The sequence below is a fragment of the Chroicocephalus ridibundus genome, chromosome 3 (genome assembly GCF_963924245.1).
Source record: "Chroicocephalus ridibundus chromosome 3, bChrRid1.1, whole genome shotgun sequence".
NCBI lineage: Eukaryota > Metazoa > Chordata > Aves > Charadriiformes > Laridae > Chroicocephalus > Chroicocephalus ridibundus.
Genome location: NC_086286.1, coordinates 106,317,174 through 107,470,606, shown reverse-complemented (window position 1 = coordinate 107,470,606; position 1,153,433 = coordinate 106,317,174). Strand labels below are relative to the sequence as shown.

The window sequence follows — 1,153,433 nt, the reverse complement described above, 5'->3', positions numbered from 1 at the left end:
TTAGATACATTCTCTAGAAAACACAGAGTCAGATCTGGTTAAGAATGAAGGAAGTTAGAACAAGTAAAAATTAAATCAGTTACCCCTAGAAACATAAATGCTAGTGACTAAGGTCTATATCTCAGCAGGCATTTGGGTCCCCTACCTTTTATTTAAAGAAACGGGTGTGAGGAACTTGCGTCAAGAAAAAGGAATGAATTTATTCAAATCCTATTTTATTACTGTTATTAAAAGAGAAGATCATAGAATCATAGAATAGTTTGGGTTGGAAGGGACCTTTAAAGGTCACCAAGTCCTACCCGCCCGCAATGAGCAGGGACATCTTCCACTACATCAGCTGCCCTGTCCAATGTTTCCCAGGGATGGGGCAGGTACAGATGGATGTACAATGGAGATGATAAATACAGATATTTTAAGAGGATGCAGTGTTGCACTACTCTCTCTGCTTCTAATAGAGGGTGGCCATACATCTGAGATATTTAAGTTGTGTTTAAAAGGATTATGGACCTGTTAGATGAAATTATAAGGGAGATGTTTAAGTTTTCAACCACCGCGCTGAGGCTTTCTCCTCAAAAAAGGCAGGTGAACAACAAGATATTTGGTGATTCCTTGGAGGAAATGTTTTTATATGTTGAAAATGTTCAACTAGTTCCTTGCCTTGAATCTCCTATTCTCTGTACAGTTCCTGGGTGGACCTAGATGACCTTATCTTCTTGTGAAATATTTATAGGTTTTTATGGAGGAAAAAAGCATGAGCAATAAAAAATAAAGTGAAGAATAAAAAAATAGCAAGACAATCTGATTTGAGCTCATTCTAGTGTTCGTTACGGAAGTTGCAGTTACCTTGTTGAGCGTGTGTGTGTACATATGTACGTGTACAGGGTGCTGGAGCCCAGGCCCTGCCAGCGGGGGCCGAGGGGAGGCCTCTGTGAGGAGAGGCCGGGGCTGCCCCGGACACAGCCGGTTCCAGCTGGTTCCAGCCAACCCACCTCAGGGCACGGCTGAACCCCGCAGCCACGGTGAGGGCACCCTGGGGGAAACATTGAAGAAAGGGCAAAAACACCAGACAAGCAGAGGAGAAGGGGTAAAAAAAAGAGTGAGAAACCACCTTGAGAACCCCGAGGTGGGAGCAGAAGGAGGGGGAGGAGGCGCTCCAGGCATCAGAGCAGAGATTCCCCTGCAGCCTGTGCAGAGACCATGGTGGAGCAGGTATCCAACCACGGAGGACCCCATGCCGGAGCAGAGGGATACTCCCTGAAGGAACCGCGGCCCATGGAGACCCCATGCCAGAGCAGACTTATCCTGAGCGACTGCGGCCCGTGAAAAGGACCCACGCTGGTGCAGGGGAAAGGTGCGAGGGGGAAGGAGCATGGGAGGGGAACTGCTGTGTACTGACCACCGCCCGCTGTTCCCCATCTCCCCTATGCCTCCCAGGGGGGTGCTAGAGGAGTCAGGAGAGGGGGGAGGAAAAGTGTTGGTTTAATGTACGTTTCTCACTACCTGAATCTATTTCAATTGGCAACAAATTATATTATTTTTCCCCGAGTCAAGTCTGTTTTGCCTGTGATGGTCATTGGTAAGTGATCTCCCTGAATTTGTCTCAGCCCACGAGTGCTCTCATCCTATTTTCTTCCCCCATTCCACTGAGGATGGGAAGTGAGTGAGCAGCTGGGCAGGGGTTTGGCTGCTAGCCAAGGATAACTCACCATTAAATGTGAGTCTTATTCATCTTAAGATTTAGCTGACAGATCAGCAATCATCTAATAAAAAATACTCCCACAAAGATTTCTCTCAGAAATCCTCATTAGAACATAAAAACTTTTCCTTGTAACAACAACAAAAAAAAAGTATGTCCAACTTAGACCCCTTCATTTTAGATTTCATTAGGGCTTTCTGAAAGGCTTTAGTTTAAGAAATAACTAAATAAATAATAAGTTGAGGTTTTGGTGCCTAAAAAAAACATTTCTAGCACCGTTTTTTTGTTATTAGTAAAGCTTATCCTTGACTTGTCCTTCATTTGTAAGTCCAGTTATAAAGCCTGCCTTCTTTCCTTGCCTTTCATTTATAATATCTGGCTTCTTAAAAAAGTAGGAGTTATTATGCTATATTTTATATTTATTAGTCAATATTCTGTATCTGAATTTTTTATTCTCAAAAGTCTGTTTGTACTGGTTTTCCTCTTAGTGTTACAGACCATTTCTTCAGTTTATCAGAATCATTATGAGTCCTCCAGTGTGCTTGTGATCCCTCCAAGATTTGTCCTATCAGCAAATTTTATCAAGTAATTTGATCATTAACTCACTAAACACAGAGTTTCTATGTAAAAAAAAGTGTAAACTCAGAGCTTACAGCTGGGAATTCATCTATGGTATTCTAAGGAAGAGGCTTCTGTTTCCAGTAAAACCAAACACTCACTTTTATATTTGAGTCAAAATTTTAATAAAAGTGTAATATAACTCATTAGAACTATAAATATAAATGGAAAAGTAGTGAGGTATGTCCGATTTTCAAATTTTTAAAAGTCACTCGGAATGAAAGAATTATACCATACCAGATGAATGGTCTTCTATGTTCCATCATCTAGTTCTTCATTAGTGCTTCAAGACTGCATTGAATCCTTTAATGGACTTAATCATAAAACAAAAAACCAAACCAAAATAAACAAAAAAAGTACTTTCTTATAAATCGTGATTCTTCAGCAAGCACAAAAAGTCTTGGAGTCCCTCACCAGGAATTTGGGCAACAAATTACCTTCCGTGGCTATTTTTATCAAGCAATGCTTTCTCATTCATAACATGAATCTTGTAACCATTAGCAAATAGAAAAAGATGGAGACAGAATAAACTCAGGAAACCCAGCAGTGAGTAAATCAGCACATCTGTTGTTAGGGAAACTGCCCAATCTAAGTCCCAAGGTATGGCTAAATGCAATTTCCTTCAGCAGTAGGCCTGGTGCATGCAGATGACATACCCCTCTCTCCCTCCCCTCTTACCAGCTGTTCCTTCCTACCCCTGTACTGTCTCACAACCAGATCACTCAGGTGTTTGTGAGGTTTCATGATACATCAGTTACAAACTGGCACTGATGAAAAATAATGCTTTAAAGATGACTAATTCAGGAAACAATTACTTCTAGCATTATCTTGTGTCTTTCACTCACTCTGCTCACAGTTCTGCTCTGCAGAATCCCAGCCACAAGTCAGTCCATCAAAATGTCCAAAGAAAAGCTATCCTAGCTGAAGAAATTATATTCACATATACAGCAGCTAGGGAAGTCTTCTTTGGGGACATTAAAAACATGTTTCAGTTCTCAGCAATCAATCGTGCCTCTGCGTGATCCACCACTTCAGAACTCCACAGATCCACCCACCAAAAACTGAGACACTCAGTATTCAACAAAATTAAATTTTCCCATTACACACACATCAAATTTCTATGCCTTTTCAGCTGCAGGCAGTTCAGCTCCATTAGAACAGACAATTCAAGGACACGTATGTGTATATATGGTGAAGAAGACCGAGGAGAATAGGCAATAAGTCATGTTGTGGTTCCAGTTAGGGAACGATATAGAAATTCGAGAAATGTAGGAAAACTACACAGGGAAATGGAAATAGAGGAGTCTGGTATCATCATCAGGATAAAGGAAATCCAAAGACCTTAACAAAAACTGAGAGCAGAAATTGGCAGTGGTGCACCTGTGGAGGACTGCTGGTCTTATCTTGCTTAAGAATTACTTTCATGGATGTTTTAAAAAATATCCCAGGAAGCATTTCTGTATGCTTCTTACACATGTGTGACTACAACCACAGACGTGGTGTGTGATACACAATATTTAAAAAACACAATAGTATGCCTCAATGTAATTAAAGGTTAAGTATAATTCAATAGCCTAAGGAAGTGGAGATAGCATGTTGAATCAGCCTCAGAAAGTATCAGAGATACTTTCAGTTACTGTGATCTTGCACCATTTACATAAGTATGCAATTATTTTCTGTTTCAGAATCAACATTCTGTACCATCTAAGCTTTATTTTCATTTATACTATCATCTAGTTTTCCACACATATCCTTATTGGTCTGTACTTTTAATTACATTTACGTCTTCTTTTTTCTATATGGGTAATTTAAACCACCACAAAAAGTATACAAAGAGAAATTAGCATAAAGAAAATTGTACACAATGCTTTCACTCTGAAATTCTGGTTCTGAATTGTGCCTTCAGTTGAATAACTTTTACTTTTTTTCATCACTCAATAATCAATAGTCTAATAAATAATATTAGGCACTCAACATTTTAAGGATATAATTATTTATGTTTTCTTCGCTTTCATATTGCCCAATTTTTATGGATGATTTCAGGGGGAGGGTTATTACCTGTTATTCTCCTGAATAGCATATCCTCCATATCCTTCTCCTTACCTCCCAATATTGCATTTTCTTCCTCTGCCTCTGACACTAACCCCATTCTCCAGTTCATTGTACATACAAAAGAGCAACTTCTTCTGTTGAAATCCCAAATAACCTGCTTAAAATACATACTTTGCTACAAATGAAATAAAATGACTGAAGCTCCCTCTCTTGATAAAGCAAAGCTAGCAGTCTAATTTTTATTGTCCCTCTTTGGATGCAGGAAGATGGTTGCACTTGCAGTACAATTACTTGCTTCTACTTTCCTTCAGATAAAAGCAGTACTGTTTTTCTTTAAGTCTATGACAAATCTATATTATGAGTCACTTTCTGTAAGGTCACTGTAGGTGCATTACATCACAGGGAGAGGCACAACTCCGTGTTGCATTTCTGTATTATATCACTGGAACACTTCTGCCAAGTTTTGTCAGCAGCAGCAAGGGTCAGGTTCAAAATCTATGCCTTCTTTGTAAAATTACAAAATAAAACCAGATGAGTATTCCTTCAAGCACCTGGGAAAATTAAACCCTTCCTCTGGAGGCCAAAGGTAGTCAATACTTTCCTGTTCTCAAGGAGTGCATAAATCTACGCATATAATTAAACAAAACAACACAAAACAACCAAAAAAACGTATATTAAGGTGAGAGAGAGCACAAGCAACGAGGAATTAGCAAAATGGAAACAATGTATAAAACACATAGCCCAAAATTAATTTTGACAGTAAACTTTTTCCTTTGCTTCCCTGTGTGGTGATACAAGTACCCACTGGATAAATGTCCCTTTGACACACACATCTCTTGGTTTTAACCTCTAGTTACCTGCATTTTTTTTTCTCTTAGTGAAGGTTCAGACTCAGGAATCTACTTGGATGGGTCCATTTCCAGCCCCTCAGTAGAAATACTCAGTGTCTTCTTTGGACATGCATGCACAGACTAGGACTCTTCTGCTCTCATTAACAGAGGTTTGGTACTGAAGTACCTAATTTATTATCAGGTCAGAGCCATCCTGTGCATGGCTTACTCAGACAACAGACACAGGATCTTTCTAAACTCACCCCATAAGTGGAGTACACCCATGAAATGACCTTTTGAAGGCACCTTCAAGCATCTTTGTACTAGCCTGGTGAGCAATGAGCATCTACCTTCAGCTTTGTAAATGCTGTGCAGAAAAGCCTTCGTATTTTTCCTCAGGTCAGCTGTTGTAGACAACAATCTGTAACAATCTGCAGCAAAGAAGCGCTGCCATCTTTTTAATGCCAGGTTCATCTGTAGCATTCTCCAAAGCTATGCTGAGTTTAGCTCTGTAGTTGTTTGAGAAAAAAGGGTTATCACAAGATCTAATTCAACTCTTGATGTAACCTACAGCTTCAGCACAAAGGTCCCATTACCTTTCAGGAAGACCTCGGACTACACATTTGACCTCTGGACTGCATTATGGATATGGTTAAATGGAACACAAGTTCCCTGAACTGATCCTATGCCTTAATGTATATGCTTCTACCAAGACGGGTTAGACAAAGATGGGCTTGTAAAGGCTGGGGGCAGGTGGAGGCACACCTACCTCAGTACTCCCTCATAAATCTTCAACGTGTCTGAGTGTTACTATGTAGAGGCACATTTTGTGCCTGTGGCATTCGGTGCATACTACAGAGAGTTCTCTTTTGTCTCAGTCACACAACACATATAGTAACAGAGTATTCCAGTACACGAAGCTTGCTTGAATTTCAACCTCTATGTTAAGAAAATATTTAGACTGACAACGAGGAGGCTGTTCATTGCAAGTTATGTCTTCCATGTCATTTCTCCTGGTTCAGCTGTAAATTGCTGAGTATTCATTCATTTTTGACCCATGAAAATGAATGGAGCAATATAATCCTTAAACACCACACATTTGTTCTTTCTGATTTCTTTCAGCTCTGTCTAGAAGCTAGAGGATAGTGAACCTAGTTTCTTTGTTTAATGTGGCAGAATGTCTAGTGAAAGTTGAAACAGGATCAGACTTTCAGACCTTTAAATTGGAAATGCAGAATCAACTCTAAGGTTTTGTATTTGTTGGTTCATATCCCAGTTGAGGACCTGGACCATAATTTCTAAATTAAACAAATGTGATGCTATCTTCTGATAGGTGTAGCAAAAGAATGAGGAACTGAAATATCACTAGTTCAAGTTTCCACTGAGCCATAACTCATATAACCTCTGATACGAGAAACGTACACGACAGCTTTCCATCGAAGAAGGTTGTTTGTCCAACTCAAAAACAAAACTACAGTTTGTTTCAGTGGTAGAAGACCAAACCATAGATTTTTAGTTCTTCTGTTTCTCTTTGGCCTCCTACGTGACCTAAGTTTACAGATGATTTGAAACAGATGATGCAGAAAGAAAAACAACTATACCACCAACAGTTAAAGTTTGAGAATGAATTGAGATGTTTGTCCATATGTTCTTCAGGAGGTAAAGGACTGACTAATTAGGAAATTTGTTCTACTTGGTGGACAGTTTAATTCTTCTTCCACTACTTGCCTTCATTTGGTGGCTCATCTTTTCTTGTGGGATAATTCTTTTTCAGTTTGTGAATAAAATTAAATAGGGTGAGGCAAAAGAAATTATGGAAATTTTAAGGAAATTATTGCCTTAAAATTTCACACTTTATACTTTTTGCGATTTTGTAATACTCAAATTCAATGCCTATTTTCCCAACATACCTCATGAACTTGTATATAAAAATGTGAAATAAAGAAATAATCTTCAAGTCTTGAGAAAGTTTCCACTCCTGAAAAATTTCAGGGTCACTTCCTGAAACTAGGAGCACAAAAAATAGATTAACATAAATTAAATATTTTGCATGATTTTTGGTTAAAATATCTTAAGGAATTTAAAATCAGAGAAGTCAGGAAATACTTAAGGCGTTCATGAATTTTCATTCAATTTCAAAAAGTGAAAGGAGCTGTTTGTAAAATAAAAGACATTTTTCTTGAAATCTGTCCAACAAGTAGAATAAAACACGTTCAGTCCTGCCTGCATCTGTCAATACTCAGCGAAGGGCACAATAGACAAATCATATGTCTTAAGTAGTTATGTCTAACCGGTTTATTAGAAATATAGTTCTGCATCCATTCTGGCTGAAAATTGCCAATACAGAAGGACAAGAGAGAGGGGCATGTCAGTGGCATCCAAGACAAGACCTTGCGTAAAGATTTTATTCATAAAATAATCCAAAGTTGAATATTCTGTTTTGAATTAATAAAAGGAAGGTTTCTGCTACAAAGCAAACACTATCTATTCCCTCATTGCAGATAATTGCAAAAAGCCTGCTTGCTGTGCTGTTGCTCTTTTTCTGCAGGGTACCGATGTGCCACATTTTTTAGGATTTTAATCTATTTCCCTCTTTACTAAATAAGCATAAAGAGCTGTCAGGAAGATTAATAGGGAGACATGGGCTACAAAGCATCTTTAGCATTGTATCTCTTCTACCAGATCTATCCAGAACTACTAAGTAAGTGACTCAGAATGTGGATGAGACTGGAAATTTATGAAACCTCTCTAATGAGGCATTAGAAAGCTGAAAGATTTGACAGAAGCAATTGTTCTTGTCACATGAACCACTTTGCATGTAAGTCTGTGAGTATATTCAAGTCTTCTTAGGCTGGGGCACACTGGCTCTTCAGCTCCTGGTAGATGATGGCTTACCAACTGTTCTGCATAAAATGGCATTTTGAAAAAAAAAAACCACCCAAACACTTTAATCCACTTTTAAACATTTAAATTCAGCTATTTATGGCTAATAACATTTTCTGTAGCTAGCAGATTTAATAGGATAGTAAGAATGGATTTCATGCCCTCCAACTTTAGCCATCGGAAAGCTACGTACCTAGTCTAATCAAGTCAGGGGGTACTGGAGTATCACCCATATTAGGAAAGGCTGAGAGAGCTAGGGCTGTTTAGCCTAGAGAAGAGAAAGCTCAGAGGGACCTCATTAATGTCTGTAAATATCTGAAGGTATAGAAGGTATAAAGAAGGTAGAGCCAGGCTCTTTTAAGTGATGACTAGTGACAAAGAGGCAATGGGCATGAACTGATAGACAGGAGGTGTCATCTGAACATCAGGAAACCCTTTTTCACCATAGGGTGACTGGACACTGGCACAGGTTGTCCAGAGAGGTTGTGGTGTCTCCAGCCTTGGAGATACTCAAAAGTTGCCTAGACAGTCCTGGGCAGCCTGCTCTCAGTGGCCCTGCTTGAGCAGATGGGTTGGACAAGATGACCTCCAGAGGTTCTTTCCAACCTCAAACATTCCCTGTTTCTGTGACACTGTGAAGTCCTCAAGGTAATCCATATATTTGGCAAATAGAGACAGGCAACTACAGAAGTGATCCATCCAATGCCATGTCAGGCATCAGTCTCAGTAGCTGGACCTTTGAGGCACCGTTTTGTCTCTACCAATTACACTGAGAGCTTAGACAACTCGTTTAGGTTTTATGTCCGGGTAAGGGGTGGTGAGACAAACTTAACAAACCCGTGTGGCCATTTCCCAGAGCTTATCTGCATCTTTCAGCACCTTTGAAAAATCTCAGCTAAACAAACCTGAAGTGACTCATCACTTCTTGAACTGTGGTAGCTAATTTTTTCTTTGTTTATAAAATTGATTGTATTTAAAAGCATTAAATTTGTAAAATAGATTTGCTAAGTACTTCAGGAAGCACGACATAGAAGATCACTTCGATTCGTCTAAAAAACTTTAAAACACTTGTCTTGTATATGTTTTATTGAATTCCAGTTCCCATGCAAATGCAGCTTAATCCAAATCTCAAATGGAAAATCGTCATCATTAAGTATGTGTAGTCACTGTATGAGAATTAACAAACCTCCAGAAAAAAATTATTGTCAGTAACCTCCTCTCTCCCAAAAACCCCCTGAATAAAACTATTCTACTGAAGATCACAACTCCATAGTAATTTAAATAATTTTAGATAGGAGAGGACTGTTTAATCTAATTGGGCATCACGTGTCTCTGCTGTCTTGACATTGTCTTCATGCACATAGAGAAGGCTAAATTTTTTTAGAAGTGTGTGTAAATTGTTGGAGCAAGATTTTAAGAAAACTCTCAAACACCTAAAAATTCTGAAAGAACTATTGAATTATGTGCCACATTTCAACTTGGAATTTTGACTTTGAAAGTTATTTTCACTTACTACATGAGTTAGATCTGTAGTTTATATTGACTCTTCTATGTACCTTTATCTCTATTTTCACGTAACTACAGAGATGCAAATCTTACTGTTGTTGACTCACATCTTGGTTATTCAGCTGATTACACACTCCAGCTTCCACTTACCTTTACCAATAAAAAGTTACAAAATTAAAAATACTGAAGCCTGGTCCAAATTTTCAAGAGTGGATGTTGATTTAGGATACTTGAAACAGTTGTGGATCAAGCATATGAAATTTTATAAATGCAAGAGCTAGCTTTCAACCAGTGTAATGCTGTACGCTTTCTGGAAAATAAGCTTAAAAACAACACACAAACTGAATCATTCAAATGATGCACTAGCAAATTCTGAAATGCAATTGAGCTAATCTTTTCTGTTCCTTATTATTGTTCTGAATTGCTGTGCACTTAAAATTTACCACACTGACAGTAGTGGCAATATCAGGATATAGGCACAGCAACAAGAGGCCTCATCTTTGTGTTGAAAGAACCAACAGTAAAAATTAAGAGATCAGCATAGTTAGCAGGTCCAATCCGATCCCTGCAGAGATTCACTTACCTTAAGCGTGGCATTTTGCAAGGACAGGAAACCAAAAAGGGATGGAGGATGAAGGAAAGCTAGCAAAGCATTTTTAAAATAATTTTTTCATACGAAGTGGTGTATTGTCAAAGCAAACCATGTTCACAAGGAAGGCGATTATAACTAATTTCTTCTTTGGAGCTTTTTTCTTTATAGCTTTGAAATTTCCCTTCCAGATTTTAAATGTAAGCCAATTAGAGAAATGGTCTTTTTAAAGAACAAAACAAAATTACATATGTAAAAAATAGACAAAAAAAGACATTAAAACTGACAGGATACTGATTTTCCTTACATAAATATTAAATGAGAGTTTGAAGAGTTAGTTGTAATTTGTGACAGCAATATTTTTTTAATTTTTATTTTCCCAGCATGGAAAAAGTATTTCCTGCCTATCTCGAGCAACAAGAAAAATTGTGGCATTTTGTCCGTGCAGAAACTAGAGAGAGAGTAGAGCTACATCAGTCCTTGGGAGTATGGAGAAAGCGCTGTACTTCTGGACACTAGCAGTAATGTAAACTGATCTGCCCTTTGTAAGGCTTTCCCTGCTTTTCCTTTAAATCAGTTTGGCAGGAGGAATGGTTGGGGGCTGTGATTCTTCGCCTTTTCTAGAACCAAAGAGATTGGCATTTCAAAGATGGATGCAGGTAAAAATCCACACCGATTGCATTTGTTTCTGACCCTTTGCTGGTAGAATTTGAGGAAAAAATTTAGTTCCAGTGAAAATGCAGCTCCACAGCTAAGTCAAATTTGGGAGCACATTAGATTCCTTATATTTATATACTCAACTAAGTAATCACTCAGGACTTTCACTCTCAATGATGAAAAGAAATAGGTGTCTTCAGTAACTCAATCTCAGAACACAGATCTGAGTGAATTACCTTCTGGAAATACCTGTCATTTCCTCTCTTCATTGAACAGCAAAACTCCTCAGTTAAGCAGCTAAAATTAGGAGGGATAAATCTGAGCCTATGAGTCCCAGTAGCACTACAACTTAAAAAGAGCTAAGGGTTTGCTTTAAAGTCCTGCTGGAAAGATGTATGTTACATTGCTGAATGCTGTGGTTTTGGTATTCTGTTTGTATATGCTCATATTGCGTCTCTTAATGCTTCTCTTCATGGCCAATAAAATTATAGTTTAAAGTTTTATTCATTCTTCGCATTTGATAAGCTTCTGCTTTATACTGGATACAACCCACATGCATTACTTTGAAATCCAGTACCATGAAAAAGTAATGGTAATACTTAGGATAGGATTTTCATTTTGTTGGACAAAGTGCTGAATAAAAGCACCCCATTTTACTAGCCGAGATAATCACTAAATAATCATAACAGCTCTTGTTAATACAGAAAAAAGATAATTCTTTGACAGTTACGTCTAACATGTTCACACCAAATCATGAGCAGTCCACTTTTTGAAAGTCGAAAACTAGAGAAATAAGATAGCTGGTTGGAAAAATTCATAACTCAAATTTAGTTGTCAGGGTTTCTCTTTATAATCTCAAAACTCAATCCAAAGGGTTGTCTACATGTTTAAGAAGGAAAACTCACTGTCTTGGAGCAAGTCTAATGAAACCAATGACTGTAAGATTTGTCACACTAATCTAGTCTGTCCTGATTTACGACATCCATTTTTTCCATAATCATAACATCTTACGGGTGATGACAATCAGTTGAGCATGTGGTGAGAATACATTTAGGTTTTCCCAATTCACAACACCATTGCCGTTAAAGAGCCTCACCAAATAACTTTGGCTATCTCCATATGTGATCAAGTGACATATTTTCAGTTCTTTAATGAGGCTGCATCAAATCATTCGAAGTTGAAACAAGAAAGGTTTTTCCACTAATATATTCTGCAGCCTGCTACAAATAGTAATCAATAACAATATTTACAGTTCTCAAAGAACTTTGTGGAGGACATGTTTGATTCAGTATTTGTACAATTTTACCCCTGGATTGAAAAAAAGAGACACCATGAAAATACTACCCTTCCATTTGTCACTTTCCAGAATTATCATCATAGAGTCACCAAATCACAAAAGTGTTAAGTTTGGATGGCATCCCTGGAGACAGTCTAATCCAACTTTACACTCAGAGTAGGGTCACCTAGAACTTTGCCTTCAGAAAATAACACTGAGACTTGCTAACAAAGCACATGCTTCACTCACCTCATGTGCTAGCCTGCATGGAGTAATCTGCTATTGCCTAGGGTTAATGAAGAAGACTTATTACTTTAGGTTCGCGTAGCTTCCAAAATGTAGTCCCACTCCTAAAATCAAAGAGGTGACTTTGTGTTTCATGCTTCATCTTATCTTTATTTTTTTCCTACTTAAAGTGACAGAAGATTGGAAAATAATTATCTGTGTTCAAATTCAGTTGATAAAAAAACACAGCTGTCCATGTAGTACTGTAAAAGTACTTGCCTAGGTCCATTCACATATGCTAATTTAGCACTTTCTCTCAATAAATCTGCTAGGTAAATAAAACTTAAGCATACCAGAGTCTAACGAGCACTTAAAATTCTGGCTTATTTAGCTTTGAAAAAGAATTGCTTTTCTTCTACAAGAAACTTGTGGAGACTTGTAATATACCCTTTAATATACACTTTAATGTATGCTTTAATATACCACAGTAGCAACTGTGACAATTATCATCCCCAGAGAGGTATGAAGAATACTAAAAATACAAGTTTCTTTTGGATTCCTAAGTCTTGTCATTGGGGATAAACCTTTTATCATCAGCAAGGGAGTCCCACAGAGCAAGAGCACTGTCTGCCATCAGGATCAGCAATGACCCTGTTGGATACTTTTTCTGTTTCAGTCATCATGTAGTTTCTGGCTGTAGAGTCCAAGACTGAGAAAGCCACTGCGATTCCCTGCTCTGACCTCTTGCATATCACTGGCCTCCAGGTTTTCCTGAATTTTTGTTTTCTTATCTAAAGTTTTTCTACTACCTAATTCACTCATACCTTAAATTATAATCCAAATTTTACTTACCTCAGGCTCTAATCTTTAGATTTCCTTATACCCTTGCCTGCTAGATTTGGAGAGCTTTCTATTAGCAGATTTCTGTTCCTTATGTAGGTACGAAAGGCAAGTCTCTCTTTTGCCTTTTCTTTGGGTAAGCACAGATCACAAACAGCTGAGCAGGCTTTACATTAGTTAGTTTGAGCTCATTCTTCCACATTCTGCTGTGGAATCATGACCTAATTTTCCTGTACAGATTTCTATTGCTAGAGTTTAGATGCGCATTGTCCATGATTTTTTCAGAATCTCCTGGTGACAGCACAATATCAAACATGGAGGCACTGTAAAATTTTAGAAGAAACAAACATTTTACATTATTCTAGAATTGTGAAATTTAGGATTGCAAAACCAAACAATTTCTGTATGAATACATTTTTTCTTTCAGTGTTTCTTTTTTCCATTTACAAAATCATTTTCCTTTCTCATAATTGCATTCATTTTCCCCAGAGTTTTCCATCTAGGATTGATTCAAAAGTTATTAAAATAATTTGAAAAATTAAGCTGATCTTTAGAAGGTTCTAGACCAAAAAATAAAAGCCAACATATATTTACACTATGATGCTAAGTTATAGTGTTAGTTGTGAGTACAGAAAAGATTCATTTCACCTGACAACCATGTCTAAAAAGTTAGAGGTCTAAGTCTAACTCAGTCACTCTCTTTATATACAATGCAGTATAAGAGGCTTCTTCACAAAATGATTCATAGCATCATAAAATAGGTGTCCAAGATGACTTAGTTACTTGAGTCACCCTCCATAAGTATATTTGTCTCTCCTCTGACTATAAAAAGGATAATTATCCTAGATTTACAAGGGCAGCTTCTAGATATTTCAGGAATTATTCAGGTACCTATGATTATCTGAGGTATCCTCATGGAGGCAACAGAGACAATACAGAAGTTGAGAGACCCACATCCATCTGCCAAAGCAGCTGGAAGCCAAGCAGAGTACTCCAGGTATCTAATATACCAGCAAATGCTTAGGTAACTGAATTTCAGCCCTACGTTCAGGTGAGGTAAAATATCCAGGATTACCTGATTAAGTACTGTAGCCTGCTGGGCTACTGTAACTGGGCTTTTACCCAGTTATTTTAAATATTTCACAAACCAAAATTCTGAATGATGCATCAACATATTTGCTGTTGTGCATTGAAACATCAAAACTGTCAAAGACTTTGCTTCTACCAACAAATGCAGTCACATAACGAACACATAGTTCAATAAATGGTTTACTCATATTTTTCTGTAGATAACTTTATCATTAGAGAGAAAAAGTAACTCAGCTGCATAATCTCACTAAAGTTGCAACATATGAATAAAACTTTTACATGCCTGTTAGAGGGACAGTGAAATTTTCTGCACAAAGGGACTGAATTTTGAAAATTGTTCATTGGTAAAAATTAAAATTTACTTATTTGATAGCTTGGGTTTTTTTCAATATGCACTATGTTCTACTCAGGTTCCTGAGCAACCATGAAGATCTCCATGAATGGGATACAGATACTGAAGCAGACGTGATCCTGCTGAAAGGCAGGGCTTATATAGCAGATTTGAATAACTCAGAACTGCAGCTCTCAAGAGGCATCATAGCAGTTACTCCTTCTTCCATACTTAATCCTGTCAATGAGTTAAATAGGCATTGAACTGATTTGCTGTCTTAGTCCTCCTAAAAAATATGTGGGCATTTAGACATCCCACTTATGCAGCCCTTGGAAGAAGACAGGTACCCAGGTTTCCAGTCAACCCAAAAGGCAGAATCCTGGGATGGTGATAATAGCAGAACTTGATGTATCTAAGCCAATAAATTGTAAAAGTTTAGGCCTTAAACAGGTCCTTAATTGTGTGAGCACTAGGTGTGAGCTTTATTACTTTACAAATCACTTCATTAGATTTTGATGCCTATGGTCCTTTTGGGAATGTCTTTCACCCAAATTCATAACCTCACTGTCTTCCACATCACTTTTTCAACTTGGTTTCTCTCATGAAAACAGTAAGATGCACATCCAGAAATGACAATAAAACAAATACTAAAGTAATAGCATAATCTGAAAAATATCCCCTGAAAGAGAATTTATGACTATGAAAAATTAAACTTCATAACAAACTTTTCCCCTGAGCTGATAATGAGAATATGCAAAACTATTCAAAACAGATGTGGCCATTGAACCTAATGTGGCACTGGGGAGAGCCCAGAAGTGGTACTGAGGAGAGTTTAGGTATCTGTAGAGGAATAAGAGATGCTTTCTCGTCAGGATAAAATTAATTTCTTGTTTTACTCATACAATAGATTTGTACCCATTTAGTCTGCCCATGCTTTCTTTTTTCTTTTTTTTTTTTTGTATCTGCATATTTTTAGTACCCATGCTTTGAAACAGCATACTACATCTGAGTCTACCAATCATTTATTTTTCTACAACTAAAAATTTCATATTAAAAAATATTTGAGTTGAGACCTAGAACGGAGATACAGTTTCCCATTTTCATCTATGAAATGAGACTTAAGAGAAGATTGATTCTTCTTTAAAGCCTCTGGATTCTTTGCATCTTCTTAACATGCATACGGAGCCTAGTAAATTCAAGGTTTCTGTGAGTTCAAGTGATTTTTCAGGATAAACAGAAGAAATATTTGTCTAATGTAATTAGTCAGAAATTACCCTTTTTTTAAAAAAAACAACACAGGGTACAGTACATATTTGCACTTAAAAAATCTCTAGCAATGCACGCACAAAGTATATGAATTGTTCTTAGATTATTGATTCTTACACATTCAAGCTGTCTTTGCTAACTTTGGAATATAAATTTTCTAAAAACAAAGCAGGGGCAGATCATGCAATGTGAGCACCATTCCCATGTATCTGCTGTTATAAATCCAATCTACAGAATTATAACTCTGTTCTTAAGCAAAAACAACCAGTATCCCCAAGTCCTTCCCTGCAAGGTTGCTCTCAATCCATTCACCAATCACTTCTGTACTGATTGTGGTGATTTCCCCAGCCGAGGTGCAGGACCTTGCCCTTGGCCTTGTTGAACTTCTGGAGTTCAACATGGGCCCACTTCTCAAGCCTGTCAAGGTCCCTCTGGATGGCATAATGCTAATAATGTTAATATTAAATGTAATACTTACCTGTAATATCTAGAATTGCACTTCATTTTCTGTTTTGTGCATCTATCTAATCTAATGATAACATTAATATCATTAAAAATGTAATTTATATGCATATATGTATTAAATATATATAAAGTATTTAATAATTGTAGTTTTGGTATGTGTAGGACACATTTCAACATGACCATTCTGAAGCTTTTGGAACCAAGTATTAGGTTCTTTACCTCCACGATATATTTTGAAATTATGGTCTTTTCTTAAAACTTACTTTCCAGTGAACTTGATACGCTGTCCTCTCCTGCTTTGACGTTCAACACCTACCAAAATAAACAAAAAAAAACCCCAATCAATAATTTCTTTACTACTGATGTATTTTTAAAAGGCCAAGGTAAGAGAAAGGCTGTTAGCTTGTCTACACGTGGTTCCTCCAAATAACCTTCTAGATAAACTAAATTAAGTTTCTCTTCAGCATCTCCACAGACTTCATTTATTGATAAGGGGCATTACGGTATTAAAGTTAAGGGAAACTATGTCTTTCAGAGTTAGCTTTTGCGAATACCTACTTTTAGAATTATGTTATTATTCTTTGATTGTGTTGCTATTTCTTTTGTTACTTTGTGCTCTTTCTTTTTCTGCAGTCTTTTTTCTTTTTCCCTAGTGGAAGATAGGTTTTATGAAATACCTTTCAGCTTGGTTTTCTATCAAAGTTTAGGACTTTCAAGTCCTGAAATGTGTAAATCCACAGTGTTTATCACATTCTTAGTGTATCAGAACAACAGCTTAGCCTAGAAATGTTAAGGGTGATGACAGAACTTAATCTCAACACAATTCTTTGCACCACTAATGAGATGGTAGTAAAATAGGGGAAAAAAAAGTTTGTCTAAAAGTAAAAAAGCACAATCCAAATATTAATACAGCTACCATGAATCACCTAATAAAGCATGCAATCACAGTGGAATTTATCTACTTCCTAAATCAAGCATCTGCTCAAGTTTTTAATCTTTTATGTCACCACACTTATCATCCAAGAATTATTTTGCTTTGTACAGCTTGACATGAAGTGCAATAAATGGGACATCCCAAAGATGCTCAGAGACACATGACTTCTAAGGTTTTGGGAGAGTAATTTGACCAGATCCGTGAAGGCCATGAGCATACTGGGTGTATTCAGATGTGGGTTGGTGTCTCCAACCAGCCATTGAGCCTAGAAGTGCAAAGGCGTCTAGTTAAAGCAGCTTTATTAAGTAGATGAGAGTGAGGGCATATTTCCTTAAATTTAGTGCTACACAAACACAGTTGTCCTTTACCTGAGCAGTGATACTCCACTCTGCTGTGCAGGTTTATCAGTTTCTAAGACTACGCACTACATATTAGCTCAACTTCAGGCACATATATTCAAACATTAGAACCTCAAAAGCTCTGCCGTATCTAGCTGATTGAACTCTTGAGGCACCTACATTTCTTTTAACCAACCTTTCTCGGATTAAATCTCCAGAACAGTGAAGCAAGGACTAAAACAAATTCTCTCATAGTTCAGATAAATTGTCTAATTGCTGGCATAATGAATCAGTTTTTCCTTTTCCTCCTTCCTTTCTGTTCAATAAATAGTAATTATATAATGCAAAGTAGAAGAGCTTTTCATTTCCTCCTGTAACGCTCCTGGCAACAAGAAGAATGAGTTTAAATGGGCATGTTTCTGTCTCTTCCCACTCAGGGTGGACCTGTTCTGGTTAAGGCATTTAAATCAGGGGACTGATGAATAAAAACCAGCACTAACTCAGCATTATTGCTCAAAGTCACATTGAGTTAACATGGCTTGATGGATCCGAGTAAATCTCTTGTGCTGAGGTACCCAATCCTGTGTGTATTACTAGCCCTTCTCAAATGTGTTTAAAGTGTATTAGATTACTTTCAGTGGAACTTAAGATATTTTTTTCTTGTATTTATGATGAATTAAGAGCATGTAGATGGCAGTGCATAACAGATCAGTTGACAGTGGAGGTCTCTGTGGTGACTCTCTCTACTTGCTACCCAACATTGAAGGAATTCAATTCAGAATTAAAACACCCACATGCAGGTGTTTACACATAGATGTCTGCAGTATGCTGTTTCTTAAGCTTTCGTTATCAACAATGGACTATTATTCAACAGAACCAACAGAAATAATAGAGTGGTTCAGGTCACCATAAAATAGATATCTGGTGGTGTAATCTGGAACTGAATCATTGAACACTATCACTAATTATTAAAAGCTGAACCACCCCCATGAAGTAATTATTTGTCCCTTCTGACTACAGAAAGAACCTAGACAAATAGATTAGCTCAGAAGCCAAATTCTTACATGGTTGGAATTAGGTCAGATCAATCTCACTGGGTTTATTACAAGCTTTTATCTCTGTCGCCCTCTCATATTCACCCTTTGGCCATTATTTCTGCAAATTTCTCTGCTACATTGTGAATTCTCTGTTAACATTGTTAGTGGTTGAAAACAGAATAAATGGAGACATATTCTCACTGTCATAAATTTTTCTGAAGTTTCTGTAGACCATTTTCAAAAAGAAATAGGTAAACAGGTCTTGATTTCTCAATGGAGAAATAATTTGATAAGGTGCTGTTCTCCCAAAGCATGTATTTTTGGTCGCTCAAGACAGTAAGATTAGGGGGGAAAAAAAATCTTTGAAAGCAAAGTGACTTGTAATGATGAATCACAGTTGAGAAGGAGGCTATTCTGCATCATCCTCTCGGCTGTATTGATTACAGTGTACAGACAGCTCAGTCTCTGATGTAATGGGAAGCACCGTCCATGGCACTTCCCCAAGGACTAAGAGGCTTTATGTTATTACATGAGTGTCTCCTAAATGAGGATGAGGATTAATTTTCAGAACTCTGAAACAAAAACTAAAAATAAGTTTTGCTCTCTCACACTCAGTTGGATTTATTACGTAGTAACTCCCACCACTTTTTATTCTCCAAATTGGAGAAAATTGGCCCTGACTTTTTTGAAAGCTGGACTTATCTCATGTAACCCCCAGAAAAACTCACACTTTATTTTTTATTGTTTTTCTAAATTAAAATAGCAAATTATACAAATTAAAGTCCTTTCAAAGTGTTCTGTTGAAATACGCACTTAGACATGCTGAGTTGGGAAAAATATGAACTCTTGATCCTTTTCTCAACATCTGACATAGAGACTTGAAGTCAACAAATTTTGTTTTCAAGTGATACAGGGTTGTGTCTTTACTGTTGGAAAGTGATTGATTAAATTAAATACAGCGGAACCTGAGGTCTAGCCAAATATGAACAACCACAAATCTTTTCCACAAAGAAATTCTGAGGGTCAGCAATAGCCTTAATGAGGTTAGTGTTCAAATATATACATACCATGTGAATGTCAGCATGAAGGTACTATACAATCTCCATTTCCTCTCTTTGTCTTTATTCTCAATTTGCACATAGTTCAGGGGGTACACTATAATATGACCTATTGAAAGCATTGATTCTCCTAGCAAACTGCTTCAAGCAGTATAATTTTTTTATTGTCTTAGCACTACTAACATCTAACTTAAATGTCCTCTTAAATTATAGGTTCATATTTAATGGAAATACATTTTTATGCATGCACACATACGGACCAATGGAACCCAAAACAAAAGCCATCTGTAAAGGAGAGGGCTTAGATTAAGCATTTACCTGAGTTAAAATCACTATGTTGTCCCGAAACTTGAGCATGTTTCTTTTGACTGAAACATGGAATTTTTTATCCTTGTTGAATGTTTTTTGTAGGTGTCTTGTTAGAGAAACTGACAGAGCAGTCTCAAACATAGTAAATTAAAAATGCAGAGTAGCTGCCATTTTAATAGACATGGATAACATTAAAATACCAACAGTGAGTCCTTCAGGAATAGTGCGTGAGTGTTTTCTTTCAGTATTACTGTAAATACAGCTCAAATTCATTCCACAAGCAACAAGAGCCTGATGTTTCTATCACCTCACAGGAATCATGATGAAGTTTCAGAATTCCGTATAGCTTTATATATTTAGCTTATTAAATCTTTCCTTTAAGATTCAAGTTTAATCTTCATAGACATCTTCCTGTTAAAGCAGGCTGACAAACTAAAATGAATGCTCTTTGGAGAACAGATCAAGAATACACTAGGAAATCCCAGGTGAACTTCTGATCATGCATGAGATACTGCATGACTGACAGGCTTGGTCTTTCTTCATGTATGATGCAGATAAGAGATCATGTTGGGTGACTCCAAACAGTAGATTAAATTCATTCAGAAGTTAGGAAATACATATCTGTATGAGTTTCTGTATTTATGGCACTGTAATGAGACCAGGCTTAGCCGTGCTTGGTGTGGGCATGCAATTTATCTTTTCATTAGAAATCTATCACATTAAAAATGTGCAACTAAGAAAATATATCATACTAAAATTATGGACGGGCCAACATCTGACAGTTACCATTTCAACCTTAAAATGGTACCTGCACTGCCACTTTGCATGCATATCACACAGAATGGAGAGAAAGTGACATTCCTGTCTGACTAGTGTTTACAAACCTTCTAACGCAATTCCTACTGAAGTCTAGCATAGAAGACTACACATATTTACAGCCGCATGAGACCTTTTCTCCCCACATTCCATGTACTGTGCACTTGTACTCTACGACAGTCAAAAGTGCTTGCAAGGAAGCTGCCCCTTACATAAATTTTCTTAAAGATAGCTGCAGGAAAGGAAGGGATTCTACAGTGATCAGTTTACATTAGTTTCACAGTCATTTGAATGCCACAGGAATCCAATATTGCTAGTTAGATTGATTAGTCTCTTAGTAACTTTCTCTTTTGTAACATCACAAAGACTCAGATTGAATAAAGGAACTTTGGAGGAAAAGACTCACCTATGTATCTTTCTTTATCCTGCTCCAAATGGTCAGGCTACTACAATATTTTGGCTTTGCCTATTCACTTACTTACGTTCTTCAATATTTTAACTACTATGTTTTTTCCCAGTCAGACTCCTAAAACTTTTATTTCCAATCCTTGGTGTAGAAAGCAGGTAATAATTGTAACAGTTTCTCTAAACTTCTGTTAAATATTCAGGTTTTGCATTTCAGAAAACCTTCAAATCAGAAAGAAACGAATTAAAGTTTTAAATTTTCCAAGAAATAACTTCCACATGGGCTGTGTTGTCTGACATTTATTTCAGCTACCCCATGATATTAATGAGGAAATTTAAATATTTCAGCTTCCAGAACTGGCTTGACCTGGCTGTAGGACCTGTGAGAGGATGAACTAAGACTGTAGGAGAGAAAGGGGGAAAGAGCAAGCATGACCAGGATTTTTTTGGGAACTCCAAGTTCAGATATCATGCCTTTGGATAGGTAGATGCTAGAGGAACTCATGAGATATGGTGGTAACACACAGAAGGTCAGATAGAGGTGGGAACACAGGAATAACAGTACGGATGGTCAGGGGAGTAGCACAGATAAGGAAAGAGAGCAAGACCTGGAACAGGGAATGGATGGGTGAGGCTGTGGCAGGCAGGTCCAGGTCAGGAGAGGCTGGAGAAAAGTAGCTAAACCATACTATTATGTTTTTGTCAGTGCACAGTCCTTGCACACAGATTTGAGAGCTGATTGAACAGAATAGGGTGTGACCATCCCAACACCAAATCCTAGAACATTTCCAGATGTCCTGGACTCACCAAAGAGGCTCGCATTCCAAGCTTTTCCCATACATGGGACAAAATGTATCTGAGCATCACTGTGAATATCCTAATTGGTTCCTATTAGTGCATTCCCAGGCTGCCCACTGGCATAACAGCTACAAAGACCAACTCTACATATGGGTCAATATTCCTGGGTCCAGACATCCTGACATTATGTACTCCGAGTCCAACCTTAGCTACTCCTCATTGCTGATAACAAGCTGCCTTATCGGGGAGCACGCACAACAGTCTGTCCCCCAGGCTATGTATCTCTTTCCTTTATATGGACATCAGGTCTGTCTTTCATTCTCCAAAGAAATATTATCCTTTAATAAGGAGTCAACAAAGGTCTTGCTGCTGATATATCTTGCTGTCTGAATATTGGTACCATACATCAGAAACGTTCACTGGAATTTGGTGCCAAATTAGAGAGGTAGGGAAAGATCTGTCCTAAATTATAACACTGCACTCCTCTAGACTATGCAGAAATGCCCAGAACATAGCCAGAATGTGTGACTGCCTATCTAGGGAGATGCTCATTTGCTATTAATGAAAAGGATTTCAAAAGACCATGAAATAAGCATCTAATTATCTTAAATTAGGAGCTGCATACTTATGAACAGAAGAAAACATAAGAAATGGTCTTATTATAGAAGTTCTGCTTGAAACAGATATGTTCAAAGTTTTGCCCACAAGTCATCTGAGATAAATGAATGAAATATTTATTGTTTAATCAAACTAAACATCCCCAGGTGCACTGCCCAAAGAGACTGTATACACCTACAACACACCTGCATCAGTTTCTCTGTATGAAAATAGAAACATGTGGGCAGCATTACATAATTAATTCTGTAGTTCTCAAATTTCAGTAGTAATCTACAAAGATCTATGAAGAGTAACTGATCTTCTTATGTGTTAACACGTACAATAACATTCTGCAATTTATATAACCTTTTCTCCAAACGTCATAAACCTATGAAATCCTTGTGCATATCATCAGTTTGATAGACTGAGGAGGGGATAGAGAGTCATTGTTTCCAGAGAATCATCATCTCAAGAATAATGATGTTCTGTCAGTCAGCAGGGCATACCATTTACTTTTAAGGCTGTAATTTTGTGTTTTAATCATGTGCTAAAGAGGATAAAAATACTCAAGGTGGAATTAGAATCACCAAATTACAGAATGGATGACATTGGAAGGGACCTGTGGACTCTCTAGTCCAACAGCCAGCTCAACTAGTGCAACTACTACTGGACTGTGTCCAGATTGGCTTTGAATATCTCCAAGGATGAAGCCTCCATCACCTCTCTGGAAAACCTGTTCCAGTGTTTGACCACTCTCACTATAAAAAGGGATTTTCTTATGTTTAAACAGCTTTTTCTGTGTTTCAATTTGTGCTCATTGCCTCTTGTCCTGTCATCAGGCACCAAGGAGAACAGTCTACCTCCCTCTTCTTTATTCCCCCCCACGTATTTTTACACATTGATAAGATGCCCCTGAGTCTACTTTTCTCCAAGCTGAGGAGTCACTGCTTTCTTAGACTCTCCTCTCCATCTGACAAATGCTCCAAGCCCTTAATCACCTTTGTGATGCTTCACTGGACTTACTCCAGTAAGTTCATGCCTGTCTTGTACTAGGGAGCCCAGAACAGGGCACAGTACTCCAGGTGTGGTCTCACCAGTACTGATGAGAGGGGAAGGATTGCCACCCTCAATGTGCCAGCAGTGCTTTTCCCAATGCAGCCCTGGATGCTGTTGGCCTTTGCCACAAATGTTCATTATTGGTTCATGACCAGCTTCTTGTCCACCAGGACCCCCAGTCATGACACTCGGATAGGCCCATTTCTCAAGCCTGCTGAGGTCCATCTGAAGGGCAGCACAGCCACCTGGTAAACCAACCACTCTTCTCAGTTTTGCATTGTCTGCAAACTTGCAGAGCGCGGTCTGCTAAACCATTTACATCATTAATGAAGATGTTAAACAGTAGTGGACCCAATATCAACCCATGGGATACACCACTAGTGACTGGCTTCCAGCCCAACTTCATGTTGCTGATCACGAGCACTTTGAGCCCAGCAGCGCAGACGTTTTTTCACTGAAATAATCTGTTGGCTGAAGAGCTTTGATCATCTGGTCTTTGTGGCACCATTTTTAATTGCCTAATATTTTACATCATGAAGGAATCCAGTGATCAGATGAAAAACACTCCCTAGTTAAAAAAATAAAGTTTTTGAAACAGAATATTGAAACTGAAATTGGTACAAACAAGATATTTCATTACTTCAGAAAATCTCTTCTAAAAAAAAGTTCAGAAAATTCATTTTAGTTTGCAAAAGGTTCCTTGATGGAATTGGATTGAACTATTATTGGTTAAAATAATCTTGTTCAGTATTTCCACATTGCAAATTGAGATTCACAGGCTTTGCTTCCCATCTGCCATTTTGATCCCTAGGCTATCATTGTCTGTCCACACAAGGCTTCTGTTACTCACATTTTCATACATAGTAGCACTGATAAAATTAAACCTATTTCTGAATATCATAATCCATCAAAAAGTGCCATAGATTTCAAATTCCAAATACCTCCACAATTACAACTGATAGTGGTTGTTGCACTGTTTTGAGAGAAGAAATTCTTACAGAAAGAGCTAATTTTCCACTTAATTCTTTAGTGAGAAGGATTATTTTAGTTTTCCAGTGCTTAAGCACTCTTGAATACTTTTCATACTTTTTGCATACATGGGTTATAGGAATAAAACTTGCCATCATTCCTTGACATTTACGTTTCATATTAGGATTTTGTAAATGACAAATAACATTATAAAATAAAAACCAAATCATTTCACCATTGCAAGTCTATTAGGTAGTTCTACAGTGAATAGTCATTCATGATCGAAGAGTAGCACGATTTCAAAATCGAAAGGCAGGCATGCAGGAAAACTCACTGTAAAACCAAAATTCCCTTCTCTCAGTGCTCCTTTCTCATTTTTCCCCCTAACTACCTGCTACGTAGATGAAAATCATTGTGGATCAAGCACAAATCACATTCCTGCTACTAAAGACAATGAAATTAGTAACAACTTTTCTTCTTCTTGAAATTGGCTTTACCTCTCCTTCTCTCAAACCAAGTTGATGTCTTCTCTTTCTTCTCTTTCTCCTAGAACTGTTCCAATAACATTTCCTGGTCTTTTTCTCTGCCCTTTTTGTATTGCCTAGCACACTGCTATCAACAATATATTTCACTATTGACATACTAGATGTCACCTGCAGTTGAAACCCCAAACATCTGTCCTTTGCATTGTTGCAATGTTGTCCTTTGACTGTTTGGGGGTAGAATTTCTAGAGATTTCTTCCCCCAAAAGATATGAATAATATGTCAAGCACCCTGAAGAAACTTGAGAAAATAAACAATGGTTACTCAGTAATTAACAATATTTCCCCACTTGCAGCTTCTCTTGTGTGGTCTACGATAGAGTCCAACTGCTGGAAAGGTTTATCTCTTGCCCTAGTCGTGATGTTAACATCATCACTGCTTGTCTTTACTGCTGCACTTATCACCCTTCTCCTCTGCCCACCTTTTCCAGCAAACCCAGTAGGGTTTCATCTCTTGCAGAGGAACCTGAGGGTCCTGACTAAATTCTTAACATAACAGGGAAAAGAAACTGGTGTCTCCTTCCCATTTTCTCAGTTTTACTCTTTTTAAATTTAATCCTGTCACAGGCTGCAGTATGGTTACAGGTTCACCCAGGTACACTGACCTGAGATATCTCACCACAGGTTTTGGGTTCTGAATAAAAAGTCAAGCTTCAAAACATATTGAAACGCTAACAATGCCTCAAATCCTTACATAACCGACTGCAAATGAGGATTACCCTGCCCTGGCAGCTACCTTTACTTGCCAGCAGATGCTGGCAGAACACTTTTTCCCTGGGGACGTTTCTCTCCATCTGCAGTTTTAAATAGCTTTGGATTCCTCTTTTGATCCATTTATCAACAAAGGTCAAAAGCAAATTTTTTGTTTAAGGTTTCAAGCTAGTGTGCTACTAGGCGAAAGGGGAAGTTATCAAGACTCCCTCTTCCAAACAGAGGGACCTTATCACTAGTAGACAGTGATAAGGTAGATAGTAGATAAGGCAATAGAAAAGTGATAACATACCCTTACTGTCTCTCACATTATAGGTTCTTACATTTTTTGTCCAACAAGTGGTACTTCTTCAGGAAGAATGGTTCTATTCTCACATCATCTCAGTCTTACTTATAGCCCAGCAATGAGGATATTCTACTAGAAAATTGAAGCAGGATGTTCAAAATGCTGGGAAGGACAGAGAATCAGTTATTCATAGGTGCGCACATACCTCTACACCTGGCTGTAACCCTTAGCCCCGGCACTCTTGTGCCAGGGTCCTATGTAACACATAGATGGATCTTTTCCCCTCCTCACCTAGCACTTCTCTGAAGGACAAACACTGGCATTGTGAGCTCTGCGTTGGACTCTGGGCTGGGGTTACATGCTAAACGTGGATATTTCCTATCGTGGAGCTAAAGACAGCCAGCCCTAGCAGATGGTTCAGTTGAGTCAAGATAGGGCAAGTAAGAAAATTACTGTGAAACCGTTCTTCCTTATACCTTTTACCTCTTTACTACTTCCTCATTTAGAGGCATTATGAATTTCAAGGTGATCTGTTTCTTCTCCTTCCAGGTAAACATCAAGGTAATTTACAGCTCTGGCATAAGCTATATCATTTACACATATATACTGCAATATCAGCTGTGTTGGGACTGTGATTACTGATTCTGTGTTTATAACATTCTAGCTGACAGATAATACAATTGAACAGATTGGAAAGATATTGTGCTCTTAACAGTCTGGCTTCTGCAATAAAATGATACATTAGATAAGCAACACGCTATGTTTTGCACTGATGTCTCTGCACAATTTTATATTTTCAGTATTATCGTTAGCTAAGCAGCCTTTACAGTATGCCATTATTTACACTCATGCAATATCTCCAAGACTAGCATCCAAGAGTAAACGTCAGACATTCTAGCTTTGTAACAAAAGCCCCTAGCCTACAACAAATATGTTAAAGGAAATGTTCTTAAGAATGCTGTCAAGTACTTTTTCTTCTGGAGCCTGAGCGCCATGTGGCACCCAGTGGAGTCAATGGAAATCTTTTCATTAACTTCAGTGAGCTTTGGATTAGCGCTTCAAGTTTCTGTAGTAGTCCTGATCGGCCACTGTACAAATGTTAATGAGATGAGTTGAACAATGCGCTTAGAAGATAGAAAGACAGAAGATATTGTTTCATCCATCCATTTCTGACAAGGGTGAAGGGCCACAACAGAGGAAGGTAAAGAGATACCACACAGTGTTTCCAAATGGGAAATGAAAATGCTCGTTACACTTAAGGATAAATCCATAAGAGGAATTAGAAGGGAGATAATGACTGAAGTTCATATACATTTGCTGAAACTTCTTTCCTGTCTGTCAGGACCATGCCTATAGGCTTTTAAGCATTTCAGTGCCACTCCTTAAGGGGAAAACCACCAATGAATACTTAAAAGTAGCTCCAATATAAATCACAGCTAATCACTTTAAATTATTTTCTCACAGTGCTAACTCATTGCCACAGCAAGTTCTGGATCATAAAGATATTAAAATGGGTTCAAAAATAACTACACATATTTTTGGAAGAAATGTTCATTTAGCAGTATTAAAAATAATGGTGTGGATACAACTGAGCCTCATGAAGTTTCTATGAAAAATGTTTGTGGGAGGACATACTTAGGAATCCTATTTCCTAAGTGGATGCTCTTAGCCTCTATCATAGGTAGTGTCTGAGATAAGCCAGATATCTTGGTTTTCAGTGTGAATGCAAAATTGTCTGCATCTAGGGCAAAAAGTGCATTTTAAAGGTTGTGAGTGACAGATAGGGAGACGTAAAATAAGGAAGATAGAACAAAGACATATAAAGACATAAACAGATCAATTATGCATTAAATGGAGGTGTCTCACAGAGACATACACAGCTCATGTTATTCATTTGCAAAAGAAAAAAATAATATGAAAAGATAACCAAGAACAGCCTACTGAATGTAATAAAACATAACTAGAATTAACATTAGGTTTAAGGTAGATAGTCCCAAATGTCTAGATTTGGTAAGGTTTTGCCCATTATGTTATCGTTTGCCAAGATCATGTGTCTTGGAATATATATATTGTTTATATCTTGGAAAAAATACAAATTGCCATATTCCTCCTCCAAGCAGGAAAGCCTTCATGGAAAAAGTTTCTCACTGTTCTTATATTAAAACTTTCTGTGTAAAAACAGAAAAATGTCATGATACCTATTAACTTTTTGAACCCTCAAATCATTTCCCAACAAAAAAAGAATGGACACTTGAGAAAATACAAAAACCTTCAGACTACTAGAACATGAAGTATGTTGATACCGAAATCTTTCACGTTTGTTTATCTCCACACTCTCAAACAGATTTTTTTTTCCAATACATTGTATATCATACAAACAATAAGCAATTTGAACAATCTCTGTCAAAATTTTGAGAAAGTGAAATCATACATTGCATTTTTGAGCAAGATATGATGAAGAAATCTTAATTTAACACAAGAATGACTGGATGAAATTCTGATATTATTACACTTACTACTAGACTAGATTAATTCTTTTTTGCTATAAAATTTATTAACTGATGAAATGTCATACTTCAGTTTTAGTTGGAATATGATAGATTTCACACAAGAAAATGAATTTGGAAATTTAAGCATATAGAGTCTGACGTAGCCCACTGAGAATCAATAAAGCTACATGAGGAATTGAAGAGTACTGGTTTAGTTCCAACTAGTCCCTTGATTCCTTCACAACTACTAAGAAATGCAATTCCTACTAAAGGGAAAACTATTGCTCACTTCAAAGCAGCCAGAGCGTCCAAAGGGTTCTTTATCTTTAATCCTGCTGGTGAGAGGGAAGAGCTCAAGGAAGAGTGGATGGATCCTGTGGGTAAAAAAACTGGTTACACAGCTGGTATCAATAACAGGGATTAAGCTACAGCATACAGTGATGGGGATAAGAAAACTAAAACACACCTGCAGTTGAATCTGGCCAATGTTATTGTGAGGCCACTTTCAATTATCTTTAAAAAGGCCATGGTGACAGGGGGGCAAATGCCACTCCTTTCCTCAAGAAGGGCAAGAGGGAGGATCCACAGACAGTGGATCCAGACAGTCAGTCTGTCTCACTTCAATACCTCTGAAGGTGATGAAGAAAACATTTCTGGAAATCATTACCAAACATATGGAGGACAGAAAGGTGATTGGGAGTAGCTGACATAGATTTGCAAAGGGAAATCAGGCATAAGTGACTCTATAACCTTCCACAATGATTGGCTTAATAGATAAGGGGAGGGCAATGACTGTTGTTTACCTTGATTTTAGTGAGGCTATTGGCAGTCTCCATCACATCCTCATAGACAAACTGAGGAGACATGGGCTAGATAAATGGACAGTTAGGTGGACTGAAAATTGGCTGAACTGCTGGGCTCAAGGGCTTGTGATGAGAAGTAAAAAGTCCAGTTGGAGGCCAGTCACTAGTGATTTACCACATGGGTTGATACTGGGTCCACTACTGTTTAACACCTTCATTAATGATATAAATGATGTAGCAGACTGCACCTTCTGCAAGTCTGCAGACAACTCAAAACTGGGAAGATTGGTAGGTTCACCAGATGGCTGTGCTCCCCTTCAGAGGGACCTTGACAGGCTGGAGAAATGGACCTACTGGAATGTCATGAAGTTTTATAAAGGGAAATGAAGAATACCAGGCACCAATACAGACTGGTGGCCAACCAGCTGGAAAGTAGCGTTGCAGAGAACATTCTGGGTGTTCTGGCTGCACCAAGTTGTCTACGAGCCAGCAATGCACGCTTGCCACAAAGACGAAGAACAGCATCCTGGGCTGCATTAGAAAGTGTTGCCAGCAGGTGGAGGGAGGTGATCCTTCCCATCTACTCAGCACTGGTGAGACAACATCTGGAGTGCTGTATCCAGTTTGGGGCTTCCTGGCACAAGAGAGACATGGACATACTGGGCCTTCATTTCCACAGAACATTACTGCTGTAGGTTACTTCTCTAAAAACAATCAAAAAACTCTTTCTCTCTGTTACCCTATGCTTCTCTAACTGGTTATATTCCAATGCAAATTCAGCTTGATGACCTTTCTCAGGCTTCTCTAGTCCTTTTCTTTCTTATATCTACTTTTGTGACTGTGGTTAACAAATTTTACCGTTAAATTTACAGCTCTGTTGTGCTTTTCCAGTAGCATGTGACTTCTAATTTTAACTGCATCTTAAGTTCTTTGTATATCAGACATTCTGACTGCTGGTGCTTTTATCTGGGTGCTGAAAATTCCTAACGCTGACTTACAGTCTTCCACAAATCATGCATCATAAGAAAGCTTCAGGTTTCATAACTGTTATCAATTCTATAACGCTAGCACATTCCTAACTTTAGATAGAAGCTATAGATGAGAGCTATCAACACATTATTAGTAAAGGGCACATACAGAACAAGGATTTATGCTTCTACCTCCAGTTGTTACAAGGTTTTCTGTACCACACTAATACAAAATAAAGAGCGGTATGATTCAAATTTGCTATGGGCAAATCATGTCAATTAAGGCTTGATGGATCTTGCGTAGGATATCAAGGAAACTGTAACAAATTTATAAGCAGAAAATCTGTGTGATCTTAACAAGTGTTAACCCAGAGAAAGTATTGAAATCCCTTACTCAGAAGACAGCATTCAAGCAGCAGCCTTGAGAAAGGCAAACTAATGAACCTTAATTCTGATTAAATCTCATTATTTGTCTCTACTTACATAAGTTCAGCACATCTTCTTTTAAAGACCATTATATCTTGGCCTCTACACCACCCATTAAAAGAAAACACTCATTCTGATGATTCAGATGTACTTTATAACTTTGTCTCATCCGTGATGCTGTTGCTTTGAAGATACCTCAATGCTGAAGTGGTGCTAAACTGAACAGTTGCAACTTCTTATCCTGTGATCTAGCTTCTTTTGTTCTCTAATTTTCTGAATTACTTCTCTGTGGCTACTGTTAAGGATGAGCTGTATAAGTGTTGTTAAGTCGGGTAGAAAAAAAGAGACAGTGGAAAAGAATAGATGTCCTTAGAGACAGCATCCTCTCAAAATTAAGAGGACTATGATTGATATAATTGAAAAAAAAGTTTAAGTGACAAGAACCTTTCTTCAGATTTAAATTAGAATCCTTAAGCAAAACAACCTCATCCCATTTGCACAGTCAAATATGTCTAAAGATACACAAAGTTTAGTTTTAAAGACAGAGATGACATCTATAAAAAAAATACAGTTTTCACAGATTAGGTCCAGATTTTGAGGCAGCACTTTTATAATGAGGCTCATTCTTTATCAGATAACTCCTAGACTCCCATTCTGTGTTTTTACACACCTACAGACTTTGCTTCCACACTTTAATCCAGTATTGCACACAAAGGTAGGAATCCCATTACCTCATTCTTGCATTCAGTTTCCAAAACATAGCCTGAAGGAAAACTTGGGAAAGTTAAAACAGGACAGAAATTTTAAAAGCTGTCCTTTGCCTTTTTAAATGCTGCTTTTCAAGTTTTCTATAAATACTTCTATGTATTTCATAACCAAAGTTACTGTTAACTTTGACAGCTGAGGTTTTTTCGTTGATTACTTTCAATATCTCATTTAACAATAAAAAACAATGAAAAATTTGAGCAAATCCTAGTATATTCTAAAAGGAGATATGGCAATTATAGTCATGTATCCTCATGTGCCATATAAAATAACCTAAAATTAACTTAATATTCAATAAAGACTCAAAGAATTATATAATGATGTAGAATTGTGAATATAAATCCAAATATTTTTGTGAGTTGGCAGTTTCAAACCAGTACAGTGAAACCTCTTCCAACAAGCTATGAGGTCAAAGATTGTTTTCACCTATATTTGCATATTCCTGCCATATTCCAAAGCTGAGTAGGCCTATCTAATCATCACATAGTTTATACCAGCCACTTTCTACTAAATGCGAGACAGTGACACTAATTGTAACAGTCCTAATGAAACCACAACAACAAATACACTCTGTATATGGCTGTAATACAGCTCTCTCCCTTCTCCACCCATGCTGAGTTTTCTGAAAGCACTAAGGTCTCTAAACCCAATCTCAAAATCCTTTTTTATTAGAGATTGACTCAAGTCTGAGTACTTCAGCACATGTTTAAGTTACCTTGTTAAACAATTTTTTTTTATTTTTTTTTTTTAAGTCAGGTAAGTATCTATTCTTAGTAAAATAATTTGAAGAACTTCTTTCACAAGGGCTAAGTTTGGTCAAATTAGTTCTCATTAGATATTCTCAACAGAATAGGTTATTTACAGAGACGCTACAATTTAGCTGTATCTCTGAGCCCTTAATAACAGACTTATCACGTCCATATGATTAAATTGCTTTCAAAAGCATGATTTTCCAGAACTTAGTAGCTTCACCAGCTCACAAAGAATGCAGTAGACACCTGTCCCCTGTGATGTGCTACTAGAGTACAAGAGATGGGCAAGGAAAAGCAGTATTAGAGAGTTCTCATCACTCCCCCTTGGTCCCTGAATTATGAGTTACAGTGCAGGATTTCCCTGTTACCTTCTGTGATGGCTCTGGTTAAGTGATTCCCTGTTTCATTCTGAATGTAGTAAATAAAACTGCAGAGATGATTTTCAACACTGCATGACCCAAAATATAGCCAATTATGTGAGAGGGAGAAAAGAAAACGGTTTTGCAAGAGACTAGTCATCTGTCAATACAGGGTTACCCTACTATTTCTACCATGTAACCCAAATAGCAGAGGTTATTTTGAGAGCATAGGTAACCAAATTGCAGATAGAAAAATCTTGAGGCTTACATATGCATTTTGTCTCTTTTCTCCCATTAAGAAGTGTAAAGCAAAATAAAACAGTTTATTTAAATAAAAGACAGCTAAAACCATTACTTCCCAAAGAAAATTAGATCATATACTGTGAAGGATTTGGAGAAAACAGTCCAAATATATTCTTGTGTTTTGAATTTCCAAGGGACTTCTGCCATACTTTTTCATACTAAATAAAGAAAAACTCCTGTTAGTCTTATGGAGTCCTGCTCCTGTAACACGTTCAACAGATGTCTTCTATTAGGAAGAGAATGCCTGTAGGGTGTAAGTCCTCTCTAGTCAGACTTCTTTAAACATGGACATATAAGGGATGCAAATACTTTGCCAGGATTCTCTCTCTCTTTTTTTATGATGGAACTTCAGTGAGAATTTACACAGGAATGAGGGAAACAAACTTGCAAAAAATATAAAAATCTTTCAGAAGACACAAAATGTTGAGGGAAGTAAATATATCAGTTAGTAAGGTTCCCTTTGTGATATTGGCAAAGTAACTTGAAAAAATACATTAATCTGAAAACATAACTTTTTTGTTGATTATTTACATTTAGATAAACAAAAGCACATTTTTTACAGTCAAGCTTAGGTTAGGTCCAATAAAGTTACGTGTTGCAGCCAACTTTCAGACCCCTGAAACCAAGATCTAGTCTCTCAACAGTATTTGTGGATGCTAGGCTCTTCAGAATAGGACTCAAAACAAATAACACAGAGGAAGCCAGCTCAAAGCAGCTATTAGAAAAACTATGAGGAGGAAAAGGTGTCTTTAAATATCTCTGTTGCCTAAATTGTCCCTGACATGCTTATTTCTGTGACATCAAAGAGCTAAGAGGGATTTCATGTCTTATCCCAGAGAAATGTTAAGAACACAATCCTTTCGTCTTTTCCTGATTAACGTACACATGTGCATGCACACATGTGCGTCCACACTCAAACACCCCTTGTGACATGTGGGAAGGCTTCACTTTGGTTTTCAGTCTGAAGAGGCCTCGCATGCGCACACAGATACACACACCTTAGAGTGACTCGGGTAGTTCTCCAAGAGTTGTCACTTTGCAAGAAGAAAGGATATCTCCTTTCTATCTCCTGTAGAGTCTTTCTACACTGAAGGATTTAAGAATCATCCATGATTTCAAATTTATGAAAAAAAAAAATTCATCAAAGAAGCAAAGACATAATATTGTTACCAAGTGGACAATCTTCTGGAAAAGAGGAGGGGTTTTTATCAAACTAGTAACTGCTTAGTATAAAATGCAGAAAGTGAACAAGGAGCAGGATTAAAATGGAGCTACCTTCTCAGTGGAGAGGTCACAAGACTATGAAGTCACAGTCTATCCTCTGGGCTCTCTCTCTTTCTGCCTCTCTCTTAACTTTGAAATCTTTCTAGAATGTCAACACAACTTCTGAAGAGATGTACAATACCTGGTCAACACCACCCAAAGCAATCTTAAAATTATATTCTCATGGAGGTGTATTCTGCTGGAGTGCATGATTCCCCTTGGACTGCATATGGTATACAATTCAGGTTCTCTGCTTTCTTGATGGAGGCTGTAGCTATGTGCTACTCTACAGAGGGGAAGAAGCATTGGACTGAGCTTGGTTGAGCTTGGCACAAAATCGTGCCAACATTTGCAAAGGCTGCTGTTAATACAGCGCACCTTGTGCCAGCTCAGAACCAACCCCAGCCATATGGTGGAACAGAAGTAAAAAATTTGTGCTCAGAGTTCTCCGCACTTCATCTAAATGCTTTAAGCGTGTACAAAATGGGCAAAGTGTAGGAAAAGGGAGGTCGCCTGTTAACTTTGCATTTAGACCATTAAATTTTGTCTCTCCTAAATGAAGAAATACAATAACGTAGAAAAAGCTTATATGAAAAAGCAGCTTTGGCACCATGCTACTGACTGAAAAACTGAGGGCAACTGTGAATTTAAATACAAACCAGTTGATAAGGTCAATGTGGGGAGCAAAATTGGCTATATAGAGGTAAGGCAGTTGGTAGAGCTAACAGTTATTTTACAAGTGAGGACTAACTGCAATAGTTGTTACTGTCCTTAGTAGAGGACTTTGCACATTTAGACTGTAAGACTGTTAATAACTTCATCTTATTTGAACACAACTGAAAAAGCACAAGTATTTATTGAAATAAGTGTGGGGAAGATATTAAAAAGCCACATTTCTCTGTTTCTGTTTTTAAAGAAGAGCTCTCAAGTCTAAGGGGTTTTTGAAGGCTGGAAGAAATTTTTTAATAGGCTTTGATAGGAAAAAGGTATTTTTATTAAGCTTAAGAGGTCTATATGTCTTGCTAAATGTTCTCAGAGACTGTTTGTAGGCAGGTGAAAACCCCAACTATAATTGAACTCCATTATGTTCAGAGCAAAAAAGACATAAAGAAGATTCCACTGTGTCTTAGGGGGTTTAAGGTAAACGTAAAAACTGCACTCAGATCTACCCGAGATGAACCCTCCTCTTGTATAAAAAAAATGGTTCTACTTAAAGATTCAGTTCTAATACAAATGAATCAATCATTTATTTTCAGGTACCTAAAAAAAACTACAGAAAAATAAACATTTTGGGTTTCAAAGTCAAAAAAACAAAAATTCAGAAATATCTACATCAAGGTTTCCTATGTTATCTCAGTTTAACCTCTTTATTAAATTATCATTTGTGTTTTTCCTAGATTTATTCAGTTGTGAGCAAAGCCTGCAATGATACATCCAATTATTACTAAGTACAGAATCAATGGATATTTGTAGTAACTTTGTTTTACTTGTTCATTGACACTGAAATTGAGATTAGAGTATCAGTCTTGGGAAGACTTTCTTTTCAGCAGCTGTTAATATGCTTCATCCATTTCTAGGACTGAGTTTATATATTAAATATATAATTCTTACAACTATGTTCTGTTGTTTGGGACTGTTTTTAGGGAAGGGAGGTGGAGAAACACTGTAACTGAAGTAATTGTAAACCAAAAAAGGAGAAAAAAAATTAAATGCTAATAAAGTATTGTAATTTTCATAAGGTCTACAAGTAACCTTGTAGTTAGTTCAACCCACCAGTAAGTCATCATTTTAAATGTAACATATATTGGTAACATAATTTAACACCTCAGAATCTAAAGCTCTAGCTCTCAATTATTAAAAAATCTATGCTTTTCTTGAACAGACAGACAATAAATCCAAAATTGGTTTAATTACACAGTGTAGGGAAATGAAGGAAATGTTTTAAAACTTTGTATTTTATCATAGCACATAATATATATTTGTATATACTTTACCATAATGAAGTGAAAAGTAGTACTTTATGTTGACATTTTATCCAGTAACAATTTTGATGGAGCTCCTCGGGAATTTTGTCCGTGAATTCTGAGATTTGTGTAACTTTTTTTTATGAGCAAGCAGAAGAATGTAAGTATTTTTAGTAAGCGTAAATTCTGGATTACAAAGTCTCCTGGGCATATTATGTCATTTAGGAACTCAGTCATGAATATAGAACACAAGGAATCATCCATGAAAAGACAAAAACTTAACTGTGATACAGAAAACCTAACACAATTTTAATTAAGTTTGGCAACTGAGTACAGCATTTTTATTCTGAAGGTGGGCAGCAGCCTTCTTTATATGGTGAATTGGGCTTGCAAAGTCTGTTGATTAATGCATGCGAGAAGTTTTGACAAAGTTTCTTTCAGACCATGCAATATTTTGAAACTTAATCATATTATTAGGAAAAAGATAGTCATGTACTTTGTAATGAAGATATATACAGATATAGATACATATATGTAAAAAATGAAGATGTATATATAAGATAACCCCTGCTTCATACAGCTTTTCCCACCAAGTGGGAGAGAACCTCATGATGCACTTCAGAAGTAAACTTACCACAGGTCACGTACCAAGCAAGTCCTGTGGCTGAGAACAGAAAGGAGGCTTAGCCCAGCGCTGCATTCCCTGTAGTAGTACTGGCCACTTCCTGACATTGCTGCCAGGTTTGGCACCAGCAGCACCAATAAGGATAACCTAAAACATGCTTAAAATAAATTTCTCATTACATGGGAAAAAGCTTTACTATCACACATTTTGAAGTCCTAGAGAGAAGAATCTGAAAGGTTAGTTTATTTACATTTGCAAGGACTGTAGAGTTGGTACGACAGCAGAAGCCAACAGTAATTCTACCTAGTTCCTTATCTTTTTGAGACATTGGCCTAAAATTAGGGTTACAATTATAGTTGAACTGAAAATCTAATTTTATTTTTGGATTCCAAACGTACTCAGGTGCATGAGAATATGAGAAAATGGCACTAAATGAGTTAGGGAAGGGAATTCACGCTATTGGTAAGACTGGAATAGAAATAGATTTAGTGTCTGAAACATGAAGACTGAAGATCTAGGTTAATTTCTGGATCCTTCACTGCCTAGAGAGGTAATACAGGGGCATATAAGCGGCAAGGACAATGGCTTCTGCTTAGTTTGAAGGCAGATATGAATGGCTTGGTTAAGAAAAGGTGTAAGGTCAGGACCTGGAGGCATGAAGGAGCATAGTGCTATTGATAGCACTCGAAAAGCACAAAGGGCTCTGAAAGACCTGGTGCTGGAGGACCAAATTGTCTCTGGTTAGTTTCCTAGATGTTACAGGGTTCTGGGTATAGTTATCAAGAGTGATAAAGTTCATTCCTGAGAATATATGCAGAATTCTTCAGCTGCTGGTTTACCAGCAATGCTACCTACAGCAAGTGTGAATTAGAGTATACCTGAAGAAAGCTTTGATTTGACTTTGAGAATATGAAGAAGTGATGAACAAGATTTCTTTTTAGGGTCCTGTAGCCTTGCACTCCAGAATGCACAGTACCAGAGGCTCAAAGTGGGTCACATACACGGCATGGTATAATCCACAACTGTAGAGCACAAATAAAATTTCTGGTTTGGGTGGGAGTTTAACTTTGTGAAGCAGGAACTGAATTTTTCAGTTCGTTATGTATGATTTGCAGGTCCAAGATAGTGCGATTAGCAGGGTTGAATATGGCAGGATGAGATGGACCTGGCCAGCAAGTCTATTGTTAAAGTTTGCTTTATATTTCATTTCAGTTTGAAGATTAAGAAGTACTGAAGATGTGGGCTACATGTAACCCATAAGACTCTGAGAGTCAGGGACAGAAAGCGTTAAACGGCTGAGACTATTTTTGGAAACCGCAAAAAAGACAGAAAACAAGATCTGGAAATGGTAGAAACAAATATCTTCTAGCTGATGTCCTGTCTTTAAAAAAACCTAACTGTAATTAATAACCTCCTTTTACCAGCAATCAATGCCCACATCAATATTAGACGTTAGGCTTTCCAAGACCATCTCTCATCTTGGCTCAGAAGATCATGAACTGTATTGTAACCAGTTTAGCTCTAGAGGCCCTCGCTTTACAGCACCTATTCTTTAAAACAAACATAAATATAGTTTTAAATAAGATATGCAACCTAAATTTGCCTCAAATCTACTGAAAACCCACTTGGCTCTATTGCTAAACTCTTACCCCAGCTCTATGAGACTTGTAGTTCCAGTTCCAGTATAAACATAGATTTTTGGGTATCTTCTGTACCCGCTCCTAACTGAGACAGCAGCTCTTACTCTGGTCTTAACCACAGTTTTCCTTTAAATACCAGTCTTTGTTTTAGTCTACACAGGCTGCAAAAATTAACTTTTTTCAGTCACTGATGAACTATTGTATTCTCTTACAATCATTACAGCACCTGTCCTAGATTTATGTGAAGTATATTCAAACCAGAAATAAAACCATTTACCTGGGCCGGTTGAGGGACTATCCTAATTCTTCAGGCATTATAAAACACAAAATTCTCAAAACTTTTCATCAACTCTTGTACAGAACCAACATTTAACCCTGCTCTAACTTCAATTCTAGCCCTTCCCTCAGCTACGCTTTAAGGGCCCATAAACTCCGTAACAGAACTTCTTGGCCCTGTATGCTCTGCTAAATCTAGCAATAAACTCAATTTCTTCACTTGATTCTCTCACCTTACACTTATTTCTATTCCTAAACCTCATTAAAACAGTAAATCCTCCAACGCAATCATCATATCTAAAGACTCAAAAGAAGTACTTTTTTCTAACATTCATCCTCATTCTGCCTCTGCAAAATACATCTTAAAAAACTTCAGTCCCTGCCTTTCTTAGTACTACTCCATACCATAAAATTAGCCCCAGACTTTACATTTTCCTTAGAACTATGATCCATTTTCTTGCAGAACTAACTTTAATTTCTCACTCAGACCAGAATCAGGTATAATTCTGGTCCTATGGACCTTGCAGGGAAGATAAAGCCATTATCCCAGCTTTGTAGTCCCCGTTATCATAATACTGCTTCTTATTTTAAAACAATTTAACAGTAGTCTCATCCATAGGAAGAAGTCTCTAGTAATGAGTATCACCTAGGAGATAATTCTGTGGCTAATCCAGCCTGCTAGCATGGAGTTAAGACAAAGGAAAAGGTTGGGGTTACTGCAAAATGAAGAGCTTACTGCATTATATTGTCAAGGCATGCTACTTGGCAAACTGGGATGGACCCAGCAAGGTCTAGTATCTCACAGTAAATTCCTAGGTTATTTTAGGCTGATAATAAGCCTGAAAGTAAGATTTGAGTTTGGCGTTGGTAGTATGACTGGGGAGAGATTATAAAAATTTGTGGATATAGCTGTAATTTGGATGGTGCTTTTATCTCCCTTCCTCTCATCCTCAGCCCCACCCTCCACCCCCAGTTTTGAAATTTAAGAATAGTAGTGATTGATTTCTTAAGGTTATTGCTGGATCTTGCTAGACATGTAGGAATTGGATGAAGGCTGGGTCTGGAACACCTGTATCCTTTTTCTCCTTAACCTGAACCTGATATCAAAACACACACCTACCTTTAGCCAGAAACAAAAATAAAGTGTTTGCTCTGGTGGTTTCAACTTTCCATCCCTGGAAAGATGATGGAACAGCTTGTTCTGGGCATCATCCCAAAGCATATGGAGGAAAAGAAAGCTATCAGAAGTAGTCAACATGGATTCAACAAGGGGAATTCATATCTCACTAATCTGATAGCCTTCTACGATGGCATGACTGGATGGATAGATAAGGGAAGGGCAGTGGATGTTGTCTACCTTGACTTCAACAAGGCTTTCAACATGGTCTCCCACAGCATCCTCATAGGGAAGCTTAGGAAGTGTGGGTTAGATGTATGGACAGTAAGGTGGATTGAAAACTGGCTGAAAGGTGGAGCTCAGAGGGTTGTGATTAGGGGCACAGAGTCTAGTTGGAGGTCAGTGACAAGTGGTGTTCCCCAGGGGTCAGTACTGGGTCCAGTCCTGTTCAATATATTCATCAGTGACTTGGATGAAGGGACAGAGTGCATCCTCAGCAAGTTTGCTGATGATACAAAACTGGGAGGGGTGGCTGACACACCAGAGGCTGTGCTGCCATACAGAGAGTCCTGGACAGGCTGGAGAGCTGGGTGGAGAGAAACCTTATGAAATTCAATAAGGGAAAGTGCAGGGTGCTGCACCTGGGGAGGAATAACCCCATGCACCAGTACAGGTTGGGGGCTGACCTGCTGGAGAGCAGCTCAGCTGAGAGAGACCTGGGAGTCCTGGTGGACAACAGGATGACCATGAGCCAGCAATGTGCCCTTGTGGCCAAGAAGGCCAAAGGCATCCTGGGGTGCATCAAGAAGTGTGTGGCCAGCAGGTGGAGGGAGGTCATCCTCCCCCTCTACTCTGCCTTGGTGAGGCCGCACCTGGAGTACTGTGTCCAGTTCTGGGCTCCCCGGTTCAAGAAGGACAGGGAACTGCTGGAGAGGGTGCAGCAAAGGGCTACCAAGATGATTAGGGGACTCAAACATCTCTTATGAAGAAAGGCTGAGGGACTTGGGTCTCTTCAGTCTGAAAAAAAAAATACTGAGGGGGGACCTCATCAACACTTATAAATACTTAAAGGGTGGATGTCAGGAGGATGGGGCCAGGCTCTTTTCAGTGGTGCCCGGGGACAGGACAAGAGGTAATGGGCACAAACTTGAGCATAGGAAGTTCCACCTAAACATGAGGAGGAACTTCTTTCCTTTGAGGGTGGCAGAGCACTGAACAGGCTGCCCAGAGAGGTGGTGGAGTCTCTGTCTCTAGAGACATTCAAAACCCACCTGGATGCATTCCTGTGCAACCTGCTCTAGGTGACCCTGCTGTGGCAGGGGAGTTGGACTAGATGATCTCCAGAGGTCCCTTCTAACCCCTACAATTCTGTGATTCTGTGAACACTCAGCTCTGCATGGCTTGCAAGATGCCTGCAAGATCAAGTTCTTCAGTATGTATTCTGCCAGCATTAACTACATCACTGTTCCTAATCTTTGCTCTCAATTTGCATCTATTAGTCATAACTGCCACAGGATGAACCATGACTCCCCCACTACTGTTAGCACCAGCTTTTATTCCAATACCATGAGCCTTTATTCCAATACTGTATTATCAGCTATTTGGTCTCTCTTCATAACACTTTATAATGTTAGGAAACTGGTGGGCACTATTATCTTAAGGATTTAGGGAGGAATGAAATCTCCTGGCTGCAGTTAAGCGCCTAGGCTCCTGAAAAAGGTGTGAGGTTCTTATATAAATATGACACAGTAAAAACTTAACTTTTCCTGACTTCTCAAAGGCCAGCCAAACCAAAACTTGAACTGACAGAGGTAGGCAGGTTCAGTGTAGTTATTTCCACTCTATAATTCCCATCTATTGAATTCTCAGGATCATTGATTTATTGAAAATTAAAAGTTTAGTTGTAGTAAAGGTTACACTTAGGAGCATAACAGATGTAATTCAAAATGAGACAGGTGCTGCATGTGGTACAGGTAAATGTTTTATAGCTGTTTCTGTAGCTACTGCAGATACCCCATGGCATGGTAAAGATGTGTTTGGGATGAATGTAAGGGTTGGATGAAGACCTGGGACAAGGGCCTGAACTGAAATTGAGCTCCTGAGCCAGCTGAGGCCTCCAGCTCAGCTTCTGACAGCTCCTTCACAACTCCTTTCTCAGCAGTCTGATCCTGGCTCCATCATCTCAGAGCTGGCCTTGACTACAGGCGGCCAAACACCTCGAAGAGGGGAAAAGACTGCAGGGGTTGTTCTTGGTGCACTCAGGGCCCTGACAGCAAGGGTGGGTGGGGGACACCCATTCAACATTTTAGCAATAAAATTCTACCGTGAGAGCTGAATGAATGTATGCTCACAGGAAAGAGGCACCCAAGAGAGCAGATCAGCCTCTCAGCTCATTTCTCAGTTACACTTGCAGTATTATTCCCTGTTAACATTGTTGCAGCCCGTGTAAGAGAAACCCCAGGTTAGCCTGCTGATACTTCAGCTGAGATAAAGACATCAAAACGTTCCAGCATCCACAAAAGATAATTGTGGCACCAGATGTACCACAGTCAATACAGAGTCAGATCTCTGTCACACTTTAATAAACTATAACTAATGTGGTTGAGCTATCCTATTCATTATCTAACTCTTCAATGTTGTTAACGCATCTTCTGCTACTCTTTTACTGTATGCTGCAGGCTTTCTACATTCAGAAGTTGTGCAACCACCTGTACAGAAGTGTCCAAAGAAATGCACATCCTTAATAACAAAACAAACATCTCTGAAAACTTTTCCAGGCAGCTGCTTATCTTCCCCTATTATCCTGAGGACATAATCTCCACATCTGTCACTGTGCCTCAGTCCTGAAAATCAGGAGCCAGTTGAAAGCATCAAGGACTTGCTAAACGTAATAGACCCAGGCCCTGTATACTATATACATCCTCTGCAACATGCCGTAAAATCACACTAAGATCAACAACTTGTTGTCTCTTTATGAAGTAAAACACCATTTTGGTTCACGGATGCTCTAATAGCTCCTGAAAATGCTTTTCGTATCATGTTCATATCAAGTAACTAGTAAGATCTAGCCTTCAGTTTTAGTGAATGCGTTTTGACCACATTTTCACTTGTGATCTTCCATTCCTGCAGCAGGTCTGGGATTTCCTAAGCTGCCTTCCACAAATTTGATGGTTTGACAACCTGAGTGTTCTGGATCTCAGTAAGCCACATGAAAGCTCTAACAATGCTTCTAGGTTACCCTCAGGCTGATTTTATTGGGAGTCAGTCATTCCCTGTGAGTTTCAACATCATTCGCAACATCAACTGCTTGACTAACCTGATCTCCTTCTATGACAAGGTGACTCACTTAGTGAACAAGGGAAAGGCTGTGGATGTTGTCTACCTGAACTTTAGTGAAGCCTTTGACACCATTTCCCACAGCATTCTCCTGGAGAAACTGGCTGTTTATGGCTTGGACGGGAGTACTCTTTGCCGGGTAAAAAAATGGCTGGAGGGCTGGCCCCAAAGAGTAGTGGTGAATGGAGTTAAATCCAGTTGGTGGCTGGTCACAGGTGGTGTTCCCCAGGGCTTAGTATTGGGGACAGTTCTGTTTAATAGCTTTATCAACAATCTGGACGAGAGAATGCAGTGCACCCTCAGTAAGTTTGCAGATGACACCAAGTTAGGCAGGAGTGTTGATCTGTTTGAGGATAGGAAGGTTCTACAGAGGGATCAGGACAGGCTGGATCCATGGGCCGAGGTCAAGAGTATGAGGTTCAACAAGGCCAAATGTTGGGTCCTGCATTTGGGTCACAACAACCCCATGCGGCATTACAGGCTTGGGGCAGAGTGGCTGGAGAGCTGCCCAGCAGAAAAGGACCTGGGGGTGTTGGTCGACAGCCAGCTGAATATGAGCCAGCAGTGTGCCCAGGTGGCCAAGAAGTTGGCACAGCATCCTTGGTTGTATCAGAAATAGTGTGGCCAGCAGGAGTAGCGAAGTGGCTCTGTACTTGGCACTGGTGAGGCCCCACCTCGAGTGCTGTGTCCCGTTTTGGGCCCCTCACTACAAGAAAGACATTGAGGTGCTGGAGGGGTCCAGGGAAGGGCAGTGAAGCTGGTGAGGGGTCTGGAGAACAAGTCTTATGAGGAGCAGTTGAGGGAGCTAGGATTGTTTAGCCTGGAGAAAAGGAGGCTGAAGGGAGACCTTATTGCTCTCTACAACTACCTGAAAGGAGGCTGTAGAGAGGTGGAGGTCATTCTCTCCTCTCAAGTAACAAGCGATAGGACAAGAGGAAATGGCCTCAAGTTGTACCAGGGGAGGTTTAGACTGGATATTAGGAAAAAAATCTTCACTGAAAGGGTTATTAAGCATTGGAACAGGCTGCCAGGGAAATGGCTGAGTCACCATCCCTTTAGGTATTTAAAAGGTGTGTAGATGTAGGGACGTGGTTTAGCGGTGGACTTGGCAGTGCTAGGTTAACAGTTGGACTCAATGATCTTAAAGGTCTTTTCCAACTGAAATGATTTTATGATTCTGTGATTCTATGATTGTACTTGCTCTATGTGTTGAGGTTTTTTTCATCATGGTCTACTGATCTTATTTTCCTTAGTCCTGAAGCCTCTTGCTTTCAATGTTGCTCCTGTAGCTGCAGCTCTTATTGAGCCGTAAGTTCTCTCAATTGCTCAGGGGTTCTTCTTGAAGCTTCTATTGGGACTGCTGCTGCCACCTTTTTAACTGTGCCTAACATTTGCTGCAACTGTTGCTGGTGGTGTGCTGCTAGCTCCTTGTTTCTTTCTAAGGAACTCTGAATCTGTGTTTCCTACTGGCAACAGCCTTGCTGCACATATTCTCCATCTCAGGTGGACTGGTCAGCTGATATCACTCCACTGGACAGCCCTTGATCAGTGTTTCAGCACAAAGCGAACGTAGCAATTCTACCCAGGGTACAACAACAACAAAGCCCTTCTTCCTCGAATAAACAAAAAGATTTTTCAATTATAGAAGAATCAGGACACACACAATGGCAGCCTCACTCTTTTAAAACCTATAAATACTTGAAAAATTGGTATGCAAGCTGTCCTACACCTTCTAGTCTGGACCTTAATTCACTGAGGTAGGAATTAATCTCCTGCACATATTGCAAGCACGTGTGTATCATTTTATTATGGAACAGAAATAGTCAGTTTGCTAGATTCAAAAAAAGACACATGAACTCTATTTGAGGGAGCTAACAAAATTAGTTCTTCTGAGTCATCACTGCATTGCTGGTAAACTGGAAGTATTCAGAACAGGAAGAATAGATTAATTAGCTTTAAACTCGAACCCTGCAAAGCTCACATGGCTAGGATAAGACCAGGAACCAGCAGGCATATAATGACTTTTATTTTATTTTTTAGCAAGTATTGGTAGGTGGTTTATAAGGGTAACAGAGTGTACAGCAAAGCATAGTCATTTACAGGTTTATGATGAGGGCCAGAGATCACGGCTCTCATGGGTCTTTGGCCTACAGTAGACTTAATTCTGCTTCCAATTAAGGTTTGCCAACAGAAACTGCTGAATTATTTTTTTTAATACAGATTTTACAAGATCTTCAGGAATGGCTGAAGGTCTGGAGCCATCAAACCGATGTTTATTTCTGAAGCAAGTTTTTAGCAACTCAAAATAGGTTATAGTGCATGTGATGGGATTCTGGGCTACTCTTAAGCAAATGGATTGGTTTGGAGATGGGCTAAGGTTCAGGACTGCAAAGAACTGGGACAAGTGCTATATAATTCACATCTTTGGTTGAGCAGGGTGAAGCCTGGACTTAACAAGCAGAGTTTATCGTTAACATTTCCTGAATTGACTTCTAAATATGAAGTAACTTGTTGCTGTCATGAGCAACAATTATTATAAGTAACCTGTGACTGCATTTCTTCCCCTCCCCCCATTAATGAGTAGAGTAGCTGCCATTGTGTAGTTTAATACTCCTGATGCACAATAACAACAGAATAAGATATGCAAAGTCTGAGGAAGTGTCCTTGGAAAGATAAGTAAAATAATATTCCAGTCAGTGCAGAAACAGCAGCCAGTGGCAGTGGAGACATTACCAGCCTCAGTCAAAGAAATGGAAAAAAAAATTAAGGCGTCGACAAGAACAAAAAATATGTGAATGCTTTGAACTGGTGAACACTTGGAACTTAAAGAACCTGAATATGCACAGACCTCTGAGGTATCTCTTCTTCAGGTACCAGAGGATTTCCCAAAACTTTTGTCGCATAGATCATGAGCAGATCTTGTTAATGGTGGCTACATAGCACTGCCTAGACTTTTGCAGCAAATATATCCATTAAGACTCATGTGTCGGAAGACAAACTACCTACCTTCTATTGCTGACTGCTCAGCTGTCCTCTAGTCAGGTCTATCACTTTGGCATATCTATGGCTTTGTAGACTTGTAACTAAGATTGAGGTGAGAGATGGGATTAGGGTGACAGGTTAGGGCAGCACTAGTGAGAACCCAAGACCCAAGAAGTGGGGTGGTGCTGGTAGGAACAAAATGTTTATGACTGCAGGTTCCCATGCTGTTCTGGGTTGGCTGCATGGGGATTTCAGGTCATGTCAGGACCCCTCAAAACCTGCAGGGTTAAAATGAGGACTGTGTCCAACATGAGCAACCAATTTATCAAAAACTGTAAAGAAAAGCTGGTTCACTGACTTTTATTAAACCTAACACTGGGAAAGATATTATGATTAAGGTCATCTTATAAATGATGACAGAAAGCAGATTTATTATTAGATTCTATGTAATTTGTAGGGCAAGGACGTTGGACACTAGCAAGAGTGAATTGACTAAATTCTGCAGTTGATATAAATCAAACTGATTAAAAACTATGGTTAGGTTTGAAATACAGTTATAAAAATAGGGACTGAAGATGCAAATTAATTGCTATGTTTTATGGTGTCCTCAGAGCTAGGAGAAAAGTTAGAGCCAGTGACACAATTTGTAGTTGATTTTGAGGTAATTGAAGGCAAAAAAAAGTTCTGGATAGGCTTAAAATGCTGTCACAACTGCTAATTTTGATTCTGACAGATCTGGACTGCAATGTGTTTTAAATTTCTGAAAGTCCTACACAGAATTATTTGCTCTCACCCCTAGCATTCCTTAAGAGTGGCCATACCTGTTGAAACCGTGATTCTGCGTGGACCAGCATCCAGACTCAGACAAGAGGATGCATAGGGAATAGCACAGAAGTGCCTGCATTTAACAATAACTTTACCAGAAAAGATTACTTTTGGAATCCCCAGAAGTTCATTCAAAAACTTCAGAGGACAGAAGTGTAATTTTTTTAAAATTTAGTAGTCTTTTATTTTAGGGGTTTTTTTCCATAATTTTTTCTGGTCGCTTCTGAATACATTTAAACTCTCACCATTTGGAGCATCCTGTGTCAGGGTGTTTTGCAGATAAACCACACGTTGTGTTAAGAACCACTATCATCTGTTTTGAATCTAAGGCCCCAAACCTTATATTGGAAGGCACAATCATTCCCTATTTACTAGTCTACCCACAGCACTTTTGATTTCATGGACCTCTACCACATACACCTTCACTCATATAATTTCCATGTTGAAAGTCCTAATCCATTTAGGTGTTCCCTGTCAGAAGCTATTTCATGTACTTGATCACCTTTGCTAAACTTTTCAGAACCTCCTCCAGTACTAGTATGTATTTCTGCAGTGGGGAGGGAGGAGGGAACACAGCTGCAGACAAATCACCCCCTTCCGTGGAGAGGGAAGGAGTGGTTTTCACTGTGTTCTCTGTTCTTTTTTAAATAGTTCTTAATATTGCCTTGATTTAGAGCACGAGGATGACATTTTTAACAGAACTATCTACTGTAATTCTAAGACATCATTCCAGAAGAATAGTAATCAGCTCAGAGATTAATCTACTTTCTGTGTAAAATTCAGATTATTTTCCCTATCAATTTTGCTTACCATTGGATGTATCTAACTGAATTTCATCTACTGTTACAGTGACCACTCAGTCTTATAAGGCTCTTTTCTGATTTTTCATGGTCAGGATTTTCTGAATAACTCGGTATCAGTAAACACTATCACATTTTCCAAGGAATGCCTCATTTTTTTAATATGCTGGAAATTACCAATCTTAGCGTAGATCCCTGAAGAGCTCTGCTGATAAACTTTTTGCACTGCGAAAATTTGCTCCTTACTCCAATCTCCATTTTCTGTATTCTAGGCAATTATTTATCTACATAATGATTTTGGTTCTTATTCAGTGGATGCTTTATTTATGTAGGAGCCTTTTGAGAGAGTTTGTTGACAGTACCAGCCAGTTTTCCCTAATGCATGCCGATTCCTCCAAAAAAGCACAATAGGTTTGTAAGGCATGACTTTCCTTTACAAAACCCATGTTAATAATATTGAAACACAATGACAGGTAGCTAAAACCATCTAAACTATAGGAAAGCTAACAATGGGAAAAAAATCCATTTGTGGCACAGCTAAGAGTGAGGAATTCTAATGCACTGAAAAAGAAATGAATCATAGCAATGAAACGGGCCTTTTAACTAGACATGAATTGTTAAATTATTAATAGTGCAGAAAAGGAACACTTATTCAATTAATACTCCTGTTCTGTCTTTAGAAGGAAGCCAGATAAGATACATGGATCACACAGGAATAAAGGAAAGATTCTTAATTCACTAGTAACTGAGAAAGATATTAGACAACATCAAAGGCGCATAAGACGTTTCCAGTAACACTTAATTGTTTGCTGAGGAAATATATGGCCTCCTGATTTTAATTTTATTTATTTATTACAGTGACAATGAAATTGTAGAAGACTGAAAACACTGATTTTTATTTTTTTTTGTCACATGCAGGATGAGGAAATGGAGTGATATGGATGATAATTGATTAGTCTGATTCCAGTCAGAGGTAAATTAATAGAAAAAGGTTTAAAAATCAATAAATAAAGAATTAAGAGACAGGATTCTAGTCAATCTCTGTCAACATAGATTTTACAAAAAATTAGGGTTTTTTTCAAATAAGATGTGATGGATATTTTTAGACAGTTGATTTTTGTTGACAAAAGTAACCGCACAGATATCATATTGTTAAGGAGTTAAATATGTGCTACTAATACAATAACCCAATGCCATCCTGTAGCAAAATGACAGAATGAATTGACACTTGAGTTTACTAACAAGAGATATACAACTGTAAATCCAGATACAGGATCGGTGAGACTGTTACTGGCATGCTATGGACTCTTGGTGTTTCCTTTTAGAAAAGGATGTTGGGAAAAAAAAGTGGAAGGACCACAAAAAAAGAACATAAAAATAATTTAAGGTCTGTAGAAAGTGTCAAAAGAAACTTACCAATGTAAACTGGAAAAAGACTGGCAGTCAGGTGTTCTTGCCTTGAATAACATGAAAATTTGTTAAAATAGGCAAGTAAACACAATAACTTATCTCTGTTATCTTTTATTAAACTATGATTAATCCAATGATGTCTGAACAGTTAATTAGGGCTGGCTTCATTAAGACCTTTTCTAGATACATAAAGTATATGGATATTTCATCTGAGACAACTACGACCAAGGTTAATGTGGTTCTACTGAGTTAAATATCACCTGAATTCGATCTTCTGTATTTATTCCTTTGGGTAAGATAAGAAAGAACCATGCAATTTCCCTTTCATGGCAACAAAAATATACCTGTTTTCTACATCACCTGGAGCAACTAATCAGAGCATCCATTTGCCCTGGACACATACATGATCAATATTGGAATAACATTTTTTTTCCGAAGTATGCTACAGAAAACTGCTGGATCCATTTGCCATTCTCCTGGGATACAATGCTGACAGATAACTGTTCTGCTGTCAGTGACATCTTACCTTGAATATAGATTAAGATCAATAAGATGAAAATACTCATTTTTGCCATGAACATAAAACCCAGATTTTCTTCTGATGTTTGTTCATGCCTAGCTGTTTGGTAGGTAACTGCTTCCCTACACAAGCACTTTCTCATGCAACACTGAGTTTTACCTTCTCTGTAGGGAAAAAAAAAAAAAAAAAGCAGCAATATTCAGCATTTTTCAACTAAGAAAAAACCTAAATAGATCATGCTCCTTTAATTTCTATTCCTTCACCCAGTTTCTCAGACTGCAAACTTCCTATTACAAGGAGAAAGCAGGTAAGATGTTTTCAAACATGGCAGTATTTCATTAGAGAAGCACTCCTACGTGAAAAACAAAGTTCTGGGGAAATATTTTACTTTCTATCAAGCTCTGACAAATCACAAACGCAGCTCCCTAGTAGGCTGCACCAAACAGATTGTTTCAGAGGCAGGCAACTGGGGATTTAACAGACTGAACAGCCAATCTCAAGATCAAGTTTCTTGGCACAGTCAGGAGCCACAGGACATCATGGAGCCAAGAACATAGTAGCCTTGGGAAATCTAGTTAGATCCAAGCTTTAAAGACGCTGGAAGGCCCTTCAAGACTTGATTTGTTAGACATCCTGTTCCACATGCTCCCTGCGCTAGTCCTAATTCTGGGTAACTCCCAAGAGTGCTCCCACTTCTAAATTAGCTGGGTGCACCACGTAATTCTGGAAAAATCATAGGATATTCTGTGATTTCCTGAAATTCTTTTAATATTTACTTTCCACCAACAATATTTTTCAAGGTTTTTTATTTGTTTGTGAGATCATCTTAAATCAAAAGAAAGATGCTTTGAAATGTTAGACTTCTACAGAGAATGGAAGTTCCAGATTTCATCTGGCTCTTAATCACTGTTACTACAGTCAAAACCCTTTTCCTTTGAGTATTGTCCTCTTGCTCCTCTAACAAGTGAGGAATGGACAAAGAAAGAGAGACAAATAGCTCTGAATCCTGTGTTTTCAAATAGAATAACTGCAAACGTCACAGCTGCATTGGGCAACACTGCCCAGGGAACATTCTCATTCTCTGACAGCCTCTAACAGAAACTTTTGACTGCAATTTCTGACTTAACTGAAACTACCAAAGCGATATTTCCACTAAACTAGCACTGCAAAATAAGTAAGAAATTTGGAGTGAACAGCCATATCTATGCACAGTACCTGACGGCAGAGACAGAAGTCCATCTGCATTCCCTTAATTAAAGAGACAAATTCTTTGGTATATCAGAACAACATTTTACAAAATTTGCACACAAGAGAAATAACCTCCAAGTTGGATATTTTAATTACAAAGTAACATTTAAGACAGAAACCTTTCCCTTGTGGTATTTGCCACTAAATCATTATAAAAATGCTTGAAGACTTCCCCAGATTACTATGCCAACTGAAAAGGTGAAAACAATTGCACTGCTTGTTATCTAGGCTGAGCTCAATGTAAAATCCAAATGAATAACATAAATAGTGAATTGTCAATTAGATTTTTATCTTTTATGACAACAAACAGGTACTAATTCGGCAACATAAGGTCTTCTCACAGCTATACCTGTTTGGGTTTTTTCATTTAGCTGTGTTTCCTAAAGAGAAAGAAGTTAGAGTGAAAATTGTAGAAAAGACTTTTACAATGTGATTTTTTGAATATGACACTTCGACACCAACAATAAAACAACCCGTTAAAAAAAAAATGTAAAAAACCCCCACTTTGTAATGAATATCAGTTTTCAGTTTCAGAACCATTTGGCATTAAAGTTCTGTGAGACAAACTTGGACAAACCTGAAATTCTAGCTTAGAATAAGACAAAAAAGTGGGGAAAAATAAGATATAATAATAATCATCATCATCATCATCACCACCTCATTTATTCGTCGGTCTCAAAAGAGTATTATTCTGTTACGTGTGAAAATTTCTCCATTAAAAAATAGACTAGTAATCTGGGGAGGAAAATAGGGTAAGGAAAGAGGCTGAAGAGAGCAATCACAGTAGCAAAATATTCGGTAAATATGTTATAGCTTGTTAAAAATAATGTAATGTGAGGCAAAGTCATTTTCTGTCTTAGGAGAAAGACCAGCTTGTAAAGGTCATATAAAATTATTTTTTAACCTTTTCTTTTCCTTTGAGCTAAAACTAAAGATATTGACAATTTTGGTCCATTGCCATACAAGATCTAAAAGATCTTGCATTTATGCAGACAATGCACATGAGGGGAAAAAAAAGATGAAAAACATCAACACCTTTTTGTTCTGTTCTGTAACTAAGTTGATTTCACTGTGATTCTGCCCAATTTACATTGATTCTTTGCTGCCTCCAGTGGAGGTGCCTGACCATAAAGACATGGAACTTTTTTTTAAGTTTTGAAGCTGCTTTTTGAAGCTGCTGCAGCTCTCAGATTACGATGCTTATTTTATTCCAGTTTAGGCCATGATGCCAAAAAGCTTGTCAGTTCTACCCACTGAGACCCCAAAGGGATGGCCGGTTTGCAGCTGCCTCTATCCCTTGCAATATGGGTGGGACCCACTGAACACTGCCAGGGAGGGTTCCTGGCACTGGAACCCAGCCATCAATACTATTAAATTGTTAGAGCAGTCCCTGGCACACGGTTAGTCTGTGACAACTCTCCCGATCGATTCCCGGGTACTGTTGGGAAGCTGGGCAGCCCAGGAAGTGTTCCTAATGAGTAGTTTGCATAAGGCTGTCCTCTCACAGGCAGTAAGAAGGATGGACAGAATGGATATGGCCTACCTTGTGCCAGCTGGCTTAAGTGCCACAGACTTTATCAATGGTCTTGATCACATTATATTTACTCCTGCGGATGTAGCCTGTGTATGCCAGGTCCTGGATTTCCCGCAGTTTGGCTGACTCAGAATGTTTTCTCTCCTCTAAAGGACAGCAGACTTCCACACAAGAAGAGACAACATTCACAACCCTGGGATAGTGGATGATTTCTTTATATCACTTCAAGGGCAGAATGAACAAAGCCTAGGAGCTGAAATCCTGAATCTATAAAGAACAGTCTTCTGCTGCTGTTTAATCAACTTTCTGCCTTTACCCTGGAAGGCAGTCCATTTCATTGTGAAGTTGGTCATGAGGAGGCTGCCCAGGTACAGTCGGCACTGCAGTGCTGGTTTCTGGAAGAAGAGAAGCACTGGTTGGTTTGCAGGCACACAATCTTCCAAAAAGTATGCTTGTCTACAAGCAGTCTCCAGACCATGATCTTGCGAACAGGCCTACTCTACATCTGATCTGTAAAAAGTCATCCAGCTGTCCACCAGATAGTCAGTCACGGGGCTTGCTCACCTGCTCACTGAATAAGCAGCACGCCTGCCTACTGATCACCCACAGAAGGAAAAAGTACCTCTACTTTTTAAAGTTCTTGATGCTTGTGCTTAGCATTCAGATGCTGATAGTGAGTCATATGGGATATCCTTATGTTGCCTAAGACTGCATTTGTTTTTCAGCATAAATTTTTTAAGAAGTGGTGCAAACGCACTGTGAGATAACATTCTCAAATTTAGGCTATACTATCATAACATGTTATCATTTATAAGCAATGGGTCTAAAAAACACACGTGACCCACTTGCCTCCTCAAGATAAGAACCAGAGCTGGGAATGAAGCAGAAGCTACTCTGCCGCTGAAACTACTGAGTTCTTATGTACACTGAAGCCATCCTCTTTCCTTTGGCACAGAGAGACCAGAGCAGGCCAGAAAATGTAATGCGCTCTATCAGCTAATGAGGCATCAGCTAGGGCTTTTACTCGTAGTCTTAATTTGATGTGGAAAGGCAGTTTCTGCAGCTGCAGCAATATAACTTAAGTGAAGAGCTAGGAGTCAAGACTGAACATACATATAGCAGGCTCACTGCTGCACAGTCACTATAGAACTGTTTATGGTGTGAAAGAAGTTTCTTAGAATGGGATTAACCCCCCACCCTCCCTTAGCTCCTTAGAAGTTAGGGGTCTGGTCTAAGTTAGTGTCCTCCCATGGACGATAGTCTACAGTCAAGAGAGGTTTCACTTGCTTCGCTGGGGCATTTCTATTCACTGTGCAAAATAAAGTATCTCTGAGAATCTAAATATGGAATAATTCAGAGGGGTGGTCTCTGGAGATTTCAGGGGATACTTTGAAGACTATGAAAGGCATCTAAAAAAGTGAGACTATTCTCGTAAGACATTTCCTCCTCCTGGTTCGATAGGATTTCCAAGGAGCTTTGCATTGGTGCAGCACTGCGAAGTTGAAGATAATTGTGGAACTGGCTCAATAATAGATGCGTTGGCCAACTCAGAGCTGTCTTTAGCCTTGAATTTACAGGCAGAGAAAAGTTATAGCCAGAAATCTGGTTTGGGTTTTTTGTTGTGGTTTTTTTTTTTTTTTAAACTGTCTACCAAACATCAAGCTGGCCCTGCCTGTAATACTGATAAAACGTTTGGGAACTGTATCAAAGTTCTTCCATTTTGGTTGCAGTGATGATTGATGGGGTTTTAATCCTATTGGCATTTGCATCAGGTAGGAAGTGGGGAAAGCCCTTAAAATGCTCACTTGGCTTTAATACCCCTAACATCTGTTGAAGTTTTTGTTCTAGTTATATATGTTCTCTGGCTGATTTCAGTGCTACAGGACTTCTTAAAGCCTCATCTTTACTCTCCCCAGCAGCTGTCATTGGGCATTGCCTCTGAGAGTTGGAGGCTCACAGAGATGACTGAGCCAGGTGCATAAATATTATTTTATACTTATGTACAATACATTATATTGAAAACATATTCTGCATTTTCATAACTTGGAGCAGATATTTTGGAAAGTATCATCTGTGATGTGATGTATATGTTTTTCTATATAGATTTAAAAAGTAATTATCATACATGTAGATGCCATGTGTGTGGTCAATATTTTGGAAGTCCGGTTGCCATGTCAACCAACTGATAATCAATTAACAGAACAGAATTACCAGCCCCATCTCATTCCATCATATTTATATCTAGCAGGACTGACGTGTAACCTGACGGTTAAATACCACTTTTCTTCTGTGAGGTGTGAAAAGTCTGCTTTTTAAACCAACAGTGCAACTTGACTTTTTAAGATTTTTATAAGTTGATGCGATGTTTAAGGAGAAAACATATTTTAAAATAATTATTTTGAGGTTCTGAGGTCAATAAAGAGCAACATAAGAAGCATTTTCATAGTCCAGTCTTAAGAACGTCCATTGGAATTTTCTCCAAAGCATACACTCAGTTCATGTATTGGTTATGAGCCTCGTTTAGACAATCAGCTCTGCTCTGCAATCACTTCAGAAAATGTTGCACTTGCTTTTATTAAATATAGATAGGAACCCTTATGTCTGTTATAATCAGCTGAAACAAGAGCATGCTTGAAACTGTAGGGCTCTTAGCATGAAAATTTCACCAGTCTTAGAAGACAGAACCAAAGAGAACACATTTTCTTGTTCTCACGTACACCATTTAAGTAAAAGAAGTCAAGATATCTTTCCTTTACGGTCTTAGCATAGCATAACAGAATGGAATTGCTAAAAACAGTGACTAATGTGTGTTATTTAACAAACCTAGAAATTCTGCCTGGCGTTTGTTCCAAACCCTAAATGTAGTACCTCTCTTTCATAACCACCAAGGGAACATGGAACAGTACACCAGGTAAAACCATACACCAAATACTGCATTCTCTTTCATGTATGCTTATTCTGAGGATCATGATGTTTACTTTAAAGATAGGACATTTTTAATAGCATTGTAGATTGATCTATTCATAGATTTTGATTACAGAATCACAGAATTACAGAATTGTAGGGGTTGGAAGAGACCTTCGGAGATCATCTAGCCCAACCCTCCTACCAAAGCAGGTTCACGTAGAGCAGGCTGGACAGGAACACATCCAGGCGGGTTTCGAATATCTCCAAAGAAGGAGACTCCACAACCTCACTGGGCAGCCTGTTCCAGTGCTCTGCCACCCTCAAAGGAAAGAAGTTTCTCCTTATGTTCAGACAGAACTTCCTGTGTTCCAGTTTGTGCCCACTGCCCCTTGTCCTTTCACTGGGCACCACTGAAAAGTCTGGCCCCATCCTCTTGACACCCGCCATTTAGGTATTCATAAGCATTGATGAGATCCCCTCGCAGTCTTCTCTTCTCCAAGCTAAACAGACCCAGGTCTCTCAGCCTTTCTTCATAAGAGAGATGCTCCGTTCCCTTGATCATCTTTGTAGCCCTCCACTGGACTCTCCCCAGTAGTTCCTTGTATCCAGAACTGGACACTACTCCAGGTGTGGCCTCACCAGGGCAGAGTGGAGGGGGAGGATGACCTCCCTCAACCTGCTGGCCATGCTCTTTTTAATGCACCTCAGGAGACCATTGGCCTTCTTGGCCACAAGGGCACATTCTTGTTCAAGTTCACTAACTTGACATCCTCTAAAAATAAGCCAAAAATTCACACCAGGTGTTTTAAAATGAAATCTACCCCTCCGGGACAAGCCAAAATACTCATTGTATATCATTACCTCTATGATCTGCAGTCCCAGGTTCACGTTGCTTTTTGAGGCTGGGTTTCATATCTCCCTCTCTGACTTCTTTCAAGGAAAACAAGCAGGTTTTTGTCCTGGCTGGGAAGGTGTGTTCATCTTTCATCTCTGCCTGAAGGGATTAAAACTAACATCTTGTAAACCCCAGAAAAATGCTTTCTTCATCATCCTGGCTGCTTAGTGTTGACAAGAGTCAGGCACTTCCCAGTATGCAGGGAAGAAGTCCAAGAACCTGTGAGCAGTCATGGCAAACAGTGAACCTACTCACTTTAGAAGCCTCAGGAGTCAGACTGAGGCGTGGAAGTCTTGGGGATGGCAGTTTCGGCAATATATATGCATTGTAGCTTGGTAGCGTTTAGGTGGTTAGCATCCAGGTGGCTAGCTTAGATGGAGCCTTAAGAAAATGTACTTAAGAAAAGGTAACCTGTTGGAATACTAAATTATCATCCTAAATCTGTGTGAGTTTCAATTAACTCCAGTAAAGCTATTACAAATGTTTGTATAACTCAATGTAAACAAATCAGAATAGACCCTTGCCTCATTTTCTGCATGCACAAAAAGGCAACACTGTTCATTTATCCATCTCATATCTCAGTTAATATCTCCATTGTACTTTGAGTCTAGATCTATATTAGTAAATGTAAAGGGAATATTCCTGAGCATAAGAAAGAAATTGTCTACGATGTTAAGTTGTCCTTGGTGTGTCTTTGGCCCACGCCAGCTATCCCATTCCCAGGCTCACGGTGGAGTTAGTTACCTGATAAGAGGGATTAATGCAGAGTTTTTGATAATGTCCACTGTCTCTTCGAAAGGAAGAGACCTACATAAACCATATTATTCAACAACTCGCAGATCGTTCCATGACAGCTGGTCTCCATGACAGACATGACATATCTGGGTACATCTAATTTACTAGGAAAGACACAGCCTGATGTTCCCGAGTTGAACTGGTGTGTACTCAAAACACAGGCTGCTCCTTCCTCATGGGACGGTGACCAAAAATGACGCAGAAATTGTGCTTGTGAGCTAGGGGAGAATCCATCCAGGTGTTTAGCTGACTTCCTGAACACCTCCTTCAGTTCCACAGCTTTATCTACCTTTTTCCAAAGAGATTACTTTGGGTGAAGGACTACTTGAAATATAATCACAGAAACAGAACACAAAGCTCTATACTACCTGGCTCATTTTCCATCTTCCCTGTCCCCATTAGGTGACCCTGACATGTCAATATTTGGTATGACTAACTAGTAAATATCACCATACCAAGTTATATCATGCAAAGGGCCATTCTTTCTCACTGCTGAAGTGCTTGTTCAATTTATTTTTTCCCCTGAGACTTAAGGTGACTGGAAACCAGCCATGAAGCCAAAGAGGAAGAAGGATTCTGGACTCCTGACAAAGCGTTCTTGCTCAGTCTTGCCTCTGGGTGTCTTTCTTCATCATGTTGTGTATTTTTTCCCTTTTTTTTTTTTTAGTAACTTCATGGTGACAGCGTGGGCTAAGATTTTTGTAGCAATAGACATATATGCATGTTGTTTTCAAAGGAAAGATAAATCCGGTAATATAGGTAAAAATAACAAAGTAGTACTGAGGGAATACAAGTGCATACCATAAGCGAGGTACAGGGAGCGCTGCGAAACAGAAATCACCCTTTTTTTCCCGCATTCTGGCTGACAGCTGGCATCAGCCCTGCCCGCATGGCTGCCCCGGCCCGGCCGCTCCTCTTGAGGGGCGGCGGGGGCGACCGTTAACGGCCGCTAACAGCCCCAACGGCCGCGCCCCTCAGCGCCGCCTGGCGGCGGGCGGCTGGGCAGCGCCGGGCCCAGGCCGGGCAGCGGCCGCCGGGGGCCGCTGTCGCCGCTGCCGGCGACGCAACCGCTACCTGTCCGTGCTGGGCGGGCGGCCCTGCCCGCCGCCACCGGCCGCGTCCCGCGGGGCGGCTGCCGTTGTCGCCCACCCCGCCAGCGCCTCACGCTCCCACCCCGTCGCCGTTCGGGGGGCTGGGGAAGGTCGGCCGGCAGACGATCCCATCCAGGGCCGCCTCTGCCCGCCGCGGCTGCCAAGGGGAGAGGTTTATCCACACAGTCAAAGTAAACAGGAAAGTTCAGCCGGATCGTGTTTCTCACATACATGCACACACACACACTCTCGCCGCCCCGCGCGTTCCAAGGGGCTCGGCGGGGAGCGCAGCGGGGAGTTTGGGCTGAGAAGGGGTTGTTTTGGGGAGGGACGTGTGTGGGAAGGGGTGGCTCTCGCCGGAGGGGTCTCGCTTTCCCAGGGAAGCACAAGGCGGCTGTCGTCCCCCCTCGCCCTCCGCCGCCCCTCGCCAGCACCTCCCCATCGCTCGGGCTGTCACCTCCTCTGAGGGAGCCGGTGGCGCTGCCTTCGCCCCCCTCCTCCGCCTCCTCACCCCACCCGGCCCCGCTAGCAGCCCTTCCAGGCAGCGCCGCGCCGAGAGCCCAGGAAGCCGCCTCGGCCCCACCCCCCCGGGACTACCCTTGCCAAGAACCGGCGAGAAAGGCGACACGCCCGCCTCTTCCACCCAGACCCCGCTCCAGCCACCTCTCTCCGCCGGCTTCCCGGTCGGGCGAGAGCAGAAAATAGCCTTCCTCTTCCCCGGCTGCTCGCCCCCCCCCCCCAACACCTCCCCTTCCCCGCCGCAGCTGGGCACGGAGTTCCCGGTACACAGGCGGCTTCCCCGCCCGCCCCCGGCAGCCGGGCCCCCTGCGGGGGGCGGCGGGGAGCGCGGCGGCTGCGGCCGCGGGGCCGGGGACCCGCCTGACGGGGAGCCGCGCCAAGGCCATGAATATTTCAGAGGCTCCTCAGCGCGTTTCTAATTAAAGGCTCGGGCGAGGCGCGTCCCGTCCCCCCGTCCCCCCCCCCGTCCCCCCCATCTTCCCGCCGCCGCCCCCTCCCACTCCACACACATACACACTTGGGACCGTCTCCTTACGTCGCAGAGAGGCTAAGGAGTGACTGAGCCCTACCCGGGAGAGCCGAGCGAGGGGGAGGGACGGGAGGGGGGGGGCGACCGGGGCGGGAGGGAGGGCGGGAAGGGGGGGGCTTGTGCAAGCAGCGACGCTCCCGAGGTTGCCAAGTGGACTTTTATTGTTTTCCACCCACTTCCAAGTCGATACTATCTGCCGTCTCATGTCCATCCTATAGCCTATATAAGCGGCTGCGCTGGGGCTGGCGGCGATGGAGTAGTTTGTGGATACGGCGGGAGCGCAGGGACGGGAGGGGGGCGGGAGGGCCAGCCGGGAAAACTTGGACTCCCCACCGCTCGCGGGCTGCTGCCGTCCGGGGAGAGACGGGGAGCGGCTCCCGGGGGGGGAAGACACCTCGGCTGCTGGGACGGAGAGACAGGTAAAAGCGGCCGGCAAGGGCCGGCAACCCTCCTTCCTCCCCCGTCTCCCTCCCCACGCCCCCACCCCTCGCTCAGTCGGGGCCACGACGGTGACAGCCCGCCAAAGTTGACGGGGGAGAGCCGCCACGGGAAGCCCCGTCCGTGGGGCGGCCGCCCCCGGCAGCCCGTGGAGGGGCGCACTCAGCCGTCCGAAGGCGAGCGGCTCCGGGGATGAGGCAGCGTCCCCCGCCGCTCCCTGCGGAGGTGGCCCTGGCCGCCCGCGCCCCTTTCCCCAGCTGGGAGGGAAGAAGGGCAGAGAAGAAGGGACAGGCTGCCGTTGCCGTGCCCTGCCCCCGGACGGCTGCCCCCCGAGCCGCACACCGCCCGTACCCCCGCTCCTGCCCGCAGCCCTGCAGCGCGGCGGAGGAGTGTGGGGGCAGCTCGCTCGGTGCGCAGCCGCCGCGGTCCTCCGGCAAAAAAAAACTTCGGGGAAAGTTGTCGCCCCTGGCCCCCGCTCCGCTCCTCCGCCGCGCTCCGCGGCCGGGGCGGGGCGAGGCGAGGCGAGGCGGGGCGGTACGCGCCGCTGGCCCGTGGCGAGCGAGGGTCTGCTCCGCCAGCGCGCGGGGCGAGGGGGTTCCGCCGGGGACGGGCGCGGCGGCTGAGCGGGGCGCAGCGGGGCTCCCCCGGCGGCGATCACCCCCCGCAGCCCGGCGGCGGGGCTGCCGGAGCGGGCCGGGCTCCCCCCCCCGCGTTGTGTAAGCTGCGAAGCGGTCTCCGCGCATCCCTCCTGTGATGTTCCTCCCGATTGCAGCCCCGCGAGTCTCCCCACCTCCGACCCACCCCCGTTTTTCTCTTCCAGTGAAATACTCCCACAGCAGCGGATCCTTCCTTTCCATCTGCTCGTGCGCCCTTCAGGTCAGACTGCAATGAGTGGACTGAGGTCTCCTGGGCTGCTGGGGCTGGTGCTCTTAATGCTCTCGGCAGGATATTGCAAAGAGAAAACTGACTCCGCTGATTTGAAGGACAGGCAAAGTCTCTTAAATCTGATCATGGAGATCATTCAGGAACTGAAGAGATACCACCTGGAGAAGGACAGTGGGGTGCAGTACTTCTCCAAGCACGACTATAACTTAGATCGAAGGGAAGTGGCTGACTACGGAGGATACCAGGATGAGCAGAGAGTTGGTAAGTCACAGTCCATGGCTTAGGAGATCTTTTCTTTTCTGTAGGGTGCCTTGGTGAATCAAACATCACATCAGGTTACTAATTTTATATCAAGAATTCACCACTCAAAATACCTGCAGATTCTCTTTGGTATCAGAAACTGACACGGAGGGCAAATTTGGAATAGAAAAACTTCATTCACATCTCAGAGTCTTTCTCTCTGGATAATGTGCTCAACTGGAAGTCTGACTTCCTTTGTGTTGGCTTTGAACAAAACCTATTAATAAGGGAAAAGACTGAAATAGGCTGAAATCAAAGAAATGAGGGATGAAAATGCTTTTTTTCCTGGAAGTTTACCACTTTCTAAAATGTGCTTGGTTTAACTGCTGCTTGGAAATGACCCTAGCAAGAATTCCCCTGCAGGACTTCAGTATGTCCTTATAGATCTCACCTCTAGAAGTCTTTCCTGCAGCTCGGCTTCATTAAACTTTAGTTAATCCCTTTTGTACTCCAGAGGTAGCACCTCTGAAATACCAGGGACCTGAAACAGAGTACTCCCCTGTCACTATAGAAGCTATGATTACTTTGGGACAACCCCTGCCATCCTCCTTCTGCTTATTTTAATGTCTCTTCTCTGACCTCCAGTGAAAGCCCAGGTTGGTTTGCCAGAGGTGCAGGGTTGCCCAGAGCAGCGTGGAAGCAGTTGTACCGAGTCACCCAGTGATGGATAGATACCGCTCAGTTTCTGTGCGTCCAGTTGAAAGTTGATTTAGCTTCTCCTGCTGCTGTGTCTAATTTGCTGTTCACTGTCACTCCCAACCCCCTACGGCGTTACTACTGCTCATTTTACCCCTCCTACTGAAAGTGACTTTCTGAATATTTTCCAGCAGATGTCTACACTCACCTTTTTCCAAACTGCCTTTCCTTTTGCTAGTATGCTATTTATTTTGCCTTTATTGATCTCATAAAGCTTCATTGTACCTTTTCTTCATTCTCATTCATATTCAAATATCCTCATGATTTGCGTTTGTTGGTGGTTGTCATGAAAATGTTACTTCTCCATCTGGGTGATTAATGAATATACAAAGGAAGACAATTTTGTTTCACTTAAGATCAGCATAGCGAGAACATTTTGTTTTATAAATGGTGAAAAGTTCAGGAGGGCAGACTAAGCAGGGAACCCTGATCTGCACAACTCTAAATCTCCATGTGGAACATGGGCACAGTTGTTGGCCACCCTACATCAGCATATTGGTGCAAAACGTCTGATTTGTGCTGAACAGTTATCTATGTAAATAAGAAACCTACTTCAGAGCAGATTAGTTGGTTGCGGTGTCATTGGCTCCTAAGCAGGATTTTTCATTCTGTTATTATAATGGAGTTATTCCCAGCAACTCTGAAAAGGAACTACTGCTTAGAGTCTTTCATCTCGGTTTTGGCATCACTTTCCCAGTGAGCTTGTCCCACGGGAAATTTCTGAGTGAAGCATGTGTGTTTTTAATGCTCTTCATGACATAATTAGGTCAAATATGATAAGGTCAATTTTACTTACACTGACTAAAGTTAGAAGTAAATGAAGAATGACTTTCGAGAAGTGTCTAACCTCGCAAGTGAATCAGATCTGGATGGAAATGCTCTTTGCTTTATATCTGATAAGAGGTGCCAGGGGAATGAAAAAGGCTGCTCAGGCATTTATGGTCAAATAAATAAAGCACCATGTAGTGTATCATACACAATCAGCACTAAGCTATCAGCATAGAGTTCGTAACGGAAAGCAATCAAAGATAGCTGTAAATCAGAAAGACACAAGCAAGGGTTAGGGCTGAAATGGATTTCAGTAAACCAGTTTCATTTTGCCATCTGCTGAACACAAAACGCAAGGCGGTAAACCACAAACACAGGGAGCCAGAAGAGAGCAATTTGCTTGGGATCATTTCCTGTGAATTTTATTTACTGCTGGGGTGTGGGGGGGGAAAGATTCCTGTAAGGCGATCAATCCAGTTTCACGATTACAGCAGGACAGTGCTTGTACAAACATATCTGTGACAAAAGAGTGGATACATTTGCATAAGAGAATTAGAAGACACAAACCCAAACTTGAATATGTCTTTGGGTCTTTACCGTTAGCGGAATATGCCATTTCTGAGCAACCATGAACTAAAATTTCTGGAAGAATTTAAATCTAGGTGAACTTGATAATGTAATTTATAGAGAGCTAAAATCTGACTCTTAGTTAATCGTCATCATCGTTAATGACTGCACACCTAAGAGACATTACTTGTTTCATCACCACAGTGTGTTTCACAGTGCATTCTGCAGTGGCTTCTTATGTAAAACAAATGCTTGCAATTTGGCCTACTGTATGCAAAGGACTTTTGATCTCTGTGCATCTGTCAGGACGTAGTGGTGATGTTTGCTGGACAGAGTTTTCCTCATACTATGTTTGACAAGCATAGCTCCAGTGCCACAGAATGACTGTTCTTTTTTCTGCCCAACAGAAATAGTTCCCAGAGATCTGAGGATGAAAGACAAGTTCTTAAAGCATTTAACAGGTATGTTTTAATTTTGCATTGGTATCCACCATTTCACATACATACCATAAGCTGCACTGCTCTTCCTGTGAGCTGCGCTGATTCGTAACTTTTTTTTTTTTTTTTAATATTTCAGGTCCACTCTACTTTAGCCCAAAATGTAGTAAACACTTTCATCGGCTTTATCACAATACAAGGGACTGCACCATCCCAGCATGTAAGTGCCAAAACCAGAGACTTGCATAAAACTACAGAAAACTCTAAAATTTAGTAGCTCTATGAGGTACCAGTAGTGGTACAATGTTAGAATATGTTCCTTGCAATGAAGAATTTGGAGTGCTCTATAATGTACGAAGTATGTTTTACAGCGTTGCTAGATCAGCATCAGCATTACAGCGAGGAAAATGAAAACACAACCTTTTCACTGCAAATAGCCTGTGTAGAACGGCTGTAAACGCTGCTTCCTTAGGTACTGATGTATATGCCTCTTTGGTTCCAAACCAAAGGTGTTTGCTTTTCATAGGGACACGTGACTCCTTTCACGAACCTCTCATGTTTCATTTCTAGTACTGCAAATCCAAGGTAGGATCAGAAATCCAGGTGGGGCTGTTTCCTTTTCATTGATTATTTATGTAGAACATATTTTGACTGTTCAGCTACCAGTCTACCAGTGGTGTTGACAGTGAATCTTTGTAGCCCTTGCCTTCAGTGAATTACTGAAGTGTAACTTCCTAAGGCTTAGTGAAAAAAAAAAATGCCAATGGACACAAGTAAGAAAATTCAGCTTATGATACCTCATCAGTCTTAGCGGCACAGAGAATAAGAAAAAATAAAATCAAACATTGACACTTATCAGTCAGTAGATGCGCTCCAGATTCATACTGAGGTGGACCTGTTGAGTAAGCAGATGCTATTTTAGTTCAGCTGTTTCAGAATGGAAGCACACTTTATTTTACTTGTCTGAGGTCAACCAGTTGGGGCGGTAGCAGAGCTGGGAATAGAAACAAGAGTTACAGATTCCAAGTTTCAAGTATTAATAAATATTTCAGCCCAATATATTTTAAAGGCATATTTGGTAAGAATTGCAGACTTTTTCCCTATTTGTAAGGCTTCAGATTAGGAATACCTTCAAAAGACAAGGATTTATAGATAATGGCTAACCAGATCACATTCCGTTTACGTGGACGGAGATGGAAGCTGTTTGTAACTAGTCTGTTTTGAACAAGCAAATTACCTTTTTCATAAGGATCACACCACCACCATCATTTGACTCAGCACTAATGACTACTCCAAGCTGTGAAGCTAAAAACTAGTTGGTGTTACAGTCTGCATTAGCCTTTTCCTCCTGACAGGTGACATACCCACCAACATAATGTCTGGATAATGGAGGATAATTAGTATGAATGGCAATTATAACATATCTATGCTGTGAGTTAGGGATTGTAACATTGCATCTCTAGGAAACATTAGATGTAGTTTCTCATTAATGAAATAACACCTAACGAAAAGCAACATCAGTCACTGGACTGGACTGACTAGCATCTCCTTAAAGTAACTTTCTTCTAGGAAAATGAGGTAAACAACCCGCTTCATTTCTTCATGCCTAGTATGAAGAATTCATGCCCTGATTTCAGGTAATAATGTTCATTCTATGTAGAAATTCAAAGGCCAAACAACGAAGAAATTAAAAGCATCTGTGATGCTGCAACATGGGGGTAGTCAGTGCAAAAGCATTTAGTTGGCATACCTTCTAGTACTTTGTAAACCATTGGCACCTAAAAAGTATTTTGCTCTGCTCTCTGTTCATAACCAACTTGCACAAAATGCGCTTTCAGTTTGCCATGTTAAAATCTTGATTAATTTTGTAGTTTTGCATTGGTTCTGACCCTTATTATGAATGCAGAAGGTACCTAAAATAAGAACTACTAACAATAGGACCACTGTAGAAAAAACAATTTTACTCGTTTTAAGATGAAACTTGATACAGTTATGAAGTAATTTGTATGATGTGGTCACCTACTCAGGCTGGACTTAACATTCCTATGACTAGGAGATGTTACTTGTCTAATTTCACAGTTTTTCCAGGAAGAAAATTTATTGGAGTTGCGTTACTGAAGTTGATAGACTTGCTCACTGAGGGCTGCATTTCAAAGATGGATGAGCGCTACTTATTCTTCCTCTAGTATGGAAATACTACAGCCACATGTTTAGATCCCACGTTTAAGCATAGACACAGATGTACACACTTTCACACATACATACGCTCCCAGCACATTCATGCCATTTGTTTAGATAGCGCATATGCAGAAATCAGTTGCATAGAGTTACACATGCCATTAGGCGAGACTCTCAGTTACAGAATTTTTACACGCTCCATTTCTAAGTCTAAGGAGCTGATTTCTGTTGCTAACTAAGGCGTTTACTGAACTTCATTACGACAATAATTTGCACACTGTTACCAATTTTGATTTTTAAAAGCAGAAGTGGTTGCTTTAGTAATCTGTGCTCTTTTTTCATGACAGACTATAAAAGATGTGCCAGGCTTCTTACTCGGTTGGCAGTAAGCCCAATGTGCATGGAAGGATAAAGGTAAGCTTTTTCATAGCAGTAATGACATTCTACTGCATAGCAAAGCAGTGGATTTTGTGTTTTGTACATGAAAATTCATGGGAGGGTAGTAGCAGTTGTCCTTTCACTAAGGTATTCCCCTTTCAGAGTACTTATTCCCCTTGAAGTAACTGGCTTAATCTGGCAAATATTGGTGATAAATAAAGGGTACCCCCTACTGGAAGTCGTTATATAAAAGTCCATCTGCATCAGCTGTGAATTATTCATAGAAGCAGACAGTTAGCAGATAGTGAATTTGTTGTAGAAAAAAACCGACAACAGCTGTAGCTTATTTTTCAAGAGTTGACTCAGAACACAATCGCCTGTATTGGCAGCAGCAGCCCTTTGATGTGTGCAGCTGTGGATCTATGGTGTACGTTTTAGTATGAGTTAATATATACATAGCTACACACATGAAAGCTTTATAAATGCAGATAGGTTGCAGGTGCTTTTATAGCAATTCCATTAAAACGTATTATTAGTAGCATTGATAAACTAACTTTAAACTACTGGGATTTCCTGGGATTTTCATTGTGTTCACCTCTCATGTCTATGGGTTTATTCCCTCCCTTTTTGCCTAGATGTACCTCTAATTCCCACAAATACTTTGGAAATTTCACCATGCACCAAAATAAAACCAAAAAACCAAACCAACCAACCAAAAAAGTACTTCCAAACTATCTGTATTTCTAGAAAACTGACAACATGAGAATACAAAAGGACTAATTTACATTCTGTCCTCAGCCTTTACCTGAGACAAATAATGTGACCTCTGACAAAGGGATAAATAATAACCCATATGGATTTGTTAGTCAGAAATGCTGTCAAACCAAGACATTTTAACTTGGTGATAAAATACACATCTTGTGGAGAGAATCAGTGAGAAAAAGCAATAAATATTAAGCATCTTAGTTTTTTTTTTGAAAGCATTGACACTATTTTGCATGGCGTTCTCACAAGTAAGGTAGGGAAATGTGATCAAGATGAATGTAAAAATGGCTGGAAAAAACAAGCAAGTAAGTTATTAGTTCTTCACTATCAAACTGGAAAAATGTATTGATCAGAGTCACACTGCTTCATTTTGGGTATGGTATTGTTCAATATTTTCATTAATAACTTGAGTGTTAGAGGACAGTATATTTATGGATGACTGTAGGAGAAGCAATCATGATAGAGTACAATCTTGAAACTGAAAACAATCTTGGAAAATCAGCTGAATAGTCTAAAAATAGGAAAAAATTTTAAGGCAAGAGCAGAATTATGAAGTCATGCAGGACTAATCAACTGCAGAAATACATGGCAAGTTGTGAATAACTAGTCAGATAGTTCTGTAGAAAACATAGGGGCTGTAGTGGATCAGAAACTGAGCATGTCAACCATGTCACACTTGAAAATAGACAAAAACCATACTGGAATTTATAAATAGAAACATTGTTTATAAAGCACCTGAAATAATCACTGTTGCTGGAATACTGTATTTAATTAAGGACACCATGAAGATATATCGGTGCTTCTTTTAAGAGTCCAAAGAAGAGCAACATGGATGACCAGAGACCTAGAAAACTCATTTTATGAGAACAGCTGAAAGGAATTGGGATTATTTAATCTAAAGAAAAGACAACTGCACAAAACCATGATAGAGCTATTCAATGCTAGCCAAAAAAAGTGGCTACAAGCCATTCTCTCTATCCAGTGTAGATAAATAAGACATAATTTGTTTAACTTTGCAAGAAGAGAGGATTCCAGCTAGACATTAGAAAAGACTTTTCTAATAGCAAGGGCAGAAGTAATATATTAAATCATTAGATATAATTCAGCAGCCTGACTTTATGCTAAATTCCTCAACATTTCTTAAGTATTTTCCATCTGACTTCCTAAAATAAACCTAAACTAGCCCAGCTTCAAAACAGAATGTTTCTAATGCCCAATAACTATTACATTTCTTGCTGTCTTAATTTGAAACATGCAGCCATGGGAATCATGGAAACAATTGCATATAGTATTAGGGTAAATAAAAGTTAGTAAATAGGTAAATCTTTTGATCTAACTAGGAGAAATGCCAAGGATTCAACCTGCCAGTTACAAAATCCAGAAAGCAAGGAACAAATTAGCTATTAGATGATATTCATAGATGAATAATGTTATTACCAATACTAATAAGCAGATGCATCATAGTACAGAATTCTTTTCTCCCTTTCCTTAGAAAGTTTTTTCTGTATCTTTACACCCAGTCACATGAACACAAACTCATCATATGAAGGAACAGTAACTTATGTAGTTCACATCTCAAGCTGGGAGTCTATTTTAAAAAAGTCCATCTCATTTTGCCAAACAACTCCTTTGCTCAACTGGGAGGCATGCTTCAACGTGAGTAACAAGCCTCAACTTCCATTATTTTCCACACAGATACAAATCATTATCAGCACTCTTAAACAGCCTCCACTAATAGAACAGTAGACTATTCTCTACCATATATGCCTTGAGATCCACAGGTGTCTCCATAAAGCATCCTTCCTCCTCAAAGCTTCCCCACTGCATCAGCTTAATTTGGGTGGGTAAGACATCCCCTTTCATAGAACAGGCTTTATTTGTTTTCATCATTTTATGAACTGCGCTGGAGAAAAATGGGTTCTTTTTGTATTTTTCCACTTATCAAATCATCCTTTTTCTCCACAGTGTATAGTTATCATTGGTACAAGGTGTTTTCAAGAAGTTGTAAAGTTTTGAACATAGTACCACTTATACATAGCAAAACAAGAATTCAAAGCCATTTCTTACTTCAGATGGCTCTCTAGTGTACCAAGAGTTTATTTAGGCAATAGGTAAACATTCCTGGTTTCTGCCATAAGGCTATTAGTATCCATTCTGAAGCTCAGACTAACTCCTGAATATCGGATAACAAAAATTTCTTATGTGATACTACTCTGCAAGGGTCTAAATTCACAAGCAGAATTTGACCATTTATATTAACTGTAATGAAAAATACATTTAAAAAAAATCTTTTTACACTCATATTATAAACTAGTAAAATAACACATTCTTAATTATTGACACATATACTTTCATTTTCCCCAACAAATCATATTTTCTGTTTTGGTCGGTAGCTGATTTTTTTTCACTGGAGGCTTGTGAGCGGGCTGGGCTATAGCTGAATTTTTGCTCTTTGATACTTGGGCAAACTAATGGTTTTGTTGCATTTTTCAGATCCATGGGCATCCGTCTATGTTTAGAGATCAATTTGGGGAGAAGGAAAAAAAAAAAGGGATAGATTTTGGTTTTATTTGTACTTAAAATGCATTTTGGACTATCAGAGCTTTAAAGCACACAAGACATTGAAACTGTGTTAAGAACAAACAAGAAAATAAGATTCAAAACCAGGAATTAGGCATCTATGACCATCACAGAATATACCTAACCGGGGGGTGTGTGTGCGTGATACAATGTGTTTATAGAGACTTCACTTTTTCTCATATGTACACATTATTACACATACGTAACTGGGCTCCCTCTTCTCTTTTTTTAGTGTATGCTCACATTTTGCCTGTCTCACAGATACAAGCAGCGCAGGGCCCCAGTAATAGCCCTCTTACTTGTTGAGATCACAGGAGTGAGGCCAGAGCAGCATATTTATATTACCCCATCACTCAGTACTCCTTTTTTTTTTTCTCCAGTCAGCAACCCAGGCCATGTTCCCTGGTTGCCACCAGTACCATCTCTGACTAGTTTTATTCTGTAGCACCTTCTCCTCCTCGTGTTCAACACAGCTATGCTAGAGTCCTGTCTCTGATGCTCTTTTTGTCCTGTCCTTCTGCCTCGTTTCTCTCCCAGTTTCCCAGAGTCCTCCTACTCCATGCTTGCTTTGCTCCACTCCATGCAGATACATCCAACAACCGTTACGTTGTCCGTATCTGTAGCAGGTAAAGAATGTCAGGAACAAGATTCCTGAAGTCTTTACTTCAAGTTCCCAATTCAGATCTTGTGACAGACGGTGATGAATCTGAAAAAGAAAATCCGGCCTCTTTGACAGCGTTTGTTACAATCACTTTGGCTACAGTCACACAGATTTTACTGCTTTTGTTTGAAAACTGCAGGTGCTACTGCTGGTTCCCTCCCTTTCCCATTACCTGCTCTGTAAGTGTTTGCTAGAGACCAACATGATCTCGTAACGTATGCTTCAAACCTCCTTGTACCACAAGGAGTAGTTCAAGGACTAAGGACTGCATGATTACAGACTTCTGTTTTAAAGAATTCTCTTAATTACTGTACTGACAAGTATTTATGTATTTTTAAGTTTCTACAGTTATTTCCAATGAAGGACACAAACAGTTTTATACTAATAAATAAGAGACAAGTGCAAGTAGTAGGAATCTCAGGCTAAGCACAGAAAATGCTTATATTCTAGAAGTGTATTAAAAATAATCTACCAGTAGCTTGTTTCCTAGAGAAGCAGATATAATTAACAATATGTAAAGGAAAAGCAACAGAAACAGGATTTCTTGCTTGAAGCACATGATAGGGCAAGAATAAAAATACATACCTAAGAAGGTCAAAGTTTCTTTATAAAATTCCTAATAAGCTAAAGCACACTGATAACTGGAATTTCCTTAGGAAGTCAGAAAAATCTGTGTAAACTCCTCAAGATGTATTGACCATACTAGTCATATATGTTAAAAAAGCTGAAAATACAAGATGAACTTGGAAACTTTAAATACATGAAGAGAAAACTGAAATACCACACTAAATACCCCATTCCTGTACACCATATTATATATCCACTATTTAAAACTATTCTTAAACCAGAATAATGATTGGGCTTTTAAGTTTTGCAACAATGGAAACAACAGCCCTTAATTGCTTTCTTACTTGCACAGTTTCTTATTCAGACTGAGTGCACTCAAGAAACGTCAGACACTTTAATTTCATAGTGAAGGTGGAATTAAGATGTGGGTTTTGCATATTATTCAGTGAAGGCAGACCCTTTTTTTCCTAGAAAGTATAGCTTGATCCATCATATACAACTTTCAATCACCTCTACTTGGTGACAGGAAGTAGCTCCCAAGGTAACTAATTTAAGACATTTATCAGAACTTTGAATTAAATAGGCAGCCAATGTACATGGTTACTACTGTGGCATAGTCCAATTCTATGAAGAGGCAGTTCAGAGTTTGCCTTACTGTGGGGTCTCTGTGGCCAACACCAGGTGTAACATTAAGAACTTGATCATCTTCAATGCATGCGTCTCTGTGATCTGATACTCACATTAGAGCAGACTTCCACCTGGGTGTTCACACGAGTTCAGTTCAGGTATCGCTGATTGGATTTCTCTTCTGTTTTAGTCTTTTTTTTTTTTTTCCTTTGCATTAGCAAAGGAGAACTAAGAATCGAATGAAAGTGGAGAAAGAAGTTGTACAGCTACCTATGTTCTCAACAAACTGTAGTCAAATAGTATTCAGTATCTCCACTAAGACTACCTGCCATCCTCAGCTAAATTCTAGTCTAATTTTCCTGGACTGATGCATACGATGTAGACTATGTGAAATAAAGAAAGTACAACAGATTGACCAGTGCTAAAAATCTCAGGCCTTTTCAAAGGTTTCTGAAAACACAGTTTAGCTGAGCACTGGGAATGTAAGACCCACAGCTTTTGATCAGATAACCATCCAAAAGACAAATGAGCATCCTATCCACTTCCAGTTTTTCACCTTCACTGAGCTGCATGTTCCCATTAGTATTAGTAATGAAAAAACTATTTATTAAATTCTCAGTGTTTAACTTGTTAGTTGTACCACACACTGATCAAACCAAAGGCACGTTAATATGTTTTTAAACATCACAGCTTAAATAGGGTACAGTATGGGCACACATACAGAAAATAAGCTAGATGAAAATGCAAGATAAGGAAAATTTACATCAGTTTCCCCTCTAAGGAAGGCTATTTAAAAAAAAAAATTAAAACAGTATTTGTCCTATCTGCAAAGCCAGAAAAAACCTAAATTACATTGAGCTTTTCTGTAACATTATTACATTTCCTAATAGCTTTAAAAAAATAGCAAAACTAAATACGTTTAAATACTACTAACAAGTATTTCTGTATGCACCGATAGCTTGATTTCCAATGGATTATGTCGAGTCTGACTGACTTTGCATTCAAATGATCCCATTACAAATTATACTTAAGCAGTAGAAAATGCAGAGAACCTCAAAATATCAGAGCATTCCCATTGCTCGTGGGGAAGACAGTTAAATTTGTTCAGACAGACAATACGAAAGTTTTAACTGTGAAAAATGACATCAGAAGAAATCTAGTATCAGAGAACTACTGTTTTTTATCTCCCACATGGACTTTTGGTGTCTGAGAAACACAAGCTTCTTATGCATCTGTTCATGTAAAAGCAGTGTTTTTCACCCGTGCAGTTCCTATTGACTAATAAGACATAGTGCATTTTTTACTTCAAAATAAGGGCATTAACAGGTTGTCTTAGAAACATATGAAACTGGGCAGACAGACTTGCAGCATTCAATGCTAGACAGGTGACCTGTCTAGAAAATGTGGTTGCAGAAAACAAACTCAGAAGTTACTGGAGAGAGGATGGATTTCTAGATACGTATGCACAGAGATGGTTACATTACATTTTCCCAGAAGGCTTAAAGGGTTGTGGAAACCTTCACTGTTCAACCTTTGAATTAACGTATCTAGAGTGCAGGCAATATACTTACATAAGCAATGTGGAAACTTACAGTTTTGTATCAGTGTTTTTGACACCAGTGTCATAGAAATGGTTTTGATTTCATTCCAAGAAACTATTCTGGGAAGAGTTACTAGAACGGGTAGCAAGTTGAACCACTGCAGTTCCTAGTCAGTTTGTGTTGCCTCAGCGTTTGCACATCCCTGGGGCTATATTTATAGGACCGAATCTCAGAAAGTTACTTCTATTTGTTTCTTGTTTATACGAGTTCAAATTTCTTCACAAACGTGCCCAATGAAACATCAAATCCTTCCTAGATCCTTTGAACCCTACCTTGACAGATTTATGTTACTGGACATTGTATCAACACCTTCCTGACACCAAGACATGAAGACAGAATTTCGCAATCTGTTAATACTGTCCTTGAGGTTCACTCACTTTTTGACTTCACAGCTGCACCCAAGGGAACAGGCTAAATGTAACTGTGAGCACATTTTGAATAGGTAGAACTGTATTTTCCAAATTTCTCTACCTAACAGGAACCAGCACAAAAAGGGACACTTTCCAAAATTTCAGCCTTGATTAACAAACAAAACAGTAATTTAGCAGTCAGGCTGATATGAACATGAACTAAACTGAGCTAACTCGGAAATGCACTATTAGATCTTTCCAAAGTTACTACTGAATTCTCCAGTTTTATTTACTATTTTCAATATGACAAATACATTCTTGAACACGTGTACGTGAGAATAAAAATGATGAAAGGCAATTTTCTTCTTTCTTTTAATCCACCAGATGTTATTACCATGAAAAGAAACACCAAGAACCAAGAGAAGTGCCTTGGAAACCAACAGGGAAATAGAACTTAGTACCTTTATAACATATTCCATTGTGAACAAGAGATTTATTTTTGCAGATTAACAGATTACTTCCCATAATTCTTTTAACATGCGTTTTGTATGTTGTCAAGTTTGCAGATTGACATTCTTTACAGTAGCAGAACTGCCAGTAGTACTTAATGCTCCATACTTAAAAAACACACTTTACAACTGATGTGTAATGCTGCCAAAAATTATGTAAACACAAATATTTCACCAAGAGAATTGATGTTCTATTGCTTAATTCTACAGTTTTAAGGAATGTTTGTTTGTATATCTAGAACTACTAAAGATCTGCTCCACAGTAGTTGTGGTCACTTGATATCCTTCACGCTTATGCAATTTTTTAAAAGTTTGGTTAAAACAGACTTGCATTGGGGTCACATTGTACCCTAGGAGTACAAATTGCATGACAAACAGGAACGTAATTCCAAGTAGACATATTTTTTGGGACAGTGGAGCATGGATTTTGTACACAAACACAAGCTGCCATTAATTTACTTTATATAATAAATGTATAAAACATTCCAGCGAACGTGCAATATGTAAATACTGTAAATAACAAGCGTAAGTAATAAAGTGTTTGGTATTAAGTTGTTCTCAGTTTGCTTTCTGTTCACTGAATCCAGATAAACAAGATATCTCCCGGTAGCTACTATCATTTATGCACACTCAAACCTCTTTCCAAAATAAGAGTTCACTGGAGTAAGCAAGCTACACCCACCTGAGAAAAATCCAGAAATTTGGACGCTCTATGGATTTGTGAGGACGGACAGATCTGTGTGTTCCAATCCTACAAATTGCCCCGACCACAAGGCTGCTCCAATTCTCTAAAGCATTATAAATTTGAATCTTTTTTATGACAAACGGTTGTTTCTGTTTGTTTGGGTTTTATTTTCTTTTCCAAAAAAAAAAAAAAATCTGCAGTCTGTTCATGAAACTGCAAGGCAATATAGTCAGTAAGTGTCCAATTAATCATTTTAGTATCATAACATTTTTAAGGAGTCAGTGAACAATTACACAAGAAACCTTGATACACATTTCCCTTTCTTCCTTAAATCAGATATTAAATTCAGTTGTCATAATAAAATGGCTCAAACAGGAAGAAAACTTTTGTGTGTGATCTGTAGATGAAGCTCAGGTACTGGCATTTAGCTTCCATTTTATCCTCAATTCAAACCACAAAACGTAAAAACAAGACCAAACACAGCCCTCCCCACCCTGAGAAATAGCTAGAAGATCGGATTCTTGAAATTCACAATTAAGAGCCTTCAGTATCTAGCTCTTTAGAAGAAAAAAATGGCAAAGGTACGAAATCCCATCCTAGAACATGGCTGTATTTAATAAGGGAGAAGGAGGTATTTTGCATTTGCCTTCAGTGATGACTAAATGCTAAAGTTTCATTTCTCAATGGACGTAATGCACGCGTACTGAAAAACTGGTAAAAGAATCTACTGCTACAGGATTCACTTAACTCCTCATCCGTAGTAAACGTGGGTGCAACTCTCTGCTTCTCTGTGGTTCCACTGACTGAAATCACATTGCAGCATTTTAATTAACATGGGAGTCTGAATTAGTATACGTATTTCTTTTTGTAGTAGGACACCTGAAATCTGGTTAGGTGAAAACTTTATAGAAAATTTCCTTGTAAAAGGAAAATAGTAATTTATTTAATGACTTAATAAATAAATATAAATAAATCAATCCCATGGAAGTCTTCTCTAGATTTAGCAGAAGATTTGACAGAAGATACAACTAGACCACAGCAGATTTTTTTTTAATTTAATCTTACGTATAAGCTTACTACCTAAACTAAAACAAGCCGTGGGGCGGGAGAGGGGGAAGGAGTCATCAGTTCTGTGTTTTTTCATTCAACATTACCATTTTTCATGAGTGGTATTTTAAACCTGTAAGAGCTTAGTCATCCATATGATACACGACTTGTGTATTAACCCAAAGAACGGTACCATGCAACTGTCCCTCCTGAAGGCAATTCCTGTATTCTTGTATTGTACGAATTCTTTTAAATTACCATGGTGCTCTCCTTCACCTCCTCCAAAAGAAACCCAACTAAGGATAAAATTAATCAATCCGCTTTTTCGTCCCAGTGGAGCTGGTTAGTTACTCAGACAACAGATTACTTGCTGAAAATACACCCCAAGGCTGAAACTTTTAAAATCCAAACTGAATTTAACACAAATAGTTTTGACTTAGTATCACTTTAGAGGAAGATTCCCAAGCCTAGTCAAGGTGAACAACCATACCCTTTTACCTCCTTTCTGTTACCCCGGCAGCTCAAAGATAAAGATTTAAGACTTTTAAAATCTTAACTTTAATATGTAGGAAACTATAGGTTCAATTCCTACTCAGCCACGAATGGGAAAGCACAAGCCATCACGTTCTCAATCTCCTGAGCTATTTTACTTTCACTGCAATATTTTAAATGGTAATTCTGGCAGAGAATAACATTAGATTACACTTAAATACTTCCAGTTCTGAGATTAGTGCACAAAACCACATTTAAGATGGTTTGTCCCTAACTGCCCATCATTTTCCCTCATTTATTTTGTCAAAGGATTCATAAAAGAAATGGAGAATAATTTTTTCCAAGGTCAGTGCTTGATCTGACCTGAAATATTATATGTATTACTCTTTGTCCCTGAAGTGAAACCGCTATTAACTTGTAAATTCCTAGCTTGTTCTTTAAAAGTCAAAACTATTGGTAATGCAGTAATGCACAAAGATCGTGATTTCTGTATTGAAGTGTTCCATCTACCACTTGCCTTTTTTGTAAGCAGGTTCTTCAGTTTTATGTCTGGCTGAAATTTTAGCACAAAACAGAAAGTTCACTAACACAAATGCAGCTGTCCTACAGCACGAGTCCCGGGAAACTTAATCCCCATTGTGCAGCCTGCGGCACACCCAGAGTGACACCAGGATTCCTCCCTCCCCAGGAATAACAGGATCCTCTATGAAAATGTATCCCTCTCCCAGAAGGGAGAGTAACAAATACAGAGGCTACTCTTTGGAGGGCAGACAGAGGCAAAACCAACACTAAATAAATAAGAAAGCAAATTTTATAGATCCAGTTTTACAGATAATGTGGTAATGGTAGTTCATACCAATGTTGGTATAATTCAAAATAGGAAAGTTATCATGGTATTGGTTACATCACTGATCTCAGTACATTTATGTTACGTAAGGCAGAAATAAAAGCTGACATTCAGACAAACAGGCATGGATTTTTACAAAGCAATAAATTTTTGTACAAGAGCAGACCATTCTACTTACTGGCCTTCTGTTAACTTTGTATTGTATTACAGAGGGACTGACTTCAGGTTGAACTATAGTCTAAGAGAACACTTTTGACATTCTCCTGAGTAAATCTGAAAATACTGTCTGACACGCACATAGGAACTCACATTATGGCATGGATTTGCATATTTTACTACCATGAGATACAAAATGTACATTTCACATTTAGGCTTTTAAGATGACCTGTTTTGTCCTCAAAGGAAATGCTATGTTACATGTACTTGTATCAGTGTGCTAGGAACTGAAGACAGGAAGACGAGCCAGAGAAGTCCTACTAATATCAATCACTACTTCTGAATTAAGAGGTTAATTAGTATAAAAATGTACTAGAACAAAAATTATTTCTTCTTTGAATAACTGAGCATTGAAACTGATATAAAACCACGTTTTCACAGGATCCTGATGACACACGCAGAGGCTTTTGCTTGTTTAAGCTTTGAAATAGCGCTAAGAGCAATGCCTGTCCAGCGGCAGGCAGTTCTTTTAGCCTGGCAAGCTGAATACGAAACAGCTTCAGTCCAAAGGCTGTCTAATGACACTAGGATGACACGCTTAAGTTATCATACATGAACTATTATCTCGCAGACCCCCACTGAAAGTTTATTTAACTTAATTCACTAAGGGCACAATGAGAAGACCTCCGTTTAGTTAGGGCAGCACAGAAAGAAGCAAGATGCTACTTCCGCAGTGCTTGTGAGAAAGCACTGGAAGAGTTTACAGGTAAATTTATTCTGAATTATAGACTTTATTATTACATTGATGTGTGACAAAATGGTTTATCATCTAATCCAAATAAAACTTTTCTATATTTTTTTAATTAGATGACAGAAAAGCTGAAACATAAAATGAAAAAGTTTTGAACCTACTGAGGAATAGTTTTGCAATTTAAATACATGAATCAAGTAAACCTTACGTATTTCAGGAGAACTTAATTATTTTCTTTTAGAAATAAAATGATGAAGCATTAATGAGGTTTCTCCAAAAATGCTTTACAGCATCTAACACACTGCTCGTAAACAGTTTCAAAGTCCTTTTCATTCCCCTAGAAAAGAACAGAGGAAAAAGAATGTAAGAATAGTAACATTGGTTCAAATGAAAAATTTTTGCAAAGTAGTTTCCTGCTGTAAGTAATGGCAAATAGCTGACATTAGGGAAGAGTAAGAACAGTACAAATACTTGGTGATAGTTTTTGCAGCTCAGGAATTTCCACAGCCAAACACTGTGACTTTGTACTCAACAGTCCTGGATGAACTTTCCTTCACATACTCCCTCCGTTCACTTTTTGAGCCCTTACAAACCTTTGCCCCACCCGCCCCATGCATTCACAGTAACCTGTCATGTTGAGTTTCACAGTTTTATGAAGCACTGTGTGGAAAAAAAAAAAAAAAAAAAAAGTCTTTGTGTTTTGAACCCACTTCCCGCTAATGCCATTTGATCTTCTCAACTTCTTGGGTAATGAACAGCAATTCTTTATTTACCTTTTCCAATGATATCAAGATTTTATAGAACCCCACTGTATCTTCATCCACTTCTCTTTCCTAAACTGAAGAATCTTAATCTAACTGATTGCTCTTGGCTTGAAATTATTCAACTTCTTTGACCATCTCTGACCATGTCTTGGTCTTTATCTTCCCTGATTACATCCTCTTTGCAAGGGCACTGACCAACCAGGGCTTCACCCAATATTGGAAATATAGCTGCATTGCATTATTTAAATTTAAATAATTGTTATAAGCATAAAGACACGTTTTTCCCTTTCCTATCCCAATAATTTATATTGTCTTGTTAAGTCATTTTAAAAAAAATTATGTTAACGCTTGGCTTTGTATAACATGTTATATGTCACATGTTAACTGTGGGATCTGGAAATATTATATACTATATGTACACAATTTTTAATCAAGCCACCCCAAGAATTTCTTACACATACATAGTATGGATCTTCAATGATAAGTTGTTTCTGTGGATCATAACTTCCAAGTAGTTCAATTTTGGCCTTGCAGTCTTTAACTTGGTTGCCTTTCCTTTTCAGATCTCTGTAAAAAAGAAAATAAAATTTTCCCATGAATTTTTCTTCAGAACGTTTTTGGCATCAGCATGAGATGCTCATGACTGTTTCTAGAGAACAGGAAAATAATACGCGTCTGGATTTAATCAGTTCTGTGGAGTCTCTATGCTGCTGCTTGTTTTTGTTTTTTTCTTGTTATGTGGGGTTTTTTTGATTGAGTATAGGGGACATAAACATAAACTTAATTCAGTGCATAAACAAGCAGTCAGGCACTCGACCTAAGGCTTAACAGAACTTCGTAACAGTCAGTTCATCAACTTCTTCCGCAAATTAATCATTAGAACTTTCAATATCTATCTTTAGCTTGTATTAAACAAAAATAATGAAAAGTATCTAGATATTTTCCCAGAAGTATGAGTAAGCTTCTGCCATCTGTTCAAAACTGGTGTTTTATATTGGTATGCTGCAAATTGTCTCAACGCTGCCTCTAACTCATGTGAATCCTACTACATTCAATTAACAGCAAATAGTAAATTGGTGAGCAAGACCTGTCCTCCCCTTGACATACTACAACATTTCAGCAGTTGTCACATCTTCTTTCTTCTACACTGCCTCCCATTGATAAAACATACTGGTTTTGAGATGGTATTTTCCCCATCTACTTACAAATGGCTGTCCATTATCCCAAATGCAGTTAAAATGTACCTCTCATCATCTTCAGATTACAAGCAGCTCAGTACTAAAATTTTCACAATGCCAAACAGCCAGAACATACTAAATTCTTTTGATATTTCACATCTGCATACCAAATCATCATTTTACTTAGGCAGCGTTAAAAAAAAAAAAAAGGCAAAAACCCCTGTAAATACTTACAGTGATAAGTTTAATCAGTTTTAAGAATTTAAATTCTAATTATTAGTGAATTCTGATTAAGAAATTAATTTCAGATAGTTTAGAAATAGCAATAAGACCACAACACTGTTTTTCCTTGAATAAAATCAGGACTTCTGTTTCAACTAAGAAGTTATTGCTTAAATTTACAGATTTGCAATAAATTCTCTAGCTTTTTATTATTAAAAAAAGTCTAACGATTTCCTTCAAGGCTTCTGGCATACCACTTAATAAACAAGAGGGGGCCAGGTGGCTCTGGAAGGAAAAGGGATGTCCCAAATCTTCCATTTATGATATGACAGGCACTCCATCAACACCCAGAATCAGTTTGCCCTCCCAGTGCTACGAATGGGCACGCCCAGGGAAAATGGTTGAACTGGGTGCAAGTGTAAGGTGAAACTTAAGTATAACAGTAGCAATATCCCTGTTACAGTTGTGACGTTTCTTCTGCTCTACAGCTTGTATCATATATGTTGTTAATACAGAAGTAAGCTTCCATTTAAGAATTCAAGTGAAAATAGAAGTAAGCCCAGTCACATCTTTGCCTGACACGCTGCAACGAAGCCAAGGGCTATATACCCTTCATTCGTGCAGGCTGTGTAAGAGGTCATTCAATACATTCTAGAAAATTCAACAAAACAATACTTATTTCGGTTAACTGGTGCTGCTTATAAAAGTCTTTATGTGCAACTAACAGTTTTATTTGGGTTTTGTTTTGCTGTTGGTTGGGGTATTTGGGGGTTATTTATTTGTTTTTTTTTTTAAACTAACTTTACAAGCAATAATCCTTACAAGCACTTTGACACTTGTAGTTTATTGATGCTCAGACCCTTAACCCCAATCATCAATATGTATGTAATTACGTAGAAATTTTGCCAATGATATCCAAATTTTCATACTAGGCAGCTACTTCACCATATCCTTCTGAAGTGTAAATTGTCTCAAAGACAGACCTAATTAGAACATGGCTAACAGTAACAAACAAGATTTCCCCCAGCTAACAACTTTACTTATTTCAGAGCTCACTCTATTTCTATTAAAAAAGGAAAAAACAAAACAAAACAAAAAACCCCACACCATAGTTAATCCCTTCCAAGTTTCCACAGTGTCTTTTAGATCTCATGCAATTAGAAAAACACATCACTTTGATCAAGACAGTATGTCCTCATTCTTAACTGTATCTGCACCAGCTGCACATCTACAGCACGAAGTATACTGAATTGCCATATCCTTAATCCTGGAGTGGCATGTAACACACAAATAAACCATTGAGTTCTAGCTCATTAAACTTAGAAGTGAAGAACTCATCTATTAGGATATTATTCACACGCACATACAAAAAAAAAACCAAACCAAAACTCAAACCCAAAAAATCCAAGACAAACTAAGCAGTAAAGCATGACATCTGTCTTTAAAATTACTTTTGAGACATCGCTACAAGTATACATATGAATTTGTTCCATTTCTTCATACGTTACCTTAGATTGCTCTCATCCATACAAAGTATATAATCAAAGGTCTGGAAATCCTCCTTTGTAACCTAGAATTAAAGATATGTGCTTTAGCCTACAAACTGTGCTTGATTTATAAAAAGTGGAAAAAAAGTATTTTCAAATGTTGTAGTTCTGATTTATTTAAAGAGAGACAGGTGGAAAGAATACAACTGCGTACTTTCAACTTTTACAGTAACTTAAAGCATTTTAAAATTACTTTGCCATGATTATTTATCCACTTCTGCAAGTTTTCCACAAAAAAACCAAGGTAGCAATTTTACTAATACCTTTTTTTTTTTTTAAAACATCTCATGCATCAACTTAGAACACCATTACAAATGACATTTCTAATGTTTTCCAATTACTAAAACTAAGGCAGGTTTCCAGTCGTGGAAGCCATGCAATAAAAGTGTACACAAATTACTTTATTGATAGGAAAACAAAAATGTAGGTACCCTGGAATCAGTTGCAATACTTCCAATCTAGAAATCTGTCACTACACAGAAAGAGATACCAAATGAAATTCAAAGCTGAAGTATGATGATATGAGTTATAATCTCTTAAAGACAAACGCATTCACAGTATTTTAGGCCATATAAGTTCACAAAATTTATGGTATGATGTGGAAAAAAATCTGGGATTTAATGTACATCTTCCTACCGTCATACTATCTGTTCTTTTTCTTTCCTGTAGCTTACTGACTCCCGAACATGAATATTAACTAAATTCAGGGATCCAAGTTCAGAGTCAGGTAGGCAAACATTGCAGATAAACCACTAACTTCAGTACTAATGTTATCTGTATTGGAATAAGGATGGTTGCAGATTTTTACCAGTATAATTATATTTTTGTTTACATTTAAGCCTTATTTTTAGGGTGAAATCTTCCCAGACCATGACCACAATGAACAGTATGCTAGTATAAGATAGCTGAACCAAGCATCCATAATGAGGATGAATAAATGGAATAAAATCTATAATGAGTTTACATTAAGACTGCATTTCACGCATAGTCTTATGTGTAGTATCATAACCAAGAAACTTGGAAAGTTCATTCAATACAGTTTTTTTCTGGCAGGCGTCTCTGGGAAGTATGGCCTAGAGAAGCGACCAAGCAAGTGAACAAGACAAAATGGCAAAACACATTCTCCTCTAAGTCAGAGTTTTAACTTGTAAAAATTATTTACATATTAAAAAAGAGTTTTAGATAGCAAAACACCCACTTATTTTCTGTGCAAACAGCAAATAGATACTGATTAAGCTCCCATACCAGGGAGTAAGAAGAGACCTACAGAAATTATCACGAGACTAAAGCCATAAATGAAACATTCCACACAAGGAGAATTGAAGCAGGGTGGGGGAAGCATTTGAAAAAGAAAGGGTTAATGGTGAAAACAAATGCAGACTTGTTTATTTTCACTGTAAAAATATTTGCTGTATTCATGCAGTGCCTTTGACCTATGAAAATATTTTTGCAGTGGAAATAGCTCTGTTTTCCTGGCAACTCTAAGCAGTACCTCTACAAGCTGCTTCTGATTGCTCTACACAGCTAAACAGTGGCCCCTATGAAAATACGTGGGCATAGATTTCTTTGTAGCACAGACATATGCAAGAATAAAATAAAAAACAGTGAAAAGTAAACCACACCTGTCCCACCTCCCACTCTCTCTGTGTACTTGACAACTTGACAGTTACTGCCCTATAAACCAGCACTAACACAGTTGGAAATGCAGCCAAAAAAACCCAAGACTGCTGGTTGGCTTGTGCTCTTAAGCCCCACAGTAATATCAGATACAAAAAGCCTAGTGGAGCAAACTCCAGTAAACTGAAGATATTCCTCAAAACTATGAAAACTTCTATTTTGGGGGAAGAAATTGATGACATAAAAGAAATGGAGCTCAAGCAGTCAACTGTGGATGGAACTACACAGATAACTGTAACTTTACATTAAAATGCACATGACCATTATTAAAGACTATCAATGGAGAAACACATCATCTTTCTAATTTATTTGTTAAACATTTCCTGTTGTTTACAGAAGGGAAATCTCCTTTTCTCTGTCTAAAAACAAAAGAAAGAGAGACAGTAGTCCTCAAATTTATCCAGCTGTGAAGCGCCGTTCAATACAACCTTCCTCTAATCTCAATTTCATATTTAAGGCAAATGCACAGCATGAGTCACAGAAATTCTGGCCTCAGCATGAATAAAAGTGAAACTGATTAATAGCTATCTGTTTTGTGCATGAAGACTAAGAGCTTACAGAATTTCAATGGATGCATAAACATACAGCAACCTACCATCAAATAAAATGTTAACAAACTCTTTATTTTTATATATAAATATATACATTTATTTTTATACTTCACTTTTCACTTAAAATTCACTTAAGCCATCATTGTATATGATGGTAGGATGTAACCAATTTAACATTCTATCTTACATAAATCATTCTTGTAGCATTTATGTCAGTTTTGAATAAAAAAAAGATACAATCCATGATTATCATAATTATGCACAAAATTACATGAAAGAAAGTGCCTTTCACTGGGTGGGTAACAGTTTTCCACAGGAGAGAAGAGGATAATTGCATGAGGTAGTCATCTTATGACAGCATTTCAAAGGCAACAGAAGACAAATCCCTCCTCTCTATTTCTGCAGCTTCTGTATTAAATCTTTCTTAATCTGCTCTGAAACAAGTCATACACAAAATTCTGTCCTTCAGTTTGTCTCCGACAGTGAAACAAATACACTTCCACTTGTACTAACCTGACTACTCTGAAAAGTCCTATTCTACACTATCGAGTCCTCTCTTCCCAAAAGTACCACAAGACCATATCAGGTCCACACTTCAGAGAATCAGCAGAGACCATTCAACAGAAGTTTGAAAAAAAATACTCAAGTTACATAGTTAACATCAGTGCAAAATCAACAGTTATTTGTAGTTCAGGGATTTGAAAATTTTCTTTATGAAAAAACCTTCTTGTACTGGGATGTTTTAGACAAATTTTCATCCTGTTAAGACTTTCATTTTATAGTCTCATTCTTGTTAATTTCCTCTCCCTGTATATGTAACATTTTAGGCTCTTCTGCTTTAAAAATCTCTTCCTTTGCCAGAACGTATAAGCAAATGTCTTCATTAAAGTGTTTTTATTCCTCCTCTGCCAAAGGAGAATACACAGATTTGTTTCAAGGCAGAGAATCAACTGGTTTTGGATGCTTTGCTTCAGTTTAACTGCTCAAAAACCACTCTAGTAATACCAAGAACAGTTCTCGAGTTTCCAAGGCTTATCTTTTAAGAATACAGACACGTTACACTACTGTGACTGAAACACTGACTGATTAATTTCAGTACCATTTAGCTTGTATAATGATAAATAATGCTGTTTGTAAGCACTGATAAATAGTAAGTCCAGAACTTGTAAGAGGAAAAGATCATAACAGACTTTTTCTAGTAATTATTCTAATAGTAAAACATTGAAAATCTGAAACGATGTTGTGCTCAGTCCGTTTGTCTTATTATATAACGGAGATTAGCATCAGGAGAGGTCAGCAGAGGGCAACTCACTAATTGAGAGAATTTATTTTACAAAGTTAAAAAACTAAACATGTAGTCTTTGAAAGTGAAAAAAGTAAGTATGACCTCAGTAAGGTCTAGTAAAATTCTGAAGGGAACAGAAATGGAAGATAATAACAAGACTACTTGATCTTTTTGTCAGTACAAGAACTAGTGGCATAAACTCAGGCTAAGTAAAGGTCAAGCCCTAAAGGAATATCTTATATCCAGAGAATAGTTAACTGAAGTAAGTTATGTGCATTTATTTGAGTGTCTGAATGATTTAAATAGATGCAGACACATTTACCTCCGATCTCTCTGGAATACAACATGGAAATAAATGTCCTTTTGTTAACGAAAACCAAGATTAATTTTGGTAAAACTTAAGAGGATTTCACCAAGTGACAAACCTGTCTCTGACTTAAGAATGCTTCAAGGATATGTTTTTCGACGAAGTTACCACCAACCGTGCTACTAATCTTAGGTTCGAGTGCCTTTGTTCTTATTTAGCACTCTAAATCTTTTAAAAAGATCTTCATGCAAGAGCAGAAGTTTTCTGTGATGGGTGAACAGGTATTACAATGCCTTGCTGAAAGAAGCACCACAGATTACTACATAAGTCCATTTTTAAAAAGTATTAAAAAAAAGTTTCATAAAAATGCCCAAAATACTAAATATTTGAAGGCAGGATTTTTCTATAATGCAAAAACTGCTCCAATGCTTCCTAGTTATACTTCCAATGAAGCTTAACAACAAGAAACTCACTAACCTCAACTAGAAGAGTTCGGCCACTTTGGAGTCCTTTGAAAAACTGCACATAATATTTATTACTTGATGCTTAACCATGCATTGGTCAAATTACTTCTGTGATTGTGATGGTTAGGTCTAAACAAAGCATGGGTATGAATAAGAAAGAAAATATACTCTCTTCTACCTGCCGTGCTTTATGTGCTGTCTCAATGCCATGATTTCTTAGACAGCTTAAAGCCCTTGCATCTGGGGAGCGCCCCACGTTCCAGTCTGAAACAGCAGCACTGTCTGTCATCCACTGTAACAACAAAACAAATACATACACATATTTAAAGAAAATTAAAGTACAGTACCTGCCTGGCAATATGATTCATGGTAATGCCATGCTTCTTCATGCAAGTCTGTCCTCGATAGTCAGGAGGGCTTCCTATTTCATAGGTAGATGTCGCTGCACTGTCTATCCTCCACTACAGAAAAACAAATTTATATTTTTATGTTTCCTTTCTCACTGCTTGTATTTCTGCTAACTGGCTATGAAACAGTTATTTCTTAGGCAGGAACAGAAATAAATAGCTTACCTTACTTTCAAGTTTTTCATCAGTTACAAGTTTTCTGAAAACTGCTTCAGCTATTGGAGAGCGACAAATGTTTCCTATAGAAACAGGAGATTAAAGTGCAATTTCAGATGATTAAAAACAAACAAATCAATAATTGTGTGGATTTGTCAGCACAGATCAGATTAAAGATTTTTATTTACTTAGGTAAAATGTGGATTGCTTATGTTGTTATAACCCAAGAGATTCTGCAAGGGTGGAAACCCAGAGTTCTGCACCTGGGATGGGGCCGTCTCCAGTATCAACACAGGGTGGGGGCTGAAGGGATTGAGAGCTGCCCTGCCGGGAAGGACTTGGAGATACCGGTCAGTGAAAAACCGGATATGAGCTGGCAGTGTGCACTTGCAACCCAGAAAGCCAACCGTATCCTGGGGTGCATCAGAAGAAGCGTGGCCGGCAGCTTAAGGGAGGTGATTCTGTCCCTCTGCTCCACTCTCGAGACCCCCACCTGAAGCACTGTGTCCAGCTCTAGGGTCCCCAGCACAGGAAAGATATGGACTTGTTGGAGCACGTCCAGAGGAGGGCCATGAAGATGATCAGAGGCATGGAACACCTCTGAGTGAGAACTGGGGTTGCGCAGCCTGGAGAAAAGAATGACTTGGGAGACCTTATTGTGGCCTTTCTGTATATAAAGGGGGCTGTAGTGACGAGGGTAATGGTTTTAAACTGAAAGAGGGTAGATTTATATTGGACATAAGGAAGAAATTTTTTTTACTATGAGGGCGGTGAGACACTGGAACAGGTTGCCCAGAGAGGTGGTAGATGCCCCATCACTAGAAGTGTTCAAGGTCAGGCTGGATGGGGCTTTCAGCGACGTAATCTAATGAAAGATGTCCCCGCCCGTGGCAGGGGGGTTGGACTAGATGATCTTTGAAGGTCCCTTCCCACCTAAATCATTCTATGATTCTATACTATCCATCAGTCTCTTGAAATGCATATCATTATATGAAAAGATGTAACTTATCAAAATAAATAGGAGGAATATTGTGTAAGCACACTGCTCTCTTATTCTGTTCCATAAGCAATCCACGATCACAGAAGACCAGGCAAAACTACAGAATTTAAATGGCAGTAAATAATCTGTATCTTCGAATCTTCCTACACACTGGCAAGTTTCAACTAATGTTTACTGGAGAATCATGAATATTTGCCTGAAGTGTTTACATTACTACCTATCTGCTAACAAAAACTTTTGGACAATTCCAAACCCCCCCAAAATCAAATCAGTTATACAAGCTTGAAAACCACCTCAGGAAAATAAATTTTCTAAATTTTTTTGATCCAAAATATGGAGGATTAGGAACAAAACATGGCAAAGCTGAAGTGCTGTCAATCAGCCACCAAACAGCTAAAGTACTTAGTTATATAAATACATAATCAGTCTTCCCTTCCAATGGGCTCCAATTGCGCTATCCACTTGATCTCACCTTATTTTCAGTAAGAACCTATTTCAACAGTGAAATAGAACCCTGTTAAAAATTAGAAATCTGCATCATTTTTGCTCCACTGCTGAAGCTGTAACTAAGTTAACCATCTAAAGTAGAACTCTCAAACATGCATGCAAATACATATTCTTTGAAGAAGAATGAAATATCTCAACAACAATAAAAAGCCTATTCAACTATTACTTTAACTCTTTCTACCTTTTCATCCTTCAGAAATTCTGAGTACTAGATAGATATTCATAGTATTTGATATGTCACTCAAATGCACAATAAATCATACAAACAAATCTTCACTTTCCATCAGAGAGAACACATGACTTTGCTCATCTCTGACTTTTGAGCAGGTAAGTATAAAATACCACAAATGGCAGCACTCATTTCTATACCTTTGAATAAGTCACTCTTCTTCTACTGACTAAATTCTTTCCAAATCTCAAACAGCATAAAAATGAAATGCCCATGAACAAAGCTAAATTTCTGGAAGCAAAAAGAAATTTTCAAATCAGGGACTAAGACTCATTTTCATGCCTATATTTTCAAAGAAAATATCAAGGTAGAAGCTTCACTGCTAAAGAGAAAGAAGCTGCTATGACCTGGACATTTAATAACTTGCTGTCAATCACGCCAACTATGAAAAAAAAAAACCACAAACTAAGTGGGAAGCAAACCACTGAAGTAATACAAATTTGCTATCAAAGTTTTAGAGAACATCAAATCATTAAATGGGCAAAAGAAACTGGCTAAACATTGAGAAACTGTTCTTGCTGAAACATTATGTGAATTTTGAAGGCAGATGTTGTTCCAGGAGAACGCATACTATTTCCTTTGCATGAACTAGTTTATTCCAAGCAGAGACATTAAATCAGTCTTGGAATAAAAATAAAACAGGAAAAAGTTAGTTTTATTTAAAGTAACTGAGAAAACAGGTTAGTACTTATGCATTGTAAAAATGTGACAGAATATGGTAATAAATTAGAAAGTAAATCTCACTTCTTTAATTGAGTAAATGAATTAAGCATTAAGCAATATAATTTTAATAGGAAACAGAGGGAACATGGTAACATACAGCATAAGACAGAAGAGAACCTCTATAATCAATGAGCCCAATCCTTTGATATTGCAGGCATATACAACATCACTTCTTTTACAAACACATCAAGCTCTCTTTTAAAAAGCATCATCTATCCTAAAAGCCTATTTCAGCTACTTATTTCCTGTAATAGCCTGAAAACTTCCAATTCCCACTTAATAATTACTCTTGGAAGTCTATGCTCATCTGATCTTGTTTAACATCACTGTCTTAAAAACCTTTCTTTCCTTCAACAGATACAGAACCCTTGTCAAGCATAGCTGTGCTAAACTAAACAAACCAAGTTCTCGGTCTCCTCATGAAATTAGCTGACCCTTAATCACTCCAGTTAAGCTAACTCTTCACTTGCTCTAATTCAAATTTATTTTTCTTGAATACGGACAAATAAAACCACAGGCTACACTGCAGCGAAAGTTTTTACCAACCTTTTTTATTAAAAAATGTTTGAAATATTTACTTAGCTCTTTTGAAAATAACCTTTGATAACTTCCACAATCACATTTGACTCCTTCAGAGGTATCAAATTTGCGATCATAATCCCCTGCTTCTCATTTGTCTATTCCCTCTCCTCCTCTGTTGTTTCACACAGGTGACCTTTAAGTCTTCTTTCTAAACTATTAAATTCTGTTTCCATTACAGCAGCTGTTGAGGCCATCCACTTCTTCCTGTATAATATTTTTCCTCCACATGAATGATCCCACGCCATTGTGCATGAACAGGAAGCTTCATTACTACACTCAAAATTTCAGTAGTAAACAATGATTAATACTTTTGGTCCTACTAAATCATCAACTAGCTCCCAGAATTTCAAAATGGTACTTTTGAAATAAATCCTTCATGGTTTTTTCTATTTATTTAACCTTCTGCTTTACCTAGATTGAATGACTTGTTACAAATTTTCACTCTTCCATATCCTGCTCACTACTTAAAATAAAAGCCATAAATATCATCTTTGATGATACCATATCAAATATCATAATGAATGGCACCGTGATCACTGACTGATTAAATATATTAACTACCACTTCTAGAAATAACTAAAAACTGCAGTTATAAAATTTTTGAAACAAACCCTAACCTAGTTTATGACTTAAAAATTAATGTCTTCCATGATGACACATTCCAGATATTACTGGCAGCATTAACACAATTACAGAACTGCCGTCACCATTCAAATCTATTCTTGGGGACTATGGACAGAATCTGAGTTAATACAAGCCTTTCCTCCACATACTCTGCAATATTATTTTCATCCTAACCAACTCTGTTTAGCCAGGCTCCTCCTTGCGACTGTTATCATTCATCTCATCATTAACGTAAAGCCCTGTCTTATCTCACTGACACACACAAACTTCAATGCTTGCGTTCCAGCCATCATCCCTTTCCCACTATAATTTCTATCCATTTCATATCCAGTTTTACATCCCACATCTGTCTTTCTAGGCTTTGTCGACATTCCTCACAGATGCGCAGCATTTCCTAAATTACGGATTGACAGCCATAACTGGGGAACAAAGGGGGAAATCTCACAAAAAGATTCATAGGGAGATTTCCTTCCTCCCTGGACTTAATCCTATTTTCCTTAAACGTAATCTACACTTCATCTCTGTTACCTATCCTCCTCTGGTATTCCTTTCTCCTTTGTTGTATTTCTGACTGGTCTGATCATGCTTTTTTTATGTACAAGATAAAAGTATTAAAATTCTCGAATCTCCACCTTCTCCCTTAATTTTTTAGATGTCATGCTTTTTAAGTCGTAGTGACATTTTCAATCATAGAAAAATAGAACCCAAGGTACCCAGATAGAGTCTGCCCATTGAAATAAATCCTACATACACCTCAAAATATTATGATTCAAGGATAAGAGACTTACATTTCAGTCACAGAATCAGTACTGGAATGATTTGTTGATCACTTCCACGGAGTCATGCTTTCTCACTCATTTTCTAGGGACAAGGATTCCACTGACAGTTTCCAAGCCAATGCTTAATTTTTAGAGCTCTTACTCCAGTCTGTGCATTAATCTTTGACCCGTTCTCATACAGAAATGGAAGTGTTATTTCTACTGACAGGAAAGACAACTTGAAGCCATTTCATGCTCAGGTCCATAGCTCATCTCTAGGTACCGTTGATCTGACCATCTCTTCTCTCAACTGTTTTTATATCTTCATTGCTCCTTATTCAGCTCTCTAACTCCTTCAGACCTTCCCCAAATGCAAACAGATGCTTTTCTCTTCGTTTGTTTTTCTGTCTGCTGTTTGTAACAGAAGTTTTACTAGCTTTCATCCTCTCACATTTAAAAACCTGCTTAACTCTACTTACCTTTCCATGCATAGTCAGTTCATCTGAGTGACTGTAATACTGCTTCCCAGTATCATTTACATCATCCACCAGGTCCCCTTCATAAGCAAGTGTTTAAAACTTTCTGCTCACTCTGTTCCATTCTGTACTCAAATTCCTGTCTGTCTGAACTTCATCATGATTCCTAGTTCTTCTCAGTTAAGTCTATCTTGTCACACTCAGCATTCAATTAGCTTTGTAAGGCACCATTCAAGGCTCCAATTTTAGTCCAAATTCCCCGGCCTTTCCATTCACAATCAATTTCATTGAATACTTACACTCTTTCAGATAAACTTTTCAGTATATAGCTACCTAAATGACATCATCTAACTTCCATACATCCTCCCTACTTCTAACACACAGTGGGATTTCTCTCAGAAACTGAATATTACCATGTGTCTGTGTGGTATATATATATTTTTCTAAGCGGAACTCAATTTTGGCTCAAGATATCTAAATGGGGATGTCTACGGGAGGATTAGATTTTTTTGACTGGTCCCTAGCCAATCAAAGCTTAGTCAATGTAATCCATGTCAATAGCAATATGACTTGCCAGGATTCACAATGGTCAAACCATCAGCTAATCAGATGAAAGTTCACCCTTTAAAAATCTTTCCCTGCAGGAAGATTAATTATACTGAGTTATCAACCACTGGAACATTATGCTTTTCTCAGCAACCTAAAGGTTACCCAGTAAAAATAAAAGTTTTCAACACATAAGGACCCACTCACAACAATCAGACTCTTAACATTTTTAAGCATACATCTTAATCTTATTTTCCAATTCCAAAATCGATTTTACAACTGTGCTTTCAACTCTAGTACTTCTGCATCATTCTGAAACAGAGTTTAAATAAGGCATTGTATTCTTCAGATATCTTATCAATGCTGCACAAAAGAAAGGTATTTTCCTTACATTTATCTAACATGCTCTTCTTTATCCAAAAAATAGTATTATTTCTTTTCATCAGCTTGCTAAGAAACTTCATTACAGCAGCTGTTTTCCATGACTTCTTCGATGTCTCATACAACCTATTGCTTTTCCATTCTGCAGCTATAAATGGCATTTTGCCCCATGAAACCTTGTATCTGGCTATATCTAAACGCATATAATGGATTGTGACAACTGAACTAGGAAACTCAAATCTCTCTGTAACTGCAATCTAATTTCTTCATACCCAATAAATTAATTGTCATTTTAGAAATTATTTTATGCAGCCTAGAACTCTGATGGCAATACTTACACTCAGTGGTTCGCAACAAGCATCGATTTTCAAAGGACCTAGCCAAAACCTACTTGTTTACTGTTCACCTGTCTTACAACTATTCCTCCACACACAGAGGAGACCAGGCACTGGCTTACTGGTCTAAGATGCCCATGCAGCTTGTTACGTTATAGTGGACAAGCCATCAGAGAGAAAGAGGTTGATTTATGTAACACAGCATCATAACAAGCTCATTTCTGAAACTCTACCATTAATTAGATGAGCTACATAAGTGCAAAAAGAGCAAACAGCATTTTGGTTCACCTCCCATTTTAATTACTTCTATGCCTTAAATGAAAAAAAAATTCTTTCCCAGTGCCTTTTCATATACTGTAATTACATAATGTTCCTGGGTGCTTCATTTATTTCTCAGTGATGAGGAACCCTTCTCATTAACTTAGCGATGCACATGAACTAGACTGTATTTTGTTGTGTGATGAATATCTGCTTATCTCATCACAACCAAAGAATACAGTCAACAGATACTTACGTAATAGGTTTCTTTCAAAATAACATAGAAAGAAAATGTAACTTTTCATTAAGGCTTTTACTTCTGGGGCTTGTACTTCAGCTCTCACTGAATGTGGTAGATTTCAGAATTAACGTGCTTCATTAACCATCACAGAATACTACAGATAAATGTTACAGAAATCTGTTTAGTACTCTTTTCAGCAATAACCATAGGTATTATTTCTAATAAAATTTAGGAAGAAAAAAAATCTATCAAACCATAAGTATCACTCTTCAAGACTAGCAAAAAAAATTAAGGAAACTTCAGGCAGGAAGTTGCCTTCAAAACTTAACTGAAAAGAGCATATATTTGACTGGAAAAAAGCAGTGCTTGTCACATCAATTAGATTTTATGTCACACGTCACATACTATTATGGTTATTTTTTTATAACCCAGTAGCATAGAAGAAGAAATTTAAAAGCTATTTACAACATTTTAAAAAATCCATGCCATTAACATTGGTCCTGACTTGTTCACCCTTTACTCAAGTTTAGTATTAATAATTTCACTTCATACCTCAATTATTATATTATCTTCCACTAACAACTGTTCCTCAGAGACTCAGCTGGATTAGCAACTTGTTACAGCGCAAATCACCATCACAGGCTTCAGACCCATACGTATTAATCGTTTTGTAAAGACTACTGATGCCTTTAAAATATGTTGTTTGGAAAGAAGGATGCATATTACTTAGGTGTTTTTATACAAAAATTTTGTCTATGCCACTGGCTCCCAAACATATGGCAACTGATAATCCCTTACTAAAGGGTGTTCTCCCTAAATTAGTATTAGGAGCTGATTTTACTTTAAGGTAAACATCAGAACATATTTCACAGAATTAAACTCTTGTTTTGTTATTCAATTAATCTGCATTTCTCCTGTTACAACAGAAAAGCAGATAGCAAAAAACCCGACAAACCAACAACACATTAACCAATGGTTTTGTAACAAAACTGGCAAAACGCCAGGGATTCACAGGGATCAACTCTCAGAACATAGTTAAGATTATAAGGCTAGGCAGCAGATAATGTTAAAAGCCCTCCCAGAACAGAGTAAAGAGCCACGTAGCTTGTTATTCCCAAAAGGGAGCAGAAGCAGATGTTTAGAGAAAGTATGCGCAAAATGGGACACAGTCCTGTAATCTATGTAGTCAGGTTTGCAATTTGTTGGTTGTGAACATGCAGAAAATCATATTGCTTATCAGTAATGAATCGTCTTTAAGCTTCAAGAAAGCATCCAAACCCTTTCTGATCACATTTACATTTCTGTTTTCCATGACTTCTTGTCACATGAGATCCATGATTTAAACACATAGAATACCTTTTCTTAAAAAAAAGAATAAATTCCTAATTCTTCATTTAGGTAACCCTTCAAAAAAGCCTTATTCTTTCCATTCCTTTCCATGATGGCCATAATTTCATATATCAAAAGCACTTCCACCAAGTTCTCTTCTTTACTTAAAGCCCTAACATCTTTTCCCTCTTCTTACAGAGACCGCTCTCCACTGACGCCAATCGTTTTCTCCATCCCTATTCCCGCCGGTGCCAGGCGGCGCCTCCAGGAGCCACGGCGGCGGCCAGAGCGAGCCAGGACCCCGGCTGGACGGTACCCCTTCCCTCCTTGCTGCTCTGGAAGCTGAGCACCGGGCAGCCCGTTTCAAAAAGCTACTGACGACCACCCCCTAGGGCTGCCCTTGAGGAGTTAATACCCTTCAGTGATTTATGTTTACTGAGGAGCTGCTCTTCCCCACAGACAACCTTCGCCTTTCTCAATGCTGGATTTCAGGTGTCATTTCCTACTGATTACTCCGACTTACCACAAAGACAGGGAAGGGGATGGATACTGCTTTCTGCTTCCCTTCTCAGACACCACTCCGGCCCTCCCCCAGGAGGCAGAGCCACCCTCTATCTGCGGTCACTAGGTCGGGCCTAACCGCAGCCCCGCCGGCCGGCACCGCTCCCCCGGCACCGCTCCCTCGGCAGCGCCCCCCGCCCCGCCCCGCCGCTCTCCCCGCACCCCCGCCCGGTGCCCCTGACCGAAGAGCGACGGGAGAAGACCCGCCTCTCCCCTCGCCCTGCTCACCCAGGCACACGAACAGCACCGACTTCGCCTCCCCCGCCGCCATCTTCGCTTGGGGTTGGCCAGCCACCTAGCAAAGGGGCCTTCCCGCCTGTCGCGCCGACTGCGCCTTGCTTTACGGCACCGGCCGTTACAGTCGGCTACAATTTTTGCCTGATTTGAGAAAAAAAAAAAAAAAAAAGGGGGTGAACGGTGAACCCCTGCTAAGCACGATGTGTGGACTGTGTGGGCGGGAAGACGGACGGGACGGGATGGGACAGGACACGGGGCGGCAGGCGGGCGAGCAGGCGGTTGGCGGCCGCCTCGGCCCCGCCCGCCTCACCTGAGGCAGGTGCGCGGCTCGGCGGGGCCGCCCGGGCCCGGCCCAGTGCGGCGGCGGCGAGGAGAAGGGAAGCGAGGCGAGGCGAGGCGAGGCAGCCCTAGCCCGGGCAGGAGTGAGTATCCCCGTGGGGGGCAGGTGGGCTCCACAGCGGGCGAACTGCAGCGGTGGGCTTCCCCCGCTGAGGGGACGGCTGCTCCGTCCTGCCCGCCGCCTCCTCCCCCCGGGTGGGCGGCCGTCTGTCCGGCGAGCCGCTGGGGCGGGCATGGCGGGGGGTGAGGAAGCCGCCCATCTCCCCTGTGGTCCACCAGGAGGGCACAGGGGAGCCAGGAGGCCGGTCAGCCGTCGGTGGGCCGCTGGGGCTGCTGCCCCGCGGGTCCCCGCCGAGCAGAGCCGGTCAGACCCCGCCCTAAACCAAGCTTACGGTGCTCTTACACGCTTAGTTTTCCCAATAATTTTTCCTTCTTGCCCTATGTTGTGCGAATAGTGCATCCTCCAAGTAGAAATTTAAGACGCGTCGAATATGGCACTGGCCTCACCAGGCTGCTGGCAAAGTTGAGCACGTGCACTCTTCGTTTTCTAGAAAAGCTTGAGTATTTTTTCCTTTTTTTTTCTTTTTTTTCTTTTTTTAATCTGGCTTCATCTGTTGGGATATCCCGTGTACAAAACCTGGCTGGGTTTTGTAAGGCTGGCTGCCGGCCCTGCAGTGGCGGGGTGTGGCCGGGACTGGATTCCTCTGCTGCTTTTAAGATTTGTTTGCCTTGTTATGCCGTCAAAAATTGGTACTTTTGAAGTTAAATAAAAATGCCAGATTCTAAATTTTGTGCCAGATCTGTGACTTTGAAATGAAAGTGATGACTAGTTAATCGTTATAACCTGCAAAGCTTATATGTAACGTGTTTTCTGTGTAATGGGATACGTTTCCTTTTATGCAACTTCATGTGCTGGCCTGCATACATCACTTTTATTGTAAATGCTGGTTTATGACTGCATTTTTTTATATTTAATTATTTTACTTTGCAGGGGAAATGACAGCTAGTCAGAAACATTGATTCTCTATCCAGCGTTTGCCTCCTTATGTGCTTCAGCACTCTGCTGTCGCAGGGGTCTGCTTGCAGGGGCCAGGAGTGCAACGTGGTGGAGCCAGAGGGGTCGGTGGTGCTGCTCAGTTATCAGATGAGGCCTCGGTGATGGAGAGGGGGGCCAGATGAGTCGGTTGTGTAATTCTCGCGTGTAGCTCTGCCATGTTATATCACCTGAGCAGTGTAGAGTGCCTTCATTCCTGCTTTCTATCAACTGGAGTGCCTTGAGGTGTCAGTATAGGAAATAGATTCACCAGCACCACCTTTCTGCATCTGTGGGTCGGTGGAAAGTGAAGCTGTATATAGAAGTTGTCTTGGATATTCCACAGTTCATATAAAACTCAGCGTTTGTATTTGTGTGTGTAACATGTAGGTGTGCCTAGCTCTAACCTTGAGATCAACTATTTCATGTTTCTGTGTCTTGGGGAGGGGAGCGTGGAGGATGGTTATCTTAAACCTTGTTCTGCCTTCTCAGCCCTCAGTAGTGGGAGACAGTCACAGTCTGTACCTTCTTCAGTTGATGTCAACTTCATACTTTTGAAATGAACTGTAACAGAATTCACAAAACACGTTCTTGTATCATGGTTTCTTATCACTAAGAATTACTATTTCTGATGTAACAAGGTCCCTATATTTGGGGATTTTTTTAAACATCCATTACATTGTTGTAAAAGAGCCTGTAATGCAAGGCTGCTGTGAAGAATAGGCTGTATGACTTAGTGGGAGAGAAATGCTATTGCGACAAAGACAATCTAAGAGCTTAGGTAGAGCTCTTCGAACTCTCGATTAATAAATATCAAGTACTCTTTTTTTTTTTAGTGTTTATTCCTTTTAGTTTGAAGAAATATTTCTTGTATGATTAATTGTAGAAATTAATTCATTGTGGGAATTAGTAACTTCTTAGATTTTACAGGTGCACGTAGGGAATTGGGACATGTGTGAAATGGGGAAATAAGAGGGTCAGAATGTTGGTGACATTTTTACTGATAGAAGTGTTAAATATTTTCTGTGTTTTGTTAAGGTACCCAAATATATTTTTTTTCATGTAGGTTATTATTATAGCATATGAGGCTATTGGGTAGTGCACACTGGGGTTGTCGTCTGTCACATTTTTGTTCTCTCTATGCTTCTGTCCCCAGTGAGAAAATAAACAAGAAGGTTTTTAGGATTTTTTTTTTTCAGAAAAGCACAGCTTTGTTTTACTTGAAGCTTTTTTGTTTAAAGGTTAATGTATTTGTTTACCTGCTTGGATTGCCTTAAAGTATATCCTTTGTGATTAAAGTAGAGTTAGCAAACCAAAGCTGGGATTCCCTTTGGGATTTTTCCCTTACCCCTATGTCTAAATTTCACATATCATACCAACTCTTGTATTAACGTGAGGAGAGACAGGCAGAACTGAATTTCCTAGCTCTGACTTAGCTTCGGTCAGGCTACTTATCTTGCTTGGTGGGCAGCACCCAACCCCTTTGGTACCAACTGTTTACACATCAAACATATTACAAGTGTATACGAAAGACTTGCTAAAAGATTTTCAAGTAGACAGTTTCCCAAGGCTTGGCTGGCAGAGTGGATAGGTGTGGTGGCGTGTTTTGAGCAAAAGCCTGCAATTCTCATACAAGTTCTTGGAAGAGTTCACTTGTTAGTCTGAGGCAACTCCCAGGGTAACTCCGCCTTTGGTGCGTATTGTAGAGCCTACCACTGTCTGTATTCTTGAAAATGCCGTTTTCTGATTATTTTTGTACAAACTGAGTGATTATTTTTTTTCTTCCCCATGCCTGTTGTGTTTATCCTCTCTCCAAGTGCAAAGGCTTCAACTCAGTTGTAGAACTGTGGATTCAGGATTTTAGCATTCTTGTAATTGTTAAAAGTAACAAGGATTTTTGAAGACTTTTAGCTACAGGTGTTCCACTGCTCTGCCTTCTGTGCAGCTGAGCAGATGTCTGATGTGCTTTTTGGAACAAATCCTCTGATTCAGCTGCGCCTCAGGCAGTTAGCGACTATCTTCACGTGCCACAGTTCCTTAGAAATAAGAAGACATCACTTAGTTGAAACATCTTGCATGTACAAAGGGAACACATTTTTCTTTAAAGTGTCTTGTTAGTTATGTCTGTATTATTTTACCCTCATATGTTCCAGCTCTCATCAGAAAGTTCATCCTTCTAGGAGATGAGAGGAAATTCAGCATCTCTAATTTGAATTTCCTCCAACCTGACTTCAGTACAAAAACTGCTGGGATCCTAGCTCATCAAATGCTTTTGATAATGTGTGTTATAGGTTGTTTTTTTTAAAATTCCTTGACTTTTCTCAAGGAAATAGTTAATTCAAACTGGGATTGAGGACTGATATCCCATCAAGTTACCAAGTGATACTCTTTGTGTTTGGATTAGTTAAGTCCTTTCATCTTTGTTGAGAAAAATAATAAAAAATATGCACACAGTGAACCTGTAGGCACGGGGATTTTCCATGTTGTAGGGTTTTTTTAGCATTAACAAAATGGATATTCCATATGAAAAATAATTGAGATCCCTTTGTCTAGAAATACATACATAATTGGTAGCAAAATCTGAAAAGGCAGCTTGTCAACACTAGCAGCTGACCAAAAACCTTGTATGCTTTTGGACACTATACATGACAGTACTCACAATGACATAGCTAACAGGCATAAGTACTTTTATCCCATTTCATACAATTTAATTTATTCAGATAGCCTGTGCAAAAGCTGAGGTTATTTTTGGATGTGTTATTTTATGTAATTACTGCATTTCAAATAAATTTTGCTTTGCTTTCAGAAAGGTTATCAGCTAGCATCTCAGTTCATATCTCTGTAAGCTTGAGTTTACAAAATCCCTGTGCTTAGAGGACAACAGCCTAAAAACTTGACCAGGAAGGATAAATTTTCTCCTTTAAAAAACCTCATAGCAGAAAGCCCTATATCAAAGTTAGTCTGCAAAGAGCAGTTTGCCTTGGAACACTGTCTAATAGTAAAAGTAGTACAAGTGCAGGTTGAGGCTGGGGCAGTTTCTCTCTCTGGGTTTGGAGTTACCAGAGTTACATATTTCCAATAATAATGAACTTATCTCCAGAGGTAGTTTGATTTCTATAAGTCACAGTAATACATTAAAAAGGAAAAACAAAACAAAATAATAACAAACAAAAAACCCCACAGAAAACAAAGGCTTACAGAGACAAGAACAAAGGAAGGAATCTGCTCTCTGTCTCCATTACTTCCTTTCTATCAATGGAAAGGCTTCTGTGTTTGAAGTGGCTCTTTTGTGAGTAGAGACTTGTGATTCTGTAGGTTTTGGTTTGACTTTGTACTGTGTATTTGCATACCAAAATCCAAATGTAGATTACTGTGTTTCTCATCGTTGTTGTCTGACTTCTTAGCTGTCTTGGAATAAGCATACAGGTGCAATGAAAGATTCTATACAGGTTTTCAGAAGTACTAATCTTTAAGATGGCATTTGTCGTCGCCCCCCCAAATTACTGTGATTTAAATATATGTATGTAATTTTGTGAATGTAAGCTTCGTAAATTCAAGGATTATTTCTTTTTATATCCCTCTCCCCAATTCAATTAAAAAAAACCTGTAAATATCTAAGCTTTATGTAATGATAGAAATGTCTGTGAGATTCTGCTCCTTGAGGAAAAATTGTTGGGCTATTTTCCTTTTAGAAAAGGTGCTGTCTTCTGTTATGACATTCCTTTTTCATATTTGAGCTCTTGAAGGCTGAATTTAGTTGTAACTTTATTATGCTCATGAGGGTTTTCCTGTGTACAAGCTGTCATCAATGGCTGACTTTAACAGGTTATTGCAGGTGAAACAAGATAAGACATGCTGGTTTTAACGTGGATAAGAGTGGGGGGGGTTGATTTTCAGCTTTACTTCTAAGCACTGTTTCACTTCTTTCCAATGCAGTGTTTGGGAGGAAAAATCTGATTGTTCTTATATTTCCATCTGTTTTAGGTAAACATTAAAATACTTCCAACTCCTTGTTTTCTGCAGGTTCTGTGGACCTTTCTCCTCTGTTCTCCCTCCGCCACCCCTACCAGCGCCAGCTTAATGCAGTACCGTGCAGTAAACTTCTTGTTACCTAGGCTGGGAATGGAGGAGAGAGTAGTTACGTTAATTCAAAGTACAAAAACCTATAAGGTTGTGAAAGCACACGTTTAGTCTACCAGTGCAGCTCAGCTTAGTTCCTGCTGCAGTGCTTGTACCCTGCCATAACTCTTACTGTCTCTGACGTAGCACTAACTACTCACACTGAGCTTGTTGAGGAACTGTATTGTGCGAAAGTTAATAAAATTTCAGGAATCCAGGTGATGAGGAGCATGGTAGAAATACATGAGATTTGTGTAAGTCTTCACTGTACAGAGACACCCTGTTTTCTCCGTTTTGACTTTGCTTCCATTGCCTCACACTGATGTATTTTCTGTTGTCTTCTGACTCACTTGCTGTTTTCAAGGTGCCTCCATCAGAATTGTACAACATAGACAATTGGCACAAACCTGTGTCAGTAATTGCTACTTTCTCATTCCCTGCTGCTGCTTTCCTAGACTCCTTTTTGCCATACCATTAGTGCACATTCTGAAGCTTTCATGATCAGACTGCCTGTTCTAAGGCTTTTCTCTTTCATGCTCCTTGGAGTCTTGAGGAAACAATACCTGCTTGTTGCTGTTGCCTCCAAAACCAGGAGTAAGGAACTTGGGTTCTGACAACAGAAGTCTGCCAGGTTTCAACTAACGGGGAGTGGTTATTTTATTTGATCTTTTTCCTCTAGGTTCCTTTTCAACTTCTGCCACTGTTTCCTTGGACTCCACAGATCTTTTCTTGACATTTCCTTGGCGTGGCTGCTTTGCTGCCTACCATTGGCTTCAAGTGTTGGAAGTAGTAAATGGAGGAAGACTGATGGAGACATGTTTAACATAGTCTGCTGCTTGTTATCCACTGCTCTATATTGCCTCACTTTTTCTTGTGGTTAGACAAAATGCTTATGATGCACGTCTTGCGTGCTGTTCTAGGAACAGGAGAGGTGCCTGAGGACTGGAGGAAAGGCAATGTCACTTCAGTCTTCAAAAAGGGCAAGAAGGGGGACCCAGGAAACTACAGGCCAGTCAGCCTCACCTCCATCCCTGCAAAGCTCATTCTGGATGTCATCTCTAAGCATGTGGAGGAAAAAAAGGTTATTGGGAGTGGTCAAGATGGATTCACCAAGAGGAAATCATGCTTGACCAATCTGATAGCCTTCTGTGATGGCGTGACTGGCTGGTTAGATGAGGGGAGGGCAGTGGATGTTGTCTACCTTGAGGCTTTTGACACTGTCTTACTGTGGACAGTGAGATGGATTGAGAACCAGCTGAATGGCAGAGCTCAGAGGATTGTGATCAGCAGCGCAGAGTCTAGTTGGAGGCCTGTAGCTAGGGGTGTTCCCCAGGGGTCAGTACTGGGTCCGGTCTTGTTCAACATATTCATCAGTGACCTGGATGAGGGGACAGAGTGTACCCTCAGCAAGTTTGCTGATGATATAAAACTGGGAGGAGTGGCTGACGCACCAGAAGGCTGTGCCACCACTGAGCGAGACCTGGACAGGCTGGAGAGTTGGGTGGAGGGGAGCCTAATGAAGTTCAACAAGGGCAAGTAGAGGGTCCTGCACCTGGGGAGGTATAACCCCATGCACCAGTACAGGTTAGGGGCTGACCTGCTGGAGAGCAACTCTGCAGAGAGGGACCTAGGAGTCTTGGTGGACAAGTTCACCATGAGGCAGCAATGTGCCCTTGTGGCCACCGAGGCGGCCAATGGTCTCCTGGGGTGCTTTAAAAAGAGGATGGCCAGCAGGTCGAGGGAGGTCATCCTCCCACTCTGCTCTGCCCCGGTGAGGCCACATCTGAAGTACTGTGTCCAGTTCTGGGCTTCTCAGTTCAAGAAATACAAGGAACTACTGGAGAGAGTCCAGTGGAGGGCTACAAAGATGATCAAGGGAATGGAGCATCTCTCTTATGAAGAAAGGCTGAGAGACCTGGGTCTGTTTAGCTTGGAGAAGAGAAGACTGTGAGGGGATCTCATCAATGCTTATAAAGACCTAAAGGGCTGGTGTCAAGGAGATGGGGCCAGACTATTTTCAGTGGTGCCCAGTGACAGGACAAGGGTCAATGGGCACAAACTGGAACACAGGAAGTTCTGTCTGAACATAAGGAGAAACTTGTTTCCTTTGAGGGTGCCAGAGCACTGGAACAGGCTGACTAGAGAGGCTGTGAAGTCTCCTTCTTTGGAGGTATTCAAAACCCGCCTGGATGTGTTCCTGTCCAGCCTGCTCTACGTGAACCTGCTTTGGCAGGAGGGATTATCTCTAGAGGTCCCTTCCAACACCTGCCATTCTGTGTGTTCCAAATATCAGATGAATACCAGGGCTGGAGCTGGCTACAACAGTACCATGATGTTACATATTTGTGAAACCAAAATTACATTCAACACTTTAATTGTAAGGCTGACTTGAAATCTCTTGTTCAGGCTCCTCTCCAACACTGCTCTTTCTTGCTTTTCAGGTTTCTCTTTCCCATTAGATGTTCTTCTTTAACCTTTCGTGACTATGCTAGTTCTCATGTTTATGACTGTTCTTAATCATAACTTTGAATGTTCTCTGTTCATACAAGCTTTTTAGGATTGATGTTGCTCCTATGACCACGAGTATTTGCAAATTAGCTATGCTTTAATGTATTCTTATGCTGTTTCTGAGCTTTTTAGTGAACTGAAAGTGAAGACTGAATTACTGTCTGAGGTTCGTAGAAGGTATTTGCTATTGGTTTTTTTCATCTTTTTGGTAACCAAAAAAACTCAAAACCACCTTCCACCAAATACTTCAAAGCTCACACATACATGGGCAACATATGTATGAAATCTGCATGTAAGGCTTTGTCTCCACTTTGTCGTCAATCTCCTTTGAAGCTGTACTTTTGATGTTAAGGTTCTCGTAATGCCACCATGCTTTATTTCATCTGTTCATATTCAGCAGAATTTGGATTATATCAGAATTAGTTATAGCTTTTAAGTAAAAAGGCTTTATTTATTCTTTATTACACCTTGCTCAGATAATTTCACCAAATGTTCAGCCAACACATTATTACTGTTAGTCAGAATGTAAATTAGAGGCTGACGCACTTGCCTCATCAGCTTACAAATTAAGCAGTTAATCAATTTTGGTGTGATATTCCCCCATGGGGTTTGTGTTGCTGACTCACATATGCTCAATATCTTTTCCTTTCAACAACAAGCAGGAGTGCAAATGAAGCTTGCTCCCAGCTGAGCATTCACTGGTCATGGCATTCCAAATCCATCAGTCAGTATATCCTCCTGATAGATATTATTGTCTTATTGCACCTAGTTACCTCTTTCCTGAGCATTACTTGAATACAAAGCAGACAATTATATATGCATACTTTAAAAGCTAATAGTGAAGACAGTGCTACAGGATTATTCCTTATGTTATTGAAGGGGTAAACTGAACGTGGAACTTCTGCTTATTTCATACAGTATTTTATTAAAAAGCAGATATTTCTGTAACATCTGTTCAATAGGCTTGCAATATTAAATCAGTTTTTAAGAACAGAATTCTACAGTTCAAATTCTAAGGTAGGCTTGAGGGGGAGGAGGACAATTTGATAGGTGAACAGAAGTTTAAGCCATTTTTGATGTCACAGAAATATCACTTATGGTTTTGTCTGTTTATACAGTGATCAAAGTTAGAAGAAACAAGATTTTGTCTCTAACTTTCATAATCTTTGGTAATTTTATTTCTATCGTATTTTGGGACAGACACCAACATTTAATAGTGCAAGCTCCTATGTACTTCTGTTTTTTTAAAAAAAAAAAATAACTAGTTTTGAATTGTCTTTGACATATTTGTGTAATTTTCCACTTACTATGTTTTTTACTGAAAAAGCATAATGTTCTTTGCCTTTGGACAAAGTTTTATGGAACTGATTAAAATAAAATGTAATAGTGAGGTCTCACCTGTGTTATATAGCTAACCATTAAATTTTAGTGTTGATTTTTGTCTGTGTCCTTATTTAATCTTAAATTCTGTCAACAAAATCTTGAGTGTGGCATGGCCTAGGAAGGAGAGTCAAACCTCCCTCTTTCCACAGTGATAAAAATATTAGATTTCTTTTGATATGGCCCTAGCAATCTTAGCAAAATGGGAGTCCAGCCAGGCTTTATCAAGCATCATATTTTACATAATTAAGGTTAGGGTGTGGGCTTGTTGTTTGTGGTTTTGATTTCTTTTTAAACAAGTCATCAGTTCCTCAAGATCCCTGTAGGCTTCCTGCCAGTTCCTTAGTATCTATGTAACATTATGGAAGTAAGTAGAGGAACTCAAAATGAGACACTATGGAAAGAATCATACGGTAGCCACTTTGAGTAACTGTGTTGGTTTTCAGCAATGAAAGTGTTTAATCAGCTGGCATGTTGATCCCATCCTTCGTTATTAAAATCTTTCTGTGCCATACCAATTCAAGTCACTTCAATTTTTATACCTGCTGCTTGCTGTCTAAATTAAAAGCTGGATTTAAGTAATTTTACTTGCAAGCCTTCTCTACAAGGTGCAGCTTTGAGCTCTTCAGTTGGCAGTGCGTTCCACCTCTTCCTTTTTTCCTTCCCTCTTCTTCCCTCTGTATCTCTACTGTGCTTTAGAAGTATCACCCATTCCTTACCCTGCTTCTGAAAGTGCACAAATCTGGCTCCGTGCAAAGTAACTGCCAGAATAGTGGTGTCAAATCTTCCTGCTTTTTCTTAGTCCAGAAAAATAAGCCTGCGTTGCTTCAGTCTATGGCAGGAAGGGGAAAAAGCAAGGGAGTGTATTCCTGCAGATACCCAGGGGATGCAGAAGCAATATTGATGTAGGAAACAAATAATACAGGGAGAAAGTGAAGTTTCTGCTGTTATTTTGAGGATGGGAAGTTAGGTTATTCTCGTGCTTAGTGTTGCAGTGTACAGTTAGATGAGGAATCTCTCTCCATCTCCCCTGTCCCTTGGTAATACAGGGATCCCCTTTGCATGTGGCACAAAAAATACCCTTTCAGAGGGATTAGAGTGGAAATACATAATTTTCCATTTGCTCAAGTAATGCTATTTTTCTGTGAAAAGTTTGCGTTTAATATAATGTTTAGAATCAGAGAGCAGATGAGTCATAGAATAGTTTGGGTTGGAAGGGACCTTTAAGGTCGCCCAGTCCGACCTGCCCTGCAATGAGATGGGACTTCTTCAACCAGGCCAGGTTGCTCAGATCCCTGTCCAAACCTTGAAAGTTTCCAGGGATGAAGCATCTACCACCTCTCTGGGCAACATGTTTGTAAAAACACCATCCTTATTACAACATATTTCTTAACTAATTTCTTCCTAAGTAGCAATACCAGGATAAAATTAAGCCAGGTAGGAAAATCATAGAGTCAGACTAGGTAGCTTGTGAAACTTTCGAAGTAAACACTGAAAAGGATTACTTTGACATCCTCCCTCCTGCCCCAAGGTGAGACCAAAACTTGATTTTGAAACCAATTATGTATTGAGAGTTGAAGGGACAGTGAGCTAGTAACAGCATTACTTTTGCTGGCTTATGAAATTCAGCTTTGGATTGTCATCAATTAAATAGTAACTCCTACGTGCACATAAACTTGCACACACTGTTTTCTGGTAGCCGTCAAATCTTTCTGAAGCAATTCTGAATCTGAAAATGCATATGAAAACTGTAAAGTTATTTTTTTTTGTTTGTTTGTTTGTTTTTAACTCATCTCTTCTTGTTTGTAGACACTTAGGTCTGAAAACATCTCATGTTTTCTCAGTGGACTTAGCTAAGGGATTTCTTTTCTAATGCTTTTAAAAGATGAGCTTTTTTTTCTCTTTTTAGTAGTAAGAAGAATGAATTGGAGATGGTCCTCCAAATTCTGAGATTGGCGAAAGAGAAGCAAGCGGGGGGAAGGAATGCATGCAAAGATAAGGAAGAGGAGAGTGGGAGGAGCACAGGAGTATATTTTACTTCTCTGTAATCTAGAAGGTGGATAATGCTTGGTTTTGCTTGTTTTGTGTAATGTGTTTTTTTTATCTCCAGTGTGCACATGTCTTATTTTCATTGTCTTGATCACTTTGCTGGGAGTCCTGCATGGTCAGACGTGTAACCGTCCATTTTACCACAGTTAAAGTGAAGCATATGTTCCACCTTAATCTTATTGAAGCATAGGAGTAATTAAGTACCAAGAAACGTGTATCTTGTGTAGACTGCGTAGGTGACCCTCCCCAAAATCAAGACTTATAGACTTAAAAAATATCTTAAGTGAAAATCTACATACAAAAGTGTTCACCTGGTTGCACAAATGAATATGCGCTGTGTGTTACAATATTAACTAGAAGTTATAATATGCTAAAAGTGTGTTACTCATGCCTTCTTGAGAACAATGGTGTGGCAATACTCTTTTTGTGATTGCCTCAATGTATCTCCATACGAAAGCAAAAAATTTTCCTATTTTTCTCCTACGACATCCTGGTAATATTTTCCCACTGACCTTGAAAATGCAATGTCAAGTACAAACAACGGAAGTAGTGGAGAGGTTTACTCCAGCCCAGTTTGTTAATCTATCTGTTCATATTTTGTTTGGGCTATGCTGGTCTCTCTTCTTGCTGTGTCCGTGTGGCCAGGTTCCAGCCTGGTGAACCACGGAAGAAATGCACGTTCAAAACTCCTGCAAGTTGGCTGTGCTGGTTTCAGATGAGGCAAAATTAATTTTCTTCGTAGTAGCTAGTCTGGGGCTATGTTTTGGACTCGTGCTGGAAACAGTGTTCATAGCACAGGGATGTTTTAGTCATTGCTGAGCAGTCCTTACACAGAGTCAAGGTCTTTTCTGCTCCTCACACTGCCCCAACAGTGAGTTGGCTGGGAGTGCACAAGGAGCTGGGAGGGGACACAGCTGGGACAGCTGACACCAACTGACCAAAGGGATATTCCATACCATAGGACGTCATGCTCAGCAATAAAACTAGGGGGAAGGTTGGCCAGGGGTCTACTACTCAGGGACCGGCTGGGCATCAGTCAGTTGGTGGTGAGCAATTGTTTTCATTTGCATCACTTGTTTTTCTTGGATTTTATTCTCTCTGTTATTTTCCTTTTCATTACAGTTTATCATTATTATTATTGTTACTGTTGTTGTTGTTATTTTATTTCAATTATTAAACTGTTCTTACCTCAACCCACGAGTTTTCTCACTTTTACCCTTCCACATCTCTTCCCCCCATCCTGCTGGGGTAGAGGGTGAGCAAGTGGCTGCATGGTGCTTAGTTGGCATGGTGCTTAGTTGCTGGCTGGGGTTAAACCATGACAGTGGCTTACAGTTTTAGTGCCGTAATAGTCAAAGAAAATTGCCGTGCCAATAGCTTTTTTCTGAAGTCCTGAGATCTTAGAGTTTAGGACTTCACCTTCCCCTACTGTTTCACACACCAGGGACTTGGCCATCATCTTAACTTTCTGAAAACAGAAGGGATGATTAGGACAGAATTAGTATGTCTCTCTGTTACCGCAGTGCAGTTTACAATCTGTTGCATTTTATGCATGTATTTCCTTCTGTTCCCAGAGAGACTGATATTTCTGCACAACCTTGTGATGTCTGCTGTCACTTCAAACTCTCCAATGTTATACCTGCTGCATTTTCACCAAAGCCAAATGTTGCTACAAGCTTTCACAGGGGAAGCTAGGTCAGAGACTCATCTGTCAAAATCTCTCTTGTTCTGGGAATCTTTCTTCTTGCTTGGAGGACATACTAGAGGAATACACTTCACTTTGAAAAGTAGAGGCGTAATTCCTATTCTAGTCAATGGAACCTGGACAGAAACTTGGCTGACTTGCGGCTAGGCGTTTCACTCAGTCTGAGCTGAATTGCTCTCCAAGTTTCATTGATTTAATCTCAAAATGTATTTAGTCCTCACCTTCATGGCTTTGGGTGGGAATGTTGCCTAGAGAGAAGAGCTGAATGAATGTTCAGGGAACACCAATTAAAAAACTTGGCGACTTTTGACTGAAAGTTGTTTCTCTATGCACAGTCTTTTCTATGTGTTTGTGAATTTAAGAACAGTGGAATTTTATTGAAATACTGTCGCTGGTTCTTTTCAGGAACAAGACATGAGGCTAGGTGCATCTTTGCTCTGACAATGTATTTATGTATTACTGAGACAATTTGATGCTGATGAACTTGGAAATGGTAGGTGTTGATATGTTCAGGCAGGAAAACAAGAATAATTTAAGTCGTAGCTTTGAGAGGCTTTAGTAGATGTGAGAATCGAGACTAGGTCATATCTTTTTATCTACACTAAGGCCTCATTTTGCAAATCTACAGGTGAAGCATTACTATTAATTCATAAAGTGGTATTTATACTGTTGCAGAATATTAATATCTTACAATTCTTGATTCTGTTCAGTAGTTGATTAATGACAGCAGATCTGGTAGATCTAAATGGAATCAACACTCTTCTGTAGAATTTATGATCTCATGGATATGGGGGGTAAATTTGAAGATTTTTTTGTGTTTGCTACTGTAGTCTACAGCTTCATAAAGCAAACGTAATCTGTCCCTAGTCCCTGCTTTTTCCTCAGCTGAAATCTACAGAGGTGCTTATGTTGGATCACATTGGAGAGAAAATATTGGTAAACCTTTCAACAGGAAGTCGATTACTAAAGGAAATTTCTTGGTCTGAAAGAGAATTTTGTTCGCATTCAGAACACACTTGCAAGTTTAGCTCTGTAAGAGAAAAATCTTCTGAAGAGATGTTGACCTTTTAGTGTTCATTGGTCAACAGTTGCCAGTTTGAAGGACAGCAGAGTTGATGGTGGTACAGAGAAGAGCAATTAGAGTGAGCAGAGTGATGGAGCAACTTCCTTGAGGAGAGACTGAGAGGCTGAGACTCCTGAAGGAGTGGAGAAGGCTGGGGGGCTGTGACTATCTATAAAAGCATGAAGGTAGTGGATAAGTTGAAAGCAGTAGTTGTTTACCAGAATTCATGAGACTTGAACTAGCAGTCATTCACTGTAGCTACTAGATTAATTTAGAATAGATTAAGTATTTCTGAGCTGCTGCTGCAGAAGTTCTGGAGGCAAAGATTATCAGCAGGTTTGCCAAATTCATATGCAACAAGCCCATAAATAAATACTGACAGGAACAACTGAGGATGTATCTCCAGCATCCTTGCTGTTATCAGTGGATTCTGAGGAAGCACAAGGGGAACAGATTGCGGAAAAGAACTGGGCTTGTGCGCTCTTCCTAAGTGGCATTTTCCATTACAACTATCAGGGACGAAGTGTGCGTCTGATGCAGAAGATCATTTCTTATATTTGCGGTTTCCCCATTTGTGGTGTTTACTCTTTATTTGTAAAGAATCACTTTTCCCATACAAATTACACTGTTCTATTTTTATATGAGCTATCCTAAACTGACCATAGATATAATTTCTTATTTCTTTCATGTTTTACAGTGAATAACCCTATACCTTCCAACCTGAAGTCAGAAGCTAAAAAGGCAGCTAAAATATTACGAGAATTTACAGAAATAACTTCCAGAAATGGACCCGATAAAATCATACCTCGTGAGTAAAGAAAATGTTTTGATTCAGCTAAAACCTCCAGCACTCCCTTGTGTTGCAGTCATGCTCTTCTTTACCAATTCCCTCTGTTTTCACTGACCATAACTTAGAGAGGAATGAAGATCTGGAGTGCCATAACTTTTGTGAAAACCTTTTGGAAGTAAAGGGGTTTGCTGTATTCTAGGCAGACATTACTTTCTGGGAGAGATCTTTTGCATGTTCACAACCACAGGATATCTGCACAGGAAGGCTTCTCTCTGGGGTGGGTGGACTGCGTCATGCTCGCCCTGTGAATATCTGTTCTTAAGGGAGAACCTGGAAGAGTAGCTCTAGTTCTTGAATATCTGTGTTTATTAGAATTAGCTATACGAAAGTAAGTTGAAGGAAAAAGATCAGGATACATTTCTCCTTTGATACTGATTAAGCACTCTTATTTGCTGCTGTCCTCTTTGTTTTTGCAATTGGTATTCTGTGTTTCTCCTAGTATCTTCCTTCATCTTGTGTTGCTGGTTTTGGCTTTGAATTTATAACTATTGTGTTCCAGAAGGACTGTAATATGAGTTGCAGAATGATGACACTTTATTTACCACAAACACTGGCTAATGATATAAGCTAATTAGGCTGCTGTGTGTCACTGTGATTTAAATTCAGACTCCTCCAAAAATCTGTAGAGACATGGATGTCAACTATTCACTGTCTCTTTGTCTTTCTAAGGGTACTCACACACAATATTCGTGAAACTAATTCTATACGAGCTAACTGGGATGGGTGAAGCAGTTGTGTCAGTGTAGAGATGGGTGGAGGCTAATGTGACCTGTGACTAGCTTTGTGGTTGACTATGGCGTGTAAGTGTCATTGTCAGTTCAGCTTTTCTTTTTTTTCCAGTTTTCTTTAAGCTTTTGCTTCAACTGTTTGACTCTTATGTGTTCAAAATTGCTAAATATAGAGTTTTATTTTCTCCTTCTAGAAATTCTCTTACAAGATCTTGAATAAATGAATTTGCTGTTTCAGCTCATGTAATAGCTAAAGCCAAAGGCCTTGCAGTTTTGTCCGTTATCAAGGCGGGATTTTTGGTGACTGCTCGAGGCGGAAGTGGAATTGTATTAGCTCGTCTTCCTAATGGAAGTAAGTGTCTATTTTCCTTTTGTACTTCATGGGAGAATTAAAAAGAAAACAAACATTTTCTTCATTATTTCTTTTCATGGCATAAAGCCCAAGATGTGTGAGGATTCAAGCCAGTAGGTGACAATGTTTGGATTGAAAGCTGTTTCCAAAATTTTTTACCTACTTTTGACCAGATGTAAATGCTTTCGGTGTCTTCGTAGAAAAGGATGAAATATAAAAGTGTATAGTTTAAAACTCATTAGAATAATGAATTATATCCAGTTATGGACAACTGTATGATAAGTAATTTGTAACAAAGATTTGTTTAGATCGTGAGGGTTTGTATTTCTTAAATTTCTTTCTGCATAGCTACATGATTTCATTGTAGTGGTTTTTAACATAGTTTTAAATAGAGAACTTGTTAACGTTTTTTAACTCTAATAATAAAATTAGTATTTCCTGTAAAGTGTGGTAAAAAATCTGTAAATTTGTCTTGTTTTGCATGACAGCCTGGTCTGCTCCTTCTGCAATAGGAATTGCTGGCGTTGGTGGTGGATTTGAAATTGGAATTGAGGTATAATTTTGCATTTGAAATACTTTCTGGTAACTTCTTTTGCAAGAAATTAAAATGCATTGACAAAGATCTGAATGTTAGTGAGATAGTAGAATTTATTTTTCTGTGTAAAAAAGCTATTATAAAATTCATTCATACAAGACAAACAAAATTGGAGGTTTGATCCTATCAGTCTAATTGCTTGGAGAGATTTAAATGAAAAGAAGTGACATAACAGCTATTTTCTTGATTTCTCACTTTGAGCAGACTGAATTTTTCCCTTATGGAAAGCTTCCTGTCAGTGTTCACCGTAAGCCAATTGGAGTTAATTAAAAGTATCCTGTACTTTATACTGTATCAAATTCTTTGTTAAAGAGCACAAGGACTCCATCTGCCAGGAGACTGAAAAGAATTGAAGGTAGAGTGAAATGGAGTCTAGCTAACGTTACCATATTTCATGCATTTCCCACTTCACCCTTCAGTTTGGGAACACCAAAGCTGGTGGTACCTCCTCTGAAGGAATGCTACAGAAAATGAGCCAGTTTCCAGCCAGCAGAAATGGTTAAAGTAAGGGACTCTCAGCATGTTCCAAGAAATCCTGTTGATCTGAGCCCTGACAGTGCTCTGCCTCTGCTTCCCATCTCTTCTTCCTCACAGCTGCTTCACCCTTGTTTGTTTCTGTCTTTCCTCCTCCTTCCCACCCTAGCCTTCAGTCCTGTCCTTCTCCTTTCTTTCTGTTTAGCTTCCATTCTGATGATTCCCAAAGAAAATCAAAGTAATAGTATGCTGCCAACAAGATCTCTTGCTACAGGTGTCCTACTTTTCTGAAGAATCCATGCATAGCTGATCTGGGTGGTCCACGCCAGCCCCCAGTGTGTCTCCTACAACTACCCAGCTATCCCTGTCCTGACAGCCAGTCAGCCAGCACTCACATAACGAGCAGCGGATCGATATTTTATTGTATCCTCATTGTTCACTATGTGATCTCAGGCATTATTACTGTGCGCTTTTTAAAGGACACTGTAAATACTAAATCATTAGTTTTTGTAAGGAGTTTCCTTTGGTTTTCATTACTGCAGGATCTAAACGCATTACAAAACATTGAGTTTGAGCCCCAGGGTTTGGGTTTTGGTTATGGGGCTTGCGTGCGGTTTTTTTTGCTTTTATGACAATGAAACAGACTTTTCACATTCAATCTGTGAAACTTTTCCTTTAATCATCTCCATCTGATATTTTAGATAGTGTAACCATTTCCTATTGATACTTACTCAAATAATTTCAATACAAAAGCTATTTCTGGGAGAGTGTTTTTTCTGAGAAATATTGTGCCCTTCATTTGAAATTTTAGTCAGTTTACAAAATACTGTTTCCTTACTGGCATTATTATAACACAATCTTACTTACTTCTTCAAGAGAGGAGATGCTATTCAGAAATACCTAAGTGGCTTAGGACCCCGGAGTCCAATTTCAGCATTCTTTTAGTCATATATAATCATAAACCTTGTAGAAATTGGTTGAATTTTATTCTTGTAGGAGAGATTATAGTTGGCATAGTTGTAGTGGTGCTTATGAGTGGTTTTAAACAAGAAGAAGGAAATAAGTTGTAGTATTTGCATGCTTTTCCAAGTGAAACAACTTGGTACCTCAAATTAAAGACCAATTTTAAAATTAATCTAAATACTTTTCTTGAAGGTTTTCTCACTATGGATTAATTTAGCTTTAGCTATGGATTCATCCTCCTAATGGGTAAGATGAGGTAGCAGCGTCCTGAATGACATTCTCCTCTTCATCCATGGATGAAACTACTCGTGTCAGCCATCTTTTGTTTGCGATGGGGTGTAGGTTACCAGGGGGCTAATAACAAAGACCTCTTTTACTTGTGTGTGATACTTCTGGGACAGCCTTGTTTTGCAAATAATCTGGTATTTCCTCTTGTATTCCCTGCTGTCACTGTTTGGAATTTGGGGTAAGTTGCAAGTTTTTTCTGAACCTGGCTTTCAGTCAAGTCCATCAGATGAAAGATCAGGCACGGAAGTCCTTGGATATTCAAGTTATCTGTTGAAAAGATAATCCATCATAGTAAGCTACAAAAGTGTAATCTACTCTGTTGAACAAACTGGGATTGTTTCAGTATTGTTTTTTTAATATATGTAGTGTGTTTACTGAGCTTTCAGGTAAGCTATAGAGTGATCTTTATAGGATCTTCTGTGTGTTTGAAAGGCTTTTTTCTTCTTTAATATGCTTCGTAGATTGGGAAAAGAGTTGTAGGAGATTTTCATTGAAATTTGTTAAGTAGAATACCGTTGTAGCTTTACAATACTGGTGGTAATAGGCATCGATTTAAATAGTAGTAGAAGTTCTTTGATATGTGCATTTTGTGTCACAATCCAGACAAATAAAGTCTTTTAAAAATAGTGATTTTCTTTTTTTTCCATTTTGCATTTGAATCTCTCAAAAAGACTTTGTTAGCTCTTCAGTTATTTGGTTTAATAGTTTCTTGAAGAAACTGGCTACATCTCATATATTCAAGTCTTAAAAATTAAATATTAATTCATATTGAACCCTTAATCTTCTGTCAAGAAAATAAAATTTTGTCAATAACAGGAAAACCTGTATCATTTTTGCTGTTTACTGTTTGGACAGTAATTTTTGTTTACTGTAAAGTTCTGTCTTCCTGTTATTAATTCAACTAGGGAAGGATCAAAATTATTTTCTTAATCTGATCTCTCTTCACATCTCAAAATGCCTTTGTAATTGTTTGCAAAAAACATACAAAATAAAAATTAATTAATTAGGAAATTTTGAATTAAAATAAGGTTTCTGTTACAACTGTTGTTTATCACATACTGACCATATCATCATTTGGGAAAAAATCAGTCAAAAAGTAGGTGAAAGGATTTTTAGTTTCAAAATACCTTGCAGAAAAATAATCAACTTTGTTATGAAAATTCATTCAAAAGAATCCTTTACAAGAAAAGAAGTAATTCTCAGAGAGAACGAAAAATTCTCACTTCAATTAAAACCTTGATAAATAGAGAGGTGGTTTTCATTTGTGGAAGGGAATATCTTCAATAATCCCACCTGTTTTCGTGCAAATCAGGAAATACTTCTCCCTTGCCGTTCTAACTTTCTTCTTAAAAAACATAGTACTTTATTTGATATTTTGTAGGTTTCAGACTTAGTGATAATATTGAATCATGAAAGAGCAGTAGAGGCTTTCGCCAAAGGAGGGAATCTTACACTTGGAGGAAATCTTACTGTGGCAATTGGACCTCTGGGGAGGTGAGTAAAATACTTTCTTAATATGGGGTAAATTTAAATGTGGGGTAGAGTTAAATATTGAAGATAGCTTTAAAAACTATAAACATTGATGTGGCTTTTTTTGACATGTTACAAAACAACCTGGGCAACCTGTATGTTGACTGGACCTTATTGTTCTTGTGTTATGCCTTTTTAGTTGCTTGTTGCCCTTTTTTTTTACCTCTGATAAAGGCATTTATTGTTAGAAGGGAAGTGTTCTGAGATTTATTCTCTTTCTTCAGGAGACTGCTTGGCTAGACTCAATAAAGAGTACAGGTGCTACTGTGCTTGACTGAACTGTTATTGTCATTAACCTATGGGCCTGTGCTTTCTGTCACCGCGGTTCTGCCTGACAGTAAATAAAAAATACACCAAATAATTACTTTTAAACCTTAAGTGGTTAAGCCAGCTTACTTTGAAGGATGAGATGATATAATCACAGAATAATTTAACTTGGAAGAGACCTTACGAGATCTCTACTTCAACCTCCTGCGCAAAGCAAGGTCTGTTATGTCTTCAGATCAAGTTGCTCAGGCCTTTATTCCAGTTGGGTCTTGAAAAAAATCCAAAGATGGAGACTACTTAGGCTCTCTGGGCAACCTGCTCTCTGCTCAGCTGTCCTCATGGTGAAAAGTTTTGCCTTGCATCCAGTCAAAACATTTCTTGTTTCAATTTATGTCCAGTTGATGTCCATACACTGCTATAAAGAGCCTGGCTTCATATTCTTGATTGCCTTTTCATAGATACTTGAAGGCTGCTGTTAGGTTCCCCCTGATGTTAGGTTCTCTTCTCTAGGCTTACCAAGCCCAGGTGCCTCAAACAGTGCTCATGGAACATGCGCCTTCTGAGACCTTTTTCTTTTATGATGAAGTTTTTGCTGGTGAGGTGTTATCTTTTCTGACAAAATAAAAGGGATAAGATGATATCTATTCCACAGATGACAGAGATCTGTGGATCAGGGGAGGGCAGCGAATGTCATCTGCCTTGCAGAGGCGTTCAGTGTGCTGTGCTGCAGTGTCTTTGTGTCCAAGCTGGGACATTGTGGCCTGCGTGTCAGGGCGGGACAGGCTAGTAAATAGGTGAAAAATGGATCCTTAAGCTTGAAAAATAGTGGTAAATGACTCATGTTGTACTCAGAAACTAGGTTTCTATGGAATTCCTCATGAGACTATTCTGGGACCTCTCCCACTTGATGTTTTTATCAGTGACCTGGAGGTGCAGATGCAAAATATCCTCTTCAAGTTTGTGGATGACACCAAATGAGGGGTGCAGCCAGTACATTTTGGGGTAGGGCTGCCATGCAGAGCAATGGACTTAGAGAGTGTAGAGATAGGATCCAACAGGAAATCTCATGAAATTAAACAGGGAAAAATGTGAAATTCTGCACCTTAGGTTAGATGAACCCTCTGCAGTTATGTAGGCAGGAGAAGGTGCCGGGGTCCTGGTGGACAGTAAGCTGAGCCAGCAGAGCATGCTGACAGAAAAGGCAGTGAACAGTGTAGGGGGCTGCATCAACAGAGCTGTAACTAGTAGATAAGGGAAGTGATTGTTCCCCTTTTCTTGGCACTTCATAGACTACACCTAGATTATTGTGTCCAGTTTTGGCCCTGCAGTACAAGGAAGAAGTTTGTAAACTTTAGTGTGTGCAGTGAACAGCTACAAAGGTGGCCAGGGACTTGGAGTACCTGAACGATGAGGCTGGGGGAGCTCAGCTTGTTTAACCTGGAGGAGAAAACACCTTGAGGTCTTCTAAAAGGCTGCATTCCCAACAGGGGATCACCAAGAACATAGACCCAAATTCTTTACTGAGGTGCATAGCAGGAGAGTGAGAGATGGTAGTCATAAGTCAAAACAAGGAAAATTCTGACTGGATATGAGAAAAAAATTTTCAACATGAGTATAATTGAGCACTGACACAGGTTGCTCAGAGTGTGGAAACTGTCCTTGGAAATCTTCAAAAACTGGCTAGACAAAACCCAGAGTAACCTGATCTCAATTTGATGTTGTGTCCGTTTTGAGCAAGAGGTTGGCAAGACTGTCTGACTGATGAGGTATCTTCAAACCTAAAATATTGTGTAGTCCTGTGTAAGACAAAAATTGTAATCTTCCAGTTCTATTGAGGTCTGGTAAGGCCTTACGTGAATTATTTTGTGCTGTTTTAGGCACCGTAAAATCGAGGACGATTTGGATATATTGAATGGAATTCCAAGTCACCACAAATATAATCAGATCATTTTAAAACATGATTCAAACATGGGTTAATCATTTTCAGATTTTGGAATGCAAGAGGAGGTATAACGTGGAGCATTCACATGAGGCAACATTGCTCTGTGATTCAGAGGAAACCTTATCAAACAACTTAATTACTTTGTACTTGGTCCTGTCTGAAATAAGAACTGAAAAAGGATTTCAAGTCTGACCCACTTGAATATATTCAATACAGTTTGCAAGAACAGAGGGAAGTGAAGCTTTTGCTGACTTTTGGTGGGATTAAAATAAAAAGACATTGCTATTCATGTTGCAAAGCCATATTGAAGAACGTAAACCAAAATTTTTTTCCTTCTAGGAACTTAGAAGGGGATGTTGCCCTGAGAAGCTCTGCTGCTGTCTATACATACTGCAAATCTCGAGGACTGTTTGCAGGTGTATCTCTGGAAGGAACCTGTTTAATTGAAAGGAAAGAAACAAATCGCAAGTAAGTTCTCTTCAAATCTAGAAGATTCAGCGAAGGCATAGTGACAAAATGAACTAGGGCACATTCAATTTGGAAAAAGAGTTTGTTGTGCGAACATACTGTGCTGAGTTCAGAGTTTCTTGAGGGCCAAGGGTTTCTTCAATTTAGACATCTTGCAACGGGTATTGAGATGATGCTGAGTATTTAGAGTTTATATATCTGTGGCAGGTTGACCTTGGCTAGCCACCAGATGCCAGCCAAGCTGCTCTGTCACTCCTCCTCCTCAGGAAGATGGGAGGAGAAGAAATATGACAAGTTTATGGGTTGAGATAAAGGCAGGGAGATCACTTACCAATTACTGTCTTGGGCAAAAAAAACCCCTCAACTTGGGTATATTAATTTAATTTATTGACAGTTAATAAGAGAGTAGGATAATGAGAAAAAAGAACACATGAAAAAGCCAAAAACACCTTCCCCCCAACTTCATTCCCAGCTACTCTACCTCCTGCCACTGAGCGGCGCAGGAGGATGGGAATGGGGGTTGAGGTCACTTCATCACACCTTGTCTCTGCCACTCTTTCCTCCTCACACTCTTCCCCTGCTCCAGCGTGGGCTCCCTCCCATGGGAGACAGTCCTTCACAAACTTCTCCAACATGGCTCCTTCCCACAGGCTGCAGTTCTTCACAAACTGCTCCAGTGTGGATGATTTCCATGAGGTGCAGTCTTTCAGAAATGGACTGCTCCAGCATGGGTCCCCCACAGGGTTACGTGTTCTGCCAGCAAACCTGCTCCAGTGTGGGCTCCTCTCTCCACGGGTCCACAGGTCCTGCCAGGAGTCTGCTCCAGCACGGGCTTACCATGGGGTCATAGCCTCCTTCAGGCATATCCACCTGCTCTGGCAGGGGGTCCTCCACAGGCTGCAGGTGGATATCGGCTACACTGTGAATCTCCATGGGCTGCAAGGGGACAGCCTGCCTTAACATGGTCTTCACCAGGGGCTGCAGGGGAATCTCTGCTCCAGCGCCTGGAGCACCTCCTCCCCCTCCTTCTCCACTGACCTTGGTGTCTGCAGAGTTGTTTCTCTTACGTACTCTCACTCATCTCTCCCAGTTGCTGTTGTGTAGCTTTTTTTTACCCCTTTTTTTACAGAGGTGCTACTACCATTGCTGATGGGCTCAGTCTTGGCCAGTGGTGGGTCTCTCTTGGAGCTGGCTGGAACTGCCTGTATCTGACGTGGAGGCAGCTTCTGGCATCTTCTCACAGAAGCCACCCCTGCCGCCCCACCCCTTACCAAAACCTTGCCATCTAAACCCAGCACAATATTGTAGAATATAGGTATTGAGGTATTTACTGCATAATGAGAAATATTCTTTTAGGCCACTTGAAACAAACAAAAAAAATCTGGTTTAGACCACTGATTTTGAGAAAATACCCAGTTTATGGAATGCTGCTTCCTTTGTGCAGCCTGTTAAGTTTAAAATCCAAGGAACCTCTGAGTGTCTTGCATTTGTATGTTCTGTGTTTATGAAAAATTTGGTTCTGCTAATATCAGCAAAGACTAATACTGATTCTAATGACAGCATGTCAGTAACTTTTAGCTATCTCCATTCATAAAACTGAGGTTACAATGAATTAAGGAATTTTAGTACATCATTAAGGAATCTATGACAATGTTTTGCAAAAGTGGTGTGTGTTTCTTCAGTTTGCTGTGTGATTGGCTTTCAAATAGTCTAGCTGATGCATACCACGTGAGTAGGAACAGAATATTGCTGGTGAAGATCGTTTTGAAATAAGGTGGTAGGTAGGTATTCAGGTTTGCTACAATTACTTATCATTGGAAATTTACAGCGTTCAACTAGTTCTGTCATTGCTCAATAGATGATCAGTAGGAGAAATGCAGGGACAGGGAGGAGGCGGGGGGAACGTCTGCACAAGGTGAATTTGTCTAGATGTTGAAATGTAATGATGATCAAATACCTGGCATCTTTTCTTTTTTATCAGGTTTTATGGGCAGGATATTCGTGCTAGTGCCATCTTGCTTGGTGATGTGCCTTTTCCTGCTCAAGCAGATGATCTTTATGAAACTCTAGCATCCTTCACTGAAGTATATGAAAACGAAGAGCAAAAAAATAACCCAGGAAAAGCTGTAAGGGAACAAAGATGGGTTTGTGCACCTCTTTTTCACATAGGCTCTTTCTGGTCCTGAACTGTTCCGAGTCAGTGGTGATGTTGATGTTCACGTGGCATTTGTAACTTCTCTACTGGATGCTTAAAGGCATAACACATTGCAGATTCTGCATGCGAGTAATAGATTCGTTCAAGTATTGCCCCGGTGGGCTCCTCTGGACAAGAACGTTGCTGGTTTTGCTTTGCATCCTCCAGAATAACAAAGTATATCTTTTTTTTTTTTTTATAATAGCGCATAATCAAATATGAGGTATGATTAGAAAAGTTTGTTCTACTATTCCTAATCAAGTTAATCTGCAAATAATGAGCATACCAGGTTTGATGTGGATACTCTTCATTTATCTACTTTTTCTGTCTTCCATTCAAACAGTCACATTTACAATATGATACTAAGACCGTAGAAAGTGTTTTCTTGTAGATGTTGATGTTACTGATAGACAATCATTTACTTTCATCTTTTTTAAACCCATGGTGAATTTACAGTCGTGTATGTCACTAGTTCTTTAGTGTGCTTCTCGAGTTCATACAATTTCAGTGGAGAAAGAGTGAATTATTTTTTTGTCAGTGTAACTTGACATACCTCTAGACTCTGAACTTACAATCTACTTCCAGGTGTGATGCAACTTTTTATAAAAATTTGTACATTTTAGGTAAATGACCCACCTGCTAGACCATCAGCAAGACCAGAGCCACCTAAACCCACTGTTAGACCAACACCACCAGGTTAAAAACCTTTTGATAGTGATTATTCTCTATATAAAATTAGAGCATTAAAGCCTAATGAATGTTATGCAATTATTATAGTAGTAGCTGTCTCTATAAAAATATTCTGTTAATACTCTTCCTTGGGCAAACACTGAAAACATGTTGGGATAGTGCCATGAGTGATACAGGGTAAAGGTTTTGTTTGTTTTATATAAACAAACCTTTTCTCTCTGACAGATTTTCTGTAGAAATAGTGTTTGTATAGTTACAGAAGCATGTAGTAGTTCAAAGGAAGCATTCATGTTTATTGGATATGTAGAAGCCCAATGGTACGATGAAACTTCTTAGTAAAAAGAACAGTCCTACTAGAAACTGCTAGTCCTACTTCTAGAAACTTCTGGATTCTAGAAAACTTAGTTTCTTTTTCAGGTTGTCATTATGTTTTAATAGGTAGAGGTCTTACAGTAGAGCAGAAGAGGTAGAGTTTTCACTCTATGACAGTTTATCTACCAAAGTGCTCTCATGGAAAGCAAGGCTTTACTGTGTAGCTCCTGTTGTTAACTTGATTTATTTCTCTCGACAAGGATATAAGGCAAAGTTCTTATTTATTTCTTCTGTACGGCTCTGTAGATAACTACAATCATTTTATAACTATTGAACATGTATTAGAAAAGCAGTATATGAAATATAACAATGTATGTTAATATATCATATAATTTGCTACTTTATTTTCTCTTTCAGCTAAAAAGAATACAAACAAACTTTATCCTGAACTTCCAAATGATTATGCCTCTGTGGGTAAGTACTAAGCTTACACATATTTTATTAATGCAGTATGGAATCTGAGAAGTCCTAAGAGTGTTTTGGAAGGCATCTAACAATATCTAGCTGTATGTATTTTACTTTATTGTCCATGTGTTAAAATGATATTCAGGTCTTGTATGGTGTCCTGAAAAAAATTTCATAAATGTGAATCTTATTCCCTGGCTTTAGATTCCAACAGCGAAGTTCTTTTTCTGAACAGCAAAAGTTCTTTTGCGTTATTCAGCGAGCACTGAAAGTGCTCTGCACTGAAAAATGCACTGAAAATAATAAAACTGTTTTACGTTACCACCTAATTGAAATGAAAAAGAAAGCTGATACCACAAGCTTGTGTTCAAGTCCTTATGCAAGGTACTATAATTCCTGTTTTAATTAAAAAGTGCTTCCACAGGTCATATCTGATTTTGCTGGCATAAACAGAGATTTCCATTGCAGTTACACTCCTTGAGGTTTTTGTGTTGAGTTGTGGTAACATTATACTACAAAGTTGCTACTTGTTCATTGTTCTATTCTGATTCTCTTAACTTTAAAGCAGTTTCATCTCTAATGGGAGAATCTTACTCTGTAGTATTTGCGATGTAGCTCTTGAACTGCGGGGCCCATCATCTGGAAACTTAGGATGTGATCTGTTAGGAAAAAATTTTACTACAAAAGTTGTTATGTTCATTTGGCTGCTATAGTGTTTGCTCCCACCAGGAATCCCTTCTTTCACAGGTAAAAGACTGTTAGCTGCTTCAAAGTCAGTGAAACAAATAATTTCTCCCATGAAATATATTGTCCATTTGATAAATAAATGTTTTAGTCGTTTCTGATAGATAAAAATCAAGATGAAGGCTTTATATATTACATATATATATGTTTATCTATATGTGAATATGTACACAGATTTTCACATACTGCATGTGCCAGTTGGAAATAAAATGAAACAAAAGATCTCTTTTTTTATTTTTGAAAATGGAGCTAAATCAAGGTTGATAATAGATCACAGTGAAAAGTCTATTTCAGGGAGAGTACTGTGATTTAACACAGCATCTAAACTCAGTAGTCTGAAGGCCAAAATCATTATTGTATTTTTCATTTCTTGGTTCATATAATTTTCACTAAAATTTCATTTTCACTAAAAATTAAGATAAATGATACGTGTCATTGTCTTTCCATTCTCCTTCATATCTTCTTTCCATACATGCTGTTGATGTGCGTGTCTGTTGAGGAGACTGACATAGGAGGATGTTAAGCTGAGCTGTTGATGTGACTTCTGCAGATCTGAGATTTCCTGAGAATCAAAATTTGCTGTTCTACTGTAGGACTTTTACCAGGAAAAGAATGGTGACTCTAGTGATCTGTACTCAGTAGCTGTCATCCAAAAAGAAAGAAAAATTGGACTTCTGGACATTAAAACTTAAATTTTCCATCTTAAAAAACCCCATACCAACTGAGGTTTCTAAAGCAGCAGGAAAAGCTTGCACACGCATTTGCTGTATTAAAGGGAGTGTTCTTCCATTCAGTTGCAAGTGACAAGGTAAAAATCTTCCAGAGCTATCTGTTGATGGCTTTCAAGATTCTTTGAAATCAAAATGTAGACTCAATTAGTCTGCCATCAGGGACTCCTGAGGATTTCTAGAAACACAGAAGCTTATCTTTGAGGAGTGCAAGAGGCAGTAGGGTCTTGTATAAATGACACATCCTGCAAGAAGTTTTGTCTCGTGATAAATTTTTGTTTACTGTACAAGCTTGGCATGGCATATTTTGCTTTCTAATTGCAGATTGTATTTCCATAGGTAACAGTTCAAATGCTATCTGAATCCACAGAAACACTATATGTTTCTAAAAGCCAAAGAATTGTTATTATCACGGGGAAAAGTCAAGGCTGAAGTTGGTTCCCCCCTGAGTGTCTCAATACCGTAACCTACATGCACGTTGGTGGGAGGCTGGAAAAGGGTTGCAGTCCCTTTCACATCAGTAACAAGGGATGTAGTAATGCTAGGTGATGGTATAGAAGGAGCCTTAAGGCCATACCTCCTGTCAAGAATCTCTTCATCCCTATTTATAGTCCAGATGATTTCAACTGAGCTGCCTAGAGGCTACAGATCATACTTCCCAATCTTTATTGCAGGATTAGTTGCTGTAATGGATGTTCTACAGTGATCCGAAAAAAAATGTTCAACATTTTTTGCATCTTTCTAGTTTAAAAAAAAGAGTTTTTAGATAACTAATAGAAGAGTGAATGAAACTAATCTTTAGGAAGCTACATTTTAGGTATAATGGCTGGTGCAGGGATAGAGTTTGATGTTGAGCAGCAAGTTTGTCTGGGTTGCCAGTAGTGACTTGCTTTTGGGTGGGGAGGAGCGAGGTTGGTGTTGTGTTATGAGGCTTTGGTTTTGCAACAGTTACAAAAGTAGTAGAAAGGTTGAAACATTAATTCTTCTTATTAGATGGAAGAAGAGCTGGTCTTGAGGATAAAACATTTTTAATTATTTTATGTGGACCTGAATTATCTAGATGGGTAATGTAATATAACCTATTTCAAATGCAAGAAGAATGTTAAATGAAAAACATGTTTTCCTAAACTGATAATGTGATACTTGAACTGTCATACAAGTAGATTGTTTTCATGTAACTGAATAATACTTAAGGTAATGCATTTAGTTGTAAACTGAGGTTCAGTAATGCTTTAAAATGTTTCCAGAAAATTGGAAATAAGACAAATTTTATTTTAAAAAAATAATGATTTGCAGACACCTTTTGCAATTCTGGGAAAAAAAAAACTTAATAGCTGATACAGTTATCGTGATTCAATGAAGTGTGAAGTTTCTACAGTAGTAGAGATTTTTCTGGAGACTGCTCAGATAAAGATATGAGATTTACTTATGAGTATGAACATTCATGCCTTCTCCCTTACTAGAATTAGGGATTTGCAGCTTCATTTTTCTACTTGTCCCCTCTATGTTGTACAATCTAATAAATGGGCTGACTGATCGTTCCAAGTTTTATTACCATGATCTAACTTAACTTTATCTGGATAGAAGGTTTCTGCAGAGTTCTGTTCCACATCTGTAATATAAATGACCTGTGGTTCTTCAGTGGACTACTTGGGCATTGGGGACTCAGGAGAAGTTTATTTTATTAGGACAATTTTTTCAGATACATTTGGTTGATATTGTCACACTAGAATATCTAATCTTAGATACTAGTGTTTCATTAGTGTTACGATTTCTAGCTATATCTGCTTGGGGTTGTGCCATGGAGCAGCAAGTTACCAAAACTGTAGATATATGGTTAACTTGACTTACCCATCTGTCCTCCTAACAGTTTGCTGAATACTGTACAATCCTGAAAACGTTGCAGTGATGTGGTTTCCCAACTGAACTGGTAGCAGCAGGAATAGCTAGTAAAAGCAGGAGCTGGATTAAAGTGAACGTTTGTGAGAACTTAATCATTAACGGGCAGTTTGTTCAGAATCAGAAGTCAGATATTTTTTCACTTTCTTCAGCTCAGCTAATCAGAAAAGGATTGGTTCACATGTTTGGAAAAGAATGACTTTAAATTGCCAAGATGCTGAAACAATCAGGAAACGGGCTTGAGACAGGAATGGGGATGAAGATGCAAAAAATTTTTTCCTTCCAAACACTGTTCTTTCACAGCTATCAAAAATCACCATGGACTTGAGTTCTCTGGCCTCGAAAATGCATACTTGCTTAGTGCTTCATTCTGCCTCTGCTCAGTAATGTGTTCCCTTTCAGGAATGTTTATGAACAAGAGGGTGGGTCTATGGCTACCATACTGTAAGATAAAATGCTCGTCGTAAACACAAAAGCATTTGTTTTTGTAACAGTGCAAGTATTTTGTCATAATTAGGAGAAAGTAATGATGCTGTTTGCATCATTTAAGCAGTCGTATGATTTCTTAAGAAACTCATAAGAACTTGTGCCTGTAAAGCCTAAGTGTTCAAGGGGTTTTTTTTAAGATTTCTCTCAGAAACACTGGCTTTCTTACCTTCCACAAGTACTTGAACTAAATATTTTTAATTTTAACTTTATCTTGGGGAAAATGTGTGCCGTCTTCTTTGGGTTTTTGAATTAAATAAATTTACTATCTGCAGACATTGAACGCTTAAGACTGTTGTGCATAAAATCATCACACCCAAACTTGATTACTGTAAAACTTAAAAAAAAAAACAAACAACAACAAATTATTAATTGTAACTAGTTATTTCAGCAGAAATCTTTCACTTTGAAAATAATATGAAATTGTTACTGCCCCACTAGGCATATATTTGTGTTCTTTCATACTGAAAAATGTGCTATATCAAGCCTACTGACAGACACGGAAGCAGATGAGAAATCTGACACCTTTTTTAAGAAGCTAAAAAACCCCTCCTTCCTTCAATTATGGTTTGAGCGATTTGTCAACCTCATTATTAAAAATTCACGCCTTTCCATATGAATTTGTCTGCAGCTTTTAGATGATGGTATTTGTTGTGGCTTTCTTCACTATATTAAAAGAGCCCTTTCCTACCCAGAGGCGTTTTTTGTTCCCCTCTTGTTCCCTTTGAGACACTTGTGCTGTAATCAAATCACCTTTTGATCTTCCTTGATCTCTCTTTTGATTGCTAAACAGATTGATGAGCTCTTTGTCATAAGTCGTTTTCTCCTCCTTCTCAGATTTTAAATAGTGCTACAAATAGCAAATCCCGAGATGTGAGCTCACTGAGATCAATAGGATTTCGGCTCCAAAAAGGCATAATGAATGTGGACTAAATTCCAGTTCTTACCTTTTTTGTTAGTTATTTATTTTAACCCTCTTACATATTGCTCCTCTATGTTAAAAGAGTTGAGACAATATCAATCCTTTTTGATTAGGTGGTACCATGAGGTCGTGGTAAACTCGATTTGTGTAAACTAAATCCCTCTTGGAGATGCTGCTTTTCCTGGTTACAGTTCTCCAGGAATCAGGTCTTGCCGAGTTCTCTATAATTTCAGAGATTATCTCAGTTTTTCTTTCAGTAATCTATGAATGCTAGATCGTTCAGTAGATCTATGAAAATCTGTTTGCTGTGAGAGTTCCAAGACAGCTTTTCATGCCTCCCAAAATGTATTTTGTCAAGGAAACTTGACGGTCTGTATGTGAATTTCTTTTTGTTAGTACATTATGGGGTTTTTTTGTGGCCAGGTCAAAACATGTTAACTAAGCCAACACAATTACATGGACTAAGAATCCATAGACTGCCTCTGATGTAAAAAACGTTAAAAAAAAAAAAATCTGGTTTGAAGCTCTCTGAGGGCAATAACATAATTTTTACTTGTGACTTCACCTTCTGTTTCACTTATTTTACTTGCATGCCTGTCCTGCAGTTCACTTTCCATCTGACTTGTGATACTGTTTTTACAGCTAACAGCCTGTAGGATAATACTGATCAAACGCAGGGAAAAGAAAAAATGTAACCTGAAACGTGGACACCATTCTAGCTGTCTCTACATTAATTAGTACATTTAATTACCTGTAGTGCTTATTTAAACACAGTGTAGTGAAACAATGGGATTTTTAGTTAGGGCTGCAGAGAGAGAGCATCACTCTATGTGCTTGCAACTTTAAAATAGTCTTGCTTTGCTAAATGTGTATCGAAGGAATTGATTTATTTTTCTGATATGCTTCTCTTAACTTAGTTTTAAAAAAATTAGTACTCTTTTGGAACAACTCAAATTTAACTGGAAGTCTAACGTACAACTATTTATAAAACCTATGCAGTTCCACATTTAGAAATACCCACTGACAAAAGAATTCTGACAAGTACACTGTAAGAGAAATCTGAGCGTGCCCCAAATCTCCTCTTGATGAACAACTTTTGGCTTGGGCATTTTTATTGTAATTAAAACAAAGCACCACAATAGTAAAGTTAAAGTATTTCACCAGTTTTGAGCCAATAAAATTGAGGTATGTCTGTAGTCTAAGGCTAAGTTTTTCCCAGTGTAATACTTGAATTTTTGCTTTTCCTTTGTTGTCAGAAAGCAAATGTTTAAAGTCTGTCTTTCTAGAATATTGTAAGTATTGCAGTCTTTGCTTCTTTCTGTCTGTTCTGGATCAAGATAATTTAAAATGGTGTCATCATTGTAAAGATTCATTTGCCAACTTGCATTGTAGTGAAAATGAATGAAAAGCTTTTAACTTTTAGTTAAGTAAGATTATAAAATGTTTTTTGTACTATGTTATTTGTACAGACCTGGAAGGGAGAAGGAATCCAAAGCTATTTTTTTTTTTTAAGGATGGAGGAAGACTCTATGCCTCACAATGGGGGGAAAAATGCATTTTTCTTTTAAACTGGAAATGAAATCCTCCATGGAAACATGATTTATTTCTGTCACTGAGACTGGCTGATATTTCAGAGATGTTGGCCCTGAGTCATTTTCATAGGCATTAGACTGTACGCTTTTAAAAGTCGGTTCATTAATGGGGGTATGACAACTCAAAGATAAATAGAATAATCTACCTCATGGAGAGCTGATAAAGGAAGCCATTCTTTCAGTTGAATTTCCCATGTTTTCCTTTGATATTTCTGTGCTGTTACTCACTCTTGTGTATGAGGAAGTTAACTGGTTAGTGAAATTTTTCTCCCATTGTGTGTCTTTACGGGAAAGTGGAGTAGACATTTTTTGTGATGAATAAAAGATGATTTCAATAATTAATTGAAAACTGGATAAAATAATCAAAATAACAAAATTGGATAAAATCAGATATGTGCATATTTCTTTAGTTGCTGTCGATGTGTGCTGTATATTTGTAACTGAAAAAAAGCCACTTTTCATTCTTCAGTTCATTAATTACTCCTTTTCCAAGAAAGGCAGAGACTTGCCATAGGATGAAGTAGAACTACTTTACATTGTAAGCAAGAACCTTCATCAAGCTGTGCAGTAATCTCTTCCTTCTATACTATAATTTGAGGAGGAACTCTAGCAGATTATAAACTGTAAAATCAATAAGACAGCTCAAAATAACTTATAGGTATTTATTTGAGAATATTTTTACAAAGTGAGATATATGATGTGTCTGTCATAATCCTTCATGACATTGTCTGCTGCTTTAGTGAACGTGAAGAAGTTAACTCCCTGGAAAGTACCAAAGGTACCTTTGTTTGTCTGTTTGTTTGTTTTTAAGAGTTTTAGCTAAGCTTGGTCTATTTTTGTGTTTTTCGTGGCAAGGCTTGTGACATGTTTATATTTAGTTACTGGAAAAATAAAACATCCATCTGGTGGTCCCCCACAGTATTAATTTTCTTGCTATTATGAGCTCTTTCTTAATACTAACCAAACCCAGGAAATCCCAGGAAATTATTTTTGAGACTATTTTTATCCCTGATTCACTTTTACTAGGATTGTACTATTACTACTATGAATGTAATAAGTCAGATAACCAATCTGCTTACGGCTTATGCTGTGGCAAACTGAGGGGAAAATATGTAGCATGCAGGACTTCACTGGTCACACTGGAACAAATAACTTACTTCCTATAATCAGCTAGCTCAAAATACAACAAGGCACAGAGAGATTGAGGTCAAGCGTGCTAGGATGAAATCCGGGTCTTTCTGATGTTTGCATGCATTGGCAGAGAGCTGTTATGCTAAATACGAAACAGATATACTGGCAATATTTTTTCCTTGGTGCTTTTTAATGACTTGGAATAAAAATTAGGAAATTAGAGCTAAATCATAGGAAAATCTCACTGCAATCTACGCTTATTTTTTAAGTGTAAAGCACCATTAAGGTGGTAATTCTGATTCACAGCAGTTAAAATGTGAAATTGTTCATGTGAACATAAAAATGTTAAAAGGTATAGGTTAAAGTCTTTTCTGAGGCCCTTGCAAAGCATGCAGCTTAATGTTTTAGCATATATTTCATAAATATGCTTAAAAAGTTATTTCAAAGCTGTGTACTGCATTAGATAATATTTTCTTTCTGTATTTTTCAAGTAGTAGAACAAAAGCAAGTTTAAATAGCTTTCCTGTCTATTTATCTAGAAAAGCCTTTGGGAGTATGGGAGCTTCTGCTTCATTAATACTAATAGAAGCCAAACAGGACTTTTGAGTACCTCAAGGAAGTGATAGATATACAGGATTTCTATCCAGACTGCGGCAAAATGCCCCGTGCTTGATTGACTTGAGATGAAAGCTAATACTGATCTAAGAAATGGAGATCGTTTTGCAGTAACAGCAGGGAGATGCTTTACAGATCCATTTTGACAGCAGGGACAAGAAACTTCACCACATCTGAAAACTGCATGCTTGAGAACATCCTGATTTCCACATAGTCCCCAACATTCCCCTTACCTCTGGTGAGAGGCAGGAAGGAGATGGGAGGAAATGCTGCATATCTGTTCCCAGAAGCATACTGAACTTTATACTAAGTGCTAAAGGAAGACTCTGATAATACTTTCCTTTTTCATGTGCCCCTCTTCACCCTTTCCTCTCAGTGGTGCATGTCTATGTTCTTCGTAGATCCTTTGCTATTTAGCAAGGAAGGTGTCAAAAGAAAATAAAAAATAAGGAAATAGAAAACTCTTCTATAAGGAAAAATAGAAGGGAAAAACTTGCTCTGGTACAATTTTCATGTATTAGTCCCTGCCATAAAGTTCAGACTGTTTCTTCCCTACTCCTTCAACCAGTTCTGACGTTTGTCAACTATTGCAAAAGGATGAGAAAGAATTGGAGATTTGTGGTACAGCTGGGTATAGGGCAGCAGAGAAATTTGGAGGTCCTGTTGGCATAAAAATCTGCCTTCATATTTGTTGCACACTGGAGAAATTGGAGTTAGTGTCTGAATCCCATCTGCAAGACAGAATTTCCTCACATTTGAACTAAGAGATACTATTTTTGCAAATGCAGTTACTATAAGCTTTTTCTTTTGAAGGAGCATCTATATATCCAATATTTCAGTTGACCTAAAAGCACTGTATGTAGCATTGCATCATTTCATAAAAGTACAAAGAATACTGTCAATACTGTCTTAAATTTTATCCAAAAATTGCAGAACTGTTTACTGTTCCATTTCATGAACTTTGTCATAACTGTGTACGTTTTGGCAGACTGATGTAATGAGTATTTAGTGAAGGTTGGTTGGCTGTGCCAGCCTGGGAAGCGTAATGTGAACACAGGTTGGGTCGTGGTGGCAGTCCAAGATGCTTCATCCTCATGAGGGTGGATGTTGCAAGTTGCAATACGCAATGCCTCCATGCAAGGTTGAAAAAATTTTCAATCAGTATTTCACAAAACATTACCCTAAGAAACTGGCAGAAGCTACAATAGAATTAAGTTGGGTTTTGAATCTGACAGTACAGAGATTTGAGAAGCAAAATATAAAGACCATGTATTCAGGTTGAGATGTTAACTCACTACGTGTAGAGAAAACACGGAGAAACTTGTCAACATAATAAAATATCTGGAAATCATTCCTAAATTGTCAGTTTGACCTGAATAAAACAGTGCTCAGTTCCCGTTACTGTACTGTACTTTTCAGAATATGAAGGTTATGCTTAGCATTGCATCTCAGCTTCTGCAGTATGATTTCAGCACAGGCACTATTTGCATTAATGTAGTCTTGAACATAATAAAGCCCTTGACATTGATATAGTTTATTTGACCATTTCAGTTTGAATGAAAATTTAAATGTTTTTTGAAAAGGCAGAAAAATCCAAAAAGTAATCAGCAAAAGTACTGCTATGGAATTGACTCTTGCAAGCAGGAGGTGGTTTTTTTATATCCTAAATATCAAATACATCCACAGATGCTTGACAAAAAAGGCACTTCTTTAATGCAAAAGCTGAGTGTGCTGAAACAAAGATAGAAAGCATTCCATCAGCAGATGAAGATGATGAGCCAGCATGTTCCCTAGTAGGCCAGAAACTCAAAAACAGTGAAATATGTTTCATACTGAACGAGCTTAATTTGCACAATAACTTAAACTTTACAGTTTAAGGTCTGTCTCAGCTACCGATGAAACCACTGGTTTTGTTTGGTAGATGTGACACTGTTCAGTAGTGACACAAGCTGGTGACATGGAAGCTGCTTTGAAATGGTCTTGTTTCCAGTTTATGTGGAGGAGTTCAAAAATACTTGAGCCTTTTTCTGGGTTTTGTGTCTATTAGAAAAGTGGGTACAATACCTCCATTCCATGCATACAGATTTGCAGCTGATGATGAATCTGTTGAGGCTCTGGAGACAAATTGAGGGTAGTGTACCTTGTATGGAACATCTGTGGCTGACTTTGCTTTGTATTGTCTTTAACAAAAAGTATTAAACATGGATTAGTTTTTTCCAGCCACCATTTCTTTAGTGATAGAGAACGTCGTTATTAATTCATTCCGGAAATCAACTGGAGGGCTTTGCAATGCTGGAAACCTGGGCAAAGTACCTAGTTGAAGTAATACATAATGCCTAGCTTTGCAACTAATTCAGAAAATAGGGTTCGCTGAGACAGTTCCCATGAGAGTGGAAGAGGGCTTAACATTTGGGGTTGCACTCCTTTCCAGACCTGGGGTGTACATTTAGTACCAAGAGGTATTAAAGAGTGTAGTTCCTGGAATGACACAGGCCTTCCTTAATATTATCCAGAGTACCTTGAATGCTTTGAAATTGCCTTAAATCTGCAGCTGCTACAACAGAACAGACATCAGGTCTTCTGGATAGAAGACACTTATTTGCCTGTAAGTGATTGTAGAATAGAGCAGAGCAACTGTTGCCTGCCCTCCCTCTTCAGAGCAGGGCTGTGTAGCTGACGGCACAAACAGGCATTTGGTGGGCGTTTGAAGGGTACTGCTTTACTGCACTGTCACTTACCCCAAAAAGTCCATCCTTGTTTTCTCGTTACGAAGAAGGAATTGTTTTCAGATTTCAATGTTGAATTTATTTACTTTGAGAATCTTAAGAAGCTTTTTTTCAGAAAGTAGAGAAAGACAAGTGGTTTTGTTTACTTACCCAAAACAAGCCATAGTTAGTGGCAAAACAACAGCTAAGGCAAGAGATTATTTCTTCTGAGCATGATTTGCTGAATATCATGTCTCCTGACCTTTGATCAGATGAGCATTATTGGAGATTAATTGGATCAATGGTGGCATATGACATACTTCAAGTATCTGTACAGGAAGATTTATGCTTATATCTGATTATAGCAGATTAGTACCTGTAGATATAAAATGTCAAATCTACCGTGCATATTTAGGCCTTCCCAAACATCTGTTCAGTGAGATCTGAGGTTGTTGTTTTGTGTATGCTGCGGGTTTTTTGAGATGAGTCTACGTTTAAAAAACAAAATAAAAAAGGCCATTAAGGAAATTAGTAGTTTAATGTGGATAGGACATTTGAGATTTCACTTGTAAGACTGAACAAACACTTGGCTTGTAATTTGTCCAGAAACAACTGAAATGAAATTTGTGAGTCGGAATATACCTGTTTTGCTCTAGAAGCTGAGATAAAATGCTTTCTTCTTAGGTTAAAGTCTGAGAGATGTGGTCTAAGAATATGGAAAATGAAGCACACCAGATTGAAAAAAAAAAAAACTGATCTGTAAACTGGTGTGATTCAAGAACTGAAATTATTTTCATGACTTCTCTTATTTAGAGTACACTGGGGCTACTATTTTTCTTTCTGAATGAGAGTTGCATGCAGACTTTTCTTCTAAGCAGGCATTAGCATGTGTAATATTTTGTTGCCATACAGGACCTGAAAAGTTCATTTCTTCAGAGTCCCAGTATGTAACATGCTTGTGCTTTACTCCCTTTTGCCCAACTCCCCCTGGATGATGTTTCATCTTGTCTTGAGAGAAGAAAGCCATGACATCTTTTAGTTTACTGCCTTCTTTTCCTCTGTGTAATAACTCATATGGCACTTCCTTTCATCCTTTCTCTGACTTTCCTTGCTTCACTTCCGTCTTAAGTCTTTAAAGACAGAACAGTTTTCACTTTCCAAAGGTGCTGCTGCTCTGGGCCTATCACCAGGCATAGTGAATGATAAAGCCTGAGAATGGACATTGCCTAATAAGTGCCCAGTGAGTGAATCTTAACATTATAAGGTATTCTGTTTATGCTTATCATGACATTGTAACCTAGGTAATTCAGTAATCTGATTTAACTGTTGTGCAACCTAGATGTGAACATCACCTTTGTGGGTCTAAGCCCCAGCTTTGAGCCAAAGTTCACATTACCTAAACAGTATTTGTTAGAAACTACTTATGAAAAGTAAAGCCTCGGAATTCAAATATCATTAAAGCATGGACTGTTACTTGCATTAAACTTCTGCATCCGTAAAACATTATGAATTATAACTATATAATTATACCTAATGAGGTCTTAATCTCCAAGATACCAATTTTCCAAAAAGTCACATGGGACAGGATGCTATATCTGTCATGGTTTTATTATTGCATGTGGTCATAAAGTGGATATTTTGAGGCAGTGTTGTTTCAGTATTTTATAACATCGCTGTGGAAATATTTTTTTTCTCTGTTTACATTCTATGAAGTAAACGAGCCAGTCCTTTTTAATAAAGGAATCACACAATATATGCAAGAAGTTTTTAAATTTGAGGAAATACTCAAACTGGTAGTAACATCCATTGCAAGCCATATATTTTCTATTTCAATAACAGAACACTGTTTTCTGTTGCAGTTATCAACATTTTGATTGCTTTCTAAACTCTGAGTGGAAAAATTAGTTATAACAAAATTTTTTTTGTGGTATGTGTGCATGTAGTTTGTAATAAACATACAATTGGTACTTTTGTAGCTTTATTTCTTTACACCCTGGAGTATCTTTTTCTGTGTTTTCAGAGGTATTCTGTGCATTTTTGACTGTTCATAACATAAATGAAATAGTTTCCATTGTTTTGTTTCTAAGGAGGCAAGTTTAGTCGTGTGCATGCATGCTTTCAGACAACTGAACTATTTCTAAGATTGTCTCTTAAAATATCAACAAAGTGTGTCTTCAGTTGTTTAGAGTGTGACACAGAATCGTTATGATCAAAACCACTGTTAATTCCCATACCTTGAATTTAAAACTAGTATTCATTCTTGTTTTAAAACTCTTCCTTAAAAGGAACTACAAAATGTAGTAGTGACGTAAGGCATGAGATCCTTAAAATGAAAGGATTGAACAGCTTGCAGGAAACTGGCATGTAGGAATAATGAGTGGTTTCCTCAAAAATCCAGCACTAAGCCTTGCATCTTTCTTCCACCCACTCCCTCTCAGTTCCCTTCCAATGCTTCATTGAGTATCCTTGACATATTCACCTGAGAAATCAAATCTCTGTAGGGCATAATTTTACGTTCAGAAGTTATTTTCGTAGCTGCTGTTTTACATAATAGTTCAGAAATAGACGTAAAATATAATAGAAACCAAGAGAGTAAGTTTAGGTGTAGTAGAAGGTAGATACTCCCCAGTATGACTGATCATACATAACCAAGACATCGGATTTGCCTCGTTCTTGGAAAAGGTGCTGTATCACTGACATAATCAGTAGTTTCAGCTCATAATCCTTTGGAGAAAAGAGAGCTGAAGAATTAGCTTTATATCAGACAACACACTGTCCAATTTCTCTCTCCGTATTGGTGGTCCAGCACACAATTAATGCTTTGACATCAACCTGATTAATGCTGCTCTTAACTGCTTTTTAAATTAATATCAACAGGTCAGTTTTAGGCCTGTTTCCTTCGTCTCTTTGAAATAGCTGCACCATTTAATTCATGTGCTGGTATTTCTTCTTATGGTCAGGGAACAGATAAGTGCACTAATCACAAAGACATTTTCCCTCCCAACTTTGCATCACTCTCATCTTCTGTTTGCTAGCTTCCTTTTTCTGTCTTCAGTAGCCTTGGAGCAGGTTCCATTATTGTACACAGAGACTTCTCTCCTTTCAAAACCTACTAATATTAAAACAGTTCATATAAGTAATGACTTTCTGTTGTATTAATGATCATCAAACTAATGAGTAACATCTGTGTTTAATATTGTATTATGTTGAATTCTAATATGGCTGTGGCTTTCGAGTTCTGGGATTTGGAATACATCCATTCATATTCAAAATCTGTATCTTTCTATATTGAAGTTTCTTTAAATTAGGTACACATCCCCTTTATTTTGATTTCTCTGAATCTTCATTATTAGTTTTTGTGATTTCGTTACCGTTCTTCTAAATGCATTTGACCAGTTAGCTCTGTGTTGTCTAGTTTTATTGCCTATTCTGCAGCTTTGGTTGCAGAACCTTTTGTCTCAGCCTTCACCTTAAAGAGGGGCTCTGCTATGTCACTAATACCTCTCCCATTCTTGTACCTCAGCTTTCTGTGGCTGTTCCTGCAGTGTTCTCTGCTCTCTTTCCCATTCCATTTTTTCTTTGCTTATTTCTTCATTCATGGCTGTCTCCTCATCAAAAAATCTGTTCTGACAGTCTCCTGTGCTGATTCATTCCAAATTTTTCTTTCAGTGTTTGCATTCAGAAATAAATCCATGATCTCCACAAAATGAGTTCTCTGTTCCTTCAGTTCTGTCATCCTTCTATTTAAACAGCTCTGCCCTTAATGGTAGAGTGCGAGGAGTCGGTTATCTACAGGCCTCTTATTGATGGTAATATTCTGTTTAATCATTTTCAAGAAAAATTAAGTTAAATTGAATAGATGCGGAGAAGAATAAGTGCAATGGGTGGAGCAAGGAGTCACTGATATGAGGTGGCTAAGTTATTTTTAGTGTAACAGTCTGAAGGTTTAAAAAAAAGTTTTTTGACTATAAAGCATAAGGAAGGTAAATGGCAAGAAAGAATGGTTTCAGCCAAAGGCCAATGTTGACAAACAAAAAAAATAGATGTAAACTAGTAGTGAATTAGTTGAAGCTGGACATTAAGAAAGCTCTTTTACCTACTGGAGGAGTATGGCTCTGAAATAGCCTCCCCAGATGACTAATAGGGGCAAAAAGAGGAGTGGTTTAGTGTCTGGCAACACACCAGACTCCAACCTAAGTCTCAGAGAATGTGCTTTCTTTAGTTACATGCTCCCTGTCTCACCTGTATTTGCATTACTTGACCATTCTTCAGATCCTAACCAGTGTTTGTCCCCTCTTACCAGTCCATACTGGGTATCTTTCTGGAGGATACTAATACAGATATGATAGTTCTACTCATCCTCAGCTCATATCTTCTCTAAACTTTACAGCTTTCACAGATGAAGAAGATTCTCAGCGTTTATCCCTTCTCTCTCTGTTTGTCCCAGGTATCCATCCTACCTTGACACTTCTTTTTGACCCTTAAACTCTCAATCTCATCCTGCAATATCTCTTCCCAGTGTTAGCATCTTGTACTTTTTCATCTTATAAAGCCCATAGTTGATCACATTGCTGTTACCTAATCTTTTATCTTGTTGTTTTGGAGTTGTTCAGTACTATGCTGGACCCTCTTTAAAGCAGTCTCTCTTGCATCCAGTTCAAGCCATTGACTCTGTCTGTGCTGATAAATTAAACGTGGCCAGGGAATGTGCTTGGGCACTGAAACTTTATAATTTATTCCATTAAATTGTTAGCAGTTCCTGGTGTGATTTTGATCTGGGAAAGGTAGTCCTTAGTAGTTTGGAAGTTAGCATGCGCCAGAGACTGTCCCCAGTAGTCAATATGAACGAAGCTACTCTGATTTGGAGACATGGAGTTTAATAGCGTGGACAGGGCCAGACTGGCAGTTGACCTTTCATTGATGTAAATGTAACTGTTGCTTCCAAGTCTCTGGTGACCTCTTTATAACCACGCATTAGAAATCACATTCCATCCTTCCTTAACCTGTTAGATAGATTAATTGTCATTTTCTGTTTTCTTTGGTAATCCTTGTGCTCCCTGAATTCCATTGCTGGGCTATGTCTGTAATTGCCGTTACATCTATATTTCCAGTGTGTCATTGAGAAGGAGTCCTTATCAGACCTCTATTTTTTCTTTTAAGATTTACCAGCTAGCTATTCTTTGTCCCTTTTCATTTGCTAGATAACATTTTCTGCAGACAACTCCTAACTACCTTTGTTCCAGATCCATCTCTTTCTGCCTTACGCTGGTACTCCTTTGTTAACTAATTATGAATTTGAACTAAAAATTATCAGATAGAATCTGAAACTACCTGTTGCTGACCACTGCAGAGCACATGTGGTCTTCAAGTTGAATTTCATTAGAAGTTCTCACTTCCTAAGCAATGAGTCCTATAAATTGTTGTCCGAATACCATTTCAAAGATGCAGCCTTTCCATCTCCACTTTTGTCCTGTATGATTCAATTGTTGCAACATCCATCTCTCTGACCTTTGCAAATTCAATATTCCTTTACTCTCATCTAGATTCAGTTCTTGCTTCCAAGTTAATTTCCTGCCCTATCACTTTGCCCATCTGTTACATTCCTTCACTGACTCTTAGGTAAAGTATGTTTGAGCTCAAACATGACCAAAAGCATGCTCTGCCAGATCCAGCTTTCATCACATTCTTGTGAGTATTACAAATTGAACTTAGTGATTCACCTACCTACTTTGAAGTTAAACTTAAGCCATTTCTCTGCCTGCCTTTAGGCATCATCGTGGCCCAATGCTGGTGCATTCCTCAAGTCAAATTTTGGGCCTTTAGTTCCTACTATCGTGAAGCCCTAGCACTAATTTAGAAGCTATCCTTGTCATTAGTAGTTACCCTGATGCCTTCAGAATTTGCTACGTGCTATTTCTTTTGCCCACCCCTTGCCTTCCACATTCTAATGCACAGTGTGCTGAATCCAGCAGAAAATCTGTCTCTCTGGTGCTCGCAATTCCTACCCAAATCCTACCCAAAATATACCTCAATAAGCTTCTAGTCTGAAAATATGAAAGAGAAGGGGCAGCAGTAATCACTGTAAGAACTGGGCCGGTTCAAACTCCTATTAACAGTGACTGCAGAAGCTGAATAACTGAATAACTGTTCCTGACTGGATTCCGCACTCAAACTCACACTCAAACATACTCTAAGTTCCACCCTTAAAGCTGACGCTGATTGTAATGCAGTAACTCGTATCTGCCTCAGAACGAGCCACAAGACATTTCTTGCTCTTATTCTGTCCCTCACCTGTCCTTCAAGGATCCAGTGTTATATTTTAGCTTCCAGATCTAGCTCTGTCTGGTGATGAGCACAGCAAATACAGAAGTATCTGTAAGATACTTACTCTTGCTGTTTAATGCCTTATCTCATTCCTGATATTGCTTGTCCACTAATGAATCTTTCTCTTCAGCCCCTTACTTTATTAAACTCTGATCCTAGTCTTAACCCTAATCGGAGCCCAGTTGCTCTGTCAGTCCTAGGCTAAACTGGTATGTTTTTGCAAAAAAGAACAGCCATCCTGGCTTCTCATGGGACTGCTAGTGAGCTTAGCTTTTTATTACGTATTTGAATTCCTGCTCTCAGTCTAGCTTTATCATCACAACCCATACTGGCTCTCATTACCAGACCAGCAGCTAAATAAGTTCTTTCATTATAATTATTAGTCAAAGTTTAGTGATGGCCATGAGCCATTCAGCCTAATCTTTGCGGTGGGAGAAGACACTTTTGGAAGAAGTGCCACAGGGAAAGACCGCTCAGTAGCTTAAACCAAAATCAGGATCAAAGTGCGTTATGAATTCACTAATGGCAGATTAATTAGCTAATAATCTGTGAAGTATACATTCAGGATCAATATCAGCATTACAGCAAATAAATCACAATATTAGACAACTAGAAAAAGTTCATAAACACCTGAGATTTCTAAACACAACCTCCAAAGTTTCAATTGTACTTCCAGTCATGCATGCATATCAAGTATTATGTGTACAAAGCTTTACATTCATGCACATCCCCTCTCACAGGTAGTATGGGTTATGAGCACACACAATCTGTTCTGGTAGTGCAGGTTCTCCTGCTTGCACAAACCTCTTTTTGGAGATGTGGGTACTGCAGCTCTATGTTTCAAAAGTCTGTTTGTGAAGTTTTTTACCAAATCACAGAATGGTTGAGGTTGGAAGGGGGCTCTAGAGATCATCTGGTCCAACGCCCATGCTCAAGCCAGACCACCAAGAGCCAGTTGCCCAGTACCACGTCCAGACAGCTTTTGAATACCTCCAAGGATGGAGATTCCACAGCCTCCCTGGGCAACCTATTGCAATGCTCAGTCAGCTTCACAGTTAAAAAAGTGTTTCCTGATGTTCAGACAGCACCTCCTGTGTTGCAGTTTGTGCCCATGGCCTCTGCTTCCATCACTGGACACCACTGAAAAGAGCCTGGCTCCATCCTCCTTCCGCCCTCCCTTCAGGCATTTGTAGACATTGATGAGCCTTCTCTTCCCTAGGCTGCACAGTCCCAGCTCTCTCAGCCTTTCCTCACAGGAGAGATGCTCCAGTGCCTTCATCATCCCCATGGCCCTGTGCTGGACTCTCTCCAGCATGTCCATGTCTCTCTCATACTGAGAGCTCAAAATGACCCAGCGCTCTAGGTGGGGCCTCACCAGTGCTGAGTAAAGGGGAAGGACCACCTCCCTTGACCTGTTGGCAATACTTTGCCTAATGCAACCCAGGATACTGTTTGCCTTCTTTGCTGCAATGACATGTTGCTGGCTCAGGTAAAGATGTTGAATGAAGCTAATGGTTCTCTTCCTCTTTGATGTGTCCAGTTGGGACCTGATAATAGTCTTCCTTTTTAATATCATCATTTGGGGCGAACATCCTTCAGGCAGTTTTGTATAATTAGCATATGTATACAAGCACAGTATTTACCTTCACAATTGTATCTTTTCAGGTGGTGGTGTCCAGACCATTGGCTGAGGGTGGCTATTAAAATCTCCTGTAAAGTCTTCATTGTTGCTGGCACCAACTGTCATTTTTTACTAAAGAGATTTGCAGGACCCAGTAATTAACCTAGCTCTTCAGCCTACTTTGGATTCTTTCCTGAACTCGAATTATAAACTCAATACTAATTCTTTCCAAACAAAAGCCCAGGGTCCCATAATGGGTAAAGAACTAAGATTTCTGTCTGTTCACTGTTAGTTACAGCTCTCATCCTAAACCTATGAGCATTACTCAAGGCTTTCAATGTCTCTGAACACTGTACTAGTGATAGTAAACCTTTTTGATACTTGATATACTTGTTTTTAAAAGCATAGATGTTTGCATCTGCCTAAATCCATTAGTTGTTTTCCATCGTTTGGTCTGTTTGTTGGTTTTCTCTTACTTCTACTGCACAAACAGCATTCATGTGGTTGCTTAGTTTTCTAGGTCTCCATTTAAGCAATGAGAATTCTATTACAGCTTTTCTGTAAGCTGACGCTTTTTGGTGGATCTTTTATGCCAGCACTGTACAACTTCTGTTGTCTCTGATGCTGGAGACTCATCTGACTTTTAACATTTAGTGTGGCAATTCCAGTCATTTCTCTTTACTTATTTACAAAATACAGAGAAAGTAGAAGTTAGTATGTTGAATGCATTGGTCATTCAGATTGATTTTTAAAGAAAATTATAGCCATGCATTCTAAAGGTTGCACAAAAAAGTTGAGTAAGATAGAGAGACTTCAGTTTCCAGGAAAAATATATCTACCTAGACAATCACGTTTTCATATGGTATGTTGTGTACCAATGGAAGCAATGCTATAACCTTTCAACTTCAAAAGAAACCAGACCCACAGCTCATTTACCGAAGTAGAGACTTAGTAGAAAGTGCATAATATATGGACAGTCAACAACAGGATTACCCTATCAGTCATCAGTACCCTTGATCAGATGGCTCATTGGCAGTGACAGTTGAGTCACAGGACTCCTTTTTTGCAAGTTCTTTAATATGGTTTAGATGAACCCAAAACCAGCAGCAACAGTTTGTATTATTTCACCTATAGTTTCTATCATATAGGTGCACACATGACCCACAAAATCATGCTAGCTCTTTAATTGCTGACAATTAGCAAATTTTTGCAAAGTGGATGTTTAGCAATCTCACCAGTAACCTCAAGCACATGAAACTTATTTCAGTTTTATTGCTGTGTCACTGGCCAAAAGCAGCACTTCGCAGTTTTTGTATAATTCTTCTGCAAGCTCTTCAATTTCAGACATTCAGTGGCTAGGGGATAGATACATCTGTGCCAGTAAAAGTAAATATGGGACCCACTGGACTGGTCCAGCTGGACTGGACCACTGTGTCTTCCAACTCAGATTTAGTTTTTGAAAGCATAATAAGCTGAACCCAAAACGACGTAAAATGCCTGGTTTTCCCTAAAAAAAAAAATCTTAGAATCAGCCTATGAATTTAGTAATATTTTATAGGTTCACATTAGAATGTGAAACAGTGGCTACATCTACTAGTAAATTAAACAGTGTGAAGGCATGGGCTCAAGCACTATAGCTCAGTTACCTATGTGGTTGTGTTGTTAGAAAGTTCCTTGCCGTTATTTTCACCGAGCACTTTCCCAGTTAATTCATAGATGTGGTTTAGGAGTTACTCCAGTGTAGAAACTTGTAGGTAGTTTGGATGTGGCTCTCCTCTCTGGATGGTGAGCGTTTATTAGTATGTATGTGGCCAGTCTATGCCAGTTGTCCTCAAAGACAAAGAAAGGCTCTGGCACTCCTCAGCTGATAAATGCAACTGTAGCCAGTGTATCTGTTCTATAGCAACTTTCTAGAGAAGGCTTTCATTCTACGGTATATGTGCTGTAATTAAAGATAGCTTTATCGCTCTTTCATTCACTCTGGGGCTGGTACTGCAGCGCACCCAAGAGGCCATAAATTCACTCTAGTTTATACATCATCAAGTTCTTAATCCATAGCAGTAGCCCTTAGCAAAAAGTTCAAATCATTATGGTATGTAAAGATGAAAAAAAAATGAAAGGATATTGTGGTCAGAGCAGTTTGTTATCAAGCATACGCCATACCCATGTATGCTAGAACACTGAATATGTATGCTGGCTGCTGCACTAATTGATCTTCAGCCAAAATTTCTGTATTACTGTTTTGACCACTGTGTGTGTAGAAGTGTGCTGTGTGTATTCAGATACCGTTAATTAAGGATTTTCCACGATGTAATTTGTTTTTATTCCAGTGTGCATACTCATAAATCTCAATGATTTCAGTATCATATGCTGTATGTAGCACTGTAGCACCATCTTGTGTGAGCTGCAAATGCGATTTCAATATATGCATTCAGCAATCTTCACGTTGACTATAACAATTTTATGTAAAACCCTTTCATGTAAAACTGAAATTGGGAAACAAGAACATGAAATAGCTCCCCCTTATAATATACATGATAGATTTCATAACACTGCATTCATTTAAGGTACCTATTTTTTAGGATGATCCATATAAATATGAAGCACGGGGTGCTGCGATCTGGAGGCAATAAGTATGCATTTTATCTGTTTTATGCTACAAAAATACAGAATTAAAGCAGAGAGATTAGAATCTTTGTGAGACATAAAATGAAACTATAGTATGGGAAAGAGCTGCTAGGGAAAATGAAGTAGGAATTGTTATGAAATAGCTAGCAGGAATAAAACAGGAAAATGCCTTTAAATGACAGCAGGTAGCAAATGGGGCAAGGGCACAGAACTCGGTGTTCATGATCAGCTGTAGAGCTTTAACGTTTCTGTATGTTTGGAAAGATACACATGCACAGGGGCAAAAAGTGGGAAGGGAAATGCATAAAACGAACTTCTTCATATGAGAGAGCAAATCATAATTGGAGGCATGATTGTGGTGCATAGAATGCACTCCTGCACTTTAATATCTCACACCCACTTCTTTTGTTCCACCTCCTCATACTTTAATTTGTGTCTAGTTTCCCTTCATTTTTCTTCCTACTTTACCGAGCCAATTTCAGTATCCGCAGTGGTTTGTGTAAGAGGAATTACAGTCTTAATGCAAGTTCAGCCATGGAGGAACATTACTATTACTTGTGGCCATTGCTACAAGTCCAGCATATTAAAGTGGTGGTGAGACTTCTTCCATTGAATGTAGTGAAAAGAAGCTCTCACCGTCACTTTTAGCACTTTCAGTCTCTTCTTTTGTGCTGTCAATTATCTGTTTTTTCCAAGTATATTAGCATAGTTTGGGCAGTTATAAATATATAAGTGTAATTCTCCTTGAGCAATTATCTGTTTGGGCATTTAGGTGATGGAAACACAAGTGGTTAAAAACTCAAAGTATAAGAATTTGTAGCCTTCATCATAACTTATAAACTGTGTTTTTACCCATGTGTGCCACCTAAATGTGGCACAGGAGTAAAACACACCCCCTCTACCTTTTTATATGCGACTGAGTCATAACTGTTTTCATGCCTTAGCACCTAAAGAGTCCTGAGACACAGTACTTTCTTACTGTTGTTCAATTAAAACTAGGAGGGGAAAGTCAAAGCATCTTTTACTTTTGTGGGTTTTGCTATGATTTTCCTGATCAGAATATCTAGCTTCAAACCACACTTTGCATGGGAACGCATCATATCATCCCGACTGCATCAAATCCTTGAATTCTTGGAGGAAGATCATGTAATTGCTGCATACTCAGTCTGTCGGGTTTTCAAGTTTGAAAGTGAAAAAGATATTTAGAAAAGCTGTTTTGCTGTCTTTTTTTGGTAGGGATAACTGGTGGAGCACATGAGGATTCTCAGCTGGTTTTGTTTTCACATGAAAAGAAATAGTGGTGTGTGATCATGAATATAGACACAGAGAGAAAGACTGTGTGATCAAGGGAGACAGCATTCGACTTACCTGTAACCAGCACTCTCCCAGCACATGATGAAATATTTTTTTATTTATCATAGAATTGTTAGGGTTGGAAGGGACCTTAAAGATCATCTAGTTCCAGCCCCCCTGCCACGGGCAGGGACACCTCCCACTAGACCAGGTTGCTCAGAGCCCCATCCAGCCTGGCCTTGAACACTTCCAGGGATGGGGCATCCACCACCTCTCTGGGCAACCTGTTCCATTTGATGATGACTGCTACAAATGCAGATCATGAAGGGGAAGAACTGGCCTATGGAATGAAGACATATGTTGACGGATGCTGGGGAAAAAAAAATCTATGCTGTTTATGCATACATTTGTAATCCATTATTCTTCTCTCTCTGTCCTTTTTTTGGCTAGAGTTTGTATTTCGGAGACTTGGGGGAAAAGTGTTTTTCCTCTTTCTTTTGTGGTAAAAGTGATAAAAGCAACTAGAAGAAAAGTTCTGTGGGTATCAGTTGTTGACCACAGATAGCCAAAAAGAAGTTGTATCAGTGCTTCTCTCACCATCCTTTCTAGCTCTGTACTTGCAGTGTGTAGGCTAAGAAGAGCTTGGGTTTTCTATTTTGCAATACAGTTTTGGCAGCAAGCAGGTGCAGCTAACGCTTAAAGCCTTTAATCTTGCAAGTTCGATCATTTGTGCAGCAATATGTGCTGAAATCTCTCCACCTGAAGACTGTAAATGTCTTCATTATTTCCTCTTAACTAGTCTTCCATTTCACCTTCCACTTTTCACTTCTAGGTGCATTAATGTGAGAGATTTAACTGTTTTCTAAATCAATATCAAACAAATGCAGCTACCTTGTATAGTTCAAACAGTTAAAGGAATTGAGAGCAAACATAATTGTTAGCAAACTTAAGATACTCACATAGATTAAAAGTTCAATAATAATAAAAATTGAAATATTGGCTAAAAAAGCGTCAACGGGAATGGAGGCTGGAGCATTCAAGACTTTAGATGATTTTAAAACTGGATCAGAAGACTCATGGCATGATTCCAACCCCAGCTAAGGACTGAAAGAGTTATTTAAGAAACTGGTGGAAAGAGAATAAAAGCCGTTTGTATATGTGGCCTAAAGCACCACTATGCAAGCCAAGTCACTTCCAGTATACCAAACCATAGTCAGTTTTTTCCACAAGGACTTTTTGTGGCTTTTGTTTAACATGTGAGATACACCAAAATCCTAGACACTGCAGACCCTATGGAAAGAGAAGGGAAGTGCTGTGGATATTTTGTATTTTACCATCCTATATCCTGAGTATTGATAAAAAAAACAAAACCCTGCTTCCAGTTTTGCAGTTTCTGTGAAGAAGTTGTCACAGAGAACACATACCAAAACTAAAACCAGAAAGTGGTTCTGTTAAGCAGTCTTTCGGAAGCACTTGCACTTTCGTCAACACACTGATTTTGTTCCCACCGTCTCTGTTTGGCCGCATGAGGCATATAGAAAAAATCGCTGTTCTTTATTTTCTATAGAGTACTACTTTATTAAATAGACTGTGCTGGTAGACTAGAATCCAAATTTCACTTTCCTAAGAATGTAATGGAAATGGAGGGTTTTTTCATCAGCAGTGTACATGCTCAGATAAATTATTTTGGTGTCTTTATCACTGTTTTCTGCTGTCATTTAAGAATATTGTATTTAAGGACTTACTGTATGTACAGTTTAGTAATTTCCTTTTTATTTAATTTCTTTCACTTCAGGAAACTCTTGGAGTAGTCCAGTAGAAGTGACAGCACTTTACTCATTCGAAGGACAACAGCCAGGTGACTTGACTTTCAAAGCTGGAGACAAAATCACAGTCACAACCAAAACAGATTCCCAGTTTGATTGGTGGGAAGGAAGCATAGGAGGACAAACTGGCATCTTTCCAGCCAATTATGTTGCCATAAATAACAATTGAATTTGTATAGAAGAAAATGTTGAAGCAGTAATATATTTACATTGAAAAATATATTTTAACTTTTCAGATTTTATTAAAATGAGATTCTAACACAGAACTGAAATGCATTAAATGACCTTAACTTTCCCCTAAACTTATTTCTTATTTCTTAAATAAACACTAGCTGATGGTCTATTTATGATGAAATTTTATTTTTGAGCAAGTCGCTGTATAAAAAGTACTCCAATTTGTGTCTAGTTTCAATTCTGTCTTGCTATATGGATTTATTTTTTACATGACAGAAAAATGACAAACAATTTAAAACTAGACATGCTGATAAAATACTGATTTCTATTAAATTATAATTTACGGACTCTTTCTATAATAAATGCTCTCAAATTTGCTTCAAACCATCTCTGAGTTGGAGTTCTTTACTTTTACTAAACACAGATATTTTTTCACAGGTATGGAAGAAGAAATTACCTTTATACTTGGTTTTAAAAATCACTTTTAGGCATTGCAGTTCTTTTTAGTAACTACTTTAGATCTGGTCCACAATGTTTGTCCTTGTTAGGTATACAAAAACCTTTTTTTAAACAGCTCTAACAGTTAAGCAGTTCAGCTGCTCTTATAGCTTATCTTATATTGCCCTCATATTTGAAGAATTTAAGCTCTTCTGAAAGTTTGTTTAATAAAATGCATGAATAGTCCCTCCCAGAAAATAGATAGGCTTATGATGCACCTTGATTCGCCCAGGAACTTGTTCCACAGATGGAAAGCAAGATAGAGAAATCTCTGCCTGGTTCACAAGTGAGCTTGCACAACTCTTCCTGCTTCTTCCCATTTAAGATTTTTTTTAATGTTTAATCTTTAAGGAAAGAGAACTGTAGAGTAAGTTACAGGGTAAATAGACTAAATTATTAACAGTAAGATAGGGAAGATATTTCTGTAGGATATATGTAGTAGCAATGTGCAGCACTATCATTCTCAGATTTCAACTTAATTTTGAGTATTTTTGTAAATCAACTTCATTTTACAGATGCAGGTATTGACTTGATGCGACAAATCAGAGCAGAGGTGAGAATGAGACTTGGAGTTTTTGAGAACCAGTTTAGTTTCCTCCTCGTTGCTGGATATGCTGAATTTGCCTCTTATATGGAATTAATCCCAAGGTGATAATTATGCTTCTTCAGTCTCAGCTTTTCCCCATCTGAAAATGTATTTTGTTAAGTCCTTGTTTTTTCTAACATGAGTATCAGATGGAAAATTAGTATGTGTGAACTTTACAGTAACCAGGTTGCAGTTGATCTGCTGTTATGATCTACTAATCTGTCAGGTGCTGTTTAGCTTTAAGTTATCCCATCTGAATGGCAAGGTTAAGCCTAGTATAGAGGAAGACTTACCATTGTTAGAAAACCATGCCGTTCCACTCATTGGCAAAAGTCCTGGATTTCTTTCAGACTGGGCTACACGTTTTTGATAAACAAACTCAAAATGAGACAGAAGAGGCTCAAACCGTAGTCAAATGTGTTTACTACTTTTCAATGAAAATCCTTCATAGTCTTTGCCTTACAGACAAGAGAGTTGTATGTGATCTGTCTTCAGACAGATACCACCACCAAATGGATCCATACTGCTTGCAGGTAATTTTTTACAAAGTGTTTTCCAACCAGTTGGAAAGAGTTATATAACCGCACGTAGCTGCAGTCTTAATATATGCCTTTAGAAGGGCTGGTGTAGCACCTGCCAACTCGAGGTGACAAAGCAAATTCTGTGTTTACTTATCTTTCATAGAGTGCATCTGTTGCTTTTTAAGCAAGAAAATATTAAATTATCAAGACTCAGTGAACAGGATTAATAATAATAATATCATAGACTCAGAAGCTAGATATGCCACATATTCACAAAGAATCACTCCTGCATTTATTATACCCTGTTGCTGCACTATAGTTACGCAGTACAAGCTGAAGCATCCACTAGCAGAATTGTGCTGTAGTACTTCATTAGTCATTTTCAGAATGCTGGCTGCTTTTTCAGCCAGTGTACTTGCCTTTGTGTAGGGTTGTTAAAGCTTCTTAACTCATCTCAAGTGTCTCCTTCCATGAAACTGTCAGAATTTATGAACTTCCACAGTATAAAATCTTTTTATTGTTTACGTAAATTCAGTTTCTGGGATTGCCTTAGCCGAGTTCAGGGAAAAACGAGGGTTGTCTAATTTAAGTGTTCATGATAGTTTGTAGACTCTGCAGGATAGTACTGATTAATTACTAAATCCAAGCTGCATTTTGAGGGGGAAATATTAAATGGGAAGTATATCTCGTACCTGGAACATTTCTTTCTTCGTATAAATATAATATAGGAAAGAGAAGAATCAGTACATTGGCCTAATGCAAGAAAATCCATTGGTTGTCAAAACCAAACCTTCTTGAAGCACTACAGAACTCTACTGCCCGATTTTACATGCCTTTAACACAGGCTGGATCAACCCATGTCAGCGAGCTTAGGCTAATTCCAAAAGTTTTACAGTAAAAAAGCTTTACAGTAAAAGGCAATCTGCGCAATTCAGTAAACTAAGAGATCTGTAAGGGTCAGGTGGTTATATAGCAGGTTCTTTGCAGTATTTTTAGGAACAAAAACCTAGAGATATACAGAGTCACCCAAAAGACATTCTGGTAAGAGAACTTTTCCATGAAAGAAAGTCTGTGTATGTGTTCCGTTGCTACAGGATGCCTGACCCAGATCCAGAAAAAAGAGAATATGTTGAAGAAGATGATGCCTCTAGCACAAAGTATTAAATGTGCTTGTAGACCAGTTATGAGGTGCCTGGCTTCCAGCTTTTAGTGGGGGGTTTTGAGGATAGATGTCTGTAGGAGCAAATCAGTAGGTATCCGTACTAGAAGATAAAAAATGAGTTACAGAGCCATGGGGTTACCTCAAAGGGATACTTAATAAAAGGTACAGGGATTACAGGCAAAGTACTTCTGCTGTGGTATTGAGCAGGTTCAGTTCATCATCTTATAAGCAGTTACCTTCAGCATATAAAACATCTATTTTTACTGCTGAAGCACAGTTAATCAGACAATAGTAATTTCTCTGTATATAATACAGGTACATTCCATATTTATTTTGTGACTATATTTTATACATGCTAGGCCAGTTTCCTGCCAGTCTTCACAGGCTTTATTTGGAGCAAGGTAATTCTTTGAGGGTAATAGTTAGGACTGTATGCTCTGTGTTCAACATCATCAGGTAACTTAATCATAATTCATCTTAACATTAAATGTGTCACCATCCTAAATAGCCAATGTAGAAGGAAAGAAGGAAATCTTACGGCTTACCATATTATAGGCTTCAAATTTTGATTTTCATGGTGCCCAGAAATATTTTTTTTCCGTTGTACCTCTAAGCATTTTTCTCAGGATATGATTACCCATGGGTCACTGGACTGGCCGATCAGTATTGCAAGGTGCACTACAAAGAATCTTCCTTCTGACATGTCTAGCTGGTATGTATTCAGTAACACATGTACACATACTGAGGGCAGGTTTGCAAGAAAGTTTTCACCAACTCTGGCCTTTTATAAAATATCAAATGATTTGTCTGCTACAAGCATTTGGATATGTCTTCTCTGCTGTTCATGTCTGTTCATCCTTTCAGAAACTGAGATGCTTGCATAATTGTCACAGTTGAAGAACAGAGAATGAAAACTGTAGGGTTTTTTCACCCTCAGCATGAGTTTGGGTCTTGCTTTGTTTCTAGTGGACTCAAAGATATTCCTCCTAATAGTTTAGAGGACTAAATAAGATTTTTTGAGGTAACTCTGATATGGTTAAAGCTTTACCATCTATATCCATTTGTGATAGCTTTCATTGCTTACACCTGGTGAAAGATAAAGGGGAGAAGTTAGTCTTGTTCCTCTTTTAACTGTTTCCATAGGCTTCCTAAGATGTATTTTCCCCCTTCCCATATTTTCAAACCTGAGTTTGAATTCATTCCTAAGCTCCCTCTATCACCTACAGAAAGGCACTTCTGGAGTCTTAGACATGTTAAAATGATGTAGCTTCTCCACGGATCTGAGTTTGTTCAGTGCATGCAAGTTTTTCCTTGTGAGGCTGTTCACTGTCCATGTCATAAAGATATTCTATTTTTCCACAATAAAAGCTTACCGGAGAATATATATAGATGGTAACAAGACTATCTACCAAGACTATCCAGCAAGAGTCCAACTCACAGGAAGATCCTAGTGCATACGATCTCCTCACCAGCTTTTGGATCAAGACTCACTCTCCTTCTTCTGTGTTTTATGTGGTTTCAAGTCATATGACAGCTTAGGTCCTTCAAATCCACCCTTTCCAGAGAAGAAAACTTCAAAAGACTTGATATCTGTTTTATCGTGGCATTTAGCAAAATTTACATTAGCTGACTACAGGGCCTGTTAGTTTTGCAAGGAAAATTCATTGAAAAAAACCCAGAAAAAGAACCCCTAATTATCAAATACACCAAGTTTTACATAATGTTTATAATAGTGAAATTTACTAATAATGTAATTCATAACTTTGGTAATAAGTATAACTGCAAAACTTTTGATCTGACATTTTCCTCCATTCTTTTTTTTCCCTTTCGGGCCATTGCGGACCAAAAAATAGTTCTGTTAGGTGTAGGTGTAAGTTTCTGTTGTGGCTAATATCTCCAGTTCTTCAGTAAGAAGAAAACATGTAATCCCACTCCCCTTTCTCATATCAGGCCAAGCATTCCCGTTTATTGAACCTTCCACAAAAACATCTCAGGCTGGTCTTTACTGATTAACTGTTCTGTTTCACTCTTTCTCTTTGTGCACACACACACAGACACACGCGCATGCCCTGGGTGGTTATTTTAGATCCATGTTTGGATAAGGACCAGCTCATTCTGATGGAATGTCTTCCTCAGTGGTATTCCGTTCTATTTGCCTTAATAAATTGGGAGTAGGATGTGTCCACCCTAAGCCACGATAGAAGGGCAGGCGGAAATTCCTCAGGATTGAGTACTGGCATCTCTGTGAATAACTGAGTTTCTCTTTTAAAAGCTCAGTAAATTTCTGCAGTAGGTGTAATCATGTACGCACAAGTTTTGAAACCAGATTTTTACAACTTGTGTCAAACTTTACAGTCTTAAATCCATATTGCATACATTTCTACCCATTCTATACATAGCTTATGCCTATAGGATCATAAGGAAGACAAAAATAGTCATTTATGTAGCCTTTGCAGTAGGTCTTTAGAAGAATTGTCTGATCTAAAGGCAGCTGAACTGCAGCTGTTTAAGTTAATTTATTGTGGGTACTTAGATGCATAGAACTTTTAAAACTTAGACCTTTCTTCTGTGTTGCCTAAATATAAACACAACATCCTACCTATAGGCAGCTACTTCTAAAAATCTTGGCCAGAACATTTTGAAATCAAATTACGTTGTATTGAGAATCTAAATTTATCCAACACTTAAATCTAAAAGTTCATGGGAAACCATTTGTGAGTTTTTAATTGGTTCTTGCTCTTAATTGAATTAGAAATACTGCAAAGAAAACCTTTTGGGCTTTTCCCATGCTATAACTGATGTAAGAAAAATAAATAAAAAGAAATAGCAAGCTTCATTCTTTGGAAAAGGTTTTAGTTAATTTTATCTAAAATTAAGTGCAAATAGTTCCTTAAATGCCAGGAGTGTATGAACTAATACATACTAACCCAAATGCTAGATTGATATCCACGCGTTCTTCTGTATCTGCGATTCATCCTGTAATTCTTTACCTACATCTTTTTTTTTAACAGTAGAAATAAAAATTCTGTAGACTGCAGAGGAATTGTGCCGTCTGCATCGCTGAGTCTTTGCATCTGCCTTTCTAAAGCTGATAGGTAGTACTGGCTTTGGAGTTCTCTTCAACGGTTCTTGAACCTTTTACCTGGCAAAGTTCATGTTCCGTTTAACATTATAGAAAAGGCAAATACTCCTAGCACGCTTATGCTTATTTCTAAGCGTGAGAATTTGTTTTATACAAAAGTCTGTATGAGAGGCAGAGAAAGCAAGCTGGGCAGTGCCTAGAGGAGCTGAACATAACTGTCTACCACATGGAAGATTTGCCTGCCTGAAGAACCAGGAGCTGCTTGTCTGTTGAACCTGAGGATGTTGTCTGTGGGGATAATGTGAGCCTGAAGATCATTTTAAGTATATGAAGTGTTCCCATAAGCTGCTTGAATACAATTAATTCCATTCACAAAAGCAGCAATCATAGTTAAAGTAATTTTATTAAGACATTTTGAAGCAAAGAATTTTCCCTCCTCTCTTCTCTTCCAGCTGCACATCCTTCTCCAGTCTTGTTCTGTTCCTGTGCTGTGCGTGGCCTTTTAGTGACTGACTTGCCAAATCCTTAAGGACTATGGTTGCCCCTGACTATTGTCCAGGGCAATTAAACCTAACCTTCCTGTGGCCTCCTTCTAAACATCTGAGTAACGCTAACCACTGCACCAAATAGTTAGTTGGGGGGAGAGGGGAGGAGAGGCTGGTTAACTGGCTTTGGGTCCTTAAATTCTCCAATCATTCCTATAAATGAAAGTTGTTGTTCTGAGTTTCTGAACATCCTGTTTTCACAATATTTGCAGTGCCTTTTATGCTTTTAGACATTTTAATTTTATTTTCCAAATGCAAATGCTAGTCAAATCCTTTTCTCCAAGGGTTTTAAATCATTTTAGACTCTAGTTTTCACGCAATTAGATGTGAGTTATGCCTCACAATAAATTTAAATAATGCTGTTGAGGGAAATAAATAAAGCACCTGGATGCAAAAGTATTGTCACAGATTGACAGTTCCAGCTGCTTGGGAGACATTTGTGATTAATAAAGTATCAAGTCACGTAAATAGGTGCCATTCTGTAAGATTTTATCAACTGCAGAAATTTGGGCCAAAAATGAACGTTTTTAAGCAGAAGCGATGTCTGTTAAAATACTGGTTTTAATTTGAGTTATACATTCTGTGGTGGTCATTTTTTGTGGAAACTAGATCTTCCCATTACCTTTTAAAACCTGTCTCAGGCTATTACTTGCTCTCAGCCTGGTATTCCCTTTAGTATATCTTGTATTTTAATGTTCCCAATTTCCTTCTGTCATATTTGATGTCAAAATTAAGGCCACAGTTAAGCCAGAAATTCAAAACATCAGTCTCTCATTCTAATTGGTTTCTTGTCAGACATCAGATTCTTACAAATGTGAACCGGGACAAGCTGCTTTAAGATTCGGAGCTGAAGATTGCATTTGATGTGTTTTGGATTACTTCTTTTGCATATCTGATTTCATGCTTTTCAGAATAACCCCTTGTTTCCTTCTGGCACTGCTGAAAATACTTGGGCCTGTTCCAGTTGATTTTACATCAGTGGGATTCTTTTTGGTAGCTTTGAGGTAGACTTTAAACGTTCAATGGTGCTACATTTACTTAAAATCTCTGTTGCTCTGCTGACTTTACTAGGAGCCAGGCTAATGCTCAAATTACAGTGTAAGAAAAAGATTACTGATGTATTTATATGCCTCTGAAAAGAATCCAATCAGTGTTTTCTCCATGGCCATCACGCTCTCAAGCAATACATACTCTTAATGTAGCTTCCCAGTAGCTCATATTCCTGGCAGAAAGGATACTGACTTTGCATCAGTCCGTGCTAACTATTTTTTTTCCTGTATTACCATCTATGTGTTCTTCTGGTCAGTTTCTTCTGCCATTTAAAAAGCCATCCGATACGCCTCACGTGTTTGAAGCCAATTACAACTGAAGCTGTGAAGCAGCCCTGACCATCTTTGCAGATTCCTTGCGGGTTGCCAGCATCTTTTACTGTAGATCCCTTGGAGTCTGGTCACGAACGTGGCAGCCAAAGGAAACAGACTTTTTTTTTGAAGATTCCCAATCACAATTGCCCTTTGGATAGCACAAAAAAAAGAATTTGCTATGTAAAAAGTAAAATCCTATAGCTGTTTCCTTGTTTTGCCTTCTCAAGGTTTGGAACGTTACCTTAGCTGAAGTTAAAGTATTTCACGATGTCAAGGATTTTCCTCTTGTAGCAAGGCTTTTTCTTCTGATACACAGAGGTCCCCTTCTGTGAGGAGCACTCAATGCCACACTGCTGATAAATGTTCAAAAACAAAAGTGGAGGGGTAGGATATCCAGCACCAAACAACACATCATCCAAAAGGCATATTTATTTTTGAAAATATGCCTAGATTTGTGCCATCTACTTTCAGGCACCTGTTCAGGTAGATTTAGGAGTCCTCTCAAGTTAGATGTCTGTTTTTCCGAAGCAGTCGGTCAAGAGAGGGAGGTTGGATGAGATGCCTTCTAGAGTGCTTTCTGGAGTCTGTAGTAGGGAAGATTAACTTGTTCCTTGAAATTGTCATCCTAATGTCATTTTGTTGGCAATCCTTCAGGATGATCTCTGTATATAAACACTTTATTCTTGCATTTCAGAAATAAGTATGATTTTTTCTCCATGACCTACTAAATTAAGTAAGGAGACATAATTTCAAATCCTATTAACAAAAGTTTCCAAACTGCAACATGAACTGAAACTATGGATCACTGCCACAGTGAATGAATAATGGAAAAGCTAAGAAAGGGGAAGATATAATTAACAGTAATATAAGTTCATATCTATTTCAGTAATAGGAATTAATACGGGATATTTATCTTAGTTGCTAGTTTTGACACACTCAAGCTGTCTGCTTATTTCATCATTTCCTTTTTGGTACTAAGACAAATGCTGGATAAAAATATGTATCTATCTAACTTGATATTCAGAGAATTGTTTTAGGTTAATAGAACACCCTTTGAGTTATTCTTCTTTTGATCAGTTTAGAAATATTCTTGGCAAAACAAAGGGATGGAGAATAATGATCTGAAAAGTGAACTTCCTGAACTGAAGAAAATACAGATCTCATGAAAAGTTGTTATTTCTTAAAATTGTTCAAATCATACATTGCTAAATGGATTATCTTAATTTAAGAATATTAATTGTTGATGATATGTAACATACCAAGCCGAAGGGAACTCAGGTAGCCTGGAATATCTTTCTTTTCCATATTATAATATTGAAAAATTATATTTATATTTTTCTCCGGAGGGTGATGTCAGAATAAAAAGCCTAAATGTTATTCACTTGCATTTTAAAAATGCTGGTTTTCTTAAACATGAAGAGTTTTCTGTTAACAACTGGGCTCCAAAATCCAAATGAACAAAATGTTTAACATGAAACTCAGCAGTTTCACGTTAATAGATCCTGGCTGACAGTATGAAACTTGGACATTATTGATTACAGTTCCAATGAGATGTACTAACTTTAATACAGCGTACAAGCAACATGTGCAGGCAAGCCAGATGCAAAACTGAAACATTATCTAAACAGAGTTGATTTCAAATGTTTCAAATGTAAATAACCCACCCGGTGGTCCTTGGGACCGTCAGCAGTCATTATTTTCTGTAGCATAAACAGGGCTGTCAGCTGGGATTTCTGTCACAAAGATAAAAAGTCATTCTTCCCTCGCCAAGCCTAGGATGTTGTTTTTAAAGAAAGTCGTGCACCTCCATGATAGATGGAGAGTTCCTTTCTGGATTTTAATGGAAGTATTTTATAATCTGCTGTGAAAACCAGAATAGGTGTCTGAACAATGTTGACTAGGAGATAAGTAAAGGTTAATGGAATTAGCAGAGTAATAAGCCTTAAAATGTCTAAATAAATGCATAATTTCCATAGGTTCGCTGTGTTTGTGTTTCAAAGTTTTCTGCAGGTAGCAAAAGCTAGACCAAGACATTAGATACCAATAGATAACAAACATATAACCTTGGATGAAAAAAATCATTGTACGTTTGAGGTTACTGCTTGAATTAAAAATATGAACATGATCAGTTTAAGTGATCTGAAGTATTAGTTGATCATAGGGATTTATACAATGGCTTTAAGTCCTCTAATCTGATTCAGATATTACAGAAGAGTATTATTACACTGCCTGCCTCTACTTAGTTCAATGGCAGCTGAGCAATTAAAACATCTTAAAAAGTCTGGTCTGACATCTTGAAGAATAAAATTACTTATGTAGCACTATCTTCTGTATCAACAGTCACATCTTGATTTTTTACCACTGAAATCTGCAGGAGCGTTGCTGATGGCTTCACTGGAAACATGATTTTGGGCAGTGGAACACATCAAAGTTTATTTCAAAAATTGTTGAAGGCTTTCCCAACCGATTTCCTGGAAGAAAATAAAATTTTCAGGTTCTCCTCAGGACTTTTTTTTCACATTTCCTCCTGGAAAGGGGTTGTCAGGTGTCTGTACCTCCTTTCTGTGACTAACCTGTGCAATTGCTCAAAAACTAGAGAACTTATGCTTTTCTGAACCACAAAGATTTCTTCCTATGCAGGTATTTTCTTTGTGCCTGAGGAACTGAGTATGATTCTACCTTCCATGACAGAGTCATCCTTTGCAACATATATTTATACTTACTTACATGGTGCAGTGAAAGGTAAGTACAGTCAAGTGAAAGCTTTAACAATGTGATTAATCCCTCCTGGTGCCTTGGCTCCTGAATATGTATTACACCCCTTAATAATTTTTGGAATAAGGAAGGAAAAGGGAATTCTTCCTCTGGAGTGTGACCTGAAACCTGAAAGTCTAAGGAAATAATAATGTACATTTTAATGTGATAAATTAAAATGGTGGAAAGCTTTTGAAAATTATCAGGCCTCCAGGGTGAGTCTGCATTCTCATGCTTTTGTAGCCAGGAATATTATCACAGTTCTTTTAATTTTAAACCGAATCCCATGGTTGCACTTCTTCACTTCCAGATGGCATGACAAGATAAGCTCAGCTGTGTTTGACACCACAAAAAATATCCCTTCATCTAAGAACCTATGACTAGTGATGCGGAATTGGCTTTCTTCAGTCTCTTACTCAAAGATACATGCGGGAAAGGGTTAAAAAGTCAAGAAATCTTTATTCCTCTCTCTTCCCTAAATCTTTATTCTTTGCTTGTATGTTCTGCAAAGTCTGTGTAAAGCTGCCTTTGTCCTTGTCAGATTGCCTAGGTATGTTTTTTAATTTTTCTTTTCCCCTCTCTTTCAGTGTGCTCCCCATTTCCTCAGAGGCAGCCACCAAGTATTCCCTTCGCCTTTCTGCCCCAGGGGATTTCGTATGGTCCCTTCAACTCTTGCGCTTCTGTCTTGGAAAAACAGCTGTATAACATGGCTGGCATCCTGAAGCAGCATCTTCCCTTTTAAATCTGGTACTTGTACTTAACTCTCTTAAGTTGTCTGTAGTTGTCTTTATCTTCTCCTCACTACAAAGCCTTTCAATCTGCATAACTGTAAAATAACCCTCTGGGTGTCCCGCTACTTTCTACTGCTAAAAGGAATTCAATGGCCAACTCCTAATAAGATCAATGAATTAGATATGCCTAAAATAGTACGGGTACATTGCATGCTTTTCCTTTGTGTCAGAATTAACTTTAATCAAAATGACAATATATTTTAAACAGATCTTTGGTTCAGCAGATGAGGTCAGCAGATATGCCGAGTGCAAGGAAGCTATAAATGTCTTCGTACCGTATGTGCTTCAGGAGGTACAAAAACAACTAGCCTTTACTGAAACAAGATGAAACTTGCCCGAGTACCACTCAAACAATGTCCAACTTAAATAAAAAGATTGTGAAGAATCTGTTGCAGGACTTAGTACTGGAGCAAGATAACCTTAGGTGACATACTGCACACACAAGGATAGCAGTTGTATCTATGCTTTGTGAAAGAAGTGAGCACACATTAGTGAAATTCCTACTAATTTCCACTCTTTTTGTGGGAAAGGTGAATGTGTTAATTAATGTTTATTCAAATCTACTTTTTCCAGCTCATGAATTTCAGTTTCCTCAGATTAAAGGCTATACAATTGTAAATTCAGCATGCTACAAGCACTTCTGCAAACCATCCACAGATTTTTTTTCCCCTGTATTGCATTTTATCCGAGCACCACCCCAGACGTACAGCTGTCTGCATTCTGTGTGCAGACCTACGTAACTGTAATGATGACAGCAAGGGACTATCGTTGCGTAAGTGTTGAGAAGTGTATGGGGGCCAGTGTCCCTGTTTCTGGGTCCTGAAAGGGGAATGTGCTCTTCTCGGTATGTTGTCTTCTCTGATTTTTTGAATCAGAGCTGTGGATTTTGTTTTTGACAAAAGCCATTTTTGCAACAGGATGGAATTTTTTTTTTTCCAAAAAAATGTGAAAAAAAAGTTTGAAAGATAATTTCAATAAAAATCAGGAAAAATAAATTCTTCTTCAAGTGTTTTTCAGGTGTTCCAGCCCCCTGAGACTTTTCTTCTGCTGTTCCCAGTAGTTTTGTCATCCTACAGTGTTACAGTAATTTTCATACATATTGCTCTTAGATTTGTGTTTATGCATTTCACGGCCTTTCAGAGCAAAGAAACTTAACCACTGAAATAAAAAGGGATTGAAATCCCTGCAGTAGAATGTGTGCATCAGAGATACAGAAAGCTGTAAATGCGCGCTTTATAATTATAGTCCTTTCCTTCCTTTTTTCTTCACCTGGCATCATTTTTCTTGCACTATCAGTACAGCAGCCTAGTAGTTGTTTGTGGCAAAGAAAACGCAAACTTTCCCCTGCGCACTGACGTGAAGATTTGAAGGTTAAAGGAAAATACACTGAAGCCAACTGAAACTGTGGTTGCAAAGAAGATTCTTTCAACTCCTGTTCTTTGGCATCTTTTTTATAAGTATTCATTGCATTTATTAACTTAATGCCAAAAGGCTTTACTGCATCAGCAGATAATAAAGGGAAGGGACTGGATAAGCTAAGGGTAGATTCTGTGCAGCAGTTTTTATGAGTGCCTCTGCATGCCTGTGTGTCTGTGTGTAGTATTCGTTGAAGAAATAATGGGGGACTGACCCTCTTTGATTGGATTATATTGCGTCTTGCCCTTTCCATCATTATCATATTATTAGCTGATGTTTATTTTCATAACTGTGACTTTACTGCATCTGTAAAAAAAATAAGAGCCTGCTTTGAAGTTCAGGATTATATTGCGCTGGGAATATTACTTAGAAATTGGCTAAAATACAGCAATGGAGGGAGGGGGCAGAGCATGGGAATTTTAAGGCTGAGCGAAGCAAAAGCCAGTGATATTCTGAATCCCTGGTCCCTTGACCTTTAATAACATAATTTCATTTCTCTTCCACTGCACGAGCAGCACCGCTGATTTACTTGCATGAATAAGATTTAAAGGATCAAAACTCTATCTTGACGCCGGTGGACATACTGGCATCGTTTGGTTTAGTCTACTGTAAGAGCTAATTTTGCTCTGATTCAGAAGAGAAAAATTAGCAGAGCAAATTCCCTACATAGTCACTGGAGAGAGGAAAGTGCTTCCAAGGAGGCCGCTTAGGCAGTGTCAATAAAATGGCTGAAGCAGACAGTGTAGATAATGTGCTTCTGAAATATAACTGTACCATGTGGTTCTTGGAAAGGTAGACAAAGACTTGGTTGCATGTTGAGATTAGTCAAAGAAAGATAAACTTATGGTGGAGTTCTTGCTACTTTCATTTGGAATGTTAATAGCCCAAATTAAACAGTGTGGAGTACTCCAAATACCAGAGCAATGAAAAAGTTTACAGCAATGATATCAACATTTGGAGTACCCATATTTTTTCAAGGTCTGCTCACTTCCCATGACTCTCAAAATACTTGTACGTTGCCAAATATAACTCAGGGTGCAGATATGATGTAGGCCTGATTTTAATTTGAGTGCCTGGGTGTAATTCCTTCATCGATGTTACCCAATGAATCCAAAACAGAGCTGAACCAAATAATGTTGCTTTCTATTATAAGTAGTATATATTGTCTCCATAGATGAAACAAACTTCTAAGTTAGCATACTCAGCCAGCCTTGTCTTTTATACTCCTGAATTCAGGTGTTATATGCAGCTTTCACATCAGATATAGTGGCATGAGATGAAGCTTTGGTCACGCCTTTTTTGCAAACAGAAGTGATCAAGGACCAGGCCGCCAGGCTGGTAAAATGGCAAAGCAGCACGCAGAGGGGAAAAAAATGGGCATTTGTGTGCATCCAGCTCACCGATCTGCCACTTGCTGGCTACGACCTCTTGGTTGAGCCAGCCTTGCCACTTCCTCGTCCCCATGTGCAACATGAGGAACACCCTGTGTTTCAAACACTTCAAGGACTAATGCATGGAAGGAACTGAACACAGGCAAGTTTGAAAGATGGAGGTGTATTTCTAAAACACTCCTGTTAGATTCTCCTTGGCACCCCTGTTCAAGTTACTGCTTGTGTGCGTTTTGGACTAGTCATGTATTTTAGGGGACAGCACAGTAACACGCTGAGCTCCCTGTGGTCTCCATGGTGTTAAAGAAAGTAGAAGCAAATTAGTTGTAATATTACTACATGCCCACAAAATAATCGAAGCCATATCCTAGAGAAGACTTGCCATCTCGAGTAAAACCCAGATGTCCTAGGCATCCATCACTCCAAAAGCAAACCTTTGGCCCCTTTATTTTTTCACAATTATATGTATGTTATCAAAAAGAAGCAAGAACGTGGGAAAGGAAAAAAAAGAAGTTTAAAATAAGCATCCATAGTGTGGGAACACGGTGGGGGAAGAGCAGTGGAGGCAGCGGCAGAGTGGAAGTCTGTGCAAGGTTCTGTTGTGTACAAGCCCATTTTGTTTAGAGAGGCACCGTTGCCTCAGCACCTGCCTGGCTTACCCTAAAGCAAACAGACAGCAAATAGGTCTGTCTTAGAGATGCTAAAAATGGCCATAGTTTGTCCTTACTAGGTCCAAAGCCACAGGAGACCAGGCCAAGAAAATACACCTTCTCGTTTGGCAAGTTTGTGTGCTGGCTGTTTGCTGGTGGGAGTATACAGGTGCTACACATCCTATCTAACTTGAAGCCTCTCTGGAAAGTAGAAGTATCACATGAATGACGAATACAAAATAGGAGGTTCTCATCACACACACAAAAAAAAAGAATGCAAGAAAGAAAAGGCTGATTCTTGCTGCTTTTCCATTGTGGTCCTAGGAGTACCTCAGTAAATGATGAAATGCAAAAAAAAAAAAAAAACCAACAAAAAAACCCAAAACCACCACAAACCAAAAAAAAAAAAAGAAAAGGAAATTAGATTAAATTAGTTGATATGCTAAAAAGGTTTGATCCAATTGCTCTTGAAATCATTAGGAAATAACTTTAGAGAGTTTTATATTGAATGCCTAAGGACATTCTTCTTTTAAGAAATGAGCTGCCTCACTGGACGTATTTGAAGAGTTTGGGGTAAAGTAAAGGGCATTTAATTTACAGAGCTGTTGGCTAAGTGTCAACATCCACAGAGTTACAGCAGTCACAGCCCCAGGCACATCACGGATGAAAAGATACCATGAATGTCAGCAAGAACAGCGGTGGGCTCTATAGTAACTCAAGAGTACCCATGTTTGCCATGCTCTTACCTTTTGGGGTTTTTTTCCTAATACTTTATATGTTCTAAATTAAATTAATATCACTGGGACAATGTGAGAAGCCGATCAAGGCTTCTTGGTAAGAGCTTGAGAGCCGTACAAGACACTACTGCCCAGATACCAGTTTCCTCAGGTAGAGCAGGAAGAGTCAAAGCCCAGGTCGTGTGGGACAAAGGAAAGAAGTGAGGGATATGTCACTACTGGAAGATCTTGTGATCCCAGATAAATAGAGAGGATAAATAAATATCTAACCAGCCAACATGATCTTATGAGTATGCTTCAGTAAAGAGGAGCCACAGTGGCACTGACAGACAATATCGGAATTTGCGAGAAAATGAGGAGTTGGGCAAGATAGGAAGGGAAGGCGTGAACTTGGGAAGAGCTGTAGAACAGACAGAGAGTACAAAAGGATTGTATCAGAAAACTGGCACAATCAATTAATTTGTCCCACTTTTCTACAGTTGGTGCGTCGGCCTCATTTTATTTTGGGCCTCCTCCATCTAGCAGACCTAGAGAGGCCTAGGAGGAAGATAGCAGAAGAACTGAAGAATCCATTTTCTTCTATAAACTAAGGATAACTGGAAGAGAAGTCTGTTGTTCTGTTGAGTTCCCAATGATATTAAACATCTTTTTATTTCTCCATATCCCCTTCACATTAAGCCAAAAGCATAAAATTGGCATAACACAGAGATTAGCAAGGCCCCCACACAAGGATTACGCAGAAATCTGTGAAGTGTTCTGCAAAGCCAGAAATATGGTTAAAACTTGGAAGCCCTCTTAAGAAAAATGATGTCTCAAGCAAGGCTGTTTGTAATTTTTGATGGCAAAACTTTCCGTCCTTTGGGTTATTAATAGCCACCCCGAGTGCTGGTCAGGGTGAGCCTGCTGCAAAAATGGTAAGTAGGAAGCGTTCAGCTGTGAGCAAAAGTGTAAGCAACGGACCATGCAAATCTCAATGAAGCAGTTCTTTTGGCCTTCGTGCATCTATCCATAATGTGTATGATTTCCAAAACACATCAGAACTAAGTAAAAAACTGATTTCTTCGCATTCACTGTCCTGGAATTCCCTGCCCTTCCTCCCCCCTGCCCCCGTTTTGGTATATCAACTCAGTTCCTTGCAGAATCAAAGAAAAGAAGCCTATGCTTTTAGGCTCAGTACAAGATTTAGCATAGAGACGAGAGAGGGAAAAATACAGTTATTATTATTTTCTTCTTGGGTACTTCTGTGGCACATCACTACTACCATTACAGGGGCCGCACCTAGCTACCCAGGTATTTTTTTGGAAAAAGAAGCACAAAGAATATCTTGACATCTCAGGTGATTCTATAACTACAGAAAATTGACACGATTCATTTATTTACATGACCTGATAGTGCTTTCTGCCAATTTATGTGATGTTAAAATGCTAACATTAGTAGAGCTTCATAAATTTTAATATGCTTTTATATTTTTATGTTTACCTGGTCATTAACTGAGTATCTGTACTTCACATTAAAGAATAAAATTTACCGAGGAAATAATATATGGAAGGGATAAAGTCTTCATGAAAGAAGCAAATTTTGAGTATAGTTTGGCTGCCGTTCAAAAATGCAGAATTCTGAAGGCTCGGTTCATTTCAGTGGGAGCCTTGCTCTCAGACAGTCTAAACTTCGTCGTCAGTGGCAGCCAGCAGAGCAATAGCTAACTTGGCTTTTGATGGATAGAGCTTCTTGCTAGCCAGTTGGGTTAATAAAGAGTTTTGAATGCATTTTTTTATCCCCTGTTACATTGACAAAAACTTACGATAATTGAAACCAAAAGTTTGCATTAGAAAGGAATTTTACATCGTGTCTGTATTCATACATTGCATTTACACCAGCATATTTTGGGTTGGATTCCATTTATTTTCTTTGAACAAACACTTGTGATTTTTCTTTGGTTTTGAATATACCATGTATAAGTGACATTTTTTAGGAAGACCGAGTAATTGTTGAATTTTTGCTCTTTGTCACAAACACAAATATGTATCAATGAGAAAAGTTTACAAGTCAATGACCTCTCTTGAAGTTTGGATTTTGTCCTGAGTTCTAACAACTAACATCCGACATGGAGAGAAATAATTCAAGAAATGTATCTTGCTCCTTCTGGAGTCAAAAGAGCGGACTTTATAGTAGGAGAACCTAGAGTGAATGTTACTGGATATTGCAGTGGTAAACACGGTCTGATGCTCTATAGGTGAAAGATATATAGATATATGCCATTTCTCTTGAGAAATACATTTAACATGCTTAAGTCACACTGAACTTTAATAAATGCTTAAATTTAACAGGAAATTCAGTTTCTTTGCTGAGCTAGGGCCAAAATGAAATCGTTCTAAAGATAAAATAATAGAGAGTTCTACTTCTTGTAGTTTTTTTCATCTCTAATTAAAATATTGGGGAAATCGTAAAATAAAATAAAAAATAAAAGCGAAATAGAGAGTGCAGATGAAATGGCAAAATTCAGAACCAGAAATTGTTACTTAATTTCCCATTTTTCCTTCTAGGTTTTTAAAAAGTAAGCCCCACAGACTTTGAAAACAGGAATGATGAAAACAATTCGGAAGCGTGCATAACGAGCACAGGCAAATTACTGGAAACAATTGACCTTAGCCGGTTTTTCAGAATGACAGGCTGATAAAGTTAAGGGACTAGATGGACAAGAAAAGAATATCGAAGGTAGGACTGAAAAAGTCCTCAGCCTTTGTTTTAAGCACTTCTAGATATATTCCCTGCCATCGTGTGACTGACCTAGAGTAGTGACTTCCCTTGCTTCCTAATTTCTATAAATTATGGGGGTTCTTATAGGCAGGACAGTGTCAGCTTGATCATACATACTGTTTACAGTGGGAATGTTTGCAAGGAGAAAAGATAACTTTATCAGATTACTTTTCATAGCTTTTTTTCTGCAGATCTACTAGGAACTACTAGGTTCACTGCTGAAAGATTTGGGGTGAAATCATGGCCAATGGGAATTTTGCCATCAACTTCAAAAGAGTAAGATTTCATCCTAGATCTTATTTGTCTAGCAAGAAAGTGCTTATTTTTCTATTCTTTTTTTGTGCACGAACTGTCAGCGTTGCATGAAACAAACCTTCCTGATTTCCAGAGGGCCTTTCAAAAGCCGGGTGATTGCCAAAATTGCAAATCCAATTTGTTCACAGATTGACCAGTGTGTGATCATTCCAATTATATTTGGCACATGTCAAGTGGAAGAATCAAACCTCCCTCTTTTTGGATCACTTATAAACACTTCAAAAAATAAACTCCCGATATAATTAGCTGCTGAAATGCTTGGCAGGTTGCCCTTAAAAAAATCACCAGGAGAAAACACACCCCCTTGATTCTTCCTGAGCATGTTCTTCAATAAACTACTCGGACCTTGTCCCCTGCACCTGCACTGATTAGTGTAATCCTCCTGACTGCCTGTGGGTACCCCCAAAAACTAGTTTTCCCACAAGTGAGGTCCAGGAACTATGTTACAGGAGAGCTGGACGATGTGGCAAGATCATTCCCTCCCCCTCAGTCTCACCCTGCACAAGCCCAGCTGCAAGCTGAATGTGTGCAGCGGTGCTCATTGGCACCATTATCCTCCAATAACTCGGTTACTGATACATGTTGAGTTTTGCTTTTAGTGTTTTTTCTTTCAGTGTGTCAGTGAAAATGCATGGCCCTCTCGAGCCTGTCTTCTGAAACCCTGCGTAGGAGCTACCTTTTCTAGCAAACATCTGCCTTACCTCTTAAAAAAGTCCTTCTCTTCTGCCTTTTGCCTAATCCTGCCGAAGGGCAAAGGAAAATTCAGTGAGCAGGTTGCTTATTTTTGCTCCTATCTTGAAACACAAAAGCTCTCCCTCTTATTTCTTCGTGGTTTTCATTTTCCTTCCCAGTGACTGTCATGAGAATAGCTTCAAAACACTCAGAAGCTGAAAAACAGAAAAACACACTGCTGAAGAAGGAAAGCAGAATAGCAGGTAAACGTATCATGAAACCCAAGCTTATTCAGCAAAACCACATTTTTGAGAACAGTTTGGCAAGAGAGAAAACATGCCTTTGGGGTTTTTAAAAGTTTATACTTCATCACCAGAACACTGGGGACCTTCCACTGCTTAATCTTCAAAAGACTTCATTTTTGAAGCTAATTCGCAGCCCCCTGGTGCTCTAACTTCCACTCTGGGCTGTTAACTCTCACCCCATTTGTATAAATTCGGATCTCAAGATTGTCCAGATCTCGACCCGCCCTGTCCCCGTGCCTCTCAGTGTTCTTTTTTATCAAAGTTTGTAAGTATCCATTTTGTGTGGGAAGACCATCAATTAAAATATTAAATCAGCCCCATCTCGTGACCAATCTCTGTCAAAAAAAGCCCTTTTCAGCTCCATAGATACCCGTTCGAAGCAGCACCTCACTTTCTCCCTATTAAGTATTTCTGTCCTGGTGATCACTTTACATTTTCCTCATCTTCTCCATCTCAGTTCAGTTCTCATGTAGGATATGATCAAAGGCTATAGCAAGTGTTTTAGACAAGTCCGGATAGTTTGGCTCTGGTTCATCACCCTTACCCAGGAATAACTTATCACAAAAGCTGCCAGATAAGCCTTGCATAATCCATATTTGGTAAGTATTGTTGCATTTCTTCCACATCTTTACTTGTGTTTTTCTTCAAAATTGCTCTGAAAGCGTGAATACTGACAAATGGATCGGTGGATGCCTGGTTTGTGTTTTTCTTTCATTAAATATAGCCAGTAAGTTTATTATTCTCTAGTCAAAAGCTACCACAGTCAGCGTGATGGATGTATTTATAACGGTTTCTACCAGAATTCCAGCTTTATGTGCCAGTTCTCTCAGTGTTTTGGGATCATCTGATCCCTCTGGCTGAACTGTGGGGAACTATTTGAGACTGTCTGCCACCTTGTATGCAGTAATGTTCATATCCCTAAGTCAGCTCTCCCCATTTTCTATCCAATCTTCCCATTGAAAATGGATGAGCCACTTCATTTTAGGAGTAGAAGTTTCTCAACACGGGAAAACTAAATTCTGAATTTATGTTCACGTACACCATCTCATGAAGTTGTGTGAGATTGCTACCCAAAGACTGCACTTCTGGGAGAAAAATAGTTACCCTTGTAAGGATATGTAAACCCTAACAAAAGTTTTATGAAAATAGTCTTCAGACAGGTAAGCTTCATACCTAGTAAGGTATTGGAAGTCCCGTGCTCCTTTTCCCTTAAGGAAGAGAACTACTTCAAAGAGAACAGATTAAAACCTTATTATTAAAATGTTCTAGAGGATTTTATTTTGTGTTGTGTTTCTGCTTCTTAAGGCAATGTAGCAATCCCCACTTGTATGTACGGCATTGGGACACTCTGCCTTTTCTTTATACACCCGTGTTTCTGGATGTCTGTACATTGGCCCCTCAAGATCATTCCAGACAGAAACTTGGCTTCCGGACTCTTGGTGCAGAGGAGAATGGTTTTCTTTTCTTCCTGCGTTTGACAAAAGTAGATTTGATAGTGTGTAAGCCACACCACTGGAATGCAGTAAATAAACAAGCATTTAAAGGACGTATTAGCAGCCTCAGCTAGTTTGTTTACCTAGCTCTAGCTCAAATGACCTCAGTTTAAGGCATAGTTCAGGCATTCAGCTGTGCCCTGAGTTCCTGTATCTTGCTCCTTTGACAAGAACAAGGAATATGAACAAAGAGCATCCTGACATTTGGGATTACGCAGGAACAACAGACACAGAGGAGCACCAAAGGATCGGGACTATGTTTGGGAGCTTCTATCACGTGCCGGAATCCCACATATTTCTGGTGATGCTTTGCCAACAACTCCTGTGCGCAGAGGGCACTGTAGGCTCTGCTTACCCAAACCCAGAACACGAGATTCTGGGCAAGGAGACACAAATCTTCTCATCCCAGAAAGCAAGCTATGGTAATGGTCTACAGCTATTCCATTCATATATCATTTTTATAAGTGGGAGGAAATGCAGGCCACAGAGAAAGAAGGCAATGGACCCAATATTGCAGAAATTCCCCATCGCTCTCTCCTTTAAAAGGGCTAAGGCATCAACGTTGCATTTCATGCCATGAAATTCTCTACTGCTATCACTCAGCTGCTGGGGAGTATCTTCCCCCCAAGCCTCTCCTGGGGTCAGTGCTATGAATATCCCCTCCAGCACAGCAAGCCGAGGCAGGCAGCAGCCACGGATGGCATTTGGCTTGGAGAATGTTTAGTTATGTTAGAACATCAGCTTTCGCAATCTGCTTCATAGCCTGGGTGAAGGTTGCAAGTTTGCAGGCTGGTATGCAAACGTGTTCAACACTAGATTGTAGCCTTACCAGCTCTTTCATTTAATCTGGAGAGAGTCAAGTTACCATGAACATAAAAAGTCTTTAGAATCCCCTGTCCACTTAAATTTCCCCACTTCTTCCCCATTCCCTGTTTCTTTCCAGCAGGGATCAGGAGTCCATGTTTTGGAGAGGTAATGAAGGAAAACAAATAGTTATGTATCAGTTGTTCCTCTGCGGCCACATGAAATTGATTACTTTAATTGTCTAAAGAAGGAAAATGCTGTCTGCTATCAACTACAGAGTTAATCAAGAGTCTCAAAGGAAAAGTTTTGTTGTAGAAAAGGGAAAAAAAACCCCAACCCCTATCCCTTCCTTCCCTGTGACTTCCACACTAAACCAGAGTCATCTGGCTTTGCTTGGGCTTGTGTCTGAGGCATCCGAGTCCCCTCCATGGCCTCACAGGGAAATGGACATCTATAGAGGGCAGTTTTAGTGGCCTCATAGTGTCTCAAGCCATTAGGTTCTCAATTCGGTTGATAGCCTAAAATTTAGGAGAATTGATTGAGACCAGAATTTAATGGAAGTAAAGGTGCAAAAAAGACTGAAAAAATTGGTTAGTGCAGGCATAGGTAAATAAAAGGCTTCAACTACTTAAAATTATGGTCTTTGCATCACAAGGAGGATTTTCTGATAAGATTAACAAGTAAATGGGCAGCATTTGTGTCAGAAGCCTACCCTGAAACAACACTACTTATGTTTGCTTGCGTTTTTTCCCCCTCTGAAAGACTCTTCTTTTTCTTGTTTTTAAAATATAAGAAAAGTCTGTAATTGTTTTATATATCCTCATGTCCATTTAGTTCAAATTCGGTATAGATACCTAGTGCTGTTTAGTGGAAAAAGGAAAAGATTTGGTTATTTACACAGGCACCTATTCTCATGGGATGCATAGATAGTGTGGAGTTTAGTGAATAGCTGCGCAGTTGTTACAGCTAAAACTGTTGATGAAAAGGGCTACAAATATGTTTTTCCCTTAAAACAATGACACAGTGTATGGGGTTGTCTTAGATTACGGTTTGCTTTTTGATGATTTTAATTACTGTATTCTCGAAGAACAAACCAAATGTGTAAGGACAGATGCTGGCTCCTCCTGTATCCTCCATGCAAAGCCTTGATGACACAGGGAGATGCTGGTGGTGCTGACAACACCCAGCAAAGGCAGCCTAATGCCATCCCTTTCCTTTTCTCCAAGGTCCCGATGGCTGTGGTGGCTTGGGTGAAGAAAAGAAGGGATTGAATGGCTGGAGACGGCACTACCTGGCACCTGCAACAGACCCTCTAGGACTGGGGGGACGGAAACAAGGTGCAGTGTAAAACTGGTGGGTGTCAGCCACTGCAGCTTTGCTACCTGAGCTCTTTATCCAGCAAGGAGCTAAGGTGCAGCAAGAACATACAGCTGGAGCTAGACACGACCGCTCTGTGTGGGTAGAAGCATCTAATGACCTCGGTTTAAGATGCAGGGAACGACTATGACAGGCACTTAACAAACACAGGGACCTTACAAACGTTAATGCCTACCTCTGACTTCAGTGGAGATGGTGCAGAAAGGATTCCAGTAGACAAGTCTTTCATCTAAACAACAATCATGTTTTTTCAGAAGGTCAGACAGGGCAATAGGCAGTTTTTTGCCACTGTACCATCCCTGAAGCATCTTTCTGAGCTTTAGTGACCACTAGCAAAGCATGGCAGCCTCTTAGAGCTAGTTTGCCAGTTGGGCTGCTTCTGCTGCTAAATGCAAATTGTGCATGAGGAGAAGGTCCTTTAACTGCATTTCAACCTATAAGGCAAGTCAGAAATCTCCCAGAGTTTGGCATAACTATACCAAAAGCTAAAGAAGCCTAATACGTGAATTTACATTTTATTTTGCCTGTGTGAGGCAGAAGGACCAAAAGTTGGTGGTTGTATCTGAAAATATTTGGGTTTGCTCTCTTTAAGATAAACCACTAACTACCTTATTCTACTTTGGGGGGTTTTGTATTGTTACAGCTCTATCAGTTTGAAAACAGAGGAAAGGCAAGGTCTGTAGGAAGAGGTGCCATCTTTTGATATGCCAAAGGATGCATGTTAAGTGCTAAAACCAGCCAACAGCACTCTGCAGCCGTCACAGTAAGTGTCCCTTGACAACAGGGCTAAAGAAATGTACAGGCTGTTCACTGGTCCGTTTCTGAAGGTGAGGTGCTTCATCCAGATATCAAGCAGAGAATGGTGCTATGAGGACGAAACTAACCAAGCTGTGTACACCACTCACTAATGTACATAAACATCAGGTTAGCATTGGGAGAATATTTTTCATAAAGCAGACACTTCAACTTTGAGCTCTCAGCCCTGTTCCCCTCCAAAAACTGAACTTGAAAATTAAAATTCATAATTCCACTTGTTTTATAGACAATAGAAAAACTTCTTCCTATTAAGCTTTCTCTTCCACAAATGTCTTTCTCTCTTTTTATTCCACTGGGACTAATGACCTTATCATCTGTCCTCTTCCAAAATCCTCTACTGCTCTACTTCTTTTTTTCAACTTGTATAGCTCATTGAAATAATTAAATTAAACTCAGAGCACTTGTTCTGTCCTCAGTCTTTCTCAATCTATTCTTGACCTTTCTTAACTTCAGATTTGCTTTTTCTACCTCTGACCCAAAGGAGGGTTATTTATCCCAAGGGCTGCTTCTTTGATTCACCTGTGCAGAGGTTTGCAGACTGCCACGCAACCAGGATCTTTGCATTTTTTGAGGAATTTCAATATTTTAATAGTACATATAAAATGGACGTCTTAAAGTATAAGAAAAAAATGAATACATAGTGTTTTCATAGAATCCTAGAATCACAGAACAGCCCAGGTTGGAAGGGACCTTGAAAGATCATCTGATCCAATCTTTTGTGAGAAAGGAAACCTAGATAAGCCTAGATGTTAGATCCTATATTACCGAAGGTTTATAGAACAGTGGAAACAATGGGAATAATCTTGTAAACAGAACTGCCGTTGAGTAGACAAAGTGATGTTTGATGTTTAAGAGTGTCCTTTATAAGCAATAAGAACATTTGCACCTTCTGTCACTGATGATCAAAGATCTGTTCTCGTAGTGCATTGAATGAACCATCAATCATCATCTCGTCTCAAAGAAGCATTAATCTTGTGCTTCTAAACTGCTGGTTTCATGCAGCACAAAAGCCTTTGGGCAAGTTGTTGTCCTGGGACTTGATGGCCTGTACCCAGTTACACATGTGCTTCTGTGCGTGTTCAGTTGCAAATCCATAATGTCACTTTTCCTGTTGCTGATCATCAGTATTTTTGAAGAGGTGGGAAAATAGAAGCATATGTGTTCAAAGCTTTATTAGCACAAGAATCTTTCATGCCTATTATTTGTTAATACAAATATTTTTCCCTTCTTACTTTTGCAATTGTAATTTTTCACTATGTTTTTCTGTGATAATCACCTGGTTAAGACATTTGTTTCTTCTGCTTTAGTTTTCCTTGGAATTTCCTAACCAAGCTCTCTTCATTTTGCTTCTTGTTTTGAATTCTAATTGCTTTCTCACTATTTTAGAAACTAAGAATTATGTCTATGTGTGTAATTAATACCTTGGTTTAGTGGCTGACCTCTAAAATATGGATTGATGAAGGTTTATGGCCAGCCTAATATAATTACTAATCTGGAGGTGGAAATATTGGCATATTTTTTAAAAAAAAACCAAACACTTTTGCTCAAACTAGGCATTAATCCAACCTACAGCAATTTAGTTTGTTTCAAACTATCCAGGTTTTATAACAATGGCATTTTTCAGTTGGAATCAGGTTTTGAGTCATCAAAATGCACCAACTTGGTACTCTCGGTGCCATCTCACTGGGGCGACAATGTAAGGGTAAGATGCGTCTTTTTGAGGATGTCGATTTGTGCTGCCATCAGAGGTGGGTGTCATGAGACCGAGGCCTTTAGCTGAGGGGGCAGCCAGGGGCAGGACTGACAGCCGGGGGCAGGACTGACTGACAGCCAACTTGTCCTCTTTGCGTTGGGGCAACAAAGCAGCTACTTCTGCCACAAGGCATTTTCCACCCGATTCCAAGCTGAAATCTTTGCCTAGGACTCAGGTGGGGTGAATAAAGTTTATAAGGAATTAGGTCACTCACTTCCGTGTTCTAGGGATCACCTTAATGATTAGAGGGGTATTACAGGACCTACGAGGAAATAAAGACTAAAAAGGACTAAAAAGGACTAAAAATCAAATCTTTTTCAGGGAAAATGGCAGTGCAGTTACAGCTTCAGGGTCTCTGGGTCAAACACAGATTCATGGGTGTAATCAGCCTTCCCTGTATTTTAGCTGTTCCCCCTGTTCTGGTGGCAAACATTTTTCCTTGAAAAGCAGATAGAAAAGTCTTCCTCGTGACTGTTAACATATTATAAACTGTACAAATTGCAGGCAGGATTTTCAAAAGCATTCTCTGTCAGTCTACCTGCGACTCCGGAAATCAAAAACGTTTTTGCTGCCTGCCACCCATTGACTTCAGTGAAGCTGCTTTAAAATCCCATGCTATTTTCAGGTCACTGGCATTATTCCATGGATCTGAAGTTAAACGTACGTTCACATTGTCTTACCAGACCAAGACCATTCTAAGCGTTTTTTGAATCAGTTATTTTCCCATCCTTTCCACATACAAAATGGTTCTGTTTTCTCTTTAGTTTCTCCATAAATCTTAAGATACTGTCAGAATGCAACGTGATTTATATTCATTGTGCTTCATGTATGTTTCCCAAAGGTGCCAAAACAATAAACCTTGGATAATAGATAAGCTATTGCTGATAACTCAACCAAGAAATATATGACAACTGTGATAGCATGGTTTGTTCTTAGCAATTATTTGTATTCTCTGAGAGATGGAAACTATTCCAGAGCCTGGGAGCACAAAGCCTCTAATCCAGCCGTTAGGAAGAGAAGATAGATTCACTAAACTGCCGGGCTGCAGAGATTGCTTATCTCTTTGTCATTACGCTGGGGCAAAGGCAATTATTTCTGTCAAGCCTGGGCACAGGTTTGTCTCTGAAGGAACCTCAGATTGGGAGCACTTGATTTCTCCAGGGAGAAACATAATTTATCCTATTCATAAGCAAATAAGTAGGTTAATAATTAACATGAGAAAAGCCTATATGAAGCAGATGGCAGAAGAGAGAAGCATTGGAACCTCAAGTGACCGCTGAGCACCAGGGCAAGGGCACGGGGACTGGTGCTGGCAGTCTCATGCCCTTCTCCACCTCCATCCAAGGTCAACCAGGCACAAGCTGCTTCTCTGGGGAAGGTACAAGAGCCGCATCCATGTGGAGCAGGGGCCAGCATGACGTAGCTGCTCTCTTGGTGGGGTTGCTGGTGGAGCAGCAGGAGAACAAAAGGGATGCAGAAGTGCCCAGACCCACGGTGTAAGTGCTGCTTAGCTCAGCAGTCCGGGAGCTGAGCGGTCCAAGAGCTGAGTGGTCCAGGAGCTGAGCGGTCCAGGAGCAGGCAGCATCGCTGTGGTGTGCCTGGTGAGCACTGAAAGCCAGAACGTCCCTGTGAAGATGTGCAATACGAAATTCAAAATGGAACAAGGTTCTGTCATCAGTGATATGTTTGTTATAGCACGAATGGCTCCCAGATCATAAGCATTTGCAGTAAATGCTTTCCAGAGACCAGAAGAGTAACCACAAACCCAAAAACCTCAAGGAATGAAAGGCACTGGGATCCCTCCCAGCAGCTTAGTGTTACAGGCAACATTTAAAAAACATGTCCGAGTTTAAAAATAAAGCAAATAAACAAGCAAGCATGTCGCCCTCCACCACTCCCCAGCACATAACCTCTTACTGAGAAATGCGCTGTCAGCAGAGCTGGTTATTGGGATTGCCACGCCAGAGATATAAGTCAAAATTCATGCCATTTTTTTGTAGATCGAGGTACAAGAGCTACACATCATCTTGCCTGAGCTCCCTCGATAGCCAGAGGAAAGGCTGCCCACCAAATACCTAAATCCTGTTCTGCAAGAGACTTCCGCAGCTGAGAAAAATGAGAAACCCTGAAATGCTCTGACACCCCTTACTGAATTTGGAAAGGGGGACAGATATGGGATCTAGTGTTTTTATGTAGAACCTACTCTGGTACCTTAGACTACATGCGTCTTCTAGTCCTTCGTTGTATTTAACTAGTAGAATTCCTAGCAGGAACAGCCTCTGGTACTGTTACCAGGGATGGCAGGTGCCAGCGATACAATTACTGTGACAGTGCAAGGTCCCGCGATGCCACCACGGCTCATCCTGCCGTTCAGTCCATGCTGTTCAGGCCTCCGAGCAAGGACATGTTTGCATTTACAGCACAGCTGGCTTCTTAGCAAAGTAATCCTGAGTTTGAAAGAATCCTGTCATAAGAGCTAAATCTCCAGAGTATTTTCCATGCAGAATGGTATGACCAAAGGTCTCTGGTTTTCGCATTAATTTCTCTAATCCCAAGCAGGTTTGGGTGGGAGGAAAGGAGCAGTTTTTAGTAGAGGCGTTTTAGTTTGGGACATACCGTGTGAAGCACACCCTGTTCACGCTGGGTCCTGCAGCGGTCTGTGTGAGGAAGACGCTGGTGGCCCCCAACGCCCATGACCTGCTTCTGCTGCACTCCCATGGCAAGAACAGCCAAGACCCCTGGGAGCCCCCCACCACTCAGGGTACAGTGTTCGTCCTTCCCTCTTGCCCTGAAATACCCATTATAACTCCTCCTACGCTGTCAGGAGTAGCTGGCGGTGCCACAAGAAGCTGCAGGTTACGTGATGTTCAGACCTGGTCCTTCAGCTCTGCAAGCTGCATCCCGAGTGGCTGATGCCTAGAAATACCAATGGCGGGGGGCTCCAAGGGTAAACTGAATTAAAAGCAGCTTCCTGGGCTCTCCAAAGTGGGACTGAAAGAGGAGAAATGCTGGTGAAGAAGAAACTGGTGTATATTCACTTGCAGCTGTTGGATACAAATGAGAAATGCATGAACAAGAAACTTGTTTCTTAACTAATAATGCTTTAAGTTCTGTAATAACTTAGATATACACTAAAATGTGGTCAAGCACGCTTTGCCTGCACCCCCCTATATTTACGAGGTATTGAGTAAATAAGAACACGTATAGGAATAAGAATAAGAATAAGAATACCAATAAGAATAAGAATAAGAATAAGAATAAGAACAAGAACAAGAACAAGAACAAGAACAAGAACAAGAACAAGAACTACTACAGGAATAAATGTAAATGTAATGTCTCAAGACCGTTACATTTAGTGGTCTTGGTTTCTGAACTGAAAGGTAAGGCAATAGCGACTCTCTATAGGGATGCAGCATAAGCAAATATTTGGATACGAATTTTTAGCCCAGCAGCATGCCCCATGCAGTTCCAAATTCTGGTAGCAGTTTTAGCTTTAGAAAAAAAATAATTCATCAGCCACCAAATTTTAGCATTTTAAAAGAAGTGATTTATTTTTATGTTCATCCCAGTAAAAAAATTGCCAGCTCAGCCTTTATCAGGGTGCCCTAAGACTACCATGGCACTTTTTTGAAAATAAACCACAAATGGTGAGTGGCATGTAATTTCACAGGAGAAAAAGGGCATAAACAGAGTTACGGCAAAAATTTTCCACTCTGGTCAAAGCCTGCAATATTTAAGCAACTCAGAATGTTTCATTTAAAATATAAAGTAGTGCCTCAGCATTTATCTGTTTGCACAGATCATGACCTATTGCATTCCTCAGTCACTGTAAAGATGGAAATGTCTATCCGCAGACTTCAGTATTTACAACCACGGCTGGAAGTAATGGTTTAGAGTTCAAACCCCTGGTTGCCGTTTGAGGGCACGTGGAGATACATGTAGTTTCCAGAAAATGTAATACTTGAAGATAGTCCCTAGATGTCACTAAATACCACGGCTGGTTTGAATATAAACGAAGGCGTTTTGCACCAGCCAAGCACTTTTCACTCTAGAGACACGATGTATTCCTACTAGATGGAAAATTATAGCTTTCAATTTTTTTTTTAATTTTTTTTTTTTTTTTCGTTTAGTCCTTCCGTTTCAGTGGTGAAATAATTGCATCTTGAAAATTAGGAAAGTTCGAGTACTACAAGCTGCTCAAGCATCAATGTTAGGGACCAGCTGGGTTTGCTCCCGAGCTCCGTCAGACCTGCCAGGTGGTTTGTGTCTCCTTCTGGAGGTGACTTAGAGCCTGATCCAGCAGGAACTGAGAGGGAAAACTCCTGTTCCTTCAGTGCATCTGAAAATCCCTCCCTTGCTCTTTCTCGTATGAATTACTTTTCCGCTGGTTTTGATCCAGACCGAAATTATATCAGAAACTGTTCTGAAAAATCAGCGGTGTGGGTAACTGCACTGCTGTTCGTGAGGCTGTGACTTGGCGCTGCTACTCCTGCAGATGTGGAAGGACTGTCTCCTTGTGCTCTCCAAACAGGGAATACATAAAACAGAGGGAGGAATATCTGAAGTATTTAAATGTTGATTAAACTTTTAAAGCTTTTCATTGCTTGGAAGTATAAGGGCTATGCATAGCCATGCATCTTCAGTGTTAGTCTCTTTTTCAAGTGTGTTTTCAACACTTCTTTTCTGCAGAGGCTAATCCTTGGTCTTTCCTGGTAACATTTCTTTTTTAAAAAGCTTGTTATGCCCTTCAGTTTTAAGTACGTTCTCTGTGAAATTATATTTGTATATTTTCTGTATATTTTCTGCAGAGAACTCCCCTTCATACTAAGAATTCTAGTTAAGGGCCGCCTTTGACAAACAGTAGGCCTATGGGGAAGGTTTTCAAAGGTGGATGTGACGGGTGATATTTTTGATCATCTGCCTTTACACTGCAATGCTATAAACAGTGCTACACACCGGTATCATCTACACTTATTGGCATCTAGCATTGCCTTGGACTCCCAAAGCAGCCCAAAAGGGAGTGGTCTTTTTGGCATGAAATGCATTAGTCAAGTGGCTTTTTCCTTCTAAAAATGAAAAATACTCGCAAACATTTAAAACCCTCGCAAGTAGAAAAGAGGTGACGTTTGAAACGGAAAGTACGAAGAGACTACATTTAAAGTAAGAAAGAAAAGCAACAAAAATAGTCTCGTGGGGTTTGTGCTTACGGAAGAGAGGCTGTAAACCAGAAACGCGCTCCACCAGCAGATCCGGGCAGGTGTTGGTGTTGCAGCTACAGGCTCCCTCTCAGTCAAACAGCACCGCCTTCTCTGCCAAAAACACCCGCCTCTGAGGATTTATTCTCAAGGTCAAGACATCCAGCAACTTTCCGTAGAGTACATTAAATCATACCTGAATTTATACTGTCTTGACTACCGAACTGCTCTGTTCAGCGTACTGGGATGGCACAAGTTTAGCTCTCTTTAACTTTTCTTCCTTATCCCTCACCGGTAATTCAGCTCCTTCTGGTTGTGCTTATTTGGCACTGCTGGAGCAAAGCTTTTAGTTTGTCTCTGGCAAGTCTAGGTCTAGGGGGACAAAATTAGAGCTATTTAATACGGTTTTTGTCTTATTTCTGTATCAAATGGAAATAAAACAGTACAACAAATGGCTGGGAAGAAGCAGGCATGGGGTGAATCATAGGAAACCAAAGCTACTCACATAGATAGGTGTAGATTTACTGTAAACACCAGCTCTGCAAGAGTATACACAGAGCATGACTCTGCTCTACAGTTCTCATGCCATCATTCCCCTGGGACACTGTAATTATTAATAGTAGTTATTTTTTGTACTGTAATAGTGCCTAAGAACCCAGCCACAAAACTGGAATCAGCTGCTCTATGTGCTCTACAGAGGCCAAAAAGCCAGTTTGACCCAATAAATTCTGAGGTCTTCAAGGTCTCAGCACTGCAGCTGCAGATACTCTGCTGCCGTTAATACTGACAGCTCACCTCTTCATCCCTGGGGCAACACTCATGACCCACCTAATGAGCTACAGGGCAAGTTTGAGGGTGTTTCTGTGGGGTCTTGGTAAGGTGGGATGGAGGCATCATAGGAGGAAGAAAGTTAGTATTTGCTTTAAAAATATAAAAACCAGGTGATGGAGATTAATTTTTGACTGAGTAAGGACGGCTATAGAAGAGCCAATATAGAATCATAGAATGGTTTGGGTTGGAAGGGATCTTAAAGATCGTCTAGTTCCAACCCCCTGCCATGGGCAGGGACACTTCCCACGAGACCAGGCTGCTCAAAGCCCCATCCAGCCTGGCCTTGAACACCTCCAGGGACGGGGCAGCCACAGCTTCTCTGGGCAACCTGTTCCAGTGTCTCACCACCCTCATAGTGAAGAATTTCTTCCTAATATCTAAACTAAATCTCCCCTCTTTCAGTTTAAAACCGTTACCCCTCGTCCTATCGTGCTATATATGTGTGTGTGTATATATATATATACATATGTCACTAATGTGTTGGAGATGACTGTGTTTCAGTAGCTTATATATGTAGGTGGGAACCTGAATGAAAATCTTATCTGGGTGGATGGATGAAAAAGATCTATCATACAGAGTCAGGAAAATTAGTGTACAGGTCCAAAGTGGTGGAAGAAAGTCAGTGTTATGGACCTGAATAATAGGGAAGATGAGTTCCCAGTGACTAAGAAAGAAGACGGAGGAAAGCATTAGCAGGAAGGCATGTGGGATTGGCCATACAGATTTTGACGCCTATATATTCCCAGGAGATCTGAAAAGACCCAAGTTTGGAGTTTGGGCAGGCAAGAAAAGCTCCAGAGCAGAGAAGTGAAATTCCTAAGTCTCCAGTACGCATTTATGTTTATGAAGGAGATTACCTAAAAGTATTTGTGTGTACGCATTTTAAAATATGAGATTATGTGAGAAACCTGAGATGCACTTGCCAGCTGATGAACGCTGCCAAGACCCGGCGAGAGGGTTGAAAAGATCACCAGGCATTTGCAATTGTTACTCTGGCAGGTTTACGTCCAGTTCTCTGACAAGAGCCAGTCGCAGACACTTGAATATGGGTGGAGACTTTCTACTCCTCCCCAGAACTCCTCAGTCTTCTACTTACTAAAAAGGATTGTATTTATTTTGCAACACTGACCAAGTTCGGACCTTGTTCTTTCACTCCATCTCCTTGTGCTGATCTCCTGCACATAATTCAGGATGCAAAAGGCTCAAAAAAATCTGTCCCAAAAGTTTTACTGGTAGAGCATAAAATAAATTGTATTTCATATTTTAAATATGCAGCACAATGAAAAAATAAAGACCAATGCAATACATTTACAGCATATAAAATACACACATAATAATTAAAAAATGTATGCAGTCGATTACTGTATAGATATGCAATTAAAGCAAGCATAAAAGTAAGAAAATAAAACCCTACAAAAATATATATTATTTTAATAGGGTTCTGTTAGGACAGAAAATCTTACCTCACTTAAGTAACTTTATGGTTTTGTAGTATCTACAGATGAGAATATCACATGTAATCAGCTGCAAAGTCAGCGCTGGACCTCCTTTTCATTATCTTAAACAGTAGTATAAAATTACCTTAGTCTATATAATGCCAGTGGATATGATAAGATGACTGTAAATCAGTTCAAAGAAGGGAAAATCATCTCTCTTGGCGATATAGCAATCGACCTGGTTTTCTGACTTTTTGCTCACTGAAAGCCCGAGGTCATTTCTGCCTCTTACTTACGGCGTTCCCGTCGCATCTGACCTCCCGTTAACCTAACGAAACCTGCGGTGGCATAAGACACATGCAATGGCTGCCCATCCGAGCTGAACTATTGCTCATGGTACCTTATTTTAACACTAATCTTGTTTCCTGTATTACCTCATAGTAAACCCTCCACTTAAACACGCTCAGAGAGAGACGAAATGCTCTGTCTACACCTGGTGCTGAGGCGCGTGTGAAAAATCACCGGGGACGAGGAGCTACTGTTAGACCTGTAGTATTTCAGGGATTTTGGACATTTCAACTGAATAAAGGCAAAAGCACAGGTCTGCACTGTTACACATTTTTGTCATTGCCTCCTTTCTGCCCCCCACCAACGTTTTTGATGAGCAAGTTTCAAAAAGCTGTTTCCAAATCTCTGTGGCTTCGGGAATCACGCTGCCTGTGACACAAGCATTGAACCTCAGGGACATGTAGCACATCCTAGAAAGTGTTTGTGTGAACGCCGAAGACAAATTTCAGGTCCTGAACTAAGGCAGAAACAACCAGCTCCAAAAATACAAGGCAAGGCAACGTGTTGCTGCGCAGCAGTCCTGCAAAAGCAGAGCAGAGGCTTCAGCAGCTCAGTCTGAGACGGTGGTGTCAAGCAAGCTCCTGTTTGAACAGGAGGTTAGCCTCCAAAGGAGCCAACGTACACTAAGATCCCATCTGGAATACTGTGTTGAAAGTTCGACTGCTGCACTTGGAGATGTGCCCGAAGGCAGACCACAGAAAAGCAGCAAGAATGATGAAAAGTCTGGAAACCTCTGCCCTATGAAAAAAGATGGACTGCTTGGGATGAGAAAAGAAAATACAAAAAACTCTTGCAAAGCCTCTCTCTGCTCACAGTGAGCAAGCAATAACATGCTGAAGTTGCAGCAAGAAAAATTCAAGTTTATCATTGCCCCATCCCTGGAAGTGTTCAAGACCTTTGAGCAGGCTGGTCTAGTGGGAGGTGTCCCTGCCCATGGCAAGGGGTTGGAACTACATGGACTTTAAGGTCCTTTCCAACCTAAACCATTCTATAATTCTATGATTAGGATTCTTTTTTCTCATCGTCACAGTAGTGAAGCACTGATTATGTGGAAGTTTGTGGAGCCTGCACGGTTAGAGATGGTTTGACAGAGATATCCATGAGGAGAGCGGGATAGACCAGGTGGCCTCCTTCAGTCCCTTTCAAACCTGGGAATTATGATTCTGTGATTTAATGAGTGATGTCAAATAATTGCAAATTTAAAATGTTTCCACATTCCACCACAAATCTCATAACAACTTGAGACACCACCTCTATATTTGAAGAGAAAACCCTGCTTTAATCCACAGAAAATCCATCTTAACTACAGTTTGCTTCTACCTATAGAGGCTGCATTTCTTTTGACATCCATATTACTAAAGCCTTATTAAATCATCATTTAAAACACTGATCAAAAACGAAGGTTTTAAATAGTTCCCTCATTTAAAACAAACAAACCAACTAACCCCCCAAAAAGCAGAAAAAAACCAAAACACCAAAACCTCACACTTTATGCCTTACAACTATTACCCTTCCTCTCTCTCTACAGCCAGGCACTGTCAGTGCTGTAATTTCACTGCGTGTGTGACGGTGCATTTAATGCTGGACTCCAAGTCCTCAAATCAAATCTTTCTTTCCATAGGCAAGATCAGCCATGCCACTTTGAGACAGCTGATGATCTGGGATCAAAGGCACAGCAATGTGCTGCCTTTACACCTGATTGCTACAGCGACAAATCAGATTTGTCTTTCAGTCCCGAATTCACCACGCGAAGTGCACCAACATAATAAAAATTTCATTAAGCAGCTTTATTTTTTCCATATAACAAACTTCAAAGGAAAAGAGAATTTGGAAGAAAAAGTGTGTGATATAATAGAAGGAAAAAATACAACTCCAAACGAAAGGATACTATGGAGAACTGGGACGTTCCTTTGCAGAAGTATTACATGCCTGCAGCTGAAAATCACTCCGCAGCACTGAAAACAAGGCCAGCGTTATTTAACCAAGACGAGCCATTTTCCACATATCATTTATCTGTAATAACTTTACCAAAGAGTAACTAAGTGCAGAGTTTGGCCTCAAATATTTCTGTTGCAGTAATTTCTTCTGCTTTTTATGGAGAGGCTATTTCTCCCTTCGCAATATTAATGCCGACAGGAATCAGCAAGTCCCTAATTCCTACTGAGACTGAAGGATGGCACAGAGTAATTTGAAAGAGACCATCTTGGAGCATTGCCAAGAATGACTGAATTTTCCTTTTCTGCTTTGAGGAGATGCTAACACCCTTCAGTTTCCCATTAGCATGTTGCATGGGGTGAGGCATCCTAAGAACCGCTCAGCTGCCATCAAACCCTCTGGAGGAAAACAGCCCGAGTCTTTATGACCTTATAGGCAGAACATTTACACTGATATGTGCAATCCTCTTAACTCATGTCACGGAAGACTGATTGCAGCAAATAATTAGATGTCAGCAAATTTTAAAATGACAAAGGGCTCACAACCTGCAATCCCTTTTTATTCCACAGTGTGTTTCAGCTATAGTGGCTATATCACATACTTTGTACCCTGCAGATTTTGATTTGTTTTATTTTACCCTTTTTCACACATGCCAGGCAGGCAAGTCCCACTAACTTATTCTTGATCAGTAACATGCAAAGTAAATCCCAACTTATAAACTTAGACAATTTTTTTTTTTTTATGGAGACTGTATATTTTTGCATTGCAAGCAAATGTAATGGCTTGTTCTTCAATGTAATTTCGGGTGCCTTTGTTCCATACCATTTCATGCATATTGAACAACACAGAGTCTGCTTCACGGACAATAAAAACGAGGAAGAAAGCCAAGCAAAGACAAAAAACAAGGTTAGAAGAAAAACAAATACAGGCAATATTTTCCCAAAGTGTCCTCTTACAATGAGTACTATCTAGTGAATATAGGGCCATACAGTAGCCTAAATCCTGCCTTTCTGCTCAGTACTGGCTTCTAGGAACAAACTAGCTTCCATTTAGTCTTTTTATATTTTTATAGTTTCTGATAAGACAGATATATAAATATGGAAACAAACTTTCATTTACAATTGCACACCAGAATCTTATTGCTTATGTCTATGGCAAATTCAGAGGGTACCCATCTAAGGTTCATAACCATTGAACTTACATCAAAAGTGGCATTTCGACTTCTAATTTCCATCTGCTAAAATGTATGCTTGATGCAAAATCCCAACTAAATTTGAAGTATGATAAAGGTAGAAAAACCTGTGGCCTTGGGGCCTGAATTCAACCCGTGACTTCATTTTGCAAGGCATGTGAGTACGTGCTTCTTTTCGCATTATTATTGGATAAACGACTGTGGTTAATATTTGGCTTAAAAATGTTTCTGCAAAGCGTAGTCAGCATTTGGCAAGGACTGGTGTCCCCACCCTGAACATGTCTTATTCGAGCAATGCCTTTTTTTTTTCATATTCAGAAGTCCCAACACCAAAAATTGTAAAAGGGACCTTGTTTACCACACAGAGGGTATCCGTAATATATCAGGTCACAAGATACAAGAGAAGAAGTAGAAACCTCTTCTCAAGAGAGGAGTTAGAATCATATCTGGTTGCAAAACTACTTGAGATACTATTCATACTGCACTGGCCAGTGCAAGAGCTTTCTACAGTGAAATTGTTGTGCCTTGTTCGCATTTAAAGTTGGCACTTCAGAGGCCAATTTTGTTTTACGCATGTCAAATAGAAGACATATGCTGCATATTATATTGCCTGGGTGTAGTAATTACATTTTATGTCATTTAGTGTTCCTGGTGAACCAAATCACCTCTATTCTAATTATACGGGCTTCCAAGAATTTTGACCAAGGGTGAATTGTGTTCATTCAACTTATTTTAAACCGTGCAAACAGTAGGTTATGCATTCTAGTATTATGGGGGGATTTCCGTTAATTCAGCCATGTCTGGTGATACTTAGATTACTTTTGGCCTAACTGCCATAAGGAAATCTGCTGTTCAGTAAGTAGCTTTTCCCTAAACACTGTTCTGACATGTGCAATACATTTTCTGCCATGCAATTCATGCATCCAGTACAAGATAAGGAATCAGTTTTATACAACTTGGTTCCGGTCTGGTGGAAGTTTCTGCTACTCAGTCAGTCAGGTAAGCTTGATTTTTGTTTAAAAAGTTATCCTTTTGGACTTTTGCCAGCCCCAAGTTTCAAAATTTAAGACACCCACACACACACATCCACACATCCACACACAAAAAAAAGTATGATCAATTTAACTAGGAGACTTTTATCAAACAGGAGATTGTGGCAGTCTGTTCTCTTTCTGCTATTTTTAGAGTGTATTTTGGTCATACTTTCTGGCTTTTATCTTAAGGCATAAGTCTTAAACATTTCTGGTTTTTAGTGAATGTTGGGTTTTTTCATAATCCTATGACTTCCATAGATGAGGTTTAAGAAAGCTATCAAATATCAGGAAACTTAAGGTAAAATTACAAGAGTTGTTACCACTTCAACTGCATGTACAAACAGGGAGATAAGCTTGCCATGGATGACTGACTTCCCAATATTTTTCAAACCATATTCCAACTTGACACTGTATCTTTACGTTTCAACCTTATCTCCAAAGGGATTATTTAGTATGGTCAATCACCTCTAAGAACCACATTTATTATGGGGGTAATTTGTGGCCTATCTTTGTTTTCCTAGGATTGTCTGGAAGAAAGAGTAATTCAGAATTTTTCTTTGATGGATATTTTTATGCTATTCCACCCACAAACCATGCAGTCTTACATTTTCATATGGGCTTCTAGATTTGGGTTTCCCAGCTATGAACATGCCTGTCATAGAATCATAGAATCATAGAATGGTTCAGGTTAGAAGGGACCTTAAAGATCATCTGGTTCCACCCCCCTGCCATGGGCAGGGACACCTCCCACTAGACCAGGTTGCTCAAAGCCCCATCCAGCCTGGCCTTGAACACTTCCAGGGATGGGGCATCCACAGCTTCCCTGGGCAACCTGTGCCAGTGCCTCACCACCCTCACAGTAAAGAATTTCTTCCTAATATCTAATCTAAATCTCCCCTCTTTCAGTTTAAAATCATTACCCCTCGTCCTATTGCTCCACTCCCTGATAGAGTCCCTCCCCATCTTTCCTGTAGGCCCCCTTTAGGTACTGGAAGGCTGCTATAAGGTCTCCCTGAACCTTCTCTTCTCCAGGTTGAACAACACCAACAACCCCAACTGTCTCAGCCTGTCTTCACAGGAGAGGTGCTCCAGCCCTCTGATCATCTTCGTGGCCCTCCGCTGGACCCGTTCCAACAGGTCCATGTCCTTCTTGTGCTGAGGACTCCAGAGCTGGACGCAGTACTCCAGGTGGGGTCTCACCCGAGCAGAGTAGAATCACCTCTCTGGATCTGCTGGCCACACTTCTTTTGATGCAGCCCAGGATGCAGTTGGCCTTCTGGGCTGCAAGCATGTGTTGCCAACTCGTGTTGAGCTTTTCATCCACCAGCACCCCCAAGTCCTTCTCCTCAGGGCTGCTCTCAAGCCATTCTCTGCCCAACCTGTATTTGTGCCTGGGATTGCCATGACCCAGGTGCAGGACCCTGCACTTGGCCTGGTTGAACTTCATGAGGTTCACACAGGCCTACCTCTCAAGCCTGTCCAGGTCCCTCTGGATGGCATGAATCCATGTCCATATATTTCATTTTAGACAGTCCTGTTCTCCCTGCACAGTTCATGCTGATCTTGAAATCCCAAATCTTAAACCTTCAGACTTTCTGGTTTTATGTTTTGAAGTTCTTAAAAAAATATTTTGCAGCTTTTATTGATGCTTTTCTGAATAGGCAGCAATTTACTTGAACCAAGTATCACATTTGATAGGTGACTAGCAAAAACTAAAATTAAAGAAGCAGAAAAGCTAGAAAAATATACTGCACCTTTCATGTGGATTCCTTCCTTTACAGATGTTCTTTTGTTAATTATTTCCTTTATGGCAATGCTTGGACCCAACAGAAATTGTCTTGCTTGGTTTTCATGAGATTTATGGAGCAGTCGTTCCCAGCTCGCGTTCAGAGGAGGGAGGAATGTTCTGAGTCTGGGGAGACGTCATTGATGGTGTGGGGAGAAGAGATCCCTTTTCCCTGAGAGGACTGTGGCCATCAAGATTTCAGGGTTGCATTGGCCTGAAAACGTTTTAAAGGACTTCAGGTGCTGTCGTCCTCGTGGCCAGCTTCATGTCATCTGCTGGCTTCAGAAAGCGAGTCATGAATGCAAGAGAGTTAAAGCATCTCATTGCTAAACCTATGATGTCCCCAAAAGTGGAAAAGGGACCGTAATAAGTAACACCTTTGACGAGAGTAAAAAACACATTGAGAAAGAACCAACTTCAAGGTCACTGCCCATTGCCCTAACCAGCACAGCTACCAGTACAAACCATACTGCTTAGATGTAGAACTAACCAACTAGAAATACTAACCAATACTGGTAGCCCTAGTACTACACTAAATCTCTGAGAAAATCGATTCTTGCTTTTCATATAACTTCCCAAACTCTGAGTGGACTTTCCACCTCAAATCTACTTCAGACTGTGAGTTACCTTAACATGAACAAGCCTTACCCTTCCAGCTAAGAGGCAAGGTGGGATGGCTTCCTCTCCTCCAACTGAGATAGTGATGGAGGAGCTATTTTCTTTCTGCATAGGTGAAGCAGTAGCCTCCCAAGCATTCAGACATTTGTTGTGGTCAGAACAAATGAATGGCAAAGGTCATGATGAGCCTAGTTCTGCCATATTCTTCCTGACATGGCATGACAAGAAATGCATAAAGAATTCAAGATGAGAAGTACCATGATTGTTTCATTCTTCTCTATTCGTGCCTAATATGCAGTGTGCCTTTCCAATCACAGCTAAGCACTGGGCTGATGTCTCAGGAGAACTAGCCACAACAGCTCCAAACCTTCATTTTCTGAGCAGTAGCAGCTCATTTAGAATCCATCACTATGCATGTATACTTATTGATATTTTTCCCCTTGTGAATTCCTTTGCATTTAATGACATTGAATTTCATCTCTCATTTTGCCATTTAATATTGTGAACCTCTTCAGTAGCATTCATGCATTCAGCTTTAGTTTTGCACCCACTGAATAATTCCTTATCCACTGCAGACCTTCACCTCACCTCAAATGCCTTTATTCCAGGCTAATTCTGAACATGTTGAACAGTACAAAATCCAACCCTGATCTTCAGAAGCTTCTCCTGACGGTTTTGATCTAAGCATTTATTCTTATCCTCAGTTAGTCCAAAACCTGATCTTCCCTCTAAGCCAGTAAGAACCTATTATGTCTAAAAGTCAATTGAGAGGAATATCGTCAAAAGGTTTTGAAAGTTAAGGGGCATAATGAATATTGGTTCATCTCTTACGCCCAGGGAATTTAAGATTTTGGAAACATTACTTCTGTTTCCCAGACACCAAAAAAAAGAGAGGATGGCAGCTAAAGGCAAGCAAAAGAAAAGTTTTGGTAGTTTATATCTTTGCTTACCATTGGTATTCTTTATTAGTGGTACCTTGTCTTCTTAAACCCTTTTATCACATAGCATCCCTTGCTCCGTCCTCTACTGTGCTAGAAACTTCTCACTTCATCCCAAATCCCAGGCTCCTAGCCTAAGAGCACCCAGCTCCCGAATCCTCTTAAACCAGGGTTTCCCAGGCTCCTGCTCACACCTCTGCTTTCCAGGCCCATGCCCCACACCTGCCCTAGATGTCCTGACTGGCAGGGTTTCTCCTCTCCTTTCTCCCCAAAGTCTCTCCCATTGGAGAACCTCTTCCCACTTAAAGGGAGGAAGGTAAATGCATGGAAGATAGTTAAGATCACTTTGTGGTGAAGATGAAAACAACACAGCCCTTGCCACCAGCAGCCCCTCCAGGTGGAATCATCCCCAGTTAGCTGGTGGTCCTCACCACCAGCAGCCTCCGCTTCAGTGACGTCTGAATTATTTTCCGTGCTCCCCCCAGTAGCTAAACACTAGCTTGGAGAATATTTAATCTTCAGTACTGTTGTAGCAGTGGCTACAGTGCACACATCTTGAGACACCTATGAGTTATCTCCAAGGGAGATTCAGTAAGAAGCTGGGGAAACTGTTGAAGCCAGCAGCCACTTTTTCATTTACAACAAGATGTGTCGTTATTTCAGTACAGTCTACTTTACTAGCATATAACAAGGCAACTATTCTGCTTCATAAATATGCAGCTTTAATGGTTATAATAACAAACCTCATTGTAATTAATTATTTCTTATAAAAGCATGATTTTTCTTCTGGGACAAGAAAACATTTTTTTAAGACCCACTTTCAGATGAAGTGTTATTAACAGTAATTGGCACAGTTCAGCGATATGGAACTTCACAAAATTAAAGGTTTAGTCTTCTCTTTTCCCACTGCAGATCTTTCCCTGAACACACTTTGACTGTACTTTTCTTAGATTTTAAGGCCAAAAAAGGAACCATTATGAAGCTCCTGCATACCATTGACCAGTTTTTCCAGAGCTAATAGTTTTGGTCAGCCTACGGCAACTTTTCTCACCTGGTGTGGTGTGACGCAAAGTGGCCTCCAGAAGACTAGTGAGGGGTTGTATAAAGGATTTCCAATTGTGTTATCAATCTCTAATACTATTAAGACTGTGTCTGGATGTGGGCTTCACACTATTTTTCACAAAAATCTCACTCAGACTACGTGTAGATTTTATAGACTTGCAATTAACATCACTGATAGGATTTTTTAAGTTCTACAATGGATATAAGAAGATTCAGTCTCTTTTAAAAATGAATAGACAAACAACAAAACCCCCACAAACACTCAAAACCTTCATCTGAAAATGCTGAGAAAGGCTCATGCAAAAGCATATGTTTTAGCAAGACTTTAAAAGCACAGTCCCTCTGCAAGTCAAGCTTTTAGAATGTATGGATTTCACTTTCCTTATGGAGTTTGAAAATAGAGAAGGACTAAAAGGTGACTTTATGGAACTCTTAAGTGCAAAGTTACATCTAGATGCTCTCAATTAGCTCAATAGCATGCTGCCCTGAGTAGGCATGAAGATGCCCTAAGCCATTTCTGCTGGTTCCCATTTTAGGTATTTATAGACATCTCTGCTCGGTAGTTATCTTCTGCATTACTGGAGGAGAGTCTCTTTTGCAACACAACTTCTGAAATTCTTCCTGGTTTAATTTTGCCCCTTCTCAAATATCTTCATAAAAACAGTGTTAAGAAAAAACAATTGCCCTCTGACTGGGAAGCTGAGTATCAAGTCTGAACCCATACCATATTTTTGCAACTACATTTTTAAGATTCAAGCTATTATGTTCATAATGCTGTCGATAGAATTTTCACTATTGCAGTGGTAGAAAAAGCTGTTATGGGATAATACATATAAGATATTCTTCTGATAAATAAAAGATTAACTTCTCTATGTGAAACTCTGTAGCATACAGATAAATGAAGTAATAAGAATGAACTGAACCTGAAGCACATTTTTATTCCTTCAACTTGCCTGATATAGGGAAAATAGTAAAGATCAAAAGAAGGGGGATTCAATAGGATTAGTTTCAAGAACACTGCAGTGTGTTTCCGATAATCCTCTCAAATAAATGGTTACTTTTTCCACCCTTTTCAACTAAACTTTGCCTCCCATTTGGTGCCATTAGCCATGCTGATCCAATGCCGCTTGCCTTACTTGCAGGAGGACTCTAGACAGTCCTTTTAAATGATGCCCCAATGGATTATCTGAACAATTTCCCATTGAAGGCGGGGAGTAACCACTGAGTGCTGAGGTAATATAATTTCAATAAATCAGTTCCATCTGAAATGTCAGATAATGGCCAAACTAGATAATGGAAATGGAATCCAGCCATATCCCTTCACAAAATGCCAGTTTAATGTGAAATAAAAGCCATTCATCCTTCCCACTCCCTAAATCTCATCAGTTGAAATAAAGCAGAATTGTCAATGCTGAAAATTGGGGTGAAGGCATAGACTCAGGGAAGGAGGCAGGTAACAGCAAGTTGGGTGGTGTGATACCTTACCCCTGAAGGGAATATGGATTACCTCCATGCCAGATGTAGAGTATGGGGGCTGCTCGGCAGTCTGAAAGGTATTGGGTTAGTATTGGTTTAATGGCTTATATCATGACCAGTGAACAAAAGATTCAGACTCTCCCCCTCCTCTTTTCACTAGGAGTGGAGGTCAAACAAGGAGGGTCAAACCCACCTCTCTGACCTCGAATGAGAGTTCCCTAAGTACCTGGTTATGGCAAGTTCCCTAGGTACCTGGTTATGGCATAGAAAACAGGGCTGAAGATGCTTTCTGCTTTTCCTGGTGAAAACTGTCATCACTCCCCAGTGAAGAGCACAAATTGCAGAGGGCAGAGGAGAGAGCTGACAGAAGACTCCTTAACCTGGGGCTGTGGCTAGGACACATCTTGGAAAGAGGTGGGTGCTGATGGGAACCATCTCAGGTTTTCAGAAAACATTAGCTGTCCCCTGTCCAAGGCAAACAGCTGGGTCATAAACTGTTAACTGGAAGTCAGGTTGTGGGAGGAAAATTTGGGAGCCACTTAATGACACTAAGAAGAGGACACATCCCCTCTCTACTTCATCCAAGCATTCGCCTAGGGGCCTGGTTCTGTCAGTGTGGGGCCTCCCAAAGAAATCGTATTGGAGAATATCTGCATTGAGGGCTGGTCCAAAGATAGGCATAGAGCTGCTGAGATGGGATGGCTCAGGGCACTTGCAGAACTGGAGAAGAGTAACGATCCCTCTGGGTGCTGCATGGTCATCTTAGGTGTCTTCAGGAGTAAAGGCTTTCGAGTAGAGGGCAAGGATGGGAGAGGAAGAGAGATTTGTGGTTCACAGCTTGCAATTTAGGTGTCTGAAAGCTGATTAAGTGCTGGTTTGGCTCTCAACCCAAGCTACGCTGTCAATAGCAACCACATCTGAAAGCTTAATACAGAACAGCAAGACCTGAGGTGACAAGAAATGAGCTCCATGGAAGCTGGAAGCTAGAGCAACATTTCAAGGCAGGAGACAGTGTTAGAGGTACAGAGAATGAAGTCTTTGATGGTGCTCAGACAAGTAGGTGTGAAGTATAAGGAAGAGGCTGTAGCGTTCAAGCTGAGAATTCATTTTTGGCAGTAAGGATAAATAGGAAGAAACACATTTTTCAAACTGAGGGTGGAAAAATAGGAACAATATTTGGCAAAGTCTTTGCTCTGGTAGGGGAAAGGAGACAGAAATGGCTTATAACAGTGGTAACGTTATAGTTACCTAGTACAATCTGTCCACTGTTAACACAGATTTTTGGAGAGAACATAGACAGCAAATCCAGGCATCGTTTCCTAAGAGCCATTAAAAACCTACTCAAGTAAAAGAAGGAAATACGAATTTTATTAGATTAAATGTAAGATGATCCCTAACATTAAAATGAATATGCATTCAGGCATCTTCCTTGGTGGATAAAACAGGGAAAGGTTCGGTCTTGCAAGCTGATCTTGCCTTGAAAACAACATAATGACTCAGATAATAACCTGGCTAACGAGACAAAGTGGTCAAGGGGGCTCCGTGATTAGGATAAACTCAGACACTAGCCTTCTGCCCTCAATACATTTTTAAGCACAAAAACTCTATTTTGACAACTCACTGCATGGTTACAGATCTTTGTACACCCAAGGCCCATTCATTGAGCCTTGATCCACATGTCCATCAGTGCCACATTAGCTGGAGGAGCCTAAGGGGTTCATTCAGTGCCATCAGCTGGGACCTGGAGTCCCTCTTTTAGAAGACCACTTCATGCGGCTCATGTAAATGGGCACAGGAAGGATTAAATTCATCTGTCAATGACAGTTCCTTTAAATAGAGTTGTGCTAAATATGCATACATGGGTCAGCTTAGAAAACTAAACCAAGAATTTTAATATGCACCAAATGAAATTGGTCTCCCTGAAATAGCTCCTTGGGGAAGGCCTCAGCAGGGTAGGGGAGATTTCTGCTGCAGGAGACACTGGTGGGAGGAAGGTTCCTACAGAGCATGCAAAATCCCACTCAGCTGCTTTTTCTTTGACAAACCGTGGTGCGGGGGCTGTGTCGGATCCTCCAGCTTGAGTCAAACAGGTGCATGACTGGAGTCAGAGTCTTGAAATCAGAATAAAAAAGGCTGTAGAGTGAGATGAATGAAAGCAGAATTTGACTACATCAGAGCTTTATGCCTTTTGCTCTCTAACACTTGGGTATTCTTAGCAAACTAATTGTCATTAGTGGAGAAAGCAGGAAGTTCAGAAAATGAGAAGCACTAATCACAATAAATTGATTTTAATGCATCTAAAAATAAGAGGCGCAGTACTTCTCTCAGATATAGCTGCAGAGAAACTGATTCATTGCACTTAAAATAAAATTGAAATTCTGAATTAATTCTCAAGGGGAAACGGCGCTAAGGAGCTCAGGCAGGATCAGCGCAGCGCTCTGCTTCAGTACGCCAGCAGAACTGTACTCCGGTAGCACTGAAGTTCTGCAATAAGCTGTGCTGTGTATTTGGTTGAAGTTTCTACTACCTACGTGTTCCTGGAACTTAAAGGCTAATTGAAGCTGCTGTCAGTTTATTCCCCTTTTCCTTTCTGACAAAGGAGAGGCGTTAAGTCCATTGCACCCCTGACTGTCAAGTGTCGTGACATTCAGTTGCTTACTAATTTTGACCAAAAGATTCTTAGAAACCTTTTCAGCTCCAGCAATCAATGAAACAATGAAAAGGTCTTATTAATGTCAGAGCTGTCTGATTTTCCTTTCCCGTTTAAATCTTCCATACCAGCATGTTAATTCTCATTAGTGACTCAGAAGAGTCAACAATTATAATGTGCAAAAAATACATGAAGCAACATGACATCTTAAGATACCAGCTTAATCACTCAAAAATCAATAGAATCCAGATTTAAGATTATCTAAGTAATTAATTTTACGCAATATGACACAGCCTTTAGGTATATGATTACTTCCTTTTTTCCCCTCCCTCAGGGGGAAAATAATATCAATTTAGGATATAAAATGGAATATAGAATTATTGGAAAATTTAGGTTGGAACGGACCTCTGGAGGTCACCTGGTCCCACCCCCTGCTCAAGGCAGGGCTACTGTCAAAGTTAAATCAGGTTGCCCAGGCCCTTGTCCAGTTGAGTTTTGAAAGGTTCTGGAAATCAGTAGACCCCTTCTCTTCTCCCAGCATCTTCAGTACTGAAGGGGACCTCTGAAGCACTGAAGTCTGATTTGAGAAAATTTGGAAAACTGGAGATATTCCAAAAGAATGGAGTACTGCCACTACAGGTCAAGCCACAAAATTGGTTACTTAGGATTCTATCAACAAATAACTAAACTGAAAATACAATTCAGGACAGCCAGCATGGCTTTACAAAAGGCAAATCCAGTGAAAGGGTCTTATCTTTTTTTTGGTGCAGCAGGTTGCTAAAGAGAAAACAACTAATCTTTACATTATCATTTTACTACTACAGATTAGTATTGTAAGGCAACTATATTTTACAATTTTACTGCTACCGCATAGTACTTTAACCAAAATGCTTACATTATATGTGGAATTAACAAAACACACATCACATAAACAAAATGCATGCTCAGTTGCAGACCTCAGAAAATAAATTGTTGATGGAGAGGTATCCATTTGCCAGACAGTTACTAACAGGGTAGTGGTTCTTGATCTAAAGATGTTTATATGACCGAGATGATATAAAATCAGTGCTGATGTGTTTGCAAATGACACAAAAATTGGCAAGGTAGTAAATAATAAGAATAAATTTCTGTTATATAGGAGTTAAAACTGTAGAGTCAAATATTTCAAGTTCCACAAAATGCATTTTGATTCAGTTATATGCAAGGTAATATCAAGAATATCTATGGTTTGTAAGACTGTTTTAGAGAGTATTGTTTCAGAGAATGATTGGATGTCATCTCAGGTAACTGATCAAGGAGAGAAGCAATCTTGCTTCACACACAATAAAGCTATTCCTAGAATATTTCTTCCTGGTTTGGTTTCTATACGGAAATAATGGAGGGAGTTCAAATGAAACCTTCAAAATGATTCAGAGGCTGAAAAAACTGATGTGGGAGAAAATGTACTACTTTTATCAGGAAAAAAAAAGCTGAAATGGGTCTTAATAGGCAGGGGCATAGGAAGGAAATACCTGATTCTGGGAAAGGGTCTTTTTGACCTGACAAGCAGAGGCATAGTAAAATTATTTTTTTGGCAGCTGAAATTAAACAAATTCATCCCTAGAGTTCCTAGCTGAGAAGGTCATGAAACACTGCAACTCTTCGGCTGGAGGGACGCTGGGGAGTTTACAGAGGACCACAAGCCATCTCCCTCCCCATGGATGAGTGACAGCCAAGAAGGCTCAGCTTCATCCTTGCCACACTCACAGACGTGAAGCCTGCACGAAGATAATGCATCCACCTGAGCTTCCCGAGTAGGAACAGCAGCCTGGGTTCACATACCAACACCTAGTTGATTACCAGTGTCTGAGCTCCAGCAGGAATTTCTGGCAGATTGGTCTGGAAAGACCCATGAGATTATTTTTTTTTTTGCCTCTGCAGCTTGGTTCAGGGATCCACGAGTTGCTCTGGTCCTCTCAACAGCTGAACGTTGTGACCAACTCCCTGACAGTGCAGGGGCTGAAAACATCCATGGGGGCTACCTTCCTTTTTCCTATTTATTTCTTACTTAATTTCTTTTTTCTCAGAGGCTATGAAAATGGAAATACGCTTGCTTAAGTAATCATAGACCTCAATATATATATATTTGCATGAAATTCAATGGGTCATAACAAATAAATGCTCCCACTGAATAGTACAATAATCTATTCTGGCCTTAAACTGCATGAAAACAGAGGCTAAAATATGATGTCGTCTTATGCATTTCCCTGTCCCTGCAGGAAGATGGGACATTTCTTCAATGTCAAAATCTTGGAGCCCTGCACAGAGTATTTCCATCGTGTGCACCATGGCAAGTACCTCTCTGACTGCATTAGGATTCGGTACCCTCTGCTGCCACAGGGCAGTGGCTCGTTCCTCCACACCCCACTGCCAAATGGGATCAACATCTGATGTTTCAGGAACAGTTTTTTAAAAAACCACAACACAACTAGCAGTGCAGCCAGCCACCAAAGACACTCTGTGCTTGCCAAACACCAAAGTGTCTCCTCTGTCCCTTCTGCCCCCAGCTTTTCCGTAAGAGATAACCAGAGTCCTGCCACCTCTGGTTTCCCTCTGAAATCATGGTACTCCTCTCAACCCTTCCTTCTCCCCTGCTGCCCCCGATGGCTTCTGCCGTCTGCTGTTCTTGCATTTCAGGCGATCCTGGCACTAAGGCAGGGCTCTCTTTTGCCTGCTGACCTCTCTGCGGAAGTGCAAAACCCTGGTACTGTGGCTAAGAGAAGAGAGGTAAGGTCTGAAAGGGAGTTTTGATCATCATCCAGCCAAAACAGCCCTGATCTGGTTTCCCCATAAAGGTCCATCCTTTTTGTCCCCATAGAGTGGGAAGGAAACATTCAGTTTTATTTTTTTTTTTCCGTCAAGATTTAGATTTCAAATGTTTATTAACTCAAAGTCAGGTACAAATCAAATGTTTGAGCCTCAGAGTCAATGAAAACCAGAGAGTTTGCAAATTCAACAGCAGCAAAAGCAATCCCAAAGTTTTCACTGCAGCTCTGAGCCTACCCTGAGGCTCTGCCCATCCCTGAGTCCCGGTACACGCTCCAGTTCTGTTCGCCCCTTCTGTCCTGTCTGTGACAGCCTCATAAAACTAACCAGGGATTTATGCTGGATGAAAAACAAGATGCCTTCTCTGCCCTACTGAATGTTGAAATTGGGCGGAGCACAATACTGGTAAATCTGTGGATGCTAAACAAACGCAGAAGTTATATGAGAGGCTGTAATTCAGCAGGATCATATTTACCAAGAAAGAGATTAGATGCCTTAGGATTTCTTTTCTGAGCTGAGCAAAATATAATTTGCGTGTCCCCAAAGAGAACAAAATAAAAGGAGCAATCTCTCTTTTTTCCCTAGCAAACACTTTTGCTTGAGTATTATCCGTTAACTGACCAAGATGAAAGAAATGGAGGAAGAAGCAGAATGAAACCTTTCGGAGTATGGCTTTGGTGAACTAAAGCCAACACTGACATTTAATTTTGTAGTAGTTTTGAAACCCTTACAATTAAGGACCAACTTACGTGCTTTCAAGTGTGTGCTATTTCTGGATGTCCAAATAGAAAAATCAGGTTTTGCTGCCACTGGAACAGGTTGCCCAGGGAAGCTGTGGATGCCCCATCCCTGGAAGTGTTCAAGGCCAGGCTGGATGGGGCTTTGAGCAGCCTGGTCTAGTGGGAGGTGTCCCTGCCCATGGCAGGGGGTTGGAACTAGATGATCTTTAAGGTCCCTTCCAACCCTAACAATTCTATAATTCTATGAGCCTATGATTTTATTTTTAAATCCTCACAAAACTAATTAAAATAAATAAAATAACTGAAAACTTGAATACTGTCAGCTGGACACTGCAAAAATAGAAATGCTAAAGACTAGTGAGATGGCAAAGATTAGCGAACTCCATAAAATTTGTGACCTGAAGGCTGGATTTTAGAAAGTGCATCAGCTTCCACAGACAGAAAAGCCTGTGTGTTTTTGCTCGTATCTCTGGTAACATGCAACTTCAGAGTCCTATTTTAAACCCCCAATCATATAGTAGTGACACATAAGGATAAAAGTTACTGCAGGTGAGTTCTGTTATCAATGAAACCCTGATCACTTTAGAAACCTTGATGAAAGCAGATCAGAATTCAATACAAAAAACCCTTTTTTTTTACTATTCTGATTGTTAGATATTGTTTTTAGTGGGACGCATGAAGTGCCATCAGCTATTTCCCTTAGTTAGACAACATACTTCTTCAGCATCTAAGAAGGGTAAATTATAGCAAATTATAGTCTGGGCCGAGTTCTAGTAACCACAGTTTCATGACTTTCCTGTTAAAACCTGCTCTCTTTCCCCTTGGCTTCACCCCGCTCCCTGTTGCTACAACAGGAATATCAGATCTTCTGAAAATGTGTTTAAATGGGATTTGGATAATTCACCTCCAAAAGTTTGGCTGTGCTATGCTGATGATTATTTCATGCGTTGACCCCTTGATCCAGAGCAATTACTCATATTTAAGGAAACATTTCAAACCAAGCAGCTGTTCAGGTTTGCTATGTAGGAAAAGAAAGACCTTCGCTTTCTGTAACCATTCCTACTCGCTAACATTTTGCTGGGGAGAGTAGTCTGAGAAAACACAGGTATATTTTTTTTAGCTTCGATTTTATACAAAACAAGTTTAATGTCTTATCCACAAATCAGTTTTGATTTATTCTAAGCATCCATAGAATGAGATGAATGTCTTCCACCCCAGTACCACAAGTTTAAATAAGCCATAAATCACTTTTTGTTGGGGTTTGGATACACAATAGGTCAAACTGTCTTAATGTTTGTGTCAGTCTGTCATAAAAGCACTTACAAAAATCTGGAACTTTTATACCCACTCCCCCCATCCAAAATCTATATTTACTCAATAACCTTTTGTTCTTCTATTTGTTGCTCACCCTTGTGAGACAAAACATACGCAATGGCTATTTTTAGCTTCTCCTTTGACAGAGCATAGTTGAACTCTGCAATGTTTAAATTAAGTCATAACGCCCATAGAAAGTCTTAAATGCAAAAGTCAACCTGAGGGATTTTTAGAACTGAACAGTGAAAGAATAATTTGAACTTTTATAGTATTTGGCAGTGTAAAGTGATTTTGATGGCTTTGTCCATTGAAATACAAATATACCCTTTCCAGAGTTTTGTTGCCTTATAATTTTTAGGAGATTTACTGTGTTAGGTAGCTGTGCAATAAAAATAAATGCCTGAGGTTAGTACTATTTATTTTGTTGTAAAACTGCTTTAACTGTATAGAAATTTACCTCCAAAATAGTCCTGATTAACTGTTAGTGTTTGTGAGTTGTTTGGGTTTTTTACAAAGAATATTTTCTTTCACACATTGTTAGTGTAATTGATATAAACATTTACTGCTGTTCTCCAAGGCTACAGCATGTACCCCTACACCACAAAACCTCTTTTTGACCTCAGCCACATTTCTGTTTGATGAAGAATTGTGAACTCAGCCCTTAAGGCAGATTTTTAGGATCAGGTGGTCGCCAGACAGCACAACTTCTGGCAATGTCTCTCCTTCGATTTAAAAAAAAAGGTCATAACTGTTATTGTAAAAAAAAAAAAAAATCTAGATTTTGTGTTATGAACAGGGTAGTACAGACCAGCTCCAAACACACTTTAGGAATTCAGGTTGGGAAACCTCTGCCAGCCTAGCACGGGGGGAAAAAAAAGTGGAAAAAAAAAAAACCAAAACAAAACCTTTTTTTCCACGAAAGTGGAAACTAGGTTGCTGACAGGTAATAAACTTCCTCTTATTTTCTTCTAGAAGAAAGCTGTGGTTAAATATACGGTAACTATAGATGTCCCGAGTAACTGGAAAATATGTCTTCAACATGAAGACTTCTCTAACATATAGCCCTAAAATAAATAAAAAAAAATAAAAAAAATTACACAGATAACACAGGTGTACAAAAGAACTACAGGTTAGGCTTTGTTGACCAAATGAAAATAATTTTTTTGCTTGCATCTTTCACATTTGTATATAGGATTAAAAAAAAAGTAGCAAAATCACTTACTCTATTATGTCATTTCATTATGTTGTGTGATAAAATGCCCTGTGCTAGTTTTTGAATAACATCTAATGTTGCATAATACCTTAATTACTTTTCAGAGAACACAGTGCATTTCAATTCAATAAAAACAATCATTTTGGTCCCATGCAAGGTCACAAAAGAGCTAAAAAATTGATTTCAGGATAACTCAGACAGACTTTATTGAATCTGGCCCTCAGTTATATATCTAACATTGTTAAGGCAATGGCAGGGTCATGGTGTTGCCTATGTAAGATCCATGGGTAAAACGAGCTCTTAGCCGTCATGGATTCTTCTCAGAGGCATGGCTAATATTTATCTGCTCTGGTGGCACTCCAAATGTGCTAAATACTTTCCGAAAAAGCAAGGCATGACTTCTGTTGCTGGACCACTTCTTGCTGAAGTTCACTGAAAGGGGGCAGGGCTCAGGGGAGGAGGGGGAAGAAGAGGCAGCCTACCTGAGCATCAAAGTCAACCAAACCTTGTGTCTTGGGCTGATCCAGCTGGCTTCCAGGAAGGAAAAGCATGCTCACATGTCTAAGGTAAGAAATACCACAGTAAGAAATGACCCCCAGAAGGGCACAGAGATGCTTGTGTGAGAGCCAAGGGCACACCTTAACTTGTGGGTGATTAGTCAGCAGGCAGAAAATCCAGGAAACCTGTTGAAATCTCTAGTAGGATCTCCATCCTTGGAAACACTCAAAACTTGACTGCATGAGACCTTGACTGATATGATCCAATGGTGAAGCTGGATCTGACTTTGAGTCCTGCAAGAGTTGGACTGGATGACCTGACGTGATCCCTTTGCATCTTAAATTGTTGAGTGATTCTGCAAAAAAAAGGTAAGATGGCTTTATTTATTCAGCCAGCTCTCAAAACAAGATCACTAGGCCCCTGTTCAGTGCTCTGGATGCCTCTGTTACGTGTTGAAAACCACGGTGCCTCCAGCAGCAGAGGTGAAGGCACTCGGCTCGCTCCCTTGAGCAGCAGTGTGAACACAGGGATGCAAGGAGCCAGGATGCAACATGCCAGGAGCTTCTCGGCTTGTGGGGTTTGTTAGTGAGGAAGGGGTGATGCACGAGAGGAAGGGAGAGGATCTCAGAAGATGAGGACTCCTTTCAGGGATCACCCCAGATGCAGCTTTCCTCTGCTTTGTACTGATGAAGCACCAGATTGAACAGTTCTGCTGACCTCAGCTTAGACAACCCAGCAGCTGAGCCAAGGGCTGGATCAGGAACTGCTGAGGACTCCATAGCTTTAAGCTAATTCCCTGAATTCCACCAAAAAGCTTATCGGAGGGTCCAGCCAGTCCCAGCACACCGGTCTCCATGTGCTGCTGTGAAGCAGCTCTGCTTTACAAGCAGCCCACAGCCTTCTGCGACAGCGCGAGCTTGCAGATGGTGACAAGGCGCAGGCACCATGCTGAGCCCGTAGCAGCAACCTGAGCTTCCAAGAGAAAAGAAAGATAACCCTGAAGGACCGCAGCGGCAGGGGAAGGGGAATGATTTCACCAGGGGATGACGGCAAAGGCTTGCATCTGCTGGATCCCGACCTGACAGCGCCGAGGGACAGGTGTGAGTTTTGAGGGGCAAAGCAGTTGTATTCGGCTCCTGGCCGACAATTCCTCCTGCCACCCCTGCCCAGCCTGCCCTGACCTACCACAGCTACGTGGAGACAGCAGCCGGGGGCAGGGACACCCCTGTCAGTCACACACGCACACATCGCAGCTGGCTTTAAGGGAGCAAATTGTCACACCAGCAATGGTGCGGAGGGTGACTCTAAAGCAGAGGAAACTGTGGCAGGTTACTGATAACACTGATTAAAAAAGGGGAAAATAATGGCCAGACCTGGTCTGTTTCCAGGCAAGCCCTAGAGTTATTTGGAAGCACAGATACACATAATCAAAATAATTTTTTTTTTTTTTAAATAAAAAAATAATAAAATAAAATAAAATAAAATAAAATAAAATAAAATAAAATAAATTAAATTAAGATAAAATAAAATAAAATAAAATAAAATAAAATAAAATAAAATAAAATAAAATAAAATAAATAAAAAGACAGAGGTATTATAAGAAAAATACATAAATTTCTTTTATTTCCAGTCCAATCAACAAACATATCCATTGTGCACAACCTGCTGGACTTCAGGCTAAGTGATACATCTAGAAAATCTGCATGTTACTGAGCCTGTAAGATACAGACTGTCTGAGTTCATCTTTGAATGAGTGCCCAACCCCATGCATGACTTTGAGGTATAACAGAAAAAAAAAAGATGAGTCAATTTTTTTTCAAACCAGTTTCCTCACTGGGAAAATATTCCTCTAGGTCACACAGTTCTTATTTACTCAGTAAATACTATGACAGAGAGATTTACAACCACGTCATTAATAACACAAATTGACAAAGAACTTCCTCAAAACTCTTTCATCTCCAGACAAACATGATACATGCGCAAAAATGTGCAGTTATAAATTTACAGCTGAACACGTGCATTCGGAGCAAGGGTGGGCAGGGAAAGGGGGAGGAGCACATGAAAAACAACACCTGATCTTTTTCCCCCCATGATAAGCATTTGGGGCTGACTCATATTTATTTTGGATAGTCGCTTACTTGTTTCACTGGTTGCTGAAGACTATTTTGATCTCTTCGAGGACGAACTGGAAAGGGACTCCTCTTTTGGAAAAACTGGGTGATTCTTCACACTCGAATCTGCTGCTGATAAATTCATTATTTTGTCTGTATTGAACAAACTAGATGATAGTTCTCACAGTATTTAGTTATGGACCAGATTAATAATTTTCCCTGTTGTCTGAATGCATCCACCCGACATCTATCCTGCAGGAATTGTGAGAGGAAAAGGGAGACTTTTGTGGAGATAAACACAGTTGCTTCAATGCTCCTTTTTATTGAAGCTGTTTGGTATTTCATGAGTCTCTTCTCTTTGTGCGTCATAACAGCCTTAGGTTTTTATGTTTATTGGTACCAATTACACATGGTCTTCTTTTTAATAAAACAATTTTCCCATTTAAAATGACCTTGTGTCCAAGGAGAAAGTTTTGTGGTTCCCTGTTAACTTGGAGAAATTTTTCTCAGGAACAGAAGACTTAACAAATCCATTTCTTCTTTCTTTTTGAATACTGGAATTTTTTTTTCCTTCATCATTTACATTTATTTTTTAATTTTATATCATACTTAGGGGTCTTTTACACTATACTTCATGTCACATAATTCTGACATTACCAAAATAATGACTGAATACTCCAGAACACATCTCACTTACATTCTAAAGAAACATGGAATGCAACTCACATTTTCTGGCCACCTTTAATAGGAGACTTTTTTGCTATTATCTGCAGCTGCTGAATCTACTAGTTACTTTTATTCTGCAGGTTTACGCTGAATCTTTGGGCATTTCCTTACTAGCCCAGTTCTGGCAGATGAATCGAAGCAAAAAACATCTCCTCTAAAGGCAGCTCCTGGATTCTCTGTGCAGTCAGTGCAGAGGAGCTCCTTAGACCTCCACGGGGAGATATTGTGTGCCTTTCTTTGGTGCCTGGCCTGAAGAAATGCAAGATTTGTGGAGAGGGGTAACATCTTTTATGGGACCAACTCCAGAGACTTTCAGAAGCCTGGCCTCTTTCTGGACCGCTTATATAGGGAAATAAGGTTTTATATTTAGAGAATTGCCTCATTAGGCATGTACAGTTTAAGTGCAAACTGAATTAAACAGCCAAGTCCCGGCTGGTGGCTGCAGTAAAAACCTTGAAAACCTCCTCTGGACGTGCACAGGAACTAAAGAGAAAGGCACAAATGGCTTTAAAAATAAATCCCAGGGTTATGCCAGCCTCATGATTTCGAGGGTTTGGCTCCTACTGTTTGAACGCGTGGATTTGACAAAAATTACTCAGCCAAGCGTTTCCATCTGGCTGCCCCTCTGACATTACTTTGGCTTCGCTTCAAGTAAAGCCTGTCCCCCATCACTGAAGAAGCTTTTGAGAAAGTGAGGCTTTTTAACACACTGCAGAGCTTGTGCTTCTGTCCAAACAGGCAAAGATATCTACTGCAGCTCCGGCAGGCACATGGGGCGTACTGATGGACATAGTTCTAAACCAGAGCAGGGTAGGTTTAGATTAGGCATTAGGAAGTTCTTCACCATTGGGGTGGTGAGACACTGGCACAGGTTGCCCAGAGAGGTGGTGGATGCCCCATGCCTGGAGATGTTCAAGGCCAGGCTTGATGAGGCTCTGAGCAACCTGACCTAGTTGAAGATGTCCCTGCTTATTGCAGGGGGGTTGGACTAGATGGCCTTTAAAGGTCCCTTCCAACCCAACACATTCTATGATTCTATGACATCTCAGACAGGGCACTTACAGCACTCTGGGACCTGCAGCTCATCCCCGGCTCCGGTTTTGCAGTGCTGGCGTCTGGGAGATGGGCTGCAGCACCACACCTCCCCAGCAGCGGTGGTGGGACAAGGATGTGCGTCCTCTCCCAAGCCATGGAGAGAGATGGAGCGAAGCCATCTGCATGCATCTCACTGGTGTGGAAAGCAGGAGGCTCAAGCAGGGAGAACATGCAGTGAGGAAGGGGCCACAGGAGAAGAAAGTCACTGCAATGCAGTGACAGAGGCAGCCTTGGCTGGGACAAGGGGGGTTGTGCCCCCTCCCATAGGTGTGTGATGCCGCCAGAGTGGCACCTACGGCTGTGTGATGCATTCACCTTAGGGAACAACTATCCAAGCTGCATCCATGTTTGAGGCCCTACAGCTGCCCAGTGTGATGCAAGTGTATAGAAATAGGCGACACCAGCCCCAGAGAGCCCCAGAATAAGTAGTTACACAGGGGCTACACAGGGGTAGGGTGGAAAAGAGAGGTGGGAAAGGGAACAAGAAATGTCTGGAGTGATGTATCTGGAGGCAGGGTAGAGATAGGGGGTAGGACCCAGATCTTCTAATTGTGTTTAGTGTTAATGTTCTCTGGAAAATAAAAATGAAGAACAAAGCTGAGTTGGCAGTGTCTCCTCCTGTCTTCTCTCCCTTTCAGCTTTATTTGCTGTGCACATATAAAGGCACTGGGAATATTAACAGCACTACAGAGGTGATACCAAATTAGTGCCTGTGTAATACAGAGGTGATACCGACTTAGTGATACATGTAAGAAAACCAGATGTAAGTCTCCAGCATAACAGCGCAGACACCCAAGAACTCCTGTGCTATTATCCTGCGCAGAGACGTCCCCACCTATTTGGGTTAGTGTTTGTACACGTGAATAGCTCCAGATTAGTGGGATTTGGGCGATGAGCGGTGCCCTGAGGAAGGCAGGAGCACCCGGGCATCCCGGGCATCCCGCTTTCCTGGGCAGAGCTGCGCCTTCCCTGGCAGCCAGGCTGGAGACAGTGGCAATGCTCTGGGAAAACCACTAGATGTAGATACAGCGTTAGACTGTCACTGGTCCAGGAAAATGTGGTATCTGTCTTCAAGGGAAAATTACCTTTCAGTGCCGTGAGAGGGGGCAGGTGCTTCTAAATAGAAATTAAAAACCTTTTAAAGATTATACTGATCTTAGTATTCATAAAAACAACAACAGCAAGCAGTGTATCGGTTAAGGGTCTTCTAATAATTTCTTATTTATTCAATCTTTTTTCTAAAAAAAACCAAACCTGCTTTCTTCTCATGCATTATGACTAAATGCCACCAAATACCACATTTTCCTCCTAAGATTACCCCCATTCACCCTCCAAAGCCCCCCGCCCCCTCCTTGCAGCACGGTCGCTGAGGTTTGTTTGTCAGCTCACCAGGGCAGCGCTCGGGGCTGTTTGTGCTGCTGGAAGCAGTACTGTGCTCTTGGGTGAGAGCGAAATACCAAGAAATAAATGGTAGATAAGTAATGGTTCTGTCCTAAGGTAATGAGGCTCTTTTTCTGAATGCAGATGAGGAATTCATCAAAAGGAGAAGGCTAATGTAAACTCCTAAACATTTAAATCATCTAAATGGTGCATGAGAAACACTGCCTGGTTATACTCTGCCTCGGGCAGTAGGTCAGAGCATCAGCTAATATAAATCATATAAATCCATCAGGGCTACGGCAACGTACAGCAGCGCTGGACCGAGCCAGCAAGTCTGTCTGCATGGGGCTGGCATGGCCAAGGACAATGCCCCATAGAAAGAGCACCCTGCTCCCAGCGGGCCAGGTAAAAGGAAGAAAAGTCTATTGCCAAGGGCCGGTTAGAGCCCAGTCCACTTTCTCTCTATCAGGAAGGCACTCGCTATTCATGTTCTCCATTGATTTTCCAATATGATACCAAGTTAGGGTAGCAGGTTTACCCTGCAGCATTTTCCTAGTGTCTGAGGAGAAGCAGAAAAGAGCATCTAGAGGAGAATAAAAAAATAAAATTGTTGGCCAACTGGTAATTTTCTTAACGATAAGAGAGTGAGCGAAGAGGAGAGGCTGCCTGCAGGCTCATTGTGCTTGCAAGGAATAAAGTGCTCAGAGAGGCTCAGAGTGAAGAAAATTGGTAATTTTCAAAGGCAAACATCAGATCCAATGGATAACCATGAAGCATCAAACCAAAATGCAATTATAATAGAACCCAATAAATAACTACTGAAAGACTTTCGCAGTTTCGTTACCCCTGCCAACACCTGGTGTTAGAGGCAGTCCCATCCTATTCCTGAACTCAGGCACCACGGTACCCACACCACCACCTCAAACAGGTCCAGGAGGCAGGTTTGAGCACTGGTCCACTGATTGTCCGGGCTGTTTAACTGTTAACTTGCTTCTGGGCAGGGTTTTGGTGTATGTCAGCTAAAACTTTCCCAAATCCTGCTTGAGAAAAGTTTGGGAGAGGCCACGTGCGAGGGCCGGCTCCCAGCAGACAGCAGGGCTGTGATTGCATCAGGCTGGCTCCCTCTGCTCCATCCTCCAACCTCTGCCTGGGCTTTGCACCCACAAACACCTCCACACACCAGCACATCACACCACAGGCTTTGCAAAACTAACCACCACTCCCCTACCACAGGAAAAAAAAATGCAGTTGAGAAACCCCTCACATTTTTCAGGCGTTTTTAGCTGGAAAAAAAATCCTCCCAGAGAATAATAATGATGGCACAGGGGCACAAGATGAGGTGCTGAGGAGATGCAGACCAAGCGCTGTGGGAGAGCGAGCTGCATCTCAACCTCTGGGCCAAGGACTGGTTTCCAAACCTGTTTTAATTTGTGGCATGGGGAGAGCCTTAAATCCCAATGAAGAAATGTATCGTTGCTCTGTGAATGCCCTGATGGAAATAAAACTGTGCACGTGAATAAACTGAGTTCTATGTCACAGCCTACAAAGCAGGGAAAAGGAGTCAGGATTTGGATATGGTAGGAAAGGTCTCTGCCATGGGGCAGGGTGGAACTGTCTCGTTGACACTGAGGTGTGATCAAGCAGCTGCCTGGCAGCAACTCATCCACCGTGTGGAAACTATCTCTTAAACCTAGGGCAAGGCTCCGCATTGCGCAGGTTGAAGGTCTTCATCTCCCTGAGACGAATGAGCTGCAAAAGCCAGCTGGTTTTTTCTCAATAAATGGTTTTGACGAGAATGACTTTTTCATTGAACAAAACTCTTTGACACACAGTAGTAAGATTTTTCTTATGTTGTGAAAGTGTTGAGCTGCTTAATTCTTTTTCATCCAATATTTTGACATACCATTACCAAAATAGCTACTAAAATGTTCATGTGCTAAAATCTCAGTCTCTGATAAATCAATGGAAAAGACATTAAGAAACACTGTGACAACATCTACACGAGAAGCGCAAAGAATAGTAATCACAATTAATGACAATTTAAGAGAAATCAGAGACCATAATTAGTTTTGAAACATTTACAATTTTAACACTTAGCTCCTAACGACAGCGTCTTTTTCTGACCAGCTGTTCTCAGACCTGCTCTCGGGAGTTACCCACGCGTTAGTGTTTGCTGTTGCCTTCAAAGATTGCAATCTCATTCAAGCAGAGACTCATCTTCTTGCGTGTTTGCAAAGCACTTGCACAACTCTGAATGTCACTGAAGTTAGAAGCAACAGACCGATCAACACAAAGATCGGGCAGAAAGATATAAAGGAAAAAAAACTTTGGTCTTCTAACTGCATGTGAGTGAAAAGATGTTTCCAAAAAGGAAAGAGAAAGGTGGGTAATAGAATTCAAGATCCAAATAATGATACAACTTAGTGTCTTGGCAAGCTCCAGGACAGCTGTGTGGAGAAGTACACAAGCACATTATGCCTATGTCTACACTTGTGTGGCAGCAGTATGCATGTACAGCCCTGAACTAGCCACCTTCTGCCTAGCGTGGGCACACAACAGCAAGGAGGTGGCCGGGCCAGCGATGCGGGCTCGCCATGGGGTCCCGAAATGACTAACATTACCTGGAGCCCCTGCCGTTGTGCTTTCCTTGCTCTCGCTGCCTGGGCTAAGCTGTTTACCGTCACAACACCGCATGCAGTTTGCTCACTGCAAAAAGAAAAGACAGACGTTCGCTGTTATAATGTACTTACTGCAGGAGGTTTTGACCTGTATGTGAACTGTAGGGGGTGGCAAAGGAAAGGACGTTCACGTGCACAAAAATTGCATCTGGGACATTTGTGAAGCGGCCTGCACCTTTCCTGAAATGCTTCAGGGGTCCAAAAGTGAGAAAGTTTAAAACCATTAGTAACAGGGTGCATTTATATGGCTCAGTGCTGTGTCACGTAAAGGTATCAAAGAACTGGCCAAGAAGCCCAAAGCTGTATTAACGTCATACTTCACTTGGACTAATACACCCTGTATCCCACAGGGGCTGGAAGGCAGTGGGGGTATCTTGGTGCGCTGCTGTAATCTGCCGGGCAGAAATATGCTACTATTTAACTGGGGAAAGGTTGGAGGAAGGAAGCTATGTGATTTAGTTGAGATCAGTAAAATACCCGTGGTGGAGCCAGTCTCCTGAACAGCACCTCCATGACCCATGTACTCGCACCCCCAGGAGAGGGGTCAGCAAAGCAGTCAGCGAAGGTGAAGAATACATTGATACCTGCTCTGCAAATTAAACAACGGATACTTGGAAAACAATGCTGACATTTTGGTGACGATCTCCTCAGTGCTCCGAACCCCTTCGCAGACATCGTCCCCAGCCTGACCTTTTAAACCTGATGGTGGGCAGGTAGGACAGCTCAGTTCATTACTTCATGTTGCTAATGAGATCCAGCACATACAGATCCCTCAGTACGTGCTGGGGAAAAGGTCCTAACCTTCCTCATCATTTGTCAGATATGCCCATGTTGTATCTGCTACTCACAGCAGAAAGCTCCCAAATGTCATTAAAGCCTGTCGTTACTGTCCAGGGACAACTGTTTCATGGAGCAGGTCACAGGGGCAGAGGAGCTTTTAGGCATTGCCAGGTGAACAACCGGAACACCACCAGCCGGCAGGAGACTAGTTTCAACTTGTGGCATGAGATGCACAGAATGGGAAAGAGTTACTGGGTTTACTGAGTCAAAGAGGACAGGTACAAGGGATAAAACTGATTTTTCAGCAGAAAATATGGAGCAAAAGACCAGAAGTCCCTTGGTTGGGGCCACCAGGGCAGGAATGTTTGCAGCTGATGGGTGCGGCTTCTCCCCAGAAGAGAAGACTGAGAGGGGATCTCATCGATGTTTATAAATATGCAAAGGGTGGGTGTCAGGAGGATGGGGCCAGGCTCTTTTCAGTGGTGCCCGGGGACAGGACAAGGGGCAATGGGCACAAACTGGAACACAGGAAATTCCATCTCAACATGAACAGGCTGCCCAGAGAGGTGGTGGGGTCTCTGACTCTGGAGACGTTCAAAACCCACCTGGACGCGTTCCTGTGCCACCTGCTCTAGGTGAACCTGCTCTGGCAGGGGGGTTGGACTAGATGATCTCCAGAGGTCCTTTCCAACCCCTACCATCCTGTGATTCTGTAACCTCTGACTCAGGGCAAGGACCCAGGACTAAAACAAGTTTATTGAGGTGAGGGTATGGATTAAACCTCCTTCTGCACTTACGCAGCAGGACTGACCACATTTTAAGTGCAGAGGGTTTTTATTAGCCAGAGCCACCACCGCATTGCCCCCACTGCCTCCATAGTGTCTGGGTGTCACGGCAGCCTCTGCTTGAGCTGCCTCTCCTGCCCCACCGGTGGGACCAGCCTCTCCTGTGCCCCATGGCACCCCCTGGTGCACAGTGTGGTCCCCACTGCAGCCCGGTGGCCGTAGGAGAGTCACGGAGCTGGGAGCAAGAGGGAAGAACTGCTGCCTTTCGCTGCACCAAGCAAAAACATGATGTGTGGGGTGAGCTCCAGCGAGACCACCAAGCTGCTGGCAGCCACCTGAATGCCACAAAGTGCCACCTCACCCTGTGCCCCGGGACACCCACCTGCACCTTGTCGCTGCCTCACATTTCAGAGGAACAGTGTCCAGCTCGCTTTCTCCTCCGCCACGCCACAGCCTTCCCACCCCAGCAGCTTCATCTCCACATGCAGTGCCATCTGAATGTGGGTTCATACTCCCAAGTTCAGTGAGCTGACAGGAACAACCTCTCTTTGGGCTGAGTGTTGGTATTTTTTTTACTTTTTTGGAAATTTCACCGTGCTCTTCTGAGTGTGGCTGCTTTTCAAAAGCACGAACACTTGAGTGCAAAGGACTGGATTATATCCACTGCAACCTGCCATCACTAAGTGCAGTTGACCTCTTCTGCTCACTCCAATTCCAAAGCACACGTCCTGTTACTCAGTATTAAAATGTTTTTTGGCACACAGTGTATAACAGATATGGTATATAGATTTTTAAAAAAAACACATGCATTCAGCTTTTCCTGGAGAGGATGAGTCTGTCACACGTCAGTTATTTAAAACAAACCCAACAAAAGAGTGCCAAGGTGGAAAAAAAATGCCTTGCTGCAGGACCTCACCAATTCATGACTGAAACCTCTAGCTCTTGCAGAGGTTTTAGCCCTGGTATGGAGGAGATGCCATTTCAGCATCCTTCCAGTGTGTCCATGTGCAGACAGCTGGAGCCCCGCAGCCCTCCCCCAAGCAATGGGACCTCCCTCCCCACCTCCACCACTTACTCCAGTTCTTCTTCCCTGACATGTACCCTCCTCACTTCACGTTGACGTTATTTTTCGCTCTTCCCTGCCTGACCTCTGCCTCTGTGCTGTGCTCTCCTGCTTGGTGCCTGCTTCCCCCATCCCTGCTGCACTCAGCAGAGGGAAGAATGATGGGTGAGAAAACCCTACTAGCGGAGGGGAGCGAATGTGGACTGACTGCTACAGGAACCAGCAGAAGCCATCAGGTCTTGCAAGCTGCCTCTGCCAGTTTAATGGGAACTTTGGATGAAATACAGACATGACCTCCTAGGATCTTGCTCACAGGTGAGACTCCTCGTGCACGTTGAAGATGCTGTTTTGTCAGGTGATACAGTATCCTGAGTGATGCTAACAGACATCAGTTGCGGGGAGTGGGGACCAGGGTCCTGAAGGCTGACACTGCTCACCATGAGTCACCGAGACGGTGGGAACCACCAAGAACTGCCACCGCTGTAAAAAACAACACCAGAACAAACAACCCCCCCAAAATTGTTGCTCACCTTGCTCAGAAGAGTTGAGAACACACTAGTAGATATAAAGAGAAAATAAACAAGATTTTAAATTGGAGTCGTCATTCTTCTGCCAAAAACTCTCCCTGACATGTACTGCTTAATGAGTGTATATTTTCCTTTGGAAGAATGTGGCCATACACTCCTTAAAATGTTCCTGCATAAAATGAGAGCATAATATGCAATACAGCATGTTGAAGGCTTATTGAAGATATTTACTACATTCTCCTTATGTAGACGGTGTTTGTTTAACCATCTTTATTCACAATAATTAACTGTTGCTGTTGCTATTCTTTTTAGGACCAATTAAAAGTTGCTCTGCACTTCCTTACCAATATATTTTTAAGCTACTCGGTGCTTAATACAAGTTTTTAACCTGCAGGCTCAAGTCTTGTGGAGGCTCACGCACATGAATAATTCATAAACTGAGGAACAGTGGCTATTAACATAAGTAAAACTACTCGAAAGAAAAAAGTAGCTCACGCTTGGATTCGTTGCAGGAGTTGACCTTAATTTGCTCTTCAGATCTAGATTGCCCTATTAGAAAGCTTTCTTGTCTGTTTTTCATTTATTTTATATAGGTAGGAAACACGGATTAAAAAAGGTCTCCAAACTCTATAAATCTTCTAAGTTAGGCTGAACTTTCATGACAGTTGTAACGCTGTGGACAGCATCATAAACCCGAGGGTTCCTCTACCTCCCTCGTTGCCCCCACGTTTAATAGTTTCCTTATGACTGTGAGGAGGCAGACGAGATGACCCAAATGCCATTAATGTTTACAAGACGGTTCTGTGAAGCCTTAAAAGCAGGCACCCATGTTGTGAGGCTCAGCTGTCATCCTGTGCATTTGCACTTGTAGTGTAAAAAGCAAATCCCTGATAAGTAATTACTGCATTCCTTGGTTTTCCTTAAACAGAGAGAAAGCAGAGGAAATTTTAAAGACAAATGAAACTGAACTCAGCTGTCGCGTTCACAAACTGTCATGCATTCATCTTGCTGTTAAAAACTGTAGGAAAAAATCAGATAAGGGCAAAGCTCTCCCTGCTTACAAAGTAAACAGCGAAATATAAACTGGGTCACTTGTCATACCAGGAGCATGTCACTGTTTTTTCAGGGTGCTCAGCCATTTTTATGAGTTCAGAACTCATTTGTGAGTTCTGGCCATTTTATTCCAAGAAAAGCTCCACCAATTTCACTGGATTCAAGTTGTAGTAGAAGTAATGGTGAGGTGATGTAGCCTAAGGTCCCTTTTACTTGCTATGTGGTAGAGAAATGTAGAAAAAGGATAGCTCTTGCCCTCAGAAGTTAAAAAACTGCTGGTTGTAGTCGTGACTTGCACATTTTTGAGAAAAATCAGAATGAAAACAATTTTGAAGCTCTTTTTTTTTCTTTTTTTTTTTGAGTCACCTACTCTCCTCCTACCACGTGAGGTGGCTGTAGCACCGGAGAGCAAGACTCACTGCCGTTCCTGGCTGCAGCATGAACTCTCACTCCCTTCACTTGGAGCTGGCAGTTCATTAGCAGCCAGTTTATCAACTCTGCCTTACCACGGGCTTGTGAGCCCTCTGAATTTTTCATGATCTCCTCCCCTTAAGACAGCAAACCTGTAATTTTTTTCTACACAAGCAACAGGACATGGGATTCAAGGGATGAAAAGTAAATTTTGGACTTTGAACAATGTCTTTGATGCATCTTAAGAAATTTCATGGATTGAGATGCATTCATGCACTTCCACCCCAAAACTCCCTCAGTTTCAGACAGGGATGAGTATTCCCCACTGTCCCCTCTGGATTGCCCCTCAGCTGAGGACATGTTTTTAGTACAGAAAGTGCAGAGCTGCCCAACTCTCCTTAGCTCCGTGCACGCGGGATTTCGCGTCTTCACCTGGGTTCTGTGGACGAAGAAGTGTCTGTGTCACCTCCTTTCTCTGTTGTCTCAGGAAACATTTGCAAACATTGCAGGACGCGGGAATGCAGCCTGGGTTTTGTCAGTACCTTATCGAGATGTCCTGGCCACTGAACTCTTGTGACGGCTCGATGGCTCCCCTGTCCCTGTCTGCCTTGCATCCCCGGCTGTGTGATGGTCCCACTCAGCAGGACAGGCAGAGGGGGGCAGCTCTCCCCCTGCACACCCTGTTTTATGTCAACATCTTCCCTTTGCGGAAGCAGCATTTCCTCCACAAGGCTTCGCAGTCCCGTTATTTCTTTATTTTTTTATTATGAAGTTTTGAGTAAGGGTTTAGGAAAACTGGTTTGGAAAGACAGTTAAAAGAAAACCTGAACAAATTCCACAGAGACAAGGCTCTCTTAATGTATTCCAAGGTAGCTTAGTCAAACCACTTCTCCTCAGATGCTGGTGGGCCCAGATAAATGAGGAAGAAGCTCTCCAGTGTCACCAGGCTCTCTCATTGCCATTTCAGCTCTTCAGGACTTCCTTCTTCTTCCATAGCACTAGCCTGGCTTGATTTAAAGTAAAGGGTCCCCCAGTGATGACCACCTCAGTTCTTAATCACATTTCTGAGCCAGTTTTTTTCCTTCAGTTCTCATGGCCTGATAATAATTAGGCTTCTGAGGCTAATAGCAATTGTGCCTGTGTGCTGCACAGGCTGTAGTACTGCCTCAGGTTTTGGCAGAGATACACACAATCTTTTTTTCAGTATTATTAAGAGGATATAAAAACAAAATCTTCACCTGGTGCATTTCTGAGTCAAGTTAACTGTTTTATCATTTTGAGCTTGTCTTGAATCATACCGACCCTCAGCCTGTGGAGTCTGGATCCCGAAGGGATGAAAGTGCCCGTGGGGAAACCCTGATTCAGGCACCCAATCACTTATGGTACCCCTGCCCCATAAGCAGCGCTCCTAGAGGGTTATGTACTTTCTGCATAGGCTTGAAGGCCTTCTATCGTGCACTATAAATGCATCCTCAACACCCCTCTTAACCAGCTGGGAACATATTGCTGGAGCCAGGTAGGTCTGATGGTTAAGGAAGAGCAGAGCTTGCAGCCCTGACTGACAGGTCCCTGGGACCTTGCTATCAGCTTGCTTTGTGTGCGTTTCTGGTGCGCAGCTGACCTTTTGAAGCTTCCCTCTCCCTTCGTGCTGTGCTCCCTCCAACTTCAATCAGCACGGCTGCACGACAAGGAACAAGAGGGGCAGCCTTGTAAAGCATGAACCATCTGAGCGGAGGTACCTTGAATAAACAAACTGCAAGGAGAGAAACGAATCCTGACTGACTTCTTGCGTCTCTTGATGAAAGCAGTACGTCCTGGCAGCCCTTGTGTCTCTCAGCTCCAGAGGGATTAGCGTGGTGTTTACCTGCTATTTCCCAGGCTGGGCAAACACTTGATCTTGCTAATGTGTACACGAGTTTTTGACAGTTGCCATAGCACAACAGGAACCTTCCCTTCTCGCTCATTGTTTGTAACCTTTGAGGACTAACCAGCCAAGCTTTCTTACAGCATCAAAAGTGCAGCTTATTTTAAATTAGTTTCCAGGAAAAAAAAAGGGCTGACCGAGTTGGATATTCCTCCATGAAACCATGACACTCAGCAAGCTTGAGTTTTCTTTTGAGGGGAGGAAAGAGCTTTTCTGCTCCCAAGGAGTGGGGAACAGGATGGCTTTTAGGGAGTTTTGCGGAAGGAGAAGGAGCAGGAAGGTGGCACCACTGTCCCTGCACCTGCACTGGAGGAACAGGGAAACACTTGCTTCTCCTGTGGGACTGTTTGGGTACTAGTTCACTATTATTTCACTTGTCTTCTGGTAGTGACTAATGCTCCATTGTGTCCCAGGGCACTTCGTGTAAAGTGATATTTAACCACAATAAAAGCAAGATGCTGCCAAGAACGTGCAGTGAGGGTTTGCAGAACAAAGTTAGGAAAGTTTCCTGGCGTATCACAGCTAGAATAAGGGTGCGCTTATAGCACCAAGCAATCCACTGTATATGTCACAACAAGGGCCCATAGCACTGATGCCTGCATAATCCTTTTTTTTCATCTTTTTATCTTCACTATGCCCATCTACCTTCATATACTTGAACAGCCGTATATTAAATAGGATTTATATGGGCTAGGTAGCAGAACTAATACCAGCTGATGTGATGGTTCAGCAGTGAGTCATGTACCACGGTTGAATGCCTTCCCCTAGTCCACACCGCAACCAGAGTCCGGGCAGCACATTCACTATGTGAAAGCAGGTAGCAGCCTGGAGGGATTGTGTGGTGCTCCCTTCCCTCACTGCGGGACCAGTGCTTCCCACACAGGTGCTGACACGTCCGGTGTCAGAAAAATACAAACTAGGAATGAAATAGGTCGCTGCTACCATTTTCACAGTTTGTGAAATGCTCGACGTAAAGAATGAATAATGCAAAAAAGTAAATAATAATAAAAAAATATCTCCATCTGCTATTTCCAGTAAACGCTGCTGTCGTTTAAATAAAGGCAACGCTGAAAGAGGGAACAGAGTATTGCCAGTGCTCATAGCCCGTGCTTTTAATGGCTCCACTTATCTGGATCTTATTTTGGCTTGGCACTGTTGGTGTAACTTTACTTCTCAAGCAACTAGCACCAGCACTTCAATTTATCAGGCTCCGAGGACTATCTGCTGAGATAAACTCAGCCTGCCCAAAGTGGCAACATTAACAGCATTGACGGAGCCTCAAATAGAATTGGCAACTCCTTTGCAGTGCTAAATAAAGTAACACCAGAAAATTCACACCCTGGCTGGTCACTCCCTATGGAAAAAACTGAATTCCCACAGGGCCCTTTGCAGGTCCTAAAAGGTTTGGTGAATGGGAAACAGCAAGATATGTCCCTTTTCTGTCACAGCTAAAAGCCATGTCCTGGTTTAACCCCTCGCTACCCCTTCATCCCCGTTAAAAATTCTGGTATTAGTTTTCTTAATTTGTGAGGGGAAAAAAAGCAGGGGGGACAGAGACCAGAATTGTTCCTTTTCCCAGTCTTAAATTGACCTCCTTATGTCATTGCTGCTTCTTCCCTGGGTTTGCACAATGCGGTTAAAAGCCTAAATGAGCGGGAAGCCAGATCCTGGTTATTCTGTGACTTGTCCAGAGGTACAAGCTGAGAGGAGGAGACCTTTCTGGGTACTGCTCAACGCCTTTGGTGAGTTGGGAGGGTAAAACCTCTGGCCCATTTTTATTTTTCAGGTTATACTTTTACTCAAAGGCTTTTATATTTGTTTGTTTATCACATTGGAAATGGATGTATAGAAATTGCAAACTACAAAACAGGGAGGAGAAATGCGTTATATTCACACAGGTAAAAGGAGAAGCAGGATTTCCCCTTTTCCCCGGGATTCCTAGAGCTCTATCTTTCTTCAAGAAATGGCCTGTCCTAGCTTACGTTAGCCATAGCGTGCAGTCCACCTCACCTGGAATAACCATAGGTATCCTATAAATACTTTACCAAGCAGCAAGCACCCAAAGTGCCCAAGCCGCCATTTCACAAGCTGCCTTGTCACTGCCTGGGGCGCTGATACCTGAAGAAATGAAGTAACTATTTGAAAGGCACAATTATTTTGCGAAAGCCAGCTAGCAAGTTGTCACTGTATAAATCTGGATTCATGTTCTTATAGCTGGTTCAATAACACTGCTCTGGCTTAAAACTGGAATTGATCATACTATCTATTTTCTATAGTGCTTGATTAAATTAGTTTTGTTTCTTGCTTGTGAGACATTCACAAAAGACTCCTGTTTCCTCTCAGTCTGACTTCTGTCTAGGTGCCAGATAACTTACACAAACTAACCTGTTCGTGAACTGTTGATTTAGGCTGGTAAACTAAGCTGCATGGCCTGGCTCCAAACTACTGATTGGAAACTTCTCAGACAAATCTCCTGTGACAATTAACAAATAGCACGCTGAGGTTCATGCGCATACTCGCAGACAATGACCAATATCTCATTTCGTGACTGCAGAGCGAGCTTGCCACTTGGCCCTTCCAGTACTATGTCGCCTGTGCCAGAGTGGCCATTGTAAAAGTACAGCTTGTACTTGCCAAAACTGTTTTTATAGCTAACTTCTACAGCTCGCTCTAAAATAAACTACAAGTACACAACTTGTCTGACTTTTCCAACTTCGCCTTTTGCCAGCGCAATTTTTTTTGAACTGAAGCATCATATCCCTTCAGAGACAATAGTGAAGCAACATTTTTAGTATAGACAGGGTTAGAAAACTAATTTACTAACAGGCATTTGTACCTTGGCTGGCTATAATAAAGTGACATGTCAAAACAATAAATATTAAAAGCTAGCCCAAGTATTGGTGGTAGAAGAAAGTTTTTTCATTAGAAAGCATCAGAAAGCACTTGTAGAGAAAGGACTCCTCTTGAACTCTATCAAAGTCTGTGTATGAGGTCTGTGCGTGACTATGAATTTTAATTTATGAACTAAAGACAGAAGATGGGTAGAGGCTCTTGGAGACCCTTGTTATCAATCAGAAAGAAGAAAAAAAGGAAAAAAGGAAAGTAAGGACATAGTAATGGGTAATGAAACAACAGAAATAGAACTGGGAGAAAGAATGATTCTTGTAAAAGTCATCAGATAGCAGGTACAGTTAATGAGTTTGCATGTAGGAGACTAGAAAATACTAGTGAGAAAGAACTGAGAAACTGATGTACAAGAAGTTCAAGAAGTCAGGACAAAAAACCCTGGGAATTGGAAGTACTGTGTAGAATGTAAAAATAAATACTGTAGGGAAAACCAAAACACAGTTGAATAGCAATCAAGATTTGATCTCTGATACTGAAGCACTTATGCTAATGAGAAAAGAGAAATAAATATCAGACTGCTGTAATCTCTTCGGTACTGGTGATAGTATAGGAAAAAGATTCCTTATGATTACTAGAAAAGGTATTAACAATACAGGAAGATAAATACTATAAAAGACACTATCATTATGGAAGGTTTTTGGTTCCCAGGTATCAATTAAAGATGAAAATCAGATATCTGCTTTGATAGCCAAGAAATTTGCTCATCAGTTTGCAAATGAGAGAAAAATTCCTGAATAAAGAAAGGATTTTTATCTGGTCTTGTTAGAACATGAGCCTATTGTAAAAGTGCTGGCCACAGAGGTAGTCTTGTTTCACACGGGCTTAAATTAACTGCAAGGATCAACAAAAAGAGCTCGTATCAAAGATTTTCCAGTGTCAGGAGGAGAATCTGTAGGATACAGGATGAGATAACGAGTGAAGTCACTGGCGCTGAGCAGGTAGGAAAATTGAATGAGACTTGGATGTTAAAGAGGGAAAAATAACACTACTCAGAGCTTCATACCAAGAAAAGGAGAAAAATATAAGGAGTCCAAAAACTGTTTCAATAAATAGCCATGTAAAAATTACTTTGGGACTAGATAAAAGAACTAAATACAAGGAAAAAAGAGCTTTTACAAAATTCCAGGTTACTCAGAGACCAATTCTGAAAGCTGAATCTGTAACTCTATATAGATATTCTGCTGTGCCCGTCCCCGTATTATATGAAGTCTACAGGTACCTTGGAAATTCACTGTGAACTTTAATACATTTAATGGATATTCTGTTATTCTCTTTTCTTGGGTGACAGGCAATTTTGCTGAGTGATTAAATACATTTTAGCCTCCTTTTCAACTTGCAACACTTATTCAAAGTGTTTGAGATGCTTCTGTAGCTTCACTTCGCCTCTTTCATCCCGTAGATCTCGGACAGAGCTCACTTCCACTGCCAGCGATGATAGTAGTCGTTTATGGCTTGTCCCAGCTATCTTCAACAAAATACCTTCTCTAGCAACGAAATGGGAGTAGGGCAACTGGTTGAAAAAGTGCAGAGCCCAACCCAGCCACAAGCTCAGGTGGGACTAACTGGAACCCTACACTTTCCCTTTAAGTCTTTTCTCCTCTTTGATCTGTTGCTGCCTTCTGGCTTTGCTATGTAATAAGGATCCTACTGTCTTTAAATATTACAGGTTTCTGCTGCTCTTTCAACACTGCCCTGAAATTACTGAACAGAAGGATCACAGCGGCAATTTACACAAACGGTGGAAGTGCAAGCTATGGTCCCCGTTTTCTTTCATTTCACCCATTGTTCAATAATTCATGTATACTCAAGATTTCAAATTACTTTCAAGTTCCATGACTAATAGGGTGTGGAGCTGTAATTTACTTACATGAATGTTTCATGACTTCCTTTCCAGTGAATTTGGAGAAGGTATCTCAAAACCTCGATTCCTTATCATTTTGACAAGGATCCAGTGGCTGAGCTGAAATTTTGCTTAAATTTAGCATGTAAATTCTGTCCATCTGCAAAAGGAAAGAGATTCTATTATCACCTCACTTATCACTACCTTCCACTTAAAAGGAGTGCTTTGGATGCATTTGGCTAGGCTCCCAGTGCAAAGAAGGGCAAAATATAGCATGTGAAACATCAATTATTAAAATACAATATTCATTACAATGGACGTAGTAACTAGGAAGGGCTAATGTGCTCAGAGATACATGTTGGTCTTGATTTATAGATATTAACTCATGTACTGATATTTAGACAGAATAAGTCCTAGATAGACAAGGAGTAGTATAAAAAAAAAGCACCCATGAGGCCTCAATGGAAAAAAAGGAAAAGAAATGTGATTTATTAATATTTTATTCTCTGCCATTAAGGCTGCAAGGTTGAAAATCCATCCCTCAGGTTTTATCTAAAAGCCCTACCATTTTTGCATTGTACCATCATAAAAGTGTACATCCTTTCCGATGTTTCCTTTCCCTCCTGTTCTCTGCTCACTCCTAATACTGCCGGCCTCTTGCTTCCAAAGCTAGTGTGGCTCTCCCTCTCTCTGAAAGATCCTCCTCTGAAACTCTTCCGCTGTGTTGCCACTTTGCTGACTTGTGTGTACCCACCGCCACATTAGCCCTGCTTCTCTAGCTGGGTCAGGCACCTTATAACTCTTAGCAAAGGGCTCTCATTGCCACAGTTTATGTTACGTACGTCTGCAAACCCCTACATGCACACGCAGAGTCGACATCCACCCTTCACCGGCTAACGCAAAACCTCCCTCATTGCTCCAGCCCCCGACGGCTCCTGCCCGTACCCACGAAGACAGACACCCCGAAAGGCAGCAGCCCATGCAAGGTCTTATCTGCTGGAGTCTTATGACGACCAGCCACGACAAGTCAGCATGTGAATCACATTTCCCCAGAACTGTTGCAATGAAAGTCAAATCCGCAGAGCCAGGATATGCAGTCCAGTTCCCAGAAGAGATTGCCTAAGGAAAGGAGGGAATCGCCGGTGCCATTTTTTTAAGAACAGGTTGGACAAATAGCTAACAGGAGTGGCAGAGGCAGAGATAAATAAACCTGCCTTTGGGCAGGAGGAGGGATTCGAAGACATGGTACACTCCCTTTCTCCTCTGCTTTCTATCATTTTTCTAGGTACACTGATTTTTGGCATGCTTCCTAAGGCTTCCCTCTGTGCCCACATTAATTTGGATGACGGACCAGCAGAGAGGTGCTGGAACAGGAATCGGGACATGCAGGGCACATTTCCTCCTTTAGTACCATCTCAGTGTGACCTTGAGCTTCTCTCATCCCACCGTGATAACCAAGACTGTGCACCTACAAATAGAGTTTATGGTAATTCATCTGCTTCATAGTGCTAAGATTTTGGATGACACTCAATATGCAAAAACTTCATTTTTTTTGTTAAAAGAGTAATCACATAAAATAAGAAGAAAATAAATTCTAACTTACATGAAGAATTACTACAGTAAAATGTGAAGAACGGTCACAGAAATTTATGCTTACAGTGTGTAAAATCAATCTGGGCTTTGCAGTGCTTTTCATTTTTTCTAATGGACACACTAGTATCTCGTCCCACACATTTTACTTGTGTTCAAGTAACCTGCAAAAAACCTTCCTGAAATTGCAAGGAGACTCACAAGCAGAAAGTGAACAACTGCTGTTTTGATTAAATTCACCTCCAGTTGCCGCTAGCATCTCTGAAAAGCCAACTCAGAATGCCTGGGTGGGAATGAGTTAACGGGCATGAGGTGATTTCTGGGTTGGGGTCCTGGCTCTGCTCTCCTGGCCTGTGCCTGTGTCTTCCCCAAGTGAGCCCCCAGCAACTGCGACACCTCCTCCTTCAATAGCTCACTCGTTTAGTCTGAATTCCTGAGTACCCAGAATATATAGAACAAGGAACCTTGATAGTGCAGTAGCATTTTAAAGTGATTGACTTTTCCGCATATTTCTCATGATAAGGACTAAAATATCTTTGAAAGTAATACAAGCCCTCGTGGAGAGAAAACTGTTACCTTTCTCCACAAAAGAAAATTTTTGAAGAACTGGGAGAAGTAAAAATCAAAACCCCCGCATGTATAAACCACTGGCAGCCTTGGTAAAAAGCAGGGCAAGGCATCAGTAAGTTGAAACGTAAATTCAATAAAAACATCTGTGTGTACAAGCTGATAAAGAAGAACTGCTGTAACCTGGCTGTAAACAACAAGGTTGTGCTTCAGGTTGAATTAAGGGCAGAAGCAACTTATTTGCATCACTTTCATACTGTTCGACCCAACATAACCCTTCCATGTTCACAAAATCTCAGCCTAACAGGCTGAAGCATATGTAGCAGTCCCACAAACTGCACAAGGAGAAAATGGGGTTGTGCAGATTGTAGAAAACTGGATTTTGCCCAAGTATTCTCCTTTATGAATCCTCTCCTAAATGGCTTAGTCCATCCTGACATCCCTCACCCTCCCCGGCCCACCACTGCCTGCTGGGCCACCGCTGGCCTCCCACCCCTTCTTCCCCTTTCCCCCACTCTGCGCTGAGAAGGACCTCACTCAAACTTTTCAAGAATAGCAAAAAAAGGGTGTTTCTGAGTGGAAAATGAAAAATACATGAACATCTAATGCGGCAGGAGCTCTGAGTCCCCCTGAGGTCTTCACCCGTTCCCATCCATTCACGTTAGCTGTGGACTTCTCCCAGGCCATCCGCTAGCAAGCTCCTACGAAAGTAGGATTAAAAAGCATATTTATATTGTAGTGTCATGTTATAAAGCTGGAACTTGGCTTGATTATCTTTGCAGAGCCAAATTAGTCCATGTCTAAGTACTCTAGACTCAACATCCTCTCCCAGTAGGGTTGGAGAGAGGCCACCACCTTGTGCTGTGTCACTCTTCATTTCTCAAAGAGATATTAAGTGGGAATGAAAATCATGACAAGCAGCACAAACACCATTCACCCCAAAGTCCATTATTTAAAGTAAGTACCTTTTGCTGTTGATCAGTAGCTCCAGCACCCACTGTTGGCAAGGCTGAAAGTCAGACGCAGAGTTTATCTGTTTTATCAGCTGCATTTGGTCGCTCCAGCCACTAAGAATTCATGCTATAAAAAGATACACGATAAAAGCACAGGGTGAACATGGAACAGAGATTTGACACAAGCCTCCTGCATTTTCAAGTGGTATGGAAATCTAAAATCACTAAAAAGTTTATTTTCATAAAAAGTTCAGTGGCATGAAAGTGTTTGGGTTATCTTTGGGTTTGTCTCTGGATAAGGCCAACATGACTGTAGATCCTACTTCTTTTTATGCCTCCCTTATTCTGGTAAAATTAAAAGATTCTTTGGTTTGACAAAAGTAAGGCACGCGTTTCCTTCCTTTACTGAAGGAAACACATACCTGCTTTGCATCCACAGAATGTGTTTTTTTCAGTATTCTCTCATCTTACTGTATTGTGACTCAGCTGAAGCCAGTTTTCAGTGTTTCCCTCTGGAAGCTGACTCCCTGGTGAGACTTGAGCCCACTTCTTATCCCTTTCAAAATCAAGACTTTTTAATCTGTGCATCCTGTTCTTTCCTTTGGCTATCAAAGAACAAAGCCTTTTTGATAGCAGTTTTCTGAGAAAGTAGGTAAGATTCCCAGTGACCCACAGTGTGAATGTACCTGTAGGTAATCACATGAAAGAGAAGAGAGACTTTCTTACCTGCAACCCCTCTCTTTGATGTGGTCCTGATGCGCACAGTCACAGACCACACTCCTACCCCTTCCTTTCAGATCACGATGAATTTTGTGATTCCGCATCTGGAGGAGCTGCCGGAATGCCCTGCTCTGCCCCTGTGGCAGCCGCGGGAGGAAGGTGCAGAGGAGCCAGCCTCGGGCAAGGATCTGCAGTTACTGCTGGCGACAGATTCCTCCAGTTTACAGCACCGGGAAAGATCCCCCGCTGCCTGACTGCACATATGGCCAGCACACCTCAAAGGAGGGATAAAGTAAGCCTTCTTTGATGGACAGTTTTATTCAAGTCTCTTTATCAAAGAATAAAGATACAGCATAAATACTTGAGAAAGTAGTACCAAGGTAACGAACTGAAAATAAACTTGCTTTAATGAGATGGATGTGGTTGTTTGATTACGTTCAGCCATCATTTTCTAACCTTGATCTGAATTCCCCTTCACATCTCAAGTTCCCACTGTATAAAATCATATTTACCTTCCTGCAGTCCCCACTGCTCTCAGCTTTCCAGGTTGCTTTGTAATTTATTTTAATCCTCCTGTGGGTGAATCACCCTTCCTGCTGGTGTCTTCTGCCAGAAATGATTTTTGGATCCTGGTGCACTATATTGAACTGTGTTCTTCCAGAGAGTGACTGATGACCCTAGTAAAACTCAGAAGTGGTTTACAACCCGTGGGAAGTTTTCTGTCACAGAGAAATAACTTTAAGCCCCGCAACAGCTTTGGAGGGCACTAGTGAATACAGTTTAAGAACCAAACAACATGGGAAAAAGCAGTTAACACACATATTGGATGTCTTCAGTGTCACTTGTACTCACAGGGTATTTCTGGGAATGATGCCAGCCAAGGGTGGCATATACACCTACCGCAGCTGAGAGCGGAATGCCAAGTGACTCCAGCAGTGGGTTGGCTCAAGAGCTATAGCTCCTGACAAATACCTTGTGAATAACAGGCTGACTTGTATTAGTCCAAACACCACTAGAAGACTCTCTGTAGGACTGACACGGCTGGAGAAAACTGTTGGAGTGACACAGGTAACAGTGCTTTTCTAGTTTTACCTTTTGCTGTAAAAGTCTTCTCTTCCGGTGACCATTTCAGTGCACTATTCTCATGGGCAAGGAGTGGCTCAGAGGCACAGAGCCCATTTGGGCTTTGCTCAGGACCAGGTGTAATTCCCACAGCAAGACTGCCTGGGCCAGAATGGAAATCCACGTCCATCAACTGATTCACAACCGGTTGTTCAGTGGCAGCAAGCTGTGTGAAGACCGCTGCTCCCAGTGGACCTGTATTAAAGCAGTGCAGTCTGTCCTCTGGAGAAGAGCCTTCAGCCTGGGATGGGAGCAGCAATGAAGGGTTTTAACTGAGCAGTGGGTTCCTTCTGGCGGGGTGAGACGCTAAAGCACAGTGCAAACCTTTAGACATAGGGATGGGGCCATACTGGCTGGGAGAGTTATAGGAGAAACTTACTCCTAGACCCGCTGTGGGCAGCAGCACAGGAGAGCAGGTTTTCTCTGTAGAGTTAAGACTCCTGGATAGTGCAGAAAACTGCAGCCAACCTACAGAGCCCCACATCTGGGATTCATCCCCCTTCTCTGTTGAATCTATAGCAGTGCTCAGACTCTTGCTGGAAGATTCCCATTATTGTGAAATAGCCCTGAGACAACGAAGGGCATGAAAGGTCCAGAGGTCTTTGAATATAAGCAGGAGAAATACCCTCAGACATGAGGTATGACAGGACAGCTCTTATTTTTCCCTTTTCTCTAAAGCTAGGTTCCTTTTAGGGTATTATTTTGCATTTGAGGGAGGTATGAATGCAATTTCTACAAATTTCATCCATTGCCTCTGCCACTCGTAATTTAACATGACGCTCTTCGTAGTTACAAATAACTCAGCTAACATGGTAGAAAGCCCAGTCCATGGCTCATGTGAACTGATGGAAGTAGGCTGATCCCCATGTGCCAGGGAGCTCGCCCAACACCGGGCATCGCGATCCTCCAGCTTTCACACCAGCAGGCAAACAGTTAGCAATTACCTCAGAGGCACCTGGAAAAGGAGCTGCATTTGAAAGTCTTCTTCAAACAATAGTAAATTATTTCATGCTATTGTGCTTTAAGATCTAAAAAGGCTCTGCTTTTTATATGTCAAAATATAAAGCACAATCAGAGCATCTCCATATAGAGGAGTGTGTTATAAATACAGCTGTGCCAAAGTGTTGACTCATAAGGCTTTTAAATGGCTTTTATTTACAGTTAGAAGATAATCTATAGAATAGACATCATTGTGACATTAATTTCTACAGCATGGTAACTAGCAAAATCGTTTCAATGATCACATTCTTGGATCTCTATCAGCACAGGATGATGTTGTCCCTGAATCAGGAACTTACAGAGAAAAAAAGAGAAACATCAGGGTAGAGCTTTTTGGAAGCATTGGCATATCAGTAAAGCGCAGTTATTACGAAATACAATGCACAGTATGCTCCAATGAACAAGCTGTCTTACTGTTTATCTCAGAGTCTCCCTACAATAATTGTTTCTTGGTAAATTGCATCTTCATAATCTTTATTATATCTGTTATAAAGAGTTTTCCTCTCTTGACCACTTAGCTGTTCTAGGCAATTCTCCTTTAGGTACATGCATACAATGTCATACAAAAGAACTCTGCAAGAAGTTTTTGTAACTGTGAAAATCATTGTATTCCACCTCATCCTGCAGCTGACCAGCTGCGGAGCTCGTTCCGTCTCAAACCATGCGGGCGCAGAGAAGCAGTACTCTTCTTATTCCCTTTCACTGCTTTGTCTTCTGTTGCTTTCCTTACTAAATAAACAAAAAACTATCAAAAGATGATGCTAGGAACTGAAATCTATAAAACTGTGAGTCAACAAAGAGATGTTTTTAATGACACTCTGTGACATCCCTCCTCCCACTAACCTTCCCCTCCTCTTTAGGCAATATTTTACCTGTTCTTCATTTTTTCCTTCAGTAAATGATAATCACCTTCTTATCCAGCATCCCCCATGCTGTTCTTGAGGTTCAAGCTTCCCAGCCACTCTCAGTTGTCTCTAATGATTTACATATCTAATTAAATACAGAGCAGCTATGATTTGGCTCTGAAGCTTGCTGCTTCTGTTTTACATCCAAAGAAGGACTTGTGTGCCTGAAAGCTTATCTACATCTTTCGAATACAGAAGTTGTTCTCACAAAAAGATTATGCCCCAACCTTGTCCCGTTGTATGTTTACAGTGGAACAGGATGTGGAGGACAGAGATGGGAGCCAGAAGGAAGGTTCAGAGAAAGGAAAGCATGAATGAGGTCTCTGAGGGGATGAAGTCCTACAGTGGCAATGTTTCTACTCACATTTTGCTGGATTATCTGGTTAGAATTAGCACTGATAAAGTTACTCATCTAGTCTGTGTGGGATCACAAAATGTCAAAAGTGAAGAATAATAAACAAGCATCTCAGTCCAGGATTTTGCTCGTCACAGGTTTTTATCTGATGTTAGGAAAGCTTTAAAAGTTCCAAGTTTATGGACTTTTCCCAGCAGAAAAAATGTGTATTTTTATAATACTGACATCAGAATTCCTTCTGTAAGTGACTCAACTCCCCTGTCTGAAGTTTCGGTGAGATAAAGAAAATGGTCCTTTGTAAACAGCTGTTTGGCATACTTAAGGGACTTCTGTTTTCTTTCCCCTTTGATAAGAAAATGTTCATAGTAGAATAAGATAAATTTTTGAAGATGAAGTTTATTTATGAATAGGTACAAAACAATGATAGTGGACTGAGATCCTTCAAACTTTAAAAAAAAAAAAGAAGTTAGTTTTCCAGCCAACATGTTCATTGATAAAAATTGTTCAATTTCCCTTTAAAAGACTGAACATCTGCAATGGCCATTCACTTTATTTTGTGTGTGCAGCAATAACAAAGATGGAGCTTACATAAGCTGCATAAAATGATGGACTGAATGACCATAGACAATCCTACCTAAAAAAAAATTATAAAAACGAAACCACAAAAAAACCCCACAAGCTTTAAAAAGCTCAATCTGACAAGTCAGCTACAAAAACAGTTACCTGAAAATCACAATTTTTGTATTTTTAAAATCATTGCATGGGAATACATTCTCTTGACAGGGAAGAAAATGGGGTGGAAGGTACACGAAAACTTAATGACATTATCAGCAAGTCTTTGTCCGTTAAAAATACAAACTTTCAGGTCCAGCAAAGTTTCAACAGCATCAGAGAGTGGGCACAGGCAAGGAGGCAGCAGGGCAGCAAAAATGCTTGCAACCTTGCAAATAAAACCATCTCCAGTTAAGAACAGAGGAATTGTGGATTTTAAGGAAGGCCTTTCAGATGATGGATGCACCAGAGAAAGAGCGTTTATTCCTCTCCTTAGAGTTAATGTCAAAACTGATATCAGCAAATAAATAATAAGTTGTTTCTCAAACCAGAGTGAATCAGCTCCGTGCTGGTTCTTCTATTAGGCCTCTACCATTGCTCAGCATTTTGTATTTAGCAGGAGCTCCATGATGTATAAGCAAAGCAGAACAGGGTAATTAAGTTGCTCTTTCCTCTGGCAGAGAAGAAAGCGGTCATTGTTTGAGTTTAAAGCTTCCTGCAGCCTCCTTCCAGAGGCTGTGATGTCTTCTTAAACATCCTGGCACAGGTAAAATTATAGCCCTGGAGATTAGAAGAATCTTCAGTTCCGTGTTTGTTGTCAGCACTTGATTCACCATGTCCTGGGGCTGGCTCGTCAGCTGTCAAAAGAAGAGGCTCTGGCTGTCTGCTCCCCTGCTTCCTCCTTCAGAAACCTCTATTGCCTCTTACATCTTTCCTGTAACCACTTCAAAAGTCTTGTTCCTGGTTTTCAAGGTCAGTAGCTGGTTAGGGTTCAAATAAACTAACACAAATAGTTTTGCCAGTGTGATTTCCCTGAGCTTTGTTTCCTACTGTCTGACGTGCCCCCAACAGCAGGGTCTTGCACCTCCTTTCCCCCCACCATAATCCCATCCCAGACAGTCCCTCCTCACGCCTCTCTTTCTCAGTGTCACACAAGCCATCCTCCATCCCTATCCTCAGCTCCCCAAACATCAGCGTGGCAAAAGGCAGCTCAAGCCATGCCCAGGTCTGAGTTTGGCATGTGCTGGCCGGTTTGCCGGTCAGTAGGTGGTGATGGTGGTGACCATCCAAGGAGCCAAACCCATGCCCTACCTCCTGTATTGGGTACCACCCAGCATCCCAGCCCAGCTCTCCTCCATGCAGCAGCCAGACGTGTAGGAACAGACGATCATGAGACTTCTCTCCCTCTGTCAACTGTCATGGCCAGAGACAAGTGGCATTTTTATCTCTTTCTTCTCCTGTAGTAATCAAGCTAGAAGTGGGTTCTGATTTGAATGGCCTATAGCAGGAATGTGGTAAAATGACCTGTGCAGGAACTGTTCACAATATTGAAACTAAGATGTCTGACGTTAGTTTCTGGGGTTAATAGCCCACTGCAATGAATGGGGGAGGTATCAGCTTGCAGAGCAATTGTTTTCAGATATCTGCTTGAGATTTCAGACAGAAAAGCTGGTTTGACCTATTTTTGAAAGTGTAAGAATATTATCATGCTGCCAGACAGGAAAAATGAATAGAATATATTATATAAATATATATATGTGTGTGTGTGCTCCTGGAGAAACTGGCTGCTCTTATCTTGGACAGGACTACTCTTTGCTGGGTAAAATACTGGCTGAATGGCCAGGCCCAAAGACTGGTGGTGAATGGAGTTAAATCCAGTTGGCGGCCAGTCACAAGTGGAGTTCCCCAGGGCTCAGTACTGGGGACAGTTCTGTTTAAAATCTTTATCAATAATCATGCATTAGGGGATCGAGTGTACCCTCAGAAAATTGCCAGATGACACCAGGTTGGGCAGGAGTGTTGATCTGCTTGAGGATAGGATGGGTCTAGAGAGGAATCTGGACAGGCTGGATTGATGGGCCGAGGCCAATGGTATGAGGTTCAACAAGGCCAAGTGCCAGGTCCTGCACTTGGGTCACAACAACCCCATGCAGCGCTACAGGCTTGGGGAAGAGTGCTTTGGCAGAGGGAGAGCTGTCTGGCAGAAAAGGACCTGGGGGTGTTGGTCAACACGAAGCTGAATATGAGCCAGCAGTGTGCTATACTGCTAAGCACCAGTATAGGTTAGGGGTGGACCTGCTGGGAAGTAGTTCTGAGGAGAAGGATCTGGGGGTCCTGGTAGACAGTAAATTATCCATGAGCCAACAATGTGCCCTTGTTGCCAAAAAGGCCAATGGAATCCTGGGCTGCACAGGGAAGAGCGTGGCCAGTAGGTCGAAGGAGGTCATTCTCCCCCTCTACTCTGCACTGGTGAGGCCACAACTGGAATACTGTGTCCAGTTTTGGGCTCCCCAGTTCAAGAGGGACAGGGAACTGCTGGAGAGAGTCCAGCGAAGGGCAACAAAGATGACTGAGGGATTGGAGCATCTCCCTTATGAGGAAAGGCTGAAAGAGCTGGGGCTCTTTAGCCTGGAGAAGAGAAGGCTGAGGGGAGACCTTATTAACGTTTACAAGTATCTAAAGGGTGGGTTGAAGGAGGATGGTGCCAGACTCTTTTCATTGGTTCACAGTGACACGACAAGGGGCAATGGGCACAGGTTGGAACATAGGAAGTTCCGTTCAAATACATGGAAAAACTTCTTTACGGTGAGGGTGACAGAGCACTGGAACAGGCTGCCCAGGGATGTTGTGGAGTCCCCTTCTCTGGAGACTTTCAAGACTTGCCTGTATGCAGTCCTGAGTGATGTGCTCTAGGCAATCCTGCTTTGGCAGGGGAGCTGGACTAGATGATCTCCAGAGGTCCCTTCCAACTCTGAAGATTCTGTGATTCTGTGTGCCCGGGTGGCCAAGAAGGCCAACAGCATCCTGGCCTGTATCAGGAATAGTGTGACCAGCAGGACTGGGGTTGTCATCATCCCCCTGTACTCAGCACTGGTGAGGCTCCACCTCGAGTACCATGTTCAGTTTTGGGCCCCCCACTACAAGAAAGACATTGATGTGCTGCAGCATGTCCAAAGAAGGACAACAAAGTTGGCGAAGGGTCCAGAGCACAAGCACAACACAAGGAGCAGCTGAGGGAACTGGGGTTGTTCAGCCTGGAGAAAAGGAGGCTGAGGGGAGACCTTATCACTCTCTACAATTACCTGAAAGGAGGCTGTAGAGAGGTGGGGGTCACTCTCTTCTCCCAAGTAACAAGCGATGGGACAAGAGGAAATGGCCTCAAGTTGTGCCAGGGCAGGTTTAGATTGGATATTAGGAAAAATTTCTTCACCAAAAGGATTGTCAAGTATTGGAACAGGCTGCCCAGGGGAGTGGTTGAGTCACCATCCCTGGAGGTATTTAAAAGATGGGTAGATGTAGTGCTTAGTGATATAGTTTAGTGGTGGACTTGGCAGTGCTAGGTTAACAGTTGGACTCGATGATCTTAAAGGTCTTTTCCAACCTAAACTATTCTATTCTATTCTATTCTGTTCAAACAGATGTGAAAATACATAAAAAGAGGATGTAACAAAGTCTGAGAAATGCTATGAAATAAAACCAAGATAGTTTTACCATAATTACATAAATTACTTTGTGGTTGACTTTTATTTTGTGGTCTGTGTTGGAGTAAGTGAACCATTTGACTCAGACTGTTGGATGATCAGCTTTCAGATGTCCTGCTCGCTCTCACGTATTTGTCACACATGAGATATTTGGCTGCTGCAAAAGTGGTCAGGCAGGTGAGTGATGCTTTTTCGTGATTATGGAGTCTTCACAGATGTAAAAGGCTCCAGTCCGAGCAGGGCTTGAACATTGAACTTCAAGCTTTGGGAAAAGCAAAATTAGCAAACTGGTGACTGTTATTTCATTTCCTGTCAAAATAAAAACTTTCACATAAAAGTAATTTTTGTATGCTCATATTTAGATGTAAATGTATTTCTGATGTAATGTCATTTGAAAAATAAAGGTCTACATTACATTGGAAATAATTTACAAGAAAAAAACATTTTTAAAGATATATGTAGAACTTTAAAAGCTTTTAAGACTAGTTAATTCAAAGTTCCTTAACATTTTTAGATAAAAGCAGTTTTCAAAACAGCTTTTAAGACTTTCCATATCTTTCTAGATATTTTGACACATGCTGCATTTTTCCATTATTCTTATTTCTTTCTCCTGAGACTCTACAGTTCAGTATATGAACAAGGCAAATTAAACCTTAGCACAATTAATTAAAAAAAAAAAAAATTTGTAATATTACTGTATGAAAAAGCCCCCAAAGACATAATTGCAACTTCTGTTGGCAAGCATCATTTGAAGTATCTGAAGCAAAATGTGAACATGTTTTCATCCCTGTTAATTACTTTGGAATATGAAAATCAGGAAGAATTACATGTTATTGTATGCTCATTTCTGCTTGATTCACATTTTCAATTTAAGCATTTGAAAGCCTTGCTCAGTTTCAAGTTCCCCTCATTTAAGTACTACACAATCCCAATACAGCTCCTACCCGGAAAAATTCAAAGGGAAGAAGACTGATGATGTAAGATGGTGAAAGTCCATAACCCTGTGAATGTCCGTTCCATTTCTTGAATGAAATATCATGCTTCACGGGTAAGCAAGTTATTACGAGGCTTTAATCCATCAAAGCGACGTGAGTTTGAAAGCTGCAGCATGGTGGGACGGTTGCAGGAGCCAGGCTGTTGCAGGGGAGGAGGATGCCTTGTTCTGGTCTCAGTGCAGCAGCGGTTCCCCCAGGAGCTGATAAAGTAATTAGAGCAAGATGAACTTGGGGGCTATCTGGGGGCTTCTGCCCACAGGTGCCCAGTGAAGGCAGAGGACAAGGGATGCTTGCTCTGTGCAGACTCCTTTTCATAATTCCAGTTTTGGGGCCCTCACCACAAAAAGACATTGAGGTGCTGGAGCGGGTCCAGAGAAGGTCAACAAAGCTGGTGAGGGGGCTGGAGAGCAAGTCTTATGAGGAGCAGCTGAGGGAACTGGGGTTGTTCAGCCTGGAGAAAAGGAGGCTGAGGGGAGTCCTTATTGCTCTCTACAACTACCTGAAAGGAGGGTGTAGCGAGGTGGGGGTTGGTCTCTTCTCCCAAGTTACCTGCAATAGGACAAGAGGAAATGGCCTCAAGTTGTGCCAGGGCAAGTTTAGACTGGATATTAGGAGAAATTTTTACACTGAAAGGGTTATTAAGCATTGGAAGAGGCTGCCCAGGGAAGTGGTTGAGGCACCTTCCCTAGAGGTATTTAAAAGACAGGTAGACATAATGCTTAGAGATATGGTTTAGTGACGGTTTTTGTCAGAGGTAGGTTGATGGACTCGATGATCTGAAAGGTCCCTTCCAACCTAGGCAATTCTATGATTCTACGATTCACTGCATTCCTTTCAGCCCTGCCCGCCCAGGTGAGAGTGGTGGGCTGTGAACCCCAGAGCAGATGTAGACCTCTGCTACCAGTACCCTCCAGCAGAAAATCAAAGAGGCAAAGAAGGGCAACCTCTTATATCAGCTGTGGCTTGTGCGTGCAATGCTGAAAAGGCAGTGTGCTGTACAGAGGATGGGTGCTGTATGACATTTGATGGTCCTGGGATATTTCTTCTAGGTCTGCCTGAATCAGTAGTGTCATTTGGAGTGAATTTCTTCCTTTTTTCCCATCATTTCTCCCATTTGTGGGAGGTGTCCCTGCCCATGGCAGGGGGGTTGGAACTAGAGATCTTTAAGGTCCCTTCCAACCTAAACCATTCTATAATTCTATGATGTACTTCATCCTTCAAACCATAAATTCCTCAGTGCACTTACTGTCTGTCATCAGGTATCTGCGCAGAGCCTAGGACTACATCCCAAATATCGTCCTGTCCCATCTCAGCCACCACCACCTTGACCTGCAGGTACCAGCAAGACTGGGCAGCCACTCTATAGCTCTACTGTATTTCTTCTCCCATCACACCATGGAGATTATCTATTTGTGACCTGCTGAGGCGGCAAAGGATTCATATATGAAAGAAGTTTAATAGGTGGAAAACCACACAAATGCAAAGCACACAGAAAACAAACTGTGAAATGCAAATTAATTTTGGATCCCAGGACACTATCTTGATACAAACTACGGCACAAAGTGCTGCTGCAACCTTTTCTGAGGTGGCTCCTTCAACCGATTGTGCTGTGTACAATCACTTATTAACATTTGGTGAAAGTCTGCAGGGAAACGTGAAATTAAAAGTCACTCTGGCTGGTATGCACTGATGAGAAAACATGCTTTTGAATTTCAAACAAAGCTTGTAGGACTACAGGAGACTCATATAAGCAAGTTCCGTATTAGAGAGCATCTTCCAGGAAAGCAATTAACATTCCACCTCCTGTATCTCCACCACTGGAGAATTCAGCTGCTGACAACCGCTGACATCTCCTTACTTACTTCATTTCCCCCTCGCACATCCAGCTCCCAAACACGTGTGCTGTTTTCTCAACTCTGGCCCTTTTATTAGTGATAATAACAATGCTTCAGCAAGAGCAATTACAAAGCAGCCTCTTGAGAGGCTTGGCAGTCATCTCCCTTTGTGCTAAATATGTCAGGATCTGTGTCACCTACAATTTGACCAAAAAGTAGTTGAGAAACTTCCCCGCAGCGCTATATAGTTCTGTCTGTATCTGTTAGCAGACAGCAGGACAGTGGTGGGGAGGCTGCGCACAGGCTCGGCAGGGCGGCCACCCACCAAATCCGGCACAGGATGGTGTCAGCATCGGACGGGAGCCCTGACGGTGCCTCCTGGCAGGATGAGGACTTATGCCTGTGTGCTGGGGGGGGGAAAGGTAGAGACATTTTCCATAGGGACTTTCTATACAGCACATTTCTCAGGATGGTGTCCCAGACTGAAATTTTTTCCTTATCCGTCTGCTCATAAAATTAAAAAAATGCACCATCTTAGTAATGAAAAGTATGAAGTAATCAGTACCTTATTTTTAAAGACTCAACTGACTAACCTCAAAGCTGCTTATGTTAAACAATGGAAAGAGGGCCAAAGATCATGCACCATATTTTTCCAAGCAGGTGCTTTAATAGGCCGTACTTTTTTCAGGTCAATGGATAGTTCTGAACAAAATGCAAGGCCTGGTGCTGAATCACAATTTTAGCGAAGCCGGAGCCACCACAGGACCACATCCCCAGCTCCCTCTCTTACCAGCATGTTACCCAGCTGCGCGGGCTGCCTCGTCACACCGAGCACTGGTCCTGGGAGCACTGGCTGTGCTCACACAGGTCCACAGGACCCTCTGAAACACAACTAGACTGAGAGCTGCTCTGTGCCAGCACTGCAGACCCCTGTGCCCCGGTAACACCCCCGTGCCAGCACTGCCTCTCTCTCTACACTCCAGCATCTGCCACCGAGGCTGGTAAATCTGTTTCCTGCCGTGTCACTCTCCTGTCACAGCTCTTCAAAAATATTTTTTAACCATGAAGCTTTTATTTATTTATACAAAATAAAATTGATCTCGCTGAGCTGTAGAGTTCCTGGGGGCGTGTAATGACATCCTGATGACTGCAATCTGTGAAAGTGCTTATACTTCTTTAATTTTAACCACATGAACTGTCCTGCTGAAGTCAATGAGACTACACTCTGGGCATATTTAAGTGCATCTGTTATTTCAGGGATAGCTACTACATCTGGAGTATGCACACTCATTTAGATGAGAGAACTATTTTTTTTTGTGCACTCAAGCAAAGTACCTGGTGTGTCCATGTGCAAACAAAAATACCTTTTGCTGTGAGTATTTTCAGTTGATCTTTAGGGCTGGTTGTTCACTATAACACCAAAGCCAAAAATGCGTGGCAGCAAGTTATACCACACTAGGGAAAGAGCCAGGGGACAACCATAGTCTTTCTACCATGACTCATTTTGGAGTCACCACCACCTGAAGAGATGGACCTGGAGACATTTTGCATAATCAGATGACTGCAAAGATTATAATTGTTCCTGTAGCCTCTAAAAAAAATCCCATACAATTTAGAATAGGTTAGTTCAATTCAGGATATAAATCAACTAACAGTAGGAACCCTGGGCTGTAAGGCCTTCCAAATATTCTAAAACAAATAACTTTTTCTCCCTGTGTAGTGGTATCACATCCAGAAGAGTGAAGAAGTGCTGCTGGTGACAAGTGCAAGACAGTAGCACAAGGAGACTGGCTCCTCAACCTCCACATTGTGTATATTGGCACAATTTGGTACTCTATGAAAGGTCTGAGAAACACTGGAGCAAGCTGCAGTGGTACTTTTTGTTGTCATCCACCTTTTCCCAGGTCTGCTGTATGTCATGCAAATATAGTTTGAGTTATCCAGGCTAGTTTTTCCTCTAAACGGTGTAGAAATTGAGTCTTGTAGGCATTTTTTAAAATGGTAAGAGTAAAATGACTGTATCTGCTAGATACAGTTATTGCTCCATTTACCACCCACAGAATGATTTCCAGTTTTATACAATCATTCAACTTTTATGACCCTGCTGTCATCGTAGAAGTAACACACTGATATTTTCTATTATGCATTATTTCTAGCTGTATGAAATAAACAGCAGTTAGGTGATCCTTTTCCTGTGTTGCTCCTTTCCTATGAATTGTTTTAAACTTACACAGCAACTCCCCCCCCCCTTCAGGTACTCAGTCACACGCCAGAAGGCAGTGTCAGGTTAGTTAAGGACACTACACACTCGGAAGTGTTAGTAATAGACAGCAGCCAGTAAACACAGACGTCACTTTTGCTGTAGGAATTTCATGCTCTACTAATACATATTTCGTTAAAGCCCCAGGCTAAGAGATCATATCTTAAATGCCAGATTATGGTGGAATTCTATGTTAAATGTCAAACCCCTGCCATTCTGCGCTCCGCTGCGTGAAGACCTTGACTTCTGCAACCTTTATGTCCATTCTTTGAGACTTTCCCTAAAACCTGTCTCTGATAAGTTATCACATACATTTCTCATCTGTACTTACAGTGGAAATTTCCCCTATTTTATTTTATTTTATTTTATTTTATTTTATTTTATTTTATTTTATTTTATTTTATTTTATTTTATTTTAATTTTGCTCAGGACGGTTGCTCAGGAGAATTTCTGAAAGTTTCTTTAAAAAAAATAAAATTCTCCAGGTAGTCTGGAGAAAGCTGCACGGTCAGCACAGTATGAGCCAATTAAGGAGAAGCACAATGCGAGCAATCTATAACTTAATGAAATGCTTATACCAGAGGGAGACAGACATATGGCAGTATCCCTGCCAGGTTCCTGAGTGTGCTCCCTAAGCATCCCTTACCGGCCCCAACCAGCAGCAGGATACTGGGCAATTTGGATCTTTGGTCTGATCAAGTATTGTCCTTGAAATAGTTTTATTGCACCCATTTTCCTCTGCTTCTTCTCCTACAACCCACCCTTTTCCTGTGTTCATTAAATTAAGCCTCCTACTTTCACACAGCAGATCACTTATTTGTAACCTATACCACCATTATATATGTCACCTACGAATTTGGCTGAGAAAACAGCCTGGTTTTCATCCTACTTAATTATGGGCCATATTATACATCAATTTTTCAGCATCTTCTAGGAGAAATAAGAAAATCCTCTTAAATATCTGACATCATGGTATGATTTGTATGTGTCTGCACCCTATTTAAAGGTGCGTGTTGCCCTTATATGTAAAACAAGAATAACTAAAAGAATAGACTAAAAGACTAACTGCTAGTTAGACTTCAGCTAAAGAAAAGTGAGCAATTAACTATCCAAAGAATGCCATTAATTACCCTGGTCAAATAAACCATGATTAGCAAACTGACAGCTCCTGGCATCCTTCTTTACTCTCTTGTAGTGTATACTCACTCAGAATGTCTTTAAAGATATTAATTACCTGTGCCATTTACCATCTAAAGATCCTCTGTTTGCTGCAGGATTTTTTTAGCTAGCAGACCTAAAGTCAAAGAATTATGGAGAGTTGAAAATGGAATAGTATGGGGAAAAACCACACTGTGCCGACAGCATTTTAGGACCATTAGCACATCATTATGAAACCCAGCTAAAAAAACAGCCAATCATATATCATCAGCTATTTTTTTGGGCTCATTTGTTGTTTGGTTTTTTTGTTAGCAATTACAATTCCTCAGGATGAACAAAATATGTAGAGAGAAATTGTGAAGACAGAAATGTAAATATTAGCTCAAGGAAGAAAGATGTAATGCATTTTACCTAACATGTGAGATATTGTAGTCTGTATGATGTGGACTTCTGAAAGAGTTTTTGGGGTATGAGGAATCCAGGACCACACTGGCCTAGAGAGAAAAGGCTGAGCTTAAGGCGAAGCGTAAAATAATCATTGGCTGTACATGCACTTAGTGTAATCAGGCAGCCATAAAATCTATCCTTGTCTTAAAGAGCTGAGCCCTATTAGGTATCTGAGCAAACCAAAAAGGACAAAATATCGGTCAGTGCATGAGCAGTCCTGCTGCATCCCAGGTGATTCCTCCTCTTGAACCCATCTCATGATGAACTGAGGAAGCAGGTGGAAAAAAGTCCTTTCAGCAGAGACAGAAATTTAAGCCTTGACGGTGGAGACTTAACAGACAGAAGAGAGAGAGTCCCACGCTCACCCACCGCCAGGGCAACATTATCTAAAAACATGTATAACCAGAATAAACACCAAGATTCTGATTCTTCTAAGCCTGCCACAAGCCAAGGCACAGGAGCACAAACTGCTCTGTTAGATATGTTGTCAGACCCTCATGAAGAAAAAGAAGAAACATCTCAATTCCTTTTTCACATCCACAAAACTGCTGGCTGTGGATGTTGGTTATAAAGAAAGGCAATGCAGGAGCAGCCCTCAACCCCCTTCATTTTTGTGACACAGCCACTGAACTAAGCATCTTGTTAGTGTTCCTAGGAAAAGAGTATGATCCTTTTCATTCCCAGACACAGTTGTTTTTTCAATGCAAGTAGTTCTGTATCTCACTGAGAACTAAGCAGAGCGACAGGTTATCTTCCAGAAACACAAAGCCTGGAGACCTTCTCTTAGGACATCTCTTTATGAGGAGGTGGTCCAGAAAGACCAGTTATGCTGATTCTCAGGTGGACAATTTGTTCAAGAAGTTGTTGGGTTTTTTTCTCATTTAGCTTAGCAAATTTTGTAAATGAATGAAGTCAATATGTACAAAGCACACAGAGTATGTCAGCACAGACCAGCACCTTACCTCAGGCTCAGTGCTGCAATAATGTGCTTACACAGCTTCCAGAGTAGAGCTAGTCCATGTCTGCCCAAACCAAGCACAGACACAGGTGCAACTGACCCCATCAGTTCAGAAATGCCCAGGATAGCGAATCACAGGATCACAGAATCATTTCGGTTGAAAAGACCTTTAAGATCATCAAGTCCAACCATTAACCTAGCACTGCAAAGTCCACCACTAAACCATGTCCCTCAGCACCACATCTACATGTCTTCTAAATACCTCCAGGGATGGTGACTCAGTGTCTACAGAATCATAGAATCAAATCATAGAATAATTTAGGTTGGAACAGACCTTTAAGATCATCAAGTCCAACTGTCTTTGAATAAGACTGTCCAAATGGAGAGACTCTTATTGCACTATTTGCACTGTAAATTCATGCCTTGGTTTTCTATAAAACACCTTTTCCATGCAAACATACCCTTACGTGGAGCAAAAAAACACTTGAGAGGACTTCCAAGCTGGTCAGTCATGGCTGAAAACACAAGGCAGGGAAGGGTTTAGGCAGTAGATTTGAAAGCCCTCAGCTAAACAGTATTATCATTATGTTAATACTGACACTGTCCACAGGCTGCAAGACTGCGTGAGGACTGCAAACTGCCACTTCTTCTGTTTTAATCCAGGACCAAAAAAAACACAAATAACATCAACAATCATAATTCTGTTGTTGTGGTTATTTGCTGAAAGTTTTTATCTTCCCTGAACAACTTTTTAGAAATTCAGGGCAGGAGTGTGTTATTGGTGCCCGTGCCGCACCCTGGGTGAACTTGGCAGCAGTATCAACCAAGGATATATTACAAAATCGCCAAAAGTCCTGAACAAAGGGCAAAGTGTAGTTACATGGCAGGAGCAGTGGCGTGGGAGCAGGGTGTGACTCGAGAGCCTTCCCGGCACACCACCAGGCCTACTCCCAGCGTCATCCTCCCCAGACTGCTCCACGCATCCTCCTAAAACAATCACATTCCCAGAAAAAGCTACATCATGCATAAAGCTCATCAGATGGGCAGTCCTGATGCCATAAAAGCAGTATTACAAGGCACAGTTCATCTTGTCATAAAACAGGTGCTACCAGGAAGCAGCAGGGAAACAGAGGGGAATGACACAGGAGGACTAGTCCAAACGTAGAAGTTTACAGTGTTGTTACACTGGGACCGCGTTCCCTAAGCATAGGCATCTGGTGCCATTTGAGTCACAACAGGATGTACAAAGTGGCCTCGTGGGGTCATCAAATACGGCACACATCCTACAGTGCACCAATGTCCTTCCAGATCAGCAGCTGGAGATCCCATGGGTTAACCCTGAAGCATCTCAAATGGTGCAGGAGGCCTACATCTCAGCAGCTAAACTCGGGTGGACGTCAGGGTGACCTACACGATTGTCTAGTGATTGTGTTTATCTAGACATCCATTGACCATGGGTGCAGTTTAGACTCATTGCACTCTCGTGAGGACACTTAACATTTTGTCTTATGCTGAAGCCCATTGGTACCGGTAGGTGAGATGAATCCAGCCGTGGAGTCAGTGTATACAGATGCATAATAGATTATTTAAAATGTATTAAACATAGGATCTCAGCCTCTCCAGGTCTGAAGGCTCACCGCAGCACAATGGAGATGTGGACAAAGACTAAGAGATGGTTTTTCCCCTCAGCTTACATGCCAATTTTTGAAGATTTAAGATCAAACACACAGCCCCTGTTCAGAAAGGGCTAGTTTACAGATCTGCCTTGACAACATAATATACCTTAAGTGGGCTTTGCACAAGCCCATCAGATATTGTTTCTGCTGGTTGCATTCCAACAGAGCACTGCATGGATAAATAGCTCAAAGGAAGCATTGTTCAGAAGGAGTGTTCAGCACCTTCTACGAACCTCAGCTACTTTGATACAGTTAAGTGATAAAATGATTAAAGCCAACTGCAATATTTTAAGATAAAAAAAATAATAAGTGACAACAGTTTTCTCTCTTTTACCCTTATTCCTTTCCAACCCTTCATACTTGACAAACACACATTGCTTCTGCTGGTTCGTGAGAAAGCTGGGATCAGGCCCTAATTAAGGTGGAGTTGTCAGGGAGCCTGTGTGTGTGTCCTCAGTGACCACAGACCAAATGGCCACAACCTGCTCTACTAAAGGCTAAAGACGACCAGCTCAGCATTCCTCTGCTTGCAAGAAAAACAAGACTTAAGTGACTTCTTACAATGAAGTTAACATTTCCCATCCCTTGTTTTTAAACTAGATCTGTTCCCAGGAATGAATGATCTAATCGAAAGGAGTGAAGAAACCACTTGTAGGATGAACTGGATTGTAGCTGTACCGAGCGGGGAGTCCCCAGCAGCACCCGGCTTCCAGGAGCAGAGCAGGAACGAAGCTGCTGCGGTCTCTGTAAAGGCTCTGAAGGTGCCCTCCCTTCAGCACAGGGCATGCATAAACACACGTGTCCACAAACCACGTGTTTGGAGAAGGGCGACCAGCTCTGTTGGGCAGCCTGAAATTAGAGGCTGGAGCTCAATTTCTTGCTTGAGGAAAGTCAGGCAAGAACCTGATGCTCAGAGGACACACATGGGTAAGGTCAGCAGATAGAGCAGCACAAGAGGAGCACATCCACTGACCTGCCACCCAGACCGGACCCAGTCCCATCAACTGTCCCTTAGTAGCTGGGATGTATGGTGCTCTGGCCTACTTTTATCAAAAAGGATCCAGTCCAGGAAGTCTGAGATAACTCTAAAATGCAAATCAAAGGGCAGTAAAAGGAGATGATCAGTAAGGTTGTGTTGAAAAACCCGCATATGAGCTGAATTAAAATTGATGTAGAAACACCAGTGGATTATCCCTATAACTGAGCTCTGTGGGCATGAGGGCCCTTCTTGCCTTTAGCCATCAGATATGGCTCTTTTGGTCTCCATGTTAACATTTAAAAATCATAGAATCATAGAATGGTTTAGGTTGGAAGGGATCTTAAAGATCATTGAGTTCCAACGCCCCTTCCATATCCAGGGACACCTCCCACTAGACCAGGCTGCTCAAAGCACCATCCAGCCTGGCCTTGAACACTTCCAGGGATGGGGTATCCACAGCTTCTCTGGGCAACCTGTTCCAGTGCCTCATCACCCTCATAGTGAAAACTTTCTTCCTGATATCTAATCCAAATCTACCGTCTTCCAGTTTGAAGCCATTACCCCTTGTCCTGTCACTACATGCCCTTGTAAAAAGTCCCTCCCCAGCTTTCCTGTAGGCCGCCTTCAGATACTGGAAGGCCACAATAAGATCTCCCCGGAGCCTTCTCTTCTCCAGGCTGAACAACCCCAGCTCTCTCAGCCTGTCCTCACAGGGGATGTGCTCCAGCCCTCTGATCATCTTCATGGCCTCCTCTGGATCTGCTCCAACAGGTCCATGTCCTTCACAGCTATTTTCACAGGGATCTGCATGTATTTTTCAATAGAGATGCTATCTGTTCTTGGAGGGTTTTAAACACTGCGACGGGGACACAACCACTTATTTTTGTTCTGAGAGAGAAAAGGATGATTTCTGCTGCAGCCTGAGACTCTCCCTGCAGAGCAGGATCCAGGTCGAGGACTCCAAGCGTCCCAGCCGGGTGGCTCAGAGCACGAGCCGGAGCCGGTCCGTGACATGGCAGCAATGGCGGCCAGCTGTTCTCCACAGGGGATCGAGGGAGCATCTGCTCTCCTCCTGGAACAGCTGAGAGACACGGAAAGGGAAGAACGAGCCAGGGCTCCAGCTGGGGAACCATAAGCACAGAGGGGAAAGCAAATGCCTCTCATTAGGCCCCAATTAGCACAAGCGTGATGGGGGAGGCCACTTCCCCTGCAGGCTGCTGAAGGCTGGGCCAAAGGCAGCGGCCAGGGAGACTCCGTGTGATTAGAGGGGGAGTGATAAAGGAGGGGGAGAGCTGAGAGGGAGAAGGGAGGGGGAAAGATGGACAGCAGGGCTTATGTGCTCTGACTGAGATAAAGCAAAATACCAACCACGTATGTCGGGAAATGCATTTCAGCCTTCACCAGCGCAAAGTTCTAGTCCAATGACTTTGCCAATAATCTAATACTCCTTACCCGGCGCCACGCAGTGCTAAACCAGGGATGAATAACTCTGTCTTGCTGGCAAAGAAAGCAAGACCTTGCTGCTGTTGTGCTGGCCAACATGGCCCCCATTTCCACAGGTATTGCCATCATTTCTCATGTTGGGCCACAAAGAGCTCGGTGCTGTGTAGACGGTGGTCACGGGCTGTCGGTTAGACCCTCAGCACCAGGCAGAACAGAAGTATTTCATGTAAAGGGGGCAGTCTGGTTTCAAATGGAAGGAAAATTAATATTCACGAGGAAGAAAATGCATTCTCCCCTGCAGAGGCCAGCGCTGGCTGTGGAGGGTTGTAAGCTGCCTCTGGGAGGTGAGGGGGGCAGATGTGGACACAGCCTTCGTGTGGTGTCCCCCCCAAGGAGTGAGTTTCGGTAACACCGTATTTGTACACGAGACCCATACTCGGTAACAGCTCAGCTAGCAGAAGGATTTGCAAGTGTCACCACTTCAAATTATGTGTAAAATTATTTAAGTGTTCATTACAAACATCGCCTTTTATTTTTCCTTTTTTTTGTCCGGAAAAGGCAAGATTTTGTGTCTTTTTTTTCCTCCACACTCCCTGCAGCAGTATGGAATTGAAAGTTGATTTTGCCAGCTGACATCCCTGCCAATCACCCCTCTTCAATCTCTAAAATCCTTTAAAACATAATAGGGCAATTTAGTGGCCAACGTATAATCTCAGCCTTTTCAAAGAATAATACAGAAGCATAAAAGGCAGAGTGCTGACATTAAAGCTGAGAGGTGCAACCTAACTCTTTGATATGTCATATCCATTTACATATTCAGTCTTAGAAATGTCTAGCTAATATTAAAAAAAAAATACTAATCTCTCAAATAAGACAATAGTGATCCAATGTGTGCATACTTTGTCTACAGTACTTTTATGCTTCATAAAAGGTAAAATAAAGATTAAAGTACACTTTAATAACTCAGTTTAAATTATTTTAAAATATAATAATTATAATTAGTTAAGTGATAAGTTAAGCTCTTTACAGTATTCATAGCTTTCCAAAAGCCTTTGTAAAGGTTCAATGAGCACTGACGTCTTTAGCTAGCTTGACAGGAAGAGCGTTATTTTTATTTCTTGAGTGATTGTATCTGTGAGCAAACAAACTTGCCTGGTGCTGTGTCCTTATCTCTGACTGAAGCCACCGGGGACTGGAGCTGTTTATAACTGAACAGCATTCAACGATGCATCACAAAGAAAGTCTTCATTTTTGCATGAAAACGTAAGAGGAGAGCACACTGTGATTTTTCACCATGTGTAGCCGATCTCTTCACCCCTGCCATGCTCATATAATTAAAGCTGGCTGAAGCAGCAGGCTCAAGAAGGAAGCAAAGAAAGAAAAGCCGGGAACATTGTGGTCTGGCAGATGACTCTGGTGTTCTCAACAAGTCTGTGCAAGCGTCAAGTGATTCACAAATGGTTCAGCAAATGTTGGCTCTGCAGAAATCAGATCAAGGGCAGTTCCAAGCACCACAGAGAAGCCCATGAAGCCAGAGCCAGTGCTGGAGTTGTGGGGGCCCCTGGCAGGTGCTCATCCTCAGGGCCCCGCTCTCCCCCCGGCAGAGCTGCCCCCCCTCAGCCAAACTTCTGCAGCGGCTGGACTTTGCTCTTCCAGCCTCAGAGGGGTTTAGCTCAGGAAAAGAGATAGTGCTAATCCGAGCACTACCCCGTCTCCCCCCGACCATGCATCAGGGCTGACCATGCAAGGTGCTGAAAGCCCACCCTGCACAGAGACACCAGGAGACTCAAGAGGAGACCCAAATTTTGCATGATTGGGTGTGTCAGTGCCCATTGGCACACCATCTTCCCCTTCTGGGAAAGTGCTTTGGTTCAGTCTGGGCAGGATGCTCACTGCTACAAAATTGGAAGGATCAAATTTGCTCTGGAATTGGGATTGTTGGTAGAACCACGCACAAGGTGCACAAACCCCCAGATTCAAAAACCTAAGAACCATGGGGTTTGGGAAGTATTTTTTTCCTGGTAATCCAGAATGCTAATAACGAAAACTATCTGTTCATTCATTACTTTGTACCAGTCTTAAACCAAAGGATTAAGAATTTCAGCTAACCCTTTTTCTACAACATACTGCATGACTTGACTCTGTGTATTAATTCTTATTTTCTTCACTTTCATAAAATGTTGGACACAGATCCTGAACAGGCCAATAGAATAATTAAACGTTTTCTTGTGATATAAAAGGAAAAAAATACAGTTTAATCATTAAAATATTGTAAAAGTGGTTTTGTTAGGGGCTGATTTTATTTTGGGAGGGAGGTAGCAAATGTGGTAATGGAGGCCATTTTCTAAGGAGAAATTTAAAGTAATTTTGTAATTATTATCTGCAGTTACTCTTTAACTTTTAATAACAAGAAATGAGTTCTATTAGACCTACATTACAGGTCTCCCTCTATGTTCAGCTGGTACTAAAATAATAGAGACTTTCTATTCAAAGCCAAAGAACAATAAACTGAGGTCATTTTTCTCTCCAGTGAAGGCTGACTTTCAGTCTAATAACTTTAGACTGTAAACAAATAGCATATCACATTTCTTTGTATGTTGGTTGATGTTAATATTGTTATAATTTCTTTATTTTATGCCTAAAGATGTTCTAGGTAATTTACAGACCAATTTAATACATGAACCAGAAGCCTAAGATCTATACAGAAAAATTAAACAAATGGATGATGGTAAAAATGGAAATTCAGTAAGTGTTCAAGAATATCAAATTATCAGCTATTAACTTTTTTTTTGCCTTGTTCCTCTTGTTCTGCAAAATCCAATTGGTCTCTCTTCGCAACGCTATTTTTATTTCTAGGTCATAACCTGCTCTGGTCTCACAGCTCACCCTGCCTGGAGCAGGAGGTTGGACTAGAGCCCTCCTGAGGTTGCTTCCAACCTGAATTTCCCTGTGATCCTATGATCTGTGCAGACGCCACTTATCCCCCTCTCTGAGCCAAAGTATGCTCATGGGCTACGTCTGCACTGTTGAATCCCTCAGGTCCCTGGCCCGACCCCAGCGTCCAAGGCGGACAGGGCACCAGTGAGTGAAAGCAAACCATCCCGACCCACAGTACACCTACAGGCAATCTACACCCACCCCGCGCCCCTCTGCTCCAGACTCTCGTGCTATTCCTGAGACATAATTACCATTTCTGTGAGCTGGAGAGGGGTCATTTAGTCCAAAACATCTGAAAAGCAAGGGTCATACTTGGTCCACCAAGGGGAACCACCTGTGCTGCTGACCACATCTTGCCTGCCCAAGGGTATAGGCAGCAGGAGACAGAGGGCAGAAGGAGACAGACCTGGGGCAGCCCTGTCCACGCAGCCCTCCAAAGGGGCTCTGGGGGCGAAGCCTCTCCAAGCAGCACCCAGGGGACTTGCCTGTCCTGGAGAAGGGTGGATGGAGTCCCCCAAAGCAGAGTCAGTGTGGGAATGAGGGGATGAGTGCTCACCTTCCCTCCCTGGCCCCCTCGTACCCATCAGGTCACAACCCATCCCCTAGTTTAGCTCACCACCATGCAACTCCCACTCTAGTAAAACCCCAAAGGCCTTGGGCATCTACTTTAGAAGTTTTTCCCTTTTTCTTTTTCTCTATAAATTATATCTTAGAAAGTCTTAAAAAATAGGTGGATTTATAGAGAGGGTGACATAAATAAGGCTCCTGTACCAGCTGTACTTGCTAAGATAGACAATAACAAGAAATAGGTAGAATATTTTTTGACAGGTAAATTCCTGGTTGGACACTGAATAGTCACATGGGATAAATGATTAAAATCTCCAATGGTTACAGCTCTTTTCTGCTTATTGAATCTTCTTTCTCGGGGAATAAAACAGGAGTGGCGTGGGAATCCTTGCAGTCCAGCAGCCAGAAGTGGACACATCCCAGCTTAAGCTGGGGTTGAACATCTTGCTAGCACCTGAGTTAATGTTTGTAGGGCAGAGGTGGAGCTGTTTGTTGAAGAAATCTGGACCATTGATCCCCAGAAAAGCCCTGCAGTACAAATAACTGTGTGATCCTGTCCAGAGCAGCTGCCGCAACACCAGCATGATAAGATCTGACTGAATCTGTAATTTTGTTTAATGTAGCTGTTGCAACATAAACCCAACGAGGCTTGAATACTGGGGCTTATGTTTATTTGTTTTGTATAGCTTTGGAATTGATATAATTATACAGAACAGCTAAGCCATTTTACTCTCATTATCCAAGATGTTATTTAATCTTCAGAGTCAATCAGATCAGGAGAAATCTGTTATCACTTTCAAGATAAATTCCTGTAAATCAAGAATTTGTAGTCAGGTCATCCCAAGAGTATTGTGAATGCTCTTCTGTTGTTATGCAGAGCTCAGGTGGTGTTGGGTCGCATTTAGAAGGACTCTAAAATGCAAAGGGCAGGGCATTCGGGATTTTTGTTGGACATGGCCTGATTTCGCAATGTAAACAACTGTGTCAGAGAACCCACTTACAGCACAGATGTTCCCAAGCTTAGGCAAAACACAGCTCTGTAGTGTAAGAGAAGCTTATTCCTCTCCCTAAACCAAAGCTGAAAATTATTAAATAGACTCAGTCAAACTCAGTATATGTATAAAACTGTTGCATGTTACAGTGAATATCTAGATAAGGTCAAACAGAAAACGAATTAAATTTATACTGAGGACTCGGGGTTGTATCTATGGGCTCAGACTTATTTTTTGGCCCTGAGACTAACAAACAGGTGATTTGACACATCTACAATATTTAACTCTCTTGTTAGCCAAATTAGATAGCTGGGAACAGCCAATAGCCTGTGTTAACTCCCGAAGTCAGACAAAGGAAATGTAGCGAATATATCCCCTCTGTATAGACATACTGAGCAGACTGCAGGCTCCCTTTTTAGCTTGGAAGATATTTGCCTTTTACATCTGAACTGAACAAAAGCCCTTTAGAAAGTGACAGGACAATCCGCCACACCTTCAGAGATGTAGTGACTGATGACCATCTAATGTAAAAGTTTGCCCTTGGCAGGGGAACTGTCTTGGTAAATTAGTTCATTTCCCCATCTAAACTCCAAAAGGAGCTCTTGCATCACAGAACTGAAGGAGACCACAAAATACCTAGAAGGGGGAAGCAAACAAGCTGTAGTAATACATATTTATCAGTTTTCCTAAATTTGTGTATTCCTTGTGCCTACAACAGTAAAAAGCAATCACCCTTTGGAGCCTGTACTCCAGCAGTCTGCTTGAACTATCACATGTCCCTCAAGACCTGAACTGCAGACCCGCATGCTAAGGGATACGGGAAAGACTTTAAGCTCCTCAAAATATAGAAAACCACCAGGCATCTCAGCAGTGAGGAGCACTGGCTCCTTCAGTGGAAAAGTAACATGCAAGCTTCACTCGCCAGTAACTCTGCAAGAGAGACCACACAGGATCTCTTCCAGGTCTAAATTAATATACAGGAAATACAGAAAAAACGTTGTCCTCGGTCAGTTCTTTGTAGGTTACCTAAGGAAAGAGGCTAAAATCTGCAGTCATTGGTAAGGAAGATTGAGCGATTGCTAGCTGTATGTTCAGATGGAGTATTTCATAGACACAAGAAATCCTTAGGAAGGAAGCAATCGCGATCTCATCCAATTTATTATCAAAACCTTAGACAGAAGACGATGGGCTTCGTACGTTATACATGTCCATGTATTACAAGTTCTGGCACTGTGCTCTGCAGGTGGTATCTGAAGTGTTTTGGTGTTTGACTGATAACATTAGGAGCTGTGTCCACAATAGATAGTGTTGGACAAATTTATTCAGTTCCATTTCCATCTCCCTTGCATCCAGCCAGATTTTGAGAAGCTGCCCAGCTCAAGACACTGCTGGAGCTTAACAGACACTGCAAATGTAGAGCATGTCTGCTGCCCTCTCAGAGATCACTATGGTCTTCTGTGGGTCTCTCCTACCAGAACAAGGAAGCAGACCTGTGCTCAGCTGTGGTGGGAAGTGCTGCAGTGCCAAGACTCCCATGACCATTCTCTCAAGGAAAATGTGTCAAAATTTTTGCCTTAATATTGACATTTTGGGCTTAGTGAATCACCACTTGCTATAAAACATTTAATATATTGTACAGCTAATCTATATATTATATAGGTATATTATATAGATATGTAGAGATAAATATTATAGAGATATATCTGAGATAAATAGGGAACGTGATTTCTAGCAGTCAGCATCTGAGTGAGGCAACACCTGCATAAGCTGATAGGACCTTCAAATGCCTGGACTGAACTGAAGGTAGTTCAGTTCCTGTGTGTCACTAGGATTTTGACATATAAATGTTGTCCTGTTGCTTGATTTCTAAATTTGAGTCTATATCATGGAAATAGAAAAGCCAAAGTTTTTAGATACCATACTGTGATTCGAACCCACGTCTCCAGAGAACACCTTGACCAGCATTGAAGGTGAGACTTTTTCAACCTTGTTTAAATCCTTCCCCTTTGCAAGGGTAACTAAAAATTCGCAGGGTATCCCCTACTTTCCAGGTGCATGGTTCCTAGGTTATAGAATTAATATCTTCTGCCTACTATCTTCAATAAATTTCTAATTAGGTAAGCAAAATAATCATAGAATCATAGAATGGTTTGTGTTGGAAGGGACCTTAAAGTTCCAACCCCTCTGCCATGGGCAGGGACACCTCCCACTAGACCAAGTTGCTCAAAGCCTCATCCAGCCTGGCCTTGAACACTTCCAGGGATGGGGCATCCACAACTTCCCCTGGTTTTCAGCAGCAGAATCTGAGTGACAACGAATTACAGCACCCACACTATGACTATGGTGTTGGGAAGCAAGAAATTTGATTTCAAACCTTTGCTCCAAATCTGGGAGGGGAAAACAGCCTCTTGCACTTGCCAGGTGAATACCTCAACTAACAGGATATAAATTATATATAACAGACAACAGGCAATCCTCTGTCAGAAGCCCACGAATCAGCGACCTTTTGTATGTTTCCTAATCTGGCACATGCACTGCGAGAGAGCCCACGTGTGAGAAGAAGCAGACGAGTTCATGGGACGAAAGCTTGCATAAAGCATCTCAGCTTCTTGACCACAGTAGAAGTATGGTGGTGTTTGTGCCCATGGGTAGACATGTAATGCCTTGGCACTGCAACAGCAAAAGGCTTTGCACGAATTATTTTAGGCATCTACAGGGCAAGGAGACAGCAGAGAGAATTTTGAGGATCCCAGCGACACATCGATGCTGGAAGCTCCCTAAAACAACAGGGATCTGTACAGCTTCAAACCTTGTATGGGTTTTAGCTTTAGATTAGGTGAAAGGGCTTTTCCATGACCAAAGCTAGCTATATATGAGACTAGGCTAGCAGTACTTCCTCAGAGGAAAACTGTGTGGATAAATATGCTGGTGAGTGAGCGGGATTGCAGTAACGCTGCCTATAAATGCAGAAAGTACTTGCAGAATTGCCCCGACCCGTCCCTGTGTTGGGTGAAGTGACTGTGTATGAGGTTGGTTGGTTTGTAAAGGGTTTTGCAGCCACCGAGGGATGCAGTTTCACAACTGCAAACTGTGACCGTGGCTACGGGGGAAGACTGTGGGAACATTTATCCAACTTATACATGACAGAAGCAACAGGAAGAACCTTTTACTGGGTGCAAAGCTTATTTTAACACATGTAACATACATTCATTCATAAAGGATTTCAATTCAAAATTCAAAGGATCCCTTTCTGGATCAAGCAGAGTTGTTCTGGGAGCTCACTCATTTATTTCCTCTGGAGTGTCGTAGCTGTATTTTCCTGTGAAAGCTGTGGGTCTTCCCCATCCCTTTATACATTATTCAATGAACTTGATCCCTCAGACAACAGGTTAAATATTCGATCTCAACATTTTAATACACGCTTAAATACATTAGGTACCAAACTTGGGTTGATTTTTTTTATTTTTACTTGTGTTAGGCATGTCAAAGGCATATGAAAAAAAGGAGCTAGTGTAAGCTCAGATGTACTGCAGGGACAAAAGGGCATAAGAGGGGAAGGGAGCGTGCCATGGCTTGCAGCCTCCCCGTTGGCACTGCCTGGTGTAATCCATGTTTCATTTGTCCTCCCTTTCATCTCCTGCTCTCATTGTGTTATTCCATCACTTTTCTTCTGCTCTTTGTTCTGATAAGGCTCCCCATGTGTTGACATGAATTACTCTGATGTAAATTACACAGTCCTGTTTAGATCCAGGATGATTCTTCAACCTAGAAAGTCGTACACGAGGGGTTTCCAAAATAATCCTACTAAAAATAAATGGCACTAATGACAATTGTGAACAAGCTGGATTGATTTCAAGAGGAAGATGTTTTCTGATTGAGATGCTAAGTTGTTTAATGAAGCAAGCAACCTGGCATTACAGGGTTGGGAAAAGATGCTAAGCAATCTGGCGGTGGTGGGAGAGGCTAAAAGAGGACACAGAAGTGATGCAGGTCTGCCTATACTGAAATCTTCCCTGTACGGCACTCAAGCTCTGAGTCTTAACATTCTGCCTGAAGATGTGCAGGCATACGTGTCTGCATTTATGAATCTGAGGGTGAATCGTGACCCTCACTGATTTTACATCGAAGGGCCTGAAATTTCCCCACTGGAGACAGCTGGTTTGAAACTATTAGTTTCCACTTCGTGGCTGCTTTGTGCCACCCGAAGGCAGCAAACAGGACACCCAGTGGCACCACTCAGTAAGTCACAGCGGGAGCGAAGCACCCTTTGATCACGGCTGCTCCTGCTCTTCAGGCAACACCTGAGCCCAGGACCGAGAGCTGCTGTGGAGGAAAGACCTCTGCCCTGGGACACAGCTGTCTTGGGGGTCCCCAAAATGGGAGTGTCCCATTTCTGTCAGGGCTTGAGCTCCCCCTTCTTCTCCTCTCTTCTCCTTGTCTTTTACCTCCTGCTGTCACTGCTTCATTTTTGCCCTTTGACCGCTATAAATCAAAGGAGTGTCACTGGCACTGGGAATGGGGTGGGAGCAGTAGGCAGCAATGACCTCAGCTTTGCACACATTATACCTTTCACCCATAGTCATGTTGCAGCAGCTCCCACTTACTGGCTTCCCAGTCTCCAGCAGAGGGAAAAGGTGCCCCAGATGCATTTCTTATTAATACAAACAGAGCGAGAAGTGGTTTGTCTTACCCCACATAAAATTCAACTGCTTTGTATTTAGCGATAACTTTAAATGCCAGCTGACTCAGAGGTGTTCCGTAAAACTCTCCTTCCGTGGAAAAACTCCTGGTGTCAGCTAAGGCTTAGCATGTGCAGGATTTGCTTCTCTTACCTTTACCTAATGCATGAAAGCCAGAAAGAGACCAATGCTGGCTGACGGGCTGAGGGATGGGTGGTGCTCTGCCCGATTTTATTTCCATTTTATTGTCTGCAAGCCTGTGCTGGGTCAGAGGCAAAGCTGCTTTGCTTGGGACTCTCATAATACACTATATTTCACCCTCCTTTCCAGAAAGAAGAAATGCAATGGCTCTCTCTTCTATGAACATTGTAAGAGTGGATCCATAAATATAAGAGCTAATTCCAAAATATACAAATATAAATATTTCAAATAACATAAACATATTTTAAACTTAAATGCATTTCTAAATGCGTGATCTAAATGTATTTAAAGTATCACATAACTGTGCAGCTGCTATATTAATGTACCTTATCAAAGGGGAGCCAAACTTTAAAAACTTTGTTGCTCGTAATGTTTTCTGTTTTCTGGAAAGACTCTTCTCCTGCTTTAAATGTCATTGTCATCACGCAGGATTCGCAGGGAGAAGTATCTCACATATCAAGAAAGTCAGCTGAAAAGAGATGTTGCGATTTTCAGTGAGAAATTTCTTGTGACATACACTTTGTGGAAAATCAAAACTCACATTTTCCTTTGTCAGTGAGAGGGGGAGGAAATGGGTTGAAAATGAAAAGTGTTCACTCAAAAGTGTCCAGGTTTGTCTTTCAGGCATGCCTTCAAAACCTAGGAAATTCACAGTGAAAGGAAAATGTGTCAATTTTTTTTATGTTTAAAAACCTTTCTTTCACCCAAAACAATCAATGTTTTTCAATTGTTTTTGTATATCAACTCTAAGCACAAAGCTATTGTCCAGTGACAAAACTATATAAAATCTGCTCTTGCTAGTGGCTTTTGCATGTCGCAAAGAGTGAATAAGCAGCTGGAGTTGCTTAATAAGACCACTCTTACTGATAGTCATGTATATTCATTCTTATTATTATTTCAAATGAATGCAAACAAATCACGTCTTGAGATTTTTTTGCAAGTTCTCAAAGCTCAGAGATACAAGGTACAAGAAATTGGAACAAACACGAATTAAGATGCATGGATGAATGTGAATATGTGTTGTTACGTTATACAGTGTCATAGAACTCCAAGGAGTAAGTGGAAGGAAAAAATTAAGACAAATTTGTCAATAGGGGGATGGGAATGAAACCTTAATCTCATTACTAAATTCATCGCTTCTGTTGGCTTATTGCTATGATTCATTGTCAGAAGAAATGAGCCTTCTCTATAAGCCCAGCCTTCCATGAAGCATTTAAATATGTAACAATATTAACGACACGCTTACACATCTGGGTATGAGCTGCTTTAAGAGGGAAAGAAGAGCTCTCTGGTAATTAATTGTGCTTATAGTTTTTCAGTTTCCGAAGACATTAATTTTAGGTAAGTTGTTATGTGAACCAGCTCCACTTGTATACCTATAGGGGAAAAAAAAAAAAAGTTCTGTCTCAAAAAATGTGTCCATTCTACATATCCACAAGAATTTCACTCTAAGGGATCTCAAAGTATATCACAAGTTTCAGTCCGGATTCAAGCAAGCATCCCATCTGGGATCCTTGCTGTCAACAGGCAGAAATATGTGTTAAGGGGCTTCTGGAGTTCAGACCTACATGTCTAGGAAAAAAGTTGGCAAGACAATGTTTCTGTTCTGTGTTTTTCTAAGCAGGTCTCCACTGAAGAGCTAGCTCAAACTCTGACCCCAGGGTTAGAGTTTAACCCTTCCCTTGTCACAGTGAGAACCTCTCACCCAAGGCTCCTGGGCTTGTCCTGGGCAGGAAGCGAAAATGTGGCAAACACTTTCAGCATGACTGGAGACTCCGCTTTGTGTTGAGAGCAAAGACAAAATCACTCCACACATAACACTCAAAAATGAGCATACAGTGCCCTGCAATGTGTTCGGGAAGTTAGACCATGACTTCCATGTTCCCTTGGGCAACAACCCAAGGATATTAAAACCCAGTGGTTTTAAACTAAAAGAGGGTAGATTCAGACTAGGTATAAGGAATAATTTTTTTACAATGAGGGTGGTGAAACACTGGCACAGGTTGCCCAGAGAGGTGGTAGATGCCCCATCCCTGGAAACATTCCAGGTCAGGTTGGACGGGGCTCTGGGCAACCTGATCTAGTTGAAGTTATCCCTGCTCATTGCAGGGGGGTTGGACTAGACGACCTTTAAAGGTCCCTTCCAACCCAAACCATTCTGTGATTCTATGAACCATAGCACGGTTCTGATAGCACACAGAAACCGTGGAAATATCCCCACAAAAGGCAGGCAAGTGCCCAGAGGAGTGCAGCTGCTCCGAAAACCCAGCTGCTCAGGTCACACTTCAGCACTTTGTACCCTCTTATGCCTGAACGAGGACAACATTGTTGTTATTCGCACGGCTCAACCCTTTGGTGACGACACACCATCTGGGTGCAGCCATCATAGCAGGGCTCAGTCCAGGTAGCCCCATTCTTGGTGGGACGTATAAGCACAAAAGCTGTTGCTTTCGCACGCCAAAGCAAAGCAGTTCCACGCAGCAGAGGTGCCCAGGCCCCCACTGCCCGCTCCCAGGGGTGCAACCTTTGACCTGCACTTTCTTGATGCTAACGATGCCTAGTATGTTTTTTCTCCAGCCACAGAGATATGAGCAAATTGTTCCCAGTGGCAAAGTGGTGTACCCCAAAACTTCGTAACGAGGACAGGGAGGCCCATAGTCCACCTCTCCCTTTGTGAAGTTGTTTGCCACAATTTAGTGATTGTAAAGATCAGGTATGAGTCAATTAGCACAAAAGCATTCTGATATTATAATGCCACAGAAGTAATAGACAAATTAAGAAAAGAAAACAACTACGCATGAAAAACCTTGCAGATATAACCTGGCTTTTGTTTTCTATGTAAGGAGAAAAGTTATCTATAATTCAGTAATTAGTGACCATGGGGAGGTGCATCTCACCTGAGATCACATGTAAGATCATGTGGGGCTCAGACTGCCCCAGGTGATTACCTATGACTTATGTGTCTGATTTTCAGGTGTTTAAATTACAGCTGATGGCTTTCTCTGGCCTGTTCAGAATTGCCAGCCGCAGACGGGAATTTTGCCCTTTTGGAAATCTGCCCGGTGTTTCTGAAGAGCAAAGATTTATAACATGCAATTCAGATTGATGCCATTCCACAATACTTTTCCATGTGCATGGCCGCAGCACCTCCACAGACAAATGTCTTCCTGGAGTTGCCGATGCCCTGGGATGGGTAGGATGCTGCTGGCAGCTGCTGGGAGCACAGAAGTTGCTGTCTACGCACTGCTCGCAGTGGTGACCAGCCTGGGCCGCCACATGCCATGCTCCACCACTGTGTGAAGCCTGAGGCACTTCCTTTCCTAAAAAAGACAACGTCAGAAATGTTTTTTAGCACCACACCTGATTGATACATCCAGGTACTGAAATCTGTGAGGCACTGTCTCGTCTAAAGGCTGCTAAGGGAAAGATGTTGCCCCCCCCCCGACTAGGGAAAGTGACAGGACAAGAGGAGATGGCCTCAAGTTGTGCCAGGGGAAGTTTAGATTGGATATTAAGAAAAGTTTCTTCACTGAAAGGGTTGTCAACATCGGAACAGGCTGCCCAGGGAAGTGGTTGAGTCACCATCACTGAGGTATTTCGAAAACAGGTAGACGAGGTGCTGAGCGACATGGTTTAGCGGTGGTTTTAGGCTGATGGTTGCACTCCGTGATCTTGAAGGTCCTTCCAACCCAGGTGATGATATGATTCTACGAAAGATGTGCCGCGGTCTGATGGATCCGGCCCTAAATCAGCGTCCTGTGCCGCGGGAGAAGATGCCTCAGCGGGCAAGTAACGCCGGAAGCCCCCCGGGGACGGCGCCCCCCGCCGCCCCTGATCCCCTCAGCGCCCCGCCGCCCCTCACCACCTCAGCCCCGCGCCGGCCCGCGCGCTGCCTGCTGTGACGGGCTGGCCGGGCGGCGGCGGGATTGGCTGTGCCCCGGGCCGGGCGGCGGCGGGATTGGCTGTGCTCCGGGCGGGCGGGGCGGGAGGCGCGCGGGGCACAAGCGCGCCCCCGCGGCCGGCAGCGCGCACTCGCGGCGCCCCGACGGCAGCAGCGCGGACGGGCCGGGGCAGAGCGGCCGCCCCGCCAGCGCCCGGGCTCTCCTCCGCCTTCTGCCTTTTTTTTTTTTTTTTGCCCTTTTTTTTTTTTTTACTTTTTTTGTTACTTTTTCCCCTCCTTCCCTCCCAGGGCTGGAAGCGCGACCCGCGCCCCTGAACCTGCTATGCCAACCGAACTCTCCCGGGCCGTGGGAATGCACGCCATCTCCGACCTCCACTCCTCCCTCAGCCTGCGGCTCCGCAGCAAAGGGCCCGAGTACCTCCGCCGGCAGATGGAGGTGCGCAGCCCCGGCAGGAGGAGCGCGGTGGAGAGGCTGGCAGCCGACAAGGCCAAGTACGTGAAAAGCCAGCAGGTGATCGGCAGCAGGCAGGAGCCCGCCATCCTGCTGAGCTCGGCCTCGGAGAGCAGCGGCGAGACCTGCTCGGTGGAGAGCAGGAGGAGCAGCAGGGACCCGGGCGGAGGGAAGCCCCTGGAGCTGGCCGTGTACTCCTGCCGGCCCCCCCTGCAGCACGGCCCCCCCATCGCCCGGCGCAGCACCCCCAGGAGGCAGATGCGGCCGGATTCCCTGGTGATTTACCGCCAGAAATGCGAGTTTGGGAGAGGTCAGAGCCAGGACGGCTCACGGGGGAGCTTGGTGAGGAGGATCTTCCAAGGGTCTGTAAAGGAGAAGCAGCTGGTGGCTTCCCCTGCGATGCCCAGAGTCATGGAGGACAGCGGAGCCACCGAGAGCAAAGAGCCGCTCTCAGCAAAACTCGGTGACCATGAGCCGAGCGAGCACGGAAAAGAGCAAAACCTTGCTGTGAGCAGCGAAGCCCCAGGGGTATGTACAAAAGAGCATGAGAGACCCTCCAAACTGAGCACACCTCCCGAGGAGGTCAAGGAGGTGAAGAGAAGAGGTCTCCATCGCTCCCAGTCAGACATCAGCTCTCGCTACTCCAAGTCCTTCTCCGAGTTTGATACGTTTTTCAAGTACTGTGGCCTGGAGCAGGAGGTCATCGAGGATCTTGGGAGAGAGAACTTCTCTGTGGTGTACGACAATGTCTCCTTCAAGGTCCGCAGCATCAGTGTGGCAACGTCCGAGAGTGACTTCACGAGGCACAGCGGGGACGAGGGGCTGCTGGAGGATGAACTCACAGAGCAGGTCCCGAGCAGCACCTCCGTGATCGAGCGCAATGCTCGGATAATCAAATGGCTGTACACGTGTAAGAAAGCCAAGGAGACTAACAAGATGATCCAGGAACTGGCATGATGGCTTCTTTCAGCGTGCATTGCAGCCGGGTGAACTCAAGGTGTGTGCAAAGCCTCACCCTGTCGATTTGTGTATTTCTCTTTCCTCTTTAGTGAGCGGTTGACTTCTTAGTTTATTTTAGTCTTTTCATGAAGGGCAGAAGGAAAGTGTATTTTGTGTACTACGTGTTCCAAGTATGGCCTTTTTGCAAAGCAGGAACCCGGGTCATTACAAAAACCAAAATACAAACAAATAAATGCGTAAAGCTTGCCAGATTTAGATGAGATTCCCCCCCCATGAGATTAAAGAGTCAGTGCCTATGAGGGATGTCTGTCCTTTGCAGATTACTGCTTTGTAAATAGCTTGGTTTCTCTCATTTCTGCTACATTAAATGTTAGAAAAAAAACTTCTATAAGTATTCAACCTTTAATTACAGTTGCTTAGATAACAGAGTGAACTGAAACTATTACTAATTAGGAGTACACTGTATTTATACTATGCTGCTACAGCTTCCCTTTCCTTACTCTCACTCAGTCTCTCACTGTTCACCTTTTCCTTATACACAGACACCCCCAAGTATCAGGAAAGCAAAGCTGAGTCAGTCCTCCTGCTAGCACTCTTATTTCCATCCCCAGCTCTCTGTCGGGACCATAAAAATTTGCTCCAGGTGACCCCCTGGCATTTCACAAGCTTTTACAAGCTTTTAAGTTTTCTGTCCTGTTTGACTGTAGTGGATTTGGCTCCTCTCAAGTGGGTTTTGCCATGCGGTTTGGCACCGGTAGCTGGAAATGGGTTGTGCGGTTTGCCTCGGTTAGAGGGGCGCTTCACTGTTTTCAACTAGAGATAATTAATACAAATGTGTGGCATCTAGGTTTGGAAATCAATTACTTCACAGACAGAAGCGGAACAGATTTAGCCCTGGTAAAAGCCGATATCCTGGTTTTAATAAAACCTGTATTTATTTTGCATCCTGAAAAGAGCTATATTCGTGGGGCCTTTGGTATTGATGATCTGGTAGATAACAGTTTTTTCGCCTTTCAGTACATGAAGCCCTTAGGATAAGTACTGCAGCTTACAGTGTGGTATTTAAAAATTGCATGAGCAGATCTTGATATGGAGGATTACGTGTATATTTTTTGACAGTTCGTAATTGGTGCGTGAGAAGAACATCGTACAGTGTAGATACAGCGGTTGATAGAGAGTATGGGCCTTGTGAACGTGGAGAAATGTAGTGCTTGAGCCTCTGTCCTACCTAGATCTGGGGCTGTCACTCCCAATTCCTTTATATAATGCAAAAATCAAATTACATATTTGAAATCAGTTTTAAATATATGAAATTTGGATCACTTTTAAAATTTGAATTTTTCTCAAAGCTTATTTTCTTCCTGCAAGTTGAGGGAGGAGGAATGGGGAGACATTCTCACACAAACATTTCAAGCCCTTGTAGATAAGAAGGACTGTCAGGTATCCAGCTGACAACTTAAAGAAGTGTTGTTTTGTGACAGATCCTTTCCCAAATTACCTTAGAAGGGCTCTCCTGAGCTAATCATTTCTCCTTGCTCATCCTTCTGTGATAAAAGGCAAGGGAGATACACAGACCAAAATGATGCAGGTGGCCGTTTGTGAAGCTTGTTGCAGCTGCTGGCGTAATGCAGAGGATGGGAGGCAGATTTCACCACAAGCGGGAGCCACGTAACAAACCAACGACATTTCCATGAAGAAGAACCAAATAAAAGCCTGTTTGCTCATGAATGCCCTTGACGGGGGTAGGATCCAGGGCCTGAACCATGGTGGTCACCGTGGAGCCTGCTCACTAGAGAGCAGTTGGCCCTTTCCCCATCCATTTGCATGGTGCTAAGTGTGTCCAGTGCCACAGCTGGGACAGGAGATGCTGGTGAGCACCCCAAGGAGCATGAAATCTGCAGACGTGAAGGGCAGGAGATGCTTCACCAGGGCAAAGGCAAGGGCAGGAGGGGGAAAGCTCTCTTCCAGAGGCTGAGCCGGTGTAACCTCACACGGGCTTGGTCAATGGCTTTGTTTTTTTAACATCTGAGACAAAATGACAGTTCATAGCGCATAGCCTACCAGGATGGGGAGAACACCTCCATGAAGTAAATAGCAAGTTTATTCAAGCATACGGTCATCTTGCAATAATTTTAATACCTAGAACAAGGGAGTGCTTTATACAGGCAACAATTTCCTTTGGCAACAAAATTTTTGGCAGCCTAGGAAACACTGATCCATAGGGTCCATATTATAAACCTAATTTTAAACATACTAGGGCTGACTCTCAGCTGATAGACCTCAGCAGTGAGGGTATGATTGCTTCCAGGCTAACTCCTGAAAACTGAGAATGTACTTACCATTTAGACCACAGAAACAGAAAGTTCAGAAAGGTCAGCTAAACATACCAGTACACGGCACCCAGAATAAAGGAGACAAGAGTCATCAAGAGCTGCCATAAGTTAAATATTACATTTACTGGGCAGAATTTAAGCTGAACGCAGCTATCACCATGTGATCACAAGATGAGTCTTGTAGTTCTGGTATTGGTGTTTCCTTATACCCAAATGTACATCTTTTCTTTCAGTCCTACGCTTTCTTTGACAATGTAGCATCAAGTTAGTTATCTAAATGTTTTCCCTGTATCCACGTATTTGGCTCTGTTTAGTTTGCTTACTGGTTATTAATGGGGAGTGGACTCCTGTGCTGCGCAGGGAAGTGATGTGCTCTCCCTGGTGCTCCCAGGCACATCCTTGAAGGCACCTCATTTTACACAGAATCACAGAATGGTAGGGGTTGGAAAGGACCTCTGGAGATCATCTAGTCCAACCCCCTGCCACAGCAGGGTCACCTAGAGCAGGTTGCACAGGAACGCATCCAGACGGGTTTTGAATATCTCCAGAGAAGGAGACTCCACCACCTCTCTGGGCAGCCTGTTCCAGTGCTCTGCCACCCTCAAAGGAAAGAAGTTCCTCCTCATGTTTAGGTGGAACTTCCTGTGCTCAAGTTTGTGCCCATTACCTCTTGTCCTGTTGCTGGGCACCACTGAAAAGAGCCTGGCCCCATCCTCCTGACACCCACCCTTTAAGTATTTGTAAGTGTTGATAAGGTCCCCCCTCAGCTGTCTCTTTTCCAGACTGAAGAGACCCAAATCCCTCAGCCCTTCCTCATAAGAGAGGTGTTCCAGTCGCCTAATCACCTTGGTAGCCCTTTGCTGCACCCTCTCCAGCAGTTCTCTGTCCTTCTTGAACTGGGGAGCCCAGAACTGGACACAGTACTCCAGGTGTGGCCTCACCAAGGCAGAGTAGAGGGGGAGGATGACCTCCCTCGACCTGCTGGCCACACTCTTCTTGATGCACCCCAGGATGCCATTGGCCTTCTTGGCCACAAGGGCACATTGCTGACTCATGATCATCCTGTTGTCCACCAGGACTCCCAGGTCTCTCTCAGCTGAGCCGCTCTCCATCAGGTCAGCCCCCAACCTGTACTGGTGCATGGGGTTGTTCCTCCCCAGGTGCAGCACCCTACACTTGCCCTTATTGAATTTCATAAGGTTCCTCTCTGCCCAACTCTCCAACCTGTCTCTATGGCAGCACAGCCTCTGGTGTGTCAGCCACCCCCCCCCAGTTTTGTGTCATTGGCAAACATCATCAGAGGCTTGAAAATTGTTGCACCTTCTTTGGGAAAAGAGGGAGAAACCTGTTTTCTAAAATCCAGCATTCATTATGAGTAAGACACCGTTCAGGAACTGCAGGGCTTTTATGGGCCAGTGATCATCCCATTCATATTTTATGTTCTCCTTTTAATTTTTCATGAACTCTCCAGGACCTAGTGGGGCACCATGTGAATAAAACAGCTATTTGAAGGATCAGGTTCCCTAACGTGTTTCATGAGAGCGATGACTGCAGAGCCTGAGCGTGGGTTGCGAGGTTTAGAAAACCAAGGTGCTCAGCAAGATGGGCATTGCTGCTTCGCGGTGGGACGCCGCCTGGATTCACCTCTGCAGTTCAGCTCCTCTCGCTGTCAATCCTGCTTGACTCTAAGAAGGGGGCTCACTCTGCGTCCTCCTTCCTGGGTTGAACCAAGATTATTCAGCCTTCAGCTTCGGCACCATGCTTAAATGGATGTTCATTATCCAAGTGGAAATCTCCTGAGGGGGGAATTTACTATGTTGGCAGTAGCCATAAGCAGCTGAATAAAAGCTTTAGAATATCACCTTATGCTTGTCTGATGTGATAAACAATAAATGACACTTTTTTTTCCTCTTTCTTCAGAATCCTTGACTTGGAAGTTGAACAAAATCAGACACAGGAAGAAACTCGTCCCTCATCTGGCTCATGAGTACTTTGTACAAGTTCAGTATTTTATTATTGCCTCCTACCCTTGCTTCTGTCCCCTGGCAGCCTCACTCTTGTCACAAGCGCAGGGGTGTCCAAGAGCACTGTGAACTGCGCCCCAGACCACGACACCCAGCGAGACAGCAGTAAACGAAAGCTCCCGGAAAAGCAAAGCGTGGCAGCAGCTGCCATCCACAATAACATTCAGCATCAGTCTACCGCCCCAGGATGCCATTCCGGGCTGTGACAGAAGGTCTGTGTTGTGCAGCCATCCTTTCCAGCAATGAATTCGCCAACAGGGATGGGGGGAGAAAGTGGGAATGAAGGGGTAATGACCTCTGGGTCAGGCGTTTCCTTGCAGGCAGACAGGCTCCACCCGGACTTCAAAGGCTCTGCCTTACCAGGGCTGTTTGACCAGGGCTCATCCTGACATCATTAGATGTTATTTGCTTGGCTGGTGAGGACTAACTGTGGCAGCTTTGTCCGGGATACTTGGCAAACATGTTGTAAGCTAAATCCCCGCCAAGCCTCTCTTTCTCTGAGAGCATTCAAGCCAAATTGCAATACCTTGTATCCATCTAGTTTGCTCTGTCACACAGCTTGCTCAGGCAGTGGGGAGGAATAGCCCTTAAAACCCTGCCCAAAATATTTTCAGGAGCACGGTTCCAAGAAACAGGTAGTCAAAAATGCGGGAGGGTTTTCCATTGCTACTGCCTGTCTGCAGAATGGTACGATTCACGTGTACACAGGCCCCTCCACTTTGTTTGCAATATGTCTCCAACTCTGACATTCCAAACGTTGCAAGGTTTGGCAGCTTGTGGTTTAACACCTTTAATTTTATGCACTGTGAGTGAGCAGTGGGCTGACAAAATCATGTTAGGAAACGGTATGCCAGGCTATGTAAGGCCACGCTTCCCTAGCGCGGGTATGGAGTAGGGCTGTGCTGGGATGTGCAGGATGGCGTCCCTGCACTGCAAGGCAAGATGGCATTTTAGGGCACAGCTGTGCCAGGTAAATATCCTGATGGGGTGAGACACCCAGGGTTGACAGCACCTTACTCAATATCATCAATAAAATGCTTCATTTGGACTAGCTGAGCTAAAGGTGTTTTAAAAGCTGATAAAAAGTACTTTAGATGATCAGTGTAGTGAATGGAGCCTCTACAACAATTCATGGAATTTGCTGGCCGTGCCTCAGACACTTACCCCAATCTGTCATTGCTTGATAGAAAATGTCTTGCACCAAAGCATTTCTTTGTGGACATTGCAAACCACAAAAAAATGCAAGGAAGCCCCCATCAAAGCCAAAGACAGTTCCCCTTTCAGTCGCACCAGCGCCCATCTGTAAGAGCTGCCCTGCTGGTGTAACAGTGACTTGGCTCAAGGGTCCTGCAGAGATGAAAAGTTTACTTTGTGTTACCATGGATATGGTGTCCGGCTTACCTGGCCTGTAGTGTGAATTGTCCAGAGACATCAGCTTTCATTCTCCACGTTCCTCCTGCCCGCACCGTGGCAGTGAGCCCCACTGCTTCTCCTGGCCCAAAACAGCTGCTGGCGCGGCCGGGTGCTTGCAGAGCTCAAGCAAGCACTCGAGCTGCGTTTCTCAAGTGTTTGCTACTCAGTAAATGCATCTGGAGGAGCAGAACGGGCGAGGGTGAGCAGCAACGATTCAATAAAACACTGGTGGTAGGAGGAACGGTTTCCTATTTTAACCTACAGAAATGTTGCATGCTGGAAGAGTTGCCCTTGAAGCATTCGTCAAGAGGTTTAGTTGACATCAGTTAAATTCACACCAAGATCGTCCGGGCGGCATTTCCATACATTTTAAATGTTCTCGTCAGTCCCTGGATGGTTAGTTTTCAATTACAGCAACAGTTTGAGAACGCAGGGCATTTGTCTTCGTTTTCTAGTGTTATATACTAAGGTCTACATGTCTGAAGTTGCCGAGATAGATAGATAGATAACAATTTTAATAATAAAATAATTGTTGAACCCGCTTTACACTTAGGAGAAAACTGAATAGTTTGTGTGAGTGAGCTTCTGCAGACTCAGAGGGAAGCTAGTACGTGGGGATTTTTTCATTAAATAATGAAATTTCCATGTGTATTTGTTACATTATTATTAAAGGATGATTCTCAGAAAGCTCCAACCCAAGACGCTGCTAATATGATAAGATTTATGCACTTAAGGTGCAGGTTTTTAAGGGTCTGGGTTTATTAGTCAGGAACACAACCTGCCGTATCTGTTCTTTTCATGCTCACTTAGCAAGGTGCTGTACCACATATTTATATGCATTTGCCAGAGCTAAGGACTGCTTTTCTTTGAAAATATGGATGACTGTAGACAGCTTGGAGTGCAGGAAAAATCTTCTGCTTCCAAATCAGTGCCTCGCTACAGGAGAATTATTTTGGTTTGTGTCCAAGGAAATTTTTGGTTTCATTTTCAAACTTCTGTTTGTTTTTGCTTTTCTAGTTGAGCAACTCTCGAAAGTTAAGATGGAAGATGCTTTGCTCGTGAGTTTTCAATGTTAGGAAGAAATACGTTTAATTTGCTTGAAAGTACTGAACATCAGCCTTTCTCAAAATCAGTGAAGGCTTTATGGCAGAGGTTGGTGAAATCAGAACTGGCCCCATTCGGAATGTTTTTTTAAAGCCCCTTTTTATCTTTATGAATGGTATAATAGGGTTGTGGTGACTTTCCACATGGATATGTGGCAAAATTTCCCTGGCTTTGTTCAAACTCTGATAGGAACCCCAGTCTCTCTGAGGTGTCATTTACTTCAGAGACGATGTGGACCTGTCTAAGATCTTCCTCTGATAAGCTATACATTCCCTTTATGTAATAACACCTCCTGGGTAAGCTAATAACCTACCTATCCCGGTATGCCGGGAACGACAGTGGATGACAAAGTGGATGACAAAACCCTTTTTCCATACATCTTGGGAATGGGTAATTTGGTGCTTTTTCCAAAGACTGGGAGCTAGGGCTTCACTCAGCTCCTGTTACTGTTACATGTAAAGGCTTTTCCTTCCTTCTGCTGGGCCTTTCCATCATATCCCTCAAAATGAGAAAAACTTGCTAATGTTAGTCACTACCTATCTTTTTCCAAAGAAAAATCTCAAGATTTTTTTTTTACTGTTTCATTATAAAAGACATGCTTTGGAAGGGATAGGATTTTTCAGCTTTAGTGATAAATTGAGGGACCAGTGGGGTATGAACAGAAGTTTTAGCAACAGAGTTGGGTTTCCAGTCCTTTGGGAAGCCTAAAACTGGAGCTGAGGGCAAAGGCAAGTCATAAATTGAATGATTTTGTTTGACTAAAACTATGTAAACTAAAGTAGTCAAATGGAGTGCAAGCGTGCAGTGCTAACTGCTATTTACGCCCATGTGTTTCAAGGTGCTCCAGCGCTGTGACAAGGGGCAATGTCCACGGCTGTAGTGGAACAGGTAAAAGGTACAAAGTCTGGTTTTTATGGCCTGTAAGCAAGTATTTGCAATAAAGGCATCAGATAAAGACTGTAACCCTTGCAATATATTGTAAATATTACTGTACAGAAATCTATAAGAAATACAGATTGCTCTATAATACATATATTACTTTTGTAAGGGATATAGGCCTTCATGTTTTGTGAAATCGGTCAAACATTACATCGGTTGGGATTAAGCAGAAACTTTCTTCTGGGAGCAGGTTGTCCTGTCATTGCCTCCTGTGAAGTTTCTTGCATCTGCTTTTGAATCCTCTGAAGTGGAGTACGGGTCAGATTTGGTATGGACGTTTCTAAGTTGCTATGTTTATATTCCTGTGAAGGAACTTGTATACTGTTGAATGCATACAAATAAAAATACGACTCTGAAAAGTTAATGGTTTTTTTTTGAGAAAGTGTACTTTTATTTTGCTGTCTCCTTTACGATATTATTATTTTAAAGCTAGAATCCCATTAGGGAATTAATTTCTTTATGAGTGAGGCTGATAGTAGGCTGTGAACGTCTGAAAGCGCGATGCTTCCCTGGGCCGTACCCAGACCCGTGGCTGAGAGCTTAGGCAGGGAATCATGTAAGGAGGTGGCACTCAAGGTAACTGTTAGCTCTCGGTATCAGTAAATTTGAAATCTATGAGGCTAGGGCTGTTCCACAGTACTTTAATATTTTTCATTTCAGAATATGGCTGAAAAGGTAGTTTATTTCTGTCAAAAGCTACAGTGTGCTGCAGGCAATACCACATTCATCACAGACAGTATCCAAAGCAGCGGGGAGTTTGAAGTTCTGCTTGGAAAAAACATTATCTCCAGAATCATATTAACAAGCTGTTGTTTGTCTGGATTCCATAAGAAGAATTCTGATCTAGTTGAAGATGTCCCTGCTTACTGCAGGGGGTTGGACTAGATGACCTTTAAAGGTCCCTTCCAACCCAACACATTCTATGATTCTATGAATTCAGTATATGATGCTATTTCCCTGTGCATGTATTTTGTGAAGAAAGCAGCAGAAATAATGATTGCATACAGTGAGATTTTACCAGAGACCGATGCACTCCAGTTGCATAATTATCATTTTGGTGTGGTCTGAGCTGCTCAGACACAAGTGTTTCACCAGCCTTTGAACACAACTGGAGGTAGAGCTAACTGATGCTTGCTGTGCAGATTAGGCTTTTCCACAAAAACCCAAGAGCAACTCTATCATCACTGACATGTGGCCTTCCCCACACAAGCCCTGGTGGACCTGTGCCAGTGCAGGATACAAAGCAAGTCTGGAAAGGGGTGACAATTTGTGTGTCCCCCTTTCTATGGAGGTTAATCTCCCATAGCAAGCCTTTGCTGGTATTGCTGCCTTAGAGAGGAAAGAGCCATCATAGCCTGTGAATAACCTTGGGCTACAGCGTTTAAGAACGTTGTTCTTAAGTCATTTTTCATATAGCAACTTTGTCCCACATTTTATGAAGTCCAGTGGATTTATTCCAGGAATAAGGATTTGCAAGCTCCTGTTCTTGGGTTGTCTGGTGCAAGCGACCTCTTAAAGTCCACAGCTTCCTGATTCACTGCTTCTCTTTTAATTCATCTCTGGGTAGTATATAGGTGTGGAAAAGAAACTCTGCAAAGATATAGCAACTGGGAAAAGGCCGTTTCAGGTGTTTTGTAGATGATGGTGCATTCTGAACACAGAACTGCAAAAGTACTTAGTACCTCCAAGGGCTTTTGACGAAGAACACTCTATGTCAACAACAGACAAATAATCAAATACAGGGCTTAGCTTTACCCTGCAAAGAGATGCCTCCAAATTTTGGGGAAGTTTAGCAATTGGGCCGCATTTATCCTAGATTTCATCCTACGGGACTAAAGAGGACTGTATCAGTTCACTTAAGTAGAACATTGCAAAATGGAATCTGCAAAATGGACCATCTCATTTGCAAGCAACGATGTAACAGGCAGTTTAGTCCAGGGAGGCGTCCGTGACAAAAGGCGTTGAGAATTTTGATTGTTTACACTTGCCAGTAAGACTGGTGATATACCAGAAAAACAAACGCTATCAGAGAAGAACAACCTCCAGATCAAAGTGAGTTACATATCTCCATTTCCAGAAATCAGTCTAGCTCCTGAAACAACAATAAATCCTCTAAAACTAGTTTGCACCTTTGTAGGGGAGTTGGGTTGCCTCGGCAATTCATATTGAAAAGATCTAAGAGCTTTGGTTGTTTGGGTTTCAAGAGCCCCACAGGAGCACCAATTTTATCTTCTTTGTCATAGGCTGTAGCAAGGGTAGCAATCATCGACAGTTACCCACAAAAACACGTGATTATTCACCAGGTGGTGATCAACATAAGACAGCGTGCCGAACCGGCCAGAGCCCAGAGTCAGACTCATGCACAAAGAGTGCTGAGGGGAATGCTGCTCTTACTCCTTCCTGTCAACCCAACCTCTTCTTACATCACTGCGAGTAGGAAGTCTTAGCCACTTCCACAGTTATTCATCAGTTTGAATTGCTCATCTTACGCCCTCTCTGACGGTCCCTTTCTGTGTTTACATTCCCAATGACCTCATCCGTGTGCCAGTCATGTTACACAAGGCATTATTCTATCCTCATTTTTGTACAGTTTTTCTTTCTGAGTAATGTTTCTAGTTAGGTTCAACATCCTGCTCAATCTTTATCTGTCCCTACCCCAAGGAAACTAAAATCTAAACGTGCAGTCAGTCAAGAAATGAATGAGTTGCATAGTTAAGCAGAGGCTTACCAGATTAGACATCAACTCTCCGGTTCTTTTTTACGTATAACTTCAGACTCTTCCTGCATAACTTCAGACTAGATATAAGGAAGAAATTTTTTACGCTGAGGGTGGTGAAACACTGGCACAGGTTGCCCAGAGAGGTGCACCATCCCTGGAAGCATTCAAGCTCAGACGCGGCTCTGAGCAACCTGATCTAGTTGAAGATGTCCCTGCTCATTGCAGGGGGTTGGACTCCATGACCTTTAAAGATCTCCTCCGATCCAAACCATTCTATGATTCTATGAAGTTGGCGTATCATTTTTTATTGTTTTCCTCTTTGATACCTGTTTGTAACGTCATCCTTGGCTTGTTTTTAGCTCTTCTAGATGGTAAGTTTCTCAGAATTGTGCTATGATGCTTTTATTTGTCTGCAAAGAGCTCTGAGCACAGCTACCACAAAATCAAATTCCAAATCACAAATCTTTTCAAGGTGAACTATTTAAACCTTCTAGGAACTTCAGTGTGGCCAAATGAAAAGAACATCAGGCCAGTCAAAGCAAATTGGGTAAGCTTTGCAGGAACACAACTGAAAAACGAAACACACCTGAAGCAGTTCTGTGTGGGACCCAGCACAGCGAAGTATCTCTTGAACTTGTTGGAACGATGCAGCTCGCCCCTCATTTCTTGAGGACCAGCTCTCACTCAACATTTATTTCCTGCAAGAAAGTAAATTTAAAAATCAGTTCATCACACACAAAAGTCAATCAACATCAAATGGTGATGTAGTCTATTGTGTTCACCCGCAAACACAAGCTGAGGTGCCTCTCCAGGCATCTACTGGATTTAGGAAGAGCTCCCCCAGAGCTGCCTCCGTCTGCTGTGGTGGCAGCAAGAACAGGTCTCCGTTCTTTCTCCCTGTTATAGAAAAGGATTCAATTTCTTGATGCCAATTACTATAGAGTCCGAAAAACATGTAATATATGAAAATGAGCCTGAGATGTAACCTTCCTAAACAGACTCATAATCTGGAGGCTCTAATTTTCTTGACTTTTAAGTTATTTAGATCATATAACTTTACTACCCTACAGTTGTGGGGAGAAGGACCATCTCATTCCTCCAGAGCATGAGACATTCATAGATCACCTTATATTGCTCAAAAACCATTGAGGAAACATAGTGATGGGATGGTAAGAAGACTTTTCCTGCCCGCTGATACAAAGCCTCATCATGTGTTGTCCAACAGGATGGTTTTCTACCATGGCCACTTTGTCTAAAATCTCCATTTACAGCTCCCCATGCCTGATCTCAAACTATCACACATACTTTCTCCTGATGTTCAAATATTTACAAAATAAATCAGTGTGGATTGTATTCTGTTAGCATCTTGTCTTACTTGAGGACAGAGGCCACTATTAGCAACAATCCTCATATGTAAAACATTTGTACAAATGCTGGAGTATATAAAAATCTAACTCTGCTGATTAATCCACAGTGCATAAGAAAATGTGGCAGATTTTTAATGGAAAAAAATTAGTTTGCTGCAATAAAAAAAAATGCGTCCTGCAAAATTCAAGGAAACAAGGAAAAATAATTTGGGGGAATGTTTAGTGCCCAAAGTCAGATAATTTGATGTATTTTCTGTCTTTCTTTTGTCATGGCCGTAACGTAAATCCCACACACTGAATACTTACCCATAGATTCAAATAAACCAAACATGAAAAAGGGCTTCCAGAGTTACCAGCCCACTCTCTTCAGAGTACCCTAAGAAATGCATTTACAGTTTATCTAACTGTAAATGGTTTAGCAGAGCTGGCAAGATTTGGGATAGTACGTGGCAAAAAGGGTGATTCCTCACAGAATAAAACTCAGATTCTGCCTGCAATTGGGAGGCACAGGAAACTGTTGTTTTAATTTCAAGTATTCATTTAAATCTATATTACTTTAATTGTAAATTGAAATTGATTCAGAAACGTGGCAAACCTCCATGTGCACAATTGTACTTCAGCAATCCTCTCTCTGTTCAGTTCAAGTCAACTTGTCACAGGTCTCAGCTAAACAGAGACAACTGAAAAGCTTTGAAACTCTGAAACGTTGATTTAGCTGTGATGTGGCCAAGGAATGAGAACCCTGCTATCAAATGCGATGGCCTTGCAGGTGAGCTAGTGGCCACCTGTCAGCTGCAGATCCAGCCTCTGAGGTAAAAACCCCTGGCCACCTCCGGTCCTGCTTTAGCAATTTGGTGCTTCCCTGGGCGTCTTCTCAAGTTATTGTCCACGCGGCAGGAGCTGATGGAGTGAGGACTGCCGTGAAAAGAGGCCTGCTAGGAAGAGGGGTAGTTGACCTGGACTCTAAAACCACTCGCTAGAGCTCATCCTCTCAACAGCAGCTGCATCAGCTTCAAGGCCAATGCCTACTGAGTAAGTAAAATACATACCAGTAAGTTAAAGGAACAGGACAGGGTTTCTTTTCATCTCAGTGAATGCTCTGCCATTTCAAACAGTCCTGTATTTGTCCTTCTAAATAGACCACAAATATATATTTCATAGAATCATAGAGTGGTTTGGGTTGGAAGGGACCTTAAAGATCACCTATTTTCAAGCCCCCTGCCATGGGCAGGACACCTCCCACTAGACCAGGCTGCTCAAAGCCCCATCCAGCCTGGCCTTGAACACTTCCAGGGATGGGGCATCCACAGCTTCTCTGGGCAACCTGTTCCAGTGTCTCACCACCCTCGCAGTAAAGAATTTCTTCCTAATATCTAATCTAAATCTACCCTCCTTCAGTTTAAAACCGTTACCCCTCATCCAATTACTACACTCCCTCATAAAAAGTCCCTCTTGATTTCCATCTCGAGTCCAGCTTAAAATGATTTAGCTCATTCCAAAATTAAAGCAAACGCTGACCAAGGACTCCTGTGCTTGTTCTTTATTGATTTTACTCAGCATTCTTCCACGTATATAGCTTTTCAAGGTATATCTAGGTATATATCTTTTCAAATAAAACCATTTCATGGTTCTATAAACAAAGTTATGATCCAGATCATAGAATCATAGAATCATAGAATTGCCTAGGTTGGAAGGGACCTTTCAGATCATCTAGTCCAACCATCAACCTAACCACTAAACCATATCTCTAAGCTCCATGTCTACCCGCCTTTTAAATACCTCCAGGGATGGTGACTCAACCACTTCCCTGGGCAGCCTGTTCCAATGCGTGATCACCCTTTCAGTGTAAAAATTTCTCCTAATATCCAGTCTAAACCTCCCCTGACACAACTTGAGGCCATTTCCTTTTGTCCTATCGCCTGTTACTTGGGAGAAGAGACTGACCCCTACAACCTCCTAGCCTCTACAACCTCTTTTCAGGTAGTCCAAACATTTAGGACTGCTCAGGTATTGAATCTGGACAAGAGGCAGAATGACATCAGTTTTCCACTTTACTTTTGCTTCAACCCTGGTCTTCATCCAAGTTCATGGTTCAGTGGAGGAGGCAGGAGTGCCGTGAGGAGCTCAGGGTATGTGGCGTGTCTGGTCATGGGTAAGTCCTGTGTTTTGTTGTAGGCATATAGTATGTAGAATGATAAGGCCCTGAGCATGACTGCAAAACATAAACATTGCCCGGTACAAGTACTCCCATTATTAAAAACCCCATGATATTTGTTTCCTGTGGCCTTCCCAGCCTCCCCTAGTGCTTCTGTTTGTTGTGACTAACCTCAGAGACACAGCTGGTGACAAACTGATGCTGTCTGCACAGTCAGGATTACACCTTGCCACTATGAGCAAGGATGAAACATAAAGCAAAGAAAACAAATTCCATCAGAGCAGGAAGTAAACATGGGTGGTTATGAGTAAAATCCAATGGGATGGTGCAACGGAAACACAAAATATCCAAACATAAATGTACGTATTCCGCATTTGTGCTGCATAGCAACAAATCCATCAGAAGTAAGAACAAAGCCAGTAGCTGAATGAGGAGGTGAAAATTAAATCAGTTCAAGAAGGATTCTCAAAAAATAAAAAATACCGGGAATGAGGTGAACTGGAAAGCTCCCAGACTGTGGAAAGAATAGGATGTGGCTGTGACTATGGGGTTTTACAATTGTGTGGAGGAAGCAAGAAAAATTAATGAGGAATAAAGTGAAAGGTCACATGGACTGTTTGGATTAATTATAAATAGTCAGGATGGCTGACAGGAGAATCATTTTAATAAATTCATAGGGACTAGATACTGGCTTTATATGATGCTTTGCTTTTCAGGCTCAAAGACTCACAGTGTGCATAATGAAGTAATTAATTAATTCTTGGTAGTACCTGCAGACAGAAAGAACCATGTGATACCGCAGTCAAGGGGTGTTCAGATATTTGGTATTAACCTGAGCTATTTGAAATGGTGCAACGTTTCGCAAGCACTACAGCCTTTCGGCGTCGCAATCCTCTCTATCAGACGTATCTCAGAGCCAGTTTTACAAACAGATGCTGGTACTCAGGGTTCAGCCCCATGACTGGGCTACGGCAGCTGAACCTGCCAGCACTCGCCCTGCGAGCTGCCGTGACTGTCCGGGTGCGTGCTCCTCGCGGCTCGGCAGGAGAGGTGATGCAGCCCAAGTCGGTACTTTACAGCTGAGGCGTGTTGCTGCGCTGGGAGGGCAGGCTAACACACACTGCACCCCTGGGAGGGCAGGCTAACACACACTGCACCCAGCAGCACAACACGGCTCACCTAACTTTAACCCCCTCGCAGCTCCCTCTGCAGCCAGTGACTCATCCCGCCTTTAGATAGATTTGGGCAGGAGGCATGAATCACTTCTGGAGCTACTTATATTTGATTACAGAGGGGGACTAGATGACTAGTTTAGGCTAGACTACTAACCTTTGCCCAGTTAAGCTTAGACAAAAGCAATCCCACCCTCAACTGATGTTCATAACTTGTAACGTTTTAAATGCAGCATCTGTCTGAAGCCATAAAGCCTACTGGGATTTTCAGAGAGGAGCTGTCATTTTTCTCAGTCCTTTTTGAGATAAAACGTTTTGGTCAGAGCGGCTACTTTCTGAAAACCCCCACCAAGGTGTGACTGGAAGAAGCTTCAGTTTGGTGAACCCAACATTTGTCAAAACTGAAGTTCCCCAGCAAAAACACTGCAGAGCCAACATGGGCATTGCCAGAAAGTCCCAACGTGGCTTGGGACCAGGAGGACCCAGGACCCGACCAGGAGGTGGGGTGCCTCCAAGCTAGGTGGGACTCAGGAAACGTGGCAGCACAGTGATACCCTAATTTCAAGAGGAAGTGTTAAATGTGTGTTTACTTCTTTAGGAATAAGCAAGTTAGTTAAAGATAAACTTAACATTTGGCATATTAATTAACTTCCGTGAGTGCGGCTGTCTAGAACAAGTTCTGCATTGTCTGCTCCCTTCAGTCTCTTTTCTTAAAGTTATTTTAAACTCTCAACCCGCAATTTAAAGCAGTGCTAACTGAGCCGTGGTGACATTTGGTATATCCTTTTGGTAGAGCACAACACAGAAGACAAATCTGAAAGATCAAGAGGTGTGCTCCTATCTCAGAAAAGAGCTGTGTCTCAAGCCAAAAAATGAAGCAATTGCTGGAAAGGCAAGGAAAAGCACGGCAAGGATTGATTACAACCGCCTTTGTATTTCTTTCAGAATGAAAGAGGAAAGAGCAGTTTGTGAAAACAATAGCAAAGGTGTTGAGAATCAGTGGGGGAAGGACACGTGAGTCATTAGTGTACATAAACCTAGGTATCTAAATGGCAAGGCTGGTCAACAAAAATATTTCCAACAAAAGTATTTCATAATGAAACTTGAATTTTGTTGAGTTCATGTTTTTCGTGAAAGTACTGAATAGCCCTCCTCCCCCCCAAAAAAATGTTTTTACTCTCCCGCAAGATTACAAATCTATGAAAATCAATATGGTTTTGCCAGGAAGAACAACAACAGGTCAAAGCAAAACGTCACATACACAGTAGAGGAAGCACATAGCAGAGGAAGCAGTATGCCCAGAGCATCTGGCACATGCAAAAATAGGCTCATTTTCAGAGTGGGGTTTTTTTTTTGGTGGGGGGAGATGGGTAATCTCGGAAAAGTTGAATATAATTAATTATTACTTGTTCAGATGAACCTTAAGAAGGAAGAAATAGTTTGAAAGTGCATCCAATGTGTAACAACTTTTTGTTGTTGTTATAGGTAAGGGCCAGAACTGCTGTGACAAGAGTTTTAGAGAGCTCTTATGATACCATTAATGCAAAACATTCTGTACTAGCACTACTGAGTGTAGGCACTGTACCCCCTTAATCTTAAAATTTCAATATATACATACACTTTCTGTAGTTTCTTGAGATTAAAGTTTAATATTTGTTAGCATTCCAGTCAGCCATATATTTTATAGGCCATTAGAGTGCTATATAAAGATTCACTACTTTCTCCGGAAAAATTGTATATGTTTATTTCAGTGGTAACGCACGGAGAAGGAAGCTTTCATTTTAACTCTAAAATTGGTCAATATCTTAATATGTGAATGTACAACTACTGCAGCAGTTATTAATGTGTAACTAAGTGAAAGATACTTTGGAACAATAGTTTGAGTCTGCCGTTTTCACAGTTGTGCTACAGTCAAAAACTTGTCATTTACATGTGCTGGGATAAAACATCTTAAGTACAGTTTGCAGCAGAGAGGGAAGTAAAGGCAATTTCACTTTTAGCTATGGTTTTTTTCTAAAAGGTGTAAGTCCTCTCCCTAGCTATCACTTTATTCCTACTTTTATGAAAGCTAAGTCTGTCATGAAACACTCTTAAATGATCCAGGAACTCTCGTAACATCTTCTCAGACTATTAAGCAATGCTATCTTTATTTCCAGGTGCAAAACTGAAACAAAGAGAAATGCAAATTCCATCAAAATGGAGAAACCATGTGCTGTTGCTAAAGGGAAAATTTATCATCTCTGAAAGAGTGCTGTAAAGGAAAAGCAGGGAAAAATAAACAAAACAAAAAAAATGGAAGGACTTGCAGACAACAACAGGCTGGAATAAAAGTGGCTAGGAAATAGAAATCCAGAAAATAGTTTAAAACAAAGCCTATGACCTGTTGGGAGCTCAAGGGTGTCATATACCCAGCCGTCCGCCCCAAGAAATTATACTCTTCTGCTTGTATTTCTTAAAGTCTTACATGATTTCCATAAACCGTTTATGAACCCATCGTTTTACACTTTGCTCCTAAATTCGCCCGTGCCCAGCAGTCTTCCCCCCTCGTATCTGACCCTTTGACTTGTCACTGCGCTTAGGATGAAAACAAGGCTGCGTGCAAGCTCAGAGCGCGCTGCCCGTGCCCTGCGCGAGGCACACCTGAGAGTCATGCCCTGGATTTGCCGGAGGTATTAGCTGCTCCTCCCACGAAGGGGCAGAGATTGCATCTGTTTGCAGATGAAATCTATATTATTGATTTCTAGCCACCAAGGTTCACGCAGATGCTGTTTGCTGAAACCCCAAGGCAAAGGATGAATTGCAGCGCCAGACAGACAACCAGCCAATTTTTCTTGCGTCTGCCATTTCCTTGCACTAGCACATATATCTTTTATTCTGACTTTCTGCTTTGGAGACAGGCCTATGTTGTATTTCATATAAATATGTTTTGTATCCCGAGATTTTCCTTGCTCTTCTAAATCCACTAGTCCTCCGTACTGCAGCAATCTGTCAAAGGTGATCAAAGAAGGAGCTGCGAGGAGATAGTTTAAAAGGGAATTGCTGATCAAAGGAGTGGAAAAAACATTTTGACCGGAGATACGTGATGGTATGTCATGGGAAGATTGGCAGAGAGGGAATAATGGTCTAATTTATTACTAAAATAAAGGCTTGTAATAATAATAGCTTGTTTTTTTAGACGACTTTAATAGCTCTTATTGTTGTCTAATAAAAATCAACCAGTGGCTTTCTAATAGCTTTTCAGCTTCTTTCCTCAGCTCCTCAGACCTAAGGGCTCTTTTCTCTTTGGTGTAAATGCAATTCTTTCTCTGAAGTCTCTGGAACTGGTTACTTTTGAAGATAAAATACTGGACTAAGTGGATCAGTATTTTTATTTTATTGGCTTTAGAAAATCCACACACGTTTTGAGGAAGAAAAATCGACTAAATTGAGAAAGATTAAAAGCTGTGAAGGGCAAAACACTTAACTGGGACAACTTTCAGTATCTGTGTGAATCAACTGGGAAGCCGCCTACTTTGCACCAGGCTTTGTGCTGTGGGAAATGCATCCACACAGCTCGGATCCCACCCAAGGCTGTAGGATGGTGCTCCCAAACCCCGTGTCCCTAAGCGCCCACGCTGCTTGACGCGGCGCAAACACAAACCAAAAATATATTTGCTGCAAAAGCCATTCACATTCTAAGAGACGGAAAGAAATGACAGATAGCCACAGTAAAAACAAGCACAAGTTAAAACACAGCCAACGTTTTCAAAATACTGCTAGATATCTTAATCTATAGTTGGGCAACTTAATTACTCAACCACAATCCTCATTAAAGGCATTGATGGTTGTGAAAGTCCTCTAATTCTGAAAAAAAAAAAAAAAGGAGACATTACATTTTGTTGCCTGAATACAAGTGTAGAACTGAGCTTTTCAAAAGTGAGCAGGGACTTTTAATAGATATGATTCAGAAAGGCTGACTTCAGACATGTCCTAAAGTCCAGTCCTGCAGAAATGCCAGGTAGGAACCCCCGCCTTCTTGACGATGTGTCTCCTGTAGTTGGTAATTCAAAATTTTGAGAATTTGTTTTGGATTCATGATTATAAAGATAATATTTTTAAATACGGGCTCAACATGCACTCAATATTTAGATTTCAGGGTAGGCTTTCACTGTTCTTTCAATGCTTTGGTATTAGCAGTGCTGGAGGGAAAGTACAATGTATCACCCAATGGCAGTATGGATTTGAACACAGCTTTTAAAAAAAAAAATCAATAAGAGCACAGTTCACAATGACAAATCTTTCCAGTCTCTTTTTGATAAAGATTCATTCTTCTAAGAGATACAAGCATACAACAGAATTACTAAATACATCAACATTTCTCCTCTCTTCTTTTATTGCCTTTTATTTTGGTGGGGGTGGGGGTGGCGGACCTGTTTGTAAACAAGCATCCCTCATCCAATTTCTGATCTACCAATCAATAAAAAGTTAATAAAATCTAAAAATACTAGCAATAGCCTGAAACATAAAACGGAGTTACATATAGACTCTTGCCTTCTCCAGAATTAGAAATACCATTCACTTTTTGGAGAGCAATATGGATCTGTGAAAGAATAGATGAATAGGCAGAAAGAGAGGCAGACACATAAATAATTTTAAAACATGACTAATGTTCTAAACCATTAAATGATGATTTTATCATGACTTTATCATATCTCTTTCCACCTAGTTGTGTGCTTCTCCCATTAGGAGCAATTTCTTTTCAGAATTCCTCAGTGACTTTCCTAAGAGAGTTTCACCAGTGTGAAAGAAGAGATGACAGACCAATTACAATATCATGGATTTCCCCTAATTAATACTGTCTGGTTAGCAATTAAAATGAATATCACAACACAAATGTTCCTGGAGTTTGCAGACAACAATGATTTAGTAATCATTGTGATATGTATAGCCACTTCCACACGTGTTTACATAACAGAAGCACCAAAGCCTGCTGAAGTGGAAGATGATCAAAGTCATGTTCCTAATTAGGCAATAAGCCAAAGAGAAAGGGCAAATTGATAAACTCTTCACAGCATTAACATACCCCTTAAATACTAACTAATCACAGGATTATTGTTATGGGACACATCACACTGGCAAGACAATCAAAGCTTTTATCTCAGAACTATCTGAAAATAAAATTTTCATCTTTGGAAAAGAAAATTTTTACCACGGAAATTCAGGTGATCCTGAATATGAATGGGTTTTATTTTAATTTTGTACAAGATCAAAATGCTGGAACCACTGAAAGATTTGGTTTCAACAATTTTGAAAGGTTTAAACTGACAATTTGGCAAACTTTTTTCTGAAAAGCAGCAGCACAATCCATGGCCACCGAGGCTTCTAACTTCACTATCACTTCAGTGAAAGGAGAATTAGGACTGCAGTTTGATTTTTTTCAAGAGAAATAGAAACAAATGTAAAACTTGTTCTCTGTAAGGGACAACGATGACTAGGACTAGATGGCAGAATACTGGATTTGGCATTGTAGGGATTCCCTCAGTGTCCCATGAATCAAAATGAACTTTACGCACTCATCAGTTGAGATACTGGAAACATAATGTTGAAAGCTCTTCTCTAGAGTCACATAAGCCATAGACCTACCTAACAGAGCTCTTCTGAGGACAACCTGTTTTGCTGCAATTGAGCTACCGTGACCCTAAGAACACACAGCAACACAAACGGGTGCTGTCTCAAAAAAAACAATTTATCTTTTATAGTTACTAATAAATGCACCTTGTCAGTTTGTCCCTCCATTTGCTCCATGATATTCCCAGTATAGAGAGTTTATCCAATCCTTAGTCTTTCCTGCTTAGGGCAGGAAATGTGAAATGGGAATATGGCCTTTTAACTCCACAGTTACTCAGCTGACAACTTCCCTGATCCATTTGCTTTACTAAAGGAATGCAGGACTTGCTGTGCCCATATCACAGTAAAAAAAAATCATCATTTCCATGGCACAACAGGAAATGCATCTAAATGCCTTGGAGGAGTTCGGTTTGATCTTCGCTGGGATATTCGAGAATGCCCTCTACAGGATCTCAACATGAAGCTTTGAACATTCCCTTTACTCATCAGTACTTTGCTTAACTAATCAAAGGCCTCGTATGTGTATTCACTGCAAACAAGGAAAACAAGAGCTGTACAAAACCGAGCTGCAAAGCCATACAGTGCTTGCTTGCTGTGTTAGAAGCAATCTTGTTTTCCTTTCCTTTCTAACAAAGAGGTGATTTATCCTGATCTTACCAGAACAGTCACTATTTTTTTTATCCCCCGGGTGCACAAAATTCTCCTGTAAACCTGAAACGTGCTCACCTGTTATCAGTGAAAATTTCGAACATCCAGCACCTTCCAGGCTGGCCTTTCAACGCAGTCGCTGTGGTGGTGCTGCTCCTGCTGGCCAGGGGCTGTTGGGAGCTGCCAGGCATTGCTCATGGCACAGTCAATGAGCTCTGCCTGCATGTACCTGGTCTGTCATGGTTGTTGTAAGCCCTTTAGTATGGCACAGTTAAGAAAACGTCCATTGGTAGAGGGCAAACACAACCAGCAAATGTTTCCTTCAGCAGGAGGATGGAGCTCTTGCCCAGTCCTCCTAAAATGCAGTGAAGGAACCCTTCAGAAAAGGGATTTTTTTAATCCTTTCCTGTGAGAAACTGCAAATATACAAGTTCACCACACCCCAAAGCAAACTTAGAGCCTGTCTTATTTGGCTGGAGCCATTTTTAGCTACACAAGAGAAAACATGATTTCATAATGCCATCACTTATTCACTCTCTCGTAGCAGCCCCAGCTCCTGAAGCAATTTAGGTCACCCAGATAACTGCACTCAACGTCTTTACCAGCAAAGCTGATGTTTAAGAAGAACTCACCATTAATCACGCTATCTAATATTCAGGTATGTGCATGTTACGGTGCAGACAGTGCAGTGTACAAGCATGTACATACCAGCCATGGCTAATTAATAGGAGGCATGTAAAATAATTAAGCAATATATTACAAGGCATTCCAAGGAGATCAGTGATTTTGGGGGGAGTTTTGCAAAGTCTGGGAGCAACAGCAGAGCCTTGAACAACACGTGGAGCGCAAGACTATTCACAAATTGCACTGTTCATCATCTATTATGTCTTAGATAAAGATGGGTAGATACATAAAAATTATGACCTGTACTGATCTCTCAGCTTAGCTCCCATGGATGGCACTGGAGTGCCCCACCCCAGCACTCCATACTGCTGGGCCACCAGGTTAGGTGCACATTGCACTTGGGTCCTCCTCATGCAGGAAAACCACACCTGCCCCAAAGGTACCTCTATGAGTCTGCAAGAAGCACAAGTCACCCAGCTCAGCAAGGAATAAAAGCTTTTTCCTCCACACAGTTCAAAGCCTGAGGACAGGAAAGACCACCTTCCACTACCGCCCCCGTGACACATGGGTCTGTAGAAGGCACGTCATCTTGTTGTGATGGCACACGGAGTCAAAGAGGACTTCAGCCAGGGCGCCAAGGACATCCCCAGAGGGTAAGTGATTCAGCAGGGCACGCGGGTCTGTCTCTGAGAGCCTCTGTGGGAAGTGTGAGAAACTGGTGAGAACTAGTGCCCCTGTGAAGTCCTCATTGCAGCAGGGTTGCTTTAGCGAGCGTCAGGTGCTTACGTACAGTTCAGGAACCCAGCTTAGGCAAACTGTACACAATCAGAAATTAATTTCCACATAGGCAGGTGTTTTCAATAAGAAGTAACATTAGGCAAACACTGAAAGGTGTGTCCACTCTGCTGTGTGCTGTTATGGCATTAGAGGAGGAAATTCACTGTCTTCAGATATGAAGAGAGGATAGAAAAGAACTGTTTCACAGCTGGGGAAAGTGGCTTGGAAGAAGTGGGAAAAGAAAGAAGCAGTGAGACTCAAGACCAGGCAGAAGTACTAGTGTTAACAAGTTTTGACGTGGTACCTTCTAACTTGGGAGTATAAGGGAAGTAACTTCTGTGACATCTATCCAGATATTGTTGGTTGTAACTTGTAATGGAACATTCAATGTCCATCTCTTGCAGCGCTCAGTTTGGAAAGGCTCTCTGGTGTCCTCAGAGAGCTTTTCTCAATCGCAGAGCCTGGTGCATATACTCTGGACTGGGCAGTGAACCAGATGCCACTCTGCATCCTCTTCCTCAGCCAATCCCAGCATCCAGCAAGACTTTATTTGTGGAAAGTGGCCTTTTGCATCTCATAGTTTGGCAGCCCTCCACTTTTCCTCCAGCAGGTGCTCATCCAGAGGACACACAGATCTACATAAAATGACTGAATTCATCTCACAAGGGAAAGCCTCCAGAATTTCAAATGTGCTCTCCGTATATTAGTATTCGTCCCTGACATAAGCACTGTAATGCTCTTTGGGGTATCAGATTCATCTACTCCCTTATCTAAAGCTCCTGAAGCCACCTGTGCTTTGTCTCACCCTTTCCCAGCCTTGCAAGTTCCTGTTCCATGTGAGAGTTTGTGAAATAAGCACCTGGGGCACGGGGCCGGGTGCCAGAACAGCCTTGCTACGGGTGTCTTTTGGGAAAAGGTTTAATGCCACGCATTGGCGGCACACATTATGCAAGATCATTTTGCACAGCTGTGCTGGATCCTTGAACCAGGACCCCAGGCGTGGAATGAGGAATATGGAGCAATTCACCTTGCCTCAGCCATGCCTCCCAGTCTGTGACCAGTGCCTATAAGGTTTGCCTCATCAGCCACTCCTGGGCTTTACCGGCAGATCACAAGCCTGCACTTCAAGGAGAGCAGACTGTTCATGGAGCTGCTTAGACCTAGCTGCACTAATGACCTAGATTGTGGGACAGAGTGAAGGCTCAACAAGACTGCAGACAATACACAGGAAATTCCATCTCGACATGAGGAAAAACTTCTTTACTCTGAGGGTGGCGCAGCACTGGAACAGCCCAACCAGAGAGGTGGTGGAGTCTCCTTCTCCAGAGACATTCAAAGCCCACCTGGACGCATTCCTGTCCAACCTGCTCTAGGTCACCCTGCTTTGGCAGGGGGTTGGACTACATAATCTCCAGAGGTCCCTTCCAACCCCTACAATTCTGTGATTCAGTGATTCTGTAATACGAAGTTGGGAGGAGTGGCTGATACACCAGGGGGTTGTGCTGCCATTCAGAGGGACCTGACCTGAACGGGCTGAAGAAATGAGCTGACAGGAATCTCATGAAGTTCAATAAGGGGGAGTGCAAAGCCCCATGCACCAGTAGACTCTGGGAACCAACCAGCTGAAAAGCAGATCTGCAGAGAAGGACAGCAGGGGATCCTGGTGGACAAGCAGCTGAGCATGAGCCAGCAGTGCACAATTGCAGCAAAGAAGGTCAAGAACCTCCTGAGCTGCATTAAGAGCAGTGTCACCAGCAGGTCAAAGGAGATGACCCTGCCCTCTAGTCAGCACTGGTGACACCGCATCTGAGTGCTGTGTCCAATTCTGGGCTCCCCAGTACAAAAGTGACAGGGACATACTGGAGATAGTCCAGCAAAGGGCCATGGGGATGAAGAAGAGACTGAAGCAGGTGTCCTGCAAGAAGAGGCTACGACAGATGGGACTGTTCAGCCTGGAGAAGGGGAAGCTCAGGGGGGAACTTATCGCTGTGTATAAATAACCATCAGAGATGTAAGGAAGTGGGGGGGTCAGACTAGACATCTCCAGAGGTCCCTTCCAACTCATCTGTTCTGCGATTCTGGGAAGACAAGAGTAAGAAAGCACACCTTTTAGTCTGTCCACACAGAGAAGAAGAAATTGGGGTTATAGTTCATATGGCAGTGTCTGTGCAATTAGCTTATCCATTGATTTTAACATAAAGTTCAGAAGAACATGCTTGGCCCATAGTTCTCAGTGGAGTGATGACTACCACTAGTCACTGCTCTCTCAGGCCTTTCCACTGCTGAGTCCATGGAAATGACACTGCTGAAGTGGATGTGACTATAAAATTACTGATGATGTGCTGCTTTGCATGGAGAAAAAATAAAGCAGTATTTTCAGAACTAACAACACTGAAAAACTGTGATGGTAAATTTGAAAATCCTTCTGTTAAGCGTATTTGAAAAGAATGCCAAAGCGTGGCTAAAACTGATTAATTAGATACATTTTGTCCCGCTCTGTGGTATTTATTACCTTTGTCATCCAGTGTATTATTATACGTTCTGAAGGTCAGACTTCAAAGTCTTGCTTTAGGTTCTTTCATTTGCTCAAAAGTGCCTGCTCTCGATGCCCTCTGCCAAATTCCTTCCTGCAGAGGTTTTATCAAGCATTTATGAAATTTATATTTGACCTGTGATTTTTCTTTTCTAAAGCTAGGGGAGATATGAAACTCATCCAATTTTAATTAGTACTTTAAATGGGTCATTATCATAGCTGAAATATCTGAATGAGGTTGTCGGAGCTGGCACATTTTCTCAGGAGGTGGCATATTCAGATGCTTTACGTAACATGGTTACAATGCAAGAGGGAGCTCTATAATCTTCCCCAGAGTGGTGCAATGCAGAAGGACGCATACGAGATGAGAACTCCCTAGGGACACCCAGAGCAAGCAAGTGCCTGTCATGTCCACACGTCGCAAGGACATTTCTATTTCTTTGCTAAGTATAAAGGGTGTCAACAAAAGAGGCAGAGGCTTGGACTCGTGCCTTACGGCGGAGGCTGAGACGGAGCTTCACTGCCCTCCTCTGCAGCCACTGGGGAAGCAGGAGCAGCGTCACCCCAGCCTGCCCGTGAGAGACAGCCCAAGTCCCAGCCACCTCATTGCAAAAGCGACTTCTCCTTGGCAGCCAATAACAGCGGTGAAGAAACCCTGAAGGAAACAGCCCTGACAGCCCTTTCATGTTCCTCCTGCATATTTACATGTGGTTTTCCTCCACTCCTTTTGGCCTTTTCATGGTGTTTGGTCTTTCTTACGTTCCTGCTCTGGATAGAGAAGTAACATTCAGTGCCAGCCTCTGCTGAAGATCAGACTCCTTTTCAAATTCTTTTTAAATAACACCGGGCAGTAAGCAAGCCACATCAATTATTATGCCTTACCACCATACCCTGTGATATCCTTTTGGGGACCTGGATCCTGGCACTCTCATTTTTCATCCATGTTGGATTCCCAGCTATGCTGCCAAAAAGGGTTAAAAAACAAATGGGGAGATAGCAAGGGTGCAGACAATCTTCCGCTCCTTGGCTCCTGCCTGCTCACGTGGGTAAATGAACAGTGTGTCATCTTACTATATTCTGCAGAGAGTAAGTATTTTTTACCCACGACTACTCATGTTATCTCATGTTTAGTTACTGGGTGGCAACCTCCAATATAAAATGTTGCCCCTGATAATGCAGGCCAGCAGGGCTGCATGCAGAGGAGAGTAAATAGTCCCGCTCAGCACGGTCCCCTGCAGCCCTCTGATAAAAGGAAATGTGAGCAGAGGTGCACCTTGACCAGCCGGAGCTTTGAAATGTGTTTGCAGAAGCTCAGGTTGCAGCCTGCGTAAAAGCTTTTCTTGTGCAGTGGTGAGATCAAGCACCAGTGGCTGCTGTTCACTGGTGCATGTGGCATCAAAGCCAGTGACAGCTTAAAAAAAAAAAAAAAGAAGAAGAGAAAACACATGGGACAGGGCAAAGAACAAGGGCCAGCTGATGTTATCACTCAGCTGCAAACAGCAGGGCCGGGGAGGGGGGGCTGCTTGTCCCAGTTAATCCAGCCTGCTGCAGATTCAAAGGGGCTCTGCTTTTCTTTTAACTGCAGTTCCCAGAACAGTGAAACAAGGAAGAAAAACAAGCAGAAGAGACTTGGAGGTGGGTAAGGCAAATAAAATACAGTAATGGCAGAATGTCCTAAAGCGAGCAAGGAGAGGAAACCTTAAAACATGTTTTTACTCAAAACAGATGGTTAGTTTTCCACCTTGAACGGTAATTACCTGTGTCTTCCAAAACAAGTTTAGTAGCATTCATGTTAGGGGTGGTATCACTCTCCATTTTCTCCACATTTTCCTGTGTTAGAATACACAAAACTGGGCAGCAATATTTCAAACCTGAATCCAGCCAAGCACTTAAACACAGCCTTAAATTGAGGCACATCATTAGTGCCACCAAAGTCAACAAGCTATTGATTTGATTAAAATTTAACAGGTACTTGAATACTTTGCTAGACTGCGATCTCCCAGACCCTTTTATTTGCTAATTCCCCAGAGGGCTGAACAAATGATGCACCTTATCCTCCTCCCGGGCAAAGTCTGCCTGCAGAGTTGTGCTCCAGCTCCAGCGGACACCACGCACACCCATCCGCACACGTCCTTACTGCGGCACGTCCTTGCCTGGGGCCAGCTGTAAAACAGTAACGTTCTTTTAATTTGATAGTCAAGGGAATAAAACACAGATTGCTCTATTTCTTGTGTGAGGAATACATCTCATCTTTATATACAGCCCCCGTGTCACAAATTGCTGGTAACTCCTAAGACAGAACGAGTAGATGTGGGCACCACTTCTGCAGCTGTAAATGCAGGGCAGAGTCTCTGTTGTCAGAAGTCTCCTCTTTGGAGTCAAGCCATGAAGTAGAGTCATTATTTCTGTTCCTCTGAGATATTTAATGCTCACATATACTTGAAAAAAGGAACATTTCCCAACCACAGGACAATTATTGTAGGTGTGGACCGAAGCTGTAAGTCCCGTTCATTCACAAGGCTGCCTGTCTAAAACAAAGAAGGTTGTACAGTTCCCTTAAGCTATACGTGTCCTGCTCTTCAAAGCACATCCAGGAAACACACCTACAAAAATATATGGATTTCTGAAGCCTCAGGTTAAAAATTTAATACATGGCTTATTGACTTGGTGTATTATGCTCAGTCTAGTAATTCTGTACCATGCTATGCAATTAAAAATGTCAAGCTGATGGGGGAAATTTGAACTATCCTTCTCAAAGAAATATGCGCACCATGACTCAGAATTGGCTTTGGGCACAGGCAAAGTAGGGAAGAAGATTGCTTGGGAAGGCAAATCAGCTGTAGGTTAGCAGTGTATATACCACAGCCTTGAAAATCCTGAAACATGGGCTGGATTCTAGATGTTTTAGTTAGGGCGAATGAATCCAATCTTACAGTAGACACCTTAATTACTTGTCTCCAGTGACTGCACGTGGAGCTGGGGCCTGGCAGTCTGGGCAAACTTCTCACTCAGGCACCATGAGTTCCGCTGCCTACGCATGTCTTGTAGTGGGTGCGAAAAAAAGGCTGCTGTGGGTGTGAGGATGTGGTAAGCCATTTTTTGTAGCTTTTTCAAGTAAGCACTCAAACAGAAAAAAATCCTCCATGTGTTGTGGTTTACTCTGAAACTGTTGAGAAAATGTGGATTGTTTCTGTCTTTGGCTATTAAACTTGATTAATAAGGCCAAGCGGAAGAAAATGCAGCAGTAAAGTGTTTAAAAAGTACTGTTCTCCTTCTCTCTGTTATTTTCCAAATTACTTTCTTCCTTTCTGACTGCATTACTCATTAGATTGTATTTCAAAGACCACTAACCAGGCTAAGTGCCTGTGGCTTGCCGGGAGAGATGCGGTTTAGGAAGCACACAGTGCACAACCCGCTTTTAGCAGCAAGATGAGGTGGGGCATTCCAGGTGTAAGCACGTCCAAGACTCCTCGATGAAAAAAATACATGCATTTCTTGAAATGCTCGTCGCAGTGCACTTGCACAAGGCTTTCTGGCAGGCAAGAAAGCAATCCTGGAACTGCTATTCTTCTTTCACAGCTGTTACTTCTCAAATCAGACACTATAAGAGATGGGATTGAAGAAAGAGCAGTGGGAGTATGGACCTGCCTTTGCCTATCAACCCCATGATCTCTAACCTTGCTGTAGCTGACTGCTGCCGTACCATCACGCATTCCGTGCCTCCAGTTCCCCATACCAGCAGGTCCCAGGCCAAGATCAAAAAAAATCACAGCAAGTATAGCTTTTCTGCACTTACTATAAACATGGAGGCTACCAGGGATGTAAAGAAATGTGAATAAAGACAGCTTCTTTAGCTTTCTTCCTGCAAGTTATATCATGATCCAAGGTATTTTAGAGAAACACAAGCACAAAGAAGGATGACCTTCAGCCAGACAGCACTCAGTCATTTGCTTGCAGAAGAAATGCAAGGACGGGTTGCTTGATGTTTGTTGCTTGCTTATCCAGGCACTATCAGGACCTGTTTGGACTGCCCCATCCTATTGAAGTAGCTGTGTGCTCTGCAGGGCAAAATAATATTAATCGTCGGCACTTCTAGAGTGCTTAACCTTTTTCCAGGACTTCACAAATATGAACTGAACTGCAGTCATAACATTGATATGTGAAGTAGTGAGCTGACAGCGAGGTAAGATAGCAAACACTGTCTTCTCCCCTCTGCAGATTGATAACACAGCCTCACTCAGAAACGACAGTGTCAAAAGAAGTTTCCATGACCGTAAATCTGGACAGTGGTCTGAGTGTAGTGTAATGATGCTTTTTTTTTTTTTTTTTGCTAAAACAGCAGCCTGGCGAGTGCAGAGGAATATGCCTCAAAGAGATTGCAGGAACAAATCAGCCACAAATGAAACAGAATTGAAAGGCAGGGAGGATGATAAGGGTAGACTTACACTGAAAGGTTTGGTCCTGCAAAGGGATATATATTCCCTGCCCATGGCAGGGGGGTGGGAACTAGGTGATCTTTAAGATCCCTTCCAACTGTAGTCATTCTGTGATTCTGTGATACAAGGACACGGTGACCTCTGCACGCTGGGGCTGGGGCTCTGCAAAGCTCCTCAGTGACTACGACTGGCATCACCCAGCTCCTCCGGGGCATCACCTGACAACCCGGCTGCTCGGATGCGGTTGTCACCCGGCAGGGGCAGGGGTAGCCCGGAAGACCGTGGTGGGGCTAGGGAAACTGTACCTGTGTATGACAAAGACTGAATCATCTGATGAGGATAAATACCCTTCTGGAGGGTGTTATTTGGGGCAAACAACATAAAATAGGTCCTTCAGCCCTCTCTCAGTTGATTCGCGTCTGCAGAATAAGCAGGGTGCCAGGGTTCATGCTGGTGATATTTGTTAGTTAAGTACATTGGAAAAATGTCTCAGTATTAAGCTACATTAGATAAATTTGTAAAGTTGAAAACTGGCAGCTGTCTCAGATGAGATGTTTCTGTTTTCAAGAGCTAATCCATAGAAGTAATGGCCTGTCAGAAGATGAAAAAGAAAAGACAACTAGCTTAAATTCTGAGGCTTATTACTGATTACAATAGCTATTTGATCATTGTCTTAAAATTGAGTATTTATTAAAGGCGTCTTCTTTCCTTAATTTTAAGGGTCTACAATTTTTAAAGCTTTGCTGTAAGACGATATGACTAAGGTATCTCCCGTAGCTCTGAGGAAAGCACTTTGGGTGCAGGACAAGGTGGATGTTAACATTACTGGAGTGCAGAGTTGAAATTGTTCTCCCCGTTACTATAATACTGAGCTCTGCTGCAAGAATAGCAAAGCTTTTTGTTGCTAAGCATAAGAAAAGGCACACTGTTCAGTAAAGCAGGCTGCCTATCCATCACAGAAGCCAAAAGGGGAACATCTGCATTTTGCTAGGATCAAGGTTTAATCTGACTCCACTAAGAATGTCTAACTAAGCCTTTTTTAACTTGTTTGCTTGCGCTGCAAATGGAATATTCTTGTGTCAACTCAATTAAGCCCTCTATAAGTAAATGCAGGATTCATCAAGTAGTCATCAGGATCTGGTAGACATTAAGTCCCGTGCCAGGCTCCTCATGAAATTAATCCCCGGTTCCTTAGGAGTTTCCAGACAAGAGTCTGCTTCTGTTTTCTCTCATAGCAGGGCTGGACTGATAGGAAGTGAACAAGCAACAGCTCTTTATCTAAATCACTCAGCCGCTGCACCAGCATGCAAGGGAATGGTCTTCGCTCAAATCAAACAAGCAGGCAATTAAATTGGTAGGTTTTCCTGTTTGGAAAAAGCTGTTACTGTATCTTTTTCTCTAAGTCACAAGGCTGCACTCTAAGTGACTCTAAAGTCAGTGGCTTTGCCTTTCCTGTTGAGGTATCGATATGTTGCTGCTGTGAAACCATGGGAAACCGGGTCATTTTTAGCTATTTTTTCTCTTTGCTAGTTGAGACCCTCTCATGTAAGGCCACTTCACTTGACTTGCTGGAGCATGCAATAGCTCTCCGGTAAGTTTTGTGAAGGAAGCAGTGTTATCTGATACCATGAGCTGTATCATAACATTTAATGACGTGCTTAAAAACCTAATCCACAAATTAAGTGATCATGTGGAAATCTCAGCTCATTAAAATAATAAATATTAGCTTTGTCAGACGTCACTGCTGTGGAGGAAGGCTTGAAAATTAGTACCCCAAAACTCACAAATCATGATATAAAAATAATTCTGACTAGTTTGTTCTTTCCTAAAAAATATGAAAGATGAGACCCAAATTTCTGCCATAAAATGCATGCCCTGTTTTCATTTGTATGTTCTTTCCTTTTTAAAGACACCTCTCAAAAGGCGTTTGTGCCTGTGCCTAAAACCATTAAACACTGTTTTCTTTTAACTGCAAACTTGTAAGAGTGTCGCATGGTTTCTTACACTGGTATTGCTACTGTTTATAAAGGGGTGAGGTGTTGCACTTCGGAAAAACAAATATCCACCACAATGTTTAAAGTTTCATTTTCTTTTTCATTCTTAAAAAATCAGTTTCGTTTCTGGATTTATTTAGACTTTGTTCTCAAAACATTCACAGACACTTTAATCTCTGCCCAAATCCCTTTTTTATCCTGCAAAGGTGTTTTGCAATTTAAGACTATTTCCACTTTTGCAAAACATTTATTCTTGCTCTGCATGGATACTTCACTTCCGCAGATGCCTTTCTAGCTTTGTGTCTTTTTACAGGGAAGCCTGGATGAGGGGAGGACAACCGCAGTGAGGGGCAGGAGGGACACATCTGGGCTGAGTACAGCTTTTTTGGCAGCTGTTCGCTCCTGCACCCTTTTGCCAGTTTACCTGGTAGAGATTCCGCCTTCAATTTCAAATCCTTTATCCACATGGAGAAGTGTGACTGCAGAAATCACCTACGTCTTACCAGAATTTATTGCAAACCTTTTCCTCTGCGCTACATTTTTCTCCAGTCCTTACCTGACTTGACTCTGCAAATGTTAACATGTTTTCCCTTTGTTTCCTCCAGCCCCCTCCTGCAGCACTTTTCACACGTTTAACATCACCCAGCAGTAGCTGTCATCACAGTTCAACGGGCCCATTATGAGGCTTAATTTACTGTGGCCAAACTGGCTTCTCTGTGACTCACGTTACAGCCTTAGTTCTCATTTTCTGGTACCCGGGGTATATGGAACAGGAGGCAGAAACCTTTCACTCAGTGTTGAACTGCTGGTTAGTAACTTAGCAGGTTATTTGTGTTTAACAAGTCTGAGATACATATTGACAGCTGTCTTCTGCAACTGGTACCTTCAGAAAAATGCCCTTCAGGGCTGCTTTGAAAATTACCTATATTTAGAAGAACTCCAAAGGTAAGAGCAGTTATTAAATTCATTCTACATGGGCATCGTACCAAGGAGTTTTGTCTTCTTACAGCCGTGCCACCTCCAACAGTAGGTGACAATAGAAGATCATCAGAGATCAAAAGCCGTATCACAAGGCTCAAAATAAGACTAATGAAAAATGGCATATGGTTGTCTGGGCAGGACCTTTCACACTCTCCTAAGGTCCTGTAAAATTTGAACATAAATAACATGAAGTCAACATAGTTGACCCTCTGAGACAGAAAGTCAAGCTAGCGATGCTAATCTGTTCTAAGCATTTCCTGCTCTTTTCACCCCGTTCCCTGTGGTCTTACATAAAGACATTTATTCAAGGCAGGTCTCAATTACCTTTAACGGGTGTCTTAGGTGATGCTAGTGGCAACCATGTAAAAAGCACTTAAGACAATTTAACAGAGAAGTCAGCTTTAACAATGAACGGTAGTATATTTGCAGATCAGTGAAATATCTGTGCCGAAAACCTACTGTGGTTTGTAGTGGAAATTCAAGCAGAAATCCTGTTATGTCCTGCTCAGTTGTGCATATACTGTCCCTGCAGCAGGACAATATACCTACTGAGCTCTTTGAAAGTGAAACATGGAACTTCTCCCTGGATTTGCCATCATTGAAAAAGACAGATTTTCTCTAGGTAAGTTTGTCCAAGCAATTATCATGACCAGCTTGAAATAACATGAAAAAAAGGCCTCTTCCACAGAATTTCTTCCTCTTATGATCTTCAGGCAGCCCTCTCATGGCGTCCCTTTGGTCCCACCTCCTGCCTCTCTCCTGCAGTGATTCTTTACAAGGGGGTCTCTTTTGCCACGCTCACTTCTCCAACTCAGTGTCAGCTGGGCAGAACGGGAGGATTTTCCACTTTTGTCGATGACTTCCGGCTTGCCCAGCATCCAGAAACCATGGAGATGCTCGTCAGGGAGGAAGGTTGCTCTTCAGCACACATTCAAAAGTCTGATTCTTTGGGAGGAGGGGGCTTGGTTTTAGTGCATGGACTTCATAGATGATCTGTGTTTCTGCTGTCTGTTTGACATGCTCAGGATGTCTCTCTCACAACGCAGATTCAATGCATGCGCAGTAGTTTTGATACTTCCCGGGTGTATTAAGCCCATTAGGTACATACTGGACTGAAGCCTGCAAAAATATTTCTGTCAAGAAAATCCATCTATCACAGCAGGCCTGAAACGACCTTCCCAAGAGTCAGTGTCTAAAAATGAATCAAATTTTCACTACCTTTCTAAGAGGTCGTATGAAGCCAGAAGCCCAAACCCTACAGAACTCAAATTCAGTCCCAAATGAGTCATCACTGTCTTTCTTCCAGTGGTTATTTGTTTATAGCAAGTAACTGGTGGAGCACAAAATGTGGTCTCTTCCCTGTCATACATCCGTCTCCGCCATATAGTGATCAAGTTGCCATGCTGGAAGAAAAGCAGGGTGGGTTCTTTTATTTTCTTTTTCAAGAACAGTCCTCCAAGATATAAAATAGTATTTCTTGCTCATATTATCAGAAATGACACAGTTCACAAAAGTCAGTAACCACATTTTTCCCAGCAGGTTGCCAATTGTTTCTAATTTGCAAAGCATCCAAAAATGTTTCAACTACTGGACCTATTTCAAATTTTTATGCTCAAGCCCTGTCACTTTTATAGATTTAAGGGGCAATGAAAATATCTGGCAGGCTCAGGACTGAATACTGACTTTGCCACATCCCAGTTTATTTATATTGTGCCCTCGCAAAGGGTGCCAAGGGCTAGAATATCAAGAGTTGTCTGATTTGATTCCCTTCAACTCTCAACAGCTCTGTCAAACCCAACAAACTGAGGGGCTCGCACAGTTCATTCCCTCCTCATCACTTCACAGAGACAAGGCTAAAGCTCCCCTGTCACTGTGGCACCTCTCCTGCTCTGCAGTCCCACGTGCTCGACGGAGGTGGCCAGCCTGGCCAGGATGCCAGCGGGAGAGGAGCATCACAGGGATGCACTGGTGCTGGCTGGGTACCAGAACTGAGCTATCCCTGAAAGAAGGCACATTCCCAGCCTGGGTCTACAGTCCCTCCCTGGCATCCAGCACCTTCTCACAGTTCAGAGGCAAAGTCACCCAAGAGAGCTGCCTCCACAGGGGGAGATTCACCAGGCTTCATCGCCAACACTCAACACAACAGGTAAAACTAGCACGCTGCGGGGGGGTGAGCAGGAGCCCTCCAGAGACCACACCACATTCTCCCAGTCCTGTCTGCTGAACGTGGGCAGCTGGGCAAAAAAAACCAGGCTTTACGCAGATACTGCCCCGCATAGTTTCATGAGATGGGCTGCAACGTCATCTTCAGCTAGTAAAACAAACCTGGTTAACCACAGTGAGATCCCTGTAAAAACAAAAAGCAGACAAATGCCCTGGATTCTGGAGAGGCGATTAAATCGCATGCCCTGTAAGCTCTTATTATTATAATCACTTCTGATATGCACTATGAAACATTCATCTGGCTTTCATCCCTGCCTCTGTCTGCTGTTTGTGGTTGAAGAACAAGTGACGTTTATTCTGGGCTAAAAGACAGCTTTGTTCCAGACCAGATGTCTCATTCACTGCACATATGTCAGCCCTGCAGGTGCTATCACAGACTCAAGAAACAGCAAGTTTGGAGCAAATAACAATGCGATGTCAAGATATTACTCAGACAAAATAATAAAACACTTTCTCTGCCTCAGTCATAGCAAGTTTTGAGGGTTTTGTTCCCCAGACAGTGAGTTATATTGTGCTTTCTCTTCCATCACTATAACAGAATAAATCCACTGACTTCAGAGGAAGGTTTCTCATCTATGCTACTAAGAGTGAAATTTTAAACCAGCACATGGATATGCTGCGCATTTGAAGGACTTGGCTGGTTTAACACTTTAATTCTTCAGGGACTGGCTTTAGATTTTCCTGTCTCTGATGCAGTGAAAGCAAATCCAAGCTTTCAATGAGTAATTTATGAATCTCAGCTTTTGGAGGACGAATTTTACTCCAGGGTTTCACACGAACATTATATACCTAGATGTAAACAGCAGAAAGTGCCCTTCCATCCAGCTGTTACTTCACATAACATACCAACTGTCTTCTCCCTTTCACTCATCACAAAACAACTGTAACGTTTTCCTTCTTGCTTTTTTAAAACCTATTTGCATACCTCTTGATTTTTTTCCAGTCACAGCTTGCTGTCATGGCAAATACGGGTCCTCCTCAAATGTAAATTGCAAGCGATCCGTTTGTGTTTCTTTACAAGAGGGTCAAATTTAGTCTTTAAGATATGAAAAGTAGATTGGACCAATGGCTCCTAATCAAATACTTGTAGGTAAAACTTTGCTTCACTTTAAGGTGTATGACTGCCATAAATGGGTAAACAATCATGGTCCAGATCTACAAAAGTGCCTAAAGCAGAACCTACATAGAACCAGGCTTTTAAACACCAGAGAGCCATACTCCAAAACACTGCCCTATCCCATAAGGACTAGGAAACTTTTCGGTGTGGCATTAAGTTAGATTTTCATACAAACAAAGTGCTGGGTCTGTTTCAGAAGGACACCACCGCTCCCCATCCATGGGTGGCCAAATCCCCCAGCCAAGCTTCCCGCTGACGGATGGGAGCTCTGCACGCTGTGCCACTACCACATCTAATATGCTTTGCGTGCAGGTACTACCTGGGGACATCTTGGGCAAATTTCTGCCACAGGTCCAGAGACAACCACATCAACTCTACACAAGCCAATACTGCAGCTAGAGACATCGATGAGCAAGGAGAAAGACGTACGGGCTGCCACACTGCACTGTAAAAACCTTTGGTTACGGACCTGAGGCACAGTATAAACCACAGCGCCCTGTTGTAACTGTGTTGCTGGCCCTGTGTTAGATGGAAATTAAGATCTCTTTTTAAGAATTTACATCTTCAAAAGAACCCTAACAAAACAAAAAAGTCAAGAAGAAATCCTCAAACCCTGCCACCCACCCTCAACACTGTAAAAGGCCAGAATTTACTATTATCCTCTCAAAAGGATCCTCCAAGAACAAATTGTTAATAATGGGTAATAAATCCCAGTCACAAACAGCTTTTATGGCTTTTACTTTGTTTTGTAATCTGTTTCCACAATACTTAAGTGGAACAAGCAGATAAAACACTTTCTTTTTTAAGAAACCACAAATATAAGTCATTTGTCTACTTTCTTTAAGCCTTTAAGAAACCAATCTGCCTCTCATTTTGCTTCTGTGCATGCTTATGTTTTAATTTTTTTGAGCTTTTTTGAGCACTTTATCTTTGTTTATCAGGTTCAGGTAGCACAGGGTGTTTGAAATGTTAAGCCAAGAGAAACTCATTTGTGATGTCCAGCACACAAATTCACAAGCCAAAAATGTGTCCGTGGCCCAAGCTTAGGAAGAGTTTATTTTTTCTTTCATACAAAATGTTTAAAGAGTGTTTTACTTCGCACATTAAAATCAGCAGAAATGTTGAAGTTTGAGTACAAACATACAATTTACAAGTAGTTCGCTTTTCTGAAATACGTGCGTGGAGCTGGGGTGTGCTGACAGCCAGCGTGGAGCAGATTCTGCTGCCTCTGTTTCTTTTCCATGGAAAATAAAGACGTGCTTAGCCAAGCGATTATGTCCATAACGATAAGGTTTGACCTAAACCACATGAAAGACAGGCTGTATAGCACAGTGAAGGGTAGACATAATTGTGCTGCCTTTAAGCTGTATAGCAGGGAATGACAGTAGCACAGCCGTCTGAGGAATTAAGGGTGAAAACATGCCATGTTCAAAGTCCACAGATGGCTCACATTCTGCTTGCTAGCCCATATCACTTCTTTTACAGGTATACTCTCTTCTGCTAGTAAAATAAACTTCAGTGTAGATAAATTTTAATCCAGACTGTCACCTTCATTTTGCTATGTAGTAACTATGTGAGATTAAGGCATGTGCTGAAGTCTTTGCTGAATTAACACACCTGCATAAGTAACTTGCTGTGCACCCACTAGATTATCTAATCGAGTGTCTGTCTATTTTTGCTCTACATCGAGATTTTTGTTTGAAAATCCTGTCTTTGAAATCATTGGGAAGTTTGCTGCAGAGAGACACAATTTCAGAAATTCATGACTACTGTCTAGAGAAACACAGCAAAAGATTTGAGTTACCTTTAGGTACTGTAAAGGAGACTTCTTATCCTCCACTGTGGATTAACATATGATATAGATCAAGAAATACCTACATATAGTTCCAGGGCTTCTAATCATTCACCATAACGCAAATAGTTTGCACAGTCAGTCAATCAAGCTATTTCTTATTTCCAGGATTTCTTTTACAGTGCCACTTGCTCAAAAATTGATGAAAGATAACTTATAAAGGATAACAGCCTTACAGTTTGGAGACAGAATGCTTTCTTGCCACTTTCTTCCCACTTTTAGGTATTTTATTCTCCTGTTTGTACAGACGAAAATGCTGAGATGCAGGGTGGACGGATAAGAATTCAACTTGATGCAGAAAAGTGAGCGTTTCATAGAAAACATAACTTCTATCAACAACTCAGAATACTCATCTCTTCCAAAAACCCTCATTCATTCTTATTTTAATTAATAATTCCAAAATCAGCATTAAGCACCCCAAATCAGCACACATTAAGATGAACACTTTGTACAATTACTTCAAATTCAAAGTGCAGGTTTGCAGGTCACATTAATCCTTCATACCGTAATATACATCTATAATCAGAGTGAGGTCAAGGGGATCTCTACAGATTAGAACGTGCTAGAGCACAGCCTCAGGTATTATACTAATAGTACAACAGTTATATGACTCGCCATGTGTAATTAACTATAGGGTTAGCGCTTCAAAATTAGAGCTGTAGTCATGTATCCTCCATAAACTCTCAAAGCTGTATGTGTAAATGACTAATTGATACAGTGGCCATGACACCAGCAGGCGGTTCTCCTTCTGAACCTGGTACAATCCTGGTCTTCAGGGACTAGTAATTAACTAAACAAGCCTCCCAGATGAAAGGTGAAATCCTAGCTGTAATGCAGCAAATGCCAACAGTGACGTCAGGATGGCCAGGATTTTATTTGGAAAATTGGATTCACATTCTTAAAAGAGAACACATTGAATATCCCTTTTCCAAAAAATCATTTGCAGCCCAGAAGTTGTGTAACATGTACTACCCCATCCACAGTAACCTTCCTGTGGTTACTTATTCCAGTAAATATCTTTGAGACAAAGGCAAAAGTTGAAAACAAACCTTTGTTTGGGATGACTGTGCAACTGGAACAAGAATTAACAGAACGCAGGGAAATTGGGGGTGTGGGGGGGAACAACTGCTGAAAGGAAACCAGACAAATATTCAGGTACCTGACTGTTCAAATCCAGTCTGTGCCACTGAAACCAGTTTCGTTTTCTCTACTAAATCAGTCAGATAGAAGATACTGTCTCTCCCTATGAACTTTGACATCCTCATATTTTACAGCATCAAGGCTACTACTAGAGACTGATAATAGAAATACATTGGCCTATTACTCAAAGGTTGACTTAGGGAAGAGAAGAAAAATCAAAGAAAACACAAAACTCGACACACAATACCTATAGGCTTCACCACATATATTTTGCAGGAGTCCATTCACCAAGTGATTAAATTGTTTGGGACATTTGTGTTAAAAGTAAACTACAGATTGCCAAACTCTCTTGAATTTTCAGTGAATGATGTTTGTAGATAGGCACTTTGAGTTACAGCCTATAGACTACATGTTTTTAACTGTTACTTGCTAGTACCCCTCCCAAAGTCATCACCATTTTTTCTGACTACATGACACATCCATAATTATGTCTGTTGTTTAATGTTGGTGGTGTGTAAAGGGTCCTGTAAATAAAATGGATATGAAATGTGAAATTTTCCTCCTGATTTTATGCATTTGGTACGTTTATTTTGGATATTCTCATCAGTTGAATAAACAATTAAAACATAAAGCGCCAATAATCTGTAAACTGTGTAAATCAAAATTAACCTTATTGTCTCAGGAACCAATGCAAGGTAAGAATGAGCACCATCCATCAGTTAGTACCAAACAATGCAAGAGTCCAATTTCTCTCCTTGTCAGCTTCAGAAGAAACAGATACCACCAAATGGAAACGGTGATTCTTTTTTCTCTTCCATTAGAGGTGCAGCTTCTTATTACTTTGCCTGTCTGAGGTTCACTGACTGCTGAAAAGCATTTATCTTTTCAGGTAAGCTCAGTAAAGGGCACATATTTCTTTTCTCTCAGTCACTAGGTAACAGTGAAAACAGCTGTATACTTGACACTGGACCCAAGTTGTTCCAACTGCAAGGGAAGACTTTTTGTGCCATCTGAAACCTGTAGTATATCATATTATGGGGGCAAAGGTGATTTCAGATCTGGAGGCCAAAAGTGTGGAACGATTTTCTGTAACAAGCCTCTACAGAAACTAACTCAGGGCCCACTGCTGAAGAAGGCTGAACTTCAGTGCCTGTTACCGCAGTTAGGATCCGGCTTTCTGTGCCTCCGCAAGCAAACCAAAACCTTCCACTTAACTCCCAGAGTTCAGATCCAGCATTGATCAAATAGTCAAGAGGCAGAAGAAAACACCTGGCAATGCCTAAAGCAAACAAGAGTTCATGGCTTGCTCTAGGAGGCAGACAACAATGACATTTTACTCAAGGGAGACGCCTCATGTAGGCAAGTATGCAATTATACATTCTCTTTCCCATATCTCTTTCTAAAGGAATTGGGCATTAGATGCCTTTTCAAAGGTAACCAAAAGTGGCCTTTTTTTCAAATTCAGTACTTAAATGAAAAATTGCCTTAAGTGTTTTTGGCGACACAAGAAAATGAAACATTTGTCGTTCTATTTCTCTTCCCTACTCCCTCACTTTCATCCAAAGTCACTGTGTTTTGACAAATCCAAGCACTAGTGGGACTTAATTTAGCTGGGAGACAAAGCAGGTACTGGAACACACTGATGAAAGCTGCTACACAGGATTCATGTAACTTGCAACCGCAGGTATCAGGTTTATATCTACAAGGTATCGCCAACCCAGGTGAGTACTTTTTAAATACGTAGACCACCAATGGGAACACATCAGCAGTGCACGCGGAATGGCTTCCACTTTGCATGGTTAGACACCCCCATCCCCTGTGCCCCACTCTGCTGCACTCCACATCTTCTGGACTAGAAATCAGCAAATCAGGGACACAAATGAACTCAAGTTTCTTCACAGATCACAAAAGCATTTTTTGGGTGTCATTTAACATTTATCAGAATTCACTTTACATTGTTTATGTAATTTTTGCCAGGACTGCTTTCATTAGCTATGTTAATAATAATCATATAGAGTTCTGCGATGCAAAAAAGCTGCTTTAATTTCTCCTTCGTGGAGAAGACACTTTGGGGTTTGTTTCATTTTGGTTTGCTTTTGTCTCCTTTAGATTTTTTCAAAAGCTGCAACCTTGCCTGATTTGAAAATGTATAAAGGGTTCTAAGGGCTTCCAAAATGACATTTTTGACCAAAAAATACCTGCATTCACCCTAAGTTACAAACAATAACTTGTGATTAGTCACCCATTCTCAATGAAATAAAACAATATTAGCATTTAATTCCAAAACCTGGCATGAATACAATGCCGGTCAGGCGGCAATTAAACTACAGTCTAAAGTTACCATCAGAGAAAAGAGTGGAGATGAAGAGAAAAGGTAAGGGTGTAAGGGGAAACTGCTTGCTCTTGAGAGATTAAGCTGGAAAAACAGGTGCAGGGAAGCTTTAAAAGTGTTTCAAATGCTGGAGAACTTTAATAATGCTAATATTTCTAAAACAATGGTGTGGCATGGCACCCTTTCATTTGGACGTAGCATAAATGGTTAAAAGCACTTAAATGCTTGGAACGTAAATAAGACGTCCTGTACTCTGTACATCGACACAATTCCACCAATGCTTGAATAGGATTTATTTCACCTGGTCTTAGTTATCTCATGAGTCATCTACCTGAGCCACCTGAGGTTTCTCTTCTAGTCACCAGAGAGATAAAGTCTTGCCGTAGTGGGAGTGATAAACACTCATCCTCCACCTACATTAACCGAGATGAGATCATCGTTTTCTGGAGGTCCTTATTCTTCCTTGATGATGTTAAGGGATGCTTGCTTTTCCAGAGCGTGTATTTCTCTCCATCAACTGTAAAACAAGCTCAAACGACAAGCTGACGTGGGGATGGCTGCACCACATGAAGTTTCACCTTTCCATGTGAGCCCTGTCCTCTACGCCTCGCTCCAGAGCTGTGTGACTGACCAGCAGCAGCTACCTGAGGATGACCTGATGATATCCTTCCTCTAATGCACAAGCCATTCACTGGAAAAGTGTTCCAACGCCATAGGAAAGTTTACTGATATTTGCCAAAATGGTTCTTTTTGATGTCATTTTCAGTGATGATTCCCAGATAGCTTTTCTGCTGTAATATCTAGCTTCTAGGAAAAATGTTTCCTCTATGTTTCTCATCAGTACCACATCCAGGCTTGCAGCCATTTTAAGGCAGCTATCCTGCTCTTGCTAAAATTGCTTAAGGAGACAGTCTTCCTGTTAGCGAGAGACTGAAAAATTTCGGAGAGGTGATCAAACAGCTTACAGTCAAATACTGGATTGTGCCTAAGTCCTGAAACTTAAAATAATCAGTCTTATACTTGTCTTCTGCTGTTCCAGATACAAAATATTTTATAAATACATCCTTTCCAGAGGGCTCTCACTAAGTCCTACAAAGCAGTCTGTACGATCAACTTCGAGCAGGGAACATCTGTTCTTTTGTTTAGTAGTCATCAAACCTGGCTTTTTATCTTTAAGAGAAGGACAGATTGACCACATCATAAAATAGAGAAGCAGTATTATCATGATCACAAATTTCATTACTTCAATCTGTGCATATATTGTTGCATTTACAATTAAATTTCTCTGACAAACAATTCATTACCATATAACCTACCACAAAAATCAAGCCATCTCTGTAAAACAATCTGCACTACTACAGTTACATCGTGCAGCAGCTGGGAATGAAGGCAATTTAGGCTGCTTAACAAATAGACAAATTTAATCAGTACAATAGCAGTGGAGCAATCCCTCAAAAGAAAAAAAGCAACAACAGCAACAAAGCAGTTGTAACTCTTTCTATAAAGAAGACACATTAAAGACAATCTGCTCAGAAGTGTTGCTTCCCTTAAGTAGAGCCTTTTGACGGTCTGTTCATTGCAAGTAGGCATTGCCAGCTTGTAAGGCTCAGCTTTGTGAAGTGCTTCCCATCCCCAGTTTTCAATGAAATTGGGATGGAGCTCATGGAGCAGCGTGGCTTCAAGTTCCCATTAACTGCAAACAAATACAGGCGCTCGGTCTGCTAAGAAGAGCTAAAACATATTTCATTCTCCAGTAACCAGGAAGAATGGCAGAATATCTGCTAGGTCGTGCATTCGCCGTCAAGGGGAGAAGCTGCAGCAGACAAATTGCAAACATTTCAGATCAAAGACAGGACATGGCAACGGCAACATGTGGAAATGTAGCTGAAATCCAGCCGCGCTGATGTATAAAGCAGTGGCATCACAAATCAGCACCGTTCAAATCGTACTGACAGAAGTGAGGTGATGAGAGGCAAAGGGAAGTGTAAATGCAACCACACTACCCTTTTACTTAAAAGATCAAATGTAAGAGTCGGTTCCCTAATTTGTACACAGTGTAAAATCAAGCTGTAGGGTTTTATCTTTTCGACCTTGTTCTTCTGCTGATGTTCTTGATTATCAAAGGAATTCATGAACAGGGTTTATCTAAGGTTAGGCTCCTTGAAAGCGGTTCATTAGCTGTACTCATCCTTCACCGTGAATTCCCAAAGCATGAAAAAAATTGCTCTGCTAAATTTCAAAGGCATTAAAGATAATCCAGCCCACCTAAGAGGCACTTTTCTTTCCAGAGAATAAAACAATGCCTTATCGCTTTTGTTGCTACGTAATTTATGGCAAAGCTGCGGACTGACTCTGATTGCAAGGATGGCTCTCAGGAGCTGTACATGTTTGCCAGCCGTTATTGCTTTACCCAGGATGTACTGCACCTGCGGTACACAAAGCATGGCATACAGTTCTTTAAAAGGGTGCAGACTTTCTACAGAGCCTCTGGAAGAAAGGGCATCATCCAGTTCCAACACAAAACTGTATGTAGCCTAAGTATTTATTGCAAAAGAAATCTCTAAAATCTCAGGCTATGAAAGCTCCTGGGCAGCTCTGTTGTTAGAGCACCAAGGCTAAGGTATCCTACAGATGCTCTTGCTTCTCAGACTCAGGAAAAGGGGATCAGATATTTGGCATCTCCAGCTTTTTCTGTATCAGCAAGTAAAACAGACCAGGGAACAGGGGCAGAGCACATCTTGCATCCGTATGTCTTCCTCCCTTGCTCGCACTGATTTTTTAGGAACAGTCCCCAACAGACGCTGTCAGCCAGGCTGTGCCTGGGCATCCCTCGGGACAGAGGTAGTGGGTGCATGCCAAAACCCATAGCAGGGATTATGCCAACAGCAGTTTGGACAATCGTGTGCCAGTGCTGGAACCTGTGCTCTAGCCCTGTTTTATTTACTATTACTGCCTTAGCCTCTGTTTCTCACTGCCAGCCCAATGGCTGCGGATGCTGTTCTCTCCTCTAAATGGAATGAACCCTTCAGCAGATGGAAGGCAGAGATCACAGAATACCATGCCAGTGCTGTGACTAAATTAAACTAATATCAGATCATAAGTCAATGCCAGGGGGGCACAATCTCCAAAAGCAGAATGAGGCATCTGTGGCCTCAGCTGTAACACAACCACCAAGGTGCAGAGCTGAGTCATCTGGTTCCAAGTCCTCTCGTCAGATGAGGGCAACCAAGAATTTCTGAAAGTAATTTCAAAGTACCTTCCCCTTCAGATGTTTATTTTCTGCAAACACTTAGGCAGAGTAGTGACAGTGAAGGAGTCAATACAGTGGGCTTACTGGGGGCTTGTAGCTGTTATAGGAATGCTAACATACAGAACTATTCTCCTACCACTGAACCATCACTATTTAAAATCAAACCTCTCAGAGAAAAAAACCCCAAAACTTTCACTGAGAGCAGAATCCCACCCCTCAAGCAAGGCATGACTGTTTGGTAAATATGCGATCGGTTAATTGTCAAATCAAACCATGGTTTGGCTGGTATTTCTTGAGCACCCGAGACCATGAGCCGGAGCAAGTTAGAACAACTCACTAATTAAAGTTTAATTATTTCAGACAGCAATTACTTAAATAGGGGTATCACACTTCTCTCCTCATGGGAGCTTCTCACAGCAATTAGTTTAGAACTGCGAAAAGACCGCCACTGTTCCTCCTTATGCCCTGGGGAGTTCCCACGGGTTAGCAGCATCTGCAGTTAGTGCAGCACAACCGCTCGGTGGAAGGTGACTCGTACCAAGAGCCAGAGACAAGCCTGAAGGGAGCAGAGCAGGTGGGTCCCATCTGCAGAACCACAAGCCCAGCAGCTGCCCTCTGTTCGTGGGACCTGGTTAGAGCACACCGGGCAGCCTACGTGCCACACAGCAAAGGTGCAATAGGTTTTATTTTCCTGGCTGCAAACGCAGCCAGAGTCCTCAGCATGTGCCAGCCTGTGCCCATATGATCTTGTCCCATCCACTGAAAAAGAAGATATTTCAGAGATCTTCGGACCTCTGTGGGAAGCTGAATCTTTGAATGCTGTGCATTGTCTCACTGGCTGCTCAAGGCAAGCCCGAGCCTGTGGGCAGCAACCATGCCAACTTCAGGGTCAGAGCTTAAATATTCATCCCTGGGCAAGTGGCCTGGTGGCAGAGCCAGCTGTCCGCGGCACAGAGGACAAACAGATTTCGCTTGCCACACAGCCAAGCTGGCACCAGGCTGCAAGCTCCAAAGCAGTAGCTCAAGAGAACTACTTTTGAAAGGCAAAAGATTCCAGCTCCCTCAAGCATATTATCCATGAGTTGGAAAGACACATGGTCTATCGTTTAAAGGTTGCCAATGGCTGGCTCAGGACACGCTTAGTGTTGCCTGACCCCTACCCTCAGCCATATACCCTTATCACCACTGACCTGCCTAAGCCAGCTCTCCACACTTCTCCTTCAGGGCTGTGGGGTGGCCACACAAACTTACCAAATCTCGAGTTCACCTTCTGCGCTGAAAATTACCCCCTCTGTCAGCTGAACTCCAGAGTTTCTGAGTATCCACCCCCATGCACGGTTACTGATGTGTCAGCCCCATCCCGTGCTGGAGTCATTTCAAAAAGGTCATTCTGTCCATTTGGCTAGTGAAGTATTGCCATCATATCTTTTCTGGCACAAAACAAGCGTTCGGAGCACGCTCTAACAACCAAGCAGCAATCAGTCTTTAGAAAATTCCACTGCTAACATTTCTGTATGCCTAATTTAAGTTGCTGCATCCATATATAGCCAGTAAAATGAAATGGCCTGATTTTCAGAGATGCTCAGCTCCTCCACATAAGTGCCTTTGCAAGGCAAGATGATTTACAAGGCTGTGCTGTTAAGCTTGTTAGCTGCTGGCTCTAAAGTTTAGAAGGCTAATCTAAACTGACAGAAATAGGAGTTTTGCAGAGGGAGCATCTTAGAGGAGAAATATTTTATATGAATATACACTGAATCTGTAAAGAGAGAGATTGTTACCTGTCCTGGACTATCAGCCTACAGGTTGTTTCCACCTGTGGCGGTGTGCTCTCCCCTTTTCCCCTTTTCCCCCCCACCGGCTCCTGCTCAAGCCATGGCCGTCAGCGGGAGTTGTTATGAGTTGCACTTGAACTGTGGGAGATGGCTGGCAACATAACCAAAACACTGTCTGGAGTGGGAACCTAGGTACCTTGTTCCCATGAGAATATGACTATAGGTCAATTATCTTACTCCATAAATAGCGGACAGCCCAAGAGCCCTTTGAGCTCTCCTGCACGGCAGCGGGCTGCACGACAGGATCTCCCCTTGAGTGGGGACACTCGCTTAAGGTTCTTCTCCTCGAGGTTGAGAGATTCCTTGCCGCAACAGATTCTCGGTAAGTAACTAATAGCATGCTAAACTTTGAAATCTTAGCTAAGTGATATAAGGATTGATTGCACATATATAATCCTTTAGACATAAACCGTTGACCAAGTCTGTGACTAGGATTGGATCCAGCCGCTCCTCGACTCCTCTCTGAGAAGGAGTTTAGAAAGCAAGGGGGTCCTTTCTGAACCTCGTGACTCAACGGGAGGGTCTCCCTGAGAGCTTATCTGACCCTGGCCTCTATGCAGTAAATAATCAAGTGTACCCTGGCATCAAATATCGTAAAACACTGTCGCACTCACTACTAACTTTGTTAAATCACTGTTTTATGTTAATAAACATTTCACTACTCTCTTACAAGTGAAGTTATTCACTCCGCCCGCAACACCACCAGAGAGAGAAATTGATAAAAAAAATCAGATATTTCTTGTATGCGGTCCCATTTATTCACAACAGCAACAACAAAAATGCAGGCACTCATGTTCCCTTCAGAACAATGATTTAGCGGGGAAACAAGTAGACCTGCAGTCCCTTTCTAGGAGCCCATCCAGTAAAATGTGACCTCCCTATGACTGGAGAGGAGGAATTGCTCCTTCCCCTCCATCAAGACTATTTCTGCTTTGGAGCCCCGTATGTGGCATCAAACAGTGCAATAAAGTTTCCTTCTTCTTGGCACTAAGCCCCTTTTCTGCCTGCCCATAAACCACAAGTCTCTCCTTTTCTTAGTATCATGCAGTGTACACCTTTCTTTGTCTTTTCTCTTTTCTTGATGATTGTCCTGCTTCTTTCTCACACAACCAAATATGCCTTGGCATGTACCTTTTTTCTGGAGGCTGATTGTCTGCATTATCTCCCTTCGAAGCAGAGTCACTTGTTATCAGAAAGGAGCAGTGGCTGTTCTGTCCCTGTTTATGCGCCCACAGAAATCACACGAAAGGGTCTCACGGGCTTCACTGTGTCCTGGATGAAGACCTCTAACCAGATTCTTCCTTTGTGTGAGATGTCCTCCCTCCCACAGATTTCACAAAATTCTAAATATTCACTAACAGCTGCAAAACTGACTCAGCACCCAAAGTCCGTGAAAAAAATAATTGGGATGAAGCAAGACATGGAAAAACAAATCGTAACATTCCCAGTTAGGATCCAGTCTCTAAATCGGAGGGGAAGGTAGCAAAAATTATGTCTTGAGCGGGGCATTGTTTCTTCTTAATGACTAGGTGTAGAGACTGATGTTCACTTTGTGATAAGGAAAGTTCAGCAAAATAGCAAACTGATGAGTAACTATTCAATACTATACTTGCATGCTCTTCAAAATTTTAATTATTCCAGTGAGTAGAAAGAATATAATTTATGCTTCCCGAGAGGCAGAAAACGAGCGAAAGACAGACATCAAGCTCTGTTCTTTTAATTCATTAATCTAGTAATCTATATTCCACATTTTTGCAAATCAAATTTATCCTGCATAGTAAATGTAGCCTGGCAAGACTTCACTTGAGTATATGTGATTTTACTAATCTCCTTTCAGAAATCCTTGACCACTCCACTTTTTTGCCAACATCAAAGCAGAGATCATGGCAGCTGTCTTTTTTCTTTCGCTAGGCTGGAACTGAAATATCCCACGGGTACATGCTGTGAAATAAAGGCGCTGATTTGACAAATTTAAAGATCCTATAGTCACTGGAAATCTGGGAGCTCACACAGAATCTGTATTGCAGATCTCTTCCAAACCTTGGGTTTGGGTGTGTAAGAATTGCAAATACTCCATACGCATCCTTTATTAATTTGGTCTTTTTTATAGGTTTTGCCTCCTTCAAGCCCCCTCTACAAACTATGGTAGCAATCACTCTTACTTATATTACCAAACTTGCTACACTTCTAAATTTTCTAATAATGCAAAAGGAAATGTACATCCAGTAACGGTTCTTCCTTTCTCTCTGCTCATCCCGGTTTTGCTACACATTCTGAAAAAAATACAGAACCATCTTGAGAAAAAAGTGCAGTTTCCTGCAATGCCGGTTATAGGAAACTCTGCAGTAATTGCATATGAGCCCCAAAGTCTTTTCATTTCAGTATCTGCACACATTTATTAGCATCAGAGGTGTTACATTTGCCTATATTCAGTGCTGTTAATCTGCTTGTTCCAAGGCACTAGCTGGCAAAAGAGCGTCCCATCAGCTCAAAGAATGACACAGACCACGTCGGGGTTAGGATAGTGAGTCTGACCCATAGCTCATGAGGTAGAGATTCTGTGACTACTGAGGTCACCGTAACGTAAACCATCTTAAACACAGCTTAAAGTCATGCCAAAGACCCATTCACAGTCCAAACAAAATTGAGCCCTACAAAGCCACGTAGAAGCATTTCTTTTCCAGTTGAAGACTCTACTTGTCTTGGATATGCATTGAAAGCACTTCTAGGGAAGATCTTCATGTAGCTAGATAGTTAATTACAATTATAGCTAATTACAATTAACCAGTTTTTTTCTGCTGTGTTCTTTAATCTTATTATTTTACCTATGTTTAGTTTAGCAGCAAATATACAGGGTTAAGAATAATAAACTTATTTTGTTAGCCAAAACAATTTCTCACTTGAGTAACAAACTTCAGGCAGCACACACACACAGTCAGAGGAACTTGTTCACGAAGTCAAAAACTGAAATTTGCCTGAGATGTAACATTGGTCTAGAGACAATAGTTGATTCAAGCTTCTTTACAACTTATGTCTTCCCTACACTTTACTATAAGGTTACTAGGACCACAGCATATGCAAAACTAGTCTCAAAGCAGCATGAGCTTCCAGGCCTGGTATTTTTTATATATCAAATAGATCTTTCATACAACTTCTTTAATTAGCTTTCATTTTGTAAAAACAAAATTATTTTTTGAAAGACCCCAAATTATTGCAAAGTTATTAAAACAGATCGATTCATTTAGCTTCCATGCTGAGAGAGTCTAGGAAATTATGATTTCTGGGCCTATTTTCAGAACCACGCAAAGACAATAATTTTATATTTCAGACAGGGTTTAAATCACATGTTCCTCTCATTTCTAGAGCCCTCCATACATGAACTGAATTTGGATTCTTGTCCTCATGCAGGATGTTAGCAGTTATATGCTTAGCACACCTAACATCTTGTGGAAATTGTTCACAAGCTATATGATCAAGCTAAAGTAAAGTAATACAATAAGTAAAAGAAAAAAAATTGCAAAATTCAAGATCCAAGGCTTGACCTGAAACTAAAGATATCTTCTGGCATAACAACTTTGTACTAGGAAATCTATTGATCTTCCTAATTGATCCTAAGAATCTTTCCTATATGAAACGTCTAGATTACCTTTTTTTATCATCATATATATGCAGAAGCATTAATGTTACTTGTATATTTTAGCTCCAGTACAGTTGATGGGCAAAGGCAACAAATGGATGTAAGTATATAAAGAATAATTCATATCGTAGCATACCTTAGTTATTCTGCTTTGAATAATTAATCAGCATTCAGCCATGCTAGGGGACTTCCTGCCCATTAAAAAGACATGATGTTTACCCTACGCCACACTGGGGCTCCACAGCAGCAGAACCTCCCTGTGGGTAGAACTGGATAAAAAACTGGGCTAGATTAAATTTAAAAGATTAAACAAGGTTGGGAAGAAAGAGAGAAAAGATTAAACAACCTAAAAAGAAGACCATAGTAACGAGAGGAGGGCAGGTACCTGAGGTGATGGTCAAAATAAGTCTCAGCTGATATGTTCTTCCAAATAAAGATTTCGATTAGCTAGAACATTTTAAAACTTAAAGAGAAGATGGACCTTTTAGAGGTCCTCCTATCTTTCCTATCATCTTGTCTGTTATTCCCCTCTTTTCATTGACATTCTTTTTCTCTTTCTTTCCCCATCATATTCAGCTTGAAGCATAGGTCCCATTTCAACTTCTGCTCATCAAATACAGAAAAGTGCGAACGTGCACTTTATTAGTCCTAATTTGCATGAGGAGAGCTGTCTGATTTAGGAGTGTGAATTCCTCCTGGAAACAACTATACCAGTACAAATCCACGTAAGGAAGAGTTAGCATTAGCAATGTTGGTATAAGCAGTTTTGAATAAGCATGCCAGTCTTTACATGGACAAAATTACTGTAAGGAAACAAAACTAATGTGAGGAAAGCTATTAATTTCAGTGGTATTGCTTACATGAATAAGCTGTTAGGTTGAGCAATTTGTTGCACAAAATGAACTTGCTTCCTCTTGACTAAAAAGAGAACGCTGACTGTGAGTCCCAGAGACATCATATTTGTGATCTGCCCTAATTTTTAAGATCTTACTGGACTGTCCTTACAAATAATGTAGTTTTTAAAAGAAAATCCACCAGTGCTCCTTCGCAAAATACAACAGGACAAACGTCTGATTATGTTTTCCTGCTGCACTCTTATCACTTCCAATTCTAAATTTAAACAGAGTTGCATCCCGCATAACAGCTACACGCTCTCCTGTGCCTAGCAGAAGCCAGCACAGTTCACTTAGAAACTATGTAATTAAAGTGAGTAAAAATAGTTACTTTGGAAAAGAAAAAAAAAATCCATATTTATCTGGACTTCAGCTGTTGTAAGAAATATTTGTATTTCCAGACGTATTAGAAATGGTAGCTTAAGACAACAAAAATTTCCTGGTACCCAATACCATGGCCAATGCCCCTGTACGTGAAACAAACCAAAATGGAGGTACTGGCAAATTCCTTGCCACTAAAGAAAATATCTCTAGTATATCTGAGGGTATTTCTGTTAAATTTGGATACAAGAAAGAGAGTTCATGAATACAAAACACTAATGTTACACAGAAGCAGAGACAGAAGTGCGCACCAAGTTTCAGAACGTAAAGCATGTTATATATTAACTCTGGACATTTAACTTACAGGGTTTAGATTAGGCATCTGGCATTTGATTTGTCAGAGATCGTTCTAACAAGGATGTAAAGGCTTCCTACCATTTGTTCACATAACGTTTGTGCTTCTCATTTGCAAACCCTGGGATCATTATTTATAGATAAGGGAACTCTGGATTATCACACAAGAATGAGAGAGTTCTTCATCTGTTCATAATTTATTCTAGTCCCGCTGCTAGTTTTGGCAGTTCGACCGTTAGACGCAGTCAGACAATAAAAGCTCACAGCGTGGTGCCTATCTGTAGAGTTTTGCTCTGTTTTTGCAATCTAGGCAGCAATATTCTTTTGTTAAGTAGGGGCAAAATTCTGTGTACCACGCAAACGTGTTTTTAGGTCAGTTATGTGCATTATCTGCTGTTGAAACAAATATAAGCCATATATAACCAATGACAGAATCTGGCATTTTATCTCCAAATAGTTTATGCTGACTTGGCTTCAGAACTGTTTGGATATGAGACAACAAAGAGAACAAAATCCACTTTTAAAAGATTAGATGTATTGTAACCCTTATATATTTTATCATTTTATCCTTGTCATCATAGTTATGCTCACAGGTCCAAATGAAAATTAACTATGTTAACCAACATGCTGAGTAGAACCTCAACATGCTGACCAGAAGCTGACGGACATTATCAGTTCCTTATCAGTGAGTTGTATCTGCACAGCGGTTAACACTGCACTATTGTCCTGTTGGTCAGTTCTGCTTTTCCAGTTCCTTTTCTAGCAAAGAATTTATGGGGAAATTTTGACAGGCAGTTTGACCAACTCTACTAAAACCAGGTAATTCCTATTTTTCACCTCTAAAAAAGAACATCCCATGGTGTTGGTCTTGGTCATGGACAATTTTTCAAGGGAGAGTGTGTAGTGTGTAGGCAGCTTTCCCGATTCCCTTGCTGACAATGGTGATACAACCCTCCTTGTTTCCCCTTTTGCAAAAAGTTAAATAACTCCCGGTACTACCCAGCCCGACAGGTACAAGAAGACGCTGGAATGCCTGATTCATCCCAGTGAACTGAGGGATGGTGATGCACAACCTGATTACAAGCTACCCATTATACTTAAAAGATACAGAGCCCTTTTGACACTAAATGCAGAAATGCAACTTCTCTTGACTTTTTACACATACTTTAAAGTGCTTCAGAAATGCAGAACACACAGGCGGCCTTGCAAAATGCATTAACCTTTCACATGCAACATTTCCCCGGGGGAAATAGCTGTAATTTTTATTGGGACACCTACTGAGCAAGGCCAACCCCACTCTGATCAACTTAAATGGCAGTGAGAAAGATTCAGGCTAGGCATTAGGGCAATTTTTTTAATGACAGGGTGTCACGGTTTCAGCTGGAATAGAGTTTTTTACCAGCAGCTTTTTTACTACTACAACCAGACTTTTTTTACTAGCAGCTGGTATAGTGCTGCTAGTTATATGCTGCTGTATGTTTTGGATTTGGGATGAGAATGGTGTTGATAGCGCACTAGTGTTTTTAGTTGTTGCTAAGCAGTCAGGGCCTCTTCTGCTCCTCACACCACCCCACCAGTGAGTAGGCTGGGGGTGCACAAAAAGTTGTGAGGAGACACAGCCGGGACAGCTGACCGCAACAGACCAAAGGACTATTCCATGCCATATGACGTCATACTCAGTATATAAAGCTGTGAGAAAAAGAAGGAAGGGGGGGACGCTGGGAGTGATGGCTTTTGTCTTCCCAAGTAACCATTACACGAGCTGGAGCCCTGCTGTCCTGGGGATGGCTGAACACCTGCCTGCTGATGGGAAGTGATGAATCAATTCCTTGTTTTGTTTTGTTTTGTTTGCTTTACTTATTAAACTGTCTTCATCTCAACCCACAAGTTTTCTCACTTTTGTCCTTTCAATTCTCTCCCCCATCCCACCATGGGGAAACTAAGCAAGTGGCTGTGTGGTGTTTGGTTGCTGGCTGGGGTTAAACCACGACACGGGGATAGTGAAGCACTGGATGGATTGCCCAAGGACATTGTTGAATATCCATCCCCACAGATCTTTGAAAAAGAGAAAAACTACAATTATAGCTGATCCCATCTTGGGGCTGCCAGTTGAACTAGATGAACACTTGATGTCACCTCCAGCTTTATTTTTGTATGATACTCTGCTCTATAACTTACTATGAGGAATAGTATCAGAACAAGCCCCCTCAGCCTGGATGAAGTAAGCGTGTCCATTGCATCTGACAATGTGCTGTGGACAGCTGCAAGAAATCCACTGCAGCAGTGGTTGAGATGACCCACAGGCACCTCAAGCAGCCACGCAGGAGTTAGAAGCCATGTCAGCCAGGGTGAATTGCCCCTACTGGTGAATCTTCACCCTGATAAGCATGAGGCACACACCACAGGGACAGACAAAATTCTAGTTAAAAGCAGAATAATTATGTGAGACTCCCCTTTCTCACTATCGAGAGGGGAAAAAGGATTGCCCATAGATTTTCTAAGAAAAGCACTGATATATTGTTAGCAAACACACACTCAATTCTGCACTTTCTGCACAGCTAGAGTGCAAGACAGCTCTAGACTTTGGCATTTTTCATCAGTTTCTTGCAGGCTTCATTCCAACATGGATTATAGAATTGAAGAGGAACAGCAGGGTGGGAGACATCTATTAGGACTGAAGAGCAGCGATGACATTTTTCAGAGGAAGCATGAGAAATGCTTCATAGGATGCCAGTAATGAGCAGGAAGCCTATGCCATCCTGTAACTTCTTCAAAACAGTGTCCAGAAATGTGCTTATTGCAGAACTTCTCCATTATAATTAAATATAATCATGATGATGGCAAGAGAGTCTTTAATTTTAGCACCACTAGATAAAATGCAGGTGACAAGTGGTCACTGTCATGTTGAGAATATTTCGTCTTTATGAATTGAAACACTGTGCATAATTCCTACTGATTATGTATTTATATTCTGAACAGATAGATTTCCTTATCACCCCGACTGGTTGTCTCAGCAAGGAGGCAAAGATTTGAAAGAACCCTGAAAAATTAAATACTAGGACAAATGAGTATCCCTGTGGGGGGGGTGTAATTTCCATTCAAAGTATAATAAAATTAAAAAAGTCATGCTGGAGTACATTTCATATGGGCTGAAAAAGAAGAAAGGAAATACTGCCTGGTCCCCTCACTGCTGCAGAAGAGAGACAGATAAGAAATATTAGGAAATTTACATTGCCAAGACAAACACTTAAACAAACCTTATGGTGAAGGGCCAAAGATTTATGTATTAAAACCGAAGATGTTCTATATGAATATGGTATCTAATGTCTAAATGTTAAGTGTAGTGTGATTTGAATACAGCGTTTGATTTAGATTATGGCAGGCACAGATGGGAATTTTCTGTTTCTTTTCCAAGGCAGGATTTCTGACGTGTCCCATAACTGATCCCAAGACAAAGGACTGGATAGTCGAAGGAGAATGAGAGTTACGTTTCATGAAAACTGAAGGAATTTCTCAACACTAGCAGAATGCACCTTCAATGACAAGGCAGCAGTACAGCTCTGCCATGAAAGGCTCATTAATCCCGATTAGCCACAGAACGCAGCTTCTTCTCTTGACTCCTTCCTCTGATCTCTTTGTTATTTGTACCAGCAATTAAACCTTAAAAATGCATTTTAACAAAACGGCAGAAAACATCTTTCAGTGTCCCACATTCACTTTGTGAGGCCTGTAGCCTTCCTGCTGTCAAGGTCAGCAGCCTCATTAGCTTTGTGGTGGCTGAGCTGCAGTGAATAAGCCAAGTTCACAAAGCCCTCTACAAATGCAGCTGGTTGCAGTACTTCAACACTTTAAAGAAGGAATGAAAAAAAAAAAAGAATTTGATCAATAATTACTGCTCCCACAGTGAGACAGCCATGAATTATTTTAAAAGGACGAGAGTGCACTCAACCAAAACATTTATTTTTGCTGCGTTCCTTTTGAAGCATTTAGAAGTTGTGCTGTGGAACAGAGTGGGTTTCTCTCTTTTAGTCTGAAAAAATAGCAAGAGAAAAAAAAAAGCCAAGGAAGTATAATATATTATTTCTCATAGACTAACTGCCTAAATTCCTCCCTTGGCCAAATAAGAAATAAAGCTGTGTACTTTTGGTTTTAGGATTACAATATTCTGTATGAACACATGTGTGTATACATTTGCGACTGTGATATCGGTATATTCAGCTATATATGGGCAATGAATAGACACATAACCTTGATTAGAAATTACGTAAATCCAAATCAATGAGCATAATCTGGTGACAGAGGATGTCACGGAAGTGCAGAGTTACAAGTGAAAAAATAATTTAAAAGATGGAAGGAGATAGATGTAGAAATCCAGCCTGATGGAGTAAAGTCTGCTTTACATCTTGGGCGCTTTTTCTGCTATAATTTTGTTCTTGTAATCCATATGGGTGCAAACAATGTACATCCATGTATTCTTACTGAATTACTCTGTTTTTTTCAAGTAGAGTTTACATCACAGTTTTCTGCTACGCTTTTCTTTTTCAAAAGTTCAGTATTTATAACCACAAACATTCTAACCTCGCTCTCCAAAAAAAATTGTCCACATCGTATCAAATTTTTATGCCCCCTCAAATAATAATGAAGCAAATTCAATTCAGCTTTAATGTCCTCTTCCTATGCTTTCCCCTTTTTCTCCCCGTTAGTTAAGTCTGCCTCAAAGCTTTCCCTCTCCCTGGCCTGGGGCTGAGCCTGAACTCCAAGCCTACGGCAGAGCGAGGCAGGGGAGGCGATGCCTGTCGCTGCAGAACCTCTGCGCTTGCCATTCTGCTGACTCAGCAGAGATTTCTGCATGGCTAGGCTACAAGTCCTAAAATTCAATATTATGCAACAGAATATATCACTTCACAGCAACGTTTTAATAAGGGTTTTAGAAATAGGCTAATAAACCAAGGTTCTAATAAAAAGAAGAGAGAGACAAGAGGACAAAATTATAATATATAGAAGTTATCTTTAAATTTACTGTTTAATCATATGCCCAGCCATTCATTAATCTGCTGCAATAATATATTGAACCTTTGCTGTTATTAATTCTTGTACTTTATCTATGACAGCGGTTATTGGCTATCATTATACATGTGCATACAAATGAACAGAGAGGAAGAAATTTTCTCTTTTTTTCAGTTTGACTTCTTAAGGCTTGTAGACGTCTCAATTTTCCAAAGACTGAGCTTTCATAACTTTCAGCAGTAAGCGTTCCTATCAGAAAAGGCTCAGAAAATGAGGGACTGAGTTATCTTTTAACGTCAGACCAACTTCTGTGGGCAAAACAGGTTAGTCGAGTGCACAAGAATGAATTATTGTGTAAAACTCACAAAGGAGGAGTTTGCAGGTGCTCCAGCTCAGACTGCTGAACGCATTTTCTTCATCAAGAAGAGGAAAGGGAATGATGTCCCATAAGACACGGAACAGGAGACACCCGAGTGTGCCTCACTAGAAGCTAGCTGCATGTTGTTCGGCCATACCTAAGTGTCAGCCAGGAAGAAATTTAATATTTTGCATAATTTCAAAAGATCATTTGCTGAACTTGGTATTGGATAAATTTCAGTCCCATTTTAATTGCTGTGAGTGAAAACACAATTATGTCCCTGAAACACAGGAATGGGGGTATAGACATCGGGAAATTCCTCCTGGCTGAGCCCCAGAGGTTTTGTGAAAAAGACAACCACGCACATCATAGACGGAGCAAGAGCAGTTGTCCTTGAGGTATCAGATTCATATGAGCTTCCACTATGACAAAAGTTTTGCTTCTTTCCATCCTCCAGACTCAGCATATTAGCTCGCAGGATGCATGGCACAGAATCCTGATAAAATCACATTGATTTGTTATGTATTAAGGTTTGCCAAACACTAACCCACAAGCTTGGGATAGAATTTCTTCTGCCAAAGCACTTAATCTAAATGCTGCAACAGTTTAATGAGGAAAATGTTGATTTGAAAGTTGCCTGGAAAAAGGATACATGTAAATATTTATTCCATGAATCTAAGAGATAAAAATATGACAAAATTATTCCAATAAAATACTTGCCAATTGTGCAACCATTTTTCCCCCCAGTGTGGTGTCATGGAATCAATAGAAAAAATCCTTCCAGCCCAGTATGGAACATCAAGTAAGAAAATATGAAATCTTTAATTACAAAATTCCTCCTTCAGCATTCTGCTGAAATTATTAAGTGATTTCTGTGAACTGCAGTTGTTTTCTTTGGCATGCAAGCTGAATCTGGAGGTTTTATACTCCCTGATAGAAGTGGCTGTTGAAAACAGGGCAGAAATAACGAGGACTAAAGCACACGAGTTGTGGCAGGCCTTTTATTATTTCACTGAAAACTGAAAGGGGGAGGCAGGGAATATTTTATGAGTAATGTGTTTCTCACGTTTTGGAGTAAAAGAAATAATATAAATATGGTGGGAAATGCCATCAAAGATCATATCAGAACTGTGAAAGGCACACAGCACTCTATTTTGGGACACAAAAGAAAAAGATTAGCTGGAAAGAAATAAAACTCTGCAAAATTCGGGTCAAATGTCCCAGTGTCCAAGAGCACAAACCAGAATATATGCTTTTTAGTACTGCCTGGTTGCTAATACCAGCAGGAATGGGATGTGCACACAATTCCCACCAAGACAGCAGCAGGCAATAGTCCACGCACACGAGCAGAAACTAGGAACAAAAGCTCTGCTCCTGCAGGGTCTCCGTACGTGCCCAAATCACAAGGCTTCAGATTCTTGCTTTCTCTTTGCTGATCTGTACACAGTGCTCCTGCCTGTGTACTACCTTCATCGCATGGATGGAGGCTATCCTTCCTTGATCTCCTCTCCCACCTGGCTACACCTCCCAGCATCATCTCCTTTGAATACTCCTAGGCTGGAAGTTAGAGACTGTCTTGGGAAGAGGAACCACAGCTCAAAAATGCCGCAGAAGCAGATGTCTCAGTGCCTGAGCACAGTGCAAAGCTCAACACCTCTCTCAGCAGCTACTTTTCAACAAGAGGGAGGCTCAATCCTGTAGGCACGTACCTCCTCCGAGAGGCCTTCAGGGTCTAGCTCTTGTCCCGGCAGAAGCCACACATGTATCCAGCACTCAGGCTCTCCATAGCAGCAGAGCAGTGGCACCGCTGGGCTCATGCTTTCTGCTGGTTTTGTGCTGGCCACAGCAGCTGCCCAGAGCTGCTTCCCCAAAGGAGCTCCTCTCTCTATGTCGATCACACAGGCAGGTGAGGCATCGAACACACAGGGCCCAGATGAAGGCTGGGATTGCACTTTTCCCATGCTGACGCAGATCATATTGGGTGCTCATCAGTAAGGGATGAGGACCTTTTCCACAGTGTACAGCAATGTGCGTGGGATAACAAGTGTAGCGATGGTGTAGGGTTGCCATCTGTTATGTTTTAGACTCAAGTACTGCCCTGTAAGTCCTTTTGAGAAGCCATCCGCCAAATTCATTTAATGTTAAACACTGATCATTAGTAATATCGTGATTAATAAAGAATATATAAGTATTTGATGAAGTATTAAACTATTATATTCAACTCATCATTTTTAAATATCAACTCAAGAGCTAAACAAATGTAAGAGATCCATTCTGGAACAAGTGTTTCAGCTCCATCTACTGAATTCACTCGTCCCTTTTCAAAGACAAGGATGCCAAAAATTGGGTGCACTTCCGTTCCCTATCTCTGTTGCACATAGGCATTTATGGTTCATGGATTATGATCTGAAGACCATGAGAGACCTGTGAGACCACAGAACGTGGTCTACAGCTGGTACGCAGCTCCATAAGCATGATAAAAGTGCTTGGCAGTTTGTGAAAAATAGAATCCATTTGAAAACAGAATCCATTTGAATCCATTGATTCAAATAGTCCAGAGATCACAGACTGATTCCTCTACCCAGGAATACTTTGAGGATCCCACTGCTCATGCAGACCCGGGGAGGTGGTTTTTGGTGGCTGCCAAAAACTAGTTACATGCTGATCATTTTAAAGTTCAAGTCTACTTTTGGCTGAAGACTGTTCACTGAGAAAAAATTAAAAAAAAAAAAAAAAAAGCCATGATCTGTAGACTTTCCAGAGCAGAAGTGTTTCCTGATCAGATTTTCTAGCACTAAAAATGTATACCCCATTCATATTCCAGAATAGCCCTTTCTAGTGATTTCTCTATCCCTTGCCCATGACGAGTGACATTTTTGACTGCTACGTCGTTCAGGGTTTGTAAAGCACTTGTACTGCCATGACTTGCCAACATTTTTGCCACCTTTAGCTGAAATTTAATGGAAAATGCATTAAGGTAATGCTGTTCTGAGGATTATCCGTAGGTCTCCAACTGACGTCTTGCAGACTTCTTGAGGATGACAGTTTGGGAAGTCCCTTTTATTTTCTTGTAGTTTTAAAAGGAAAATTTCTGTTTTCATTATTTCCCTGCATTGCAAAGAGCAGCATGACTGGAAAGCCTGTAGTGTGATCACTGAGAACTGAAATCAAACATAGCAGAGAATGAGACGAGGGATGCAGAAATCACAGCCTTGGTAGGTGGGTTGAGAGTCAATTCCTGAATAATGACTGCTCTTAGGTCAGCCTCTTTCTTGTGGTCAGAAGACCCTTGATCCAAGCTAGCAGCTCTGCCGCCTGCGAACAGCGGGTTTTGTCCGCACAAAAACATCTTTGCTAGAAGATGGGACAGCTCAGTAACATCAAGCAGACGGGCAGAGAGCAGCAGCAGCCCTTTCAGGAGAATGTGACAGAAACAGCAGAAGACAGCATTTCAGCTGCTTGGCTCTTTGAGACTTGTCTCCATAGAAAGGAAACCAGTTGCTTTCTAAGATTAGATCCACTTCTGCTTAGTATTCCCTGCACACCCTTTGGTGATCACACGCACAGGATGGCAAAATCCACACACTGAGTTCACTTGCCCCTTTCAGGAATAAGGATACCATGAATTGGATGCACATGCTGATAGTGCTTGTGGAGAGCAGAGATACCATCCAGAGACTACTGGGATGTTCATCCATGCACCAAACCGCAGCCAGGGGAGCACCTGCCCGAGCAAGGGAGAGCTTGGTGGTCTACACCTCCTGGGACGCTTCTCTTTCCAGGTTTGGGATGAGCACATGTGGAAAGGTTAGAGATGAAGAGCAAAGCAGCTGCAGGTCCTGGTACTCTGTAAGGACACCTAGTAATTTCAGTCTTCATTCTGTCCCTGTGCTGGCTGGCACCAGAATCACTGGGAAATGCAGTGCTAGCTGTCTCCATCAAGACTAAGTACAAGAGTAGGAGACTGCTGCTCTGTGAACTCGCCAGCAGCTAGCCACACCAGCACAAAGCAGCACTGTTAATGTGTAGTTAAGCGTGTACTGTTTCTGCCCAACCCCGAATGTCAGCTTACCCCATAATTGCCATTTCTATGAATTCTGTGACTTTAAGAGTCGTGTGCTATCCACTGTGCACAGGAGAGGTCAAATCTCATCCAAAACGATTTTCTTACCACTTTGACTAAACCACCACTGTCCTGTTTCTCTTTACTGACTGCCCTTTTATTGTTGAGAAAGAAAACTTGTTTTTAGAGTGGCAAGAGAACTATTTTTCTCCCATTTATTGTAGTATGAACCTGGAGAAACTACTGACATCAATAATGCTGAGCATCATGAGAGAGAGAAATCAGGCCCCAGTGGTTCACAGGGGATTTAAAGGGATCACTGGTTCAGAAAAGGTACAATGCAATTTTCTGTGTCACCAACAATTGTACCTTTCCACCAGCAAGGCAAGCTTCTCTTTCAAGAATGTTTTTCAAAATGTCTTTAAAAGGTCAGCGTACTCTATGCTCAGCCATCTCCTGGTGAGTGCTAGTTAGCAGATACTTTAGATAAAGCAAATGAGATAGGAGGAATCATTTTGTCTTCCCATCTCCAATGTTAAGAAAGACCACTTAATGAAAGTCCAGCTTGGACGTGCAGAGCCATCTGTTGACCACCAAACACGTGATTCTGAAGTTTGCTTATTTGTACAAAATCCCGCTGATGGATTTCGTATGCTTAATCAAAATCAGTTCACTGGAACATTGTTTAAACTACTGTTCATTCACACAACTATTTCATGAGAAAAATGATATTTTTATGGTTCACAGAGTGCATTTGAACTCTGTCCTGAACTGCCAAGTCTACAACACATACTGCCCAGAAACACCAAAAAAATCCAAAAGATTCCAGCATGAGTGACAAGCTGAAATAAATCCAGACCTTCAAGAGCTGACATTAGTTATATGTTTTGTGAACAGCTGTCACACAAAACATTCCAAATCTTTGGTCTTTAGTCCCACATTTTGTTCCTTTCTAGTTATTATTTTTGCTTGTTGCTCAAATTCCCCATAATAAAATCAAATGAACACATCTTCTTTCTTATCAAAGCCAATAAATTTCTTGGCCTCTTGCTTCATATCTCAGCTTCTGTGTCACCACTTCATTTAGCTTCACTCAGCCAATTCTATATCATATAAGAAATCACGACTCTTAAAGTTGTCTTAAATTAGTTATTGGAAGTTATATAGTAGTTATTATATTATATCATATGATGGTCTATAATATATAAGCTAAAATTATACATTATATAGCATATGTAATACAGACCATCATATGATATAACAGAATCATAGAATCATAGAATCATAGAATTGCTGAGGTTGGAAGGGACCTTTAAGATCATCAAGTCCAACCTTTAACCTACCCTGACAAAAGCCACTTCTAAACCATGTCCCTAAGTGCCCCATCTACCCTTTTTTTAAACACCTCCAGGGATGGTGAATCCACCACCTCCCTAGGCAGCCTATTCCAATGTTTAATAACCCTTTCAGTGAAAAAATGTTTCCTAATATCTAATCTAAACCTCCCCTGACATAACTTGAACCCGTTTCCTCTTGTCCTATCACTTGTCACCAGGGAGAAGAGGTCAGCCCCCATCTCTCTACAACCTCCTTTCAGGTAGTTGTAGAGGGTGATAAGGTCTCCCCTCAGCCTCCTCTTCTCCAGGCTAAACACCCCCAGCTCCGTCAGTCATTCTTCATAAGGTTTGTCCTCCAGACCCCTCACCAGCTTTGTAGCCCTTCTCTGGACACGCTCCAGCACCTCAATGTCCCTCTTGTAACGAGGGGCCCAAAACTGAACGCAGTACTCGAGGTGGGGCCTCACCAGTGCCGAGTACAGGGGGATGATCACTTCCCTAGTCCGGCTCACCACACTATTCCTGATACAGGCTAGGATGCTGTTGGCCTTCTTGGCCACCTGGGCACACTGCTGGCTCATATTCAGCCGGCTGTCCACCAACACCCCCAGGTCCTTTTCTGCCGGGCAGCTTTCGAGCCACTCCGCCCCAATCCTGTAGCGCTGCATTGGGTTGTTGTAACCCAAGTGCAGGACCCGGCACGTGGCCTTGTTGAACCTCATACAGTTGGCCTCAGCCCATCGGTCCAGCCTGTCCAGATCCCTCTGCAGAGCCAACCTACCCTCAAGCAGATCAACACGCCCACTCAGTTTAGTGTCATCTGCGAACTTACGGAGGGTGCATTCGATCCCTTCATCCAGATCATTGATAAAGATATTAAAGAGAACCGGCCCCAGCACCGAACCCTGGGGGACACCACTTGTGACTGGACACCAACTGGATTTAACTCCATTTACCACCACTCTCTGGGCACGGCCATCCAGACAGTTTTTTACCCAGCGAAGAGTACACCTGTCCAGGCCATGAGCAGCCAGTTTCTCCAGGAGAATGCTGTGGGAAACAGTGTCAAAAGCTTTGCAAAAATCCAAGTAGATAACATCCACAGCTTTTCCCTCATCCACTAAGTGGGTCACCTTATCATAGAAGGATATTAGGTTTGATAGGCATGACCTGCCCTTCACAAACCCATGCTGACTGGGCCTGATCACCCTGTTCTCCTGCATGTGCCGTGTAATGGCACTGAGGAGGATCTGTTCCATGACCTTCCCAGGCACCGAGGTCAGACTGACTGGCCTGTAGTTCCCCGATCCTCCTTCCGGCCCTTCTTGTGGATGGGTGTCACATTTGCTAACCTCCAGTCAGCTGGGACCTCCCTGGTTGTCCAGGACTGCTCGTAAATGATGCAAAGTGGCCTGGCGAGCACTTCCACCAGCTCTTTCAATACCCTTGGGTGGATCCCATCCGGCCCCATAGATTTGTGCACCTCCAGGTGCTGAAGCAGGTCCCTCACCGTTTCCCTTTGGATTACGGGGGCTTCATTCTGCTCCCCATCCCTGTCTTCTAGTTCAGGGGTCTGGGTGCTCAGGGAACAACTGGTCCTGCTGCTGAAGACTGAGGCAAAGACTGCATTAAGTACCTCAGCCTTTTCCTCATCCTTGGTCACTATGTTGCCGGCCCCATCTACTAGAGGACAGAGATAATCCTTAGTCCTCTTCTTATTGCTAATATATTTATAGAAACTTTTTTTGTTGCCCTTGACAACAGAAGCCAGGTTTAGTTCTAGCTGGGCTTTGGCCCTCCTGATTTTTTCCCTACATAGCTTCACTACCTCTTTGTAGTCGCCTTGAGTGGCCTGCCCTTCCTTCCAGAGGCCATAGATCCTCTTTTTTTCCCTAAGTTGCAACACTAGGTCCCGGTTTAGCCAGGCTGGTCTTTTTCCCTGACGGCTTTTCTTCCGGCACATGGGGACAGCCTGCTCCTGCGTCTTTAAGACTTCCTTCTTGAAAATCATCCAGGCTTCCTGGGCTCCTTTGCCCTGGAGGACTGCCTCCCAGGGGACTTTGCCAACCAGGCTCCTGAAAAGCCCAAAGTCCGCTGTCCGGAAGTCCAAGGTAGCAGTTCTGCTGACCCCTCTCCTTGCTTCTCGCAGAATCGAAAACTCTATCATTTCATGGTCACTGTTCCCAAGACAGCCTCTAACTGTCACATCCCCCACAAGACCTTCCCTGTTTACAAACAACAGATCCAGCAGGGCACCTTCCCTAGTTGGCTCTCTCACTAGCTGTGTCAGGAAGTTATCCCCAGCACATTCCAGGAACCTTCTAGACTGTTCCCTCCCTGCTGTATTGTATTCCCAGCAGATGTCCGGCAAATTGAAGTCCCCCACGAGGACAAGAGCTCGCGATCTTGAGACTTCTCCCAGCCGTTTATAGAATATTTCGTCTGCCTCCTCATCCTGATTGGGCGGTCTGTAACAGACTCCTACTAAGATATCTGCCTTGTTAGCCCTGCCCCTGATTCTTACCCATAAACACTCAGTCTCATTATCACCATCATTTAGTTCAAAGCATTCATAACACATACAGGGCCACACCCCCACCTCTCCTTGCTTGCCTGTCCTTCCTGAAGAGCCTATAGGCATCCGTGGCAGCACTATAGCTATGTGAGTCACCCCAACACGTAATAATTATATATATTTTATAATTAATGTAAGATATAGACATAGCTAATAATATAATTATATTTTTGTTAATCTCACTGATTTTTAACAATCTGTTCATAAGCTCATATCAGTTTAAAAAAATGCTTCCTGTCCACAATCATTTGCCTTAAAAAAAACCAAAAAATTAAAAGAACTTCTAGTCTATTGGCCATTCACTAGCAAGGTACTTAGGCTATTTATTAGATATTATTCATATTGGAAGATCATTTCCACAACTCATAATATAACATTACTTGCCTCCCTGACTGGCAAACTGGAATTCTTTTAAGAATATTGACTTTGTAGACCACGGCGCTGATACTAAAGCTTTCAGTTGCATCACATCTCTACAGATAAACAGGTCAAATGTATCTATAGCATGGGGAATATGCTCTGGATCTTCCCTGGAGTTTAGAATATAGTTTCTTGACATATCTTTTGGGGAAGCTTGGTCATAATCAATGATCTGTTTACAACATCGAGCTGCAAACCAAAGTGCAAATCTGCAGCCCTCTCTAGCAAGCCAATTAGTGACAGTCATTATGTAAAAGGGGATATTCCAGCAGAATTTCTGGTTTATTTATGGTGCCATGCTCTACTCAAAGAAATCAGATCTCTTTGGTTTCCGCTTATTTAACAATAGAATTTAGCTATTCATGCACAGAGAAAAAAAATCAAAATGTTAAACAGACACCTTTTATCTTTCAGGACAGTATTTTTCCTGAAGCGTACAAAAACCCTTGGAGTACTAGGTCATTACACCAAAACTATTTCAGTGGGTTTAGCTCTACAAAAAACACCGATCTAATTACATTTTTTTCATGCTGTGAGGGTTTTCATTAGTCAATGTGCCAGGACAAAATGTATCTCCATCTATCCAGATATAAGCCTGCTTGATCCTGCCAAAGGGAGCATAAATATCCTATCACTTAAGAATGAGAACAAGTGGTAAAAATAATAGAAAGAAAAACCCGCTCTAACAACAGATGGGAATGGACCTAATACATTGTTTTCTTCTACAGCTTTGAGCAAAAGTCATGAAACACTTTAACTTCATAATACCTCCCTGAAAAGGGAACATCCCCTTCTGAACCTGATATTTCATAACGCCTCACCAAAGGGAAGCGTACAGCTGGTATTTCCCAGGCAAGCACCCACTGTCTGTGTACACTCAGGTGTAAAGCTTTGAGACAAAGTAGTGCCATCATTAACTCAACTTATACCATTGAGGCCACTGACAAAAGCAGAATTCAGCTTTAATTACTCTGTTTTTGTAATGTGTTTTTCAGTATTTTGAAGACAGAATACTTCTTGATCTTGTTAGGAAACAATCTGCAAAACTAAGAAAAGAAATTAAAATCCAGGCCAACAGTAAAGGGTTCACCCTACCTTTGTAAGGCAGATGTGCTAAGAAAATAAACCACAATATGTTTTGCGGCAAAGAACAGATAGCAGAAAATTGCCAGATTTCCCATCGTCCCTGGTACAAGTTGTAGGAGGTCAGCTGTGAACACATGAGCACCTCCCCTGAAGGGTGCTATTGTTCCTTGTCCTCGCTGAAGATGATCAAGGTACTTTCAGGAGGCTAAAATGTGAATGATTTGTAACCTCCTCTGGCCCTCCCTTCCAAATGCCGCCTGGGATAGCACCAGCAAGTCAGACTGCACACCTCATACTCTCTGCCTTCGTTCTTTCCTGGTGAAGACCAAGTCCCAGCTTGTCAGTGAAACCCAAAATAAAAGGTTTGACTCTATTTGGGCAGGAGCTGCAGCTGCTGTGGGTTGGCCAAGAGGACCAGCCTTTAGCCCTGGTGCCATTTATGTTTATGTGTGAAGCCCAGAGGGTGACGCCAGTGGAGCCGGCCCTTGCCCACCACATACGCCTAGGGAAGCAGAGCCCAGACAATATGTGTTCAGATCTGACCAGTCTGGCAGAAAGCTTCCCATGCCAGGACCGTTCTCTTCTGGGAATTTGCATCTCTTTTCCTTATGTAAGTTGATCAAAGGAACCATGATTCACTTAAGATTTGTTCCACTGTGAATAAAACCAAAGCCTTAACCACAAACACTTTACATGTGCTACTTAGCAGTGTGTAGGCTGTAACTCCAGTCCCTTCTGGCTTTTTGCAACTAGTCCAAGATTCATTTATTACCATTCCATGTGTCTAACACTATCCTGCTGATCTATAGAAAAAAATACATAGTAAGCAACAACTGAGTATTATAAAAGGCTCCCACTTTTGCTGTTTAATGCATTATCTGACTCATATATCTTTGCATTACCACAAGGTTTCTGGAAATTAAAGTGTTGGAACGTGACCTGCATGGTACACAAGATTTTCTGGTAGGCTTACAAGGTATCAAAGGATCAGCTCAAATTTGTGTAAGATGTAGGTCTAATAAGTGGAAAAATGGGTGTGTGGTTGTATAACTGTTGACAGCTGGTGCAGGCATGCTCTCATTTCACATTCAAGCACTTTACGTACTACTGTATCACATAAGTAAACATTTCTCCTTTTTCATCTTAAGGGATAGTTTTACAGCCGAGTATCCAAACAAACAAGATACAAGGAAAACTTTTAGCACTTCAGCATTCCATAACTGGGACTGATTTGTAAGCGGACCTTGAATTTCAGTCTCAGAAGAGAAGGTGTGAAGCAGAAAACTCCCAGGGCAAGAGGCTTCAGCTCCGCACCCTGCAGCCAGGGCTCCTGCTGCTGCCATCTCTGCACATCATGCAGGAGCAGCGGGGCAGCTCGTGTCAGATGTGCACAGCAGAGCTGCCCCAAGTCGTGCAAAAACCCTGTGGCTGAACAGATAAACTATGTTCTGGTGAGGCACGCTCGATTTTGGAAGCAACTGTCAACCTAAAGATAACACTGTGGACAACAGTAAAAGAATCAATGCACTGCAATTTAAAATGTTTGGGGAATAAGCTCAAAAGAGGCACTGAGTAATACAGTTTCCATCCTCATTTTCCTTTAGATTTTGTCATTACTAATTAGAAATCAGCAACATCAGAATTAGCCAATGTACTAATTTATTAAAAAGACACAATTAAGTAAAGCATTTAGTGTACCAACAAGAACAGCAGGGACGTATCACATTGCGTTTTAAGCAAATATAGGATAAAGTTTTCAGAAGCGTGCAAGTCTGACAGACACGTACAAGGAGATCTCATAGGGCCAGTTAGCAAATGTAAGTGTAGTTCCTAAAATTATAAATTGCAATTTCCCATCCCCCAGAGGAATTTTACAGGACGTCAAGTAACTTTGGTAAAGAGCTCCTTGTAACAAATAAAAAGAAAATACAGATTGGAATTTGGCACGTTGAGGGACCACTCCGACAAGTAATTCAACTCATTCCTTCATCACGACCAAAGCTGATGCAAAAGGAATGTTTTAAAAGAAAATCTTGAGTTATTTCAAAGCCAGGATTAATGGATGGATTTAGGAAGAAGCAGGATGGTTTACACATGAGGAATGGAAGAACTTCCTCCCCTTTTAGTTACTACGGGGTACCTATGAGGGACAAACATTAAAATCAGCAAACTTCGTGACTCCTACCTAAAAATCTGGAAGGTTTTTCTAAAGAAGTCTTAATCTTTCTGATGTTATTTTTTTTAATAAATCTTAGAACTCTTGAGAAATTCCAGACAGCTGGATGTCAACAGGAGGCAGGTATGAAAAAGGATAATGAAGAAAGATAGTACATAGACTACTGCTTCAGAGTAACATTGAAAATTGGCATGGTGTTTTTTAATCAACACTTTAAAGCACATAGTTGAAGCTTTTGGATTTGAACACGTCCAGAATTTGTTGATCCTCTTTTCCCATTCTGTCTAGTATATCATCATCTTCAGATCTGAAATGATTTTTTTTAGTGTTACTAAAACAAACCTTATAAACACAAATTTGTTCTTGACAATGATGACAGCTACCAGCCAATTTAAATAGGCACCTGTGGCAGTGGATAATTAATTCACTCTGACAAGGGGGAAAAAAATATTATGTGTCTGAATCTCACCAAATTATGTGATGTTTCCATGGTATGCCTACTCCCCGAACGCCAAATCTGGGGGAGGGCTCTCATCCCAAACATACCATCAGTCCAAACCTGCTTGATTGTCATCACTTCCAGACTCTGTCAATAACTAGTAATAAGGTGCTTTCATAATTCTTCTTTCCATGTTTATATAAAACATATTTCAGATGTACGTGATATAGGGGCTGTGCACCGAGGTTTATACCTCTCCTTAACAGTCTGCAAATAACACTTAATTCTCAACAGGTAAATGATCTGTTTATTGTCAAGTATCAAGCTACTCATTAGATGTTGCCTCTAATGAATGTTTTGTTTACTGTCTGGCCAAGTGATAACTCTGTCTCATACGCCCTGGGGACATCAGCATTCCTAAACCATCTTGAAATCCACAGCTCTTTGGAACATGGCTTAAAACTGTTGATTTGCTTATTAGAAGACAACCAGGAGAATACATTTCGTTTTGAATGGAGTCCCCAGAGCAAAGGGCCGAAAAGAAAAGGCATCATTTCAGATGACATATCGATCTAGTGAATGCAATCATGAAGGTATATGCTTTAAAACGTCTGGGTCACAGGTGGCAGAGGTGCATGACTGTAAATAGCTCTTTGTCCCATGGACTGGAGAACACCTTGACATTACCAAGCAAAGCATCAGTAGCTAGAAACACCTGGGGTTTTCTTCTGTATACTTGCTACAGATACACTACTTGTCAACTCTTACATTTTAGCATGATAATAGGTTCATTTTGCTTTCACTTACAGTCTTCCCATTCTTCAAAGCAGTATCCAAGCAGCTGACAGGCCACAGAGATTGTATTCACAGAGGGGCGGTGGCCCCAAACAGGGTGACTGGTTCACCTCCGCAGTGTGCAGGGTGCCAGGACAAGCTCAGGGTACTCTGGACAAGGCAGAGAGCTTCTGGAGTTAACAACAGAGACTGTCAGACGGGAGCGACCTTTGCCACGTGACATTTGCTGACCAGTGCACCCTTCACATGGGTAAGAATTTTAGGAAGAACCCTATAGATCTCCTTTAAATTTTAAAAGCATAAAATCCTGATTCAGCTGTTTATTCCCAGCTACTTGAAGTCATAAGAAGTATGATCAAGTGCTTTGGTGAGTAGCTTAAAATCACAGTATTTTCAAAATAGTACTTTGTTTCTTGCCTTTTTTTCTATTTGCTATCCGAATTTTGAGACTTGGGACATATAACTGAAAATTTTTCCCTGAAGGAGCTTTCTTTAAGGTCATGTAATCATGTGAACAAAAGTTTTGAGTTGGTGCATTTAAGGATCTGCCATTAAAATAGATGTAGTGAAGTGGTTTTTTGTTTTGTTTTGAAAGCTTTTAGCAGATTCTTAGCGATAAATGTTCTCACTGCTCCAAATCCTATCCCTGAATGAATGCCCACCTAAAATCAGTGTTGTTCAATGGTGCTACGAAACATCCTGAGAGTTCTGTGGACTCCTAACCCTTCCTTTTAATGGGGGTGCTTATGTACAGTTTAAACACATCTATGTTTCCACCTCCAAATTGCCGGGGTTTTTTTCATGCCAAGTTTTGCTTTCTGTAATATGTAATAGAATAGACACTCTTCCTGTATTCTCTCATGGAGTTTTTATTTTCTTTTCTTTCTTGTCACTTCCCTTAATTGAAATTAAAGAAGCTATAGACTGCAAGAGCATGATTTGTTTCTTGTGCAGGAAAACATAATGCCCTTCTACGTTATCTCAGTGGGGTGTGCTGTGACTGCAATGCACCAAAAACTCTCCGAAATTAAAAGCAAATAAGCAAACTGGGTTTGTGTTAAACAAAACAATGGAAAAATCCTATTAATATAAGAAAGCGAGCTTGCAGAAAAGATATGCTCCCTGTTCTTTGCCAAACTCCCCATTTTCTTTTCTGCTCAGCAAGAAAAGTAGCACTGTGCTGCAGTTTCCCGATCAGTGACCATGTTATCATAATGGTTCTTTCTTACCATCATAAAATGCTACAAACAAGTAACTTAGAAAATTGGTAATATTACAGCTGCTCCTTGCAGTTGCCCTCACATCAGGTTGTATCACTATTAGCCACATAACTCAGCCTCGATGTTGCAGTGGAAATAGCACTAGCCTGAAATTATCACAGAAGTTTTCAGGGTAAAAGGGATATTAATCTCCCACAGCTGAAATCAGTGTGATCACTGACCATGACCAATAAAATAATCATTTCAACTTCAGCTGTAAGCCTTTGGTAACAGTAACAGGCAAGTCCATTCTATTTGCCTTTAAAGTGCTGGCACACACATCACAGTCATAAATCAAGGCCCTTTTTGTACAAATACAGAACAAAAATTATGATCCTTGCCTCTAAGTTCCCTGTTCCAAGTGTAGATATTACTTAGTGATGGCAAATGCCAGGTTGGTTTCCTATGTGCTTTGTATGACACTCTCTAAAACATATAACTATGCACCAGTGATAGCAAACCACACCTGTCTGCAACAGGAAGCACCTAAGGTAGGAAATTAAACACCTCCAGACTTTCTTTGAATCCCTACCAGCCCACCTGTGACTATTTCTGCAAGTTAAAAAAGAATTAAGACAAAATATACCACTTCCATTTCATTAAATCAGGAAAATCACCCCAAAATAAATTTAGTTGACCAGAGGGGTTCAGAACTTCCACGCTGTTCCTTCAGGGGCTTGCTTGGTACGAAAACAGCTCTTTTTTTTAACAATGAAAGTGTATTACCTGCAGTGACCCTCACGGAAGTTTTCTACCTTTATAAAATGGTGCAATGGTTTGAAAAAGTCTCCAGAAGCCTTAGATTTGGAACGTATTTTGCAGACTAGCCTAGGTCAAATCCTGTTGCATTTTTGAAGGAATGGCAACGGTAACAGTACAGGTAAGGGAATTCAGCATGAGGGCAGAAATATTTCATGCAACTGCTCACATCAGTATCTACAACATTCTTCTAGCTAAGTGTTCTTGTGTAGCTAATCCAGTGCCTCAGAAAGGGACGCATAAAGGGAAGGTTTCTTATCTCTGTATTCACAATTAGCTTTCTTGCCCAATGTCTCCTGCCTTGGTAAGCGTACACCCTCACAAAACTGAGTTAAAAATAGAAATAAGGTTCAGGAATGCTTGCTGAAATGCCGGGAGTTAATCTGTGCTCACAGTATTTCTCATGAGAGGTGACGTCTCCTTTCCTCCCTCTGATACCTGGTTGCATCTGTGGCTAATACTTGAGCTACAGTGGAACATGGAAAAGGAATGCGGGACCCAATACTCCCAAGGTGCCAAAACAACAAAAATGCAGTCCACAAACACTTAGATTTTTGTGTAAATTCCTTATCAACATGAACACTCATAAATACAGTGTGGAAGGCACTTTGTCTCCAGATAAAGACTGCAGAGAACAAGTCCCCAAAGCTGAGCACCAGGGAAATGATAACCAAGTCCTTCTGCAAATCTTACTGTGACTGTATGAATTTCTTTTAGCAGTTACATCACCTCTGTGTGATGTTTTAATGCAGTACTTCTCTTACTAGAATAATTTCCATTTCTACATACAGAGAAGATTTTAATTAATCCCAGACATACAGATAAACCTGCTCAAAATGAAGTCATTCCCCAGGTTTGTCAGGCTGCTTCCCTGAAGAGTGATCAAACTGTTCGGTGAGAGGCAGAAGCCTGCTGTGTATTGGGGAAGTGCACCAAATACTGCACTACAATAATTAAACAGGTTTAATGAGCCTTGTATTTTAATATGACCTAAAGCTCGATGCCAGTTTCTGTTGCAAAGTAGCTACAAGCTTGTTAGATACTTAAACACGAATTAACATGTCTGAAACAAAAGAAGATATTTGCGCTAGTAAACAAAATGAGTCTGGAGACGAAACCATACAGCGAGCCCCAAACCCACATGGAGAACTTCTCTTCTAGTCCAAAATAAGATCTTAGCTGCTGGGATGCGATGGGGTGGCCTGTGATGTTCCCTGAACTATACCCAAATGCTGTTTGGAAAGTGTTAGATGACCCAGGCCAAACCCACACCAGAGACATACTGAGAGCTAAAGAGTATGTGTCACCATGGGACTGTGTCCAGTCTTTGTATAGTTTACTAACATAGATATAGTTTATGTATCTAACTTTGGGAAGCTATATTTTCAATGGAATCCATCTGTTGATAGTGCTTCTGCAGAGCACGACGTGTTCAGGGCTTTGCGATTTAACATATTTCATGCTGAGAAACATGTGTCCAAGACTGTTCTATGGCCATCAGTACCTCCAGTCTGTGCCTGTATTACCAAACTCTCTTACCCTGCAAAAAGCAACATCCTCATACAAATTTCTCATCTGGGATGGCCTGCGCTAACTCCAAAATTGTGCCCAGGAATTGACATGTACTACTTGGCCTGGGTCAAATCTTGAATTTAACCACGGAGAGGACTGAATCCCCATACCCAGGGATATACTCTGGTGTGGCTTAATTTATGAATATGGATGTAGCCAGAGAGACTGCTTTTATCCACACATACATGTCAGTACAGGCAGTCGAACACTACACAAGGCAGGCCCTCCTTCAGTGATCTTGGTCCCTATGTTCAATTTCTACACAACTCCATTCAAGAATCATTTATATTCAATAAAAACAGAGAACATCACCTTTTTCTACACACGGAACTTCCTCTACCCAGGACTTTGTATTAGCAACAACAAAATGACATAGTTTGTCTTTTTTTAAAGCTAAATATTTGCTTGGACATTAAAAACAGGGATGGTATACGTGACATCTATCACAAGAAAATATTTTGAATACATAAAAAGAACATCTTTAAGACTTGGAGGTTGCAAATCAAAGTCTAACAAAATCCGTGGGAAGATTCCTACATGCTTCAGTAAAAGTAGGTGCTAGTTCACAGTTTCAGCAATGTTAAATTTCCAGTAACTCTCTTAGCTAAGTGGGAATTCCTCCAGGTTTGTAGAAATGTGTCTGAGAGCCAAATTGAGTCCAAAGTATTTTTAAAACTATTTTTATTATCATGCCAAAATACCTGGCATGAAAAGAATCAAGATACAGGAATTTCCCACCATGATTATTGACATTTTTAAAAAATATTATATACTCTGAGTATTAGAGCAATATACATTGTCTCTGGTTTTGGCATATCGAATTTTGTCTTGAGTTTCTTAATAATTTTAATACTAAAAACACAGAGGTTTTAGGCCAAGCCTTTTATATACATCCTATCTTATCAGACAAGAGGAAAAAAAGTAAAGATATAAACTACAGTTTCTGATTGGCACATTTACAAATTTTCTGTAATAAACATTGCAGACTGATAAAGGGTCCTGAAAGAGTAATTGGATCATCTGGCCAGCAGAGTAAAAGAGGTGAGAATTTACAAAATTAAGAGACAAAACTGTATTGCATAATTGCAGCATTGTAAAGGTCACTCCTATAATCTACCATAAACGAGATTATAATATACTACAGACTATTATTTTGAACTTTACTGTGTGTTTACTAAGTGTTTACTAAGGGGGCAGTAATCAGTAGTCCACTTTCAAAATAAGGAGATATATTGAGTAAAACTTTGACGCAGTCTTTCCTGGCTCTAGCTCTCTTCAAGGGACGGAATATGCTTCCTAGATGTGCCAACTTCATAAAGCTGAAGAATTTTATAGCATGCCAGAGCTATAATCCAAAACCAATTTGGCAAATTGGAGAATTGGTCTCAAAAAGTAGGTACGAGTGCAGAATATTACTTTTCAGGAGTATTTGCAAAAATACAGGTATAGGGATAACAGAGTACATACTCCTTCAAAAAAAGGGTTTGGCACTGAAGCCAATATTAAGGTGAAAAATCAGAAGTGCCATGCCAGCCGAGGAAAGCCATAGTGGCATATATAAAAAGAAATATGCCTCTAAGGACATAAGGAAGTAATATTTCTGTTTTACTCTGCTTTGGTAAGACTTCAGTTGGACAACTGCGCCCAATTTGGGTGCCAGCATTACAGTCAAAGCATAACAAAAGCATACAGTATAAAAGCCACCCACTACAGTTGCTCCACTGGGATGCCTTTTTGAGTGTGACATTTAACTATTTTTATGACCTTAGTTTCTGAGATGTTTGCATGGAAGGTGAGAGGATGTGAAGAACACTCACTGCGTCAGTAACATCTTCTGGCCACTGCTTTTTATTATTGAGATAAATTGTATAAACATATAAATACTGCTCCCTGTCTTAAGCACTTCTTCAGACTTGAACTGAGCATGCCTTCAACCAGATAAGGCTAGAGCTAAAAATGAAGCAGACCCCAAAATTGCTTTCATTAGCTCAGAAACCCCAAACCCTCAAAAAAACTCTGTTAGAAAAGTCAGTATTAATTAAGTTGAAAGTTCTTCTCCTCAGCTGAACTCACCCTTCCCCTTAATATTATTTTTCATTGGTATTTATATTAAAAATAGCAATAAATAAAGAAATAATGAGGTTCCTTTGAATCCTACTTCCAATGCTACACAGATTTATCATTCTGCTTGCCAAATGAGCAGCTTTCTGATGGATTTTTCTTTGTTCAGGGCTCTGAAGCACTCTTGATCCCTGGGGCAGTGATAAGAGACTCCACATTCTTACTTTTTGTTGTGTAGACCCTTGACAGCCTGCAGAGAGAGGCAGTTCCAATGAAAAGCATGTGTCACTGCACTGAGCATCTCTCTCCATTGTACTGTCTTGAAGGAGCCATTTCAGTTCCCCGTGCTGCAGTGCACCGGGTTGTACGAAGGACAGAACCACACTTATGTTGTTATACAGGCACAAATATTTCTGGCTTCACACCTTCAGTAATGTCATAAATTTTACTGAACAACAGCCAAGTACTTCAATAAAGGCCAACTTAAGTACTGAAAAGGAAACACACATTCACTGTGTGTTTGAGAAGTAAATACAGAGAAGTGTTAAGTTCTCTTCAGGTGAAGAGGAAGATTATTTCCCTCAGCTGCTGTCTCTCTCCTGGGAGTTTATAGATGCTTAGCATTTTTCAAGTTTTTGTCCAGTAATAGCATGAAAATTGTAAATACAGTTCAGCACCATGCACACATCTTCTCTGCTTTGCAGCTGAATATTGCATACAATGGAATCAGTGACCTCTGTAATGGCAGACTGTAACTGAATGAAATTCATGTGTACTCATTTTCCCTTCCTCTCAAATCAGCATACCGAAAGGACAGACTCTCATTGCACTGCAGCACTTGTGCTAATACATTAGCACTTATACAGCCACCATAGTAATTCTTTTCTCTCCATATCTCTTTTACACGTAACCATCTCCAGCCAAACGCATCCAAAACAAAACCGAATTCTGCCCTAAAATTCTCCAAAGCCACTCTGCTCCTATACGGCTTTTCAAAAGGATGGCCTTGGCAGGATGCCAAGCATGGAGGCTAAAGCTCTGGGATACTTTGGACCAAGTACTTTCCTGCTCACAAGATCCTGACATATCTGGCAGTGCAACAACCTGAATGTTCCCACTGATATTGGCCAGACCCTCACCACTGTCTTATGTAAACTGCTCTCATTGGAGTCAGAGGAAATTGTTACTAAACACTTGTCATTAAAATCCCTAGCAATTTGTAGGGCTTTTCACAGCAAGATGATAATCCATTGATCTTGCAAGTACATGGAATGGCCATCATTTGCACATTCTGCTGAATGATGAATGGGAAGGGCAGAGTTTCAAAGTAATAAGCAGAGGCTGACTTATATACTCCTGATTTCTTAAACAAAAAAGAAATGGCAGATGGATGGATAGGACGGCAAGTTGCAACCTCACCTACACACAAATTAGATCCATTTGTCCATTTACTTGCAATGCAACTACTATAGTAGAGCATGAATGTCAATGCAAGCAGAGGGAGCAGAACTTCAGAGGCAAGATCCTGCATGTGGCTCAGGAAAAAAGTGCTAGGCCTTGATAGATACTAAAACTCTACAAGTCAGTCATAATTATAACTTAATGTTAACTGAGCTACTATGCAAAATGGCTGAAGTAACAGCAGAGGCCCTTAAAATTAACTACGACAGGACTGAAGACCAAACTCAGGTCTTACAGGCAGAGAAATTTATGGTCAGGGAGCAGCAAGAGATGGGGCCATTCCCTAAGGGAAGGCAAGCTGGGAGCCGAGGGTGACTGTCCGTCCACCCGTGCCCTCACTGACCTGTGCAGCAGTGCTGGTAACAGGGTGCAAGGGCAGTCCCAGACACAGTGAGGACAAGAATCAAGTTCATGGTCCATCCAGGGACCATCAGAAGATTAAGGACAAAGACAGTACAGGAGACAAGGCTGTAGCAAAGGTCCAAGATCCTTCCAGGAGGCAGGACCAGAGAGATGGCTGGGCACAGGCCCATCCACTGCACATCTGGGGCCAGAACTGGAAGCCCAGACCTGAGCTGAAATGGAGCCCGCAGGAGTGGTGGAGGCAGAGACTCCAGGTAAGGCTGGTCAGGGCCATTAAAGCCTATTAGAGCTCTCAGAGTCCTGAAAAATTCATCCTTTAAAGGTACATCCTGTCTAAAATGACATGGCCTCAGCCTGTAATTATCAAATCACGTTAAGAAAAAAAAAATGCTTGGTGACTCTAAAGACGATTTTCCACTATGCAGCACAAGGTGAAATACGTGTCTTATCAACAGAAAAAGAACAACAAAGCGTGATTCGATTAAACAAACTTTCCTACTGTGTAGTAATAAATCAAGCCATTACATCTAATTTTGACAAGATTCCTAGATTTCTTTTAGGAAAAGTATCACGCCTTCTACTTTTATAGTGGTATCTCACAGGTCAGACCTATTCACTGTAATATTAGAAACTGATTGACATCTTGACTTTTTTTCTCTCTTCCAGCTTGTGCATTGTGGTCACACTTCAAGAGAAATTGAAAATGCTACCTGGGTAAGATTCATTTCAGTGAAGTACACATAGGATAAATTTGACCAGCTGTCACAGATCTCTCAACTTATTTCAGAATAACTGCGACAATGTTAAATAAGCCTCCCTAGAAATTGGAAATGCTCCATCAATTGCTATACTTAATACCAATAGATTAAATGCTGAGCACCAGCTTTGGCACTGGTTGGAAATTTGACCCTTAGTGTATCACCTACACATGTCAAAGGACATTTCAGATATGATAGCAGCATCATTCCTAATGGTAGGAAGTTCCTTCTGCCCTCTATACTATATATAGATTTTCGTAACCATCTGGTACCTGAATCTGGTTTTCCAACCTTTAAAGTACCTTCACTTTCCCCGAAATTTGTGCATGCTATGGATTTCCATGAAACAGGCTCAAACCATCTTTAGGGATGGCTCCTAGATGTTACGAAATCAGTGACAGTGTCCTCCCAAGACATCCCGAAAAATTAAAATGTGTTAGTTTGAGCCTATGCAGAACTCCCACCATGAAAATAAAGCAATGTTTTCCGCCATGAGTAAAGTTATTGCCAGTAAGGGTGAGCATATGGATAATGAGCTAAGAACTGCTTGAAGTCTCTGCTGGCATTTTAGCAACAGCTTTTGTATCATTTGCTTTTAGCAAAGCTCACAAACTGAACCAAGTTTTCTATGTTTTAGCAAACAGGAAAACTAGTTTGTCACTTCCGAGCTACTTAGAGCTCCACTCCACTGATTACTGTTATTGTTGTTTTTACTGCCCCACAGAGCTGTATGGCATACCGCCATTCTTCATCTTGAAGGTAGGTTCAGTGCTGATCTGGGGTGGGGAGAAGTCTCCATTCACAGTGGGCACCAGTGCTCCCACTGAGTTTCTTCTGGTACCAGAGGGCACACTGGTTCTAGAGTCCCTGCCTGTCACTATTGTACAAGACCATTCCTCATCTGTCTGACCTACCTTGCCTCTGTGTCAGGCAGGAGTGTGCTGATAACAAGCCAGTGTGGCAGGGTTTCCAACCCCACTATGGATCTCGGCAGTCACCTGAAACTGCGCCAGAAGCCCTCCCTCCTCTGGGAACATTGGTGCTGCTGCTGCTGCTTTTCCTTCTGGGCTTCCGATACATAAACATGACATTCATTCATTAAAAGAAAGTTCACAGCAGTGCAATTAAAAGTTAGCTTTTAATTGTTAAGTTTCTCGTCAGCTGAAATCAACATCTTTTGTACAAAACCATTTTTCACTCATGCTTCCTTCGGGCCACTGTTTTTTCTCAGTGCTAGCATGTTACCATTCTGTGGTACTGGTATGCGGGAATCCTGATACCTACATTTATTTCCAAGAGCACTTGCAGCTTCCTAAGATCGGAACCCAAAGCAAATAGCCAGTACCCAGTGAATGACTCACTCTTCACTCTAACCTCCTTTCAACAAGTCCCTTTTCAATTGGACATTTGCTCTTCTCCATTCGGGACAGCTGCCTTTCCTGTATCCAGCCACTTTCCCCTGCAGCCAAAGGTTGGAGTTATTCTTTGACTTCCTTCACTCCAAAAGAAACACAGTTATCTCAATGCCCATGTCACTCGGCTTGCTGAGTTTCTCTCCTGGTTCCTTAGCAATTACTCCATCAAGTTTAATTTTTTGCCAGTACCGTAAAAATCTGTTCTTACCCTTTAGAGAATTTTGTGCTTTTAGCATCAGGGACTGTCTGGAAAGCACAACTGAAGTCTACAAAAATGAAGAAAATACATTATTACTGCTACTAGTCTCATAGAATCACAACAACTACAAAAGACCTTTAGCTCCTCTATTCCACCATCATATACCAAAGCAGGATCACCTGTACCTGGGTTATTCCTGGTAGACATCTCTCTAACCTGTTGTTAAAGTTCTTCAAAGACAGAGATGCCATGACCTTCTGCAGGCAGCTTTTTCATCCCTTTACTGTTCATACCGTTAGAAAACTTCCATGGTGCGTAACCTGAATTTTCTGATGCAATTTAAGCCCTCACATCTCGTTGCGTACATATATCATAAAGAACAAATTATTTCCTTGATCTTCACTGAAGACCTTTACCTATTTGAAGTTTGACACTCTTTTCCCTATCTTTTTCCCCTGATAATCCTCTCTTCTTTCATCTGAATAACCCTTGTTTGTTCAGTCTTTCCTTGTAGGTTGTGTTTTCCAGACCTCTGATCCTTTTTTGTTGATCTTGGCCTGAATTTCTCCTTTTCTTCTTCCACAAACTGGAAGCCTCTACTTCTGCAGAAACCTCACTAATGCTGTGTGAAAACTAAGGATTACTTCATATGTCTTGCAAGCTGTATTTCGCTTCATCTGGGTATCTTCATCTAAATGAGGTGTATTAAGTATGTAGGTATCATCGGTGTGTGCAAGCAAGCAGCAGAGTAACAAGTCGCTTCTGTTGGTTTTCTTTCATTATCTCTTTCTTAGCTTCAGGTTTGTCTAGCATTCCATCACTTGAATTATGAAAGAAAAACACAGAGTGAAGCCCTGGACAAAGTCCAGTAAAGATGAGACAAATCGTAGCACTCTATTAATACAATTGTCAGAGGCTATTCTAAAGCCAATACTGAGGCGGCACAGAGAGGTCTGAGTTACAAAGACACATCCATAATTGGAATTTTTCGTTAAAAAACGTACGTAACTTGAATTTTAAAGATACCTGTTTTCTTCTGGCTATGAGAGAACTACATGCAGGCAGTTCTGCTGGGAAAGTGCTAAATCATAGAATGCTTTGGGTTGGAAAGGACCTTCCAAGATCATCTAGTTCCAACCCCCCTGTCATGGGCAGGGACACCTCCCACTAGAGCAGGTTGCTCAAAGCCCCATCCAGCCTGGTCTTGAACACTTCCAGGGACGGGGCATCCACAACTTCTCTGGGCAACCTGTTCCACTGCCTCACCACCCTCATAATGAAAAATTTCTTCCTTATGTCCAATCTCCCTTCTTTCGGTTTAAAACCATTACCTCTCCTCCTGCCACTACAGCTCCCTTTAAGTATTGAAAGGCTACAACAAGGTCTCCCTGGAGCCTTCTCTTCTCCAGGCTGAATAACGCCAACTCTCTCAGCCTTCTTCATAGCAGAAGCGCTCCAGACCTCTGATCATTTTTGTGGCCCTCCTCTGGACTCATTCCAACAGGTCCACGTTTTTCCTGTGTTGAGGGCCCCAGAGCTGCATGCAGTACTCCAGGTGGGGTCTCACGCGAGAGGAGCAGAGGGGCAGAACCACCTCCCTCATCCATCTGGCCACAATCACTACAGCTCCAAACAAAATGTAGTGGAATCCACAGCTGGCTTAGGCCCTTTATTCCAGTTCATAAGAAATGGAGTTACCTGAACACATCATTCCCATGTGACTAGAAAAATAAACCCTTAGGATCCGGTAGACCAAAAGAAATATTGCTAATGGGACTAAATAACCAACAGTAATAACAGAAATTTTGGCAGCGCTTGACTACAATTTGCAAAATGAATGCTAGAAGAAGACACGTCCTCTATTATTTTTGCCAATTTTTTAATTACAGAAGTGAGTCATACTTCATGTAAATGTGCTTCCTAATTTTACTGACTCACTGGATTTAGTGAACAGGAAAAGAGACCCGTTATCTGAAAAGTTCATGGACTTTCACGCGTTGGTTTAAGGCCCATGGGCTGGACCTGTTAAAGAAGACTAGAACCTAAACATTTGATAGCAGGTTCTGGAAACGGGAACCCACATTTTAAATTTATAATCTCTATGCAGACAGCTAAATGTTTAGAAAGGTTGTTAAAAGTTAAATACAATTGCCTATAGCTCATCAGTAGGACTCCATCAGGGTACATTTTTACGAAAGTCCCTCTTTTTCTGGAGTTGGACCCTTGATTGGGGGCCACAGGAATGCAGTAGTACCAGGGATCCACAGCTCAGAACCATCTCCTAAGCACATGCGTAATTTTTCAAATACTAGGCAGGAGTCACTCTTTTCTTTCAAAACATGGCAAAAGTAGGAAGGGTCCAGAAAGCAGGAAACCTGAATTCAGTTCCTTCCTGGTAGAGTGCTGCAGGAAGGATCCTGCACTGCCTTCCATTCCCTGTTGAAGTTGTGCCATTATTCAGCAAAGAGAACACTGATGAAATCACAGAATAAAAAAACCCAAGACAGCAGGAACATAGCTCATGCATACTTATACACTTGAGTAGGCAGAAACATAAGCAGGAAGATATACAATGCATACAATACATAATGTAATATTTCTAGCAAGGTATACAGCCTAGTGATTAATGTACTTAGATCTAAAAGCCTCCTTGGAGTCCAACTTCCAAGAGAGCAAGCAGAGTTCATCCAGTGATATTCCTACATGCAGTGGAGAACTCGCGCTAGCAGGAAGGACTTAAACCCAGGATTCACACTACCTTATTGCAAGTGCCTTAACCACTGAATAAAGAACATGTCCATGGCTAAGAAAGCCATTTCCAGTTCTGGGGAGCAAGCTACTCTCGACAGACAAAAATTTAAAAAAATACGTAATTTTAGTTAGCTTCACCCAAAAGCATTAATTTTATGTAGCTCGAGCCTATGTGTCTCAACACAAACCGTCCCAAAAGTTAATTCAAGAGTTTTCCATGTCATACTGACTCTTCATCAAAGGTGGAGGACGTGTCTTTTTGTATGCTGGAATCAACGGAGATTATCATGATGTACACAGCTACCTGGTATCTTTCCACTCCTCTGTAGACCTTGCAGCTAATTGTCATCCCCAAATGTTCCTCATTAAAACATTCAAAATACCAAACCCAAAACAGAATTGGTGGAACTCTGATTTAGACTTAAAGCTGAGCAATGGGGGAAAGTCCTCTATTTCCTGCTATGTAGGAAAATGGAACTGCTATTTTTCTCACAGAGCACTGAGTGAAAGGTGGCTTTGAAAGAACCACTGCATGCCCTTCACAGAGAGACATCTTTCACTAATCAACTGCTGTGGGTTTTTTTTTACTAGTATATTGAAGTTTGATGATCATTTGTTGACATTTTATCTGTCTCTCTCTGTGAAAATATCAGTACTGGATATACTTTTTTTAGAATTATGAGAAGATAGTTTCTCTTAAACTATTGTAACTGGAATGCAAAATATGTTCTGATATACATCTGTCTGCCCCTGCCTATTTTCAAGAAAAAACTTATGTCAGGTAAAAGTAACAGCATATCCATTACAATATTATTTTCCATTTTAATTGTGATTTTCTGTTATAAAATTCTTATATTTTTTAAGATTTCCTGTTTGAAAAATAAATTATAAACCAATGTGCCATCACCAGAAATAAGAGCTACAACTTAAGTAACTAGCTAAAATACCGAAATTGTGAGAAAAGAGTACAGGTTAGAGGAATAAAAATTGGTTACAGGAAAGGATATTTATTGTTAAGGAAGTGGACTGAGACTCAAGAATTAAGAATTCTGAACTTGTTTCTGCTACTATCTTGATGTAGCTTTCAGCAAATCACTTTATCTTTTCTAGTTATGTTTCATTGGTAAAACGGGAATAATAGCATTTCCTTCCTTTATAGGAGTATTAATGAGCATATGCATGTTGGTGAAGAAGGCTATTATGGTACTGAGTGACGTGAAAAATATTTCAAGTAATTAAAAGAGAATTTGCATTTATTTTCTTCTTTTCAAGTAATGTTTAATAGCTCAGTTGGCAGCAACAGAATATTTGTCAACAAGTAAGAAAACGACCTAGCAACCAGAGACCTAGAGGAACAGTTTAAATTCCATGTTCTGTCTCTGCATTTGCATACTCTATAGCAGCTCTGACAAGAAAAAGTGACTGATATGAACAAGTGAAAAGGGTGTTTTTATTGAAGTTCTTTTCTGTTTCTGAGGAAAGCATTACCTTTTCTGAACATTGAATTTGCAGGGAACACAGACCTGACATGGAATTTATTTGCCTGAGTTAACAACCGGCAGGCAGTTAAGATATGTTTGGCTTCCTACAGTGCTTGTGCTGCTGCACCTGAGTCAAGTGTAACCGCGCTCTACTTGTCAAAGGCTGTAATAGAAGTTGCAGCGCAGGAAGCAGACGTATAAAGCCACCAGCAAGAAGATGAAAAATGTAAACCCATAACCCCATTGCTAAGGGATACTCCTCAGCTGGAACTCAGTGACACCCCTTGGGAAGACAAAGTACAGAAAAGCGAAGGTAAAGATGAAAGATTGTGTAAAGATGCCTTTATCTTTAGCTAGGTCTGAACTATTCTGTAATGAATGCAGTTCTTAACATCCATCAGAGCATCCAAAAGATGCTGAATCTAATGATTCCCTGATTTTGCAGCCTTCAGTAGATAAGATGCAATGTAGCTGTGTATGTTGTGAGAACATGTCTTTTATTCCAGAAATGCACTCTTCCCCTCCTCTCTGTCCTAATCTGGCTGCCAGCATTTGTAGAAGGTTCTGCATTGAAGATTACTTGGTTTTGTCTTTTTTTTTTAACATTTGAAAAAAGTAGAAGGTATTGACCAGAACTTGTATTTCACAGATCCTGAATTTTTATACGGCCATGTTCACATGGGATCCTTCTCTTGGACTTCTGACTTCAGAAATTCAATGGGTGATGTTTAATGGTTTAATGCATAATGGTGAAACGTTTGGTTGATAATGGGCTTCACAACTATATAAAATATCCACATGGTGTGAATTTACTTCTCATTTTCATCTACCACTGTCACATTAAAAAAATGAAACAAAACAGCAAAATATGGAAGTTGTAACTAATAATGCAGGACTTGTACTATCCTCTGTTCAGATGTCTCCAAACTGGGTAAAAAAAATGCAGGTCTCGACCCCTCACAGATATGCTAACAAAAGCAAAATTCTTCATTAATTTGAACTTTCACTTTAAAGTCACGAGAAAAACCCAGAGTTTATACAAGGAAATGGAATCAAGACTATGACGATAGACATTGTAAAATTTAAGAGTGGTAATTGATATATTCCATAGTCAATGTTATTTCTGTTATCCTATATTTTTCTACGCTTTTCTCTAAAGTACAAGCTGACAGATTTTCACTGTGAGTTCTACAAATGAAAGTCACCAGGTTTGGCTCTTGAGCCATCTCTCAAGAAATACTGCTTGGTTTTTGCTTTCCTCATCTTTACTCATAATGGTAGGAAGCCTTTAGCAAACAGGTGGGTTTTGCTGTCTGCTCCAAAGGCAATCTCACTGTGGTTGTGTCTAATCTCTTTTGGCTTCTCTGTTTGAATCAAATCTCAAGGAGATTTAGAAAAATGCTCTGAAAATACTACCTGCTGACAGTTACAGTAAGCAATAGTTCAACAGTGCAAACAGCATGAAGAAAACAACACGCCACCATGTTTTTGTGACATATCTGAGGCTGCGAGAGCAAGGAAGGGATTAAAGCTTCTTTTAAGGGAGATTTAGGATTTTTCCCTAATGGAAGAGCTTGGGTGCACCAAGATGAAGCCATAGATTGAGCATCAGAGCAATCCTGTTTATCAGAGCATATGATAAAAATCCTGCAATAAACAAGCTACTTTAGTGCTGGGACTCTCACGGAAAAGAGTGCTAGTCACAGCAAATGTTGCCTAGAGTAACAAGAACTATCAACAGAGTGATGTATCTGTTTCCACATCATGTGGATAACATTATTGAGCTCTCTTGTATGTCTGCTTTAGTACGTTGCTTAATTACATACCACATACAGTTCTTCCCAAGCTGTGCTGAGGATCAAATCAAGGCAGGATGCTGAAGGAGGCTCTTATCTGTAGCAGTCTAATTTCCTGAGGGAATAAGAAGGTCTCTAGTGAATAAGGCAGGGTACTTCTGGAACAAAAAAGCTGATCTCAAGCTTAAGGCAACTGAATCTTTTGCTCATCCTGTTTGCTTCCAGCCTCCCAGCAATTGTTTTCTGTCTTTGTTTCTTCCACAGAGTTCCTGTGTGATGCCAGGCTCCCTCTTACCTAAGTATTTTACAGATGATCACTATGTTCTTGTTTTCTTTCTTTCGTAAGAGCTGGAGGATTGACAGAAGTGCTAAAATCCCCTTTGTCCCACCCCAAGCCAACCAATTTGGAAGAACTGCCTCAAAGGCATGAGAACTTTATACCTGAATAGAAAAAAAGGCTGTTTTACTTTAAGAAGACAACTGTGTTTTTCTTTTACTTTATTCTTAGTAAAAAAATTGTTTTCACTGAAAATTTCCAAACAAACAAAAATTAGAAGGCTGACATCTGTCACTTATGCTATGACTGTATTAGTAAATAAAATACTCCAGAGACAGTTCTCTAGCACTGAGTAGCCAACTATCACAGTAAGGCTTGCAGGCATACTGCTAAGTTTTCTTACACCCCAAAACAGAACTGCCACAGCCTGACTGTCTCCCTGGCTTGTGCTGACCCAGCTATGCCCAGGCACTACCTGGGAGACTGCTGGTTTGCATGGGACAATATTTTGCCAGGATGCAGGCTAACAATTAGCAGTACTGGCAGTCAAGTGCCCCGGCTGTATTTAGCGTCATTGTGTAAACATAGTCTCCAAGTTTCACCTCTGATGGGTGTAAGTACTAACATTATGAACAACTGAGAACAGCATCTGATCATGGAAGTATGATACATCCATAATAACAGGCAGAGATGCAAGTACTGATCATCCTGCCCTGAGTTATTTCTTCTAATTGAAGCACTCTGGGATCAGGTCATTCATTATTTCTATTTCATTCAGGTATTAAAAAAAGGAAAACATATATGAATTTGTGTGAGTAAAATAGTTTGAAGTCTGCCTTCCTATGACAATATAATCTAAAGTGCTGTGGATGATTTACATTGATTCCACATTTATAGTTAATTACCAGTATAATTAGGATTTATTCTATGAAATGACAGTAAAGCTATATTTGTATTAAGTACTTGATTAAATCTCCTTCTGAAACATTTGGTGTTTAGACATGGTAATAACAGGATAGGAGATTTTAACATTGTTTAAGCATTCCCCTGTTGCTGTTTTTAATGCACAAACTGTACTAACTCACCATAATAAAAATACCACACACCTAAACAGCACTTTTCTCTGTGAAGGATGCCTAAACATTTTACAAACTATCCATCATTCTTCACTACAGATACAAAGGCTTTCTGGAATTGCCTCTGGCACGTGATTAATGGTAACAGCTCGAGTCAGTCTGAGTCAGGAAATAATTTCATACTACTTAAAATGGGCAACAGTTTACATATGCAGGATGAAGTTACCTGAATTAGAGTCCAAGGCAGTCTCTTGAACTAGTATTTCAGCACTTTCAGAATAGGGCATGGATTACTTCACAAGTAAAATTATTTAGGACGACACTTTTTATCAGCTATTCCTCTTCACTGGCACAATAGCCTTCCTCTCATTTTGTTGGTCTCATTAATTGTTAATTCCTGAGCTACATTATCACTTCTGGGTTGGATAGTACTTACACCTAATACCTGAACAACTGGCTACTGGAGCTGCACTGCTCTCTGATTCATCTGGATGACAGCAGGATCAGACTTGCACAATCACCAGCACTATCTACAAGACTCTGCTTTCTTCTCAGTGTGCTGGATGAATGTAAACAACTTGGTTGCTAGGAGCTGTTAATAACACAGTCTGAAGTGACTTGTGGCAGCTACAAAACAAAGTTACTGAAAAAGATAGCTAATATTACTTTCAAGATTTTTTTTTTAATTAGAATTTAAAACTTTTAATGAAAATTCCGAAAGGTTATAACATGCTTGACACTTAAATTCCCTTATGCTAACATGTTTATCGGCATACTTCACAATGCATATGGGAAGTGACATTACTATGAAAGCACATATGAAAGTTATTCCAGAGAAAAGGCAGCTTTAAAGCAGAATACCCGTGTTAAATCAAGCTATGTCATGGTGGCCCCCAGAAGTTTAAGTAACTTAACCAAGGACAATCAATGAGATAATGGCTAAATGAAAAAGAAGATGTAACATTGCATATATATAAATGCGAGCAGTGATAGCTTCAAAGAGGATAGTTATGCAGGAGGCTAAACACAAATAATTGGTTAAGGAAAAACAGTATGACACATCTCTCCATTGTGAAAGTGGACCTGGGATACAGCATTTAATTTTAATGAAAAATCTGTGACGACATTTATGATTTTAAAAAAATCCCACTTAAGTAAAAGTTATTTTCTGAGGACATCAAGCTAATGAGTTACGGTATTTGTATGCAAACAAGCTGTGCAGATTTTCTTCCTAAGTATCTGCATGAGCTCATGCCTGCAAGTCAAGTGAAAACCTACTAACAATACAGAAAACTCATTTTTGTTTCCAGATGAGAGAGCATGGTGGGACGTTAGCCTGAGACATCAGACACCACAACAATTACCAGTGTCATTTCAGAGCTCACTGAATCTGGATGGCATCTTACTAAATCTCTTTTATGCTTAATGCTTACTTGTGAGTGAGGCTACGTGCAACATGTTATACTGTTTCTCTCTTCAAGTTACTTGAGTTCATTTCACACTCAAGTATGCAAATGTCCTCCATAATCTATAAAGCTTCAGGCCTGATTCTTCAAGGCCTTGCACCTTTATAGCAATAATCCACTTCATGGATGACAGAAAATAACAGATGACACCACAGCCTTGGAGCTTTTTCTGTGTGAGGCCAGACACTGATACCTCTCCAAGCCAACATATGCTATCTGATCTTGACTTCTGGGGATGACTAATTTCTTGGGGATTACTAGAATGCAAGGGGCTCCCATCATGTCCCATATACATTGGAAATTTGCCTTCTAATCTAGAATTGCCAAGAAGTTTATCATGTTCAGAGGGAGACAGAAGACCAAGTTATTCAGTAGAATAAGAGACATTATTTTCTGAAATGCAACTAAAATCATCACCTCAGCCTGCTAAGTGACTTTGATTGCCAAGGGAACCTCCTCCATGACATTTCTGGCCTCCCTCCTCACACACCAATGTGGCACCATTAAGTAGAGTTACTCCTGATTTACTCCAGTGGTGGCCTAGAAAAGTGTGCCTTTTGATTCCAAATTCACCTGGTTTAGAAAATATCAACCAAGGTGATCCAAATGATCTTAACTGATGAAAAAGTAACTGGAGCCAAAGGAGTTTCACGGGCAGTCCAGCTGAGAATGACTTCATAGTCACTCCTCACAAGCAATTAGAGTGCTAGGAGGGAGTGTAAGCGAAATCATTCTGTTTCAGATCTACAGTCAAACCAGATGCTCTTCAGCAGTTTTTATCCTGCAAGGGGCAACAGGGGCACAGCTCGAGCGCAGACGTTACATTTTGTCTCCTCTGCATGGACCTGTCCTCTCAACAGCAAACCCTCTATTCTGAACCAGTTGAGTCTGTGCATAGAAACAGCCCTTTGAGGAACATCAGCAAAACTTCCACAACACAAATGCTCTTTATCTCCTACCTCCTCAGTTTGGAACTTAACCCCCAGGATTGGTTCCCTGATGCACTGCAGTATAGTTGGTTCCATGTCCTACCTAGTTAGACAATTTGACATTAAGAGAGCGTCTTAATCTTCTTGTGCCTTAACATGCTTCAACAGTTCAAGCATGAGGTATTTGGTTTTACTTCTGTTTCACTTTCAAATCATCATATTGTAAGCTTTAGTCAGATGCATAAAAAAATACCTATGATACTGCCAAAATATTTTCCTCGTTTCACCATAAATATTATAGTCCAAGTCCTTAGGTCCCAACATGTAACCTTGGGAAACCAGTTATACTCTGCAAGGTCTGGGAACTGGAATATTCTCTGCAAGTTGTAGAGAAACAATAAAATCCCTCATACTGCTATGCAACTACAGGCTTCAAGTAAGGCAGGTACATTAGTTAGTATAAACTAAAATCCCACTGACTTCTGAGGAATTTGCATGCATTTTATTTCAAGCTTGTTTTTTGTTGAATCATTGTCCTTTGAGACGTACTAGCCTAAGAGTTAATGTACTGCCTACATCATAGAAGAGGGTAGCTCATGTAGACATGTATTCAACAGGTCTGCTCTTGTTCAACCTGAAAATCTCCTCCCGTACAGACACAGAATAGTTTCTGGAACGTAGCTTTGCAGTGCCCAGGAAAGTCTTCCTGCTATTCCCAGACATCCTAGATTCTCTTCTTTCCCTGAGTGAAAGGATCATTTGAGCTTTACCCTGAGTCTTCTGCTCTCGCTGTCTGTGTCAGTAAAGGCGAGTGAGCAGAATGTGTCTCATATGCAGACACGTTATTCACCAGACAGGGACCATAAAATTGTTCATATCTGAAAAGACAGAAAATAAGCAGGTATTATCATTCAGAATCAAATGGAGATATGTCCTGAAATACAAAGGCTCACATTATGATATTTTTTTCTCTCTGTGGACTGTTGCCACCAAGAAGCTTACAATATCTTATAAATACCTCCTAAGGATGGAAAATAAAGCATTGGCAGGAAGGAGACATGACTGCAAAGTCATTTTTACCATCTTTGGAGACTTCATTTTGAAAACCAATAATAATAATAACAGGATTTTTAAAGGTAAAAGTAAAGCCAAGGACAGTCCTGGGAAAGCAGGGTTGACACACCACGTGTTTTGCTGGATTCAGATTGTGAATGCTTTGAATATGAATAAATGCTTATAAGAGTTAAGAATGATTATTGCTGCACATTCATAAAGAAGTCCCTTCCTCCTCAACAGTACTAATAGCATCTGCAGTGCTGAGACTCATAAAGCATTACTGTTGGCTTTCAGGATGATTCATAGGCCTATTTTAACAGAGAGAGGTATCTTACATAGCATTGGGAGTCAGCAGTTCCTCCCTTCTGATCTGGGCTCTGATACAAAATTTTCTTTATAGCCTTGAGCAGTTCATTTAATCTTTCTGCCTCATACTCCACATCTGTGAAATATGAAGTTACCATATTCAGCTAACAGTAAAGAAAGGTCATTGTTTCTCTCCTACAAAAATATTTCCCTTAGGACATGCCTCACCTCAAAGTCACATGAGAACTGAAAGTTATCCTGTGGATTTTGAACCTTTGAGACTGGGTTAAAAGGTGGCCTGTGCTTGATGCTACAGAATTCTTCTCCACAGAAATACTTACTGGCAATCTCAGAACCTGAACGCACACTACCTGACCATAGCACAGACCTGAATATAGATAATGCTGATGCTTAGCGAGCTTCTGCTTGAAGATCGAAGGAAGAGTACACTTAAAAGACAATATGGACACAGTTGGGAAGTGGGCCTCAGTGCCCAGATCTCTACTCCACTCTATGATTTTACATTAAAAAAAAAAAAGGCAAGCGCCTCTACCTCAGCCATGAGCACTGCTGTGGTTTTAGACCCACAGAAAAGTCTGCAACATGCTAATTCAGCCAATGCCCACTTTATTTTACAGAAAGCTCATCCATAGCCCAGAATAATATTCTACAAAAGAAACAGGATTTTTTTTTTCCCAAAATAGTAGCAATACTAAAAGGATATATTTGTGAATAGTCTAGGAATTTTACTCCACGTTTTGTTAATCCTTAAATACTCAATTCTTCTTGTCCTTAAAGATCCAAATTTCCCATTTACTGTAGAAATTGTGTTATGGTATCACAGAACTAATGACTCATCAGCACTCATGGGATGTTGACAGATATGGGATGCTCCATAGGGTGAAGGCCCCATCCCTGGAGACATTCAAGGCCATGCTTGATGAGGCTCTGAGCAACCTGATCTAGTTGAAGATGTCCCTGCTTACTGCAGGGGGGTTGGACTAGATGACCTTTAAAGGTCCCTTCCAACTCAACACATTCTATGATTCTATAAATGACACCATAAATGAATCTGGGAAGTTCGAATGAGAGTGTACTGCATCTGTCCGGGATGGAGACATTTATCCTAAAAATCACCACAGTGAGAAAGATATATTCAGAAAAATTATCCTAAACCAATGAGCAGTGAGGATTAGGGAAGTTTCCCCCAGCAGCTGGGAAGTCCTGTACAGATATATCCACGCTACTGCCCCAACATGGTATCTCAAGTGCATCAGGAAGAGAAAAGGAACTGTGAGCATCAAAAATTCACATCCTTCTGTTCCTCTGCACTGGCTAATGACATTGACCAAACCAAAAGGTTTAGACCATAGTGAAAGGAGAACTGCAGCTGCGATCTCTCATCCCAAACTAACAGCACAATTTCATCTCTCTGCAGTCTTTCAGTCTTTTGTTTTTTTTAAATTAAATGAGTCATACAGCATAGTATCTACTACTCTCTGTGGGAGAGCTGGAAATGAAAATTTGATTTGTAAATTCTACAAACTTATTTCATCATAAAACAAAACAGCTCTCAAGCTCCATGCACACACTGGTTTGTTCAGGAAGTTGAGGAGCAAAGCAGTGGAGCCTTTGACCTCCAGACCCTCTGTAATCATCCAGTCAGTAAAAGCTACATTTAGCCTTTGTTCAGATTGATCAAACTCTAATAAATACTCTTTCATGGGAGGGCAGATTTTAACTCAGAGCAATTATAAGCTTTTCTATTACATTTAGATCAGTTTCTCTAGGTTCTATATTTTGATAGCAGAAACATATGGTATTCTAAATATGCTTTATTTTTTCTTCTAATTTCATGCAAAATCTGTTCTAAAAAATAATCCCTGTGATTCTCCGTCATTCAATTCCTTGAGTAATGTTTATTTTTACTGGTTGAGAAACCACTACTTCTAATGTATACTGTTGCCATCTAGTGTCAAAAAAACAGCGGCGTATTTAAAGTTCTGTTTTCCATTTTTATGAGGTTAAGCACATACTTGCATGTCTCTACTAATCTTTAAATTAGTTTGATTCTCTTCTCTCTCCATTCTCTTCACCTCATCAACCATTTTTGATAAAGGCCACGCAGCTTCTACCATGCCTGCTGCCCAAGTTCTCCAAGGTCAGCTAGTGGTAATCAGTGCTTTGGTTTCAATTCTGTTGGGCCGCCTAGTGCTGGTACAGCAGTTGGGAATTATGGTGGGAACTGAAATTGCTCCCCAAAAGCTGGGAGGAACATGGGACGTCCTGTAGGGAAATGAAAGGTGATCACAAAGGGAGCGAATTTCACCTAACTAGACATATTTACAATCTACATTTTTGGGCTCCCTCTCCAGTCATTGTAAAGACACAGGCACTGTCAGGAAACAATCTCATCCTAAGAAGCGTAAAACAGGTCAAATTACTGATGTGCCTTAAAATTGCCTTTTTGCCCCCGAGTACATAGCCAGTATCAGGTAGCAAGCTCAGGTGGAGATATCTAAACTAGAGATGGCTGAAGTCAGATGAGATTAATCCTACTTTAACTCACTCTCATGAGGTCTGGAAAGAATTCAGTAACTGTCCAAATTTGGACTTGAACCTGTGATTTAAATAGCCCTGTTCAGAATATTCCTCATGAGTGGTAATGAGATTTTGAAGTTACGTGCTCACTGAGGGCATCTAGTATCCCCTAAATCTTTTCTAATCATTTCAAGAGAGGTCTACAGAACACTGGAAGAAGGACAATTTGATTCCATAATTGATTAAAGTGAAGCTACAGCAAAGCTGCCAAGACAATCCCTTTAGACCTGGAAGCCCAAAGCACCATACAACCCAGTAATTCATCACAATGGCAAGTAACTGGAGAACAGGGATCCAATTGTGGCACTTTCCTGTAGTATTTAGACAGCCAGCAGAAAGGTTTGTTGGGGTTTTTTTGTTGTTTGGTTTTTGGGGTTTTTTTTAAAGCCAACATTTTTCACAGAATTGAATCTACATTAAAAGAGAAATTTTGGCTCTCCCTAGTCCACTGGAGTCTTGCCACTGATTTCAGTGAGACCTGGACTACATTCTCAGTGTTACTGCTGCCTAATCTACCAAGTAGCTAAAACTTATGGTGGACAATGATACATGAAGGAGCATATGAGGTGAAAGCTTAAGCCAAAAGAGAGAGTGTCTTGGAAAGAGTAGGATTCAAGAAATGTGCAACTTTTTCCTCTCTTTTTTGTCTAGTGTTCCTGTCTGACTATTAAATGCACAATCCCAGGTCTCATAATTCCTGTGACTCTCCCCACATGTGTTTAAATTTCTGTTAACACAGTTAGCTCCACTTCCATATGGCACAGCAGTGGCACTTAGTTGCTGTGATTAACTCTAAGCATTGGTTGAGAAGGTAAATGAAAAGGCATGCTTTCTGCTGAAGCAATTTGTCAGTGAAGTACTGCAAGCCATATGTTTCTTTATCTTCTTCCAAATATTTGTGCTGATGTTGCTAGAAGGCGAATTCATCCAAGGAAAAGGAGATGCATGATAGATCATGCTGTGATGTATTAGTGGAAGTATACAGCACTTGCCTAATGCATTTTCATCCTCTGAACTCAGTGCTTTACAGCCACTGAATTGCTGCTGCCACTAGAATTCATCAGACTATTCCTCCCACCACCAGGACTGCCAGTTTGTGGGGCCCATTACATTCTTGCAGTGTTGGAAGCTGTGAAGGTTTTGCTAACATCTATCTCCCAATAGACTTCACGCTCAAAGTGTGTACATAATACATAAAATTTTATATATATATATATAAAAATAATAAATCATATCAATGGCTGGTACTGCATTAAATTAAATGGACGGCCTGCAGTAAGGGTAAATAATTTCAAATTGGTTTTAATTCAGTAACTTTTCTGACATGAAAATAAAATAAATTCTCCAGACTGGCACAGACTTATTTGAAAAATCCTGTCTTTATCTCTTTATGTCTATAATTAACCTGCTGCCTCTCTTTCTACCATGCTTATATCAGCTAGGATACAATAAAAGGTGAGGATAAGGATGCGCTGGTCTTAGGTGAGGATAAAAACCATAGGGAGCACTCCGTTACCTGCCTCGTTCCTCCTTCTTCACCCACAAGAAGGTTCTGCCAAATTCTGGATTTGTGTTACAAGCAAATGTGCAGGTGGTTCAGCTCCCTTAGCACTGAAGAACACTGCTAGACCAGAGCATTCCAGGTACAAGGCTTTGAACCACGTCCTAGGAAAATCATGCACATTGCTAGCCATGTTGACTAATAACTTAGACCATAATTATGGGTGAAAACTGCCCTCAGCATCCTCACGGGAAAGGCACTGGACTTAACACATCATTGTCAGTGATAATTTACCTTCTGTGATCCCATGAAAAGTACTAAGAGCTGCTGCAGAAGTGCAGCTAACTTCAGGAGCCATGGGATGTGATTGAGGCTGCATTGAGAAAGAGATGGGAGCTATTTTAAAAGTATATAGCCTAAATCTTGTACCCATATCCCCAAGCATTGGTCTCCACAACCTGGGGGTTCCACTGATTCTGGGTGCAGATATTTTGGCACATTGCTTTTCCAGTGTGACAGAACCATAATGTTATGGAATAACATAGCCTGTATTCAAGAGATGATGCAGCTCCTACTTAACTTCTTACACAACAACAGCATCTTGGGGCCAGTCTTCACCCTGCCAAATTCTGACTGAAGTTACTGAGCCCAGTTAATCTCACAGATGTAATTGCTGCAGCACCACTTCATTCCAGTTACTGTCATGAGATTAACACTCCCTAAAACAGGTAGTTTCCATAACAAGCAAGGAAGTGACTACCAAAGGAAGAAGCATCCAAAATGGTTGTTACATTCAGATGAAACTTCATCTGTTGCTACAGAAATTCAGCCTACTCCAGCTTTAACGGTTGAAAAACGGCTTTTCCCCTGACCCTCTTCCCCTCTACTATGCCAAATACATTTTGTACAGATCCCAGCTCTGGAGCTGAAAGATCTATTATCTAAGTTATAAATTACTTCTTCCCTCATATTTTTTATTTAATTAAATGAGTAAAATATAACTGTGCTATAAAATAGAGACACAAAAATAGTACATTGCATGCATTTACTGTTTAGAACTGTCAGCAAATTTAATCAGGAAATCATCTCCTTCATATAAATGAATACAGGAAAGCGATTAACTGTTTTTAATTTAGCAACAACAAATTGTAGTATCTTTCAGACAGGTAAATCAGAATGATGTGCTAACTCTGATGATCAATAGGTAACTGCTGCATCCTCCCAAAGCTGAAGAATTAACATAAGGGTAGATGTTAATAGCAACAATTAATTATTAGTACAATCATAAATAAGTTCTTCTAAGCATATTGATTTAAATGTGATGAAGATCCCATAGAACAGCATTCTATAGGGTGCAATCCTGCTGCCCTTACCTGGGAAAAATTCCTTTGTTTCAGTAGTTTTCACAACTGCTGGCGTCACAGAACTGGACCTTTGTAACAATCATAGAATATAAAGGATCTGACTGGGCCACCTTTAAACAAGTTAATTATATCCTTAAACAAACTGGCTACATCTTTACTGTACTTCATAGAGTGCTTCAAATTCCAGTTCATCCCAAAGACCTACTGCTAGCGATTAGGAGTGACTGTTAACCTCCACCATTATATCAACTCTTCAGCTTTGGGAAGGGGAAACAATTACCTATAGACCATTAGAGATAGCACATCTTCCCGATTTACATTCTGCCCTCACACGCAGCCTACATTCTGGTTGTTTTCTATTAAGGATCCTTAGGAGTTCTACTTTGTCATTTTTTTGCAAGAGCAGCTGGAACAGCCAGAGCCTGCAGAGTGCCAGATCCAGCAGGTGATGCGCTCTGTGGGATGTTTTAAGCACTGTACACACCCAAAGTTTCCTTTGGGGGATACTGGTGACATATACCAGAGAGATCTGAGATGCCTGTTACATCACGGCAGATGTAAAAGAATGCCATTTTGCCCTAAAATTCATTTTCCAGATGTTTAATATGACAGTGTGGATGCAGTCATTGGGTACTATTTTGTTTTCTCAAAGGGTCCACAGAATGACCTAGATGCTAAACACGGTACCTTCAAAAGAGCAGAGAATCACCACAGTCTGGGGAGACATTACTGGTCCAGGACAGCCTTTTTCTTAGGTCAGAACTGGAAAGAACAAAAACCTCCACAGAAGCCAGAAACCAACTGAAAGCAGACTGGCCACTAGCCCACAGCTGTCTGCTGTGTGTGTGCAAGTCCTTTGGTTTTTTATTAAGGAACAGTGAGGGACATACACTGTCTGAAATCTGGAAAGTTAAGGTAGGAAGAAGAAGCAGGAGAAAGGGAAGGGGAAAAAAAAAAGAGAAACAAGGAAATGTGGTTCCTGTTCCATTCTCACAGTTTTAAAGACCTTTATTTATCCTTTGGGTACGGATAGGTGATCATTGCTGCAGTAAATGTCCATTTAACTAGGGTACTTGCAGGAGAAAAATATGTAAGTGATTCTTGCCTCTAGATGGTGGGATAACTGTACACCTAGCTATCCCTAGCTATTGGCAAGACTATTCACATTGTTTATTGGTATTTGCTAGCATAAATTTCCAACTTGAAAGGCACATTGCTCAATTCCTGCTGTTTCTCTACTCTTCTATGGGTGTTAATGAGTCAGTTTTATCTTAATAGGTTTTAAAAATGATTTAATTTTTTGCATATTGCTTGTGTTCAAATAATGAATGAATGAAATCTACGTCTCTTCCAGCCCTATGTGCTTCTGAAAATGACTATGGCTGGTTTAATTATAATCATCCTTTTTATATCAAAATGCACCAGGAAGAAGAATTTTGCTACGCACAAGGCGTTCAACTATTTCCTAAAAATTCCTATCCCTTTCCACAGATTTGATATTTATTTATAAAATCATAATATCAAAGTTATAATCATAAAATCAAAGTTTTCAATAAACATGTGAAGAAATGCACATTCAGAATTAATAGTTCTAAACCTTGCTAAGAACTGGATAAACAGATTGCCAAGAAGTCCTGCTCCGTGTAGCAGAATAGTCCCAAGAGCTATGCAGAAATCTATTTGTGACTGAAGAAAATGCTGCTTTTGTTTCTTCCTTGTTACAAGGCAAAACAAGAAAAGAAGATAAATAAAACCACCAAGAAAACAAACCTGAAATTTGCACAGATTGTTGATGACTGTTTTTAGTACTAGACTGGCACTGAATTTAACTATAAAGTTTAGAACTGTAGTGGTATATATGCAGTTGCTTTCCTTCTGTATAAACAAGCCTGATTCATTTTCTTTGAAATAAAGGTCAAAATCCTCTTTGACTCCCTTGGGGCTTGGATGACACTTAAGGAAGGCTGTCACACAAAGTGGTGTTCATATTAACACAGTCAGCAAAGAACAAATAACCAAATGCAGGAAGTTCAACCCATAAAACTTTACTGGACAAACTCACAATAACAATAAAAAGCTAGCATTTCAGATTCTTTGGGAGGAAAAGTGAATTTTGGGATTGTAATCACACGGTGAGCAATACTATGAATACGGATCATAAAAGTATATTGTGCTACTATTTCACAAAATATATTACTTTTCAAGACTTCCTCTGTTTAGTGCTTCCAAAGGGAAATCTTTACAACCACAGATCACATAGGATTACTAATCATGAGGCCGACCAAAGATGAGGTATAGAATTACTGATCATGTACTAACCTCTCATAGACTTTTGAGTAGTAAAGTTAGCTCTAAATATACAATATATAGAGCATATATTACAGAGCAACCTCTAGAATAATCAATCTTCAGTTTTTGGTTTCACTCATTACAATCACTTAACTTTGCATCCTTCCAGGAAAGGATAAAATTATTCTAACCACATCACTCTAATACCTTACCAACCAAAGGCTTCGTCAGCTTGCTTGCTCTTTCATCTGTGGGTCAGATTGATAACCCATTGGTGCCACTCTCCTTCAGCAACACTGCAAATTATAAAAAACAAACAGCGTTATGTTATTTATAACCACAACTCATTTCTCAAAAAAAAAAAAAGCCTAATAGGCAGGCTTACATGTGCACAAAGATTAGATAAAACCACTAATTTCCAGCTGCTGTGAGGAGGTGGTGCATTTTAAATATGACAGTGACTCCCTCTGGCCAAAGCCATGAACAGCCTGAGCTTAAGAATGAACCATGGCTTTGAAGAGAAAAACAACATAACCTCCTGAGAAACGGGAGAGTGAAAATGCGACGTTTCAAAGTCGTTACAGGACACCTGAAAGGGATGAAAGCATAAACTGTATCTATCCATCTATCTGTCACTATTAATGGCAGCCATAACACATCTCAAAGAAAGTAGCCATTAAAACCCAATCTGATACACAAATGCCTACGGTGACTCAATGCCCCAAAGCTGCTAAAACATCACTTCTTGTCAAAAAGTCACACAATTTTGTTCTTGTTTTAAATCTTAGAATGAGCTAAAAATATAACCCATGGTACTAAATACGTTTGTAATAAAAAATGAGTATCAGGGCGAAGCCTGCATCCCACAGAATCAGACGCACATGCCAGCAGAACTTACAATGCTCCAGTGTTCTTTATGTGATTATCCCAAAACCCTAATTCTGTTTTCTATCTCCATAGAAATAATTTGTTTTATTTCAGCATCTCCCCTTCTTCCTTGTGCCCCTAACTCATTCCAGCTCTTCCCTTCCTTTACATTGTCAAAATTGCAAAAACATAAGACATGGAAACTGAAAACTACCAAAACCTCAAGAAATTAAGCCATTCTGCATCTCATGTAGATGAAACATTTAGATTAAAATACGCTTACTGGCTTCCATTACATTTTTAATAAATCAGAGAGCCTGATTCTGTTCTCACACTACCATAAGCAAGACAACATAAGCTGACTAACACAACTATTATTTCAGTGTGTTTCACCTGCATAGGCAAAAGCTAGGCGAAGTTCAGGGTTTTTTTTCCTTCAAAATGCTTTTTTTTTCATTTCCTGAATGGTTGGGTTTATCCAAATAATGTTACTGTTATATCAGATACAGCTTCTGCTGTTGAGATAAAGACAGTTACCAATAGCACTAGTAATTTAGTTTGGTTTTATGCAATTCCATTGAACAGCCATTATATCACAGACATAGCTAGATGGGATAGAAGCACACTATGGACAGACATTTTAATTAGGAGTAGATATACAAATGAAAGTCTGTAGGGAATTTCATTATGTTTTTCAGACCACTTCTCCAAGGTCATTTTAAATTCGTAGCATCTTTCCACATTCTTAGAGGTCCTGCCACTTTCCTGCCGTCTACCAATTTACCATGCATACACTGTATACCATATTCCAGCTCACTAAAGAGATCATGTTAGTTCCAGATTTTTCCACCAGAAGTTAAATTTACAGATTATAATTTCTTGTTTCTATTTTTTCTTTTTTTGACCCTGTATTTGCCCTTTTGCAGTTCTGCCGTACTTCTCCAATCCTCCGTACGTTTTCTACATAACTGCTAGTATCTTTAAGATTGCTTACTGTCTAAATAACCAAATTTATCACAGCCAGCCAAACTGATGAATATCTAATTTATCTAAATACATTCTAGCTATCTTTCTCTGAAAACCCCTACTTTTCTCAGTCTGTCTTCCTCCGGAAACCTACTGTTTGTGGCTAGTAGTTCTGTCAGCCTTTAGCTGAGCATTTTAGTAAACACCAATGCATATCACTTTGTAGAAGAGAAGACAAATAGTTTAATACTTTCCTGAGCCTTCCCGGTACCTCCAGTAGTTTTCGTTCGGTTCCCTGCAGTCAGATTCAACTACATCATATAGCCCCCTTCGTACACTGATTAAGCATCTCTTTAAAATTAATTAGATTTCTTTGTTCCAACTCTTCCTATGGGAAAAGCTGAGAGAAAGAAGAGAGGAAAAGGAGCGAGAATGTCTCTCCTATAATAGTTAGGTACCTTCTCATTTATAGATTAATTTTATATCTATTTTAATTACTACAATATTGTCTTCATTTTCAATCCATTTTCTCCTTGGGCTGTAATGTGCCTAGCTTTTGCTGCAGCAATCACTTTCTCTTATGAACATATTTGAAACCACTGATCCAAATTTATTGGTTGTATGGATGCATACAAATATGGTGAAACCAGCTGATAACGTACCAATACAGGAAGTCTGCTTCTAAAAATTGTTGTTTTCTGATTAAAGGTTCCAAGGAGCTTAGAAAATCTCTCACCATCCCTCGTTAGCATAAAAGCAATGAACCTTAGTCTAAGTACTTTCTTACCAATTTATATAGCTTGAACTCCCATGGAATTCCACCCCATACAGCAAATCCCTAAAATAGTTCATTTCCTTTCTTAGTTATCTCTATCTTATACAGTCAAAGCTCATCCTTTTTGAAAAATGAATATTTCTTTTCCAAAACTTAGTTTTGACCTCACATTTCCCTCAGTGCGAATGAGTTAGTTGCAGTTTCCAACCTGTCATTGATCAAACAGTGTAATTTCTGCTGGTGCCCCAGTGCTTTCAATTAAAGATTTGTCTCAAGATACGGTACATGCTGTTTTTCAGATTGTTTCTCTGGAGTTTAACTAAAGTCATGTTTTTCACTGCAAGACTGCAACTTCTTTTATTTCTCCCTTAATATTTTTTCCCAGCAAACTGTTACCATTTTTTTTCCTAGAATAGTTATTAGCTTTCAAAAGTCTTCGCTGTACACTATATAGTGTTTATTTCAACCAAAATAAACTTGGGTTTACATTCAATAGCAAATTATTATAAAATAATACAACTTTCATATCAAAATTCTACATCCAACACTGATTTGTGAATCGTTGCTGAAAATAACTACATCTTTGAATGTAATTGTTAATAACCACTATATATCTGTGAATGTATTTTTTCACGAAGCTCATGTATTTATTTTCATAAAGGCTTTCCATTTCCCATGCTTTTTGGAGAGCAATTTGTCTGACTCTTCTCAGTGGTGCCTGGTGACAGGACAAGAGGTGATGGGCACAAGCCGTTAACAAAGGAAATTCCCTCTCAACATGAGGAGGAACTTCTTTACTTTGAGGGTGGCAGAGCACTGGAACAGGCTGCCCGGAGAGGCTGTGGAGTCTCCTTCTCTGGAGACATTCAAAACCCGCCTGGATGCATTCCTGTGCAACCTGCTCTAGGTGACCCTGCTTTGGCAGGGGGGTTGGACTAGATGATCCCCGAAGGTCCCTTCCAAACCCTACAATTCTGCGATTCTGTGATTACGTTACATCCCTGTGGAGTGGGGATCCGAGACAGAGCCCAGCGCTGGCAAGGCAGGGGCTTCGCCAGCCACGGCCTGTCTGCATCAGGCAAGCAGATAACGGCAGGCTCACCGATGGTGGCCATGTTCAGCTACGGGTCCAGATCATCACAAGTGCTGAGGCAGGTCCAAGGTCAAGCTGACAAGTCAGCCAGCAGGTCTAATTCAGGGCACAGCTCAGCAGCTTTCCATGGCCAGGCTCGTTCCCCACAGTGCTGTTGGGAGCCTCTCACCACTGCCCCCAGAGGGAAGGGGGCTGCCCTGGGCTGCACCACCACTGAGCTGGTCCTGAGCCCCAGCAGCCAAGCCTCCAGCAAGGGGGATGCTCTCTTATCCATCTATTTATCCTAACGCACTTAAATATTTATCTTCTCATAATTTGGGGAGAGTAATAAACGTAATGAAGGAAGAGCAGCAGCATTACCTCATGTTTTGTCAGTACTGATGATAAAGATTTAGAAAAAAATAATGCCAACCACAAAAGAAATTGAAGAACTGTGTAATGCACTGGAAATCACACATTAAGTAATATTTAGGAAAATTATGCTTTTGTCCAAGCTTTGCTTTTTTTTACAGGTTGGAAGCTTTCCTGCAAAATGAAACTATAAGCAACAGACTCCTTGGAAAAATGACAACTGCTTGGGTTACGTGTTCATTTCCAGTTTTGTTTTACCTGTAAAATACTATGACTTCTGTCTTCATTATTGTCATGAGCTCCCTTCTGCATCTAGTGATTTTATTGCTGCTGCATCACTTTCCTGTTTCATTTTGTTAGCATTAAATGTTGCTAAGTAACTGAATCAGGCTGTGGTATTATTTGGCGTTAACTATTCTGTTCTTTGAAATATGCATGGAGATTGCTCAGCAAAATAAAAATGTCTCTCCCAAGGGAAAGAAGGCCATTTGCATCTACCACAACTCTCATTTTCAGATGGTTTCTAAGAAAAATTGAAAGGGAATCCTAAAAAGTGATGCGTATTTCCAAACCAGGTAGTTCAGTAAATAAGAATATTGATGAAAAATTGTTTCACCTTCTCCATGAGGTTATCCCTCATGGGTATTGGGCCACCCTAAGTAACACCATTTATTTTGTTTTTAATCACGTGTCTCAGCTATTACAAGGAAAATAAAAGCAAAATAGCTTGGCTTTCCATCAGCGCAAGCTCATTTAGAGAATTCACCTCTGCTATGGCTTATTAAACAGAAATCATAATTTAAGTAATTTTATAGGAAAGAAATGGGAAAGATCGAATTTGCCATTTTATTTAGCTCTCCTAATTTCATGTTATCTACAGTGTCTCATCTGTACTGTTCACATGGACCTACTATCAAGAAGGGTAACCATCCCATTTGCAAACAGGAGATGATCTGCGTTTAGTGCAATCTTCACTTTATATCCTCTGAAATAATCAAAACCAGTAACAGTCACACTGCAGACTAGTTTGTTCAATTTCCACTGTGAAGGTTTAAACTGTTTCAGTATTAAATAAAACATAAAAGAGAAGGTCCAGATGAAGCCTGTGACAACAGAATAGAAAAATTCACATGGAACTTTACAAAGAATGTCTGAAACAGAATAGTGTCAAATATTATTAAAATTCTCAAGAATTGTGTGAGTTGCTCAACGTTGATTAAAACTGCCTTAAAAGTTTCCACATTCCATTATGCTATTTTTATGTTTCAAATCCCCCAAAAATGAAAAACATATTTTCTTTTGTACACTTTTAACACAGAAATGCATTACACATAAAAATATTTTAAAATAAATTTCTGAGTCTTAGAACCTGAATCCCATAGATGAATTTTTCATAAGTAGGAACTTGGACTCTCAAGACAACAACTATTCTTCCCATACGAACTACCTCGAAATTTAGGGTTTTTTTAAATTTATCAGCTTTAGTTAAAAAAAAAAGGCAGATGGACAGAAATCATAAATAGTAATTAGTAAAAAGGCATCTGTTAGGGAGCACAGAGCTAAAATTACACTTGCAATAGAGATGATGGCTCAACACTAACTATGGGCAATAATCACTTTACATCTGCTTGTTGAATTAGTAGAAGATTTTTATACATTTGTAATTAAACCACGTATACACAAAGTCTCATATCAAGTGGTTCTGTACTAAAAAAAATAAAGAATCACATTGTTGCAGCTCCCTCTAATGTATAATTAATATAAATATGCTGAAGCCAGCAGGTAAAATACTGTAATAGCTGGATATGAGTAGCAGTGAATATTCAGGAGAGTTGTCACGGAAAACCCAATTACTTCTGCACCTCAGCTATTAATGACTTTATTAAATTTGCAGCACAAGTCAAAAAATATGACTGCCCAAGCTGGGAAAGCGCAGTTGTCCTTGCCCTTCTAGAGCCTTGCCTTTCTAGAGAAAAAAAGGTGCAAGAAACACATCACTTCTTCTCCTTCCATATTGCATCCTTCCTAAGGAGTGAGGTATCCACTCAGGATACCATCCACCAGATGGGCTTCATAATTATGGGTGTGTGGTGAGTTGACCTTTGCTGGTTGTTAGGTGCCCACCCACTCTCTCCAACTAACTCTCACTCCCCCTCCTCAGCATGACAAGGGGAGAAAATTAAGAAGAAAAAGCTCGTGGGTTCAGATAACGACAGGGAAATCGCTCACCAATTACCATCACAGGTAAAACAGACTCAACCTGGGGAAGATTAACTTAATTTCTTGTTGATTAAAAATAGTGGACTATTAAAATAGGATAGTGAGAAACAAAAACAAAATTAAAAACACCACCTCCCAACCCCCTCTTCTTCCCAGACTCAACTCCACACTTTCGTTCCCTAGTCTTCTGCCACCTCTTCCCCTCCACGAGTGAGGCAAGGGGATAGGGAAGAGGAGTTGGGATAAGTTCATAACATGCTGTCTCTACCACTCCTTCCTCCTCACGCTGTTCCCCTGCTCCAGCATGGAGTCCCTCTCACAGGATACAGTCCTTCACAAACTGCTCTAAAGTGACTTCTTCTAACAAGGCTGCGCTTCTTCAAGAAGTAAGCTCCAGCTTACTCCCTTTCAGTGTTTTAGTGCTGCCCAGTCCTCAGGGAAACACAAGAGTAATACATCATGCTTTCTGAACTGCATCACTTTTGGACTAGATGTTTTGCGCATGATGGTCTACTAGTGAAATCCCACCTGCCCTAAAAGATCAACCCCACCTGAGCTGTGAGGTAACCGTGTATTCGTTTTATGTCCACACGCCACAGGATATCTCAAGAGGTGGAGAGAAAATATAGAAGGAACCTAGAGACAAATTATTCCTTTACAAAAATAACCCTAGTGTAGCTCCATCCCTCATGTAACACCTCTAAGCCACCAAAAGAACACATGCCCTGCCCAGGGACAATATACGCAGGGACTACAGCTAGCCAAGGTATTGACTGACCCACACTTAACAGCTGCTCCCAGGCACCTGAATCCCTCCTGCTCTCCCCAAGGCAGCCCCAAATTCATAGAATGGTTTGAGCTGGAAGGGACTTTTAAAGGTCATCGAGTCCATACCCCCTGCAACGAGCAGGGACATCTTCAACTAGATCAGGTTGCTCAGAGCCCCGTCCAACCTGACCTGGAATGTTTCCAGTGACAGGGCGTCTACCACCTCTCTGGGCAACCTGTGCCAGTGTTTCATCACCCTCATTGTAAAATGTTTCTTCCTTCTACCTAGTCTGAATCTCTTTATTTTAAAGCCATTACCCCTTGCCCGATCACAACAGGCCCTGCTAAAAAGTCTGTCCCCATCTTTCCTGTAGGCCCCCTTTGAGTACTGAAAGGCCACAATAAGGTCTCCCTGGAGGCTGAACAACCCCAACTCTCTGAGCCTGTCTTCATACAACCCACAGGAACTCGATTAGCCCCGAGACAGACACTTTGGCTTCAAACCCAACTGAAACCAGCCAATGGGTTTAAGCACCAAAGCACAGGATGCACAGCCAGCACAATCTGCTCTTCCCTGTGGCTCCTACCGTGGCTAAAACACTCGGCCCAGGGCACACGGATTTCGGCCCTTGCGGTAAGTAAATCCTGTCAGCGCCAGGCCCGCGGCAGCGCGGAGGGACCAATCGCCTCACCGCCACGGAGGCGCGGAGGGACGCACCGCCTCACCGCCGGCCGCTTCTCACACGCCCCGCCCCCCGCCGACCAAAACATTGACACGTGCGCCTCGGTCCCCCCTCACGTGACCCGCCCGGCCCGCCCCTGAGCGCTGACGCCACTGCCCCCCTTCCGCCAATGGAGAAGGGCGCCGCCGGGTAGCAACAAGGGCGGCGGCCAATGAGCGAGGCGGAGGGGCGTGGGCAGCCGCAGCTCGGTGTTACTTCCGCCAACAGCCCCGCGGCCCGGGCCCAGCGCGGCGGGGGCTGCCGGGCGGGTCGGGCGCTGCCGTCAGGTGAGGGGGCGAGTCCCTGGGCTGTGAGGGTGGGGGGCGAGTCCCTGGGCTGTGAGGGTGGGGGGCGAGTCCCTGGGCTGTGAGGGTGGGGGGCGAGTCCCTGGGCTGTGAGGGTGGGGGGCGAGTCCCTGGGCTGTGAGGGTGGGGGGCGAGTCCCTGGGCTGTGAGGGTGGGGGGCGAGTCCCTGGGCTGTGAGGGTGGGGGGCGAGTCCCTGGGCTGTGAGGGTGGGGGGCGAGTCCCTGGGCTGTGAGGGTGTGCGGGACTCCTGCCGGTGAGGTGGAAACCCCGGGCGGTGGGGGAGGAGGGCGGCGATGAGGGCCCAGTTGTGAGAGGCCGAGTGTACAAATGAGGTGGGGAGGGGTATTGGGATTGTGTATATGAGGCCCCCGGGGGCTTGGGGCCGAGTGTGGAGAGAATGGGCAGGCATGACTTGAGGGGCTTGGGGCTGTTTTAGGGCTGTGTGGCGCTGGCGTAGTTTGGGATAAGGTGTTACGGTGGGGATGGGCAGATGGGTCTGGGGTTAGGAATGAGAGGTGGCATGGAGGGGGCTGGGGAAGAGGTGTCTGGAGCCTCCCTGGAGGAGTGGGGTGTTGGGATGTCAATAGGCGGCATGAGGATGGGGGAATTGGGAGAAGCAAGGGCTGTGACAGCAGCAGGCCAGAGGGAAGAAGCCTAGGGTAGGCAGCTCAGTTGGAGAGGAGGAGCTTTTGTACCTCTTGGGAACTGAGAATTATATGACCTGGATGCGCTAAAATTGTTGTATGGGGAAATAACAATCAGAATGAGGGTGGACAAGAGAAAAGCTGAGGAGGTGGTGAATCGTGGTCTTGCAGAAGTTTGAGAATTGATTTGAGACAGTCATTTGATATGAAAAAACATGGGACCTGATGAAGTCTGTAAGCAGACTCAGACCTCCAAGTCACAGAGGTTGACTGGGCTAGCTCCTAGAAGAAGGTAGTCTAGAAGTTGTCTGCCAGTAGTGACAGTGTAAAGGAGCAGTTCCTATTGAAAGTTGAGCTGATGAAGAGATTTTGTTAGCACACTAAAGAAGAGATGGGTGTGCTGTTGGACTGTTAGGAAACAGGAGAACCTTGCCTGTTTCCATCATGTTGGCAACAGTCTTGCTACTGAATAATAAGAATGGTTTGGGTCGTTGTGACATGTTCTTAAGTATATGAATATATATAGAGAAGACATCTCCAGTACAGTGGCAGAGTAATAGGGTGACTTGCTGCAATTCTGAAGGCTTTGTAGTGATTTTTGCTCATGTAGTGAGTTATCAACCTCAGAGAAAGCAGGACTCCCTTACCAAGTGCAAGGATGGCTGGAGCAGTTGCTGTAATCTCAAACTATACTAATCTGGCATACACAACCACTCTTCTGTGTTTTTTTCTGGTGGTTCTTGCTTCCTCAGTCCTTTTTTCCCTCCTCTTCTCCAGACAAGGTATATGTTGCAAAGTGAAGATCTTTTGTTCTTGTTTGTTTTTAGGAAGAAGTTAAATGCAATCAATGTCTTGCCTTAAACCCTGTTGTTAGCTAATGACCACATTCCTTTCCCAGTCCTTTTTTGCTTTAAAGAACCCTGTCCCACTGTTTTCTCCCACAAAATCCAAGTCTAGGGAGCTTACCTCTTGTGGTGAAAGTTTTAACAAGTGAACAGCTGCTTGCTATTACTGAAGGTATACTACATAGAGTATGCTGGAACTCTTGAAAGCAAGCTCTGGTCTGGAAGCCATAGGGATGCTTTAGTGCAGTGCTGTACTCAGAAGCAAAGTCTGAGTGGAGGCAGAGGAAAAGCATGAATTTTCTTACCTGTCTGGGCAGTCAGTCATACTCTATGATCACTTCTCTTATGAAAGAGATGCATAGGAGAGATGTTTATGATACACTGCAGCTTCTTAAAATTTGGTCACTTACTTCTGAACAACAATCAAATCTACACTTCAATCCTACAGGAACTGAGAAGCAATGGGATTTTTTTTTTTCCTAGTTGCATATGTGCTGTTGCTAAAAAGAATGCTTTTACATTTCTGACTCCGTGACTCTGACTTTTGAGGATGAGCACTGGTCATTTTGTGGAATTGCTACTGATGGATGCACTCTTAGCTGGTACAATAGCGAAACTATGTCTTGGACTAAGAATATCTGTTTCTGTGGAAAAAAATTAGGTCAACATGTACCAACCTCACAAAATTACTGACTTCTTGTAATCTTCCACAAATGTTTAAGTAATTTTAAAGAAGTTAGTCATCTGTGGGTTTTTTCCTAATAGCTTTTTATTTTCTTTCCTCTTAGAAAGATAATTTGCTAAATATATCATGCATATACAGCAGTGACTCATGTCTCTAAGAGCTTTCTGTCTTAAGTATGGTTTTCCAGGATTTCTGGAGCAGATATTAGTAGTCTTTGGTGGGAGTGTGTGTGCGCTTCCTGTTACTGTTATTATTTTGAAAACACTTAATGTAATTTTTTTTGAGGACGGATGACAGAAAACTTATTCTGTGTTGAAACCTTGCAATGAAAGACCCTCACCTCTCAAGGTGTAGCGATCTGCAAAGTAGTCTGGTTTGGAGCATGTAGCTGTTGAAGCGTGTCGTTTTAAACACCAGTGCAGCCTCCGAGGAGGAGATTATACATGGCACTTAAACTGGTGGCCTGATACCTTGAAACTACAAGGTTGGTTTTTTCCAATGTTTAAGAACTTATAAAGTACACAAAGCATCCTATTCTGTAAATTATGATTAGCCTTGGACTTCATCTACTTCCATCTACTTGAACAAAATACTCCCATGTTTTCTTGTATTGTTTTCAGGAAGTTTTTTATTTCTTCATCCTCATATTTTTTGTAAATTATTCTGTTAACTGCTAACCATACATGTTCCCACCTTGCTGCAAGTATGTGATCTTGTTTTTTTTTCACTTCCTTTTCCCAAGAATTCTTCATCAATGTAAGTATTCTTGAAGTATTTAAAATCTTTTTTTCAAGTTATCCCATTCAGCCTATAATGATCTCTGTGGTTCTGAATTCTCTCTGAATTTTAATTTTTGAGTAATGACAGGCACCTACAATAGTGTTTTATTTTTATATCAGAGCTGCTGGTTGTGAGCTCTGTATCTCTAGACGTGGTTCAAAAACTTTTGTTTTATATTTGTCTAAGATGATGTTTTTGACTCGCTGTCTGCTGTTTTCTGAGTGTCTTTCAATGATTTAACAGATTTTCAGGTAAACTCTGCTTATCTTAGCAGGAGTAAAAATACTTTAACCTATGTTACTCTGAAATGTACTCATGACCACCAACTATTTAAACAGTTTTATCAGAAAGCCAAGAAGCCTCAATTTCAGTCAAAATGAGAGGAGTTCTGAACAAATTGGGGGTGGGGGGAGAGAATATGCTATGGTTCATATTAATCCTAGGAAGCACTGAAAAGATTGGAAAAGCAGATAGGCATCAACAGAGTTTGTGGTGGCTGGAGGAAAGGATGTGGTATATTTTGGAAAAGATTCCTGTTAGATGCAGAGGAAGGCTGTTATGAGTAGGAAGGAGACTTTAGTCAATGCTGAAGCTAGACAATACACTGAGTTTTGTGTGGTGTGTGGTTTTTTAATTAAAAAAAAAATGTACTGGCTCACTCATATTTTTATCTGCTTGCGCCTTCTCCTATTCTAACTAGTATGTCGGGCAGATGCTGGTCAAGAGTCAAAGATCACTATGAATTTATTTATCCATTTGCACTTACGTGGCTTAATATTTTTTCAAGTTGAAAAATATTAGAAAATGCATACTTGTTAGGAAAAAGGTTGTTGGTGTTATATATTAATGTATGTTTCAAATATGATAATGCTATCTTCCCTGTGTAGCTTGCATGTGAAATCTCTAGTTCAAATAAAGAGCAACACATATACATGATGAATGGGAAAAAGAGGGCAAAAGCTAGCAAGGTCAGAATCTTCAAAGTTCAGAAAACTGTTCTGTTCAAATTCTTACTTAATGTGTCAGAAGTGAAGCTTCCTTTTGAAAAAGAGTAGCAGAACACTGTTTGAATGATATACCTGTGGTGACTTGCAAATAGATATTTGTAGGAATTTCAAGAGACGTTTCACAACTGACTTTATGTTGCAGTCTCTGTTTGTCCTGGTATCCAGTTAATAGCCTACTGTCAGAGGTGACCCTCAAGGACAACTGAAAAAATATTTGGGAAAATCAAAATTCCTTTACTGAAACATTGCTATACAGTGTAGCACAAACTCAGTATTTATAAGCCTTAGGAAAAATAAAAGGAACAACACTGATTTTTGTGGCCTGTCGAACTCTTTAACAACCTTTTATTAGTCATGTCTTTAAGTCAGTAATCTGATCATGGCAGAGCAGATTACACAGGATACAGTTTTGCTCCTTTGGTATCATCCCTTTCCTGGATGACCATGATTCTTTTCCTTGTTCCCTAAAAAAATAGGAAACCTACCTTGATCTAATAAATGCTGAAAGACAAGAAGAGTGAGGTTATTGAATCAAAAATGTACTTAAACCACTGAATCTATTTCAGGATGCTCTACAGAGAACTTTCCTTCTTCAAGGGAATCATTATGGTTTTTTAAGGTTAAAGGGAAAAGTGAAATAATGACAAGAAGTTTTGCAACTTTTCTTAATAATTAAATAATACACAAATGATCTTCTTACTGCTTGTAGAGAAACCATGCCATTTCTGGGACAAGACTGGAGATCCCCTGGATGGAGATGGGTTAAAACAGAAGATGGATGGAAACGATGTGAACCCTTCAGTCCTGCACTAGAGGATGGGAGTAATCAGCTGAATGATATCAGTCACACTGTGTAAGTTTTTTTTTTAAAAGTGATTCTGCATGAGTTAATAACAGGTGAGAAGACAAAGAGTGACTTAATTTCCATTCAGACTGCAAGTGTTTGTGGTAGATGATATCATCTGCATATGCTAGAAGTATACAAATGCAACTGTGTGTTTTGTTTAGTTAGACAGACAGGAGACCCCTATGGGGACTCTGGTTTTTGTCACTTCTTCACAAGTTGCATATTTTAGGCAGACAGATCCCATTTTATGTTGTATGTCTTTAAAAATAAAAAAGTAACATTTTTTGTTTATTTTTTTAAGTACTATTTAAAGATAAAAGTGATGTTTATAAATTGCAAGTGCAAGAGGCATATTGAAATGCTATCTGGAAGTGAATGAAGACTTTCTGGTGATGGGATGTTGGGTTTGAACTGCTTATGACAGTCATATAATGCCTTTGCTCCACATACGCAATTAATGGTAGTTTCATGGTAGTTCCCTAACACAATACATGACTGTATGTGCTGCTCTAGAACAGGTGAGAAAGATATTAGTTAAATAAAGTAATACTTGGGGCAGATGCCCACAGACTGGTGTGATATAAATAGCTTTGTCCAAACAAATTTTTACTTGATTTCTCCAGGAAGAAGTAATTCTCAGGGATATCGTTCTTGGTCATAAATTCCAGCATAATGTGCTCATAACGAGAAAAGGGAACATTCAGTGTTTTGTTATTCTGGTAAACGATACAGTAACTGATCTGATTTAAAGGAAATTTACTGGCAAGCTAGCACTTGCTGTACTCATATACCTGTGTTTTCTGAATATGTAAAATAAACCTCAAGAGAGTTATCAAGTAGTGAAGAATTAAGTTTATCTTGACCTACTGTTTTCTTCATGCCTTTTTTCTTTCTGTGTTCATCTGTCACTGATATTATTTGGACTTATTTTTCCACACAGTCTGACCAATGTGGATATAAAAAGCTATGCTTGTCTGGAAGAGTGTTCAGTAAGCCTCCAATGTATAACTTGTCTTAAATACCTTTGGAAAAAAAATCTTTTCTTCCCGCTTTCATATATGTTCAATAATACAGTTGGCAAATGAAAGTAAATCTCATTTAATTTTGATAGCTATTTGCACAGATACTAAATTATATTTTGTAGCTTGCTTTAATTAATATTGTTTGTCAAGTGTGACACAAATGATCATTGGTTTTGTGACTATCATTACAACTTTTGTTCTTCTGATCCTAATTATATGTAGAGATATATTTATCTTTTCTCCAGAGAGCAAGGTGAAGTATTTTTATTGCTTCTTCAAGCAAAAATGCTAGATTATTTTTTTTCCTTAGTCTTGAGAGAATTTAGTATTGAACTCCTCTGGAGTAGTCTTGCTAGAAACAGATTTAAATCAACAGTTTTGGAAAGATATGAATATTAAAGTTCAGGACTAAAATAGGTACATTAATTTGAAGGGACTGGGCATGAAATGCTCTGGAGGGAAAAAGGTTTTCATTAAATCTGAGGTGTTTCATGATTTGGGCTTCTTAGGCTAGTTTGCCACTTTGTCAGAATCTCAAACTTGGGAACCAACCTGCAGCAGCTGCCCTCATCTGTAGTGATTCCCCAGTTCCTCATCTTCATCTCACACATCTGCTTAGCGAAGCCAAACCACATTTCTGTATCCCTATTTTTATTTTTAATAATGCTCCTGTCTATTTAGTTAAATGTATATTGTCCAAACTTAGACTGCAGAATTCAAGTTAGTACTTCTTAGCAAAGCAGCACTATGTGGGAATAATTTCACTACAATTTGAACTTAGGATCTATGACTTAACCTTTGCTACAAAGCAATTAATGTCTATTTGCACAATATTATAGAACAATTTACTGTGGAATGTACCTCTGAGGGTCATCTAGTCCAAATGCATGCTCAAAGCAGGGCCATCTATTGTCAGATTGTATAGGACCTTGCCTAGTTGAGCTCTGTGCATTTCCAAGAATAGCGATTCCTCTCTGGGCTCCTGTTCCAAGTTTCATTACCCTTACTGTGATATTTTTTTTTGGTGTGTCTGTCTTCCCTACCCCCCATCTAATAAGAATTTCTCTTATCACAGATTGTGTCCATTACTACTTGACTTATTACTGCCCACCTTCTCTAACCTTACAGTCTAGCTCTATCTACTTTGTACCCTCATATTACATATCAACAGTAATCAGATTTCCTTCCACAGTCACCTCTTAACGCTGAATAAGCTCAGTTCTCTTACCCTCATGCATCATATGCTCTAGTACCTAATCAACCTTGGTAACTCCCCACTGGACTTGTTCCAGTATGCCAGTGTTTTTATTGTATTGGGTAGCCCCAAACTAGACGAAGTACCGGTACTCCAGTTACTGTTTCTTATGCCAAATAAAGGGGAATGATTATTTCTTTAAGTCTGCAGGATACACTTTTGTTAACTCAGACCAGGGCGCAGTTGGCTTTTTATAACACAAGGGCATACTGCTGACCCGTGTTCAGCCTGTTATCCACAACACCTCTGGCTCCTTTTCAGCAAAACTGCTTCCCATCCAGTCTGTACCCAGCATATACCTGGGCATGGGGTTCTTCTATCCCATGTGCAGGGTTGTGTGTTGAAGTACAGCAGTGTATTGTGTCTTGCTGGCTGGTTCTCTGTACCATCTTAGAATCATAGAGTGGTTTGGGTTGGAAGCGACCTTAAAGATCATCTAGTTCCAACCCCCCTGCCAGGGGCAGGGACACCTCCCACTAGACCAGGCTGCTCAAAGCCCCATCCAGCCTGGCCTTGAACGCTTCCAGGGATGGGGCATCCACAGCTTCCCTGGGCAACCTGTTCTACTGCCTCACCACCCTCGCAGTAAAGAATCTTAAGCTATTTGGAAATTATTACCTGTGTATGTTGAATAGACAGCTCGGTTTAGGGTATCTGTTAACATGATACAGCACTGGGTAAGGGTGAGGCTTCACAAAATGCTTCCTTCCTTGTGAAAGAAGTGTATAGTAAGCAACACATAAGTACATATTTGTCTTTTTAAACTGCCCTTTGAATAGGGATGATGGTGTATACTAGTCTGTCTGTCCCAACAGGGTTTTATTTATTTTCACTCATTAAATGAAATAATATTTTTCAGCAAAATATTCTGTAGTAATCTAAGATAAAGGTAATACTTGAGTATTGTATTTTGGGGAGCAGGTATGGCAGTTTTCATTTAAAAAGAAATAAATTCAAGCTATGCAGTTGGCTGAAACCCTGTTTATTGTATTCTCTTCTGTGAGAGAAATTATGAATAGTTAATGCCAAACTTTGCCTTTTCTGAAGGGAAAGTATTTTTAATTAATAAATGAAAAAGATCTACTCACAAACAGACTCAGAAATAAATCTTCAAGACATGTAAATTACTTACATAAATTGAAGAGCATGTTTTTATTAAAATAGAACTTTTTTACCTTATTCAATTAGTCATCCAGTTCCTTAGTGAATCCAGTTGACGAATTAGTCAAAAATAGTGAACCTAATGATAGCCATCCTTGAACAAACATAATCACTTGTGCAGGAACAATTTAAATGATTTGAAATAATGTTTCAACAGTTGCACTTTAAATTATTTCCACTTATGGGAAAAAACGAGACTCTCAGTTCTGTAGCTCTTTCTTATGTGGATAATAGATATTATTATATAAGCAAAGAGTGCCTTGTATTCAAGATATACAGTAGCTGAAAATGTGGTTGTGGTAGTGGTCATTCAAGCCCTGCGGGCTGAATGCTGGCCGTGACTGCCTGCAACTTCTACCTATAAATTCTAGCACAGATACATATAGCCAGTGCCATGGCACTGTCCTTGAATCTGGATGGTGGAGAGAGAATGGCACTGCCTTACAGAATTGTATGGAAATACCCCTCAGTAGCCTGCAATTCAGGAGTAAAGCTGCCTTATGTTTTCCTTTTGAGGTAAAAGAAAGAATTGGACTAATCTAATAAGACTTTTGTGATGGTGATAGTCTCTTGCGTGCGTGCTGGGCTCATATGAACTACTTGACCTGGCAGGGTAGTAATTTGAGTCTGCTGTGTCTCTTTTCTTAATTCTGTGAGTGAGAGACGGTGTTCACAAAAGTGTTTTCCCCACTGCATAGAAGTCCTTAGATTTGAATCGGGTCTTAGATCATTTTGGCATTTGACAAATATATTGTAATGTTATTTGGTGTGGGCTCTTACCTCAAGATTTTTCATGCGTGCTCAAGCTGTAAATGGCTCTGAGTCTCTTTTACAAAACACTTAGTGTGGCTCAATGCATGACTTGAGGGCATTCCTTCCTCCATGAGAAAAGATGCAAGGAGCTGAGGAAGAATAGTTGGAGTTCAGATAACCCTGTAAAGTTTTCCAGCATTTTAAGTGTTGTACTCAAGAGGTTATTTAAATACAGCTAGGAAATTACTTTTTTGAAAGAGATTAAATTCTTGCATGCTTTACGTAGAATATTGTAGTCCTAAGGACACGAGGTACTTTGCTTTTAGAAGCTTTAGAATATTTTTTATGAAGTGCATCATCAAGACAAGAAAGTAAGAATAGCTGTAAATTGGCAGTATTATGTATGTATTTAAATCCTTCCAGGTGCACTCAGATGTCACATGCAGTATTATGGTAAAAACATTAAATTAAGACTTCTGTTACACCATATGGCATGTGCAGCACTTGATTTGGTTTCTTGTATCTTAGCTTGGTGTTTGGGGGACAGGGGTTGCTTTGGAAATGGTGTAGCAGCTTTGTTACTTACCAAGCAGCTTTCCGGATTTCTGGAAGGAAGGCTAACAGTCGCTGGGGAAGTGCCTGTATTTCTATCCCATTCTTCTGATGTCTGTGGAACCTTTGCATTCATTCTTGGTAAGAGAGAGTTTGCCAAAAAGAATGGTGATGGTTACACGTAAATAGGGAAAGACTCTCCTTGTGAAGTGGGACAGAACATGAGGAGATAAAGCCTCATACAAGAAGATCCTCAGAGAAAAAGTCAAATTCTTCTTTTCTCTAAAATTAAAGTGAAGAATTCCAGGAATGTCACAGGCAAACTTGAATGTCAGACAAAGGTGTTTGAAATAGCCCTTTTCATCTTCACAATTCCTTGTCTTAATTGACTGTCCTTAAGCTGCCTTAATTGTTTATCTGATGCTTGAGGAGGTGTATGTTACTGGGGTGCGGGGTGGGCTTTAAATCACTTTAGGTATGTTACTGGCCTAAACTGCTTTCTAGGGACACTTCCTCTCCAGGAACAAAAGAAGGAATCCTGCCAGATTAACCTTCCTGTTCTAAAGCTGGCCTCCAGGAATGTCACCTCCCCTCCTCTCCCCATTGCACTGGGTCAATGGGAATGGGTGTTGTTTCTGTTCTGCCTGAATTATATTGCAGAGCGTCAGGCCATGTCTTTCTAGTCTTGTCTCTGTTGTTAGGATGGTAAATCCAGGTCTGGACCTTTGGTCTCTGTTTCTGATTCTGCATCAATTTTTCTGATTCTGCAATAACTTCTCATGTGTTGTGGTGATGCACTCAATATGCTAAAACATAATTAAATTAATGATTTTAGTGAGCTTAAAAAGAGATTTCCTTCATGATAGCTTTTGGGGGAGGAAAAAAAAAACGGATAGATTGGAATGTTACATAACCAAAGTAACTTGCCAATTTGATGTTCTGCTTTTGACAGTTGCCAGTTCCTTTTCTCCAAACTTTTGCTATTTCACCAGATAGCATATCTGGCAATGTTGCACAGAATATTGAAGTTGAGTCTTTTATCTGCTTTGAAAATGGTAAGACATGAACTAAGGGCCTCCCCTTTGATAGAGCTCTATTCGAATGCAAAGGTACATTATCTTTTTTCAGGATTTAAGCCGAAGACGAGAACAACTTTCTATTTCTGAGTTTTCTCAACTTGTGTATCTTTAAGCTGAGCTAGCATTTGCTGATTAGAGCAATTAAAAACCCAAAGCTTTTCTACAGTGGTGTTTAGTCATCCTCCTTAACAGATGGTTCAAGCCTGAAAATATTAACTGTATAAACTAGTAGCAATAAAGTAAAGGAATAAAAGTTTATTTTTGCAACTTAATGCCCCAGTACAGGTTATGTTTGAATAAACTGGCGTCCTTCGGTTTTTCAGTGTTCAGCTGTTGCTGGTGCAGTTTGATGAAAGTTCAAACTGACATTGATAGATTCACCTGGCAAATCTGGATTTAAAAATAGTACTGAATGGGAAGAGTTTTGTATACAACTTTATTGCCAAAGAATAATAGCGGGAAAATAACAGTCCTACAGTTAAGCTTCACTACCATGTATCCTTAGTTAGTCTGCTTATCTGTGCAAGGCTGTGGCCTTCACATAAAGTATCTTCCTTCTCTGCTAGAAAAATAAACACCTATTCTAATTCGTATTGCTGTTCCTTATAATAATATGTAAAAATGGAAAGCAAAATCCTCTGGAGTGGGACCAGAGGGCTGCAAAGATGATCAGAGGGCTGGAGCACCTCTCCTATGAAGACAGGCTGAGAGAGTTGGAGTTCTTCAGCCTGGAGAAGAGAAGGCTCCAGGGAGACCTTATAGCAGCCTTCCAGTACCTAAAGGGGGCCTACAGGAAAGATGGGGAGGGAGTATAGTGATAGGATGAGGGGTAATGGTTTGTAATGGTTTTAAATGGAAAGAGGGTAGATTTAGGTTAGATATCAGGAAGAAATTCTTTATTGTTGCGGGTGGTGAGATGCTGGAACAGGTTGCCCAGGGAAGCTGTGGATGCCCCATCCCTGGAAGTGTTCAAGGCCAGGCTGGACAGTGCTTTGAGCAGCCTGGTCTAGTGGGAGGTGTCCCTGCCTGTGGCAGGGGAGTTGGAACTAGGTGATCTTTAGGGTCCCTTCTTCCACCCCAAACCATTCTGTAAAAATTTATGAAACTGTGGACTTCATGTAGCACAGGCAGTTTTTAAATGTATATTAATTTTAGAAAGGTTGGTTTATACAACAGAACTTTTAAAATAATTTCTTTGTATATATTTTCATATATATACTTGCACTATCTATGTATATGCTATATATAATTATTCAGTATAGTTCTCAGTGTTAGGTTACATAGTTAACTGTCAGAAGTGACATAGGTAGAGCTGATTGTCTCTGGGAGAGAGGAGGGTAGACCACATGGTTCTTGATGCCATACAAATCACTGGTAAAATGTTATTGTGACACCTAAATTATGTACAGTGTTGTGATTCAGGCATTTATTAAAGGAAAGACTCTCTTTGCCCCAAAGCTGACAGTAGTAAGAGAGATGTCTGTCTTTGTTGGCTTTCTGCCTATTTGAAGATGTGCAGTAATTCTGCACTGACTTTTTCCTGTGTGCACAGTTTTTCAAGGCTTGGTCCATTTCAAATAATGAATTTTTATACATTAGAACTTTGCAGACAGCTGACTGTCCCGTTAGTACTGTCTCCTCAGTAGTCCTTCCTAAATGTCAGTAATAACTTACAAGATACCTATTAGGAAGATACTTTGTGTCAAAGTGATTAAATACATAAAAATTCAACCTCCACTGGGAAGAAAAGATCAAGACACTTATCTCTTAAGATATGTGTTACTATAGAGCATCAGGTAGAGGAATATCATTAAAATATTTTTTTCCATCTGGTAGACTTTAATGCAGAGAATTATAAGATATATCTTAAATATTTAGTCACTGCTGTTCTAATTAGATGTGTTTATTTCAGCATTTTAACTGGTGATGATGAAGATGAAGAAATATACAGTACTGAAGATTGTGAGTTTGCAGCCAAGAAAAGGAAAAAAGATCACTTCAGGAATAACACAGATTCACAATGTAAGACTGGGTTGTTTTGGGTTTTTTTGTTTATTTTGGAAGACTCTTGTAGGTTCAGCAAAATTTTATAGTAGCCATTAATTTATATTTATCTATAGAGTAGCCTTCTGAGTTATGTTTACTCTTGTATTGGCAACAAATTCTGGTGTCAGAAGTGATGCATCTTAATTGTACTGTGGCATTGATCATCTGATATGTGATTTTTCAAAGAGCCGAAGGTAATTAATTTAAGTATAGTAATTCCTGAATAATAAATGCCTTCTGATACTAACCACTGTGTTGTTTTGTTGACTAGTTTTAGATTCGGTTTTTCTGGATGCTTATGGAAGCTTCTGCTTACCAAAGGAGCTGTTTTATTTTTGCTTAATTCAAATTATGATTAGTGTTACAACGCTAGAATCAGTTCATTAAAAAAATATATTTTGTCATAATACCTATAGCTCTTGGTAAAGACTCGATCAATATTGAGTTTTTTGAAAATGTCAAAGCCATTTTTGTTGTATCTCCTTTTAAAAGATCACCTGTATTTTAAACTGCAAATATGTGTATGACAGCAAGTTAACTTCCTGAAGTAGAGAATTTGATAGAGTAGGTAAAAAAAGGTAAGTTGATAAGCAACTTTTTGGTGTTTCTATTGCTTTGATCTTGAAACGATCTCCATTATTTGTACATTCACAAAATTGTAACAGAGGTGGTCTTGCAGAAAGCTGTGAGCTTCCCCAGGCTTGTGTGAGTGTAAAGTATTTCAAAAGATTCAAGTTGCTGTATGTAAGAGCATCCTTTCATTTGACAACATCCCAGACCTCTGAAAGCTGAAGGTCTGCCTAGTTGCCTTCGTTAGTATTGTATAGTTGACTTCCCTGCAGTATTCTGCAACTGGTTGAACCAAGTGGATGCAGAGCAAGCACCTTTACAGAAGAAAATAGATTACAGAGGTGCCCTGTTCAGGATCAAGAAGGTTGCTCATTTCTGTATTTCCCTGTGTTAAATGCTAAGGAGGCTGTTGGGTTAAAGATCAGAAGTTTTGTAGGAGGAATTGACTGTTGGTTACACAGCTGCAAAAAGCTGTGCTATGTCTGCCAATGGTGTGCTAACTCTTGTTTGATTTATAAAATTATTTAACTTTGCCTTTATTTTTTGAAGTGCATAACATCTGAAAATTTGTAGTCATCCTTTTCAGCCTTTATAAACTTCCTTCATTAGAACCATCTACCATCTCTCCTGTCTTATGAAGCATTTTGTTGAGGATGGTCTGTTTTGTTCCATTTCTTTCTAGAAAGCGTTACTTAAAGTGGAAGCCTAAAAATGCTTGTATTTTGATTTTATTTTAGGTTTTTATCGTGAAAAGTGGATTTATGTTCATAAAGAAAGCACCAGGGAAGTAAGTCTTGCATGCTGTGGGTCAATTCCTACAATCTTTGTGCTGCTTAATTGATAAATAGTATATTAAAAAAAAAAGCATTTGTGCAGGGTTGTCTCAGCAATTATATTCAGTGCTCTCTTCATTGGCAACATAGTACACCTATACATGGTGAGGCAAAAGTGGCTAGCAAAGTAACTTTTACATGGGTCATTGTGGCAGAGATGTGGGAACTTACAAGGATGGACATAACAGTTCTCCACTACTTCTCCAAGCCCATCTGTCTCTTTTCTGTATGGTATGTCTTTGAAATAAAATTGAAAATATTTGGAAAACCAGAATAATGTCTCCAAAGAAGGTGTCTGCCGGCAGCTACCTGATATTTTGGAACTTTGGTGTAAATTTGAATATAAGTAAAACTTCAGTTTCAAACTTTACAAAGAGGACCTTTGTATTCCACAAAGTCCAGATGCTTTCAGTTTGGGATCCAAACTGTATCATGCAACTGTAAAGGAAACATGAAAGATCTTGGAAAGCCAAGAGTTAAAATACATCCATTGTATGTAGAAATAAACTGCCTTGAAGCTTGAGGTTTCATTCCTGTGTTGATTCCTGTGATTATGTGGAATGGGTGGAACTTGGACACCATAAGGATGTCTTTTGTCCACAGTAATTCCAGGCAGGAGAGAGGGAAGGAGGTGAGTGTTGTGAGCCCTAGCCACGCAGGCAAAAGTTGGCTTTGCATTTTAGAGCTGAGAGGGACTGTAAAGGGCTCTGTACTCGGGAAGAACATGGTGTTGTGGAGAGGGCTTACATAGAGGAGACACTGGAAGACTTCAGGTGCAGGCCAGTGACCTGGAGGCTGCCCTTCTACATCTGAAGGGTATTACAAAGCCTTTCACCAAATTCGTAGCCCTCTTTCCTAGTTTTATCTTTATCTGTGATAGATGTAGTTATTTACATTGCTCTGCAAAAGTCTCAAGCATGCTCTTTGTGCCATCTCAAATTTAGGGTAAGAAGGTAATTCAGGGTGAGAACAAAGGGGATGTGATGGACTGTCACCAGTCATTACGGTGTTTAGAATGACAAGGTTTTTAAGCTGAGTTTTCAAACTACAATCAGGCCAAAACACAAATTGCCTAAAATCACTCATTGCTGTCCTTCATAACCTGTATGTCGTGATTATTTCCTCCCCGACTTGTGCAGAAGTTGGTGTACTAATGGTGTGCGATTATTTGCATGGGTTTCTTGTCCATTCAGAGAGTGGACAAGATATTTTGGTATACAAACTAGCTTATTCTTGTAATTGCTGTTGTCTTCTAATAATTGACTATTTGCTTTTCCTGTTGTCTTTTTTTTTTTTTAAGAAAACACCACAACAAAACAGGGATGGTTAGAATTAATCACTAATCTTTTTCAAGTAATTCCTTGTATAAATTCAAAACTTTAGAGTGAAAAGTTAAAAGTTAAGTAGCAGAATGAAACAGTAGCAAGGAATGAGTATGCTTGAACCAAAAAAATTCAGAGCGACAATTTAAGCTAACCTAAAATATAATTTACAGAGGCTCAAGTTTTCCTTACAGGCTGTAAACTTATTTGATACTTGAAATGGCTGTTGCGCAGCTAGGAAACTTACTTTCCAAACTGGATACTGAACTTTAGGGCAAAATGACAAGAGTAGGAGTATATTAACTGGATGGGCAAGCAGTATGATCCTGAATTTAGTCAGATAGGCAGTAATTACCATCACTCTGCAGTGAATAGATAACTCTCTACTGTGGTACATCCAGGGTAAGCTTTCATTGGGTTGCAAAAAGGAACATTAAGTTGTACTGTCATCTTTTCACCATCACATAATTCACCAAGGAAGTCTGTCTAGGAATGGACTTCAGATAATTATTTATCCCCCTCCTTCCCTGGGCTGATAAGCCATACTAGCACACTGCTGTCTGCAAGTATCTCTTTCACCAGTGTTAGGGTTTTCTAGCCTCATTGTATTTGCTCCAAGGCTCCTGTGTGGCCTTGTGGCTCTAGATTTACTTGGCTTATGTGATCCCATGTTGTTTCAGGCTGCCACTACCACCTTAAGTAGTTCCACAACAGCCTCTGAAACTTCCATTTTCAGCTTAAGAAACCTGTGCAGAAGCACCAAAAGCAAATGCAACTTCTCTTGCTCTTGGTACCTAAGAAGAATTGTGCCTGAACTTCTAGCACCCAGAAAATAAATTCTAGATGTTGAGACCATTTGTCCTTTCAATCCTAGCAGCGAGTAGCCATGTTCTTACTTTCAAATGTGAACATCAACTCAGTCAGTTAACGTTTATGGTTGTAAGCTCAGACTGCTACACAAACAAGCTCTGCCTTGTGCTGAGGCAAATGAGGAGCTGATACCTGTGAGAGTGCCAGCATTGTGGCAGTGCAGAAGTGGAGTAGGTTCCCAGGACACTCAGATACCAGTGATTACAGATTGCATGATTATTATGAATCTAAAGGCCTTGCTGTCAAGTAATATTGCCTGTGTACCTGCTAATTCCAAATAGCATATCCGGCTTCATTTGTTCTACAAGAAATTAAATAAATCTTCAGTCCAGATACATTGTATCTCCAGGGAGCACGGTATACATAAGCATCAGTTGCATGGCAGAGTGCTCTTCTGAGCATTTTCCTCAATTTTGTTTCTTTCCATTTAAAGTATGTTTATTCTTATTCTCAGAGACATGGCTATTGTACTTTGGGAGAAGCTTTTAATCGCTTAGACTTTTCAAGTGCAATCCAGGATATCAGAAGGTTCAATTACGTGGTCAAAGTAAGCTCCTTATTTTATATACATATTTTTAAAATCCATCTGCTGATATGCCTATGTGTACAAAAGAAATAATTTTGCACTGAACAGCTGATGATTTGTGACTGTATAAATATCCTGTTCATATGTAATTTATACTGCATGAAGCAACTGAGTAATTTTTGTTTGGCGAAAACTCGTTATATTGCTCTATGAAAGCCTATAGCTTCAGGAGAATGGGGATGGTCAGCATGCTGTGTATTTACAGGGAAACACTGATGGTAATTTCCATTGTTGTTCATTAGTCTGGGTTCCGAACTCTCTTTACAGGCAAAATAATTCGTATACAACCAAAACTAGTAAAGTGTAGTACATCTTAAATATACTTTAGTATGTCTTAAATATGCTTAAAACAGCAATTTCCGGGAGAATATTTGACATGTAAATATTCTGCAGTTTATATTTCTTCAGCAGCTTAACAGTCCTGTGATTCATTGCATTTTTTTGTCTACAAGGTGAACATGCATTTACCTTTGTTATCCCTTAAAACTTGAGACTTCAGCTTTTTCAGTCTTCCTTTTTTTTTTTTGTCTTTCAGAAATGAGTTTTATTGCAAGTTGTCTTTTACAAATAATGTAGTGACATGAAGTTTATAGGAATAATTATGGTATACTAATCTCATTATTCCTTGGAAAGTCCCATTCTCACTATGTTGGCTTCTGGGTCACGTCTAGTCTTAAATTGAGAATTAAGTGCTTGGAACCTGTAAGTTCTGGACAACAGTGCTATCTGCCTCTTTCCCAAAACTATAAAACTTGTACTTTTAAAGAGCCACATAATGTCGTGCTTTAATTTCCTTGCTGCCTAACCGGCTTCCCACTTGGAAATACCTGTTCTGGGAGATACTGATATTTCTCTAGACCCCCAAGGTGTTTTTGTCATCTAATGTGAGAGATAGTAAAGTGCTTGTCTCAACTCAAAATGTGGGACGTATTAGGACTAGAGTTCAGTTCAGTGGTGAAGTTGTTCACGAATAATGTAGTGGTTGGAATGTATCCAGAGCTTGAAAAGACACAAATTGAAATTAAATAAACGTATCAGGAGAACACCCTTTCCACTAGGCTGTGGAGTATTTGGAGAGAAAACACATTCTACCCATCCTTGTGAAGCTGAGACAGTGTGTTATACTTCCAGAAAAATGAGATATGGGACCAAAGCAAACAAAGCAAAAAGGATTTGCTTCCAGGCTAGTGGTTAGGGTACTTACATGTTTTATTCACCATGCAGATTTTTTGGTATATGTGTGCATTGTCATTTAGAACATTGCTTTTTAATGCTGTTTTGGGAGCAGAAACAATAACTTTGATCTTTCCCAAGACCTTTCAGCCTCAAACAGCAGGAAGAAAAAAATGATGATCCAAAAAATGATGAATCATATTATAAATGGGGTCAACTTTGAGCACCTCACTTGAATGGTAAATGGGTAGAATGAATCCAGAACCAGAATCTTACATATTTTTTTTAGATGCTACAGTGCTTAAGCTGGGTTGCTCGAAGCAGTTGATCAGAACAAAGTGCAAAGTCTAACGTAAGCGTATTGACCAGTTTCCCTTCTACTTGCCAAAAAAACCCATAAAATGGCTGGTTTAGTTAGCCAGGCTTAAGAGTGTTGAAAAAGAAGCAATACTTTAAAATTCAGAAACTTGGCTTTGCGATTCAAACCTTTACTAGAGTAATGGTAGACCCTAAGAAATTAGGGTGGGTTTGGAATAGCAGGCAGGCTTCCAAAATCCTTTTAGCATTTTAGAATTTATTTGAAATTTTTAAATTTTAGAATTGTTTTACAATTACAAAAAAATAATTAATATATGCATTGGTTCCTCTGAGGTGATGGAGGCAAACTGACTTTTATCAACAAGTATAAAAACTGTACATCTAAGACCTTAAAAGTTACTGATCGGCTAATGAACATGATCAGTACTGAATGACAGCTGCTGCTCATTCTGTAGCTGTAGAACTTGACTTGAGAAACGTTTCTGGTTTTGTATCTAATAAATTAAAACATCTGTAGATGTCAGTAATATGTGAAGTTGCAACAGACTTTTAAAAAGGACGTTTAATCTGCTCTGTCAGGTTTTACACCAGTCTGCAACTGAAACGTAATGTAAGGAGCGGGTCATCCCATGCCCATCTGCTTTATACAAGTTCTCATTTACTTCCCTGAAGTTTCTAGTGGTGGTGATGTTTTGTGTAGATCTCATCTAATGCAGTGCAGCAGTTCCTGTTTCTTCTCCTCTAAGAATTAATCCTAGTTATGAATGAACACAACGATGATTACTTTTATGTGTGGTGTCCTACTTCTTGTGTTTAACATAGTAAGATACAAATCAGGATGACTTTTTTTAAATACCAAGCCCTATTGGATGGCTTTTCTTTGATCCCAGACCACCAAGATGATCCATTTTGATTCTCCAGCTAACTAAAAACCTCCCATTCATTATTAAAAGTGAATATAGGTGTCTGCTCAGGGCCGGGCCCTTTCAGGGCGGGCAGTGGGAGGAGGAGGGTAGGATCAGCTGTTTTCCTGCACTTGTTTGTGCTGTAGTATAATGATCATTTCTTAGTTTTCTTAGCTGTTAAATGTCTAATGCATTGAGTTTTATATGGATGGTCTTTTTTCAAAATGTTTCCATTTGAATAAACAGTTGATTCATTCAAAACTATAATCTCTAGTAGGCAACACAAGCCATGGCTTTGCACATATCAGTAAGACTGAACTCATATGTGAGATCCTTGTACTCATGAACCTGCTAAAATTGTCTTAAGCCTTGTGTATTAACCTTCATTGAATTAGAATCTTCATTAAAATCAGCCAGGTGGAATTTGTTTCTTTGATTTGATCTTTCGTCTGAGTGATAGAACTGATTTTTTTTTAAATTAATCAAGAGAAATGTACATAACTGCTTGAACTGGCGAACTGCCAATTGGCAAACTTGGCAAAATTGGCAAACTACCTCTAGGTGTGCTCTAAATTATTAATCAAACTAAAAGGCTTTGAAAATGCCAAGAAGGAGGTCCTGATATCTAGTCTCTAAAACTGTATAAATAGATTGCTTGTATTTAAATACATCAGGAGAATTGTTTCCTCCTTTCATAGCACATAATGTTTTGTCAGGGATCATGCCGAGAAGCCAGAAGGAACATTATTAAATCAGGGAGAGAACAGGTGTAGTCTCTCTTCCTCCAAGGGAAGATTAATGTTGAGTGTGGTGTCAAATCAGTGTTTTAGAAATGAAGATACAAAATAATTTTTGACAGACTTAGTCTTTGTTCACCCTGTGTGCCAATAATTGATGCCATCCTACAAAGCGCAGCTCTGCAGGTCAGTGTTTTGAGCGCCCTGTAGGGGATGCTGGTTTCTGCTCACTGCTTTCCCTTTCTGATGTGTTGAGAACACTTGTTCTGAACTCAGCATTGTCAATAGCAATTGTAAAGCTCAGTGCCACGCTTCTAAACATTGCAATACTGTCACAACATCAAAGTCTCCGTTATATTTCATACGAAGAGACCACTTTTTGTTGAAGAGGCAATGGGTCCTTATCAGCTACAAAACTGAATCTAAAATGTAAAAGCAAAGGTGTCAGAATGGAACAAAGGCTGCCTCTGGTAGCTAAAGCTTTGCATTCGTGTGCAAGAACTTAAGCTATTGTGGTTACTTTCCCCTACACCACTCCCACTGTTGTTGACACTCTTCTGTTTGCAGTGGTTCCAGAAAGGACAGTTAGGAGATCCTTACTATATAGTTAAGGGAAAGTTACTAATACAGTATGTATACTGCTCATTATTAGGTTACTGTGGTTTCTTCTACCAGGGACCCGAACATGGAGTAATAGAGATTTATTTTTTTTCCCCTCAATTTAGGTAAAATAAGTCACTGCTTCTCCATGAGCAGAAAGTAGTTGCACTAAGTCCATCACACCTTGATTTGACCAGTTTGATACTTTCACTCAGAAATTGGAAGTCTGGTAGTTGGTATCAGTTCACAGTGATGTTTCTGGCCACTAAATCTGTTAGGGGGTTCAAGACCCAGGCACATCGAAGACCACATGTCTATTTGAGCTTCCAAAACAGACTCCCCCCATTGTTTCATTACAGCTTATAAAGACCATATGTCATGTGCTCTATCACAGAGATGAATGCTAGTATTTGTATAGTATTTTGAAAATGTACATCTCTTCATGAGTTGTTCATGGGATGCCAGTGGGAATGCCTAAAGCTTTCTGTGTTTGTCTTGTTTTGTATTCTGAGCTCTTTAGTTATGTTTTCACAAAATACTGTTGCAGTGTTCTAGGCTGTTGTAGGTGAATGTATGTAATGAAAGTGTGTATTTGAAACCACCCTTTACTTCTGTCATTCTTAAGAGTTTTAATTCTTTGTCCTAGCTTTTGCAGTTAATTGCAAAATCCCAGTTAACTTCACTTAGTGGTGCAGCACAGAAGAACTACTTTAACATTTTGGACAAAATTGTACGGAAGGGTAAGACCTAAGGTTTTGTAATCTGCTTGTTCAGATTTAATCACTGTGACTAAGTTATCAGTTGGGTTTGTTGTTGTTGTCTTACACTGTAAAAAAGGTAATAAAGCTAAAGTAATAGCATCTTTAATTAGTGAAAGATTTCATACTTCCCATCCCGCAGTTGCAATAAGTTGTTTTCTCCTGATTATTGAATCATGTCTGTTGAAACAGATTGGTGAAGTTAAATGACAATTAGATTCTGTGCAGAAACTATTGGTTACTATTAAATAATACTCTTTATGAAATGTGAAAGCTTTTAGATTAGTAACATGTTTGTTTTTCAGTTTGCACGACGTACTGAGATTTATTGCTTTTCTTTATTGTTTATTTTAAAAAAAATCTATTACATAATATTGAAAATTTTCTGCTAACCCCACTAAATGGAGATGTAATACTGTCTACTTTGAACAGAAGAAATCTGGTTTAGAATTAGCTGTTCAGCATTAAGTTTATTAAATGCTTAGCATGAAAAGTTACATCAAATTTGCCTTTGAAATTGTTAATTATTTATCTAGCTCTTACAGAACAGCATTAATGAATGTCATGGTGGGAATTAAGGCAGCTATTTGCACACAAACAATTGAGTTGTAATTAGCTCATCTAAAGAAGTGTTGTTTAGCTTGAGCTAACTGTATTAGTTTTGTTAACTCAGTTAACCAAAATTGTATTTGGTTTGTTTTGTTTTCCAGTCATGGAAGACCAATATAATCCACGATTAATCAAAGATCTTCTACAGGATCTAAGTTCTACTCTCTGTATACTGATTAGGGGAGTAGGAAAATCTGTGTTGGTAGGCAACATCAATATTTGGATTTGCCGATTAGAAACTATCCTTCTGTGGCAACAACAACTGAAAAACCTTCAGATGAACAAGGTATATTATTAAATCATGCTAAAAAAGTAATTGGTGGAGGGGAATTATATTGAACATTGGCTTATAATTTTTAAGTAAACAAGGTTTCAAGTACATCTTAAACAGTTTTACTTGTCTTTAGTTTTTAGAGAAGTAATATGAAATTAATGAAATGTAATCAACTTAATTTTCTAATGTTTTAATAGCTCTTATCTAATAAGGTCTGATACAGTGCCTGTACTGCTGGTTTGTGGCAGAGATGTATAGGTGTAATTGTTTTTCTTGCCCAAATAAATTTCAAAATGTCTCTAGATCATCAGATAAAGATGGAAAAAATACCAATTTTTAATTTCAAAGTAAATGTTCTACTACTGAAGAAATAAAAATCTATGAGGAATTTTAGAGGTGGATCAAGAAAACAGAAATAAAATACTCATGTAACAATTTTACAGCCTTATTCATTAGCATAGTTGACTTTTTGTCAAAAAAGGATAATGACTTCGGCATCTGGATTCTGATCATAAAACTGTTCAAAGCATGCGCTATGCACTGTCCCAGGTTTTTATAGTGGAAACTTCTGATGAGAAGCAGGCAATTTTTTTAACCTGTCCGGGTTACTCCCGGGGGAAGAAACGCTGCAAGATACTGCTTGCAGTAAAGTCATACAACTGCAACTGTTCCATCTGTTTGCTTTTACCTATGAAATTTTGAAATTGTCCTTGCTGTGTGTGCCGGGTATCTGTATAAACCAGCTAATTTTGGAACAGAAAGGAGAAATGGGAAACCCAATCTCAGCAATTTTCATATGCCAGGCAACCACAGTGTAGACAGTTTTGAGACACTGCAGTTGCTGTGTTTGTTTCTTTCCAGCATGCCACATCCATCTGAGCTGTGTCACATTGGTTGAAATAACTGATGAGAAATCTTTCGTCTGTAATGCTCACATATTCCTGAACAGAATGATAGTCCCAGAGATGTTTATAACAAGTGACACTATGGAAAGTCTAGTCTATAAGTGAGATGGATGGTTGTGAAATAAACTGATGTAAGTGAGAGCCTGCTGGAATACATCTGCCTTGCGACTGGGCAGCTCTGCTAGGGGGGGCCAGCAGCTGCCCACACTCCCTCCCTCGCCAGCTGGGCCACCATCTCCGGCTGTGTCAGGCTTTGTGCCACCTGGCAGCATGGGATCCAGATTCAGTCATCTATGGGTTGTGCTGTAGGTTACCCTGTTAAAGAGAAAGTTCAACAGAGGTGTACACTCTTAAAGAAGACTTTGTCAGTGCTCTGATCTGTCACCCCCTGCAGAGTTATTTCCATACGAGGGAAACTATCTCCAGACTTAAGAAACAAACCTACTTTCTTCTGCCTCTGAATTTCATGTTTTCATTCTGTGTTTCTGCTCTTCAGTCCTATACTCTGTACTTATATTCTGTACTCTCGTTGTTTTAAGGCAAATTCATATGTGCTCTGTTTCTTATATAAAAATTGAGAAACTGTAGTATCCTATAAATTATAAATAATTCGTTCATAGCTTTATTATAGTTCATACCTTTATTAGAGTTTTAGCACACTTCTCTCAAAGGTGGAATTGAACATATTGTAGTTTTCAAGATGGTGTACTTTTGAATTACTTTCTGAGAACAAAAGTGTTTTAAAATTACTTGAAATTTAAATAAAGAATTTAAGATACGTTTGTTTTAACAGTAGGAAAGCTATAAGTTATAAACCCGCAGTCTGTAGCTCCTTCTGTACCTGTAGTCATTTGAGTTTTCAACAACAACAGTTGGAGAATAATGGTAGCCAAGTAATCAAAGTATCATAGAAGTAACCATAGATGTTACTCAATGGTTTTATGCAAACTAATCTAAGAACTGAGATACCTCTAAAGTAAGAATCTTATTTGTACCTTAAACTGTCAAGTTTTTGTAGTTACAAGTCTTTGATTCTTATTTCCAGCAAGTCAACAATGGTCTTACGCTTAGTGATCTCCCTCTGCATATGCTGAATAACATCTTATACAGGTTCTCTGATGGCTGGGACATTATTACTCTGGGTCAAGTGACCCCAACTTTGTACATGCTCAGTGAAGACAGACAGTTGTGGAAAAAACTCTGCCAGTACCATTTTGCAGAAAAGCAGGTAATAAACTCTCATCAATTGCATAAATGTGGCCCTTGTCTTTGCAATATGGTATACTAATGAAGTGTGAACTCATCTTTTTTTTTTTTTTGAGATAAAAATGTGACAGTGTGCAGGAATAGTGAAAATACTCTCTCTTTTGGGGCTTAGTTCATACTAAAAATTGTATTAGCATGTCTGTGAGTTTAGGGTAACTATCAGGCTGTTCCCTTGCATTATTTTAAAAAATGTCTACCCTAAGATTTTCTTTTAAACTACACAATCGCCAAAAAGTGTGGTGGAGGATACCTCTAGCTGCTCCTAATTTTAGTACCTAAAGTAGAATTTGTTTTACTAACAGAGGCAGGCAGGCAGACTGTTCAAACTTTTAGGCTACATGAACAGTTTGATGAAGCCAAAATTGTATTTTTGCAAAAAAGAATAAAACAAATGCTTGAGATCTTGAAATTGAGAACAAAAAGAGAAATGGTACTATTCTGTCACGTCCTCATAAAAAGCATTTAAGTAATGTAGGAATGCCTCCATAACCGTCTTCATTTTCTGACAGTAATATATGCTGGGACAAAATCAGACTAGGTGAAAATAAAGCTATGAAAATAGAAGATACCTCATCAGACTTGGAGCAGGAACTTTTAAAAACCTAGTACATTCCAGCCTGGAAAATACATTCTTAAATCTGACAGGTTTAAGTGGTACCATGTGGTCGGTGACTACTAGATTAAGTATTATTGTAACTGGAAAGGTAGAAGTGAAGATCAACTAACTCATGTGCGGTTGAACCAAATAAGAATTTTTGTGAGATGAAAGGCTTTAGAATGAACATCAGGGGGCATATAGACAGACAAAGGCAAACTGAAAAACCCTCGTTCAGATGCAGCTCAGAAGAACGCAGGGTGAAGTTATGAGGACAGGAAGTTTAAGCTTAATGTAGCAGTTGAATGGATTATGAAGCCAGATGAGGTAAGCTCTAGTCAACAGCGACAAAACTGGTTGGAGAGGAAGCTATTAGACTGAGGTAATGCCTGGGAAAAAGATCACTCAAGCATTTCAGTAGAATTAACCAGCCCTGTGCCTTATAAAGGACCCTTGTACACACTGTTTCCAATGCCTTCCTAAATGTTCAAATTCAGTTTCTTAATAGGTTATTAATGATAGGAATCCAATGATTTTGTTTATTTTCCAATGTCAAATTCTGCTTTTTCTGTTTAAAAGTGTACTACCTTAATAAGCTACAGAATTACGCTAGGTTGTTTTTCCTGTCCTCTGCAGTATATTTGTTGAACCATGAAAAGACCACAAAAACATACTCAATATCTGAAGAGCACTTTTGGAAAAAACAAGACTCTACACAGGGAAGTTATTATGAAATGAAGTGTAGCTGAAATCACAAAGGCAGTGCTATTCTCCCTATCTAGGAATTGTCTTCTGAGTGAAGAAAGCCCTTAATGTATTAGCATTAATCCACACTGAGTGGAACAGAAGTCTTTTATAAATAAATACTTAATAAACCTTGGCTGTGTATTAAGCCGGGGAGAAATAGCCATTGTGCATCAGCTAATCTTTACATGCAGATTATGTCCTCAAGAAGTACATCAGTCACTCATTATTGCTATCCTTCTAGAAAGATCATAAGTAAATGTGAAAAATAATCATGTATATACTCTTAAAATGAAAAAAAAAGCATTATTTAAATCCATAGTTACTGTCTTAACAGAAGACCACTATTCGTAATGCACAATCATTTTTTAAAATATTATTCCTGAGTGTTTTTTTAAATATAAAATTAATTACTTATGGGTCTAAATATTGCTTTTGTTATGTGGCTTGACTATAATTAGAATAATTTCAAGACAGTGGAGTTAGATCAGCTTTGTACGGCCTACTTTTTCTTGGCAAATATGCACCCTCCTATTTTTAGTGTTTTACCTTCCATTTTTTTGTGGCTAGATCTCTCTCACTGCTTCATAGAGATGTACAATGTCAGCTTATTGACTTCGAAGAACTCCAGTTGCAAAACTACCTCTTTTTTTTTCCCAGTCTCTTACCTGGTTTGACTAGTTCTTTAACAATTTTAAAGAAAGATATTTTATGTCCAGTTTTGTAGGCATTTGATTCCATCAGAGAAAGGTCACATTGACTGGAAGCTGATGTACTTTGCACTTCAGAAATATTACCCAATAAAGGAACAGTATGGGGACACCTTGCATTTCTGTCGACATTGTAGTATTCTATTTTGGAAGGTAAGAGCTTTGAAATAAATAATCAGAAATAAGTTCAAACAGCTACTGGTGATCATCTGAAAGGAAAAATATTAAGGTCATCTTGTCAGCTTTCTCATGTGAAATGTGATTGGACGATTAATATCTAACTTTTAAATAATATATTAAACTTCTATATAAAATCAGTATTAAAGTCCAAAGTTTTTCTTTATCTAGCATTTTTGATATCCAATAACTTCAATACTTAGAATTGCAAGGAAAAGTGCCATGTGGAGAGTTGCACTCTGTCGTCTTGTGTCTGTTTTATCTTATGCAAAGTTGTTAGGAACTTGCATAAAGATAATCCTTTTATGACATCCCTCTTCCAATGACAGCACAGTAATCAGTAAGTCTCTAATGAGAACTTATTACTATAGTATTCCTACCACATCAGTGTAAAACTCTGCATTTTTATAGTCTTGTTTCTGTCCCATGTGAAACTTGGAGGAATGATTGAAACGTATGCAACGTAAAAATGCATTTTACGTTGAATGAAAAAACGAGCAAGCCACCAAAAGCAAACTTTAAAAGAGAAATCACAGTTACTTTACAGAGGAAAAAGTAGCAAGTGTTTGAATCTTGAAACAAATGGAAGCACTGGATTCTTCAGTTAATATGTAAGAATTTAGTTTCTTCTTTTAATGGTACACTTCAAAAATCAGGCAGCTCTTCCCTTCAAAGGGATTCAGAAGAACTTCAGGTAATGTGCCGAACATGTCTTAATATTACATATGTGGTTTTTTCTTGTTAGGATTTTTTTCCCTTTCCCCTCATTCACGAACAAAGCCAAACATTGGAGGAGTTGCAGAGGAAAAAGTACTGAAGTGATCAGGGCATGAAGAAGACTAGCAGATGTTAATTTCTTTTAACTTGGCTGTGTTAAAGCTAACAAGGAATGTGACTGCCCTCCTTAAAGTCCTCTCAGAGATAGAGAAGGGATGAATAAACAGGAGACTACTTAGGGAAATTATTTAAGCTAAGGGACAGCCTTGATGCAAATAAGTTGTAGAGACTAGTTGTGGGTAAACTTATGCTGAGAGTTAAGAGTTTCTAAGAACCAAAGCAGTGAGGTTTTGAAATAGCCACAAAGGAGAGGGCTAACTAGTGATGAGAATTTTCATCGATTTATGAAATTGAAAATATAATGTGATTGCTGGCAATGTGAGAGGGCTGCACTGAAAGAGCAGGAAGCTCTTCCAGTCCTGCATTTTGTGCCCTTTTAAAGAAGGGACTGATGGCTACTGAATTGAATTAGTAAACAGTTCAAGAAGGGAAATGGCTTCTCACTTTTCAGTATGCTGTAATAATCTTAGTACTACTTTTAACAATTCCTTAAGAGCTTTTCAGGAAGCAGCATTTGTATCCTGTATTTGTTTAAAACTTGTGACCATAGTAATGTTAAATACAATAAGAAAGAGTCAAGGGTAGAGTCCATCTGACTCCTAAATCCACCGTGGGAAGTACAGTGATACAATAGAATGTCTTGTACTCTTCTGTATTAAAGGAGCGAATGATTATAAGAAACTCTTCATATCAAATGACTGTCTTTCAGAAGTGACTTATTAGTAAAGGATTTGTCCATGATGAAAGTGTGGAAAAATGTGTAATTTCAGTAGTGCAAAATAACGGCAAACTAATTGTTGACTGATGCCTCTGTGAATGCTTTTATGTATGCTATTTCTCCTGTTCCACTAGGCCACACAGCAATTGTGGGCAGCTCTTTTATTTTCTTGGCTCGCTCAGCAGCACGTTTCAGTTATCCCAGAGGTGGCCATAGAAGTTGAAATACCTTATCTTCTTTCAATATCCAGGCTTTATGTAAATTAGTGTAACTGCTTTGTGATATGCTGCACACTTGGTTTTAGTCGTCTTGGGGCTTGTGCTGGCTTTTTTTCCTCCAGCTGCTTGATTCTGCCAAGAATAAAAGAGTATTTTTCTAAATGGCACATGAACCTTAGCTTCAGTAAACCTTAACTCTGCTTCTTTTACTTTACGGCTCTCCTTCCTGCTTCCTTCTTCACGATCTCAAAGGACTACCACCTTGCTTTGTTACTCAAGGTATTTCCTGTGTGTCTCATCTGTTTTCGTTGCTGTTCTGTAATGTCAAAGTGAATAACATGTTCATTTCTAATTGTTTTGATACTCTTTGTTTTGATTTTTGTTTTCCCACATCAGTTTAGCAGCAGGAATACTTCTGTTTCTTGCTTCCCTATTAGTTAAAGTAGTGATGACTTTCCATCTCAGTTTTTCACCAGATTTGGGTTTTATTATTGCCATATTCCCTGCTAATGCCATTTAAACTAGGGACCATAATTCAACTTCTAATGAATATATAGATGCATGGTGTCAGTGAGATGAGCCAGATTTTGCTAAGAAATAAGTTTCTCTGCACTCAGTGTTATAAACTGTTTCTACACTCCCTGATGTATTTAATTCAGTACTTAAATCTGAAAAGAGTTAAATGAATGTCAGATAACTTTCTTTAATGCAAAGGTACTAAAATTGATTTTACTTCACTTGGAATGCTGTAGTCATGCATACTTCTATGAAAGAGTCTTTCTGAAAGGAAGCTTTCAAAATGGGCTGTGTGTGACTTGGGAGAGTGCAGGGGACAATTACAACGTTGCTTTCTGACTGAAGAAATGGTGGAAATAATTATACAGAAAAGGACTGTAGCTCTAAAGTTGTTATGGGAGCTTCTTAATGTCCAGTTATGATAAAATTTGAGGAGGAAGACAACTACATTTGCCAGTAAACACTCCTCCTGGTGAAGTTTCCCGTTAATTGAAAGGAGTTCTGTTTTAGCTTTAAGTAGATACATTGAAAATCAGTATGATTTGAACACTATTAAATGTCATTTTAAGGGAAATACATTTTTCTTGGAAGGAGGAATACTCATAATTACAGGAAATCTATTACTCTTCAGTCCTCATCACTTTTTTCACTGTAAAATTGCTGTTTCTGTTGTTAATAACAAAAAGCACCAAGAACTGATCTTGCTGAGGTTTGGACCTGTAATTCCTGACTGAGCAGAGCTTTCAAAAGCATTTTTATGATGATGTGCAGAGCAAAACAGGATGTTACAAATTCTGACTAAAATATCTAGGAGTATAAATAAGCACTCAAAGGGTATAAACCCTAGCTTCTTTCCCGGAATCCTAATTCTGATTATGTTTTTTTCCTGGAAACCAGGAAAGTAATGACATGACACCTGACATGGCAATGGGTAGAGAAGGTGATAGTTCATTAGCAACTACCTTTGAGAGTGTTTTCTGCTGTGGTGGATCTCTTCCTTGCAGATGTCACCTCAAGATGAAAGCATTAGGTTTAACGCTTCTGGTCTTCTGTTCTTTCTCATCTGCCACTTCCCCAAACAGGCAGTTCTACCTGAGGTCTAATCTATTTGTCTGTTCTCCTTTTTTTGTTTGTTTTTCCCCCTGTGTGTCATCCATGTAATAACTGGTTCTCAGGTGATGTTAAAGCAAATCATTAAAAAAAAAAAGTGGGAAGGTGAGGAGGTGATACCACATGATATTTTCATGTAGTCATTTATAGACTTAATCAAAAAATACAGATAGTATTCTATAGAATAACAATTTTCATTGGAAAAGCTGAGTATATATAATGTATTTCACCTAGTGCACTTTGGTGTTGTAAAGACTTCGGAAGGGAATGTGGCATCTTTGACAGCACTTTCCTACTTAAGTTTCCAAGTGAGAAAAAAAATTCACTTACAAGTTCTTTTCTTCTATTAACTGCACTGTATGTAACTTCATTTTCTATGGAAACGAAAGAAATGAAGACTGCAGTGGTCTGTGATCTACTTACTGCGTATTTACTCTAGTTTTCTTGCCCCACATGATGAATTCATCAACTCTGGTAGAAAAGGGAGAGAACCCCCTTAAAACCTGGAGAGGAGTTTCTGAGCCTCTCAACATTATTGATGGAGGTATTTAACCTCTCCATTGAATTGCCTGGGACCTTCTTCTCATTACACCTCTTGCATTTCCTTCCTTTAGAGGGCTCTAATAAGGTGCAAAACCTGAACTTTTCATTTGAAAAGGAATTTGAATCTTAAATAATCAGACAATTGTGTGAAGTTCAAGTTTCTGTAACATTAAAGAAAGCACTGCAGGCTTAGTGAATTTGTAATGACAAAGCCTTTCCATCCTGTCCATCTTCTATGTTCCTGACTTGCCGGAGTGCTAACTTCTGTTTTAAGGCAATGCTCTCAGGTGGGGAAGAGGTAGGGGTGAAAGAGGAGAAAAAGATGTTGGGGGGAAAAAAAGAAAATCAAGCAAGTTAGAAAAACTTTTATGACTGGGACTTCAGACATGCTCTTCAGGCTCTTTTTGGGAAGTGTCTGCTGCCCTTCACTTCGAAAGCAATTAAATTTCCCCCGAAGTTGTGATTGATTTCAGACTTTCATTAAACAGCTAATTCAGGTTCAACAAAACAGTTGCTTTTTTTTTTTAATTACTCTCATCAAAAAACGGATAAGGAATATGAAACTTTTTCAAGAGGTCTGACTCAGGTTCTGGTTTTGGTAGGAGGAGAAGGGGAGTGGTTTGGTTGGGTTTTGGGCTTGGTTTGGGGTTTTTTTCTGAAGTCTGAAGCTACCCTGCACTACCACAGTCAGACTGGAAAGGGCTATTTTCTTAAGTCTAAAACAGTTAAAGAAATATGGTGAATTACGAAAAAGAGCAAGTTCCTATCAGTTTGTTTACAGTGGAAATAGTTGCATGTGAACTTCTGCCTTTTTTATTTTTTAATAGGGGGTGGAGGGAGATTGTGGTTTGGGAAGAGAATTCATGTGTACTTTTTTTTTCCTCCCTCGTTTTGCAGGATACAGGACACCCCTGCACAGCCAGTGATCCAAACACCTGTCTCATGCCAGTATCTCCTCAGCATTTCATTGATCTCTTCAAATTTTGAGATGTTCAGTAGCTGTTCTCCTGTGTTTTGTGGCCATTTTTGTGAAGAGTCAGGCAGGATACGTTATGCTTTTTGTGCAATATATTTAAGTGTAATGTCTTGTTGTAGTTTATAAAAAACCAGGTATGGGGGAGATTATCAGACAGGCTTATTTGGCGTACTGGCTTTGTGCAGAAAAGAGCTGAGGAGAAGGAGATACACTAAGAAAATTTCAGGAAATCTTCAGTGGACTTCTTTTCAAGTCCAGGAAAGACCATTTTAATCTCAACTTTAAATACAATCTTTTGACGCCTTAATAGTTGGCTAAAATTATGTGGGGGGGGTTTTGAAGATTTCACAGAGGAGTTGAACTACTCTTATAGGGACCAGAGGAGGGGTTCTTTGTTAATCCTTCTTTGCTTAAGCCACTGTTTTCAAAACACCTCCATGTAATTTGCACTATTATAAAGAATAGGCCAATATTCTCTTGGACTCTTAATACATCAGTTACCGAGGTGGCATTAATCGTGGTGAGCTAGTGAATAAAACATAGCTGTGGTTGTATCTGTCGTTGAACCTATGAGTGAAGGAAATCAACCAATCTTTGTACATACATTATGCAAAAATATTTATTTTTCTTAAGGACTTTATTAAACATATAACCTATCTCAACACATCCTGCTTAACTCAAGAGACAGATCTGGGGCTACTGGAAAGTAAACTTTTTTTTTTGATGGTAGCTACAGCCTTTGTTTATACTGTTTGGTATGTCTACAAATGCAACTCCATTAATTCATCTTCTAAGAAGAAGACATTATTGAAATTTTAATGGGAATGGAGTTGCTTGTTTCTAGACTGGTACAGTGGCAGGACACTATACTACCAACGGAGGTTCTAACCTGCCAAGTCTTTACAAGCTATGGGAAATGCTGAAAGTCAGTCAGAGCTGAAGCACCTTCTGCCCAGTTAATGGGATGATAAATTCTCCAAGAAACTATTTTCTTCTATCCTGTAGAACAAAATTAATTGCTTGGCTTAGGCAGGTAAAGGAAAAATTAGGGAAGTTTTGGGTTTGTCAATGAAATTTAACAAATATGTAATGTACAGAAAAATAAATCATGTACTATATTCTGCCCTTGCTTGTTCTGAATCTAGTTTTGTACAGTGTAATAAATCATGTTTTTATCTATTACTCCTAGAAGCTTCTTGTGCATAGAGATGAATCCATTTGAATTTTATAAGATCTTTCTATTGCCTGTTCTCTGTAGTAATTGGTAATGGAATGAGAAGCATACAAGGAGTCCAAGTGATGTTGCTTTTCAGTAATTGGTTGTGTTAGCACTTTTTTAAACAGGATAACTGGACTCTTAATACAAGAAGAAGAGAACATTTTATTTCCTCAGGAGCTAGCTTTATATTTGCTTTAACTTTAATTTCAGTGCTATATTAACCTCATCCATGGAATTTGCTGATAGGTGTATTTTTTTCAATACAGGGTTTTGTGGGCTGCTTCTTTCTTTCAAATAAGGTATCTGCTCCGGCTCCACACCTGATCATTACCATAGCCAATGACATCCATTCTTATTCCTGTTCATTCAGAACATTGCTGCAAGCCTCACTTTCCTAGCCCCAAGCACTGCTGTAGCCAATGGATTTGCCAAGGAACCAGCCAGCTTTTGAATATCTCCAAGGACAGAGACTTCACAGCCTCTCTCTGCGACCTGTGCCAGTGCCTGGTCAGTTCCTGTACAGTTCCTGTAGAGGCCAGTTCCACCCTCCCTTCAGGTATACATGGAGGAGATCCCCCTGAGCCTTCTCTTCCCTTGGCTGAACAGCCTTTCCTCCCAGGAGAGATGTTCCAATCCCTTCATTATCCCCACGGCCCTTCACTGGACTCCCTCCAGCACATCCATGTCTCTCTTGTACTGAGGAGCATTTCAGTGCAGGGCTATTGGAATATTATTTTTTTTTTTAAATCTTAAAGACTTTGAGTGCAGAATCACACTGTCATGAGTAGTGTTATAAGCCTTTAACACTCAGAAAAACTGCACTTTGGGAGTACTTCCACAAGCTAGTTAAATATTTAATGAATATATGTCTTAGATTAGGCAAGTAACAGAGCTTGATTAAAAGTGACTACATGGTGTGAAGTCATCAATGCATAAGAAGATAGATTTTAATTGTGTCACTTAAGCAAAAAGCTAAGGCAGTGGTTTTGATCAGTAGGGTTTTGATTTTGAGCAATAGGATTTGTGTTGTCTTTTTTTTTTTTAATCTCTTCATGAGATGGAAAGGGGAGAGGATTTCACCTTCATGATAATGATCGTGTTAATAAATACCTTGCCTGTAATAAAGAACCTATTTTGACAACCTGAATTAATCTTATTGCCCTTTACACCAGGTTACAGCATGTAACCTGAAGTTCTGTAACCCATGAGAAGGGTCATGCCTTAAAGCAAACCTCCTGTCCTTGGCCTCCTGCGTGCTGCCTGGCCTGTGCGAAGGCAGGCAGCTGCTCTCGCCTGCAGGGGAAAGCACGCCTTGAAAGGTGCATCAAAGCTCTACAGGGTTCTTTTGCTCCACAGCTTTCATCCAAGACCTGGATCTGTTTACATATAGATTTTTTCAGTGGCAATGATAGGAAACCACGTTCTAACTGTGGCCCCTACGCCATTGCTTTACAGTCTCAGGTGATTTGGGCTTTATTGTACTCTAGTCCTGAAAAACAACAGTGATTCAAAGGCACTCAAGGCATTCTCCGCCACAGTCCACAAGGAGCCTGAAATTACAATTTTGAAAAATAGGATCTTCTATCCACCTACCCAACTTCCATCATTAACTCCAAAACCTGTCCCTGAGAGACTCCAGACCTGTTGGATTACAGTCCTGTAAGTCCCAACGGTTCTGTTCTCCTGCTTTGGGAGACAGGGACCTGTTCAGAGAGCATGGACTGAGCCCTTCTATTCGGACATCAGAGAGGACTGAGGTTCTTATCTGGAAAAAGCAGAGGAGCAGAACCTGCTCTTTCCCTTTCCCCTGGCCCTGGGAAATGCATAAACTGGCTTTTGGAGAAGGAAGCAGCTGAAATGTGAGGGAAAAAAATCTAACTTAAACAGAGAGATACCCACTAGGCATAGGACTGAAAGACTAGTGGCATTTTGTGGTGTAGAAGGCAGAAGCAATGCAGGCCAGAAGAAAAGCGAGAAGGGAACAGAGAACAGCAGCAGAACATTTGGGATTTGCCTGGTGCACAAATTACCATATTTACAGCTCCAGCACTGGCCAGCAAAGAATTGTATTAGCTAAACTCTTATATATGAGTGTATTTTTGAGCCAATAATCATTAAATTCACACACTTGTAGAGAAAGAAGGCAATGAGTAAGAGGAAAAATGTATTAATTTTGCATTTTTGCTGTTGCTCTCAACCTCTTAAGTTTTGGCATATATATGCACATATAGAAAGAGAACAAGACAGAGTGTACCTAACTCCTTAAGCCTCATCACTTCAAATCAGAGAACTGCACCAGAAGCTGATTTCATCAAAACCCTTCAAACTCTACCAAATCGGTCATAGATACTTTAGCATTTGGTACTTAGAAGTCCCATAACCCAAATTTAACCAACAAAGTACTTCATAGCTTCTTACAGAAGCCATGGGGAAGGTGCCTAAGGAGTCACTCTGCCATGGCTGGAGAGAAACAGGGCATGAAGTCAGGCAGCAAACCGGAAACGCTGTGTCATGGTTAGAAGAGGCTTAGCTAAAAAGTAAAATTACTCGACAGAAAATTGGGTCTGTTCTACCTCAAACCAGGACATGGTGTCACGTGCTTAACTTTTGACTAGAGAGAGAGTGAGCAAACAAGACTCATCTCCAGCAAGGTCAAACACAGGACTCTTCTTCTGGGAGCCTGTCACTCGCTCTCTTACTTTAAAAAGCTGAGGAGAGCGCACCTCTTCCAACGTCCATGAGAGGTCCCCTTTCACCCTAACCCTTCAGAGTTAGAGCATGAATTCTGGGGACTCCCCGTCCCAAAAGCTACATTTGAGATTGTGTTGCATCCCGTGTCACATTCACCCTCCTCGCCCCTGTGCCGCGGCCAGCACCGATGCAGTTGCAGCGTCAGCCAGTCAGTGCAAGCTGCTGATCTGACCAAAATCAGAAATTCGTATTCCTAGGGATAATTTTCATGGAACCATTCTTCCTCAGTCTTTTCAGCTACCCTACTCCACTTGCATAGAATAATTAATCCTCTCTAGCCCTCAGTCCATATTTAATCACGGGGCTAGACGTTCAGGCACTCGCCTACGACACAGAGTCGAAGCGGCACCGGCCAAAGGCGGGCAGCAGCTGCCTCCCCGCGTGGCAGCCCTCGGCCAAGCGTACGTACCCCGGCACGTGGCGCTGGGAGAGGGCACTACAGAGTCCCCCATCAGATAAAGCAAACGCTATCCAAGTGTTTGGAAATAGTTGTTAAATTTTGGTTCAGAATATCGAAGTATTAGCTAATTATGCTGTTCCTTTGCCCCCTTTCTACACTTTCAGCTGCAAGGCTGAGGTTCAACCCCTTAAAAGACGCTGGAACATAATTCCCAGCTCCTGCAAGGTTCAGGGGGATGAAGGTTACCTTTAACACTTAGAAAGTCTGTACCCAAGGATGTGACAGGTAAGCGGATTCAGAAGCTGGCTGAGGTGAGGGGGCCACTGAAACTGGGTTTCTTTTCTTTCCATTCCCTTGGGCTGGTCTCTGTGCAACGCCCAGACCCGTGCCACTGCCTTTCAGACATGCTGGTGATGCTTATTTCCCACAGATTTATGTGTACGTTCTTCCATCATTACAAATAAAACATGTTCAGCTTTATATTTGTTGCACTTCATGAGTAGTTAGTCATTGCGCCTTCAGCTGAAAGCCTTTCTAACAATTTTCAAGGCATACACAAACAGCCGCCACTTAATTCTAAATTTACTTATTTTTTTTTTATACACTCTTTCCATTTGAACACTCTGTTTTTCTATAGTATTTATAACAAAATAATAATGGAAGAACAGTTCATTTGCTGAAGTCAGTTGTCATTCCCACACAATGCTTAGACTACAGAACGAAGTTCTGTGTGCTCGGAGCACCTCTGCCCCATGGCTCGGTCCCCACTATTCTCTCAGACACAGCAGTTATTTTTAGACTTCTTCCTACTGGAGACTTTTAAAGCTGTAAACCTGTAGTCCCCTTCTTAACCCACAGAATCAAAGAATGGTAGGGGTTGGAAGGGACCTCTGGAGATCATCTAGTCCAACCCCCCCTGCCAGAGCAGGGTCACCTAGAGCAGGTTGCACAGGAACGCGTCCAGGCGGGTTTTGAATGTCTCCAGAGACGGAGACTCCACCACCTCTCTGGGCAGCCTGTTCCAGTGCTCTGCCACCCTCAAAGGAAAGAAGTTCCTCCTCATGTTTAGGTGGAACTTCCTATGCTCAAGTTTGTGCCCATTACCTCTTGTCCTGTCCCCGGGCACCACTGAAAAGAGCCTGGCCCCATTGAAAACTCAACCCCAGTGAACTCAGTTGAACCCTTTAGAACTTGGCTATTTATCAAACCAGTGCTTTGGCAGTATTTTCCTAAGTCGTGAAACCTAGATCTGGTCCTGCAGCAGTGTGTCCCAGCCTGTAACTCCGCTATTTCTCATTACTGGGCTGCGCAGTGCGTGGCCGGATCATGAGCCTTCACCTGCGGCCCTTCCCCTCCTCTGACGCTGAAGCAGAACCACGTTTAAACAGTTGCTGGGCAAAGTGGGACCACCACAAACCAGGACGGTGTTGCTCCACTGCCTAGTTACCCTTCTTACATCAAACACAACAACTTTAAGGGAGGTGGAGAGCACTCCAACCCAAGACACCAGCCGCTGGTGCACTCCCAACAGAGCCATGAACAAGTCCCTGCCCCGACTAAGGCTGTGTGAGGCCTTCAGCCCACTGCAGGTACTCGCGTCGTAGCCACTGACACCAGGCCACCCACCTCACACTTCTGCCAAGGAGGCTCACGCGCACGTGTTTTGAGGATCTGGCCCCACCAGTAAGTCTGCAATGACCCTTTGCGCAGCTTCTGATTGATTGCTTGAAACAGTGTGGCCGTGGGCCAGGCACAGAGCACTAGAACTACGGTCTCACCCACCACCTGGCCTGTATCAGCAGTAGTGTGGTGAGCAGGACCGGGGAAGTGATCGTCCCCCTGTACTCGGCACTGGTGAGGCCCCGCCTCGAGTGCTGTGTCCCGTTTTGGGCCCCTCACCACAAAAAAAGACATTGAGGTGCTGGAGCGAGTCCAGAGAAGGGCAACGAAGCTGGTGAGGGGTCTGGAGAACAAGTCTTATGAGGAGCAGCTGAGGCAGCTGGGGGTGTTTAGCCTGGAGAAGAGGAGGCTGAGGGGAGACCTTATCGCTCTCCACAACTACCTGAAAGGAGGGTGTAGTGAGGTGGGGGTCGGTCTCTGCTCCCAAGTAACAGGCGATAGGACAAGAGGAAACAGCCTCAAGTTGCACCAGGGGGGGTTTAGACTAGATAGTAGGAAAAATTTTACACTGAAAAGGTTATTAAGCATTGGAAGAAGCTGCCCAGGGAAGTGGTTGAGGCACCATCCCAGGAGGTATTTAAAAGACATGTAGACATGGTGCTGAGGGACATGGTTTAGTGGTGGACTTGGCAGTGATAGGTTAATGGTTGGACTTGATCTCAAAGGTCCCTTCCAACCACGATTCCATGGTTCTATAGAACGGGCAAGTTCCAAATAATGCTTTATATATTAACAGATTCACAGGCTTAGAGGCAATAAAACAACAATAAAAAAAATCAACTTCTAGCATGTAATTAATCCACTAAGAGGGAAAAAATATCCTGACACTAATGGAGAATCATCAAAATCATCTGAGATGCCAAAAAAGCAGAAGTCAATGACGAATGCTGAGAACAAGTCTCACCAATAGCATAAAAGGCTGTGACAACAGAACTTAAATTAATGAGGAATGAACTGTTAGGTAGTTCACTTTGTCAGTAATAAAAATAAAACCAGATCAAATCAGAGAGCAGCCCACACTTACTGATGATGAAGAGTTGAGAATTAAAACAAGAGGACGCAAATTTGGCCTGTGCCTTCCTTGGAGGATTAGAAAGCTTAGGTCATACCTGAGAGGAAAATGGGAACCAGAAGAATAAATGGAAAGCCAGCTCACATGATCAATACGTGGGTATGAGGGAATGTAAGGATAGAAGAAAGTCCTGAGATGAAGAAAGCGGCTGCAAGTAGCACCTGAAACCAGGGATCTCAGGGAAGAGGGAAGGGTGGAAAAAGCTCTCACTCTTAGACATCTCGGAGAATCTGGTAGGAGAGCAGAGAGGGGGAAGAGGCTGACAGTGCAGCATCTGATGAAGCAGGATACTGGAGGCAGCTGTTTAGTTCAACCAAAAGTTCAATACTTTCATCCCACCACCGCTTGAGTTCTTGCTGCAAGCCGACCACATGCCACCTTCTGAGCCTACGTTTCAAGCTTCTACTACCCGCACTTACCTTCTACATTTTTTGATCAATTAAGTCTAATTTATAGGCATAGTAGTATGGAATAGATCTGTAGAAGTGCTTGCCGTGAGTTACACACCACCAGTCTTAAAGGCATCCAAAACCTATATTTTGTACCTGTGCACAGGGGATATTCTTTCCAATTGCTCATCACAGCCAAAAATCCCATTCTTGACTAGGGTAACTGAGAAAAAAACACTACAAAAAAGGACGAGTGTGTGTTAGTTCTGATTCTCTAACACTAAATCCCTGGCCTATAATAAAAATCAATACTAAGACCCCTAGGAACAGTCTCAGATATTCTGGACTTCTTACTTCTCTTTTTACTGTGCTTCATTCCTCAATGCTAGAACATAGAATCACAGAATGGTTTGGGTTGGAAGGGACCTTAAAGATCATCTAGTTCCAACCCCCCCTGCCATGGGCAGGGACACCTCCCACTAGACCAGGCTGCTCAAAGCCCCATCCAGCCTGGCCTTGAACACTTCCAGGGATGGGGCATCCACAGCTTCCCTGGGCAACCTGTTCCAGTGCCTCACCGCCCTCACAGTAAAGAATTTCTTCCTAATATCCAATCTAAACCTCCCCTCCTTCAGTTTGAAACCATTCCCCCTCGTCCTATCGCTCCACTCCCTGCTAAAGAGTCCCTCCCCAGCTTTCCTGTAGGCCCCCTTTAGGTACTGGAAAGGGCTATAAGGTCTCCCCGGAGCCTTCTCTTCTCCAGGGTGAACAGCCCCAACTTTCTCAGCCTGTCCTCACAGGAGAGGTGCTCCAGCCCTTTGATCATCTTCATGGCCCTCTGGTGGACCCATTCCAACAAGTCCATGTCCTTCTTGTGCTGAGGACTCCAGAGCTGGATGCAATACTCCAGGTGGGGTCTCACCAGAGCAGAGTAGATCTGCTCCTTCCCTTGTCTTGAAGACCTTCCTCCTGTCCGCAGTGCAGACAGTTCTCACCGCGCAGCTCAGGAGCTCGGATCCTCCACCACGGCTGGAGCTGCTGGCATCCCATCCACCTTGGCCACAACGGCTTGGCTCACCACGCACGTGCTCTCTGGCCGGCAGCTGCACAACAGCCATGCTACGCAGACAGGTTAACGCGCTTCAGGAGACGCGTGATTTTATAAAACAAACAAACAAAAAAAGCAAGTATATATTTCATTCTCTTAATTTTCAAAATAACCCTATGTGCAGCGTTACTGTATCTGTCGTATGACTTCTGAGAATCTTGTGCTCCATCCTATCAAACAATAGTTTACTTCCTAATGGGAAATGATGCTTGTTTTCCTTTGTTTGTCCTGTCAAATGTTGCTTGCCAAGTTTCTGTCCAAAGGTTCAAAAGATAAACTGTTTACAGGCAATAAACCGCAGGCAAGTCTGCCTGAAAGCAGGTACCTGTCATGAGAGAACCAGCAAAGATTAGGTCTTTATGTCATCAGAGAGGAGGTCTTTGCATATGTGACCAAAATAAAAGCTAACAGGGCACAAGTATAAAAATAAAACAAAGCAAAGAATAATTAATATTAATTATCTTGCACATAAGAAAGCTTTAGCAGCAAATAAATAATAATATACCAAGTACAATACTTGGGCTCTGGATATGCGAGTCTCCCTTCCTTTCTCCAGCACAAACACTTGCACCACAGTATTTTAACGTCCCTCCAATCCCAGCAGCATTTATCAGTGTCCGCTTGTGGAGAATCGCAAGGCTGCTGGATAAACAAGGTCTTCAAGGAAACAGCATTTGTGGGCTTCAAGGAATGAGGTACAAGAGAAGAAGGGCCAGAAGACATTGCTAACTTTAAAGGAATGGTTGTGTATCAAGTCTGAGCTGTTTTAGTATACAACCTCAAATAACTAAACTAGCCAATCCTCTGAAAAATTATTTAAACTCAACCGCTCAATTACTCTTCTCAGTACAAAGGATTAGAGCAACTAGACAGCAAAATATCACACCATTATGTTCAGTAGCAGACGAACCAGTCTTACAAAATACAGCTGTGCGTTTTTTCTCTGCAGACAGTAACACTTTTTCTTTCCCAATAGCAAGCTCACAGCTCAAACCGTGTTATTAAGATTTCACGTGTGTTACTTGGGTCTCAAGAGCACAAAAATTTAAGTGCCACCAAGCTTTCACCAGATTATTACAGGCTTGACAATAATACAGTCGCTTTCTTGCATTTTTTTTTTTTTAAAGTACTAGACACAGAACAGGAAAATTTTCTTCCCAAAGAGAGCAAGTATTTCTTTATTCAGTATCAGCGATAGGAGTTGGTAAATATCATATGAAAAATCATCTTCTCCTTATACTTTGATTACTATTATATATTTCATATTATTTTCTATTATTTATATCCCTATTTTCTGGTTGTTTTCATAGTCTTTATTACTTTGTAACTATAAGAAGCATTTTTTTTTCTGCTATTATGCTGGTTGCACTTAAAAGAAATGCAGCTCTCTCCTTTCAGTTTCTAAACTGGATTCCTTGCCTATCTGTCAGGTTCTCTGTCTTGTATGGCACAAAGCAGCCTCATGCTACAGGAAATTTTTGGGAGACAGACATCTAACGATGCACACCTTTGCGAACTATCACCAGTGACTAAGCCTTTTAGGAAACTGTTTTTCTTCTTCATAGCACTGGTTTCATTTACTTGCACATCAGAAAGAAAAAAAAAAAAAAAAAAAAAAGAGCAGGCACTCAGGGAAAAGAAGAACAGTTTAGATCTGCAAGAAACAGCTAAATAACACGTGCATTCATGGTCTTTTCAGACTGTACAGTAGGACATACGGTGTTGTCATCTGATATTCATATACACTAACAAGCATTTCAAAAAGTTTTGGAAATGGAGACAGATGCCAGGCTGAATTCCAAATTCACCTGGGCAGGGTCCTTGTCTCCCCAGGGCCTGGAGATGCAGGTCCCTCCCCTCCCTTTCACCTGCCCAGATGTGTGCCTCTGACCCACCTGGGTACAGGCAGAGGCATCACGATATAGGGGTTTTTTTCCCTAAGAATGTCACTTGTTTGAATAAATTTTTCTGTTTCAGCTAGTTCACAAGCTCTGATAAGAAGCATTTTGCCTAAATGTTCCCTGCTAAGTCTATTTAGACAGCAACAAAGCCAGCAGACCAGAGCAGAAGAATGAGAAGGTGGCAACAGGCTTCTTTCTGTAGCCGATCTACCGGTAACAGCGGCTGCTCTCACTCTGGCACAGCCCAGGACGTGCAGGTCTCACCTCCTTACGGGGCCCGTGTATGCAAAAGCATTCCAGGTCCTCCAGTTTACATGGAGCTGGCGAAATCTTCAGGGAAAGAACGTTGTGCTGCCCAAGCTTTCATAACAGCCAATAAATTAAGAAAAAAAAAAAGTGTTTAAACCCATAAATACCAGTAAAGCAAAGTATTTGCCGTTTGTCAAAACTAATGAATTCTTCCCACTGTGAAAGTAATGGGTGATGCTTTAAGTCTAGGATGCTGCAGCTCCTGAGGCAGCACGATTCACTGAGTTTGGACAAACACAGTTATTACTCCCTCGGCCATATTCTGTGATGATGCAAGTAACGTCCACGCAGATGGGAATAGACTGATGAGACAAATAAAATGGGACCCCACCAAAAAAATATCAAAGGCAGCGGCATTTCAGTTCAAACTAAATCTTTATTCATATGGAAAATACTATTTTTCTTTTCAAATGATGCTAATAAATAAAAATACTCAGAAAGAACTTTGCTTAGAGTTAAGTGACCAGTTACAGCCACATGAAGCTTTTAATTCCCGTTAAAACCACGCCAACAATCATGCAGATTGGCTACGAGAAAGCAATATAAACTATACTTTATTTTGTGCAATCTTATCATACAATCTTAATGCTACCTTCTTCTAAACCATTTCACATAGATTGAAATGCAGTTTCAAAACAAATATTTAGGGACATATTCTACACTTATTCCACATACGGAGCTGTGTATAGCTTAAGCCCATAAATGTATAATGTAGTTAAGCATAAAGAAGGTAAAAGAAAAGAGGACCCCATTCTGAAAATTCAGACAAGTTTATAAACATAAAAGAAGAAAAGCTCACACCAGTGAGTTCTCAAAAGACAAATACATTATTAAAGCATAACAATAAATTATATTAAATTTAATAATGTTCATCCTTAGAACGATTATTTCTGAGGAAATATCACCTAAAAAGCACACAAAAACTTTCATCACTAGGAGTTGAACCTTAAGTTTACATATCTCGATTTCCCACTCAGATGTAATTTTGTTTTATAATAGGCTTCAGCTTTGTGAGCATCTTCTTTATCATACAATCAAAAACAAATTGAAAAATGTTGCAGTTAAGCTGCGCATCAAACGCATCATCAAGGTGAGAAACAGGCACTTGACAGTAAAATGTGCAAGGCAAAACCTTTACTGGTCACAGTATAAATAGATTCTTCAGGAGGGAAATTAGAAGTTCTCAGCCCATCTTTCCCAGCAAAATATTGAGGGCTGCCAGCAGATCTTTTTCTGTTCTTTTAGGTCAGCACCAACAACCAAACGAAATACTAGCTCATGCCTTAGAGGGTACTCCATAAACTATAAAAGGCAGCATACTTTACCCAAGAATCCTCTTTCCTATAATTAACCTCAGCATACGTACCTGCCAAAGGCAAATACGGGGTTTACTCACAGACTAAATGACGTGATATAAATGCTAACCCCTTCTCCTCTATTAGTATTTTTTTAAATATATAATGCCAATTTTACAAATATATTTGCCATTACAAGATTCCGTTTTGTAGCACAAAACACTGATGTTCTTTTATGTAAACTTAAGAACAATGTCTTTTAACATCCTATTAAAACCAGAAAAAAAAACCCAAAAACAAACAAACAAACAAAAAAAAACCCCACCCATTTTGCTACAGTTTCCCTCCAGGCACATCTCAACAGGAATCTCAATAAAAAAAGGAAAAAAAAAAAAAAGCTACGCAGGAACCGTAAGCCAGAAAACTATACATGAATTGGAAAAGAGAGGAGAAAGAGACAGCTAACAAAGGAGTCACGTGGCAGTAACAGAAACAAGGTACAAGCTTAGAAGAAAATGGCATGCATCCCTTTTCACCAGCACAAGCTTCTTGCAAAAATAGGTTTACGAGATATCCATTATATAAAGGTATATGCTTTCTTGTGAAAACGCTGATTTTCTCTAAAATGCTAACTTGATCTTCTGACTGTACTGGCCATATTGCTAGGCAGTCAACAAGTTTTCAGTTCTGTTATACCAGTTTAACAATCAGGAGAGAGAAAAGGCCTACTGTTCAGGCTGTTTATGAAACTTTTGGTTTGATTTTTTTCCATGAATGTTAAAGTAGTATTTATGTAGGTCATACAAACAAAACAGAAACCAACTTTGGACCTGACATCAGCCGCACTGCTAATGAGAGACAATATGCTAGAAAGAGGCACTTTTAGTATTCTTATATACATTTCAAATCTCAAGTTTAACACTTCACCTTCTTTTACCAAAAATTAAAATATCAGTAGCTAATAAGACTGAGCTTTATAACAAAAATGCTTCAGAAGTTGTGTGCATGCACATACTTGCAATGGCTCAGTTACTCAGTTATCCTGAAAATGCCAGAGTATCACTCTGGCAATCACTGCTTATGGGGTTGGGGGCGAGAACAATACAGTACAAAACAAAAAAGTTGTTTGTAGAACAAGTATCAGCTATTGTAAAAATGAAAACACATGCCCTTCCGTAAGAAGCAACTTACCCCTAGATTCAGGGCTACAGATATTGAATATCGAGATCTTTTTATACTCTACTCACTGCTGCTTTCCAAATTTTCAATCATTTTTAATTTTGGCTTAACAAGCATCTCAAAAACTGAGAAGCTTAGCTTTGTCAAACAAAGTTCAAAATAAAAACCAAAACCAAACCCCTGGAAGACCCATTTGACCTGACTATTGGTGAAGATCCTGTGATGGAAGGAATTACCTTAGGATAGTATTTTCCCATTTCATACACAGTATAGCACATTGTGACAGTCGAGCATCTTGTGTGCACAAGCTGAAGCATACGCTGAGGCTGAAGATTTGGAAAACAGTCTACTAAGTATAAGCATTCTCCCTGCAGGCAACAGATCGCTATTCTTAGTTAAAAAGGGACAGCATCAAAACTAAAATTTTGAGTGGCCCTCAAATACCAGAATAAAAACAGGACCTCAGGCTAGTGGAAGTTCCTACATAAGGCAGTCAAATTTACAACCAGTGTATACATTCACTAAGGAATTACTTTTTTTTTGGTAAAACCAACAATCCAACATACTGCAGAGTCTGAATGTGAAATATAGGCACAAAATAGATTCTCTACCTTTTTCAGTGTGGAAAACATAGCTATTTAACAATGTAATAAGAAAATTTATATCAGGTGAGCAAAAATTTGTAACAATCTGAATAAAACAAAGTACTGTATAAAGGTGCAATATTGAGCAGATTTGATTTTGGTTTAAACACACGAGTAAATCATGGAACCTTTCTCTTATCATCTATAAAGTATTCCACATTACCAGCATCATTCTAGTTCTTCCCAGTTGTCAGTAAGGTTACCTTTGCTTTGACGTCTAATACTAACCAGCTTTCCAGCTGATTTGATGCTCCACCTGGAGCTGTTTCCTGAGCTGGCCAGGTTTGTGTATTTTGTGGAGCCTTTGGTTTCATCTTCCCAGCCTGACCAGGCTGTATAGTCACTTAAAGTAGCTGCTGCGTCGCTGGTAGAGTCAGCAGTGGTAATCTGCGGTGGTTCCCATCCCTCAATCTCATCTGGTTTCCTAGATGGGACATTCTGCTTTATCACCAAACTGTCCCAAAAACCTGGCTTCTTTTCGGACTTCATCTCTTCCTTTAACTTCAGGTTTGTTCTAGAAAATAACAACGATGAGGTGATTAATTTCTTCATTTAACAATGCATGTAATAGTTACTAATAAGCATTCAATTATTTTATTATGTTTTATAGTAAGGAACGCTAATCAGTTGTCAGCCTATGACAGCACATCCCTTATTGTCAACTTCAGGAAAAACACCCTCATATACATGTAAACCTAAACGCAGTCGAATCTTGCTCTGATAAATCCGAAGTGGACTGAGTACGGCCATTTCCTACTACAAAAGAACTTAGACTCCTCACCCCGCACCGGTGAATTACACTGAACTGCCTTTGGAAAGGTATGAAGTATTTTAGCATGCATTAGAAAAATTTAGGACTTTAACCAAAAAAACCCAAAAAGCAAACCCAGAGCTAGGGTAGTTGAAGGAATAGGAAAATGTCTTGTCAACCACCAGCTTTAACGATCACTTACTATCTTCCTCACTTTCATATACCTGTTATCACCTTGCCAGTTAAACCTTATACCCAAAAATAGTTGATGTACTCAGTATTAAGACTTTAAAGACACCAGCATTTTTTTTATAAAGATCTGCACAATATTTTGAAAACAGCTATTTTGTATTTCTGGTAAGAACTCCCAAAATTCCCCTCCCAAAACTAAGAAAAAACAACCTTTGTTGCATTTTCTCTCTCAAAAAGATATTTGAAAGGCTACTCATATTATTACATTTTTTATCCTGTTAAGAACCTTCAATATTAATTATTTCATATTTGCAATGTGGAGTATTTAAAATACAGAATGTCAAATGTTTATGCATAAGTTTATATGCAGGGTTAAGTTTATAATAAAATAACGGACCACAAGGAAAGGCTGAATACCAGTGATGAAACACACAACCTTCAGGGTTCAATGAGCTAAACGTTAGGAGCATACAAAGTCCTTAGCCACAAATACAACCACCATTGAATTTTTTTTTTAGTATTTCTATTTAGAAGAGCTTTTTTCCATTAATTAAAGCTTGACACTATCGTATTTAACTAGAAGCAACTGAACCAATACCCTTAAAATTACTTTTCCTGAATTTTGTATTTACCATTAGACTATTCAGAATTTTCATCTTGCTAAAGCCAGTCACAGACTCAGAATATTTTTCTCATATTTCATGAGTAGGCACTTCAAAAGTTGTATTTTTCTTTAAAAGTAAAATAAAAATCGTGGTATAGAGTTACAGGGAAATACCCCCAAACTTGAAATACAGGCAGTTTTCATAGTAATGCTAAAGTAGCTTTCTACATTTGCGGTAACTCTGATTTCATCCTTCTGCTCTCTTCACAGGGTTTCTTGATTATTATATTCAGCATCAATTGCAAAGAATCCCTGAAGCAAGCTAATACCCGTAAAATTGTACAGGGACAGTAGCTGGGAACTTTTGGGAAGTGTTATTGAACAGGCTCAAATGGAAATGGCAATACATGTATTTATATTCTAAGTTGTTTATACACACACACCCCCCCCTGCAAGTACATATATAGAGTTGCATACTGTAATATATGTATTTCAAAGTAAACTGGAAACAAGACATACTACAGCAAGTCTTCTAAATCTAATATTTAGCTGGAATAGCTATATTGAAAGGTGGCACATTTTTTCCTGTTTGTAACCAAGGTAGGCAGCACATGTAGGTAAAGCCTACGTATACTTGTAACAGCAAAATAGTCTGTTCTGGGAAAAGGTCTATTCTGTTCAGAGAACAGCTCTAACCGAGCCGGCAGCGGAACTGTTCCAAGTAAGCACCTCAGCTCTGACAGGGAAGATTTGCAGATCCTGGGTACAGCTACTCCACTTAACCTTTTTAGGTGTAGACAAGACTTCAAAAGAGAAAGTAAAGCATGTAAAAAAGGGAATTTGTAAATTCAACTATAATTAATCCTTAAGGGGGAGGGTGGGAATGACACTTTTACTCAGAAACCTTTACTCCTTTTCTACGGTAAAAAATTATTATGCAGCTAAATTCTCTTTGCTTCTTGACAGAACTAAAAATATCCGTCCTTTCCTAATACGGCATGCCTTATCCATTGTAAGCTGAACCTATACATAATTCTGAAACGCCCATAAACTTTTGTCTGTGATTTAACTTCCAGGAATTCAACACTACTGCTTCTCAGTGCCTACCTTCACTACTTAGCACAGCTATTTTCTGTTCCCGTTTGTGTATTTTGATACCAAACAGACCAATTGGTTTTACTCACCCTTTGGATTTGGGAGACTTGCATCCTGCTAGCAATTGCTGTTCGTCATCTTTATTGAACATTGACGTCACCTCCTTCCATCCCCGGAAACTTGCACCTTGAACCTATACAGAGAAGCAAGGATCCTCATAAATATGAATTAAGGACTTACAAGCACAGAATACGGCTGCCAGTGCTGTCTCTGGGTGGCGGACAGGTAGGGTTGTTGCTGCCTGCAGAGGATGGATGCGTTTTGAAACAAGCAGGCTGGGTTACTGCAGCAAGAGCTCTTTCCTGCTGAGCAGAGTCCAAAACCTTGCCAGTTTGCAGAGGCTGGCAAGACATGTCAGTGAGGACAGCTGGGCTCCTGGATGCTCTTCTGCAGGCAGGAGCTGCTGGCTCCATTTTAGCATATCACAGTAAGAAGGGAATCTGTGCAGCTTAGGAAACAGTCTAAGGGGCCTCAGTAGACAGAAATGAAATGAACAGTCATTGCAGGAATCATAGAACAGTTTGGAACTAGATGATCTTTAAGGTCCCTTCCAACCTCCCTGCCATGGGCAGGAGCACCTCCCACTAGATCAGGTTACTTAAAGCCCCAGCCAAGCTGGCCTTGAACACTTCCAGGGATGGGGCATCCACAACTTCTCTGGGCAACCTGTTCCAGTGTCTCATCACCTTGACAGTGAAGAATTTCTTCCTAATATCTAATCTAAATCTGTCCTTTTTCCATTTAAAACCATTACCCCTCGTCCTACCACTACACTCCCTGATAAAGAGTCCCTCCCCAGCTTTCCTGTTTGCCCCCTTTAAGTACTGAGAGGGTCTACAAGGTCTCCCTGGAGCCTTCTCTTCTCCAGGCTGAACAATCCCAACTCTCTCAACCTGTCCTCATAGGAGAAGCGCTCCAGCCTTCTGATACTCTTTGTGGCCCTGCTCTGGACCTGCTCCAACAGGTCCATGTCTTCCCTGTGCTGAGGGCTCCAGAGCTGAATGCAGTACTCCAGGTGGGGTCTCACCAGAGCAGAGTAGAGGGGCAGAATCACCTCCCTTGCCCTGCTGGCCACACTTCTTTTGATGCAGAAAAGGACCACAACAGACAGGACAACCAGCTGAATTATGAAACTCTTAAGATTTAACCTGCTTTGAACTCATTGTTCCTATTTTTAACTCACCAAAACTATTTCTTATGGCCCTGCAAGCAAAAAGGTTAGGAGCATTGGCTCACCACTGAAATGCAACACATGTCACTTGTACATTACAGTGTGCTCTCTAAATTTACTGTGACCGTTAAACATGTAGGATAAATGATTTTTTCAACATTAAGTGTTTGAGTCCCTCTCCCCCAAAGCAAAACAAATAGGTATCGGTTATTTTTATTTTGATAGCATGCTGAGGGACTCTAACAGCAGTGCACACACGTGCACTCAGCACAGAATATGAAAGCTGCTGTTCCTCCTTGCAGGGTCCAGTAAGAATGGCAAAGTGACAGTCTAACAGTGTTACTTGATTACATTTAAAAAATTCAACAATACATTATGAAGTATAATAAACAATCAAAACAAAGTTGTAGTTGTCAATATGAGTGAAGGCTAATTCATCACCTGTTGTTATTTCTGCAGAACTCATTGGTGCAAATTAGTATCAATTTGATATTTAGGTTTGAATTGATTACAGTTTATAACTGATACATCCAGGCTTTAAAACATATGAAACATCACCTACGATTTGAGTACAAACAGCAGACAGGAAAATACTGCTACCACCACCACCTCACCTTAAGAAACCCATAACCTCTACCATTTGCAGGAGTGCCCTTGTTATCGCATATTAGTCACGGATTATTTCCATCTCTTGCTCTCCTGTTCCACTGTGTCCTACACCTTCACTTCTCACCCACCTTCCCCTCCTCACATCTGAACCGCCTCAACTACTCTGACTCAGGAGACAGAGCAGGTCCATTTTAGGATCAGAAGGAAGGTCTAACCCAGACTCAGTTTCACTTTGGTTAGATACAAACATGGATCCAGCTTTGGGCAAAGCTCTGGGGAACTCTGAAGAGGGAAGTCTGAGCAAGGCCAGTGCAATTTCCAGCTCTCGCAAGGGGATATGGACAGATCAGGTACGGGAGAGGTAGGTTCACCACAACCCAGGCCTCCACAACTGCTCTGCTCACCTCTTCCTAAACCCATGCCTAATCTTACCATAAACCACAGCATTCCTCATGGCTTCACAAGGAAAACAACAGCTTCTCTATATATTTTTTTCTACTATGAGAATAAAGTGAGTACAGATTATAAGAAGCAAACTTTCATGTTTAATTTAAACATACGCTATTTTTAATTATGTTAAAAATATGGAGACAGCTAACTTCAACTTTGCATCCCTGTGGCAGACTCACCATAGAATGATAGAATAGTTTGGGTTGGAAAGGACCTTTAAAGGTCATTGAGTTCAACCCCACTGCCATGAGCCGGGACATCTTCAACTAGATCAGGTTGCTCAGAGCCCCATCCAACCTGACCTGGAATGTTTCCAGGGATGGGGCATCTACCATCTCTCTGGGCAACCTGTGCCAGTGTTCCACCACCCTCACAGTAAAGAATTTCTTCCTTCTATGTAGTCTAAATCTACCCTCTTTTAGTTTAAAGCCATTGCCCCTTGTCCTATCACTACACTCCCTGCTAAAAGTTTGTCCCCAGCTTCCGTGTTGGTCCCCTTCAAGTACTGAAAGGCCGCAATAAGGTCTCCCTGGAGCCTTCTCTTCTCCAGGCTGAACCCCTCCAACTCTCCCAGCCTGTCCTCATAGCAGAGGTGCTCCAGCTCTCTGATCATCTTCATGGCCCTCCTCTGGACCTGCTCCAACTCACAGAAGACTGGTCCCGTTGATAGTATAAAACAAAGCCAGACAAGCTGCAGATGATACCTTCAAACAGATACCTTGCTATACAAAATCCTTGTGTTCAAACAATCAGTGTCTCCAAGCTGTACACAACATTTAATGCTTCTGTGGTGTAAATAATGGTCTAAAACCTCAATTTCAGTCCATGAAGGCCTAATCCTGTTATCTGTTTCTGTTGTTCAGTTAAATTCTGTAACAAGTTTAATTTGTTACTCTGATTTGGCTTCCTCTCACTGTGAAGTACTTCATCCACAACAAACTTCCAAAAAATGGAAGAATCTCCAAGAAGTTAGCTGCTGAAAGAAGCAGTCTGTGCAAAAGGGAAAAAAAAAGGGAAGAAAGACAAAGAAAAACTCTAGAAAGTGCTTAGCTTTTCATATGTTAAAAAAATCCTTCATCTTCTCAAATTCTATTTTTTCAGGCCTTTTTGGGAAGGAACCTTTGCTACCATAGTCAAACCCACAGTTAAAAGCCGCACGTAACAACTCTTATTGCCTCTTACTGCCTTTAGGCCTTGAAACTGAAAAAAGACCCAAATATACCTCAGTGATCTAACTTATATATAAGCTTGTCTTTCTTCACTAATGATGTTTCATCAAGCCATTGCCACATACTAAATCTGAAGATAAAAAAGACAAAAACAACAGCAACCCCCCCACACCTTCTTACTGGTTTTCAAATAGCAATTTAATACAGAGAACTAGATTAACTTAAATAATATGTGCCTTTAAAGAACAGCATTGGTGAAAGACTACCTGGAGATAGGCATTTATACACACACTTACGTTCAACGTAAAAAAGGATATACCTACCCATACACCTTCTTTTAATCTAGAACACCATACATACTTCAACAAAGCAACTTCAACCTTTGCTGCATAGTTTTGGATACCCAAGCAATCCTCCAGCCAAACACACACACACGCCCCACAAAGCAAAAAACCAACAAACCAACCAAACAAAAAAACCAACCAAACAAAAAAACCATCCCAAAACAAAACCCAAAACCAAACACCACCAAAACATTTTCATAATAAAGTCCTGTTAATATCTAGCCTCAAGCTTTCTGTATTTTTAACTTTGGACATTTTTAAATTAAGCCTAATTCTGATTTACAGGTATCTTCAAGAACAATTATTAGAAAAGCTCTATTCAATGTCAAGCAGATAGCATGTGCAGGTCCCCAGATAAAAATTTACAAACTCTGCACTCTTTCTAACTGTAGGTAAATAAGTACCTACATACAAATTGTACCATTCCTTTGATATTTTCATAAACAAATACACCCACAATGGATCCATGGCATTTGGTAGGTACATACAAGGGTAATAACCGTGTAGCAGATTCTGATTTATTCTTCTTTCAACTAGTCCTTAGAGGAAATGTACACTAAACCTTTAAGCCACGCTTACACCACTTATTTATTTGTGGTTTCCGAATAAAACACTGCCAGGATAGCCTACATAAGGGCATCAATGTCCAAGTAGACCATATTTTGCTAATATGTGATAAAACTCATTGCACAAAGCCTACTGCATATTAAATGGACTAGGCTGAAAGAATCCTCCTAAGTGAAAGAGTAAAACCAGAACCTCTGCTCACCACACTTAAGCCTCCTCTTCCACACGTGCCTGCACCAGTGCTGATCTCCTGAAGCATCTTTTCACTCAGCTGAAAAGGAGCGAACAGCTCGCTCTTGACAGTCTTCTCAGTAGTACCATACTTAAGAATACAAACCTTAGCAGAGGAGGAGGTCAAATACTTATTTCGCACTTTCAGAAGCTTTTTTTTAACTACTGAACTGTTTAAGACAACAATCTTTTTTTTTTTTTTTTTTTTTTTTTCACTATGGCTCTCATGTAACTCTGTCACGTACTAAAATCCCTCAAACCAGCCTGCTGCATTTCTGTATTTCTTTTCATTGTTCTTTAAAGACTTTTAACCTACAGACAAGCGCCACCACCAATGCAGCTGAACAGTTACAGCTGTATCTGCTGGTAGCTACAGCTCAGGAAGAAGCTCTTGAAACCACCATTCTCTGAAACCATCAGTTTGACACACGGTAGCTGCAAAGCCAAGAAATGCTGGGAACCATCACAAAAAGGATTAGAAAAATTCAGACAGCAGATCCATAAACGATCTATTTAGAGGGATGCACCCACTAATATCTTAGAACAATGATTCCTGATGTTAGGGGAAGAGGCCCTAGAAACTGGGCAAGTGCTGCTCTCCCTGAACAGCATCTCCCATTGCCACAGTCAAAGACAGACTGCCAGACTGGCTGGGCCAGTCTCTGAATCGGCTGGGAATTTCTTACATTCTTAGAGAGCACGTGGAGAAAGACCCAGGCCTCAGAACAATTAGCTTCCTTGCAATGGATGTCAAAGGAAGGTCAATAAGTAAAAAAAGAGGTGACACTTTGGTAAGCTGACTCCTCAACCCACCAGAGATTTATTTTATGTAAAATATTTGTTACGCAAAGTATGAAAATACTGTACTGATATGGTCTTAAAGCATCACTCCACTTGCAGAAGTTCTGTATTTCATTTTTATGATGTAACTGTCTACACAAAACTCAAAAGTACAACCCCCTAAAATTTTCAAAAAAGTTTATACACATAACTGACTAGCTTGTATTCTCAAACCTTTAAAGTATTTTTCCATGTGTCAGTGGTAAAAGAAATAACTCAACATCCAAAGTTCACAGAACCAACACAGCCTTACAGCTGGAAGGGACCTCTGGAGACCATCCAGTCCGACCACACTGCTCAAAGCAGGGTGAGCTTGAGCAGATTGCCAAGGATCATGCACAGCCGGGCTCTGAGTATCTCCACAGCTTGAGGATCCACAACCTCTCTGGGCAACCTGTTCCAGGGATTGACTGCCCTCATGTTGAAAACATTTTTTCTTATGTTTAAATGATATTTCTTCTATTTCAGTTTGTGCCCATTGCATCTTGTCCATTCACTGAGCACCACCAAAAGAGTCAGACTCCATCTTCTTTACACCCTCCCTGCTGCTCGTGTACACGCAGAAACCTTTCTTTTTGCTCTTCATTTTCCTCACCAGATTTGACTCTCAGTGGGCTTCATCTTTAATCCCATCCCCGCACGCTCAAGGAGTGTCTACATTCCCCCCAGGTCACTTGACCTGGTTTCCACCCTCTGTATTCTTCCCTTTTGTGTTTGAAGTTTTTCAGGAACATTTTGTTCATGCAGACAGGCCTCCTGCCACCTTTGCTTCTTTCTCTGCTTGATGGGATGGGCTATTCTTGAGCTTGGAGGAAGCAATCTTTGAAAATCAAAGCTGATTGATACCACCAGGTATACACTCAAAACTCCACGTTAAAAAAAAATAAATTAAAATCAAGTTAAATGCCCATAAGGGACTGCTAAGAAAAGAGAGCACTATTAAGAAGGACTAGAATTGTTAACATCAGATGTTAGAAAGTCAAAACCATTAGAGGACCAGGTTGGATGCTGCAGGCTAGTATTTTTAAAAAATGACAATGAGAAACAAAGCAGAAATTTCTCAAGATTACAGACCGGTCTCATACCCATTTGCCTATGGGAACATGGAGTATGCTTACCAGAACAACCATTAGTAAAGCTTCTTCCGTATCTTCCATTTTAGATTATGAAAATCTGTGCAGCACAATGCCCTGTGCAATCACCTAAAAGGATCAGCAGAAGTGAAATTACACATGCATATTAATCCACCAACTGGCAGACTACTGAAAAACCATTATCATTGTCTGTCCCAACAGCATCTAAAGAGCTCAAGCCCAGAGCACAGATTCTTCCACTTCAGTAGAGGAAATTCCAGCTTATGAAGTACTCTTTCTCCACCATGACAAGGATGCCATTTAATTAGCGTTTCTGAAACTGTGAGTACAAGTAGTCGCTTCTAGAACATCATGTAAAGGATGCAGTCTGTATCCCTAGTCAAACTGTCTGCTCTTTCTTGCTCTGTTTCCTTCTGCTTTGCTGATGCTTCATGTCCGTGCCCATCTGTCAGACAGACTCCCAGAAAGAAATCTCACAAGGTGGCAGAACTGGTTTATCAGACACTGCTGCTGAAAACGGTCAACCCAGTCCGTTACCTGCTCACATTAATACTGCCTCCCTTATGCTATGGTTTTGTACCTGTGTGATACTGTGGAAAACCACCTCAAGTCACAAAGCCAGCAGAAATCTAACTCATTCATTTTTTGCATTCTTTTGGGTTAATGATAAAAATCAGCTCATTGAAAGATGCCAGAGTCAGAGGGACACCAAAAAAATGTGGAAGTTAAGCATAATCTACTATATCAGCTCAAGCACCCTTTGCAAGTTGCAGTCATCTACTGACTTCATTCCACACATACAGCTTTGTACATACAGGATGACTTCCCCAAACTCGCCCCCTAAGCTCCACTCTGTAAGTGTAGTAAGGGTTTTCTGCTTTGTTACCTGTATTGACTCAAGGGAATCAACTGCATATAAACTGCATATGTTGACTACCATTTTTCTTTCTATAGATAAAACAGGAAACAAATGTCTACTGACAGTTAGCTTTATAAAGTGCCCCAGAAAGGGACAACTCTTAAATTGGAAGTCTCCAACAAAATTGAAAGATACTACTACCAGAAATGACTTTAGGTATACCATTTTTCACCACATCAACAAATTCTGATGATTTACATGACTCTCAGTTTCCCATACTAGGTAAACAGCCAATGCATAATAAATGAACAATCGAAGAGTCTACTGGGAAACAGTAAAGCATCACTAAGACGACTTCAGTTAATTTTACTGTCAAAGGTACACAGTTAATCATTAGAGCTCTACTAGGGGCAAGAGGGTTCATGAAAAATTAGGCTAAAAGGCAACAAACCAGGAATACTAACAGTTGGGTACAAACTAAAGAACTAGATCAGTCCTAAAAGCAAATTTTAAAAGTACATTGCACAAAAAGAGTATGTAGGTACAGATGAACGTATATTAAAGAGGAAGACTGTGTAAATTTAACTGAAAACAGTTAAATCCATCCATCAGATGGATGTGGTTAATATACATGAACACCTTATTATGGGAGAAAAAAAAAAAAAAATATTACTCTGACTCTGAAATGGTAGTGCTTTATGCGTGGGTAACAGTACTTTCAATATATTCCAGTTAGACTTTTCTACTTCCCGACTGCCTGGCCAGCAGTGCTCTGGAGCACCGAAGTCCCTCTCTGCCAGCTACAAGAAGCCACATAACAAGAGTCTTAGCAACCAAAAATAGCAATTACAGTGGATTCTTGCTATATACCTGCAGTGAGAATCAACGTGTTCAATGCCTTTGTGCAGTTAAGCAGCTAATCCCTAAAAAGTCACTGCTCGGCATGTATGAAATGAGGTTTTCAGAAATTTATATTCTGGCCAAGTTTTAGCAGAACTTCACAAGTATTTTCACAGAGGATTGACAACTGGTGAATCAAAACCCTCCAGAAAAGTAGAGGCACTCCACAAAACACTTGCAGACATTTTTTATAAATGTAAACAAAACGAACGGATTTTCCTCTCAACCTTGACTGAGAAGAAACAATTGTTTGTCCTACGGCTTCCCTCCCTCCTCCCCTGAAAAAAATGAACCTAAAATAAAAAGCTAGAGATGGAATTTCCCATGTAAGTACCTTACAGTTCAATAAAATTACAACTGTTTTATAATAAAAAAAATGCCAGTCAGCTTTAATTAAAGAAGAATTGTTCCCACATTATAGGAAACATAACATGTTCTTCATAACATGCAAGAACTCAAATAACAGAAAGTGAAAAAGCAATCCCCTTCTAAATTTATCTTCCAGATATCAAAGCATTTGAAGGGGAACTTTCTCAACTCAACCACCTGCCGGTGTGCAGATCAATACTTAGTCTATTCTGTGGTGCACGTGAGCTCCAGGATTTGGCCCTACCTGAATCATAGAATGGTTTGGGTTGGAAGGGACCTTTAAAGGTCATCTAGTCCGACTCCCCGGCAATGACCCGGGACATCTTCAACTAGGATCAGGTTGCTCAGAGCCCCGTCCAACCTGACCTGGAATGTTTCCAGGGATGGGGCATCTACCACCTGTCCGGGCAACCTGCATTTCACCACTCTAAGAGTAAAGAATTTCTTCCTTCTATGTAGACTAAATCTACCCACTTTTAGTTTAAAACTATTGCCCCTTGTCCTATCCCAACATCTCCAATTTCATTATTAAAATGATTTGTTTCTCAAAACTTTTTGTCTCTTTTCAAAAGCTGGCCTAGTAACAACTGTAGACAAAGCCTTCACCGTGCTTTTAACTCAGAAGCTCAGCATGTAGGTGAAACTCCCAAGATTAGCTTTGCAGACGCCAAAGGGCCAGGCACAGCGTGAACACCGGTTCCAGATTTCTGCATTTCACGGAGCACCACTAGAGGGTTCACAGTTCCTCACTTTGAGATGTCACGAGGAGTTTTAACCAGCTATACCTGCCTTTCAGGAGAGCCGTGAGAAGGGAACTAGAAAATTCAGCATTGCAGTTAGCCTGTTGTCATGCTGAGTGGGCAGCTTCCTGCAGGAGCAGAAACTAAGACCATTTTCCAACCTCCACCTCCAGCCATCAGGACCAGCTCCTACTTTTGCACCTCCAAACCTAGGCCAAAGGCTTTCCTCTGAAAATGGGCATCAGGACTCTCTTAAAACTCAGGCTTTAAGAGAGCAGGAAGGCTGTCTCCCTAAAGGGCAGACATACCCTTCACCCGCTGCCCTTTTCTTCGAGAACTTCATTGTTCTTCACCATACTGCTTCAACACGGAGACTGCTTTATTCATGACACGTGCATGCTGAAAAGGCCACATGTACAATTCATCAGCCTTTTATTAATATATTAAAGATTTCGGAACTTCTGGAACATCAATGTACCGACAGCTTCTATGACGACAGAAGAACCAAATAAAATACAGAAAGTGCTTTCAGAAACAACAAGAAAGAGAAAATGAGAAGGGTAAGGTGTTTTTTTGTGAATACATTTTTAAGACAAGAGGGGTTTACTTTAAAACACAAAAATACCGCAGCTCAGTTGTTTGCCTTCCTGAGTGACTATGGGTCAAAAAAAAAAAAAGCTTCACTATAAAATAAATTCTTTCCCTAAGCATTCATCATCTGGCATAAAATGAACAGTAGTTTATATTTTCTTAAAAAGGAATGCATTTCTTCTAAAACGTAGAAAAAGGTATAGTACTATCTCACTTTTCAGTGAAAATCAGGCTGCATCTGAAGTAGAACAAAAAGAAGAGGCAGATGTTCTGTGTATACATACATATTAATGTAAAGTATTCTATTACACTAATGAAACTATTTTAAAATGCTTTTCTCTATACCTATGGAATTTCAAAACAAGCTCTAGCGTATCATAACAACTTCCAGTTCTTTCATCTTCTACTAATGTATTTTAAGAACATTAAAAAAAATTCTTGGACACATATCAAGGTAAAAAAAAAAGTAACTTGTATGCCTCCTTTTCTTTTCTGAAAGAGATATGAGATAAAAGTCCTTAATCTCTTGTGGTCAGAGAGACAGCTGAGATACCTATAATCAAATAAATAACCCAAATCCCGTCTACTTTTCATGTTTTCATTGCCTGTTACAGCTAATATTTAGTGCTTCCTTAGACTTCAGTTATTCCTGTGGCTGCTTATTTTTATTTTGTCTTTTAATATCTATCATGTGGAAGAAAAAAAAATAAATACTTGTTTCCTCCCTATAATGAAAGGAAGTAAGGCAGCTTTCTAACTAATACTGCACTACTAATATTACTTCAGTGACAGTCCCATGACCAAATATCGTAAGCAATTAGAAAATCATCAATGAAGTACATAACTATACACCTTAATCAGGCTGTACATGAAAACCAGGTAACTTCCTAACATAAACTGACTGAGATATATATTATATAAAACATGTTACACCACCAAAGAACAGGTATTTACCTTTGTTGCAAGTTGTGACACTGAAGATGAAACTTCATCATGAAGAAACTGGTCTTTATTCTCAAAAACAAAAGGATAAAGATAAAAAAAGGCCCATAGTCAGTTTTGGTTTGACAATAAGCAGTGACACATTTTAGAGTATTCATAAATGCTTTTATTCTATTCAGCCCATCATAAAGAAAACTGACAAAATATGATCACAATGCAAAACTAAGCGAACACCACTACTAAAGTAAAAAATGTGAACACAACTGCATTTAGAATGATGAAAAATGCTGCACCAGAAGTAAAAAGCAAAACCAAACCCCTACAAAACCAAAAACTCCACAGCCCAAAGAGAGATCAAAGAAACCCTTGCATCATAACAATTTTAGTACAATTAGAATTAAAAAGTTAATTTGCGTCTTAATAATCATGTCTGAATTTTTTGGGTCTACACTGATTTTCCGAATACCATACTAGATGATGGTCTATGCAGTGTCTGTAGGCTGAGCGGAGAAGAATGTCCCAAGATTATTTCCTCCTTCATGTTAAAAAGCATTACATTTCCTTAACTCAATGACAGACTTCTGCCCACGTTCCTTTCCCCTCCATTTATAACTGTGTATTTCTGAAGAAAAACAGAGTACTGAAGATGTTAATGAAGGTAATTCATTAGGGTAGCATTTCTGCCCATCTCTGAATTAAGCTGGTGTCAGTACGCCCAGGCCATCCTGTTACTATCAACGTTCTCCTCAAGACAGGACAAGATCGTGTTGGGAGCACTTTAGAGGCCAAAGAAAGATATAGGAAGTGGGGCGTAGCGTACAGGAATCATGTAATTTAAATTTCTTCAATTTATGCTTTAATGAGAAAAAGTGCTACTTTTTTTTTTGCTCTGCATGTAACTCTGAATACAAACAGTCCCCAAGTACAAAACAAGAACAGCTACCTGTAACTGTAATTATTTAACTCTAGTTCCAAGAAAAAACAAAATTACAACAGAATGGTTTATGGAAAGTGTCTTCAAAGTGGCAGTTTCAGAGAATCCCTGTATTCACTTTGGTGTATCTTCTGCTTATGTCAGGCAATTACTGTTTCAAAATCAAATTTATCAATTCCTTCCTTTTCAACTGAATTAAATGTTAAGGAGCTGATATGCTCTTAGTTCCATAAGCTTAATTTTCTTTTAGGGTAACTCCACACGCAAATATCCCAAGACACACAAAACACACAGCATCCCAGCTCCTATGCATTACCAGAGAACTCCTTCACTTTACTAACAGCATCAGAAAGAGGTGTGAAAGGTAGCATGAGAAGCATTAGATATTTCTAGTCATGTGGGGAACCACATGTTACCAGCTTCATTTTGAGAGACCAGCTTCAAATCCTATGGATCTTTTTTTGTTATATTTATTTTTTATAAATATATTGTTTTATATTTATTTATTTGCCTACCAACATTTCTGTTTACTTTACAGGCAGTATTTTGTACTATACACGGGACAGGGATGGAGTTAGGAGCATTTCTAGAAACAGCGTGAAGACCATCACACTATAGTTCAATAATAACTGTATGTTGAAGTGTCCTGTAGCGATAGGACAAGGAAACTAAAAGAGGGTAGATTCAGACCAGGTATAAGGAAGAAATTTTTTTACGATGAGGGTGGTGAAACACTGGCACAGGTTGCCCAGAGAGGTGGTAGATGCCCCACCCCTGGAAACATTCCCGGTCAGGTTGGACGGGGCTCTGAGCACCCTGATCTGGTTGAAGATGTCCCTGCTCATTGCAGTGGGTTGGACTAGATGACCTTTTAAGGTCCCTTCCAGCCCAAACTATTCTATGAAATACAGTGATTTGCAGACAGATAGCTTTACTTGTTGGGGCAGAATAAAAAGTCTTGAACTCCTATTATCATCCAAAATGAGAATATTCCTTCCTCTGGATCTTAACAAGTTATTTAATTCTAGATTTCAGTTGGCTGTCTTTAACACAGGAGAATATTATTGTAGATGGGATACCAAAAATGACAAAGTTTTGTGTAGTACTCTAAAAAGAAATTCAATTACTTTTTCCTTTCTCTCCTTTTAAGAGAATCATTGGCAATATTTTAAATGGAAACACCACACACATATACCATGTCAGAAATTTCCTTGTTTCTCCTCAACACGCTCAAACATTTGGATGAGGTTGCAAAGCCTTAGACTTAACATGATGGCATCTCTGCTGGGACACAGGATAAGAGCTAGAGAATACTTCATCTGATTTGTCGAAATTTTTCCCAAGAAGAAGAAAAACCAAAAAGAAAACAAGAACTAGAAGAGCCTCTAGGGGAAGTATAGGAAGAGGAGAAATTATCTCAGACATCCAGAGCTGGCAGAGCAACCAGTTTCAACAACCAACAATACTGTCTCCAGAACAAATAAGACACTGTTAGTACCTTCCAAAGAAATAACACCTCTCATTTTAATTCTTGCAGCTCTCCAAGTATCTTAAGAAGGATAATAAAAATATGAAAGTGCATAAAGAGACTTCATGCTCTACTACAGAGAAGAGAAAAGATGAAAGAGTGAAGGCATACAGCCTCTAGCAAGCCAGAGCACAAGGAAGCAAGAGTGCGAAGCTACTTTCACACTGAAAGCTTCTATGGGAAAACAGAGAGATGCAATGAGCACCTCATACAGCTAAGCAGTCAGCATAATAAAATGCGACTACCCTTGTTGATAAAATATGTAATTCACAATAGTAGACAAAAAGGGGTATTTGTTCGCTTCTTTAGAAGTGTGACAACTAGGGCTGTGTTTCTGCGTTAATACAGTGCTACTACTCACAGATGTGCAAGGTACTACCTCATAAGGAATGAGACAGTAGTTTGCAGTAACTACGCTCACACAAGGGAGGCTGATGGTAAGAAGACAACACAAAGTTTAAAGATATCAAATACAAAGATTGAAAGATATGAAACCCTTAAGAAAGCAACTGGTGAGAATCCAATACCTAAAATTGATTTTTTGGGGTGGAAGACCTATGAAATATCCATAGCATCCTTTTTAAGATACACTGCCTAAGAGAAGGAGACTTGGACAACTGTGGTGTGCTTGTGATGTCCATCCATACATCCCATGCGCTCACAGTAACTCTTGATTGAAACTGGCCAGTAGGTTTGAATTCAGCAATCTCAAAGAGACTAGATTTCGAAACATTTTGTGGAAAATCCATCACTAAGGAAAGCTGAGAAAAGCAGACTAACATCCCACAGAAGGAATAAAATGCGGGAGGAGCACATGTGGGGGTTCAGAGCCATGGCCCACATCACAGGGAGGGACCTGTGCACTGTGTGGTAGGGATGGGTTGTGTATTAAAAAAAAAGACAACAGAGGGAAAGAGAAGACAGAGGGAGGGGACCAGTGCCATCACTGGGAAGAGCCAAGGAAAAAAGATGAGAAGTCATATATAACCCGTCTTCACTTGTTACCCGTAGAATAATTAGCGTTCTTCAGTGATAAACATTAGTACCCCCTCTTCTGATGCATATTCTCTATTTTTGTTACCATTCAGAGATCGGGGAGCCTACAATTTGGTTTTCCCAATTTGCTTTAGGGGACGATCTACTCTACCGCTACATGTAAAGAGTGAAGATGAGCTTTCTATATCATGCAGCATAACACACACTGACACCAAACACTTACAAATTATTTCAGCGTATTTTAATCTGAGCAGTTTACAGTTACAATTCTTTTTTTTACTTCAATTTAAGAAAAATGCATGGACCACATTATAGTATTTAATAACTAATAGGTGACTAAATGCTAACACTAGTGGGAAATGCTGATCAGCAACCTGAATAGCCTTCCAGTTCTGGCAGGGGAAGGTTGGTATGCGCACTGTGTTTTCATAAGGAAACAAGTGCCCTTTTGTTGGACATACTGCAAACCATAAGGTACTCAAGGGATTAATTCAACTAGCACACAAATCTTTTTGTACAGAGATCAAAACTGTAATCTACTTCCCTCAGCTTCCTTTGTGGTAAAGTAATTAATTAGTCTCTTTAGATCATTCACTTTCATAATTCAGGCCAGGATGAGGAACGCTGGACATCAAAGAGTTAAGGCAAATAATAGCATCATCTCACCCTGCATGCCCTTCTTTTGCTCTAGTACATAAAATGGTGTATTATCGATTTTCTCTACCCAGTTGTGGAACCTTCCTATCGTACACATACTAGCTGTCAAAGCTGAGCGCACGTAAGAGTACACAAGCTATTATTAAAAGAGTAGGTCCTTTTGGTGCAAATTCTCGCCCTTCTACTGACCTATTATATCCCCTCTGCCTAGCATCACATCTCATCAAGGACTGAGCATAATTTAAAGTCTAGGTTATCATGCCTGTAAGTGCAAATTAGTTTATGATCCACAAATCTATAATTTAAGTGGAAAAAACCTAAAACAAACACCACCTCGAGAGATACACTCCAGGGCAGAATTTAACACAATTCCCAGTATTCCACAAACCCCACTAAATAATGTAGTGATAGGAGAAGGGAAGGTTAAAAAAAAAAAAAATTAAAAAAAAAAAAATCACTCAGGAAATCACAAACCTGAAAGTTAAGCTCTGAAGTTGGGAAGATTCCCAAAACACTGATTACAAACCAAACAGTTGAACAACTCTATATACACAGCCTGACCAGAAACAGTCAGCACAGATTCAGATGAGAAGATCATGCTGCCAGATCACAGTCTTAAAATACAGCTATAACAAAAAAAAAAAAAAAAAATTTCCTTGGGTTTGAGCAGGATCTTGCTATAACGTCAAATGAAATAAACAAGACTAAAGCAGATTATTAATGCAAAAGTCACTCTGCTTATCTAATTTTAGAACTAAATCAAAACCAATGCAAAATGTACTCAAAACATGAGTAAGAAGAAAGTTAACAGCAGAAGATCAGTGGCATCGGGCCTCATTTTCTTTGCTGCACCTATAATATACACCTGGGAAAAGTCAATGTGTGAATATATGCTTTCTGAGTCATGAAATTGAGGCAAAAGTGATCAAATGTAAACAGGCACCAAAACAACTATACTATTTTCAACATATTCTTTTAACACAGCTGAAAAATAGAGCTGAACTGTACCTGAACACTCACAGAAAACTGAACATGCCCTTTAAGGAAAAAACAAGGTTTGCAATTGTAACAAATGAAGGATGCATTACTCAGTCATACGTTTCTTCTGGGATGCAGGGCTATGCGTTCAGCAAACGTAACTCCCATGCTGAACCCTGAATTGCCTCTGCTCCTTTCTGGTAGGAGTAGCCTAGACTGAGATCAAGATCATTTCATTAGTCTTGTCCATATTTCATCTGCTGCTAGATCTCAGCTGTCCATTTGTACATCCCTAAAGCAAGTGAGTGAACCAAACTAGCCATCTGGGCAGCTGGTGTAAATTGAAAACTTCCTATGAATATCACCAATGAAAAATATTAACCTAGGCATTTCTGAAGTTTGTTCATGGTCAAGAGTGATTCAGTATTTTAAACTCATTTTTCTCTTCTATAAAAAAATACTTTTCCACTCCAGATTGCTCACTACACTCAGAGAAACATCTACATTATGACAATAAACTATTTCAAATGCCACTGAGACTAAATAGTGACAGCGACTCCTAATGTGCAAGTTTCCTCTGCCAGTCTTCAGCAAAACTGAAAATACTTTGTCCATAAAGAAAAAGAAAATGCGAAAGTCTAAGTATGTTAAAGAATTGTACTTTCATCTTGGGATATATTTAGTAGACAACACTAACCTTGAAACATGCTTCTAAAATACAATTCATCAGTCCACCTCTAGAAGAACTTATTTCACTCCGCCAACTTTAAAAAGTCCAGGTGACCATTTTTGGATACAACAACCCATCCAATGCATTTAAAAGTGCTTCCATCTTCTAGGCTTCAGTATTTCATAACTACCTATTATCCACTAAACTGACCAGAAGATGAAAAACAGTTTTCCTACGTTTTCGCCTTTCAAATTATTATTAATACTGAATAAATTAAGATGATGCTCTTTCCTTCAGCATCCTTAGCATTTTCACAAACTGCTTCATTCATCCACTTCAGTTATTGCTTCACATTCCATTACATTTTAAAACAGAATATCAAAATTATTTCCATATTTTTACTGCCAATTGATATAAATGGCCAAATGTACTGGAGAAGATTAATTTCAGAATGTAAGTATTTACATAAGAATACTTTTGTAGTTCTGCATTTTACTGGCATTACAAAGAAAAACATCAGAACACCAGATTCCTACACTCTGTTTTTACATCAATACACAGGTTATTCTATTAATTCTATTAATCACATTATCGTGGATCTCTGTAGTAAGTGGTTATAAGACATCTTACTCAGACTTTGCTTCTATGAAATATTTTTGGAAGAATGTTATTAAAAATTAAACACCTTAAAGATATTTTAAAAAGCTCAGCTCATTAAGAATTTAATTTTGCCCAATTTATAATATTTCAAATATGCTTCAAGAAACGGAAACAGCTGCATTAAGATCAAAATACCATAAGCGTCAAAGCCAAAATAAAGGTCAAATAATCAATTTGACTTCAATTGCTGCGACAATTCAAATATTCCAGTGAAGTTTTCAATTTTGATGAAATTTCGGATGAAAACTCGTCAATTATTTTTAACAACTTTTCCATACTAGAAGTTCATATTTGCTTTTTTCTGATACAGAAAACAAACCAACAGATGCCAATTCAAAAGACAGTATCTGACACACAATTTTTATTCAATCGTGGCGTTTGCAATTAAATTGCATATCTTCAACTAAGCTCTTGCATGAGTAATGGCGATATTTTCATAGTATAGTTTCTGCAAAACAGGTTGAACGCATTATTTTTGGTTATAGCATTCACCAGCACGTGGACTGCTTCCTTTTGACACACAGCTTTTATCAGCACTTGTGGTGTTCACACAGACATGTCCTGAAGCTCCTCATAAAGAACCATCGGCAAAAGTTCTCGGAAATGTACCTCTGATGATGACAGAACTGAAGGACAGTCTACCTGGAAAGTGTTCAGTAATGTCTAACAACTCTACTTATGTTATGGATGTCCTCACGCAATCTGGCAAATAGTCTCTATAAAAGCAAGGAAAAAATTATAAACCTATATTACCAGTAAAGAATTGAATATATTTAAACAATTAATTCTTTCTCAAAAAGCGCTATATTTTAGTTTGTATATTAAAGGTAGCAAGCCCAGCACTGTTAGGAGAGTATGGCTCCAGAAACCTCACAAAACCCCATGAAGATATAACAAATAGCTTAGGGAAAGCGGATCTCAGGCAATGATGTGGAGGAGAAGATAGTGGTTTTGTCGATCAGTGAAAAGGGATGATTCTGTATCAGGCTGGAGGGGAGGAAGACAGAGAAGGCTGCTGGCAAACAGAGGTGATCAGAGACGGTAAAGTAGAATTGGCTCAAGGAAAGATACAACAAGTGATAAAAATGACAAGTGGGGGAGAGGAAGGGGATGTACTAAGAAAAACCTTGAAAGCAAGGACAGCGATTTAAATGTAAATGTCCTGAAACAAAGGGAGGCCAGCTGAAGAAACGGAAACCGAAGGATGAGGAGGACTTAAATTTTATGCCACAAGCAACAACATTAATGTCAGCAATGGGATTTGCCAAGACTAGGGGATGGGGAAAGGCAGCGTAGGTTATTAGGAGCTGCAGAGGAAGTAATCACTGTCAGGATGGGAAGTGAGGGTCTGCACAAGAATTTCAGCAGTCTAGACAGAAAGAAAAATAATAATAATTGGGGAAAAAAAAAAAGCAGACCTGGACTTTATAGAGGAAACAGCAGTAAAGTATTGGACATAAATCTGCTTTTGCACAACAGATAAAAACTACTGACAACCTTCACCTTGCAGGCTTGACTGAAAGGAAAAGATAGCTACTGATGTTGTCTATAGTAGGAGACCAACCAGACAACACGTGCTTTGTAGGACTTCTAAGAGTCAGAATAAACCAACAGAGAGGAGGTAAGAGGTGAGAAGCAGATTTGATGCAGGTTAACCAGGTAAAGTCGACGGTATAAATAAGAAAGTGAAGCACAGCAAGACTGTGAGAAAGAGGACCCACTCAAGAAGCTGCTGAAAGAGGAATGTGACAAGAAGGAAGAAAAGCAAGAAAGGCGGGGAAAGGAAGGGCTCAGGAAAGTCTTCGCCATCAGTCCCACAATCTAATGTTCAAGAATGATGACAGAATACAGGTGATGGATTTTAGCCAGGAAAATGTCACAAGAACAACTCTGATGAAGAGAAAAAAAAACAGGCTAGCAGAGAGGAGAAGGTATGAAGGAATTACAAGAGTACTGCAGGCAAAGCCTGAGACTCACTGAAATGGTTAGAGAGTGAAGGAAAGGCATTAGCTGGATTAACATTGACTGCTTTATTTTTTAATTAAAAAATACCCTTATTCAACGTATTAGAAGAACATAAGAAATGCTGCTCAGCTCCCACCCATTCCTGCAGGGCCTGTCTGAGTTCAACTCATTCCAAGATGAAAGACAGTATTAAAATTGTACCAGAGACTTAAACATCTTCATTAAAATAGATAACTAAAATTCTGTATAGCCAACTTTAAAATATCCAGTGAGCAAGTCTAAACAAAATTCAGCATAAAACATGTTCTTGCACATATTCTCTTTGAACATAACAAAAAAAAATTACAATCGGGGAGAACAGATCAAGGCTAAGGATCTGAAATATTTTTACATGAAAGATAAAGTTGCAGAAGGTAATATAGGTCAGCCTGACACCCATCCACTACCCTAATATATAAATGTATTTTTAAAGTTGAGCACCATTTTACGTCAGAGTTACATGTGATATTGACACAGTATTGATATCCCTGAGGACTGATTACACACGATAGCAGGATTGAATCAAAGAGACTGCCAAAACACTGCCTTCCAGAAGTTAAAACCCAACATTTTTCCCTTTCCAAAAATATAGCTACAGTTTGAAACATAATGACTATATTACAAAGTGAATGCGAGTTTGGCATGCATCACTGTACATTTTTAGCATATTTGGATAGAGACACACAAAAAGCACATTAATTTAATTGTATACATGTGTACTATTTACATGTGTTAAGTTGCCTTCACGTACTAATTGTAACTTTAGCCAATAAAGCACCTTCATTGCATAAATTAAAAATATTCATGCTTCAAAGCATAAATTAAAATTAACTTCTAAGATTCAGTCTAAAACTGTCTGGTCTAACAAAATATACAATAATCCACACATTTATTTACATAAGCACTGTTTCAAAATTTACTTGTCTTTCTTATCTCAGGAAACACCTTACTATTTTAAAAAAAGTGTTGACAATTCAAAGTGCTTGAATGTATGCAGAAACTTTTGCTAAAAAGTGGCCAGAGGCTGACAGTTCCCCTCCCATCACAATTTTCATGTTCTAAAATTTGTTTTCCTTCTCCCCTGGAACAAAATCAAACCATTCTGTATGCCACAAAACCAGAACTGTCAAAACTTCTCTTTTTAGATCAAACTAAGCTTTTCTATTTAAGAACTACGAACTTCTACAAATTCAAATGTCTGCTTGAGTAAGCCCAGATCAGGCTTCCATATCTAAATAGGATGATTAAAATTTCTGTAGAGTAACAAAGGGGGTTTGTTTTTTGTTGTTTTTTTTTTTTAAACTTATAGTAGCCTAATTCTTTGTTGCTGTCTGCTACTGCAACGTCCTAATTATGAGGTGGCACAGAGAGAACTCCTTCACTCTTTCTCAGCTTTGAAGAAACAACATATAGCACCAACATATTTCATTATGCTGGAACACTTTCAACCTGGTCTGTTTTAATGACATAGATGTGACTACCAATTTCTTTTCTTTGAAGTAAAAAGCATTATTTATAGCATGAACGGTAGAAGCTTAAGGATTTTCTTGCCACTTGCCCATTAAAAATGAAAATAAAGACAGAGGATAGTTGTTGGGGAAAACAACATATCATAAATCAAAGTCAAAATGTGACAACTATGGTTCATCTTCTCTTTACCAAACGACGTATCAGAAAAGAACCTAGAGGAAATGAAACCCAACAGTAAACTTTTGCATGAAATCTAATACTGGGATTTCTTAATTTACTAAAAAGCACTCAAACAAATTATCTGGATTTTGGTCCTCAAGACAGAAAATCAGGCAAGTACTGGATTCTCATCCTTTTGATGAGGTAATCCTTCATTCACAGCTTAAGCAGGCTGTACCATGACAACTTAAAGAGAGAGGGGCTGAGGAAGAGCAAGACTTTCTCATGCAAAGGTAAGGTACCAAGCGAACTGCTCCTATAACTCCTCCTGTAGCTCTGGTGGTGCTACTGTCCTCCAAAGTCAGGGGTTTGGGCAATGCAGGTCAGGACGCAGCAGTAGTGAAGTGCGGATCACTACCAAATCCCCCTACACATTACTGGATTTCACTCCCTTGCAATCATATTATTGGGAGCAAAAACAAGTTCTGATGAAACATCAGCAATGTCAAAGACTAAAAGCAAGGCCCTTGAACCAGACCAGCTATTAACAAGCTGAACAAGCACATTTGGTTACCTCACGCTTTCTCCTTGACACCTGTCTCAGCCATGTTTTAGACATACTGTACCTACAGCTGACCTAGAAGCTGCCTTTGAGAGATCATGAGAATTACAACGTTAGTCAGGCGGTCATAGCTTTCCATATAGTCTATCATTCCTTAAAGTGTACATAAACTCTAAAATAACTACAGTTAAATGTTTTTTGGGGTGGGTTGGTTTTTCTTCCCCTCAGTTGTCAAATCTTCTTGATTTTAACAGGCAAAACAACTAATAGCTTGTGGTCTTCATTGCAGTTTCTGCACCAAGCTACACTACAGCCTTGCTAACTTCTCTGAATCCTCTGTCTTCAAGAATATTTCATTTAGTGCCTTAGAATATATTTTTCCCCTGCCACCTCCAATACCAAAAAAGCGTCTTTTATTCCAGTGCCATTGGTATTAGACACTGTGGGAGTTGGAAAGGAATTTTCTTAAAACTGATGAAAACAGCAAACCGTTTGCACCAGAAATCATTGTCATCACCATTATTACTTGAGGCCACCACTAACGGAACGGAAGCCCAGGAAAGTAAAGACAATCGGACAGGACAGCAAAAACACCAAATAAACAAACAAACCCTAACCTCCTAAAGTTGAGGACTGGGAGAACTGTCAGGGCAGAAGTCTGAAGAATCATCTTCTGACTGGGAGGCTAAGGTCAGGAACCTCACAGGGGGGTTGGAGCATTTGTGGTAGAGAAGAGCAGCAGCGAATAGTCAGTGGGATTTACTGGAAGCTCTCAGTAACCTTTGGTGTTCAAGGAGGAGGTAAGAAACTCTAGCAGGCCTATGGACAGCACAAGCCAGCAGCTTAGTGAAAACAGTGGAAGTTTCCAAGCACCTGAGGACTGGAACTGCAGGAAGGAGAGGTTAGTTGTTGTATGAGAGGTTGTGGGAGATACTTCAGGTCGCCTCTAACCCCACAATCCCCCTTCATCCCCTGAAGGGTGTGTCCAAAATGAGTATCTGTTCTTCCTCTCCCACAGGAGAAAATCCTACTCACCCATAATCTTCACAGCTGCTGTCAAACGAGTAGCAAGGGCTAGGGCTCTTCTGTTCACTGTGCAGGGGAAAGGACAAGGCTAGGCTCACCTGGGGAGCAGATGGGTGACTCTGGGTACTGGAAGATGGAGGCAATAACTGCTGCGATTGGGAGATGCTGCTCTTCAGCAGCAGCCATGCACATTGACAACCCATAGCAATTGTCAACCAGAAACTCAAGTGGCAGGCAGATTATCCAGACACATTCCAGCTCTTCCAGCAAGGTAGGCAAGACAGCCATAGGGCGGGAAGTTGGATGGGTTTTTGTACCTTCTTTTGAATACAAACCTCACCAGTTTGCAGCTCGGGGCAACTGCTGGCTTTAGATAGGCAGAGCTCCTGCAACCTCTCACACTACATCTAAAGATACTCTGTGGCAACAGAAGATCAGTTCAGCAACAAAGCAGTATCGGCCAGTGTAACAGGCTTCTGAGCTGGATTGATGCCTAATTGTTATCAAGTTTTTGAAAGCAAGTCAACAAACATTCTTTTAGTTGTTATGCCTGATACTCAACTGATACCCTTCCTTTCAGGTTGTATTTGTTAAGCGACCAGTACTTTGAGAAGGTCACCGCTGGCATTTAACTTATCGTTTAACAATGAAAGCTTTCAAATAAGATTGCAGCTATTTAAAGATAACCAACTACCATTATTGAAAACTACAGAAAAAGGAACCCTGCCAAAACGGCGGCGCCCTACCCAAACGCGCACACATCTGCAAACGAAGATGATGCTCTTACAAACGTATCACTGTTTTAATGCCTGGTGCTTAACAGATGGGTTGCAGTGCCCCTGGCTAGGGCTGGGAAGGAAAGCACCCTGCGGTGCGGAGCCACCGGAACGAAGGACAGCAAACCCCAGCGCGGCCGGCGGCTGGCCGACAACCGGGGAGGACAGATCCCTCAGCACCCCAAAAACCCGGCTGACAGCCGCGCAAACACCGCCTGCCCCCGACCTGCCGCCACATCCAGGGTGGGAAAAGTGATTACTCATGCCGGCGGGGAGCGGGGCCGGGCCCGACGACCCCTCCCCGGGCCCCGCGGGGCTTCCCCGCCGCCGCCCCCGCCGGGCCCCGCGCTCCTACCTGAGGGGCCGCGAAGGCTGCGGCAGCGGCGGCGGGCGGCGGGCCGCGGGGCCGCGTCTCCTCCTCCTCGGGCGAGTCGTCCAGCAGAACTTTGCTGCTCTTGTTGAGCTTCCACATGGCGGGCGCCGGGTTGGGGCGGGGGTGGCGGCTCCCGCCTCTCTTCGTCCCGGCAGCGAGCGGGCCCCAGGCGGGAGCGGCCGCTGCCTCCGCAGCCCCGGCCGGGGCGGCTGGGCTGGCTTGGGCTCGGCAGGGCTGTCACCCCGCCGGGGGCTCCCGAGGCGGGTGGGAGGAGCGCTGCCTGGCTCCGGTACCGGGAGGCGACCGCCGGCCTGCTGGCGGCCCACCGCCCCGCCTGGCAGCTGAGGGGGAGCCGGCTGTGAGGAAGATCCCTCCCGCGGCGGCAGCAAGGCGGACAGCGGGCAACGCCCCCCTCCCCGCGCTGTGCCGCTCCTCACCTGCCGCCTCTCCCCGCCGGAGCCGCCGCCCGCAGCCGCCGCGCCGCCGCTGCCATGTTTGCGGGGGCGGGGGCACGGGGCGGGGGGGGGGGGGGGGGGGGGGGGGCTTTCCCGTCACCACGGCAACCGGCCCGGCGCCGGCCCCGCTCTGACAGCGCCGAGCCCGCACGGTTGCCTCCCGCCCGCCCCGCCGGGCCCTGGCTGCGGAGGTCCCGGCCGGCCGCCGAGCCCCGGGCAGCACCCCAGGCCTTGCCCCGGGCAGGGGGAAGAGCCCCCACAGCCTTCCGCTCCCTCAGGGAGAAGGCCCCTCCGGGGGCCCGCACCGCTCCCCCAGAAGAGGGGTGTCGTGGAGGGCGCGGATGGCTCTTCCAGGCAGCGGTGACCGCAAAATGTCCGTCTGGGCAACGCGGGGCACGCTGAGGCGCAGGGGGGGGCTGTCGCCCGCGGTGCTGGGGGTAACGGGCCTGGGCCGAGCCGGGCACCACACGCCATCCCCTTCCCACCTCCCTCGCCCCGCAGTCCGTTGAGTCCCGATAGCTTGCCAGTTCAATGGCGGAATGATCCAGATGTAACGCCCTGCATACCAGCTGGTATTTTCGACGGTCTTGTTTTCAAACTGGTGTGCTTTTCCATAAAAATCCCCACCCAGGCACTCATCCATTATTTTGAACTGTGAGTTAGGGTCAGATGTCCAAAGAACCGTGAAAGTATGCTAAAAAGCCATTTTTGGTCATGCCGCTTGCTTAACGTTACTGTGATTTCTCTACTGACAGGCCACAACCCTCAAGGATCCCTCACGAAAGACCTGCACGTCTTGCTTTGGCTGCCTGATCTCCGGGGGGCAAGAAGCAGCGATGAGGCAGCAGCTACACATCGCTGAGGGTGTTTTCAGCTGCAATGTGCTCCTACCTGCTTAGCCAGAAAAGGACTCAGCCCCAGGCTGGAAGGACGGTTCCCGCGGGCCAGTTGCTCCATGTGCTTCCCCTGCGAAAGGGGAGTTGCTTTAACTCCCCACCAATGTCCTATGAACACCCGCAGAGTCAAGGTTCACAACTCAATGAAAAAACACTAGTTTTTCTGTCATAAAACATCCTTATCCATAACGGCTAATTCCAGAGAGATCATGGTTTTAACTATCATCTCACTTTTGTACTGATTAAGGATTTCTGTAATGGCTTAAGAATGACGTGCAGCTAACTATAATTTATTACCTAACTGCACAAAAGATACAGTCACTTTACTTGAACTCAGAATCATGGAATTTACACCAGTGCAGTTTTAACCCTCTGTCTTGAAAAAGAACTTAGCAAAATTATATTGATGTGCATAAAGCAAGTGCACAAGTGTTTGAAGGACTGGAAAAGCCTTCAGTTTTACAATAGGTCTCCAAACAAAATCTTTATCTCATTTTCAATCCCTTCTCTTGCAAGACTGAACACTACTAAAAAGGGAAGCACAGAATTCCCTTTCACATCTTGCGTTAATATTAACCAAATCTCAAGAGGGTAGGAGACAAAACACATTCTCAGTTATTAAGACAGATCAGGTTTAGCGTGGGTTTCCTCTAGAAGGCCGAGTCAGTTTATAACTAGTTCTTTAACCTCTCGCTCCTTCTTCAAATTTATAAACAAAAAATATTCAGTAGTCAGAGCTGCATGTTTCTAATTTACAATGATGCATGTTTGGGTAACTTTAAGTAGTAAATAACCATTTCATTTGATTTGAGTTCTGTATTTAGACCCTTGAAAAGATCAAATAAGTTATTAGTCACCACATGACCCTACTATTTTAATCCAGTGCCTTCCTTACGCTATTTTTCTTATGGTTATCTGAAACACCAGCTCTACCATTAGGCTTAAATCCTGCAAATACTTACAATTCAGCTCAGTTTTGGCCTCCTGAAGAAATCCACACAGCACAGCATTCCCATACACACAAACAAGATTAACTACATGCCTCTGCTCTTTTATAGTTTTATTAAATTTTTTTTTCCCCTTAGGTTTTCTCTTAAGATTTTGGACTTTGGTTTGAAATCCTAGCTTTACTTCAGTCACTGAAAATCAGTCCAGTTGACTTCAGAGAGGTGAGAATTTCAGTCCAGATTTTCTATTTGTCTTCAAGATCCCAAGGCACGGTTGAGCACTATCTCTTGTTCTTCTCAAAATAACATTCTTTTCTGCTGATTTGTTCTACAGACTTTGTCCTTACAAATTTATTATTTCTTTTTAAAATGAATTATACACATCTAGTGAAAAGATTTTTCCAGAATAAGAAGCTGACATCCACAGACTGGAACTGCCTAGAGTGAAAAAGAATAGAAAACACTCAAATACAAAGTTTCTTCCTCTAAGCAACTGCAGTGTCATGTTTCCTTAAGTTGTATGCAGGGGAAGGCTGTGAAATCCTGTTTGAGAAGCTTCTTGGATGCAATTTAAAATGTTATGAACGTCTTTATAAATACCATTATGAGGAAAAATTGATGATTTTGCTTCAGAATGCTGATCCGGTCTCCCTTAAGGGACACGCACAAACAGAGCAGGGAAAAAAAAAGTGAGAGAAGTAACAGAAAATGCAGCCTTTGTCTCTGACTCCCATGGAAGTCTGAGCTGTTTTGAAGGCAAAGCCAGACAACATGGTTTTAGCAGCCACTTCATGGCCTGGCAAAACATTACGCTACTTAAAAACTTGTTTCTCCTTTGCTCTTTCACTCCAGGCTCTCACCCAAGGGAGAAAAGGATGGAGTTCTTTTGGCCGACTAAGCCGAGCTCTCTGGAGGCAGAAAGCAAAAATGGGAAAGGTAGGGAAGAGCAGTAAAGAGATGATTCCCTGTGTCATACCAATTAACTGCATGACATTTAGGGGCTTTAGTGACTCCAGGCTGCAGGCCCTTTGGATATTGCCATGCTCTCAGGTACGCGCACAACGGTTTCAGGTAACGTATCTACCCCCATGGCTTCTAGGGCTTGCCTTTCAAATCCCTGTTAATATTCATGGCATCTCTCACTCATCTGGGCCACAATCAGTATCTTACACGAGGGGTTTATCATCCTTCACTTGGTGAACTAAGCTTGCCGTGGCTGCCTGTTCTGAAAAGCTTGCAAGCCATGCAGAAGTGCTGCTGCTTTAAGCAAGAAGCGAAAAGCCCAGGACAGTGGGCCACATTGTGTTGGACACAAATCCACCACTGCTGCTACCACTGGCAGCCTTCTCAGCTGCACTTGGCGCTCTGAGTGTTTCACCAAGCAGTTGGAGACTATTGCCAGCAAGATGAGGCTCACCGCTTCCCAGCAGTGTTAGGCACACACCACAAGTGTTAAAGAGACATCCTTCTCCCCCTGCGGTGGCCCATTGTTAGTCATTTTATGGTGAAAACTGTCTTTATGGTACTGTGTCAGAGCATAGCACAGGCACTGAAGTATCCGTATATCCTTTCCTGGAATCCTACCTCCATTTAGAAACAAGTGTTTTCCACTTTCTGGAAGCTGATGGTGCCAGAGTCCTAGGCTGGAATTTATCTCATGAAATTTTAAATGCCTAGATGTCTAACCTCAGTTGTTCTCCCTTTCTATTTGGTGGACAGAAATATTGTGTGTTTTTGCCTTTTTCATGTTATCTTTCTTAGGTGTCTACTGTAGGCATCTAGCTATAACCTTAACAAAGTTCACAAAAATAAGCAATGCCAGGGCTACATCTTCAGAACTGCAGAAGTGGAGGAAAGTTCAGCAACTAGCAATAATAGAGTCCAGGGACGGCAAGACTTTCCTCTTTGTGTTTTCCCCCATACTTTCTAGTAGTTCTCTAGCAATACTTTAAGCTAAAACATATGTAATACATATGAGAGAATACATATTGTGTGATATGATACGCAGTTTTTATGAATATGAATTCTGGATGACTACAGTACATGAGTTCTGCAAGTCATCACAATGTCCAAACCCATTCAAATAAAATACTTAAATTTCACCCTTCTGTACACATGCATAAGTCACATTTAGTACAGAAAAGCTGTTCTAGAGCAATTTGAACAATGTTGCATTTTACTTTTTTGTAACTTAAATGTAATTCCCAATTAAAGCAAATTGTAAAATACAGCAGTTTTAGGAGCCAGAAAATACCCCAAAATGGTCTAACCTTATTTTCTAAACTGTTATATGACTTAAGCATTACCAATAGAAAAGTGAGGTCCAACCCTTTAAGGAGAAGGAAATCTTCTGTCTCTAGCCAAACTCCATTCTTATTGATAACAGAACCAATTTGATTTAAAATACTGACATATATAGGAAAGCCATTTGTGGCTTGGCATATAACTTATTCAGTGTGTCCCTTTGTCCAAAGAAAATGTGTAAGAGAGAAAAGCAAAATACTTCTGAAAAATACACTTATTAAAAAAATTAACAGCTGGTTGAATGAACTGGAAGTCAGTTCAAGAAATTCCAAGTGTCTTAGAGGAAGCAGATTTAGTGTGTGCAAATGCATGCTAAATTAATTTATACTCTGTCATTACGATTTATTATATTTTATGTCCCCAGGGATGACATAGCAAAAATAGAAGAAGGCCAGAACCGATGACAAAGACTGTTAGACATGGAAAAATACTCTTATGAAGATAGATTAATACTATGCTTTAAACCAGAAATAAATAAAAGGAAATGGAATAAACGTAAGCAGAAAAAGACTGCAAAGGTAGATAGACCTAATGGAATTGCCTCTTCTCATCAGATACAAACAAGGAGGCATCCAGTTAGTTGAAAGATAATGTGTTTATAACTGATAAAAGGAAACAGATATTTTTCAACCGTGTAATTGCACACTGTGTGAACTCGTTTCCAAAGAATGCCATTGAAGCAGGATTCAAGAAACAGGAAGTTTATGAGGATAACAAGAACATGAGGTAACACAAGTAAAATCAAAAAAGCTAATATGATGTATAAGGCTCAGATTTCAGGGACTATGCTAATTTTCACAAGCTTTATGAGAATATATTTGATTATTTTCTACTGCAGGGTTTCTTGCTATAATGTAAATCAAATTGGCAGTGACCTGTACTGGAAACAGAATATTAGATAAAGCATACTACTACCTGACCTCTCTGGTCTTACATTCCTTTTTTTTTCCACAAGTCTTTTCAAAGATTCAAAATTTTCAAAGATTTCAAAAATTCAAAAATTTTTCCTAGGCACAAAAGAGTTAAAATAAAATGACCTGAAACAGTGCTGTTCTTTGCAATACGTACATTGGATAGAAGTGCACTCAGAAGATTGCAAGCACTAAAATGTCATTGTCTGCAGGCAACAAATGTCATAACCTGAAGTGGGTGCAGTTCTTAATTTTTTTTGAGGTAAGCTATATTTTCTATTATGTGGTCAGAAATATTTTTTCAAGAAATCTAGTGCTTTTACAATTTTGAATTGCCAAAGGCTAATGAAAATGAAAAATTATGAGACTAACTTTTCAATATTGAAACCACAGGGTGCAGTGCTCATGAGAGAGATGTCCCAGAATCACACAAAAATAGTAAATGTAATCAAACATGTGTCATCTTCTAGACTACTCAGTGATCAGCTTTGCAGGAGAAGTACTAAGGAGTTAAACCTAAAGAAACCATACCAGCATTTTATTTAAGTTAATAGTAAACCTTTTGTTGCAGATTCAGGCCTTCTCTGCCTGGTGAACTGGTGATCTCAGCCTGAAATATTTTCATGGATATACCAGCGCTCCAAACAGGTAAAGGTCTTTTGCTGCAGACAGAGCCTTTTGTTTTGTAGTTCCACCATTATCTGAGCAAAACAAAGTATATTGGGGGCAAAAAAGGCGACTGATTTGCCTACACGCAGCTATCTACCAGTGCAGCTGCTCTGGCCATGAATGACATCTCTGCATTACCAGGTTATGCCAGGCTATAGCTGAGATGGCATCAGTTTTCTTTGGAGACCTAATTCTTACCTACAGTTTTGGTCCAAATTTACAACACAAGGACTCTGAAGAGTGCAAAGCTTACCCCTACATTCTGTCCTTGCTCAGAGAGTTGTGAGGCCAGTTCTCACAAAAAATCTCTGAAAAGACAGACAGCAGAAAGTGATTGGCAAAGAAAAATACTCCAGAAGCATTCCGTTCAACGATCCTTCTGCTGGTTGACATCAGCAGTGGAAAGATAATAAAGGAAACTACTCAATGTGGAGGGTGAATCTCAAGACGCCGGCATATGACTCTCCTGGGGCCAATTATTCTGCAAGCATTTCTCAGCGATGCAGTGAGCACATAAGCTCTCGCTAGACCATGCAGGAAGGAGCTAAAAAGTTTTGATTAAGTCCTGTTTAAACCATGTTAGCTGTCATTCTCCCTTTTAGAGCCAGGTGCTAGCCCAACCGTAACCAAACCTTCAAGCCCTCTGAGCAGAGAAAGAGCTAGAGGAAAAAAGAAATTGGAGGAGAACAAAAAGTTATTCCAGGGGACAAGAAAAGTTAAAGGGAAGGTGTGTGAGTGTCACAGACTCAAAAATAAGATTGAGAGGCACTGGAAGAGGGCAGCCCCCAACACCATTATCGCTCCTGGAATGTGCCCAGGGAAGCAACGGATGCTGCCTGCCAGTGCTCTCTTCGTTGACAGGAGAAGATGAGGGACTGGAAGTAGATGATGCAGTTGGCAGGGTCTCCCCCACTGAGTTTGCTTCTCCTGGTGGCTTGAAAGGCCACTTTGGCCATGACCAAAAGGAGACTGGCAAATAGATCCTATGTTTACTGCCCATCATGTTACAAACATCTCAAGTGATCAGTAATGAAAATGTGTTTGAAGAATAAATATTCTTTAATCTAGGCAAGACTAAAATACTGTTCTATAGTGAGAAAGCCTGCTTTTTATGTGCCATGTGTGATTTAGGACAGAATTTTATTTGTAACTTCCATTCTTTCCTGACAGTTAAAATGTTCCTTATTTGCTACGTTAATAAATGGGCTTTGGATATGAGAAAACAAATTACATACTTCCTTTATAGTGCAGCTTCACTGCAATGATCTGAAAGTACTCACTGATATATTAATGAATTAATCCTGACAATGTATTTCTCAACATCTTCATAGCTGGAAACTGTATCTTATCTTTTTTGCCTCTTTTTCAAAGTTTGCTATTGCTGGAATCAAACAACAAATCATGGTTAATAATAAAGTGCTATATATGCTGGAAGCCAAAATACACAGATTTTTCTAGCAAGCTTTGTCAAATTCGTTATTAAGCAAGCACCAATTTCCTGACTTTGCATTCTTGCCATTTATCCACTAGCCTACTTTCTTCTCAAATACCGCATCTACACTAGCAAGTATTGTTGCAGAACTGTCAACAAGTAGTCATGGATTGTATATCTACAAACATATTTTTTAAAGAGATCAAAACCTCAAATTATTCTCGTCTGAGTGATACAACCTCCCCAAAGCCTCAGAAGCTTTTATCCAGCCTAGAGCAGAACAGGAGCATAGATGTCGCCTCATTTATGTTCTTCCTAACAATCTTCCCGTTCCACAATGCCCTGTTCCCTCAAAGCAATTGTCCTGTTGGGGTTTTGGTTTCTATTGCTATAGCATCAATGTGATATGAAACCTTCATATTTGACAAATACTTTTTATTTTCTCCTCTGCTAGCCCAGATTGCAGGCAGGCAGACATTGCAGACATTGCCTCACATAAATTGAGAAGACACTTAAATACCTTTCTCCTGTCTGGAGAGAAGGAAGGAGTATGAATCTCCTCACCCCGGAGAGAAAGGAATGTGTAAGGCTATTTATGGTGCAACTATAGGAATAGCCACATTTATGAGGAAAACAGAAGAGATGCAAACCCAAGAAGCAATATTGCTAAAAGACAAACATCCTTCTGGAACGGTAAAGGGACACTTGCTTTAGTATGGCTGAATCAGGCCAAAAGTCCATTTGCTCCAGCATCCTGTCTCTGACAATGGTGTTTGAGAAAAGAAACAAGGCACAGGGTAAGTCGAAGGTGATACTTCCCCTGGCATATCCTGCCAGCACCAGCTTCCTGTGCTAGAGACTATATCAGCGTCTCTGGGTTTAATGAAACCTGGTGGACTTTTCTTCCATGAGTTTTCACTATGGATTCAACTTCTTACAATGATAAATAAAAAGTATTTCCTTTTTTTTTAAATTTAAGGAAAAAAAAAAAAACACACAGAGAACTTTACTTTTAAACAAAAGTTAGGAGTGTTAATAGCATGATGGGCAAGATAATGTGGGACAAGGTTACCCAAATAATCTATTCGTAGTCCTATTGGTGGAACAATGCCATCTGCTGCAAGAAGTCCCCCTGTATATTGCCGCGGGACAGCCCCACGCCCATTTGAACAGCCCTCTACTTTTCACCCCCCTCTGCACACAGCCAGGGTGCCCAGCACCCGGCTATGCGTTTGCTCTAGCAAGGACTTTCAGAGGATGATGGGACTTATAGTAATTTAACTTTTATTGCTGGCAGAGGATAAAGGTCTAGCCCAAACTACTAAGCATTTCAAGTCTTTTTGTCATTATAACATACAGACACATCATCTCTTGCCCTTTTAAACATTCAGCAGACTATAATCTGTGAATATGAGAATGCCAGTGGAATATGGAGTCCAGAATCTGAGAAATATGCTTGATTTCTAATTTACAGAAGTACAGAATTATGCGTAGTATAGATGCATAGCATGGAGGCATTGAATTTTAGTTAAACAAAAGAATGCAATCAAATGCACTGAGAAATTAAGTTTGAAGGGAATTGGAAAAAGTAGCAAAATACTAGATAAGCAAGAAAACTGAGCCAATTTGTGACAGATGGAGTTAGAGTTGTGGCTCATGAAATGACACCCATATATTTTCCATAGAATTTTGTAGCATAAGACTTGTCATTCACAGAAATTGAAGGTTCAAAACAATTTCAAAGCAAGTTATTGTCACCTCAATAAAACTGCATGTGAATCGCTTATGATGCATTCTGCAATTAAGAATTTTGCTTACTATACTTTGGAAGTCTTTAAAGAGTAGATTAAATTATATTTACTTCTCATATATATAGTCTTACTATTGAATTGACCTTGATTTCACTTTGTTTACTTTGCTTCTGAAGTAAAGTATGCAAAATTAAGTTAAAAGTGCTTTAATTCTGAACCAGTGTCCAGACAGGATTAAAGGGAGTTTTCTTATTACGCTTCAAAGTAACACCTGTATTTAGTTCAGATCATTTTCCTGAATGCTCCTACATAATCAAGGCTACTGTGACACACAAATATGGCAAACTCTGCTGTAGTCTTGGATAATGATGGAGTAAGGAAGAGAGTTATAAATATTTCTACAGAAGTCATTAGTCAGTTTTGATTATTAATTAGTTTTCTAATAAAGTATGCAAGAGTCAGTGGCATTTGCCTAAATTTGCTTAGAGTGTTTTCCATTCCTATTAATTTTCTTTAGCATGAGAAGAGATGTTCCCATGCACAGGCTAATGATGCAAGACGGAGTTGTTCTTTATTTCTGTGCTTAGACCAGCATGCTGAAATCTTGGCCTCATTGACACGGTTGGTAAAATTTTTCACTGACTTTAGCAGAGGTCTATTTTAATTCAAAATAACCTGATAGAGAAGAGAGAGGAAAAAACTGCATACGTACAGTGTAGGAATATCAGTGCAATCTAAACAGGTATTTTAGCAGATTAGCTCTTGATAAGACTTTTCTGCATGGATAGATCAAGATGTTTGTAATTTCAGGTTTTCTAATCTGTTACTGAAAAAGCTAATAATCCATTCAAGTAGTTTTATTCTCTTTTATGACTTTGCAATTGATATTAAAAATGAGATTTTTGTTACCATGTTAAATTTCACAAGAGTAAGATTCACTTCAATTCCTTCAAAAACTAGTTAAAGGAGTGATTTTTTTTTTCCTCTCGGTTCCCTCTTGATCATAGCAGTAACGCCAGATAGGTAACATAGAATCATAGAAACATAGAATCATTTAGGTTGGAAAAGACCCTTGGCATCATCGAGTCCAACCATCAGCTCCACTCTACAAAGTTCTCCCCTACGCCATATCCCTTAACGCCACATCTAAACGACTCTTAAACACATTCAGGGATGGTGACTCCACCACCTCCCTGGGCAGCCTATTCCAGTGTCTGACCACTCTTTCTGTGAAGAATTTTTTCCTCATGTCCAGCCTAAACCTACCCTGTTGCAGCTTGAACCCATTCCCTTTTGTTCCATCGCTAATTACCTGTGAGAAGAGACCAGCACCAACCTCTCTACAGTGTCCTTTCAAGTAGTTGTAGAGAGTGATGAGGTCTCCCCTCAGCCTCCTCTTCCTCAAACTGAACAGTCCCAGCTCCTTCAATCGCTCCTCATAAGATTTATTCTCCAGGCCCTTCACCAGCTTCGTTGCCCTTCTCTGCACTCGCTCCAGCACCTCGATATCTCTCTCATATTGAGGTGCCCAGAACTGGACACAATACTCAAGGTGTGGCCTCACCAGTGCTGAGTACAGGGGGACAATCACCTCCCTCCTTCTGCTGGTCACACTATTTCTAATACAAGCCAGGATGGCATTGGCCCTCTTGGCCACCTGGGCACACTGCTGGCTCATGTTCAGCCGCCTGTCAATTAGAACCCCCAGGTCCTTTTCTGCCAGGCAGCTCTCCAGCCACACTTCCCCAAGCCTGTAGTGATGCATGGGGTTGAAGGGAGACCTCCCCTTTGCCCCGTTTCTTCTGGCAGAGACTTACCTAAAATGTTTCTGAATGAGTTCTTGAAATGAGGGACGTAGATTTTAGTGGATGTTGGACCAGGGTCTCAAATTCTATTTTGGTAAAATTCAGATTATTTGAATTTTTTTAAATTATTTGACACAAACAGTTCAAACGTCTCTCCAACTGCAACAAAAATAAGAAAAGCCTGTCCAAATGCTGAGACATCTTTCACTTGATGACAAGCTAGGCTCCAAACCTGGAGCTGCAGCCCACCGAATAGTGGTGTAGTGATAAAAAGTATTCAGGATTAGAGTTCAAAGCAGAAGCATCTCCTAATCATGACATTTTTGTTAAGGTTAGTCCTTGGAGCCCAACCCATACAAGCAATTCTACCAATTTTCTACATACTTCATCCAATTTTGCAGATAATCTAAATGTAGGAAACCTAGATAGCCGTTTATGTGTCCAACTCTTGGCAGATTTGCTTATCTCTAACTTCACCTTCATTGACGATAGTTTTCTCAGCATTTAATTATTCTGAAACCAGGACTCAAATACAAAATGCTTCCAAAATCATCAGGTTTTCAGCGATCAGTTGCTGCTTGTCACTGTTCTCAATACACTAGCATGTAAATCCAGGGTGGATCACCAAGGAAACTGGCAGTTTGCTACTTTCCAATTTTCTTAGCATATCTCCAGTGAGACATAAACCTACAATAGTCTAGATTTGCCACTTTTTTACAGCATTTAAAATTTTAGCACCGAATAAATTTTTCCCCAGGTGTCCACTAGTGATATGCTCGGTTCTGCTTGACAGAAAGGTCTACTGTAAAGCAGATACAGGTGAGGTAGTTACTTTCTAAAAGATTATAGCGCTGTGTGTTATGCTTAATATAGGTCAGGTAAAAGACTATGTCCCCTATGTTTCGGAGTAAGGGAATATAAAGCTTGCTTCAGCCACAAGGGGTTTATTCCAACCTAGGAATTCAGTTTAGGCTAAAGCTGGAGAGATTTATACCGGCTGAGAATTTGCTTAGGCTTTAAGAAGCTTACTTTGATTTAGAGAGTTCAGAGATTTTAGCAAAGGCTTCAATTAGGAGAGTTTATCTTCTGTGGGGAAATTTGCATACCAGCACTTATTTCTCATAAGAATTTTGTAACTTAAATTTGCATAGTTTTTATTTAGGTTTAAAATAGTGTAATTTAATTTTTTTCATAGCTTTCCTCTCCTTTATTTCATCCCCTGGTGATGAGTTTACATGGTCACATATTACAGTTAGACAGTAAAATCACTAACTTCTTTGAAATTCCACTGTATCCTCCTCCTGCCTTTAGTAGTCTCAATATGGACTTTGCATGAATCCTTTTGCTTTTAAAATCATGATAATTTACTATCTAGTGTAGCTTTACATTTGGTCAAGAACTTACATCTATTCTTAGCAACAAAAAGCAAAAAACCCTATTAGTTGCTGGGGACCAAGAAATTCATATGCGTCAGGAAATGCGTAGATCAATATCACAACTAGTAAGCATACATTTCCTACAAGGAAAAATATTTAGATTTACAAGTGCCATTGCAAATAATTCCCCACTGTCTGTTGTGTTGTAGTGCTATAACCTCATAATCCTGCTTCTGCAAAACTGTTTTTGAGTCTTCATGTTAGATTTGGTAATTGGCCTGTTGATCTTGAAGGTAAGCCACTGTTATGGATGTGCGTGAAGTCAGTCATCCTCCATTTTGCTCTTAAGAAATACCTAGTAAGTAAAGTTTCTTTTGAATTTCAAAGCAAATAACATCTGGTTTAGTCATCCTGTGCAAGGTTTCTGGATGACTTCAGCAGCATAGGAACCTGCAGTTGATCAGTTTGCCACGGCCTTTAAAGGCAGATATTGAACAGTTTCAGATGGTGTAGGATAGCTCAGCCGTGAGGCCACTAAATTAAATCAATTCAGACATGATAGATCTTAACGCTCCTCTTTTGTTTTCTTTGCAAAGAAAGGCTTGGCATCTCAATACAGTATTGCACCACATCTTTCTTGTGTAAACTGATGAAAGCCCAGCGGTGACGTCATTTCAGTGGGAAGGGAGCACATCCCATTGACCTAGACTGGGAGCTGGGTACCTGCTCTCCAGCCAAATCGTAGTTTGCAGTCCAGAAAGCTTGCTTTCCAGCTCTGGTTAAACTAAGCAGCAAACTCTCTAAGTGCCGGGGCTGAAGCTCCCTGTACTGCAGCATCCTGGGGTTTAGCAGCACCCGGTTGAGGGGAGAGGGGAGGCTGGCGCAAGCCTTACTTCCTCTGCAGCCTGGTGTTGAGAAAGAAACCATCTTATTTCTGCTAAGCTCCCCCAAATAGGTTTTGGTTGTCTGGCCCACCGTGGGTCTTTTCAGGTTGCATGGATGCAGCAGGGGAGATGCCACGTGGTGTGTAACTCAACATGAGATCCAATGGTGGTACATTGATTCCCAGTTTGTTCGGTGACCGGTGCGCCCATCTTAACCCATTACCAGTATTCCTCATGCTACTGAAGGGAGCGCCCCAACAGGCAGGACCTGAGACCACAAAAATGAGGGATTCCTCCCATGACTCTCCGATAAACCTCTGGCTGCTGTCTAGCAGAGGTCACAGCGCCTCTGCCTTCACCACCACTGCAAGAAAGAATGAAAATTTTTTTAGAGGGCATGGTCTTGAATATATAAAATGTTGCATATTTTTCTTTAATTACTTGAGCCTTGTGTTCTGTAGAGATCTGGAAGCATAATTTTATTGTGTAATTTTTGAAAACTTAGCCATTACATTATCTCTGGCAATAAGTATAACAATAACGAGGCAAACAAAACAAAAGTTCTTAACCTAATTACATAAAAGTCCAAAGAAACTCTGCTAGTCATATGCAGAGGTTTTCTCCATTAAATGAGCCTGCGGGGAAATGCCTGAGTAAACAAGTGAATTACAGTAGCGTATGGATCAATAGATCTGGTCAATAAAAATACCCCTCCTAGTGCTGATCCCCCTCTATGAAAAAAGTCACTGGTGTTTCTCCTGAGGGTCTGTGGAAAAATTAATATAGCATTAATAAAGCCTAGCTTTTGTCTTTCAGTGCAATCCCAAGCAGGGGTTATAATGCATGTCGTGAGTCAGGGAATAGCTCGCAGAGACCTCATGCTCAAAAGATATTTGGGCTTTTTGTTGGTTTGGGTTTTTTTTTCCCTTGCTTTCTGAAGGCAGGAGAAATTAATAATGTTGGGCGGTCTTAGATTTCTAAACTGTCTATGTCTAAATGGTCTACCATGTCTAAATTGTGCAAACACAGCTGGAGGGTGACTTAGATGCTGAATATTCCTTACCCACCAATGTTGGTGAGGTAGCTGCATTTCTAAAGGCTTATTTCTAGATATGCCTACTAGACATGCAAATTATCTGATGAATTGCACTCTAGAAATGCAATATAGTCTAAGTGAATATTGGCTCCTGGTGGTCCCACAGCCCACGTGATGTCCATATGGGGGAGTTCCTCGTTGTTCCAGTAGAATTATATCTCTCCATGTACACTGGCCTTTCTCTGCAGGCAGACATCGTTCCTGAGGAAACATTAGTTAGATCAGCAGTAGAAAATATCTTGATTGCAGGGTAAATGTCCATTTTTACCAGTTTAACTAGTAAAAAACAGTAGCTTTGCCAGTAAATTTCCTTACATCGGTGAAGTGATACATGGCAGCTTAGTCTAGTGCATTGGCTAATAGGACAGAGTACCATCCCTAGCACCGATGTGTAGTACCAGTTTCGCTTCCTACTCCCGTTCTGCAGCTGCAAAGGAGAGCCGTTGTTGCAGCAACTTATAATTTCAACCTCAGAACAAACAAAACTACTGACCATAGTAAAAGAAAAGAAGTCACATTTTCTATTTAATGGAACACTTGCTTGTTTTTTATGCATGTGTCAAAATGATTGTTAGCGTGGTATTGTGCTATATATCTGTATGCTAAGTTTAAAATAATCTATAAGAAATCTGTCATGCTTATTACTATCTATCACCCTTTTTGTTAGCTGCTATCTTATAATTCCCATCTGTGAATGATTAAGAGATCTATGAGTAAGTAATGTTATAAAATGCATAAATATTCCACAAAAATACTTTGGTACTGTGTCTTCCTGTAGTACTCATCTCCTAGAAAATGGAAGTGAGTGTTCTAACTTTGGCATGGAAGAATGACCTACAGTGCCTTAAAAAATGCACTTTCTGACAGAACGAAGATGCTCTTCATCACAGAGAGAAGTCAGTATTCAAAATTTTCTTGCTGGCATTTTTGATTTTTGTAATGCTTCTTTGTTAGTTATAATGTAAGAAAAGAACACTTTAAGGTTACACTGCACTTAGGTCCCAACTAAAAGCCTGAGAGCGCAGTGCGTGTGCTATGCCACCAGAAACGGCAGTGTCCCTCATGATTACTTAGCGCAAACAGAAAACAAACTCTTTTGTAGCATTTGCTCTTCCACTAATGAGTATCTTATGTGGTTGGAGGTGTTTCATGAAACAGGACCCTACGGTAAAGTTACTTCTCTTGCCCATTACAATAGACAGTAGCTATTTCATTTTAAGCTATTGTATAGAAATTTAAAGCTTATGACTTAGCACTGCCAGTGGCGATAAGGATGTTACCAGGCTGCTGCAACATACCATTTGAGTCCTTTAGGGAGGTTTGCAAGTTGTGGTTTGAAGCTATTACATTGTGGATGAAAACTGCATTGAAGCCTAGTCAGTTCTTATCAAACTGGCATTGCTGAAAAGATTTTGGTTGATAATGATTTAACCTATGGTACAGTAACACAGAAAAAATATGTGCAAGTATTAAGGTTATGACATAAGCTGTAGAAAGCAAGAAAGGTGGAAAGGTAAATTTTATATTCAGTCCACAGTTGCTGTGCGTGGTGCACAATGTGACATACAAAGTCACCAGCATTAATCACTGAGCTAAAAATATTGTTATATCTGAATACAGGGTAACAGAGCAAGGTCGAAATGTCAGGTTTGTAGATCCTAGAGCTTTGTGTGACCCTGTTTGTCCTTAAAAGTTGATCTGGGTATGGAATGGTGTGGAGCTATAGGGAAAAAAAATCATTAAAAAACCCATGCAGATGAGCCATTCTTCTGTGTATTTTTTTTTCTGCAGAATCGCTCAATTAGTAAAATACATTTTTCTGGTGATAAAAGCTACTTAGTCTATTTTGTTCTCCTCCTTGCACATAGTAGAAGGATGGGGAATCTGGCTTTTGTAAAGGTCTGCTGGGCTACATCTGCAAGGCAGAGCTCCTGACCTGCAAGACTTTGTAGTGGAGCTAAGCTGCTCATCTCAGAGCGTGCACCGGGCTCGCCTTCCCTGTGCTTCAGTTTCCACAGGGAGCATCCCCAAACCTGTGGGCTCTAAGGCAGTCACAGCATGCCCCAGGCATGTTCCACCTATGATGTGCTCCTGAGTATGAGTACACCTGGCAGCACATTGAGACGCAGCCTTCCAGAGACAAAGCAGAAGTGCAAGACGAGTGGGAAGGGGAAAAAGAGGCTGGGAAAAAAAAGGGAACTCGAAATCGAAGCTACAGAAAAGCAGCACAATCAGATCCTCAGTATTAGAAAGCACCTCATTCTGCTCCCTCAAAAAGCTGGAGCAAGAGACAGGTCTAAATCTAATCAAATCTAGAAGAATACTCGCCTTAGTCCTGGGAAGAGGGAAGAAAACAGATCAAATAAACTTCAGAGAATGAAAAGTTCAGATGACAAAAATGGAATACGAAGTGTTTATTTATTTGTTATTACTGCAGTCATTTATCTCTACTTTAAATTTTGGTTTTGGTCTGTGACTCTTGCCAAATCTCAGTTCATTCACTTGCAAAACTGGTATGGTACTTACCTAGCAGAAGCCCTCCAAATGTAAAAGGGTGGGTTACATTCATTACTTGTCTCAATGTTTCAGAAGTGCTTTTTGAGATTCCTGAGTAACAGGCACAGGAGAACTATAAAATATTGTTGTTACTACCACTCTGAGCTTTGGTGCGGTCATGTATTAGGGACCTGACATAATGGAAATAATGACAGTGACCCACTTCAATCAAATTCTGTGTTTCTCATGTGGGAAGAGTTTTGACTGAGAACTTGCAGGTTTTATCCATAAATGTGAGCACAAGGGAGGAGTGTTTTAGCATATTTAAGGAGGGAAAAAAGCATAAGTATGTAAGATCTAGATACTAATTTTATTATTTTGTTAAAAAAATCCATGCTTAGACACCTAAAGGGGATGGAATTTAAAGCTGCTGAACAGTTCCAGATGTCACCATCTTCAAAGGATGCTGTGAATACTGCAGCCCCTCAGCACCAGGTAAAAACTGTCCTGATACTTAACTATGCATTCAAGTAACCTCAGACGTTCAGTTTTGAAGATGCTGTCCAAAACTCTGGATATCTGAAACACAAAAATACCCCAACAAACCTAAATCCTCAATTAGTAACAGTTAGCCTTTTCTAAACCTTGGATGATCTATGGGACAGCTTTCAGCATACAGTAGTAAAAACACGAGGAAAACAGGTTGCTTCTTTTCCACATGATGAAATAACTCCCTAAATCTCCTTCTTTCGGATGAACAGTTAGCAACGCCCTGGTAGAAATACTAACTGCCAAAATAAAAATGTTGGGCTGGAGTCAGCAGACCCAGCACACTGTAAATATTGAAGTTTGTGGAAAGAAATGCAGCGTGGGAGTAACCTTTTACTCCCTTCTGCATACTTCTAGGCGCTTTCTGCCCTTTTGCACAGTTGTAAGCAGTTGAACATGAAGCAGAGCGCTGTCGGAGGCTGTGGAGCAATGCTGGAAGCGGAGCAGAGCAGGTGGTTCCAGTTGCTTTGTTGCCAAATCGTTTAAAAGGTACCTTTAGGCACAATGTGTGGGGTGGGCATTAAATGAGATCTGTGCTTGTGCTGCCCAGAGTATGGCTGAGCGAGGATGCTCATTGACTAATGTTGCAAGGCGGAGGTTTTTCTGCCCTAAAGAGACCCTATAGCACACTTCTAACTGCTGCAGAGACAGCCCGGGCTTAGGGACGCATCCATGCTGGGTCAGGCAGAGGCACTCAAGTTAGTTTTCAGCAAATCTTGTGTAAAGGAGGCATCCAGCTAGTGCAAAGACCAGGACACTCCCTGAGATTTATATACCAATGAACAGAAAATACAGGTATGTCTGAGATTGGGTCCTTCTCTTCAAGGCTTAATAGTCTATGGAGGACAAAAGAGCCAGTGAAATGCTTACGGCTTTCTCTTTAGTGTCTGATAGCTGCTGATTGAAGTAGATGACACCACCTAAGTGAGCATTTCATACCTCTGTACGCAGAAGACTGAATTAACAGCAGTAGTAATACATCACACGCATTCATTTCCTGCCAACTCAATGAGGAAATGATATGCATTTGTTGTAGATTAAAAAACCACAGCAAGCCAAGCCAAATGGATCACCAAATTAACTGAACACCAGTGTAACATTTTCTCCTTATGCCATCAGATCTCCTTGGTTTTAGCCTTTCCCTCTTTTTGTGGGGTTACATCATTTTCCCAAACTGCAAAAAGCTGAAAACAGAAAAAAAGTATATTTTTTGTCAGTATAATTTTTTGATATAATTGTTTAAGTATTAAAAATGGCACTCCTAGCCAATATTACAGTGTTTTCTAGGCTCAGGTTTAGCCTTTTGTAGGCAGCTGAGAAACAGCAGCGGTTTTGGTCATGGTGGCATTTCTGCTGCACCACTTCAGGTGGTCCCGTGGGAGTAGGACATCCTTCCTCTGGCAGTTCCAGACAACAGAGCAGTTCTGGTGTCTTTCGAGATACAAAAGAAGGGGATTAAAATCTCCAAAGTGAGTGTGTTTGGTGACACAAACCAACCAGACATGTTCATTACTTCATTAGGTGAAGCTAGTAAAAGTTTCAGTGGAGGTATACAAGTACTTTGCATTTGAATTGCATTAAATCTTGCAAGAGCACCTTAACTTCGTACAAAAGTTTTGGTTACATCCAGGAATAAAAGAAAATACAAGGGTGGGGTTTTTTTACAGGATAAAATGTTTTTCTTGGGTTTTTTTTTGGTAAAGGTCCACAGGATAGCCTCCAGGGAAAATCAAAACCAGACCTATAGGAAGGTGCAGAGCAGTGAGTATAGTTTTACAGCAGGAAGAGGAAGAGAAAAAGATAAGTTCAGAGCATACTGATCATTAGTGCTGGATAGCAAATAGCAGAACCAGAGGTATTTTTTAAAAAAACCAACAAAATCTAATCTGTATTTGCATTCCTGTTCTACCAGAGCTCATGAAGTCTCCCTCTACCATCAAAAACTGTCCCTGTCCCTGAAGGACAAAAGAGACCTCTTCCAGCGGAGAGGGGCAATCATCATACCCACATGAGCTGCAGGGCTCTGGGATGAAGCTCTGAGAAGACAAGAGGGATTTCTCCCCCATCCCTGACCACCAGCCTGCCCAGGAAGAGATGGCTCCCTGCTCACGGGGTGGCTCCATGTGGTTTGAATAGTCACGGTCACTGAGCTGGACTCCAAACCCCAGTGATTAAAGCCCTCACCCTCATCTGAAAGAGACTAGTAATCATCCCATCCACTTCACAGGACTCTCTCCTCTCCCATCCCCTTCTCCTCCCCCCCAGTGTATATAAAAAAGTGCTTTTGTGTCTGGGCAAATACTTTTTATTCTTCTGAAAACAGTGATTAAAAAAGCAAACATCCACTCAACCTTTCCTATCCCTCATCTCCAAGACAGATTGCATGAAACACAATGGCTGGCTCTCTTCACAATTTCAGGCAATAATTGGGCCATATTTCAACACATACACACGCACTTAGACGCACTTTATCAAGGTTTGTATTGTTTCTGTACAGTTTTATCTCGGCACTATCACCGTATTGCTTTGGTAAGTGCTCTGAGTGCCAGGGAAACCCCACCCCTACGATGGCGTTACCATCACGTGTTTTTCAAAATTAGCTCTTAGCTCTGCCTTGTGTGAAATATGGTGTGAAATTCCTCTGAAAAAACGGATGTGTGCAAGAGCAATGGACCGTGGAGGAGAAAGCAGTGAGGGGAGGAGTGCCACGGTTTGGCGATGTAAGACATCACCGGGTGCTTGAGGGTTTAAGTCTTTTTGTTAGCTGGTGTATCCACCCCCCCCGCTATTTCTAATATTTGCAGTCCTCAGGATCAGGTGGGGACTTGGAGAATTAGGGTTTATAAGTACAAACTTTGAAGAAGATCTCTTACTTTTTTTTTATTAAACTTGAAATGAATGGGTTGTACCATAGGCACTGAGATTCCTTTTTTATAGATAATAATTCGTGCAATAACAGCAGGCAGGTGCGTGGTGTCCCATTGAATCACCTGGGGCCACTTTGGGTAAACTTACTAACGGAAAAATGTGTTTTTTTCCCATCTTCTTTAATATAGTTGAGCTTTCTGTGGATGCCTCGAACAAAAACAATTTATTATTTTAAATTTATTCTGAAGCACCTATTTCCCTTTTAGTGATCCTACATTACAGAATATGATAACATCTAAAGAAACTTTTCTGCAGGAAAGATTCGTGCAGACGCCGATGAAAAGCAGATTTTCATCACAAAGATAACGGCAGCTGCAGTGAGTCAGAGCAAAGGTCTATCCTTCTGCTGGCTGACAACAGCCGGTAGCTGTTCCTCAGGGAACATTATTACAATATAGAGTGGTGTTTCTCCAAGTACACCTTGCCTTTAGCTTCCAGCAATCTCCTGCTCAGTAAAATTATTAACCCTTGACAAAACGCAGCCCTTCACATCCTGCAGCAATGTGTGTTTACATTTCCGTTTTCCAGTGCGCGAAAGAAGTGTTTTCTTCTTTTTTATTTCAGAACTTTGCCTGATAATTTCATTGCATGTTCCCTAATTCTCGTATCCGTGCTATTCGTGGTTTTAAAGACCTCTCTCAAATCTGGCGTCACTCTTGCCTCTTTCAAGCTAACGAGCCGTAGTCTCTTCATATGATTTGCCTTCCATTCTTGCTTTCTGTGGCATCATCATGACCATGGTCAGACGTTGTCATCAGAGACACGTATCATCTCCTTTACCGGGTTCTGTTTAGCTATATGAGGTGGGAAAAGAAAAGAGCACATGGTATTCCAGATGCAGCTACACCATGAATTTCTGTAATGGCGCGTTTGCTGGTTTGCTCTCTAGTTGTTTCCTAGCAAACCCTAATTTTGCGTTTCTGCCTGATATTTTGTGATCATTACCCACAATGACTCCTGGGGCTCCGTTACCTCCTTTTACTGCTTAACCTTTTACATGTCTGTGCTGAGAAGTGGATCAAGGAACTCACATACCTAAAGAACAACAGCAGAACAACCTGTATTGATATCCTGTTTTCTTAATTAGTGCCCTAGTCTGGCTTATGGTAGACATACCCACAAACAGCCCGGTATGATGCTGGTGCCCTCAGCCTACCGCATCAGGGACCCACAGCCTCAGCACATTTTCCTCCCACGCTTTGCAGCCACTTTTGACTGATATCAGCCTTACCTACAGTCCGCAAAAAGTCCCGGCTGCTTCACTTCAAGTTCCAAATGTTCAGCTGGAGTTTGCTCAGGAGCTGCTGAGGTGTTTTTGTTTGACTGGGAGTGGGTCAGGCGCCGTGGGGAGCGCAGGCGGCAGGGCTGCCGGGGGAGCGGCGCCGGAGGGAGGTACCCACCCGCTCGCGTGGGACCGGAGTGGGCTCACCTGCCCCAAGGACCCGCAGCAGCGTCGCATGCCATCAGCCATTTACTGGGGGCGGTTCTGCCTCCCTCCATTCGGGGAGGCAGCGGGGCTACTGGACTCCTGCTGTGGCAAGGGAGGTACAATTTTGAGAAGAACATGTGCAGAAATATAAAATTTCCCAGAGATATCTTCCAGAATAAGGGAAATATGGGAAAATTAGAAATATCTGAAGTATTTACATCCTTACCAGGACCACGTTTTATTAATTTCTTCAGAAATTATAGCTATCTTGTAGATTTGAAATGAGATAATAGACATTGTGTAGATCTTCAGTACATCTTTAAGAAATAAGTATATTTTTATCTTGAGTTATGACAAATACAATTTGTATTGCATTCATAGCTATGAGGAATGTAAAGTTACTTACATATATACTGTACTTGTTAACATATGTCTGCAATAATAGGAAAATAATAGAAACACTAAAAGCAAGGCACGGCTGTTGACTCACTGGCAAAAAGGAAAGCTATATTTGTATATGTAAATAGGTTGCAAGGCAATAGAGGGGGAAAAAATGTATTTCTATAGAAGAAGTTAGGAAAATTAATGTGCAAATATTTTATACTTTCATCTATACATTCATTATACTGTAAATAAACCTCAAATAATTATGTCAACATTCAGTCTGAGAAAAAATATTTCCCATGAAAGTTTTATTTCAATTTTTCTTCAGGTTTTTGTGGCAGGAGAGGAAAGAGAATAGGAATGGGAAAAGAAAAGCAATTTTTCTCTGAGAACTTCCCTCTTTTTCCAGACTCACAGATCTGTTTGAGACATCCCTGCCCTTAGTGTTCTTTCAAAAAAAAAAAAAAAAAGAGAAAATCTAAAACCTTAAGATAAACAGTTCTTGAGTGAATAGTGAGGAGATCCCATACTGAATTTTGGCCTTATAAAAAGCAACGCAGAAGAGTTCTTTATGTATAAGGCATTATAGGGCAAATAAGAAGCAGAAAGTAAAATGTATATTTTCAGTATATTCAGTATGTATTTACGCTACCTCTATAAAAATAACCACAGGTCTGCCAAAACATGAGAAAGAGGAGGTCAAGCTAAAATATCCCGTCAGGAGAGACAGACATAGAGCCACTTAGCATCACAGGTACCCAGATTTGGGAGCAGGGAGATGTGTGTTGAAGGGCAGGATCTGTTTCTCTGTGGAATCCCCGCACACTGAACCCCTCCAGGAGCTCCATTAAGGGCTGGTAGCGGCAGCTTTCCCCGCTCTGCCCTAGATTTGGCAGCACTTTGCACTTTGGCGATACAAAACTTGGCCACCCTAAAGATACTGCTGGAAGACCTCAGATTGCCTGCCCTCAGGGCTCCTCAGCGCTTGGAAAGTCTCTGAAATAGCTATTCCAGAACATTATTTGGGAGTATGTCCTCTCTGGGTGCTCCTGTTTCAGAATGGGAGTGCTTTTTTGGACTGACTGTAATCCATATTCAGAGCTAATTCAGAAACAGTGCGGCTGCACGGAGACTTAAACCAAAATAGCTATTCAAAAATAATTATTCTGGAATAATAATTACAGCTCTCATTTCTGCATCAGATACAGTTATTCAGGAATATCTCTTCCAGTGTATTTCTACATGGAGGTGAGCCCTGAGCGTTCTACCACCTGTGTTTTCCTCAATCAGGTGAAGAAAAATCCTTTTGCCAGAGTCCTGGGAAATAAAATGAAAACCCTTTAAAATAAAATGCTACTCTAAACTGCAGTTATTTTGACAATAGATCAATCAAAGGTATCACACTTTATTTCTGGTGCCTGAAAAGATGAATTCTGAGCTGTAGCTTCTGTTGCGTCATTGAGTTACTCATTGCCTTAAACTTAACTGAGGATGATTCATGGGCAATTAATGGCAAGGAAGAGAAATGCCATTTAGGATGCTGAAATAATACAGCAGTTTATTTCTTTGACATTGTTATTCAGGTTGTGTTTTACAGGTACTGCCAACAGGTGCTGGACCCCGGTACTCAAGGGGTAACCTCAAGCTGGGGCCTTGGGTCTCAAGATCTCATTTAAACCCAACTGACTTGACTGTTGGAACACCCTGGTGCCTGCCAGCAGGTTTGCTGGGGGGGGGAAACTCAGGCAGCAGGTAGGGGCTGGCTCGAACCCAAGCTCCCCAGCAAGGCAGCATGGATACAACTGGTTTAAACCACACTGTACAGCTCTCGTCCCCAGGCTCGGGCACAATTTGCTGAAATTCTACAACAGTCTCCAGGCAGTACAAAGCGGACAGGGTCGGCTCTGTGCCCTTCTGCCTGAAGGACGCTGCCGGGGGGGCGTTTTGTAGCTTTTGTTTTCTGTGTTTGCCTCCCAGCTCTGCAGTGAGGTGCCAGCTGGAACGGAAACGCCACTGGACCGAAGGAGTCAACCAGTTGTTTATTGTATATATTCCAGTAAGGACCTCTATCAATTTAATACATTTTCTCACAATAAATTGTAAAGATGGGTGTCAGGAAGCACGGGAGGAAAGGCATTGGTACCATGAGTTTAAGGCACTTGGGCAGCTACCCTTCCTCACGGTCAGTAGTCCCTCGAAGGACAAGGCAGAGCAGCCGCCGAGCTGAGGTGCTCTGAAGTGCTCCCTAGAAGAGTCTTTCTCCCCATTGCCTGTAGAGGACAATTACCTCCCTCTCAAACAGGCCCTCTTATGGCCTGTGAAGTTAACAGCTTCCAAACATTTAGATCCGTAATACAACTATAGCATACAGCAACAGCGGGAAGGCTGAACTTTCCTTAAATCTGTGTTCAGGACCAAAAAGGTAAGACGCTACACCTGTCAAAAGACACATATCAGGCTGCCGGGACTCTCATAGTTATGGCTACAACGCCAACGGGTAATAAATAACCATAAAGTCAGTCTATTAATTTCTTTACTTGTGCTGGTCAAAAATAGGCCGCTGCTATTTGTAGCAGAGAGATAAATACTGGATGAGTACAGAGGAATAAATTGCTGTTGTGAATTATGAGTTAATGTGTGTTGAAAATGTATAAATTATGAATATAAAATAATTATGCAAATTATTTTCTTTCATCCAATCATTTATTTAGTGGAAACACTTATATAGTATCTTTACAGAGTGGCTGTGGTGGCGGAAACAGTCCTATTGATGTATAACCTGTAGGCGTTAGAAGTAAACAAACTTCTGTTATAAATGGCATTGTTTTCCTTTCGGGAACTTCAGAGCTTTTCCTGATGTTAAGTAACATCTTAAGGTGGTCCTCAGAAATACAGGGATGGGCAATCTGAGGCACAGAACTGGCAAGGGAAGTGAGATGAAGGGTTTTCCTCCTCTGAAGTTTCAAGTACCAGTGTCACCACTAGTGGCAATGCTTGGCTTAAGGCGCTCCCGGGCTCCTCACCCCAGCCTAAGCCATCCATTGTCCCCAACCTTCCTGTGTGGGGAGGTTTAGACTGGATATTCGGAAAAATTTTTACACTGAAGAGGTTATCAAGCATTGGAAGAAGCTGCCCAGGGAAGTGGTTGAGGCACCATCCCTGGAGATATTTAAAAGACAGGTAGACATAGTGCTTAGAGATATGGTTTAGTGATGGTTTTTGCCAGAGATAGGTTGATGGTTGGACTAGATGATCTGAAAGGTCCCTTCCAACCTAGGCAATTCTATGATTCTATGCTCCTCAGCTATGTCTGGATAATTGTGCATAGGACCACCTCCACACAGGAGATTAACACTTTTTTTTTTTTTTAACGTAGTAAATAAAGTTTTAAAAAACAGTTTACTTTTGCAGAGTTTTTCCTTTTTATTTTTGTTTTTTAATGACACAGTTCCCTCGGTGGGAACGCATGGTGGCAGGAGCAAGCACCAGCAAGGGGCTGGGAGCAGCGTGAGCCCCCCAGCTGCTGGAGGCTGGAGAGGTGGCCCAGAGGATCCCTGCTCTCCCCATGAGAGACTCCTTGAGTCTTCCCCTTAGCACGTGACGAGGGCAGCCCTTCTCCAAACGCACCGCTGAAGCACTGTTTTGCAGGAGGTTGGGTGAAATACAGCAAATACATCTTTGTTTTTCAAGCCGGTCACATACAGCCCTCGCTGGGTTTTATGGTTCTGCTGGCTGCTCTCTCTTCAGACTAAATGAGCAAACAATTACATATCCCATTGCTCAGTCAGACCTAAAACAATGGTAGTGGCTGCCAAGGACTACAGCGAACATAAACACTAACACTGGGAATTAATTATTTCAGGGCTTGTGCGTGTGTGTGCGTTATAGAACAGGGAGAATTTCAGCAGAAAGCCGTGCAGGCAGGAAAACTCACATTTGTAAGTCAGAAAGAAAAAGCAGAAGGCCACTTTTTGGACAGAGCGCTAGTTGAAGGGCAGGTTTGGAAATATGAAAAGGGAAATTGGCTCCGTATGATCTTTGTGCTTATGAGAACGTTTTTTGCCAATAAAAATGACTGCATCCAAGAAATAGCTGACTGTCATCATTTTCTCCTGTTGGAAAGGGTACCCGAGTGGCTGCACACAAGGCAAATGCTTGCGACGAAAAGACCGGAAGCCTGTTATCTGATCTGCTGCATCTGAGGACTCTACTTGGGTATTTAAAAGTTGCCCGTTAACTTGAAGTCGGAAAACTTTGATATCCCAGCTATGAGCCCTGCTGGAACCCCCTGTAGCCCTGCTGAAGCCGGCAGCGCTGACGCAGCCCTCGCTGCAGCCCAGGCCCAGCACAGAGTTGCCAGTCACTCGGCTGTGCCCAGCAGAAACTCAGACTCTCCTTTTGCAGACAGCTGCAGCAGCGAAGAAGCTTTTTGCTGGTACATGGGATTTTTAGATGTATTTCTTGCTTGTTGAAGTGGAACCGTAGTTCATATAAAAAGCTTTCGTATGAAACTGGGAGGAGGTAACTTGAAAATAGGATGATTTCACTGTCTTATGAGATATCCTGCCAACACCTGTAATGCATTAGCTGTGTGCATGTAGAGAATAAGGGGAATTAAAGTGTAGGTATGACAGGACTTCACTCATCATCAGAGACAGGAGCACCCCCCGCCTCCCGAAGTACAAGTGAAGATCCATCAAGATTCCATCTCCTCACCAAGAGGAATGACGCCCAACCCATGGCTTGTTTGATCCACGGGTGGATGCATTAATCCTCGCTGTGAGATACCAAACCACTGTATTTTGCTATGCCTGTATGCAAACGATGCTCATTAGCAAAGACTTCGAGTGCCTTTGCCTCTGTCATCCACAGCCGTCTTGGTCTCATGAAATGACAACTCTCCTTGCAACCATTTCTTTCCCGCAGGACCAGCCTGAGATTAATTACTCGTTTTAAGTGTATTGAGTAATAAAAAGGAACAGCTACAGTAACTGCCGCTCATCAGCTTCAGAATGGCACAGCTGCCTGAGTCTTGTCTGGAGCGAGTGACCATCGATTTTTATTAATGTACAACATTAAGTAGTAACGATGGCTGAATTGCTTTTCCTGAAATGTAACGAACACAGAGGAAGCATTTTAATGAGGAATAAATAAGCAGTAAAATCTAAGTAATCTCTGGAACGCGTATTATCATGCAGAGGCCTTTCTTTTTTCTTTCATATTCCCAAATCTAATTAGATTTTTCTAATTTTCCTCCCTTCTTTTTCCCAGTTCCTGCTCTGTTCCTTCTCTGTCATTCTTGTTCCTGCTTAAAACTTTCTGCTTCTTTGCACATTTATTTTCAACTAAGGGGAAGGAAATCCTGTATTCGTGTTACTGCTCCCTCATAGCAAAATCAGAAGGAGAAAATACAGAAGAGAAGGAAAGAGAGGACCCTTAAATTTCTGCTAACTACTGCTGTTACTGACATTTATACTTGTTTGATTTACACACATTCCAATTAATACAAACAGTAAAGGGGAGAACTCAGCAGCGAAGGTACAGAAGTTTACAAGTTGCTTTCACATGTTTATCGCTTTGCTAAAACCCAGAGCCCGTAAGCAGCTTCACAGATGATTCCTTGCATTCGTAATGCCCCGCTGACAGTGAAAAGCAAATGAACTGCCACAATGGAGGAGGAGCAATCTATAGAGAAGATCCCAGTGTTAACATTTGCCTGTGTTCCTGGTATCAGGAAATTTAAAAAAAAAATCAGTCATATAAGCCTAAAATGAGTAGTTTTTCTGCAAGTGAAAACAATCTTACTGATCAAAAATTGAACAAGGCTATATCCGAGGGACACTTTGTCCCACAGTTGCTGACTGTTGAATACGGTACCCTGCAGTACCAATCACTCAAGTGATCGGAAACAATTTCTCAAAAAAGAAAAACCAAACAAAATGTGTAAGTGTAAAGACAGTCACAAAAAACCCCATTGTCATTTAAGGAAAAAAAATTATCAAAGCATAAAACAGAATAAAAAAGATTAGAGTGTGAATCAGGAGTCAAGAAGAACCTCATGAGGTTCAACATGGTCAAGTGCAGGGTCCTGCCCCTGGGTCGGAGCATCCTTCAGTATCAATACAGGCTGGAGGATGAAGGGATTGAGAGCAGCCCTGAGGAGAAGGACTTGGGGAAACTGGTGGACATGAGCTGATGATGTGCACTCGCAGCCCAGAAAGCCAATTGTATCCTGGGCTGCTTCAAAAGAAGTGTGGCCAGCAGGTCGAGGGAGGTGATTCTGCCCCTCTACTCTGCTCTGGTGAGACCCTGCCTGGAGTACTGCATCCAGCTCTGGAGCCCTCAGCACAGGGAAAGACGTGGACCTGTTGGAGCGGGTCCAGAGGAGGGCCACAAACATGATCAGAGGGCTGGAGCACCTCTCCTGTGAGGACAGGCTGAGAGAGCTGGGGTTGTTCAGCCTGGAGAAGAGAAGGCTTATTATGGCCTTTCAGTACTTAAAGGGGTCTTCTAAGATAGAGATGCGGACAAACTTTTTAGCACGGCCTATTGTAATAGGAGAAAGGGCAATGGCTTTAAACTAAAAGAGGATAGATTTACACTAGATAGAACGAAGAAATGTTTTACTCTGAGTGTGATGAAACACTGGCCAGGTTGCCCAGAGAGGTGGTAGATGCCCCACCCCTGGAAACATTCCAGGTCAGGTTGGACGGGGCTCTGAGCAACCTGATCTAGTTGAAGATGTCTCTGCTCGTTGCAGGGGGGTTGGACTAGGTGACTTTTAAAGGTCTCTTCCAGCCCAAACTATTCTATGATTCTAAGAGCTCTCCCACTACCCCCGGTTTGGCCTGGGATCTGCAAGGGAGATACAGCCACAATATAAGGAAAGGGAAATTTCGCTACCTGGTATTAGCCTTCTGTAATTTAAAGTAGAGATTTGTTTTTCTTTTACCCCAATAAAGATGGGATTTAGAAAACCTGGATATTTTTTACAGCTTTTCATCTAAACGACTTTTTTTTTTTTCCTATTTGCTGCTTGTGGCAAGCTCACAGTATTTTTGTGTCTCTACACAGCACACTGGGTCTTCAGAGAGTGCTGGTCACCACAGGGAAGACAGTTCTACTTTCACCTAGATAATTTGCCAGTTAAGGGTAGATCTTGCCCCAGACTATACCCTACATTCCTGTGAGGTGGCCCCACTATGAGCTGGTTGTGGGTGGAACTCACCCCCAGAAACTTGATTTTCTAGCCCAGAGGTGACCTTTCTTCAGTCAGCATCCATAGGAATCAAACCAGACCTGTTGGATGGACTGCAGGGCTTCCAGGCAAGCGAGCACGCGCAAGTTGGCCAGGCTGCACCTACCTGTGCTGTGCTGTGTTGTCAATTAAACACGCAAAAAGAACATGTGCATTTTATCAGTTCCATGCAAATTGTCAGACTTTTCTCTGCCCTTACCAGTTCATACCACAGTCAGAATTTTTGGAATAAGTAAACACTCCTCAATCACTTCCAGCTGTAAGAAACGGGTCTCAGAAGGATGTGATCATCTATTCCGAGTTCCTGAGCCCTGAGCAACAAGTTTAATTTGTCACACATCACATTAGATTACAAGGCAGCCCAGGCTGCTATACAGAATTCCACAAGAGGAAGAATTTATATGTATTCAAATGAAAACATCTTCAGGCTACTGTGCAGTCAGGGAAGGCAATGCCTATTTATCAGAGTCTCCTGATATTGGTTCAAAAGGCCATCACATTATGGACAGAAATATAGATATAGTCTGCTTTGCCATCACCACAAGTCAACAGCGACGGCAGGCCCTCTGACAGACAATTTGAGTCGTCTCCTAAGCCCTCCATCCTCAAACCAATATTTCGCTGGTTCAGCACACCTATTGCATTGGTAGAAGGAAATATCCAGAGTTTATTCAAGGGCACTTTACAACGTTGAGACTTTTGTTCAAAAAGTGGTCCCAGCACAGGCCGTCTTGAAGCAGCTTTCCCATCATGTCAGACCGGGAGCTGAAGCCTACAATCTTTGCACTGCCGCTCTTCCTCCCCAAAGGCATACGTGCAGTCAGAGGGATGTAGCTGATCTGATCTTAATAGCTCCTTGTTAGAATCATAGAACCATAGAATGTGTTGGGTTGGAAGGGACCTTTAAAGGGACTTCTTCAACTAGATTGAGCTATCAGCTATCAGCCTGTATTGATAGCGAGGATTGTCCCGACCCAAGTGTAGGACCTTGCACTTGGTCTTGAACTTCATAAGGTTTGCTCGGGCCCATGTCTCTAGCTCATCCAGCTCCCTCTGGATGACATCCTGTCCCTCTGGCACATCGACCGCACCACTCAGCTTAGTGTCATCAGCAAACTTGCTGAGGGTGCACTTGATCCCACTGTCTATGTCATTGATGAAGATGTTGAACAGCACCGGTCCCAGTATGGATCCCTGAGGGACACCGCTTGTCACCCCTCTCCATCTGGACATCGAGCCGTTGACCACCACCCTCTGGATGTGACCATCCAACCAGTTCCTTATCCACCAAACAGTCAACCTATCTGGAGGATAGAGGAGGTGACACTAGTTAACACAGCTCTTCGAGGTGTCTCATCTAACCTGTGCATCACTCCTGCACTCTCAAGGAACTGTGCTGCAGAAGGAGGGTCAGGGTCTTCACCCAGATCTGATGGCCTTCCAGTAGACAGCCAGGCTCAGGGGAGAGCACCTACAGAAATCTTCCCCAGAGAGAAACTTATTGCAAGATGGGAACTATGACTTATTTCTCTGACTGGAAGAGAGTTTCAGCCTTGACTATTCAACACAAATTTGTCTTGGGGAAGTTTCATATGTCAAATATCCTGTGTTATGCTCTGATCTTAGAATTTTCTTGGGGTTTATGCAAGTCTATCGTTGCAGGTATTTTAGCAAATTACTCCCCAGTGTGATACTTCTTTGTGGAGTGCAACAACTAAAATTGCAGAGTTCAGGACAAAACACTGGACTGCATAGAAATGCTTAAGCAGGAATTAATTTAGTAGAATAGTATTTGGATCTAATCCCAAATGCAGGAGTCTGGGTATTTAATTGTAACGCAGCTGTTCACGTCAGTGTGCCAGAAGCAAAAAGCATCGAGGGTGCTGGGAGAGCATGGACAGCATGGCCTCAGGGGGCAGCACACAGAGGAGAGGAGATGTATTTTGAAATCATTTATTTAGTCCTATTCTAATCAGAAAAAAGAGAATTTGTAATGGTCACAGAACCTAATTTAGCAACTGAGTTACACTCCTGCAGTAAGTCAAGGAAAGGGACACCTCATGTAGATAGCGTACATCCTTCTTCTGCTGTCTGCTCGCTGGAAACAAGGAGGACGGCACCAAAGACGTTCCCGATTCACATGAGAGCAACCATAGGGCCTGCTCAATGCTTCAGCTCAAGGCAGTCACAGCAGTATTCTTTGAAGCAGGGAGATACAAGTGCTTCCCTTCAGATCAGGCTGCGCCCCTGACAGCCGGATTTCACCCGTTGTCCTCAAGGGAACTAGTCCTGATTCCCACCGATGTAACTGAGGCCATCGACCCGCCGGGGATTAGCAAACTACTTTTGCTCACCTGCTTAACGGTACTTGCCCAAGCACGTTTCTCTTACCCGATGGGAAATGCAGGGTAGCTCCAGGTAGGTCCCTTCCTTTCCACCGAGAGTTCGAGCCCCTTGTATTTGCCATGGAGTAACGTAATTCGGATCAGCGGTTGCGGTGCCGTAGCTGGCACACAGGAAATCCACAGGATTCCGTGCCTGCAGCTCCATAATCCTGAGAGCACCATCCGGCCCAAAGGCCTGAGGAAATAGTAGGAATAGGTTACTCAATAATTAAATTTAATTAGGATTCCAATCAGAGTGGAATGAAGGAAATAAACAACTAATAGTCTTATGCTAAGCAATCAGGATAATTAAGTTTGTGTTTGTTTGTATAGTTAGAAAACCTCCGCAGCTCTGTCAGGTGAGGAGGCTACGCTCTTTCCCCTGCACGAGGTAATTTGACAAAAGCCATACCTTGGAAGACTTTTTAGCTAGATAGGTGAAGAAATTGCTGATGGACCCAGGTGGCTCTTTGATGTGACTGTTTTCCTGGTCAGGGCAGGAATTACGGAGCAGACAGTGAGGTCTGTGTCGGGGGCTCCCAGCTTCCTTCCCTGCCGGGGGGTGCCTGGAAAGTTGCTTTTATTGCTTTGTCTTGAGTCGTGCCCTGGTTCCTGTTTTGACTTTGGTGTCTTTAGGCTCCATGTGCTGGTGTTTTTTCCCCCGTCTCCCTTCGGAGAGCAGTGGCTCACAGCCTCCCTCCACCTGCCCTGCCTCTGCCGGGGTGCCGAGGGCTCGTGCCGAAGGTGCTCTGGCTTCTGCCACAGCAGCCCGTAAAATGCCTTCACTGTTTCTCACGACTATTTTAAACACAAGAGAGCTGCAGCTTCAGCATGTCAGAAAGTCAGGGGGGTTTAGTTGCATTTGGCGGGGGGGGGAAGTTGGTTTTCTATTTTAATTGATAGCTCCAAACCCCCATTGCATGGCAGTTTGCTTGCATTTCTCATGGCTGCATTAGCAAGAAAATGGGCTTCTAACTTGAGTTTTTATATATAGACATAAAAAAAGAAATATATGTTTATATAGGAATGTGTGCGCATGTGTATGCGTCTTCCAGGAGCTGTATATCGGGGCTGTTGTTGATGTCCTGAGGTTCTGGATAAATAGCGCATGCAAGGGGATCCAAAAACCTGTGACCTTGAAGCACTTGGGCTCGCTGGCATTTAACCTTTCTGTCCCCCCTCGGAAGGGGAGAAAGATGTCATATTCGTGAAGTCCTGAGTAAAATTAAGTTGCAAGCTGTTATCTGCTCTTCAGCTGCTTTTTACAGAAGCCCTATCAGATGAAGCAGCAGCTCTATAAGGTGAAGAAAGTGGTGCTATATGAAGTAACCAGTGCTATAAGAAGCTATAAGCTCTGTAATTATATATTACATTTATAAGAGGCTACACAGAAGCACTATAGGTGAAGTAACTGGTGAGGAAGTTACACTTGAAAGGATTTTTATTTAATGTTGATCAGAAGTAAAAAATACTGACCTTTTTCATTACATTGAGTTACACCAACTGCATTGCTATTCTTTGTAGTAGCTATTAAATATCCAAAAGCAAAAGTTAACTTGAGGTGAATAGTATGAAACATGATGAGCGTCGCTAGCGAAAGGCTATTTCCAAAGCTTTAAACACAGGTGATCCTCACCCCTCCAGCATGACCAAGGGAGCTTGAAGAGCTTGGTGTTGAAGTAGAACACATTGACAGCATCTGTTGCGAATCATTGTAAGGGTATTTTTTTATTACACAATAATACATAAAAATAAGAAAGTGTGCTTTTTGCCCCAAAACTTGGCCGTGTGTCCAGGCTGCCTCTGTCTCTGTCCATGCCGGTGCCAAGGCAGGGCTGTGGTGAGTGGCCTCGAGAGAGGCCGTGGGACCCGGGCAGCTGAGGAGGCTTCACTCGCCCCCGCTGTGTCCTGCGTGCCATGACATGTCGTGACAGACTGCTCCTGTCTGGGTCTGGTCTCGGGTGGGTGACAGTCTCCTGCGCAGCAGGAGGAGTGCGGGGACAGAAGCGGGGGTTGCTCTGCGCGATGGAAGAGGCAGCGGCGAGGGAACGGGGGTCTGGACCCCGCTCCACCCCTCCTGCGCCCTCTTCAGCCTCGCGGGCCGGGACTGGGCTCGGATGGGCTGCGGCGGGTGTCCCCGTGTCCCTGCGCTTGCGATGGGCTGCTGGCCGGAGGGCAGCGGGCTCGGTCTGGCTGGGGACGTGCAGAGGTCCAGCTGCTGCCACCACCGTGGTGGCACGGGAGAAGACAAAGCCCTGGGGAATGGTGGCGGGGAGCTGGTGTGCACCCTCCTCCGGCCATCCCTGCGCCTGGAGGAAACACACCGCGGCCTGCCTCAGCCGAAATGCAGAAACACACAAGGAAAATAATAATATATAATACAGTTAAATTATTATATGTCTGTCATTATAGAAATACATTGATTAATAATATAAAACATATACATACATAAAACATATACATATATAATGAATACACATAGTATATATAGTAATTATATAAAACATAAAAATTTATTTTTATATTTTATTATGTAAGCAATATAAAATATATTTATTTTATGTAAATAACATAGTAAATTTATAAAATAATAGACTCAATTATATATACATTTATACAGATATGCTGTAGTATATCATATACACTATATATTTAATATATGTTTATATCATATATGTAAATACATAAATATATATTTTAATGGAATATATACATAATAGATTTGTCCTACTATATTTTATATTTGCCTGTTATAATATACACAATAACCTAAGCATATAATACACAGTATATGCATTATATGTATATATTATAATATGTATTCTTGCACATAATGATACATGTGTACGTAAAAACCGCAGCTGAAATACGTGATGGCTCTGTCGGGTTTGGCTCGTGCCTTTACAGTGACGGGGAGTTTCGTTACTGCCTGGAGAAAGCACAGTGCGGCTTCTGAAGAGGAGGCAAGAGGAGACCAGACGTGCCTTAACGTGCCTTCCTTATAAAATTTCTAAACAAGAAATAATGCTGTGGTGTCCAGCTCTTGCTTCTCTTCATTTTAATACTATTTTTCCACTGATAGCACTTTCAAGCTAAATATATTGGTGGTGATAAGAGGGCTATGTAGCAGCTCTTTCAATGTTACCCGACTGCTGCAAGACATCCCTGCCTGACACATCTGCCCAGATGCTTATTATTTTCTTTTTCTGGATTGTGTTTAATACCCAGGAAATAGCTCAGACAAAAATTAAATAGTTTAGTAGATGGCTCCTTCCCTGAGAGCAGTGGCTGGTAGGAGATTTCCCTGGGAGTGGTGAGATTTATGTCCTGGGATGAAGACGATGGGGGTCTTCAGAGCCGTGAAGCTGCTTTGGTACAAACATCTGAAGATCTGATTATCTGAAGAACTCAGAAAGTATTTCCTGGGCAGAATGTGCTTTTTCATACTTTCAAGATAATACCTACCATTGCATTCACTTCTTACAGGAACAAAATATTCAGAATTCTCTAGAAAAAGCGAGTCATAGTTACTAAGTGAAGGATGGTGTAGTGGTTTCAGAGATTTCAGACGGGAATTTTGAGAAATAGCTTTGGGCAACTGGGCATGGGAAGAAATGTGTAGAGACAGCCAAGAGCAGTGATTGATTTCCCAGTCTCCAGCCACACCGATGCTCATCTGACTATCACACCAGGTTATTTTTTTTGGTTGTTTCTGTGCGCGCGTGTGTATGTGGATTTTCCTCTGTGCTTTTCCACAGAACTGTTTTCAGCTGAATTTTATGACAGAACTTCCAGTTTCTTCATTTAAATTGGCAGGAGCCTTTTTTGGGTTTTTATGAGAAAATATTTTGAAAGTTCATACACTTACAAGGGTAAAGCAGTAATACCAAGTAAAATATGAATTGTTAAATAACATCCTTATTTTTTTCTTTCTTGGTTTTCAGAAACAACTCTACAACATAATAAAAAGTCAGTCTGGAGAATCCAAGAGTTAAACACAAAATTATGGAGTTTCTGATGCTTATTTGATGGCAGATTTGCATGAATTTAAATCCTAATCCAAGTCTGACGAAGTCAATGCAAGGACTATCATGGTCAGTGGACCTTCTCTGCTGTCCAAGGCGTGTTGTTGTGGTGGGTCAATGCATTATAACTGGCAAGTACTTGCTTTCTCTCTCCTTCGCACATTTAAGTACATCCACAGGAGCTAGCAGGAGGAAGGCACCTTAGCAACGAAGTCAGAGAGCAACAGAAACTTGCAAAAGCAAGACAGTATGGTCTATAAACGAGGTGCAAGTGAGGAAAAAAAGTTAAATCCGTTGTGATGCTGAAGGACTGCCTTGTCAAACCATTCCCTCTGGTAACAGTGCCGCGTGCGACCAAATCCAGTGGGATTGAATCAACGCGAGTAAAATTTGGATTTTTCCAAAGTGATAGAGCAATGATGGAGCTATTTAGGATCAGGGTGTTCTGAGATACCTTCTAGCATTCATCCCACAAGCTGAACTGCCTCCTGCTTTGTATTCTGCAATGTCAGTCAGTTATTCCTTCAAAGGGATTTAATTTTTTAACAGGCCCCTCCCTAAAAAAAAAATAAAAATTACGACATGTCATGGAGTCATACTTCACTTGAGCATTTATCCCTGAGAAACTGCTACTAAAGAGCAAGTTTTCATCTGCTCATAGATTAATTACAGAGTATTCCCCTGCCCTGTCCTCTGGGCTATACCACTAAGTATAAAAAAGTCCTTCCTAATGTGTTATATATATAGTTACGTACCTGGTATGCCACCAAGTATGTAGAAAAACTTGTTAATGGGTTTAAGTTTTGCTGCCTTGAATCCTTCGTGCAATAACCACCCATCTGTATTTTGCCGGTAGGCTTGCCCTCATGACGGCATGTTTACGATATGTGGGGGCACTCGGCTTGCCGGACGATAGAAGGGGGCATTTGGCTCGCAGGACGATATAAGGGTGGCTCCAGGACTGTCCCCATGCAGGGCCGTTGTGGTTACAGCCATGCGGCGGTGGCGGGTGTGATGCCGGCTCTTCTCCCTGAACACACACCGGAACCTCCCCACAATTTTGTAGGGTCTCTATGAAATGAGAACGCTTTCAAACCCAGGCTGGGGCTGCAGCACCTGGGGGGAACGGGAAGGGTACACCTAGCATTTGCAGGCGGTCCCAGCCATAACATGGCAAATAACATCTCTCACCTGGCGCTTTGATAGCACGAGTTTGGCACACGGAGGTGCCAGTGAGTCTGGCCAGGGATCGTCATTCCTATGGATGGTGAATAGGATGTTTTCTGACAAAAGGAGCAATTTTTTTTAATGCTTACTCTCAGTGAAAACTTGAATGGAGAGATGGTGTCCCACTGCAGAACCTGAGACTTTTTCACACAATCATAGAATGGTTTGGGTTGGAAGGGACCTTAAAGATCATCTAGTTCCAACCCCCTGCCATGGGCAGGGACACCTCCCACTAGACCAGGTTGCTCAAAGCCCCATCCAGCCTGGCCTTGAACACTTCCAGGGATGGGGCATCCACAGCTTCCCTGGGCAACCTGTTCCAGTGCCTCACCACCTCCACAGTAAAGAATTTCTTCCTAATAGTTCATCTAAATCTACCCCTTTTTTTTACGCTATCCCAACTCATCTCATCCTAGTTCACGGGTCATTTCAACACAGAGGAATTTCATGAGACACGTGCTTCCATGGGGGTTGTTACACGGGGAGGTATTTGAACTTTCAGAAATACTTAAAGCAATTAAATAAACACATTGGTGGCATAAGCATATGCACTTAAACCAGGACTGAGCTAGGTAGACTAAATCTAAATGTCCACAAGTGGAATGAGGGCCCACAGTGAAGGAAAAAAGCACCACCCCCTCCACCCCCTTAGTACACAGAAGTACTTCAAGTGCAAAGCCACCCCAGAAATCCCCTCTCATCCCCGTTGTATGGAGTAGGCTTTGGTCTGTGGCACTTGCATATGGATGGGGTTCACAACACCTCTAGCCCTGATGTAATTTCTGTTTCCATATATTGTAAAAAGAGCAAACCGGACCACTATAAAAAGCCCAGCCCTCACATTTGGTCCCCAGCATTTCTTCTGGTGGCAGTAACTCTGCATATTTCACTGCATCCTCTCTGCAAGCGCGTTAGCAGGCAGAAGGATGTCTTACGTGTGAAGTCAGAGCGGGAGACCACAGCACAGCAGAAAGAGCCTCGCCCAGGAGCTTTTGCATCAAATTTATAACCTCTGCCTTTTTGAAAGACATTTGGAGCTGTTTCAACGTGGCAGAGATTGCCTTATGCCCCATAAGGTGTTCCACGGGCGAGGCTGTTTTTCGGCAGGGATGAGCAAGATGATTCCTTGGCCTAATCTGCTCAGCCTCGTTGAGTGCTCAGCTGGTAAACGGCACCCACACCCGGACAGACTCCCAAAGATGAAAATCCCTCATTGCTTGTAGAAAGGAGGAAAAGTTAAATATGCTAACATTACAATTTTCACGGCACTTAATAAGCAGCTGGGGCTAGGAGTTGATTAATTCTCATTTTCAAGACTATTCTCTTCCACTTCTTGCTTTAAAGACAGATGCAAGGGGTTGACTGAATCCTTACTCTTCCCGACTTGTGAAAGTTTCCTGACTTGGCAAAAATAATTATGCATTTAAAAAATATATAGATTTTTTGTAACTGCAGGAATTTGCACAGGGGGATTTGTGAACACAGCCACGTTATAGAGATGGTTTAAGGATCTTGTCTGGAAATCTGCCCTCAAGTACCTCGCAGTAACGAGTGTTCAGATTCGGTTGTTTCAAAGAGCAAATCTACGAGGCACCAGAGATTACTTAAAATGAAGCGTGTACATCATTTTTATAGAAGAGCCTCAGTAGGCAGCATAGAGAAATGATGTACAGTGAATCAGAACGGATCCTGAGGGTACACCGAGCTCCGGACCCGCTTTCTTTCCCGGACGCGGGACGGCCGCACTTTCTCGGAGACCTCATTTATACTGACTTGACATCTCAGTCAGGGCTTGCACAGAGGTAATCACCTTCACCGGGGCAAGGGCCTTGGCTGGCTTTTGCAACTGCGACAAAGTGATGCCAGGTTTGACAGCGGATGTTTAAATGTAAACCCCCCTGTATGTCCGACTGCAAAAAGCGGCCAATATCTTCAGAATGCTGTCAAAAATCGCTTTAGTCTGGTGTTTGCCCAAGTCCTTTGAGTTGTCCTAGCGCTGGTCAGAAGAAGAGCTAGATTTCAACAGGAGATTAAAGGAGAGATGGAACTTTTCACTTCATATTTTTATTCTTTTTTTTTTTACCCATTCTATTTGCATCTAAATTTCTGAAAGAAATATAATTTCTCTGCCTGTTTGATCTTCATGCTCCCACCATGCTGGTGCTATAGGAATAGTTCAGAGTTAAGAAGGAAACCTGCAATAACATTTTGTCTCCTAATGATCGATACCATATGAAGTAAAAGCTCCATTCTCAAAAAATAAACTAGGGATTTCTGCTATCACCTTAATTTGACTTTACCTTGGGCATATAAACTATTATTTGGGTTACATAATATGGAGTAGTGGATTTAAAAAAAGCCCAAACCAAACAGGAGAGTAAATTGGACCATGTGCGACAATGACAGCAACAAAAGAAATCACATGTATTTGAAGTCAGACACTAGCAGTGGACATAAGAGGGCTACGTGGAAAGAGTGAGAGCTCCAGGATGGGCAGAAAAGCAGTACTGAAAAGACCAGATATTCGCATAAAATTATTGCACTGTTACCTAAAAAAGGACATCTGGGTGCCCAGTTTGTGAGGTTTCACAGCACAATGGTTACGTTACAAGGCACAGATAGCTTTCCCGACCCCAGCCAGTACATTAAATGTGTCAGAAGTATGAATAGTTTTGCCTACATCCTGCATACCTGAAGTTGGGCTCCTGCGCAAAAGCTGGACACCAACCTCGCCTTTTGGTCAATGGGGGAAAGCGTGGCCTTGTACAGACGAGATCTTGTGAAGCGCCTTGGGAGAGGGCTTGGCCTGTGGATGGCCAACGCTGAAGGCTTACAATGGGTCCAACAACCCCACGTCGCTGGGGAAGGGGGGGGTGAGCGTACAGATGAGACAGTTGCCTCTGTCCACCTACGTGTGTGATGGCAGACTTGCCAAACTGAGCAGTCTTGCTTGCCATGTGTGATTCGTTTGGGACTGGGTATTGGCCTGGAGAGAATTACGGTTGTTTACCATTGCAAACAAGCCTCTACAGAGCATAGACAGGATTACGGCTCTGTCTCAGAGTTTATAATGGAAAAGAGAATTAATGAAATTTTATGGATTACTTATGCTGAAGTTCAGTCAGCCTTATCTCAGTGTTTAATTACATTTGTTTGTGGAGCCACATGAAGAACAGGGAAGTCACTAGGTGTCTGTGGCTTAAAGTTTTTGGCCTCATTTCCCATTCTAGTTGTTCGTCTACAGCCATGCTTCTGCTCCTGCTCCCTTGGTGCACTCATGTCCAGCTCTTCTGCAGTGGGGACCTGTCTCCTCCCCAGGCCCACTGCTGGGGACACCTCACAGGGCTGGGAGGTGGCTGAGGCCAGGGCTGGAATGCTTCTGGAGATGAACCTGGTGCCACCTCCAGCCTTTGTCATCCCGGGATGTGCGCTTCAGGCACTGAGCTCTGGGAAAAGAGTGAGTGGCACCAATTGCTCCCCTCCAGCCATGTGTCCAGAGGCACTGACTGTGGATGCCTGTGTCAGGAAGAGGTTTCCAGCAGCTGGTGGGTCCCAATTGACCAGGAGTGCCCAAGCACTTATGGAGGCTCAGGTATTTTGGAGTATCTACCCCAGCAGGGGCTAGCATCCTGCAGACCCATTGGGCTGCTCTGCAGTCTCTCTTCTTTCCTCTGCCCCTGTGGGGAGCCCTGGTACCCACCTGGCATGCTACATCTCATTTCAGTGAGGTCAAGCTCTGAGATATCTAAAGAAAGGCATCTGAAGTAGGAAGTCATGATTTTGGCTTCAGTGCCTTTACCAATCTAAGCCAAGCTTATTTTTTTCCCCTCCCAACATTATGGACCATTTCCCAGACAGAGTGGGCAGAACAGCAAGAAATTGACTTTGCTGAACTTCTTTTACTAAATAAAACTGAAAACAAAATGCCCATTTCCAGCACTGCCCTTGTACCAGACAACTCTTGGTAGCGCTTGGCAATGCAGCCAAGCACATCGACGTTTCTGGATGCCAACCTGCGGGACGGAAAAGGTCTGGGGTGCCTCATCCCTGCTTGCACATTAGATAACATCTTCCCGCTGGTGATCCTCCTGTATTGAGTGTTGGTCGAAGTGGTGGCTGGTTCCAGGATAACCGACCATTCCTGAGCCTCCTGTCCCCACCAGCTTTATCCAGCGTTAACTTTGCAGGCACAGCAGTGTGCATTTTGCATCCTCTAAAGCATCGCCAAGCAGGGCAGTCTTAGCTTTGCAAGAGTGCTGTAACACAGAGCATGTGGTAGGTCAGGGAAAAAACCTGCTTGCTTTTTGAGAATCAGCAGAGGTGCATGTTGGTCAGGGCTGGTGGGGAGATGGTCAGGTCTATGGCACTTATCAGCCCTCCCCTTTCCAAGCCACCAGTTTGTTCAGTCCTTCTCTGCAGGTCACATTTTCTGCACTTCTTATTTTTAGAATCACAGAATCATAGAATTGCCTAGGTTGGAAGGGACCTTCCAGATCATCGAGTCCAACCATCAACCTACCTCTGACAAAAACCATCACTAACCCCTATCTCTAAGCACTATGTCTACCCGTCTTTTAAATACCTCCAGGGATGGTGACTCAACCACTTCCTTGTGCAGCCTGTTCCAATGCTTAATAACCCTTTCAGTGTAAAAATTTCTCCTAATATCCAGTCTAAACCTCCCCTGGCACAACTTGAGGCCATTTCCTCTTGTCCTATTGCCTGTTACTTGGAAGAAGAGACTGACCCCCACCTCACTACACCCTCCTTTCAGGTAGTTGTAGAGAGCGATAAGGTCTCCCCTCAGCCTCCTTTTCTCCAGGCTGAACAACCCCAGCTCCCTCAGCTGCTCCCCATAAGACTTGTTCTCCAGACCCCTCACCAGCTTCACTGCCTATCTCTGGACTCGCTCCAGCACCTCAATGTCTTTTTTGTGGTGAGGGGCCCTTTTCTCTGAACTCTCTTTAGCGGGTCCACGTCTTCCTTGAAGGGTGGTGCCTAAAACAAGACACAGCAGTCACCAGCAGCAGGCAAGGCAGGAGGAGCCCCCCACAGGCCTTCCAGCCTGCGCCCCCCCTCCCAACGTCCCCACAAGATTTCTTCCCACCCCCGCAAGGATTTGACGCTGCTGGCTGGTGCTGTGATTCACTCCGTCGATCCTGCGCTGCTCCTCACCCCGTCTTCGCACGGCTGATGCGTTTGCCAAAGCACCAAGCTTTTTGCGCTTGTCCTTCTTGTATCCCACCGCTGATCTGAGAGCACTTTGCAGGTTTTACATCATTGTGAATTCTGATCCTGTCTTTCGGTGCCTGCAGACCTTCCGAGGTTGATGTTTTATGCATACCCACTCTCATAACATGAGTCATTAGTAAAAATATCAGGCAGCCCCCATTCACAGCAGCGTGCGGCAGCCCATTCTGTACTTTTTTTTTCCAGACACTGAAGGAATACTGTTCATTCTTTGTAGGTTTTCAGACAAGACCTGTAATCTCATTGCTGCAGTGCATTTGAGAGTGCTTTCCCCCAGCTCGTGTACGAGAACATAATTTGCGACCATCTCACTGAAGTCATATGTTACAGCGCTTGCTCACTTCATTGTTATGTTGTCTAAGAAGGAAACTGGGTTGGTTGCACACGACTTATTCCTGGTAAACACGTTAGCTGCTTTTTATCCTCATATTTTTCCGTGGGCTTGCAGATAGCTTTGATTATTTGTCAAGTACTGTTGAGTGTTTGTTGAGCACCATTGAGTGGCAAGCTGATCCTAGGCTTTTCCATCGGAAAGATATTTAGCCTTTTTTCAGTCTTCTGGGACCTCCCCCATCCTTCATGAGCCTCGGCTATAACTGCTAATGGCTCTGAGACTCCTTCAGCCAGATCCCAAAGTACTCCAAAGTGAATTTCCTCAGGTCCACCTGATAACAGCAGGGTTATTAGGTGAATGCTTGCTCTCTAGCTGCAGCACCTCTCTCGGGCAATGAAAGCAAATGGATTCTGATACTTAAATATTACTTAAAATAACCACATACCAATTATATTAATTAGATATCGCAACTATTAGATATCACTGTTTCAGATTTGGTATGTACAAAGCGCCTGAGGCATTGGCATAACTCCCTTTCAACTTTATCTAATACAGCACAGAGGTTGTCAGCGAGGTTGATGGTCCGGGTCGTTCAGTTGTTGCCTTGTTCTCACCAGGCAGGCACATTGATATTTTTCCCACTCCTTTTATTGGGAGCCGCTGGCAAAAAAGGCAGGCAAAAAAGTCTGTTGCTTGCCTTTGACTTTTCAGAAGCACCAACAGGTCACCAGAGCAACCTGCCAAACTTCACATCTTGCTCATTTGCATGGAAAGCAAATTGGGGCAGGAAATCGTGTTTAGTGTTGGTAGGTGCCTAGTGCAGCAGGGACATCCCGCGGGCCTCTTGGAGCATCTGCAGTAGGAGTAGTGGATGTTCATTCATCAAGGACTGATATCATCCCTGTCTTTAGGACACTTAACATACTACTTACGCAGCTGGAGGAAGGGAAGACCGCTGAGTCAGTTGCAGATAGATATGGAGCCAGATGACTTAAGATCTTGGCAGGTTTGGGTTTTTTTCTCAGGAGCAGAGGATCTTAAGCACCCAGGAGGCCATAATTCCTATTCAAGATATTTTTTTTTAAACCACAGGCCATTTTTTTTCACTCTTGTATCTTTACTTATGGCAGCAGCTCACATTCTTCCCTGCAAAGACCAAGGCTCTTTGGTGCAAGCACCTGATGATATCGGGAAACTGAAGGGGCTGCGGTCGAGCGGGGTAACCCAACTAGCCCAAGGTGCTGCACAGGCATGGAGCAGGTCCTACCTGGGGGCACCGGCACCCACTGCACCCCCCACCGCCATCAGCAGAGCAGAAGCGTGAGAAAAAGAAATATTATTACCTGCCTGTTGCAGGTGAGAAACTGAAACAACCACTGGAGTCCCTAAGCAGACTGAAATGTCAAACTTGAGCTGTGTTCTCCATATATCCTCTCTTTTTCTCGCTCTCTCTCAGTAATGTGGATGTTTTCAGGTTCTTGGCACCACCTCAGCTCATACAGCACAAAGCACACACAGCACTTTTTTTACAGTGCAGCACGGACCTGCAGATAATTCACCCTCAGCGATATTACACAATTACTTACAGATGCCTGTGTTGCAAATAAATGAAAATTATTATTTACTGAGAACTTCTCAGCAGCTCCTGGGATTAAAGATTATAATAACCAGTAACATTTTACGCGAAACATTGTGTTAACAGAAAGAATACTATAGTACAGGTATTGACAAAAGAATATTTCATTTAAAGGGCTGTTAGACTACAACGAGTACATGAAGTCCAGCTTTAAAGGAACCCTAAAAATTAAGCTAGAGCACAACTCAATTTTTAATCAGATCTCAGACATGACAGAGAAGCTCATGAGCAACACGAGATGGCCCAGGGCTGGCGGGATTTCAGTGCTCACATATGCAAGATCATTTGTTGTGCTCCTTCACGCCCCTTTCAACACGCACCGCATGGTGCTGGAGTGCGGGGTATCTCTAACTAACACTATTTCTGTCTGAAAAGGACTGTCGGTGACTCCGAGCTGAGTGGTGCGGTTGATATGCTGGAGGGATGGGATGCCATCCAGAGGGACCTGGACAGGCTTGAGGAGTGGGCCTGTGTGAACGTCGTGAGTTCAACAAGGCCAAGTGCAGGGTCCTGCCCCTGGGTTGGGGCAACCCCCAGTATCAGCACAGATTGGGGGATGAGTAGATTAGAGGAGCCCTGGGGAGAAGGACTTGGGTATACTGGTGGACAAAAACCCAGACATAAGCCATCAAAGTGCAAAAGCCAACTGCATCCTGGGATGCGTCAAAAGCAGCGTGACCAGCAGGTTGAGGGAGGTGATTCTGCCCCTCTACTCTGCTCTGGTGAGACCCCACCTGGAGTACTGCATCCAGCTCTGGAGCCCCCAACATAAGAAGGACATGGATCTGGTGGAACAGGTCCAGAGGAGGGCCACAAATGTGATCAGAGGGCTGGAGCATGTCTCCTATGAGGACAGACTGAGAGAGTTGGGGTTGTTCAGCCTGGAGAAGAGAAGGTTTCGGGGGGATGTTATTGCTGCCTTTCAGTACTTAAAGGGAGCTCATAAGAAAGACAGAGAGAAACTTTTTACCAAGACCTTTAGTGACAAGACAAGGGACCACGGTTTTAAACTTACGAGGGTGGTGAGACACTGGAACAGGATACCTTATCATTGGCAGTTTTCAAGGTCAGGTTGGAAGGGGCTTTGAGCGACCTGATCTAGTGGAAGATGTGCCTGACCACGGCAGGGCAGACTGCACTGGATGATCTCTGGAGGTTCCTTCTCACCCAAACCATTTTGTGGTTCTCTGATGCTATTCATGACTGTGTCTTTTATTGCTCGGGAAAACCAAGTGTCAAGAGCCACAGGTTTGTTTGCTGTAGCAGCAAGTTCAGGTTGGCCTTTGGTGGTAGAAGATTTGACACTTATGCAGATTGATTTTGGCTTGTATTCATCCTAGCTAGCTATGGGGACCTAACTGAGATGCTTGAGTTAGAAGCACAGCGACAGGAGGCTTCCTCCATATCCAGTGGAAAGGAATAGGTGCCTCTGGAGGGTGGACTTGCTCACCCAAGAAACGAGAAACATTTATTTCTCTCCAGTGACAGTGGGAAGAACCTGAAGTAATTGCATTCCTAGTTTAAATACCTCAGATATTTCATGTTATGGCAGTCAAATCTGGGTCTTTATATACAAGTTCCTCAGAAAGCAAAATAATGATGAGTGAAATAAGATTCAAGACAGTATTTGAAGCATATTTTAACATAGAGCTGTGGCTTTTTGAGTTGCACTTTCCTCCTCTTTTTGTTTTTGCTTTTGTTTTTTTTTTTTTTTAGGTTATATTTCTCACCCAGAAAGGAGTAATTTTCTGCTGTTCCCTCATAGCTTACATAAAAGATTGGGCAACTTGTTAAATTGTATTTGTACGCCAATTGAAGTTAATTAATTAAGTGGCCTCTGCGGGGCTGCTGCAGCACATGGGCACCTCCTGCTTCATCCGCATCTTATGCCCTGGGGCCAGCAGAAGGCTTTGGTGTCCACTGGACTTCCCCCTGGCCCTCAATCCACCTCTGTCCTCCAGCCTGCGGGCAGCAGCCGTGCCTCTTCTTCAAGGCAGGCAGGACGCAAGACGGTGCCCAGTGACGGGACAAGAGATAACGGGCACAAACCTGAACATAGGAAGTTCCATCTCAACATGAGGAGGAACTTCTTTACTTTGAGGGTGACAGAGCACTGGCACAGGCTGCCCAGAGAGGTGGTGGAGTCTCCAACTCTGGAGACATTCAAAACCCACCCGGACGCGTTCCTGTGCAACCTGATCTAGGTGACCCTGCTGTGGCAGGGGGGTTGGACTAGACCTCTCCAGAGGTCCCTTCCAAGCCCTGCCATTCAGTGATTCTATAATACGAAGTTGAGAGGAATGGTTGATACACCAGGGGGTTGTGCTGCCATTCAGAGGGACCCGACCTGAACAGGCTGAAGAAATGGGCTGACAGGAATCTGGCAGAGGCGTTGGACTAGATGATCTCCAGAGGTCCCTTCCAACCCCTACCACTCTGTTATTCTGTGATTCTGTGACCTCATTGCTGGGGAGGGTCGTTTCCCTGGAAGGACCACCGAGAGATGTGGTACTGGAAGGGACAAGATCGACCAGACTGGGGGTCACTGTTCTGGCGCTGGGGAGATGGAGGGCAGTAGCTGGTGAGGCTGTGAATGTGCTTTACGGCAGATCCTTCAGTGCTGTTGTGGTTCTTCAAGCCCCTGGAAGCCTTTCCTTCTGCAGAGGGCATCCTGCCACTTTCGGGAAGGATAGTCAGCAGATGTGTGCCAACCACCCATCCAGCAGCTCCTGTCATAGCGCAATGACAGCACACATGTGGTGGCAAGGGCTTCAGCTCCAAAGGAAATATGAAATGTCCTTTGTGGGCATTTACTTCCCCTGCGGTTGCCCAGAGCTGTGCATCTTCATTGCAGCCTTTCTGAATGCCAGTTGGCCCTGCTACCATGACCACCTACTGCTGCATTCACCTCCCTGGTGCAAGTGTGCGCCTACTCAGTGCTGCTTCGGGCTCTCTGAGGTTTCCAGGTGCCTCCATAGGGGAGGTGAGCCACAGCGGGGCTGCCTGTGATGGTCGGTGACCAGACTCCACTTTTTTGGACCCGGAGAGAAGGTCCTGTAGCTGAGTGGCTCCCTCTGAAAGCTGCCCAGAGCCTGGTAATGGTGCCTCTGAATTTGCTAACTGATTATCTCAGTGTCTGCCTTCAAGGGGAAATTGCTATTATTGGAATAGAAAGTTTTTGCAGAGATAGGGATGATTTGTCTCCACTACCTTGAGCTTTCTGAAAGTGAGGTGTCCAGCCCGCAGTCAGTAAGGCGAGAGGCACACATCCAGAGGGGAGCTGGTCCACCTCTTCTGGGCACCTCCTGAAGGGAATGAATTGCTGTCTGGAGGTGCTCATTTTTCACACTGACTATGGAGAGAATTTATGGAAATAGCTCAGGCTGAATATTTAACGTGCAGTGGCTGAGCTTTAGTGAGATAAAGGTGCAGCATCACACTCCGGTGTCAAAGTCCTTGAGCAAACTCTGCACTTTTACTGTACTGCTCGGCGAGGAACTAATTTTGCTTTAATGGGGGAGAGTGATTACAAAGTGGAAATCAGACTGTATGATTTAAAAAACCCCAAAACCCCCTGTTAGTGACCCAGCATGAACTGGTTGCTTTACATTCATCCTCCTGTCACTGTGGCACAGACTGGGATTGTTATAGTTTCACAGCTAACCCACCGCTAAACCTACCCAGAGCCTGAGTGAGTCCCCAGCTTTGCTGAATGGTTGCAAGAGCTCACTAAAGCCCCCCCGGGCTCAGCGTGATCCCAGGCTCACTACATGGCCAGGAGTTGGGATTTCAGCTCCTCTCACCCGGTGGGAGCGATACTTGTTCTGCTTCTCCGGTTCTTCGCTGAATGATGCCTCTCCTCCCATCACACGCCGTTCTGCAAGACGTTCTGAGGCGCTGGGGCCTTTCTGCTTGGCGAGGGAAAGGTTGGGGCATGCAGGGGCACGCCTACGAAAAGCATAATTGTTATTGAAAAACTGACAATAAGGAGCAAAGTGGCAAAAACCATTGCAAGTAGCTTTTCAAGGCAAACGCTCCCGGTGTTTCTTTCGTTTCTCCTCTTGATTCTGCGCACCAAATTAACAGTCAAATTCCAGCGGGGGACGAAGCATTACAAATAATCCCTTAGGTGAGCTCCGGGGCTAACGAACGGGGTGTAATCAGCGAGTGAGTGAGACGGGGACTCTGAGTCACCTGATGAGAGGGTTCTTGCCAGAGCTCTGCGGGAAGGTGAAAGCGAAGACCCAGCAGTAGATTGCATGTTACTCAGGGAAGAGCCAAGGATTTGCACAAATGATTGATGCGATGGCAACCCTCCTCGTGCCTCTTCGGTACTCACCACCTCCTGCAGCCTGAGGGCCTGAGGCCGCCCTCGGCCTCTCTCCTGTAGTGCACAGACAGACGGACACACAGAGAGAGTCGGTCACAGCTCCCCACGCCTCAGAGGAGCCAGAGAGCAGCTCTGGGAGCTGGAGATGGGACAGAGATATGGAGCCTCACCAAAGGTTCAGTGACACTCTGGTTGCGTTGGCCCAAAGCAGCAGCTGAGGGGCTCTCGTGCCACCAGAGGGTCACGGGGAGGCAAAGGGTTTGGTGCCCTTCCTCCACCCTTCTTCTCCTCGTCTACAGCGAGGATCTGCCACGGTGCAGCCAAAGAGCACCCGGGGGAGCAGAGCACAGTCCTACATGCTTTCTTTTCCCTTAGGCAAAGCTTGTTTTTTAAAAAGAAATATATCTGAGCTGTGACAGGGAAGGCACACGGTGTTTCCCTGATTCCCAGGCAGTGACAACTCTGTTCAAGCCTCTTTGCATTTCAGCTGTACGTGCCACCACCCTTTTTGGGCTGAGAGTTTCAAGTTCCTGTAATTCATTACTGGAGAACACAGAGTGAAGGGCAAACCAATTTGTTATTTGCTTTTTTTGAAAAAAAAAAAAAAAAAGATTAAAAGCCTTTATCAGCACCAGGGTCACTCTACCTCGGTATTTCTTCCTCACTCTGGTTTAAATAAGACCAACAAGATGCAGCCATTTCCCCAGTCAGGAAAATTACAGAAAAATAAAAGAGACCCCAAACACGAAGTGCTTTTATCACAGAATCACAGAATCACAGAATAGTTCGGGTTGGAAGGGACCTTAAAGATCATCTAGTTCCAACCCCCTGCCATGGGCAGGGACACCTCCCACTAGACCAGGCTGCTCAAAGCCCCATCCAGCCTGGCCTTGAACACTTCCAGGGATGGAGCATCCACAGCTTCTCTGGGCAACCTGTGCCCGTGCCTCACCACCCTCACAGTAAAGAATTTCTTCCTGATTTCCAATCTAAATCTACCCTCTTTCAGTTTGAGGCCATTACCCCATGTCCTATCACTACACTCCCTGATAAAAAGTCCCTCCCCATCTTTCCTGTAGGCCCCATTCAGGTACTGGAAGGTTGCTATAAGGTCTCCCCGGAGCCTTCTCTTCTCCAGGCTGAACAACCCCAACTCTCTCAGCCTGTCCTCATTATGTGTCAGGAAACCATCCACATTCCTTCAGCTCATCCAAAGCACCTTCAGGCAGCTGTCAGGTGGCAGGGTGGAGATGGCCTCCCCAGGACTCCTCTCTGCTGTCTGTAGAGGGAGATAAAGGCATGGGCAGACACCGTCAACCTTTCCATGGCTGCTGTTAGCCAAGCTGAACCTCACCCCTGTTTCTGAATGGAAGCACACATGGAAGCACCTACTGGGAGTTAATTCAAGCCCTCACTCTGCTTGGCATCAGATACCTCCTTGGACCACCCTGCCTCCAATGTCTCCCTTGCAGGATGCATTTTGTCAGTGGGATGCTGTGGATTACATGAAGTAATGCAACCCTCCTGCGCCAGGTGAGGTTTAAGACGGATATTAGGAAAAATTTCTTCACCGAAAGGGTTGTCAAACATTGGAACAGGCTGCCCAGGGAAGTGGTGGAATTGCCATTCCCTGGAGGTATTTAAAGGATGGGTAGACATGGTGCTGAGGGACATGGTGTAGTGGTGGTTTTGGCAGGGTTAGGTTGTTGGTTGGACTCGCTGATCTGAAAGGTCCCTTCCAACCTAAACGATTCTATGATTTTATTATTCTAAGTTCCTAAAAGCTTTTGAAAAGGTGTGGATTATTGGTTTTAAAGCACTTAGTAATGTTAAATGAGGTCACTTGCAAAAATGCCACCCTGGAGGTGAGGAAACGCTCTTTCTGGGCCCTTTTGGACTGCTGTTATGCTTACACAGTCACTACACAGACAGGGGTCCTCTGATTAAAAGTCAGCGACACACCGTAACTCATGATTACACGCTTAGTTAAAAACTGAAGCAAACATAGCTCCAGGAACCATATTAATTTACCGTTTGATTAAACTACCTTTCAGCTACCTTATTAAATTGCGGTAGTTCTGGAAGAGTAACAAGAAAGTTGTATGAAAGACAAGACTGACTTAGGGGGTTATTTTGTGTTGTCATTGACTACTCATAAGTAAGCGGGGGAAAGGTAGGAAAAGATGTGACAAGGATTAATATTTTTTTTTTGTTATATCTTTTTGTTGTTGTTATATCACTAATATATTATATAGGGAAGTGCCATTGGACTGCAGAGGTAAAACCGTTTCTCAGTTAAATCCCCGTGGCCGCATTGGACTGAAGCCGGGGAGGTGAATTACTGCTATCACACGGCTCTGCCACTGATAAACCCACTGCACAATTTGCAATTGAAAAGGCGATGCAGGCACTGAACATTTTAAGAAGGAAGGTCCCACGCAGTGTCAGTGCCCCTAGTTTTATTGGTGGTATTAATTACCATTACAGCAGCACCCAAAACCTCAGCTGGGGCCAGACTCCCACGCATCTAACCCTAGCAAAAATGCATGGTCTAAAATGAAGGGTTCTCAGCAAGGCACCCGTGGCATGAAGGTTATGGTGTCAGAACCACCACCGAGCTGTGTGGTACCTCCATCGAGGGCCATGGCATATAGGTAAACTAGGTTTAGGGTCTTTTCAGTGGTGCCCGGGGACAGGACAAGAGGTAATGGGCACAAACTTGAGCATAGGAAGTTCCACCTAAACATGAGGAGGAACTTCTTTATCCTGAGGGTGGCAGAGCACTGGAACAGGCTGCCCAGAGAGGTGGTGGAGTCTCCAACTCTGGAGACATTCAAAACCCACCTGGGCACGTTCCTGTGCAACCTGCTGTAGGTGACCCTGCTGTGGCAGGGGGGTTGGACTAGATGATCTCCAGAGGTCCCTTCCAACCCTATGATTCTATGATTCTAGGTATATAGTTATAAACTGGGCAGTAGCTCTGCACAACACGAAGTGTCAGGGTCGCTGAAGGACAGAAGAAAGCTCACTCAAGTGATCTCATTCTTCAGCCAGTGGCACATCTGCTGCATAAAAAGACATGGACATAATTTGGGGGGAGAAAAATGAATTATCCTGTGTGTTTTTGGTTCTTAGTTTGATATACAAATTAAAGGCTCAGTGTCATGATGGCATTGCCACTGCCCAGTAAGTGACGGAGCGTCCACTGATTGATTGGTAACTACTCAAGTTCACCTTCTTGGTCTGTGGCACATGTGGAGATGCACAATCTGCAACTCTGTAATCTCCAGCTTTAGAGAAAAACAATGCTCTAGAGTGGTAATTTTGATACAGAAACATAATTTCCAGAAGGTGCATGAAAAGATGTCAGAGGCGTTGCCTTCGTTTTATACTTCCCTTATTAGTAAATGAGTGTTACCTTGAGTAATTGTCCTAGGCTGTCTGTCCTGATGGAAGAAGACAGAAATTCTGCTTTGGATAACTGGGTACACATATGTGAAAGAGTTTTTCATAAAATATTCAAGTGAATTTAATCAACAGAGATCATGCGTGAATGCTCTCTGATATTCATTAGCAATGCCATTTATCTCAAAGAGCTCTCCCCTCTACAGTACATCTATTTGAAGAGAATATCAGCAATGTTTGATTTTCTGATTATTTAAGACTTTCATTTCACTTGCCTTTAGGAGGTGGACTCAGGCATACAAACCAAACAGGTACAAAATCTCTTGTGATTCCTTCTCAAAGGATAAAATAATTAACTTGATGTATCAAGACATAATTCAAACTAGAGAAGCTACTGCTGTTAGAAGTGGATTGCTTTAGTTAAAATTGTTTGGCATCAGGAGATATTAACCTATATTTGCCTGATATTTAGAGGTAAAACCAACCTGATAAATTTTATGAAATGGCTTTTAAAGTGTATTTATAAAGAAGGTCTAATATTTACTAGCTTAAACACTACTTCTATTTGAATATTTTTACATGCAAGAGAAGGTAAAAAGTAATTCTTGGAGTGTAATTCCTCAAACATAACAATTTATGTGCCAAATGAAATCCATTGCGGATGTTTCTTAAAAGCTTTGCAAAACTAAGTAAAGCAGCATTAACCTCCCCGAGCTCACCAGGCCCCCGACTTTCATCAGCATTCAATTCTTGATGAATTGCCAACATTTTTTGAAGTAAAAGCCGTATAAACAAAAGTACAAATATGTTTAAAATGTAAATGCTTTTTGGGGGAGATCAAGGAAGAGATTAAATACCTCAGTCTGGCAAAGGATATAAGGATGTCCCTTAACCCCCCCTTTGACTTCAATAGGACATAAACATATGCCTGAAGTTTGGGACGCTCAGAGCTTTGAAGATTAAATTCACAGACGGGTTGGAGAATTGCAGCACGGAGCGGTACCCTGCTTGGATTTTGGGAGCCCTGCCACAGCCTGAGCCTGGAGTTAGATGTCTATAAACATGTCAAACTCAGGTAGGGTCCAAGCACAAGGCACACTGACTGTGGGGAGGGGACGGGGGTGAACTTAGCTAACAGGCAATTAGGAGGAAGAAGTCTTTAACTTGTCTTAATTGTGAATTTGGGCCCCTTGCTGTAGTGGATGCAGAGCTGGGACAGGCTCATACAGCCAGCCTCATTTAGGAGTCTGGTCCCCATGGGACCACACAGGTCCTTCAGAAGAGCATGCAGAGGGAAGGTACACCACCACGGGCTCCTTCATGAGAGTCGCTGTGCAGGTGCCTTTCCTTCCTGCATCAAAAGAAGCGTGTCCAGCAGGTTGAGGAAGGTGATTTTGCCCCTCTATTCCACTCTGGTGAGACCCCACCTGGAGTACTGCGTCCAGCTCTGGAGTCCTCAGCACAAGAAGGACATGGACCTGTTGGAGCAGGTCCAGAGGAGGGCCACGAAGATGATCCAAGGGCTGGAGCACCTCTCCTATGAGGACAGGCTGAGAGAGTTGGGGTTGTTCAGTCTAGAGAAGACAAGGCGCCGGGGAGACCTTATAGCTGCCTTCCAGTACCTAAAGGGGGCCTACAGGAGAGGTGGGGAGGGACTCTATCAGGGAGTGTAATGATAGGATGAAGGGTAACTGTTTCAAACTGAAATAGGGGAGATTTAGTTTGGAAATCAGGAAGAAAGTGTTTACTGTGAGGGTGGTGAGACACTGAACATGTTGCCCAGGGAAGCTGTGGATGCCCCATCCCTGGAAGTGTTCAAGGCCAGGCTGGATGGGGCTTTGAGCAGCCTGGTCTAGTGGGAGATGTCCCTGCCCATGGCAGTGGGGGTTAGAATTAGATGATCTTTAAGATCTTTAAGACCTTTAAGGTTCCTTCTAACCTGAACCATTCTATGATTCTATTATTCCTCTGCAGAAGAGCGACAAACAACAGGACAAAAGGTGCTAAGGGATGTTACCTTCCAGTTGTATTTCGGGCAGCCCCCAGCCCACCTCTGTGCTTCCAGCCGCAGGGAGGAGGAGAAGACAGGCATGTTGTTGCGCACCCCCACAAGGTTTCGATGTCTTGGTGCTCAACGCGCCCCAGCCTCACCCGGCTGCGGGGAAACCTGAAAGTAGATCTTCCAGGGAGCCGCAGCAGGGAAAGGGATGGGCACGTGGCCGTCCATCGTGCCCAGCATGAGCTGGCAGCTGTACTGTAGAAAATTTAAATTTTGGATTTAGATTTTTCCAGGAGCAGATAGGTTAGCTACAGATGCCTACATCTTCTGCTGGATACAGTCCCAACTTTTCACCTAAAGGTGATCTTCAGCCCAGGCCCAAATCATCAGCGGCAAGTTTAAACGTATCCGTTCTGTAATTAATTTCAATTACACCTTCCTGCTGCTTCACTTTCTGTTCCTGAGGCTCTGAAGGCCCCTACTTTTGCTGAGACTCTCCACACTCAATTTCCCTATTGCCCGTGTTGTCCTCCCGCCATTTTCAGTGGTACCAGATAAAACTTTCAAAACTATTCAAAGCAATTCTTGTGAAAAAAATACACGTTCCTCATGAGCTTCATTTGCACGATACAGTAAAATGGGAATATCTCAGTGGTCATCATTTATTTTATTCTAGCATGTCTTCTGAAAATTATATTGTTATTACACAGCTGTTATCTAACACAAGAGTTCACATTAGCATAGCAATGGCACTGAGGACAGCTAATGATCTTACATTCATGTTGCATGGGGGCAGGAAATCAGTTAACAAAAATACAGCTGCCCCAAATCATATGCATTGATCAAAAAGCCATAAATATGGCATATTGAGGGTGGTGGTGGGGGTCACGCTGTATCTCTTCAATCAGTGTGATTAAATGCTTTCCAGATGTGTTATTCCTTCTTCTGTCAAAGGGATCAAGTATTTCGTTTCATTTCTTGCAGGTGAAGGCAGAAGATGGAATATTCCATTATATGATTTTTTATTTTAAATATAAACAGAAGGCTATATAAGATGGAGGTAATTTTTGACCTGGTACATTGTAAAAAATGACCTTGTAAACACCGATTTTCTAATCTTCTTCAATTTGGCAACAGTTGTGGGGGCAAGAGAGACAGTTCTTGCAGGGAGTGAGAAAGGGTAAACAGGGGCAGGAACAATCAAAAAAAGGTAAAAATTTCAACCTGATTCAATTTGTGGTTTGTAATGTTGCAATGAGCAATCTGAAGACTTCAAAAAATTCAGCTGTGTAGGATGCCCCTTAGTGGTTGAACATAAACACTGTTGACAGAAGAAATAACATGGAAAAAAACCTCCAAAATAATATTTATATTTATTAACTGAGAACAAAGGGTTTTAAATGCTAACATATGTACAGAAGAGTCTACAAAGCCACGTTTACATAAAACATCAGAAACAGTTGGAAAAATGCAAACCGACAGTAAGAGAACATTCCTGAATAAGCTATTGCATTCAGTGAGTGAGAAGAACAAGAAAACAAGTGAAAAGGAGGGGAAAAAGGGTCAATCTCTATTTTCATTTTAATTAGAATTGATATTACAGGATGAGCGGGCTTTGCAGAGGAACATGATCAGATATTGAGCTCTGCAAGGAAACCCAACTCAGTATTTTTACTGATACTTTCTAGAGTAGAGAGTTTCTGTAGAGAACTATGAAGTCACCTGCTCTGGTGCCATGGTTCCTTCCCCACACCATGCGGATGGTGCAGCCGCCGGCCATCGCTGCTGTTGCAGCGGCTGCCAGCTTGTGTTAGAATATACAAACATTTCTACACAAAAGGCATCAAGAAATGTTTAAGGTTCAGCAGGAACGGTTAGAGTGCACAAATTCTGTAATACAAACAGATGTTCATATCTAGTTAGATATAACAGTACAAAGAGTCTATGAGAGATGATTTTTATTTGGTCTAACTCTCGTCATGAGGAATATATTGCTTCTAACTTCCCCTTTTCAAAACCAGTCTTTGCACAGGAGTCAATGTGCAAAAGATGCAACAGGGTGACACTGACGAAGCACGGCACCCCCATCGATCCGTTTACACCTACTCCGATTTTAACTGCATTTTATACCTTTAGATCTCTCTCTAGTTATACACTGGATCACAAAAGAAGGCCGTTGTATTTACAGACAGTGCATTTTATTCGGAAATCTGATGCCTCTGATAGTTGTTATTTTATTCTTTCTTGAAGAAGTCTGTAATTCTTCCATCTTTTTAACTTTGCATGCAGAAATCACGGCTGCAAAGTGTCTCTTTACCTCCACAGGGGTAACTGCGGCAGAAAAGCCACTGATCAGCACTACTGACAGAAGTCTTTTACTTCTTGGGTCTCATCGCAGCGCAGCTTAACGGATTAAGGGAAGTCTCTTATTTTGAGTTAGCTGGTGTGTGCTGTAGCTGGATATACTGATCCCAAACATTCCCAGCAGCAACGCCGTCCGTTGCAGCAGCGTGTCTGATGAGTTGATAACGATTTTTCCCGCAGCTTGAGTCTAGGGGAGAAACAGGGCAAGTCACACGCTGATTCCGCTGAGTGCAAGACAAAAAGCAGGTCTTTGGAACCTACAAAGTCCTTTTTTCTTCCCCATGTCATTTAATATAGTATGACTCCGCTTTCTGCTCAAGAGTATCGGGGACAAACTATTGCACATTTTGGAAGGCCCCCTTTTTATCACTTTGTAAAAGAAAGGACGCATTTCTGATACGAGTTTTCTTTCATTTGTAGCTCATTGATTTGGGTGACTTTAATGGGGTTCCCTCTGGCTACTTGGCTGAGAGGGAGAGCTGAATCAAGCTTGGAGGCTTAGGCATAAAGGAGAAAGGAGAAGGGACTTTCTTGTTCTGTGAAGTACAAAAATCTCCTCCTTCCCACAGATTAGCTCTGCTAACAGTGATGCTCCCCTGAATGGTAAGGTATTAATTTGAGAAAGCAAGGCTAAAAGGGACCACTAACATCTTTTATGCGCTCCGCAGGTAGAACTAGACCCATCAGACAAGTTTTAACACAGTCTCTTTGTTAAGTCCAACAAAGCAGCAGGAAATGTAAATCAAAGTAAGGATAAAAAATTAATTATTTACTGATTATCTGAATGAGAAAAGAAATTAAGTTACTGTTGCTTGTCTAGTACGTATGATACACTGACCAAGAAGCAGAAATACAGTTGCATGGACTCCCTAGAGAGAGAAAACAAATTCCTATAAACAGGCCGTGAGTTAAAACATACCATGTTTCTTTCCAGTTGCAGCATTTCTTATACGAAATTACGACTAGGCCTCAAATAAGGATTTTTTTAAATGCTTTCCCTTGCACTCTACGAATGGAAAGCACGGAAAGCATGGAAAAATGCAAACCAACAGTAAGAGAACATTCCTGAATAAGCTATTGCATTCAGTGAGTGAGAAGAACAAGAAAACAAGGGAAAAGGAGGGGGAAAGGGTCAATCTCTATTTTTATTTTAATCAGAATTGATATTAATTGACAGGAGTGTCAGATTCCAAGGAGTTTGATTTTTACTTCCGGATTCTAGGCTTTTTATGTGAGCTTAAATAATCAGAACTCAGTGCTCTGTCCTTGATAAATGTGGTCTATAGTGTAGATACTTCAGCAGCAGAAAAAATAAACATGTAAGAAATTCCAAATTAAATTACAATGTGAGATGATATCAAAAGACATGCAGGCAGGCGTGAAAGAAATTCACTGCTAGGACTGAAACACAGTATCCTTAGCTCAGCTCTCAGCTATTCAACTATCACCTCTCAGCTACTACAGTCTATGATCTTGGATGCAGATCACATTGCTAAGAGCTGTGGGATTCTCCAACAAAAGGATATATACTCTGTAAATATCAAAATATGGAGTACAATAAGGAGGATGCTCTACTCAGTATATAATTTTTGTCTGTTTCATTCCTAATTATTCAGCTAATTTAAAATATTTTCTATGCATGCTTTTATATTTTTCTTCATATAACAATCAATACCCTGGTCCCTCAATATTCCAGAGGTCAATACTGCCTGAGGTTTCTTTACCATAACCATCGAGGCTGGCCGAAGTGCTTCACTGACAGCTCATTTGAGTTGCTTAGGAACCCATCACTCTCCTTACCGTTAATGTTTTCCTACCGCCCCAAACATACAAAGCCTTTGCAAAAGAAAATGATGGAGAAGTAGTTTCTGTTTAGGTACTGCAGAAACATAAACTCCTTCCAAGTGTTCTGCGTTCGGTGTTCCAGCATGATACCAATTACCAAGAATTATCATAATTCATTTACTTTTCAGCAGAGGCTTAATTAAGACTTCTTTGAGTTGTTATGCAAGTTAACCCACCAGAAGCCAGTGTTCCCTTGGGCTGGTCATGCAATAATTTGAAATAAAATCAGCGTGAGCAAGAGAAATACTGGTATTTCAAAGATCTAATTAAAAGCAGAAAAAAAGGACAGAATTTTCATACCTGCAACAACCTTATATACCCAGGTGTCATTCTCCGGAGAGGAATAACCATGATTTCTGAGCCTTCGTAGAATTTCAGCCTCTACAATTTTAGAAGACACAAAAAACGTTACTAAATCGCAGGGGTTTTTTACAGGTTGACCCCTCAATGAAACAGAAGATTAAATCTAATATGGTTTGCTACAATGGCAAAAGCATTGTAGCAACTCCGAGAAGCACAGCACGCAAACGTTTTTTTTTTCCCCACCTGATGCTCCTTTCCTCGAGCCCTTGACATGCTTACGGTCCCAGGGGTATATAAAGCCCAGCCGAGTTGCATAACCTGTCAGATGGGATCTGTCTGCGCCACTTAGGTGTTGGCAGAGCTGTAACTGTCCCGCCTGGGGCCAGGTATGTCTTGCAATATTGGAAACCGCTCTGGGAATGCCTGAAGCTCATTAAGAGAGCAGCGCGACAGCTGACCTCCTTAAGAAGAAAAGGGCCTAAGCCTGCTTTATAGATAGCACTGGACATAAAAAAAAAAAAAGGAGGTCGTTATAGCATTTGGTATTGTAGAGCGACAATGCAAATAGGATTGGATGGCTTTTATGTAACTTAAGAGCATATATTTATACCCACAGGACGACCTGACTGGGTAGGAAAAGCTTAATGCAGCCATGACCCGAGTTGAAAGGATGTGCTAATACCACGGGGTTATTTGGAGGCACATTTAAAAGTAAGTTTTTGTTTCTGATAGCATTCTCTTTTACTCAGCATTATGCATATTCTTGCCCCTTTCTCTACTGCTAAAGCTTTACCACTAAAACCCACTTAATCTAATACTCATTATTACTGTTATTACTATTTTCTGTTAACAGTGATTTCTTTTCACTGTAGTGAGCTTGGATTCAGTTCTGCTCCTGGGGTCATATAGTTCACAATGTGAGAAATGGTGGTGAAATCTAACCTACAAAATTAATTTCTCTTTCTTTTAGGAGCATCCATGGACAGACTGTGCTGAAAAAGCTCCTTTTTCCCATTATCAGTACATACAACCTTGAATATAGACTGCAAGGCAGACTTTGGCTCCAGTTGCAGTCATAGGAAATCTTCAGGTGGCGTAAATCAGGAGAGCACCAGTGTCCACAGTGAGCCCATGGTTTTCATCAGTAGCGCTCCATAGAGCAGCACTGATTTACACCCCTTAAGTCTCTGCTAGAGCAGCCTAAAGTGCTCTGAGAAATATTCCTGCCGTAAAAGAGCAGAAACATGAAATGTTTCTACTTGGACAAATACTCTACATTAGGTATTCCACAACAACACCACTTACCAAGAATTCTCATAACTCATTTACTTTTCAGCAAATGCTTAATTAACGTTATGTAAAGGAAAGCGGCTGTTTTCTTCCGTGGCTCTGGCTTACACAGCATCCAGCAGGCAGATCCCATTTTCCTCTCGCCACACCATGTTTATACCACGTGAACCCCGTTGGCACCAGTGGAGCTATGTCTCATTCACAAAACAGGTAACTTGAGTTACCTATAGTGTTAAATCTAAATACTAAAAGCTTTTTTTTAGTATTTAGTATTTCAGTATTTTTAGTAATTTTTAGTATTTTTAGACTGGGAACCTGCCAATCTGTTGTGGTTTTTTTTTTTTAAATGCGCAATTTGCGTAATGACCCCATGCTAACCCTTAAGTGCCGTATAGCTTAGCTATAGGAAATATTGTATTAACGGGAAACAATTGGGAGCTGACTGAAGTTAATGGGAAGCCTATCAGCAAAAGCAATGCCTGCCCAACCGCATTTGAGATGAAAATCTATACTATAAAAAGGCAAAGGCTTTTTTCTTGCTCTTGTTTCTCACCGTATGCCCCACGCTAACTTTCCTATACAAAGAGGAGAGGGCCTGGGCTTGCTGCCCAGAGCAGGACAAGGCCCATGCTGCAGAGTCCGCGTTCTTCTGCAAATACACACAAAGCTGAGTTCTTCCTTTACATTTCCAGCCTTGCCTGCATTCAAAGAAAAACCTACTTACAGCAGTATCAGTTTTCAGGACCTGCAAAAAATGCGTTACTAACAATTTCTGTCATTTTGTGTGTAATTCTTTCCGTTAGGAGAATGGCAGTGAGATTCCTGTGGCACGGTATTCAGAAAGGGAGAGCTTTCCATCCAAGTTTCTTTTGGTGGAAAATAAAAGGGAAGGGTAAGAGTATGCCTTGAATGCCACAGCTGTCTTTAAAAATAATTACTTAGCCACGCTCAACACAGCTGAGATTGTAGAACGTTTTCTGTAATTGCAGGTGTTACCAAATCTGTACTACTCTCCTGAGGACTCTGAAAGAATGACCCTCCCAGGTTGTTTCAGGAGAACTTTGAACAAACAAGGGGCTGCCCCCGTTCCTTTCGAAGTTCAAGCCTCTGAGAATGGAGTACCAATTGCCACAATGCAGAGATGAACGTGCCCCTCCTGGGCAGGGGACCGGCAAATGGAGTGGGAAAAGCACGAGCAGCAAAGGGCTCTCTTGGCAAATACAGGGGGATCCCACGTGCAGTGCAGACCACTCGCCTCATTCATCTGCTAATCCTCTACTGCTTGATGGAGACGCCGTTTCCTAATGGGCGTCAAGCAGATAAGAATGCAAACGATATGCTGACATCCTCCCCATCCCAAAATTAAAGGTGAGGGACACTTTGAACCCAGCTGTCAATATTCATCACCTTGTGCTCTATTTCCATTAAGAGGAGAAATCAATAATGAAATTAGATGGTTCTTCGCTATAATCCTGTGCCTTTGGGACCGGCAAGGGCGGTTTCCCCAAATACAGCAGGAATCAACCAACAGGAGCAAGTTCTTTTCACAGCGTTAGAAGCCCCTCCTTGACTGGCATTCCCCAGAAAGCAATTTGTGCTGCCTGTGAGCACGTCCCTGCCTCTCCGAAGCATGGTGCAGGGACAATCATGTTAGCATTGCCCAGCACAGCTCGGTGGCAAGCAGCAGGGCAAGCACGGCAGCGTGGGGCTCAGGCCCCAGCTCTTTCAGTAAGTTTTGTGTCCCACGCCAAGCCTGTGCTGTTGACCACTCCAACACAGATGTCTCAAATATTTAGGCTGAAACTACGCTGTAATCATAGAATCATAAAATCATTTAGGTTAGAAAAGACCTTTAAGATCATCAAGTCCAACCATAAACCTAACACTCTAAGTCCACCACTAAACCATGTCCCTAAGAACCACATCTACAAGGATGGTGACTCGACCACTTCCCTGGGCAGCCTCTTCCAACACTTGACAAGCCTTTCAGTGAAGAAATTTGACCTAATATCCAGTCAAAATCTCCCCTGGCACAACTTGAGGCCATTTCTTCTTGTCCTATCGCCTGTTACTTAGGAGAAGAGACCAACCCCCACCTCACTACACCCTCCTTTCAGGTAGTTGTAGAGAGCGATAAGGTCTCCCCTCAGCCTCCTTTTCTCCAGGCTAAACAACCCCAGCTCCCTCAGCTGCTCCTCATAAGACTTGTTCTCCAGACCCCTCACCAGCTTCATTGCCCTTTTCTGGACTCGCTCCAGCACCTCAATGTCTTTCCTGTAGTGAGGGGCCCAAAAATGAACAAGGTACTCAAGGTGTGGCCTCACCAGTACAGGGGGACAATCACTTCCCTAGTCCTAGTCACCACCCTGTTCCTGATACAAGCCAGAATGCTGTTGGCCTTCTTGGCCACCTGGGCACACTGCTGGCTCATATTCAGCCGGCTGTCAACCAACACCCCCAGGTCCTTTTCCGCTGGGCAGCTCTCCAGCCACTCTGCCCCAAGCCTGTAGCGCTGCATGGGGGTGTTGTGACCCAAGTGCAGGACTCAGCACTTGGCCTTGTTGAACCTCATGCCACTGGCCTCAGCCCATCGATCCAGCCTGTCCTAATCCCTCTGTAGAGCCTTCCTACCCTCAAGCAGATCAACACTCCCACCCAACTTGGTGTCGTCTGCAAACTTAAAATTCACGGACTTGTTTCTTTCTCTATGTGCCCCAGACTTCGTTAGCTTCTCTTTCACAGACAACTGCTTCTCCCATCATCCTGAATTCAATTTCAGATTCCTACATACATAGTCTCCTAAAATCAGGCTCAACTTTCCAGTTTTCCTTGCTACCTATACTCCATACAGTGACTCCTATTTTCCAGCTCACTCTCCCAGCTACTTTCCAGTATATTTACTTTTATCCTGATGAAAGGGCAGCTACATCAACATTTCCTTCTACTCCAATACTTCAGCTTTAGCATCAGAATGTCTCTTCAGAAAAGGGGCCCGTACTGCTGTCTTCTGCCAGTCAGTGCTTGCCATCGTGGACCCTTGCAGCTGCCAGAATAACAAAGGTCTGTCGCGCTCAAGAGACTCTGCATGCTAGTGAGCCCTGACTCTCACCCCTGTGGTAGTCCATTGCATACATTTAGACATGCTATTTTCCTCTGCTTTCTTATATCCTATTTCAAAAAATTTTTGTAGCCATCCTGAAGCAGAGGGAGGGAGAAGTGAGGCGAGCTGGTAGGGCATTTGAGTTAAACCACAGGCAAAGGCAGATGGGGAGAGCAGCTTCTCTTACACCTGTGTGGAAGCTCAGACTACAGAGCTGCAGCCAACACATGGCTGTTACACAAAGGATGTCCAGACAGGTTCACATGTGCCATGATCCATCGGTGGGGTCTGCAGCCGACGGCATGCATGGAGTCTAACACGGAGAGTTGCTTTTGGTGAAAAATGGAAACCAAAGAGGAAGGGAGTGCAGAGGGGAAGGGGGAGCAGGGCAAGAACATGGGACCAAGGAAGGGAAAATCCTGCCCCATGGGTGGCTGGGGTGACAGGCCCACCCCACAGCCAGGGGAAGGCAGGCTCCACACCTGCAGACGGGAGGCTCTTGCCAGCATGAAGGCACCTAAGGCAACATGGTGGTAAGTGTGCATTCTTACAGGCACCAGTCACTTGTGACCCACTTGGGACTGAGCCGATGTCTCCCAACAGTTGTTGCTCCTACCCGATGGATAAAGATTGCAGGTAGCGCACTGCAGGGCATTGCCTATGTGCAGTCACATTTCTGAACAATAAACTGCTTTAAAGCAAGGCTCTCCACTGGCTTTGAGCATCATTCGGCTTGATTTACTCTAGGCCTTCACACTAGTACAGGGGCAGCATTTTAAAAGAGGATTTCCAGTAAAGCATACACAATTTTCATTCTTTACCTGGACAACAATAGCAAAATGTATTATTTTGAAGTCATAATTTTGAAAATAATTCAGATATTTAACTGAAGAAGTACTTTCCAAAATTCACCACCCTTAAGGAGGCCAGGGTGGAGGAATAGGGGCAGAATTCTGAACCTTCCTATGGCTTCTACTGCTGCTCTTTGTGTAGGATAGAGTAAACACAAAGTGCTGTCAATGTAGGCAAATAAATAAAACAAAACATACAAAGAAAACAAACCGGCAAATTTTCCTCTGTGCACAACCGTATGACTAATCCTGGGCTTTTTGACTTCAACAGTTATTAGATCTGAGAGCACGTCCTCACAAACCGTTCTGTGCATTACTTAAAAATTAACACCAAGCTAAAAGGATTTTTGCCTAAAACAAAGGTAACTAAAACACCATTTCTGGAGGGGCAACAGGACTGGGCACTGTCAGCTCATAGAAGAAAGAGATGATCCTGCCCCAAAGAGCCTACAATCCGTGGGGAGGCAGATGGATGCCACCAGATGGAGGAGCACAGGGAAACAAAGAGAATATATTGCTTGGCATGCAAGGCAATGTTCTCAGCTCGCTCACAGTCAGACTGTTTCCAAATTTTTGTAGGCGTTGCAGCAAAGCACAGTGTTAAGGAGGGATGTGAAGGTGGTTAATTAATTTTAAGATGATAAAGCAGGCAAGGAACAGGAACAATGTTAGTCACATTGTTACATTACACAGCAATATCTTCGCGGAGTGCAAAATTAGGGAGATGTATTGGAATATGTTGATGACAGAAGTGGGAAATACTGTCAATAAAAGAAGACTGGAATTCTGTGTAGACGAGCAGAGACATAGCCAGACAATTGCAGATAGTTCAGTCCTCAAAGTCATCTAAGGTTACGGATAGAGAGTGGCAAGAGATTGTGTTGCTGAGGCTTACGGAGTTACCACTGAAGCAGCTTAAACTACTCATTCATTTCCTGCTGAGAACTGACTCGTTTCCTTCCCACAGCTCCACTGCCACGCGGTTACTCCTGTATTTGCAGCCTGCCTACCCATAGTGCTTTGATGCCATTGAGGGGCGAAATAATAGAAACAGGCGAAAATTTAACAGCAGAAGACTCAATAGCAGAGAACCAAATTAATTTCTACTACAGAGAAAGGAGAACTTCTGCCATGAAAGAAAATTTTGTGTTAGCAATTGTTGCAGTCTGTATCTGTTAGAAACTGCAGTGGAAAAAAAAATAATCCTGGAACGTGTTTTTGAAGTATTTCAAAGCAAAGGCAGGTAAGTGCTATGTCACTGGCAGCAGCACAGGTGTAGCACAAAGCCAGTAGCACAGCTCATCTGGAACCAGGTTTCGGTCAAGCAGGGCTGGATCCATCTCTCCTAACTCCAGACGTGGCTAGGGCAGATGCCTGCCTCGGAACTAGTTGCTCTAAACTCCCATTGTAATTTACCTACTTTAGATGTTAAGGTCAGGGAAAGAAGTGATGCTTGACAGAATGGTGAGTTAATACAGCTAGCGCAGACACAGACATCAATAGCCTAAGTACAGCCAGTCATGTGAACTGCACCCCACTGATTAGAGCAGGAGAATTCACAATAAAGCTGGCATGAAGAACGGCTCCTCAGATGAACAAAGCAAATGACAAGTATGTATTGCAAGAAGCAGCTATAAAAAAAATGTTTAACCTCACAAAAGGAGGCTCGTCAAACCCTTCCTCTCCTCTTAGATACTGATGAGCAGTGATGATGTGGTTGAACACTGATTTCTGCCTCATTCCCAACTCCTGGATGTGGTCAGTAGCCTAGTGTCATCTCCTCTCGCTCAGGGGAGGCCTTCATAGAGGGAAGGCAACACTGGTAAAATTGAGTGGCTCACTACACATGGAAAAGCCAACACATGAGAAGGACTGCATTTAAGAGTCTGCGTTAACAGGTACTACCTGACCTGATGTGCAAGTATAGCATCTCCGGGGACTCCATCTCCAGTGTCCCAGCAGACGGTCACTGTCCTACAGAACATTGTCAGTTCTGACTGCTACTGATCTGTAAATGATCAGCTGGGTGAATAAACTCACTGTCAGTTTTTCTGTAGCTAAGGTGTGTACTAGTACAGATGTATTTATTCATTTTACAACTGAAAACCAAGAAGAACCCATCAAAATGAAAAAAAACAAACCCCACAACTCAAACCAAGTATATAAACAATGGAAATTAATAGAGGGACTTGGGGTCAGGTCTGAAGACCTTAATAGAAGCTGGCAGTTTTCAAAAAGGTGCTGCTACATTCAAGCCACTCACTGGCAACTCTGATCTTTGGGTCCACCTAAATGGTTTGTACAATTTTGCAGAATTTGCTGGTGGATTGCAACAGAAAACTGGCCTACCAGATATGGGCAGGGAAAAGCTTCTCTGCCTCTGCTGTGCAAGTGACATGGCACCACAAGCACTTCCCTGTTGTGTCTTTTGTTAATACCCACCGCTGGAAAGTGGGCTGAGTGTTTAAAACGCATAGCAGAAGAATGGCTGTCTTTCTTGAGCAACAACCTTATGCCTTGCTGCCTGGGAGGCAGTTTCAGAAATCAACCAGCACAAGACAAAACCAGAGATGCTGGAACACCATGGGCTGTCCTCATTGGCCTGTGAATTATTTGGGTGCGTATCCATGGAAAGATTTATCTATAGCCTTTATTCTGGGAAGGTTCACATCTGGCAGGCATTGGACAGGCTTCCAGTAGAGGTCCAGAGTCCCATTTAACACCGGTAACAGTTGGTAATCTAGATCCCTTTTTCTCACAGGTGTAATGCACTGTCTTGCAATGATCCCAGTATTCAGAGCACGTAAGAACCACTTCAGCAAGGTGGCACGCTGGAAGGACACGCAATGCAGTCCTGACAGTTTGTGAAGAAGGTGGGTATCATCATTTAACATAAAGTCATTTTTCAGCTACCAAGACACTGCCGATCTGAGTAGGGAAGCCTATGGCACACCTATGGATGTATCTGGATATGTAAGACTCGCAAGACACATCACCACTCAAGAGCACATCCACTCCTGTGACTATGTGTGCCAATTAGCTGCTATTAATCCAAGACAGTATATTATTTGTTGCTCTAAAGGAGTGACATACAATGGCTGCTATTTTGCTGAGAAAAAAGGCATTAAGCTCTTTCCTGTGAACAGCCTGCAATTTCCTTTCCATTTAGAAGACACAGAGCAAAGAGGGGTGAGCTTGTTAAAGTGCAAGGCATGTCCTCTCCCTCTGCTCTGCTCCCCAAAGTCCTTTAAAATGGGTGTCTACATCACGACGCCCACCAGGTACTGGCTCCTGTGCCAAGCTGAACATGTGTTCCTGGCTGGACAGTCCTCAGTGGGTGTTTTTCACTGTAAGCATTTATGTGAGAAATTATATCACAATCTGTGATGACAGCTCTTCATGTTGTGTCCTTTGCTGCTTCTGTGCCTGATGAGACAAAACGCTGGACGGTCAGACTCCATGTCCTCATGGGCATCCCTCACTCCATCTGCAGAAGGTCCCAGACCATGAGAGGCTCCCTTGCAGCATCCCAGGTATCTTCTGCAGCTTGATACACAGTGTACAGATATACTGACCTGCGCAGGGTTGTAACCTGTCCAGCGCACATACACACACAGCCCACGGCCTTTTGAATTTGAACCACTTGTTTGTCAGAAGCTGGACACATCGTTCCCAGCAGTTCTGTATTGCTGTTGGGAACGCTCATGAGCAGGTGCATATGCAACTAACTATCGAGCAGGGTTCTTCCTCCTTCTCCTCTCTGTCCCACAGTGCAACCCTGTTACACACATGCCAAATCTTCACCGTGAATCACACAAATGAGAGAGCTAAAGAAGCAGCCTTCTGACATGTAATTCCAGAAGTGCAGGTATTTGGGTATGGCAGCTGAGGACCGAAGGCCATGAGATCTGCGATGCCTACGAATGACTGGGCGGCTTGCAAAGAACTGCCATATTTTATGTATGAGAAAGACCCTAACATACAGTATCCTGTGCTTTTTTGTAGCCAGAGACATTTTTAATTTGTTTCAGAGCACAGCCACAGTGTGAAAAAATAGCCACAGTAGGGATGTTTGGGATACCAGGACTCTGGAATGGAAAAGGATTCATTCTGAGAATATAGATACATTCAAAGCAGGACCACAATTTTGGTTCTAATTCTAAAGCACTGATTTACAATAGAAGTATACAACTTCAGTCAATCATTTCTCTGGTACCTCTCTGTTCTTTTCAAACAAAATTTTCAAATAGTCAAAATGTGTGGGTTACCATATTCCATATGGCTTTATAAATTGTGAGCCATGACTCCTACAAAGTCCATCTGTGGGATTTTTTTTCCTTTTTTAAAAGCCCAGACTTTAAGGTCTACACTTCAAAGCACCTGATCCACCTTCTAAACAAACCTGTAGAATCTTCTTCTTGGAAGGGCTGGAACTTGTTTTACACGCGATCACAGTTAAAATGAATCTGGAGCTATTATCAAAATGTAGAACTTTATTGACATTTACCATTCCTGCATAAGCAAATGTATCTGAACATCAAGAGGTTTTGAAGTCTTCCTCAGTGGTCTACTAGGGAAGTTACTTACATTTTGCGCTAATGGCTACCTAGATCTGTAACATCCAAAAATGGTTTCTAATTTAGAAACTGTAAATGCTTTGATCCAGCCTTGCAGATATTAAGGCCTGAATATAAAATGCTGTATGCTGTGTTTTTGCAATGCAACTGGCTAATGAATTAGTCCACCCAAAACACAAAGGATTTGTAAATTCTCTTGTACAACTAAACTGCAATATAAAAACATAAACTTACTGGAACCTTCCAAGTATGATAGAAAATGCTTCAAAGCTTTAAATTAAATTACATGGCTTTAGTGGGAACCTTGCTAGTTGCATTTCTGTTCCCGCACACTTTCGGACATGTCCCCTTGTTTTGTTTCCTTGTAATTGCCTTCACATTGCAAATTACATATGGTTCCCATCCCTTACTATCCGTATTCCTATTTAAATGTTCTAACGTCTTAAAGGGACATCTATTATTTCTGGCATGGCACTGTGCCAGCACAGTTGTGGCTATTTAACACGATTGGTAACCTATTTTTAGGTATAATCCTGCATAAAGGTACATGTCTTATGTTGTGAACTCTCTAGCTGAACACTGGAAGATGCTTTCATCAACTTAAGAAGAGGGCAAAACAATCTATGCAGGAAATAAAGCATGAAAAATACATTAATCAAAAGAGCAGCGTTTCTATAACATTTATTTTTTCATTAGGTAGTCTTTATTCTGATTAAGTGTTGTGGCTGTCTGACTGTGAGGCCAAGCAGAAATGATTGAAACAACATTCAAATTACCTAGGAGTGGAAAACAAAACAAGAGGGAAAACGCAGTGAACATTTGCACTTAAGCATGATGCACTGGACTTAGCTCGGAGTTCCCTCTTCGGAGATTGTATTTCCCATGGCACAAACTACCAGCTCACCAGGACCAGATGGTATTCACCTAAGAGCTCTAAACCAACCGAAGGATGAAATAACACAACTGTGAGCCGTGGTGTGTAACCTCGCACCGGGAATTGTCTCACAGGGAATTGCTGGGAAGGTGGCTAATTTTTATAGAGGATTCCAGGGGTGATCTGAGGAACTACAGACTAGTGAACCTGATGTCCTCGTTCAGCAGATCAGTAGGGACCACTGCAAGGAACAGAATGAGCAGATGCTTGGAAAAATATACTGGGAACCACTGCATTAAACTTTTGTAAGGGAAGACTTACTTTACAAGCCTACTGACTTTTCATTTTTTTTTTTTTTAGGAATAGACAAATAAGCAGACAAGGTGTAGTAAATTGCATTTTTAAAATTCATTGTGAAAAAAAAAGCTCTTAAAAAAGAAGTCTCACAGGCTAAGAGGATCCTCATTTGAATGAATAAGCAATTCAAAGATACTAAAGCAAAAGTAGGAATGCAGTTTTCCCACTGGAAGGAGATCACCAACACAATCCTACGGGACTTTGTGCCAGGATCTGTGCTGCTCAGCAAAGTCCTAAATGACCCGGAAAAGGTGATGAATAATGGGGGAACAGAGACTGCTGATTCCACTATGTTTCTCACAGGGACTAAAATTGAAAGCTGACGGTGCAGAGCTGCAGAAGAGCACTACGATTGTGAACAACTTGTGATAAAACGGCAGATGAGATTCCATGTAGGGTATTGCAAAGTGGTGCAAGTAATTACATAAACCGATAAGGACTGTTCAGGAATGAAATAAGAGTTCTGTGACAATGTTGGCTCAGTACGCAGTAAGGGGTCAAAAAAGCACCGAATTATTTGGAAAGGACTAAGAACAAATCAAAGCACACTTCAAAAAATGTATGGTAAACCTGTATTTTTAAAAACGTCGGCAGTTTTGGTCCTCCCATCTCCAAAAGGATAAAGCAGACTCAAAAAAGATATAGGAAAGGGCACGAAGGGTATAACAAAAAGCAGGAAAAGTTTCTTTATGAAGAATGAGCAAACAGGACTCTTCAAGTTGGATGCATCCCTTTATTCTTTTTCCCTGCTTCCTTACCTCCTCTACACGTCTTCCTCTCCCTCTCACATTACTGTGTTCTTACCAATGCTTTCATAGTCTTCCCAGTCCTGCACACAAATGAAGGTTTGAAATACAAGCTGTTGGGATTTTCTTTCCTCACTCAGAGTTACAGGGAGGGCTTCCTCTGATCTCCCCATACTCCTTCTCCAAGGCAGAAAATGCACAAGGGTTCACTGCCCCCCACCGCCCCAAAATACAAAGGAAAAAAATACTTCTTTGAGTTTTTTACCTCCTTCCTGCATCGTAGCCTTGTCAACAAGATTTTTCTAATTATCAGACATTGACTTCTCCAGTTTGGAGGCAGACAGACTGCCTTCAGCGCATGGCTTCCCTGTGAAGTAGGAGATGCCGTGACAGATTGTCCCACCTTGAAGTTACTTTCAGAGCTGATTGCAAACTCCTCCCATTTCACAGCTTGTAGAAATCTCAGCCAACTGCTTTTCCTTGATAGCGAGGTGGTACTACTAGTTACGCATGGTTCAGTCTCACCTCTCACTTATGGGACGTTTGTGTCAACTTCATTTGGAAACTGAAGCACAGGTACTGAAGCAAATGCCCTGGGTGCTTCATCTTAAATTTTAGCTCTGATCAGCTTTTGAGTCTGATGGAAAACTGACTCCAATTTGAGAGACATGTTTATGATTCCTGCTCATTAAAGCCAAAGACAGATATTCAGTCACTGAGAAACGCACTGCTTCAATCCTTGGCTCATACCACTTCAAAGACCAGTGCACAGTTCAGTTCAGGAGGAACAGGACTGATGGGTCATAGGCTGGAAGCTGCTCTTCCTATAGGCTCTACAAAGACTTTCCATGAGGCACACATCAATTCATTCCTGTGAACTTCTATACAAAAGCCTATCCCTGCCAGAGAGGATTTGTTTTTTACACTGGTCTATAGGAAGCGCCCAATTATACAGAGTATGCAGAATCCTCCTTTGCTTGGTTCCCTACAGTCTGAAGCACTGATCTTTGTTAACTTAGTATTATGTATTTTTGTGAGCATTAAAAACTCGGTGGAAGGCTGCATGTAGCATTGTGGAAAAAAGATTGCCAGTCACTCTAAAAATGCAAAGCACAACCAAGGGAGGGTGCTTTAATTTCAGATAGACAGCTGTAAAATTGCTTAGTAAAGATAGTTGGAAATTTATTTGTATTTCTTCTGAATTGCAATGCAGAGGTGAATGGCTGTGTACTGATAAAGCCATCTGTCTTGTGGGTGCCTGGAGGAAGACTCTGCACCAAAGCAATATTGCCAGTTTTACAGTTAATATCCTGGTGCACTTGAGCTGAGAGTTGGCCTGCAGTCATTTCCGCCACCTTAGGGCATACCATAGAACAGCATGCTCCGTTGTAATGACTCTTGCTCACAAGCACAGGCTGCCAGATTGGGAAAGGGAATTAATATCCCTGCAGAGCATAGCGGCAATGCAAGTACATCATTCCATGCACTGAGATAATATTCAGGTCTATGGACTTAGATTTGAACCCAGAGAAGAGAAGGAACTGCAGCTGTAGGTAGAATGCTTTTATTGAGTAGTTTTTTCAGATGACTCGCTTCTCCTGCATAAAGAATAACAACAGTGATTTAGGGACTCAGTTAAAAAAAAGGTGACAAACACTGTCCTGGTTTGGATTTCTAACAGATAGTTTTGTGGGCTTTGTAGTATTATAGGGTTCTTTTCAGACTTCCTTGGTTGGCTTCAAACAAAACGCTATGCGAGAGACTGCTGTACAAAGCATCTATGATTTATGGATACCAGTAATTCCTACAATTTGGATCAGCCTTAGACAGCTGGAGCTGCATCAAGATTTATAAAGAGGACCCTTAGTTATTATTCAGAAGACTAATTATCCTCTTTGAGATACTTGCTCAATGCCATCTCATCTTTGTGACTTTTACCTCCCAAATTTCCTGTCACTCTCATTTGAAAGTGCAAGTCTCCGGTTATCCACGAGAATCTTGTTGAGCACAGAGCAGAAAGGATCTGTGAATCACCACCACAACCTAGATGGGAAAAGCTACGTCCACGTAGTCCCATCCCTCCTTCCCTCCTGTTCACATCACCTCGGTATGTCACTGTCGGCAGCTGCTTCCCAGGATCTGCCCACGCCCAGGTTCTCACCCTATGGCACCTGCAAGGTAGTGTGAGTCTGCTTTTCACTCTGTGAAACACGGCGGGGCCTTGCAAATTATGGAGTGAGCAGAAGAGCATCAGACTTCTAGAAACAAAACAGTCAGCTTTTGTGTCTCAGGTGCCCTGACAAGGGCACATGAAATGTTTTTTGGCTTGATATTGAACTTTAATGTTTTTTGCTTATGCATAAGGGAATCAGACTGAAAGAAAGGATGCTGCCAGGGCATTTTGACAGAAACACTTTTTTCTTTTTTTTTTTTCCCTTCCCTACAGCTTCCAGTGTACGGAAGAGTTAAGGAACCTTTTGTAATCTGACAAGGCACGTTCTGTGTTAGCACAGAGCCAGAATCTTGGAGCTGGAGGCTCTATGCTGTTTGTATGGGGTTTACACAGCCACAGATCAGATTCTGGCTAGGGAAATTATACTTTCCTCAAATAAAGCAGCAGAACTACACTCACCAGCTTTATTCACATTGAGGAAACAAATCAGTTTATTGCTCTGAATATCTCTTATCTTTGTTTCTTTTTCTTTTGTAGTTTCTGGTGCCAAACACTTCAGTATTCTCTTCTGCCTTTGAACTACAGGCTCCTGCAGCTGGTGCAGGGATGGTACTTCCAGTTGCAAGTTCTTTTAAAATAATTTTCCTTTCATGTTTAGCTCCTGTACTAACTGGCCCTACTGTGACTTTGCTGGTTACTGTGCTCCTATGCTGTTATCACTCCTTTGTTTTTCCATCATGTAGCTTCAGGGCCAGCCTGTTACACAGTCTTGACTAAAGGGAACCATGAGGGTGATGAACCACTGCAACGAAGTGGGAATCCCACCGGTGGTTCTGTCTCATACAAGGATCCTCCCAAGAATCTGCTCCTGCTTCTCTCTGGACTGTGACAGCTCTGGGCAGAGAGTAACTGGGACTTCTCTCAGAAGAACTTCCAACAGAAAACATTTATGCTGCCTGCATTTCGATTCATGACACCAACTGCAACTTGGCACTCCCTGAGCAGCAGAAGTTGGGAGACTAAGCTGAAGTTCGACGAATATCTCTGACGAAACCTTACACCGGTCTCCAGCAATAGCTCAGGGTTTAGAAAACGTTCAGATAGTTAATGCTGATACTGACAGTTCACATGTCTGCTGTGGCCTGGAAATCTGCTCAGGGAACTGCTTCTGTAAAAAACTGAAAATTTGCATTTCCCACTATAAAACTGTAAATGCAACTTCCTAAGCAAACTTCTAAGTCTCAAACCTGTTTTTTTCATCAGTAGTTAATGAACTTATTGCAAGGACCTTGCTTCAATTACCAGCTGGAAGAAATGCAACACAAGAGATTATGCACACACAAGACACCTTTATAACTAAAGCTATGGATCACATCCTGCAGGAAAAGAAAGAAATATAAATTTTCCTTTGATGTTTAAAAATAAGGAATCTTTCACAACAATTATTCTTGACTAATGCAAATCATTCCCTCCAGAGCAACGAACTGAAAACACTTATGACAAATTTGAGAGGCTATTTACTTTGAATACTTTTCAATTATTCTGCTTCCCGTTAAACATACTTTAAACCACAATTCTATAGTTCTTTGTACAGTGTCTTATTTTGGACTCTTATCCTTAACTAAAAAAGTTAAAGCTTGTTCTTGTAGAAAACTGAAGAAATACTTGTTGACAGCAGCAGACAACCATTACACCTTGTGCTATTTAGACTCCTGTGAAGTGACCTAGTGCCACATGACTTTCTAATCAAAACAAAAAAAGCACAAAAGACAATAAAGTACACGTTAAATACATCAGAAATCTGCTAGATGATCTCAGTTTTCTGTTTTCAAAAAGAAGGTATAAATAGGGAATTGTGACTGACTCCTTGGATCCCATAAAATTAGTACTGGTACTCAACACTGTTTGGCATTTTTATTAATATTCTGTAATAAACATAAAATCATTGCTGGTAAACTTTGCAGATAACATTAGCAGATAGTCAATACCAATGAAAGCAGTACTGGCACATAAAATAATCCATTATTTACTAATGTAGACATAGTAAAAGAAAATTAGTGTTAATATGGCCAAACAGCAAGTCAGACATTTAAGAACAAGAAGGATAGAACCAGAGATTGAATCCTGGGAAGCAATAAATTTCAAGACTACTTGTTTACTAAGACAAATAACTCAACATGGATTCCTTATACAATCCTATGGCAAAAAGTGGACACACAATGGAGCAGCGAGAAGGAAAGCTGGCACTGCCAAGATTTTAAATGAAGTTTTATGTGAAGTTCCAGCACACTTGTTCTCTAAATTTTAGGGAAAAAAATTGAGAGCACGTACAAGAGAGCCTCAAAAACAATTTGAAGGCTGTAGAAAATGCCTTAAAACAAACAATTTAAAGAGATAATGTTTAGGATAGCAAAAAGGAGTTTGCATTGTAGCTTGATTACAGTGTTCAAAAACTTTTACAGACATAAAATAGTGGCTAGCGAGCGACGACTTAATTTAGTGACGAAAAGCATACCAAGAACTAAGGACTGAAAGTTAAATCTAGACAAATTCAAAATTAAAATAAGGCACATGTTTCTAACAGTGACAGTGAGATTGAATACTGGAATCAATGACCAGAGAAGGGGCTAAGTCTTCATTTCTTGATGTCTTTAAATCAAGCTTGCCTGTCTCTGCAGAACACTTGGTTTAGCAAAACCCACAAATAGTGGTTTTGTCAGACTGAAGTTACTGGTCTTCATCCTGAAGTAAAAGGAAAATTTATGACCAGGGATCCAGATGGGGTCAGAGAAGATAATTTCATGTCCTTTTTAGTCTTACCCTCTATTTAGCTATCAATTCACTGAGTGAATACAGAGAAAAAACTTTCCGAGTGACTTTTGGCATCTGGATAACAATGTGATCCACAGCAGACCATAAATCATCCAGTAATAGATATACGTCAGAAACTATTGAGATTAATATATTCTTGCAACACCTTCTAATTTAGAAATTTAGAGTTATTTAATATTTTACACATTAATTTTATACTGGGTAATTGAATTAATGTGAAAGGGTTAAGTAGACAGGCTAATGAAACACTGTGCCATGTACTTAGCTTAATGTGGCTAGAAAAATCAATGCACTTTGGTCTGTCAGTTAGCAATCACAGATTTAATTGAATAACACGTCAAGTATTTTAAACTGTTTACCAATGCAAATAGAATCCAGCACTATAGTAATGGTAATAAGCTAAGATGCTTTCCCTGAATACCAATCAGATTTGAACATGACCTTCGTTTTATGCTCCAACATGCCAGACAGAGATCAAACAGCTACCGTTACATCTTACAGAGTTTGGTGATTACTCCTGTGATTCTGAAAAAAATATATTTACTATTGATTCACTCTCTAGAAGACAGGTAATGGGTAATCAGTTTGATATTCCTAGCAATGGTTACTCCTCCTTTGTGCATTTATACTTGCTTCCACTTCATTATTGTTACTGGGAGCAGGAATCAATCACACAGCAATTGTTTACTGAGCCTATCTCAGCAGTGGTGGAGGCCACTTTGTGCATGATCACATGGAGGCAACAAGAGGAAGAGCAGGAGAAGCACCTCTTCAGCTTGTGTTGGGTGAGTTCCACCACAGCTGTACAACAGGCTCCTTACTCTTCTTCTCCTTCCCCCTTTTACCACTCTGAGGCAATGGCTTCCCAACAGAAAATAAGAAAGCAGCAAGGAGGAGGGGTCACAGCCCTGTTCAAGTTGAAGGAGCTTGCCACTGCCAGACCAGCACCAGGAGTAGATGATGTTTTGGTCATGCAACATGTACATCCCTGTCCCTTTCTCAGGAAATTAATTTTTTTTTTTCAAAAAAACACATTGCTGCCTGCAACGCAGATGTTTCCATTTGACCTACCTGTTCAAGCTCCCGTAACAGTCAATATAAATATGTAAGTTCTCCTATTTGTACCATTGTTCTGATCCTAAATTAGATGTCTAGAAGCAATCAGTTTTATTGGGCTGTACAAGTATCTCTTTCATCCCAGTGATTATAAAGTTCTTTAGACAGGCAGCTCAGATGGAAATATCTACACTGTAAACACCTGAAGTTGGGAGAAATGATTCCCTCCCTGCATGCCTCCAAGCTCTCCTTAGCAAGCTGCAGATGAACGCTGCCTCCAAAGTGTCTACCAGGGAGAACCAGGTCTCTGTTCTACTAGACTGATCACGTGTGCGATATAAAATTAACTTGCCATTTTTAACTATCAGCAGCCTTGCTTACATATTCTAGCATATTCTTCATTGCAGTTAAGTCTATTACATTCCTCTCGCACATCTGCAGCTCAGATGTAACAGAAATTCACTGTGCTGAGTGCTGTACAGCAGGCCAATCCCTTCATCAAATTGCTGCTAGTTTAAGAAAGGAAAAAACAGATGAGAAAACGGGCAGAGTGATGTGGGAGTACACAGATACAATAAGGCAACATTAGTCAGCACAGTAGGCAGCTGTCTTTCTTAGCACACTACTGACATAGCTGTTGCCAAGCTTTTGGGCAGCATCATGGCAAAGGATAGTTAAAGAAGGGAAGGAAAACGATAGAAAGACTGCTCTGTAGAGAGTTGTGGAAGGCACTGTGGGGAAAAAGCACAGATGTGTTAATCTGAAAATGTAGCAAGTGGGTGATGGAAGCTAGTACCAGAGGCTGAAAGGATGGAGGAATCATCTGTGCACTAACTGAGGGAACTGAGAAGACTGGCAAAGACCTTGAAAGCGAAGACATCAGCCTCTAGTTGATGCTACAGAAAAGAAGGTATTGAACCACAGATTCATTCCTTCTCTATTGGTGTGTAGTCCTCTTCAATCTTAGATAATACTTTTTTTTTTTGGCATTATGTATCCTAAACCAGGATGTAGCATTGCAGTAATAATGCAAAAGAGAACTACAGCTTGGTTATACATTTTACAAATGTACACAGTTCATTAAAATGACTACACACTATTAATTCTACAAAGTTAAGCACTTAACGTGGAAAACATCCTTATTAAAGCTATATATTTGACCTTGACTGACTGTGGTGCATATACACTGTTTTCAAATAATCATAGAATATATAGTTTTTTCCTAGGTCGTTAGAAGTAGGAAACATATACAGCATTTGTAAATTTCTGCTTTTTCTTTATACTTATGTAATGCTTTTCCCCCATGTCTTAGGTTCAGCATATATCTAGCAGTTTAAAAATATAATTTTTTTCATCTAAGAAAAACATACATTAAAAATTGTGAACTACTCAGACATTATAGTTAGCCTATTCAACAAAATTTACTTAGATGCAATGCAGAAGATAAAGTAGTTAACAGTGAAGCTAAATTAGCTGCATAAACATGTGCAATGCAGCCCTCCTTAGGTGCAATCTACGATTGAAGCAATTAATCACAAGATCTACATAGCTATAACCTGAGGTTGGCCTAAATATTAAATATAATGCATTTTTCCAATCTTGCAGTTTGCTGTTTTTTTCACTACCACTCTTTGTTATTATCCTTCATGTGCAGCACACTGTACATGCACAACACACACCACTTTCCACTCTGCGTCTCTGGACTGGTTTTATGGCATACCAAATACTACTGGGAGAAACATGTTTTCTTTGGTCAAAGACAACAATTTTCTGCCTTCATGCTGCCACCCACCACGTTTTTCCTTCTTTGTCTTTTTTTTAAAGTCTTTTTTTTTCCAGATGTCATTTCAGTGTTTCAGCCTACTGAGTCATAATCCCCTGCACTGGTGCAGGGGAGAAAAGCCAGCTGTCATAGAAAACACATTAATGAATTTATAATGTTATATGACTGTAAAGTACTATATAAAATATTGCACTACTTATGAAGCAGTAAAAATCCGTAACATTAGAGACTCATTCCCACATTACATATCCACAAAAGAGAAGAATTAAGGTCTTACAGGCAATTTTGAGACTAAACCACATACCTATATATACAGATAATGGTTTGAACTCATACCCCTTGCACATAAGCATAGTCATCAGCTAGTCACTACTACAGATGTCCCAAACTACTTCAGCCTCTGTAGTTTTGCTTGTACACAGAGTCTAGGGAAGGGACCACCACCTACTCAGAGCCCAACTTCTCTCCCACTGTGCTGCTGGTTCCGTCCTTACTGTGGAATGTTTAATTACGCAAACTAGAAAGTTAACTCTTGAAGCCACGTGTAGGCTACCTTCTAGTTGATCCTTAAATTCTTCCTACTGTTGTAGCCCAGTTAGGTTTTAAAAACAAAATTTTAAAGTTCTGTCTTCCCAGAAGTTTGAAATATGCTGATAATAGTGTGTGTACAGCTCAGTCTGAATTTCTCTGATGCAAAGTCCAGTAAAAATCTCTTCCATGCCTCAGAAATTCCACAAGATACTGCACATTCATTTGACTGAATGATGTGGAAGAAGCAAAAATTCAACGCAATCTCCTTTGCCATTTATGAGTTTAGCATGAAAATCCACAGTGACAAATGTTTCATTGCTATGCTGAAGGAGCCATGTATAGTGAAATGTGAAACACACTCTGTTCCCTGGTGGATATTTACTCAAATTTTTCAGTTTTCATATCCCAGCTGTGTTGGTTATACTGCTGCTCAAATAAACCATACAGGCTGTAGGGAAATTCAGCACCATTTCTTTTAGAGAAGAAGCAGAGAAAAGTGACCAGGTATTAAAATTCTTGTGTATTTGTGGCTGCAAATAGGATGTCAAACATGGAACCAAGCAATCCTTCCCCCCGACCATTCCCCAACTGATATTATTATAGGATGAGTAATGCCCATTTCTTTTGCTTCTAAACTACATCCTTCTGCTGTGTTCTTTTCTATATTGCTCTTAAGTGTCCTTATGCATGTTGCAGTTCAGCACACTGCTGTTTGGCACATTCGTTTCAGAAACAAATATACCCTTATGTGATTGCGTTTATCTACCGTGACAATCTACAATCTATCTTCTTGAATTTGGTCCAATTTTCTAAACTCTCCAACATCTCAGATTTTACTTTATCCTCTACTCTGTATAATCCCCGTTAGTGTAACAGTGGCAGGTTTGATAAGTCTTAAGATTCAGTTCCTATCGCAGGTCATTTACAAAGACATCAGATATCACTGACTCTAACTAGCTACGCTCTGAAACTGTTCCCAGGCTTGCTTTGTTAGAACCGGCCGAATTCTGCACAGAATACAAGGCTCTTACAGTGATTAAAGGGAAAGAAAAAAAGAGAGACTGAAAGCCATCTTTTCCTTATCATTACCCAATTCAAGCAAAGTACATTTCTGACCTGAGAAATTTTACTCGCATTCTGGGATTAGACTACTGATAGTACAAAATATTTCTGTTTGGCAAAGATACCCCAAATCTTCTCCTCTGTGTGCAGCTATTTAGAATTCAGTGTAATTTTAAAAAACACTTTAATATTATGAGAAATGGCCAAGCACTGTAACAGAAATAATAAAGAAGAGAAATGAAAGCAATAAACACAACTGTGAGACAAGTGCGCGAGTGCTCGTAAGATAAGCGTGTGAACATGTGGTAGTGCGTGTCAGGCTGGACTAGCTGGTGAGAAGGAGAGCTGCCGAGCGGTAAGAGGGCCCAGGACCCAGGCAGGGATATGAGAGAGGCTGGGGGCCTGTGATGGTATCCGAGGGATCTGCGAATGGGGGTGTGCTTGTGTGTAGTCAGCCGTGCGAGTGTTGTGTGTGTGTGTGTGTGTGTATGTGTCCCTGAGATATTTCCCTAAGCATCACTACCGACTGAACCTGGAAAGATGAAAGCTGCAGTCGCCTCCACTGGCGTGGGATGGAGAGGCATTCAGGTCTCCAGGTGCACCAGCCTGGGATCCAGAGGACAAGGAGGAGGAATCCATAGGTCCCAGGGCCCACCCAAGGCAGCAGTCTTATCCCCCAGCAGAGTCCCTTGAGCATCAGGAAATGCAAACACTGCAGTTTGTACAGTCTTAGGACTGGTTTGTACTTGTGTTTCAAAATACTGTCTTTAATTACATGATCTCATTTACTTTTTTCATATGCAGTGTATAGGACAGATGATGCTTACCTAATGAGTTGCTGCATATCCTTTTTTTACAGTTCCTAGACCTCATTTACCGCATGACGTTCAAACCTCAATCTGAGGATGAAGTGATTTAATTTCTGCCAGGGTCTGTCAATAGAGTATCTAGGTGCTTCACATTCAAGTGATATTTTCTTCATTCTCCGGATGTGGGACTGAGGCATACAGCATCTCAATGAAAAGTCACAGCTACAGTTCAGTGCCTATGTGTTAGCAAGTCAGAAGCATTAAACCAGGGAACATACCGTTAAGATTCCTCTCTGCAAAGTATGGTCTAAGTATCTTTCCTAGCAGATACAGACCTAACTCAAGTTCTCCAGATCTGCACACAGCTGCTTTAGCCATAAGACCATTTTTTCTGCACCTGCAATCCTCTGGCATGTTACTGAACCCCTTTTAACTTCTTTAGTTACTGAGAAAGAGGTATGATTGTATTTTTATTACGCATTTTTGAGCATCACTAAAAACAATGCCTTGCAATAGGATACATCAGGCAATATAATAAAAAAACAAAGCAAAACCCCCACAAAATATTTATATAGTCCCATTGGTAATATATCTCCACACATACGTCGCAGGAGATAAATATGCTGCCCCTATCCTACTGATGAGGAAGCTAACACACTAAGATATAAGAACCGGTTTGCTCTGTATCACCTATCAGGTGAATGACTCAGCTGAGAGAAGAGCCTCTCAGGAAGCATTTTTTTCTTCAGGATTCCAAAATATTTTTCAACCTTGGATATTATTTACTGTATCACCTACCCATGGACAAATTCAGTTACAGAAAGACTACACAGTGATCTTTGAAAGAACCCAGTCCCGTAATTCTGCAGTCGGTGAAGGCCATTGGATTTTAACAGGCTGGGCTGTGGAATAGCTCTGAAAATGCTATCCAAGTTTCTGTATAACTCCAAACAGTATCTACATGACCCACATGTAGAAATTTATCTATTTCCATAATTTAGCAGTTTATTCAGCAAAAATACATTCCTCAGACATATTGTTGCTTAGATTTAAATATAAAAATATATTTTTGCTTTTCAGGTAAACAGATATATTAGATAAACAAGAAAAGTCAAGAAATAAAAATTCCAGAAAGGAATGATCAATTTATAAACAAACAAAAAAATACTATACTTCTTAAACAAAATACTTGATACAGACTTTATCATTCCAGATAGGTTCCTTATCCTGAAGTGAAATGCACACACTAATCCAGCTGAAGACTCAGGCCACATGGGTATTCTTGACCAATCAAACACAAAAATCACATGTAGTTATACCCTGTTTGTTGTCTTCTGGAGTTTGTAACACAGAAAATAATTCATTTACCTGAAGGTGTCGAATGTGTATTGACACTGCTCTTCCCGAACAATTGCTACTTGGTTAAGAGTCTGTATATTACATTTTAACCCTGCACATACGGACACAGGCAAGGCTTTATTTCCTGTTCTTCACAGGAAGGATATCTGTAATCCAGTAGTGAAACAGAGACGTGACTGTCTTGGTATGATCTGAAACAAAGAAAACACATTTCTCCTGAAATACCTCTATGACATTTCTGAATGTTAAAGACTTGTGCAAACATCTGTTTCCATTCGATATTAGCATTTCAATAGAGCCAATGCAGATATTGGAGCCTGAAGACTAATACATATGAATTTCTAGATAAACAGGTGCATTTTCTTCTAGGAGGCCAGTTATTTGTATAAGAAACAGTTTTGATTCTATATTTTGGAATGTCCTATTTGTTATGATTAAATATCTCAAAAAAAAGGTGATTGAAATGACATGATCATATAGGTAACGTTAAAAGAGTGCAATCTCCTCCACTTCTTTCTGTGTGGAGAGTAATTTCACACATTATTATTTAACTTACAGTAGCACCTGGAAGCCCCAGTTGAGAATGAGTCGTTTTGCACAGGCAGCTACATTAAAGCTGCCATGGCTTCTCTCTTAATTCAGAGATTATCTATGTGACTTTATTTATTTTTAACGACAGGACTTTCTACAGTACTTATCACAGAATATCACATTTAAGATGATTCTATAATGTTACGCTAACATAGCTTTCACATTTCATTTCCTTTTCTTTGAATGTTCATTAAAAAAAAAGAAAGGTTAAACATAACCATTGTAGGGCCTCTGTGTATCCAGCCTGTGCACTGTGCACTGTTGGCACACAAGAACTGTATACTTCTGGTCTGCAAAATGTACCTTCCCCACCCCCTGCAAGGGAGACACATACAAAGGACAACCCTCCAAAAAACGACAGTTAAAAGAGGCTTCTAGCTCTTCTGTGAGTGATAATTTCCTAGGCAACAAGGGAAGAGTATATTTGAGACTTGATACTAACCAACAAAGAGAAAATGTTAATAGATAATAGAATGAAGTTGATGAGTAGAAGCTGAATGAGTTCATAAATTAGGAGATAATGACTTTTTTTTTTTAATTAGGTGATCACCTATGCTTTAATAATTGATGTGAAATGGGAATTGAGTAGCCCTCATTTCAAAAGCTGCAGTTTCCAAACAGCAAATGAAGCTGGAGCCACTAGTCACAGGTCTTCTCCTTTGCCCGCTGCACTGTGCAGGACCATGAAGGTGTCTGGCTTCCGTTTGCAAATGGCCACTGCCTGTCTGACAGAGATCAGCCAAGCCCTCATCATGAGAAAAGTATGTCTATTTGAATTCTAAACATTCTTTTCCCTGCATTTATGAAAGACTTTAGGTAGAGGTAAGTACTTTTTTTGTTAAAGACTACCAAATAAATGGAAATAGTAATAGGACATTGTGTTCTTTTTTACAGTCTGAGAACAATGACATTTTAAATAGTCATGGTCAAACAAAAACTCTTGACCAACCTCAACTTTGTATGATTGCTGAAGTATGAGGTCAAAGGTAACTTGAGGGACTAACTTGAAGCACAAAGTACGAGGTAAGCTGATGGAGGATGACAACTAGCCAGAACAACCAGTATCTCTTAACCATAGAGATTTTCTTGTTCAAGTATGTCTTCTTATTTAAATGAAGAGTTAAAGATAATACCTTAATGTTGATAATTTTTCTGTTTCAATCTCTTTAGCAATTTCCTATTCCTGCAACATTTTTCAGACCCTACCACCAACCTTGTTAGACCTTTCTTTGATATGACTGCAAATACTGGGATCTAAGAGCTTAAGATAAAAGAGGAACATTTTTCTTCGTTGTTTCTTTTTTCTTTTGGTTGAACCATGATTCACAGTCTGAATAACGTGCTAAGAGGTGTGAATGAAATACCAAAACATGGTCTTGAACCAGTGGTTTTCAATTTGTGGTCTGCAGAACTGGGGCAGTCCATAGCTTTACTCTAAAAGGGCTGTAAAAAGTTACTGAGGAAAGCAAATTTACCATCAGTAGACATAAACGTGCCAAGTGGGACTTGGTAGCCCCACTGGAAAATTTGATTAAACCGCAACATATATATATATATATAAGAGGAAATAAAAGATATATAATGGTATGTTTACTTTGTAAAGTTTACTAATGGGGAATGTGCACTTATATGAAAGAGATGGATCACTTCTCATTTTTTTCCTACTCTTTCCTTCCTCGAGTTAAAGACAAAACTGAACAAAACATAGCACCCATTATTATTCCTTTGACGGTGGCATCTTAAGTAGAATCATAACCACAGGAAAAAGGGTTAACATATTGCTTCTTGAATTATAGGGAATAAAATAGATTCATTTTGCAAGAATAATACACCTTGCTAAAATTAAGAAAAAAATTCTTTTCATCATGTTAATAAGGAATGACCTTTCCTTCTAGTACATCATGCCCCAGTAAACCAAACAGAAAAAATACAGGATAATCAGACAAATTCGTAAAACAATTTGAGATTATTATGATGTACTGTACATTTTTATCTTCATAAACAGATTGAATCTGTATTTCTATAACAAGAACTTGAATTTGCTGAGACAAGTTTTTGTAATAACTCTTAACTTTTATCACCTGTTTAGTGGGAATGAAATCTAAAATTCAAAAAACTGAGCAAGATAACCTATTTTTGAGCCAAAAGTAGGAAAAAAGTATAATTAAAAGCCTAATTCAAGGTAAAATTTCAGAGCACTATCTTCTCATTCACTGAATTTCCTGAATTACAAATAGAATGTATCGTTAAACTCTGCTGAGGCAAATTAATATCTAGCATGTGCTTAATTATCCTTTAATAATGTATAACCATGTATTTTCCTCTTTCTTATGCTTTTGTACCTCATGAATATCAAATCAACTACTACGGTTACACCACTGTGAACTTAGAATGAGATTAGAATTGAGCCTGGAGTGACAACAGTTACTAGGAAAAATAATCAACTGGAAGAGTAAACAATTTCAGCCTGATCAGCAGAAATGTAAATGAATTTTAAAAATCACTCAGAAAATTGTCTTCTGCTTCTTCAAGTGACAAAATATACATCAGAAAATTAGGGTAGTTGCATGCATTTGTTTCTAATTTGCTTCTGTTTTCTTTTCTCTCTTCAGTTTGACATTTCTGCTATATAAAAGTAAACAGAGCAGCTTGCCTCAAGGCTGCAAAACCCAACAGAATTCCTACTGTATTGAGTAGAATTTGGATAAGGCCTTTAAGGAATATCCTGAATGTGGTCACTTCAACAGTTCCATTTCGATTTAATCAACAGAAGCTGAATTAGGTCATTTAATAAAGGGCCTATACCATTACCACTATTCCTGCTGAGTCCTACTTAGTTTGCAAATGTGTATTACATCCAATGAGACTATCCGATTATAATTAAGATCATAGAATCTAGGCTTGAAATTAATTATTGAATGCACAGAAGGATTTTGTTCCATGTATATGTGGGTACGTCAGACCTATCAGAACCTTAAGTGTTGTCATACTCCATATCTACACTTTAAGGAATACATATGTATTTCTTTAAGAGTGTCCTTTTCCAAATCTGTCAGCTATGGACTCTAACGGCAGGAATTCCCTCTTTCCTGTGTTTTTACAATGCATAGCATGCAGTAGGCTCCAGTCTTGACTGGGGTCTTCAGCCACTATCACGCTGTAAATTATTTAATGATCTTACAAGCCTTAGCGTCTTTGATCAAGTCTTGACTGGGACCTTCAGCCACTATTATGCTATAAATTATTTAATGATGTTACAAGCTGTAACGTTATTGCTAAGCCTCTGATGGCTATGATCTTATTTACTCTGTTACCACACTACTACCAGCTCAGTTGTTACTCTTCAAAAGACTTAGAGCACTATCTAAAATGGCTGAGATTCTCTTGTGCCATAGCAAGTGCTCTCAACTCTGATTAAATTCTTTGTGAGGCAAGAAAATTCAGCAGATCTTGTAGATTTGGCTGATGCTGCAACAAAAGTACTAATGACAAGTAACAATGACTGTTTAAATGAAGACTACTTGGACAATGAATTATTATACCGTCTATGGACTACATGTTGATCCCACAGTCACTTGAGGAATCATTATCTGTCCAAGAAGAAATTCTACTAAAATGATAGGGGTTATAATAGAGAAAAAAAGGAGCATGAATGAAATCAGTCTTGTGCCTCAGGGATGAAAAGATTTAGTAACAGAATAATTCTTCTTTTCATGAATGACTTTATAATATCATTTATTATAAAGAGTGATTTCATGTTTTTACATAATTAACAGTATTTTTTAGAAACTTAAACCAGGCATTTATATTTAAACAAAAACAAAGCTGTAAATCAAACTCTGGCATGCAAAATCTTTTTTTAAAAATCCACGTAGATGACCAAGAAGAAAGGAAATAATGGGCTTTGTTAATTCTTATGCATGTAAAATTAATCCTTAACTAGATGAATGAAATCTCCAATACAAACAAGTTAATTCCCGTGATTTAAAAAGTCTATAAAGAGAATGTATTAAAAATACGCTTTAAACATGATTAAATCTTAAAACAGTTAAGATGTAAAAAATACTGTTTTAAGAACCCGAATCACCTTGTGCTGTATAGGTGCTGCAAAGTATGAAAAGTTTCTGTATTGATTGTAACCAAACAAGAAACGGGGAAAATCACTGTATTTTTGGAGGGAATTATGTTTTCAAATTCTGCATAAGCATATATTTACCACTATATAATTACAGCTTCCTAATAAAAATCTTGTGACAAATCTTAATTTTAATCCATACAAAAAAGATCATCAGTTAATGAACATGAGTGAATGGTACCTACCAGGAGGCATCATGGATTGTTCTTGGAATTGTTTCAAAGCATCCTTCAATCTCTCAATATCCTGTAGCAATACAAGGGATTTCAGCTGATGTAGAAGGGTCACATCTGAAGAAGAGATGGTGCGAGACTCAAGACATTGCAAAAGCTCTTGGGCAGTTGCTGAATTTACAGCAGAATCCATGCATTCTGATTTATCTGGAAAAACAATTGGAAAACCACATTAAAAATACTCAGTGAGCACACAGAATTTTCCTAATTATCCTTTTTCTCAAAGACAGCATCTTCCTTTTTAATACAACTTAAAACCAAATATCAGGTACTAAAGAGCAGCTTGCTCCTCCTATTTTTTGTTAAATATTAAAACAATGGTAAGAGGGGAAGTATCAAAATCAAAAAGCAAAAAAGAAAATGGGATTCATAGTGACAGGGATACAAGAGGAACCTAAATTTTCCACGTTAGCACAGGAAGAAGGTGTGATGAAGAAACTGTACTGTGGCCAAAGCACTGTGGTTTTGCTTCCTACACACTATGTATTATAAAAATGTACACACATGTGGAGGCAGGGAACAACTCTGTGGAACTACTGCAAAGCACTTCCGGAGGCATCCAATTATCTTGTTATTGTACCTCTACGTTTTTATTTAAAAGGCAGATATTGCAGCATGCAAGAGAGCAGAGGACATACATTGTTTCTACAGTACTAAAGCATAAATTTGTTCTTCCATTCCAGTAACAATGTATGGTCTGTCCCTTTAACCAGACTCCCTTTAATTCTTCTGTTTTTTACCAGCAAGCCAACTGAGAAGAACAGATTTTTCCCGATTCAGCTTTCTGACATAAGTACAAGAAGCATAACCCAATGTGACCATTTGGAAATGCTGCTAAAAGCAATGCCTTCCAATTTTATCTAAAAAAAAAAAGGGAGCGTTAAAGTCACTCAACTAGAAAAGGCAAACAGCATAATGTCAGATCTATATATAAACTGGGATTTGCCTAACAAGAAAGTTAGTCACACACTGATTTATGGATGTGACATCTTATCTGCAGATGAACTTTCTTTTACCTGAGAATTTCTCTGTGTGGATTCCAAGGTCCTCACCGGCTCAACCCTCTGATCTGTAGGTTTGACACCAGAGCCAGTCGATCTGTCAACCAGTGCTAAAACCTGAACTTGACTTCCAGGAAAGCTGGAAGCTCAACACTTTTTCTTAAGATCGAACATGCAACACAGCTGTGGACAACTGACCAGGTTTCTGTTCTGGCTCATGTGTTAACAACAGAAATGTTAACTGAGTTTGCAATCTTGCTCAGTTACTCTGGAGTTCCACTCCAGCAAATGCATGTAGTTTAGCTTACATTTACTTAGCCATACACTCAAGTAGTAAAATTCTTATTTTTGGTGATGGAAATACATTAGCCAGAAAGGAGGATGGATTTCGAGTGCTAGGCTTAGTACAAAGACCTGACACAGCAAAAAAATGTGAACAGTAAGCAAAGAAAATTCTATGTATAAACCTTGAGAAAAAAATTAACATGAATTCCCTGATGTCATCTTAACAGGGTTTTTAAAGTAACTCTGTAGTCTAAAGATGAATTTTATGGGACTAGGAGCTGACAGCTCTGACTTAAGATGGACTCACACAGGTAGGTAAGCTGTTTAATATTCTTCATTCAGCTCCACAAAGACAGTCAAGGTTATGCACTTTGAAAATTTTTTCACCACTTTTTTATAGTTTTACAAGACAGTTATCATTTTAAAGCTATGTTCGGGGCTGAGCAACTAAAGAACACACGAGCTTGCCCTTAAGAAAACACATTTAATTCTAGATGATACCAACATAAACTGGTATATGTACAGATAAGTACTATAGCACTTGCCATTAAAAGTTCATTATTTCTGAAAGGCATTTATGACATAAGCACCATACAAGCAGCTTTTTAGGAAGGCAACAGAAGAAACATACAGTAGGAATTTCTCCGATTTTAGTGGCCAGATGAACACTGAATAGGCCATTCGGGATAACGTCCATGCAATCCTTCTAAAGTGCTATAGAATGTGCATTGAGCATCAGTTCACGTTCACCTTCTTCACAAGTGCTTTATGCCACTACGCTTTCCCAGTGCCAACAGTATCTTCCCCTTTCCTCTTGGATGCTCTCTGTCTAGATTTCCTTATATATTACAAACAAATCTTCTCCTGGGAAGGAGAAATTTCTGAAAAGTAGGTTGGTTCAGAGATAGTAAGCCTGAAAGTCATTTAGGATAGCAATTATTGCCCTCATTTGAAGCTCTTTGAAAGCAAGTAATGCTTCTGGATGTTTGCTTGCAGAGGAAAGAATTTGGTCCATTTTAACCACTACATTTACACCAAGTTAATTGGAATCTTTTAAAAAAGATCAAGGAATATTATGTGTATTTTCAAAGACAGAGAAACAAAGAGATTAGGAACACAGTTTTTTATATTGATGTTGATTCTTACATATTCATGTACACACCAGAAAATGGGACAAATACTAAGTACCCGCATGTCTTACTGAGTTCGAGAGAGACACTTTTCTAGAAGTTTTGGCCCATTCTACCACAATGATAAGTGCACATCTATTTTCCACTATGTGGCAATACTCACAAAAAGAAAGGAGAAAGAGTGGTACATACTGTCAGCAAAATAAATTTGTTGTGTTGCCTGCAGGAAGTCCAGAATGCTATCTGCCTTTTCATCTATGTCTTTTAAGCCTGCTGCTTCTTCTCTGTTGTTTTTGTCAGGCTGATATGTAAAATCCACACCGGTGGTTTTTGTTACCAAGCCAGCTGCTCTCATTTTTTCTTTCTGTCGCTTCTTTTTCATTTTCCTCTTTTTGTTTTTGCTTATTTTGGGACTGTGTATCTGCTGCAGCTGTAAATTATCTTGAACGAGAGTCTCTTGCATTCCAGATTCTGTTTGTTCTCCATGTAAATTATTAGAGTTTTGCAAACTGCTCTTTTGTTTCTTCCTTCGAATGCGCTTTCTCTTTGTTTGTCCTTGATATTCCTCCTCTGCAGATTCAAAAGAGACATAATAGTTGTAAACACGAAGATCCCTAATAAGCATTTTGGAACTGCATACAATGAAATATCACTCTCTTCAAATTGTGGGACATCTGAGTGGCTCTAACCTTACTTTTATGATCAGAATGCCTTTCAGTACTACAACGTTAAAGCCAACTTTTCTGAATGCATTGAGATAGAAGACAAGTTCTTTTCCCTTCTGCTTTCAATAAAGACTGTACTCTCCTTCTTGCTACATACTTTACATCACATTTACTTTCTCAAGGCAGATAATATGGTTCCATACAGAGAATGAGGTCAAAAGAATCGCCAGGGCAAAAACCAGTATGGGCAGGCTGGGGAACACGGGATGAGAGAGCTCCCCCAAGAGCCCCACACCACCACTTGGTAGACTTGACCAAGAACACCAGAAGAATGCATGTAATTCACAACAGAAGACGACACTGCTCATATCGATGATATCCTTCCGTGACAGTGCTATGCCTTAAAACCACCAGGCATCTGTTTCTGATTCTTCTACTTTCTCCTCCTTAAACACCTTCCTCCTTTGGGATATCTTGCTGCTAGCTCAGCTTTGGACATCAGCTTTATAGGGAAAGCATGCAAGGCATCAGTGACCTTGGCAAGTAATCTCTGATCTTGTTAACAGCCTGTCTTGGTTCTGTCATTCCCTTGCTACATTATCCCTTACTAGCTAATTCTTCAAAAGGCTCAAATGTCAAGGGAAAGAAGTCCCTCTTGCTCTCCAAGACAGCTTTCATGCTTCTTTACTCAGATATTATCTCTGTACACAAAGTCACGAGTTCTGAAGTCATCTCTGACCCTGAACTGACTACCTCTCCCACAGGCTCACTTCGGAGTGTAAGCCCTCCTGGCACTAGCAAGGGAAGACTGAGAGAATCCATCTTCCCTTTGACTGCACTGCTGCTGAAGTCCACATTCATGCCTATAGCAATTCCTGTCTAATTAACTGAAATTCCCCCTTTCATGGTCGAACAAAATCCTCACACATTTAAACATCATGGAGTGCAGAATGCCAGTGTTCTAATGTCTTGCTCTAGAAAGTTAAGCCATTTATCCTTCCCTCAACCTCTACCTGCGTGTTTCTAAATTCCTCACAGTGCACAGAGTGCAGTGCCCTTATTTACCTGGTTTTACACCATTCCAAGAATCTTTCCTGGTGTAATGCAGGAAAAGACACCTGAAGTCCAACACTTGTTTCCAAATTATCTGCATAGTCTCCTGAGCTGCCTCTGACATTCTCAGCTTGTTTGGCTTTCTCATCACTCCTCCCTCTACCAGTCTGCCTCTATTTTCTCCATGGTTGGAGGCCCTCTCCTTCATTTCTGCTTCTTTTTCTGTCTTGAACTCTGTCAGCTCTGAGCCACTTTCTCTCTTTAAATATCACTACAAGACTTTTAGTTCTTTAGCTGACAGATGACTCACTGCAATGCAATTTTCCATACTTTCTATGAAGAAGGCTGCATAAAAATAAATTCGCTGTATTGTAATCGAGCACCACAGCATGTTAAAGACACACCAAACGTCACCTTGTACCCACAGTGTGGAATGTTTCGCACGCATGGTATTTGAGCTAAATATCTTTATACATGATTTGGACATATGGGATGTGGGAAAAATAACGTCTGTGTCGTCCTGTAGGAAGAAAATAACAGAACTGAAGGCAGATATGAATGGTGAAAGATGCTATAAACAAAACATCAATGTTTCATCTTAAGATCTAATTTAGATTTTCATGGGAGTATTTGTGTTACAATAGGTGAACTTCACTGTAAACATAGATACATTGTTCATAAAATTTCTCAGCCCTCTGTTAACCTGAACCACACTGTTTGCTAATAAAGCTACTCTAATCTGTGCTCTCAGCAAAGTGGCCCAACATGCTCTTTAAGCATCCAAGAATCACTAAATCTCAGCAAAACTACAGCATGTTGAGCAGCCAAACACCCACAATTGGTTTGACACCACTTGAAAAAAATGGTGCAGAAAGCGGAACAGGGCTTCAGATAATAGATGTTTTGAGTCAAATCCAAAAGTTTACTTATCCTTGGTAGCTCAGGACAGCAGAAGGTCTGAAGAGACCAGGATGAAGCTTGTCAAAAGGCAGAATGAATGTAGTCTTCCCATGTGTATGTTATTAAGACACATACCCAATTCAAAGGAAATCAGAAGTGTCCTGAGTTTCCTCCAACACAGAAAACAAACCAAAGACAAGTCTTTACCTAGTTCACTTAAACTGGCAGTCCTCTAGCAGTTTTTGTCACTTTTTGCCCTGTATTTTAATACCTCTTTAGTATCTACTGCTCCATGTGCGGGAGCTGCTAGTGATTCAACATCAGGAACAGATGAAATAAGATGTTGAAAAATGCAAAGCAATGCACATGAAAGGAATTAATTTGAACAACTCACTGCTAGGGTCAGAGTGAACTGTTACCAGCTCAGGAAAAACAAAGCAAAAGCCAGACCTGTGCATCAGTATGGAAAGCTCAACGAAAACATTTGCTCAGTGGGTATCAGTGATCAAAACAGCAAACACCTTGTTTGCATGCATAAGAAATAGGATGGAAAATACCAGGAAAAATATTCCAAAGCTATTATACAAATCTGTTGTACTCTTCAAGCTCATAACGCTATGTTTCTTAGCATAATCCCAGCACAGTAAGACTGGCAAACAAGAGGAGGACTCTCACAGAATTTACCAGAGAAAGAAACTCCAAAAGGATTTGTACGACTTGACTTGAAAGAACGAGTAATAAAATGGCCTCCGTTTCTGCCTCTTCATGCAAGAACAAGGTGCAATCTAATTAATCTGAGCAGTTTCACAAGCAAACAGATGAAAGTAAATACTTGTTTTACAAACGGTACAGTTAGCTTACTGAATTCACATGCGTGTGGTACGCACAGGAGCCAAGTGCTTAATGGAATTCAAGAACTGGTTGTTTACATAGCCAGCAAGGCTACCTGATTATAACAACTATGCTAAAATATAAATAAGAGTTGTACAGGAAATATGAACCATAATGTTTAGGTCACAGCCCACACAATGATCTTAACAAATGAAATGTTCAGTGGGATTCACCTCCCACAACTTTAGCTGTCTGAAAAGAAAATACTTAGTGCGTACTTAGACCTATGCTCTCTCTGATAAACCGAGAGACGCTGGCATCTTCAGAAAGAAATTTACCTCACCCTAAACCAGCTGGGATGGAAATGCACCCTGAAGGTCGTCTTCTCTCTCTCTCCCCTTCCATTAATTACAAAGGAAATGTAGACAATGAATTTGGACTAGATGCTTGCAACAACTGAGAAGAATTAGTCTCTTTTACAAAAATTAACAGTATGGAGGAAGGTGCTTCTTAACATGAGTCTGCTAATCAAATCAATTTTTACTAATTAACAAAATCCAATGTTTTATAAAAAAAAACCCCTTTTGACTCTACATTTCAAACCACTAGGGAGGCCGATAGAATTGCAATAGATATGAATTTGGTTCCAATAATTTTTCACACTGACTGAAGAGGTTTGTTATGTCAAAGCAGCATAGTTATAACAAATGCAGGGAACATATACTACACAAGCAATCTTAGTAAGGTGTTGAATGCATACTTAAGCAACATTGACAGGAATATCAACTGCAGCTACAGCTGTGCTAATTCCAGCAGAGCTGATGATTCTTCTCCCTCTGTTCCATAATGGCCTGTCACCTCTCTCCCTCCTAAAACCCATCTCTGCTCCACAAGTGGCTTAATGTATCACATAATCCAATTATCCAGAAGCAATTGTCTTTAACCTGTTTAGTCTGGACTCGGTGCCCTCTCAGACTGAGCAAAGTGGCTTGCAGACAAAATGCCCATATACATTTTCCAGCCACGGTCATAATTTCATAGGCATTTCTTTCAGCCTTAGTGAGAACACCCTCCTCAGGAACTGGTCAGAATTAAAAATAACTGTTTTCTTTGGTGGTTGGTTTTGTTGTTGTTGTTTTTTGTTTTCTTCTGAATTATTTTTAGTTTATATTACTTTCCTGATGCAGTTGACCATGCAGCTGCAGAGTCACATTTGCCTGACTGGCAGAGTGATAGGGAAGTGGGAATGAGTAGCCTGAAAAGGAAAGTCAGCCCAAAAAGAAAGTCCTCTGCTAACAGCCTGTCTCATCTGGTCTGAAACATTTAAAAGTTTTCTCCGTGCAAACTGCTTGTCTCCTTAACAGAACAGAGGCAGAAATATGTCAAAAACCAGACTTAAAAAGAAATAGGACTCAGTTTATAGATACTGCTTATTGAATTTTGATAATGAAAAGTCAGCACTTCCATTTTGTATCTTCAAGGAAAAACAGAAAATAATAAAAATAATGATTTACATCAAGACTACGAATAATCTGACTTTTATTGATTAACTTCTATTATATTAGCAAGTTATTTTGTAGTTATCATCAGGGCAGCTGGAGACACAAAGAGATTAAATACAAAGCTTAACACAGGCTAACAGGAACAGCTCACTGTTCCTCCCATCCAGGCTAAGCATCAGCACGAACACGCTGCTGGCAACTCCCTGGCTGAAAAGATGAGCTTCCTCAAGTTTATCTGTATTATTTCAGTTCTTTCAGACAATGGCAGATGGAAACATTCAGGGAAAGCATCATATAAGACAATGAAAAATGGGAGGCTATTTACTTAGGTGTCTGCAAGTCTAACGTATACAAAGTTCCACAGCATGACAAACTGAAGGTTGTCTTTGAGTATCTGAGAATAAGCTGATGCTGCTAAGGATTTTAAAAATTGGGTCCCTAAATATTATTAGAACAAACCTTTAGAACAGCACATTAAAAAAAAAAAAATAAATAAATCAGAGTGAGGAAAAGATAGTCAAAGAATATCCTTTGAGCTTTAGAAATCTCCACAATGTGCTCATCATGACTCAAGGACGGCAGCTGGCTCTCCTGCTCAAGAACCAAGTCCCACAGGTGGCTTTCTGGATGTTGCTCCTGTTACTTTTGTTCTTTCGCCCAGATGAAACAGGACACACGCCTCTCCTGATTTTTCATCCAGTTTAAACTCTTTTCTTCTCCCTGATATTCTGGATGGATTTTCCATGGTGTACCGAGCAGGCAATGCAGAGGAATTTAATTTTGGTTTAGGATTTTGTAAGAGGAAAAAAATGTTATTTTTAGTGCCAACTAAGATATCAGCAGCTACAATTTGGCCAAGAGTGAAAAGCTGTGGATAACAAATGTAATAACATGTAATGGCTTATTAGAATAAAAGCAATACTGAAAAGATCTCAGGAGCACGAGATGATATTAATATTTTTACACTCTTTTTTTGGAAAAAAAATTTACTTCAAAGGTTTTAGTGATCTACAACACTTTCAATGTTGGAGAAAACTGGAAAAGACTGGAAGGATAGGGACTGTCTTTTGTTTGTTCATTCATACTGTATTTGTATGCTCTCAAATGAAGAATTCATATAAAACTGGCAAATGTTGCATATATGCTGCCTACCAGAATAGAGTACTACCTCTTGGATTTACAGCAAATGCAATTAACATATAATAATAAGTACCATAATAAGTAAAGGGAAATATCACAGTCTGCTAGAGCCTTCAATCCTAAATGTTTGTCTGACTGTCTATACAGATGAATTTCTCCTACTCTTAAGCTATGTCAACTCCTGCCAAAAGAAGAACTGTACTTGGTCACAACAACCATCTACCTAGTACTGTAACCTGTATCAAACAGTAGCCGTACACTGCATTTAAGATAAGGTGAACTTTGGATTTATACAGTGGTATAATGATGTTCCTTCTTTTTTACTTTTTACCCTAATAATTGGCATTATTTTATTTGCTTTTTGTCTGCTGCTAAATGCTGAAATGTTGTTTTCACAGTTATTTATCATACTGTAAAATCTTACTCCTGCTTGGTAACATCCAGCTCTGAGCCCACTGTTTTGCAGGTGAATTTTGACTGGTTATTTTTTCCGAAGCGCATCACTTGACTACTATCTAAAATGTGTTTTATCTGCCATTTTGCGACCCAGCTCTTGCCTTTAGTGCAGTCAACATCTCTGTAGCCATCAGGAAGTCTTCTGAATTTTACTGTTCACACAAGCCTCCAGTTGTGACCTCCCCGTTTTGAAAACTGATGTATTCTATCCATTTACTTACCTATTCTGTGACTTTCCCTTACAGCTATGTCTGTATGTGCTCCCTTTGGTGAGGGGCTTTATCAAAAACTTTGCGGAAAGTCAAGGAAACCACATCAGCTGTAGCACCCTTATCCACATATTTCCTGGCTTTTCAAAGAATTCCAAGATACGTGTAAATTTCCTCTTTGCATACCTCCTGTTATCTTTCCCATGCAGATCACAGGTTTTCAGGCATCTACAAATCTTATTTTGCATTATAATTTGTGCTGAACTGCCTAAGGCAAACACCAGGATTACAGGCTTGCAGTTCCCTGGATGATTTAAGAACTGTTTTAAAAAATTGTCATCACATTATCCAGCCTCAAAATCTCTGATAACAAGGCAATTTGAAAAGCAAGTGGTTATGCATCACCATCAGTAAAGTAGGCATTTTTCTTCCTTGAATTCTTAGGTGAATAAAATCTGGTACTGGTGATTTTATTTTATCATTTATTTTGTTGCATGACCATTAAATTAAATCAAATCAAATCACTTCAATTTCACATACCCTTTGAGAAAGCCCAAGAAGGAGTGTTCCCGCATGGGATTCTCTGGAGTTTTTTCCACAGATAACATCAATGCAAACAATTAATTTAACTTCTTTGAAACAGGCCTCTCTAAGTATTCCTTCTACACCATGATCGTTGGCTCAAAAGACTGGCAGGTGCATTGCTCCTTATGAATAGTAAGACCTATTACTGGTTTTAATTCTTTGTACCGTTTGCTCAAATATTCCTTAGCCTGTCTTACCATGTTTTTTACATTTCAGTATGTTTAAAAACTCCTTTGGGTAGGAATTCAGTTTTTTAAAAGACACCTACTTCTTTCTAACAACTTCCTTTACTCTGTTGTCTAGCTCTGCTGCTTTCCTTTCATTTATTCTCAAGCTTCTCATGACAGGCGGTGGGCGCTGGCCTTGAATATCGCATATGGTGTCCTTAAGTAGCTTCTACACCACCTGGTACAACTTCCTTCTCTTAGCTGACCTTTTTTAGGTTCTTTTTAGTAAGTATTTTTATTTTTGTGTAGTGTCCCTTCTTGAAGTGGACCACTACTGTTGTGGATTTTTTCTTGGTGTTTTGTTGTTGTTTCAGTAGGATGTTGAACCTAATGGTTGCTGTTGCAATGTGCCCCTTATAAGCCAAACTCTACCCAGGACAAAGTCACATTTCCTCTCACAGCCCCACTAACCGATGCCTTGATTATTGACTGTGTCTAAGAACCGAGACTTTTCACAACATCCTGATGAGACAGTCACGTCACCTGAACAGGGAGAAACTGAAGATCCCATTCCTACTCTCTGCTGCTTCTCTGATCTTTCAGCGTAGAGCAATGAGCATTCACAATCCCAGCTGGATACATGATGAAACAGACTCTAAGCCTGCTTTGCTTTTTGATACGTACAATCAGTCCACACACACATTGATCTAAGGCATCCAGGAGATATATGAAACTATTCCAATGAGTATATTAATTTTAACAATAATGTTTCAGGCCTCCTATCACTTTATGCAAAAAAGCTATTCTTGACGAAGCCCCGACATTTTTTTAAATAACAACTTTTCTGATACAAGTTCTGTACTGTTCAATGACTTAATTTTTAAACGAAAGCAAATACTTTGACCTTTCATTGATCTTTCTCATTATTATTTTTTAAATTTCAAGCTCACTGTCCTCTTTCATTTTGGCTTTTTTGGGGTGATGTGCAAACAATCTGTGTCAGTCACCTTCGTATAGAAGCATCGCACAGCACTTCCTAAATGGTGCTTCCCCAGAACACTGAGAATTATTATGTCAACTTGGTGAGGAAAATAAAATAACATCATGGAGCTGAGGATATTCACAGACATGAAAGAAGAACAGAGGTTCAATGACAATCAGCAACTCTTCTGAAGGCTACTAAAGCAGAAATGCTTAAGGATCCTAAAGCTGCCTATGGAGTTTCTACAGTTTAGCATCTGCAAAGACTAATTGCTACTAAACACAGAAATCTTCTCAGTCTTTGGCTAATAAGATTATGTCTTTGTATTTGAACAGAAAGCATCACCATGAATTCGATAGGGAGATTTGTAACATTTATATTAAAAAACCAGAAACACTTTAAACATCAGATGTCACATTTACACTTAAAAATTTTGTGCTTTCTTTTAACTTTGCAGGACACAAATACACATTCAGAGTTTTCTTCAAAGTTTTTTTTCCCCCCACAGCTGGTTTTCAACCAATGCTTAGTTTAAAGAATCCAAAGCTCTCCCTTTGCTCAGAATAACAACAGAAATGATAAGAAAAGCTGAAATCTTAAAACCCTGTTCGGCATTTAAAATGTTCTTTCCAAATATACCAGCTAAAATAGTGTAAAGTGTAAGAAGCTATTTAGACTGAAGGACCACAGACTATTAAATGATAAGCAACCAAATAGAAAAATGATATCTAGTTTTGCCCTGTGACAAAACAGTATCAAAGAGCAGATCTAAACTAAAAGTACAATCTTTTGTCCAAAAGAGCTACCTAAAAATACAGACACCGATATAACAAAATAGTCAGCAACAAAACCCAGACCCAATTTATCGATTTCAGTTATTAAATATTTAAATATGATACATCAATTCAATTTTTGCAATATTTCACAACATTTCTTAACTTTTTGCACAGCATCCAACATCCAATCATATTTAACCCCACATATGAGAGAGCTACCACAACGACAATTTTAGTACATGGCTCTTTCAGTAAATCCTATTTCAAGACACTTTGGAAAAGGAAAGTCTGAAAGAACGTAAACCTTCCAAGTGTTTTATTTTGAACTATTTCCTTTATCCATTTTTCTTTGGATCTTAACTCTGATTTGAATTAAATTTAATTACACGGGTGTTTTTATAACACAGTATTTGTAATATGGTATCTTTGGTGGCCAGTCTGGCACAAACCACGACACTAAGCAGCTTTGTAAAAACAGGGATGTTTTAGGGTCTGGGTTCATCCAAAATTAATTACAATTTAAAGAACAGTTGAAAACATTAATGTAAGTAATTTCTTAACAACCAAGTGCACTATGTTAAGCTCATCATACATATAAATATGCAGACAGGTATGATGTAAAAATTAGAGACAGCATAGGGAAGATCCTGAACAGCTGCATGAACTGGTAATCTGCTAATTTGTAGTAGATGGGAATCTGGTGCCACAGTCTTCCCAGGGATGTGGGTTTGTTCTTGACTGCATGCTGCGCTGCAGTGGGGCTCTGCCCTGGCCAGAGCTGTGAGGTCAGACTGCTCAAACCTTTTTTCCACAGTGAACACTCCAAAACCTCTCACCTCTGTGCCTGGGAAGATCATGGAACGGATCCTCCTAGAAGCTATGCTAAGGCACATGGACAACACGTAGGTGATTTGAGACAGCCAGCATGGCTTCACCAAGGGCAAGTCCTGCCTGACCAACCTAGCAGCCTATGATGGAATGACTACATCAGTGGCAAAGGGAAGAGATACGAATATCATCTATCTGTACTTCTGTAAGGCCTTTGACATGGTCCCCCACAACATCCTTCTCTCTAAATTGAAGAGATACGGATTTGATTTGTGGAGTGTTTGGTGGATGAGGAATTGGTTAGATGGTCACAGTAAGAGGGTAGTGGTCAACGGCTCAATGTCCAGATGGAGGCTGGTGACGAGTGGTGCCCCCTCAGGGCTCCGTACTGGCACCAATACTTTTCAATATCTTCATCAACGACATAAACAGTGTAACCAAGAGCACCTGCATCAAGTTTGCAGGTGACACCAAGTTGAGTGGTGTGGCTGACACGCCTGAGGGACAGCATGCCATTCAGAGGGACCTGGACAAGCTTGAGAAGTGGTCCCTTGTGAACTTAATGAGGTTCAGCAAGGCCAAGTGCAGGGTGCTGCCCCTGGGTCAGAGCAACCCCCAGCAGCAATAAAGGCCGGGGGATGAAGAGCTTGAGAACTGCACTGCTGAGAAGGACTTGGGGTATTGGTGGATGAAAAGCCGGACACAAGCCCACAATGTGCGCTTGCAGCCCAGGTGGCCAACCATATACTGGGATGCATCAAAAGAAGCATGGCCAGCAGGTCAAGGGAGGGGATTCTGCCCCTCTGCTCTGCTCTGGTGAGACCCCACCTGGAGTACTGCATCCAGCTCTGGAGCCCTCAGCACAGGAAGGACATGGACCTGTTAGAGTGTGTCCAGTGGAGGGCCACAAAAATGACCAGAGGGCTGGAGCGCCTCTCCTATGAGGACAGGCTGAGAGAGCTGGTGTTGTTCAGCCTGGTGAAAAAAAGGCTTTGAGAAGACTTATAGCAGCCTTACAATACTTTAAGGGAGCTTATAAGAAAGACGGGGACTTACGTTTTGGCAATGCCTGTTGCTTTAAACAGGGGTAATGGCTTTAAAATAAAAAAGGGTAGATTTACACCAGACAGAAGGAAGAAACGTTTTGCAGTGAGGGTAGTGAAACACTGGCACAGGTTGCCCAGAGAGGTGGTAGGTGCCCCACCTCTGGAAACATTCCCAGTCAGGTTGGACGGGGCTCTGAGCAACCTGATCTAGTTGAAGATGTCCCTGCTTGTTGCAGTGGGGGTGGACTAGATGAGCTTTAAAGGTGCCTTCCAACCCAAACTATTCTATGAAAACCTGTTCTAAAATAGGAGAGCTAGGTGTTATTAGAACAGGTGATTTTTTGGGGACAAATCTCAAAATGAGGAATACCAAACCAAAAGAATATGTAATTATAAATAATAAAAACAATAACAATACATAATTATCTCCACCTTGCCTACTGCATGCTGGTAAATCAATCCTCTCTGCTTAGGCTTGCTCTCAGTGCAGCACATCAGTGACTTCCAGTGTTGCAGAAAAGCCTACACAGTCTCCTTTGGGCCTCCAGGGAAAGTCTGTCTGAAGCCTGGGTTTCCACTGTCCTTAGCAGACATTTGTCTCTGCTATACATTGGGCTTATTCCTTTGCCACCATCATTCCTCCACAACCTGTTTTTCCTTTACATTCTAGAAAGTTATTCTTTCTCAGCAAATGTCTCCTCATCTCCTAAGGGCTCCATCCTGGCTTCTCTACTGGGCAGCTACTGTTTTTCAAAGAATGAAACATGATATATGACATAAACATGCAATTATTCATAATAAATTGAAAAAAAAACCCACCCAATTGATACCATCTGCAACACAAATAAATGTTTGGGAAATGACTGAAATAATTTTTGCAAACACTTTCAACAAGAGATCATGTACTACACATACTCTATTTTCATAGGGATTGATCCCACTGTATATCATCTGCTTTATCCTATTAGATCACCTAGATCTAAGCACAGCAAAACGTTACTGGGATAACATGGGTCACCCAATCTTTATAATTTCCAGGACTTCTTGTGCTGCTATCCAAAAGCAAAGCACTTAAAATGGCAATGTGAGCACGACTCGTCTGCTCAGCTTAGTAAAGTGTCAAAGTCTTTTTAGTTGCCATTTAATTTGTTGAAGAACAGGAGTTGCTCTGCATCTCACTGAAGCACAGTATCTTCACTTGAAAATAAGAGAGACTTTCTTACTGTTCTTCAGTTATATGACATGATCTGTCAAATAATCTTGCTATGATAAAGGGGAATGCGTTCAACTGTCTAGACTTGACATTGTATTTCATACAAATTTTAAAATCTGTCATCTGCTTGCAGTACACAGTTTTTTCCAGCACACGCTGCACCCCCAATCCAGATGAGTGGCGATGCTATTGCTCTTTTTCTTTACTTGGTACACTGCCTGACACCTCTGCAAACTGAAAATTTAATTTTTCTATTCCACTTCATAGAACTTCAGGTATCAATAGCTATAAGTCACGGACTACACACAATATGCTATGGATACGCATAATTTTTCTTTCCCTTTTTTATATATCTATACATGCACTTAGATGTTCATTATTAACTGAATCTCTTGCATGCCTTTGTGAACTGGCTGATGTATACTACTATTAGGTAAATCCCCTTGTTGGCATAAAATGCCACTGCTTTAGGGAAGGAATAAAAGGATTCTCCCAAAGAGAACTTATCCTGCCACAAGCATTTAACTATAACCTATATGCTGACTTCTAGGCAGGATGTTCTCCCTCAATGAAATACACAGTAATGGGTAAGAAATCTGTGAGAGAAGAGGAAGACTAAATCCAGGTCTAATAAGTCCCTCTCTGATGCTTAATGATGTTTCCTTTGTACATCTTGCACAGCGTAGACAACAGATTTGGGCAAAGAAATTGTGACACAAGTCATTTGGCATCTCTGACATAACAGGCTGTTGTACTACTACGTGACTGAATATAGCTTGGGGTCAGACTAAGATTTGTTGTAAGCATCTCGAGCTGTACTCTGGATACTGTAAGTACACATGCCATTGACTAAGCAGTTAGTTTTGAAGACATTTTTGACTTAGGGAGGACAAAGCTCCAAAGAAAAACACCTTTCCTCTGTCTTAATTTTAAACTGAACTCTTCCAATCCGAAAAAAGGAAACAAAGGTGTAACGGAGTGATGGTTTAACCGTGATGAAGCTGGGCAGCACAACATATTTCACCTTTCCTTCAATCTCTTCAGACTTTGCTTTGCTCTTCCTGACCTTTTATTAGTAATTAATAACACATACCACAAAGGCTGACACAGGATTGGGACAGCAAAAAAAACCACAACTGAGCAGAACTGTTCTGGTCATCTTTTTATGCTCCTGCCATTACAGTTCTGAGGTTGCCTTCTCAGTTAGTCAATAGAAGTTCCTTTTATCATGCTGCCAGTATTTGTGCAATGCCTCTAACGTTGCTACCATTTATCACTAAAATCTACTTGATAAATTTTTTATGAAGAGATCCAATTACATCATCAGATTATAGATGAGAAACTTTTACAAGTGCATACAAAAACCCCCACCCCTCAAAACTCCCCTTTTTGTCTTCCTAGGTTGGTTCCACCTAGAAGTAATTTGACATGGGGTGCACAATTGTTGCTTCCCTTTACGCTTGTAATTTGCCATTATTCTTTCCAGTTTAGAGTGTAAAACAGACTGTTCCCCATTTCTGGAACTGGAGTATCTCCACATCATTCCAATAAGGACATACTCAGAACTTTGTCAAACCTTTAGCATAACTTCAGTAAAATATTCAGCTTGAAGTCCATCAGTGCTCTTTTGGGGTAGTGACAAGGTTACACAATCACATTACTTGATATAGCATATCCTCTGCATTGGATTTCTGCTATGCTTTAATCTGAATCTTTTCAAAAGCTGGAAACTGATTAAGTGATATAACTTGTTTTCCCCCTTAACAAAGACTTTGCTTCTGGTCTCTTTCACCTGACTTATGCTTGTTGTCAAAGAGGTGTTCAGGCCTCCTATGCTTAAGCTGCAGAAATTGCTTCCACCAATACTCAGAGTAGCCAAGCCACATCTGTTTTTTCCCAAGATAGCTACTACACCACAGAACGTTTTCTGACACTAAAGGAATATTTTATTTTTATAGTCAGAGCCCGATGACATGTCCCCCACAGAATTTTGTTTAGACAAGAAAATGTCAAAACTGTTTCTTCATTTTACTTGTCTAGAACAAAAGGGAGCCTGCTTGTAGGCTCCAGTTACAACATTATCCCCTACATTATTAAGCCAATTGCATAAAGTGAAGATGTTGGATTTAGATGCAAGGAACATAGGTCTGAGAACAGTTTTTCAATTTGTTTAAGTAGTAACAGTTTCCTTAACTTTAATTAATTAAGCAATGCAAGTCTGGTGAGAAAAAAAGATCTCATTGCAAATGCAAATGTTTTGCTGGAGTCAAAGACTACATCTTCTTTTGGCCTTTTCTTTTTCACCTTGAGAACACACAAATTTTTACAGATGATTAGACAATGCAGGCTGGCTAAGTAGGTATCATAAATTTAAGAAGATCTGCATGCTTCTGTAATAATTATATATATCTTACACGACTGCTGCTGTTCCTATCTGTACAAACCATCCAAGTGCTTTTACACTATACTACCATTACTTTCATGGCTGTATCACATGCAACTCATTAAGCACATGAAAAATTATCACATATGTATCAACCTGAATATTTTCTGCAGGGATACAGGAGATCAAAATTGCTTTCTTGTAAAGTAAGGTTTTATCTCTTTATACAAAGACTCCTGGATGGCTGTTTATGAAAAAGTGCTGTTAAAAAAAAACAAACAAAACCAAAAAAAAACAAAACACAACCAAACCAAAACAAAAACTCCAAACCAATGTACTATGTTTTATACAGGTCCTAAAGATACAGGGTTTTATACATAGCTCAGCTCTGTTTCAGTTCTTTCCAAAGGACAATTAAAAGAGATGCAAAATGAACCATGAGAAAGAGGGTCATTTTCTTATACACTGATGAACAGCAAAGAGAAAGCAGGGCAGAAACTCAACAAAATTAACTTAATTAGACCAAAAATAAAGTCCAAGAAATCTGTAATAAGGTTACAAGCTACCTGCACATCTCATTAGCAAAATCAAGTTTCTTAAGGTTTCACTGGAATCCTGAGTTTGAAATCGCCACAAGCAATGGTTGCTAAGTCCCCCTCCTGCTCCCTTCGTAAAAACTATCTTTACTCAAGCTGGGTAAGAGGCCACACACTACAGATTTCTGTCTTCTCAAAGAGTTGTCAGTTTGACTTTGGGAGTCAGTTCCTGCATTCACAGGACTTTTTTCACTCTGGAATACTAAAGAGTCCACAAAAATATGGCAGAAAGCGACACGACCAACATACCACAGCAATGGCTTCAGATTCTCTGGAGATACGGACCAGAACACTGGGAACAGCAGCCATCTGGATGGAGATAGCAGGTGCCTGGCCCTGTGGTGTTGGCTGCTTCTCTGGCTGACCAACACCAAGGGAGACAGCAGCCTAAATTTTACTACTCATTCATCCTCTGAAAGAGATATATGCTCACCAGCACTTTGCATAAGATTCGCTTCTGCCATTACCTTATACTGTGGCAGGTAGAGAGAACTTCCACTTTTCTAACAAGTATGGTGACACAAAAAGCTGGCAGAAGTTCACCAGAAAATAGACTAGAAACTGCTTAAAATAATTCAGGGCTTTCCATTTACTCGGCTTTTAAAATAAGCATTTCACTCCAAGCAAGTTTAAGCATATGGAATTACTGCCATTAAAAGAGAAGGTATAAAAAAGGGAAGTATAAAAACCTTGTAAATACATTTGAACTAACAGATATATAATGCACAATGAAAGTTCATACAGCTTGTAATATAACTGCTAGAGGCATTTCACTTTAACATACATATTTAACCAAGAATGTATCTAATAAAACAAAAACGCCAGAGAGCGAGTGAAAAGGAAAAGCACTGTAGATGATCACTAGAGAACACATTCAAGTAATTTAACCATTGCATTTTTACTTCAATATTTTTCTGCATATGTGCAGAAGTTTTACACCATCCAGATTCCGTTGACGTTCTCTATGCATATAGATATGGTTTTGCACTAAAAGTTTGATGTTTATTTTCAAATGCAAACGTTTATGAATATTAGTGGATGCTGTATACCATTACAATTTCTAATATGTGTCAAAGAAAACACTGTAACAGAATTTTTTTCTTGGGAAAAGTAATTTCTGAGATTACTTATACATCTAAATTCCATGCAATCACTAAAATATCTTACAATATGCTTGAAATTAGAAACACAGATACATACATGTGTGTAATACATATGAAGTAAGGAAAGACTGCATATTGTATTTCATAATCTTTCATTATTCCTTGATATATTCTTCTTCCCTTTCAGAGAAAAAAAATCTCAATCCAAAGCCGTGAAATACTTAGCATTAAGCAGTCCACCCATCAATACTGTATTCAAGATTATGGTAACGAAGTTCAGCTGAGCAGCATTTCAGAACTGACTACGAGTACTTACTTCACCAGGCGCCCATATGCCTTAAAACAATCGTAGGCAAACATAAGGAATCACTGAAGAGCAGAAACCCCAAAAGGGGCATCAGGAAACGTGTGTGAGAAGGAAGAAAAAAAAAAAAAAAGAAAAAAAAAAAGAGACCAAAATAAACACAAAAAGCCCAAGAGTAATGGAGATAGATGTGAGATTTCCATTGGCAAGTGCTACAATGGAGATGCCAAGAAAATCTGGCATATTTTGCAGGAGGAGAAAAGCTGGCAAAAAAGGACAAGAATAAACCTGGCTCCTGAGATGAAAGTGGAAGAGCTTTATCACTGTTTTATTACTTTGTGTCTTCCAGTGTATCCTAAGTCTATGTATTTCCATTTCTTACAGAGCTGTAAAGAGCACAAATTAACATTTCTCTTCTCTACAGGGTTCACCTATATACCAAATAAAGAAGTATTGAACAAAAAAAAAATAATAAAATCAATCAATTCTTTTCCCTGGCAGAAGAACAGAAGGATGGACGCTATGTTCTTTTCAGTAAAAACACTACAGTTCAGCTAAGGTATTTAACTGCGAAGTATAAGCTACCATAATATTCACTCCCCTTTCTGTGGTCACATAAAAAGAGACAGGCTCCTCCAAATTGTTAGTCTGACCCTAGCTAGACTTTATTTTCATCACTTGTTAGATGCCTCACTCTTCTAATTATACCAGCAGTTTAGTAGGGCATTCTGATATGCTTCAGTGAAGAGGTGGAATAAAATCAGGTCCTTGCACAAATCTGTTCTATTGCAGCAGTTCAGGGTGTGAAATGTCATAGACCTGCAGAGCAGCCCTGGAGGCGGCAGCACTTCCTGCCTCTCTCTACAGATCTATCAACACTGTCTCAATTTCAACCACATTCCTATACACATACTTTTGCTCATGTCTTTATGTGTTTGGGCTTCCACAGTAGAGTCTTTACTATTTTACATAGCTTGTGATTTGAAAAGCGCATTGATCTGAGCGTTGAGTTCAAGCTCTCTGGGGAACGACTCTCAACAAAGGTGCACACAATTCAGCTATTTCTCTTTAAACCCAAACACAATTGTTTATTAAAACAGCACCCAAAGATGTTTGGGCTTACTGTGTCAGCATCAGTATAGATGATGGACAGAAATACAGAGACAAAAGGGAATAGCCAAGATTGAAAATGGAAAAATAAAGGACTTCAAAGCTAATGGAAAACTAACCTAAATTAGTTAAGTATAAAAGAGCTAAGGCTTTTTAGTATCCTGAATGAAGGCTGGAAAGAATAGGTGCTACACTTTAGTAGTAAGAACTACTTGAGATGTTTTCACTTTATTTGCTGCTTTCTGTAGAATACTAGCCGAGTAACTACAGATATATTCCCTATATTTAATGATAGTCACTTTTCATAAAGTTTCACAGCAAATCATTTCCTATCAACTACATGCCTTTTTCATTTTTGGAAATCTTATCTTACACTTCATTTTATAATCAGGATAACAAAGCATTCTATAAAAAAAAAAAAGACACATGTAATAAAAGGTATTAACTTCTCATCTTTAGAGAGACAGTGACCAAAAAAACCCAGACAGAGCTATTTATTTGTCCAGATTGAGAAAAGATGTTTCCATTCGTAAATACTCAAGAAACGCTGATATACTAATGGAGTTGAGCACATAGTAAAAATGTAAATGGAACGGAATGGTCTGTGAACACACTGCAAACCCAAGCCAGCCAGATGAGAAAGTACCTAAGTTGCATGTAAGACAGAAGCATGAAAGGAATTAAGCTCATCGTGTACTAAGGATGTTTCTATTTTACTGTATGTTCTCTTTAAGGCGTTGCAACCATTACAGATGACATTTACGGCTCTCCCCTCATCCAGCCAATCCATTATAACATCATAGAAAGCTATCAGATTGGTCAAGCATGATTTACCCTTGGTAAATCCATGTTGACCACTTCCAATGACTTCCTGTTCCTCAACGTGTTTGGAGATGACATCCAGAATGAGTCGCTCCATTACCTTCCCAGGGACAGAGGTGAGACTAACTGGTCTGTAGTTCCCTGGCTCCTCCTTCTTGCCTTTCTTAAAGATTGGAGTGATGTCAGCCTTCCTCCAGTCCTCAGGCACCTCTCCTGTTCCCCATGACCTTTCAAAGATGATGGAGAGTGGTCTAGCAATAACATCTGGCAGCTCTCTCAGCACCCGCGGGTGCATCCCGTCAGGGCCCATGGACTTACGAATGTCCAGATTGGCCAAGTAGTCTCTGACCCAGTCCTCCTCAACTGAAGGAAAATCTTCCTCTCTCCAGACCTTCCCCCTTGCCTCCAGGGTATGGGATTTGTGAGAGGCAGCTTTAGCAGTGAAGACCGAAGAAAAGAAGGCATTCAGTAGCTCTGCCTTCTCTGTGTCTTCCACCACTAGGGCACCCGTCTCATTTATCAGTGGGCCTACATTTTCCCTAGTCTTCCTTTTTCTATTGATATACTGGTAGAAACTCTTATTGTCTTTAACTGCAGTGGCCAAGCTGAGTTCTGATTGAGCTTTGGCCCTTCTAATTTTCCCCCTACATAGCTTTGTTATATCTTGATAATCCTCATAAGTTGCCAATCCCTTTTTCCAGAGAATGGAAAAGCTTTCCTTTTTTTCCTGAGGTCCAGCCAGCTCCATTATACTTAAGATTTTTGCATCTAGTTTGTCTATTATTCAAGCTAACAAAGCAAAGTATCCAATATTATATCTGGCATTGTGACAACATAGTTGTTATTTTCCAGTGAAAAGAAAGCAACAAAATAAATTTATTTTTGTGGCTAGCTGTGCAAGGATGCTGATATCCAGTTCAGGTATCAACACTGTGGTCCTGGTTCCAAAAATCCCACCACCATATCACCCACTGAGACTAATGTACTGAAAAGACTTGAATTGGCAGAATCTGTCTCTAGCAGTTGGGACTTTAGGTCCCAACTAAAGTTGGGTTTACCAGTGGATTAGGCTTACGTTGCATTCTCTCAATGTTCCTAACGTTTATGAATTCAGCTTTTAAATAATCCCTTGTAAAAAAGCAGCTTAAGAAACCTTTCATTCACATTTATTAAATTAGATTGGTGAAAAACTGGTATCATCAGCCTAACAAACCAAAAATAGTTCCGTAAAACTGGTTCTGAGCCCTCTCCTACTCCCTCAGCAGCAAGATGCAGAGAGATAGTTAGTAGGGTGAGATATATGGAAGTTCTTGCCAAATATCATCAACCCACACAGACGTAAATAGCTCTATGAAAGTAAGGTTACTCAATTCTTACGGAAAAGTATAAAGTCAGGCAGAACAGGTATGAATTTACACAAAACTTCACCTGTCATTAGACCAGCTAGGCCAAGACTGGAAGCTCAAGACTATTGTTTAAAATATCTGCATCACAAAAAGGAGGAAAGTGTCAGATAGCACTGGTCCACAGGTCAGTGAAGGTCATGTTCCCCACTACAACCATATAGAGCTAGGTGCTCAGCTACTATAAACTATCAGATTCATTCACGTCAGTACAGCTGTGCTGGTTATATCGTCTGAGAGTCTGAGAACACTCAGATGTCATGCAGAGGAGTTTGTGAGGTGGAGCATCATCAGCTGGATACAAATCATCTTGTACTGTGAATGAGAGATGCAGCTGTTGAAGTGATTTGCTCTTTATCAGGAGAGCCTGCATATTTGCCCTAATGCCTACTCGTGTAGCTGTGTACTGCCAAAGCAGGCAGGAAATGAAACTAATAGTACACAGATGCAGCAAAGGAATACACAACTTTGGTAGCAATAAGAAAAAATGCAGTATATTTGGTCAACCGGAACATGCTGTTCAAAGCAACTGGGGATCCTTGGAATGCACGAAGGTTGCCTGTAGTGTACTTTGGCTAGATTACAGCAATAAATTTGTGTGCGCCGGTATTTCTGTCTTTTGCTGTATCAATGTAACTTCCGTTTTTTTAGCCCTCCAGAGATTGCTGGGAAGAGAGGGTGAGTGAGGCTGATGCATGGCATGTGCAATGCAAATCCTGTAATACTGAGCAATTGTGATTCTACAGTAAAGTAAGGGACTTCCTTCCTCTCCATTAGTCTACTCTACAGAAGACTCTGACAGAGTACAAATTACTAGCAGGGCATACTCCAATTATGAATCAATTTCCACTTGCAGGGATAAAATAGAAGGAAGACAGCATGAAACTAGCAAACAAAATTATTTAACAAAAGTATTGGGAAAGGGAGATGGATGGAGGAACGCTTTTCAAAGCTTCCTGGGCACAGGTTACAGTTGTACAGAGGGTTGTTCAGTACTTTAAAAGACTGCTACCTGTAAATTTTGCAGAGGGCAGTAACTAAAGGCAAAGGATATGAGATCAAGAAATTTCCCAAGTGGAGACTGAATGGAGAGTGTCTAATGGAAGCCATATCAACATGTGGCTGTGAGCCTACAAACTGCCATAAATTAAAGCAGCTGCTGTAACAGAATAACAATAAAATGAAATCATTGGGTAGGCCTGATTCTGACTTCCAACATGAGACAGCAGCATTTTCTGTATGTTATCCAAAACACTTACATAAAACTGTTTAAGAAAAAAAAAAAAAGACATGGTTACTAGTACTCACACATTCTTTTTCCTGCTATCTTCGTTTCCCTTGCCCACTCAGCCATACCAATTGTAAGTCCCTTCATGCTAGAAACGAGCTTTCTACTCTGTTTTTAGAGCGTCCAGAGCATTTAAACAGCAGGGTAATATATAACAATAGAAATCCTGTATTCAAACGGCTTTCTTCTTCCCCACTCCCTATTTTTTTTTGAATGTGAGAATTGAAAATACTGCATTGAAACAAGTCTCACTAGAGAGAAAGAGCAACATGAGCCCGAACACTGAGAGGATGAGCCAGGGTCACTTTCTCATGCTTAGTATTCACAAGTGTGTTGTCTGTCAGTGGATATTTGGGTCTTGACATGTCAGACAGCAACATGTTACTTTGGTTCAATACTAGCAGGTTCATAGGCAGTAGAGAAACGGAGGTTATAATTTTACATGCAACCAACTATACAACTGATAGCCAAAACGAAAAGTATCATGTGTATTAATAGTGATCAAAAACCTCTCCAAGATCTACAAAACAATCAAATCTCCTGCATTTACAGGGGAGGAACTGAGATACAGAATGATGAAGCACTTCAGCAGCCAGAGATCAAGCTGTAAATTCACCAACATGCCTTTCCCCTTAATCCAGCACCCTATTGACTTTACCCTGCTGCTCCATGATGTTTGAAGTACAAAAGCTTATGTCTTGATTATGTTTTTGCTATGAAATAAGAAGGTGAAAGTAGTCAAGCAGTGTCAGATTTCCAAAGTGCTGGGTGTCTGCTCAAGTGAGGCAGCAATTACAACAGCCCTGGCTTTTGCTGGGATCTAAGGTGGTTGTTGGTGCTGTTCTCTATTTCTTTTCCTTTCTCATCAGTTGCTTACTATCACTATGATGACAGGAAGCCTGCAACACAGCTGCAAGAGGCAGAAAGGGGGAGCACACTCCAGCTGAGAGGGGAGAAGTGACTCAGCGGGTGGGGGGCAAGAACAGAAAAACGATACGGAAAGCTAAAGAAATGCAGTCAGGAAAGAAGACAAAATACAAGGCCACAGTACCTCTTCATTCTGTGAGCCTCATCTATTAGAGGAGGGGATGCTCAACCAAAATGCTTGTCATCACTGTAATTTAAAATAAAACAAAAAGCAAAAAAAAAAAAAAAAAAAAAGAGAGATAAAGGCCATAATTCCCTCTCCTCCTGCTTCACATATTGCCATCTGACTAGTGGAACGTACTTTAATTGAATTACTTTCAGACTTACGGACATGTAAACAAGAGGACATTCAGTTTAAGATGCTGACTGTATCATGAAGGAACGAGAAACAAAAAGATGAAGGACAAGAACCACCACAGAAAGTGAAGGTAATGGCCAGAGTAAACATGACTCATTAAAAATGCACTTGTTGGTGGGTTCATACTCTGCTTAAGCACACATTTGCCCTCTGGGTTCCAGTCGAGTGCTCTCCTTACTTTGTTAAACTGTAAAGACGTACCAGGATTAGGGGTACATTGTTTTCCGTACTACAGAAACACATAGGAACGAGATCTCATTTCAAAGGTATATTTTTGTTATTCAAGTATTCAAAGCTTTTTCAAAAGCATGCAGAAAGTTAACTAAGACTTATAGCATCTGTAAGTGTATTTATTTACAGTTATAGAAATAGAAATCAAAGATCTCTAATAAATTATTAACATGCAACTGGCTGAAGTAAACCATTAACAGTGTATTATTATCACTACAATCTTTATTTTTTCCTCAATACATTTTCAGTATTTACAGCCTTTCCTAACACCACACACAAATTTGGACTAAGAACATGTAGCAGAATTCATTTTCCAGAGTTTTGTGTGTGTGTGTGTGGTTTTTGGTTTTGGTGGTTTTTTTTTTAAATGGGGTGTCTACCAATGTCTTAATGTTAGTAACTATCACACAAAAACTACTGAAGACTTCAGTGACATTAAACAACTCTTAATCTACACCACGATGCATGATTTCTGTAACAATCCCATATGCTCGTGGATGTATTGGCATTTAGAAAATGTAAATAGTTACAGACAGTGTAGTTAGAAATTCCTGGTTTCTACATTGTATATAAACTCTAAACTAGTGATTCATATTTACAGTTGAAATTGATAGCCCAATCTTGTGTTTAAAAATCCTCAGTGGGCAGCAGTGAATTTCTTGGTGAATTTTACACTCACCTTCAGGAGGTTCAGACTCGTTTGTTGCGAAATCAAGAGAAGTGATTACTCCACTCCATCTGGCTGCTTGACAGATCACTGAAATTGCTTGTAGTACTGCTACAGGACACTGGTAGTCTGGAGATGTTTTCTTTAAGTGACTGCTCAAGCTACACCAACCTCAAAATCTTTAGAATCTCTATCACATATAGTACACTAAAGAAAGACTTCCAAAAAGAAGTGATCACACTAGTCAGATAGCTTTTGCAGCATGGTCCATCAGCAAGCATCTCCTTTTAGGCATCCATTTAATTCCTTGGAAGTCAATACAACAGGAGTTAAACACATGACTAGAATTCTGGACTACTCTTAAATCAGGCGTCACTTTAAGAAAACTTTTCCTGTTCAGATAGAACAGGATTTAAAATTCTTCCAAAACAATATTAAATTAGAGAAGTTGATATAGGTCCTTCTTAACCTTGCAGTTTAATTCCAGTGATGTAAGTCAACTGATAACAGTGCCAATGTAAATATGAGCACTACTGGATCTAGATTTTATTTATTTTTTTAAATTAAGCCTGAGATAACAAATAATTAAATACTTTATCTGAAATCTGAAAATAAAAATGTTTATTTAATCTTATTCAATTTCAGGAAAAGAACTGTGGTGATTTTCTCTATTAGGACTGTCATTGCATCTATCAACAAATACAAGGTCTGCAGAAAGGATATTCAAGGAGAAAACATTGGAAGTATAGAATTCTTCAGCTATAGCTGTCCAACATCTCTACTTGTTTGTGGCATCTTTCGCTGTAACTGGTTCCAAAATGTCAAGTACACTTAAGCTGAAGAAGAAACTGGCTGTAGAGGAGAAAGTTGCTTAACCTCACAGACATCTCTGCTTCCAAGTTATTGATTAATCTATAAACACCAGCAACATTATGGAAAGGCTTATATTAACAGCCTTAACAGAGGTGTCATTGTTGCTACAGCTTGCTTTCTGAGGATGGCACACACATGAGAATGCCTGAAGCCATTGGGAGCTCAGGAAAATCTGCCATTGACAAACTGGGAGCCATACATTAATTTCTGCAAGGACAGAGCTAAATTACAGAATGCTATCACCTATAATTTTATCACAAACAAAGATATTGTTTTTACAATAAACAGTGACATCCAAACTAGCAGAGAATTAAAACCAGAACATCCAAAATTAAATAGGGGACTTAATGAATATAAATTAAAAAAAGACTTATCCTGACCATTAGAAATACAAAATATAACCACTGCTTCTTCCTTGCTGAATTATTGAAAACCACTTTTAAAATAATAACTCTTTGACAAATAAGTTTTCAACCTGCAAGTCCATACTGTCCTTTCTAGAAGAGGAAAGACCCGTGCTAACAAGTCTGACAAAAGGAGGAGAGAAAAACAAACCTTACAGCAATAGTTTTAGCATTAGCTGAAGGCAGGACAGGAAATCTCTCTCTTTTTTTTTTTTCATCAAGTTGTTAGAAAAATTCAGACATCTGCATATCAATCATATTCACTTATTAATACTATAATTTGAAATAAGATTTGGTGGATCTGTGTTGCAAAACACTGACTATAATACTAAGTTGAGAGCTGTACTTTAGCATCTCATTATTTGGAGATGATTATTTAGCATCTTTCATTATCTGGGTGTACTTAATCAAGTCCTAAATTAGATATGATTTTTATCTGTAAGCATCCTTTAATAGGTCGGTTGTTCAATTTTTTTTTTTAATGGAATAAAACTGGATGAAAAGAATTTTATTACTTTTTGTTTGCAAATGCAGAATCCTCACGCCCAAATTGCCCCAGTTCCCTCAATTTGTCCTGTTAAAAGCTTTAAATATTCAGAACACGAGAAGGTGCCACAAGCCTCAGGACAGCCAATCTAGGAGCAGCTGACAGAACATACTACAAGACACCCTGATTCACAGGGTTGTTTTTTTCATAGCTCTTTCTCTCAGACACCAGATTCAGTAAAACAATTGGATGTGTGCTATATTAATATATAGGGGAAATAAAAGTACTTACAGCTTTGGATACCCTTTTCTTGCAATACATACAGCCTATGAACTCATAGCATTGAGATTTTGAGATATGGTTTGAGACGACTTAAAAAACCCAACCAACTATCAATTTGAAAAAGCCCAGTTCTGCACGGACTGGCATGAAGCTTGTAGCTACTTGGCTTTTTCATCAGTGATTAACATTAAAATTACTGTTGATATAAAAAAAAGCAATGAGAATAAGGAAATTATACATAAGCAATACTTGGTGACCTAGTTCTAAAAAAATTCCAAACCCCTAACCAAACAAAAAAGCCCAGACCCTAAACCACACAAATTTTTAACATGGTCAAGTGCAGTTGTTTTTCGAAAAACATTTTACAAGAGACTGACTTTTGGCAATAATCAAGGTATCAGTGTATCAAATAACAGGAGTTCTTGGTGGAATGCTGTGGCAGAAAAACTGTAGTGCAATTTTTTGACACACAAAAAACCCCCCAAAGCAGCGGGTAGAAATACAAAGCCTATTTTATTTCAGCACTTGGCCTTGTTCAAACCACAAATACTACAGGCAGTACAGGAGTTTAGATTCTTAAAAGGATGTGTGAAAAGGGGGATACATGAAAGAGATACAAAAGTGACTCGAGAATTCAAGTAAATACAGAAGTGAAATCTGTTTATCTAATCAAAAAGATTGATGGAGACTTGATTACTGTGCTGCTTTGTGGGAAGAAAATACTGCTTAATAAAAGCTCTTCACTCAAATGGAGGAAGGCAGAAAAAAGCAATTTTCAAACTGTCTTTTTTTTTAATTTTAAATAGAGAGTGAAGCCAATTAACTATTAGAACAAACTACCAGAAAGTAGTGGAGCCTCTGTAACATCTTTCGTCCTTTTTTTTTTTTTTTTTTTTTTTTGAAACACAAACTGCTGAGCTCAATATGGGGTAAGACCTCTCTAACAGGTACAGAAGATTAAATTACATGCTCTAATGATCCCTCTGGTTTGAAGGCTACAGAAAGGTTCATAACACTTGGGTTTCACAATTTGTGCTAGCTACCAGTGAAAAAGGTTTGCTGCTAGCCTCAGCTGCTTAAAACATTGTTCGCTTGGTGTGCTAAGTATATCAGTTCTGTAATGTATCACATTCCCAACCACCTGCCAAGAACCTAAGTAGTCAACACATGATTCATACTAGCACCCCCTTAACAACAAACACAGGCTTAAGCATTATTAAGTCTTCCTAAAATGGCTGCCTTATACCTTAAGTGAATCAAGACACTACAGACAGATCAGAGACTACCGGATTATGCCTTTACCAAATTTATCTTTTGCTGATCAGCAAGTCCAAACATTTTTGCCGGCAAAACCAAACTCAGAAATGCAGTAGTTTTCAAGAGGTCTGCTAAGGACCCCTCCACAATGTCACTATCCTCCACTGACATAGCTAATAATTTCCTGGGATGCATCTCATTTGAGTAACTTGATTTACTTGTATGTAAGTGCCAGAGATCTCTAAATTCATTCCCTCAATTTGAGCCTCTTGCTGCAGCAGTAGCAATTCTTTTCAGCATTGCCCTTTCTGACAGGAACAAATGAAAAAAAGCGAAAGTCCAAAGGCCAGCTACGTTAACAACTAATACGTCTATCACGTACAATCGCACCGCCTCAGGCCAACAAGCAAATTTAACTTGGTGAGGCAGTGTCCCACGGAAGTACCACCTTCCACATTATTTCAGACTTGTCAGCTACCAAAAGGTTGGGGAAAAAAAAAAAAAAAAAAAAAAAGAGCTGCTTGCTTCTATTTCTCTAACTTGACTACTTCTCAGCATGGGAATGGAGCGTCCAGACTGAACTCTTCCTCCTAGCTAAAACTCATGATATACCTATTAGGAGGTAGAATAAAGCACAGTTAGGTCTTGCTTCTTTTGCCTATATAAAGGGTTTCACCAGAACTGGGTATGTTGTTATCTAGGTAGTAACAACAGGGTATTATCAGATGAATACTGCGGTTCAAAAGTATGAAGGAAAAATGAGTGAGACTTGACAAGAACAAAACCAATGGGTTATGAAACTAAAAATGAAAACAATACCCTACAAATACTTTTATTTGAATTCTCTTAATCTGTTCTTCCAGGTGCCCTCAACTACTGCATATTCCTGAACTCCTACATGCACAGTCTTTTTATTTTCCAGTCTCTGGGTCAGGAATTTGCTCTGCCATGAGTCTAAGAAACACCAAATACCACTCTGGGACTCTACATAAAAATATGGATTTAATATTAAAGCACTTCAGAGAGACGTTATAATCCAGCATGCTGTTTTGTGCACAAATAATAAAAAAATGTTATATTCTTTTATCATAACTTAAATTGGAGTATCCGAGAAGAAACATTGCTAGAGAAATAAAATCAAACAGTTTATCTTTTAGAAGGAATAAGGTTACATGTTTAGCATTCATATTTTAATGCAAGATACAGGATTTCCTACTGTTTCACCTATCTTAAAATAAGAAACAAGAACTGCACAATTTAACTTCATGTTATGAAAACTAAAATCCAAACGAAATCAAAACTAAGCTACTGCTTCCTAGTAAGTTAAGGAACACACAATTAAAGTTTTCTGAGTTCTTCTTTCATGTAGAACACCCTTTTAAACATGATGGTGTATCTCTCAAGTCACTAGTCCTGAAGAAATACTTCTCAATAAATAGATAATAAAAATAAATTAATTTTGAGCTGATTTAAGAGCTTTAAGCTATGAGGATTTTGCGTTTATGACCAGAATTTGATGGATAACTTATCTGTAGCTTAAATCTGCAGCTTAAAACATTACACATTTTGATATCCTTGTGAAAAGTATAAAGTCTTTTGCTAAAAGAAAATTAGCAACGCATTAACATGGACCAAAGTCAATATGAAAATCATACGAAAACCAACAGAAATTCTCTGCATTATTTCCTCCCTTAACTGTCTGAATCTTGTTACTCAACTCAGTCAACAGAAGGCTGAAGTGATCAAACCATCATAGTAACTCAAGTCCTCCAAAACAGTCAAGGAAGTTTTTTAAAATTAGACAGCTAAGTCTAACTTATTATTCTAAGAAGGTTGGATGAATTTAATTTTCATTATTTTCTTGAAAGACAAGGCAGTCTTAGAGTTTTCTTCTCATTACTACAGGTTCCTGAATCACCTGCTTACATGAAGAAAACAAACCTGAAAGAGCAGCTTATTCCCCTCACCACTGGGAAACGTACAAGAGAATTACACAAGGAAGCCAAGATGCTTCACAAAACTTTAAATCCCAATGCCATTAGTCATTTACGCATGCATCATAAAGTGACTCCGTAACGTTAAGGGCATAACTGGTCACAATTTATTTGACGCAACAGAGAAAAGTATTTGAAAAGTTGTTCGAAATGCTAACAACAACATGCAGAGACAGATGGAGAAAGACATACTGAAATATTCCCACAAACCCGCTTTGGTGTCCCCCGTCCCCCCCCCCACCTTCTTCAGAAGCCATTCTGGACAAGATTCACGTCATTCTGACAGTATTGACCATAATGTAGCTACATTTAAAGAAGAATAGCAATGGACAAACCGAAAGATATTTTAGAATTGACAAGAAATTATTTTAATTTATTACTGTAATTAACTTCAACTTTGAAATAACTCCTCAAAAACAGCTGATGTCTTAAATTCATATTTTAGTGACTGAATATTTAATTCTTTCGCAGATGAATTTAATGCAATAAAGCATCAGCCATGGCATATCTATTCCTCTTGATAATCATGTCGTATTAATTCAGATTGACATAGATTTGGTTTTCCTAACTTATTGAAGAGACATAACAAATCATGCTGATACAACTGAAAAATTTTAATCCCAAGATATGGTCAAATTATTTTCATGAGACAGGTTTGATAAACAAATAAATTATTTTCTGAGTCAGTTTTCTGTTTGTTTGAATTTCCACAGAATTTTCTTCCCTTACTTCTAGGTCCAAAGACTAGAAAAGGCTAGCAAGGCAGCATATACACAATGTGTTCAATTTTTTAGGAAACACAGCAGAAGATAGTCTGGTTACCCTCCAAAATATACCATATAGATAGCATTAGGAATAAAACGATGCAAACACTCGATGTGCATTTCTACCTTATGGAGCTGGTTCTTTGGGACTACCTGAGACACTGATAAGTAAAACAGATTTATATATATAGAATGTTCATACATACAGACATGCATTGCACGCTTCCTTTTTTTTCCAAAAGTCTGTAATTGGAGCTTTCCTTTATCCTTTCAAAAAAAAAAAAAAGATCTAAATAAGGGATATACAACTAAATCTATGTGAGCAAACTAAGTAATCCATGGTGCGATTGTCTAATCTGTTCCTTTTGTATTTTGAGCACTGCCTTAAAACACAGCCTCCATCCTGCAATAGATTTTATGTATATGCTTAAATTAAATACTATAAAAGACATACACGAGTAAAGTTAAACCATGTCGCTCCACCTTGCAGGATTAGCACAGATCGGTAATTCTGCAATCCACATTCAGACAGAACAAATAAGGGCCTTAAACTGCAGTAAGAACGATCTAGCATTAACGGGTAGTGAAACACTAGAGCAAACGGAAAAGGGCATCTAAGAACAAAATCTCCCTACAGGGAGGTTTTTAAGAGCAAATTAGGCAAATACCTGACAAGAATGACATTTATAGTCAAACCTACCTTGCAAAGGGAACATAGATTAAAAACCTCCAAAGATCACTTCAAACTTAATTTTTCTTAATTCCAGATAAACTGTAAAGTCAAGTAACAAACCAATCCAAAAATAAGTCTCCCCAAATTCCAGATGCGTTTCTTAAGTGTTAAAAAAGTGTTTGAAGTCCAAAACCTAACCTTTCTGAACACTGAGACTAGGATCAACTAAAACAGATCACCATCCAACAGTCAATACTGTCACTAAGCAACACCAGAACACTACCTTACTGCTATCATGGTTGAGTACGTTTGTTTTGAAATACTAGAGGAAAAGATTAAATCTAAAAAATGAACAAGTAAAGCCATTGTTCAATAATCTATCCATTGTGAAACCAGACAAATATTTCTACGATCCCAAAAAGGGACAATACAACACAATCCTAAATTCTATTCTACTTTACTGCTATGCAGTGTATCAACATATGCACCACATATTGATTTATTCATAGATTTTAAACAGAAGGTAAATTTGGCAAAAAAGTTCTGGGGTGGTACTTTAATAAGCCTATATCTCAGTTGCAATAGGGTTCAGAGGCCTGCATTCTAATGTTTGGTTTAAAAGTCACTTAAGGCCCTTTATAAAACTGTTATTGGTCTATTTACCTACAAAGTATTATGAGACTTCATTTAGCCTTATTAGCAAAATAAAGAAGGGGAGCATCCCTCTAATATCTGAAAGGAGATGAGATGACATCAAAGAATAAACAGATATTATATAGTATGGTGGGAGATAAAGTGTGCTTCAATATCAGAATGAGCAGCTTGAAGCTGACATGTTGTGAAACAGAAATCAAATGAAGTGTCCAGAGAGAACTATGTAACTGAAATTTAAGGATTGTCTAGGAACAGTTTGGAGTCTGAACATGAAACCTATATAAAATAAAAGGAAAACCAACACCTGGAAGCTATGTATTAGGACACCTTCCTACCCATAATCCCAACAGTATCAAGATCTACTGCTATACTCCTCTGATAAAGTTACTTCTTCCCCAATCCAAATAACACCTTTAAACCATTTCACACCAAGAAAGAACATTCTTCATGTGCCACCAGTTATGCTGTACTTTGCTTCAGTCACTTGGGCTACTTTGAGTTTTATGCGGATTCATATTCTGAATTGAACTCAGAATAGAGAGCGGACCCAATTTCCAAGTGGAAAATTCACCCCTGTGGGTGCTGTTTTCAAAAGCAAGGAGCATTTGCCTTCCTGTATCTGCAGGTTGTATCTCAGGTTTTCTGTACATTTAGGCAGTCTCCAGGCTGAAATAGACATAGTACTTTAATAAATACTGCTTATCAAGCGTTTTACTTCAGCAGGCTCACCTGGGTATTTTATTTGCTGTAGACTGCCCCTAGCAGCAAATGACAATGATACCCAGTTTTGGACAAACATACACCCACAGGAACATAGCACTTGAAAAAACTAAATTAATTTGTCTTATCTAAGCTTACGACTTACTTTCTAAGGCAGACAGAATCAATTTAATTCTGGCAATGTCATTCAGAAGACCATGTTTTTAAGTGAGGTCAACTTAGAGCCCACTTCTTTATGGATCCTGTGCTGCTTCTCTTGTATCCTTTGACAACACTAAATATTGGTTCTGAAGTTACCTGGCCACAGTTTCTCATCAGAAAGCCTCTCAACGCTAAAGGATTGGTACCTCCCCCCATCAACTCCAATTAGGTGAAGATCTGTTCTAATTGGGAGAGGTAAATTTTAAAGGTCGTTAAGTCTTCACCCAATTCCTCAGAACACTGGGAGTAAGACTTATTAAAATAGCTTTATCTAAATCTAACATTTACTTTTAAAAATGTTATGACTGTAAGCAGGCATAATATGAATATACACGTGGCACTTGAGTGGGAGGAGCTGAAGACAAATATCGAAACTACAGTCCTTTTAACGCGACAACACTTCACATAACTTTAGTAAGATCAGTAACACTGTATGGAGGTAACCAAATGTTGAATCTGGTCTTCCAACTCTAAAAATGGAAATGAACCCATAGGGATGTACATCTTCATTTTGCTTATGTTGCAAAAGAGTGACACCCACTGGCAGCAACAGTTTAAATATTTAATTGTTGCAGTTTGGACCTACATGACAAAGAGTTCCTAAGAAGTTTGTTTTGAGAAAAATTCATCACAGTAACAACCATACAGGCTTACCTGTTGAGTCAGCACTACCGTCGGAGTCTTCAGAAACTGAAATACTAACAGCATCTGGAGTAACTGCAACATAACCCTCCGGAGGAAGATTCACTGTGTACATTCTCCTTGGAGACAGAATTGTATTGTCACTGCCTACAAAACAGAAAAAACAAAGCGTCTGGCTATTGATCTCAGTATAGATTTTCTCAAACATTTTCCCAACTACAGAAATGATAGAAAGTGGTCTCAAAAATCCTTACAGAAGAAAACAAAGTGAGAGAGAGTCAGGTGTGGAACACTGAAATTATCCTATGACAACAAAATTGCACCAAATTCTGTAGCAGCTACAAATAAACAAATACGCCACAGGTTAGTTCTTTCCACCAGAAACCCTTTTGTTTTCTCCCTTCAGTCAGACAACTCTTCTGCCCTAACTTCAGAAGAAGCTTCCACTTACAGTGATTCTTTAGAGACACTCTACACATTTTTCCCCATTACACATGAGCAGACGCTATTTCTTTAGAAACCGTTTCATATAAGGTTGGATGGATGGAGAGATAGAAGCTGACTACGAAGTGACAGAAGCAACAGGAAAAGAATCACTGAACTGTGGTTTGTCCATTTGCAGACCTCTTAAACACAGCTTACGCTGTTCTGAAGGGCGCAAAGATAAAGGGAGTTTGAAGCCACACTTGACTAACTCACAGCAGTGCCTGCCCAAGACGGCTCATCGCCTCATCCTTTCTCTGCTTCTTTCTGGGGGAGAAAGAGTGCCAAGGGCCAGCTTCCCAACTATTTTGCTGTATAGGAAGCTATTTGCGATGATGGCAGTAGACTGTTTTTGTAGGATTTCTTTCCCCTTTACAAGTTATTTAAAAATATGTGCAAGACTAGCAGTATAAACTTTTCATTTGTTCACCAGACAAGAAGTAACTCTGTAGGAATGACAGAGACCCATCTTTGCTCCAGTCAAACGAAATCAGTTCAAACAGCAGACTGTATTTTTTTGCTCAGTAGTGACAACAGTAGAGTTCAACTACAGGGAGACAAAAGTCCTTCCAGAAGGCCAGGATGTTCAGGCTGTCTCCAGAGGCTGCAATGTAATTTTAGATGGTTCTGCGTGTTCTTTTTAGACTCAAGCCAGCTCCATAAGCCAGCAGAGACACAGAATTATCCTTCCCTTCTCGGGGGCAATTTGCCCCTTTAAAACACATGGACGGAACTGTTAAAATAATATACAGTAAAAAAATCTTTGGCAGGTGGACACAATTATCCTCCTTACACCACAAACTTGCTAGACGACCCCAGATGATCCGAGTCTATTACCAAGCTGCACCTATGCTTGGACTCATACCTAAACATTTAAAATGCAGCTGTGTCTGACAGAAATAATTCTTTTTAGGGATCTATGTTTCTACTATGTAATTTAGCTATATACATTGTATGTAAATAAGTAATTTAACTACACACTGATGTGTTTCAGATAACACACTTTAAAGAGTTCATCATGACCAATCATCTTAGATATCTATCATAAAGTACATTTTGGAATATTCAAGGCTGTTTTGAAATGCTGCATCACATTCGTTTTCATCATCAGGATGTAATAATTCTGTTTTGAGAACACATTAGAAAGTTATTGTTTTTTCTTGAACAAGTCAAAAAATTTCATCCTGATATTGATGATGCTTACTTTAAAGGATAATAAAGGAAAAGAAATAATTAATACAAAAAAAGGAAGAGTAATTATGTGATTTGGGAAAAGAGCCACTAAATATCATTTTGGAGTAATTCTTCAACAGATCCTTTCTATGAAGATGATAGTAAATCACTGAACTGTCAGTACTTGCATCAATTATTTTTTTCCCGTACTCAGGCTGATTAACGATGAAGTGCCAATTGATGATAGTTTTAAATGTATAAATGATTCTTGAGCTACTCCCCTCTGAACAATTTCAAGTTTTCCCTTTTTTCCCCTTTATATTTAGGTTTTGTAAAACAAAGATGACCATGAAAACATTAAATTCAATTTGCGACAGTCCTAACTCAAACCCTTTAATCATAAAAAGGAGTAGATATATTGGGATATTAATTTCCCAGGAAAAAAACAGTTATGCATGACAGAATTTGGGGGACTATCTACAACACCTATCTCACAAAGAAGAACAGCAACAACTTTTACTATGTAAAAGCAAATGGCTAAGCTTATAAAAATGTGACATAAAAAGAGTTTTTTGACTAACGAAAGTAATCAGATACTGGAGATATTCAAGAATGCTCTTCTTTCTACTAGAGTTAGAAGTCATGAATCCCATTTCTGAAGTTTTGTTTTATGGAAGAAAAACCAACCAATGCCTCTAAAGGATGTTTACAAAACCAAAATAAGAACAAACATTACTCTTACAGGCAAACTAAGAAAACAGAATAAATATTTTGAATAGAGTTGTCTCCTATTCATGTTCTTTTCCACAATAATCCCGACCCAAAGAGCTCCTCTGCATGTAAATCACCCTTGTGCACAAAATAGGGAAGTGCATCTAAACTACGCTGTTACCAAGGTTACATCTGGAAGTAAGTCAGTAGCTTGGCTAGCTACGTTATCTCTTGCTATTCTGCTATCAGACCTTTTAAGAGAGAGCTGAGGGTAAAGCTTCCATCTCACCTTGGCCATGTGAAATTGCCAGCTGACCAGTCTGTCATCCTCTCGGGTAGACACAGTATATTTTGTTTTAATGCTATTTTTCAGTATCCTTAAACTTTCCCTTACCTGCAGCTCAGAATGGTGGTACGTAACGCTAGCATGGCTTCTAGATCACCTGAACAGAAGGCGTACTTGGGTACACCTCAAGTACAGACATTGCCAGAACACGTTTGTATAAGTCTTGGTCCTTTGCTTGCTGGTAAGACTGATTAAACCCTGGGCAGGGACTGATTCACTTCCAGCTTCTGTGGTGGGTTGACCCTTGCTAGCAGCCGAACTCCCCCCAGATGCTCGCTCACTGCCCCCTTGGCAGGACGAGGGTGGGGTGGGGAAAAAACGAGAAGAACAGGAATGAGAGAGCCCATGGGTCAAAGACAGGGAGATCACTTACCAACTACTGCTGTGGGCAAAACAGACTCCACTTGGGAAAAATAACTTCATTTACTGCCAATTACTTGAAATATTTATTTACTGACTCAGATATTGGGAAACAGAAACAAAATAAAAAGAAGCAAACACTAAAACACTCAGGAAAAAATCCTTTTTCCCTTGGCTCACATTCACCCCAAACTTCTCCCCGGTTACTGTTGCTACAGGTTACGCTCAGTCCCTTCAGTGGGGCAACAAGCAGTGCAAGGCAGTGGCTGTTCAGTCAGTCTGTAATGGTTTCTCTCTGCTGCTCCTTCCTTCTCACTCTTCACCTACAGCAGTGGAGGTTTTCCATGGGCTGCAGTCCTTCAGGAACATCTGCTCAACCACAGAGCACGTCCTCCTCCTCTGAGGCTAGTGTTCCACTGTTGCTGGTCACTCCTTTTAGTTCCTTCCTCTCTCAGGAATGTTCTCTCCTTCCTTAAACATATTATCACAGAAGTGCCACCACTGTCGGTTGGTTGGAGCTGGCTGGAACCATCTGTGTCCAGCACCGCGCAGCCCCGGCCTCTCCTCACAGAGGCTGCCCTGCAGCCCTCACTGCCAGCACCTGAGCGCCAGCACCCTGTACAGTTTCACAGTCTTACACAGAAATTTCATCTTTCCCATGAAATGCTTCCCTGCAACTCAGAAAGCCTTGGTAACTTACGGCTGCGTTCCCACAGGGCAGGACTCAGAGCAAAGAGAGGACCTAAGCCCAGAGGTCAGCTAGAACATCTTGCAGCCTCCCCCAGACAACGGTCATGTAAGCCCAATTTGACCAAGACTCTGATCTTTTGCACAAAATTATCCCTTGGAAACATCCAGCTATGACTTCTCCAAATGGAAGAAAAGAGTTCACCCCCAGAAAGAGGTCTTTACAGAAGAGCACAGGCAGAGAGGGACTGATGCCAGATGCAATCCAAGGTCTGATTAGTTCAGTGTCATACCTTCTACAAAACCTAATATTCTTAGTAAGCACTTACTGCATGGTGTTACAGAAGACATGATCTGGACAAAAATAAGGCTTGAAGAAGGTCTGTTATCTCCTTTAAACAGTTTGTATTAAAGTACGTTTTTACTTATTACGTAAGTTAGAATATGACCCTGTTCTAGCTATTCCTCATATTTATTACATATAAGCGAGATTGAGACTACAGCCTGAAAACTATGACAATACCCAGTGCGCACACACAACTCCTCTTTGTCTCCACACAACATAGACGCACTATCACTTTCCCCTTCATTGACAAGCAAAACAATGCACATGCAAATCCTGGGCAAGAAAGTCTTGTCTTCTCCAAAAAACATACATAAATTGAAGTGTAGCAAAGGTGGTATCAGTGACTAACTGTAGAACATACACACCTTGACAGTCCTCCTGAGCTGCAGTACTGAAAAATACTTTTCCACTTGATCAATGTGAAGACATCAAGCTGTCCTTCATCAGCGTCAACATTATAAAACAAATCTGGTGATCCTAAATACTCCCCATCCCCCAATGTATACACACTTTTGTTCAGATATCAAAGTTCCCGAACACCAAGATATAGTTACTTTAGTCTGTCATGGTAAGGTATGTGAGAGTAACTTCAGGGACATGAGGTGTCATATTGTGTACAATAATTCTCTGTTCGCAGGTTGACTTCCACAGGATTGTCTTCCAGTCTCAAGTCACCCACCACACAGACTAGAGTGCTTTCCAGAAAGGCAGAACCTTTTAGGTCAAGTAATCTTCTGTGCAATCCTTCTCCTTGGAGTGCTGCAAAATTTCTGCTGCTTGACTTCAGTCTTCAGTAGGATTCTTTCCCTCAATACTAAATAAGTCACACTGGGCAGAGAGAAAAAAAAATGATGATGATAAGCAATCTAGCAAAGAACGGAGAGTCACTTACTGCTGGTCATTTGTTTTGCTCAAATGATAACCATCACACCATAATGGAAATATTGTGCTGGGTGATTGGAGAAGTTAATGAATTATTTCTGTACAAATTCACTACCACAGGTAGGAACTTGCTTCTCACAAAATTATGGAACTCCCTTATGGAAAGCTAATAAATATAGTTCACTATTACAGTCTAATTCCTTTAGCTTGTTTTAACACCTCTAGTGCCAAAAATCTAACTAAAATCTTACTGCACGGGCAGTAGAAGCAGCGACAGGTATCCTGGAAAGAGTGTGGGGATGCTGCCTGGTTGTAGAGGGATCAGGTCAGGAAGGCCAAGGCACAGCTGGAGCTGCACTTGGCAAAGGACGCAAAGAATAATAAGAAGGGCTTTTATAGGTATGTCAGCCAGAAAAAGAATGTCGAAGAAAGCGTATCCTTCAGGATGAGCAAGACTGGCAAACTGGTAACAACAGACAAGGAGAACCTAATGGACAGCGTTAGGCTGTTGCTTGGACTAGATGATCTGAAAGGTCCCTTCCAACCTAGGCAATTCTATGATTATAAGGAGAAGGCTGAGGTACTCCACAACTTTTCTGTCTCAGTCTTCACTGGCAACCTTTCTTGCTACACCTCTTGATTGGATGGATTGCAAGACAGGGACTGGGAGAGCAAAGTCCCTCACACTGTAAGAGAAGATCAGGTTCATGACAATCTGAGGAACGTGAACATACACAAGTCTATGGGACCTGACGAGACACATCCCAGAGTCCTGAGGGAACTGGCTAATGTAGTTGCCAAGACACTCTCCGTGATATCTGAAAAGTCATGGCAGTCAGGTAAAGTCCCCAGTGACTGCAAAAACGGAAACATTGCACCCGTTTTTAAAAAGGGTAGAAAGGAGAACCCTGGTAACTACTGACCTGTCAGCCTCACCTCTGTGCCTGGGAAGATCATGGAACAGATCCTCCTAGAAGCTGTGCTAAGGTACGTGGAGGACGGGGAGGTGATTTGAGACAGCCAGCATGGCTTCACCAAGGGCAAGTCCTGCCTGACCAACGTAGTAACCTTCTATGACAGAGTGACCGCATCAATGGACAAGGGAAGAACTATGGATGTCATATGGATGCCATACAGAGGGACTGACCTGGACAAGCTTGAGAAGTGGGCCCATGTGAACCTCATGAGGTTCAACAAGGCCAAGTGCGGAGCCTTGCACCTGGGTCAGGGCAACTCCCAGTAGCAATACAGGCTGGGGGGATGAAGGGATTGAGAGCAGCCCTTAGAAGTAGGACTTGGGAGTATCAGAAAGCCAACCATATCCTGAGATACATCAGAAGAAGTATGGCCAGCAGAGCAAGGGAGGAGATTATGCCCCTCTACTCTGCTCTCCTGAGACCCCGCTTGGAGTACTGCATCCAGCTCTGGAGCCCTCAGCACAGGAAAGACATGGATCTGTTGGAGCAGGTCCAGAGGAGGGCCACAAAGATGATCAGAGGGCTGGAGCACCTCTGCTATGAGGACACACTGAGAAACCTGGGGTTGTTCAGCCTGGAGAAGAGAAGGCTCCAGGGGACTTACTGCAGTCTTTCTGTACTTATAGGGAGCTTATTAAGAAAGACGGGGATAGACTTTTCAGTAGGGCCTGCTCCAGCACCAGCAGTACTTCACTTCATTAAAAAGAGAAAGTCCAGATTACAGATGTTGCTCCCTCTTCTCAAATAATCAAAATTACTACAAAGTAAATGAAGTCGGTAGTTACAGGAGTCTTTCCTCAGCATTCCCATTTATGACTTGGTGACTCAGTACACTTGATTAGAGAAGTAAAACTAGGTCTTCAAGACTTATTTTTGAATGAAAATTCCTTTTTCTATACATAGCCTGTGGCTCCTTGAGCCAGTTATCACACTGATGGAAAGCCAACAAAATGGATCAGCACCAGTAGTTTTTCATCCCACTTTTTCCACATCTGAGCAAGTAAGACTAGTGTATGACAATCTGCACCTGATCCTCATGACCACCAGGCTTCTTAGGAGCTCAGACAAGTACAAGGTTTCACTAGGCAGATTTCTAGGGAGCTAACAGTTGCCTATGGCTTAGCACAGATGAAGGGTCTGGAAGCAAATCCTACAGCAGCTCCCCTCCCAGCTCTATCCTGTTGAGAGAGCATGCAAATTGGAGAGAATGGAAAAGGAAAAAGGTAGCTGCTGGCCAGCCTTACAGTTTGTCCTTTCCAGTATACTAAGATAATGATTAGATTTTCAATGAAGCCAGATACAATCATTTAGTGGTACCCATGAGTTTGTTGGAACGGATTCCCAACCCTTGTCAGCTAAGCACGTTGTAATATTTTTTGAAAGAAGGATCTACTTAATAGTTGACAAGCTACATTTCAGGTTTCCTGTTCAAGCGTAAGTATGATTAGAACGGAGGGAGAATGCAAAGACGAATAATGACACCATCCAAATGAATGATGATCCATGCGTTTGTGTTGTAGTAAGTGTCCCAAATACTTCTACAAATATTATCAACTTCGTTACCTTTTTGTTAAGCCCTCTGCACTTTGGATTTTATTAATTCCATTTTTAAATTCTGGTTTGTGATTTAAATTAACTTTCAATTTCATTAAAGTCTACTGTACTGAGGTTCAAACACCTGTTGCAGGTTATCTTAACAGTTCTTTATTCACATTCATCATCCAATTGACAAGCATTTAACTATAGCATTGTTACCCAGAAGTGCTGAGATCTTCAACTCCTAACACTGCTGTTAGGTTTTATTTGAAATGAAAGGCAAAGCCCCCTTCCCCAAGACTTCTCAAATTCGTCTTATCTAGTCTGCAAGCTTAGTGAAGTCTCTCTAATACAACAGCATTTTGCCACACCATCTTACGATTTCTCTCATTCTAAAGGCTAGTAGTTTATTTCCACAGAGACAGTTGCACTTCTTACGATTTTTACAGCTATGTATTTATTTCAATGTAGACTGCAGCTTCTTCAGTATAAAATTAATGTTGTCTTCCACTGAATACTAGGCCCTATCATATTCTCACTTGTATTAACAGCAGGAATCTAATCTATTAAGAGCTGAAACAGGTGTAAGATGACCTAAAAGCAAAGATTTTTTTTCCCCCCCTATTTTAAACTGTGCCATAGGTCATACATCTATATAAAGGAATAAAAGAAAACCAAAAAAAACCCACCAAAACCCCAAACCTAAAAAACAAGGCACTGTTTTCTCTTGCTTTGCATTCTTTACAAGCATTTTCTTGCTGCTAGTAAAAATGACATCACCACCTCAAATACTGTGTTCAGTTTTGGGCCCCACACTGCAGGCAAGACATTGAGGTGCTGGAGCGAGTCCAAAGAAGGGCAATGAAGCTGGTGAGGGGTCTGGAGAACAAGTCTTATGAGGAGAGTGTGAGGGAATGGGGGCTGTTTTGCCTGGAGAAAAGGAGGCTGAAGGGAGACCTTATCACCCTCTACAATTACCTGTAGGAGATTTTAGCGAGGTGGGGGTCGGTCTCTTCTCCCAAGTAACAGGCGATAGGACAAGAAAAAACGGCCTCAAGTTATGCCATGGAAGGTTTAGATTGGATGTTAGGAAAAATTTCATCACTGGAAGGGTTGTCAAACATTGGAACAGGCTGCCCAGGGAAACGGTTGAATCACCATCCCTGGAGGCATTTAAAAGATGGGTAGATGTGGTGCTGACGGACATGGTGTAGTGGTGGTTTTGGCAGAGTTAGGTTGATGGGTGAACTCGATGATCTGAAAGGTCCTCTTCCAGCCTAGACAATTCTATGATTCTATGAAGTAGGGAAAAAAAAACCCCAACACCCTCTTGATTAAGGAAACCAAGAAACAGAACACTTCCCAGAGCAAAATCTGACCACAGGCAGACAGCAGTTTTAAACTTAAGAGATAGCGAATTTAAAAAGTGGTAAAACCTGTTTTTTGTTTTCTGAAAGTTTAATATGAGGTAAAGATGAAACAAATTGTACAGCTAAGTGCTATTTAATTTATAAGCTTCAGTGTCTCATATACGTCCTGGTGTATGATTATAGACAATATTTTGATTAAGTGTATAAGAATTCTAGCAGGATAAACAGGAGAATAAAGCTATCTTAAAAATGTTAACTTAGTACTCAGCTCAATTATTTCTCCTAGTCCTGCAGATTTTATTTGTTCAACACACTCTTCACAAGCCAAATACACCCCTGTCAATCAAATTTTTTTTTTTTAAAGTCAATGCAACAACACTGAATCTAAAAGGCCATGCCTAAGTTGCAATTAGTTAATTATCCTCACTGATTAAATGATTATGTCATTACTGAGATTTACCTGAAACTAGACCAGGAAATAAACAGATGTGCTCATCAGAATCAAAGTAAACAAAGTTTAAAGTTCTAAACCTTCTCCCCCCCGCAACACAGATTTTTTTTTTCCATAATTGGAAGTCATCAGTAAGAGTCCATTCCTGTTTGTGTACAAAAATAATACCAGCCACAGAAACACAAAAAATTATGGAAAATCATTTGCCCTGAACTAAGTTCAGTACCGAGTTCATATTATAAGCATTTCCTCTTTTCAAATAACGGCTAGAAGGTACAGTTGGTAGGAAACACAAGTAGAAACTAAGCACATGTAACATCAGAAAACATGAAATTTGACTCTGAATAACTATGGCTTTGACAATGGCAGCTTAAAGTAATAAACTTCCCAGTATACACAGGAACAGGAGAAGCATCTCACACAACCTGTTCTGTCATCAATACATTAAAAATCATTTCAAACAGGGAAACAAGGCAGACGGTGAGAACATTAACACACACAATTACTATGCTACAGTCAGATTCACCTCAGGACTATCTGTCAGCCTTTCTCTAGCTGAACCAAGTTCATTTTATCCAGTTCTTAAATAAGCCATTTTTCTGTTTCCTTTCTCAAAATAATTAATTTTTCTACAGCTGGCTACATTTAGGTTTAGAACTTGTTTACACTTACAGCTAAAGCTGGCATTTTCTACTCCAATTAGGCAACCACTACATACTATCAGCTGAGCTACTTCTTAAATTGCTTTCAATTGTCACAGAGGCCAGCAGATTTTTCTGTGACAGATAAGATGTTTGAGATAAAGAGAATGTATATACATATGAATGCTGCAAAAGGAAGGAATCTGCCAACCAGCAGAAAAAAAAAATAATTAAAAAAAATAATTAGTAGGGGAACTGGAGGCTGAACTACAAGGGTGTTGCTGTTACAACAGAAGTTATGGATATTACACATGCAGCCCACTTAGTGCTAACAGAGACAAGTCGCTTCGTTTGTGTTTTGGGGGGGTGGGTGTATGGGTGTGTGTGCCTATCTGTTTGGGCACCATTTCTACCATAGCCACAGCAAGTTGGTGTCTTCAGGCACTCCACTCACTTCTGGGTATTATCTGTCTCGTTTTCCCAGCACAATGCCATTGTAATATAGCATGTAATGAGACAATTTTTAAACCCTCGAGAGAACATAATAATTATACAACAAAGTGTTGTCACACACTAATAATCTCCATTGCTCTGCAGTTTATTCACAATAGACACCTTTTAACAGTAATTAATTAAAACGAAGCTGAATTGTTTAAAAAGTCTCTAAAGCTGTTTTCTGCATTAGGTACTGCTAGAGTTTCATTTCTCAAGTATATGCATTTCGTCAATTTAATCAACTGAAAGCCAGGGCTGTCCATGCGTATTTTTTAGACAAGTTTTGTCTTCTAGGCACTTCTGTCACAAACTGAAGTTTTCCATAATAGAATGGCTGCAGCAAGACAGGATTAGGATGAGTAAGGACACAGTCCAGGTGTCCCAGCGATGATTTCTTAAATGCAGTATACTGTCAGCATTAATAACTTCAATGGAAAAAGTAAGGAGAACACACAGAAAAATAATCACACAGCTGTACTGAATTTTGACAGGAATTCCTTATACAGGATAACAATGCTGGGATATTTCACAGTTGATAGACATTCACATTTTTATTTAATGAATATGGATTAAATTGCATTTTGTCTACTTATGTAGCATAATATGGATTCCCTTTTTTAAAAAAGCCTACAACTTAGGAGTAATAGCAGCTTCGTATTTTTATTCGCTACCTCTTACTTAAATAAATGAAGGAGACAAAAAAAAAAAAAAAAAAGATCAAATAGGTTGCCTCCACAAGATCTGAGACTCTGCCTAGGCTTTCTGCCTAGGCAGAAATTTTTCAATTTCCTTTTTCAGAATTAGGGAAAACACAAAAACCAAAAGCGGAACAGCATGCTTTGTACAGAAAAAATAAATTACTGTACATTTCACTTGCGTACAATTATCCTTCTTCAGTATCTCTTAAATCTTAGATTTTATAAGATGCTAAACATCAATTAGTAAATACCAAGTCCTTTAAAAAGCACTTATAATTCTGACCAAGAAAAAGGGCTGAGACTCAGGATGCCATTAAAAAAAGCCAATTCTACAATTAGCAAATCTCTAGTCAGAAGCATACACATCTACTTTGAATAGATGCTACAAAGATATTAAAAATAATTAGTGAGGTTTTAAAGTATGGACAAAAGTAAAGAAATTGCAGAAGAGCAGAGCTCAAGAGAAGCGTTCTCCATGAAATTACTGCTTGCTGCAAGTAGATCCTGCCTAAGAAGGGTCAGAAACAAACAAAACCAATCCTCAGAACAAAATTTAGTCAAAGGCCATATCCAAGTGAGTAATTCATACTTAGAAATGCTTTCTCAGTCTTTTGCCAGACACTTTTTTGCGGTACAGCAATTTATAATACTGCACTTGGAAGCATATTCGCAAGCTTAGGGAAAAAGAAATTAAGTCGTCTTATTTGTAGGAGCTTTCAGTTTTCCATTTGCTCTCTTTAATACTCTGCCTGCCAAGAAGGCTCAGGTTTATTACACGTATGCGTAAATTTTAAATGGGTTAAGGTAATAAAACTGGTTATCTAGACCCTCGGTAATTTTATGTTGAAGCAAGAAAAAACTCTTTTCTTACACCTTATGAAATTGAGAACTATAGCTCTTGTAATGGAAGAATCAGGTTCCTCAAGGGGAGAAACGTTTAGAAAGTCTTATCTAATTGTCCTGGGGAGGGGGGAACCCCTATTTTAGTTACATTCATTTTCTCACTGAGCATTTAGGTAGAATGGGGGGGGGGGAGGGGAAATAAATAAATCTGATTTAGGACAACTAGAATCCAAAGGGAAGGTACATCTTAGTATGCCCTTGGAACAGAAATTTTAGCCACGGGCAGATGGTTGGGCTTCTTGGGATTTTTTTAAGTCACTTTTAAAAAAATAAAAAAATAATCTTTTGAAAAAGAGGTAAGATATAAGCAACTACCCGACTTCTTTGGACTTCAGAAGAAGCATGGCACCTCCATGTTTCCTCCATCCCTAAAAGAACTACCACCTTCCTGAAGAAAATTCAAATACCATTTGGAAGAACACTCTGTAGTCACAAAGGACAGTGTCCCTCAGAATTTTCCTTCAATCTCCAGTTATTCTGGGTCTTACTGTAAGCTTTAGTCCCAGAACTATGTGAGAAGCTTTATGGGACAAGCCTTTCTGATACTAAATTAATCTTCCAAAATTAAATGAGAACCAGTCATTAACATGGGTCCTGACCTTCTATATATTTAAGCATCTCAACTTCAACTTGATGTCAAAAGAGGCATACAGATGCAGATATTTACAGGATATAAGAGTAAGATCTTTAAATTTTATTGTCATAAGTCCCTATTATGCTTCAAGATGCAGACATTTAACGCAATGCTGCAAACTGCATTCCAAAATAAAAATCATAAAAAAAATAATCTAGGAAGCATTAGCTTGTGCACACAGATAATGGTATTTTCACAAGTTGAAAATAACTGTTAAAGGCAAGTGGAACATTGTGATGAGTTTTATAGTAAAAGCTGTTATTTAACTGTATAAAATACTTAGTCTTTTTAAAGATATACTCAATTTCTTACTGACACTAAATTAAGTCTTTCAGTAGATTTTGTAGGACTGAAATAATAACTTTCAAACTGGGAAGAAGTTTCTCTCTACACAAAAAAAAAGAAAATCCCTGTCATTTTCCATCATCCATCTTAGACTACTGCTACTTAAATGACCAGCTGTTTCATAGTTATGCTCATAATCTTTGGTCTGCAAGAAAGACGTTACTTAAAATACTATATGATAAAAAAATTCAGTCAATGCCTTTACGTTTTTACTTTTCCAAGGCCACAGAGTTTATAGCGCCAAATCTTATAGCCTGTCACTCAGTATGTTCTGACAGTGTCCAATGCCATAAAAATCACAACACGTAAATGACTACTCACGCCAGAGCTCCTTAAATTTAAATCACAAACAGAGAAGAATGGTTGTGTTGGTTTCACACATAGGTAACCGATTTCTCTTTTTCCCCTATAAGTTTATCACTGCAACCCTCTTCAAGGCTTCTTTTTCAGTACACATTTGTAGAACTCATTCTGTACTACTATAGCATTTGCTTGCCTCCAACAGAAAACAAGCTCAGTTAGTTTGCTGTTAGTTTCAAGTACAGCCTGGTTGCTTTGCTGTCAAAATCCTAAATATGGAACTGTTCTTTTTGCTCCATGTTCCCTTTCCCATGAGCTATATTTGACCTGTATTAAGATTCTGGATCAAAAGCTTTTGTTTCATTAACCTGAAGAACATTGTATTAGGAACCAGGTATAAACAATCAGAGGAGGGTATACAAGGTCAGCTAAATTCTCCCCCTCACCTCCCACTTCAGTGGGAGTTTGGGCAGGTCCTAATTTATAAGGAATGGTATAGATTCACTACAAATGAAGGCATTTTTAGCTTAAGACTTCATCATAGAGCCAATAAATAGCCTGTTACCTATTTCAAATGGACAATTAGTTGCCAATGCTATCAAAAATCATTTTATAGAATAAGCTTAGTGCTTTATCAGCCTTTTAAAAATGTGCATCTCATTATTGACTGCACAAGAGAAGTACTTAGAAGTACTGATCTAGAAAAACAGAATGTCAGTAGTGGGATGCAATACAGGACAACAGCCACACAATCCTCCAAAAGCAAATTCCACCACAGACACATGTAAAAAAAGCCCTGTAGCCAACCTGTTAGGGGCTATCCTGGTTACAGATTGGGTGGGGGCTTTTTTTTTTTTAATTGAAACAAACAAAAAAAAACAACTAAAAAAACCTTAGTAGCAAAGATTTCTAGAGTAACATATGTTGGAAAGGACTTTTGGAGGTCATTTGCCCAAATGCCATTAACATTTGACCCAATTAGATCAAGTTCTCCAGTAAACTCTTAGGTTTTCAGCTCCTCCAAGGATGGAGATAGCAAAACTCTTTCTGGGCAGCCCATTCCCAATGTTTGATCATCCCCAAGGTGGAATTCCCTCCCCATCTAGCTGGAATTACTCTTGCCACAACTTGTTTGTTTTCCCTTCTCCTATTGCCGAGCACCTCCAAAAAGTGCATGGCTCAGTCTTCTATACGCCTCCTTCTCATTTGGTAGTTGAGGTAATTAGATTTCCTCTTAACCTTCTTTTCTTATGACTGAACAAACTCAGCTCTCTCACTCTCCCCATACATAACACCATCTGGCGCCCTGGCCATCACAGTGCCCTTCACTGGACTCACCCTACTTTGTCACTACCTTTCTTTTACTAAGGAGTCGACTGGTCACAATACATCCAGTATGGACTCACAAACGCTGCTCCAGTGTGGTCTCACAAAAGGAATGATTGCTTCCTTCAAACTGTTGGCTACATTGCTAATAAAACACCATATTTCATGGCCTGCCTTTGTGGGAAGGATACAAGGCTGACTCATGTTCAGCTGGGCATCCACCAGAACCCCTACGTCTTTCTGTGGACCTGCTCCCAGCCAGGTTACTCTCAGCCTCTATTGCTGGTTATTCCATGTCCGACTCCAGTATCAATCCCCACCAAGGTACACCACTAGCACACAGCCACCTATCAAACTTTGTACTACTGATCACCATCCTTTGTCCTTGGCAGTCCATCTATCTGACCATTCACTTACCTAGTTGATATCTCACCTTCTTGTCTATAAGAATACTATAGGAGACTACGTTGAAGGCCCTGCTAAAAAAAAAACAAATGAAAGAACATGCACTGTGTCCTCCCTATCTACAAGCCAGTCGTGTCATCATAGAAGGCAACCAGGTTGCACAACCTGCCTTTGGTAAATCAAGACTTACCCTTCCCAGTTCCCTTTTTGTCCTTTACATGCTTGGAAAGGGCTTCCAGAAGGATTTACTCTATAACATGCTCACAGTTTTCCAGACCCTCTTTCTTGCCCTTTTTGAAAATGGGTATGATGTTCGCCCTTTCCAGTCACCAAGGAACACCCCAACTGCAATGACTTCTCAAAGATAGAACGCAACCTCACAATGACATCAGCCAGCATCCCTGGATGCACACCATACTGTCCCACTGACATGCGATTGCACAACTGGCTTAACTGCTCCCCAGCTATCATCATCTACTGTGGGAAACGCTTCACTCCCAAAAATTCATTATTAGGCTTGGGGGCCTGGGACACATGAGGACAAATCTTACCAGAGAAAAAGGGCACAAAAAAGGCACTAAGTACCTCAGCCTTTTCCTTCTCTTCTATCACTAGTCCCTTGCCCATTGAGCAGTGGGCCCACATTTTCTTTAGCTTTCCAGTCGTTGCCCTCACCCTTCTTGTTTCTTCCCACATCCCTCATGAGTTTCAAGTCCAGCTGAACTTTGGGCTTCCTAACTCTACCCCGGCATACTCAGGCAACATCTCTATATTTCTCTTGGGTAGCTAATATTTGCTTTCACCTCTTTTGTATTTCCTTTTTGTGTTGGAAGGGCCCAGAACTTCCTCTTAGAAGCTTAGCTACCTGAACTTACAGGCAGCTCTCTGATATCACACAGCTGTTGACCCAGATTGTTGTGAAGAAAGAGCTGCTTATGAGAGACCTGTAAAAAGCCACCTCAGCAGAGGCTCCCCTCACATCATTCGGGCTGCTTTTAAGCTGAGGTTTTTAAGCAGCTCCCAGCCTGAGCTAGAGTGCAGCCATCCTGTTGATGCACCCCCAACTCACAGACTTCACATACTGGCTTGACCTCAGACCTGCCTTGCCACTATTGACTTGCCTGGTGTCACTGGACTGGCAGCTGAATCTGGTTACTGTTACCAGATATGCTCTGCTCTTTTTTTCAGGTACCGTGGGACTGCTTCCATAGTGATTACACAGCTCCCATGCCCGCCTTGTCCCAGCTAGCCTTCCCTCCTTGCTGCTCTCATCTGAGCCCAGTCAGGCATCCTGCCGCACTGGATCAGTTTTCTGCAGGTCAAAATGAGCCATTCTTGTGCTTTGAGAAGGTTATTCTTGAAGATCAACCAGCTCTCCAAAGGTCCTTTGCAATTCAGACCAGTCTTCCATTCAGTCCGACCAAGCAGATCCCTGAACAAACAGCAGTTCTTCTGCAGTACAGGCTTCTAATCTTACTACTCATTTTGCTCTCTTCTTTCACGACTTTAGTCTCCTGTCCCTGGGCCACATTCACAATCGGTTCTTCCTTGTTTAAGAGTGACAGGTCTAGCTGAGCACCTTCCCTAGAGAAAGCTTTTTATACTTTCAGGAAACATGCCTTCTTATTTCAAGTCAGTTTTATTTCAACCTCTTTCAGTCATGGCAAAATTTGTTTTTACATGAGCTACAAGACAAAGCAATTCACACTACTTCTATACTTATATACAGAGCCTTTTGCTTACAAGTAATACCACAGCTACCTCATTTTGCATCTCCATCTTTTGGCATAGCATCCACATTTTACAATCCATTTGAAAAAGGACTTTTACTTACCTGGCAAAATATTAATGTACCACTTTCATTGCATAAACACATACAAAATAATGCTCTTTAACAGGGTACTAACATAGTGCCTGAATTGATATTTGCCTCCTGTTAGGTTTATGTTCTCCATGGGTTTTCTGTTACAACATGAGGGCAGGAGGAAGTGCTGGATCATGTATTCGCACAAATCTTGGGGTGCATCTCTAATAGCTGAGCAGAAAGTTTCTCACTGTTCAACAGACATCACAGCAAAGACAGTTATAGCTTACACTGAAGTTTCATATTAGCTACTGCTAAATGCTGCACTCACACATATACACCAAGACTATTTCTTGGCTTTCACAGGACTTAAGCGCTGACCTCAAGTGTTGTAGGTATTAAGTACCACTAGTGCTTGTATTCAGATTTGTCTGTTGGTATCAATAGATGAAAAAAGTAGATACTATACTGTTCCCAAGTAAAGCGACTATATTTAATAGCATATTATCAGAAAAAGGACTATACAGTCTCACCTTGCAATGATTCGCAGGGTGTAACAGTTGATGTGCTAGCATCTGCTGATGACGTCTGAACATTATCCAAGTTATTTTCTTTGGATTTTGAGCCCAGATTTCTGAGAACCGCCTCCTCTTCTCTACTCGAAGCATGCGCAAGAGATGATGGAGTTTCAGCATAGAGTCGTTTCAGTACTTTCCTTATAAACACTGTGGGGTAAGAAAACTTTTTTAAACAGAAAGAAATGCAGTGTTTTAAACGCATTTTAAGACTTTAAAAAAAAGCAACAACTAATTGATACAAGATAGTTTCCCTCATATTCTATGCAAGTCTGTCTTCAGTAGTCCCTACCTCTCACAGGTAAAGCTAAAAATAATATATTAAAGTCCTAAACTGGAGTCAGAAAAACAGCTTTAAAACCCCCGAGTTCACTAGCAAGGCTACGTTTAAAGCCTTCTATTTGACTACATTTTGTCAATAAATTAATACAGTACACTTACAGACTAAATACACATTAATGTTTTAAATCTCTTTTAAAACAAGAGTCTTCCTACACAAGTATTATAATGCTGCTTAAAATGCAGGTCTCTTCTGGCACAGAGGCACTGCAATTGAATCACTTATTAAAATCAGTAAGCTACAACTATTTAATCACATAGAAAAACTAGAAGTAGACAGCAGCAGAAACACATGGTAACCCAATTATTTCTACAGAATTAGCAGCATTCTTATACGCCTCTTCCTCTTATGGGCCCCTTTCTGACGACACTGGCAATCTGCTACTAGTAACTCAAACAAAAGCATCATTTGATTAAAGAAAAGAAATATATGCAAATAATGTACTCATCAACAAAACTATCACTCTTATATGAATGCATGCATATTTCAATCACTTGAAATTACACATTATATAAAAATATAAAGTAATACTAAGAATTTTTTTTATCTGTTGCAAAACAACATCCCCAGTTTCATGAATTCTACACAGTCAAGCAGATATTGCAGGATGGGAGGAGGAGCAAGAAGAGAGATTTGGAGAAAAACATGTTATCTAAATTACCATTTTAAATTTAATATACAGTGTATAGACACTATACAAGTAACCTGGTACAGATTCTTAACAAAATAATTCTGCCAAGAGAAAAGGACTTACGTTGTTATAAGAAGAATGGCTCATACTGCAGCTTAATAGAAGAACATACTATCTCTCCTCAATAAATTACTTTCCGTGACAACTGAAAAAGAATTCACCTTCATCAAGCTAGGAAATCCTTGAACCACCAGTCCTTGACAGACAAACTTTATCTTCACGTGTACCTTGACGACATGCTTCAATTTTCATGTAAATGACTAACTATGAGAAGAATGTCTTGTTAGACTTTTTTTGAGCTCTTTGTAGTTTATACATGATCACTAGACTCTTTGCTTGTGCCCAATCTCTTGAATAATCAGTGACCTTATGAAAGGCTTATTACAAGATGTAAGCCTGAAGAGACACTTGTGCAGAAAGCTTTGCTTATGAAGTCCAAATTTCAGTTTTTCTACTCTTATCCATCATTCAGTGACATGAAAAAAATCTGTGATGAGATGCCAGCCATGTCCCCATCAAGTAAACCAATAACTTGAAAAATGGATTGTGCTAAGACAACCATTCCAGAAAGACATCAACAAGTGACTGTATTCTTATAAGACTCCCTTACCAGGATATTCTACAGCTAGAAAGGCAAAATCCAGAATTACTCTCAGAGGACAACTACAGAAAGTAGACAGAAATAAGCAGTGTAATAAGACAAAGTTAACTGCCCTTTGCAGATCTTTGACTCTAAAGCAAGTTATCCAAGAGGTTTATCCTGGAACCTTTCCCTGAGTACTGCTACTAACACTGCAGCATTTTAATGAACTCCAGTAGAGCCATTACTAAATGTCATGGTTTAACCCTGGTTGGCAGCTAAGCCCCACACAGCTGCTCGCTCACTCTCCTCCAGGTGGGATGGCAAATAGAATTGGAACTGTAAAAGTGAGAAAACTTGTGGGTTGAGATAAAGACAGTTTAATAGGTAAAGCAAAAGCTGCACATGCAAACAAAGCAAAACAAGGAATTTGAACGAGGCAGGTGTTCAGCCATCTCCAGGAAAGCATCCTGGTTTCCATCGTGCGTAATGGCAACTTGAGAAGACAAAACACCATCACTCCGAAGGTCCACTTTCTCCTCCTTCCCCCAGCTTTATATACTGGACACTACATCACTGGTATGGAATATCCCTTTGGTCAGCTGGGGTCAGCTGTCCCAGCGGTGTCACCTCCCAGTTCCTTGTGCATCCCCAGCCAACTTGCTGGTGGGGCGGCTTGAGAAACAGAGAAGGCCTTGCTTGGTGCTGTGCAAGCACTGCTCAGCAATAACCAAGACACTGGTGTGTTATCAACACTGTTTTCACCACAAATCCAAAAAACACAGCACCACAGGAGCTGGTATGAATAAAATTTACTCTAGCACAGACAAAACCAGTACACAAAACTAACATTCAAGCATTTGTATTAAGGAAGTTATTCTTCCAAAGCAAATGATGATTGATATACTGATGAATCTATATATGCAAATACATTTTCTCCAAATCTGCTGAGGAGAGCCAATCTCCTCATAGCTACAGTAGATTTTATGCTCATCATCTTGAAATCTGATTTCTCTAGTCATTTGTTCAGTTACTCCCACAAAAAAAAAAAAATTACTTCATTCTTTTTCTTAACTTTTGGTAACATAGGGACCATACTCATATACACGTTAGCATTGCTTCAGAAAGCAATATGAGAGCAGTTTTGATACATTCATTCCTTCTCATTCATCTCCCCATCTCCAATACTTATGCTTGAGAAAGCAAACTGAAACAATGCCTGTCTTTGGAGCGCGTGAACATTGAGTAAAAGTATTCTTTCACAAAAATCTCTCTTGCTTAGAAAGAAGTATCTAGAGCAGTAGCCTTAATAGATCTAATTCAGCAATGCTGTTGTTTAGCACCAAAGCAGCATCCAATCCTACAGGCTGGTGTTTTTTTCAGCAGACACAGGAAGAAGCAGCTGGGTGCAGAATGGGGGAGTGCTTTATTGCCTGCAAAGCTTTCACATCTGTATCAGCATGTCTCAGCATTGTGAAGTCATCTCTTAAGACGACTAGGAAGTCCCAATAACCACAACAGAATGGAAATGAGCAGCAGCGACATCTAGGCATGACTGGGTCCCCCTGTTTGGAACTAGATATATTTCAAGTCTTCTGAAGACAGCGGGAAGCAATGTATCCCAGCAGTACACCTTCCTCAGGTCAATGAAAAAGGTGGTATCACTAGAGAACACCTGAAAAAGTTGACTGATTTAGTCTAACTATTTGGAATCCTAAATATATTCAAGCCTGGGGAAAAACCCAAACCAAACACACCCCTGTCTGCGGCCCCAAACTTTTTGAACAAATTTGTCCTACATATCAATCAACAAGGAAAGTAGGCTCTGAGGAATGTCTGTCCTGCCATACTCAGCAGCTTTACATGCTCCAAAGCAGCACTCTTTGCAGTTAAGAGTCTCAAGAGCTGAGCTACCAAAACATTTTTCAGATGACAGAGGATGCTCTTTCCTCAGGGTTTTATCGCTGCAATTACTGTAAAGAGAAGATAACGTGTGATAGCCATGAACATTGGCTTAACCACAGGAGGTTGGTCTTGCCTGATGCTACAGAGCAGCTTTTCTTCCGTATTCAAAACTCTCCTTAGCCTAATGTCTTTGGCAGTATGCAGCATCAGAGATCAGTCCATCTGGTAAGAACTGTTCAAACCCTTAAAAATAACTACCTCTTAACAAGAGATTAAGAATAAAGAAAAATCAAGGAAATATATCTACTAGCAGAGACATATCTAACCTACCAGAGCTCTGGAAGGGAATAAGATTTGCTCTCACCATATCCGTAGCATAGCCAAGTACCTGTGGTTATTTGTTGCTATTGTTTTCCAGTCACCATAACTGATGGAGGATCTGTACAGATTCATGTTGTCTTTCAACAGACCAATCTGTGAACATTTTTCCACTTTTCATAGCAGACTGATGTCGCAAAACAAGCATATACAACTTTGAAATGCATTTTTAAAAAGACCTCAAGAAAAGACGAGGGAGGCCACAGAAAGACGAGTGATACACTATTTGGAGTCAGAACCAATGAAAATTGCTACAGTTACATACAGCCTTAATGCACAAGGTACAAGTGAATGAATTTAATATATTCTACTGGGTATGTTTTTGAGGACATTCTTGAAAATTGTATTCACATATTACAAAGCCTGGTGTTCCAGTCTGGAAGAGAAAGAACAGTTTGAGGGGAATTATCTCTGGAACTGAGCCTGTAATCGAACAGGAAAGAAATGTGAACAGCAATAAGACGACAATTATAAGGAAAAAAAAGCGAAGCCTTGTTGCACAGACTGCTGCAAATATCTCTCTCCTTTTAGAACAAAGCAGTCTCCAGAACTAACAGATGACAAACTGGAACCAAGAGAGGTAAGCAGATAAGCCCAGAGGTTTAGGGTCCAGGAATGGCAGTGATGTGGATGCAGCTGAAAGCAACCCAGAATGTTTGTTAGCATTAGCTCTGCATTGCTTTCAACTGTCCTTACCTCCTTAAAAAATGTGGGACAGCAGACAGCAATTCATGACATTTTATAGGGCACAGACCAGGCAAGAATTAATGAAAGGAAGACTGCAGTTTACCCAATCCACAGTAAGTCTTTAAAAACTACCACAGTAGTTTATCATGGCTCTATTTCTCTAAGGTATAATTACTCCCAATCTACTGAAGACTAAAGATGCTTTCCAAGTTCTATAGGGAAAATATTCTGCAATGTAAAGAAAAAAATTCCCCATAGCTATACGTTACTGAAGGAAAACATGGCCCTGAACACCTGGACACACAGTGACAACTCTAAGCCTGTACGTTAGAGGAGCATGGCCCAGGGACCACCATATTTTGGAGTTCTGTGTTATCACAGCAGACCTAGTTGCCATTTTACTTGTGAGTAGCACGTGGAAAGATTTGTCCATTGTTGATGTCTCCAGAGTCCAAACAGAAGCACAAAAAGAAATGTGAAGAAGTGCTTGACACATTTTGTGTGTTCTTTCACCTCCAGGAATCTGACAGGACTTTAATACTACAATGGATAGATACTTTATGCTGCGAGATGTATAGTGACAAGACACTGAACGTGAGTGAAGGTGACAGAAATATCAGACTTCTTATAATCATCAACTAAAGATGACTTTGTGTTCTGAATCTACCTGGATTTGCCAGGTATCAGACTGTGTGTGCACACACGTGGTGGTGGAGGCAAGAGTAGTGCATGCCACACCAGTTTTGTGGAAAAAATTGAACGCAGTTCGAGACTATACAAAGGAAACCTCACAATGTTAGAGCTAGGCATACAGCCCAAAGGAGGTACTGCACAGTAATAGTAAGAACAGAAATACTTGGCACAAATCCTAAAGGTTTAGAGACAGCCTTCACTCTTTTGCTGTAGGGGAAGACCAGGCTACACTGACACTGCCTCTGTTAACAAAGTTATAAAGATTACAGAGAGAAATTAAACCTTACTGACTCCCTCCCCACCCCCTCAGGGGGCTGGGAGGGGCTCCACACTTAGGGGGACAAGCAAACATTGCTTTCTCACAGCATTATTAAGAGCCTACACCATTTTACAGTGAAGTACATGGCTTCCGTAGCTTCCATAAACACCGTGGTCTTGTGTCTGAAATTTAGAGAGCTGTAAACACAAGATGAAGAGAGCGATTGGTGCATTTCTGCAGTTAGAATTGAATACTTCAGTTGGAAGGGATATACAACAATCATCTAGCCCAACTGCCTGCAAGTTTTCTGTATAAAAATTCAATTCTAATAGATCTGCAAATGTGAAAAACTTACATACTCTAGTCTTGTCCTCTAAGTTTTCTATTTATACTTCAAAAGTGAAACAAATTCACTTTCCAGTTGAAAACATGCCACACTATCAAAATACCCAGGCTGTAATTGAAAGCACCGAATGTTCCTACTATGCAATTAGATGAAGCAACACCAGAAGACATATCTTTCCAGGAATTCCTCAGTGACAAAAAGGAACCAGTATTTTCAGAAATGAGAACAAGTTGTAACAGGTACCAAACTAGTTCCATGGCTAATTCTTGACAACTCATGTGTGGAAATAGTGAAGTATAAATACACCAGAAAGCTGAAAAAGCACCAGGTCTCTACAGTTTGACGTAACATAAACAAAGCAAGTATAACTCCAAGAAATAGAGTGCAGAGCACATGCTGGCTCGTGATACAAGTTATGAACATCCAGGATCTTTCTACCACAATTTTGTGAGAAGAGTAAAAAGCCTCCTTCAAATAAATTTGGCGTTATTTGGCATCTATGTATTAAAATCAACACTACTAAGTTTCTTATGTACATAAGCAGACTACCCACAAATACACCCGTGCCAACACTGGAATAGCACTGCAGATTTATAAAGGCTCTCCTGGGATTGACAGCATGACTTGAAACTCAAAGACTGTAACAAAAGCATGCTGAATAACTAAACAAATAAATTCCTGAACAACATCAGAAATGTTCCTGTCCAGCCATGTGTAGGAGGCAACAGTTTCCTCAAAAACATTTTTGTGAAGAATGTTTGCCATGTACTTTTGGCTACTTGCCATACATACTGTAAGCACCCCCACCATGTGTCTCAATTGGTTGCCTTCTGCCTACTCAAATGCAACTTGGGCAGCAAGAATAAAATAAGCGGCATCAAGAGCGCTGAAAACATTAGAATTCTGTGAAGCTTGCAAGTTGCCCTACTTGGTCTCTCTCTCCTACAAACAGAAGAGTTTTCCAAGAAGGGAAAAGTCAGGAATTTCTCCTGAAACCATCCCATGCGTAAGATGTGTTAACATGCTATTTCTGCTAAAGCAGAAGAAAAGATAGTACAGCAGAACAGAAGAGGATGGAAAGAGAGACAAAATGATAATCCACATGCAGAACATATGGACAAGGCTTCATTAAAATGTTCAGTTCATTTCTGTTAGTGCAGAATTACTCTCTGATACTTAAAAAGATTTAAATCTTTGAAGTCTCTTTTATTATATAAACATCACATCTCCTACAAAGGCCATGACACCACAGTTACTTTACAGAATGGTCATAAAAATCATAGTACTGTTAAGGTTGGAAGGGACCTCTGGACATCATCTAGTCTAATCCTAATGCTCAGAGTAGAACTCCCACAGCCAAAACCCCATAAGCAAAACAAAAAGGACACAGATGAAAGCTCAAAGACCCCAGAACCATTGCTAGAAATGGCAGAGACAAGAGGCTTAAATTAAGAAAACACATCCTAGTTCTGAGGGCAACGACTAACTATTTAAACATTAAATTCAAAAATCTTTGAGTAGAGATCCCTTAGCTGCAGAGAAGATTCCCAGACTTGGGATACCAGTTCAGCAACCACCAACCAGTTTAAAATCAAACAGGAAAGGGAGGAATTAACTAGACCAAAACATTCCATGGCAGCTCAACAGGGTATCATTTTCCCCCACCCCCTCATTTATATAGGACTTTCCCATTTCCAAAAAAGTGCAAGCTGCACAGAGATATGAGGAAAAGAAGAATAATGCAGTGATGTGCTATTACATCCTGTATAGCCTGATGGTTCAGATCATCATAAGGGTGTATGTTGTATTTAAGAAGGGATGCTCTTATTCAAGTCAGGAAGAAGAAAAGGAAAAAACGTAATTTTCCTGCTACCAGCAAGGTGAGCTTTCCCAAAAGTGACGTACTTCCATTTCACCATAGACAGAAATGTTGCAAACCAAAGAAAGCACTGGGAATGGGAATAACACTGTCATGGGAATAACAAAATTGATCTTTCCAAAGGGGGAAAAAGAAGTGTGAAATATGCAGAAATCTATCTGTAGTCGAAGTACAGTTTTACATATATAGGAATGGGAAGCTTCCAATTTTACAGTATTTTGCTTTGTATTCACAGTCTGCAAGCAGTCCTCGCCCTGCAAGTGAAGCTATGGTAACAGGCTCTTATGAGAGTAGCTAAAGGACAAAACAGGATAAGAGTATAGACTGACAGATCTGCTGCTGAAAATTCAGGCTGAAGCTGACTATCTCTTGAAAGAGGCACTTGTAGGGAAACATAGAAGCTAACATCTTACAAGATCTTGTGTTTGGTCAAAAAGGATGCCATTCTGCAGATTATCTACAACATCTTCAGTTTTCACACTTCAGACTTAACTGCATCTATCTATAAATTTATTGTTTCTGAACAGCACTGTTATTCTTGGAAATTCTTTTTTAAGGAGGATACCAAGTAATTTTTCAGCTCCAGATTTCAGGGTGGAATTCACTTGTATCTTAAGGCCAGAAAAAGCACTAGGCTATCTCATCTGAATGACTGGAAGAAGTAATTTTACACACCTACCCACAATGAGACCAGCAACTGTGTTTGAATACTTCTAATATATTTCAAAAGACTCTGGAGGTCCTTCAAGAAGTGAAAGAATTAAATAGTTCACATTAGTTTTTCCTCCAGTGCATCATCACCTTTGGCACAAAACCCACACATGCCATGTTTGTTACATTTGCAAAGCTCAAGTTGTTTGGCCTTGGTCCTTTTTCTACCTCTCCTCACTATATTAAGGAATCATATACTACACAGCAATTTGTTTCCTATGAAGATGTCCCTACAGGTTAGAAACCTTGGTTCTGAACAGGTCTTTTGGTCTGGAAGGCGCTGTCTCTCAGCCTCATATACCTTACTTTTAACTATCTGCCTTCGCAAAGAAAGCACTTTTTTTGAACAAAGGTTGTTCGTCCCATTTCCCCCCTGAGCTATTACCATCCGGGTCAGCAGATGTCAAGGAGGGTGGGCTGCTTGTTTTGTTTTGGGGTTTTTTTTTTTTTGAACTACAAAACTCCGGAATTAAAACTGAGTAGGAACGCCATGGTGAAATGCTGATATCACAAACTGATTATTTTTAACTTGACTGGCTCCTTACACAATCTTTTAGTTCTACTAGCCTCAAAATGACAACTTAAAGGGAAAAAAATTGTACTGTTTTTGACAGAATGGCTACAGTAAGGTGTGAATGGTTCTTTTTCCGAGTTTTACAATTGATTTCATTGACTTTCCATATAACATAGGTCATTTTACTCTTAACTGCTGAAGCTATTATTACGTATTTAGCAGGAAAAAGGAGAACCCACATGTGCTGTTTGGGAATTAAACTACAGAAGGATTTACTTGTATTCAAGGTCACATGAATTCTGTGCCTGAACTACTAGGTATCAGCTGTCTGCATCTCAGTATGGTTGTTAACCAAAACGTCACTGGGAGCTGCACAAGCAGCTCAGATGCTGCCATTTTAAATCTAGTGTGTAATACTAACTTCATGATGTTGAGGTTCGTCTCAAGACCTCTGACATTATTCTCACTGATACAGCATCTATTAGTGTTCTACATCTTATTTAAAACCAGATGCTAATTGCCTAGGTTTTACTCCTGTCTTATTATTACATTTCAAGAACAGCATAGTGTAAAAAATCTCCAGTTTTGTGCTCTAATACAGTAGTCCATAAAACATGACTCCATTTATCTTTTCACTTAGCACTAATTTTTTTACAATATATGGAAAACCATTTTGTTATCTGAAACTCAGTAACATACCATTCTCCTGTCTTTGAGGCAACTTTTGAACAGGAGGAAATTATTTAAGTATATAGCACATGGTAGCACATGTCAGTAGGGTAGAAAGGAAGGAAAGGAAAAGAATATAGTGATTACATACCCCACATTTATGTATTCACCCAGATTAAGGAGTGAGTCACAATGGGAGAGCGATTCAGCACTCGAAGATTGACCTGTGTGCACCCAGGCCAACACAGTTCATAGCAATCACAGATACAAACCAGTAAGTTATTCACTAGGAAAAGCAGACATTTGTTTTCTCTTCTTAACTTAGACAAAATTGATTCAGCTTCGCCAAGCATGATCTCTGTGTCACATTGCAGTTTCAAATCAGCAAGACTGGTGTTACATCTGTCAGCAAATTCTACATGACTATGTAGTTCAATAAGAACCTGACTAATAGATCGTGCCATCCTGTCTCAACAAAGGCTTGAGAGATGTCTCAGTAGGCCGCCTTAATTGCAGCCACAAGGTCCTAGACATCTAATAAACTTGACGTGACACAGATGATAAGACACTACATAACCAACACAATGAGAACATCAGGATTTTGTTCCAGCTGTTCATAAGATCCCTGTCTGCCTCACAGTGAAACCTTGTAAGATGTCCACTCCTACTACAGCCCTGGGAAAACAGATCATCTTCATTATTTCAATTTGTACATGCTATCCATTTTTCTAAACATCTCTCACAATACTTAACAATACATTTCTCATGCTACACCATTATCTTGATCTTACCTGGCACAATCAAACAGACATCACTCACAACATCTAAAGATATCTCAACCACCCTTACTAAAGATGCTCAACTTTGCTGAATATTATTATTAGTAAATAATGATCATCACAATAATCATAGTTTTGTCTACTCAAAGTTAGGCCAACTGCAAACCATAGCTGTAAGAAGACCTTCCCCCTTCCCCGCCCTGTCTCTTCTGAGACAGATTTTGGGGGAAAGAAGAAGAAGAAGAAGAAAAAAAAAAAAAAAAAAAAAGGCTGTGCACTTATAACATTACTGGTCACCAAGACCAGTCCCCTGCTGGCACAGGTGTAAACTTTACACATTTCAGTAAGCTCAAACCTTACTTTAACCTAAAGAACTCTTATCTGGATGCAAAGCTTGAAGTGAACAAAGTACACCACACACGTTAAATTATAAAAATAAATAAAAAAATCATATAAAAAAATAAAACCAGGATCTGTAAGAGGCAAAGTTGTTCCTAAACAATTAGAAAGAACGAAAAAACACTGGTGTATTTTTATGCAAGAATTAGGCTGTTTAAAATCCGATATAGTCATTGAAAAAAACCCAAACTAAGGAACTACAATTTCATTTCAATCCCTACTACAAGTAAGGGCTTCCGGCCCCAAGCCCAAGTTATTTGAGTCATCACAAGGAGATGAAAATAGCGCTCCTCAATACAATACTCTCACTGTTTAAAACCTTTTGTTACTGTGTTACTGATGACTATCAACTGGCCACATTTGATTTTCAGTTTAATGTCTCAAATATGTAGTCTCCTGTAGTACCACAAGATCATCCTTTGTACAGCACAGTAACTTTTGTATCGCTTCTTGTTAGCGGTTAAGGTCAGCAATGTACACTATCCCTACACCAGTATCTTAACTCTACCCTTTAGCAGATGGAACGCCACTCTATAACCCTTTACGGTAGTGTTAGCTTGAGGCTGCACAAAGTTACAAGAATGATGCCTACAGCTCTAAAGATGCAACTGATGATGTTTAACACCTATGAATTATGAATCCAGCTGTCCCAGAGAGGACAGTCATCCTTGTCAGTAATACACATAATGACAACTACTAGTACCTCTAGCCCTGTTACAAATCCTTGGTACATGAGCAACTCAAGAAGACCCACAAAACTTTGCAATTTCTCAGTTATACCTGCCCAACCCTTTCCTGGCAAAATGAAGTGCATTTCACTTACCTGCACTGCTGACTTACTGTCTTTCAGCTATTTAGATTCTCTTCATTGACAATTAGACTCATGACCTACAAGCTGTTGACCATCACATTTATTCTGCATTATGGCCCAGTTCAAGAAAAAAATAACAAGCTTCAGTGTTCACTTGTAATGCAGACAAAAAGTCTATCTTCAGCATCTTCAACTGACTCCTATACGTAGGAGCAAAAGCAACCTTAAAGAGAAGCATCTAAATCTTCTTTTTCAGCTCTTTTCTGAGACACCTGTCTCTTTAAATATATATAGTATATAGTTTTATAGTTTATAGTTTTTTAGTACATAGTTTTATACAATAGAAAGTCAATAGTTTCCATATATGCTATTGGCTGCAGAGGCTGATCAGATAAGGTTGCAAACTCTTTCAATTTTGTTATTTCATCCTGGGTGACCATGTGGCATCCCATCATCCTTTTATTTCTCATTGTATTTTCTTCTCAATCTTAAGTCATCACTCCTTAGAGTGGCTGAAGAAAACTAAGTGATTTCTAACTTTACACAGTAAAGACAGTCACCCAGCATGATCATTTTAGCTTTCTCTTCCACCATACAGAAGCAAATGTTTCTTTATTTGACCTTTGGTTTTAAAACAATTTGAGTGCCTTGGAATTTGTTTCACCCACTCTCAGCTCTAGGGTCACATGTTTATTTACAAGTGAATGAACTCACTCTTCCCACCTCCAACTTTCTCCCAGAAGACATCAATTTGCAGTTCTGTCTTTCCTCAAAGAAAGTCACACTAGAAGCAAACCAGTTACTCCATCAGCCTTCTCCATTTCTCACAATGAAGCTGCATTTAAAACACAGAGACTACTACTCTGTTTTTATTCTTCCTTCAGAACTACCACTAGTTGCAGTCAGCCAGCAAATAGCTTAAATGCTAACCCTCGCTGTTCAGTCTCACTCTCACGGTGTTATCCTTGCAGGAAGGATTCGAGTTTCAGGATGCCGGAACTGTTTGAAAACTCAAGCATCAGCCACAAAGTCAACACAGTAGGCAAGCATTTAGCTCTCATAGCTCAGCCTTACTCACCCTCCCTTAAGAGCAAGATACCACTTAAAAGAACACCTGTATTTTTATGATTGCTTTCTTCCTGCACAAGGCCGTGTCTTATAAAACATAAAGGGAAACCAAATGGACTGAAGTTATGCTCAGGAGAAGGGGTTTTTTCTCTGCAAGCACAGTACCACGGGTATTTCAGAACTGTGCTAACCCGCTTTAAACGGGCCAAGCTGTGTGGTCACAAACAACGAGTGCACGTGCATATGTACACAGAGTGCTCATGTGAAAATACTTTACGATTAAATAAGTAGTTTTATTCACACACACACACACACAGAGACAGGAATACACCGCAGGAGCTCTCCCTGGCGCGTCCCAGCCAAGGGGACACAGGACCGGAGCTCCCAGAGGAGCTCGAACCGCGAGGCCGCGACCCGGCTCCGGCCCGTCCCTCAGCGTCCCTCCCGCGGGCAGCTACCCCCGCTGCCGGGCTCCCCACCCACCCCCGGCTCCCCGCCGCCCTCACCGGCGGGGAGGGACACACGATCCCGGCGGCTCAGCCGTGAGGAACGGCGGCATCGCGGTGCGCCCTGTCGGAAACACGCCTCAGCTGAAGGCGGCCGCGCACGGGGCCGTTAACGGCCGCCCCCCCCGCGGCTCCCTCAGTCCCCGGCCCCAGGGAGCGGGCGCGGCAGCAGAGACGCCCCCACTCGCTATCCCCTCACCGGCGCGGCCTCGCCTTACCTTCCCTCCTGCTCAGGGCCATGGCCCCGGGCGCACAGGCGGCCCCGCGCAAACGGCAGCTCTGCGCTCGCCCTCCTTCCTGCTCGCCGCCGCGACTGTCCGTCACCGGAGTGGAGGCGCGCCATTGGCGGAGGCGGCGGCGGGGGCGTGCCCGTCGCCCCGCCCGGCGCGGTGCCCCCCACCTCCAGCAGGGGGCGCGCGGCTGCGCACGAGCCGGTGGGCGCCGCCGCCGCCGCCGCGCGCGCGGGAGCGAGGGCGGGGGTGCGCGCGGGGAGGGGGGGCCGGGCGGCGGCGGCGGGACCCGGCGGGGTGAGCGGCGGCGGCGGCGGCGGCCGGGGGGGGGGGGGGGCGGGGGCGATGCTGGGCGCCATCCGCTGCTCCCGCTGCCGCTGCCGGCCGGGCGTCTCCTGCACCTGACCGGCAGCCCCGCGCGCAGCCCGCGCCCGCCGCGTCAATAATGCACTAGAATGTCAGCGCTGAAAAAGGTAACGGCGGGAAGGGGACGGGAGGGGGGACGCCGTCGGGGCGGCGGGCGCGCCGCACGGCGGGATGCCCCAGCCCGGGCAGCGAAAGGAACCGGGTTGCCGGTGCGTGTGGGGACCGCCGCCGTCGGGGACGGGCGCGCTGAGCCGCGCCGTCGGTGGTCGTGTCGTCCCCCCGCCCGTCACCCGCGTGTCCTGGCGCCGCGGCGGGGGTCTCGCCGTGGCAGGGGTCTCCCCTCGGCACAGCCCGGGCAGGACGGTGTCGCGGCGGGGGTGCCCCTCTGCCGGCGCGGGGCGGCGGCGGGATGGCACGGGGCGCGGGGAGAAGCGGCGAGGGGGTACGGGGGGGCACGGACGGACCCTCTGTGCGGCCGGTCTGGCCGGAGGGAGCGGCGGGGCGGGGGATGCTGCGCGGGGAGCCGCAGTACGGGCGGCGGTTTAAATTTCAGGAGCGCGTGATTGTGGGGGCCAGGGGAGCCGGGGCTGCACCGGCGGCCGCACCGGCGGCTGCACCGCTTCCCCCTTGGTCGTTCCCGGCCGCCGTGCGGAGGGGGGCGCGGGTACGTCGGGGGGGGCCCGGCCCCGCAGACCGGTATCCGAGGAGGGGCGGGCGGCGGGCGCGTCCCGCCCCGGCTCCGCGCAGCTGCCCCGCCGCGGGCGCGCAGCGCTCGGCGCGGTCGGAAAAGTCCACGGGTGCGCAGGCGGAGCGCGGAGGCAGTGCATCTGCCGCGCTGCCCACCCCGGTCGCCGGGGCGATCACGGGTGGCTGTCCCCGCGGGGAGGGCGTTTGCCGCCGGCTTGGCCGAGCCCCGCCGCGGTCCTTGGAAACGCGGTCTGCCCGAGAAATAAAATAATTAACCGGTATCACACTAAAAACGGCGGCGCGCCCCGGCCCGTCTCGCCTCCCCGAAACTCGCCTCCCGCAGTGGAGCCGGCGAACCGCCCGGCGGTCGCCACCTCGGGGCGGCTGCGAGGGGACGGCCCGGCCCGGTGCGGCCGGTCCCGGGGAGGGGAGCGGGGCGGGGGGGAGCCCTCCAGCCGGCGGGGCTTTCTCCTCAGGCCCCGCTTGCTGTCGCCTCCATAACTTAATTCTTGACGCTGCCGGTGCCCCAGTTCTAGCAGCGGGGCCGGTGCCGTGCAGTGCCGCGTTCAGCGGTAAATGCACCGATAAAGCGCTTCAGCCCCAACTTCCCTGGAACTTCCGAGGGTTTCTCAGTCTGCAGCCACGAACCTTTTGTCGTTCGTTTCCGATTGAGCTCCGTGACGGCGTTACACCGGCTTGCTGTGCCTTGGGAGCGGGTGATATTTGAATCTCTTCCAAATTGAGGCACTTAGAACGGAGGTGAAGTGCTCCAGTCACTCGGGGTGGTGTGAGCCCAAGTATCAGGCTGCGAAACTGAAGTGCCCTTCTCAGGGCTGGCATGGTTTCTGTGTATTTCTGCGTGCTGCGGAGCAGCATCACAAGCAGGGCGCTAGCAAAATTTGAAATACCGAATCCCCCAAGCCATTTAGGTTAGTAGATGGCTGCAAGGGGACATCCTGCTAGGAGGAAGGGTCACCCGAGTGTGACCGAGTGCAAATCCAAGTGCGGATGGCTGAGAAATCTCCTGTGGGGTCGGAGTAGCTGGATGTTTTGTAGTGCAGCTTGGGGTATGTCACGGGAGCCTATTAGTTGTACTGGACTTGTTTTAAAAAGCGAATCTGGTCCAGAGCAGGGGATAATGCTATTTTATAATGCGAATGTATTTGAGGTATCAGCCTTTCACATCTGTGATTAGTTTCATTTCCGGCTTTGTGTTTTATCTGGAGAACAGGTAAAATAAGAAGAGTAGAAGTTTTATTTTTCTATGCTTTCTGCGTGACAGCAATTATACTTTCAAGTCATTTCCAGATGGTTTGCACAAAGCACTTTCTTTCAGAATTGCAAGTTTTAATTTTACTGTGTGTAGCTATTTTTACAGCGCTAACTAGATTTCATCATTTATATTTGAAAGGTTTCCCCCCCCCATCATTTTGCATGCTTTTCAAGATGTCTGGTACGTGGTTAAAATGGACTCAGATGATTTTAATAGTTTTATGAATTACAATGTTATGCATTGGAGATTTAATTCTGAGTGCTGTAGTCAGACCCTGTGTGATCTGACATAATATTCCTAAGTTAAAGAATGCATTTATTATGCCATTGTTCAGTTACACACAGAGTAAAAACCAGGAGTGTCAAATAAATTCGTTGATTCTATTTTAGATTATTTTTAGCCTTTCATTTTAGTACTATAAAGTGATATTTGCATTTAGTTACACATAAGTTTAGTTTGCGCTAAAAGAGTATAGGGCATACCTCTTTCTTAACTTTTTAGAATTTCTAGTCCCTCTGAAATGAGTTTAAATTTCTGGTACAAGTTGAAATTACACTTGGAGCGAAGTCAGAAATGCTTTAAGCAAGCATTTAACAACCAGCAAACACAGACGGCTTTTGACAGAGGTGTTGAGGAGAACGTGTTTTGTCTATGTAACGCGTAAAACCGCACAGTCGAATCCAAGGTTCGCTGAATCGGTGGTAATATTCCTAATGACTTAATGGGATTGGGATCTCACATTTGTGCAGGGCGAAGTCCCACTGGTATTCATGGTGGTATCGTTGGCTATGCCAAGCTGTTAAAAGAGAAAGTTACCAAATCAAGAGAAAAATGTCAAGGTCCGTTATGGCTAACTCAAAATTATATTCTAATAAATTCCAATATATGAAGCAAGTTACTTTCATATTAGTTGGTAGATGTGATAGGAGAAATGTGTCCCTAAATAGGACATTCATACCTGATCCTGAGGAAAGCTTGGGTATTCCGTTTTCGCTGTAGCATCCTGCCCAGGGGGGACCCTCCGCAGGCTCTCTTGCACATTGCCGGTCCTGGGCAAGCTACAGCTTCATGCTTACAACAGTTTTTTTCTGGCGGTGGATGTTCTAATAGGAAATATTCATGGATGCAGCCTGGATGACTAAATTTCAGCTTGGTTGAGAGATTTGTCTTGGTAAATTATGGACATTGGAGTAACTATTGGGAAAGTTTTTGTGTGCCTTAACAAAGGTGGTAAAATGTTATTTTACACCTGCCTTTGGCAGGAACTTTTTTTTCCTATTTGCAATTACAGGTAGTCAGAGCAATTTCCTTCTACAGCTATGATAATCCTCTGAGTAGTTTTGGTAATAAAAAGAACATTGAAATAAACCCTTGTTTTTTCTGAGGTATACCATCAGGGGGCCCTTTCAAACTGCATCAGTCAAACAAAAACAGCTGCTTCAGTTCTACTCCATGAACAAGACAAGTCTTATTTGCTGCTTCAGTTCACCACTACAGTGAATTTGTTTATCTAACCGTGCATGGTGAACCAGAGGACCACTAATGCAGAGAGATAGCGTTAGCTCATCAATTATGATTGTATTTAAGAGAGACTTTTTCAGTTCTTTGAAATGTATTATATGGGCCAAAATATCCTACCTGAACCTAAAATATTCTGTTAGCTAAATGGGTAGTTTTGTTTGAATAACTACTGAAAAAAATTTATGTGTAGTTCAGTTTGCCTTGTGAAAATTCATAGTCATCCACGAACCATATGGCTTTCTTACCTCTAGTAGAGGAATATCTCTCTGCATGGCAGATACAGTATATCAACAGCTATGATCCAACATAAGCAGAAGTGGGCATGGATGAATCAGAATCTCTTTTGAAGTCGACCTGTTGGAGACCACAACTTCTGATATTTCAGTCCATATAGATCTCCATTATAGAATTATATTTCCCAAAGCGGATTATGGTTCATCACAGCTACTTTCTGTTGTAGGAGCCAAAATGATTCATTAAAGTAAAATAAGTACTCTTCCCATGGTATTTATTTAGGAAATGTCAAGTAGCAGTTTATCCATTTAGTACACGCTCAGTTGTGATGAGAGGATGGAAATCACTGCAGTTAGATTTCTCAATCAGTGTTTCTACGCATGTATATATATTTGGTCTCACTTTGCTTTTATCTGTTTCTTACTGTACGTTCTTAAATACTTCTTTTGTGCATAAAGTTTCCTTATCTTCCATGCATTTTCATTACATATTTGTCACATTTCTCTGTCCTTGCCAGTTCTGAAAATGAACAACAAATAGCTTCCAGTATGGCATTGGCCTTTAGCCCTCTGATTTTTTTTTTGTCATTTTATAACCACATATTCTTATGACCTAAAAAGACTTTCTTTTCACTTTTGGTTAGCAGAGATGCATGAGGTATGCCATAGATGAAGGCTCTTATCTCAGAAGGGGAATTAGTGTCTATTGTCTTCAGTAGATGCTGCTACCACTGTGTGTAGATAAAGTAGATAAATTGACAGTAATGAAACATGTCAAAACTATGGTCTAATGCATACATAAATCCAACAAGACAAAGATCAGTAATTTAGAGATTCAGCCTGTACCTATGCACAAATAACAGAAAGAGAAGTACAGACCAGAGCTTTCTATCTATCTATCTATCTATAGCTCCCCATCTCGGGTCTGTCATAGCTGCTCCTTCTCCACCCAAAATCCTTCCATCACTCTCAATTTTCTATCTTCCATCTTAAATACTCTCTTTAAAAAGTGAATTTGTTACGACATAGGAAAGAAAAGCATCTTCGGGTTGTCGGATTGACCTGAGCCCAGTTTGAACACAAAACGTTGTTGCGAGCCAAAGTTTGCTCTAACAAGTGTAAAGGTTAAGTCTTGATAATGAAGTTGAAAACAGTTACGAAAGCGTAAAACTAAGAAAGACAAATATTGAGAGATATTGGGCACCAGTTTCTTGTGTAGTGGCCATTTAAGGTGTCTGATACGTATTTCATCTTGGAAGCTGAGAGGCTGCTGGAGCGGTGTTCAGCCCTGGAGCGCTGCCTTTCAGAGGGAATAACTCCCGCGGTGCCCTGGAGAGGCAGCAGGTCAGTGCCGAGAATAACAATTCAAAGCATTTTTTTTGTACCACGTCCTTATTATCTTTCTTCTTTAATTTAGGTGATACTGTATTTTCAGTAATCCCTAAGGTGTGGGGGAGAATGCAAACTGATTGTTTAAGCTTGTCTGGAATCTAATTGCCCTTAGCATGCCAGGGTTTTTTAATATGTTGATTGCCTACGTGAGATTTATTTTTGTGCATTGGAGGTCCACTGAATTAGTTTCCTGCGATTCGTTACTTCTTGACTATACGACTTGCATTGTAAAACTTTTTAATGCCCTAATAATATTATGCAAATCAACTGTCATAAAATACCAGCAAAGTCCCCAGCAGTTCTCCTGGTTTCACAACTGGAGAGGCTGGTGACTTTTCATAAAAACCATATACGGTAGTAATAGGTACCGTATAATACCGATTGCAGGTATTAATACCATAAGTAGTATTACCGTAGATACCGATGCAGGTAATCAACTCAGCCTTTAAGGAAACTTTTTGCAAACAGTTTCACTCTTGCATGGTTCTTTTTAGAGCTCGTGCAGCTGCAGGGGTACAGAAGTATGTTATTGTATTATTGTGTGTTTTACTGGCAGTGAGGAGTAGAACTTCCCAGCTTTCACGCCTGCCTTCTAGTTTCACAAGTAGCCTATAAAAATAACACTGAACAAATAGCTTCAGTTGCCACAAGTGGGAGGTTATTTTTGACCCTCTTTTTTTCCCCCCTGAATGGCAGACAGTAGAGAGAGAATCTCAAGTAGTTACTACTCCTTTTATTTCTTATAGAGTAATGTAAAAATTCGAGGGGAAGGAAGAAACCCCAGAGGATCATCCGCTTCCACATTCTTATTGATTTATGGCTTAATAAGTCATTGGCATATAAAGCTACAAAGCATAAACACTCTTACTCTATCAAATTTGCCCAAGTAAGATAAAAGACAACACTCTTGCTTCATTCATACGGAGTGAAATTCTTTCCAAAGAGCATCAGTATGAGGCCACCTTTATCCTGTGCAACAGTGTATTTCACTTACATGAACAAATACATTCTTTAGTTTTAGAGATTGATAACAATTATCTTCCCTGGTGAGGAGAAAGGAGGGCAAAGCTTGCTTTTCTTCCTTTGATTTACTTCCCTTTATCTTGCAGCCTTTCACATCCTGCGTGGTTGAAGCTACGAGAAGAATCTGGGCCTTTTTTAATGCCAGAAAAAGAAATGAAAAAGTAAAATCAAGTTTCTTGAAAAGACTATGTCGGAATTCTTAATCATACCCTTAATCAGGCTTCCTCATGATAACACAATGTAGAGGAAATAATGTGTAGACTTAATAATGATGCTTTGTTTTTGTTTTTGTTTTTTTTTTTCAAACTGGGGCATGAAGACATCACATAGCAAGAATATGTTGCATTTGAGTAAGAAGTATTAATATCCTCTGACTGGGAAGACTTTGGGCTCCCGTTGGTAAGGGTGGCACAAGGTTCACCTTCCCTCTGAAGGGGAATTTGAGCCCCTCTGATGTTCCCTGCTCTTTCTGGCTGTAGGACACAAAACTGATCTTTTCTTTGATGGCGACTTGTGGCTTTGTTATCCAGGATCTGGCCTGTTTTTTGGCTATTTTGGGGTTATCTTCGCCATAATGTTTTACTTAAAGGCAAGACATTTTTAAAATGTGATTGTTAAATGTTCCTGTTAGACATTGTATACACTAATTTGATTTTTATTTCAGTCTGAGATTTTGATCTCACTTATTTGAGGGGCTGTTTAAAAATGGTGTCATTTAGGAATAGCTACTATAGTTTGTATCCATACCGCAAATGTCCAAAATTAGTTTTCAGAGCTAGATAAATTACTGGTTTTGAGAGAAAAACTCTGATACTGAAGAGATTAATTTTAAAATAACTAATGTAAGTGGTGTTTTCTTAGTAGCTTAACAGAAATTCAAATTTACTCTTTTCCTTTTTCTGGAATTCAAATGGATAAACAGGACTGCTGGTTTTTTTCCCATAAATTTCAGTAGGCTGAGAAATCAAAATGTTACACATAGATTAGGCATGGCTCCTTCACAACACACAGTTTATTTAAACTGCGGTATATCAGGATTTGTAGATCAGAGTGTTTTTGTCACAAGTATCTGCAGTTTATAGCCTTATATGCAGAAAAGGCAGCAGTACAAAATGCGGCATTGCTTTTGCTGCCTGTCTTGAAGTGCGTTGGGTTCTGAAGTGCATTGGATTCTGTAGCATCTCCCATCTCCATGCACGCCAGCTTTTATTCATCATGCGAGAGGTGAGCATAGCAAGTGAGGTGTTTCAAAAGACATTGTTTTGATGAAGTTGAGGAGGGATGCAATTAGTTACGATATCCTATACTTCTATAATAATATGGATGGTAAGTAATTTAATAACAGTTTTCTTAAATGGTAATTTAGAATTTACTACTCCAAAATCTTAACGTATTTGACACTTCTAAAAGACAAGGCTTGTCTCTATGTTATTTTTCAGCCTCATTCCTCCTTTTGTAAAGTGATGCATTTTTATATTCCACTGACCTTTCTTAGGTAAACTTGAACTATCTACACTTCAAGATTTCATCTGCAATGAGATTTAGAAAGTTATATATTACTTTATGAATTCAAAGGCATATACACCAACCTTTGAAAATAATGAAACAGATGACCGAAACATTATAATAGATCTAAATAGTTAAATTCAATAGTTTGAAGGCCTGCTGTCTTTCTTTTCAAATTAAGAAGTGATAGATTAATTTTGGATTCTTCCCAGGGTTTTTCATACATACATTTGACATACATTTCATTCTTAATTATTGTATTTCAAAATAGCATTTTCGTTTCATGGTGCTTTTGGAGATTGTACATTCCTTAGTAAATGTCTCATTTGATACATTAATATTTTTAACATGTCCTTATGATTTAGAGCAGGGTGGAAGTCACTCTCAAATACTCCTTGTCATGGATAAATTATGAAACACACTTCCTTTGCTAACCAGTGTCAGGTCTCTGATCAATTCCTTGTGATTCTCTATTTCTTTTTACTTTCCAAAATTGTCATGAATTGCTGTCCTAAAAATGGTGAAGAAAGAGCAAAACACAAAGCTGAGAAGTGTGGTGTATGCCAGGCTGTAGAATGCCGCTTTGATCAATAAAACAGAAAAGTTTCTCCTCTATAACTGTATCCCATTCAAACTGCCGTCTCTTTCAGGAGCTTTCCTGACATCTGCTTGTGGGTAGCCTTCTATTTAGTTCCATACCCAAGTAAAATGTAATACATTTTATTTTTCTTTTCAGTTTTTTTTAGAAAGGTAACAAACAACCTTTTTCAAACTTCCTTTAGCAGAATATTTGCTGTGTGTTTATGAATTTCTTGAAATTACACTCCTGTTATTTTAAAAAACTTTGTGGTATGCTTCCTAGTTTGATGGAATTTAATTTTAAATGTTCTGACAAATGTCCATCTGTTACTCCGCAGCATGTACATGGACACTGCAACTTAGCAAACTAAATATGATGCCCAGGAACTGAGAGAATGTGTGAAGCCTTACGTTCTGATTACAGTGTTGAAATGAAAGATAACATTTTGCTTCACTGCTTGAAAGATCAGTGCTCTAAGTACAGCTTGTCGTGTTAACATTTGTGTTTTCCTCCGCTTCTCAACGTTGCAGTGTATCAGCTGAAGGGTGAGCAGATGCAAGAGGAAGCCCAGATTAATGTTGGAAAAAAGGGAAAGTATTATGGAGGGGTTTTAGGGAAGCATCGTGATGCTGCTGGGCATCAGAAGAAAAGGAGACAAATGATCAAGGATATAGATGAAAGTATCTGAATATAATAGTGAAGAGATCCTAATAGGGCAGTACAGGGGATGACTATTTTGGTTGTCTTGTTCTGGTTTACACGTAAAAGGCAGGAACAAGCTGCTTAACATCTCTTTTCTGAGATGTCGTACATGTTTCACAAACCGCGTCATGAAAGACTGTCAGACCTAAATATTTTCATGTGTACAAGGTAAAGCCGCACAGGCTATAGAAACAGTCATCAGCATCGTATAATGCATCTTGATGCGTAAAAATGTACGGTAAGGACTCAGCTGATATGAGGTAGCTGCCAGGCTGCATTTGTGGTGTTCTTTACTTGGAAAACAGATTAACCATAAAATATGGTAAAAAAAACCTTATCAATCCCCCTCCCCGCGGAAGTCTTTTTCTGCAAGAAAACATTATACCACTCCTAATTTCAGTTGCATAATTCCACATAATGATGAATAAAATTTGCCTCTCTTTTTCAGCATCTTTTATGGGGCTGGTCCAAGTTACCCTGAAGAAATATCTTATTTGTTATTATCACAACTTGCGATGTAAGCTGCGTTTCTCTTGATCAATGGAATAATTTTTTTCCTGTGTTTCTGATTTTGGAGCACAAGGAACAAAGTATTCTTGGCAGCCAGGCTGTTCCCGTGTGAATTCTCTTCTGAAAGACATCAGTGTGATCATTAGTCTTCATTTTTTTTCAGAGCAAAACATAAAAACGTCTTCTCCAGCCTTGTCCTCCCTTTGTAAATACGTCCAGCTCTTGTAATCACTACCACTGGCGAAATCCCATCTGAAAGATTTGCAAGAGGTACCAAAATAAACAACAATGTATGTGTATTCAAGATGTCCTGGTTATGAAAGAATGGTGGATAAACTGAACTATTACTCAATAAAAACTTCTTGATGCATTCCCTTTAAAACTGTATCGATGAAAATTTACTTTACATCCAGTGCTACTATTTTTTGGCTATAGCTACTAATACTGTGTGGTTTGATCTAGAGGATTTTGTGGTATTCTTCTTAATTGATTGTTTTTTCACTTATTGTTTTAACACAAATCTGTGACAACCCATATACCATAAACCTATTAGAAAAATGAACTGTATACATAAGCAACAAATTGTGTTTTATACCCAAGCATTTAATACCTTCCACAAAGCAGAGTGGAGAAAGAGTTAAGATTGCAAACCTAACAGTAACTTTTCAACATCTTTAGTATCCTTAGATTTCATGGAAATTTTAAGAGTAATTTAAATATTCCCACAGGAAAAAAAGAAAAAAGATGAAAGAAGTGACTAAAGTATTATAAAATAAAATAAAACAAAGTGGAAAGTCAGAAGATAATATAGAATTAACAATATGAGCAATAGCAAATTAGTATTCGTGTAGTCGTGATGAAGATTAAACTAGTAATAATTTCACTTTTTTCTATATGGAGGCAGTTAATTGTTCCTAAGTATATGGAAAAACTCACGAACTGAAAGATTAAAACAGAATAGAACTGATTCCTGTAAAGACTGAAATATGATATAATGTCATTTAGTGGTTATGTATAGAATTGTTTTCTTCTTCATGCGTGACTTAAAATTTTTATTCAGACATCAGTGAAAAGAATTTCCTGGAATGTTGCCTGTTGTCACCAGGAAACGACATCTTTCTGAATTTCCTTGATAATGACATTTGCATTGTTTTTTTCCCACAGCAGACTGCTTGGAAATTTCAGTTGGTGCTGAAGTGATATATTTGTGAATTCACTTAAAAATACCCTCCACGTGTGTTTATGCCTAAACCTGGGCCTTCACTTAGTTTCTTGATGCAGTAAAAGGGGCTGACTCAAATCTCTGTTTCCATTTGTGGTTTGGTCCCTATGAAAGTGGCAGGCTTTCCCTTGGACACCGACAGGCTGTCCGCTTTACCTGTGCTTGATTCTGTGTCATGTGAGTGAGTCAGGGGGCTGAAGGAGAAAGCAGCATCCTCATTTCTGACAGGAGGACACATTTTGATAGCACTGGCTTGCACTAGTGACTAAATGCAATTGGACTCCTGTTAGGGCCTAGCATCATTGATCTCATCACTGCTTATCATAGAATGGTTTGGGTTGGAAGGGACTGTAAAGATCATCTGGTTCCAACCCTCCTGCCATGGGCAGGGACATCTCCCACTAGACCAGGCTGCTCAAAGCCCCATCCAGCCTGGCCTTGAACACTTCCAGGGATGGGGCATCCACAACTCCTCTGGGCAACCTGTTCCGGTGTCTCACCACCCTCACAGTAAAGAATTTCTTCCTAATATATAATCTAAATCGCCCCTCTTTTAGTTTGAAACTGTTACCCCTTGTCGTATCACTACACTCCCTCCTAAAGGGTCCCTCTCCATCTTTCCTGTAGGCTCCAATTGTAAATATCTAAAGGGTGGGTGTCGAGAGGATGGGGCCAGACTCTTCTCAGTGGTGCCCAGTGAAAAGAGAAGGGGCAACGGGCAAACTGTAACACAGGAAATTCCATATGAATGTTAGTAAAAACTTCTTTACTTTGAGGGTGGCAGAGCACTGGAATGGGCTGCCCAGAGAGGTGGTGGAATCTCCTTCTCTGGAGATAGTCAAAGCCTGCCTGGATGTGTTCCTGTCCAGCCTGCTGTAGGTGAGCCTGCTTTGGCAGGGGGTTGGACTAGATGATCTCCGAAGGTCCCTTCCAACCCCTACCATTCTGTGATGCTGTGGTCACTTGAGGTGCCTTAGCATCTCCAAGGTGCCCAGGCAGACCTGTCTGGTACAACAAAGCCTGGCTGTAGTCCACGTCAGGGACACCCAGCACCTCTCACGGAGCTCCAGCTGCCTAGGCTGGTCTTCCCTTGCCACTCCTGAAGAGCTCAGGGCCACATTAGGGACTCTAGGTAGTCACCCTTCTGCCCTTCAGCCATTGCTCCAGAAGGGTCCCATGTAACCCATGTGCCATATCTGCCAACTTGATATGTATCTGCTAGCCTCAGGTATCTTGAGGTTTCCCAGATAACACCAGGCATCCATTTGCAAGCAACCAGATCTCACCCTAGGTGTGTGTTGCCATCACACCAGGGGAGGCTGTTTAAAGAGGCTGTACCTGACTGCAAGCATTGACTTTGACGGAAGCAACTTCACAGGGAAAACAAATTTAAAAAGAATGAATCCTAGAGATTTAAATGCATCTGGTTTGTTATTTGATATAATAAATGAGCCCACATAAAAGTGCTTTCCAGATATGCTTGGAGAACATTGTGCTGCCTGTGTGCAAATTTGAGCTGTCAGTTGCTCAGGCTTCAGCCTATTTGTATTTAGTTTTCACAAATTAGCCTACTTCCCAGTGAAATCCAGCCATCTCAAATATTTGAAATGTTTGAATTCAGCTGTTTGAGTTACAGGTGAACAAGGAAGGTTTTGCCGCTGAACTCGGACCTGTTTTTTAGGTGCTGGCTGGTGAAGGCCTCCCTAAGCACACACATTGCTGTGAGCAGGGCTTTTGGTTTTAGCATCATATTTGGGCTCTGTCATACTTCAGTTCTCTTCATTGTGGCCTTACCCAGAAGGAGGGACTTGAATATAGTAACTCTTTGAGTGAAATGTGCTTAAAAACAAATAAATCACCTAATTTGGACAGACCAAGTATGGGCATTTTCAAGTCATGAAAAGTGAAGTCTGCCTACAAGAGAAGCTGTATTTTTCAGTTCCCTGTGTTGTATATGAGCAAATAGTCTATATTCCTGTTTTTATTGTAATGAAAAACTGGAAAACTGTTTTTTCATTCTGTTCTTTGTCTTGTCAGAAAATTAGCCAAATACTAAAAACACTGGTCTGGGGTATTGGTTTACTGGTGCCTGGAAAGAGCATCGCCAAGTTATCATCCCCAGACTTTGCAGTCCTCTTTGTTTGATAGCCTCCCCTTCCATAAGGGACCATGGAAGGTGTGCCAGGTGCCCGAGATCAAGGCTTCACCACACGGGGTGCCACCGCAGCGCTCGCCCTGTCTCTGCACCGTTGATGAACGTGCCACCTTTGGGGCTTGTGGCCGACTGGAAATTGTCTGCAAGCAGGCAATTCCATTTTTCTGTGGTGTCAGCGAGCTGCCCGTCTCTCTGAACTTGCTGCGAGCTGCCCCAGTCACCAGCACAATGGGAATTACCGGAGTATTTTGGGCCGTTCCTTTGCTGGCATCAGAGAGACCTGAAGGAGGTGCCTGCATGGGGACACCTGAACATTGCTGCCTTCTCAGTCCAAAATGATGTCTTCAGGCCATACTAAGGCTGAACAGCATATCTTGTTTCACTACCAAACCACATCTGCAAGCTCTAAGTTTGGCAAGTTCCCTGCCACTCGGACACTGACCTCCCTTCAGTTAGCAACGTTTTGGAAGACCATAGTCAGCACTCCTCTCTGCTCATCTCCAGTAAGGACCGAGAAGGGGGACAGATTTAGTGTTCATCCTGCTGAACAGGGCTGCATGTGCTTTTCCATCATTTTAGAAATTTCCTCTGAAAGAGCTGACAATGCGTGATCTATTTTAAACACTGCTTCAGAAGATGAAATTATTTTTGGTGTAAATGAAATCAATAAGCAGTATTAAATATAAGATAAGGTTCAAGTGAGCAAAAAAAACCTCCAGTGACCCTCAGTATTTATCGTATGTGTCAGGGCTGGTATGACAACCTTTATTAGCTAATTAATATCCCCTTTCTGTAAAGGAGACAGCTTACTAAAACCAATGAAACCTCTCTCGAACTCCTTCAAAGACAGGTGCAGGTGCGCTGTCTCCTCCTTTATTCCAGGCTTCCCTTTCTCTGCTGGGGTCCCTGTTCCTCAAGGTCCTGGACCTTGTTCTCCCTGCCTTCCTCGAGTGCGTCAGGAAATCTTCCCCAGCCTGGTCTGTGCAGCCCACTGTGAAGTCAGGAGCTGGTAAAACCCTGATGTGTGCCTCCCTCACCTGGGCTGTTAGAAACTCCTCCCTCCTGGTACTGCGTGGCTGAGCTCCGTGGGCGCTGGGCTGTGTAAAGCGATGCTCCTGCCTTGCCTTATGGAGATCACCTTTCCTCTGCCCCTACTCCCGCAGTCAAAGGTCTCAGAGCGGATTGGATTTTCCCAAGAGAAAAACATTTTTAAGTTCTTTATAAAAATTAATACAGCTCTCGTTTTTTTTCTTCCCCCTAATGCTCTCTCTTTGCTGTCTCCTTGCCTCCCCATTATAATTCTGATGTTGTTTGTTCTTTCATTTGCTGCATTGAATATTTTCTGAAATAAATAAGAATGTTGCGCACATCTGTGGATAATGCGGGTCCCATATGCATGGTACTAGGAAGTGTTGCCTAGCAAATTCTGTGAATCTTGATGAAATATGTTAGTTCCTTTTCATAACTTACATCTGTTATTTCTCACAGTATCTGGTATCTTTTACGTGCTGATTTAAAGGAAAGAGAAGTTGTGGTCAAGTGGACTCACAGACTCAGTTCGTTCTTTGAGACTTTTGTTGCTGGGCATGAGATTTCTCTGATTAAATGTGCATGTTGTAGCTGCCTCCTCCTGGGCAGAAACCAGTGGTTACTGGTACTTGTTGATCGCCTGGGTGGTACGTGGAGCGAGCTGGGCAGCCCTAAGGGGTGATGCAGCCTCTCCCTAAAGCAGGTTAGCTGCAGCACACCGGAGAAGTGCCAGCTGTCTCGTCACCGGAGCTTGGATGACTGGCTCAGAGGCTCAGATTTCTTTTACAAAAGATGGATATCTATTGGTATGGTGAATTCCATCTGAGAAATTTACAGGTAGTCTCTTTTTTAATACAGTCCAGTAGAATTTTAGCCATACAGTTAAACAAATCCTGAAGGAATGAATCTTTTAGTTGTGGTTTCTCACCATGGCTTGAGATGCTTTTAAAGTCAGCATCTATGCACAAAGACATCAGAAATAACTGACTTTTCGTCAGCGTAAGGCTGCATTTGAGCCCACTGTTCTCAGGCATTGAATTCTACAGGAAGCTGAAAATTGTGTCATAGCACTGCATTAACTTCGAATTGTGTGTCCTGCCTCATGCACACCCTTCTTTCATAGCAGAGAAGGTCTGATTTAGAGTAGTTCTACACAGGAACAGGGTTGGGGTTCATGGCTTTTTTTTTTTCTTTTTCTTTTTTTCTTTTTTGTTAAATCAGTAAATACATCTTTGCCTGATCTCCTGAGATGCTTAGAGATTCTATTCCTTGCTGAGCAACAGGAGGTTAAGATGTAGAAAAAGGCTGGTTTGGAGCTTATTTGGAACATGCCAATAATAGCAGTTGTTGGTAACGATTCTATTCCTTATGAGTACATGACATGCTCCTTTTCTCTTGTGATAAAAGCTTTAAATATTAGTAGCCAGGAAGTACCAGCATTCTAATTGCTCCCTGTAGTTAAGTACATAAAAATATCAGAGGCGTAAAATACTTTGGCATTAAAAAAAGTAGATGGGTAAAGAAAGAAGGTACAGTTAAAAATTGAGGGATATAAGGCAGAGGCAAAAGTGTTTACTTGGAATAGCTGATGCTGCCTTTGCTTCAAGATTCAAGTATCGATGAGGGAAGTTTTGCAGTCATGTAAAAAACGTATTTGTGTTCCCTTACCAGCTACGTTTGAACTAGGGAGCTTTGATCGCAAAGTTGGTCCTTTTAACATGAAGATTTTTAATTTCTAGGTAGTTGTGGTGCTCCATCCACGTTGGTCTTGGAACATACACGTCCTGCATTTAGTTGCCTGATCTGCTGTCTGTTTCAGAAGTGGCAACACAGTACTGTGCTGCCTCTAATTTATCCCAGGGTTAAAGTAACAAAACAAATAAAAAGGAACAGAAGAATCTCATTCTTTTAAAATAAGAACAATTCTTACGCATTTTAATTCCAGCTGAACTTAGTTTTACATTTTTGTGAATTAAATTTACTCCTGACCATTAGAATGTTAAAGAGAAAATTGCTATTGAAACTGCATGTTTAGTTAAAAAAGTTATGCTTCCATAATCCTGCTAACGTAAAAGTGATAAATTGCCAGTACACATTATGCACATCATTATACACATACCCATTATCTTTTTCAGTAGCAGATATATCTGACAATTTTTAAAAGGTTTTTAAAAATTACTTTTTTTTCTTTTTAATTAAATGAAGCCCTTATTGTTGGGATTTAAAAGCATGTAAAGTTCTGTTTTACCAATCTGCACGTACAACTATTTTTAGAAGCGATGCAAAGTTACTTTCAAACTGAGTCCATGTTAGAAGGTTTCAACTGAAATGCCTGGACTGTTTCAGAGTAAGACTTAAATTATTTTATATGTAAAAGTAAAAAAAATATGCAAAACATTCCATATTTGGATACTTGTAATACCTAAAAAAGCCCTAATAGATGTTGACGTAGCTCCTACTGAGTCGAGTTCAGCATCCTCAATAGGAACATGTCCACGTGTAAATATAGAGCCTTCTCTGTTGTCCTGTAAGCATGAAATCAAATCATTTTTGTGGTTCCATATTCAACAGGCATTAGAATAGATCCCTAAATATTTGTAGTATTAGAATGCCAGCATTTTTTGTTCCTCCAGAGAGCCTGTATGCTTTGTGTTAAAGCTGCCTGGGCAGGTTGCATTTTTTTTTGTGTCCAGCTGATTTCTAAATATTCTGTTGCTTTTGATTATTGGATATTTAGTTTAGCATAGTTCTTCAGGGCACTGAGGAAAAAGAAAATAATGGTGTAATACAGATAGGACTATTGTCCCTCCAGTCGTCATCAACACTGTCATTATCACTTGTATTCTAATATTGTAGAATCGTAGAATGGTTTGGGTGGGAAGGGACCTTTGAAGATCATGGAGTCCAACCCCCCTGCCATGCGCAGGGACATCTTTCACTAGATCAGGTTGCTCAAAGCCCCGTCCAGCCTGACTTTGAACGCTTCCAGAGACAGGGCATCGACAACTTTTAAGTAAAACATTTAATTCTTTTTTTATTCATAAAATAGTAGAAATAAGTAGATTTATAGATTAACTATGCATACATATAGTACATATCTATAAAGTAGGTGTAAGAATAGATAAATAATACCTTGTAGGGAAGATGACCGTAAACTTTTTTCTTCTGCACAACTGTGGCCTGTATGCCTGGTCACCATTCTGGCGGTAAATTCTTTGGTTAAAAATGTTTCGCTGCACTTTTGTATAAAGTTTGTGTGCAAGGCATGTTGATGTTTGCTACTAAGCTATTAAATGTCACGGTTGTGTGCACCACTTCTTGCTTCTGCCAGACTCCATTTCACTTCTCTGTGAGCATAAACAGTTACTTTTGAGGATTACATTCTTTATGACCTTTGCTCTAATCAGGTCTACAATCTAGCTACAAATTCTTGGGGTACCACTTATGTCAGAATCCAAAGGTAGTTATCTGCCTGTATATGAGGGGATCCAGCTGCATCAACTCAGACATCCAGTGACTTTTCAGAAGGCCTAAGTTATTCCACCTGGCTCTCAGCTACCAGACTAAAGGACTCCAGTCTTTCTTAGGTCCTGTGTAATGTCTCCCAGCCTCAGCAGAGCTCTTGAGTAAATAGGCAGCCCCAGAAGTCGTTAGACACCTGTATTTATGCACTGACTCGATCCCTACGTGCCCAAGATTCCACTATAGTGCATGGAAATCTGGTCAGTACAGTGAAGGCAACAGAGAAGTTCAGCTGATCAGCCACTGTATGTGCAGTAAACTTAAGCATCCTATGGTATTTCAGGTTATCTGAGACATCTGCATGGGCTACAACATACGTTGTAGGACTACAGAGGGTGCTTGTTCTTTAGGAATGGCAGTTGGAGGTTAGGCATGGTATCTGAGAGCACCTGCAGTGACATTAGGCAGTGGTATGTGAGCACCTGAATTGAGCCCCCAATCACAGGCCTCGTTGGCTGTACTAGAGGCATAGGCACTTTGGTAACTGTAGGCACCTGAATTTGGGCATTGTAGATCTATGAGCTGAATTCTACCTCATTGAGGACTTGGATATTAATTTAACATAATTTTCTTCTTTGGGTATTTGCCTGTGGTAACTCAAAACTTCATTGTCATGTATAAACAAGAAACTACTAGTCCATCAACTGAAGAGTCCCGTTCCCATAAACTAGCTCTCTCTGCTGTTTGGCTTGTAAATCTTATTCAATATTTTCACTTGAAATCCAAATACCCCATTTTGTACATCTTCTGTGCCTGATTAAATCTTTGAACAAGCATCACTAATTTTAATGAACCAACCTCCGAGTACCTAGGACTATGATTGGCAAGTCATGTCTACAAGCTCTTTATTGAATCCGTTTTTGATCTTCTACTACTAAAACATCACTTCAGTTTTATGAAGTTCAAATGTTTGAAGTGTGGGAATCGGATGTTTATGGCAACCTTCCCACCAGAGTACAGGTAGGCAGCATGAACAGAAGTCAGGGCCAAAGTCAAACTACATAACAACCACAGTCACAGTACTTTACAATTCTGGATCGTCGAAGGATTTCAAGTATGAATTAGCATCACAACAGAGTGAAGTGTGTATTGTTAGCTTATGCCCATGTCTGTGAGAATGAGTGCTGAATAAAAAAGAAGCTATAGACTCTCCCTGAGACCTTGGGGAAATCATACTATTAACTTCTACTGTAGCTGGATAGTGGTGCTTCTTCGCTCTTCGGTGGGGAGCTGGGAGGCTGTGCGAGCTGGGAGGGTATTGCTGTCCAAAATGGCAAATGCAGGGCTGTTTTTGCAGACAACAATAATGCAAATAGGGACACAGCACACACTTATTTGCATTTATCATAATGTGTGGAATTCATACAGTACAGATGTCTCCATCTGAGCTTGTTGCCCGTGCATTTCTTTACAGTCAATGGAGGTCTAGTCAGCGTAAAGTGCAATTAATCTCATTTTAAAGTAGGTGTCTGAATAGATCAGACTGACTGCAAAGGACGCATGGGGGTGACTAGTTCAGATGTAGAACTGAATCTCATCCTACCTGTTCCGTGGGCAAAACTGCTATGATTTTGCCTTTAAAAATATACATTTAACTTTACTGAGCCACAGTTAGCACACCAGATGTAGAAGTGTCCCAGAATAAGTCTGTTTGAAACATTTACACAGATTGTCATATCAGAATTTTCATTTAATTAAAAATACCAAATAATTGTTTCATCATTTTCCATAAACACGAGGCTGGAGCAGCAAGCAAGGCAATGAATGAAGTTTTACAGCGAAGGACTGAGGAAAATTTCTAGGACTTCTTAATTTCTAGGGCTTCTACATTGTTCCTTAATCTTTTGGGACTTTTTTTCAGGTTCACCATATATCTAATGCGATACTAGATGCCCTCATGTATCTGTGCTTATCTCCAGATGGCACATAAGGAAGGTGTGGTCTTCTGTAGGTTCTGTATCATACCTGCCACTGTGCAGGACTCAAGTACTGGTACCTGAGTGTCTTGGAATGGCCCTGGACATCATATATGGACAATTGATAAGATTTGCATCAAGATTAAGGTCTGTGAATTTACTTGTCTACATGTAATAGTGTGCCAGTATGCCAAGTGTTGATGTTTTCATTGTCAATTGATTGATTGAACTCATTGTTTAATGTAGCAAAACATGGATACTCATGAGATGGAGGAGAGGGTCCTCTGCCTTGCAGCTGCCTTGCTGCTGAGGCATCTGAACTTGGCATCCACAGAGCAAAAGGTTAGTCTCCAAAAGTACCTCACGCAGCATTGGACAGCTGTATTTAAGCAACTGTATTAATTCCTAAATCTCACCTGAGTAGAAGAAGGGCTTTATACCTAGCATGTCTATAGGCACATATGTGTAAAACCCCTACGTCTGGATCTGTTAAACTCATAAGTTATCTTCATCTAGAAGAAAAATCATGTTCTATACAGTAGTTTGCCACACTAGAGAATTTCAGAGCAAGCACAGATCATCCACTCTGGAACTGCACACGTTTCCTGACCTGAGTTCTCATTCTCATCCTAATTAGCTGTAGTTTCCTTCTGCCCTGTTTCTTTCACAGCCATGCCTGATTTTCCTATTGGGAAAATACATTAGTCTTTTAAAGTGAGTGAGTAGGATTTATGGTATAGTATTTATTATTCTCCATAATCAAATGTTTCTTCTACAGCAATTGCTGGATATTGACATTGTACCTCACAAATTAATCCAAGAATTATTTTAGTGGATTTTGACAATTTTTTCAAAAGACTTGGAGATTGCTTCAAGTTGGAAGAAAGCAGATCTTTATGGGATCCTATGAGTGATGGTAGTTTTCATAGAATCACAGAATGGTTCGGGTTGGAAGGAACCTTAAAGATCATCTAGTTCCAACCCCCCTGCCACAGGCAGGGACACCTCCCACTAGACCAGGCTGCTCAAAGCCCCATCCAGCCTGGCCTTGAACACTTCCAGGGATGGGGCATCCACAGCTTCTCTGGGCAACCTGTTCCAGTGCCTCACCACCCTCACAGTAAAGAATTTCTTCGTGATATCTAATCTAAATCTACCCTCCCTGATAAAGATTCCCACTCCGTATTTCCTGTAGGCTCCCTTTAGGTACTGGAAGGCTGCTCTAAGATTTCCGTGGAGCCTTCTCTTCTCCAGGCTGAACAATCCCATCTCTCAGCCTGTCCTCACAGCAGAGGTACGCCAGCCCCCTGATCATCTTTGTCGCCCTCCTCTGGACTCGCTCCAACAGGTCCAACACCCCCAAGTCCTTTTCCTCAGGGCTGCTCTCAATCCGTTTTCTTCCCAGCCTGCCTTTGTGCTTGGAAATTCCCTGATCAGCTTTGACTGGTAGGGGATGTCTCAGTAATCAGCAATGCAGCAAAAATCCCCCACTTCCAAAGGAACAAATAAAAATACACCACCACCACCCCCCCAAAAAAAAAGTTTTGAAGCAACTTAAAGCACTAAGAAAATCTCTATGTAAGATTTTAGTAAATTTGTATGTAAGGGACCTGTGTCACTGTTACCGAAACTAATAGTTTGATGCTGAATTTCTTGCAGATTTTTTTAAAAAATGTTATTCACATGCTGATCACACAATTTACTAGGAAATTCTTTGGAATTCCATTCATGCGCTAGATGATTTAAATATGAAGAAGAAACAACATGTTACTAATTCACATTAAAGTGGATGAGTATTTAAGCCCTGTTTGCTATGAAACCACAGGTGGTGCATTGTTGGATATCCATAGCAGTTGCAAAAGTGTATTAAGTGATCCATGTGGTGTTTTTCCTAAGGAGAAGATATTCTATGTCAGTGTGGCCAGTCAAGCCACAAAACTCAGATACCTTGAAACCTGCGCACGTGCTGTAGCTACAACCATGTATTTAATATCTTATATTTTAAAATCAACCATAAAATTTTAATGCTTAAACTTAGGAAAATTCAACTGTAAGCTGCATTAATTGGGAAGGGCAAGTCCATTAGTACCAATCTGGATCTAGTACCAACTCCAGAGCCCTTACTCTTGCTAGTGAAAATGCCAGACAAGAAAAAAGGCCAGAAGTGTTAGCAGCCTGCCAGTCAGGGACTCCACAGGAAAGGCAAGTTATTAATGGTGGGAGTTGCAGAAAGAATAATGTAAGTCATGTTAAGAAGTCGTGTGTATCTAAGCGGAGCGGTGGACAAGTGTGTATTTGCTTTACCTGTACCTACTGTGCAGCAGCCTTATATTCAGCGTCTCCGCCAGGAGCAGTGTAAATGGCATAACGAAATGGAGGGGTGGGAAAGCAAACTGTAAGGGAGTCTCTCCTCTGGTCCGAAAGCTGTGAAGCTGCGTGAGGGTGATGCTCTGCACAGTCTAATAAGCCCTGCTGTGTCTGTGAACAAATGTGCTAAACTGCAGTTTTTAATGATTTTTTCTTTCCACTTCTGCTGATGAGTGTAAGGGCTTGGCCATGGTGCATCTTGGGGAAATGGCAACTAATATTTCAAATTGAGTGTGTAGAAAGGAAGCTTTCTGTTACATTTAGCACTGCTCTGAAATTTATTCTAAAACTTCAGTGCCTGTAAATTCACCAAGGCTTACAAAAACGTCATATCCAAATATCTTTTTAGATTAACCTGTCTTCTCAGTTCATGCACTTTCATTTTTGTACTGGAGGATCACATTTTTGTTTTGTATTTGTGAAGAAATTTTTGCTTGGTGAGAAGGTGAACAGATTGGGATGATGGTATATTATAGCCACCTTGCCCTCACTTAGAAAAGATGTAAGTAAATAACTAAACAGAGGATAAACTGAGTTGTCTGTTGTGGGCAATCTGTAGCAGTTCAGTAGTTTCTTATGCCATTAGTGTGATAATACAATGCTGTGATGGTATTACTCATCTGTACAAAGGGGAGTTATGTTCAAAGCCACAGTCCTGATATTAATTTCAGTGGGAGTCTTATTAGTCCATATATGAATGTGGTTTGTTATTTCGTCTCTTAAAATCTGTCAAGCACTGTTGTCTGTCTTCAATAAACATTTTTAGATCTGTCCAATTACATGTTTTAGTGTGGCTTTATGTCATTGCTTTTGAATCAAGGCGTTCCTGTCGTAAATGGAGAATGAGAAGCAGCCTAGCAGTGCAACCTCTTCACTTGCTATTCAGATTTTCTCTCTAAATTTACATCAGTATAATAAGAATATAAAATGCAGATTTTTAAATCCAGAATGGATATGACTGTGGTAAAAAAATTACTCTAGAAGTGTGAATAGCTATTGTAAAAATCAAGAGTTGACAAAAGAAACCCACATTATATGAAAGATAGAGAAGCAGTTAAAAATATGATCAGATTATTAAAAGAACTTAATGCGACACTAGGCTTCATCAAATGAGAGCTTATAATGGCTACAAAACCTTTCATCGTCTGGCTTGTGGCTCTGTGCCTCTTTCTGCTGTTTTCCATTTTTACTTGTTTTACTTTATCATCCTCTAGTCACGCTCTTAATCATCCATTTGTATTCCCTTGCTCTTATCTCCACGGCCTTGCTTCTCAGTCCTCATGGCTGAGCCATGCCTCTGCTTCTGGGAACTTCTCTGTGAGCAGTGCTTTTCAAAGAGCCCCTGTATCCTCCCCGAGTCCCTGCCTTTGCAAACACAGCTCTGCCAGCCATTAAGGACTTGTATTTCAGTTGTTTATGCCCAGCTGTCGTCAGCTCAAACTCAAAAGATGGCATATGAGATGTTGGCTTGAGAAGGGAGAGAGGAGCCAGGAGAGCGGTGGACATGGCTATGTTCAGAAAGGCTCACTGTACTGGCCTAGACTTTTTAACATGCAAGTAATTTCATTTGTATAATTGTTTTGTTGATTTCTATGTGTTTGCTGATCAAAACAGAATTATTTCCCTGAACATAAGATAGAAAAATGAGCTCTCAGCAGCTATTTCACAGAGTTATTGGATGCAACTTCTAGTCAGGAGGATCTCAAACCACCGACTGTTGAAAGCTGGGAGTGTGGATCCAGAGAAGGATCATTCTGTTCACTTTTCTGAAGTGTCTCCTACTAACTGTGGGTGGAAGCAGGGCATTAGTGTTACATGGGCTGCAGGTCTGAGCTGGTGTAGCCATTCTTGGGTTAATCTCTTAATGATGTGGACATTTGACCAAATCCTGAGTTAGTAAAATTCTTTATATTTGCATTTCAGATTTCTTTGGAACTATCAACCATGTATAGGGACTTACAGAATTTAATTCTAGTCTTTAGGAATGACTTACATAAAAGAGTATCATCTTCCCAGTCAATAGCTTTGAAAACTGCTCATCAGCAAGGAAAGTAAATTATCAAAACTACTTTAATTAATGTATCCCATGTAAGCCTTTGGCTATCAGACTTTGGCTGTCTAAATCTGTAATTACATATTGTTATCCCTTTACAAATTAAAAGGTTATCCCTGCTTTGAGCTTTTCAGGTTGTTTTATTGGAGCATAGATTTGATTTCCCTGTTAAATTTTAGAGACTGAAGTAATGTCTTTTTTTCTTTCCCCCTGAGAAACATTGGAATATTTCTTGCTTGCAGTTTCAACCCCCTCTTGCACTTTGCACTAAGGACTTGGTGAATCTCTTCTGAACAATTCTGTATGGGGCCTAGATGTTGGATGTGCTCCTGTTGTTTCATTTATCTCATTCTCTGAAGTAATTTAATGTCCTCTTGCGTGTGTACTTAGTGAAGCATGGCTGCTATTACCCTTAGCAACACCAGAGTTTCCTTAATCATTAACATGACTTTATGTACAAGGTGACAATTATTTTTTGCACTGAATGGATGAAATGGGAGTCCTTCTGATCATCAGTCAGTCACTCCGTAATTTAAGTTTGTATCCTAATGCATATTCAGAAGTGCCCAAATAAAGGCATTTCATGTTCCCCAACTTTCAAGTGCCTGACTTCATAACCTAAAATATTTTATTTTAATTTACTTTTCTAGATCCTTTTGGATAAAAAAAAAATAAATTGATTTTTAATAAACTTTGCATCAGTAGCACACTTATTAGCTACCACACGCCTCTGTCACTCTTGCTTAAGAATGACATTTATCCAACAGGAGGAGAAAGCATTTATTCTAGTTAGACCAACCATAGGGAGAAGACGGGTAATAACTGGGAATGGTGGGAAGGGCATTCAGCAGTAGCTGCGCACAGGTACTTGGGTGACTGAGAGACAGCGTACCTGCATGGCATAGTTTTGCTGTATTTCTCTTATCCTTATTTATTTCTGTTGCAGTAGTGCATATGTCAAAAGGTCCTGAGTGCATTTGTTTCTCACAATCTGCCTAACGCTCTCTAAAAGGAGAGCACTCACAGAGAAGTTCAGTGTCTTGTCTGAGGTTACAAAACAAGTGTCTTCTCCACAAGACGACACCAGGCCAGATAAGGTTGTGCAGCTCTGCTCCGGTGTATGGCCCGGGAGCTGCAAAGGATTCCGAGGTCCCACAGACGGGAGGCTGGAAGGATGGGGATGGTGCTCTGCTTCCCAGAGCCACACAGTTTCCTCGTGGCCAGAGGAGCAGCAGCAAATGAACAAGTAAATAGATAAACAGATAAAGAAATAAAAGATGCAACAGAAGCATTTGATGATTGGTAATTATTTTTTTTCCCCTTTTTTCCCCCTCCTGATGTGGCTGTTTGACTGCTATACTGACATGCTGGAACAGGCCTGCTCGATAAACAAGAATTTCATTAAAAATGACTCTTAGCAATACAGCATTTAGAACTGAAAAGAATCACTTGGATCAGTGAGATAACATTGCTATATATCTCAATAAGACTGAGTCCCATTTTGCTTTATTGTTGGTTATTTTTATTTTTGTCCTTATTTCATATTTTGGAAAGCTGTTCTAGGTCTTTGCAACTCCAAGCGTTTAAAGCAAACTATATTTTTGGCTATATCAGACAGAACTCCCCTTCCCTTCCTCATCCACCTCAATACTGTCAGGATGCTTAAGGTATTTCTTTAGGAAGTGGAAGACCAATATTCAGTTCTTACTGTGCCTAGATTTAGTGCCTTAACTTAATTTGTCTTTTCCACATCACTGGTCAGTGCTCAAGATAAATAAAAGACTATTAGCTGTTTTCCCCACTCTTACTAAAATATCACTCTTAACTTGAGAAGTGTTTTCCGGAACTGAGTATTGTTCCAAGTAAAATATCTAGGTTATCAAATTGTTCCTAACCAATATTAATTCTAAAGCAATGTATGCAGAGTAGAAATAAAATATTGAAGAGTGTTACCAGGTTGACAGTAGTGCTCTGTGCTGTCTGATACATGGACGAGAAATGCCGGTGTTCAGGTATCTTCTCCAAATAAAAATGTATTTTTTTCCAGGGTCAGGCAAAAAGTATCTCCATGATTTGTGTGCCTGCTAAACTTTGAAGTCTGCAGAAAATTGTGAAGAGAACATTTCAAAGGAAATGGCAAACATTTTGTTGTGGAAATTAATTCATGATAGAATTATAAGGGTTACCACTACTTCCCTGTTCAGTGTATCTCAGAGTCTACAGAGAGATAGCACCCAATATAGTCAATACTTCTTTTTGTGTAATTACCCACAAATTAATTGAGTTAACTCACATGGTTAAAGTTAGTTGCATGTTTGCAGGTTTGGGACCACACACTCTCAGTGCTGCTTCAGCTTCCTCAACTTCACAGTGCGCCTTTTTTCTTAGCTCCTTCCAGGCTTTTCTTGTATCAGAGTTCCTCTCCTGGACATCATGGCTGATACCTCAGAGTCCTCTATCCCTTTTTTATATTTTCAAGCAGTTGTGCTAGTAATTTGACAGGTCTAATTCACACTCTCATCTCTCTTGGGAGATCTCATCACTATCAAGAAATCCCTGTTCTTCACATATTCAGTGTAGTGTCATGGGATCTTACGATGTTTCCATCATCATTTGGCTCTCCCGCTCTTCCTTTTGTAGAAACATCCTATCCTATCTATAAATACTCCACGTCAGATGGTGTTTCTGGTGCCTACCACCTTGTATCCACCATCTGTAAAAGCGTGGGGATGGCATAGACACCCACTTGAGGCACTGCAGTGGGGCAGTAACAGTGACCACTTACGCTTTTGTTATGGGACATGGTCTAGAAAGAAGACCCTGTGGGGCATAGACCTTCACTTATTCACAGAATTTAAGGCTAAAAGCACTACCGTGAATATCTGAACTTGCCTCCTGAACGTTGCTGATGAGGGACCAACAATCCTGAACCCATGCTCCTCTCAACGACTGCCTATTTTTGCGTATGGAAGCTTGAAATTAAGGCCTACAATTGCAGCTGTTTTCCAGAACTAGTTACCAGAGACTGCTGCCTATTCGTCAGCAAAGAGCGGGAGCTTCCTTCCCTACAATTTCATCCAAGAATTCCTGCCTCAAGTCATCAACTTCTTGAAAGAAAAAAGAATTTACTGTTCTACAGAGAGAAAAGGAACAGAAGTAGAGATGAAATGGGGGAAAACAGACATGGGAAATAAAATAGACTGATAGAAAAAAACCAGATTATTTGCTTTTTCAAACAAAAGAAATTAAACAAGATAATAGCAGCAAAGTAGTCATACAGAGAAGACAATTGTGTTATGAGCAGAACGGTCAGATTTCCGTTTAGAATTTCCCTTTCTAAGCTTACCGTGTGGCTGGTGCTGATTAGGCAGGTTTAATAACTCGCCAGTTGGCACTTTCTCTTCGCCTGTTCTGCATGCCCCTCTTCTTTCAATACATGAACTATCATTACAGGCAGTGCAACAAGTACAGCTGCGTTCTGCTTATCTTTTCTATATGTTAACACGCATTAAATAGTGCCAGAGGACAGCTCATGAATGTAACATTTTCCACGGCTTTTAGCTTGTCCTTGTCCTGCAGCCTACGAGAAGAGAGGAGTTTTACAGCACACTTTGAAGGTTAACAAACCTGAGCTTTCAGAAACCCTGGGGGTAAGCGAATCCCAAACTGAGCCCCTCATCACAAAAAAAGCCGTCTCATTTATACCATAAAACCACAGCTGAGCATCCCTGCGGATCTTGGCTGCAGTAAGATTTCACAGGGACAGAAGCAATTTCTCAGGTAATATGGTCCCAAATCACACAAGGCATTGTAGGTCGCAGCCAGCATTTGGCTCCCACCTAGAAACCTATTGTATTTTCATTATGGTATAGAAGAGATTCAGGCGCTTCCTTTCTCTTTAATAGAAGTTTTGAATTTAGGGCACAGGACTCTTGCTATAAACTCCAAAATGTGCCTATTTGCTTGTGACAGGAGGTGCTTGTGTAAGAGTTTCTTCTGCTGGGGAAGCAGTAAAGCAAGGTATTGGGATGGCATAAAACATTGCCAGGTATTCATCAGCCTTTTCATTCTGGGCTGCCATTTCAAGCGATGATTTATAGTCCCATTTCTACCTTCCCTTCTCTGCCTTTCCTATTTTATCCTGCTGCTTTGGCTATGGATCTTGGAGAGGGACAGATGTTGAGCCTCTCCTGCTGTAGGGCTGTTTGATCAGACCAGGAGGTCTCAGTTTAAGGCGATACCCTCATCTCAGTGACCAAGATACTGAATAATGCGTTTTCTGCTGAATTTGAAGTCTCAAGTAGCATATTTTGGACCCAACCTAAGGGTCTCTGAGGTCAGTGGACAGTCTTCCACTGGTTAGGATGGCCTTTGGATGTGGCCCAGACCCATCAGCTAGAATGGATGTAGCTATGTTTTAATAAGCAGATAATTACAGGTTAAGTATTCACAATTAAATGAAAACTAAATAGGCTAAATTATTCCCTGGGGCCCTTCTGTTGTTTTCAATGGAGTCATACCAATAACTGATTTAACCCAATATTTTGTTTATAGGAGAGCTTATGAAATGCTAATTATATTGGTCAAATTAGTGAAAACCAAATAGACTTCACCTTTGTTTGTATGGTTAAGCAATGTAATATGAATGCTGGAACCGACAACTACGCTTAATGTGGAATACTGAGCTCTAACTAAAAATGTATAAGTGAAACACTTTGTTGGGAGTACATACTGTACGGAAACTGGAACATATTTTTGGACGGCATCCCTGGCTTTGCAAATCAGATGCTAAGATTCAGCAAAGATGAGTCTTGAAGGTAAGGAACACTTTAGCAGAATAAAATTGTAATACGGGTGTTAGTCATGGATTGCATTGCCCTGAGAATGAAGGTTCAGCTGAAATAATTCAATATTAACAAATATATTTAAACCATCTCTAATTTAGTATATTAAAGCAATCTATTGGTTGCTTAATTTACTATATGAATCACACTAATCTGAATAAAATTGCCCATGTTAAATGCGGAGGTGTAACTGTGATGACTGATTTTCTTTGTATTGCCCGGTTTGGCCAAAGCCAAATCCTGACACTGTTTCCTAATGCAAACCTATAGAAGAGGAGATCCCACACAGAAACAGGATTTAACAACATCTTCCATAACCAAACCATATTATCTAAGTCCCTATCTCTTTTAAAGCTGTTTTGTTAAGACTTGGTGGGGAGTATGGTATATAATGCACTATCTATACTAACATTGCACGGTAATTTAACAAAATGGTTTGAAATAAATCACTATATGTATTTCAGAGAAATTCTCTTAATAGGGCAAAGCATATTTTTCAAACTGTCAGTGCTTGGTTGCAGGTTTACATTTAGATGCTTTGTAAGTTACTAGAAAATACTGAGAAGACCGTAACAGTTAGCTACATGAAGATCTAGGTAGGAAATCTGAAGCGGAATGCCAAAAATGAAAATGTTTACTCTCTTTTGGTTCTTCTGTGCTTACGAAAATGCGAACAGTAGCATTTGCCAGCAGCAGAGGTGCTGGCTTTTGCCATCCAACTGAATAATTGTGCTTTATGCTGATGTATGGCTCTGCCCTAAAAATCACTACCACACTCACCCGAATTGCTCGGAAACATGAATTGTGTGACTGCTCTTCTGGCTAATGTCCATCAAACAGGGCAACCACACATTCCTCTTTATAGATTCTAATACACCCCTCAGAGGTAAGCAGTGATTCTATTCACCCACCGAGCCTCCTACTCTCTCATAATACACCTTTAGCTCACTGTCAAGAATATCTCTGGAGTTCAGGTGATTTATTTTTGCTCAGAAGGTATTCAGAAATAATTTGGAATCCTTTGTTTTTATTACACAATTTTTCTTAGCAACCAGTGTGTGTGTGGGTAGATTAAAATATTTATAGTTTTAGAGCACCTTTTTCTATAGAGGACTCTTGGTATTATTATTATTATTATCATTATTATTCCTATGGAGAGTATTTCAAGGACTTTATTAGCAGACTGGAAAAGGGTTTGCCATTTTTGTAAAGATACAGGCAGTCATATATATGTTATATAGATATACATATATATACATATATAACATCTTCTGTGTTTTTTATATATATATATAAAATGTTATACAAACAGAGGAGTAGCAATAAGAGATAGGTTGTACAGTTCTGTGAATTTTCTGGACATGAGTCCTTGCTTAAGATTGGTGACACAGTTATGGAATTAATAGTATCTCTGTCCCATTTCTGGTCCCCCTGGAATGAGTCCTCCAGGTGTCACGTCTGATGCCTGGTCCTGTGTCTGGATGTAAGCTCAGCCTTTAACCTACATTGCCACCGGAATCTAGGTGCTGTTCCAGCTCTTACTGGAGTTATTCAGCTTTTGTTCAAGTTGTCTGTTTGAAGGCTCCTGCTTTTTCATTTCGCTGTTCTCAAACTACTATGCAGGCAGTATTTAGCCAGTGAGAGAAAACATTAGAGGAAATTATTTTAAAGCCACAGCCAATTTACATGTCTGTCTGGTTGTACACTATCTTATGCTGCACTGTGCAGATAGACAGTGACTTCTTTTTTTCAAGGAATGAAGCCAATTCATTTTAAGAAAGTTAAATATTTTTAGTGTAGCAGTTCTGAGCATTTTTTAGGCGATTCTCAGTGATTTTGCTTTCTCCTCTCCCCTTGCTGCCCTGTCTGCTTCTTCCCCCTGGCCATGGGTCCCTTGAGAGCCAGTCCAGGAACTGGCACTTGGGTTGGCCCCACTCGGCCCCGCTCCTTCCCCAGCACCTTCCCAGACCTCGCTGCTGCCTCCCCACCTCCTCTTCCTCCTGGGAAGCTCCATGTCCCACTTTTATTCCTGGCACAGCCGGGCCTAAACTCAGTTCAGACAACAATTCCTCCGGCAAAAGCCCTTATTTTGTACCAAACATGTCTGTTCCTTAGTTGACCAGTTACCCCAAGAGTGCTCGTGAAGGTGATGGCCCAGCAGTCTGCCTGTTACAGACGTTTAACGTCTTTTGGTTGCTACTTGGTGTCTGTGGGACAATTGACTGTCAGTGTTTATTACTTTCTGATGGTCGAACTCATCAACCTAAAGCTACGGTTTTGGCAGGGGTCACCGTCCACCTTGGACTGTACCTGCACTTGCCACCGATGAGTCCACTATCACGCAGCATAGACTGGGACTGTTTGGTTGGGGAGTTTCAATGTTATTTCATTATTGAAACTGTCTGATCCAAAGAAAAGTAGTAACTAGCTGCTGCACTTCTGAAAGAGTCCATTTCCAATTGTTTTGACTCATAAATGGATGGATTTTTTATTATTATTTTAGATTTTATAATTTTGTTACGCTGTTGCTTGAAGTCAACATGAACCCAATGCGAGTGGCATCTTTCAGTTGTCACTCAAGCCACAGGCTAATGTGCAGGAGGACAAGCTTCAACTGGTCTAGCAAATAGAGGTTATAATGCGATTTCCAAGCAAACTGGTACTGCAGTGCAGTGCTTAAAATCCCGTTCAGCAATAATATTAAAGTCTCAGGGGTGCCATCGCATTGCGAAAATGCTGGTAAAAGGATAAAGTTACTCGGTGTTTTGTTCTCTCTTCTTTGTTCCTTGCGGCTCCTGGTAGCTTGTGGAAATTAATAGGCTGGAATTGAGAGTATTGCTTTTTATTCTCTCAGTTCAGAGAGATTCATGTCCTTTCTTTCCTAAATCTCTTTGAAGAAAGAGGAAAGGCAGAAAAAACCCACACTTTAGTGGGCTGGCTAGATTCAAATACCAGCCACTGCTGGCCTTTCATTGGTGTTCAGCAGTCTTTGTGAGATTGTTTTGGGAGTCCCTCCAACACATGAATTTGCAATCTGCTGATACATATGCCACAGAGTTGAAAGTGTTTTTCGTTTATGAGGAACTTCTCAGAGCATCGTTAGGTTGCCTGCACTGATTCAGGCCTCTGTCAGTGCTACCCCTCACATTTCACTGGTCTTCAATAGCGGAGATGAGGCATCGCAACCACTAGAGACCAAACTCATTCTACAGATGAACTTGCTGTATGTATATGTGAAACATTTTACCACTTTCATAATTAAAGTGTCAAAAAATTACTGTATAAAACCTTGGCATTGCATCCAAAACAGATTCAAATGTAAGTACAAGGTTATGCTACTACCCGTATACTCACACTTCAGTGTTAGTAAAACATTGTCTTCACTGAAGCATTTCCAAACCATACCCAGGGCATGGTCTCCTTAGGGCCCAGAAGATAAAGACTGTAAAGTGCTTATTAAAAACTCCGTTGCTTTAAGAGTTCTAAAACTCTTAAAAGTTGGTCTCATTTTTTTCTCTGAAGAGAAAAATAAGATAGTTTAAAGAAGTTTATATTTCAAAACCACCTTTCTTGGCTTCACTTCTCTTTCATTGCAAATGGGGAGCATCTTTGTATTCTTTCATAGAGTGTGTTAAAATTCTGGTGTTTTTGGAGTGGAGACCATACCCGTTGCAGCCTGAAATCTACATAAGAAAAGGCCTCTCTTATTTCCTTTTCTCTGCTTTTTTTAGAACACTTAAATTCATTTGCTTTTCTGAATAAATGGTGCCAGGTATGACTTAGCAATTGTACTGTATCAGTAATATGTAATTAAAGGTTTCCATAAAATGTTGTACAAATGCCTAAAACAGCACTAACTAATCCTTACAAACTACTATCAAATAAGTTAATACTGAACACCCTAAACAAAACAGGCATTTTAAATTTTTGTTCCAGACCTGAGACACACGTGCTGAGACAATAGATACACATTTATAGCTGCAAGATGAGCATCTTCACTCATGCGTAGGGATCTTCCACAATAAAAGAAAATAGTTGCCATAATTATCTTGAACATTTGTGAAATTCAAATAAGCAAGGAAAGCCTGAGCGTGTAAATTATTATATTCTCTGAGCATCTCATCTATGGAAAAGATTGTGTATGAAAAGACTAGTTCAATTAATGGAAAGGCAAGATTGCAATGATCTGACATTGTAGAAAGACATTGTACTTATTATTATTCATTTTAGATTGTTATGGAAATACATTTGTATAGAAGTACATTTGTTGTAGAGAAACATTTTCAACAAAAAATAGTGGCCATCCAGCTCACTCATCTGCAGCAGCGTTGCAAGCTCAAGGGATCTCAATTGCGAGCAATAAAAATGTGCCTTGAAGTTTCCAAGATGCTTACTAGCTCTTTTTCTAAGTTCTTCATCAATAAATCAATTGAAGTGTAAGATGGGTTACTTGAGCAAATGAGAAGGTAATGACTCAGTTTCACTGTATTCTTAAGAAAAAGATTATTTTTTCAGCAATTAGCAGTTTATAGCCAATTTGTTTCTCACTCCAGCATGTTCCTTCTCTCGAGTTTGGATAACCTTTGCTACCCGATACTTCTTTAGCCTTTGTTAGATACCCATGGATAAATAGACAAACTGCTCTGTAAAAAGAATTGAAAAATATCTTCTGCCTTCCCTACTAGCAATGAACCCCTGTTACCACAAGTTATCAAATGGAAGGAGAAAAATTTAATTCACAAAGGGTAAACATTGCTGTTGCCTATTTATACTTGTCCTTTCTGAAACGTATTACCAAAACCACCCAGAAACAACCCTTGATTTGTAGTTATGTTTCTGCTTGGGCCAAAATCTAAAATAACGCCCAAATGTGCTATCTAGTTTGAAAACAAGGCTCCAGACTGCCATGTAAAAAATGAGCTTATAAATGTCAATAATCTTTCCATTAAATCTGATAGTTGTAAAACCCCCTCTGAGGATGAGATGCTTTGCTTTCCCTTTTATCATCTCCTGTATTTTCTACTTCAAAATTTCCTGTTTTGTGTTAGTTCACAGAAGAGTACGCAATTAAGTTATGTATTAGCTTAAAGTAACAGGAAAACATCAAGTTGGTGCTTGTTTTAGTGTTCAGTTCTTAGACGCATTGGTTGTATTTGTCTGAGTTACTATATGTCCGTTGTCTTCAAAGGAAACTTTAACTAAATGACCTTCTAACATTACATCGACGTTTTCCTGAATCAGCAGGGGGTCTAGCAGCAAGCAAAGAATATATGCGGGACTGAATGCATTCTTTGATTCATAGGTTCACGCAAAAGCTTTAATATCACAACTGTTTGGAGGAATTCAGTTAATCTTGGCAGTTTGGAGGAATAAGAAAGTTCAGGATTAAGAACTGGCCATGCATATGCCTAGGAGAAATCATTCCTTATAATCCTGTTGAATTTTCCTAATTTTTGACCCAATTATTAGTAAGTTAATAGTCGAGGTAAAATTGGCCAGATTTTTCCATTACTCCAAAGGAACTGTGTGCCAGTCAGATGACTTAAATTAACACGCTCACTTTATGGCACCTTTACCAATGAAGCACTTTGAGCCATCTCAGGGAAGCATCTGTGAAAGATGCGTGCACTCCCATCCCCAGCACCGCAATGCCTGGTTTTTGGTCCTGCTTCCCGAAAGCAGAGTCCTCAGTTCTGAGATGAAGCCCACAGAAACTTTGTACATCACCTGGGATGAGAGCAAAGGGCTGCAGAACTGGATGCTAAGTGGCTAGCATGTTGAACCAGACAGCTCTTCAAGTAGCTCGGTGCGAAGCCACGTAGAACTAGCCAAAAGGGATGCTCTGTGTCCTAAATAGATGTGACCTACATTTTAGGCCTTTGCAAGATTTAGATACATATGGCAGGGACCTCCCTCTGCTCCGAATTTGAGAATATTAACTTCTCATAAACATGTATGATTGCACCCATTCTTTATTTTGTTCTGAGTTTTAATTTGAAGAAAAAACATCTTCCTACTGTGTCTCTGAATCCTAGAGCTTTCACAAAAGGCATCGTCCTGCCTTTGGTTTCCCCTCCTGCCTGAAATCGGTGATTGGTCTCAGCTACTTTCTGTGCTGAGGGTCAGGTGAGGAGTTGGGGGGCGCTACTAAATAAATCCAATTTAAATAAGCTAACCCGGTTAATGCAATCCTATGCAAAGAAATCCAATTTATTATTTAAAACAATAAGTAATAAGATAAACAATAATAACGATAAATAATAACATTTAAAAATATTAATGAGAAATTACAGTTTTGCTAACATTGCTCCTCGTGCTGTCTCCCATCATGTCTCCAGCAGTGGGGGGAACAGAGGTGAAAGAAAAGACTTTCACAGGGTGGGAGACCTTCCTGCTAGGACATCGGGAGCAGGAAAGGCTGTTCTTGTCTTGCACCCCCCTTCACGTATGAGGCTGCCCAGGGAATCATAGAATCATAGAATGTTTTAGGTTGGAAACACTTCCAGGGATGGGGCCTCCACAACTTCTCTCGGCAACCAGTTCCAGTATCTCACCACCCTCATAGTGAAAACTTTCTTCCTGATATCTGAACTAATTCTACCCTTTTCCAGTGTGAAGCCATTACCCCTTGTCCTATCACTACATGCCCTTGTAAAAAGTCCCTCCCCAGCTTTCCTGTAGGCCCCCCTTAGGTACTGGAAGGCTGCTATAAGGTCTCCCTGGAGCCTTCTCTTCTCCAGGCTGAACAGCCCCAACTCTCTCAGCCTGTCTCCATAGGAGAGGTGCTCCAGCCCTCTGAAGCAGCGTGGCAGTGGTGGTTTCGAAGTGCAGCCGCCTGGGCCTGGGTTTCCTCCCTCCTTTGCACAGAAGCAGCCCGGAGAGAGTGGGAAGCGCTGGCTCTGAGGCCGGAGGAGGAATGAGGTGCTGCAGCCCTGGGGCAGTCAGGCGCTAAAAGCACTGTCGTGCCTCTGACCTCCTCTCCACCACCCTTCCTGCCTGCCAGCCCCTCTTTCTCTGCACTTAGGCGCGTTTCCTGCAGTGATTTGACCTAATCCACAGCGTTTCATCCCAGAAGAGCAGACACACAGGGCCTGGAAGAGGAAGTCAGGTGAGGGGCTGATGGCTGCCGTGCTGCCACCCTGCCAGAGGGGTCGAGCCCACCCTGTCGTCAGGTGCGTGGGTTGCTCCACTAGGTGTTGCTAGTGTAGGGACAGGCAATGCTCACCCTAACCCTGGCTTGTCCTCCAATTTCGAGGCTCTTGTTTCTGAGTTTGGCTGGTGGGCTTCCTCCCCCACTGCTGGTAGACCTGGGTCTGTGGGCAGCATGGTTGGTTAACGCTGGTTTCATTATTATCTATTTGTGTGGATGCACTCAGCTCTGAGGCATCAGCTCCTATGGTTTTTGTCACTTTGGCTGAGTTTGAGGTAAAATTCTGAGAAAGCCATATTGTGACTTTATCCTGTAATGCTGAACCCTGTTTTCCATGTAAGATCAGCCTTCCAGTACCTAAAAGGGGCCTACAGGAGAGATGGGGGGGACTCTTTATCAGGGAGTAGAGCAATAGGATGAGGAGTAACGGTTTTAAACTGAAAGAGGGGAGATTTAGGTTAGATGTTGGGAAGAAATTCTTCACTCTGAGGGGGATGAGACACTGAACAGATTGCCTAGGGAAGTTGTGGATGCCCCATGCCTGGAAGTGTTCAAGGCCAGGCTGGATGGGGCTTTGAGCAGCCTGGTCTAGTGGGAGGTGTCCCTGCCCATGGCAGGGGGTTGGAACCAGATGATCTTTACAGTCCCTTCCAACCCAAACCATTCTATGATTCTATGATTCTGTGACCATCCTGGTAGCTCAGGTAAGCTCCCACCTTTTCTCTGTGAACCAACATAGAGCGAAGCATTGGGGAACTAAACATCAAGCAAGAATGTGGACCATGCTGGATAGAGTAAAACTGTTGGGAAGCCGGGATGAATTCTCCAGCATCATACACGCTGACATGGTATCTACCAACAGTGTTTATTAGACTAAGAGAAGATGAGCTGTAATTCAGTGTTCAGTGCTGTCAGGCAAGACAAACTAACATTTAATTTCTAAAGGCTACGGGAAAAAATATTTTACTGGTTTCTGAATAGGAATTAACTTGTTTTGATTTGATCTGATTTTGCTAAAATAAAAATGCCCTAATTGTACTCTAAATCAAACCAAAGAGCTTAGCTCAGATTTAAGTGCCAGTATATCTAACACAAGTGGTTTTGGCTCAATCTACACTTCTGTGTGCAGGTCCCAGTAGATCGAGACTGTCGTTGCTGCACATCCACAGTGCTTGCCTGTAGCAGCACCCCCTGAAACCTGCTCTCATGCAGCCCTGCTTTTTTTTTGAGGAGAGGGAACTTAGATGTCCCTTTTATTAAGGGGTGACCCTGTCCTTCAGAGTAACGGCAAGAGTGAATGGCTCCAGATCTTCAGCTGCTGTGTTTGCCTTTTGTGTGGTGTAGTTGTGAAAATGACTCAGTTTACTTTCTTGCAGGGGTTTCTGAGCTTTTCTGTACTTTCTTGAGGGGTTTTCAGGTGATATCTTAGCATCATTCAGGCCCCACAGCAGCTATCTTCACACCAGCACAGCGAGTTGAGGGAATGCTATTGTGGGGAAATTAAGGCACAGACTGGGAAGGGTTTTGGGCTTGCTAAGGTGCTGGTGGCAATTAAATACCGGCGCACCCGGAGTTTAGCACTGCAGTGTGTTTAGAGTGTTTTGAGGTGCTCCCACTGGATGGAATTACAGATTTATGATGCAGCTCTTTCCTTAGTGTAGTCCTGTGTACAAAGGAGGTATGTAAAGAGCTAAATCTTCAAAGAACTGTAGGCAGGAGATAGGTGTACAATGCAAAAAAAATCCTAAGATAAAGCAGAGTTTCTGTTGGTAAGGCTCCACTTGCTCCTAAGTGTTGAAGTGGCTATATTTATAGGGCGAATTCATGGGAGTATTTTCTGGGATCCATATCTTGCCACAACCAAGCGGGATTTCTCTGGGAATTTTTCTGAAAGAAAGGACATACTTCTGCAGTTTTTAAAAGAAAAAGGTATTTCCTAACGCAACTCCAGGGCTCATGGCTTAGAGCTTCGATCCCCAAAGAGAAAGAAGTTTCTTCCTGCTGTTTGCTGGAAAGCTCCTGAATTCCAGAGAAAAATAAGTAGTAAAATTCCATCATCTCCGTAATCTCCAGTAGATTGCTTTAATGTGCTGGTTTATGTGGGACTCATCCTTAGGTATCTCAGATTTCTATAGATACAGTGTAGGAAGCCTAAACAGTGAATCTTGGATGTTGTTGATTTGAAGTGTCTGGACTGTCACTTGGAGAGAGGTGCTGCATGGCTTAGCATTGTGGAGTAAAGCCAAAACCTGAATTCCTTGAATGCCATACAAATAACGGCAGTTTATTTCCCAGCTAGCTTTCTGTGCCAGGTGACACCTTGTCTGTGTCCTTTCGGGTCCAGGTTATTAGCTTTTTCTTCCCAGCTCCATATTTTTTACCTCGTTTCATAGACAGTTGGACAAATAGCTGCCAATATGTCAACATCCTGTTCCTTGTGTCTGACTAAAAAACCCCTCAGGGCCACCTTGGTAAAGCTTCTGCTGGGGATAATCAAATTTTGCCACGAAATTCAACTTCTGTTGTTTCATCAATTAGTATACCAAGGACAGGGTGTGAGTACCTAATGCAATGAGCCTGAATTATGGCAGATTAACAAGTTCCTGCTTGTCAGCTGAGTTGCCATGTTGTTCAGGGTGTCCCTTGGATACCCCATGAGCTTTGACACACATTAATTTAACGGCACTGTCCTCCAGACGTGATCCCTGCTCACGCACAGGTCAGCTCTGTGGGGCACACACATATGAGGTCAGCTCTGTCGGTCTAATGCATTTCAGATGCCTCAGATTCACTGTGAATATACTATATAGTTTTACCATGTGAGTTTCGGTTTACAAATTTCCAAAAAAGAGTTAAGTAGCCTTCCCAAAAGATGCACCTTTATGTTTTATGCAAATACAAAACTTGTCTGACTGCACTGCTAATTTTTTTTTGTTTGACCCAGGAGGTACTGGATATTAGTTAGGTTCACTATTTTAACTAATTTTTCTTAGCTACATGACATTTCCTTTCCTTTTTTTTCCATTGTGGTATCACATTTCTTGGGTTGTGTAAAGGCGGATTCAGTATAGCAATATATTGCATTTTCCACTTAGTGGACTTCTGATTGCCTATATTGCTATGATGATTACCCTAAACACACTCAGTGCTTTCTTTAATCTAATTGCTTATATGTTTCCAATAGATAATGTCCATCCTACTTGGTGACTGAAGGAGTAGGTGATTCAATTACAGATTGTCGCTCTTTTCCTGTATCTTGCATGTAAGGAGCAAAAGGATTGTTATGAACATTTGCAGTATATGATGGCAAAGTTGAATACATCAGAAAGGTTTTCCACGGTATGATTGTTAACATGCAGCATGTGTCCCTGTGCTTCCTTGTTTTGTGCTACGTTGCTATGCTTAATTAAATTAAAAGCTGCTTGGGACTCGTGACTTGGGTTTTATTTTTGTTTTATGTGCACACCACAAGAACTTAAAAGCTGTTCCCTTTTCCCTTTGTTTCTTTTGGGGTGGGGTCTTCTGCATTTTTATCATATTTTCCCCATTGCTATTCATTCCTCACCTTGGGGTTTCTCAGCTTCTGAAGCAGGAGGATGCGAACCACAAGTTCACCCACTGCTGGTCCACGTGGGCGCCTGCAGCACCGCGTGAGGCTCAGGCATGATGAGCACAGCCCAGGGACCACTCTCAGCTCCTAGGACAGCAGCCTGTATTTCTGGAGAAGGCGGTGGGCTGATGATACAGCTTGATATTTAGGCATCAGCAGGATGGTGTGGTCCACGTGGGATACCACCTCTGGGCTGGGGAGACCAACAAGAGGTTCTTGGCAACATTGTGGGTGATGCGTGTCGCTCCCCTCGCAGTGGCACTCCCAAAACATCCCCAAACTCTTCTTACCCATCTGCTGCGCAGCGACAGCCAGAACGGCCCCAGGCCGGTGGCCCCATGGCCATCGCTGCCATGGGGTGCTGCTGTCGGGTGGCTGAGGCGGGGGGGACTCCCTCTGTCTGGGTAGAAGCATCAGGTGGTGGCCCAAAGGGGCCTGACGACGCGCCTGGACGTCTGGCAGCAAACCCTGCGCATTACCGTGTTTTCCAGAAAGCTCTTTGGCCGCTTGAATGCGGTGAAGTTTTTATGGCTGACACTTCGCTGCTGCACCGAGCTGCCAAGGGGAGCAGCGCCGCTGAAGCTGGAGGCAGGGCGCGTTGGTGGGGGAAACGCGCCGGGCGCTGGGCGCCGCGCTGAGAACGGGACAGCGGTGCCCTCTAGCGTCGCCTTCCCCCGGTGCCAGCGGCTCCGCCGGCGGCGTCCTCTGCAGCAGGAGGCTTCACCCCGGCGCTGCTCGCACGGGTGAGCCCCTGACGCGGCCCGTGGCGGCAACAGACCAGGGCCTGGCTGTTTGACCTCCTCCTGGTAGGAAATTATTTGCCTAAAAAAAAAAAACCCAACAAACCAAACCAAACCACTTTATGAGTCTGCACGTTTATGTTTGCTTATCTATATTTATCTTTTTTTTTAACAGACTGATTTTTTTTACAAAATGATAATAATTTTCTACTGTAATATTCCCTCCCCCCCGCCCCCCGAACTTACAACTCAAGAAATAAAGAAAAACTCTCAGCCTTAAGTCCATTTTAGGCGTTCATGCACTGATTTAGTTTTAGATTTAGTTTTTTAGATTTGATTTAGTTTTATTACATCGAAAGAATCAGCATGTTACTGTAATTCGGAAAATGCTTGAACTGAACAAAGTGTAGGTTGTTTTTTTTATTTGTTAATAATTAATTAAGTAACAGTGCTGCAAGTAGGAGAGCAGGACCTGAAGTACAATTTTGGGTTATGATATCTGATGATAGAGTGGATTATAAACTACATTAGCTGTAAATAAAGTTAAATATAATACAATATACATACAGTAGATCTTGTGCAGGTGTATAGGTTCCATTTTCTTTGTGTGGTCATTCTTTGTTGGTTAATATTTCTATAGTCTTTCATTATTATTAAAGATATATCTAAAAATGTGGATGAAAAGGTCATCCCCAAACTTTCATCACAGCATCATCTACAAATCCTGTTTAAGCTGTCGGCTTTCTAGGCATTGACTTTTGTTTCTAATTATGCAAAGTAATCATATGATGGTGAAAAATGAACAGTGAAAGTGAAAAGGTGATGGATGCAGTACAAAATGCAATTTAATTTCTTTCTCTCATATGCTTTAAGAATACGTTTTGACATCAAAAGTGTTTCTGGAGGAATTAAGGCTACAATACGGGAATTCTGTGAAATATACAAGATTGAATACACCGAAGGAAATTAATCCAAGCCCATCTTTTCCCAGTAAATCCTTCAGATTGTGTGAAGCTTATTGTTTTCTTTATATTATAGATTCACTAACTTTGAAATACTGAGGGGTATTAATTTTAATGGCTCTCAGGTCCTTACTTGCTTTGCAAGTAAACTCTTGGTTGCTAGTATGAGCAGGCTCCTTCTCTTCCCTGTGATATAAGCAATTATGTTACTAGAGAGCCTTCCATCCACAGGCTGTGCCTGAGATGTAAATAGGTGTCCTTATAAGGAGGAATATACATGTCATCGTATATAAAGTAACCCAGTAAGAAATGCATTATGAATGATTCATAAAGACCGTGGCCTTTTCCAAGCCTAGCAATTTAAATATATTTGGTTGAATATAAGGTAGCTATAATCTTGAAAGCTATCTTCTTTATTCCACTGTTTGCTTTTCTAATATTTCTTTTGTAGCCGCTCTTGCTGACTTAGATGAAAATCTAAATATTTTCAATGGTCTTTTCTTAGATGCTTACCTACATAACTACCAAATGCTGTGGTTTCTCTGGAGTAGACCAGCTGCAAACATATAATGACCTCTAAAACCAGGCTTTCAATTCACTGTCTGTGTATACGTGGCACCAGTGTACAGCAGCCTTTAAACTGCATCAGCGTGCAATTATTTTCAGCATCAGACACTTCATAGCCCCAATTCTAGCAACTTACTTGACCATATCTAGCGTCTGCTGTATCTGCTGTAATGCCCAGAACCCACTGCTAACCAAGCAAAGTAAGAAATCTGTGTCTTCGTAGACTCGGGATCTTGATTAAGCAACTCATAGGTCTTCCATTGTCCCCTTGTCCCTTCCATTGTCCCCTTGCCCCAAAACCATTTTGCCCCAAAGCCAGTGATTCTGAACCTTCTCCGTATGTGACTGCATGTAACGGCAGAGCAAGCCTGGGGGAATCTCCCCATGATTAGCACCTTTGCGAGGCTACTGCTGAGGACAATGAAGGGCAACTGATGTGGGGGAAGAGAGGTATAAATTGCTGTAGGAATAATTCCAGCCTCAGATATAATAAAAGAAAAAAAAAAAAAAAGCAATGAAAAACAGGAAAACATTGTAACATTGTGTTTCTTTTAAAACAAAGGCACCAACTAAAATCTGGGGCAGGGAAAGTGTATTGTATTTGCTTTTGGTGAGCATGGTACTGAACCTCCATACTGCAATCAAATTAATTTATTTTGCAAGAGTAATTTTTTGTTGCAGGGGAAGGGTACACACATAACAGGTTTAGTGGAATCTGTGGTTTCTATTTAAATATATAAATTAAAACTGAGTGCAAAGAGCTGTCTGCACATCAATAATTGCCTTGCGTCCGATTGCCAGCCAGGCTCGACCGCTCAGCAAACACTGAAGCGGGGGCTGATTGCTGTCTCCAGCTCTGCTCTTTGTCCTTGACTACAGCATGTAGTTTTGGCTTGAAAAACGTGTTTTTGCTGCAGGGTAACTAATCGACACAAACCAACCTGAGAGAAAGTAGCTGTAGGAAAACACGATGGGTTTTTCTCAAAAGGTGAAACATCTTGAGGATCGAATGACACCTCTGGTGTGGTTGGCCTTACCTAGTTTACCTCATGATGCAGCTGAAGTGCTTTTTCTTCACCGTAGCTGCATGCAGATACAGCTTATGTGTAAGTTACCTTCCAAGGTCAAATTATACCTTTTCTGACCCCTTTACAGAAGTGGTTCCACCAGCACTGATAACTCCGCTGTCATTTGAAGTGTCGCATTTTGGTTAAGCTGCTAAACTGCGATAGTCTAAATTTCAGGCAGAAGCAACTGGTTCCCAAGACTATGGCCGTGGATGTTATTTATCCTCATGGCCAATACAGCGGACCTTTTCTCTTTGGTGTGCATGCCCTAAACTTCAACTACAGATCTGTTTATGTACTTCTCCCGTTGTATGCAAATCCAGTCAGACAGAAAGTCACCAAAGATCCAAATTGCAGAGAAAACTAAGCCCATTAGTCACCTGATCCTTTTAAAAATAAAAATTAATAGTAATCAAGCTTGAAATTACTCAAGGACTGCAGCTAATAATATATCACTGATAAAAAAGCAAGCAGACATTTTGATTTTTCTAAAGCTGGTCATCTGAAAAAGATTCAGCAGAAGTGGAAAAACCACAGCAAAGAGGAACAAGGATCGAGAAAGGTCTGGAATAGGTTCTGAACGGTTACATAGCTTGGAATGGATCAGTCTGGGAAAGAAACAGCTGGGAGAGGTCTAAAAGTCGCAAGTGATAGGAAGAATGTGAGTGAGGAAAACCTCTTTCTACCTACGTGGGAACAAGGGAGCATCAGCTGAAACTTGCAGGTGGTAGGTTCGAGAGATGTGAAAGGTGAGGGCTCTGCCTATGGTTAAACTGTGATATTCCTTGCTGCAGGATCCTTCAGGTGCCGGGATTTTCAGAGCTTTCAGACAGGCAGATTCAGGGCATGGTTGTCTGTGAAGGGCTCAATCCAGCTGCCGGCATCCTCTGGCTCCTCTTGAAATGCTTGAGGGTGGCCATGACTTCTACCCAGGGCTGGTGCGGGATCTGCGATGGAGCCGTGCGTGTCTCGGTGGGGGAGCTGGAGGCTCGGTGGGGTGTCGCAGGGCACCCAGCATCGGGAGCCCGGGGGGCATGGACACCCCCAGCGAGGGGTGAGCTGAGTGCCGGGGTTTGGGTGGCTCTGATGAGATGTGGCAGGTCAGCTTAGAAACTGTCTTGCTCACTGGCTTGTTGTGCTGGAGCATGGATAGCATGTAGAGGAGGAGAATTTAAATGCCCTTAAAATGAAGCAAGAGCTGCCTTGTGACACCTACCGAAGAAAAGCTACTGAGTTTTGCGTCTGAGCAGTGAAATGAGGACAAACACAGAAGCACAGGTTTTGATTTCCAAAATATCTGTTGGGTTGCCAGGATGTGTCGAATCTGTGAAATGTTTTACTTAGGATTAGCTAGCTTTTTGGGCTTGGGGAAGAAATTTTTCCATTTTTTATGGCAATTTCAGTACTATTATGGGCCTTTCCTAGGGGGTGGCACCCATGGTGAGTGGCAGCTGGCTCTGCCACTGTGCAGCTCACCCTGCGCCAAAGTCCTGGGCTTCGCTTGCGCTGAGGAGCCGCTTTGGGGCATCACGGGGGAATGGAAACCCCACTTTCTCAGCGGCGAGTGCAGGGCAAACCAGTGTGGGGATGTGTCCTCTCCACCAGCACAGCAGGACATGGAGTGAGGCGGGGGAAGGGCCCGGGCAAGGCGAGGGACAGCAGGTATGGTTGTCTGCAGCCCACCCCAGATGCAGGGAACCAGGCCCTAATTTGCTTCCTGGATCTTAATATAGAGCATTTTGGCTTGCACAAATATTCCCAGAGCTCTGAGGGCTGACAACAGGTGGACAACAGGATGACCATGAGCCAGCAATGTGCCCTTGTGGCCAAGAAGGCCAATGGCATCCTGGGGTGCATCAAGAAGAGTGTGGCCAGCAGGTGGAGGGAGGTCATCCTCCCCCTCTACTCTGCCCTGGTGAGGCCGCCCCTGGAGTACTGTGTCCAGTTCTGGGCTCCCCGGTTCAAGAAGGACAGGGAACTGCTGGAGAGGGTGCAGCAAAGGGCTACCAAGATGATTAGGGGACTGGAACACCTCTCTTATGAAGAAAGGCTGAGGGATTTGGGTCTCTTCAGTCTGGAAAAAAGACGGCTGAGGGGGGACCTTATCAACACTTATAAATACTTAAAGGGTGGGTGTCAGGAGGATGGGGCCAGGCTCTTTTCAGTGGTGCCCAGCAACAGGACAAGAGGTAACAGGCACAAACTTGAGCATAGGAAGTTCCACCTAAACATGAGGAGGAACTTCTTTACCCTGAGGGTGGCAGAGCACTGGAACAGGCTGCCCAGAGAGGTGGTGGGGTCTCTGACTCTGGAGACATTCAAAACCCACCTGGACGTGTTCCTGTGCAACCTGCTGTAGGTGACCCTGCTCTGGCAGGGGGGTTGGACTAGAAGATCTCCAGAGGTCCCTTCCAAGCCCTACCATTCTGTGATTCTGTGCTTATGAGGGCTCTGCTGTATTCTTTGCTATTCTCTCTCTTCCAGCTGTGCGTGGGGAGGAGAGAGTGGATAGCTTCTACCTGACCCCCCTGCGCCAGCCATAGCCCTGTGCCCTGGAAGAACAGAAGTTATGGATGTATGGCACATAAAAGCAGACAAGCAATGCCACGTCAGGCTTGCCTTGCTGTTAATGTCTGTTGCAGTTAGCGTGTTGTCTGTTTACGGGGTCCAAGTCAGAACTTTTCCATCGCAAAGGCAGAAATGCATCTATCTTTGATGATTGGCTACAGCCAGTCTTACTCCTTCTGAGTCCCAAATCCTCTCTTATTGCTATTACTTTATATTTACTGTGGATTTCATGAAGTGCTGTCTGAGGGCTGCACAGGCTATGAACTCCCTTGGAGAGACACGCGGTTTGACTGCTGCAACGCTTTCTGCAATAAAGCTCTGCACAGGCTGTAACTAGTGCATGCTGATACTAGTATTATTTTAATGGAGTTGAAATAGATTTAAATGAGTAACTCCAGCGATACGGGAGTTTGACTGACTCTCTGTTGAGTCTGGCTGATGCTTTATAAAGCAGTGCATAATTTGGATCATATGTACAATGACCCTGCTCTGCAATCTCTGTCGTGCTCCAAAGTTTTGATAAACTGTCTTATTATAATCTTACGTTTTATTTTGCAAGTAACCAGTCCTGTGTACTATGCCAAACTACTGTGATACACACTTTTGTTTATTCTAAATAAACATGAAAGACACAATCCTAAACAAATGCCAAAGACAGAAAATACACAAAAGACTAGAGTTTTCAAATAACAGTTTCTTTTTAAATACTACAGCATAGCCTTTTTTGGTAAATGTCCAGCATGTTTTAATAGAAAAGTGACTTGCTGAATTTGTTGTAAATGGTATAATCACGTAATCTAACTCAAATATTGTGTTTCCTGGTTGCTTACCTGACAGAATTTGATGGCATGTTTGCAGAGCTAGAATCGTAGACTCGTTTAGGTTGGAAAAGAACTTTAAGATCATCGAGTCCAACCGTTAACCTGGCACTGCCAAGTCCACCACTAAACCATGTCCCTAGAAGCTAACTTTGCCTTGTTAAACTCTAGCTAGGTAGCCTAGAGCTTCTGCAGGATAATTTAGTTATTCCAGTTAGCTATAGCTACTAGACTATGTAAGTGTGTATATACGTATAATGTATATATACGCATGCTAAGGTACCTGTCGCTGAATTCACCACTACTTCTCATCTATTTCTATGTGAGCTGTCTTCCCCCCAGCTATTATCCAGTCAATGAATGTATGATATCATGTGGATTGTGTGCTATTTTCTTAAGCTTCAAATAAGGAAATTAGTTCTGAGTGGGATTTACCATTGTAGATTTAGCCTGGAGTATGCGTAAATATACTTCTCAGCCCGTTTTTTTCTGACTTGTGTTTGCTATATATGCTGGAAGATTTGTAAAGTACAGTTTGATTGCTATCGGTAAATGGTGCCACTTACTCTTCCTTTATAGAGTACTGTATTCTACCACAGCAGAAATGCTAACTCGTTTGTGTGTAGACAAAGGCACAGGAGACAATGAGACTAGGCTATTTCATCAGAGCCTAGACGAAGTCAAGCAAGGGGTGCACTTATCCTACTGACTAAGCAAAAACTCTCATGGGGATTTAAAAAAACCCTCCAACAATAACAGAAAAAAACCCCAACCCACTGAGCAAGTCTAATGGGAATCAGAAGGTTCTGGCTCCTTCCGTTCATTTGCTGAAGGGATGCTCAGCCTTGTGCTGATGGAGGTGGTCTCTCAGGGGAAGCGGGAACAACTGCTACGTCATTCTGATTCCTGGGGCTGCTGGGTTTGATTTCTGTACTACCTTCCTCCTTCCCCTGTTTGTATTGTGAGCAGCAAGCTCCACAAAACTACGCTCCAGCTGTGCTCTTCAAAGGCAGTTCCTTTCTATCAAAGCTCAAATTGCTCCATACCTCAAGAAGATGTGATAGAAATAGGAAGTTATTTAGCAGCAGCTGAGGTCTCCCACCTAAATCCTAGAATTTATAAAATACACGCTCATTTACCTGTGGGGTCCATTCTGAGAAACCACTTTCCTCCTGGTGCTCTGCACAAAGCAAGCATGGGACAGAGCAGACTGCTTTTCTAGGAATAACACAGCTGCAGCATTCCCAGCTAGATTGAGTGGCGTTCAGTTCCCTCTCCTGTCTGAAGGGCTCAGCCTCCCGTCTTCCAGTTTACTGGCAATTGGTCTGAGTGTCTCAGTTCTTAATTAAAGCTTAATGGGGCAAGAGAAAGAAAAAATAGATGCTGAAAAAATAGATGGGGGTACTTGTCTGAGCAAGGGAATGCCTGTGCTGTATCTGTGATTGCGAACACTCAGTGCTCCGTACTCATTGAAATAGCTCCATACGCACTACAATTTTCAACTACCCTATTCTGTGTATTTGTCCTTCTCCGGGCTAAAATAAGAGATAATGCAAGAAAAAAACCAATTGACCATGCAAGATGCAAGAGCTGTAGTAAGAGGATCAAGCAGTTAATAATAAGAGCATTCACCCCAGTGACAGAAGATGCTGGTTGTTTGAATTATCAGCTGTGGCAACAACTTAAATCCCATTTTCTCACCTCCTCTCAGAGTCCGAAGCATTCCACCTTTCTTTTGTGGGAAAGAGCTGCCATAGGCACCCATGTATGGAAGAAAACTCCAGCTGGAGAAGTCCAGCAGCCTGAAATTGAGTGCCTAAGGGAACTAGGCTTCAGGTCCCATTGCTGCCTCAATTATTTCCACAGCTGGCCAAGGCAATGCCCCCGCTCACTGCAGCAGTCTCCTGATTCCCCCTTCATGCACCTGTTTTCGTACGTTTTATAGAGAAGATGCGCTCCTAGGTCCCTAACGGAGTTTTCCTGGTTGCAGTAGGCAACAAGTGGAGCATCGAGTCTTGCAGCACCTGAGCCCATAAATGAGTCTCCCATTTTGTCTCTTTATCTGTCAGTAAAACATATCGCCCTCAGTGGGCAGTAAATATATAATATCATAGTTATGCACAATACAGAGTTGCTTATTAGGGAAATTATTCTAAACGTCTGCTTGATCCATGTCCTGTGAGGGACACTGGAGGCAGAGAGGCAGCAAGTGTCTGCCTGGGACAGTTCCCTGGAGGTGTGGGAAAGGTGGTGGCTCCGACCAGGAATCTGGAAGCCAAACTAGGGAAGAGAGGAGAAGGAGCATCTCTTGTTATACATAGTGCTGGCAGCAAGCGTCTGGGCTTGAGCATATTGACCTTAAGGTAGTGCCTTTCTAATGGCCATGCTCCAAGCTGTACACAATAGTAGTCTTGCTCTTCAACTTGGACAGTCTCATTTCAGTGCAGACTACCTGAGAAGTCATGTGGTTGTTATGAATATCAGTCTCTGCCAGATTCTTTTGCATAAATTATCTATTTTGCATCTTGCAGGGGTTGCTGGGTACGTGTCACTCCTTCTCATCAGATACTCCCACATCAAGTAGACTTGAGAGTATCTTCATTATTCTGTAGTGCTGATTACAATTGATGCTCTTCTGATCATTGCTTATCTGCTACACTTTATTTTCAGCATATTTCCCCCCATAAAATATTATCACTGATGACCTTCTGGTAAATATTTAATCAGTTAGAAATTCAGTTTTTTGTTATAAAAGCATAGTTCACATAAGTGGTTTGACACATCTCTCATTCCTGACTAAGATTTCACATTTCTTTTGTGTGCACACCATTCAGCTGTTCTGTCAATAGACTGAATGATTATGGTTGGTTGTTTTTTTTTGGTGGTTGATAATTCCTTTTAAAAATAAAACCCTGGACACACTAAATGAATGTACCTTACATTGTCCATGCTCTCAAAGCAAAATTTGTCCAGGTCAGGAACTTACCTGTCAGTGCTTCACACTTTCAAAAGATCTTTTGCCCTGTTGCATGGAGGCTCAATTTCCCAATAGCTTGCAGCTCTCCTTCCATTCCCAACTTGTCTAAGAGATGTCACGAGAATGACTTAATGGGAATAGATCTGTTCAGAGTGAATGAGTGAAATGTTGTATAGACTGGCCACAGTCTTGTCGGTGAGAGCACTCTTGAAATACAATGTGATTGAAGCTTGGGTAGTCAAGAAAAAGCTCAAATTCAACTGCTGTCTGAAATGCCTCATGCTAAAAAAATGAAAGTGTGCTGTTTCTGAAAGAATCTTCTTGGACATGAAAATGAACTGATTAGGCATCATCTTTTCCTTTGAAAATGGCCTAAGCGTTGTAAACCCTGCAAATTTTCCAGCAAATTCTCCTGTACCTTTGTGAGTTCTGCCAAAACTTGGCAAATGAAGATAATCTGAAGTGTGATATATTATTTTTAGCTTTTACAAAAATAGGTTGCTTGAAACTTGGAATACCATGATAACAAAATAGTCTTTAACATGTACAGACACATTTTAATAGAATACAGAAACAAGAATTATTTCCCTATTTTATTTCATAATGGAGATAAATTAAGAAACTAATTAAACTGTGGCTAACTTGGCCACAGTTCGGAAGTTTTTGAGGAACAAAGCCTTTTTTCACTCATTTGAAAAAATGACATAAAATATAGGAGGGTATTTTAAGCAAAAGTGCTCTGAGGTAATGAATTGAATCAAACAAGTCTCTTAATTTGCTCCTTTATTTTCATTATATTTCAAAATTCATATTCTGGTTCAATCAGAGATGGCCTTTGCAATTTTATACTCTGAAAATATGGAAAAAACTGACCGTAAATTGGAATTTGTACAATGAACTGTCAGTGAAATTTAGCTTTGTTCAGAGATCTGGAATGAGAATTGTGCTACATGTAAGTCTTATTAAGGCCTCTGTGGAGAATGAGATTGTACAACTCTAAGATAATGTATAATTGATTTTATCTTGGAAATGTATACTATTGCTCTTCTTTGTATAAGATGAATGAATCTGACAGACAAAATAGTGCATTTAAAAGACAAAAGACAAATCATTGTCCTTTGATTTCCTCCCTGTCGTTATGATAAAATCTGTATCTTATTCTCTCCTACTGGAGCTCTAGTTAGGTTTCCTTATTTTCTCCCATTGAATTTATGGTTATTTAGTAGATGTAGTAGCTGTTGTATTACCAGCAGCGCTGCACCTTGAGAAACTCATCTGGAACCGTGTGCGTTCTGCTTGACCTGGGCAGGCAGGTAACAATGAAGCAGTGACAAATTCTTGGATCTCCTCCCGCCCCCCACCCACCCACGAGTTATGGAGAAAATAGCTGAGGGGGCTTCTGAACCACTTAATGTGAATCCTGGAGAGCTAAGAAAATTTCAGAGACTTGGAAAAGCGCTAATGCAGTTTAAATGTCAAAAAAAGGTAGAAAATAGGACCTAGACACACCTCCCCTCCCCCCAACGCACACACCCCCCCCCCGCTCCTTGCATGAATCCAGATTCCAGTAGAATACTGGAAGAGCTAGCTTGGAAGATCCAACAGAAAGAATAGGTTAAGAAATATAAATTATGCTAGTCGATACAGTTTGATGTCAAGGAAGACTTGTCAAATAAATCTGTCATCTCTCTTTGACTGGATTATAGATCGGTTGATGGAAACAACTGCGTGGAATTTCATTTTTCCATAGTATTTGGCTTGGTATCACAGGGTACTTCGATTAAAAGCTACAGCTGTGTTAGGAGAAATAAACAACTGTCTCATTTACAGACTTGACCGTGTCTTTTCCTAGAGGTGATCTGCAGAGACTGGTTATCGACCAAAAGCTGCTCAGTACTTTTGGCAGTGGTCTATATGAAAATGCAGCTGGTAAACCGTGAGGAAGGCACATAGATGCTACGCAGTGATGTGAATTCTTCTCTAGTTTCTGTTCAAAATTTTGGTTTAATTAATCTGAGCACAGTATAACAAACTGAGAACAATGAAGGCGTACGAGGGAGGAGTATCAGGCAGAAGCTGAAATGAATGTTGCCCTGGGCGGGCAGGGCTGTGGTCAGAGTGCTGTGGTCTGATGGTGGCATCTCCCGGCAGAGGTGGAGGTGCTGGAGGGAGATCCCAGGGGGTCCCTCTGCAGCAGCAGAGTCACAGAGCTCTGTGAGGAGCATGCCAGGAGCAACGTCTGTTCCTGTGGAAGGAGGGGTGGAGAGGTCCCTGCACTGCTAAACACAAGTCCTTGGGCAGCTTCAAGGGGTTTGACAGGAGCATGCTTTTCTGCCTTGAAGGCAAAGGCACAGCTAGAACCTATGGCTGGAAATCAAGTTAAATTAACGTGAGCTTTGGTGTGGGACTTGGGGACGTAGCCACCACTCTCTGTGTAGAACTTGCAATGTGAACATCAGCCTAGGTAGAAATGGGGGATACATCAGGATGAAGCAGACAATAATGCTGAGGTTATCCACCACATTCGCTACTCTTCTCTTCCAGCCTCACAGTACCTGTGACTTTTATAACAATGAATGACAGTTTTCTTTCCAGATGTGCATGTTACGCTCTAAACATGTCCATGTTTATGTCCATGTTATATGTCCAGGTGTATGGCATATCTCAGAGCGACAGTGTTACTACCGTTGCTCCCAACCTAGGGAGAATTTTAAAATAAAGGTAAACCTGGCTACCTCTCTTAATAGGATAACACAAAGTCCAATCCAAAGCCCCTTGAAATCACTGCAAATTGATTGCTGTTTCAAAGGCTGCAGAAAAGACCAGCAAAATATAAAACGGATTATGCTAAAGTCTGTTGAAAAAAACAATGGGATGTATACGATTATATGCATTTGAGATACAGCATGTTAAAAGCATACTGTAAATCTCTAGTAGCACGCTATCAAATGTAAATATTCACAGGAATACTTTTAAAAAAAAAAATTATACTCGACAGTGAAGACTGGCAATGAAATTTAAAAAAAAATCATATTCATGTGTGCATGTGTAGGCTAAATGTGTGTAAATATATGTATAAATATAAATATGAGAATAAAAAATCTTCCATGCCTTTCATTATATAATATAAAAGAAGCAAAATACAAAACTGACTGGCAGGTGACTGTAGTATTTAAACCAGCAGAAATAAGCAATGGATTTTCAAAATTCAGGAGGCATAGAAGTCTGTCATGAAGTGTATATTTAAAAAACAGAGTTCAACTAACTTTGGTGAAATCGTTTTCATTTATTTTGAGCCACAGAGTACACTGCTGTGGATCCTGCGTAGTCAGTCTTTGCAGTCAATGGAGAGAACAGGCTTTCAGAGGTGGCTCAGCTGTCTGCCATAGAAACCCATCTGGATCGCTCTCTTAGGGAGCCTGCTTCTTTCTGTTGCCTACGGAAAGCATGAAGATGAATCATATGAATCCCATCCGCTATGTCTACAGCACCTATCTGGTTGTGGTGGTTTGGCTTTTTGCTACTCCCAGCCTCTTTGGCAGCTCTCTGTGGCTGCTGGTGGCTCCCGCCCACAGGCCGGTCTCATCCCCAGGTCCACTGCTGCTATGAGACGAGCTCGCCCATCGCAGACCTTGGCCCAGAGCTGTTGTGTTGCGGCAATGCTGGTTGTCTGCTTTTAGGTTTTCCTTGGGGGCACAGTCACTTGTTTCTAAACAATCTGTTGGTTGTGCGTCAGGGGATCTAACAGCATGGTCATCGGTGGAGGAGCTCAGGGTTATATCCTGGCAGTTTGCAGCGATCAAATGTACCCTACTGGTACTGTGCGACGGCTGCCGGTTATTTCTTTCTGTAGCAAAAATCACAGATCTGTTGAAGGCTAACAGGTCTTCAGCAAAGGGCTCTACTTATGGAGGCTTCTGTGGTCGTTTGAGAGGCTGCATAGCATGCAGAGATGTGAGCATGGGGAGCGAAACAAGGAGGAGGTGCCGGTGGACATCAGGCAGCTTTTTGTGGGGTGTCATGCAGGCTGAAATACAAGAATTCATGTTCACGGATAAAGCACTGCCAGTTTTTGGAAATTATTGTCATTCTGCTTCCACATATTGCAGTTTTTGAGGGAAGAAAGAAATTGAGGTAGAGATACAGAGCTACAGCAAGCTAATGATTGTAAGGGCAGAGCATTTAGCTGGGATAAAAGAGGTTCTGGTAGGGTTTTGGAGCATTAGTGGGAGCCTCTCCTCTGCAGGATGACTCCAGAGCTTGCTGCACTGGGCAGTACTGTTGGACTACTGTTACTGTAGTGGTGGCATCCACTCCCATCCTCGTCTCCCCTCGTAACCATCACTCTAGTACTGAGAAAATCTTGGTCTTCTGGGACTCCCTGACTTCTGTCCAAACTCATGGATGCCCTGGCCTGACGTTTGGGATCAACCAGGGAAGTGGCGGAATCACCATCCCTGGAGGTATTTAAAAGATGTGTAGATGTGGTGCTGAGGGACATGGTTTTGTGGTGGACTTGGCAGTGCTAGATTAATGGTTGGACTTGATGATCTTAAAGGTCTTTTCCAACCTAGATGATTCTATGATCACTCAAAGACTACTGAGAATACAAGCACCAAGGCTGAGGGCTGATCTCCGTGGTGCAGTTCCTCTTGCCCTCCAGAGCCACGCTGAGACTCTGTTCTCCCAACAGCTTGCTCACAATTCCTTCGTATTTCCCCCATGCTGCCTATTCTGAACTGCCATTTCATTCTTCAGGGACTGTGACTCTTAGGGACAGGCAGGCTTCTGGCAAAGGCATTATTACTCTAATCAGACTTTTTTCTTAGGCAAAATACAAGAGAGAAGCACATGCAAACCACCCCTTGTATATCAGTATCTCCTTTCCTTGAAACAAAACAAATGATGCAAGGTTGCAATAAAAAACATAAACAAGGGTACAAGCTTGCAAAGTGTTCATGAAATAAAATAGGAATGTATGAGCTCCCCTAGGCAGATCCCCAAACTGTCATGTTTTATGTCTACCATTAGATCAGTATGTTAGTTTACAGGCACCTAGGGAGAAGTGAGGTGCAACGATATTGTACAGCATCACATAAACATATATTAAATGGTGTGAATAGTAAGAGCAGGTAGAATATGCAGGATGTGCTGTTCAAAGTCTATATGCCAAGGCAGAACAATGAAGATTAATTTCACTTTAATTTTTGTATGTTTTGCATCAATATTATGAATGGTTTGTTTCAGTGAAGTAAACGCATTGACATGTTGGGATGTTAAAAGCACCCCTTCGACATACACTGACTGATTTGTCAGTACATTGGCAGTATGTTGCATGGCGAGTTGCTCTTTGTGAATGTTTACAGCAACTTCTGTCCACCCAATATACCTATGTCAGAGCCCTCTGCTTTTTCTGCATGACACGTTGTTAGGGCTTTTAGTCATTGACTCTTCTGTTGTCCCTGCCAGCATATTTATTTAAATTTTTTTTTTTTTTCATTTCTGTGCTTGCATGCCTTCCTATAAAAATATTTATATTTTTGAGTAAATCTTGCACTTGCCGTTCATTAAGAAATGATGTCAACAGAGGTAGAAATTTGTCACCAGAGAATGGTCTCTGGCAGCTAGAGCGCCACAGTTAATGTTGGGGCAAATCGGCTCTGAATGTCAGGCAGGTATCCTGAAACAGTATATTCGGTTTCAGTGACCCCTACGTCTGCTACACTAAGGGATTAATTATGCTGATGCCTCCCCCCCCACACACCTTTTTCTATGCATTACTACAGCATTTATCAAAAAGCTGTGTCGTACGTGCAGCTCATGAATGAATCCCTGCATTTCAGTCACCCCCTCACTCGCTGCATCAAAATGTGAGCCGCTCTCCATCTGGAGGAAGGAGTGGAATATCTCTCCTATCTGGCTGACAGCTGTGAAATACATCCCTCCGTCTTTCCCGTTTAGTCTGCAATCTCCCCTCGAATTTTGGTATCCACTCCAATTACGCAGCACTTTAGACACTACGGTGCCGGCTGCTCGGTGACAGCTGCTACAGAAAGCCCTAATACAGATGGATCATTCTGCCCCATTCACTCTGATTTCTTGGGTTTGCTTGCTTTGATTTGACCTTCATTCTCAAACAGCGTGCGGCTTCTTTTTTCTCTTCCCGGGGATATAGGAGCTTCCACACAGGATCAGACTACAGATCCTACTAATGTAATATCCTGTCTATATCAGGTTCTTCAAAAGAAAATGAAACTCCCATTTGGCAGACTTGTAATTAAATAGGCCTTTGCGGAAGAATTTTCTGAAACTACTAACAGCCGTATTTAATTTTGGATAAAGAGAATATAAATTTTATATAAAGAAGATACAAATTCTATATAAAGACGTTACAGACTTGTAGGCCACTGCTGCATATTCTTTATATTTTGCACTGAAGTAGCTACAAAAATACTTATTCAGATTAATGTGTAGTTTCTTTTCAAAATGTGTTTTGTTTTCTGCCTTTGCAAGTCAATAAATGAAGTCCCACCATATTCGCTATAATTCTTGAACTCCTCTTTAACTTCTGAAAATTAGAAATCATCCTTCCTTGCCATTTTTACTTTGAGGGAACTAAGCGGCTCGAGCAGCATCAATACATGTACATCGTTTATCTTTTATCAATGTCATTTTGCTATGAGCAGAGTTTCAGAAAAGAATCCATCTTCTTGTTAGGAACCATAGCTGGTGCCAGCCACGTGCTACATATACCTCCTTCTGCCGTCTGCTTAATATCAGATAAGATAAAAGATTGGAAAGAGCCCAGCTGAGAACTAGTGTGCATGAACAAGTGATCTAATGAGAAAACCTGCTGAGAAGCCAGCATTCACCCCTGTTGCCTCCACCTGTCTTCAAAAGGCGTTTCCTCTGCCGCTTTAATTCTCTCTATTCCTTCCCGTAGTCGTCCTCTGTGGACTGCACATCGCACCGGGATTTAACTCTTGGTCGCCAGCTGACCCCTTCTCTCCTGATTTTCTTTTGTGCTTGTTTCCTTCCTTCCCCCAGCCATTTTCTTGTCTGGCGGTCAGGGTGACTGCAGCCTTCCTTCAGTAACAATTCTTACTCTTGCGTTTTGCTTGCTGAACTCCGTCCGTGCTGCCCCGTTCCCTGTGAATGCATCGCTGAAGCGCTACCCTGTTATTCTCCCTATTCCACACTCTTCCCTCTTCACGCTCACTACTGCAGCTGGTAGCATTATGCGATACAAATAAAATAACTGATTAACTGATTAGCTCTTTTCTCTCTTTGTGAAGCAGTTATATAAACTGATTCTATTTGTTGTCAATTTATGCATAAGCCTTTGCTGAGTAGTTGAGATACATATTTTCTAGTCTGTGGGTACTTCACAAACTGCTTACTTTGATTATTAGCTTTTCAGCGTGTGATTAGTCATCTAAATCACAGGGTATCAGTACTGCCAACTTTAAACATTACAAAATCATGAGTCAGCCTCAAAAAATCATGGGATTGTTTAAAAATGATGTGGGTTTTTTCCTATTAAAAATACTTTTGCAGTTTGGTTTTTACTTGGCTTCTGAGCTTTTAGGTTTCATTTGCTTCACATTTTCAAGCTTTTCTTTGCAAATGTGGATTAGAACACTTTTCAGTAAAGGAAGTTATGTTTATTCTGCAGTCTCCTGATTTAATGATCTGGATCCTCAAGAAGAAATCAGGGAAAGTAAAATAAAAACACAAGTGTTGACCGTGCTGTATTATACTCTCTGTTATCTTACTGAATGACTGAAAATTTTGACACAGAAAATAAGGAATACCAAAAAAAGATGAACAGAGAGAGCAACTTTCCATATTTATTTAAATTCAAACATTTTAAAGCCTTCACACTAACAAGTGTTAGGCTCCAGTTTCATAATGATGTCCCTGCAGCCTTTGGGGGGAAAAAAAAGGGTGCATATAGGAGGCTAACTGACTCATATAGGCAATAAATCAAGCCACAGAAACGTTTGTGCTACTCTTACTAAGCCATCCATTAGCCTTCCGTATGAATGCAGCTCTTGGTGTGCAAATATAATCTTTGCAGTGATGGGCTGCCATCCTTGAACAGTTAAATCACTCAGGCATCTTTGTGCTTTAAATGTACCCAAAGGATTCTCTGAGATCAGATGTGACCAACCTGTGATCCACGTGTTACCTGCCAGGACAGCTCCCTCCACCCTCTCCCCATGGCCTCCTGCCGATGGTGATTCAACTGTGGACCAGACATCCAGCTTGCCCCCAGCCACGTTTCTCGCACCTGTGGTCCTCAAGGAAGAAATGACCTCCGCTGCCACCAGAACTAGCTGTCTGGCTCATGGCCCACCTTGGTTTGAAGGCATCAGACAGAAGGTTTCTGGGTTTCTAGATTTGAGGGCACCAGACCCACGGCACCTAGGTTTTAGTTTTGAAGACACCAGACAGAGGGCTTCTGGAGATGTAGCCACTTTTTTCCTTTCTCGTGCTCCCCAGCACTTCTCCAAGCTGCTGATGCTGCTTCCATCACCAACTCGCCACCTCGCCACAGTGGAGGAGCACAAGAGGGCAAAGTCTGCTCTGAGGAAGCCCTTTAAATATGACTATGAGGCGCTGTCAGTTCTGAACTCCATCAACCTTTTGGCATTGCTCGTTACAAATCATAAGGGTCTCTAGTCTAGGAGATAGTATGTCTGTACAAAGTCACAATTACAGCAAGTAATCTAAGTAAAAGTAATAGAAACCTGCATGAAAGCAAAATAACTGTCATGTTTAACTTATCTTACATTCCTTACAAGCAATACCGGGTGCAGCTTAGTTAAAGGCACAGAACCCGAAGTGAACAGCTTACATCCCATGGAAGAATTCCTCATTGCTGGCTACCCTGCACCAAATCCTTTGGCTGATACAGACATCTTCCTTACCACATTCCCCTAATCCCAGGCCAGTGTTTGCTGTCAAAACTGTTTTTCTCTTCACATTGTCCATGCAACTTTCTTTAGAATATAGACCACTGAAGAATTTTAAAACAGTGATTAATACTCACCTTTGCAGTACCTTTCTGGAGTGAACCTTGGAAATGAACCAAACATAGTTTTTGAGTCAGGCTCCTCGCTTCATCCCTCTACGGTTTGGATTTTTTCACCTTTTGTTTAGAAACAGGAATTATAAGCAGGTCCTCAGATATTCTGAAGATATTCCAGTACAGGATACCCAGCCAGCAACAAAACCCAAAGCAGTCTGTCCTAGTAATAGAAAAGCCTTCACGATACCTGTATCTAAAAGTGTTCCAATACAAGTAGGCCAATTTAAGTTAGTGATATAAGAAAACATGACAGTAGTTTCTTTTGAACCATTTGTCATACCTGTGTCACGGATCATTAAAATTTCAACCTTTTGTCAAAACTGAAAATTCGGAAGATTTGTTTTTCTCTTGAATGGTAGCCAGTGGAGTCTTCAGCAGCTTCTGATTATTCTTTCTCCTCTATTCTCCAGCAGGTCTTTTCTCTCCACCCCATTGACTTTTCCTTAGCAGAGACATCAATAGTCCCTGTAGGTAATTCTAGCTAGAACTCACCTCCCGAGACCTTCTGTTTAACCCCTGTTAGTGCAAGGCTCATCTGTACTTGGCAATAACAACCTTTTGAAAGATTTGTATGTCCCTCTATTATTTCTGGTGTTTCTGTTAGAGCAAAGTTGTGGTCATCCCAGTGCCAGTGCCCATCACCACCAAGACATGCAGCTTAACATTTCCACAAGTTAAGCTCTCATTAAGGTGGCAGCGGTCATAAACAAGCTTCTTTGAAGCTTGGGCAACTTGGAAACTACTTTTCCTTTGGGCAAAAGCTGATGATTCAAGCATTACAGGCAGGGAGATACCTCCAGGTGGCTCAATTCTTGGCAGTGGTGTTTAGAGGGCAGCAGATGATACATACACCCCTGTTACACCTTTTCTTTCTTTGCTTGTAAGTCATAAGGCTTTAAGGAAAGATGAAAGCCAGTATCGAGACTTGGGACTGTGCTTGTGTGGCAAGGCCAGCACTGTTTTGGGACTGCGGTCCCCTGACAGCCTCCAGAATTTTCCTTCTCTTCCCAGCCTTGTCCACACCCTGTGTCTGTCCTCAGATCTTGCTTTGTTGCTTGATCTTCTCATCCTCCAGCAACCACCACCTGTTTTACAGTTCTCTGTGGTCAGACCCATGCTGCATTTTCTCCCACCTCTGAGGCACTCCTGATGGCTTTGACGGACCACTGCGTCCCAGCACACCTCGCTTGGTGTGAAAGTCAGGGATTCCCCATGCTGCAACCTATCTTCCCACCATGTCATGGGGAGGAGGGGCAGGCTGGCTGCCACTGTGCCCCTCCAAAGCTACCCGCAGGGCGGCTGGAGCCAAAGCACCGCTGGAGCCTGGTATTCCACCTACCACTAGCAAAGCGGCACTGCCCCTGAGCTAGCTCCACGTGACATACAGCGACTTGCACTATGGACACCTCCAAAGTGGTTTCTCTCCCTCTCTCTCACATCAGCTTTGTTTTTTACTTTGCGTCACAGTTTATTCCCCTTTTACTCTGCCTAGACCAGATACCTCCTCCAGGCTCCTTGATCGCAGTTGCAAATGCTGTTGTACAGTAGCATCCTATCCACCTATTCATTTCTTCTCAGTGTTTTATCTCAGCAGCTTTTCCACATGACCTGCATGAGTAATTAGTTGAGTTCAAGTAGCAGCCATTATCACAAGTCACCAAAGTACTTTTTTTCTAGCCAATATGCTGGAATGGAAGGGCTGAAGATGCTGCATTTATAAAAGCATGAGGTCAGTGTGTTGAAAGGGTCAGTGTTGGAAGTGTCAGTATGGATTCATAAAATTTCCCTTTGAAATCAGTGTGAGGTGTGTGTCAGTAGGGACTGCAAAGGATGCTAAAAGTAAATATAGCCATAAGAGCTTCTTTGTGCACATCTGAACTGGGGGCTTTTGGAGCATTTCCCAGTCCCTTCAACTGAGTACTCAGGCCAGACCGTCACTGTTTGTTGGACAGAAACCCAAACACATAAGTAGAGAGTGAGCCATCGTGTGTTCCTCTTTGCTCTCCCATCTGGAGCATGGAATTGTGACTTCTGTAATAGCTTCAGATCGTTTTTGAGAGAAAAGAAGAAATAAAGAAAAAAAAAAAGAGTAGCAAAGGAGAAGTCTGCTCTGCTCTGTTCTCTGGATACTGCACATTAATAGTGCAGCTGCCAGCAGTCATTTCGATCAGACCAGATCTGAACTACAAAGAATTGTTAAAGATGCTTTAAAGAACTGTTGCTCATTTCCTCTTCCAGACAACTATCCGACTAATATAAGAAAAAAAGGTTTTTAAAAGTGAGTCCGTGTATTTCTGATTTTAATGATGTGTTTTTGCTGTCCTCTGCCATCTTACATGGCATGTTGTAGAGAAATAGGCACCAGGTACATTAGGTTTTTGTAACTACAGCCCTGGGTTTCTGGAAAACAAAGAAGTGTTGGGAAAGAACAGAGATGCAGCAATACATGATTAGACTGAGAATGGAGAACTATAGAGCTTTTGTTGTATATGTAATGGCTTGTTTCAAGGCATGAGGGAGTCTTGTAAATCACTGGACATGTGGAAAATAGCACATTAGCATAAGGTCATAACGATAATCTCTAGTGACAGAATGAGAGAACAAGTATATTCATTTTAACATTATAATACTTACACTTAGTGAACAAGAAATTTCTTGAGGCCAAAGTACAGACAGCAGAACATTATTCCATTGCCAGAATTTCGTAAGATATTGTGAATTTATCTGCAAATGAGTCCATATGCTACAACATCTAACATTAAATTCAAGAGCAAACTGCCGAAAGAAAAATTATCTTTGTGTGCGGTACGAGAACAAGACCAGCTTTGGAGCAGCTGACTTAGGAAAAATCTTAGATAAACGCAGCCAGGGAAATGCAGTTACAACTCTTGGGTCCAGACCCAAAAGGATCTTAAGTCAGGTGCCCGTCTTTGGAAGCTGAACTCACAGGGTATACCTAAGCCCTAGCTTATTACGGAGTAGCTTCCGTCCCTGGCAGCTGAGGAAGTCTAATTTTCAGCCCTTGGAGGTATAAACATGAGTCATAATAAGTCTTGTAACTGCTGTGGGTCATTTTAGAAAAGAAAAACTCTGCACTGCGTTTCTTTTGAAATTCAGCAACTCTCCAGGAGAAGATAAGGAAGATTTTGCTGCCTGCTCAGGGCTCTCCGGTGGGAGCCAAGGCGTGTGTTTCTGATCTCTGCTTCCAGGACCGCCTTGTGTATTTTTATTTAGATAGTCACCGAACAAAATCTGGAAGCCATCCAGGGAAATTTAACTGCCTCAAATGTTCTCCCTGAAGAAAAAGGTAGGGAACTGCTTTACGAAGTCATGCCTGGTCCTTATCCTGCCTTTTGCTTCACAGCTGTCTCACCTATGTGGCTGTCTTCTAAGTGTAATAATCATTCACTGTCTCTGGCCTGGGAGATAAATGACAGAAACACTATCAGAAATAGCAGATTTCACATAGATAAAGGCTTTCAGTGATACGGCAGTTTCATAACGTCACCCACATTTCATAAACAGCACCTAAATTCTTTTGGTAGTCTCATAAGAGATATCCACCTCGCCAATCATAATTTCTGAGCTCTTTTTATGCTTACAGAGCGTAAGAGAGTTTTTCACGCAGAAGAATCATTCACACGGAGTAGTTTCACTGTCCTGTTGAAAAAATTCAGGTATGTTTTAAGGAAAAATGACAGCCTTAGTATTGGGCAAAGATAATTCACTGGAAATTTGATCTTAAGTTTGTATTTTTAAAAATACATTGTTATTGGCTATATCAGCACTCTAAGAAATGACCTTTGTACCCATCAAAGTGTAGCTGGCTGTGTAAGGACTCCGACGTGGGTTCCTCCCAGGAGCCTTTGATGCCACCGGATCCAATTCCTGGCACTAAGCAAAAACTTTCAGCTGAAAACTCTCCTGACTCTGCTCTTATCCCCAACACTTGCACAGTAACTAGTTTCCTTTTCTGTTAAGGTTTGATGTTTTAAGTTTAAGCTCTTTTTGTAAGTTTTCTCTCAAGAGAGGAAGTACAGTTGTGAATGCCTTAGCTCAGCCAGGTAAGAGAGTCCCTGCCCTGGTTGTCTCTGCCTGCTTATTGCCTTCACCCTCCCACCGAGGTTATTGTCCCCTCAGCTCTAGGGCTGTCCTGTCTAAAGGAACTGACTTAACTTTAAACACCTAACAAAAGGGTTTACTGTTGAAATCAGTGTTTGTTTAACTTGGGGTGAGGTCAGAGGAGAACACCAACCTCATCTCTCTCAAGCCGCTGGTCCTGCTGACATAAACCGAGGTGATTCTGCTCTGTCTCACCTTCCCTTCACCCCTGGCCGTGTGGTCCCACTCTCTCTCTAAGGCCAGGGTCTAGCTCAGTAAGCCAGCAGAAATGAACTTACTTATTTTTTCATTTATTTCTGGATTTGTTTTTCTGCCAGCTCAGTGAACTGAATGGGCTGAGCATCGGGCTGGATAAGCAGCGTGAGAGAAGGTGTCTGGGCACAGGGTGGGAGGAACAGGACAGCCTCATCTGCCAGCGTCAGCATTGCCTCATCTCACCTCTGTTAGTCACCTCCCAGTCCTCTGTGCTGCAAAGGGGGCAGCCCAGCAGCTACTGGTTGATGGTCTGATAGCTGAGGTACCGCCAATGCAGATGTAACTCCTGTGACAAGGATGATGTGGGTCACGAGGGGCAGGAACCACAGCAGCCTTCCCAAGGCAGACCATCCTCAAAGCTGCACGTGAGACCCTCTTCGTTTTCATTTATCCCGTACACCCAATTCACGGGGATGAACAGGTTTTTTATGGACTTTCCAAAATTTGCATGTGCAATAAGCCCCAAATTATAATCATGCATCTCAGATGCTATTCTGGATAAAACCAGCTATAGAAGGGTAATTTTGGAGAAGGAGAATGAGCAGGTGAAAACAGTGAAGTTGTAATGAAATTGATAGACTTAATTATAGTATTTGCTGCTGTGAAAGCTATAATGCTGTCTAATCAGTTAAAAAATGTGGGAAGACTAAGGAGTCACTGTTCTGTCTATTTACACCACTGTTTTTAGGGTTTATTGAATAACATATCTAGGATACCATGTAGAATGTCAAGGTGTGTATGGAAATATATAAGCTAATTACATGTTTGGAAAAAAACCAAACTGATGCTTTTCTGAAGTACCAGAAAGCATGAAAAATTCTTGCATTTTAGGCTGTGCATTCACATTTTCTGCACTCTTCTTGTTTACTTGATCATGTCTCCTTGAAACAAACACCACTAGTCTGTTGTAGTATCCTTCACCAAAGTAAATTAGAAATTTTCTGTGTGTTTTTCTGTTTCTAGGTTAATTTGAACCATAGCCATATTCATTTTTATGGTCTAGCTGGTTTTGGTAATGATTGTTTTGCATCACGTAGTAGAGCCAGGTTTGACCACTGAATTATTTGAGCATGATGGTTTTTGCTTCTTTGCATTTGGGCAAAGCAGCAGGGAGCAAAGGATTATCCCCCAGGTCTCAGGAACGGTGCTGCTTTATTTTTCATTCTGCATTTCCTACTTTGCTGTAGCTCTTCACAGAGTAGGGACAAATTCTCATCTAATTTGCATCAGTGGGCATCCAAAAATATAATAAATGCAGCCAGCATTAGTTTAAAAATGATAAATAAGCCAATTACATTGAATACATTCAGAGAAAATGCATATGCCTAGATTTTACTAACATTGTATGGACCAAAAACTATAAACATATGTACAGGAACATACATTTTATGTTTCTGTTTTCTTTTATACCTTCAGCAAAGCCTATCCTCTCACTCCAAACCCACCTGCTCCAGTGTAACTGAGTCAGCAGAAGTGGTGCTGCTGTTGCTACAGTTCTGGAGTTGCAAGGCGTCCTCAGGGGACTGCGTCTGCTTTACTGAGTGTTACCCTCATCCTTCTCTCAAAGCAGTGCCTGAAGGATGAATTTTACCCTTGGACAGTAAAACAAAAAGATATTGACCAAATCTTTCAGAACTTTCATTTACTTATATGAGCAAAGTACCTGTAAATGAAAGGGTAATCATAATTTATAATATGCTGTGTGTATGTATAGATATTCAGGGCACTAATAATTAGAGATCAGCAGCATATTCTCCTAATTTGCTTCTGCAAAGGCATGTTGAAATTTGTTAAGTATTCAAAGTAGCAGTACTCAAGGCCCTGTTTATGGATTCCATATGCCAATCAGTAGACAATTAGTTGTAATCTTCTGTTCAGTCTGGTATCTCTCTTTCAGCAAAAGGCTCGGCAAGTCTCAGAGATGTAATAAACCATGCTTAGGGACACCATCAAGTAGGCTGGCACCTGCAGTGTGATGCAGAGGATGCCAGACGTATAAACTGCATGAGTACTGATGACAGCATCACAGCTATATATGTCTATGAAGTGGTAGCAAATGGGGACAATTGTTTACTTTTTTTCATTTCGTGCTTGTGTGTTAAAGTTTTCAGCTGAAATACTGATAGACATTGGTTTTGAAGTTGTGACCCGAACATGTACATGGTGAATGCTACTAGATTCACTGATTTAAATATTTATTAATTTAATAATAGATTTACTAGTAATAATGTCTATGCTGTAACACAAGAAAATGCTAAAGTATATACTTTAAAGTTAAGCATGTAATTAAAGGTGGACAGATTGCTGAATCAGGGCTCAAGTCAGTGACTTGTGAATCAATATTAATCACAACAAAATACTAAACTGTAATGAGCATCTGTGCTTCAGCAGGATTTCGTTGTGCTGAGTCAAATAGCAAACACATGTGACCCCTGGCATATTTATTGTATTATTTTGAGGCTAGTTAATACTAGTCCGTTACGTGCTTCTTCCAGTTATATGTCATTTTTGTGTGCATCTTATTCTGCGATGACATTTTTGTGCAAATACCTTAAACAAAGGCTTATTACATTCTTTCACCCCTGATGCCAGTGGTTGAATCCGTAACCACATTCAGACTTTCCGTTTTCCATGTTTTTAAATGTCTGATTTCCAGCAAGGAATGCCAAGTGTCTGTTTCCCAATTCCAATTGTTCGAATCCGTTGTTAGGAAGGATGACAAGCGCACAATGCATGTCAGCGAGGAATCCAGCGCTGTGAAATGGACCAGCATTCATGCTATTTTCTTTATGACCAAGAACAGACCATGCCATATCCATGAATTTGAATAGGCTACAGCATGAATTAATTATTGTTTTTATGCAAGTGAATAGGAGTAAGCTCTTCAAACATATTTTCATCAGTAACACAATGTAGAAAAAATTAAGTATTGCCTTGTATGATCATATAAATAATTTTGTTGTTCCTCCTGGTCTCATTATTTCAGATACGAAAAAATAAGGACAGCAAATAGCAGGTTACCTTTGAAAGATAGGAAACATTTACTTACATGCCACAAAAATCAGTCAGGTATATAAAGGAGCATCCTTTCCTGAAGCTGGGGCAAAGGGAAATATCCATAGGTATTGAAGTAGTAGTTTATTTTATTTAACTTTTTTTTTTCCCACGTTTGCATTGATACAAATTTCCACTTTATGTCACGTAACAATAAAGTTTCTGTTCTAGCTCATAGGTCACAGTATCTCCTGTTGGTGTTGTAATGAGATAGTTCAACAAAATGAATTTCCGTTACTGCCATGAGATAATATAAAATAATCGCAGGAAAATGAAAAAGGATTTGAAAATTGCAAGATTCTGTGGTGATATTTTGAACCATCCAAAGTCTCCTAGCATTTGATTGCATACTATTTTTTCTGCTATCTGTATTGATTGCAATGAACACTCAACTTTTTGTAAGATTTACTCCAAGCACTCCAAACAGCAAGTTAGCTGCAGTTACCTCCTGCTTTTTATGTGTTTGAATAACAAAACCTGATCTCCGGCAGTCTGAAATGCAGTGGGATGTTGCCGTAGTTGCACACAATATTTGTGTAAATAAACAGGCCACTTACATTTTGGAATCTTGGCTGGTGTCAAACCAAGATTTTTGGTAGCTTTCTTAATAGTTTTTTGGTTAGATTAAACAATCTGAATAGTGAGCCCCTTACTCTTTTATCAGGACAGTGCAGTTGGGACAGGCTTAAGCAACTTCATTGCTAATTCCAGGTTCTGGTTTGAAGAGGCAGAGTTAAATCCTTGGAAAAAACAAATTGCTGGTGTTTACCAGTGACGAGGTAACATCAGTGCTTCATCAGATCATCCCCATCAGATGGGATGACCCATGAGAATAATCAGATGAGAATTATGAGAAACAATGAGAACAATGAGAAACAGGAACTCATGTCAATGGAGATGGCTTGTTGACTAGTCAGGTGCTCATTCTTTAATATTTTCAGCAGACCAGGCTTGTTGAGCAGGCTGATTATATAGTTCAGCATTGCGTGACTTAACCTTTTGTTCTCGGGAGGTGACATTTCCTTGAAAGCAACATGAAAGAAAGAATTAAAAATAAACAGGCTGAAAACAACCTATTTTCAACTGGATAGCCAAGACAGCAAGAAAAAAAAATCCCTCTAAAGCTACATTTATTTTAGCTTGTAGTTAAAAAAAACACATACATAAAAGCTCTGTCATTCCACATATGCATTTACCAACAAAAAAATGTTCCCCGGCCCTTCCACCAGTTCTTGTTCGCATTTCTTGGATGGCAAATGAAGGCTCTAGAAGCATCACAAAAGAACAGTAAAATATTTGTCCAGGTCAGAAAACTAATTAACTCTGTGCAGCCCCATTGCCCCTTGCAAGCCTTATAAAACCCCCAAAACATACAGAGCTGAAGAAAAGGGTAATTGTTTCTTTTTAGGGGAGCACACCGCATGCTGTTGTGGGATGTAGCTGGCACAGGTCCATATACGCCTCTGATTAATTCCAAATGAGGTGTCTGCCTTCGGTCTTCCTTGTTCTTGGGAGAGTGCTGTAACCCTCTCTGGCAGTCTGACACTGGGGACGTTTCGCTGGGCCCAGTGAAAGTAATTCTGTATTGTACAAAATACTTAAATGAGCATTAGCAAAGAGGCAGGAACTGGCTCTTTTTTTGGCAAGTCGTGTGACCGCTAAATTATAGAGCTCTTTGTGATCTGAGTAACATTCTGCTATTTGTGCAAAATCGAGAAAATCTTCATCAGAGAAGATGGATGTTATCTCACAATAATTGATTGTGGCAGCCTGTTAAAAGATAAGAGTCTAGCATCTCTATTTGGCAGATGTTTGACTTGCAGCTCGTTCTCCCATCTTGTAGATAAGGTGTGCCTCTATTCCCTGTTTCTCAAGAGGTGAGGCAGCGCTGTCATCTCCAGTGCTTCAGTTTAAGACTGTTCCCAAGAGCATATCAGGTCTCTGATGACTGCCAGCTTTGTAACACTCCGGAGGATTCCTCAGGCTCCCCCTGGCTCCTTCCACAGCACTGGAGGATCATCAATTGCAGAGGAATAGGCACCTTTATGCATGTTTTACATCTATTTTTTCACCTTTATAAGCATCAAAAATACCCTTTCTGTGTATGCATCTTTGGGTCATCTAGTGGTACGTAGACCCTAAGCTGATTAAAGATTAGAGCAACCTATGAAAGCTACATAGTTTTAAAAGTGTGGTATCATCAGCTCACAGGTTAAAACTGCCCTGCTGCTCTTCCTACTTTGTATTCTCAAAAACTGACTGCACAAATTATGCAGTCTCTTTCCTCAGAAATTGTCCCCAGAAGCGTAACTGTTCAACTGGAATTGAAAAAATGATAACCTGCTTATTGAGACCTATCCTTGTTTTATCCCACCTTCAGCAAAATCTCCCCAAATGACTGGGGCTCGCAATAAGCTATCATATTGTTCAATATTGAATGAAACATGGGTAATAAAGACAAATTTCTATCTTAAAGAGAAAGCTATTATTTCCATAAGAATGCCTGCTCGTTGGGGATGGAGGTGTGGGTAGTCGTTTTGTGTTCTGAATTCTATATCCCCCTGTGCTATCAAACATTGCCAAGGGCATGAACAAGGCACAGGCATCCTTCTCTGTTTGTTCTCTTTGCATGAAAGATTTGTGTAACCTAAATCTATGAAATAAGTATTCCTAAAAATAACCCTTCCTTCTCCATTTTTCCGCCGTCACTTGCAGCTGTTCATCAGGAATGGCACGTCCCAGTTCTGTGTAGGCATGAATTCTGCAGCGTGCTGCTACTTCAGTTTGCGTGCTGGGCCAAAGGATGACAAAATGGACTTGACTCGTGTAATGGCAAAGCAGTCTTTGGAAAAAATACGCCTGGTTCCCAGTTTCCAAGGCATCTTTCACCTGGCCAGGGGAAATGGCTAGATGAAATTGCAGACGTCTAATTCATCTCTGCGGTTGTCCCATAGAGGATGGAGAGTGCTACTTAGGTCTGGAGTCTCAACTTCTCCAAAGTGACAAACATGTAAAAGCCACCTTTGAGTGTAATAACAGAGAGCTTTAACAGACAGACTCTGGTCCTAATAGACTTCAGCATTTCCCCACTGATATAGGTGACTTCTATTTCTGAGCTATTAATAAACTTGAAATTGGATATAGCAAATAGCTTTTAAAAGCAACCATACGTGATAGTCAAACTACTAATAAAATATAAGGTATTAGGTGTCCTCCTTGCTAGTTCAAGTCACCACTTCTAATACACGAGTTATTCTTTGATTGGCAGTGAGAAAGGTCTGTGATACCTGGCCCATACATGTAGGTAAACAGTTAAGGTGTTTCTTTTTTTGTTTGTTTGGTGGTAACTTTTATACGTAAAACTTCCTCTCTCTCCTTACTCACAATTTTGAACTGAATTTCTTTGTGTATCTGTGACTCCCACACAGTAGAATAAAGCAGACCATTGGGAGAGTTTTGTTGCCAAGTCCTAGTACAAAACCATAAACTTTAATTTTTAATGAAGATTAGTTTCTTTCTAACAAAGATGCAGGGAAAGACTGTTACTCTGTTTTACATGTTTAATGGATCTGTTTCTGCAGTGCAAATATGGGTATCAAAATCTTTAAGATCCCTGTGGTTTTTTTCATATAAATCTTAAATGGAATTCCGGAGCAGCAGGGAGAAATAACACTCGGGATTCCCTGGCATTTACCTTGTATATATTATTATTATTATCTGAATAATGTGTGCTTTTGAATTGCATAATTTATTGACATTGTGCATTAAAAAGGCTTTTTTTGACAAGCCACAATAAAAACATATTCCACAACGCTCTCCCAGACTAAAACTGAGGGGCCAAGCCATGGCTGGCTTTGTTCAGCAGAGTGTGGGTGAGATGGAAGCAAGGAGACATCCCTCCTCTCCTCCAACAAAACCTTTCACCGGTCAAGTACTGCCCACTGAGGCACCAGGGGCATGGTGCAGGTTGGTGCCACCAGGTCCAGCCTCCTCTCTGATGTCCAGGCACCTCCACTTCTCCAGCACTGGGTTTGGCGTGCTCACTGGAGGCTGTTCCTGAGTCAGGAGGACTTTTTTCCTCTGTGTAGGTCAGCTGAATCCTCATCTGCCCGGCGGGGATTCAGCCCTGAGCCCTGCGGAAAGAGCAGCTTGTCATGGACTCGATGATCTCAAAGGTCCTTTCGAACCGTGAAGATTCTATGATTCTATGATTCTATGTAGGGTCCAAGATGGCCCGTGAGGAGGACTATGACTTCTACTCAGGAGAAATGACTGAGGAGACAATAAATCTCTGCGGCAGGGATGGCAGGAGCGGTATCTGCAGTGCATGTGCGTGTGTGCTGACAGTCTGTCAGCCGACTCCGGCAAGTGATGAGTGTGGGGAGGCAGCCAGGACCTATCTGATAGAGGGCTTAGAATTCCCTAGCCTGAAAACATTCACTGGGATCTGCTGTAGCCTTGCTCTATAGTCATTTTTATCTGTACAAACCATGCAGCCGTTGCGGTGCGGACTCTCATGGTACTGCAGTAACAAGAATAACAACAGCAAGTAACCAGGGTATCCTTCTCCCCAGGAGGACTCCTTTCTCGCATTTATCTGTACTGCTGTAGTACCATCATCTCCAACTAGGAGACCTCACAGTCTAGGCATTGTGAGGTACATGCATACTTTGTATCTAAGTAAATTAATGCAGGGGGAAAAAGGAACTATTATTATCATATTTCATATTTTCGAGAATGAAAATGAAGGTGTTTGTTCTGCTCCAACATATATAGCAAGCTCTAGAATTTTTATTTGATCAAAACACAATCAGATGCTTAAAGATAAATAAATCATAATAACTCAGTCAGAATTTTTTTTTCATAAGCCATTTCTTGCGCCAAATCACTCTCCATGGCTTACTCTGAAATTCATTAAACAACTGCAGCCCGACTGTAACTTCTTTGTGACTTCTTTGTAACTTCTGAGGCAATAGCTGTCTTTTGCTGACTCCTAAAGCTGCTGTGCTTCTATAAGGCTTTTGGGGTTTGCAGGTGGATGTAAGCGTGCTCGTTATTCAAACTTAAGATTCATTAATAGAAATAGAAATATCTGTTACAAATACATTTGAGGGAGGATGGAAGGACCGGTTTATAACATGAAAAGCTGGTGCATTTTTATGTTATATCTCAGTGTGATATTTGACTATATTAGTACCTTAAATCTAATATATTAAAATTATGTAAGACAGAGCAAGGACTCACAGTCATCACCCTGAGGTCCCTTGGGTGCATTTCACCCAGCCCTATGGACTTGCTACATCCGGATATCTTAAGTGATCCCTTCCTTGATCCTCATGGATGCACAGCGCAGGGGAGTAGCCCGGGGGCTGGGTGTACTCTGCAATTGCTGTAGGATGTGCAGGAGCTGGGCTACAGAGAAGCAGAAAACTCCTGAGACAGCTGGTCTGGTCAGCAGATAGGTCTCTCTGTCCCCACAGAAGGGAATATCCAACCACTATTATCCATTACTTCCTTTTTGTGACCTGTGGATCAGGCTCAGTCACCTTCCAGCCCCTGGAAATCACTAGCTGCCACACTTCATCACTGTGGGGGTCTTTGTCAGCCCCACTTTCAAGGGTTGTCTCTGGCTAGTCCTCCCTCAGGCCAACATGAGGCTTGGGCTCTTGTCCCTGCAGAGTCTCTGTGGAGAATTGTGACCAACCTTTGAAGTATTAGTAGTCTGCTTGCGCTTATTTCTGACCCATGATCCACACCAGAGATAGGATCTCTCACATCTAGGTATTGCCATTAGGTAGGAGATGCTACTGCTGCTCACGGTGGTAATGGGCAGAAAAAATGTTTATGGTTTCTGGTTTACGCCAAAACATGTTTCTTGTGTTCAATTGGAAGAGCAAGTGAATTTGTTTATGTTGGTTGCTTTATGTGTAGTGCAATGACTGTACATCTGATGGCTCGGTCATTAGTACTTCATCTGAAGGAAAGCTGAAAATACAATCGGTTTTTTCCTGAAGTTTATCCTCCTAATCATTTGCTTTTGGAAAAAGAAATTGCAGCATCAACTGAAAAGTCTCGGTCTCTTCCTCCCAGCAGTGTTACCCTGGGAGGGGCAGCAGCGGCACCTCTCAGACTCAGAGCACTTTGAGAGCATCATTGTCTCTCAGATTCGGAGAACTTTGGCATTGCTTGTTCCAGACTTTTGAAGGCCTAGTTTTGGACAATGGCACAGTGATGCAATTATTTGAACAACAAACAGATGTGTTCCCAATAGACCTGTATTTATCATGCCGTGTTCAGTCCGAGGCATCTTAAATAATTTGTGGATTCTCTTGTAAGTGCAGCCGATTACGGTAATTGGACCTGGAGGTCACAAATATATGGATCACTATAGCAAAGACTTGTTCTGTCTGTAAGGAATGTGCTCTTCTGAAAAGTGAAAGATATAAAGGAGTTTTTGTTGTTGCTGTTGTATTGTTCTCAAAGAGTCTAAATACTGAAGAGGAAGTGAGAAAGAAATAGGTTTTGTGGCCGTTGCTAGTTCCACCGCTTATTTTCCTATGCTATTAAATAGGGAAAAGACTGTCTTTAGGTATTATTTCGGATCACTTCAGGGCTAGATGTGCTGCTAACTTTCAGACTACATTGGGTTTTTTCCCCCACAGGCTTGCCTAGTTACTCTATTTAGTCTGCATATTATATTCTTATGAAAGCTATGTGGAGGAATTATACTTTAGATGACAACTTTTAAAAGATTCATGTATATAAGTCCTTGTTAATTGTAGGACAATTGTAATTAGTTCATGCTAATGCAGATTCATACTAACATGAATCTGGAGCGTGTCATAATGTTAATCATGTTTTCTTTCCTGGGCCATCAAAAAAATGATCAAACCTGTGTTTCAGCCTGACTTGGCATGGTGACTTGCATAAAAGGAGTAATGAAGCCAGACAGTGCATGGAGCTGAGCTGTGTCCTTGTAACACCAAACCTTTTCTTCTAGGGTTGGTTCCCCTTATTTAGTTTTGATTCAGATATACGAAATAGATTATGCAGTCAGTGAGTTCCTCATTACTTAAATGTCTGTCACTTTTAGTTGAAAACTCTGCTAAAGAAGCGTTGCTGCTGTTGGTGGTGTCAATACTTCCTTTAATCGTGGAAAGGGTTTTAGAAAATTTCCATTTTTTGAGATGGAATACAATCTGAAAGAATACATATTAGTATGGGTGTTGTAATGTTTTCAGAATATTTCTGAGATTTGTCTTCCTTAACCCAACATTTCCTTTTATTCAGAAAAAAAGGAGACAATATACATATTTAAATGTGGTTTGATATGATATGATAAATACATCAATACAATATCAAAGTATTTGATATATGGTAAATACAATTCATCTTTTTTCAGTGTAACCTGTCCTTTCAACAAAATCTTCATGTTTTATTTATGTTATTCATACGTAATTGGGAATGGTGGACTAAGGTAGAGGATGAATAGAGAGGAAAATACTTTTACTAAAAACCCCCCAAAGCAGATGAATCATTAGCCAGTTCTGTTTTGACATTAAATTAGAATGAAGGTTCACTGGTGGGTATGTGAAATTGGATATTGGACAACAGCAATCTAGTGAAATCTCAGAGGAACATTAATTGGACAAGTCTGGGCCGTCTCATCAGAATACAATGAAATAAACTGACAAGCCGGGCTTCTCCCTCGCAGCACCGTGGGTGGGAGACGTTCCGGCACGGGCTGCCTTTGCAGCTCATCGGCAGCTATGGCGAAAGGTTCCTTCCTTGGCAGGGCAGAGGAGCTGACAGCTAGCGGGGAATGATTGAAAGGCCTTGCAAAAGCTCTACTATTTTTGGCAGTACCAGATACACAAGAAGATGGAGTCTTAATATTTTCTGCTTGCACTAGGTTTGCCGTTAGGAGCAGGGTCCGGGTTGCTATGGCAGGGAACGCCTGTGGGTTTGGGTCCCTCTGGTCCTGCTGCTCTCTTCCTCCGCAGCCATGTACTTCAAGGACTGATTTTACCAGTAACTTGGAACCGTTGCTGATGCCGGTGTGGGTTGTGTCAATAACAGCTTCAAGTGAGACACAGAAGAGACATGCTCGTAATCTTAGGTTGCTTTCGAGTTCTTACAGGAACTGAAATGATAATAGCTATTTGTTGATGTGCTCCCTAGATACCCCTTAAAAAGCATAACCAAATATAATTATGCTTGTGAGAGTGGATTGAAGTTCAGATTTAGCTTCTTGTAGGTTGAACCAACTGCATATTGTGAGGGAGCTGAAGGCAATAGCTGGGTGCAGCATTTCAGCAGCTGGCTGCGTGAGCCTGCCTGCGCTGAAGAAATATGGTAACGCTGTAATGATAAACCTTTGAGTTTGTGATGGTTCATATCACCCAACAGCTTGTGAATGGGAAACCTTGTCTACTTTTCACGCCCTGTCTGAAGGCAGACACCTTTACAGCCCCGTTAGATAGTTGGCTGCTGTGAACGGCCAAATCATAGAATCATAGAATGGTTTAGGTTGGAAGGGACCTTAAAGATCATCTAGTTCCAACCCCCGCCATGGGCAGGGACACCTCCCACTAGACCAGGCTGCTCAAAGCCCCATCCAGCCTGGCCTTGAACACTTCCAGGGATGGGGCAGCCACAGCTTCCCTGGGAAACCTGTTCCAGTGTCTCACCACCCTCTCAGTAAAGAACTTCTTCTTAATGTCTAATTTAAATCTCCCCTCTTTCAGTTTAAAACTGTTACCCTGTGTCCTATCATTACACGCCCTGCTGAAGAGTCCCTCCCCATCTTTCCTGTAGGCCCCCTTTTAGGTGCTGGAAGGCTGCTCTAAGGTCTCTTCGGAGCCTTCTCTTCTCCAGAATCCTAAGTGTGCTTCCTTTCTGCTTAAGAAGCAGCAGGGAATTGGTTCCAGAGCAGTATGACCTTCTTTTAACACTGTCACTGGCACACAGACATCTAAAATCCTCAGATATGAAGTCCAAAATAGAAGGAAACAATAATGAAAAGGAAATCCAAAATATAATATGCCCGTATAATAACAGGAGGCAACAAAAGACATTCAGAGAAGTGCGATTGCAGGATTTCCAGTGTTTTTAAGATCAAGATGTTACAAACATTATCTCAAAACATCTCTGTAGTATCTGACAAAGGATCTTCCCTAAAAGAAAAGCCCCGAGACAAATATAAGGAAAAGCGAATACAGCGATAAAATGAATATGATCCTTAGAGTGAAAAGAATTAAAATTCCTCCCACGAGATTTGTGTGGTCAGTAGGAATAGGAAAGCAGGAATGCTTAGGACGGAGTGCAGTGCAGATAGCAAGGGCTAGGAGGTGCCCACCTTTTCAAAAGAAGTGACACAACATTTGAAAGACAAAAAAAATGGGAACTCACTCACGGGATCACACCAGAACATCTAAGTCCACTTCTCTCCAGTACAGTGCTGCTTCCACAGAAGGTACAAGGCACGCTTGGTGGGATGACTCTGCCCAAGGACCATTTCTTTGTAACCATCGGTGCATGAGTAAAGCTCAAATTCCGGAATGTCTTCTCTAAAATTTTATAAATCGATGTATATTGGACCACTATGTGTTTGACACATTTTCTTATGAAAGTTACCACATTCTTGCAATCAAAATGTTTCACATGCTAGTTGTAATAATTTTCTGGGGGAGAGGGGTTAGGAGGATTGGGGATTGTCTCAGAGGCGGTCCTTGGAAGTGGTTGAACATGAGCACAAGGGCCTGGGAGGGTGGTGTGGCCAAAAGGGTATATTCTGACTTTGCAGTCTTCGGGATCACTGGATTTCTAGGATGTGAAAAGCAGAGACAAATACCATATCTCAGCTTGGGACCTGAGGTTCCTTCCTTCTGGCAAGTTATAAACCACAGTATAAATCCTTGTTAACTTCTGCCTTGAATTTCACCTATGGAGCACCCAGGCTCCTGAGTTGGGTATTCTGTAATTTTGGACATGTGAGACCTTCATTTTCAGTTGACTGACTTTTCAGCAGAAAAAAAGGTACAGGGACAAGGGAAAATAGTATCCAGCTCACTTTCCTGTGGCCGTCCTAGCAGTGCAATTATAAGTGGAGGAGAAAGCAGAACGTCTTTATCATTCAGTACCACAGAGAGGCCTAAAAATCTTGGTGCCGCAGATCCTTTTAAGTGAGTAGATATCCATTTCATAGGGGCATTTTCCATACTGAAATTATTTTGCTTCACGTGTTTCCGCTTCTCTGTAAGTTTTTTTGTTTTTTTTTTAATTGTGTTAGAGGTTAGTACTTTCCAAACTTAAAATGATTTTGTAGGAATTAATTCTAGTTCTTATTAAACCACTCTAAAAAAGTATTGCATGCCAAAAACTCAGAGGACTCGGATGTTTTATTTTTACGAAATGAGGGAAACTTTCCAAGCAGATGTATAAAAGTATGAGCTTTACTAAATTGTAAACAGCTATGTAACTACCCTGTGCTGCTCTGAGAAGCTTTCTGCATACCTGTATTACATACAGCTACAACTAAAAAATTGAATGCTTATTATGGCAGCTATATATTTTAATATCTCTAAGCACAGCAAGCGGTAGTGAAAACAAATGTAAGTAGGCCCTGATCAATGTCCACCAACATCGGTTAGAATTTTTCACTGAATTGGAGAAAGCTTCCGGCTCGGCACGGTGGGCAAAAGCTACATTCCTGCTACATGTGTCTGCCTAACTGTATACTGTGGGCCAGAGCTAATTTGGCTACTGCACCTTGATGTTAAGGACATACCACCTGCTGTATTACTTATTCTGTTTCTGCATCTATGCGTCCAGTTTTAATTTAGTCTTGCAATGCCTTAGCTCCCAGCTGAGAGCATCTAAAACAACTGAAGGTTAAATCATCAGCTTAATATAATTGAAACCCGCTTCTCTTTTGCTGAGGAAACAGAAGTATGTTCTAAAACAATATTCTGTTCTCTCTGTGGTTTTTTCCCTGCGTGCGAATCCCTCCAGTTGCTCCCATGTTTTGATTTCTACAGCAGAAATCACTCCAGAACTGATTTGGATGAAGATTCTCACTCAAATTGCCTGCGTAGGTAAAGTTTTGAACCACCAAAAAAAATTAATCTAGGGATTTTCTGTGAAATTAAAAAAAAAAAAGCTCTGAGACGTGAGGCGTTTCAAGGAATAAACTGGGGATTACAGCATGCAAATGAATGAAAGGAAAGCAGCAGGGAAAAGGAGCGACAAGTAGAGGGAAAGGTGACAGTTTTGCTGAGGAATTCTCCTGTCATTTTCCCTAGGGAGGAGAGAAACGGAGTGGGGAGAAAGTGGGAGGCGAGCAGTGTGAAGAGGCTCTTGGATACCATGGAGATGGGTACAGTGTAAAAATCTGTATGCTGTAGATAAGTAAGTGGGAGGTTGATATCAAACTCCTACCAGCCAGAAACTGGCTTTGTGCAGGGTAAACACGTTAAAGGGCTGGGGAGAAGGAAGCATTGTTTTAGCCTCTGCCATGCTGTTTGCCCACTTAAGAGAGCGAAGGGAAGGGACAAATAAATGTTTTTCCAGCTTGTGCTTTTCAGTATCACTGTCCTCTTATCTATAGCCAGTCTACTTAGGAAGGAAAAATTATGTTCTAGAGCTTTTTTTTTTTTCCCATTGTAATTGTCTTGCTACTCCAGACCTGCTTTTTCTGTCTCTTCTTTTAATTTCAGTCTTAATTTGATTAACTGGGTGCTCATAATAAATTCATAATGCTTCTCCATGGTTCATGAATGTGGGGAAGAAAATGTGGCAGATTCACTAGGAACTAAATGTTACTTTATGTCTGAGTAAGATAGTGTTTTTTTAAAAATTCAGCTTTCGTGTTACACTGCTTTGAAAGACCATCTCTGTTCCTTTTAGGATTTCTTTGTTCTCTGCTTCTAATTTTTATGCTTTTGATGCCTGTAAGACTGTGCTGTTATTTATATCCGTGGCCATAAAGAAAATGCTATAGTTTGTAGGTATGACGTTGTACTCCTAAGAATTATTGGATTTTTTGTCTTTTATTTTAAAATTTAAGAAACACTGTAGAATGACGAGTGTGGTTTTCAGAAGATTGTTATTCCTGCTATTGATTCTTCTTAAAATACAAGCTGCCTTCTGCGTGTGAATCGGGGTAAGGCAAGCTGATACTTTGATTCAGGTCTTACTTTGTTGCCTCAAATAGTCCTCCCTGAAGCAAACCGGCTAGTTTTGAGACCACTTCAAGGGAGAAGGATTTCTACTTAAGGAAGACATTTACTTATTGAAAGGTTTTGTGTAGACCAAAAGAGATGAGAAAGGACAGTGCGTGGCCAGTATAGCTGAGCACGCAGAGGTTTGGAAGTAGGAGATGCCCACATACGTACCCCAGCGTGGTCTGTCTCCTGGTGAGGGTGTTTCTGTAGGCAGGGAAGCCGTCGGGTCAAGTACCTCAACCTCCGGGTGGTGGGAGCTGCTTAAATGGGGTTGCAACAGAATTGAAGTAAAAGACCAGTGCATATCTTGGAAGCAAGTGGCTGTGAATCGTTTAATGTAGGTTTTCCTTCAAATTTTGTGGACTTTCAAGAGTGGCCATGGGTGAGTGACCCATGAGGTCCTATGCCGTGTCTAGGGAAGGAAGCGCTGGTCTGGCAGCCTCCAGAAGCACTGGCAGTTACAGACCTACACCAGGACACAAGTCCCTGTGCGTGTGTGTACGTGAAAGAGTGAGATAGAAGGAATTTGAGAAAAATAAGCTACTTAGCAAGTCAAATACATTCACAAGATATATGGACAGTAATGCAATAAATCCCCAAATGTGACTATAAATTGTATTTGCAACAAAGCAGTTCCTTGGTAAGCTGTTGGGGGGATCTGTGAGACATATCTCTGGGGATGTGACTCGATTACCCTATGCCTAACATCCGCTGCTTAAACCCAATTTATTTTACCTTTTCTACACAAGCTTAAGTTTAGGATTATGCCAGAATAAGTGATTTTTTTTTTTTTTTTGTAAGAGCTTATATTTAAATGTTTTGCCTTCGGTAGAATTCAGAGGAGTTGAGTGGGGAACTGTTTTTAGCCCTGACAGTTCTCACTGCTGCGTTTTGTCCAGGGCAGCTTTCTGACCACAGACTGACTTTTCAGCGTATAATGGCAACAAAAGCAAAATTTTGCAACGTCCCTGCCTCTGCATGTGTGCATTCAGGAAGAAGCATGGTGCAGCAAGTTTCTTAAAGACTTGAGTTTGTTGTGCTGGAGGACACACAAGCCGAGGTGTTCATCCCCCTGGGGTTACGGGAGCGTGTATTGGAAAAGTCCTGCAGGGAGGGATGGGGACATTCGGAGCAGCTGCAGGGGCAGTTCGTGTCTGACTCTCAGCCATCTCATCCCCAGCTATTAACTTTGGCCAAACAGCAAGAGCAGTCTTTGTGCAAAATAAAAATGGCCCTGGCGCCTAAAGTATTTTCCTTCCTAAATTTCTGGAACTTAATGCAAGCTGTAGTGATGCTTGGGGTCTTCTTAGAGGCTAGAAGCCCAGCATTTCCTGACAGTGGTCTCAGGTGTTTCAAGTACAGGCTGCTGCTGGTAGGAGCACCAAAGTTTCCACCTGTTTTGGTGCAGACAAAACAGGTGACTTCAATGTGCAAATCTATGAAGAACGATGAGCTCCTGCCTGTAGGAAAGGGCTGCTGGTGGTGGGAGGCTTCTGCAGTGTTTCTTGCTGGCTGCCGGTGGCATCTCAGCATGGTGGATGTGGTAAGGCACAAACTTGGGATCTTCTCTGTCCTGTTCCCTTGAGTTTCCTACTTGAGCTTCTGGGGTTCTGTGTTGTCTGCTGGAACTGAGTGTGTGAGGAGGGAAATGCTGTGCTTTGGAATTTGGTCCTGAGCGATTTATGCCAAGCTAGATCTCATAACTCCAAGGACACGTGTGCAAAAACAGGAACGGGAGTGTCATTGACTGGTAATGTACTGTCTTTCTAAGTTGAGCATGTTTAATTATCGTCTTACGTTCTTCTACTCAGCTTTTTAATATTGTAGTCTGTGGGAGAGGGTGATACTAACCTTACAGGCAGGTAGTAAGCAGCTAATTTTATAAGATTCTTCTCCGTGTGCTGTTCCTAATGAGCGGGGTTCACATTTGCATGCCATGATAGCTAATTTGTATGCAGTATGAGAGCACAAAGCTTGATCAGGTATGCACTCCAGCAGGCATTGGCTCTTCTTCATATGATGTTAAAATATATATCTACATTAACGTTTCGTTCTTTGTTGCAACAGGTTCTGCCTGGCATACTGCAGAAGCATTGCTGTATTTTACCTGACAGGAACACAGGTAAACTTTTTTCTAATGAGTTAATATTGTAATATGATTTGGAGAAATGCAAACGCACGTCAGATAATATAGAGAAGTCTTGTTTGCTACTTACCATCATTGAAGTTTTCTTCTAGTGACTGGCAACTTCAGTACTTTGTTTAAATGATCTGCTGTCATGTGAAGATTTTGTGTATTGTGTTAGCTTTCTGCAGCTAATGCTATTGTAGAGACAAGTCTCTACAATGTTGTATCAGGTCTTGCCTATGAAGGTACTTGTAGGAACTTCTGAAGCATCTCTTGTTAATTATACAGTTAGAATTTTGGCAAGAAAAGGGGCTTAATACTGGAGTCTGCAGTCTGGCTGTCTTGATTCGCAAAGGTGCTAAGCACCAAGTCCTATATGTGGTTCTGACTGCAGATAAAGTCTTGCTTTATGCTTGTTTGTCAGAGACTAGAGGAGTAGGCTAAAGGAGTAGACAGAAGGAGTACCACTAATGATGCCTTGCTATGGTGCAGGAGGACGCTTAAAGCACTATGTTTGTGACCAGAACAAATAAATTGATGAGAACGATAACATGGATGAGAAGAAAATGATGATTTAATTTTACGTTCTTTTATTACAGGAAAAACAATTTCTTCTAAGATAAGTTTTAAAATCCTTTTTATAATTTTATAAATTGGGTGACAGAGGCTGCACATGCAATTGTGAGTTTGATTTAGCAGTCTAATTTTGGAGAAGTAGAAGGAAAAATACAGCTTATTTTTGATATCTGATTAATAGAACATATGTGAATGCTTGCAGCTCTTCAGGCTTCATTCTCCCTTCTGCCATTAGCTACCACTGAAATAAGCCCGTTCGTTCTTTGGCTTGCTCTTACTTGTATTTCAGGCACAGTTTGCACTAAGGGTAATTGCATAGAGAACTTGACAACTGTGTTGAACTGGGGTGTGACTTGTGGTTACCTGCAACTGCTGAAATGAAAGTTAAAATCTCATTTCCCTTTTCATCTGTGAACACGGGAGCAGTACAGTATAGTGAGATAGTTAATAACACACCTCTTCTAGCAAGAACTTGAAGTTTATAATTAGTGAACAGATTGCAGAAGGACTTTGGCCTTTACAATTATTTCAAGTTTTCCTGAAAACTGGACTAAGGAAACACTGTATAATGACCACAGCCCAGTCTGTGTGCTCTGCTGCTAATATCCTGTGCCGGTTATCTTTTTAAAAATTTTATTTCTAGTATAAGAATTTGATCCAGATTCCTTTGATGACCAAACTTTTCTTAACTTCTACGGAAGTGTATCAAGTAGATATCAAAGTCAGTGTTACCTGAAGTGATGGCTTGGAGCTGGGCAGTAAGACTCTGACCATTTATCTAAAGAGGGTGAAATATGCCTTTATAATCAATATTAAGAGAGCCATTTGTCTAAAATACCAGTCACCTTCAAAAGTGCTTTCATTTGGACGTAAGAGAAAGGAGGAGCCTACTAGTGTAAAATTTGCTTTTGAAAATTTTGCACTAAGCTTTTTGAAGAGGAATCCTATCAGGTTTTGGTACGTAACAACTGCTGTACAACTCGAGCACACGTAGGTATGAAAATAACTGTAAATTCTATTGCTTCTGTGTGATGGCTACAGCAAGTGTTTTTATGCCTACGTATTATATAGTTGGGAGTTTCTCCAGGTGCAAAGTAAATGAGGTCTGTGTTCCATTTTCCATGTTCCCTGTTTCCCCCATTTATGGCATTTGAATACTTGGGAGAGAGGAGGAGAAGAAGAGTTCAAACAGGACATGGGGGATTTTTCAGCTCCTTTCTGGAGAAAAGAACAACTCTATTTTTGAGTTTAATACATTGAGCCTGTGAGATAGGTGATCCATTTTCTTGTTTGGTTAAGTCTGAATCAACTAGTCCAAACTAAGAAGACATTAATTAAATTTGTGTAAATGTGGAACATGCTGTTTGCATTCAAATGTATACTTCGTATATAATCTTACCCAGCTCTATTCTCATTAAATGAGCCCAGAGAAGTGGCCTGATTATGAGCTTTAGGTCTATGTCTGTGTTCAGCTGACATTTGGAGGAATTTATCAATGCGCACTTAGGAGTTGTTCCCAAGAAAAAGGAGAGAGGGATAAATCGAGATGGACTGAGGGGGAGGGAAGGGAGAAAAAGGAGGGAAAGAAGCATAAAATGAGACCTCCAAAACCATTAGGGAGGAACGCAGGTGCTGTAGGGATGGGTGAAAGGGTGGTAGTTTCCCTACTTGTTTATATCCATTCAGCAGTTCAGGAGTGGCCAGCTTGGGGGTCTTGGGCTCCTTGTTCAAGAAGGCCCCCATGACCAGCCTCTTTGATGCTGTTAGCACAGGGGCTGCACCCCGGAGGAAGAAACAAGCCCTTGGGAAGCACGGAGCCAGTGCTGCCACGCCATCCTCTCATCTGGCTGCTCTTCACACCTAACCTAACCTTGATTCTTGGGGAATATATGCAATTGGCCTTAAAAGTAGTTTGGCCCTGGATTGCCCATACCCTGGAAAATTGCGCATCCCACTGTCCCTTGCTACACAGCACACGAGTTTGAAGTGGCAACGCTTTGTCGGTATTGATATGCTATATTTGTAAACTGGAGAAGAGCTATGCATGGAAAGAAGGGTGGACGGGAGCACCGATCACCTTCCCCTCGTGACGCTGTGTTAATACTTCTACCATGAACTTTTATTTTCAGTGCTTGTAACTTGGCTATAAAAACATCTCCTGCAGAGCCTTTCAAAAGGGAGGATAAAAAAAGTAATTCAGCCGTTCCACAGCAATGCAGTTTGGAAGACATGTATTTAACAAGATTAGGCTTTGCAGAGGTTAGAGAATGATGCGTTTTTCAAACATGTAAAACACAAAATCTCAATCTCTAAATAAAACACTGGATGCTGCAGGTTGGTTGCTTGCATGAAGCTTTTCTAATAGACAGTGATGTTTCCTTTCTTAAGTGTTATTTGAAGCTTTCTATTAATCATAAATATATTTTAATTACGAAATTAAAAGTTTGCATATCATGCACTGGCATAATGTATGTCCATTATCATGTTGGCTGGTATCCAGAACCTGTATTTGTCGCATACCATGTGCCTCAGGAAGCAAAAGATCCCAGACCAGACACCTTTATTCCTCGCTTCCATTTTATACGCTGCAAGCATACTCTTAAGAGCTGTATTGATGTTCCTTCTCAGTTTCTTTCCATCTTCTCTAACTTAACCAGCCAGCAACAACTGGGATGCATTAGCAGTTATAAAGTTAATTGGAAGAAAAGCAGTTACATGCTCTGTACAGGTGTTACTAACAAGATCATAAGGGGAAACAGTATGAAGATACTAATGACGTGGTAGGGAGCAGCTTGCTTATTTTCTTGAATTATAAACCTCCCTCTCTCCAGCTCCAGCTGGGAGAAATAGCCCACCCCTTTTGATGGACATCCACCACCCTCTGTGTGCACGTGCAGCCAGCTCTAATTCTCTTTATAAATACTTCCTAGCAATGGTCCATGCCCTGCCAATGGGAACTCTTCAGCCAAGTCAAAAGTCCCCCCTCGTCACTTCTGCAAACCGTAGGCATATGCCGAGGCTGTCCTTCCCCGCTCCCTAAGCATGGGTCTTAGTTATGATAATGGTTTGGAGAGTTGTTCACACTGTATGAGCAGTACACTTGGTTTCTACCCTCAGAAGGAAGACAGCCATTAAATACAATGTGTTTAAAATAAATAAACATATTTGAGGGGTAAGAATGAAGCTTTGAAACAGTCAGTATTCTCTGATGTGTGTTGCTTTTTATTTAAATTTATGTATTTTTTTAAAACTTATTTTTATTTTCAATCTTGCTTGAAATAGAGCTCTTCAGTCACTACATGTGGGTTGTTTAGCTATAGATAATTGCATGCAAATCAAAAGAGGAAATATATCTGAAGGCTTATGTTTTAGTGTATGCTGTGTTTAAGCAGTCTAAGACCAGATAAGTGAATTATTTGGAGTTTGATTTTTTTTGTTTATCCCAGAGCTCCCTTTATCATGATGTCACACAGTAGATGATCCTCAAGGTGAGCACAAATATACTTGGTACAGTAAAACGTGAGTTATCAATGGGACTCGTTAACAGAAGGCGCTCTGTGCAATTTTTACCATTGCTGCAGCTGTTAAATGGACATTCTTGCACTGCAGAGATGCTGACAGCTGTGTGCTTTGTGTGCCGCTGTTGTGCTCTTGATACACAATTATTAGTTTCCTGTCATGCAAGGAAATGGCACAAACAGCTTCTGTGCTATCCTTTTCTGTCATAGCCGTGAGTTAAATATGTTGTGGACTGCAAATTTGGGCTCATTTTTTCCCACCGAAGATCCCAAAGGAAGGAACGAATCAATCGTCACTAACAGCTTCTTGGGTTGATTCGTTCGCTGGTGCTTTAAACTTGCATTTCCTCTCCAACAGTGAAGAACATAGGTACAGTAAAGAGCATCCGCACCTATCTGGCTGACTTGATTCTGATAAATAGCTCTTTTAAACTTTGAACAACACTCTTTTAAAAAAAAAAAAAAAAAAAAAAAGGAAAAAAAAAAAAAAGATTTATGCTGTCTCAAGTTTCTTCATCATCCATTTTCAGGTCAGCTCTTGTGTGCTGATATTGAACTTGCAGAAGACATTAAATGCTTCGTTATAATCATTCTCTTCTGTCCAGTGCATTGGCAAAGAGTACATTGAAGAAAAAAAAAAAGTGTGACCAATATTCTGCTCTCTGCAAAGAATGAATAATATCTGCTTGAGAGCGTGGTAATTGCTTTAGATACAAAAGCAGGAGTTTAATAATAACCAGTCTCTTCATTGGATAAAGTATAGCCCAAGACAGTAATGTTTCATCCTTCGCTTGTTTGCTTTTCTTCCTGTTGCTTGAAGAGCAAATATTGAACATGAGAAAAATCTAAGATGGTATTAAAAAGAATTGCTGCATTAAACTTTACTAAATTGGATAAAGAAGTTAACATTGCTTTTTTTTTTTTTTTTTTCCCCCCTTATCTATATCTACAACTCGGTTGCTTTCGTAGCTTTTAAAGTAAAAGGATCGTGGATTGGTTTTGAAAACCAATGTGTTTTATAACTAGCAAGTATGTTAATATCTGCTAGTTAATTTTTTTTCTGATGCAATGGATGTCTGTAAGAAGAGCCGTCCAAATGACTGGGCTCACAATGCGTATGTATGAACTGTACAGCAGCAGTTTGATTTCACAGAAGGAATTACAGAACTATGTTCAGAAGCCAAAGTCCTGTTATAAAAATAACTTACCATATTCACTAGCATGTCATCTTCCATCTGAACATTTTGAAATAATTAATTGTGATGAATTTTTTTGTCTTCTGCCATTGAGATAAAGAAATGTTATTCCTACGTTTTATAGAAGAGAAAGTTAGATTATCAGCCGGTACAATGCAAGGATATCCACTAGGGTTATGTATCATTCTCTTTGGAAGTTCTTTGCTTAAACTGAGATTGTCCTTTTACTTTCAAGACATTGCTATAGATTTTTAGACAGTTCCTGCAGACTTCACCTGCTGTCTGCTTGCTGAGTTCAACATGAGCGTTCTCATTCAGATGTTCATCTGCAGGCTGCCTGCTGGTACTTTCCAGCCCAGTTTCCATGGAAATAGGAATTAGGGGGGGGGCGGAAATAAAGCAAGAGTAAGTATTTTCTTAATCTTTTAGTTAATCCGGAAGTTCTCATGCCTTGGTATCGAGGTTGTTTGCCTTTGGGTTGGCTAGGCATATCATGCCAACTTTTGTAAAATAAAAAAGAAATAAAAGCGTTATTAGAGCTGTTATGAACTATACCTGTTATCGTAACTCTGTAGAGATGTACAGGATCACCAGTAAAGGATGAAGAAGGGTGAACTGAACTGGACTGTGCAAGGATAAGGTGATGAGAGGGTGTGAGTGATAAGTGATCACCCGTGATAAGCTGTGACAGACCTTCTGGTCAGACGTAGCTTGCATTGTGAAAAATATTGACAGTAATTAATCAAATAGTTCCACATCAACCCATGGAAGGAAAACATCCAGTTTGGAGAAGATCTAATTTAAATGCTCTGGACTCAAAGTGAAACAAAGGATATCACCTAAGGCATTCAGAACATAATTTAGGGCGCTCACGTTTCCCTAGAGATTCCTGCTCTCCTTTTTCCCTTCATGTTACTGACACTACCATATCAGGAAAGTCGGGGCCGTGGAGCAGTCACCCTACAGATGGGTGTATGGTGAGGTAAACTTTCTACTAATTGCAAGCAGCATACTCTTATATACACTCTTCTTCCCCTTCCTCAGTGGCTGAATCCCAGCCACGGTTTAATGTTAGCCTGTCCTTGGGAAGAGGATATCCAGGGTCTCTAGGCCAGGCCGTTATTCCTCTTATTTTGGCCAGAAGTGACCAGGCAAATTAGCACAGAGTTGGGAATGGGAAGGGAGCAGGCCTATGCCATGCCCAAAGGAGGATCAGCTATACCCACCTCTTTCCTGACAGATGCTTGTGTGGCCTTTCCAAGCCTTTTATTAAGCTTCCCTAACCTCACCACCGACAGCTTTTCCTGATACGTTACCTGAGCCTTCCTTGCTGCAGCTTAAACCCATTAAGTAGCGTGGATGACGGGCGCATCCTGTTTCTCAGCTTCTTGCAGATACCCTTTATATACCTGAAGGCTCTTTATCGTGTCTTCCCTCCTTCTAGATTTTGTCATCTATGTTTCGTGTATGTTGCACAAGCATATAAACCTGACATGTTTTTAAAGTACCTCATAGAAATATGAGCCTTTTTTCACGCCCATATTTGTTTAGAAGAGAATGCGGAGTGTAGCAGTTCCCTAACGTGACAGTTCCCTAAATGTGGCATCATCTTTGATTAGCTAATGTCTAATGTCTCATTTTTATACTACCTTTCTTCTTCCAGAAGACTTGGTCGACTTGAGTGAGTATGCTAACGCTGGCTATAGACTTTTCTTTGTTTACTTGTTTTTGTTTAGTACTAGTTCAATTCTGGAAAGGTGATCTGACAGTAGGAATTAATGTAATTGAAATAGTTAAAAAACAGGAAGTTTGAGTAAAGATACCAAAATCTTTTAATATTCATGAGTTGGTTGGGTTTTCACTTCATGATTTCCTGATTCTCTTCCCCTCACCATGGCCTACAAGGTGGATATAAACCTATTACCCAAACTTTGGTTTCCATCAGTGTTGTTCTCTAGCTTTTCTCTCATCTACAGAAGATCAGCAGCACAGGGAGTGTAGCCATAAGGGACCAGGACGTTGATTCCACTTCTCCCAGGGATCCAGAATCTGGATAAGGCACAAGTGGTACTGAAAAGCAGGTAGTTTGCAGTGATGTTAAGAGGAAACCTTCAGGCTGTGGAAGAAATTACCTTCTAAAGTTGGTTTACATCCTTTGTGTTGTTTTAGATTCCTTAGTACTGCTAGATGTCTAGCTAGGATAAGGAACTATACAATTTTCAGTCTCAAACCAGCCAGAAGACTGCCTTGTCCTACTGGATTTGTATCTACCCAGGACTGTCTGGCTGAATCCACTAAGATCTTGTCTCTGTGTGGTACAAAAATAGAGGCAGTTTGGGGTAGACCCAAACTTCAAAGGGGTCAGATCTGTTATCTCAAGATCAATAGGTTCTCAGACTTCAGTATCAAGATTTCCAGGTATAATTAACACATATTAGTCCACTTAAAATAACTGGACAGGCCAGGAGACTCTGGATATGTGTGAACATAAAACTGTTTTAAGGCTCCAGCTGGCGCAGGTCTCGGAGCCATTCTGCTTATGGAGTAAAAAGCATGGTCACAGCATGGTGCACTGGTGCTTCGGTCTTTGCAGGGTGTCCAGGCTGGCTGCTAGCACAGTGCAAAGTCCTTTTTGGAGTTCAAGGTCTTCCACTACAACTAGCTCCTTCCCAGAGATGTTTTTCCCCCTCTTATTACTGTTATGAGAAGTCATGGTTGTGCTTCACCCAAAACTATGTAGTCTTAAAAACAAACAAACAAAAAAAACCCGAGGAAGATATTTCACTGACGTGTAGATGTCACGTTAAATGTTCCAAGACCAATAAAACACGCTCCCCTGAAAGGCGAGTGCTGGCCAGCCCCCGTGCTCTCAGGACCAGATATAAGCCATTAGCTGTAAAATAGCATTTTCACAGCAGTCTTGCCAGGGGCTGGAGAAGGACTCTAACTCAGGGAAGCTTAATTCTAGAGGCAGAAATGTAAGTGTGTGTGTTTGCAGTCTCTTTGTCTAACATCGTAAGAGCCCTGGTGGCTGCAGGTGTGTAGGAAGGAAATTCTCTCCAGAAAAAAGCATCTCTTGCAAGAAAGCTTACTTGACCTTTAGTTCTGAAATATTTTGTAAAGCATTCCCAATGAGTACAGCTCAGCTACTGAAGGAAGAGAGGGGTGTACATCATCATCACCAGGAACTGCAGGCAGCTCTGGTAACTGGCCATGTTCGTAATGTGACTAAGCATTGCAAAACGAAAGCAGTATGTAGAATGATGGATTTCTATGTGCCAGAGTTTGGGATTTTTATTTTTTTAGCACTTTCATCTATTTGTGAAACGGCTGCCCAGGCAGTATATAAATCACGTGGAGTGAGGGGGTGTGTATGTGTGTGTGCGTGTACTATACACAGGCACTCTCTTGCGGAGGAACATAGTTTTGAAGTCCAGTGCCAAAATGTACAACTTGGCCAACAGAGTGCAGTGTGTGGGTAGAGTTAAAAGAGCGTGTAAGTGAGCAGAGAAGTTGAAAGACAGACATTTCTAGTTATACAGTGAGTACGGTAAAATGTTCATGCTGTTTTCTAGAACAACTACCAGTCAATGGTGAGGAGCGCAGGAAATTCATAGAGGTCTCAGAGGAATATAGCTGTGATGCTGGAGGAGCCTTGGTTTCACGTGGGTACAGTAGACCACACTGACACTTCATTACCACTCGAGGAATTTGATTGTGAGCTAACTCAAACTATTCCCTCACCTTTTAAAGGTCCTAAAAATATATGCTTTAATTATCTGGGAGGACTCCCAGTACTGAGAGGAGTAAGTAGTGGAAACAGCATCAGAAGTGACCACCAGTCTTTTCTCCCAGATTCACTTCACTTGTGTCGTAATCCCTGATTTTGTGGAAGCTCTTCAAGGTTTTGAAGAGCAAAACGTTTTTTTTTTCAGGGGATGTGGGAATAATGGATTTTTTTCATAAAAGTTTTCTTGCAAAAATAATGTAAGTTAGAAAAAATAAGGACTAAAATTCACATTCACTATTTCGAGAAACTCTTGTTTGCTTTATTTTGTCCTTTGCCACCCCCCCTACTCCTCCACCACCCCTTTTTACTAGAGGAGTGGGAGAGTATGGGGAATTGGATTCTGCATCTAAGATGCTTACAGTATTAGATAACTTCTGTATGCATAAGATGCCCGAATGGTGTTTGTCTGCTCTAAGGCTTGCTGCTTAATTTGGAGTAGTCTGCCACGTGTTTTGGACTTGTATTTAACTCCCTAGGATCGAATAACAGATTTAAAAAGATGCAGTATACAAGCCTCTCTGTGATTAAAACCTGAGAGCTCTCTTTTCTTCCAGCTGTGCATTTCCCAGACAGGGGCATCCCACTTCCACTGATGTACTGGTAGAGACTTCTTCCAGACGCACCTTTTTTCTTTCAGCTGCCTTCATTAATGTACAATTTTTCCTGTCCTTCCTATTTCTTCTTGTATTAGCTGGTGGGGTGGGAGTACTAAAACATGCATTTTGTTATCAAAACATCTGAGCAGTTCATGCTTTCCATTTAAAGATAAACCACAGTGATATTCTCTACGCTTAAAATGGTTTTTCTGTGCTAGAATGATTTTATTTGTAGTAATGCTGTATGACGTGGTTCTCCTGTCTTTTGGGATACTATAACATAATAGGCACTATAAATAACAGCTGCTAATGTCTACGATCATGCACAACAGGCAGTAATTTAACCACTTGTCTCCCTTCTGTCACGATGGGAAATATCAAACACTTCCGCACCAGTAATGCAGATGATCCCCAAAGCTGTTAGTGGTGCTTATTGTAGAAGTACGTTACCAGAGGCAGCGCTGCACCCCCTGCAACCCCGTGCTTCCGCACATGTGGTTGAGTCGTCTCGGTATGCCTCTGCATTGGGTAAGGCGCCAGCTGTATCTCCAGAGAACCTCTCCCAAACTGCCAGCCGAGAGGAGTGGTGTCGCTAAGTAGGGAAAAGCAGAGGAAGAGCCTAGGAACAGCAGAAACGGTCCTGTTAGCTTGTCCTTCTTGGGGCAGAGATCATTGGGGCAGGGAAGGGGCAGAGGAGGTGGAGATATTTCACTATACCTCGTAAAAGTAATTCTACAAGATTAGATGCGTGTTGTCACTTGTAGATTGTATTAATTTTATTAAAATTTGTTGGTTTGCTAGACTTAGGTAGTTAAATGCTGAAGTGAGGACGTGTGAATTTGTAGTTGACGGAGGCTGCTGTCCCAGGGTCCCCCAGGTCTCATCTGGACACAGCTTAAAATCAGGGAAGCAGCGAGGGGTAAGAGCACAGTACCAGAGAAACCACGAGAAGCATAACTCACAGCTGTGCTCATCTGACAGCAAACCCTGGGGCTGAATCATCTCAAGATTTTCAGTGGGGTATATATAGGAAACCTAAACTTGCCAAAGAATAACGATGGCACGACAAAAAGCCATGGGGCCATTTGCGGTCTTTCTTACCTTATATAATGGCTTCTTGAACGTCCTTTATAAATCAAGGACTGATCCTCTGTACTGTACCATTAAAACTTCTTGTGAGCCCGGAGCCTCCATACTGAACATGGGCAGAACAATGCTGGAAGCTTCAGCTGACAGAAGTTTAATTCATGAACCACCTTCACAAATATATTTGGAAATTGTGAGTCAGAGAAGTCAGCCCACAAGGCATAAGAAATTACATCATGGTTAGGCTGTAGGTGATTATAAATGTAAGGGGTAAGATACCACATAAGCTTCAGGGAAAGGGAAGTATATTTTGAAAATGCTTCAGTACTTTTTGCTCCCCGGCTCGTTTGGAGGGCGGTTGGAGGCAGTGATATGAAATTGAAAAGCCTGAAGAGGAAGGACCAGCAGGGCATGGGCCATAACTGATGTGTGTTAGAGGAAGCGTCCTTTCTCTTGATGCCACGAAGACATAGAAATCACAGTCATGAGCACCTCTGCATTAGGACTAGTGATCCACGTTTCATATACCTGAGTATAAGTCTTGCTGGTGTATTTTGATTTGCACTAAATATGTATTATAACGATTCTTTAAAAAAGATCATTAGAATTTGTTGCCCGGTGCTGAAATTTTCTAACTCTCTCCTGTTTCTATGGCAACTGTAATAGTAAGAAGACACAGTAAACAAATGCACTGTATTATAAGCCTCCTCTTTAACAGGACGTTCATTTTATTATTATCTGTCCAAATTAGTCTGGTGACAGGTATTGTGCATTTGACCATCTGAACAGTAAAGTATTTAATTTTCCCTGAAGACTTATCTTCTAGCTTCAAGGGCTTTTACTTTGGTCTTTAATCATTTTCCTAACCCAGTGGTGGGGTGGTATGTGCCAGTGGTTAGTACATTGCTGCTGGTAATACTTGCTTAGCTCAGAGGAGAGTAGTGAGTGCTTAATGATGTTTATAAAGTGGTTTAGAAATAGGGAAATTTAAACTGCAGAAGTACACTTGTTGCTAGCTAATGCAGAAAATAAAAACTTCTTTGCCTGTGATTCTTTGAACGTGCTGATGTGATGCGGTCTTCCAAGGGCATAGCTGGAAAGGCATAGCTTCTCTCTAAGAATAAAGAATATGCTTTCACGGAGCAAATTACATCTCAGAAAGTGGAGTGTCATCTTCTGCAGCAACGCACAATTGAGGTCCTTGAAGTATTTTGTGCAGCAACAAGAGATCTGTATGTTCTGGACTGCCAAATGCTGCAAATGAGACGAGGAGTCTGACCTCCATCCGCCCCTGCTCTGCCTGGCAGGTCGCAGGCAGGAGCGCGCTGTGCGTCCCCTGCCGCGCTGCGGACCGTGTGTCTTGCAGGCACGTGTGCTGCTGGAGTCGAGGGGGTAAACTTCATGCTCACCGATGATGCAATGAAATTCCTGCACGATTACTGATCTCGCCTTCTGTTTTAGCAATGAACCTTCCTTCTGTGAAACCAGTTTCAAGATGCTGAAAGGGGTAGCCAGATTTTTCAAAGATGACAACTGCGGATAAATTGTTCCGGTGTCTCAGTGAATGATATGGCTATGCTGTACTTCTGGGGTGCTTTATGGGGAACGAAAAAGTCAAAGCTCAAATAGTCAAGTTAGGATGGGGGAAGCCTGTTTGGTTTTGGTTTGGCGAAGAGATTGCCGGCACTCGGGTTACTGGGGATTTGCTCTGAACTCTTCCTCGGGGCTGCAGGATGGCGCTGAGGCAGTCACCTCTGCTTCAGTCTGTAACGTTAAATACCCCTCAGCAACTTACAGAGAACTGACACATAAGGAGCAAGACACTTCTTTTTCTTTGAGATTTATCATGCTTATTTCGTTGAAGACCTGTTGTGTTAAGTATTTAACAGAATCAGTTGATAACTTTATTTAATGGTAGTCACTTTGTAAAATGCTCTACAAAATTGATGGAGATGAGGGGGGCTAATGAAAGCAAGCTGTTGATCCAGAGAAACACAAGTCATCGCTCGAAGCCTTGCTGTTCTGCTGGTGGTGATGGTGGGAGACACCAAAGCCCCAATTTGTAGGTTTTTCTTTTCAGATTCTTTAGCAGTATTCTGAATATCATTGTTGCTGCAGGGAACGAGGTAATCCCTCTGATTTGGAAACTTTTTGGTTTTTGGATACAATAGCGGTGAATGGTGCTTCTCAAAGGCACGGAAGGCTTTGGTGTCCAATAAGAAGTAGGCTGTTGGATGGTGCTTTAAGGTATCTACTTCTGTCTGTGCAAACACATGTGTCTTGGTATCACCCAAATGAGATGGCTTCTTTAGGCAGGCCACCAGATTTGACAGGGACTCTTCAGATACTTTCTACCACTTCAAAGAGACTGGCTCCGTGAGGGAGCCTCCCATGCTGAGACAAGCTTCTTCATAACTAGGAACTCAAGGTGCTAATGAAGGCACTTCTGCATAGGCAGAGAAGATGGTTTTGAAGGAGATAATAGCATTTTGGTTGTTTTTTCATGGGGGACAGATTTTAAGCCTTCAATATGGTTGTCTTTCCATTTCTTAGGTTAACTTGAAAGAAAACAGATTGCATCATACATCATTCAATATATAAAGGGGGCTTGTCAGAAAGACAGAGAAAGACTTTTTAGCAAGGCCTGCAGTGGCAGGGCAAGGGGCAATGATGTAGGTTTAGATTGGACGTAAAGAAGAAATTTTTTTACAATGACAATGGTGAGACACTGGAAGAAGAGAAGTTGTGGATGCCCCATCATTGCAAGCGTTCAAAGTCAGGTTGGATGGGGCTTTAAGCAACATGATCTAGTGAAAGATGTCTCTGCTTGTGGCAGGGGAGTTGGGCTAGGTGGTCTTTGAAGGTCTCTTCCAACAGAAACCATTCTATGATTCCATGATTTTTTTTGGTTTTGGTTGGACTTCATGTTACTGAAAATAAAATTCAAGAAAGGGTAAACTCTGAGATGAATTTGATTCTTTGTCCTTCTAATTGGCATGAGATTCATGTTCATAATGAAAGGCAGATTTTGACGTTAAGGTGCGTATCTTCAAAATTTCAACCTTGTAGCCATGAAGATACTGTTCTCTTGGAAATCTTTACAAGTAATAGTTGCTGGGCTGCATTCATTGTTTTCTGCTAGAGCTGGTCTCTGACTTGTTTACTCAAGTAATTTATGTGTGAAGAGGCTGTAGTCATCTTTCTTCTTTTGAAACTCTACCGTTTAAGTCCTTGTGGAAGACATCCTATGCCATTTCATTATTTTTATTTTGTTGAGTTGTAACTCAAGAGCATCACAGATCACAGATATATTCTCTGATGTTTTGTGTTTTCCTTTTCCTTGGGGCCTTTCATAACTCAGCATAGTCAATAACTCCAGTCTTCTCCCTTGTTGGTAGTTCTTTTCATCCTTTTTTTTTTATTTGGCAGCTTTATCACTTTATTAGATATTTTGCTGATTTCCATGCCTGATGTTTTGCAGTTCCCTATAGGATTTTATGCACTTATTATCGTCTCTCTAGTTTTGCTGCCTTTCTTTTTGATCTTCTAATTTTGTTCTTTATGACTTACCTGAATTTTTCTTTCTGTCTTTTTTTTTTTTTTTTTTAAATCATGTAAGAAACACTTCCTACGTTGTTATTCACTATACTTACACTTTAGTAAAGTAGTTTTCTGGTCTAGCAGATTCTTAGCTGTTTGACATTGTGTAATGTTCGGTTGATTTCTCTGAAAAAATCTTTTAGCATATCGTCATGCAAGTTATTGACAAATTACTCTCAACAGTAAACTGCAGAACATCCTTAACTGTCACTGACATCTTTGCTTGGCATTTTAGAAGACATATGGCTTCCCACAAAACTGTGTAGTTATTTAACTTGAATTTTGTTGCCTTCCTGTTGGATCTTTTGACTAAGGTATAAATACTCTACCATAAATATTTCTTTTCCTATTCAAGGAATATGATGTTAGCCAAGGCTTAATCTTGAGCATTCTAGGAGAACCTGGGAGGTTTAGCTTGCAGTACAAATATTTTGGTGTTTCATTCCTCTCTGCTTCGTCCTGGCATTGGACATGTGTACACAGCCCATTAATTCTTGAATTTTGTCTCTCAAGGCATATGAGTAGAATGGGATTGGAGTGCCAAGGATCAGCTCATTTTGCAACACAAAGATACGTATGTTTTCTTTTGTTGTTGAGGTTTTTTTTTGTTTGTTTTGTTTTGTTTTTGTGGATGGGAAATAAGGATGGAATTTGCATCTGTTCTTTTAACTTATCTATTTGCACTCTGGCCAGTCAGGGTGAAGGCAGGGCAGTCGTACCACAGTGCTGTTGCCCTTTAGACTGAGTTTCCAGACTCACACAAGCAGCACGTCTCCTCTAACGCAATTGATTCCTATTGGCAGGGATTTGTTTTTCAGAAATATTCTTCCTTTCTGAGTATCCTGGATTGTAATTTCCTAAGTTCTTGCATGATGATAAGGCTTGTCCATCATTTAGGCTTTCTTGTAGTGCTGGGTAGCATCTCTCTCTGTGTCTTCACGAGCATGTTCTGTACTGTAATGTTTGATATCTTCCTTGTGCACGGTAATTGTCAACTTACAACACAATCTGCCGATATGCACAATTTCTCAAGGAATTGATGACTAATTCTGTATATAGTTTAATAAAATAATTTTACAATGATTCCAACTTTTTGAAGAATGTGATATATGCAAGAGTTCTGCCTAAAGGCATGGTGCTTAGTCCAGTACAAAACTGCATTTTTCATTGTGGTTGTGTATATCTGATTTGATGGCCACACGTTTTTCACGTACTTTTCAATTTTAGCTCATTCAAATAATCACAGAAAACCTCTAGGTCCGGAGGACGATTTGAACAGATCACGTAGTCTCTTGTCCTTGTCCAAGGCAAGCTCTGTTCGTGCCTGCCTGGAGGTCATTCCTGATGGTTGTGCAGCCTATGACAGGTTCCACAGCTTTCTGAAGCACTGTAGGTCTGTGTTTGATTAGTCTTACTGTTAGATATTGTGCGAATATTTCAAACTGAAATGTACCCTATTGGAACTTTAAATTTAATATTATTGTTCAGTCCGCCACGGACATGGAGAAGAGATGATTGTTATTTTGTTTTGCAGTGGCATTTTATGTATCTGGAAGCTAATGCCCTTGATTTGAGACTTCTCATTTCCAAGAAAAAAATATTGAAATAGTTTCTTGGCCCTTGACCATTTTTTTTTTTTCTAAACCTTGTGGGAAAAGGTAAATCTTACCTTGTACCCTTTCTTTCAAAGTCCTTTCCTCAAGAGTGAAGTGAATGCATTGAAATTTCCTATTTTGGAGGGAAGAAAATGTGATCAGAGTTCACAGATCACAAGACTGTTTGTCCTGTAGTTATATTTTAACCCCAAATTAAAACTTTTTTAAATTTTATTTTTATTAGTTGAAAAGCACATTACGTAGGCTGACACAGCAACCCCAGCAAATTAATTTTTTTTAAACGCTGTGAATCGTAAGCATAAGAAGGAAGTCCTAGTTTTAACTAGGACTTTAAACTAGCTCAGTTTTAAGAAGCCATTTATATATTCAGTTATGGATTGTCTTCCAGTTAAATAGGAATTAGGGCATGGTAACTTTTTCATTGTAAAATATATATATTTTCTTCATTCTTTCCTTCCCCCAGCCCTCCATCTGTGGTAAAATGATCGTTTTAAAAAAAGTATTCTTGTTTCTGTATATCTCCTTATCCATAGTATCTAGTTCATTCCATTGAATTAACTTATAAGCTGTCTTTGCAGAAGGGAAAGAAAAACATTTAGCCTGTTCTCATAAATTTCACACTTGGAATTTTTAACGTGAAAGCTTCATTTATGCTATAGTTATTGACTTTGGGATAACAAATAATACTGGAAGTTCAGCAGTCAATGAGTAAATTATATTAAAAAAATCAGTTGACTGAATACAGTGACCCTTCACTATTTCTGCATTTCATATTGGCATATTTTTATAAAACAACTACCATCCCAGTGATAATCCTTGTTTTCATTATTTAAGTGTTTTTAATTGAATATGTTCACATTCAAATTACAGAGTGAGAAGTAAATCTGTGGGAGTTTAATGACTCTGTTTTCTTATGTTATACAAAATATACAAATCCAGTTAGGCATATTGCTGCAATGATGATTTTGATCATTAAGTATTTTATGCAAATGAATTAACGGGCATATATGCTATAGTAAAGGCTGCATAATTGCCTTCCATCTAGTGTGTTGTTTTTTTTCTCCTGCAGATATCTTAATAATAAAACCTAATCAACTTTTTTCAGCCTGTACGTACTAGTTAGTTTTTTTGAAATGAAAGGGCCTGAAGAAACTGTAGCCGAATTATAACTTCCTGAGGGCTTTGGAAGCATTTACTTCAATTTTTTTTTTCTTTTCTTTAAATTCTCTATTGAATTAAAGGTTTGAATATTGGTTTTCAAAACCAAAAGTAGCTTTATCTTCTGTCTGGGATGTTCATTAATGCTTCTGGGGAATCTATTCATGTAATATTTTAGAGTTCAATGAGTTTGTCTTTGCTCAGGATCACCTTGGGTTGGGTAGCAAATGCAGAGATTATTTCCAAATATGGCTGTGTAGATTAAAACTATGTGGCACTGGCTCCTGGGCTTCCTGTCATCACAGATAGGAGAGCTTCTGTATGCCTGACTCCTTCCTTGATGAGGAGCTGATACAGCAAAGCACTTAAAAGTGTGTTCCCTCAAGGGCATTAGTGAAAAATATAATTGGCAGAACAAAGTATAATGGAGGATTCTAAAGAAATTAAGAACAAAAACATTTCAGCAGGGGAGTAAACCCATTGTAGTTGAAGAAAGTTTCAGTATTGATGATAAAAGAAATTAGAGGGTTTCAGTAAATATTCCTATTCTGTATTTGACTTCTCAGGTTGAAGAACTTGTATTATGCAAGTCAGTTAGAGCTTCTGTGCTAGTGGTATCTATGTTAGTATCTGTACAGTCAGGTCATTTACATACAAGAGTCTGAAAAAGTTGTTTGAGAAAGTTTTCTAGTTCATTGATAATACTAGAATAACTTAAGGATAACTGAGAAACCTCTATAAGTGGGTCAGTATTATACCAGTATTCAAAGTAACAGTCAGGATGACTCCAGAAAGAAATTAATTTCATGTGACGTAAAACCCGGGTCCTGTCTCATCTTTTTTGTTAGTAAGCAGTTACAGGTTTAGGCTCTGTAATGGGTTTTCAGATGTTTTTATGAGAGTAGAACTTGCCAACAGAAATTTTCTTCAAGGTTTCAGTTAATTCCAGCCAAACGTGTGTAGAGTGCTGTAAGCTGTTTGACTTTGCAGGTGATTTTTAAAACCATCGTTCCATTATAGCAGAGCACAGACTTAACGGGCTGGACATTGGTTGAAAGATCTCAAAAGGTTGTTGTGATGGCAGTGAAACAGGACTGGAAGGGCTGTGCAACCAGTGGAACCAGGTTCAGCGCTTAGCTGGAAGTAAATATGAAAAACAGTCTTCTAAAACTTGTATCTGAAACAAACAATTGGAATACCATGAATATAGTGGACACTTGTATAAAGCAATCTCATTGGTGTCTAGTAAGCTGGACACCTTCCAACAAAGTTATTTTGGTTTAGGGGAAGATGAAGTGGCCCATTGGGACCAAGTAAAGAAGGTCACAATACTACAATAGCAAGGAATACGTTCTTGGAAGTTTCAACTGTTTCTATTCTGTGGTGCTGGACAAGGGATGCGACACATTGTTTTAAGATGATGCTGGGAGTTGAAGGGCTAACTTATTGTATGGCATTTAAATAGAGGACTAGTCAACAGGAAGAGGGTTTCACCATTATAAACGGTGTTCTTGAAATTCATGTTAGTACATTACAGTTTTCTTGCTTGCCTTAGTTAAGTGATCTTGGAAAAATGGATGGGCAGGTGGAAAAGCGGGGGAAAAAAAACCCTAAGATCTGGATAAAATGCCTCACAGTCAGACTTAGAGCTTGATTTTTGGCTTTTCAGAAACAGAGGTGCATTTTGGTGGAACCAGATGAGTATCACTCCTGAGTGAAAGCATCATCTAATACAAGATTCTTCAATTTATCTGAGAAAAGTAGAACAAGACAGACTACTTATAAGGCAGTATTTTTCCATAGTGAGGATGGTGATGGAAATGGCTGATGGAATGCCCATTTCCCATGGCAAACTCTTCATCTCTGAACAGCTCCCGCTCAGATCTGTTGTGTCTTACACCTGCCATACATGAGGACTTTGGGGTTGACCCTTTCAGCTCAGAGACGCCTGTCAAATCAGAGGTGTATTTCTAGAATATTCATGGTCGTACGCTATGATACCAAGCTAAATGATAAGCCTTTTGAACAGCAGACTCCTTAGCCTTTTCTGACTTTGGTTTATGGGAATTTGCAGGGTACTTGTCATTAGAATACCTTGCTAATGCACTTCAGGTAAATCGAAAGATCTTCATCTGTGCCGCTTTACTTATTTATTTGCGTAGCTGGGTGCATGCACTGATTGCCTTTAAGACTGTAATTGCTGTTTGCCAATTTTGCTAAATATAAAACTAGATATTAGCTGTAGTGAGGTAAGCACTACATTTTAAAAATACTGAATTCCCTTTCCCCTGTCTTTGTTATTCCACCTACACCATTTTTTTTCGTTTTTATTGTGTGTAATTTTTCTGCAAATGCTTTGGGCATTAGTGCTTCAGTGGCCAAGATGCAGATACATAGACCTGATGTGTGCCTCTTTAAAAGGTTATGATTTAGACAACCAAGTTGACTGGAGTTATTGTGTAAAATGTAGATGTCTGGGGAGAAATGGAGACAAAACTAGATGATTTAATGATCCTTTCCAGCTTTTTGTGAAACGATGAGCTGTAATGTGAGTTGCTTTTCTGGTAACTAAGGGCTTCAGGAAGAGGCCAAAATGCTTTCTTCATCACACCCTGTCACCTGTACAATGTAGCCTGCATATTCTCCCCAAAATTACACTTAAATTGCCATCTTCTTCCCAGCTGTCTGTAACTTCAGACCTTTTAACTTTTATCTTGATGTTATCATGGATGGGTCTTTCCGTCTCTGAAGTGATCATTAGTTATGCAGATGAACAAGCTGAAGAGCAATTTCATAGCAGTACCTCTGAATGGGTCTGGGTGTTAAGCGCAGTAGCGGATAACAGGATGTCAAGGGGTGCCTTGCTGAGAAGGGCACCCATCCACTAGAGCCATCTCGTCCCCTCTCCCCCCCGCAGCGATCCTCTATCACAAAATACTCAAAAAATTTTCTAATCTAGTTTTGCACACAAGTAAATGCATGTGCTGTGTCCTAAAGCATCTAATTGCTGAACTGAAAGTCAAGTTTTAAAAGGATGCAAATATTACATGCTTATGATGTGTATGATGAATACGACTTGCATGGGATTAAGTGCTGAGGCATGTTTCTCAGAACACCGAAAAGTGTTTCCTGAGCAGATTAGAGCAATATTTTTCCTGTTGCACCTGAAACTTCTGTCATTTTTACAGTGGGGCTTGTACACACCTATAAATAATATTCCTAGATCAAGAAGAGCTCAGGTTGTTGCCAAATTTTTAATGAATTCAGGTCCAAAATTATTTTAAAAAGGAAGCCCTAATTTTTTAAAAGTGTTTTTATTACATAAGTGCCTTGCCTACACAAGACAGCAATTAAAATGTGGTGTTTGTTTTTTTTTTTTTTTTAAAAAACCCCCACAACCTATATTATAGTATCAATGCATTTTAGTTGCATTTAGTTCTATTTCTAGGAAAACATCAATCTTGGTAAATCAGAAACATGTAAATTAATTTAATCAGAAGTGATAGCAAAGCTATCTTTGTTAACTAAATAGCTGCATCATTAGAATTTGAATCGTCACTTCTGCAAACGTTTCTCGGGGAAAATACGTGCCAACTGAGTAAAGCCATACTGATTTTAAGTAGGTTACTGGCTGGTTACAGGATTCCTGTGCAGGAAAACATAACAAGATTGATTTTTGCATCTGATTTACTTAATTTTTCTTTGGAGGGGTGTGTGTGTGATTGGTAGACATACACTTAATCTCACATTTGAGAGAAATAATTGAGAAATGAGGAGAAAGTAGTCTTATTTTCTGTCAGAGGGCAGTTACTTTATTACACTTTATTGATGTGATTATGTTTTGTAAGCTTAATGGTCACTCAGTCACAAAAGTCCGGAGTCTTGTTATAAAATTGTAGTTTTGCCAAGCACACCCAGAGCAGAAAACCAGTAATTGCCACAGTTGGATGGACTGGAAACTAAGTTCATAATGCTCCTAGGCTTTCAGGATTTTACAAAATATTTCTCTTCAGTACAAATATGAAGACCAGTTCTCCTGTGAGTTCTGATATGCTGATGAGCCTGTTGTTTAAAAGTGAATCTACCTTTGTGGGCCGGAGGCGTTGGCAAGGCAGGCTCCATGTATCATGCATTGCAAAAAGATCAATCCAAGACCAGAGCAAACCAAGATTGTTGACAACCTCTTAACTGAATTTTATAATGGGAATAATAATGCGTGCTTCAGAGAGTGGAAATTTTTAACATTATTAAAAACTAAAAGCAATTACAGTGACTCTGAAAAAAAATAAATACAATAATTGAAACTAGAAAAGACTATAATGAGATTATAATGGTACAATAATAATAAAAACAAATAATAAGCAAAAGAAGATTACACGATCAAATATGTAAAGCTCCTGACAATAGCTGGTGAAAAGAATGGGTAAGATGGATGGGGAACATTTTGGAAACCTGATGAGACAGTAATTGTCTGCGAGCTGTGCTGCAGAGGCACTATAGGTAGTAAGAAATTGCCCTCTTGGAGAATAGGGCCAAACCTTGCCAAACCTGAGCTGTCCCTAGACGTGTGTCGTCAGTGCGGCAAGAGGAGGGCAATGTGGCAATGAAATCCACATTTTTGGGGGGAAGATGAAAGCAGGCAACATCTTGAATTACTCATCTTCAGTCATAAATTAATTTCCCATAGTACCAATTCTGGCCTGTGATACTATCCTATTTCAGCATTGATATTAGAATCCAAAAGTGATACATTAACTAAGAGAAAGATCAAAATATTGTTTTTCTTTGTGCTGTGGTAGCTCCCAAAGGTCTTCTGGAATTTCTTATTACTCTTATTAATGTTTCTACAAACTTACCTGTGATGGCCTGAACTTGAGCTCATGTTGCTGGAGTTATATGTGCAGCCCTCTCCACAAGGAGACTGTTGAGAGGGGTTTGGCTGCCTGTCCCTGCCCTGGGATCCCAAGAGTGATTCACGACGATGCCGACGTGGGAAGAGCCACTCCTGATGGATTCTCAGAGGGCTGGAGCATCTATGCTATGAGGACAGGCTGAGAGAGTCGGGGTTGTTCAGCCTGGAGAAGAGAAGGCTCCAGGGAGACCTTATAGCAGCCTTCCAGTACCTGAAGGGGGCCTACAGGAGAGATGGGGAGGGAGTGTAGTGATAGGACGAGGGGTAATGGTTTTAAATGGAAAGAGGGGAGATTTAGATTAGATGTTAGGAAGAAATCCTTTACTGTGAGGGTGGTGAGACACAGGAACAGGTTGCCCAGAGAAGTTGTAGATGCCCCGTCCCTGGAAGTGTTCAAGGCCAGGCTGGATGGGGCTTTGAGCAGCCTGGTCTAGTGGGAGGTGTCCCTGCCCATGGCAGGGGGGGTGGAACTAGATGATCTTTCAGGTTCCTTCCAACCCAAACCGTTCCATGATTTTACCCCACATTCTCCCTCCACTAAGCTCGTGGAAACATCTGTGCAAGCTTGTAGTGAAGGGGAGCAAAGAACCAATCTAGACTGAAACTCTCGTAACCTGTATTAATTCCCAGTTGCGCAGCTGCAAGTGCCATTGCAAAGGCACAAGAACCAAGTGGTCAAATGTTGGTGGGGCAGAACTGCCTGAGGTTCCAGCTTCCAGCACTCCAAGATCTGCAGTGTTAGGTATCGACAGAGATTTTTTGCAAAGTAAAGAGTTAATATTTTTTCAGTAGCTACTCCCTAGATTTCCAAAAGTTGTTTTTTCTCCTCATGTTATTTCTCCCAGATTTAAGTCCAAATAACAATGCTATTAACACTGACTGAAGTATTTTGTTTGTATCCAGGATTGTAAAACTTCAGGATTTTTGTTTTTACAGGTCCAGTAGCTACATATTTGTGTCCCTCACAGCAGTTTGAGATGAGCTTTCCTTCATCTGAGAGTACGCACAGGTTCCACTGCCTTAGTATATTTTTAACACAGCTTTTGTGGTGATCTGTTTTTCAGATTGCTTCTCTGAGCTCTTTTCTGTTCTTCTTCCCTTCCCTGTTCTTCCTTTCCTTTTTTTCCTTTTCAGTTAGAAATGGCAGATACGCTTTTAGCCAGACTGTAAATAAGGATCTAGACTACATCTATACTAGTAAATGAAACCATGCAGTGCACAGTTCTTAATATTGTCCAGAGATACTGTTATTTTCCAATCCATAGATTGTATTATTTTCCATATTGTAAAATTGTTAGCATAGGGGGTTTTTGTTGCTGCTAGTTTTGGCCCCAAGCAAAAAATCTGTCTCTCAGGCAGTTCCTAGGCACAGACGGGTGGTGGCTGAGGCTAAGGATAAGACCCGTCAGCAGCTTCTTGGATGTGGCCACCCTGTTTTGGAGGAGAGAGTTGTCCAGAGAGTTGTCTGGACAGGCTGTGCATGTTGGCCTCACAGTAAAAGAATGTTCTCTGGTGAATTTTATTTACTGGTGTTGATGTGGCACGGACCTTTGTGAACAGAACAGACGATGTTGGGATAGGTTGTTTATAGCCTGTGACCTAGGACTGAATAGGAATGGGTCTGTCTGCGAGCCAGATTCAGAGGCTCTTGCTGTGATACTGGGAGAGTAGTGCTGAGTATCTGAAATTCCTGGTGGTGATCAGGATTATCCCTGCTGTCTCATTTCCAAGCTGTCCCAGCTCTGGTTCTCCATCTCAGTGCTATTCACTTCCTCAATTAGTCTCTGTCCCTCCTCTGGCTCCCCACTCACGGTTTGCTCCTTGCTGAGGAAGTCGGGAGTCTCCACCTCTGAACTTCCCATTGGAACCAATACTGGTGTTCCCTGGAAACCAGAAATAATTTGAACCCGGTTTCTTAATTTGGCTATTCTTAGTAGGTGTACACTTTCTTTTTTTTTTTTTTTTTTTTTTTTTTTTTTTTTTTTTGAGAAAGACTACTTACTGATGATCTGAGCCAACCAAAGCAAAGTATGGCTTCAAAGGTTTGGATCAAGACAGTAAGTGATATATCTTCTTGCCTTGGTGCCCACATGGCACTAGAAAGGCTGTTTGACAAGTTGTCCATCTGTGTAGAAAACTTAGTGCCTGGAAAAAAAGGTCGCAACCTCTTATACACACGTAACAATAATAATGGTCATTGCTTGCGCGTGGGCATTTAGTTCTCTCAAGGAAAATATAAACAAGACATGCATGTGCCCTGAAGCCTCTGTTTCTTCACAGTGGTCAGGCACACATCTGAGGTCCTCATGTTTACCCCAGTATAAAGGCAAATGAAGCTGACAGTGACCTACTGTCTGAGAAGAGAGGCTATATTATTCTAATGGTCTTTTTCAATTAGTAACTTTGTTAATGCCATATTTTCTGGACTGATCTTTGGCCATTTGCTTGGCTGAACCACTCTTTGTGTGTTCTTAGCAGAAGTTGTTCAAATGCTTTCATCTTTCTTCCTAATACTTGATCACTCACAGCGAACACTCTGCGGTGCCGTCTTGGTGGATAGTGCCTCTGCTGGAACTGGTGGGAACTTGGGATTTGAAAAGGGCATGGATGCTGAATCACCCACATCTTGTGTTCTGGTGAAAAATAGTTACAGTGACTTGCAGCTTGCTCTCACGTAGAAGACTTTTGCTTAAATGTTAGAATGACAGTAGTAATGCGCTGGCACCATCCATGGGAAGAGCAGAGGATGGACTGGCAGGGCTGGGGAAGGGCGAGGTTAGATCCTGCTGCTGCCCTGCCAAGGCAGGGGTGTCCCGTGCCTCGGTGGTCGCTGTGGTGTGTCCTCCAGAGGTTCCCAGCTCTGCCAGCTCGTTCCACAGCTTCTATCAAGTGAGCTTGATTAAAGCAGAAATACACGTTTTATAGTGGGGTGATATTTATCTACCTCTGTATTCTAAAGAAAATGGCAAAATTGCAAGTAGATAGACAGTTTGGAGGAACTGAAGTGGCAGTAATTTTTCTGCTAATAGATTTGTTGCTGCAAGGGGGAAGATGATAACCATGTCACCCAGGCCAGTGACATCTGGGTTAGTTGAACTGTATGGTCACTGAGCAGCTTAGTGACGATCTTTTTGACATGGAGGATACTGTGGCACACCTCCAAGATCACCCATAACTAATATTTTTGACCCAAAATGCCAAACTATAGAGTTAGGGGAAGAGACCTCTGTGTGCAGAAGAGATTTGCCTATGGCATTTTAATTTTTTAGTGTACGGACTGTTTTCTCTTAATTGCAGTTTACAGAAACGTGGATTACCATTTACAGAAATTTAATTAGGTTGTTATTTTGAATTAAGATTAAAAACAGGAAATAATTTTTTCCAATTTCTCTTGAATGTACAAAATCTTTCAATGAAATGTTAACGTAAGTATTTTTCTTGTTATTGCTAGTATTATTTCTCTGATACCTTGGGAGTAGAAGGAAAAGGGCTTATTATTGTTATTCCAGTTAAGTCCCCGTACACATTCTTCATGACAGCACCTTATATTTTGAATATCGCAAGGTGAATGGAAATAATTAATTTTTAACCTGTCCTGTTGGACCTATGCCCAAAAGCCCAGTCCATGTACAGAAAATACCAAATGCAAATTTCTTTCAGTGAAATCTTGAGTACTGAGGAAAAAGGCATTTTCCTATTCTTACTTTAGTTTTGTCAATTAATATAAGTATCTCTCATCATCTGCATTTTCTGGAGACTTCTGGAGAAGTCTCAATGTTATTACAGCATGATTCTAGGAAAAAAAAAAAAGAGGAAGAGGCAGCAAACATTATTAATTCCAGTGTTCACAATGCTTTGAAAGTTGAAGTGAAAAAAGGAGGCAGCCTGCGAGCAAGAGAGGCTGAAGTTTTATTTTCAGTCCCATTAGAGCTGCAGCTACTTTACCCCTTTGCACCCATTTGTTATATATGTGCACAGCTGGGCCAGAGGAAACCTCTTCAAGGAGGTCTGGATGGGCATCAGTGGCACAGAAGAAAACATTCTCTTTAATTAAAATGTGTGCCCTATGCAAAGTAGGAGCCCCATGGAGAGTGAGAGTACACTGAGGTTATAATTAGCAGAGCTGTACTCAGTTAAAGTGAACATCAAGCATAGGAAAATTATATATAACTGACTGAACTCAGCATCTTGAAAATCAGGTTGTTAAATCAACTTTAGTGTCTGGGAATCTCATGTTTAGCTGTAGTTCAGTTCCTCCCACTACCCCCACCAGAGGCCAATAGTCTGTATTTTTTACCTAAACATCTATTCTGACTGCTGAAAGCAAAAAAGTGCCCTTTTATGATATTTGATGATGATCTTGTTTGCAAAATTTAGTCCTGAAACATGACAAAATTCCCTTCCATGTGCATTAGTTCAAGCAGTGCTTCCCCTGCAGTATATGGAAAACCTGTGTGGAGAAACCCACAGCTTCGTTTCAGGAGTAGTTCTCGTCTCAGGTTTTCCGCTTGCCCATGCAAATGTCAGATGCACAAGTATCTCCAACAGGCTTTCCTTTCTTTCTCCTTCTTGCATTCTGCGCAACCCTTTATCAGTTTGCTGGCTAGCAAAGGAGCACGCTGTGTCACGTTTGCGTCCAGTCCATAGGGAACGTGCCGTCTCTTTTACTCAAAAATATGTGACAGATTCCCTCTACCTGCCCCTCTTCTTGTCTCTGCCTCTTGCTGCTGCTGTACGTCAGTGTCAGGCCGAAGCTCCAACTTGACCTACCTCCTGTGCCATCTTGAACAGTGCTCGGTAGGAGATCCTCGCTGCAGCCTATGTTGAATGGAGAAGTTTGTGTCATTGGGAATCACGCTGCCGAAGTCTGATGAGTTCAGCCTGGTGGTCCAAACAGAAGTTACTTTACTCCGTCATTGCTCAATGAAACACGAGCTTTCTTGGCCAATGCACTGCTTTCGGCCACCTCTTCCTTGAAGTAAATCCTTGGGGATGAATACTTTTTCTAATTAGTAATAGAAGCATCCTTTTGTTTTCTTTAGTTTTGTACAGACAAATAATGATTGTCTTGGATCTAAAGCTTCAGCACAATGCCATTTCATTCAGGGGTGTTAGCCACGGCTCTGTTGTCCTTCGGTCAGAAGATGGCTTCTTCAGCTCTCTGCTGGAAACCTAAATTAGTGCTAAACACGTTAGCAGTATGTTCACAATCAGGACGGTGCATTACTAACAGACAGATTAGTCGAGACAAGGCCCCAGTGCACAATCTAAAGGAAGTGGTTGATCACCACGAATACTTTATTAAGAAAAGAAGATCCAACTCGTGAGAATACCACTGGTCACCATGCGTTAATTTCCTACAGTTTAAAAGAAAACCGGTGCTGGTTCTGCACACCTGGTCATTGCATGTCCATCCGGGCTGGAAGCTCTTCAGTACATCATGAAGCAGCTGCAGTTTGCACTAGATGAAAAACTTGCCCTGAATGAAATCAACCCAGAACCACTCTTTGGGGCATTCAAACTACCCTGAATTGGCTGATGTTATTTTGCACCAACTCCCTACAGGCTGAAATGAACCAAGACGTTAGCATGAGCTTGTAGACCTAACACATCCGCGCAAGAGGCATCACCATCATATACATTTTCTCAGTAAGAGAACTATCAAAAGCCTTTTATTTCAGATCATGCCCTTGCACACACCGCAAGATATAACATACTTTATTTGGTGCACCAGTTAGCCACAAGATAAATACTGTGAACTGTTGTTCTTGGCTCATATATCCATTCTGAGATTTTTCTATTCCTGCTTTGGACCTTCTCAACATGCACATGAGAACTTCTCAAGTTCACTTTGTGCACTTCTCAACGTGTCTGTGCTCACATCACACGTGAAAAGTTGATTAATAACAGGTTTTCATGTCTATCCATAATGCTTATTTTCCTAGTAAGACTGCTTTTGTTGCCTCTTTCTAGCTCACCCATAGATGGTGTAGAAAGTGCCAATAATTCTTTAAAGATTCATTCAGATCTTAGCTTTATTGTAGATTAATTCTGTCCTGCAATAAGTTATGTAATATGAAAGCAGCTTTATACTTGGTAAATAAAATAAAAATATATTCAAGTGTCTTCACTAAACAAGGCACTTGACAAAAAGACTTCCTTTTACCTCAGCCATTCCTTGGTGCTCTAGCATTAAAGAAATTTTTTTGGAATATACTATTGTACACAGCTGTTTGGTAGGAGGAAGTGGGGGTGTCTTCGGTGAAACACATAAGTTTTGCATGCAAAGATGACTATTTTTGTTGTGCATTAATATTCAGTTTTGTTAAAGTGAATCAAGAAGAAACAAGTGTTGTGATGAACAGAATCTTGACAGTTATCAATTCACCGACAGTGATTTCATGACTAAATGTCCTTGTCTTAGTATATAGCCTGCAGAATTAATGGCAATGTGTACCTCAGAAAATAAAATGAAAGCCAGTATGATGCAGCGATTTATTTTTTTCCTTTCCACTATTATGTTGTTATGCTTTATTATTCCTGAATCTCTCTATCATGAAATGTGAAATTAGATTTGTTTGGATTTATCTACTTGGCATTCTTAAGCTTTGTGACATAGGAACTACAGGTTGAACGTAAATGTTGTTTGTGTTCATTTAGTACTTCAGCAATGTAGTCTTCAGTGTACAGAAGAGCCAGGCTTACAGATTAGGGTTCAGATGGAGTGAATAATAAAAGATGCTTTCTTTTTAGAGGTGAAATGAATAACCACTGTGTATTTTAGTAATCGTAACTGTCTCGCTTTTACCTGCTTCTCTCCCCTCTGTGTTCTGTCAAGGATTTTCTTTCTCTAAGGCAGCGATTTGCACAGTTGATCACTGAATGGTGATCTTATAATGCCACTGGAATCTGGGCATTATGGAAACAGTCCTAGAAATATTATGGCTTGAGCATTTACGTTAGCTTTTACAGTCTCTCTTCTTTCTGTCTCTTTTTTTTTTTTTCCTTCCCCCCCGCCCCCATCTCCTCCCAGAATTACAAACCATTTGGTAAACATAAGCTTTGAAAATTCAATTAGAGCAGAAACGTTGTTAGGTTCTTATTTTTCCTCAAAGACTGAAAAGTGAGGGAAGACTCCAAGAGGAAAAGCAGGTGCTCCTCACTGCCCTGTGCTTAAGGGGGAGGGAGGAGGAACCTCTCCAAACTTCCTCCATGTCAGAACGGAGTTCAGTCATAATTACACAGAATCATAGAATGTGTTGCGTTGGAAGGGATCTTAAAGATCATCTAGTTCCAACCCCCCTGCCATGGGCAGGGACACCTCCCACTAGACATCACCACATTCAAATAGGTCCAAAAAACCCCCCACCTGGTAAGGACATATGGTGAGGTAGAGGGATATTTGATGTAGCGTCCTTCCTTTTTGTTGGAGTGAGGTTAGGACATATTCCAAGCATCAGAATAAGCCCCGAACTGGTGCCACCCTTCTTCCTGACCTCCAGTTGAGGACACATGAGGTTAACAAGGGAGTAAGTGCTACGTGACCCTTCCTGAAGTTAGAAGAGCTAAAAGTTGACTTGAATTATTGATGGGTAAGGTTCCTGTGCAGCTTATGCCAACTCTGTGAACCTCTCACCTACGTAGACGTCTTGTTCTGCTCTGTCCCTCGTACCTATCACAGAAAACGAGGGGTTGGGGGGGAGAAAAGCTGGTGCAAGGGGAGCTTTTCTGTGAGCAGAAGGGTCTGCAAAGATTTCTTCCTTGTCTATTTGGAATCAGAAGCCTTACAAATTGCTCAGTCTGAGGGCAGAGAAGATCTCTTACCAGGGACTAGGGTATCCGCTCTAAGCCTGCGGAGGTAGACTAATACCATTTGGCTAGAGGAAGGTTATTGTGATTCATGGTATAGGCAAAAGGATTTCAGTCTCTTCAGAGAAAGAGAAGCCAGGAGATTTTCGAAACAAGAATGTACTTTGCAGCCTGAACCCTTTCTGTAGGTAATCTGAAAGTACTACTGTGCCTGGATGTTTTTTAAATTTGTTTTTTTTTTTTTTCATTGATTATTTATGATAACTTATAATGCAATGGCACTAATAAGCCATAATTAGCAATGAAGTCCCTTTTCCTTGCACACAGGAATGACTGTGCTGGAGGAATTAAGTCTTTCTTCTGCTGAAAGTTGCTGGAGCTCTTCCCCCTCGCCCTGTTCTCCTTGAGCAGGACACCAAGAGTGATGTTTGCCTCCTTTGTAAATAATAATAGACCTGGCGGGAATTGCCTGAACCCGCCTTTGCTTTCTCTTGAAAAAGGAAATAACATTTTACTGAAGTGCATTTCTCCTGGCTGCTGGGAAGAGAGGCCAGGTTGGTCATGCTTGTGGTCGCTCACGCTTCAATCTCTTCTGCTGCTTATAGCTTGAGCTTGCTGTTTGTTTTGTACATTTTGCTGCTCTCCCAGTGCCTTGTTAAACGTTTTATACCAGGCGGATGAATAAGCAGTTGATGTCTGTCCTTTTCACCCAGCCAGATATGACTCCAAGTAAAATACCTGCTCTGAAATAAAAGAAAATTGGGAACTAGAAAACAAGTCAGTCTTTCAACTGAGCAACAAACCGTGATCATATGCTTGAGGACAGATTTTAACCTCAGCCTTGAACCACAATTCATCTGTATTTTGACGTGCTCTTGGCACAGAAAGGACAAGGAACAGCAAATACAGCTTCTGAAATACCGCTTTTCTGCTGGGGCACCTGTACAGCCCTCCCGGCTGTGACCTGAGGATCCCAGACCCGCCACAGCTCCTGATTGCTGGACTAAAAATTTCACAGCACTAGAACAGACTTAAAGATTTTCCTTATGCCATTTTTTCCCTTTCATTCGGAACCACCGAATTACCATTTTCCAATGTTATTTTTAAAACTGGGTCTTAAGTGGTTACTTTTATTTTTTAATAAATAAAATTTTGCTTTTATGACACATTTTAACTTCAGATAAGTCAGTTGATATTCATTTTGCAGTCAGGGTAAAATATAGATATCAAGATGGAGTTGCAGGCTTAAAGACATAAAAATATCAGTAATTCTGTTGATTATAAACCCAGGTCTGTTGCAATTGCCTTGCTTGATCTCTTATATAATGCAATTCTTGAGATTTCCTTTAAATAATACTTATTTGAGATAGACTCTCTCTTTGGCGGGGGGTGTAATCTCATTTCTATTTAAAAAATGCAATCATTTTAATAAAAACTGTCCCTTTGTCATTGTGTTTGCAGTTCACATCTGAGCCACATCTTTAACAGCAGTTTGCTTAACTGGCCATTTCAATGCCCAGTAAAAGGTTTTGATAATGTTATTGCAAGAGCATAAATAATACCTAATGTCTTTATGGGAATTTATATTAATTAACCTGAAATTATTTCTTATTGCCTAATGTAGTGCGTTCGTTAGTGTGCAGTCAGATAGCCGTTACTGTCTTTGTCTTTTTAACTTTCGGTGTATTTCTGTTTCCTGAGAATGACCTTGTTTGCAGTAACAAACTTTTTACTTTGAAGAAAAACAGAGCAAGACACAAATTATTTGGAGAGTTCCTGACAATACTTGCAAATCTTTTATACAGACAAATGCAAAATCATTAAATTCACCATACAGTATGCAGTTGTAGGCAGGAGAGAGCGTGCTGGCTTATTGGTTGCTGGATTTTTTTTCCTTTTTTTTTTTTTTTTCCCCATTATGGAATTTATACTGTATCCAGGACTCCAGTGAAGTAGCACAAATAAAAATTCAATGTTTTCCAAATAAAATAGTCTTTAATTGTTTTTCTCAGTAAGGACTTCTTCCACCTCCACACTAATAAGCATTCTTCTGTGCTTCAACTAGCTACCCACTCACTTTCTCTCTTTAAAGACATCGTCTGTCCCAATTACCATTGAGAATTTTCAGTCTCTCATTAAATTTGGAGCAGTAGGCAATTTAATCAGGCGGTGATCAGTGTAACATTACAGAAAATGACCTTTAGAGAAGTGCATCTTACAAATTTGGGTACTCTGTTTTATCAAACATATTCTTAGTGTTTAGTTAGTTCACGGTTATCTTTGAAAAAATATAAAAAAAAAAAAGGTGACTTGTAGACAGCACTGGAATATGCTAAAAAGTAAAAAAAAAAATATTTCTCTTTAGATTATTTGTCTTTAATCTGAAGTGCCATCTCTTGCATATCAAGCAGATAGGAGGTGGTGTTTCTGCCGACAAAAGCCTTACCTGTACAGGTTTAATCAGACGTGGAGCTGACTGAGGGTGGGGACAGTGGCTTACAGCTTCATTCCCCAGACAAAAGCCACGTTCTGCCTTGCTTCTCCCCCCCCCTCCCCCAGTCAGCGTATCATCTCCCATTGCTTGCAAAGAAGGAACCTTCTTGCAGACGGAGGTTTTACATTAGGCGTTGTGACTCAGGCCCTCCCCATGGGCTGTGGGAGCGGAGCTGGGGCGCCCGTGGGAGCCACGGAGATCGGAGGGAGATGCTGCAGCATCGCGGGGGGGGGGGGGCTTGGTGGGCTCTGCCCCACGGCCGGGGACACAGCGGCTCCAGCAGCTACTAGAGAGACCTTTTCCAGAAATCCCTGGATGCTGAAGGCACCACTCTGTCAAAAAGTGAGCTTACACTAGGGCCAATGTATAGAGCAGGAAAGCTGCCAGACCAAAATGAGTTTTACGCTGGCGTAGCGTGGTTTGGCGTGGCATAATTGTAATGAAGCACGCTAAGCCACGATTGCTACCTGTGTTCTCTAGGACTTGGCGAATTATAACTACCCTGATAGAAATGAGCCATTGCAAATTTAGTTTTCAGTTTAGAAAATTTCGTTGCATAGTATAACCAAGATCCAAAGCAGCCATCTTTCCCTTGTGTTCAGATCACAAATCTGATTTTTTTTTTTACTCCCTGTTCACGAGTGTACAAGCACGTGTAGTCCTTAACAATTCAGGAATTTGCAGTCTGACTCTTAGACTCAAAATCCTAAACCAGCTCAGAGGTGGGGGTTTTTTGGTGTGTAATCCAGCCCAGTTGAAGCTGTCCACTGATTTGCCATTTGGAGGCACTGTATACACTGTTTGCATCACACAAGGTGATTAGCAAGTTGGATAGGTAGGATTTGACTTCTGAGAGCGTGCATGTGTTGCTTCTTCTCCTGTACCACTAGTGTATATTGGGCGTATGCCCCGGGCTATAAAATCCAGTGTATTTTGTATTTCTTAGACGCTAGCATTCTCTGAGGATCTAAATATCTTTTTCATATGGTATTGCACTGAGTTACGTGAAACAGGGTTATTTAGCAGTGCCAGCCAGAGAGGAAGAGGTGACATCCTCTTCTGCGAATGCTGAGCTCTGAATTCCTTTAAACATCTTCATCATATGTTTGTTTAGATAGGCCCCTCTCACATACCTGTGTCAGAAATACAAAAGTGTTTATGTTAAGGAGGCAGGACTATGAGTACCTCATAAGAGGGATAACTTAAAGGTGTTACCGTCATAGCAGTTCTGCTTCAATTTTGATGATAAAATCTGAATCAATTCCTTGCGGAAAAAGAATGCCACTTTCATGAGATCAGAATCAACGAAGATGCAACAGTTTCTTCCCTCTGTGAATGAAGGAAATTAACAAAACCCACCATGCCAAAATTTAGGACCCCAGTTCTACCTTTATGTATTTCCCAAGCACGCATCCAGGAAGAACATTTGACAGTGAAGCAGTATTTAATACTCTTTATTTCACAGTTCTTGAATAACAAAAATTTTCAGCGAAACGAACCTCAGGCTGAACTCGGGAGCAGCTAACTGAAAATTAAAAAACAAGAGAGAGGATTTTCAATGGCCATTTACCTAAAGAGAAGTGGGTTCCCTGTGCTGTCTTCTGGATTGAAAATCACTGTTACAGAATATGAAACCAGAACATGAAAATTCTAGCCGCTGATATTCACACAATACTGTAATTTCTTGAATATTTTAGGATCCTGCTTTGAGCTGTTGTCTCTAAGCAACACATCAGTCTGTGTTGCACTGGTTCATATGACTACAAAATATATACATTTTTTTCACCTAAATAGTGAAGTTGCTAATGCCTTTTGAAGACACCTATATTAAACGGTGGATAAGTTGGTAAAAGCCAGAAGACTGATACCTGATTGTTTTGACTTCTCACTATGAGACTCAGCTGGGAATGCCGCTCATCAAGAACTCACACTGAAATGGGAAAAAAGGTAAGATTAAGAAACAGTATGCTTTTAATATCCTACAGCACCTAAAATTATCAATAAGCTTTTTACAAAAGATATGTTCAGTAGAGCGTGGTTTTAAGGACATACGTTTATCTTTATTCAGAGATGTGAATTACTGGGTGCGTAACAAGAGATGAATTGAAGAAGGGGCTGGAGGGAATTTTACAGATATCCTAGTCATGAGAAACTTTGCAAAAAGCTTGTGAAGCTGCCCACAGATTTGAAGCCGTGAGAAATCTGAAATGCCATGGATGACTACGACGCTACTTAAAATTGCTGAGGTTAATGGACTGCACGGTAGGTATTATGAATGTCACTTAACTGCACTGCTTTTACAGAACAGAGTTTTCCTCTTCTACTAATGTTAATTATGAAGCATACGTAGTCTGAGACAGCATAATGGATGCCATTGTTCCATTTGTGAAAACACTTGATGTTTATCAGAGCTGGTGAGGGACAGCATACTGCATAATTTTGCTGTACTTAATTTTATATTGTACATAATACAACGCTACTTCAGATACACTTTTTTGCATGCCGGTAGAATATCACGGTTTCCTTCTTCCCATAGAACATACAGTAAAAAACTGTTCCCACATTTATTATAGTCAAGAATGCAAAGTGCACCTCATCCAATACCATCGTTATTTTAGAAAACGAGTGAAGGCTTTCTTCAGCCTAGTGACTATTCTTTCTGAAGAAAATCAGTCTGATCTTCAATATCTGAAAGTTTCTAATTACTATTTTTTTCCAACAGGTCTTCTGTCTTTTATCTACTGCAGAACTAATTTGGACTAAATCAAGACGTAAGCAAACTTACCAAATGTCATGAAACTAATGGCCATGGGCTTAAGAGCTGGTAGATGGCAACAGCTACGGAGAGTAGAGTTCTACATTCAAAACAGTCTTAATTCCTGCCTCTTCCCTTATTTTTCCTCTGGGAAATGCAGATTTTGGGAAAATGCCTTTCAGTGTTGTCCTGGATATTCAAATATGTATGTCTTAATAAAGACCCCTGAAAATTTGTGTTTGTGATGTTTTGTTCTTGTTGCCATGAGCAAATGGAGCCAGCAGGCGAAGACCTCTTTCACTGACGCGTGTCACAAAGTGCTTTGTACAGAACTATAAGATTTCATCAAATATTTGTCTCCGCTATGCAGAGATATTACTCTAAGATTTGAATTATCCCTAGAATTTTGCTGGTGTCCCCTCACCCCCATATGATTGATGCTGATTGTGTGGGATGTCCACCCATCCCCCATGACCCACTTTCAACTGACTGAAATGTTTGGGTTTGGGAAGGATTTTAAATTTGCTGTTATGACAGCAAAATTAAGAATATAATAGAGATTGACTGCACCTCGCTGTTTCAGGAGCTGAAGATCCCTTTTTCTGTAATGTGTAAAACCTACCAGATTCTAGCATGTTCAAAGCTTAACTAACGTACAAATTCTAAAAGTTTTGTCATTTGAGCTTTTCATTTCTGAAATATTGCCAATAAAACGTTCCCTACCTCTACCTTACAAGTAAGAAGCATTGATTTGGAGACAAGTGCTTGAAGCTGTGTTCTATTGTTCATTGCTCCGAGGTACTAAATTACAGAAATTCCTATAATGTTCCACTCCCTCATGCCCATCCCTAACAAACTGCTTTATAGAAGGCTTAAATTAATTATATTACAACAATAAAATTCACAGCTACCGTTCAGCTCCTTACTTGGTTGTTGTCTGGCCTGTGAGTACATTCAGCCTGGATAGAGGACAAAATTCTCTCCCCACGCTGGTGTGACAAAAAGGGCTCACTAATTACATGTGTTGTAACAGATTGGTTTAAAGACATACCTCACAGAAATGGTGGGTATAGAAAAAGTGAAAATAATAGTTAGGGAAAAAACGTGGAAGCTATTGATCTTAAGCGTGCCTAAAGCACTGCAGCTGGGGAAGAAGCCCATTGGGTGCTCTATATGCTTGTTCTCAGTGAATGTGTGGTTTTGGCTTCCCTTGAATGATCTGTCTGCAAAGGGAAAAAACCAACCAAAACGCAAGTTTTGTTTCCCAAACTGAGAAATATCTTTGAGCGTTTTAGACACGCACCTTTTGAAAATGTCTTTTTAATCCACAGTTCTAATTTGGCTCGGACTCAGTTTTCTGTGACGCATCTTTAAAGTTGTTTTGAGTTAGAAATATATATATATATATATTTAGCTTAGGACCGGCTGAAAATTATCTTATTGCTGGTGGTCTATGTAAGATGAATCCAGTCCCTGAAAAAAGCCGTTGCAATAGAGAAATCTGTTCAATTATATTATTTTCAGAAAACAATTGTTTTCTGAGCCCAGTAAGGCTTGTCTTGCCACCTTATTTAGAAGGGTGGCCCCATTAACCCTCGTGATGTGGGAAGTAGGAGTGAAGGCTACTGCTGCTGTCAGTGCTCTTTTGGATAAAAGAGGGGTAACAATCTGGAAAATGGAGGCTTAGTTTCCCTTTTATTATTATTGTAAGTAGGCATGCTCTGCAATGGGGCTTTATAGGGAAAAAAAGCTTCCTTCCCGAATCCCATTGGCCCAGAGCTCTTCCATTGCTGCTGCAGATCCCCAGCCTCGCGGATGGAGTGGGGCACCTGCCCTGGGCTCTGTGGCTGCTGTGACCAACACTGTAGAGTAGAGTAGAGTGGGATTGTTTCAGCTGGAGAGGACCTTCAGTGATCATCTAGTCCAACTCTCTGACCAATTCAGGGCTGGCCAAAAATTAAAGCATCTTATTAAGGGCAAGCGTGTTGTTAAGGGCCTGTATACCTACATACACTTAACCTGTGTGCTTTCCTCTTGAACTCCTCGAAGCCGAACAGATTATGACTACAAGTCATTCTTGGATGAAAGGGCAATTACAAAAATGTGGGAATAACAAAGCATTTACCAGAATTCTGTGCTGTAAAGTACGTGATTGAAATGGTCATATGTAACCTTTCTTTTCCCTCCCTGTTGGCTGCATTGCACGTGTTGTCACTGCAACTCAAATTCCGAGACTGTGTTGTGCACTGAATGCTTCGCTGTCACGCTGGAGTCATCACTGAGGGTTGAACCCGGAAAGTTTTATGAGATTGCCTGTGTCACTGAATTCAAGAAGGCTATGCTAGGCCCAGATGTGGTTGGTGTTTAGACTGATGCTTAAGGAAAATCCCATCAAAAAAAGTAATCCTGCTGTCTTGAGCTAAGCAGGAGAAATCATTAATGTTCAATGTGGGAATTCAGAAATGAGCTATGTGTTATCGAATGTAGACGCATACCTATTCATTTAGTAGTTTTTGAATGGTAGGAAGTTAAATGGTAGGAAAAAGATTAAGTTCTTACTGTTATCAGCACACAAAGTGTAATGTAATATGCCATTAATTTACCTCATTCAGTGGGTTTTAAAGGTTTCTATCTTAAAAGGTAGCGATGCGAGACTTGTTTTCTGTGGTACCTTTTGTGAAACTGTTAGTCTGAGGAGCCGTAGGACTCTGGATCGTAAGAAAATCACTGTGCTGTTCTTAGTAGCTGGAAAGTCTGTCATTTTCTTCTGTATTTATGTCACAAATCTCTGTCTCAGTTCTGTACTGAATTCATCCAGAGTCATCCAGGAGGCAGGAATGGGGTCTCCCAGTTGGCAGCTGGTTCCCTGGCATCTGTTTTGGATCAAGAGGCTATGGGATTTGACTCCGTAGTTCTTAGAAATACATGACCTCTCCAAGCATCCATCTCCCCTCTTATGAAATAACAATAAAAAGAATATATTCACAAAGATATTTTAGGGGTTAAGTAGTTAATGTTTTGAGTAGCTTAATGCAGAAGCACTTTGTATGATTAAGTACTGCTTTAAGTAATTAGTTTAGGAATTTGATAATGTTCTTTGTGGGCTCCTGCTGTGGTTCATTTAGAAGAATGCTCTTTGGTCTTCCCATGGGAATATAAAGGACGGTGTGCCCAGAACACAGCCATAGCCCCCGTCTCCGTCCCTCCAAATGAGACAGGACTCATTAACTATTAGAGAAGTCCAGTTTCTTTGTATGTAAAAATGTTGGAACCCAGAGGAAGTATTGATGCTGTTCAACAGGACTGTGTACATGACTGTCCATGATTTAATAGCAACTGCCTGTTTTCCTAGCACTCCTTTTGGTCCTTGGGACTAATAGACCAGATACCTGTCTTAAATACCAGATGCCTGGCTGTGGACCTTGTCTACCTAGACTTTAGTAAAGCCTTTGACACCATTTCCCACAGCGTTCTCCTGGAGAAACTGTTCGCTCATGGCTTGGATGGGTGTGCGCTTTGCTGAGTAAGAAATTGGCTGGATGGGCAGGCCCAAAGAGTGGTGGTGAATGGAGTTAAATCCAGTGCCAGTCACAAGTGGTTTTCCCCAGGGCTCAGTATTGGGGCTGGTTCTGTTTAATATCTTTATCAACAATCTGGACGAGAGGGTCAAGTGCACCCTCAGTAAGTTTACAGATGACACCAAGTTGGGCAGGAGTGTTGATCTGCTTGAGGATAGGAAGGCTCTACAGAGGGATCTGGACAGGCTGGATCCACGGGCCGAGGCCAATGGTATGAGGTTGAACAAGGCCAAGTGCTGGGTCCGGCACTTGGGTCACAACAACCCCATGCAGCGCTACAGGCCCGGGGAAGAGTGGCTGGAGAGCTGCCTGGTGGAAAAGGACCTGGGGGTGTTGGTTGACAGCCAGCTGAATATGAGCCAGCAGTGTGGCCAAGAAGGCCAAAACCGTCCTGGCTCATATCAGAAATAGTGTGTCCAGCAGGACTAGGGAAGTGATCATCTTCCTGTACTCGTCACTGGTGAGGCCTCACCTCGAGTACTGTGTCCAGTTTTGGGCCCCTAACTACACGAAAGACATTGAGGTGCTGGAGTGTGTCCAGAGAAGGGCAACAAAGCTGGTGAGGGGTCTGGAGAACAAGTCTTATGAGGAGCTGCTGAGGGAGCTGGGGGTGTTTAGTCTGGAGAGACTTTATCACTCTCTATAACTACCTGAAAGGAAGTGGTAGCAAGGTGAGGGTTGGTCTCTTTTCCCAGTTAACAAGCAATAGGACAAGAGAAAATGGCCTCAAGTTGTTCCAGGGGAGGTTTAGATTGTATATTGGGAAAAATTTCTTCACCAAAAGGGCTATCAAACATTGGAACAGGCCGCCCAAGAAAGTGGTGGAATCACCATCCCTGGAGGTATTTAAAAGATGAGTAGAGGTAGTGCTCAGGGACACGGTTTAGTGGTGGACTTGTCAATGCTAGGTTAGCGGTTGGACTTGATGATCTTAGAGGTCTTTTCCAACCTAAACAATTCTATAAGTAAAGTATATCTGCTATGATTCTTGGTCTATATTATATGCTAAAATAAAGCTTGGGGGGATTCTACAGGTCTTCCCAACATTGTAGCCAGCTTGTGTCCCATTTGGGCTACTTGCGACATGTCAAAAGGACACAATAAGAATCAGACTCAATACTTAAATTTCCATCTAACTGCAGAAATAAAAATAGTTGTATGTAGTTGTGCAAGTTTGTACACCTACACAACAATGGCCTCGTTTTCCAAACTTCTCTTCTCGATGGATATTGCAGATAAGACACTGGAAATGCAGTGCTGACTATGGTGGGTATAATGGCTAGTAATCATGCCAAGAGCAAGTGTGGATGACTGTCCTTTTACATTTCAGGAGTAAAGAGAACTCTTTGATAAACATATCTGTTCTTCAGTAAATGAAAGATAGAATTGCAGTCCCTTTTATGATAAACTCAAGTAATCCGTGTTCACGCCAAGCTCAGATTTCAGAGGCAGTGCCCTTCAATTGCAGGGACAAATGTACATTTGGATAGGGAAAGTAGACAGTGAAGTGTAATTTTTGTGAGAAAATACTGCTTGCCCTGTTTTTTCTACACCTTAAAGAATAAAGGGAAGAGCGATTATTTCTTGATACAGTGCAGATGTGTTTCTTCTTCCAAACGGATAAGCTTTTGCAATGTGTTATTGCTTTGCGCCTTGAGGCTACCACAGTTACAAATGCCTCAAGTATTTGGGGTCTTTTAGCCATGGGGATAGTTCCCTAATGTCTGAAAATCGCTACTGTCCAGCTGTAGGTGGGTAGTCACCTCTCAGCCTTGGATTTAGCCTGTTCATCTGTGCAAATGCTGAAACTCAGCTCTACTTTTCACTTTTCTCCGCTTTGCATCGGTTCGCTTGCACTCATCGTCAGTTGTTAGCTCTCTGCCTGGTGGCTAGCATGATGGAGCCTGATTCCAGATTGTGGCTTCTAGATGCTATGGAAACAGAAATAAATATTTTTACCGTTTTTTGTATTTCGTATTATGTAAGTGCACTAGTAACAATGCATGGCACAGGGGATGCAGTAATTGAATGTGCTGTGCAGAGCTTACTCTTTGTTGCTTAGCAATTAAATGTATGCACGTAGCAGCAGCACTGACAAAAATGCTAATAAAAGGTGACAAGTTATATCTCCAGAAAAAATTACACAAGTAAGAAAAAAATCCCTGACAAGATACAGGAGCAGCAGCAAATGGTACATACTGATAGATCTTGTCCTTCCTGAAGGCAAGATCTTCAGGTACTGGCCACTAGAGGGGCTGAGATGATGGGAATAGAAGCTATCCACATTTATAGCATGGGCTACAGACACACAGTTGTGCAAACATCATGGTAAGGCTTTTTGTTGTTGTTGTTGTTGTTGTTCCTTTATTATTTGTGCATATTTTTCTCTGTAAAATGTCTAGAAACCTGTTCTGTTTTCTTTGTTTCATTTTTCTCCTTGGTGTTCAGGTTTGCAGATTTTTCACGGCATCTCTTTCAATTGAATTTCTGACTTTCCTACCAGATCCTTGTTTCACAGTATAAGGTTTTATTTATATAACATGATGCAACCTATCATGGTAACGTAAATAGATTTCTCTATAAAATTGCATCTTTAGGAATATCAAACTGCTTCTTTTTTTCCTCCTTTTTTTTTTTTTTTTGTTCAGAGCAAACCCGAAGCAGAGGACCTGCATTGTAGGCTGCAATTCTCAAAAAAGCCCAGCATTTTAGAACTCCTTTCTTTCTGAGATTTGTATGTTTAACCTTTCGCTCCTTCTCTCTTATCTTTAGTCTTCTAAAATCTCTGTCACTTGTGTTGTGCTGAGGAAGTGCACCACTTCTTCGACTGGTTAATACTTATTAAAACACTCGCTTTGCTGTGGGTAAACATAGATCGTCAGGCTTATTTTAGAGCTTTTTCCGAACCAGCTTGACACATTGTTGCATGCAATTCTTTTCTCTACATTAAGAGAATAATTTACAGGCTGGAAGTAATTACTCTTAAGTTGTCTATTAACGTCTGTGGTATTTAGCAAATATTTCTAGTTATGTGCAGGCTTTCAATACTTTTTCTTCTAGCAATTCTTTTCGGTTTTTTAGAGCTTTGCCTCATTAGATTTCTGCTCACCAAAGTGCTGATTCTGCACTTGACAGTGTGTCTGCATAGTGAATTGAAGGATCTGGGCCCAATTTTGATCTATTTATATTACAGTCCATTTCATTTTAACTGAATGCAAGTACTAATTTGGCCGTGCTTGCTTTCAGCGTTATCTCAGGTTGTGCCAAATCATCAGACAGTCCATTTGGAGTTTGGCGGGCTTTGCTGAAACTCCTGCGTTTTTGGTCAAGCGCTATTGAAAAATGCAGCTATTTATCAAATAAAAGTAGCCTAACTCCTGGCTCGATTCGAGAATCCCAGTTCCCTATCCCGTGCCTTTGCAAATTAGAGGGACCCTGAATCAGTGCAGATCAAATTGTATTCTGTGTAAATAAAATGAATCAAGCTTCTTTTAATTCATGTACTATACCTCTTAAGAAATAAAACTTAAATACACTAAAATTAAATACAGTAAAAATAATGATGACGAATTGGAATATTACTTGTCTTCTCTTTCCTGGCTTCTTTATGAGTGTATTGATAGACCAGGAATTGAGATAACTCTGCACCCAGAGAAATGCTGTCACAAGATGCAAGCAGCAAATTGCAATTCAGAGAGATTGTTTGAGCTGGTCCACCTTCTGTTTCCTTCACTTGTTATGTTTCCTCCAAAAAGGAGTTTTTAGCATGAGTTAAGCAGGCAGGAATTATACCATACAGATTAAACTATATCTCAACCCTAAGCCAGCTAGGGTAAGGAAATGATAGTGCAAGACAGAAAGGGAGTAAAAGAGCAACAGATTATTGTGTTAAAATATCCTGCGTGCATTGATTGTGATCTTTTTAATGAGACGGTTTACAACTTGTTCAGGACATTGAGTCGAACATCTGGAAAAGGAAAGATCTGAATCCACTGAGATGATACAAAACCAAATTTCCCTGATTCGTCTTTTCCATATTCCTCCTACACCAGTAACTGTTATCGTGACAAAATAAGCTTTAAGAGGATCAGTTTGATTTGTGAAATACTTTTCTCCAAAGGCTGCACTTTGAAAGCTATTTCCAAATAAGTCTGTGCTATCCAGAAGTAACAGAAATATTTCATACCCTAGAAGGATTTTTTAAACATATTTATGTATTCCTTCCTTCACACGTTACCTGCAATGACATGCAAACATGATGTGTGCATGTGTGTATATACGTATGTGTGTGCGTGTATATGATGGAATGTGAAAAAGCAAATACTTTATAGAAACGTCTACTTAAATGTCTGCCTGGAAATGCATGCGGTATGAGCTTTTTTAAGTAGCCACCTCCTGGTAGTACCTTCACTCAGATTCTCACCATTCCCATGTAGTGTTCTGTAAATACCCTGTGAGAATGACTAGCAGGGAGGATGATCTTGCATAACAGGCAGCTGACTAATTTAGACCAGGAACATTGATCTACAATGACTGAAATAGTCTCAGTCTTGTTCCGATTTCGACATTTGAAGTTTTGGGATTACACTCATGGATACTTCTGTAGTCCAGTCTCCGGAAGTCACTGGTCATATATTATATAATTTTCAGCTAGAGGGAGAAAGGGATAAATCATTCCAAATATCACAGACAGGGTAGGATTTTGTGTGTCATGTGTGTTCCTGACACATAGAGAGGGCCATGTGAAATTTTTGTAAATGGTCTCTACCCTATACCACTTCCTTAGCCGTATACCATAATAGACCACCTTCTACATCTTTCTGAGCATGCTGCCTCGTCCTCCATACTTTATTCACCTTTCTGAGCACTGTACCTTGACCTAAGCTGTTCTTCTTTTTTATCCAGTTAGATTAATTCAGGTTTTCATAAAGAAACTGCCTCCAAAAAATTTATTGAAATAATAAAAGTCTGTTGTCCACCTCTCACCTTTATCTTCAGATTTAAACCACCCAAGTAAAGGCTGGGATTGTGGGGTATGTTTCAGGGCTACACTGATAGTGCCACTTCTGTGGCCACCTAGTGCGCACTGGTTTTTGAGACATTGATTTAAATCAGTGCCAGTCACTGCGAAGAGCCAGGACTTGCTCGAGGACTGGTCTGTTCTGGGTCTGAAGCCAAGGGATGAAGCTGAGCTTGCAAGGTGGGAATGTCTTTGAGCATAAGTGATTGCAAATCAGTAGAGTTGCTTGGAGGTCAGCTCTGGCGTTCTCATTTGATTGATACCCAACTCTTACCATAGGTGTATATACAGATTCAGTGCCATTGAGTAATATGGGAATGTATTTCCCAACAAATATGCGAGTCCACCGGGCTCTTTCTTTGCCACCATTGAGCTTGCTTTTCATCCATGCTCTTGCACTTCTGTCAGAAGAGACATTAAAAAACTTCAAATGCGCTATTATACATGTGCTACATAAATAGACATATGTCTTACATTCTTTGCTACTGTAAAAATATGACTCATCACTGCAACTAATTTTGTTTTGAATAACAGCAAACTGGATATGAATTCCTGAAGTAAGAAAAAGTCGGGGAAGAAATGGCTGTGTAGTTTGCTAGTTTTGTTTTAAGCAATGAATCACATAAAACCCCCAATGTTTCATGAAATATATGCCCATTAAAAAAAAAAACCCAAACTTTGAACTGTAAAATTTGTTGCTTCTTCTTCTGTTTATTAAGCTTTGTATTCTTATTGCAAAAATGCATATCAAATGAGAAAAACACAGAAAAAGAATAGGTTAAGAAATGAGTAACCAGTTGTGCAATTAAATTTTATAGGAAAAGGAGCATTCATTTTTTCTTTTTTTCCCCCCAAATACGTCGTGCTTACTGTAATCGGCTTAGCAGTTTTAATCTTAAATTGGTTCCCATTAACTGCTGATACCTAACTTGCAGAATGCATCACTATGAAAAAGGTAAACTTGTTTGAGTCAAAATTTTCTTCCTCACTAACAGACACCAGAAGAAAGTCCTGGGTAAAATTTAGAACGCTATTGTATAATAAATGAGTAATCTGAGAAAATTTAATGCATAGACAACAGTCTCTCCTTGCTGTGCTGCTGTGCTGTTGCTCAGATACACAGCTTGTCTGAATCTAAATACATTGATTTATAAAAAGTGCATATTTGGTGATACATACCCCGCAAGCATGAACAAGTGAACAGGAAGAATAATATTGATGGAACTGGTTGCCTATTTGAAAAAGCCCTTGCAGGAGTACAGTAAGCTACAGTGGAGTTAAGTTTTTAAAATTACATTGTGATACATGTTTTGGTCTGTGACTGGGAGAAAAGCGAGTTCAGAGACATCTACTCAAAGGCTTTTTTGGATTCCTGATCAGTGCCGAAGGGGCGCTCTTCTGTGAGAACAGCTTGGCACAGAGCCCACATCCCAGCAGTGGAGAGGATGAAGTTGGACTTGGGCAGCGTTTTTAAAGTGCGTGATTTGCTGCTCTCAGGATTGTCAAGCTCCTTAACAGTATTAGCATGTTGCTGGAGATATTTGTTAATCAATCGATAGAAAAGAATAGCTGCTTCTGTGTTCAGTAGAGAAAGCCTTTGCAACAGAAAGGATTATAAACATCCTGTTTGATAATCTCAACATTTTCAAACATTTCTTAAACTTCATATTAACTACTGGTGCTCTGTTTGTTACTGAAGATAGATGTGTGGGAATATAGATCAGTGGGAAATACTTTGGCTGTCTGTTTCTTAGTGGTGGTAAGGAGTTCATGAACCCTTTGCCTTTGGGACCCATTCCCTTCAGCAGAATGAGAGTAGCTGTCAATCTGTGGCATTTTATGGAGGCCACAAGATCGGTCTGGCGGGCTTGGTGTTGGAGACCATTCCAACGAAGAGGCAGGCAGGTTTCGGGGAAAGCTTGGTTTTATTTTCAGCTGCTCAGACTTTGCAGAAGGTGAGGTGGCCGAGGCTTGAGATTGGCCTCCCTGCTCCCGCTGGAAATCCCTGCTAAGGGGACGGCGGCTTGGAGCGCTATTTTGAGGATGTGCTGACCTGGGGGGAAATAAAAGGCATCAGGGTCGCAATTAGGCCATTTTAACAGCGGAGGGACTATTTCCCCTCTAGATGGAGCTGTGCACTTGTGTTACAGCAGAGGTGGCTACCAGCGTAAAGACTACAGGTGAAATCTTCTTCCTGGAAGACCAGCCGGCAGAGCCCTGCGGCCAGCAGATGCCCGGCTCAAGGATGGCAGTGGGCAACAGTTACAGCCTCTCCGCTGCCTGTCTTACACATGTGGGTATGGCAGAATAGGCTGCAGGGAAGATTTCCCCGTTTATAGCAAAGACTTACCTCCCTGCTTCCACCTCTGGCTATTTTGTGGCAGGCTTTCTCTGCTCCCTCTTCTTGTACACCACTTGCAGCTCACTTTGTCTCTTAGCATCTTCCAGGCCCACAAAAGTTGCCATTTTCTTAGTATCTTCATTGTCTCCTTAAATCTATCTGCCAGCTGTGTTCTATATGATAATGGCTTTTTTATAGCTGTGTTTTCTTTATACTGTGTACTCGATTGCTGTGATTGCGAGTCTGCGCTGTATTTGTCTGTGCTTTGGGTAAAGTGAGGGCATATCTTCCATGTGCTTGTAGCTTTACTTGGAATGATTTCTAAAGCATAATTCATAGCTTTAGAGGTTATTTGATCCCTAACTTGGATTAATTTCATCTAAACAAGGTCTGTATTTGTCTTAAATGTTGTCCCATTATAAATTATCTTGTTTATGGGTCAAGATTCTCTGCCATATCTTGCGACGCTGCAGCTGAACCCCTCTGTAAAGCCACATTTAGGGCTGACTCCTCGGTTCCCAGGAAGCTGGGGCTGTGAGTTTTCATTGCACTGGGTATATGTGTTCCCAGACAGGAGAAAATGTGTTTCTGTGCCAACGAGCTTGTAACATATTTTAAGTAGCATGATGTGACTTACTTAATAGTTAGTATACAGAGGTCACTTTATTTTTTTGGCATTTCTCCCAGGAAAGAAGACAGGAGCACAAGGAAGTAGGGAAGAGTAACAGAAAACAGCTTAAAAGTCAGAGTAGCATTCTACCAATAAATATCAGCTTTTTGGTGTACTCTCCTTCCACAGTTACCCAGCTCCCACTAAACTGATATTCTATTTTTGCTGAAACCTGGACACATATGCATTTAGTAAGACTTCATCAGAAGGAAAACCTTCTTCACATTCCCATTTGTGTTGAAAAATTTTCAGCGATGAATTGTTCAGTACTATTCATACCACTTTCTATGACTTACGTAGATATTGATGACTTCTGTTGAAGGCATAAAGTGACATGTTTGTCCTTGAAGACTGGAGATTTCAGGTAGTGGATTAAACTGTTTTAAACCAACAGCTGAGTCCTTTGAACTTCTGTGAAGTGCTTTCCTCCTTGTGTTAGGTCCCTAGCTGCTCTGAATGGAAATTCTGCATGAAAAAGTGACCACCGCTGATGCGTTGTTTCATTTGACGTGTAATGCATTCGCCAAAGTCTGTTAATGTGGAAATGAGGGATTACAGGAAAAGCTTTGTTTTTCAATAGGGTTAAGAAAGTAATGGTGTGACAGACAGTGTCCTTGGTTCTTAAAGGTTGGAAATGCGATCGGAATATCACCTACCAACTGAAAACTCAATATCGAGTGAAATCTGCATATCTATCTTTTAAGAAAGTGTTTATGATTCTGGGAAAGCTCTGTTTGTGACTTTTGGGGGCATTGTTTGAGTACTTGGGTCCGACAATGCTAGAAGAGATTAGGTGTAATTGGGTGTTGAGGGGACAGTGTATCCTCAGAGAGGATATACCCTTATTCCTCAGAGGCAGGAATAAGCCTCTGCCGACATTGCTTCTTTACAAGCTATAGCTGTAGTTCCCTCTAATTCCTGCTGAAGGTTTCAGGTGTTCTACCTGCAAGTCCTGTTCCCAGTGAGCGCTCTGCCCTTCCTGAAAAAGGGGGAAAAGGTGCTCGATGAAACCTTCTCGAAGGACCTCATTGAAGGTATGAAGAGTAATATTAAGGACTTTCACCTAAAGGGATCATCGGCAAAATCAGATACAGGGGAAATGAAGAGAAACAGCCAAACTGATAAAGACTGCATGGATCTGCCTCTGTCAGATATGTCACTGGGTGACTAAAGGCGATTAGCTGCGAGGAGGTATTGAGGTGAAGAGAGGAAGAATAAGTTACTTACACGTAGGAGGAGTGGCGATGGTGGTTCAGGCAGGTTTTCAAAATAACAGCTAGCAGGGAGCAAAATCACCTGGCGTGCTGAGAGGAACTTAAGTAGAAAGCTACCTGCAGTAGCAGAATAAAAGTAAGAAATGTTTTTTAGTGGCTGTCGAGGACACAGCCACTGGACACAGTTTTAAAGAACACTTTTATGGTATACTAAATGACAGTGAATTCAGGAAATAATATAAGGTCTAGCCAGTTTGACATTTATGTAAGAGTACTGAAAGGAAGAATCACGCTGATTACTGTAAGATAAAGCAAACAACAAAAAAAATAGTTCTACTTATAGCTATTTCTTATTACAACAGACAGGGAATCTAACCAGGGAAGACCAACTTTTAATTTTCTTAGAAGTAGGAAGATTTACAATAATACTAAGTGTATTTCATCTGACTTTGGCTTGCTAAATCCCCAGCCTGTGCTTCTCGCCTGGCATCCGGCACAGCCTTTTCTGGGTTTCGGCTTTGCACTAGCCAAGAGCAGAGAGCTCTTTCGCACACGCTGCTGAAGCTGGGGTCTAACGAAGCATTGCCACTGCAAGGTTTCTACTGCAATAATCGTCCTTATACACAGATGTGTAATAATATGCCTCAGCTAAGAGTCTGAACTTAAAAAGATAAAAGCAACACAGCTAAAAGGCTCATAAACCAAAGAGATTATTATTTTTTTTGTGTCTGAATAATTTTGGTGCATTTGGTGAATTTTAATGCTTATGGAAATGAAAGATTTTATTGGAGGCAAAGCAAGTGTAGGCAGTAACCATAGTGACTTCTACACATATCAGCTTTGCCAGTGTGCTTCAGTTCTAGTCTGCAAAATCCCAGTTATCAAACATTTGTAGGTTCTTATTGGGCGATCACGGTGAAGGGTTGATGCAGGAGGGGTTATTGTCCTTTCATAAAAGACGAGACTCACAGCAACACAACAGTCTTTTGCCAAGTTTCTCGCTGAGGTCAAATCTAAATTATGAAAGCATCAAAGGTTGCCACTGTGAATATTAATGTTATTGCTGATGTTTTTCCTTTGCGTGCTGGCAGGGTTAAATAATCTATCAGTGATACCTACATTTTTGTCGTATCATTCTCTGGCCTTCGGCCACACTTAAAAGAAGAGCTAGTTGACAGATGTACTGCAATAGGCCTTTCTGAGCTATTGCTAGAGGATTTTACTTCTTCTTCTTTACCACTGTTAATAACTAGTCTTGCACACATTGTCCTTCTGCAAGAAAGATGAAACTTAATAGAAATAATCTCCTGAAAGAATATTTCTACTATTTTGTTTGCTATGTCAGAAATAACTTCACTATTTTTAGTAATCATGCTAAACAGTCCTTTCACTGCACATTTTAACTGCCACAGCTTATGCTAGAAGCCTCTGGATATACTGAAGCTAAAAAAAAATGACTTAAAAGTTGTAGTACGTGTCAGCGTGGGAACGTTATTTTGGCATGGGGGCAAGGTTGTCTGAAATGAAAAGGTTGGCTGATAGAGGAGGCAGAAGGTCTAATTGCCATTATATGAAATTATTGTATATTTGAGTATTGAATATTGCAATTTGAGTATTGTATAGAACTTCATGAAAGTATTCTGGGGTTTCTTTCATTACAAAACTGCCGTTTCCCCGTCCCATGTTGTGAATTATTGTTTGTCCAAACCAGGAAACATTAAATATATTTCAATTAGTTTCTAAAATAAAAGTCAGAGTCACTGATAAAATAGGCCTCGTAAGAATTGTGATAAGTCAACATACATTATTGATTATTTTGATGTGTGTAAATACATGCAGCTGTTTACCTTTATTATTTATTAAGTTATCATGTAAGATTGAAGAGAATTTGCATCAAAATGTATTTTTAATGCATATTGTGGCATCCAGCGTACCACAGTTCCTCCCATTACCACTCTACCATGATTTTATATCTAGCTCCGAGTTGGCACTAGGAAAAAGTCATTTAAGTACTATAGGCTTTTCCACCTTTGAAAAACTCACTGATGATATGCGGGTACTTTAGAGTTTGACTTTTCCTGTGTATAGGGGACAAAACCAGTACATTGTCAAACTGTTGCACATATTCAGTATGAAGTAGGGTCTCATAAGAAAAACCCTTCAAGTAGGGTTTGTAAAACAGATAGTAAGAAGCAGTTCTTGCTTTGAAGACCTCTCAATTTATTTAAACAAAACAAAAAGTCTTTGTTTTCCTGATTCTATTTCAAATGAATGTGCCAGGGCATGGATGTCTTTCTGAACTCAGTTTTCTTGAGATTTGTTATTCTGAGATGCTCAAAAACAGCAACGAAAAAAACTGAGCCCAGTATTTTTTTCCGTAAGAGATAAATCATTCCATCTCACTTAACTAATGTATTGATTGACTTTATCGAGTCCATAATAGTTCTGAGTTTATGAGCTGTGATGCCTGGAAATGGATTAGTGCCAGTGCCTATGATGAGAAATGGCCAGAAGACAACTGTTTTGTCTCAGGGCAACATTTGAGGTTACAGAACCTGACTTTGTTTCACCTTCAGAACAAAGTTTGTCATCTCTGATTACTGTGTATCAGACAGAACAAGGACCCGAACATGATGTCAACCCCCAAAACATGTTTCGACTTGAAAAGGCCCAAACTCTGGTACTGCAGCTGATGCAGTGCAGCACACATTTGATATTGGGCTTACACAGTAGTCATATTTGCGTACCGGAGGTACAAAGCATAGATTATATGAAGCGCAATTCTGTTTACACACCAAACAATCAAGATTGTGTTGCTATTATTAGCAAATACCCAAGAAATATTAGTGAGAACTTGTAGGCTGTCTGCTTCTCCTGGCTGTGACTTGGAGACAGTGCTGCCACTTGGAGCCTCACATGTGTGAGGTGCCTCCATTGGGCTCACCAGCCCCTGAGAAAGCCTTTGAGCTGTCTGCAGGTGCTGACGCACATCTCTTTTTTGCCCCCTTCCCCAGTTTATCTGCTTTTGCTTTTCCCTGACGCGTTCTCCTTGGTTTTTACACAAAGCCAGATCTCAAAGTCATAGTCTTCTTACTCCCTGGGCTAGGACCTCAGATCCTCCTTTCCTCTTCAAGCAGAAGTTCACCTTGTATTATAAGTGAAAAATTCCTTTTTCCAATTCTTTTGCTTTCTTTTTTTAAGAAATAAAAATAATTAAACTCAATACAGAGGTAAGTGCAGGAAATCTTATTGACCATTATTTCCAGGAATTGAGATGTAACAATTTAGCTGGGGTATTTTTGACTTCAAACTATGACTGGGTAAGGCTCAGCCAGAAGCTTGATCCTAGCGGTTTCAGTACTTCTCAATATCTTACTAATCTTGGTACCTGTGGCTGAGCATAAACGGTAGCAAGATTTTTGCAGTACATGTTTTGCCCGTGTTTGAATTCCCTAATACATAAAAGCAAACTGCTCTTGGTTATTTACAGTGCTGTGTGCAAACATGCAGGCATTTACCCCAGACATTTAAGATCTAAAACCTCAAAGCAAGGCATCCCAGTCCTTGCCACTGCTGTCCTCACCTTTCGTTATTGTCATTCATGGTCACTGAAGTCAAATGTGAAGTTGGAGGTTCTAGCTTCAGAGAAAAGGAATGTTTTCCTCCCTTACACGCAGCTGACATGAGCATGTCACAAGCCTGTAGTCCTGTTTCAGTGTTTTTCTCTGAAATGTTGCTACTGATCACATTTATAAACTGCTGAGACAATTGTACTAATTGAAAATATACTAGATTCTTCAGCTTTTCAAGTGAGAACAGATTTCTTGATGTGAGGATCTTCAGGTCCTTCCTCTTCATTATATTTTTTCCATAGTTTCTAGAATGACTTCTTTGAGCAGTATCTTCAGTTTTGTCATAAAGTCTACTGTTGATCTTTCAAAGACACCAGGAATGTCTAAAATCCAAAACTAGGTAGGAAAAGATTGTCTCACATCATTTTTACATCTACTTGAACTTAGAAAATTGGAAAGGAGAAGGGGAAGTCAAGGCAAGGGACACAGGATTGCAAGTGAAAAACCTGTGTTTGTCATGGGACATAGATCAGAAAACAAAAAGAAAGAAAGATAAAAGCCTGTTATTTATCACAAGTCACTGGTAACTATTTTTACTCAAACCAAGAAAGACTCAGAAAGTCTACACTGACATTCGCAGACCAGTGGTTTATGAGGCAGTGTTACCTGAGAAAAATATTTGCAGATCTGGTAAAAATAATACCTCTGAAATAAAGTTTGCTAAAATTTAACAGTGCAAAGTTGAGGCACGTTTTAACTGCTGTAAGCTTACACATCGCCACAGGGAGAGCAGGTTTTTACTGTTTATTTTTCTTTTCCAATAATCATTTTGAGATACCAAGTTCTTGGGTATGTTCTGAAAATGCTACTGCAAAGAAAAGGCTGGAAGCTCTGAAAAGGAAGAAAGAAAGGGTAGGCTATGAAGAGCCTCTAAATTAAGCCCTATGAAGATGTTGGTAAGAAGAAAAAAGTGAACTTTTTGAAGCAATCTCATTGTCTTTAAAAGAAGATATTAATGGCATGGGGGTTTTTTTTGTGTTATTGGTATATGATCTTTCAGGATTGTCTTTCTCTTTGTTGTTATTATTGCCATTCTTAAAAACTTGCATTGAAGACAGAAGTTTTTGCGGTCTTGCCTCCAAATGAGCAAGGGATTGTTGTTCACAAAGCTGTCCTGCTCACAGATCTTCCACCTTGGTAATATCAGAATATAAAGAATTTCCGACATCCTAACCTGCAAGAACCCTCTTTTTTCATGTCACAGGTTTAGGACCATACCATAGCTTTACTGGTCAATGTTAGGATCGTTTTATAGCTTTAATCTTCAATGAAGAAAACTATCTCTATAAATCACCTGTGTGCCAATGGGAATGTTTTGTCACAATAGCTATAATTTATAGAGAATCCTGATCTGAAATGCTCTAAGAATTAGATTTATAGGCTACGAGGGTGAAGCCTGCCAACCATCTGACCTTTGGCTCTTTCTACCAGGCATCCTACAGTATTGAGGTCTATGGTAGAAGAGAGTATTTAGTTACTGCTTATATTAAACAGTATTTTGCTCAAACTTTTGGGCCATGAATGTTTCAACACAGCTTCCTTTCAAAGCGGTGGGGAGTTTCACTGAAAAGAGAATGACTTAATAAAGTGCACAGTTTCAAAGGCAGAGTGACATCAGACGTAACTTTTTATTAATTTCTACCAATCTCTCAAACAATGGTGATTTATTTGGGAGGGTCACTAGATGCAAACCATGGTCGTCCCTTATCGATCAACAATTGGGCTAACCAGGCTTTGAAAAACAGAGCAAACCCCCCCTTAAAAATTTTAACCATTTCTGCTCTCAATTATTTTAATTTTGATATGGAAATGGAAATTATGTGTTTTCCCATCAGAACATGTCACTTTTTATTTGGTAGATTTTTTTTTACACCTGTATTCCTAATGGAGTGTGAAATTAAAATGAACATTCATGTTTTCTTTGGGAAGCTGGTGGTAAAGAAATGAGCTTATGAACAGGGCTTTTTCCTGATTGTTTTGGCCATAGAGTAATAATTTATTGTGATTATTACTCTTAAGAATGTATTTAGGTATGATATTGGCAATAGATATTTCTAGCTTTTTGTTTGGTAATAGGATTTTGGCAAGTAATTAAAAACTGCAGATTATTCTTCATCATCATCATTATATTATGACAAATTACTTTTGGCCTTATGAGGCTGAAATCCCCCTTTGGAGTTTTCCATGGTCTTGTTGAAAAGCAATAGTGATGAATCTCAAAGGGATTTAAGGAAGAATCTTCGCCTAAGTAGAGCAATGTGATGCATCTGGTAGTAATGTCTGTGCAATATGTCCTATCAGTTAGGTTCAGCTCCTCAAGAGATTTTAGACACGAGTAGACCTGGATAAATGAAGCAGTTCCATCTCTAAAGAGGCTATCTACTAAAATATCAGTAGGTACTTTAGAACATCTTTCCGTCTCCGACCTTTCAGAATGGAGTTTCAATAATCCACTGGTGGTTTATGACTTAGGTTTCAATTCTAACTAGTGGAATGTCTAGACATTTTAAAGAAGATCTAGTCTGCAGTCTCCGCCCAGGAAGGTGCAGGTTTATAGTCTGCTCCTAATGCCTGGAGAGATTTAGTTTCCAAGTATGCTAGAAAGAATAAGCCCAACAGAAGGAAGACTAGTAGGCATTTCAAAGATGGTCTAAGGACGTTTACACTTATTTGTTAGGGTATCAGGGTTTTTTTAATGATCTCAAATGTAAAGCAAAGACATTAAGACGGGTAGAATATTCTGTTGTGTGGTCTGCAGTTTTGTCAGATGCCTACTGTTTGTTTGCTTAACATTAGATGTTGTGGCCTATGACAATCTCCTCTGCACCAAATACAACAGTTTTCCTTTCACTGGAGTGACTCATCCTTTCAGTACAATCCTTCAGGCCATTCCTGAGACAGTAATGCATTTGGGGTATTTTCTCACAGTATAGCCCTACACAAATGGCAACCGTTTGGGAATGATGGTCCATTCCCTTTACCACTATCTCTTATAAAGCCTAGGGGCCTTTAAGCAAAGATCAGAACCATCAGGGCATCTTCCACTGGACCGTGTTTAACATCCACCTCTGCATAGGAAAGCTGTGCTCTAAGCTCATGGCTGTGTGCTTGGTAAGCTCAAAACTAGGTTAAGGAAGAGTGGTGACATTCTTTGGTTCAGATGCTGAAAAATACACTGTTTTAAGAAAATGCACGCTTTCCTACTATGTCCTGGAACAGCCCTAGAAGACTTTGTACATTACCAAGAAAATCTGACATTTGGTGTTTCCCAAGGCAGGACTGAATTTGATGGAGCAGTGATGAATATTCTTTTTAGCTATTTTCTGCCTTTCTTTATCCTCATTCCCATTTCATCATCTTTTATCTAGCCAAGAGAGAAACTTCTGGACCATCAATCTCAGTTACACTCACACACGCTTCCACTTTCTAACTGTTTCTTGTGTTATCTTTATCTTTTGTCATGGAAACACATGGAAAATATTTATGCCATCTGGACAGACAGAGAATATGCTTTTCTGCTTCCACCCAGTACTGAAATGAAGGGGTTACGATCCCCAGAGTCGAAGCTGTGCTTATGTCTTTGCCGAGACAGCATATCTAGGGAGATCAGCTAGTGTTATCTTGAAGATGAGCACGGGAGGGAGGGAGGGAGAAGGAAAGCACCTGCTCATGTCTAAACGGCTATTCAGTGCTCTGAAATGGTTTTCTCCATTGTTTTCGATCTCTGAGGAGGGATTTCTTTGCTTTAGGGTGCCTTTAGAAAGCCCATTGGCTTTTCTGCTTTGACAGCATAGCTGCATCTTGGAGCCACGGATGCTGGGCTCAAATTTTGCCATCACCCCATCTAGACGTGATGTGAGTCCCTGTGGTAGTAGTCAACTCTAAGAGAGCTGCTTTTATAATTAATATTTGCGCTGCTTGCCTTTGGGACCCCCCCTATGTGTAAGACAGCAGTTTAGTGAAGGGTGGTCCCTGCCCCAAAGATGCTATGAAGGAAATGCAAGATATAACAAGGGCCATCTACAATGAGGCGCCTGGGTTTTGAGACGTGGACTCTGCTGTGAGGGAACTACATCAGTGCAAATGTATATAAAATACTCTCATTTTTTGTGCTTTTAAACTTCAAAGTTTTCTACCCCAAAACCCCAGCTTGACTGGCGTTCTGGTGAACTTTGTCCAAACACCAATGTGGGTGGATCCTAACGTTATGCTTTTCTGTCTGTGTATTCAGAAGTTGTTTAGATGCGGCTCAGTCTGTTCAAAGCAGGACTATGTAAACCAAGTTTTATGGAGATTCTGTTGAAAAATGCCCTCAGGTCATTTTTTGAAACTGGGGACCTTCTTTTGAAGTTCTTACCAACTTCTGCCAGGGAAAATATTAAATAAAAAGTTCTTAAGCAATTTGCTTTAGCCGCTAGGCACAACCGAGTCCCCCGGGGAAAGGGTGGGGAAGCGAGTGAACCCTCTATCACCTTTAACTCTCCTCAGATCTCTATGTGTTAAAGCCGGCAGATGGAAACCAATTTCAGCTGACTGTGAGCATCGTAACATTTCCCAAATATGTATGTTTAATGGAATGATATTCCTTAAGAAAACACTCATCTGAGAAATGAAATCAGTGCAGCTAGAGCATGAAGCAAACCAGTGTAGCAGACTGGATTTTAAACAGTCTAAGGATATTTTCTTACAGAGTTCATATTCCAAGCTACTGTGACAAGCAGTTGCTAATTCTAAAAATATTCAGTAAGAGTGGGCTAATTTGTGCATCATTGAAGCACTGGTCCTTTTTGCTGTCAGTGTATATTTTGCATTTGCAAGAAAAGAGGATATACAGTCTTTATTATTTGCTAAAAAGAAACTGACAGCTACACTTCTTAACTGAGCGTGATTTTGTTCGTACCTACCAGTATCCTTGGGAGGGCAGAAAGCATTTGAAAAGGTGCCGCTGCTATGTGGGTATGTTTTATTTGCCTTTACTACCTATCTGGGATTTTTTTTTCTTTCCAGTTTTAGGTGATTTTTTTAAAAATGAGCTCCACCAGACAGGTTTAATGCTTCTCTTGATTTTCAGCCTTTTAGATGATTATGCAGGATTCATGCTATCACATCAGCAGAAGCTGCTGTAGATTGATGGGACCCCATCAACCACCCTGCCCACTCAATATTATAAAGATTTGTGTCGTCAGTGGTCATGACGTTTGGTAGGAAGTTGCCCATTTATGGATACTAGAGCAAATGATATCATCACAATAGGTGGCTCCTGTCTAAATAGGATCATTTGTGAAATGAGATTACAGGCATTTATCTGGGAAACAGGAGACAGAGGCACCTGCTTTATGTAATTGATATCCTGGGGAATTATTGTGTACAATAATCAAGAAAAATCTTCATTTCTAATTCTATTATGTGGGAAAAAAAAAAGCTCTTTTTTCTGCCTGCATAAAACAAACCCCACTTCCACATGGAATAAGCTCCAGACCATGTTTTCTATTATGCTTGAATATATGGGACATGCATTGCAATCCTATGCTTGCCACACTGCTGCAGTATACTTGTTTTGCAGAGCTCTGTAGCAGGCTAGTCAAAGCTGTGACTAACCAGACCCTTGGATACATACTCAAATCTCTGGCCTTGATTTTTACAATGCATTTGATTTGTTCATTGATGGTATATTTTTTCTGATTTGTGAGAAGCTTCATGCTCTGTGTTTGGATGCTGACTGCAATACAGCAATAGTCTTTGATACGGTAAGTCAAAGATGACTCATTTCTTACTCTTGTGCCTTCAATTTATACTTTCTACAACACCATCTCATCAGGTAGAAAATTATGTGTTAATTAAGGTTGAAGTAGTTAATTTTCAACAGATGCTCTTCCCTTCCCTCCCCCCAGTACTTTGCACCATGGTTTTTTTTTTTTCCTCCTCATGAAAGCAATAGGTTTGAACTGTCTTTAAGTAAAATGCTTTTGCTTTGTTATTTTTAATAATATTGCCAACATTTTGTCCTATTCCTTAATTTCAGCAATAGAAAAGAAAATAGATCACACACACAGATTTGGAACTTAACATGTGATGCTAGAATACGATAAGTTCAGTTCAATATTAACCTTTATTACAACAAACGTAATTGGAAAGGCAAGAATCTTTTCGGGGATTTATACTTCAGATGAAGCAGAAGGTTTCAGTTTTCATTTGAGTATTAATACAGGCAGATACGTCCAGTTACAAGAGCCTTTATTTTATGTGAAAGCAGCGGAGAGAAAATGCCTTACAAAAAGACAGTTTTCTTTGTAATGCAGCGTGCAGAAGAAGATTCAGTAGTACCCCTTATCAAGTGCACTACAGGAGATAAGAGCAAAAAACCCCACATATTTGCTGCACAGCGATAGGAGCCTTTCCGTTATAGCAATGTTGCTAACAAAAATGCTGTTGAACAGAAATATTCCTGAAAGAGCTTTAAAAAAGTGCTGCGATCACACGCATCGTACCCAGCCTTTCAGATAGCTAACATTAATTGTACAGCAAGGGTTAAGATTTGAGATAAGAATTTTTGAGAGAAACCTACCTTTAAGCAGAGGTCTGGAGGATCACTGGGTTACTGGGTCTCCTTTAGTAAGATTCATTCAATCCTGGTTTTACAATTGGCAACTTTGCAGCAAGTGGACAGTGTTGAGATTGCTTGAAATGTTTGGGTATGGGAAGTATTCTCTGTTTGTATTTTTTTTTTCCCCTCCCATGTCTTAAACTTTTCAACAGTAGAGTTTTGTGGCTTTTTTTCCCCCATGAGTATTAGTCCTTCTAGTTTTGGATATGCCTATCAAAAAAATCAATACATTTTTATTTGCCAGTATAGGTCTCTGGTGTTCAAGTAAAATAGCTCACTCCTTAAAAGTTTAAATAGAAACGAAGCCAAAAAGGAAAAAAAAGTGAGGTCTGTATGAAATAAGAACAAAGGTACAGTCTGGCTGTCATCAAGTCACAAGTTGTAATTACTGTTGCTTTTTCCCCTCCGTGGAGAAGTTTGAAGGTTTGATTTCTGTAGTACCAATGTGATAATTCCACAGGCATGCATTAATATCAGCTCCAGCATTTGCTCATAATTAGTTCATGGATCCATATCTGTCATGTTTCCCTGTCATTTCAGACAGCCTACATCCTTTTTATTTAGCAACAAGTGATCCACATGATCATGTAGTGCCCAGGCCAGTGCGTTTTAAAATGTATCTACTGAAATGTGAAAACAGTTAAACAATATTTAACGGGTATTTAAAATATGTGCGTTTAGCAAAGTTGGTGACTACTGGCATCCTTTTTTGAATGAAACATGCTATTTTAAAATGCTAGAAGGCAGGTGAAGGTACCCCAGCACAAGAGCATATCAAACAGCAGCACTCTGCCTGGCATTATCCTTTGCTTTTGCAAAAACCCCACAGAATAAAGGCTATTTTGTTCTAATCATTGCATAATTAGATCTGCTTAAGATGTTTCATGGAAGTTATTTCACTGTAAATGTCTCTTAAAGTGATCTAGAAAAATGAAGACATTTCCCCAGATTTCCTTTACGCATGTTAAGGAAAAGCTGAAGGAAAGTGGCATATACTGAATATAGAGGCCAAATTACATACTCTGTAATTCAGGGGTACAACTGTTGGGTAGTTTAGCTGATCAAATTTCAAATATTGAGTGGTTTGCAGGGTGCATCTTTTAGAGAATAAGCATAAAGAAATGCGTGTGTAGTCACTGCTTTTCGCAGTCCACCTACTATTTTGAAATGGTATTTTCAAACAAATTGCATTAATAATTTTCCACCGGTTTTGCATCTCATAATTTCCCACTGAAGGAAAGCATATTTGGCAGCAGCTTTTCAAAAATAATAAAATAGTTTAAAATTAATAGGAAATATAATCAACATAATTGGAGTAATAAGCACGCTGAAGGGCATATAAATATAAGCATTCCAACCATTATGTTTAAAACAGTATATACAGTTCTTAAATAAATTTAACAACAGTAGAGAATGAGGACTGACCATAGCACAGTGCAGACCATGTTCCACTTTTGCTTTATCTAATAAGTGTTTAAGTTATATACCCAGGAGTCATACAACTCTGTGGCATAGGTTACGTCATATTAGTTATGCTCCATAATTTTTCCTTATTATTTTTTGCATTCTATTATTGCAGATATGTTAGAAATCTTAGCCATATTTTTTGAAAACTTTTTGGTCTATTTTCTTGGAATTTTTATTCTTAGATACTTAATTTTATGCTCTTAATTATCTCGTTGCAATAACTTTATATAGTTAATCACTTGGTTCTATTTTTGAGGAGAAAGCCTTGAATTTGAGCTGGAGTACCTCAGGGAAAATCACAAATAACTGGACTTCTGTACATTCAAGTTTCATGAGTGTAGTATAAATGAGACCAGATAGATGTCTCTGATGTGAATGTACAGGGAGTTAAGTGTGTACACAAAGGAAAGAATACGGGATCCACATTTCCGTGTTTCCTAGTTGTTATCAAAAATAAAATCCTAATAAATTATTCTGGACTAGTAAGGAAAATGAGCTGGCTTTTTACACTCATTTTAAAAGCAAGTTCTGTTCACTGATAAGAGTTCAGTATAGCACAGGCTCTGTGAGTGCCAGCTTCATTTTCTTTGAATACCACAGGCAATATATTTTTTCCATTTTTCCTTTTTATATATACTTCAAAAATTCTGCCCAAGGTCAGTGCAAAGGGCTGGAGTATGTATGAAAGCACACAGCCTTGACTGGAGACCCCATGGCTGAATCAAATTGAATTGCTTTTAGTTTCTCATTGTGTAATATAAAATATTCATACCTGCAACAGTGAAAGGTTTGCATGGATTGGTCCAATACGAATTATATGTCATATAATTTAATTGTCTTTGCCAGATGCTCTTGCAAAATTGATATTAAAGCCTGAAAATCATGCAGGACAGTGTGAATGCCAGCAAAGCATACAGAAAGCAGCAAAGTAGTTCTGCTTAGCAAGCTATTAATCCCTCTTAGCAGTGCATTACCAAGGTACAAATAGGGTAACAAGTCTGTTACTGTCAGACAGCCCGCACAGTAGAGCATTTAGTGATACATAGGGAAAACCACAGAGTAGTTCATAGATTTCTTTTACTGAAGGAAAGTGAAACTGCATCATAGTCACCATTAATATCTTAAGAGAATCAGCGTGGAATTAATAAATGTTACTGCAGCGTTTGTGGTAGCAATAATTAGTTGCAGTATCAAAGTCAAAGATTTAAAGGTGACCATTGCCCATCACCGGAAAGCGAGAAAGAGATCCAAAGCAGAAAATCACTTAAGGATCATGCGTGTCCATGCAATTTCTGAGAAAGACATTTTTTGTTACCAGGTTCAAGTTTTAGCTGATCTGTATAGTAATGTGTTGTGGAAACAGTCATGTGTTGTCTGTCCTCCCAGTTCTTACCACTCTATCTGTCTTTTGATGCGAGAGCAACAACATCCCTTATAAATTTCAGTTCATTTTCTAGGTGACCTGCCATCATCAAATCCTTGGTATCTAGGGCTTGAACACTCTTTTGCTGAAGCTGATGGCAAAACACTTACTGGCTTAACTGGGATCATGATAAGGGCAACCCACCATTTAATAATCCAGGCCAGAAGGATATCAGGCTGCTTTTTCACTTGTCAGCTCCAGGTACCGTTCTTGCAGGCAAGAAATCTCGCAAGAGTTGGTGAAGAGGAAGAGCTCTTCCAGACCTCGTGTGCTTTACCCGCCAAGAGAGGAGGGGCGAGGGCAGGCCAGGCATGTCGAGATAAACGTTGCCGTAACAGAGAGCAGACGATGGGGTGGCTGGGGAGCCTGTGGCTTCGGGGAGCTGGCGTGCAGGGCTCCCCGAGGCTGTGCGGCCAGGGAGCAGCATGCCTTTCTGTAGCACCCTGCCCCTGCTGCCAGGGCCCCGCTGGAGCCCTGCCCTTTGAAGGCCGAGGATCAAACAGGAAAACGGGTTGTGGTGATTAAAGGCGTTAATTCAGCACACAGCCACTGTAACTCCCTCGCTGTGGCGTCTCCTCTGCATGATGACAAGGAAACCTGAACAGAGATAGTTCATCCCCTATAGAAATTTTGCTGCAGGGTTGGAGGGTGCAGTGAGCTCGGCATCGCTTTGAGGAGCGAGGGCAGTTCAGGTGGTCTTGGTTTTGGGGGAATCAGGCTTTTCATGGGGGGTGCTTGTTCTCAGAAAGCCCTTCTTTGTGATGGCTCCCTCCTTTTAGAGACGAGGCCTGGGTTAAACACCCCCGAGCCTCACGTCCCTCGCTGTTCACATCAGCTGCGTGGCTAGGGGAGGACACAGAATCCGGGGGCTGTTCTATACATTTGTCCAGAGGTGATTTTTTAATCCCAGTTTTCTTCTTGAATTTTCAGAGCTATAAATTTTATCAATATCTCTAAGTTGGGGTATTGTCATTGCGACAATCATTCTCGCATCTGATTTATTTTACTTCCCCCTGCCCAACTGCTGGTAGAAGTAATAGACAAGAACTAAAAGAAATTAAAGGCATATTTTTTCTGTTCACTCGGTGTGTTTGACAGCATTTTGTATCTATTCAGCCTCACTGTTTCCTCAGTGCAATCATTTGGCTTCTTCCCATTTGTGCAGCTAAAAGGAGAAAACATCTTAAACCGAGAGGAATAATACTGTAATGTCATAAAGATTGGCAGCTTAAGTAGCTGAATCTCATAGGGACTCTCGATTTTATTGATTATATGGAGTCAGTGGTATTTTTCTTATAAATATGTAGTCTGTATACATCTTGATAGACTTAATAAAAGCTTAAATTATACCTTACAATTAGACAATTAATTTGCGCTGTTGCTCTGAACTGCCTTCTAAGCATTTATCTCCCCCATATTTTAACTGCAGTTGTGGCACCATTTCATTATTCCTTCAGCAGATCTATCTGAAGAGGTTCACATCCTACCCACAGACACTTGTTCTTTCCCTCTCCCTGCCCCAGATGCACCCAGTTGTGCTGACTTGGCTCTTTCAGTGGCCACTTTCCAAACCACAGCTTTGGTGAGACTGGCCTTTTCAAAAACACGCAGAGACAAGCTAAACAGGCCTCTTTTTTTTTTTTTCAATCTTTTCTTTTTTTGTGTGCGTGTATGCATAGTTCCATTTTCTTTGAACGTACCGTTTCACAGTCCCATTTTAAAGCACACTGAGTAACTCGTTCATTAGCACGACTTGGGGCTTTTGAGCTTGATATAGGAAAAGATGTGGAACTAGGAGCAAGACTAGCTTCCAGTAAAAGCCTCCTACATCAGATCTACAGCCAAAGAAATATTAACAAGCTTGATAAGTTTACCTGATCTAAATGTTGGATTTCTAAAATAGATTGAAGTATTAACAAATTAATAACCTCTTGTGAGGGAAGAAGTATCTGCAAGATTTTTGCAACCAATTTTGATACAGTGTTTCTCTTCAAAATTACTGCAGAAGAGAATGGCTCAGTTATCAGTATAATTTCCATTCTGGCAGCACCTATAAAGCAAATGAATGATGAGGGCTTCACGGAACTAAGCACTGTCTGAGTAAGACCTTGTTTTTATAGCAGGACACAAAGGTGAACCCCTGACCTTAGCGTCCACAGTGCACCTGTCAAAATTGGTTCAACACAATGATGAAACAGATAAAATCCAAATTTGGGGATGGTGAGCTAACAATATCAGCAAACCTACTTAAATATACATTTTTTTTTTTTGAGGTAATAAGTGGTAGAGAAGTTGTATGGCTTAGGACACTTTTCAGCAGTAGGATGCAGTAGTGTTGTGCAGACTTCTGGGTGTTCTTCAGGCTTCCTGCGCGGGCTCCACGGGAAGGCAGCTCCATGGCCATGCTCTAAAATCCTATAGATTTTGGTGCAGTTCAGACCTTCGTGGAGCTTCAGGGAAGACAATTTGCACGGTTCTTACTATACACATGTCAATATTAGCATTGTGTCTTAGAATGCAGCGGTGCCTTATAATGCAAGCAGTAGCAGTGACAGTTTGGGTGCACTCTAGATGAAAATGAGTGTGAGCTTCCCCTTGGTTTTAGTGGGCTCTGGGATAAGGCCCTGTGGGAAAAGGGAAATGCTTTCTAACATGGGAAACTCCCTTTTTCCACGACTGTGCACATCATCTCAGCCTTTTGTGTTTGGTCTCCCTTGAAGCTAGTTGTAGTACTGCTTTGATGGATCCCTCATGTGCCTGTTGTGTGGTGAGTGCCTGCTTCTTATCATTCTCTTGGTATTCTCAGATAGGACAACGCTGTCTAGACATTAACTGCTTTGTATTAAACCCCTCAGTGTCTGATCTGAGCACGGGGGTTTATGGATACGTCTGTGCTTCAGTAGGCAAAAACAGATATATAGTTATTATAATGTAATCTTGAGATTCACTTCTGATTTCTCTTGTTCTCCTAGGATCTCATGTCTCCTATACAGGAATGCTGTTATGTGTGAGCAGAGGCAGGCAGTGTTCATATGCATAAACACACACACACATACTTTGAGTTACGGAGGCTGAAAGAGCAGTGTGTGCCTCCTCCGAGATACTGCCAGATAGCACGGGCCGCAAAAGCCAGGGAGGATGCTGAAAGCCACCCGGTGCCTTCCCTCACTCAGCTCATTGCCCCGCTGTGTGGCCACACACACAGTGTGATCAGCAAAGGGTGTCCAAGCCTGACACGGGAGCTCTAGCGATGGACTCACATTCTGGCCCTAACTCTTTTAGATGTGGGTACGCAGTTCTCAGATAAGCCTTTTCAGTAACCATTTACATTTTAAATAACCAAATCAGTAAAAAGTGGATTTTGGACAAATAGCCATTGTATAGTGTTGGGATTCTCAAGTGAATAAGACTGTTGATAAGTAAACTTAAAATTTCCACTCTTAATTTATACACCAATAATTAACAGTCTCCCCCAAACTCTCACGCAGGTCTGCAGTTTAACCAGTTCATAAATACTCCAGTCTTCCCTGAAGAGTTTCATGCAATGACACTGTTTATTCTGATCTTCGCAAGCCAGGCCCCTGAGGGACCAATACGTGATTTTTCAGAAAAGTAACAAAACAGTCCAACTGGCTTTTTGCCAGATTAATCCCTCCGATTTAGGTATTTTTAATTCATTTATATGCTCATGCCATGAACAGCAGATAATACAATGATAAATTACTACCTGGATATTTGAGAAAAAAACTCTGGGATATATATATTATTCCTGATTAAAAAAAAAAGAGCAGGATGAGTTTGTCAAGACCGTGGTGGAGGGTGATGTGACTGTGCTGAAAACGTGTTTCGTTGTTAACAAGTCACACAGTTTCTTTGCAAGTCTTTCCTCTGTAAAGTAGGGATGATAATAGTTTACCAGGTAGCAGAAGGCTGCCTTCTTTGAGATAAAAGTGTAGGAGTTGCCCACTTGATATATTTGGGAAGCACTACCAACATAAATTGATAGAAATTGCGTCTGATGGTGTCCATAAATGTTTCTATCTGTGCTGAGGAAAGGGAAATTATCCTCACAGAAGGGCAGACTTTTCCATTGTTTCTGTTCTGTCAGTTTGCTGGGACTCTGAAGAAGTCCAGTGAAAAGAGACTCTGCATAGAAAAATCAGTGAAGGCACCCAGGGAATGGCCACTGATGTGCTCACTTTGAAATCTTTTCTTCAACCATCTTTTCCATTTCTTTAGATGTAAAACCTAAAATGATAGCAGCAGTCAAGCAAGGGCAAACTTAAAGACCTAATAAAGAATGCAGATTTGCATTAGCTTCCAAAAAATTAAGATTTTGAAATTGAACATATACGGAAGACACTGCCACTGGTGAGATTTAGTTTAAGACTATGGCAAAGAAGTACTTGGAAGTGCAGCTCTTTAACAGTTCTATGCTTATTCATATTTTAGTCTTGAAGCACTGAGAAAACCAGCTAGCCTAAAAGGCGCCATGTGTGTCCTACTACGTCGTGCATGAGAAAGGAAGAGGAGAAACCATATCCACAAGTAGCACAGAGACCTGGAAATCAACTCAGATATTTAAAATTGTATTTCAAAAGAGTATTCCTACAATGTTAATTTAATGACACAGTTTCCATTTTACCGATTTCAGTTCCAAATTCTATTAGCAGTTACATATCAAGAGATCAACCGTCATAATTTTTTTTTCTTTAGCACTGACAGTTTTCTGAATACAATACGAATATTTTTTCCTTATTCCCCAGGAGTGAAATAATATATTTTTTGCTTTCTAGAATTTTCACTCATGTTAAGTGGTCATAACAAGTAAGTTTAACTGTCAGTCTTCAAATGGGTTACTTTGAAAATAAGAGGCTGCACTTGAATTTCCAGGTAGTGTGCCATTAAGAATCCAATTTGGCGTAGTCAGTTGGTTATGAAAAGATCATATTTCCATGGAATTGCAGGCTGGGAGACTGCATAGCTCATGGTCATGTGGATACAGCACCTGCGCCCCTGCTTCAAGGGAACTCAGACAAAGCTGATGTGGTTGAAATTTTTTCAGAGACATTGAAACCTGTGAACAGAGCAAAACAATATTGGATATTGAATAATAGAGATTCCTCCAAACAAAACATTTTAAGTTAATGTTTTCATGCTTAAATTTAAGTGGTCTTATTCATGCAGCTGTGATGTGTCATGAACAGAAAAATAACAATTGAGAACAGGATTCCTAGCTACTGTTTCCGACACAGAAGGGGACACTGTGATTACTGTGCTAGCAGCTGTTCTCTTCAAATGAAGGACACTCTTATGGAGAAGTTGTATAGCACATGAGAGAAATAAAATAAAGTTGTGCCCAAGTAAAGGGAAGTAGCGATCTACCAAACCTTCCCTAAACCTACAGAATCAATAGATTCAGACACCTCACTGAATATTCCATAGGTTGGTTTCAAAATGATGTTTGTGTGATTTTCATTTGCTTTTTAGCAAAAGGTTATAGATCCTTTCAGTCAAATCATTGGGGTATTTACTAGTTGGCAAAATCTGATGTAAGAGTACCCTGATGTCCACCTAGAAGACATAAACATGATTCTTCCGGCTCAACACGTTGCTGCCTAAAGCTACAGCCTTGACCCTTACTGACTTGCAAAAAGCATCTCTTAAAAATCATATTCATGGGGTTAGGGGGTAAACTAAGAAGCCAGGAGAATCTGTTAGCTGTTCTTTATGTATTCAAAACCAGGTTATATATAATATTAGTGAGAATACTTGTGGAATGTTTTAAAATACATACTCTAAAACTCACTTGGTTTTCCTCACACATTTTATGCATCAAGAGGCACCTGGACAAATCAGAATTATAACAATCTTGTATTAGCTGGAGACTTTTTCTGGGGACTTTTTTATAGCTTTCTTTTCTCTCTATTATAACAAGAATAAAACAAAAAGTGGTGTTGCACTGGTAATGACAACATTAAATGAAGAAAAGAGCTTAGTATATTGCAAGAATAAAAGATATTGGACAGATGTATTGTGGTAATAAGATATGAGTAGCATATGCTGTTGAGGGGGGAAAAAAAAAGTAAGCTCTTTGCCCAAGAAGTAAGCATAAATCTGAATTGAGAGCGGAAAGATCCTTATTTTCGGGAAGACGACATTGATTCATGTAGATTAATAAGAACATTTTTATAGATCGTCTTCTTGTAAGACCTGAGATCTGGTTTGGTGGAGGAGTTAGCGATTTTGCATTTGTATAAAGCAGATTATCTTTTGAATCACTAAGGCATTAGTTTAAATTATTCCAAGTTTACATCGCTGTAACTAAGGCTTAGTCTGGAGAGTTGATTTGATTTCCCTATGTGTTAGCTTGGACTAGATTGTTAACTCATACAAAATGGCCCATTCCCCACCTACTCTGCTTATGGTGTTCTTCTTTCACTTGCCACTGATGTACTACAGGGGTTAAATGTGCCTCTTCCAATACCAAAATTAGTTGTTTAGGCAGAATGTTGGGATCCGTTTCGCTATGCTGCGATCAAAAGCTTGCTAGATAACCTCGAGCAGGGGAAGGCTTTCACTGTTTTCAGTCTGCAGAAATAACGAGGAGCAGTGTATTTTCCACTGAGCTATTTAACAATTTTATGAAATATGGTTGTTATAAAAGGCAGATAAATATTCAGCTGTTAACCTCTTCTGTAGTTCTTAGCTACAACTACAAACCTCTACAATTGTGAGGTATTTTTCTATTGATGATTTAAAGCGGTGCTTTTTATTTAGTCAACAAAATAGCTGATGTGATGCGGTACTTAATTTCTAGAACAATATATATTTCTAATTTCAGTGCTTGTGGTGGGTTGACCTTGGCCAGCTGCCGGACGCCCACCCAGCCGCTCTCTCACTCCCCCTCCTCAGCAGGACTGCGTAGAAAATAAGGTGAAGAACCTTGTGGGATGACATAAAGACAGGGATGTCACTTACCAGTTGCCATCACGGGCAAAACAGACTCAACTTGGGGAACATTAATTTAATTTACTGCCAATTAAAAATAGGTTTGGATAGTGAGAAACAAAGGCAAATGAAAACAACACCTTCCCCCTGGCATCCTCCTTCTTTCCAGGCTCAGCTTCGCTCCTTCATACCCGACTCCTCTGCCTCCCCCACCCCAGGTGGTGCAGAGGGATGGGGAAAATGGGGGTTGTGGTCAGTCCGTGACATCTCCTCTCTGCCACTCCTTCCTCCTCACACATCTCTGCCTGTGTGGGTCCTTCCACGGGCTGCAGTCCTTCAGGATAAACTTGCTTCTGCCTGGGGTCTTCACGGGCTTGGTCCTTTCCACGGGCTGCAGGGGAATGTCTGTTCCGTGCCTGGAGCACCTTCTCCTCCTCCTTCTTCTCTCACTTGGGTGCTCGCAGGGCTGTTTCTCTCACTGTTTTTTTTTCCTCACTCCTCACTTTTGTGCAGCGTTTTTTGCCCTTTCTTAAATACACTTTCCCCGAGGTGCCCCCACCGTGGCTGCAGGGCTCAGCCTTGCGGGGGGTCGGTTGGAGTTGGCTGGAACCGGCTGGAACCGGCTGGGTCCGGCCCGGGGCAGCCCCGGCCTCTCCTCACAGAGGCCTCCCCTCAGCCCCCGCTGGCAGGGCCTGAGCACCAGCACCCTGTACAGTGCTTTTTTTTGTGTTTAAAAATGTTTAAAATAAAAAGTTCTTAATATATCTGATTATCACAGCATGGAGCAGCAGTTTAAAGAGCCTGAGGTAATATGGATGGTGTGTAGGTAATGATGTGTAGGCAAACCAAATAGAAAATTCAGTACTGTAAGCTTTTTCTGCAGTTGCATCCTGCCTTTTTCTCATGAGAGGGAAAGAGTGGAGGGCTGACCTGGATGAAAAATGAAACCCTGATCTCAAATTTCAAAGTTGTCCTGAATTTCTTTTGTTTAAAACCTAATCTGTGTTATTCTGATGTCTTCGGAGATTTTGTTGCATGGGTTTTCAAAGGTGTCGTAGAAAAATTCCAGGTGGGGAAACCCAGTTTTTAGTGAAGTATTTCAAAATAGCTATATTTTGATAAATTTCATAGTGTTTCAGTTCATAAAAATGCTCTTTTAAGTATTATTCTCCTGTAGGTTTTTTAGAGAAAAATCCTCAAGTTTGACAGTTTGGATCAACTATTTCCAAAGCATTTCAATATGAGGAAAAATATATTTGTAGCAGCAATACCGTTCTTGCCTTTTTTTGGTCCATTTTTGGTATGGTCCAGACCATGTGAGGTTGTATGGTATCTAACATGGTAGAAAACAGAGCAAATGGGCACCAGAGCAGCCTGTGTGGCTCTGTGTCCTCACCTCAGCCCACAAAGAGGGGATGAGGGTCCTTCCCTACTGCCAGAGAGGGGCCCAGCCCCAGTTGCTCACAGGGAACATCTTCCAGGCCGAGGAGAAATGCCTCACCAGCAGGGAGCTAGTCTGATTGCTTTCAGGGCACTGCACAGCATCTTGTCCTCCCAAGAGCTTCCCTTGAAGGGAGCACCAGGCAGCACAACTCCTTCACAAGTGGAGGTTTGACCGTGTCCTCGGATGTGAGTTGCTCTGCAATGTATTGGTGTAGACTATCTTCCAGATTGCTTTCACTCAACTTGATAGCACGTAAAGAGAACAAAATGATTCACGTCCTCAAAGAGGTCCCACAGCAATGGCAGAACTATGCAGGTTTTCAGATTCCTGCTGGCAATGACACGTGTGTTAAGTCCACAGAAGCCTACATGTAGCCTCATGTAGCCTACATATATGTGAGAATGAACATTGTGCCTATTTAAATTATGATTTCTATGAAACCAACCCAAAGCTAATATCCAAGAAAACTGTATAATTCCAAAGAAAGTTAGACACCAAGAAAAAGTGTGATTGCGATATCTTGAGGCTATACTGATGACAATAATGTAGACAACACATGCAAGTGATATGTATAGACTGTAGTCTGTACAGTTTGTTATGCAGTTAAACTATCTGAATAGACTTGCACAGGACATAATATGGTGTGCTCATCCTTTTTAGCAGAGAGAGAGATATGCCTTCTAAAAAGCCGTCACTATGCTATTCACGGTGATTCATTGTGCTGTGGCACTGAAATGCAAGGTGGAGACATGAAATGTACTGTGCCTGTTTTCAGTTAATGCCTTTTCTTTGTGGGTGTCTTGATTAGTGCTGCTAACTAGGTAATCAGTGTACAAATTCTTCTAAGAAATCTCTGATTTTGCTGCAGATCTGTCATGCAGTTTCAGTGGGATTGACCACTGTTTCTTAGTGCAACTTTTTATTATATGGGGGTTTTTTATATCTCTTTTCATCAAGCATAAGTCCGTTATTTACTACAGTGAAGAGAAAATAATGAGGAATACAAGAGAAGGAGGTCTGCACTATGGTGCAATGATGGCAGGAGATCAACACATTAGCTTTGGAGAGCTTTGGTCCACACTAAAGGAACCTCTGCCTTGAGTAGTTCAGCCTGTGGAATAGCAGTACTGATTTAGAGCCAAACACTTATTTATTTATTTATTTATTTATTTAGCTATCTTACTCATCAGCTCTGGCTTCAGACTTGGTCGAAAGCCTCAAATTACCATGGTTTGCCTTTCATTTACTTGACTTAATCGTATTCATTTAGCCAGAATGCTGCAAAAGAAAGAGGAAAATGTTAAGAAAAGTAATTCTTGAAGGTAGGCTAATAGCTTGTATACAGACAATTAAACTTACAAGGAGATGCACATGGTGCAGACTTACTCTTGCCAAAGTTTCACAAGCAGCCTTTTCCAGATTCTGGACAAAAATGTTGCACCACGCTGTGTCAATCTGTCTGCGTCTGAGGCTGGCTGTCTCTTGGATGCATGGTTATTCTTTAATATCAGGAGCTTTACTCAGGCAGAATTGCTATGCAACATATTGTGCATCGCTGTGCCTTGCTCAAAGTGCTCAGGGCTAAATGCAACTCTGGCATGAAAATTAATGTGTCCCTTTTCTGCTTTATTTTATTTTAATTAAGGAAAGTAGTAAAGTTGTTCAAAGCAGCTTGGATTAAATATACAAAATGCAAAAACCCAAACAAACTCACTTAAATATGCTCACAATCAATACGTTATATACCAAAGTGGTAAAATAACTAAAGGAAGAATATTGCACTATGTTGTCCTGTGTGGATTTAAGAACTATATTGTAAAGATGTTTATATTTAGAAAAGCATCTCTCCTTCTAAGTAAGATGTGCTGCCTACAAATTTTAGGAAAGCACATGAACTTGGGATGTTTATCTGAACTTGCTGCGTGAGGTCCTTGACATTGGTCCATTGCTGAGAATCTATGTACATATGTATTTGTGCATGCGTATGTATACATACATTCATGTACATATATATATAGAGAGAGGAACAAACTAATGTGAACCTGTTGCACACTACAGCAGCCTGCCTCAGTCTTCATCCAAGCACACATCTGAAGTGAGAAAAGATCACTATCCTTATTTTAAGAATTAAACAGAGGCCTGTAACTTCCCTCATGTCCCTTAAGAAGCCTTTGGCAAAGCATGAAATTAAACTCATTATTCACCAGTCTCACACTACAGCCATAACCACTGACCTGAATGATGGACACGCTGCAGTAGTCTTCAGTCTTTCATAAAAGTTATTCATGTTTTTTTTCCCCACATTTGATAACTGTGTGACAAAATTCTATGACAGCCAGCATGGCCAATGTGTTTTCACCAGTAACAGTGCTAAAGCTTCATATATCCTGTGCTGACTCAGACAGCCTTGGCTACCCAGATAATTTGAATCTCTGGAAAATTTGGGTCTGTATGCATCTGTGGGGACAGAAGATCCGGCAGAGATCTTTGATCTCACTGTTCCTAGAACCAAGATAAGTAAAATTCATCTGTGATCCCTCTGCAATGTGTATAACATAGCCCTGGGGCCAAACAACGTGTTAGGATCACTGGTCCTTGCTATGTAGACCTGAACCATTTAGGTCTGGGGATAGGTTTGCCTCTTAGCTGAACTGCTGCGAGTCTACGGAAGGGTCTTTTCTGGTTTGTCCAGCGTGCAAGCCATCTTCATACCTGCATGTAAGCATGACACATTAAGTCATTACTGGGAACTCAATGTGTATTACTAATGTCAAAATCACACTGAAGTTCCATCACTGCATGGTGCAGATATGTGCTTTTGATGCAATAGATCTAATATCAAAGAACGCACCTATCAACTGTGATAAAATAAAACATTTAGTCAGAGTGTTTGGATAGCCTCCTATAAAGTATCATACTTAGTAAAAATAAGTGTCAAGCATGCTTCACGGATAATAAAGACTTTATTGGGTAAGCTATAGCTAATTTTCTCCTGAGATATGTCAACACCATTCCATCTAATTTAATCTGGAATTGCAGTAATATATGATCGTGGTGTACACATCGGCAACTGTGTATCAGGTGGTGTGGTGTGCTCTTCTTTTCTGAGTCTTGTTTCTTAGTGTCCCTTTAGTCTTATTTATAAGTAGCACAACTCGTGAAAAATGCTAATCATTTCCCTTTCTTATAGCCTTGTTTGTGAAATGGATAAGGGGTACAGGAATGGGGAAAAGAGACTTCAAATTATTGTAGTCTTTCCTCATTTTACATCAGTGTCTGTAAGTAATCAGGAGGCATAAAGTTGTGATCACAGTGAATGATGTGAAGCAAGAATATTTGAGATCACACAGCTCTTTGTCTTTTCCTTTAGATGTAACAAGTTTAAGAGATTCTCTAAAGGAGCAGCACTGCATTATGTCCTTCAGAAAAACATGCTTTTGTTAGTATCTCTTATTCCTTGAGTAAATTTTACTTGCCTGAGAAATGGCCTTAACATCAGTAAGACTGACTATGTGGGCAAAAATGGCCCATGTAAGCAAAGGTGTAGGATGATATCAGTGACTGTCTGAAGCCCAAAAGTCAGTTACAAGGTCATTGCGTTAGTCCTCATAAGAGCAAAAATAAGTCCAAGGGTTTATTTCTTACCCTCCTTAGAAAAAATAAGCGATGTTAACTATTCTTCATCATCTTCTGCATCTCTTTTAGAATATTTTTCTTTTGCATGCATGTTTATCAATTTTACCTTTTTCTGGAGACCCTATGCAGGCAGCAATGTGTCTGTGATCCTGTCTGTGAAAGATAAGTGACTGTAAGCAAGTTCACTGCTTTCAGCTCTGGTGCGCAAATTGTCGAACCTGTAGTATAAACGGGTGACTATCCATTCATACTGCTCTGAATTCCTGTCTTTCCACAAATGCTAAAAAGCACAGCTGGACGCAAATGAGCCATAATCACTCTTACTCTCATTTTTCTGTTTTGTATCAATTTTGGCATTTGACTGGAAGATGCCATGCTTTATTAATTAAAGGATTGTCTCTGTTCTTAGATGTATACCAATGCAGGTCTGTAGAGAGCTAGAGAATCAGTCTGCATCCTCTGGCAGAGCTCTGTTGCTTCTATATTTATTATGATGATCAGAACTGACAAAAAAAGATGCATAATACTTAGTCTCCAGTAAGTCCTCTGGATATTTTTTCCTAACATGGGTACTCTGTACAGAACGTGGTTATGTGTGACATGCACACCAAAAACCCCCCAAATAACTCTTTTCACTTTAACTTAACCCTTTTCTTTCCTTCCCACTCACTGGTACATCTTTTTAGAGCCCTTAATTCTTGTTTGCAGCTGGGAAGTCTCATAGTTTTCATCCAATTCCTTAATCCTCATCTTCCTGACAAAGCAGCCTTAAAGCGACTAGTTGCTGTGGAAGGGTTAGACCTCACCACGGCATCGTGGCACACAATGCCACCAGGAAAAGGCCCGATTATTCTGAAGGACCTTTTCTCTTTTGGTGTCTGACAGGCACTCTCTTAATGCAGCCCTCAGAGAGGCTCCTAAAACTGTGGTGACCTCCAGCCAAAAGTTAACGGCAGTTGTCAACTTCAGTTTGCTTGCAGAGCACAAGCGGGAATGTGTAATCCTCGTCTCTACCCCAGGCGATGGAGGCAGCGTGACCATCTTTCTGCTCTTTTCTGGAAATGGAGCAGAAATGGCTTGGTGGGGAAACTGCTAACTGATAATTTCCCCAGCAGTTTTGTTTCAGTAGAAAGGGAGATAGAATTATCTCCAGCACTTCTCCACAGATAAGGAATATCTTTAGGAGAGGAGCTGAGGGTGCTGAGGTTGGTTCAGCTGGCAGGCTGTCCTTGAGGCTGGAGTAGCTAGGTCTGGGCAGAAAATCAGGGAACAGCAACCCAGCTTGTGAAGCTACCAGCTGGCACAGGTTTCTTGGTCACGTATGAAAAAAACCCCTCTGCTTATAGCCGCAGGCCTGGCATAAGGAGATGAGCCTTTTTTAGTCCATCCTGTGTGTGGGTTCAACTTCTTAAAAATAGTCGCTGCAGCTGCACACTGTGAGTCTCTGTTCATCTGAAGTAGGAGGGATGCTGAGCAGGTTTAGAACGTAGTGTCTTATTGAAGCAACCTCTCCCCGCTGCCTTTAACAGTGCCTGGGGACATCTTTAAAGGTGCCTGGGGACACCTTTTGCACAGGCCAGGCCAGGGTTCTGCATATGGGGCAATTCATATGAATGCGTAAAGCACTGTGTCTAAAGCAAGTGTGAAAATGGTAGCAAGAATTGCCAGCACATTGAATAGAGCTTTCAATTATTCATTGAGAGGCTACTTATATTCCTCTTTGGCGTTATACTTAGAAGTGTAACCATGCATTTTCTACAGATTTTATGGATTAGAAAATCATAGGATTAGCCAGTCCGTAAATTAATCCTAATGTATGTTAAGTAACTCATCTAAAAAACGGATGCTTCCTATATGGGAAATGAATAATTAATTTTGTTTTCCTGGTTAAAAAAAATCCCTCAGGTGCTTTTCTGTTTCCTGCTGAAGCTGAATTTTTTTAGTCCTCTGACAATGTCTTACACCCTCCAATATGTCTTGTTTCTATGGAGACACCAATGAACTGCAGCTTGCATTCTTCTGCATATCACAATACAAGGTTGCTTCAGAATTTTCCCAGTGCTTCACTCTCTTCTCTTTTAATTAGAAATTAATCAATAGGTTCAGTAGTCTGGTCTCATACACTCACATATATATGCACAGACACAGATGATCCCTGTGACTGTGAACCAGCCTATAAACACAATGTATGCTTTCAAAGTTTGATTTTAAAGAACAGCACATTTTATCTTGAGGCTTATAAGACCATAATTCGGAGCTGTAGTGGATGGCAGTGTGGGAAGATGGATATCTTGTATGCAGTAGATGAGATGGGAGGATTTTATGATACTTCATGCTTTTTAATAATAGGAAGGACATGTGGAGTTCTGACGTGGCCTTAAAGCAGATTGTTGGGATCTTTGAATTTTATTCTCTTTATATTATCCGAGTTATTGTTTGGTCCCATTGTCTAGCCCCCCTCATAACTATTATGTGAAATTTCCCCCCTTATCCCTCCCACCCCGAATGGTGAATTATTGCATGACGGTTCTATAGATCTAATTCTCTAGGCGATGTTCTTCCTCCCATGAGTGCTCAAGGCTTCCTCTTCAGGACAGAGGAAAGTAAACACTTGTGTGGCAAAACACAGCATGTTTGCAAAGAGAATAAGAAAGAAACTATGTAAATTACTTTTTTTCTTTTTTTTTTAGTTAAAAATGTACTATGAAGTGAACAGTATTTTTAATTATCAAGAATCAGTGAGACTGAAATGACGCCAGACTGGAAGTTGTATGCTACTGTTAGTGAGCCCTTTGAATTCAATAACAAGCCTTTTCTTACTGCAAGGTGGTCTGAATTATTTTTCCCCAGTCAGATTCAACAGGTAAAATAGCACCAGGCTATGCTGGTGCCTTGAGCCTTTTTTGTTGTTAGCTCATATTATACTGAAATAAATTTCCAGTAACAATTCAAAATAAGATTCGCAGAGGCCTCATAACTGATAAACGTTTACGTAAGCCACCTGCTGATGGCAACAGATTACATCTAATGCTCAGTTTATGTACTCATGTGCTGAGATGTATGCTGAGCAACTTTTTTCTCATTTTTTCTTTGTGCTACACAGCTCTCTGTCTCCTCCCACTGTCTCATACATTGATTGTGGTCTTCTCTAGACAAAGAGTATATTTTTGTCTTCCATTTTTTTTCAACTTCTTATGGACTTCTGAAGTTGAATTGTAGTTCTTACATGCTACGGCAACTAGTAAAACCAAAGAGTTTTGATGATGCACTGCTGACTAGTATTCCTAGCCAATATTTTTGTATATAAGCTTATACATGCATACATACAGATATATGTGTATTTTTGCCTTTTGTTACCCTTTCTGTTGTCAAACTGAAAAGCAAAAAATTTAATTAAGCCTTTTTCAGATGAGAGTTCAGAAAGACTGCTTTGTTTGAACTCTATGAACATTTATTGCGCTCTGAATTTATTTTAACTGTTGGGTATTTTTGATAACAGACAGAAAGCGAGGTTTAACCTCTAAACGGACTAGAGCATTATTGCTTTCGCAAGGATAATTGTAGCTATGCAAGCTAGCACATAATGGTTAAATATATCCTTGCTTTTGACGGAAGCTAGTGGAGTTGGAACAGAGATGAACATAGCTTATTAAATATAGCTCTTTTGAAGACTGCTCTATAATTACTGTGATTTTTCTTTGTATCATTGTGATCATAGGCTGATGAAAACAATGAATCGTGTGCTTTCAAGAGGCCAAGAACTATTCAGCCATAGAAAGAGATCATACCTAGAGTAACAGCCCTGTTAGTTTTCTTTGAGTAGTCTATGTAAATAACACACCATAAAGGTTAAATAGGTCCTTTCACCAAAGCGCCTTCTTCCACTGATGAGTTAAAAACTTAAGAGAATGCTCCAAGGAGGACCAAGAACACTTCATTCCATGAAATCTCATACATATCCATGAGCAAATCTTTTGATACTCTTTTTAACTGAGACTAGTTTTTAATGTATAAAAAGGGATCTGCTGAATTTTTTTGCATGTCTGGAAATGTTTTCCTAGATGAAAACCTCAGAACGAAATGACCTATATACCCAAAATGTTTTGAGTACAAAAATGCCCAGTTGTCCTTTGCTGTCAGCTCTGACACTCCACAGATCCAAAATAGATCTGGGGACCTGGAAACAAATATTTTCCATCTTTTCTAACCCATGAGAGATTTCCAAGCTTTTTGGCACTGAAAGGAGAACAAATAGCAAGGGTGTGTTCTTGTGTTCTAGTTTATTTCCTTTCTCCCCAGGTCTGTGTTGATGTGACTGGGAAGGCAGCAGACCCCGACGTAGCTGCTCTGTGTCAGAAGTAGTGAACTTCAGCTTTTCAGCAAAGACCTTGGCCAGTGCTAAAGTCCATTGTTTTCAGGAGTGCCCTTGCTTGTGAAGCTTTGCCCCTTGTGTATTTCTTGATAATTAATGTTTTGGAGGCCAGAATTTTGGCACACAAAATTTTAGCTGCTTGTGTCTACTTAGTAATGAAGAATAATAATTCCATTTCCCTGTTTTTAGATTTCATGAGGCAATTTAGGTGCATCAAAACCAAGCAGTATTAATTTCAGACTTTCACTATAAAGAAAATGTGCTTGAGAACAATCGGTAATTTCAAAGACAAAGTTAGGGTTTAAGGTTTGTTGATATTCACTGTTGTGCTTGTAGAGCTGGAAGGAAGATAGGGATGGGCATGTCTGAGATCAGGGCTGGGTACGCTGCCTTCTCAAGCAACCACTCGACAACTCCTTCCGTGAACCAAGCCAGCTTTGTATTAAAGACATTAGTTTCGTTGCCTTGGCTACATGTACTGGAAGACTTATCTGAAGCCTCACGTTCCTGATGGTTGTTATATACCTTCTCATTTCTAGCCTAATTTATTCTCAGTCTGTTTGCAGGTCACCAGTAACTATTAAGTAAAATAGGTCTTTTCCTTCTCTGTGTTTATCTGTTTTTGATGTTTAACAGACAGACACCTCTCGTGCTTGCCTTAGTTATGCTGGAAATGTATTTGGAACTGTTTGTGTCTGTTTTACATTCATATATATTCACACTATGTGTGTCTATTTAAATAAATAATATTATCTTCTATTTAATATTATTTGATTGTTATCATGTACTCTTCTGCAGTTTAAGCAACTTAATTGTTTTATCAATTGCATGGAGGTAATTTAAATATCTCAAATCTGTAAGGGTAAACTATGGTATGGAACAGTGAGTATGAAGAGGTAAATAGAAAGGAGAACTAAAATAAATAGTTTAAAACAAATTGTGAAGCAAATCCAAACTTTCCTGTAGGTTTGGTTTAAACAAGAACACATACATAAGCAGTCAGCTTTTCTATGCCAAGGTTTCCAAGCAGCTTTCTGATAATGCCACAATTAAACGTCAGTCAATTCTACAAACAATAACTTATTGAAACGAATTAAAAGGAGTGATTTTGACAGATGGGCTTTTAGGCGCTGCAGAAGACCTGGCTGATGACATTCCGCATGTCCAATATACTACCATAGTGATTGGCCTCTGTTTCAGCCTTATTTAACAGTTTCATTAATAGTATTAAAGAAAGCAAGTGAACAGCATGTTAATGAAGTCAGCAGATGATGTAAACAGCAGGAAACAGAAAATAGAAGATACTTGGAGATTAGAAACATGAGCAAAAGGAGTTATTAATGTATCATATTCAGATTGAGAAAAAAAAGAAAAGCTAATTCATTTGGGATAAATTAGTTCAAAACTGTTTTTATATGTCCAATACATATTAAGCATACAGAAATATACATACTAAATTACACTAAAACATTTGTTTTCTGGTTGAGAAAGGTCCGGTTTGTGATCAGTGTAATAGCTAAAAGGGCAATACTGTCTTTGGAAGAATGTGTAGACAGATTGTGTAAAAGAGCAGACAAGTAATTGCTGAGTGTTACACAAATAGGTGGGTTGTAGGAGCAATTTGCTGTTGTTCAAGCAACAGCAAATAAAAATCAGTGGTTCAGTAGACTGATTTAAGAGGAAATACTGAAATGTAATGACCAAGCAAGGAAGGAATGGAGAGGAAGACTACTATAATCTGCACGCCTGAAATAACTGTAAGCATTTAGTGAAAATACAACTTATTTAGCATTACCAAAAACTTGATACCATATCAGGAAAATGTTCTTTATTAGGTGAAAGCAACCTCTTACCATATTATGTCAAGAATTAACAAATAAATACATAGAGGCTGTAAAGCACAACCTAGCGTCAATTAATGGAAACCTAAAATAGGCTGTAGGCTGCCGCTCACTGGCGTATGGAAATGCCAAGTCTCTTCAACACCCCTCAGTGTGAGCGTGCGTTGCGCAGTGCCTAAATTGTTAGATGTAACCTATTCTTTTTTTTTTTTCTTCCCCAACAATATCCAAATTATAGGAGAGGAGACTTCCCAAGTGCTCCATTCAGCAAGCCCAATCCCACACAAGCTTTAAAACATTTCCCCTTCCCCGGTGTGGTGACATGCACGCTGCAGGCAGACTGACAACTACCTCCTCCAGTTAGAACATATAATCATCAATACCCTTCTGAGCTCATTGAAAATGTGACTAATGCGAGCCTCAGCTCATACATTGTCAAATCCCACTTGGTGAGTCTTGTTCCTGTTCCAGCTGGAGATGGGCCCACGCTGGAATTTGGGAATCTAGTTTTCACGTTCCAAAACTGAACAAAGAGGCTCGGACTCATTTCTAGCCTTAGTCTCCTAAACTGCAGTCATGTCTGTAAGTAAAATTGCTGAAACACTAGTTGACTGGGAAAAATAAATGAGTGATGATTTTAAGAGAGATGCTGTGGCTACTCAGTGCAGTAGCTTCCAGCTTTTTGGTGCTGTTCCCAGAAATGCTTCAACCATGGTGAGGAGCTCAATTCTCTAATTAAAAAAAAAAATTGTATCAAATATTTTTCAGCTTTACACTCTCAAATTAAAGCTTAAAAACCTCCAAGGAAGGAAAGGAGGCCAGATTGGAGGGGGAGGAGGTGAGAGGAAGGAAGCGGGTGGAGAAAACCACTATATTCCCAAGATGCAAGGAAAGTTGAAAATTAGAAGAAAAAATATATTAAATCAGTGTAAACTAAGAGGTAAGTTTAAGGCATTTTTTTACATTGAATGTATGTTTTGTTGGGGTACTTTTAGCAGTAAAATTCTGTATACTTTAAAAACATTTAAAATAAATTAAAGTGAGGTAATTGCTTTTTTTTCAGTTTCTTCTGCTATAAACTTGATTTTTATTAAGACCTGTCAAAGGATGTGTTGTGCTGGGATTTTGCTACTTTTCTGCTGTTGCTGGTTAAAACTGTCTATTACCTCACCAATGACCTACATGAAGCGAAGAAGCATCCCATGGCAGCAGACAGGGTGTTTTGTTGTAGAGCTCAGCTGCGAAAGTTAATTGTTTATGGAGATTTAATGGGCATCGTGCTCCTACTTACCTACCTCACTGTAATTCAGTAGCGTATTGGTGTAGCTTAGGAAAGAGCCTCTGAAGTAATAGATTTTGGTATAGTTGGGAAGGTAGTTGACCTGTGTTCTTAACTTGAGGTCAGAGCGGTGTCTTACGTTGTTTATTGGTGTTGTTGCTGTTATTGCTACTTGGTGTGCTGCGTATACAAGGGTTGTATAAGTTAAGGTTTGATCAGAGACCACATGCCAGCAGCTGAATAGTAAAGTCTGGTGCACTTAAAAGCTCATTTGTTACTGGGATGTTTGTTGCTACGCTGCCAGGAGCCTGCCAGAGATGCAATGGAATAAAAATATTGCTGATTAATATGACTGTGCTTGTGTTGTAACACCATGTGATACTAAAGACTTTGCCACAGATGAGTTTCGAAAGGAAGGGAACAGAAATCTGGAAAAAGTAGAGGGAGGTGTAAGAGGGTTCTGCATAGCTGTATCAGCTGGGCAGAGCAGGGAGGCAGAGGTGTTCCTGCAGCCCTCGGTGCTTACTGCATATATAGACCAGGTTATTTGCAGCATGTTTATCTTTGAAGGTTGGGAACAGGGTAGGGCAAGTGTGTGGCAGCTGCCGTGGTGGGAGAGACCAGAGCTCTCAGTAGCTGATGGTGAACAACAGCACAGGAGAGGGGATTTGTAGGGAGTGCTGCCGCCTTCCTCTCTGATCCTTATCCAGCTTCTGCTGCGTCTGCTCCTCTCAGGCTGGAGGTCATACTGTGTTTAAAAGCTTCTGATGTCTCAATTGTTCATGAATTTATCCAGTCTTGGTTTTTAACCTGCTTACAATATTGATTTGAAAAACATGTTATGGAAATGGGTTCTGTAAATTAATCACATTGTCTTTGTTTTAAGCCTCCTGTTTGAGGATTTTACGGATTGCCTCAACTGTTTTTACTGTGAAAAGTGAAATACTGTATCTCACAGAGGTGCTTATCATTGCCACCTTAAGCTGTCTAATTATAGGCTGAAAAGTTGTGGTCTGCTTAGATTACCCTCTGTTGGTCTGGTCATCCTTGTCCTTCTCTGTACGTTTTCTAGCTATGCTATATTTCTTCAGTGATTCACATGAAAATGTTAGCGGTTTGCTGCCTTCTGAAGACACGTATGTCTAATGACTGTCTCCCCTTGCTTGCTCTCACCATTTAGCCTTCCGTAACTTTTCTAAATATTTTTTTCAGAATTGAACTGAATGCTTAAATATTTCTAAGATAGCAGTTACATAAATATATGCATGGCAGCTGTGCACTTCAAGATGAATATATTATGGATGAAGAGCTTGAAATCCACAGTATTTGTACTATTTTTATTCAGGCACATCCTGAGAATTTAGTATCAAATGGCCTAATTCTGCTCTAACTGACACTTAGGCCAGAGAGTTAAACCAGAAACTCTTACCAGACTCCATAGGATGAGGACTGGTCCTGCTTGCTATAGAGAACAGAGCACTTTCAGAAATATTCTGTATTGTGCATGAAACTAGATGTTAAGAAGCGCAATCTTTTATCTTTCATAGAGAGGGAACGTGGGAGAGAGGTAACCGCAATTGTTCAGCGGATGTGATTGTAGGACTGAGGAGAGCTAGAAGATGGCGATGGCTGAGCAGCAAGAGCTGTGAGGAGCAGGCAGGGAGAGCTGGCTGGCAGCTGAAGAGCGAGGGGAGTGAGAAGAGAGCCCCGCAGGCAGGCAGGCAGGCAGGCAGGCAGTAGCTGCAGCTGTGAACGTCTGAGGGTAGCTGGGGTGCCACTGTATTAGTCAGACACTTTGATGTCAGAATTTCTTTAGACATCCAACAGGCCCTGGACACCTATGAAGGTGAATGGGAATTGGGCATCCCAAGGCACACGTGCGATTTTCAGCCTTGAGGTGACTCAACGGAAGTAAAGGGCAAGGTAGAAATTATGCTTAAGGACAGACTAGACAGCTGATTACTCTATCAGTCTTTATTTTGTTCTGTACAGATTAATGGAAAGCATTTTCCTCAGACATTTGGGAACCATGACCTATATTTTAAACAGTCTTAAATAAATAATTAATATGGCTATTTAATCACAACTCTGTCACCAGACAAAATTATCCAACCAAGGAATTAATCATAATGATATTCTTCCTGGTACCAGTTCTTGTTCTCTCCTTTCTGTGGTCGTTTTGAACAGTAAGTTGATACAGTTTAGTGTACGACTAAAAGAAAAAAAAAGTTTAAAGGAAGTTCTGTATAGAAATATAGTCAACTACCTGTTTGGGGCATTTTCTTAAAGTCAGATGCCTTCGCTCATTGCTAATGCAACAGAATAGAAGTAGGAGCACAATGCAGGTTGCTGAAAACTCCATGTGTAAAAAATGAACCATTTACCTGGAAAGTAACAGCAGCCCATACAAGTCAATGTGTTAGTATTAATATATCATTTACCAGGTGTGTTGCATCAGCTTCACTTCACAACGGATGTAAGACGTAGAGCGCCATGAAGAAATTCAGGCTGGCATTAATAAAGCTATGCATGACAGCACTTCAGGAAGAAAAGCTGCCTCATATACTGCTTATTTGAAGTTTATCCAAACGTGCAAACAGAGTGAATCTAGGCAACTAATAGCAAACTGGAGGAACAGACAACAAATGGACTCTTCTATCATGTGTCACTATGAGCCATGCTGTGTCCTCTGACTGCCCTCTCTAGACAGGCAATACCTCTCTGACTTACCCGGGGCAAGTCTCAGTAATGCTTCAACACTTTGTTCACTACGGCGTTCACCCAGCTGCAGCTGGATCAGATTGAATGGAAACAAAATGTTGTCAGCAATTTAAGGACTCTGACATGAGTTTTGCCAACAGTTCTGCTGGTAACTGGAAATACTAAAGGCTTTCTCACCACACGATATCTATCTTTGCCAAATTCTGTCCCATTCCCTTCTCCAGGTTATGCCAGCAGTGCACCTTCTCCCTCTTACTATGCGTGACCTGTCCCTCGTACTAAGCATCCCTAGATACCTAATTTTTTACTTTCCACACAGTCTGTATTTCTCCATGGTCACTAAGGTTAGGAAATAGATAAATGTGCACAATGGTGGAGGAAAGGACTGAAGGCAAATCCTTTACCTTTTAGCAGGTGATGTAGACTGGCAAAGGACGGCTCCAGTATTTGCTCCCTACCTCTGCCATGCAGAAGGTATAGTAGATATCACTTCACCCAAGGTACAAGGGTTTAAATGCTGAGTAGATTGGAGAAAGCAAAGCATAATTTCTTGCTGCCTTCTTCCTTCTGAGGTGCTTCAGCCAAAAAAAAGGAAAGATCCTTTATCCTTCACAATCATTTATATCCTTGTGGGGAATGCATCCCTCTCCTGAGGCTGCCCTTCCCCTTTCCCCGGTAGTGCCTTTCTGGTCTAGGACACTGTGTGAGTGCGAGTCTGTAGTCACAGCAGCTGTGAGGAACCTGCAAAGTTCCCAATGTGAACTTTATCCCGCTTGCTTTTCATCACTGCTGTGAAAACAGACAGAAATAAAACCAAGTACCTTTAACGTGTTCATTTTTGTTTTCGAAGATATTATTTAAATATTACTGTATAACAGAATTTGTCAGAACTGTCCAGTCTTCAGTAGATTATTTTTTTCTTGTCCTGGCATATTCAGAGGCACTGTTCAATACAAATCTCACATGGGTCCCTGTTCTGGCAGTGCTCGGGCACAACATGTTCCACTGTTGGGTCTCCTTTTCTTCCTGGCTATATGACTTTTTCTTTTTACTTGAAAGAGTGGAAAGTTGGAGTAGAAGGGGAAGCAAGAAGTACTGAAAACTGTTTACTACCTCTTAGAAGGCTACTAATAATTTTTTTTTTACAGAATAAATGTTTCTGAAGAAACAAAGGAAGAAGCCTTAGCACAAAATTTGAGATGAGCTTTGCCAAATTCCTCAGCAGATGAAATAACAAGAGTTTTAAATAATAGCTTTCATGTATCCAAGAAGGGTTAAACATTTAGATGTACACTGACTTCCAGATTTTGGGGAAGTGTGCTGTTATTTTATGTGTTCTGGACACTCTAACTCAGCTATTGATATTAAATGACTAATGACAAACATCTATCCTGACTTTTATGGCCATTCAAGATGTATGGAAAGGGAGTCTTCCTCACACCCAGCGCTCTCGAGAGCGCTCATGAGCTCTACATGAGCAGGAAAGTGCTTGGCACTGTAAGCTGAACTGATGGGCAAGGAAGGGATGGATCTGAAAGAGGTTCTGCTTCTTAATTCTCTTCTGACATTTGTGCTCGGATATGTATAGAAGAAGGAATCTACTCTTGGTTTGAATCAGTGAAGCAGTATTGGTTGCCTGGAATAAGGAAGGAGCTGACTTTTGGAATAGTTCCTTCCCCTTCAGTGTGGCTAAGCATGCCCAGGTAGGCCAGAAGAAACCACAGACTGTCCTAAACTGTGTAGTGAAGCAGGAGAGAAATATCTTGATGTAAAACAGCTTACGCACTGTTATTTTAGGCTTCTATAAATGCAATAATAAAGCAGTACTGAAATACCTTTCTGACCACACAGTGACCTCTAAACTCTATGTACAAAACTGGGTTATTTCAAATACTGGCCAATTACCTTGCTCCAGAGAGGCCTTCAGTAAGAGAAGGATTAGCCAAGAAAAGAAGGTAGGCTGAGTCTTCAGTTAATAACCATCTTTAAAAGAAAATAGGTAGTGGATATAAGCTTGCTATATTACCACCTTTATTTAAAGAAATTGCCTAGACTGGGGGAGTTTTTTTTCCATGCCAGCATTTGCCCCAGAAAGCTGCCTTGTGAATGCAACAATAGCAGCAACTTTGTCACAGAGTGAAGTCTAAGAGTATCAGGCAAGAAATACTGTACTGGCCTCCAGTGTCAAAGGTGTCTTTTTGCTCCTAGCTGTTTGATTCTCTTCTGGGGACACAATCATGATTTGAGCTTTTATGCTGGGAGTTCATGTTCAGCAGATGCTTTAAAGTGGAATTATTTCATAAAGTCACAGAAACAGTTGAGTTTGGTTGGCATGCCTGGAGATTTTCCAGTCAAAGCCCACTTGCTCGAAGCAGCGTTCCTGAGTGGGTTGCCACGACACTGTCTATGTCAGTCAGGTTTTGTGTATATCCACAACCTCTTTGGGCAACATACACCAGTGTTTGACCAGCCTCACAGTGAAGAAGTTTTTTTCTAATTTTTAAGTAGAATTTTTATCAATAGTCTCTAAAAAAAAAAAAAAGAGCAGACTTGAATCAGTAGAAGGTAGATGTGAGGAAAAATCTGAACTTGATAATTTGCTTACCTCTGTGCCTTTGCGAAGAGAGGTGAAATAAATCCTTCACTTTCAAAGAAGTGCTCTCTGGACAAGTTCAATAGGTCCAGGTCGCTCAATTGAATTCAGTGCCATTCTAAACCAACTAATTTACAAGACTGAATATCAGGTACTGTGTAACTTTGGACTGCAGCAGTATTTCTCCTTTGTTTCAAAATAATTTAGGATTGTCCCGATAGCTTTGTTAGAGTAGTAGCAGTTGTTACTATCCCCATGCTTTGGTCAGTAATATATCCTGCAGCAAGAAGGTTAAGTGCTCATTGTCCCTTGGAAGTAAGTATGGAAGATGAAGAACTAGAGGAAAAACCTTCAGGTGTGGTTTATGACTTGGGAAGTTATCCCCATCGTGATCCAGGCTGATACTTAGAGCAAAGCATGAAGGCAACCACAGTGCATTATTTACACAATATTAATGCCTATATATGAGTGAAGATTTTGGCTGTCCTCTGGTACCCATTCATAATGAATGTTTTACTGGGGAAGTCTATTCAGAATCACATTTATTATTCTCAACAATAACCTCTTTCTCCATCTATTATGAAAAACAGCCAACAGTTTTTATTACTGTAACTCACATGCTCAGGTCATTCTACAGGGCTATATATAGTGCAAAGGATAAAAATCCAGCATGTTTTCTTTCATTGCTGTGAGCATTTTAGCAGCTGCCAGTGTTTTCATCAGAGTACTACTGAATACTTCACATGTGGATAGCTTGCAACCACTATATCATAATCCGTTAATCTGTGAGTATAAAAGTGCATATATCAGTGGGTTTGATTGCTGTCTATAAGAAACTCCTTTATTTAATGGATTAATAATTTCTTATTATTTGAAGAAGAGTTTAAAATAATCCCATGCTCACACAATGGGGTGAAGATAGAGAATAGTTAATATTTATTCCAGGTAACTATCAGAGCTTTGCTTAAGGTGGCAGAGATAATAACTAGTTTCTGTTGTCTCCCTTCACTGTCTGTGAGAGTGGTTTGCCTCTATCTCTCCCCGGTGGCTGTAGAGGAAGGGAATATTTCCAGCTTCCATTTTATGTTATGCTCAAGGTTAGTGGGAAATAATTGAAATTTTGTACAAAACCAAGATTCTTAATAACTGCATTAACAGAAATGTCACTCTGCAAAACTTTCTGAGTAGAGAGGTGAAAATGAGTTGTGCCATTTTAACTACAAAAAAATCTGTTCATATGGTTGTAATTCCATGGAATGTTAACACTTTCCTGGTCTCAGGTGTAAGGAAAGTTAGTGTTTTGCTTTGTTTGACAGCAATTCAGAGTGGCAAAGATATGTAAGGCTATTATTAGGCAGAGATCTCTGGAAACGAAAATGATTTAAAGTTTTAAGATTTATCTGTTGTTGCAATACCACTGCTACGACAAATGATAAAATTTATTTTTCTCAGATAACTAATAATACTTTATAAAGCAAGTAAGAGAAGATGAGGCACTCTTCTTCTACAAGTATTGTTTTAGCTTCATTTTTAGGGCTTGGAGTCTTTTTTGATCTTGAATTTATCTCTTTCACTACACTGCACAAGTTATTCTTCATAATTGTGTTCATCCTGTTTTCCTGAACATAATTTTTCTGTCACAGTGCTACTGCCAGTGAGTATAATAGAAGTCCTTTTCATGTATGTCTTTGTTTGACTGATAAATTATTTGGAGAATATAAATGAGATCACAAGGAATTTTTTTTTATATTTTTGTGTATTTATCTTTGCAGGTGTACATGTATTAATGTCAGATGTGTTCTGACTCATTCACACCCATTCTGAAAAGCTTGTTTCCTGATTCAAATCTATATTGATATATATCAATGCTGCAAAATGGCAGCAAAATGTATTTTGAGCTGTTTTACAAAGCCAAGCATCTAAAATGATTGAATTGGATCAAATTATCAGAAATTAATTCTGTGAATGCATCTACTAAAATATAACTTTGAATTGCATGTTTTTGTATGAGAAGACGTTTTTGTGAGCCTGTCTGTCATACGGAATCTCTGAGCAACAGTTTATGGTGGCTACGTCCTATAAGCTATTGCATACTCATATGGAAGCACTGACTCCAACTACGAATGCAATTAAATACAAGAGGCATGGTAGTTTAATGTTCCCTTGTCAACATAAATGCTAAGCCCCATGCTGAAGACCCGAGGGCATGATGGCAAGTATTGGCATATCATACTAAGGCTTGTTTCTACAAACTATAATTTCTCTTGTTCATTCCGGGATAACTTGCGTCTTAGTGAAATTTTTGAACTTTGGTAAAGCAGATGAGTTAAGAGGATAAACTAAAAATAAGACCATATTCCTTTCCTGTTTTTCTAAGGAGTATCTTTACATGTTTTTTTAGTTATGGTTGTCACTGCTGGACAGGTCTTTTTAATTTGTTATACAGTTTAAGTCTGTAATAATAAACAACATTTTGCTTCCCCCGCCCCCCAGTAATATCTTTAATTTTTTTCCTAAACTGCAAAGCTAATTTTCTCTCAGGTGAACATTTCCCACTGGTTTCTTTATAGGTGGACTTTTGCTAGATAAAAATGTCTGTGGAAACAAAAGAAGGGCTTATTCTAGCCGTAAAAGAATAGGAATTATCTGTGCGAGTGGGAAGCTTGAACATGTGGGGTTTTTTTTTCCCAATGCTTTTTAGCATATTTTGCTAAAAAGCAGATGCTTCAAATGTGAGATCCCAAAAACAGACATGTTTAGGCAGAAATTTAGGCAGAAACCTGAAAGAACAGTAGAAGCTGTCAAACCTAGCAAAACTGTATGAAGTATACTATTAAAGATTTTCATGCTTTCTCAACAGTTTAGGCATGTCCTTGCTGGTCTACTCTTTAGAATTTTTACTCTATATTGGTGCAAAAATGGCAGTAGAAGACCACTGGAACATAATGGTTAGTAAACACTTTTAATCCTGACATTTTTCATCTTTCCTTCCAATCTTATAAGCATTTGACTGGAACAGTTGGCATGACCAGGGTGTAACATCAAAATAACATTATTGTAAAATATTCTTTAAACCAACTCCAAATAAAGAAAATGTCTATGGTAGACATAAACCAAGTATATCCAAGAGATACCGGGTCCATTCCTCTTCAATATATTCATCAATGACCTGGATGAGGGGATAGAGTGCACCCTCAGCAAGTTTGCTGATGACACCAAGCTGGGGGGCATGGCTGACACACCGGAAGGCTGTGCCGCCATACAGAGAGACCTGGACAGGTTGGAGAGTTGGGTGGAGGGAGAGGAACCTTATGAAATTCAGCAAGGGCAAGTGTAGGGTGCTGCACCTGGGGAGGAATAACCCCATGCACCAGTACAGGTTGGGGGCTGACCTGCTGGAGAGCAGCTCTGCAGAGAGAGACCTGGGAGTCCTGGTGGACAACAGGATGACCATGAGCCAGCAATGTGCCCTTGTGGCCAAGAAGGCCAATGGCATCCTGGGGTGCATCAAGAAGTGTGTGGCCAGCAGATGGAGAGAGGTCATCCTCCCCCTCTACTCTGCCTTGGTGAGGCCGCACCTGGAGTACTGTGTCCAGTTCTGGGCTCCCCGGTTCAAGAAGGACAGGGAACTGCTGGAGAGGGTGCAGCAGAGATGATTAGGGGACTGGAACACCTCTCTTATGAAGAAAGGCTGAGGGATTTGGGTCTCTTCAGTCTGGAAAAGAGACGGCTGAGGGGGGACCTTATCAACACTTATAAATACTTAAAGGGTGGGTGTCAGGAGGATGGGGCCAGGCTCTTTTCAGTGGTGCCCGGGGACAGGACAAGAGGTAATGGGCACAAACTTAAGCATAGGAACTTCCACCTAAACATGAGGAGGAACTTCTTTCCTTTGAGGGTGGCAGAGCACTGGAACAGGCTGCCCAGAGAGGTGGTGGGGTCTCTGACTCTGGAGACATTTAAAACCCGCCTGGACGCGTTCCTGTGCAACCTGCTCTAGGTGACCCTGCTCTGGCAGGGGGGTTGGACTAGATGATCTCTGAAGGTCCCTTCCTACCCTATGGTTCTATGATTCTATGATTCTATGGTTACAAGCGTGTAGTAGAGGGCTGATTAATAGGATTGGAAGATAAAATAAGCACTTAGGTTCAATGCTTCCAGATTTTTGTAAAAACACAGACATATGGAAAGTAGGCAAAAGAATTCAGAATAAGGTTTTAAATAAAGTCAAGCCAAAGATGTATTACTGCATATGCAGTATAAGCATAGATGCTACTGGGGAAACAATTGTTTCAGCATCATGAGTTCAGTCAGTCAATGGATATTCTAGACAGTAAATCAGTGGAGTCTGTCATTATTGAGAGCTCATTATGAAACAATTTCAGAGGTTAGATTGAAAAACTTGTCATGTGAGTTTAAGTGAAGAATAACTATTAACTTTTCAATATTCATCAAAAGCGCAAAGGCTATGTTTCGGTTTTCTAATGTTTATGAATAAATGGCATTTTAATTAGCTATCATTCGTAAACAGCAGTATTCAAGCAATAATTACAAAATGTTGATGACACTTTCTGAATACTGAACTGACCCTGCAAGATTGCATATATGCATATATTTGCTCTGAAAGAATGATAGATTCATCAGTGTTGAAGGAAAGTGTTTGCTGAGAATATGAAGATAGGAGCTGACCAGTGGTGGAGCTTCAGAGATTAGAGGGACTTGATTTCGAGGGAGAAAGACCAGCTGTGAATCTCGTCATTCACAGCTCAGAGAACACTTAAACCATCTAATCTCTCTCACTACACTGCAGGAATTGTCAGCTTGCTATGTTTTCATAATGCTTTATACAGTTTATGCAAAGGCATTTAAAGGCTTTTTATTTTATATAGAGATCATTCTAAAGTACAATAAATTTCACTGCTAAGTATGGCTTCCTAATAATCTTAAATTAATCTTATCTCAGCTTCTCCAAAAGGGGGCAAACAAACGAAAAAATGAGCAAATAAAAAGTATCAGTGGAGTGGTGACCTCTTACCCCCAATTAAAAAAAAAAGGAGGCACAACTTCATTGTTGCATTTCCATATACATTATTTTCTTAGAGGCACTGGCATAAAGTTGAAAAGATTGAATCACTTTTATTCACAATAATGGTCCAGAAAAGGATGCCTTTCTTGACTAAAATTTTGGGAAATATTTACCCATATCTTTCAGTGTGGCAGAATGGCACTTTGCACACTTCCATAGGTTGGTGCTCTAGTGTTCTCATGCATCCAGTGTGGTGTCTGTGCTACTAACAGGTTTATGTTTGTCTTATGGTTTACAGTTACCAAGGCCAAAATTTTTGTGTATTAATGGCAATATGCACTTCCCAGTTTTCTAAAATTTGTTATATTCTGTGTCAGGTTTCCTTACAATAACCAATTATCTTTGACATGTAGCCTTATCAAATACTTCTTGCATACTGTCCACGTCATGCTCTTATCTATCACAGCAGCATTATCTTCAAAGAGTTCTCTCAACTTAGTTAGGCAAGACGTTCCTATTATACATTCATATTGGCTGACTCCAATGGAACTAAGCTTTGCTTAGTGCTCCCTTGCCAGTTGCAACAAAATTGTTTTCAATATGTATTAAAAAACGTTAAGCTAGCTGGTGATTATATATTTTACCCTGTCTCCTGACTTATTTGAATAGTGGGCTGTGGTCTCAAATTTTTAGTTCTTCAGGAGCTGGTTCTGCCATCACAGAATATTGACTATGAAAGCTCAGTAAATGCTTTGCTAATTGGAAAGCATTAGTAAGCCAATCACACTCATATACTTAAATGACAGAAACACAGAAGGAAAATAGCAAATTTCAGAGAGTGCAAGAGCCAAGTCTAAAATTCAGAAGAAAATTACCAGTGTTAATAATCAGAAAAATACAAGAATGTTAAAGAAAATTAACTTCATGATGCTGTAAATATCACACCTTCAAAAACAAGGTCCTGGAGGCTTGGAGAACATAAAAAAAAAAGCTGCTCTTTTTTTTTTTTTTTTCAAGTGGGAGTGTTATGTTTGTTATATTCATCATTTTTGTGCCACAGGCATAATTGTATTTTAATACTTGAATTGCATTTGTTAGTAGATTATCAACTTAAGTACTTGTTTTGGAGTGAAATGCAATATATAGATATAAAGTTAGATATATTAACTGTTTACTAATGGTGTATCATCAAGGCTGTTACTAGACTAACAAATATATAATAGTAAATTATACAGTATAAGAAAAAATAATACTAAATGGGAAGTGAAAAGAGGCTTAAAGACACAGTAAAGACAGGAATAGTCTTTCCTATCTATGTGAAGGCAGTTTATGACCAATACAGGCATTATATGGCAGAGTGAAAACGAGTAAATGGTAGAGATATCCTGTACAGCCTGGAAATGGGACCATACTTTCGCATTTATGTTCCTCTTGGAGGGAAGAAAATGATCAGAAAAAAGTGCATATTTTGTTAGGAGATAAAATAGAATATTATGCTAAAGACCTTCTCCCAAACAGCCTGAACAATCTGAAAAAAACACGTGTTTGTAAAGTTTTATTTTATTTTTTTTTAAATATTGGAGAAATATTTTCGTTCCCAATGGCAACAGGATCTATCATGATATGTGTGAATTTAATTTCAAAGAAAAGTAAGCAAGATTTTAGAAGGCTATAAATCACCCACATTATGAAGCGCTGGGAAATAATCCATCGATTATGTTGTGGGAGTACAGTTAGACACTAGAAACTTAATTAATATTTTGGTGAAAAGTGGATATTGTTGTCTTGCAGAACTTTCTCAGTAGACAAATAACCAGTTTGTCTCCTGAACTGAGAACAAAATCATTATCAGTAAGTTGAGTGCTGTAACTTTAGCAAATTATAGATCTTTTTTCCTTCCCACTTAAATCAATGGGAATTCTCATCTGCTGAAGTACAGTTAGTGTTGTGCACAGAAACAAGTTATACTTAGATTACGTAGGAAGCACAATTAAGACAAACCTAAATTAGCCACATATCCCATTTACTTGTTACTTTAGAGTTGTAGACTTATTCTGACATTATTTAAAACATAGACATGGTATTTCCAACCATGAGGTTCACTAAAATTATGCAACGTGCCTCTTTGTTAGCTTTTTTGTTGGTGAAAGAGGGTATGTGTCAATCTCTTCACAGGTAGCAAGTAATAGCATGAAAGAAAACATCCTCAAGTTGCGCCAGGGGAGGTATAGGATGGATATTAGGAAAAAATTCTTCACTGAAAGGGTTGTCAACATTGGAACAGGCTGCCCCAGGAAATGGTTGAGTCACCGTCCCTGAAGGTATTGAAAAGACGTGTAGATGTGGTGCTGAGGGACATGGTTTAGTGGTGAATTTAGCAGTGTTAGGTTTATGGTTGGACTTGGTGATCCAAGTCCAAGGTCCTTTCCAACCTAAATGATTCTATGATTCCATATACCAATAAGTTTAAGACATAAATAATTTCAGTAGAAATCTCATCAGTTGTGAAGAAGTGACATGTCACCTGAAGATTTTTCTCAGACAATTCTTTTTCTGGCATTGAGTTGACCTCTTATTGTCTTTGAGAGAGGCTGTGAAAAAGGGGTGAAAGGAAAGATAAAAAAAATATTTTTCTTTACTAAATATTTAATGAATTTGAACATATAGAAGCAAGAATTCTGAGTCAGCCATATGCTTTCAGATCCACGTTCATGTATCACCCAGACAGAGTAAAACTGTTACGACTGGATGGATCCATTTTTTCTAAAAGGTATTGAGAATCAGTTTCTGAGAGCTGCCACAGCCTTTAGAGATGTCTTTTTTCTTTTTTTTCTGTTAAAGATGCATGCTGTGTAGGCACCCAAACCATTATGTTGGTGATGACATAAAAGCAATTCATGAAGTCCAGATAATGTGAGGAAAATTGAAGCAGATTTCTTCCTTTTATTCCTCACAAGTTTGGCTTACATAAAAATATATATATTCATGCATTGTCAAAATACTTTATAGTGAAATATTTCATTTATTATAAAAATCCACCTTTTCCTTGTGTTTACCACCTGTAAAAAGAATGGAGAAGACCAGTTGATAATAATACCATCAGATCTTACCCTGTCAGGGAAAAAATGATTCTTGTTAGCGCATTATGCAGTCTCAGGAGTCATCTTCTGTGTAAATGAATGTAGTGCCCCTGAAGGCAGCCAGACTGACAGGGCTCTTTACTTGAGTCTTCCATTCAGGCTATATACAGCACAGGGAGCACCTTCGCAACTGCCCTTCCTTCGTCCTGCAGGGAAGCAATGAAAGGCAAATCCCTGTGTCCATGTTGTCTTTCACCTCCTCCGTGGATTTTTTCCAGGGCTATCATTAGAGTCTGTTTGTCAAATTATAGCTCTTTGAAACAGGAGGAAATCTAACCCGTTCTTTTTCTTGTGAAAGCTGTTTTTCTAGTGTTTTGTTTTATTAAAGTTAAGGTGTCACATAGCAGGAACTTTCATCCTTCTGAATAGAGAAAGGACTCCAAACACCAGCAGCATTGACCAGCTACTGGGGAAATTCATACTTCATGGATTTGCTTTGTTCTGGGTATGGATTTTCCAGTGCCTGAAAATTTTCAGAAAGGGAGATTCTGGTTTGGATCTATGTGCATATCATGCACTCAGGAAGCCCAGTTTCTGGCTTCACAATAAATTTATTGGGGAAACTTTAGCAACTTGTTTTTAAATATTCTTTTCTTAATAACTTTATAGAGCTCCCTTCTGCATTGTTATTATTATTGCATACATACTTATGCAGACGGAATAATTTTGCCTACCAACGGAGTTAATTTTGGAAACAGAATGGGCTTCCAGCACCTAGCTGGATAGGAACAATAATTATGCTGCTTTAATGCCATGAAAAGCATTTGTTTCTAAGGCCTAAAAAAACATCAGTATAAAGTATCTAAAAAATGGAGTGGTGATATAGCCTTCTACCATATTTTAATTCAGAAAATTTGTTTGGTTCTTATGTAAGCCTCTGTTTACTTTGTCACAGTTTATTTGGATATTAAGTTTCAAAACATTGCTTCACTTAGTAAGTAAAAAGCAAAAAATGCTGTCATGGTTTCTATTATTAGAGTTTATTTATTTACCACAGTTTCATTATTTATTTTTTGAGAGGAAGGCAGAAGTTCACCAAATTCATCAAGAACACCAAAAAGGATGTACAAGGCAGTGAAAACATTTCTATTGATACTTTCATTTATTGCTCACTTTTTCTGGGTAGCCAACCATTCGCTCCTGTAGCTGTTGACAAACTGGAAGACTATTGCTCACTTTTTCCGGGTAGCCAACCATTCATTCCTGTAGCTGTTGACAAACTGGAAGAGGCCATTTAGCTCTTCCAATAACTATTCTTTAGACCTACTGTTAGGAAAAAAATCTTTAGTATTTAAATAGCTCCATAGTTATTAACATAGGGGAAGCCTTTCAGTTAAAATCCTAATCTTGACAGTGGCTCAGGTTGTTTCGAGTTTCTTCATGGGGACATATATAATCAGGTTAAAGGGCAGCCTGCACACTCCTTGTTTTAGTCAGAGTACTTCCTTTTCTCCCTTATTTGACTTTTGTAGCAAGTCTACAATAAAACAAGCTCTTCACACAGATTGCACTGTTTAGCTATAAACTTTGTTTAGTTATATCAGCTCTTCTTACCTGCCTCTTTGGTCTCTTTCTACCTCTTTTTCCAGGAATGACAATTACTTCTTTTTCATCCTGTTCTAGCTGTGGCTTCCACCAAGTTCATCAAGAATACTGTGAAAGTTTGTATCATTAACATGAATAATGAGAAAACTTCAAAAGTTTCATCGAATAGGTACTAACTGCATGGGGAAAAACAGAAAGCGAAAACCAATAAATTGAAGACCTAATCAATTATTTTGAGTTTTCCCTGCGTGGAGTCTGAAGAATCTCCACATGTATTTAATATAACTTTTTTGGTGACTGGCAATGCCATTGTATGGATGACATCATAACAGACAGGAGAGGAAATTCCAACTTTGGAAATGAGTAGCTGTAGTCTTGCTGCAGTAGTGATGAGGAACATATAATTGCATTAGAAACTAAGAAGTTTTCTTTTTTAAGATTACGTTGATAATTTTAGAAGTAAGAAAAAGGTAAAATTAGCTGCAAATGCTGTTAGATCAGTTTTCACGCCTTTCTGTTAATTTTAATGGAATTGAATTTACTTGCTATCACTTTCAGTACCAGAGTGGATGTTCAAAATCAGACACCATTAGAAATACATTTTTGGCATAATGTATTAAATTATGAAAACATAATGGCAGCAAAAGGCAGGATAAGTGTGATTTATAGTATGAGCTGCACAGAATATTTTTTGCTAGCAAGACTTCAGTAAATATGCTGACAAGGACTGCATAGCATTTTAAGTTTTGTATGAAAATCACAGCATATTGTGAGAATGCAGCTTCAAAAATAATGCATATACAGTTTAGAAGGCATGGAATTTCCCCATGCTTTTGAAGCAAAAGCACTTCAATATGAAACTGTTCATGTATTATTCTCACTTACCTTCAAAGTTTTCTCAGGATTTCTGTTGTTCTCACCAGTCTCTATTACTCTTTTAAATTGTCCTTATGAGAACAAGCCACACACTTCAGTCATATAACATAATCAGTAGTACTTACCACACTGCAATATCCATTTTATCTAGAAGACATAGCCACCCATAAACAGTTTTGAATACCTTTGCATTGCACTCTAAACATGATTCTTCAGAAGACTTCATCCAGTCTCTAGGGCTCTGTGCAGGAACAGTGGTTTGCCATCAGGCAGTCATTTGCAGGATTCAGACCAGAAAAGGAAGCTAATTCTGGCTGAATGCAAGGGTCCTTGTGAGGATCATGACCTTGATGGTCAAGGTGTTGGCCCTTAGAAAATGAGGTCCTGAGTTTGATCCTAAATGCCATGGTCTGTGTGACACTGGACTTAGTCTCTCTATACTTTTCTCCCACCTGTAAATGGCAGTGAGAAGAATCCAGATAATATAGTTGCAGGTGCTGGGTAAGTATATAAAATAGAAAGAAAGTACCATCTGTGATTTCTAAAGGCACTTGCTGACGTGAAGAACTGCATTATTTTTGAACCTGCCATTCTGCATCACAGATTTTCACTGAAGAGTTGAAGAATTCAATAGCTGTCTGAAAGTAATCTCCCTTCAGTACAGCATTATTTAATTTTTTCTTGCTTGGTATGCTTGAAGGATTTGTAATTGTTTTAAATTACATTATACATTACTTTGACATATTCACCTATTAAAGGAGCTTTGTAAAAACTGTGGTATGGTATTACAACATAGTTTTCTTATGGTAGCTATCAATAACCACACAACTGCTTGAGGACGTTGCATTTCTCAAAAAGACAGTCCTGAAATACTCAGAAATACCTCAGGTTTTCCATTCAGAATTTTGCTAAGCTGTATCTTCTGAAGAACCATACATCCACAATTCTTTATATGTGATGCACATCATTGGTACAGAGGCTTAGAGAGTTTGTACTGAACAAGCAGAGTATGTTTTCTGTTTATAAGGTTTTGGATAAACAGGCAAAATCTTAAAGCTTTTTGCTGTCTATTGTATTGAAAGCTTATAAATTAGAGGAGAAGAGGGCATTTCACCTTATAGTTTCCCTATCTAATAAAATTTGATATATTTCATGATTTGGGAATTGAAAGATGTGGTGTAGGGGCAAAACCTTTGTTGTTAAGGTAGTGTTGGTACACTGCTATGAGGAAATCTAGACAGATTTATATTAAAAGTGGTAAGAAATATCCACGTATCTTCCATTAACTGCGTATAAAGCAAGATCAAATGCTTTATACAACCAGTGTCAACTCAGGAAAACAGCTTGTCATTCATTTTGCAAATTTATGAATTCAGATCATATTCACAGCCAACAGAACCACAAACAATAAATGAAAACTTCGCCATCTTTGCTGTCATCTGTTGAAGCAATATTTGTTCTTTAAGGGAAAAAAGTATTACAAGAGTAGAAAAATTAGTCACAGAAGGCTTTCTACCTCTTTATGGTCCTATAACAGTATCGAATACTGGCCTGTCATGGAAATGAACTGGTTTTTGCCATATGGTTCATGATCTCAATAGCTACCGTCACTGCTGCTGTTGTTGAAAGGTAAAACAATACTAATAGCACCAGGAGCTGTGAAGAAATCTGTCTTTTTGTAGGTGAATGAAATTGAATTCCGCTTTGTACCTTACTCTAAATGACTCTCTATGTTTAGAGGCAGAGTAAATTCACGTTCATTCCACAGTGTATCACCTTTCAATACCTGTTCAGTTTTCCTGAGATTATGCCAGAAGTCTTTAAAAGGCTTTGAGTCAGTTTTCTTCTATTTCATTCCCAAATTGCACAGCCACTGGAGAAGAATAAACCCTCCCTATTTTTGCAAACTCTCCAAAGCTTTGAACTGAAGTGGGAAGTTTCTTATCAGTAAAGTCAGAATACTGATGAATCCAGGCTGATATTTTATTTGTTCTACTAATGTGTCGGTTACAGATACATAGTATCATACAGTTTGAATGCTTTTAATATTAATTAATCCAAATATCCTATTTAGTTTTCATAGAGAATCTTTCCTTAGCCAAATGATTTGAATTTTTTTTTTTGAGCAGGGGGATTTATCTGCACATCTTCCTTTACAAAAGAAGTATAACTATATCTGCTTTGAAAATCTCAAAGTATCTCCCAGTACTAGGAAAATGTTTTATATCCCTTTTTTAAAATAAGTTATCTTTAAAAGATTGGACCAAGTTTTCTGTTTTCTACAGCATTAATCTGACAGGGAATTTTCATGACTGAGATCAAGAGAATTTGTCTCTGAAAGGATATTTTTCCTCTCTACTTGCTGTTATCTCTGGTAGTATGCTATTGTTAAACTGACAGCTTCCAACATTAGGGAATTGCACATGTGCAGCATTCTGCTCAGATAGTGCTTTACATTTGCAGGGTATTTTACACTGGCAGATAGTAAGAAGGGATGTCAAGTCAGCATCACAATAATTTGATTCTCAAAGACTTATAGCAATAATCCGTAACATCTAGAGCTGATGAGGAACGTGAACTCTTTGATCATAGTAATATTCTTTAGAAAATTGATTTTTTTTTAAAGTATATGTTTGGAAATTTATGCTAGCTATGACAGCCTTTATTGGGTACACTTCAAATGGTTTCAGGTTGACTTGCCTCCAAAAGAAAAGTGTGTATGTAAAGGCCAAATACTCTAAATGACAATTTATACCAGAAAGCCACATCTAAGGAACTAAAGTACAGTTCTAACTGTGCAACTGCAGAGATTGCTGGCGCAATTACAGGTGTCTGTATTTTAAGGTAGTGTGTTATTAGTTATCCCAGCTTTGACTCCAGTTTAAGTGCTTCACAGTCGGTTTACTGCTGACACTTGCTATGCTTTCTTTGCCTGGATTTTTTGTATCACAGGTACTACTGCACCTCTTCCCTTTTTGAGAGCAGCGACATGAATGGAGAATCACATGGCTGAGTAAATCAAATCCGTAGGAGATACAGGACATACTCAAGCGAGCCCTTTATGTTGTACTCGTCAATGGTTCTATTCTATAGTTTGTAAAAGACATTATGTTCCTCGTGGTAAAGTGTACTTTCTATTAAGTTTCATTGAGAACTGAGAGCTGTGAAAGTGCCAAAAACTGCCAGAGCTTTGAGGTAGCGCTGCCTGAACCTTTTCCTTATAAAGAGCTTTCCGAAGAGGATCCAAATGGCTTTGAAGTTCAAAAAGCCAGGTTCTCTTAGGCTACGAACTGGAATAATTAATAAAAGCTATAGAAAAATCCAAGTGGCCAGATGAAGCAGAATGGAAATACAACAAGGTTTATAAATCGGTGACCTCCTTCTCCCTGTGACCTAGCAGGACGGTCTTTCCTTTCAGTCATCTCCTCGCTGCTGTGTTCCTACAAAATCTGACGGTGCATAGTGGTCCTTGGCAGTTATCTCCTCTTGGGCTGCTCGTAGCCCTTTGTTGCTCTTAGCAATCATTCAGGCTCTCTTCGCGCTGCATGATCCGGGGGTGCTCACTCTCTTGGCCTTTTCCTGTCTCTGCCTCGCAGTAACTGAGGCTGCTGCCTTTCCCAAAGAAATCTGCAGCTTCTGCCACCTCCCAGGGAATGCCACCAGACTGTCACTCCTTTTAATGGCATGAGAACAGACAAATTTAACAGGTTGATCAAAGGGAAAGAAGCAGGTTTGCATATCAAACACTACACATGTACGTTGTCAGAGTGACGATGAAGCTTCCCCTCGTGTGATCATACTGTTGTATATGTGCATAAATAGTGTATGAAGTTTGCCATGTATGACTATAGTATTCAAGAGTGATGCTAATCCAATAATGTGTATATTTTCATATAGATGTTAGGAGATACTGTGAATCACTTAAGATGTATAAAAATGTTTTAAAGGACAGCAGAGGTTCAGAAGACACACACTATCCTAACAGATAAAACATTAGTCCTTTGAAATGACGGTGCATCCTGGAAGTGCATTCTTGACTTGGGGAGCTTCACTTAATTTCTTGCCAATTAACATAATTACTGACTTGGGCATTGAGAAATGAAGAAAACAATTAAACAAACGCTTGGGGAAGACGCCTTTCCTCCCCCTTCCTCAGGCCAGGCTCCAGCCTGGACACCTCTTCTGGTGTCCCAGTGTCCATTCCTTTTGCTACCACCACCGGGCACCCTCAGGCTCTTCGGACGCACAGGAGGGGGGGCTCAGGGCCTCAGGGTACACAGGAGGGGGCGCTCAGGGCCTGAGCACTTCTTTCTGCCGCTCCTTCGTTCTTACTCATCTCCTCTGCTCTGGTGGGCGCCCTACATGGGGACCCTTCCTCACAACCTCTGAGCAGAGGCGCCATGTTCCTCTCCGACTGGTTGACACTCTGGGTGGGATGGGGCAGATTGTAGAGCTTGCTGGGACTGGCTAGCACTGGTTAGGACTGGCTGGTGCTGGCTGAGACTGGCTAGGACCGGCTGGAACCGGTGCAGGGCTGTGCGCAGCCACCTCTCACACGGGGCGCCCAGCAGCCCCTGCTGCCCAGCCCTGCCGCTCGCGCCCAGCGCGTGTGCTAAAGTCGTTGTTTCTTGTGTATTAATGGCTGTAGGCCCCATTTAGTGGTAGCCTGTCAGCTTGTTAAGCGGTCACCTCTCAAAGGGGCCCGTGTGGGAGTGGAGGTGGCATGGATGGAGTTGAAACTGAAACGCAAGTTGCAAGAACCTTGCTCAGACTGACTCCTTTTAAGGGTATGTTCCTACACTCGCCTAAGAACTTCTCTGTTATTAAAAAAATACTGAAGGTAGCATGACCTGTGAAATGTTCTCAGAAACATTTCTGAGTCCAGGAAAAGCCAGCAGGCGGTGAGCGACCGCTTAGTGCACATGAAATTAACTTTTCCTTGGTTTTCACTGGAACTAAAATATGAAATTACTGTTACAGTAAGGGCTTATTCATGTAGGATAAGTATACATAGGCACGCAAGGCAAATGTCTGGCATCAATTACTATTCATTTAGATGTTGTTGTTCTTCCAGGCTGCCCTTGGGATATATATCCCTTTTAAAAATGGGCATATCTAATAAAGTTAGAATAGGTATAAAATGACTAGAAATGTTTTTCTCAAACAGGCCAGGTGGCGTTACTGCTCTCTTCCATAGGCATAGTTTGAGGAATGTCTCTGCTGTTGGTCTTCCAGGCCAGTGGCCCACTGTCCCTTGCCCCTCTGCACTGTCCCGAGTAATACTGCTGTCTTTGTTTTCCCTCTCTGGATGTCTGAATTGCACAATCCATGGATTCAAATCAATAAACTAAGCTATGTTGCAGAAACATAACAGGATGTTTTGTCTCTGTATCGTAATCGAGTCATATATCCACCCGGCTGGCCGGGTTTTCCATTTGTGTGACTCAGCAGAACTCTACTGAAATTTATGAATAATAATACCTCAGAATTGCCACAACTGTTTAATCAATATAAGTGATTTTTAAGTCCTTACTACTATATTTTATTTTGTCAGTTACAAAAAAAAAAAAAAAGAAGTAAGCATTGCTTTATTTGAGGCATAACCTTACATTCCTGTTTCAGTGTAAGGACCAGTTGTCCTAGTGCTTTATAGCCAGCTGCTGCTTTTTTGTAGGCCTTGGATACTGGTTTATGTAAACCTCTTCTGTGACAGGTTTCTTCTAGCATAATGTCTCTTAGGAATCCTTATGTAATGAATCAGACACGAATTCTCAGGTGCATATGAGTTGTCCCATTAAATCCAACTGAACCATAAGGCAGGTCCTGATGCTCACTGTTCATTGGTATGCATGAGCATTAATGGCAATGGCGGGGCAGTTCCTCGGGGTGCTGAGGGCCGCCTACGCCTATTCATATGGAAGTCAACAGAAGTGTGAAAGGACTCACTGCATTCAGTGACTGAGTCTACAGACACCATCCACCTGCAGACACACAATTACGAGGTTTCTAGTTTCTTGCCCAGCCTTACACTGGGTGAGTAATTTAAGCCATTTCCTGGCTGTACTTTCTACAGTAATTCAGACATGAAGAGTTCTTTCCAATGTTCTTTGCCATTTGGTAATACTTACCATGGCAACATTTCTGGCTATTGCAAATTTTGTCACTTTGTGGCATTGTATTTCTACTGTGCAAAACACTGTAAACGTGTTAGCATTATAAGATGCTAAAAAATTATTTTTATGTTGCCTGTAATTGTCAGTATTATTAGGTTGGCTTTCACACTTTAAATCTTGTGTTCAGTAATAGCGCAGCTTTTGGTGCTTTCTGCAATATTTTATGCAACCCCAGTGCTTAACCCTTTTGTACAGCAAGTGCATTTAGCTTCTGCAAGGAACCAGTCTCAAGATGACAGAATCACAGAATCTTCATGGTTGGAAAGGACCCTTAAGATCATCGAGTCCAACCAAACAACCTACAATCTCTGCCACTAGAGCATGCCCTGAAGTGCCACATCTAGACGTTTCTTAAACACCTCTGGGGATGGTGACTCAACCACCTCCCTGGGCAGGCTGTTCCAGTGCCTGACCACTCTTTCAGTAAAGGAATTCTTCCTAATGTCTAATCTAAACCTCCCCTGCCGCAGCTTCAGACCATTTCCTCTGGTCCTGTCATTATTCACCTGGGAGAAGAGGCCAACACCCACCTCTCTCCAACCTCCTTTCAGGTAGTTGTAGAGGGCAATGAGGTCTCCCCTCAGCCTCCTCTTCTCCAAGCTAAACATGCCCAGCTCCCTCAGCCTCTCCTCATATGACTTGGTCTCCAGACCCCTCACCAGCCTGGTAGCTCTCCTCTGGACCCGCTCCAGCACTTCAGTGTCCCTCTTGTACAGAGGGGCCCAGAACTGAACACAGGACTCGAGGTGAGGCCTCACCAGTGCCGAGTACAGAGGCACGATCGCTTCCCTGCTCCTGCTGGCCACGCTGTTCCTGATACAAGCCAGAATGCTGTTGGCCTTCTTGGCTACCTGGGCACACTGCTGGCTCATGTTAAGCTGGCCGTCCACCAGCACCCCCAGGTCCTTTTCTGCTGGGCAGCTTTCCAGCCACTCTTCCCCAAGCCTGTAGTGTTGCTTGGGATTGTTGTGACCAAAATGCAGGACCCGGCACTTGGCCTGATTAAACCTCATACAGTTGGCCTTGGCCCATCGATCCAGCCTGTCCAGGTCCCTCTGTAGAGCCTTCCTACCCTCAAGCAGATCAACACTCCCACCTAGTTTGGTGTCGTCTGCAAACTTACTGAGGGTGCACTCAATCCCCTCATCCAGATCATTGATAAAGATATTAAACAAAACCGGCCCCAAAACTGAGCCCTGAGGGACACCACTGGTGACTGGCCACCAAGAGGATTTCAACCCATTAATCACAACTCTCTGGGCACGGCCATCCAGCCAGTTTTTAACCCAGTGAAGAGTGCACTTGTCTATGCCGTGATTCACCAGCTTCTCCAGGAGAACGCTGTGGGGGACGGTGTCAAAGGCCTTACCGAAGTCCAGATAGACAATGTCCACAGCCTTCCCCGCATCCAGAAGGGGGGTCACATGGTCATAGAAAGAGATCAGGTTGGTTAAGCAGGACCTCCCTTTCCTAAACCCACGCTGGCTGGCCCTGATCCCTCGGCTGCCCTGCACTTGCCGTGAGAGCTCCCTCAAGATGATCCTCTCCATGATCTTTCCTGGTACCGAGGTCAGGCTGACAGGTCTGTAGTTCCTCGGATCCTTCTTCCGACCCTAAGATCTAGAAGTCTTTCAGCCTTAACTGCACTTATTAATATGTGTACAAAGACTTCAAAAATGTATACATGAATTTAAATTAGAAATAATAACTAAACAAGGGAAAAGCAACAAATCTTTCCAATGTGTGTTCCTAACTGGTGTGGTTACTTCTGCAGTGCTCATTTCTGTGCTCTCCAACCAGTCTATGCGTTGGCTGCCACCATCTGTTCTGTGGCAGCAGAAGTTGTGCTGGGAATCTCTCTGCATGGAGCTTGACTTTTCCCAGTCTTTTGTGGAGCGGCAAATACATATTTCTAAGTACTGGAAAATATATATGATGCTCATTTATTTCAAACAGCAGCAAAATAGTATTCTTAGACTGTAAAGATAAGATTCAAATTGATTAATTCCGAAAATGTGAGTATTCTGTGTAAAGAGAAAGCTATATATTAAATGATTTAATAATTGGATAATAGGAAGCAGAGGTGGGAGACCATTTAGGAGAGGTGAAGTTGAATAAAACAGTGGTTAGTATGACTGGATACACTAGCAGAGGGGAAGCACAGAAACAAAATCCAGTTTGAGTAACAAAATATTTACCAGGTAGTTGGTTGTGGCTGATAGTGCTTGCTTTGGGCATGTTGCACTCTTACCAGATGTTACTCTTGAGAAAGGTTTAACATGTGTTTCAAAATATTCAGATGTGCGGCTTCTTATGCTCTCCATATGTGAAGAGTATAGGCGCTGTAGCTGGAGATCAAGGTTCCGTTTCTTAGTTCCAGTCTTAAACAATGTAAAATAATCTGGGTTAAGTTAGGTTCACCCTTATTTTAAAGCTTTTGTACTACCAGGATTGTACAGTGGACCCCAGTGGATCTGCGAATTCAGGAATGAGCTTATCCAGTATGGGCTAAGCCATTTTGAGCTGGAAACTGAACTTGGAAGCACACAAACTTGTCTTGTTATCTCACTGTCAACAAAACAAGTCTTGTTATCTCACTGTCAACAAAAGCAAATATTTTCTTCGCTTTCCAGGCCTCTGTATGTTACTCATCCATTGTATAGAGGTGCACTAGGAGTCCACAAAGTGTCTGTTTTCATCAAAAGTATAAATCAGGTTTTAGAGTAAAGTTTTTTCCAGGAAAGATAGCATGCCTGTTACCACTTTTTTATTTTGTTATTGTTCTTTGAAGAATGAATTTATGTGACTTAAAAGGAAAAAGATTTAGTGTAAACTCAATATTTTGAAGGAGAGAAAACAGACATTAAGGGAGGACACATTTGAGAGAAGTGTCCTCAGGAGAAAACATACTAATAGATGTTCCAATAAGAGAGGGAAGTTAGGCAGCAATGAGAGAGATCATAAATAACATAATATTTCTTTTTTGTCTTCCACACAGCCTTCTGCTATATTACTTCAATATCTGTTGTGCAAATCCAAATATATTTTCTCTGTTGGTTGTTCACGATCAGCTCAGAGAAGTTTATGTTACAAGAGAACATATCACAAGATCATCAAGGCTAAAGGTGAAGACAAGTGTATTATGATTTCACCTAACCCCACTAGGGTGAGATTGCGTTCTTGCAAATAGCAAATACAACTGTACTCTTTGTTTAACTATGATTTCCCTGTGGTCTTTAAAGCTTCTATTTCATGTTATAAGCATGAAAAAGGCAATGAATTAACAGTGCAAAATGCTTTAAACTATAGATTGTGAAATGCCTGCCAGGAACAGGTGGGCATCTGTTAAAGCCTTATTTCTAATTAACAAGAGGAAAAGAGTTGTTTCCAACAACTGTTAGGGAGCAGCGTCTCGTTCATAATGGGTTGTTTCAATGGAACAACCGTGGAAGCATATTCTGAATATACTTAGCTGCAATCTCACCTGGTAAAGTATTTATCTATTTATATGGTACTTAAAATTTTACCTCTCATGTTTAGAGATAGAAAGCTAGTTCTTAGTTCTGAAGCAAACATCTTAAAATGCTTAAGCTATAGTTCCTCTTTCTCTGACTACTGTCCTGTAAGTATTTACAAAGAAGTCATAAATAAAAGATACTTCAAAGTTAGTTCTAAAAGTCTCTTATAAAATAATATGCATTTACCAGTAGGAGTATCTTCAACTGTTTGTGAATTTTCATTTCTGTTGTGAACTGATATTCCAGGATGCCACAAAAAACAAAGTTGCACCATTCTGACAGATCCTCCTTAATGTGACCGTGTGGTATCGGGGCACACTGATCTCAGAGGGGACTCAAGACCTAATCTTTATTTTTTAGCTAGACACTATTTTGAAAAGTAACCTAAAGTTACTTTGTATTTCTAAAGTCCTCAAAGAAGATTGTATAATTTGCCACAGTACTATTCTGAAAAGATGGTGTTCTAGATCCTAAATGTCTGTGCTATGCTTTGTTGAAGGAAATTAGTCGTAGCTAAAATTAAAAACATTGTATTATAATTCCTTGATTTGAACTGAGTTCTATGCAGGGGGCAGTGATCAAGTCTGAGGATATTAAGATTGTTCCTTTTTCATTGAAGTGTTCTTATTATTCTGATCACTTATTCCACAATATAGCTGTATGAACAAATGACTAGCTTCAATTCAGACCAACCTTTATATTTTTAAGAGGCATGCACAGGTGTAAGTGTGTAGAACTTAACACTCCTAAGAGTGCTTCTGATTATTCTCTTTGCACACTCCAATTACATATGTGTAAGTAAAAAGACACTATTTTTACACCATTCTTTTTTTTTTTTTTTTTTTTTTTGCAAAAGAGTCCTCATATATAAAACATTCCAAGTGTTTGTGATGAATAGGAAGAAAATCAGTTTGTGCAGCATCCGTTATTGACTGGTTGTAACAATGAATGGAGTATTTTTTCCTGTCTGTTATCTGCAGTATGACTCTTAAAAGTAAACTCTGTCAAAGAAAACATAAAATACCTATACAGAGAAACTGAAACGGTAATTTTAAATTCAAAACATAATGCTTTTAAACATTTTGGAAATTCTGAGACTAAAGGCACCCCCAAAGGAAAATGCTTGTTTCACCCAGTCTTTAAGTTGGCTTTATTTAGTGTTTTACATGTAATTTTAAGATAGGTCTATATATATCAGAGTGGAAAGTATTGCTTTTACTCTGCCTACGTCATGAGCCAGCCAGATGTATGAGGTAGTTCTGGTTACATTTTAGTGAGTGTATCCAAGCTGGTAATCCACACTGCATGGGAGAGTGTATTTATTGTGTTGTAGCATCCTTCCTTACTCCTGCAGACATGTCTACCTGTCTCTGTTAATCCAGGACAATGTGACAGCCTGAACTGGATTGCAGAGTTTTATATGGGCTCATGCTGGAAAAAGAAATGCCAATACAATGAATTTCAGAAATACTAGCAAAGTTCAGAGACAGAACACAGCCAACAGAAAACATATCTGGTATTGATGGAGGGCCTCGTACACTGTCTGAACCTTTCTGTTTCCAAGGTTTCCTCATTGTAGCTCTAGGTATTAAAATAGACAGAGATTAGCTAATATAAAAGCAGAGTACTGCAATTCTAGAATGAAGTATGGGAAAATTTGTGCCAGTATCATGTGATATCTATCTTCAGTGTTTTTGATATGAACATGTTAACAGAGCAGAGATGATACAGATACAGACGATCTGTACATACACAGATGATACAGATGATAAATAAAGATGTAAATGAGGGTCAAACACTGACTTGCATACTTCCTATATTGTGTGTGGGAAGTCAGTTCAAAGCTGACTTATTTCAACTCAAGGTGTAGCATAGGTGGGATAATGGAAACAGAAATACCTGTGTCTTTGCAAAATTGGAGATACGAAGGTGGATAAGAAAATGAGCTGATCTGATCCAATCAGCAACATCTCATAATATACTCAAATCCATCATAAGATAACTATGCAAAGCACCAGAGTAACAGGAACATGCATGAGAGAAAGCCTGCCTCTCCTTGGATTAGCAGGCTAAATGAGTCACAAGCATAGCCGAGTTAGATCAGGTAGGAGGCATCACAACGAACTGCCAAATGCTTTTGAAACAGCCTGCTCATGGGACTGCATGGGGCTCCTGACTCACAGCCTGTGTTGAGGCAATCGTAGCATAAAGACAGTGCAAATCCTGCTGTTGCTCAGAGATAAGTGTGAGACCAATCTCATCCGCCGAAGGTACCAGACGGTCAGCCATCCTCCCGTTCCCATTAACACATTCCAAGTCATCTCTGTCCTGACTGGTTACCTGGTAAATATTTTTTATGCAGTGAGCAGTTCCAGCTCTTACATTCCTGCTCCTGAGTGATACGAGTCACAGTTCTGATGAGTTGCGCTCTACCTGTCCTTGGCAGGCACTGTTAATGAGGATGGCTTAATGACATCTCCCTTTGATACAGTCACACTGTGCTCTGTGTAATAGTAGCTAGCTGTGAATCTGTCTTCAGAGTAAATTTATATTGATGATGCAGTTGCCTTAAATTATGTCCTTCAGCTTCATGTGTTCTGTTTGTCCTCACCTTTTTTGTTTGGTAGCCTTGTTTTTGTTGCCTTATTTCCTAAGCAGGCTTGGTTTATGTGATTGCTCTGTCTAACAATCCCTTCCCTAATCATTATGGATCCATGGCTAAAGTTGAAAGAGGAATACCTCACTCACGATGGCTAGAGGTGAGGGTAGCGCAGTTAGAATCATTTGTACATGGTAGCACTCAATAACCACCATGTGTGTACTGTCAAATACCGTGCATGGAGTATCTTGATCTGATGTGACAGTTTAAAGTGCTGATGGAAAGTCTTGAGAGTATTGTAAAAGTTCTTTTAGGGAGGAACATGCAGACCACAGGAGTGAAATGGAGAGACTGCAGTGTGAAATGGGGAACTTGAGCACAGTACAAGGTGTTGCAAAGGGTGCTGTGAGCTGGAGGGGTAACTGGGGAGGCATGCAAGCCTGGTGTGCATCTTAGATGACAGAGATTAGGGATCATGGTGGTGAGAAGCAGGCTGTGGGGCAGGTGGCATGCTGAACCTTAGAATGAGGGCCAAATTGCATAGCTAGGTAATGGATTAGGCTTCAGATTTTAAAAAAACAAACAACACTGATATAATTGCTGATCTTCTAATAAGAACATCTTTCTTCAGGTAGCTGCAGCTGAAAGACAGTAAAAAAAATCAAGGAGGGAGTAAATAAATTAAACAAAATGTCTGAGTTTTGTGGTCAAATATATAGAATGCCAAAATCAATAGAAATCTTGTTTTGTATCCCTCAGCCTTAACTTCTCAGTATTAAGCACAAAACTATTACTGATAAACATACATAGAATTTCAGTAAGGTTAGTATTGTGATCTAAGTCAACTGTTAAACAAATAGACTGAGGATTACTACTTCTTCCAGGGAATTTTATTTTTAGTTTGGAATCAGACATATATTACTGCACTTGTTATGTACATGTACATTTTGAATACAGAGACACACATGTTGTTCCAATTACCATTTTGATGGTGTCAATTAAACCTTAAAGCTCTTTTAAGTTTTTCATACATGTTATGTTAATTTTTTACAAAATGCCCCTTACTCTTCCCTGTAATGATTTTTGAAGTTCAGACAACTTCATGATTTACTTTACAATGACAGGGTGCGTGGCAACCTGCATTGTTTCCTAATCCTTGCTGTCATCAGTATGAGTCTGCGGATTCACTGACATGCAGATTTTCAGTCAGCATTTTCATTGATCAAAACGACTTTCCCCTTTCCTGTCCCTGTCAAGAAGGAGTCATATCTCAGATAATCTCAACATTTCCTTTATTCTTTCCTGGACCCCAGTCCCACGCCAGCAGCTCATGTGGAAAAGGGAGGAATCAATACCTATTGAATGTGACTGACATTGCTGCTGAAAAATCAGAATTTTAGTTCATTTCTGTCTGTTCAGCCTGCCTTGAGTGAGAGAAGTTTCACTGAAAAGTAACTAGCAAAGTGCACTAAAGCGATTGGATTAACAGCACAGAATAGCTGAATCAGGGTGGGTGGTTGGTTTTCTGTTGATTTTTTTTTTTTTTTTTGGTCTGGAATAGTCTATTTGCTGGAAAAAGCAGTTTCACCGGGTTCAAAACAAGCCACTCATTGGAGTAGAATGTATTTTCTGGCAAATCTCTTTGCTTTACTTGGTCCCTAAAACTGCTGGTGGAGGTGAGGATGATGGTGCCAGCAATTTGATTCACCCACTTGCCCTTCTTTTAGGACAACGGTCCGGGGTAGGAATTTCCTCATCAGTCTGAAAGGTTTGAGGTCACTTCCATGTGCCTTGATGCACCAGCCATAGAGCCATGGTGATTCTCCAGTCCTGCCATACCAGCAGCAGTGATTTCCCTGGGGACAAGAAAATACTGACCTTGGCACCTCCTCTTCTGCGTGCTGGTCTGAAGAGGGATTCTTCATTTTTCTGTAGCCCAGAGCCGTGGGAAGCAACGGGGAGAATCAGTTTACTCACTTCTTACACTGGTTCCTCACTGCTTTAGTGCCACTAGTATTTGAGCTTGGACTCTTGTCTCCAGGTAGGACAGCTATCTAGAGTTTAAAACATTGCTTCATTGTCAGGCTTGTGTGTGTGGAGAATGACAACAAGCTGTTATACCTCAAGCTAATGCTGCGTGTTATTGATTGTGAGCTAGTATGGGGCATGAAATAAAAAAAATTGCACAATTTCTTTCCTTATTTTTCTCTTCTTTTTCATCTGAGCTAAAAGGAAGGTTACAGGGATTTGTCTTGTTCATAGCAAAGTGAAGGTTAATTAGTAAATACTTTTCAGAGCACTATTAAAATCCTCAGATTAAAGGCTCCAAATACTGGAAGTATAAAACATTCTTATTTATTATTCATTTATTTTCAGCAGCTTCAGGGCACATGTAAAACTCATTTCTAATTAAAAAAACAATTAATTGTAATTTGGGACCCATTTTTTCATTTGATTTTTTTTTCAGGGGGGGAGGGGGTTGTCTTTGGAGTGAAAAACCATCCACAAAAATGACAATGGAAATTAATGAGCAGATTTTTATTGATGTTCAGGACGTCTACAGAAAAAAAGTATAAACATTAAAAACAATGCTCTCTTACACACTCATAAAGAAATGCAGCCTCAAATTTTCTTCCTGTTTTTAAGTCAACCTCTTTATCTGTCCCCTGTGGTCTTTTCTCCGGGTGAGTTGATCAGAGCAGGATACTGAGGAGAAGATAGGTGGCAATGCATCGTGCTTGCTTTGTCTGGAGCTCTGAAGAGCTGTAGGAGTATTTCCAGTGGTTGCCTGGTCTGAGCCGTGCAGTGGCCTGTCTTAAGGAGGAACTAGCCAGTTGACTTTTTTCTTGGACAGTGTCTCTTTGCCCCTGGGAGGTGAAGCCTAGAGCTGAGGTCTTTGTCTTGGGTGACTGCTTTCTGTTGAAAGACAGCAGGAGGGGACAAGTTCTGTTATTATGTATTAGTAAGGTTATGAAATGAGGTTTATGGGTCTGATATTTATTTTATTGAAGTTTTACAGCTCATTTTTAAACATCATTATAGAGTGTCAGTATTTATTAGAGATCTGTGTGTGTTTCCAGAGTGCTCACTGCTGTGGTTTCTGAGTACTTGAGGTGCTGAAGTTATCAATCTGACTGTGAAGCTAAATTAGGCTGTAATGCCCTTGAGTATGTTTTCTCCAGATCAGGCAATAATCTCCATGATTATGGGCTCTGTTGTGTATTAATTGACCATGACTTGTTACGCATCCTAAACTGAAGATGCATAATCTATTTCAAGGTCAGTTATCTCCTAGCCAAACATCTCAAAAGGGTGAATACTGATGAATTCCAGTGTTTCCCTTTAAAAATGTAACACTGCTTTTACATGCTTTTATATAACACATCCAAAGCTTGTCTTCCTCAGACCTTCTTAACACAGACATTTGTAGCAAAATTTTCAGCTTTTTATAATTAATGAAGAGAGACAATAAATTATTAACTTTAGAATAATGACTAAATGCCTTTGCAAATGGTTGTTTGCTGGGAATGTGCAATTTTAATTGTGCTCTGTTGAAGTTGTCTGTGAAGCTGTAGTGCCTGTAGTATTAGTTGTAGTGCCTGCACGGAGAAGAAGAAGTTGTGCAGTATGAGGAAAAAGAAAATGCAGAATACTTAAGATGATTTGAATTAGTGGGCACCGGACATCAAGCAAGTTGTTTGCAGTGTAGTCTACTGTTTCAATTTGTGTTAAGGACTCAGAGGTTATAGATTCCCTTATGCTAAATTCACTGACTGAATGGGAGCACTCTGTTACAAAAGGCTAGACAGCTGGACCCAAATTCATGTGTACTGGTTGTGAATCTCAAGGAAAAAAAAAAAAAAAAAGTAAAAAAAGAAAAGGTGAATGGAAGAATAAGGAGAAGAATAAGGAGAATTTGCTTTATTTTAACTTCACTGCAGTAGATGAAACCACTGAAGGCATTTTCAAAATGGCCCCCAAGCTGGTGATTTTATAGCAGCAATTGTCTTACTTTTCCTATTTCAGTGAAATGTGTTATAGAAATTTTATTTTTCTGTCATAATAGATTTTTTTAGCAGATATGATGAATACGAAGCTCATAGTATTCTAGATATGTGCATCTATTTCTGTATTATTAAAATGACCTGCAGTTCCCTAAAGCTTGCTGTCTGTATATCTCAGTGGTCTTTATTAAGGCGACCTAATGACCTAATCATTATTATCTCAAAGCCTTCAAAATGGAAAACTCAGAATAAATATTAGCTTGATGGGGACTGAAGAGGAAACCGACAAGGAACACTGTCATAAGAACTCAGTAGTCCTGTCCTCAGCCTACTCTCTTTTTAATACCACTGTGTCTTGGCAACAACTTGAAGCTTGTGTAGTATTTTGTCACTAGTTCTCAGCACTGACTCAGACGTTTCATGGCTGGTTTAGTGCTGGTGTATTGATTAGCACAAGAACAGTCACTGGAATTGAACGTGGTATCAAAAAATCATATAAATAAATAAATTACGTATTTCTTGGATGAGACAGGACCCAATAAGCTTAATTAAAATAATTACAAATAGGATATAAAATAGTATGTCAAAATTTTTCTTTTTCTTAATTTACGGAAAATTACTTTTGAGTCATAAATTATTCCAATTTTTTCTGTTGTTGTAGCTGAAGTAGAACAAACACTGCACTATACCTTATACTTTGTGGGTAGCATAGCACGTCATTCTTGGAAGAAAAGGATAAAAAAGAAGCTTCTTCTATGCTTTTGACAGATGAATTATATCTTACATTCTGAAAGCTTCGTTTTGCATAGTTGCATTGCTTATTTGGTATTTGTTGTTTAAAAACTATGCCTCATGCATTTTTAAGTCATTTTATAGCAATAATACAAAAAAACCCACAACACAGGGTCACAGCTGGATACCTCTGTTTACTAACTGTTCAGTTACTCCAAGCCTTGCTGGTTTCTAAAATACAAACCAAAGCGAGCAGTACTAGAAAACTGTGGGTCTATATAGAGATGTGCTGTCTGATTCCCAAGCAGCACGTACCGGATGCTGCAACTGTGTCTCCTTCCCTAAAAACACTTTGAATTGCCAGAACAAGTAAGTTTAGCCAGAAGCCAAATGAGACTGCAGTTGAGAATAAGGCTCTAAGACAGAAATCGGACAAAGTAGTGTTCTCTACTATTATTCGAATATTTTCTTGAAAGAAAAAATTGTAACAATATATAGCTTCACAGATTTTCCTTGAATTTTATTGAAGAAGATTTTGCAAGATGGATAAAAATGTTCTTCATGATTAAAAAGAATAAAAATCCCCAAATGAAGAGATTCCTGAGAAGAAATGTTTCCCTTAAATGATTCAGTAGTCTGCTCATTTTGAGGTATATTGCAACTGGGAGATAAACTGTATATTTTTAGAGAAGGAGGTAGGTGGTAAGCCTTGTTGTTATATCTGGTATGCTCCTCATCCCCCAGTTCTAAAATTAAATCCCTGGCTGGAATTTAAGCTGGATGCCTGAAGCTGGCTACAAAGACCAGAATTTCTTAGTCCTTCTGGGTGGAATTCATTTCACGTAATACTGGTATAATAGAGATGTCTGTATATTGAACGGATCACCTCCCCTTCTTTTATAATGAATGCTGAGAAGTAGGTGTTCTTAGGTCTGCCTTCTTTCAGGCCTGTACGTCATATGAGATGAATTGTACCCTTAAACTGACCATTTTTTCTCTCTTCACTGTGAGGCAGCTAGCGTATATGTAATTCAGTATAGTCATCTACGTTTGGTTATATGAATCCCACTCTGTAGTGTTTGTTGCATAATAAAAAAGGACCCCTCCCCAAAGTAAATTACAGATCCAGTAGACGGGCTTAGAAAAGCTGCTCAGTCCAAGGTCATTGCTGCTTGATTTAGCTTCTCGTTCTATACACTGCCCGTCTCACCTAATGAATTATGTTTAGCTGTCCATTAGTCTTGCAGAATACATTGCTCCTCTCCCTTTTTCCCTTTTACATTAAACATAACATTCATAGATAATAAAAATGTCCACAAAATATATAGCCATAGAAAAATGTTGCATTCTTAATGGGGCCAGATATTTTGAGCCTAAATTTTCACAGCAGGATTTCAAAATAGATGTGATTTCTTTTTGTCAGAAGAGTCAGATAAATACAGCCATAGCATGCTTATTTGTGGTTAGGGGAACTTTCATCTCTCATCTCACTGAATGTTTTTTATCTAGAAGCATGAGAAAAACTGCACATGTAAGACCCTGGCTCATCCAGGAAGATCCTGCACACGGATGTTTAAAAAAGAGATTTAGGAGATAGATGACTTTTGTGTTGTAAATGAAAGGCAGTTTTAAATTAATTCTGTGATAGTGGGTATTGTGTGGCTTTTAAACCATTCAGCTCTATGATGGGATGCTTCTAGCTGCATGGAGAATGGACACCTTTGTGTCAATTCAGTTTTTCCATGGGACGTGAGCTAACCAGCAGGCCAGATGGTTTCTTAGGGGACTATGCTGAGAGAAGGACCTTCCTCATGTATTCTGTGGCTTCTCAACAGGCACTTTAGAGCTTTTGGGTAAGGGTCTCAGATCCAGTGCCCTCTGCCATTTGATGAGTAAATCCATGTCCTAGACCGAAGGACAGGTGATTGCCCTGCCGCATCACTACTGCAAAGTTAAAATTGTTTTGGTGAGGAAATAATGGAGGATTTCTCAGGAGCAAAGTGAGTCCACAAGAAGACTCAAGTAAGATGTATCAATAAGAAGGACACTGGAAGCAAAGCCTACAGAGAAAATGAAAGTTATATGTGGCCCTATTAGAAAGTCAATGCTTTCAGGCAGTGACTTTTTCCTGCAACAAAGGTAAGCTTGATGCTTCCTGTTGTGACTGTAGGAATACACTGGGATATTTCAGAGATCAGTGAAATAACTTAGCAAGTACCACTGTTCCTACAGTGACTGATGCAAGTAACAAGTGCTGGAGCTGTACCTGTGATCTTGGACATCCTATGTCCTATGATATCCTCTCTACTTTTTTTTCTGTAACGTACTGTGGTAAGATGAATTCTCCAAATCCCACAGCAGTGTTTGCATTTTCATTAGCCAGAGGATAGTACACATAAACAAGGTTGACTGCAGGGGCAGGAAAGTAGATCTTTCTGTTCCCAACTGAACGTCCCTCTAACAGAGATGCAGCATCATATTGCCTCCTGTGTTTTAGCTACATGCCCATATGAATTTTTTCATTCTTTGCAATCCAGTGTGACAACTCCAATGGGACCATTGTTCTCACTCCATCCTTTCCTCCAGCCTGACAACTGGGTTACATTCCTGGGAAAGCAGAGGTGTGATAACAAAATCCTTGAAGAAGGCTTTGGAAGAGACCTGTTTTCCTGCTTCTTCAAGAAAGGCAATCCTAGGCTGGTATAGAAAACATGAAAACAGTTCCCTTCCTTCTTACTCATCAACCTTGCTGAATTAAAGAATTTTACTGTCTTGGACTCTGGGCATGCCTATTTCTGAACCTTTGAAGGGAATGTAAGTGAAGATATACTGGTTTAGAAATTCAAAATGGCAACAGTTTTAAGCGTGTGCACAATAAAGGCTCTTGTGTGGATAGCTGACTCTTTCCATCATAGCTTTATGGCACTGCTAATATAATGGTTACCAACGTACATAGTAGGATTTTTCACTTTTGGGCTACCAGTTGTATTTCCTCCTCTATGTTTATTCAGTTTTTCTATCAGAAAATCTGATAACGTAGGACCACTCTTATTTTCTCATGTATGGCAAGAGAATTCTTTGTACTTAGAATCCTAGGCTCAAAACAGAATAAACTTTCTTAGTGTGTTGATTGTTAAAAACCAGACAGATCTTGTTCACAAGTAGTTAATCCCTTCCTTTTATTGCTGATAATAAAGAACATGAATACCTCAATAACGTCAATCACATTTAGATCGTGAATATCAATATTCAAAACCAGCCTTGACTTCAGCCAAGGTGGTTGGACCACAGGACTGCAGAGGACCTTGCAGCCTGAATGATGGTAGTCTATAACCACTACAGAATATTTTGACAAACTTTTAAATCACTTCCCTTTTCTGAATTTTTGTGTCTTTTTTTTTCATTGAACACATGCTTCCCATCCCTTTCCCATAAAGTAGCTCTTTAAACTTGGTAGATGATTGCTTTTTTTTCCAAGGCAAATCGCTGGCAGCTGTTGCGGAGTGATTCATGGTGTCTACATTTAAACAGTGATGCCTAATCATTATAAAATGATCCATCTGGGTCTTTATTCTACAGAGGGGACTTTCTGTGCTATGAAAAGGCACAAAGCATGTGACAGGGATATTTTAGTCTGAGAACATAGCAAATGCTCTGTTTCATAGCTTTCTAGATTCTTGATCTTCCCCTAAACCTTAAACAGTAGCATATAAAGCTTACTTATGGAAACTGTAAGTTGCTGACACAACTGTCCTGTTCTTTATATAGGGTAAGATTGTGCCTGTTGGCATAGCCTTGAGCAAGAGGTGGTGTGTGAACTGCATCATTGTAATGCCAGCCTGGGGAAGTATGGTGACTCAGATATTCCTCTGAATCACATTTTCTCTTCTGCTTCTTCCTTGCTCTGAGGGAATAGTAATTTACTTCTGGAAATTAGTATCTCTCTGCAGTGGCGCAGCTGTTCTAGCTGGCAAGTCTGGAAAAAGACTTCAATCTCCACCCATTTCTCCGTATGTTCCTTCTGCTCACCTGTTTCAAAGGTAAATAGTCTGGTTTACTCCTACACACTTAGGCCTAAAATTTGGTTAGTTTGCATAGGGCTCTAATTGCAGGGTTCTTCCATTCTTTCTTGTGTGGGTGCATACTTGCAGAATAAACCGTACAGAGAAGACTCCAGATGTGATATAGCAGCCTAGAGAAAATAAAGAGGATTTTATTTTGGCTCAGTCATTCAAGTAAAACAGGACTGATAATTTGGAAATTTTGTACCAATCAATGAATTTAACTTTTCTTTATCAAGCAGCTTATAGTTTTGTACAGCAAACGGATTCAGTCCTAATGCAGTCTGAAGCACAATCTGTCAGCCTCTAGAACTGTATCCCCTCCCCGACTCTTGCCAGTTTAAGTGAAAGTTTCTTGAGATTTTACTTGGTGGCATCAACCCATGGAGATCTATTCTGCCATTGCTGCACATGACTAGCACATCGTATGTGGAACCGAATGGGCATCTTAGAACTTACACAATTGTAGGAAGGATAGCGTGATAACTGAATACCAGTTATCAGCACTAATTATGCTACAGGGGAATTAAAAAAATATCTTTTCTTATTTTAACACTTCTATGCAAAACTTCTCCAGCTCAGATCTAAACACGGTATACTGCTGCTTCTGAGTTTCGTCTGATTTGGTGCTGCAGTATCAATCACCTTGCCACGTAGGAGAGTGTTGGTGAATAAAACACATACACACATGCCACTCTTTAAAATTCTGATTTACTTAACACAAGTATATAGTAACAGATAACACTTCATCTATGATTGCAGAAGAAAAATGTGGTGAAAAGCAAACCAAAAAGCACTTTTCCTCTGCTGAAGGGGTGTGGGGCATTGATCAGGTGCAGCATCCTTAACCGGGGGAGATACTGCTGGAGCAGCGTTTTCCCTTCTTTTCCTTTGTGCTCATTCTTGTAGGGGCTGTCATCTTATATACCTTATTGTTTTCTCCTTTGAATTTTCATTATATGGAGCCAGTTTTATGTGTTTGGTGTATGTTTTTTATTTTCTTTATTGTGCTCTAAAAGCAATTCTGCTGAACTCGCCGAGTTGCACTCCTTTAGTGACCAGGAACTGACCATTTACTTGTGTGTGCCTCCTCCCCTGGGGCCTCATGTTATACTGAGTCTGTTTTCTCGAGACACCTATTATCATCTGGTGCTTTTAATGTCAAGGACCCCTTCTAGAATACAGACTTTATTATAACCAAGCCGAGCAATTACTCTAACTCTGTGAGGCTGCTCTTGACCACAGCTGGTGTCGTCATTGCCATGATCCGACTTGTACTGCTGTCATAACAGGGGAGTCTGCGACATTCGCACATGCCTCAGTCTAGACTTTGTTTTATCTTACGGTGAACAGTGATCATTAATGTTTTTACATTTTGTACTGATGAGGGAGCATAACATTTTTTTTACTACAGTATGAGGAGGAAGCATAGAAACATTTAGAATAAGCTTTTTGTTAAGAGCTACAGGAGGCCTGGAGGGATAAAAAGCCTCTACAATAGAAATGCCCTGCTTAGTGGCTCCAGTATATATAAATGTTGATAACCATTCAAAGGATAAACAGAACACTACAATCAATTGTAATATACTTTCTACTTTGTTTGCCAAATAGACCCGATCCAAATTGTGTTTCAGTGGTGCTACATTTTTCTACTTAACTGTCTTGCGCATCTTTTTTCAGTTTGTGGTCATTACCCTAATGGGGAATCAGGAAGAACAGAGAATGTTCTGTATTGTATTAAGAGAGCTGTTATGAAAATCTGTGTGCTGATTACAAATTTTTTATGGAGTATGCCATGGTGCAGTTACCCATAAGAGATTTGCATGAAACACCATGCCATGTAATATGAGTGCGCTGGTGGTGAGACATTTCCTTCAATCTTTCATCCTAATTAAACCACTTTAAATGTGCTGGTTTTGGTTGTTGTTGGTTTGGGGTTTTTTTTGTTGGTTTTTTTTTTTGGTGTGTGTGTTTTTTGTTTGTTTTTGGTTGTTTTTTTTTCTTTTATTTGGACTTGCTCTAGTTTATAGCTTTCTTAAAGGGAGCTGCTTTTTAAGGTATAATAATCTTTGACTGATTGACACCCTGTCTCAAGCCATCACCTACTAACGTAATCCAGAAAGAGGTACATCCTTTTTCTGAAATGGCATTGGCATTGCTGTTTACGTTGTGATCACTGTTAACACCTCGATTCCTATCAGCCAGTTCTTGCCTAGCTGTGTATTCCCTTTTTCGTATTAGTGCATGGGATTGCTCCATTCTAGTATCAGCACTTTGCCTTGTTTCTGTTGAATTTTGTCTTCTGAATTTTGAACATACTGAACTTTGTCAAGATCATTTTGAATTCTGATGCTGTCTGGCAAAATGCTTTTTATCCCAAGAGTGGTATGGATGTAGTTCCTCTGCAATTGTGTAAATCATTGTTGAAAATATTATAGTCCCAGATTTCAGCCTGCATTGAAGATGTCCTCCAAGTTTGGTGACTCCAAGTTTGATGACTGACAATTGATAATGGCAGGAATGTTTTGGGGTTTTTTCCTACAGTTGTGTTTCTCTGTAGTAGTGATTATAGTCAGGTTATCATTAAGAAGATTATTTATTAAAGTTTGCAGCAGTATCACCAACTGTATTAAAGTCATTCTTAGATTTACTGGTCAGCAGGCAATTGCATTGGCTTTACTATGCTTGCCAGCTTTTACTGGCTGTTTATAGATTGTCTTATATTCTTTTTATAACATTGGGGTTTTTTGATAGCTTATTTTGCAAAATTTTGACTTTCAAAGCTAGATTAATATACTTCTAATTTCCTCAGTCTTTCCCAGTAGATAGAGATGTTGTTTGCTATTCTGCTACTTCATGCTTGTGTTCTTGAAGGTGATCTCTCTGTTGAGACTGCTTTGACTAGTTAGAAAAGTTCTTTACAGTGATTCATTCTCTGAAGCATTTTCTAAATATTCTTCAGCTTCTTTTCTTTTGCTGGTCTGCTGCTTAAAATGCGTTTTGTTTGGTAGCTGATTATAATTAATTAATTTTTCTATGTATGAGAACTGAAGCAAAGTGTTGAACACTTTAGCCATCTCTGTGTGTCATCCGCATTTTTGTCTTCTGTCCAATTAAATAATGGTCTTGTCTTTTCTTTTGTCTTCCTACTACTGCTTAATGTATTTATAGCTTTTTCCTCATTGCCTTTTTTGTCTCTAGCTAATTGAAATGCGTTTTGCACCCCAGCTTTTTGATTTTTATCCATATGGGGCATACAGGCTATCCATTATGCTTATCATTAATCATGTGCTCTTGTTTCCACTTTTATAATGATTCTTTTTCTACTTTCAGGTCATTTAAAAACTACTGATGCAGTTAGAATGGTCTCCTCATATTTTTCCTACCTACACTTCAAAAGGGGTTTGCTTTTGTGTATTCAATATAGTTTCTCTCAGTAGGTAGTGCCTCTCATGTGCTCATTTATCCTTTAGATTATCTTCTTCAGAGGTCTTACTGTGGCTTTATTTCCTCTTTTAATCTGTTTCTTAACTCAGAACAAGGACTTCAAATCTTTTTTTTTCGTATAGTAAGCTTCATCATTTCATGGTGACTCCATATTAGCTCTGCACTGCCATTTGATTCCCCTGTTACTTAAAACCAAACCTAAAAACAAAAAATAAATAGTTCCCTGAACCCCTACATACTGCTTGGCAATGAGATGGTTTTCTCTGGCTAGATCCACCCAGAGACATTCAATAGGTTATTAGTTCTTCCTGAATTTCAGAATAAGTGTTCTAGATATGCAGTTCAACACCTCCTCACCTGTGCTTGTTAAAAAGCAATTTCTTTAACTGTGTCTCTGTGATATCTATGATGCGTATAGATGTTTTTATGTATTCCTTACTACTACCCTAATATCCAGCGTGACCTAGGCAGGCTGGAGAGCTGGGCGGAGAAGAACCTAATGAAGTTCAACAAGGACAAGTGTAGGGTCCTGCACCTGGGGAGGAAGAATGTCAGGCACCAGCGTAGGTTGGGGTGGACCTGCTGGAAACCAGCTCTGAAGAAAAGGATCTGGGGGTCTTGGTAGACAGTAAATTATCCATGAGCCAGCAATGTGCCCTTGTCGCCAAGAAGGCCAACGGAATTCTGGGCTGCACAGGGAAGAGCGTGGCCAGCAGGTCAAGGGAGGTCATTTTCCCACTCTGCTCTGCACTGGTGAGGCCACAACTGGAATACTGTATCCAGCTCTGGGCTCCCCAGTTCAAGAGAGACAGGGAACTACTGGAGAGAGTCCAGCATACGGCAGCAAAGATGACTGAGGGACTGGAGCATCTCCCTTATGAGGAAAGGCTGAGAAAGCTGGGACTCTCTAGCCTGGAGAAGAGAAGGCTGAGGGGAGACCTTATTAACGTTTACAAGTATCTAAAGGGTGGGTTGAAGGAGGATGGTGCCAGACTCTTTTCAGTCATTCCCAGTAACAGGACAAGGGGTAACAGGCACAAGCTGGAACATAGGAAGTTCCGATCAAATATGACAAAAAACGGTTAGGGTGGCAGAGCACTGGAACAGGCTGCCCAGGGATGTTGTGGAGTCCCCTTCTCTGGAGACTTTCAAGACCTGCCTGGGTGCAGTCCTGAGTAATGCACTCCAGGCAATCCTGCTTCGGCAGGGGAGTTGGACTAGAGATCTCTAGAGGTCCCTTCCAACTCTGAAAAATTCCGTGATTCCATGATTCAGATAAAATTCCATTACTCTCACTCTTATTTCTCATATAGCCTTACTGCATTGTCTAATTTCTAGTTTAGTATTTTGTGAGTAAATCTGTGTTTTGTAAGTTCCTGTGGGCTTCTTGTAACCATTTACTCTTACTCTACAGTAAAAGCAAAACCTCACTCAACTGCCTTGTATCCCAACTAAAAAGTCTTTTTGCTTCCCGTCAGGTATTATCAGTTATCTCCGTGGTCTTTAGGGAGATTCTTGAGATTCGGTTTCTCTTGGGACTGAGATGGATTTCTCCTGGCTGTTGAATTTTACCAGGACAATGTGCCATTTTTCCTAGGTTTTAGGCTTAAGATGCATGCACAATCATTTTGTCTGTCTGTAAATCTTCCCCTCAAAAGTTTAAAGTATGTTTGTAGATGGCTAATCCCAAGCTGTTGCACATCTGACAAGATAATGGCATGAGGAACTGCAGGATGTGACAGATGGCCAAATGGGAGTAATGTACATGTAGGTGGCCTGTCCTGTCCTTTGGTGACGTTCATAAGATGGCCACATGAGAGACAGCAGGACACTATAGATAATGAAAAGGAACCACTAATTGAACAGAACTGAGGACCAAGGCAGGAAGTACCCGGACAACCGTAGCAGAATTACCAAGTAAGCGTATAAAGTCACCAAACCAGAGCCAGTGAGGAAAGGGAAAATAGAGTGTTTATTTGGGAGGGCATGAGGATGGTAAAAGAGAAGAGCTTGGGAAGGGGGGGAAAAGGGAGTATAAGGTGAAGCAAGTCATCTGCTTGGAGCTGTTTGGGGGTATGTGTTGGGCAGCCTTTCATGACCAGTGCGGTCTGTGGCAGGGCACCACATCTGTTGTTGCTGTGGCCATGCTGGTGTCTGACTGGCTTTGGCAGTTGGGGGAACTAGGATGCTCTCCCTAATATCGAGGTGCTGGAGCGAGTGCAGAGGAGGGCAACGAAGCTGGTGAAGGGCCTGGAGAATAAATCTTATGAGGAGCGATTGAAGGAGCTGGGACTGTTTAGTTTGAGGAAGAGGAGGCTGAGGGGAGACCTCATCGCTCCCTACAACTACTTGAAAAGCTATTGTAGAGAGGTTGGTGCTGGTCTCTTCTCACAGGTAATTAGTGATAGAACAAGAGGGAATGGGTTCAAGCTGCAGCAGGGTAGGTTTAGGCTGGACATTAGGAAAAAACTCTTCACAGAAAGAGTGGTCAGACACTGGAATAGGCTGCCCAGGGAGGTGGTGGGGTCACCATCCCTGGATGTGTTTAAGACTCATTTAGATGTGGTGTTAAGGGATATGGTGTAAGAGAGAACTTTGTAGAGTGGAGATGATGGTTGGACTCAACGATCCCAAGGGTCTTTTCCAACCTAAATGATTCTATGATTCTAATTCCAGTGAGGGACCTCCCAGAAGAATGGACTGGACTTCCTAGCAAAACCCTCGTAAACTCAATGACCTCAAACTTGTGAAAGTTTGTAGTTTCTGTAACTACAGCTAGGCAGCTAGGGAAGGGAGAGAGACCCAAATTCAATCAGATTGACAGAAAGGCTTCAGTCTGAGCTCCTGAGTCAGCTGCGAGAGCAGTAGGTGTGTGCCCACAGGCCAGTCGGTGCACAGTACTGGCACACGGCTCCACAGCAGCTACTAAGAAGCCTGGGAGAAAGACAGGGCTGGGTTTAGGGAAATACAGGGAATAGGGGAATGGAAGGAAACTGGAATTACCCATGAGGGACTGGGTGCATAGGGAGAACCTAGAATACAGTAATAGGTATTTAAGGAGTCAGGACATAATTGGGAACAAAACCCAGAAAAATGCTTTTGTAGCCCCTGCTTATGGAATAAAGTGTTTCAAACCCCCATGGATTTCCTCCATACATTTTTGGGTGAAGAGGAATTATTTATTTAGCTTCCTTTTTCTGCAGTGAATCATCCTAATCTTTCAGGAAAGTAATCATCACAAACTTTAGACTTTAGCTGTGATAAAAATACCATTTTTTTCCCTTGCTTTTCTTTCAAACTTTATCTGCAAATTATTTCTATTGTTCTGACTCGGCACTGATAAAATATCACTCTTATTCTCACAGAACTAACATCATCTGCAAATTATCTCCTTTGTTCTGATGTCTTTTCCATATAATGTTCACTGACTTCACTTATGACAAGCAATCTTTGTGTCATTCATTTGGGTAAAGAATGTAGTATGTGTATATCACAGCTCTAGAGCTGTTATTGTGCAGATCCCAGATGAAATTTTCTACTGTCCTCTAGTGTGCTGTGTTCACAAAAATAAAAACAATTAGCCAAATAAAATTTTCTTCTCTAATCAAACATATTTGACTTAAAATTCAAATTATCTTATAAATGTAGATAATTTGGGAAAAAATCAGCAGTTTCTAGTCATGAAAAACTGTCTTAGTCTTCATAATGGCTTGCTGCCAGAAGTTAAAGTACTAGTGACCCCATCTAAACCAGACAAATAAGGAGGTAGGAGGCAGTGGCTTTGATTCGCAAGGTTTTGCTGCTGCTGTGGTTATGAATGATGCCTTTGGCCCTGCTGTCTTACCTGCTGGCCTTGGTGGCCTTGCCACCTGCATCTCTTCTCTCTTGTGACCCCAGGTACTGCAAAAGCCTGTCTGTTTTCGTTTTATGTGTCCATCAGTTCAGAAAGACTAGAATTAGAAGACTGAAAATGACCAAAATCTAAATGTATCATCCAAGCAACTTGACACAGTAGGGGACGTCAATCTTACTTCAGGTCATTCTCTTGTAGCTCTTAAAGTAAAGAAAAATACACTCAGCATCCCTACTCATACACCACTGTAGTTGCTTTTTTCTTAACAAGAAATAGCGTGGTTAAATCACTTCATGTTCTGAGAAGCTATAGATAGTCAAGTAATTCTCCTTGTTTTCTTTGCAATCTGATAGAGCAAATTCTGCTCTTATGGGTAAGAATTATTGATATTTATTAGTGAAGTAGAAAAATAAAAGATAGGACATTTATCTTAAACAAAGTTGCTTTTTTAATCTTTAAGTTTCTACAGCAATCATTTTTTACTTTTTCTTTGCTGTCTCGGGGTGTGTTACAGTGGAGCACGATCGCTCCATATACTATTGCTTTTTCAATGTACAAAAATGTTTTTGATATCTTTACAGATGCAGTTTCTCCCATATATATTATCACCTCATTTTTGCCTGGTAACTTCCTATGATATACAGTAGAAACTATGAGAAAAATTAGGTGTTACATTGTGAATAAAACATCTAAATATTCATGTCAGTCTTTATGTAGAAAGGTTAATACGTATTTGCATGAAATATATGAACCACAGGCATCATGCTACATTCCTTTGTAGACTATATATGCAAAAAAAACCCCTGCTTTGAAGTTCTCTGTAATATATTGATTAAACTTATTAGGACTTTTTAAAAATTATTTATTGAATATTCCTTTGTCTTTATAACTGAAATTACTAAGACCTGACTTAAAATAATCTAAGGTAGCTTTCTTTACAGCAGCAACAAAAATCTCAATTTTCAGTGTGGTTTGTAGACATATGCTGGGATCCTCTGAGGAATGTTCACTTCCCAGCAACATGAAGTGCCATTTGCTATCTTGGTGGGAATTGCCAGATATTGAATGTCAAGCCTGTCACTGGTTCATTTGTACATTTTGGACCTTAGGATAGTGTCATACGGGGGAGGAATGAAAGTGAGAGAACGGCAGAAAAATGCACTTGCAGGAAGGAAAATACATTTCTCTAGAGACACTGGTATATTTTTAATTGCAGCTGTTAAAGGCACTTGCCTAAGATGATAGGCTTGGCATGATGCCTTGCTTCAAAGCAGGCTGGTTATACCGCATCTTCTGCAACCTGAGAGAGGCAGTGGTGGCTGCTGTCAGAGTCTTTGCAGTCTTCATGTCCTCCGTGCTTGGGTGACACAAAGCAGCCAAGCTTTGTGTAGCTCCTTGCCACTTCTACCATTTTGTGTGTGCGCACTGCACACACTGGGCAGTGTAACTTTGCCTTGCCTATGCTGTGACCTATAGGCACATCCACAGCTACCTTCTAGATAGCATGAGCAGTGAAGGGGAGATTACTACAGGTACGCTTTACTTCAGATGAGGGGAAAGAGAGTAGGTTATATTAGAGTTGGAATATTTTAAATGGATAGATTTTTTCCCTAATATTTCTCCGGTAACTGGCAGGAATCCGAGGTAGGTGTTAAGAAATTTGAACAATGGTGCCTATCCATTTTCCTATAAGCCTAATATAATATAATGACCTTTCTGCATGCCATTTTAACAAAACTTGAATATCATGATTCCGGTTTTATACACGCCTACTTTATTCCTCAGCCGCTGCAATCACCAATTAATAACCAATATTAATATGGTCTCAGTTGATTTGTAACAGTATTGTTTTAGCTTTACAATGACAGATTAAACAAATAAATTTAATAAGATAGTCTTGTAGAAGAGTGTGATTTTCCAGCAAAGAGGATTGTGGAGATAATTTTCTGGAACCTGCCCCCCCAACCACCTTACCTAAAGCACATGCTGCTAGCCAGCACGTCAGCTTTCTTCACGCCCCTTCAGAAAAGCAAACATGACACTAAAGACAGAGGCAAGGCAGGTAGAGAGACATCTAGCCTGTACTCAAGGAGCAAGAGGCCCTTTTGTAGCTTTAATAATGATCATTAATATAATTATTAATCTTTAATATTTTCCTTCCCTGGGCAAAGTTACATGCAGGAAGTATTTTGACGTTATTTAGTACATGAAATTAGAAACAGCTGACCACCACTGATACCAAGAAGCTAAGGGAAGAATTTTGCTTTCCAGTAGTCCTCTTAAGATGTCGTCATGCTCTAGCTCATGTTCAGGCTTTCAGCGAAATACCAGTTGCTGAAAGATTTTATTTTTTTTTGTTCTCTATGAAAATATACGTTAGGGCATTCTGACCCATACCCACATGACCATAACACTGGTATCCCCCAACGGCCACTTGTTCACATTCAGAAAAATCACAGTCCTTTCTCTAACTACTTGCTGAACAGTAAACTGTCAACATAAAAAAAATAAAATCACTTGATGATACCCACTGGAGACAAAACAGTGGTAGCACTTATAAGAACCTTTGAGCACAAGGCATTATGTTATGATTAGATTTTAAATGCACCAGTGTTTTGTAAAACATACCTAACTCTTTCAAACACGGTGCTCTTTTCTCCGACTTCATAGAGAAAGGAAAATGCATTTGCTTTTTGAGGGAACCGTTATATTAAGCCAGTCTGTCTGGCTGCCAGGTTGGTAGGGAAAGAGTGACAGCTTTGAATGACTAGCAGAAAAGTAGCCAGCACTGATTCTCTAGACTAAGGGACAAAGGGAGAGACATAACAGATTGCAGGAGCCTTTTGCAGTTTATTTTTTTAATAAAGTGGCACAAGTCTGTTTCTTGCTTCTCATTTTCTACCTGAGAAAATTCTTTACAAAAGTAACAGAACAAGGTTGCAACAGAAACAGTATCAAAAACATCAATAGTATTTAGGAACCTTCTGGTTGGATGGTAAAAACATGAATTTGCTTTAATAACATTTAACATATTGCAAGTTTCATCATGCCTATGACAGACACCTTTACTAAAAGTTGATTTCTGTGAAGAAGACATATGATGTTTATTACAAATTCCGTGACTGGGGAAAGAATCCCCTGCAAAATCAAAAAATGACAGATTTTGAATTAGTTGAACATTACATAAAGAAAAGGAATGATTGGTTGGATCAGCCATGTTTCAGGGTTGTGCTGTGTTGGAATGCTTTTCTTTGTGATAGACACTGCACTGCATGAACAGATGTGGTTTGAATGCCTTTTAGAGAGTCCTTCCTTGTATCCATGCTCTTTTTATGGAACAGGTTTCCTGGACTTGACTTTTTCCCATGATATACGTAGTCATATGTTTTCGTAGGCACTGTGTGGCATCACAGAAGTGGCTGGGAAGCTTCCTTGTTGGGGACAGAGGAGGTCTGAGAAACAGGAGCAGCAAACCAGACTTTGACCAAACTAAATCAAACAGTACAAAGACTGTTTCTTTTCTCTCTGATAAATTAAAGTTAAACATTTCAGCTTAGTCCAAGTTCAGTGTAATTTAACCTACAAAGTGGATTGATGTTTTAGTTTTACTCCAGTTGTGGATAAGAGCAATTGCTGAAATGTTGAACTTTACCATTGGTTAGAAATTCTGATTTGCGTTAACTAAACTACCTTTGAAGTGATACTAAATGTATAGGGTACCAATGAATTAGAATGTAACTTTAAAACTAGTCTTGTATGATAAGTGTGTTGTTCCCAAAGAAAACTGGCAATGCAATTCTGTGCAAGTATATGAACCTGCAAGCATCCTGGGGATGAAATCTGTCTCAGAGGCAGTTTCATTCCCATTGCTCCAGTGAAGTACTAATCAGGTGACTGACAATAACAGAAGCAAAGTACCACTTTACTCAGTACGGGTAAATTTATGGTTGTATTGTTACATGAAGGTAAGACTGCATGTTTCACACCTACCAGGTAGAAAAGAGGAAGCAGGTAAAGGAACAAGAAAGAGATAGTTGGCATACAAAACTGTACACCAGAAGTCCTATTCTTTCTTGTAGATGTGGGTTGAAAGTACTCCAAAGGACAGTCAAGCTCTAGGGAAATGTTCTGAAGAATGGTAATTTAGAGATTCTCTGTTCTGTTAAAAAAAATTTACTGTGATTTTTCAATATTGATTAAAAAGTACTTTGAGATCAGTAATTCTCTTCAAGCTTAAGGGATGCAATCAACGAAAACATTTACAAATGTGTTCTGTTCTTCGATCAAACTGTAATTAATACCTGGTATATATCAGTCATTATATTAAAATTCTTCTGCTGAATATATTGGCTCTGATGACTTGTAGTAATTTATTAGTTCAAAATTAGGTTTATGCTGAACACTCCAATGCCACATTGTATTTGGAAAGCAAGCAAGTTGTTTGATTAATGTTGGAATTAATGGAAGTATCTTATAGATTTGTGATATATGTTCCTATGTTACAGTAGCCTGGAACTCTCTTCACCTGTTCCTTATAAATAACCTTCCTCCCACCCCAAGTAAAATGTTCACATCCTCTGTAACATCTGCTAAGCCTCCCTATTCACAGTGCGCTTGGCTCTCTCCCATGTCCCCTAAGTCCCAGCTGCTGGGAAGGAGCAGCTTGTATAATAGTTGATTTCAACATAATACTTGTGCTGATTGGGAGACTAAACAACTCTAATAGTTGCTGAGCTTGTACGGCTGCCTTTCCAGTGGGGGTCTTAATTTGGTTTCTGTTTCCTCCGCCCAGATGCCAGTATTCTCAGATCTTTTAGCAACTTGTCTTCTAGGTGTCAAGCTCCCTGTTGAAATGCAGGACAGTGGGAGAAGGTGGTGGAAATAGTGTGCAGCAGAGTCAGAGAACTGCAAAATGGCCAGACAATTCAGTCACATATATTTAATCTCCTCATCAAAGCAAAAGTTAAAAGGAGAATGAAGTGGGAGCAAGGGAGCAGCTTGTATGGGGAGGAGCTTGTATATGTGTGTGTCATGGTCCATGAATGGACTCCACATTAACGGCACCGACACGGCTCTAGAGCCTCCCCAGTATTTCTGAATTTACTCTAAAGCAACGCCATTCCTCCCAGCCCATCTGGAGCTGCCTACAATACACCCTTCTCTCATCCTGCAAATGACTCCCCCTACCCATGCCCCACAGTCGTGCATCCCCTCTCCCACAGTGCCCCTGCACCCCCCAAAGCCCTGCCCCCAGCCTTGGTCCAAGTTCCTACCCCAGACTCCCAGTTCAACCCAGAGCCTCCCAGTCCTGTGGCCGCAACCCTTTCCACCTCCACTTCTCCTGTGGGACACGCCTGAGCTCAGCACCCCATACCCATCTGCCTCTTCCCCCAGGCAGGTCCAGGTACTGCGATTTGCACCGGAATGTCTGAGCTGATGCACTGCCCTTAACGTTCTGGATTTGTTCCCAACAGTCACTTGGGCCAACTCGTTGGCTGCTGTGACAGCTAAGCATGTCCCTTTCCTTGGGCTCCCTGCCTTGCTAACAAAGATACCGATGTTGTAAGTGATTTTGCAAGCATACAGACCCCTTCACAGAGTAGAAATCTGCGCTGGAATAGAAGTGAGCACTTGAGCTTATAGGGCTAGTGTGGTGATCAAGAAAGAGGAGTGCTTACTTTACAAGAGAACATATAATGGGTTGACAAGTTTTATACAGCAAGGGGAAGGCCAAGAAGGGATATGATTGCTCTCTATATCAAGGAGGGAAACAGCAGGAAAAAAGAAGAGCGATATAGTCTAAATGATATTGCCGGCATAAGAATAAACTGGCCGTGAATGTCGGTTGCGATTTAGTGGGATGGTTTTAACCATTCAAGACTAAGGCTCTGAAACAGCATTGTAATAGCAGTGGAATCAAAAATAACCTACCTAGGTCTGGGTGGCATTTGTCACATCGTCAATAACACTTGGGACAGGCTCAGTCTCAATAGCGCTAGGAGCCTTGGTACTTGGGGAGTACCACTAGCACACCAAATTCTCCTCTGTAATGCACCGCCTCGCCACATGCTCCCTCGCCTGCCAGAGCCAGGTGGAGTGTTCTAGATGGTTCTTAATAAATGCCTTGAACACTAATAATATCACTTCACTTTGTGGTGTATCTATCTATTAATGTAACCTGCTATCATCTTTGCCTTCTTTTTTCCAGCAGCTGTGAAATGATTTGATGGTTTTAATTATTTTTCATAATAACCCCCAAATTCCTCTTTTGATTAGCTTGCTAGATGAGATTTCCATTTAGTACATATTCTCTAACTTGGTGTTTGGTTTCCCTGCTAATTATCTCACATTTTTTCTGTGTTAAGCTGCATTTGCCATCTGCTCATCCAGTCACAAAAAAATAATGGAAAACCTTTTGAATCCAATTGCATTCTCTTAATTACTGGCTCTGTCTCCAGTTGTGTTATTACCCACAGATTGGAAGATCTTGGGCCAAATAATTGATAAAAGCCAGTGAGATTTCTTTGATTTTGGCTGAGCCATGGTGACACATAGCGAGATCCTGATCTTTCACTTCCTACTGTTGTATATTTTAAGTTCCCCGTCTTTCAAAAAAATGAATGTCTGAGTCACGCTTCTCTCAGTTTTCATATACAGTATTGACGCTGTGTTTCCCACACTTAGACTAAGCTCCTGCTGTGAATGAGAATTTCATTTAGCTATAGTCTTTAGAGTGTACTCTCTCCAGGGAATTTATATGAAGTTAGTGGTACTTCCGAAGAGCTTCAGTGTTTCAGTAAACATGAATTGAGCATTCATACGCAGCTATGCATATGTGAACTTTTGCAGATGTTTTGCAATACCAGTTCTTACAGGCATTTAAAAAACCACCCACCTTTAAATCATAGAGTGGTTCGAGTTAGAAGGGAGCTTAAAGATCATCTAGTTCCAAAATCTTCCTAGTTCCAAATCCTCTAGTTCCAAATCTTCATATGTGCCTTTTCTTCTCTCTCTATTGATATTTTTCTTCAGCTTCTCAGTGTTTCTCTATACCATTTTGGTGTAATTATTTTAAGCTTACACTTCTGTGGTGCTTGTTACCTCCTGGTACTTGTTACCTTACTTGATGAAAAATATGTTGTTTGAGAATTGATCTCTTCAGTCCTAGATTCTTGTTACCAAGCTTTCTCACAAAGTCCATTCTTATCCTTTGTTCCCAACTGTATATTTGCAGATCTTTTGCTAGATTGTACGTAGGAAAATCTCTTTCTTTCATTATAGTCTCTCTTATTTCCAAATCAGCTGAATTGGATTTTGGAGCTATTACAGTAAGAAGACCTACCATGCAAGCTACATAGAACCATTTCTTTCCACTGTGGAAAAATGTTTCATACAAGCATAAGCCTTGTAAGTTGTTAGTTTGAGCAGTGTCACTAAAATGTCGTGGCAAGGACATGACGTCATAGGGAACACAGGTTTATTGCAACATTTGATCTTGTGCATCAGCAATAATAGTATTCTTTTCAAAGGCCTTACTAAAAGCAGAGTTTGGGCTTCTAGTTAGCTGGACAAGCAAGCCAGATAACTGCTTAAAAACCACCTGGATTTCCTCAGGGCTACCAGTTCTTTTGTATTCCTAATTATTGTTTCAACAGCAAGATGCCATTGAGCTCAATTTTTCCGCTTAACAACAAGAACTATCAGTTGAATGGTAATTGTAAGCATTGCATTCAATGCCTGCAACATGAGGCAATGCTAATTTGGGGATTTACCTGATGCCTTGTTTGAGAGATTATTTCTTCTGCCCTCTCAAATGCAATTTCACATGAATACTTCTCTTTTCCAATTTTCTTAATTTATTTATGCTGCAACTTATTGTACATTAGCATGATCAGAATATGTATATTGTGATCTCTCTTAAGGGGCAGAAAATAAGGTAAAGAGGAGGGAATAAATGTTTTTAAATTGCCTTTATTTTTGCTGTATGAGCATTTAAGGATCTCCTAATCTGTACCAATTTCAAAGCAGACACATTTCAGAAAGTGTATAAAAGAGTACTTAGTTCTGATGAAATTAGTGTCAATATTTAGCTGCTTGCTTTTGTAGTTTTTGCATCCTGTATGTTTATGTGAAAGCATGTAATTTCACATCCAGAATTTTATTTTATCGTTATGAAAAAACATTTACTTGATTATTTATTTTAATGCTATGGGACCAGATGTAAGTAAAATCACAACCCTAGAGAAAATCTTGTGTGCCTTCAGAACATGGTAAGATAAAAAATATGCGTAGAAATGTTTTATGAATATTCTCAAAGTATTCTGATTCCTTCAGGTAGTTGAGATGTTAAATGATTTTTTGTTGGATTCTTATTGACATCATAAATCTGGGCTAGACAATTTATACCATAAAACTTCATGTAAGCCAAAGCATTTCTAAGTCTAACAGATAGATTCATGTTACTAGAAGTACAATTAGTTCATGAAGACTTTATGGTTATTAAAAGCACCTGAAATATTAATGAAGGATTATATATATTGGGAAACTTGTTTATGTTCAGACTCCATCTTGGCCAGTGTTACGCTTTGCTGTTTCTCAACCACATCTGAGGTGCAGCAGTTTTTGAAGTTAAACTGTACTTGTCTAATTACATCATCCAATAACTGAAATTTTTTAAATAGGAAAACTTAGATAAATAGTCCTGAAAAATAGCTATGGTAAATCATGTTGTTCTGCTGGGTTTTTTAAAGGATGAAGTATTAAATCTGACAAACAGCTAATTTCACACCTGTGTATGTCTGTTTTTTGTTGATTAGTAATTCAGTGGTGTTCCTGTGATTAAGAGGATTTAGCATTATAAACTAGTTGTTTATGACATTTATTTATGAGTAACTTGCATATAATTATTTATCATTTTACTGTTGAAAGCTGGCTCATAACTTTTTCAATATTTGTCTCTTGCAAGTAATTCAATATTATCTCCTTGTTAATAATAATCAATTTAGTTTCAAATTTTCAGGAATTTACCCCTTAGTTACATCTTGTAAATAATTTGATGGAGGCCAGTAAAATCGTGGAAATCACACAAAGTTCATGTTTATAGTCTTTAGATTCATGCCCAGTCCTGCAGATAACCTCACTCAGGTCACAGTTTAAAGGTCAGTCTGCAAAGTGTAGTATGGTTATCTAAAAGAAAAGGCTGCATTAACAACAAACTTCTCATGATTGAAGCAAATTTTCTCCCATTTAAACATTCAGGCAGAAAAAAATCCCTGAGGGTCACAGTTTCTTGGCATAGACATTGAACACTGGATCGTAAAGAGAAACTGCTCAATTAATCTGTGATTTTTCATTTTTTTAAATGTAAACTTTTTTCCACTATCTTGTTAGGAAGTAGAGAAAAGTTCTTATTATTCTAAGAACAAAAGAGGCAGTTACAGTAGAAATTTTATTGAATGGATTTGGAAGGGAAAAAAAAGGTAGTTCTGAAGAACAGAGAGAAACTGATTTTGCTTTAAAATCAGTTGACTAATCTGAGAAATTTCAGGCATTTCATGTGGACTAGTGAGTTTTCTGGGCTCCTGCTTTTTTACTGTCTTGAAAGTGATGTGTAATTATACAACTTCATCTTACGTTTGACACAACAAAACGTTTAATTTCCAAAAGGCAATAACATTCAGATGGGCCTAGCAACAGTATCCTGCCCTTGGGCTAAACTGTTCCATGAAAGTTTACTCCAGTGACAATTGTGCCAGTGATTTCAACTCAATTAGGTGACTATATTATACATTAATTCAATCTTGAGAGTTTTTTATGAGGGTTTTAATATATTAATAACGATGTCTAAAATACTTGCAAGGCTTGTGCTGAGGTTCCAATTTCAGTGATATTTAAGAACCAGACAAAAGCATCGCATATGAGTTTTGGGTGTTCGCACTTCAGGTTCCCTGAAGTTTCTAAGCAACTTAGAGAGGTCCGTGATACTTAGCAGTTATAGCTATGGCATAGTGCGTGTTAACAATTGCTATTTTGACCGTAGGGCCCCTTTCGACAGTTGTGCTCTGTACATAGACTCCTAATACTACAGATCTGGACTTCCTTGTGGCTAACTATTAAAGAAATCAGCAGACCATTACAATAGCATAAAGGAAGTGAAGGTCAAATCAGTGACAGGGATGCTAGCTCGCTGCAGTAATCTAAAAGGTGAGGTTGGCTGAAAGCGGTACACATTGCTATGTACGTGATAATGCACCGAAGAAGGAAAAGGGACTCACACAGTTCAAAAGAAATAATAAATTTAAATCTGCTGTTCATACTTTGCTTTTGGCTATTTAAGGTTGAATTTGTGAGTGTTTCTGCAAAAAGATCAGACTATTTTTTAGTTATTCAGTTCCATCTCAAGTTTAGCTTCGTGAAAAATTTTTGGGCTCTCAACTCCTATTTCTTTATTGCAATTTTACATCTTTCTGTCAAAGGATGTATCTCCAGTTTGGATTATTGATCGTTTAGTTGCAACTGGAATTTTAGATTATTTTTTTTTAAAGAATGTTGATAAGGAATGTTCGCTATGGAAAACTTCATTCATAAAAAGTTTCCAGATGTGCCCAGCTTTGCACCTTGTTCCAGCATAGGGGCTTTGTAAAGGGGTGGATGCTCATTTCACCAGAATAAGTTAAGAGCTTGGAGTTGAAGTTAGTAGCTGTTTCACAGAAAATGGCAAACTCTTTTTTTTTTTTCTGTTTAACTCACTGGAAAGTTTATACTACCCCAAATAAATCTTTATTTTCTATTGTAAAAGCTAAAATAAAGCACTGTTGTTATTTTGAGCTTAGGTTTGAGCCCTGCAATGAGCTCTTTGTGCCTTTGTAATGGTTATGACAGGGGTCATGTTTATATATCCAGTGAGATGGAAGTGTTTGAACTCATAAACAGAGCACACTCATTTTTTTCTGAGAACGTTCAAGATGGAAAGGGAAGCATATTTTCTGTCAGTTCACTTTTAAATTTTTCCAGATTATGTTTATTGCTGGCAAAGGTTATATAGCATAATGCTGTGATTTTGGCCAAATTGGCCAATGGCCAGCAACAGATGCACCTCCCCCCCCAGTCTCTTGTACACAGAGGGGAGCAGGAGAGATAAAGAGATTTACAAGTTTAGAAGATACTAAACTACTTTAAGGAAATATTAATAATGAAATTAAAAAGGAAAATAATGAAATAGATACAGTATATACAAAACCGTATTAAGCTCCCAGGATGACGTCACCAGCAGGCACTGGGGAAGTCCCAGACTGAAGTCACCAACGGATGGGAACTGGATTCCAGAGCTGGAGTCAGGAACACACAGATCAGGATCAAAGGCAGATGAACAGACAGGGTCCTCCTTGGATGTTGGCCATTGAAGGAAGAGACCTGACCCTTTGATCCCTTAGCTTTTATACTGAGCGTGATGCATATGGGATGGAATATCCTGTTGGTCAGTTTTGGGTCACCTGTCCTGTCTGCTCCTCCCTGCAGGTGTGACCCCTCTGCGCTTTTCAACTTCCGACCCTCTAACGGGGCAAATAACAAAGTTAGCTGACCTTGGTTGTTATAGCAGTAAGTATAAGCAAGAGCCTCTCTGCATACCATTCCTTGGTATAATCAAGTCTTAACACTCTGAGAGTGAACATTTTCTGAACAATATACTGTTAATTTCAGAGTTTAGTCAGTTAGAAGAGGCCCAGCTAAAAAGTAAAATTACAAAACAGAAAATTGGTTCTGTTTTATCTCAAACCAGGACACATAAACAGATTTTTGTTTCATTTTTTTTAAATCAGGTTTGATGTTTCACACTAGATTTGTTTTTCTTGTGTATTTGCGCACTCCCACCTGAAGACAGCATTTCTGATGGAGAGCAGAGACTAGATGGAAGCTCTTCTCCTGAGATATGCAGATATATTTAGAAATTTCATTAGGTCCCAGAAGTCATTATAGACTGGTCAAGACAGAAATCCTTACAGAGGATAGCTCAGTGCTCTTGTAAACAAGCCTTGTTCCCCCCAGCCTGTATTTAAGAAGGAATCTATAGTGGATTCCTTCTCAGGACAGTAGAAAAGGCTTATACCACAGATGAGTCCTTGAGCTGTGGTCTCTAGCTGTTGGGAGACATTGCTGGCACATCAGAGTTTGCTGCTGTAATGTCCTCGAGTAGCATGTCAGGTCCCTACATATTTGGGACTGGACCAGTTCAAAGCTTTAGTTGTATATCACAGTCCTTTTGTGTTTGAGTGCTCTTTTATTAGGATCTCAGAAGTGTATCTGCAACAATGAATGCTGGCTGCACACTGGGCGGCGTCAGTACAGCGAGTAGGTTAAAGGGAGTGATTATTCCCCTCTTTTTGGCACTTCAGATGCTGCAATTGGAGTAATGCCCAGTTCTAGCCCCTGCCCCACCCCCACCCCAGTATAAGAAAGACATAGACAAACTGGAGTTTGTCCAGAGGATGGCCACCGAGATGGGTAGGGTACCGGAGCTTATGATGTGCATAGAGACCTGGATTTGTTCAGCCTGAAGAAGAGGAAGCTAAGAGGCGAACAGAACTAATTGCTGTCCTCAGCTGCTTAATGGGTCATTACAGCCAGATGGAGCCAGACTCTTAATGGACATGACAGTGAAAGGACGAGAAGGAACAGAGAGATGTTGCAGCAAGGGAAATTTCAGTTAGACGCAAGGAAAAAACTCTTCATGGTGAGGGTGCTCAAACACTAGATTCTCCTTCCTGGTGGATTTTCAAAACTTGAGTGGGCAGGGCCCTGAGAAACCTAATGTTACTTTGAAATTGGCAGTGCTCTGAATTGAGGAATGAACTCTAACGACCTCAGGACATCTCTTCCAACTTGTACTGTTCCAGGTTGATATCCATTACTGACTTTACACAAAGGACATCGTTCAACAGTCTTGTCCAGATGTGGGTACATCCTGGAATTGATCTCTCACCCCTTCCAATGGTTACATCATTTTTTTGCACACCCTTTGTATTTCAAATTACTGCCTTAAATCTGTTTGTCAAGTCAATTCCATTTAAATGCTTTTGAAATTTGATTCCTATATGAGAGGAAGAAAGGAGTGAAAAAATCAATTTAACCTTCAGAGTACTGGAACATCAGAGTACGTGATCTACTCTACAACTCTGCTGTCCCATTGTATATTTTTTGCCATCTATCTATTTGGTTCTTTGTTAATGCTCAACTTGGAGTTGTAAAATGAGGAAAGTGACAGAAGAGAGAGAAAAACAGACAAAGTAGAGGAATGGTGACAGATAGCCTGGCTAGTTTTGCATTAGTATGCTGTTGAGATTTGACCCTGAGTCTGCTGAACTCCAATGACACTTGCATCGACTCCAGAGGGCTTCTGGAGCAAGCCTCTGGTGCAGACTGCCTTCAGTTTCGTATTTCACAGCACTCTCGTGGGTCCCTGCTCTCACAATTTTTTTATCACCAGCCGTACTCTCCTTGCTGTTTTTCATAAAGATGCAACAATGTGATTAGGGGGTGGTAAGTTTCTTTCCCTCGGCTGGGAGGAATATGACTCACTTTAACCTTTGAACGTCAAATACTAGAAAACGAGTGTAAAAATGAGGAGAAAAACATGAAGATTTGCTCTTTATAAACGCATCATCTGGTCTTTTTTGGACTCATTCAGGGTATTTGGACTCTCCGCTTCGATACTGTGCGTTTGAAATGTGTATCAGAAGTGTGCTAAAGCACATCCATTTTATTACTGTGTTTATGACTTCTCCTCTGAAAAGAAAGTATTTGTGTTCAGATCACCAAGAGAAACATTAGCTTTTTTTTTTCTTTCTTTCTTTAGTGGTTTATATTTTGCTTTTTATTGCTTCAGTTATTTTTGTTTTCCTATGAAAATATTTGATTGTCTGGTCTTGTAATTCTTTTCTGAAATCTCTTTTGGCTTGGTTAATGCACGTGTAATGTGTAAACTCCATATGGAGAAGGATCTGATGTGCAAGTACTGTGAATAGGTTCTGGCATTGCTTTGAGCATGAACCTTATATTTTTATCTGGGGAAAACGGGCTCTTAGTGGTTGCTTTATGCATTTGGTTGGATGTCAGTTCATTTGCTCAAAAGGATACAAAGTTTGCTGCCAGGTTGTTTGATTTTCTTCTGCTTTAGGCTCATTCTATTTTAATAACGGCTATTCTGTATTCTGGTTTTATTTAAAGTTCTTTCAGTATCTGCCCTTCTCAGGGCTACTCATTCCCATTGCTCTGTCTTTCCCAATATAGCTCAGCTGCTAGTATCTCTCAGGCAGCTGGTTTTTCTATCGTATTTTTGCTGTTCTCCAAAACTGCAGTAGACATTTGTTTTTTCCTAACCCCAAGGCCTGATCCTGGGCAGTAAAAGGCCCTTTGTTATGAATACCCCAGTTAAAAGGAAAGATTCAAGAAAGCTGAAATTGCGAACGCAAGGGAATCTCATCTTGTGAGTGGTCACGCCGTAAGTGATCAGCAGTGGGAGGCAGGCAGGCAGGCAGGAAAGTAGGCTCTTACACTCACTCGGGGAGAAGTGCCTGTAGAAGTAGTTTCAGAGGGATGAAATACATTTATTGGCTATATCCACAACCGTTCTAAACAATTGTTATTACATTTTTCAGTACATTCTGCACGATCAACTGACTACCGGTAGTTATTTTTATGTGTATATACTATTGTTCAGAAGAAGCAAAAGGGTTTCAAGACAGATAGATATGTGTGTGTGTGTATATATACACGTAAATGTGTGTGTGTATATATATACGTAAATGTGTGTGTATGTATATATGTATAATTGCATGCTTTTCTTTTGATTGGAAAACTTGAAGTTATTTTTGTTTATTTCTTTTATGACTGTTCATGGAAATGGGCCAAAACAATACGTGAGTCCAAATATAGTTGGTTTCTCTTCCTGTTGTACTATTTGTCAGCACTCAAAATACTGTAAGAAATACAGTGTTTTGGTGTGTCATTTTGATTATTTTTGCCACTTCATAGTTTCAGACAAAAAGTTGTAAGAAGCACCTGGATTCCTTTGTGGATTTCATTTGGTTTACATGGATTAAATGAGTAGAGCTCTTACTCCAAAGGCAGACCAACGAAGTATCCTTGACTTAGTTCATTCTTACAATGGTGACTGCTCAGGGTACCTCTAGTCAAATTCCTGTCTGTAAGGATGAGAAAAGATCTCATTTGAGTCACAAAAATGCTTGAGGCAAGAAGTGCTGCCCAAAATTAGGCCAGTGGCGTTCTTAGAAATGTAAAAAGGATGTAAGAGTGTAAATATTCTGCCCCACCTGGTCGTTGAAGGGTTCAGGTTGAGCACTGTATTCAGTGTGGGGCACTTATAACTTTAAGATACGGCTAAGTTGGAAAGACTCCAGGGAAAAACAAAGATGAGATGAGTATTAGCAACCATGACTGTGAGGAAAAATTGAAGGCTTAGAATACAAAAAAACAACACCTGAAGGAAACAACAAGTATATGAACTAAATATCTTTTTTTTTTCCTAAGTGTGTTAAAAATTTTACTTTCCATCTGCATAGTTGAAAGCAATGCCTGTTTGGGCTCTATAGGAAAAATCTCTCTAACTGCAAATATAATTTAGCAACAGAGAGAATTTACCTGAAGATGGTTGTATTCCCTGTAATGAAAGGTTTTAGAGAACATTTTAGAAAAAAAAATCTGTAGGTAAATCTCAAATGGGCGTTGCAGAAGAAAAGGCTAGTTGGTTTTTGTAGGTGTCTCTCAATACCTTACCTACGTGGGTGACAACACGGAGCAGGAGATCTCCACAGGATTTGCTCTAGCATCGGTGTGGAACAAAGATGATGATTGAGAATGGGAGAATCTTGGTGGACGTGATAAAATCTTGCAGTTTATCCTATAGTTCTGTCATGTTGATGTTTCAGCTGATGGCATTGTGCAGTGGTGAGGTATCAAGAGGAGGAAAAAGCTACAGATAAAGACAAAAGGTGTAGGAGAAAAAATAGACGCGAAAAGAGAGAATGGAAAACGTAGTTCATAATACAGTCATCTTTTATTGGCACTATTATAGCCATGTTTAGATACAAATATTGGATTAAAATCCTGAAAATGATTAGAAGTTTCACAGATTAGCCTTAAATTATACCTTGCTTTTCAGCTGCACTGAATAATGCATGGCTACTCTATGTCTCTAAGTCTCACAGAGTTCTGTTTCACTGACATCAGTAAAATGATGTAAAGAGACATTGATGAAATAGTGTCAGAAACAGTTGCGTTTCTTGCCATTAGAACCAAAATCTAAAGCACTATCTGCTAAATTTCCTCACTGGAAGTTGATCTATGTTTTCATTGCTTTCTAAATTATTATTATTATTTTGCATAAAGGAAAGTGAAAAAAAAAAGCAAACAAAGAACCGTATTTCTCTGTGAAACAAAAATAATTTCCAGTTTTCCTCTGATGCATTGAATTCTAGATTCAAATAAGCAGTGATATTCAGTAATTATATAACAGGGGTATGTCTTTTTGCTACTCGGTAAATAGAATTAGACAGGAGTGGGAAAAAAAATAGAGAGAAATCTAAGCAACAGAGAACATACACGTCTGTAATTAAAATTTAAAATAACATAGAGAAGGGTGGCAGCAGGGAGGAGCCGCGAAGGGTCTCTGGTGGTATCAGATGAAAAGAGAAACAGAGAAGTCTGTTACCCAGCTGAAGTGGGGATACGGAACGGGATGTGTGCTGCTGCTTTATGAATGTGGTGCTGAGGTGACAAGCTATCCCCAGCACTGCTTCTCAACTTTGCGCGTTATTTCTTGTCATACTGTCATTGCCATATATCTCGGTCAAAACTCATCCAGATTGGACTCCATAATCTGGGTAAGCCCTTGCTGAGAGCATGGTGTACTTTGAAGTGTAGATAACTATTAAATACCATCCAGTATTTTCTTTAAACTGATTTTAAATCCTACTAATATTGTGTTGTCTTCCTCTTATTAGATTGTATAGATTACATGGGTACTTTGAATTGTAATTTATTCATAATGTCTGGTTTGTATCTTTCATCCGGCCCATATATTGTTTTCTTTATGATATTGCATGTTGTAAAATCTACTCTTTACTGTAGATTTTATTGTACTTTCACCAGCCATACAAGGATAATATATACAAAGCAAGGAAAGGTGAACATGTTTAGCAGAATAACTTATCTTCACTCTAATTTAAAAGTGAATGTTGAACTCAGCTTTTTGGAGAAAGAATGTTGGCATTTACATGTCTACGTTGATTATTTTTAGTTTTACTTATCATTTAGGTTAGAAAAGAAAAACTGTAAAAATAAAATGGATTTAATATTATTTGGGAGGAAAAAAGAGCTTGTGTCTTCATGATAAATTTGTTTCTTCAAAAGATCTTTCTTATGACCTATTTTGTCAGCAAGTTCTTGTATCCAGGAAGATTATTTCTGTTGGCTAGACAATTTCAACATGACAGAGTGAGATTAATAATATAAATACAGGTTTTCCTTGTTCTATTGATTTATTGGGTCCCAAATCTCTGAACACTCGCCCATCTTAGCCATTTTACTTTTGAGAGCAATGACAAAGAAGTTACTCATATGTATGAGTGTTTTCAAGAATGAGCATCTTTGTTAAGTGCAGCTGATTAGCAACATATTAAAAAGAAAGAATACCACTTGTGAAAGTATCGTTATAATACTTTAGATGAATCAGATATGTAGAGGCATAATCCATTAGTAGGCATTGTGAGAAGGAGAGGCTTAAGAAGTATCTTTGCCTGAAAAGTGGTAATGTCCCTGCTCATATTCCATCACAACATGCAGTAGTTTAAGCACTTTCACGTCAGATGTCATTTCATCCAGCGTGGGCATACAAAAGTTACTTGCCTGAGGCTGAGATTTCACGATTCCCTTGAGCCGATCTATGGGCTGGCCAGTCCTGAAAAGAGCAGTCTTGGTCTGCCCGCATTTGGCGACACGTTCCGTCTTCCCTTGTGCCCTACATTAGCGTTGTTACAGTTGGTGGGACACTTGGATCAGGGGACTGCTCTTACCAAGACTCGATTTTTTTCATTTGTTTTTTCCTGAAGGAACGTGAATACCAAGTTGCATGTGGGTCAACAGACCCATTGTCATTGCAAATAGGCAAACTGCATACTGTGCCATGCCAGGATGAGTACGAGCAGTGAATTGCGGAGGATATTATTTCCCTCTGGTGCTGGTGAGGCTGCACCTGGAGTACTGTGTTCAGTGGTTGGGGCTCACTGCTTCCAGAGGCATAGGGAGAAATTGGAGTGAGTCTAACAGAGGGCCCTCTGGTCAGAGTAGTTGAAGGAGCTGGGCTTATTTAGTCTGTTGAGGTGTAGATCTATAGTGGACTACTGCTATTTGAAGGAGAGTTACTGACAGGATGGAGCCAGAGTCTTTTTAGTGGTGCTGGCTGATGTAACAAGGAAGAATGGCCACAAACTGTAGGCTGAGAGATGCAAGCAGGACCCTATGAGGCTGATGCAGCACTGGAGCAGGCTGCTCACTGAGGCCGTGGAATCTCCATCCTTGGTGGCTTGCAGGGCTTGGCTATCAAAACCCCAGCTGAGCTGAGCTCCTGTTGGTGACAGCCCTGCTCTCAGTGGGAGGCTGAACAGACGACCTCCAGAGGTCACTGACAATGAACACTAATCTCTTGCTGTGAATGTTATTGTGAAGATGTTGCCTAAGTCTAAGACCTCTGACAACACAAAAAAAGGAATAACTTATAACTATATATAAACTTATAATCGTAAAAGCGATTTATCGGTTTATCTCATGCTAACATAGGTTTCTAAGGCAGGTTAGGTGGCTGTTTATTTCCACTACTTGGTAAATCTTCTAAGACTAGTTTAGATTTTGAACAGTAATGCTGAGACACTCAACCTTAGCTGTGGTGCGTCTCAGCGTAAGCTATGTCGTTTCACCTGATGGAGTGGTAACTTTTTACACTGTTTTCATGTCCTTCATTGCTGTCATCTGACCCCAGAACTGAAATTTAAATTAGAAAATTTCCAAATTAGTACAGATGTTTAGTATTGAGCTATGTTCCAGAAAGATCTTTTCTACCAAGATACAGCAACTTCCTTATAGAGGAAAGAAGTTCAAATAAGTTTCAAGACATAGCTTCTTTACAGGATTTTAAGATTTCCGTATTTCTGTATAATGCAAACCTACAAATACTTGAGTGTGATGCGTATGTTTTATATGATTTTAGTCTTGGAAACTTAGGATGTGCACTCTCTCAACAATTGCCATAGAATGTACGGATCTAAATAGACTTCATTGTTTTTCTCTTTCTCTGTCTCTTACACACACACAGAGGCTCCATGGAAAACAGTGCTCCGTACAACCTCCCTGTGATGTTGTTCACGTGTCTAGTAGAAGTGGTTGTGTTTTTATTTGTCACTTGATCTGTATGTGTCAAGCGCAACAAAAAGGGTACCTAGTCCTCCCCCACAGTAGCAAACTACGGTGGGGAAATTCATAAACAGAGGCTTACTGGTGAATCATCCACATCCGCAAAGTCTGCTTCTTACCAGTGTAGCAGGAGAGGTGCTGCTGTGAGTTTGAAATTTTTCCTGGCCTCTGGAAGGCATACATTGATAAATTAAAACAAAATCTCCCCCATGAACTCTCCCCAGGGATGCTGAGGTAGGGGAAGAAACACCTGGCTCTCCTATAAACGTGGGACCTTACACAAACACCTGAAAGAAGTCCAAAGAAGCAGTGGTCTGGCAGGGATAGTGCTGACACCTTGCTAGCTTTTGGACAACTTTCTGGCACCGGTCGTAGCTGAAACCCTTATTTTGTGGTTAGACTGCCTACCCTGCTGCAGATTTGCAATATTGGCACCAATTTACGTTAGGGAGGAAATGAGGGAAGCGAATAATTTGTACTGTTGGGCGGGGAACTTTGGAAGATGGTGTTTAGAGCTGCAAAAAATATCAGGCAGACTCTTTGGATTGTAACAAACCAGTGAAGCAGTTGTTAGCAGGACGTAGAGGATCAGCAAAAAGTCAGAAGTTCAGAAACCAAGTCTCAGCTTGTTCTTCCTTATCAATCAGGATAATAAACTGCGCACAGACAGGCAGCCCCTCTCAGTAAAACCTCAGAAAGTCTTTGAATTAAAAGTGAAAAAAAGATCTTCTGAGCTGCTCCCTCTGCATCACTTCAGGTTGTGGCAAGTGCGTTTTTCATCCAGCAGTGAAAGAAACAGGCCTGTGTTATCTGAGACGGGGCTTTTCATGCTTTTCACTGGCAGTTTTTCCTCAAGCGTGCTGTTGGGGTGTTGTTTGGAGTTTGTCAGATCTGCTGGGGACACTGGTGAGTCTATCAATAGACAGTTCAGCTACGTGTTTCACGGTGCTGAACTGCATCAAAATGAATATCCTATTGTGCAACTTTATGCTGTTTTAAAAGTTGTGACCCACCTATCAGCAGCAGAGTTGCCTGGATAAACATTATTTTTCTCATTCCTTTACCTCGTGCACACTACAACCTCTGTCAATGATTAACATTTTTAAAAGATATGAAAGATGTAGGGTCAAGTACCGTTACAACAGTGGGTTATGGTGAGACAGCCTCTTACCCGTATGGACAAAGTACTTCTAAATAACTGGCAATGTCACAGTGGCACTATAAAGGTCACTACTTAGTGTACGTGTTTCATATTCTACGTTTCTGACTTTTTTTGCCTTCAAGTCAAGATCGCAGCTGAAGTCCAATGTCCCATTTGTAATTCAAGGCCAGAGATAATTTCAGCAAGCTTTTGAATTGGATTTGTATGTACCAGGCACGTTAAACTGCTTTTTGTACTGAGTTTATACAAAAATGTATACACACGCACATGTGCGTGTGTGCCTGCGCATACATATATTTGCCTCAGCATACTTGTTGTTATTAGAGGTGTAATTTTTCATCCGAGTGTTAAAATGGAGATTTCAGAGGTTTGGGATTCAAAATACATTGTGCTGTCTTGTTCTAGTAGAATTTTTTCCAGTATATCAGAATTCTCTGACGACTTGATGACATTCTCTGTGATTTCAATTGATTCTGGTATTTGGATTCTAAACAGTAGCTTTGTTCTGCTTGGTACTAACACCTGACGCAGCTCAATCTCAAGGGATACTTTAAAATATTTCCTCCATGTGTGTATATATTTGTACATTATGCAAAATAATTTTTAAGACAGCCAACTTCCAAATAGTGGTGTGTGAATAATTGTACGTTTAGAGACCGTCTGTTTGTTATGACGGAGTTTTATTTCCTTCATTTCTATTCTTGAATATTTTGCAGAGTATAACTGCACGTTATACATTGACTCACTCCTCTTGCCTGGAAGGACTTGGAAGTCTTTCATGAGAACGGAATATAACAACTCTGTCACTATTACTGTTTGCCACCTCCAATCATAAAATATTAGGAGGCTTAAACTTTTTATTTGAGTGACTGTTATCACTGCAGTATTATACATCTACAAATACAAAAAAGTCATGCGGAAGTAAAAAGTCCTGCTACATGAATGCATTCAGCTGGAGTCTATGAAGGTGATAGTTACAGAAATGTAACCAGACATTTATATAGTTCTATTTAAAAATTCTTCATGCAAAAACTCTTTTTTGAAAGTTATTTTGCAGCTGTTAAAAAATGGGTGCTGAAAATAGAATTGCATTTTTCATGCTAACTTTGAGTTCTCTAAGTTTTGTTATATTTGGATGTAATTATGACAGATCTTAAATCAAGAAGTTATAATTTTTCTCTTTTTCTTTGCAGAGTCACAGTGTACACTTTGTGGGGAGCCTGAAGGTGAGCGTTTTTTCCTACTAATATTTTTCAAAGCAACTAGAGTTGAACGCGTGACTCACATGATACACACGTACAATAGATTGTAAATGGTATCCGAACGGTGAGAACCAATGAAAGACATGCTTCCCTTTGTTAGATACCAAAAAATGAATTGAATTAAGCTGAGTAAAGCACAGTACATGCTCCAGGCAGGAAATAATCTTTAAGGACAAATATTCCACTAGGGCAAAAATTGAAATGTTTACTTCTTATTCTTTTGTGTGTTTGTCAAACTAATTTGGGGTAAGAGAGAGTGTGAAGAGACGTTTAAGGATATCACTTTGAGGATGGAAAACAATGAGACTGGACATAAAAGGGAAATGAGAAAATGTTTTTATATTTGATATTACATTTACGGAGAACTGTGAGAGACTAACACTTTTTAGCAGGTGAAGTGAATAAATATTGCTTCTGAAATAAAGATAATTAAGCAATAATTGTTATGCAGTGCAAATACACGTCCACGTGAAGGTGTTTGGTGGTTTGTTTGGTTTGGTTTTTTTCCAAGTGACTAATTAAATGCCAAGGTGAGACCCACAATTTACCTAAATGAACACTGAAGCAATGAGATTATGATTTTTAAAGTAGGCCATTATTGAGGAAAACCTCTCTAATTCATTTATTTATTAACATTGGTGCTATTATAAAGAGAATGTCAAAAAGCTGACCTTAGTTTCAAATCAAGCATCTGGAGTCTTTCTAAGAAACGTAGTCCGAAATAGCAAATGTAAATGCTGAGGCAAAGTACATTAGTTAAAAAATAAAATTATAGATTCTAGGCTGTTCCCAAAGACATTCATCTTTATATCTTGATTATTTTCTGAAAAACAATTTAAACTTCTAATGTTTTATAAATTTAGGAGGGAGAAGTTATTAAGACATGAAGCCTGGAAGTGAAAGGCTTTGAGACCTTGCAACTAATGAAATAACTCAGTAAATTAAACATTAATTGTCTGCTTCTCGTTTGTTATCTACTGACAAATAATTGTTTTAGAGATTTGTTTTGACTTTACATTCCTATTAAAATAAACAGTCAATTCTTGATTTGTTAGTTTTCTTTGTCCTTTGTTTGATAAATTTATAATAGCACAGATACACATATGAAAAGGAGAAATAAGACAGGTGCTTGTTTGCCTTTCATGAGATATTCTTTCATGATAAGATTGTCCAACTTTAAAGTTATGCATTGGATTAGTTCTGTTTTATTGCATGCTCTGCCTGCTTTATAACAATACTTCTCCTTTCTTTTCATTACTGCTCTTTCATACTTGTTCAGCGTTGCAAATTTTAATAAATGTACATGGTCTTTGTAAAAAGGGAATTCCAAAAAAATACCAGTAATAAAAATGTTTAACATTTATATGACTAAAAGCCCACAATCAAAAGATAATTATAGGTATTGGTGTAGGAACAGTCCTCAGGAACATAATGTTCACTTTTTAGCTGAGTAGAAATGAACTTTCCCAGGAGTGAATGTCTTCTGGATCACCATACTCTCCCCTCAAACATAGTATGACTGGAATGCTAATTATTAATTCTCTGCCTCATTTTTAAAAATATTGACATTATTGTCAGCTCAGATTACTGACAAGATTTAGAATCTCTTTTCTTTGCCAGATTAGCACTATTCCTGATCTAAGACTGAACATTCACAGAAGTTTTCTATATGATTTTGTGATGAAGAAGTAGTTACTCAATAGATATGACTTTAGTTTTAAAAAGGCCATTCTAAAAGAAACTTCACATCTTTTTCATGTGAATCAAAACCAAAAAACCAACAACTCAAACCTCAAAAAATATAATTTTCCTCTGGAACATTCTTTAAATTTTGCTGTGGTTTCATGTAAACTAATTGAGTTAATTACTCAAGTAACTGAGTAGTTCTTCCCTACTTAGAAAACTAGGGAAGAACTAAAAAATAACTTCTTGCAATGTTTTGTTTTGCAATGAATTTCTGACTTTTCTCTGTAGCTTTCTTCAGAAATTTGAGATACTCTGTGGCTTATAGCTTGCATTTTTGGTATATGAGGCAAATTCAAAGAATATCAGTTAATGGTAAATACCATTTACCTGCAGGTTCCTTGTTGCTCATCCTTTTCAGAAAAAATCAAAGTTCACTAAGTGTATTAACGTACTTTGAGATGAATTTGCAAAATTGTAGCACAGCTGTGCCATGGTGTAGGCCTCCTCTATTAGTTTCCAAAGTGGTAGGCAGAGACTCATTCATGAAATAGTGGATGTGGAGAAATCTCACTGATTTGGGAGAGAGGAAGACAAGGCTTCACATCTCACCACTTCTGAGTTCCTCTGAGGCTGTTTATGCCATTTATTGAAAAACCTACAGGCAGCTGGTGGTGAGTTTCTGAACACCTTCTACCTTCTATAAGAAAGGTGTCAGAGTGGAAGCCTATTGGAAGCCACAAATTCTGATTGTCAGGTTGGTCAACTGAAGTCCTCACTGGTCTTGTGATGGTTCATCCTTTCTCTAATCATCACTCACCTTTCAAAACCAGCAGTTTTGTCCTGGATTACCATTATGTCCAAGTGTAATAGGAAACAGCTGTGTAAAACAGAACTCTTTGCTGGTGCTCTTTGCAAAGTTTTTAGCATTTAGTGTTGCACTTCAGGAAACAAGTGCATTTATCTGCATACATGTTGTTGCACAAGTGTGGGACAATGTGGGTCATGTTTCATAGAGTGAAAAAATATGGGAGGGAAATATAAATTCTCAGAATACAGATTTTATATGTGTTTCGTCTGTGGAATTTGTGGATCCATAGGTAAATGTGTATCATGTGTCCTCCTTTGCAGCCCATCTAAAGAGGATGATTTGGAAAACACTGAGGTCTCTGGCAATCAGTCTTTTGTATGAGTTGCAAAGGCTTTTGTGTTCTGTTTCAAAAATCTTGTGTTTGCTCTGTGTTATTGACAAGCACATCAGCTACCATTCCTGTCAGTGTGAAATGTTTGAAGACCAGGAAGCCTATTTTATACCAGGAGGAAACTAGAGTTGCAGAAGGCAGAGCTAGTGGTCTAATAAATCCTATTAGTGTAGCTACTTCGAGCTGCTCCATCTTCTGGAAACGCAAGAACAGCAATGATGTGTTTTCAGGGAGATGACAACAGTCGCCTTTGCGGAAGTGATCTGCAGTTGACAGGTTATGTTGTCATGGTAAACACTGTTGTGCTTTTTTTTTCTTTTTCTCTTCCTGCTCAGATTTGAAGTGAGGATGGAATGTTATACAGACGTGTCTGGCTCGGTCTTTGTGACAGCCAGTGTACTCTGTTAGAAAGACTGGTGCATGAGGAGTTTCAGGAACAGTTGTGCCTATTAATCCTCAAGTGGATGTTTCTGTTCTGTCTAACTCCTGGTATTTATTCACAGAAGTTTTTGAAAGGACTATATTAACAAATGCAATTTTCTATATTACCAAAGCAGCAAACAATTAAGCTTGGTGGCAGCTGAGATTTCAGTTGACCACTCTGTCTTCTCAAAGCCTATGCGAATGGAAGCTTTTCTTCCAGGCTTTTTGAATATCCTTCACAAATCCAGTAGTGACCTGCTGTTTCTATTCATGGCTTTTGCCTCTGTATTTTATAATTATTCTGTTTCTTTCCTTCTTAAAGATAAATGGGAAGTCCTGTACAACACCAGTGCTTTTCAACTTTTGTAAAAATAGGCACCTCTACACATTCTTTGACAGCACAAGCTTTACCTAAACACACAGATCTGGAAAATGTGGTGTTAAAGAGGAATACCACTGAATGGGGATGTTTCTAGTGAAGTTTGAGAAGAATTAATAAAAGGTCTGGCTCTGTCTAGCATTTCAGTCCTCTCACCTGTTTCAATAGAAAAAAATAATGATGAAGATACAACTTGTTTCAGGTAGTCCTTTATCCACTAGAAGCTGTAGATTACTGGATCCAGGTGAAGCATCATTGTACGCTCTGCTTCTCCTCAGACACTTCCCTTAAAATTAGGGACAGCATGGAAAAATGTATTTTTCCAAGTATCTGCTTGGAAGGATCTTGCCAAGGGTCAGAACATGGGAACACTGGCCTTTGATCTGACCCTTTGTTGATGGTCTTAAGGGCTTGTTGGGTTCTTTTCAGTTTGAGGTAAAAAACAGTGGCTATGTGTAGAATTTTGGTTGGATATCCATGGGAGAGAAGACCCAGGCTAACTTTGCTGTAGGTGTTAAGGTTTCTCTCCTATTACTGTGGTGCTGATTGCAATTTCCAATTTATTTAGAAGTATTCCATGATGAAAATAAGCTTCTCTGTGTAGAAGCTCCTCATGTGTTATGAGGGTGGTAGAATACGGTGAGCAATTATGCAAGGACCGTGGAGTAGGTAGTAGGCAGTCCTACCTATAGTTCACTCTCTTATCTGGTACGTCTTGATCTTGCAGTCTACATACAGACTGTGGTATTCATATCTCGTTCTGCTAGAGGTATTATGTGGCAAACGTCCTTTCAATTCCACAGCATTTAGTAATCAAGTCTGGCTCACCATGGACTGTAAAAGATACCGATATACACAAAGGCTGTGAGTAACAATGCTTGTCTACTTTGCTGGGATCTATGTTAACTTTAACATGATGGAAAGAAGTTTCATTATGAACAGTTCAGTGAAGACCTCTAGTTAGGATGATAGTTAAAGAAAACAAGCAAAATAGGAATATTTCTAAGGAATGAATTGGAGAGTATAATGCAGTACATTAAAACACTACTTGTGCATTCTAGAACTACTCTATCCTGAAATACTGAGTTGAATCTTTTCTTCCCACCACCACCAGAAAGGAATATAGCAAAGAGTTTAGGAATCTAGAGATATATAGTAAACTTGCCAAGATACATAAGGAGCAACCCCACATGAATGAATATTTAGATGGCTTGCTCCATGTAATTTAGAGAAGGTGCCAATCAAAAAAAAAACCCAAACAAAACAAAAAACACCCTCCCCCCAAGAAAAAAAAAAAACAAACAAAAAAACCCCAACCAAACCAAAAATCCCCCCAAAATATACATCTACTGCACTTTCCTAATGCTGTAGTAAATGGTGCATGCCATTTTCCATGGTATCATGGAAACCATGCATTCCCGTTTCATTGTATATCCAGACCAAGTAAACACTCAAAAGCAGAACAAGTATAACTGAGGAAAGGAAATACAGTCGTGGAATTTGGTGCGACGATCTGACTTCTGAGATTGATCTCAAATTCAATTAGCTCTGGATGTTTCAGTGAACAGTAAGAACGTTGCAACAAATTTGGGAGGAAAGTACAGTTGTTATCACCATATGCTTTTATACAGAAAAAAACCCCAACCTGTCTTTTAGTAGATAAAGGAGATACATCTCCTAGGTGTAGGTTATTGTAAATAATTTTTGGGTTTATTAACTTTTTAGTTACTGTAGACAGAAACTGAATACCCTACTAGGAAAACCTTTGGCCTTGTGGAAATCCAGGTGTTCCTTCTGCAAAGCCCTTGTGAGTTTCTAAGAGTCAACCTTCCAAAGAATGAACTGGAGGTTCCCCCTTTCCTGTCTGATAACTGAATATTTCTAGGTATATTCATGCAGTGGGGCCACTGTACGTCCAAAAAGTACATATTGGGGTGTATTACTGCAGTTATCTGAACTTTTGTGGAGGTTTCCATCCAAAGCATACAAGGGCACTCAGAGAGATGGCATACAGAAATGTCTTGCTCTGACATAGAATCATAGAATCATTTAGGTTGGAAAAGACCCTTAAAATCATTGAGTCCAACTGTTAACACTACCAAGACTAATGAGACAGTCTTTGCACGCACCAGAGAACCAGACCAGTACTGTGCTGCATGTATTGCACACAGTGTATAAAATATATGAAATACATATCAGTGCAGAGAGATAATGATATTCTTCATATTTTTATCCCTCGTGACCAGTGGCAGCCAGAATCGGGGTCTTCCAGATTGTCCCAGTTTAGAGGAGGAACAAAATGAAATTAGGTTTTGTTTAATGATCTTTTGTATGCTCGCAAAGAATGATGAAGTCCTGGGCAAAAGAAGGTTCAAAGAGTGGGAGGAATTTTCTTTGCCCCCAGGTAACCAAGTCTGGTTTGGGGGGGTTGTTTGGTTTGGTTTGGTTTGGTTTTTTGTTAAAATAAAGAATGTGGAAATTTATTTGTTAAAATAAAGAATGTAAAGTAGGTAGTTCAGAAAAATACCTTAAACTTGGCAATATGTCTTGATATTGATGATGTTCCATCTGGATAGTTCTGGCACTGAATATAAACATTTCCCTTGGTATCTAGTGGAAAACTATTAGAGGCATACTAATAACTCCAGAGAATTTTGCTAATCTTCATTTCACTAATCTTAACATTTAGTAATCCACACTGAAAACTGGCAGTTTTACCACCATTAGCGATGACTTTCAAGAGTCCTGTAGTCTTAACTTTTTAAAATTTATGCTGTATTTACTAGACCAACAGTTATCAGTAAAAAAATTGACGTTTTCTAAGGAAGCAAGGTACCTTTCAATACACATAATCCTGACAATTTTTAAGGAAACAATAACACATACGAAAATCTACTTTGCCTAATTTTAATATTGCTTCATCTTCTGCTAATTGTAAACATTTCACAGTTTTTTGTTCAAATTAGAAAGTTCCTTGTTCTGTATATGTGCCACTGAAACAGTTAAATGGACTATTCTTCCTGCTATCAACATGATAATAATAATTTAGAATTATTAATTTATAATTATAATTAATAATTTATAATTATTACCTGAAGTGATGGACGTAATGCTGACTTTATTCAGTCATGTATGAAAAATTTTATGTAAATACAAGGTCAAGGTCTTTGATCTATCTGCTTTGATCCATTTGTATGGCAGCACTTTGGGTTTCAGGAATAGTCACATTTGTGTCACTGTGTGAACTTCAATGCTAACATTTAAATAATAGGTTCTGGTAAAATCACTGGTAGTTTGAAACTTACTCCCGATTGCTAATATACCTTTCTTTTTTGTTGTTGTTGTTGTTTTTTTTTTTTAACACTATAGCTACTACTCTCAAAGTGAAGTGATTTGATTTTTCATCTTCGTGGCAACTTTGTCAAGTTGCATAGAAATGTATTGCTATCATTTTCTATTGTGTAGTCTGTAAATATTAAACCTTTTTTTACCCTTAGATCAAAAGGAAATATGCAGGTTAGTTACATTGATATTTTAAAAAATAAAATAACCTGCAAAATTTGGAGATTGTAGAAACCTAAATATTTTTAAATGTCTTTCTCACAGGGCTGATGTGTCTGATTTTGCTCATTAATTTCTTTCGGACAACAAGTTATAGTGTATTCACAGCGTCCATCATTCTTGAACAGTGCTGAGTTTTATATAAATTGGAGAGATGTGATGTGTATCATGATTTTTAGCAAAGAGTTGCAGTATGTTTTTATTCAAGCAATATTGAACAACATGTTGCTAAGATCTCATTATCTAGTTATACTTGAAATATTTGAAGATTTAATTTGGAACTCTTCTAAATTCTGTAGTTTATATTTGTATAGTTTGCAAGGTTATACATGGTATTAGTAAAATGAATACTTTTGTCTATAATAAGGAATAAAGTTGCCCATTTTATTTGGTTGTGTTGAAATCAGGAGTGGAATATCTAAAGGACTGGGACCTGTGTAAGCTGTGTGAGATATGCTGATCTCAGTTTTCGTACATATCTTTTACAGGGTATCTTGTGATAATTTAAGATAAAAATCTTAAAATAAAAGAAAGAAATTCTCAGGTGTATTTTAAGAAAACAAATTATTTTCTTTATAAAGGTGTTTTCCAGGCCTTCACCTGTCATTTAGATTTAGAATAGATTAAATTCATTGTTCAGCTGTTTCTGTTTCTCATATAGAAAGGAAACAGCTGTACTCAAAACTGCATTGTTGTCCTTGGTTTTTTTCATCTACTGATTCACTCTCCTGGGTTGTGCAAATAAAAAAAATAAAAAAAAGCTGATTTAATTTGAACAAATAGGATGTAATCCCAAATGTTGAACGTATTATTTGTACATTCATTTTATGTTGTTATGTTGCTCCAACATGAATGAATAAATGAAAAGCTGATTTGATTTCTGGGGGGGGGGGAAGAGTTGGCCTCAAAGGTTATAATCAGCACACATTTAAGGTTGCATGCAGTGTTGGTAATGTGAATATTTCCTCTGCCCGCAGTGAATGAAGTTACACGCGTTAGTTAGTCCTATAGAGGTCAGGTCTTCAGCATTTGCTGGAGTAGAGACCAATGTCAGTAAGGTCAGTGCAGCCTAGAAGATGCTGATATTTTAAATTAACCTTTGAATAGAAGTATGCATGTGTATATACACACTTTTTCCCCCCCATTTTTCTTATTTTTTAACGATTTTGCATGGTTTTGTATTACATGAAATGTCCTGTTTTGAGTAGTCATTCATATACGTCAAATTTGTTCACTGTATGTTAAATTCTGCAGTAGCATATTTCTCTTAAGATATTATTTTAGAAGTAAGTATCATAAATAAGAACATTTATTTTACAGTGTGAATTTTCTGTGCTTTCCCTTGTCTTCTAATTTCCATGCTCTGCAATGCTTAGGGTTTGTGTATTCATTCAGCTGTAATATACATATACATAGCAGATCTCCTTAAATTGAACAGTAACATCTCCTGAATATTGCCTGCAGCTTCTAGGTTACTTTATATTTCAGAAGGATACTTTTGTGCCTTTGTAGGATAAGAAACATGATAGATTTCGACCAAAACATACAGGTAATTTTTTTTTAAAAGGGAGTACATTTCAACGTTCATTCCATATTTAAGTTACTAAGGATTTGATTGGGTAAGGTTGAAGTGGCAGGTCTTACGGGTCTGGTTTTTGTTCTGCAGTGTATTGTCTGGGGTGGATGGTTTGACTTGACTTCCACCGTCTCCCTCCCTGGATCTGCCCTAGTCCCAGGCTCAGGGCGTGCTCAGGTGGTTGGTCTGGCCTCTGCAGGGCAACTGATTTATAAGGAAAGCTAGACCTGCCTTAGCTCGCAGCTCAAAATCTAACAGTAGCCTTGTGCTACAGGGGAATTGTCAATACCTTTGCCTGCTTCTGGGAAAAGGTGAAGCTAACTCTAGGCATAAAGTTGAACAGCAGTGAGATGCAAAATGCCGTATAGTATCACCGGATCTTCTGCATGCAAGAATAAGTTACAGTTTCTCAATCGGTGTTGAATTCTTCTAGGTAGGGGGAAAGTCTGAAAAAATCAGTGGTTGTAAGGTTTGAGAGCCACAGCTGTAACAGAAAGCAAAGAAATCTTCCTTTCCCATCACCATACACTGTGACCTTCAAGAGCCAATATTTCCAATCCATCTTTTGAAACCATGCACATATAAATTATATGATTATTATTGCACATATGTACACATTTCATTCTGGCTGAGCAGATCATGAGTGATTTTTACTTTGATTCTGGATCATCGATCTGAAAAGGTTACAAAACAGTGTACTAGGAACCCTTTTCTGAAGCCAAAAACCAGCGTTAATTTAAAAGAGATTTCCACTCAGAAGGAAGGGTGACTTCTCCTAGAGTGTACGTTTGCATAAATCTTAGATAAATTCTGGCAACATTCACCTCAACGATGTATGAAAATCCTGAGCTCTTACCTTGTGCAGAGCTACAAGGGATATTAGTGGAAATATTTTGTAGAAAAAGAGCAAGGTCTTTCACAGAAAAGAACTTCAAGCAGAATGATTTATACTTCTGTACCTACTGATTATTTTCCATCAGTTTTCATCACAATTTTAGTCACTGGAATCGTCACACACCTTATAAAATATTAAAGCCAACATTTGTCTGTAATAATATGTGACAAAGAAATAGCTTTGAATATGTGGTTGGAAATACTTTTTTGTGTTGCTGACTGACTGTCCATGAAAATGAATAATATGATGGCAGCATCTGTGTTAATAGCAATTAGCATGTGCAGCTGAATGTTAAGGAAGCTCTTCAGCGCGCATCTCTGAAAAATATTTCTGAAAAATCTTGACAGTGTATTGTTCCACTTACTTGAAAACTTGATTTCCAGCTGCACCAAAAGGCAGCATTTCCTCCACAGTGCAGTTCCCACCCCGGTGCTGGTTTTACAGGTTTTAACTCCATACAATATAACCGAAACTTGAGTCAGTGGGTTCTTTTCCCATAGCTTGTTTTATTAAACCATGGAAATAATTTCTCTTTCAGCATATGTGTAGACAGTAGCCTCTTGGGGTTTTTATTTTCTGTTGAATTTTCATTATGCCATTACATTTTTGGTTTGTCAAGTACGTCATGGCAGTGTCCTTTTTAAGAACTGAATGTCTGTGCCTGCAAATCACACTCCGTTCTGAAAAGAAACTTCCTAAAGTGCTTCTCAACTGACGTGAAATAGTTACAGTGTTAATTCCATCTCAACAGTCTTTGTGCTTTAACACACACGATCTTTGGGCTCTAGCGACGGAACCACATTCCTGATGTAGATTATTGTAAATTATGGATTTCTTGAACTGAAATAAAGCTCTTAGTTAGTGTCATGAGTGGCACCATGGAGATTTTATTTTTGCCTTTTCCTCAGTAATCTTCAGTACATCATATTGGTATTGAAGAAAATGAATTCCCTTACTGATGAAGAAAGTGTGGGTGTTTTCTTTTTGCCCTTGTTTTCCTTTGTATTTCCTGTATATAAACTACTTTAAAAATAATCTTGTGCTAGACATAGTGATTTTCAGTTTTATGGCAGTGGTGAAGCATCAGATTAAGTGATTGTTTAACCACTTCAATATTTGCCTTGTATCACAGAAACAGCACAGAGGAGCTGGAGGATATTCCTGAAGCTAAGCCAAATTATTCTACTTTTTTTGGTCTATGCTAGCATGCTAGTCACTTTAAGTCCATGCGGTTCGAATTCTGGCCTTTTCTTCTGTTAGCTAAATCTGATTCTTGATACCATAAGGTTTATGTGTGTGTTATGTTTTCTAGCTAGCTGGCTGCTGAGAGTTTAAACCCAGCTTGGGAGAGGGTTTATTGGAAATATATATTTCATGTTATAAAAATGCTCATAGAAAAGAACATGTTATGACTGTCTCTGCCACGAGAAATTCTTTGGAGGCATTAATATGTAATTTAGGAATTCTGCTTGATACCAGTGGTTTTCTGCCTGTAGACGTTGGGTCTGAGTGCACTCTGTTTTAAGTATGGGGCTTGTTTGTATCACTGAATGTCATCATAATGATCTAAAACCTAGAAATGGTAATAGAAGAAATTCTTGCTTTAGACACAAGATTAACAGTGGAAGGCTGCTAAACATCAACAACCATAGATTTAATTGTAGCACCCACAGACCAAGAGATATCGCCAAGAGCAAACTCAGCTTTCAAGTCTGAATTCCAGGTGTTTGGTAAATAAGCAACAGATTCACTGACTGATGGATGACTTCAGGTAGCAAAGGGATCAAATTCCACTTAACAAAGGAGAAGCCAGAGTTGTGGAATAGAAGTGAGATATTAGATGGTGGGACTTGCACAAAAGCAGAACTGAACTACCACCAAAGGATAGTCAAGAGCAGCAAGGAATGAAAGAAGGGAGATGTCTTTCTATTTTATTTTTATGACACAGTATAAGCTGTTTTTCTTGTTATGAATTATGTCACAATAAGCCAAATGTGATTTATATGCAGAATCTTTATAAATTTTATTTGCCTGTTAGCAGTCAATGTCTTTAACCTTGAAAAGGTGAACTCAGATTACCCATAAACTGAGGAGGAACAAACATGTTTGTGATCCCCCAAAACATCATAGATGAGCTTCAAGTTCTCATTCTGTGAGGTGACAGTAGAGATACCGTGGAAGGAGATTAAACACAACCATTTCTCTTACTGGGGAAACCAAATACAGCAGCAGCATCTAGCAGAAAAGATCAGCTGTGGATGTGATGGAGGATGTAACAGAAGAGGGACCAAATCCAACTTCATCATTGGAATTCTTGTTCTATTCCATTGACGCAGTTTTTTTTCAGCCTCGTCGCCTCCAAAGGATAGCGAGTTTGACACCTACAGTGAATTTGCTCCCATTTCAGCATTTTAATATTTCTTGTACTCTGCTAAACCACATAGTACCTTTCTGCCATAATTACTTCACAGCAGCTGGCTCAGGATATGATGTATCTGAATGACTAGGCATCCCGAACTGAAATGATTAATTTGAAATCAGAAGGTTAAGGAAATTTTGCACTAATTTTTTTTACAAGACACATCTCTGCTCTATCCCTAACATCTTTTAGAAAGATCAGCATCTGAATATGAAGATGTATAAAGACTTGTGCAAGATCTTGCTTACTTTATAATAAATTTTAACTAGACATTGACAAATCAATCATTCCATCTCACAGGGGAAAGAAATAGGCAATTTGTTACTGTCTCCAAGAATGATGGAGATAACAGGCAGAAGAGTTGGAGGAGGATCCAAAGTGGAACATTGACAGAAGCAAAAGGAAAATACAGCCTGAGCTGACTGTGAAGTCGGCCACTGTCCCTGCTGACTGATTGCAAGGTCTTGCGATAGAACTACACTTACTACTTGGGTCTAAATAACTAGCATTCTGTAGCAAACATAAATTATCCTCACAACTGAAAATGAGATTAGCAATTAACACGTGATGAGTTATATTTTCAGTTGAATCTTCAGAAACAACAAACTCTAGAGATGTAACTTCAATACTTATAATTGAAAAGAGATAGTAATGTTCCGTATTGTATTTTGGGACACTGCTACAGATACGTTATGAAATAATATGTTATTGTAGCTAAAAAAAGAGAAAATATTACAGTCACACTATATGGCTTTCAGTATATCTTTTTTGTCAGAGGGTATTTTCTCCAGAAAAACCTTGTGCCAGAGAATTAAGTGGTTACAACTGAGAATTAAAAAAAAACAAAACCAAAACAAGTCAACATTTGGATGACTTTTAAGGTTTAAAAGCTGTGGTAGTAAACAGTGCAATTAAACACTGCAATTTATTTCTGAAAGAAAGGTAGGGATCCCAAATAAGGATTTTTTCTGGTTTTATAGCCTGGCTTATTAACAAGGGTTATTTCAGATAATATTTTTTTTTGAATTTAGTAAAAGATCAGTGTCACTTTTTAAGCTGTTGCAAATCAGCTGTGATCACCTCACGCAGTGCTGCGCCATTCAATAGGCAGCAATGGGACCGCAGTAATCGAAGGCTCTGAGGCAGAACCTAACACATATATAGCTAGTTTTAAATACCTAAAGCTGCATACACTCTCGTCAGGATGTTTATGCTTGTTTTGTAGCGATTGGTTGGTTACTAAATTCTGAATTTCAAATAATTTCTGGTATGTTTTGGTTGAGTTGATAGAGACCTGCTTAATAAGCTGCATTATCTAAAACCGGATCAAATGTACAGTCAAGCCAAAAGAAATTTATGAAGTGAAAGCGACACTGTTTAGCAGAAGCAACACTTCAATGTAATTGGAAGAAATGAATGATAATTGTTTTCACACTAAAATGTGGGAACACAGCAGGGCAATTCCAAGAAGTGCCAGGATCTTCCTCCCTTACTGGCTTAGAAAGAGATAAATGCATTGTAAATATTCACAGCTTTGATGTTCTCTTCAACTCACCAATTCCTTATAGAACATTTTTCACTCTGTGGTAAACATCTCTCCTGTCTCATCCTGAATTTAGAGCCCTAAATCCTCACACCGTTCTTCTTTCTGTTTCCTTGCAGTGTAATGTATCATACTCTATCTACTGTTAATATATGCACAGTGGAGGATTTTGTTTCTTGTTTGAACAGATAATACATTGATTAATAAATGCTGCATAATTTATTGAAGAAGTAATTGCTCATACAGTGGTGAGTTAAGCTTCCTAGCAGTACTGAACTTTTGGCAAGCTTCTTTCTGGCCATAATTTCCAGTGGAATAGCATTGATACAGCATCTCTCCTCCGGAGAAGTGACTATAATTGATACTAATTTTAAAGAGGTTACCTGAAATTTTAGGTTGAGGTTCATTTTCAAAGAAAAGGTCAGACTTGTTGAAAAGAAAACTTATTATGGAAATGTAGGGATTCAGGTGACAATGTGCTTACTAAGGTTTCGTAAAATAAATATACGCACTAGCTGATTGACAAGCTTGCCTTCAGAAGATGTGTGCCTTGAGATGCTGTGAGAAGATGTGAGGGACCCTTCAGTCCCTAATCCACTTAGTGCAGAAGAGGGACGCTGAAGCTGGGAGTCCATTTTCCAGATGAGTTGCCTGGTCTGGATTATAGGGTAATGTAGAACAGGCTGCAGTGGCCTATGTAGTCATTGTTTCTTTGAGACAGTCGATGTTTTTTTATCCATAATGGTGCAAGAGAAATAGATAAACACATTAACCAAAAATGGAAGCAAAATTAAGTCACTTCTTATTGTTCTGTTTACAAGGAATAAAAATGAAAGAAAGGAAGTGCATGGAAACAACAGCTCTGTTCGATGCCATTTTCACAGTTTCAGTTTGTTTAATGTTTCCTATGATTTACATTTTTCCAGTTTAAGAAATGTTAATGTGGATAATCAGATCAAAAGCATGGTTTCTTGGTATATATCCCAACATGTTTAAGAGACATTTATAGAAAGATGATATTTTGGAGTGACCATGCACTAGGTGTGAAATCTCACTATTTACAAATGCAATTTTACTGAATATTATTTGGAACAATAAAAGGCAGCAACCAGCTTACTATGCTGGTTGCCAGTAGGTTTCTGGATGCAGTTTATGATGCTGATGTCAACCTGTCTGGTTTGGATTCTCTTTGTTGACAGACAGCTTTCCTTTTGAGTGTGACACTGAATCAACTGCGCACACTGAGGTGCTTGAATTGACAGCCCTGGCTAAAGCAATGGGGCTGTTGGCTACCGGCTGACTGTCATGCTAGCCTTGCTCTGTCCTACCTTCATCAGCTCCCAAGGGTTAATCTCAAACCGAGTCTGAAGCAAGTGGCTTCTTCCAAACACTGACTAATCCAAGTCTGGCCACTTAATGTGTGATTTTTGTCTTTTCAGTGTATATGAGAAACAAAAAGACAAAACAATACTCTGTTCTTCAACATGTTATGTTTACCCTCAAGCCAATTTGTGTCTCTTACCATTTTACCACACTGAATAGTGAAACAGCCTTGATCCGCAAAACACATCTGGATGTTTACATCAAGTAAGAAAGGCGAGCTCAAGGGCTGCTGTCTGAGTGCAGGTCAAACCTTCACAGAATGGGTTGCTTTTCAGTTTTGATTGTTTTGTTTTGCTTTTTTTATAAGGAAAGAAAAAAGTGTTAATGCAAAGAAAGTTATTTTTTAATTAAGCATATAGCAGGAATTAAACATAACCCTGAAACAGCACATATTGATTTCTTAGGTAAGCTTGATATCCAAATCCATTCTGTCCTTTACCTCTTAAACTGATGCCCAAAATAAGGCTGACTAAACTTATCTACGAATTATTTCCTTCTCGTCCCTCTGTGCTTTCCTGTTTGTCTTATTTCTACCAAGTAGACTTCATAAAAGTCTAAATCAAATAATTGAGCGTTAGCACATATGATTGTTGTGATTGCTTTTTTTTTTTTTTCTAGAGCTATGTACTAAAGGGCTAAGATAGCTGGATGGGTGGACAGAGAGGGAACTTTTGAGAGGAGACTCGCAACAAGAGTAATAACAAATTAAGACCAATATATAGTTCCTGTTTCTTGTACAGAAAAGTATTAAGTGTTTTGAAAAGTCCTTCAAATCATTCTCTGCTTCCACAGCCTCTTCTCCCTAAATGTCCATGAACTGCACTCATAGCACGCTAGTAAGTGAGATGCTTGACAGAATTGCCCTGGAGGTTCAATTACTTGGGTGTGTGATGATGAATGAAAACTGCCGCAGCTCTCAGGAGATCTGCAACAGTCTGGCAATTGTTTGATCAACTGTGGCATCCCTATTAAAGCTCTGGTGAGACTGGAGCCTTTCAGTAGTTACAGAGTACAGGCATGTCCGAGCTTTGGCTGTTCCCAAAGCACAGTAATGCTGTGAAGATGGAAAAAAGCTCACTTGCAGAATTGCAGTTGCTATGCTCTGTGTCTGGAATGCATATAACCCAAAGATAAATATTTCAGTAGCTGAGGATGAGCAAACTACCTATTGACACCTTTACTGGAAGAAGGTGAAATAATCTGTTCTTGGAGAAAATCCACAACTGAGAGGTTATAAAAAAACCCCCAACAAACAAAGCAAGATAGAGGAAGGAAGCTCTGTGGGAGCAGCAAAAATATTGCTGATGCAGGATTATTTAGAAGCTAGGCTTGTGAGTTAGTCAAAGGATTATTATCACAAGACACTTGTGCATTCTGCTGTTGACCTACTGGGCCATGAGGACAATGACAGCAATCCTCCGCGGGATCTCAGGAGACATTCTGAAGTACATGGTTGTCAGGCCTTGGATCAAGAACAGCATATGCAATTTTACAGATAAAATTCAACAGTGAAATTGCTGGTTAGTGTCAACCAGCAACCTAAGAAAGGTTAATACATTATTTGTTTAGGTGTCTGCTTAGCTGGGCAATTGAGCACATGCTTTGCCTTAAGCGGTCAAGTTTAAATATTTCATTATATTTCAATAATAATCAGCTTAAGCCTGTGCTGACATTTTTTGTTGAATTGGGTATATTTATTTGACAGCTGTGGAAGAAGAAAGGTTATTTGTTTCATAGATCAATAGGACTGCCTCACCTACCATTGAATTCCTGTTGGAAAGTGAGTATTGGCTAGACTCATAATTGTCAAGTCAGCCTTAATTGTCAAGAATGTAAAACTGACTATTGCAGTGAAGCACAGTGCAATGGGCTGGAAGAAGTAGGGGTTTCGGGGCTCTATATTGGGAATTTCAAGGGTACATGTATGCTTCTCTGCTGTCCTGTATTTGCATAATCAAATTAGCAAACACATAGAGCTGAAATAAAGAATGACTTAAAATGACGAAAATCTGAGATATCTGAAATGGGACCTATTTCTGAAATGCTTTCTGTACGCAAACCCATATTTTAAAAGCCTGCTTCCCATGAGAGCATTGCTGCTGTTATTAACTGACAGTCAGGATGCTTACATCTAAGTTAGCAAACTAGTGCGTTTTCTATATACAGATATCCCGTGATACCTCCAGCAGTTAACTCATCCGGCATAAACACAGAGGATGAAGTTTTATTTGCTGTTGAACAAAGTCTCTTTACAGGTGTCTTTCTTTGCTATTACAAAAACAGCCCAAGCCTGGTTTTCTTGCGAGAGCCATTCAGACAAAGCATATATGTATTCAAAATGAGCATCGTTGTAATCAATTTTGAGCTTAATATGTTTTATGTAATTTAGTTACTCTTTAATGTAAGACCTCTTTGGTGAGAAGTATTAACAGTTAATGACTTGCAAACCTCTTCTATGTAACTGAAAATTCTAAAAGCATTTTACAATTAATTGAATTCATTATGTCTTGAAACCTGGCATTCTGGGAATATGCTAGCAATTGATAATAAGTCTGCTTTCCATACATAGACCAAGTTCTTCTGTTCCTACAGCTGCGTCCATAATTTTCACTGTGAATCAGCGTACTATATGTGTAAGTGGTCATAAGATAAATAGCCTTAAATTTAATAGTTTTGGTATAAAAACTTATATTCTCATTTTAGATAAAAAAACACATCACAGCTTTAACTATTAGATCTCTTGAACATTTAAGTGAGTATTTACTATTTCCAGTAAAACAATGGTGACATATCTGGGCAAAAATATTTTCAGCAGTTGTCCTACCACTTGCTCGCAAGTGCTGTTTGTTATTAGCTTAGATTTTTAGCAAGGTTTTTATTTATTTTTTGTTCAATCCAAGGAAGACATCGGGGGAAAACACGTGCACTGCAAGGGGAACAGCTCAGGAAGATCACTTCTGTAGCGTTAGTTGTGGATGAAGATCTTTGATTTGTTTTCCATTTTGCGTCTGTTTTATACACCTATCCATCACGTTGTCCTCCTCATCCCTTTAGTCACATAAAGCAGTTCCTAAAGGGTGGACTGCCTCTCATGAGGTCCCAACCTGTAGAATTCCTGGGAGCAAGGCTGAGGAACTTTTTGTTATTAATCTGTACAGACATTCATAAACTTAATCCTAAACTTGTTTCCAAAAATTAGAGTATCTGTTGATTACTCAGCTGCTGCACAATTCACCAGTGACAAAAGTAAGAAATAAATGTACCAACTTGCTTTAAGATGCAAAATATGTTCACTGACCAATAAATGAACCTTAAAAATATAATTAAAAGTGTGTTTTGTTCTGGATGTCTGGGGTAAAGCTAAGGACTGGAAAAACGTGTAAACCATGAGCACCATTCCTAATAAGTCCTGGGTGGGTTATATATCTCAGCCGTGTACTGACAAGTAATACCATCTCTCCTCCAGCCTGTACACCCTTCATCTCTCACTGCCGTAGGCTATTCATCATTTTCCAGATACAGTTACCGTCCTTCTTTCTCCCCCAAGCATATTACCCAGCTCTTCTCTCTTTGTTATTGTCTTTTCTCATTCCTCAGCAACTTCAGAGTTCCTCAGACTCACCTTCAAACCTCGTATATCAAGCCTGCCTAAGGCTTGGCTCACACTTGGCCCTGCTGTGACTTGTTTACTTTGATTTAATTAAAATGCACCCATCCAGAACTCCGGGCGCATTACTGACTGCCCGCCTTGCAGAACCTTTAATTTCTGCAGTATTTTCACATTGCTTTCTCTCTGTGCCTGGAACAATCTCCTTCAATTACAACAAGCAACCTAAAATTTCTCCTTCAAAACCACCTTTTGAATCCTTGTTAGGACTTAACTACCAAACTCCTATTTTTGCCTTCTTTAACTGAGCAGGAGTTTAATTTATTTCAGTCACTGAAGAAATAAACTACTGCCATTAGGAAGGTTTATGCCCAGCTCAACCTCTAAGTCATTGTTTATCTGTGGATTTTTTTTTTCCCTGGTGGTGTTAATATTTTTATGTAGTGTCAGGAGAGTAGCTTCATCGTGTGAACACTAATTCCTGTGCTGTGCCTAAACAAAACCAGTGTGTTGTCCTCTGTTATCTAAGTACCTTTCTGATGGGGAGATTTACCAGATGGAAAAGTGTGTCTTCCTAAGTAAGCCAGTGGTTAATCGTGTTCACCAATTTAAAAAAAAAAAAAAAAAAAAGAAAAAAGTTATGGCTTTCTCATATACAGAGCCTCAGCTTTATTCTTAAGTGCCGAGAAGATCAATAGCACTCTCTAAAAAATTAATAATTCAAGCAATTAGGAAGCTGAATAAATAGAGTTTATTAACCTTTTGGATGTGTTTGTTTTTCAAGGAAGGGAGCGTTCTTAGCCCTCTTTTCTTTCTCTCTTTCCTTTCTCTCTCCGTTTCCAGTTCTGTCCTCCAGAGCTCTTTCTCATCCTTTCTTCCCTCTCCATCCTGGTACTACTCCTTCTCGCTGCATATTGCTTGTTTGGCATTTTGGTTTTTTGGTACCCTAGAGCCATAATATAACATCCTGCACCTTACCCGCTACTACAAGCAACAAAGAGAAATAACCAGGCTTCACGTTTGCTCATCTGACCTTTTTATAAAGACCTCTATGAGGTGAGATGAATCTTCATGACTATAAAAGCAGTGACAAAAGCAGACGTCACAGAAAACCGCAGATATCAGCTCTTGGTCAGCTAAATCCCACCTTCAGTAATTGCTCCAGTTTTCTTTGAAACGTGCTCTTGGAAGGCCTGGACCGTTTGATCCAGCACTCAGTCAAGACCTGATACTGTCTGGGTTGCCCGGTTCTGCCTCTGGAGCCTACACGGAGACTCCTACTGCCCTCATTTTTGTGTTTAGAAAGGAGGAAATGTTTCTTGCTTATACATTGCTGGGTGAAGAGAGTCATCGCTGCTATTTGAAGCAGAGGTAGGTAGGTCAGTCCTAGGACCTTACCACAGCACTTTGGATGCAATAACACGTGCATGGGAGGAGAGCGGAGGAAAAGCAGAAGTACTGCATTTGCTGCTTTGCTGCCTCTGGTGCACACTTGTTTGCTAGGCAGGTTACAAAACCGCTCAGGTTTTTTCTTGAAACACCCACATTGTGATCGGTGCACTGCTGTGCTCAAGAGTGCCACCAGCCTTTCACAAAAATATGGGGAGGAAATGGCAAACCTTGAATTCCTTCAACTGTAGGTGCAGTTGCTTGGAAGAGACTTGGAGAGGAAAAGGGGGATTCAGGCCAGCACAACGCTCGAGGACCTCAGAGACGGTCGGAAGGTTCCCAGTTATAAAACTCTTCTAGAATGCACCTTTAGAAAGTTTTTTTTGGAGTAAGGCTGTGTGTACATTTCTAAGACTCTTATGTTCCTGCAGAACCATTTTTGGAAATACTTTTTTTGCTTTGTCCTTGGGATGTAAAAACATGGTTATGGTATTTAGAACAAGATATTTATCAGAAAGCATTGTACAGGTAGCAAAGATCTTGAGAGATCTGAAGTCCTTATCTGCATTTTCAAATCAAAAGGGTATTTTGGCTAAATATCTTCATTTCTTTCATTAATCTATATTTTGGTTTAGTTTTCCATTTTTTTAATTTTCTTTTTCTCAATGATGGCTGCAAAAGATAAGTCAATACATCAGCTTAACTGTGAAATATTTTTTTTTCTGTAATGAGGGTATTGTTTTTTTTTATTGGTTGTTAGTATACAAAGTATTGTTCTGTCAGCTTCAAATTACCATTCTGTGTTTTTTCTCTCTATTTTAATGGTAATTTCAGTCCCAGAAAATCAAACATTACTGAACGTTAGAGTCAGAGTAAAGTTGGTTAAAACTGATATAGTACTCTGTTGAGAAAAGAAAGATGATGCTTTACAAATATTTTTATTGATGTTTCTTTTGTCATGAATGTTTTTTGAGTTTGCTTCTAGTCTCTCTAATCAGAAATGCTAAAAAGAATTTAATGGTTTTAATTTTCATTTCTTAATTTAGGAAGACTTCAGTTCATGATCAAAATATTTGGTTATCCTCAGCATCCTTGGTTCAATATTTTTCCAATGGGTTTTCTGTTTATTTTTTATGGTTTTGACATGTTTTTTGTGGTCTTTTTTTAAATGTTTTTAAAGATATTTTTGAAACCTGTGTGACTGAAGAAGGAATTTTACTTTTCCATGGGTTAGAGTATATTATATACCCCATTCTGGTGATGTATAGCCTATAGAAAGCCAGCTAATGCGATTAGATATGTGGATCAAACAAGGGGGACTTATGATTAGCTGTAGAGGTTGTGGTCTCATGAAAGCTCAAATTTTCATGAATTCTACTGTATTTGGATTCTATTTTTTCTTGTGTTGTAAGTAAGCACAATTTCATTTAAAAATACCTGTCCTTTTTAGTCCACATACTTCTGAAAACTTAGGCTTGATTTGTTCTTGACCTGCAAGAAAAAAACAACTTTTTTCTCAAATGTTTTCTAATTATTTTGATTTTTATGTACAAGGGCTAATTAAAGAAATTCTAGAGAAGCTGAAAGAATTTAATTCAGGAGCAAGAGATTCTTGTTGCTAAGCTGCACTGTCCATTTCAGTCTTTAACTTGATGAGTCTGTTCCCCAATATGCAATTCTAGCTGCTCCCAACTCCACTACAGCAGTAGATTCTGACATTCAAAAATACAAGCGCAAATTCAGAGTATGAAAAAAGTTTGAATTATTGAAATTGCACAGTATTTCATATACTTCTATGTGTGTTTGCTCTGTCAGCTTAAATTATATTTACCTTCACAAAGGCCTTATCACATAAACAGAGTGTTTCATTCCATTAAGTTACTCATGTCCATTATCTTTTCATCTGCAAATTCATCTGAAAGTTTGACCAAAGTAACAAAGCAAAAATTTATTTTGGCTTTACAAGAAGGGTGAGTAGCTGCCATTTAAGTCTCATAAAATCTTAAAAAAAATGGATTGGACTAAGTGATTAGAGTATGTTCTGAAAGTCTTTTTTTGTATGTAATTTAGAGTTTACATTAATATATTCCATCATAAATTTAGTTGCTTCTGCCTCTATGAGATCAGTCAAGGTTATTTTGTTTCAATCTCTTCTTGTTGGATAGTGGCAGTGTTTACACTGATGTGCCTTTGAACATGGGTGAGACTCAAAATCTGCTAGGCTTGGATTAATTGTATCTGTTGGTCTAGATGAGTTTCTCTGCTCACTAATAACTCTTATTGCACTAGCAGTGCTAGTGCTAGGGACGGCCTCTCACTCTGCAGCCTGGACTGGATTGAATTACTTTACTGTGTGCCGTCATGGAGATCTTTTATGTTTTTCAGTCTACCTGAGTAGTCTAGAAAATATATTTGTGCCAAAGTGCATTCAAGATCATAATCCTTTATTTTTCTCACAAATCTCAACATAATATCCAGCCTAGTGTATCGAGACTGTGGTAATTAAACTCTATACTGAAAGCTATGTGCTTCCTGGATCATTGGATATGCTAATTACCTTTTACTCGGACTGTCACCTTTATTTATGTTGTAGTAAGCAATGGAATAATTTCATGTACTTGGCAAAATCAGTAGGTACGAATATTTTAATTGTAATTTGTATTTTTTTTACATAAAACATAAAAATCTGGTGCATTTTTTTTGCTCTGTACTCCAGCTAAATGAAACCAAACATCTTAATCTAAGTAGGTCTGTCGCGTCTTCTGTTCATTTAATAAAGTGTATTTGCGATGTATGATGGTTTTTCTATTGCAGTTGGTTTTACATGTCCTTTTACCTTTCTCTAAATTGGAACAAACTGTTCAAAGCTTGACTTGGATAAACAGATCTATTTTGTGTAATTCAATAACTGCTGATAGATGGTTCATATTGCACAAGCTGGGATGTTATCAATACCTTTTCCCTTCTCTGCCACGGTAGAAGAGTACTAAGTCAGTGTCATGAAAAAATAGACTATCAATTGGATTGTAATAGTTTTCTCATTTACAAGAGTGGTGTTCAGGATCTTCTTTAATTTTATGTTCAATTTTATTTTTATTTTTTATTTAGCTATTAGATTTAATCAGGTAAAACAGACAATGGAATAAATATATGTGAACATGCACTTCCAATGTAGCCAAATTCTTGTTTGTATTTTATCTGACAATGGCATAATGACAAATGAGACTTCCCTGTCTCACCTTTTTTTAAAAAATAGAGGTTGAGTTAGGCTTTTTGCAAAATTAATGCAGGAAACCCACTGGGAGATGTGGAAGGTGTCTTGTAATGCAAGAAGCTACACCTGTCTGACCTCTTTATGGAAATAAGCCAAAGTTTTATAAACAATGAAAATATTAGGTCAAACAGAAACTAACACTATTGTGTTTTTCCTAAAAGACTTCGCCGTTCAAGATAAAGAGTCAAGTTTCCAAGTAAAAAATGTTATTTATTGTAGGTGACATTTCGACATTTTATCACATATTCATGTGAGAAATAATTGTTTCTATAGAAGTTCCTGGTCATGTAAAAACTATACCCAGATGGATGGTTTTTTCGTTCTCTGGTTGGTTGCCAAAGAGTCAACTCCCCAAAATTGCCTAACAAAATCTGTTCTCAAATTCTGAGTGAGCTCACCGAGGATGTGGATAACAGAAAAGGGAAAAGAGGAACTTTTCTCTGAGCAAACTAATGCTTTTTAGTGGTGGTGGTGGGGGAAGGCTATAGAAGGGCATGTGATGATGTTCTGATTCCCTGTTTGTCTACTTCAAAATGCGATATGCGAAATCACAAAGCTCTATATTTTTTTCACTCCAGCACAGTAACAGCTTAACTCTGTTCTGCCTCTGAAAGCTCTAGGTGTTCTTCAACCCTTAGAGTTGTGCAGATTGTTTATCTGTTCAAACGCAGGGCTATGATTGTAGTAGCAATGCAAATTTTGAACCACGGTAAAAGTCTTTATGTAAGGACCTCCCTAAGAGTGGCAATATATCTTCAGAAGGGCGTAATTTAAAAATTAAATCCCACTTTATTTATATTAAAAGAAATGTCTCTGGTGATTTCCCTGGGAGCAATGATGACCTTTTGGTTGTAGCTGCACTAAATCCACTTCTACATAAACTTGAGTACTTTGAGTATTTTTCAGATTTTGATGATCTTTTGGGGTTTTTTTTCTTTCAGTTTCCTGTTGCATCACGCATTTACCAGTATACCCTGTTTTGTTGAAGTTTCATTGTTCTCTGGTGAATTAAACTATATTTATTCTTGCAGAAATGTTACATATGTAATGAAACTCTGGGAGTCCCAGTTTTTTAGCTTGAGATGGTTGTTCTGAGTCTGGTTCTGGATCAACAGGAATTTTTCCCCTGTTAAGCTAGACTGTGTGCTTCTGTGAAAAAAATTTAAAGCATGATTCTTGGGCTGTATGTCCACGTAATAGTTAAGAGTAATTAGTATCATGCTGAAGGTCTCAGCTTGTCCAGACTGTCTGGGTATCAAAGCAGAACTTATTATTCAGAAGTGGTGTGGAAGCATATGAGGCAGGCTGATTCAACTTTGTAACATAACTTCTTTGTGATAAAATTGTTGTCCCAATTATCTCAGGGACCTAGGTAATGTCAAAGATGAAATCCACAACCTCTTCGTAGTTTAATGTGATGAGTTTCACAGTTCATTCAATATTGTTGGTATAATGCTTCCTCCAATATCAGCCTTGTCAGCAGAAGTTTTCAATGACAAAGTTACCATTATATTCCTCCGACCCATTAATTGTCCAGTTTAAACAGATATTGTCGCTTAAACATTTGAAAGCGTGCAGCTACTACCTTGGCATCTCCAGCTAGAATGGATTCATCCCAATGCTTAGAATAAATTAAAAGCTTGAGGTGGCTTCATGAGTCGTTATTAGTTTAGAAATCTCTGATATTAAAAGTGGCAGATAATACTTGCTCATACTTGATTCATCTGCAGTAGTCAATATCAAATGGCAGATTCAAATATCATGGAATCATAGAATACCAGATTGGAGAATACTCAGGCATCATCTAGTCCAACTTTTCTTGGCAAAAGCATGGTCTAAACAGGATAGCCCCGCACCCTGTCCAGCTGAACCTTAGAAGTGTCCAGTGATGGGGAATCACCACTTCGCGGATGAAATCCAAATAGATAACATCAAGAAGAAAAGTCAAGTAATTTAGTCCAGTCTCTCAGCTCTGGCTGGATCAACTACAGCTAAACAACCTGGAGCAGCGATATATCTGTACTTAAAAATTTCCAAATAAATGTTTCGGTAATATTCCTAATTTATTTCACCCTAACAACTGTAAAGTTTCTGGCTATGCAGATTTGATAGTATGTTTTGCAAATTGCATTGGTTTCTTCTCTACCCTACAGCGGCCTCTGAGCAAAGCAGATCACCCTTTTGTTTATAACACATTTGTGCATGTTGGAATAATATGACTGTGTCACTACTCAGTCTTCTTATCTTTAAACTAAACAAATTCTATTGCTTGAACCTTTGCTCGCAGGTTGTATTTTCTACTTTTTTTCTAATCCCTTTTACTGTTCCCTGCAATTTTCTTCATTTTATCTCCATCTTTCTTAAAGTGTTGTTGTGAAAAGAGGACACTGCATTACTTGGAGCACACTGGCGCTGAATTGAGCACAATTATTGCATCTTTATCTGTTCAGCTGCTGCTTACCCTTTTACACTGTGTGTTACGACTGTGTGTTCGATTGCTGTTTTCCAGTGCAACACTTTGCGCTTGCCTCTACTGAATTCCAGCCAGCTGCTGAAATTTCAACCCCTAGTCTAAAAATAATTTCTATTCCAGCCTCCAATGTGCTTAGAACCCCTCCGCATTTAGCCTAACTATCAAGTTTGGTCTTGTCTTTACCATTAGTAGTGGAACTGATGAAAATTCTTGGTAGATCTCAGCCCTTAAGAGTCCTCGATCTAGTCCCACTTGAAATCCGTTTCCAGTTTGACAGCAGATCATTGATAATTGTTCGCTGAGAGCAATTTCTCAACTAGTTGTCCACCCACCTGATGGTGATTACGTCTCCTGCTTTAGCTTATTTATGAGAATATTATATGGAATAGTGGCAGAAGCTTTAATTAAAAGTCAGGATATATCATATCTACAGCTTCCCCTTTTTCCAGTTAGCTTGTCAAAGAAGGAAAGTAGACTGGCTTGGTTTCTTTTTGACACATGCATATAGGTTGTTTTACTATCTTCTAGGAACTCACAAATGTAATGTTTAATACTTAACTTTAAAGTTATTAATTTGACTACGTGGATCTGTGTTAGCCCCGAGAAGTGTTTGTTGTTTTTTTTTTTTCTTTCTCCTACAGGTCCTTGATAAAAACTTACGAATACTTAGAATTCCAGTGGCTAATTTTCTAAAAACTCCAAAGTGAATATTTTCAGTGTCTGCTCCAAGACTCACATTTGACTGATCTGCATCTTCTTTCAGCATGTTTTCTTCATCAGTGCATTTTAATATCCTTGTTAAATTAATTCTGTTAAGCGTGTCTTCAATATTTGTCTTTCGTGTGAAGATTTAGGAAAAAGGCAATGAATAGGTAACCTTTCTTTTTTAGAATATGTAATTTGGTCTCTGTTCACTTTTCCATTCTTTGTTTTTCATCATTCAAGTGTAGTTATGGAGCCTTTCTGTTGCCTTCTCTTCCTTGTTCTAAGACGACCTTTTTTTTTCCTCTTTTTTTTTTTTTTGGGCACACTAGTCTTTTTGATCCCTTTTCATATGAACATAAACTACTTCTTTATCCTCAGTGATATGTGCTCATTATCACATGTTTCTATGATTCCTTTTCTGCTTTCACATCATTAAAGAGCTCCTGGCTCAGCTAGAAAGATCTCTAACTTTTTTTCCTCTATTTCCTTCTCATACGTATAATTTGTGCATTTGATAACAAAAAGTATGGTCTTGCTAATGGGAATATTTTCAAACTACAGGACACTCAGATTAGTGGAAACGGGGCTTTCTGTGTTTCTGTACTTACTTCTGTGTTTCTTACTTACTGTACTTACTGTATTTTTTGAATAAGCTACTAAATATACTACTGCATTTTTTCAGACTAAGAAAAAGCAAGACAGATTTTGAAGTGTACATACAAAGATGAAAAAAGTCTTATGGCACTGATAATAGTGGAAACAGCAAAAGATTCACCTTTCAGCAAACCAAGTCACTTAGATTAGCAAGTTCTTAATTGTTTGAGCTTTTCTGTAGGTGTTCACAAGAACAGTCAGCTCTTCTGTGCTTGATGTTTTGGTCGAGACAGTATCAAGAGTGGCATAGACAACTGCATTGCATTTTTCTTTCCCAAATGTTAAGGCTAAGTCTCAGCAGGAATTGGAAGATATTGCCTCTCAAAGATACAGATGCTGTCAATCACATTATCAGTTACAAGTTTCTTTTATGCAAGATAGCGGCTCTTGGGAATTGCAAAGCCTGGAATTCAGTAGGAACCAGCAGCTGGGAGATGTTGCCTTCTTCACTGCCTCTGATGATGCTGCCACTCCTAGTTCTTGGCCCTATATTAGCCCTGCTTCATAGCACTACCTATCTACCTCTTCTGTCTCCAGCCTCTCTATCCTAACTTGCTTACTCCAAGTTAGATTTTCTTTTCAAGAGACACTTGAGGGTTTTGAAGTCCATTATCCTTGTTTATTTTACTCAACCTTCCAATTAATTCAAATATTAACTATAATAGCTGTTTTCCCAATTAATTTTCTCCCTCTAGGTTCTTAATCAATTCCTCACTATTAATTAAACTTAAGTCTGACATAGCTGCTCACTTCATCAATAAAAGGAAAGCCTTGTTCATCCTCATTTTCTTCTCAGACCTTCTATTATGACATTGATTAAACTGGACTCTTCCTTCTCCCTGAATTCAGAGGAAGCATACTTCTTATGGTGTTGTAACACTTCCTTTTTTTGCCTGCCCTTACAAAATTAATTGTACCACTCAGTTCAATATTGCAATTCTGTGATTTGTCTCACAAAGAAATAGTGAAAACAATCTTTCTGTAACTTTGGTTGTTTAGTAGGACAGATAAAACGTTCTGTCTCAAGAGAAAATGATTTCACAAAGGATTCCAGAGTAGAAGTATGTATACCAGGGTCTAGTAGAGCTTTAAAATACAAGCAGCAGCTTGTTTGAGGCAGGAAATAATTTGAAAGCTACAGAGTGTGGGCACCAGTTATTTTTCAGTGAGCCAAAACAGTTTCTTCTCTATAGGAAAAATGTTATTCAGCAGCAGACACCAATACACTTTACTTGAGAATTTTGGCCAGATAGTGTAATATGGATTTCCAAAGCTTTATATAGTATCTCCCCATTTATCATGATGCTGTTTGCAAATGCAGTAAAGTCAGAAAGCATTGCTACAGTATTTGTGTGAATTTATTATTATTCTCTCATACTCTTTTTTGAGAGCTAATCAGGGAGAAGCGTGACCATCCCTACTCTGATTGTGTAGTTTTGTTACATTCAGTCTACTCTTGTTTCCACAAGTGACAATGTTTACATTGGACGTGAAAGACAACACACATATGTTTCTTCATAAGAAATTCTCAATGGGTTTTGAATTTGCAAGCCTTAATCCTTTACATACTCGTTTACATAGATTAGGAACCTCTTTGGCTCTACTCGTGTTTATTTTTTATATATTTTTATATATATATATATGCACATATATATATACACAGATACACACTAGTTGACATGTGACCTTACCAAAGGAGAGAGAGATGTGTAATCTACGTAATTTTCAAAAGAGGGAATAATGTTAGTGATTTCAATGCTTGAAGAAGGAAAAGTGTTCTAACCATTAGGGGAAAAACACTGGGAAAACCCCAAACTCTGTGAAAATTGCCTGCAACTTGCAGTTGCTAGATGTTGCGTTTTTACCATCCTGTATACAAAAGGTCACAAACACAGTGTTTCTTCTTTTCTGAGACCCGACTTGAGCAGGTGGGGTCTGCTGGGGGGGAATGCTGAGCCTCCTCAGCTGGGACACAGGGCACTAGGAAGGCTGCTTTGAGTACCCGATGGGATACATAAAACAAAATTACCTGAAAGATTGGCTCCTTGGCAGTTCAGAATGGGCATTCAACGTTAGTTGAAACTTCTGACTTTTTTTTCAGTATTCCTCAGTTCTTCATGCATAAAGTGGGGCAGAAAGAAAAGAAACCAGTTTGTGAAATGCTCTTAAACTCTGGAGTTGAGTAATCTGCAAGACTAATAATCACTACAGATGTTGTTTGACTGCTCATTGGGACAACAGAATATGGTATAGATGCATGTTCAGTGAGCACCCACCATCTTGAGTTGTGAGTGAAGCCAGACACCGATGGAAAATAGAATCAGATCATGTAATTAAGGCCAGTAAAGCTGGGGTGGCAAATTGAAGTACCGCAGGAAACTTTAATTCTTGCACTTCCTAGCTATTGAAAGGCTCACTTATGAAAATAATGCTCTTTAATGCATTTTTTGTGTGTGTGTATAATACATATTTCCAGCTGGTTAGTTGTGGTTTATGATTGAAAGTCTAATTAATTGTCATGTTGCCTACTGCTTTTCAATGGAAGTAGGGTTTTTATTTTTATTTGTTATGTGGAATGGTATCTTTTAGTACCTTTCCAGAATATCAAGCAGCTTGTCCTAATTTTCACTGTGAGCAATAGATTCTGTCCAAAGGAAAAAAAAAAACAACAAACAACCAACACAGCTGATATTTCAGTAGGACGTGCAAGCAAGCAGCTATAGGCTTTGGGCACATACTTGAGCCTGAACACTCCAATTTATTAACCTAAGAATACATATAAACTTTCCTCTAAATAAAATGCTGAAGACAGAAAGGCATGTCTTCCCTCATTGCCCTCTCCAAGGAGAGCTGTTGCCAGTGCTTGTGCCAGCTTAGGATGTTTGGCAATTTGTTGACAATGTACAGCTGCCTGGACCACAGGATTGTGTAGAAGAAGATGAGATTCTCTCTACCACTTCAGTTAGGAGCACAGGCTGTTTCGTTGGCATCTATTTACCCTGTGAGGGAACCATGCACACCATAATCAAAAAGAGAGAAAGCTGGGAGAGGAGCACTACAGAAAACCTGCCAAAATGAAACAGTGGGACCAAGAAATGTTCTCATAGCAACCTCACCGTGATATGTAGTACAAACCTAAACCCAAGTAGGTAGTTGTGCCTAAAACAGTGAAGAAACTCCAAACAGAGCATGTGGGAAAGTATCAAGGGCAAGCTTCAGAGAGCACAGTTCTCTTGCTTCTTGCCTTGTGTCTCTTGCCTCTGGCAGACTGAACCTCCCTCTTGGCATAGCCACGTCTGACATACTCTGCAGGACTGAAACATAAATCAGAAGTTAGGTCCAGTGAAAGCAACTGCTCCCTCCAACAAAACAGTGCAGAAGAGTCATCAACAAGTTCTTATGAAACTTCATGTCAGAAATACATTTCCTACCGGACTGTGTGGGAGGGATGAGTAATAGGCTCTCATGTATACCCTTTTGCCCCAGGATGGATACATGGTAATTCCCTGGAATCTCAGCAGTAGACCACTTGCTTTGCAATTAATGAAATTTTGCTATTCTTTATTTAAGTAAGTGTTAACATTTATTTGTCGTACTTCAGATTTGAAGTGTTGCCGTACCTGTGTTTAAACATTTACTAGAATTTTCATATATGTTTTAAAATATTTAAGGTATGTCAAATGGAGAAAGGCTAGAAATTGTGGCTTCAGAAGCTGTGAATAGTATGTACTAAGTTGGAAAAGCATAATTTACCAAAAACTTTGGTGCGAAGTAGTTCATGTGCTAAGATTATCGGTCTTTATTACTGTAACTCTGATAATTTGAAACACAAAGTGAAGAATTATTGAAAAGGGGACCCATGTAGTTATAGTCTCTCTGAAAAGAATTAGCTGTGAAGGTCATATTCCCTGAGGGAATCCCATTTCTCTCTCATGATTGATGGTTTCCCCTTTCAGATGTTTTTTGCTTTCTCCTATCTCATCACAGTAGATAATTCCACACTGTCCTCATCATGCCTGATTATTTCCACCTTTGCATTGGCCTTTCTTGATAGGTAAGGTATTAACTCTACCATATACCAAATATGTTGCATCTCGTTTCACATTTCTGTTCCCCCAGACCTATCACAAAACTCTTCATCTGTTAGATTCGTCTCATTCTTTTTTTTTTCCCCCTCATCAGTCCTTTCACAGTTCTTTTTCTGTCTAAATCTTTTCGCCTTTTTGTCGTCCCTCATTTTCCATCAGTACCTCATAAACACTGTCTACCTTGCTCCTTTTATTGCTTTTGGTTTTTGCTTTCTCACCATAGCACTGTGATGTCTAAAATGATTCCTTTTTCAAAGCCATCTACTTTTGGATATCTTTCGGTTTTCCAACTCAGATGCTGAACTGTGTCTGTGAATGTCTGTGAATGTAGACATTTTTAGGTTCAGAACCTTTGATTATTTCTTTTTCTTGCTGCCTGACGTTGTAGAACCTGGTAGCCCAATGCAGTATGGCTGCTATGGCTCTGCATCCCCAGGCTCAGCGAGCCTGAGCACCTATTTCTGTTAGGCATACAAACAAATGTGCATGAATATACACATGCACGCGCGTATATCACTATACCGTGGCCTAACCACTCTCCTTGGTGGTCTTAGGGAGCAGCTGATTCAGTGAGCCACTTTTCACTGATTTGGTTACTTGGGTTCCTCCGCCTGGCATTGCTCCTCCCATTTTTGCTTTCACTCCTCCAGCTTTTGGGGTTTTTTTATTTGTGCTTTGTATGGATTATTTTCTGTCAAAAGCTTTACTGCTTACTGTAAATTATTGCCATGTATTCAGCACTCACACCTGACTTCTGAACTAATACAAAAAGTGGTAGTGTCTTTCAAACATTTCTTTAGTTTGTAGGAGAGGAATAACTACTCTAGAAAGCAACACTATTACTTTACAAACCATCCTTCACAGGGAATGTTATCATAACAGATACACAGAGATCACAGAGGTGCATAAACTGAAGCAGATGAAGATGAATTTTGCTCTGGTTTATAGAAAAACATGAACTTATATCAATTTTACAGGATGGGAAAAGCATAAATCTGCAGTGAAGAAAGGATAGTAAAAAAGACCAAGTGTAGTAAAGAGATAGGATTTATCTTTAGATGCGATTATGAAGTAGGAAACAAGTCAGTAAAGTCAGAAGTGATAAACTTTTGTTTTTAGGAGTAAGCAATTTCTGAGCATCTGGGAAGTTGGGATTCTGGAAAACTATGGTGAACTGAAGAGGTAAGGAGTGAATGCGTAAGGATGAGTTCTGTGATGCTTTGGAGCCATTTAGTAGGTTTGTGTATGAGACACATGAAAGGAGAAAAATTAAAAAAAAATAAAATAAAAATTCTGGTCTGAGACAAAGAGGAGGTATGTGTGCTGGTGTTCAGCGGGGAAGCAGGTGGAAGGAATTAATCTCATTTAACATGAGGTTTTGCAATTTGGATTTTTGTATGAGAATGAGTTGTACAAGGCAATCTGCAAAATCAGGGGAGAGAAGTAACAGGGCAACTCGTCTGACCTCAGCTTTAACCTAAGGTAAAATTGTGCCTTAGAATTGCCTGTTTGTCATCACTGACTTCAAAGGGAACCTAGGTGATGAAGGAGGATACAACGTCTGTGTTGGATAGCTATATTTGGTGAGGGAAACACTCGAATCCTCTCTGTCCTGTCCTTCCTGTGCAAATTTGCATTTATGTAGTTCGTCTTTGTAACCTAAGGAGAAAAAGCATATGAGGCTAAGAGAATGGGTTCTGGAAATCTCTTGTCATTTCACCTCTTTAATGAGGGTAGTCTGTATCAAAACTGAATCATATGTTACACTGTCCAAGTTTGGTATCTTCAGGCAAAAAAAGGGGAGGAAAGCAAAACCCTAATCTACTCATCGATGTGTGGCCAGAGTCCCGTGTGAGAAGAGAACACTTGCTGAGACACTTGCACCACAACCGTTTCCCATTTTCCTTTCCATTTCTCGAGCAGGGAGCAGAGGGACAGTTACGTGAATAATTAGGCTCCCGTCAGCTGCTTTGTTTTGCTCAGGGGAGCTAGGGCTAACCTAAAGAAATCAAGGAACCAGATATAGATTGTCAGTCCCTTTCCACTGTACTAAACAAACAGTCTAACTGTGTCTTTGCCAAACTAGAAGAGGATGGAATGTCTACAGATGAACACATGTTCAACCACACGTACAGCTTGCTGAAGACCTTTACATGTTGTATTATTCATATGTAATTACACAACAAGTGTGTTAAGACAGACTGAAATTTGAGATGGGCTGTTAAAAAGTTTTGCAGTAGTTTTCATTATCTTTCCTTCTGAAACTGATGTCGGAGCCTCTTGAGCGGAATAGTCCCAGTCTTTTTCCATTTCCAAATTTTCTGTTTTCACTATGTCACGTCTTCCTCCCGCTGTTCTTTCCTATTATTTCTTTTCTCACACATGAGTTTAAGAGTATGTGACACCACTGTCAGTGAAACGTGTGGAGAATTAAGAGTGGCTGTGCTTGATAAACCCAGATGCTAAAAATATTACCCACTTATGCACCCACGCTGCTACTTTTTCTTCTTATTAGCTTAAGGATATGTGGCTTTGCTGTCACTGTGGTGCAGTGTAATGGAGACAAGAGCTGGTCCAGCTGCCCCAGCTAAACATAAGATTTTTGCAGATAGTCACTTCAGGGTGTTGTCGCTGGGATGGCCAGCTTGGCATTCAGCAGAGATGCTGGGGACAGTGTGGGTGGAAATGGCTCCACCTGCCAGACCTCTCCCCTCTCTCTTGCACCATGTGCTGCACAGCACGATGTGGGGACAAGGACTGGAAAGGACCTCCTGACTGCGGGGCCCAGTACCCTGCTGTCGCAGGCAGCCATGTCACATAAACCAATAAAAGTGTGGAGATACGCTGCTAGACAGTGGTAGAGGCTGTCTCAAACCTGTTTAGTGAGATGTTCAGTGTTGTTCAGGTGCTGACTGGAGGGAATGATGAGTAAGAGGCTAGAAAGGTGATAAATTTATTACTAGAGTAAGTAGAAATAGGAAAGTAAGAGGCTGGGGTGGATGAACTTTGTGAATAGCAATGAAAGCACAAGAGCAAGGTACTGGAAAGGTTTGTCTTGGCAGAGAGCAGGCAGGGTGAACGTATATGCAAACATTAAATGCTCTGAACAGATTCACCTTTGATTGCTGTGGCAAACTGAAAGTTTCTAAATATATTCAATTACTGACAGTTTATATCTGATTATTTACCACTTGCAGTGAATTGGGAAATAGCAGCATATTTATCAAATCTTTTTTGCACATGAAGTCACTATGATAGTTCTATATTACTGGGAAGCTTTTAGCAATGTGAAATCTGAGGAGAGAAGTAAGAATTGTACCTTTCAAACACAGGAATAATTTGTTCCTTTTCATTATTTAGCTTAGATGCATCAGCCCCTCTACATCCCCCAATCTATCAGTATAGATAAAAAGAAAATTTTTACTATCCTAGCATTTCACCTTGTTAAATTATCTTTACTTTAATGAATTGTTTAGCATGGAGATAAACATTCCATATATATTGTGTATACGAACAATAAAAAATTAATATTTATCATCAGCCTCACCACCTGATTCTAGCTGTATATTGTCAAGTGTAGTGTTATTGATTTCTCATCCATCTTAGTGAGATGTTGAAATTTTTCTGTGCCTCAAACTCTAACTTGTTCACAAATTTCAGGTAAAAAGATAGCTTGCAACTTCATCTTGTGGGAATTTTTTTATCTGTAATGAGTGAAAACTTACTTTTATTTCCGTTCAGCCATGTAGTTTTCAGAGGGTTAAGGCAAAAAAACCCTCTTAAGCATGAAGAAAATTTCATGGTAACAGGACTTTGCGTTTAACAAGTGCTGACCGATGCAAGGGATTTTTTTTTGAATGACCTTTCTTAGTCTAATAATGTATTTTTGCTGTTGGACTTGTACAATTTGATTCCCATTGATCATGAACTTAGGGAGAATACAAACACATGTTATGGGAAAAAAGCCAAAATCGAGTTTCTGAGTGGTTCAGTGTTAATGTAATCACACAATCCTCTGCCCATGTTCTGTCTAGTTCACAAATGTTATGTTCACTTGATACCATCCTTGAGCCACCTCTTCAGTCTTTCAGCTGGAAAACCAACGCACAGTTACATTTTATCATTTACTTGAGTACTTCTCTTAAAATTGATAACACCTGTGTCTCCCCAAAATATGGATTCCATTAAAAGAAATACTTATTTTATTGATTTTTCCTTTTTTTTGCCTCCTGCTTTGCAAAGAGGTTTGAAATGTAGCCCTGCTCCTGTAAGAGTATTTTTAAACATGCCAGCGTGAGCCTATTGGGAATAACTAGGTATAAATATCACTAATGAGTAAACAAGTGTTTCATCCAGGTTGGAGCTTATCAGTGTCGGAAATGTCTAAATCCTAAAAAATACAAACATGAAATGTGATACTACAAATATTTTTTTCTCTATGTGAGCTATTTATTTCCAAATTGCTTGTCACTAATCTCGTTATGAATTTCTTTTTCAAAATGCCAGAATGTTGAAAGGATACCGAAGGTGATGGATTAAGAGAACATTCTTGAGGTGAAGGAGAGAGTAGTGTTCATAGTAGCTTTCTTTTATTTATAGCATGAACATATGAATTTGGACTCAGTTTTTTTAGTATGTCTGCTGCTTAAATCTACATAGAAAAAGATTGATACTGTTCATTGGCATAACAAGCGTGTCAAAATACAAAATACAGTGTGACGCCCAAAATACAGGATTTGGGCTAGTTCCCTGCTTGTGGGTGACCTTATCCAAGTTTTTCATCGTGCATGTTACTTAGTCTCTGTGTCTTTACATTAACAGCAGTTGTCCACAGCCACGTACATTGTGAACCGTTCATCTGGATTCCCTGTGCTCTGCAAATCCGAAGCCTGGAAGCTGTCTCAGATGCCCTAAGTTTGTTCCCTCCCTGTTCGCTTCACACCTCTCCTCTCTGAAGTGCTTCTGGTCATTGCAGGGTCTGAAGAAAGACAACAGCCTGAAATAACCCCCTGATTTTTGGGCCCTGTCTTCTAATTACTCTCCATTTTCTTTCCATAGCGATGTATGATTGTTTCCTAGAAGACCCCATAGCTCACATAAACAGAACAAAGAGGTCAAATGCTATGACAACATGCTGTAGCAACAGGGAAAAATGTAAATGTCCAGTTCAGCTTTGAACTTTCACAAACATTTCCATAAAAGATTTTATTGACAGGGCAAGGGGTAATGGTTTCAAACTGAAGGAGGGTAGATTTAGATTGGATATTAGGAAGAAATTCTTTACTGTGCAGGTGGTGAGGCACAGGAACAGGTTGCCCAGGGAAGCTGTGGATGCCCCATCCCTGGAAGTGTTCAAGGCCAGGCTGGATGGGGCTTTGAGCAGCCTGGTCTAGTGGGAGGTGTCCCTGCCCATGGCAGGGGGGGTGGAACTAGATGATCTTTAAGGTTCCTTCCAACCCGAACCATTCTATGATTCTATGATTCTATTTGAAGTTTGTCACGTACTTGTCAGCTAGCTCCCTCTCCTACGGAAAAATCTTAAAGTAGCAATATTTTATTTCCAAAAAAGGTTTAGAAACAAAAGTATCGTGGAAAATAACTGAGCTGCAGAAGTACTCAGTGCAAAGGAGTCTGTAGACTGTGAACCAAGTGTGCGGAGCCTGTGTGACTGTTTACCTGTCTAATGAAAATGACCCCATTATTCTCATAGGTAATTACCTCCTAGCATCCCCAAGAGAAATTTTCCAAAGGGAAAATGTAAGGACAATAAGAAAAAGTCTCCCATAGCTACCTCTAAACTTTCAAGCTCAGAGTTTGGATTGAGCCATGCCTTTTTCTCCCTCCTTTTTGTAGCCCTCTGGGTGCCCTGGTTTCCTGGGCAAGGACACCCAGGTTGGTGACATGGTAACAAGCCACAGGATGCTTCGGCCAAGTCTGTGTTCTTCGTGGCTTTAGAGATCAGGAGCTCATAGGGTGTTATGTAGTGTCATCATGATTCAATTTGCATGCAGCCAAAGTCACTTTCCCTAATATTCATTAATTAGTCTTAAAGAAATTCCTAAAAATTATTAAGATTTGAAAACTGAAGAGTCTGGATTTCAGACTATTATCCTGTCTCCTGGTATATAACCTTGAATACAAGATATTAATAAATTATGCTAACTCTTCTTGGCTACTTAGCCACCAAATTTATGTTGCTTTTATTTATTTATTTCTAAACTAATGTAAGGCAGGCTAATATTTCAGATAATGTAAAACGTGTGAGGCTTTAGAGAGGTTAAGTTTTTAAGCAGTGTTCAAGGCCTTAGATAATTTTAATGCTGCCTCATTTAAAAAAAGAAAGAAATCCTGGAAAGAGTTTGAACCAATAACTAGGAGACTGAGGGTAAGACCGAAAAAAAAAAGATTACGGAGAGCAGGACCTGTTGTGGTTAATGTGCTCTGCCTGAGCGACACTTACCTCTTCTTTGAAGCATGTATTTCATATGCTCAATACAGCACTCAGACCCTCCCGCTTTTTACTGAAAAAACCCTTCTGTTACAAACTTGATGAAGGATATACTACTCTCTAAAGATCCCCTGCATAGCCCTCTTAAGCTTCTAAAGTTTGAGTGAAGTTCTGGTCCTGCTGAGGGCAGTAGGACTTTTGCTGTTGGCTCAAATGTCTATTTTGAAAAATTCTTTACTTTTTGCACAGGTGATCAAAGTTGTGCAGCAGCGAGACTGACAAGGTGACAGCATTGCTGGGACACTTGTGCTATAGCCCTTGGAAGAACAAAGACTTAAAATTATTTCTTTTAGAATTCAAAACAGTAGAAAGTAAATTTGCAAGTATATATTATCAACAAATATGTTTTTCACCAAAGAAGCCTGGAAAATGTCAAGCCCAGAGGGTGAATATTTTAAAATGAGGATGTGAAAATGGGAACTAGATTGGAAAGTACTTTACAACCTCAATTATAGCAGATTCTGCCATTCAAACACTATAATATTTTACAGAAATTTCATTCTACTACTTCCTGTTCTGAAGAGATTTCAGAAACAGTGTGGATCGTTTGGGGTGTGTTTGGTTTTTTTCTCTTGTGGTACAGGAGTGCTGCACTAGACAAGGCTCTTATCACTGAGGTGGCCATTCGTCAAGAGCTTGACTTAACAGTGTGGTATTCACAGAATCACACAATGGTGAGGGACTGGAAGGGACCTTTGGAGATGATGTAGTCCAATCCCCCTGCCAAAGCAGGGTCACCTAGAGCAGGTTGCACAGGAACGGGTGTAGGCGGGTTTGGAATATCTCTAGAGCAGGAGACTCCACAACCTCTCTGGGCAGCCTGTGCCAGTGCTCTGCCACCCTCAAAGGGAAGAAGTTTCCACAAGTGTTTGTGCAGTTTACGACGCATTATAGATATTGCTCTTGCAATTGACTGTTGCTTGTCATGATGGACTGGAGAAGTCATGAAATGGGATACAAAAAGCAAAAAAATAGGGTAACATTTAATTTATGTAACTAATGAGCCATTAATGAATTGTTAAAAGATTCTACTTACAGCAAGATTGTATGGCCTGTGATAACTTTTTCACATATCCTGCCCAAAACAGACTCTGCAGTGGAATTAGGCAGTCACTCGTGATCACCTTTCTCTTATCTCTGTTCATTGTTTTACAATCACAATTGTAATCCAACCAACAGGAGGCGATAAATTCCAAATGATAAATTGTCTTTTAATTTCTGCTTGTGCAGTGCCCAACACAGAAGGACATCAAATAAAAATCAAAAAGTTGATGTTAATAAAGACTGATAAAACATCCCAGCATTCCATCAGCAACATCCTGCACTGGCATGTATTTTCAAAGTTTTCTCTTTGTGTTCCCTTTTCTACTTATGAAGCGAAAGATAAAAGGCATGGTAGTGAAATGTGGTAGGATCTAGGAAAATGCTGGAAAAAAGTAACTGCTTATTTCTAAAATGAAATATGAAACCTTTAATAAACAGGAACTGGTGTTGTGGGGTGCATTTCAAGAACTGGAGAGTTGCAGATAAAAATTGAATATTTGAGAGAGAGACTGAAAACAAATGCTTTTGAATATAATTTTACAACATGTTTGTAAGGCACTATGTGTATACTGAATAGCTAAGAACTTTTCTTCGTTACGGAGTGTTTCACCAAGGTCACCTTTTTGTGTTGTTCGCATAGCATTCGGATGTAAGCATTTGGGGAATACGCTACATTATAGTACCTGATGCATAAACTTTCACTTTTCACATCATTTATCATTCCACTAGTGGTATCAACATAATAAAACTCTGGTTAGTTACCTTTGTAAGGAAGTTTAAAAGTAAAGCTGGAAATCTACTGTGATTTAAAAATGATAAGCAGAGCTAAGATGTGAAAGCCTGGCTGGAGTTGCAATCATTACATGTTTTGTCGGGGATTTAAGGGGATGAAGAACTTCACACCGGTTTTAGCTGTCATTCTAAATGTATTCAGTTTTGGGGCAGAGAGAAGAAGTGGCCTCACTGATGTATCCGAACTGCTGTTAGGTGTTTTGCTGCTAATGAGGATGTCTCTGATTCATATAGCTGGGAAGCATATGTGATATGATAGATAGATTTTTTTTTTTTTTTTAATATAGATATAGACACAAACAAAATCTTATGAGTCCGATGAAATCTAGACTTTTTCCTTGAACATTCAGGACTCTTTCTGTCCAGGACACAGTGAATAATTTCCAGATTTTGCTGCTTTCTTTTAAAATTAGAGAGATATTTGGTATAATATCGTTAAACAGAATGAGCAGCCTGGTCTAGTGGGAGGCGTCCCTGCCCATGTCAGGGGGGTTGGAACTAGATTATCTTTAAGGTCCCTTCCAATCCAAACCATTCTATGATTCTATGAAAAGTTAATAAACCTTATTGACTTAAATAGGTATATATTCGTTAAATACCAGTTTTCAGCATAGATTTTTTCAAAGTACTTTATGTAGCTCTGAAGTCTATCAGTTCTCCTACCAGCTCTTTCTAGTTTACTAGAAGGAGAGCTAATAGGTTACTGTCAGATTTTGAGCCCAGTTCCAAAATGTACCGATTTGCGAATTGTCTTGTAATTACAAACACTGATATTGCTGGTAGGGATAACATCTAGCTGTGTGGCAGTTCCCTGGTTCATTGGTCTGACGTTTCGAGACCTGGTATTTCTCTGTACACCTGTACTGTGTCCCTAGTGAGTTTATGAGCTGTACAGCTGCTCTTGCGTGCTGTTAACAAGTCTCTTACGGAGTTTTCTGTTGTGTGGAAGCTTGCTGGATTTCGATCAGTGAATTTCTTGCATCTCAGTGTTGAGGACTAATTGGCTATTTTGTTGCTAGCTGTCTGCAGCCCTTATTTCAAAATTCAACATCGTTCCTTGCTTTAATTTGTTTATTTTTAATTGTTTTTTGAGAGTCCATCCTTATTTTTGTTTCAAACAATAAATTTTGTTAAGCGACTAATAATTTTAGGGTTAGTAAATACAGTTCTTCATCATCGCTGCTCAGTCCGTGTTTTGTGGTAGATGATGTTCCAATCACAGCATGTGCCCTGTGTCCTGTGTGGCTGCCAGCTGCAGTACAAATTTTCCCCCTTTTATTTAAACAATTTTGATCTTCCCTGGTGATTAGTTTTGCAACAAACGCATGGCATTTTGCCACTTTGGCATAGCCCAGGGTATCTCATGATTCATGTTCAGAGCAGAGAACTCCAGTGTTTTCTGCTGTGTAAGCAGCACAACTCCTCTATGCAGTTTCATGACAAGAACTTTGCTATTACCCCGTATGTGGCTGCACCCAGAACTCTTTGCAGTTATGTTTGAAATCTTGCCGAAGGAGGTAAGATATCAAAAGAATTGGAAAAAGGCAATCACGGTGCTTGACTGTAAACAAAACAAAGAGAACGGTATGGCAAAGAGAACAATATAGCAATTGTTGTCAGTTAACATCAATCCTCAGAAAAATTCTGGAGCAAAAAGTCAAATAGAGTAGAGGAGCAAAGCACTAGCTGTCATGTATCTTATATTTGATGCAGTACACTGTCTAGGATACTTTTATTAACAACCTAGATGATGGAACAGAGAGTGAGTTTATTGTATCTTCATATGATGCAAAACTGGGAGAGACAACTCATACACTGGAGGATGGGATCAGAATTCAAAATGATAATGACAAAGTGGCAAAGCACGTGAAGAGATAAAGCAGGAATTATTTACTGCAGTGATACAAAATAAGGACAGCTGTTTTGGTAGCAGTTTTTCAGAAAAAGCTAACGATGAGCACATGGTGCTGTGAAAAAAGCAAGCACAAGGCTCAAGTATAGCCAGCAAGATGCGTGAAGTAATCCTGTACTCAGGAATAAATGAGACCTCTGATAGACTAGCCAGCTAGAAAACTGCAGTTTGGGGCATTGTACCTCAAGAGCTACATAGTGCAGTGGAGACAGGCCAGAAGAAATGAATGACATGGATTACAGTTCTGGAAAATGTGACCTATTGCGCTATTGGAAAACACTTGAAAATGGCAAAGTCAATGAAGAACTGTCATAAATTTCTTGGTAAGTGATGGAACCTCCAACACTGGAGGTTTTTAAGAACTGGTCAGACAAACAGCTCTTGGAAACAATGTAGATATCATTTATTTTACCTGGGGGCTAAGCAGATAAACTAGATGACCTCCCGTGGTTCCTTCAAGTCCCATCTTTCTATTCTATGATTATTAAAGCATAAGTTCAAAGTTTTGATCACAGATGAATTAAACATGAAATAAATAGTTAACGTTTTATCATGGATCATTACATATATAGAGTCTGACAAAAAAAGTCAGGGAGCAGGGGGCTGGCCTCTTCTTCCAGGCCAGGGAGCCAGGGTGACCCAGTACAGGTTGTCCCCTCAGTCTATGGGGCACAGTGGCTGGGAGGCTGAATGCAGGCAAAGCAAGCAATGAACCAGGTCCAGGGTCTGCCCAGGGGCTCCAGCCCAGAGCAAAAGGAGATGTGGCCAGATACAGGGCTGGAGACAAGGCTATAACATGGGTCCCAAGTCCGTCCAGGAGCCAGGTCCAAAGACAGGACTGCAGACAAGCTGCAGCCTATGTCCATGGGGCCCATCAAGGAGGTGAGGTATCAACAGCAGAGGTTTCAGGACCATTAAGGAGAGAGGATTGGAGACACCCGCACACCTAGAGCATTGCTCGGGCAGGGACTGAGGGCTCTGAAGTGCGCTGAAATGGAGCTCCTTCTAGGCAGCAGATGGAGTGAGGCCCCATGGGATGCTGGGCAGGCCATTGAGGGCTGTTAGTGCCCTCAGGGGCCTAATGAAAATGGTCTTAAAGGAGTGCACGTGATTTCCATTTGTTCTTCATGAGGAACCTTGGCTTGATAGACACTGAGGTGTGTTGTAATTATCATACAACCCCTTTTCTTCAGAAAATGGGGGTTTGAATTCCAAGTGTGCAATTCTGCATTGTGTTCATAAGTGATTTTTATTTTTGTAAATCAAGTTATGAAGTTAGGGATATTTTGCTAAAACCAAATAAGCAACAGTGAATGTTGAGAACTTCTGTTTATCTTGGACAGTTGTAGTATAGTTATTCAGATGGAGTTGTCAGTGTTGTTCATGTTGAGAAATTAGCTGGTATCTGTGATAAACACTGGTGGAGAAATTAAAATTCTTCCATTGTCTTCTAAGAGAGTCACTCTTATAGCTTCCTCTTATCACCTGCCCTTGTTCATACTCATACCTCTAACAAGGAACATGCTCCTGTTTGATTTTACTACTTATTTTAAAAATAGGTTCTACCATTTTCCCCCATATTAGCAAATAAGTTGGAGGAATAAAGGAGAAACTAATTTAAGAGCAGCAGAATCAGGACCTTGGAATAATTTAACTGACAGAATCTCACATCAACTGGAACTGAAACTGTTCTTGGTTTTGAACCCTTAAAAGCAGGATATTACATTTTTTTTTCTCCTTGCTACTGAACCCATGCCTTCTATGCCCTACAGTGGTGGTCTTTGAATTTTCTTCCTCTGAATTTAGACTACATATTTAAGGAGAATATAAAATTTCTCTGTTGGATGGTTTGTATTCAGCTTGAACTACTCGGTGTCACCTTAACGATAAAACCGGGATAGTGTAACAGGTGCTTATTGTCTTGTTCTTCCTCATTGTTTTTCAGATGTTATGTTTTGGCATATGTTAGTGACTGTCAAGGGGATATTATTGATCTGCTGAGACATCTGCTCCACTCACATTAATTTGACTACTCTTTCATGAAAGATGAGTTCCTTATGACTTCCATTCCTAGCACAGTAATACTGACCAGGTCTTTGCAGCTGGAAATCAACATTATTTAAACTGAAGCTCTAAATTATACAGTTTTTGTTTGCTCCTAAATGCCTGCCAGTCTTTTTGTTGGGATTATCATATCATAAACTATCTAAGGAATAAAAATCTAAAGATTGAAATAGTTTTACTGTTAAAATGCATTTTAACTCATTATCTTTGATGTAGCAGAAAAAAGCCAAAACTTTTTGTCATAAAAGAAGCTTTAGAATATTTTCGGGAATAACCATAAGCCAGAAAAAAAGCCCCACAATTGACCTTCTTAAAATAGGAAATGAATTAGTGGATACAGGCAATACTATGCTTCCAGTCATATTTCTGAAAGAAAAATCTGATCATTTTGTTAAGTCGAGGAAGAAAAGGAGTGAAACTCGATAGGAAAGTGAAGTGACATGCTAAGTGCAGGAAAAGAAAACTGGCAGCCATCAGTTAAACCCGTATCCAGAACAGTACCTCCACTTTCCTTCCTTTAATTTAATGTGATTCAAAAATGCCTTTCATGTCACCCAACTTGGAAAGTGCGCTTTTATCTTGATTTAAAATTTAAAAAGGTTTAAAAACTGCTGAAGACACAACAGTCATACAATCCAAGTAACGTAGCTTCCCTCTTGCTTCGGCTACCAACTCCTGTGGTTGGTTAAACTAAAGTATTATTTCTAAAAAGTCTTCTAATTTGTGTCTACAAATACATTTTACTTCCATAAATGAATGAAGCTCTGCTTTGAATATCAGTTCTGCATTTCCCTGTAGTTCTCCATATTCCTTTGTATCTTTGAAGTAGTAAGTAGGTTAGTGAATAAACTCGTTTGCTAGCTGTGCTCTTATCTACGTGAGACTCCAAAAAGAGGAAACAAAACTTGGTGGATCCACTCACTCCTCTTATCTGACCTAACTTATGAGGTGGCTCATGACTACCTTATCTCTTGCCTGTTGTGGTGAAAGACATTTCTCCTAGAAACTTGTACTACTCTGGTGATTACTTACCAGCAGTTAACTACTATACTGACCCATATATAGGACCTAAAACATATCAAAAAACTGTGGTTTCTTCTGGATTCACAGGAACAACAGTGTGAAACAGGAATGAAGAGGAAGAGAATGAGGGGGTGTGTGGAGGAACACAGGGGAAAGGGGGACTGAGGTTAGCATTTGCACGACATGAAAAAAGAGATTGGTGATAGTGAAAGGTCTAAGCTTTTGGAGGCAGAGAAACTGGCCAGACATGAACGACTGAGTGACCATTGTAGCAGTTTCTGTAAAATGCTGTAATCTGCCTCTGCATCCTTATGACCATTAGGAAATTCCTATGCGTATTGCATACACCATGGTTTTTACAAGGTCTTGTACAGACAACACTGTACCTCGGAACATCAGTAAGCTAGTTCTTAACTCTGTTTTTAATCCTTAAGAGAAAGTAAAGTCAGACCTTGGAAAGAAATAGCACTGAATTCTGGAAGGGAAGAAGTGTTTTCTGTCTCAAGGCAGTGATATCATCTCTCTGGAAAAGAGTGTGTTTCCATGGACTTCGACACAGTATGAAAAATTAAAATTTCAAATGTTCATGAATCTAGTGTTATACCTCAGTTAATACCATTCTAAAGAAAATATAATAAAAAAACCTTTGGAGGGCTCCGGTATATAATATATAGAATCATAGAATCATAGAATTGTTGAGGTTGGAAGGGACCTTTAAGATCATCGAGTCCAACCTTTAGCCTACCCTGACAAGAGCCACTTCTAAACCATGTCCCTCAGTGCCCCATCTACCCTTTTTTTAAACACCTCCAGAGATGGTGAATCCACCACCTCCCTGGGCAGCCTATTCCAATGTTTAATAACCCTTTCAGTGTAAAAATGTCTCCTATATATAATATAAGTGTATATAAATACACTTTTTTTTTTTTTTAATATATACAGTTACATAGGTAGGTACAGATATATTTCATTAGCAAAAGTTCTAGAAGCCCAAGAGAAGGGACATTGCATTTCTGTCTATCCTAAACCAATTTGACTGTGCTATTCTCTTTGCTATCACTGAAATTTCAAATTATATTAGTATAATTATGAGTGCACCGTATAGGATCTGGTCTTGCTTCCATTGAACTTAATGGCAAAAATTCCCATTAATTTAAATGGCGGCAAGAATGATCCCCAAATGTTCCTATTAAGCTGTTCACAAGCTGTGCCTTCTTCATGTTAACCAGCAATGAATTTTGTTTGTCAGTGCAGCTGATCATTTCACATTAAAATAATAATAAACAGATGTGATAACAGCCTGCCATTTTTCATTGCTTCAGTCAAACGCTTGATGTGATGGACTGTGTGATTTCCTCATTTAATGAACTGCCAGCTGAAGATGCAAAGCTGTAACTGACAGAAATCAAAAATGATGACAAAAAAATCCTTAATATGATTTTAGAAATGTTTCTAGTGAAAGATTATTTGTTCATTGGTTTCCTTTTTCAGACGAATAGCTTTCTGAGTTCTATATGCTTAAATTTAACCCCATACCTTTGAGAGAAGGAGATGGAAGGGGGAGGAACAATGCATTCAGTTGTTGTTTTGGGTAATGCAACCACATGTGCTACATAAATAAATAAGTACAAAAATTCAAATTAGTAGAGTGGCGATCTTCCTTTAATGTAGATTAATCAAAAAATCCCAGGCATCATTCTACTGTCCTCCCTAATTTTCATGTATACAAGAGAACTTTTTGCTTCTGTAGAATATGAATTCCATTACGTCCAAGTTATTGTCTTCTCAGACGTGAAACTGTAACCCATGGAAGCCTTTACATATTTGGGCAGGGAAAAGAGCAAGTCTTCCTTATCTTCCTTTTTTTCCATGGTGAATACTGTCTAAGCCTTTTCCTCTTTCTTTTTTGACCTCTTTTATTCACCCTGTTACTTTTGAGAACACTTAGCAAGCTGTATTAATTTCCATTAACCAACTGTTCAGAAGGAAACAACAAGGAAAAATGTAATATTAACATGACATGATGGAAAAATTGTTAAAACGGTCCTGCTGGCAGCTAATACTTTTTTTTCAAATGGCCAACAATGTTCGTTGTAATTTTATTTTACTTTTTTCACCAAAAATTCTCATGACCTGGTACGTGATGCTCTTCATGGATTCTTTCCTGTGATGCCATCACTTAGAGTAAAGCTTTCCCTGTTACGACAGAAAACAAGCTAAGAATCTGTGTTTCATGGAAAAATGGCTTAAAAACATCCATCTAGTTGAAAAAAGCAATCCCTGGAAGCATCCACCTATGTGCCCTTTGCCACTAGTGCCAAGGCACAGTTTTAGACACCATGGAATTTGATACATCAAGATGACAAAAAAATCACTATGTCTTTCCAAAAGACAGACCCACTGGCGCAGATCTCTAAGTCCTACCAGCTTTGTCTAAGGCCCTCAAGTCTTGAAAGAGAGTCCTGCATAAAAGCCATGCAGCAAGAGTCTGTTCTGCACCAGTGCCCTGGACAAGGACAGAGGGAACTCCAATACAAATGCTGAGGGTCGCTTCTTTCACTTGCCACAACCGATGTTTCTCAGAGAGATAAATGGAAGTGTAAAAGGAGGCATGCTACTGATGCCTGATACAGTGTCTTAGAGGAACTGGACTTTACTGCTTTAAAAGGGGAATGCGACAAAATTTGTTTATATATGATGGGTTAATCACTTGTGTTTTGCTGTACAGTACCATTGAAACATGCTGACTGAAAACGAAAAGCGTGTCTTTATAATAATTTGAAAGTCAATATTAATAATAGTACCTGGACCAATTATTTGTCCCTCTCTCATCTCATAACCTTAGTTTTTTGTTTGTTTTTTTTTTTTTTTTAGATTTAGGTATTGTTGTGATAGCTCTTAATCATTACAAAAATGACCACATTTGTAATACGAAAACTATGCACATAGATTTTTGGAGGAACATTCGTAGCTGAACTGTGGCTTATAGCAATGTACTTTTAAATAGGTGTTTTAGTACCACTTTTCAGCATGACATTCTTCATTGTTCAAACACCCATCCTTTTACAAAAGAGATTTCAATACAAGTTTTTACTAGTAAGTAGCAATTATTTTCTTACTTATTCCTGAAAAGTTCTCTATGTAAATTGGAATTCAAAACTTCAGAAAGAAGACCTGTAAAACTTAGATCCTTAAAAATCTTCCTAAGTTTTGGTTTGTTGTGTTTTTTCTTCCATATATCGCTGCTCAGTGCTCAGCTAGATGAGCCAGAAAACCTCATTTGCTCGGGTAACCAAAAATGACCCTGAAAGAATATGTTATAATTGACTGAGAGTAGAATGGCAGCCTCTTGTTTGCTGACACATTATAGATAGATTTATTGTTTTATGAATAAATACATACGAAAATGCCATCTTTGGTGTTGTGACTTAACACGTTTCTTTTGTAAAGGATGTGGGAGAAATCTGCTTGTTAAACTGGCTTTTCATTTTCTACTCACGTTTTCTTGCAGAGTGTTTTCAGAAAAGCCAGAAACATTGACCCGTAGCTATTTGACAATACAGATTGGCACCAAAGAATATTGCTGATATACTACAACAAATGCTACTATGTCGTATACATTGAATTAATAATAACTCTAGCCTGAAAATATCAGAAGTACTCCCAGGACCTAGCATGGACAGCTAGTTTAACTACAGTTCAGGTATCATCAAGAAATAGAGATGGTCTCCCCAAGCCTAGGAGTAGGAGTCTAATTTGGGTACCTCTACTTTCTGTTGACCAGTTTAGGGAGTCTGGATACCTAAAGACAAGCCTTGTGAATACTTCACAAAGGCCCGGTTGCAAACTTAACGTATGACAAAAACAAGTGAATTAGTTGTGCAGGGTAAAATAATCCCCTTCTAGCTATTGATGTGATTCTGAGAAGTTTTTAAAAAGGAGCTTTCTGGCTCAGATGTTATCCTAATCCTCATTTGCAGTTACTAACATCTCCGTACCTTTTCACTGAGGATGTAGGTGTCACTCAGGTATGATTTAATAATTATGATGCAGATGTCATGATTTAGAGCAGTAGGGAGGTCACGTACACGGCAACATTATTCACCTGTTGCATCCCACTTCACTGCGTCTCAGTGCCACAGTATCCATCACTTTGTCATGTGGGAAAATTGAAGCAGAAAACACTCGGAGACGCCTGCTGCTCTTCTTAATGCTGATTTGCTTAACCCAGCTACATAGTAAAAAATAACACTTTAGGTACAATTGTTGAGTTGGAGTAGTGAAATGTGGTGAATGGCAGCGCTGCCTTCTCCGCCAAGGGGGAGGGGAGACCCTCGGGCGCTGATCGGGCGCAGCAGCCCTGACCAGGGCAGGCACAGATGGATCCATTCTTCCTCCCCCTTCTTCCTCTGCTCCCATTTTTGCACAAGCTGTTCTCAACCCTTCTTGTTACCTGTTACCTGTATTTTCAGTGTATTTAGATCGTTTGTGTGTTGAATGTATATTCTTTGTCCTCTGTTAACGGGTTCAGCCCAGTTCTCAGTGTTGTATTCCTTTGATGACCGTTAATTGACCATTTGTGGTTTGTGTTCATACTCTTGGGCTCTATAATACCATACCATGCTTGTCTGTTAAGGTTTTTGTTATCAAATTGTTCTTCAACTCTCAGAGGCACCTGCTATAGGCCTGTGATTGTTCAGTCAGGAAGGCACCCCCAGTAGGTATAGTTCTATTGTGTTGTATTTCTCTGTCTGACACAAACCAGAAAATTTATAACAGAGATAACATTAATTGGTGATGCAGAGAAAGTACCAAAGGTAGCCTCCTAACATCAATTCATACTTTTTCCTGACAATTTCCTAATCTAGTGTTACTCACGAGACTATATGCCCAGACTGCAATCAATCTTAAGAGGTGCTTTCACACCACAAACAGGGCATTACCTTTGATTATCACATAAAATCATTCTTATTTCCTAAATTTGAAATTGGTAATAGACCTCAGTAATCCTATCAGTAACCCGAGGCGTAATACGCAGCATGAATCAATAGTTACAGGCAGAGGTATCGCAGGTTTTATTGCGTCCTTAAAAATGTGGCCATGTTTCTGCAGTCATTACAGTAACAACTTTTACTATATCGACTGTATTGTTACTGTATGTATTACATTCAGAGGACTGTATTTTTTAGAGATAAGTCTATAAGATACCATATAGACTTTCAAAACCACAGTTTTTTGGATATTCTTACTCCAAGTGTTGCTCAGCTAACAAGCTTTTAGGCGACAGGAGGCTGCTTTGGCACGGTATAGCAGCGTAACGTCACACACAGCTCTGCTTGGTCTTTCCTCTGGTACAGTATATACTGGATTAACCATACCCAGATTTTTAACTGATACCTCTGTCTTTAGAATATTTTCAGTGCCCGTCTTTGAAGAGTTCTGTTACGTGTTACTTTCTACTGCTTTGACACATTAAACATTCATGAATATTGGGGTTTTTCCTTCAACAATTTTTCAGTTTGACTGATACATTGGCAGGACAGAACTTGTGAAATTAGTCAAGCATGCTGTTCAAATTAGTGATAAGAACCCAATATGCTGTTTTGTAACTTCCAGTGTTCATTTGTCTAACCAATTGTGAATGGCTATTATATTCTGGGAGTTTCTGTCTTTATGATATTATCGCATAGTTTTATTTTCATAACTTCTTAATCCTCAGGAGAGCAGTGCCACTTGGGTTTTAGTTGGGCTTTTAGTATTTTGAAGGCTGTGTGAGATTGTGAGATAGCATGTAAAATATTCAGTCCCAACTGACTGAATATTACACAATCAGTAGCCTTATATCCTTACCCCGGCAAGAAAAACATGTTCTCATCAACTGAAAACCAGTTCACTGTATTTAAATGCCTAAGATTTTGTACCCTACTTGTAGTTTTTATGGACCATTTTTTTGGTACAGTGGCTTTATAACATGTCAGCAGCTTGGTATGAAATGTATCGGACTTCAGAAATTTTGATAGGAGCAGGAAATTATTTTGCCACAGGGAAAAAAGTTGTCATGTGAAACACTTAAGAAAAACCCTAAGAACAATTCAGCCTACCAGCGTATAAATACACAGAGTGCCAAAGCTAAAATATCTTGGTTTTGTTTTCTACTTTAGTTTTTTAACAAGAGCTGAAATTTTCAAATTCATACTGTTCATTGTATTGGTAAATAAATACAGAGTGCCAAAGCTAAAATGCCTGGGGTTTTGTTTCCCAGTTCATTTTTTTAGGACAGGTGATTTTTTTTGTCTTCAATAGTACAGTCTTATGATTAATAAAATATTGCAAGATATTTAGTTAGTAGTCATTATTGGTCCTCAGTGTTGAGCCTCACTGAAAGATTAAATTCTTTGAGTCCCACAAATATGTACTCATAGCAGACTGAAATATTAATACTTTCATACTGGGGAAGAGAGTGAATTAAAACAAGCAAGCTGCATAGAATATTTTTAGGTTTTATCTTTTACTAGTATCTATTAAGAATTCCAGAAAACCAAATTGTCACTGGTAGTAGCTCTTCTAGCATAGTTACTCAGCTGTTCTGTTTGTCTAATTCTTCTTTCTGTAAAGTATATTTAGGGAACATGTGGGGGAGTTAAAAAGGACCACCACATGCTTAGCTTGTTTACAAGATGTGAAACTCCCACATCAGTCTCATTTTAGGCTTCTTCAGGCTTTCAGGATGATGGAGGAAAAAAGAAATAAAAAAGAATAAAAAAAAAACCCACAAAAAAGATTTTCTAAGATACATAAACCAAAAGGCGACAAACCAGAAAAGAGTACCTTACGCAAACACATTTCTAGGTACAGTAAAAGAGCAGGGTGCAGCAAGAAAAATATTTTATTGCTCTATGACTTTTATGATCAAATGCATGTGAATGCAGTAGCTCTACATCTTCAGCACAAATGAATGCCATACGCACAATTCCAGCAACCTTTATGCTATTGAATTACTTCTTAAAGCTTCCACCTCTCTCTTTTCACAGAGTCTTGCTGATTTTTTTTCCCAAGAGAAAATAAACAGAATATGACGTGACCTTCCTTCTGTCCTTGGCTGGCTTGTTCTTCCCCCTTTCCCCTTTTCATCATGTTCAGAGAAGTTTCTCCTTCTCTTTTCTTCTCTCACCTCTCCAGGGCTTGAATTCCTGTATCATTCATCTGTCATCTGTAAGCTTATACCCATTTTACACCTAACTTTTCATTACCTTAGCAGAGGTTGTAAGGGACGAGGTTTCCGTCAGATAAGGGAAACTTCTCACTCATTGCTATTTCTTCAATGTTTTTAGTGTTTTCCCTCTGATGTCTCATAAAGAGTGATGCTTGTTGTAAGAGTGACTTTTTCTTATGCTACACCTGCACAGCACTGGGTACAAAGAACTTTACTTCTCACCTAGCAGAAAGATCTTGTTACAATAAGCACGACAGTCCTGATTCAACCAACCCAAGGTGTATCTACACCTCAGAATCTGCTCTTTCTTCTTAGCTATGGTTCCCTCAGGTGGGAAGATATTTACTTGGTGTTAATTAATAGGAAAAACAAGGCCAAGAGCATTGATTGACTTCAGGCAGTGTGTAACTGGAGCAATGTGTGTAAATAGGATATATTTATTACTGTCCTCTGCTGATATTTTAGGACTAGTGCATCTTTACTTCTACAAAAATACAATCCCTTTTAGAAATCTGATGAGCTTTTTCTACTGCAGTGTGTGATTCACATACAAACTATGTTTTTCGTGTGGGCGTTTAAATCTGGTGGTCTGCATGCAAAACATCCCGGAGCCACAAGACATCTCTAAAAGCATATAAAAGACACTGCTGTAGTCCGAACATTTAATTTCTTCTGGTGAGTTACTACTGCAACAGTTGATAGAGAAAATACCCAGGCATACATCCATTTAATGTGTGAAGAGAGCACTGCCATACAGCAGCGTCATGTCAGTTCTTGAGTGAAGAGTAAAGAGCATCCTAGGTGACCATGATGTGTGGGTTAACTGATTTAACCGAGGGAAATATGGCTGCGGCAGTGGTGTTCACACCCTCATAACATGTCTAAAGTGCTCACGCTGTCAATCTAATGTTGTTAGATTTATTCTGAGCTAAACCAAAGAATGCCAGAGCTCCTCTTTTTCCCTGTTCGAAGATCAAGCTGTGATGAACAGGATGACAAATGAATACTGTCTTTTCTGTTAAATCATGTTTCAGCACTGTAGATATCTAAAGATTAGTGCTGAGCAGGCATTTTAATCAAACCTCTCGGTTTAATTTATCAGCGTGATATTTTTCACACAGTTTTGCAAAGAAAATTGAAGGACTTCCCTTCAATTGTTTTAAAGTTGTGATAAGTAAGACATAAATCTATCCTAAAAAAGCTTGTCATAAGCAACAGCAGTGTCATTCACCAAACTTGATTTTAATTTCTGTGTTTTAAGAACGGGAACTCTTCTGGTGGGTTTCACAGGTATGAGAATAACCGGTCAATTTACAGAATACTAGGCAACTACAAATGCTAATGATAATTTAGGCCACAGAATGATTTAATGTATTTTGTAAATATTCCAGAAATGTAGCAAAAGTATTTCTATTATTTCTACCTTTCTAAAAAAAAACCTGTGGGAAAAAAATACATAATCATTGCTTCAGTAAGGGTAAAACCTTCTTTCCCCTTTCTCTCTCTTCCTTCTTCCCATGAAAAATATGTGCTGGACTCCGCTATCATACTATTTATATATATATTTTGATTGCCTCCCTGTTCTAGCACCTCGATAGTGTGGTTATATTTGATCTGTGTTATCGAGAGCTTCTCCAGTTGCATTAGCCTCTGCCATCAACTGCGTTTCTATAGAGAACAAAACACGGGTGAACTTGTACTACTGATTTTGTCACTGAGGAAGTTCGGAGTAGAGAGTGTTTTCTACCTTGTCCTGAACGTTCATTTCCCCTTTCTGCCAGCCTTACCTGTAGTTCTTTCCCCAGGGGGTAGGAAAAACTCCCAGAAGATCGGTGACTGGGAAGGGTTTACTGAGGCAGCTGCAGGCAAATATTTGTAGGTATAGCCCTTTCTCGATTTCACATCTAGTACAAGACAGGTAACATAAGGATGGTAGTTTATACATAGCAGAAGAATCTGATCCAAACAAAATCCAAGATTTGTTTTGAGACCAAAACTGTAGTCTGAAAATATATTGCTTTAAATCCAAAAATGGAATATTTTTACAAAATACACTCTTAAAACATTTTTTTTAAAACCCGTAATTAGGGAATTTCTATAGTTGCAAGGCTGAAAAGGATTTCAAGAAGCTTTCAATTTTTCCGTTTGTTATCTCTAGGTACAGGAACTTATCTTTTCTGGGAAATCAATGCTTAAGATGTAAGAAACTCATGCAGTGGTACAGGATGCAAACTAGGACAGAATAAGTGGATAACATTTTGTTCTAGGGGTCATGAGTCTGTCTTACCCCCTCTGGGTACAGATTATGTTTCAGGACATTTGAATAACAGCATAAAAAAAAAAAACCCAGTTCCCTTTATAGCTAAATGAACTATGAATTAAATTTGTTATCAGATGACCAGTAGCTGCTAAGCATTTTCCAGCTGAGTAAGCTAATAAACCTATTTACTCTTTCTGCACGAGCAAGCACGGGCCCATTAGCTGCAGATGCCTTCAGCAATATTCTTTGACATATAGAAGGTCATTCTCCTTTCATTGTCTTCATATCTTTATAGTTTAATGGTTAGCAAAAAGAACAGCTGCAATAGTTCCATTGAGTAGCTAATTAGTAATTTAAAATTGCAATTGTAGGATTTTTATCCCCTTTAACCTCATTCTGATGGATTAGTGCTTTATATGCATTTACTTTGAAAACTCTTGATTTAAACTGAAACCACCTGTAGTAATTTAGTAATTGTCAGAGGCTTTATTAGAATTTGGTAGCAAAAATAGCTTGCACATCAAAAGACCTCTTCTCACTCTTGTTCTTTGTTATTCAACATTTGAGCGTTTGCTTGCAAGAACCCTGTCAAGTGGTGGATGGGGCAGAAGCTAATGGATGATTTCACTTACCGTGTCTTCTGACAGGTACCGCGCGCTTTCCCCTTTTGTGACAAGATAGCAGGACAAGTGCAGTTTTCTAAGACATTTGTCAGGAACTGTTGCGCCCTTTTAAGCTTCTGCAGTAAGGTTACTAAAATGAAAACACGTCATTGCTTTTATTGTCGGTGTGGCCATGTTTTCTTTAGCAATTTCAGTTATGGCTGCCACACTTGCTTTCTGTGCTGTCTTGCAAATATTTCCCAGAAGGACACGGCCTGCTCACAGTGCAAGTTCATGACACAAGAAACATCAGCAGGAGGCAAAAGAACAGATTTCATTTTTGCTTTACAAGACTGATAAACTTTGTGATGTTTCTTGTTGAATCTACAGAGTGTTGCTTCCGGACCTATGAGTTGTTCTGCTTGATCAGAGCAACAGTTGCTTGAAATTCGTATCCTGCTGCAGGGAGTAAGATACCTGAAGGAGAAGTATACGATCCCACCCACTCCATCTAGAAAAAGCTCTACTGTGTGCTGTTTTCCCTTCGAGGGAGTTTGTATCCTGTCTAGTAATATCGAATTGTTTCTATCATTGCCTCAATTTTCAATTTTGTTTCTTTTTTTCTTTTATTACTATGCTATGTAAGCTCCTCAAGTTTATAAGAGGGATTTAAATGTCTGCTTACATTTCCTTGGGATTCTCAGTTTTCATCTCACACCTCAATTTGCTTAGAATGGTTTCCAAGTTTCTACAGTTCTACCACAACTGGGCAGAACCCTTTTCATAGAATCATAGAATCATAGAATTGTTGAGGTTGGAAGGGACCTTTAAGATCATCGAGTCCAACCTTTAGCCTACCCTGACAAGAGCTTGTAATCGCTTGTACCAGGCAGAGGCAAATACCCATAAAATGTTATTTTTACCTTTACTAGTAGGCTAAGAAAATAAATTACATTAATAAATATTGGTATTTTTACTGTTATTAGTGATAAAAGATGCTAGAAATACCCTCAAGTTAAATGACAATAAATCCCTGTTTCAACTTGGTCATTTTTCTGTGTTCTTCGGAGATACCCAGCTGTTCAGATTTTTGCCAGGGAAAAAAAAAAGTGTAAAGTTACTTAAGTACTAAATTAAAATTAATATCGACAGTAAACTTTGACACCGGCTGCTAGAGACTTTATGTCATCCGATGAACCTTCTTGCCTTGGTGTGATTTGTCCTGGAAGACATACGGCTGCTTACATTCTTTCTCATTGCTGGATCAGTACTGGGCCTTGCTATATATTAAGGAATCTTTACCTTGCTTAGCCTCCGTTTCTTTGTGTTCTTTGAACTCTGATGGCATTGACTTTTTTGAACAGAAAGGCTCTCCTTTCCTTTGGCTGCCTCACAGCTTTTGGCGTACTTGCTTTGGTTGCAGTAGAATGTAATCCAGACTTTGCTTCTGCTTTTGCGTGTGGCCCCTTCCTGGTGTTAGTGGATTCAAGTGCTTGGTCTTGGTTAGGTCCTTAAGCTGGTCTTTCTCAATTCCGCAGTTAATGCATGTGCGAGGAAATTGCAAGTCCTTGTTATGTGAGTTTATAACTGTGTGGCACGGTAAAGTGTTTTTCAATGCTGTTGAAATTCTTATCTCAAAACTTCTGAAGTATCATTTCCCTTCCACAGATGTTTGAGAGTTTGAAGAGCTCTTATATATGAACAGTCTTGTGTATAAATGCGTAGGACCAGATTAGTGCAAGAGCTCTACCGACTCCCAAAATCGCTGTCAATTTACATTCTCTGCAAATCTGACCTCTAAACACAGTATTTGAAAACTTATATTGTTAGAGTTGTTGTTCCATACCATATTTTATTTTGTTAAACAGCTATGTAGGAATCTCATTTTATGTTCTGAATGTGGTGACCAAGCTGCTAATAAATAATTCTTCAGTCTGTAAATCTTGGGTGCGTAGACAATCCCTGAACTTCCATAAAGAATATACCAAATAACTGATAACATAAAATGTTTGTATGCGCTGAGGGAGCACAGTTATAGTACAAACAAAACATTTGAGATCAAAAATATGTATATCACAAAACCTGAAATAAAATGTGGTTTAAGAATAAGAACAGAGTTTTAAATAGAGGGACACTGACTGCAGTATTTTTTTTTCTATGAACATATCTCTTTTGCTTTACACTTTCATGTAGAGAAACTTAGTGGTGCAGAACAGTTGTTACCTAAGTGTGCATAGTCTTGTAGTTCTTTATGCAGTTTTTAATAAGAAAGTTATGCCAAAATCTGCTGGAAATGGGGGGAAGTTCTGGATCTTGAATCAATCAGACCTTTTGCTGTGTACCTTGTGACCTGTGCTGCACCTCTAACGGCACCTCAGAAACGCTGTCAAGGGCCTTCACGTTCTAAAGCCAGCTTTCTTTGAGCAGCTGTTAGAGCAGACAACACTTGAAAATAGAAAAATGTCAAAATGACTGGGCTAAAATAAATGGCGTTTGTCCACTGTTTTCCCTCTGGCCCCCATGTCCTTGCAGGTAGCAGGGTTCCTTTCTTTCCAGAATCACAGAATCACAGAATCCTCATGGTTGGAAAGGACCCTTAAGATCATCGAGTCCAACCAAACAACCTACAACCTCTGCCACTAGAGCATGCCCTGAAGTGCATTCCCGTCTTGCTCCCATCCCAGGAACCTTTCACTTGACTCCTACACGGCACCAAATTGCGTGAAGTCCCTTCTTGACCACCAGGAAAAGTCTCTCCTTCCGTGGAGTCTGGCTGGGTGCCTGTGCTCTGACAGGCATACCGACCTGTGCTGTCGGCTCTGTTTGCCACCTTCACCCCACCTGTCCCTCTTCCTCTGGCCTCGTGCTGGAGACCTCTCTCCTAGACCACATTTGTGCATTCCCCTGGTGGGGGGGGCATCAGCCCTGCCGTCCCTCCGCACGCTTCACTAGAGATGGTGCAGCCATCAGGAGAAGGCAAACACAGCCTTTCTCTCAGCTGTCCAACCATAGCCTATTTAAAGAATGTAGCATCATATAAAATGGATAAATGAAATAGATATTGCCTGTCACAGTCAAAGAGATTTTTCTCTTTTTGGAAACTTCTGAAGACAGTTTGGGGACCAGACGCTGAAACTGGAAATCATAGTGTGCTTCCCTTTCTGTAATCCATACACTGACATTTCTAGGACAATCCTCAGTTGTCTTATTATGAATATATTATAATATTCACAACTTCTGATTCAAATTTAGCTTTTCAAAGTGTCTGAGTCCCATATATAGGCAACAGAGAGAAGCATGTGTCATTGAAGACAATCAGAAGGATTTTTCCTCTCTGTTGACACGATGGTGCTTACTTCCAGGGGAGTGATTCACTAGGTATAAATTAGGAAGCTATTCAGTGTTTGGTTTCCTCTGGGGACCAATTTGAATTAAAGCTAGCCCTACTTACATGAATGCTTATTCTTGTCACGGTACTGCCATTCACTCTCTCCTCAGACTTTCTCCTGCAGCTCTTAGGCTGTGGTCTGAAAGCTGATCTGAAACTGATTACCAAGGTCATCCCTCCCCAAATAATTTCTTTTTAACTTTGAAAATTTCCATGCCATGATTTACCACACAGGCCCACAAATTGCTGCACACCCAATATTTCATACGTTATAGTACAAGATCATAAATCTAACGTATTTGCCCACTGCTCCTGCCAGCCCCGGTTTCAAAACAAAGCCAAAGCCCCACAGCCTCACAGTTACCGTGTCCTACCAATGTTGTTCTGTTTTAGCTACAAAAAATTGAATCTCTGTAGTTTTGACACACTTGAGCACAGGTTTTGTGTGAGCTGTTCACACAGTTTCTATTGTTGCTAGAGGCAGTTTCAAAGGCCTTCACAGTCAGAAGTATCGTCACAATTTTCATATGCTTTCACCAGCAGCAGTAAGAGGCTGGTGAAATATGGCTAACTGGAAATGTAAACTTTATGAGCAGTGTCTGAATTCTTAGCTCAGTGTCATTAACTGAGACAAGAAGGGAAAATAGGATTATTGCATTTAACAGAAAATAGACCTTGGGGGTATGTCCTTCATTCTCCTTCTTATTTTTGTTTCACTTATATTTAATGCTAGTATCTTCTGTGGGTTCGCATCCCTGAGTGCAATGGTAAGGGATGTTCCAATCCCTTGCCACACCAGAGTTCTGCGGGAAGGGAAAAATGTATTCTCTTGATTTTCTCAAATCCTGCCCCCTCCCATCAGTCCTGTTAACATTCCTTAGACTTTTGTTTGGTATTTTTTCTCATTTTTCAGATTAAGGGCTCCAAGGAATAATACCCCAAGAGAACTCCCATGCAGTTAAAAAACCCGCATATTGTATCTAAGTTCTTACTCCAGCTTTTGTCCTGCTGGTCTTCTCAGTGACTTCCTTTGTTTCTGATACACCAAACAAAGGACTACTTAATAACTGTCTTTCTGTTGACCTTACTAAAGACTACCTGTAGCATTCCCAAGCCTCACTGAGAATTGAGATTTCTAAGAAATTGAAGTTACGTTCCTTGGGAAGAGTGAAACTGTCAGAATAAAAATGACAATAGTGATGTGCTTAGAAATAGCAGCAGTGATGTGCTTAGAAACAAAGTGATTGTCACTTAAGGATAATGAAAGAACAGACCAGGCCTTTATTTCTATAGCTTGTCTATAAGCAAGGGATAATTTGCATTTCTGTTGTATCTTATAAGGCAGGCATAAACTTATAAAAGAAAATGCAAAACTGCATGTATGTAAAGCCCTTTTTATGTCCATTTCTTTTGCTATGGTATTAAGGTTTTTGTCCAACACTGCTCCTTTCGGTGTCAAGTTGCTCTGTCTTTAATGGGAAGCTTCAAGGAAGCATCACACTGTAGTCTGTAAAAGAAGATTTTTTAAATTTTTTTTTTACTATATGAGTACTTCCTTTAGGTTTTAGTATTTGCCACAGTGCTCGCCACAATTCTTTATTGCTCTTAAATGTGATATTCAATTTTCCTTTTTTTACCCATTTCTTTCAGTTTGGTCTAATCTGCATCAGCACAGGAACTGTGTGAATATGTGTTCCATTAAGTATCACATAGTATTAAGTCATGTGAGTTTTAAGGAACCTTTTAAACTTACTTTTCTTTTTATTTTTAAGCTATTTGTATTGCATTGAGATTCCTCTTGTGTTGACAAAGTAGAAAATATATAGATCTACCATTGACTGACTGGCAAGGACCAATCTAATATTCATTCACAATATTACTAGTAGATCCCAGTAATAAACAGAACATATGCTTTCAGAAAAATAGGGCAAGAAAAGAACCGCGAAGAACAGCCAGTCTAACCCCTGCCCCCACAGGACTGATGATGCTGAACAGATGTTTGGTCTAACCTGGTTTTCAATGCTTCCAACAATGGAAAGGCCATAATATCCCCAGCAGGTCTGTTGCCCTTCTTCACTGTCCTTGCTGTTGGAAAGTTCAGCTAATGTTTGACCCGAGTCTTCCCTGTTTCAGAATAAGCTCATTATTTTTTGCATATGAAAGTTGAAATAGATTATTCCTTCCCTTTAGCAACAACCTTTCATGCAATTGAAGAGTGGTATTGTACCCGGTCGGCCTTATCTCTGTTAGACTTAAAGGAAATACTCTTTCAGTCCTTTCTCATAGGTCACGCTTTCCAGAGTTCTCATCAGCCTCCCCTCTATACTCTCTCCCCTGTCAAATCTGCTCATGGCTGAGGTCCCAACCTGTACTGGATGTGGAAAGGGAACAACTTTCCATGTCTTGTAGCTTATGCTCTTGTTTATATGTCCCACTATGATGCTTATTTTTTCCAGAAATAGCATGATATTATCTACTCGTATTTAACTTGGGCTAAACTGTAATAGCAGACACTTCTGTGTAGAACAGACACATGACAACTTGTCCTCTAGCTAGTGTCTTGCAAGGAATTATTCCCTCCTGAGTTCCTTATCTTGTACTTACTGAATCCAATCCTATTTTGTTTATTTTTACCTCAAGAAATATCTTTAGTTTTTCAAGATAATTGTAAGCCTGTCCTCATGCTGTCCCAGTGACATGCTGTCCCATCTGACCAAAAAAAACCCAAATCGCCATCACCCATTTATCACTATTGAGTGGGGACACCCCATTTCAACTGTGAACCGCTGACTGTGATGCAAGATTTTGACTTTCCATCCATTCCATCTAAAGTAATTTCCTGACCTGTCTTCACATGGAATAAATCGTCCCCTGGAAATGTGCCTTTCTCTGTTGGTTATAGGAGACTGAACATACAGCATATACTAAATAGCTAAATTTTCATAAACTGCATGCAGATATGATTAAAAATGGAATTTCCTGTAAGTTACTCAGCAGACCAGTAGTAGAGCTGTGAAGAGACCAGTGTTTCTGAATTCCTTAATCTGGCCATTCTGCATTTTTTAGTCTCGCCTTTGTACATTGTATTACAAAGGAGAACTTTAATGTGCAGCTGAAATCTAGAAAGGCCAACCTTTGCTATGTCTTTTTATAGAAAATTATTTCTTTTTTTTTCTTGAGACTCTGAGAACTTTCAGAATATGAGTGTTGCTGAATGCAATGCAATATTTTAATTTTATTTTTTAAAGCTATTTTTAATTCCATCACCTACTTTAAGTAAAATACTGTGCACGAAATTACCAGATATCATTCTGAAAAACTGCCCTCGCGGTTAGGGATTAAGATAGTATATATTAATTATAGTAATGGGGATCAATGTGATTCCAGCTTTTTGAAGTATTTTATATGTTACTGATTATACAGTTTTTCCTTTGGCCTATGTGGAGCAAGGTTATTGAAGAGAAAATTTACAGGAAAGATGAAATATATTATTCTCCCCCCCTCCCTTTTTTTTTTTTCTTTGTTTTGAAGCATTTTGTTTCCTAGGCTCAGGGGTGAAGTTTGGCAGAATGTTTGCACAACCTCTCAGCATTTTCAAGTTCTTGATATGAATTTTTCAGATCTTGTGTCTAAAGGAAACTGTAATAAAATAATTGCTTAAATGAAGTTAATGCCTCTGCAAGCAATCAGAAAGGTTGAGGACTCTCTCATTTTATCAGTTTTTTATCTTATTTTGTCTGTTCTCTGGGGAGACAGTACATCAGATGTAGAATATCCAGCAACCCAGATGCAAAGATTCATTCCTATACTTTACCTCCGTACATAGTCAGCAGCAGTAGTACTTTCATTGCTGGTGGCTGGTCCTCGTATGTGAGAATCTGAGGTTTGTCTGTCAAACACGTCCAGCTGGTTCATTGGCAAAAGGGTGTGTGATCCTCCTTCAACAGCTTTGGCGATAAAATGATATTGATAATGGGGTCTCTTCCACCTGAAGGTACATGCACAATACCGAAGACATTGTTAAAAATGGGGAAATTTTAATTTTTAATAAAATTTCCTCATAGGAAATCTTACGGGAAGGACAACTAGGGCACCTGCATATCCTGTAGTTGAATCTAGGGGCAGAAGCGATCTCAGACAGAACCAGGAGTAGTTTTCTGGTGAAGCAGCTGGAGATGTTCATCAGGAGCCATTGCTCCATCAGTTTAACTGGCCTGCCACTCACGTTGCCGTAACATCCTGCTGCTCTCTCAGGACCCAGGGTGGCTGCCTGCAGAGCAAAGACTTGAAGAGGAGAAAGCTGATGAGTTGTCAATGTCCTAATGTCTCTCTGATGAGAAAAGAAGTATATTTTATATTTATAATGTGTGAGGAGGAGAGGAAGAGGCCAAGGACCTGGCAAGACCTCGTAGGGAAGAGGTGTGAAGAGAAGTGTGTGGGGATAGATGGTACAAGTCCTCGGGACCTCTAGGGACAGGAGCAAACAATACTTCACCATTGCTGCGCTAATGGCTTAGAACCTGCTTTTTTTCTTTGTTTTGGTACAGAGCTGAATCTACTGAAGAAACTTAGGGCAGATATGATGGGGATACCATCAATCAGTTAAAAACTTATCAATGTTAGCAAACTCTTGACAATGCATAATAAACTTGGGTGAAATACTGTTTGAATTTATTTAAAATCCATTCAAGAATTAGAAAGCTGTAAATTTTCTTCAGAATATAGAAGGACTTGAAAAACAAGTCGTGTAGTGCTGTATCAGAAAAGAAAGAAAAAGGGAAGAAATTCAAATTCATTTAAGGTTAATCGTATCTCTTCTGAGATTCTAAAGCCCGTTCTGAGAAACTATCTTGCCTGAGGCTGCTGAGTGGAGTTTTCTCACATCATTAATCTTTCTTACATTGTGTGTCATATTCAGTTGCAGTAAGACAATTAAACTAAGAAATGTGAAAGATAGATATTATCCTCTCCACTTTATGCCACTGCAATGGTTTTTTTAACAACTAAATCACTGCAAAATTTGTACGACACAGAAAACATATCTCCCTTTCCTGAAAATAATTTCATTGATAATAAATGCCTGAAAACAATTGGATCTTCCTGAATCTTTTTGAGCAAGAGTAGGACAAATTACGTCTTATTATTTTAACAACAGGTCCTCTCATAAAATTCAATTGTATCAGGTTAAATGCTAAATTTAACGAAAAGACAAGAACCAAAAGTTGTTTGCACTGTTTTTCTTGCTTTTTTTTTTCTTTTTTACATTATAACCAAAGTTCCTGACAGGCACTCTATAAAATAAAATGACAAAGCAGCGCTACCAAATTAAGTTAATGTTACCAACAGGAACAAGTGTTATCAGAGGGTTTTTTGATTTTTCTAAATTGCAGGATTTATTTTATTTTGTTCATGGTAGATCTCCTGAGTTGTGAGGTTGGGTTTTTGAGGGAGTTGTGAGGGGTTTGTTTTTATGGCTCTCATGATATCAAAATTAATGTTGCATAGAATTTCAAATTCCATGAGAAGATGTTGTTTCTACACAGTTTAACCGGCACATTTTGGAGGCAGCTCTATTTACGTATCAAAGTTGTTTTAAAAAAATAAATTAATGCAACCTTCCTATTGTTAGGCATTTTGTTAAAGTAAACTCCAGAACACATGATACGTAGATATACTAAAACATGAAAAGAGGTCTTTGTCATTTAGAAGAGATGAGCTCAAATTAAGCACTGCAGACCTGTCTTGGCCTTCAAATACCATTATTTTTAGAATATTCTGATAAGTCTTTTCCTTCCACTTGAAACTGATGATTTTTCAAGACTGAGTCTATCCCAGAGAACAAAGCGGTTTCAGTGCCTGTTCTTTGGAAGAGATTTTCAAAGCCTAAGCCAGTCCAAGTGAAAGAGGCCCGTGACAATTTGGCTGCTTGCCTATTCGCATGTCAGGGCCCAGAATTAACTTACAGCTCACAGATATGTATCCTGGGTTTAGAGATGGTAACTGAGCTGTTTGCTCTGTTTTACCTGTGCAATCATGCATTTTACAATAATGTTCAGAAGAGTCATGCCTAGGATTTAGGTTATGATTAAATAGTTGTTATTTCATCTAATAGTTGAATATTTAAAGTCTACAAATTCACTTTTGATGGTGAACCATATTCCATACTAGAGTAATTCCACTGACTCCAGTGAGTTACGTCATGAAATAACTTCTCTCCTCTGGTTATATTCCACATGAAGAATGTCGAAAGCAGAAAACTGTGCTGAAAGAATGCTAAACCAACCGAGTGAAGCAATCAAATCTGGAAATGCCTGTGGGCAAAAGCCAGTTCAGCCTTTACTTCATTCCCTTGTGCATAGAGATTTTAATTACATTATCACGAACTTTTCCCCATGAATTCCCTTCTCCTGTTCATGGTCTTTTCTTTCTGAATTCACTGCAGTTCTTACCCCCATAAAATCAAAGGGAGTCATTTCTGATAGAACTCTGGTGTTTATCACTGAAAACATTGACAGCTTTCTAAAATCACCAGTTCAGAACCTGACTATTGTTCAGTGCATGAGACATGAACAATACCGCATCATCATGGCAGTGGTTTTTGGGTGCTGCCTTGTATTATGGGCTGTTGACCCATTCCTATAGTCTTTTTTTTAAAATGGTGGAGGTTTCTTTGTCCCTTTGTCTCCATGCTTGCTGTGGGAAGAGGTCAGTTAGTTAAGAAGGCAAGTTCTGTGAATTATATTTATTTGTTTTGATAAAGGCATCCTCTCAGGAAAAGAAATTCAAAGGAAACAACAGCTTGGCGTGATGCAGACTTGTCAGCTTGGGCCCTGAAGCATAGTAGCTACGTTCAAATGCCTTTGGACTACAGCTATTAATCTTGAAACGGCTTATTAGCTCAGGTGCAACACGTCGTGAATGTGCCTCTGCTTCTTCATGATCCCAGTTGCTACGCGTGGAGTCAACAGGGGCCTCTGCAACATGCTCTCCTTTGCTCCTGTGTCTGGCACGCATAAACAGGGGCACAGGCATGCTTCTCGTGCAACAGCACAGAAATTGCCCAGAACTGACAAACTTTCCTAATTTCCACTGCTTCCTTTAACAGCCTGGCTAGTTCATACTTCCCTTCATTGCATGCAGTATGGGTACCACTGAAATGGAGTGGCCTATTTCACATTTTGAACTTTTGTGGTGTGTAGCTTTAACACAGTTCCTATCTCTTTCCAGGCCCTTTATGCTACTGGGAGAGAAAAATACATTTTTATTTTTTTTATTTCCCTGCAACAAAATCATATCAATTTTCAAATTAAAAGTTTCTCTAGCGTTTTCCCCCTTGAAGTTGTCTTTCACAAGCCTACACCAGAATCCATCTGTATCCCGAGTAGTGTGATATGACAGGACAGAAGGAAAACTGCACCTGCTGCTCTTCTCATTGACGTCACTCTCGAGAAAACTCAATAACAGCAGGACTGTGGCTAAACATTTTCAAAGATGTAATTAATTTTAACACAGTCTCTTCAGATACTGCCACAGGCTTGAAAAGGTTTAACTAAACATAAAGTTTGAAGAGGCAGTGAGCAGTAATGAGAAAGTAGAAACAAAATAGCAGACATCATTTTACTGTAGCATAATGATTTAACATCTATGTCAACTGATTATCTTCAAAATATTAAAAAAAAACCCTCTCTTAATTTTCAGAGTACACAGAGCAGTTGTCAGAGCACACCAGTTTTCTAAACTAAGATCCAGATGAGAGCTAAAGAAACATTTTGCAATGGAAGCCGTTTTCTTCCATGTGTACGTAATACAGCTGGTCCCCAAAAAGGATATTTTTCTCAAACAAATAGAGTATTTGCTGACCTGACATAAACTTTAAACCTCCTACACAGTATTCCTGTGAAATGACAGAATGATCCATTTTAGCTTCAATGATTTAAAAGCCCTGAGAGATCTGTGCAATTATTCTTTGAAATACCTTGGAAGCAGAATTAATACCAAATAATATTGCTTACATTTGTGTAGTTTCACTAGTGCAGTTCTTGAATTCTGTTTTAAGTTCAATGCCACTTATAACACTTATCACAAACTTCTCATTCTTTCGCTTTCAGCCCTTCTTAAGTTTTGTAATCCTTATATAGGTACTACATTTGCATTTCATGTAGAAAGTCAGTTTGCAGCTGGTTTCGGTGGTTTGGGTTTTTTTTTTTTTTTAAATTAATATTTAACAACTCCCCCCCCCCCGCCTTTGTATATCTTCTGGGATGTAGAAACGCTACATTCCTGTAGCCCTAATCAGTCTCTCTTGTATTTCAGTTTCGGAGATTACAGAATGTATGCATAGACCGTGCCAAATCTCTTCTAACTTTTCCTTCTGGAAAGGCATTATCTGTCAGCAAACTCCTGGGCTTGCCTCATGGAAATGCTTCATTGCCCGCCCTTTTAATGATTTTTTTTTTTCCCCTTTAGGTATTTAAGTATATGCTTTTTTCCCCCCGCTAGCTTTTGCAAATCTAATGTGCTTAGAAGACTCAGCTTGTTCAGTGTAACAGGAACCATCCTAATATTTAGTAAGTCACTGAGTCAGCTTTGTCATATAAAGCTCAACTTGGTACTTTAGATGTCAATGCATAAACATAGTTATTTAGTCTCTCTGAAACCAGGCAGGGCATCAAAGGCTTGAAAGATTGCTTAATAATAAGTGGTCGGTTTTATCTGATAAAAGGAAAAAAAGACAGGGGAACGAATACAAAAAAATACTGTGGCTTGGCCAGCAGAAGGTAATGAATGATATATGAAAGACCAGATCAAACTGAGCACAAACCTGAAAGCAACCTGACGTGAGTTAGAGGAAGGGAAGTTGATGCTGAGGTGAAAATGAGAGAAAATGATCTTGTGTTTAGAAAAGCCTGCTGATTCAAGAGCTTATATTTATATACATTCAAGGAAAAAGCAAAGTCACGAAACAACAGCAAAAGTGTGAGAGAAGAGGCATTTCCAGAACAAGAGAAAGAATGAGATAAACTGAAAGAATCTGACAACAGGAAGAAGCAGCTTTCAAAAGACATGTCATAGTGTTTGACATGAATAGCGGCATAAAGTGGAACAGTTGAATTTCACAGGTTTTCTTACCTTTCTCATGCAGAAACCAGATTTTGAAAGGGACTGCAATAAAACTGAGCAGATACATTATTTTGCAGTTCACTCTTCAGGAAACTGATTTTTAATTTTATTTTTTGGTGTAGTATTATTAAACCTCTGTTTGAGAGTCCTCACTTGCCCAGGGCCTGCCTCCAGAATTTCACCAGAACATTTCACAAATGTCTCAAAATTACATAAACAGGTTGATTTTTATTTAGCGTGTTTTTACTTCATCTATTCTATGGTTTTCGGGTCTGGAAGATTTGATAGCTTGATATTTCTGAGAGTCATGATATCACCATATCATGATGTGTATTGTGTCATTGCTTCTCCTGAGTCATAGAATATATATGCTTCATGTTAATGCAAAATAAATTTAAGTTTTAACTTTACATATGGGATGAGAGCGTGACTGAATGAATAGGTCAGATTCAACTAGACTCTCAAAAACCAACCAGTTATTTGCTGTCAGATATTGTAACTCCACCTACAAATAGCAATTTTTCAGAGGTTAAATAAGTATAAATAGCCCATGGCCGTCTGTGTTAGCCATCTCCTTAACTTGGAAACTGTGTTGTTTCTGTACGGTGTCTTTCAGACAGAGTTATACTTGCCTTCTGAGCCAGCAGGATAGAAATCAGCTCTGACCCAAAGTTAAAGCTTTAGGTTATTAGCTCAGGAATCGTACTGTACTAACCACAGGTCCACAGATCCTGGATATGCGCAGGCTTTAGTTCTGACAGGACTGGAACAGATTTACAAATGCCCTTAAAAAAACCCCAACCAGTTAGAATTAAAACTATCTAGGAAGTTTTAAATGTAAGGTGTTGCTTGTTCAGCGATCAGCCATGCATCATTTCAGAAGTGCCCCTGAACTTTGCAGACATGCTAAGAAGTTGAAGTACATTAGGAAATTAGTTCTTTCACCTCTTTCATGGCTAAACCAGCTGCACAAGAGGAATTCCCTGGGGAAGGTGTGAATAATGTTTGTACTGATGTTTCTGAGAAACTGTTTCACTTGTAAGCGTGAGTTTGTTTTACATACGTACACTCTGAACTCGAGTGGGATTTAGGAGCGGTAGCGTTCTCGGTTACGGTGTGCCTGGGTTTACAGGGTGCCTTCCGCAAGGTGCTGGGATTGTGACACGTGGCGAGGACAGCACGTGCTGCCTGTGGCAGTCCTCTGGGAAATCCTGGCTCAGTGCAGGGCAGTACGGCTGTGGTGAGCCGCAGGGGCTGCCAAATTACAGTACACCTCCCACTGATGATAGTTGTCCTCCATCACTGCTATCAAAGTGCCAGTGACTGCTGCCTAAATAAAGTCTCTCTGCACTCAAGCAGAGTAGGTGCTGCTGCCGCTGTCAGCGCAGCATCCATCACTGCCAGAAACCAGGGCGAGGATTTCAGCCGTAATGTACTTTAAGTTTCCTGATGAGAGCTACTTTGGAAAGCATTAATGTTCTGATCTTGAGATGGCTGTATGCAGCTGTGGGTGCTACAACGTATTTTAAGATGTTATTTAAACCCCCTGTATTGAGTTTGGATAAACCAGTCCTGAGGCCATGATTATACTAGGAAGGATGAAGCAGGCAGCTTGCTTGAGAGCAGTAGAAGGAGAAAATGGATTAATGATGCCTTTCAAAATGTAAGGAAGCTGGCTTTGGGTTTTTTTTTTTTTAATTGGTCATTGTTTTTCTTTAGGGTTTTTTTTAGCTTTCCTTTTCTTTAGTTTTTTTAAAGTGAGACAGAGTAAAGAAATGAGGAAAACATAAGTTGTGGAGGAAGAGAAGCAAACCATGATCCAGTTAAGCTGGCCAGGGTCAGTATATCCTAGTTTTTTCTACTCTGAAGTATGTTACCCACTATGAACCTACTAAAGGGGCTCAGTCAGGTCAAACTAGGCCTCGAGGATTCGTTTACAATCAACTCTGTCCAATTCCCAAATATTTTTTTTTATATAATCTAAAGTTTTTATATTTTTTTTAATGTCATACGAACTTGTGTATTCTGAATATTCTGTTATAGAGGGTGGTGACATTTTAACCCAAAAGGCCTAATAAATACAGCTTCAGGAACACAGAAATGGAATTAGTCTAAGGAAACTAAGGACAATGCATTTCATTAATAATTGCTATCCAGGGGAAGGGGATGCCAAAAAATTAACTGTACCTTAAAAGAGCTTTTTGTTTTTCCAAGACACTTCAATAAACCTGGAAGTGTATTTTCTTCCTTTATCATGCTGCTTTGAATAGAATCTTTTAATGGTAATGTACATTTGTTAGTATTACTAGCTCTTGTGATTATCACAACTACTACATAAGGATAAATCTGCATCTGGAATAACAGGATTTTAAGTATCCCGCTAGCTTCTTCTGCTACAGCATATCACGTAGCAAGGGACATGCTGCATTGCATAGAAGTGCCTTCAGCGTGAGCTTGCGTGAGTGATTTCTATAGGTACCTCGGTGTAGGGATGGAGAAAGTTACGAGGATACAGCAGGCTGCAGAGAGAGCGGCGTGCAGCAGTCTCCCAGGCACTGATGAGCTCCTGAGACCGGCACTCTGGCTGGCTCTGCAAGAACTGATAAACTTGGGGCACCAAAGTTGGCCACACCTGGGCACCTGCCCAGACCGGCATCAGCAGCCAGTTGTGTACATGGGACTGCATTCAAGAGGCTGCTGCTGCTCCGTGCGGCCAGGCTGCAGGGTTACATACACACCTGGTGAAATGAAGGACCCTTTGAGGGACTTTCTGGACAGCCACCTAAGAGCCCCTGTGGGCTGTTACGGCCCTGCGCCTCTGCACAAACAGCTGGGGCTGGGCTCCCAGCCCTCCACTAGCGAGTAACTGTGAGTGTGCAAGCGCAAGAGTGAGCTGTGTGAGCAGACATGCCTGGGCAGTGTGAACAGTTACCAGCTATTAACAGGTGGATTCCATTAATAAGAGCAGCCTTGTTAATAAATGCTCTCCTAATCGATAATTTTTTGTGATCTTTCTCCCTCAATTCAGTCCCCTCATCAAGAAAAATGCATTTCTTTGTCCTGGTCTGTCAACACTGCAGCCACATGCAGCCCTCGGGTTGTTTCAACAATTGGTATTATCTCGAATCACACAGTGGTGGAGGTCACCTGCTCCACCCCCACTGCAGGGTGCTCCAGGACCATGTCCAGGTGGCTTTTGAATACCTACAGGGAAGGAGGCTCCACAGCCAGTGCTCAGTGACCCTCACAGTGGAAAAAAGTGTTTCCTGGTGTTCAGATGGACCCTTCTGTGTTTCAGTTTGCACCCATTGTCCAAGTTCTTGCTGGAATAACATTAAATCACAAGGCAAAATATAAGGCTGCAAGCATCATCCTATGTAAGTACCCTATGATTTTAAGGGAATGGAGAAAGTCACCACCGAGTTTTTGCACTAGAGGCTGACAGGACAAAGTTTATTTTTGTCTAGGACCTATTTTAACTAACCATTTCAGAGATCTGAGGCTATCAGATTTACCAACAACTGACAACTAATATTCCATGCCTAAATCGTTCCCACATTATTCTTGTGACTTTCTCAGATCCGCATCCACTTATGTAGATTCTTTTCCTTAAAATTTTCCTTTCATGGTGAGATTCAGCTCCAAACACCTGTGCTATAGGTTATGTAGGTCTGAGCTCCTACTACAGTTATTAGAGATCTTGTCAATGGAAAGAGCCATTCTAGCTATTCACCTGACCAGGTTTGATTTCTACTTTTTGGTGTAATTAGCTGATGCAGTTTCAACTACTACTTCATTGGAGCTAATGGAAGCTCAGACACCTTGCTTACACGTAGACATCTCTACTGAAGAAAAGTAAATTTGAATCCCACTCTTAATGATTTTACGGAAAAGAAAGCTGGCAGAATGGAACCCTGGTTAACACTGGAGATGTGATCTACCTGTCTCAATATGATGCAGTTTTTCACCAATAGGTTTATGGTATTAAATTGAATCAGAGAAACAAATAGGCTTTGTAATTTCATATTGTTAAGTCTTCATAACTAACTGTTCACCTTTTTTTTTTTCTTTGAATTATCTCCAGTAGTAAAAATCAGTTCCAACAACCAGTGGAAGTCAGCAGTGGGTTTGTACGCTTGTGATTGTACTATTATGAATTCCTGAGTGCAACCTTTATGCTAGCTCTTTTTTTCTTCTCATCGGGGAAATTCTCACGGAAAAGGTTTACTTTCCCATTAAAATGATAATTTTGCTGTTAACAGGATTGGTGGCAAATGAATGCAATAATATATCAACGAAAATAAGAAAGAGCCTGAAAACAGTTTTATTGCAGTAGGTTAGGGGCACAGTGGCAGGGGAATGATAAATGGTGTAGAGCCAAGTCTAGGCAACAAGACTGTGTGAGAGTCGTCTCTACTGCAAAAACAGCTTTTTAGTGAATAATGCACGTAATTTCCAAAGCTGAAGGAAACTTTCCCCCTCTAGAGGCTAATGCAAAGAACTGCTTACCTACTTCTAGTTTAGCCTCTGGCTTTAGTTTTGGGTGGTAGCAAATTAAACCCCAAATCTGGATGCAGCCAAACTCACAATCTAAATCCAATCCTGGAAGTTATATGCCAATAGTTTTCACTGACCTGATTGTCAAAACTACATTTGTAACTTCTGGTTAATGAAAGCCATCTCACAGCTTCAGCCACCGCAGCTATATGTCAGTTCTTTACTTTCTTCTTTGTGACCAGCCTTTTTATTTCTCTCCCTTCCTATTACCAAATTTATGAGAGGTTGGACATCACTCCTCTCTTCTTGGTTAAAGAAGAAGTGAGCTTTGCAGAATTCATGGTCCGGGTGTTGTGCACATCCACAATGACTCCTGAGTTCTGCTGCCCAGTTATGGGTTTTTAGTGAAATAAGATCGAGTCTAACTGTGGAAGTTTAGCAAAGCAGAGACACCCATCTCCTGCTGGCAATATCTATTAAACACTTAGAAGCAGGAAGAAAGCTTGTATTTTCAAAAGACTGTGATTTAGCATTCATTTAGCTTCTCCTAACCTTTCTAAGCAGGTATCAGCTCCCAGAGATGGTTTGGTATTTCATCATCTCGCTGTCAATGCCATGGAGAGCCCTTAATGTTAAATGACTTCAGTGTGCTCTGCATCTGAAATATGTGCTCCCCTGCACTGTAAAAATCATTCGGCGCTGGTGCTCTGCCAACGCATGCCAGCGGCAGCTATAGCGTGCTTTGGTATTTGACTGGAAGCACAGCACTAGGAGTACCATGCCAGTGGAAGGCAGAGGTTGCGTACTGGATTGTGCGGTGTACGCTGGTTTTAAAACAGGAGGAACAGAGCCCTGGAGGCAAGATAGAGACAGGACTCCATCTTTGCTAATCAGCGCTAGGAAAAAACAATTAGCTTATTGGCATGAAAAGCTTGTACCATCTCCAACATCTGTTCTGCACTGAGCTAATGAAATGAATGTGGTGTACCAGAGATACTGCCTGCTGAGAAGTACATCCTCTTTCCCCTTTTTAAAAATCGTGCTATGAAATATAACTTGAAGTAGGCTTTACCATCGAATCACCATTTTTTCTGCTTAAATCAATGGCTTAGAGTATGAATCAGGTATGGATTGCATGAATATAACTGATTGCTAATTGGTGCTGTGGACATGCTAGCCATTTTGCCTTAAAAAGGGGGTGGAAATGTGTTTCATTTGTATGTACTCCACTTTCATCTCATATTCCTGCTCTTTGCTTAGAAAGTCTTATGTATGAAAATAGAAGTGCATGGTGCCAAATCAGGGCAATTCATTAACTAAATGTAATAGAAGAAAATTGGATTCCACCTGACCAGGCTTACTTAATTGAAAATCAGTCCAAGAAACTGCAAAGTCTTCTGAACAATAACAGGAAATGTTGATTTTCCTCCTGCCCTTGGAGTCCGTAGAAGAGTAGAAGAAATCTTATGGCAGAGACTGAATGCCCTGCTTGTTTCAGTCACGGCAAAGGTTTCGTTCCATTATAACTGCAGTAATTGCGTGTATTGTAGTCTAGCAGGGAAATGCTGCACACTGTATTTATCTTTATATGGGAAACTTTACATTGCCTGCCTATGCGGTGTCAGCTCATATCATTCTTTGTGAAATGTAATGATGGAATTGGGGCATGTGGATCATGATTTGTGGGTTCAATATACCATAAACTCTTCTGGTTTCAGCTAGCAAAGTAGGTCTGATTTTATTTAACAGTTCACACAGGACACATGTGCTCGGGTGACAAACTGCCTTGTTTTCAGTTAGTGTAGGTCAACATGTAAGAAAATAAACACATCCACAATTTACAACATTAGCTTAACACGGCGTGTTACAAAGTAGTGCTGTTTTATGCTGGGACAAGTTCCTAATTAATTTGCATTAAGTTATCTGAATCAGTTTCAGAATAGCATTTCTGAATAGCAATTTCTGCTGCAAGTCACAATATGTACGTGCATTTTTCAGAAACAACTCACACTTTTTTGGTTTGGGTTGTTGGTTTTTTTCTTTTAAATCCCCGTGTCTGAGTAGATATTGTTCCACTGCTATAGGAAGAAGACTTTCTAATTTTTTTTGCCCGTTCCTTTTCTTGGATGTTAAGGTTTTGCATCAGGATACTTCAATAACAATAAAATGACATAGAACAGATGTTTTCAAACATATTATCGCTGTGGCAGGATGTGCAGCCACAGCACGTGCACAGCGACGGTGGTTTGTGCAATTCAAGAATGACACCATTTTTTGGGATGATCCAGATTTGCATGTTGCTGCATCCAGTCTCTGCGCTTTCAGAGAGCAGTCACTGCATAGCTAGATACTCCATTTATGCATAATCTGGGTTTGGTGGGATTTTTATTGGCTCCTAGGGGGCAACAACATTCTTTTGTCTCTCAGGCTCTGGAAGGAAAAATGCTGAGATTAGTTTTTCTTTCTGCTGTAGTTTATGATAAAGTTTGGTATGATAAAGCTTGAGACCCCACATACTGGAAGTGTTAGGTAATGCATTGTGTTCACTATCTTGGATTTCGGAAAGCAGTTCTCTCTAGTACATTTATCACGTTTTGGGTTGTTTTTCTCCCACATTCACTTACAACATTAAGCATGTTCTCAGTCCTCAGGAAATTTATCTCATTTAAACAGTTATAAATTATTAAAGCCAAGCACACTTTCCTCCTGTCTACCACTAGGAGAAGATGTATATCCAGGAGTTCATTGGTAAATATTTTCCCAATAACTTTTAGAATCGGTTACTGTATCACAAGAAGTTCAGGACTTCTGTCACCTAAACCTTTAACCTAGAGTCTTGTATCTGTTGAATGTTGCAATCGGGAAACAAAATCCTTTTTTAAGATGAAGTAGTTTAAAAATGGTACTATAAGTTTCTAATAAAGTGCCTAGATTGCCCAACTGCCTTTTCCCAGGCACTGCTAATAAATACATTCAATTCCTATAAATGCCAAGTGAGCTCACGTGTACACGTATCAGGGTAAATTGGTCAGCCACAATCTGCCTGTTGTGCTTGTCCAAGACAATGTAGCTACTGCGTCCTTCTGCCGTCCCACTTGGGAGATGATGTTGTGACCATACTTTATCAGAGCTGCCTACTCTTTTAGTTCCAGCCATAGGTTTACAAGTGAATCTCTGAGTGTAACTCCTCAAAGTTACTGAATACGTTTCTGTTAAGAAAACAGAATTTCCAAAGGTGGGGCAATGCACTGCGAAGATGACGTTCTGAATGCTGGTCCCAGTGCAAGCTGGGGAGGGGTCATTCTGGTGCCACCAGTGCCACTGGTGCGCTTCTCTGCTCTCTCTTCAGATGGGAGTCAACTGGTGAAGCCCTAATTTATGCTTTTTGGTGTCAGCAGGAATACTTCCAGCTCAATTTCTTTTTTAAAGCAGCTAATTTTTGAAAAAAAAAAATAAAATGGAAGAATGAACACCAGGGTAGGGAAATTTAGTTATGTTATTTGTTATGATGAAGATAATCTTATTTTTAAAATGGTATAATCGAAAAAACATTCTGCAGATTTCTGATTATTGTTCTTATGTACAACCTCAGAACAAATGCTTATACTCAAGATACAAGCTTCTGAAAGTGGACGTTCGTTAAAAGATATTGTAAAATTCCTGTTTAATTGTGGTATGTCTGTCGTAAACAGTAAAGCAAATAAGCTTCTCACAGTGCTCAAGACTTTCATCTTTAGATCCTATTTTACATCTTTACAAAACTATGAAGAGGGAAAATCCTTAATGTAATACTGAGCGTTCTGTTTTTGCTTTTCATATATATATATATATGTGTATATATAAAAAAGATTAAAAATTGATGTTGGTGATAATGTGATATTTGGTGCCAGGTTTTTGGGGGGTTTTTTTGTTTGCTTTTTTAATATTAGTGTTAAAGATTATTTTTTCACTGTTTTAATTTCAGATTTGGATTCTCTAACAGGGCATGCATTTCAAGGTAAAGTGAACAGTTAGATTAGATTATGTTATTTGTCTGTTTTATATTGAGTTTATTGAGTTTTCTTTTGGGGGGGTATAAAATGTAATTGGTATGCTTCTGACAGGATTTTGTTACATGTCAAAATTGTACTGTTAGGGTGTTTTTTAGTTTCAGAAAAATTAAGAAGAGGTAGCTATTATATGCACTAGTTTAAAGAATAGAATTGAAAATCTGCTTTAAATGTTAACTGTAGCATCTTTAATATTAAGCAAACCAAGGGAGGAGAAGCATTAATCCAAAATAGCAAATTCCAATGAAAAGACTTGAAGTTAATTGAAACTTGCACATGATTCTGAAAGGAAGGAAAAAAATACCTGGAAGTGTTTAAGGAAAGCTAAGATTCAAGAAATCCAACACTGAGTTTCCAGTTCTCTTACTAGAAATGCACAGGAAACAGGTTTTGAACAGTAAGAACATCATTTTCAGCAGGGAATCAGGAAAGGCTGAGAACACAATTATGTTAATTCTCTGTATTCTACTGTACGTATCCATTTTTTATGCTGTGTGGAAATTAACTTCAAAAATAGTCCACTCAATTAAAAATTTTAGAATCTTACAACTATAAATATTTAACGATTCAAACATTTTGAGTTGGGAATTTTTTAGCAGAAACAAAAGAGCAGCAAATTTGATACTCAGTGAGCACGTGAACTGGCACGGGAGGAATATAAATGAGCACTCTGTGTGATAGGGTAGATCTCTGCTGCAAATGTGTCGATGCTTCCTGTACTCAAAATTCTCTCGAATAATCCTTCAAATCAATAGGTTGTGAAAACTAAGGCATAGTTTTTGTATCCCAAAGAGATTTAGTCAGAATTGTGATGATGTTTACCATTAGAACAATATTAGTCTTTATTGTGTAATTGGCTTCTAATGTGGCTCTGCGTAATATAATATTCCTCCTTCAGTTTTTGTTTAAAATAATTTTATTTAAAAATCATGGAACAGGGGGTTTATTTGAGGTTTTCCAAGCATTCCTGCATTGTGGGCATTAGGTATGCTGTAAGAATCTCAGTAGAACAAATGGGCAAAAAAAGATTGGAACTTCATCATCATGAAATTTGTGTGCAGTGTGGAGCAGATCCAGGTACAGAGTCTTTCAGAGCTATTTGTACTCAAACACAGCAGCAGAGCGAGTCATATCTGTTTGAGAAGTCGGAAGACTCTAAGATTTTGCCATTTGCATCCCATGATAAGGGATGAGGAAACTCTTATTCTGAGTAGTCTGCTTTGGTTGGAGTGGAATAATGTACTGCTTAATAGTGCCATCTTGTAAATATGGTCTTTGTGATTGCTGTCAAATATATGCATGTGTCACCAAGTTACACATTGAGACAAACAGTATTTGTGTTTCTCTTTTTTTTTCCTCTTTTTTAAAAATTGAGTCTGCTTTTGTTTCTACATGAGTATTTTCTGTTACTAGATAGTGCTGTCGTGGTGTGTCCCATTCTTACTTTTGAATATGGCCATCTTAACATAATGATAATGACCGATACTGAGAACAGAGCCTTATATTAATATGTATGCCTCAGAATTATGGTGAAGAGAAATCATCCTTATTCTGCATGGGAAAAGTGCTTAATTGCAGGACAGGTGAATTATATGCCCCCGTTACATTCCAGGTGTGGCTGTGCACAACTCCCATCAAATGGCCCATTATTTAGCACAGACAGGAATATCTTTGAATCTAACTCACTGCCAAAGGGATGTAGGCGAATAGTATAGGTAGCTGAGAAAAATAAAAACCTGGGAACGTGGTCTTGACTTAAATAGATCTTTATTTGGAGGCTCACAATATGGACATGCCACTGTGCGGCTCACAGAAATCACTAGAGGAACCATTTCTCGTTTTATGCTTTATTTGACAGAGTGGAGACACACTCTTTTCACAAAAAACTGTAAAAGCAGCAGAATGTCATGTCTTGTCTTCAGCTTTACTTACATTTAATAATTAAGTCATGACAGTATTCTGCTAAAATGGTGTAGATTGTAATGTTATAGATGTGGCTAAATTAAACATCAAAAGGGATGCTTGTGTATCTAGTTATATTGGAAAACACAGAACGCTAAATCCATCTTGATACCTGTGTGTAAATATGGTAACTCTAGTTAGGCTAAAGCATGTTAATTTTCAGGAGACAGAAGAGATCAAGGTGTTACTTCTGCTTCTTCAATAACAATTAGTTAATTAGATGAGATAGGTCCAGATGATCTTAGTGTATTAACAGGTGATTTGGATCTCACGCTGAACAAACACAAAACAGACTCAATTGAGATTTCTATTTATCTCACCTTGGGAAAAGCGCTCCCTTCGAGCTAATCCAGCAAAACTCATTAACGAGGCCTCTAAGGGTGTGGGGATCCAATAGTTCTTCATTTGACCCTTGGCCAGGGCTCAGCAGCAGAGCGTGAAACAGCTCTTTTCCAAAACCCAGGTGGGTGTGATGGTGCAATGCTGAGTGGGTGCTGATGCCAGGCCCTTAGCTGGGCGTGCAGATCAAACCTGGTTCTGCATTGACCTAATCCCACAAGTCACAGGTGGTTTGCATCCAAATTCCAAGTGAGCTCACTTTAGGATACGACTGCTTGGTGAATTTTAGGCTAAGAAAAAGTATTTTCCCTATCACCACTGGCCACTGCATCAGCTCCCGCTGTGTATTCTGTAGATGTGGGCAATCTCTGCTACTTCAGAGACAGATCAGAATATAAACCACACCAAAGCATCTGTCTGGTTTTTATGTGAAAGGAAAAAGAAAATTTTTATAACCCTTGCAGTTGATCAGCTGAAACCCTAAAGTATGAGATTTGATTATAGTCATTGTCTTAATGCAGAGCTGCAAGTGTTATGGGCATGTTGAGAACTTCCAGAAGCTGGATTAAAGCATCTCTTTTACAATGATATCTAATCTCGTCCTAAAGCTCCAAGCAATGGCGAGTCCACCAGCTCCCCTGGTAAGCCGTTCCAATATTTAATTACCCTTAGTGCTAGGAAATTGCAATGTTGTGGAAAGGTTGAATTTGTCTAATTTCAGCTGCCAGTCTTCCTTTTGCTATGCCTTTGTCATTAAGACTGAAAAGTCTCCCTTTTTCAGATGTGTTTTCTGAACAGTATCTATGAAAATCTAATGATTTGCAGTGACCTGTTGAAAATCCTACGCGCACAGAAGCTTGCGCACCTCTTCTGGCTGTTCAACTCGGCCTAATGAAGTTATTGCCTTGATCTGCAAGTCTTCCATCTTCCATGTCTTTAGACTACGACAATTTTAACGCTCCTATGACTACTAAAAATTTATATATGGTAGTCAAGGCACCTTTCAACTTCTGTTCTGGTAAACTGGGTATCTTGTACTCTTTGAGGCTCACACTGTAAGACTGGTGTTCTGACAGCTGTCCTAGGAAATCTCTCCATTTTTTTTCAAAACTGATGAGAACTATAGAGAATATATTCATGTAGAAAGTTTTTAAGTGCTGTATATAGAAGCAAAGTCATTTCTTGTACATAACACCTCCTTTCTCACTCCCCCTTTTAGGCATTTAGCTGCAGTTCAGAGCTGCCAACTCAGGTTGCAGTGATTGTGTCAAGCAATCCAAGTGGTGATCCCAACATTTAGCTGATAGAATAGGAATGAATGGTTTTCCCCTAGTTTTATGTGGCTAACATGAGATTAGAGGTGGAAGGCAATGCCTCTTATGAAATCTTGCTTCTTCCAGTCTGCTCATACCTGCGCGGGCACATAGTTTTGGGCGATCACTATTCCAAAGGGGAAGGAGGATTAGCCAGCATGTGTCTCTAGGGAGCGGGATGAAAAAAAGGACAGAGACTTCAAAGCACGTAAGGATATGAACTTTCCTCCTAACTTTCAGGAACTTGCTAAACAGAAAATGTGGTGCTGGCAGTCCCTCTAACCAACGGCTTTTTTTCTCAGTGTTCAGATAATTACATTCCCTCATAATCCCACCCATGCCTTCATGGCAGAACCTTGAGAGATTTGGGTTCCAGGATTATGTTTTGTCTCCAACTGATAAGTGTGCCACAAAACTGGCCAGATTATGATGAAAAACCCTTCCTTGGGTCTTTGCCTCACAGAACAGAATCTCCCATTCTAAGTCCTTTGTTCCCAGATGTTCCCAGTCTTCTATTTGTTTGCTTTAAAACACGTTTTGGTGACAGTAGCTTGTCCAGACCGTTGCAGTAGCGTGTTCAAAGCAATTATTGGCTTTCCTTATAACGTTTTTTCCTGGGTAGTGAGGAAGAGATGGAGTTTTGGGCTCTAGTTCTTACTTAAAGGATAAGTTATCTATTTTGTGTTACAGCCTTTGGATAAATGTATAAAACTACAATGAATATAAAGGCTAAACTGAGGGAACCCTGATTCCCAGGAAAGTGTCCTTAGGAGCTGACTGCTCACTCCAGCAGAGCTCTTGCATTCCTTTTCTGTGCAATAGCCAAGAGATGCAGGATAGCTCTATCCCAGGTCCCCTTGTAGACAGAGGCAGTAATAGTTGTTATTATGTCAAAAAAAGAGTGTTGTTTCAGTTCTGTTACTTTTGCATACTCAGATGTGAACTCATGCCCTTGGAATTGCAAAGGCACCAAGGTACTTATTGCTGCACCGAGTTTTGCCCCACTCAAATGCATCCCTCAAACCGCATTGCTATACCTAATATCTTGGATTAACTCAGAAGATTAAGAATGTACCTGTAACACATAGGACTTCCATGGAGAGGGTAGTTAATAGCTTTGTCTGGTGTGCTTTCCAATGGCTATGAAGTGTTCCTGTGAATTCCTGTTCTGGATCACATATGTATTAATTAGGTGCCACCTGAGTTAGGAAGCTACAGTAGATAATCCAAATGCACCTTCTCCCTCTGTTGAATTTTGGTTTAATTCCTCTTTAGCATGGAGTGTTTTCTCCTTTCCTTACTAGCACCTCAAACTATCCAAACCCTTCAGTAAGATCCACAGACTTTGTTTTTCATTGTGTTAATGATGAATAGTGTTTTGTTGCAACTGATCTACATAGGCTTGAGGTTTTATGAAATACCTCAGAGACAAACCTGTGGCTGGTTATTTATTCTAACAGTTCTTCATTGTAAGCGATTTAATGCTCGATTTCAACTTCAAAATGTTCCTTTTTTTGTTTCTGAAAGTCGTTTAATAGTCTAGGAAAAAGACTGTTGGCTTCAGCACTGTTGGTAGACCTAAGACAGAGCTAAGTGAAATGAACATTCTTGGGTCTTTGTATAATAGCTCAAGCTATGGTAGGAATTTGGCACATGCAGTCCTATGGGAATTGTTTAGAGAAAAGGGGTCTCAAATGCTAATCAGATGTGAACACAAAATATCCGTCCTAATTTCTGGGTGTATCTGATCAAGGTAGTTGTTGGTGACCTGCTCATTTTCCAAAAGAAGTAACGCTTTGTCTGTATAATGAGCATCGTTTCACGGGTTAGTTAATAGCCTACTGAACTGTGCACTTTCCTATTCAGAGAGCTGCTAGGTCTAAAAGTTAAATGGACATTTCATTCATTACACTGGTACTGGGGCTTTGTGGCTGAAATCAAAGTTGATCTGAAAGTGTCTGCTCAGCCATACTATCTGCAGTTACTGTAGCATTGAGTCACAAGTGCAGAAAGTCTTATCTTTATCCTTTTTCTCTGCCTTTGCCCAAAGCATGTTTAAGGTTGGGTGGAATATTAATGAAGAATGGATGTTTTAGAACAAACAACGCTGAGTGGAATTTAGTCCAAGAGTATTTACAACAGCATATCAGACTTCGGTGTTATTTGATTAGAACTGACAGATCTTTAAAGAAAAAAATTTGGAGAAATTATTATTTCACAGACGCTTTTGGCTATAGCTGTTGATTTTATCCAGGGAAATGCCTGCCCGGTGAACTGAAGTCTGACTAAATGATTTTTTTTTTTTCCCTAACCTATCTACTGAACTTTAGTGATATTATTTTTGATTTACACCAAGTTCAAAAAAACCCCAAGATATTTCAGCTTACGCTCAATACAAGCTTGATTTAAAAAAAAAAAACCACAAACAAACAACAAACCCAACAAACAAACAAAAAAACCCCACAAAACAAAAAAAACACAAAACATAAAATGAAAGCCATCAAGCCATAGCGGGGTGGAGTATGGTGAGCTAGTAAACAAACCAAAACAGTCACTCAGCAGTTGAGCTCTCTTTGTGCTTCCTCTTCTGTAAAATTCAATGGACAGAATCACAAAGAAGAAATAAGCCTTCTTCCATCTATTACGCTTCATCTGGTGTAGGTCTTATCTGGCTTCATAACTCTCTTAGCTCTATTAATTTCTTACAGTTCCGGTTTTGCCCCTTGACTTTTTTGTCACAAGTGAAAACTGAGGAGAAAGCTTGTGTGTACCGTATATAAGGTAAACCTTATATAGGGAAAATATTCCCCATATAAGAGTAAAATATTGCCTTTAAATCCTTGATTTAACTGTGCATAGTCATGCTGTTCAAAATAAGCTGCCAGGTGAACCTGCAGGTAGAAAACCGAGCATTACGTACCCAAGTGAGAGGTCTGATATATGAATTTGCACTGGGGAGGGGAGACTAAAGTATTATTTCCAATTGATTGAAATTTATTTTGTGAATTCTTTTCTTTACGAGCTCTCTCAGGCTCCTGGTCCGAAACAGCTCAGGAATGTCCCATCTGTGTTGCTCTGGAGCCTGCCTCTTACAGGTGGCTGGGCAATGAGGATTGCGTGTCACTGAGCAAACCTTTCCGGGGGTCAGGATGCAGATGGAATGTGCCTGAGGAAGCTCAGCCGGGGCGTGCGCAGCGTGGTGTTGTATCCCTGCTCCAGAGCGCAGACTTAGTCATGGAATAACAAAGACGGGAAAACAGGCAAAAATGAGTAGTTGACGGTTGTTTGAATCTCATTCCTGTTTTTAAATATTTATTTATTTATCCTCAATTTCACCTGTTTATTTTCCACTTAACTATATGCAGAAAAAAAAAAAAAAGAAAAAATGAAAGGGATACGAAATTTTCTTCAGAATTATAAGGAGTTATATACCCTTTCTCTGAAAACAGGAGTTTCACAGAGAGATATGATGCTGGTGGTTTGCCTCATGGGTTTATTCTACTCTTTAGGATTACTTGGTCTCATTTCTTTGGTTCTTCACTATGATTTATAGTTGTTCAACAAGAACTTTATAAACAGCTGTTGGTATAGAGGTACAGGTACTACCAGTCATTTCTTAGCCATTTGTATACCGTGAGTTATACAAAGTCTCGATGAATTCTGCACAATTCTTGATCATGTTTAATATCGAGTTAAGGATTTAATTTTTAGTTGTGCATTTAATTCATTCTTTTCTTGATATTTTATTAATTATTGTTTTTAAGTGCTCTAGGGTACTTCATGTTAAGTGTACAGGATGAATCAGAGTAATTATATACCTTATTCATTACCACGAAACAGAATTAAAAGGAAATATTACTTTTTTTTTTTTTTTTTGAAAAAAAAAAAAGGATTTGGACTCTACTAGATACTGCAGAACTAGATGATGTATCTCTGATTTGCAAATACATGAATTCATGGCTTGATTCTTCTTTAATTAAACATCTCTTTTTAGAAAAATCTGAAACATAATTATTTGAGAGCTACAGGGGCAACAGTAATTATGATATTGGGTTTGTCAAATTATCCTGAACGTTCTATTAAGGCAGCGATTTTTCTAAACTGTCATTCAACTATTCTTGCTCCACATTTAGCCCATGATGGTGATGGAAATTGTTTTGAAGCTATTATTCTGCAGAACGTCTTAAATAGCCCCAGCACTTCATAATGTTGAGAGAAGCAGGTCAAATGAAGACTCCGAAATGTTAAAGTCTCCTAAAAGAAATATATTCAGATGTTTTAAACTAATTCTATAGTCCACAAGAACCCATATGAAGAAAGATATTAAATTGGAATTATAGCCAAAGGCAAATCCTTAAGGAGGATAATTTAGATTTTGAACTGAAGAGAGGACAACCTTGTTGGCTCAAGGCATAAATATGACATTAATCTGCCAATGTGTGGAGTTTTTATAGATTCTGACATATCTGTGAAGTATTGTGTACAGCTATTGAACTTTCCATTGTAGTTACTATTAAAAGACATCTTGTTTAATTTTGCACTAGATCCTGCATTTCTTTGGAAAGACGCTGACTGGTTTCTCTGTAACGCTGTCAGGAAGTAAAGAGAATTGTCTTAAGGTTGAGAGAGAAGTCTGGCAATCACAAGTTAAAGCTTGACTTCTTGCAAACTTTTCCTCCTTGCTTAGAACCTGTCTCCTTCAATTTCCTCATTTTCATAACATGGATTAAACGTAGCCTTTTTCACAGCTAAATATCAAAAATGCTTTTAAATTTTCAGGTGGTAGCTGCTTAAAATACGCCAGTATGAAATACTGCATTGATGAGGTTTCTATTTACTATGATTACCTACTGTCCAGTGCTACTCCTTGGCTACGTGTTTAGGCCAGCTTGTAGCAGCTGAAGTTTATACCTAGAACATTTTACAAGTTAAGTAGTTTGTATTAGTACATATTTTTATATGATATATATCTGTTTTCCAGGGCACAATATGAATCATGACCATTATGATCCTCAAGGGCCAATTAAGTGATCAAGCAGCACTTTATGAATTTTATTTGTTTATGTATGCAACAAGGAAGATTTAAAAACAATAGTTCTATATTGTAGTTCTAAATGATTTTTTAAAATATTGCTTTCTCAAAGATTATTTTCCCCTAAAACAATGTCACCTCAGAATATTGTTAAAGTTTGTAATTAGGTTTTTGAAATTTATATTTATTTCAGACCTTAAGGTTTTTACCTTTCTTGAAATGAACAGTCTCAGTTGTGAATTACGAAAGCTATGCCAAGGAGAATAGATGTTCAGATAACTCTCTACAAGCCAACAAAATCTGCCCAGAAGTTTAATGTATTGCATAGATCACGAGTCAGATATTTCATTGCTGTTACAAGATTTTTAACAAGACTAAATCATACTGCTATATAAAAGTATTCTTCTAACGATATTAAGTGACACTACTCAAAAGTTAAGACACCATACAGTCTTTACTTTTTCAAAATAAACTTGATGCTAGAATTTAAATTTTATTTTTGACATAGTTCTAGAACTGTTTCCAGACTCAGATCTCAGCCTGGGAAGTGACCATAAGGCTCAGAGGTGGTGGTAGCCAGTGTTTTGCGTTGCTGTCTCTACCTTTGACTAAATGTGGTTGATTCCTGTAACCAGAAATGTTGGATGTGGTAGTGTTAGACTTATCTATCAAGATCAGTGACTTGTGTATGTGTGTTTGATTTTAATGCAAGACTAGGCACCGTTAGTTAATATGGAGATGACTTTTTACAGTCCTGGTGGTTAACACACTCAATCAAATTTTGCAGAAACGGGGTATTTACTATTCTTTCTAGTCTGTCAGGCACACTCAACCTGCCATGCAGGTCAAGAACTTGAAATTGCTGTGATGAAGTCTGTGAGAGGATATTGCAGAATTTGTCCTGTAGGACGGTAAAGGCTAATGCACTATTCAAGTAGCATAACCCAATGCTCATCTGTTCAATTGCAGGAGAAAAATACCGCTGTAATAATTACAGTGGTAGGTATAATGCTTTTTTATTTTTATATCAGCTGAACACTCGAGCCTTCATCAAAGTGCTAGATCATACATATTTAGTTGGTATGAATGAAATAATAGGCAGGTTCTGTATATTTGTTTGGAAGGATGTAGAAGTAGAGGATTATTCCTCTGTGTCATAGCATCTTTGTCTGGAAAAAGGCACGCGTTGCATTGGTGTTGGAAAAAAACCCAAACCAGCTAGCTGCCATGGTTACTTTTTGCATGTTTTCTAGGTGAAGGTCATGAGTGGCATATATTGCACCTGACGCGCTTATCCCTGAATTGCTGCTGTAAAATTTCCACGTTACCTACCCACAGGACAGGCAATTATACTCCAGCACCACAGCTGCTTTTCCAGCTGCCTGTGTCAGTTCCTGTCTTTGGTTCAACTCAACGAAAAGAGAAAATAACTTCAAAGTCAGATAATTCTAATATTATGTATAATTAATTCTCAGCTGTGAAGTTAACAGCTTAGTGTTTTTACCTTCCATGTATTTGTCCAGGAAGGAAGATCCGTGAGGAGGTGAGTGCCTTAGGGTCTCTGTCAGGGGCTCAGCGCAGGAGGACTTCAGAGGTAGAGCCAGCACTTCATCACAGAGTCTATCAAATGCAGTGGCCAATACAGCTTGCTTTCAAAAGCATCCGTTACCCACGGACAGGTGGTGATTCACTTGCTAACATCACTTAGATCTCTCCTCCAGAAGGAATTCTTCCAGCCTTGTCGAGAAAATGGTGTGAAGCATTATATTTTGCAAGGCCAGGAATGGAGGCTGGCAATCCTAAACTTCCAGTAGATAGAAATTAACGGCGCTCCCCCCGTCTTTCCATTTAGACCACAGCTACTCAAGTGTGAAATTTCAGAGTACCTCTAGTGAGAATATTACTCTTATTTTAAAACTTTTTCACAGACTTTTTTTTTTTTTTTTATATTGAAAACTATGGAGCCAGATGTTTTAAAAATGCAGTTTAAAGTGATTCAGATTAATAGCAAGATTCACAGAACCATTGGGGAAGCAAAAGACTTATGGCTATGGGAGCGTGTCAGCAGTGTGTTAAATTAGTAACTGTGTGTAGGCTCAATATGAGATTTAACAGGTGTCCCAGGGATGTTGTGCTGACTCTCTGCATTGAAGTGGATCTTATTCTGGTAACTGAGGGGAGGAAGGAGAGGAAGAGGGAATCTGCCAGGAAAGAAGCTGCTTCTGCACATTCCAGAAAGAATCAGACTAACATAGAGGCAGGCCAGCTTCAGGTGCCTTTCGCTGGATCTCCTGCCCTGTAAGAACTAAATCAGTACATGGTGGGTCGAGGGTGCTAGAGAATCACATGATGCACAGGTGAGAAGAGAAAGAAGCATTTTATTAGCCTGCATCTGAAATGAAAGCTATACCTTCCTCAACGAGCTTCCAGTGTTTTGTCTGTTTACAGCGTCAGAGTCTTAGAAGAAATACGTTTGTATTTTGTAAACTGCAATGACAACGAAGTCCCTAGAATGGAAAGCAGCTATGTTAGCTAAATTATGTTGCCTGTTGCTATGGGAACAGTAGCTCACAAATTTTTATGTAAGCGCTTGAGCTACAATTCTTATGACATCTTATTCTAATAGAGCAATGTTTATACTTCATCCACCATCAGGTTTTTCCTTTGTTTTAATGACTGTATTGGGCAGTAATCCCCAGGAGCAAATGCTGAAATAATATACCATTCCATAGAAATATGTTTCATAATCATTAACTGAGCAATTTTCAAATTGCAACGTAATAAGGAAGATATCAACCTTTAAATCTGATTTATATCCCCATTGCCGATGGTTTAAATACATATAGTTACAGGAAAATGCAAATCGATCTAAGCAAATATTGTTTATTCTGAATGTTGCAGTTAAGACTCTACCTGCCTCCTTTTGGTATCTCCTTTATATCATTTTTTGTTGTAAGTTCAGATGCAGCCAAAAATAATCAATATTAAAATAGACTTCAGAAGTGTAGCCCAAGCCCTCATGAGTTTTAACCAAAACCTGATTTTTCTATTATATCTTATAAAACATTCTCACTGAATCCAGCAAAATGTTTGTTTTTTCCCTGCAGAGAACTACCTGCATTCTCATAGCACGCTTTCCACACCATGCAAGATGCACCCACTTACTCAATAAAAAAATGCTATATTTGTCTCAAAATCACAAATTGTAATTTGAAACTCATATTTTCCTCATGATATTATTTTATCAAATTATGTAGCTGCTCAATAAACAGAGGATTACCTGTCTGCAAGAGACCAGAAACAAGCCAAGCAAAAGATATTTTCCCTGGAACGCTGTATTTATGTTAAGCATGTGATCCAAGTTAAATAGATAAATATCAAGAGAAGAAAGCAATTCTTCATGAATATGGAGATGCACTCACTAAGACATTTAAGATATAAATTTAGGAAGCATTTTCCCCTTAAAAAGGATACTATTTTTCAGTCATTTTATAATGTGGAATAACCTCATTAAACAGAGCGTTTATCTTCTTTAAGCTCTTCAGCTTCCATTTGCCTTGATAATTTGTCTTCTAGGTTCACTTGTATCGTCTTCATCTCAAAGAAATCCCAGAGTGCATCCTCAGCAAGTTTGCTGGTGATACAAAACTGGGAGGGGTGGCTGACACACCAGAGGCTGTGCTGCCATACAGAGAGTCCTGGACAGGCTGGAGAGTTGGGTGGAGAGGAACCTTATGAAACTCAACAAGGGCAAGTGTAGGGTGCTGCACCTGGGGAGAAATAACCCCAAGCACCAGTACAGGTTGGGGGCTGACCTGCTGGAGAGCAGCTCAGCTGAAAGAGACCTGGGAGTCCTGGTGGACAACAGGATGACCATGAGCCAGCAATGTGCCCTTGTGGCCAAGAAGGCCAAAGGCATCCTGGGGTGCATCAAGAAGTGTGTGGCCAGCAGATGGAGAGAGGTCATCCTCCCCCTCTACTCTGCCTTGGTGAGGCCGCACCTGGAGTACTGTGTCCAGTTCTGGGCTCCCTGGTTCAAGAAGGACAGGGAACTGCTGGAGAGGGTGCAGCAGAGAGCTACCAAGATGATTAGGGGGTTGGAATACCTCTCTTATGAAGAAAGACTGAGGGATTTGGGCTGTCTTCAGTCTGGAAAAAAGGCGACTGAGGGGGGATCTTATCAACACTTACAAATACTTAAAGGGTGAGTGTCAGGAGGATGGGGCCAGGCTCTTTTCAGTGGTGCCCGGGGACAGGACAAGAGGTAACGGGCACAAACTTGAGCATAGGAAGTTCCACCTAAACATGAGGAGGAACTTCTTTCCTTTGAGGGTGGCAGAGCACTGGCACAGGCTGCCCAGAGAGGTGGTGGAGTCTCCTTCTCTGGAGACATTCAAAACCCACCTGGACGCGTTCCTGTGCAACCTGCTCTAGGTGACCTTGCTGTGGCAGGGGGGTTGGACTAGATGATCTCCAGAGGTCCCTTCCAACCCCTATCATTCTGTGGGTCATTGCTAGAATCTTTGTTACTGTACCAGCAGGAAAGAGTAGTAGTAATAAAAACTGGTTTTCATCACTCTTTTCTTTGATAAAACCTTTCTTTCCTCTTTGTAGCTGTAATTATCCAACCTCTCCTATTGTAGGACCGGGTCATCCCTTTTGTACACATCTGATCTGCATCCCATATGTACCAGTTCAGTGAACCATACCATCCAGTGCCTGTAACTGCATCTGCCACAATAAACTGAAGTGGTCCGGGGTCTGAGTCCTCTCACTGGCATGTGGCCATCCACATAGTAAAGTGCCAGTGCACTCCTTGTGCATGTGCCCAGGCATGTTTCAAGAACTAAGGCTGGCTGTCCATCTTTCCCAGAGGACAGTTTGATGCAGGCATCTTATTTGTGGAAGTGGAAGAGGGGGTGCAGTGATTTCAATGGTACCAGAAAGAGCTGTGTAGTGTCAGCCTGCCTCAAGGCCAGTGTGATGGCCCAGGCCCATTTTATTTACACGTGTTGTGTTTTAACCCCAGCTGACAACTCAGCCCCACACAGCCCCTCGCTCACTCCCCCCACAGTGGGATGGGGGAGAATCAAAAGAGTAAAAGTGAGAAAACTTGTGGGTTGAGATTAAGACAGTTTAGTAGTAAAGCAAAAGTCACGCATGTAAGCAAAGCAAAACAAGGAATTAATTCACTGCTTCCCATCGGCAGGCAGGTGTTCAGCCATCTCCAGGACAGCAGGGCTCCATTATGTATAACGGTGACTTGGGAAGACAAATGTCATCACTCCAGACGTCCCCCCCTTCCTTCTTCTTCCCCCAGCTTTTATTGCTGAGCACAGCATCTTACGGTATGGAATATCCCTTTGGTGAGTTGGGGTCAACTGTCCCCACCTTGTCCCCTCCAGCTTCTTGTGCACCCCCAGCCTACTTGCTGGCGGGGCGGTGTGAGGAGCAGAAAAGGCCTTGACTCTGTGTAAGCACTGCTCAGCAATCATGAAAATATCCCGGTATTATCAACGCTGTTTCCAGCACAAATCCAAAATATAGCCTTACAATAGACAGTTAATTCTATCCCAGCCCAAACCAGCTGTCCTGGTTTGAGATAAAACAGAACCAACTTTCTCTTTAGTAATTTTACTTCTTAGCTAGGCCTCTTCTAACTCTCTGAAATTAACAGCATATTGTGCTGAAAACAGTTCGTTCTCAGAGTGATAAGACCAATGTTTACAGTTAGTGCCAAGGAATAGTACACAGAGAGGATCTTGCTTATACTTACTGCCATAATAACAAAGGTCAGCTAATTTCGCTATTTGCCCCATTGGAGGGTTGGAAACGGAAAAGCATAGAGGCGTCCCACCTGCGGGGAAGACCGGACAGGACAGGTGACCTAAAATTGACCAGCAGGGTATTCCATCCCGTCTGCATCATGCTCAGTATAAAAGCGAAGGGATCAAAGGGCCAGCTTTTTTTTCTTCAATGGCCAACGTCCGAGGAGGACCCTGTCTGTTCATCTGCCTTTGATCCTGATCTGTGTGTTCCTGACTCCAGTTCTGGAATCCAGTTCCCACCCGTCGCTGACTCCAGTCTAGGACTTCCCCAGTGCCCGCTGGTGATGTCGTCCTGGGAGCTTAATACGGTTTTGTATATACTGTATCTGTTTTATTATTTCCTTTTTATTTTATTATTAATATTTCATTGAAGTAGTTTAGTTCCTTCTAAACTCGTAAATCTCTTTATCTCTCCTCCTCCTCTCTGTGTGTGAGAGGTGGGGGGAGAGCATCTGTCGCCGGCCATTGGCCAATTTGGCCAAAACCACGGCACCAGCACAATCTGTAAACAGAGCCCATACAGATAATCCTGAGCAACAGTCTGTACTTGTACGGAGACATTCTCTCATTCTGACTATTGCATTTGCCTCTTGTGTGGCCATCAGAGTTTTCCCTGTTAGGGCCTGTGCAAAACCGTGGGGCAGTTCTTCCCCCGGTATACATTCTCGTAGCGCCTGTGAAGTTAATTGAGCCATGACACTTTACAGCGACTGAGAAATGGATACACTGCTCTGCTATTTCTCTCCCCTGTGCACCAGGAGGGTAACCCTATTCATCCTCACTTTCTAATTCCTGTGGAGCTTTCTGGAGATATATTCAAGATCTAACTTGTAATACCCTGATGTATTTTTAAAAGAAAAGCTTAAAGCCCCTGCTGCACGGTCTCATAAACAACTTTCCTTGCATGATCTGATTCCTTTCCATTAAAGAAGTTTTGTCACCAGGAACTTTTCTGCAACTGCCTCTATTTTCCAGTCATTTCTGCAGTCTTTCTGCTCTGTCCGGTTTTTCTGTTATCCACTGGTATCACTTAAGATGAGGAAAAAACTTCATTCTTTAAAATAAACCCAGTTACTGTTCCAATTAAGAAAGTGGCAGGACTCCCAGGCCAGGATTTGCTTGATGCACTAACTTCTGCCAAGGCGGATTATAGCTGTGTTTGTTGATTGTCACACATTTTAATGATATTAGTGAACTTAATGCTTTGAATAGATGTTACACTATTCACTCCTTATAACTCTGAAAAGTTACATAAAGTCTGTTCTTGTTTTACTGCTTAATATTATAGCTTGTCTGTGGTTTTTTGACCTCTTCTTCTGTATTTTAGTGCTTCGTCTTTAAAATATTGCATACAGTTTGCATACCTTTTGCAAACCTCTCCAACACAGTATATTATGCAATAGGAGGCATGTCTGCAATAAGAACTGGGGAGACGATGATGTGAATATTTCAAGCTTTTTACATCTTTGAAGGCATCTTTTTTATTTATTGAGACAAAAGTACATTTTGTAAACAGGAGCTTTCTCAAATGCATACCAAAATCTTAGTCCATTTGCACAAGACAGTGAATTATTTTTCTTGAAGTAGACGTGTGCTAAAATGCTTGAGGTTTTTTTTTTTATAGTTATGTAGCTGAAGTCTAATCTATTTTGCCATCAGTGCTGGATATGTGAAGAATGCGAGATAAGGTTCTGTCTATGTTAGGACAAGATAGAAGTATAAGCTATGGCTGTCTTAAACTGTTTTCATGGTAGCCTCTATATTCTTAATATTTCTTAAAAGTATGAAAAATAGAAGTTTTATGACTCCATGGATGCTCCAGACCAGCCTTGGCACAACTTTCTTCTGGATTGTTATGGCAACTCTTATTGTTCTCAAACCCTGATGCTAAGTTCAAAATCCCTAAAAATTAGAGTGCTGGTTTGCCTATGTTTCCATTACCAGACCTTGGCAGGGAAGTAAGTGTGAGCATAGCTGGGGGACTTCACATGGCCTCCCTTGGAGCAAGTAGGTCAGCTCTGGAAGCTGATTTCCACACATTAGGCAGCAAAGTATAGCTTGTGGCAGGACTGTGGATGCTGGAAGTTCTCACTTGTGATTTTGCAGATCTGGATGTGAGCCTCACCGCAGTCTGCATGTGTGTGGGTGTGAGAAGTGGGAGGGCAGTGGCCTTCCCACCTTTTGTACCCTGGCCTGCAAGCTTTGAGTTATTCGGCGACGTGGGAGGCTCAGCCCACGCTGAGCAGCTACTGCTCTGGATGGTCTGTGGGCCAGGTCTCCGGGGCGTGCAGTGGCAGGTGTCAGATGGCGAATCAAAGCCGGGGTCCATAGACTCATTAGGCATCATGGTGTAAGGCTGTGTGAGTTAGTGTCCCTACACATACGACTCACCTCCTGGAAGGGTTCAGAGTAAGAAAGAGTCAGCACAGGTACTAAAGGCTATTGTTAGTAAGTGCAGTCTAGAATTGATTGTCATAATTGTTTTGCTTACAGTTTCACTACTTTTTTCCTAAAAGATAATTTTAAGCCTTGCTAAATAATCCCAGACAACTATTCAGCTCGTTCAGTTGGGGCAAAATGAACTGGGTTAAAACTGATAAGGTTCAGGTGCAGGAAATGCAAAGGCCTGGGGGAGGCAGGGGCTGTGGGTATTTCTTGCCAGGATGCCACAGACCATGGGGGAGTTTGTGCTGTCAGTTGCCAAATCTGGGGCTCAGGGGAGAACTCAGTTTGGAAGAGGAGACAGCAGGGAAGACCTCTGCTTCCGCGTAGTGACTACTGTATCTGCTCTCATGTTAGCCTAACTGTTCAGGGGGACGTTCTTCAGTATTGTAGATAAAGAACAAGAAGCTCTGAAAAACTGATTTTATCTTTGGCTTTACTTCTAGGGGGAAAAAAAAAAAAAAGAAAGAAAAATTCAGCTGGGGTTTAACAAGATTTGCCTCATTGTTTTATTTTCTTGTTTTTAAGGAATTTCACTGTATGAACTTGGACATGGTTTAGTTGTACGTTAAGTATCTGATTCTACATTTGAATTTCTAAGATGACATTCATTTCACCTGACTCTTAAGTATTTACACCTTAGGTGTCTTTGTTAAAGCTAGTTACCCCGGCCTCACTTTACGCTAAATGGAGAGAAGTAAGTACTTTCAGGATATGATTCATCTGACCTATTTAAGATGTCTGTTTTAGGATTAGATGAATAGCACTCTATTCACCCCATCACACTTTATCACCACATTGACTATATATGGACTCAACGCTGTTTGCTAAGATTCGTTTAGGCTGTTGAATCTTGCTCCTGCCGAGTCAAATAAGCATGCAAGAAAAGTTCGGGAAGTGGCACTTCTAAAGTACTTGGAAGTACATTGGTATTTTGCTAGAATTCTAGTCGAGTAATATAAACCTTTTTTTGGGGGGGGTTAGTGAATGATAAGTGAAATGATTTTCCCATCAGCTACTCTTTATGAGAATTGGTAATGTATTACGTATACAGGCAAGTCTTAATTAATCAGGATAACTGATGAGCAGGATAGCATGCATGAAATGAGTTCCTATTTAGGCAAATAGAAATACTGAAGTCTAATTCCCTATGAATTCCATTCATTGTCTGACTTTTCATCCCCTCCTTTCTTTACTGTCCCTCATAACAGCCCATATAGTAGCATTGCTGTTGGTACCCTGCCGCTGTGTGAGTATTGCCCGGGTAATGCCCGTGTGCCAGCTGGGCACCCGGCTTCTGCCAGCTCCAGTGTCACGGCTGGCTTCTGCCTCAGTGGAGACACTATTGTCCATTTCTCTACTCGTTTTCTGATTTTCACAAATTATCTCTAGGAATTCTTTTTCTCTTTTAAATTGGCCCTTGAGTTTAGAGTTAGTCAGTGGGGAAGTTGCCAGCTGGGGATGCTGATGTCAGCTGAGGATGGGGCCAGGCTCTTTTTGGTGGTGCCCAGTGACAGTGACAGGACAAGGGGAAGAGGGCACAAACTGGAACACAGGAAATTCCATCTCAACATGAGGAGGAACTTCTTTACTTGGAGGGTGGCAGAGCACTGGCACAGGCTGCCCAGAGAGGTGGTGGAGTCTCCTTCTCTAGAGACATTTAAAACCCGCCCGGATGCGTTCCTGTGCAACCTGCTCTAGGTGACCCTGCTCTGGCAGGGGGGTTGGACAGATCTCTGAAGGTCCCTTCCAGCCCCTATCATTCTGTGATTCCGTGAACTGCAGACAAATGGACAGCCTGATTGCACGCATCAGATCTTCTTAACATTCTATGTTAAAAGCACAAGTAAGGCATAAATAAGACTACCAACTATCTGCAGTTACTAACTGCAGTTGCAGAGAACTAGTATCAGTAATGCTGTAGAATATGAAGTAGAGATATCCCTAAATCAATATTTGTTTGAGCGGTAAATCTTCGTAACGCAGTGCCACAGGTATGCATCTGTACTCTGTAATGACAGGGTTCACTCTGTACAGAACTTTCTTGGGAGGGTCTGCAGCACAGCAAATCCTCACCTGGACAAAGGCAGCCTTTGCTAAGTGAGAATCCGGTGTCTGAAGTGTTGTTATGGACACTTGTTGCCAGTAAAGGAGGCTGAGACACGCACGGTGTTGATAACATGAAAAACACAAGTAAAGCAGCCTCTCAGGAGGAACAATTCATGTTGTCTCAGAGCAGCGGGAGCTGGGAGTGAGCAAGGACAGACCTTGCAGGCTGCCCACAGCAGGCACAAGGGACCTTGCCGCTGTCATCCTCTGCTTGGGAACACTTATGAGTGAGCTCCTGCTCATCTCTGCTCTGGGATTAGTTAGTTAGTTTAGCAGGCAAGAGGACTTCTGTCCCTTGGACTCAGCTTTACCCTGCTGTTTCGTGCTTTTTGGGGTCTTTGCACGTAACAAAGTTTTGTTGAGCAGGTACATGGTCCTTTCTAACACGAAATTTTGGCAGATCCTCAGATGGATGAATAGGCTTAACAGAATGAAAGTAAGTTAGGTCAACTTAAGGTGTCTGAGGCTGGCTCCCACACTGCAATTCAGTTCTTCGATATGTCTATATTTTTAGGCATGCATGAATTCATTCTGCTCAGGCTCCGAGCTGGTCATTTGTGAGCACGTTTCAGGCCAAAAAACATGTAGCCATATTCAGTGTGATATAGTATGGAGCTAATAAAGCCCTGCCGGGAACCGAGATGAAGCCCAATGCTGTGCTAATGACAACTTACACGGCTATTGTGTAGAAGTTGGCTCAAACATAATCATCAGAGCCTGCATTTTTGCAAAAAGCTTTACAGAGACCCTTAGTACTGATAATCTCATGTTGTAGTTTACCTGCAGTTTGTGTGAGGGAAGAGCTGACTGAGACATTAGGCTAACTAATAAGCCTTGCAGAAGCACAGGATTCAGAAAACACCATTAAAGCTGATGATAATTGCGAGCAACACCTCTTCAAATATGATCTTTAAGACTGACTAGAGTGCCACTTAAAATGCACTTTTAAAAAGTGGGCTCTGTATCCAGCTGCCTGAGAGAAGCCTCACGAGTACTTCCACAGCTCTAATCATGTTGCTGTGCTTTTCAGGCCTTTTTTTTGCTGATCCTGGCTTAAAAGGTCAGACAGTTCATGTAACATTCATTACTTTGACCTAGCAGCATCAGGCATCTGTAACAGTTAACTCTGTAGATATTATTCTCTAAACCGTTGGAGTAAGGGCTAGAAGCCTCGAAGTCCTGAGCTTTGAGTTTTACCATGTTTCAACAAAAAGATTTTGGTATTGAAAATGACACAAACTGTACCTCAAGTATATCAATAAGGCCTTAATGTGGGCTGGGAATAGAAGAACAGGAACTGACTGCCAGTGGTAGTTCTTACACAGCTAGAATACACAAGTGCCTATTAGAAACATAGGATTTGGGGTTTTGGGTGGTTCTTTTTTATTATTTTATTTATTTATTTATAGAATAATATATGTCCCTAAGGCTTGGTGAAGTGCTTCTAATCTGTAAGGCATCAGGCTGAATAAGAACTCACATTAGACATTTTACTTTTATTTGTCTCCATAGAAACTGAATGATCAAATGTGTTAAGTTATTTTTGTCTTTGGAGTCTTTATGTGCCTCAGAATTTGGACATGTGCTCCGAGGGAAAAGCTGTGATCTCAATTAAATACGTTGCCTTATGTACCATCAGCAGGTGAATGAGATGTTTTTGAATGACTGGTGTAGCAAAAATAAACTCTGGAAAGAGAGAAATTCAGAATTATGTATTGCAAATAATCTAATGTTCCATCAACTTGCAAAATCTGTACAGTGAAATATATCCTGTTTAGAATATCCAGAGCCAACACTTCGGCACCTTTGAAATCTAATTGAAATAAGGAAGGCCATTCAAGGATGGTTATCAATATGGCTGTGTGAAATTTAATCTCAGTTAGTACTTTGTTTCTCAGCAGAGACATTATAATTCCTCAGAATCAGGGAAAAACACCACTGCAGCTGAATTAAAGCTCACTTTATTTGGCTTTTTAATATAGAGCTTTATTAAAGAAAACCCATCGTCCGAAGTAGGAGAGCTCAGCGAATGAAGAGTTTCAGAGAATGGCTCGATAGTAGAGAGCTTCGGTAGCAGCGCTTCAGGGAATAGCTGCTTTCAATCCTATGTCTTAGGAGAAAAGCTGGTATTTACTTTTATTGGTTTCATTTGGATACAGGTCATGTCCGCAGTTCAGTTTCTGGGTGGTGTTACTGTGCTGAATTGGTGGGTACTGGTATTAAACGATCATCGCTTCCTACTAGGTATCAAGGCTCACTCTTTTTTTAAATAAATATATTTTTATTGCATGAAGAGCAATTAGAACGAGTGATAGTAAAACAAGAAGAGCTACTATAAACAAAAATGAACACAATATGAAGCCAGGTTCATTATATCCCATAATAGTTTACATTCATTTGTTGTTTTCTGTTGCAAGTCAGAAAGACAAAAAGAGACAAAGTAAAGGGAAACCATAGGAAGTGCAGGAAAGATGACACCTAGAACATAGTGACAGACAGAAGGAATACCATGCAGAGCCAGAAAATTGTCAACATACAGCAGAGAACAAGCTTGATATTTATACAGATGCTGTGACATGAACACAAGCACACATTATATCTCCATAGCAAAGAACTTTGCTGCCTCCAAGCTACCGCACAGTAGTCTCTAATTTCTCTTCAAAGGCCTCAGGTTAACTAAAGCGCAGCTACACATTTAGTCGGCAAGTAATAAAAATCCATGGGGTGCTAAAAAGCAATTTTAAGGAAAACACAGTAAGCAGAGTTTCATGGAGAAGTACAGGTCAGTTAGCAGACGAAAGGAGTACAGTAAACTTCTGTGTTCCAGGTAGCTGTGTACACTCAGAGATATGCCCTCTAATTGCATGATTCTGTCAAAAAAATGCCATGTTTTATAGAATAAATCCGATTCTACAAGATTATGTTTTCTTAGGGTATACAAAGTCATTTTTTAAGACAAGTAAATTTGTGTTACCAAATGAACAGAAGGCAATCTATTTATTAAACATACTGAGCAAAGAGCATATGCTACGAATGGTGTGCTATCTCTATGCAGAGGGTAGTCACTAAATCATATAAAACAGACACTAGAAAATATCTTGTTAGCTAGAAAATATCTGGCTGATGAGCATGCTGTACTTTTGTTGTTGCAGTGTCAGACTTGCAGAATTATTTCTTGCTGTAAGAATGACAAATGCACCATCTCATTTTTGTAAAGTGAAAATTAAACTGGATATGACGCTACATGAAAATATTCAAGTACAACTCTATTCACACATAAAAGATGGAGAAAGGTTGATGTAGGATGCAACAGAGCTAATACTTTTGTAATCTTCAGTATAAATGTGTAGTATTACGTATTTTTATTAGCAGATTGCTAAAATCTAGAATCACAAAATAATATAAAGTGTAAGGGACCTCTGCAGAACATCTGGTCCAGGTCCCGCTCAAAGCAACGCGAACCTGGAGTTGCTCAAGGCCTTGTAGGGTCAAGTTCTGAACATCTCCAGGAATGGAGATATCTGCAGCCTTTCTAGAAAATCTGCTCCAATGTTTGACAGCCCTCAAGGGTGCCCTGTTAAGTCACGTTCAACTTGGTATCCACTAGGAAACCCAAGTCCTTTTCTGGAAAGCTGCCTTGTATTCAGCTACGGCAAGAGGTTATTAGTCCTGCCAGGTGCAGGACTTGGCATTTGTCGTGAATGTCACGAGTTCATTATCAGCCTGTCAGGCCCTTCTGAATAGCAGTCCTAATCTCCAACGTACTGACCTTACCTTCTAAACTGATAGCATTACTGATGAAGGACTCTGTCCCCTCATCCGCACATTAATGGAGGTGTTAAACCATACAGACGCCGGTTTTAACCTTCGGAGGTGCCACTAGTATACAGCCACTGGCTGAACATTTTGTTAGTGATCACAACACTGCAAACCCAGCTTTTCCAGCTGATTTTCCATCCACCGTAAGAATGGGTAGTCCACCTATCCAAACCCATGGCTATGGATGTATGGTTAATTATACTAATGATACATGTGATACTCATTAATATTAATGCATTGCATTTGTGTTATTCTCACTGAAAACAGTATGTTTCCAGTACATGATTAGTATTTAGTCAGTATACCGGGATGTTTCTCGCTATGCAGCTGTTTCCACTTCAATTCAAAGTGCCTTTGGAATTGGGTATTTCAGATACGGATATTGTCTTATTCTGCATTTGAGCACTGTTCCAGATGGACTGATAAGTGATTATTTCTAGAAGCAGTATTATATGGCTAAATTTCTACAGGCCTGATCCCAAGAATGCTGAAGTCAATGAAAATAGTCCCATCAATGTTTCTAGGTTTTAAATGAGACTCAGTGAACTCCCAAGTTGATGTTAAACAAAGGGACTTACATCACTGAGGCACCGGTGAGAACAGCAGCAGAGTAGAGTATTAAGGAAGCACCTTAAGAATGAGTAACTGTAGTTTAAACCTTAAACTGTAACATTTTATTACATTTACAAGATTTCACTACAAATATTTATGATACTGCTAATCACGTAGAGAATTCAGATTGGAGTGAGGCAGTAATGCTTTAGGTCAGGATCCCAAGCAAGGTGTTCAAAAGAATTTTAGAAACACATGGGATATTTAAAATAGATAAAATAAAATCTAAAATATAAAAGCATCAAGGTAGATTTGGGTCCTTGTCCTGAAACATCCACCGATCTCTTAGAGCAGGCAGAGTAGATGTTGTATTAGTATTGAGATATTATACTGGAAAACACCAAAGAAATATAGATACGTGCACGCTAAGATAAGCTGTATTGCTTTAAGAAATATTCAAGAACAACAGGTTTGCCCTGTGGCTACCTTAGCTGTTTTGGAGAATGATTTTTCCTTTTCACATCAGATTGGAAACTTGCTCACAGCAAATTTCAGTCCTATAGGATAATCTCTTTCATGAAGAATCTATAAAAACATTGTTATCCACATTTTAAAAAATGTGTGCTTGCGTGCATTCGCCTAGAAATTTGAAGCTTTTTCAAATAATGTAGGATTAGAGATGATTCTGGAAGTTTTGAGTCATATATCATCACTTACCTTTATGTGTTAAGGCCAATATAATTCTTTTCCTAAAGCACTGCTGTATTTTGGAGAAGGATTTGTAGTCATTTTTTCAGGGTTAGCATTCAAGTTTCGGAAGAGGTGTTCAAGCTGGAATCACTCTAAAATATATATAAACCCAAAGCAGAAATTAAAGATGGAATGACTTGGTTAAAAAAAGAAATAAAAAATTAAAGCGCCCTGGGACTAAAATGATTCAGCCACCTTTTTGTAAAACAGATGCACATTATTTAAAATAAAAGTACTTTGAAGTTTTTCGTCAGGTCTAATATATGCTTAGTCTTTTTTTACATTGTTACTTTTAATTGTCTTTCATAAAGCCTTTCATTAACAATGAGACTTCTAGTGCACTTTGTACAAGGAGGTGAAGCACCCGAATGAAAAGTCAGAAGAGTAATTTCTCTGAAAGAGCTCTTGTAATAATTTGAGCTGAATTCTTGTATTCATTTGGTCAACTCCATCCAGCTTTCTGCACCAGAAAGCCAGCTGAATAACTCAGCTCTCTTTCATATTATTATTATTAATTACAAACTACTTGTTTGTACACTTTGATATTCTAAAGTACCATAAGGACACACAGAAAGATCAGGCCAATAATATAATCATAGAATCATAGAATGTGTTGGGTTGGAAGGGACCTTTAAAGGCCATCTAGTCCAACCCCTCTGCAGTAAGCAGGGACATCTTCAACTAGATCAGGTTGCTCAGAGCCTCATCAAGCCTGGCCTTGAATGTCTCCAGGGATGGGGCCTCCACCACCCTGGGCAACCTGTGCCAGTGTCTCACCACCCTCATTGTAAAGAACTTCATCCTAACGTCTAATCTAAACCTACCCTGCTCTAGTTTAAACCATTGCCCCTCGTCCTATCGCTACATGCCCTTGCAAACAGCCCCTCCCCAGCTTTCTTGTAGGCCCCCTTCAGGTACTGGAAGGCTGCTATAAGGTCTCCCCTGAGCCTTCTCTTCTCCATAATCTACTTTATTTCTGGTATTACCTTGATTTTTCAAAAGTTGCAGTTGTTATTTCTTCATTGTTTGAAATTGTTCCCACTAAGAAGCACCGTCACGGCTGAGGGGTGATAGAAGGTACTGCTTTCTTAGAGAAATCCTGCATGAGATGTAGGTCATTGTAACTGCACTGAGTTGAGGGAATTTAGGATCACGTATGTGCAGGCACTTGGCCGACACTCAGGACTGTCGTGAACTGGTGATGAGGGCACTCTATGGTCATGAGAAAGAGCTGCCTCCCTCCTTGCTCCCTGCTGCCAGTCAGAAAAGGCAAGCTGAATAAAAGTAGTAAAAAACACCCAAGGAATATAATCAGGATGATTACCTGCCCAACATCTCCAGTTTTACTGTGGGAAAGCTAACACAGTTATTCCTTTGTTTTTAAACAGAAATAGCATTTGTGTTGCTGCTGTTAATATCTGTTTAGATTGCAGTAGCTCTGCATGACTCTGGTAGAGAACCATTCCTCACATTCAGTGGGGAGGAAAGTAAGGCAGGAGACAAAAATGACATTTTTCATAGTCTAATGACTTCTGTATGTTGAGCTAGACCAAATTGGAAATTTCTGTGTCATGAACATGAAATATACAACTTTTACATCCATCATCTTTTCAGTTATACAAAGGTACATTTAAAAATTACATTGTACATGTGTCTTTTAGGATATTGATCAGATTTTTACGTTTAAGTAATACCTCTGTAAATGTATCATCTTGAGATTAGATTAAAGCTGTTCGTATTCCTGAAGTAGTGGGAAGTGTATCCTCACACAGCTTTTGAAGATGTTATTCATGAGCCATCAGTTACTTTGAAGAGTGCAGCAGAAAAAGAAGTGTGACATGTTTGTGTTTTGTAGTTCTTAATATGCTTTATACATGTATTATTAATAATAAGAGAGAAAAAAGTGAAGATATTTGTTTTAGGCAAGTGCACTTCTTTGCTTTAGACTGCCACAATTGCTTTAATCTTTTTAGATTTCCCATTTTACTTGAAGTTTGAACGTACACTGAAGAGACGTTACTAAAATACTGACAGGTCATACAAGATCTGATCCTGGATTATGAACATCTCTTAGAACTCTTAGAAACTGAAATGCTACAATTGCACAGAATTAAATGGAGCATCATATACAAGGAGAGTGAAGTGAAAGAGATTTTGTAGAAACTTGTCCTTTAGTTTGAATCTCGACAGTCTCATGCTTCTTCGCTTAATTTCTTTCTGTGTCAAGTTGGAACAAATCCCAAGTTTGTGCTGAATTTTTTATAGTTGTCTTCACATCGCACTTCGGATTTCAATGGGCTCACCAGACATGCCAGAAGTTCCCTACTACCTGAGCTTTAGTTTAGGATGTCTTTGAGTAGGGAGCAGGAATAAAATCTGTTTGTGTGTCTTTTATTAAGACCAATGGGTGGATTTTCCATTTACTTCAGTGAAAGAGTTTACTGTTTGTCCTCCTGAGTGTTTTGCGCGGCATGTGCAGCGTGGTCCTGATCCTAAGTCCAATAACCTGGTTTTTATTTTTGCTGAATTCAAAAGGTAGATTTTTTTTTTTGCTCTTTTTTTAGTCTCTTTGTATAGTCTTCAGAGAGAATTACTCCTGCAGTGTGAGGAAGAATAATGCTATTAAATAAAAATACGAGGAGAAAATAGATACATGTGTGGAGTCTAGATACTTTTCTCGATTGCAGTAGCCATCATAGAGGTTACAAGTCCTCCTTTCTAAGGTTTCTTTTAATGTATTTTTTATTCCTTTGAAATAAATCCTAAGAAATTATATGTAAAATAAAGTAAAAAAGTCCCAGGATAAACCCAGGTGTTGGGACATGCCAGTGTCAAGACTTCTGCTTCTCCACCTTGCCACTAGTTACCTTAAATACTTAACATTGCCTGGTTTGGGCTGACAGACAGCTTTTAATCAATGATGTCAATATAGTGCTTGTTCCTGTCTCCTCATTTCCCCACCAATTTCTGATGTGACAGCTTATCAAACGCCTGGGTGAAATACAGACAGATTGCTTTCATCACCTTTCTATCATCTATTTCCTCGGTCACCCTTTCAAAGAACTCACTTGGATTTGTTTGGCAAATAAATATTTGTTGGAGTTTGGGATTTTTTTTCTGTCTGTCATCCTCTAAGAAGTAGACCCTGTTTTCCTTAATGATTGATATGAGCGTTTTGCCCAGAGGACAGGTTGGTCTAAGGAGTTGCATTTTTCACTCCTGTTCCTTTCTTGAATAAAGTGGCTAGTGTGTTTAACCCTTTTCAAGTTGGTAGTCTGTAACAGCACAGACTTCAGCAAGACAGTCTAATTCTGAAGGCTCAGGTGGATGCCATTCTGGTATCAGGGAGAAGTTTAAAAAAAAAAACAACTTAAAAAAATAAATCTGTTCAAGTCTACTGTTCTTTTAAACTGACATGTCACCTGCTGTAGCAACTTGTACAGGGAAAGCCTAGAAACCTCCTGTTTGCAATTTCAACCAGAACTGGGTGTTTTGCAGCTGGTTGCACACTGCTGGGCTTTGTAAGCACAGAGTAAAGAAATCAAATGTTAGGCTCTACTCTTGAAAGGTTAAAGTAAATAATGAAAACTGAAGCTAAGGCTGTTTCATGGGGTGGTGATTTTTACTGTCAATATCCTGCATGCCGCTAAATGTAGGGACAGACTCTCAAGTGGCAGTCCCCAGCAGGAGACTGGCCAGCTCCACTTTGCAGGTGGTAGGTGTCACGTTCCAGTTCTCCGTGGCTGCCTCCAGAGCGGGAGGCGATCAGGGAAGGACATGTGTTGGGGGATTCAGAACGAGAATGGAAAGAGCACATGATGCCACCAACCAGCTCCCAGCTGCTGAGGATTAGGAGTCACGCCTGTTGCATGACAGGGCTCTGTGCTGCACCCCATGCTGTCAGTGTGTGTTATCATGAGTGTCTCCAAAAGATGAAGCCATAGTGGAAATTCAAACAGAAATCATCTGCCTGGCCCGATTTTTAGATGGTGGTAGAGCTCAGGAAAGGTTCAGAAGTCTAGTGCTCCAGCAGGAACTTTTCAAAAGCATTACCAGTTACCATGAAGCCAGTCAACAGTTTGATGTCCAAGTGGAAACCAGTGACAAGTGGCATTCCTAAGGGGGTGGTACTGGGACCAGTGCTGTTCAACATCTTTGCTGGCGACATGGACAGTGGGATGGAGTGCACCCTCAGCACGTTTGCTGACAATACCAAGCTCTATGGCACAGTTGACACGCTGGAGGGGAGGGTTGCCATCCAGAGGGACCTCAACAGGCTTGAGAGATGGGCCCATGAAAACCTCATGAAGTTCAACAAGGCCAAGTGCGAGATCCTGCACATGGGTCGGGACAATCCTCAGCACAAATAGAGGCTGGTAGAGAATGGCTTGAGAGCAGCCCTGAGGAGAAGGACTTGGGGGTGTTGGTTGATGAGAAGCTCATCATGAGCTGTCAATGTATGCTTGCAGCCCAGAAGGCCAACCATATCCCAGGCTCCATCAAAAGAAGCGTGGCCAGCAGGTCGAGGGAGGTGATTTTGTCCCTCTACTCTGCTCTGGTGAGACCCCACCTGGAGTACTGCATCCAGCTTTAGAGTCCTTAGCACAAGAAGGACACAGACCTGTTGTAGCAGTTCCAGAGGAGGGCCACGAATGTGATCAGAGGGCTGGGGCACCTTTCCTATGAAGACAGGCTGGGAGAGTTGGGGCTGTTCAGTCTAGAGAAGAGAAGGCTCCAGGGAGACCTTATAGCAGCCTTCCAGTACCTGAAGGGGGCCTACAAGAAAGCTGGAGAGGGGCTTTTTACAAGGACATGTAGTGATAGGGTGAGGGGTAATGGCTTCAAACTGGAAGAGGGTTAGATTAGATTAGATTAGGTTAGATTAGATATAAGGAAGAAATTTTTCATTATGAGGGTGGTGAGACACTGGAACAGGTTTCCCAGAGAAGTTGTGGATGCCCCATCCCTGGAAGTGTTCAAGGCCAGGCTGGATGGGACTTTGAGCAGCCTGGTGTCTAGTGGGATGTGTCCCTGCCCATGGCAGGGGGGGTGGAACTAGGTGATCTTTAAGGTCCCTTCCAACCTGAACTGTTCTATGATTCTGTGAATTTTCTTTCTGTCCAACCAAGAAGGTACCAGTGAAGAGCAGAAGATGCTGCATAATTTCTAGACCTCTCTTAGTAGCTGATTCTACTGATGTCCATATTTAAGGCTGCCTGAATTGCATATTTAATTTCTAAAATCTAGGTCACACCAAGTGACACACAGTATAATAAAACTTTCATATGCATTAATCAGGTTTCTTTCCTTTTGCAGTCTCCAGTATTGTTACAACTGACATTTTGTTGACTAACTCTTTCAGGGACTTTTCTCTGATATATTCTTACATCAGTCCTGTAAGACTCTTATGCAAATTTCTGGAAAGGTCAGTGTTAACTTTTCTAGTACTAAATTATTGGCTTACTCTACCACACAAGGACAACAGGCCATATGACCTTCTTAGGTAAGGATCTCATAACAATGAAAGCCTGATATTCCTTCTTTGACATAATGCAAATACATACATTGTGCTAATGAAAGGAATTACTTCAAAATTAATTCTATAATACAGTTCAAGTGTGTGGATCATTTAATAACTCTTAGTGCAGAGTCACCAATCAGAGCCGATCTATTAATTTCCATCCCTTTATAACTAAGAAAAGGCTACTTTTCTGCTATTTTATCCTTTGATTATCCCTCTATTTCATCTTGCAGAGAAGGACAAAATTTAATATTGTTCCTTAGATTTGAATTTAAATACAGATATGAGCTGGCTTAATTAATCATCAGTGCGTATGACTAAACTGTATAATACCTACCAACCCAATTGAAAGATAGCTAGCACTGTCAAAGCAACTTGGCAGTATGCAATGGGTGGAAAACAAGAATAAAGACATAGTGCTCAGCCTGCAGAGCTGCTACGGCTGTTCTGCCTGCCGGTTTTCCCAGGCAGCAGGGAATGCACAAATCACTGGATAAGGTAGAATAGCTGAGTCCGCCAAATGACAGAAGCGGAGTTTTAAGATCTCTACTTACACCCAGTGTACTGTATTTCTGTAAATGTTTTCATTTAACTTATTCGTATGAAGGAATAGATATAGAAAAGCTATATTTGTTTTCTAGATGAAAGAGTGTGAATTATAATATCCGGACAGATCAAAGTCTGCCTCCCATGTCCGCATCCTCAACTCCCTCACAAACCATATAATTAAAAAAATTACTGTGTCTTTCCACCCTTTTTGTTAATGACAGTGGTACAAATAAAGACTTGCTCTTTCTGTGGATTTTAGTTTAAACCAATGACCATTTCAAAAGCTTCAAAAGATTCAAAACCTTGGAGGGAGGGGGTGAAAGAGGAACAAAGAGATTCATTATCCCATACACATTTTTTTAACTAACAATTGCACACTGCTTTGGTGTCATTACATTTGGTGGGCCTAAAAAGAAAGTGACCTTCACATATTTGTACGTTTCTCCTGTGTCACTTTAACATGACAAGATCTACTGTAATGCTGAAGGATAAAATTCAGTAGCATCTTTCATTGCTAATTAATTGTTAATGTTGCTCTGCAAATTCTGTCCTTTTCATGGAGGCAGGAAGGATTCTACGTGATTCTAGTCGCTATATAAATAAATAAAACAGGGATGAAAAGACCATGCTCCACTCAATCCCCAAAGTCTCATTGAAATTGCATATTTAACAGCACTGACATAAGGTGTCTTTGTATCAGGTAAAAAAAAATTGTGATTTAATTGAGGTAACTGTTAATTCTGCTTCAGTGGACATTTCAGCCATGAGTCTCCAGGGAAATCCAATCCCAAAAAAGAAATAGAATCAGCTGCGAATGAGGCTCAGCTTTTTACTGTGCTCTTCAAAAGACAGGCTACGCCTAAATACAGCCCCAGGTTCGTGGTGTCCGGTGTGCTAGCAAGTCATGCAGATTTTACATACTGCAGCACGCTGCCATTCAGAAATAAATTAAATAAATAAAGTGCAAACTCGAGCTTCTCTCCATGGCAACCACTGCATTGCTTGAGCCTCGTGCCACTTCCCGAACAACTGCACATAGGAAAATAAACCAGCAGCCAGCACAGGGAAAAATGATGGGGAGAGGATGATAAAATCTGCCCAGGCTGTCAGACTTGTACAGACTTGTATAGACTTTTCTAGGGATGCATTTATAGCTTTGTTTCAGTATGTTCTGTAATATGTTCTAGTTTGTCCTCGCCGTAGCGTGGGAGGCAGAAGATACGTGACTGGTTCCGTGGAAGTGTTCAAGGCCAGGCTGGATGGGACTTTGAGCAGCCTGGTCCTGTGGGAGGTGTCCCTGCCCATGGCAGGGGGGGTGGAACTAGATGATCTTTAAGGTCCCTTCCAACCCAAACCATTCTGTGATTTTGTGATTCTATGGCTACTGGAAGAACTGAAGCCTGGATGATGCTGGACCCTTCTTCCCAGCAGTGGGCTCCTGCCTTGCCCCAGTGCAGGTCTCATGGGCAGGAAGGCAGGAGGAAGGGCAGGCTGCCCCTGGGTCTTTCCAGAGCTGTCAGCACCAGGTCACTGCGGCGGCTCTTCCCAGAGACATATATGTAACTGCACTTGAAACCAAGCGGCAATAGCCCGAAAATAAAGCAGGCTGTTGGCAACAGGTAACGTGAATGCCTGAACTGTATTCAGCCCTGCAAAAGCTGTCAGTTGTACCTACTTAACCTTTTTCACTGAATCCGTTTTAGAAAGTAAAATGGGACAAAGTGGCTAAACTGTGCCCTCTCAGGACAGCATTATCTCATCCAAAATGCCCTGGATGAAGGGCCCCAAAACATGGCCAGGTTGCCTGGTGAGAGGCCAGCTGGGAAGGCTTAAGCCCATCCCAACAAGCATCCTAACAGCTAAATCCTGAGGAGGAAATTGGAACAATATTTACATGCCTGCCCTAATCCTCGTTACAAGTTTTCAGATAAAAATGTTGTAAACAAGTAGACATCATGACGACATGAATGTGCGTTATGCTTTTTTTACAGTTTTGCACTCTAAGCAGAGACATTGGAACGGGGCTGGCAGAATGAGCAACTTTAAGGGCCAGGTTTGCTTTTCATTCAGAGCATTGATTCAACTAGGACCAGGTTGGCAGTCTTCTAGCAAACTTTTTGTCTTACTACAGAGATGCGATTCTTACAGTATTCCCAATATTTTTCTGGCTTAATAAAGTTCATAAAGGGCTTAAATATGGGGTGCCTTCTGCAGAAGGGAACACATTTCGTGACCCGCAACTCCACCCTATGGATGCCCCCCGGGTCTAATGGGTTTCTCTGCTAAAGCATTCTGCATGCTCCTCAAGAATAGGTTTTTGGTACTTGGTACCATGTGAGGGATGGAAACTCTATATACAGACTTTATAAGTGTACACTGAGTGAGTGTGCCTAAGTATATAAAGTGTTCACTTTGCAGCTGTATAAATATGCACTCTTCCTTAGCCCATTTCCAAAACCAATCACAAGAAGATTTTCAGAAGTAATTGCTTTAAATCCATTTTATATTATGTACAAAACGTTAAACCCATTTTGAATTAGGCAAACATTTTGTTACACTTCGCAAAAGGGCTACATAGAGAATTGCTGACTTACCAGCGCTGTGGCAGCCAGCAATCAGTGCTGGATCAGGAGATAGGTGCCTACTGAGGGAACTAATGCAGGGATGAGAGAAAAAAAAAAAAAACAAACCAAAAAAAACCCCAAATGAAAACAACTTTCTCCTTTTTTGTTAGGAATGAAGTGACTATAAATGTCTTTGCAGAATGCTTTCTTATCAGATCAACAGGTCAATTTGCCAGGCAAATGCCCTAGTCACTGGATTAGAGAAACACACTCTTCATGGGTCACTGGATACTTAATTATTTAAACAAGATGGAACAGCTCCAACTGGAGAGAAAACAACATTAGCCTGGTGGTTAGGGTACTCAGCTGTCATTGAGAGATGTGGAGTCAAGTCCCTGCATCAAAGCAAGCAGCGCAGAGGCAGCAAGCGGGGCATCTGACCATTTGCCTTCAGCTGTTCTGTAATAGCAGTGTTTACATCTCATCTTCCTCATGAAGGATTTTGAAATGTCTTGATTTTGCTCCAATGAAGATCAAAATTACGACCCCAGCTTCATTTAAAAAACATTTTTTTATGAGGAAGAAGAGGCTGCCTAGCTACCTTTCTGATTAATTGTTCATAAACACTTTTAGGACTTTTTTTTCTACTGAATATGCAAAATTTGGTGTATTTAGTCAATTGAATTTATTAAGGTTGTGTGCATGTATGTGCTTGTATGATTGGGAGAACAGGGGGAGAAAAGGGAAAAAAAAGATGTCATGATGAGTAATCAGAAACGTCAGTTTACCGATGCCATTGTCCAGCAGCTGCTTTGGAATTTTTCTTTTATCAATTTAGAGGAAAATCCTCATAGCTGCAAATTCTTTGTAGCCCATTTCTTATTGGCAAACACCGAACATCCTTGCTGTTCTACGATGCCTTGTGTGGGAGATGCTCTCCACTAGATGATCTGCTGCACTTAAGAGTCAGTCAAGGTCTTTTCTTCCTTTCTGGGACTCCTGCAGACTCAGGTAAGCGGCAGCCTGCTTGGAAGAGCAGAGGAAACAGCTTGACTATCTCCCCGGTATCACTGAGGGTTATCCAAACATGCGTCTTCGTAGTTTCGGGTCATAGCTGTATGGTACTTTTCCACATGTAATCAGGTACATATGTCCTTCTTAATACAGACGTTTTAGAAAGCCGTGCTATTTCAGGCTTATTTAGGCTGTGTATTTTACAGGCTGGCTATGACAGCTCTGTGCTCTAGCATAATTCTTGAAAGTTTTTATATCATAATTTCTTGGGGGGAGCAGAAAATAGATAACACATAATCAGGACGGAGCTTTAGAGATGTGGGCAACAGCAGGCTCAAAGTGTGTAATCTTTTCCTTTGATTAGTGTGAGGACCATATGCAACTCATTGACTTCAGCAAGAGCTGTATTTTTATGTCCAAAGGTGGATTTGAGCCTTCAAGACATAGTTTATGTGTGCTATCCTCATATGGTTCCTGGAAATGGCTGTAATGGGTGTTTTAGAGAGATGTGTGCAAAAGCTCAAAATCACTTCAAAGGATAGTTATTCTTTGAAGTAGTCAGCCAAGACTAATCACCTTGTCAAAATTCAAAATGACATATTGAAGTAGTCATTTGGATGCTGTATCCAGATAATAAATGTTCGGAATGAGACTTACTTTGTATGTCTATACCATTCTAATGTCTCTGCAAATCACGTACACATCCTGAGCCACCTTTACACTAGTTTTGTAAGTACCGGTTGCGGAGCAGCCATCGTAGACCACAGCTTTGTGCGGCTCACGCAATATGCCAGTCTGTTTGTAGCCTGTGCTCAGTGTTCTGCAGCTGCAGCAATACATCTGGAAACACCAGCCCGGAGGAGCTGTTGCTCACTGAAATATAATCAGAAACTTGGTGTGAAGCTGAGGGAGGCATTTGTTAAGTTCTGGGTCTAAAAGACAATTTTCTAGGTAGACACAAGATTGCTCTGCTCTGACACAAGGGCAAATGAAACCTGATTAATTGTGGCTAACAGCATGCTGACCCTAAGCTAATATACCCTCCCTCGCAATAGACTTATTAGCTCAGACTCATCACCATGCTAATTGCTTTTCATATCTTACAAACATAAGCGATGCAGAATGGACAAATGAACACATGTCTGCTTATAAATAACTATTCAGGCGCTGAATGAGCCAAACTCTTGTGGTGGAAATGCAAGTGAGACACAAACACTTCGTGAGCCCAACTGCTTCCTATGGTTTTCCTATAAAAGCCTGAATACTGTGTGTCTCAGGCGGGATGTGAAAGGGATTTGGGATACTGAGTTACCTTAACCTAGTTTCCCTCAACTTCTTTTTCATCTCACTGGAAAGCATGCCAGATCTCAGGTTTCCACTTGGCAGAAAAAAGCAGGAATAAATCCCTTTGTGTGATTTGTCTGTTGAAACAGAGGAGTAACTGGAGACTATTAGTCCATGAAGAGCAACTGGCTCATCGCTTCTGTCTATAACGGTTCATTTGTGTTCATAGCTTATCTGAATAGTGCATTAACCAGGGATTTAGGAGACCTAGTTATTAGACTGTTGCATGACTTCCGGCAAAAAACCCAACCCTTTACTTTACTGTTTCCCAATTCATAAATTGTGAATAATGACACCAACTATTCCATCAACAAATTGGAGATGTACGATGTACCAATGAACAGAGAGGTACATATTAGAGAGACATATTATTATAATCATTATTTATTTCTTGGTTCACTGAACAATAATTGTTGGGTGCATTTACATATTAAGATAGGAAATTTTATAGATAGCTTGAGAGGGATGCTTACTGCAGAACATTAGAAATAGCGTTTGAGGGAGTAGATTAAATAGGTGAAAAAATGCCTACCTTGTATCTCCTGAGGGGCTTTAGGTGCATCCTACTCACTAACTACCTGGTATACTGTGTTCAAGATGAACAAAATTAGTGACAAAACATTTGGTTCTGAGGGGACAGTAGAGATAGCAACATAGTGCAAACCTGAGATCTAAATCTTTGGACTCTTACTTAGGTAGGTAGATGGATAGATCCTGCTTAGGTAGATAAGCGTCATTTATATTATATACGAGTGTAGTCAGACCAGATTTGAGAATCTAGATCCCCTTGTAAATCTAGCCCTGAAAGTGAGTTCTCTAAGATTGAAATAGGAAGTCTTTGTCAAAATGATTGCTTAACTTCTGGTATCTCACATATATACTAGTGCCAGAACAAGGGTGTGAACCGAATTTCTTTTCCGAACATCGTTGATTATGAGCAAACATGTGAACTTCATGAGCGTAATACAAGTGTATATACAGTTGTGCATAGAGATGAAGGAGGCAGTAATTAATGCCTGTAGAAAAGGAGACTCTCACATAGAAAGTTTCTGAGACCCTTTTTATCTCCGCAGCTTTCAGTCTTATATTTCTATTAGAGAAGAAAAAGCAAGAAGGAAAACCAAAAGAAAGAAGTAGAGGGTACATTTTGGAACAGTATGTAATTTAGCACAGACTGCCTTTATCTCCATGTTAATAATGTTTTTCACACGCCAAACCATTATTTTTTGGTGAAAAGTAAAAAGAAAATCTAATAAACGAAGGTTGGGAGGCAGAGGGAGAACTGCTTGATTTCTTTAACAATAGTTTGGTAACAGCTGTAGCACAGCTGGGTCCTTGTAAGTGTAGTGGGGAAAAGCTACACCATTAATGGTAGAGTATTTATCTTATGTTGTTCTCCAGGCTCTGAATATTATCTAAGCGGTTTTGTGCCAAATGTAATAAAATGGCCAGAATTCTCATTATAGAAAGCGTAAATTGCCAAAGACAAATATAGTATGAGGGAAACTGTCAACGTGATAATTGTGCACTTGTGTCACTAAATTGCATAAAATATATGTATTTATGACTATTCTAACCTTCTAGACCATTTACTGGTAGACTAACTGGAAGAGTGTGCACTAGGAATATTTTATGCTTTTTGTCATTTTTTTTTATTGCTACATAGCCTATAGAGATCACACATTGCAATACATTTGGAAAGTATGATAAATAGGTCAGGATGCCACTATTTGCCCAGTCTCAGTCAGACACTCGTAATAATATCATTTTAGGAATTACAAAATCATTTGAGCAATAAATTAACTTGCAATTCAAGGGAAATGAAAATCAGTAGATGTAAGTTTGGCCTTTGTTAAAAATATGAAGTCAGCTGGTTTTACTGATGAAACACATGCTTCTCATATATAAATCTTTTAAATGCTTCGGGTGATAGTCATCAAAGAAATACTGACTAAGATCTTTTTAGCATTTTAATAGTAACAAGTAGCTAGCTTTCACACACTGAATTTAAAAAATTATTTATTATGAAAATCGCTACCTTTAGGTATTTTAAAAAGCATATGCTTTTTGTATACTCTGAATAACTTGGGCTTTGGTATCTCCAGCAGGAATAGTTCCTAACCAACATAATTAAGATATAGTCAACCTATCTACCATTTCTCAATTTTAGGGTTGTTTACAAAAACATGATGCAATTATCATGTATTAGATAAAATGATGCATCAGAAATAATTTTCCCCATATAGGAAGCCTGGGGAAGATGCGGTTGGCGTGAGAAGGAGGAGAGAGGAAACAGAAGAGGAAAGGGAAGAACTCCAAGTTCTTCTTGACTACTGTCAGTGAATGAATTCTTTGTTACTCAAGTTATCTTCCTAGCGACCAGGAAGGAATTTGAAATGAAAGGGATGAAAAAGAGACACAACATTTTTCCATCCTCACCAACAGGGAGAGAGGAGAGTGAGACACATGGAGGGTATCCACAGAATATTTTGAGTACTTCCCAGCACTCGGTTGTGGATGCTCCATCCATCTGTGCGCTAGAGGGACCTGCTTTCCCCATGCTCTTGTCCCTGTACATTGATGAGAGCTGGAATACGCTCCAGTCCCAGTTTTAAAGGAGAGACACACCTCAGCTGAGCTAGCTATGCACCCCAAGCTGCCTGGCCTTAAAATTAGTCAAGGTGCTAGAGAAGAGAAGAAGGAATGAGATTTCATGTATAAATTAAAACTGTGCTTTCTTGATTTATCATTCAGTTCTTTAGCTTCACTTACTATTTTGAAATCAAGAAAATTGCTCTGTTTTTCTAGTGTGTATGTTAGAATGAGCTGAGGTAATTCTGGCAAGCACAAAGGTGTTGTGCAGAGCTCAGTTTAGGATTCAAGTAACAAATATAGGTGTCTACAGGCAAACTAAGTTTCCGTCATAATCAGTGAAGGTCTCATCAGTGGAGCCTCAGCTCACGGTACAGACTCTGTTGACTGTATTGAATAAATCTTTGAGTATATGGCAGCTTAGCTACCTGGCACACGTGGACAACTTCATTAAGTGTGTAGTTAGTACGGAATTAAATCTTACCCATAATATATCACAAAAAAATAACAAGTTATAGGCAGATGTTTAGAAGTTTTATGCCTTTATATAACCTGAACAGATGGCTGTAAGAGCCGTTTGCTGCCCTTGACATTCCAGCATGGGGTTGGACCTCCGTCTATGTAAGTAAACTAAACATGCCCAGGAATGATGCTGGGCAGTGAAACCAGCTGGCATGGTCGTACCTACCTTTTGTTAGTAAATCTGTCAACCTCCAAAACTTGCCTCTGCACATGGACGCTTGCATGACCCGTGTCCATTGGGAATGGCAGAGATCTGCTCATCTCCCTGCAAGATACTGATCCCACACCACTGATGGAGATGCGTTTAGGATCTTTTTTTTTTTTTTGATGGGTGGCACAGGCAAAAAACACATCACAGACCAATCTAATAATTTATCCATATATCTGACTGCACACCGGAGCCTGGGAATGTTCCTGGGCATTGTTTAATTTATTAGTATACTTCTAGCTTGTACATAGTACCTCTCATCTATATAACTGGCAGCCTTTTCCTTTGAATCCAGCATGATACAGCAGGATTGGAAAAGGTAGCAATTAGGTAGCAATTTGGTTACAGATGAAGAAAAAAAAAGATCACAACACAAAAACATATCCAAGAAATCAAGAAATAAGGTTCACGTTGCCTTGTTTCCACTTTCCCACAGCTTATGATGATAACTCAGGTTTGGTACAATCTTGCAACATTTCTCAGGATTTTCTAGTAATGCACACAGAATAAGTCGCATGGGAAGGTAAAAGGTGCCATGGAAACAGAGTTTAGATATTGCCTTGAGCAGGATGGTACCGTAGCGTAGGACTAACAAAAGCATATATAATAATTTTATTAAATATAGTCTAAATGTGAGCGATTCTTACATGGAGATAGAAACTAACTCGATAAATTTTTGTTTGCCTATTTTCCAACACAGCCCCTCCATCCCCCCCAAAACACCTATCTCACAGGACAGTGAAATATGAGATTGTTGTTCTGTAGCGCCATGCCTACTGACTTTTAGAGGTAACACATGTATTTTTGTACTGCATGTGAATGCTTTCTCAAGTCAGATTTCTTCCCATTATTTTTGCTGTAGAAGTAATACAGTCAGCTTTAAGTGTGCTGAAAATCTCTCTCATCATCGACTTCAGTGCAAACTGAAATTATGACACCAGATAAAAGAAAAACTTAAATTCAAATGATCCTGTGCAGATAGCCTAGTCAAAGGAAAACAACTAGCTTTTGTAGTAAACTATGGATTTGGTGAATAGCAGCATTTTTTTTTAATACTTGTGTTACCATCTTCTCTTAGAATTAATTTAAATGAAAAGCAGATTGTTTCCCTTATTTCATTCTTTTGTTTGTTTTGCATGTGACTTCATTTTCGTAGAACTATAGAATGGTTAGGGTTAGAAGAGACCTTAAAGATCATCTTGTTCCAACCCACTTCCCACTAGACCAGGTTGCTCAAAGCCCCATCAACACTTCCAGGGATGGGGCATCCGCAGCTTCTCTGGGCAACCTGTTCCAGTGCCTCACCACCCTCACGGTAAAGAATTTCTTCCTAATATCTAATCTAAATCTACCCTCTTCCAGTTTGAAACCGTTACCCCTCATCCTATTGCTCCACTCCCTGATAAAGAGTCCTCCCCCATCTTTCCTGTAGGCCCCCTTTAGGTACTGGAAGGCTGCTATAAGGTCTCCCTGGAGCCTTCTCTTCTCCAGCTGAACAACCCCAACTCTCTCAGCCTGTCCTCATAGCAGAGGTGCTCCAGAGAACACTTTTCTCCAAGTGTTGCTGACATGTTGCGACTACCAACAGATCTTGGTGTCCGCGTACCTAATCTAGTCTTTACATTGCAGTGTCTGTATTACTGGGAGCATCTCTTCCTGTGTGCTTGAAATTCTCCATCTAGCTATTCTGATCTATAAATAACATCATATGGGTGAAAAAAAATACTGTATCCGGAAAAATTTAAGAGGATTTAAGTTTCTGTCCCTACTCGTTTTGAATGAGGTATCACAGTATGCTAGGATGCCTAGAATGTGTGTTGTAGGAGATGAAAATGAAAACAGTTCATAACTAATAGCTGTTTTGTATTATATTTTATAACCACCACATTTGCAATCATTATATTCATAAGCATGCAAGCTGGAGAGGGGCAGGCAGAGATCAGGGGAGGTGTAAGGGCATGAGCTGTCTCAGTCTGCGGGAGCAGCTGCTGCCCTGGATGCAGTGGAATCACAGAATCATAGAATTGTCTAGGTTGGAAGGGACCTTTCAGATCATCGAGTCCAACCATCAACCTAATTCTGACAAAAGCCATCACTAAACCATATCTCTAAGCACTCTGTCTACCCGTCTTTTAAATACCTCCAGGGATGGTGCCTCAACCACTTCCCTGGGCAGCCTCTTCCAATGCTTGATAACCCTTTCAGTGTAAAAATCTTTCCTAATATCCAGTCTAAACCTCCCCTGACACAACTTGAGGCTGTTTCCTGTTGTCCTATTGCCTGTTACTTGGGAGAAGAGACTGACCCCCACCTCTCTTACAACCTCCTTTCAGGTGGTTGTAGAGGGCAATAAGGTCTCCCCTCAAGGAGGTGGAGGTGGCAAGCAGCAGTACAGGAACAGGGGGACGGACACAGAGCCCTTCCATGAATGTTGCCCACTCAACTCCATCTCAGCACTGCTTTCAGTGGGCCCATCGAAGCCACTTTGGCAAGGAATGCCTGAATAAACTCAAAAATAGAAGCTCATGAGCTGTGTTTGAAGAGTACAGCTGTATTTCATGTTACAGAGATTGAGTAGCTGAGGCGGAAAGACTGTCACTTGCCCAACGTTTCAAATCAAACCCGCAGCAAAACCAATAATTAGGAACTACAAGTTCCTGATTCATGGCCTTCCCTCATTTTCCCAGATGCTGCCACTTTACCATTCTTTTTTCTTTTTTTCTTTCTTTTTTTTTTCAGAAAGTTAACTGCAATTGTGAATTTTAATTCATCTCCCTTTGAAAGACCAGGGCATGAGAGCCTTGACATGCACTGGAAAGCATGGCCAGTGGTACTAATGTTGAAAATTGAGAATAGGATATTGAACTCAGTTTTTTGTATTAAAATTAAATATTTATCACAAGAAATTTAGGGAAAAGGGTGCTGAAAGGTCAAATTTTCCATTATGGTCTCGCAGCAGAAAGGACAGCACAGATCTTCAGAGAATAACTAAGGTAAAAATATTGTTTTATTCTTAACCTTGCCATGCCTTCATTTATTTCAGCAAACGGTGTCCTATTGCTATTCGACCCCTCAGCCCCATTGACATTAACCTACAAGAGCAATGCTTCACAATTTCTACTTACTGTTTGTCCTTTCATTAATTCTTCCACACTTGTAGGTGTGGGGTTTTTTTGCATGTTCAAAAACAGTCCTATGGAAGTAAAATTTTTGCAAAGGGAATTGTTATATAGCTTTTTCCACTCTCTGATTCATTGTAAACAGGTGATCTTCCTTTAAAAAATGTGTGAATCTTTCACCATTCCTACCTGATAACATATACATAACTTAGGCCTTCATATTTTTTAGTCATTTCAACTTCTAGTCAATGCTGTGTTTGAATCCCATCCATTCTTTCTTTGCATTTTGGTCATTGTCATCAACTCATATTTGTTTTCAGGAACGAGGCAACCCCTCACCGTGAAGGAGGAGGTCTTTTATCATGATGTTCTCTTCTAGTAACTAAAGCAACGTTTTCCTTCTCTTGGGTGTCCCTTCTCATATTTCTATACCCTACAGAGCATGATTAACCTTTTTTTTTATTATTTTACCTTTAAGGCTTTGTAGTTTGCCTTGTCCTTGTTGCTGTTATCTGTAGAGAGGTAACACCCCAAGTCTGGCATCTTGTTCCTTTTGCACTAAACACTCTACAAATGCAGAAAATCAACTCCCTGTTACAAACATATCACCCTCCAAATAGAAGACCCAGAGAGAGAAGGGAGATGGTATGCACTGCAAACCCAGGGATGTTCAGAAAGCAAAAAACCAAGTTTTTTTTTAGTATGGTGCAACCTGTATGAATCATAAAAAGGAGTTATCAATAGGAATACCAGAATAATAGGGAAAAGAAAGTAGTAAAATGAAGAAATGAGAGAGAGAGATGAATAAAAAAGGTTCATGAATTGACCACATTTCATCTCATTTAGGTTTTAATTTTGAGGCACAGTGATGGAAAGTTGGACGTAAACATTTTGTTATAGCAGAAATAGGCTCCGAATAAGTAGTGACTCAAATTAAGGGGTACTCTGAAAAATACCCTGAAATCTAAGAAAGCAGCAGTAGAAAAGACCTATTGTTTGTCTGGTGAGTCATTTCTAATGCAGAATATTGTCTCCATAGTATATTTTTCTATCGACTTAGTTATTTGGAAAACAATTTAAGCAATTTTTTAAGTTTTGAAAAGCTGTCTTCTGGGGTTTGTTTTGTTTTGTTTTGTTTATCTGACAAAGTTGGCTTTGCCTAGAGAAAACAAGACAGTTGGCATAGCTGAAGACAGAAGTCTCAGGACTCCAGCCATGTAGTAAACTAAATTCTATTTTTATTGCTAATGATTAAAAGCAGAAAAACAAAAAGCAGGTAGTAGCACCACCTACTGCAACTTTGTAAGCCACACAGAGCCACCAAAATTCACATTAATTCAGCAAGCAGAAGTCATTGCTGATTGAAAAGTGCTATTTCGTATACCAGCTAGAATATTGATAGTAAAAGATACCTGAATCTTAAAAATAATGGGGGGAAGGCCCGTTTTTCTAGAAGTCTTTAAAAAGTTACTTTTTGCTTTCAGTTTTTTAACTTACTATTGAGCTGGAAGGTCCTTCCAATTGTCTTCAGTTAGACTTTTAATAATTAAGGGGGAAGGGTAATACCTAGTCTTTAAGTAGTTATCTAAACAAATAAAATGGAACACAAAAATAAGACCCTCTGTTCCATAGATCAGACTAGGTTCAGTTACACATACTTCTTTCATGTCCTGGTTACCGGACTTTGCATTTAGTTCTTGGCTCTGGGGAAGGAGATGGACGCCATGGCATTCTTCTGTGGTTCAGGGATATTATTATTTAGAGTAAAGAGGTAAAGTGGTATCTCACTCGAGCACTGAGTTGTCAGTCATCAGATTCTGTTGATTAACATCTAAAGAATTGTTTTAAGCTTCTTTGATTCTTGGACTTACACCAGTTCCTTTGGAAAGACATCCTCATCTGTATTCAGCATTATTCCCCACCTTCTCTTTCTAGGAATATTTTTTTCCGTTTCCTTTCAGAATACTCTGCTATTTTTTTTTCCAGGAGGGCTTTTCCTTCCCTTTGTTTTCCGACACAATACATGTTTTAGACAAGTAAAACTGTAACTGGACCTAGGGATTAATATTTACTTCATGAAGGATATTTAAAATCTATTTAATGCTAATTCAACATTAAACGCCCAAATTGTTAAATTTTTCATCCAGAAGAGTTCTACCAGATTGGGTAGTTCCCATGATGAGCCTCTCTCAGGCTGCAAATGCTGGCTGGGTCTCTGGGCTACAGCCACGCTCTGAGGAACAGAGGGAGGGATCCAAGGGAAAATGGATTTGTTTCCCCTGCCAAGTTCTGGTGAAACTTTGTTGGGATCAAAACACCTTCATAAAACATCTTGACTCCAGTGAACAGGAGCCAGAAAATGCCGGATATTTTTCTGAGCAGCATTGGTGTTAGCAAGATTCCATTTCAGTTTTGCCACGAAGGCTTGGCTTTACGCAAGTGCTTGATTGGTGTGAACTATTTCTTTTTCATCTGCTCATCAACTGTCTTTTACCTCATATGCTGTAGTTCTAAATAATTTTCAAACACATGTTGGCCTTTCAACCATTTCAAAAAATCCAGACTAAATAATATTCCATTTAATTTTGCTGGTATTAACATTTTTCTCACCAGTGAAAGCAACTGTTGTAATAAACATACTGAATTTTGGGGTGTATTCATACATTGTTTTATAGGAGACTCAGAATGATGTGAGATTAATGGAGAGAAACAACGCAGTGTTAATAGCTCATGAGAAAATCTTGAACATGTTTAGATAAATAATCCCCGATAGAAAAAAATGCAGTTTAAATGGCAGGGAATGTTAATTACTTAGAGTTTAATGAGGAAATTAATTAAGGCACAGCACAAGTACAAAGTAAAAATGCCTGTTGCTTTTCTCAGTACATAATTGGTAGCTTTGAAATACTGAGAAAAGCCAAGCTTGAGATATACAGGCTATTATAGGGCCTATTATTTCATGTAGAGGTGAGTTGTGGGCACATATTGAAAAGAAAGTTAACTTCATAAAGGAACCACCAAGAAGAATCTGGAGCCATAAGAAAAATCGTAGAATAGCTGTTTGGAAGGGACCTCAAGGATCAGCTGGTCCAACCTTTCTTGGCAAAAGCACGGTCCAGACAAGATGGCCCAGCACCCTGCCCACCTGAACCTCAAAAGTGTCCAATGTGGGGGAATCCACCACTTTCCTGGGGAGGTTATTCCAATGGCTGATTGTTCTCATTGGGAAAAATTTTCCTCTTGCGACCAGTCGGAATCTCCCCAGGAGTAACTTGTACCCATTAGCCCTCGTCTTTTCTGCGTGACTCCTTGTAGAAAGGGAGTCTCCATCCTCTTTGTAGCCACCCTTTAAACACTGGAACATGGTGATAAGGTCTTCCCTAAGCCTTCTTTTCTCAAGACTGAACAAACCCATTTCCCTCAGCCTGATACATGTTTAAAAAAAAAATATGTGTTTAAACAAAAAAAAAAATCTAAGAAGGAAGTCAGTGAAGTGGTACATGTAGTGAAATCCCAGTACTGAAAGTAGGCCAGATAAATAATTAGGATGATGAAAGATCCTTCCAATTATTTTCTGAGAGGTTACCCCTTTATTTTTTTACTTCCTGGCCATGGAAAATGGAGAAGATTGAGCAAAATATATAATTTCTTAATGTGAATTTTCAACAACAGCAGAAATATATTCTTGGCTGGTTGTGGAAAGGTTAAGAAAAAATTTTGGTAGTTGTGGGAAAGGCTCTTCGGATCAGGGAGACTGTAACAGTGTCACATATATACTCCTGCAGTGGGAAGTCTTAAATATTTCAGACAGGAAAGGTTCCACTAATCTGTTATAAATGTGATAGTCCTGCTTAATATGCTGGCTGGAGATTTTTCCAGTTTGCACTTGGCAACCAGGCAGTAGGTTTTTACCACTATACCTGTAAAATTTGTGTCTGATAATCTTATGAATCAATGATGTAAGGAAGTTTTATTTTTCACACAGATATTTTCCTTTCTATAGATGCACCATATTCCTCCTAATTATAATCAAATGGGTAGAAGAAAGGCAGGAAGAGTAGAAACAACCAAGGGAAGCATCAGTGGCTACTTGTGAAAGAGTCCCGGAGACTCTTCCAGGGAGTTTATAACACACTGCATAATATAAACAGCAAAATAATAAATCGACTGCACTTTTCATAACCTACAGACTGAAACATTGAAATTAATTTTATTCATACTTTCACATGTTCTGTTTAGTCTTAGATGCATCTCCAGGGCAAGTCTAATTCCTATAAATGGAAATAAATGTATATGCAAATTAACGATGGCTTTTGGATTCGATACATACTGGCAATGCAGCCCTACTTTGCCACTCCATTTACATGTCCATTAATGGTAGGTTAGGGAGTTCATTTCTGGAAGTCTTATGTCTATATCATCACAATATTTACTTGCCAGTTACATGAATTGAGTAATTTTCTATGCAAGAGATATCTGTATCTTCCTACATATGGCAGCCAAATGTTTGTTTCTTTGTTGTTTTTATTAACTTTTCTAATGATATTGCTCGTCCTTGAAGTTATTATTTTTCATTAAAATAGACCAGGATGAAAAATTCCATGATTGTAGCCTTTCCAGGCTACAGCAGGCTGTCCTAACTCCCAGATGGTGCACTTTATTCATTAACTATTTTCAATACTAATAAGTCTTCTACAAAGTATTAGAGACACTAACTAGGAGTTGCTAGTAGGATAAGTCTAGTATTAATTAGTTCTTTCATTACTTATATATGAAGTCTAGCATTGTAGCATTAGGAAACCATGAGCTGAACCATGCACACATATAGAGATGCTGTAAATTTAGATGACTGGTATTTATAATCCATAATCCCAAAATGAGCAAATAACAGGAGAAATGCCTACAACATGCAGACTGAGCAGCGATTTACAGATATCATGTTAGTTCTGTGTTTGGGAGTTCCTTTAATGAAGTTTTGCGTGTTATTTATAACTTTTATTTGGAGTTTTGAGAATAAGAGAGATGTTGCCAAGTGAGAAACCAAACAAAGGAAACGAACTAGGGACGTTTTAGAGGCTCCTGGTCTGTCCAGGGCTGGTTCCATGTGTCCAGAACACCAGTAGCATAACTCCATGAATGGCAAAGCAAGGTCCATCACGCTGTCCAGGACAATATTATCCATTATGCATATTTATATTGCATTCAAGTGTGATTTCCATTATTAATTCTGCAGATTAGTTGATATAGTTACCTCCAGTACTGATGGCAACAAAGCTGCTGCTGCTGTTTAGGCTTCCGTGAAGGTTTTGCCAGGCCCCTGTGTATATTCTTGGTGGCTAAAGCCTGAGTTGCTATTGCTTAGCAACTGTCGATTTTTAACCAGATTAAAGTTACACGTGCTGTAATCATTCTTAATAGAAAGGCATATGATATCGAGCAAGTGTATGTGTGTGTGTGTGTGAGAACAGAGGGCTTGAAGATGGACATAAGCTGTTTATCAGCATATGAGAGATGGAAAACTACAAAAAAAAAACCTACAGAAAAAGAAAACTACAGAAATGGCATAGGAGGCCCTGCATTCACTACCAATGCGATGTAGTAAACGTCCGGAGAAGGGAGGGAGAGGTCGGGAAAAATCAATTTGAATATAACATTTAGTGTCTTTCTGTGAAAGCATTCCATATGTTCGGTTCCATTTCTTTAAAAGGTGGCAAGTTTTAGTCACTGATAATTCCCCTTTTATCCATAAGCATTAAAACTTCAAATGAAAGTCCTGGGAGTAAAGACCCCATTCTCCCCACATTTTATGGAAAGAGTTGTGAAATTATATATTTGGGTGGTGCACAAATGGGTGGTAATGCATAAGAAGTGCAGAGGATATGCAAACAGGTACTGGTCTTATTTGGAGGATTGAACATTTGCTTTGTACCGGACTGAACAGAAAACAGGTTTTCACTATCACAGGAATTTTCGTGATTGCAAGTTTTCAGAACTGCAACAAAACTGTGCTGGGTTGACCCCAGCCAACAGCCAAATACCCACACAGCTGCTTTGCTCACTCCCCTCTCCCATGGGATGGGCAGAGAATGGAAGGAAGGTGAAAAGACTCATGCACCAAGATAAGGACAGTTTAACAGAGAAAGCAAGAGCTGCGCATGCAAGCAAAGGAAAAAGAGGAATTCATTCACTGCTTCCCACTGGCAGGCAGGTGTGCAGACCTGCCCGGGAAAGCAGGGACTGAGCACTCATATAGTATGCTTGAGGAGACAGATGCCATAACCACAAACATCCATCCTTCCTCCATCTTTCCCTGAACTTTTGTTGCTGAGCAGAACGTCGTATAGTATGGAATATCCCTTTGGTCAGTTGGGGTCAGCTGTCCCGGCTGCGGCCCCTTCCATAAGGGGGTTGGGGGGGCAAAGAAATCCTGGAGACTGCACAAGCGCTGCTCAGCAGTAGCCACCACTCTGGTGTGTCATCAACGCTATTTTATCTACAAATGCAAAGCACAGCACCATACGGACTGGCATGAAGAAAGTTACCCCCATCTCAGCCAGACCCAGCAGAAACTGAAACTTTTCACCCTTTTTTATTTTTCCTTTTTTTCTTTTTTTTTTTTAAGTGAAAAGCTGAAGAGGAGTATGGCCACTGGTGGCAATACGGGCAACACAAACATGTTCTTCTGCTTTTTATAGTTTACTTGACATGACTTGACTTTCGGCATGCTGAGTCAGCCTCCCTCTGTCTTAACAAATATTTACTCATTTAAATTAATTTAAATAGTTCCAACAGAAGAAACTTGGAAAGATCAAGGCCAGAGCATCAAGCTATTTTAAGCGCTTGATCAGAGTGTGAGGGACTTGCTTCCTAACCCCAAACCTGACCCAGATAAAGTAACAGCTGACAGCTGCATCTCCTAGGCTGAATCAATATCAAAATTAGCAAGTTCTTCTAAGGCAGATTTCCTTCTCTCTTTGTCTGGAAGAGGAAGCCTTCAGCAACATTCATCATTCCTTCCAAAAGAACTTAGGTCTCGATAAATTGTTATTTTCTAGGATTAGGGGAAAAAAAAGAAAAAAAAACCACTCCAACAACAACAAAACCCAGCTTTATTTATCCATCAAGGAGCAAGTCATGTAAAAAGTCCTCGGGAAATCCAAGAAGTTGGGATGCGTACAATAAGGCGTGCTCAGAAGTTCTGTTTTGAATAAGAAACTGCAGTGGCGTGTCCAGCACAGAGCATCACCATGGGTGCTCCGACAGGTGATCATCCGCACTGATGTCCTGTGGGAGATGATTCCACCTATAAGAACTGAGGGTGCAGCAGTCAACTTTAACCCATTAAATGCTTTCAACGCTAGAAACTGGTGCTGGAAGAGTGTTGATATATGCTGCTTATCAGGCTGACGTCTTTGTGCTGTATTTACTTTTAGCTGCCACTTTCACACAGTCATGTCCTTTCTGCCATGTGTAAATACATGGTGTGTTTTCAGTGCCTTTGCCTTTTTCCTTTGGTTTCACTCAAGATAAAGTTTAACCAACTGAAGGCTTTGTATGAACAGACTGCATAATTCAACTCAAATTAGCTTTTTGCTGAGAGTCCGAAGAATGAATACAAAAAGTTATATTACTTTCAAAATAAAGTCATTAGTAATCATTAAAGCAGCAGTCAAATGCAGACGGCATTACAGCTGCATTAAAAAAATGGAACTGGAAGTCAAACATTACTACTAATCACTGCCATTGTCCTGAAAGAGCAGAAATTAAGTACTGATTTAAACTCATTTTAAATCCCATTACTGGGAGACCAAATTGCTAAAAATGCGGAGGCCTTACTCATGGATTTCTATAGAACAAAACCAGCTTTGCATTCTGAAACACTCACAAATGTCCTTAAGAGATACCAGAATGACAGCCTAGGATCCATATCCAATTGCATGGGTGAGTAATGGGTACGTGGAGGCAAGATGCCCAGTACTGTCTTGCTGATGTGACTTGACTCTGATGGGGGGAGAACCTGAGAAGCTGACAGGTTATTTTATTCCCTTTGCTCTTTGATTCTGAGACAACAAAGGAGAGGTGAAAGTTTTGTAGTGATGGACACCTCTTCTGTGGGAATTGACAGAATTCACTAATTCATTTTCTGCTGATGAGTTTGTCACGACCAGCCTGGGCTTGATTTGAGCAGTGCATCAGAAATGAAAATCTCAGTATTCCATTTGCCGTTCGCTGACCTTTCTGGTGGCCCTATTTATGGCTTTGAATAAACAAAGATATGGAGAAGCACAATGGGCCCAACAGTAATAATTTGTTTTCTGTTTGGAGTGTGTGCTCGAAGACTCTTACACAAGCCTTTCTTCTCCTTCCCCTGAAAAGGAGTGCTTTAAATGCAGCCGTGGCTGAAATACTGCATGACTATGTGTAACATCCCAGCACACAGCAAATGTTTGTGGATATCCTGAACACTTCTTAAAGTGAGATTGTGCAAAAACCAGATTGCAATTGAAAGATATTGTGTTCAAGGTAACGATACTGCCTGTCCTGGTTTGGGGTGAAAGCCCAAAATGTAACTGTAAATTCAATGATGTGTTAGTTCCCTGTATATTTTGTGTCCGTGATTACCAGATCAAAGTGAGGGCCCTGCCACGCCATTGGGTTGCTGTAGCTTAGCAAGTGATCATGTGTCTGCTGAGCCTTGGTAACCGAACTTGTTGATACTGTTATACTATTAGCCAATATGAGCTAATTCCAGGTACTTTTCCCCACAGGCTATGGCTTAACTAATTTGACTTACCTTACAGGCAGATGGATAGTTAACCAGCGGAGCTGATATGCTTAATCACATTAAACCACCAAAATTTGATCAGGTATAGAAGCATTATTATTAAACAGGGTTTTTGTTGAGTTTGTCAGCTGTGTGAGTTCCTCCAAAGAACAAACTGGATGTATTTCTGACCGTGCGTTGTTTCCAGGGCAGGAAAAGGCCAGGCTGACATCTCTCCAAAGTACCTTTAGCGTACGGCAGATACAGGCATAGAAAGAGCCCACGCGCATAATGTCAGTGACCTTGGCTCTGCCATGGGTATTGCCCACGTACAGACCTCAATGAGAGATTCTTCTAGTGAAGAAGGTCAGGAAACTCTTTTACTTGTGTAGCTCAAGTAGGATTAGCAACACCTAAACGTGGAAGAAATTTAGGTCATCCCTCTCCCAGCGTAGCAGCTACAAACATAAATGCAGATAGTGAGGTGACCTGAATAAATAGCATCTTTGCTGAGAGCACAAATATTTGTGTTCAGTTTCTCAGTTCCTTTTTAACTAATCCCGACAATCTGGCTTAATGTCATTTTGCTTTAAACCCTCAACTGTGGAACGGAGCTGAAGAGCCCAGCCAGCCCTTAGTCTCCGGAGAGCTGGGCTGGACAGTGATCAGTCCAGAGCTTCCCACTCCTCTCCATTAGCAGAAGAAGACAAGGGTGCCCAGGCTCCAGGGTGCTTCAGTGAGAAGCCTGTGCTTGGGAAATGAAATATTCATCTCTTTTGGTGAGATCAGTCCAGCAAACTTCAGGATTAGAAACTGGCCAAGCACCTGCACACATTTTTTGCATCATCCTAAATATTGATTCTGCCCACCCCACAATACGCAGTTTATCATTTTGCTTTCCAATTTCCCTGGCCACACACAGAATTGATTCTCCCTCACCTTCATTTCTGTTTGTGTCATAGGGAAAGTCCAAATAACCCAGCAGCTGCACGGGTTGTACGTCACAACCAACAAACAGAAAGGTCCACCTCAGCCCCGATGTAATTGGTTTTAAAATCTAACATATCGGTGTGTCTGTGTATCCTAAGCAATCACGGAAATATGTGCTATATATTACACGGTTTCTAGAGCAACCGGAGAGGAGCCGAGGAGGGTTGCACCCACTGCGCAAAGTGCTAAACAAATGTTTTAGTGAGAAAGCTCTCTGCGGTGAGGTAGCTGACAGGAGCCTTTTCTTTGTAAAGCACAACCTTCCTGAAGCTGAAACTGTTTATGGGTCAGTTCCAAACAAATTCCTTCTTTAAGTAAAAAAGCCGGGGGCAGGAGGGGGAAGAGATTTTCAATTGCTGAAGAACCCTGTTTTGACATTTTTAGAAGTTTCATTTTACCTGCTTCAACGTGTGTTGCTTCGGATCTCTTTTAACTTGTGAAAAAGGTCAAAGCCGTATGGCATTATTTTCAAAATACAGAAGTTTCTTTCGTTTTAGACTCTCACTTAACAATTTTATTAATTTTAAGTTAATTCTAAGTTGGGATTTTTTTTAATTTGGAGTTGAAAATAGCTATGGGAAGGGAAAACAGTTTCTTCGCTCTTTCTAATTACTTGCAGTCCTTCATTACAGACCTTCTGGTATAAATAACTCAGTAGAGCAAGTAGTTGGGAGTACCCGTGCATGCACAAAATCTTCAGGTGAGCTTTAACCTGTGAGGTATTACTTGCACCTCAGTAGTAGCATGGCTGAGGTTGGAAGAAGAGGACGAAGAAAAGAAAGGTTGGTGGGGGAGGGTTAAAAGGAAAAAGAAGAAAAAAATAAAAAGATGGAAAAAAGGGGGGATATGGAACAAGGGAACTGGTTAAAGATGAGAAAGATTAAAGGAAGCAGATAAGAGAGCAAGGGGCGGGGGGGGAGGGAGAATTTAAACCAATCACTGAAAAATACATTAAGTCTGAGGGGTGGATCTGAGCCGCTTACCATAACTTCAGTAGTATCCACAGGACGATGAAAACATAGAACAAAGAAATGAGGCATCTTGATCCATCAGTCTTTGCCTGCAACAGCTGCTCCAGACCCGTGATTCTTTCTAGGAAGAAACCTTATTGCAATTATTGCTAATTTTGAGAGGGGGAAATGGCTCATTTAAAAGTTACCGACATTCCGTATCAGCTTAAATTGCCAAAAGGAAGCTACATATTATATTTTATGTAACCATATTTATTAAATTAAAAAAAAAATCAGCTGTCAATCATACCATCCCAGCATTTAAGTGTTCACAGAAATCATCACCAAAACTGGCATGTGGAGGAATGACTATATTTGAGACCTCGCCTTTCAACCTCTCACATACAGAAAAACCCATACACCTCCTGTCTCTGGTAATATAGACCTTCATCATCTCATGTCAAAAGACCTTATTGAGGGTTTTCACAGTTTCAGTTACTAATAGCTAATTTCAGTTTTCGGTGGAATTGCTGACTTTGCCCTCACATCCCAATGGGGTCAAAGGTTTTTCACAGAATCATAGAATCATTTAGGTTGGAAAAAAGCTTAAGATCACCAAGTCCAACCATAAACCTATCACTGCTAAGTCCACCACTAAACCATGTGCCACATCTACATGTCTTTTAAAAAACCTCCAAGGATGGTGACTCAACCACTTCCCTGGGCAGCCTCTTCCAATGTTGACAGCCCTTTAGGCAAAGAAATTTCTCCTAATATCCAGTCTAAACCTCCCCTGGCACAACTTGAGGCCATTTCCTCTTGTCCTATCGCTTGTTACTTGGGAGAAGAGACCAACCCCCACCTCGCTACAGCCTCCTTTGAGGTAGTTGTAGAGAGCGATAAGGTCTCCCCTCAGCCTCCTCTTCCCCAAGCTAAACAACCCCAGTTCCCTCAGCCGCTCCTCAAAAGACTTGTGCTCTAGACGCTTCACCAACTTCTTCGTTCTTCTTTGGACTCGCTCCAGCACCTCAATGTCTTTTTTCTGGTGAGGTTGCCAAAACTGGACACAGTACTTGAAGTGGGGCCTCACCAGTGCCAAGTACAGGGGGTTGATCACTTCCCTATTCCTGCCGGCCACACTATTTCTGATATGAGCCAGGATGCTGTTGACCTTCTTGGCCACCTGGGCACACTGCTGGCTCATATTCAGCTGGCTGTCAACCAACAACCCCAGGTCCTTTTCCACCAGGCAGCTCTCCAGCCACTCTTCCCCAGGCCTGTAGCACTGCGTGGAGTAGTTGTGACCCAGAAGCAGGACCTGTCACTTGGCCTTGTTGAACCTCATACCGTTGGCCTCGGCCCTTCGATCCAGCCTGTCCCTTCCTACCCTCAAGCAGATCAACACACCCACCCAACTTGGTGTCATCTGCAACATTTTTCTTGCTAAATGTCTCCTACAATGGTAACCAGTGACCACTATGACTCATCATACATCCCAGATCAGTGTAACAAATGCAGTTGTTCTCTAGCATTAAAAGATCTTATTTAATGAACATTTGAAAGATGAGGACAGTGCTCAGACCTTTATCCCTACAGTAAAACAAAGCTGTAAAAACAGAATGCCATGACCCTCTAGTAATAACTGTTGTAGATCTGGTTGTGGTTTTTACCAAACAGTAAAGTAAATATAATGTGAAATATATTGAAAAGACTAATTGTATCTACAGTTCATTTTTTCAAAATGTCTGTCCCGTTTTCCATGCACATGCAGAAGATAGAAAGAAGATTATTAAATATCTACACCCTTCCAGTAATTCAAAGGTCCTGTGTTTTCTCTTTGCAGACCAGGGAAATACAGAGAAATTTTCTGTGTATTTCTAGGAGAGGTGTAAGCTAGGTTCCCTGACATATACTTCTCTCTCACTGCTGGACTTTGTCCTACACTTTCTCTTGGCATTCTTCCTCACTTTGGTATCCTTTTTGTATGTTTTCATGTAATTTCTTCAGGTATTTTAATAGACCCAGTAAGTATTTTGCTTCTCTGACACTACAGTTAAACCTTTGCAGCTGTGCAAAATCTTTCTAACTGTGTTCCTGACCTGCATTTTCTATTTATTCTGTGCCGAGGCCCAAGATAGATTTCTTGGACCTCCTCAGGTGTCCACTGTGGAGGCAGCTTCAAGTCCTTCCAGGAGCTGTCACAGCAGGTGGAAGATGAATGCACACAAAAGGCAGTAATTGCATTTTACCTGGGAGAAGGAAAAAGGATGGACTCTAAAGAGCTGTAGGAGGGAAAAGCTAAAGGATTTTCTGTGGTATCCAGAAGTCTTGGGCTCACAGAGTAAGGGTCATTATTCACGATAATTAGCTAATATATTCTTTAATATTCACACTTTTTAATATAGAAGATTTAGGATTCCTCTCACAGATCCTGAAAAGCAATAAAAGGTAAATGGCTCATTCAGGAGCTTGACACAGTCATCCAGCTGCGAAAAATCAAGGAAGAAAGGGCTTTTAGGAATTTCCTAGGCTGTTTGAAGCACATGATCACACGAAGCCGTGTCTGAGCACAATGTGTTATCACTGGCTCGCTCTTTTTGCTTGCAGTCATTTGTTAATTTTGATAAGGAGAGATAGAGTTATTTAACTGAATTAGTCACTTAAATTCTGGAATGACTGAAAAGTGAATCTGCTTTAACACCCCGCAGCATTATCCAGCACCTTTTTGCACTTACTGCTTGAAGAGGGGCAGGGAAGAGGAGCTTGCAGCTCTCTGGGGTAAAAGGGATAAGGCAGCTCAGAAAGGCTTCCAAGGAGCAAAGTGACCCTGGCTGGTTCAGCAAAGGCTGCTGTGGGGAGCCAAAGCTTTTCAGGGTGATCGCCGCAATATTGCTAAGGCAAGCCGTGTTTTGTGGATGATTTTCAGCTGCCAAAAGCTGGGAGGCGGGAGTTGGTGCTGCCAAGACCAAGATGACCCCTGACAGCTTCTGTGATCCCCTGCAATGTATTTCATTTTACACTTTTTCCAAGATAGGACCTGAGGGACGCAGCCAGCTTCCTCTCCTTGATTTAACAGGCTGCGTGCCTGACTACTCTCTCTGATAGCTGAAGCCTAGTTTCACAGTCCTGCTATCTGGAGCTATGCAATATAAAAGTGGAAAGGCTGGATGAATGCAAGAGACCAGGAATTTCTCTGTCCTGCTCTTCAGGGGGTGGGGAGGGTGATTGTTTGGTTTTAGCAGTCTTGGTAGTAACCTGAGCTAAGTAAATGCTGGGATTCTTCAATATTTATTAGAGTAATATATAAGACAAATGTGTTTGTGTTTGGAAAGACAAACAAATTGTCTCTCTTGGGCACAACTTAATATGAATAATGAATTCTTGGAGTTATGAAATGGGCAGATGAAAATATTATTTAAAAAAAAAAAACAAACAGAGAATCACATCATACCGCTGGAAAACCCCATGCCATAAAGCCGTTTGGATTTCTGGCTGCTGTGTCGTAAAATGGCATAGCAGAGTAACAAAAATACACAGAGAAGAGAAGGATGATGAAAGATTTAGAATGGCTTTGTCATGATAAAATAGTAAACAGATTGATTCCTCGTTTTGGAAAAGAAAGGACTGACACAGGGATATGGTAGATGTCTACACAATTGTAAATGATATAGACATAGTGAATAGGGATCGATGATCCATTATTTTTCGCAACCAAAGAACTAGTGGCACCTAATTAAATTATCAGGCATCCTGATAAACAAACAAAAGGAAATTCTTTTTCAAATTCAGAATAATTAAATTGTGAGGTGCATTGGCACAGGATGTGGTAGAGGCTATCAGTATAAATGGGCTCAGAGAAGATTAGATGAATCCTTAGAGGACAGATCCATTGGTGGCTATTAAAAACGATGGTCTAGATTAAACTTCCATCTCAGGAAGTCCCTTAAGTGCTGATTGCGGGAAGCTGGAAATCTACGTACTCGTCCTGTTTCCAGAAGCATCCACTTTGGGCCAGTGCTGGAGCCAGCATACTGGGATGAACAGGTCTTTGCCGGATCCATCGGGAATACTTTTATGTGTGTGTGTGAGAAAAAATAAGAACAAAAAAAGAGAGGGTGTGATGAGAAAAAAAAAATCAACTTAATTAAACAATTACTTCCTCTTACCGTTAATACTTTTCACACAGGCCTCTTGCAGAGGAAACCTCAGCAACCTTAAATCTCCTACTACCATCTTTAGTTTTTACTTCAATAATAATTTTCCCAGCCCTGCTGTGCTTCTGTGTATTTGTTGCTTACCAGCATGCTATCAAAACAATGCACAAGAGTATTGTATTTGACAATACTGCCACCTGGGCTATGCCTGCAGTAGTAAATTAAACAGTGTGAGGACAAAGGCCCAACAAATAGGAATTTGATTATTAGAGCGGTCCCTGTCTAAGTTTTAAGCTTGACCAAGTAATTTTCACTTGACCGAGTAATTTTCGCTGTCCCAAATAATTCCCAGGCTTGACTAGGGAGTTAGCACAGGCAAGGAACCATTCCCAATAACAGTTTGGATGGAGCCAGCCTGTTCTTGAAGATACGACTAGACCACACCAGTTGGCCTCATGGCCAGAGAACGGGCCTTCTCCATCCCTAATTTACTATATAGACGTAATATGGATTGGATGTAACCTCTTGGATGAGAAAAGGAGTAGGTTTGCCACATGATTTTGGGAAGGTCTGAACCAAGCTGTCTCCCAGGAGGGCTGAGGGGGCCATAATGACACCCAGGTGTGCGTGCATTTGGTCATTTCCTTTAGGTCCTAATGGCAATTCCCCGGGATACATACCCTGTAGCAGAGTGGGGATACCTATGGCCAGGGTCAAAGGCCACCTGCAAGAAATTATTTAATTGGATAGCAGGCTAGTGGACTTTGAGGTACAAGAGATATCTCTTCTAGATCTCTAAGCATCTCTAGTCTGGAAGAGCTGTTTTGGTTTTCTCAAATCACAGAGTGATATGGTGAGAGTCCTATATTCATAGTCTGGACACATTTTATGCTCTGTAATTATGTGATCAAATGAAGTTGCACCTGCTGTTTAATCCAGACATTTCAGGGCCTGTGTTCTCTTTCATCTGTTGTCAGAGTTAATATGCCAGGTGCTATATAAGACAGAACTGAAAAAACAACAGCTATCATAGGGAGCTTACAGGCTGAAAGACAAGCACACACAGAAAAAAATCGGTGGGAGGTCCAGAGCAGGAAAATAATAAATAAATTAAAATCCAATGAACTAGAAGTTCAATATCAGCTGTAGTTCAGTCTTACTCTCGTATTGTGATGGAGAAGGCAGTTAATTGATTATTAGTCTTTCTGATGCGAGCCTTTTAAAGTATGTGAGCAACAAACCCACTGGGACTGGGGCCTATTTTGTGGACAGACAGGTTATGGAAGAAGTACGCTTAGGAGATGGTAACAACATGGCTGGTTATTGAGGGCAGAATGAATGCATAAAAAAAATGAGGGCAAACATAGAGGCACATCTTGGTGCAAGACTTTGCAGATGAAGAAAAAATTTAAACTGATAGGTCAAGCTCAGAGAGCAGACAGAGAGGTTAAAACTGAGATGATAAAATCTGAAGGATGGCCGAAGTGATTATCGAAGTGAGGAAAAGAAGCGATATCAGATGGTTTCTGTGCAGTGACAGTCAAAATGCTCACTTAGACCACAGACAGACGGTAGGGAACAGGGCAGAAGACAGCGTGTGTCCATTAGCTCCTACAGAAACTTTACTTCCCTGACCCAGAACACAAAGTAATCCTACATCCTACTGAACCACAGTCCAGTACCAAGTGTAGGTCAGACATGATGAAAAATTGACCCCCAAGAGATTAGCTGCATCTGCTTTACATGGATGTAATTCTGTGGCCTTCAGCACATTTATTTTGGATTTACGTTGGACTGTAAGCTATTCTCTAGGCACTGAAGAGTGGAAAGAAACAGCTAAGGCTCCCTCCATACTTGTAACTCATCAGCGCACACCCTTGCTCAGATTTGGCCCGTGCCAACCAGCACTTCCCTAGGTATTGTCTCCTTAGTGGGGTGAGGAACAGCACAAGCCGGCGTGTCGGATGTCAGGCACTGGCCTATGTCATTTCCCACTATACATGTAGCTTCAGGGTTGTATGAGCCGTCTGGATCTGTCAGGCTGGTTCCAGCTCAGCAATGTCTCCTGATGTTTCCAAGGTAAAGTCTGGAGAACTTCATCTGTGAAGAGTTCCTATCACAGTCTTGGGTGTTGTCTGTGCGGTGTTGCACTGGAATGCATGACAAGATCTATCACATTTTTCAAAAAGAAAAGGAGATACTAGATGTAAATGACAGTTTATGCTCTCCTATTTATGCAGATCACAGCATCATTTTTTGATACATTCAGCTTTCACAGAAGCAGACATCTCTCCACTTTTAAAGCCTATCATTTTTTGTCACTATTTTGAGCCCTGTTGAGAGTGAAGACTTCTCCCACTATTTTTATGTTGAAGTTTCAGAGGCAGGTTTTTGCTTTCTATTCAGACCAGTCTGTGATGCAGTAGTTTGTATATTGAGACGGGATTTTAACCAGTAATCGTGTCCTGTGTCTGTGGACCGTGTGTTCCGTTCATTGTTTAAAACCTTAAATTGTAAATTGTCCTATTTTCATAATCTCATCTTTGTTTGCATTTCATTACCCATCAAAATATTCCATGCTAAGCCTACTCTTTTCCTCTGTGTCCACTGGTGTAGAACGGTCTACCAGTAGGCCCACCTTGAGCACAGGGCAAGCTGAAACACTATGGACCTATGAGACAGAGGAGGTGAATGACATAAAATGAATGCACGCATTTTATGACACTTGAATTTCAGCATGCGCAAGAATTCTGTGATAATCTGCCTGACTTCATTACCATGAGATATGAAGGCTGCTGCTGTGCTCAGGAATGAAGGATGTGCTTTTCATTGCTATGATCAATAATAAAGATGGTGATTTCTAGGAAAAATGTAAACTGAATAAACAAAGACCATGTATGTCTGTTGTTGAAGGAATAATATGACTTTGAGGTACAGTTCAACTTCACACAAAGATTGTCTCTGTAATACTGCAAGAGCCACCGAGACTTTAGATTAATTTATACTTCATAGGTGCAGAATACAAAAATTGAATCTCTTCCAGGGCTGAAGGAACTGACAGTAGCCTTTTGAAAAGACAGTCTAAACAATGAATCAGTGATGTGAATAGATATAGTCATAAAATACAGAGAAATTAGGAGTCCTCATGCTTAGGAAGTAAACTAGTCACTAAGAGCTACTCATATCCCTCATGCAGATTCATAAACCAAAGGGAATCACAAAGGAATTCTAAGTTCCTTTGAAAGATTTGCCATTGATCCGATTCAAAACAGAATACAGCTTTTTTGCAGGATGGAAATTATAACTTTTGTGTGCTCTCTATAGGCTCTTCTAGACAACAGGCTCACTGACACTAACAAATGTATTCACATAGGATAGCTACGGGAAAGAAATGGATTCTAATCCTAATTCTACTGGATAATTGAGGCAGAAAGATATTAACCGAATTGTTGACATTGACACAGGAATTCTTAGGGCAAAGTCAGAATCTGACTTATGGATCCCATTGCATGACCTTTCCCTTTCATTTTGAAAAAAAATAAAATTATTTTCTTCTTTTTTTCTCAAACACACCAAATCCATAAATGTTTATCAAGTTTAGCCTACCCCTAAAATTTTAGTCTAGTCTTTGGCAGAGCTTGTGAGAATGATGCTGGCTTCTTGCAAGGGAGAAATAATATTATGCATTGTTACTTTCTTTGGATCATTCTATAAGGGTTTATGAATATATATGTACATGATATAACTTTGGAATAAATTAATAGCTTCTTTTTCAAAAATACTAAACTACTATTTCAATGTAAAGCTTCAGTAAGATCTCCTGGTTACTTACAGTAAGATCTCCTAGTTTCTTACATGAGTGTAAAGGATCCTTCAGAATATTTTTGTTATAACTTTCATTTGATTTGTAACTCCTGTGCAGCCAAATTAGAGGACAGGCATATGAGTTACACAATATAGGCAGATCACGTGAGCAGAGTCTCCATGGAAACTGCCTAATTTGTGCTTTTATTTAATTAGAGTTGTCCATTACCTCTCCAAATGAAATTTAATTTAAATTCATATGCCAGTCATTTTTTAAATTGCGTATGACTTTTTATCCGTCACTTAACGAGATCTCTAGTAGGCTGTATTTCAGCAAAGTGAGTTTATTTAACAATTTGAGTTTATAAACAAGATGTTTATTTGACAGCTCAGCTTATCCAACATTCGTGACATCCTCAGGACTTATTTTCTATGCAGCATCTGTGCTATACTACTCGCTGTTATCAATTTGATATTCTTAACCTCACAAATTTTCAAAACCAGGAACAATTGTTTGAGAGTATCCAGATGAGTATATTCACTCATTGTGCTTGCTGGGAGATAATTGGGAAAAAATCATAGTACGAATAAAAAGTGCAACCAAGACGAAGAAATACACAAAATGCACGTATTTGTTAAATGGAGCATTGAAACAGGCAAAACAGGGTGGCTGTTGTAAGCTGAACCACAGAAACCAGCTTGTCTGAGGCATCAAGGTGCTCTTAAGAAAAGTCAAACCTACGGGAATGTCGGCCTGAGGATATGAGGAGCGTTAACTGATATAAGTTATTTAGAAGTCCTCAGTCCTCAGTCATGCACTGCAGAAATGCGGTCTGCAATACGTTATTTTGTCTTTCTCTGAAGAATCGCTGGTTGAACGTACAGTGAGAGGCTGCGGAGTACTCTCCTCTGTCGCTCTTCTTTTGAGGCGTCTGTGCTTGTGACACACGTGGTAAGAAGGAGCACGGTGGAAGCTCAGTACTCAATACAGCGGAGTACTCAAACAGCTTCCGCTCAGCTGAGACACCAGCAAATATGGATAACGAGGCAAAATCATTAAAAAAAAAAGCATTAAAAAGAGAGTACTGTGTGCTTACATGAAACACATTACTGTGGTATTTTTTTATCCTGATCTATGTATTCTCAAGGCAAACTCGTACCTTAAGGAAGTGTTACTGACCCAATTTTCCGCATGCAGGTCTGTGTTAGAAATAGCGGAGCCAGGTGCCAGGTGCAAATTAATTTGTGTGCCAGCGTGACGAGAGCGCAGTGCAGAGGCAACAAGCTGCAACTGGGAAAGCGATATAGGCAGGGTAGCTGAGAGCTGCACTCGGGCCATCCAGCGGGTCTCTGCGTACCTCGCTGCCTTCGTACGGCGTAGGCATGTCATCTGAGCTTCAGTACTCGTCCAGAATTACACAACTTGTCTCGGGCACAAAAGTAAATGTTATCCGTAGGAGAAAGTCACCATCGCAGCATTATCAGAGTTCAGAATTGCAGAATTGAAATGGTTGTGAATAAAAGGTAAGGAAAATGGCCTGAGAATCCTGAGTGGCATTATTATCATCGGAGGTGGGAAACCGCTAGCGGCACAACTGGAGGACTGACAATAATGGTTCTTCCTGGAATAAATACATTAAGGCTAAAAGGCAGTAGAATTCAATGTGACTAAGCAAAGCTGAAAAGAACAATGTAAAAGATGTTTAAAAAAAAAGGCATTTATGAATATGATGATACTAGTGATACGAAAACATCTGGCAAAATTAAAAAAAAAAAAGAACACTAGAACAACTGGCAAAGATGAATAGATACTGCAGATAATAGCACCTCAAGAGCTTCGCAGTATCAGAGATGCTGAACGGTAACGGGTATCCCTGCATGGATTTTTAAATCCCTGCGTGGATTTAAAATCTAGTGGGGAGTTTATGTCTGGATATACAAAAATACCAAGAGTTATTAAATAGCTACTTTGTTTCTGTCTTTTCAGAAGAAGAGGGTGGCGATCTGCTCAAGTCGGGCTTCAGTTTTCCAGGGACGCCAGAGGAGGAGCTAGGTACAGATCTCGTCTCACAGATAACTTGTCCTGCTTGTTCACCCAGAGGCTGGGGGTGGCCGTGGGGGTGCGGAGGCAGGAGGCTGCTCTGGGGCACAGCCCTTCCTCAGCCGCAGAGCCCGCGCCAGGCACGGCACCAGGCGGTGCTCATGAGAGCGGCCAAAAACCTCTCAGTCCGACCCTTCTGGGAATTTCTCACCTGACACAGAAGGTTAGAGAATTGAAAGCAGAAAAACATCAGATTTGGGTAACATCCAGGCAACCAAGAATTCAAAAGAAGGTGTTCAAGGAAATTACCAACTTTCCTTCTTTTGTCTTTTTCTTTTTGTCTTGCCCCTTAGAAAACATCATAATTGCAGAGTTGTCAATGTTACCTTTTAAATTTTAAAAAAAATAAATAACAGAAGCAAGAAGAAACCAGAAACTCATAGAACCCATGAGTGAAATCTTGATACCTCTGTCTCACAAAGCTAGTAGTAAAACGTCCCACTGGCTTCAGTGTAGCCAGATTTATACCTTTTAGACTGTGCAAAATTGAGTTTCTGTTCCTGGAGTTTCATATTCAGATTGTCACTTTTCTATGTGAAATCCATCAAAATTTTTATTTATGTGCAATTACTTTGTGTGGTTATTTTTGGAAGAGAAATACGGAAAGTGGTTTCTGTGTGTTTGCTAGTTGAAGCCCCCTTTATTCAAAGTGAGCATACTTACATCTCAGAAGTTAGTGTAACAGTAATTTTTCTCCTTTTGTGCATATGTTCATGTTAATACATTGCAACAGTGTATTTTGTGTTATTAGGGTATTTTTGTACTTGCCAAGAATATTATAAACTCTCACCCTGACCTTATTGTTGCACATTGATAGGAAGATAAATCATAGTTGCTATATTAAGGAAGAAAGCCAAACAGTTTGAACAAGGAGCAGAAATTCAGGTAGGGCATGTCATTATGTTTAAATAATCTCTTAGAACAGGATTTTGTAAAGCAAGTAGTGTTGCCACTCACTTACCCGCAAGTCAGGGAGTTCCACAAATGTTCAGTGTAAAAATATCTGTATTGGATTTGTTTGTCCACTTGAAAAAAAATATTTTGTCCAAATTTGTTTGTCCCAATGAAAAAAAAAGCTACAGGCAAAGTTCCAAAGATCAGAGAGACGGATGTGTTAAGGAAGAGGTGGAAGAACTTTCAGGCATTTTCTTCCTTAATTAAAATAGAGTAAGAGGAAAACTACAGTTAAACATGGGGGTCCCTAGGAATATCACAAGTGAATCCTGTGGAGGAGTCATGGAATGAGCACCTTCTTGGGTTTTTGGGGTTTTTTTTTTGCCCTGCTGCCCCATTTCACAGCATAAAGGAAGGAGTTCAGATGCCCCAGGGTAGAATTCACCTCATCTAACAGTTGGAAAGTAATTCAGATGTAGATGTCTAAACTGTAGATATCTGGACTTCCTTTAGAGTCAATGAAGAGTGATAGACTTTTCTAGGACATGGCAGATTTGGCCTACTTTAGAAGCTTAACTTAGGGTGGGATGAATCATGCCCTAGAAGTATGTCAAAATTGTTCTCCTTCCCATTTGGTTGAGAAATAACTGCAGAATTTCTGAAGCTGGAGTAAATGATCTATGAGTCGCTAGTATTAAATGCCAGGTGTCTACAGGAGTAAGGACCTTCATATGAAAAAGGTAATCAAAGATTAATACAAAGATACGCTCTAAACTGATCAATCATCCAGCACCCTGATAAGGAAAAAGATGGTGGATTAGTCAACAGAGATGAGGAACAGGAAAGTAAAAAACAAGAATAAAATCAGAACCAGACTACAAAGCTAAGCTGCTTTCGAAAACGTCAGCTATTCATGGACAGAGGACTGAAAAATAAAAAAATGCTAAAAGCAAGGAAAGATCTGTCCTTGCTGCTAAATTTTGGGTCCCTATTGGAGTCCTCTGACTCTGAAAATAAGTACCAAAGATCGCTGGGTAATGAATGGAGAGAGGTGGATAGCTTTAACATTTTCAGAAGGAAATCCTGTCCTCCTGACTTAGTTACCAAACTGTAGATGGCCAAAATAGGTGGACTGAATACCATCAGTAATGTAAAAACATATGATGTCCTGTTCTCCCTTAGACAGAACCAGTGTAAAACAAGGAGCATAATACGGAAGATGGAAACTGTGAAGACTTTTATAAAAGTTTTGGGATAGTCAGTGAAGTTCAGTGTAGACGAGTTCTGTAGTTACGTCTGCACTGGTGATTAACACCTCTACAGACAGCTGGAACGTACCTGTCTGTCTGTCCCCTGGTCTTGTGTTCCGTTACTTGAAGATCTGAGTTCAAATTCCTGAACTGAACATAGCATTTGTGAAAAAGCTACAAACTATTAGATCTTTCTCAGTTTCCGCTTTTTCTTGCTGTTGCACTTGTATATATTTAAATATTCATTGAAGAGAAATCTGAATCTGGGTGGATACTCTAATCACTGGACTATGGAAGTGGGCTCTCTCTCTATATATATGTGTACACAGCCCCATGACTATGTAATTAATTTGTATGAACAGCTTCAGTCTGAAGGACTGCTAGAGACATTCATTCCTGAAAAAAACACAGAACGGACTTTCCTTGAGAAGTAAAATAATTGCCCCAAGTCAAGGCAGAGTAGAGATGGTATTCTTTAAGGTAGTTCTAAGTGCAGGGCCATTCATTATTCTAGACTCTGGTAACGGCTCACTGTCCCAAGAAGCTTCAAGTTGCAATCTCTTGGGTACTGAAAAAACTCTGGCTCCAGGCCCTTATTTGTAAAAAGGGTTTAATATTTCCTAGTGAAATTTCAGGGCTTTGGTGGGGATTAATTAATGTTTGCACAGTATCTCACCAGAGTGAAAATGCTGAATAGTCACTAAATAATATTGTTAATACAATGATCCACTGCCTTAATTGGGAAAAGGTATCAAGGGATGGGACTGCTCTCACCTCTTTTACATTATTGATTCTATAAAAGACCTCATTAGTTAAACCAGGCAGAAATGCAATGGATTCCTTCAAAAAAAGCTTACCCAAGCATTTATAGTCTTTTCTCAAGAACAATATTTCATAGCTTTTCCATTCCCGTTTACTTGTTAACAGAGTTCAGGGTGCTAGGTAATGTCATGGTTACAAGAGTCCCGCTCACACCAAAAATTCCTATTCTTTTCAGTAAGAATATCTGAAATAAGCAACCTGATAAAGGTAGCAGGGCATGGTGGTAGGAGCAAGAGATCTGACGTGCGTGATGCCAAGCAGCTTACTCTAAGTCTCCTGGAAACTGGAGTTCTTCCAATTCCAAGCGTTCTTCTAGCCTGTGGTTATAAAATCTGGAAAATGCAATTTATTAGGAAATAAACGTTTTATGAAACTACTCTTTTCTATGCAAACTGGAAACTTCTAACAATCTTATTTACTTTAGGCACGTATAGGGTAAAGCAACAATTTGCTTCAGTTGTCAAAAGCAAATAGTGTGATCTTAACAAGAGACACATGGAACACGTGCCATGTGTCAATGGCATTCAAATAGGAAAAGAAAGATGTGAATAGGGAAAATGGGACGAACTTTTCTTTAAATATAGATTTCCATAGGTAGCACATGCACAGAGTAAAGAGGGAAAAACAGACAGATTATTGAAAAATCATTTTAACTCCTTTTTATAGGCAAGGAAAAAAAGTGTTTTACACAAGTTTAACACTTACCAGCTTCTAACGTCAAGCAAAGAAAGACAACCCACACTAAAGGCTTTTTGTTTTCTTTTCAGGAAAAAGTTGATGTTAAAAGAAAAGGGTAAAACCTATAAAGCAGGCTGCAGTTACTAATAATGCTCTTAACCTGCCCCAGTTGCAAAGTAAAGTGTAAGGGAGTTTAAGGGCAGGTTATGAAAATTTATTTTTATTTCACAGTTGATGCAGTCGTGCTTTTGATTAATTGGTGTGGTTCAAGTGTCAGACAGTAACTCATGGTTATTCAATCACTGTTGATTGCATGATCACGCCTTTATGACCTTACGTGTTGAAAGGAAGAAGGATACAGCCATTCTTGAAATAAAAAAAATAAATGAAGGCCTGACTTTCCAGTCTGTCTGTCTTTCTACCTAATTATCCAGCCTTCCTCAGTGCAGTCAGTGTCTGAACACTTTGCACTTCTCGTGGGTTTTAGCTTCATATAAAAGGCACGACAGGAAATTTTCCCAAGGGGTTGGCAGTGCGCCCTTGGCTCTCCTCTGTGCCAGATCCGTGCCGCGGTCCACCTTCCCCCAGAGCATCCAGGGATGGTTACACAGCTGCAGACTTCGACTGGAGCTGGTGGGACTTCAGTCAGCCACAGGGCTTGGCCACACAGAGTAAACTGCTACAGTGACACTTATCCCTGTAATTAGCAGGCACAGTAACCAATACTTTAAATTCTCAGATGGGCGTTATCCCAGAGACTGAATGTTTCCCAGCTTTCTGACACTAACCCTCGGAGATACACAAGTTACTTTTATTGTTGTGCTATGGGGAACTGCGGTAGGGAGTCTACAAGAGATATCCTCAAAGGTTAACTTAAACCCAGTGGCCACTGTCATCACTTCCCATGGCCTTATCCTGCACCGTACAAAGAATTTGTGGTTGGACAGGAAATCTTGACTGCAGATTTCTCAAGTTAATCCTCTAACCACAGGACTATCTTTCTTCCATATAATAAAAATATGTAGACAGGTGGTTTGGTATGGAGATATAAAAGTCTTTTAAACTTACAAAAGGTTTTAAATATGAGATGCCCCAATATGTCTCCGTGTCACTGTCTATTTGCTTATTGTGACTAGATGAACAGATACTGACAAAAAAGCCTTTTTTTTTTTTAATTCCATCGTACCTTGAAATAATTCCACTTCAAATCCTTCCTTTTCCTCTACCCAGAAACTGTAGTGTAGAAGTTTACTGATGTGAGGATCAAGACCACAGAAAATGTTAATGAAATAATGGGGAATGTTTTTCAGAAAATAAATTTTGAACTTTAAATTCCTTTTAGTTACGCTTGAGAGCTTATTCTGTGAATTACTTTCAGTCATAGAACAAAATCATATCATACAGCCTGAGCCTCATATAAAAACATGTTAACTATCCTGCATTTTATTTATAGGCCGTTGGCAACAAATGCTTACTAACAATCTGCAGACCAGAAGCTATTTCTAAAAATTAAACACCTCATAATGTCAGATAACACTGCAAAAATCCCATTAGGCCCAAGGTCAATTCGCAAACAGGAGAAGATATTTGTAAGGATGTAAGATTAATCAAATAGGTTATTTGTTATGAATTATTCATCCATTTCTACTACAGAATACAACGGGGGTTACACATTTGTTACTTTGCCAAGAAGCAAATATTTTTGTTGTAAGTGGTTTGTGCATTCTGAAAGGGCTGCCCAGCTGAGGAGGCTCCTAAGTTCAGTTGCAGAGGAAATATGGCTTTTTTGCAAATTGGGAAGCTTCGTCTCATCATTAGACCACATCTGGACTACTAATCCCAGTGTCTGCACTGGAACGAATGAAAGACTTTTCCAGGGAAAAGAGAGAGAGAGTGAAGAAGACGTGGGGAGAAGGTGAAACAGCTTAAGTTTCACACTTGGGCTGTGGGATGTTAGCAGAGGAGGGACGTTTTTCTCTCCCTCATGCCTCGCTGACCTCTGTAACACCTGGCTGCAGAGCTGATCCGAAACATTTCCTTTCCCATGGAGCGTGCAGCGGCTGCAATGGAGATGAGAGACTGACTCATCTGGCTGCTTCCCCGTGCCTGCCTTCTTCACCGAGTGCCTTCACTGTATTGTCTCCTTTCAGAAGGATATAATGGGCAGCCTTTTAAATGTATTCCCACGATGGGCAGCTTAAATGATGCGCTCTCCATTTCCCCAGAAGAAAAGTTACCATTCTCTAGCTCCACGTTCATTATAGGCTGCTTTAGGCTCTATTGAGGGTGGGACAGTTTTCATTGGCACAACCAGGGTGACGAGGGTACTTCCAGCATGGAGGTACATGACCACGGCTGTCTGTCACAGTGCTGGCCACGTAGGTCACTAATTCAGTCTGTCCTCCTAAGGGGATTTGCAGCAGGATAAAGACCAGCAAATATTGCTAATACAGTCCAGGCTTTCACTGGTGACTTCAGCTGTCACCTTTCATTGCGCATTTCTTGCGCGATTCCCTTTGTTTTTTCCATCTTTTAACAAAGTCATTTCTCTCCATAAATAATCAGACAGCAGCACGGTAAGATGCCCTGACTCGAACTTGCCAAGGGTGTGGGTGCTTAACACCACCACCTCGTCCCAGGAGCCTGCTTCACAGTTTGACCCTTCACTGCCACATGGAAAATCTGGGTGCTAACGGTTGTGGGACACGGCAATTAATATTTGCAGTGTTTCCCACAGACCCAAAACAGAGCTCAGCCAGGCAGAAAAGAGACGGCACCCTGGTTTGAAAAATTCCTAGTCTGAAGGTTATGGAAAGAGGTTTCTGCCTGTTGCTATGGCAACAGGTTTAAAAGGGAACTTGTCACCAAGCTGCTGTTTCTTCCTGCACCCCATAGGAAAATCAGGATGAGACCTCCTCCATCTCAGTGGGTTGAGCTGAGTAGAAAAGTTCACAACACAATGACAAAGCAGCAAGAGGCAGTGCCAAGGGTGTACAGCTGAGCAGATAATGATGAACTCCGAAAAGTAAAAGAAATAATTGTTTTGGGTCAGACCAAGGCTGAAACTCCAAAATTTTTGGTGAATCAAAAGGCTGCAAAGAACTGATGCTGAAGCAAACAGAAAATCAAATCATTTTCTTCTGTTCTGACAATTTAAAAGCTGTATTGAACGTTTTTAAAAAAAAAGTAAAGGGGATTTTGAAATAGAAAGGTATTTTAAAGTAAACAATCTTATGCTCTGTGGCAATAATCAATGCTTTTGAGAATTAATGCTTAGAATATTTCTTTCTCAGAAGAGCACTCTATAAAATAAGCAAAATCTTTAAAATATATCCATGTTTTAAAGAAATAATAGAAGGAATTTAAAGAAATAATTTAGAAGGAATGTATGATAAATATTTTTGCTTGGATATAGAAACATTAGCCTCCTCGTGGGTCCCCTCAGTATTACAGAGGATGGTAAACTTTCTCCGTGATGTATCGTCATAAATAAAGGACAAATTCTGAAGAATTCCAGAAACACTAAGCAAATAAATATTAATTCAAGAAAGAAGTTCATAAATATCAGCATTATTTCTTTTGTTTGATTTTTCATTTAAGAATCAATGATAAATATTTCTTATTAGAAAAGAAACCTCGGAGATTTGGTAGTTCCATTCAGCTGAATAGTTGGTCCAAGCGGTTTGGATCCTGGGGATTAAATCTTGGCCCCTATGCTATCCACGGCAGTATTTCAGCAGAACCGGTTTCACCCTTCCGTGCCATCGTCTTCCTGACTGGGGACCCTTCTGGGCTTCTAACACATTTATTCCAGCCCAGCACGAATTGTGCTTTCTGTAAAATACAGCCCTGATTATTAGAGGCGATCCTCCTCACGTGACACCAGGATTCGTAGGTAAACTGACCAAGAACTTTTCTCAGCAAATGTTCAGAACTAACCCTGACCCAGTGAGGTTAATGGGAGATTTGTCATTGCCATCGACGTGACAAGGATTTCCCTTTTACTTCTAGAGCCGTGTGCAGATTCCTGTGTATGCAGAGCTGTACTACCCAGTTACTTTGCCTTTCTTTAATTGCTGAGAAAATGGTCGCAGTTTTCATGCCACCAAGGGAAACTGATTGTCTCCTGTATTTGACTAGTAACTGCAACCAGCAAAATTTTCTCCTTTAGGATAAGAAGTCCATAAAGCCAGGCACAACAAGGAACAAAGGAACTTTAACGGTGTTGGGCTAGCATTTCTGGTGTGTATTTGGAAGCACAATAACCAATTTTCTTATATTTAATTGCTCAATGATATTCACATAATGAAGCCCTGGTTGACTCCATACAGCTGTATTTCTCCAGAAGAAAGCTCACGTGTTAGTTAGTTTAGGTTAATCTAATCCTGATACTTTATATTTTTTTAAAAAGCTTCGCTGATAATACAGATTCTGCAAAAAAAATGTTAGCCGTAAATAATTTTGTGGACTTACCTCCGTCATAGCACTGTTGAAAAGGCGCATAGTGGCAATGTATTTCAAACTTGAAAAGCACTGTGGAGGTCTGTGTGCTACATACCAATCAATACCAGGACATCATACACTTCAAACTGATGGAAATTAATTTTTCACCATCCTGAGGACTCCCTGCATCCCTCCACTCCAAACCCTGGAGCTTCTTGCAAATCCCATGTTGCCTCTCATGGATATCTGTCCTGCTCTTTGTCATGGCATGGGCACAATATTGTGCCTCTCATCCTCCCCATACAGTCCAAATGCCCATTCTTCCACCCACAAGACATAGGCTATCATCATTCCTCAAATACTGTTTCTACATTTCTCCTTTTTCACATTTTTCCATTTTCCCCTGTTCTTCGTGCCAGGCAGCCGGTGTTGTAACCCTGCTTTAACATGTCCCTGGTCACAGCTTTCCCCTGTGATCACAGTTCTCCGCGTTTTTCTTCCTCCCAGTGTATTGTACTACGTGTCCCCTGCAATGCAACACCTCCACCTCCCACCCCGCCACCTCAAAGATCCCATTCGCATTTATCGACAGTTACTCTGCATTCCTTTTACTATATACCCTTTTCTCTGGTCGTGCTTATTTATGTCAGAAATAAATCCCTTGGGATGTTGTATTGCCAGTCTCCTAATCTCTATGTGGAAGATGGATGGAGCTGAAGTCAGAGAACTGTTGTGCTGAACAGTATGATTGGGTGCCATCAAATATTTGTTCCACCTGCAGACATCTGCGTCAGTGCTCGAATCCGTGACTGTGATGAATAAATGGCAGCACTCCAAGTGCTCCTTACTTCTCCCTTTGGGTTTTCTGACTTTGCTCCAAATTGTTATGTTCTGGTCACTGTTGCTGTTTTAGGAACAGAATTTGCATGTCCATTTTTATCAAACACAGGAGTTATAAAAACCATCTTATCCTTGGTCGTTACTCGTCATGCGGTTCCACTGAATTAGCTTGGGCTGTCAAACCATTTTCCATGTTTTAGCATTAGTCATGTGCCTCAGATCACCTAAATTTATATATTTATGATGTAGTTTTCTGCATCGGAACTTGTCATCTACAGCTTTCACTGTGGTCAGCAGAGATAAATATGTACACTAACGGTGGTATTCATCTGACATTTTTTAGATATGTACTTCAGGCTGAGGTGAATTATGCCAGTTCCTCCTACTCCAAAACAAAATCATGTCCAGATGGCATATTTGTAACAACGTTTGGCCCATGTTACCCTTGAAGTCATATCTATATATTGGCTGTAAGAGTCCTATTAACACAGTATGAAGCTATGATGGCAAGAGTTTAACTGTATGGACTGATCTCATCCTGAAAGGAGGTTGGAGAGAGGTGGGTGTTGGCCTCTTCTCCCAGGTGAATGATGACAGGACCAGAGGAAATGGTCTGAAGCTGCGGCAGGGGAGGTTTAGATTAGACATTAGGAAGAATTCCTTTACTGAAAGAGTGGTCAGGCACTGGAACAGCCTGCCCAGGGAGGTGGTGGAGTCACCATCCCTAGAGGTGTTTAAGAAATGTCTAGATTTGACACTTCAGGGCATGCTCTAGTGACAGAGATTGTATGGGTTTGGGTTTTTTTTGTGTGTGTGTATGGTTGGACTCGAGGATCTCAAAGGTCCTTTCCAACCATGAAGATTCTATGATTCTATATTCTATGATTCTGTGATTCTCTGGCTCTGTTTGTTTAGTCCACTGTTATAAACACAGCCATATGTGCCTTCCGCAAGGACCGCTCAGGATCCTGGATAGAGAGGTATTTCATTTTCAGGCTTAAGTGTCAGAACAAGACAGGAATCCATGTGTAGCCAATGGCTAGTGTTAGTTTGACAGCCCTGGGCATTTTTGCATTCGGTGTTAGGTCCTCAGAACTGCCTACTTCTCTCCTTTGACTGGGCAGGGAGACTGGGTGCATAAAGTACCTTGTTGGATTAGTCCCAAGCAAGATATTACTTATTTTGAGGCAATGCTACCACTCAAAGTAGCCTGAGATGTTAGATAGGAATTCACAGACAGGTGAGTGCACTGCATGCAGTGCAAATGCAACTCAGTGTAACGTAAAATACATGTCATCTTCTAAAGCTGGAGGTTAAAGTCAGGTAGTCATCCAATCTTTGCAGTTTTATGTAAAATTTATCCAAGGTGTTGTGCTACATAAATAGGTTGGAAATCTCAGGAGACCAGAACAGCAGCTTAAGGCATTTCCAGAATTTCTTCCTTGCGCCTGGCAGGTTATTCCCTCTTCTCAATTCCTGGAAATATTCATTTTCAAGGTTAGAATAAAACAGAGAAAAATGCTATAACAAGTTAATGAGGAAACAGTGCTCATCTAATGCTACTTACTGCAGTCCTTGAGCAGACAAATCTCCAGCTAAAACATTTTATTTATGCATTTTAATATTTAATATGTACTTATTTGATTAATGTAGTTGTTTTTACACTATTTAATTGTTGTATTAGTTACAGATTAGGCTGTGAGGATATTTCGTTTCATAATACGTTGCAGCACTAATCAAACTGAGTGAAAGTGCACAATGCAGCAGTCTGGTTTTCTCTAGCACATCTTTTTGAAAGCTAGGTTAGGTATCTCTCTTCAGCAATGCATTTTACTGGTTCCACTATACAAAGAGGTGCTTCTTCTCCAATGGAAATAGCACAAATGTTTCAGATGGGTAAGCAGTTTACCAAGGAGCTTATAAGGTTAAAGCAATTTAAATTAATTTCTCAATAGAAAAAGAAGTACTTTGCAATAAAGAAATAAATAAATAAAAGCAAAAATCAGGCACCATTTAGTTGTTCCAGGAATTATTATTATGCTCCGAAAGCTTGCATTCAAGACGTAACACACACAAAGATTCGAACAAAACGATTTGTGCAGACCTGCATTTCTTTTGAATGTCAGAGAGGTTCCCAGTGTTTTTTACATTGATTCTTTTTAGCAAAGACAGTGTTCCAGGAACTCTAGAGATGCACAGCCCTTTTTTTTCATTGCTTAGGGGGTTTTAGCCCATTTTTCCTAGCACATTAATATTAATTCTAATTCATTTTTTCAAACAATATTCTTGGTCCTTGAACCTCTTGTTTTTCCCTGGGTACTGCCTGGTAGAAGGAAGAAGCTTGAGTGCTCTCAAAATTGTGACCAGTCCCTGAAGACAGGCAAACTAACATCTGCTTGGAGTAACAGAGCAACTCTTTTAGCATCAGAAGAAAAAGCAGGGGAAAAAAGCAGGAAAGGACATGGCATAACAGGGGAAGAGTTGAAAAAGACAGGAGGGGGATGCAGAAATCCTTCCATCTTTCAAGGTTAAAGGTTGACTTATATCTCCTAAAAGAAGAGCTTCAAGGGATTTGGATTTGGCAGATTTTGGAACTACTGGATTCTCTCTGACATAACAGCCTATGTCTTGGTGTAGGTCCCTCCCCAAGTCTTTATGTAGTACCTGACTGTCCGTTGAAGTCAATTGAAAGATTCCCTTTTGCTCTGATGGAACCTGAAAAAAAGCCATTCCTGTGCTCACATAGTTTTTCTCTGTTCCTATTCCTCTATCTGCTTTGGGTTACGTTCGTTTGCTCTTCTGTCTCCCTTCAGTTCTTTGCTTCTGATGGTGGCACTTTCTTTAAGGGACTAGACATTAGTATCCTCAATTACTTTTATATTTTTCGAGTGATTAGCCTAAGACATAGGAAAAAAATAAAAGCTTGTATTTTATTCTAGATACCACTTTTTTCAAGGCGTAGACTAAATTTCCAGCTCAGTCTGTCCTTAGTGGATAAATCTGGCATTATTTTTTTATACCAAAATCTTAAGCTTCTTTTTAAAGGATTGAGAAAAAAAACATTAATACTGTAGCTTTATGAAGTTTTATGAATCAGCTGAGCTGTGGACATTGACCATAGACACACTTTTAGCCCCTTGCAAATGCTAGAAAAGCATGTTAGCTTAATTGAATTTTAAGCTAGCACATTTTTCTTTGAGTTTCTGGCAGGCTAAGAGCTGGCACATGGTCCATTACACTGGTCTGGTATCACACAGTAATTCATTCCGCCATAGCTCGACTGTTTCTTCAAGCCCTGAAACAGGCCTCCTGACCAAACTTGACTGAATAGTACAAAGCACAGATGACTTGATGAATTTATATATTATAATGCAAAATTCTGAAGATTTTTCAGAGGGTTTGTAAGAAGAAGTAATGGTGCCTGGGACACAGAACAGGTCTGTTGTACCAGGCAGAGCCCAAACCTAATTGGAGTGATAAATTTATATTATGCACATGTAGGTAATTTGGGAGTTTATCTAGTATCAGTTACTCTCTGTGGCAGATTTAAGAGGGGAAAATTACTTTTGGAAAATGCCCCCTCTTAATTCAGTTTTTTAATTATTTTGATTATGCTTATTAAATGCCTATAGCAGTTTGTAACTGCAGTGTTTCAAACAAAAAAATTCAGAAATTCCATGAGGCACATAAAATGCTATAAGGCTGTGAAAGCAATGTACAGAAAATTGTATTTTTCTACAGTTGCACTGAGCTAGTATCATAGGGAGTCATGAAGGATGGAAAAGCTGTTGTTAGATTATCCATTGCTGTGCAATCAAATCATGCTGTCTCATATTCCTAGGGATGTAACAGGATAAAAATGTTTGAAGCTCTCTGGGCTATGTTTGATGCGGCACGAGGCCTAAAGAAATCACCAGGGATTAGCAGTTCTGAGCTAGGGAACTCATTTAAATGAGTTTCTTATTCCTGGCTAATTCCTTTCCTAGTGGATCTGTGCCATGCCCTTCTGCTTGTTTGGGGTTTTTTGAAATGCATTGGTGATTCAGGGACATGGTGCAAGAGTTGCCGAGCAAGGTTGCGACGGAAAGGCTCGGGGTTGACTCTCATCGTGCTGTCAGTTTGACAGAAGAGCCTCCTTCCACCTCTCTGTGGATCACACCACTGGGAAAACAAAAATCAGCAAATTCACGAGCACTTTGGAAAATGTTGCCTGTATTCCACTTTCCTTTTCTGTAAAAGGAGAACGATGCCTTCCACATCTCATGGGACTGTAGGAACTAAAGCAGTAATCTCCATCAGGTGCTTTGGGAACCCTTTATGGGAAGCACAGTCTAAATTCAACGCATGGACCGTTATTATTCCCCTGATAATGTTTGGTAATATGCTGGGTTAAGTACCATTAATTACAGTGCTACTTATGTGGCTGAATCCCAATGCACTGTTACAATTTACTACCTTGTCTATGTATAGCTCTACTTTTAATTGGATAATCAAAATGATGTTATTTCAGAGAAACAGATATATTTCCTTTTTGTAACTACATTTATGCCGGGTATTATAACCTACATAATACAACAGACCGAGTAATGAACAGCAATAAGTTTTTATTTAAATCTGAAAATAGCCAAGAATTAAGTAAAAGAAACTAGTATAAAAACAATAGAAGCAGAAAAGGATATATGCACACACACATCCGTTTCACACCGTGATAAAGTCTGGAGGTGGAAACTGGGCCCTTAAATCCATCTTTGACTTTAGTGTGGTAGGATTGTACCTGGGATGAAGAATACTTTATTGTTTATTAGTTTAATGCTACATTCATTTTAAATCATTATGTGGAGCTCTGCTGGAATTCGGATCTAATAAGATTATCTAAGCATCTTCCACTATAGGAAATTTAGAGCATTTAGGTTATGAGATTGCTGATGCTACAGGCTTGCAAGAAATTGCATTGTGAACTGAAGGTATCATAACATAACACTTGTTAATTGAATAAAATTAAAGCGATATGGCTATTGATTTATTTCATGACCATATGCAGGCACTGAGTTTTCAGCAGCAGAGGGAATATGATTTAGGAGAGTTTTGACATATGTTTAGAAACCCCTCAAAGCTGGCTGCTGTGTTATCTCCAGAGGCTGGTCTCCAGTGTCCGGTTATGCTGTTGTATATAATGAGTACATATTCCCTGGCTTCCATTCTGGTTAAGGCCTTCAACTTCCTTGTATCGGGCACCTGTGCAAGATTATTTAGATTCTTTAGAGCAAATTTGCAGAAAGACTGTGCTAAGTGGGTTGTATAAACACTTATGCATCTGTCTGCTCCTCTAAAGGGTTGTCTCGCACCCTGTGTCTTTGTCTGCTTTTGAAATGTTGCTTAAATAAGCTGAAATTGAAGATGCAAAGTGAATGCAAAAATCAAATTGAAGCATTTCTGTTGTTTTGTTTTATTTTTTTTTGATTTTCTGTTTGCAGCATTTGACAGCTGCAAGAAATTGCATGAGAGAAAAAAATAATCAAAGGCTTGAGTATCAAAATCTTTACTTTCAAGTTACTCTCATTTAGTAATCATGCTTGTTTAATAACCATAACTTGGAGCACGTGATCCATAGGAACAAATAATGGAGTCTATAAAAACCTGTAGCTTCGACCTAAAGATATTTGTTTTCTCAGGAATAACAGAGAGTCAGTAAATAAATATTTTGTAATTTGGACATTAAAAGGGAAAAGAACTGCCTAATAGAGAAGACTGTACATATATGGGAATAAAGATAATGCTTTCCGGACTAAGGATCACAGATGTTCGAATACTATGGAATGCTTATTCATGAACTGTTTAGTGATATAAAAATTAAGCTTCATTTCAGCATGTTCATATTCTTTTTCTCTTTGCTGTTTATTATTTGTGTTTATGAACTGTGAACTTGGGATCCTGGAGCTGAGATTTATTTAAGAAAATGAAGTTTAGTTTGTGATATGAAAACGACTGCGTGGAGAAAGGGTACATTTAGATTAAGATACCCTACTGAGAAACCACAGAAATACAAACTAGACCCATGTAACTTAAATGACTAGCCACAAACTTGACATGTGAATTCCAAATATCAAATAATAAACTGAATACTCAAATGTATCCATTAAATCTATTTGAGTAGATTTGCATAAAAAATAGCTTCATAAAATTGAGAACTGCTAGCAGACAATTTTGAAGGAGGGCTGCATTCGCCCCGTAAATTGCTCACAGTGAGCAATTTTAACCGGTTTTAAAATGGTGAATGAAATTCCATGAGTGGTGAGACTTTCCATCAAGCTCATAGAGAAAAAATGTTTAGTTTTGTAATATACTTGGATTTTGCAAGTTAATCTTTTAATCAGACGCATAACATAGGTTTTCTGTGTTTTCCTGACAGACCAGCAGTACTCATGGTCGCCTTCTCGGCACTTCAATGAAGAAAGATACTCTCCTGCTCCGAGGAATATGAAAGGATTATCTGGTAGTCGCAACCAACCACAGTTATGTTCAGCTCATACTTGTGGCTTAGCATCCCCTGAAGATTGTGAACACACCCACGACCATATCCACCATGGGCAGGAGCCAAGGCAATCGTATCTTCTCAGCCCCACGGAGAGTTGCCCGATGGACCACCATCGTTGCTCGCCGCGCAGCTCCATTCATTCTGAATGCATGATGATGCCCATGGTAATGGGCGATCACATGTCAAGTAGCACCTTCCCCAGAATGCACTACAGCTCACATTACGACTCAAGAGACGACTGCGCCATGTCTCACGGTAACCCTAAGATTAACCGTATTCCTGCAAATCTTTTGGACCAATTTGAGAAACAACTTCCTCTTCACCGGGATGGGTTTCACACTTTACAATATCAGAGGACCTCAACAGCTGCGGAACAACGCAGTGAGAGCCCGGGAAGAATACGCCATCTCGTTCATTCAGTCCAGAAACTTTTTACTAAATCTCATTCTCTGGAAGGATCGTCCAAGGGCAACGTTAATGGAACAAAGGGAGACAGTCGAGGGGACGACCATCATCATGGGCACCATTCCAAGCATAGCAAAAGGAGTAAAAGTAAGGAGCGAAAACCAGAAAGCAAGCATAAATCTGGCATGAGCAGCTGGTGGAGCTCTGATGATAATTTGGACAGTGATAGCACTTACCGAACCCCTAGTGTGGTAAATAGGCACCATGCAGATCATATATCCCATTGCTACCCTGAGGCACTCCAGGGACATTTTGGGGATCTCTCATTGAAGACTTCCAAAAGTAACAATGACGTGAAATGTTCGGCTTGTGAAGGGCTAGCAATGACCCCCGACGGTAAATATATGAAAAGGAGTTCTTGGTCCACGCTTACAGTAAGTCAGGCTAAAGAAGCTTATCGCAAATCATCATTGAACTTAGATAAGCCTCTGGTTCATCAGGAAATCAAACCTTCCTTGAGGCCGTGCCATTACCTTCAGGTAAGAGGAAGATTTTCTTAATATTTGTAATGGAAAAAGTATCACAGTTTATGCCATTAAGTCATTGTAAAAAATTCAAGGGTAATCTGTGTGTCTCTCCTAACGTAGATCTGTACAGCTCACCTAATGCCGATATTCCATGAAAGTGAGAAAACTCTAGCTTTTGTCTTGGTTTATAGGGCATAGATTAAAAACTAAATAAAACTGGTGTGATATAAACTAGTTTAAGGTCAGTGGATGTATTTTCACCTTTGGAGTTCACACTGAACGTCTCGATAAAATCCATACATTAGACTGAAAAAGGGGCTATTCTCCCCGCAGCCCAGTAGGGGCTAGAAAAAGCCCCTAGATGTGTCAGATATGTCAAATACATCTATAAATGAGTAATTTTAAAAACAGGCTGTGCAAATTTCTATTTTTGTGTTATTTTATTCTTTTTCTCCAGGTTGTTCTAAGTAACAGGTATACTCAATTGCTTTGTTGTGATGGTGATTACTCACAAACTTCCTTTTTCTGACTGGGTCTCCCAAAATCGTAATGAACTGAACTTCTTGTGACCATACTATAAGTTATCCTTGTTAAAATTTATATGGGTACCTCAAGGAGCGAACTATTTCAGGCCTGGTACTCAGACTGTTCATGGTGGTGTTCTGCACGCTTGTTTTCTTTAGGAGCAACCAAGAAGTTCTCACTTTCTCCTACATTTAAACTTTTATATGGCTTCTTGCTGCCTTTTGCCACCCTAAAGTCATGCTAGTGTAGCCATTTATGATGCTGCACAATGATCTGGATGTTAAAGTGATATGGATTTAAAAATTAGCTTCCAAAATATTTTTTTAGACGTTCACATCATTACGTGGCCTAGGTCCAGCACCCATGTATCCCATAGGTCCAGGCCCAGGTATCATTAGCAGGTGAGGGTGTAGAGAGAACTGCAGCGGGAGCAGAGCAGAAAGGAGGGAGTTGCTGGGAGGAGAACTTCTTCAGCTCGCTTTGCCACTGAAAAAAACTTAGTATGCAAATATTCCCTTAGGTATTTTTACCAAGGTAGGCCTGCAAAGCCTACATTGTTCTGAGTATCCTTCTGGAATTTCTTTTTCTCCAGAACTTAACTGATTCTCACATTAACATGAGCAAATCTCCGCTCCAGATAAATGTATTTAGAGATTTTCAGTTCCAGCAAACACAGGCTAGCAACCGTTGTACTTCTGTGCAGAGCTCTCTCCCCTCGAGCAATAGGGGACCAACAGTAATGACACACTTGAAGAAAGAGACTTTTTCAAATGCAGACGCAGACATCCAGGATCAATCCTGCCTACTGAAACAGGGGAAGTTCCTCATTGCAGGGAAAGGAAAATAAAGAAATTGCAACCCTCATAGCATTACCATGCAAATGGATTCCAATTTAGACTGACAGCTGTGATATTTCATCATATCCAACTACAGTTCTCATGTATGTAAAACAGTCTGCACTTCCCTGGAAGTTTTTAATCTAACTCAACAAGCTAGAACTGGAAGCGTGTCCTGTGCGGACTTCCATTTGTGTCTGTGTTATAAAACCACAAGTGCAGCTCTGACATTACAGAGAAGTTTAGGTATGGCTAGCTTTTTCCTTACCGTGATGTACTCCTACTTCTACGCAGACAGCTATGGTTCCTCTACATCTCTGTTGGGTTTTGTGCTTTCCTTCTCATCATGTTCCATTGTTTCTCCTCCCCCTCTCTTTACATCTCATTTTTCTTTGCAAGAAGCCACCAGTTTTTACTTTTCGTGGGCCTTCTCCTTATTCCCAATTTATATCAGCATCCTCAAGTGAATGTGAAACACTGAGTTCACAATCTAACTTGGTTATCACTAAGCTTTAGATCAAGACCAGTGGGAAGCGTAGGGAGCAGGAAAGCACATTTTTTGCAGAGTCCTTGTTTTATGCTTTTTGTAAATTTGGGATGACTACAGAAAGAAATTTTCATCCAGGAATTAGGAATGTTCATCCACAGGTAGGTTCATCCAGCTTAAGGAGATGTGAATTTGAATTTTTGCTGCACCAGAGACTTTTACTGCGACCTTTGTTTTTAAGCCCCTTTAAAAATGGGACAGTAGCCATTCGCTATTCACAGAGATCCTATAATAATGGAAACTTGTTAAGACTTGAGCATCAGTTACTACAATAAAGAGTCTATAGTTGTGTCCAAAGCAATAATACCAGGAACTCTATAACAGGAATATTCTCATTACAAAATATTAAAATAAAGTATATGTTCCGTAGAATCTGACTATACCATTCAGAGCATAGATATCCTTCAGGCTCAGTGGCTGGCTTATTCACTAGCCCAAGGCCAGCAAACAAATTGAAGGGACTCCATTCTGTCAATGTCATAACTAAATGCTCAGTTTTGAAACTTCTACTTTGAGGGATGCTGTGCAATCACACTGTAATTGTTAAGAGCAGAGATGTAAGTCCCATTATTAGCTCTGCCATGAACTTTCTCTCTGACCCAGGAAATGTAATTTGTTAATCACTGCACACTTCAATTACTCTATCTGCAAAACTAAGGAAGGATTTTTAACTTCTCCTAAGGCAGGGTAAGAAGCATCACTAAATAATGATTGGATAAAAATAATCATTAGGTTCAGAAACTGAGAAAGGGAGAGAAACATGTCAGGAATCCCTAGCCAGGAGAGTTCTATTGCCTTGCTCCAGAATATCTGCAAATGAGAATTCAAGGGATTATGAAACTGATTATGCAGCAGCAGGTTTCCCTGTGTTGCACAAGTGAACAGATTAGCAAAAAACCCCAGGCCCTTCACAGGATTTCTGTTTATAGCATTACAACACGTGAGATTAAAAGACATTTCTCCTGAGTGATGTTAGCTATATATTTTTAAATTTTTTTTTAAAGCAAAGTTGTGAAATTATGGTCCTTCAGCAATCTTATGTATGAATACATGAACGTACCCCAGAATAATAAAAATTAAATTCCTGTGTTTATATTTTAATAGTATAAATTTTTTGTATTTATATATGTATATATATACACACACATATATATGGCTTTTATTCTGCTACCTAGTTATATGAGGACTATATGAGTGACTGTACCCAAGTCACTTTTCTTTCTACTGGTCTCCTTCTTGTTACTTTTTTTTCAACACTTGTATAAAATCTTGCTACTTCTGTTTTCCACCGAAGAGTTTTGATATACAGAGTCCCAAACTGGAAGACCGTGGCGGTGTCGTAGGCCTGTGCTTGAGACCGTGTTTTCTGCACTGTGTTTCTGGGCTCCTATTTTGTCTTCCACAGCAGTTGCTGAGCTGCTTTTTTTTTAAAACTGAAACTCTGAAGAGTGGACAAAGGAAATTTATTTCTAAGAAGTGAGCTTCTACCAAATTCACAGATGCCTGAAGACAGGAAATGAGAAAAGAGGTTTTGAAGGCGTCTGCACATTATCTGCTGAAGTCATGTCCTAGGGTTGGACGCAGGTACTTCTTTAACCTGGCGCATCTCCAAGCTTAGGCTGTGATTCCTCTCTTAGGGTTTCATGTTCCCGGCTCCTCCACAGACAGTCCTTGTAGCTGGGGGATCTTCTGGCACGGGGCCTGCTGTTGTGAGTTAGAGGTGATTCAGTCAACGTACCTTGTTCCATCATGGGTGGTCATCTAGTCCTAAAGCGGACAGTTTCAGAGAACTAAATTAGTAGAAATAAAGCTGTATAAAATAGCGATTATTTTTCTCATCTAAAGCTCGGACCAGGTTTACATCACTCCTGCTTCAGTGGAGGTGGTGGGAACGTGCAGAGAGAAGGCAGAGGAGAAGAGAGGGAAGCCCCTTTGGGCTCCAGCTCGTTGTTCAATCAGTTTAGCTGTAATGTGAACCAGGTGGTCAACCCGCGCCACGGGAGCGGAGACCAGCCCTTCGTAACTGTACGCTAATAGCATTTCTCAGATTCTTGTGAATGATGAGCAACAGGTTCTATGTATGGGCCTTTAATTTCTGGTTTGCATGCAGACAAATTGAGCTGCAAATGTGTTTCTGAGCCCAAAACACTTCTGTCATCTCACTCCGCAGGCAGAAAAGCCCAAGCAGATCATACATGCAGTAAAGTGCACTTCTTTATAGATTTAGCTATAGCGGCTGCTGCTCCTCTGCATGTCATCTTAATCTTAATATAAAGTGTGCTAAGAAAAAGATAAATGAGTTTTGAGATCTCTTCTGTCTTCATCAGCTGTTTTGGCTAATTAGGCTCAACACATATCTAGGGCAATGACTTTGATTAATTTTACTCTGATATGAGTACTAGTGAGGAGCAAGGATTTTCAACAGAAAAAATGGATGTGAACTAGATAGCTGTGCTAAAATGATGAATACGAAAGTGTCACTTACAGTTTCCGGGATTGAAATACCCATGAATGCTAGTTAAAGAAAAGTAATTTCTGCAATAAAGCCAAAAGATAGGCAAGAGCATAGCATTCACCATCACTGAAGTTCTGGAGCACAGTGCTACGTGTCACTGCTTAATATTCCTCCCTCAGCCATTCAACAGCCTGCGAAGCAGCAAGCAATCAAGGTAAACATACCGCAAGGTACAGTGAATGAGTCAGCACTGAAAGAGAAAATAGCATGTTGTTCTAAAAATGGCTTCAGCCCACTCCTGTCTTCCTAGTGCATTTAAGTGCTGGCGTCATCCCTCACAGCACTGGCATCGCTAAGCATGGGGGCAATAATGTCAGCTGGGTTCTCTACAGAATGAAAGGAAAGCACAAGAGTTGGTCTCTTAAAAAAGAAAAAGAAAAAAGCAGCAGTTTCAACAAGGCTCTTTGCTGGTTTAAGTTATGCCTACGTGGAGAAGAGCCGTGAGGACAAGCTAATGGGTAAATAGGCATTAAGCCCTCAGTTACGTTTTTCCAGGAATTCTTCTGGGGGCAGGATGGATTCCCACAAATGAGACTGTTGCCCTCAAGAGGCACGCTGCTGCTTTCCACTCTCCCACTGATTTGCAAGGATGGATGGATTTGAACTGAATGCACCTTTCTCAGCACTTCATCTTTGTGAAACTAGATTGTATCTGTTTGCTTGACATCAACCCATACATGAACTAAAGAAACTGCATCCAATACTCTACGAACTGATGCACACTGTGGAGTTAGCCAGACTTAGCGGAGTTTTGATACTAGCATCCAAATCGCTATCACCCACGCTGCCTTCACAATGATTTATGACCAGCCACTGCTCCAGAATTAACTGGGTTGTTTCCACAGCAGGAAAAGCTAGTGTAGCTAGTAGGGTATCAGCATGGACACACACTGTACCATTTTGATTTCTACAGCCCATTAGAGTCCCACAAGGATGTCTCAGCAAGTGCTTTGCCATTGCAGTCAGGAGTGGAGATGGGCAACGTAATGCCCAGACAATAAGGGAAATGGTGGGAGAGTTAATGGCCCACAGTCTGTTCGCAGTGTCAATGTCAGCCTGCAACATCTGGTGCAGCTCCTGGGGCCACTCTGTGGATTTATTCAGTCTGGAAAAAGACGGCTGAGGGGGGACCTTATCAACACTTATAAATGCTTAAAGGGTGGATGTCAGGAGGATGGGGCCAGGCTCTTTTCAGTGGTGCCCGGGGACAGGACAAGAGGTAATGGGCACAAACTTGAATACAGGAACTTCCACCTAAACATGAGGAGGAACTTTACGCTGAGGGTGGCAGAGCACTGGAACAGGCTGCCCGGAGAGGCTGTGGAGTCTCCAACTCTGGAGACATTCAAAACCCGTCTGGATGCGTTCCTATGCAACCTGCTGTAGGTGACCCTGCTCTGGCAGGGGGGTTGGACTAGATGATCTCCAGAGGTCCCTTCCATCCCTATGATTTTATGATTCTATGATTTATTCCCCAGGTCAGTGAGGGTGTAGTCCCTTACAGAGCAGCAAACTCAGCCACTTGTACGGTCCTTGTCATGTTCTCTCTACCCATCATGTCTCTGAAGCACTGCACTTACAATTTTAAGAACATTAAATAAAAAGGATTTAATAAAGCTGACACTTCCCTGTTTTTACAGAATGCTGATGGTTTCGTGTGTCACAAAAACCAGAATGCTTCTTAAATATCCCTTCCAAGAGGGACAAAAAAACCTCAAACAAACAAACAGAAAATAAATACATTCAATCAATGACGCTGTAAAGCTCTGACGAAAGTGTTATCTCAGATCCCTGGTGTCTTGAATTACTATGTTAATCAATGATACAACAGCACACTGCTTCCATGCCCATGTGCTAGGAATCTCGTATTGGCTGAAATGAATTGCTGAAGCTTTTTTCCAAACAAGAGTGGAAAGATTTAAGAGTTAGTATTTTCGTAAAGCTGCCAAAACAAGTGCCTATTACTGCAGAAATGTCAAAGCGAGGAGTAGAAAAGGGAGGCCATGATCCCGCTGCCCTTTAATCAGGGGGAATTGTCCTCCTTTATAACATTAGTGCAGTGTGTTGCCAAATCATTTTTCAACGTTCACCTCACCAAATCTGAAGGCTGACCTTTGCAGTAGTTACCCAAAGGTGTCGCTGAGTCTGAAGAAGTTTTCAGCCGGGAGTAACTTATTATTTTATACACTGGGTCCAGTTGCATCTGTCAAAGGAGACTGCCCGGAACGCGCACCGGGGCTGTAATGACCGCACACCCTCCTGCGCTGCCGAGGGCAGACCCGGCTCCTCTGCTGGGCGGTCTGTACCATTTTTCCTGCAAGGAGGCGACTGTAAAAAATGGTGAAGCTTTCATAAATGTTGATTCAATTTATTTATTTTTTTCCAACTGGTTTTGGCCACCTTACAGTGCTGTGCTTAAAGGTTGTTTTTTAAAGTGGATTTGCACATGTGTTTAAATGGCTGAATGTCTATACCAGTAAGGTCCCTGGTACTTCTGGTAGGGGAACTGATCTTTTCAAAAGCGGGCAGATAGCTAAGCGTTACCTAGTAGCTAGACAGGAAAAAACTACTCATTTCACTCCGTAAGCTAAACAATAGGAGTCATCTGGAGTTAGCTGTTCAAAACTCTCAATCATTAGTTGAAATGAGAAAAATGGATGAGCAGCAAATATACCCATTTTATATAGCCTTTACAATTACTTATGTTTTAAAGACATGCACTTCTTTTTTCAGTAGTAGCCCTATGACAAATAGAAAAAACAAAAGTGATATCATTTCCATCTTAGATTAAATAAGACACTGTTTACTACAGGCCTTCTTTTGGGCCAGTGCTGTCTATGCTGCCTTTTAGGTTCTTCTTCCCTCTCTAGCCCGTAACAGCTCTGCAGCCTTGGAGTCCTTGCTACATCTGCAGTCTCTCTAGTTCTGGAGGTGCCGTGCATTATAAGTATGTTGGGAGCACCTCTCCTTTTCTTCCTTTAAGGGCATTTTTGTCTCTTACTCTCTACTTCTGTGACCACGAATGGACTGTGAGGTCTTGCCCCACTCACACAGGTAATGATAAGGTGACAACTCTCCGTTTCCCTCAATGTCTGCAGTGGTAAAGGCTAAGATATTTCCATAGGAACCTACAGGTGATTTTGGCTGGTAGGCCACGCGATGATGAGAGTCTGGGTTGAAGGGGCTGATGATATTTTATTTTCCCATTTCCAAAATCAGCTAGAAAAGGACAGAATATTGAGGCACGGCAACGCCTGCGCTGTGCCGCACGGGGCCCCAGGTGCCTGCGGGGGCATTGGAGGTGATGCAGCGAGGCCACGGGGATGCAGGCAACCCCCCGTGAGCAGGAGAACAGGCCTCGCACTCAGGGGGTCTTGTCTCCCACAACTTCATCAGTCAAAAAAAACAGGCTGGTTTTTGATTCACAGTTCTGTGCAGATAGCTGGGCTCCATCCACCCTGCAAATGTGGTTCAGGCAATTCAGTCTACCTCTCCCAACAATATCTGCCAGGGAAACTTGTAGTTAGCTTCAGTTGCTGATATTGTGGTCCCTCGGGCCCCGTCTGCTGCCGTGTCAGTCAGGCAGCCCAGCTGGCAGGTATATTCCTGGCTCCCCCTTACCTGTGGTGAGTGACAAGCTGCAATCCAGTTTAGCTCTTTAGCCTTCTGATGCTTGGTTTTAGCAGAATTTGCATTGTAATTAAATTAGTTCTATTTATAGAGAAAGATGTAAAGGAAAATGCAGCTCGGAGCTGGCCCAGAAAGGCGAAGACATAGAAAAACAAACTCTGGGTGCATGACTATGGCAAATTAATTGGCAAAAATGCTGCCTTTTGTGGCAAGCATGAAAAGTTCCAAGTTTTGGTCTTTGATGCTTCTGCAGACCTCCATTATTAAAATAATCTCTACCTTATGCTAGATCTGTGTTATCAAACTGCATAGTGTCAGGAAAGGCTCATTGGCACTGCATCCTGATCCTCTGTATCGTGATGCGGCTCAGTCTGTCTTGGGCATAGTTTCATCTAAGCCAGACAGTATTGCCCTAAACAGTTCCCGGGTACAGTTCACGTCTTAGCACAGGCCAGGGACTGTTCCTGGTAGTCACGCTGGTTTGGAGGCAAAAATTGCTCAATAGCATGGGTGTGGAGTGCTGTAGGCCAGCTGACCTCCAGGAGAGACACGTCTTCATGTACTAACGTATGCACAGCCCGAGGGCAATCACGGTACCATTTTCATCCTTCTCTCTCGCTACCGTTGGTGACTGTGCAGCAGCACAGCGGGTTGGAGCAACTCACCAGTTCAGCTGAAAACTTATCTTTACTTATCTTTGTTATTGTTGTTAGGGTGATTTTCCAGGCGGCACTGTAAGTCACTTTACCATTACTAGCGTTTCTTGAAAAGCTGAATATTGCTGAAGGAAAACCTGCCCTACGTAAGATGATGGTAGTATAATTTTAAAGCAACTTAAGCTGACCACAGAGCAGCATCCTGGGTCACCTACCAAAGGAAATACACAGCCAACTGAAACACAGGTTTCTTGGTGGAATCCCTACAGTTTTTGTGTCTTAGACTGAGAAGCTATATATATCTAGGTTCCCATTTAAGTACAGGCCAAGCCCTCCCTTCAGTCCAAGCTCATCTCATATCAAAGTTCTGGCACAAGATCTTGGTGAGCTCCAGGATTAGCAAGCAAAAGTCACTTATAGTGTGGACAAGTCCACCACTGCCATCTGGCTGCACCTCGCTCCACCATGTTAAAACGGCACAGAGTCCAGAGGGTCCCAGAGGGACCCAGCAGCGTAGCAGAGGATTTGCAGGTGGCTGAACTGCAAGGGTCTTTGCCAGCAGTATGAGCACAGCCGGTCATGAGGTGGGCTTTTGGCCCACATTCATCCAAACAGTATAAACTAAGCCACAGAGTCCTCACAACATTATTTACAGTATTTAACCATCCTTGGATTACATTCTCTTTGTTGATGGAGAACCAGTTAGGAAACATAGTGCTGGTTCTTTTTCTTTTTCTTTTTTTTTTTTTTAATTGAGTTCATAACTGTTGAAATAAGAGTCATAAAGTATTATTTAAGTAAAGGAATGAAAGAACACTGTTCTGTAGAAAACACAGAGGTGGCAATGAAGCAATCCTGAGTACACCAGATGGAAGTCTTCTTTCCATCAAGGAGCAGTTAGCACAGCTTTGCTTGGAACTACATATGAAAAAAATCAAATCAGGTGGTAAATAATTCTGGGACTGGTTTGCCTATTTGAACATCTCCCAGCTGGAATATTAGGTTCTGTGATCTGGATGGATGTCCAGTCCATTCCCAACTCCCGAATTCCTGAGTTCAAGTGGTTTTCAACCCAGTGTAAAGAATATATTGTTTGGGATGTATGTGATTTTCTTCCTCTTCCTGTGATACTATAGCAAAGCCTGCAGGGAATGGCTGGCAAGAGAGAGATACCTCTTCCTTTCTCAGATTAGCTCCTGCCTTGAGCTCAAACCAGGACACTTGATGGACAGTTCAACAGACTTCCAGGAGATGCCACAAGAACTCTCCGTGCTTCTGAGCTGTCAAGGAGTTTGGGGAGTAGCGGGTGGCATGTGAAAATTAAAGCTAATTACAAGGATTGCCATTGCTAGTGGGGAGGAGGAGTCCCTAACATATTTTGTAGGGATTTTTGAATGGTTTCATTGTATAATTCATATTCTTTGAACAATGAAACAGCACATTAAAAAAACCCACAGAAAAAAAGTAGTTAAAAATGTGCACTGACGACAGTGTTGAGGTGTAGACACAAGGTTAGCTACTGAGGAAACAAAATTTTATTTTCGGGTACTGCACTCTTCCCTCCTGCAAAAAGCTACACCAACAGGATCTAGAGTCCACAGCCAGTAAATAGGACAATGTCATTAGTGTCATTAACTTCAGAAGAAAATTCTAGTAATTGGCCAGTGTTCCTTCTTCACCAAAATTTTTGGAAACACAGGAGGTCCAGCTCCCACCTCCCATTATAGTATCAAGGAAACTTTCTGCCATGCTAAAAAGCATTTCTGTCTGCCTTGCAAGACTGTCATTGACTTTCATCTACTTGCAGCTGTGCGCAACACAAAGGCTGTTTTTCTGAGGCTCCTTGAAGAAGGCTTGATTTAAGAGAAAATCTCTTACCTACATTTCAGATCATTTCAGACTGAGTCTTTTTTTCCTTTTTTTTTTTTTTTTTTTTTTTCAGGGGTATGTCATCTTCTTGACTAGGCTGAGAAAGCATAAAATTACAAATCTACTACGGGTGTTTCGTATCTTATCCTTCTTCATATCATCTATAGTCTAATTTCATGCACAGACAGCTTCTGCTTCTAGTAAAATGTGAAATTTATATTACTAAAATAAGATTTAGGTCATAACAACTATTTCAGTGCATTTTACATCTGCATGCTAATTAAATTTCACAGGACTCCTATGAGGTAGGTAATCCTCATTTTAACCTTTGAGAATGAGAAATATGAAGAAGTGATAGTCGGCTCCCTCAGCTGAAGCCATATATTTAGACGTGTTTCATTTTAGATAGTAAAGTGATATGCCATATTTTAAGCAGATCAGCACTTTAGTGGTGGGACACCTTTAAAATTCTGGGAGCAAATACCATAGAAGTAGTTGGAACAACAGGAGCAGATCTGGCTTGAAATGCCAGTGGCTGTTGCCAGTTTGACTTCTTTAGCTAAATCCTAAACTGAAATAAAAAAAAGTTGAATTAGCAGTGGTCAAAGTCCAGAAGAATGAATATTTCATTGGTTCTTCTAGTTTTGACATCAGTGTTTCTTAGATACAAGGCGAGGTATTCACACTGCTAGCACTAGTTCCTGAATGGGAGCCTAGATTACCTATCTCTGATTAGACATAAGGAGAAACTTTTTCCTGTGTGTGGTCAAACATTGGAACAGGTTGCCTAGAGAGGTTGTGGAGTCTCTATCTTTGGAAATGTTCAAAACCCAGCTGGACACAGTCCTGGGCAACCTGCTGTACCTCACCATGGTTTGAGCAGGCTGGACAAGACACCTCCAGAGTCCCTTCCAACCTCAGCGATTCCATGATTCCTAGTTTGTTCTGGAGATTTGGTGAATTCACCCCTGTTTTCCCTGACAACCTGCTGTTGCTTAAACACAGAATCTGTGCAATCTGAGAATCAGGGGACAGACTTACTGCAAAGTCCAGTCAGGGGTCTGAAATCCTTTTCTTCTGACAGGTCTAACCTGAGCACAACCAAGACACCCAACGGGAAGGACTTCTAACAAAACACAAGGGTAGTGACTGCTCTTCTAAAACAAGGAAATTTGTTTTCATAGTAACAAAGTTTCTAGAATACCCACTGTGGAGGTGCGAGTTCAATTTCTCCCTTCGCCTGTACAAAGTCAAACCTCCATCTTCTCAATTCCCCAAATTTTATTCTGAGAAGCAGGCTATAAGGCAGTTTGGAGCAAAGGCACTTCTTTCTTTGTTAAGAGGCTCCACAAGTTTTGTCCAAACACGGTTTCACATAAAATTCATGAGTGTTTGGCCCTGGGACTACAACTAAGCTCCCTCATTCCAGGTAAGTGCCTGGATCACGAGGCTGCAGCACGCCCTTTCTTGTACATGAAGTGCTTCTCTTCTAACTAGCCCCCTCCCCAGGCAATCTGTGAGTGTTTCATGGAAAGGCCACGAGTTACAAAAAGAGGAGGAGAGCATGTCAATTTATTTATCAGCCCTAAGTCTTCTCCTTCCCAAGCACTCCAGCCATTACTGATTAGAAGGCAGGAGTATCATCTCCCACTTCCACAGCCCTTTCATCCTAGAAGGAAAGAATAAGGCTGCTCAGTTCTTTGAAAAAAAGATCTGAATGTGTTCTTTTGAAGATGGTTTTAGGCTGTGAATAGGAAATGATAGAAGGGCTTTTCTGCTGCCTGTAGTCAGGTACAATAAACCCAAGAAAGAAGTATTTGAGATTTTTCTTCATGCTTTGCATTTTGGTTGCTAACTAAGGGGAACTTTTGATTCCTTTTGGGTGCTACTCCAAAGGAGCTAACTCCCCTAAATGCCTTTTATGGGGAATTTAGGGTCCTACCTAAGGTTCTGCAGTTTACTCTCAGGATCAGCTCCATAAAATGTAATATGTTTTAGGTACTGGGTGCTTTAATAAAATTGGCCCTAGGTGACTAAGGTAGGATAGCACACTGAATCAGTAGCAGAACAATTAAAAGATCCCAAATTACCCGAACTTGGTTGTGCTCCTCACAGCAACAGTGCATGAAATTTATGAAAGAGACTCATCATCTTCTGTAATAGTTATAACCAAATCAGCAGCCGGTGACAAAATTAAATTAAAAGATCTAGACTTTGTCAGCTCGTTGTTCTTACAAAAGGAAATTCATATGGTAATATGCAGTCTAACTCCTCTGTGGATAGAAATTGCATATACAAGGATTCATGTTAACATCTAGAACAGGAGGAAGGCCTTTTTAGACATTATAAATATCAGCACTCATCACTATATGCAAGTAGATAATTAGGGTAATTATTCCCAATTAGCAGCTGCAAGTCCTGCAGATGGGAATTTCAGGGGCTGGTAACTATTGTAAGAGAGCATTTCTGCAAGCTTCAAAGCCGTTTTCATGTTTAGGAAAATATACATTTAATGACCCTTACACATGCTGTTAAACATTCTTGTTAATATTTCAAAATAAAAATCTTCCCTGCACTACTATAATAATTCTGCTTTTCTTTAAAGCTGTGCTGGGGTCTGAGATGGCCTGGATTTGAAAAGATGTTTCCAAGTATTTAACCTATCAGCTGAAGTAAATGATGAACCAGGCTGAACTGGGACTCAAATTTTGCGTCTGTTCTCAGGCCAGGAGGAAAAACAATGTCAAGGGCCCTTTTGTTGGCTTTTGAAGACCCCAGCTGTTTCCCTAGGCTCTGCATGAAACCTTCTGAGAGAACACGTTGTCAAACTTGCTTGCCAGGCTCTGCAAGCACTTTCCCTGCGTTCATTGCATTCTGCTCCTTTGCATGGCTCAAGCATAAAAAAAAATACACATATTTTAAGTGTGAATAATGTTTTTTTCAATCATAAATGCTTCTGTGATAGTCAACAAGTTACTCTGGTTTGAAAGGGATTCTTGGTGCATTTGTGTGTACCGCGAGTACACCACAAGCACAAATGGAGCGGGGCTTCTTCAGTTTTTAGCTTTTATGTGAATTCATTTAACTTATGAATTCAGAAAGCAAAAGAAATGTAATCAACAAAAATAGTCAGACGCGTCACTGTAAGATTTGTGCTCATGAAGCTACTTATCACAGTGAAGAAACTTAATTTTTTGGGTACTTTAATGTAAAAAATCAGTCATTCCTATCTTTTTAAGTAAGATTTCAACTTCAATCAGCAAATAAGCCTGTGTTTACGCATTTAAATCCAGTCCTTATCTCATTATTTGAACGTGAAATTTCAGACAAAAGAAAGTTGAGAAAGTAATCATTTTTTTGCATTTGAGTAAGAAAAAGGTTATTGATCAATGTCTTTTTAAACGTTCTATTTAATTATCTTTGAGCTAAAATGAAGGAAAGAAATTTCAAGCCAAAATAATTATTCTATGACAAAATTATGAGATTTTTGAAAGAAGAATATTAAGACTGAACTTAATAATTCAACTTTAGTACAGAAAACTGAACAGTATAGCTTGTAGTGGGCCCATGTAGATGCCAATAAATGTTTTTTCAGCATTTGGATTTTGTTTTTAGCTATGCTGACATACAAGTAATAAAGAAGATTTAAAAGTGAGAGTATGTCTGTATGATATCAATTAATTTTTCTTAACATAGCTCTCTAATTCAGATTTTTACAGTTAATAGTGTTGCCAGCTGTAGATAAAAATTTAAAAAAAAGCTTAAGAAAATATATTTATTTTGTATATTTTAGGAGTCTGGCTATTACAACTATCAGTACATGTAAATACCTTTTAGGTCTCCTAGGTCTCCTAGAATCTCAAAAAAGCTCCCTCCAACTTTAATCTCATACATGCTAGAATTTCTTTTCTAGTATGTATGAGATTAAAGTTGGAGGATGATGTATCACATTTACAGGCTTCAAGTTTGGGAAGATTTTTCATGCTCCCTTTCCAATCACCATCCAAAGCTGAATAATATGAAAAGTTTGTTTCTTTGCATGATCTAACCCATATTTCATTTAGATTCTTGCTCTGTTCTATTACTTCGTAGAAGAATGTAACCCTTTTGTTTTTTTTCCTCTGGTATTCGTCTCTAACATTTTTCTCTTCTGTGCGATCTCTTTCATCTCTTCTTATCTGATTTCATCTTCGTTTTCTCTTTTTTTCTCTCCTGAGCTTGTTTCTTTAATTTAAGATCTCTATCTTGACTTGTTGACCCCCTTTTTAAACTTAATTTCTCCCCTTAATCCCTTTTTGGTAGTGAAAGCAGCAGGTCGGTTCACCTGGTGCGCGGCTAATTCACGTATCTTGAAAGGGCGGTAAAGATGACAGGCAGACCGTGTTATTTCTTTAAATCCCATCTCCAAGACTGCTGAAAGCATTGGGAGCATTTGCTTCAGCTCCGCAGTGAACTCTCTCTGTAGGTCTCTAATGTGTTTGACTTGGAAGTCTTTATTAGCCATCCTGCTTTGCAGAAACTCCTTGATACGTGTTTAACTGGAAGCTCAGATTTATAGTATATTGGTAAATAATGCCATTGTTCTGTTTAATATATAAGAAGTCATTATGTTTATAAAGGATTTGATGCTGCCAAGTGCATCAGCCCCGGTCCACTGATGTATTCTGTCACATCCTTCTTTTTAACCATGAGTCATTGTAATGGATTTCAGAGTTGCTGGTATCCTTTAAGTTAAGTAAATGCTTAAGTGTGTTTCTGGATTAGGACCAGAGGACTCAGCATCGTGGAAGATTAAACAAAAAGCAAAGAATCAGCAATACTGGCAGAGACAGGCTTGCTGAGTTTATCCATAAGTCTTAAAACAGGGCCGATTTCACTTTGGCTTGGAAAATCTGCTCCTGCTCAATTCTCTGCCACTTTGTGGTGCAGACAGATACCTGTCCACCAGCTGTGGATTATCTGACTACCAATTTTAAAATTGAAAAACCACCCCAACTGCATGAAAGCAGCCTCAACCAAATGTACTCATAATTAACTGGCTATGTTCCTGGTGTGTTAGAACCTTGATGAACTATTTTGCAGTTTCTAAATCAGAAAAAAAGACAAATTGCCACATTTGCCTTTTTTTCTTTTTTTTTTTTTTTCCCCCCCACAGAAGTTTGCCCTAAATCAGAATCCAACCCATTTGTGCCAAAATCACAGCTTGGTTTAACTTAAATACTTCATTCACCTTCCTGAAAAGCAGCCAAAGCCCCATATAAGGAGCGTTCGTAAAAGACACTGAAGTTCTCAGCTTTCTTCGATTTTTAGGTTTGAGACACCTGATCAACTTACTGTTTATGAGTTGACAAATCTGCATGCAAACTTTTAAGAGGTGAAGCTAAGCTACTTCCTGCAATTAAGAGCACATCTACAAACAGATATTGCAGCTCAGCTGACAAACCATGACTTGGTTGTTCCTTAGGTTCCAACATTTATAAACTGAAAATTTCCAATATTGAAGCTGGAATTAAATTGCCAAATCATTTGGGGACCGTAGAACTTTCTTTCTAAATGATCTGTTTCTCAAGAATAAAAAATTTATGACTTGTCTTTGTAAAATGAAAAATGGAAGGAAGTATTGAAATATATGAAAAGAATAATGCACATTTCACGCGTGTGCTTTATGGTCTCCATTAGGTACCTCAGGATGAATGGGGAGGATACCCAGCAGGTGGGAAAGACGAAGAGATCCCCTGCAGAAGAATGAGAAGTGGGAGCTATATTAAGGCAATGGGAGATGAAGAAAGTGGCGACTCTGATACTAGCCCCAAGACATCACCAAAATTAACGGTTCGACCAGAGTCATTATTAAAATCCATTGGACAAAGACCACTGGGAGATCATCAAAAGTAAGTTTAACTATACCATGTTATACACCTTTCTGAAAGTTGCCATGACTTGGGTAATTTTTCTTTGTGTCTTACTGGTGGTCGTCAGTATCCATGAGAAAATATGATACATAGATAAAAGCTCACTTTTGTGTCTTTGTTTTAAATTAGCTACAGTTTCTTGTGATTACTGGGTGAAAAACTGCCACCTTCTTCCATCCATGCAACAAACTTGCTACTTCAGAAAGAGTTTGTTATGCTTACTAAAGGAAATATATCCATGTTTTTATCCAAAGTTTAAAATGCTGAATATTTCTTCTCTAGAAGAAATATTTTATATTTGTTTATATTATATTATATTATATAATCTTTTATATTATAATTGTTATTTCATTGCTTTATCAGAAATAGGAAATACACTCTCTTCTATACTAGGTATAATAACAAATATAGAATTGTGTCATATATTTGACATATTATACCTTTTTTATTGGTACAATGCTTTAAGTATCAGCTATACTGTATCATACTCATTTAAACACATTGTGGAAAGTTTTGCTTGACTAGGGTTTTTTTCATTCATACTACATACAATATGACCTATTAAATAATTTTAAGCAAATTTTAAAACTATAGGAAAGTACGTATTATGTATGTTTTCCAACAGATCTTTATTTTTCTCTCCTTTTTCTCCTTTCAATATATCATTTTATGACTAAACTGTAAGCATACTTCTGAAGACAGTTTCGAAGTGGTAGCCTGATTTCAAATCTGCACCTTCTTTTAATGTGACTAGATGTTTCTCACAGCTTAGAAAATTGATCTTTTTGCCTGGGAGAAATACATAAAATGAAGAAATTATGAGTGAAACCTTTGATCAAAGGTTGTTTATTGTTCTGTAGGTAACGGTATGTATAGTATATCGTACCGGAGTGACTCACCTTTCCATAAAATAAAATAAAACAAAACAAAAACCTTAGGCAAAAATCCTTTTGGCTTAATTAAATGGAATTATTTAGCTTGCAATCTGGAAGAAAACCATAAACTTTCACTATTACTGAAGAGAACAGTTTACAGCGATATTGGTTCGTATAGCTTGCTTTGAACCTACCATCTCTGTAGGCTCAATTCAGATGCACAAAGGCGTCTGTACCGCGAGCTTCTGTAAGATTTCTGAGGTACCATGAACAAGGCTGGCAGGTCTCTGCTCTCAACCGGCGACTAAAATCCAGGCAGGATACCTTATGGCATCTCAAAGGGTGCCAGAGACCTATGTTTAGGCAACTGAGCCAAATTTTGAACGTGAATCTGAAGGATTTCCTAGAATATTAGTTCCAGTGATGGCCTATAGCATAAATATTGCTGGCAGGCCTGTACCTGGCTGATTTCCAAAGATGAAAAGACGAGTTCTTAATGACAGCGATTGGAAGCAACATTTGAATTTTTGATATCCTCAGTCATTGTATCTGGGCTGAATTTTGGGTTTGAGGCACACTGGCTACATCAGCCGGTTCTGTCCAAATTTGAGGAAGTCCCCAGGAAACAAAAAACATGGTTAATTTTCAGCTTGTGAGTACATGTCAGTGGGAGGAGAGGTCTTTCAGGATGAGGAGCCTGTAATCTCAGCCGTGGTGGAGACATATGTTGTGAATTCTTCAGTCTCGGATTTTCTCGTAAATGCCTCTGAGAGCTGTGGGTCCTGCAAAAGGGCAGTTATCCTCGTGGGATAACACGTGCTAAGGGGGAGTGATCTAATGTCTGTGGCTTGTTAAGAGTGACCCTCCTGAAGACAACAGGGAAAGAGGAGATAGTCGACTTTCTCAGACTTCCACACATCGACCGGCTGCCTTCCTGCTGGTAAATTAAACATTTCCAGAACATAGGTCTGAGTACAGAAACCTGGTTGTATACACTGAGAAGGTTTTGGAGTGGTCCCTGGCAAACTTGTCGTCCGTGTCTCTTAGCACTGTCCCAGCCGTGTTCTGGGCATTGGTGTAGGCCAGGGATTATTCCCAGAAAGCAGTTGGGATGCAGCCATCCTGTTTTGGAGGGTGTGTCGTGTCCATGCTAGCACCAGAAACTAAAATCTTTTCTCAGAGACAGTTTTAACTTTCCAAATAGTTAGACCAAATAAAACGTATTCTGTTCTGTTCTTTGGTTTTGGCCATGGTTGGGCCTTCCCCAAGAGCATGTAGATAACAGGACGAATTTTGCGGTGAGTGGCAGGTCTCAGTGCCTGCCCTAGACCCCCACAGCCTGTGAACAGATCCAGACAGCATCTAGACGTACATATTCAAACAAAGAATATGTTCCGAGAAAAAAAGTCTTTCTCATCTGTTAAATCCTGAAGGCAGGGGGCTACTAGCAGGTCAATAGCAAACGGTGTGTCCTCTGTCAGTTTTCCGAGGATCGCAAATACACCGCTCGAAACAGAATTGATCAACACAGGGGCGCGCTGCTGAGGCAGTGTACGGGGGTTCACAGCTGTGCCTGGCCATGGTCCCAAAGGAATTAATGGCATAGTTACCACTAGCTGCAGTCGGAAAAGGAGGAAGCTTTTTGTAACACTGTGAAATATTATTAGGGGCTCTGTTGAGAATTTGTTGCAAACACTGCACTGGGAATAATTGAGCAGTGAGGCTGCTGCTGGCAGATATCTTTTAAATCCTCGTTTTTTCCCTTAAACTGAGGGGCAGCGCCTTGAATCTCCCAGCCTAACGTATGCATTTTTTTTTTCCAGTGAACTTCAGGCAGAAATGCGAAAACTATTCTGGTTGTTGTATGTCTGTCTTGCAAAAATATCCAAATTTCAGCAGCCCTTAAGCAGACAGAAAGTTTCTTGCCTCACAGGAGTACAAAGTGCTGATCCTAAACCTGGGTTTTCACCACATGAAGGATTTCTATGAAGGATGTAGCAAGGGATGATGGTTATGGAGCCTGCCTTCCTCCTCCGGCACGGCTCAGTAATCCCTGTTGCACGCCCAGCACCCTTTGTGCTGCTGGTCACGCTCCTGAGCCAGAAGCCAAGGTTCTGAAGAGCATTCCTGCATGTATAGCAGGGCTGAATAGCATTTCTGGCATGTATTATGAGAAATTACATAATTCAAGATGTCAGCTGCATTAACCGGCTTTTTGGCTTGTTTACCATGGTGGAGGGAGCTAATGCACAGAAATAAAATGGGGCTTATGCTCTCTTAGCCCTCTGTTTGGGTGGATAGGATAGCTCGGAACTGGCATCTCACAGAGCAGCGGTAAACCTGTAATAAAACCTGAATACTGATAATTTTATCGGTATAAAAACATGCATTGGCTGCAAAACATATGTAGATGGGTTTCATAAGAATAAGCCTCTATCGCTATCCTGAATAGAACAAAATGAAAATGAGAAAAACCTTCACTTAACCTTCAACAAACCTTTGACATGTGTGCATGTTCCTCCTCTGAGTTTTATCAGGCATCTTTGCAAGGAGTTTTTTCCCATTTCAGTTCTGTTTCTACTTTGGCAAACGTAAGGCCCTATTTTGTCGGGTTTTGTTCCCCAAAGATTCAGCAAATTGAACATTAAAAATTCATAAAAATTCGTAAACAATAAAAATGCATATTTGTATCTGAATAAATAATTTTATTTAACAACAGACAAGTAGGTAAATGTAACTGATTTAGCAGAAGCATTAAAATTCTGAAATAATGTCTTTTAAGTCACTCTTGGACAGGAGCATATTTTACTCCAAGTGGGGATTAAAAAAAGAAGTGGAGGGTCTGACTGCTGCTGTTTTAGGCAGATGGCCGAAGCAGGGCACGTGCTCAACCGCTGCCATCTGATCACCACCTCTGGTGAGTCAAACTGCTCGCACAGCCAGCGTCACCCCCAGCCCGCTCCCAGCCGAGGCCACCTGGCTCTTCTAGTAGTGCCCAGGCACGTTTCAGGGACTAGCCCGGTTGGACGCAGCCACCCTCTCTGTAGGGCAAGGAAGTTTAACCCTACAGGTCAGTTTGCCGAAGGGTCAGGTAACAGACCTAGCTTATTTCTGAATATAGCTATAGCCAAAGTGACTCAAATTTTTGCTGGATTTTTCAAAAATTAAATGCGCCTAAATACCCAGATGACTCACTGAAGATAAACGCATTTCACTTCTTTCTTTGTGAATGCTGTTTCAAAGGACTAAATAGTATGTTGCACTACTTAGTCCTATAACATTAAGTTGAAGGCCAGTGTAATTTATAATTATTATTATTAAATTGCATTTGAGTGAAATATAATGCAATAAGGCTTGCTGTGGTGGAGACAGGACACATACTTGAATCTGCTTCCTTTCCAACTTTTTTCTTTCTTGGAACGGTGCCAGCAATCCCATTTATTGTGGAAATTATTTTGACTCCCAGCAGTCCCAGGAGAAAAAAATATTAAAATTTTTATTTTTTTTTTTTTTAATTTTGCATTATGCTTAGACGTACAGACTCTTTTGGATGTCGTTTTTGGTATCTTATGAATAAATACAGGTCTTCTGGAGGTGAAATGCAAGCCCTTTCAATTCAGTCCATTGTTTTCCGCTGTCCTGCGGTGCCGCTGGGGCTGGAGTTAAACTGTGTTGGAAGGTAGTTGGCAAAAGGTAGCTTGTGGAAGAGGTAGGTAGCGTGCTGCTAGGTATTTTCATTAGAATAAAGGCCAAAACAGCTGAAGAGTTTGTGCAACTGGTAGCTGAAACAAAAGGAATGTTTGCCCTAAGTCCGTTTGGTGCAGTCCTGGAAGAGAGACTGCCCCACATGATTTGCGAGGGTATCCTTCCAACCCAGTAAATGTCATTTCTCTGTATTTGTGGCAAAAAGAAGGTGAAGCTGAGAGATGGAAGCATCAGAGACACTGGGATCGGGAAAGGAAAGCTGAAAAGAGAACAAGAATTTTGGAGTATGTGATGGAAAAACAATTCTATGACTGAAGATAATGTTCCGGTTATTTGATGCTTCTCATTTTCAGGAAAAGAGTACTTAATATACCGATTATGTAAATGAAGAGGATAGCACTGTAGAAACAGCAAGTTCCATTTTCAGTATCTCTTTTTTGAAGTGTTGCGAAAGACTCTGAAAACTGTCTAACCATTTACTCAAAAGGCATAACAATAGCATTTACCCCAAAGTTAACGCACTCTATTTGAAGATCATACTGGTATCACTCACGCAAATGAATAGTCGTGCTGTGCTGAAGTTTTCCATTATGCTCTGAAGTGACTCATGGGAAACTAGATGGTGCAAACAGGAGGATGAAATAGGTTAAGCTACAATAAAATGCAATCAGCGACAGCAATGTGTACTGTTGTTTTGTGGCCCTCTAATGGCAGCTGGTAGTCCAGATACCTTAAGCTGATGGGTGAGCAGGCAGCAAGACACGTGAGCAGACAGGTAGTACAAAAATGTAGGGTTTCAATGAGGAAGGAAATCTGCCACAGCACAAATTATTTGGTGGACTGCCACATTATAGGACCAGTGGTGCTTTGATTTGTCTTGCTATATTCTCCATCTAAACTTCTGCCAGGTTATGGCCCCTCTATGGAAGTGAGTGTCTCAAACTCCAAGTCGTGTTCACAGAGAAAGCGGCCGTACCCACCTCGAGTGTTTAACACCTTTGCGTTGGATGGTATTAAAGCCCACAGCACGCTTGCAGAGCGCAATCTGCGTCTCTGTTTCAGCCACCCTACTTCACCGTCTGGTATCTCAATGCAAAACCACTTTTTTCAGTCGTTTAAGCTAATATGCCTAAGTATGACCTGAAAAGGTTGCGACACAAGTGTTTTTTGGCCTTATGATAAACCAGATCAAAGCAGTGATCTGAATTAAAAATAACCTTTCCCTGCCCTTCCCCTTTTCAGAGTGAGCGATTGCATCTCTCTGTGGCCTTACTAACTTATGCTGATTTAAGGAATATCTGGGTTGTGACCCAAGGCATGTCCACATGTTCTGTTCTCCAGATCTTACAGCAGCAAAAACGTTGCCAAAGCACACAGCAAGGGGGTTAAACTGCAACAAGAAGATCTGACAGCACTTAACTCAGCTCAGCAGAAATCATGGAATAGCACAGTCTCCTCTAAGACGTGGGAAATCTCCATTAAAAAAAAAAAATTACTACCATTTGTAACCATTTGGGCGAACCATAGCACACCTACGCCACGAAAAAGAGAAAACCGATTGAGCAGTTTGGAAGCTCTGCCTGAGACCAAACTTTTGTCTTTTCATCCGTCTTTGCTTATAAGAGTGATGCCGCCGTATCATTTAGTGATGGACAAGTTTGTGGGTATTTCTCCTAGAGAAATACCACTTGGTAAGTGAACAGAGAGAAGTTTTGATATTGCAGGCTGTAGGTAAGTGTGCACGTGTGGAGTAATGGGTGTGCTGCGAAAACGTCACAGATTGAGAGTTTAAGCACAGCTTCCTTGCTAAAGAAATTAATGTCCTATTTCGATGCTACCCATTGCTGCACACCAGCCATGCAAGCCTTTTTTAATTTTTAAGGGTAAACTTCAATTTACCATTAACTCTTCTTCTGCGTTTTAAATTAGGCATGGTTTTGAAGCCATTCCTGAGAAATATTTTCAATAGAAGAGATGGGAAAAATCTCTAGAAAAGTAACCCTCATCTTTTGTATGCTTTTTATTTATCTTTGTTTTTTTCCTCAATCTTCTGACTCTAAAAAGCCTCATTACACACTTCATTAGTAGCTTTCTGAGGCCCCATAGTGTAGTAGCATCTACTCAGAGTCTCTGAGGGGTGAAATTGCAGATTTACTGAGGAGAGTTTGAGGGCTAATTACAAAGCCTTATCAACTAATAATGCAATCAGTGGGTCACTGGCACAGGGATAGTGTTCTCTGCTGCAGTCGATAGGATCTGGGTTAGATTAGTCCACAGGGTTAAGAGGGAAGGCTGATGAAGGGCAGCTAGTCATCTGGCTACCTAGGAAGTATCTTTTGCAGGGTCAGAAAGACGGTTTTTCCCCATCCTTTCTTCCTTTGCAGAATGATAGGAAATGCTCTTAGGCAGTGTTAGGTACCTTGTTCTCTTAGAAGTACCGTAGTGTGAAACCCGGGGAGAGATTGAGCCCAGATGTCCTGCCTCATTGTAGCGAATCCCAGCTTGATGTTGTAGGGCTGAAACGTATCACCCTGGATTAGGGATGGAAAGGGGATCCTTAGGCTCTGAAGAGAGTGCAGAGTCTTCTCGGGAATAAAGCAGGCTTCTGTCAGAAAGATGCAATTATGTGATGGATTGAGGTGAAAATGCAGCAAGATTCAGGCCAGTCTCACAAGCACAAATACTGAGATCCGAGAGAAGATATGTTTCTGGTTTCTGGTACTTACTCGCTCTGCTTTCAACAAGTATGTTACTTGTTATTTGAAAAGGATCAAGAGCTGCTTTTCTCATTTGTTTAGTTTTTAATAAAAACTAAGTGAGACTATAAAGTCTGCGTGTAGAAACACTTCTTTCAGCAAGGATTTGAAAATTAAGGTGCTTTTGATTAAAAAGCAGAAATAATGTATAAATTTTCACTTCTCCCAGTTCAACTGTATTTTTTCTCCAGGAATTATGTAGTGTCATTTTTTCTTCAACTTCAGCATGAGAAGTTCACTTATTTGCTTAAGACCTATTGGCTTTAATGGACTTTCTTGTATGTTTAAATCAAGCTCATGTTCAGATGCTTTTCTGAGTCCTGATGGTCTGTAGTCTACATTGTTTTGCCTAATTACGATTTTTTTGCATGTGTACATGTATATGTACCAAAAGCAAGTAAAAGAAAAAAAAAAAGTGAGATTGCTTCCTGAAGAAAATGATGAATATTTCAATTCCATAAAGGGATTTAGGAACATATATCCAGTATCTGAGTTCTGCTTGGATCCTCAGATCCATTTGCTGAACTGCTACATGATGCTTTAAATGCCTCTAAGTTTTTGCCATAACATCTGCCTGAGTTTTGTTGTTGCTGACCAGTTCGCTCCCTGCTCTCCAGGGCAAGCTCAAAATAGGATATTGGAACAAGACTTTTAGGATTAGCTGTATGTGCACATCTGTCACCTCTTCCAAACAATAGCTCTGAGTGTAGATTTCCCACACCAGACTTTTTGTATTACATGCACATTCTGCATGATTTGGAGTACAGGCTTGATTGAGCCTACATCCTCTGTATCTTTGCAAGGAGTGATCAAACCACCAGACTGTTTAACTATTCTGGGTGACTTCCCCTCACTCTCTTCTGGGTCATTTTGCACAAAATCCCTAAATACTTAGCGAGGAGAAAGGTTCTCTCCTACCAGTGATTAGTAGGCATTTCATAAGGATGGAAAAAGCAGTCTCCACCTCTTTCCCAACATATTCCTGTAATCAATCAAACATTCAATATCTTTCAGGCGCCTTTTTAAAAAAAGGCTATGGGTCAATGATGAAAAATATAGGCATCTTAAAAATTTAATTTGGCCCAAATTCTCCTATCTATCACTGATCAAAGAGAAGCTCCAGTCTGGCAAAGACTGGAAAAGAAATTCTTCGCTACAGATAAATTCACCAGATTTATGTGTACTTTCAGTTTTTTCAAAGACCCAGACTAACTGCGCTATTCCGAAGGGAGAATGAGACTTAATGTCGATACTCCGAGTTCTCCAATGGGCTGCACGCAGGCACATCTGTGCCCCTTTGCAGAGCTCTATTGACTTCAGCAGGGATCCGCAGAGACACAGTATGACTTGCAGCTGCTGTACAATGGCACCGCGAGCTAAGCTTAATCATTAGATTCTGGTCGATGAGTTATTTCATGTACCTACAAAGACATAGTTAAGATAGATCCAGATAGAGAAATGAATATCCATTGAAATGCAAATCTCTCAATAAAATAGGGTTTGATAACTTATGCTACCGTGCTAATCCTAATGCACCTCCCTTTTAGGTGCCCAAGATGAATTCTTTTACCATTTTTATCTTTTTGTCCCAGAATGATACTTCTGAATTGCATATACTGATTTAAACAGAAGTGATTGTACTTTCTTTAATGTTCCTATTCATTCAGAGATTTTTGGACAAATGCAGGCATGATCATGGAAATAAAATGTACAACTTTAGAATATTACAATTCCAAAAATTAATTTGATGGAAAATGGACTTTCTTTGTATCTGGTGCTCCCTTAATAAACCTGATAGACCTATTCAGAGGCAGAAGGTGACTTTCTTGCTGCAACTTTTAGAGGCCTAGGAAGATTTAAATTCACTTTTGGTACCTTCTTGACCCAGGGTGCACTGGTGGCTGAACATTTGACAAAGAACAGGTACTCTGGGGAGTGTTTGCTATTTTGAATGTGAGTAGATCAAAGAATGACCTTGACAAGCATATGACATTTACTGCGTTGTTGGCATCATGTTCATACTTTTCTGAGCAAAGGTATTAGCTTTACGACCAAGTATATGATATCAATCACTTATTAGAAAATAAAATACAGACAGGGGAAAAAAAAAAAGCAGTGTGACAGAGATCCCTTTCTCCGGAGTCATACACCTCATGTTCCCACTAGTGTTGACTGCTGCTCAGGAAGCTGAGTTTGTAGGGAGAAGTTAGGGAGTTTCTTTGTTTTGTTTTGTTTTGACCACGGCTTAGCTATAAGCTGTAAAACCATGTCAGCCTCTAAATCTCACATTTCGAGGTGCCCTAAAAGTGAATCCGTGTTGCTTTACTATCATACATATCTTTTCACCAAGTGACAAAAAGATTTGTCTTCTGCAGCGGTTGCATAAGTCACGGTGCAGTACTGCGTGTTGTAATTCTAGCTTGCAGTAATACTCGTCATACAGCAATGACAAGTGGCTTCAGGAAACACGTCCTCGGTGTTCATCAGGATCTGAACTCAGTGAGGACAAAGCATGGGCTGAGTGCTGCACAAAGTGATAGACTTCGAGTGAGTTGTGCCAGGTGCTGTGGTAACAGACCGCAGCGGGAATGACACAAATCCCCCAGCTCTAGATGCTGAAACCTTTGGGCTGCCTCAGACACTATCCATGGTCATATAAACCTGCCAAATGTTACATAAAACAATAGAATGCAGGAAAAAAACCACCCTAAAAGTTAGCTATTTACTGTCTATAAGCTAAAGTAAGCATCTGACTTCTTTTGAAAATACACAGTTAATAGAGGAGGAAATAGATGGCTAAATAATAGATGGCTAAAGATGAGGAAACAAGAGTCCTTCCCTTATCTTTAGTTAATGCTTGATTGCAGCTATCGGATTAGCTTACGTGATTATTCTTTTCATTAAAACGTGTTCTAAATAGCTTTCTAGTTTTACAAGTCTTCTATTACAATGGCGTAAGTGAGGAAAAGATAAGGAGATGTAGATGTGCTCTTCCATCTCCTGAAATCTCTTGACAAATCTTATCTAATGCTTTTTGGTTACAATATAAGTAAACTTAAACTTCCTCGTATGTTTTCACTGTACTGAGTTAAGGGTGGCTACAAGATGTGGCAAAATGCAGAAGGAAATTTGTGTTCTGCAGTCAAACAATTGTCCTTGTTTTGTTTTACTTTTCTATAATTTTTTAAACACATCTTGTTGCTTCTAGGGCTTAAGTAACAGGTATTTTCCAGCAGTTGTTTTCCCCCATTCTGCTCTTAAATTTCATTCTTGGTGAGGTGTGGGCAAGAACAGTTAGTTCGTACAAAAAGGCTTTTGTGAAAGCCAGCTTACTTCCCAGGGAGGGAGTAAGATTAGGTGGCTGTAGCGGGGGTGAGCTGGACTCCGCTGGTGGATAGGGGTGTTAAGGGAACTTTTGAAATCTGCAGAGGACAGAAGTAGGATAAGTGGCCCAGTGCTGGCTTCTCTGATGATGTTTTGGAAGATCTTGAGCGGGACAACTGTGAGCTGGGAATTAAGAGGGTTCTAGGGAGCAGTAAGGACTAGGATCTGGGTTGGTCAAGAATGAAGGAGACCTGTACTTTGGCGTTTCAGTAAATGCAAGTTCTGGGGCTGGAGGAAGGGGCAGCTTTCAGATAGGAGCAGCAGGGAGTATGAGATTTGGATCTCATATTCTGAGTTTCTGCAGACTAGAGGAATGCAAGAAAAGCGAGGCTGCGATGCAAGACTCTTAAAAACTGCTAAGCAGGAACTGTTTTTTGGACTGCTGCCTCATCCCTTATTCTCTACCTAATTTTTGCTGTTGGAATATGCAGCCTAACCTTTTTCCCGTTCACCCTAAATCAGGCTGACATGCTATCCCCGATATGCTATCAGATATACTGTCCCAGATAAGCATGCCATGCTATAGGTCACTTTATGTGCTTATAGAACAGTATTTTTCCTCCCCGAATACACTAAGGCAATCTGCTGAGCATTGAAAGCGCTGTTGCAAATTTAGCTATCTTCACTGGGAGTCCTAAAGCAGCATTCTCAAGAGCTGCAAGGTCATTACATGGAACTATCTTATTCCCGAAATTTTTCTCTAGGCTTTGAGTCTTGCTTGCAGCTGAGATGAGAAGTATCTCAAATTTAAGACCTCTTCCTAGCTGCCCTGGACTTCCTCTGAAGCCAATGAAAAAGGCAAAGCAACCTTTTTTGATGGCAAAAAAGCTTTTAAAGGGGAATCTATTCCTAAGACCTTGTCTCTTTGGAAAAGCAAATGGAAAGAGAACTGACATACCAATTTATTTTTTCCTGTTAGTCTCATTCTCTTCCTCCTTTTCCATAGTACTGAACTTTAGAGTCACCTCCTCGATGTTAATGTTTGGGTTTGTGGCCTTGGAAATGAACTGTCAAACCATCTTGTGGGCTCGTGCTGGTCTTGCCCTTCTTCAGTAATCGGCTGAGGTATAAGATCATCTACTACAGAGCAAAAAAGAAAATTCTTTTCTTTTATCAAAGTGATAGAGCTGTGGTGTTTTGGAAATGGTCAAGAATTTTGTTCCTAAGCTTATAGATGGAGTGGATGTTCCTAAAAAGCCAGCATTTACCACTGTCACATTTGGTGTGTGTTTTGTAGCGTTGTTGACAAGCCTGAAAGTTCCTTGAGCAATAGATTACAACATTTGAGAGCAACTTCCCCATGTAACTTTTGGATCTATGGCATTTTGGTCTAGATCATGTTTATAGCAAGGTCATCATTTTTACCATGCATTGACACGTTTATCCTAGAAGACAACTTTGAGTCTATATCTTAGAAATTAAAACTAATCTTTTCTTTTTATCAGAAAAATTTCAGAGTATTAATCAAATGGATGTGAAATTGCTTTTACAACCTAATATATGTAACATTTATTTTTGCTACAGTCCTATGAATCAATTCCTCTTGTCAGATAAATGAAAAATTATTTAACTATCAGGTAATGTCCAAACACATCCATCAGAATTCAGCTGCTTAACAGTACCATGGAATAACAAGCTTCTTCCCCTAATAAATTATTGCTGTAGAAATTGTTGGTTGTATTTAATGATAGCAATACCTCACAAGGAACCGGTATGTGCATGATGAAATACTAGGTTGTTGAGCATTACTTAGCAAAGGAGACAGTTATTAGGAGCCAGTTTAAAGTAATTAATTTTTAAGTTGTTTATAAAATAATTAATAATTTATAGTTTCATTCTGTAGCTTCTATCTTTTCTTAACGTGGCCCGTGTTTTAATGAAGAAACCTGAAACAGCTCTTTTGCAAACTGTCTCTGAACTCAGAATCCCAGATTTGCCACCTGATGACAAGCAGAAGGTCCAGAGGGGACTCATCTGTTTTGAAAAATACTAAATTAACAATACCAGACAGATTTAGTAAAGCATGTGCAAAGAATCAGCATGACACAAAGCAGGTGACAGTCATCAGCCTGCTGCCTAGAGAGGAAAGGAGGTTTAGTTACATCCAGCAACTGATATAGATGGGGAGGTTCTACACCACTTCGCCTAATCTATTATACTTATCTTCATACCTATGGGAACAAAAAAATGCTGCTATGGTTGTTTTCATCATCTGAAACCAAATTAGAGCCACTATCAGACAGATATGATAATCTGCAAACCACTTTGACCGTAATGACTTAATTAACCTCTCATCATATGCCTGCATCAATCTCATAGATTTGCGTTTCGGTTTTAGCAGTTTTAGCATAGTTTCTACATAGATTACCTCTGCTGTGAGGTTACAGAGGTATTCCATAGAAGGCACTGAATAAAGACAGGAAGAAAAAAGTGCTTTTACTCCCGGGAAACTTCTTAAGAATTCAGAAAAATGCCTGCCTTGTACCAAGATGAACACAAAACTTGGCCTTTTTTACTGGAGAAGAAGAAGGCCGCCTGTCTCAGAGGAGCAGATAGCCCAGCCATTGGTAGATGCTGTTGAGGAAGCAAGGCTGTGTCTGCGTTGACCCTGAGATGGCCAAGTCAGGGAGAACACATGGAAGCGCTTGAGAACGGATCTCCCAAGTATAAGGTCGGGGGAGGGTCTATAAAATCCCATCTGTTCTTGCAGCTGGTGATGTGAGGGAACCCTGGGTCATCACATGTCCAACATCAAACGACACGGCCACACAGGGAGATGGAGCTCAACACAATTTGCCGCTCTGGTCAGAGCCATGATAAAAGGTCTGAGATTCCTCCCCACGTGCTCCTCGGGGATTGCATCCAGCCCAAACTCGGGTTGTGTCCACTTAGTGAGAAAGGCTGAGTCCTTCCTCAAGCACCAGCCTTATGGTCATGCTCAGCGTTTGATATATATGGTCTAAGAAACAAGGTCCTGGTTTGTGCCTCATTTTGCACCAGGCATTGAACCTGTGGCTTTCTCATTCACTGAGTGATCTGGTCCTTCCAGGGAGGAACCTTCCCCTTCACAGGGAAATTCCCGACAGCCTGGGCTTGTGTCACAGCCACTGCTGGACTGAGTAATTCTGCCGGCTCAGCTTGAAATAACCGTATTGCCAATATGGACAGACATTCAACTGGCACAAATCTATTGTTCCCAGAAACTATGTTTTTGTTAAAGCTACCTTTAAGGAATAAATATAAAACCTGCCTGTTTACCACACAAACCCCAATATTTTCCAAAACATTAATTTATTATTAATTATGTCTAGGGATGAGCGTCACGTGCCTTCTAAAATCTGATTTTCAGAGGTTCTGAGAACTCTGGTAAACTTTGTTTGCGACTTTCATTTTTTAAAATTTTGTATTCAAAGCAAAGTACTGTTCTTTTGTTAGGCTTATTTATTTTCCTGGAATGATAATCAATATGGTTAACATAAAACGTGAAGACTAACATACCCTTGTAGTGAAAGCATACCGAAAGGGGCTCAGTGTGGTGTTAAGATCCCAGTCCTCCAAAGTGGGAGATGTGTTGCAAGCAAAGCATTTCTAGAGCTTTGTGCTGTTGCTCTGAGCACCTTGTTAATCTATATTTTTAGCTTAACATGGGATATTTTGATCTTTTGCAAAAATATATCAGTCCTTTGAAGATAAAAGGTCTCGATGCCTAATACCCTGATGAAAACCAGATGACAAGTGGCAGATTTTATCTATGAAGAAAGATTGTTAGTTACTTTGGTTTGTGCTTTAGCTCTGGTTCTTGTTCCTGTTGACCTAGACATTCTCTTTTAGTAAAATTCCATATCAATAGCCAGGAGGACTGATGATGTTTAAATACAGCAAAGACTTAAAAATTTATGTCATCTAGGCAGCAGAACTGCAGACAGATTCTCTGCTTGTGCGTTTGACTACAACAGATCTATGATGCTTTATAGAGAGCGAGATTTGGACCCTGGGGAATGGATTTGTGAGTCTCATACAAATTACTGTCTTTAGTGTCCTAATTGATTCCATCTGTAGTTTCACACCCTCTCCTTTTTTCTTCCTCTTTCCTTTGTAGTCAGAGCTACCTTCAAACTGCAAGTGACGTGCCTGGGGGTCACAACCTGGATCCCTCTGCAAACTACAATTCCCCAAAGTTTCGCTCAAGGAATCAGAGCTATATGAGAGCAGTGAGCACGCTCAGTCAGGCCAGCTGTGTTAGTCAGGTGGGAAATTCTTGTTATAACTTTTCTTATAGGTTAATCACAGATGCCAGAGTTGTTACTGGTGGATGGTTTTAGGTTGGGTTTTTTTGTGGTTTTTGTTTTTTGTTTTTTTAAATTAATATCAAACTGAGGATGTGAATTGTCAAAGTAACTCAGTTCTAAGAAATGTAACCCTTGTTCAAAATTTCAAGAAAAATACTGAATGCTAGAAGCAAAGGGACACTATCACACATAATATTTTCCATTTAATTGTTCATTAAAATTCTAAATACTGGTATTTTCATTTTCAGTCTGTATTAAATATTTAAATGTGAAGAAGATTCAGACTGAGCATAGGGGGCACACTCCTACAATACGCATCCTCTGAAAATATCTACTCTGACTTCAGTAAATGTGGGTTGCCAGATTACGATATAGATTGAAATAATTATGCTCCAAAGGAGCAGTGATTCATCTCTGAACTCAATCCCTCACTCTTCTTGGGTGAAAGAAGAAGTCCCATCAATTATTCTACGTGTGGGGACTTCGGAAAAGAGACATTTTTCCACCCTGTTGGTTTTATGTTGGTTAGTTAGTACTAATTCATGTTGAAGTCAGATCTGAATCAGGCCTGAAGTGCAAGCAGCCGTATGAAGTATGTGCATGTTCTGTTTAGCAGAGGACTTTAGAAACGTTGGAAATCTTATGTAATGTTCACTGGTCCTGACATTTCTTCACTGTGTTGCTTCATGACAGGTGGGCCCTGCCCTTTTCTCAGACATGTGTTACTTTATTTTTCCTTGACCATTTAGTGAGACACCTAAGGGTATAGTAGCTAATTATATACAATGGTTATGCTAAAAACACAGTCTTTTTAAAGCAATTTTATATTCACTCACATTGAATTTCTATTGCATGGCTGTTCAGGCCTGGATTCAACTCATCTAACTTGAGGCTTTTAACTGAGGCAACAACTAAAGCTTCCTCTGTAGTTAATGGAGTGAAAGAGTTTCTTCCAGGACAATGCACATCCCAAGTGGGCTGAGAGCCCTCTGGAAATGCTTGTCGGTCTCCGCTGACTGGAGAGAGTTGGGAGGGACTAGTTGCCTGACTAATGCCCTTCGGTCAAATTCCTTAATTTATGTGGGGTAAATGAAGTACAATCTTGTATAGCACACATCAGAATTAAAGTCAGTCATTTTCTGAACCTTTCATTATTTTATATAGCTCCCTTGTGAAACCTGTCCCCATCGTTCTCATGCCTTGGTTTGCCATTACCCTGGTTCGATTATTTTATATTTTTATTACACTCTGGTTTTGAGAAAGTTTCACAAGAATTAGATCCTGCATTCAAAGCGAGTGTTGTTTGCTGTCACCTAACAATGCTGTAATATAGAACTATTCTAACACCTTCTGCCTCTTTGACCACGTCTGTGCATGGAGATGTTCACTGAGTTGTCCATAATGACTAATTGGTTTCAGCAGTGGTTAAAATTCTTCATTCCAATGTGCATTACCTGGAAAGATGTCCACAATAGATTTCATTTGCAGGTAGATTGCTCAATTGGCCAGATTAACTAAACCTGCTGGACGTAGTTCCTTACTTTCTTTTTCAGTCTTCACTAACCTACGTCATTTTGTGTCAACCACATACTTCCTACCTCACAGTCCAGCTCTTTCCACACCAGTAATAAATGCATTTAATAGATAATACACTGAGTAAATGTATTAAAATAACAAGTTCTGAACTTTGCTGTTCCCTTTTCTTTTTCCATGAGGCCATCATCTTCTTGGTCCATTTACATAATAGCATTTTGTATGATCTGTGATATTGTTAATGCCTTTTTTTGGTGTGTGAAATCCTTCCTTTCTCACTCTTGACCAAGGGTGAAGTCAAGAAAGATGCTGGTTTCCATGGTTTTTATTTTAATTTAAGTTTTAAAAATTTTATTTTTCTATTGTCAATGACCTTAGTTTGAAAGAAGTGGTTAGGACTTAAATTGTTTATGGACTACATTACCATAAATTTCCTGATCAATGATGTATGCAAAATATTTCAGCCTAAAATATTTTTTTTAATCTTTTCGAGATTGCATTAGTCTACTTAACTTTATTAGAAGCAAATTTCATGAAGGGTAATGTAATTTATTTCAGAAGATATTTAGTAGCCAAAATGTCTTACATGAAATTAAAATATCAGTTATTCATTATCATCAGAAGTTCCGTATGAAATTTCCATTTACTTAATCAAAATCCTAAAACATTTGCAACATTTGCACTCACTCTGTTTCCATAATGAATAATGTACTAGGAACAGTAATAATGAAAAATGCACTCAGCAGACGTATAAAAAAAGTGGTATCAACTGGATGTGCTGTTTAGTGAAGCTATGAATTTAACTTGGTATTTATACTGATTCTGACTTCTAGCACTCTCTTTTTAAATAAATTATTATTAGGAGGACGTATCAGAATGACATGTATTGTCCATACAATGTTAACTTCCTACCTGATTTTGGATAAATATAATTTTGAATTATTTGGTTACATTTACAGGTAGTTAGGGTTGACTTCAGAGAACCTGTTAAGAATTATCTAGGTAGAATTTAGGCACCCATTTTCAAAACTGCAATTCACAGTTCCCTACCCAGAGGTTCTCTAGGCTTGGCCAGCCTGCCGAAACCTTTTTTATCGTGAAGCAATCTAAAAATCTACAGTTTTGTGTCGTGCCCAACCTGCAGGACAGGGTCAGCAGGTAGATGCTGGCTCCTGCCCAAGCCCTGTGGGGAGCTGGAGGGTGATGCTGAAATCCCCCAAGGGGCCAACCTGGTAGGTGATGCAGGTAGGCACATCTAGGGTGCTCTGACAGGCAGGGCTCCTCAGCACACCTGGTGGCAGACGTCTCAGGCTTAAAATAATGCTGCTGAAGAAGAGGCAGCAGTAGTGGCTGCATCTCCACTGTTTTTCCGTGGTAGTGGAATGGCTAACCCAGTTAAGAAGGGAATGAGTTTGGTTTAGGGCGCTTCTTAGGTAAAGGTGGTCAAAACATTACTTTCTCACCTGACCACTTTTCACTCTATTTGAGACAACGGTTATTCTTTCACGTGCTTCACTGGACACAACTCTGGATGCAATATTTCTCAAACCTTTCAGAAGCATCACCTCCTCTGAACTTACATGTCTTCAAGTATGAGATACTTCCTTGAGCCCCTTTACAGTGAAAGGAAGATAACAACCTACCACGCAGGCTAAATGTCCACATGAGTAGGAACTTTGCTGATAAGCGAGGAACCCAGCCAATCCACCTCACCTTTTGAGGGCTAATATTAGTGTAGCTGTTTTCTCTTCTCCTATCCTGACAGAAAATGGATTTCTATCAGTGCAGAGTGATCTTGTTGATTACCATTAAATCATGTATTTGCAATCCTCTGAATATGCCCAAAGATATTAAATGTAAAATTAATTGTATGGCATGTGTGATGTACTTATTATATACATATAAACAACTGATGTAAGTTTAAAAAAATGTGAATGTGATCAGAAGGGATTACTACATTTTAACTATTTGCTAAAACAGTTCTTCATCAATGTACAGGTGTCCATTTGAGATGTTGAGGCCGTGATGATCACAAAAAAGCAAGTCAAAAATCAAATGCATTGTTGTTGTTTATTCAGATGAGTGAAGCAGAGGTTAATGGGCAATTTGAATCGGTGTGTGAATCAGTGTTTAGTGAAGTTGAAGCTCAGGCAATGGATGCCCTTGACCTCCCTGGATGTTTCCGAACAAGAAGCCACAGTTACTTGCGTGCCATTCAGGCAGGCTATTCCCAAGATGATGAATGTATACCTGCGATGGCATCTTCCAACATCACCTCAACTATCAGGTCAACCACAGGTAAGCAAATCTACACTGACCCTTCCACTATTCTGCATGTAAAAATGTGTCGTCTTGTTTTGTAAAAGGATGCTTGACACTGGAAACAATTCCCGTGTGTAGTGATAATATTTGATAACTGTGTTCTTAGCTTTGTAATACTGTACCGTTGTGGCTACAGCTTGCAATAAGCTCCATCTGGGGAAAATCCTGCAAGCATAATATAATGGACCTGGACTTTTGACCTCCATTTCCCATACATACAGTTATCCAGGTGCAAAAAGAAAAACGCGAGTGCAAATGATATTTTTCAAAAATTGATATTGGTAGAAATTTCCGTATTTTTGTCTATCAAGTGATTGATCTTCTAAATGATATCAGTTGCACTGATTTTAATTTAGGTCCTCAAAGTACCGAAAGAAAAAGAGAAGCAAGATTTTAAATATTTGGTCTGAACGCTTACAGGCAATTAACTTGGCAGGGAATTAGTTACTTACTTGTAGAAAAGGTGTAACCAGTTGTATCAATACACTGAATCATAAACATTATGGCAAGCTTCAGACATCTGCTATTACTCATCAGTAGCCATTAGCATTCATTGTTATACCATTCGCTTTTAGGATCTTCTAACATTCTTCTGGCAACTTTTTTTCTCTTCTTAGTTGCTTAGCAAAGATGATAGCTTTATTCATTTTAGGATATTAGCATCTAGTATTGGTAGAGAAAAGATTGCACAGATGGTAGTTAAATAATTAAAATGAAATCTACAACAAATATATATTCTTTGTTAAGTGATCCAAATTCACTTTTATGTTTCCAAATATGTTAATGTCAGTTCCTAATTATGATATTGTCCTTGCCACATACTATTAAATTGCAGTGCGGGCTTCCTGTCTACAAAAGGTAAAAATAGAACTCAAAATATATCATGCAAAAATACTTTTTAAATTATTTGCTTGACACATCTGTTGTATAACAGAACAGTGGGAGCTTAGAGAGGAAGTAAGCTGAGGCTGAATAACACAAATTTGCATTCCAGAAGTAGCATAAAATGTTATTTTATCTTAAGCGTAGTATTTTAATTGCTATATATAACTTTGTGTAAAACTAGAAGTTGTGGCTTACAGTGCCACCTCTAGGGATGTTTCTGTCCTTTGTTTAATAGAAATGCTATCGTGATATAAAATGAGATTTTATTGCTACCCTAGAGACTAATTTTCATCTTTGTCATATAGTACTGTGTGATTATTATGAAGAAACTTCCATGACAAAAGACACAACTAAATATCTGTTTTGGTGTCTGACTCCGAGTACTGAATGGGAATACTTTCAGGAATTACTTTGGCTACAAAGTTGATTGGGTTTAACCTAAGCTGTCTTGAGTTTATGTGCTAGATAAACCCAAAATTCTCACTCTAAGGAATTTGTTTTAAATTCGCTAGAGCTACAAAGCAGAATAATAGAATATGTTTGGGAAAATAACCAGATTAGGCAGTAAATATGTTTGCATCCCAGTGTTTTCATACTTCTGAACAATGTTTTGCATTGGTTAGCAGTCTGCTGGTTAAATACTGTGGGTTTAAAAACTTTACCCTTTGTTTCACACATGGCATCTCCCTCATCTCCGATATGATTTATCAGATAGGTTTTCTTGCCCAAATATGTAATCTTTCTGCTTTGTTGTGGTGAGGTGATATTGACATTGTGGAGAAAAAAGATCATTTGAGGTGTTTTTCTCAGCCAAAGCTGTTTCCAAGCCTATGGACTGCGTACAGTTCTGAGTGTGGTTCTGTTCTCAAACTATTATCTCTATACCACCGAGCAAATTTGTCCTCAACTTCTATGTGAGATAAATATTCAACTTAGAAATATTTATCTGTTTTACAGGAAGAGTAAGGATTGTGTGATTCACTGCTAATTGAAAATTTCAGTTGCCAAATAAGTTCCTGTCTTTAAAATCCTAGGGGTAACTCTTCCATATTTCTCTCTTCAGCCCCTGTCACTTTGGAGGGAAATGCTTCATTTCCTATCATTACTATAATTAAAAAAAAATAATAAAAATCTTACTTCCCAAGCTCTCTCTGAAAATTGTAAAAGAAGCGGTTGCCTGAAATGTGGAAATGGTGTTGGCAGATATTTGACATTTATACGGGCTTCATTCAAATAAATGTCAGAAAGGTCAAAGTTTTACATCAGCCTTCAGTTCCAATTCAGTCCTTTTGAATTCTTAGGAAAATTACATTACATTAAGTCCTTTTTTCTTCTGCTGTAACAAACTCTTCTTGGCAAAGAAACTAAGGCAATTTCTTAGAAAATTAACAGCCATTGCAATTTAATTATTACTTGAAATTTTAGTGATATAGGTCATGACTGCCTCTTATCGATGTTGTAAAGCAATTAAATCATAACACACAGGCTTAGCTAAAAATTAATTCATGTAACTAAAAATGTAAATCTAAAATAAAAAATGCAATATTTGATCTATGAATTCAATTACAAAAGACGGACGATATATTTACAGCATGCGGTTTCCTAAAATGTTCCTAGATGCATTAACAGCTTTCAGAAGGTAGGAAGGTTTCCACTATAATGAATATTATGTAGACATCATTAATGGACTCTGTTAACAGGGTTTTCTAATAGATGGGAAAAGAACTACCAGAGACTGGCTCTTCTTAAATGTATACGACTTTGGAGAGAAAGCCCTGTGGTTCATTGGGAATATCTATGGTACTAATGAACACATAACTTTTGCATGGACCCACATAGTTTGATTATTTGTGGAACCAGGCTTCTCCACCTCTGATGGAGACTGGGTGACAAGACATAGGGCACTGCCTGTTGTCCCAGGTGTCAAGGAATGAGACAAGTGACAGTGCAGAGGAGGCAGCCAGCATTGCTGGCACACTGGAAGCTAGACCTGGACTCTGTGTGACCCCTGCTAAGACTCATATTTCATTATGGTTTGGGCATTTCTATCCATCCCGTTTCATTTTTGTAAAGAGATAATGAACCCAGTACAAAATACTTCATGTTAAAAGCCCTGAATGACAGCGTGTGCTTTCTGACTCTGAACTGTATCCAGCTGCAGCTGTCAGATGCGCAGCTGAGAAAATACAGCTCCAGCTGCTGCTGCCTCCCACCTTGTCCCTCCATCCCAGACAACATGTAATTTCCTGAATGGGAAGGCACAGAGTGCAGCAGTCATCCTAACTGCTACTGCCATACGTCTTTGCTACTCTTGCGAACAATGCTTCATTTTTCAGGAAGAGTTCATAAAATCTGGGACACTTTTCCAGGTAGTACCAGCTCAGTTCCCTATTGTCTCAGTGTATCTGCATGTATATGGGTAGCGTAGCGGAGTGCCGTGGGGAGGTATGGAAGCTACCAGAGGTGCTGGAGCTGTGCCACGACCAGCTCGGTGCATGGTGAGCCATGGATGTGTAGTCCTGTTGGGAAGCAGAGTGCGGCAGGCTGGGAGCAGTGTCCCAGTAACACGCAATCCCACCTGCAACACCTACCTTGTCTTACTGAAAAGTAATTCAAATACCCTGCCACAACACTGGGTTGTACTATGAAAACATAACCAACAAGGATGTCTGGCAGATCTTAACTGCTCTCTGGTTGTTTCCCCCTTGCCTGACAATCACAGAATCACAGAATGGTGGAGGTTGGAAGGCACCTTCGGACATCATCTAGTCCAACCCCCTGCCAAAGCAGGTTCACCTAGAGCAGGCCTAGAGAAGGTCAACTTATTTTTCTTACATGTAGAGAGTCCTGTATATGACTGACTTCATATCTTATAGAGTATTTCAGGATGTTTCCTCATACTTTCTCCTGCTGATGTTGTTTTACTTTACTGAGAATGCAGAAATACTGAGTTGCAATCATACTGGAGGTAGCACTTGGGATGGTCTGTTGTGAAGCAGAAGAACGTGTTAAAATCCCTCCTCTGAGGCTGAGAACATTTTGATATTTGCACCTTTGGCCATCCAGGATATCCTGAACACCAGGTTATTACGTGTTCAGATGTGGGGGCACACTCAGTTTCTCCTGATGGCATTATTATACATCGCATAAAACACGTTCATATTTACTGAGAGAGACACTGCTGCTCTAGCCCACCCATCAGGACACTCACCCATCAGGTGGGATACCTGCTCATCGAATATTGCTTTTATATGCAAATAGAAACTTCTGAAACAGAAAAGACTAAATATCCTATAAGGAGGAACTGAAGCACTCCAGTCAGAAGTACAAAATCCTTCTCCAGCCACAAGCACGGACCGAGTGGCCTCAGTTAAGTTCTTCAGCTTTTAGGCTGATGAACAAAAGGGAGCATCCTCTTCAGTTTCTTAAAACTACTTCACATTTTCCTCTAACCCAAGTTATTTGGCTACAACTGTATTTTTTGATAAATGGATTAATGGCCCAAAAAAAGCCACCTAACTATGGACTTCAGCACAATGGGGACTGAGTCACGGGACGGCATCCTGGATTTCTGTCCTATGTTAAGTATCAGTCCAAGATCTCTTCTCCCACTTCAGGGATTTCCAGCCGATTTTGAGAGAAGCTTAGCATGAAGCACTGCTGATTTCAGGGGATATAGTTACTAGCCTTAAGTGGCCAGTACACTGCATTATTTTTCTAGAAAATGTAGCATAATGCAAACCTGTCAGATCAGTTGTATATGGACCTCCTTTTATCTAATTCGTAGCCCGTAGCTCTACTAAACTTGTGCTTGCTAAAGAATCCACTGAAAAAGATGAGAAGTAGGGAACTGTCTTTTGTCCATTTTACTTTTCTCAGCCAGCAGGAGTCTGCTTGGCAATGAGTAAACTTCAGAGAATTCCACGTTTACTGAACTATTGAGCACTAATTCCAAAACCAATTAATTCAAACAAGGTCACATTGCATGAGGGAGTTTTCAATTACAGCTCATACGATTGCTCAGAATGCCTGAGGAATTGCAGGTTTCCTTTCTCCTGACTTAAAGCTATTTTCAGCTTTCCATTTTTGAAATAAGGGGCTGCGTAGGGTGAATTTTTAGAGCGCATGTTTGATATTCAGCCACAAAACTCTCATTGCCAGGAAATAGATTGCATGGTCCTGTACCTACAAACATAAAGGCATGAGAACGTGATATTTCATTGAGAAGTTGTGCTGTTCCGTAGGACAGCTATCCCTGCAGACCCAAAAAGGACTGATTCTCTGGTTGCTATCTGAACACTAATGATGGTAGTTTTTCTTTTGGGTTGTTTTTTCCAAAGATATGAGGATACGAAGGGAAGGCAAAAGTTTAAGTCATGGTGCTGTGGAGCTAGTGGAGTTCAGTGAAGGGTCAGTAAGAAGACAAAGAGTCTTGAGCATCCCTCCCATGACAAAAGGATAAGAGAGCTGCAACTGTTCAGCCTGGAGAAGAGAAGGCTCAGAGGGGATTTTGTAGAGGTACATAAATACAAAAACTGGAAAAACACACTCCTTAGTTCCTAAAAGAAAAATATTTTATGATCAATACATGTGTGATTTCCTTTTATTTTCTCAAGAATGAGGTACTTCATCCAGGTGGCTGCTGGGATCTTCTTAATCCAATGTACTGTGGCTAGGAAAACCCAGGCAAATGGAGGAAAAGATATACATGAAGTAACATCGACACAATTTCTGTTCTCTCTATAGAAATAAATGCTGACTCTTAAAGGTTTTTACTGGTATCCATTGCTAATTAATAGCTAGCAGTGGTATCCACAACAGGTATGTTTAAAACCACACAACCTTAAGTCCAAATAAGATATAGAAGGCTGTTTTCTCAATTATAATTTGCCTATTGACTTTGTTTAATTACTGTTGGGGCTCCATGGAATTATCTGGCACTCTGATTCTCTGCAGGAAACATACCATATAACTGTGGGAGCACTTGGGGATCCTGAGTTAATACTTTGATGCTATGCCAACTTGTGTGCCTATACCGTGAGAATAAATCCTATACTAACAGACGATGAGCCCAGTTCTGCACTTGGATACGCACGCATCATTTTCATTGCTCTGGGTATAGCTGGGGGGAATAATTAGTCTTTAATTCTTTTAAATATATTGAAGTTTTGCCGCTATGCTGACACTGCTGTTTCATAGCAGCTCTACATGGTGGAAGTGGCAAAGGGAGTCACTGGGATGAAGGTGACACAAGCCCTTTGGTTCGAGGAGTTCAACAGAGGATGGCCAAGGGACCATTGCAACTGTTCATAACCCTGGGATTCCCTGAGACGGAGCAAGGCTGTGCTAATCAGGGCTGCCTGGCCATGTGGACTCCTCAGGCTGATGAGGCATGAAAACAGTTGGAGCGGTGGCCAGGAGCTTTTCATAATTCTCATTCTCCTTGGTACAGATGATCTGCAGAGGCAAAGATAAAAATGAAGTCGCTGCCTTCCATCTATGGTTAGTTTAAAAAATGTGTAATGAGTGTTTCTCCCTTGCTCCTGCTGTTCTGGGCTTGACATAATTCCTCCGTAACCTATTAGATTTGCCAGACAGCTGGTTCTTTTTTTATTAAAAAGGACACCCATGCTCCCTTCCCTGACAGAATTTGGCCTCAAAGCTGTTCTGCGGGGTCAGTTTTCATAGAGCTTTCTCAGCTTCATTTCTGTATCGTATTATAAGGAAGGAAAAAAAAAAAAGAAAATAAAAAGATAAAATAAAAAGTTATGCAAGGGAAGTGATTCACTGCTCAGGTATTTGAAACCTTCCTGACATGACAGAAGCTAACAGTGGCAGAGGTAAATCTCAGCCCAGCGATTTAGCTTGAGATTGCCAGAGGCTTTTGTCCTCGCGTGGGTCTGTGCAGGACGGGTGAGCCTGGAAGCTCAGAGCACTTCCTGAAACTTGTAGTGAAAAAAGAAGGCAGGATCCCTCTCCTGCCAACACTTCTCCTTCTGTGTTTCTCATTGAATGAAAACAACTGCTAAGGAGTCGTCTCAGAAGCTCTGCATATATTCAGTCCTGGTTTTTGTTGAAAGCCTATATGTCAGGAGCCGTAATGATGACGTGTGCACTGGAACTACAATGTTTGCTGTGCTGGGTATAGAGACACCATTTTGTTGCATTCTGACACTATTTTTTACTAGCTCACATGTAATAGCTCATCCATCAGGGCCTCAGCCCATCAGTTAATGTAACTAAGCATAACTCTCGTGAAGCTGACCCAGGTTTGCTTGCTGGCAAACTGGCCCTAGCTTTGTTACGCTTTCAGTACAACAGGGGTGTGAGCTGTGCCCTGCTCTAGGTTCTTTACAATAAAATAATTCTTCCCAAAAACTGTGTGAGCAGCCACGGGGGAATTCCTCTCCTGTGGGTCCTAGCAAAGGCACAGAGGCCGATAGAGGGTGTGTGTGAAGAAAGAGCGCTGCATTTCAAAATAAACTTTACAGCAGCTCAGGTCTCACTGCCATAGGGGCCGCTTTACTTCTAGCATGTACATTGGATAGTAAAACTACTTCCAAAAATGTATTATCAGGCATCCAGCGTGACCTGGACAGGCTGGAGAGCTGGGCAGAGAAGAACCTAATGAGGTTCAACAAAAGCAAGTGTAGGGTCCTGCACCTGGGAAGGAAGAATGCCAAGCACCAGTATATGTTAGGGGCGGACATGCTGGGAAGCAGCTCTGAGGAGAAGGACCTGGGGGTCCTAGTAGACAGCAAATTATCCATGAGCCAGCAGTGTGCCCTTGTCGCCAAGAAGGCCAATGGCATCCTGGGCTGCACAGGGAAGAGTGTGGCCAGTAGGTCGAGGGAGGTCATTCTCCCCCTCTACTCTGCACTGGTGAGGCCACAACTGGAGTACTGTGTCCAGTTTTGGGCTCCCCAGTTCAAGAGGGACAGGGAACTACTGGAGAGAGTCCAGCGTAGGGCAACCAAGATGATTATGGGACTGGAGCACCTCCCTTATGAGGAAAGGCTGAAAGAGCTGGGACTCTTTAGCCTGGAGAAGAGAAGGTTGAGGGGGGACCTGATTAATGTTTACAAGTATCTAAAGGGTGGGTTTAAGGAGGACGGAGCCAGGCTCTTTTCAATGGTTCCCAGTGACAGGACAAGGGGCAATGGGCACAAGCTAGAACACAGGAGGTTCCGTTCAAATACACAGAAAAACTTTTTTACGGTGAGGGTGACAAAGCACTGGAACAGGCTGCCCAGGGAGGTTGTGGAGTCCCCTTCTCTGGAGATTTTCAAGACCCGCCTGGATGCAGCCCTGAGGGATGTGCTCTGGGCAATCCTGCTTTGGCAGGGGAGCTGGACTAGATGATCTCTAGAGGTCCCTTCCAACTCTGAAGATTCCGTGATTCCGTGATTTACGGAGGCAAGTTCAGGTGCTTTTGCTACTGTTCTGCCTCATGGTGAGGACATTTTGATTAATGCTTGCCACTTACAAATGTACTTCTCCTGGGGCACATTATTTCTAACTTGCAAAATTGCCTTTTCCAGGAGAACAGAATACTATTGGGCAGCTGGCACCCAAATCCTTCCCAATAACAGAGGCATCTGAAGGTAGAGAGAAAGCAAGTTCTTCGCTATTTAAATAAAGCTGTATCTATGTTTCAGTGGAGCGGTACAGAAGTTGGAAAAGAACTTTTGTAGTTACCTTTAGTTTTACTTGCAGAAAGTCCTCTGCTTTGTTTATATAAAAAACCTTTGGGATGCTCACATGTCTCTGCCAGCCACTCAGTAACTCTCATCCTCTAATTTCAGTTCCTTGAAATGGAGTTTCATCAAGAAAAGCTTGTACTTAAGTCTCCATTTCTGTGTCACGAATTTTATTCAGACTCAGATCTACCCTAGAAGAGTAGTTGGTAAACCTGATACTTAAAAGGTACTTGAAAGACTTTTTCCAGAGAGTCGGAGAAAATAAAGATAGTGAAATTGGTGACATTCCTAGGGCATAACCAGACAGAATCAGCCTTTGGCCAGACAGGTTGGTTGAATAGTGTGGGGTTTGCCTCCAGAATAAGTCATCCAAACATAGATGCTTTCATGCAAACTAGTTGTCTAAATCCCCATGCCAATGAATTCATATTAGTTCAAAGATAATTGGCTGTTACCATTTGAGACATCCACATGGGACCTACAAGAGAATTGTGTTCTCCTGGACAAGCAGCTGTAGGCTAGGCAGGAGAGCCTAGGACCTCTGAAAAGGTATTAGATACCCATGTTTAGGTGAGTTTGACTCAAACTGAATACAGTGTACGGAAGGTGGTGAGTCACTGGAACAGGTTGCCCAGGGAAGTTGTCAATGCCCCGTCCCTGGAGGTGTTCAAGGCCAGGCTGGATGGGGACTTGAGCAGCCTGGTCCAGTGAGAGGTGTCCCAGCCCATGGCAGCGGGGGTGGAACTAGATGATCTTTCAGGTCCCTTCCAACCCAAACCATTCTATGATTCTATGATCCTATTGTGCACCAACAGAGACGCAACACCTACCTAAACTGAGGTGTCTTGCACTCACCTAATCGCACCCCAGTACGTACCAACAAACTCTGTACTCACTGTAAGGGTAAGGTTTAGTCTCAGTATATATAGTCCATTAAAGTATACACACTGGAAACCACAAATATCAGAGCAATCCAAGTAGCTCCTTACTATTTCTCAAGGGCAACTAGAGGACATCCAAACAGGGTTAGGGAAGATACAGAGTTTGGAGAGAGTAACCTATCACTTGGCTTTCTGAGACTGAGAACAGAGTATCAATGAGTCATGAGTTTTATATTCATTATATTCATTATATTAATTTCTTTACCTTTTGGGCCGTTCTGTGTCCAGAAAAATATATATATTTCCTTTCTTTCTCTCCTTCCCCCAAATGGAAAAAAAAATGTAAAAATTTCAGTCATAAAAATTCATCTCACCTAATACATATATCTAAAATGTATCTGTCAAAGGCAGTCACGTTAATGTCCTATTATACTCAATGCAATGTGATTTATCTCCTTTAGGATTGGTATCCGTTATGAAGGAACTTGTCCTCTGGTCGTCCCTATTTCTCTCTGTTGCCTATAAAAATAGTCTACAATGATAGCATAGTATAGCTAGCTAACTTTTATAAATCTGAGGTAAAAGTCAGGCCTATTCAAATTGCATTATGTGATGAAACCAAAGATTAAATCCTGGTCCCACTGGAAACAAGGGTAACTGAGAACGTCGTGGTCTGACTTACAGGGTTGAGAGCTCAAAACCCAGAAGCATCATTTGCTGCACCTAAATGTGGGGCTGGCAGCCTGCAAGTAGCTTCTGAGCACTGGTTTTGACACCGATAACGAGTCCATCTGCATCTTGAGTAAAATGATTTCTTAATTTGACTGTTGCCTATATTGTTACCAATCTCAAAAGTGTACTCTGAGATTGTGACCAGACTTGGAGCTCTTTGTCGATTAAAAGAATGATTTAAAGGTATTAAATTATTTTTAATTAAAAGAATTTGTAACCACTTAACATTTTTTAATATAGGACCATTATCATAATACACTGTTAAAATTATTCCACTGTGCAACACTTCCTTAAGATTAAGCGACCAAATTCTTTTTCTTGTCCTATTCAGTTTAGTTCCTTAAAGTTAAAGAAAATCGCAAGCTGCACATAGTTACTGTAAGAACGAGAATAGAAAATAATATAGAAACAAAACCAGTGATAAGCTTACATAATATGTCTGTGAGTGGGTTTAGGGGGCTGACGGAAATTATTTGACTTGAGTGATAAGGGTATGTGGGAGTTCAAGAAGAGATTTATTTTTTTCTTAAGTACAGAATTACAGCAACAGTGTAAAAACGTTTGAAAAACGTTTTCAAATTTTCTATTTTATTTCAATGTAAAAAGAGTAGCCCAGTAAGAGTGACTCTTAGCTTTTGGAGCTCTTTTTGTCTCTTACTGTTTTGATGATGTGACAAATGCAATCTGTATTCCTGAAAAGCTGCACATATATTCTGTAAATGAAACAGCGTATAGCTAAAGGTATATTTTTCCTTCCTACAACCAAAAAACTGAGGTTTTTTTTTCTTTTAATGGAACTTCAGTATTTTGGAGGCACATAGGGACTGTTGAGAAGAGCAAAACAGCTGTCAGCACTTTGCTTTGCCATCCACAGGATGCTGGTTAGGCTATAATTTCTCACTAATTAACTGATCTAAAATAGAACCCTTTGTAACTAGTCCATCAGCAATCCATGAGGTTTGTGTTGCCCACATCTCTTTTAACTTTGGCAAAGGCTTACAGTTTCTGACCTTGATGTCTTGTTTGATTTGCATTTCTGTTTTGAGACTAACATTAATTACACTGTCAAAACAGATTTTATCGTTTATGTAACATGGGCTGCCTACAGACCTAAGTTTCCTCAATATGGAGGTAACGACTTACGCACTGAATGACTTGATTACAGTAATTCCATTTATGCTGTTCTCCTCCTGGGAGATTGCAGTGTGTACTTAAGAGTCCAGCTTTTTCCAAATTTAGTGGTCACATTTCCACTTAATTGTTAGTTTCCGGTACAAAGTCAGATAGATGTACAGAACTTAAGCCTAAAAGGATCAGCTCTGAATATTGAGTCTCACCTGATGCGCACAAAGATTTAAAAAAAAAAAGCCAAAAAACTCACCCAGTAATTTTGCCTTACCCCAGTAAATTCTGATTGAGGTTACGTGTCATGCTAATGATTTCGGTCTTTTTTCTCAAGGGCTATATAGATTCTGTTTAAGCAGAGAGATGTCAAAAACAGGTGCTGCTTAAAAAATAGCATTTTATATTGGATTCATATGGCATTGTGTCTCAGTGACATGTTATTTTGAAAAGCTCTTTTTAAAAGTCATATATAAGAAGCACAAATCTTGCCTATGTCAATAATACGTTATGATAATGGTCCAGATCCTGAGTTTGCATGAATTGGTCATATTCCACTGACTTCAATATCAACAACTTCAGTGGGATTAACAGCATGGTCTAGCCCAGCGCCCGCCCAAAACTGTGCAATCAATTTAATAACTACAGAAATACAGAGGGTTTGCTTTTAACACCTTTGTGGAGATACAAAGGGACCTTGGGCCAAACTATGACTAGCTGCTGTGTGGTAGCTCCAGCAGAAGGGATCAAGGATCAGGAAATTAGGATCCTTGTAGGCAAATGTAGGCAAATCCCAGGCAGGCTTGCTTTAACAGCCAGCTCAAAGGGGATGTGGAGCAGAGGAGATGAAGCTCCCACCTTCAAGACAAGAGAAATTATGTCCCAGTGCATACCAGAGCCCTACCAGTGCTGTCACAGGGCTGGAGTTTGTCTCACCCCTATAGGCATTTCAAAATTAGATCTCCTGATCTGAGCTGGTTGTCCTTGATTCCCTTTATGGTTGATGGAGAAAAGTAGGCACCTGCACAGGATGATTCATTTCCTGGTAAAATAAGCATTTAAGATGGGTGAGAATTGCCCCCAGAATTGCTTATTTTTGTCCCAGTAATTCTAAAAGAGATCAGACAACTAACTTAGACTTGGATGACTGTTTTTTAAGTGACTAATGTAAGGTGAGATGGATTCCCATTTATAGTTCTCAAATACTGGGTATGTCTTGAAGGTATGCCATAATTCATTGTTACTAAAAGACCCTACTGAAAAAACTGGCACAGGATAAATGCAGCATTTTGCCCCCATAGACTATGGCAACACGAGACCGTCGATTAGCATCTGACTTTAGGGTGTGACAAATAGCCACGTTTACCTAAACTTAATACATGCAAAATGACCCATCAAGAAAAAAGGTTAGAAGTTATAGATATCTACGACTCAGACAAAGCTTTGGGTTATGTAGTTTAAATAAAATGCAGACCAACAGATAAACTGTGCTGATAAAAGGCATCTGGGTGGAGGCAGTCTTTCCAAGAAAATACCTCGCAAATATATCACTGTGAATCAATCAGCTGTTTCATACTGCTTAATCTGGAAAGCAAGAAAGAGGGTTCTTTTCACGGACATCCAGGCTCAAAAAGACTCTCATCTATTGAGAAACTGCCTGGTCCCTTTACTGGCTAGGATTCACTGTGGAGGGCTGAATAAAAAAAGGGAAGAAGCAGGAAGCTAGATTAATAACTAAAATAGCTCTCTGATTATGTTTGAGGGAAATTTATCTCAGATTCAACCAAAATAATTAATTTATTTAAAAACAAAAGTCTCTCTTGAAGTTCAAGCACAGTATGACATCGGTAAGTTTTAATGACTATTTCTGCAAGGTTTGAATATCCTTACAGTCCAAAAAACCACTCTCCTTACCTTTCAAATGCAGAAACTCCAGAACATGGAAAGCCCTCAGAAGTTACAGGGTCTTTCACTAGCAGAGCAGCAAGCAAAAGTATGCAACTGTCCAGGGAGCAGCAAAGAAAAGGGCTGGAGAAGCCCGGGCTGTACAAGAACGTGACGTGTCTTCCTCACCTGCCCTACACTCACGTAGAGCCGATGTTTCAATTTAAGTGCAAAGTGGGTGTGTTTGAGAAGTATTTTGTAGGACTTTGTGTCAGCAATAGTGTGGTGAGCAGGACTGGGGAAGTGATCATCCCCCTGTACTCAGCACTGGTGAGGCCCCACCTCGAGTGCTGTGTCCAGTTTTGGGCCCCTCACCACAAAAAAGACATTGAGGTGCTGGAGCGGGTCCAGAGAAGGGCAATGAAGCTGGTGAGGGGTCTGGAGAACAAGTCTTATGAGGAGGGGCTGAGGCAGCTGGGGGTGTTTGGCCTGGAGAAAAGGAGGCTGAGGGGAGACCTTATCGCTCTCTACAACTACCTGAAAGGAGGTTGGAGAGAGGTGGGGGTCGGTCTCTTCTCCCAAGTAACAGGCGATAGGACAAGAGGAAATGTCCTCAAGTTGTGCCAGGGGAGGTTTAGATTGGAAATTAGGAGAAATGTCTTCATGGAAAGGGTTCTCAAGCGTTGGAAGAGGCTGCCCAGGGAAGTGGTTGAGTCACCATCCCTGGAGGTTTTTTAAAAGATGTGTAGATGTGGTGCTCAGGGACATGGTTTAGTGGTGGTCTTGGCAGTGCTAGGTTAACAGTTGGAAGCGGTGATCTTAAAGCTCTTTTCCAACCTAAACGATTCTAAGATTCTATGACTTGCTTTTACCTTCAGTTAGCACTGCCTAGGGTCAGGTAGTGGAGCAAAACATTTTTTCCTGTGCCGAGCCTGAGCACATACTGCTCTGACATTGAAAAGAGAAAGTAGACCCCAAATCACCGGTGTAGGTCTTTGAGGTGGTCACTGGTGGCACACAGTGAAAACAGCAGACTTGGATCCAAACAGACTAATTTACCTTAACCTTTTCCCCTTGTTCTTGCTGATTACTTTTTCTTAACTAATTAGCTAGAGGCTACACATGTCAAACCCAAGAATTTCTAAATCATCTTGTTACGACTGAACTTTAAAGATATTACTGATCTAAGAAGGGAACCCCTTTCTAACATTTCAGAATTTGACTTTAGGAAAAGCCAGATTTCCTTTGTAAAAATTAAACTGGCCTGTTTGACGCTGCAGTCTCCTTTTAATTATGTTTGGCATTGGAGACCTGTGTATAATGGAAGTTGACAATGGACATATATAAAAAGATACGTCCCAAAATCTCTTTTAAATAGGGACCTGTATTCTTATTTTTGACATCCATGGCTTGGTAGAAAAATCATCAGAGAGTTCATTCTTTTTGTGGGAAATAAACTCTTTTAGTGGCTGAGATTTTTTTCTCAGAAGTTCCTTTTGATTTCTTAATGGTCTTTTAATGTTCATCATTCTTTGTTTTCAGAAGTAACTGTTATGGATCCATAGGTACATTTTTATTTTAAGAGTAGCTCAGAGGTTCTGATGACCGTGATGGAGCACAGTGAAGAGATTTCAGGGCATTTCAAGGACAGCCATGTTAGTTGGGACTGTAAAAACCTTTGGCTAGAACAGAGTTTGTGATGGTCAAAAGACTATACCAATAACCGAGTACTCTTTTCATACAGGATTAGATTTAATTACGGTCTCTTTGTCCTCTTCTGAAATGGTGTCAGGGTTAGCATTCACCTTCCTTGTGCAAAACAGAAGATCTAGCATCAGCCTGGGAGTCTGCACCATTTCTCTCGGTGCTGTGGTTCCTCAGAGAAGCCCTGTCTGCCTGCAGCCGCATGCCCCTGGGAGCTCTGCCTCCAGGGCAACTCCACACTCCCTGAAGAGTAATTATCCTCCTTCTGAATAAACCTCCTTACAAAACAGAAAATCCAGTTTACTCCTGCCGTGTCTCATAAGGGACAACCGTCTCCTTTAATTGATGGTGCTTTCATGTAAATTCATCATCCAGTTAACTTTGTGATCTCAGCCTAAATAATGTTATTTTGACTAAGTGCTTAGTGGTTATATTGATTTGTAAAAACCCCTCAGGTGACTCTATCTTGCAAATGGACCAACAGCAGTGATTTATTAAAAGGCTGCCTTTTGAAAGGTGTTCTGAATGTCACCTACGGCCACTGATATTTCATCAAATATATCACGTCTTTCCTTCTGCCTTTTGTCTGTGAATCTCTATGGATAACCTGAAGGTATATCTAAATTGAATTATTTTAGTCATTTTATTTCCAGTACAAACTGTGTTGGCACTGAAATATGGGCAGAGTAACTGACTTATTTCTATGGCTGTAGCAACAGTAACCTTAAGCAAGTTTAGTCCAATGCAGTGTAGATTAAGAGGGATATTCTTCTTCCAGGGATATCAATTAAATGAAAAATAACCCTGTTACTTATGAATTATCAGGAAACTTCCCTTGGATTGCTATTGTATGTGTACAAACTGTAAAATTGCCAGTTCTCCAGGGCTGGGATTGTCTTCATGGTTACTCTCCAGTATCGCCATAATGCCTGATACTCTGGTTCTGACTGATGCTTCCTGGCTGGGATCACAAAGGGCATAAGAGAAATTAATGCGGTTTACAGGACAGGTCACTTGTAGCCATCTCTGTGCCAAATTCAGCACTGATAGGCAATCTTGTATGTGTGAGGGTCATCTGGTGGTTATGGTATCAAATGTAAGTCATGTGCTAGGAGAAGATAACTGGAGCTGGCATAAATGGGCTCTGCAGTCTTTACATAAAGGCAATGATCCTTACAAAAACAAATTGACGTGTTACACTTTTTTCCTGCCTGAGTGACAAATTAATGCACGTTATGCTGCATTGCTACCTGCTCCTTTCTCCTAAACAATTTATACCTGGTTTTCATCATCGTTTAGTCTAGCCCGCTATGAAGCAGCACAGAACCATTTTGTTTTCTCTCCATGTCTCTAACAATGTCCTTCCTTAAAGGAAAATCCAGTGGAATTTATTGCACGTTTATGTTGAAGTGGGGCAAGTACCTGAACAGTTAATACTTTGATTCAAATGGAAATCTCAAATACCCATATAGTTTAGAATTAGAACAGTTTTTTACCTCTTTTATTATTTTTGGTTGATGATCATAAGCTAACAGATGGAGATAGGCTTTTTCTTATGAGCTCCAAAAAGATATTTTTCCTGCTTTATTAAAAAAGGCAAAAAATAAATTCAGCTTTCTATATTAAGATAGCCTTTGAATACAACTGGAAGGAAAAATGTAGTTTCTTTTTCGTAATTCCTTCTGTGTTTAGTTTAAACATTAAAAAGAGATATTTACCTCTTGTGCCATCTACTTTCTTTTTATTTGCATTTCAAAGCAGATAGAGATTTTACAAATTGATTAACAGCATGGCAGAAGGCTGTTGCTTTTGCTTTGCTTGGGCCTCATTGCTCAGCAACAGGATTGGTGAGAGAAATATCCAGAGTGCCCAGCATACGGATACCAAAACTACTCAGAAAACTAAAGAAATCAGAAATCTATGGTCATCTTATGTGAGCCACAGGAAAAAACAGAAGATTATCCAGGACTGATGTTTTATATCATAGAATCATAGAATGGTTTGGGTTGGAAGGGACCTTAAAGATCATCTAGTTCCAACCCCCGGACAGGGCAGGGACACCTCCCACTAGACCAGGCTGCTCAAAGCCCCATCCAGCCTGGCCTTGAACACTTCCAGGGATGGGGCAGCCACAGCTTCTCTGGGCAAAACACCAAGCATGTTGCTGCTTCCGCTGAAGTTCACCGTTTAAATCAGTCTAAAGTCACACTGCGACAGCTCAGCCTTCGTGGTGCTCTGCTTTCATGCCCCCGTCCTTGCCCTGTGTTTCATCCCTGGCCGCTGTGCTGGCTCTGACACCCAGCTTGTCCGGAAGACAAGGATCCTCCATCCCAGTCTTCTTTTTCCCAGCACCAGTGCCCTGGATGGAGTTACTCGGGCACTGTCCTCGCCCAGCGCTCGGTGCCCCGGGGCTGCATTGCCCAGCACCAGCCCTCCCTGCGGGGACGGCAAAACCAGCTCTGGAGTTCATAGAATGACGGACCAAAAACTGGGGAACACATGAAGCAGCGCTGAGGAGGTTTTATGTGCTTTCTTTGAACTAATAACCACTAAGGCTAATAAAATTTGCAACGTAGCAAATGATGCAAAACTGACAGGAGCTCTTGTCCATCAGCTTAAGAAGGGGATGATAAACAAAAAGGAAGTTAATTTTCTGTTAGGAAAAGAAAATGTTTCCTCCCATATATGATACGTGGTACGCACGACTGCTAGGGCCGAGAATTGGATGTGATGGAAAAAGACATTATTGTTGATAACGGGAACATTCACAGACATAGTAATTAATGGGAAAAAAATTTGAAGGTGACATAAAATTTCACGCCTCAGACCTTAAGCCAATACTTATTTATTAGACACCTAAAACCATGCATGAACAGTAAACTATGGATTACAGGGTTACTTTTCTCCTTTAACAAGCCCCTAATCTACTATTCAGTCATCTCTTAAATCAGCAACCCATACCAAGTTTATCTAAGACAAGTCTTGGTCACATTGTTCATCTAAGTTATCCCATTTACTTCACTAAAACTGCTTGAGTGATGAAAGCAAATAGAATTTGGTGGCAAGATTTGCCTCGCAAATTCACACCTCCATCCTCTTACCTGATTTTGTTACAGTCTCCAATTAGTCCCAGATTTCTGTGGCTCTGAAACTGTTGTTCCAGATATGAACTCATTAACTGTGTAGAGATGGATTTTTTTATTCCCTGCTCAACATTTGATCTCTGTGACTGTAGCTTAGAAATTAATCGGATTTCTTCCTGCCGTATTTCACTGCAAATATGTAGCCAGTTTCTCACGAACTTTCAGTCTTTCTCCTGGTTTCTTCTCCTTGCTGAACATCTGTGGGTTTTTTAACTCCTGTTTAGTGCTCATGATCAAATGCTTGCCAGAATACTGCAGTAACTGTAATACTTGGTGGCTTTAAGACATGTCACTCCACTGAAACAATCAGAAATTTCCAGAATAAAATACTCAATCCTAGGGGGAAAAAAAAAAAAAGAAAGTGACTGTTTTGGCTTTGCGACAAGGAGAATTTTTCTTTTTTAGAAATGTAAATGAAGATTAAGTTAGCTCTGAAGAGTTGCAACAGAAGTTTAACATTTATATTCATTAGACAGAGGAGTGATCTGCTGCCTGAGTAGTAGGGATATACGTGCTTGTGATGTTTCATTATCACATTTACCATATGTTTCATTATTCACTGCTATTCTTTTGCATGAAGACAGACAGTAAAAAACAGTAAATTAGTTATAGCAGTGATAACCTGTCTTATGTTACAGGTAAAAATAGCTTCCTGTTCTGGATTTCACTCACCCTATTTCACCCCATTGTCTCTATTTCTAATGTTTCCCAGCACTTTGATCACTTGCATCTGCCTTTGCAGGGGGAAGGCGGGGGAGCAGTATTATGGCAACTCTCTTAGTGGAAACGTTCCTTAGAGCCACTGCTCGAGCTCATAAGACAGTGTCTTAATTTCCAAGCTTTACAGCCTCTCCCTTCTTTCGTGAACTTTCTGTATTGCCTAAAGCATCTTAAAAATATTGGGTTTTTCTTTCTTCTTAACTGCTGGTTACAAAACTGACAGGAGATAAGATTGGTGATAGGACAACAAAACGGCACTTCAAAAAAAGCACCCAGTCTCAGAATCTGAAGAGCGTGTTTGCACGTGTTTCACTCTGTTAGAGCAATTTAGCTCAGAGCAAGACTCTCTTTAAATCTCTATCAGAATTGAGCGGCATCAGTAGTAATTCACAACGTGCTTCAAATGAAGGTTTTCACTTCCTAGCTCTGCCTTGCTCTCTTTTCTTTTTTATGATCACCCTTTTATTTATGATTAATGAGAATCAAAAAGTAAGAGTAGTTTTCTCTAGGCTCCCTTTTCCCATAGGCTAGCCTGGTGATACAGGCTCAGCAGTCCCAGGTATTAGCAAATTTCCTAAACTGGTCTTTTCTCTCCGGAGAGCTGCAGCATAGCCTTATATCAAAAAGCACAACTGGAGAGTCACTCCTTCTAACTTGGCTGCTCATCAGCCTATATGTGTAAAATGGGAAGAGGAATTCTTGTAGAATCCCTTTTGGGGCTCAAGCAGCCCCAGTTCCAAGGTTACCTGAGCCACTGCTGCAATGCCCAATGCATTTAACAACACCAGAAAAAGGCAAACCTTTTCCTTAAGTCATTCATTACCCTGGTCTCTGCACATATACGTTATGCTACTTCAGCATTATTGATACAGGAAAACATAATACTTTTCTTTATCTTCCTGCAGTTATACAAGAAATGGATGGGACTTGATTTTCCTGTTCATGAATATGGAAAGCTATATCGTGGTGCATTTTTGTATCGGTTGCTAATTTTATGAATTGTGATTATATGTGCTGACACACCAGAAGGCTTTGCCGCCATGCAGCGAGACCTAGACAGGCTGGAGAGTTGGGCAGAGAGGAACCCAGTGAAGTTCAACAAGGGCAAGTGTAGGGTGCTGCACATAGTGAGGAACAACCCCAAACACTGGTACAGGTTGGGGGCTGACCTGCTGGAAAGCAGCTCTGCAGGGAGAGACCTGGGAGTCCTGGTGGACAAGTTGCCCATGAGCCAGCAACGTGCCCTTGTGGCCAAGGCCAACGGCATCCTGGGGTGCATCAAGAAGTGTGTGGCCAGCAGGTTCAGGGAGGTCATCCTCCCCCTCTACTCTGCCCTGGTGAGGCCACATCTGGAGTACTGTGTCCAGTTCTGGGCTCCCCAGTTCAAGAAGGACAGGGAACTGCTGGAGGGAGCCCAGCAGAAAGCTACAAAGACCATCAAGGGAATGAAGCATCTCTTTTGAGGAAAGGCTGAGAGACCTGGATCTGTTTAGCCTGGAGAAGACGGAGAGGGGATCTCATCAATGCTTATAAATACCTAAAGGGCTGGTGTCAAGGGGATGGGGCCAGACTCTTTTCAGTGGTGCCCAGCAACAGGACAAGGGGCAATGGGCACAAACTGGAACACAGGAAATTCCATCTCAACATGAGGAAAAACTTCTTTACTTTGAGAGTGGCAGAGCACTGGAACAGGCTGCTCAGAGAGGTGGTGGAGTCTCTGTCTCTGGAGACATTCAAAACCCGCCTGGACGCGTTCCTGTGCAACCTGCTCTAGGTGACCCTGCTGTGGCAGGGGGGTTGGACTACATGATCTCCAGAGGTCCCTTCCAACCCCTGCCATTCCGTGATTCTGTGTTTCTGTGCTTTGTGAAAAAAACACTTCCATAACAGAAATGCTCTTATTAGTACTGAAAATGTATGTTGGGCTTAGGCAATAAGAAAATTCAGCTGTGTGATATTAATGACTAAGTATCTATCTCTGAAATCTCTAAAATTTTGTAAGGAAACAGTATTGGCACAATTCTGCATCTGTAGGCCTTTCTTGGATGTTCTATTGAGCCTTTTGCTGCAAGACAGAATCTATGTTAAACCAGCCTCAGACCTGCCCTGCTCATCAGATTAAAAGTCTTATTTCTGCTCATGTGTATCCAGTTCTCCCAGTGTTTCAGACCCATTTTTATATCTGTATTTCCATATTCTCTACATTTAAGTAATCCCCCTTCAATGTATGTTCTAAGCATTTAAGGCTTACTGCAGGATAATAGATAAAAAGTCACTGCTTTTGGTATTACTTGCAGGTTTTGCTTGTTGTCCAAGTATCTAGTACCTTTGCATATATGGTAACATTTTTTGCATGCCTGGAATTTCCTTTTATTAACTGTATTGTGGATATTTTTAAAACATACACTTCTTGTGTAAGTAGCCAATCTTGCCTAATTCCAGCCAGTACACCTGGAAGTATTTTTAAAGGTTAAAGTGTGGCATACCATAAAGTAGAAGTTTCTGAATAATACTTTGTTCCAGTATGTTGATGCTACTTTCTTAACACACTGTATCAATACGGAGCCCACAACTCAGGTGATAACAAGAGGAAAAAAGAAATATTCCTTTATTTCTCTTATCAGCTTCACCCCATACAGAGACAACCTCAGAAGCCCCAGTGTGTACCCATCTAGCACAAGTCTTAACACACACAAATCCTCACTAACTCTTTCATCTTCACCGTAGTCTGGGACTCCCATTTCCACCCCTTGCTTCCTGGTTGAAATAAAATGTTGCTGTGGATACCCTTCTGACTCTGAGAGACACATTCAACTAATAGTGAAGTTCACAAAAAAGCGCTATGTTGCACCATCCTCATTTTTAAGTAGCATAATCTTAATGTTAAAGTGATTTCTGTTGAGAAGTTTCCAGCAGGTTAATCTTTATTTCTCTTTTTTTTTTCCCTTTTTTTTTTAAATTCTTTCCATAGCTGTAACTTACACAAGTTACAAAAAAACACCGCCACCGGTACCCCCTCGTACCACTTCCAAGCCACTGATCTCAGTCACGGCACAGAGCAGCACAGAATCCACCCAGGACGCATATCACGACAGCCGGACTCAGAGGATTTCCCCGTGGCCGCAGGACGGGCGAGGGATGTACAACTCCACCGACAGTTTGGACAGTAACAAGGCCATGAATCTCGCCTTGGAAACTGCGGCTGCGCAGCGCCATGCGTCCGAGAGCCAGAGCACCTCGATACGAACCAGTGACAAGGCCATTTTAGTCTCCAAAGCAGAGGAGTTTCTTAAGAGTCGACGTTCCTCTATAGGGATCCAGGTAGCCTATCATTAACATTTGTCTGTGATGAATTGCTTGCCTCCTTTCTGTAAATAGCATAGAATGAGTCATTCAGCTTCACTGGCTCTAATAATCTAACAAACAACCCCTGGCTGCTTAGCGTTAATTGTAATTCACATCATGGCAACGTGGCTGTGCAGAAAAGTCTTCAGCTAATATGCTGTACCTGGAAGAAAATGAATGAATAAATCTCTAGGGAGGTTACCTGTCATTAACACTTGATATGAAAATTGTACTGCAGAGCTACAGGTGAACAGCATGTTCATCTCCTTCTCTCCATGAATTCACAGCCCTTTTTATAGAATTACGCCAGCTTTAAAATGCTTGACTATTTTTTCCATTATCTTTCCCTTTTGACCTTGGAAAGTGTGTAATGCTGCTGGATCTTCAAGTTATTCTACCTAAAAAGAGCCTCCCCCGCCCTTACTTTTAGTTGTGCTGGGAGGAAGGTACCAAGGAAGAGAAAGAAATGTGCTGGTGTACATACAGCATAATTACAGATGGCGGGTAATGAAACAACATTAATAAACACGGTCTTTGAGCATTCCTCCATTTCTCCATCAAAACCCACAATATTTATTTTGTCTGACAAAATGTGTGTCAGACTGTGGAAAGCTCAGTCACGTTGTGTTGTTTCAGGCAGATGAAATAAGACGATTCCAAATGCAAATTTTGATTGCTATTCCTTCTACTAAATGGAAAGTACTAGACAGATAGCAATGGTCATTTGTTTAAATCTCTAGGAAATACCAAGTAGTAATAAAAATCAGAAAGCTGAACTTGCAAAGAATGCAAAGGCCTTGGAGACACAGGAGTAGAGAAAAATTTAGGCTTCTGTTCCGCTGAGTATTTAATTCCAAGTAATTGAATATCCCCTTTTACATCACTGGGTTCACTTCTGTGCTTAAAAATCTCTACTTTTGACAGATCAACTATAGGGAAAATGCCATGTATTTTGTCATAGTTACAGGTATTGTAGAGACAGCAACATAGATCTTGAGAATGTAATAATCCGCGTAACAAAGTCTAGGGAGTGACTGTTTGTCTACTAGGAAGTATATTATTTTCTTTAAAAAGCAGTAATTCCATTTCCATTCATTTCAAAATACGATCAGAGAGAAGTGTTTGGGTTAAGCGTGTCATAGCTGCTGATTGAACGTCACTGTTTAACATCTTAGTGTGGTATAATTTTGCTGTTCCACAATGTATTAGATTAATAGGAAGGCAAAGGCCTCTCCAGCAAACTGCTTGTCCTTTTCTTGACATAGAAGTATTTGCTTCTGCTTCTTTAGATGCAGAAGTCTAGAATGCAATCTACCAGTGACGGTAAAATATTCAGATGGCTACTTTTCAAATGTTTTACAAAGTAATTAGTGTATCCTAAATCGTTCAGAGAAGAGGCTTAGCAGATCACGGTGAAAAGCTCAAAGGAACAGCAAGTAATTCTTGGTACCTTTTAGCCCCTAACCCGAAACGTACTTTTCAGAAAGGAATAGTATCTGCTGTTGTTCTTATCTCTGCTTTACAGCAGCTGTGCATAGTGGTGTTTAACAGTGTCGGTGTCTTGCTTCAGTCAGTCCTGGTATTTCAGCAATTAATGATGAAACTTTGATTACATCCCTTGATCCTGCTTCTGACTGCAGGTGATGGCCAGTACCTTTCACTGGGCTCTGACCCTTCTTGGTATGCGGTGTGTTTAATAATAGGTGTTTATAATCCACAAAAACATCTGTGAAATGGTTTCCACGGAGGCAGCGGATCTTCTGTAGCAACTTGTCGTCTGACGCTTGGCCTGTACTCCTGGTCCTCAGGTGCACACGCTGAAAAAGGCAAATATTGTTTGCAACAGCAGGTTTTAGGAGGATGAGCTGTTTGTTAGCTTTTGAGAAGTACAAACTGCTTGGTCGTACCATTTGGCATTAGATAAGGTTAAAATTGCAAAATTACTCTCAACACAGTATCCTGCGGGGACATTTTAGTTGTGTGGGGTTTTTTCTGCAGTAAGTTTCAAACTTCACATTAGTGTGAAAAATACCTTTCTGCAGCATTTCGAAGCAGAAAATGCATTTTGTTGTATTTCTGTTGCCAGGTTTGTAAGGAATAAAAACACAGGGTAGAATATTCTTATTGCAACTACATAAATAGTAATTTATGCCCTCAAAATACAGTTGAAGTATTTAATGTCTTTTAGACTTCTGCATCAAAGCTCCGTAGAAAAGGATATTTTTTATTTGCATTTTTCCTTGATTGACTAAATGACTTGTTTTCTCATTAGCATGCCATGCCAGGGTAATGCATTGAATTTGCATTTATTTGCATTAATTTGCTATCAGGATGGTTAATTTGTGCATTTTTTAATGTTTCATTCCTTTAACACATTGGTGTGAGAATGCTTGCCAACGGAGCTTCGTATAGGGGTGGGGAGGCGCAAAGCGAAAGAATGACCAGTGATGCCTTTCCGTGTGGAGCTACTATGGACCCAGCCTAGGGCTCCCGTGTCTTTGGTATATAGGAGTTGTGTACATGTAACGAATAGAATTCCCTTTAAAAAGTCCGGGCGTACTGGGCATGTGCCATAGGATTAGTATTCACACGCACAGGGAGCCCAAGCTCCTAGGGGAGCACTGGGCTTACTGTGATGACCAGTAGCACCCCATCTGCAGGGACGGAGAACAGCACAGATACGCTAACACATCTCACGGTACGTTAGTCCCAGATGGGAATTTTTGTCCTGTCCCAGATGGGAATTTTGAACAGAAAAAGCTGCAGAAACAAAGCTTTTCCAGAAAATAGGTGCTAGGGTTTGGGGAGTTTTTTCACTCCCGTATTTAAATCAAGAGGAATATTGTCAGATGTGTCAGTAGGCCCTGGAAAAAAAATGCTGATTCCCAAATTCAAGCGAATTGCAAAATACCGCTTCTGGGATTAAAAATTTAGTCATCATTTTGAAGAATATATATATAGAAAAAAGTATAATACTCCAGTAATACTAGTAGCTATAGTCTTCATATCTGTCTTCCACCATGACAGCAGAAGAGTAATCAAAGTATTTGAGTTAAAATGGAGGGTAGGGATTCTTTAGAGTTAAATAACCACTGAGTCAAGAACAAGGTTATTGCTAATATATTTTCAGGGATTTTTCTTGCGCTTTTGCACACCCTTGTATATATGCTAATGATTAACATTCAAAACCTGCTCTAGTTATAAACCATTTCATATTAAAAGCATTTGGATTGTAAAATATATGTGAAAACATGTCAAGAAATTGCTCGTTATTTATTTCAAGTATTTCAAGCCCTTTGTTTCTTTATTTAAAAGACATCAGGACTTCTCAAACTTAACAGAAACCCCGGAAGCAGATGAGTTGGAAATAAATGTTGTAAGTGTGGAGGCTGATTCATGATGGTGTTTTTGGAGATGAGCACTAATTGTAGCGTAGAGAATGGATTCTGTCATCTTCATTTATCGTCAGGAGATCACGCTTCAAAATATCTAGGGTTTTTTTAATCTCCAGAATCTTCATTAAACAGATCATTCAAAAGCTGTGTTCAGGATGATTAGTGCAATAACTCACCTGCCTTATTTTTTGTGTCAAAAGGGCATTTTCTGCATAATATGTATATATATATATTTAATGAAAGTACTATCATATGGTAAAAACTTTGTTCAAGAAGCTCTGAAGTCTCAACCTGGAATTACCCTTTAAGGCAAAGCATTTTGTACCCACGTGGCATACTTACTTAGATGAGCATCTACATTTTCTTGGTACTGTTTAGGTTACACCATCCTTGTAAGTGCTCTACTTCAGTGTACACATAGCAATCAGAAGAAGTATTCATATTGTCTACAGGAAATGACCTCAGGTTGTGCCAGGGGAGGTTTAGATTGGATATTAGGAAAGATTTCTTCACCAAAAGGGCTATCAAACATTGGTACAGGCTGCCCAAGAAAGTGGTTGAGTCACCATCCCTGGAGGTATTGAAAAGATGCGTAGATGTGGAACTGAGGGACATGGTTTAGTGGTGGACTTGGCAGTGCCAGATTAATGGTTGCACTTGATGATCTTAAAGCTCTCTTCCAACTGAAACGATTCTATGATTCTAAGTCAGTGAAAGTTTTGATAACACGTCCATGGTACAGAGGGTCTAACCTGGCCTTTAGAGTTAAAGAGCTATACATATATATGAGTCAGAATTCAAGGCTTAGCTGGTTAGGAGAGTTCCCAGCCAGTGGTTGCATTTTGGCCTCTTCATTTGTCAAAAAACTTAGCAGCTGGAATTGTAGTTAAAACAAAGCTATGGTTATTTTAAAGCCATCTAGTTTTTTACTCTTTTCACAAATTACGGTCGCTTGTTTTCTTAACTGCCATCTAACATAATGAAACATTCAAAGTGAGGAAGACACAGATCGCTGCCTCGCAGACTATTTGTTGGTTCAGAACAATTTGCCACTTAGCATTAAATGCACCAAAAAACTTATGAGCAACCACTGCTGTGCGCATTATTTTGTTATTACTCTCTCATATTAGCTTGACACGAATCCTGTTTCTAAATTCTGGCATGCGTTTATAGCAAAAAGTGCTTTCTTAAAAGACCAGCGGAAGTTTTCAACCCGTTTTAGGATATTCTTGCAGTAATTAGCACTTACTGTGCTATGCAACGTGTTTGAGCAGTCCAGATGTTCTGCTGGGAAGTAGTGGAGTAGCAAAATGGAGCCCTGTGGTGAGGCAGAAGAAATCACTCAAGCATGAAAGCGTAGGTTTATTTTGGTGTGTTTCTAAAAATTATTTTGAGAGAGTATATGTTTTTTGGCTGATAAAAGTATTCCATCCGTTAAGGAAAGCAGTAGCAGTTAGTACTGTAGTTTTATTTGAAGTATTTTTCCTACTTTGAAGTCACTGCATACAAATGAGATCTCCCTGTACCTAAGAATGGTTATCTGCTTTCACACTTACATGTACTTGATCTATTGTCAAATGCAGTGTTTTCTTCCCTTTTTTACTCTTGTTATCGCTGAGAAGCCTATGCAAGAGAGGAAAGGTGAATTATTTCCCTTCCTGTGCATCATCAGAGAGATTGTTTATTAAATTCTAATTATAGAACAAATCAGTTACAGCAGCAAAAACCCATTGAGGGCAGTGAAGTTGCATGGGGAGAGATAATGTGGCCTGAAGGACTCTTATTACTGATGCTTATGAGAGAGATGCAAAAGGCACCAGGTTAAAATCTGTTTTCCTATGCATTGAATATATTAACTTCAAGCCTCCCTTAGCAACAGTATGTATGGAAGCTTAAACTGGAATTTGTAGGACACTACAATGTTAAGTTGCAGTGCTCATGTTTAAGAGTAGAATAATACTTTAATACAGAAATAAAGGTTGCTTTTAAGTAGTTAGAATTATCAGATAAAAAAGCTTAGTAAATACTTTGAAGGAATAATTTAGTTCATGCATCCTTTTCTAGAATGGGTGCCTATCAACAAACCAAGATTGGTTATAACAGGCAAGTTATTAGGAATAGCGATTGGCATTTATTCAAATAATTTTGTGTTAGTATAATTTACTTGTGGATCATTTATTACCAAGTCAGTGCCAGTATCTGATACTTCGTTTTCAAATTTTGAGCTGTATCAGTCAGTAGTGACTGATGACAGAGGATTCATGGTATTGTCTGCTCCTTGTACTGGCAGCAAAAAATGGAGGAGAGCGTTTTGCCTTTGTGAAAGGTTAAGACAAGACAGAAATGATCTCAAAAATAGGTTTATTGTTAATATTATGAGCCTTATGAACATACTATAAATCCATAAACCAATATTTTTCATGGCATGAAGTGACAAATTTTTAAAGACGTTTTAGTTCTATGTTTGCAAGGAGAGAGGAAGATGACCTGCTATATTAGATCTGCGCCTTTCTTCTGCTTTTGGTCAGCGTCTGGCTATTTTTCTGTTTCGTATTCTGTGTGAGTCTCCCTCATAACCCAATGGATCTATAATTTGCTTCTGTTATAATTTGATCTATTATTTTGCTTTACTGAGGTTGTGGGCCGAACTGCAAATATTAAGGCTTTTAGAACCCATGCAAGTATTAAAGCAATAATGAATCATGGAGAATAACAACAGATTTATTAAGACTTATTTGAGTTTCTGGAGCCACACAATCAAACCAAACTTATTCCTTTTTCTTCTCTGCTCATTTGAATCTAGCCTGGCCAATCTGATTAAATCTAAAGAGTTTCCTGCTGTCTTCTAGCAGGAGTCTGTATAATATCTGTCATTCAGAAATGCAATTTATTTGTCCATTTGTTTCTTTGTGAGTGCAGATTATTTTGTTACTTCCCACTTTTACTTGTGTTGGCATTTGCCTTCATTTTCCGGATCTATTTTTTTTGTTGCTTGGTACAATATTTGCAATCCTAGATTGCACACACACACACGCAAAAGGGCATTCTCCTGCTGTTACGAGGCACAGGGAGGAAATGAAGGCATTAAAATATGAAGGCAATCATCAGGTCATTCAGTCGGTGTCAGCCTTGGCAAGCTGGAGGGAAGGATAATTTGGCGAGAGTTTATATTTAGAAGTAACTAATGTCATTTTTATTTTGATACCTGGGCCATCGTTTTCTGGATAATTCTGTTTTGAATAAAATTTTAGAGCAATTACTTCATTTACGCCTGTAAATTCTAGATGTCAATTGCACATTGGGCAAATTATTCAGGATATACTTTTAGGTGAATACCAATAAGAAAGCACTTGAAAACAGGTAGATGAAAAAGACTTTTTCTCGATGTGTTGCGTCAATGGAAAGATACCAGCCCATCCAAAATATAAAAGGGAAATCTGCCTCCACACATCAGAAGCAGAGTTCAAAAGACCTGCTATCTGTTACTAAACCAAACAATTTAGTTGGTAAAAACAGATATGCTTTTGATACACAATATGGAAAAAAAGTGTGCGTTGCCAGTCTGCCTACTTTGTTCCAACAACATCAATTGACCAAATTGATGTTATCCGTAGGAACCTTTTCTTGTTTATATCTTTAGGCCCATCATGTTTCCAACAGCAGTATGTCTGGGACACTGAGACGTTCTCGTGGAAGGCAAAAGTCTCTTCTCTGTCTATTGACCATTGCTCACCTCCACAGTGTTACTAGCTGTATGCTAGCCCTGCAAGCATGAGTGACCTTCCTTAGCCTACTTCTATGTCCAGCAATCTGGCCTCCACATCGTCCCCCAGGACTCATTCAGTATGTCCCAAAGGAGCATAGGATGTAGAAATGGTCATCCTAAGGATATCGCTGTGCAGTGCTTTAGAAGGAAGTAAAGGCAAAGACTGACACGTGGGGAGATATCAGCTTGGCTTCTTTTGTCTGGCTTCGGCTTAGGTCTGGTCTGGCACACAATGTCCTGTCCCTCCATGCTGAGCCATGTGAGAGAGCAGGAGGCCCTGATGAATCCTGTGTTCCCATCTGTTCAGCTTCTTCAGCCTGGCCATCTACAAATCTCTTTTCCCTTGTCAAACCTTCAGGCTTGTAATGCTGTGGAGCCTGTGCCTGCATCACTGACACCATCATCAGGAGCTGCAGTTCATCCAAAAAAATTCAAGGATCTTGATCAACAATCCCACAAGTGGAAGTAGTGATGTTGGTCCTTTCCTTGGACCCAGTCCAATACAATCATAGAATAGAATAGAGTGATAGAATGGTTTGGTTTGGAAGGGATCTTAAAGGTCATCTTGTTCCAATCCTACCTTCAACTAGACCAGGTTGCTCAAAGCCCCATCTAACCTGGCCTTCAACACTTACAGGGATGGGGTATCCACAACTTCCCTGGGTAACGTGCTCCAGTGTTTCACCACCCTCACAGTAAAGAATTTATTCTTAATACCTAATCTAAATCTAGCCTCTTTCAGTTTAAAACTGTTACCCCTTGTCCTATCACTACACTCCCTGATAAAGAGTCCCTCCCTGTCTTTCCTGTGGGCCCTCTTTAGGTACTGGAAGGCTACTGTAAGATCTCCCCGGAGCCTTCTCTTCTCCAGGCTGAACAGCCCCAACTCTCTCAGCCTGTCTCCATAGGAGAGGTGTTCCAGCCCTCTGATCATCTTTGTGGCCCTCCTCTGGACATGCTCAAGCAGGTCCATGTCTTTCTTATGTTGAGGGCCCCAGAGCTGAACACGGTACTCCAGGTGGGGTCTCACTCCAGGTGAGAGAGCAGAGCAGAGTGGGAGAATCCCCTCCCTCGACCTGCTGGCCACACTTGGTTTGGTGCAGCCCAGGATGTGGTGGGCATTCTGTGCTGCAAATGCACATTGTTGGCTCATATTCAGTTTTTCATTCACCAGTACCCCGAAGTCCTTCTTGTTAGAGCTGCTCTCAATCTGTTCATCCCCCAGCCTGTATTGATAACGAGGATTGCCCTGACCCAGGTGCAGGACCTTGTACTTGGCCTTGTTGAACTTCGTGAGATTTGCACTGGCCCATCTCTCTAGCCTGTCCAGGTCCCTCTGAATGGCATCCCTTTCCTCTGGAGTAACTACCACACCACTCAGCTTGGTGTCATCCACAAGCTTGCTGAGGGTGCAGTCAATCCCACTGTTCATGTCCCTGACAAAGGTTTTAAATAATATTGGTTCCAATACAGACCCGAGGGATACCACTCATCACTGGTCTCCACCCACACATCAAGCCACACTCTTTGAGTGCAACCATCCAGCCAGTTCTTTATCCACTGAGTCCACCCGTCAAATCCATGTCTGTCCATTTTAGAGACAAGGATGTTGTGTGGAACAGTATCAAATGCTTTCCACAAGCCCAGGTAGATGATGTCAGTCACTCTTCCCTTATCCACCAATGCTGTAACCCCATCATAGAAGGCCACCAAATTTGTCAGGCAAAATCTGCCCTTAATGAAGCCATGTTGGCTGCCCAACGCAATCCTAGCTGTGGTCCAGAGAAATACAGGTGTACTGACTTTATCATGCCGTCAGCATCAGCATCTTACCTGGTGTGAAGAAGCCTCAAGAACCCCAGCAGAGTCAATGACTCTTTCCATGCCTTGGGATTGCCATTCACAATTAAGTTACACTGTGATTCTTTACGCTGTCATTAGACCTTGTCAGAAGCACTGCCGTGTAAGGCTGTGCACAAAGACCCAGTCTCTTCTCCAGTCTTTGACTAACTGGTTGTTGCACTTTGACATTTTCTTCTGCTTCTATAAGGAGAGCCATGCAGCCTCAAAATCATCCTGACTACCTACTGTTCGTAATGTCCAGGTCGGCAGTTTTGTCTGTTCTACTTCAAACTTCTGAGGCAGGAGATATAAAAGGAAGACCCTGTTCCCTGTGTCACTGCCCTGAGAGGTATTACCCTCATCACTGGGACACTCTGCCTGCTCACATAGTTACCTTCCACTGTGTTTATTTTGAACACATACTCTGCAGAAGATCCATCCTCTACCTCCTGTCACAGCCAGTACTTTGTTTCCATGACTTAGGAAACAAAGTGCTCAGACCTTCGTGCATCCTCTTGGAGAATGCATGAAACTGAGTTTCCATAACCTGACATCAACGCTACCAGGTATCTGACTACCTTTGCTAAGTCTGTAAGGCCACAATGAAACCCACTAATATTCCCTGGTAATTACCTGTCTCCTGCCCGTTCAGTACCAAGACAATGGACTGGAAATGCACGGGAGATTTCCTGTGCAGATTTCCTATATCACTATTCACTATCACTATCACTTACTTTAATAACCACTGCATCTTCTGAACATAGGAAGAAATCTTGATTTTGAGATCATGGTCTTAAGCATCCCTCCAGTGTCACTTTCCAGACTGCCAAGTGCTTTCTGTTCTTTAAAAACAGAAATTACAGTCTCCTTTGTCACTCTCCTCCTCCAAGAAATGCTTCGTAGTGACTCTATCTGAGATCAAGATAACTTCTTTGGCTTTTTCATAGGTGTTACATGATGCATCAGATGTGGCTTGGAAGGCCGTGGTCTCTGCAACTTTAACCAGATCTTCCAGTCTTCTTATCTCCAGAAGGAGACGAAATCCCTGGTTGAAGATGTGCCCTTTGATGGCATTATTTATTGTAGTTTAAAGTCAGCAAGTTCCTAAGTTACGTGTTTTAACTCAGACTGACTCTAGTTGCTTTGGGGACGAAGCCAAATACCATAACTCTTAGCAACAGTTTCAACTTCCTGACCACTCCAGATGTTGCTATGGGTTTCAACATCAAAAGGCTTCCTCCAGAAAATGTTTCCCCACCTTGGACATCATCTTCCTGCTAGCACTCATACAGGCTCACGCAAGAGCCACAGTCTCAGCATTTTGTGTTATCTGCTGTTATTCACCACCTACCATCTCCTCTCCCTTTGAGAGTAAGTTGACTTCACTCTTCAAAACACGTCCATGCATATTTGACTGAGCTCCCATCGCTGTAGTCAAGGCTGCAAGTGTAACTTGCCTCTCTGCTCCCCCCCAACAGGCTAGATGAGCGTCTCATTCTTGGCCCAGTTAATTCATTTCTGCTCACCTGTCTCTAACGAAGATGTTTTATACACAGCTTTTCTCACATCCCTGAAAGGGCTAGGTGAGTGCATAGTCCCTCACTTAGACTTGAACTTATTATTAAAGACTCTTTTGGACCCTTCTATGCTTTAAATAAGGGTGTCTTTCCTGATAGATATCTCTTGCGCTAAGAAACTGGACCTTATGGCTGTTCTACTTATACCAATGTTCCTTCAGGAGAGGTTGACCCTCCAAGTACAGCTTAAGCTTCTCACCCATATTGCAGCCAAGACCTACCTTAACTAGGAAACCAGCTTGCCTGGTTTTTGGTTGGTTGTTGTGCGTTTTTTTTCCCCCAAGCTGCTTACCTCTGTGGTTGAGGCTTTTTTTCACTGCCAACGTCAAGAGGGATCTTTTTTTTACACTGACAACATCAAATCCTGGAGACCGTTACCAAGTCTGATATCTTAGTTCTCTCAATGCGCTGCCTGTCCAAGTGAATATAGCCAGTTTCCATGCAACTGCCGAGGTGGAAACAGACAGCAGCACACGCTTTTCCTGAGACCTCATACAGAATAAATGGAATTGCTGGGAAATGTGTCTTTCCCTGACAGTTGCCACACTGATATCCAGAGCTTTTGGCAAATCTGTGCCCGATGGTACACTGTACAGTTCAAGCATGCCATTAACATTTGGTAAAGGGTTTCTTCACCACCTGTTTTCATGAACGTCCCCAAGACCCACACTCAGGTCAATATGAACTTTTACTGATTACTGTCTGGAATTCTCTTCCATGCAAATGTTCATGGAGCTACTACTTGAAGATGGAAAGAGAAGTTGCCAGCAACTGGCTTCTTCAAGAAGTGTAGTCCACATGTACATTCACTTCCCATCCTCCCTCCCCCTTCTGTCTGCATCCTTCCAGAAGCCTGGTGGGATTGGGACCGTGCAGCTGAGAGACAGCTGCAAAGGCCATTGGGCTCCTTCCAGAGGAGGGACTGCTGCAAGGGGAGAAGTTACCACGTTGTCATCACAGGATATACTCTTCGAATGCACAGGTGGAGTGTGCATATGGAAAAACTGGTTGCTGATATTAGGGTTTTTTTTTATTTAACAGTGAAAATATAATTCAAAAGGAAAAGTCAGTTCTACTGTGTTTTTTCTTTCCTGGCTCTCCTTTGATTCAGTACGATTTGCATACTGCAGCACTCGCTATGTCTGTGTCAAAGACTTGGGGGCGGTGTGTGTGTGGGGGGGAGTGTTACATAAAATCCCCCAGAAACTTGTAAAAGCAATGTGGTCTCAGTTATGAAGAAAACTCTGCTGTGAATATATTTCGGTAAGTGTATTTCAGATGGGAATACTATAAAAAGTGCATAAATTACTTGCTTGATATAGCATTTTCAGGACCATGTTATTAAAGAAGGTGAGATACGGCATTCTGCTGTATCCCTCACGTCATTTAAATGGTTCTATATTTGTCAACGCAGTTGTCGATAAAATTTCATTGCAGCATTTCTTTTTATCACTTGCAAGTTTATGGGGCTACTTGAGATTTTATTTTATTTTGTAAATCAAGGACTATAATGAGGCTGTTTTACAATAATATAAAAAGGGGCTATCCTGTGGATTCCTCGTTCTAAGAACATCTCTTCCAGACCAAGCTTACTCCCTGCGTCCACTGAACTGAGTAATTGCGTCTGCTTAGGTTTGAAATAGGGAATTATATAGCAGAAAAGAAGTACTTGTGCAAAGCTTTGTAAAACACAGCACCAAAACAACGATACCAGGCTGAGTACGTATTTCACTTATTTTACCGCACTAGGTGTTTCTTAGCAGTAAGAGAGGAAATATATAATTAATTTTGAATGAGCGCAGGTAGAAATAGTGCTGAGTTGTCGGTGCTCACTCTGCAGATGTATCTTTTGTGTTGAATTAGGTGGAAACAGCAACTGATTCAGACACTGAAAGCAGAGGCCTACGGGAATACCACTCTGTTGGAGTACAAGTGGAAGATGAAAAACGGTAATTCAAGCATGTACAAAAATCTGTAGTCTTTCATAGCACAACGCACATTTGTAAACAGAGTTAATAACAAACATCTGGCAAGCGCTGCCCCTGAATAATTCACAAAGCCAAATTTCATATATGCATGCTGGTCATTTGGTAAAATTTGTAGAGATTACTTAGCGGTTGCTTAATATTTAGTTAACTTTCCGGTTTTTAATTGGAGGGAAGGAAGTGAAAGTTTTAAATTAAAGTAGTGGATTAAAATAATTTCATTATTGTCCCAACAAATGCAAAAAGCTGTATATTGCAATACTCTTCCTTTGATAGGACCCCTTATGCTGATCCAGCCTTTCCCAGTCCACCCAGGGGGATATAATGGTTAGGACGTAACCCCACGGTACCTTTATCATAAACTAGAATCAGCTTTTACCTTTGTTCAGTCCTTCTCTAGCTTTGTAAAACTGCTGGCCAACGTACGAATGCACAGGTTATCCCTGGCAGGCACTGCCAGTGAAGTACCGGACTGGGACCATTATCTCATTTCACGGCAGCTGTCAGACAGGATCTGGCTGCTAATTGCCTTTTACCATCATTGACTAGGAGTAATTTGAAACAATAGGCTCAGACGTGAAAAGATTTCACAAATAATCTTTACTTCTCTATCTAACTTTTTAACATAAAGGCTTTCTAAAATGTCATTATTCGGTGGCATATCACAATAGAAAATCAACATTTAATGGCCATCCTGTAAGGCAAGTAAAAAATACCCCAGTCTTAAACCTACTGCTACTACTTTTCTTTTCTTCAAGGATTCTCAATAGTCCTAACTTGGCAGTTTTTCAGATTTTATCTAATTACAGTTCTTGATATTTGACTTTTCTTTGTACGTGTCCTTTACGTACTTCTATCAGGAGTTGTAACCCTGCAGTTCTGCTAATTATTTCCAGTTCATTTAGTAATGATACAGGGTATTTTGTAGTATGAGAATAAATCAATACTTGCTTCCGGAGATAATTTCAATGATTTTCTTTTGTATCTTCGCTCAGATCAATGAGTGAGATACACACAAAGGAAAAATGTTTAGCATAAAGTCCAAGGAGAAAACCAGAATCCGTTCACTGAAACATTATTCTGTGCCTCTGTGTATCACATATATTTATATGTCTTAATCTCTTTTCTTTCTTCCCTCTTCACCAAGACATGGACGATTCAAGCGCTCCAACAGTGTAACAGCAGCTGTCCAGGCTGACCTGGAACTGGAGGGCTTTCCAGGACACATCACCATGGAGGACAAGGGACTTCAGTTTGGCTCGTCATTCCAGCAGCACTCAGAGCCCAGCACACCCACCCAATACAGCGCAGTGAGAACTGTACGGACACAGGGACTGTTCAGTTACAGAGAAGATTATAGGACCCCAGTTGACACCTCAAACCTTCCACCACCAGAACCCTGGCTAGAGCCGGCCATTGAGACAGTAGAGACTGGTCGAATGTCTCCTTGTCGACGGGACGGATCTTGGTTTATGAAGTTGCTACATACTGAAACTAAGAGAATGGAAGGATGGTGTAAAGAAATGGAAAGAGAAGCAGAAGAAAATGATCTTTCTGAAGAAAGTAAGAACATTTTGGTATCTTTTCTTATAGATGTCTGCTAAAGTAAGAAAACTGTTAGGACAAAGTTGTGATCTGTAGTTTTTTTCCTTATTCGTTGTGTAGTACCAAAGACACTCTGCAGAACCATTAGATGTAAGACCACTGTCCTGCAACTGATTGTGCAAGTTGATGTGTCCCGGTCTGTGGAATTAGTTGAGGAGCCAAAGCCTGGTATTAGATATGGCTCAAATGGTGCAATAGCTCCATCCACAGCTCCAGCTCTGACACATCCTTCCCGCTCACTTCGGGGGCTCCAGTGCTTCACCCTTTGCCAGAGCACACAACATGGTCCTACATGAACTTTTTTTTTGCTGTTTTCCTGAAACCAGAGAATTTGCCTCTTATTAATGAACAGTCGCATTTAAAATAGTTTTCATTCCTTTACAGGCACTTCTGCCTGTCATAAAGGGTCTGTTGGAAGAAGAGAAAGGAGTAGGCAAGAAGCCTAGGTTAAAGCCCTTCTGCAGTTACACAGGCATGTGCGCTATTAGACAGTTCAGCTGCATTTTCTTATTACAATTTTGTCAAGAATCATTATTATTCTCTCACGTCCTGTGGACACCTTGAAAGGAGTGATGGGGTAAAGTGAAAAATAATGTAGACTATTTTGGAACAAAATCCAAGCCAGCACTAATGATAGTAATATATCAAAGTGGTCCTAGCACTCAGCAGCCAGCTCCCTGTGATTCCCTCTGAGGTCAATTATCCTTGTTCTTCAGGCTCAGTTTTATAAATATTTCAATCCCTGCCAATCTGAATTATTGTCTCAGATGAGATTTTTTCAGATCACAAATTAGTTCATATTAAGTTTTCTTACTAGCGTCTTTTCTTGCACTCTCACAAATCTCACTATCGCCTCCCAATATTCTTTCCCGATTGTATTCTTTCCCCCTCAATGAGTTCTTGCAATGATCTTCCCTCAGGTCTTGGGCCAGGCCTGCATGGTGACTAAAAGGCCAATTTCTATTTCTTGCGCTGACCTTTTCAAAAGAAAGAATGTCTACTTTTTTACCTCATCATTTTTTTTTATTTTATGCTCATATTTCTCCACTGTATTGTGCACAAGTCTGCCAAGTAACAACACAGGATTTGGGGTGGGCAAGAGCATAAGGGTGGTTTTCTTCCTTCAGCCTCCAGTGCCTTCTGCAGTGTGGGGTTTTGTCCTTATTTTCATCACGGCAGAGCTGAGCTGAGAATTTTCCCTTTGCATTGACACTGCAAAGACGTTAATACCCTCATAGGGGCTGTTAGAGTATGAATAACAAAATATTTTGCTTTGCTAAGCCTGTGTGAGGATTTCCAAGCCTCCTTTCATAATGGCTATTTTTTCATTACTTCTTTTTACCATATACATCTTATTTTTCAATTCCCCAAATCTTTGCACTCCTGAATTTCTCTGCCATCATTAAGTATCCCAAAGCACCTGCTTCTAAGGTTACCTGTTCCTGATGCGGGGATATCAGTGCTCGCTATCTGAAGGAGAAGTTCGAAGAGCAACACTTTAATCTCCTTGGAGAGAGTAAAATTATTAGGGATTAAAAGGGGAGAAACACGGAGGCTGTTAGCCCCTCTCTTTCCCTAGGAGGCCAGCGAGGGCTCTGCAGGCAAGGGGTGGACTTTTCCTGCCTCCTCACCCTGCAGGCTCTTCCTTGTGCGCAGCCCTACTCAGATCTGCAGCCACGCGAAACGAGCAGTGGAAGCACCCTCACGTCAGCACTCCTTCCTCACTCGGAGGCAGTTAGCGGTGTTATCCTCTGGGATGCGAAGCTGCGTTAGGAAAACTTGGAGGAGCTGATTTTAGCTGCCTACCCGTTCCCGGGTGCAGAACCACCCTCCCTCCCGCCGTGGGAATCTGCGCTCTTGCACTCTGGGAGCGCTCTGGAACACCTCGCTGCAAGGGGGCAGCGGCAGTTAGGAAGAGAGTTTGCAGGAAATTGTACAGAGAACATGAAGACAAATGGGACTTCAGCAATTCTTATTAATATTCGGAGTTAGTGACACCCTTTTAACCTAGAACGTTCCAGTCAGAAAAAGAAACGGGATATCAGGATTTTGTTTCCCTGATTGCAGAGTGACTCTGTAAGAGAAGAGGAGCAATTCCCTGATAGAGAGTTACTAAAACACAACTGAAATGGACCTTTGAAATCCCCTTTTTAAGCTAACAAAAATGGGTTAATTACTTTTGTTTGGGGGAACGTTGTGCCCTCACTAATAGGTTAGAGAAATTATTATAGAATAGGTCTATGTAGCATGTGCAAAATCAGATGTTTGTCTTCAGCTTATTTTCAAAAGTGGCACACAGACTCCCAATTTTCCATTCTATGTGACTCATTTCAAGAGATCTTCCTCAAATAATTTCCAGATTATGTTATCTTTGAAATGGTATCCCTTCACCTAATATGGCTTACATCAAGTACAAGGAAGTTATCAAAGAATTATTTTCACCGAGGGAATGAGCTTCACAGCATTTTAAAATTTCAGTGTGAATAATTTTTTTCCTGTTGAGTCTTTGACACATTTTGTATCCTCAGTTTGAGGTATAGAGGTTGAAAGGTAGGTATCCACAAGAACTAAAGTTTAATGATATCCCAGCATGAAACGTATCTTGACATATTTAAGCATTTGGCAATTCCCTGAAGAAAATACACGGAAATAGGGGAGCCAGAAGCAACTAAATCTGGTTTTCCATCTTCCAGTAGGAGCTACTATTCCCAAAACGCTTCACAGCAACGTTTGCACATTCAAACTGTCGTTGTTCATGCTGAATCATTTATTTTTGGCCTGGGTATATTAATTGTACCTGAAGACCAAATATAGCTTTGCGTCTCATAGGACAAGTCTGTCTTTATGATGCCGTCTCTATCTTGTTTTAATCATGGGAAGAGTTAAAATAGAACTGCATTTTAGAAAACAATTTCATTTTCTGCGTTAGCACAATAGCCCTGAGATCACAGAAAGCTGTCTGATTGCTGTATTGATTTTTTCTTTCACTGTAGCTTTTCTGCCATAATGTTGTTTTAAGAGCTTCACTCATCAGGTCTTAGAAAAGGAGAAGATAATCATTGCAGCAAAAATAACCTCTCTCTCTTTCTTTTCACAGAATTTGTTTATTTGGTCAGTTGCCATGAATTGTATTTTGGAGTCTCTGCAAAGTTCATATATTGTTTGTGGGGGCAGTTATTTGTGTTCTCGGTGTTTATTATAACATATATAGAAATATATATAAAATATATCTGTGGCTGTAACTGTTCCCAGGGTAAGTCATCCGATCATTTGCACTAGCAGGGTGCCTTCAAGCAAAGATATGTGTTTCTCAAGGGTGCTGACTGGAGTTTCAGTTTTACACCCTGAAAATTGTGTTTGGCTATTACCGGTGTGGAGGTGATGACAAGAAAAACACTCTCAGTTGTCACAAAGCTATTGAAGACCAAGAGGGCCAGGACTCTGCCGCCCGCGAGCTCTGTGATGGGAGCAGGGAGGGGGAGAGCAGGTGAGCCCGGCTGGTAGGCAAGGTCTGGCAGAGGGAAGCAGCGGATGCCTGGGCTTCTGAATGCCGCACGCTTGGCCACTGAAATCTGTCAGTCCCCAAGTCAAATGGAGACCAGCCACACAGAGTTTACTCTCGTATAAAAATCCGAAGATAGGTGCAAAAAAATGGATTAACTGTAGTATGAACTATGCCAGCAGAAAGGTTGTTTTGTTGGTATCTTCTGTACACTGGTTAGGAGCTCTGGTGGCATAGCTACGTAGCGAAGTGATCTCTGGCATAAAAAAGGCATTAGAGAGAGTGAGCCCTTCTCTCCCCTTACCCCTTCATTCTGTGGATTCTGGATTTTTCCTTGCTAATCCTCTGGCTGATATTTCCACAGTAGTGCAAGGGCTTCACTAACACGACTGAATAGAAACAGAAAATACAGAGTTAAATCTCCCATACTTTGTGGGGAAAAACAAAAACAAAAAAAAAAACAAAAACAAAAACCAAACCTCACAACCAATTTATTTTAGTATATTCATCAATTAATCATCCATAAAGGCTTTCTTAGGTGTTTGACCAAATATGGGTTATCCTTTAACCAAAGAGAAATTACTAACATATTTTCCTAATGCTTTTCACAAACTTATCCTTCAGGAACTATTGAAATTTACATTTGGAGTGTTGTGAACGACTGCAGAATGCCTTAATTGCCCTGAAACAGTCTTTAAAATCAATAAAAGAGAGTCCCATAGTGGGGAATCTGAGAATTTCTCCTAGCATTTATATTGTTTTGCTCACATTTTCTCCTCTTTGAACTCAGCTCCATCGAGCAATGCAAAAAGCAAATGTGCACCGAGTCCCGCTTGGTGCAGGAGGAGCCCATTGCTCTACCTCCCCTCCAGAGCACTGTCAACGGGTAGCTCTGCCGTCCTAAAATGTCATCTCAGTCTGAACATTATGCATTTATTATTACTCCTACCTCTGTGTCGATAATGAAAAATACACATGTTTCTGAGGATTACTAATTTAGATTTAGAGATTAGACAAATACGCCCTGCTTTGAGTTAGGAGGATGATCTAAATGCCAGTTTGAATATTTTTTTCCAGGCATATTTTGTCAGATTAAGTGTGGAGCAATTTATTTACGAGTCTAGGAAAAATATGGAACAATCAAATGGAATGAAAATTTAAATTAAAACATGTCATTTAAATAAGCGGTAATGAATGCCAGAAGCAGATTGATTGTTCGTAGTTTCTCATTGCTGGTGCAGCAGTGGCACAATTGAGCAAAGCTTTTAACCTGTCAAGAACAGAGTTACAGCATCAGACTATAATCTTGATTTCATCAATATAGATCTAAATTTTCCCCCTCCACCTTTGTGATATGAAACCATTTTCACTTACAAGATTTTGCAGCATTTCTCAACACATATATATTCCTTGCAACTTTCTAATATACTTATTGCGGGGGAAAAGACACCAATGTGTTAATTGTGCATGTTGTATAAAGGCAACTTACACAACCTCTCTCCAGGGTATAAATCCTGAGCCTGCTTCTACTGAAGTCATGGTCAGGGTTTTTCTGAGTCTTCAGAGTAGAAGCCCTCCAGGACCACACAACAGAAATGGAGTGCTCCATACTCCGCAGGGAGCAGAATTAAGGTTGTGTGACTCTTTCCTGCCATACAAGTAAATATTATCTTAAAGGAGGGAGGTATATGGATTATGTGAAAATTATATATATTTATGTGTCTTGGTAGATTTTATCATCATTTATTTACAAGCAAAATCTTCTAGGCATCACCAAACATCTCAATCTCTCCAGTCTCTAACATTCATCATTCTTTCATGGAGATAATCAATCTGCACTCATCAGAATAATTCCCCAATGCATGAAATTAATAACAAGGCTTTGGCTGTCTATTAATATTGTGCTAAAGATTATGAATTGAAGTGTTTTAATACTTTAATTTAATTACAGCAAAGCAGAGTAGCATGCATATGAGAGATTCTAACTTCTATGTTTTATTAAGTCTGATTTACTTATTGAAATGGAAATAGACTTAGATCTTTAGTGAATGGTTGCGCTGTAATTATATGTGTGTATTCACCACTGTGACATCAGTGACACATGCAAGTGGCCCAGAAACACCGTTTTGCATCCCCACAGATGTGTGTCACACCAAAATGCTGCATTGCCAGCGCCTGAGTTTTGTCTGGCCTGACTGGGCTTTAAATCACCCATGCTCGTTGACGTGATCCTTCAGGATAATGAGGAGAAGACAAATGTTTATTTGAGAGGGGGGTTGGGGTAACTGTGAGATTCACTAGAAAATATCAGTCATATAGAGATTCTGTCAAGATCAACATTTCTGCAGTAGGGCTAAAACCAATGCCCCGTACTCAGTCTATGTATTTGAGCTATGAACTATACAATCAAATGGAGGAAACTAAAACAGAACTTTATTCACTATGAGACAAGCGCTACAACCATCGGCCTACAGAATCATCCTCACTCTCTTTCTGCCCAGTGAATAGTTGAACATGAAGGGGGCCTACAGGAAAGCTGGGGAGGGGCTGTTGGCAAGGGCATGTAGTGATAGAATGAGGGACAATGGTTTAAACTAGAGCAGGGTAGGTTTAGATTAGACGTTAGGAAGAAGTTCTTCACCATCAGGGTGGTGAGACACTGGCACAGGTTGCCCAGAGAGGTGGTGGAGGCCCCATCCCTGGAGACATTCAAGGCCAGGCTTGATGAGGCTCTGAGCAACCTGACCTAGTTGAAGATGTCCCTGCTTACTGCAGGGGGGCTGGACTAGATGACCTTTAAAGGTCCCTTCCAACCCAGCACATTCTATGACTCTATAGTGCCGAATAGGCAACGTCAGGGATCTGCTGCAACACAATTCCCCATCGTGGGAAGGAAGAACTCTGACCCCAAACTGTGAATTTGTCTTATGTCCTGAGCTACAGAGCACCAAGGGAAAAGGAGGATACAAGGCTGTTTGTCACTTATAAGTCTTTGCTTTTATTAAAAATGCTGAAAATGAAATCAAAGCCATTTGTTTCAGATCAAATGAAACATTTCTTTTTTATTTAGATTTTTGTATGTTTGTTCAGGTTTTAACACCCAAAACATTGCTTTCCATATGTCAGTAACTCCGTAGAGGAAAGTGAGGGGTTTGGTGATCAAAAACCCCAAACCAATTGAAATGCTTTATTTCATTTGGCCAACAAAGCAAAAACAAAACCCCAGTGAATTACTCATGCAGCCCTGCACCGCTTAACCCTTTCACAAATGGTGCTACACAGGACTGATGAATTATGCATATTGCTGTTTGATTTAGTGTTGTGACACAGCTGTACTGTTTGTCTAACAGAAAATGGGATAGAGTTTGAGAAGCACAAATTAACATATGCTTTTAACGTTACAGAGTTTGTACGTTTCCACAGAACTGGAGCCTTCTTCCAAAACTTCCAAATTACCTCTTGCTACTTCTTGTGGTTAAACAGATGTTTCACTGGTCTAGAGAAAGCACAATCAAAATGTAATACCTGCTCTCAAAATATTTCTTCCACATCCCATTCAGTCCCCTCCGATACTTATTCTAAATAACAGCAAAATGTTAAGCCCTGCCAGAGTTTAATGTTTTCTGTATCTCAGGCTGCAGACCAGTTCTGCTATACTATTGTAGCTCCATTCCACCCTCTGCATCTTGTTTGAATTATCAATTTGGTTTCCTCAAATTGAAATAAAAGAGATCAGATTAATTCCTGTCTCACCCCTGCCTCTCTCTGTCTTTCCCCTAGGCATTGTTTAAAGATCTGGAAAATCTCTGGATAAACTCAATCTTCCATTGAAACCTTAGCTTATAACGCTTTTTAAAGTGTTGCCTTTTCAGCATAGGTGTGGAGGAAAGGAAGAGTAGGAAAGGATGTGTAGGAAGGAGGTGTGTAGAAAGTGTATACCATAGCAAAGTATGGTATTTCTTCCAGCAAATGTGGGATTCCAGGAGTTAGTTTTCTAGGGATAAGCAAGTCGATAGAAAGAAATAGGCATCTCCAAGAAGAGATTCAGATCATCTAAAAATAAGTGCCTAACAGAGCTGAGCTGATGAGCTCAGATTACTGATTATAGACCATCCAGAAATTTTGATTTAGACAGGTGACTCTTGGAAGCAAAGTCAAGTAAAAGGAATTTGGTCCCTTTCCTCTGTGCTTATGCACACTGTAAATGGCGAGCACACTGACCATGGGGAAAGCCCAATGACCACGAGTTAACAAAGTCATGGAGCACTCAATTGTGTCCCACTTTGTCTGAAGCTCTGTGCTTAGGTCTTTGCATATTTTCACAGGTAGGCAACCTGTAACTCCTAATGGAGGTGCCAAGGCGTGTCTCAGAGACATGATTCCTCTGAGGATCTCATCCTTATGAGTTTATATTAACCTTCCCCTCAGAACAGACAGGATAAAGAGAGCTCACCCAGGGGTCATCCACACAGCTGGGTGAAGTCATTTGTGATTGCAGAACCAGAAGATATTATCTAAGGTACATGTAAAGCTCCCTTTGACATCAGAGGGAACAGGCATCTAACCGGTTCTTGAGGCAAGACTATTTCAACAGCTTTGAATTTACATGAGCAAATGTAGATGGGGTAGGGGGTTGTCCTTTACTTGAAATTTAAGATTGTTCTCAAAAAAATACGTATGTGTGCCCACTTCAGGAAACTGTCTATATTCCCTGGTTTTTTTGTACTTCCTTAAGCAAATACAGTCTTAGCTGTTCTGAGTTATTAATATATCATTTGTTATTGACAAAGAGTAAGGTGCCACAGAGCTTTTCTATATCTTCATCTTTTTCAAAAATATTTTATGTATATAATCACAAAGAGGGAAACCAAATATTTGCTTCCCTTATAAAATAAACAGTAATTTCAGATACGTGGGTTTTTGAGATGGATTTTGCATTTACTGCCAAAAGATATCTATTGGTAATAACCTGTCTGTATGCTTAGTCCTAGGTAAGATCCGAAGTGCTGTTGGAAGTGCTCAGCTCCTCATGTCTCAGAAATTCCAGCAATTTTATTGGCTTTGTCAGCAGAATCTGGTAAGTCACTGTGTCTGGCCGTTCTTGAGGAGTTTAAGGCTATTCATACAAAACATAAATTTGAATGTTAGAATTTAATATTTTTACTTCAAGGGCAACAACAAAAAGAAGTGTAGCGTACCCAGACAGCAGTATCCTGAACTATCGTTTTCATGTCTCACATTTTGTCTTACTGTTCTTCTTTTTCTTTCTTTTTTTTTTTTTTTAATAGCTTAATCCTTAAGTATGGTGCTAGTATATTTTTTGTCAAAGCAAACATGTAATTTCAGTAATTTCAGTCTGGCTGCATTTTGTCTTTTCTTTTTTGCTGTCTTTATTAAAGAAAAAAAGAATGAAAAGGGAACAAATGCAAGTTTTCTGAGACATAATATTATGGCTTATTTTTGTAATACCCTAAAATAGTAACTATATTTCTGGTAAGAAAGGAGAAATTTTTCACATTACAATAAGTGGAGAACAGTAAAATCGTAGAAGAGCGAAGAATACATGATCCAGCTTTCTACCTACCTGAAAATGGGACTGATCTTGGAAATGGGAATATACATAATGTTCATAAAATTGGGTTTCATAATTTGCATTGCCAATTATATATAAGATGTCCTAGGGCTAAAGGAACAGATGCAGTATATTACTTGTGAGAGTTACTGCTATTGTTCTGGAAGTTCATTAGAGACTAATTCAATTCTAAATGTTATCTTCATTAATATGACAGCAGCCATCAGTGATATAAACATTGTAGCAAGATGATACTAATCAATAGGAGAACGTAATTCTTCTAGCTATGGCTGATGGTAGAGCACCTACTTTCTTCCTCTCACTTGAAAATCAAGTGTAACTTTCACCTTTTGACTGCCCTTACGCCTCATATATTAAAAGTGCTGAATTCTGTTGCGTGCATGACAGCAGACATGACCTATATGTTTGGCTAGATACATTTCTTTACCTGTTAGTGTTCGTCACATAAATTTTTAAGGAGAAACATTCATTCTGCAGAGGCCTACTTGCTACTTTCCATCCATAAAGTTAGAGATCCAGAATTCCTGAAACTGCAATCAAATTTTACTGAGAAAGTCACGCCAAAAATGTCCTACCTTCTGATAGAAAATGATAAGATATATGGTCCTCATTAGGAGAGAATCCAATTATCCACTTCAAAGACTCTGTCAAAACAAGAATTTTAATAGCTGTTACAGAATGACACAGGAAATATGCAAAGTCAGGCAAGCAGGAGATGACCACGTTTGTAATATCAAATACATCATGTGTGCTCCCTATCTAGTCATTTGTTTCATAGCAAAAGCGGGAAACCTTCATCAATGTCTAAAAGTTTCTCACTGCAAATTTCAAAGTGCCCTCCATTGCCTGATTGATTAAGCTATGCATACTAAGATTTGGAGCGCCTAACCTCCACTCCACCTCATTTATCTTGAAGTGGGTCCAGCACTTGTGCTCGAGAGCATTACTGTGGTGACAAGCGCGGCTCCTGCTCAGCACGGCCGTCAGCTGTTCGGAAGCGCGAACAATTCATTACTGCAAGAGCACAAGGAGAAATCTACGGCTTTGCGGACAACATAACCAAAACACCGGCAGGATTTTATTTCTCTCCTTCTCATTTGGATAATAAACCTTTGAACTCCGTAACAGCAGCTTTATCCCACTCTGAAGATTTAGGCTCTGAATATTCTTCAGCTTCATTAAATCAGCAATGGGCTCTGCAGAAAGCAGCAACTGCAGAACTGGACTTTCAGCTCATTCATGTTTTGAGGCTTTTCTTCCTATGCCTAATGACAGGGTTTGTTGTTAAATAGTCACTTAGTGTGTATCCACGGCAGGCTTTCCATATGCTCCTAAGGCAGCATCTCGGTGCCCCACGGGAACGCTGCCAGAAAGCAGCCAGTCAGTGCATTCCCCCACTCGGAAACATCTAGCACTTACAGGGCTACCACACAGCAGTTTCTCTAACAGTCTTCAACAACAATAGGCGTAAATGTAGGATAAAAGATCAAAGGCGTTTATTTCTGCCAATTCAAGATGCAGCAAGGGGTTAGGAAGGGGAATAGGCTTACTCAAACTGGAATTGAAGCAGGGAACTCACCCATCGCCTATGGACTTTTCTAAAGGGTCATGGGGACTTCAAGGGACACATTTGATTATGCTCTGGGTTAAGGTCTCTTACCAAACACTCTCACTTATGGTAAATTCATAAAAATGTAAGCTTCAATTAAGGGTTTTTTTTAAAGAATCTGTCTGGCTATCTCCTACAGTGTACTGTTCCCGCTAACTGCTGGGGAAAAAGCACCACTGATTAATAACTACTCCCTTCTGCATTATTCACATTATCTCTTGTAACACCCTGTTTTTCCTTTGAAGTGTCCTCCTCCGTACTCTAGTCAGCACAGATCCTGCTCAGCTCATGAGGTCATCGCTCAATATGTCATGGTTGCAGGCAAAAACACAGCAGCTCGAGCACCAGCTAGGTACTTTGTGCTTGCTTTAGGGGCAAGCAAAGGAGGGCTGCAAAGCTGAATTCCAAATAAGATACAAATAAATGAGCAGCTTCTGAGAAGGAACGGGTTTAAGCCAATCTTTCCAAAACTTAGTTAGCTGCAATAGTGATCGTTTGAGCTAGCATTTATGCGTGGACTGCGGATCCATCAGCGATAGCAGCAGGAGGCAGCCCTCTTGTGTCCAAGACAACGCACCACACACTCCTGTGCGAGCAGCCGCGCTGGAGGCTGCGATCTTCCCAAACACGATGAGCACTGGGGCAGGCAAAGGTACAGAAGAGCAATTAGCCTTGATTCAGAAAGCAATGGCATTTCAATGAGTGGCATCATTTTGTGGCTGTTTAGAGGAAACTGGGGAGAGGGACTGAGGAGACCCGGTTGGAAAGAACAGATTGCAACGTAAGATATATTGCTGTGGGACCGTCCTGGCAAATTTCACACAGGGAGTCAGTTCCTGAAGCCTGAGATATTGACCTCTGTAGAGTAACTAATGCCAGTGATAGAAATTTTAAATGGTTCTGGAGTAAACTGGGATCTACCCAATTAAGCTGTTTTCAGTGAACACTAGTCTGGAGTTGTATCATGTTTCCCAGAAGTCTGTTATAATCTATATAGAATCATAGAATCAGCTCTGCTAAGTCCCTAAAGCTCCCCATGAAAAGGAGACTTTCTTCTAGTGAAGAGGACTTCTAAGTGGGTAGGCTTTTGAGGCCGGGTCTTGACCCAGATTCCCAAAGAGGTTCAGATACAGGTGACACTGCACGTTGTCATGCCCAGTTCCAGGCACTCGGCTCACACAGTGGCATCCGCAAATCCAAGTTTGAGTAGCAATTCCTAGTGTAAGACCACTAAAAATGTGCAATTCGAGGCAGAAATTCAGTAGAAATCCTGACTTATCTCCCAGTTTTTAGGCAACTGTGCGGTTTTGCGTTCAATATCTGAAATGCCTTTGGCCACTCGATTTGTAAAATTACTTCAGCAATAACACCAGTGTTTCTAACATAGCAAACTAGTCACTACAGCTTTTGTCCAGGAAGGAGAAGATCCAGAATCCCTTTGGCCTGGTTTCAGCTCCATCTCTCCCAGTCCCATTGTGTTGACCATCTTAACTGCTTTCTCCTGCCCTGGCAGGGAAGAGATATTTCTCCATCGTCTTCACAGAGATGTTTACAAATTAAACCCTATTTCATTAAACTGAAAAGCCTATCTTCTTGAACTAGTGACAATGCTCATAGAACATAGGGTTAAGAGTCTGTGTACTACCTTCTTAATGAAATTTTAATCCTGCGTTGACATCAGGTTGGTAGTCAAATGAAGGGTCGCCTTGCTAAATTGTTACCACCAATGTTTGCTTCATTAACTCTTGCACACATAGTGCCACGTAATTGCAGTACCTGGGGGCAGTGCCTTCCCAGTTCCTGAGCTTGATTCGACTGCCTGGGAGAACAAAATCCTACCATCCCCATCAAAATTTTATACCTTATGTATACATTTGAAAACACAAGACAATGTAAACATCAAATTGAGCATAAGCTCACAGCTTTTTCGTGGTGTTGTTCTGTCTTCTAATCAGCTATCGTGAATGTAATTTTTAACCAGAAAGACTTCAGGCTGGCTGGAATATGACCCACGTTCCCCTCCCCTTTAATAATCAGCAGGCAGAGGCTGTCACATAGTTACATTTTAGAAATGCAGGTCCGCACAGCATCTGGTGCTAAGGAACTTCCCATGCCGCACGGATTCAGGAAGGTTCACGTATGACATCCAACTCGTTCCTGTTTGAGTTGTGTAGGAGGCACAACTTCCCAGTCACAGCTCCCAGCTGTAAAGCACGCATAGCAACGTAATCTGGTGCGATGCCTTTCCTGCCTCAAAGCACGTTGTTTAAAGCCTCCCGGGCTATTCATATTCTCTCCTTTGTGCATGACAGGACCCGAGTGCCATGCCGAGACCAACTTCCCAGGACCTCGCAGGTTTCTGGGACTTACTGCAGCTCTCAATTGAAGACGTCAGCATGAAGTTTGATGAACTGCACCAGTTGAAACTCAATGAATGGAAAATAATAGAATCACCTGAAAGGAAGGTAAGCAGACCATGGACAATACCATTTACTCCCCATTTGTAGTCCCGCAGTCTCCTTATGTTAAATCCAATAGTGAAAGACAATAGGTTTCTTACCCTAGAAAGTATGTAATCGGCATGTAATTTATACACGGGAACCTTCATCAGATGTGAGGGTTTTTTTCATTTTAACAGTGTGGAACTGAACTGTATAACAAATCAAATGGATTTTGCTAAGTCAGTCCACTCCATAACACTTTTGTTCAAATTATTTGGATTCACATTAGAAAGGCTAAAACTGAAATATGCTCTGGTTAATTCAGACCGAGGAGAATAGTTGTGAAAATTCAATCAAGGTAAACTTGGCACTCTGCTCCATTTGGGCAGCTCAAAACTGAGCGCCACAGCGTTTAATCCCGCCTGCCCGGCACAACTGATACTAGAGCAGGAGAGAGATAGTAGCACGTGGCAAAACATAGCGTAGGTCAAGCTAAAGCTTGGCCCACAAAAGTTTGGGGGACAAAGAGTACTTCTCTACCTGCACCTCTGTGCTGCAACTCCGCCGCCTGGGAGACACCCCCGCCACGATGCTTACAAACCAAAGGTGGCAAATTGCCCAGAAAAGCGATGTAATTCTCAAACTGCCCTTCCCCTTTCTAGAGCTCCTTCCCTCACCTTGATTATCCCACTCTCCTTGCTGATTATTGCGTCAGTCAGATGAAGACAGCATTTGGTTTGAGTCAGTACTGTTGGCCTCAGGTGAATACTTGTTTGGTTTGGGAGGAATTAGGAGGCATTTTGACAACTCTTTCATTTCTTCATGCTCCTCTTGGATTTTAATTTTCAGCCAACTGGTTGGTGGATGGTGAGTTTGCAACTCTTGCTTACTAGTGACAACTGGAAGTAAGAAATTATTATCGTGACAGCAACAGTGATGTTCCTAAGAGGGAAATAACTAAAAGTGAAAAAAGTTAAGATGGGACAACAGGAATGGAGCCGTTATGTTCCTGGCTGAGAACAGGAAACAGAGAAAGTAAAGAAGCTGGCTCTCATGGGCAATAGCATCTTAGGCTGCTGCACTGTCCCTCTTGAGTTGAGAAAGTAGAAGTATGTTCTTAAAAAACCTTAGTTATTTAGTCTTGGCTAATGCATTGTGTTAGTAGACTCAGAATTAGTTTTAAAAAACAGACCAAAAAATGAAGAGTCTGAAAACCATAGGTTCATCGTTCAATTTTTGTATTATTTGACTCCTGCTGTGCATCAAATTAACTGTGTTCTCCATAAGGAACAGCCCATACTCTGGACTACTGCTATTACTTTAAGAAGTGGTATAGCAGAAAGATCAATCATAATAACCCTGTGAAGTTGTGGATTCTCCATCTTTGGGGCTATTCAGTCCAGTATTAAATGTGATGTTGAAAAACCTGCTTTAATTTCAAAGTTGCATCCAATTTCAAGTGGGCTTTGAATGGGGGTTGTATGAGATCACCTCCAGAGGTCCTTTCCAACCTAAACCTATAATTCTGTGAATCTGCGTTATCTTTTTAAGGCCTTTATATGATATTTCTCAGTCTCTAAATGGAGTAAAATATCAATTTCATACTTCAAAACAATTCTTGATTTAAAACCTGCAGAGCAATTTACAGCTACTTTGGTACCAAAATCTACTGACTCTCACTTTATAATTTGATAATTCTTCAATATAATTTTCTTTAAAATGGTCCAGACTGGCAAGCAGAACAATTAGCCCGGTGTTCTCTCTCTGGTTGGTGCTTGCATGTTTCCATTTAGCAATTCATAGAGGAGACTAAACTAATAGATGTGTGTACACAGCTGCTATCTCATATCCAGCTGAGGCGAAACTCAGTATGATTAATTTAATTAAAAATCCTGTCCTGCTAATATTAGACAGTCTTTTCACTTGATCAGACCACACAGATGCGCTGAATTCTTATTGGAGAGCCAGTGTGTGTTTCTGTTTATAATGAATGTAGTAATGTGTCAGCTAAAATTAAACAAATTCATACATAAGTGAGGGATGCAGGTTGCATGTGCAGGGTACCTGCAAGGACGGTAGAAGGAAGCATAGTCTTTTTTAAGGCACAGGAGTGCAGAATTTGTAGTGGTTGCTGAAACGAGAGGGTTTTGCCAGTGCCCCTAGTGTGGAGAGCTGTTCCATTAGTCAGCTGAGCGGAGAGCACAAATTGAGCATGCTTGATGTATGTAACCAGTATTTTGCATTTCACGTCTTCGATTTGCATGCTCTGCCGACGGTACCTTCCGCGCGCAGCTCACCCTCAGTCTTAATACCCTGTTGCAGGAAGAAAGAAAGGTTCCTCCTCCTGTACCAAAGAAGCCCCCAAAAGGAAAATTCCCTATCACGAGAGAAAAATCTCTGGACCTACCCGACAGACAGCGACAAGAAGCCAGAAGACGGCTAATGGCTGCAAAGAGAGCAGCCTCTTTCCGGCAGAATTCAGCCACAGAGCGCGCAGACAGCATCGAGATATATATCCCAGAGGCTCAAACCCGGCTTTAAAGACAGAATGCTGCAGAGTTCCTTTTTTAAACAAAATGCTTGTACAGTTTGTCACTTACCTGGTAATTTTTGTCTCATTCTCTCCACTAAATATGCCCTTGCTGTTGTGTTCTTTGTGCCATAAGCACAGTGGAATGCTTTTGATTTCCTCAGAATTTGCTGAGCTCACCGCAAGAACGACTTCTTTTTGTATTTATTGTCTGACTTACAATCAGCTACAATGGATAGGGCTTGTCAAGACCTGACTTATCCAATATATTCTCAGAGGACAACAAGAAACACCTCTTGAGATGGAACCCAGCTTACTTTTTTGTTATTTATATTTTTATAAAATGTGTGATAATTAGGGATAAGAATAACAAACTATAAATGGGTGCATCTCACCATTCACTAGAGGCATTAGCTAATCCAAGTAGAAGGTGCTACAAATGTAAAGAGCAGGAAAGAAAGAACCCATTTATCTCTCTGACCTCCAGTCTCTTTTCCTAGAACCCAGCTAACATATTTACCCATGTGCTCTGCCACTCTTCTCATCTTTGTTACTGCAAAATAACATTAGGCCTTTCATGTCATGTCAAGTTTCTGGAGATGAACAGGGATATCCAACCACTAAAACTCCAAAGTTCATCAGAAACCAAGAAGCGTACAAGTCTGGTGGTGGTGGGAATGCCCACTGAGACACGTTTGCCGTTAGCAGTATAACGACACTCTGACACCTAAGCAAAATTATAATGCAAGAGGACTTGAGTGATGGGTGAAAAGAAAACGGAAGCCTTAAAAAGTTAGATCTTCTGTAGCAAGATGTGTAAAGAAAAAGTTATACTCGCTCCTTTGGAACACTCATTGCTTTTTTAACAGTTCTTTTACGTGTTAACGTTTATTTTATAAACCTTCTCTCTTTCATTTCAAGAGCTGCGCTACATGTAATATTTCAAACTCTCAAAATGTTCTATCAATTGAGTTTCCAGGGTATCCTTGAGAAAAAAAAAAATAATCTTGCTTGTTTAAAATGCCAGTTGTGATGTTGTAAACAGTTTAAGAAATATGAATGTGAGTGGTAAGTATATCTAAGTTTAAATGGTTATGTTAAGGTAAAGGTGAACTGTGGTTTACAGTTGTATTTTTTTTTAGAACTATTTTTCTATGCAGTATTATTTATGGCAAGAATAAGCTTCTTGCTTGCTTCAGACTTAAAACCACGACTCAAGAGATAAGTGATTTCCAGCCATGGAATACAAGGAAAATAATATATTTTCAAGCCTCACATTGTCAGAAGAGAGAAGTGGTAACTACCACAGTCAAGAGGCTTTAATTTAAAACAAATTAAGACAGAATTATTCCACTTCACCTACCTTCCAGAGCCAACCGAGCAACCCAGCACTTAGAAGTCTTCAGGTGAAGACGCAATAAGATGAGTAACCTGCAGCCCCCGATTCCCAGGTTTGAATCCTACTGAACACTACTTTAGGTCAAAACAGTCTGAACCCAGTGAGACAGACAGCCCCAACTTTACCGCGTCCCCTCTTTACCTTCTTTAACAAATGCAATGTATTTAGCCATAGGCAGAACAGCTATTTAATTATACTCGAGCACTTTGGTTCTTCACCTGATGAGCACTTTAAGTCCGAATCCCACGCACCCTGCAGCCTGATGGATGACTGAAAACACGAAGTATTGTAGGTTATGCAGATCTGACGTTGCTTCAAATCTGTTTTCTTTTGGTTTGGTTTGGTTGTTGTTTTTTTTCCTTCTCTTTTTCCTGCAATGTGTAGTATTAAGCATGAGTTCTGTCTTTGGAGCACAGCTGATAAAGCATGTGTACCTTCAAGATATGAATCTTTAGAAGTGAAGTTTTGAGACATTTCTGTGAGGAGAAAACCCTGTAAATTGAGCCTGATATCTGGTATATACCTTACCAAATAGCCTTAAACTATATTTGGAAGCAAAAACCAAGAAGAATGTATATCCTTCAAAAATGAAAAAAAAAACAAAAAAAAAAGAATAAATCCCTGAGATATTCTTCTATAGATGAAAACATTATATTTCCCATCCCTCATGTTTTCAAGGCATTTTCTATTAAGGAAAGAGCTGAAGCCAGGGTAGTGTACAATATTGATGCTACTTCCTATATTTGTTGTACTATTTTGAATATAAATGTACTTGCAGGCATTGGCCTCTTCGGTCTTGAAAACTGATATCTTATTTAAAGTGGAGCTGCTAATTAGAAATATCCATGCCAAACTAAAGACAGTGTCTTTCCTAGATTTAAGAAATTAAAAATAAACACACGCACCCCTGTACGTATATATAGAGATGGCAGCTGGTTCATTTTATTGAGTTTTACTGTACGCTTCAAGGAGAAATCACACTTGACTTATTTGCTTGAAAACCCCCACCTGCAGCAACACATCATGCGATTAAGACAAGTTGTATTTGATCCTGCCACTAATCAGACTTTATAAAGATAAATTGTGAAAACAACAGATTACAGATAAGCTTAGATCCCAGCTGACCTAATAATGCTGACGTGGAGCAGTCTGTATAAGTCCTTAATTTTAGAATCATACTTTGGTAGTTTTTTGGTGTGTTAACATTTTATTGGATGTTCTCAGGCAAATAAAGGCCTGTGTGAATGACGCCAACCCTGTATTTTACATTTCCCATGCCATTATTAGAAAATGTTCAATATCAGCTTTGGATATCTATGATTTCCATTTATTCAACGTTTGTTCAAAAAAAAAAATCAAAAGTAAACTAGATGCCTACTGAAAAATCTGATAATATGTTATCTGTGCATGTTACATTTCAAAGTGCAATATATTAAATTCTTGTACAGGTAACATTCTATCATTTAAAGGCAAATAAGCTATTTCTATTTACATATTGTACATCTGGTTAGTTTAGAAAAACATCGTTATGCTTATCATACTTGTGTTGCAAATAAATCAAAGTCAAATTGCTTTAGTCCTTGACATGAGAAACACAGCATGTGGTATCTTAATATACATGTAAACAGATCAATTGTAATCTGACCTTCCATCATAAAAACGAAATTCAGTTACAAAACCAACGTAGGAGGAACGTAAAATAGCATAAAGATAGGAAGTAGAATGCTTTCTACTTAGAGACATCATGGGGTAGACCCACACAGAACAGCTGGATATAGCAAAATAGTCTAGTGTTTAACTGAATACTAATTGGACTAATATTTATTTTATCAGATGAAAATTATAGAAAGTCTCTGTTCATTTCTTCGTTGCCTGTAAAACACAAGTATAATAACCAGAATTCTGAAAATATAAATAAAGAAAAAGACCTGACTGGTAAAATTGTTGATATTCGCCATACTTATTTTTGCTTTGTATATTTTTTCAGATTTTAAATTCTCTGTAAAGTGGTGAAGTACATTATGAAGTGTTTTATTATTTTGTGTTGACCTGATTAGAATGGCCTTTGGCAGCGTGCAAAGACTAATAATGTTGTACGGTTTAATACCAAAAAAATGACATTTTAATTCATGCTTAAACCTTGTCATGATGTTAGATTTGAGATCGATCAGGAAGGAATTAAAGCGTGCATAGGAAAGTGTGTGGATTTCATATATATATATATATATGTAATACATTTTATATAATGGAAATTTTTTGTTTTAAAATAAGCCCATGTCCTGCTGTATCAGTAAACTAGTACTCTAGTTTCATCCTTCTTCAGCACTGCATCTAGCATAAAGTGAGGGAATGTTTGGTCATTGGATCATTTTGCAGGGAAAAGAAGTAACTGCTACGTGATGATGTGCCGTATGTGACCTCGTGTCTCCTCAGGCCCTGCTGGAGCGGTGCCCTTGAGAGGCTCCCGGCCCCATGGCCCCCTCGGGCTGTGCCAGCACTCCATGCCGGGTCCTCCCCACGCAGGTCCACCCCGGCCCCCTACATCAGCCCTTCTCAGCCTTGAGCCTGCCCTGCGCGGTGGGTCGGTGGCTGTGATGGCCTCCTTGGCGCCGGTGGCAGGGGACACACTGGAGATTGACCCATCAAGTGCTGGTTTGCACATGTTAATTTGAGATCTGAAGTTGGTCTGGCAGCTCCAGGTGTTGAGCTGTGCCTGCTGAAAAGCTGCGAAATCCTGCGTAGCAGGAACCTCAGTGTTAGACAGAGAGTGTACGTGAAATGTGAAGCAGCGTTACTCGCGCTGCTGTTCCCAGGCCATCTTACGATGCAGTGATACCACTGGCAAATGGCATTCGAAGTGAGGAATATCAGCAAACCCCTTACTGTCTAGAGAGGTTCTTCCTGGTGTGTGACAGGTTGACCCTTAGGTTTATATAGTGCCTTTCATCCAGAAGGATCTCCAAGCACTTTATTAGCCGACACACAAACTCCAGGCTGGGCTGCAGCTGGGGCAGGTCACCCTGCCCGTAGCCTGGTCAGCCAGCACGGTGGGATGCTGGGGGCCCTCCTGCCTGTCCCCACGCTGCTGGGGAGTTTCCTTCCACGCCACCCTCCCGGTGCCTGGGAGGACCCTTGTGGTCTGAGCCTGTGCCGAAGGAGAAGCGAAGACTCTCTGAACCAAGAGGAAGAGCTGAGCAAAGCAGGGGTGACGGCGATGCTCCTAATGTCCCTCCAGGGTGTAGGCAGGAAAAGAAAAGCCTCAAATTAACTTTCCAGAACAATCTCTGCTTGAACAGAAGTTCACGATGCTGACAGTGAGGGTCCCTGCGGTGGAGGGGAGGAGAGCCCTGGCTGGTGCCAGGTGCGGGAGCTGATGGCACCTGCTGCTGAGCCCTCTTGGTCAGGGATCTCGGCAAGTCTCTCCTTTGCAAATGCATTCCCCCACCGCCTTCTTCACGGGAGAGATCTGTCTGGGACACGTGCTGCACGAGGTGCCTTCCCCTGTGGCATGACTGCCCAGGGCCCTGTTCTCTCCCCGGGTCTGCCCTCCAGCCAAGCCAAGGCGAGGGGTAACGTGGGGCACGGCACTTAGGCAGAAGGATTATGCCTTGGCTCCAGCAGCCGCTCTTTACTGAGACTCAGCTCTAACCCTAAGGGTTGTTTCTATGGCAGAGCAATGGGGACATCTCTCTCTGCATTGGCAGGATCGGCAGGCTAGAGGCAGCCAGTTCATACTGCGGATAACAGAAAGAGGCTATATACATACATATCTATCGATATCAGATTTTTTCGTTGTCGTGGTTCCTGACAGTTGGACCCAGGAACCACAGGAGTCAACACTCCGGTTCCTGCAGACCGTGGCACTTTCTTGCATCTCAGCCTCAGCACTGATGGCCCTGGCAGGTTCACTGCCCGGTGCAGCCCCACGGCCCATCTGCAGCTACTCACCGTGATCACCTCCAGGGCCCATCTTTTGGGAACAGCTGTTTTATGGCATGCTCATGTGCATACGCAGACTCCTGGCAGGAATTAAGCCCTCTGTATACACAGAAATTGCTTAATTTATCTTTGAAATGCAGCTACCTCTATGGTGTAATGCTGCAGCTGTTTAACTACATAATAGGCTGTTCAGGACAGCAAGCATAAAACCAAAATTGAAATGGAAACTTGCCCAAAAGAGAATTTGGCCAGCATATTTAGGCTGATTCAGCTCCTATTAACAAAATAAAATTCTAATCGCCGCAAGAGGCCATGGCACTCGTTATATCTAAAAACCGTATTCCAGATCCCTTCTCATTACATGCATATCGCATTTCATAAATGATGATCACAGAAGAAGACTGCACGTTCACGGTCCCACCTCTCCACACATGCGTGTTTCTCCCGTTACCCTTCATTGCTGAAACAGAAATGGGCTTTTGAATTCAGATCGCAGGTAATGTAAATTAGTATGTCTACACGGCTTGCTCTTTAACTGAGCACACACAGAACAGTTTTCATCAGCTGGCAATTTAATTCTCTGTTTTATTAAGGCCAAATTGTTATTTTTCTAAATTGGTTTTGTTGGACAGGATTTTTTACTTCTCTAGTACAAAGCCGTGAATAAGCTTAAACAAGGGGGAGGTGTATTTGAAGATACGGTCATCATGTACCAACACAGCCCGTTAGTGAGGATTTTTCTTCTCCTTCCCTTCCTCTTCTTTCATTCAACACGGCATTTCCCATTCCTAAAGCCGAACTGTCATACAAGTTTATTTGTGAGATGAATTGTTGCAAAGCTTCGGGCTAAGTTCTGGTCTCGGTTGTATTCAAATCAATGCAAAGAAACTGAAATGAGAAGGAAATGTCAGATTCGGATCAGTATAATTCGCATCAGTATCCGACTCAGCAAGTCCTGCTGGGGCAGGAAGGACTCACTGTTCAAGTTAGCGAGCGCATGGTTACTTTGCAGGATGTAGTTTTTCCTTTCAGGTAGGTCACAGTCAAGCAGAGGGCTTGGTAGTGGGTTCAGGTCTCTGACAATAGTCCTCACAAAGAAATACTAGCTTTGTTTATAATTACCCGTGGAATCCACATGCTCATATCCATGCTTTGATTTACCCTTTGGAGGTTGAACAGTACGGCCATCTCATTTTAAAAGGGCTCAGCATGTATGTATTCTTTAGTTCAATTTTTATATTGATTTCCTGAATTAAGAAAATTTCCCTTTCAAGTAGCCTGACTTATACTGCTCTAGAACTGTTCTTTCCTGAAGAAAAGCCACTATGACTGTGCAGGATTTTCTGTACAGAGACAAAACTCATACTTTCATTTACCATGTGACATGCCAAAATAATCAAGTGTGGCCTAAGGACTAAATTAAATGCCTCCTATAGAATTTCAAGGAATGTTAGAACCAGGAAACTAGCTGTTTAGTTATCATTAAAAGTATATATAAATATATATAAATATATATATACATAAGAAATCATATCAACAATGAGGATGAACTGAGTGCCAAATATTCACCATCTGTATAAAGCTACACTTCACTAGAATTAAACTATTTTATGTAATTCTCTTTCTCATGCTTTTATGGTTCTTTTGATAAATTCTATTTAGTAGCATGCAGGATACCTAAATTGAATGTACAGTATGTTGTTTCATTGCTACAATAATTTCTTGCTTCTCAGTAATATCTTCTTTACCAGAATGTTATTTGTTACTTTGAAAACATATTTGAGAATTGTTTTATTATTGAGTTATTCTTTTTTCATGATTCTCTATTCACCTCCAGCTGATTGTAAGAAAATGTGCTTCACTATTTTGCCCCATGGCTCTTTTATGAAGCTGCCTCTTTCAATTGGTTTATGTATTGTTTATGTTCATCTCCTGTAAATAATTCTGCAATTAAATTTTTTGAGAAAAATAGAGTACACTCTTTATTACATTTTAAATTTCGCATTAGTTTAAAAGATGCCATTTCCAATCAGACAATTTGTAGACCACACTAAATTATTACCTTAGACGTATAGCCTTTTGAGAGTCAGGAAATTAATTTTCAATAAAATAATTTTGATAGGGTTTTATCTGAATCTAAAGGAAGATACATTTAAAATCTGGAGGAATTTGGCAAATAACGGAATCAGCTATGCAACGCTATCGATGTGTTTTGACTTATAGTCATTAATACTGTAGGTATAGAATACCATGAACTGATTTCGAATCAGACCATTGTGTGTCATTAACAGAAAGCATAATAGCCTCTTTTGCGTGTAAAACATCCAAAATTGAATTATTTGTTTAGAAAGGTGAATCCTGGAGCATCTCTGTGTGGTTTTTGCTGCTTGCAACAGAATAGCCAAAAAGAACTTTTAGCCCATTTTATATTTTTCAGTTCCTTCCAGGGCAGACAAGTCTCCTGGGAATGGCTTTAGCATCTCAGCAGAAAATTTGACCAATACGTTGCATTGGCCACACTTCTTGATGAGACAGAAGCCATGGCAGGCATGAAATGAAGATGTGGGGAGTCTCTGAGTCTAAATAAAGGAGGTACCAGTAATACTGACAAATATGAATTTATTTGGCATAGAAAAGTGTTTAGTTGCTTGAATCATTGGATTTTTATTTTTCATTCTATATATATACTATGGTAACAGTTTGGAGGCCTAGCTATGGACCAAGACAACATTGCACATTTACAAAATGAAAAGATTTCCCTTAACGCAAGGAGTTTGCAACTCAACCATTAGGTGAGAAACAACAGATAGGCAGATACAAGAGAGAAACTGAGGAGAAAAATGAGATGCTATTAATTAAAATGAAGAGCGGTGGTTGCAGCATTCCAGCAGCCCATCAGTTGTCAATTGTTTCATAGCCATCAGAAAAAGAGAGGATAATGAAGTGGGTTGGAAGATACCCTCAGGGATCTCATCCCAAGCAGGGATGGAGTCCAAGGAAGATGTTTGTTTGAAAATTTAACACAGAGATGATGAATTTTGGCATCATGAGTCAACTGGAGGTGGAAGCTTACATCTCCGTAATTAATCAATGATGCTAGGTACACCGTGGACAGGTGGTATACGAAGAACCTGTGAAAGGTCTTGGCAGTAAGACCAATAACATTAAAGATTCAGTACTCTGCTGGCTCATTATTTGTATAAAGGAATTTTCATATTTAATACCTGTTGTGGAAGGCTCAAAATTTTCCTGCTATATGTCAGCAGTCCTAATGAAAATGAAATTTAGAGAGAGAGGTCATTAAAGCAGCTTAGTGCTTCTTTTTGTCTGTCTCCTAACAGTAGATGCTGTGACCTAGAGCATCACTCATAGCCATCCTGTACCGATATTTTACAACTAAGAAAGGCCTTGATCACTTTTAGCTGAAATCCCAACAACCATTTAGCTTGTCTTAGCTAATGAGCTAGGGAAATGAGTTCCCTAAAATAGGGTGATCCCTCTTGAAATCGGGAAAGGATCTCAGGACTAACAAGCAAGCTGTTTCTTGTACCACAGCATTACAGATGGTTGCAGGTCAGCCTTAGTATCACAGGCAGACCCAGATAAATGAGGACAGTCATTGCTGATGAACGGGTAAGGTCAGTAAAGCTGGAGCATAGATGTGGCGTATTTCATTTCAGTTGCTGAACCAAATAATCAGGTGCAGAGTACATGTTTTGGAATTAGCATATTTATTCCAGTTGAACTGCACTGACACTGGCAGTGGGTTTGTGGACGGCAGTTATTGTTTTAACCATAGCAGCACAGCTGAAGTGTGAAAATTTTGAAATGTAGACAAGCGCCTCACATAACCTATTGCAGCCCTAACACAATCCCTGGACAGATTCTGCTGTGAATTTTTAAACAATCAATTTATAAGTAGCTAGAGGATAATACGGTCATAAAAACTAGGCAACGTTGACTTGCCAACATCCTATCATGTCAACCAATTTTAATTTTCTTCTTTGACGGGCTGAATGGCCTAACGGATTAGGTAAAAACAGTAGGCTGTGCTAGATCTTCACTTCGTTGAGGCTTTTGATACAGTTCCAGTGTAACATTTTTATATAAAACCAGGAAAATACTGACGAAATAAAATTACTGTAAAACAAAATCTAATGCAGCTGACAATACTATTTTAAATATATATATCCTTGACCCATTGTGAAATCAGAAGGGCTTTTGAAGTAGGAGAGAAAGGGAGAATCTTAGAAAAATCTAACCTGCTTTCAGTGCTAGTCAGTAATTTCATTGTCAATTTGGTGATTTACTAAAAAATATAACATTAATTGATCATATGATACAGGCCTGGGATCAGTTACAGGTTCCACAGAGGATATGATCAAAATTCGCAGCAATCCCAAAAAAACTGGACGCACTTTCTAAATCCAATGTGATTGAAAATCAGTGAAGAAAAAATACAAAATGCTATATTGAGAAAGGTGTGATCGAGCTCAAACGTGACAAAATATCCATTTCAGAAAAAGTATAGCAAAGAAGATGTGGGCTGTGGTGGATCACGAGCTAAATGAGAGTCAACCTGATGCTAAATTGCACAAGCTAAATCACACGCTCTTAAGGAAAGGGAGAATCTAATAGTGAATGTATTAGCATATCATTAAATTAGTGTGGCTTAACAAATTATCATGCTGTGTAATCATCCATGTATACACAATCTTAAATTGTGGCACACACACATTATTGGACTTGACATCGCAAGCCAAGCTAAAACAAATTACCCACAGAAGGAAGAAGTCTTCAGATCCGTACAAATCAAACTCAAGCATCAGAGGCACGGCCAGGCCCCCTCCATCCAGGCTCCTCAGCAGCAACCTCCATGGCCACTGCATTTTGCTGTGTGTCGGGTGTCTAAGGACTTCTAACAGTCCTTTTAGGACCTGGGTGGAGATTGTCCCCACCTCTGTCCTAGGCTCGAGCCACAGCAGGGCTGGGTAGGATGGGGTAGGATGTAGGGTAGGATGCTTTTTGTGTGCTCTGCTGCACATTTGGGCAATGGTGGGATACAGACTCTCTGAATCTTGCTATCTTCAACTTAGCCACTTCCACCCAAGTCCTCTCTGAGGTGGCAGAAATTACCCTCTGAGTCTCAGGCAAACGCTCAAACACAAGATGTTAACAAGTGAGATAGATAGGCGGAAGTGTTTCAGAATATCTCTACATGACACTGAATGACTGAGTCCTCAGTCATGCCATCGAGAAAGTGACAAGCCAGATTGTGGGGGTGTAGGGACATCTCCTCTACGTTAGAGAGAGGTTCTTTTTTCACGGTGTTCAGTACTGGTAAGGTTTTGGTTAGAGGATTAAATCCTGGTTTGGAGGAATTGAGAAGCAGGTGGAGAAAATTCAGAAGAAAGTAAGTAAGGATTATAAGAGATTTAGAAAGCAGGACCTAAGTGAACAGAGTTCAGAAAACGGATCAAGAAAAGACTGACTTGTTTCAACATGAAGAGCGTGTTATGAAGAGTTAATGCAGTTGTTTCCCCATTCCCTGGAAGGAGGTTATTATCATAATTAGCATAAAAGTCTAGCTTTTTTTTGTTTATTTATTTGGCTAAAGGTAGTGAATCCTGGAAAAAAACTGTTTAGCTCAAGGTCTCTTTATTACAAGGTAGCAAGCACACCCTACACAACCTTGCAGACGTGATCCACGTGTCAGCATCCCCCAGGGAGCCACAGGAACCACCTCCCAGCACCTCGGCTGCACACACGCTCCGAAAGGGACGTGCCCGGATTGCGAGTCCCCTCCTCCTCCTCTACCTGACACACAATCCTATTTATAAGCAACTGTCCATTTGCAGGTGTAAAAGAGGTATTCACCTGCCAGTGCTGCTCAGAGAGCTGTCCCCCAGCTCTTCCCAGAAGGAGAAGGTGATGGATGGATGGGGTGGAGGGTGGATGGTGGCCACCACTGGTCCCCCAGCATAGCCCTGCTCCCGTGTACCTGGGCTGGCCTCAGCACCCGGGGGGGAGAGTGCTCAGGGTCACAGCTGGATCTCCACGTCTTCTCCTGCGTATGACGGGTCTGTCAGACCACAAAGGAATGAAGCTGGGCCGTTCCTGAAAAAAAGGCCTTCATACCAAATAAAGGAGTTGGTGGTAGTGGCTGAGTCAGCAATGTTCTTTCCTCAGTATGAGGTTCGTATCCCTTTTTATTATTAGCAGGCACCGGGCCGCTTAAGATGTTACAATTAAGGGAAAAAAATCAAAAGAAAGTTTCTGCTGCACAAGAGGAATAACGTCACCTCAGCCTTTACCGCTGAACAGAAGCTCAGATCCTGACCAGGTGTAGAAGTAATTAACAGGCTCAGCCAAAATCTCCTAGAAAGTCCTTGTGGCTGTTGTGTGGTTCTTGCGTCCTTCGCGACCCACGCTAACGCGCCTGCATAGGTGTGAGCTGTTCAGACAGCACACAAAACCACCGAGGGGTTGGCTTGTCAGAAGGCCATCGCTGCCACACTGGGCTCCTTCCTACTGAACATCATCATACTGACCGCAGGAGGACAGGGCTTCGCTCAATGGAACGGAAAATAATGACAAATCAATTTAAATGCAGATCCTTGAGGAGTGTATGGTAACAGGCTGCTTCAAACAAATTTTAAAAAGGAAATTAGCTTTGGTTAAAAAAAAATAATCAAGGATTCTAAGTATTAAGAAGTGACACAAAACCAATCATAATAGAGGTGATAAATCAGTTTTGCCAGATTGGAAATAAATCACGAGTGAACAGTGAGGGAAGCGGATGAATGTTATGCTTTGGGGTTTGAATACGTCAAAGGAAATTTTGTAAAATATTTATAAATTTATGAAGCGTTGACAACATCTTAGAAAAAAAGCTGGTATTTAGAATCTTACGAATGTTTATATTTATATATTTGTATGAGTTTATGTGGCTTTGTATGTGTGTATGTGTACATATATATACATATGTATATGTATATATATAATATGTATGTATATATTTATCCATACAGAAATAAAAGAGGAACAACTGTAAATTTTATATACATGTACTTTTTTTAAAAGGCAAAAATTTGTATTTGGTTTGGTTTGTGTATGTCTGTATCCCAGGGTAAAACCATTTGCTTGTCTAAGTCACGGAAAGAGGAAGCTGAGAAGAAGGATGAGAACAGGGCTGAGGAAAGGGAAAACCTATAGACCAAAACAAACATAAACGCTGTGTTCTTTATTCCTTGCTTATTAGGAATATATGATTACTTTAGCTGATGTGAAACAGAATTTTGCCGTAATTCTGCTTCAAGGTGAAAAAGCGTTTTTGGCTTAATTCACATGACGTATCTCTTTCTACAGCCAGATCCCGAATTGAACACACACATGCGTATTGTGCCAGAAAGCAAACAGTCTGTGCACGAATGAGCTAATTCATGCATTTCGACACCTTCCAGCCCGAATTAGGACAGGTAGTTGTGTCATTTTGAGACAAACTGCTGTATAACAAATTCAAGATCTTTTATTCCTCCACTCAGATTCGCTCCATTGTCCTAAGATAAATCTTTCCAAAATACATTATATCAATTGACTTATTTAATGTGACATGGAATAAACAAAATTTACAAGAGCATCCTCATTTGTAATAATTAGTGAGAAGCTGTAATACTTCATTAGATTTTACACTCTGAATGTAGTTAACCAAAGAAGAAAAAAGCCTAATACCTGGAGATACATGTGGATCTCCATCCCTTCAGCCAGAAGGGTCATTTAAGGCCACGTGCGTACCAGCTGTGACAGCACACGTGGAGGGGAGGGTCCCTGTGTGTGGCATTTCCCAGCTTGCTTGTCTCTAAATATCAAAGTAAAATAAGTGTAATCAAAATGCTATTGTAAGTCAGGGGTTACAAAATTCTCCCTCGAATTAACTGTTCTGGAGGAGAACGAGGTGACGCAAGGAAAGGATGGGGTTTGTGCAGAGGAGGACCTGAGGAGCCGGCAGCTGCACTTCAGGGCCACTTGAAAAACTTGTTGTAAGAAGCCTCTGGGGCATGTTTACCATCTGTGATGTGTTTCACTTCGATGGCATTTACCTTGTGAGACCTAACAGATGGTGACCCTTCCTAGGCTTCTTTCTGGGAGCAAAGTTTTCTCTTCTGGAAAGCAGATGGAATAGCTGGCCAGTGACCTGCTTAGTATTTGTCTTTATTGTCACAAATGAAATATCTGTAAATATCTTCTGTGATGATCTGTCTTGTTATCTACCGTCAGATGCTACACTGGGACCATTGACTTTTTTGAAGAAAGATTAAAGGCTTCCGGTGAAGCTGCTGTTGTATTTTCACCTGTGAAGAAAGGTTAGGTGAGTTCAGGGACAAGATGAGTGATAACTCTGAGTCAATTCATGCAAGGGTGTAGTTTGCAAGGTAAAATATATGGGGGAAATCGTTCCTGGGGAAGTGGGTGGGAGATGTCAGAGATGGATTGGAGGGAACAATAGCTGCTTTTCAGTCACAAGCTGATTTCCAGTAGCTAAAAATGAAAGATGACTATAATCAAAATAGGATCTAACTTGCTGTAATGCTCCTTGCATTAACTTACACTTCCCCAGGGAGATCTGGATTTCAGAAAGCATAAGAGGGGCTGACAGCCCTTTAACCCCCCATCATGCCACCGTGCTCTCTCTGCTAATCTGCCCCCCTTTCTGAAGCTCTCAATAGAACTCTTATTTCCTTTTGCCCTAAACAAACAGACACTACCAGGGTGCTGGGAGTTGCCTCCCTGTGCAGCTCTGGTTACAAGCAAGCCTCCTTTGACCCTTCTTCCTTCATTTTACCTTATTCTGGAAGGAACCTCACTGTTTCTTACATTTACCTAAATCATAGAATCATAGAATGATTTGGGTTGGAAGGGATATTAAAGATCATCTAGTTCCAACCCCCCTGCCATGGGCAGGGACACCTCCCACTAGACCAGGCTGCTCAAAGGACCATCCAGCCTGGCCTTGAACACTTCCAGGGATGGGGCAGCCACAGCTTCCCTGGGCAACATGTTCCAGAGGGAAAACCCTCAGAGTGAAGAATTTCTTTCTGATATCTAATCTAAATCTACTCTCTTCCAGTTTGAAGCCATTACCTTTTGTCCTATCACTACATGCCCTGCTGAAAAGTCCCTCCCCATCTTTCCTGTAGGCCCCCCTTAGGTACTGGAAGGGGCTATAAGGTCTCCCTCTTCTCCAGACTGAACAACCCCAACTCTCTCAGCCTGTCCTCATAGGAGAGGTGCTCCAGCCCTCTGATCATGTTCCTGGCCTTCCTCTGGATCCTCTCCAACAGGTCCATGTCCTTCGTGTGCTGAGGCCTCCAGAGCTGATGCAGTACTCCAGGTGGGGTCTCACAAGAGCAGAGTAGACGGGCAGAATCACCTCCTTTGACCTGAATGAACCAATATAACCAGTATAATAAACCAATACAAATGTGGTTCTCCCATGCTTCTCGGTCACAAAGGAAACATGGAAACAGAAAGACCGAAGGATGCCTTTGAGGAGGGCAGTGTGGAGGGACAGCCTGGGGAGGCACTAAATTCTTCAGTTCTTTTTGGCTATGTCAAACGGGAGGGCAGAATCATTCGTCAGTCCCATTTTGCTATTCTGGAAAGCATGAGGAATGACAGGAATGCATCACATCTCCTTCCCAGCCTGCCCTCCTGGGTGTCTTTCCGAAGGCAGGCGCCAGCAGGGCAGTGGCTGTGCCCTCACGTTGTGCCCATCCGCAGAGCTGGGCTGCGGGGCCGCCCGGCACCCGGCAGAGCGCAGCCGCTGCGTCCAGCAGGCTCAGCCAGCGCTCCCGAAAAAGGCGATTTCAGAAGTTTATACTGCCACCCATTGCTGTGTCTGAGCACATTTTTCCCTGGAAGTGATAGCAAACTCCTGAACAGATTTCATTTGCAATAGCACATTTCCCTTTCTGGAGTCACAGCTCTCCATCACAGCAAACAGATATATTTGGGAATAATGGGCTGTGCAGCGTGCCTGCATAGCTTAGGGTGGAAATGATTTCTCAAAGGCAAAGTGTGATCAGGCTGTGGAGTCATTAGGTCACTTTTCGGTGCCTGCTGCTTTTCAGCCACTAATACTTTGACCCCTTTGCCATGGGGTTTTTGTTCCAGATGTTGTCAGCATGTTGTGGCAGTGCAGAGGAGAAAATTCAGGTCTTCGTAACCTCTGAGGCTGAGCATCCATTGCCTGGCAACAAGATACATTACCCTACATGATTGGAAGCAACTGCACCTGCAGGGCACGTGCAATCGGAGCTATAAAATTAGGAGCTATAAAACTCTGGTGGTGTATAGGAGCATGTATAGTGGTGTATAGGAGCATGTATGGTGGTGTATAGTATATATACACATACTATATATATACACCCATATAGTGTATTCATATTCACCCTGATTTTTACCACAAATTTTCATGCTCAAATATACTATATATACATACACACATATGTTATATATATATACACATACCATATATATGTAGTATGTATAGTTCCCAGGTGCAATGGGAGCTAAAAGACTCCTATAAAATGAGGTGAGAAGCAAACCACATTTGGGACTCTGCTGGTACATCTGGGCCATCAGTGTATGTTGGTGCAATAAACAAATCTATGTTTTCCTGTAGACAGGGGTTGCAAAAAAAAAAAAAAAAAAGGCATCAAAACAATATATCAGCAGTCGGTGCAATACAAAGAACCAAATTCAAGGATTTTCTTCAGTTTTGGTTGATTTCACTCTTCTTCAGAGAGTTTTGGGGATTTCAGGTTGTCAGTAGTTTTGCAAATGTTTCCTTGCACCATGCTTGTGCCACTCAAAGAACTTTTCTTTAATTTTAATTTAATCTTCTCCCTTCGGCTTCACCTGCTATAACTGTGCACCTCAGGCTTGCATCTGTGTGCACAGACACAAACACATACACACACCACATACACATGTGTAGATGATAAATTCCTTCTACACAATTGCTTATTGTTAATCCAGTTCAACCTCAAATTTTCCATGCCAATTGTCCAGCAATATTTTTAGGCAAAAAGAATTCATTGCCCTAAGTGGGACTAGGAAGAAAGCGCATTTTTTTTGTATTTAAAAAAATGTGAGAATCATTTCACCAGTGCCGTAGCTCTGAGGAACTCCATGGTATGTCTGGAGTAAAGCTCAGCTCTGCACAAGCCACGTGTGGAAAACAAAACAGAAGCCATTTGCGCATGGGCAGCTCAAGCTGGCTGGATTTTGGGAGCTCCAGGGCACAGCACCCCTGTAGGGCTCAGCACGGGGCAGGATGGGAGACCAGGATTTTCCCTCAACTTGTTTCTCCCAGCTTTGAAGAGCCTGGGAAGGAGCTGAGGAGCCTTTGCTACCTGGAAGCCAGGGAGTCTCTTTCAGGATCTTTGTGCTTTCCTGTCTAGTGCCCAGGAGGCAAAAAGGCATCGAAGCAGGAATCTGGCTCATACTGAGGAAGCCTGGAGGGGAGGAAGAGGAGACGAGCCAGGAGGTAGGAAGGGCATGGTCCAGGAAAGGGGAAGAAACACCTGAGAAAGGTGCTGCAGGTGGCCAAGACCAGATGCTGGGACGGAGAAGGACCTTCTACTCCTCAGCCCAAACTGACTCCAGGGCTACTCAATATGAACATCCAGAGTGCTTATGGGAGGAAAAAATAATCTGTCCCTCATCCAACAAAGACCAGGCTTAATACATCTTCTCCTTAGGCCAAAGGAGCTGGTGGAAAGCAGGGTGAGCAGGGTCCCAGCTGGGGCACAGGGGGTTCCTCAGCACCCTCCCTCCATTTCCCACTGCCAGTGCTGCCACATAATATGCAAGTGTGAGAGGCTACAAGTAACCACAGGGATTTATAATACAGCAAGGGGGAAAATGCATACCAAAGTTAAACAAGGCTTCTATCTGAAGCACAGAGGAACTCCAATAATTTTAATTAATGGCCAGGAGACACGTTACAAGGTACAAGACAAGCAAAGCCGCATAAATGAATAAATAAAAACAACAAGAACGCTGAATCATAGAATATGTTCTTCTCATTTTATTTGTTGTTTTTCATTCAAATTACGAAAACCACCCCACTCAGAGTTGTAGGTAATATACAGATCTTGTTAATGCTTTAAAAAAAATCATCAGATCAAGCCCACTACAAAATATCACAGATGCAATTTAATTTCAATAATGCATAACCAGTCATAGCATGCCAGGAAGGGTCAGCAGTATATTTGTTGAACATAAGTCAAGACATAAGTCTAAGCTATACCAGATCTTACATGGTCACTCAGGCTTTGCTCTAGAGAACAAATTTCCATTTATTTGTAAGGACTGCATAAGGATTTGTGGCATAAGCCTTTTGGACATTTTTCTGAATACTGAAATGAATGAAAAAGCACAATTTGAGCACGAAAATTTGTGGTAAAAATCAGGGTGAACTGTCACAACACGAAAACTGCACTTGCCCCTCTTCCCTGCTCCAACCCACCAACACGGGCAGTGGTCAAGCAGAAAAATCCCTGAAGACAGCTTTGCTCCGGGCTGGTTTCAGTCTATGATGAGTTACTTTTCTCTAATGAGGGAAGTAACACCATTTAGTGTATTTGAGGTTGGAAAAATCTTCTGTCCCGATTCTTGAAACATTAATTGAGGATCTGTTGTGTTTACCCACCTACAGAAAAGACACAGGGCACTTCCAGATTTACATTAATGGACTACAAATGGATTTTCAAAGCACTAGTCACGGGCCATTTACTAGAGCCTGATGCTAACTGGCATAGTACTGAGAGAGCCAAAGAGAGTCAGTCAAAGAGTAGCTGGGGTACTAGTTCCTCACCATCCATGGACTTTACCTTCCATAAAATCTTGCCAGCAGCTTCCTTCTAGAAGTAGGCTTGCCTTGCACTATGTTGGATTAATGTAGCTCCATTGCTATTAATATCCCTACTACTTTCTTTGGATAAATGCCGCTTGCACAGGAAAGAAAAAAAAAATTGCTGAGAAACCAAAAATAAAAAAAAAGCCAGTCCACAATGAATTGTCCAATCCATTACTAATTTCTTCCTAAAATAGCCCAGTTTTGCAAATCGTCTCAGCATCAACTAATCAGAATATTCTGATGGAATTAAAAGAATGATGAAAAGGAACAACTTTAAACAAGTATTTTCATGTAAAACAGCTAGGAAAGTAAATTCAGCTAAATACAGGGTTAAAAAAATCTTCGTTGATAATTTCAATAAACTCTTTATAGTCTATATATAGTCTTTAAAGACACCATCAAATTTAGAGTCATGCAGGTTATATTAAACTTCAGAAAATGCCTCACAGAATGAGCATTAAAAGAATATAAACTGTTTAGTTTATCAAAAAAAAGCCACCCGGCCCACCCACCCCAAATTCAAAAACCTGGCATGTGATCTGATTACAATATATCAATATTTTCCCAGGGAGGAAATACTGGGAATTAGTAGGCTGAATCTAGCAAGGAAAAGTGTTACAGGCAACGCAAACAGGGAAGCAAGACTGCTTCAAACTGCAGAGAAGGCCTGCATTTTAAGGCTGAGATTAGTCACTGGAACAAGCTGCTAATAAAAGCAGCAAATTCTTCATTTCTTTTGGCCTTCAAAAGCACAATAACTGGCTTTCTGAAAATAAGCATTAGTCAAACTCAAGTGATGACACCTGGTAAAGGAACAACTGTGTGAATGTTAACGGTTTGTGATGTGCAGGGGATTAGATTACAGGCTCTAGTGATATCATCTATCCTTAAATGCTCTGAGTAAATACAGCATTGTACTTTTTTTCCAGCTTAATGATCAGAATTCAGCAAATCCACCTTTTTCTTCTTCTCCATTTTATGTTTTTGTTCAGAAAACAGGGAGACAATCACCACGTGCCTGTCTATGATTGCTTTGCTATTTTCTACGCTCCTAAACCTTGATAAGAAACAGAATTCACTTTATGACCCCTTGACACTAATATGGCATTAATGCAAACGAGAGCTGGGGACATTATATTTGTCACAGCAAAGTCCACAGAAACGACAGCCACTCATTGTGCACGCTGTAGCCTCAGGCATATGGGATAAATGACAAGGTTTTAGGGACTCCTTGGGAGCTTCAGATCTCATTTTAGTTCTACCAACAAATAAATACTAAAGATGTTTTTTACTTGAAGCAGTAGGGGAATTTAAAATCTGCAGATTTGTGTCATGCATGGCCCACACCAGCCTTCTGCCTGCTACATCTTCTTAAGTGGTATTACCATAACTATTTGCAAAGCAAACTCCCACTGCATCCTCCATTCCTGAATGATTTCTAGCACTGAGTTTAAATGGGAGAACAGATTTGTTAAGAGTAGTGTTCTTGAAAAGTGTTGAAGTGATGCAAAGAAACAGTGCCACTGCTACCATTTACTCTGGGGAGTCATTCTGCAGGCGAGGAGCTATGTTCCTTTTTTTGTGGCTCTTTCTAAATATCCATGTGTCTGGCACCACGCTTTCTGAGCAAGTCCTGACCCTGGCCTAGCAGGGTTGCTCTCGATCTTCCAGAAAATAACATTCCTGCATCCTTCTCAGCACCGGGTTCTAGCTGACCGGTGGAAGAGAAGGCAGCCCCAGCGGCCCCGCTGTTTTAGGGTGCTGGCAGAGAGCAGGGCACCGGGCAGTAGCCACCGGTCCCCAAGTGGAGTCGGGGACCAAAGCACTGGAGAGGAGATGTGTTACCCCAGTGGAGGGACAGCCCGGAGGGGCAGCAGCCGAAAATACCACAGTCTGGAGCTTGGACTTAGACATCACAAAGTTGGGCAGCTGCGCTGTGAAAGATGATGGCGGACCGTGTTAGGAGTCTGTGTACCTCTAAGGAATATGTCCCCACTTCACCTTTTGTTGATGTTGTCATTTTGAAACAGGTAACAAAGTTTTCCTACTGCGGGGGAGACTGTCCTATTCTCTGCCGTTTTAACAAGCCGGGGTTAACGTTGAAATACGCAGAGAATGAGTGTCATCTCCACACACCATCGATCGCCTCTACAGACCCCCGGGATAGAGCCGTCCCCGCATCGCCGGGGGACAGACCCGCACCGCACCGCTCCGCCTCTCGGGGACAGACCCGTCCCGCATCGCCGGGGACAGACCCGCACCGCACCGCTCCGCCTCTCGGGGACAGACCCGTCCCGCATCGCCGGGGACAGACCCGCACCGCACCGCTCCGCCTCTCGGGGACAGACCCGTCCCGCATCGCCGGGGACAGGCCCGCACCGCACCGCTCCGCCTCTCGGGGACAGACCCGTCCCGCATCGCCGGGGACAGACCCGCACCGCACCGCTCCGCCTCTCGGGGACAGACCCGTCCCGCATCGCCGGGGACAGACCCGCACCGCACCGCTCCGCCTCTCGGGGACAGACCCGTCCCGCATCGCCGGGGACAGGCCCGCACCGCACCGCTCCGCCTCTCGCACCAGGTGGCAGCAAAGGAACAAGGCGCAGCAGGGAAAAGCTGCAGGTTCTATTTGGATAGTTTGGGGGGGGTTTTGTGGGTTTTTTTGTTTTGTTTTGTGTTGGTTTGGTTTTTTTCTCCCCCCGAGATTTTTTTTTTTGGCATAGTTTCAAAGAAAAAAGAAAAGGAAGATAGTGAGAACTGGGAGCACAGGTGAGTCCTTCACAAAGTGACCTGGGGTCCGAGCTGCCACGGCTTTTGGGTGCCAGGGGTGGTGGGAATCCGTTGTCGAGTGCACCACAAGCCTCTTCCCACGTCCTCTCAGCCGGGGGCCTGCAGCTGTGAAGTTGCGGCCACATGTTTCCACAATGAGAATTTCGGGTAAGGAGAATTTGCCAAAAAGTGACAAATCCCATGAAGTGTTGTACAAAAAAGGTCAGATCTGTGTAATCAGAATACCACAGCCGAGTCCCCATCCAGAAGACAACATCTCAATACATTTAATTACCCTTTAACCTCTATTGCTGTGGTGTGTTATAATGCCACTCTGAAAAGGATGTCTTAGTCTTCAGTGAATGAGATGTAGCAAGAAATGTCATTTGTAGTCAAATTACTTGTTGGAAACAGCACCCAAACCTTTTCAGAGCAATGAATTTCTGAGCACAAAACTCAGGAGAGTTTCAGTCTTAAAACATTTACTTTTATAGGGTAGCCACAACATCTCTGCTATGAAGCTTTTATTACAGAGCTCATTCCTGCCCTGTGCTTGACCTTATTTGTCATAATTATAAATCATGCATTTAACCCGTTAGTGGATAAGTATAGTAGGGCAACTATTAAATTTTGTTCATTATATTTCTTATAGGCTGCTTTTAGACTACATAAAGTTGTAAAATTGAGTACTTGGGAGGTACTGCAAGAAATTGTAGAGTTCTTATACAGGAATTAAGTCACCCTCTCCCAGGGCATGTTGCATTACACTTTTGAGTGACATAAGGCTGCTTGTCCCCGTGGCCATCCAGGGCCCCACAGACCCTGTCCCATTTACTGCATGTTGTGCCTCACAACCAACCACCAGGCAAAACTGCATCCCTCACACCTGCCCCAAACCAGACGTGGACATTAAAGTGGAGGAAGAGACACCACACGTATTCCCTGACCTGTCCCTGGGCCCCCACCTCCTGCCATGGCCAGTGTTAAAAGGGCTTTGGCCCTACAGTTTCTGGCAATGGCATGTGAAAACCCTGCAGCAGGTTCCTGGCTGCCCAGGAGGAGCCTGTGCCACCAAACGCAGCCACAGGGTGGAGGAAGAACTGCGTAACCAAACCTGCATCCTGTGACCCAGCCTGGTGGTACCTTCCCTGGGGACCACAGCCCTTGTCATCCCCCAGGAACACTGACTCCAGGAGCTGGATGCTAGCCCCCCCGCCGCCCCGGCCTTCGCTTTTGGAAGAGTCACAAGACACATCCATGGATCAGTTTGGTCTGTGAACGTAAGACAGGTTAGACTATTGACTTTTTGTAGACCTTCATTTCTGAAAGAATCTAATTTGCTTTATTTGGGGCCGCTGCTGTAGTTTTTGTGAGTAATCTCCTATTTTAATTAGAGAAAGTAAACAGAAACATGGGAAAACAAATGTTTACTGGAGCTGCTTCTCTGTCAGTGGAGCCTGAATTCCAAAGTTTCAGCTTTGAGCCTGCTCTCCTAGGGTGCCTCAGAGCGTACAAACGGGCAGTATAGGGAGATAAAACCTCCTGACATTATGAAGCCAGCTGATCAGGAGTCCTACTGACTGGCCATTTAGGCACACACTGACAACGCTGGATCCTGTTCCACTCTGGGGCACAAATGTTAGCACTGTGAAGGCATCTATGTGCGCTGTGGCCCTGCCTGCATCTCTCATGTAGCTAAGGCCTCCTGAAGCTGGTGAGGGTCCAGAGCACAAGCCTTATGAGGAGCAGCTGAGGGAGATGGGACTATTCAGCCTGGAGAAAAGGAGGCTGAGGGGAGACCTTATCGCTCTCTACAACTACCTGAAAGGAAGTTGCAGAGAGGTGGGGGTTGGTCTCTTCTCCCATGTAACAAGGGATAGGACAAGAGGAAATGGCCTCAAGTTGTATCAGGGGAGGTTTAGATTTCTTCATGAAAAAAGGGTTATCAAACACTGGAACAGGCTGACAGGGAAGGGGTTGAATCACTATCCCTGGAGGTATTCAAAGGATGAGTATATGTGGAGATGAGGGACATGGTTTAGTGGTGGTTTTTGTCCGTGTTAGGTTAATGGTTGGACTTTATGATCTTAAAGGTACCTTCCAACCTAAATGATTTTATGATTCTAAGCCCCTGCTTGGTGGGTTAAGGTCCTCTGGAGCCCTGACAGCCACAAGGCCAAAGGACTGCAGGATGGAGCCATGGTGGATATCCGTTTCCATTGATCCCTTCTCCACAGCGACACTTGTTTGCTACTAGCTGTGCACTGGATCCTGGACCCTCTGCCCTCATTCACAGGGGAGACGCCTACCTTCTACACTGCTCCAGGCCAGGGAAGGGCAAGAATGAGATAGCAAAGGCCTCAGAAATCCCTAAGGAGACAAGAAGAGCACAGTACTTCAACCAAACACAAATATTTAATTAACTGAACAAAGTCATTATTTAAGAGCATACAAGTGAGCTGCCCAAAGAGCTATTGATCTTGTCACTGCACTGCTGTCTCGATGCAGTCTCCTGAGCCATGCTTTTCTCCAGCACAGCAGCTGTCTGTGTGGAGTTCAGGCTGCGCTCATCCTTTGGCAGGTTCTGTTCCATGAAGACCATGTACCAGACCATGCTTGCAGGAGAGCACTATGCAGGATGACCTATTGGCTAGGGGTCCCATGAGCCTGGAGCAGCTGATGGCGCTCCAGGATCAGCACTAGTAACCTGTACAGCTCTGCAGTGGTCTGCAGATTAGTCTGAAGGCAAAAAGAAGTGTGGATAGAGAAAGTGTGAGAGAATGAACTGATTTGAACCTGCTATATCATAGGTATAATGCCGTGCTTCTTCCTTGTTCTGTCTCTAATCGGATAGGAGTAGATTATGAACCTCCTGCTATCTCTGGCAAGTAGATGGAGAATTCAAGGCAGTTGATGAAGTGCCAACTCCATTAGTTTTGCAGCTGATGTGTCCTGGTATGCTCCCAGACAGATTGAACAAGCATGGTGGCCTACTGGAGGTGTTCAGCCTCCATGGGTCCACAGCTATCTGGAGCACTTGATGCAAGAGACATTTGTCTTCATTCTGTCTCTCAAATGGTCCCAATGTAGCAGGTGGCCAATCAACTGTTACAGAAAAGGGCTAAAATCCCAAAGTCATGGGAGAGGTTGGTGAGAGGGGCCTCTCTCTCTCTTCCTCAACCTTGCTGTGACGCCCTGCTCCTGTGCTGTCATGAATCTGCCTACCCCAACTGCTTCCATCTTGTCACAGAGGTTGCTCTGCACCCTACAATGCTCTTCCCCTAATGTGATGCTAGATCATTTGTGGGGAGATGAGAAAAAATTGCAGAATATTCTGCACCTGAGGGTCAGAAATGCACCCTCAGACCTAAGGATGGTCATTCATGAAGATGGGCTGACAGAGCACGATGGCAGATGTAGTGAATCCTTGTCTGGTGTGGCTCTCAGGGCTAGTGAAAACACATGAGGGAAAAGCAGAAGATCGCACCTGCCATGATTTCTCTTCTCTGAGTAGGCAGCGTTGTAGGGACATGGGGGTGTATGTAGAGGGTTCTTGTCTCTGCAGATACTACTGTACTCCTCATGTAATGGCCTGGCTGCCAGAGCTCACCCACAGTACTAGCCAGCCTGTTTCCTATGCAAACTGGTGGGCCTGCTATTTTGTGGCCTGGGTTGTACCTTCTTGCCAATATCACATTTACTCTGTGTCAGCAGTCCTCCTTGGGCTGCTTCTGAGAGACGTGGGGAAATACAGGGCTTATAAACCTGGAAGAAACAACCCAGGATCCTCAGCTGCCTTAACAATGAGAGACACCAAGGCAGAGGACTGGCTTTCAGGCTTTCACAGATGCACATGGATCCCTGGCCTTGTCTTCAAAGCCCCACTGCTGCTGCCTCGCCTCAAACCTCGTGCAGCTCACTGTGCAATTGCCAAAGAGCCAAATCGCTCCCAAAAGCATGCTTGTCCTTCGCAGGGATGCACGTAGCCTTGACCTTCAGCCAGCATTGCTGACCTATGTTGACTGCAACAGTAGCTTCTTACTGCTGAGTCCGTGTTTCCAACAGCCAAGCCAACGTGAGAGGTATGGCCCTAGAAAATGGTGACCAAGGCCCTGATGTCTCTTGGGTCACAGATCACACAGAGCTTAGCTGCTGAGAAGCACTCCCTAGAGAAAACACTTTTTCTCCACTGACTAGAGAGGGAAATTGGGAGGATAACATTCATCAGGCTGAGTTGGACACCATGAACGCCTTCTCTACCATGTCTTATTCCTGAGAGCCAATTCCCTTCTGAAGACCTCTAGGATCACACCCCTTTTCTCCACCATTCACTGTCTAAAGGCAGAGCCAACCTGTGAGCATCTGTGACTTTTTTCCTCTGACCAATCTTTCCTAAATAAAGCATGTATCCAAGCTGCACTTTGTTCCGTTTCATAGAGAAGTTGCCTGAAGCATGCATTCAAGTGAGAGAAATCACAAGCACGTCTACTTCTTTTTCCACATGCTAGGTGTACACCCACAGCTTAGCTTACCAAAAGCTCCGTAAGGTCAATTGATCAATGCATACATACATGAGACAAAAATGCTGCAATGTTGAAAAGAAACGATACCATTTTTCATTTTCCTGAGACAAACCATGCCATCTTATTAAAGCAAACCTCTAATGCATTGTCAGTGCTTAATTTAGAATATACTTACTAAAATGAACTAACGCAACTAACACTAACAAAACAGCTGAGGGGTATTAGGTTAACCTATGGTAGAAAACCAAGTGGCTGGCAAGCAATCCTTCCACAATGTAAGCAGAACTTCAACCTTCAGAAATAAATGTTTTGTAATGTTATCTTATTTCGCATATTTGCTAAATCACAAGAAAGAAACTGAAAATCAAGGCTTCTTGAAGACATATCAATGAACATAATCTCAATTTTTGACTATACTTTGAAAGCAACAATGAGTAATAAGGCACCAAAGTGCAACACTGACAAGGGTGGGAAATCTGTTTTAAAGTAATTTTGCACTTGTTTCCTATCAGCTGTCAGGTTTAATATGGAAAAACAAGTTTCGTATATAGAAACTCTTCCCAAACTCAAAAATGAGATTTCTACTCTTCCTTTTGTTTTTCCTATGCTTTTCCAGAGTGTTTCTTCCCTGCTAGAAACAGAAACATTAAATACCACAAACCCCTGCAATAAGGCAGTCCACAATGACTGCTGTTCACATATTTAAAATTTATATTTGATTTACTACGCTCAAAAGACATTTTAGTGTTTTTTTTTTTCCAGAATCAATTTTGTCTCCTCTCTTTTTCTCCCCCCTTTTTCCTCTGCAGAGGCTTGTAACATACTGAACAGAGAAGATGTTCAACAGTACACATTAAACATTTGCCTGACAGTCTGATGACTCTACCACATTATCTGGGCTCTGCTCACTACCTCTGTCCTCTCAGCTATAGTCTCCTCAAATATTGACACTGCTCTTCATACATGGAAATATTCGTGTTTTAAATACTCTCCAATCCAAAATGTCCTTGGATTTTACAGGGCATATTTTCTGTCCTCTACTTCAGGCAGTTGTGAAAAGTGTGATGTAAATCATCTGTGGCGCAGCTTTCACATTCCTCAGATGGTGCTTAATGATACCATTGCACAGCAGCTCATAAAACTGGGCACATAAATGTTTTTTATGGCTATGGTATGGGGTCTATTCCATATTTCTTCCTGAATTTAGTACATTTCTGCTGAATTAGCTTCTGATCTCTTTTGCCATCCTATTGTGCATCTGGCAAGAGGTCTGGGCTAAAAGCAGATAGGGCATCAAGCCATTTCTTCCTTCAGAGTTGTCAGCCCCTAGAGAAACATCTCTCAGCTGTTGAAAAATGTTAAATAAGAAATGCAAGTAAGGCCTCGCTTGTTGTCTAGCTTAAATTTTGTTCTTCATGTGAAGAAGGGGATCTTTTAAGCATTAGTTTAAGAAGATCTAAGATTTAGCTGAAAAAGATTCCCTTCAGACCACCTCAAGCTGTTATCCTGTCAGCAGGAAAGCAAACACACTACTAACTGAGCTGTCATAGCCTGCTCTCAGAAGTCAATCTTTAAGCCACTCTCCCTCCATCTTTTAAAGTAGCCTTATGCAACCTGACCTGTCAAGTGTGAGCCGGCCAAAACAGGAAAGGAATAACAGGGGCAAGGATTAAAAGGCTATGGCATGAAGATGCTGGGAGAAGGACACCCAGGAGCACCCACATGGCTTTGGATAAAGGGCCTTGTAAGAGAAAAGGTTGGTAGTTTGGCAACAGAGGTTTGGGGATGGGGCACAGGGAAAAGAAAAGGTACAGGCTGGGGGATTGTTTTGACAGGGAAGAGAAAAGACGTTGAGGATGTGTTCTTTGCAGTAGCAGGAGAGAGGGGTGGTGGACACTCAAGTGAGGTGAGAGGGATTTGAGAATTGGGCCTGAGGGTATTGCAAAATGGAAGAAGGAAGTAGACGTGACAGGAGTATTTATTAGACAAGCCTGATGACACTGATCATTGTCAATGCCCTCCCCATGCACACACAAGCACACTCCTAACGCCTCCGTCCTGGGCAAGCAGCTACTGACAGTGCGAGGGTGCACATTACGATATGTTTACAGCAGCAGGTTAACCGTCCTTGCTGTTGAGCAGTCACCGTTCAGCAACAGTTAAAACTGGTTTATTCCAGGATGAATATTTTCTGTTGAGTGGCTGTTGCATTGTAGATGGCTAACTGTCCATTAGAGTCTAGTGGTAGTAGCCTGCTGTTGGCCAGCTGAAGACCCTCATGACCCGCCTTGTTATTTAAATTGCCTTACTGTAAATTTAGTTGTGATTTCTGTCTAAATGTCCCTGCATTCCTACTGCCTGGAGTCTTCTGGGCAAGACTCATACTGAATTTGGACCAGCAGTCTGCCTCGCATTTTTTCTGCCCTCCTCAGCTGTTCATGTATCATCACAGCCCAGCTGTTTTGATATGGATCTGGCACATCACATCACACTTGTTTCTGTGGTTCCTTCAGCTTCAGTAGTCTAATATCTGTCTATGAGCTGCTTTCCTGAAGAGTTTTCCATTAATAATATGTTACAAGAGCAAGTTTTTTGAAACATAACGTCTTCTTTTTAAGAGAATAGTTATGCCATGTTTTCTTGTCCAAAAGTGTTGACAGTACTTACAAGTGGAGTTTAATGACTTTATTTTAAAATATGTGTATATGTAAAGACACTTTATCTAAAAATGCATACCTCCTACTGCTTATTTGCATGTAGATAAGTAAGACCCTCCATTTTGTGTCAGACCAAAGGTCCTTCAATAATGTTTTAAGCTCCCTGTCTTTTCTTTCAGGAATAGACAAGAACTCACAAAGCAAATTACAGCGGAAGAATTGTTTAAAAATCTACCACTTCTCCGCTACAGCATCTCCGTTAAAAACTATGCTCAGGTGAGGAGGCTTAACACCTAGTTATGTATCCAACGGGAATGCCAACAGGGCACATGAGCAGGCGTGCAGTGATTAGTGGGACATCAACAGCTTGATCACATAGCGAATGTCTGCACACCTTCACTAGTCAGAAGTAAGACTATGACTCCAAGCACAAAGAACATAGGACAAACCTCCATAATAGTGTTCAGGAAATGGAAGCATAGAAAGAAATTTGAAGATCATTCTGGAAATCTTTGTGTGCAAACAGGGGTCTAGAAAATAGAAATGACATTTTCATAGTATTTTCCTATATATGCCCGGTAAAACAATCACTCGAATACTGTGTCCAAAGACATAAAGATGCAAAAAAAATTATCGATGAAAACTACAAAACTTGTTATAGATTGATTAATCATCCTAAAAGCATGATCTATTTAAATGATCAAAGATTAAAAGCCCTTTGATCGCAATTTATAAATGCCAAATCTAGCTGTTGAAGGTATAATAAGATTCAGTGGCTGGGAGATGAAGCTAAACTAATACAGACCATAAATAATGCTCTCATTAGTTATCTGTGTGCATACTAACTCTTGAAATAATCTATCAAAGATTGCCCATCACTAAAAAGAATTAAATCAACACTGGATTTTTATTTGATAGACATGCTTTAATTCAGCAACATCTATTGGGCTTGAAGCAAATTAATTAATGGATGTCCAGTGACCTGTGTTACTCAAAAGACTGGAGTAAATAATTGTAAGGCCTATATTAATGACTGAGTTCTTTAATTTATCCACTGCAAATAACAACCTCATAGTTTGGTTATGTGTCGCAAGGCTTATGTCTTCATTTATTTAGCCTAATCACAGTATCAAATATCCTTTGCAGAGGATATCTCCTTCCTCTTGCAGCCAGCAACAGCCCTAAAATTGACCATTGGAACACATTCTGTCCTCTAAATCGTATTGCCACCTTTGTCAACAAGCCCTCATGGAGGTCACACTGCCATCAGATACGGGCATTTTCACTGGCAATATCGTCCCAAAGGATTACAAAGAAGGTGACATTATTTGGGGCTGTAACTATATCCTGCTGAGAGATGTCCCATGACAGTTTTATTACTGTTGCACCTTTTAAAATACATTGCAGCGCAGCCTGGGGACAACGTGCTCATTTGTCAAGATAATATACATCTAAGGGTGGCTCCTGTTAAGCTCACAGTCAGGCATTTCCAAAGCCTAGTCATCACTTTGCCTTATTTTTGCCTAGGGGTGATTCACTTAACCTCTCTGTGACTGTGTCAAATGACAATAATAATTGGTTTTCTCGGGGCTTGGGAGCATTAGGTAGTGTTACGTAGCACGCTGTAACTTGAAGCTACATCTCAGCATTTCAGAGAGATCAGTATAGTGACCTGTCTTTCACCTATACAGGTGATGACTGTGTGCCATCCAAGACAACTCAGCTTTAGTCTGAAGAAGGGATGTTTCCTAGCAGTGAAGGTATGTCCCATTCTTATACACCAAGCGACACACCGAAGCTCTGGGAAGTGGACAAAAGCATTGCGCCATACCACAATGTTTATATGGACTGCTCTCAGCAATAAGATTTCACCCAACACTTTTATTACAGTTTGCTAGTTCTCTTTCATTAGTTATTTGTTAGTCGCTACTGGCCACACATCGGGCTTATATAGGTAATAAGAATCGTATTTTCAGGGAGAAGACAATTTGCTGCTCATTTTAGCAGAATGACACGCTATTTTGCATTTGGTGCAATGTTGGGTATTTTTCTCCTGCCAGTTATAGCCACATTGCACACTGGCCTAACTTAAGGTCTGTGGTACACAGATTTCCTCAAAGATTTCTCTTTTGTAAAGAGAATTGATGTTGTTTTTGCTGCCATTATGGGCTGATGCTTTATGAATCTTTTGCATATGAAATTGCACCAAATAGCAGTCATGGAAGCCACCACTAATTGTGGAGAGACAGATAATGGACGCAGCTCCTTCTCCAGCTCCAAGCTACGTCAGCTAGAAGGCCATTATGGCTCTCCTACCAGATGCTATAGTTCCCTCCCAGCTGTTAGATGAGCTGCTTGCGGAATTGTTCCTTACCTACGTGGAGCTAAATGTGACAGGTCAGAGAAGGGTTATTGTTCAAAGTAACCCAACACGCTTTGATGGCCACATAAAGAGCTCAGGAGCAGATTAGAAGGGGCGGTAAGATGCAGCATGGATGCTGGGGGAGAGGAGAAGTGTTCAGCTGAAGACAACAGCTTTTGCTAGCACAGTGAGATCTTGGAGTGAACATGTGCTCTAGCCTTAGTTTTGCTTGATTTCTCATCTCTCTAAAATAAGGAGCACAATAGGAAGTAGGATTTTCCTCTGGCAGCTTCTACCTATACCAATCTCATCTGCATATCTCCCCATTAATGCTGAATTTTAATTTGCCCGTCGAGCACTCAAAAAGCTCGCTTCTTTGTTCTTATTCACTTCCCACTCACTTCTAAAGACACTGGCCTTGATCATATTGTGACTTCTGTTATGCAGCAGTAACACTCTAATTAGTACTTGAACTCATTCCTGACTGTTACTTTGGAAGAAGCTGGAGATATTTTCTCATTTCCTCAAGTCTGTTCATTAAAAATTCACCTTCTGTGATAGACAACGAGTCTGCAAGTCATAATAATTCAACTCACAAAAACTTAATTTAAGATATTGCAGTTACGCGATTTGTTGGTGTGGCCAACGTATTCGCTTCTTTCATGCTGCTTCCAATTACCAGTGCCAGACCTGTATTGAATGCAACACAGAGAATGAGGAATGTACAACTTAAATGGGGCAAAAGGAAAAGTGTGTATCGGGATCCCTATGTTTGGGCTTCAGGCGAAGTTGGTATTTCATTACTTACTGCTGTTGCAACATGTTGTTGATGACCAGATTTCCTCAGAAATCTGTCATTCTAAAGTACTCACAGTATTTTTTTTGTCTTTGAGTTTATCCTCTTCAGCACTGGTAATGTTTAAGCTGCTTCTCTTGGCATGCAGTTTTAAATCCAGTGACCAGCAGAATGAAACTATAACCCTAGCAAACAGAAATCTATTGCCTTATCAGTGCAGAGCCCCTTTATATGTGCTGAAGGGTTGAATGTTCAGCAAGCTCTCATAAAATGATTTCATGAGCACACCTGCTATCTCCTTGGTAGTCTGTTTGATTTCTGGTCGTGTGGGTAAATTTAAGTTTCATTTTATAAGGAAAAGTGAGCTCACTCCTGCTGAAAGACCTTAAGGGAAGTTTCATTCTGCACAGATATTTCACTCCTTTCTGTTCCTGAGCTGGAAAAACGTTTCCTGAGGGATCTTTTATTTGTCCCTTAGGAAACCTGGAATTGCCTCAAGACCAGATCAGAGTTAGAATTACTTAGCAGCTAAAATCTAGTTTCTGATAATGGCCTATCTGTTGGAGACGCTGGAACAGCAGAGATCCTGCACCTTGCCGCTGTCAAAACTGTCTCCTTGTAACAGAGGTGTGGACTAATTAATTGGCTTTTTCTGCTTTCAGTTTGTTCTCCTTTTTTCAGACGTTTATTTCATTTGGATTCCTTATATACAAGATATGTCTGATGCGAGGGGGGGGGTGGTGGTGGTGGTCTTTTTCGAATAACTGGTAAAGAATTAGGGCCATTGATTTCTATAGCTTGTGTAAGCAGGAATTACTTTTCTGTCGATTCACAAAAACAGCAACTTCAGTACAAAGTTCAGTCCAGACTGTCACCTTTCCAGAAAAAAATGTATGCTGGGTACAGTGAAGACCTCTGCTACAACTGTCAGCGGGGCTTTTCCCTTATTAATAAAATTGATTGCAAAATAATTTCTTAGGAGGTATAGGAAGACTAAGAATCAGTTAAAACAAATTATTCATAGAATGGGGATCCTTTTTTCAAGAAGAGGAAAACCACACTGACTTCACGCTTAGGGAGGTTGTCAAGTTCTGTGCAAGTGAGAAGACAGTATCTAGTAAGAAGTTAATCATTACACTGAGGCCTGCTCTATTTAGGAGTCTCTATCAGTGTAAAACTACAATATTATGCAGAATATATTCGAATTTTCCTTGTGCTGTATTTTCAAATGCTTAAGTCTTCTGAAATAAAAGGATGCAACAAACAGTAACCAACAACCACCTCCGACGTACTATGCGTGCCCAGTAAACAGATACAGCGTTGTGCTGTAGCATCATCGTTCTCAAAGAAAGGAGGGTGGGTATGGAACTGTAGCACCGCTTAGCCTTCAGACCACCAAAACCTGGCTCCTTCCATAGCTTGCTGGTCACCAGCGGGGCTATGCTGCATCCTAACCCTTTGAACGTGAGGAAATATTTACTCATAGGTTTAATGGATTACAGCCTCAGTCCACAAAGACTCACTCATGTTTTTCACCAGGAGAAATCCCACTGAAATCTTTGTAAAGTCGCGTGTGAACTTTCCTGAGAATTAGGCTTGAAAAGCCCATTCGTGCTTCTCAGTAGCCATTACCAATTGCAAAATCAAATCGTGTTGAGAGAAGCAAGGCAAAGGAAGCTTGTTTCCTGTGATTTTTCTGCCATAAATTTCTCTCATACTTCCGCAACATATTACTCCTGGCTGTCTCACATGGTCCTCAGCAACTTGTAGAGTGAGCTGCCCCTGTGGCTGCATCTGGTGAGGTGCTGGTGGTTTTGGGCTGTCTGTGATAACTGATGGGCCTGTAGCCAAACAGGATAGAGAACTGTTGTTTTGTGGTGCAGCCTTTCTTTTCATGGGGTACTAACTGGAAGCTCCTTTCTACTGAATTTTATGAAACTTTTAAGAACATATTTACTTTGGATTAAACCGGCCAACTGGTTCAAAAGGCACTATGAAAATCTCCTGTGGGCCGATGCACAAAGGGTAAGATTACACAAAACCTCATTTCTTTTAACTTTTATTGTTTGTTGATTGTGTGTTTTCCTTTAAATCTCCTTAAAATACTCTAAAGGCTACTATAATGGGTTATATCCATAACCTGTTATGATTTATTTCAGTGGGGTTTTGATTAAGCTTGCATGAATCCAATTTTTTTTTCTTTTTTCACTGGTGCCCAGTGACAGGACAAGGGGTAACGGGCACAAACTTGAGCATAGGAAGTTCCATCTCAACATGAGGAGGAACTTCTTTCCTTTGAGGGTGGCAGAGCACTGGAACAGGCTGCCCAGAGAGGTGGTGGAGTCTCCGTCTCTGGAGACATTCGAAACCTGCCTGGATGCGTTCCTGTGCAACCTGCTCTAGGTGACCCTGCTGTGGCAGGGGAGTTGGACTAGACGATCTCCAGAGGTCCCTTCTAACCCCTACAATTCTGCGATTGTGTGAGATAGGAGAGAATAACTTGGCAAAGAATTCTTGGCCACATTTCTCTTTCTTTTCTGTTTTGAAATATATTCTTTCCTCTCTGTGGATGAGACTCTTGTGAATGGAAGGCCTTAAGTTTTGCCTTTTAAATTAAACTATCCGACATACCTACTGTAGTATGCAAGAGCCTAGTCAAATAGCGTAAAGGCCAGTTTACATTTTACTGAAAGTGAAAATTCAGGAAGGATGGAATACAAAGAAACGGAAAAATCCCACACAGGGCCTGACCATGTATTGCTATAAATCAATTCAGTGGTCATGTGCTGGATGATGCCGTCTGTTTCAGCACACCCCTGAGCTGTTGTAATGCAGTAAATAGCAGACCATGATGAAAACTCTAGGCTCATTTAACACTCTGATAGATTTGTGGCAGACATCAAATGCTTGACTCTCGACCACTGCATGTGAAGCTAACATTGGAGAGAAATGAGGTATTAGGAAGGTTTTTCAGCACCCGAGGCTTAGTTAAATTAAAAACTGTGTTAAATATTAAAAAAGACTGGATAACTGCTGTTTACTTACATTAATATGGGTTTGTAGAATTTACTTTTATGAATACCTGAAGTAAATGGTTAGAATCTTCTTATTCTAAATAAATTTAAATAGACTACATACAAAAGGATTTCCATCTTTTGCAAGTCTAGAATAGCCTGCCATGAAAGCTCATTCTCAGCTGCTGTGTTAAACATATCTTACACTTCTCCCATTTGTTCTGCATTTCTAATATTAATGGTTGCTTTATACTGTTGTCATTATTGCACAGTACTGCAACTTGTGAAATACCTGAGTGTCTCCACTTAGATGAAGCTGGAAACAGGAAAATAGCCTGTCACCTTCCACCCTCTTTACTGCTTATGGACTGCTTATTCCAAGAAGTCATTTAAGGTGTTGAGAACCTTGTCAATATGCTGGATTTGCTGTCATTTTACTGAAATTCCCCAAAGTAAACTTATTAGATTACTGACTGAGGCCACAGGAATGTTCCTGGTTGCTGCCCACCATTGCCAAACAGTAATTGTAAGGTACTTGACTCCATCTCAGTTTCCACAGGAACTGCTTGATGCTGCCTAGAGATACAACTTAAAGATGGTCTGAGGTGGTCATCTGGGATCAAACCCTTACCAGAGACCGGTGGGTAAGCTAGTCACTGGCTGCTCTAACTTGACAACATCATTTTGGCTGCTGGTAAAGTCCCTCATTCCTATTCAGGTGAAATTACCTGGAGCTAAATAAAACTCCAAAATGATAAGCGTATATTCCATGAGACAGACACAGGATTTTCCTTTGATTCCTGAAGAGGCAGTGGAGGTACCTGTGTGAGAAATTCGAAAGAAGGACTAGAGATTCTGGGTAAACCTGAAACACCAGTTAGACTAAACTTCGTGACTACAGCTGTGAAGCAAGAGCCTAAGTACTAAAGGGCAGAATAACTTGTTCCAGCGAACATTGTTAAGACATGCAGACTGCTGAAGGAGGAACAAAAAGGTTCAACTGCAAACCCAAGCTTGTATCGTCACCTCATGCTATTTACCTGAAGCCAACCAGAAGCAACTGAGGAACTTGCATCCAGGACTACTGGACACAGTCGGTATTATTCTTATTTATTATTCCTGTGGGGTAAAAGAAAGTGGTTATAGTATCCCCAGTGATGCTGGGCACTAGGAGGTGAAAATCCTCAGGGAGGAGCATAAAGAAGCATTGACTGGCCAGGGGTCTAACAGAGTTATGGAGAGGAGGGAGAAAAAAATTATATGATTACATATATTTAAGTAGCATGTATTATGGAACATAAAGAGAAGCTTGCAAAATGGAAAGAGAGTAAGAAGGTTTTCGAGTGAGGTGTGAGCTTAAGGAGATAAAGAAGAAGTGAAGCAGCAATGTCTTATGCATTACAGATTAATTACAGGGCTAATGAGAGAGAGAAGCTGAGATTTAGAGAAATTCTTGGGAGAAATGGTTGGGGCAAGCAGGAGAGACCTTGAGAGTGTCTTGTATCAAAATAGAAATAAATTAGGATTAGAAGAAAAAGAAGTAGGAAAATTTAGTAGAATTAGAATTAGTAGAAAAAAAGAGCCTTGAATGGTCGTAAAAGAATGAGAATGGATGGTAGTAAAAGAATGAGAACGGATGGTAGTAAAAGAATGACAACGGAGGAAATACTGAAAGAATAATTGCCCAAAGGCTGTACTTGGTGAGGTCCAATTAAGCAGTGTACAGGGAATGTCCAGACGTCACAGGGTCAGCATGTGTATGATAAACATCCTGAACTGTGTCTACACCCAACAGAGCTTTTTTAGTGAGACTGGGATATATGGCACTACTCAACATTGGTTGTATACCTCCAGCACTTTCATTAAATGTTGAAGAAGTACAGAGAAATGGGGGATGATCTTGAGAGGGACTGAGGAAAGAATCTCCAGTTCTTCTACATTATTTTAATTATCTGAAAAGATTCAAGCAGGCAGGAAGAGCCAGTTTCATTGCTGCGATTTTTCCCATAACTTGATGTTCAAAGTCTGGACGCTTGGCAAATCTGAGTTTTTTAAAATTTTGAGAACACTGAGTGTTTCAAGACAACTATTGTCATTGCCTGTTCTGGAACATAAGGAGTTGATTAACTCGTTTAAAACTGACCAGAAGTGAAAAAGAGTTTGTAGAAACTGGTGCTGATCTCCCAGTACCGAGGAAAGCAAACCGGCCTGGGTAGATGAATATCTTATGCAATCTAAAGATGTTCTGAATCTTCAGCACACATGAAAGTCTTGTAATACATGTTTTCTGAAAGAAGTCAAGTATGCTTCCTATTGGCTGAGATGAAAAATGCCTTAAACAAGCATGTTCAAAGTGCTCCTTGGAGTAACTGTAGTTTGCATGTAGGAACACTGCATAAGTACTTGTTGGACAAGAATCAGGAAAACTTTGAGAGTATGTGTAAAACATTAACAAAGCGAGATTACACATCTGGTATTGCCACAGAGTTCCTTGAGGCGGGCATACAGTAAACCTCCCACAGACTTGAAGCAAAGCTCCCACAATTAGTAGTAAAGCTCCCATAGATTTGAATGCAGACTGCATATCAGTAGGTGGCAAAGGAGCAAATTTCATTTAAAAAAAAAAAGAATTCAAGAAGCATGTCACTGAAAATATATGATTATGTGACAGGTCAGCACAAGTTATGTGTATATGCATGGATCTGTGTCTGTAAATCTGCAAGCTTTTCTTAAACTTTGGGAAGAGAGGGCTAAAACCTTTTGAGAAGTCAATGATGTCTTGCCTTTTACAGTAGCAGTAGAGTTTTCCTCCTGTATTGGAACAATTACCAGCTCTGGTTTTATTTTTGCACATATGAATTAGTTGAACATACAGTATTACTGACTACAAGTTTTTGGTACTGTGGAATTAAAATATGAATAAAATTAACCTAAAGCTATTTTTAAAGTTATAAAAGTAACTTCAGTTCATTCACATGCTACTCAGAGGATGAGAGAGAGCCATAAAATGATCAGAGAACAGCCTTGTCAGGCAGGATTCCTTCCAATCTCCATCCCTTCGTTGCTGCCACAGATAATTTCTGGCCACTTCGCCATCACGCCATGTCTCCTGCAGACAGAAAACTCCCCTCTGTTGCCATAGCAAAAGGCAGAATTCAGGGTGGCTTATTCTGGACTTTTCTGCCCCTACAAGTCAAATCTTTACAGGATAAATAGTTGCCTGCAACGAATGGCTTAATTTGATAATAGGATTGAAACTCCTTTCTCAACCCACCCCTAAAATACATTTCTCAACTCACTGCCAATGGCAATAGAAGTACCAGTTGCCTGTATTCTATATTATAGAATCATAGAATCATGGAATGGTTCCACCCATACACACAAGCACTCATACATGTCCTATAATAGTCATCCTGCAGCCGCTGCACAACCTGTAGGCTCCCCTCTCACTGAAGGTCTCACTATTTGGCCTTGTGCCCTCCACACACATCTCCTAAGCCCCTGCCTTGAAGGTGTTGTCACACCACTGAGAGGGTACAAGTCTACTTCTGAAAGTACAAGGAGCAGGAGAAGGACTTGGGATCGCGGCACTGCGGTTTGGGGAATGAAGAAAAAAAAAAAGTGATAGAACTAAAGACATTTTTAACTATCATCAGCTATCTGTGTATTAGTAAATATAACAAAGGAGCTACTGATTCATTACTGCATGCAATATTTAATTATTAGTATGCTACCTGAAGGAAGTTTGGCGTGTGCCAACTAGTACTTTTCTAGACGATTCCTGGATATTGGTCCCATTTGAAGCAGGAGTCTGGTCAACGTGACTTTCTGAAGCCAACAATTCTATGGATGTTTTGGGAGATAGTGTGGGCCAAAATCATACTCAATGGGCTGTTGGGATGTAGCCACCCCATTTCAAAGTAAAAGGCAGCCCCCACATGAGAGGCTGTGTAGATGTAGCCATTGAGGCAACAAAAAGCAGGTACTGTAAAGTGCAAAAAATCCTGTTCAGTTCTTGACTGCAGGCAAGCGTTACCCAACCAGTATAAAGGGGCTCTTGGCTACAAGGGGCGGATCATTCAGACTGCAGGCAGGGCTCCCTGCCTGGAGGTGCTCTTTGCTCTTCCAGCCGTGGTGTTCTGAAGATGCCAAGAAAGCCTTCCAAAACCGAGACAGCGCAGACAGTCAGGAACTTTTTTGGACAGGGCATGCTGGAGCATCCAGCCATAATGGCTGCAAAAGGGAGAACTGAATATGACATAATATGGAAGATGAGCCTCACTGCAGGAAGAACTATTTTGAAATACCTGAAGTGATCATAATTACAATAATGAGGCACCTATTAAAAAGTTGTCACTAAGTATGGTTGTAGTATCAGTAGATTCAGAAAGTAACACTAAACTATTACATCATGGCTACAGCTGGTAGTAATTAAAAAACGAGGTTTTGCTTGAGATGGCAAGGCAGGCAGCGAAGAGAAGGAAAATATCCAAGAAAGACAACAGACAATCTCTGATCTTGTTCTTTACAGTAGGATCACAGTTCCCTATATGTAAGTAAAAAAGTCTCCTGCCTCAAGGTGTTACAATTCAAAGGAATTCTTTAAAGACAGCTATGGGAAAAATAAAATTAGGGAAAGCTAAAACACATGCCCTTGGTGTATCAGCCCAATCACATTACTTGGGACAGTAACTTCTTCCAACACCAGCTCACCCAGCTTTTGCTTGTTGAGGGTTTTCATCCTTTTCATGTTACCCAGGAGAGGTCCAGCATCTGTTAGGGAACAGAAGTTATTAAATGAATACCCACAACCAGCTAGGAAGCACATCTCAAGTTCCTCCAAATTTTCTACTTAGCCTCTCTCAGGCCCTACAGCCCTTTTTCCCCTTCAGGGTTAGTCAATGGCTCTGACCGTATCCCAAAGCTTTGCAAGAAATTCACTCTAGCTTTTGTGCAAAGATGAATCCTTCTGTTGACAAGACCAACTTGCCAGCCCATGTCATCGGGATCTCTGTCACTTGATCACGAGTGTGCCCCCTGCATGAAACAAGTATTTTGGCTGAAGTTTCTTGCCTTGCATTTGCCGCTGAGCTGGGCCTCCTGGGCAGAGATGAGGTTGCTGGTGGGAAGTGGTGGGTGACTCACCCCAGTGGCAGACGGGCAGTCTCTGGGCGTGTGGCCACGGCACCAGCCAAACCCTGGTGTCCCTTGGGGCTGTCTGTAGAGGAGCTTGGAGGGAAGGTGTAATGCCTCACACCCAGCACATTAGAAGGAGACATACATGGTAGACTCTGTTCCCAGAGTGTTTTCCATAAGCAGCTGGGGCTGGCTGCCTGTATCTAAACTGCTGAGGTGGCGTATCAACAGGTCTTACTTTTCACAGAGCTCAGGACAGGGCATCATATTAGCAATTAAAAGCAAACGCACAAATTAGCAATTAAAAGCAAATGCACAAACCCCCTCCTGCCCAGTTATCCTGCTGCTGTGTCAGGACCCAGCTGTCCGCAGGGAACGGTGGCACTTCCCTCTCCCCGGCTGGAAACCGAGCACCCGTCAGACTTCCAGGACTGATTTCCCAGCTCTGGTCTCTCACCACGAATAGACTGATTTATGATTTCGGCTATTCTAGGCAAATCCTCCACATAAGAGAAGTTGTGGCTTGATTTGATTTGATATTTTGGGCACATATTGATGGAATCGCCAGGTCCGTTGTGGGATTGAGATTTTCCCTGGTGAAACTTGCAGTCACTGCCAGTCACACTTGTCGAAGCCAAACTAAATCACAGAATCGTAGAATCGTCTCGGTTGGAAGGGACCTTTAAGATCGAGTCCAACCATCAACCTAACACTGCCACAACCCACCACTAGACCATGTCCCCCAGCACCATGGCTACCTGTCTTTTAAATACCTCCAGGGATGGCGATTCCACCACTTCCCTGGGCAGCTTGTTCCAATGCTTGACAGCCTTTTCGGTGAAGAAATTTTTCGGTGAAGAAATCCCGGGCGCGGGGCTGCAGCCCAGCCCGGTGTGGTTTCGGTGGGCCTGCCCCGGTGATGCCCGCAAGATCCAGCAGGGCTGAGTCACTGGGATGACAGCATCGATTTTCACAAGTATGGAGAGAATCATGTAGCAGAACTCCCGTGACATCCATTTAATAATTTGCTGTCTTTAATGAAACTGGATAATTACAGGTAAATGTACTGGCTATGGCATCACTGCTACTTTTTTTTTTTAAATTATTTCTTTTTGAACAGGTGCCTGTTAAATATTATTAACTTTTCAGTGGTGGTGATGGGACTACTGTTTGCTGAAGACAAACACCTTCCACACACCCACCCACGCGGCCTGCTGCCCCCCCCGCAGCGCGGAGCGCCCCCCCCCCCGCCCCGCCCAAATGGTACCGGCGCCGCCTCCCCCCGCCGCGCCCCGTGGTTGGGGCCGGCGCACAGGGGGCGGTGGCGGCGGGCGGCGCATGCGCAGAGCGGGCGCGTATGGCGGCTGCCCGGCTGAGGGCGGGCGTTGTGGGAACGGCGGCGGGACGGGCCTCCCGGGTCGGGTGGGACCGGGCGCTCCCGGGAGGCCGTGAGAGCGGCTTGCCGGGCCCGGGGCGCTCCCGGAGACGGGAAGGGCCGGCCCGCCATCGAGGGCAGCGCTGTGGGTGAGGAGCGGCGGGTGTGAGCGAGGTTTGTGCGGCCGGGGCCGGCCCCGCAGGGCTGCGAGAGGGGCTCGGCGGCCGCCGGGACGGGGCGGGGGGGGGTTTGTTGCCGGTGTTTGTGTGGGGGAGGAGGAGCTGTCGCGGTCCTGCTGGAGCCGCGCTGTTCAGGGACTGTCCGTGCCATCGGATTAGTGTGTTTTACCCCGTTTTTTTCCTCCAGGAGATTGTGAGGGGGCCCCTGGGGCTTCACCTTTCAGTCTGTCCTGTCAGGTGTGGGGTCCTCGGACAGGGGCTATCGGCCCTCGGACCGGAGCTGTCACCCCGCCGCTCCATGTCTCGAAGGGGGACATCAGCGAGCAAAGGCCGGGGTGAGCAGTTCCCTACAGGATCTGCGTTGCCGTGGTGGCATTTGTGTCACGGTGAAGCGAGGCGGGAGCAGAGAAGCCGTGGCTGCCCCATCCCTGGAAGCGTTCAAGGCCAGGCTGGATGGGGCTTTGAGCAATCTGGCCTAGTGGGAGGTGTCCCTGCAGGGGGGTGGGAACTAGATGATCTTTAAGGTCCCTTCCAACCCAGACTATTCCATGGTGTCAGCAGGGTCTCTGTACTCAATGGTTATGGTGGCTTTTTCATGTGGCTCCCACCCAGCTCCCAAACGTGTTGTGGTTTTCAGCATTTACAGGCTGTTGTGGGCCTGGTGGTCACGCTGATGTCGCTTAAATCGTTCATAAAATTAGCTGACATTCAAATATTTCAGTATTATCTGGCTTTTCCCTCTCCACAGATCTTGTGTGTTTGAACTACGGTGTGTTCAGGAAGCTTCAGCTAACTTGAGGCACTTACTGCTGGGCTGTTCAGTTAATTACACTAATGTTGTTAATAATACATATTAATGTTGCTTGTCTACATTCCATACTCTTCTTGCATTTTTGGAATATGTTTTCTGTTGGAAAGTGGTTTAATGTTCAGAAACTGATTGTCTTGTTTTGAGATATGATCCTGAGAGCCCTTTTCTGTGTAAGTGGTGCAATTTACTGGATTAAGTTCTTGTAGTTTTATGTCCCGGATCTGTATTTCAAATTCTAAATTGCACCCAGAGGTGTAGCATGTGGTGAAAAATCAGCGAGGGAAAAGCAGGGGAGTAGGAGAATAATGGATTAGGAGGATAATCACACATTGTTGCTGAAATACAAGTTTCATAAGTAAGAAAACAGAGCTTGCTTCTTGTATTTTCTCTTCCTCTTTCTTGCCTTCCTCCTTTGCCCTCTTCAGCTTTTGTTTCTGTGCATTACTTTGCACTTGTACAGATTTTGCAGGCCTATTTTTAATCTTAAACACATTGCTTAAGCTTTTTTTGGTCTGTCTGTGTACCTGTTTTCGGCACGGTGGTGCCTAATGGCAACAGGACCAAAGTCATAACTGCAGTGGAAGTGTGTTCTCTATAGTTTGGAAGCTATGTATATAGATGACTTAAAAATTCACTTTTTTTTTTTTTTTTTTCCCCTCCTTGTCCAGATGGAAAAGAAGAGTTCATGGTTTCTGGTTTGCGTAATAGCAGAGGCTAAGTAGGCATAAAGGAGACCGTAGTGCTGGTGAGAAGTGTCAAGCCCCTTGCAAGGCCTTGCTCTGTAAAAAGAAGACATGAATCCTACAAACGATGATCCAGTGTTTGGGACCATTTTTGACTGGGACTATCTTTTATGGGAAGTTCGTTTGACATTTTTAGCTGCTGGTTTTTTAATCTACCTGGGAGTATTTCTTCTGTCTCACTGGTTGTCTTCATGGATAAGTACCACTTATCGTGCCTTGTATGCAAAGGAGAAGGTGTTTTGGAATATGGCAGTCACACGTGGTGTGTTTGGACTTCAGAGTTGTGTTGCTGGATTATGGGCTTTGCTCATAGATCCTGTTTTTCATGCTGACAAAGTGTATTCACAGCAAAAGTGGAGTTGGTTTAACTGTTTAATAGCTGCTGGATTTTTCTTGCTTGAAAATGTAGCTGTTCACATGTCCAACATTATTTTTAGAACATTTGATGTGTTCTTGGTAGTTCATCACTTGCTTGCTTTTGGTGGCTTGGCTGGTCTAGTAATTAATGTGAGATCTGGACATTATCTACCTTTGATGGGAATGTTGCTGGAGATGAGTACTCCCTCAACGTGCATTTCCTGGATGCTTCTAAAGGTAAGAACGTGATCATTTTCAAATTATGTTTGTAGCAGTTCTCATGCATCTCGCTTTTCCATTGGTAATCCGTGTGGTTTGTCTAGATAGCTTTTCATCTAAAACTGCATTCATCTAACTGATACCCATGTTATTATGATGCCCGCTTTTGTCGTGATGATGTTTCTGTGGTCCTCCACATAGGTTTCTGTGTGATGCTGTGTGCATGTGGATAGTGAGATGGTATAGATTCAGTCCAAGTTTGAGATGCCGTATGCACGTAGAATATCATAGCTTTACATGAAAAAAAAAAAGCCTGACAGTATGTGTATGTGAAAGCTGAGTATTTGCATTAGTTGTACAGATTCCTCTGTGCCTTATCTCAAAGTAACAATCTCACTTCTGCATACTTTCTGTTCTTGTTTTTCTAGGCTGGCTGTGCTAATACCTTTTTCTGGAAGGCAAACCAGTGGGTGATGATCCACCTGTTTCACTGCCGCATGATTCTTACTTATCACATGTGGTGGGTGTGTATTTTCAATTGGAATTCTGTGGTGGAAAACCTGGGACTTCTTCATTTTATTGTTTTATTCTCTGGATTATTTGCTGTTACACTAATACTTAACCCATACTGGACATACAAAAAAACTCAGCAACTCCTCAGCCCAACTGACTGGAACTTTGAAAATAAAACAACGGAAAATGGAAAATTAAATGGTGAAACGCATCAAAAGAAGAGGATATAACGCTGAAACAGCTGTTTCCTAATAGGGTAGCGGAAGAATACAATGCAAAGTAATTCTTTGCCCATGAACTAGAAGCTTTTGCAAGAAGCTCATTAACACAGTGATTCCTTGCTGGTTGTATTCTGTATGCACCAGAAGTATTTAAAAGCATTGTTTGTGTTTCATATGCGCATACGCGTAAGATCTTCAACCGCTTAGTTATAAATTATGTCAACAATTTTGTCAGATTGGACAGTATTTCATGATTTAGTAGTGTCATGTTCTCTAATGGTATCCTTTGTCCTAATGCTTCAAAGTGGCTTAACAGTTAATGTGTCTATTAAGCTCAGCTTGAATCAAGTTTAGCTTGAATCCTGTTTCACGTACATCAGAGATACTGATACTGGAAATTCTGTTAAGTTTTACATTAAGATCAATTATGACCCAAGTTAGGTATGCATGGGTACCTAGTTCTGTGTGCCATTAAATCATTCCAAATGGCTGAATTGGTCAGTGGTAGAATGCAGTCATGGCTGGGCTTTGGGTGGGGTTTTTTTTGTTTGTTGTGTTTTGTTTTTTTTTCTTGTTTTACGTGCACTTTAGGAAGATAATTGTTTGAGTGTTCACTGTCAAAGTGAGTTGTAGTTTCCAGGTTGCCCTCATAATGGGATGAGTTCGTATCTACCACAAAAAAGCAAGTAGGAATGCAGGCATTCGTTATACTGGTGGTCTAGCTAGGTAATCAATCTAGCTAGGTGGTCCCTTCTGGACTTGAAATCAATTAAATACAGGAGGCAATGATAGAACGTTTGACTCTCTCATCCTTGAAAAGATTGCTGGTTGATTGGTAAAGTTATTTTCTTTTTAAGTCCCACACGACAGATCATGCAATTAATTCCGCTAGTGCTCCTGTTATGGTTCCTCTTATTTTTGGAAATTCTCTGTTATAGAGGGTTTTAGAAACTGAGATGACTCCTCTGTGGAGGAAAGCCCATATTACCCCCTTTAGGAGTTCAGTTGTTGTTTTAAGTATTTTAATTTTAGTTTGAAGAACATAAAAAGTAACACTAACAGTCCTTTGCGCTTTATCTGCCACATCACTAAATCTTTCCTTGACCTAAGGAATAGGATTGCTTTTTAGATAGGAGGGGCTTGGCAAATTGTGGTGGATGTTCTCCCGCTAATAGTATTGGTCTGACGGTTACTGGGTGAAATTTTGGACAGCGGATGATGGTATAAAGATCACGATAGAAGAGAGTGACACCTAGTGGCAGGAGAATGACAAATACATTAATTAGTTTTGACACCCTTAACTATTGAGATAAAAAGCCCCTCATTTGAAACTTTGATACGTGGTGTGATGTGACTGCTACACAGGTTTATTTCCCAAAGTAATAAGACTGGGCAAGGCCAAGCTGTGAAGGATTTTAGGTCAAGACATGTGTTAGAGGCTTTGTGTACTGATCTGTGGTGGAGCAGACTGTTTTAAATATGTAAGGGAAACTCTTGTGTAAACAACCCCATTTTATTAATTTTTGGTGAGAATGTCTTGGATTTTGTTCTGAGTGAAGGGAGGAAGCTAGTGGTCAGCTTGCTGTGTTCTCTAATTCACTTTGTGTGAGCACAGAGCTGAAGGGCTGCTCTATGAGGGAGAGGAAATGTCTTACTGTTAGATCACAAGTGTATAGCTGGATCTTGTTGATAACGATCAAGTGGTGAATATCTGAAATTGCCCAGTCAAAACTATGCTTAGAGAATCCTAGTAATTTTACACAGCAACACTATCTGTTATCCTGCTGATACTCAGTAGAGAGAAGTTAAATTTTGAGCTACCTTATTATTTCTAAGCAGGCCAGAATGAGTTTGCAGCATTTTGGCAGGGTGGCCTGTCTGGATGCCATCCTACAGAAAAAAGGCTTCTCTAAAGCTGAAAAGTAGGTACCTCTCCTGAGGGGTTGTGTGTGAGAGAGAGTACTGTTAAAAGTACTTCAGAAGGAAGCAGATGGATGAATTCCTCGGAAACAGAACCCAAATATATGATCCAAATGCATATCTTGCAGAATCCAAACCTCGTGGAAGATGGAGAAGTCACCAGATAACAAAATGATGGTACGCTCTATGCAGCTTAAAACTTAAAGGTTTGGATTCAGTGAAACAAGGTAGTAATTACAAAAATCCCAGATACAGAATTCTGAAGAATCCTAACAGAAGATGGAAGCATCAGAAGAGAAATAAGTTTAGGCCAAGTGTGTAATTCTTATAGTGGCTGGCTAAAGGAGGTGAAGTTTCTATATGCTAAAATAAAACAATATGGAGGGTTGGGGTTAGTAGTGAATTTGGGACTGATAAGAGTTGAGGTGTGGTCAAAGCAGCCAGGTGGATAGTTATATCAGTGGCACTAGACCTCCAAAGTTTAATATTTTGTATTTATTAATATGTATAATGTTATTAAGAGGATTTTAAATCTTTCATTAAAAGTATTTTTTATCACAATGCAATCTTTTTAGTATGCATGTATGTGAGGGTTTTTTTGTGCAGATACTGTTATGGCATATCTCGAAAACCTTTTGCATGTCTTAACCATCTAATTAATAATACCTAAGAGCACCTGTTAACGTAAACGCTGCTAGACCTGATAGAACAAGAGAGCTATGCACTAAAGCAAATAACAGCGCTCAGTTTATTTCTGTTGGAGTGAGGGGACTTTACAGTCCAGCTAGAAATAGAGCAGGACATAAAAATACAGACAACCTTTCTTCTTCATCTTGATGGCCTACAGTTGCAGTTCTGTTGCACAGAACCTCTCTTTTTTTTATACTTGAGTGTTTTCTTCACTGCCTTTTGGCTGCTTCCTTCTAGAGGATTTTCTGGTTTATGATTGTGGATGACCCTCTCATTGCTCTGAAACAAGACTGAAAAAATTCTCTGAGGGTGTTGGTGTCTAATTACTCTTATAACTAAATGCTGCTTTTCAACCCAAAGGTAGACTAGCCATAGTAAGTTTATAAATTTTGTTAATTTGAAACTAATCCCAGTCCTGTTGGACCTGTTTTATAAGGCCTCATCTGCAATCCAATGTAGAAAAATTCACAGTCAGCTTCAGTAGTGGCTAGATCAGGTCACAGGCTGTGCTGCTGCCATAATCTGGAAAACTCTTGCATAATATGTTTTTGGGTGAATTTTTTGTTTGCCTAGGTGCAGATTAGAAACTTCATCCTGCTTTCTTCTTGGACAGGCTTATTCAAGGAGTGCTGTATTTGTCACCTTTCTGTCTGAAACTTTTTTTAAAAAAAAAAAAACAAACCACCACCAACAAACAAACAGAACACCAAAAAATAAACCCAAACCAAACAAAACAATGATGGGGGTGGGGTGTTTGGGGTTTGGGTTTTTGTTTGTTTGTGTTTGGGTTTTTTGAAGAAAAATGTCTAATATAAGACACCCTGGCCAGGCATATAATTCTTACTGTCCTCATATAGCATTCCTAAATCACAGTTTGTGTTTGCCTCCGTTTGTGTCCTGTCTTATGTTTTTTACAAAATCTGTCATAGTTTCCCCTTCCGCCCACCAATTTTTCTGTAAGATTCACTCTTGCCTGCGGTACTGGTCATGATCTTGCAGCCATCAAATTACCACAACAATGTCTTTGTCTAATAGTTTCCAACACGTACTGTTGGGCCCTCTTTCCACTAAATACCCATGTCCAAATCTTTCAGGATTTTTTTGGTTTTTCCTGATAACACATTAAACGCTCATGTCATGTATAGTTTATAAGATGCCTTTCTTAACCTCAGGGAGACTCCCACTAAAAGTGAATTTAGAAGTGTTCAAGTCTTAGAAGCAAATTCAAGTCTGCTCTTGTACAATAGAACGTTTGTTGAATGGTGCAGCATCTTTACACTGTGTACATAAATAAAAGTATTTTATTGAATAATTGTCTACTGTGAGTTTCATTTACTGATGAAATTAATACCTATTATTTTTTACTTGCTATTTGTAGCTTAAACAGTTTTTGCAGTGCATACACTAAAAGATGACTTGTTTATTTTGAAATATTCTGTTAAACTTGGCAAAGGTAATGTCATATCCACGGCAATAGCTATAAAACTTGGAAAATAATGTCCCTTCACCAACATTTAACATTATTAACACAAGTATGTTTAGTTACATGACTAAAACCCTAGAAGCTGTGCTATATGTAAGTATGTATTAAAAACAGTTAAAAAGCATCACATGGAAATGACCCTTCTGGCTTGTGTATTTGAAGTGTGTTGCCTATTTTTGCATTAGGTTCTCACTGTGAAGATGCTTCATTTGGTACCACATGACACATCATGGTTTAGTATAAGCCACTTTAATTTTTAAAAAAAAAAAACAAAACAAACCCAAACTTGTTTCATTGCTAAATGACAAAATACAATTCTAAGCCTTAAACGTGTGTCTTGCGTGGTGCTTTACAAGAATTAATTCCTGATGCTTTTTAGCATTAGTGAGTTAAAGGAAAGTAGAGCCATTACTGGTGTTTTAATTATTCTTGTAAGAATCCACTGTGTAAGCAACTGGCTGGCATAATTTTGCTAGTGCCCCTGCTAATTGAAGCAGAAGTAAGACGTTCATGTGTAAAGCTCTACTGACTGTGGAATGTGTGTGGGTACAGACTGGGATGAGAAGAACAATGCATAATAGTATTTGTATGAATAAAGTCCTTTTCTTGTGTAACTAGTCTGTAAAAGGAATTTCAATGTTATTAATGTTCTGCTATTCAGCTGGTTTTGGTTAATAGGTAAAGATATTTTACTTAGTAGTTCTTACCATATTCCCAGAAAAGTATTAGAGCGCACTTTTTGACAGTGTTACTCAGCAATTATGATCTTTTGATCATGACATTGGTATTTAAGTTGATAATTTGGAAAAAAAATAAGTGGCAGTCATTAATTAGGCAAATTATGCTGTTGCTCTAGTAGTCAGCCCCCAGATGGGTTTCCAGTGTTAGAAGAGACATTGCTTGCGCTGGATCCAATTGACTAATTAGTGTGTTCTGCTAGCGGTAGTGTAACAGAGCAGAAACAAGCATTTGTGCAGCACATTGTGCCTTTCTTTTCCGTAAGTAAAATGGTGCTGAGCGAGGTGGAATGACAAAGATAATGATGCAGCAAACGTACAAGGACGTAATGGTGTTCGAGGTGGCAGGCAGGCCTAGCTTGAGAGGAATAGAGTGGGGCCTGCTTACGTGTCCACAAAGAAGACGACAGCAAGGAAATTGGCTGTGCCGTTCCTTGCTGCTATCTCTGTGTGTGTATGTTTTAATGAGTTGGCTAGGGTCACTTCTGAGTCCTTACGGATGTGACCTGAGCAGAGAGAGTGGAAATTTAATACTAGCTTTATCAGATAAAGGATGCATTACTTCTGGTCTGAAATACTCATTTCCTCATATGATTCTCTTTTTAGCTGCCTCTGCTGCTTTGAATACTTAGTTCACATTAAAGTGCTGTAAAAGCTGGCACTGTTTCACCAATATGTTCTCTGACATTTACTGTAAAGACTTGTGAGGGTGTGCATTGTTTTTGTACTGATAATCGATTGCGGCAGCTCCAGGTACTCACTCAGCCTGACTTTTATAGTGCTATTGCTGTATAGGTCTGCAGCTTCCCTCTCCTGCTTGGCTACTTCTGGTGCCAAAAGCACTTTGCCATGTGAACGTTGCATTTTGTCACCAAAGCTGTGCTCGTGGAAGTTTAATCATGGGCTTACACCAAGGGGGGGAAAAATATACCTGAGAAAGGACTGATTTTGTAGAAGGCAGAGGGCTGACTTTCCGACATTTCTGCATCATGCAGTTCTGCGGTCAGGATCTTTTAAGAGTAAATCAAGGTGATAACTACAATAACCTTGAAAAGAAGCCATGCAGGCAAACTACGAAAGTACAGAGAAGTGGTTGCATAGAGTAGACATAGAGTAGAGCATCTAACATCAGCTTGATCATCTTGTCTTGTGGGTCATATTTACAGGAAGAAAGTGTATCCTGGAAAGCAGCAGTAGCCTTGCTTAGGAGTCATAGGAAATAAATATGAAAAAAATTAGGAGGCTTTGGGATGAGGTAGCTGAGACTGGTGGTTATGTTGTAGAGTGCTGACCAGGCTGCAGCTGGACATTGAATATGGAGATTGTCCGATGCTTAGCTCTTCCGTTTTTCTCAGCAGCGTATTGTTTCCAGTATCACCGTGACACTGGCTGAGGACAAGTTTGAGGACCTGTTTTAGTCCCAAGCAATGTGCTGCCCAAGGCTGAAGGAGCCTAACGTGTGTTCTAATTCACAGTAATTTATTCTTGTATTATCATTGCCTTTTTACCTTACATAATTATTTTCATAATTATTTTTTTACCTCTGGAGGCTGTTTTGCATATTCACGAGTGCAAATCAATCTGTTCTTTTATTTTCCTAGCCATCCTAATACTTTTTGTTTGCCACTTTTCCCCTCTTGAATTCCTTTTTCTTAAATGTTGGCGGCCTAGAGCTGTACATAGTATTTCATATAAAGTCTTCTCGGTACCTTGTACTACACCAGTGTCTCCTTTCCTCCACTGGAAATAGCTCTGCTTTCCGATGAAGGTTGCATTTGCCTTTCATGGCTGCACGAGCTTAGTGCTTCGTGATCCTCCCCTGACAGTGAATTCATCCAAGTTTTTCCCTTCCTCAGCTTCAGTATGAGCACAGCGAAATAACCAGAAGTGGGAATTTTGTGTTATAGAAATAACTTGTGCATATTACTCTACAGGGGGGCTGGTGCCCAGGCACCGGGAGCGGGGGCTGTGGGGTGGCCTCTCTGAGGAGAGGCCGGGGCTGCCCCGGGCCGGACACAGCCGGTTCCAGCCGGCTCCGACCCACCACAGGGCACGGCTGAGACCTGAAGCCAAGATGGTGGCATCTCTGTGGAAAATGTATTTAAGAATGGGCAAAAACATGACACGGGCGAAGTGAGGAGTGAGGAAAAAAGTGAGAGGCACAGCCCTGCAGAGAGGGAGGTGAGAGGAAGATGGAGGGGAGGAGGAGGTGCTCCAGGCGCTGGAGCAGAGATTCCCCTGCAGCCTCTGGAGGAGCGCAGGCAGGAGCAGGTTTATCCTGAAGGATTGCAGCCCGCAGGAAGGACCCACGCTGGAGCAAGGGGGATATGCGAGGAGGAAGGAGTGGCAGAGATTAGCTGTTACGGACTGGACCGCAGCCCCCACTCCCCATCCCACCGTGCCCCTCGGGGTGCGGGAGGCAGAGGGATCAGGAATGAAGGAGCGAAGCTGAGCCTGGGAAGAAGGGGGAGGAAGTGTTTTTACTTTTGTCTTTGTTTCTCACCATCCTACTCTAATTTTAATTGGCAATAAATGAAATTTCCCCGAGTCAAGTCTCTCTCTCCCGTGAGAGTAGTTGCCCTGTCTTCATTTTGACCCACGAGCTTTCCATCTTATTTTGTGTCCCCATCCTGTTGAGGAGAGGGAGCGAGAGCGCGGCTGGGTGGGGGTCTGGCTGCTGGCCAAGGTCAACCCATCACAATATGTTAAGACGTCAGCCATACTATCGTTCATGTGCTACCCATGACAATGAGGATTTGGTGTAACAAGGACTCCGGTGCTGAGGAATATTAAAATTTAGGGAAATTTGTACCTAGCCTGTCTGAATTGGCAGCCTGAGAATTTGACTTGCAAAGGCTCCTTGTAAGTTTTTAATGGCGCTCATGAAAGAGGTTCTAGTGCTGGTAAAACATCACAGTATTATAAAACTCAGTTGTCAGGTTTGTACTGGTATGCTCAGAGTTGACAGGCTGTGTCCCAGTAGTGGTGCTGGTGCTTCATGGAGAACTGGAAGACAGGCCAGCAGCAGGCGTCATATCAGAATGTAAATGCGCAATGCTTTTATTAAACCAAATGTTATTTTGATGTTAATAGTCTGAATTTAAGAAAGCTGTGTGGTTTGCCTTTAAAAAATCTATTTATATATGTATATATAAAAATAAAGTATCACCACTAAACCTTGTTTGGTAAGGGAAGTGGAGGGGACCTGTAACTTTACAAGGATCCAGCATGAGTTCTGCAGATGCTCAAGTTAAGCGAGGCCGTTGGATGTTCTGGCTTTGAGTGGTTTCCAAAGGATTGCAGTGAGCAGATGACAATACTGTCTTTGTGGGGGACACGGCTGAGAACAACAGGAGAAATAATTTCTGCATTTCCAGTCGGTGAAAACTCCATAAGAGAAAGTGCTAGCTATGTCAAGTGGTAAACAGGAAGAAACTTAGAAAACCAGGCTTCACTGGAGAACTTGGTAACCTAAGTTTTAGTTATCTTGTTCAAATTTCATGCAACTTTTTGGAAAGCAAGCCACAGGAAGGATGTTGTATGTCCTTAAGTGTCCTAAAATTGAAGTCTGCACTCAAACACACCACTTTCCAGGGAGACAAAAAAGGGGTCCCTTCTCCACAGCATTGTGTCGCATGGGGCCAGGACACTGTCATTGTGCATGTACCACCAGTAAAAATAATTTAAACATCATCATCTTAGGATCTGGTTATGAAAAACATCATGTTAACTCTGGAGATAGCCATTATCTTCACTGTAATTGTCGACGATTAATTATGGATAGATAAATAATTAATTTGTGATTGCAGTGATGAGATTATGCCTGCTAATAGGATGTTGCCTTAGAAAATAGTAGGAAGAGTGGAAGTTATTTTGGAAGTTACTTTTGCTTTTTTTAAGTTGAACTGATACTGTTGAATTTGTCCAACAAGGTTTCCACAGTGACTTTTTATTGGAATTAGAGAAGAATATTTAAATGTGGTCACCAGAATCAAAGAACTTTGTTCTCAAAGATCAAAAGTGTTCCGAAAAGGACTACAGGAAGGAATTGAAGTTTGTCTCTCTAACAGTGAAAGGAGAAATTAATGCACATGAATAATGAGTTTGCTGCCAAAAGGAGAAGGATATTGCTAGTAAATGATATTTTTAACCATGGAGTTGAGCTAGTTGCACTTGGTCTAGATATGTCTAGATACGCACTTAGTCTAGATGTGCACCCTCAGCAAGTTTGCAGACAACGCCAAGCTGAGTGGTGCGGTTGACATGCCTGAGGGATGGGATGCCATCCAGAGGGACCTGGATAAGCTCAAGAAGTGGGCCCACATGAATGTCATGAGGTTCAACAAGGCCAAGTGCAGGGTCCTGCACCTGAGTCAGGGCAACTCCCAGTGTCAATACAGGCTGGAGAATGAAGGGATTGAGAGAAGCCCTGAGGAGAAGGACTTGGGGGTACTGGTGGATGAAAAGCTGGACATGAACTGACGATGTGTGCTCACAGACCAGAAGGCCAACTGCATCCTGGGCTGCATCGAAAGCAGTGTGGCCAGCAGGTCGAGGGAGGTGATTCTGCCCCTCTACTCTGCTCTGGTGAGACCCCACCTGGAGTACTGCATCCAGCTCTGGAGCCCTCAGCACACGAAGGACATGGACCTGTTAGAGTGTGTCCAGAGGAGGGCCACGAAGATGTTCAGAGGGCTGGGGCACCTCTCCTATGAGGACAGACTGAGAGAGTTGAGGTTGTTCAACCTGGAGAAGAGAAAGCTCTGGGGAGACCTTATAGTGGCCTTCCAGTATCTGAAGGGGGCCCATAGGAAAGATACGGAGGGACTTTTTACAAGGGCATGTAGTGAGAGGATGAAGGCTAACAGCTTCACACTGGAAGAGGGTAGATTTAGATTATATAGTAGGAAGAAATTCTTTACTGTAAGGGTGGTGAGACACTGGAACAGAACAGGTTGCCCACAGAAGCTGTGGATGCCTCATCCCTGGAAACATTCAAGGCCAGATTGGACGGGGCTTTGAGCAACATGGTCTAGTTGAAGATGTCCCTGCTCATTGCAGTGGGGTTGGACTAGGTGACCTTTAAACGTACATTCCAACCCAAACTCTTCCATGATTCTATGTGTTTGTTCTTTAATGTGGCCTCTAATGATAAGCAGTTATTAAACAGTCTGCCAAAGACTGATTCCCTGCCATTTCAGCTCCTGAAACGATAGCTGGATGTGAGTGAAGGGCAACATATTTAAAAAATTACAGAAACAAGAGGATAGAGTGGTCTCTGCTGGAAACTGAACTGAATGCCATAATGGTGTACCTGGCCGTAACCTTTACGTATGACCCAATTTTCTCTTATTTTCTTTCTTATGTAGAGGCTATAGAGATATGTGAGAAATGTTTTAAGTCCACACTGTGCATCAAAAAGAAATAACTTTGTGAAAATGGAAACATTTTTGAAAGTAATACTTTTAAATACTTTGTTTGTAGTTCAGTTTGTATGACCTCACACGAAGACATGGGATAGTGGTGAATGTTTGTTGTTAAATTATAGAGAAATTAGAAATGTAGGAAAGAATGGATTAAGCAGCTGTCTTTGGAAATGCCACCATTTTCTACTAACATTTTCATGTAATGATAATGAATTTACTGTATCTGGGTGTATTTCGTCACTGGCTGTAGCATGAATGCACTTAAATAGGTAAGGATCACCGCTGGATGATGGGTGGATCTTTGTACAACATTTAGCTTCAAGTTTCCATACTCGAAAGTGGTCCAAAGATTTCAAATAATATTTAGCAATATTAAATATTTGTAATTGCTATCATAGAATCATATAATGGTTTGGGTTGGAAGGGACCTGAAAGATCATCTAGTTCCAACCCCCCTGCTGTGGCGGGGACATCCAGCCTGGCCTTGAACACTTCCAGGGATGGGGCATCCACAGCTTCCCGGGGCGACCTGTTCCAGTGCCTCACCACCCTCAGAGTAAAGAATTTCTTCCTAATATCTAATCTAAATCTCTCCCTTTTCAGTTTAAAACCATCACTCCTCGTCTTACCGCTCCACTCTTTGATAGAGTCCCTCCCCATCTTTCCTGTAGGCCCCCTTTAGGTCCTGAAATATCGAGGACTCTGTAATGTATTTAAGGACTTACCGTGTACTTTCGTCCAAGCGTGGCAGATGTGCGCGTGGATATACCGTAACGCGCACACCTTCAACATAATTGCATCTGTAAAGCCTTTTCCCCCCCAATTTTATGGAAGGGGTGCGCTCAGCCCCGGCTCGTACCGGAGCGGTTGGCGCTACCTGCGGGATGAGCTCTGCGTCCCGGCGTGACACGGGCTCCCAGCGGCCGCCTTGGCCAGCGCTGTCTGCGGTGATGCCGCCAGGAACGCCGCACGGGAAGGACGAGCGACGAGCGCAGCCGTTCCCGCCGGTGCCCCCGGGGGTGACAGCCCCCGCCCCGCCGGCGGTGTCACGTGGGGCAGCAGGAATGCGGCGGGGGTCCCGCGCGGGGGGGGAGGTGACATGGGACGCGGCGGCCGCCAGCCCCGCCCCGCCGCGACCGGCGGGCGGCTGCGCCAACCGGCGGGCGGCGGGGCCTCGCGCTGCCCCAATGGCGGCGGGCGCTGCCCGAAAGGCCCGGCAGCGGGCGGGGCGCGGCGGCCCCGGGGAGGCGGTAACGGCAGCGGGGGCGGGCGGCGCCCCGCTGGGACTCGGGAGCTCCGCTCGGCGGCGAGTGCGCGCTCGGTCGGCGGCAGCCCCCGGGACGGTGTGTGTGTGGGGGTGAGCGAGGTGTCTGGGGAGCGGAGCCCCGGCGGAGCGGGCCGGGCCGGGCGGCGGCCTCGGAGCTCTTGGCGGCGGCGGCGGCGGAGGAGGAGGAGGAGGTGGGTGTTCCCGCCACGGTTGCAGCCGGCGGGGTCCCCGCTCCGGCGTTCAGTCACGGAAAGTTTCGTCTTTGGGAGGCTGGGCTCGGTGTTCCGTGAGGAGACACCCCTCCTGCCCGCGTCCCGCCGTCCCCGGGGCGCCGGGGGGTCCCTCCGGGGCAGCGGGTGGCGACCGGGAATCTCTGCCCGCCGCGGTGGCAGAGAGGAATAACCCGTATATTTTTTTTAATGTATTATTAAATAGGTTCTGCCTGCGTAACGCGGCTTGGCGAGGTGCCGTACGCGGGTGCAAGGGATCGTTAATAGGCGCGTTTGCTTCTTTTCCAAACTTCCAGCTCTTGATCCGCGGTGAAGTTTCTCCCCCCGCCCCCCACCCCTCAAGGTTCTCGCCGGGGTGTTGCTGTCGTGTGAGCCGCCTCCCGTTCCCGGGCTCCGGCGGCTGCCCGGCTCCCGCGCCCCTCGCCGCCTCGTCAGGTGCGGACGAGGCTATTGGAAATCCCAGCTCCCAGGGGGACTGGAGTTTCTTTCCTTCTTAAAAACTGTGTTCAACACCAGCTCTGCAGTTGGCATCTGCAATGAAATTGGCTTTCTTGAAACAGGAAAAATATTTTGGCGTGTAACTGCTGTCCGTTTCTGTATTTTTTTTTTTTTTTCCAAAGGAGGTTTTAAAACTGTCTTTGGTTTCTTTGCAATTAACACTTTAACTATTGGAGGAGTTACATAGTTGCTCGCGGTGATCCCATGTAGTTACTCTTGAAGGATGCCCTGTTCTTACAGGGTAAGGCAAGAACAGCTGTAGAAGATTGGGCAGCCATTCACCTGGGCGAGCAAGTGAGCTTTATCAGCAGGCAGAACCCGGTGCTTGGAAAGACAGCTATTAGTAATTTGCCCATAGCAAAGGCTTATTTTAAAGGCCTTTAGGTGGTGCTCGCATTTTTCCCCAAAAAGATTTTATCCGTTCAAAATTCCATCCTCTTTCGTTCAAGTATTTGTTCAATCCTTTTTTTTTTTCCCCCCAAAGCTACTAAGATCTGTCTTTTATCTTGTGCAAGCAGGTTTGCAGCTGTTTAATTGCAGCATTAAAAATATCTTCTTTTTTTCAATTGTGCAGTTTAACTGTTACCATAAAAAGATGTAGGGTTTGGTTTTTTGTGTGTTTGTGTTTTTTGTTTTTTTTTTGCATGAGTCAGGAGATAAGTAAGACTGACTGTTTAAAAGCTGTCTCATGCTGAATAAATACAGTGAGGATAGACTGGTGTATGTTTGTGACTATCGTTATTGTAAAGAAAATAAATGTTTTCCCAGAGCCTTTACTCTGCTTAGTGAGCCCTGGTGAGCAATCTGTTCTGCAGTAGAAATGAAGTATTACATTTTTTAAATTTTCTGTTGGTGCTCAGGAGACGGGGATTTATTGCCTGAACAAGGGATATGTTGGGCGCCTACAACTGCAAGCCCATTATTCAGGCAGGGATTCTGGCTCTTCAGCTGTTTTCTTCAATGGGCCCTTCATTCTTTTCATTTGGGTGACCTGCTTGATCTTGATAATCTGTCTGACTTGCTTTGTTTAATCCATCTAGTCTTTATTACTTTTTTTTCCACTGTCGGGCTTAGTAGCCCATGAACTAGTTACCTGTGTTTATCTGGTTGTGAACAGTAGTTCTTTAGTCAATACCTTGAAATCTGATATTTCTGAAGGCTTTGCAGTGAGATTTCAAGACTTTTATGATATAGTCTACAGATTTCTTAGCTTACCTGTGGTGTTGTACATGAGACGTGACCTACTACGTGAGAGGTATCTTGTGATGGGACAGGCACTGTGTGTCCAGTGCGTGGAGTTTTTGTGGCTGATACCCACAGGTAGATGTGGTGGGACAAAGAATTGTGAAAGCAGATAGGTGCTTGAGGAACGTGCTGGCCATCAGCTCCTGATGAGTGCCAGGACCTGATAGGATCCTCTGTATTTGGGATTCGTGAGTCCATACGCCACAGGATGTGGAGAGGAGCCCTAGTGCTGCATGATGGGTGTGTGCAGGCTGGCATCGCAGCTCTGAGATATTGAGACCAAATGTGCAAGTCTCGGGCTGTTGGCTATGACAGGTCACTGGTGAGGACAGCAGAGTACCGGTGAGGCGGTTGCCTCCCTCTGTGCCCATGGGCAGGAGCCCTCTTCTGACCAGGAGCCGCGGTTACTCTCAGCAGGTAGGATACGGTTTTGCTCATCAGTAGACTGTGACAATCCTTTCCCAGAGCAGAATTCTGTGAAACAAGCTTTAGCATGTATTGAGATTAACTTTAAAAATCCCCGTTATTACATGAATAGTATTTAGATTCTCATTTTTATTGTGATTGAAATTGAGGGTCTAGGTACCTCAGCATCTTGAGCTTTTCTTTTAGCCCAATAACTTCAGTGGGAATGTGCTGACTTACACTGGCTTGAAACACTAAGTCTAAACACTTACTTTAGTCGTATGTCGCATATAAAAGGTTCTGATTATCCTAAACCTAGTAGCTGTATAGCATGTCTTTAAGATGTCTAGAATCCAGACTTCATAAGATACAGGATTAGTTTTGAGTAGGCTGAGTTTTTAATGTTGGATATCACAGCTTTTTTTTAAATGCTTTTGGAGTTTTTTAATGTCTTTCTATTTAAGTTTCTCTTCTTAACGGAGCTTTTTCTTTGTTTTTCTGTTTGTTTTCTTGGTTGTTATTTTATATGTACTCTTTTTTTTTTTTCCTCTTTTTGCTGCTTGCTGCTGGGGAGGGATTGTCTTTTGTTTTCCATTTCTTTTACAGTTGAGAGTATTTAGTCTTAACATTAATAAATATGATATGAAAAAATCTCAACACCAGAGGAGTTTCTCTGTTGATTCTGAGCTGTTTAGGAGTCTGTGCATAGTTTATAAACATTTGAAGGAAGACAACAAGCCTGTCTAAAACCTGGAGGGCTATTGTCAAACTTCATAATTGTTCATGGAATTTAATGCGACTGGGAATAGTGCATTACTCATTGGTAAAACAGGAAGTCTATTAACTGCTTCTATATAAAGTAGAGATTATTTTTAGAATCTGTTGTAGAAAATTTACAAACTTTAGTCTATTTCTGAAGAAGCCAGGAAAGAAATCCTGCAATCCAGGAGGAGGAGGAGTAATTTTGATTCAGAATTTTGGATTAAAATTCATATATTGTGCAGAGCTGCAGTCAGTTTATTCATGCATCTATACTACTACATTGCTCTCAGTTTTGTATGTAATGGAGAAATGAGCAGCGTGTAGTACTTATTTTCTTTATTTTTACGTATGTGGGATAATTTTCTTTCTGCTTCTGTAAAGTGACTTCCGTTTTACTTTTTTCTTTTTCTTTAATTATGTCTTTCCATTTTACAGTTTTAGTTTAGAAGCGTAGAAGGTATGTCACGGGCAATTGTCTTATGGCCTCTAAATTAAAGTCATTTTTGAAACTGTCTTTCCGTAAGTTCAGCTTCCTGATGGTTTTTTGAGCCTCAAGTGCATTTCTGTACTATCCTCAGATGCTTCACGTGGAATATCTATTGCAGCAGTTGTCCCTTAGAGAAACTTCCTATGGAGTTACAGCGTAAAATCAAACACACTGAACGCGATTGTCAAGCACGTCTTACTTTTTGAACGTTTTGTATGTTACAACAGGGCAATAAATGAGGCTTCATTGATAGCGGCATGAATTAGTCTTTCATTTCGTATATATTCTCCAAAAGCGAGCGAGGCATTTTTCATATCCAAGATCTTTTGTCAAAATCAGCAGTCGTTACAGGTATTTTTTTCCACTCCTGTTCCTGTTTGTACAGAGTCTTTCTTGTTACTGTGTCTGTTAGTGGAAAGTTAACATTGGTAAATTTGTTTCTGAATCTACTAGTTTGAAGAGTGGAAAAACTGTAAGCCTGGGTGCTTGGAAATTATCAGGGATTCATAAACTGAAGGCTGAGGATTACTTTGGGAGACTGCAGGCATGTTATCAGGGGGAAGCGCTCTTTATGATGAGGAGGGGAGATACATGAGCAAGATAAATGAAAATTCTTATTATGGACCTATACAACTATGTCCTAATACTCTATTTGCACCTCTTTCTCAGTAATGTCATTGTGTGCGTATGTGGTTTGCGGAGAGCAGAATCTTGGGGCTCAAGGTCTGTCACATATCTGCGGAAGGAAACATCATTAGTATCTTTTGAAATTTAGTCACTTGGATGTTTTCTTACAGTAGAGAATCTGAGTTTTAGTTGCATCAAAATACTTCAGATTATTTTGAAACCAGGGACTTGTAAAAGGACAAGTAGTTTATAAGGGAATGATGACAAGTAGTACTAAACAGGATTTGAAAAATATGTTTTCGAACTTGTGTTTTTAGATCAAAAACTTGATTCATAGTTTATTCTGAATTGCCTGAATCAGCAAGACTGTGGGAAGTGGTGCATAACTGCACATCATTGATTCATGTCCTACATGTTCGCTGCTCAGTCAGGAAGCCTGAAGCTTAATGTCAAATGCGTGGGTGAAGCAGTTCACCAGAGCAAAATAAATTGTTCTACTTACGTGGTGCTGAATAGGGGCATTATCTCGTGAAAATCTGTTCCAGTGACTTACTGTACTGTACAATACTTGTTACTTGGGACTGAACCGTGAATACAGTCTATTAGGATCCAAGCTCAAGGTCAAACATTCACACTCACTTCTGTTCTGTAATCTCTTTTCTAGAAATGCTTTCAAATAGATTACGGAAATCACACGAATTTTTTTCCCCTCCTTAGAGTTACAGAATATACATCTAGAAATTTCAAGAAAGCATTAACATTATTTCCTCATCTGTAAAATGTGATCTTGAGTTATTGGGAAGTAAATAGCAATATCTAGGTCTCCTGCTAGGACTGCAGTGAGTCTTGAGCTTATGGCACTTGACTTTGTATTTTTTAACATTTTGAAGCATTCAGTGTCACATCCTCGGTATTCTTTTAGAAATTTATACGTAATATTCATTGCTGTTGCAAACCATGGGCTGGCTAATTTGAGTCTTTAAAGCTTTGCTTTTGAACTAAAGAAGCTGGAGAAGGAAGGGGTCTACTCAGTCTTTTGCAAATCAAGGAAAGAGTGAAGACTGCTCGTGTTAGGACTAGACACAGAGTTTACAATTCCACAGGAAACTGCCTTCCGTTATACATGTTTTGAAGACGAGGGCTATTCCATGCAGGTGCTATAACTATTTTTCTTTCTTACTTTAGCTGATGTTTTAACAGCTGCATTACCTGATTTCTGATTTATTTGAATAATATTTCGGTGTTTTAAAAAACAAATCAATGAAGTTTGTGTTATTTTATTTTTCTAGAGCGTGCATTATGACTCTTAATTTATGATTAGAAATGTATTTCCATATTTTGCTCCAAATATTTTTTTCAGAAACACAGGAGCAAGAGTCTGTATTTATATTCTTAATAATTCATCAGGTGAAATAAATTTGTTCAGTTGGACACTTTTGTAACCGCCAGATCTCATTCATTGTCTGTGATGGGTTGTCCTCGATGAGAAACAGTGTGGTTACTTTTCCAAGGACGGTAGTACCCCAAAATTGAAAACGTTTAGAAGTGTCTCCGTCAGGACTAGGTTTGCAGAAAGCGGTAGGAACTGAATCTTCAGGTCAGTGTATCATTTCACTTGTATCATTGGAAAGAGCTTCTGATGGAAATTTTCATCAGTTGTCATCCGTATCTTGAAAGACAACCTATGCTTGGTAAAACTAGGACTCATGGATTTAGTGTAAGTTTGACCAGTATTTTCTGCTTTTGGGGTGGATGTGCAGATTAAGTACAATTGGAGGAGAAAAAAATTCTTCGTTGACAGTATCCATAAAAAATATCTCCTCCCCTCCCCCCTATTTATTTATTTTTCTCTTTTTGGAAGCTAAGATTCTTGTGTTTGGGGTTTTTTTTGGAAGCCAAGAACTTGATTTGATGGGGAATCAAAATGGTTTTCAAGAGGGGGAAGTTTCCCTGTGACAAAAATGCTGTATTTTACGTGTGAGATGTGAGGCTGATCAGAATTACTAGAGTGAATTACTATTTTGGTGCATTTTTTATATATAAAAAAATATAAATTCTCTGCATCATAATTCTAATTACATGTGTATTATAATAATATGTATGCAACTAAACCATACATAGATTTACATCACAATTGAAGTGTAATGCATCATGCAAGCATCTTTTCTGGCTTAAAAATAGAAATCTCCCTGAGGACGTTTCCAATTAAGGTTAATACTTGATCTCCAATATTGGAAGGGACTGATTTAGGTTATGTTTAAAAGAGGAAATTTCAGAAATAAGTTTACTTTACCAGATGAAGTTACTTAATTTGCTCTAAATTTGATTGCAATCATGAAAAATGCTCTTAGTATTCATATATTTTTATTTTGCCTGGGTGCGCGACGTGGAAGACCGTAGCCTTGAACCAGCAACACAATCATCTAGTTTGTGTGGCACAAAAACAAACAAATCAGTCCTGACTAAAAGTATGTGATGCCAGCATGCACTTTTAATTCTTTAGATGCTTGCAATTTTTATGGTACACTCGAGTGCTGCTGGGATGGCCTCTAAAACCTGGGGCGATGCCCCTCTTTTTCCTTCGGGTATTCAAACAGTTGCTGGCACAAAAGGCAGGAGCAAAGGCTAATTCATTAAAAGTCAGGTGCCCTACGTGCGTGTTTGGGAACCTGTTGCCTTCGCTCGTTTTAATAATTTTTTTACCCATACTCGCTTTCAGTCCTTCAGTATTTGTAGGTCTCGTCTTTCCCGTCTGTAAATTAAGTGTAGTGCTACAGAGCTTAATAAAATCATATGTTTGTGTTGAGTTCAGCAAGGTCTTTTACAGAATGTCATTATGTTCAGGGTGGGTGTACTGCTAGATGGGTGAAAAACTGGTGGGATGGTTGGGTTTGGAGGTGGCTAGTTGGCTTATCTGGAGGCTAGTAACCAGTGGAGTGCTCCAGCTGTCTGTTGCAGGACATGCCCTGTTGAATGTTATATGTGACTTGGGAGGCGACCAGCCCTAGTTCATGAAGTTTGCAGATGATGCCAAACTGGGGTTAGGGGTGAGCAGTGGATGTGCTTGACATCAGGGCTAGCATTCAGAGGGACCTGAGCAGGTTGGAGGAGCTGGCTGGCAGGAACTTTCTGATATTCAGCAAGGATGAGGGCAAGGTTGTGCACGTGCGAAGGAAGAGCTCCTTCGAAGGGAAGGGTTGCCCTTCACTCAGGGCTTGTCAGACCACACCTAGGGTATTGCATCCAGCTTTATGTCCACACCCCTCCCCGCCCCAGTTCGAGAAAGATGTGGATAAACTGGAGCAAGTTCAGCACGAGGCCACCACGGTGTCAGGGAGCTGCAGCACTGCCCTGGTGGAGAGAGGCTGAGAGACATGGACTTGGCCAGCCTGGAGAAGAGATGCTTCATGGGGGCCTAATGGCAGCCTGCCCCCATCCGCTGGCAGGTTATCAAGAAGGTGGCAGGACAACAGGCAATGGTCATAAACTGAAGTAAGGGTGGTTCTAACCAATATAAGGGCAATATTTTTCTCTAGGAGGACAACTAAGCAGGAGAACAGGTTGCCTGGCAGGGTTGTGCAGTCTCTGTCTTTGGAGGTTTTCAGGATCCCAGCAGATAAAGCAGCCTGGTCTCACCTGATAGGTGACCTGGCTTTGAGCAGCAGGTTGGACTACGTGACTCCTAAGATACCTGCCAACCTGACCAGGTCTATGAATCAGTGATTCTGTATTTTACCTTGCAAGAATAATCTGCCCTCAGAGGGGAAGAATATAAATATTAAAAAATGCATAATGCTTTCTGCTTGCATTGTGGATCGGAGCCCTCAGACAAATCTGCAAATGCAGTCTTTGCTTTCTTCCTCTTTTGCTCTCCCGCAGGTGATGTACTGGGCAGGAGCCTGCTGTAGGTGAAGGTTGTAAATAATACCCTTTAAAAAGGAGAATCAGAATACCAATCTTCAGCCATGTTCTCAGGGTGTCTCTGTAGATTGCTGCTCTTTCAGGGCTGGCTGCCGTGTTGTTCTCTAGCTTTTAGCAGGACACTGCTTGGTGCAAGAAAGGGTGGCAGAAAAAGAAGTGAAATATTTTTGGGGGAAGTGGATTCTACATGCAGTCTGAAAAATGTGCATCTCTGCGGATCTGACCTTGTTTGTGTTGCAGCTGGTAATAGAATTTCCCCAGATTTAACTGAGCCAGGAACTGGGCTTCATATTTATTTTCTACTTGAACCTATGCAGTTCCTTATTATTCCATTGCTTATGATTTAGGTAATTTTCTTCGATAAATTTAAGAATAAAATTAGTACAGTGTAGAACTGTTAGCTATTAATAAAACCAAATATACATTAAAAGAAATAATGATCCAGTCTTGATACAGCCTCCTCCTATGGCTTACAGCATGTGATGGTAAGCTTTCATAATATAAATGCCTGCTCCATTCACTCCCACTGTAGTATAAAAACATTTTTTTTCAAAAAACAAAAAAGTCTACAGTCTGTGTTTCTTAGGAATAGTCTTGTATGGATAACAAATTCTGCTATCCATTTTTATTTTTTCTGTGTAACAGAGCCATCTTAAGGTACTTAAAAAAAAAAAAAAAAGAAATTAACCTTTTTTCTTCTACATTCTTTTTTCTCCTTGCTTTTCTGCACTCTCAAAACAGTCTATGTATCAAATTTCAGCAAGATTTACTTCCCAGCAGGAGTTCTGTAGTTATAGGTGGAAGAAGACTCAATTAGGCATTACGCAGCAATATTCAGTAAGTGATGTGGACACAAGAGGATTTTAAACATTCATGGGCTTTGTCTTCACAGGTTTGTGGGTTTTTAAAAAATTTTTTTATAACTTAATTTTCAGGCTTTCAGGTTTTCTCAGAGAAGTTGCTTTGTAGCTTGCCTGCACTGAGCTTTCTCCGTGAGTTACAGTTCCTTGGAAATCAATCTCCTCGTTTCATCTTTTCTATTTTCTATTAAAAAATGCTCACTGGCTCATTCTTTCCGCGCCATTAAGAATGAAGAATCCTGATGTCGCTGCGGTTATAGTGCATACTCCTTAACGAGAAGGAATGTCACCTTTACAGTTCTTAGGGTGGTAGAGCTGGACAACTTGGCTGCGTGTGCCTCTTGGGTGCTCAGGGGACGGGTACTGTGCCACCAGGTATGAACGCTGTGCTGCCTTGTTGTCTTGGCTGGGTCTGCATCGGTCCTGTTTCTGTTGCCTTCTGACTTCAGAAGGAGTTACTGGAGGTAACGAGAGGGGAAACTGAGTCACAGAGAGGAGCACTGACTTTCTTCTGTAGTCTTTGTACAAGTATAAAGGTGACTCATTTTTTTGGTAAAATGGCTGTTTCCCATGGAATCAGAATTTGTCTCATGGATGCCAGGTCACCGGCCTTTATTATAAAGGTGTTAGTGCTCTGAGATTGTAAGGTCTGCTGTGGGACACTGCAGACTTCCACCTCCTTCCATACCAGCTTTCATGGATGAAGGTGAACGCTCTTGGTGGAAAACTTGAAGTACTAGAGTAGAATATTTCAGTTGGAAGGGACCTATGGCAATCATTTAGTCCAACTGCCTGACTACTTTCAGGGCTGACTGAAAGTTAAAGCATGGTATTAAGGGCATTGTCCAAATGCCTCTTAAACACTGACAGGCTTGAGGCATCAATGACCTGTCTAGGAAGCCTGTTCCAGTGTTTGGTCACCCTCTCAGTAAAGAAATGTTTCCTAATATCTAGTCTGAACCTTCCTTGACTCAACGTTGGAACCACTCCCATGTGTCCTGTCCCTGGATACCAGGAAGAACAGTTCAGCACCTCCCTCTCTGTGTCCACTCCTCAGGAAGCTGTAGAGAGCAATGAGGTCGCCCCTTAGTCTCCTTTTCTCCAAACTAGACAAATCCAGAGTCCTTAGCTGCTGCTTATAGATTGTTCATTCCAGCACTCTGGGAATTAGTGCTGGGGGCTGTCCTTGGGGATCATTTCACACCTGGCCAATTCTGGTTTCTGGTGCAAGTGCCATTCGAGATCTGACTGTGACTGCTTCCGCTGCATGGGACTTCTCTGCATGAGAAACATCGCCCAGGAGCATCTGATTTTGTTGTGGTACTTTAATTATATTTTCTTAAATATTGATTTAAGACTTAGAAATCTTTACAGACTTGGTGAGGCCTAAGTATATTGCAGTGTATTAAGGGATCTGAATTTTTTTTTCTTTCAAAATACATGCAAAATACAAACTTAGAAAGTTACTAGCTAAACTGCTGGAATAAAAGTATGCTGCCCTGCTACAAATCAGGGTTTTTTTTAACTGCTGTAGTCTCTCAGGCTTGGAATGTTTTCTTGATGTGGGTTTGCTCAGATAGATTGGTTCGATGACTAACCTGCTATAGGCAGACAATTAAACTGGGAACTTGCAAAGTTGGAAAGCTGTCTTTCCTCTTCCACTCAGTAAATATGAATAAGAGCTGCCTGTTCCTCCTAACAGTTAGACAGGAAAGGATCAGGGGAAAACAGCAAGAAGCAGACAGGGGAAGTGAGGGCCAGAATGGGTCACCTGCCTCTCATAAAAGTGTCTGGGAGCTCCTTGGCGCCGCTCTTGGTATTGCCTGTGCGTTGTGTACATATGGGAAATGTGGAGGAAGAAATGGAAAGGAAGGAGGCAATCTGTAGACCACCACTGGCAATCTGTAGACCACCACCGTGGTCCACACCAGCCACTGCTACCTCTTTACCCTCAGCTGAAGGAAAGAAGGTGGTGAGCACTGAGTCGGTCAGCTGGAAGCCAATGGGAGATCTTTGGGGTAGGCCACTTCAAGAGCTGCCGTTTCTCCCTGTGTTTCTGTGATTGCTGTGGAGCCTGGAAGGGGGCAGTTTGAGTCATTAACTAGAGGTTATACTGTGTTTGAGACATCAGTTTTATAAGGGGAGAAAAGCTCCATATCTTGATAACCTTTGTGTCATGTCATGGAATCACAGAATGGTTAGATTTGGAAGGGACCTTAAAGAACATCTAGTTCCAACCCCCCTGCCATGGGCAGGGACACCTCCCACTAGACCAGGCTGCTCAAAGCCCCATCCAGCCTGGCCTTGAACACTTCCAGGGATGGGGCATCCACAACTTCCCTGGGCAACCTGTTCCAGTGCCTCACCACACTCTCAGTAAAGAATTTCTTCCTGATATCTAATCTAAATTTCCGCTCTTTCAGTTTGAAACTGTTACCACTCGTCGTATCGCTCCACTCCCTGATGAAGAGTCCCTCCCCAGCTTTCCTGTAGGCCCCCTTTAGGTACTGGAAGGCCGCTATGTCCAGTACATCAGGGCAGTTGTTCAATTGTTTAGACTCATAATTTTATAATGTAATATGCATGAATATAATAGCTTATGTATTTCACTTTTGATAGGTTATTTTTTTTCCCCAATTGGAATTTTTAAATACCTTTGGAACAAAATTTTGGTATTCCGTGCCTTAAAAGCACATAGTTTTTCGGTTTCTTAAATAGTTTTATGTTAAACTACATAATATATACTCAGTGGTCATGATGTTGCATCTGGAATACAGTGTTTGGTGTGGGGCCCAGTGTAAGGGAGGGAGTGGCAAACTGGAGTGAGTCCAACGAAGGCCACTGCCGTGGTTGGGGGTGGGAACAGGTCAGGAGAGGCTGAGGGAACCAGCTTTGTGTCCTTGTGAGAAGAAAGGACTGAGGGGAATTGAATTGCAGCCCTCTGTTCCCTAAGGCGGGGTTGGAGAGAAAACGGAGCCAGGGTTTTTTCAGAGGTGCACAGCAGGACAGTGAGAGGCAATGGCCGAAAGCTGCTGCGAGCGTAGTTCCAGCTGGGCATAAGGGAAAAAACTCTTCCTGGGGGGGGCTGGTTAAGCACAGGAGGAGGCTACCCCTGAAGTGGTGAAACCTCCGCCTTCGGGGGGGCTTCAGAACTTGGGTGGAAAAGGCCCTGAGCAACCTGATCTAATTTTGAAGACACCTGTCCTACGTGTATGAGAGAACATTCAGAGGTCCCTTTCAGCATCATTTGAGCTGTGATTTCCATGATGGTTGTTTGAACGCATGTGTATTCTGTGTGGCGTGTAACTCTGTTAGCAGCAGAATCAATGGAGGCATCACTTGAGCTACCAATGCACTGTGCCCTATGCTGGTCGCCGAATTAAATCACCTGACTTAATCTTGATTTAAACATCTTTGACTTGAGTTAGTTCCCCTGCCTCTCAACAGAAGAGTGAAAAACATCTTTGTAACACGGTGCTGCTAGAGGTTGTTACATGAACATGCCATCTACTACATAGAATGGCAATTATTTTATTTTTATGGAGGGTATTACTGGAAGGTACCATACACAAGCTTTCTTTGCTCCTGCAATGTTTTTCTCAGAATCTAAAAAGTAGAGAAAAATCTGTGGAACTTCAAGATGAATTAATGCCATGTATAAGTCAACCCCTAAGGCATTCTTAAGTGAGAAAGTGTATCTATCTTCTTGTGAATAACGGCACTGTTCAGATGGGAGCAAGCAGGTCAGTGGCAAGGGCTCTAACACTGGGTCTGTGTCCTTCCTCGACACAATCCTTGTGTAATTCGAAGCATGTCACTGTGAGCTAGATCACAACAGAAAACAAGCTGAAAACTTCCATAGCTCAGCTCTGCGTTTTAATTGTTAGTATTTGCTTGTGAGGAAGAAACTGTTTCTTAAAATTGTTGTTGAAGTTAACTTCCAGAGGTGTTTAAAAACTTACATTGTATGTTTAAATAAAAAGAATATTCAGAAGGCCTTTTAGCTACTGTCTTAAGGATGTATTTGGAAGAGGTGCTCAGACTAAATTTCGGAGGTTTGCCGGTTATTGTGTGTTTCACACTTGAAAAATCTATATTTCAGTGATGATTCAACTGTAAAAGAAAGAAAAATAGCCTTTTCTTCAAACCATAATTTCCCCTCATTTTGGCTGACAGTTTTGGTGTGGCAAGATGCATTCCAGACATTTGTACACAGGAACATGCCTTAGAGCTCTGCGGATATATGTTGTAGAGAGGCTTTAGAAGGAACACTGTATAGTGGAAGCACATAATGGAGTATTTTGTGTGCTGTAGACAGTTGCTGCATGTGTGTGTGAGTCCTTTCTGAACCTTGGTTCTGAAGCTACTTGTTTTTGCTAGGATTTGAATCAAGAATTACCAAAGCTTAAGACAATTTAAAAGGGGATTTTGAATGCTTAGAATATGCAAGTTGTTATGCCTCATCATATGAGGATCTTGTGCTACCAGGGTTGTTATCTTTCCTGGCACATCCGTCCTGACGAGTTGCCCTTGCATAGCTGATGTCAGGGTGTCAGGGAGGTAAATTGCGTGGTACCTCTGAAGGCTGGGTACTTTTTTGAGGCACTCCCTTGGATTCACTGCCACCTCTTCCGTAAGTGGCAATTGATTTGACCTGTGTGTCCTGATTCATTCAGTTTATTATTTCTCCACTGTACCTTGAATTTGCTATTTCCTTCAACTTACTCTTTTCATACTTCAGCTATGGAGATTTACCAAGAGCTTGAGCTGTTTTGTGTGGTGTTTCAAAGAGAAATGGTAGTGTCTTGAGATTAACACCTACGGGCTACTCAAGAGCAGGACAGGAAATTTAGCATTGGGTCTTCCACTGTCCTGTGTGGCTTCTGGAAACTTAATTTTCCTCCTCAGCCTTGTTCTGAAATCTTTCTTTTTGATACCCTGTCTCTTGAGTTAGAGTGAAAATGGGTTTGGGGCAGAGTGTATGAATTGCTCAGCACAACATGTCCAGTTTTTCCCTTCCGGATGATACTGGAATATCACTGTTAAGTACTGTTATGGAGAAGGAAGGAAAATTTCTTCATGGGTTTTGGGATTTGCTCTCTCCCAGTGTGTATTCAGGACCAAAGTATGGGAATGCTTTCTAGGTTTATTATTTGCCTTAAAATGTGAGACCAATGGCATTTGAGAAAGAGGAGGAAAGAGAAAGGCGGTCAGAAAACTGCGTCCTCGTACTTCACTCTACTCAGGAGAGGTGGAAGTAAAGGGGCTAAAGCAGAGTTTTTAAGATTGCCAAAGAAAAAGAAAAGAAGAAACTATATAAAGTGTGTAGTGAAAACTTGTGATTTCTGATTGCCAAATGGAGAAAAGCATCATTAAAACTGATGCACTTCCTAGAATTTTTATCCCCCTTCATGAAGATTTTGAAACAGAATATATACTCCAAACAGGCATTGAAATAACATGTTTTAGTGATCTGCTTGTGATTGTCACGGTGGGAGCTGCAGAGTACCAAAGAGTTTGAAAACTTCATCTTTCCTCAGCTGCCTTATTGAGATCATTACAAAAGTTGGCTCTGATACTGAGGGCTGTGTACATAAAAATTTGGACTAGATGTATTTTGAAGCAAGAAGCCAGGCACATTTCCTCTCTTCCATAATGGTATTAGCTAATAGGTATGAGCTTGGCCAAATTGAAAAGGAGTGTCTCAGTATTTGGAAATCATGTTCATCTGCAAAACATGTTCCCTTCGTTTTTGCAGGGTTTTTCAGTCTGCTAAAGGCGCAGTGGATACACTAGGATGGACACAGAGGAATTTCCTCCCCCACCACCAGAAGGTAATTGAAATAATTTGAGTTTTAAGCCAATTTTGTTGTAACAATTTGATTATATTTCCAAAAGTGTTTTTACCTCCCCAACACTCCTTTTCCCCATATTACCTTAAGACTTGGTCCCAGTGGTATTTTGCTGAAACATGAACTCCTGCCATCTACCCTGTCTTATTCTTGGACCCTGCTCGCTGGTGTTGCGAGAGCATGACGGGAAGAAACCTGGGGAGCAATTGGTCTTTACAGTCCAAATCTGAAAATATGCATTTTCTAAGGCAGCTTTGTGTAGGCCGTATCATCATATCTTCATCATGTGCTTTGGCAACCTCAAGTGTTCATGCATATGGTGCCCTGTAGAGGGAAAAAAACCAAGTGAAGCCTGTGGCACAGGCAGGACATTGGGACCAATGCCTCAAATGCCTGGACAGATTTGGAGTCTGAATCGAGAGGACAGAGAGGGATGAGTTGTTTTCTGTTAGGGCATGTGCTTCTTCCACCAAGCATACTTAATCTGGGCAATGTCTGCTGAGGGCTGTAGCTGAAGGACCTTCTGATGCTGCAGTTGTCTAGCCAGTGTGCATCCCCATGGGAAGGAGAGGGGAAGCATGCACAGCTGAACATCTGTGTGGTCAGAACAGAGATTTATGGAAGAGTACGATGTATGCTGGACTATGGAGCTGGTTCTGTAAAGTTAGCACTTGGTGCACCTTGCCGGCTGTATGCTGGTAGCTGTATGGCTGCTTCTATAGTCCAGGATGGGAGGACATAAAGACAGCACGTAGAAAGACACTGTGTCACTGCCTTCTGCATTTATGTTCTCTGTAAGAGAATATGGCTAGGTATTTTCCCTGTTTTCCTGTTTAATTTCCTCTAAACACACCTTTGTGTAGTGCTCGGTATTATGTATTTTAAGTCTTAAAAGGATTTGGCTTTTGGTATTTGGAGATTTCTTAGGATAAGAGCGATACGCTTGTTCTGATCATCCCAAAGCACAAGTTTATGGAGACATGGGCTATGGAGACCTGTGGTTGAACCCAGTGCAGCTGTTCTTATTTTGGTAAAGTTGCTAGTATACTCTGTATAGATTGTGATTTTCCCATAAATTTTTGAACTGTCCCTAATACACAGCATTATTACTTACGGATTTACACTGTGTTGTATGCATTGATATATGTATATATTAATATATGTATATTATTAAGAGACATTTTTGCTTATAGGATATTTTACTTATTGCTCACATAGAATTTATACCTATATGAAGTCATTTAAGTATGAAAGAGGATTTGTCTTAGTCTTGTTCGGCCATAACTCCTTAGGAATTTGCAAATTGCCATCTTGGGTCAAAACTACTTTCTCTCTGATTTAGACGCTGTCACAGATAAAGGTCTGTTACTAAATACTACCTAGGAAATTGGGAATGTGAAAGAAGCAGAAAGCTGTGAAATCAGCTTTTAATGGGTTAGATTTCTGGCCAGCATTGTTGACATTTTTATTTATGCTCCGAGATATCACTGAGGTTATTGTTGGCAAAAATGCTTTTCCTGTCTTTGTCCTAATCCATGTGGTCAGGACCCTGAATTTAGCTCTGTTTTGTTTAGTGACAGTTACTGTGAAACTGTCTCTATCAGATAATCCATCTCCAAAGCAATGCTGTGCTGCGAGGGAAGAGTCATCCCTAAGGAATCAATATTTCCACTTGAGCAGGGGCTGCTGTTGTTCAAAGACAGCTAATAATCACGGCAACAGCTCCAACTTTGTGCAGTGTGTCAGGGATACTCTGACAAAAATTCAGGATGACGTAGTTCAGTACGATTCCAGAATTCAGGTTCTTTTTCTACAAAGCTCTTGGAGAACTATGTGTATCGTGTCCTTGTTTTCAGCCATGTCCCTCTTTAATAGGCTGGGATTAGATTTATTTAACATAAATCGAGATTCTGCTCTACCTGATCTTGTGTCAGTGGATGCTTTGCCCGTCATCTCAAAAATCTTTGTCTGAAACTATTGGAACTTGGGTGGGTTTTTTTGTTGTTGTTGGTTTTGGTTATGTTTGTGGGTTTTTTTTGGTTTTTTTGGTTTTTTTTTTTTTTTTACTTTACCATTGCTAACTCTCTTAAAAAAGCATATTAATAAAGGGAATATCAATGAAGATAAATTTTGATAATTACACTAACATACATTTCAGTTCACTTCCTAGATAATTCTCACGAGCCATTTTGCAGGTGGAAAATAAGTGAGAATTTTAGGGCCAAGTACAACTGCAAATACACATAACAATTAAACGAAAGAAACATATAATATTTTATTTGGTAATGGCTGAGGGTTGTTTTGGCATGCATATACACTGGCCACCCATGGTGTCTGCTGAGAAGGGGTGCGGAGCACCTGCCAGTGCCTTCAGACAGTGGGCGCAGGGGTGGGTTACCGTGGCTCGTAATGAGGATGAGGTGCCTGCTGGGTGCAGGACCCTTTGATACATCATAAAAAAATATTTTTAGCTTTTGCATAATGATTCTAAAATCCTGAACTGAGGCTGCAGGTGAAATCACTTGCCTCTTTCTTTTTTTTTTTTTAAAGTTCTTGTGATGTCATGGGAGGTTTTTCTTTTACCTATTTGCTGTCCTAACAAATACACTGTAGTGTTGAAATTCGCGTGCGTTCCTCTGCATTTAGAGGTGTGCACCTTGTACTATAAATCTCAATTTTATTCTTGTCAAGTAGGTTTTCTATGGTTTTGACAAGTAACTTCCACACATTTATTTGTATCAATCCTAATGTGTACAAAGGGGGGAAAATAATGGTAAACCACCATCTTTGTCACGGGGATGTTGTGAGAATGTATATGAAAGCTACACAATTAAATTCATGCTAAATAACGTCTTTTCATTAACAGTAAGTGTCTGAATCTCTGATGTTGAATCTGAAGTTGAGGTACAGTTAAGGTCAATAGTAAAGCTGTTTCTGCCACTTCTTGATAGGGAAAAACTGCATGCAATAAAAGAACAGAAGAGAACATATTTTACCTTTATTTATTTCATTTATTATGCTTATGCAACGTATTTGCTCATAGCTGTTTGGACATTCCGTTCATGCATTGTTAATTCGACAGTGACAAGTTTGTGCTAGTTAATTCCCTTACCCAGGAGCAAATTCAAATACTAAGAAACTTGAGAAAAGTTGACGCCTGTATGCTCCCTCCTCCAGACTGATTTAAAAAGAGATTTTTCTTCTAGCTATGATTAAAAATTCCCTAGTATTTTCCTCTGTATATTTTGAATGAATGTATGTTTTAGCAGCCAGGGAGTGGTTGGAGGGGGCTAGATGCAAAGGCTTCCTTGACTAAGAGCATAATTGAAAAAAACTGCTGCTGAAACTGACACTTGAGATGACAGTACTAGCTCAGTTCCCTTCTTTAGTGTGTCTCTGCATGTGAATTTGTGCACGAGGTGCTGGTATTTAAGATTTCATACATAAAAAATTTCCATGGCTATTTCGTGAAATAAATAGAGGGTGATTCTTGTTCTCTCTATCAACAAAAAAAAATATCTTTTTAAAAAAGCTAAAGGCAAATGGCAAATTTTATCATGGCTGTAATTATAATTATGTTTTTAATTGGTTGCTGTAATGGAGTATCCTTACCCAAACCCATTCAGACAATAAAAGGAATTAAAAAGCTGGTAATTCTGAGAATCAGGAATCACATCGTGCTTCTCCTGTAGAGGAGTCATCTTCACACTGCCCAGCTAGGACTGGATCGGACGTTTAATGCTAGCATGGTGTTTATGTGTGTTGGCCTGTGCTTGTGCTATTACTACTTTATTGGGAGATATGGTCTCTGGCTGTTTTTCTTTTCTGTAGTTGAAAAACTTCTTATGATCCTGCAACGTGGAAATCCATTTCTTTAAGTGAAGACTTAAGAGGTGTTTATCGGAGCCTGTTTCAAAAGGAAAACCAGCTTTGTTTGCTCAGCAGGATGGATACCTGACAAACAGCTTCTTGCCCAAGGGAAGCTGAGGGGGTGGTGTGTGTCTGTGTGCACTCTCTGTGTCAAACAGGCTTCTGATTTTGCATTTTCATCTGTGATTATATCTCTCTCTCACTATTTTTGGTAGATGGCACTACAGCTTATATGATTTCTCTGTGAAAACTATCATAAAACATTGGGTGTGTTTCCTCATACTGAGTATACTTGTCAACAATTCATCCCAGTTGTCCTGCAGTGAGTTGCCTTTTACAACAGTAGTAAGACCTAAAATAAGCTTTAAGCTCTGTTTTATAATTGAGCCTATCAAGGTAGGCTAATATATATGTGGTGAGATTTGGAGTATGGCTGCATGGCGATACGGTTCTTGAATTGTAAATGGATGATGTATTTTGTTTCCTATTTATAGGAAAATAACATTATTTATATTAAAATTTTAAAGTGAAATACCGGTATTTCAGAGTCCACGCAAGGACATTGTGAGAGTGAATTTAATAGCATATTCTTAGTATTACTGCCAAATGCTCTCTTTACCTGAGAGAGAATAACTCGTAACTCTTCATTTGGGAAGCGTGAGGTGCCCTTGCAGACCAGGTGTAGTTGGAGACCTGGGCGTTCGTTCACCTACACCACTGTCCCCAGTACCGTGGGTAGAGCTAGGTGAGAAACCTTGTTCTGCTGAAGTTTGGGATCTAAGATGTTCTTCAATGGGATGAAATTTATCTTTTTTTTTTTTTTTTAACTGAAAACAAAGGATATCTCCTAGACACCAATTACAAAAGCATTTTATACACCTTTCTATACAAGCGATCAGCTCTCTAGGGCTGTGAGTGGGATATTTCTTTGTTCGTGATACAGAGAGGCATAGAACAAGGAGGCCAAGGACTTAAATCTGGATATCCTGTATATGATCGAGTGCTGTGATTGTGTCCTTCCGTGGTTGTTTTTTTTTTTTTTTTTTGTCATTTGTGTGCCAGTGCCGGAACACTAAAATAGCTGTAGTTCCTCTGTCCTTGAGAAGGAAGTCTGGCTTGAGTCTGCGGGTAAGAGTGAAGTAGGAACACTATACTCTCATAAAAGTTCCCACTGAGAAAGACTTTACATATTCTAACAAAAAAAACTTTGAAATTTTTTTTTATTACCCATAGTGGGGAGCTGTGGGACGGCTGCTGTCTTTTGCTGTAGAGACAACTGTATTTCACTGCTAGGGGAGCTGCTTTTTATTCTCTGTGATATATCTATTTCTTTCAGATTATTTAGTTACGTTTTGTGCTGTTTAGTGAACGATTTCATAGCTTATTTAGGTTTTAACTGTTTTAACAAGCTGATTTTGTGACTGAGACAAGAGGCAGTTAAGTTGGGGCTGTTATAATATTGACAAGAAAAGCACTTGTATGTTTTATGATTTAGTTTATGGAAGTGAAGAACAATGGGGGGACATACACTTGTATTTCAGACTGAAGTAAAATAAAAAGACGTTACAATGATTGGGGGATTGAAATAAGAACACTGCTTAAATTAAACTGCAGCTATAAAGGGAGTTGGTCTTGAGCTAAACGGCATTGTTTGTTAGATATCTATTTTCAGCATACAGACAGTTACAAATGATGGCAAAAGAGGAGCCAAGATTTCAGAAGAATGAGAACAGAATATGAATTGTAGTTATGAATGGTCCCTTGTTTTGGAAGCTGGCAGTAGCTTGCTGGTGTCTGACATCCCATCTGTAACAGAACAATTTATTTATTTCTAAAGATCACATTTCTCTCAGTAAATAAAAGAAAATGCATTGTTTAAGGTAAGGATCAATTATTTTGTGTGACAATCCAGACAAGCTGTGTAACAAAGAGTAACAAGAAAATTCCCACTGCAAAAATGCAGCTCCGGTGTCACATGTCACTCCTAATTATGTGTTTGTTCTCCTAGCCAAGTGTCTTTAAGCATCGGGAAAAACAAGAAATAGAAAGAAAATAAATAGATTAATTAAAAACTTACTTCTGATTTTAGTATCTACAAAGAAAACACAGTTTACGTAGATGTGATGATATCTTGCTTTGTTTTGAAGTAATCCAGTAAAATATTTGTTAGATGTTTATAATGTGTTAAATGATCAAATGGGATTCACTGTCATAGATTTCTGAGAGGTTGACCTCATCCTTTTGATAGTATTTAATGTTTTCTTTCTGAATAATAAGTTATAGTTGTTTTTTCCATTCACTCAGCTGCTTTATGATGTGACTTTACTGCTGGACTTAACTTGCTGGCTGTGTACCGGACAAGGCCCAGACATATTGATCGAAAAGAGCAATTGATGATAAGATAAAGGGCTTCCAAGGGATGGCAGCAAAACTTTATCTTTGGTCTGGAGCACGTAGTATTGTTTGCCTAAAAGACAAACAAATTGTAAAGGAATTTGTACTGATTTTCGGGTATTCTTGCAATAAATGTTGTTGAATCTAAGTTCCAAAACTTTAATTTCAAACAGGCAATGTATAAGATCATGTGTGAATTATTTTTTTTTTTCTTTGCTTCTTTTGCCTTTTTAGGACTTGTATCTAGCATTAACTGGTGAGGATAAATTGCTGCCAAATAACTGAGGGATTTTTGGGGTTTGAGTTTTTTTAATTCCATTTCACTGATCCCACTTAATATTCACTAACCATGCCTGAAGCCTCTGTAATGGTTCTACTCTAGAGTTTACAGAGAGATTTACTGCTTTTATACATTGTTATAATTCTTTTATCTTGTGCATGAACACAGGTTAAAACTTGTTTGCATTATGATAAGTTAAATAAAGTGTCTGAATTATTGAATGAAACTTTTATTAGGTGCTGCTGGCTTTTGCTGCAGACAGGAACTGAAACAATGCCTAGCAATCTGAGGAAGAGATACGTGATAAACATTTTTTTGGAAAAAACCCTCCAACCCTCTATCTATTTCGATTTTCTTTTTTCTTCCTCATTGAACTAATCTTTCCAGGAAATGTGACCTTGTCATAGTTTCATTAAAATGAATACAGAAGATGATTTAGTCTGTCAAAGAAGGGTTGTTGCAGGATTAGATCTCATTGTTAAATAGTCTGTTGGTGAGCTCAATAACTGTCGTTAGGTAAAAGCGTTTTTCCTGAAAAATCTTGTGTTACCCTGGTACAGGTTTCTCCAGGGGCTGGAAGAAGGATGTGTGTGCTCTACCTGACCTGTGTGCTCCTGTGCCATGGGGATGCTCACACTGATGGGCGAGTTCAACAAGGGCAAGTGTAGGGTGCTGCACCTGGGGAGGAATAACCCCATGCACCAGTACAGGCTGGGGGCAGACCTGCTGGAGAGCAGCTCTGTAGTGAGAGACCTGGGAGTCCTGGTGGGCAACAAGTTGTCCATGAGCCAGCAATGTGCCCTTTTGTCCAAGAAGGCCAACGGTCTCCCGGGGTGCATTAAAAAGGGCATAGCCAGCAGGTCAAGGGAGGTCATCCTCCTCTGGTGTTCTACCTGGTGTTCTACCCTGGTGAGGCTGCATCTGGAGTACTGTGTCCACTTCTGGTCTCTCCAGGTCAAGAAGGACCCAGAACTACTGAAGAGAGTCCAGCGGGAGGGCTATGAAGATGGTAAAGGGAATGGAGCACTTCTCTTAAGAGGAAATGCTGAGAGACCTAGGTCTGTTTAGCCTGGAGAAGAGAAGACTGAGAGAGGATCTCATAAATGCTTATAAGTGTCTAAAGGGTGGGTGTCAAGAGGATGGGCACTCTTCTCAGTGGTGCCTGGTGACAGGACAAAGGTCAATGGGCACAAACTGGAACACAGGAAATTCCGTCTCAACATGAGGAAAAACTTCTTTCCTTTGAGGGTGCCAGAGTACTGGAACAGGCTGCCCAGAGGAGCTGCAGAGTCTCCTCCTCTGTCCATTCTGCTCTAGGTGAACCTTCTTTGGCAGGGGGGTTCAGACTAGATGATCTCTGAAGGTCCCTCTGTATTTCCCAGTTCTGCATGTTGCAGGATGAGACAAAGGAAAATCCAGGTGCTGACGCAAAAAGTTGCCCTGGAAGCAGTGAAGTGGTTCAGTGTAGCATGTCTGAAGGATCTTAGCAGTCTCCTTTATTGGAAAGGAAGGTGGAAGTAAAATTAACTTTGGCTGGGGTTGTTCTTTCCCACTTGCGTATCTGATGGTGACCCGCTCATGTTTGCACATGAAGAACACTTACCAGCCAAATGCTTAAGGAGACCCTTCCTGTTGGAAGACATTCCTTCATGACTTGCTGTGTGGACAGGCTGAAGCTCTGAATCATGAAGGCTGATTATGGGGGTTGTCTTTGGCCAATGTTGGGACCAAGGCAGGGTTTCCTTTCCCTTCTGGGGCTCACAAAAGGAGGCGATGAGAAGGACTCTGAGGCTGGTGGACTGAAAGGTCCCAAGGAGACAACATTGCTGTCCAGCTCAAGACAGAGTCCACTGAGGTGGTAGGATTTCTGGTCAAAACTGTGATAAAAGGGTATTGTAAAACAGGATTTTAGAGAGTTCAGTTTTTGAGTGAGAAGGTGTAAGAATTGAGATGTAAGAATTACTGTTTTCGCGAGTTTGCTTGAATTCCTCAGCTATACTTTTTTGAGCTATAACAGGACCATAGTATGTTAGGGCAAAGAAGAGCAAGACGCATTAAAACAATAACTGAAATAAATCCTAAGAAAGGGAATACTATAAAACTCCCTGCCCATTAGTGTCTGGGATGACTGATTTTTCAAACTTTGCATATATCAAACTTTGTTTACAAGTCAGTCTATCTGTGCAGATGCTCTCTAGGCTGGGCAAAGGGTTAACAACAGAAATGAGGAGGTGAGAAGCCAGCTGAAATCCAAAATATTTTCAGTATTGTCCTGGATTTACAGGATGTAACCATTCTGTTCTAGTCAATACATTTTTCTGCAGTAAAAGATGCTGTTAAGTTGCTGTAGAAGTTGGTTTCTAGATTGCTTTCTTATTCAGAATACATTGAGGATAAAGCACAAATAGTTAATTCTAAGTTATTTTTAAGCATGTGAACAGGTCGTATGCCGTGCTCTGGGAGTGTTAGATGGAATTATTGCTAGGAAAGAGGAACCTGAGGCAATATGTTCAAAAAGACAAATTGATCCCTGAACCCACATGCATCTTCTGAGCCCTGCCTGGGCTGTTACACAGAAGAAGGCTGAGCAGGTGAACATCTCTGATGCAAGTCAAATGCTTTTAGGTGTTCAAAGTGCTGCTTTTTGGAGTGCCAGCAAGTGCCCCAGTTTTAACATCGCTAGAGAAAGACCAATGGCCCAGAACTCAGGCATTCTGTCGCCTAAGTCATCTGAAGGTTTGATCTTGAAGTATCCAAAATGTATCCTTCTTCATGGATATGGACCTGCTTCATGACATGGACCTGTTGGAGCAAGTCCAGAGGAGGGCCACGAAGATGATCAGAGGGCTGGAGCACCTCTTCTATGAAGACAGGCTGAGAGAGTTGGGGTTGGTCAGCCTGGAGAAGAGAAGGCTCCGGGGAGACCTTATAGCAGCCTTCCAGTACCTAAAGGGGGCCTACAGGAAAGATGGGGAAGGGACTCTTTATCAGGGAGTGTAGCAATAGGATGAGGGGTAGCGGTTTTAAACTGGAAGAGGGTAGATTTAGATTAGATATCAGGAAGAAATTCTTTACTGTGAGGGTGGTGAGACACTGCAACAGGTTCCCCAGGGAAGTTGTGGATGCCCCATCCCTGGAAGTGTTGAAGGCCAGGTTAGATGGGGCTTTGAGCAGCCTGGTCTAGTGGGAGGTGTCCCTGCCCATGGCGGGGGTTTGGAACTAGGTGTTCTTTCAGGTCCCTTCCAACCCAAAGCTTTCTTTGATTCATATCCAGAATGTGTCATCCTGGTGGAAAGATGTTGCTAGATATGATCCAAGACCTGAGGTACTTAAGCTTTTGCTCTAGGTGTATTTCAGCTCTTTTTGGTATGATATACAGTTGAACTATATGTTTTGTTTCTGTGGAAGTGGGATCTCATGCTCCATCTGGTTTAGGCCCCCCAGGTCTCTTTCTGCCACTTTATGCCTCACAGGATTCCTGATTACTTTTAAAGTCCTTTCAGTCCAAGGTATTATCAGATGATACAGTAGTTTCATGTTGCTAATTAGAATTTAACAAACTGTACTAGAGAAATGCGTGTTCCTCAAATACTTAAACAGTAACTGCTTCAATGTAAAAAGTAGTTATTTAGAAGACTAGATATTAATAGATGGCATCTGCTAGAAAAGAATGCAAAGAAATAAAGAACAAACAAGCCAGACTGCTCACACTGGTGGAAATTTTCTTTAAAATGGTTATTTTCTCACAAATGTATCGACTACATGGTCAAAACTACATTTCCTAGAAAATTTTCCTTTTTCTTTCTTTCTTCACATGAGACTTGTATCCTATGATTAGCCAGTGTGCTCCAGCCCTGTACTGCCAGAGCTGGATACTTCATTTTCCCAATGACTATGGAATCCTTCTGCGGTTTGATTTATTCAAGCTCTCTGGTTTTCCCATTCCCTGTGTGGGCTGGCCATTTGGCCGTGTGTTTTGAAGGCGAGTTCAGCAGTTCGCACGCACAGTAGCGGAGCCTGAGCTGGGCTGCGCAGCCATCGTCAGCGCCCATCTCTCCCAACAGATGCGTCAGGCAGCAAGGCAGATTTGGTGTTTCCACTGCTGTATCTCGTGTGCCTGGTGGCCTTTATACTAATTTGGACTGTTAGCTTGGTACTGTTAAGTGTATTGATAATCATAGTGTCGTTTAGGTTGGAAGGGACCTTTAAGATCATCAAGTCCAACCATCAACCTAACACTGACAAAACCACCACTAAACCATGTCCCTCAGCACCACATTTACACGTCTTTTAAATATGTCCAGGGATGGTGACTCAACCACTTCCCTGGACAGCCTGTTCCAATGCTTGATAACCCTTTCAGTGAAGAAATTTTTTGTAATATTCATCCTGAACCTCCCATGGTGCAACTTGAGGCCATTTCCTCTTGTCCTATTGCCTGTTACTTGGGAGAAGAGACTGACCCCCACCTCGCTACAACCTGCTTCTCCCCTCAGCCATCTTTTCTTCAGGCTAAACAATCCCAGCTCCCTCAGCTGCTCCTCATAAGACTTGCTCTTCAGACACCTCACCAGCCTGGTAGCTCTCCTCTGGACACGCTCCAGCACCTTGATGTCTTTCCTGTAGTGAGGGCCCCAAAAGTGAACGCAGTACTGGAGGTGAGGCCTCACCAGTGCCGAGTGCAGGAGGATGAATTATTTGTTTAATACTAATGGAAAGCTAATGGCCTTTAATATGGATAGATGGTTTTCAGCATGGATAGGGATCTATCATGTATTTATGCAGATTTCCAAATAACAGTTGTACATACAACACTTATAAATACTTAAAGGGTGGGTGTCGGGAGGATGGGGCCAGGCTCTTTTCAGTGGTGCCCGGGGACAGGACAAGAGGCAATGGGCACAAACTGGAACATAGGAAGTTCCACCTAAACATGAGGAGGAACTTCTTTACCCTGAGGGTGGCAGAGCACTGGAACAGGCTGCCCAGAGAGGTGGTGGAGTCTTCAACTCTGGAGGCATTCCAAACCCGCCTGGATGCGTTCCTGTGCAACCTGCTGTAGGTGACCCTGCTCTGGCAGGGGGGTTGGACTAGATGATCTCCAGAGGTCCCTTCCAACCCTATGATTCTATACTTTCCTTACAGCAGCTCCTTTTAAGGACTTCACTTCTTGCACATCAGTAACGTATCTTGGTGACATTTTAATGGCAGAATCTACCAATACGGTGCTGAGGTGGAAAGGACCTGCTCGGGACCAGGCTTGGTCTACATTTCTGGTCATGGCAGGCAATACCAGTGTCACCAGTGTGCTGAGTATGAAGGCAGTCAAAGTAAATGGTCACAAAAATGCCAATTTTACATAGCAGCCTTTCTGATTATAGCATAGCCAGCACTGAAAAGCATCTTGTGGACTTACAAAGGGTACAGGTCTGCTGGTGTTGCTGCTGCTGCTCTCTGGCCTGCCTACTTCATGTCTAATGTTTTTATTGTAGACCTTTGTGTTTTTTGTGATTCTTCTAATTTTTAGCTAACTTTAAGCTTGATTTTTAGCATTGCGAGTAGTTTGTATCGTTCAATGGTTTTGGTATTTGTAAATGTTTCCTAACATCCACAGAACTGGGCTTTATTTCAAGAAATGAAATTCTTCAGTGTTAGGCATGCTGCTGTCAGCAGTCTGTCTCTGAGGCTGGACTCTCTGAGCAGGCAGATTCGTCGTTCTTTTAACTTCCATTTTCAGTTTGTTTTTTATCCAGAAGAATATCTGTTGTGCGTGCTTGACAACATAATTAGTATGTAATGTGTGTGTGTTTATTAAATGCTAAAGAAACATTTTAACTTATTTCTTTGTTGTTTATTTGCAAGGAGAGCCTGTTAATTCATGTGGTTTTGCTTTTGTTTCCACCACTGGAAACACTTTTTGCCTAAATGTATACTGTTTCATTTTGGTGTGGTTTTTTTTTTTGTAAGTGTTTTCCACAGAGACTTGTAAGGCTGATGTGGTCGTGCTTTGGATGCGCGCAGGAGCTGTGTGTAATTCGCAGCATGGCTGTACTGCAGGGACCTGGGTTCCCTGCTGCGCCAGCTTAGCACGGCTGCGAGTTGAAAATCCTTGGCTCTGGCCTGCATCCTGTGGGAAGGAGCGCTCACCCGCATGTTGGTGCGTGCAGTTTTGCTTCAGACTTTTCTTTCCCCCAGCAAAATAGAGGCTTTCCACCTGCGTGACCGTATGAGCAGCAGGTGTACAGATGCCAGTGGTGTGCTGGCAAACGTGGCCTGTGACTTGGAAGTGTTGGTGAAGGGCAGTGTTTGCAGGAGCATTTGCTCCTAAAAGCCAGCCTTCATCTTACGGGGTCCCTCCTGCCCTGCCCGCTCACTCTGTACATCTCGCCTCTCTCCCTGTGCGGGTGCCAGTACAGGCGTCTTTTGGGAAAGGCAGGGGGGAGATGTGTAATTTGGGTACCAGAGCAAGAGGGTATTTCACTGCAGTTTTCTCTCCTGATACCGAAGAAGTGGTGGCCACAAATGGGAGATGTGGGTAGGTAGAAAATACCGTGTTGCTGTCTAGCTGTAGGAACACAGTCTAATCAGTGCTAAAAAGCTGGGAGAAACTATCCAGTGGCGACTGAGTCTTTTAAAACCTTTTTGCAAGTTTCTGCTGAATATGAATCAGCTGTCATTTTCTAAACGTTTACAAGTTGGACAACTTGTTGGCCAACAATTTGGGGAGCTTTGCAGGCACAAGTGTTTTCTAGCACAAGTTTCACCTTCTTGACAAATGCCAAGCCTCTTCTATGAAATTTCACCTGAAATAAAAAGCGAACAGTTCAAGACCCTGTTCATCGTGGAGCACAGTCAGCATGGTATGTTTGGGCCTAAGTGGTTAGTTTTACAAAATTAATGATAACTTCAGAAATTCAGTTTTTTCCTGGTATCTGCACACTTACATTTCCTATTTCTGTCTAGTGCCTCGTACACTTACATAAGGAGCTGGGCAAAATTTAACCCTTTAGAAATAAGGATCTGAAGAGGCAAGCATATCTCACCTGAGAAATTTTTGGAATGTATCAAAGTTAAATAATAAGCACTTAGATTGCTATGCCTGGCTGTTTGCTTTGGTTTGTAACCTTTGTAAGCTATCATAAGATAGTTTAGTGAAAGGTTTTGCATATTTCAAGATACTCAAGAACTTGTAGAAAGGTGAAGCGTTAGGGGAGTTCAGTTTGAAGGAAGATGTATCTATGCAGTCCCAAGTGTCTTGTTGCAATCCAAAATACATGAGTAAAAAAGATAAATGTTTTAAAACTGCACATTGGAATAAGAACAAGCAGCTCCTGCCAGTCTGCTTTAGGTTCAATTGTATTAATATTTTTTTTTCACTAAATAACAATTAGATATTTTCCATCTGAAGCATTGTACGCTTATTTTCTTCACTGGTCAGTGTAAAGTGATGATACGGTAAAAGTGATTAAAAATGTTGACTGTTTAGAGGAAAAAAGAAAATTTGGCATTCAGTGAATACACAAGAGAGATTACACTCTAGCGCGTCCCCTCTCACCCTCCCCAAATAAAAAAAATTAAAAAAAATGCATTGGAAGAAAATTGACTGTAAGAGGGAGAAAGGAAAAATAGTTTTTCCTTCTGAGCAGACACATATTTACCATGTCCTGCAGTATTTAGAAAATTCTTTATCATGGAGTCTTTAAAATATAACAGCTGCATTTCCTCTTTTTATCCCATAGTTCCCTGCTAACTTTAATAAAAAAAGGGCTACAACTGATTGCAAGGATGACATTCCAAATTATACAGAAGCTTTCGATTTCTAAAGATATCTTTCAAACCTTAAAACATAACAAAAAATATTCATAGTTGTTGATGGTGCCATGCCTGTTAATATCTAGGGCTTCCAGGTTTGTCAGTACTGTGCTCCAGACTGTTGAACTGTTCCTGCTTGGCGTTCTGTTTCTTTCTTCCTTTATTGTGGTTTTCCATGGAAGAAGAAACTCAGTTGACTTCCTCAGGATCATCTCTGATTTACATGATTGCAAAGGAGGACAAAATTTTTCTGTGCTTTTTCTTTCCTGTATGGTTGCACTGTATTCAAAGTGCACTTGATGGTAAGTGCAGACCTATTTTGTCTTACTTCTGTATCTCTAAAATGAACTGTCGAAGGAAATTATTAATGAAGCTTCTCTGGCTTAATCTCTACTTTAAAATCAATGTCACTCTTAAACTTGTAACTCTTTAGCTGTATTACATTGAACTATAAATAGTTTAAGGAAAACGAATGGGGAAGCAGATGGTGCCAAGAATGCTTTGCAATTGGCAGAGCAACCAAAAATTGTTTAAATTTGTTTATGCACCAGCAGGTCTCTGTAAACACAGCCTAAGTTAGCTTGTTTTTGAAGTAAGCTTAAGAAAGAGTCATTTCACCGAATAACATGCCACAGAAAAAAGTTGTGCTAACAATTATGAGAATATCGGTTTCTTTTTCTAATCCTAAATTATCACTTTCACACTTAATTTAACTTGAAGGTAGTTTTTCCACTATATAAGATTTGGTTTGGTTTTTTTCGTGCTTTAAAACTCCAAATAGAAACTTTTAGAAATGGAGGAATTTCCCTGAAGCATTTGCAAAGCAAATGCTGCAGAAGGGTATTGGCAGAACATGAAAAGTTTAATCAGTTATTGTATTCTCACTGCTCTGGTTGGCACGCATAAAGTTAAGGATGTGAGTAGTGGTGAAAAGGCAAATTGGATTTTTAGTAACTAATTTAATTATTTGAAGTAATTACAGTCAGATTCTGTAATACTAAGCAGTCTGTAATTATTACTTTGGCAAAAAAAACCCCAACCAACAAACAAAACAAAAAAAACCCCAAACCAGGTAGTTCTCTATGAGATTTTGGGGGGGGGGGGCTACCTTTGGAAATCCCCCCCTCAACCCCACAGTTTTTCTCTGCAAGCACAATTGCCTGGAAATGCACTTTTTGGTTTGATCCTTTTGATTTGCAGTTAAAGGGTTGGAGGAACTGGAGTTTTTTCTTAACGGGCATGAAATTTTTGCAAGATCTGTGGTGGTTTTTTTTGTAGCCAGATTCAGCCCATGTGTGACTATGCTGTGTGTCTTCCTAATTTATTGTAGCACTTTCCAAGTGCTTTCATGTGCGTTGGTTGGTTTGACGTAATACAAACAACTGTAGGAAAAGTACATATTTTCAAAACTGTAGTTATTCAAGATGTCTTTTTTGGTATGACATAATCTGTATTTTCTGTAGTGCTGAGCAGCTCTTCAGTTGAAGCAAAAAGTCCCTCACTTTCTCTTTATTTTTTGTTATTAAAATACTTTTTTGATCAGATGAAATAGTACAACCTTGAGATTAAAAGCTTAAAGGAGAATGTTCTTATGAAGTATGAGAGTGAAGGCATCAGTAAATTTAAAGGGTTAAGGTTTATCTTTATACCTACAGGATTAAGCAAATGCAGAAGTGATGCAAAGCTCAAATACAGTTTTTAAACTTTCTGAAGTTTTGTCTACAGTCTGCCCTTTCTAAAGTACCTGTCATCTGAGAAAGGAATTTCTCTTTTTTTTGTGTGGGTCTGTTTTGTAACTTTAACCCACTGTCCCATCAGCGATGTGATTTAGGGGATCTTTCCAGGCTGTAGTGCTCAATTATAGGGTTCTGCGCCTTCTTTATTTCTGATGCAAAGTAAATGTTTCTGAATAAATGAAACAATGCAGCATTAACAGCCATAATAGGAAAAAAAATTAGGTGGCACTTTCAATTTTATTTTTTTTTTCAACTGAGTTGAGAAAATCAATTCCTGTGTTAGGATTTCTTCCCTCAATCAAAATATGGGTTGGTTGCTTTTCTAGGGAGAATTGGGAGGCATGTTGAAGGGGAATTGTGCATCAGTTGGCCGGATTTTGCTCTGGGGTCCTGAATCTTTCCTTTTGCTTTTAGTGTCTCAAATTACCTTTTTTTTTTTTTTTTGCCAGTGGCAGGTCTTGTCTGTCTCTGACAAATGGCACTGTGCTGGACTTGAGAGCCTGGGGCATTGCATCAGTGTGAAAGTGCTGGATTAGAGAGTTATCAGGCATCTGATACCTAAGTTACCTTTGTACGTCCTAAGGAAGTATTTGGATCCAGAAGCTCCCTAACCTAGCAGCCACAAAAACCTCAGAGCTGCCTGCTGCTCCTGTGACATTTTGTAAGCATACACGCTTTTTATTTTGCCGATGTCTAGAACTGACCTCTGGCAAGCGGGTGGGTTCGTGGCGCTCAGCTGAGCCGTGCTCCAGCAACACCTCAGTTTCCTGACTGGCCTAATCCTGCAGAAATGTTCAACTCCTTTCAGTAACCTCATCTTCCCCTTCTTCCCACCATAAGAAGTGCAGATGGAGCTATTTTATGTATTTGAAGTGGTTGCTGCCGTGGTTCACTTAAATAGTACAGCAAGAGGAGTGGCAGGCAGCAGTGCATGTACGTGAAAAGTTGCAGTTTTGTGGCTGTCACCTGCTTGTGACTGTCATCTACTTGCTTACTTCCCTAGCCTGCATGACCAACTATTTCCCACACTGGTAATCATAAAAACCACTCCACTTAGTATTTCACAGCTTTGGGTTTTCCAAATTTGAAGTACGCAGACATATTGAAAACGTAAAGAAACAGAAAAGAACAGAAATCAAACACACACACCCCTTTTCTTTCTTTTCCCCATTACTGTCAAGCAGCAGGCAGTACAGGCGTGTCAGATAGATGCTGAATCGGGAAGAATGCGGTGATTGTCCTGAATCACTTGGTAGAGCTCTGCAGGATTTTTTTACACCGTTCAGGAAAAAAAAAATTACTAACGGACAAAAGCAAACGTGAAAAGCCTTAATCCAAAGGTTCGCTTTGTACAGAAGGATTTTTAAAAAGCATCAAAATTAAATTAAATGTCCTGCTATCTCAGCCATAAACCATGACAATAAATGCAGGATAACCCCTTTTTTGTTCCTTATTATTTTTGCAATTAGTTCACTTTTTCTCCTACAGGGAGGCTGCATGAAAGATCTTGTTATTTGTGGCTGTGATAAAATATGCTGGCTCAGCCTGCCTGAAGAAACAGAAGCCTTGGCAGGAATGCTGATTACCATGACAATCTAAGCAGTCTAGAGCTGTGGTTTGTGTGGGTTTTATCATAACGATTCAAAATGTGCCCTGGATGGTAGAACAGCTGATAATATCATCATGACTCAGGAGACCTGATCGTCCTTGCAGGACTTTGTTTTTCATATTGTGTTACCTTAAGAGGAGGCAGGGGGAACCTTATCAACTTCACGTATATTTTTGTAACACTTTGGTTTATTTACATATTTATCTATTTTAGTGTATATTTTTATGCTATAGTTATGTCGTTTTTTTAATAGCACTTCAAATATGTTGTTGAACACCTGTATAAAAGTTAAGTATCCGTCATGGGTTTGAGGAAGAGCTTGGGAGGAAGCTCAGCTGGGACAGAAAAGTCCACAGATTTCCACAGATTACATTTCTGCCTTAAGGGGACCTCCGGTAAGAGTTTCTCCTCCAGAAGGTGGGAGAGCAGCGAAGAGAGTTTAGGGAGGGAGGGATGAAGCCCTTTTGTTTCAGAGAGCTGCAGCGAAGGCTTCTGGAAGCAGGGAGGAGGCTGGTGGGTTTGGGCATCCCTCCCTGCAGCTCCTCTGCAGTGTCTCTGACAGAAGCTTTGGATGCTGCAGGCAGCCTTCTTGCAATGTGAGCGCCCAGCAAAACCAGCGGTAGATAAGGCACTGAGGAGTTTAAATCTTTGTGGGTTCTCGAGACTCCTGTGGGTAAGAAGAATAGCACGAAGGGAAACTGCCCGGCACTTCTTCCTGCTCTCCCTCCCCAGCCCCATGTACAGTGCCAAATCTGTACTGCAGGGTCTTCACAAGCAAAAACCAAAAAAAAAAAAAGACCTACGCTCCCACTTCCTATCCATACTATGGTGTAATTATTTCAGCCATTACTTCTTCAAAGATAAGAACTGAAAAGCCAACCCCCCCACCTCCACCAAAGTGCACCTTGTGTGTGTGGTAATAGGGCTAATAGCGTGTTGCCTAAGGTCGTTGGTTTAAAACTGTCTCAGATTGGAGTAGCAAAAGCTATCTGCCAGTCTCTCATGACGTGTGTGAAGAAAGCTTCTGCCACTGGCATTTTGACACTGTTAAGAAAGAATAGACGTAGAAGTTTGAGTTAGAAAGGAAAAATGACTTGAAGTTATGAAGTCACAAAGTCCCTGTGCAAATAAATTAATCCGTGACCTTTTCTTGTGTAAAGAACCAGCTATTTAAGTGTTTTCCTAAAAATGTTTTGGTTCATTATGACAAAAGCAAGGGTATTTGCATTATCACTTCTTAATTGCTTTCCAAGTAATTTCGTTGTTTACGCTAAAGGATTTATTGAAAACTGCATGAGGTTATCAACATGTCAAGGAGCTCTTGTTCTGTTCCAGTAACACAAAAATCTAAGGGTTCGTTGTATAAGCTTCATTTGTAATGTGGAACACTTACTGGTTACTAAGAGCAAACAACCAAAAGCCTGTCTTTCTGCACAGCTCTAGAGCATGAACCAAAAGCTGTGGGTACGAACGATGAAGAAGAGGACGAGGGAGAACAGTTTGACTTTGACAGCGGAGATGAGATACCAGAAGCAGACAGGCAAGCCCTTGTGCTACCTCCTCCTGACCCCAGAAACAACATAGAGCACCAAGAGGCTAACGCTGCAGGTGAGTCAGCCCGTCGGGCTGTGCCTCCACTAGCAAAATTGTCAAGACTGATTATAGGGTGCCTTTTCTTGTCAATGCAATAAAAATACTTGTAAAAAGAGGTTTCCATGGAAATACCACACAAGTGTTTTGAATATTCCTGCTAGTTACACTCATGGGAGATTTGACAGGGCAAATGACCATCACGTGTAATTCCTGGGAGGTTTCCCATCCGAGTGTGACATCCAAACCAATGGATTGGTCTCAGTCACAGTGCCATGCTGCAGGAAAACTTCATGCCCTTTCATCTCTAATGGCATGTGGATGGCTCATATATGCTGTTTTCACAGCTAAGCTCGCTGGTTGCTGATCTTAAGATGACTTGCATAAAAATAAATGGAGTCTGAACGTATGAATTTTGTTCATAAACAGAAGCCTTATTTTATTAAACACTACAACATTTGTTCCAACACATGCAGATATTCCCAGTGCTGATGTATAGTCTGGAAATAGCTGTGTTTGGCTCAAAATGACAACAGCTGATTTTGCTGACTTTGACCCAGTCACAAGGACAAGCGGAGTTCTTGTGCTCACGGCAGTTAAAGATGCGTAACTCTTCAGGTGGCTTTGAAGTTTGACATCCTGGAACTTAAACACCATCTTTCCCTGAAAATCTGGTGCTTGCTCACTGTTTTGTGAAGTTGTACTTACATACAGCTTAAAAACTCTTCATTGCTTGGAACGCGGTTCTGCAGCTTGCTTCAGAGGGGCCTTTGGTTCTGCTGTACCTCAGCTTGTCTCAAGAAATACCAGAAAATTTGTGTAACAGAAAACAATTTATGTTCAAAGAGGAAAACTTGGAAACTTATTTTCTTTCCCCTTTTCTTAACAGAGCATTTTCAGGACTGTTCTTTGAGGAGTGTCCCTCCAATGAACTCTTTCTCTCCTCACGGCTATTCCCAAAATACTTCTTGTATTTCTGTTTATAAGGTCCACATTCATCTAGAATCCTGACTTTAACCTTCAGGGTTTAAAGCTGTTTTGAGCCGTGTGCTTATGACAAGCAAAAGAGGACCCTGGGTACTTGTCAGAAATCCTCCTGTTCAGGATTTAGAATCCAGTTATTGTTTTTCCATAGGTGTCCTTGTAACCCCGCTTGTTTTGCTGCTGTTGCATTCCTCATCTGTAAAATGGGGAGGATAGCACTACTGCGTGGGAATTTTATGAGTCATAGATTATAAGCGACTTGTATAGTAGGGATCATATCATATCAAGAGCAATATTAAGCAGCTTGAGCAGATATGAAAAATAAAACTATTTTTTTGTTTGCTTTTTCAACTAAAGGGGCTGATAATTTGGAAAACAGTGAGAAGCTACGGACATCAGAACCTGCTGCAGAAGGCGCTCCAGCCAAAGTAAATCCCTACTCAGTCATAAATATTTCACCAATCCAAGACAAGGATCCATCCTCATCACCAGAACCAAGTCCTCAAGATGAATGTGCAAGTCCAAACTTGTCCGGTGGATATTCTGTTCCTGTCCCCTGTGGCTATGCTGTGCCATCTAATTTACCTTTGATACTGCCAGCGTACTCCAGTCCGGTCATAATACGCAGTGTTTCTGTAGATGAAGAAGGTACTGTATCTACGCACCTTACTTTATTTGACAGGGAATCCTTGTTTAATTTCAGGTACCTGTGCTGTTTTGGAAATGCTTGTGTAGTGCTCAGCCTGGACGTGTATGGGAGATTTTGTGTCCAAATAAAAAAAGAACACTGTCCTGCAATATGAACTGAAATTTCTTGTCAGGCTTGGAATAAAAATGTCAGGTTTTTTTGTTTGATTGATTTTGTTTGTTTGGTTTTTTGTTTGGTTTGGTTTTGGGTTTTTTTTGTGGGTGTGTATGTGGGTTTTTCTTGTGTATCATTTTGGGTTTTTTGATTGTTTGGTTGTTTTTTTTTTTTTTTTTTAAATAAAGTTCCTACGGGACTCTGCTTGCCATACTAGGATTGAGATACCTAAGTAAAGATGAATAAGAAAAAACACATGTACGCAGTTAGTTCTTTCTCAGCCCTTCTGGAAGTTGGTGATGCTTGACCTTTGTTTTGCTGGCACCATATTACAACATATAATACAAGGGGAGGACTCCTGTCTTGTCTGAGAATGATTAGTGCTGATTCCCTTTTAATGTCATGACATAATTTCCAGAGCCATAGCTCAGTGTTCAGGCCAAACGGTTTCTTCTCGTACCTTATCGTGCTTTATCTAGGTCCCAGCAGAGTTCCTGTCCCTTTTACCTTATCTATATGCACTTCTGTGTGTGTGTGTGTTTATTTTACAATCCTTGTGGATTTAGAGTTGCTGTGGGATTTTTTCCTTGATGATTTGACAAATTCTGTTTGTCCTTTAGTACAATTTTAAGACAGAAGAAGAAACTTAAAAGGGAAATAACTATGGATTATTACAGAAACAGGAACAGTCCTCATTTTGTTACCAGAATTGGCAAATTCTGGCAGCTTTATGTCAAGAGAGCGGGAGGAACAGAAAGCTCCCCATATCCTGCCTTTTTTTTCTTTCTTGTATTTTTAATATACTACTTACTCTTTAGCTAGGCAGCAATTCTCCTGTAATTCCGTGTATGGTGATAACTTTTGGTTTTGCAGCCTTTGCTGTCTACCACCATTAGGAATATTGGCAAGTAAAAGCAAATGTGTTTGTGCAGTTGTTATTACCTGTAGAGGAATATATGTCTGAGAGATTAGAATTAAATGCATCAGACATTGTAATTTCCTCTTAACAGCTCAAATTGCTGTGTCTCTGAATTCTTTCATTTGCAAAAAGGGGTAGAGTGAAGAAACTTCCAAATCTTTTTAGATTTGTTTAAGATGAAAATATTGTATAGAAGTAGATTATTCATTAGCAATGAACCAGTAAAATCAGTTTCTTATGCTAAAATGTACCACTTGAACCACACTGATGCTTAATTCCAAACAGTTTGGTGATTATATTTCTTTTTTTCTACTTAGCAGGTACGCAGTCAGCAACTGAAGAATGTCCTTGTAATTCTGTAAACTCAGAGGAGCCTCAAAATAGGTGATTGCCAGTTCAGCATGTTTTAATGATCTGTAAAACCTTCATTCCTAAGAAAGCTTACATTTGATAAATATTTTATTTTTCTTGTATGATGCTTCCATGTTTGTTTGTTTTCATTTTCTTAACTCTGTAACTTTGGTTGTGTACCAAAATCAGCACTGTTTGAGGTCTTGCATGTATAATTGTGTGTGATATTTTTGAAGGAACTAGGTTTAATTTTTATAGAGTCATAGCAATGTCAGCTGCAACAGGGTGCTGGAGGTCTTGTAGTATAGCCTACTGCTTTCAGCAGGACCACTGCCAACATGCCATTAGATCAGCCATGGCTGTGGTAACTGAGCCTTGAAAACCTCCAAGGATGGAAGTGCTGCAGCTTTCCTGGGCAGTCTTCCCTGCTGTACTACCCTTTGAATTTTTTTCCTGTGATATCCAAACCAAATCTTCCAATGTGCAGTTTTTTGACCATCCCCCTCTGCGTATCATCTGGCACTGAAAAAAAACAGCTCCCAAAACAAACTTAAACAAAAAAACCCCAACTCCATCACCACTGCAGCTCTCTTTCAGATAGTTGTAGCTGCTGTTGGATCAACCCATAACATCCTTTTTTCACAAGACTAAATAAGCTCTGTGTCTCCCACCTCTTTCATTGTAAGCTATGTGCTTTAGTCCCTGACTTCAGTTTCTCCACATCTCTCTAGAGGTAGCTTCTCTAGAGGTAGCTTCTCTAGAGGTAGCTTCTCTAGAGGTAGCTTCTCTAGAGGTAGCTTCTCTAGAGGTAGCTTCTCTAGAGGTAGCTTCTCTAGAGGTAGCTTCTCTAGAGGTAGCTTCTCTAGAGGTAGCTTCTCTAGAGGTAGCTTCTCTAGAGGTAGCTTCTCTAGAGGTAGCTTCTCTAGAGGTAGCTTCTCTAGAGGTAGCTTCAGTTTCCCCACAACTCTCTAGAAGGGGGAGTGTTGGGAATCCCAAACTGGATGTGCTGCTGCAGGTTCAGCCTCACCAGCACCAACCAGAGGAGGATAATATCCTCATCAAGCCCAATGGCTTCTGGTGTAGGCCAAAACGTTTTTAGTCTTATTTACAGAGCAGCTCTCACTTCACTGTTTTCTAAGAGAGAGTTTTCTGTGTTCTGGTAGAAGAACTCAAAAGCAAAATATTTCTTGAGATTGGAAGGGGAAGCGTTTTCTATTTCTTGACTAAAATAGTCAGACTATTAAATAGAATAGATTACTCAAAAACGCTGCCTCAGTATGTAATTAGGAGATTAATAATCAGCAGTTTCGGGGTGGGAATTGGAAGGCAGTGAGGTATTTATTGTCTTGTCTTCACAGCTGTTTAAAAACAGTGTGGTGTAGCTTTTAATGCTTTTATTACATGGCCTTTTTTTCAAGTGAAGATAACCAGGCTAAGAGAGGGGACGATGCTTTGGCCAAGTGGGTTGCAGATCCTGCAAATACAGCATGGATGGAAAGTAAGTATCTGAAGCACTGAAGTATAACTGTAGAAGAAGGTCAGTTTTAAGTTGTGATCAACAGTATGTTTGTATCTATGTGCACATATGTATTTTACAGGAATGTCCATGTTCACTTTTATTGTATTTTTTCAGATATGTTCCAATATGAACCAATTTATACCAGTTAAAATATTCAGCAGTGTAACAAAATTGTGTATTTTAAAATAAAGTTAACATGCACTTTCCTGTGGAGTGCTTTTTGGAGTCTATGGAATTGTTTGTCACTGTCTTAAGGAAATCGTTTGGCTCCATCAATACATCTACAGTGGAAATTTGCTCAGGTTTGGAGTCTGCTTTGTAGATGTATATGAAATTATTTTTCTCATGCAGTAATTGGCAAATAAGTTCTTGGAGAAGGTGGAAGGGAAGGAATTGACACTTTTTCTTAGTGCATGCCCTTGGCTCTTTGCTGGCAGCTGCATTTTAAGACAGAACAGAGACTGTGTGGTTTGAGGACAGGTTATCCTGCTTGTTCTCAGCTATTCCCTCTGGGCTGGAGGTTCATCTTACATGTCACTTGAAGTGACTGAGGAATTTGCATCTCTGTTTTGCCTCTTAATGTTCTACAATGATCATTACATTATTTAGTTTTGTTTCTGTTTTAAAAGTATCTATTATGGCTTCTCTACAGCCATTTAGTAAGGCAATGAACAGCCCTCGACAAGCAAGGAACATGCCATAGTGCTGTAAGAAAGAGGGAGAAATGTTGGCTATTGAAGTAGATTTGTGTTTTCAGGCTACCAAAAGTCATCACAAACAATGCAGATAAAGCTGTGAAATTTCACAAATGCTTTATACTGTTTTCACACATTATTGCATTATTTGAATGATGATCAGATGTACCAGCAAAATGCTAGGGGAGAGTGAGTCGTACCTCCATTGTACTCATATGTGCCAACATAACCAAAATTCTTTAGAATACAATAGAATATTGTTGGTTGGAAGGGACCTACAGTGATCATCTGGTCCAACCAATTCAGGGCTGACCGAAAGCTAAAGCGTGTTATTAAGGGCATTGTCCAAATAACTCTTAAACGCTGTTTCTTGGTCCCATTCAAATTTTAGGGGGTTTCTTGTTTGTGGTTTTTTTGTTTATTTTTTTTTCTGTTTTGCTTTTAGACCCAGATGAAGTAATTTATGATGATGTGCCAAGAGAAAATTCAGACTCCGAACCAGGTTTGAGGTCTTTGTAATACAGACCATGTTGAAAGCAATGTAATATGGAATTATGTTCATGTATACTGAATAGATACATTTGTTGAGTATCATAGAATCATAGAATCATAGGGTTGGAAGGGACCTCTGGAGATTGGATATTTTGGAGTACCCAAAATATATGTAGAGTTAACACTGTGTCAATAATTGTTGGATCTTACAAAGTTCAGAACTAAACTAATTCTTGAAAGACTTTTTCTCAGTAGTTGTCCTACACCGCTCTTCTCAGAATAATTCTGTTTTATTCTGTAGATATGGTCCCAAACGCTAGAATATTCTGTATATTAGAGAATTACAGTGTTGGATGTTGTAGCAATAGTGACTTAAACAAGGCAAGGTAGGGAGGAAAAGGGTGTTTTAAATAGTTAAATAATGTATGATAATGCATCATTGTCATGATTATACAGAGAACTGCTCTATTCTTGAAAGTCCCCCTTCAACATAAAAATACCCAATAGATGGAAGAGGAGATTCAGAGTGGCTGTTTGCCATCCTGACTGTTACTCCACAGAAATGTTTTATTTCAGCTTTGGAGTGGTGCAGCTCCTGATGGTGTGAGCATGTTTGGAAGGGACAGAATAGATCTCTGCTGGAGCCAAGATGTTGCATTTTCTGGGAATGGAGGAGCTAGGGCTCAAGTAGTGTTCAAGGCCAGGTTGGATGGAGCTTTGAGCAACCTGGTCTAGTGGGAGGTGTCCCTGCCATGACTAGATGATCTTTAAGGTCCCTTCCATCTCTAACCATTCTGTGATTCTAAGAAGCTTATTTCAATGAGCTCTCGCTCAGGTTTGTTTTGCAGTTTTTGGTTATAGTGAAGACTGTACTTAAAGCTTGGTTGCTACTAACTGATTTTGTGCTTGAGTGGGTTGGTTTATTAGGAACTTGGTGTCTACTTGTCATGGCTTTCAGGGTGTGTAGGTATTTGATACTGAAGTTGTTCATGAATCAAGAAAACACTTAAGCTTTCTTGTGTGAAAACCAAATTTACCTTTAAAGCTGTAACACTTTCATTTCTTGTCCTTAGTGGTGTTCAGGCAAGGTGTTTTACAAATTATTACTGAAATTTGTTTCATTTGTTATTTGAAAATGTTATGTTACATTTGTGGCTTGAATGTTTTTATTACTGGAAGCTCCCTCAGTGGCCTGTGCTGCTCTGGGCAGGGCCATTTTTGCACTGTCGCTGCTCAGTCAGGAAACACGTACACCAAGGCCAAGAGGCTGAGCTGGGGAGGGATATGGGATGTGGAGCAAAACTCTGCTGAGCATCTTGATCAGAATTTTTAGCTTAAGTCACAAGACATTAATTAAAACTTTGGCTTTCTGTTTATTCCCAGACATTGAAAGATTCTGAGAAAATGGGTAGTGAGGGAAACTTAATCTTCATACGTTCATGATCTTGATGTTTATTAACATCATTACATTTGTATTGTAATATATAATTGTAATATACAAATAAACATTTATATATTTTTGTCAGGGAGACAAAACTGGTCCAAAAAAGTCGCAGTCAGAGCTCAATCTACATTAGCATGTGGACGAGATATGTCCACCAAATCCACTGGGTAAATCCTGCCCCAATATTGGCATTGCAGAAGTCACAGACTTATATAAGTCTTGGCTTATTTTGACTCACTGTGATGATTCGCTTAAATTATTCATTGTGC

At 40.6% G+C, this 1,153,433-nt stretch overlaps 10 protein-coding genes and 2 long non-coding RNA genes across 45 annotated transcripts in view; 7 read left to right on the top strand and 5 right to left on the bottom strand.

The window, feature by feature from the left end:
* The first annotated feature begins 59,442 nt into the window (after window positions 1-59,442).
* ALKAL2 (ALK and LTK ligand 2) lies at window positions 59,443-94,510 on the top strand. 3 transcript variants are annotated; one of them, XM_063330389.1, is made up of 6 exons: window positions 59,443-59,739; window positions 60,579-60,904; window positions 63,382-63,435; window positions 63,551-63,631; window positions 65,937-66,003; window positions 73,503-73,796. In XM_063330389.1, exons 2-5 carry the CDS (start codon window positions 60,646-60,648, stop codon window positions 65,999-66,001), a joined length of 459 nt encoding a protein of 152 aa, XP_063186459.1. In that variant the 5' UTR covers window positions 59,443-59,739; window positions 60,579-60,645; the 3' UTR covers window positions 66,002-66,003; window positions 73,503-73,796. The 3 variants fall into 3 exon arrangements, with proteins under 3 accessions (XP_063186459.1, XP_063186458.1, XP_063186457.1); XM_063330388.1 differs by lacking the exons at window positions 59,443-59,739; window positions 73,503-73,796 and adding exons at window positions 59,769-60,474; window positions 94,351-94,510; XM_063330387.1 differs by lacking the exon at window positions 59,443-59,739 and adding an exon at window positions 59,771-60,474 and having other exon boundaries at window positions 73,503-73,640.
* On the bottom strand, window positions 76,645-95,089 carry ACP1 (acid phosphatase 1). Of its 2 annotated transcripts, none has more exons than XM_063330394.1 (6): window positions 94,942-95,089; window positions 86,173-86,246; window positions 85,779-85,892; window positions 81,278-81,339; window positions 78,831-78,936; window positions 76,645-77,942 (listed from the first exon to the last, which is right to left on the bottom strand). In XM_063330394.1, the coding sequence occupies exons 1-6, from the start codon at window positions 94,982-94,984 to the stop codon at window positions 77,865-77,867; spliced, it is 477 nt and encodes a 158-aa protein (XP_063186464.1). In that variant the 5' UTR covers window positions 94,985-95,089; the 3' UTR covers window positions 76,645-77,864. The 2 variants fall into 2 exon arrangements, with proteins under 2 accessions (XP_063186464.1, XP_063186463.1); XM_063330393.1 differs by lacking the exon at window positions 85,779-85,892 and adding an exon at window positions 85,948-86,061 and having other exon boundaries at window positions 94,942-95,087.
* A 45-nt stretch (window positions 95,090-95,134) lies between these two features.
* SH3YL1 (SH3 and SYLF domain containing 1) lies at window positions 95,135-146,318 on the top strand. 2 transcript variants are annotated; one of them, XM_063330392.1, is made up of 10 exons: window positions 95,135-95,372; window positions 109,844-109,954; window positions 110,963-111,076; window positions 111,565-111,629; window positions 114,778-114,890; window positions 117,475-117,603; window positions 119,585-119,747; window positions 120,421-120,493; window positions 121,217-121,273; window positions 145,748-146,318. In XM_063330392.1, coding segments are annotated over exons 1-10 (1,026 nt in total). In that variant the 5' UTR covers window positions 95,135-95,371; the 3' UTR covers window positions 145,948-146,318. The 2 variants fall into 2 exon arrangements, with proteins under 2 accessions (XP_063186462.1, XP_063186461.1); XM_063330391.1 differs by having other exon boundaries at window positions 95,212-95,372; window positions 119,585-119,729; window positions 145,748-146,312.
* Window positions 146,319-209,747: 63,429 nt separating this feature from the next.
* LOC134513934 (uncharacterized) lies at window positions 209,748-221,324 on the bottom strand. Its single transcript, XR_010070551.1, has 3 exons — window positions 221,212-221,324; window positions 218,117-218,249; window positions 209,748-209,907 (listed from the first exon to the last, which is right to left on the bottom strand). It is a non-coding gene; the product is annotated as an uncharacterized LOC134513934 (long non-coding RNA).
* A 33,435-nt stretch (window positions 221,325-254,759) lies between these two features.
* FAM110C (family with sequence similarity 110 member C) lies at window positions 254,760-264,150 on the top strand. Its single transcript, XM_063330386.1, has 2 exons — window positions 254,760-256,029; window positions 260,246-264,150. The coding sequence occupies exon 1, from the start codon at window positions 254,904-254,906 to the stop codon at window positions 255,987-255,989; it is 1,086 nt and encodes a 361-aa protein (XP_063186456.1). The 5' UTR covers window positions 254,760-254,903; the 3' UTR covers window positions 255,990-256,029; window positions 260,246-264,150.
* Window positions 264,151-267,138: 2,988 nt separating this feature from the next.
* On the bottom strand, window positions 267,139-362,531 carry LOC134513933 (uncharacterized). The gene is made up of 3 exons (XR_010070550.1): window positions 362,393-362,531; window positions 354,978-355,061; window positions 267,139-267,222 (listed from the first exon to the last, which is right to left on the bottom strand). It is a non-coding gene; the product is annotated as an uncharacterized LOC134513933 (long non-coding RNA).
* A 142-nt stretch (window positions 362,532-362,673) lies between these two features.
* FBXO25 (F-box protein 25) lies at window positions 362,674-395,570 on the top strand. 4 transcript variants are annotated; one of them, XM_063330383.1, is made up of 12 exons: window positions 362,701-362,814; window positions 365,305-365,491; window positions 367,504-367,647; window positions 375,376-375,485; window positions 376,817-376,866; window positions 379,559-379,651; window positions 384,070-384,163; window positions 384,892-385,076; window positions 387,015-387,197; window positions 389,294-389,437; window positions 391,487-391,513; window positions 394,301-395,570. In XM_063330383.1, the coding sequence occupies exons 3-12, from the start codon at window positions 367,511-367,513 to the stop codon at window positions 394,388-394,390; spliced, it is 1,113 nt and encodes a 370-aa protein (XP_063186453.1). In that variant the 5' UTR covers window positions 362,701-362,814; window positions 365,305-365,491; window positions 367,504-367,510; the 3' UTR covers window positions 394,391-395,570. The 4 variants fall into 4 exon arrangements, with proteins under 4 accessions (XP_063186452.1, XP_063186455.1, XP_063186453.1 ...); XM_063330384.1 differs by having other exon boundaries at window positions 362,748-362,814; window positions 365,293-365,491; XM_063330382.1 differs by lacking the exon at window positions 365,305-365,491 and having other exon boundaries at window positions 362,674-362,814.
* A 10,042-nt stretch (window positions 395,571-405,612) lies between these two features.
* Window positions 405,613-435,192, bottom strand: TDRP (testis development related protein). Of its 2 annotated transcripts, XM_063330380.1 has the most exons (4): window positions 434,680-435,192; window positions 421,917-421,976; window positions 411,058-411,161; window positions 405,613-408,840 (listed from the first exon to the last, which is right to left on the bottom strand). In XM_063330380.1, the coding sequence occupies exons 1-4, from the start codon at window positions 434,794-434,796 to the stop codon at window positions 408,495-408,497; spliced, it is 627 nt and encodes a 208-aa protein (XP_063186450.1). In that variant the 5' UTR covers window positions 434,797-435,192; the 3' UTR covers window positions 405,613-408,494. The 2 variants fall into 2 exon arrangements, with proteins under 2 accessions (XP_063186450.1, XP_063186451.1); XM_063330381.1 differs by lacking the exon at window positions 421,917-421,976.
* Window positions 435,193-490,243: 55,051 nt separating this feature from the next.
* ERICH1 (glutamate rich 1) lies at window positions 490,244-587,616 on the bottom strand. Of its 4 annotated transcripts, XR_010070449.1 has the most exons (9): window positions 587,522-587,616; window positions 574,047-574,238; window positions 556,653-556,787; window positions 524,337-524,714; window positions 521,681-521,875; window positions 516,779-516,960; window positions 515,429-515,646; window positions 493,367-493,447; window positions 490,244-491,408 (listed from the first exon to the last, which is right to left on the bottom strand). XR_010070449.1 is itself a non-coding variant. In XM_063330379.1 (6 exons), the coding sequence occupies exons 1-6, from the start codon at window positions 587,541-587,543 to the stop codon at window positions 516,887-516,889; spliced, it is 996 nt and encodes a 331-aa protein (XP_063186449.1). In that variant the 5' UTR covers window positions 587,544-587,616; the 3' UTR covers window positions 516,543-516,886. The 4 variants fall into 4 exon arrangements, 1 of the variants encoding a protein (XP_063186449.1); XR_010070448.1 differs by lacking the exon at window positions 515,429-515,646; XR_010070450.1 differs by lacking the exons at window positions 515,429-515,646; window positions 574,047-574,238 and having other exon boundaries at window positions 587,522-587,604.
* A 264-nt stretch (window positions 587,617-587,880) lies between these two features.
* On the top strand, window positions 587,881-1,063,612 carry DLGAP2 (DLG associated protein 2). Of its 18 annotated transcripts, none has more exons than XM_063330360.1 (16): window positions 587,881-588,006; window positions 667,710-667,764; window positions 814,474-814,506; window positions 890,184-890,216; window positions 952,500-952,562; window positions 967,947-969,016; window positions 985,262-985,473; window positions 1,000,314-1,000,461; window positions 1,004,115-1,004,334; window positions 1,026,101-1,026,450; window positions 1,038,918-1,039,003; window positions 1,040,187-1,040,602; window positions 1,049,132-1,049,223; window positions 1,053,661-1,053,813; window positions 1,054,639-1,054,656; window positions 1,056,112-1,063,612. In XM_063330360.1, the coding sequence occupies exons 1-16, from the start codon at window positions 587,989-587,991 to the stop codon at window positions 1,056,328-1,056,330; spliced, it is 3,186 nt and encodes a 1,061-aa protein (XP_063186430.1). In that variant the 5' UTR covers window positions 587,881-587,988; the 3' UTR covers window positions 1,056,331-1,063,612. The 18 variants fall into 18 exon arrangements, with proteins under 18 accessions (XP_063186430.1, XP_063186429.1, XP_063186433.1 ...); XM_063330359.1 differs by having other exon boundaries at window positions 952,497-952,562; XM_063330370.1 differs by lacking the exon at window positions 587,881-588,006 and adding an exon at window positions 893,091-893,210 and having other exon boundaries at window positions 667,717-667,764; window positions 952,497-952,562.
* A 28,069-nt stretch (window positions 1,063,613-1,091,681) lies between these two features.
* On the top strand, window positions 1,091,682-1,102,738 carry CLN8 (CLN8 transmembrane ER and ERGIC protein). Of its 4 annotated transcripts, none has more exons than XM_063330358.1 (3): window positions 1,091,682-1,091,796; window positions 1,098,873-1,099,541; window positions 1,099,952-1,102,738. In XM_063330358.1, the coding sequence occupies exons 2-3, from the start codon at window positions 1,098,999-1,099,001 to the stop codon at window positions 1,100,264-1,100,266; spliced, it is 858 nt and encodes a 285-aa protein (XP_063186428.1). In that variant the 5' UTR covers window positions 1,091,682-1,091,796; window positions 1,098,873-1,098,998; the 3' UTR covers window positions 1,100,267-1,102,738. The 4 variants fall into 4 exon arrangements, with proteins under 4 accessions (XP_063186428.1, XP_063186425.1, XP_063186426.1 ...); XM_063330355.1 differs by lacking the exon at window positions 1,091,682-1,091,796 and adding an exon at window positions 1,097,171-1,097,363; XM_063330356.1 differs by lacking the exon at window positions 1,091,682-1,091,796 and adding an exon at window positions 1,097,171-1,097,388.
* A 19,351-nt stretch (window positions 1,102,739-1,122,089) lies between these two features.
* Window positions 1,122,090-1,153,433, top strand: part of ARHGEF10 (Rho guanine nucleotide exchange factor 10) — a 109,234-nt gene continuing 77,890 nt past the window's right edge. Inside the window, exons 1-7 of one of the 3 annotated variants that reach the window (XM_063330353.1) lie at window positions 1,122,090-1,122,135; window positions 1,126,574-1,126,649; window positions 1,145,806-1,145,976; window positions 1,147,300-1,147,590; window positions 1,148,984-1,149,047; window positions 1,150,433-1,150,512; window positions 1,151,674-1,151,730. In XM_063330353.1, the coding sequence (XP_063186423.1) occupies window positions 1,126,613-1,126,649; window positions 1,145,806-1,145,976; window positions 1,147,300-1,147,590; window positions 1,148,984-1,149,047; window positions 1,150,433-1,150,512; window positions 1,151,674-1,151,730 (700 nt within the window). In that variant the 5' untranslated portion in view covers window positions 1,122,090-1,122,135; window positions 1,126,574-1,126,612. Of the gene's footprint in view, window positions 1,122,136-1,126,573; window positions 1,126,650-1,145,805; window positions 1,145,977-1,147,299; window positions 1,147,591-1,148,980; window positions 1,149,048-1,150,432; window positions 1,150,513-1,151,673; window positions 1,151,731-1,153,433 lie in introns of all 3 variants that reach the window. The other 2 variants (XM_063330351.1, XM_063330354.1) reach the window with 2 other exon arrangements.

What these genes read in the sequence shown, in the direction of transcription:
- ERICH1 (XM_063330379.1), bottom strand. Translation starts at nt 587,543, where the DNA reads ATGGCCCTGAGCAGGAGGGAAG. An exon ending in GGCCCTGAGCAGGAGGGAAG is followed by an intron (nt 574,239 to 587,521) that starts GTAAGGCGAGGC and finishes CTTACCCCACAG; the next exon opens with TGTTTATAAGGAAAGTACTG. An exon ending in CGGTAGTGCTGACTCAACAG is followed by an intron (nt 524,715 to 556,652) that starts GTAAGCCTGTAT and finishes TTGAATCTGCAG; the next exon opens with AGGAGGAATATCAAGGACAA.
- FAM110C (XM_063330386.1), top strand. Translation starts at nt 254,904, where the DNA reads ATGCCAACCGAACTCTCCCGGGCCGTGGGAATGCACGCCATCTCCGAC.
- DLGAP2 (XM_063330359.1), top strand. An exon ending in ACTTTGTGGGGAGCCTGAAG is followed by an intron (nt 814,507 to 890,183) that starts GTGAGCGTTTTT and finishes TTTTAATTTCAG; the next exon opens with ATTTGGATTCTCTAACAGGG. An exon ending in CCACTGGGAGATCATCAAAA is followed by an intron (nt 985,474 to 1,000,313) that starts GTAAGTTTAACT and finishes TTTCCTTTGTAG; the next exon opens with TCAGAGCTACCTTCAAACTG.
- ACP1 (XM_063330394.1), bottom strand. Translation starts at nt 94,984, where the DNA reads ATGGCGGCGGGGGAGGCGAAGTCGGTGCTGTTCGTGTGCCTGG. An exon ending in ATGAAAAACTTGAAAGTAAG is followed by an intron (nt 85,893 to 86,172) that starts GTAAGCTATTTA and finishes TTGTTGTTACAG; the next exon opens with TGGATGACAGACAGTGCTGC. An exon ending in TCATTGAAGATCCATACTAT is followed by an intron (nt 77,943 to 78,830) that starts GTATGTGTAAGA and finishes GTTCTTTTCTAG; the next exon opens with GGGAATGAAAAGGACTTTGA.
- FBXO25 (XM_063330382.1), top strand. Translation starts at nt 367,511, where the DNA reads ATGCCATTTCTGGGACAAGACTGGAGATCCCCTGGATGGAGATGGGTT. An exon ending in AAAACCTTCAGATGAACAAG is followed by an intron (nt 385,077 to 387,014) that starts GTATATTATTAA and finishes TCTTATTTCCAG; the next exon opens with CAAGTCAACAATGGTCTTAC. An exon ending in GTAGTATTCTATTTTGGAAG is followed by an intron (nt 389,438 to 391,486) that starts GTAAGAGCTTTG and finishes ACGATCTCAAAG; the next exon opens with GACTACCACCTTGCTTTGTT.
- SH3YL1 (XM_063330392.1), top strand. An exon ending in AGGAAAGAAACAAATCGCAA is followed by an intron (nt 117,604 to 119,584) that starts GTAAGTTCTCTT and finishes CTTTTTTATCAG; the next exon opens with GTTTTATGGGCAGGATATTC. An exon ending in CTGTAAGGGAACAAAGATGG is followed by an intron (nt 119,748 to 120,420) that starts GTTTGTGCACCT and finishes TGTACATTTTAG; the next exon opens with GTAAATGACCCACCTGCTAG.
- TDRP (XM_063330380.1), bottom strand. Translation starts at nt 434,796, where the DNA reads ATGTGGAAGCTCAACAAGAGCAGCAAAGTTCTGCTGGACGACTCGCCC. An exon ending in TGTCACAACTTGCAACAAAG is followed by an intron (nt 411,162 to 421,916) that starts GTAAATACCTGT and finishes TTCTCTGTATAG; the next exon opens with GTTCAAGGTGCAAGTTTCCG. An exon ending in AAGTCTCCCAAATCCAAAGG is followed by an intron (nt 408,841 to 411,057) that starts GTGAGTAAAACC and finishes GTTATTTTCTAG; the next exon opens with AACAAACCTGAAGTTAAAGG.
- CLN8 (XM_063330358.1), top strand. Translation starts at nt 1,098,999, where the DNA reads ATGAATCCTACAAACGATGATCCAGTGTTTGGGACCATTTTTGACTGG. An exon ending in TTTCCTGGATGCTTCTAAAG is followed by an intron (nt 1,099,542 to 1,099,951) that starts GTAAGAACGTGA and finishes TTGTTTTTCTAG; the next exon opens with GCTGGCTGTGCTAATACCTT.
- ALKAL2 (XM_063330388.1), top strand. Translation starts at nt 59,951, where the DNA reads ATGAGGCAGCGTCCCCCGCCGCTCCCTGCGGAGGTGGCCCTGGCCGCC. An exon ending in GGCTCCCCCCCCCGCGTTGT is followed by an intron (nt 60,475 to 60,578) that starts GTAAGCTGCGAA and finishes TTTCTCTTCCAG; the next exon opens with TGAAATACTCCCACAGCAGC. An exon ending in GGACTGCACCATCCCAGCAT is followed by an intron (nt 63,632 to 65,936) that starts GTAAGTGCCAAA and finishes TTTTCATGACAG; the next exon opens with ACTATAAAAGATGTGCCAGG.